Here is an 832,500-nt window from a genome sequence, read left to right as displayed (position 1 = left end):
ATCTGGAATTTGTCGAGATTTATAATGCTCTGAAACTGCTAAAAATTATGTGTTTTGTACCCTCCGGTACTTACTCATAGGTACATACTCAGGGGGACAGGAGAAATGGAGATTGGTGCATGGGAGATTTAAAAAATGGTTGTATCTCCAGCGCATCCCCAGTGTTTTTGAACCAATGTGGGTGTGGTTGGGAAGCATGCCGCCCCCCTAAAATCCTGTAACCCTAGGTGGCCTTTCAACAAATCCGGGCCTGCAACAGGGACCTGCCTTTAGACCTATAGACACTGGAGATCCAAGAATGAGGGAATGTCCTTTTCAATAAGCTTGAACCTTTCCATAAAAGCATTTATTCATGTACTAATTCCACTATACACAATTGCTATGGAAAGTGGTGGATAAGGGTCATAAATGGAGAAAGAGGAGTTTAATAACTGCTGATTAGAAGCTAAGTAACAGCTGAATATACTCTCCATTATTGTTAATTGGATCCATGTGAATTGTATGTTGACGGTTTCCCCAGAGGTTTTTTGGTGCAGACTGACAATGTTGAGTTGCAGGATTTTTTTGAGATATTTGTAAAGTGTGTCTTGGGAACCGGCACATTTCCCGTTAACCTGGGTCCTTAGAGTGACCATTTTTTGTTTACCCCAAATACCAGGATCTCAAGATGTCTTAGCTCAAGCGACCAATAATTTTAAATGCTATTGTATCATATTTCATAAATAAGAGCTTAACATACAAATATTGTGTATTTTACCAAGAAATTTTTGTGCATGTAAATGGTTAGGGCTGGAAAGTTAGCTTGTCATTGGAGTTTCTCCTTTATACATAATCAACAGATATTTAAAATATATTATAATTACATTTTCTAAAACTCAAAAAGCTTGTAATTGAAGAATAATTCAGATGTGTCTCTGCACTTCTGAGGGAAACCTATTAAAAATGTTCTGAGAAACATAAAGGTGCTCTTTAAGAATACTTTAAATTACCAGTAACCTCCTGCCCTGATGCCAGAGGGAAGAAGATGAAAGCTGTGGCAGGTTTTTCTATCTTTTCTAAAACCTGACATAATTCCTCTTCATCTAATAAGTGAACAGAACACAGAATCTTTCTTAAAGATGTATCACAATATCAGATGAACACTAATAAAACTTCACTATTGAGAGAGCGAGAAAGCAAAAACAACTTTACGTGATATGTCCCTGTTAAGTGAATGATATTGGATATGATCTTATCATACATCTTACATAATGCTATTTTACTCAACTAACTTGAATAAGAAAATATATGAAAGAAATGTTTCAGCAACTGCACAGTGGACATCATTCTTAATACTGTACTTCTTTCAGCCACAATAAAAACTATCCAAAAAATGGAACTATAAAGGGCTTGCTGCAATAGTAGTAGTTATAAAATGATTGAAAGAGATCTATACCTCTAGTTACTAAATACTGTGGGAGGCGAAATTATTTGGCAAAATTATTTATGTGAGTAATATGCATTGTGAAACATAAAAATGTGACCATCTAGATGCAATAAAACACACAAAAATAGCACAATGTGTAAACTGCATAGTTGAATGCAAATCTGTATACTTTATGCTCACATTAGGAGTATTTCCCTAATGATGTTTTAGGTATCCATTTCAGTGCTTCTCACTTGATCTTCCAATCTTAAACAAAACGTATTTTACCTTTATCTTTCCAAATTAGTTTCCACTTATATTATTTAGTCGCCCATTGACGCCCATTTTTTGCAGTTTCCTGAATTTCGGCTTAGCAAAACGGCACAGATTCGCCAATCACTATTTGTGACCGTCTGTAATTATTCTGCATTGTAGTTAAAAAGAAAATTGCTGATTTGTGCTAAAATGTGTGCCCCAGGTAAGTAAGGGAGCATATATATATATATATATATATATATATATATATATATATATATATATATATATATATATATATATATATATATATATATATATATATAATCAAAATCTGGAATAAAGCATTCCTGGGCCAGCACTTCCCTTTGTAAAACAAGTGTCTTTTTATTATTTCATTTCACACATCACAGTGCTCCAACGTTTCGGTCCCTCTTGGGACCTTTCTCAAGGATAGTGTACAATGTGCAATAAAACTTTATATAGTGATCACAATACAAAATGGCGCCAAAGTGACCTCATAGGGTTTAACAATTCGTAACCAATAGTGTTCCATTTAATTTACATACAATCAATTAGTGCATGTGTTAAAAATTGCAGCAAAAATGTTTTTTAAAATGTTACTTAAATATGTGCAATATACCGTGTTATCAGTAGGTGTCCCAATCTGCTCAATAAACATACATAGTGTTCCATTTAATTTACATACAATCAATTAGTGCATGTGTTAAAAATTGCAGTAAAAATGTTTTTTAAAATTTTACTTAAATATGTGCAATATACCGTGTTATCAGTAGGTGTCCCAATCTGCTCAATAAAAAATCTTAAAAGCGGTGCATGTTTCATCCTATGAAATAAAAACATAACAAAATACTATGTTACAACAATTTGTCGACATACTGCTTGCCACATATGTTTCCATTTTATAGAAACCCATTATTTCGCAACATACGTATCTATTTAATAAACCACTTCAAACGGATGTTTTATCTAAAGGATAAATACTCTCAGTTCTATGATGTTTTAAGTTAGGAAGCAGTTGTACGCGGTTTGCCCATTTAACCCCTTTGGTGCATTACAATCTAATGTATGGATCCAGAAGGCCTCTCTACGTAATAGTTCATTTAGTTAGGAAGCAGTTGTACACGGTTTGCCCATTTGTATTCAGCCCAGTGCTTTGCCACTGGCTGTTGTGCGATATCCTGCTTCTTTTTGCCTTCCTTAGTTACATGTGGGTTAATATATTGTGGGAAGACGGTAAGGCAGCTAAAGGAGAGGATAGCCATGCATAGGGCAAGCATTCGAGCTGCCCTAGATCCAGATAGAAAGGTTGTAACTAAGGAAGGCAAAAAGAAGCAGGATATCGCACAACAGCCAGTGGCAAAGCACTGGGCTGAATACAAGCATGATGCATCAGCATTTAGGTGCATGCCTATTGATGTAGTTAGACCTAGGCCGAGAGGGGGGTGATATTGAAAATGAACTATTACGTAGAGAGGCCTTCTGGATCCATACATTAGATTGTATAGCACCAAAGGGGTTAAATGGGCAAACCGCGTACAACTACTTCCTAACTTAAAACATCATAGAACTGAGAGTATTTATCCTTTAGATAAAACATCCGTTTGAAGTGGTTTATTAAATAGATACGTATGTTGCGAAATAATGGGTTTCTATAAAATGGAAACATATGTGGCAAGCAGTATGTGGACAAATTGTTGTAACATAGTATTTTGTTATGTTTTTATTTCATAGGATGAAACATGCACCGCTTTTAAGATTTTTTATTGAGCAGATTGGGACACCTACTGATAACACGGTATATTGCACATATTTAAGTAAAATTTTAAAAAACATTTTTACTGCAATTTTTAACACATGCACTAATTGATTGTATGTAAATTAAATGGAACACTATGTATGTTTATTGAGCAGATTGGGACACCTACTGATAACACGGTATATTGCACATATTTAAGTAACATTTTAAAAAACATTTTTACTGCAATTTTTAACACATGCACTAATTGATGGTATGTAAATTAAATGGAACACTATTGGTTACGAATTGTTAAACCCTATGAGGTCACTTTGGTGCCATTTTGTATTGTGATCACTATATAAAGTTTTATTGCACATTGTACACTATTCTTGAGAAAGGTCCCAAGAGGGACCGAAACGTTGGAGCACTGTGATGTGTGAAATGAAATAATAAAAAGACACTTGTTTTACAAAGGGAAGTGCTGGCCCAGGAATGCTTTATTCCAGATTTTGATTATATGATTGAGAATTGGCCGTGCACCCCTGAGATTGCTTGATTGGAGTGCGGATACTGAAGATATATATACATATATACATATATATATATATATATATATATTAGTAAGGGCACAGTATTGTGTATATATTTCACCAATGTTAGACTGGTGGTGTGTGTTTTTGCATCATGCATGGCTGTAGTTGTGTATCGGCTTAAAGGAACAGTAACGCCAGAAATTAGAGTTTCTTAAATGAATGACAATATAATGTATTGTTGCCATAAACTGGTGTAACACCTATTTGGGCTGCATAGCACACAAATAGTTAAACTGTCCAGCTAGCAGTAGAAGCATGGGTTACACGCGACTTCACACAACAGGGTCAGGGCCTTCGCCATGTGGAAGTGTTCCCTCTATGGTGTAGTGCAACTACATCCCCCCAGGCTACTGTGCATACAACAAAAGATGGGCGCCAGGAGGTTCTTGCAGTAAAACAGAAAACGGTTTATTTAACTATGCACGAGGCAAGTGACCACAGGTTTAGTACTCACACAGGAGCTGAGGCAATAGCACATTTCTCACACAGAGCTGCAGGCATTAGGCATTTCTCACAGAGGAAAGGTCTCCATTAGGCATTTGCAGTATTCACACACATTCCCTCCTGGAAGTTGTCAGGAAAGCAGTTTCTACCCTACAGTCCCTCTTCACTGAGGTCCCTGACTGGAGGCAACACATAAAGCCTCTGGGAAGCTACTCCCTTACTGCAAATCCTTGTTGGAGCTTCAGCTGCTCTTTCTCTCTCACCTCTCTGCCTTTCTCTCCTAGAGAGACTATGACAAGTCTGCCCTAGTGTAACTATTCCTCATTCACGGGGTTACCTGGTCCCCGACTTCTTCTCCAAAGCACATGGGCCTTTCTGGGCCTAGCTCTGCCCAGGCACCCCTGAGCACACCCAGCTGGATCACCATCCACAGGCCAAAGAGGAAGTGGCCACTCCCTACACACACTATATAGCAGTGTAGCAGGGGAGTGTCATTCTCTCCTGGCACATCACTCTAAGAAAAAGGTGGGGGCCTTAAAGCTGCAGGGCAGATTACCCAGTAGGGGTCCCTACATACACCCGGGGGAAAAACCCATTTCGTCCCGACAATGGTTTAAACATCCCCAACATATATCAACTTACAGTACCATCACATCCACTTCTGGTATCCTCTCCTAAGGCATACCTGGTAACAATGGTCACTGTAAAGGAAACACAGCATGCACAATACTGTATCAAACATTTTCAATTGCATAATAAACAGTTGCAGTTGGTCAACTTTATTACACATCAGCAAAAATACTTCTCCCCCTCCCAAGGGTCCACACAGGCCAATCCTTGGGTGCAGAAACACTACTCAGCGAGTAGGTGAAGGCAGAAGAAATGGTGGTGGAGATCAATAGTCTTTTGTTAGAACCCACTTAGTCCACAGTCCTTCAAGCCACAAATAGCAGCTGTACTCTAGGCATCTCAAACTCTGAAGTGAGTCCGTAGAGAAGCTGTAGAAATCAGAAGAATCCATCCTCCAGGTCCTTCTCTCACATCAGGGGGTCACAAATGAACAGGGAGTGGTCCCAGCAGAGACATCCATATTCCTCCCATCCATTCCAACTGACATCCGCAGGCCTTCGTGAAATTCGGGGCGAACCTCCAAGCCCGAACCCACGGCCAAATACTTTGAAGGAAATCCATATGATTCGAACAAAACAATGCACAGCCTGGTTTTAGGGAATCGAGCCCCACGTTGGGCAGCCAAATGTAACACCTAATTGGGCTGCATAGCACACAAATAGTTAAACTGTCCAGCTAGCAGTAGAAGCATGGGTTACACGCGACTTCACACAACAGGGTCAGGGCCTTCGCCATGTGGAAGTGTTCCCTCTATGGTGTAGTGCAACTACATCCCCCCAGGCTACTGTGCATACAACAAAATATGGGCGCCAGGAGGTTCTTGCAGTAAAACAGAAAAATGGTTTATTTAACTATGCACGAGGCAAGTGACCACAGGTTTAGTACTCACACAGGAGCTGAGGCAATAGCACATTTCTCACACAGAGCTGCAGGCATTAGGCATTTCTCACAGAGGAAAGGTCTCCATTAGGCATTTACAGTATTCACACACATTCCCTCCTGGAAGTTGTCAGGAAAGCAGCTTCTACCCTACAGTCCCTCTTCACTGAGGTCCCTGACTGGAGGCAACACATAAAGCCTCTGGGAAGCTACTCCCTTACTGCAAATCCTTGTTGGAGCTTCAGCTGCTCTTTCTCTCTCACCTCTCTGCCTTTCTCTCCTAGAGAGACTATGACAAGTCTGCCCTAGTGTAACTATTCCTCATTCACGGGGTTACCTGGTCCCCGACTTCTTCTCCAAAGCACATGGGCCTTTCTGGGCCTAGCTGTGCCCAGGCTCCCCTGAGCACACCCAGCTGGATCACCATCCACAGGCCAAAGAGGAAGTGGCCACTCCCTACACACACTATATAGCAGTGTAGCAGGGGAGTGTCATTCTCTCCTGGCAGATCACTCTAAGAAAAAGGTGGGGTCCTTAAAGCTGCAGGGCAGATTACCCAGTAGGGGTTAGAGATGTCGCGAACTGTTCGCCGGCGAACTTGTTCGCGCGAACATCGGGTGTTCGCGCTCGCCGGAAGTTCGCGAACGTCGCGCGACGTTCGCCATTTTGGGTTCGCCATTGTTGGCGCTTTTTTTTGCCCTCTCACCCCAGACCAGCAGGTACATGGCAGCCAATCAGGAAGCTCTCCCCTGGACCACTCCCCTTCCCTATAAAAAACCGAAGCCCTGCAGCGTTTTTTCACTCTGCCTGTGTGTGCTGAAGAGATAGTGTAGGGAGAGAGCTGCTGCCTGTTAGTGATTTCAGGGACAGTTGAAAGTTTGCTGGCTAGTAATCGTTTTGATACTGCTCTGTTATTGGAGGGACAGAAGTCTGCAGGGGTTTGAGGGACATTTTAGCTTAGGTAGCTTTGCTGGCTAGTAATCTACCTTCTACTGCAGTGCTCTGTATGTAGCTGCAGTGGGCAGCTGTCCTGCTTCTGATCTCATCTGCTGACTGCTGCAATAACAGTAGTCCTTGTAAGGACTGCTTTTATTTATTTTTTGTTGTTTTACTACTACTACTACTACTACTATAAGAGCCCAGTGCTATTAGTCTAGCAGTGTTGGGGAGTGGGACTGGTGTGCTAATCTGCTGCTCCTAGTAGTTCAGCAGCACCAACTTTAATTTTTTTTTTTAATATTCATTTTTTTTTATTTTACTTTTTTTATTTTACTACCGCTGTAGTAGTGTATAAGTTGACCTTTTAGGCATTATTTGCCCTGTAGGCATTATTTGCACAGTGTTTTCTTCAACCCGCCATCTAGCTGTGTGACCTTGTTCACATTCTGTCTAAATATCCATAATATTACCGTCTCCAGAAAAAACACCGGAGTGACTTTTTTCAAGCAGCCATAATATATTTTACGTAATCCGTATCCACCGCTGTAGTAGTGTATACGTTGACCTTGTAGGCATTATTTGCACAGTGTTTTCTTCAACCCGCCATCTAGCTGTGTGACCTTGTTCACATTCTGTCTAAATATCCATAATATTACCGTCTCCAGAAAAAACACCGGAGTGACTTTTTTCAAGCAGCCATAATATATTTTATGTAATCCGTATCCACCGCTGTAGTAGTGTATACGTTGACCTTGTAGGCATTATTTGCACAGTGTTTTCTTCAACCCGCCATCTAGCTGTGTGACCTTGTTCACATTCTGTCTAAATATCCATAATATTACCGTCTCCAGAAAAAACACCGGAGTGACTTTTTTCAAGCAGCCATAATATATTTTACGTAATCCGTATCCACCGCTGTAGTAGTGTATACGTTGACCTTGTAGGCATTATTTGCACAGTGTTTTCTTCAACCCGCCATCTAGCTGTGTGACCTTGTTCACATTCTGTCTAAATATCCATAATATTACCGTCTCCAGAAAAAACACCGGAGTGACTTTTTTCAAGCAGCCATAATATATTTTACGTAATCCGTATCCACCGCTGTAGTAGTGTATACGTTGACCTTGTAGGCATTATTTGCACAGTGTTTTCTTCAACCCGCCATCTAGCTGTGTGACCTTGTTCACATTCTGTCTAAATATCCATAATATTACCGTCTCCAGAAAAAACACCGGAGTGACTTTTTTCAAGCAGCCATAATATATTTTACGTAATCCGTATCCACCGCTGTAGTAGTGTATACGTTGACCTTGTAGGCATTATTTGCACAGTGTTTTCTTCAACCCGCCATCTAGCTGTGTGACCTTGTTCACATTCTGTCTAAATATCCATAATATTACCGTCTCCAGAAAAAACACCGGAGTGACTTTTTTCAAGCAGCCATAATATATTTTACGTAATCCGTATCCACCGCTGTAGTAGTGTATACGTTGACCTTGTAGGCATTATTTGCACAGTGTTTTCTTCAACCCGCCATCTAGCTGTGTGACCTTGTTCACATTCTGTCTAAATATCCATAATATTACCGTCTCCAGAAAAAACACCGGAGTGACTTTTTTCAAGCAGCCATAATATATTTTACGTAATCCGTATCCACCGCTGTAGTAGTGTATACGTTGACCTTGTAGGCATTATTTGCACACTGTTTTCTTCAACCCGCCATCTAGCTGTGTGTATTATCGTTTCCAGAAAAACCAACTGAGTTTTTGTTGTTGTTGTTGTTTTTTAAAAAATAATGCCAGGCAAAGGCAGGCCGCCACGCAGAGGCCGTGCTAGGGGCCGTGCTGCTATGCAATCCTGTGGCCCTAGCAAATTGCCCAGTTTTAAAAAGCCAATGACCCTGAACTCCCAAAATGCTGAAGAGGTAGTTGACTGGCTTACACAGCACACCCCATCCTCTACCGTTTCTAACTTTACCACAACATCCTCCTCATCCTCCACTGCTATGGCCACCCCACGTAACACTTCCTCCACCACCGGTGCCCCTTCTTCACTGGGGTCAGAGGAGTTATTTTCCCATGAGTTTCTTGAACTGAGTAATGCGCAACCATTATTGCCAGAAGAAGATGAAGGAGATGAGGACCTTACACCAGATTTAATTCTGGCAGAGAACACGACAGAGATGGACATAATGAGTGATGAGGAGGAGGTCCCCGCTGCTGCTTCCTTCTGTGATGTGTCAGAAGAAATTGATGCATCTGAGGAGAATGATGATGAGGAGATTGATGTTTTGTGGGTGCCTAGTAGAAGAGAGCAAGAGGAGGGTAGTTCAGATGGAGAGACGGAGAGTCAGAGAGGCAGTAGGAGAATAAGACTTAGAAGAAGCAGGGAGGACAGCCCGCAGGGATCAGTAGGGCAACAACATGTATCGGCACCTGTGTTCAGCCGGCCAACGCACCCGCCATTGCCGCCAATGCCGCCAACTTCTACTGTTACCGCCAGATCGCACACTTCCAAAAAGTCAGCAGTGTGGGATTTTTTTAATGTGTGTGCCTCTGACAAAAGCATTGTAATTTGCAATGAGTGCAGTCAGAAACTGAGCCTTGGTAAGCCCAACAGCCACATAGGTACAACTTCTATGCGAAGGCACATGAGCGGCAAGCACAAAGCACTTTGGGAGCAACACCTCAAAGGCAACAGGCAAACTAAAAGCCACACTCCTTCTGGTCCAGCATCTTACTGCTCTACCTCTGCTCTCCTTGACCCGTCTGAACCACCCTCCACTCCGCCTTCCACCTTGACCACCTGTTCCCATTCCCAGTCATCTGCCACCAGCCAAGTTTCTGTGAAGGCCATGTTTGAGCGTAAGAAGCCAATGTCTGACTGTCACCCCCTTGCCCGGCGTCTGACAGCTGGCTTGTCTGCACTCTTAGCCCGCCAGCTTTTACCATACCAGCTGGTGGACTCTGAGGCCTTCCGCAAATTTGTAGCAATTGGGACACCGCAGTGGAAGGTACCCAGCCGCAATTTTTTTTCTAAAAAGGGAATACCACACCTGTACCAACATGTGCAGAGCCAAGTTACCGCATCTCTGTCACTTAGTGTTGGGCCAAAGGTCCATATGACTACTGACGCATGGTCCTCCAAGCATGGTCAGGGCAGGTATGTCACCTACACTGCCCACTGGGTGAACTTGGTAATGGCTGGGAAGCAGGGAATGGGTAGCTCAACAACAACAGTGGAGTTGGTGTCACCGCCACGGATTGCACGCGGTTCTGCCACCACCTCTACTCCTCCATCGCTCTCTACCTCGTCTTCTTCTTCTTCTTACTCTGCTGCTGGGTCCTCCTTCTCCTCCTCCACACCTGTGCACCCCCAGCTCCCCCTAGGCTATTCGACGTGCCAGGTACGCCGTTGTCACGCTGTCTTGGGGATGACGTGCCTGGAAAGCAAAAACCATACCGGATCTGTACTCCTGTCATCTCTGCAGTCACAGGCCGATCGGTGGCTGACCCCACACCAACTGCAGATCGGAAAAGTGGTGTGTGACAATGGAAGCAATCTGTTGGCAGCGTTGAGACTAGGCAATTTAACACATGTGCCCTGCATGGCACATGTGTTAAATTTAATAGTCCAACGTTTTGTCTCCAAGTACCCAGGATTCCAGGACGTTCTCACCCAGTCCAGAAAGGTGTCGGCCCATTTCAGACGTTCCTACACAGCCATGGCACGCCTTGCTGACATTCAGCAGCGCTACAACATGCCAGTCAGGCGTTTGATTTCTGACAGCCAGACTCGCTGGAATTCAACGCTCCTTATGTTGGAACGTCTGCTGCAACAACAAAGGGCCGTCAACGAGTACCTTTTTGAACTGGGTGGTAGGACTGGATCTGCACAGCTGGGGATTTTTTTCCCCCGTTACTGGGTGCTTATGCGCGATGCCTGCAGGCTCATGCGACCTTTTGAAGAGGTGACAAATATGGTCAGTCGCACCGAAGGCACCATCAGCGACCTAATACCCTTCGCTTTATTCCTGGAGCGTGCCGTGCGACGAGTGACAGATGAGGCTGTAGACCAGCGTGACGAGGAGCTGGAAGCGCACGATTTCTGGTCGGAATCACCAGAACGAACCCAGGCACCTGCTGCAACGCAGGGAGAGGTGCCAGAAGTGGAGTCAGAGGAGGAAGGTGGCTTTGTGGAGGAGGAGGAGGAGGACCAACAGGAGCAGGCTTCCCAGGGGGCTAGTGGTGACCTTTTGGGGACCCCTGGTCTTGTACGTGGCTGGGGGGAGGAGACCGTGGATGATGCAGTCCTTGATAATGAGGAAGCGGAGATGGATAGCTCTGCATCCAACCTTGTGAGAATGGGGTCTTTCATGCTGTCATGCCTGTTGAAGGACCCCCGTATCAAGAGGCTTAAGGAGAAGGACCTGTACTGGGTCGCAACGCTACTAGACCCTCGGTACAAGCATAAAGTGTCAGAAATGTTACCAACATACCACAAGTCCGAAAAGATGCAGCATTTACAAACCAGCCTGCAAAACATGTTGTACAATGCTTTTAAGGGTGATGTCACTTCAGGAACTCATCAACATTCCAGGGGCAGAGGTGCCAGTAATCCTGCCACGAGCACACCTGCAAGGACAAAGCCCTTTGGCCAGTCTGTAACGTCAGACATGCAAATGTTTTTCTGTCCAAGGCAGCGCCACAACCCTTCTGGATCCACCCTCAAAGAACGCCTCGACCGGCAGGTAGCGGACTACCTGGCATTAACTGCAGATATCGACACTCTGAGGAGCGATGAACCCCTGGACTACTGGGTGCGCAGGCTTGATCTGTGGCCAGAGCTGTCACAATTTGCCATGAACCTCTTGTCTTGCCCAGCCTCAAGTGTGCTCTCAGAAAGGACCTTCAGTGCAGCAGGAGGGATTGTAACTGAGAAGAGAACTCGCCTAGGTCACAAAAGTGTCGATTACCTGACCTTTATTAAAATGAATGAGGGGTGGATCTCGGAGGGTTACTGCACGCCGGAAGACTTGTTCTGACTTCTATGCAGCTGTCCTTCTCTTCAAGCCTCATGACTCCACACACAGCTGTCCTTTAGCGTCCTCCTCCTCCCTCCGCCACCGTTACAAACTAGGGTGCAAACCCTACTGGTTTAATTTTTTCTGGCCTCTGTGCTTCAGTGGCTGCAACCAAAAAAACTGGGCAAACAATGTCTACAAGGTCAACGTATGGCAAAAAATGACTATTTTCAGCATTTATATGGCATATTTTTTCTGGCAACTGTGCTTCAGTGGCTGCGTCCAAAAAAATGCATATTTTCTGCATTTATATGGCATAATTTTTCTGGCCTCTGTGCTTCAGTGGCTGCAACCAAAAAAATGCATATTTTCAGCATTTATATGGCATAATTTTTCTGGCCTCTGTGCTTCAGTGGCTGCAACCAAAAAAATTTATATTTTCAGCATTTATATGGCATAATTTTTCTGGCCTCTGTGCTTCAGTGGCTGCAACCAAAAAAATGCATATTTTCAGCATTTATATGGCATAATTTTTCTGGCCTCTGTGCTTCAGTGGCTGCAACCAAAAAAATGCATATTTTCAGCATTTATATGGCATAATTTTTCTGGCAACTGTGCTTCAGTGGCTGCGACCAAAAAAATGACTATTTTCAGCATTTATATGGCATATTTTTTCTGGCCTCTGTGCTTCAGTGGCTGCGGCCAAAAAAACTGGGCAAACAATGCCTACAAGGTCAACGACGTTGGTTTTTTTCCGACGTTCGCTACATCCCTAGTAGGGGTCCCTACACTGGTAAAACGGGTTTGTTTGGTTATATAAACAGGTTGTTGTGTAGCCGTGCAGGCAGCCTTTCAATCACAGGATACACAGTAGATAGCAGTTAAGTTCTGAAGAATCATATTGTATATTGCAGAGCTTATCTGTTATCTGCTGTGTATCCTATCTCCTTTTCAGCTTTGAATGGCTGCCCCATGGCTACACAGCAGCTTGTTTATATAAAATATAGCTGTGTTTTTGAAGCAAACACACCAGTTTTATCACTGCAACACAACAGAAAATGATGTAATAAATTGTATAAAGACTGGAGAGAGGAAGAGAGAAAACCCTCCCAGGAGACAAGAGTGCAGGGGTGTAACTATAGAGGAAGCAGACCCTGTGGCTATAGGCGGGGCCAGGAGTTATAGGGGCCCCATGAATCCCAAATTTATATACATTTTGAATAAATACTGGTAAAACAAGTCAACCTCTAGACATTTTTGGGGCCTCAAAAATAATTTGCTGTGGGGCCCAGTAATATCTAGTTACACCACTGCAAGAGTGTCTAGAGTGAGCCCCAGAGAGGATTCTGGGATTTGTGTACATCCATGCCAGTAAGGTCTGGAAACATGAGTTTGTGTGAACACCAGTGAGGGTGTTAAAATGCGACTGTTATGTGAAGCAAGTGTGCTGAATTTTTAGTGTTTAAAATAAAACCAGCTAAGCTGCATTTGAACTCTGAAAGGTGGTGTCAGTCTCCATTTCTATGCTGAAAACTGTGCTTCGCTACCTGAAGGTCACTATATATATATATACAAGGGGCAGATTTATCAAAGGTCAAGTTGAATTTTCCAATGAAAAAAATTCGAATTTCAAGCTATTTTTTGTCTACATCGACTAGGGAATAGTCCAAATTTGATTAGAATTTGAAAGGAATGAGAAAATTTGAATATCGAAATTTATCATGTACTGTCCCTTTAAAAATTTGACTTCAACTATTCGCCATCTAAAACCTGCCGAATTGCTGTTTTAGCCTATGGGGGACCTCCTTGAACCTATTTGGAGTGAATTGGTGGACTTTGAAAAATCAAAGTTTTTTTGGGGAAAAACTTCGAATCAAATGCAATATTCCTTTGATTCATATGATTCAAATTTGGCCGAATTCGATCTAAAACGTACCTATTTGACCCAAAAAAACTGTGACTTAATTTCCGTTGGTCTTTTTGAATTTGAATTTTGAAGTTTTTTCAATTCAAAATTCAACCCTTGATAAATATGCCCCTAAGAAGTGAAAGCACTCACAGTCCAGACAAGTTCAGACAAATTCAGACAAATTCAATCCTTCAATACTACATCACAGCAAGTTTGGACATCGATGCATTTCAATCCACTGGGGACCTTCGTCAGGATGTGCACACACATAATAAATTAATAATCAAACAACCTACAGTAAACACACCCACACTCAATCATCCCACCACAAGTGTCATGTACTGAAATTGGTAAGACTTCATTAATCTTAATGAATAAAGTGTGTGGTGCATAACAAATCAATTAATGCAAAACATTATTTCTTATATACAATGCAGTCCAGATAAATGTTTCTAAAAAAACTCCAATATTCAAAATACTTTAGTGATTGTTTGTTAAGTATATCAAACCCGATATACAGTATATTATGTGTCAATTCTTCTACAAAACTATCCACATTGAACAATATTACCAATTCATTAATTAACCAGCTAAAGTGACAATGTGCAAAAAATGTGTCGAATCACCCGTTTTTCATTGTATAACAATAACCATAGTATACGCATAGTGATATTCATAATTATTTAAACCATACATAAAAATCGTACTCATTTCTATACTGTGCAACTATAATACTCAAATTTAACCAACCCAAGGAGGTATATAAGGCTTTATCATGATTCACAATTTTAAATCATAGAACTTAATTCCTCCCTATGAGTTAAACTAATCAAAAAAACTGGTACTGTACATAATTTATTATTAAAAAATCATAAAAAATAATGGTCCAATTGAATACCCTTTCTAGAAACCCCCTAGATTTAGGACCAAATGCAGTTGCTCCAAGGTCCATTCTAGTCCAAAATACTACTCTCAGAGGTCAAGGGTAATATCAAAATACTAAATATGGAGAAACTTCACAATATGGTCTCCTCAATAGGACCAATAGCGTTGTACCCTTTAACGCGCACCAATTTAATGGGAAACTTATTCTAGAGTTATTTATAAGACCCTAACCTCTCCCATAACACTCCAACTGTGCGTATCCATTACAAATTAATTTCTCCATATTTATAATCACAAGGCAGGATTCATCTTATCCAATCAATTGAGGGACCATTTTTTCTTAACATCTCATAGCAAATTATCTATATGAAATACTCTGCCTGTCCAGTTCTCATTTGGGCTCATTCTACTTCAAGTGAATCATTATTATAATCCAGAAGGCCTGAATGTTTGTCAGAATAAATAAAATCAATCCTGACACAAATATACTATAGACAATTCACAAATAAGCATAACAATTCAGATCTAGGCGCAACCTAAAAATGCCATATTCAAATGAAACATGCAAGTGAATGCATCTCATGAAGTCCTCGTAGTGAAAGAGTGTCCAATTTACGGATCCAGTTGGCCTCGCATTGTAATAACAATCTGTCTCTATCCCCACCCCTTCTAGGCGGTGGGATTGAATAAATAGGCATACATCGTAAAGTAGGTAGATTGTGTTGTGTATTCATACAATGCCTTGCTAGGTGCTGTGTAGCCAGAGGGGCAGCTAAGATACATTTAGAAGAATCCCATTGTATACTACAGAGCTTATCTGCTGTTTATTATGTGCCTTTTCTGCTTTTTCAGCTTTGAATGGCTGCTACCACATCTACACAGCAGCTTGTTTATATAAACTATAGTATAGTTTCTGAAGCAAATATACCAATTTTACCACTGCAGAGAAAAAAGACATATTGTCATTCCTTTAAATCACTTTTCTTTTTTGATGTCTCTGTTCATTTAAATAAGAGACTGGAACATGAAAAGTAGAGGGCCTGAATAGAAAGATGAGTAATAAAAAGTGGCAATATCAATACATTTGTAACTTTACAGATATTTAGTTTTTCTAGAGAAGCTAGAAAGAGTTAGAAGAAAAAGGCAAATAATTCAAAAACTATGAAAGATAAATAATAAAGGCCAATGGAAAAGTTGTGTATAATTATCCATTCGATAACATACTAAAATATATTTTAAAGGTGACCCACCCCTTTCAGCTCATTATACAAAATTATTCCAAACTATATATTCCATGCAGGATGTTGCCACTTCAGAGAGAGATTTCACTAAAGTGAAGAACTGAACAGTAAACTGGTAATGCAATGATATGTACTTTGGTAAAAAATAACATTGCTGCTAGTTGTAAACTGAACACTTTTGTACAGTGGAATACCTTTTGGTTCTTCATATACACCCTGCAAAAAATGTTTGGGGACCCCACTTGTGGAAGCTGACCCTTTAACCCTAAGGTACTATGTTCTGGCTGAAAAATGGTGCCAAGCATGTAGTACCTACTGTCACAACTCACGCTAGTGGTCTAGTGGTGCGGCGGGGACGCCCGCCACGCCACTCCTCTTCCACTCTGGTAAACTAGGGTGTGCGGAGCGCAGTCTTCTTATTTTGGCTCGAAATTTAAATGTGTTTAAATTGTATTTCTCAGTGCCCGTTATAGGATCTTCTTCGTGAGTTTTCCTGGTGCTTCTGTGCTGTAAAGCTTCTGTTATCTGATACCTGCTGTGACCCCTGCCTGTTTTTGACGATTCTGACTTCTGACGGGCCAGATGGAAGCTGAAGGTCATGCTGCCGCTGCTCCTCCCCCACTACAGAAGTGCACCTCACCACTCTTCTTCAGCGCTTGGAGGTACAAGAGCAGAAGCAGGACTACCTGGTGCAAGGCTTGCACAACCTGTCACGCAGATTGGACGCTTCTGAACAGATGCCAAAGCCGGTGGTCAAATCTCCTGTTGCCGTGCCAGTGGGTTCTTCTGCTGAGATGGGTAATAATCATACATCCCATGAACACAAAATTTCTTTCCCCGAAAAATTTCGTGGGGATAGAATGAAATTCTTTGACTTTCATGAGGCATGCAAATTATAACTTAGTTTTTACCCTCACTCCATCGCTACTGGAGAGGAAAATGTGAGGTTTGTAATGACCCTGTTACAGGGTGATCCTCAAATTATCCTCCTCTGACCCTGTCCGTTTTTCCCTTGAAACCTTCTTTAGCACTATGGCGATGACCCGGATCATGCATCTACAGTCGATACTGCGATTCGTAAATTACACCAGGGAAAACGGGATACAGAGGTGTATTGAGTTCCGCCGGTGGGCTGTAGAAACTGGTAGGAATGACATGGCTCTTCGTAGCCAATTCCGGTTAGGACTCTCTGCTACTGTAAAAGACAGCCTAGTAAACTACCCTCTATCTATTAATCTGGATGATCTAATTGCAGGGGTCCCCAACCTTTTTTACCTGTGAGCCAAATTCAAATGTAAAAATAGTTGGGGAGCAACACAAGTATGAAAAAGTCCCTTTGGGGTCTCAAATAAGGGCTGTGATTTGCTATTTCGTAGCCCCTATGTGGACTGGCAAAAGGCTATACTTGAAGAAAGTAAAGCAGGCTGGCACACAAAGCTATTCAAACCGGGGTGCAACCCCTGGTACGTTTATTGCGTCACAACGTTTCGGGGGCCACGCCCCCGAAACGTTGTGACGCAATAAACGTACCAGGGGTTGCACCCCGGTTTGAATAGCTTTGTGTGCCAGCCTGCTTTACTTTCTTCAAGATATTTTGGGAGGGCCGTCTCCCTGAGGAGCTGTGCACCTAGCGTGACCGTACAGAAAGGGCCTGAGTGTGCACGTGAGTTTGTACAAAAGGCTATACTTGGCATTATACTTTTTTATGCAATTAAAACTTGGCACTTACTAGCGGCATTAAACAATTTTTCCCACGGTCTCAAGAGCTACACGAGCAGCAGTATAATAAATAAATCTTGAAAGAGGTTTTATTAGATCTTCTAGTTCCCCTGCTGGTGCTGGGTTCTTTTTCATGGGCAAGAAGGATGGAGGTCTTCGCACATGTATTGATTATAGGGGCCTTAATAAAATTATCAAAAACTGATATCCCCTTCTGCTGATTTCTGAGTTATTTGATCAGGTCAAGAATGCTACCATCTATTCCAAACTTGACCTTAGGGGTGCATATAACCTCATTCAAATCAGGGAAGGGGATGAGTGGAAAACGGCCTTTAATACCAGGGATGGCCACTATGAATATTTAGCTGTGCCATTTGGTCTTTGCAACGCCCCCGCAGTGTTCCAGGAATTTGTCAACGACATCTTCTGGGACCTGCTGGGGTTATTCGTAGTGGTATATCTTGACGATATTCTATTTTTTTCCTGTAACTTGGGTGACCATCAGAAACATGTCAGTGAGGTTTTGCTCAGGTTAAGGAAGAATAACTTATTTGTGAAGCTTGAGAAATGCACCTTTGAGGTTTCTTCTGTCCAATTTTTGGGGTTCAATATCTCCAGTAAGGGTCTAGAAATGGATCCTGGGAAGGTTAATGCCGTACTGGACTGGGCTCAGCCTCTTTCCTCACGTGCAACCCAAAGGTTCTCTATTGGGTTTTGCTAATTATTATCGTCAATTCATTAAAAACTTTTCTTTGGTGGCGTCTCCAATTACGGATCTAACCAAAAAAGGTGCGGATCCAAGTATGTGGCCTCCCGAGGCTATTCAAGCCTTTGAATTTCTTAAGAAAGAATTTGTGTCTGCTCCCATTCTCTGTCACCCTGATACTACTCTTCCTTTTATTGTAGAGGTTGATGCCTCAGAGGTTGGGGTAGGGGCAGTATTTTCTCAAAGGCATCTGATTACCAACAAGGTACATCCATGTGCATTCTTCTCTAGGAAATTTTCATCTCCCAAAGCCAATTATGACATTGGTAATAGAGAATTGTTGGCTATCAAATGGGCATTTGAGGAATGGTGACACTTGTTGGAGGGGGCTAAACATACTTTAACGGTCTTTACTAACCACAAAAACCTGTTATACATCGAATCTGCTAAACGGTTGAAACCTAGGCAGGCTAGACGAGCTTTATTTTTTACCCGGTTTTATTTCTCTCTCACATACAGGCCTGGTTCCAAAAACACTAAGGCAGATACACTCTCTAGGATTTTTGAATCTAATCTGTCTGAACCTATTGAGTGTGTTCCCATCATTCCGGGTGAGTTGATTGTGGCAGCTCTGGGATCAGATATTGCCACACTACTGTCTTCATTACAATCCTCTGCCCCTGTAGATACTTCTTCTGTGAGGTTATTTGTACCGGAGGACTTAAGGGAACAGGTTCTTGGTGAGACTCATAATTCTAAGATGGTGGGGCATCCTGGTATTTCTAAAACCTTGTATTTATTGTCTCATAATGTGTGGTGGCCTTCATTTAAACAAGATGTCAAACATTTTGTTAATTCTTGCCCTGTCTGTCAGAGGTCAAAGTCTTCTAGAAACCTGTCACAGGTATTTCTAAGGCCATTACCTATTCTAACAGACCTTGGTCCCATCTGTCTATGGATTTTGTTGTTGAACTCCCTCCATCTCAAGGGAAAACAGTGATTTGGGCGGTGGTGGATAGAGTCAGCAAAAAGAGTCATTGCATTTTCCTCCCACACCTCCCTGTAGCTGTCCGCCCAAGCCAATCTAACAGTTGAACTGCATTTCATTGTGACTTTTAATATAAGAGAAGTTTATAGCAACTTAGCGCTAGTTTGCAGTACAGAACAATATACATACCTTTTATACGCTCTGTTGTATGGCAAGCAGAAAAGTTATTCCTGCTGTTAAAGTTCATTTGTGTGTAGAGTAACAGCCAGCAGCTATAATATAGCCAGCTAAGCACAGGACATTACAGGGTTAATTTGAGTACTCCAGCCACCTGACAGTCTAGTCCAATCAGAACCCAGCCTCACTCTGAGATCTTCTAGAATCTAGCCAGACATGCCAGCAGCCATTTTAGAGACAGAATCTTCAGAGAGCATGCCAGAGTAGAGAAACTGCCCTTAAGATCCTATGAGGCGAAAATAGGAGAGCTATCTTTGTTTATGTGTACTGATTAATGCTGCTAATGACAATGTTAGTGATTATATGTTAGAAAATATACCGAATACTCCTTTTGTATGTTTGCCCCTAGTTCTACCGCATTCTACGCGTACTTACTGCACTTATATCGCACCAATATTGCTAAAACTCATCATCTTTGTTCCTGATTCCCTATCCTGATGATGTTACCAATAAAGAAAGTTATTTTCGTACCAGTAGTATGTTCTTAAAGTCTTTCAAGGATACGAGGACAGTTACAGTAGAACTATTACCCTCTGAGGAGGCGAGAAGACGCACCTCATCAGAGCTTGAGAAGAAGCCATATCAAGAGAGTGCACATATCGACAAGCGTGTTACCGCCCAGAGTGAAACAACCACGTGCTGTACTTTACCCAGAGACATCGCATACAAGCAGAGCAACAATCCTGACAGCTGCATCTCTGCAAGTAAAAACACAGACCGTCAGCATTCTGTAAGCAACTGCAAGCAAGCCAAAGTCCCTCACCTTGCATCTACTTCTGCAAAGACTGATCCTGAGTGATTCCTAACTTCTATAGAGAGACACTTATTTTGAATCAGCAAGCCAAGTCACTGTATCCTGCTCTTCACATTGAGGTCAGAGTTTCATGTTTATTCCTTATTGATGGTTATGTGCTGACTTTGGCACATTAAGAGACACTGAATAAAAGGTAATAAGAACTTTGAGAGAATCCAGAGATATTTGCATTATAAGGACTTTATGTGAATTTGAATAAAGTTATTTATTCCTTTGTATTTAACTGATATTTAACTCTTTCAGGTCAAAATGTCTGTTTATAGTGATTCAATGCCATTGTTAGAGGGTGAAGCGTTAAATAGTGAGAGATATTCCCTACAGCAGAAGGTATTAGAGTTGAGGGAAACCTTAAAGTCAGAGACAGATCCTGAAGAGATAGAAAGGATAAATTGTGACATAAAAAAGTACCTGTCTAAGATAGAGAATTTAGAAGCTGAGCTTAGGGAGTCTCAAGCAGTCTCAGAACAGATAAGCCAGTTGAGGCAGTCATCTTGTGAGAGAAGACCTACCCCAAAAATGCTAGAATATATGCAACAAGAGGCTGCACAAAGAGAAAGGAAATTCAAACAAATGTACATAAAATGGAAAACGTATACCAATGAGGCTCGCATGAAGCTAAAACAAAAGTGTGCAGAGGATGAATTATCCAACATGATGGATGCTGTAGAGAAGCATGAGTTAGATATGAAGACAATATATGATGAGCTAAGGTCATACACAGCACCCTCCCAGGACATTAAGAGGAAGATCGACACATGCACTGCAATAACAGCAGATTTATTAGGGCTTATGAGAATGCGATCAATTGAAACCGACTTTGATGTAGAGACAGAGAGGACAAGGCTACTAGACCTTTATAAAAGTCTGTATATGGATCTACAGTTTCAAGAGTAGCATCTTCTAGCAAACTTTCTAGCCACTCATCTGAGTGCACAAGTACCTCAGCCAAAAGAGTAGAAGCATCTGCACAAGTTGCCGCTAAAAGAGCTGAGATTGAGATGGAAGCTGTTATCGAAGCACAACGTCAACAATTAAAAAAGTTAAAAAACCAAAGAGACATTGAGGTCATGGAAGCTAAACTTAGAGTATATGCTGAAGAGGAAATAAAAGAAAATGGTGATAGATCCACAGCAGTACTTCCCGAGAGAACAGATCCCTGTCCTTCTATCCTCACTGAGGAAAACAAAGGGAAATCTAAGTCAGTGTGTAGTGAGAGAACAGGTCCCTGTCCTTCTATCCCCACTAGTCATCATAGTGACCAAGGAAATGTTACAGCTATTGCCCAAGCAATACATGAGACAATGGTTCTTACAAGACTTCCAACTCCTGAACCAACTGTATTCTCAGGAGACCCATTGAAGTTCATAGAATGGAGTACAAGCTTTGAAGCACTTATTGCACGTCGCTGCTCCAATCCAGCAGACAAGTTGTTCTACCTAGAGAAATATGTTAGTGGAGAAGCAAAGAGGGCTCTTGAAGGTAGCTTCTACAGGAAGGATGAAGAAGCCTACAAACAAGCATGAGAGAAGCTAAATGCACTGTATGGCCATCCCTTTGTAGTACAGCGAGCCTTTAGAGAAAGACTTAACAGTTGGCCAAAGATAAGCTCTAAAGAGTATGTTAGGCTTAGAGAGTATGGTGACTTCCTGCAAGCATGTAGCAACGCCATTCCTCACATAAAGGGTTTGCAAGTACTGAATGACTGTGAAGAAAACGAGAAAATGTTACTTAAGCTGCCTGATTGGGTGACCTCAAGATGGAATCGTCATGTAACTAAACAGTTAGACCAAGGCAAGGAGTATCCCAGTTTTGAAGAGTTCTCTTCATTTGTCAATTCAGAAGCACGTATAGCATGCAATCCAGTGTCATCCCTTCACATTCTGAAACCTTTGGAAGGAAAGCCAACGAGAAAGATAAAACGTGCAAAGGCAACTTCATTTGCAGTCGATACAATGACTAAAGACCATGATAACAATGAGAGTAAGCCTAAGGTCATTGATGTACCGAATAGAGAGAAATTACAGACAGTCACACACCTCTTCAATGCATGTTCTGTGGAGAGAATCACTACATCTACAAATGTCAACAAATGAAGGAAAGGTCTGTAGAGGAGAAGAAAAGATTCATACTGGATAACCAACTCTGTTTTGGTTGCCTAAGAAAGGGACACAGTGCCAAGGACTGTAAAAGAAGAGCCACCTGTGACATTTGTAAAGGACGTCACCCAACCCCATTACATGAAGATCACCCAAAAAGGGCTGTATGGTTAAAAGTGAGAGTAAGAATACGTCAATGATCATCCCAGTGTGTATCTCATCTCCAGGAACAGAAAGCAAGGAGGTACTTGCCTATGCATTACTAGACACACAAAGCAGTAACACATTTATCGATCAAGAAGTCTGTGAGAAATTGCAAGTGGCAATGGAGCCAGTGAAGCTTAAGCTCTCAACGATTATGGGAAAAGACTCATTGGAAGATAGTCAAAGAGTCACAGGACTAAAAGTCAAGGGACTTTGCTCAGATGTCACCATAGATCTACCTCCGGTCTATACAAGAGACTTCATACCCCTTGATCGTGAACACATACCTACCTGTGAAACAGCCCAAAAGTGGAAGCACCTATCAGTCATCTCTCATAAAATACCCCCTCTGAAGGAGTACCGTGTGGGGCTCCTGATAGGTATGACTGTTCTAAAGCACTGATGCCATGACAAATAATAACAGGAGGTGATGATGAACCATATGCCATCAAAACTGATTTAGGATGGAGCATTGTTGGAGGACCACAACAGGCTGCAAGCTCAAGACAAGTAACCGGGTTATGTCATCGCATATCTGTCAAGATGTCACTAACCCCAAGTCCTGCTACAGTGATCAAGATTCTTGAGTCCGACTTTGCAGACACCAGCTCAAAGGAAAAGAGCATATCTCAAGAAGATATAACATTCCTACACATCTTGGAAGGAGGCATTCAACTAAACCAACAAGGCCATCTAGAGATGCCCTTACCTTTCAAAAAACACCCTGAACTTCCATACAATAGGAATCTTGCCTTAGTACGACTAAGACATTTAGAGAGGAAGCTGGGAAGAGAGCCAAAGTTCAAAAACGACTATTTCAAGTTTATGGAAGGCATCATACAAGATGGAGATGCAGAAAGAGCTGACCATCAACCAGACCTGGGGAAGGTTTGGTACATTCCACATCAAGGTGTCTATCACTCGAAGAAACCAGACAAGATAAGAGTGGTGTTTGATTGCTCAGCAAGGATGATGGTGTTGCATTGAATGATTATCTGTTAACGGGACCAGACCTCACGCATATGCTGTCTGGATTTCTCGGTAGATTTCGGAAATACCCCATTGCTGTCATGTGTGACATTGAAAAGATGTTCCACAGGTTTCATGTGAAAGAGGAAGATAGAGATTTCCTGAGGATCCTATGGTGGGAGAATGGAAACACTAATACAGAGCCTGTGGAATATCGAATGAAAGTTCATCTGTTTGGAGCAGCATCATCCCCAGGTTGTGGCAATTACAGTATGAAACACCTTGCCGATCAAGAAATTATCCATCTGCAGCAAACTTCATTAAAAAAAACTTTTATGTTGACAATGGACTTGTAAGCCTGCAATCTGCTGACTCAGCAATCAAATTAGTGAAAGAAACTCAAGAGTTGTGCGCAAAGGGAAATCTGCGTCTTCACAAGTTCATCTCAAACAACAGAGAAGTGTTGGAATCCATTTGTGAATCTGAACGTGCATCAGCAATGGAAAATGTAGACCTCAACTACGATGATCTTCCAGTCCAGAATGCACTTGGCCTGAGATGGGATGTGGAAAATGATGAGTTCTTCTTTAAGGTCTCTATTGAAGAGAAACCAGCAACAAGACGCAATATTCTCTCCACGGTAGCTTTTGTGTATGATCCATTGGGATTCTTAGCCCCAGTGATCCTCAGAGGAAAGGGAATACTCCAAGAGCTGTGCAGACAGAAGCTAGGTTGGGATGACTCTATACCAGAAGAACTGAGGCCAAGGTGGGAGAGCTGGATTAAGGATTTACAAGATCTGCAAGGAGTCAGAATACTAAGGTGCTTTGCACCCTACGACTTTGGAAAGTATGAGAGAATCGAACTGCATCACTTCTCAGACGCTAGTAGTTACTGTTATGGCCAATGTTCCTACATCAGGGTGATAAGAGATGAAAAGGTACATTGCTCCCTTGTCATGGCCAAGACCAGAGTTGCACCTACAAAATGTTCTCACAATACCAAGACTGGAACTAGCAGCTGCTGTAGTTTCTGCTTCAGTGAGCAAGTTCCTGAGAGATGAATTAGAGTTCAAGGTAGATGAAGAGTACTTTTGGACAGATTCTCAGGTGGTTCTAGGCTACATAAATAATGAAGCTCGAAGATTTCATGTCTTTGTGGCGAACAGATTTCAAAGAATTAGAGAAATTACTGATCCAGACCAGTGGTACTACATTGAGTCAGAAAGGAATCCAGCTGATCATGCTTCAAGAGGTCTTAAAGTTTCAGAAATGAAGAACTCAAATTGGTTTACAGGCCCAAAGTTCCTATGGGAAAGGGAAATAGTACCCAACAAAGATTGCCTAGAGCTATCAGTGTGCGATCCTGAAGGTCATTCAAGCCTTAAACACAACAACCAAGTGCCAGGACGATATGCTCGAAAGACTATTACGATTCTCCAAGTGGACTACAGTAGTAAATGTACTTGCTCAAATTCAGCGTCTGGCTGAACCCTTGAACGTTGAAGAAAGAATGAAAGCTGAGGACACAGTTATAACACTCATTCATCAGAGATTTTACAAAGAAGAATTAAGAATGCTCAGTCAAGAACCTGGAAGGCTTCCCAACAACCACCCCTTGCATCAACTTAATCTTATCCTACAGGATGGTATAATAAGAGTGGGAGGAAGATTGGAAAATGCACCTTTACCTTTCAGAGTGAAGCATCCAGCGATTCTTCCCAAGGATTCTACCCTTCAAGCCTGATAATTGATCATCATCACACAAGGTCCTCACATCAAGGCAGAGGTCTAACCTTGAGCTACTTGAGAGATGGTGGTTACTGGATTGTGAATGGCAGTAAAACTGTAGCTAAACACATAAAACAGTGTGTACTGTGTCGGAAGACTCGAAGGCCGACAGAAGACCAAAGAATGGCAAATTTACCCATTGATCGTGTAGAACCATCACCTCCTCTTCTTCTGTGGCATGGATTGTTTTGGTCCATTCTACACCAAGCAAGATCGTAAGGAGTACAAAAGGAGTACTTTTCATGTGTCTAAGCTCCAGAGCAATCCACATAGAGATGTTGGAGAATATTTCAAATGATGTGTTCATCAATGACCTTCGATGCTTCATAGCCATAACAGGCACCGTAAGAGAAATCAGATCTGACCAAGGTTCTAACTTCGTTGGAGCTAAGAATGAGTTGAGAAAAGCTTTAGAAGAAGTAGATAAAGAAAGGATAGCCATGTTTCTGGCAGAGAGACAATGTGACTTTTGCATAAATGTTCCAGATGCAAGCCATACAGGAGGCGTTTGGGAGCGTCAGATAAGAACTGTAAGGAATGTTCTGAGCTCAGTACTGAAGCAGAGTGCTGGAAGAATAGATGATGCTTCTCTGAGAACTGTATTTTATGAAGCTATGTCCATTGTGAACAGTCGTCCACTGACAGTTGATAATATCAATGACCCAACAAGTTTAGACCCCCTGACTCCAAATCATTTGCTTCACCTAAAGTCCACTCCCATACAGCCACCACCCGGCAAGTTCCTTGAGGATGATTTGTATGCCAGAAAGAGATGGCGACGTGTGCAATATTTGACCAAACAGTTTTGGAACAGATGGAGGAAGGAGTACCTAGCTAATGTCACTCTCAGACAAAAATGGCATGTTCAAATAAACGACATAGTGATCGTCAAAGAAGAGGATATACCCAGAAATCGATGGAGAATCGCTAAAGTTCTTGAAGTCCAGAAAGACAATGATGGATTGGTGAGAAGAGTGAAATTACAGATGGGAGATTCCAAATTAAGTAAGAGAGGAGAACGTCTCACCACTCCACTCATTCTAGAACGTCCTATCCAAAAATTGGTTGTTCTTATCGAGAATAATAAAGAACATTCTCAAATGCATAACAAGAAGGAAGAAGTAAGATCCCCTTAATTTATGCAACCCAACTTAACAATGCATGCATAAATTAAAGGTAATTTGGTGGGAGTGTAGCTGCCCTCCCAAGCCAATCTAAAATTTGAACTGCATTTCATTGTGACTGTTAATATAAGAGAAGTTTATAGCAACTTAGCGCTAGTTTGCAGTACAGAACAATATATATACCTTTATATGCTCTGTTGTATGGCAAGCAGAAAAGTTATTCCTGCTGTTAAAGTTCATTTGTGTGTAGAGTAACAGCCAGCAGCTATAATATAGCCAGCTAAGCACAGGACATTACAGGGTTAATTTGAGTACTCCAGCCACCTGACAGTCTAGTCCAATCAGAACCCAGCCTCACTCTGAGATCTTCTAGAATCTAGCAAGACATGCCAGCAGCCATCTTTCTTAGAGACAGAATCTTCAGAGAGCATGCCAGAGTAGAGAAACTGCCCTTAAGATCCTATGAGGCGAAAATAGGAGAGCTATCTTTGTTTATGTGTACTGATCAATGCTGCTAATGACAATGTTAGTGATTATATGTTAGAAAATATACCGAATACTCCTTTTGTATGTTTGCCCCTAGTTCTACCACATTCTACGCGTACTTACTGCACTTATATCGCACCAATATTGCTAAAACTCATCATCTTTGTTCCTGATTCCCTATCCTGATGATGTTACCAATAAAGAGTTATTTTCGTACCAGTAGTATGTTCTTAAAGTCTTTCAAGGATCTGAGGATTATTTCTAATATTTTCAAATTACATGGTTTTCCAGTCAATATTGTTTCTGATAGAGAGGTACAGTTCATTTCTAAATTTTGGCAAACATTCTGCTCTTTGATTGGGATCAGGGATGGGTGAATTTGACCCGTTTCGCCAAAAATTCGCCGCCGGCGAAATGTCGCAAACGCGCATTAAAGTCTATGGGCGTCAAAAAAATTTTGTCGCGCGGCGAAACTGTTTTGACGCGCGTCTTTTTGTTTTGACGCACGCTGCAATACGAGTCTATGGGCGTCATTTTTTCGGCGAAACGAGGCGAAAAAATTCGCCCATCCCTAATTGGGATTGATTTGTCATTCTCTACTGCTTACCACCCTCAAACCAATGGTCAAACTGAAAGGGTTAATCAGTCCCTTGAACAATTCTTAAGGTGTTATGTGTCTGACAACCAGTCGTCATCGGCTGAACTATTAGTCTGGACAGAATTTGCTTACAATAATGCAACTCATGAGTCTAATGGCCAATCTCCACTTTTTATTGTTAATGGTTTACATCCCAATCCCATTTTCTTTTTCTGGTTTATTATCCTCTGTACCATCTGTCAATTCTTCTGTCAAACAATTTGCCAAGATCTGGTACGGGGTGCATAATTCTCTTTCTGCAGCTACAGCAGCTCAAAAAAAGGCAGCCGATAGGTCTCGCAGGGAAGCACCCAAATATCACATAGGGGATTTTGTATGGTTATCAACAAAAAATATCAAACTTAAGGTTCCTTCATTCAAGCTGGGACCCAGGTTTATTGGTCCATATCCCATCACTGAAATAATTAATCCTTCTTCTGTTCTTCTCATATTACCTGACAATTCTAAAATATCTAACTCATTTCATGTATCACTTTTGAAACCAGCCTCCCAGGTCCGTCCACAGTCCTTTCCTCCCCCAGTGTTGGTAGAGGGTCAGCCTGAATTTGTAGTTCGAGAACTCCTTGATTCTCGCCTTGTGCGGTGTAAGTTGCAATATCTTGTACAATGGAAGGGCTATGGCCCTGAGGAGAATTCTTGGGTTCCTGTTTGTGACATCAGGGCTGATAGTCTCAGGAAAAAATTCCATCCTAAATTCCCTGAGAAATCTGGGGGTCCGGTGGCACCTCCTCGAGGGGGGGGGGGTAATGTCAGTTATCTGATACCTGCTGTGACCCCTGCCTGTTTTTGACAATTCTGACTTCTGAAATCCTGACCCTGCCTGGTAACCAACCCTTCTATTCTATATTCTATATCCGTATTCCTCCTGATTGATCTCCTAGTTTGACCCCTGCCTGTCTGACTCCGCTGTACTCTGCCTATCCTGACGCGGCCTGATTTGACTACGCTTTCTGCCTACGCCTTGTACTGTGACCTTCTGCCCAAAAGACTTTCGCTTTATGTTTGCGCCCATTTGCTTGTCCAGAACCCTTATCTTGGCACCTCTCCTATGAAGACCTGGCGGCATCCGATTAGCCAAGGGCTCCTCCCGAGGTGAAAGGCGGCTGTTAAAGGCAGAAGCAAGAGCCGTGAACAGGATGCTTAGCATTGGCTCTGGATTTAGGGTGCCGATCGTGACACCTACATGCTCAGCAGTTAAGTACCTCCAAGCTACAGTATTGGCGTTTTCCACTGTGCAGCGTGTCCTTTGTGCCCCCTAGGCAATGAGCCAAGGGGCAGCAATGCGGTTCCTGTGACGCGATCGTTCCAGGACCAGACTTTGTACCTCCTCCAATGCACTGATGCTGCACCTCGTGGTGATGCTGCACTGCCCACACACTTCCTGAAGACTTCCTGCAGCTCTTTAATCTGGACCCTGCCTGGACAGCTAAGGACCCCACCAGTACTGCTAAGGACCCCCCAAGCACTGCTAGGGACTTCCCCTTTACCTAGAAATGGTAAGTGTCCTTTTTTCACATTACACACACACATACATGTATATTACTAGTTTTATTATAATTCGTTTTTTTGTTGCTGGCTTTTTTTGTTTTCCACACATGTACAGTATATACTCACATACACATATAAACATACAGGTATTTATACACTTTTTAGAGCTGTACACACATGCATACACAAACACACACAACTATTTTATCAGTTTTCCTCTTGTTATTCCACTAATAACTGTTGATTTCACAGTGTGACTATTGGATCAAGCATTCTGACTGCTAACCATGTTGTCAGAAATGTTATTTCATTGATTTGCCTAATTGTTCCTTACCTTTTTTTAGTGTCCTTTGCACTTTGATCATTTGAAGTACAAATACTTTTTAAGCAATTTTTGATTCGTCAGAATGTGTACTTTATAAATATGCAGTATATGGTTTTGGGGGGGGGGTCTTTGTGCTGTCTTGTCTGCCTGCTGTGTCTTTTTACCATATGTAAACTTTAAAAGGTATCAGTACAGAGATTAACTGGCCCGTGCATTGTCTAAACCTCAAATTCAGACTAATACCCTGCATTGTTCACACCTGTAATCCCCCTGCATTGTTCACACTTGTAACACCTCTATTGTTCACTCCGCTAAAACCCTGTACTGGTCACACCTGAGACCCAGACTGAAACTGCCACATTGTTCCCCTGTTCACACTATACAAAATGCTAATGTGACACCAGCACTGTGTCATTGTATGTAGTACATATTAGACTGAGAGCTTTCCCTGTCTCCTGCTCTGTTCAGTCTTCCATATGCTCCCTGTGTCACTGTGTGTGTCATACTTTGGTATTTGTTCTGGGGGTTTGTTAGCATTTGAAAATTATTGTTAGTGGCCCCTAAGGTGTTTAATCATATGCTGGGTACTGTATTTAACATAGGGGAGGAGGAGGCATATGGATTTAAGGGTATGTCTTAATATGACTTTTTTCACATATGAGTGACATCCTTGCCAGGGCAGGCACAAGGTAGTTTGGTACCCTAGGCAAGAGCTTCAATCACTGCCCCCCTGTCCAGCATTACCATTTACCTCCTTACCATGATGGTTTTTAAATAAAGAGAGCAAGAAAGTGTACAACACTTTTTCATTTATATTACTGCCCACTGTACCTGTACCAGCAAGCCCAGCAGCCATCCATCATACAGCCCTCCAGCAGCCATCATATTGCCCCAATCTTTACCTGTGTCAGCAGCAGCCACAAATAAATCTGATCACATCATATTGCCCCCAAGTATTTATGTACCTGAGCCAGCGCCCAGCAGCAACAGCAAACATATGGGCCCCAAATCTGTACCTGGCTGTGTCAGCAGGAAGCTTCACACTTTACAGTAATAGAAAGAATGTCTTGAGTTCAGTGCAACTGTGCAAGGCTGAGAGCAGCGAGAGCCACACCAAGCAACCCGCCAGCTCTCTGTCTCTCTCTGTCATCAAATCAGTGACATCATTGACGCATGTACGCACGTCGCACTGCACCACACAGAAGGAGCTATTACTTGCCGGCAAGAGGGAGAAGGGGAAGGAGATGGATTCCATCCAACTGGGTGACCATGATTACTGAAACAAGTTATTAAATAAATGCTTGAAAAAAAGTGCGGCCCCTCAATGATGGCACCCTAGACAGCCGCCTACTCTGCCTACCCCTAGTTCTGGCACTGATCCCTTCAGTGAGCACCAACCATTTGGTTTTTTGGTGTGCTATTAATGTGGACATGGTCTTGCGGTAACATGGGTGTGGTTTAAAGTGGGTGTGGTCCAACACAATATCCGCTTGCACTCACCGGCCCTCCTTTGTTAATCCTGCTAGGTGCCCAGTCCTTAAAGTGGGTGTGGTCTAAAAACAGGGAGTGGCTAACACTGGCTTCTGTTATCGGTCCTCCACCATGTGATTGGAAAAATCCCGGCCCTCGGTACCATAGAAGTTGGACAGCACTGGTCTAGAGGTTGAATTGTTTTACCAGCATTTATTCAAAATGTATATGAATTTGGGCATCATGGGACTCATACACCTTCTGGCCCCGCCTGTAGCCACAGGGTCTGCTTCCTCTATAGTTACACCCCTTCACTCTTGTCTCCTGGGAGGGTTTTCTCTCTTCCTCTCCCTATTCCTAAGAGCACTCTCCAGAATGTGTACTTTCCAAAAATATATGATTTGGGGTTTTTTGTGTGCTGTTAGGAGGGTCTTGTGGCACAAAATAAACAGTCAGGGAGCTTTGTTCACAGAAGGCGAATCGGCAGCCGAGAAAATTCATATGCACTATTTTTATTTGGGGTCCACACACACCAGCTGCTTTGGTATATCTATGCATATTGGGCATCAAACTGTTCCATAGACCCTTGGTGTGAATATTCATGGTGTTTTACAATTGTATGTAAGAAATTGGGTGAGATAAATGTAGCAAATTGTAATATTTTTAGGCAATTTTCAGTAATGTCATAAAAACCGCTACCTTTAGCATAGCTTTGCAGTTGAGTAGTTTGGAGTAGAAAGACATAATTAATCATTTTGGATTCATCAGAATGTGTACTTTCCAAAGATACATGGTTTTCAGAAGTCACATAATATTTTGTACCATTTATCACACATAAAACTGGCAGTATTTATGAATTAGTATAAATGTAAACCACCAAATAAGTATGCACAAGGTAGATTCTGAGGTCTTTACGTGCCATGTACTTCAGTAAACCTATTTACAGTACATTGGGCATCAAACTGTTCAGTGGACCCCATGATTCCATATGTGGGGTGATTTGTCTTGATACCTTATAGTATGTGGGAAATAAGATGCTGCAGGTTGGAAGTTTTGAAGTGATTTTTGGAAATGTCACCAAAATCACCAAATTTAGGAAAGATTTGCGGCTTGGTGCCTTGGAGTAGAAAGACATGCATACCCAATTTGGATTTGGGGGAATGTATAAAGTACTTTGCAAAAATATATGATTTTCTGGGGTGAAAATACATTTTTCTACCTCCCCCCCAAAAAAACGATGTAAATGTGTTGATTTTGCAGTAACTGAATGACAGACCATGGGGGGGGGTCTTCATTCTGGTGCCCCGATATGCCACGTCCTTAGGTAAACCTACACATATTGGACATAAAAGTGTTCAGAGGACCCCAGGCTTTCATATTTCTGGTTATTTGTCTTAATACCTAATAGTATGTGGGAAATAAGATGCTGCAGGGTGGACGTTTTGAGGTGTTTTTTTTGGAAATGTCACCAAAATCACCAAATTTAGGAAAGGTTTGAGGCTTGGTGCTTTGGAGTACAAAGACATGCATACTTAATTTGGATTATGGGGAATGTGTACTTTCTGAAAATATATGGTTTTTGGGGTGAACACAGTTTTTTCTACCAATGCCCACCAAAACTATGTAAATGTGTTGATTTTGCAGTACCTGAAATGACAGACCATATGGGAGTCTTCATTTTGGGGCCCCTATATGCCACATGCTTAGGTAAAACTATACATATTGGACATAAAACTGTTTAGAGGACCCTAGGAATTCATATTTGCAGTGATTTGTCTTGATACCTTGATAGGTTAACCTACTGTTAGTGGAATGTTTGGCCTTGAAATCAAAAGTGTTTTGTGGAGTGGTGCTTTGGAAATTTGGTAGTGTACTGCTTGGAGATTTTGATCTATACAAGTGAGAGACATTGAACTTTCAAAATCTGCTGTGTTCTCATACATAAAATAAATTATGTTCCTGATGTATGATTGTACTATGTGAAACATCATTTTTTTTTTATTTTATTAGACACTTAGAAGACAATAATTTTTACAGAAGTGAAATTACACCAAAATTCTAGGTTGTCCTGAAAAAATTATTGTTTTCCTGGGTAAACTAAACAACCCCCAATAAAGGCACTTAGGGGCAAATTCACTAACCTGTGGAGTTGTGCTAGCGCAGTCTTCGCCACACTTCGGCGCACTTCGCCAGGCGAAGTTTCATCAGGGCGCCGATAATTCACTAACGTTAATTTGTCAAGGAAAGCGAAGTTACGCTAGAGATGCCTGATTTGCATACGGCGCCAAGTTAAAGTACAATGGACGTATATGTAGCAACAAATACATTACACTACACAAGCCTGGGAAAGCTTCATAAGATAAAATAGAGTTGTTATATTGCCCTACACATGAGCCCACTGTATAGTTTAGGTGCCATATGTTAGGAAATGTAGGGGGGAAGGAGGGTACCCCCAAAAAAATCTTTTTCAGCCTATCATCCTTAAAAAAGGAAAAGACGCCAGCGTTTTTTGGGACTTAGAAAAAATTTCAGCTTTTTTTGAAGCAATCCCCCATCTACTCTATTGCACTTCGTCTGGTCTGAGGTGGCGAAGGCAAGTCTGGCGCAAGAGGTAACGTTCAGTAAAATGCGCAAGTTAGTGAATTAGCGTAGTTACGTCCCTTCGCCATATCGCAACTTCGCCTGGCGTAAGGATGAGATGTAGCGCTAGAGTAGGTCCACTTCGCTAGCGAATTTACGCCAGCACCTGTTAGTTAATTGTCGAAGTAACGAAATGATATCACGCTGGCTAGCGTTAGGTGATTCGCACTTTAGTGAATTTGCCCCTTAAAGTGAAAGAGTACAAAATGTTCAAAAATGGTCTGCAATAAGTACCAAATCAGACGAATCAGCTGGCAGCGACAGGGTTAACCTTTGAAAGCTTACCATGTAGTTTCCCTTTTGAGTCATATGAAGTGCCTTGAAGCAAACAATTAAATTACCAAACTTGGCCTAAAACAGTTTGTTGCAGTAAGTAGTTAAAATGTAGATCGCATTTGAAAGTGTAGAGGTCAAACTTTTTAGCATACAGATCAATTTTAACAAAATCATAGATTGCTGGTCTCTTCAAAAGAAGAATACATAATATACAGACTTGTACCTTGAATATGTTTTGTTCAGTTTTTGTTTTTGGAAAAATATGTGCTGCATTTTTATTTGACCAAGTTAAACACATCAGGTTTGCACTTTCATCTAGAACTTTTCGTAAGCCAATTTACTTATTAATACTTCTTTTTACATAATATACAATATTCATTTCCTCCATTTCTTATTTTAATAAATGCAGTTGCCAGTGAAAATATTTCAACATTTTATAAAGTATCAGTGACATAATTTGAAGGTGCCTAGTCCTTGGAAAAATATATGAGGGGGTTGTCCTTGCTGACAGCAACCTATATCCCCCCTGCACACTTGCGTAGTGATGTTTAAAACTGGAGGAAGGGAGCTACTATACAGCAGAACCCAGGGTCGGACTGGGGGGCCCGGGGCCCACCGGGACTTCTGTCCAGGGCCCCTTCCGACCCCCCCCGCCCCCTACTGTGACGCGCCGAGTGCGCGCCCACAAAGGCGCCACTTGGCGCACCACCGTGAAGGCGCTGCGCTGATCGGCGCTGCGGGAGGAAAACTTTTTTAAAGATATCTGGAGAGGTGTCTGGCCCGGCGGGGGCCCATTAAGGGTCGGGGCCCACCGGGTATTTTCCCGGTGTCCCGCCGGGCCAGTCCGACACTGGCAGAACCTATGCCCCTACCCCCATTACTGCAGGGTTCTGCTGTTAAGTATGTCCAAAATGACTAGCAAAAAATGAATATGAATATATACTTGCAGATCTACAAGGCTATTGAAAAACAAATCTACAGTATTTTACAGCAGTACCAGAGAGAGATCTGGATATTTGCTGTCATTTGTTGTGCCTAATTCCAGTGGATGTTGGGCACTTAATATATGTCTGTTCATCGAGCTTCAGCTACACAACATACCACCTTCTTCCTGTAACAATATACAGAATATTTTAATGCAGTTATTGAATTAATGTCACTGTGCTGACAATAGTGTCTTTCATATCTCTCTTCAGCTTTTAATAGTCACCGTAATGAAAGATTTATGTCTTGTTTGTATATTTTTATCAAACAATGCACACTTTTAAGAAGCAAACGGTGGTGGGGTGACTGATATCTTGCAGGAGAAAGGGATATATCCCTTAATCTGAAAATAAACCAGAATAGGAAGATCCTATAATCTGGTTATTTGGTGGATTTTCCTGTTCTGACCCAGCCTCTCCAACTAAATCTGAAAAATGTGGGTCTCTTACTTGCCCCTGTTGTAGTGTCTGGATTTTTGTGTGGCATCTGAGGTCCAGTCCAAATGCATGAAGTGACTGTTACAGGCAAAAGAACAAACCTTAACTAGAATCCAGTTGGATTTGCCTAATATAAAATTAAAATACACCATATATTTCAAAGGAGTAGGTAGTATGGTGCCCTGTTTAACTTCACTGGTAAAATCGCAAAACCTCAGAAAAATTATCAAAATAGAAAATTATCAAATGCATTAGAGTGATTGGGTGTTTTTTTCCCCCTCAAATCAATTGCATTGGAGTCAATGGGTATTTTCCCCCTACATTTTTTTCAGGCACAAAAAACCTTCATTCTTCTGCCAACAAAATAATATTAATAATAATGCTCTTGGCATTTTGTTCAGGCAATCATGCAAAATTTGCTCATCCCTAGTGTTAAATAATTGTAACAAAATCTCACCATGGTGGTCTAGTGGGGGGACGGCAGGGACGCCTGCCACCCCCTCGGCGGGGAACTACTCCACTGCAGGCGCTGGTCTCGTAGGGCGCGCACACCTCTTCCTGGGGTTAAGGTGCAGGCGCGCTGGCGTGATAACGTCAGCGCGCCTTGGCGCGAAGATTCAAAAGTATTTAAAGATACATTTTCTTTTTGCACGCTGCCCATGATAGGAGTTTGTTCCTGGTGCTTCTGAGCGTTTGCTATTCTGTTTTTTGAACCTGTTTTGATTCCTGTTGTGACCCCTTGCCTGGCTTTTGACTATTCTGACTTCTGGATCCTGACCCCTGCCTGAATACCGACTACTTCTTCTGATTCACCCTCTGATTGACTTCCTGGTTTGACCCATGCCTGCCTGACTACGTTTATTCTCTGCCTGACCCAGCCTGTTCTGACTACTCTTTTGCCTAAATGCAGGGCCGCCATCAATGGGGAACAGGGGGGACAAGCGTACCGGGCCCGGGCATGAAGGGGGGCCCGGCAGCGATGCATTTTTTGAAGATCCGGGCCCCCCTTACAAGCGCCCGAGCCATACGTCTTGCCTCTGCGTTGCTGAATGCGGAAGTGCCGAAGCCGATGAGTCGAAAAGACCCGAAGTCACGAAAAAAGCCGAAGTCCCGAAGCGCCAAAAAGACCCGAAGTCACGAAAACAGCCGAAATTGAAGTCCTGAAGCGGTGAAAAGACCCGAAGTCATGAAAGGAGGTGAAGTTGACGTACTGAAGCCATGAGTTCAATTCTACTGAACACCAGTTTGTGTGTTTTTTTTAATCCCCTGGCCACCAATGTATTATTTTAATATTCTATAGGCCCCTGCCACCTCTTTTTTTAAAACATTTTTTTTGGGGGCCCCAATTTTTTTTTTAACTTGTAAGGGGCCCCTTGCCACCAATGGTTTTTTTTTTTTACATTTTTTAAAAATTTTTTTGGGGCCCCAATTTTTTTAACTTGTAAGGGGTCCCCTGCCACCAGTTTTTTTTTTACATTTTTTTTTTGGGGCCCCAATTTTTTATAAGGGGGACCTGACCATCAATAGCTTTTTAAAACTTGTGTGTGGGGTTTTTTTTTTTTTAGCGCTGATGTCTGTGTGGTCTTTTAACTGCGAAGTGGAGTGGGCGGGATATGGGGTGGAGCTTGGTCGTCAGTGTCAATTTTGTTGTATGGGGCCCCGTGATTTCTAATGGCGGTACCTGCCTAAACGCCCTGTTATACGACCTTCTGCCCAAAGACTTTACTTTACAGTAGTGCCCCTCTGCCTATCTAGAACCCATAGCCTTGCACCTCTCGTTTAAGTCCTGGTGGCATCCAAGTAGCTGAGGGCTCCTCCCGAGGCCAAAGGCGGTCACACTATAGGTGAAGCACAAGCCGAGACCAGGGTGCTTGGCATTTGTTCTGGTGTTGGGTGCCGACCATTACATTATCTCGGGCCAAAGATGGACGAAGAAGGTCACGCTGCTGCTGCCAGCTGCTGCTGCCAGCTGCTCCTTCCACCACTGAAGCGCTACTCACCACACTGTTACAGCGCCTGGAAGAACATGAGCAGAGGCAAGACTACCTGATGCAAGGTTTTCACAATTTGACCCGTCAACTGGATGCTTCTGTTCAGTGCCCAGCTCCAGTAGTCACCCCTCCTGTGGCCGCTCCTGTGGGTTCTCCTGCTTTGATGAGTAATGTATCTAAAACCCATGAACCCAAAATTGTCTTCCCCGACAAATTCAATGGGGACAGGTCTAAATTCTTTGTATTCCAAGAGGCATGCAAATTATACCTCAGCTTTTTCCCCCACTCTTTCGCTACTGGCAAAGAAAAAGTGAGGTTCTCAGATTGCCCCTTTCAGATCCTTTCCGTTTTTCCCTTGATACACATTCTGTAAGGGCTGTACTTTATGATGACCCGAACGTGCATCTTCTGCCAACTTCGCAATTCGTAAATCGCACCAGGGGAAATGGGATGCGGAGGTGTATTGCACTGAAATTCCGCCGGTGGGCAGTGGAAACTGGGTGGAACAACATGGCGCTTCACAGTCTGTTCCGTATTGGGCTTTCTGATTCAGTCAAATACAACCTAGTTAACTACCCTCTATCTACTAATTTGGATGACCTCATGTCTCTTGCCATCCAAGAAGATAGAAGACAGAGGGAGAGAAGGGGTACTTCCTCTTATTTCGGGGGTTACCAACGTTAAATCTTTTTTTTTTTCGAATGTGGTTACCAATACCGAATCTCCTAATCCCTCTGTGCCTTTACCTCAGGAGGAACCCATGCAACTGGGCATATCGCATCTCCTGAGGAAAAGGCCCGCAGGCGATCTTCGGGTCTTTGTATATACTGTGGGGGAAAGGGTCATTTCTTAAAGTGGACCCGTCACCCAGACACAAAAATCTGTATAATAAAAGTCCTTTTCAAATTAAACATAAATTCCAATTTATTTTTTTATTAAAGCATTCATAGCTGTTGTAAGCTCATTTAAAAATCTCAGCTGTCAATCAAATATTGTCTGCCACTCCTCTATGCCAGTGGCATAGAGGCGGGGCAGACCATTACTTTCACTTTCCATTCAGCACTTCCTACATGTCACTGCTCTCCCCACATTCCCCCCAATCTCTTCACCATTTAATTGTGTAACCAGGACATGGGGATGGACATCAGGTCCCACATTCTGGTGCACAAACAAGATTCTGAGATGATACAAGACTTGTCTTAATAACAGTGTCCACAAAATGGCTGCTGCCTGCTTGCTATAATTTTGAAATCCCAGACTGAAGGAAGCAAGATTCAAATAATTTATATAGTGTAATTAAAGTTCATCTTGCTTGACTAATGTGATAAAATAGGATTTTGAATAATTTTTTTGGGTGACGGATCCCCTTTAAACCAATGTCCTATGAGGCTGGGAAACTCCCAAGCCTAAATGGAGAAGGGGAGCTTCATTTGGGTGCAGGAGTTTCCTCTCCCCTATCTACCTCCAAAGTGTTGTTACCGGTCAAACTTACCTGGCCTACAGGTTCAATTCTGGTGTCTGCTTTTGTAGACTCAGGGGCTGAGGGGAATTTTTTGGATGCTGCTTTCGCAGCCAAGCACAATATTTCCTTGGTTCCCTTATGTCCTATTAGCGGTGGACAAAAGACCCCTAGGGTCGGGTGTAGTGTCTAAGAAGACTGTCTCTTTGTCTATGTGTATTAACAACTCCCATTGTGAGGAAATACATTTTTACATCATTGAAGGTGCTTCCTCTCCTCTTATATTATGGTCGCCGTGGTTGCAAAAACACAACCCACATATTGATTGGGTAACCAGGGAGGTTCTTAGTTGGGGCCTAAAGTGCCAAGGGTCCTGTATCTCCTCCGTAGTGGCAACCACTATTCATGAGGGATTACCTGCAGCTTACTCTGATTTTGTTGATGTGTTTTCTAAGAAAGCTGCAGAGACTTTACCACCACACAGGCAGTATGACTGCCCAATTGATCTAATTCTTGGGTCTACTCCCCCGCGGGGTAGAACATACCCTCTTTCCTTGCCGGAAGCCCAGGCAATGAAAGAGTATATAAAGGATAACCTTGAAAAAGGGTTCATCAGGCCTTCTAGTTCCCCTGCGGGGGCGGGCTTCTTTTTTGTTGGGAAAAAAAATGGTGGTCTGCGCCCCTTGTATAGATTATAGGGGTCTCAATAAGATCATCATAAAAAGCGCTATCCCCTCCCTTTAATTTCTGAATTATTTGACCAGGTTAAGGGTGCTAAGATCTATTCCAAGCTTGAACTTAGGGGCGCTTATAACCTCATGCGTATTAGGGAGGGGGATGAGTGGAAGACTGCATTTAACACCAGGGACGGCCACTACAAATATCTTGGAATGCCCTTTGGTCTCTGTAACGCACCCGCAGTGTTCCAGGAATTTGTCAATGACATCTTTCGGGACCCGCTGGGGATATCCGTAGTGGTCTATCTTGACGATATTTTAATTTTCCCCTCTAACTTGGGTGAACATAGAAATCATGTTCATGAGGTCTTGTATAGACTCAGGGAGAACAATCTTTATGCAAAACTGGAGAAATGTATCTTTGAGGTTACTTCCGTTCAGTTTTTGGGGTTTAATATTTCCAGCAAGGGTCTTGAGATGGATCCAGGCAAAGTGAGAGCTGTACTGGATTGGACCCAACCCAAATCGTTGCATGCAACTTAAAGGTTCCTAGGGTTTGCAAACTATTATCGTCAGTTTATTAAAAAAAATTCCCTAATTGTGGCCCCTATTACTGATTTGACTAAGAAGGGTGCTGACCCCAGCATTTGGCCTCCCGAAGCTGTACAAGCTTTTGACTTCCTCAAAAAGGAATTCAGTTCTGCCCCCATTCTTCGACACCCAGACACTGCACTTCCTTTTATAGTAGAGGTAGATGCTTGTGAAGTTGGGGCAGGGGCAGTCCTTTCTCAAAGGCATCTGATAACCAACAAAGTGCATCCCTGTGCATTATTCTCTAAGAAATTTTCTCCTGCTGAGATTGACATAGTTAGAATTGTTGGTTATTAAATGGGCCTTTGAGGAATGGCGGCATCTGCTGGAGGGAGCAAAACATGTGATCACAGTCTATACTGATCATAAAAATCTTCTCTAGAAGCTTTGAGTCCGATTCCTCAGAGTTTAGCGAGTGCATCCCCATCATCCCCAGGGAAGTAATTGTAGCAGCACTAGACTCTGACCTTTCCTTCTTATTGTCCCCTGTTTAATCATCTGCTCCGGTAGATACTTCCTCTGGGAAGTTGTTCGCTGAGTTAAGGGAACAAGTGTTGAAGGAGGTTCACGATTCTAAGATGGCGGGGCATCCGGACATTACTAAGACGGTGTCTCTGTTATCCCGCTATGTTTGTTGGCCTTCTTTCAAACTGGATGCAAAGGCCTTTTGTTAACTCCTGTCCGACCTGCCAAAGGTCAAAATCATCTCATAACTCTTCCCAGGGTCTGTTAATTCCTTTACCTATTCCAGACAACCTTGGTCCCATCTTTCGATGGACTTCATTGTGGATTTGCCCCCTTCCCAAGGGAAGACTGTGATTTGGGTGGTGGTGGCTAGGTTCAGTAAGATGGGCCATTTTATTCCCCTTCCACATCTCCATTCTGCTAAAACCTTGGCTTATCTATTCATTACTCACATTTTTAAGTTACATGGTTTTCCTGTAAATATTGTTCCTGACAGGGGGGTTCAGTTTGTCTCGAAGTTTTGGCGTGCTTTCTGTTCTTTGGTAGGGATTGAGTTATCTTTTTCCAATGCTTATCACCCCCAAACCAACGGTCAAACTGAAAGGGTGAACCAATCTCTTGGGCAGTATCTCAGGTGTTATGTGTCTAATAATCAGTCCTCATGGTCTGAACTGTTACCCTGGGCACAATTTGCATACAATAATTCTACCCATTCTTCCTCTGGGGAGTCCCCTTTCTTTATAGTCAATGGGTTATATCCTAAAGCTTTTTCTTTTTCCGGTTCTGGTTCCCCTGTACCTACTGCTAACTCTTGTGTAGAACGATTGGCTAAGGTTTGGTCTCAGGTGCATGACTCTCTTGCTGCAGCTACATCTGCTCAAAAGAAAGCTGCTGATAAATCCCGTACGGAGCTTATGAAGACTGAGGGCACCAATCTTTCACTTGAGGAAAAATTCTACAGGTGTTTCTGGGGTCTCTGCATGTAGTTTGGCTAAGGGCTTGAAAAGGGATAAAAATAAGGAAATTGTTTTTATTATGTAAATAGTCAATCTATTATCAAACTATTCTGTTAGTGCTGCCCACAGGTAGAGCTAAGTCCACCTGTGAGCCTTTATAAGACAGGGCCTTGCTGACATCAAGAAGCAGAAGCAGACAGAAGTGGCCAGACCCTTGGGAAGATTGGTGCTGTGAAGGATAGCTAGTGGATAGTAGTGGCCAGTGAGTTCACTTATTGAATGCTAGAGAAGGCATCACATTTACTCTGAAGTGTCTCCTTCTACAAAGGCCTAGTATTGTTAAACATCTATGTAACACAGCCTACCAGTTACAAGGGGCCCTGTTACAGTCTACTTTGTTCACATCTGCCCATATCTGAATGGGGTTGAGGAGACTTTTATTGGGCTTTTCATTTCTGCTCATAACTCTAATTTTAAATTGTTTATCCTAGCTGTCTGTGTCTTGAGGCAACACATATGCTTTTGTTAAGACTTTTCTTGATTTAGTTGTAGGAAAGGTTCTTGCTTAGTAGAATATAACCTAGGATGCATGAATTCTGAGTAGATATCCTTCCACAGTACCCATGCCTCTATTTCAGTGGTTTTAGACCTATCTTGGTCAAGACAACATAACCCTCATAGTGGACTATGGAAATATCATAATGGGGTCCTGATTGTAAGTCTGTCTCCTTTAAATAAACCTACAGTATGATCCCCTATTGAATTGTTGCTATGGACCAAGCTATCTAAGGGTAGATGTATTGTAGAAAAATCAGATGGCACACACCGTAGCAATTGTGCTAAATCCTTATCATGATTTATTGAGATCTCCACACAATATTTTGGAGGTGCAACCTCCTCTCTCAAGTGCTCTCACATGTGAAAATCGGTCACAAGTATATAAAGATACAGAGGTGGTTAACTCGTCCCCTCTAAGTGACATCACAGCATGCATATACATGAATAACAATATAGACAATGTTAGACAGTATTAGAACAATATTAGAACAATACCTGTATAGTGACAAAAAGTGCTTAATAATTGTATCCAGATTATAATTAAAAAATTAAGATGAAACAGTCCACGTACATCTATGAATTAACAAGGCTTTTCTTGTAACTGTGAAATGAGTAAAAAATAAATATATATATATATATATATATATATATATATATATATATATATATATATATATATATATATTAATTACAAGCCACCATATATCCAAATGACATCAGAAAAAGGCATTACTGATGCAGAAAAAGAAGGAATATTTCAGATGTTCATTAAGTTCCATGGGGCCATGGTGTTTAATTTGTCAATCCACATAGTTTCTTTTTGAAGCAATATTTAATTGTAGTGCCCCCCTCTAGGGGGCACATACACCACCAGAAGGACCAACAACCTTAATTGATTACTATTATGGCCCTGTACCCGAAAATGCCTGCTCACTGGGATAACATATTTTTGCTTTTCCGTGTCACAATTGTTGATTGCCCAATCCTCTTGCTTAGTTTTGCCAACATACACAACCTTTCCACTGGGGCATGTAAATAACCCCTGTAGTGGTGCAAGTGGCAAAATCATGTAACTTAATAATAAATTAATTGGAGGGGGTGATTAAAGCTTTCACCTTTAATGATACTATTGCAACATCCACAGGATAAACAAGGGAATGTTCCCAATCTTGGATTACCAAAAAATGTTGGTTGGGTTGGGCTTTAATAAATCAGCTTTCATTAGTACATCACCCAAATTGGGAGACCTCTTAAATGAGTATTGTATGACCTTAAATAACCTGCCAAATTCATCATCCTTTTGTAAAATTTCCCAATGTTTGTGGATAATGGTCCTAATACGATTTGAGTTGGCATTGTAAGTGGTAATGAAAGGAACCCATTGTGTAATTTCTCTGTCTTATATTAAATAAAAATCTTTATAGAATCTTTATAGAACCAAAAGTATTTTTTTGTAAGGACAAACCTCAACAATTCGACCAAGAACAGTAAAATGTGTGTGTCATATCCATATTAAAACAGGGCTTCCTCTATATACATAATACCTTCCCTGTGTGGTAGACACATGTATATTGATTGTATATCTACTGTGCATAGGAAAGTACATGTATCAACATCATCCATTTTATCCAGTTTAAGCAAAAATCTGTGTTGTCCTTTAAGCAACATGGGTTAATGTCTGCAACCACCGGTTGTAGAAAATGGTCCACATAAGTGTTGTAATAAAGCATTTGTACAGACACAATCAGACACCCTTGGGGGTTATGCAAATTCTTATGTATTTTAGGAAGTAGGTACAATATTGGTGTCATTGGAAAGTCATTAGTGAGATAATCCTTAGCATCTATCAATAACACCCTCCATAAAAGAATCATAGACAAAGGCATCAATTTCATCCTTACTCTGACGTGGGGTCCTTACTTGTTTTCTCATAACGATCAGTGTTTGACAATTGTCTATAAGCTTCTTCCAAATACTTGTCTCTCTCCATGACAATAGTGGCACCACCAGCCTTTTTGATAATAATTTGTTGATTGTTTTCAATTCCATTAAATCTTTGAACTCCTCTTTAGGCAAATTATACAGCCTTTTATCTTTACACTGTCAATAAAAGCAGGAGACATCATGTAAAACCAATCTCTCAAAGACATTTAGTGATTCGATATAATGTCCGGATTGTAATAATACTGTAATTTCTCTTTTTCAATTTACCGGTAATTCCAGAAATACCTGTGTGAACTTTAAAGTACATTTTCAACCTTAAAGGGATACTGTCTTGGGAAAAATTTTTTTTTTCAAAAACAATCAGTTAATATTGCTGCTTCAGCAGAATTCTGCACTGAAATCCATTTCTCAAAAGAGCAAACAGATTTTTTTATGTTCAATTTTGAAATCTGACATGGGGCTAGACATATTGTCGATTTCCCAGCTGCCCCAAGTCATGTGACTTGTCTGATAAACTTCAATCACTCTTTACTGCTGTACTGCAAGTTGGAGTGATATCACCCCCTCCCCCCCAGCAGCCAAACAAAAGAACAATGGGAAGGTAACCAGATAACAGCTCCCTAACACAAGATAACAGCTGCCTGGTAGATCTAAGAACAACTCTCAATAGTAAAAACCTCACTGAGACACATTCAGTTGCATTGAGAAGGAAAAACAGCAGCCTGCCAGAAAGCATTTCTCTCCTAAAGTGCAGGCACAAGTCACATGACCAGAGGCAGCTGGGAAATTGACAAAATGTCTAGCCCCATGTCAGATTTCAAAATTGAATATAAAAAAATATGTTTGATCTTTTGAGAAATGGATTTCAGTGCAGAATTCTGCTGGAGTAGTACTATTAACGGATGCGTTTTGAAAAAAAAACATGTTTTCCGATGACAGGATCCCTTTAAAGACCATAGAAACCTGTTAAAGTCAATCTTGAAATGAAAGAGTTTACTCTTATTAAATGATACAAAACCCAAACCTTTATTTATCAAGCAAACTGCATGTCTGAAAGGGCAAAGGAAGAAATATTTACCACCAGGTTATTCCTTTCCTTAGACCAGGAGCGATCACATTCACTATTACTTATTTTTTCTGTGTACGTGTGCCACTCTTTCTCAACAGGGACTTGGCCAAGGGTAGTACCTACCCTCTTTAATAGCTTGAAACTGAAAGAATGAAGAAATATATACAACAAAATCTTGAGCGGGTATTTATTATAGACCATCAATCTCCAGCAGGTGCTTGGTTATTTTTAATTCACAAAAAAATGATGTAGTGACTCTGTCCCTATATCATTGCATCCCTCCAGATGAAAGATCTTAGATTTATGCCACCATCCCTGGGGCTTTAGTGACCCCCATTGAAGGTAGGGTAATATAACATCCTGATAAGATTAACCTTTCTAGACTTGTGATGTTGTTTTTTTTTTTAAATTTTCAGTTATTTCATAGCATTGTTTTAAATCATGGTCTTAAATTCTGTTATTTTTCTATATGATATAACACTGTTACAGTATGAAATCTGTCTATTATATGAAATGCCTGCTTGGAGCAAGGAATGTGGCATAATTCTTTAATAAACTATTTATATCTTAGTAGTTTATACTCCCAAAGCATCCTGGCGCTGTGTGGTGTCACTTCAAAAACTCTTCATTAATTCAATGACACAAATCACATAACATTTTTAGGTCTGAGAATATGGCATACTTTTCTCACAAAGTATATGATACAATTCACATGAACATATTAATAGTAAGGAAAATAAATAATGCTTTTTGCTTTTGTGAGCTGAGATGAATATTTAAAATGGTTATTATCATCTTTGTTATATTTACGTAATGGAAAGCAATAAAATAATATATATATATCATATGCAAACTAAGATTCACTATTGAGCAAAGACCGAGATTAATATAAAACATTGAAGTCAGTTATAGATTTAAAAAGGCTTAACAATAATTAAAATTGGTATTTATTACTGAATCTTTTTCATCCTTACCAAAGAAAAAAGAAATCCCATTTTGCAATAATAAATATTTTTTTTTTAAATTTTCTTTCTTTCTTTCTTTCTTTCTTTCTTTCTTTCTTTCTTTCTTTCTTTCTTTCTTTCTTTCTTTCTTTCTTTCTTTCTTTCTTTCTTTCTTTCTTTTTTCCAAATTATCATACAATAGGGAGAGGGATACAGAAAGCAAGAGGGAAGGGAAATGGGGGGGGAGTAGGGAAGTAAGGCACAAATCACAAGATATTTTGTATTATAATATATAATAATTAGTGACATGACATAATGTAACATAACAAGACATTACATAACGCAGGTTGTTTCCTGTTACATCACACCCTCATAGTAAATACAATTTATAGACATCTTAGCAGTTGTATTACTACTGCTAAGTGTTACCTATTTCCCTGTTATCAGCCAATCACTTGGGGGCAGATTTACTAAGCTCGACTGAATAATTGGAATAAAAAAATATTCGAATTTCCAATTAATTTTTTGGGTACTTCGACCATCGAATTGGACAAATTCGATCGAATCGAATGAATCGTTTGACTATTCGACCATTCGATAATAGAAGTACTGTCTCTTTAAAAAAAACTTCGACTTCATACTTCACCACTTTAAACCTACCGAAGGCCAATGTTAGCCTATGGGACCTTTCCCAGCACTTTTCTTAGCTTTTTTTGGTCGAATAAAATCCTTCGATCGATCACTTAAAATCATTCAAATCGTTTGAATCGATCAAAGCTTTTGCGCTAAAATCATTTGAATTCGATATTCAAATTCGAAGGATTTTACTTCGAGGGTCGAATTCGAGGGTTTATTAACTCTCGAAATTTGACCCTTGATAAATCTGCCCCATAGTGTCTCCTGTCAATGTAGGTGTACCTTTTATAAAGGATACCCATGGTTCCCAGATTTTTCAATATCTGTATTGTGTAGTATATGTGTAATCTCTTCTAACTCCTATTCTCCTCTACTAGGTTCCGCCATTCGCCAGGTAATGCCACCTGGTGATTAATTTATAACTCATTTTTCTAACTCTCACAGCTGTTGACTTTTTATTATGTAAATTTATGTAGAATTTATGTATTGATCCCAGGGTTTTCTCCCATAATAGTATTGGGATTGAACAATTAAGTTCTCTTTCTCATTCCCTGTATTCTACTTGTATTGGGGATATGTAATTGTACAGATATGTGAAGTGGGAAGGAGCACACCAAAAATGTCCGGGCAATGCCTTAATTCATATGCAGATTTATTGAGTGCACAAGCTTTCGGGGTCAGAACCCCTTCCTCAGGTGCAATATGTAATTGTAACAGATTTTACCATATTGTTGGGGATCTACTCCAATCTGCATCTTTAATCCTTTGCATATAACAATACAATTGGTTATAATTCCACACATCTCATGGATGGGCTCCCCAAATTTTATGTATTTCTGCTAGTGGAATTATTATTGACCAGGGGTTGAAGTATATAGGGAGATTTAGTGATAGAGCGTTTTTCCCTATTAGTGAACCACAGTTTAAACATTCACCTTATCAATGGGTGTGCCTTAGCCCCTCTGGGCTACCCAATCCTTTCTCTTCGTTTGAGAACCCCGTGCATTTATATATATATGTGCTAGATGCACTAACAGATAGTACATGTGAGCATCAGTTAGGGCTAGTCCCCCCTTTTCCTGGGGGAGGATTATCACCTTGCATTGTAATCTTGGAGGCTTGACTGCCCAAACAAATTTAGTTATCAGTGTTTTGAAATTCTGAAAAAAAAGCGGTGGGGGTGTTATTGGTATAGTCTGCATATGATATGCAAGTTTTAGCATCAGTACAATTTTTATTGCCTGAATTCTACCCATCCAGGTTAGATTAGTTTTCTCCACGTATCTATTATTTGTTGTATGGAGTTAAATAATTACTTTGATATGGTTTATTGAATTTAATTGTAATTTTTATACCTTAGATACTTAGGGGCATATTTATCAAGGGTCGAATTTCGAATTGAAAAAACTGAAATTAAGTTGAAGGTTTTTTTTGGTCAAATAGGTCAGTTCTCGATCAAATAGGTCCGTATTGGGCCGAATTTGAATCGTACGAATCAAAGGAATAGCGCATTCGATCGAATTTGATTTAACGTTTTTCCCAAAAAAACCTTAGATTTTTCAAAGTTCACAATTGACTCCAAGTAGGTTCTAGGAGGTCCCCCATAGGCTAAAACAGCAATTCGGTAGGTTTTAGATGGTGAATGGTTGAAGTCGAATTTTTAAAGAGACAGTACATTTCAATATTTAAATTTTTGCATTTTTTTTCAAATTCAAATCGAATTTGGACTATTCCCCAGTCAAAGTGCACAAAAATAGCTCTAAATTCTATTTTTTTACATTAGAAAATGTACCTTAAGCTTTGATAAACCTGCCCCTTAATGTTATACTTTGACCATCTAAAAGGGAAGCTCTGTTCTAATGAGTTTCTTATGGTTTCATTAATGTTTATATTAAGGATTTCTGATGTAGTGTAATTCAGTTTGAAATTTGACATTGCACCAAAAGTCTCAATCAACTGAAGGAGATTAGGTAAAGAGATTGTTGGATTCGTTATAAACATCAACATGTCATCTATGAAAGCAGCAATTTCATATTCCTTATTTTTCACTTTGAACTCGCATATGTTTAGGTCTAACCTTATATAAGTGCTTCCATCACCATGATAAAAAAAAAAAAGAAGAGGGACAGGGGATCTCCCTGTCTTGCTCCATTATATATGTTAACTGGAGAAGATAATGTACCGTTTACACTTACTTTTACATATTTTTACATATCTTAGCATAAATTTTTAAATCTATATTCAGAAGTGAGATCAGTCTATAGCTAGCACATAATTGTGGATCTTTTCCAGATTTTGGTATAATTGTTATATGCGCTTCTTTCACTTGTTTATAAAACCCTTGGGTGGTATTTATACTGTTAAAGTACATAGTAATGGGGCTGGTTCTTTCTTATATCCATCTGGCCCTGAACTTTTTCCTAGTGCTAATGAATCTATTGTGGTTTCAGTCTCATTTAGAGTAAAAGGGAGGTCTAAATCTATTTTGCCCACTTTTATTATAAATTGATTTATGGTTTCCTCACAAGGTTTATGCTCTCCAGGTATCTTAAGTTTGTATAGAGTCTGGTACAGGTATGGGATACGTTATCCGGAAACCCGTTATCCAGAAAGTTCCGAATTACGGAAAGGATGTCTCTCATAGACTCCATTATAATCAAATAATCCAAATTTTTAAAAATGATTTCCTTTTTCTATGTAATAATAAAACAGTAGCTTGTACTTGATACAAACTAAGATATAATTAATCCTTATTGGAAGCAACACCAGTCTATTGGGTTTATTTAATGTTTACATGATTTTCTTGTAGACTTAAGGTGTGAAGATCCAAATTAAAGAAAGACCCGTTATCTGGAAAGCCCCAGGTCCCGAGGATTCTGAATAATAGATCCCATACCTGTTATATTGTTGAAAGATAGATGATATGCTACGTGTATCACAATGCACCTGTTGATCTTTATATTTTATTGATGTGACATGTGTTGCCGGATTTAGCTTTTTTAAAGCTTGAGCAAAATGTTTATTACATTTGTCTTGCAATTCGTAAAAGTACGCAGGTCTAACAAAGCTTTTAAATTAAATTTTTTTATTTTCTAATATTTGTCAAGTATCTTCATCTAAATTACCTTTGTGTAATTGTTCTAATCTATGTATTTCTGTTAGAAAAGCATTAATCTCTTTCTCTTTCTTTAGGTTGCTACATGAAGATATTAGTTGACCCCTCAGTACACATTTTTTTGTTTCCCTTAATGTTATAGGTGAGATCTCAGGAGATGAATTCTCTATTATGATTAACTGTATCATTTCTTTTATCTTGTTCCTTGTATCCTTTCTATGTAATAAAAAATTGTTCATTCTCCATGCGTACTCTTTCTCAATCGTCTGGGGAATAGTACGAAAGGGTTATTGGGAAATGATCTGAGTGTAGCCTATCTTCTATTGATGCATAGTTTACAAGATGCAACCACTTGTAGCACACCCTTGAGTGTACTTTTGCTGTGTATTAAGGCTGTGAGTGACCAGGCTAAAACTGCTTGTAGTGTGCCCCAGACCCCCAGTGTACCCGTGCAACTCCCTGCACCTGGTGTGGATCAATGCAGCAGGATAATTAGCCAGGCAAGTTTCTTTGCAGTAACATAAAATTGTTTATTAAAGGAGAACTGTTGCAATGGTGTAGTTCACAGGTAGTTAGATGTTCATAGACATAATAGGATAGCTTCAAACAGCAATATTCCCTCCAGGGGGTACAAGGTGCTCCAGGTGAGCTAATATCCAATTAATCAAAGTAACAGCAATAATAGACTTAGGAGATAGTTACCACTCTCACTAGGCACTATCCCTCCGGATGAACACCAAGGCTTGGGTTTCTCAGCTTGTGGTCTTGTATCTTGGCACCGGACTTGGTCCTCACCTCAACCACTGTATTCAGCCTGGGGTCTTGGGTCTTGGCACCCTATCTGGTCCTCAACTCATCCATTGTAGTCCCTGCTCTAATGGTTTAAATACCACGGGGTCCTAACCCCACTATTTCTCCTTGTTGGAGCCACATCTGCTCACTAGCTACCCTGTGCTGACTTTCACTCCTAGAGCGACTGTTACCATATTCACTATCACTAACACACACTTAAAGGGGACCCGTCACCCACAAAAATTATTCAAAAATCCTATTTTATCAGATTAGTCAAGGAATATGAACTTTAACTACACTATATAAATTATTTAAATCTTGTTTCCTTCAGTCTGGGATTTCAAAATTATAGCAAGCAGGCAGCAGCCATTTTGTGGACACTGTTATTAAGAAAAGCCTTGCATCATCTCAGAATCTTGTTTGTGCACTAGAATGGGGGACCCGATGTCCATCCCCATACCCTGACCACACAAAGAGAACTGGGGGAATGTGTGGGGAGCAGTGACATCTAAGAAGTGTTGAATTGAATGCCACGGGCATAGAGGAGGGGCAGACAATATTTGATTGACAGCTGAAAATTTTAAATGAGCTTAAAACAGCTATGAATGCTTAAATAAAAAATAGAAATTGGATTTCATGTTTAATTTGAAAAGGACTTTTATTATACAGATTTTTGTGTCTGGGTGACAGGTCCACTTTAACTAACTTCACTGGCAGACCTGGACCTGTAGTACCTCTTGGTGAGGCAAAGTCCCAGGACAGACCCAGACCACATGGTGATAAACCCCTTTATATTATCACATAGTGCCACCTAGTGGATAAACTCAGTGAACTAATGTGGACCCAGTCAGGGACATAGCTGCCTGAGTTAACTAAAGGACCCTTAGGTGTCCAAATACTAAAGGGTAACTGCCTGAGTTATTTAACCCAAATCTCGGGGTCCCTACACACTTTTGGGACATCAGTATGTAATCTATATGTGAGTACATTTGGTGGGTTTTTGAAAAATGAGCGAAGTCCCTATCTTTAGGGTGTATTGTTCTCCAGCTGTCTACCAGATACTTTTTTAAGCCCCTAAAAGAAACATGGCTTGTACCAGGTTCAGCTTAGTTCAGCTTTAGACCAGCCCCTATTTCTGATTTTATCAGTTTCACTTTCATCTGTTATGGTACCTATGGATTGGAGAAAAGCTGATGTCATTCCAGTATTTAAAAAGGTATTACGATCTCAGCCTGCCAATTATAGGCCAGTAAGTTTGACATCGGTGGTGGGCAAATTATTTGAAGGCTTGTTAAGGGATCACATTCAAAATGTTGTCCTAGTGAGTGGCATTATGAGCAGCAATCAGCATGGCTTTAGGAAAGATAGGTCATATCAGACAAATTTGATTGCTTTTTATATAAGTTAAGTAAGATGCTGGACAGTGGGAGGGCAGTAGATGTGATCTATTTGGATTTTGCCAAAGCGTTTTATACCGTGCCCACAAACGACTGCTTTCTAAACAAAGGTCTGTTGGGCTTAATAAAGCCGTTTGCACGTGGATAGGAAACTCAAATTGGGGATGTTCACGCTGGAGAAGAGGTGCTTAAGGAGTGGTATGATAACTATGTATAAATATATAAGAGGATCATATAATAATCTCTCTGTTTTATTTACCAGTAGGTTTTTCCAGCTGACACAAGGTTACCCATTCCGATTAAAAGAAAAGTAGATTCTGCCTAAACATTCGGAAGGGTTTTTTTACAGTGAGAGCTGTGAAGATATGGAATTCTCTCCCTGAAACAGTTGTACTGGCTGATACATTAGATCGTTTTAAGAAGGGGTTGGATGGCTTTTTAGCAAGTGAAGGAATTAAGGGTTATGAAAGATAACTCATAGTACAAGTTGATCCAGGGGCTAGTGGAATTGCCATTTTGGAGTCAGGAAGGACTTTTTTCCCCCTCTGAGGCAAATTGGATAGGCTTCAGATGGGTTTTTTTGCCTTCCTCTGGATCAACTGGCAGGCAGGTAAAAAAAAGTTAAAAGGTTGAACTTGGTTGACGTGTCTTTTTTCAATCTAATTTACTATGTTACTATGTTACCATTGGAAGTATCTACGCACAGATTGAATGTTCAATTAAGGTCCCCTCCCAGGATAATCATCCCCTGTTAGAAGACATCCAATTCTCTTAAAAAGTTGCTTATAAAGCTTGACTGACCCTGGTTGGGTGTGTACATGTTTGCGATAGTCACTTTCCCTTTCAATAGGATATACCTTCCCTTTACATCAGTTTTAATTTCCTGCAGGAGAAACGGTAAATCTTTGTGTATCATTATAATTACACCTGTTGCTTTTTCAATGGATTGTTACTAAAATATACCTGTGAGTGCAATTTCAATACTATAACCCGGAGCATGAACTATTTTAAAATGTGTTTCCTGTATTAATATAATATTAGCAAGTTTCTTACAAATCTGAAATATTTGTCTTCTTTTTACCGGTTCATTTAAGCCATTCACATTGTAACTTATTACCTTAAATTGCATTGGAGCAATACCTGCTGTCAGTTTTACAAGTATAAAAACAAATAATTGCAATATTATTACCCTGTCCTGCACCTATAATTATATGAGTTTTCTGAATTTTACCATTTCAATTCAATCACTAAGGGGCAGATTTATCAATGGTCGGATGAATTTTCGAAGTTAAAAACTTCAAATTTGAGCAATTTTTTGTGTACTTCGACTAGGGAATAGTCCAACTTCGAATATCGAAATTTATCATATACTTTCTCTTTACCATTCGCCATCTATAACCTGCCGAAGTACGGTTTTAGGCTATGGGGGACCTCCCAGAACCTATATGGAGTCAATTGGTGGACTTTGAGTAATCAAAGTTTTTTGGGGAAAAAACTTTGAATCGAATTCGATCGAATGCGCTATTCCTTTGATCGTACGATTAGAATTCAGCCGAATACAGACCTCTTCGACTCAAAAAAACGTTGACTTCGGTAGGTCTTTTTGAAATCGAATTTCGAAGTTTTTTTGAATTCAAAACTCGACCCTTGATAAATATACCCCTTAAATTCTATGCCAACTCCTCCAAAAAATACTATTTGCTACGTTCATCCACCATAATTGCTACTTTTATTTTGTAAAGATTTTTCCAATGGTTTAATTCATCTATGCAAAAATTTAATTTCTGAAGCCTCTTGATAAAGAGTGGAGTGCCACTCGCGGTCACTGGGAACATATACTGTAGGTATGTCTTCCTGAGGCCTCCAGGACCAGGAAATGAACTGGCAGAGTGTGGTTGAGAGGGCCTCTTTGAATCCCCTTGACAAAGGCATTTGTGCCGAAATGTTGGGGCTATTCTCATTTGTGGCAAGTATATCCGCTCCTTGTTGCTTCTTTTTTCTGCTTTGTACAAACAATTGGGTGGTATGTATACTATTACTTTGTATATCATTGCTGTATAAACTTAACTTTTGTTAACACAATTATATTTTACCAAATTGTTTTAAACAGTAAAAGATTTTTTTTTATACCACCTGAGTCTATATTTGTAAAATTCATTTGAGAGTACATAACCTATTGTATGGTATATTGAGAGGGCCTCCTCTCCAGGTAACCTGTCCCCCTGTTGCTCTAGTGTCCAGTATACAGTGGCCTAAGCTTCTCCCAAACTCAGACAGCTCCACTAGGCTACTACTAACTTAGTCCTACATACTCTTAATCTCTAACTGGTGCACACTTATCCAATGGCTGTACCCCAGATATTCACTTCTAATGAGGCTCAGCCAGTCCTTGCTGGAAAACTCTATCTACATCTCACTCCTAGAGTGAGCAGGACCTCTCCATCTAATCCCAGGTTCCCAACTGGCCTGAATCAGAAATGCTGTTAGACCAAAAAGGAAATGTCTAACTTGAGCACTTCCTTATATAGGCTCCTGGAAACAAACCCCAAATTCAGGCCAACTATCATTGCTGTCCCATGGTGGTTGAATTAAAAATGAATTCAATCAATCAACCAATATGAATGAATAAATTAAATGCAATAACTGCAATGGCAGGTTAGGCACAATAAGTGTCTCCCACCCTTGAGCTTGTGGACAGCAAAACCCTCCATGTACTATAACTCTAATTGAAGCAATATGAGCAACATGGTGCTACTGTGAAGATACTGCAAATGTTTCCATATTGCATAAAAGTTTCAGATCGTGCCAGATTTCATGTCAGTGCATTTTACTGTAATGATGCATGCAATTGATTCTCCTTCCATTAGAAAATGAACACAAATAAAATATGCACATTGAATACTGTATGTGCACAAGTATTACTTGGACAATTGCTCCAGCTTGCTATTGGCACAGTTAAAAGAACATGGGAAAGGGAACAAAATCACCGGCACACAGGGATAATGCTAGGGGTTTTTGCCCCTTTAAAAATTGCATCCCGCAATAATTGCATCCCGCAATAAACCTTGCAAGGGCTTCCCCTGCTAGAATTATTCCTTTGTGCCAGTGATTTTGTTCTTTTTTTGTATGTTGGTGGTGAGGTGGCCAATACCTCTTTCAAGCATATATAACTAATCATATTTTCAATGTAATCAGAATAATTTTACAGCACATTTGGAAATCTTTAGTCATTAATGAATAAAAGGTAAGAAAATTAAAATGATGTCATTGTTAAATCATGCCCAGCTAAATGTATTCTTAAAGGGGTTGTTCACCATCCAAGCACTTTTTTTAGTTCAGTTGTTTTCAGATTGTTCACCAGAAATAAAGACTTTTTTCAATTACTTTCCAGTATTTATTTTTTTACTGTTTTTCTAAAATCTAAGTTTAAAGTTGAATGTTTCTGTCTCTGGCCGTTCAGTCTGTCAGCTCAGTTATTCAGGTGCAGATTCTAAACTGTTACAAGTTTGCAAAATTTAGTTGATACATTTCTCAGCAGCATCTCTGGAGTATTAGCAACTATTGTATCAGTTTTCTTTAGTTATAATATTGGTGGTTAGGCAGCCATCTCAGGTCATTTTGCCTGGTCACATGCTTTTAGAATGAGCCAGCAGTTGCAGCAGGATGGAACTGCTTTCACACAGGCTATTGTTGTTATCAGGGCCGGAACTAGGGGTAGGCAGAGTAGGCAAGTGCCTAGGGCGCAAAGTTGGGGGGGCGCCAGGCACGTACCTGCTCTGTCGCCTACCCCGTGTCCGGTCCCGTCTCTCCCAGACTGCCGAGTGTAACTTTCATGAAAATGCTCTTCTGCGCATGCACGAACACCATTTCGCACATGCGTGCACACCATTTCACGCAGTAATAGAACCAAGGGTTGGCCTGACAGGCTTTGTCTACAATTCATTCACTAAGGGACAGATTTATCAAGGGTCAAATTGAAAATTGTTGGGAATTGTTAAAATTCAATTCGAGTTTTTTTTTAAAAAAAATGTAATTTGATTTTTGAGATTTATCATACTCTGGCCCCTTAAATATGAATTTGACTATTGGACCACCTTAAACCTGCCGAATTGCTGTTTTAGTCAATGGGAGATGTCCTGGGATCAATTTGGAGTTGTTTGCAGTGTTACTGACATTGAAGTTTTTTCTGAGAAAAAACTCGAATCGAATTTTTAAAACTCAAATCGAATTTGAGGTTGAGTATTAGGGTTGATCCTATTCACCCGAGTTTTGCAAATTCTATTTTTTTGGATAAATTTAGAAGGTCGAGGTGAATTTTCAAATGAAAAATATTTATCATGTACTGCCTCTTTAAAAATTCAACTTCGACCATTCGCCATCTAAAATCTGCCGAATTGCTGTTTTAGCCTATGGGGGACCTCTTAGAACCTATTTGGAGTCAATTGGTGGACTTTGAAAAATCAACGTTTTTTTTGGGAAAAACTTCAAATCGAATTTGATCGAATGCGATATTCCTTTGTTTCGAATGATTCGAATTCGTCAGAAAAACTACTTAATATGGTACTTAAATGTGTTTATCTGGCTCATGTATTTAGAAAATGTTACTATCATATGAATAAGGGACCAATAAGGGATCAAAAACTATACAGTTAAACTTCAGTGATGTTTGGAATAAAATAAACTAGGCTTCACTAAATGTCAACTGTTTTTTTGTTCCTTCTCATCATAAAGAACAAAAATGTAATTAGTACATCTAGATTTGTTTTCTATCTCTCATTTATTTTCATTCCTTTTATCCATTTCCCAAAAGCTGATGATACCAAGAATGTTTGCCTGCCTGCATGTTCTTGCTTTTTTAGTTTTGCCAAGTCATCCTGGATGCTGTGAACAAATATGCTGCAGTAGATAAGATGTCAGGAGATTATTATTTTTATTCAGAACATCCCCATCATGCTTTTAACCAAGAGAATTGAAGAATGAGTTGCTAATATGAACTGCCAAGTCACTGGCTAACATATCAGTAGCCTTAGAACATTTCTATTTTTTAAATGGATAGATCTCACCACAGAAGCACTGGGATAAGAAATTTTTTTACTATGTTTGGTGAATATCCAGCTGGGGCTATGTATGTAGTTTGTGTTTTTGAAATGTGACTCCGAAATATTGCTGAAATGTATTTGTTTATACAGGAATTCCCATATTATTTTATCCACAAATTATACTGTACCTATGATGCTGGTTCATATGTTTTTACTTATAATATCATCATCATTCATGGTAAATTGTAGCACTTTCAACACAGTAGCTGCATTTTTAAAATTAAACCTTCTGAAATAAGTGTGTAAATATATGTTTTAAAGGAAAAAGAAAGGATTCATTGCTGGTGGGGTGTCGATTTGTTGGCACCCCCAAGTGCTTATCATTGCTTATCTCAGACTCTGGTCCAGTACTCCTCTAGTAAATACAATACAAGTCTGGGTTATTTTTCCCCTGAGCCATGCAGTAGTTATACATTTTGGCTTTTTGCATCTTAGTTTCATTTATACTCTACTGAGCATGCTCACAGCCCAACCACAAGGGATCACTGGGCTAGCCTCACTTGGAAGTCTGTAGTGCCTATTGAGAAACCTGAAATTAACACCAAAGTTGAGGTAGCTCCAAGGCTAATCTGTATCAATAGGTGCATTTGTAAAGGATTCATCAGAAGAGGCAGGATGGAAAAGTTCAGTGCTTGAATTGGAGTTACAAAAGTGGAGGGATGCTCTGTGTGGTGCGCGCAGCACAGCATGCTAAAACAAGCCACCTCCCACAACCATAAGCCACACCCATTGTTATAAATATCCTCACACATCCAATACTTTCTGGTTTCACCCACTTTAAAGAAAAGCCATTTTGCTACTTCCTTTTTGGTATTTCCTTCTAATGCACAGTTTAATGCCCAGCAAGCGTAGATTTATGTATGTGACCTGTAGGAACCCCAAAATGAAAATTGTGCATATGACCTTTCTTGGCTGCCAATTCAGATACTGCGAGCACTGCACCTTTTCTGTGTATTGTGTGTCATAACATAGCACAACCCCGTCATATTACCCACGATTATTTCATATATATCATTCTCTCACTATCCTTAATCTGCTGCTGTTTAATATTCATTTTCTCTCCCCTGTTTTCTTCTTCTCTCCTATTCTCTATAACCCTCCTTCCACCTTCTTTATCTGTTTAACACTTCTCTATCTTTTCTACTTCTCTCCAGAAATCTTTTCTCTCTTTTCATCCTCTATATATTTAACTATATCATATTTTACCTGTGCGTGGTATTTGCATATAGAACTGGACAGGAGCAAAAGACAGTTCCGGGATTTAAAACTCTTGCATCCAAACTGAGGGGATGCTATTTCACAGAAATAAAGAAGTGAAGGGATGTCCCAGAGCACGTGACTGGTTTATGGGCACACAAGAAGCACACAGGCAGGTAACAGTACATAGAGTACAAGGAAACTTTAATAACAAGCAATCCCTTTATGCATCTGGTAGGGAACAACTGCTTAACAGGAGCACAACTCAGTGTGTATTTGTGGAATAGTCCCTTCAGGCAGCACCTGGCCCCAGGCAAAAGTCTCACATATGATTCTCATCATATACAGTAAGATCACCTCCGTTCTCTTTCAGGCAGTCCAGCAAGAGGGAAAGTCAGTGTGAGTATTACAGCTGCACTTGTTTGTAACAGGGTTATAGCTCTGAGGAATCACAGTCCAAATTGAGGGGATGCCATAGCTTATCCCACTCTGTTGTGCAGCTACCAGGCCACACTGCAACAAGTCTTTTTTGTAACTTCCTCCCCAGCAGGTACTCCCACTTCCACCTGACTAGGGATGGGCGAATTTGACCCGTTTTGTTTTGCCAAAAATTTGCCGCCGGCGAAGTGTCACAGACGCCCATTAAAGTCTATAGGCGTCAAAAAAAAATTGTCTTTTTTTTGTCGTACAACGCCATACAAGTCTATTGGCGTCATTTCTGTTGCGAAACAAGGCAAAAAAAACGCCCATCCCTACTCCTGACCTCTCTGAGCAAACAGAATCAGGCCTGCAGCTTCCAGCATTATAAGAGCTCTTGTCACAGGCATCCCTGTGCATCCCTCCCCAATTCCAGCACTGGATACGTTAGTTCTTAGTTCAACTATTTGAGAGTGCAAGGATTGTTTTTAAATGCAAGTATCTTTAATGAATAGCATGAACATCTGCATCCCATTGTGTCTGTGGCACCTCTGCCCTTGTGGTCATACATGAGGCTTCATATATTCTGTGATTACATGGTAATAATTATAGATAAAAATAATTTGAAAGTTTCTTGTATCTGAAAATGCAATATTCAGAAAGCTCCAAATTATTGGATGGCTATTTACTACCTAACAAGTAGATTTTAAGCAAATAATTACACTTTTTTCAAAATAACTTCCCTTTCCTCTGTAATAATAAAACAGTACCTTGTATTTGATTGGAACTGATCTGCATTAATAAGTAGTAATTCAAATGACAAAAAATAAACCTTACTTGGATAGCCCCTTGTTCCAAGCATTCCAGAGACATAACTGAAGGAAAAAAACATTAACAAAGATGTGGCCAAAATTAACTTTTTCACTGACTTATAAAATAATTGTAGTTATTTATAGTGTTCTCTCCAAGTCACATTGAAACACATTCAATAATGGCAGAAAAATATGGTAATTACAATTCAACAAGGGGCACATTTATCAAAGCTCCAGTTAAAAACTTCGAATTTTGAGCTATTTTCTGTGTACTTCAACTAGGGAATAGCCCAAATTCAATTTGAATTTGAAAAAAACTTTGAAATTCAAATATCGAAATTTATCATATACTTTCTCTTTAAAACTTCAACTTCGACCATTCGCCATCTAAAACCTGCCAAAGTGCTGTTTTAGACTATGGGGGACCTCCTAGTACCTATTTGGAGTCAATTGGTGGACTTTAAGAAATCAAAGTTTTATTGGGGGAAAACTTTGAATCAAATTAGATCAAATGCGATATTCCTTCGATCTTACGATTAGAATTCGGCCGAATATGGACCTCTTCGACCCAAAAAAAACTTCGACTTCACTCCGGTTGGTCTTTTTGAAATGGAATTTAGAAGTTTTTTCAATTCGAAAATTGACCCTTGATAAATATGCCCCTAAGAGACTTAAAAATAAGCATACAATTCCCTTTTGTACCGAGGTTAATTTATGCTCCGACGTTAAAAAAAAAATTATCGCACTTTGCTATTTCATTCTGATTAACATCTCCAGCTTTGTCACTGTTTGTATGTTTGTAAAGGTCAAATACATTATAAAATCTGACTATGCTGCTGTATGGCATAACAGGAATTTTAAGATTGTGATTGAATGTTTATGGAGTTGGATCTCAAAATAGCAAACCAGCACAAATATGTAGTTATAAGTTATATTGTAAGTTATATTGTGATAATGTAATGTAAATGTGATTTTATCATGATAACATATGATAACTTGTCATTGCACTGTATGCACTAGTAACATCTCAGAGGCAGATTTATTACGGGTGAAATTGAAAATTCAAAATCAATTTCAAATTCAAATTTATGGTCAAAACTGACTAGGGAATTATCCAAACTTGATTAGAGTTTTTTAAATAAAAAATTGAATTTGATTTTCGAGATTTATCATACTCAAGCCTTTTATGAATTCAAATTCGACTATTTGCCACCTATAACCGAATTACTGTATAAGTCAAAGGTAGAGGTCCAGGGATCAATTTGGTGATGTTTGTAGCCTTCCTGACATTCGGAGAGAAAAACTTGAATCCAGTTTGGTCAAATTCGATTCAAATTTTATTTAAAGTCAGTAAAATTTGTCAGAGTTTTAAATATTTCATTTTAATAATAAATATTAGAATTTTGAGTACAATCAAATTCATGTGAGTTTAAAAAAACTCACATGAATTTGAAATTCGACCCTTGATAATTGTGCCTCCCCGTGTCAGCACTGAATTTTATCATTAAGAACAACTTTAGTCACCACTGTTTTTGTCCAAATCTTTAATTTAGTCATGCAAATAATTGGGAATTATTTCACAATATTGACTTTATCTTAACTGCATTTATATCCTGTATAAAAAAAACCTGTGACTGACAGAGGTCCATAGTTCAGTTTCTGAATGAGATTAAAATTAGGTGCAAAAATGAAAAAGTGATTTTTGTTTAAAAATTGCTGTTTTGAAGTTATGTTAATAAAAATAACAGCCTCAACTGTTATTAATATACTGTATAGTTGTGTAACGGTTGGCACCCTAAATCTAGAACCAATGCTAAGAACCCTGGTCTCCGCTCGTGCTTCTGCCTGTAGCAGCCACCTTTGGCCTCGGGAGCAGCCCTCAGCTACTCAGATGCTGACAGGTCTTAAAATGAGAGGTGCAAGGCAAGGGGTTCTAAACAGGCAGAGGGGCACAACTGTAAAGCAAAGTCTTTGGGCAGAAGGTCTTAGTACAAGGCGTTAGGCAATAGAGTAGTCAGATCAGGCCGGGTCGGGGCAGGCAGATAATAAACGTAGTCAGTCAGGCAAGGGTCAAACCAGGAAGTCAATCAGAGGGGTTAAGCAGAATCAAAGTCAGCAATCAGGCAAGGGTCGGGATTCAGAAGTAAGGATTGTCAAATAGCCAGGCAGGGGTCACAACAGGAATCAAACAGGTTCAAACAGAATAGCACAAAGCTCAAAATAGCAATGCAAAAATGAATGAAGTCCCTTTAAATACTCTTTGAATTTCGCGCCATTGCACGCCTTTGCACGCTGACGTCATCACACCAGTGCGTCCGCATACATAAAGGGGATGAGCCGCAGGCGCGCGCGCCCTAAGGTATAATTATGGCGCAAGAAGAAGAGCGGCGCGCCGGGTGTCCCCGCCGCACCACTAGACCACCGGGGTAAGCTGACTTTGTTACAAGTTGTTTCAGATATAAATTTAAAACATCCCTAGACAAACTGCAAAAAATGTGGTTGGTGGATACCCAACAGATCAATACAGAGTTTAACATATCCTGTAAACAAAACTAAAAATAAACTCATTAGTTGAAGATATTTCTTCAGCTAAGGTAATATTTGGTGTGAGAAAATATTGAGATGAATGTAATTGCCTTGTTAACCTAGTGTTGGCTTTTTATGTGCTTTAAAGGGGACCTGTCACCTTAAGAAATAATTCCAAATTCTATTTTATCATGTTAGTCAAGCAAAATATACTTTACTTATACTATATAAATTATTTAAATCTGGTTTCCTTCAGCCTAGTAATTCATAATTATAGCAATAGGCAGCTGCCATTTTAATACAAAATGTAATAGTAAATGAAGGGGATACGGGTTAGGGGATTTGGTTGAAATTTCTTTACATTATAGTGAGAAAAAGTTGAGTTTTAGTAAATACCCCCTTTGATTTTTAGAGAAAAGAAAATGATTTATGAAAAAATAGAAATCAGAATTTTAGTAAATCAGCCTCATAGTATCATTGTGGGATTTAAGACATAGAAAAACAACTAAAAAGATTATTCATCAGACACATTTATTTAAACTATTTGCCTTTGAACATATTTGTTTATAAGAAAGTCCATATTATTAAATTACTGGTGTTTTACAGTTGTAACAACTAACAAACATGTTAGTTTTAAAAATGTTTTTTGCACTTTGGGTTTAATGACTTTGTTAATTTAGAGTAAAGCTTTATATTCTTTTCCCTCAGTAATTTATTTCCTTTGGCACAGACCTCAATAATTTACATGATAGCAGGTGCTGATTCTATTTTGGAAGAAGATATTTAATTTTTAATTGGAGTTACTGACCTAGCAAAGGCAAGCTTGTTTGTTCTTTTTACAGTGAGGGAGCTGATAAGAGAAGGATGGCAAATGATGTTTTCTCTAGCAGGTACCTAATATTAAGAATGAAAATAGTAATATTTGCAGGCTCATTAAGAAAAATATACATATTATTTTCAATGATTGGTGTGGAATATTATAAATAACAAGCTGAATATGTTAATAAGTCAATGTTTGAATAATTTTGTTTTACATTGTACATTCTAGGTTGAAATTAAAGAGTAAGTGAGATAAATATTTAACTTTTATAATAATAATTTAATCAGTTTTTCATTTGTTAAATATAACCTAGTTATGAAACATTTACTAAATATTTGTAGTAGTATATAATGATGAAATTTATTTACAATAATTATTTTTCTAAAGTTAACCCTTTAAGTGCCAGTAGGATATCACATTTCAGTTACTCGAAATGCCAGCTGTTTTTGAAACATTTTCTGCTCTCACACTTTAGGGGCTTTTTCGGAGAGGAAACCTATTTACCTAGGAAAACTATACATTCTCATTTTTGATAGAAACTAAGCCTGAGTTGTCATGTATTTCCACCTCTGCAAAAAAGATTTATAGCGCTAAATACCAAAAAAAAACCCAGAAAAATTCCTATTTTTCATAGTATATGAATTTCTACCAGAAAAATATTTGATTTTACACATGAAAATCCAACTGATTTGGAAAGCCTTATGTCTCTCGATGTGCCAATGCCAGATATGTATAGTATTAGGGAGATTTAGGACTTCTGTACAGCAAAAACTCCCTTCAGTATTTTACATAATTTTGAAAGCACTAAGGCAGAAAACGTCATTCTTTAGATTCCAAGGCAGAAAAATCCTGAAACAGTAGGTTTACCCCAGAAAAAAATATATCTTTGAAAAGTACACATTCTACTTATTCCAAATGTGTAACTATGTCTCTCTACTCTTGTTTTATTTTGCTGCTCCGCATAGCCCAAGAAAAAGCAGCCTGAATATGATTGCCAGGGGTCCACTGAACAGTTTGATGCCCATTGTTTACCAAAGTATCTGCCATTTACAGACACCAATATGAAGTTAGGGAATCCAAATTGTTCGGGACTGAAAAATCCACACGTTTACTGCAGTTTTTTTGGGGTAAAAACATAGAAATATAGGTTTACCCCCCAAAACCATATATTTTTGGAAAGTACACATTCTACCAAATCTAAAATGGGTACAGGCCTTTCTGCTCCAAACTACTGAGCCACAAGGCTTTTCCAAAATTGTCATTATGTACCACAAAAAAAAGCACCCAAACTATGATTGCCAAGGGTTCTCCAAACAGTTTGGTGCCCATTGTGCATAGGTTTACCAAAGTATCTGGCATTTAGAGGCCCCAAAATGAAGTTAGCGCATACAAATAGTCCTGTGGGTAACTTTAGCTAATGAAAAATCAACACACAGGAGAAAGCTCTCTGTTTAGTGCTGAATTAAGCATAGAAATCCCTGTTTAAGACAGGATTTTTTGTTTTCACTTAGGGGCAAATTTATCAAGGGTCGAATTTCGAAGTAAAAAATACTTCGAAATTCGACCATCAAATTGAAATACTTTGAATTCGAATATCGAACTTCGATGTGTGAAGAATTAGAAAATGGTTGTAGAAGGTCCCCATAGGCTAACATAGCACTTCAGCAGGTTCAATTTGGTGAAGTATTGAAGTCGAAGTTTTTTAAAGAGACAGTACTTCGATTATCAAATGGTCGAATATTCTAATGATTTTTACTTTGAATCTAAGTCGAAGTAAATTCAAAGTCGTAGTATCCTATTTGATGGTCGAAGTATCCAAAAAATTACTTCGAATTTTGAATTTCCCTCGAATTCTCTTCGACCCTTGATAAATCTGCCCCTTGGTGTGTGAATATGTTGTCCACTTGGTGGGGGAAATTTGGGAAGTTTTGAGTTGATTTTCTGTAAAAAAAAGATTTTTCTTTTGACCCAGAAGGTTAGTGATTGCTAGCCCAGTTCCCTTCATTTCCTCTGGGCTACAAACTAACTGTTAGACTGCACCAGGGTGTCAGTTTCACTTGAATTTTTCACAAATTGTTTACCTTTTGTACAGATTGAGTGGGTATTTTGAGTCTGCACTATGAGTTTTGTGAGGAGAAAAAGCTAAAGAGAGAAGGATTTAAAAGTATAAAATCTTTTCCAGCAGCAGCAGCAGTGCAACTCCTAGGCACCTGCTTACATTAACCCTCACCATGCCAGAGCTTCTCAACTAAAAATTTTGTTTTTTGTTGATCAACAGTATTAAGCTTTCTTTTTGTGGGTTGTTTTGTAAAATAATGGTAGGGAATAAAAAGGAAAGTTATAAAAGTTATAAAAAAATACATCAGGGTTCTAAAGCAAAAGGAGCTGAAAAAGGAGCTGTAGCTCTGCAAGGAAACACCAGTCAGAGCCCATGTCAAAAAGTCCCACTGCCTCTACTTCTGCTGCTGCAGCCAATGTGACCCCTGCTAAAACATTTGCACAGGCAGTAGCTACTGGCAGCAACCAAAGCCAAATCACTGCTGGGTTAGAAAAACTTACAAGGAAGCATGGGGTCAGATGCCTAATGTAAAGCGCTCATGGCATAGAGGCTTATATAAAGGCTGCAGCTGAAGTGGTGGGCCCCTCTGCAGTAGTGGCAGCAAGAAAAATGTATGGGAAAGCCATAATCTTTGCATGTACACTAACTGCAGTTCATAATCTGGTGCAGAGGGGTATCACAGTTGGAGGGAGTTGTGTCCCTGTAGAACCCCTAGAAGGTTTGGGCAGAAGGGTGTTTTTATCTAATGTGCCCCCTTCCTGTAAGACCATTTATTGTACCCCCACCTGCAAGCCCTTGGGGAGTTAAAATCAAACATGTCTAAAATTCCCCTGGGATGTAAGGAGAGCAGACTGTGTCATGTCATTTCCTTTAAAAGGCAGGTGCAACTACTTTTACCTCGGGGTCAAGACACTATTGAGGGGTCTTTCAGGGTTCTGTTTGAAGGGGTTCTGTATAAAGAAATTTAGAGCACAGAGGGAGTGAGATGCTTCCTTTGCAAGAACCTGGGACACACTCGCCAGAGTTGCCCCAAAGGGCATATTAAGACCACAACCCCTGTTCCTGTCCCCAGTGCCTCAAATAAAACATCTTATCCTGCTGGGACTATTTCAGTAGGGTCCTCAAAGAGGATAAGGGGATATATCCTTCACTAAAGAACCTTAAGGTGGCTTTTACACAACCCACCTCTACAACATCCAAACCTCCTCCTTCTTCATGAAGTTATCTAAGGCTGTATTGTGTCTTTCAATTGAAGCAAAAGAAAAGGGGGGGAAATATTAATGCATACCCCAGGGCCACAGTTGTTCCTACCAAAAAAAAATGTGCTACTGTTATGGGCACCACTGAGGGTGTGGTGGTGCCCATGATTACAATACCTGTTGGGGTAGGGGCAGACAGTGGCCTTTCCTCTTCAGATGCCAAGAAAAAGAGGACATTAAAATCCAACTGGCTGGTATCTGAGGAATGGGCATCAGTGGTTAATGATGGAGCAACCCCATACAAGGGCAAAAAGGACAGCAAAACATCTGCTCCTCAAGTGCTGACATTGTCTGGCCCAACTGTTGGTTGCTGTCAACCGGTGTCAGACCATGCACTCTTGTCTCCAAACCAGGTGGGGAATAATAGGTTAATGGTCTGCATGTTCCTAATCATGGCAGTGTGGGTCTCCCACTGAGTCAGGGGTACATCATCTGCCTCCAAATAATTTGGAAGATAATTTGCAAGTGTAAAGGGACACCTAATGAGACTCCTGCAGAATGGGCAAGTTTCTTGAGAGCACCCTTGGTGTTAAATTAGAGAAGAAGCTGCACATGGCTCTGGAGAAGTGCCATGGTTTGCCTTTAGTTAATAAATTCTGTGAGACAACACATTAAGGTCATAAAAGAGGCCAAGAACTATGGAACAGTGGAATATCTCTGTATAATGAAGTTTCACAAAAATGTTTATCTCATCAGACCTTGATGATGGCTAAAGTACTTCATAAGCACACTTAATACAAATGACTGTCTGAACCCCTTCCAAATCTTTCAGGTACTCTCCTTTCTTCGTCAAGGTGGGTACTCTGTGAGTTTCCTCCAAGATACCCATATCACTCCAGAGCTTGAAGAAACCTGGCATCTGGAATGGAATTGCAGGGTCTTTTTTAGTCACCTCATTTGGACGTCATGTGGGGTAATGACCCTTTTCTCAGAATCATTCAAGCCAGAGGTACTGAGTGCCAACTCTGATATCCCTGGCCATCTATTACATATTTGGGTCCAAGAGTCAAGTAGAACATATAATCTAATAAATGTGTATGCCCCTACTACCGAACCAGAGAGGGCACGGTTCTTTGAAAGTTTGTCAGCCTATATGGAGACAATTGACTCTGATGAAACCTTGATTATAGGGGTGATTTTAATTACACCCTTGATGCTCAAGACCACAATATACCCAAGAAAAGGGACACGTCTGAAGCAGTTTTGCAAGAACTTAACAAGCCCAGTCAAGCACCATTAGATTGGCACCATTCTCAGACCACAATTGTGTATTGCTGAAAATGTCAGTCCCACCATCTCTGCCACAAGCTGCTTACTGGCTCTTTAACAATAGTTTATTAGAAGATGAGGGTTTCGCAAAGTCAGTCCGGGATAAATGGAGAGGCTGGAGGGCTTTTCAGGATGAATTTGCCACATTGAATCAGTGGTGGGATGTAGGCAAGGTTCACCTAAAGCTCTTGTGTCAAGAGTATACCAAAAGTGTGAGCAGTCAGCGCAATGCAGAGATTGAGGCACTGAATGGGGAGGTGCTTGATCTTGAGCAAAGGCTATTAGGCTCTAAATATCAAGATCTTCAGTGTGAATACCAAGAAAGGAAAGAAGTGCTGTGTAACATGGAACAGCGTCAGGCTCGTGGTGCCTTTGTACGAAGACGGATGCAGTTACTCTGTGATATGGATCGTGGTTCTCAATTGTTCTATGCTCTGGAGAAGAAAAAGGGGAACTGAAAACAAATCACATGCCATCTTGAGGAGGATGGCACCCCCCTTGAGGATCCAGAGGCTATCCAGGACAGAGGTCTCTGACTGCACCTCTGGCCTTTGCACAAGGAGTTCGGCAAGGATGCACCTTGTTGGGACAACGGTACACGCTGGCCATTGAGCCCTTCCTGTGTCTCGTAAGGAAAAGGCTAACTGGACTGGTGCTCAAAGAACCCGACATGAGGGTGGTTCTCTCAGCCTATGCTGATGATGTTATTCTTGTGGCTCAGGACCTTGTTGATCTTGAGTGGTCACAAGAGTGTCAAGAGGTCTACAGTACTCAATCAACTGCTCCAAGAGCTTAGGCCTTCTGGAGGGTTCTCTACAGGTAGACTTGCTGCCTCCTGCTTTTCATGATACCTCGTGGGAGAGTAACATCATTAAGTATTAGAGGTCTACCTATCAGCTGAGGAGCATCCTGTCTCACAGAATTTCATTGAACTTAAGGAGGATTTTCTAACCTGCCTGGGAAAGTGGAAGGGTTTTGCTAAAGGACTCTTTATGAGGTGGAGAGCTTTGGTGATCAATCAGCTGTTGGCCTCTCAGCTCTGGTACAGGCTGATATGTCTTAGCCCAACCCAAGAATTTATTGCTAAGATCCAGAGAAGGTTACTGGACTTACTCTGGATGGGAAAGCACCTATCGAGAGAGGGAGGACAGGGAGTATTGTGCATACGTTCTCGAGTGCACACCTTCCATCTCCAGCAAATACAGATATACTTGTATGCAGATCATTCTCCACAGTGGTATACCCTAGCATCAATCTTTTATCACCAGGTACGCAATATGGGGTATGACTGGCAATTGTTTGTCATTGAACCTGAGGGTTTCAAAGAAGCCTCTCAACCCTGCCAGCTTACTACCAAGACACTCTAAAGACCTGAAGCAAGGTATTTGTGCTAAGGCAAGGAGCCTTTCAAGGGGAATACATTCTAAATGAGCCCCTACTTTATAATCCATTTTTTAAGACTAGGATGTTGGAATCCATCAGCCACCTTTGCCAGGCTCAGTTAACTAGAGTTGGGGATCTTGAGAAAATCAGAGAGGGTGGACAGTTATGCAACGCATGGGATTTCTTACCACTAGGGTTCCACACCGTCTGCTCAAGGAAATCAAGGACACAATCTCTGCTGATTCTCGCACCTTCATTGATGGGATTTTACATGATGGAGAGCCATGCCCACCTTGAAACGCCTCACCTCCAGACACAATAACATAATAATAGCACCCAAAATCCATTAATCTCCTCAAGCACCTCCATCCCCCAGCTTGAGCCAGTTGGAGAATTTTACATTCACACGCTTTCATGATATAACAAGAAAGCTGTTGTACTCTGTAATGCTTCACACTGTAAACTTCATTGCCCTCATCTCCTGCTATGATACCATTTGGAGACGTGTGCTTAATGAGGGTGAAAAACCTCAGTGGTGAGCTCTTTATTCCAATATGGTGCCTAGACCCACCGGAGATTTGAGATGGAAAGTGCTCCATGGTGCATTGAGAGTATTTAGCTTGTTTTACAGACTCCCCAGCTGCTTGTCCATTCTGTGGTAAAGGAAAGTCTGTGTTAAATGCTTATTTTACATGTGCCAGACTGCAAACTCTATTGGCTCTTTTGAGGAAGCTTTACCTGCAGTTCTGGTTACACTTTTCCCCCTGTATATATGTATATATATTTTTGAACACCCAGTGTCCCGGGAGACAATCAAGAGAAAGACCTTCTCTCCAACTTGCTCCTGGCTTCAGCTAAATTAGCCATTCATAAATCTAGAAAGCAATGTTTGGAAGGTGGAAATCTTCTGCCAGCGGAGGTCTTTTTCCGGGTGCTGGTGTGTCTCTGCATCCGAATAGAGTATATCCAAGCAGTGTTTACTGGTCCGTTGAAAGAATTTACTGACCAGTGGGCAATAGATGGGGTACTTTGCTCAGTATCCCCAGACCTGGTTTCTGTTCAGACAATCCTCACACTCCATATTTAAGTGCTCTTTAATTTAAGTGACAGTTGTATTTTAATCAGTTAATTAGCTCCTTTGAGATGTGATTAACCTTGGTGAACAATCACTCACCTGCAATTTGAATAATATATCAGCTAATGAAAAATCAACACATTGACTGCATTTTTACCCCACAAAACCATATAATTTTGGAAAGCACACATTCTACTGAATTTAAAATGCCTTTCTGCTCAAAACTACTGAGTCACAAGTCTTTCCCAAAATTGTTGGTTTTGGTGAAGTATCTGAAAATTGCTTCAAAGCTTCAACTTTCCAGCATAATATCACCCATATATCATGTACCATGAAAAAAGCACCCAAACTATGATTGCCAGGGGTCCTCTAAACAGTTTGGTTTTACCCCACGTTTTGTAATGTGTCAGCAAAAGCCATCTTATATATGAATGCCAAGGGTGTATTGAACAGTTTGATGTCTGATATGAAAAGATTTACCAAACTAGGTGGCATACAGAGACCCCCAAATGAAAATAGTACATATGAATTGTCACGTACGACACTCTGACTGCTACAATACAAGCACCCAGTATGTGCATTATGCACCATAAGACCCACTAACAGTATGTAGACCCTAGAAAACCATATATTTTCCGAAAGTACACATTCTAACAAATCTAAAACGGGTAAATGTGTCTTTCTACTGCAAATTACCAAACTGCAAAGCTATGCTAAACATAACACTTTTCACTTTTTATAAACAATTCTAAAAATAGTCACAAAGCTTGCATTTTACCCCATTACATACCCCCAAATTTCGTAATGTACCAAAAGGCATACTAAATATGCCCAATATGCATAGATTTACCAAACTATTTTGCACACAGAGACCCCCAAATGAATATATAGCAGACAAAATTTCCATGGTCAAAATGAAGTCACAGAGAACAGAGCTAAATAGTATAAAATCACTAAAATTCAACAAAACCACAAAAGGCAATGTTTTTTTCACCTAGGGCACATTTACTAAGGGTCGAATTTTGAAGTTAAAAAACTTTGAAATTCGACCATCGAATTTGATAGTTCGATAGTCGAAGTATTTTTTCGATTGAAAACGGACGTTTTTGATCAAAGTAAAAATCATTCGATCAATCGATTAAATCGTTCGATTTGAACGATTCGAACGATTTTACAAAAAAATACTTTGTCTACTCAAAACTTAGCCAGACACTCATAAAGGTTATAGGAGGTCCTCCATAGGCTAAACAGCAATTCGGCAGGTTTAAGGTGGCGAAGTGTCAAAGTCAATGTTTTTTAAAGAGACAGTCGTTTTTTCAATTCAAAACAAATTTTGGCCTATTCAATGGTTGAAGTACCCAAAAATTACTTTGAAATTCGAAGTTTTTGAATTCAAAATTCACTTCGACCCGTAAATGCCCGCTAGTGTAATTAGCATTCAGAATCAAAGTTTGAATATTTTAGTATGGCCAAATTAGTTTCACGGACAGAAATAAGCGAACAACACATTTGCAAAGCTGAAAATGTAATAAAATGGCTAAACATGCAATAAAATGGCTAAAAATCCATCAAAATCACCAAAATTGCATTATTATCACCACAATAACATACAGTACAAAAGGTATTGCTCAGTGCAATTAGCGAATACGATATTCACAATGACAATAAAACTGAATAAGCTGAATTTTCCCTTCTATTATGTTTTCCCATTTTCTGTTGCTTCTATCCCAATTGGGTGAATTACATTTTTGTACAAAATCCTAAAGTTGGGTGTAATGCTATGTATCTGTTAAGTGGGTTCCCCATCTTTTCTGTGTTTTACCTATGGTGATGACTTTCCCCAAATTGTAAAAAGTTATTATTCTGGTAGGTCTGTTATTGAAAGTCCCCATTGAAAAAGGCTTTAGTTTCCAGACTAGTTGGAAATTGAAATTCTTTGTAAGAAGTTTTTCAGGCATAAAAACATTTAAATTGCTTGGATTCTGCCAAACCATATTATTTCAAGCCATTTCCATTCATTCACCATGTTGCAGAGATTTTCCATTTTATTTTTCATAAACAGCAAAGCCAGCTCAGTCTGCCTTTTCCTGTGCTGCTTCTCTTTTTCAAACTTTATTATTTATGATTTTCCGAACACTGGCATGCAATATAAGTGCTTGTTCTGAAAGTTCTGATTAAAACTCTCTGCTCAAGTAGCCTCAGCTTCCCTGCCAGTTGTTTTGTCCTATATGTGAACATCTACTGGCAAGCAGTTTTTAACATTTTGTACTCTTTGGCTTTAAGGGCTTTTCCTGGGGGGGGGGGGTATTTTAGTTTACCTAGGAAAACAATATATTGTTTTTTCAGGACAACCTGAGCTTTCAAAATATGCAAGAATTTTGGTGTAATTCTATTTCTGTAAAAAATATAGGCTTCTAAGTGTCTAATAAAATCAAAAAAAAAATCCTGTTTCACAAAGAACACTCGCATATATAAGAAACATAATTTATTTTATGTACAAGAACACAGCCGATTTGGAAAGATCTATGTCTCCTGAATGTGGCAATACCAAATAAATATAGTTTTATGGAGATTTCTCAGTTGTATAGATCAAAACCTACAAGCAGTACACTACCAAATCCCCAAAGCACTGCTTCACAAAATGGCATATTTCTCATGTCAAGGCTAAACATTCCACTAACAGAAGAAAACTACCCATTATTAGAAAGAACAGATTCTGGAGAATCAAAAATGGGTAAATATATCTATGTACTCCAAACTACCAAGTTGCAGTGGTTTCCTACATTTTTTATAGAAATTGGTGATTTTTTTGAAAAATTACCTCAAAGATTCCAATCTACAGCATCATATCTCCCACACATCATTAGGTACCAATGTAAACACCCTAAATATGATTGCCAGATGTCCACTGGAAAGTTTGATGCCCAATATGTATAGGTTTACCTAAGCATGTGGCACATAGGGGCCCCAAAATTTAGACACCCCATTTGACCCCATCAGTTCTGTTATTCCAGATACTGCAAAATCAATACATTTACATAGTTTGGGGGGGGCGCAAAGGTACAAAAAGGTGCGTTCACCCCAGAAAACCATATATTTTTGGAAAGTATACATTCCCCCAATCCAAATTGGGTATGCATGTCTTTCTACTCCAAAGCACCAAGCTGCAAACCTTTCCTAAATTTGGCAATTTTGATGACATTTCCAAAAATCACCTCAAAACATACACCCTGCAGCATCTTATTTCCCACATACTATTAGGTATCAAGATAAATCACCCCAAATATGAAAGCCTGGGTCCTCTAAACAGTTTGATGCCCAATATGTATAGGTGTATCCAAGCACGTGGCATATAGGGGCCCCAAAATGAAGTCCCCCATATGGTCTGTCATTTCAGGTATTGCAAAATCAACACATTTACATTGTTGGGGGGGCAAAGTTAGAAAAAGTATGTTTACCCCAGAAAACCATATATTTTTGTAAAGTACACATTCCGAAAAATCCAAATTGGGTTTGCAGGTCTTTCTACTCCAAAGCAGCAAGCCGCAAACCTTTCCTAAATTTGGCAATTTTGATGACATTTTCAAAAATCACCTCAAAACTTCCAACCTGCAGCATCGTATTTCCCACATACTTTCAGGTATCAAGAGAAATCACCCCACATATGAAGGCCTGCGATACTGTGAACAGTTTAATGCCCAATATGTATAGTTTTAACTCAGCATGTGACATATAGGGGCCCCAAAATCAAGATCCGCCATATGGTCTGTCATTTCAGGTACTGCAAAATCAACACATTTACATAGTTTTGGGGAGGCAAAGGTAGAAAAAAGTACGTTCATCCCAGAAAAGCATATATATTTAGAAAGTAAACATTCACCCGAATCCAAATTGGTTATACATGTCTTTCTACTCCAAAGTACCAAGCCACAAACCTTTCCTATATTTGACAATAACATTTCTGAAAATCGCCTAAAAATATTGCAATTGGCCGCATTTATCTCACCTAATTTCTTACATAAAATTGTAAAACACCATAAATATTGATGCCAAGGGTCAACTGAACAGTTTGATGCCCAATATGCATAGATATACCAAGGCAGCTGGCATGTGCGTACCCCAAATAAAAATAGTGCATGTGAATTTTTTCCACTGCCGATTTACCTTCTGTGAACATAGACCCTTGCCTTCATATTATGTGCCACAAGACCCTCCTAACAGTAAAGACCCCCCAAAACCATATATTTTTCTAAAGTACACAATCTGACGAATCCAACAAAGATAAAGACATCTTTCTACACCAAACTACCAAACTGCAAAGCCTTTCTAAACATAGAGGTTTTTACAACATTTCTGAAAATCGCCCAAAAATTTTGCAGTTTGCCGCATAATCTCACACAATGTTTTACATACAAAGAAAAATCACCCTAAATATGGACGTCAAAGGTTTACTGAATAGTTTGATTCCCAATATTCATAGAATTACCAAAATATGTGGTGTGTACAGATCCCAAATGAAAAACATTCATATGAATTTTCACGCTAGCCAACTCAACTGCTGAAAACAATACCCCCGACGTGCGTTATGTGTTGTAAGACCCCCAAACTGTAAAAAGACCCCCAAAATCCATATATTTTTGGAAAGAACATATTCTGACGGATTAAACTAAGTAAAATACATCTTTCTATACCAAAGCACCAAACAGTAAAACCATACTAAAGATACATAAGGAAAAACATTGCAGGGATAAAAAGCAACAAATTATATAAATCAAAGAAATAACAAATTAACTGATTTGACAGCTTAATTAGTGGCCAAAATTGATTATCCAATAGTCATGCTGCCAAAATAAACAGGTTTTAGGGGCAAAAAAAAGCACAAATTGGTAAAGTAAAAAAAAATCCTCTTTGTGAGTTTTTTTTTGTATACATGTCTGTACACTTCTAAAAGTGGTGTGCCAGTGTGTAAGTGTGTATATAAGTGTGAAATGAAATGCAAATAAGTTTACAAAAAAAATAAAAAAAAATGAATCTTTACTAAAATGAGTGTGTAAGAGTGTATAGATGCATATAAGTGTGTGTAGTATGTAAATGAGGGCCACTTACTGCAGGAGGCTGGCGTAGTCCTGGAGCAGCATGTAGGCATGAGTCTCGGCAAACAGGAAGTGTGTGTGTGTCACCAATGAAGGAGGAAGCAGAAGCAAGCCGGAGGAAACTGGTAAGTGCAGCACATGCTGCTTTTTGAGATTTCAAGATTTCAAGTTGGTCCTGTGACAATCCTGTCACCACTGCTAAGTCTCTGCAGAAGCGGCTAAAGCTGGAGGGGGGGGGGTCTTTGTACAGTTATGACACATAATGCGCTTGATGTGGGCTCCATTTGCAGCAGCTCAGTTGGAGTTGAGTATATTTGCCTAAAATGTCCTAAAAATGCTGCTTTTAGCATAGCTTGCAGTTTGGTAGTTTGGAGTAGAAAGGCATAATTACCCATTTTGGATTTGTCAGAATGTGCACTTTTTTAAAATATATTGTTTTTAGTGGGTCTTTGTACTGTTACTTTGTACCTGTTTGTTTATAAATTAGGGTAAATGTAAGCCATCAAATAAGTATGCACAAGGTAAATTTTGTGGTCTTTACATGTCATGTACTTCAATAAACCTATGTACATTGGGCATCAAACTGTTCAGCAGACCCCAGGCTTTCATACTTTTTTTTATCTAGTTACATAATGATATGCAGGAGATAAGATGCTGCAAATTGGAAGTTTTCAGGTGATTTTCAGAAATGTCACCAAAATTTAGGAAACATTGTGGGTTGGTTACTTTGGAGTGTACCAATTTTGGATTCAGTGGAATGTGTACTTTCCAAAAATACATGGTTTCCTGGGGTGAGTGTACTTTTTAGTAGCTTTACCCCTCATACAATTTTGTAAATGTGTTGATTTTGCAGTAGCTGACTGATGACATAAATTGTATTTCATTTGGGGTGTCTTCATAGGCCACGTAAAACCTATGCATATTGGGCATCAAACTGTTGAGTGGACCCCAGGCATTTACCTGTATATTTAGGGTATTTTATCTTGCTACAGAAGATATTATGTGGGTATAATGTGGGACATAAGATGCTGCAAATTGGAAGTTTTGAGGTGATTTTCGGAAATCTCATAAAAATTGTCAAATTCAGAAAAGCTGATTCTTTGTAGTAGAAACACATGAGTACCCATTTTGGATTAAAAAATTCACACATTTTCATAAAAAAATTATAGGTTTAGGAAAGAAATGCAAATTGCTAGTTTGGGGTAGAAAGATACTGTATATTTACCCATTTTGAATTTGTCACAATCTGCTCTTTCCAAAATATTTAGTTTTCTAGGGTAAACCTACTGTTAGTAGAATGTTTGGCCTTAAAATCAGAAGTTTGCAGTTTTGTGGGGCGGTGCTTTGGAAATGTAGTATTGTACTTCTTAGAGTTTTCTGCCCTTCCCTACTTGCTACCACTCCTGGGACTCAGGACGTGCCGGAGTAAAGGTGTCCTGCTCTCCCTTCTCTGGTCCCCTTAAAGTCCTGAGTCTCACTATCTTTCTTCCTCCTCCCTCCCACTAGTCCTCCTCTTGTTCCCTACTACTTCTGGCCATGGTTTGGTCAAATTAAACTTGCTTTGGGCAGCCTCCAAAAACACCTTCTTCTTGTGTGCTTTCTAAAATGCAAGTGAAGAAATGTGTGCCAGTACTCCTAAAATCGCCAGAAATATCAGAAAAAAATAGCAAGCATGGAATTTAACATGCATTTTAATTTCTTGATATGCTCTATTTTTTTGAGGAAATGTTACGAGATTCCCAAATTATTTATCTATTCAAATATTTTTGTATGATTCAACTCAAAAAATTCAGATTTACCAGAAACAAAATTTGAAAAATTTGTATGATCAACTCAAATGTATTGTGTTTATTAACAAATAAGGCATATATTGTGATTTTTGTAAATACACACAAAACAAGTTTATTTGTATTTTAAAATGAGAAAAAAATGAGTTTTAGTAAATAACCCCCTACATATTGTTTTAACAAATGCTTTAAACTGTTAATAATGTTAGGAGAAGACTAGCGACATATTCTTCCACCATTCTCTATTTATTTGCCATTTATATAATCCATAATACCCTTTGTCCCAATTCCTGACTATGAATTTGGTTTATGCAACAGATTTGTGATATCTCCAGAATACATAAAAACACATACACAAAAAAAAAAAATACTTGATCACTAAGGTAATTTATATCACTAGGACATAGAGAAAAAACAAAATTAAAATATGTATGGATATAGAACCGTTTAGAATTTAAAAATCAGGTTGCAAGTAAATGTTCAACCGCCATATACAGATATATTGTGCTTCAACATTTACATCATAGAAGAAATAACTATGCACAGATTTACTTTCATATTTAAATCATCGCTTTATTTAAGGGGTCCATTTAAATTTATTCTGTATGCTGCACAAATCACTGCCCACTCTTGTCAAATCATAATTGGATGCTTGACCTTATTAATCTACCTGTTCTCATATAGCTTTTGATCTTATACCAGTGGCACTAATGTCTGTTGCCTCTTATCAGTTGAATGATTTTCATAAAAAATTACAGCTTATTAGATGAATGAATAAATATGATGAAAGGTCATTAATCTCAGCAAGAATAATATTTGTTTAATTTATGTTCTGTTTTTTATTTAATGTATTGTTGAAGTATGTGCATGTTAGCACAAAGCTAGTATGTGCCAATTAATTTAATTTTTTTTAGATAAAGTACATATCCCCATATTTATGTTATAAGCTGTATACTGAATTGTGTTGAACTAGGCCTGTATGTTCAACCCATTCTAGGCCTACAAAATAAACAGCTGCCAAAGACTTATATTTAGGTTTATTTGGGCATCAGAAAATATTGATCCATCTACCTTTATTCCAGTATATCCAGTGTGATGTCATGTATCTGGATTACAAATTTATGGACTGTAAGACAGGGAATTCCTCTGACTCAGAATAATTCCTCCTTTTAAGGCATATTACATTGGTAGTAATAAATGTGCTACAGAGATCCAAACATTAGTGATATTGTATACACAACCAAGTTTAGTATAAATAAATTGACAATAAAGATTACATTTTATTAATGAGGTTTTCCAAAAGAATAAAAACCAGAGCAGTGCTGGGTAGCTTGTTTGCGGTTGTGTTAGTAATGATTGTGCAGATAAGCCTACTTTAAAAATATGCTTAACAAGATAATGTAATAATAATAATAATTATATTAATATGCTTAGCAAATGTCAAAACAATCTGATATCTGGGAAATATGTGAACTCTTTTAAGATTGAATTCAAAATTATGATAACAATTATTAATTATTATAAAATTATTAGACTTTTAAAATTTTAAAACTGCATAGTCAATTATCTTAAGACCTGCATGAAGGCAGTACATTTTTTTCTTCAAATTGCAAGTTTATTGTGTAACAACACAGATCAATACATACACATAGGCTTGTAATGTAAAACAATGTTGACAATTATATATACTTATGCTGCACAAAACAGAGCTAAAACATAATTTTGAATACAGGTTTAAATGAGAAAAAAAGAAAGAAAGATAGAACGAAAAACAAAATACGATTGTACATGGTATACAAATTATTTCCAATTTCTTTATGTTGTGTCATGACGGATACTTGTAGCCTTTTTAACGCATGAGCTAGGTGTGTATTGTAGGAAATTTATGTGGCTTGTATAGGGTGCCAAGCATCCCATATTTGGGCACATTTGGTTTTTGTTTCCAGTGATCCTGCAGCCAATCTCTCCATTCTCTCTCTGACATTCAGCTGTTGGATGATGTGATTTTTTTGAGTTTCAGAATGCTTCCATGTTTTGGCCACCACATTGAATATATGGAACAGTAATTTTTTGTTTAGGGTAGATTTGTAGAAGAGCTATTTGAGGTTGGCAAGGAAGTGTGCAATTTAATCGTTCTTGAAGTAGGTCAAATACTAGAAGGGTTGTACTATGGGGCAATGCCACCACATGTGTATAAGTGTTCCGACTTGTCCACATTGTCTCCAACATTATGAGGAATACTGTGGGTTTATGATTGCGATATGCTTTGGAGTGAGGTACTACCTATGCGTAATTTTAATGTGCGTTTCCACATGGTTTGTGCAACTGGTAGCTCCCTTGGGTGCTGATAGAATTTTTTGCCATTGTTGTGGAGAGAGCTGGCGTTGCATTTTTGCATATATGGGAATTTAAAATCTTCTGGTAGTTGGAGCTGTTGTCTGTAACAGTCTGAAATGATTCATTTGCAGTTCCATGCTTTGCCACATAGATGTTCCATTCCAGTGATATTTCTTTCATTGTCCACATTTGTAGGTTGGGATTTCAAAAGATAGACTATTTGAAGATATGTATAGTATTAAGAGTGTAGTAACTCAAATCTTGCAACTAAATCCTCCAATATTTTCAGAGTGTTTGCAAAGTATAGCTGTCCAATAGTGTTTATCCCTCTAGTCTCCCACTCCTGGAGATTAACATTCGGGATAAGGTAATTCAATGCTGTAATAGGAGTCAAGGGTGATGGAAAAGTTTTCATTTTGAGCTTTTTAGTCATAATGTCCCATACAGTATGTGCAGTGAAAGCTGTGTTGTTGGTAACAAGGTTGAGGTTAAGGGTCTATTTCGCTTAGGAAGCCAAAACAACTGGACTAAGTTCCTGTCTTTGGCATAACCTGTTTCTAGGTCTATCCAATTTCTCAAACCTGGGGGAGAGTGTATACGGACCACTGTTTCCAGTATTGTAGCATAGTAGTACATTTTTATATTGGGGATTCCCAGAGCTTCTTGCAAACTGGGAGCAACTAAAGGCTATTTGGGGGGGGGGTTGTTAGCCCATATGAATCTGTTATGATTCGTTGTATGGCTGGATTGTATTGTGGTGGTAGTGCTATGTGAAGTGTCCTATACAGATACAGTATTTTGGGTAGAATATTCATTTTTATTGAAACAATTCTGCCTAGCCAAGATACAGATTCTGATTTCCACCTAGTACATTCATATTCTATCATATAATATGACTGATAATTCAATTTATAAATATTGGCTGGGTTAATAGGGTAGTTTCAGGCCTAGGTAGGTTAGAGTCCCTCCAGTCAAAGTTATATGCATGTTTGTATCCTTGTAAAGTTAGATGTGGGATATTGAATGGGAGTTTTAGAGTGATTTATTTTAAACCATGAGACAGTTTGGCACTCTAGTATTTCCTTAAAAACATTAGGGAGTGATATTGAGACATTTCTGAGGTTTAGCAATATGTCACCCAAAAACAATACTATTTCATGCTGGTCAGTAGGGGAGGATATTCCCATTATGTCAGGGTTATTTCTTATTCTTCAGGCCAACGGTTCCACCATTAATGCAAATATAAGAGGGGACAAAGGACATCCCTTTTGAAATATGGAAGGCATTCGAAAGGGCCCCTGCTGCGGATACTTTAGCAGTGGGATTAGTGTACAAGGGATGTGCGGCCTTTAGAAATGTTGGACCTAGTTGGTAATATTTAAGTGTTTCCTCTATGTATTCCCAATTGACCCTATCGAACGCCTTTTCTGCATCGAGCGACAATAGCAGTGCTGGGGTCTTCTGTGTTTTCATTATATGTATAATATTATGGAATCTGCGTGAGCTATCAGATCCTTGTCTATATAGAATAAAACCCACTTGATTAGGGTTAATTAAAGATGGGAGAACCTGGTTGAGTCTCAGAGCTAGAAGTTTGGCATAAATCTTAAGGTCTGTATTTAACAGTGCTATTGGGCGGTAGCTCTGGCATTGGTCTTGGGGTTTCCCAGGTTTGGGGATTGTTACTATATGGGCCTGAAGATATTCTTGATTTACAGCCCGGTATCTATAATGTTCTGGAAGACTTTGAGCAAGTGTGGTGTGAGTAGATTTGAGAATACCTTATAGCAGATGTTAGGAAACCCATCAGGACCTGGGGATTTATTTACTTTAAGGTTTTTAATAACTTTTGCAATTTCCTCTCCTGATATTGGTGCGTTCAGAATTTCTATTAGTTGAGTAGGGACAGGAAGAGTTAGGCTGCTAAGATATGCTCTAATAGCATCAAGGGTTGGCTGCATTATCGTTCCATCAGTTTTTAAATTATACAGTTTAGAATAGTTGTTAGCGAATTCATCTGTTATTGTTTTGGGATCCATTAGTTTCCCTTGAGTGGATGCTAAATGGCTGATTCTAAACTGGGCCTGTCGTTTTTTTAATTGTGATGCAAGTAAATTATCTGATTTGTTACCTTTTGTGTAGAATATTTTTTTAAGCAGATATAGCCTGTACGCTGTTTTTGGAGATAGGATCTCGTTTAATTTATGTCTTAATTTAGCGACCTCTTGTAAAGGTGGGGATTTATTTTGCTGGTACGCTTGTTTTTCTAAATCTCTTAGTTTTGTTTCCAACTGTAGTTGAGTCTCTTCTCTAGTTTTTTTTTGCTAGAGGTATAAGTTCTCCACGTAGGACTGCCTTATGTGCTAACCAGACTGTTTGCGGATTGACTTTTCCGTTCGAATTTCGGTTAAAATATTGTGTGATAGTCTGTTCTATGTGGGGTTTGGACTCTTCTCTGAGTAACAAACTATTGTTTAATCACCACGGTAGTTTATCTCTGAGAGGTTTTATTTGGTATTTCCAGTCCTATGGGAACATGGTCAGACAATGTCTTTATGGGGCAAATTTACTTACCTTCGAAGTTGCACCAGCGTTGGCTTCGCTGCACTTCACCACACTTCGCCAGGGCGCCGCTAATTCACTAAAATCCAAAGTTGCGCTCAGGGTGGAGAAAGGTAGCGAAGTTGAGCTAGCGTTAATTCATCAAGCAAAGCAAAGTTACGCTAGCGATGCCTAATTTGCATATGGCGTCAAGTTAAAGTACAATGGACGAATATGTAGCAGCAAATACATTACACTGCACAAGCCTGGGAAAGCTTCATAAAATAAAATAGTGTTGTTATTTTGCCCTATACATGTGCCCACTGTATAGTTTAGGTGCCATATGTTAGGAAATGTAGGAGGGAAAGAGGGTACTGTCACCCTTAAAAAAGTAAAAGACGCCATCGTTTTTTTGGGATGCTGGAGTTTTATGTGGGTTTGGAATTGAGGAGAGAAGTAAGTGAAATTTTTGGCTGTAGGGTTTTTAGCCCTCCACACATCAATTAACCCTTGAGCATGCAATCAACTATTAAAGGTTTTAGCCTGACTTCTTTGTGTCTTTGAGATAATTCCCCCTTTACCCTTAAGGACATCTATATTCGGATCAGAAATCATGTTGAAGTCTCCCGCTATTACAAATTTCCCTGTCTTATTCTGGAGAAGGTATTTTGATTTTCATTTGGGGCATATATGTTAATCAGGGAATATGTAGTATTACCAAGTTCACATATTAACATCAGGTACCTGCTGCAGGGTCTGCGTGCATGCCCTTAAACTGAAATGGTATTTTAGATGATATGAGAATTGAGACACCTTTAGATTTATTTTTAGCATAGGCATGATAGTTGTGGGGAAATGTTTTACTATAAAATTTGGGAGGGGCTGTATTGCATAAATGTGTTTCTTGACAGAACAGAATATCAGTTCTTGATTTCTATGCATCATCAAAGAAATTGTTCAGTGTAAAAATAAAAACTGGGTAAATAGGCTGTGCAAAATAAAAAATGTTTCTAATATAGTTATTTAGCCAAAAATGTAATGTATAAAGGCTGGAGTGATTTGATGTATAACATGTCAGTCAGAACACTACTTCCTGCTTTTCAGCTCTCTTGGTTTACACTGACTGGTTACCCTGGCTACCAGGCAGTAACCAATCAGAGACTTGAGGGGGGCCACATGGATCATATCTGTTGCTTTTGAATCTGAGCTGAATGCTGAGGATCAATTGCAAACTCACTGAACAGAAATGTACCATGTGGCTCCCCTTCAAGTCGCTGACTAGCTCAGAGTTATAGAGCTGAAAAGCAGGAAGTTGGATTATAGCTGTTTTATTAGACATCCAGTCACTCCAGCCTTTATATATTACATTTTTGGCTAACTAACTATATTAGAAATATTTTTTATTTTGCACAGCCTATCTATTTACACAGTTTTTATTTTCACACTGAACTATTTCTTTAACGTTGGTTACGTTTATTAGGGGAGTTTAACTCCCTACAGTTTAATGAGTAAAAACGCACCATTTTTGCTTTTGGTATGCACTCCTACCCTTGATAAGATCAAAACATCCTAACAAAAAAAGCTGGTATATCCATGTACTTAAAAACTCAGAACTTAAAATATCTCTAACTAACTTTAAACATATAACATATATGTAACCCATATATTGTATGAAAAACCAAAGTAGAGTATCAGCTGGGAACCACTTAGCGACTCCTGAAAGGAAGCTGTGGAGCCGGTGGGGTATGAGTAAGATAACAATTCCTTGTTGTGCATATTAAGAAGAACGTGACACTTTCTGCCATTCCTGTTTCAGTTTCCTTGGAGTGTGTGGAGATGATTGTCTCTGTGTAGGTGTCCCAAAGTCAGTAGCTATGGTTAGGCCTCATCTAGCAAGATCTTTTTTAACTTCACTCACTGTGGAATAAGTAGTGGGTGTCCAGTTACGCTGGATTATTAATTTGACTGGATATCCCCAGCGATATGGAATGCTATTTTGCCTCAGTAGTTTAGTTATCTCAGCAAAGGCTTTACGTTATAGCAAGATTGCAGGGGACAAGTCCATATAAATTTCAGGTTGCTGGTATTGATTTGGTCAGCTTTCTTTTTAACGTGGCAGAGATAGTAATGTGTCTCTTGTCTGGTAAAACACAAACCTGGCAAGGTACATTGTCTGGAGCTGCCTTGGGTTTTGGTACCCTATGTATGTAGTCGATTTCCAAGGCGTGTAGGTCTGTCAATAAAATGTTGCTCCAAATCTCTAAGGAGTACAGACTCTGGGATGCCACTAAAACATAGGTTATTCCTACAGGATCTATCCTCCAAATCTATTACCTTTCTGAGAGGCGCTCCAATTCAGCCTGGGTCTTACATTGTTTGTCTGCTAACTCATTATGTGCTTCTGCAAACTCACCCATTTTGTCTTCCAAATGCGATGTACGATCGCCCTGATCTCTGATATACTTCTTGAGATCGTCAGTAGTTTAATATTGCTCCACAATGTGTGCTTCATTTCTTGGAGTATTTCTTTAATTTGGGCGGCTGTATCCGGAGTCTGTTCCGCAATCTTATCCGCCATGGCTGCTGGTGCTGTAATCTTTGAGGTGCGTTGCAAATCCAAGATGGCGCTGGTGTCAGCGTCCTCACATGCAGCTTTGGGCAAAGCAGGATTAAAGAAAGCAGTGACTGCTTTCTGGTTCTTTTTCTGCGTTTTCTTGGTCCCCCTCATTTAATCGATGCTGGACTGTAGTTTTGCCTAATTTGGGGGAAGTATTTACGCATTACTCCCTCATTCTGTTCTCCTTACAGATAGAGCACTTGCCTCAAGGGTCCATCTTAGTAAGAAGGCAAACTCCGCCCCCATGAAGGCAGTACATTTTGAGAGGCAAAAAATACAGGCCATTGTTTTAAAAAGTTACATTAAAATTTACTTTTCACTGACTTTAAATGGACTTCTTTGCTTTGGCATTTAAGATTCTACAAGGTCTTAAAACTTGTATTAAACATGTTGATTATTAGTTTGTGGCTTAAATTTGTTTTACCAGTCCAGTTTTATCCCTTGGTGCTAAATATGTTTGGTGAGGCTAAAGGCATTATATTAGGGCTCCCAGAAGGATACGTTGCTTTTAAATCTACTTCAGTGTGTGGTGGGTGTTTTTGATTGGTTGCATGAAACAGATATAAATAAAACGCTTGAGATATATCTATTTGTATATTATCCTTCTAAGCAAGAAAATATGTTTTAAGCAAAACATTTATTTTTTGGCATTGAAGTTAGTAAGTAATAAACATGCATTTAAGGCATTCACCGTCAACTGAAACTTTAATAGGCACAATGACCGCATACAGGTACAACAGGCCAAGTAAAAGAAACAGTCAAGGTTCTGCTGCTATTCTCTCCAGGCTACAAAAAGAGTGTATGTCTATTTTTTCCAAACCACTGTACTTCATCTTCCTGGATTCTTTGATTTTCAGCAAGGTGCAAAAACATTGGCAAATAGCAAAAAAACAATGGATCCCATTTTGAACCTGATAATTGTAGTGAATGTGTATAGAAAACGGATCCACACACACACACTGGTTAATGCAGTCGGGGAGTATCCCCTTTTATTCAGCCACCAAACATTCAATGTTTCGGGGGGGAACACCCACCCTTCATCAGGAGGGTAGGTCATTTTGTTTGGCATCTGTGTTAGGAAAGCATTTTGAGCGAGTAATAAGGTAATAGTCAAGTCAAGTGGATTTTATTGTCATTTCAGCCATATACAGTAAATAAAGTACATAGTAGAAACGAAATGACGTTCCTATACAACAACTCTAGTACACAGTCATGCTGGGCAAAGTGGGCATTTCAGTTCCTTATGAATATATTCAGTTCAGTCCTTGGGAGTTGAGATACCTGATGGCTTGTGGAAATAGACGGTTTCACATTCTGGAAGTCAGCGCTCGAATACTGCAGTATCTTTTACAGGATGGCAGGAGGGTAAAGAGATCATGTGCAGGGTGGAGGCTATCCCTGACAATGCTGGTAGCCATCTGGAGACAGCAGGTGTGGTAAATATCCATAATGGCAGGAAGCGAGACCCCCAATGATCTTTTCCGCTGTGCTCACCACCTGCTGCAGGATCTTGCAATCTGATACAGAGCAGTTTCCATACCAGGTAGTGATGCAGCTGCATCAAATGCTTTCAATAGACCCTCTGTAGAAGATAGTGAGAATGGGTGGTGGAAGGTGGGCTTTTTTCAGCTTTTGCAGAAAGTAGAGACGCTGCTGTGCTTTCTTCACTATAGAGCTGGTGTTAAGGGACCAGGAGAGGTTCTCTGCCAGATGTACCCCAAGGAATTTGGTGCTCTTGACAATTTCCATTAGAAATATATTGGAATACATTTTAAATTGCAATATTATGTGGGGATTTATTATGTTTCCCACAATTAAATTTTGTTTGCACAAAAAACTCTAATGTTTGTTATTTATTAAGCACAAAAAACTTGAATGTGAAACTTTGAAAACTTGTGAGTTCATGTAGCAGTCAATGGAAGTTGTCCTAGGCAAAATTCAAGCTTGTGAGCTTGTAAACTCATAAAGTCTAGTTTTTTGACCTTATAATCTCACATATTTGAGGTATATGAGTTTGTGCACGGTTATATACAGTTTTTTATATTTTGATTTTTTAATAAATAAACAAACATTCAAGTTTTTTTTTTTTAAATTGTGACTTTATTTAAGAAGAAAAATCCTCTAAAACTTCACAAATTTGACTTTTTATAAACAGGTCCATATGAGTATGTGCCAGCATGGTTTAAGGTGCAATAGATCTTGCCAGACAAATAAAATCAAGGATGGTGAGCCGAACCCTTACCCTTGGGGTTGCAGTACATATGATCTTAGGTTACTTTTAAAATTTAGGGATGTTGGCCAGGAACATATTTATGGTCACAATATATGAAATTTTGTATAAACCCAATTATTTTACAGTGCTGCAGAATAGGTTGGCACTCTAAATACCTGTATACTGTATATGTAAATAGTAATAATTTGTACTTGGATCGAAAAATATCTGAAATATAGATTAAGAGGAGTGGTGATAACATTTGCTATACCCTGTTCTATACTCTTAATAATCTGTTCACAAATGACCTTGACATTGGGATTGCAAATTATGTCCCCATTCTTTTTGTTGATATTAAAATTAATTAACCAAACTGTATACCAAATGTACTCTATAGGTTCCATACATGATGTTACCCTTTTGCCAGCATCAAACTAGTGTGTCTGGGGCCCACCAGGGCTGCAGCTTGAAGGTTCCCCATTTGTGATCGCATGGTTAAAAAATTAAAATGTATCAACAATATAATGTGCTGCTGCCCTGCCTTGTTAAGACATTTGTTTTTCCCTTATATAGTTTATATAAACAAGCTGCTATGTAGCCGCAGGGACAGCCATTCAAGCTGGAAAAGTGGAAAGGGAACAGGTTAAATAGCAGATTATAGATAAACTCTGTAGAATAAAATGGTGTTTTACAAGGTTTATATGCTATGTAATCTGTTTATTTTCTCCTTGTTTCTATCTAGCAACCTGTGGTCTGTTTATATGAACTACAGTAGTCTTTCTGAAATAAACACAGAACTTAAACCAATGCAAGGCAGCAGCACATTATATTATAATTATTTTAGACTTTACATTTTTGGTGTTACTGTTCCTTTAACATAACAATAATAATAAGATAACAGCATTGTGTAAATGGATATATGTGATAACATAAGGTATATGAAACATAGAATGTGATTGGCAATAGGTAGCCCCTATGTGGACTTGCTCCCCTCTGTTTGTCAGTACACATGTTGTTTATGCAATTAAACCTTGCCTTCAAACCAGGAATTCAAAAATAAGCACCTGCTTTGATGCCACAGGGAGACACAATCAAGGGGATGGAGAGCAACATGTTGCTCATGAGCCACTGTTTGGGCATCACTGATGCAGACAGTAATATTTTGAGACATCTGAAATAGTATCTAATTGCTAGGATCCAAATTGCTCTAGCAGCCAGGCAGTGACTAAATGAGAGACTGGAATATGATTAGAAGAGGGTCTGGATAGAAAGATAAATAATAAAAAGTTACAAAAACAAATTGTAGCTCACACACATCACAATTTTTTTTTACTGCTGGGTTCATCCCCATTTTAAAGTTTAAAGGTGTTAAAAGTTGAAAGTTGCTAAGAATAGGAGATTCTATAGTGTAATATTCATATAAATGGGATGAACAACAAGATTTTTTGAGACCAAGTTTAAGCATGTTGAAATGTTGCACTTTTTAATGCAATATAATCCTCTTCTATTTATCATTCTAAACAGGAAATGTCAATGGCAAAGTGTACATAGGCATCCTGAGTGCAAATGATATTTATTTTAATAAAAGCCTGCTATCTATGATGACCTTTTGTTTAAATTGTTAAACCAGGGTTGGATAAAAAAATATTTTCTCCATGTAAATACAGTGAACAAGTGTGTACATAAGAATAAAGCTGAAATATGCTGTGGACTGTTAAGAAAAAAAGTGGTGCATGAAAAGTATCATGCTTGGAAGTATTCAATATATTGTTTTTATCAACAGCAATAAAAAAACAATGCATGTTATTGTTTTTTTATGTATGATAATAATAAATAAACCTGCAAATATTGGGGCAGGTTCACTAAAGGGAAAGTGGCCAACACTAGCATAAATTCGCCAGAAATCCCATCCGCTATCCGACATCACCAATTCACTAACAGTAGTAGAGGACAATTTGCTAGCAAACGAGGCCGTCACTAGCGTTCATTCTTACCCTATCGCCAGGCGACTTTTCACTGTGGAAAATGGTCGTTACTCAGCAAATTCACTAAGATGCAAATTTTACTAAACGTTACTTCACCAGGCAAACTCAGACCAGGCAAACTGATAAAACGAAGCTACATCTTCCTCCATCTTATGTCAGTGACATCATATCCTGTATGCCGGAAATGCATTAACGTTGCAAAAAACACTGGCGACTTTTACTTTTTTAAAGTGGGATTGCCTTCAAAAGTCTGAACTATTAAAGATTTTTGTGTGAACATTTTTTCCCATACATTTGAGGGGCATGGCACATTTGTTTTAGGGTGTAGGGCATTAGAGGATCTCTTCAGTCTTTATTATGATTCCTTGGACATTTGTAATAAAAAGTGGCATCTTCAAGCATTTGCACCAACATCTTAATAAAGACATCTATATGACTTTAATGTACCAGCCCTATTCATATTGACCAAAGCATACTAGTACTTGCAAAGTTTCGCTAGGCATAAATGAACTCAAGTGAAACTTGCAATATAATTCTCGCACTGCCGAAGTAACGCTAGCTGAGCCTGGTGAAGTGATGCAAAGCGGTCGCCCTTCAACCTAGTGCATTTGCCCCATTGTTTTGTCCCCTAGGTGAAGGAGATAAGGAATGAGGTTCAATCAGAAATCATAGGGATGGGGCTGAAAATCAAATCTTTCAAAGAGCAAACTGAATCCAGCTAAAAGTATTTTTAGCAATAAAACTGGCTTGTTTTTCCTCATTTTTTTGAGGAAAAAATGTTGCCTCCATTGTTTCCATTGTTGGCCCTCAATTAAGTTGATAGGTATTTGAAGGCAGATTCAGCAATTAAAATAATGTTATGCATGATGTTCTGGATCTTAATGTACCTTTCCTGAGAATCTGTGCATCACATAAAAATGGAAAGAAGAGGGACAGCTCTCATACAAAGAAAATTAAATGTACTCTTTGAGCTTTAGGGGATTTAGCTTTAGTAATAGTTCCTATGAGTCAGAAATAGACTATCATTATTTCCTTTTAATTTGTAGAACAAAAATACATTTATATTTGGAAATTAAGTTTTCAAATGAATGAAATTGGTAAAGATGTTTTGCACCATTTCTCCAGGGGAGTTTTTGCTTAGGTGAGCAAATTTATCAAAGCGTGATCTTTCCAGCTACCTGGCGAATTGATAAGATGAAGCTACATCCTCAACATTATTATGTCAGTGTCATCATATCTGGTATGCCGAAAAAGTCATAAAAAAAAAGACAAGATACACGCTATCTTTTTTTCATATTTTAATGTGGGATTATGTTTACAAACTGTAACTGCTATATGTTATATACAGTACATGTACTTTGGAGCAGGCAGCAACAGAAAGCCTGTCTCCTATCAGTTACAAAGAGGGGTCAGTGTGAGGGAGAGAGAGACGTTTAAAAGCAGGCAGGCAACATACTAGAGGGGAGAAAGGTAGAGACAGAGCTGAAGTAAAGGAAACTCCCAGGCTGTCGAAGAGAAACTAGGGAGAGAAGCAGGAAGTTCCAGAGAGTAGAAACTGGTTTAAAAGGAAGGGAAACTGAATGAGAAGCTCCAGCCCCTTTGTGACATCATCTACCTCACATTCTGACGGGCAGCAGGAGCAGACCTCCCAACTGTCCCAGTTTTAGAGTGACAGTCCCTCTTTTGACAGCTCAATCTGCATTCCCTAATTTGTACTGGAAAGTCCTGTTTTTCTCTGCACTGAACAGCTAGAAAAAGAAATGAAGTTTCTAACTTAATTGGCTTTTGGCAGAGAGCCCAGAACAGCCACAACAGAAGATAAGATACTTTTGCAACAATTTATAGATAAGCAAATAAGTAATTGTAACAATATAAGATAACAGGTCTCTTGGGAAATGTTAGACTCACAGCTTAAAGGGCAATTCACCTTCATTAGCAAAACTGTAATAACTGGAAAAAAAAACACAGAAATATTTTCATACTTTCATAACCTGCCAAATTTCGTAAAATGAACATGGTAATTAGGGGGTGTGGTCACAAAAATGGGCATGGTCAAAAACTTTTCGCTCGCCAACTATTTTGTCCCTTTTTTTTATTTCCAAAATGTTGGGAGGTATGCAGGAGAAAGCAACAGTTGGGCTGCCAGGCATTCAGGTGCAGAACTGAAGCGTGGATTTATGAAAAAAAAAAACTAAGGAGAAAACAGCATGAGCTATAGGTAACTTCAAATAAAGAATAATTTTTTTTTAAAATAAGTTTTTTTGGTGTCAGCTTCTCTTTTAGTAAGAATACACAACTGGAATATATACACATATTAACATAATATAAAAAAATATATAGAGAGGCTTTGTAGGAAGAGGCTTCTCTTAGTAGTAATCATAAATGCAAGTTGTCGTGAAGCTACTGAATAGATAAGAACACTATGGGGCCCATTTACTAACATTGTGATTTTTTTACAGGAATCACAAAAAAATTGCGGTTTTCCTATATTTCTAAAAAAACTCTAAAAATTTGATATTTATTAAGTGAAAAAAACATGAAAGCCTTTAATGTCAAACTGCACAAGTAAAAGTTGTTGAGATTCTGTAGATGTCAATGGGTGCAGTGATCCTATTGGACCATTTTTAAACAAATCAGAATTTTAAAGGTTTTTTTTGCTCTGAATTGTCTGAAAATAGAGGTTTTTTAAGAAATGCATATTTTTTTAATCATTCAGTGCTTTTTTAATTTGTACTTTTAAAGTGGACCTGTCACCCAGATACAAAAATCTGTATAGTAAATCTGTAATAAAAGTCCTTTTCAAACTAAACATGAAATCCAATTTCTATTTTTTATTAAAGCATGCATAGCTTTTGTAAGTTAATTTAAAAATCAAATATTGTCTGCCACTCCTCTATGCCCTGCACATAGAGGCAGGGCAGACACTTACTTTCACTTTCCATTCAGCACTTCCTAAATGTCACTGCTCTCCACATACTCCCTCATTCTCTTTTTCATTAAATAGTGTAGCCAGTGCATGGGGATGGACATCGAGTCCCCCATTCTGGTGCACAAACAAGATTCTGAGATGATACAAGGCTTGCCTTAATAACAGTGTCCACAAAATGGCTGCTGCCTGCTTGCTATAATTTTGAAATCCCAGACTGAAGGAAGCAAGATTGAAATCATTTTTATAGTGTAATTAAAGTTCATGTTTCTTGACTAATGTGATAAAATAGGATTTTGAATATTTTTTTTGGGGTGACGGGTCCCCTTTAATAGATTCAATTACAATCATGGTTTTAGAGTTTGTGAGTTTAGCCGTGGTTTTAAAAGCCTCTAAAATCCAACCTTTAATAAATAAGTCTCCACATTCTACTGCTTGTATATAGATAGCTAAGGATGTATACAAAAAAAAATACATTTTAATACAGCATTAGTTAGGCAATACTGTTTAATCACTGTAGAGTGAACTGACAGGGTACACATTTTTAGAAACTTTTGCTTTTCAATATTGTTTTCTATGATTTGGTATTAATATTTGGTATTAATATAGAGATGCTGTTAAAAAGTTGTTCTGAACAATATTATTCAATATTATTGTGTGCCTTTAATAAATATGCTTTAAGCAAAAAGTGTTGTCTTGTCCAGAAAATTACCAGATTACTTACTTTACTAAGAATTTTAAGCATGGTATTTGGAAAATACTCTTTTTTTATATAAAAGTGCATTGAAAAAGAAACATTGTTATTGGATTAAAATCTGATGTTTCATATAAATTTCATGAGAAGTGATGGGCGGATCAGACTCGTTTTGCTTCACCGAAAATTTGCAAAACAGCAAAAAAAATTCACCAAATGTATTTATGTCAAAGGGTAACAATTTTTTTGTAATGAGCAATCATTTTTTCCACCCATTGTAGTCAGTTTTTTTTTCACTGTGAAACCTGAAAAAAAATTGCTTATCACTAACATATTTTGAATTCTCATTCAAGGGGACCTGTCACCTAGACATAAAATGCTGTATAATAAAATAAAACTCAAATTCTTTTTTTTTTTAAATTAAAACAGCCATACCTAAAAATACAAATAAAAATCTCAGCTGTCAATCATTTATTGCCTGCCTCAGCTCTATGGCTAGAGGCAGAGCAGGCAGTTACTTTCACTTTACATTCTGCACTTCCTGTCACAGCACTTTTCACCCCCCTCCTTCCTTGCCATCTAACACTGTAACCAGTGTGCGGGCATCAGGCAGGGCCTCTCCGGGCATGAGGCAAGATGAGAATCTTGCTGCAGGCGGCACGGAGCAGCCAGTTACCAAGGGCAGCAAAAAGCCGCCTTTGGTAACTTTAAGAGACAAATTTCCATTTTTTAAAACGGAAATTCGTCTCTTCTAGTGCAGCGAGCGCAATATCGCTCACTGCACTAGCGATGCGGCCCCTCCTCCACCCACTCCGACCCATTCCTCCACCTACTCCTCAGGCGGCAGCAGCCCCTGAAACGTGCCTGGCATCAGGTGCCTCATTCTGACTCATAACAAGATTTTTAGATAATGCAAAGCTTGCCTTAATAAAAGTGTTTAGAAAATGGCTGCTGCCTGCTTGATGTGATTGTGAATTCTTTTTTTTCAAGTTTATTTTGCTTGACTAAAATAATAAAATAAGATTTGAAGTTATTTAGGGTAACAGGTCCCCTATAAGAGATTAGTATCCTTACATTTTCCCAGCTTTGAAAAATTCTTCACCAACATCTAAGATGGAAGTTGATCTGGAAAGAATTGGGGAAGAAAATCTATTTTCTATAATATGCAAACACATGTTAAAGTGAAACACAATTTTATTAAGTGTCAGTTTTAAGAACTAATCTGTAAAGCTGGCCATACATGGTCAGATATGTTTTGCTAGTTTTGCCAGTTTTAGGAAATATTTATTTGCTATGCAGCACTGTTGACATTAAAGGGCACCACCCATACTACATTATATCTGCTGGTGGGGCGTACTGCAGCTCTATTGAACACATTGGATATATTATCTGAGGCATTTTTTCATGTATCAGTTACATATACACATATACATATACAATATATATATATACCAATATCTATATTAATCATAATAACCTTGTATATAATGAATGTCCAAAAAAGCATCCAAATCCCTCTTAAAGGAATTGTTCAGTGTAAGAATAAAAACTGGGTAAATAGACAGGCTGTGCAAAATAAAAAATGTTTCTAATATAGTTAGTTAGCCAAAAATGTAATGTATAAAGGCTGGAGTGATTTGATGTATAACATGTCAGTCAGAACACTACTTCCTGCTTTTCAGTTCTCTTGGTTTACACTGACTGGTTACCAGGCAGTAACCAATCTGAGACTTGAGGGGGGCCACATGGGTCTTATCTGTTGCTTTTGAATCTGAGCTGAATGCTGAGGATCAATTGCAAACTCACTGAACAGAAATGTACCATGTGGCCCCCCTTCAAGTCGCTGACTAGCTCAGAGTTATAGAGCTGAAAAGCATGAAGTTGGATTCTGGCTGTTTTATTAGACATCTGTTCACTCCAGCCTTTATATATTACATTTTTGGCTAACTAACTATATTAGAAACATTTTTTATTTTGCATAGCCTATCTATTTACCCAGTTTTTATTTTCACACTGAACTATTCCTTTAAAGGCATTAACAGAATCAGTATTCACATCATCTGGCAGTGCATTTCACAACCTCACTGCCTTTACTGGGAAGAACCACCTACAATGTTTTAAATGAGTTATTTTCCTTTAGTATAAACAGGTGGTCTTGGGTGCTACGATCCTTTTTATGGAAAAAAAGATCTCCAGCTCTCTGTCTATAATGCCCTCTGATCCCCTTGCAAGCAACTTTTTTCCAGACAACCGCAACTTCGGCAGTCAACCCTTAAACCAGTTTAGTTGCAGTTTAGTTACTCCAACCCACAAATTCATGGGACAACGTGAACATTATGAAGTAAGAAAAATTGCTACTTTCCCTCACAGTCAGTGGCCAGGAGCTTTTCTTCTTTGGATAGATGTATTTCAAATAACTATAATGTGAATTCTGAATAGCAATGTATAAACTTTGTAATCTTACTTCTATTTGACTGCTATTTTCTACGGAAAACTTTGATATATGTCAAGTAAGTAGACTGTGTTTATCACTTTGGGCAAATTTGTTAACATTATGTAACAATGTGCAAGAGGTACTGATAAGTACCACTCATCAGTACTGCTTGAAAAATATTATATTCTATAGAATGGAACTTTTACAAAAAAACAATTATTTTCTGCTGAACAAAATTGTTCCAGCAATAAAATAATTATCTGAATCCCTTTTCACATATACAATCCATTTGTACAATGTTACTACAAGTTACAAGTTGTAAAGTTAATGAATTAGCCCCTGATGCAGATCACATGCAGATCACATTCCTAGGAATCATTTTGTATTTTTCAGCACCATCTATAATACATGTAGTTCTGTGGTATTAATTATGGTATTAATTAATATGTAAGGACAAATGAAGATTTATGAATACACAATTTATTTTACATAATTTTCTGTAATTATTTGGCATATAATAAAACATGTTGAAAACTTTTAAAAAGTCACATAGAAACTGGTTATTTGAATACTTTTGAATACTTTTGTATCACTTCCACAGCACTAAATATTTTATTCTCTTCAATGGGAAATGCCACATTTAGAATAGTATATTACATTGTAACTCCCTCAACTACAAAAGGAAATAGATGAATTAAATACACAATGAAACAAAAAAAATCAAACCACTATAACAAACCCAAATACCAAACCACAATAATTGCATTACACTAAGCTAAACTCCAATCCTGCTGATAATAAACTATATTAAGCACCTATAAGGTTAATGTTGGTGTGGAAAAATAGAAAGAAATGTGTATTTCCACTGGACTTTATGGTTCACTGTGAAAAATCAATAGTAATGGTTTGATTTTGTTGGGAAATAAATATTGTAATAGGTGCATTAATTCCATTAGAGACTGCAGAAGCTTTTCTGGCAGAATCAAATTACTATTCCATCTTCTACTATGCTGCACTTAAAAGATGTTTGACCTTGTCAGAATGACTTTTCTTGCCTTGGGTATGAATGGATTAAATTGAACTGCATATTCTTTGTCTCCAATAAGAATTAAAAAGGGATTTTATCATGATGTGAGGGGTTACAGAATAATTCTTTAATAGATTGAAATGTTTCATACAATTGTTTCTTTCTGAAAAAGTAAATTATACATACACTGTTAAATTTAAACTTACATTATTTAAATATTGACGAAATGCAAAAGAAAAACATTATACGTTTGGAAGATTTCTTTAACAGCAAAATGTCAAGGATGGAAAAAAGGCCATATAAAAATGTAAAAGTTGCAGTACTCTATTGCTCTAGATATTTCTATTTACCTGCTGGTATAAAAAAATGTTAATGTAAACAATGTTAACACTCCTTGATCAATATCTTATCTGTAGCTCACAATCCAGCACCTGTACTTTTTGCCAAAAATATTTCTAAACCATTCCTGGACATACATTACCTACTATAGCTAACAAAAAAAATTATGATCTACTTGTGAAGAAAGAAAGCATTCTTGGAAGTTGAACCATCACTTTTATTATGCCAAAAGATACAGTATATCAAATCCCATGACTAATCAGTTCCTTGGTTTTTGCCAATAACCTTGATTAAAAAATATAATAAATATTCAGTGCAATTTACAATGAAATAATTTTTAAAAAAATGTAAATCTAATTAACCTATTGTCTCTAGTATCTGTTTTTATTAACTAGTTTAAAATCACAATCCATTTTCAGTGCAGAATTTATGAAGATATGAAATTAGGTCTGTCAGAATGAGCTTTTTTTATTTACTTATAATAGAGGTATGGGATCCATAATCCGGAATTATGAAAAGGCCATCTCCCATACCAGTGCCGGGCCACGCTGGGCAGGCGCCCTAGGCAGGCCCGGCAGTCGCAACGCCTGTGCGCATGTGCGAATATGCCCTCGAGTGCGCATGCGCAAATTCCTGCCCGTGCGCATGCGCAGAAGCTCGAAGAGAAAAGAAGGGAACCGGACTTGGGGTAGGAGACAGGTACGTGCCTGGCGCCCTCCCAGCTTTGCGCCCTAAGGCACGTGCCTACTCTGCCTACCCCTAGTTCTGGCCCTGTCCCACACACTCCGTTTTATCCAAATAACTGAATTTTTGAAAAATGATTTCCTTTTTCACTGTAATAAGAAAACTGTACTTTGCACTTGATCCAAATTAAGATACTTATTGGAAGCAAAACCAGCCTATTGAGTTTATCTAACGTTAAAGATAGTTTATTGAGGGTGTTATTTATTAAAATCTGAATTTTTCTGAATATTTAAATTAAAAAGCCTTACCAAACTAGAATCTAAAATTTGACCTTATTTATAATTAAAAAGCACAAATTAATCAGTTCGTTGAAAAGCCCGAAAATAAAAATCAGATTTTTTTCTGAAAAGACCAAATCTTATGGATTTTTGCCGAAAAGTCAGAAATAGTTGTTTTTTTGGGCTAATTCCAGCGCAGACCAAAGAAATTTCACATTTAGGCTAGGGACCACTCCCATTGACTTATATACTACCTCAACAGGTCTGAGATTCCAGATTTTTGGAGATGGACTTTTTCGCAGCCTATTGGTTTAATAAATCCTGTAAAATCCAAGTGTTTTTCCACAAAAAAATTTAATTTTATAGTAAAAAAAATATATATTTTTGAGTTTTTTGGCATTCCCACTTTGATAAATAACTCCTAACATGTCTATGCGATTAGCTAGTAGACTAAGGTATTAAGGTCCAAATTATGAAAAGATCCCTTATCCAGAAAACCACAGGCCCTGAGCATTCTGGATAATAGGTCCTATACCTGTATTATTTTTGCTTGAGATGTATAGTGTTTAATTGTCTTAGTACTTTTATATCAGTCACATGTAGATTATATTGTATATGGGTCATACATAATCATGCAAATTTTTCAGGACACACAATAAATTTCACTTTTGTGTTCCACAATGGTAACCCCATTCTTCTGCCACTTGCAGATGAATTGATTAACATGCGCTTAAGCAGGTTCAAAACACAAGCTCACTACCCAATCCTAAAACTGGCCTTAAAGAGTTTATGGGGCTGATTCACTAAGGGTCGAATATCGAGGGTTAATTAACCCTCGATATTCGACTAGGAACTAAAATCCTTCGACTTCGAATATCGAAGTCGACGGATTTAGCGCAGATAGTACGATCGAACGATTGAAGGATTATTCCTTCGATCGAACGATTAAATCCTTCGAATCGAACGATTCGAAGGATTTAAATCCAACAATCGAAGGAATATCCTTCGATCAAAAAAAGTTAGGCAAGCCTATGGGGACCTTCCCCATAGGCTAACATTGACTTCAGTAGCTTTTAGGTGGCGAACTAGGGGGTTGAAGTTTTTTTTAAAGAGACAGTACTTCGACTATCGAATGGTCCTTCGATTCGAAGTCGTAGTTGAAGGTCGAAGTAGCCCATTCGATGGTCGAAGTAGCCCAAAAAAAACCTTCAAAATTCGACGTTTTTTAACTTCGAATCCTTCACTCGAAATTAGTGAATCGGCCCCTATATGTAACTTATTATACATAACACAGGGTTTAAAGTAAGTGTAGGGAAATTAAATCTTAATTAACCTTTAGTCAGACCAAAGACAGTCCCCTTATGGAGAGTTCCCAGATGGGAAGCTGTTTCAATTTCATTTGTTAAGGCATTCTCCTGGCAGTTTAGTAAATGTCTGTAGATGTCATTGTTCTATTCTATTGAAAGGGAAGCACTTGCCTTTGGTCTCTTTTGGTTCCCCTCTTGTTGGAGAAAGTGTGGTGTGCTCTTCTATTACTTGACTGTTGTATTTTTACAGCAAGTATTCACTATAGCATGCCACACAATTAAAATGTTTTGTTACAAAAACATTTTAATTGTGTTTTTAATGGTTCACAATGGAAAAATTGGGGGAGGGGTCAGAGATATTGCACCCATAGTAAAATATTCCACAAAAAGGTGCATAAGTATATACGATTTTCCTTCGATACCCAAAAACTTAGAAAATTGCTCTTTCAGGTCCCTATAAGCTAACATAGCACTTCGGCAGGTTTAAGTTGGCGAAGTATTGAAGTCAACGTTTTTTTTAAAGAATGGTCGAATAGTCGAAAAGTCAAATGATTTTTACTTCGAAACGTTCTAATCGAAGTCGATGGACAAAGTACCAAAAAAATTACTTCGAAATTCAAACTTTTTTTACTTCGAAAATTCACTCGAGCTTAGTAAATCTGCCCCTAAGAGTTTAGCTTCCCCCTCCTCACTTACATTAGGGGGTCTATAGTAAACTCCTACAATTAATTTGCTGGGCTCTTTACAATCAATGACTTCAGCCCCCTCATTTTCTATTATCACCTCCTCCTTTATATACGCTTTTAAATTCAGTCTAACAAACATACATAACCCTCCTCCTTTTCTGTTGCCTCTGTCCCTCTGAAACAAAGTATAGCTGCTGAAATTAACTGCCCAGTCATCAGGGTCGGACTGGGCTGAGCCCCTGGCTCTTGTGGGCCAGGCCAGGTGGTCACGGCAAAAAACAACGTGCAGCTGGGGGGGGGGGTGAGGTGGGCTCTAAGACAGCAGCCCTTGTGGGCCCAAGGCCCTCCAGTCCGACCCTGCCAATCATGCAAATCATGCAGTCATGTTTTAGCCACACCAATCACAACATAGCAACACCAATCACATCATAATGAGGGGAATAAGGAGGGGAATGTACCAGAAGTTAGCGAGAAATTGAATATTTGAGTAAGCGCTGGCACACTGTTCTAGCAGAGGTGATGGCATGGGATCATGTAAACAATTTGTTGATGGAGGGGACAGGAGAAGTTTCGAGACTTCAGACAGAGTTATAAAATCAAAAGAGTTGAAAAGGGAAAGAGGAGATTTAGGAAGGGTGGGAAAATTGTTTCTGGATAGAAGGATGTGGATTGCAGGTCAGATTGCATCATGACTGCAGATGGGTAGGGGAATTGATAGCAGCAGACAGAACTAAGTTGAAGGTATTTACTAATGAATAGGGATCAGAAGAAGCACTTAAGAAGGAGAAGCTAGAACTGAGAGAATCAGATAGAACAGTTATATCAACATTGCAGGTGTTACGAACCAGAATTTTTGGCTAAGGGTAGCAGATGGGGGAGCGTGCGAAATAGAAAAAGAGATACAATGGAAATCTGAAAGAGGAAAATGAGATTGGAGAAAAGGAGATTGCAAATGCAGAAAAAAATGGTTACTTAGTAAAGAACAGATCTAGGAAGTGACAATCCTTATGGGTTGCTGTATTTGTGAGGCTAACTGCGTTAGACGACTACATTCATTAAAACTGACAAGTAGGTGCCACAGAAAGCATTGGGGGCAAATGAAAGCCTAAGAGAGATAATTATTGAGATTTATTTAGTCATAACATTTAGTTTAGGACGATTAAATGAAAGAGAGCAAAGATCTGCCTTTAGGGCAGGGATCAGCATATAAATTGTAGATGGCAACATCCCTCAGTGAAGGTGCTGTTGTTGCTACTTTTTACATATCAAAGTATCAGCACTGGAAAGGAATAAACAGCTGAAAAACATGTCATTTACTGCTCAACTTTTACTCTGTATGTGCCAAGTTGATTTTTAAGTATTTTAAAGTGTTAATTATATATTGGCAACACATTAAAGCTGTCCTTTACAGAGATTACACATCAATTCCTGCTCTAGTGATGCTTACAGCATAAGGTCCCTATCACAGTTACACAAACTATGGTTAATTTTATCAGATGTCAATAAACTTGTTAGTATATTTTTGAAATGTGGAAGGAAACCAGAGTACTTTGATTTTGGCTTCAACAACCTTCATCTAAATAGAATAAAAACAAACAATATGGTACACAATGAAAGGAGGTAGGGTAGGGTACACATGGGAGCGATGTAATTATCAAAAAGTTAATTACTTTCTGGTAATTTAACCTATTTCTTATGGATTCAATTAAGTTATATTTGATGAAAAACTGAAAAGCAGTTGTATAATTCCTACCCCTCTCCTTTAGTACATGTAAATCAAGCAATGTGAATAAACTGAAATTTATGAAACAGAGATTTAACAGTTTACATAGTATGACACATCCATTCTTTATTTCTTCCTTAAGAGCCTGTAAAATTTATGGTGTCTCAAAAAAATTGTATAGCTAGATAGAGGTGGTTGGCTTGTTACCAATAAAGCACAAATGAACAACTGTGGAATGGTCCAATACAAAATGTAATTATTAATACATTTATTCTATTCTAAATGAGAAGATGTACAATGTTTGTTCTGTAAGAACAATTAATTATTAGTAATAAAAATTCCATATATTTAGAAAATGTACAGAACACAGCGAACCTATATTCTACACTGGTTTGCTTTGCATGGTTGCCTATTTCATTGATTGATGCATTTCTCTTGAAAAAAATCTTAAAATCCTTTTCACACACCAATAGTCTATTTAAATTGGAACTCCAGATTGTTAATGATTTAGCACCAACTTCCATTTCCAACTGCATTGTAGATTATTATTACACCTATACTATTTATACATTTCTAGTGTATTCTGCTTCACTTGAAAATGAATGATATTCAAATCCATCAGTAAATAGGTTAAAGCTTCATACAGATAAGTGCTGAAACCTGTGCTTCCCTGTGTTCAGTTTTAAAGCACTCAGCCTCGGGGGAGCACAGGGCGAAACGTAGCTAACTCTTTCTGACAGACGAACGTAAGTGCCCAACGCAGGTGGAATGCAAGATGCTGATTTTTACCTGCATTCAGCGCTTACATGCTCTTGTGTCAGTATGGCCCCTTTAAATGAATAAGCTGCGTGCTTCCTGCTCTCGTCTTCAAATTAATGCTTTAAAGTTGAACGCAGGGGAGCGCAGGTTTAAATGCTCATCTGTATGATCCCTTAGTCTGTCACCTGGCAATAAGGTGCGAACCTACGCCAGCAACTGTCTCTTTCGCTAGTGAATTGTCCTCTGCACCTGTTAGTGAATTGGCAATGTCTCTGCAGATGGGTTTTCTGGCAAATTGTCGCTAGCGTCGGCCACTTCGCCATTAGTGATTCTGCCGCATAGACTCCAAGGGGCAGATTTACATACATGCAAAATTTTGCTTTGGAAATCTTCGCCATACTCCGTGCAACTACGTCAGACGTTATTTTGGGAATATGCGTATCCATGAAAATATGTAATTTCGTCTCAGCAAAAGAACGCTGGCATACTTTCGTGAGTGAATATTTGTTAGTGTAAAGATTGTGTGATTTTGGAAAATTGCTGGAAGTCGCCACTTTTAATTAAAAATATCCAAGGAAGCAAAATCAAGAGAATAAATAAATGGATTAATGATCGCTCCTTTGAGAAAAAAATTGTCATGTGAAATGGCGTGAAAGTTTGAAAGTATTGCAGTCTTTCACTAGAGAAGTGTCTTTCTCGACCTTAGTAAATTGCTGATGTCACAGTGAATTGTAATTTTTGACGAATTTTCGCAAAAAAAAAAAAAACACAGTTCGCTCTTTAATAAGTTTGTCCCCCAAGAAGGAAGGTATATCCCCCCAGTTATATCCCTCCTCTATGAGACAGTTTTGCTGGCTATAAAAACAAGTATCTGTTTAGGGGTAAGGTATGATTAACTTCACCTGTAAAACTGTGTGGTCTCAGCCGATGCCGGTTACCCACAGGAAGTGCAGCAGTGCCAACGTTGCTGCACTGGAGGGATAGCGCTTCTCCTATACAGGATAAAATCTGGTGTTTCACGGTGAGCAGTAGATGGCGTTTAGGCAGGTCTCGCTGGACCAGCTGTGTTGTTAGGGAGTCCTCCCTTTGCAATCCGTGTCGAGTCTCTTGGAGCGCCTCCACTCGTGGTTCAAAATCTTCATTGGTTGAAAGACACAGTATAAGTCTTAAAGGAGTCCATTAAACGTTGCTTCGATAACCATAAGTAGCACCACAGCGTTGAAACTTCGCAACAGTGCTGAAGTGGTACACATCTGGCCAGGTTGTAGTGTATTCATTGTCAGTTGACTGTAGGTGGCATTCTGCCCAGCATCGTGTGAACAGAAGCGTTGTTAAGGAGCCTACTCATAGCAACCAATCTCCTTCTAGTTAATAAAGACAAACACATGATGTCAGTTATCTGTCTGTTATTTGAAGGTTCTGCAACCAGGGTACCAACAACAAATTACTGCTATGGGCTAAATCTGAGAGGGGAGAGTAGAAATTTGGTAGAGGAATAGATGCAGGAGAGGGCAAAAGAGAAGGTAGGACAGGTAGGCAGGGGGAGCAGGGGAGCCTGGCTTACATTGGGACCCGTTGATCTGCCCATTGATCATGTCCCTTGGGAGGCACTTGGTGGATGTATGTGGTAGGACGAACAATATGTTGTATAAACACCAGTTTGTAATTATGTTGTATACATTTTTGGGCAGGGTCAACCACCTCATATTAATCCGGGTAGAGGGGTAAGAGACACTCTGTCACTCGACATAATGAGAAGAACACAGTAGCTCAATGGTTGTTCTATGATAAGACAGGCCACTGGTACACACTGTAGTAGTAGGCAAGGTCTGCCACCTAGAAGGAATCAAAACCAGGGGCTTGCGACACTCCCTTCCAAAGGTGTGTGTGCCGTGTTCTGGGAATCTGCCAGTGGGTAGGGGTACAAGGTGCGCTCCGATGTAGCGGGCTGTGTAAGGGACGCACGTGTCCAACACAGTACTTAATTTAAGGTTCATATTCAGGATACCAAAATGTTGGACCTCCTAATAGACTATCTGGGCCAGTTTTTAGAGGACCCTAGTAATGCCAGGGGGGAAGAATAAAGTGAGTAAGAAATAAACCACCAACTCAGAGCCCGGATTCTGTGCAGCGGTGCCATGTACCCAGAGTACTTGGTCCTAGTTGCAGTGGAGTGAAGTCATTTTTAAAAAAAAAAAATGGAGCATATGAGATGAGTTCATTAACTCCATGAGGGCTAAGGGTGTCAAGATGGTGGATCCATTTTAATTCGGATTGCAACAGTAAGCGTTCGTGGTCACCTCCTCAAGGGGGATTGGGAACACAGTCTATAATCATGCATCTCAAAGATGCCAGTGTGTATTTACATTCCACAAAATGTTGTGCCACTGGGGTATCTCCACTTCCTTTTCCAAGTGCTGCTCTGATGGTTGATCTGTGATTTGCCATCCTATCTCTGAAGTTGGTTATGGTTTTCCCAACGTATACAGGGGCACTTAATGATGTAAATAATGTATTTTGAAGTGCAGGTCAATCTGTGTCTGATTGCAATCTGCTTTCCTGAATGTGGGTGGGAAAATGTAGATCCTGTCAGCAATTGTCTACACGTGGTGCAGTCCGTGCATCTATAACACCCAGGCTTGGAGTTGGGTAGCCACGATGTGGTAGTGGGGAGCTGATAGCAGTTTGTTCGATCTGTATATACTAGCTGGTCCCTCGGGTTTTTGCCCCTCCTGTAGGCTATCCGCGGAGGTAGTTTGAAGGGAGGTTGAAGTGTTCTGTCCTTTTGTACTATGGACCAATGATTGTGAATTGCTTTAGTGAAAGATTTGGTGGAGGGAGAATAGGTGGTGGAAGGTGAGTCTGTCATCTTTTTCTTTTGTAGGGGTACTGTAAGATGAGCCCAATAGTTCAGCTTGTGTGTAGCGTGTGGCACTCTGGCCACTGTCAAGTAGTTCATGAAGGGATAGCCTTGAAGAAAAGCGATCAGTGAGGTCATTCAATTGGGTGTAGAGTTGTGTTGGATTCTTGTTATTTCGTACTGTGCGGATCATCTGGGAATACGGAATGCTTTTGAGGAGATGTTGTGGGTTGCAGGATGCATGATGTAGCAGAGTGTTTCTGTCGGTGGTTTTACGTTAAATGGTGGTTGTGCGTTGGTTGCCTTGTTTCAGCAAAAGGATGTCCAGGAATGGAATTTCCTCCGAGTCGATGTGTGCTGTGAATTTGATTGGAGTAGGAAGAGCATTTAAGTTGTCAACCATCATGGTGAACTGGTCCCTTGGACCCATCCACAAGACCAGTAGGTCGTCAATGAAGCACCAGATTTGTAGATGAATGTTCCATACTGTGCTAAGATATAGTGTTGTTCAAAATGTGCCATAAAGAGATTGGCAAAGGCAGGTGCAAGGTTAGAGCCCATACTAGTCCCACTCACTTGCAGGTAGTAACAGAGCTCAAACTTGAAATAGTTATGTTTAAGACAAAGTTCCAATAAGTCTATGAGGAATTCTGTTATGGGAAGGGGCGGGATCTGGATGTTGTAGTAGGGATGCCTGAATTTGTTCAATGCCTTCATCTGTGGGTATGTGACTTCCATGTTGGCAAGGAAGGTGTGTGTTGGTATTGGTTGGCAATCTTTCAGTTTAACGAGTAGGTCACTAGTGTCTTTCAGATAATTTGGGGTGGTTTGTACCAAAGGCTGTAAGAAGTAATCCACATATATCGCCAAGGGTTGCAGGATGTCACGTGCACTGACTATTGGGCGTCCTGGAGGATTAGAGATGTCTTGTGGATCTTGGGAAGGGTGTAGAGTATTGGAGTAACTGAATGGTTAGTGACAAGGAAGGCGTGTGTGGATTTGGAGATGATCCCTTCTGCTAAAGCTGAATGTAGTGTACAGTCAACCTTTCTTTTAAAATTGAATGTGGGGTCCGAGTCGAGTTTTGTATATACACTTGGATCACTAAGTTGTTTGAGTATCTCGGATCAATAGTCAGAATAATTAAGGATGACCTCCTTTGTCAGCTGGTCGAATAATTATGGGATCTAATTGCTTCCTTCTCTGTCTGTGATATATTGGACCACCCTGTGGGATCTCTTGGTTTCATGGACTCATCAGTGAGAAGACGTGTCAGTGCGGCAATGGATTTTGGGGTATTCTGAGGTTCAAAGTAACTCTTAGCTCGGAATGGAGTGTAGTCCTTGGTGGTTTGTATCCTAAAGTGATCTTTGAGTTTCATGCTTCTCTGGAATTTCTGGATGTCTATCATGAGATCTAATTGCTTGATGTTAGTAGTAGGGACACAAGATAGGCCTTTAGATAGTACGTGTAGTTCCGCTGGGCTGAGTTAATGGTTGCTAAGATTGAAGACTACTTCCTCCGCTGGTACTGAGTATTTGGAGGTCTTGTGTCAGGCTCCACCCCGCCTCTTGTGTGGACATTCCAATAGAATATGGAGAAGCCGCACACCACACACTCCCAAAGGTTCTTATCCTGGTGCCCAGTGATAGAGGAATCGGCAGCCTCACAACAAGGGTAAGAAGAATTTCACCGGCACATAGGAATTGTAGTAGCAGGGCAAGCCCTTGCAATTTTATTATGCAGTAGTGCAACGTTTCGGGGTCACGCCCCTTTGTCAAGCATCTTGTGTGGACATCCCTGGTTTTTGATCGGGTGGTAGCTCTTAAAAAAAGAGTACTGGAGTTCCCAGATGTGTTTATACTAGTGTTGGTGTTGAACGGGGAAGATAAACCTCTTGACTTGCCTCTGGTGTGTGTTTCAGAGTCAGAGGGGGAAGATGTGTAGGGTTATGAGTCAATCCCAGTGAAGCCAATCCGTTGTCTGTATGGTTTGTTATTCCATCCAACAGACTGGTAACCATCAGCGCTATTTTTATTCTTTGAACCAAATATGTATATTGATTATTTTCTCCTGCTTTCTACTATTTTTTGAACATTTACCTTCCACACACGATACTGTGACGTCACTTCTTTCTCTTTTCCGGCCACTGGGGGTTTAAAAGGTTGGTGCTTGTTTGTATTTGCAATTTGAGAAAGGCTTAATTAATTCGCCGAAACGTTAGATTTTCTTTTTTCCAATAAACACCTTTATATTTTTTAAGACCTGTGAGTGCAAGCTTTTTCCTTTTTCTATAAACTGTATATAAACTGTATATAAGTACCCACTACTGCACTCATGTGTAATCAGTCCAACTTGCCTGACCAGTAAATAGTTTGGTGTCGTTGTCAAAGAGATCCGCACTCACAGGAGTTACAATAACAATCCAAATTCTTTTAATTCGAGGGAAAGCATTTCTCAAAGTGCTTACAGGACACAACATGCATTTTTTAAATCATGAGTGATGAGAAAACATTTGTAGGTGTAACACGGTTAACACAGTTAACTTAAATATATAAATGTTCGCCAAATATCTCAGATCTGCAAGAGGTTAAATTCCTGACAGGAAGAATCACTTGGACTGTACCAAAATACTGACCAAAAGTGCAGAATATACCTTTGAATGTTTTACTGTTAATTATGTTCTAGTTAAGAAATAAATAGTTCTAACAGAGCAGCTAACTTCTGTGGGAAAGATCATAGCCACACTCTAAACAGAATCTTTACCAGACCATAATCCTTAATGGACTTTCCCTTACCCCCTGTCTATATCCTACCATTTGGTCTGGTCCCTCCTCAGTGCTTTAGTTCCACAGAAGAGGTAAGATGTCTGTTACTGCTCTAATCACCTCAAAAGTTTTATGGTTGATTTTAAGAGTTATTCTTTTGCTGAATCAACTTGTCTTACCTCCAGCTATAGCAGCATTATGCTTTTATCAGGTTAGTAGTGTGTAGCATATTCCCAAAGTGATTAATGGAGACAGGTAGAGCACATGGGATCTAAAATGTCTGCCATGAGAAAACCTGTATGCTGTAATCCTCACAGTTATAAACTGCTTATTGTACTATGCTGAGGTTGTTATGTACTAATGTGCTATGTATATTAGCTATGTTGCTTTTCCTTACATTTTCCTGTAATATGTCAGTGGGGGTGTATTGAATTAACTGCCTGTTGTAATGTAGGTGGGCTGGTGGCCTGTGATGTACCTGAAATTGGCAGCGTTCTCCTTACTGTTTTACAGGTATGTTTATACTTTATGTTAAACTTCCTCTGTTATGTAAAATCCACTATACGATCACTGGTCCCTCCTCAGTGCTTTAGTTCCACAGAAGAGGTGGGCTGGTGGCCTGTGATGTACCTGAAATTGGCAGCGTTCTCCTTACTGTTTTACAGAGTTCTCCTTACTGTTTTACAGGTCCCCAGCAGACAGTGCCAATCAATAAAGCATTGTAAAGTTATGATATCTCTGCCTGTGTTCGAGTCCTTATGCCTGTTGCAGTAACAACCCCTACACTGGTGGAGTGTGTGGAATAGAGGGCCACGTGGGTCGGTGTGACAGAAAGAGAGGGTTACATTTGGTGCCGTGACCCGGATTTCATCGATTTGCACCGGTGACCAGTGAGGATTTTCATATTCGCCAGTGGTAACTGCAGCCGATTTGCACCGGTGACCAGTGAGGATTTTCATATTCGCCAGTGGTAACTGCAGCTGATAAACAAATAAGTGGACTTTGTTCAAAGGTTTGAGAGACTATTTTACAAGGACTCTGTAAGTGGTATAGAAAGACAATATGTCTGAGCGTCGCACAACACCTCCAGGGCACTTACAATCAACCCCTGTACCACGGGGAAGAGGTATTCAATCACGTGACAAAATAAGTAATGTAAATTTAAGTTTTGGCATGTCAGCAATTCAGCCTGAAAGTTCACTGACCAGGTCTGGTTCACCTGCACTAACTAGTCATGGTGTAGCTGAACTGCAACATCAGCACGCTGCACAGGTAGGAGGAATAATACAAGATAGTGACCCTTATTGCAGAGGTGCAGCTAGCTACATGCAGGGTACATCTGAAAACCCTCAGTTTTTGTCCGATCTTATAAAAGAAGTTGGACAACAGATTAGCCACTCAATTATAGCAGGGTTAGCAGCCCAAAACACCAGACTTGGTGACACTGTGCCAGTGAGTGACAAGCAAACTGAGGAGTGGGCTAAATTAAATTGGATACTCAATGCAAAAGTAAAGGAACCCCCTGTATTTAGGGGAGATGAAAATGATAAATGTACTGTATATGAATGGGAGGAAATTATGCAGTCTTACCTTACTAAAAAGGGTTACCAACTTGCTGAGCATGGTAAAGAGATTATGGATAGACTTATGGGTCGTGCAAAAGAACTAGTGAAAATTGGGGTCAGAAATAACCCATCTATAGATATTAAACGTGACCCAAGAGCGATTTACAGTATCTTGAAGCAACATTTTGGGGAAGCCATATCCTCCGCAACCCCATTAGCAGACTTTTATTCCACACTCCCAAAGCTTGGTGAGAGTAGTCTAGACTACTGGATTCATTTAAATCAAGTCATTGATCTTGCCAATGAGTGTTTAAAAAGGCAAGGGAAATGTGTGGAAGACCCAGGTCACGAGGTGGCAATGATGTTTATTAGACACTGCCCAGAGCCAGATTTGCAGTGTGTATTCAGGTGTAAACCCGCTGAAAAGTGGACTGTGGGTGAGGTTCAAGAAATGATGGATAGTTATCATAGAGACAAGAGACTGAGGCCCGAATGTAAGCCAGTCAAAACCATAGCTAGCAAGAAGGGGGAGATCTTAAATGTATCAACTGATTCCCACTTTTCTGAACCTCCAGTAAAAGAGAACCTTCCATCTTATATTAAAGAGGAAGATAATACAAATGTTGAGAGATTAATTACATTGCTAGAGAAGGTAATCCCAGTTCAAGGGGCCTATCAGCACCCAGTGCTGCCTGTAACAGCTGGGTTAACCCATTCAAGGAGGCACAATACTTGTGATATATGCAAAGATGGCAAACACTCTACAAAAGCACACTGTATGATGAACAATTTATGTTTCCTGTGCTGGCAATCAGGTCATAAGAGGCAGGAATGTCCAAAAAGGAAACTGACACATCAGTTAAACTAGAAAGCCTGCATGTAGAGGGGTGTAGTGTGGGCACAAATTCACAAACCCCAATTTCCCATGATGTCCATGACCTAGAGAATTGCTATAGGGAACATGCTCAATCCATAACTGACAAGACATTGGTAGTATTTCAACGAACACAAAGGGTCGCACCATATGACAACTTGTTCTATACTACTGTTGTTGTTCAAGAAAAATGTGAACTAAATGCTATGATTGATAGTGGCTCAATGGCCTGTACAATCAGTGAACAAGTAGAGGAGAAATTAGTGCAGGCTAATTTACTAAAACAATGTTCTGGTTCACCAAGTGGTATTGTACTTGTAGGTTGTGGTGGCAACAGAGTAAACCCAAGAGCTCAGTACGAAATACTGTTAGAAATGTTTAACTGTAAAATGATTGTGCCAATACTAGTGGTGCCAGGGCAAACTGATGATATAATTATTGGTACAAATGTTATCAAACATATTATCCATCAGCTAAAAAAAGATGACAATTTTTGGAAAGTGCTAGCGGCTCCTGAAAAGCATAGCGATGAAGATTCAAATTCCTTTTTACACCTTTTAGCTAATGTAAGCCGATGGAAAGGTGACATGATCCCAGAGAAAGTAGGCACCGTAAAGCTTAATACTATTGTCTTACAACCCCATCAGGAACATTTAGTATGGGGTAAACTCCCAGAGAAGTGTAGCTTATCAGTTGGGAGCACAGTTATTATAGAGCCTACTACTTCCAAGTCTTGCCCACGTAATGTATTGGTAGGGCGCTCAGTTACATCATTATGGGGTGACAGATGGATTCCCATGAAGGTGATTAATACATCTGATAAGCAAATAACCATTCGGAGAAATGCAAAAATTGCTGATGTCCACCCTTGTATTGCTTTAGAAGACTTTGAACTGGACTGTCAGGAAAAAGCAAAGCTGTTACAATATCACACAGTACATGAAAATACTTGCACTGGTAATTCTATGAGAAGAGAATGTTCCATATCTGAGCAATATAAACCTCATGAAGATATGAGGATCGTACTGAAAAATCTTGGCTTGGAAGAGTTGAATATAGATTTATGTGAGGTCTCAGAGTTCTGGAAACAAAAACTGGGAGAACTAATTACTCATTATGAACAGATCTTTTCCAGGGGGAAGTTGGACTGTGGTGATGCCAAAGACTTTATACATCGTATAAGACTAACAGATGACCGACCTTTTCGCCTTCCATACCGAAGAGTCCCTCCTGCACATTTTCAAAAAATGCGAGAAGTCTTGAACGAAATGGAGGAGAAGGGAATTATTCGGAAATCCAATAGCGAGTGGGCCTCACCACTTGTCTTAGCATGGAAACCGTCTGGGGAACCCAGGATTTGTACAGATTTCAGGTGGCTGAATGCTCGTACAATAAAGGATGCATATCCCTTACCAAATCAAACAGATGCTCTAGCTTCTCTTAGTGGGAACTGCTGGTTTAGCACTATGGACTTAACATCAGGTTTTTATAACATTCCAATACACGAAGATGACAAGAAGTACACTGCTTGCATTACACCTGTTGGACTGTTTGAGTATAACAGAATGGCACAGGGATTATGCAATAGCCCTGCAACTTTTGCCCGTATGATGACATCAATCTTCGGTGACCAAAATTACCTAAGTTTGTTATGTTATTTGGATGACCTCTTGGTGTTTGGAAAGACTGAACAGGAAGCCATTGACAGAATCGAGATGGTCTTTAGTCGGCTTAGTGAACATAACCTGAAACTAGCTCCCAAGAAATGTAAACTATTAAGGCAATCTGTCAAGTTTTTGGGACATTTCATCACAAGGGAAGGAATAAAAGCTGACCCAGAGAAAATCTCAGCAATAACCAATGTTGCTGTGAGTGACCTGATGGAGATGGATAGGAGAACACCATCAGTAAAGAAAATACGGTCATTTTTAGGACTAGCAAATTATTATTCTCATTTCATTCCAGGACTTTCGAAAACAGCTAAGCCACTTTACCAGTTAACAGCTGAGCCAAAACAAAGCAGGCATATGTCAAAGAGAAATGGACAAAGAAAAACCATTATAAGGAAAATTTGCCCTGAAGACTGGACTATAGAGTGTCAGAAGGCTTTTGATGATTTGAAAGCAGATTTCCAAAACACGGTGATGCTAGCACACCCAGACTTTAGCAAGCCTTTTATCCTGTCAACAGATGCATCTATGGATGGACTTGGCGCAGTACTTAGTCAGATGTCGGAATGCGGGAAGAGGGCCCAGCCTATTTCATTTGCTAGCAAGGCTCTAACTAAGTCCCAGTCAAAGTACCCAGCACATCGCCTTGAATTCCTAGCTCTAAAGTGGACAGTGTGTGACAAGTTTAGCCACTGGTTAAAAGGACACCGCTTCACTGCATGGACTGACAACAACCCCCTCACATACATAATGAGCAAACCAAAGTTGGATGCTTGTGAGCAGAGGTGGGTTGCCAAACTTTCACCATATGATTTTGACTTGAAATATGTGCCAGGAACACAGAATATACCAGCTGATCTCCTAAGTCGTCAACCATTTGTAAAGACAAGAATCAACAACAGAATCGTAGCAGAACCCTACCAAGATCTGTTGGAAACTTGCCAAACTTTTGATAAGGATGCAGTTCAGGAATCATTTAGACTTTCAGTGAGTGTCCAAGGAGTGGAGCATACGCCACTTCATACAGTCCCTAATTCCTGTTTGATGACAAGTGAAGAAGTTAAAGCAGTAATGCAAAACCACTTGCAACCTGCATATGGTCAAATATGCCACACAGTACTGATACAACCAAAAGTGAATACTCTGATACAGCATGTATCAATTCCACTTCCAACGTTCTCCTTAAAGGATCTTCAAACTAAGCAGAGTGAAGATGATGACCTTTCCAGGGCCATATACTTTGTCCAAAGAGGGAGAAGACCATCCCGTAGGGAACGTTCTTATGAATCCCAACAGACTTTGAGATTGCTAAAGCACTGGGATAAGCTCAAGTTGGACAATGGAATTCTTTACAGAGTTTCAAGGAACAGGTCTGGAATTAAGAGATACCAGTTTGTGGTCCCTTCTTCTCTAAAAAAGGAAGTTCTGAAAGGAATCCATGATGATGCTGGACACCAAGGTCAAGACAGAACAAACTTTCTAGCGCGTGAAAGATTTTTCTGGATTCAGATGGAAGACGATATTAAAACATATGTAAGACAATGTAAGAGATGTGTTGTCAGTAAAACTCTAGAACCAGAAGGAAGAGCGCCTCTTGAATCCATTCTTACTACCCACCCAATGGAACTTGTATGTATTGATTTTTGGTCCGCTGAGGACAGAAATAATGAAAGTGTTGATGTTCTAGTTGTTACAGACCATTTTACAAAAATAGCTCATGCATTCCCATGTTTAAACCAGACAGCCAAGCAAGTAGCCCGTAAACTTTGGGATAATTTTTTCTGTATATATGGATTTCCTGAAAGATTACATTCAGATAGAGGATCAAATTTTGAAAGTGAACTGATCAATGAGCTTCTACAAATTGCTGGAGTAGAAAAATCTCACACAACACCCTATCATCCTATGGGAAATGGTCAAGCAGAACGTTTTAACCGTACTCTAGGAAATATGTTAAGGTCCTTAACTCCGAGAGCAAAAAGTAAATGGCCACAGATGATCCAAACACTGACCTTTGCATACAATTGCACTGTGCATGAAACCACAGGGTATCCACCATTTTTTGGTTTGGACGTACCCCACGGTTGCCTGTAGACATCTTGTTCAGAAGTGTATTAAAGGATGAGACAGTTACAAGCCATGATGAATTTGTTGCATCTATGGAGAAATGTTTGCAGGAAGCAATAAGTATAGCACAGAAACATTCAAGTCAAGAAAAAAAGAGACAGGCCAGGAAATACAACCAAAAAGTAAAAGGCTTTCAAATTCATACTGGTGATCATGTTCTACTTGTAAACAGAAAAGAACGAGGAAAACGTAAACTAGCTGACATTTGGGAGTCTACAGTGTATGAAGTTGTCAAGGCCAATCCAAAAATACACATTTTTCAGATACGTGATCCAAAAACTGGAAAGATCCAAGTAGTGCATCGCAACTTAATACTACCAGTTAATTTTCTGCCTCTAGAGATCCCTGAAGAAGATTCATCAGACAATTCTTCTACTGTGTCCAGTTTGGAAGCAGAAGATCATCATGACTCTTTTGTTGAGGATGGAGATGCTGAAAGTACCCTGAATTGGGTTTTGCAAAATAAAGAGAGTAGTAGCCCAATAAACAATACAGAGAGAGGAGATTCACTACAGTCATGTAATGATATAAATACAGCACAATCAGAAGGCATTGGAAATGAAGTTTTATTTGACCTACAAGTACCCAATGATTTGTCGGATTCACAGCTTAGTAACCAACAAGGTGACTTTGTTTTCCAGTCAGATAGGCAAAGTGATGTTACTCACGCTTCAAGTGACAAAGAATCTTCCCATTTACCCAGAGTTCCACAAAGTCCAGTAGAAGGTGTAACTCAAACAAGGTCTGGTAGGATTGTAAAGCCAGTGGACAGACTTATTTGCTCAATGAATGCCATAATATCTAGCTGCCAAACTGAAAGTCAGTTGCTAGAAGTACTTAAATTGCTAGGCAATGCCCTTAACAACTAAAGGATAGAACAAACTATCACTCTACTAGCGCTTTGATAGGAATATGTACCGTATATACTCGCGTATAAGCCGAGTTTTTCAGCACCCAAAATGTGCTGAAAAACTCTACCTCGGCTTATACGCGGGTCAGCTAAAAAAGGTTGCCGCTTACTCACTGATTGAAGTCTGCGATGACTCCTCCGTGCTGCCCATATTTCTCCCCGCTCGTGGCTTCCTTAGCACTCAGCCCCTCCCCTCTCAGCTCTCGTCACTCTGTGCGCACTGTGTGCGCATTACCGTATTGCGCGTAGGAGCGTACAAGAGTTTAGAAGAGGACGTGGATGAGGTGCGCGCTCACTCAGTGCCGGATTTGAAAATAGCGCGCCCCTAGGCCGGGTGCCTCCTGCGCCCCCTAACCCGGTTGTGTGCACACGCCACCGATGCATGCGCGTGCGTTACCGTTATGCATGCATGTGCGCGCCACTACTGTCAAGCAGACGCAAGCTGCCACCAATGCACATCCCTACCCCCAGCTCAAATTTTTTTTAACCTCTCACCTAATTCCTTCCAACTTTCTCCTCTCTCCAACTTTCTCAGCTCAAACCCATGGCTCCTCCCCAATTCTCCTCCTCTCACATTCCTCCCTATCATATGGCTGCACACATACAGGTGGGGCTTGGCAAAGTCTTGTTGGAATCGTAGTCCACAAGTTTCCTTACCCCAGAACCTGTCAAAGTTCTAAGCTGTAGAAAACTACAAGATCCAGCATTCCTCACTCTCCTCACACAAATTCACCGATCAGGCACTATACAGGAAACTACGCTTCAGGTTTCCTGTAGGAACCCGGAATTATAGAAGTGGCTGGGCGGCATGCCACGTCTTCTCCCTTTGTGATGTGCCCTGGGACGTGTAGCCTCGTAATAGGGGGAAAGGAGGCGGCAGTTTACTTCTCTGTGTAAGTTTGTGAGCTACCATTGTCATTTGAGAGGGAGGACTGATTGACAAGAGCTGAGAGGGGAGGGGCTGGAGCAGAATTATGTATACTTGTGTGTGCAGTAGACCATGTGTGTTAGAAAAATAATGTGAATATATAACACTAGGTATAATTGAAAGGTTAACAGTTCCAGTAATGGCCTTATTGCATGACATGTCCACCTTTTTCACCTTGACAGCAGCATGGAGGAGTCAGTGCATGCTTCAGCTTGCTTTAAATTGGCCATGTCCTAAAATAATTTCTCACCCCTAGGCTTATACACGAGTCAATAAATTTTTCCAGTTTTCTTAGGTAAATTAGGTACCTCGGCTTATACGCGGGTCGGCTTATACACGAGTATATACGGTAAGAGCTTATCTTACAAAAATAAGGCAAGACAAATGGTGTGTGTATGCATAGTTTAGTGGCATAAAAAAAACCCAGAAATTGATAAGGGGTTTAGTACCATATGTAAAGAGTATCTCCTCATTTAAGCTTTGTGTAAATGGCACTTTGTGTTACCTACTGTACGAGGGTAGTGCACACCCTCTAAGTAGTTTTTAAATGAACCTTTGCTAAAGGGCTGAGAAAAAGGCTCTATTACCTTATATTGTAAGCACAGATACCTATATAGCTTATTGTAATATAAGAACGCTATGTTATATTATTCCAATCTAATGAGTAGATGTGAATTTTGGTAAGTCTCACAACATACTATGTAAAGTTTTGATTCAGTTGGTGTAACAATATTTGGCGAAATTAAGGAGGGGTGAATGTAACACGGTTAACACAGTTAACTTAAATATATAAATGTTCGCCAAATATCTCAGATCTGCAAGAGGTTAAATTCCTGACAGGAAGAATCACTTGGACTGTACCAAAATACTGACCAAAAGTGCAGAATATACCTTTGAATGTTTTACTGTTAATTATGTTCTAGTTAAGAAATAAATAGTTCTAACAGAGCAGCTAACTTCTGTGGGAAAGATCATAGCCACACTCTAAACAGAATCTTTACCAGACCATAATCCTTAATGGACTTTCCCTTACCCCCTGTCTATATCCTACCATTTGGTCTGGTCCCTCCTCAGTGCTTTAGTTCCACAGAAGAGGTAAGATGTCTGTTACTGCTCTAATCACCTCAAAAGTTTTATGGTTGATTTTAAGAGTTATTCTTTTGCTGAATCAACTTGTCTTACCTCCAGCTATAGCAGCATTATGCTTTTATCAGGTTAGTAGTGTGTAGCATATTCCCAAAGTGATTAATGGAGACAGGCAGAGCACATGGGATCTAAAATGTCTGCCATGAGAAAACCTGTATGCTGTAATCCTCACAGTTATAAACTGCTTATTGTACTATGCTGAGGTTGTTATGTACTAATGTGCTATGTATATTAGCTATGTTGCTTTTCCTTACATTTTCCTGTAATATGTCAGTGGGGGTGTATTGAATTAACTGCCTGTTGTAATGTAGGTGGGCTGGTGGCCTGTGATGAACCTGAAATTGGCAGCGTTCTCCTTACTGTTTTACAGGTATGTTTATACTTTATGTTAAACTTCCTCTGTTATGTAAAATCCACTATACGATCACTGGTCCCTCCTCAGTGCTTTAGTTCCACAGAAGAGGTGGGCTGGTGGCCTGTGATGTACCTGAAATTGGCAGCGTTCTCCTTACTGTTTTACAGAGTTCTCCTTACTGTTTTACAGGTCCCCAGCAGACAGTGCCAATCAATAAAGCATTGTAAAGTTATGATATCTCTGCCTGTGTTCGAGTCCTTATGCCTGTTGCAGTAACAACCCCTACACTGGTGGAGTGTGTGGAATAGAGGGCCACGTGGGTCGGTGTGACAGAAAGAGAGGGTTACATAGGCCAGCCTAAAAAGTATGATTATCGATCATGTAGCTGCTCCACCTAGGGGGTGGGGATTGGGTGCAGATTTTGCTACAAGTTTAACTTACTGTAAGTGGATACACAGACTTGACACAATCAGTCCAAAAGGTTTTTATGAAATATTTTTTTACGCATCATTTTATTGAAAATATGATTTCTCATTTATTTTTCAGTATTTGGGTGTTTGATTGCACCGATGACCAGAATATGCACCTTATATTGAAGAATGGTTTCCTCTAAATTTGTCTTTGATGATTGATTTTATGCTCTCGTGTGTTTTAGGATGATTTTTGGACTCAACGATGCAGCTTGGACTGCAGCTTCTCAGCTTCATCAACGTTTGGCTATGGATGTGGATTTTTTTCTTAAATTTTTTTTTAGATTATTTGTTATATTTTGTTATAAATGAATTTAAATAATTAAATTATTACGTTAAAGCAAAATGAAAAACTGGGCATAGGTAGTGGCAGAATTATCAAGGGTCGAATTGAAAATTCAAATTTTTAAATTCGAATTTTGAGTTTATTTTAGTGTAATTCGACTAGGGAATAGTCCAAATTTAATTTGGATTTTAAAAAAAAATGTAATTTGAATTTTGAATTTTATCATGTACTGTACCTTTAAGAATTCAAATTCGACTATTTTCCAACGAAAACCTGGAGAATAGGTGTTTTAGCCTATGGGGGGCCTCCTACAATCAATTTGGAGTCGTTTGGTGGACTTTTGAAAAAAAAGTTTGCTGCACTTTTCTCATAAATTTTGATCGTTTTTTTTTGAATTTCAAGTTTATGGGATTTGATAGGAGTTTTTAGAAACTCCCAAAAAAATTGAAATTCGACCCTTGATAAATCTGCCACATAATATACATTACTTACAGGTCATATTGCTAATACATCCATTTAATCTTTGTAAATACGGCTGGAAGATAGTTGTGGGATCCGGCTGTATCCATAAACATTTCTTATTTGACTCCCAAGTTAAAGAATGGGAAAGGATCAGGAGGGTGGATGTTTGTGTGCCTCCACCCACCCTCCCCTAAAGAATACACTTCAAACATCAAGCAGCTCCGTATTTATAGACATTGGTAGCAGGTCTCTGTGCTTTGTTGGTCTTTCCTGGTCCTTTTCTTTTTAAATAACTATTTTTATTTGAAGCACAATGAGGAGCAAGCTGTTGAATAACAGTGCTATAGTAACATCAGGATGCATTAAAGAGAAAGGAAATGCATGCTACATCACTTTCCTGGCCCTTCAAACTTACTGCTACTGACAGTTCTTAGAATTTTTACACAGTAGTATTACATTTAGACTTTTTTTATAGCAGCGATAACAATATACAATTTCAACCTGAGTTATCTATCCTTCTCCCTTATCAGGATTTATATAATCATGAACTCTTAGTTGGAATTTAAACTGGCACAAACTTTCTTTTAGCATTGGAGTTAACTATCTATCTCTAGACTTTACTTAGCTATGGATCATAATTACATATGTACATCTCAAGATCATCTCACATCCTAATTTACTCTCTAAAAATTTTAGCTAAGAAGATAGGTTTTTAAAATTGTATTCTTTGAAATGAGAATTGAGATTGTGGATTCAGAACTTCCCATGTCTCTAACTAACCCAGCTTGAATTGATGCTTTGATTTTAGGATTATAACTTACTTTTAAAATTGTAAGCCCTGTTACATTAAATTATCTTCTTAAATGTTTTCTCATACATGGTAATACTGTTTCATGGCCCCGCTCAAAAATATGGCTGCTGGAAAACTCATATTCTAACTGGTTTGTACCCTACTAATCAACATGTTAAAACATGTTTATTTATTATTTAATAGAATAGTATAATTGGAACAAGAATACTGTATGTGAATAAAGATTGTCGAGTTATTAACAAACCTGATGGGTCACACATATAATTTACTGTATATGCTTTCTGTACATAACTTATTTGAACTTTGCTCAGTAGAAAATAAGAATGTTGGATTTCAAGGATAAAAAACATTTTGGTTAAATTTTGGTAAAGCATTTTATAGAGTGGGAAATAAACAACTGCTTTCTAAACTAAGGTCTGTTGGACATAGTATTGTTGTTGGTACATGGATGTGAAACTGGCTAAATGAGGGTGGTTGTCAATGGTACATTCCCTACTTGGAGTAAGTTCTTAGTGGGGGTCCCACAGGGCTTTGTATTGGTCCACTTTTCTTCATTGTGTTCATCAATGACAAACTGACAATCTGGGCAGCTAAGTGGCAGATGAGATTTAGGGGTAGATTTATCAACATGTGACTTTAGAACTCCTCACAATAAAATATACTCACTTTCTATTCATTCCTATGAGATTTATAAAAATGTATTTATCAAATAGTGAACTCCATTGATACGTTTCTACAAATCCAATATTAATGAATAGAACATGGTAGAATTTTTTTTTGGTGAGTTCCAGGGGCGAATTTATCAAACTGTGAGATTAGAACTCATGACAGAATAGCTCACTTTCTATTCATTCCTATGGGACTTTTAGAATCATTTATAAATGTTCACCATTTAATATATATGCTTTTTAAAATCCCATAGGAATGAATAGAAAGTGAGTTTTTCTGTCATGAGTTCTAATCTCACATAAATTTCCCCCCTAATCTCACATTTTGATAAATAAAGGGGCAGATTTATCAAAATTAGAACTCACCACAGAAAAACTCACTTTCTATTCATTCCTATGGGATTTTTAGAATCATATTTATCAATAAAGAAATGGCATCAGGGCGCCGATCCATCATGCAATGCTCGATTTCTCCTCCCTGGCTATCTCCTATAAGGAAGGCAGGGAGGAGAAATGGAGCAACACACAATGGATCGCCAAACGTTTTTTCTGAAGAGGAGAGCAAGCAGAGTTTTGGTAAGTCATTTCTTAATAAAGACTTAGGGATTTTAAAGTTTAATATGTGTTGGTGTCTTTTTCTCGTAGCATACTAACGATTTTTTTAAGAAAATTTTCTGTTACTGGTCCTTTAAGAAAAAAAACTTGGATGAATCGGTTCAAGAAAAAAAACAGATTAAATTGTGCAAAAACCTGAATATTCAAATTTTTCAGACTCTTACCGGAATCTCTAAATTTTTCAGGTTTTTGCCCCAAAACCCAGAATTTTTGGGCTAAACTCAACGCAAACCATGAAATCTTCAAATTGAGATTGGTGCCTCTCCCATTTACTTATACAGGACTTCAACAGGTCTGAGATGGTGGATTTTCTGATTCAGGCCTTTTGCCAAAAATTCCAGTTTTTGCCCCAAAAAGTCCAACCAGATACATTTGTGGTTTAGTAAATAACCACCTTAGTGTACATATTAAATGGTTCCACCTAATTTTTGAGCGTTGTATAATAAATAATTTCTTGCCAATGATATGCAGTATCTCTGTTTCAGAACATGTGCCTCTGTGATATGCAGTATCTTTTTCATAAAAGGTGTCTGTCAAAATCAATATGCTCAAGTAATTAAATTCCTAATACCTGTCCTTTGTGTGGCATTGAGGCAAAGAAAACCAATGCATACTGCATATGACAATTAAAAGGATGTATGCACCACTAGTATCATCACTTTTCCTTAAATATTTAGATGCTCTCTTTATCCCTCATATCACGTACCTCTACATCTTTAATGTAAGGTTACCAAATTATGTGAAAAATGTGGGAAAAGTCAGCTAGAAGGGTTGCACAGGTCATTGCATTTAATTTAAATTCAATCAGTTGGCAAACAGTGCGACTAAGCAACTTGTATTAATTAAAAGTGTCCCTGATTTTAAATTATCTTGTAACCTTATTATATCACCTTCCACAGGTATGCATATTTATACTTGGGTCCTGAAGCTAAATTCTAAATATATACTGTACATGGTACTCAATTTATTTTTTTAGCAGATTAGTGCATTTTTTAAATCTTGTCAGATAACTGAGTTTTGGATGCTTCTTTAGTGTTCTTCTGCATGAGTGGACCAGTGACAGAGGATACATAGAATCTGACTTTATAAGACAAGAGCTCATCTCTAAAAGAGCAATTTTAATCTCCATTATACTAATATCATAAATCATTGTATATGTATATGTATATATATATGTATATATATGTATATATATATGTATATATATGTATATATATATATATATATATATATATATATATATGTTTTGCAGAGATTCTTTTGGCCTGGTGTATATCAGCAGGTAAAGGATTACTGTGAGTCCTGTCCTGTTTGCCAAATTTCCACTCCAAGGCCACATTTTCGTAGTCCCTTAATCCCATTACCAATTATTGAAATACCCTTTGAGCGAATAGCCATGGATCTGGTGGGCCCTTTGTTAAAATCTGCCCGGGGTCACCAATATATCTTAGTGATCATGGACTATGCCACTCGCTATCCGGAAGCTATTCCTTTGCGCAACACTTCTGCTAAAACCATTTCCAAAGAATTGCTTCATGTGTTCAGTAGGGTTGGGATCCCTAAAGAAATCCTCACCGATCAGGGTACCCCTTTCATGTCCAGAGTAACTAAGGAACTCTGTAAATTGTTTAAAATTTCACAATTGCGAACCTCTGTCTACCACCCTCAGACAGATGGTCTTGTGGAACGTTTTAACAAGACCCTAAAAAGTATGTTGAAAAAGGTAGTGGACAAAGATGGGAAAGATTGGGATTGCCTTTTACCCTATCTTATGTTTGCTATTAGGGAAGTTCCCCAATCCTCTACAGGTTATTCTCCATTTGAGATACTCTATGGGAGACATCCTAGGGGGCTCTTAGACATAGCTAAGGAAACCTGGGAAGGGGAAGTGACACCCCACAGGAGTGTAATTGAACACATATCACAAATGCAAGACAGAATTGCTTCAATTATGCACATTGTAAGAGAAAAATTGGCCCAAGCCCAGGCTGCCCAACAAAGGATATACAACCGTAATGCTAAAATACGTGTCTTTTCACCTGGAGACAGAGTACTAGTTTTGGTCCCCACGGTGGAGAGTAAGTTCCTTGCAAAATGGCAGGGACCCTTTGAAATAATTGAGAGAGTTGGGGAGGTAAATTACAAGGTACACCAACCTGGCAAGAGGAAGCCAGAACAAATTTATCATGTTAATTTACTTAAACCCTGGAAAGACAGGGCATCATTAATTGCAGTACCAGCCTATGCTGTTTCTAAGGACACTCACGAGACCCATCTGGTCCCTGAGGTTACCATTGCAGAAACTTTGTCCACCTCCCAAAAACAGGAGGTAAAAGAATTCTTAATGAGGAATAGGGATACTTTCTCTGACCTCCCAGGAAAGACTCCCGTTGTTGAGCATGAGATTGTAACCGAGCCAGGAGTGCGTGTTAAACTCGAACCCTATAGGATTCCCGAAGCTAGACGAAAAGCTGTGGCTGATGAAGTGGCAAAAATGCTTGAGTAATTGAAGAGTCCAATAGTGACTGGTCTAGCCCGATTGTTCTTGTTCCTAAGCCAGATGGTAGCTGGCGGTTCTGTAATGATTTTCGCAAGCTTAATTCAGTATCCAAGTTTGACACTTACCCAATGCCTAGGGTAGACGAGCTCATAGACAGGCTGGGTACTGCTCGTTATCTGACAACATTAGATTTAACAAAAGGGTATTGGCAGATACCATTATCGGAACAGGCCAAGGAAAAAACTGCTTTTGTCACTCCAGGCGGTTCTTTCCAGTACAGAGTAATGCCCTTTGGCCTACAAAATGCCCCTGCCACGTTTCAAAGAGCCATGGATAGAATATTAAGACCTCACCAACAGTATGCGGCTGCATATTTAGATGATGTGGTGAGACACAGTACAGATTGGGAGTCTCACCTGCACAGAGTTCAGGCTGTGTTGGATTCCCTCCGTAAAGCAGGCCTTACTGCCAACCCCAAGAAATGTGCCATTGGTTTGGAGGAGGCCAAGTATTTAGGTTACACCATTGGCAGAGGTGTGGTAAAACCCCAGGTAAATAAAACAGCAGCCATTCAACAGTGGCCACGCCCTCTTAATAAGAAGCAGGTTCGAGCTTTTCTGGGTATCACTGGCTACTACAGGAGGTTTATTCCTCATTTTGCCACCTTGGCTGCTCCCTTAACAGACTTAACAAAGGGAAAAAACTCTGTCATGGTCAAGTGGTCCCCTGAGGCAGAAAAATCTTTTCAGGCCCTCAAAGATGCATTATGTGCACAACCAGTCTTGTATTCCCCAGATTTTTCAAATGACTTTGTGGTCCAGACAGATGCATCAGATGTGGGATTAGGGGCAGTATTATCCCAGCTTTATAATGGGGAAGAGCATCCAGTGGTGTACTTAAGCAGGAAGCTCAATGACTGTGAGAGGAAGTATGCCACAATTGAAAAGGAGTGTTTGGCCATAAAATGGGCCCTAGATGCCTTAAGGTATTACCTCTTAGGCAGAAAATTTGACCTTATTACTGACCATGCACCTCTAAAATGGATGGCCCAAAAGAAGGAGACCAATAGACGAGTGAATCGTTGGTTCCTCACGCTGCAGGACTACTGTTTCACAGTGAAACATAGGCCCGGGTCAGAAATGGGCAATGTTGATGCCCTGTCCCGGGTTCATTCCTGTTGGGCCTCAGTTGTTCCAACCATTGGATTGAAACAAGGAGGGGGGGTATGTGGTGAGGTCACTACTAGGATACCTGGGAAAGTCCAGGACGGAGCTTATTTATGCCCCAGGTTCCTAACAGAGTGGTTCCGGGACTGCTAGTCCCAGCCCGGGTGTTTTGAGTTGTCCTGAGGTAACTCAGGTGGTTAATTAAACAGGCAGCTCAAGCCAGAGTGGAGAGTTCCTGGCTGGGAAAAAGACACAGGAAAGCTGTCTGTGTGAGAGGGACTGAAATCACCAAAAGGTTTGGGATTGTATATCTTCCTGTATGTTCTTTGTTTTGGGGAGACAGGCGGTAGGCCTTCTCCTGGTTAGTTAGGAAAACTGACCTGTATTAGTTAGAAGCCCATTAAGTGGCAAGGATTTTATTTTTAATTGTTTGTTTTGTTTATTATTTTTCTGCAAGAGACAATAAACTGCCAGCAAGAGACTATACTCTCATGAGTTGTGCTTGTGCCGTGGGCTGTGTTACCCCAGGAAAACTGATCCCAGCTACCCAAACTCTTACAATATATATATATATATATATATATATATTATATATATATATATATATATATATATATATATATATATATATATATATATATATATATATATATATGTGTGTGTGTGTATATATGTACCGAATATATATATATATATATATATATATATATATATATATATATATATATATATATATATATTATACAAGAGCCATGAATATCCTGTAAATTATATCTTAGTGATGTCATCGGTTATAAGCGGAGCTCGGTGATGTAATTTCTGTCACATGACTCACTGAAACTTGTGTATTATAATAAATTAAATGCCCCCTGTTGCAAAATATGAGGGAATTAGAGGTCACCTCAGAGTTCCTATTAACTTATAATATCTTTACATTTTAAAGGAGGGGGTACTTTATTCACTATATAAATAATGCAATAAAAAATGGAGCACTAAAGGGATTTATGAATACAGTAAGTGAAGTTATTCATTGATGATTGTCAACATTTCTGTCTAAGCAAGAGGACCTTTCTCAAGATGTCCCAAACAAATCCACAATCCAAAAATACACTGTTGCAAGTGAAAAGTGTGCCAAAGACACACTCCCAATGATATGACATTTGCATGGTGTATAGGTAATAAGTTTTTGTAAACATCTCCACATACTGTATATGTTAAGCACTATAGTGTTCATAAGGAAATGGTTATCAAAGTAATCCAACATATATATGTACACACAAATACAAGAGGTCCTCTGCACTCAACCCATTATCAATATATTTAAGACAGAGACATTTTGTGCATACTGCTACTGAAAAATGCCTTACCCTTTAAACAAAACAGGGATTGTATGTCCATATATTGCAATATATTTAAGATGGCAAACTACGTCAAAGTCATCCCATATCTGGCCAGTCCTATGTTTAATTTTCATCTGATTCATTAAGAATTCTATTGCTTCATTATATATTTTACAAAGGGATTAAGTTTTACCTGGAACTAACAGCCTCATTGCACCCCTGCCTAACGTTTTTAAAAATTAGTGGTGAGCACAACTTTTCCTTGTTTGTTATAGTTAAACAGGAGCAGTCACCAGCTCCATGTTGTAGCTCCCACCCCTCCCAGCTATAGTCAGGTGATCCCACTGGTGTCTAATAAAAGGGCAGGCAAGTTTGGGAGTTTTACTTTGGAAGCAGCTAGTAAGTTGCAGGTAAAACTTGCCTAATATCTGTTTAATGAACGAAACGTTGGACATTGATGCAACAGAAATAAATGAGAATATTTTATACATGGGAGTGCTGGTTCTTTTGAATATCATGTATATATATATATGTATATATATATACTGTTTAACTATAAACCTCTGTGTATTGGAAAAGCTGTAATCTGACTTAGCCTACAAGCTAGGTAATATAGGTGATTATATATATAAGAAAAAATAGTGGAAAAATCGCAACTGTGCACATTGTGGTTACAATTACTCTAATAGTAGAAGCAAATTGCCCTCATAACAGAGTGGGAGCATTAAAATGCAGAGATCCTTACCCCGTGGAGGGATCTTAACAGTTGGATACTGTGTCCCATGTCGCCCTTGTAGTAGGCGCCGCACCAACAGAAAATGGCGGCATATCCCTCTCATGCGCATCAGCCTCCGCAGACCAAAATTACACAAAAGCGGTCATTGCTTCATAAGCATCTAGACCCCGCCTCCTTGCTACCAGCGGTAGGCTGCCCCATACACCTTCTCAATGGAGGTCAGTCAATTCGGCTAGCACTGTCACCTGGGACTTGTTAGGCAAGATCTCCACCCAACTTTATTTGCTAGTGTAATGTACAGTGCAGTAAGTCACCTACCCTGCCTACACCGCCCACATCTTAGGCCCCATGTAGGAACATGTGCCAACGCACCAGACATCCCATGGAAGGTACACTATAGTGGCTAGCTCTATATTCTGTTCTATATTCTATTCTGTTCGGTCAGCATGCTATTTAGGACACGGATTGATGTTTTAGCATATACCCTGCACCACCTAGACTGGTAACTTTCTGAATTGATCCCCTGCAACAGGCACTTTAAGACCCGGAAGATGGCTGCCGTGAACTCCAATCCCTGAATCTGCACATAGGGGTAAGTAAAAAGTTAGGGGCATTTGCCTGGGGTAGCAGCTCGGCTAGGGGTGAGGAGGGAGGGATGTCTATGTCAGGTAGGGGGTAGAGTTTTTTTAAATAAGGGGTTTGTTTCTCTTGTAAAGACAACCATGGCATTTAGGTCAATGGTACACTGGGCCTAAAGGTACTAAAGGGTTAAGTCAAAGTTTAGACACAGGCCAGGAAGCTTGTACACAGGCAATAAACATTGGCATCAGTGGACTTTAAGATTTTCATGAGTACTGTGCTCCCCAGTACTGTTATCAGAGATGAGTCAAGCTCTCACATCCTATCACAGGTAGGATGTTGTTAGTACCTCTGTGCTGATACTGGAACAGAGACATCAGTGTTAATACCAGAAAATCATGTAAACATGAAATCAACCCAATAGGCTGGTTTTGCTTCCAATAATTATTAATTATATCCCATAACCTTTCCTTTTTGCATTTTGTATTGTAGCAGATCTGTTCTGTTCGGAAGTTCAACAGCTATGCTGCAGGACAGTCTTCCATGTGGTTGTAGCACCCCCACACCCATCCCTTTAAATGGTGGAACAATGCCTTGGGAAATGTGTGTTGGTCTGGTCAGTTTCTCTCTCTTAAAAGCCACAAGCGGGGGAGGATTAATCTCATGAAACCAATGCTGGGGTCTAGGTTATCTCACCCCTTTAAAAGCTAATGGCGGGGGAGGACTAAGCCCTATGATGAAAACCAATGCCCAGGTTGGGAGACCTTTTATGTCAGGTAATGCTCTTATGCCAGGAGGCTTTAGTATTTGAAATTATGACCAGAGGTAAATAGTTAGGGACCGCCATATGGATTTTACCTTGACGTGGTATGGTGGCTTATAAATCTTATGATCATAATTTTGTAACTAAAAAACCCCTGTCTTTGTAAATACATGCATCTGCATAGATTACTGATATGACAGGGGACCAGGGAATGTGCATTGGTCAATTTTTCTTTTTCTCTATGTCTGTAGTTAATTTGGCCACATCAGTAGCACTTCCATTGTTTTTTAGTACATTTTTATTAAGCCATGGAGTGCTCCCACAACCTTTCCTTTTTGCATTTAATTATATCTTAGTTTGGATCAAGTACAAGCTACTATTTATTATAAGAGAGATTAAGGAAATCATTTTTAAAATGTAGATTAAATGGAGTCTATGGGAGACAGCCCTTCCGTAATTTGGAGCTTTCTGGATAATGAGTTTCCAGATAACAGACCTCATACCTCATTCCTAAAACCAATGGTACCATAACCATGGAACCGACCCTGAATCAGCAGATGCTTGGCTTTAGACTTAGGGGGTTATTTATCAAACGCTAAAAACATCTCACTATTTTGTTAAAACCACTCCGAACAAGTTCCCTTAGAATTTTTTTTACTGTATTTATCAATAAATTTTCATGTAAAAAATCTGGTAGAAAGAATAAAAATATTAAAAAAAAATCCAAATCGTACATTTTTTTCAGATTTGACTCCCAAAAAATATGGACACCTGGTGAAATTTTGCCCCTTCATAATCTTTCTACACTCTAGATATGTTTTATGAGGTTAGCTAGTCTTCAAATATCTCTCGAAATGCAATATCTCTGTAACGTTCTCGTTATTGGGAACCTTAAATGGTGATAGGTACACTCCCTGCAGATTCCGGTGTTCACCGATGCCCTTTAGGGGCCCCGGGCTTTCTGCTGCAGAAAACACAAGGAAAGTGCGGAACAACAATAAGTCCGTAAACAAGGTACAGGTAAGGATTTAGAGGAGACATTGTCGAGAATCAGAGTCAAAGTCAGACAGGAGTCGAAAACCAGGAATTCAGATCTGGATCAAACGCTTCGGCAGGAACAGATAAACTGGAACCAGCTTGGGACCATCAAAATGGAGGACAGGGCTTTTAAATGCAATTTGGTGCCACAGATTCAAATTTGGCGCCAATCTCTGATGTCATGAAGCTCGGCGTCATGACAGGAGCGTCATGATGCTCTGCTTCCTTTGCCAGAGTCAGTAGGACCCAAAGCAGGAAGTGTGCACCTGCGCACTCGAGGAGTGACGCACCGAGAGATAAGAGCTGGGAAGAATCTACTGGTGCATCTTACAGTACCCCCCCCCCCTTCAGGAGAAACCTCAGAGGACTCCTAAGACTTATCTGGAAATTTCATGTAAAAGGCCCTGACCAGCCGAGGAGCATGAGTATCTGCAGCTCTCACCCAAGATCTCTCCTCAGGTCCAATGAACCAAATATTGGACCTTGCCTCACACTTTTCTAGGATCTAAAATCTCTTGAACCTCAAACTCTTGATGATCATGGAGAAAAATAGGAGCAGGAGAAGGTTGATCAATGGAAAAATGATTCTTAACAAAAGGTTTGAGCAAAGAGACATGAAAGGAGTTGGAGATGTTCATGGTAGAAGGAAGATCCAGTCTGACGGATACAGGATTAATGATTTCTTTAATCTTGCAGGGTCCAATAAAACGAGGTTCAAATTTGGGAGATGGCAAATGGAGTTTAGTGTGTTTAGTAGACAACCAGACAAAATCTCCAAGTTGATAAGGAGGAATAGAGAGACATGATTGTCAGCAGCAGCTTTCTGAGATGAAGAGGCTTTGAGAAAAGACTGATGGGCTTTGGACCAAATAGACTTGAAATCACAAACAAGTGCATCTGCCGCAGGTATCTCTGTCTTAAAAACATCAGATGAAAGGGCCGATGGATTATAGCCAAAAACAGAGATAAACTGAGAGCATCCCAGAGAATCATGCTGTAGGTTATTATGAGCAAACTCCAATTGTCTTGATTTTGTCTTGATTTTGAGAAATAAAACATCTTAAAAACTGCTCTAGAACCTAATTAGTCCTCTCAGTCTGACCATTGCTTTGAGGGTGATAAGCTGAAGAAAAAATTTAGTGTAATACCCAAATATTTCGAAAAAGCTCGTCAGAATCTAAACTGCACCCCTCGATCAGACACAATGGACTGAGGAACACCGTGCAAGCAAAAGATCTCCTTGACAAAAACTTGAGCTAGGCCGGCAGCTGAAGGCAGTTTCTTTAAAGGAACAAAATGGGCCATCTTGGAGAATCTGTCTACTACTACTATAATAGTAGTCATATCAGAAGACCTAGGTAGATCTACAATAAAGTCCATAGCCATATCTAGCCAAGGGTAGGGATGGGTAAGGGTTGAAGAAGGCCACATGGCAAAGAGCGAGGGCTCTTTTGTTGAGCACAGACTGTGCAGGCTGAAACAAAGAGTTTAACATCTTTAGCGAGTGAAGGCCACCAACAATACCTTGAAAATAACTCAAGGGTCTTCTTGATGCCAGGATGACCAGAAACTTTAGAGGAATGAGCCCATTCCAGGACTTGAGCAACCCTTGGCTGAGGTACAAATATCTTCCCAATGGGACATTCAGGAGGACGCTCCAATTTGGACAAGTCATACGGAGAAGGAGCCACAACCAAATCAGAGGGAATAATAGGGGCGGGTGGGGCTGGATTGCCCTTTCTGAGAACCATACATCTGGACAAGTCATCAATTTTCGTATTCTTAGAACCAGAACCATATGAAATAAAAAAAATTAAATCTGGAGAAGAACACTGATTTATACTGAATGTGTGGTAGCATGCAATTGCTTTTCTGATTTACAATGATCAAACAGATATGAGCAAGCTGCATTTTCATAATTTTGTCAGTTAAAGTATATATATATTTTGCACTATTTCCTGAAATGGAAATGCTTATACAATACCAGAATCGGTGTGTGTGTGCATGTCTATAGATGCTACTGTTCTATACAACAATGTGGCAAAAGATTGGTCTATTCCCACAGGTTGGTTGCTCTGCTGCCCTACTTATGTTGAATTTTCAAAAACGACACTAGAAATACCAACACTACACATTTATTTGCAAAAGATAAATAAAACTAAAAACCAAGATCTCACAGGTAAAGAAGAAAACCCTTGCAGGAAGCACATAGGAGGTATCTGGCTCCAAAAGCAAGGATGAAACAGACCTGTGGTTTTACTTGCCTTCAGAGAAGAGATGAAAGAATGAAAGATCTGATTAACATGATTGCCAAAACAATGGCTACAAAACAGTTGAACACAGTCAATGTGCAAAAATCTTACACTGTGCTTTTACCAAACAATATTCACAAATAAGATGAATTAGAAAGAGAAACAGAAGACCTGAAAAACACAAGTCACCGAGGGAATAGTAGAATCAGAGGTATACCAGAATCCCTTAAGTTTTAACAGTTGTGACAAGCTGGCTGCCTGTACATGTAATTTTGGGGGGAACTTAGCTATGGTAGACAGGTAGGCAGGTAAGCAGAGGATCAGAAACATAAAGACATGGGCACAGCATCTTCATGCAAAAACACAGGTTTATTCAGGCAAACTTTACCCAACATAAAGTTACTCGAACACAGTTCATTAGCATTTTAACAGCATGCATTCAAGACTTTTCTCCACTCTCACGATATAGGGTGGCTTCTACACTCTGGAATATTAGGGGCTTCTCACTAAGCCATTCTGACTTTCCCCTCCTGGGACACCAATTCACTAGCTTCTGGCCTGGCTCACCTTCTGGCAGCACCTCAATCACTTTAGACTCAATCTCAATGACATGGTCACGTCTCCCTCTGCTCTTTGCAGTGGCAGGAAGCACCCCTGCCCCTCTTGGAGTCCTTAAAGGAATTGTTCAGTTTAAAAATAAAAACTGGGTAAATGGATAGGCTGTGCAAAATAAAAAATGTTTCTAATAAAGTTAGTTAGGCAATAATATAATATATAAAGGATGGAGTGACTGGATGTGTAACAGAACAGAACTCTACTTCCTGCTTTTCAGCTCTCTTGGTTTCCACTGTACAGTAACCAATCAGTGACTTGAGGGGCGGCACATGGGCCATAACTGTTGCTTTTAAATCTGAGCTGAATGCTGAGAATTATTTGCAAGCTCACTAAACATTTATGTCCCATGTGCACCCCTTCAAGTTGCTGACTAGCTCAGTGTAAGAGAGCTGAAAAGCAGGAAGTAGTGTTCTGGCTATGATATTAGACATCCAGTCAATCCAGCCTTTAAATGTTAAATTTTGGACTAACTATATTAGAAACATGTTTTATTTTGCACAACCTATTTATCCAGTTTTTATTTTTTACACTGAACTGTTCCTTTAACACAGACAGGAAACCTTTCCTGTTTTGTGCCCTGCTCAGAGATACCTTCCTAACACTTAACTATGAGTAAATACTAGTGATGAGTGAATCTTTCCTGTTTTGCTTCACCTTAAAATTTGCAAAATGGTGAAAAAATTCGAAGAAACAGCAATTAGCAAACCGATTTGAAGTCAATGGGCGGCAAACTAATTTTAACGCAGAACAATTTTTATTTGCGCAACAATTTTTACAAGTGCCCTTTCAAGACTTTTACAGTTGGACCAGTGTCTTTGCTGAAGACAGGAGCTGGGGTATAATTCTGTAAGGTGTAAAGATTGGAAAAAAGCTGGAAATGCCCTCTGATATTGTCCCCACTACCCTCCAAAATCCAAACAAATGCCTTCACCTCACTGCTAGTGGTGCGGTCGCTTCTGCGGTTGTGCAGACAGGTGCCGAAGGTTTCCTCTATAGTGGGAGCTGCAGGAGTAGGTGCTATTTCCCACCGGGACACTTTTTCCTCCCAGGCTTATGGCTGCATGAGCTCAGGGTTTGTTGGTGAGGCAATTGTGCTGCAAAAGGTGAACCTTAAGGTGGCTCAGGGCAGATACAGGCTCCGGGGTGCTGCTGATGCTGCTGGGACTGCTGCAGGGGGTGCTGGGTGGCAGAGATTCCGCAACAGAGCAGCAGAGGTTCGGCTGAGAAGCGAGAATTCCCTATCCAGCATCTGCTTCCTCCCCTTCAGTACTTTCCAGTGGATGCTCAGCTGCCCGTCACTCTCGTGGACAAGGGAAACTTCCCTCGCCCTCCAGATGCAGATCTTCTGTAAAAGTTCCTATTACTGTGCCAGGTTGATCCTCCTAGTAAGTCCTATAGTACTCTTGCACCGACACACTGACAGGAAGATGCACAAACACAACAAATATTTTTCAGAGGGTTCACAAAAAAATTCTGAGGTGACAAAATGCGAAAATTCACTGCAAATCCATGCCCATCACTATTATTACATTTCCACAGGACAGTGAGCTCCAATATGTGACCTGGACCACTGGAAAGAATTGCCTGTTCCTTCCAGACCACTATAGCTTCCAGGCCAGACAGCAAAAATAACATCTTCCTTGCAGCATTCATCTCCGATTGGGGAGAAATTAAAGGCAAAACTCACCTTTTTACACATTTCTTTGGTCATTCTACCACACGGTATATTCAAGAAAGAGCCTGAATCAAATTTATCTAGACAGATTTTACAGCATAAGATGTGCCACCAGATGAATGAACTACATGACTTTAGAAAAGGGCTTTCTAAATCAACTCAGAGTTACGTGACCTGTATAAAATACCTCGACCTGCATCCTTTTGCTTTCATATCGTCACGTAATCCTCTGAGACCAATATTTTTATAAATTTACAGTAGGGTTATATTATCCACTTTATTATGTTCAGACATACAATGAAAAGTTAATTAAGAAATGGTCAAAAGAAACGACTAAATTTGAATATTTGCACATCAATGGAATGATAATCTTCCTAGACAATAAAATCCGAATTTTTAATGGAAAATAAAATTGGGGCTGCTAAAAGACCATATATGAAAACACCCCATCTCCAAGCTGTTGGGGTCCTGTAGAAGTCAAGGGCAAAGATCCCATTTCAAATTTGAAGATATCATGGTCCGCGCTGGCCAAAAATCCAATTTTTTGCAAAAAAACTAATTTCTTGAGTTTTTTCTGAACCGATTTTATCACGTTTTTTTAATGAGAAATAAGGGCAAATCATGGATTCTAGTTTGGTCTGACTTATTAGTCATTATTAATTAAACCCAATGTGTATCAATTTCTTGATTGGATAGAAAAGCTTGTATTCAATCCACAGGGTCTAAGTTTGCATTTGATATCTCTGTGTATCTCGTGGACATTGGACAATTCATATACTTTAAATGCTGTGCATGCCCACATACATTGTATACTATCCCACTTATCAATTCAGGAAAAGCAACCCAAATGTATAAATATAGAATTTAATTTACAAATGGGATGTAGATGGCCAGTCAAAAAAGGGCCATAGTTAATGGCAAAAAAAAACCAGTACCAAGGGAAAGCTCAACAATAAAATAGAAAAAGTATCCCATAACAAAATCCTTCCATTAAAATGTATTTTATTCAAAATTCAATGTAAAAGAGTAATATACATACAGACCCTATGGTAGTCCGCCTTATGCATACCCTCTGGTTCTTAGTCATGGGCAGATGCTATTTTGTTGCCAAACAACTTCAGAACAAGGAATTACTCCATGTTGAGTCTACAAGTCCTGTGAAATAATGCAGTGTTGCCCTGCACTGGTAAAACTGTGTGTTTGCTTCAGAAACACTACTACTGTTAATATAAATAAGCTGCTGTGTAGCAATGAGGGCAGACAAACAAGGGATAAAAGGCTCAGGTTACACAGCAGATAACAGGTAAGCTCTGTAGAACATAATGGTGTTATCTATTATCCACTATTTAACCTGTGCCATATAGCCTTTTTTAACTTCCTCCATTTCTACACAGCATCTTATTTAGATGAACTAAAGTAGTGTATCTAAGCAAACAGATCGGTTTAACCAGTGCAGGGCAGGAGTACATGATATTCTCATTACTTTTGATTTTACTGTTCTTTTAAAGCACTAATGGGGTAATTCAGCGGGTAGCAGTGGCCAAACCTAAGCCTTATTACCCTACCTTGAATATCTATTAATGCAGAGAGCAAGTGTTAATATAATGCTTTATTTTTCCAACCCACGATCAAGCTCTTTTTCCAGTATCGGCATTACCTAGGGCTATGAACATGTACAAAAGTAGAAAAACCTAAGTTCCAGATGAATATTTATAAAAAAAACACTTCAGATTCCAAGAATCCATTTTATCCACCTTCCCCGATATTGCAGTCATTTACATCAAATGTCCCCTCTCTGTCCTTGCTGTACAACTTCCAGAAATACCCACAAAGCAATGGCTGTGATTTCTGCCTTTAAAATGAGACTGAAATATCAGTAACAGTCTCCTTTCTAATATTCTAATGGGTCTGTCCCATAAATACTTTCATGATGGCATTTAAAGGAACAGTAACACCAATTTTTTTTTAATACTTAATTCCCCTCAAAACAGCTATAAAAAGCTTAGATGCTTTAGGCCATCAGTGTGAATCTGACTTCTGGTTCAGCACATAGAGGAATTCAAGCTGCCTTTGCATTTTTCCTATGGGACACTTTGCATAACAAATTCAAGCTGGATATTTGAAAAAAGCCAAGGGGAAGTAAGCCTTACCTATCATTAAAGGAATTGTACAATGTAAAAATAAAAACTGGGTAAATAGGCTGTGCAAAATAAAAAATGTTTCTAATAGAGTTAGTTAGCCAAATATGTAATGTATAAAGGCTGGAGTGATCTGATGCATGACATGTCAGTCTGAACACTACTTCCTGCTTTTCAGCTCTCTTGGTTTACACTGACTGGTAACCCTGGCTACCAGGCAGTAACCAATCAGAGACTTGAGGGGGAGCCACATGGGTCATTTCTGTTGCTTTTGAAGCTGAGCTGAATGCTGAGGATCAATTACAAACTCACTGAACAGAAATGTACCATGTGGCCCCCCTTGAAGTCGCTGACTAGCTCATAGTTATAGAGCTGAAAAGCAGGAAGTTGGATTCTGGCTGTTTTATTAGACATCTGTTCACTCCAGCCTTTAAATATTTTATTTACACAGTTTTTATTTTCACACTGAACTGTTCCTTTAAAGCTATTTTGAGGGGAAGTGAGTATAAACAAATACTGGTCTAAGCATGTAAACAGAACATGCTGTTTTGCAAGTAGCATAGTATTTTAGTCTTATTTTTAGTCTTTTTTTATTTTCTCCTAATTATTGATAAACAACAAATACAGTTCAAATTTTCAAGTACAGTTAAGTACTTTACAATTAATTATTGTAGGAAGGTGATGAAAGAGATTTCAATTTATGAAATTCAACATTTGTTTATATGACAATTCTAGCTTAACTATACATAACTTAGCAAGTAAAGGTATGGGATAAAGAAAGCACCGAATTACGGAAAGGCTGTCTCTCATAGACTCCATTTTATCCAAATAATATAATTTTCTCTGTTATAATAAAACAGTAGCTTGTACTTGATCCAAACTAAGATATAATTAAACGTTATTGGAAGCTAAAAAAACCTATTTGGTTTATTTAATACATGATTTTCTAGTAGTCTTAAGTCATGAATATCTAAATTACAGAAAGATCCATTATCTGGAAAACCCCATGTCCAGAGCATGGATAACAGGTCCCACACCTGTACAAAAAAAACATGGACTGACTTTGTAGAAGTCCTTGTGCATACTGTATAGGTGAATACATATGCATATGTAATTTCTAATTAAAAAAGTAATTCCAAGTGGCAGCAAACATTTAACTCAATCCATGTTTGCTTTTAATGTCATGATATTGGTGGGGGCTTTAAACATTAATCCTATTTTCCCCTTGAATGTCAGCCAATATCTCAATAACTGTATTTTTAGTCTGGTGTATGACATACTGTGCAGGTGCTGATCCTTACAGCATTGTGTATATTAAGGTCAGAATAGTTCAAGGTATGCAATTTCGTATTCCTTTAAATCAATAGATTGAAAGTGTCGTGAATTATATGGGAGCAGTGAGCTTGATTTGTTGACCTAACATATTTTCTACAGAAAATATAAATGATCCAGTAGCTTTTAACACGTAACCTATTTCCATTGGTGGTGCATCAGAATTAGGAATGGCTATTACAGTTCCTGCTGTTTATTTGAATTGGCCTCTTGTAACCGTACATTCTACGTTCAACAAATGGGATAATTTATTTTACAGAATGCCATTAGTTTTTTTTAACACACTTCTTGATCAATAAGTCGGTTTCCTAGAGGGATGAAATTATTCATCAGGAAGGCTCCTTCTTGTCTAAAATATTAATAAAAAAATATGTATATGTTCAGTAGGGTGGCTCACCCCTTCAATTCACCACCCAGGTGCATGGTAAGATTTCTTACTACATTATCATGAGTGATAAGGATACAATATAGTGTTATACAAGGTAATGTGCAACATTTAGCAACAGTGTAAAATAGTGACTAATACTTAAAAGAATAAACATATAACATATAAATCGTTTCTATCCTAACTCTCTAGCTCAATATTCGGAGCCCCCTAAATCTATGCCTAGCTACTTGTCTAATAATTTATATGTATGACTCGTTTCTTAGCAAAATAAACCTTAAATTACAATATGAAAATATGAACAATCATGCAATTAGCCATCTTAGGGAAACATATACAAGGCTTGTATTTATCAGCCTGTATTATATAGTTCAATCTGTAGGTATAAAACAACTCAACTGTAAAGCACTGTTCAGGCCCCTAGGAGCCACACAGTCAAGTTCAGTCATGCAGGCAGAGTATGGCACACACAGGGAGCATAGGGAAGGTAGAGTATGGCACAGACAGGCGGAGTATGGCACACCCAAGTAGAATAGAGCAGGCATAGTATGGCAAACCCAGAGAGCATAGCGCTGGCAGATTATGGCACACATAGGAAGCAGAGTACAGGCAGAGTATGGCACACACAAGGAGCATAGGGCAGGCAGAGTATGGCACACCCAGGGAGCATAGGGAAGGTAGAACAGAGAAGGAGACAGGGAAACCTATGAAGACCACATTAAGATGTGCTTTGTATAAGGTGGGAACAGGTGAACAATGGGGCAAATTCACTAAGATGTGAAGTTGCGCCAGGCGCAACTTCGCCGCACTTCGCCGCACTTCGCCAGGCGTAGTTTCACCAGCGCTTCGCAAATTCACTAAAATCTGAAGTTGCGCACAGGGGTAGCGTAAGGTTGCGGAGTTGCGCTAGCGTTGTTTTGCTATATAAAGCGAAGTTGCGCTAGCGAAAGCTAATTTGCATACGGCGCGAAATTCAAATTTCAATGGAGGAACACGTATCTGCACTACAAATGGCTAGAAAACCTTCAAATCTGCAAATAAAAATTTTATTTTGCCCTACACATGTGCCCACTGTCTAGGTAAGTTGCCATGAGTCAGGAAATGTAGGGGGGAGGAAGGGGAGCCCCAAAAAATGTTCGATCTTTTTCAGCCTATCAGCCATCATGTAGAAAACACACCAGCGTTTTTTGGGACTTAGAAAAAATTTTGACTTTTTTTTAAACAATCCCTATCTACTCTATTGCGCTTCGCCAGGTCTGAGGTGGCGAAGGAAGTCTAGCGTAAAAGGTAGCGTTCACTACACTGCGCAAGTTAGTGAATTTGCGTAGTTTCGTCGCTAGCGAAGATTCGCCTGGCGTAAGGTTGCGAAGTAACACTAGCGAAACTACGTTCGTTAGTGAATTTGCGCAGTAGCGAAAATGCCAAACGCTAGCGAATTAACGCTAGCGTTTGGCGCTTCGCGCCTTAGTGAATTTGCCCCAATGAGTGCAGTTTCAGTCTGAGTCTCAGGTGTGAACAGTACAGGGTTTAAGGGGTGTGAACAATAGAGATTTTACAGGTGTGAACAATGCATTGAGGGGGATTGCATGTGTGAACAATGCAGGCGTTTATAGTCTGAATTTGAGGTGTAAACGATGCAGGGGCCAATTAATCTCTGTAGTGATACTTTCTGAATCTTACTTGGCAATGAGACACAGCAGGCAGAGTTTCATGTGGGGAGGGCCCACAAGGGAGGGGTTGCGCCAGTTGGACAGCCCTGTTCTAGTAGACTTAAGATGTAAAGATCCAAATTACGGAAAGATCCGTTACCATACCTGTATAATAATATAACATTTGATGCTACTGTTTTGTGTAGATGTTTCCACATAAAAATATTTTTTTCTTGAAAAAATGTTTGAAAATAATTTTTTTACATATATCTCTGTCTTGATGCTTTGGCATAAAATCTATATTTAGTGCACAAAGATTACCACGATAATTCATGCATTTGACTGAACCTGTGAAATGACTTTTTTCAATGTCTCCAATAACGATTACAAGCGTTTCATTCTTTAGTGCAGATAATGATAATTCTAAGTTGCTAAATACTTTATTTCACTTCTGACAAATAAAGTTCAGGTGTGACTTCATAAAGCTAAAGGACAGTCATTTCTTCATATACATGAATTATAATCACTAGTCATACTTTTGTAGTTTTGTGTCATGCTGTATCAGTTGAGTGAAAATATGTAACCCTGTTAAGCATTTGAAAATATATTTAGATGATGCAAATTAAGGTACCATATATACTCGAGAATAAGAAGAGTTTTTCAGCACCCAAAATGTGCTGAAAAAGTCTACCTCGGCTTATACTTGAGTCAGTATAAATATATACCTAGCTGGTCGACACGAATGGCTGCGCTTCTGACCTGAGTTCCGTGCCCCTGATTGCCGGGTTCTCCATGGCGCGTTGTGAGTGATGTCACTGGCTGCGAATTACGTGTGTCATCACCGACCAGCGCACGCTTGTTTTCCACTTGATTAGCCCCGCACGCACTCCCAGGTAAGCCCTGCACCCCACTTTCACACAACAGGCTTATATAACAGCCAACCTACTGCATGTCAACAGTTGCTGAAATAAAACTCCCAGCATCCTGTCCCTGACAATTTTCCCTATATCCCACGGTGCTTACCTTAGCTTTTTGGCACAAAACAATGCACGTTTTTACCATGTTTTTGAGCATTCACTTTCAGCTTTCAGCTAAAAACTGCTGCATTTCTCACCCATGGCTTATGCTCGAGTCAATATGTTTCCCAGTTTTCGTAGGTGAAATCAGGTACCTCGTCTTCTCGTCTTAAACTCGGGTCGGCTTATACTCGAGTATATATGGTACAATTTGCTTTTGAACAAAGACTAACATTTTAACAAAATGTATTTAAAGTGTTTCTGCCACATCCCTATTCCTGATAAGATTGTGTCAGTGATCAGAAGTGTAGAAAGGATACTGTATTGTTTTGTTTTGTTTTTTGTTTCTGCTTTATTGAACAAATACATAGATGGGGTACAGCAAATTTACAATATACATTGAAGTTATTTAGATATTTAGTACTATTCAAGGGACCAGATCTGTTTAATTACATCAAAATATTAAATATTATTAACCTCTATCATAGTTGCAACATTAAGCAAATTATTAGTATAACATAACATATACTGCTTTACTTTTATTATCTTTTATGGATGTAGTGTAATGCTTTTTTGTTTTAATGTTAGGTGCAGAGAAGATCTTTCTTATGGCAGGTAATAGTTTTTAAGCCATGTATTAGTACATGATAAGAGAATCTTTATTGAGTTATAAACTCATTTTATTGTGTTATACTTAGGGAATCTGACCAGTTTTGCTTAGCCAAAAGTTTGCAAAACAGCGAAAAATTCACCAAATGCCTTGAAGTCTATGGGCGACAATATTTTTGTTGACGAGCGACAATTCTTTGACAAGCAAAAAAAAAAATTTTCACCCATCGGTGTCTATGGACATCTTTTCCGTGGCGAACCCTGTTGAAAAATTTCACTCATCACCAGTTATATTGGATATATATTCTCTCCAAGGTAGCCAGGTGGCAATATACAGTAGGTCATATATTTATTATTTATGGAGGCTGTGAGTTTCTCAATTAAAAAAATGTCATTTACAGTATGGCTTGGAACCATCTTTCTTTCATTACTTTAGGTTATTTTATTCCTCCATGACAACTGAATTTTTGGCTGCTATGAGGAGTTGCAAGAACAGGTCTTTCTATGTAAAGTTTTAAGGTTCACATTTGTAGAAAATTTATATAGCCAATATTGGATCATGTATCAAAAACTTTGGTCCAGTAAGATTGGAGTAGGGGACAAGTTGGCGATTTATGTTCTAGTGTGCCCAGATTTCTGTCACATCTCTTGCATATATCATTATCCATCAAACTCGTCATTTTAAGAACTGTTGGTGTTCTGTATCATCTTCATCGGGTCGGCTTATACTCGAGTATATATGGTACAATTTGCTTTTGAACAAAGACTAACATTTTAACAAAATGTATTTAAAGTGTTTCTGCCACATCCCTATTCCTGATAAGATTGTGTCAGTGATCAGAAGTGTAGAAAGGATACTGTATTGTTTTGTTTTGTTTTTTGTTTCTGCTTTATTGAACAAATACATAGATGGGGTACAGCAAATTTACAATATACATTGAAGTTATTTAGATATTTAGTACTATTCAAGGGACCAGATCTGTTTAATTACATCAAAATATTAAATATTATTAACCTCTATCATAGTTGCAACATTAAGCAAATTATTAGTATAACATAACATATACTGCTTTACTTTTATTATCTTTTATGGATGTAGTGTAATGCTTTTTTGTTTTAATGTTAGGTGCAGAGAAGATCTTTCTTATGGCAGGTAATAGTTTTTAAGCCATGTATTAGTACATGATAAGAGAATCTTTATTGAGTTATAAACTCATTTTATTGTGTTATACTTAGGGAATCTGACCAGTTTTGCTTAGCCAAAAGTTTGCAAAACAGCGAAAAATTCACCAAATGCCTTGAAGTCTATGGGCGACAATATTTTTGTTGACGAGCGACAATTCTTTGACAAGCAAAAAAAAAAATTTTCACCCATCGGTGTCTATGGACATCTTTTCCGTGGCGAACCCTGTTGAAAAATTTCACTCATCACCAGTTATATTGGATATATATTCTCTCCAAGGTAGCCAGGTGGCAATATACAGTAGGTCATATATTTATTATTTATGGAGGCTGTGAGTTTCTCAATTAAAAAAATGTCATTTACAGTATGGCTTGGAACCATCTTTCTTTCATTACTTTAGGTTATTTTATTCCTCCATGACAACTGAATTTTTGGCTGCTATGAGGAGTTGCAAGAACAGGTCTTTCTATGTAAAGTTTTAAGGTTCACATTTGTAGAAAATTTATATAGCCAATATTGGATCATGTATCAAAAACTTTGGTCCAGTAAGATTGGAGTAGGGGACAAGTTGGCGATTTATGTTCTAGTGTGCCCAGATTTCTGTCACATCTCTTGCATATATCATTATCCATCAAACTCGTCATTTTAAGAACTGTTGGTGTTCTGTATCATCTTGATAATAATTTGTAGAAAGATTCTTGTAGTCTGTTACTAATAGAGCATTTTTACTGTTTTAAAGACTTTTTCCATTCCTCTTTGGATATTTTCGATTCCTTTTCACAAATTGTAGTAAAGGATGGATAAAGATGGTGTTTTCTATCAATAAGTATTTGATATATTAATGATAACAAATGTTCAGTGGGGTTGCTAATATGCATAATTGTTCAAGGTTGTTAAAAGTGCCTGACTTGAGTACCTTTTAGCTGTAGTGCATGTAAAAAAAATTTGCACCTGTTTTGCCAACAGGTGCAAGTATCTTTTGTATGTGCTCCTGCTGGATATTGCTAGTTTTTTGACGATTAGAAGTGTTTTAATAGAGAATTTCCAATTTTGAATGCCATGGCATATTCTTTATCTAATCTTCCTGCTGAGATTTCTACATTATTGTAAAGAGGTATAGAGCTAATGAAAGTTTATTATTTACCTTATGCCAAATTTCTAAACAATTATTAATTTAAGATGGGGCTTTAGTTTATTGGGGAACATTTTCTTTGTTTATTCAAGGCAAACTACAGTATTTAATGAATTTATTATTTAATAGATTTTTCAGAGTATGCCATTGGAATTGTGAACTTATTATACAATATTCAATTAGGGTAGATAAGACTTATTGCTGTCTGATACTATAGAGCACATTCGATATTCGACCCTCGAAGTAAAATCCTTCGACTTCGAATATCAAAGTTGAAGGATTTACCGCAAATACTTTGATTGATCAGAATACAAATCTTTTGATCGAATTATTAAATCCTCCGAATTGAACTATTCGAAGAATTTTAATCGATCGACCGATTTTTCTTCGATCACAAATAGCTTAGAAAACTTATGGGGAAGGTCCCCATGGGCTAACGTTGTAGCTTGGTAGGTTTAAAGTGGCGAAGTATGTAGTCAAAGTTAGTCAAAGTCAGGCGAAGAGTTCAAGGCAGGCGGCAGAAATCGTAGTCAAGGGTCAGCCAGAAGTCAAAACCAGTAATTCAAGCTATAAACAAATGCTTCGGCAGGAACAGCTTGGGCAAAGGGGGAAACAGGAAGCAGCTATTTAAAGGCAGAAGGACCAATGGGAGCAGGGAAGCAAGATAGGCAGCAATGGGAACCAATGGTGAGGGAGATTAAACAATCAGCGTCCCATTTGGACGCAGGCGTCAGTTTATTGATGCACATGCATTAACTGTGGAGGCAGTGAGTGAAGATTCGCTTAGCGCGCATGCGCAGAAGACAGATGTGCCGAGTGCATAATCACAGAGCGCCGGGAGAGCCCAAACCGCCAGTCCGCACGTCTAGAGAGAAGCAAGGACGGGCGACCGGTGAAGCAGGTTACAGTACTCCCCCTTTCAGGAGGAAACTCTGGGGCCTCCCAGGGACTATCTGGAAACTTCCTATGGAACTGCTTGAGTAACCGTGGGGCATGCATATCACTAGCATCTACCTAGGACCTCTCCTCAAGGCCAAAACCTTTCCAATGAACCAGATACTGAATCTTGCCTCTCGATCTCTTAGAGTTCAGAACCTCTTGCAAAACCTCTTCAAAATGTTTATGCTAGGAGGAAGTTTTAGCCTAATGCATACAGGATTAATGACTTCTTTAATCTTCAAAGGTCCAACAAAATGAGGTCCAAACTTGGAAGAAGGTAAGCGAAGCGTGAAGTGTTTAATGGAAAACCAAACAAAATCTCCAATTTGGTAAGGAGGATTAGCACGATGATGCATGTCGGCAGCACATTTCTGAGAAGATGAGGCTTTAAGAAGAGATTGGTGGACTTGAGGCCAAATGGTTTTAAAATCACAAACCAGTGCATCTGCTGCAGGTATCACTGTCTTGAAAACTTCAGTTGGAAGGGCAGAAGGGTTATAGCCAAACACAACAAAAAACGGAGAGCATCCCAGGGAATCATGTTGAAGGTTATTATGAGCAAACTAAGCCCAAGGAAGGAGTTCAACCCAATTGTCCTGCTTTTGAGAAATGAAACATCGCAGGAACTGTTCCAAAATCTGATCTGGTCCTCTCCGTCTGACCATTACTTTGAGGATTATAGGCAGAAGAAAAGTTCTATTTGATTCTGAAGCATCTCAAGAAAGCCTGCCAAAACCTGGATACATACTGGTCAGACACAATAGACTGAGGAACACCATGCAAACAAAAGATCTCTTTGATGAAAATTTGAGCTAAAGTGGCAGTGGATGGAAGTTTCTTTAGAGGAATAAAAGGAGCCATCTTGGAGAATTGTCTACTACTACTAAAATGAGTCATATCCAAAGATTTAGGCTAATCCACAATGAAGTCCATAGCAACATCTAGCCAGGGTTGAGTAGGTATGGGTAAAGGTTGGAGAAGACCACATGGTAAGAAACGGGGAGTCTTCTGTTGCGCACAGACAGTACAGGCCAAGACAAAAAGCTTGACATCTTTAGCAAAAGAAGGCCACCAACAAGACCTCAAAATTAACTCAAGGGTCTTCCTGATGCTGGGATGACCAGAAACCTTAGAAGAATGAGCCCATTTGAGAACTTGAGCAATCCTTGGCTGAGGTACAAATATCTTCCTCAAGGGACATTCAGGAGGATATTCCAAGTTGGACAAATCAGACAACGATAATGAAGTAGGCACGACTACTAAATTAGGGGAGATAATAGGAGTGGGTGGGATTGCATTACCCTCTCTCTGCACCATACATCTAGATAAAGCATCAGCTTTTGTATTCTAAGAATCAGGCGATAGGAAATTAAAAATAAATCTGGAAAAGAACAGAGCCCAACGAGCCTGATGAGGATTGAGCCTCCTAGCCGAGGAAATATATTCAAGATTCTTGTGATCCGTAAGGATGGTAATTGGCTCTCTAGCCCCCTGAAGTAGATGGAGCCACTCCTCCAGTGCAAATTTGATGGCCAAAAGTTCACGGCTACCCACATCATAATTTCTCTCAGCAGGAGACAGTTTATGAGAAAAATAAGCACAAGGATGAAGAGTTCATTGGAACTCTGCTCATTGAGACAGGACTGCACCAACTCCCACCTCAGAAGTGTCAACCTCCAAAATAAACGGCCGGCAAGGATCAGGATGAAGAAGAATTGGAGCTGAACTAAAAAGTTTCTTTAGAGACACAAATGCCTCCTGAGCTTGAGGGGTCCAGGAAACTTTACAAGGTTTCTTCATGAGAGCCGTAATAGGAGCCACTGTCTGGGAAATGTTTTTAATAAACTTGCTGTAGAAATTGTCAAAACCCAAAAAAAATTGAATAGCCTTCAGAGTCGTGGGAACGGGCCAATCCAAAACAGCAGAAACCTTGTCAGGATCCATCTCGAATTCAGAGGAAGAAATAACATTTCCCAGAAAGGAGATTGTGCACTTGTGAAACTAGCATTTCTCAAGCTTGGCATAAAGATGATTCTCCCTTAACTTGAGTAGAACTTGTTTCACTTGACGAAGATGAACCGACATTGAGGAAGAGTAGATTAAGATATCGTCCAAATAGACTATGGAACAAGACTGTAGAAACTCGCGAAGAACATCATTAATGAGATCCTGAAAAATAGTGGGAGCGTTGCAAAAGCCGAACGGCATGACCAAATATTCCTAATGGCCATCCCGAGTGTTGAAGGCTGTTTTCCATTCATCTCGCTGCTGAATGTGAATAAGGTTATGCACACCACGCAAATCTAATTTTGTGAAGACTTTGGCTCCTCTCAACCTGTCAAAAACTTCTGGAATCAATGGTAATGGGTAGCGATTCTTTATTGTTATCTTATTCAAGGCTCGATAATCGATGCCTGGTCTAAGAGAGCCATCCTTTTTCTGTACAAAAAAGAAACCAGCTCCGGCTGGAGACGTGGACTTCCCGATGAAACCTTTGGACAAATTCTCCTGAATGTATTCCTTCATGGCTTGTGTTTCGGGTATGGACAAAGGATATGTTCTACCTTACGGAGGAATGAAGCCAGGAATTAGATCAACAGGACAATAGTATGGACGATGAGGTGGTAAGACTTTAGCATTTCCCTTCTCAAACACATCCGCACATCCGACAAGGATGGCTCTTCTAACACTGCAGCAGCCTGCACCTTTTCTTCCAAACCCTGGTGAGCCTACCACACTTTTTTTTACTGCTTGGATCCGTATGTTTGAAAACTACATTATTGCTGCTGACCAAGTGGAGATTTCTGCTGCTAAAAAGCATGCTTTACTTATTCACTGCCTGGGAGCAGAGGGACAGTGTATATTGTATGCATTACCTGATGATACTTATGAAACTGCTTTTACTGCTATAAAGAACTTTTTCGTGCCAAGAGTAAATGTGGTTGCTGAAAGATATAAATTCTGCCAACATGGACAACGTAATGGCGAATCCACAGAACAATTTGTAGCAGCTTTGAGAGAGCTGGTTGTTACCTGTGAGTTGGGAAATCTAACAGATGAAATGCTAAGGAGCCAAATAAAAAAAAAAGCTCACCTAGCATTAGAGAGAGACTGCTCCTAGAGCAGGATTTAACCCTTGCAAAGGCTATTACAGTTGCTAGCCAAATTGAAACAGCAGTGGCAGAGGCTAAAACTCTCAGTCAGGGAACTGCTAGGAATGTACAGATTGTGAATTCAGCACTGTGGCCTAATAATGCACAGTCACAGGCAAAATACAGTGCTAAGGACAGGGATTCACCTACACTGCAAAACCGTGCAGCAAATACAAATAGAAAATACTGCTTTCGCTGTGGTTCAACACAACACACTGCAAATCATGTGACGTCCTGCAAAAACTAAATGGTGCCGCAAATGGACAAAAGTAGGACATTTTTCGAAGATCTGCCATAAAAAGGCGCTTGCGAGGGGACATGATTACACTTTACAAGTACATTAGAGGACATTATAGACAAATGGCAGGGGACCTTTTTACCCATAAAGTGGATCACCGTACCAGAGGCCACCCCTTTAGACTAGAAGAAAAGAACTTTCATTTGAAGCAACGTCAGGACAGTGAGGTTGTGGAATGCACTGCCGGGTGATGTTGTGATGGCTGATTCAGTTAATGCCTTTAAGAATGGCTTGGATGATTTTTTGGACAGACATAATATCAAAGGCTATTGTGATACTAAACTCTATAGTTAATATACTGTAGGTATGGGTATATAGAATTTTAATTAAAAGTAGGGAGGGGTGTGTGTATGGATGCTGGGTTTTCATTTGGAGGGGTTGAACTTGATGGACTTTGTCTTTTTTCAACCCAATTTAACTATGTAATTTAACTATGTAACTATAGTTCTGCTAAAAATATTCATGAAGTCACTACTACAAATGTCTCAGTATTAAGTGTGGATAAAGCTGATACATTTATTCCAGACAAGTTTATATGCACTGTCAGTGTCAATACTGCTTCTGCTGACAAGGGACACTCCATTAACCTGATGCTTGATACAGGTTCAGCTGTTTCTATACTACCAAAGGATATTTTCTTGAAATTCTTTGCAAAAGATCTGCTTGTTGGACCGGCCCTGAAAATGGTCAGTTACTTAAAGGATCCAATCCCTGTGCTTGGTTGCTTGCCAGTGACTGTACAATTTGAATCAAATACTGCAAAATGTGACTTTTACATTGTGAATAAGGGTATTGCTAAACTTGGAAGGGATCTCTTAGCTGCATTAAACCTACAATTAATTGATGGTCTCAGTACTACAGCACCAGTGCCTGCCACACAGCCAGTGTCTAAAATTTCACCACAAAGCAACACTTCACTGGGTTGTGCAAAGAACTTTGTACACAAAGTTAAGTTGAGACCAGATGTAAAACCAGTACACCAGAAATTGAGGTGATTGCCCTACTCTATAAGGGAGACTGTCTCACAGGAACTAAATAAATCAGATTCCTCTTAATGGGTTTCACCAATTGTTGTAACAATGAAGAAAACTGGAGGTATTCGATTGTGGTATTGTGTGTTGATCTCTGTGAACCTAATAATGCAGTTGTTATGGACAATAATCCCTTGCCACACAGAGGAAATATTTTCAGAACTCCGAGGAGCAAAATTCTTTTCTACTCTGGATCTTCAGAGTGCTTATCATCAAGTATTACTGCATGAGGAAATTAGAGACCTCACTGCATTTATCACCCATGATGGTTTGTTTCGGTTCAAGCATGTACCTTATGGACTGGCTTCAGCACCGAGTTGTTTTCAAAGACTGATGTCTTCTATACTCCATGGCATACCTGGTGTAGAATGCTACTTGGATGATATAATGGTCTACGCTCCAATTATGGATCTTCATGACAAGTACCTATAAAAGTTTCTGAAATGCATTGATTCTGCAGGGCTGAAACGGAACCTTTCCAAATGCCACTTCAGACAAACTCATCTGTCATTTCTGGGTCATATAATCTCACAAAATGGATTACTGCCTGACCCTGACCATGTCAATGCTGTTACACAAGCACCACCTCCATCTGATTTCCAGACCTTATAAGCTTTCTTAGGTCTTACTTCTTGGTATTCTAATTTATTCCCAACTATGCATCAGTTGTGGGGCCACTTAGAGCACTACTACGTGAAACTTTAAGTCTGGTGTGGTCAGAGTCTGCTCAACATAGCTTTGAAATAGTGAAACAGCTAATTGTGAACAGTCCAGTGCTAGCTTTATTCAATCCTGCACTACCCACTATGGGTATAACGATCTGTTTACCTTGGATCCCGGAGGAAGGTAGCTGATCCAGGAGAACTGATGGTAACAGGAACCTCTCTACGGCTCCGGTATTCACCGATGCCATTTTGGGGCCCCAGGCTTTCTGATGCGTAGGTGGTAGAGAAGCCAGGTGAGTTACCAGGAGCAAAGTAACAAGGGATCAGGCAAGGCGTAGTCAAGTGCAGGCAAAGGTTGTTTCCAGAAGACGGGTTTCAGAGAAGCGAAGTACCAAGGGGTCAGGCTGAGGAGTAGTTAAATGCAGACAGAGGTCAGGAAAACAGGCAGAGGGTCAAAACCAGGAAACTTGAACTACCAGGGCTTTAGCACAAACAGTAGCCAGCTTAGGCAATGTGAGGAGGAAGAGGAAGGTATTTAAGGGAACAGGAACCAATCAGGAGCAAGCTGAGGAAGACACACACATCAGGGACCAATAGGAAGCTAGGCGCCCAAATTAGAGTTCATTGCTCCTAAGTATGCGAGCGTCCATTCCTGCGCAGGCGTCCGATTTGATGTGCGAGGACGCCTCAACGCCGGCACCCAAGTTGACGCATGCCTGCGCTTATGCGCCAGCATTCAAAACCAGTGGCGGGTGTTACAGTATCCCCCCTTTCAGGAGACCCCTCCGGGGGCTCCCAGGGTTTGTCGGGAAACTTCCTGTGGAAGGACCTCAATAATCAGGGAGCATGTGTATCGGCAGCATTCACCCAAGATCTCTCCTCAGGACCAAAGCCTCTCCAGTGGACCAGGTACTGGACTCCCCTTCTAGACTTACGGAAATCGATGATGTCTTGCACCTCAAATTCTTGATGACCATTCAAGAGAACAGGAGGAGGAGGTGCTTCCATAGAAGAAAATGCGTTCTGGACGAAAGGCTTGAGCAAAGAAACATGGAACGAGCCTGAAATGTTCATGCTGGGAGGAAGGTCCAACCTCACTGACACCGGGTTAATGATTTCCTTGACCTTGAAAGGATTGAGGAAGCGGGGACCCAGCTTAGGGCAGGACTGCCTGATCTTGATATTTCTGGAAGAGAGCCAGATAGAGTCCCCTACCTTGAAACTGGGAGCAGGGCGACTATGCTTATCGGCAGCCACCTTTTGGCGCGAAGAAGCCTTAGTAAGGGCGGAACGAGCATCTGTCCAGATCTTCTGAAAGTCCCGAAACAGGGAGTCAGCCGCAGGAACAACCACCTTGACAGCAGTTCGAGGAAGAGCTGAAGGAGAGAGACCATAAACACAGAAAAAGGGAGAGTAGTTTAAGGAGCAATGCTTAAGGTTATTATTACTCAGCCCAAGGGAGTAGATCCAACCAATTGTCCTGATTTTGCGAGATGAAACATCGGAGAAACTGCTCCAAAGACTGATTCGTCCTCTCAGTCTGGCCATTACTCTGAGGATGGTAAGCCGTGGAAAAGTTTAAGTGAATGTCCAAAAGTTTACAAAAAGGCCTCCAGAATTTCGAAACAAACTGAATGCCACGATCAGAGACAATGGAGGAAGGAATGCCATGCAGACGAAAGATCTCCTTGACAAAAAGTTGAGCAAGAGTGGAGGCGGTAGGCAACTTCTTCAAGGGGACAAAATGTGCCATCTTCGAGAACCTATCCACGACAACACAGATGGTAGTCATCCCTGAAGACTTGGGTAGGTCCACCACAAAGTCCATAGCAATGTCAACCCAGGGAGGGAGTAGGTAGAGGTTGAAGAAGGCCACAAGGAAGAGATCTTGGAATCTTCTGTTGGGCACAGATATCACAGGAAGATACCAACAAAGAGATATCTTGTTTCAAGGAGGGCCACCAAAAATATCTGGACACCAGGTCAAAGGTCTAACCGACACCAGGATGCCCTGACAACTTTGTAGAATGGGCCCAGGACTTGAGGAACAGAGGAAGCATGCACAAAGGTTTTCCCAGGATGACACTCAGGAGGAATAACGGATACAGGAGCAACGATGCATTCAGGAGGGATAATAGGAATGGGAGGAAGAACCAAAACTTCATCAGTAGAAAATGATCTGGACAAAGCATCAGCCTTGGAGTTCTTTGAACCAGGACGATAGGAGATAATGAAGTTAAACCTGGAAAAGAAAAGGATAACCGCCAAAAGTTCCCTGTTGCCAACGTCGTAATTCCTCTCGGCAGAAGAAAATTTCCGGGAAAAGAAGGCACAAGGGTGTAGGGTACCCTGGAAATCAGGCCACTGAGAGAGAGAATGGCTCCAACACCAGACTCTGAAGCATCCACCTCCAAAACAAAAGGTCGAGAGACATCTGGATGAACTAAGACGGGAGCAGAACAAAAAACTTGCTTCAGATCGTCGAACGCTGTCTGAGCCACAGGAGACCTGACAAATCGTGTTCCCTTCCGGGTAAGAGCAGTAAGGGGGAGGACAATGCAAATTCTTGATGAATTTCCTGTAAAAATTGGTGAACCCCAAGAAGCATTGGACTTCTTTCATAATAGAGGGAGGAACCCAATTCAGGACTGCCGAAACCTTGGCCGGATCCATTTCAAAGCCGGAGGGAGAGATGACATAACCAAGGAAAGAAATTTTCGACTGATGGAACTCGCACTTGTCGATCTTGGTGAACAAATGATTCTCTCTGAGACGTTGAAGGACTTGCCTCACATGAGAAGCATGGAGAGATTTACAAGAAGAAAAAATCAAAATGTCATCCAGATAGACAACAACAGAAGAATAGAGAAGATCTCGAAAAATATCGTTCATAAAGTCCTGGAAGACAGCGGGCGCGTTGCAGAGGCCAAATGGCATAACTAGATATTCATAATGGCCATCACGTGTGTTAAACGCTGTCTTCCATTCGTCAGATTATAGAATCAGATTATAGGCTCCCCTCAGGTCCAGCTTTGAAAAAATGTTGGTGTCCTTGAGTTTATCGAACAGCTCAGGGATAAGGGGAAGAGGATACCTGTTCTTAACGGTAATCTTGTTAAGACCCCGGTAATCGATGCACGGCCGAAGACCCCCATCCTTCTTCTGGACGAAGAAAAATCCAGCACCAGCAGGCGAGTTTGACTTCCGAATAAACCCCCTAGCCAAATTTTCCTGGATGTACTCCTTCATGGCTTGGGTTTCAGGCACAGACAGAGGGTAGGTTCTTCCCCTAGGAGGGACAGTTCCAGGGATCAGGTCAATAGGACAGTCATAGAGCCGGTGGGGTGGAAGAACCTCGGCACTCTTCTTCTCGAAGACGTCAAATAAGTCTCTAGCGTGGAGCGTGGAGACGGAGCAAATGGAGACTGGAGAAGAGGATGAGGAGGATAAACAATTAGAGGAACAGCAGGAACTCCAGGAGGACAGCTTTCCAGAAGACCAATCAACCATAGGGTTATGTAGCTGGAGCCAGGGTAACCCTAAAATGATAGGGGTCGAAGGACAGGAGATGGCCAGAAACGAGATCTCTTCTTTATGGAGGTCACCAACTTGCAAATACAGAGGAGAAGTGGAGTGGGTGATAAGACCAGGAGAGACGGGATAACCATCAATCACATGAGCTGCCAGAGGCACTTGAAGAGGGACAAGAGGCAGGGAAGAAGCTCAGGCAAAAGAGAGATCAATGAAGTTCCCAGCAGCACCTCAGTCAATAAAGGCTTGACAAGGGATGGTCCTGGAGAGACGTTTAATACAGCAGGGAACCAACAGACAAGAGAAATTTCTTGATGGAGAAGAAGTGGCAGTGCCCAGGACGGTCTCCTCCCGCCAACCTAGGCTTTGGAGTTTCCCTACGGCCGAGTTTGAGGCTCAAAGGGTTTGAGGGTCAAAACCAGGAAACTCGAACAACCAGGGCTTTAGCACAAACAGTAGGAACTGAAGCCAGCTTGGGCAATGTGAGGAGGAAGAGGAAGGAATTTAAGGGAACAGGAACCAATCAGGAGCAAGCTGAGGAAGACAGACACATCAGGGACCAATAGGAATCCAGGCGCCCAAATTAGAGGTCATTGCTCCTAAGTATGCGAGCTTCCATTCCTGCGCAGGCGTCCGATTTGACGTGCGCGGGCACCTCAACGCCGGCGCCCAAGTTGACGCATGCCTGCGCTTATGCGCCGGCACTCAAAACCAGTGGCGGGTGTTACAATGGGTATGCTTCAGACTATGGTGTTGGTGCAGTTCTCATACAGATCCATTCTGATAATACAGAGAAAACTGTTTGCATCTAGAACACTTACAGAGACAGAGCGTAAGTATTCAACTGTTGAAAAAGAAGTTCTAGCGTGTGTTTGGGCAACAGAAAAATGGAGAACCTACCTATGGGGTAGAGAATTTACCTTATGCACTGATCATAGCCCTTTAACTACACTGCTTACAACAAAGAGACTAGGAAGAGCTGGAATGAGTATAGCTAGATGGTCAGCAAGGCTGCTGAATTTCAACTACAAAATGCAATACAAACCAGGTTTGAAAAATGTTACTGCTGATTTTACCTTCACCTGCAGCTTCTGATACACTGGATGAGGACATAGAAGTTATAGCATTGAGTGATTTACTATTATCTACAGTTCCAGCTGTTAATTTTAAGCAAGCTTGCCTGACATGTCCAATTCAAGTAAAACTATGGGACATCTTACAAAGCAAATGGGCACATGCTGAGAAGAAACTCAGTCCTGATCTTCAACCTTACTACAGGATTAGACACAAACTGTCCTTAGTAGATGGCTATGTTGTCCGCGGAGCTCATTGTTTACCGGTACCAGAAACCTTGTGAGTACTTGCTATTGATATTGTCGGTCCTTTTACAGATGCTCCTATAGACTGTAGATTTGCTATAACCTTGATGGACTATTACAGTAAATGGCCTGAAATTGCATTTATTTTTCATATAACATCAGCTACAGTAATAACATTTCTGTCTACAGTCTTCAGCAGAGAAGGTAATCCAAAGGAGTTAAAATCAGACAACGGACCATAGTTTGTCTCATATGAGTTTGAATCCTTTCTGAGAGAGAGGAATATTGTGCATAGGAATCTTACCCACAAGCAAATGGAGAAATTGAGCAATTCAACAGAAGTCTGAAAGAAGCATTACAGACAGCAAATCTTACTGGGAAATCTTGGAAAGTATTTACAACAGAGTTCCTACATAACTACAGAGCAACGCGCAATGCACCAACCCAATCATCTCCTGCTGAATTATTACATTACAGACAAATGTGCACTAAGTTACATGTTGCAGACATCAAACTTCCACAAAATACTGTAACATAAGAGATCTGTAGGTAACTGGGAGTGCAGAAATCTTGCCTACAAAATCATCTACTGCTGACATTGTGAAACGTCAACAAGCCAAATGCAAGGTTTAAACTGACAGAAAATGTGGTGTCAGAGAAGTACACTTTCAGCCTGGATCTTTAGTCAGAATTAAGAAACCAGGAATAGTGAAACAAGGACAATTTACTACACCACTTGAAGTAAGACGCCAGCGAGGACCATGCACATAACTGTCTGATGGACGCATATGGAATTCAAGTCATCTTGCTCCTGTTAGATATGACTTTGGAGAAGCTCCATTTGATGAAGGACATTTTCCTACTCCTGATGTCAACTGCAATAGGCCTGAGGAAAGTGAACCTATAAGGCATACTGAGAGAATCAGAAAACTACCTGCATGGACACAGGACTATGTGATGTGAATAATGTATATTATTGCTTTAAGATGCATTGTTGTTGTTTATTACATTTGCCCAAATGCTTTCCTACTATAGGGGGAATATGTGGTGTTTATACAAATGGCCTGTAGATGTCACTGTGCTCAAGACATACTGTGCATACTTCCTTTCACCTTAAAAGTGAAAGTTCTTGTTGTGAAATGGCTGCATGAATCTGCTAATAAAGCACTGTTATACTCTACTCATCCTCGTCTACCTAAAACATAACACTGATGAAGAAATACGATTAGAACAGCAAAATGGGCTCCAGGCTGGAAGGATTGTAAGGGTTGTAAAGGCAAAGCCAAGGAAATCCCAAAATAATGGGGATATCAGGACAATCCCAAAATAATGGGGATCTCAGGGCAATCAATGAGCAGGAAGGAGATCTCCTCTTCATGAAGACAGCCAACTCGATTTAAAACTGGAGCAGTAGCAGAAGAAAGAAGACCGGATGAAATAGGTCTGTCCACAGCCCGGGCAGAAAGAGGAGTCTTGAGAGGAATAGGGCTTAAACCACAGGACAAAGGAGTTATCAATAAAATTTCCTGCTGCTCTGGAATCCAGAAAAGCTTGACAGGAAAATTTACCAGACAGGGTGGAAAGGGAAGCAGGTAGAAACATAAGAGATCTGTAGGTAACTGGGAGTGCAGAAATCTTGCCATGGGGAGACTCACCCCTCACACCTAGGTTGGAGCGTTTCCCTGGTTCTGAGTTCTGGTAGGACAGGATTCCAGCAAGGCCGCAAAACATACAGAGACCAGCATTTCTCCTACAGGTTCTCTTCTCGGGAGTTGAATGTGTAGCTACAATCTGCATAGATTCATCGCGAACCAGTGGTGTGGGAGCCACAGGAGGAGGAAACTCAGACCTCACAAAGGTTGTAACCAAAGGTTTACGGGTATGAAACTTAAGCAAAGACTTCTCCCTCAGTGATACCCTTTTGGGGCCCCAGGCTTTCTGCTGGGGAAGCCAACAAGGAAGTGCGAACCAAGTCCGTAAGCGACTGGGAGTTAGAGAAGCTGAAGTCAAAGTCAGGCGAAGAGTTCAAGGCAGGCTGCAGAAATCATAGTCAATGGTCAGGCAGAAGTCAAAACCAGGAATTCAAGTTATAAATAAATGCTTCGGCAGGAACAGTAAAACTGGAACCAGCTTGGGCAAAGGGGGAAGCAGCTATTTAAAGGCAGAAGTACCAAGGGAGCAGGGAAGCAAGATAGGCAACCAATGGTGAGGGAGATTAAACAAACAACGTCTCATTTGGAAGCTGGCGTCCATTTATTGACACGCATGCATTAACTGTGGAGGTAGTGAGCGGAGATTCGTCTGGCGCACATGCGCAGAAGACAGACATGTAGAGCGCATAATCACAGAGCGCCTCAGTGCTGGGAGACCTTGAACCCGCCGGTCCACACGTCTAGAGGTAAGCAAGGACAGGCGACCGACGGGGCTGGTTACACTTTTAGTATGATGTAGAGAGTGATATTCTGAAACAATTTGCATTTGGTTTTCATTTTTTATAATTTGTAGTTTTTCAGCAACTCTCCAGTTTGCAATTTCAGCAATGCACTGATTTGAATAAGAAACTGGAATATGAATAGGAGTGGGCCTGAATAGAAAGAGGAGTAATAAAAATTAGGAATAACAAAACAATTTGTAGCCTTACAGAGCATTTGCAAAGAGTCAGAAGAAAAAGGCAAATAATTATAAAACTATAAAAAATAAATAATCAAAACCAATAGAAGAGTTGCTTAGAACCACCCGTTTAAGGGAAGATCCATTATCCCTAAGTCCCGAGCATTCTGGATAACAGGTCCAATACCCATATTCCATAACAATATGGGTGAAATGGGTTATTTATGAATGCAGGTAAAGGGGTTATTTATCAAAGTCTGAATTTATCTCAATATTTTCTGATTTTCTGCTACAAACTCCGATCAAATAAGCTTGGGTTTTTCTACGCTTATTTATTAAATTTTCCCAAATATTTGCTTTGCTTGAAAAATAGAGAAATTTTTATTACTTACCATAATTTCTATTTCCAAGTCACCTACCATGGCAGCACTCACCAACATGAGTATTCCCCGCCCCTCAGGTCACTGGACAGGAAAGGGTTAACTCCCAACCCTATAACATCCGCTCTACACCGCCCCCACCCTGTCTATGTTTTCTAGCTTCAGAAGGGAGGGAAGTTGGTGAGTGCTGCCATGGTAGGTGACTTGGAAATAGAAATTACGGTAAGTAATAAAAATTTCTCTATTTCCCAAGCCACCCATGGCAGCTCATCACTAACATGAGAATTTCCAAAGCCACAAGAAGGGAGGGACAACAACTGATGCTTAATATTTATTATGAATGCAATACAGCTTGTAAAACCTTTCTCCCAAATTTAGCCTCTTGGGAAAGAAAAACATTCAACTTATAATGTTTGATAAATGTATGCAAGGAGGACCATCTTGCAGCCTTGCAAATTACATCTGGCGGCGCTCTGGCCTCCGCTGCCCAGGAAGCAGCCAGTGCTCGAATTGAGTGAGCCTTCAAATCTCTAGGTACCTCTCTGCCTGTCTTGTGATAGGTGGACACTATACAACCAATGATCCATCGACTAATTGTCGCTTTAGACGGAGCACAAACTCTTCTAGAACCTCTTGGAATGACAGAGTCTTTCCGACCTCCTCCATGACTGTGCACGCGTCAGATAATGAGAGATTATTCGAACTAGGTCCAACGTATGCCACTGCCGCTCACGCTCTGTTTTTGGATTCGGACAGAAGGAAGGTAAGGTTATCTCCAAATTCATGTGAAATTGTGACACAACTCAAGACCACTTTGTCAGAAAACAAAACCATATCTGGTTCTTTTGCCAAGAGAGAATGAATTTCCCCCACCCTGCAAGCTGAAGTGATCGCCACCAGGAATAAAGCTTTTAAAGTAACATGCTAATCCAAGCTTCTTCTAAAGGTTCAAAAGGAGCTGTCGTCAAAACCTTCAGGACCAAAGGCAAATCCCAGGGAGGCATTCCTAATCGTCTCACTGGACACACTCTTTTCAGTGCATTGAATAAGCGAATGACTAATGGATCCTCAGCCCATGACCTTTCAGTTAATGCCGAAAGTGCCGAAACTTGTCCTCTCAAAGTACTGACACTAAGCTTCCTTTGGTACCCAGCATAGAGCAACTGCACCAATTCCGATGCACAAGGACATCTGGGATTAAATCCTTTATCTTCCGCAAACTTAACAAAACACGATCAGACACGATAATACTGATTTGATGTTGAGTGTTTCCTAGATTTCAATAGCAATTCTATCAGATCTTTCTTGAGGCCCATATCTGCGAACCTCGGATACCTTTTTAATAATCGAATCCAGACTTTCACCAAACAATGTGTCTCCTTCAAAGGGCAACCAACACAAATTGGTTTTAGAGGCAGTGTCTGCTGGCCAGGACTTTAGCCATAATGCCCTCCTTGAAGCTGCTTAAAGAGCCATTGACCTCGCCAACAACCGGACTTAATCGATGGAAGCTTCTGCCACGAATTCAGCAGCTATTTTCAGATCAGACATCATATCTCGCAGAACTGATCTCTTGACATTTGAAGAAATGGCATCTTCTAGATTATTTACCCAGATCTTCATTGCCCTAGAAGTCAAAGTCAGCGCAACTGCAGGCCTGCAAGATGCCCGGCAGAGACAAATGCTTTCTTTAGATCAAACTCCATCCGCTTCTCCATCAGATCTTTAAATGCACCAGCATCATCAACAGATAGGGTAGTTTTTCGAGCCAAGCGAACCACCGCTGCATCCACCTTAGGTGGATTATCCCACAGTTTTGCATTAGGCTCATCCATAGGGTATTTCTTTGAAATTTTCCCTGAATAAGCACTCTCTTTTCCCTCTTTTTCCACTCTGAGCTAATTAGCTCTTTAATTGAGCCATGAACCGGAAAAGTAGAAGAACGTTTCTTTACAGATGGAAACAACTTGTCTGCGAAGAACTCTTTGGTGTCTCCTCCGTTAGACTTAATGTCTTTCTTACTGCCTTCACTAGACCTTCTATTGTTGAGGAATCAAAGGCAGACTCATCCTCAGAGAGAATTTCTCCTTCCTCTGATATTCATCCTCTGAAATGTCCAAAAGGGACTCATACAGCACTTCCCGAGATCTCTTAGGCCTCCTGTCCAAGGAAGATGCTTCCTGTACCCCATGCGACACTGCTTGCTTTATTAGGGAACTAAAGCATCCAATTGGGGTGCTGAAGAAGTTTTGAGGCTCAGCCCTTAAGGGTTGTTCCGCTACTGACTGCTTTCTTGCTTGCTGACTTTCCACCTTCTGTGCTTCGGTAGAGGCAGAGAGGCTAAACAGGAAAGAAACAAGCACCATGAGCCTTCCTCTCTCATATAATAACTCCGTTATCATCTGCTTACTTTTGTCTGCACTCCTCTCCCAGAGCCAGACTGATCCATCTTGTCTGTAACCCATGAGACAGGCAATAGTAAGCACGCCTGTGTCCAAAAATGAAGAATTTATCTTTCCCCATGCTCACCGACACACTACACTCCACTTCCAAATTTCGGAGCGCAAAGTGACGCCTACATCCGGCTGGTGAAACGCAAGGCTGCCTGGCTCTGGGAGGGACCTCCAATGACACGCTTCCTGAGTCTCTAAGAAGCGGTTTTACTGTGGGCCTAATAGGTGGAAAATGACCCAGTCATCGGTCCTTCTCCACCGCGATCCCCTCCGGGGAGCATATGGGAGGCATCAGGGCAGAGAGAGCAGACAGAGACCCTGGAACTGGTAAGCCATCCTAGTGACCTGGACAGGAAAAAGACATGGTGGGGTCGGTGTAGAGTGGATGTTATAGGGTTGGGAGTTAACCCTTTCCTGTCCAGTGACCTGAGGGGCAAGGAATACTCATGTTGGTGATGAGCTGCCATTGGTGGCTTGGGAAAATCAGATTTTCATGATTTTTTCAGATATTTCCATCCGATTTTCACAATATTTTAAATTTTTCACCCGAAAGCTCTGAAAACCTCAGGGTATTGCACTAAACCTAGTGCATATCAAAAAATCATTGGGACTTCTACTATTGACTTATATGCAACCTTGACAGGTTTGAGATGCCAGATTTTCAGAATCTGACTTTTCCATCCTTGGGGTTTAATAAATTCCAAAAAAAATAAATTTTTATAAAAAAAAAAAATAATCAAATTTTTCGTGAATTTTGAATTCAGAGTTTAGTAAATAACCCCCTAAAAGTGCTGACATGGATGCTATTGTAGTACATATTGACACTATTATTTTAAAGGCTCTTGCATCTAAACACACTTCTTGCACTTCCATTTTCCAAGTACCATTGTATCCATTTTGCCTTTTCTGCTGAATTCCATCCAAGTATGCTCATTGACACAAGGAAACCCCAAACCTCCCACTGTCCTGAATGTAGTTATAATTCCAGCATTCCTACAGCAGGCTGTGTCAACAGGCATAACAAAAACAAACCCAAATAGTTCCATGTAAACATAAATTTAACACAGAGCACCAATTCTGAAGCAATTCCCATTGATTTGCTGCCATGAAATGCATGAGGATTTCCTCAGTTAACTTGCTACTGCCAAAAATGCAATTGCAAGTACCCCTGTGACACACTAGGCACTAATGTTAACTGCTACTATCATTGCACCCAAAGTAAATGAGATTTCATCATTTGATGTATTTTGATATTTCTAGATAATTATATTATTCTGTTTTGTTATTTGTGGAAACTGACTGTCAATCTAAGTACTTGTCAACATGTTGATTAATTGTTCTGTTAGCCTTTTAGATTTCAATGACAATGAAGCATAGCATGGCTTCATGTTTCAGCATATTTGGGCTGTCACAGTATAAACTAACAATAAAGAATATTTATACCTGACATTCTCTCTGAATGAAGTATAGAAGATAGAAACTTCTGAGCCAAGGAAGTAAAAAGGTTAATATATACAGAGAGGTAAAATAGGGCCAGACATGTCTCTTACCTTCTGATAAAAGTCAAGTCCATTCTGGTCTGTTGCTGTATGAATCAGATTTCTTTTAAAGTATCTCACTGTCAAGCATCAGATTCACATCCTTGCATACTGAGTTAGAAAATTAACTTGATTCATGTGGCACAAAGTATTAACATCACATTGGGTTTTATGAGTTAGAATATGAATATGTTTTAAAATGTTGCCTCTCAGAAAGGATAATCGTCTTTCTATCAGTTGCTTTCATTGCTTCTGATGCTTTAGTTAGAGTGCAATTTATGAAGTTTTTATGAAAAAAAAACCGCAATTTAGATTCCTACAAAATCATAATACATGTCAGATGGACTGTATGCAGTGTACATGTACTACATGATACAGATGAAGTTCACCTATAACATATTAGTATTCTGTAAATTAATTGCTTATTTTCTCATCATTAAAATGTCAAAAAAAACCCACAAAGTGGACAAAAGTTGAAAAATATGCATTATATTAAATTGTAACGAACACAGAACATCCTTCTTGGTTGTGGATCATTTATGCAGTAGCCTAAAATCACCTTCTGATGGCGCAGGGTGTGACTTGTTGCACATAAATTCAACAATATAGAGTTAGTTTTTTGTTTAAAAAAGGTTATTGTTTATACTTTTAACCATATTTACCCAATAATTCACATATTCTGACTCTTACACACACACACACACCACTGTAGAGTTAGTTTTTTGTTTAGAAAAAGGTTATTTTTGAATTTTTAACCACATTTAACCACATTTACCCACACTACCACAATTCTCATTCATGCCCTTGTCATATCTTATTTAGACTACTGTAACTCTGTGGACTCCCCCTGTCTAAACTGACCCCACACACCATTCCAACACGAATACTGCTACCAGACACCTTTCCTACTAACACTGGCTGCCTGTCATGTACTGAATTCAATTAAATAGTCTTGTTCTTGCTTACAAAGCACTCACCAGTGCTGCACCACTATATACATACAGTATAAATTAAGTACCCTCTGCTATTCCCCTTGTCTATATAAGCCAGAATCTTCCTGACAGCCATTGCTGGATCATTTGACCCATGTCTGTGTTCTCACCCCTCTGCCAGTGTTTCTGATTTGCCCTGTTCTTGCTTGTTCCACAGTCCTGTTAATACCTTGTCTCTGCTACCCATCCTTGATCTGAATTTCTGATTTCCGACCTCTTGCCTGTTCCTTGGACTTGTATTGCCTGCCGCCTGTCTAAGACCTCTTGCCTGTTCTTACAGACTTGCATCAGCCTGCAGCCTGCCCCCGACCTCTTTTTTGTTATACAGCCTTATATTTCAGATTATCCTCTTTTCTCATTTGTCTTCTGTCTCACCAGCACAATCTGTTCAAGTTACCTATTAAACATCATTCTGAGCACATTTCCCGTATTCTGGTTCTTCTAACACCAAACATGGTGTCACCATTTTACCATGCATTCCAGCTCCCACCAGCCACTCACCTGTGGCCCAGCATGACAGTAGCTCTTGTTGGAAAATAAGAAAATTAGAAGTAACCTTGGAGTTCCATTAACTGTAGAAATATATATATATATATATATATATATATATTATATATATATATATATATATATATATATATATAATTTTTTTTTTTTTTTTAATTACCCTTATCAAGAAGTACACCTCTAATGTAACCTTTAGTCTGCACATGATTGTAGATTTACCACTCTTGAGGATAGTGATGCTTCTTTGTACGTACTTGTTTGATGTGTATTATTCAATTAACAACATTGTACTTTCTTTAAGGGGACAAAATATGGTCTGGAGGGGGACAAAATATGGGCTGGAGAAAATATCTATACAATTTCAAATAACCCATTAATAGTTCTTGTTGAATACACTGGACAACCTCAAAAGACAGAAATTATTATGTACATACATATGCATGTAAAATTACAAGACATACATATGCATGTAAAATGTTATTTAATATACCAAAGAGAATTACACAATGAGGGGCACATTTACTTAGCCCGAGTGAAGGAATAGAATAAAAAAAACTTCGAATTTCGAAGTATTTTTTTGGCTACTTCGACTCGAACGATTCGAACTAAAAATCTAAAGTCGATAGTAGAAGTACTGTCTCTTTAAAAAAACTTCGACCACCTAAAACCTACCGAGCATCAATGTTAGCCTATGGGGAAGGTCCCCATAGGCTTTCTAGCCAATTTCTGATCGAAGGAAAATCGTTTGATCGATGGATTAAAATCCTTCGATTCGATTATTCCTTTGAACGAATAGCGCTAAATCCCATGGGTTGAGTGCAGAGGACCTCTTGTATTTGTCTATATGTATTTTGTGGTCACAGCCTCATTGCACCCCTGCCTAATGTTTTAAAAATTAGTGGTGAGCACTACTTTCCTTGTTTGTTGTACAGTATAATATATATATATATATATATATATATATATATATATATATATATATATATATATATATATATATATATATATATATATATATATATATATAAAACACATATATACACACATATACAGGATATATTCAGGATGTAGATATAAAGCAACAAAAAATACAGCACTCAACAGGCTCATCTAGAGTCACTTTGTTTAATTCTTTGATTTGTTTGTTTGCTTCTCTATGTGCCAGACAGATAGATATCTTGCACGTGTGCACTTTTACAAGTTCAGTGTATAAGAATTTACATAAAACCCTTACATTTGTTGTTGTTATTGGGGCTTCATGAGTAAATTTGTTATATTAAATATATACATATATACATATATACATATAATCACCTAATAATCACCTTAAGGTACTTTGATAGTCCCAGGAGGATGTGTGACAGGATGCATATGCGTCTATGCCACCGAGTGATGCATTCGCTGCCTATGTGTTAGGATGTGCGACAGGATGCAGAAGCGCTGATGCCTGCTCAATTATATCTGATATTGCATCTATGTCCGGATGGAGGAACCTGCCCTGCCAGAGTGGGAGGTTGTGGGCCTGCACCTACCCGGTAAGCCGGTCTGCTATGACTGCCTGCTAGTGCGTAACACTAAATTAGACTGTGGTATATTCTAACATGGCCTAATGTTGACTAAGATTTTTAATTGAACATGTGAAGTACCCCCAATTTCTCATTGGCAATTTTGGCTAGGTGAGATATTATAAACCAGACACATGTAACTTTATTCTCCATAGAGATTTATTAACTTTTACATGTGAACTCCCCCCCCCCTCACTCATCCATGATTATTTCCTTACTGGGATCAACTTACTTTGATGTGAAAAAAAACCTCATTTAACCGTGACTTTATCCTACAGTGGGACTTACTAACTTTGATGCGGAAAACCTTCCTCGAGTGGAATGATCGACGCGTCTGGGTCTACATGGGCGATCCTCCAATGAGGTGAGCTGAGGCGATCGCCTCAGGCGGCATCGCCAGCAAGGTTTCCAGGGTTGGCAAAAAGCCACTCCTGGTAATTTAAAAGCCGAATTTCCATTTTTTAGACTGGAAATTCGGCTTTACTAGGGCGAGAGAGCGCAATTGTGCTCTCCGCACTAGTGTTGCTGCCTCCCCCCGGAAATAGATTCTGCCTGGGGGGGGCGGCATTACTGGGGCTAGATAATATATCACCATTTATACAGAGGATGTGTATCGGACTGGGTGAGAGGTCATATAAAACACAGGATGAACATGACCTGACGGGGAGATTGATGAACAGTGACTCCAATAATAGATGGACTCTGAACTATGTGAGACATTGGGATTGTTCTTTCCGGTATACATACACACAATTTCTTCTGTTTTTCTTTTTATTCATTTTCTTTTAGGTTGTTGTTTTTTTATGATGGCCATAGTGGGTGATACTTTTGGTTTACTAGAAACACGCTAATGTTAAATTCAAGGTTGGTAACGAAACATTTAGTAATATTTTAATGCTTATTAAGTAACACTTTTACTGGGCATTTATATGGAATTTTTGATTAAGTTTTAACATGTGGTTCACTTGAGGCAAATTGTGTACATGCAGGGCCAGAACTATGGGTAGGCAGAGTAGGCACGTTCCTAGAGCACAAAGATGGGGGGGGATGCCAAGCATGTACCTGCTCTGTCGCCTACCCCATGTCTGGTCCTGTATCTCCCCAGGCACTGCCGGATGTTCAGTGTTTAAATGCGCTTCTGCACAGTTTCCATCTCTCCCCGGCCGCTGCTGAAATTTCTGTGCAGAAATGCGCTTCTGTGCATGCGATCGCAGTTTTGCGCATGCATGCTTATAGTGTCGTTTCGCGCATGCGCAATCGAGCACGTTATCAGCTGGCGCCTTGCCTGGCCAGGTTGCCTAGGGCGCCTGGCTGGGTTACATAGTTAGTTACATAGTTAAATTGGGTTGAAAAAAGACAAAGTCCATCAAGTTCAACCCCTCCAAATGAAAACCCAGCATCCATACATACACCCCTCCCTACTTTTAATTAAATTCTATATACCCATACCTATACTAACTATAGAGCTTAGTATCACAATAGCCTTTGATATTATGTCTGTCCAAAAAATCATCCAAGCCATTCTTAAAGGCCATCACAACATCACCCGGCAGTGCATTCCACAACCTCACTGTCCTGACTGTGAAGAACCCCCTACGTTGCTTCAAATGAAAGTTCTTTTCTTCTAGTCTAAAGGGGTGGCCTCTGGTACGGTGATCCACTTTATGGGTAAAAAGGTCCCCTGCCATTTGTCTATAATGTCCTCTAATGTACTTGTAAAGTGTAATCATGTCCCCTCGCAAGCGCCTTTTTTCCGGAGAAAACAACCCCAACCTTGACAGTCTACCCTCATAATTTAAGTCTTCCATCCCTCTAACCAATTTAGTTGCATGTCTCTGCACTCTCTCCAGCTCATTTATATTCCTCTTAAGGACTGGAGTCCAAAACTGCACTGCATACTCCAGATGAGGCCTCACCAGGGACCTATAAAGAGGCATAATTATGTTTTCATCCCTTGAGTTAATGCCCTTTTTTATGCAAGACAGAACTTTATTTGCTTTAGTAGCCACAGAATGACACTGCCCAGAATTAGACAACGTGTTATCTACAAAGACCCCTAGATCCTTCTCATTTAAGGAAACTCCCAACACACTGCCATTTAGTGTATAACTTGCATTTATATTATTTTTGCCAAAGTGCATAACAGGGGTTGGCCCGGCTCTGTGTACACGTGATTGCCGGGTTTAATTGGAGATGTACTAGAGGGATGTATTTATTTATCTTGTGACAAGTAGTCACATTATTGACACTGGGGTGCTTAATTAATTCATTTTACTACAGGCAGAACATGCCCAGGGTCTTAACTGTAAAACATAATCAGGGGATTTTAGGTAGTATAGAGGTTGAAGGGATGCAGCAATAGCAGGTGTCTGATTAACAAGGGTGTTTTTTTCTTAAAATGGCAATTGATTTTCAAATGGAGGACTAAACAAATGGAAGATTTATGAGCGATAAACAGTAATTCTCCAGTAATGAGTGCAAATAGGCTGAGGCTTCACGTGGGGGTAGCAGCTATTTTATATTGTATACATCTTAAAGGTCCCTTTCATATAAAATTAGGGTGACTGTGATCATTGAAATTTGTACGTATAGCTCAAGACTTTCGATACTGTAGCAATTTTGTAACATAGTGAACAGTGGCTGTAGATAAAATAACGAATGGTAACATTGTAACTTAGTGAAAATAATGCTACATTATATCTTGTTCTTATCAGTATTTTTGATGAAATGTTTAGATTAGGATGTTATTTATTGGTGTAAGATATATGTGTGATGAGGGCTGGACTCAATGTGTAATGCCTAGATGTGGAGTCGTCTTCTCTACTCAATCTGTTTTTCCCGCCAATAAGTGTTTTTGAGGCATTTTCTTTGTTTACTTGGCACCTTGAGAAAGGCCTCGGAGCAGGCTGAAATGTTGGTCCTCTTTTAATAAATAAACAATCCTAAGATTTTATAAGACCTGAAAGTGCGGATCTTATGTGATGGATTGTGTGTGTATATATATATATATATATATATATATATATATATATATATATATATATATATATATATATATATTTTGACTTTAATTAGTCAAAATGTAAACAAATGTATGAAATACAGGTTTAGACAATACTTACATTTAGGGCATTTACTTAGCTCGAGTGAAGGATTAGAATAAAAAATACTTTGAATTTCAAATTGCCTACTTCGACCTTCGACTCGAACGATTCAAACTAAAAATCATTCGACTATTAGACCATCCGATAGTCGAAGTACTGTCTCTTTAAAAAAAACTTTGACCACCTACTTCGCCACCTAAAACCTACCGAGCATCAATGTTAGCCTATGGGTCAGGTCCCCATAGGCTTTCTAGCCAATTTGGGATCGAAGGAAAATCGTTCGATTGGTGGATTAAAATCCTTCGATTGCAGGAAATGCGGTAAATCCTTCGACTTCGATATTCGAAGTTGAAGGATTTTACTTCGACGGTCGAATATCGAGGGTTAATTAACCCTTGATATTCGACCAATAGTAAATGTGCCCCTTAATGTAAACCAAAGTTAGTACCTGAATTATTTAGCTGTTGCAATACATTTTTTATACAGTGAAACAAACACTGTGACAGAATATTTGCTGAAAAATAGAAGTAAATTTAAAGACATTTAAAAGACAATATATTCAACTAATTAAGCATTCTGTACTTTTGTAACAACTTCACCATCTGGAGAGCTGATTGAATTGTTCTGATTGAAGACTTTCTTTAGGCAGCACTTGCACGAAAAGCAACACTTGCTACTCTAATATTACATCCAATAGAAAATTTGTGTGAAGGATTAATGTATTCATAGATAATAATATACAAATAGCCTACTGAAAAATGGCCTTGGTGATTCCTTTGTACATGTATAAAACTAAGCCATCATTTTTAAGAAACTCTAAATGCCTCCGGGATTATGATTGATATGGTAGGAGTTTATTTGACTTAACAATGCAGTTAGAGTATATATGTTATTGAAGGGATGGCAATTAATCAGTTATCCAGTAATTGAGTACGATGAGAATTTGATTAGCCAATCAATAATTTACTAGCTAGGCTGTCCATAAAACATTTCACTGTTGCCGCTTAAATGGATTTTGATACTGCTCATGTTAATTAAATTTCTCTTTCATGCAGTGTTCTGCAAAATCGTATTTCTCTCTTCTTGTTTCAAGTCTACTTAAAGTGAAAGCAATGCCTTTAAAGATAATTACATTTTATGGGGTTAAATGATCCTTAACCCATCTTTATCACAATTTTATAGGAAAAGTACTGAATACTTATCTGTTTTAAAATCTGTTTAAAATTCATCTTAAAGACTTACAAGACATTTCATAGCACCTTAAAGACTTACAAGACATTTCATGGCATCCTTAACTCTACCCTTAGTCATATAACTTGTAAATATTGTTCAGCCGTTCTAAATTTAAATCCATTAATTCTAGTTTTGAAAAATGGTTTCCTTTTATTCTCTGTAATAATAAAACAGTACCTTAAACTAAAATATAATTAATCCTTATTGGAGGCAAAACACTCCTATAGGGTCTATTTAAAGTTGAAATGATTTTTTAGTAGTGATATAATATGTTGTTCGAAATTACAAGATGACCCCTTTTCCAGAAAACTCAAAAAGCATTGTTGTATTAGCACTGGGGGTATATACCTATATGTATAAAAATCTTTCTAATATTTAATCCAAAAAACAATATCATAGAATAATAGCAGTATGACATCACTGAACTGATCACTGTTTTTGGTAGAAATTATATTTCTACATTGCAAATAATTTACTAGTAGGTGTAGCAATAGAAAACCAACAGACCCAACAGTCATACCATGCATGCTGCTGATTCTGTGTAATTGAATCATTTATTGAGGCTTTTTCAAAATAATAGTGTTCAAATCATAATAGCTTCATAGCTTAATAGCTAGTTCAAAATAATTGCGGTGTGGAGTTCAATTAGTGACGTCATTCTTTCTGTAAAAAAACAGGTGTCAATTATTGCCCTTATTTATGGAAGAAAGGCAGCAAATGTTATGCATGCTGGTTAGAATGCCTTTCTCTTTAAGAATCTGAGTAAATGGTTTGTTTCAGACATTGTTGAGAAGAACAGTGTACTTTGATTAAAAAGTGGATTGGAGAGGGGAAAACATATAAAGAAGTGTAGAAATTGATAGGCTTCAAAGCTAAAATGTTCAAATGCTTTAAATATGGCAAGCAAAACCTGAAAGATGTGGAAGACAATGGCAAACTAACCTTTGAATGGATAGAATAGCCAAATGACAAGGATCATGTCCAGGAAGCTCTAAAGTTACCTGTGAGTACTGTTGCTATCGGCAAGAAGCCTATAAAGTCCTATTGTTTTAAAAAACAGATGCGTTGAAGAATTTACAATTTGCCAAAGAACACATTGACTGGCCTAAAGAGAAATGGTGCAACATTTTGTGGACTGATGAAAGATTGTTCTTTTTGGATTTGCGGTACAGTTTCTCAGACGACCCCAAACAGTGAATTCAAGCCACTGTACACTGTGAAGGCATCATCATGTGGGTATGGTTCTCATACTATGGTGTTGGGTCTATTTATCACATTTCTCTATCAGGGGTCAATTTTAATACATCAAAATACTTGAAGTGGTCATGTTGCCTTATGCTGAAGAGGAAATGCCTTGAAATGGGTGTTTCAACAAGACAACAACCTCAAAGAAAAAACAAAACAGTAAACAAGCAACATCTTGACCAACAAGATAGACATTTTGGACTGGCCAGCCAATATAAAACTAGTGGGGTGCCATCAAAATGCTGTTACTGTGGCAAAACTAAGAAATGCAGAAGAATTTTGGAATGTAACAGGTGCCAGAAGTTGGTTGACTCAATGCAACACAGATGTGCAGCAGTTCTCAGAAATAGTGGTTATACAACTAAATATTGATTCAATGATACAAAGGAAAGCAAAATTGTGAAACATTTTTTAGTTTACAAAGTGAATGTTTGAGTTTGTAAAGAAGAAGGCACATACTGCTATTTTTTGGAAAAGCCTAATATTTCCTTTTCTTCACTTTCTGTAAATGAACTCAAGACAAACCCCTTCCTCCAACTTATTTTTATATATTTAAAAATCCTTTAATACATCTATTAAAGGGGAACTTCACTTAAAAATTGCATTAAGTATTTTATAGGCTATAACACTTGGTGGAAGATTTAGTGACTAACTTTGAGAGTCTTTAAAATAACTAGGCAAATAAATAATGATAAAAATATGGATTGCTTATTCAAGTCTTCCAATTAAACAATTTCCTCATTATAGTGAAAGTTAATCCAATTACATTTGACCATATTATAATTAAAATTGCATCTGCTACTACAAATTGTGGTCCAGATGCTTAAAATGTAGTAGGTTGATTTCTCCTCTGTGTTTTAAGGATTGCTGGTAGTGATCAGAACACTTTGGGGTCTGATTAACCAAAGTTGGTGTACATAGAACCCTAGATATAAATAGAAGCTCCTGGCTTTTTCAAAAAATTATAGAAATTATTTTTGCAGTGAAGCAATAAGTAACCTTTTTCCCCATCAAAACATACCCCCAAACAAGCCAATTAAACATACAGTACAGTATATAATCAGTGCTACTTAATTTAATCCTACTGACAGGCTTATCACCTGCTTTGGTGTTTACATATACTTGCCTACTTTAACCAAAACTTACCCATTTTCCATTAAGTTAATTTTCTGGGAAAACAATGAAAAGTAAAAGAACCAAGGTCATTCAAACCTTTCTTTACAAAGACATGAAAAAAATGACAGAAATTCAGCTCAGTATTATGGCCATAGCAGTTTTAAAAAAATAAGAAATTATCTAAATAGTTTTAACAAACAATAATGATACTTTATTCACATTACTGTTATTGTGTATTATACACAGTTACTATAAAGGAATATCTTTTAAAGAAATCATATACATATCTGTTCAAGATAAACCAAATAAATATATAACATATATAATGGGTCACAATCGCCCATCACTATAATTATCATTTATATTACGATACATGATAAGATCTTACTTAAAGCATGCTTATATAATAGGAAATGTACTATGACGATAATGAGTGATCACTCAATAGAATTTTTGCAATAAAAAAAACCACTTAAACATTTTTCTTTTCTTGACTTTAAGGGGGTTATTTTTCCAGCTCGGAATATCCGTACCTCAAATAATTCATAGTTTTCAGAGAAAAAAAAAACTACAAATTTTTTGAGATTTATTAAAGTCCAATGGTCTAAAAACTCAGAATCTGAAACACCGGTAACTAAAAGCTCTCGAGGTCCTGTATAAGTCAATGGGGAAGGTCCCAGTGTCTGTCTGTGCTGATGTCCGTACCGATATCCATGATTTCGGGGTTTCGGTGCAAAGAACTCAGAAAACTTAAATAAGGTCCATTCGGGAATTTGGAGTTGCTCAGAGTTGGATATTAGAAATACTGAGATAAATCTGGACCTTGATAAATAACTCCCTCAGTCTGTAAAATATTTTTCATTATCATAGAAATGAGTTCAGAATAACATTGCTAGTGACCTATGACGTGCTTGAAGGAACAAGCCAAGTCAGTGATACTATGTCTCAGAAAAGAAGAGTTTGTGTGTATAAATTAAAATGCATAAAATGTGGAATGCAATGGATTACATACAATTAGTTCAGTGAGACTGACATACTCTGAATCTCATTTGTTAAAAGCAAATCATTACTGCTTTTCATATTCAGAATCCTGTTTATGTTTTGAAGATATTTTGTACATAAGAAGAAAATCTGCTACATAGTATTTCTTTGTATCCTGTGCACACACTGTGTCATCAAATTACTATTTAATGTTGACTTATGGTTTTTTTTATTATAGAATTTAAAAGCTATAATATAGATGTATATAATTTGAAGCTAGACAAAAAACAATTGACCTTTAAGATGACAGTTAAAATTTAAAAAAGCCAGCATGAAATTACTTCAAAATCTTACAACATATACATTTCTCATAATTATATCATTGTCGAACTATGATTCTAAGACATTTTCCACTGTCAAATCAGAACTACTGTATGTGCAATATATTTATTGTATTATTTTATACCAAAAAAAAGATTAAACCTCATTGGTGAGAGGATAAAGGGTTATGCCCAAAACATGTACTGTGCCTACACTGCTAAATAAATGCATTGCAGTTTAAAATTACTGCCTGAAGCTGTTTTGATTCAACCACTATTCCATGGATTTTGCACTTGAGGTCTAACACAGACACCTATTGAATCCTACAGCTATAATTAGTGAAGAGTTTTGGAAACTGAATCATACCTGTTATAGAGGATGACTATAAGGTTGGAGCAAATTTCAAACTAGGCGTGTGGGGTATATAAAGGGAACATGGGGTGGAGAGGTGAATGGGGATATATTTAGAGACAACAGTACAGGCAAAACAGTTAATGGAAACAGGTTTATAGGCTTGTTACATTGCAATTTTATGTCATAGATTGTTGAGAATCCAACCAGAAATAGGTTTTTATTGAGAGCTTGAGGTTGTACTTTTAGTCACCCCCAAAGTGTGCAGTGCAAAAAGCAAAATGTAGGGTGAAGTCAGTGAATCATATCTTAAAAGGGAAAGGCTCCCAAAACATCTCCCAAAAACCTAAAGCCTGATAACTCTACAGGATTACAGGAGTCATTGTCCTTTCCCTCACTGAAACTATTTGGAGCCATCTTTCCTTGAATCCCAGGCCAGAAAGATATGAAGGGCAGGGGTCTTCAGATCCTCCTCATGGCCAAAGTGTGCTGTCTGGTCTTCTGGCCAGAGGATCACATTTTGGAATTTTGAAATCAAATAGCAAATTGTTATTATCCTTGTACATATCTGCTATATATTCTATGTAGCTTTTGGTTTGTATTTGTTATATTGCATGTTTGTTATTTCTATAGATGTTATAGTCAAAGGGGCAGATTTATCAAGGTTTGAATTTCGACCCTTGATAAATCTGCCCCTAAATGTCAAAAACTCAAAAAAAGCTTCGAGAAAAGTGCGAAAATGGAAACTGCTGTCTGTTTAAGTTAATGTGGACATAACTTCTTTTTGCTGTTAAAGGAGAGCTAAACCCTAAAAATGAATTTGGCTAAAAATGCCATATTTTTTATACTGAACTTATTGCATCAGCCTAACATTTCAGTTTCTCAATGATCCAGGACTTCAAACTTGTCACAGGGGGTCACTTCCTTTGATAGTGTCTGCTCAGTGGGCTCTGAGCAGCTGCTGAGAAGCTAAGTTTAGGGGTCATCGCAAATTATCCAGCAGAAAATGAGGTTGCCCTGTAATATAAGCTGATTCTACAGTGCTGATTATTAAATTCTGTCACTCAGTTGATATGGCTGTTCAATGAGCAGTAATGGAGTCAGGTCAAGCATCAAAATCATGTTTTATCACAGCTATGAGAGCAACAATGCTAGTCATAAGTATAACTTTGTTTTTGGTTCATATTTAGTTGATTTTTTCAAAATAAGTGATTTATTTTCAGCACTAAGATTTTAATTTCAGAGAGTTTGACAACAAGGATCTGTTCTAGCTTTCATTTATAGGCAAACTAATTTCTGATAAATTTTATGCAAGTGCATCTGCCTGGGAAGTGTTACAGAATACAATCATGTGTTCAACTGAAAAAATGTATTCATAGAAAAATGAATACGTTGCACAATGCACCCTTCATCATATTTTTGGGCTTTACATCTCTTATATATAATTACCCAATATCCTATTTGTAGTTGGGAGTTAAGTCCCCTCTGGAAAAGATAACCAGTTATACATCTATAGATTACTAAAGGGTGAAGTAGCTGTTGCTAGTGAAAATTCACCAGAAATACCATTCGCAGGGACATCAACAATTTACTAACAGGCGTAGAGGTTGATTCGCTAGCGAAGTTTAACGCCCTTTCATCAGGCACACTTTCACTCAGGTGAATGATCAGTACGCTGAAAATTCACTAAGGTGCACATTGTTTTTATTATGTTACCCTTGTGCAAGGGTTTCATTCGCTAGAACGGATAAAGTTAAGCTACATCCTCCTCAATCTTATGTCAGTGACATCATATCCTGCTTGCCGAAAAGTCATAACAGGGCTCAGGGCCCAGGCTGCCAAGAACGTACCATGTACGTTCTCCTGCAGCTGAGCCCTACTCTCTGCATCGGCGGCTTTTGCCGCCTCCGCAGAGAGTCAGAAGGGTTGACAGCCCCCTGGGCAACAAGGCTGGGGGGCTGTCGAGTCGGATCTGCTACACGATTGTCGCAGATCCGACTTCAAAGTCGCAAATGCGCTGGAAATAGCGCTGCTGCGTCATACTCACCTCTTCCTTCCTGCACAGCCACCCACACACTTCTGCAGACATGCTGTTCTGGCTGCCTCCATCTGTTCCAGCCATCCTCCTGCTACAAAAACAGCAAGTGCACGTTTTTTTACACACTTACCTGCACTTACACATACCTACAGTACATTTATACACTTACACAAACATTTTAGTAAAAATTTGTATTTTTTATTTTTTTATTTTAGCACACTTGGTCAATTTTGTACACTTATTTACACTTAATTACATGTATTTGCATACTCAGACAACTTTTATTACTGCACAAATATGTACAGTATACACAAAAACTGACAAACAGTTTTTTTTTTACTTATTCATTGTACCTTTTGTTTTGCCTAAAACGTGACTATTGGATAATCGATTTTGGCCACTAATTACTCTGTCAGATCAATGATTTTGTTATTTCATTGATTTACGCTATTTTTGTGGTGATATTGCAATTTTATCCCTGCATTATTGTTCCTTATGAATCTTTAGTATTGTTTTGCTGTTTGGTGCTTTGGTATAGAAAGATTTATTTTACTTAGTTTGATTCGCCAGAATACTGTATATGCTTTCCAAAAATATATAGTTTTCTGGGGGTCTTTTTACATTTTGTGGGTCTTACGGCACATAACGCACAGTTGGGGCTCTCTTTTCTGCAGCTTAGTTGGCTAGCGTGAAAATTCATATGCATGTTTTTCATTTGGGGTCCGTACACGCCACATACTTTGGTAAATCTTTGCATATTGGGCATCAAACTATTCAGTAGACCTCTGACGTCCATATTTAGGGTGATTTTTCTTTATACGTAAAACATTGTGTGTGATAAATGCGGCAAACTGCAACAATTTTAGGCGATTTTCAGAAATGTTGTAAAAACCTCTACATTTAGAAAAGCTTTGCAGTTTGGTAGTTTGGTGTAGAAAGACGTCTTTATCTTTGTTGGATTCGTCAGAATGTGTACTTTCCAAAAACATATGGTTTTGGGGGGGTCTTTGCTGTTAGGAGGGTCTTGAGGCACATAATATGAAGTCAAGGGTCTATGTTCACAGAAGGCGAATCGGCAGCGGAGAAAAATCATATGCACTATTTTCATTTGGGGTCCGCACATGCCAGCTGCCTTGGTTTATCAATGCATATTGGGCATCAAACTGTTCAGTAGACCCTTGGAATCAATATTTATGGTGTTTTACAATTGTATGCAAAAAATTGGGTGAGATAAATGCGGCCAATTGCAATATTTTTAGGCAATTTCAAAAATGTAAAAACTGTTGCTTTTATTGCCAAATTTAGGAAAGGCTTGCGACTTGGTACTTTGGAGTACAAAGACATGCATACCCAATTTGGATTTGCGGGAATGTGTACTTTCCGAAAATATATGGTTTTCTGGGGTGAATGTACATTTTTCTACCTTTGCTCCCCCCCAAAACTATGTATATGTGTTGATTTTGCAGTACCTGAAATGACAGACCATATGGGGGTCTTCCTTTTCGGGGCCCTATATGCCACGTGCTTGGGTACACCTATACATATTGGGCATCAAACTGTTCAGAGGACCCTAGGCTTTCATACTTGGTGTGATTTATCTTGATACCTAAAAGTATGTGGGAAATACGATGCTGCATGGTGGAAATTTTGAGGTGATTTTTGGAAATATCACCAAAATCACCAAATTTAGGAATGGTTTGCAGCTTGGTACTTTGGAGTAGAAAGATATGCATACCCAATTTGGATTCGTGAGAATGTGTACTTTCCGAAAATACATGTATATGGTTTTCTTGGGTGAACTTACTTTTTTCTACCTTTGCCCCCCCAAAAACAATGTAAATGTGTTGATTTTGCAGTAACTGAAATGACACACCATATGGGGGTCTTCCTTTTGGGGCCCCTATATGCCACGTGCTTGGGTACACCTATACATATTGGGCATCAAACTGTTCAGAGGACCCTAGGCTTTCATATTTGGGGAGATTTGTCTTGATACCTAAAAGTATGTGGGTAATACGATGCTGCAGGGTAGAAATTTTGAAGTCATTTTTGGAAATGTCACCAAAATTACCAAATTTAGGAATGGTTTGCAGCTTGGTACTTTGGAGTAGAAAGACATGCATACCCAATTTGGATTCAGGGGAATGTGTACTTTCCGAAAATATATGGTTTTCTGGGGTGAACGTACTTTTTTCTACCTTTGCCGCCCCCCAAAACTATATAAATGTGTTGATTTTGCAGTATCTGAAATGACAGAACAAATGGGGGTCTTCTTTTTGGGGCCGTATATGCCACGTGCTTCAGTACACCTATACATATTGGGCATCAAACTGTTCAGTGGACCCCAGGATTTCATATTTGGGGTGTTTTACATTGATACCTAATGATGTGTGGGAGATATGTTGCTGTAGAGTGGAAGCTTTGAGGTCAAATTCACCAATTTCTATAAAACATTATAACTTTAGGAAACAATTGCAACTTCATAGTTTGGAGTACAAAGATATTTTTACCCATTTTTGGTTCACCAGAATCTGTTCTTTCTACTAATGGGTAGTTTTCTAGGGTAGACCTACTGTTAGCGGAATGTTTGGCCTTGAAATCAGAAGTATGCCGTTTGGGGAGCGTTGCTTTGGAAATTTGGTTGTGTACTGCTTGTAGATTTTGAGCTATACAAGTGAGAAATCTCCATAAAACTATGTATATTTGGTATTGCCGCGTTCAGAAGACATAGACCTTTCTAAATCGGCTGTGTTCTCATACATAAAATAAATGATGTTTCTGATATATGTGATTGTTCTTCGTGAAACATGATTTTTTTCATTTTATTAGATACTTAGAAGCCTATATTTTTTTACAGAAGTAGAATTACACCAAAATTCTTGCATATTGTGAAAGTTCAGGTTCTCCTGAAAAAAACAATATATTGTTTTCCTGGGTAAACTAAAAGACCACCCCAGGAAAGGCCCTTAAAGTGAAAGAGTGCAAAATATCTAAAAACTGCTTGGCAGTAGATGTTCGCATCTAGGACAAAACGGCTGGCAAGGAAAGGGTTAAAAGTTGTAACTGTTAAATATTTTTGTTATCCATTTCAGGGGCATGCCACATGAGTTTTAGGGGTGGGCTCATGTCTGTGACATTAGAGGATCTCTTTTCTCTTTATTTTGCTTCCTTTGACATTTTTAATAACAAGCATTTGCACCACCTCTAATAAAAACATATATATGACTTATATGTACTTGCCCTATGCAAATTGACCTTAGCGTACTTACAAAGTTTCACTAAGCAGAAACAAACGTTATAAAATGTTATGCTAAAGAAACTTCACCAGCGTTTGGCAAAGGGAGAAAGGGGGAAGGAGTACCTGGTTGCTAGGTGACCGCAGAGTGAACACACCCTGGGCAATAGTTTGAGCTGCTAAATGGAGAGCTTTGCTATCCCAAATAACTACAAACTTTAATTATGCAGTAGTAGGTGGATCAGATGCACATCATTATTTATGAGCAAAGTATTTTACTTTAATTCATAAAGATCCAGACATATAACCATTTCAAGGTTTAGTTTCTCACTTGCCCTTACGGAGATTTATGTCTGAAAAAAAATACTAGTACATCTTTGCTTCACAAACACCTTTCCATGATAGTTTCTAGAAAGCTCCCACACTGCTGCTCTGTTTCTTTTCAATCTCAACTCTCAGATTGCTAGTTGATTACGATATGCTAATCTCCCCCCAGATAAGTTTATTCAGGGGAATGAGAGGCTGATACAATATATATCTCCCTTTCAAACGCTTCCCCAATTACATGCTCAATATATATATATATATATATATATATATATATATATATATATATATCTAGCCACAAGCCGGTGCACTCAAAATTCCTCGTAGGTCACTGCCCAGGTGCTGGTTAAAAATAATAGACAAAGCTGCAAAAGAACCGCACTCACAGGACTTGTTCAAAGTGTACAAAAATAGAAAATCTTTATTTCGACGTTTCGGCTCTAAACTCAAGCCGTCTTCAGGAAGTGAAAACATACAAACAAACCACCCCTTTTAAGTGCTTAATGAGGCGCCAAAACACCTGAGTGACGTCACACCCTGGTGTGTATATTCATATAACCAATCAGTGACGAGTCCTGCTGTCAGGACGTATATACATATACAAGTGCATACATCGAAGTGTGAACACGTAGCTACAAGGCTACTGTTTAATTTGATTTGATTTTGGAGCCTCCCCGCACCACTGTGACAACCAGAACCCGTGATCAAACTGTGTATAAGATAAAATACATAACTTAATAGCGGCTAGCCAAAAAAAGGTTTCGTTTCAGAGTCTTGTTGACTCCGGACTACATGCCCAACCAGAGTATATTAAAGGTTATTCACGGCCGAACGCTTACTTGTAGTGTCGCCCTTAGCAGCATCACTCGTATCCACACTGTGGGCAGTACCCTGTTCACTGGATCGCCTGCATGCCCATCAACGCACGGAGCTTCTGTAGGTAACTATTGGCAACCGATCGTCATCCGTATCGAGACAGGCCACTCCTTTCTTCACACCCCTGTACGAAACGCTCAATGAGCCGTCATACTCTCGCTCTGTCATTCCTTCACTTGTACAGAGCGGTCTTGCTGTCCACATTCTTTTGCCATTGGCTTACGTCCTTCAGAGGACGTAGTGCAGGACACTATGTGGCATCAAACACAACAGTCCCCTTTTGGACCCCTTCATTTGTGCGGAGAATTTAACTGATAAGTACCTGGGTGCGGCACCGGAGTAAGGCACAGTCTATTCAATCCCATATTCATAACCTACATCAGCGTTACTGGCATATACCGAACCCTGTTTCAGTGAGGGTACTGCTTAGTGGAACGTGTCATAGCCGCGGGCCTACCTGTCATCATAACCTATAATACTCGTTTGGTGGGTAGCAGTCCAGTGGATTTGAAAAAGAGTTAATAAAGAACATATTATACGTGGTTTCATAGGCCGCTGTTAAGTCATGTCAATGTCCAAAAAGCAAAAAAATAATAACTGAAATTAAAAAGTAAAATAAAAAAATGGTTCTGTTACAACCAAGGTCTCATAAATCGACCTCTCATGAAAAAGGTGCTCATATTTCAAAAAAGGAAGACATCAATAATATTCCGTCACAAATTGTTAACATCATAAAGAAACACTGTTGCTCGCTGATAAGGATGTATCCACTTTCCCTTCACAGGCCCTGGTGCAGAGAAATACCCAGTCAATTAGGAGAAAAACACATTTAACCTAGCACCCTCACAGGGATGCTGGTGTCCTTCAGGAAGATTATAGTCAGATAGCTAATAAAACGGTGACATAGGGAGTGTTTCATTGAGCCCATTCGGGGACAAGGTGCCTAGCTTGTATATCCACATTGTTTCCTTCTGTAGAAGTAACAACCCCCTATTGCCTCCTCTTCTGGGGATTGGAACGTGATCGATAATCATATGCCTGAACTGGGGTAATGTGTGTTTATGTTTCAGCCAATGTTTGGGCACAGGTTGATCCGCCTTTCCTGTGGATAGTGCCATTCTTATCGCACTCCTATGATTGTTCATCCGTTCTCGATAGGTAGTTGAGGCTTTTCCAACGTAATGCATTCCACAGGGGCACCAGGCCATGTAGATCACATGGTCCGATGTACAGGTAACCCTGTGCTCAATCTTAAATTTGTAGCCTGTTCTCGGATGTGTGAAATGAGAGCCTTGAAGCATCCCTCCACAGGTGAGACAATTGGCGCACTTAAAGCAGCCCTTTTTCAATGGTTGATTCAGCCAATTTGTAGTCTCCTTGGGGCCCTCCGTTAGATCTTTCTTTACCAACAAGTCACCAAGGCTACGGCCTCTTCTGTAAGCCGTCAAGGGTTGTCTTTTGCCAAAGAAAGGTAGGCTCGTGTCAGAATTCAGAATTTCCCATCTTTTGTTTAGTGCTTTCTTCACTTGGGGACTAGAGTCACTCCAATCCATGACAAAAACTAAATCTGGGGTGACGGCTGTTACCCCACTTGGGGATTGTAGTAAGTCATTTTGGGTCTTTTCTTGAGCTCGTAATAACTGTCTATCAATCAGGTCCCTGGAGTAACCTCTCGAGGCAAATTGTTGTGCCAAAGTGGAGAGTTGTGTTTCAGCGGTAGCCGGGTCAGAGTTATTCCTGATTACTCTTAGGAATTGGGAATAAAGAACCCCTCGGGACATATGTGGTGGGTGGTGTGAATGAGCCTGTATCATACTGTTACGGTCAGTCGGTTTTTTATAGAGTGTGGTACCTAGTCGATCCCCCTGTTTGAAAATGGTGATATCCAAGAAGTTCACTTGGTAATGGTCATAGTCCAGAGTCAATTTAATGGGAGAGTCTAGGTCATTCAAAGTGTTGTGGAATTCTACCAATTCCGCTTCAGTCCCTTTCCAAATCACAAGCAAATCGTCAATATAGCGTTTATAAAATAGCAGCCTATCCTGGCCCCTAGGTATCAACCACTGTACCTCAAACTGTTCCATAAAGAGGTTGGCAAATGATGGTGCCACGTTAGAACCCATGGCCGTGCCCGCAATTTGTAGGAAGAAGGACTCCTTGAAGGTGAAGTAGTTATGCGAAAGAATCAGATCTAATAGTGAAACCAGAAATTCTATGGGGGGTGTACCCCTATGGTTCTTAGTGAGGGCCATCCTACATGCATCTATTCCACTGTCATGTGGTATTACCGTGTACAGGCTGGATACGTCCATTGTCGCTAGTAAACAGTTGTCTGGAATAGTCAGACCTTTCAGGAGAGTCAGTAGATGGGATGTATCCCTGATGTACGAGTCCATTGTCTGTACTATAGGTTGTAGGTAAAAGTCAATGTATCTTGCAACTGGTTGGAAAAGGGACTCCATGGCGGATATGATGGGACGTCCTGGAGGGGCTGTCAGAGACTTGTGTATTTTCGGCAGAGTGTAGATAAAAGGTATTTTGGGATAGTCAGTTGTCAGAAATTGTGCAGTCGATTCATTAATCCACCCTGCCCCAAGTGCCATCTTAATTACAGAGTCCAAAGTGGTTTTATACCTCATGGTGGGATCACCCTTCAAGCATGTATAAGTATTGCTATCCGCTAGTTGTCCTCTGATCTCTTTTTCATAATAAGCCCTGTCCAATAGCACAATAGCCCCCCCTTTATCAGCCTGTCTGATGATCAATTCGCCATCAGCTTTCAAAGTTTTAAGCGCTTCCCTTTCAGTAGGGGAAAGGTTAGAATAACCCTTGTTCTTCGTCTGGTGTATAGTCAGTATGTCCTTGGTAAGTAAATTCGTAAATGTAGAAATAGAAGGGGCGGTATTAGGGGGATCAAACGTGCTCTTAGTTCTAAATGTCTCCCGCTGTGTCACGTCCTTGTCTCTAAAGAAATCACGTAGTTTCAAGTGTCTTTTGAAGCGGTGGATATCTTTATGCATCTCAAAAGTATCAGAATGATTAGTGGGGATGAATTTTAGTCCACGGTTTAATAATTTGCTTTCCCCCATAGTTAGTATGTGTTGGGATAGATTAACCACTATGTCTTGCTCCTCCCCCTCCGTGGGGGTTTGCCTGTGAGATTTCCTGCCCCCCCTCCTTGTGCGCCCACCCCTCCTCCTTCTGGGCCGGTGAGTGTCTGGGGGGTACTTCCTAAAAAAGGACGTGGTAGAGTAGAGGAGATACCAGGGTCTGAATCTGTCGAATCACCCGAACTGTCAATAGTATTTAAGGACTGTGGTTTTTGTCTACGAGTGACTCTCTTTTATTATACTCAGGGATGCCCAGCAACCACCTGTACACTCTTTTTTGTTTATAGTCCTCCTTAACCACCACCAATTTCTTTTCTTTGAAGGAAATTAGCTCTTGTCTATATTTATTTAAGTTGGACTCAATATTTCTGACCCAATCTATAGACTTATCCTGCGAAATCTGCTGCAAGTGGTTGGATTCAAAATCCACAATATCAGTTTGGGTCTGTTTGAGATCTTTGCCCACGAACTCAATCACCAAAAGTAATAGATCGGAAGAACATTTATTTAGAATTTTACACCACTTGCCACAGAATTCCGAATTAGCCCGCCCTAAAGTGGGGATATTTCTGATGCGGAAACCTCTAGGGATCAATTTCTGCCTGTGGTAACTGGATAAGTAAGTGCCATGTAATAATAAATCCACCTCACTTTTCTTTAAATTCAATAAATGATGGTATAAGTCCCGAGGGGTCCTACCAGGAGCAGCTGATGTCGGAAGATCCGCAAAGAGGATTCTGGCAGCGTCTTCTGTTGTAAAGGTATGCTCCCCCGTAGTGTCGACCTCAATTTGTGTTAGGACGTCATCCATTATAAGTTGAGATTCTTCATTGGTTGTAAAGGCGATTTGAAATGTACATTCCTTCTTTTCAAAAATAGCAAAAAGAACAAAATAAAGCAAGATGTTGTTTTTACTAGGAAAACAACCGACATAAAATGGTGGTGCAACCAGAGAGAGTCCTCCCCCCAGACAGGGGTAGAGACTCAGGTAATATCTAGCCACAAGCCGGTGCACTCAAAATTCCTCGTAGGTCACTGCCCAGGTGCTGGTTAAAAATAATAGACAAAGCTGCAAAAGAACCGCACTCACAGGACTTGTTCAAAGTGTACAAAAATAGAAAATCTTTATTTCGACGTTTCGGCTCTAAACTCAAGCCGTCTTCAGGAAGTGAAAACATACAAACAAACCACCCCTTTTAAGTGCTTAATGAGGCGCCAAAACACCTGAGTGACGTCACACCCTGGTGTGTATATTCATATAACCAATCAGTGACGAGTCCTGCTGTCAGGACGTATATACATATACAAGTGCATACATCGAAGTGTGAACACGTAGCTACAAGGCTACTGTTTAATTTGATTTGATTTTGGAGCGATACGGATGACGATCGGTTGCCAATAGTTACCTACAGAAGCTCCGTGCGTTGATGGGCATGCAGGCGATCCAGTGAACAGGGTACTGCCCACAGTGTGGATACGAGTGATGCTGCTAAGGGCGACACTACAAGTAAGCGTTCGGCCGTGAATAACCTTTAATATACTCTGGTTGGGCATGTAGTCCGGAGTCAACAAGACTCTGAAACGAAACCTTTTTTTGGCTAGCCGCTATTAAGTTATGTATTTTATCTTATACACAGTTTGATCACGGGTTCTGGTTGTCACAGTGGTGCGGGGAGGCTCCAAAATCAAATCAAATTAAACAGTAGCCTTGTAGCTACGTGTTCACACTTCGATGTATGCACTTGTATATGTATATACGTCCTGACAGCAGGACTCGTCACTGATTGGTTATATGAATATACACACCAGGGTGTGACGTCACTCAGGTGTTTTGGCGCCTCATTAAGCACTTAAAAGGGGTGGTTTGTTTGTATGTTTTCACTTCCTGAAGACGGCTTGAGTTTAGAGCCGAAACGTCGAAATAAAGATTTTCTATTTTTGTACACTTTGAACAAGTCCTGTGAGTGCGGTTCTTTTGCAGCTTTATATATATATATATATATATATATATATATTGTGGGGGGATCACTCTTTAGGTAGTAGCAGCAGCAACTCCTTTCACACACATAGTAAACAGTGCACAGGTTTCCAGCTGATCTCACGTGTGCATTTATTTAACACAGCAGCTTAAACACCAACATAACAGTTCATTCCCTTTGGGAAGGCAGTAAACTAGAAAAAATCCAGCTTTACTGATAAATGAAAATGTCCTTTTCCCAAAGGTCCCACAGTCTCCCACTTGGGCAATATAAGTTCGGCAAACAAAATGAACTGTTAACTCACAGTCCTTTGGAGATTCCTTGTGCTTTTCTCCTGGAAGCAGCCCGCTCCCCAAACACTTAAGGCAGTAGCTGGTAGCCAGGCCTTGCTACCAGATAACTTGTCTCTTTCTGGAAACTTGTGCCCAGCAATAAAAGTCCTTATGCTTTAAACACAGGTAACATGCTGTTACTATGCAAACTTTTAACACAGCCCTCTAGTAGTGTACCCTAGAGAGAGCATCAGCATTTCCCTGTTGACTCCCTGGTCTGTGTTTTACTACAAACTTGAAATTTTGTAGTGCCAGAAATCATCTGGTTACCCTGGCGTTTTTCTTTTTGCACGTTAAAGGAGCGTGATCAGTCACTAACCTGAACTGGTGCCCTAAGAGAAAGTACGTTAGGGCTTCTAGAGCCCACTTAATGGCCAGGCACTCCTTTTCCACAATGGCATAATTTCTTTCCCCTGATGTTAGCTTCCTGCTAAGGTAGGCCACTGGGTGTTCACCCCTGATCACCTAGGACAAAACAGCGCCTAGTCCCACATCTGAGGCATCATTTTGAACTATGAATTCACGGTTGAAATCAGGGGTAATTAAAACTGGGCACTTACAGAGAACAGTTTTTAGATTTTGGAATGCTGTCTCTGCTTCTGGGTTCCGTGTAAATATGGCAGATTTTCTAATTCTAGTTAACTCTGTTAGTGGGGCTGCGATAGTGGCAAAATTGGGCACAAATCTCCTGTAGTAGCCCACCATTCCTAAAAAATCTCTTACTTTTTTGACAGTGGCTGGGGCCAGTTTTGTATAGCCTCAATTTTGTGTATCTGGGGCTTAATTACCCCCCTTCCAATTACATATCCCAGGTAACGGGCCTCTTCTAACCCAAGGGCACATTTTTTTGGGTTGGCTGTTAAACCAGCAGCTCTGATTGAATCCAGAACAGCCTGGACTCTGGGTAAGTGACTTTGCCAATCTGTGCTGAAGATGACCACGTCATCAAGATAGGCTGAGGCATATTTCTGATGGGGCTTAAGAACATGGTCCATCAGCCTTTGAAATGTACCTGCGGCCCCATGTAAACCAAAAGGCAGTACTTTGTACTGGAATAACCCTTCAGGGGTAGAAAAAGCAGTTTTCTCTTTGGCCCGGTCAGTTAAGGGAACTTGCCAGTAACGCTTTGTAAGATCAAGGGTGGTTATATACCTTGTTGGGCCAAACCTCTCAATCAGCTAATCTACTCTGGGCATGGGGTAGGCGTCAAATTTAGAGACTTCATTTTATTTTCTGAAATCATTACAAAAACTGAGACTGCCATCTGGCTTAGGAATTAAGACAATGGGGTTAGACCACTCACTGCATGACTCTTCTATTACCTCAAGCTCTAACATCTTTTTAACTTCATCTGAGATTGCCTGCCTGCTAGCTTCAGGCACCCTATAGGGCTTCAAGTTTACTTTTACCCCAGGTTCTGTCATAATGTCATGGTTAATCACCATGGTTCGCCCTGGCAACTCTGAAAACACATCCTTATTTCTTTGTAAGTACTCTTTTTCCTCTTGTGTTTGACTTGGCGACAGGGTCTCAGATATTTTTACCTCTGGAACCAAACTACCTGCTGTTTCCCTAGGGAAGGTTACAGCCGCAAGGATCTCGCGGTCCTTCCAGGGCTTAATCAAATTTACATGGTAGGGTTTCCTTTTCCCAGGTTGATGAACCTTGTAATTTACTTCTCCTACCTTCTCTACAATCTCATAAGGACCTTGCCATTTTGCTAAGAATTTATTTTCTACTGTGGGAGCAAGAACCTGTACTCTAAACCCCGGATTAAAGGTTCTCACCCTAGCCGAGCGATTATACACCCTGGACTGGGCCTCCTGAGCCTGTTGCAAATGCTCCCGTACAATAGGCATAACCTTTTTGATTCTATCTTGCATTTGACTGATATGTTAGATTACACTGTTAAAGGGAGTGGCTTCCTGTTCCCAGGTCTCCTTAGTAATATCCAGGAGACCCCTTGGGTGTCTACCATACACCAGTTCAAAAGGAGAGAACCCAGTGGAAGCTTGGGGCACCTCCCGTATGGCAAACATGAGGTAAGGTAAAAAGCCATCCCAGTCCTTACCATCCGTAGCTACCACCCTCTTTAACATGCCTTTTAGCGTTTTGTTAAACCTCTCTACCAGCCCATCTGTTTTGGGGTGGTACACTGAGGTACGCAGTTGGGTGATTTTCAGTAACTTACACAATTCTTTTGTTACCTTTGACATAAAAGGTGTCCCCTGGTCAGTGAGGATCTCCTTTGGGATCCCCGTACGTGTAAACCTCAGAACCAACTCTTTGGCAATGCTTTTTGACGAGGCGTTCCTTAGTGGAATTGCCTGGGGCTACCGCGTGGCATAATCAAGTACAACAAGGATATATTGGTTTCCCCTAGCAGATCTGACTAGAGGGTCTACAAGATCCATGGCAATCCTGTCAAAAGGTACCTCAATTATAGGCAAGGCTACAAGGGGACTTTTGAAATGTGGCATTGGGGCAGTTAACTGACAAACGGAACAGGAATCACAAAATTGTTTTAACTCTCGGTGTACCCCAATCCAGTAAAACCTTTGTAACACCCGGTCTTTCGTTTTCTGATAGCCCAAATGTCCCCCTAACACATGGGCGTATGCCAGATCCAGCACTGTATGTCTATGGGCTTGGGGAACTATCAGTTGCTCTATCCTCTCACCCCGTACTTCATTTACTCTATACAGTAAATAATTTTCCATTGCAAAATGAGGAAATATTTTATCAGCACCTGGTTCCTGGGGCACCCCATTTACAACCTTTATTTGTTCCCGAGCTTTACTTAAGGTGGGGTCCCTTAGTTGGGCAGTGCCGAAATTATCCCGGGAAATTGGTAGATCAGGCAGATCAATTTCAGGCTCCGCATCCTCTCCTACCAAGACCTTTTTTATCCGAGACCACTCCTACAGCCTTACCTAGGGAAAAACACTCTAAAGGCTCAGGACATATGGGAAGATTAGACTCTAAAGATTCAGGACATATTGGGGAAATAGACATTGGAGGCACACTTCCCTCCTCGCACCCTTTTACTTTACCCCATAAATCCCAAAACACAGGAAAATCACGTCCCAAAATAACATCATGCATTAAATTTGTTACCACTCCCACTTCATGAATGCAAATTCCACCAGCCATTTCAAAGGAGAGGGAAGCTGTGGGATAGTTTTTAACATCCCCATGTATGCAAATAACTCCCATCTGGTATGACTGTAGCTTCTGCTTGTCTACCAGGCTGGCATGAACCAAAGTTACCAGACTTCCAGAGCCTAGAAGGCCAGAAACTTCCTTCCCGTCTACTTTGACGGTACACATTTGTGGCTCAACTTCTGCACCTGGTTGGGCAATACAAACAGGCATAGCAAACAAGGACAAATGTGGTTATGCAGTGCTACAATCCATGGGTTCCAGGGTAAGTGGGCAACTGGTTGCCATATGCCCTGGCTCATGACAGCGCCAACAAATTACTTGTCCTCTATCCCTAACTTGCAGGTCTGGTTTAGGGCTTTGCCCTCTCAATGGCTTGGTCATGGAATCATTTCCACCTTTTGGGGCCTCTTTCCACCCCTTAGTGGTTGGTAGGTCTTTACCTATACCCGGTGCCTTTTGACTCTTAGGGCCAGCACTTTTAGCTGTTGAACTTTGAAGAAAATCATCTGTGGTAAGAAACCACTCCACCAGGGCCACCATCTGGTTAGCATCAGTTGCATCAGCTTGGCCTGTAAAACGTTGCAGCCGAATGGGTAAAGCATGGAGAAAACGATCCAGGATCACTCTTTCCACTATTAGTGCAGGAGTTAATTCCTCTGGTTGTAGCCACTTTTGGACAAGATGTATTAGGTCATATATCTGAGACCTTACAGGATTGACCACATCAAATGTCCAGGCCTGTACCCGCTGGGCCCTCATAGCCAGGGTTACTTCCAACTGGGCCACTATTTCCACTTTTAACTTCTGGTACTGATGGGCATCCTCAGGATTCAAATCAAAATAAGCCTTTTGCGACTCTCCAGGAAAAAAGGGAGCAAGTACCCCCGCCCACTGGTCAAGTTTTTCCCGCTCTGCCAATCTTTCAAATATGGCGAGATAAGCCTCCACATCATCCTCTGATGTCATCTTTTGTAACGAGGTTTTCACTCTTTTATACACAGAGACAGGCTCTCTTGATCCACTTGACTTTTCCATAGTCTCGATCCGTTTTAGAAGCTGACTGTTGATAGCCTGCTGTTCCTTTAAAGCTGTTTGAGCGGACTCTGCAAGTATTTGATTAGTCCGCTGCTGAGCATTGGCATGCAGCAGATGATCATTGGTGTGCTGCTGCTGCTGAGCATTGGACTTTACAAGTTCTTTTAGAATCTCCTCCATATTGGCAATGTTCTGTGAAAGTCACACTATTGTGCTTGATATAACAATCAGTGTCGGACTGGGACACCAGGGGCCCACCCAAAAACCTTTGACTAGGGGCCCACCAATTAATCTTATTCCTCTCCTCACTCAACCTCTATTCTCCTAATCTCTTTTCTTTACATACTATAATCTATTATTCCATCTATTTAGCCTCATTGTTCTCATAGAAATAAGGAATGACAATGAAATAGGCCAAATATTTAGCAGCATAAGGGCCCACTGACACCTTGACCCACCGGGAGTTTTCCAGGTATCCCGGTGGGCCAGTCCGACACTGATAACAATCCTTTAATATGTCTCTTTAAGGAGCTGCCTGCATCCGAGCACCAATTGTGGGGGATCGCTCTTTAGGTAGTAGCAGCAGCAACTCCTTTCACACACATAGTAAACAGTACACAGGTTTCCAGCTGATCTCATGTGTTCATTTATTTAACACAGCAGCTTAAACACCAACATAACAGTTGTACTGATAAATGAAAATGTCCTTTTCCCAAAGGTCCCACAGTCTCCCACTTGGGCAATATAAGTCCAGCAAACAAAATGAACTGTTAACTCACAGTCCTTTGGAGATTCCTTGTGCTTTACTCCTGGAAGCAGCCCGCTCCCCAAACACTTAAGGCAGTAGCTAGTAGCCAGTCCTTGCTACTAGATAACTTGTCTCTTTCTGGAAACTTGTGCCCAGCAATAAAAGTCCTTATGCTTTAAACACAGGTAACATGCAGTTACTATGCAAACTTTTAACACAGCCCTAAAGTAGCTTTCCTTTCTCTCTGTCTCCAGGGCAGAGAGCAGCCTTAATTGAGCCCCCACCTTTTTACTCCAGTTGAGGCTAATCACCTCCTTGCTACTCAGAGCCTCATTTTCACATCCCTCTGCACTGCTTCATGGAGGATTCTGGGTGGCATATACTTTCCATCTATAATTTTCCCAACCATGCTACAATGATGGCGGCTCGAGTCTAAGAGCCGAAACGTTGAATAAACCCATTATTTTCTTCACAAAAGACCTATGAGTGCTCTATTGATTTTTAGATATGTTCCAGCACCTAGGCATTTCCATTGTTTTCTGAGTGCACCTGTCCAGTAGTTTGTGTGTGTATATATATATATATATATATATATAAATCAAATTGTGTGTGGTGTCCGCACTCCTTAGCTTGTGATCACGAGGTGCACGATCAATGTATCATATATAGAGGTTGGAAGGATCAGCACACTCCATTTTGCGATGAAAAAAGTGTTTCTTTATTAAACACACATAACTCCAACGTTTCGGTTCCGCCTTGATAAAGGTTCCCAGGCGGAACCGAAACGTTGGAGTTATGTGTGTTTAATAAAGAAACACTTTTTTCATCGCAAAATGGAGTGTGCTGATCCTTCCAACCTCTATATATATATATATATATATATATATAGATATATATATATATATATATATATATCTATATATATATATATATATATATATATATATATTCCACTGTAGAGCCAGCACTCTCGATCGAGACAACGAAGGTAAATTGCCTGGGTGCAGTATCGTAAAAGTTTAAATAACGACCATCGAGTAACATCCGCACTCACAGGTCTTGCAAAATGAAAAATGTTATTCTTAAAGAGAGGACTAACGTTTCAGCCCCTTCCGGGGCCTTTCTCAAAGTGGTAAGTACTTAATGATAATGCCATATATACACACACATGCTGGCGGGAAAGCAATTACTTAATTAACGATGACGTCTCTTCCCCCGCCCCAAAGGCAAATACTACCTAGACTTCATACATTAAAACATATAAAATGCGATCAAAGCACAAATACATATTGTATAGATAAATAAAATCCTAATCTGACCCTTACATTTACACTGATATATATATATATATATATATGTATATGGCCTCTAAATGCTTTTGCATTGGGTAATTTTAGATTGGCATGAAAAAATGAAAACGCACCAAGAGCTGATATTAATAGTCCAATTTCTAGTTGTGCCAGCATTACAAAAGGATTACACAAAGCATCTGGTGTTGGGCTTTATGTTTTTATATTCGTCATTAACCCTTCAAGTGCCAGCAGAATTGAAAATTTTGGTAACGCGAAATGCCAGACGTTTTTGAAACATTTTGTGCTCTCTCACTTTAAGGGCATTTTCTGAGGGGAAACCCATAGTTCACTATACATTGGGTTTTTTTTCGGGAGAAAAGGAGCATTCTAAATCTGAGTTTTCATGTATTTCCACCTCTGCAAAAAGATTTATAGTGCTAAATACCAAAAAAAAATTAAAATGGCCTATTTTTCACAATATATTAATTGATGCCAGAAAAATATTTGATTTTATCCATGAGAATCCAACTGATTTGGAAAGCCTTACTTTAGATTCCAACGCCAAAAAATCCTGAAACATTAGGTTTACCCCAGAAAACCATATATTTTTGAAAAGTACACTGTAAGGACTGACCACAGGTGTGTGGTTGACAGGTAGGAGCCTGTGTGCTGTATAATGAGGGTAATGCAGGAATGGAGCAGGATAATAGGCAGATGACATGTTATAAATGAAGAGGATTTATTATTGAAAATAAAGAACAAAGTAGCAGGTTAAAAATAAACAAAAAAGTACTTTTACCAAGACAGTGGTCAGAGGCAGGCAGCAAGTAATCAGAGTCCATTAAACAGGCCGAGTTCTGGACAGGGAGCATGCAAGGGAAATCCTGGTAGGCAGGCCGAGGTCAGGGGCAGGTTGCAGACAAAGGATAAACCAGGGAACAGGCCGAAGTCAGTACCAGGAGATCAATCGAAAACAGGCAGGGCTCAGGAACAAGGACAAGGACTCAGATCAGGAATCAGGCAAGGAACAAAACAGGAATCAGGCAGGGAACAAACAGGAACAGAGTAACGGGCTGGATCAGGTCTGTGGGATACAATGATCAAGCAACTGGGAGATGCAGAAAGCAGGCTTATAAAGGCCCCAGATTGCTTGATCAAGAACAGATGAATCAAACGAGTTGAGAGGAGGGCATTGTGTAGAAAGGAATCTAAAAGACCCATTATAGAAACTAGTCAGTGCAAGTGTTATATGCTTCCAGTGGCTCACTGAGGTAATGCAAGGTGAGTGAAAACACAGTGACTAGAGTTTTCTTACCAGCAGATCCTGACATACACATTCTGCTGATTTAAAAATGGGTAACTACAGTATGTCTCTCTACTCCTAAATACCCATCATCAAAGAATGTAGTGTTTTTTTATAAAAATCAAAATTCTGAAAAATCACTTCAAATGTTTTATTTTGCTGCTCCACATATCCCACACTGTATTAGGTACCAAGAAAAAGCACCCTGAATATGATTGCCAGGGGTCCACTAAACAGTTTGATGCCCATTGTACGTAGGTTTACCAAAGTATCTGCCATTTAGAGACCCCAAATTCTCCAGGACTTTATTTCAGCTATGAAAAATCAACACATTTACTGCATTTTTTTGTGGGTAAAAAACAGAAATATATGTTTACCCCCAAAAAACATATATTTTTGGAAAGTACACATTCTACCGAATCTAAAATGGGTACCCATGCCTTTCTGCTCCAAACTACTCCAGGCTTTCCAAAAATTATAGGTTTTGGGGAAATATCTGAAACTTGCCTCAAAGCTTCAACTTTCCAGCATTATATCGCCCATGTATCATTACTTACCAAGAAAAAGCACCTAAAATATGATTGCCAGGGGTCCTCCAAACAGTTTGATACTCATTGTGCATAGGTTTATCACAATATCTGGCATTTAAAGGCCCCAAAATGAAGTTCGCACATACAAATAGTCCTGTGGGTGACTTCTGCTAATGAAAACTCAACACAGTGACTGCATTTTTTGTGGGTAAAAACACAGAAATTATGTTTACCCCCAAAACCATATATTTTCAAAAAGTACACATTCTGACAAATATAAAACAGGTAATTATTTCTTTCTACTGCAAATTACCAAACTGCAAAGCTATGCCAAACATAACTGTTTTTATGAAATTTCAAAAAATTGTCACAAAGCTTGCATTTTACCCCATTATATACCCCATAATTCTTAGCCTACCAGCATAAAGCATCCTAAATATGAACGCTAGGGGTCTACTAAACAGGTTGATGCCCAATATGCATAGACTTACCAAACTATTTTGCACACAGAGACCCCCAAATGGATATATATATAACAGAAAAAAATGATATGGGCAAAATGAAGTAACAAAGAACAGAACAAAAAGGTATAAAAGCACTAAAATCCAACAAAACCACAAAAAACAATGATATTTTCTTTCGTTTAGTGTAATCAACACTCAGAATCAAAGTTTGAATATTTTAGCATGACCAAATAGGTTTTACGGACAGAAATAAGCGAACAATACCTTTGCAAAGCTGAAAATGTAATAAAATGGCTAAAAATGCACCAATCACCGGAATTCCAGTATAATCACCATAATAACATACAAAAGGTATTGCACAGTGCAATTAGCGAATACACTATTCGCAATGGCAATAAAACAGTTTTTTTCAGGCAAACAAATTGACGATGCGATAACAAAAAAAATAGACACAAAATAGTGTAAGTGTGTATGTTTGTGTACAACTGACCAATTGCATGTTGTGTGCATGTGCAAGCATATGTGAGTGCTGTGAATGTTTGTGACCCCCCAATCCCCCAAAAATGTATGTGTGTGTGTGTGTAAGTGTGTATTGCTAAAATAAGTGTGTGTTTGTGTGTGGGGGGGCACTAACCTGGAGTAGAAGGCTCCAGGATTGTCCATCAGGGCTGGAGGATGAGAAAGAACCATCTTGATCCATCGATCCGGTTAGTGGCGGAGCTGAGAAGCAGGAAGTGTGCGCAGCAGCAGAACACACCCATTGCATGTGTTCTTCTTCTGCCTTTAGGGCCCCTGAGCGATCACGCCTCAGGGGCAACTTGTTCCAGGCCATTGCTCATTGTCTAGGGGCTGGGGAACAAGAAGGAATGGACCTTTAATGCTGCAGAACGCAGTATCTACGTTCTGTGGCATTTCAAGTGACTTTTCCAGTCACAGAATGTAGAGTCTTGAAATGCAAAATATTGCCATTTCTTTTTTGTATTGAAAAAATATCTTAATTTATAATACAGTATACATATATAATGTTAAGGAAACTAACAGTACTCTTTTTTGATTAATAATGGCTGATCAAATATAGTTTGTTATTTGTGGAGAACATATGATTGATATGTGATATACTGAAGTAAACAGACAACAAAAACCTTATGTATATGTATAATGTATTGCATTAGAATTACCAGGCAGGCAAAGTAGAAAGGCAGCAACATCCAGATATTTTAAACTCACAATGGAGTTTTCAGGAGACAAGTAAATTGCAACAAAAGGAACAGTAACATTCAGTTCTTGTTTATGAGCAAGAACAGCCTGGTGGGACAGGTCTTGCTCTTTAGTGCAAAGGTTTAGTCCCCCTTAAAGTAGGTAGTCCATATAAGCATATAACACAGCCTTTCCATGCCACCCCTCAGCAAGCTCTCACACTGCCTTCCTGCTTCCTCTAGGCACCTGCATTCATTATAGTACAAGCTATAGTCTCATATACTGGGTCTCATAGAGCATTCTGGGAGATACTGTATGTAGTGTGGTGCTGCTGGGAGAGACAGTGCCTGGAAGAAGTGGTCTTGCTGCCAGCAAGAGTGTTGCAGAGGCTGGTGAGCCAAAATCCCTGGAGGGGTGAAGGGACTGGCAGAGGCTAGTGAGCCTGAGTCACAGGAGGGGAAGCCAGCAGGGCTGAGTGAGAAGCTCAAAAAACATTAATGTTTGAAATGGCTGAACTGAATGTTTTCTGTTGCTTTTTGTTGGGAATGCCAAGTGCCTAATAAACCTTTGTTGTGTCATAAGCTTTGGTGTCCCTGTCTCTAAGTTCCAAATTCTATGCTTGCCTGTGCATGTGCGGGTGAGTGGCATGTCACACTTACCTCTAGTGTTTTCCCAGTCACTATGCCACTATATATCCTTTTCCCGGGCAAGTCTCCCCTCCCCAAGTGGTGATGTCACCATGTTTATTCCCCAGTCTCATTTATTTATGTTTTATGAGATTTTCATCCAGGTCGCATATCTGTAGGGATGCAACAAATCCACTATTTTGGATTCGGACGAACCCCCGAATCCCTCAGCCAAATACCGAACCAAAACCGTATCCTAATCTGCATATGCAAATTAGGGGTGAGAAGGGAAAACATTTTACTTCTTTATTTTGTAACTAAAAGTCGTGCAATTTCACTCCCCGCCCCTAATTTGTATATGCAAATTAGGATTCGGTTTGCCTGGGCAGAAGGATTGTGCTGAATCCAAATCCTGCTTAAAAAGGCAGAATTCTAGCCGAATCTCAAACCGAATTTTGGATTCAGTGCATCCCTACAAATCCGATTGCCAAAAGCTGACCACCAAATAAATAAAAATGTTGTTCATTTAAATGAATTTTTCAGTTTAAAAATGAAACTGGGTAAATAGATAGACTGTGCAAAATAAAAGATATATTTTATATATAGCTAATTATAAAAAAAAATATCTATAAAGGCTGGAGTGAACATGTCTAACGCAATAGCCAGAACACCACTTCCTCCTTCTAATTCTAATTTATTTCCAGTCAGTAACCAATCAGTGACTTGAAGGGGGGGGGGCATATGATACATAACTGTTCAGTTAGTCTGCTTTTGAATCTGACCTGAATTCTATGGATCAAAAGCAAACTATCTAAACAGTTTTGTCACATGTGGGACATTGACTGACTTAGAGAGATGTCAAGGAGGACATTGTGTTCTGGCTATTATGTTAGACATCCATTCAAACCAGTCTTCATAGATTACATTTTCAGCAAACAAACTTTTTTGAAAACATTTTTTATTGTTACACTGAACTGTTCTTTTAAGGGGATGAATGCCATAGATTGATGACTTTAAAAAAAAAACTTTACAAAAAAAACTGTTTGCATACAGTATAAAGTTAAAAAAAATAAATGATAGGTGCGGAATATCAGAGGATTACTTACTTTAAAATGTACATTATCTGGTTTAGCAATATTTAAAAAAAAATTATTATTGTCAGTAACATCAACTCTATCACTGTTATTAGCTGGGCAATAAAATATAGTTTTGTGCATGAATTAACCTTCTCATTAGTGGAATCTTAGAGTATTGTTGTTCAGTTTATTGTAAATCCCAGCAATATATACTCTAAAACAGATTTTCTTTACCCAATTGTTAGGACCTACTGTACATTACAGTATTTAAAATAATTAGTAATTGCAAAACACCTAAAATTCCAGTAACATATTCAAATTTATTTTGCTCTGAGCTACAGTACTATATTTAACAGTAAGAAGATATTCACTGTTATCTTTTCTTCACAATCTTTAGTATTTATAAAGGGTGAACTTTACTCAACAAAATCCATCGAATTTCTTTAATGCATGAAAGTCTGGTGGAAATGATACTTAATCAGATGTGTGCAGTGATATGCTAATGTGTTCATTATGGTAATTTAACTTTGAAACTCTTGAAGTGAAGTGAGGCAGGTTTGTGATGGTTTATTGATGTGTCTTAGTATAATTTATACAATGTTGCACAGAAGTGGTCAATTCTTTTAATGAATTTAAATCACCACTGTTTTAAAAGAAATACCATTTTCAATGTTATATATTTATTTTTTCTGTTATATAATATTTCCATAAAGGATAAATATTCAATTCATCTATAATAAACAATAACCAGTCTGATAATTAAATGCTACTGTTCTATTTTGTGCCATAATACTAATGTCCACAGCCATGTAATATGCAGAATTTGATACTTTGACGATTTACCCATGCTGTAGTTATGTTATGCTTATGAAACCTCTATAAATACAGATGCAGCCACTTTGGTTTGTCTGTTTGACACAGAATAACTAAACACAGATATCCCATTTATATCATTTAACACAGAAAACTGTGACACAACATCCCATCTAATTAAAGCATTCACCATTGTGAACAATGGTGCTTTGGTATGCTAATGAAAAGGTTAAATGCATTAAATGAGTTAAGATAACTTTAGATAACACAGTTTCTTCAAGTAACTCTGAGTCATGACGCATTTAACTCACAAATCCAAGTGGCTTCATCTGTATAGGCTGGACAATCATGTGGTCTTTGTTAGGAAGTTATTTCTTGAGCTAAACCAGGCAACCAGGGATTCTGAAGCTTCTCCATGTTTGGTCCTTGCTAGGTAGATTGCTACTATACAACCCCTCCCTTGCTCCTTTGCTGTGTCTTGTTTATTTTTGCAGGAGTCCAGTTATTAAAATGTATTAAAATGTCCTTATATTTAGCAATTGCCAAATCTGACTTTGTCAAAATTTGATTTATATATATTTATATATTTATGAAAAAACTACATTGCACAAATTCAAGAGGAAAAAATATTTTCAAATACTATATAGCTTGAATGTTGGAAATATGCTTCCCAGTGACTTCTATAGAAGCCTGCCAAGTTTTACCCGTTGAATACAAATATTCTAGTTCTTTCTATTGATATATCTTGCAAAATACAAGTACAGAAAACTCGAATTTCAAAAAAAGTGATTGTTTCTCCACTAATTTTTCAACTGTAGGGGAAACATGGTCTTAATTTTAATAAAACTACCTTTAATAATTTAAGAATAATAATTTAAGCATGTAGGTGTTTTTCAGTATTGTCCTATTTTAATTTGTAATTTCTATGAAACTTTTACAGTGGTGAGTATATACAAGTCAAAAAATCATTATGTACTAGTTCTTCTGGAGGTATTGATAGCTGCACATTTGAGAGACATCATTTATACTTACTGTGAAATGTAAACCTTTCAGCTTTTGCTCTGTAGATAACCTCCTTCTAAATGATCACAATTTCTAAATGGACATGAGCCAACAGCTTAGCTGCTGGAGAGCTGGTTGTATTTCAATCTGTAACTATCATTTAATAGAAAATACGTTTTGTTTATTTATATTATATTAATGTCTGAAATAAAAGCCTTGAAGTTCTGAAGAATTTTTATATTATGAAACAAATTATGGGCAGATTTAAAAGGAATATAGTGTATTAAATTAAAATAACATACTGTATATAGCAAACATAGCTTATGGAAATCTTTTATTGATTACCATAAATATCCTGTACTACTACAATAATTGGGGGAATGGTGATGGTAACAGTTCAGGAAGTTCAATAATGCTGCATTAATATGGTAATGTCCAGGGCCAGAACTAGGGGTAGGCAGAGTAGACGCTAGCCTAGGGTACAATCATGATGAGGGGGCGCACTTTTAAGGGCTATTGTTTTCTTTTTTTTTAAACCCTGGTTGCTTGGCCTTTAATAGTTTTTCAATTTTATAATCCAACTATTCCAACCCCCTCTGTTATTTGTACTGCGGACACTCCCCACCTCCCTCTTGTCAGCTGCTGGTACAAGTACATATTGGTGGGCAATATGGTGGATTTTTGGCTCCTGCTGGCACAGATACATATTTGGGGGCAATATTTTGGATTTTCTGGCTACTACTGGCACAGGTACAGATTGGAGGCATTATGAGGGATTGGCTGCTGCTGGCACAGGTACTAATGGGGGTAAAAGGATAAGTGCTGGAACAGGTACACAGATGTTTGGGGCATTATGATGCATTTTTTGGCTTCTGTTGGCACTGGTACAAATTGGGGGCAATATGATGGATTCTTTTGGCTGCTGTTGGCATAATGTTTTGTTTTATGCTGGCACAGGTACAGATTGGGGTCTTGGCGGCAATCTGAGGGATTGACTGCCGTTGGCACAGGTACAAAGGGGGTAAAATGATAGGTGCTGGCACAGGTACATGGGGCAACATAAATGGCTGCTGACACAGGTACTGGAGGCAATATGAATGGTATGGTAAGGTGGGAATTGGTAATGTAGGACCGGGGGGAGGGGGTAATGTAGGCCCATGTAATGTCAGCCATGTATTAGAGTAATAGCCCTGGTAATGTCTGCCATGTTTTAGAGTAGTAATTTTCTTATTGCAGTCACTAACCTAGATATGCATTGCTCCATTTTATAATCACTTCAAAACTACAGCAAGCCGGAGAGCAAAAACATCTATCAGCCTTATTTCGCATAGCAGCCCCAGTGTGGACTTGATGGTGCTTATTTATTAACTTTGCCCAACACAGAACATGTTTGCCCTGCCCATGTTTATATTTATGAAGCAGGACTTGCATGGTGCATTTAAGGTGGAAACATAATTGCAACATTTTTAAATTATTCTCTGAAAGTTCTTTCACAGTTTTGAAAATTTATAATAACAAAATTAGCCTAAATGCTAGTCTTTTCTAATCTCAATCAAAGCTCAAAGGTGGCGGTAATTCTACACCAATAGACACAAAATACTTGGGCTTAAACAATCATCTGCAGATGTAATTTTAACCCTGGAAATGGTGTAATCGTCACTCTTCAGAACTTTCACTGCAATTACATTCAATGTATCAAAATGTGCACGCACAATTGAATGCATTTTAATAAACATAAGGCAATGATGTGAGTGCAAATGTAAATAAATACAGTTATGCTAAAAGTATAGGCGGAATAATGAATTGTGGATAAATATCATTCACTTATTAAAACAATATGCTGCAATATTTTCCTTCTGCCAATGCCAGTTTCAAGACTAAAAAGCAGAACACTTGGGTTGATGACTTCCTGTTGATCCAGAAGCCTGATATTGGTCTAAAATGCTAATATCACAAACATTGAATGTAAATTGCAAAAGTGTACAGAGTGGGGTTAAGGTTAATTTGATAACAATTAAACAACACTACATTAAATAAATGCTATTCCAACACAATGGATATAAATGGTCGCATATTTAAGCAAACTTTTGGTATTAGGTGCACCTAAAAATATTCCACTGTACTTTATTGTGCTCATCAAAGTGGTATAAGAAAATAAGACCAGTTTAATATCTGTGCACAGAAGAAAAGTGGTGACAATAGATGAGTTATATGCCATTTATTTGGTAATATAACAGGCTAATATATGAGTAATGAGATCTGAACTCTTTTAACTGTGAAATTGGAGGGATAAAACTACATTCAATTCATTGTCTTGCACGACTTCACAGACAGTTTCACAAACCGCACTAGTTTTACAATTCATTTTGTTAAACTTGATGAATGCTTCATGTAATCTCTGCTTTTTAGTGAATTGCAAATACCCAGATATCTGAAAATAGGCTATATTTCAAGATCAAATCAGAGCCTGAACCTGACTACTGTTTTCGACAATTCACAGTAAAATATTGGAAACAGGGCACATCTAAATATTACAGAACCTAAACAGGATTTCAGTAACTTTTTATCAAAATCAGAAATTAATAAAAACAAACAAAAATCTATTTCTATTTCATTAAAACTATCTTTTATATTACATTTGAAAAATGGAATAGGTGAAAGTGAAAAAATGTTTGTACTATTACTCTTAAAGCTCCAATATGCTGAATTAGTAAACTGATACTAGCAACTATTAGTGGGCAGATTTATCAAGGTCGAATTTCGAATTGTTTGAATTTTTTTTAATCTAATAAATTCAAATATACTCACAACTCGAATGGCAGGTAATTTAAGAAAAAAAATGGAATGTCTCATATTCAATCGAATAGTCCCTACCTGAAAATTTGAATCAAATTTGAATTGAATTCAAGTTGAGCTTTCTTTCCGAAAAAAAACTTGAATGTTATGAAGACAATTAACATATTCAAATGGCTCAACGGACCTCTGCCATTGACTTTTAAATGAACTCAGCAGTTATAGGTGGCAAATATTCTAATTAGAACTGTTTCCATGGTCGAGAAGTGATACATATCACAATTAAATTTACATTCAAAAGGGGGATTAAAATTCAAATGAGTGAATTTTGACACCAAAAAAACTATTCGAAAATTCTAATTCTAATTTACTATTCGACACTTTGACACCAAAAATCTCTTCGAAAAATGTTGGACAAAAGTCGGATGAAATTGAAGCGTTGATCCGACGCCACACGACTTCATCCGACATTTGTATATCTTACCTTATTTCAGTCGCATCTGACTTGATGCCTGTGGTTTTGCTCAGTGCGTTGGATTGCGCCGAAAACGCCCGTGTAGTCCTACCCTTAATGAGACAACAATTTGATGGTGGCTGACCAACTTTTTTTTTCTCATTGAAATGCATTGAATGGCCGATATAGATGCATGAACAAAACATACCATCAAACTTTATAATACAATAGGTTTAGTCCAACACTTCCACTTGTGTAGAGTGCTTTTCCAACTGTGCCACACCAGCAGACCAACATGTAATCACTCAAAATAGTATAGGATGGAGCACACAGTAAGCAGACTCTGCTGCAATACATTTTATTCGGATCACAATATGTTTTGGATCTATATGGATCCTTTTTCAAGTCAAAAAGGATCCATGTAGATCCGAAACATGTTGTGATCCGAATAAAATGTATTGCAGCAGAGTCTGTTTACTGTTTGCTCCATCCTATACTATTTTGAGTGATACCATCAAACTTTATCTGATCTGACTTTACAGTGTACCTATGGGGATCCGATTTTGTAGGATCCAGCAAAATCTTCTGCTGTTGCATGGCATGATCAGCTAAAACTCCATCAGATTTTAGCTTGTTGGATACGAGTGCAGCATGCAGCTTTAACATTCAATAGGTGCTTCATGTCGGATGGCAAATCTTCCATGTAGTTTACACATCAGATTTTTATATCATTCCCATTCTTTTTGGCCTGTGCAACTACCTTTTACTTGTAGGATGGGATCTGGCGATCCAACACCACCCTGCAAAGTCTCTGTCTGTTTTAAGAAACATGATGTAGACATCTCTGCAGCTTTCCAATCTGTAATGTCTATAGCTATCTTGTCTGGGTTCTAGGGCTTCAATGCCTTCTGGATCAGTCAGTAAGGAATAAGGAGAAAGCTGCCAATGGGGAACAGGCAGATTCTGGCAAAAGTTCATTAACATTTTATCTGAAGGATGAACTGAATCAGATTCCGGGTATGAGACACTGGTCGAGGCAGTCTGCAATTAGAATAGTTAGAGCCAGGCAAATAATTAGAAAAGAAAGTCCAAATATATAAGTTTGAGTCCCAGGAAGATTAGGTATCTCCAATGTCCAGCAAATCTTAGGCTCTCCTCTGCCTGATCAAAATAATTTTCTTTAAAACCGGATTGCTGTGTTTCTCCAGAAACAAAGTTTCATGAAGACGGGGAAAACAGAAAAGATTATATACTGTAGTATCTCAGTGTAAAAGTATCTCACCCTTTGTGAGTTAAGTGCCTTAATTATTTAACACATTGTGAAAAAACACTCCACACCTCTCAATTAACCTCTGGCATGCACGTGTTACACAGACCTCAATATACGTGTTGCCTATGTATAGTGTGGTTACATTTAACACATACTCCAATTGTCCAAAGTCCCCAAATGCAAAACTTCTTTAGACACTTGGGTAAATGGGTAAAAGGGGAAATAGCATCAAACCGCTGAATTCCTAATGTCTCCAGTGGTAGAGAATACTCACAAGACGTGAGTTGAAATAGGCATAAATAAATGTGAGCTCCTTTCCGTACTTGAACTCCTCCTTCGTTACTTGGGTGAAGAGAAAAACAGCGTGTGCAGAAATGCTTAAAAACGTTTTAATAAATAAATAATAAAACACACTCAGAAAAGAGTTCTTGAAAAATCGCATAAAAAGTTTCAGTGTAAGTCCCCAATGTCGCTATGGCTCAGAATGGCAGAATGACAGCAATATACAGGCAAAAGAGCACACCAGGTACATTAATAAACTAAAATCTACAACTGGACATAGGGAGGTACATTAATCAAGGGTCGAATTTTGAATTCATGTGAGTTTTTTTTAAAACTCCCATAATCTCAAATTCGACCAATCGAAATGTATTAATAAAAAAAAAATTTTCTCAGCTTGGATGAATTGAATCGAAAACTCGAATCAAATTTTATTCTATTCAAAAAAAAACTTGAATGTCAGGAAGGCTGCAAACATCACCAAAATGATCCCTTGACCTCTCTCATTGACTTCAACAGAAATTCAGCAGGTTTAGAGTTCTCAGAGTTCTTAAAGGCCAAGAGTATTATAAATCTCGAAATTCTAATTAAAACTCAAATCAAGTTTGGATAATTCACAATTCGAATTTGACAGATTAACAAAGCTGCACCCTGTGTCTTTTTATTTTGAATTTGGAATGTCTTGGAATGTTGACATTATGTGCATGACTCTCCCAGCTGCATCTTCTCACTGCTGGAAATTTTGCTCATTACACAAGGGGGCTGATTCACTAAATTCGAGTGAAGGATTCGAAGTAAAAAAACTTCGAATTTCGAAAGTTTTTTTGGGCTACTTCGACCATCGAATGGGCTACTTCGACCTTCGACTACGACTATGAATCGAAGGATTCGAACTAAAAATTGTTCGACTATTCGACCATTTGATAGTCAAAGTACTGTCTCTTTAAAAAAAACTTTGACCCCCTAGTTCGGCAGCTAAAAGCTACCGAAGTCAATGTTAGCCTATGGGGAAGGTCCCCATAGGCTTGCCTAACTTTTTTTGATCGAAGGATATTCCTTCGATCGTTGGATTTAAATCTTTCGAATCGTTCGATTTGAAGGATTTAATCGTTCGATCGAAGGAATAATCCTTCGATCATACGATCGTAGCAATTGCGCTAAATCCTTCGACTTCGATATTCGAAGTCAAAGGATTTCAATTCCTAGTCGAATATCGAGGGTTAATTAACCCTCGATATTCGACCCATAGTGAATCAGCCCCAAGGTGTCATTTTAGCATCCACAAAGTAGTTTGTAAGGTATTATAAAATAAAAGAGGTCCTCAGTACAGAAAGATTAGGGATAAACAGTAAAAATAAATTAAAAAATAGTTTTACAAAACACCAACTTTCATTGGTTTCTGGGGTCAGCGAACCTGAAAGCCTCTATAGTATTGTAAACTACAAGACTGTAAGGTAACCCATTCACAGAAGCATTTTCATAGCTGGTTATTTTTAATATTTAGCCATGCCTTTTTTTAAAACTACTGAAACTGACAGCTCGGTATACCAGATGGTCAACTGCTTTCTATCTCTCTAAAGATGTGCAGAAACAGATTGAGATCTGGGTATCTGGGCCCAAAACCTATTAATATTCTAGTGTAAAATCTGTATAATTATCTATATGTTTAAGCTTTTTGTAAGTGAGGACAGATAAGCACTATTGGGGCAAAGAGTGAATCTGCATTCACTGCGCATGGTATAGAACAGAGCAGCAAAGGCGACAAAAGAAAGGTAAATATAAATGGATAGTGGGAGGTATATGTAACAAATTATATTACATCTGTAATATAATGATTTGTAATTATTACTCTTTACTTTATTATTGTTTAGGTACTATGCTTTTTATTGTTTAGGTACTGTGCTTTTAAAGTTATATATTTTGTGTCTTCCAAATATTATTGCAATCAGTTCCTTTCACTCTATTGCCTCTAATGCCTGAAACAATGTAGCAGAAGCTGATTATGCAAAGTTTTTGTCACAAACGGCACCCTAAATCCATAGTTACATAGTTTGGTTGAAAAAAAAAGTCCAACCCCTCCAAATGAAAACCCAGCATCCATACACACACCCCTCCCTACTTTCTCACAAATTCTATATACCCATACCAATACTAACTATAGAGTTTAGTATCACAATAGCCTTTGATATTCTGTCTGTCCAAAAAATCATCCAAGCCATTCTTAAAGGCAGTAACTGAATCAGCCATTACAACATCACCTGGCAGTGCATTCCACAGAATCGTTCGATTCGAAGGATTTTAATCCATCGATCGAACGATTTTTCTTTGACCTAAAAATTGTTAGAAAGCCTATGGGGACCTCCCCCATAGGCTAACATGGCACCTCGGTAGGTTTTAGCTGGCGAAGTAGGGGGTCGAAGTTTTTTTTTAAGAGACAGTACTTCGACTATCGAATGGTGGAATAGTCGAACGATTTTTAGTTAGAATCGTTCGATTTGAAGTTGAAGTCATAGTCGAAGGTCGAAGTAGCCAATTCGATGGTCGAAGTAGCCAAAAAAATCATTTGAAATTCAAAGTTTTTTTTATTCTATTCCTTCCCTCGAGCTAAGTAAATGGGCCCCTAAGTGTATAACTTGCATTTATATTATTTTTGCCAAAGTGCATAACCTTGCATTTATCAACAGTGAACCTCATTTTCCAGTTTGCCCAGTTTTCAAAACTTAGACAAATAACTTTGCAAAGTGGCAGCATCCTGCATGGGACCTAGAGTTCTGCACAATTTAGTATCAGTATCCAGAACCAGTGCTAGGCTCCCTGGTCTCGGCTCTTGCTTCTGCCTTTAACAGCCGCCTTTCACCTCAGGAGGAGCCTGTCGTCTCACCACGGATACTGGATGGAAGAACACCACTAGGAAGGCAGGCCAGACAACACAGCGTGGAACAGGCAGGCCGGGCCAGCACAAGCAGAGGTAGAATAGTCAGACAGGCCGGAATCAGGATTAGAGAGCCTACAATAGTCAGACAGGCCGGAATCAGGATTGGAGATTGTAGAATAATCAGGGTCAGCTTGGAGAGGTCAGAATAAACAGGCAGGCAATGGTCAGATTGGAGAGTTCAGAATAGTCAGGCAAGGCAAGGGTCAATAACCAGAAGAACAATTGTATATACTTAGAAATAGCACCAGGAACTAGCTAAATAGAACCTATCAACGGGCAATGTTACATATACTGATATCCCTTTAAATAGTTTGAATCTCGCACCCTTGCACGATTATGTCATCACGCCAGCGCATAAAACCTGGAAGTGAGCGCCTTGCATGCCATAGGGAAACCAGCACAGGAGGAATAAAGCAGCTTGATGCGGGCGTCCCAGCCAATAGACCACCAGGTTGAGTCCTTACAGTTTTATTTTGGGTTTATATTCCCATTAAATTAAATATAATTGCAAATCTTCTGAAGTCAGATTGCAGGGGTTCAGGAATGGAATTGTGAGTGAGATGTCAAACCAGGTGGCTGTAAAGAAGCCTTTCTATTTAGATACAATGGGAAGTAGGGAAACTGTACAATAATTGGTAGGAGAGCTGTGATCAAGGGAAGATTTATTTTTTGTTAGCATCGCACTTATGTTCCTTATCACTTTTATTTGTCCTAAACCCTAATAATTTATAATACAATACCAGCATTAGTACATTTTAAACTAAAAGGGATTATTTAAAACTTGCAGAATATTTTGTTTATTATTATTTCCTTATCTAGTGAGAAAAAATTGTTCATCATATAGTTTGCACCATTGTGCAATGCATGTATTAAAACTTGCTTCCCTTAATGTGATATTAAAATTCACCATGTGAAACCTCTTTAATGAATAATGTTTTATTACATTTCATTATTAAAGTATTTCATTAAAAAATCATCATTTGTTTACCCAGTTTTATGTAATATTATCATATTAATGCATTGTAAAACGTTAATGGAGTTTTATATAGTTCTGTCATTTGTAAATTGCATTTTATATATTTAACAACTATTATAGCTAATGAAATATATTTCAACAACGTTTCAAAGAATGCAAATATTTTCCTGAATGATATCAGGGGGGCTAACATATAGGGGCCCATTTACTTAGTTCGAGTGAAGGAATAGAATAAAAAAAACTTTGAATTTCGAATGATTTTTTTGGCTACTTCGACCATCGAATTGGCTACTTCGACCTTCGACTACGACTTCGATAAACTATAAAAAACGATATATACTCAGAAACAAACTATAGATTTTAGTATCACAATAGCCTTGGATAGTATGCTTGTCCAAGAAATCATCCAAGCCACTCTTAAAGGCATTAACAGTATTGGCCATCACATCATCATCCGGCAGTCCATTCCACAACCTCACTGCCATTGTGAAGAACCACCTATGCTGCTTCAAATGAAAGTAATTTTCCTCTAGCTGATGGTTTGTCCTTTGGTGTGGTGATCTTCTTTATGGGTAAAAAGGTCGGTCCCCTGCTATTTGTCTATGATGTCCTCTAATATACTTGTAAAGTGTAGTCATGTCTTTCAAGCATCTTTTTTCCAGAGAAAACAACTCCAAACTTGTCAGTCTACCCTTGTAATTTAAGTCTTCCATTCCTTTAACCAGTTTAGTTGCACATGTTTGCACTCTCTCCAACTCATTTATATCCCTAAGGACTAGAGCCCAAAACTACCCCCTTTATAGGGACCTATAAAGGGGCAAAATTATATTTTCATCCCTTGAGTTTATGCCCTTTCTTATGCAAGATAATATTTTATTTGCTTTAGTGACCACAGAATGACACTGCCCAGAATTAGACAACTTGTTATCAACAAAAACCCATAAACGCTTCTCAGATAAAGACACTCCTTATACACTGCCATTTAGTGTATAACTTAGCATTTATATTATTTTTGCCAAAGTGCATAACCTTGTTTTTATCAACATTGAACCTCATTTTCCAGTTTGCTGCCCAGTTTTACAGTTTTGTGAAATCAGTGTGCAAACTGACAGCATCCTGCATGGAACCTATATGAAAGGTAACCTTCATTAAATAGTTCTGCATTTGTGTCAACAGATGAAAAATTCAAGTTCAAAATCTCTTTTCTTCTGTTCTCATCAACCAGCTGACCCCCCTTGTCTGATAGCTTTTTGCATGATTTATTGGCCTCATTGTACCTAATAAAACATTTCAGGTGTCCCAGCTAACTTGAAAGCCTTAAAGGCGCATATTTTCTTTCCCACTTTAACACCAACACTTCTATTGAACCTCAGCTGTTTTTTTTTTTTTGTTTTTTTTTGCAATAACGTTCCTTGTTTATAAGTGGAATAAACTGACATATACTGTATATTTATTAAACAGCATTTTAAATAAACATCCCATTTGTTCTGTGTTTAACCCTGTGAAAAGCATTTCCCACTTAATATGTTGCAGAGATGCCCTAATAGTGTTTTAGTTGCTCCCTTATACAGTTGTTTTTGCAACATAATCTTAAATCATACAATGTTATGATCACTATTCCCTAAATGCTCACCCACACAAATGGTAGAGATAAATTCAATATGATTAGTTATTACAAGATCCAAAAGAAACTGATTCCTATTTGGTTCGTGAACGAGCTGAAATAAAAAGTAGGCATTCAGCATATTTACAAACCTGCTATCTTTTTCTGTCTTCACAACCCATTACCCCAGTCAATGTCACCCATAATAATAACTTAACCTCTTTGCAAAGCTGCTTCTATTTGTATAAATAGCTGGGCTTCATTCACGTCACTTATACGTGGGGGTTTGTGACATACAACAATAATCGTTTTAATGGTAACCTTTTGCCCTGTTGAAATCTCTACTCATTGGGATTCTACCCCTCCCCAGTGCCATCAATATTTATTTCTTTAGTGCATGGCTTTAATTCAGGCTTTACATACAAACACACCTCCTCCACCCCTTTTAATCCCTCTGTCCCTACAAAAAGGGTGTAACCATTTAAATTCACAGCCCAGTCACGTTTCATCCTAACAAGTCTCAGTGATACCAATTATTAATTTTTAGAGCTTTTATCTCCTTTTACCGTGCATTTGCCAGCATACAGGGAAGGTTACTAAATTTCCTTTTGTAATTTATATTATATACTTATTTTCCTTGTAATAGAGGGGCCTCCTTAGCTGGCTAAACTGTATGCCCTCTCACTCCTCCCCTCATGACCCCTTACTTATCGCACTGGCCCATCTGCCCTAGCTCCCCCATAATTCTTCGGGTCCCCTGCCTAATTTAAAAACTCCTCCAACTTCTTATCAATTCTTTCCCCTAACACTGTTGACCCCCTTTCATTGAGGTGCAAGCCATCATGACTAAATTGGTTGTACCCCAAGTAAAAATCAGCCCAGTGCTCTAGGAACCCAAACCCTTCCTTCCTACACCAAGACTTGAGCCACACATTTAGCTCCCACTGTCTTCCTAAACTTGCACACGGCATGGGAAAATTTCAGAAAAAATTACAATGGAAAACTTCCCTTAATCTTAGAGCCTAGATTACTGAACTCACTCTTTTAGGTCTTCCAGCTACCATTAATTTTGTCATTAGTACCAATATGTACTAAGACAGCTGGGTCTTGCCCAGCCTCACCCAATAATTTGTCTACCCGATCAACCACATGCTGAACCCTGGCACCAGGAAGACAACACACTGATCCAGACTACAGATTACCCTATCCACTTTCCTAATAATTGAATCCCCCACAACCATATTCTGTTTAGGCCTGGCTCTACTCTCCTCCCTACCATTACTAGAGAAACTGGTCTCCCGGCTAGAACTGCCAATACAGAGTTCACACTCCCATCTTCTTCACACAATCTGGGAAATATGTTGGGATGTATAAAACCCGGAGAAGCTTGCCTTTTGTTTTTGCCCACACCAGATTTTCTATCTGTCACCCAGCTAACTGCCTCATAATCTTGCTGCTGTTCTGTTTCCCCAAAACTATCTGTTCCTGCTAGGTCTTACTCTGTGAGCAAGAAACTCCTCTCAAGATTGTCAATCGACTGCAGTGTTGCAATTCGCTGCTCTAGTGCTCAAACACGAGCCTCTAAAGTGGCAGTTTGCTCACAACTGCTGCAGATGTAAGTAGTTTGGAACTCTTGTTCCAAATCTGCATACATACAGCAAACTGTACACTTGGTCACACCTTCAACATTGCTAACACTCATTATCCCAGTTCACTGATTGAAATAGGAATAAAAAAATTTTTTGGGTTTAGAACAAACTTTTGAGCTAGCTTGAACCTCCTTTAGTTTGAAATTCCTGTGTTTGTAACTCCACTGACAGAGGCCCCACTTAAAGTGCAAACACTTAAGAGCAGCTAACCACTAGCGCAAGCTCCACTGACTGTAAGCACAATAGCACACCAAATTTTGCTTATTAGCACCCAAGACAGAAAAAAAAACCTACAAAAATGAAACCACAGTACTTTAATTTACAACCCTTACTATAAAATAACAGTTAATGCATACTTAAACTTTTGAGTTGATGTATTTGCTTTAGGTTTGGTGCACTTGACTAAAATGGACACTGAGTCTGCATTTCATTTACTTCCAGTGCATGCCCATTGTGTCCACTTGTTGGATGCTTCTTCCAGAGTTGTTGCTACATTGATGGTTGCATGCCTAATGGGTACTCCCACATGCTTATTTATATTGTTTAGTACCTTCCTGGAATGGGTGTTCAAGTTTGGACTCTTGATCATTCTCTTGACGACCTTTTTGTATGTGCCCAAAAGATAAAACTATGCTTGCTACATTATTTGATTGTACGGGGTGAATTCAAGGATGAAGGCAGGGAACAAGGAACATAAGTTCATAAGGATTTAAAGTTTTTTTTAATGGCTTCAGTATGATGTTGCAGGATGAAGTTATTTCCAGTACAGATTTTTAACCTTGACACAATTGTGGCAGTCTCAATAAATCTTTTCATGCAATTTTTGGAGCCAGTTGGTATGCAGGGGAATGGCCCAGTGAATGGCATAGTCTAACCTATAATTTTCTGTTCATTGAACCGTTTCTATACAAGATGGCTTCCACACTTCCACAGACTCTGGGCTGCCTCACCTTCTGCCTTTCCTCAATCACTATTTACTCTGTCACCTGGTCACATCTCCTTTTGCCCCTTGCAGTGGCAGGCAGCACCCCCACCCCTCAGGGATTTCCTAACACAGACAGGTAAACATCCTGTTCTGTGCCCGGCTCAGGGAGACCTTTCTAACACTCTCATTAGAATTGAATACCTTTCCACAGGACAGCCTTCCTGTGAAAAGTGAGGTCCAATATGCAAACTGGACCACTGGAATGGTTTATCTGGCTCACCTGTTCCTTCTAGAACACTATAGCTTTCAGGGCCAGACAGAAAAATCCTTTAAACAGAGAACTCCTTCTCTGTTTAGTTACATCTCCCACTATGGAGAAATTAAAGACAAAACACACCAATACAACAGTGTTCTGGCTATTATGTTAGACAACCAGTCACTCCAGCCTTTATACATTACATTTTTGGCTAACTAACTATATTAGAAACTTTTTTTTTTATTTTGCGCAGCCTATCTATTTACCCAGTTTGTTTTGTCACACTGAACTGTTCCTTTAAAGCTATTTAATGTATCAGTCTGTACGACTGATTCAGGGAGAGAATTCCGCATCTTCACAGCTCTCACGTTAAAAACCCCCTTCTGAATATTTAAACGGATACTCCTTTCTTCTTATCAGAATGGGTGACTAGTGATGGACAAATTCACTGTGAATTTCTGCATTTCGCCACCGGTGAATACATTTGCAAATTTCAAAGTTTTTTTCACACTGGCGTCAATTAAATGCATGCCATTGACTTTAATTCATGGCGGAATTGTCACCAGTGTTGGAATTGTCACCAGCGCCGGAATTGACGCTGGCACCAATTTTGACGGCCACAAATTGATGCCAGTGTCAAAATTCAAGTTTCGCAAATTTCTCACAGTTTCACAAATTTCTCACAGTTTCGCAAATTTCACAGAGCGCAAAGAGAAACGGGACAAATTAGCCCATCACTGTGGGTGACCTCACGTCAGCTGGAAAGCCCTACTGGTAATAAAGCATTAGAGAGATTATTATATCATCCCAGTATATATTTATACATAGTTATCATATAACTCCTTAAGTGCTTCTTCTATAGTGTGACCAACCCCAACTTGGTCATTCTTTCCTCATAGCTAAGATTTTCCATACCTTTTACCAGTGTGGTTGCCCTTCTCTGTACCCTCTCTACTAGAGCTGGGCAAATCTGACCCGTTTTGGCTTCACCAAAAATTAGTAAAACAGTGAATGTATTGAAATCTATGGGCAGCAAACATTGTCAAATGTTTTATGTTTCACCCATTGGAGTCTATAGGTGTCATTTCTGAGCACTGGTGACCAAAACTGTATGGCATACTGTAGATGGGCCTTACCGGTGCTCTGTACAGAGAAGAACAAACCTCTCCTCCCGCAAATCTATACCTCTTTTAATACAGATAGGAAAGCTTTTTGAAGGGGTATTAAGGAATGAGATAATATGAGTTTGTGCCAGCTTGGTTTTATGCATAAGAGATCTTGCCAGACTAATTTAATTTCCTTTTATGAGAAGGTGAGCAGGAACCTCGGGAAGGCAGTGGATGTTATCAACTTAGACTTGCTAAAGCATTTGATACAGTGTCACACAGAAAGTTACTGGTTAAATTAAGGAATGTTGGCCTAGAACATAGTATTTGTACCTGGATAGAGAACTGGCTAAAATATAGACTTTAAAATACAAGAGTGGTGTTGAATGGAACATTTTCTAATTTGACCAGTGGAGTACGGCAGGGCTCTGAACTTGGTCCTTTGCTTTTCAACTTGTATATTAATGACCTGGAGGTGAGCATTGGATGTACAGATTCTATTGTTGCTGATGATACTAAATTGTGCAGAACTATAGGTTCCATGCAGGATGCTGCCACTTTGCACAGTGATTTGACTAAATTGGTAAACGGCAGAAAACTGGAAAATTTGATTTAATGTTGATAAATGCAAGGCTATGAACTTTGGCAAAAACAATATAAATGCATGATATACACTAAAAGGCAGTGTGTTGTAAGTTTCCTTAACTAAGAAGGATCTAGGGGCTTTTGTGGAAACAAGTTGTCTAATTCTGGGCAGTGTCATTCTGTGGCCACTAAAGCAAATAAAGTACTGTCTTGCATAAAAAGTGCATAAACTCAAGGGATGAAAACATAATTTTTCCTCTTTATAGGTCCCTCACCTGAAGTATGTGGTGCTGTTTTAGGCTCTAGTCCTTACGACTGGAGAGAGTGCAGACACATGCAGCTAAACTGGTTAGAGGGATGGAAGACTTAAATTATGAGGGTAGACTGTCAAGTTTGGGGTTGTTTTCTCTGGAAAAAGACACGAGATTAGACATAGTTACACTTTACAAGTGTAACGCTATTTTGGTTACTGTCCCTTTAAATAATAGCTTCCTTGGCAATTCAGGGGCCCTGAGTCCCTTTTGCAAGTCGAAAAGTACTGGGAACTAGGAATCACAGCGCAGTGCCTCCACCTAGGGAGCACTGAGGAACTTACCTCAGAGGAATCCCCTAGGAAATAATAAACACACACTTTGCGGATAACAATATTTAACTTTATATAAACTGTAAAGTAGTAACTAATACACAAGTCACGCCTGTATGGGAATATAAGGGACACCACCTAAATCCTTATTAGGTTTTAACTATCTGTTCAACACAGTTCTTATAGTATCACAGTCCCACTTGTCTGGAAGGGTTAAAAGCACACAGTTCAAATTGCAATGTCCCTTTCCCCAGAGCTCTTATTCCCCTGGTAGCGCTACCTTTCCCAGAGTACCTTTTCCCTTGGAAAATAGCAGCTTCCCACGTAGCAGGCAAAATTACACAAGGCCTGTCTTCCTGTGGCAAATCCTCTCTTCAAGGGATTTACTCAGCGCTTTCTCTCAGAGGCAGATCACATTGGAATCACAAATAACTCTTCTCCAGAATCACTCTCACCAATGGCACTTTCCTCCTCTGAAGCTTTAGCAGCGTGGCAGGGTCAGACAGCCTCTTTCTGCACTCCTACACACCTCACAGATCCAGCAGGGCCTACACACACAGCTTCACAGTCGGGCACACCCTCTCCTCCCAGGATGCACTGCGGTCTCCAGCCAATCAGGTCGCTCTCCAGCCTGTTACTGGGCTGAATGATGTCACAGACAGAAAAGCAGGGGAAGGATTTCTCTTCTCCCCTACATTCTCCCCTTGGACAAATCGGCAACGTCCTCGCTTGCCGTATGCCCTGGCATGCCTGGACAGCAAAACAGTCAAAAATGTCTTTATCACTATTGTTACCTGGGACCCTAACATTGGCCTTACCTGGAGACCTGCGCTTACCCAGACCCAGAACTTTAGATCTATCGGGGGTATCAAAGGTTTCAGGGGCCACCTTCATGCCAATAGGGTTCTCCACAGTAGTCTTCTCTCGACTCAACACCCTATCCTCTTCAGGGGAGTCACTCTCACAGACAGAAGGCTCATAATAAGACTTCTGTATGTTGGGGATTTTTGTAAGTCTTACAACTTCGGGCCTGATGACCCATCACCTGGCACTTGTAACATCTCCCATGGAATCTTCTACGCCTACGGCGTACTTTACACAGTGCAGATTGGGTTTCACCTTCATCAGGAACTGGACAGTTTGGCTGGATGTGGCCAAGCTTGCCACACCGGTAACACTTAGGAACTTTCTTAGCCTCAGCTGGGGGTGGTCTGGCTCTCTCAGACAGTTGAGCTTTTAACTCCTCCAACTCTTTGCGAAGCTTCTTGTTTTCCTCCAACAGTTTAGCATCAGCAGTGGATTTCTCTGTATGCCCTGAAGTGGGACTTCGTCTGACCCTCACATAGGCATCCGCCTCTTCTCGCCGCACTCTCTCCATCAGAGCAATGTACCCAGGGGGTAGCTTATCCTGGTAGTGTGCTCTAATTGTCATGGCAACAGGGTCACTATTCAGGGTCCCTCTCTTCAATTGGCGAATTCTCAGAGGATCCATTTCACTGTCTGTAATTGCACCACGGCTCACTAGCAGTCTCAGGCCTTGTTCTAGCCGCACAAGATAAACAGACAAATCTTCCTTCTCTTTCTGAAAGGTAGAGTGGAAGCGATGAAGCATCTCTGTAGCACTCTCTACAGGGCCGAACGTCACCTCCAGAACTTCAATCAGATCACCTGAAGTAGCATCAGGGTGGCCAACCATATAGGATTTAACAACATCCACGGCAGGACTACGGAGACTCTCAAGGATTTTCCTTCTCATAGTCATCTCGGGGCCAGTCCAATCTCTCACGGACACAACAGTGGAGTCTCTCCAGCTCTCAAAGGACTCTTCACCAGTAGGTACAGGATCTGTCCCGGAAAACACTTTAAGTCTCTTAAAATTACCATTCCAGGCCAGCTGTGTCAGTTGGTCAGTCAGTTGTCCCAGCGCGCTCACAATCTCTGGGGTATCCAGCCGGCCACCAGAACTATGGCGACTCCCCTTGGAGACCACGCTCTCACAGGATGGACATCTCTTTATGTGACTCTTTTCAGCTGGCGAATCAAACAACGTCTTGTTCAGTTGCACACTCTCCGGTGCCTTCACTGCATACTGGGTAGTAAGGGCATCACCCTGGGAAGTTAACTCATCTGCGTCATCAGACATATCAGGCAGAACAATCTTCCAGGGCCCTTCACTTTCAGCATCAATATCAGGGGGAACACGGTCACGATCTATCTCTCTGGGGCTGTCTATAAGAACATTCAACAGGACCCCGGCAGAATCCCGCCGTGACGCAGCCACCCTTGGGCGGTAAAAAATCTGTTCCCCATCCAGAACTTGATAAATAAATTCTTCCTTCACTCTGGGCACCATGGGCCCAACAGCGGCAACCTTTCGGGGGTTAAGTCCCAATGCAGTACACCATTGGCGAACACTTTGTGGAGTTTCAAAGGCAGACATATTTTCATCAAACATCCCCAGCTTCCCAGTCGACATCTCAGCAGTGCCTCCAATGTAACGCTATTTTGGTTACTGTCCCTTTAAATAATAGCTTCCTTGGCAATTCAGGGGCCCCTGAGTCCCTTTTGCAAGTCGAAAAGTACTGGGAACTAGGAATCACAGCGCAGTGCCTCCACCTAGGGAGCACTGAGGAACTTACCTCAGAGGAATCCCCTAGGAAATAATAAACACACACTTTGCGGATAACAATATTTAACTTTATATAAACTGTAAAGTAGTAACTAATACACAAGTCACGCCTGTATGGGAATATAAGGGACACCACCTAAATCCTTATTAGGTTTTAACTATCTGTTCAACACAGTTCTTATAGTATCACAGTCCCACTTGTCTGGAAGGGTTAAGCACACAGTTCAAATTGCAATGTCCCTTTCCCCAGAGCTCTTATTCCCCTGGTAGCGCTACCTTTCCCAGAGTACCTTTTCCCTTGGAAAATAGCAGCTTCCCACGTAGCAGGCAAAATTACACAAGGCCTGTCTTCCTGTGGCAAATCCTCTCTTCAAGGGATTTACTCAGCGCTTTCTCTCAGAGGCAGATCACATTGGAATCACAAATAACTCTTCTCCAGAATCATTCTCACCAATGGCACTTTCCTCCTCTGAAGCTTTAGCAGCGTGGCAGGGTCAGACAGCCTCTTTCTGCACTCCTACACACCTCACAGATCCAGCAGGGCCTACACACACAGCTTCACAGTCGGGCACACCCTCTCCTCCCAGGATGCACTGCGGTCTCCAGCCAATCAGGTCGCTCTCCAGCCTGTTACTGGGCTGAATGATGTCACAGACAGAAAAGCAGGGGAAGGATTTCTCTTCTCCCCTACACAAGTATATAAGAGGACATTATAGACAAATAGCAGGGGACCTTTTTACCCATAAAGAGGATCACCGCACCATAAGCCACCCCTTCAGACTAGAAGAAAATAATTTTTATTTGAAGAAGCGTAGATGGTTCTTCACAGTGAGGAAAGTGAGGTTGTGGAATGCACTGCCAAATTATGTTGTGATGGCCTTTAAGAGTGGCTTGAATGATTTCTTGGACAAGCATAATATCCAAGGCTATCGTGATATTAAAATGTATAGTTAGTGTATGAGTATATATAGTTTATGTAAGTGGAGGGGTCAGTGTGTGTATGATGGATGATGTATGCATGAATGCTGGGTTTCATTTGGAGGGGTTGAACTTGATGGACTTTGGTCTTTTTTCAACCTGATATATAACTATGTAGCTCAGTACCTTGATTGTCTTTGATGCTGACTGGCATTACTTCTTACAGCCAAGTTTATTATCTGCAGGGACTCCAAGGTCCTTATCCATTATTGATTTGCCTAGCGCAGTCCCACCCTCTGTACCCAATCATGTAGCCAGTTTCCTATCCATCATCAAACAACTTCATTAAGCTCAACAGACCTTAGTTTAGAAAACAGTTGTTTGTGGGGCACAGTGTCAAATGCTTTGGCAAAATCCAAATAGATCACATATTCTGCTCCCCCACTGTCCAGCATCTTACTTACTGTACCTCATCATGAAAAGCAAATACATTTTTCTAATTTGACCTTTCCTTCCTAAAGCCATGGTGATTGCTGCTCATAATCACTAGAACAACATTTTAAATGCAATCCTTTAACAAGCATTCCATTAATTTGCCCAGCACATTAATTTTTATTAAAGCTTTATGAATCATATCCTGAGTCAACCACTGGCTAGACTGAGCTGAGCCAAAGGTGCAGCTACAGTATGAAGTGAGCCTGGGAACTCTGTCTCCTCTATTGTATCTGTTACAACCATACTGGTACCATTATTTAAAGGAGCAACACTCTCAACCTGCATCTTTTTACTATTAATATACGTGAAAAACATTTTGGGGTTAGTCTTAGCCTCTGCCACAATGCAGTCATCATTTCCTACCTTTGCCTTCTGGATTGCGGTTAAACATTTATTACAGTGTTTATATTTATTAAATGCAGCTTCTGTCCCCACACTTGTAGTTTTTTAATGCCTTTCTCCTCTTTCCTATGAACTTCTTTACTTCTGTAATACGCCACATAGGGTGCTTCTTGGTGCTTCTACATTTCCTTCTTAAGGGAATAAATTGAGAACAAAAATTATTTAAAATAATTTTTTCACATATTGTTAGGGAAATTATAACCACCTTTATAAATTCCCTTACATACATTTTCCATTTCAGACCATTTAAGACCAGAAGTTTACCTGTAGATAGAGAGTTAACTTTCTTCTTTGACTTGTTAAGAAAAGCGTATTTGATGACAATTGGGGAAATATAGATTCACCAAAGTACATTTCTCTCCATTGGGGCAAATTCACTTTAATTCGAATTTTCACCAGCAAACGATCTGCCACACTTGGAGCTAGTTCGCCAGGCACAAATTTTTTACCAGTACGGTAATTCACTAAAATGTGAAGTTGTGTCTCAGCAACTGAACGCTGGTAAAGTTTTGCCAGTGTTAATTTGTCATTGTGACCATTTTATAGTAAATTGTCGCTAGCATTCAATTCTGCCAAGCAAAACTTCGGTAGCACACTTACGCTTAGGTCAATTAGAATAGGGCTGGGTACATATAGGTTGTATGGACGTCTTTATAAGAGATGTTGGTGCAAATGCTTAAAGTGGCCACTTTTTAGTACAAATGTCCAAGGAAGCAAAATAAATACAAAAGAGATCCTCTAATGTCCTAGATATGATCCCACCCAAAAAACAAATGTGGCATGCTCCTCAAAGAGTTGGGAAAAAAATGTGAACACAAAAATATTTAATTGTTAGGACTTTTGAAAGCATTCCCGCTATAAAAAATGAAAAAACGCTAGCATTTTTTTACCACTTTTATGACTTTCCAGCGTACAGGATATGATGTCACTAACATAAGATTGAGGAGGGTATAGCTTCATCTTATCAGTTCACCCGGGCTAAGGTGGCAAAGGAAACACACCACTGTTTCAGAGCCGTGCTGAAAATTCACATTCACCATCTTTGAGTTCATGTGTCAAACACGGTCCTGATTTTGGGTCCCAGATGCCTACCGTGGACATACAGGCTGCATTACAGGTGGTGCAAGAACTTTTAAAAAATGGAGGTGGTGAATTCACAAAAAATGGAGGTGGTGAAGATCTGGGGGACAGAGTGCATCATTTACAGCAGCGCTCCGTCATACAGGTCGTAGCATTACAAGATTATCAGAAGCAATTCTTCAGCAGCAGATAGATTCAGAGAGGGGGGGATTTAAGAGTGAGAGGAGTACGAGAAATGGTAACATCTTACACAATTCATGAACAGAACAGAGTACTACTGTAAATCAGTTATTGCTGGATTCCTCAGAGGAGTATCTGCATTAAGAAAGGATCCATTGTGCTCTTGTCCTCTCATGGAAACATAATTCTCCCAGAGAATAAAGTAAATTGGCTTTGCAAGCAGCACACTCTATGACTAAGGGAAACTTACCTTACCAAATGTAACTGTATGCTGATATAGTGCCGGCAACTATCCAAAAATGGAAAATAATTAAATGGGTCAGTGACTGATAAAATTAAATGTGAATTACAGATGGGGTTTTCCATTCTCCCTACAGTTCTCTTGGGAAGGTCAGCAACATTCCATAAACACATCTGAAGCTGGATGGGCACTTTCAGCAGGGCCAGGTCTACTATTACTCACACAAATAATTCAATGTCCTCTCCATTACAGCCACACCCAGAATGGTCACAAATTTCAACTACTAAACAGTTGAAACGCCCTGCTCCACATTCCCCCTCCATGGACCAGAGACAACCATGACCAATGACTAACATCGGTTAGGAGTGACCAGTAAAACATTTACCCTACTTTATTATATGGATGATCTATATTAAGACAGCTCTTTTTTCAAACTATTTTTTAGATTAAGGGGCAAGGTTCCCTTTGAGTTGATTAATAACAATGCAGTAATGGTATTTTGTTGCACTATTGAGTACTTTCATTGTGTGACCCCCTATGGGATGGAAGACTGGGAACAAATTGTACGCAGAAATGGTTGTGAATTACTATTTGCTTGTGTATTTGTTTTTTTTTTCTCTTTCGTTTACCTTTCTTTTTGTTTTATATTGTTTTGTTTTTTCTTCTCAACTTGTTTTCTAATGAAATGATTTGATGTGTTTTTTTATATGAAATGGGGACTTGGGACCCTGATGTGTAGTCTAAGGGTATCCTTCTGCCCCACAGTTGCAACAGATTCCCTAAAAGATGAACTTTCACCAGACTTGTAATTGCTGTGTGCTGTCCCTGCTGTTGGTTGCTCCCTGCAGCTTGGTAGAGATGCTTTGCAGCCCTCTGGCATCCTGTTGGCAGTATACGTGTCTCCAATCTGTGCTGCATGTTAGCATTTTTAGTTCCTGGTCCAGGACAAACTGCTGTATTTCCACTGGACAGGTAGGTAGGAACTGGTCCAATATCATCAGGTCCTCTAATTCTGCAAAAGTGGAGACACTGCACCCCTGCAACAGCGATGTAGAGTCCTGAATTTCTTGTGGTGCATCTCTGGGGTAATGTTAAAGTGCTGGATTAAATCCTATGTAATTTAGTTTTAGTCCCCATGAGTAACAATCCAGCTCACTTGGGTTGGAAGCATCTGAATCAGCAGACTTGTGTGTGGAGCGGTCATCTAGGGTTTTTAGAGATGGCTTACTTTTCACTAACCAGCTGTGGTTGATTTGCTTTTCTCCCGCAGTTTAGGATGTTTGTCATGTTTCTCCATATCGCAGTAGAATCTTGGTAATTCCAGTGTTAAAGACAGATTATTCAAAGATAAAGGATGGAGCTCTGTTCTTCATGTCCCTTCAAATCCATGTTATAGCCATGCCCTGGTCCTGTTAATTTTGAAGGCTAGACTTCCAGTTAGTGGTTCATTCATGATAATGGTTTGTCTTCATCACACTTAATGTCACGGCCGGCACCCAACACCAGAACAAGTGCTCGAATCCTGGTTCTGAGCTAAGCTTCACCAGTGGTGTGACCACCTTTGAGCTTCGGGAGGAGCCCTCAGCCTAATCGGGTGCCACCTGGTCTTACGAGAGGTTCAAGCAAGTGTTCTGGCAGGCAATGGGGCACGGCTGGTAGCTAGAGTCTTTGGGACCGAGGATCACGGTAACAGACAAGGATAAGGCAGAAGGATCGTCAGACAGGCTGGGTCGTGGCAGGCAGAAAGCAAGGGTCGTCAGGCAGGCAAGGGTCAAAACCGGGTATCAAGCAGGAAGGGTACAAGCAGAAGAGTAGTCGGATATCAGGCACAGGTCAGGATACAGAATTCAGGATGGTCAAGGTACAGGCTGGGTCAAACACGGATAATCAGATTCAAACAGGCAAAATAGCACAAGGCTTCAGAACAGAGCACCAGAAACAAGTTCTATCACGGGCAGTTTGCTGGGAGTGGAAGTGGCCTATTTATACCCTGTTTGGACGCCAAGGTTTTCGCGCCAAAATCGACGCACACGCGTCAGGATCGACGCGCGCGCGTCCGCGTCAAAATAAAGGAAACGAGACGCGGGCGCGCGCGTCCTAAGGAGGCAAGATGGTGGAACCACGAGGCGGGCGTCCCGCGGCCGGCGTGGCGGGCGTCCCCGCGGCCGACTTACAGCACCCCCAATCCCAGGTAAAACAGATTTCCTTACATTACCCCCCTCTCTAGGGGGGGACACCGGACCCCCAGGCTTCCCAGGAAACTTTAAATGGAACTGCTTCCTAAGACGATCAGCCTTGATGTCATCAACTGAGACCCAGGAGTTCTCCTCAGGACCGAATCCTTTCCACCTAGTGAGGTACTGGAGTTTGTTACGTACCATTCGGGAATCAAGGAACTCCTGGATCTCAAATTCAGGCTGACCGTCAACTTGCACTGGAGGGGGAACAGAAGTAAGGCGAGTATTAGCGGCAGGTTTAAGTAAAGAAACATGAAAAGAATCAGAAATCTTGAAATTAACAGGCAATTTAAGGCGAACAGACGAAGGGTTGATAACAGTAGTGATGGGGTAAGGACCAATGAAACGGGGACCCAGCTTAAGGGAAGGAACCTTTAGCTTGATGTTTTTGGTAGAGAGCCACACCAAGTCTCCCACTTTATACTGGGGTGCTTCTCTACGTCTTTTATCAGCAGCCCTTTTCTGAGCAGAAGTAGCAGTAGACAAGGAATCATGTACCTGGGACCAAATCAAGGAAAATTGTTCGACAGAGGAATTAGCGGAAGGGACAGAAGAACCAGAATTAGAGAAGGAAAAGGCTTTTGGGTGTAACCCATTAACAACAAAAAATGGAGACTCCCCAGTGGAGGAGTGGGTAGCGTTATTGTAGGCAAATTCTGCCCAGGGTAACAGTTCTGCCCAGGAAGATTGATTTTCGGACACAAAACATCTTAAAAATTGCTCTAAAGACTGGTTCACTCTTTCGGTTTGCCCATTGGTTTGTGGGTGATAGGCGGTTGAAAAAGAAAGATCGATCCCCACTAACGAGCAAAATGCGCGCCAGAACTTAGAGATAAATTGAACACCTCTGTCTGAAACAATATTACTGGGAAACCCATGCAACTTAAATATATGTTGAATAAAAAGTTCGGACAAAGTTTTGGCAGATGGGAGGTGGGGAAGAGCAATAAAATGACCCATCTTACTGAATCTATCCACCACCACCCAAATTACTGTTTTCCCCTGGGACACAGGCAACTCCACAATAAAATCCATAGAAAGATGGGTCCATGGTCTTTCAGGAATAGGGAGGGGAATCAGTAACCCTTGGGACAAATTTCTAGAAGACTTGGAGCGTTGGCAGACAGGACAAGAATCCACAAAAGATTTAACATCTTGTTTACAGGTCGGCCACCAAGCACTTCGAGTAAGTAATGAAATAGTTTTACTTACACCAGGATGTCCTGCCATCTTGGAATCATGAACCTCTCTTAGAACCTGTTCTCTAAGATCTTCAGGAACAAAAAATCTCCCAACAGGAGTGTTAGAGGGAGCGTCTGTCTGAACAGGGGATAACAAAGAAGAGAGGTCAGATTCCAAAGTAGCCACAATGACTTCACCCGGAATAATTGTACTACAGTCATCAGTTTCAGAATATATTGAGTCAAAGCTTCTGGAAAGAGCATCTGCCTTGACGTTCTTTGTACCAGGCCTAAACGTCAAGGTAAAGTTAAACCTAGAAAAGAACAAAGCCCACCTTGCCTGTCTGGGATTTAGACGCTTTGCTGACTCAATATACAGTACAACAGATTTTTATGGTCAGTGTAGACCGTAACCTGGTGTTTAGCCCCTTCTAGTAGATGCCGCCATTCTTCAAAGGCCCACTTGACAGCTAATAGTTCTCTATTCCCTATGTCATAATTTGCCTCTGCAGGAAGAAATTTTCTAGAGAAAAATGCACAGGGATGTAACCTATTAGTAGTCGGGTGCCTTTGAGAGAGAATTGCCCCTGCTCCCACCTCAGAAGCATCTACCTCAACTATAAAAGGTAGTGTTGTATCGGGATGGCGGAGGATTGGGGCAGAACTAAACTCCCTTTTGAGGAACTCGAAAGCTTGGATAGCTTCCGGAGGCCACATACTGGGGTCAGCACCTTTTTTAGTAAGATTTGTGATAGGAGCCACAATAAGAGAAAAATTTTTAATGAATTGCCTATAATAGTTGGCAAAACCTAGGAACCTTTGGGTTGCACGTAAAGAATATGGTTGGGTCCACTCCAGGACAGCTCTTACTTTGTCTGGATCCATTTCGAGACCCTTGGAAGAAATATTAAATCCCAAGAACTGTACGGAAGCAACCTCAAAAATACATTTTTCCAATTTTGCATACAGGTTATTAGCTCTAAGCCTACGCAATACCTCACAAACATGAAGACGATGATCAGACAGATTGGCAGAGAAGATGAGGATGTCATCTAGGTAGACCACTACGTATATCCCCAGCAGGTCCCGAAAGATGTCATTGACAAACTCCTGAAACACTGCTGGGGCGTTACATAGACCAAACGGCATAACAAGGTACTCGTAGTGGCCATCCCTAGTATTAAAAGCCGTTTTCCACTCATCCCCCTCCCTAATCCGAATGAGGTTATAGGCACCCCTCAAGTCAAGCTTGGAGAAGATCTTAGCATCCTTGACCTGGTCAAATAGTTCGGAGATTAATGGTAAGGGGTAGCGATTTTTTACAGTGATTTTGTTAAGCCCCCTGTAATCAATACAGGGGCGTAAACCACCGTCTTTCTTACCCACAAAAAAGAACCCTGCCCCCGCAGGGGAACAGGAGGGCCTAATGAAGCCCCTGTCAAGATTTTCTTGTATATACTCTTTCATTGCCTGGGCTTCGGGCAATGAAAGAGGGTAGGTTCTACCACGTGGAGGAATTGACCCAGGAACTAAATCAATAGGACAGTCATACTGCCGATGCGGAGGTAAGGTCTCAGCTGCTTTTTTGGAGAAAACATCAGAAAAAACAGAATATGCTGTGGGTAACCCCTCAAAAGAAGTAGTGGCTACTACAGAGGGAAAACAAACCCCACTACATCCTGTACCCCATTGAGTCACCCCCTTAGAAACCCAGTCTATCAGAGGGTTATGCCTCTGGAGCCATGGTAAACCAAGAATAAGAGGAGAGGAAGCTCCCTCAATGAGGTATAGAGCTATCTCCTCACAGTGTAGATCATTTGCACACATGGAAAGATTTGTGGTCTTTTGGGAAACCACCCCTGATCCCAAGGGTCTTTTATCGACAGCCAGAATTCTCAAAGGAGGATTGAGGGCAACCAAAGGAATTTTATTTTTAGCAGCGAATGCTGCGTCCAAGAAATTACCCTCCGCCCCAGAATCAATGAAGGCTGACAATTTAACAGTGCCCGTAGGCCAGGTTAATTTAACAGATAATAGGACCTTGGAGGCAGATTGGGGAGAGGAAACGCCTGCACCCAAATGGAGCTCCCCTTCTCCATTTAGGCTAGAGCGTTTCCCGGCCTCTTGGAACATTGATTGAGGAAGTGACCCTTCTCCCCACAATACAAACACAACCCAAGAGACCGCCTCCGTGCCTTTTCCTCAGGAGAGAGGTGAAAGATGCCCAGCTGCATAGGCTCCTCCTGAGGTTGAGACACAGAGGGGTTTGACAACTTAGCACTAAAATTATGCTTATACAAAGAAGAAGTACCCTGTTCCTCCCGATTTTCCCTCTGTCTCCTATCTACCTGGATAACCAGAGACATAAGGTCATCCAGACTGGTAGATAGGGGGTAATTGACCAGGCTGTCTTTGACAGATTTGGCTAGACCGATGCGAAACTGGCTCCTTAGAGCTGCATCGTTCCAGCCAGTCTCCACCGCCCACCTACGAAACTCTGTGCAGTAAATTTCCACCTCCCGTTTACCCTGGCGTAGTTTGCGAATAGCGGAATCGGCCGAAGAGGCGCGATCCGGGTCATCGTAAAGAATGGCCATAGAGCGGAAGAAAATATCTAAAGAGAAACGGGCAGGGTCGGTGGCTGGCAATCTAAGTGCCCAGACTTGGGGGTCACCCACTAATAGGGTCATTACGAACCTGACCTTTTCCTCGTCAGAGGGAAATGAGTGGGGGAAAAAGCTGAGGTACAGCTTACAGGCTTCTTGAAAAACAAAAAACTGGGTTCTGTCCCCACCAAACTTGGCCGGAAATGCAATCTTGGGTTCCTGAGGTCTGAATACAGCACCCCTATCAGGCAGGGAACCCACTGAAGGAGTAGGAACAGAACTGGCTGGCTGCTGCGAGGGTTCCAGCTGGCGTGTTAGGTTATGAAACCCCTGGAGTAGATAGTTCTGCTTTTGCTCCTGCTCCTCCATGCGTTCCAGCAGCGTAGTTAGCAACAGCTCGGAAGAAGATGGAAGTGGAGCAGCGGCAGCAGCTTCGGTGTGATCGTCGTCCTCCAAGGCCCGTGATAATGTCACGGCCGGCACCCAACACCAGAACAAGTGCTCGAATCCTGGTTCTGAGCTAAGCTTCACCAGTGGTGTGACCACCTTTGAGCTTCGGGAGGAGCCCTCAGCCTAATCGGGTGCCACCTGGTCTTACGAGAGGTTCAAGCAAGTGTTCTGGCAGGCAATGGGGCACGGCTGGTAGCTAGAGTCTTTGGGACCGAGGATCACGGTAACAGACAAGGATAAGGCAGAAGGATCGTCAGACAGGCTGGGTCGTGGCAGGCAGAAAGCAAGGGTCGTCAGGCAGGCAAGGGTCAAAACCGGGTATCAAGCAGGAAGGGTACAAGCAGAAGAGTAGTCGGATATCAGGCACAGGTCAGGATACAGAATTCAGGATGGTCAAGGTACAGGCTGGGTCAAACACGGATAATCAGATTCAAACAGGCAAAATAGCACAAGGCTTCAGAACAGAGCACCAGAAACAAGTTCTATCACGGGCAGTTTGCTGGGAGTGGAAGTGGCCTATTTATACCCTGTTTGGACGCCAAGGTTTTCGCGCCAAAATCGACGCACACGCGTCAGGATCGACGCGCGCGCGTCCGCGTCAAAATAAAGGAAACGAGACGCGGGCGCGCGCGTCCTAAGGAGGCAAGATGGTGGAACCACGAGGCGGGCGTCCCCGCGGCCGGCGTGGCGGGCGTCCCCGCGGCCGACTTACAGCACCCCCAATCCCAGGTAAAACAGATTTCCTTACATTACCCCCCTCTCTAGGGGGGGACACCGGACCCCCAGGCTTCCCAGGAAACTTTAAATGGAACTGCTTCCTAAGACGATCAGCCTTGATGTCATCAACTGAGACCCAGGAGTTCTCCTCAGGACCGAATCCTTTCCACCTAGTGAGGTACTGGAGTTTGTTACGTACCATTCGGGAATCAAGGAACTCCTGGATCTCAAATTCAGGCTGACCGTCAACTTGCACTGGAGGGGGAACAGAAGTAAGGCGAGTATTAGCGGCAGGTTTAAGTAAAGAAACATGAAAAGAATCAGAAATCTTGAAATTAACAGGCAATTTAAGGCGAACAGACGAAGGGTTGATAACAGTAGTGATGGGGTAAGGACCAATGAAACGGGGACCCAGCTTAAGGGAAGGAACCTTTAGCTTGATGTTTTTGGTAGAGAGCCACACCAAGTCTCCCACTTTATACTGGGGTGCTTCTCTACGTCTTTTATCAGCAGCCCTTTTCTGAGCAGAAGTAGCAGTAGACAAGGAATCATGTACCTGGGACCAAATCAAGGAAAATTGTTCGACAGAGGAATTAGCGGAAGGGACAGAAGAACCAGAATTAGAGAAGGAAAAGGCTTTTGGGTGTAACCCATTAACAACAAAAAATGGAGACTCCCCAGTGGAGGAGTGGGTAGCGTTATTGTAGGCAAATTCTGCCCAGGGTAACAGTTCTGCCCAGGAAGATTGATTTTCGGACACAAAACATCTTAAAAATTGCTCTAAAGACTGGTTCACTCTTTCGGTTTGCCCATTGGTTTGTGGGTGATAGGCGGTTGAAAAAGAAAGATCGATCCCCACTAACGAGCAAAATGCGCGCCAGAACTTAGAGATAAATTGAACACCTCTGTCTGAAACAATATTACTGGGAAACCCATGCAACTTAAATATATGTTGAATAAAAAGTTCGGACAAAGTTTTGGCAGATGGGAGGTGGGGAAGAGCAATAAAATGACCCATCTTACTGAATCTATCCACCACCACCCAAATTACTGTTTTCCCCTGGGACACAGGCAACTCCACAATAAAATCCATAGAAAGATGGGTCCATGGTCTTTCAGGAATAGGGAGGGGAATCAGTAACCCTTGGGACAAATTTCTAGAAGACTTGGAGCGTTGGCAGACAGGACAAGAATCCACAAAAGATTTAACATCTTGTTTACAGGTCGGCCACCAAGCACTTCGAGTAAGTAATGAAATAGTTTTACTTACACCAGGATGTCCTGCCATCTTGGAATCATGAACCTCTCTTAGAACCTGTTCTCTAAGATCTTCAGGAACAAAAAATCTCCCAACAGGAGTGTTAGAGGGAGCGTCTGTCTGAACAGGGGATAACAAAGAAGAGAGGTCAGATTCCAAAGTAGCCACAATGACTTCACCCGGAATAATTGTACTACAGTCATCAGTTTCAGAATATATTGAGTCAAAGCTTCTGGAAAGAGCATCTGCCTTGACGTTCTTTGTACCAGGCCTAAACGTCAAGGTAAAGTTAAACCTAGAAAAGAACAAAGCCCACCTTGCCTGTCTGGGATTTAGACGCTTTGCTGACTCAATATACAACAGATTTTTATGGTCAGTGTAGACCGTAACCTGGTGTTTAGCCCCTTCTAGTAGATGCCGCCATTCTTCAAAGGCCCACTTGACAGCTAATAGTTCTCTATTCCCTATGTCATAATTTGCCTCTGCAGGAAGAAATTTTCTAGAGAAAAATGCACAGGGATGTAACCTATTAGTAGTCGGGTGCCTTTGAGAGAGAATTGCCCCTGCTCCCACCTCAGAAGCATCTACCTCAACTATAAAAGGTAGTGTTGTATCGGGATGGCGGAGGATTGGGGCAGAACTAAACTCCCTTTTGAGGAACTCGAAAGCTTGGATAGCTTCCGGAGGCCACATACTGGGGTCAGCACCTTTTTTAGTAAGATTTGTGATAGGAGCCACAATAAGAGAAAATTTTTTAATGAATTGCCTATAATAGTTGGCAAAACCTAGGAACCTTTGGGTTGCACGTAAAGAATATGATTGGGTCCACTCCAGGACAGCTCTTACTTTGTCTGGATCCATTTCGAGACCCTTGGAAGAAATATTAAATCCCAAGAACTGTACGGAAGCAACCTCAAAAATACATTTTTCCAATTTTGCATACAGGTTATTAGCTCTAAGCCTACGCAATACCTCACAAACATGAAGACGATGATCAGACAGATTGGCAGAGAAGATGAGGATGTCATCTAGGTAGACCACTACGTATATCCCCAGCAGGTCCCGAAAGATGTCATTGACAAACTCCTGAAACACTGCTGGGGCGTTACATAGACCAAACGGCATAACAAGGTACTCGTAGTGGCCATCCCTAGTATTAAAAGCCGTTTTCCACTCATCCCCCTCCCTAATCCGAATGAGGTTATAGGCACCCCTCAAGTCAAGCTTGGAGAAGATCTTAGCATCCTTGACCTGGTCAAATAGTTCGGAGATTAATGGTAAGGGGTAGCGATTTTTTACAGTGATTTTGTTAAGCCCCCTGTAATCAATACAGGGGCGTAAACCACCGTCTTTCTTACCCACAAAAAAGAACCCTGCCCCCGCAGGGGAACAGGAGGGCCTAATGAAGCCCCTGTCAAGATTTTCTTGTATATACTCTTTCATTGCCTGGGCTTCGGGCAATGAAAGAGGGTAGGTTCTACCACGTGGAGGAATTGACCCAGGAACTAAATCAATAGGACAGTCATACTGCCGATGCGGAGGTAAGGTCTCAGCTGCTTTTTTGGAGAAAACATCAGAAAAAACAGAATATGCTGTGGGTAACCCCTCAAAAGAAGTAGTGGCTACTACAGAGGGAAAACAAACCCCACTACATCCTGTACCCCATTGAGTCACCCCCTTAGAAACCCAGTCTATCAGAGGGTTATGCCTCTGGAGCCATGGTAAACCAAGAATAAGAGGAGAGGAAGCTCCCTCAATGAGGTATAGAGCTATCTCCTCACAGTGTAGATCATTTGCACACATGGAAAGATTTGTGGTCTTTTGGGAAACCACCCCTGATCCCAAGGGTCTTTTATCGACAGCCAGAATTCTCAAAGGAGGATTGAGGGCAACCAAAGGAATTTTATTTTTAGCAGCGAATGCTGCGTCCAAGAAATTACCCTCCGCCCCAGAATCAATGAAGGCTGACAATTTAACAGTGCCCGTAGGCCAGGTTAATTTAACAGATAATAGGACCTTGGAGGCAGATTGGGGAGAGGAAACGCCTGCACCCAAATGGAGCTCCCCTTCTCCATTTAGGCTAGAGCGTTTCCCGGCCTCTTGGAACATTGATTGAGGAAGTGACCCTTCTCCCCACAATACAAACACAACCCAAGAGACCGCCTCCGTGCCTTTTCCTCAGGAGAGAGGTGAAAGATGCCCAGCTGCATAGGCTCCTCCTGAGGTTGAGACACAGAGGGGTTTGACAACTTAGCACTAAAATTATGCTTATACAAAGAAGAAGTACCCTGTTCCTCCCGATTTTCCCTCTGTCTCCTATCTACCTGGATAACCAGAGACATAAGGTCATCCAGACTGGTAGATAGGGGGTAATTGACCAGGCTGTCTTTGACAGATTTGGCTAGACCGATGCGAAACTGGCTCCTTAGAGCTGCATCGTTCCAGCCAGTCTCCACCGCCCACCTACGAAACTCTGTGCAGTAAATTTCCACCTCCCGTTTACCCTGGCGTAGTTTGCGAATAGCGGAATCGGCCGAAGAGGCGCGATCCGGGTCATCGTAAAGAATGGCCATAGAGCGGAAGAAAATATCTAAAGAGAAACGGGCAGGGTCGGTGGCTGGCAATCTAAGTGCCCAGACTTGGGGGTCACCCACTAATAGGGTCATTACGAACCTGACCTTTTCCTCGTCAGAGGGAAATGAGTGGGGGAAAAAGCTGAGGTACAGCTTACAGGCTTCTTGAAAAACAAAAAACTGGGTTCTGTCCCCACCAAACTTGGCCGGAAATGCAATCTTGGGTTCCTGAGGTCTGAATACAGCACCCCTATCAGGCAGGGAACCCACTGAAGGAGTAGGAACAGAACTGGCTGGCTGCTGCGAGGGTTCCAGCTGGCGTGTTAGGTTATGAAACCCCTGGAGTAGATAGTTCTGCTTTTGCTCCTGCTCCTCCATGCGTTCCAGCAGCGTAGTTAGCAACAGCTCGGAAGAAGATGGAAGTGGAGCAGCGGCAGCAGCTTCGGTGTGATCGTCGTCCTCCAAGGCCCGTGATAATGTCACGGCCGGCACCCAACACCAGAACAAGTGCTCGAATCCTGGTTCTGAGCTAAGCTTCACCAGTGGTGTGACCACCTTTGAGCTTCGGGAGGAGCCCTCAGCCTAATCGGGTGCCACCTGGTCTTACGAGAGGTTCAAGCAAGTGTTCTGGCAGGCAATGGGGCACGGCTGGTAGCTAGAGTCTTTGGGACCGAGGATCACGGTAACAGACAAGGATAAGGCAGAAGGATCGTCAGACAGGCTGGGTCGTGGCAGGCAGAAAGCAAGGGTCGTCAGGCAGGCAAGGGTCAAAACCGGGTATCAAGCAGGAAGGGTACAAGCAGAAGAGTAGTCGGATATCAGGCACAGGTCAGGATACAGAATTCAGGATGGTCAAGGTACAGGCTGGGTCAAACACGGATAATCAGATTCAAACAGGCAAAATAGCACAAGGCTTCAGAACAGAGCACCAGAAACAAGTTCTATCACGGGCAGTTTGCTGGGAGTGGAAGTGGCCTATTTATACCCTGTTTGGACGCCAAGGTTTTCGCGCCAAAATCGACGCACACGCGTCAGGATCGACGCGCGCGCGTCCGCGTCAAAATAAAGGAAACGAGACGCGGGCGCGCGCGTCCTAAGGAGGCAAGATGGTGGAACCACGAGGCGGGCGTCCCCGCGGCCGGCGTGGCGGGCGTCCCCGCGGCCGACTTACAGCACCCCCAATCCCAGGTAAAACAGATTTCCTTACACTTATATAGTTTTTAGTAGTTTTTTTAAAGTGTTGAATTGCAGACAATTTTGGACATACTTGTTCTTAACTGGGGTGGTGACCAAGGTTGCAACATGTGGGCTGTTGCAAGTGTAATGGTAGATGGGAATCTGGATGTTTCCAGTCTTGGACTATGGGTATAGGGCAGAAGATTTTAGGTTTTATATTTTGACTGTTTTCGGTGGTTATGTTTTTCATTGATGCTACATTATTTTGCTGTAGGAGTGCCCATTAAGCTAACTTGTTATTGTACACTTCTAAGTTTACTGGGCCTCAAAGAAGAGCTGGCTGTTGTCAAGATGGAAGAAAGCTGGCTGTTGTCAAGGTTTTCAGAATGGAGTTATGGAGGTTGGGTGGAGTATACAGTGTAATACCTGGCATAATGTCATTGAGTTAGGGATTGGTTAAGCTACAGTCATTGTTCCCATATTATAGTTTTGCTTTTAGGAGTAAAAATTTGGGTGCTTGTTCCACTGTAATATGATCAAGTAGATGAAACAAGAGCTCTTGGAGATTTTTAGGTTCACCCAAAAGGGTGTTTCTGGTATGAAAGGGGTGGGTGGTCTGGTATGGATGTCTCAGGAACTGAGGAAGGAAATGCTTGTCAAAATTGTTTGGAGGTGTGATTATGAGGCATAGCTTTCTAGAAAAAGAAACAGGGGGGGGCGTGGCCGGATGTCGGGGTGAGCGGACGCATACTCGTGGCTCTCTGCACCGGGACCTGGTGTCGGGATCCAGAAGATCTGGCTCAAGTTGAGCCGACATCTCCCCAGGCCTGTGCTTCCACTCCGGCGTTTGTTGCGGTTTCGAGCGCGTGTCCTGATGCGCGCGTGTGTTTGGACGCGGGCGCCCATTTACGTGCGCGCGCACGTTCTGACGCAGGCGCGCGTTCTGACGCCAACATGCGTCCAGGGGTTAAAAGGTCACTCCGACCTAGGCCCAGTGCGAGGTGATCGTCTTACTGACACTAAGCGTTTGTTACTGATGTTATTCTGATTTCGACCACGGCTTGTTACTGACTACTCTTCTGATTGTCCCTGGATTCTGTATTTGCTCGTCTGACTTCGACCTTGGCTTCGCTGACTACTCTTCTGGATTTCCCTCAACTGGTACCTGCTTATTGATCCTTCCCTGTGTATGACCCGGCCTGTTCCTGACTTCGCTTCGTCTCCTGCAGATAAGTGCTAGCCCTTATTACGAACTGTTATTTTGTGGGCTCATCTAGCACTCCTGCTATTCCTTATCTGGGAACGTCCTGTCTCAACCCTCAGGGCGTAACTCAGTGGGAAGCGTGGGGGAGGCTCTTACCTTCGGACTCGCCTCGACTCCTGACAGTATCACCTCGCCATGGAGTCCGAAGAACCAGCTCTTTCCCCTTTAGAAATTGTTGCTCAGCAATTAGCTGGTCTTACTCGGGCTGTTCGTGATTTACAAGGGGGCTATCAACAACTACAGACCCAGATGCAAGACATGACTGTTGCTGCCGCTCCTTCTCCTGGCCCCCCAGTGTCGGTTGCTTACCCAGGAGTAGTTTCTTTGTCCACACATCCGACGCCCGAGCCCAAGATACCACTCCCTGAATGCTTTTCTGGAGATCGAGCTAAATTCAGGGCTTTTGAAAATGACTGTCGACTCATGTTTTCCTTGAAAAGTCAATCTTATGCTACTGAACAAATCAGGGTGGGAGTGATTATGTCCCTACTATCCGGAGAACCCAAGACTTGGGCCCATCGTCTGTTTGAAACCCAAAGCCCCCTATTGGCGAGTGTGGACATATTTTTTTCAGCTATGGCTCAAATATATGACGATCCTAAGAGGTCCGACACTGCTGAAACTATAATCCGGACTCTAAGTCAGGGCAAACGCCCAGTTGAAGATTATGTGACTGATTTCCGCACTTATGCCACCGACACCGAGTGGAACGACAAGGCCCTCAGACATCAATTCCGCTTGGGTTTGAGTCCTACTCTGAAGGATGAGTTAGCCAGAGTAGGAATACCTAATTCATTGGAGGCCTTGATCGACCTGTGTGTGCAGATTGATCGTCGTTTAAGGGAGAGACGCGCAGAGAGAGCTGCAACACCTTCTTTTGGAGCTTCCTGGGTACTTCCTAAAGCCCCTCTGTCTTCATATGTCTCTGCAACTTCGTCATCCATTTCCTCCCCTGCTTCTATAACAACTGTCCCTGAACCCATGCAGATTGGACTTATGAGAACAGCTATCTCTGCCCAGGAGAGGTCCCGCAGAAGGGAGAACAATTTATGCCTCTACTGCGGTCTGTCTGGCCATTTCTTGAGGAACTGTCCTACCCGACCAGGGGGTAAGCATATTCTTCCGACTTATTTTCCATCCTCATCCTCCTCCTCTCGAGAATTGCCTATGCTCATTGTCCCTATTTCTCTACAGTGGCCCCAAGGGTTCCTAGAGAGTAAAGTCGTCATAGACTCAGGAGCCTGTGGTTGTTTTGTCGATAAAGAATTTATTAAAGCTCATAATATTCCGACCCGACCCAAGACTCAACCATTTCTGGTGAGGACAGCAGATGGCTCCCAACTCTCCTCCGGACCAGTGTTGTTAGAGACCACACCACTGATTGTTATCACTGACTCTAATCATGTTGAGACTTTATCTTTTGATGTGGTGTCCTCTCCTCTTTTCCCGTTAATTTTTGGGTTTCCATGGTTGAAATTGCACAATCCTTCAATAAATTGGAGCACTGGGGTACTGCAATTTTCGTCTGTGGCTTGTGTTTCTCATTTCTTCATGCCCAAAACCACTTCTAAAGCATTTGCTTTGTGTTCATCTCAAGATCCTCGTTTACAGGCCATCCCTTCATTTCTTCAGGACTACATAGATGTTTTTGATCAAAAGGGAGCTGACACACTACCTCCTCATCGAATTTATGATTGTCCTATAGATTTGCTTCCAGGGGCTCCAATTCCTTTCGGACGTATCTACCCTCTGTCTGAGCCCGAACTTTCGGTCTTGAAAGATTATATCAACGAGAATGTGGAGAAAGGGTTTATTCGTCCTTCCACCTCACCTGCAGGGGTGGGTATTTTCTTCGTAGAGAAAAAGGATCATTCCCTTACGGCCCTGCATTGATTACAGACACTTGAACCAGATCACTGTAAAAAATCGTTACCCGTTACCCCTCATTCCTGAATTATTCCAAAACCTTCGTGGGGCCAAGATTTTTTCTAAATTAGACTTACGAGGGGAGTATAATTTGGTAAGGATTCGGCAAGGAGATGAGTGGAAGACGGCTTTTCGAACCCGTTTTGGACATTATGAGTACCTCGTTATGCCATTTGGTTTATGCAACGCTCCTGCGACTTTTCAGCATTTTGTTAATGATATTTTCCGAGATTTTTTGGATCAATTTTTGATTGTCTATCTAGACGATATTCTAATTTTTTCTTCTTCCAAACAGGACCATGAGATGCAACTAAGGAAGGTTTTTAACCATCTGCGAACTCATCGTTTATATGCCAAACTGGAGAAATGCGAATTTTGCAAGTCTTCAGTGGAGTTCCTGGGGTTTGTGATCTCTTCTGACGGAGTTTGCATGGACAAGAAGAAGTTGTCCGCTATTCTTGATTGGCCTGTTCCTTCTTCTCGGAAAGCAGTACAAAGTTTCGTCGGGTTTGCGAATTTTTATAGAAAATTTATTAAGGACTTTTCTAAGATTATTGCACCTATCACTGATTTAACCAGTTCCACTAAGCACTTTCAGTGGACTACACAAGCTCAAGAAGCATTTGATCAATTAAAACATCTGTTTACGTCTGCTGCTGTCTTAAAGCATCCTAGCCCTGTTCTGCCTTACATTCTAGAGGTTGATGCATCTGAAACTGCTATTGGTGCTATTTTATCCCAAAGGACCGGCGATAACAACGCTCTTCATCCTGTGGCTTTCTTTTCTAAGAAACTCTCCACCTCAGAGAAGAATTATGATGTTTCTGACCGAGAACTCTTGGCCATTAAAGCAGCATTTGAAGAATGGCGTCATTTGCTGGAAGGAGCATCACACCCGATCATTATTTTTTCAGACCATAAAAATCTGGAGTATTTACGAACCGCCAAACGTCTCAAACCAAGACAAGCCAGGTGGGCATTGTTTTTTTCTCGTTTTAATTTCCATATAACCTATAGGCCTGGCTCTAAGAACAAGAAAGCTGATGTTCTTTCACGGTTACACAGTCAGGAAGAGGAACCTTTTCCCCCGGATACGATTCTTCGTCCCCAGAATTTCTTTCTTCTTCAGAGTGAACTTTTTTCAAAGATCAAGGAGGCATCCTCTTCTTTATCTCCACACGGGGAGTTGCAAGCTTGTGATGGGTTATTTTTTTTGAAAGACAAAGTCTTCATTCCAGAAACACTTCGCTTAGAGACCCTAAAATTTCTTCATGATCACCCATTGGCGGGTCATATGGGATATGTTAAGACTTTAGATCTTGCTCAAAGGTTTTTCTTCTGGCCTCACATGGCTAAGGACTGCAAGGATTATGTATCTTCTTGTGAGACTTGTACTCGGTTTAAAGATTCACATGTTAAACCCCTGGGGCTGTTACGTCCTTTACCAGTGCCTACTCGATTGTGGGGTTCCATTTCCATGGATTTTATTGTAGAGCTTCCTCCTCGCAAGGATACAATACAATTTTTGTAATTGTGGATCGACTCTCCAAGATGGCACATTTTGTTCCCCTCTCCGGAGTACCTTCTGCACCTTCTAACGGCTGAGGTGTTTATTAAGGAAGTCGTCAGACTCCATGGAGTGCCAGACGAGATTGTGTCGGATCGGGGAGTACAGTTCACATCTAAATTCTGGAGGGCATTGTGCAAAGCTTTAAAGATCAAGATGGCTCTTTCCACGGCTTTTTCATCCACAATCCAATGGGCAGACAGAGAGGACTAACCAAACGTTGGAACAATATCTACGTTGTTTTTCATCTTTCCTCCAGGACAATTGGAGTGAGCTGTTACCATTGGCTGAGTTCTCCTACAATAATGCCCTTCATTCCTCCATCAAGCAAACTCCTTTTTCGCTAACTATGGTTTCCATCCGCACGTGCTTCCTAATCTTCCTAAAGGTATAGAGGTGCCCGCGGTTCAAGAAAGACTTTCTTTTCTTCTGGACAATACCCTAAGAATTCAGCAAACAATGGCCCAAGCACAGAGCAACTTCAAGGATTTTGCTGATCGTAAGAGAAGGAAGGGTTCTGAGTTTCGAGTTGGAGACCTGGTGGTGGTTGTCTACCCGGCACATCAAACTTCCGTGTCCGTCTAAGAAGCTGGGTCAACGATTTCTGGGCCCCTTTCCCATTATTCGTCGTGTGAATGAGGTAACTTTCAAACTTAAATTACCTGCTACTTACAGAATTCACCCTGTTTTTCATGTAGCCTTATTGAAACCTGTGGTGAAGAACACCTTTTCGGGAAGAGACCACAGTCCTCCAGCTCCAGTAACTATTGAAGGTGTTGAGGAATTCGAAGTGGAGGCCATCTTGGATTCTAGGTACCGGCGAGGTCGTCTTCAATATTTAATCCAATGGAAAGGTTTTCCTCCAGAAGAGAATTCATGGGAACCCGTGAGTAATTTACATGCTCCTCAACTTATTGAGTTGTTTCATAGATCTCATCCTAACAGACCGGCTCCCACATGCACCCGGAGGTTGCATTTTGAGGGGGGGCAATGTCGGGATCCAGAAGATCTGGCTCAAGCTGAGCCGACATCTCCCCAGGCCTGTGCTTCCACTCCGGCGTTTGTTGCGGTTTCGAGCGCGTGTCCTGATGCGCGCGTGTGTTTGGACGCGGGCGCCCATTTACGTGCGTGCGCGCGTTCCGACGCGGGCGCGCGCTCTGACGCGGGCGCGCGCTCTGACGCGGGCGCGCGCTCTGACGCGGGCGCGCATTCACGTGCGCGCGCGCGTTCTGACGCAGGCGCGCGTTCTGACGCCAACATGCGTCCAGGGGTTAAAAGGTCACTCCGACCTAGGCCCAGTGCGAGGTGATCGTCTTACTGTCACTAAGCGTTTGTTACTGATGTTATTCTGATTTCGACCACGGCTTGTTACTGACTACTCTTCTGATTGTCCCTGGATTCTGTATTTGCTCGTCTGACTTCGACCTTGGCTTCGCTGACTACTCTTCTGGATTTCCCTCAACTGGTACCTGCTTATTGATCCTTCCCTGTGTATGACCCGGCCTGTTCCTGACTTCGCTTCGTCTCCTGCAGATAAGTGCTAGCCCTTATTACGAACTGTTATTTTGTGGGCTCATCTAGCACTCCTGCTATTCCTTATCTGGGAACGTCCTGTCTCAACCCTCAGGGCGTAACTCAGTGGGAAGCGTGGGGGAGGCTCTTACCTTCGGACTCGCCTCGACTCCTGACACCTGGTGATTTAGCAGCTAAACAGAGAATACGGGCGACCATGGGTAAAACAAATAAAGCTTCTAATACCCCTGCAATCCAAAAGACCCCGGCTACAAAAAAGACGAAAGAAATAGCTGATTTCTTTGAAAAACCGCCCGAGGCGTCTTCCCAAGATCCCAATATGGCGGAGGATGGTGAAACCTCTTCCAACCAGGACTCGCCTTGCCGCCAGATTACAGCGGTGAGTAACATACCGGAGTTGATTGCCAACCTCCCGACTAAAGATGACCTCCTCCAATTACTGACGGATATCAAAAGAGCCCAGCACGACGAAACGGAGATCCTCAAAACGGAACTGACGGCCATCTCCACGCGGCTGCTTAATCTGGAATCGCGCCAAACAGCAGTCGACTCCAGTCTGAGCGGGCATGGCGCGGCCCTTTCTACACACGCCAGGCAAATTTACCTCCTGCGGAGAGGACTGGAAGATGCCGAAAACAGAAGCAGGCGGCATAACATCCGCATAAGAGGGCTGCCAGAGGATGTACAAACGGCAGAGGCCAAACAGCTACTTATTGAGCTTTTCAACGAGTTATTAGGCCGGGATAAAACTACCGATATCCCGATTGACCGCTTCCACAGAGTGGCGAGAGGAAGGCCGGGTAAGCCAAGAGACATCCTCAGCTGTTTACACAGCTATACCACCAAGGAACAGATTTTGTCTAAGGCAAGGGACATTAAGAACATGAAAATTGAGGAGGATAACATCGAGCTTTTTCAGGATTTGGCACCCTCCACTGTTAACCAAAGACGGTTATTAAAAGAGGTGACTGGCAGGCTCCGAGATAGAAATATCCCGTATAAATGGGGTTTTCCATTCTCCTTAATAGCCAGGCACAATGGGAAGAGCCAACTACTAAGAGAACCTGATGAAGGTGAGAACTTTTTACGCAGTCTGGGGCTACCTCCGGTAGATCTATCGGATTGGGCTCGTTACATCTATGGACCACAGCTACAAGACCAGCAAGAAGACCTGCCACGTGAGGGTTAATTTTCCCCTATGCTAAAGGCAGGATCTATGCCTTTGTCTGGAATCATCGTCTGCCACATGTATCAACGATAGCACGGGACAGCAGATAATTCTTTATTTTCCCCCCTTTTTTTCCCCCCTTTTTTTTCCCCCCTCCCTCAGAGTTGACAAACCATGGCCGGAACAGTTGATCATTCCTTTCCCTTCCCGTCATTTGGCCACTTCTACGATCCGGGCTTCTTGCTTCAAGTGGGAGTGGCACATCGCTACTGGGAGTGTTTAATATTTTCCATCTTATCTTGGGCACCCCGAAAGACGAAATTCTTTTGCCAGTACAGAATTTGGACTGTTCGGTTTCGCCATATGCTCTGGGGACTCCCTCACTGAACTTGCACGGCATTTCATACTTTGGATGACGTCGTAGATGGGTTCGCATTATTTGTTTCATGAGTCATGTTAATTTTTGTTTTTTCGAATGTCATTGTTGTGATAGCCAGAATATCTGCATGATGTTCCTAATTCCCTCCCCCCCCCCTTTTTTTTTTTTTTTTTGCCGCTACCAGGCCATGGTATAGTGAAGGATACTAATGTCATCAGGCACAAAGTTTGAAGCATTCTATACTGCTATTGTTATGCTTGTTACAATTACTTTATATCTTTCAATGTCCATTTGTTTCTGCTTTCTCGTTTAAGTTCCTGTTCCTGTGACACAAATTCGCAGTTCTGATATTTCAGCGTACTATATGGGGTCTTCTCCCTGCACTATTCAATCTATAACGTACATTGGCGGTTATGCATATTGTCAAGTTATATATAAACGAGAAAACAGACTGCTGTCAATATGGTCTTTTGGCCTTTGATTTGTATTATACGGGTAACCATCGCTCCCGCTTACAGGCGTTTCCAGGTCCCGGGGCGGGACTCACGTTACTGTTGCCTGTCTCCCGCCACCTCCCCTCATACTACTCACTTTAAATTCTGGGTTACCCCAGAGTGTATTTCACCGGGTGATAGCAGAGCCTTTTTTTCACCCTTTCCGGCTAGAGTTAGCCACAACACCCCCCTGTATTTTTGTCTTTGTTGCTTTCCTGGTTTCTTGCTCCCCCCCTCTAATTACGATTGAGACTAAGGGTAGTGGAATTCAGTCTTTGGGCATGAATAGTTCGGTGAACTCTATTAACGTTGTCTCAATAAATGCTAATGGCTTGAACTCTCCCCAAAAACTGATTCTCTTGTCAGCGGAATTAAGAAAACATAGAACCCATGTTGCATTCGTGCAAGAAACTCATTTTAAAAGGGGCCATGTCCCCAAATGGAATAACAGATATTATCCTGAGTTATATGCTAGTGCCCACCAGGACACAAAAACTAGAGGTGTAGCCATATTGTTCTCAAAAGGTCTGAACCTCGCAGTTGAGGATACCAAAGTGGACACTAAAGGTAGATTTGTCTTTGTTAAAGGTCGTATTGGCCAACGCTTATACACATTTGCAACGGTTTATCTTCCCAATACTGACCAGGATAGGGAATTCCTGCGCATTACTCAGATCTTACAACAATTTATGGAAGGGATCCTTGTCCTTGGAGGAGACTTTAATGTCCCCATGGACCCTCTCCTGGATTGTTCAACAGGGAAAACCAGTACTGCACGGGCTATATGTTTAAAAATCAAACAACAGCTACACGACTTATTGCTAGTTGATGTATGGCGAACTCAACATATACAGGAAAAGATTTCACGTATTATTCCGCTAGACATAACTCATACACTCGTATTGATTATTTGTTTGTTTCTCAGTATGCCTTAACAGAAATACAGCATAGTCGCATCCATCTTAGAACGTTTTCTGACCATGCGGCAGTCTCTGTTAACATTGTAATACCAACCTCTTCCAAACCATACTCCACTTGGAGATTTAATGTTTCCACGGGACCCAACTATAGTGAAAGAAATTGCTACGAACTTACAAAATTATTTTAAGATAAATGCCACATCAGACATCTCACCCACAATATGTTGGGAAGCACACAAATGTGTGATACGTGGCTCCATCATTGAGATTGGTTCTAGACTTAAAAAAGCGCGGAATCATCAGATCGAACAATTGTTATCTCGAATTAAACTTCTAGAAACACAGCACAAGCATTCATTGGCCCAACAAACTGCGCTAGAACTTGCTGAAGCTAGGGCGGAGTTGGGTGGCTTACTTAATGCATATACTAACAGAATACAAACGCTGATCAAACATACATATTACGAACACGGAAACAAATGCGGCAGGTTGCTTGCTAATGCCTTGAGACAAAAACTTGCCAAAAATTATATCCCCAAAATTAAAACAACCACTGGTAAGATAGAGTTTGTTAGTGAGAAAATAGCGAAAGAATTTGAAGCATTCTTTACTAAAGTTTATCAAATTGACCAGAATCCCCATAACACGGGTAGTGCTTACCATAACTTAGCCACCACTTTTTTGACTCAACAGAATTTACCCAAATTGTCTCAGGACATTAGCCAACAATTGGAGGCAAACATCACTCTGGAAGAGTTACAGGCAGCCATCTCCTCTTCCCCAACAGGCAAGAGCCCAGGGCCTGATGGGTTCCCAATGTCCTATTACAAAGAGTTCCAACATATCTTGTCCCCCCACTTATGCAACTCCTTTAATGCCTTATAAACGGATGCTACGTTCTCCCCCCAATCATTAGAGGCGCAAATAACTCTTTTACTGAAGCCTGGCAAAGATCCATCTGACCCAGGCCGTTACAGGCCGATTTCGCTGATAAACAATGACGTGAAATTACTAGCCAAAATTATAATGAAAAGAATGCAGCAGGTGTTGGAAAAATTGATAGATCCAGAACAAGTCGGTTTTGTGCCTAACAGGGAAGCCAGGGACAACACTAACAGATTAATAAACTTACTGTACCATGCGCAGACACGCTCTAAACAATTACTCCTGCTTTCCACAGACGCAGAAAAAGCGTTTGATCGCGTTAATTGGAAATTCATGTTTGATACCTTGAGACAATATGGCTTTGGACCCAACCTCCTTAACTGGATTGAGGCCCTTTATAACAATCCCACAGCTAAGGTGAAAGTCAATAATATCCTTTCCGAACCCATTGTCATCAAAAAAGGTACGCGTCAAGGCTGCCCCCTTTCCCCCACGCTATTTATCTTGACCCTTGAACCTCTACTGCATGCGATTAGAAATAACCAGGATATTAAGGGACTTCAGATTGGTACCAGACACCAGCTTACGCTGACGACCTGTTATTCGTCATAACAAACCCTATCATTACAATTCCGAATCTTAATAATGTCTTATCCAAATACGGGGCTGTGAGCAACTTTAAAATAAACCATAATAAATCCTATGCCCTTAACATCTCCGTACCTGGTAGGACGATACAAGGATTGTCCCTGAACTTCCCTTACAAATGGGCGTCTCATAGTATCACTTATCTAGGTCTTGCACTTACCAAAGATTACAACAACTGGGGTGACTTAAATTGCTCGAATCTATACAAGAAAATAGACTCAGACTTGAAACGTTGGAAACTTAACATGCTTTCATGGTTCGGCCGCATAAATGTCGTGAAAATGAATATTCTCCCCAGACTGTTGTATCTTTTTCAAGCTCTCCCACTCAAATATCCTAAAGGGTGGATTGATAAATTTCAAGCATCCATCACGAGATTTGTATGGTTGGATAAGCACCCCAGACTGGGCAGGCATATCCTCACTAGACCTAAAAGATTGGGAGGGACTGCATTGCCGGACCTACATAAGTACTATAAGGCAGCTATTTTGAATAGGATTTTAGATTGGTCTCATCATTTGGATAATAAGTTGTGGATCGAAATAGAGCAGCAGGCTACCTCAACGCACCTCTTACATCTCCCCTGGATTACTAAGATCAATAGACAAATTCTGACTAAGGGTCATCCACTTTTGGCTAATACCTTGGAGATATGGGACTCTCTTGATAAAAAATTTGGCATTACTACACATCCCTCTACTCTAACCCCGGTCACCAACAACTCGGCCTTTCCACCCGCTATGGATAAAGACCAATTTAAACATTGGCTAGTAGATGGTCATCTACAGATTATACACCTACTGGATAAGGGTAAACTGATCTCGAAAGAGAGAATTGAGGAGCTCCGGACTCTCACCCCGCTCCAACACTTACAATACGGCCAACTTAAGCATTTCTATAACACATTAGGTGGGGACAGAATATTTAGCAGAAAAATCTCGGATTTTGAGAAGTTATGTCACGTTAGTACACCACCTAAACATACCCTTTCGGCTATCTACAAAAATTTAATAGATGAATGTCAGCTAGAGGAGCAATTATTTATTAAGAAGTGGACTAGAGAACTGAATCTAACGTTGACAGGGGAAGAATCGGTAGACATGGTAAACACTTTAATGAGAAGCTCCAGATGTACCAGAATTAGGGAACTTAATTATAAAATCCTAACTAATTGGTATTATACACCTTCCAGGTTGCACAGAATGTTCCCGAATGCTACCTGTATATGTTGGAGATGTAAGGGTGGGGTTGGTACTATGTTACATGTCTTTTGGTCATGCTCACTGATAGTACAATATTAGAGACAAGTGCTCCAATTGTGTTCTCATTTTGCATGTGGCAGAGATTTGAATGATCCCTCATTTACCTTGTTATTTCACATGTCTCCTGAAGACAGGATGCATTTCACTAACTCAGCCCTTCCTCACTTGTTGAATGCGGCCAAACTTCTGATTCCCAGACACTGGAACACCCAGCAGGTACCGACAATCAGGGACTGGATTACTACAGTGAATGAAATTCAACAATTTGAGGAACGGTCCGCTCGCACGGAAAAGCAATTTAGGGAGTATTCTGCCCAGTGGATATCGTGGATTTTATTTAAAAGCGAACAGGAGTATAAACAACACCTATTGTGAAATGACCTGACCAGGATATCTAGTATGGTACACGATGCACAATATGCATAATATCACTACCCTTGGAGCTAACTTGATTGCCCTTTCCTCGCCCTTCCCCTCCCACCCCCTGTATTCCCCATTGTGTGACATGGTTGTTGTTGTATTGTTTACTTGAATGAGCGACACTTGCAAGTACGTAAATTGTTCATGATTGTACTTATCAATGCTGCAATATAATGTTGTATAACCTTGTGTTTAACAAATAAACATATATTTGAAAGAAAAAGAAACAGGTGTTTTTGCTTGGAACAAGGTACAGGTATGAGACTTGTTATCCAGAATTTTCAGGCCCTGGGGTTTTCCAGATAAGGTGTATTTCTGTAATTTGGTTCTGCATAGTTTAAGCCTACTAAAAAACATGAAATGATTAAATAAACGCAGTGGATTTTGCCTCCAAGAAGGATTAAATATATCATAGGTAAAATTGAGTACTGGTTATCCTGCACAAATTGTTACATACAAAGATAAATTACCCTAAATAAAAATGCCAGGGGTCTACTGAACAGTTTGATGACAGATATTTACAGTATATAGGGACCCACAATTTAAATGGTGTATATTAATTTTCTTTGCTGCCAATTAAGATCCCCTAACTGTATAAAGACCCCATACAACCACATCAAATAGACATTCTGACAAATCCAAAATGGATGCAAATGTATTTCTTCTTCAAACTGCAAAAAACTAGGAAAATCCAACAACAGCATTGACTTTGAATGTGGAAATTTAAACTGCTTCTAATGTTAGAGCTTTGAGGCCACACTCACTAAACTTAAATCACATAGTTATGGGGTGAACTCTAATGAAAATGTGATATTGGTTGGATGCCCAGAAGTAGGAGGAGCCAATAATAGCAATAACTTTGAATCACAGGATCAACCTAAATGAAAAGGTAAAATCGGTTGGATGCCCAAAAGTGGGAGGAATCAACAACAGCATTGACTGTGAATAGGGAAATTTAAATTGGTACCACTCTTACAGCTTTAAGGCCACACTAATCAAACTTGAATAACATAGTCATGGGGTGAACCCAAATGAAAAGGTGATATTGGTTTGATGCCCAAAAGTGGGAGGATCCAATAGCATTAACTTTGAATGGGCAAATTTAAATTGCTACTTAACTTTTAGAGCTTTGAGGCTACACACCAACCTGAATCCCAGCCATGACATCAACCTGAAATAAAAGGTGATATTGGTTGGACACCTAAAAGTGGGAGGAGCCAACAACAGCATTGTGTCATTGTTGGCATCCAGAACCGATGCCAATCACCCTGGTCTTCAATCGTGCTTCCGCCTGTAGCAGCCGCCTTTGGCCTCGGGAGGAGTCCTCAGCTACTCGGATGCCACCAGGTCTTAAAACGAGAGGTGCAATGCAAGGGGTTCTGAGCAAGCAGAGGGGCACAACCAGATAGCAAAGTCTTTTGGCGGAAGGTCGCTGCACAAGGCATGAGATGGAATCATAGTCAGAACAGGCCGGGTCTGGGTGGGCAGAGTACAAGCGTAGTCAGGCAGGCAAGGGTCAAACCGGGTGATCAATCAGAAGGGATTTAGCAGGAGCAGCGTCAGATAACAGGCAAGGGTCAGGTTTCAGAGAGTAGAATTGTCAAAAGCTAGGCAGGGGTCAAAACAGGAAATCAGAATCAGGTCAGGAATCAAGAACACAATAGCACAAGGCTCAGAAGCATCAGGTACGAGTCCTATAACGGGCAAGGAAGTACAGTACAAAGTGTGCTTTTAAACTTTAAAATTTCGCGCCATTGCGGTCTGACGTTAGCACGCCAGCGCGAATGTGCCCATAAAGAACACAGAGGCATGCCGCGAGCGCACAAGGATGCAGCTCGTGGCGGGCGTTCCCGCCGAGGGGGCGGCAGTCATCCCTGCCGTCCCCCCCACTATCTACCAGGGTGAGTCTTTTTTATTACACATTGACTGTGAATGGGTAAATTGAAATTGCTGCCAGTTTTACAGCTTTGAGGCCACACTCACCAATCTTGAATCACACAGTCATGGGTTTAACTTCAATGAAAAGGTAATATTTGTTGGATGCCCCAACATGAGTAGAGTTACCAAAAATCAGATTTCATCCGTTTACTTTCAATTGGAGAATTTAACCTGCTGCCATTCAGTAATAACTCCAGGGTCTCCAAGCTCTTCACAGTTGCTCACTAAGGGACTGCAGTTTTATGTTTTAAAAAGTGGGTGGAGCCACCAACAGCCAATCAGAGTTATCCCATTGATTGTAATGGGAAAATGTAAACTACTGCCATTCTTACATGTTTATTAGACTGTCCCCAAACTTTTCACAGTTGGTCACTGGGGGACTAAGGTTAAAGGTTACAAAAAGTGGGTGGAGCCAACAACAGGCAATCAAATTTCATTCAATGATTTCACATGTTATATTTAAACCAACTTGAAGTTTGTTCTCAAACTTCCCTAATTCCAAATGAAATTGCATATCCTATATATTGCATGACTAGGGTAAGAACAAGCAAAATAACGATAGTGAGAGCAGCAACTAATTTTTGGCCATATGCTATTTGAAATATTTCTGTGCTGTTGCAGAGTTTTAAAAAACAGCTCTACTTCAAGACATAGCCTTCTTTTTCTTGTTATGGTGTGCATTTTGTTACAGGGGCCTGATAGGGAGGGGCCACTGGTAAAAATGAGGAGAGACATAACACCACTCTAAACTTCTCTGGAACAACACCAACCTCTGCAATTTTAAATGGTAAGAAATATATTTCCTGAAGCCAGTAGGTTATCTCCCTTGTCTAGGTTTACTAGACAAAGTATTATTTATCTCACTTTGTGAACATAACAGTGATAATAAAATACATTAACAAAGGAACCCAGGCTAAATGTGAAGTTGTACCTGCATTTTGCAAACACAAAAGGGATCATTTTTGTTAGACAGGGTGCTAAGTAGGGATGGGCGAATTGGACCCATTTTGCTTTCCCAAAAACTCGCCACCAGTGAAATGTCGCCGACGCCCATTAAAGTCTATGGGCGTCAAAAAAAATTTGTCACGTGGCAAAATTTTTTTGACGCGTCTTTTTTTTTGTCACACAAGGCCAAAAAGATGAAAAAAATCAGGCCATCCCTAGAGCTAAGTGCAAAAACCAAACAATCTGCCATTTTTCCACTTTGTAACCTTTTTTTCATATGCATTATATTGTTACAGGACTCTGTGCTCCATTTCAAACTGCTGGGAAACAATAAATAAATCTGCTCTATTGTGTTTTTAGGACAACTAAGGCTTTCTGCATTTATATTCACTTTTGCATTCATATTAAGCTACAGTGTATATAGATCTAAATCAGTTAAAACATTTAACATCTTTTGTTAGTATAGAAAAGTATAAACATATTTGTTATGTTATGTTATGTACTGTAAGTTGTATTCAGGTATACAAACAAAGTTCATTCAGCGCTAAAATTGAGAAATCTTCAACTGGTGTAAAGAATCTTGATTGCAGCCGCCCTTCACTGGTCCACTCTGCTGGATTCTCCAATGCAAAACAAATCTCTGTAGGGAAGCAGACATACGATCAAATATATAACATAAATTGAGGAACAATTAGTAAAAATGTCTATTCTAGGAAGCTCATTGCTTATATATATTTTTTGGGCATAACATATGAGCAAGCCCCACGTCTATTCTTTTGACATTTGAATGTGCCTTTTAAACCAAAGTGGTGTTGTGGTGTCTTCTATATCCCCAAAATCCTAGATGGGGCTAACATGTGTTGATGGTCCATGCCCTCCTAAAGCACACCCTGGGTTTATCAATAGACAACTGGTTTAAAATGGGGCCTGCTGTAATCAAATGCCAATGTTTTAAGATTAAATTTTTGATATGTCCATCTGCTTCATTGTATCTGGTACAAAAAAATTACCTTTTATTTGATTCTTTAGACCCTTGTTTGGCCTTTAATAAAATGTTCCTGTCTGTTTTAGATGTCAACTCGCGTGCTGTTTGTATCCGTTCCTCTCTATAGCCCTTCTCCTTGAACCTGTTTTCCAATACTTGATATTCTTCTAAAAAATCTGACTCCCTGAAGCAGTTCCGCCTAGCCCTGAGGAACTGTCCATTTGGTATGTTCTTAACAAAGCCCTTGAAGTGCCCACTGCTAGCATGCAATAGGTCATTCCTATCAGTTGCTTTCCTGTATAGTTTACAGTACTTTCAACCTTTCTTTTCTGCATAAACAATATGACATCAAGATAATCTATTTTGTTCTTCCTCACCTCTACAGAAAATCTCAAATCTAAAATCATTCTGATTGATAAATCTAATAAAATCACTGGCACTCTTAACATCCCCTTTCCATATAAACAACAAATTGTCAATGAAGCAAGTATAAAACACAATATTCTCCTTATATTGAACATTTTTCCAAATGTTGATGTCTTCCCATACCCCCATATATATATTAGCGTATGAAGGCGCAAACTTATTACCCATTTTTGTTCCTTGCAACTGTAAATAAAATACATCAAATACATCAAAATGAGATCAATGCTTTATTTAATGCACCTTGGAAGATCAAAAATAACGTAACAGGAGCAGAAAAAAGGCCCTACATAATTTAATGAAAGATGATACCATCATTATTAATCCCTTGGACAAAGGGGGTGTGTGGTCATACAGCAGAGGGAGGATTATGTTAATGTAGCTATAATTTACTGATACATCCACCTATTGCAAATTAGACCATAACCCTACGGATAGGTTTATAAAGGAATTGACACTTCTGCTAAAAGAGGCAAAAGAGAAAAAGAAAAAGGAAGATGGGGTGTTCAATCCTTTGAACAAACTTAACCGGAGAATAACAATATATAATACACAAAAGCCATGAATATCTTGTAAATTATATCCTTATAAACGGTGAGTAGTGATGTCATCAGTTATAAACGGTGAGTAGTGATGTAATTTCTGTCACATGACTCACTAAAATTTGTGTATTATAATTAATAAAGTACCCCCAGTTGTAAAATATGAGGATATTATAAGTTACCTCGGAGTTCCATGACCTGTATAAAAACACTCGGCTTTCGGCCTCATGTTTTTATATGGTCATGAAACTCCTCGGAAACTTATAATATCCTTTTATTTTACAAGAGGGGGTACTTTATTCACTATATTATCATCTCCCCAAAATACACAAATGCCTTAATAACTCTCCCGGCAGACCCATAATTTCAGGCATTGGGTCTTTAACTAGTAATTTTTCAAAATTTGTAGATTTCCACTTACAAGATATAGTTCACAATCAAGAGTCCTATCTTCGTGACACAACCCATCTTCTAACTAAAATAATGGATATTAAATGGGAGGAAGATTATGTCTGGATAACATTTTAATGTTACATTGCTATATACCAGTATTCCACATGCTAAAGGGATGGAATCTGTTGGTGAAAAACTAAGAAAAGAAAGTTAACATTCAATACCCTTGCAGGTATTACATTGTAACACATACCTATTTTCAATTTGATATTGCAAGGAACAGCAACGCGCTAATTTATATATATATATATATATATATATATATATATATATATATATATATATATATATATATATATATATATAGGGGTATGGGAGGACATTCGGAAAAAAATATAAGGATAATATTGTGTTTTATACTCGCTTCATTGACAATGAGTTTATATGAAAAGGGGATGTTGAGAACGCCAGGGATTTTATTTGATTTATCAATCAGAATGATTTTAATTTGAGATTTTCTGCAGAGGTGTGGAAGGACAAAATAGATTATCTTGCTGTCACATTGTTTATCCAGAACGGAAAGGTTGAAAGTAAGCTATACAGGAAAACTACTGAAAGGAATGGCCTATTGCATGCTAGCAGTGGGCACTTCAAGGGCTGTGTTAAGAACATATCAAAGGAACAGTTCCTCAGGGCTAGGCAGAACTGCTCCAGGGAGTCGAATTTTATAGAAGAATGTCAAATATTGGAAACCAAGTTCAAGGAGAAAGGCTATAGGAAGGGATAGATACAAACAGCATGCAAGTCGGCAACCTGAAACAGACAGGAACATTTTATTTAAGGCCAAGCACAGGTCTGAAGAACCAAAAAAAAGGACGATTTTTTGTACCAGATACAATGAAGCAGGTGGACATATCAAAAATATTATCTTAAAACATTGTCATTTGATTACAGCAGACCTCATTTTAAACCAGTTGTCTATTGATAAACCCAGGGTGTGCTTTAGGAGGGCACAGACCATCAAAATATGTTAGCCCCATGTAGGATTTGGGGATATAGAAGACATGACACCTTCAAATGTCAAAAGAATAGATGTGGTGCTTGCTCATATGTTATGCCCAAAAAATATATAAAGTCAAATACAAGAGTCCTCTGCACTCAACCCATTATCAATATATTTAAGACATTTTGTGCATACTGCTACTAAAAAATGCCTTACCCTTTAAACAAAACAGGGATTGTTTGTCCATATATTGCAATATATTTAAGCTGGCCAACTACGTCAAAGTCATCCCATATCTGGCCAGTCCTACGCTCAATTTTCATCTGATTCATTAAGAATTCAATTGCTTAATTATACATTTTACAAAGAGACGTTCTTTGTTGTTTGTCACGTTTCGAACTTAAGGAAAGGATTTAACAAAAAGCAAGGGACGCAGATGGCATTCACTTTGAAGAAAATACCATTCATTTATACCAAGATTTAGCCGCATCCACCATTACTCAAAGGCGCCTCCTAAAGCCAATTACATCTTCTTTAAGGGAATGTGGCCTTTGCCCTCTTGGCGCACAATGGAGGCAAAATATTTGCTCTTCGCTATCCAGTAGATGCTGCCTTATTTTGTCAACAGCTGGACATTCCTCTTGCGGATGTTTCGGAATGGCGTAACTATATTTTAGCTCCTTCTGATGATGACCCATTGGCTATGGCTTCAGACGGTTTGTCTACTCCTTCTCAACTGAGGGAGCGCACCCCTTCCAGGCAATGGCGCAAAAGATTCAATACTCAATCTCCTGCACGGCTACCGAGCACTCCCACCACTAAACGGCAATCGTAAATGTTGATTCTACAATCATATTATGGGTTGTTGCTAGCTTATACTTTTGATTGTTAATGTTTTGTATTTAGCCAGACAAGTCATGCTTATTTCTGTTGTGGTTTTTGTATGTGGTTGCATGGAGCACATCCCGGGGCCCTTTGTCTGTTTTCTACTTTTATCTTTCTCTCCCCCTCCCCCCCCCCTTTTTTTTTTCTTCCTTCCCTTCTCTATCTTTCTACTGCTTTCTCCTCTCCTCCCCTCTGTTTCCTCCCTTCTCCTCCCTATACTCCCTCTTTATCTTTTGTATTCTCCCCTTTGCAGGCTTTCAGGATGTGCCCCTATAGAATTACAATTTTTCTACTGTGTCTCAGCACCCCACTCATAAGATGTTGTTCTAGCTTCAAGCGCAAATTGACTTTCTGGTTTGAATGTTATGGCTTATTTTTGCAAGGGGATTTATAACGACTTGCTGTCAGATTGCTGAAGTTATTAGACCCCATATGCCTACATTTCCCCATTTACTCTTAATTTTTAGCGGCAGGATCAATCTACTTTTATGCATGAGACTCTACTATAGTTATGATATATTTTGATTATAGTTAAACTCCTACACCTCTGACACCCCTCAAGGAGGTAACTCCATACACCACACGTACTGTCCGAAAAGGCAGACCCTAGGGTCTCCCTGTGGTTATTTTTTCTTTTTGTATTATAGTTTCCATTTGGAATTTTTTCTCCCTATTGGAGATAGTTATTTAATCCCTATCGAGGCTTATAGGTAATACTACAATGATTCCTAGCACTCCTACTTCCATCCCACTGAAACGCAAACAGACACTGAACCTCTATACGATTAATACTAATGGGCTTAATTCACCTTGGAAGAGGAAGGCATTGTTACAAGAGATGAAAGCTAAAAATGTTCACGTTGCATTGTTACAGGAAACACATTTTAAGGCGAATCATGTGCCAAAGTGGTATGACTCCCGTTTTTCTCAAATTTTTCACAGCACTCCACAGGCCACTAAAGTTAGAGGCACTGCGATTGTGTTGGCAACTAACTTAGAATTTCAAATTGTGGGTACTGAGTCGGATACATTAGGTAACTACACCTTTGTTAAAGGGACCATCCATTCTAACAAATATACCTTTGCCTCCATTTACCTGACGAATAAGGAGCAGAGCATTACTATGGAACGGATCTATACCAGGCTTTTGGGATTTGCAGAAGGCACTTTATTTATAGGTGGGGATTTAAATACCCCATTGGACCCTGGAATTGACTGCTCTTCAGGTAAATCCTCTCTACCATTCAAACAAATTAAAAAACTTAAGACTCAATTGCATTCTCTACGAGTGGTGGATGGATTGAGAGTAGTCAACCCAACGGTTAAGGACTACACACACTATTCTCACAGCCAAAATACTCATAGTCGGATTGACTATATTCTGCTTTCTCATGACTCTCTAGACAGTATTATTCATACAGACATAGGTCCGATTGCATGGTCTGACCATGCTTTTGTGTTTTTAAGTATTTCACTATCCACCTCCAATGCAAAGCAATTCTCATGGAAATTGAATGGTAGCCTTCTGCAGAATCCAGAGGTGTTAAAAAGTTTGACCACGAACACAAAAGAATATTTTCAACTAAATGTTAACACGGCCACTAATGCTATTCTGGAATGGGAGGCATATAAATGCTATATAAGGGTTATCCTGATTGATATAATTTGGCGCAAGACTTAAACGTGATAAAACTAAAAAGAAACTAGAATTAATACAGAAACTTTAGCGAATTGATACAGCCCATAAAGCCTCACAGACGCCTCAATTACTAACTGAACTGACGCAGGTTAGATTAGAACTTAAGACACTAATACAAGCAGAGACAGACCGTGCTGCTTTTGCTCTTCGCAAATTATATTATGATCATGGTAATAAGTGCAGCCGTTTGCTAGCTAGAGTTTTCAAAGCTAAAGAACACAAAAATCATATTTTCCATCTGAAAGACCCCAAAGGTTATTTACACAATTCACCCAAGGGAATTCATAACGTTTTGGTGGACTTTTATCGAGATTTATATAATATTCATGACACGCATCACGGCCCCTCCCCTCAATCCAACGCTGCCCCAGTTGATCCTTATGTAGACTATTTAGAGTCTTCTAACATGTTAAAAGGGGATCCTGACGGCTACAGTCTATAGAAAATGACATCACAGCTTTAGAATTGGAACAAGCTATCAAGGATACTTCTGCAGGAAAATGCCCAGGGCCTGATGGATTTTCGATGTCTTTTTACAAAATCTTAATGCCACATATAATCCTTCCGCTTACTAGAGCATATAATGCGATCAGCAAGGGACATTTCTGGTCTCCCACTTCACTACAGGCACATATTAGCCTTATACTTAAAAAAGGAAAGGACCCTGCTTCCCCCACCAGTTACAGGCCGATTTCTTTAATTAATAATGATGTCAAATTAATGTCCAAAATCATAGCAACACGTCTCAAACCTGGTTTAGCTCAACTGAAACACTTGGATCAAGCGGGGTTTCTCCCTCTCAGGGAAGCAAGAGATAATTTGAAAAAAATTGGTAATATTATTGCTTTGGCTAAGAAGCATCGAGTCCCCCTCTTTCTCCTGTCCACCGATGCCGAAAAGGCGTTTGACAGGGTAAGATGGGGTTATATGTTCCACTGTCTTCGGTATATAGGCATAGGCCCGAATGTTATGAAATGGATCATGTCCCTATACACTAAATTGTCTGCTAAAATCAAGATAAATAACTCTCTCTCAGAATCTGTCTCACTTCATAATGGTACCAGGCAGGGGTGCCCATTATTGCCACTTCTGTTCATATTATCTTTGTAGCCTCTATTGTGTAAAATAAGAACTAATCCTAATATCCATGGTATTTCAGATGGCAAGGTACAACACAAAATATGTGCATACGCTGATGATTTGCTATTCACGCTTACACAACCTATTGTTACGCTGCCCAATTTGTTACTTGAAATAAAACATTTTAGCAGATTAAGCGATTTTAAAATAAATTATGATAAGTCAAGCGCACTTAACATCAGCTTATCTCATACTACTTTCATGGCATTTAGGGATCAGTTTCCCTTTAAATGGGCAAAAGATAAACTTGTATATTTGGGTATACACTTGACTCCGAATTTTACAGATTGGGCTCGGATTAATTACCTTTTTTTGTTACAGACTATCAAGAGTGACTTGAGTGATTGGTCCGGTAAGGCTTTGTCATGGTTTGGCAGAGATAATACAGTAAAAATGAATATTCTGCCACGATTGTTATATGTGTTTCAGGCCCTTCCGATGAAACCTCCGCTCGATTTCTTCAAACTTTTGAACTCCTTGATCCGGAACTTTGTGTGGAATAACAAAAGCCCTCGGATAAAACTCGAAATTCTTACGCGCCCTAAAACTAAAGGGGGTACTGGTTTACCGGATTTCAGCAAGTATCATCAAGAAAGTGTTTTGCTAAGGATTTTGGATTGGACTTACCATGGCTACTCTAAAGCTTGGGTCTCTATAGAACAAACCTTTTCAGCACAGCCTCTGCAACTTCATCCTTGGCTTTCTCCGAAGCATCGAAACACTGATTCACAACATCACCTTTCTACTTATGCCCTCAATGTTTGGGATATGCTCAAGACACGGAATGGTCTTATGTCGACAAAATCCCTGCTGACCCCTCTTACGCATAATGCTGACTTTCCTCCTGGTATGTCTAAGGGCTATCTGTCTCTTTGGCAACAAGGCACAATAACACAAATTTTCCATCCAAAGGAATTCTACCCCATTGGGTGTAACTCAAAGAGTTATTACATTTACCTGCGACAGAACTCTTTCGCTACCAATAGTTGGCGAGTTTTATTCGCCCTAAGCTCCCGCTGACCTTGGGCACTTCTATTTTGACAACATTTGAATCCCTGTGTTGTCAAGCAGCTCCGGCCAGACGTAACATCTCATCCATCTACCGGATACTCTTAAAAGGTACTGATGAGCGACTGCCTCCACAACCACATCTTGCTAAATGGGGCCACGACCTTAATCATCCATTTTCTGAGCAGGTACAAGAAGAGATGATCCTTAAATCCTGTACTGGTCCTAGGAGTTGCCGCATCTTGGAAAGCAATTATAAGATCCTGACGAGATGGTACAATACCCCTACTAAATTGAACAAAATCTTCCCAGGGGTCTCGGACATTTGCTGGCGTTGTGGACTTGGTCGGGGCACATTGCTCCATATTTTATGGGACTGTACAGAAATTCAGAAATACTGGACGCTGATTCTGTCTATTTGCAAGGATCAGCTTAATCTGGAGATCGAGATGATGGCGGCAGCGGTATTGCTGCACCACAATAACATTTCAACATCCCTCTACAATAAATCTTTGGTTCAATATGCATTGAATGCTGCAAAAATGCTGATTCCACGCAAATGGAAATCTCCTTTGGTGCCTACTATCTCTGAATGGTGGGCGGAAATGGATGAGATTCGAAAGTTTGAAGAGATCCATGCAGTAACCCAAACAGCTATTCGGAAACACTGGGTTGCCGTGGACTCACTATATGGAAGGGGCTAGACCCGGTTGCCTAGTTGGCTGCTCTCTGCAAGACCATGACAGGGCCACCTCTTAGTTCAATCCTTGTCTGCTATTTTCTGCATTTGTTTGCCTCATTTGGTACTTAGTTTGCCTAAACTGTATTTATAATGTCACACTGTTCACTTTCTACTATGATTCATTGCTTTTTCAGAGTGTATTGATAAGCTTGGATTGTTTCCCCCCCTTTATCCCCTTTTCTTACCCCCCTTTATATGTTCTTTGATCAGATTGCACTATACTAAGATTGTATATTACTGGCAGCGTACCGAAGACAGATCTGTTTGATTTATGAAAGGATACATTGCTTAGCCTACATTTATGATTTTTTATTCATGTGCAAGTAATAATAATTTTAGTAGCAACAAACGTAATGTGTTTTTAAAATGTTAACCTACTGGCTATGTCTTGGTTGACTATGTGCAATTGCTGTAATATCTTTTTTGCTTGTCAAAAAATAAAGATTTTTTTTAAAAAAAATTGAGCATAGGACTGGCCAGATATGGGATGACTTTGACGTAGTTGGCTAGCTTAAATATATTGCAATATATGGACAAACAATCCCTGTTTTGTTTAAAGGGTAAGGCATTTTTTAGTAGCAGTATGCACAAAATGTCGCTGTCTTAAATATATTGATAATGGGTTGAGTGCAGACGACTCTTGTATTTGACTATATGTATTTTGTGGTCACAGCCTCATTGCACCCCCGCCTAATGGTTTTAAAAAATAGCGGTGAGCACAACTTTCCCTTGTTTGTTACAAAAAATATATAAGCAATGAGCTTCCTAGAATAGACATTTTTACTAATTGTTCCTCTATTTATGTTGTATATTTGATTTTATGTCCTTGCAAAAAAATGTATGTGGGTAGAACCAAAAGAAATGTAGGAAGGAGACTCTGTGAGCACATCCACATAGCTAAAATGAACCAAAGTGTTTCCAGACATTATAAAGAGAGCCACAATAGTGATCCTAAGGGTACAATGTTTTTAGTTCTTGAACAAATACCTGCCAGTTTTAAAGGGGGAGACAGATTAATAAGGCTGAGACAAAGATAGTCTTTTTGGATTTTTGAGCTGAATAGTTTACAGCCTCGTGGCTTAAACAAAGACATAGACTTGGCAGCTTTTTAACTTTTTTCAATTTTAACTTTCTTCAACATTTGTGTTTTTGGGACTTGGGTGTGCCCCTCGTTTGGGGCATGGTTGGTTGGCATGGGGGCTCCTAGCCTTATTGTAAAATGGTTTCAATATAGGTAGGTCCGTAGTTTACGGTTTAGTTGCTAACATTAGGGAGAGCAGTTCCCTTGCAATATTCAGGGCCGGCCTTAGGCCAATTGGACCTATTGGGCCCAATCGGGCCCCGCACCCACGGGGGCCCCGCACAGCAGCTCAGATAAGGAGCTTTCCACTGGGCTTTTCCATTGTGCCGGATAGTTCTTTTTATGTCCGGAACTTGCGCCGACTCAGCATTTTCCCCTGCAGTTCGGGTCCTTTTACTGGCTGTTCGGCTCTTTCCTTCATGTTCTTGCGAGATGAGACTGGTGTCCTGTTACTTGCCGAAGTTTCCCCTGCTACAGCCCAGGCTGGTTGAGACAGGAGGAGTGGACGAGGCGGGCTGTATGATAACCTCTGTCCTGTGCTGCGTTCTACTCTGCCTGCATCTCAGGTCCTGCCCCTGCAGTTTGTTGAGGACCAGGGGGTCTTGCTTTCCTAACTCAAGGGTCTTTTCTGTTATAGCTGAGGTAGGTTGTGCTGCAGTCCTCTGCTAGGCTTCATGGCATAGTTTATTCTTGTAAGGAATCTTTACAGATACTGCTTATTGCTCTACACTACACAGTGGAGGAAACTGCATTTTGTATCTACTACAATGCACCTTCTGACAAAATTTTTAGCTTTCTAGACATCCAGCAGAGAAAAGAGAAAAAGAAATTTCATAGCAAAGAGACAAGGGCTGAGTAATTTCAAAGTCAGAAACAGTTAACTCTTAAGATCACTAGAGAGGAGGCTCTTGATACAGGGGTTAAAAGTGCCTGTGCATGGAATCACATTTGATAGGGAAGATATTCATGGACTTTTGGAGATTGTGTTTTAATTACCTATACATACTATTCTAATTGTCTTATTAAAAGTATTCTGCCTCAGTGGTGCACATTACTATCTGCAGCCCACTTCAAGCAGCATTTCTGGAACATTAACACCAAAAAAGCAGCAGTCCTGCCATGCTTTATGGCAGCTGAGATTCTAGCTATCTATGTGCTGTTATCTATGCAGGGCATGGTACGCTTTGCACATCTGTTCACAAATTTGTATCGAATATTCCTCTGTATAATTATGTCCAAGTAACTGATTAAATAAAACTAATATTCAAGGGTAGTTGCCAGCTATAACCCTCACCCAAGCTTCTCCTCACAATTTTAATTACTTTGTTGTTTTCCAGCCAAGAAAATGACAAAATATAACAATTTTATAAAACAAATAGTTTCAAAGAGGGAAATCAAAATTAAAAACATCTATTACATATTGCCATGGGAGTTTCTGAGAGGTCAGCTATTTAGTAGTTTGCACCAACTGTTGCTGAATGTTTATCCCTATAGGTATTCCCCTATACTAAGCACAATTCAGCAGGAACAGCCGCCTAAGTTTGCTCATAGTCTGTGCAGAGAGATCCCATAAAACTATGGCAGCATAGGTATTCCCCTGTACTAAGCACAATTCAGCAGGAACAGTCCCTAAGTTTGCTCAAAGTCTGTACAGAGACATCCCATACAACTATGGCAGTATAGGTATTCCCCTGTACTAAGCACAATTCAGCAGGAACATAGTTACATAGTTAGTTACATAGTTAAATTGGGTTGAAAAAAGACAAAGTCCATCAAGTTCAACCCCTCCAAATGAAAACCCAGCATCCATACACACACCCCTCCCTACTTTTAATTAAAATTCTATATACCCATACCTATATTAACTATAGAGTTTAGTATCACAATAGCCTTTAATATTATGTCTGTCCAAAAAATCATCCAAGCCATTCTTAAAGTGGAACAGTCCACTACGTTTGCTTATAGTCTGTACAGAGAGATCCCATAAAACTATGGCAGAATAGGAATTCCCCTGTACTAAGCACAATTCAGCAGGAACAGTCCCCCTAAGTTTGTTTATAACCTTTACAAAGAGATTCCATAAATTAATACCAGCATTTCTCTGTACCATAGAGCAGGAAGGTATGAGGGTAGTTCTTTAAAGATGCATCATGTGTTTACTATGAAAATGTATATGCTGAGTATGCAGTTGCGCCATGAAAATAAAACTGAGTAACATGCATTAATTTTTTTATACATAATCCATGGTGCTGCACACACATTTTACACTAGTAACTAAAATTTGCCCCAACCCCAACTGGCAGCAGTCACTTGAACAGAGGGAAAAGCAGACACTATTTGCTATCTCAGCCCTAGAACCCTGTGGCAGACTGCAAAATTACATCAAAGGGGCCCTGCCAAAATGGTTCCAATTGGGCCCCACAGTTGGTAAGACCGGCCCTGGCAATATTTACATATTTGCTTATGATTAGCCATATAATTGAATATGCAAATGCTGCCACAAATAGTTTACCATAAGTAAATTAAGCCTGAATTTTTCTATTTTTCTTGGAGTGAGGGTGGGGTTAGTAATTTTCCTTCTGAAGAAGCGTGGTGTTCCACGTGAAATGCGTTAAGGATCAGGAGCAGTTTTAATTGTACCACGTTCTCAATTTCATTCATCTGTTCATTCATCTTAAATAAATACATCTGCACTACCATATATTTCTTCTTTTTATGAACAATGTGTGAATACTCAAGGACACCTTGGAGTCAGCACCAATTTGCTTGATATGTACATACTTTGAAAATCTGGTAAGTATGCAATTTCACCATAGGTGGGCTGATTTACCATCCCTGGTGTAACTTACTTGAAGAGTCTACAGCACATGGCACTTTTTAAACAAGTTTCACGTAATTACCACAGCAAGTGTGTTGCACTTGGCACTTTAATATACAAATTTAAGGGTACTGCACTATAGTATCCATTTTTGTGCTTCCCTAAAGAGATTTGTTTAGTATTCAAGTATGCCACTTCTAAATATGCATAGTTATATGGAGATGCCAGACCTGTATAGATCAGAAGGCCACACCACCACAAATTTTTAAAGCATCTTATGGAAAATAAAGTTTGATTTTTACCTGTAAGTCTTGTTTCTATCAGATCCCTTAAGGTAGTACACACAGAGAACAATAGCTTCCCTTTCCCCACAGAACAGGGAGTACAAAAGACACTCTCCTCCCCCAGTACCTTTGTGTAATAATAAAGAGATCATAAACATTGCATTGCCCAACAGAAAAAAAAATATTGGGAGGGGATATTGTGTGCTGTCTTAAAGGACCTGAAGGAAACAATATTTACAGGTAAAATTCCGACTTTCCTTCTAGTTCCAGGCAGCACACACATAGAAATCTTAAGTCAACTGTAGGGAGGGAAAATGAGAAGCTTGCACCCCAAACGGCCCACTTACAGAAAAGACTACTAAGAGATTTCAACTTAGCAAGCATTACAAGTCTGTGCTGACAAAGCCTCCAACTTTTCAGTGCAGGAAGTTGAAAAAACCTACTTGAGTGGACAGTAGTACCTTCTGGAGGAGGATATCCTTCTTTAAATAAAAACTTCTGAAATTATTGTCTTGAGGAAACAGGGAGAATAAATCTTAGCATTGTGTCTTATTGTGATCAAGCTGATAACTGGGCGGCCCCAGCAGGCTACTACCTTGTCAAAGACTGCTTGATTCAGAGATCATTCTCCAGGAAGAATCTGACTATGGCTCAAGAAATCCCCAGAAACAGCTTCCTTTGTTCTGGAATCAGATTTTATTTTTGAAAATTTGCAGTCCAGTTCCTTCACTGGAGAATATGGCTGGTTGAGCATTGATCAACCAGTGTTCAATATATGGGACTTCAACACCACCAATATTTTTGTGAAAACTTTTGATGATGAAGAAAGCTTGAGGAGAAGGGCAGTGAACTGGATGATGGATCGCTGAGCCATTCTCTACTACTAATCTATGTTTTGAATTTCTTTAAAAGCTGAAACCCTGGCTTCCATTCTTAAATTTTTCACTGACGCATCAAAGAGATCATCTGTGCGTTGTACCAGGAGCATGTTTATTATGCTGTGTAAAATGAAATTCTCAGAAAAAAACTGTTTAAAAACTGTTTAAAATAAATGTCAATGGTGTATGTAATTTTACGCCATGCGTAAGCCAGATTTAATGTCATTATTTTACATTGCTTCTAGTGGAAGTCTCATCAGAAAAAACCCCTAAAAATTCCATTTTTTTTGTTAAGCATGGCTGTTTGGTGTATTATGCCACTGTTTTTTTACATAACATAATAAATATACCCCTCAGAATACCCAGGGACATTTTCAAATCATCTCTTGAGACCCATCCATAGCCTGCTGTAAATGAACCTCATAGAATGGACCACACAAGCTGTAGCAACACTTGGATGGAAAGCAGTTGCTGAGGCTTCAAAAGACCTCTTAAGGGTTGAATCAACCTTATAATTCATAGGATCCTTAAAGCTTGTGACGTCTTCTACTTGGATTGTTGATTGCCGTGTTTAACTGATATCAAAAAGCATTACCAACCAGTATTCATTGATATTTCTGTATATTGATTCATCACTGTCTACAACATTTAGGAAAAATTGTCCTTTCAATTAGTGGGAATCACAGCAGAGACAGATACACTACACCGAGCACAGTAGGGACATGCGAAAAAATGTAGTGCAGTCAGTGTTAATAATGGTCTCTAATCTTCCATTATTCAGTTTTAGGTTATTGCCTGGGGAACCTAATGACCTTTTTGAATTAAATATTTCACATTTAGTATCCTCTTCCGTCGTTTAATTCTGTTATATTGGCCCAACTATTAATACTTTCAGGTTAATATTGTTTAACTTTTCTATATTATATATACATTGCATGTAATACTAGGGAGGCTGGTATTTTTTACTGTTACTCTTAGATTTAACTCTTGGACTTTACTGTTATTCTTAAGTAACAGCATATGGTTATTGCTGATCACATGGTACACACCCCGCTGGTCTGCCGTGTCTCTTTACCTCTAGATAAGCAGATCGGTGGGGAAGGGAGCTCCAGCGTGCAACCCTTTGTTCGTGTTGTGCGTCACAATATTGTGCCAAACGTGATGATTTCATCAGTGCATGTGTGTTTTTATTTACATACAATTAATTGTTGTGTATTTATTTGTTTCTATTCAGGAGTCTCTCCTCTTTGGGAACAAGATGACCCATTGGTTCATTACTCAACCACCTTCCTCTCTGCTTTTTGTGAAATCTTTGATGCTCCTGGTTGGAAGGAGAGTGCCTTTGTCCAACTATTAAGAATTTGACAGGGCTCTCTCTAAGCAGCACAATATAGTATTGATTTTTTACTGTGGCAGCTGAACTTTCTTGGAATAATGAAGCCCTGGTAGTTCCTTTTTGGAAAGGTCTCCATGAGTCCCTCAAGTATGAACTAGCTGTTGGGGCTCTCCCTTCGCTCTTTGAATATCTGGTCTCCCTGGTAATCGGAATTGACACCAGACTGAGGGAAAGACTGTCACAGAAACCCCAGGTCTGCAGAATGGTCCCTGATCCCATGTTTCCTGCAGCAACTCCTGTATCACCCTCATCCCTGCCCCCTTTGGGGAAGGAACCTATGCAACGCTTTCCCCAGAGGAGAGATCTTGTAGGAGAACTGAAGGTTTGTGTCTGTACTGCGGGTTGAGAGGCCACTTTGTAAGGACCTGTCCAAATAAACCTTATCTACAGCTGTAGGAAAACTCCAGTGCCTAAGAAAGAAGAGGGAATCTCTCCTGGGCAATGTCTTCTCTCTTCAAATTAAAATTTCTATTACATACCAGTCCAAGTGTCTTTCCTGTCAAGCCTTTGTAGATACCGGAGCAGCTGGAAACTTCATTGATCAGACTTTTGCCAAACTTTCCAGTCTGCCCTTGTCTCTGCTGAAAGTACCTCTTGTGGCACAGGCTATTGATGGCAGGGCTATTTCCACAGTTCTTATTACTCCACTCCAAAGTTTGCAAGTTGGCAGTCTACATTCTGAAGAAATCTAATTTTTGGCAATTTCATGTCCCTCTCACTGGTCATCTTAGGTCTACCCTGGCTTCAACCTCACAATCCAGTCATTGATTGGGCCTCTGGAGAACTTGCTGCGTGGATTTCTTTTTTGCATGGTTCCAGTTTCTTCTATGACAACAGTCTTTGAGTCTCTGCCAGCGTGTTACAAAGATTTTGTTGATGTATTTGAAAAGAAAAGAGCTAAAGTCCTACCTCCCGATTGTCCTATAGAGTTGTTGCCAGGCTTCGTCCCTGGAAGAACTTATCATTTGTCTTAGCTAGAGACTCAAGCAATGAATGACTATATTCAAGAAAACCTAGCTAGAGGGTTTATCCGAAAGTCAAACTCTCTGGCTGAAGCTGGGCTCTTTTTTACATTGAAGAAGGATGGTAGTTTAAGGCCCTGCATTGATTATCTGGGTCTAAACAGGATCACCTTTAATAACCAATATACTCTTCCTTTGATTCCTGAGCTTTTTGATGTACTGATGTGCCACATTGTTTACCAGGCTAGATGTAAGCGGGGCATATAACCTTATCTGGATTAGACAAGGAGACAAGTGGAAAACAACTTTTAAAACTCGTGATGGCCATTATGAGTAATTAGTGATGCCTCTGTAATGCTCCAGCAGTGTTTCAGGACTTTATCAATAACACCTTCTGTGACCTTCTTCACTCCTTTGTTGTTGTTTATCTTGATGATAATTACATTTTTCCCTCTCCCTTTTCATGTTTTCCATGTCAAACAGCATTTTAGAAAAAACAATCTTTGAATCTAAAATTCAAAAATCAGAAATTTCTTTCCTGGGGTACATTATCTCAGATGCAGGTTTTGAGATGGATCCAGCTAAAGTTTCAGCTGTCCTGGATTGGTCACCTCCTTTAAATTTAAAGGCTATTCATAGTTTTTCTGGGCTTTGCTAATTTCTATCAAAGATTCATCAAAAACCTTTCTCAAATTGATTTTGGTCTACCAAAGCCCACAAAGCTTTGAAAAACGACATCAAGTCTTTAGCTCTGTCTCCATCCTGATTAATCCAGATACCAATCTCCCTTTTATTTTAGAAGTCAATGCTTCTGATCCTGGAGTTGGAGCTGTTCTATCCCATGGCCCTCTACATCCTTGTGCTTTCTTCTCTAGAAAATTATTTTCTGCTGAAAAGAACTATGACATTGGAGAGCTTTTAGCAGTCAAATTTGCTTTGGAGGAGTGGTGCTACCTTTTGGAAGGCTCTTCTAAGCCAATTACCATTTTTACAGATCACAAGAATCTGCCAAGAGACTTTAGGGGTATGTTTACTAAAATTGGAGATACACATCTCCACAGATTTCTGGAGATTTTGACCATAGCAACCAATCAGATATTTGCTTTTGTTTTCTAACATAAAACAAAAGCAAAGTAGGCAACTGTTTAAATGTAACTGATGATTGCGTGCAAAGTCTTCATTTGGAAGATCTTTTGTCTACATGATGTCCCTTCTTCCATTGTGCCTAACTGCTGTGTCTCTACGCTTTAGCAAGATTTTTGTACGATTTTAGTAATCTAGTTAAATTTTTCCTCTATTATCATCCCCAAAGCAATGGCCAGACGGAAAGAACTAACTAATCTCTGGAGCAATTTTTACGTAGTTTCATTTGTCAAAGTCAAGTGGCTGGAACTTCTTCCTTGGGCTGAATATGCTCACAACAATCTTAAACATGACTCTCTCAACTGCTCTCCTTCTGCCCTCATTAAAGTGGATGTTCCTGCTGCTGAGTCTGTGGTGCAAAATTTCATCCTGTCTCTGTAAAATTGGATCTTCCTTCCAATATGAACATTTGAGAATCTTTTCATATTTCTCTGCTTGAGCCTGTCATCAAGACTGCCTTTTCTTCTGACCCTATGCCTCCTCTTCCAGTTCTCTTAAATGACTATCAAGAATTTGAGGTACATCACTGATTCTCATAAATTTAGGGTTAAGATACAATATCTCCTTTGTTGGAAAGGTTTTGGTCCTGATGAGAGGTCCTGGGTTGATGCCAAGGGCACTCATGCTCTGCATTTGCTTAATTTGTTCCATAGGAATTTTCCAGACAAGCCCTGGAAGCCCCTGGATAGTTCTTCTGAAGGGGGGGTACTGTAACCCACCCCGCTGGTTGATCGCCTCTCCTTACCTCTAGGCATGGTGAATGGCGGGTGCATCGCATCCCTTCGTTCATGCAGGGATGTTGCATCATGTGTTGCAATGTTGCAATGAGTGTGATGTCATCACAGTGTGTCCAGTGTGTTTTTGTTTACATACAATGAATTATTGTGTTTCTATTTGGTTCCCCTCCTTGTCAATCATGGCTAACCTATTACTGATTGGTTCCTTGTCCTTTAAATAGCTCTAACCCACTCCTACTTGCCAAAACTGCCCTATGTGTTATCAGTTATTGCCTAAGCCTGTATTCTATTTGCTATATGGTTTTTGACTTCTGCCTGTTTTATGACTGATACTTGCTGTCAGGCCCGGATTTGTGAAAAGGCCACCAAGGTCTGGGCCTAGGGCGGCAGACTTTTAGGGGACGGCATGCTGCCCAACCACTTCCACATTGGTTCAGAAGTTCTGGGGCTGCTAAGGCGATACAAAATTTTTTTGAATTTCCGGTGCGCCAATCCTTATTGCTCCTGACCTGATGATGAATATTTTTGCATGTGAAGGCAAGGAGAGAAGGGTGACGTACGTAAGGGGGCCTAAGGGCACCCGCTATGTAAATCCAGCCCTGCTTGCTGCCTGTGCTCACTTGTCATCTGGCCTTAACTATGATTTGCCTCCTCCTTGCCTGTACTGTGTTTATCCCTGAAAGTGTTCAGGTTCCCTGCCGACCCTGCCACAGAAAATTCCAGGCCCCCAAAAGGGTGTCGGTGAAGACCTGGGTTGTCACAGAAGAGTAAGCCATATCAGCGCCCCCCTGCAGTTCCTCTTTACATGTTGTTACATTGCATATACAAAGTCCAGTAATGCAGATACAAAATGTATATACATTTCAATTAATAATATAAATAATACTAGCATTTACCCTTATTTATAAATTATTTATACATTTCCTCATTACAGCAGTTAAACATTGTCAGGTCTAAAAAAACACATGAAAATGTTTATTTTTTGCATAATTGTGAATAGTTTAGCAGAATAACCATTTTAACACACAATAGTAATATTGCTGTAACTAACCTAAAGGAGTTATGCTTTTGCCTGGTCTTAGCCATGTTTATCATTAAGATTCTAGCTATCCTTAAAGGGATTCTGTCACTTTTATGATTTCTAAATTACGATGTTTACATTGCAAATAATTCATTCTACAATTTTTATTCCTGAATCAACAAGTGTATATGTTTAGCTGTAATATTGTTGACTAGGCAGCCATTTTAGGTCAATTTGCCTTGATCCTGTGCTTTCAGAAAGAGCCAGCACTTCAAAAAGGAACTGCTTTCAGATAAGTGCTATCTCATATCTTTTAGGGAGCTCTTATTTTCTGTCATATAGCTGTTATTTGGTTTCCTTCCCATGGTTCTGTTGATAGGCTGCTTTGGGGGTTATATCACTCCAACTTGTAGTGCAGCAGTAAATAGTGACTGAAGTTTATCACATGACTGAGGGCCACATGACTGAGGGCACATTGGAAACTAACATGTCTATCTGTTTGCTCTTTTGAAAAACAGATTTCAGTGCAGAATTCTGCTGGTGCAGAGACATTAACTGATGTGTTTTCCTATGACAAAAACCCTGTAATTGCTAGGCTATATGAGCAAATTATTCTGTTAGATTTTCACATTAGAGATATAGAGCTGCCTAAAAGGGGTAAATAAGGATAAAAAAGAAAGAACAAATATGTGCTAAGCTAGGCACACCATTTTCATGTGAAAGCATTAGCGCTTTTACAGTATTTTATCTGAATACCACAAGGAACAGCACAATTTCAGATGTTATATTGCTGCATTTTTAAGTGTCAAAATACATGGTTGGTAAAAATTGGAGGCCAAAAATTGTGTTTTTTTCAAAGGCTATTGAAAGCCCCTTATTAAATGCGATATAATAATGGAATGGAAAAATAAATATGAATCCTTACTTCACCCAGTGTGCTGACCTCAGGGCCTGATTTGTCTATCTTTCATATCTTTCATATCTTTTCATATCTTTCAGCATTACACACAAACATATGGTTTAATTCATAACCCCAGTACAGTTGTAAAAAAGAATTTGTTTTCTTTCTACTACACTGAGGAGAGTGATGTGCATTTTTCATAATGTCTGTACCATCTAAATCGTAATCGTATTTAATGAGGAGATCAATAAAAATCACGTCTCTATCTGTGTTTAAGCATCCAAAAATGGTACTTTGATACAGTAAAATTACTTACTCATTCCTTTTCACTCACAACATATGTGATCCCAACTGACAATCTGAAAGGTCAAGGATTTGGTAAAAGATTGAAGACTACAATTTGGCTTGCAGTTTGTAGCAATCTGTACATGTATTTTGCTGGTGAAGAAAATAATCTTGTCCATCTGCATATTGAAAGTTCCTGGCATCCAAACCTCTACAAATAACTTGAAAGTGCTAAATCTGAATATTTAAATATTTTTGACATATTCTTGTTGTTACTGATTTGAATACAAAATTTGCAGTGTGGCCATCACACTGCCGACTTTTCTGAATTTTGACCTATGAACCTACAGGGCATAACCCTTGGAAAATCAGAGCAAACAAGTTAATAAAATTACATGTTGAATATTATAATCCCCCATGGGAACTAGCCCTACATCCCATTTATTTTTGCCAAACAAAAGTTTTTCTCTGCTATTTAAAGTTAATGTTTTACATTATTAAGAAATAATAAGGTAATTTTAAGGTAATTTTTAGATTACTGTATATGTTATAAGTTTAATTTAATTGGTAATTTTAGCATAAAATATGTGTTCCCACTTTAACGCAATTACACTACAAAGTTGACAAGGCAATTTCCCAGATACTGCATTTATTGAACAATGTCTTCACACTTTGATTTTGATCAGGTAGCTAGGCAAACTTGCAGACATCTGCCAATGACCCCTTATACGTAAACGACACAGAGAATGATTCTCCAAATTGATTTTACCATTAATGCAACTAAAGGCCCAATTTACCATCTTTTTCCCTATGACCCCCCGCCCCCTCCTTACACACTATAGCTTTGTCAGGAAGAAATTGTTTTAGAATGTGGCATGCGGGGAAAACGTAGCTGCCTCAGCACTAAAACGAAATATTCCATGAACATTCATTACCCCAGTCAACCTGACTGAATGCTCAGGAGTTTGAACTGCTGAGGTTCTGAGTTCAATCACGCACTGGCCGCACTAATTTTGCATGTTCTCTTGTGTGTCGTGGGTTTCTTTCGCACTTTATAAAGCAAGTTTGTGTATGTTATAGAGACAGTAGCTTCTATTCTTCACAGGTGCAGGGACTGGTGTTAATGGCAACCATTGTAAAACATTGTGTTAAACATATCTAAATAAAAGATAATTAAATCATAAATAAACACAAATATAGGAAATTAATATCCTGATGCTTTTGCCATTTTTATCACTGAAAATATAGTGTAGTCAGCAGTGGAAATGCAGGCACGCAAGTAACACACACACATACACTAACATTATTACAGTAAAACAGAACACAGATTGTAATTATAATTGTTTCATTGGGATAGTTGTGGTATTACTTTCATTGTCAGCAAAATTATATAACAAAATACAATTATGATTTCCAAATGATAATGCATTTGGCCCTTTTATCAGAAAGATCACATACTCCAGTATCTTTAAACCACTTTACATCTGGAGGTACATTTGAAGCATTTGATGTCAATGTGTTCAAATATCCCATAACAATGAAAGGAGCTCAAAAACCATAAGCAATATATTTAAATCCCTCAATGCACAATGCACAATCCCTCAATGCACAATGAGTGAATGCTATATCCCTCCTCAAACCATTTCTTGCCCTTAAAAAAATATTTTGTTTAGAAAACACTATGATATGAGGGCGATAGACTATTTGGTTTCTTCTATGTAGATGCTCATAAATTAATGCATATAAATAATTATGTTTACTTTATATCCCCAATTTCTCTTTTGCTAGACATCAGACAGAAAAGTCAATTTCCAAAATCAGACATGAAAGGCTGAGTCCCTTTGCACTTCATTTCTTAAGACGAACTCTGGCTCCTGATCAGTTTTTGATTTGGGGCTCATGGGCAGGAACGCTGTATTTTCACTTGCACTGTCCTCAGTTTCTGTAATTGCCATTTCTAAGTCCTCAGACCTTCTTCTTGCATCAGTTAGAATTTGTATCTGTTCTTGTACAATTTCAAGCAAAATTCTCACTTCTTGTTGTTCTGGTATCAGACAGTTGTTAGGTGGAACATTCACCTTGACTAGTTCATTGGAAAAATAGTTTTTACACCTTTTGATGCCTACTGTTTCAGAAAGATTCTGTGTTTGTATGCAGGCATCATCTAGACCCATTGAGGGTATAATAGGAATGGAGTTGGCCATAGATGTTGAATAACCAATTGTGTCCTTTCGCTCCATGTCATTAAAATAAGCTTGCGTTTCTCTTGTACATGGTTGCATATTTATTGAGTTATGCTGTGGATGAATTAAATCACTGGATGAACACCTAAAAAGATAAATGGAGAACAGATTATTTGATAAAATTCTGATTATTACACAGCAAAATGATGTTTTTGTATAACATATTGGATGTGGAAAAACTAAGGAACTAAGTTGATATTTTTAGCAGAAAATCTTGTGTGACAAAAATACCAGAATATTTAATAAGATTATTTAATTTTTTTAAATATTTTAACAAATATGGAATGATTTTACTGTGTTTATTATCGTAGGTTTACTAGGTTTTCTGTGGTAGTTGAGAACTGGCATAAACGTCTAACACACAATCAATATGCTGATTAGTAACTGTGTGACATAATATATGTGTGGCAAATATATTTACAACTGCATGCAAGTACATGTGTATATTCCAAAACAATTTGCAATCCTTTTTATTTAGCAAAATGTAGATAGTAGCATACATTACCTAATTTAAAGATACCCCATCCCATAGGGAGGGAAAAACTATGCCCCTTTGTACTCATTCATTGTGCACCTGAGTCAGCACTGCCTGTCTCTCCTGTCTTTTTCTCAGTAATATAGTGCTGATGAATGCAGACAGCACTATATCATTTCAAAAAGCAAATATCCTTGCTCTTAATTCTGGAGTGTAAGAACTTGCTCTCACAGGCACTCATGCTGAGGACCAGTGAAAAGCACAAGACATAAAGGCTTGTGCCTGTTTTTTTTAACTTCCTCTGTAGCCAGCAGTTAATTTGCAGTTATAATTTTGCCTTTGAGCCTTAACAGATTTGTTGCTATGGTGATGACTGATATTACCATATTTGAGCTAGTCCTTCGCTCAAGGATGAAGCTGGAAAAGGAGATTGAATTTAATGGAGAAAAACATTCTTTGAACTACATATATGCTGCAATCTTTAACAAGTCATAAATTATTCATTTTTATACATAAGCAGATTTTTTTAAGTTTTCACCTAGGCATGAGTCAGAAGGGCAAAGTTAATAGGGGTGCTAAGAAAAGGAAATATTAAAAAAAAAAAAAACCTATAATAACATATAGTTAGTTGTACAGCTTTTGCAAAAACACTTGAAAAGATTTATAATTAAGTGCAAACTTTGCTTGCTTATTCTCTGTTTTCCATGTCCTGGTACCCCAGTAAAGCTAGTTACAGATCAAAAGCAAGTACAACCATGCTACACAGAAATCCAATGTAAAATGTAAGATTTTGCAACTGCTCTCTGTGTAATGTAATAAGCCTAGAATAAGAATAGTTCAGAAAGTTACCCATCTAAATGCATTAAGCAAAGAGAAAGAGAGAGATAACTTGTATAAACATATTTTAATGCAATTAATACCAGCTAGAATCTGATTATGTGTACTGTAAACATGCAGGTCCTGTAGTGTAGAAAATGTTTCCACCCTTGTAATTATGATATTACAGTACAAGCCTGAACACTGTCCGTCCCTGCATAAGGATGCACCTCCAAAAATAAAAGAAGCAATTAGGAGATCAAAAAGTAAAAATCATTTCTCCTGCCATTGCTTTGTCTGCATTTCCTGTTCAAACAGGAAATCATTAAAATGGCAAAATGAAAACTGTAGAAATGAACAGCAACATTCCACCTTCTCAAAAATATTTTTAAATCATTAAAAAAAGGTAATTGAATAAAACAATACTTTATCACAGGACTTTATGTTTTCATAGATGCAGTTGAAACGTGCTATACACTGAAATGCAAAAATACCACAAATTAGAGTTGTCTTAAAAAATATAAAAATATGTAAGGTAATAAATTTTCTACATTTTAGAACAATAGGAAGACCTCTATTACCTGTAATTTACCCTTGTAATTTTGATATTACAGTACAAGCCTGAACACTGCCTGTGCCTGCATAAGGATGCACTTCCTCCAGAAATAAAAGATACAATTGGGAGATCAAAAAGTAAAAATCATTTCTCCTGCCATTTCATTCATTAAAATGACAAAATGAAAACTGTAGAAATGAACAGCAACATTCCACCTTCTCAAAAATATTTTGAAATCATTAAAAAAGGTAATTGAATAAAACAATAGTTTATAACAGGACTTTATGTTTTCATAGAAGCAGTTGAAACATACCATACACGCAAAAATACCACACATTAGGGTTGTCTTCTAAAAATATGTAAGGTAATACATTTTATAAATTTTAAAACAATAGCAAGACCTCTATTACCTGTTTATAGGAACTAAAATTTTCTGTAAGGAAAATTATGCAATATACTGTAGACATGGTAATAGGGGTGCCCAAAATCCATTTGGACTGGATAAAGGCAGAAACTGGCATATAGTTAAACCCCCTATATTCAGAGAGCACTTGTACCATATAGTACCTGTGTAGATAAATGGACCTTTCCATCCATAATCAGATTTCTACCCCTATCTATTTCCTCTTTCAAAAGTCCCATTCTTCTTGCTTTGATTCTGTCTAATCAAAACTTGCTCCCTTGCTCTTATCGCCTCTTTTTCATTAATTACGGCGCTACTGTCCTTACACCAGTTTTCATTAGTATATGTAATGCTTGATAAGCTTCTGAAATGTTAGCATTTTAGTTAAAAAATATTTGAATCATGTCTATCATTTAAAATACTGCTTCTGACCCATCCTATCACTCTAACTATTACACTGCCTCATTTCTAACAAAGGTTTCTAATTAGCTCTGTTGGATCCTATGCATTCTGGCTTTTGACATGTATGCTCTACCAAGACTAATATAAAGCTGTACATTATCTCTTTTTTCTTAAACCCAGCTTTTCTATACTAGCCTGTTCATTTACAATTGATACTAGTGACCATTTCCTTTTATTTGACATAGTTGCTCCCTTGATACCAGTATCCATAGATTTCTTCCTACCTTTGTTAGTGATCCTTCTCTATCTCTTATAAAAAAAACACTCTCTCATTATCAACTCCTATTAGGGTAGGTGTCCTTAAATAGTACTGTTATAATCCTTCTTCTCATGCATAAAGGAGTATCATCAACTCTAAAAACCCTCTATTATGACTCAATGTTAAGCAATAATGACATCTTGTCATGCATGATTTCTTAGTTTTTTACCTATATGTGGACTAAGCAACTTTAAATGCAAAACATAAAGCTGTTTTGGCCTAAGTAGGGTCACAACTATTTATTTCCCACCAATAATACATGTTTGTTTCTGCCTTTTATATAAGACACTAACATTTGGCATATGATTTGGACTTTGTTTGTCATATGTTTTGTTGATTTCACTTTGTTTCAGAATGCAGATATCCAACATACTGTGGATCCAGAAAATTACAGAACAGTCCAAATCTTCTTATAGTTTTAGCAGATGATTTGGAATCATACTGAAGGACATAACACAATATACGGGCTCCATAGCTTAGACAAATTCACTGATGATTCTCTAAAATCTCAAACATAAAACTGAGAAATATGAGAACATATTTGGAATTGTGCAATATCACCAACCCAGACTGATACATAAAAGGGAGGTGCATTTGTAACTCAAAAAGGCATACCTAAGCTGGACATACATACAGTGATTCACTCGTTTGACAAGGTTGCCAGATGAGTGGATTTCTCCCCAATTTGCCCACCTTGAGGGCAATATTGGGCTGATTCAGTCATTGGACCTAAATCCCAGTGATTGGATCATAATATGGAGAATATGCACGGTCTGATAGAGGACAAACCAATGTGGTCCTTGATCCGACAGGATTTTTAAACCTGCCTGATCGACATCTGGATGACTTTTGGCCAGATAGCAATCGGGGAAGTCTGTCTGAGAGTGCCATATACTGCTCAATAAGCTGCCTACTTAATCTGTCCGAAGCTCTTTTCCCTCTGTTATTTGAACTGCTACACAAAGACCATTTGGAACAGATAACAGAAGAAGACATGTATTAAATTATTTTATAAATGTATTCATTTAAAATACCAGATACAAAATTAACAGCTCATGTTATACTTGTCTAAAAGGTAGAAAATAATTCAATAGCAAAAGTGTTTGGTGGCAGCAACCCCTAAGGTTAGGCTTGATAAAGGGCAGACGCCTGAAATATTTTTGGCACAAAGAAACACTTTACAACACTTACAGGAGTGCTGCACCGGGAATTTTCTGCATCAGCATATTCTGTGCAACATAAAGACCTACTATTGCAACAACACAATGTCTGTGAGTATAATCCATTGGCGGCTCTGTCACTTCCTCATCCCAGTCAGATGTCAACAGTTAATAAAGCACCATGTTGCAAGTTGTAAGCCTGGATGGCTTAAGCAGTTAGATGAGTCTTAGATTTTTTTTTTTGCATGTTTAACATGGACCTGTGAATTGCTGTTTTTTGCTTTTTGTGAGCCAAATGTGAGTCTGAAAACAACAGCTTTGCATTTATTTGGAGTGAGTTGGTACCATGAACATGTGCTGTTACATTTATTTTGATGTGATAAGTTCAACTCCCAGCATGGTCGCAATTGCTAAAGAATTATGGGAGGAACACTATAATAAATGCATGGCAATTTGCACCCAAAATTGTTTTTTGAATACTGCAAGTGCAGTAGTAAATAAACCTTTATGTAAATATGTTGATGACAGTGTTTTGTTTTCACAGCATGGGTTTGGCAAATCTATTCCTTTTTGACAAAATAGGAAAACAATGAATGTTATTGCATTTTACATACCCTAATTTTTAATATATGTTATACAAATGTTCAAAAAGAAACAATGAGGAGGATACAGGACAGGTGCAGGAGAAGGGGGTGAGGTTCAAAAATATATCTTAAAATATTATAGATATTTCTATCTATTCAAATGAGGCAGAGGGTGTAAGGATCGCCCATTAGCGTTCTTTTCCCCTTCGGTGCCGCATTTTGACGCATGCATGTCAAAATGTGTGTGGCGTCATGACGGACGCGTGGCAAAATGTGCTGTGGCAGCGCGCAATGTCAGCATGTGACGCGTAACTTCAGAATGCTCATTTCGGCGTGAAAATCCCCTTTTAATAGACATCAAAGACTTCCTGGCCTTGCCCATATTATAGGTTCAACTTAGTGTGTTCCTGGGTGCGTTATTACGGATTCTGACCTTGATTCCTGATCTTTACCTCAGCCTGTTATATTGGCTAAGAACCTTGCTGCCTTAACTGACCTCTGCATGGATTTGACTTCTCTAACTTCTTAACCTCTTGGATATCGTGAACTGTGTTTTGTGCCTGCTGCTTCCTCCTTGGTCTGCAAAATCCTAAGCGAAGCCTTGGAGCCCTGATAGTATAATCGGGCCATGGACCCTTCTGAGGAAGCCCAACCAGACTTTGGCAGAGCATTTCACAGGTTGGCATCCCACATGTAGGCCATGTAGGCACAGCAAACTCATTTTGGCCAAGCACTGAAAGCCATTCTTGCTAAAGTCTCAGTTGCCCTGCCGGCAACTCCTGTGTCAGTTCCAGCGGTTCCACCACCATCTGCTCCATCTCATGGCCAGGAACCATGAATTCCAGCTCCTCCTCACTACAATGGAGACCCCCCAGTCCTGTTGAGTATTCGTGAATCCATGCCTCATCCAATTCGAACTACAACCTGCACAGTATGTTTCTGAGCAAGCCAAGGTAGGGTATGTTATTACCAGTCTGGAGGGGAAGGCTTTAGAATGAACATCTCCCCTATGGGAAAATAACTCTCCATTAATTCATGATGCCAAAGCCTTTCTTCAATCTTTCCGGACAGTTTTTGATGCCCCTGGCAGGGTTGCTTCTGCTTCTTCACAGCTGCTACAGATTTGTCAAGAGAGTTGGTCTGCCAGCAAATATGCCATTGATTTCTGTACTCTAGCTTCTGAAATGAATTGGAATAATGAGGCTTACCATGCAGTATCCTACCAAGGACTATCTACTCAATTGAAAAATGACTTGGTTTCTCGTGATCTACCTGAACAACTAGAAGATCTCATTGGTTTGGTCATTAAAGTAGATACTCATCTTTGAGAGCAGAGCATCAGTCTCTTAGCATTTCTGTTTCTTCTTCTCCGACCTCTTCGGAGGAAACCATGAAAATAGGTGGAGCTTGATTTTCCGAACAGGAGAAACTGTGAAGGCGTGCTGCCGGGGTATGCCTGTACTGTGGGGGCAAAGCCCATTTTGCCTACAATTGTCTGCAAAACAGGGAAACTTCCACATCTAGGTAAGTTTGGGGAAATTCACCTGGACGGAATAGATTCCTATCCCAATCAATCCTCTCACAGATTTCTGCTTTCTGTGCAGCTTCAAGTCTTTCCAAGAACCATCCATGTTCAAGCCTTCCTTGATTCCGGTGTGGCTGGGAACTTCCTGGATCAGTCATTTGTTGTACGCCATGCCATACACCTGCAACCATTGTCTGTCCCTCTTCAGGTCTTTGATGACAGACCTCTGTCTACTGCCTTCATCTCAAAATGCTCCATGGAGTTACCCTTTATAGTTGGTGTTCTTCATAACGAAAGACTTTCTTTCCACATTATTGACTGTCCATCCACACCTGTGGTTTGGGGGCTACCCTAGCATCACCTCTATAATCCGGTCATTTATTGGTCTAAAGCACAGATTTCACATTGGAATTCCTTTTGTTGGCAGAATTGTCTCCCTCCAAACTCCCTGCAAAAGATGACAGTGGCTTCAGTAGACCTTCAATCTTCCTTCTGTCTATCAAGATTTCACTTGATCGTGTTCTGTAAAAAATCTGCGGAAACCCTTCCACGCCATTGGTTTTATGACAACCCCATTGACCCATTCCCTGGCACCATGCCTTCTCGTGGTAACACATATCCTTTTCTTCCCCCTTCTTCACACAAGAACCTAGAGTATATCCAAGGCCTTAAACAATTAAATCCTAGACAGGCTCGTTGGGCTCTCTTCTTTTCACATTTAATTTCATCATAAGATGTCATAGACTTTGTTTGCTCCTGCTTTGTTTGTGCTGCATCCAAATAAGTCATTCTTCACCTAAAGGACTGCTCCTGCCGCTACCCATACTTTCTCGATCCTGGACCCATCTAGCCATGGACTTTATTGTTGATCTACCCGCCTCCCCAGGCTATACTGTCATTTGGGTAGTAATAGACAGATTTAGTAAAATGGCTCATTTTACTCCTCTACGTAAATTACCCACTGCAATGGAACATATTTTTACCTCCATGGCTTCCCTGCTGAAATTGTTTCTGATAGAGGCCCTCAATTCATTTCCAAATTTTGGAGAATTCTATGTAGATCCCTCAATATTTCTATCTAATTTTCTTCATTTTATAATCCTCAATCTAATGGAGCCACAGAACGAGTCAATCAAGAGCTGGAACAATTTTCAAAATCTTCTCCCTTGGGCCGAATTATCTTACAATAATACACTACATCATCTAGCATTTCCCCAACATCTACTTCTCACTAATGTACCTGCAGCCAATGATCAAGTTTCCCATATGTCTGCAATCTGGCATGCTACAAACTCCAACTTGCAGAAAAGTTCTCTATCTCAGAAATGTTATGCTTATAAGAAAAGGATTTCTCCTCCTCAATACTCTATTGGGGATAGGGTCTGGCTCTCTACCAAGAAAATTCACCTTAAGGTCCCATCTCCTAAATTGGGTCCTAAATTTCCCTATAATTGAGATCATCAATCCAGTGGCTGTTCGGCTTCAGTCATCCTTGGAGATGCGGATTCCGAATGTTTTTCATGTGTCCCTTATAAAAAACCTGCAGTGCCTGGACATTCCTTTTCTTCTCTGCTCCTGTAATTGTGGATGGTCATCAGGAGTATGAGGTGGAAATGATCTTGGTCTCTCGTATTTCCGGAGGCTACCTACAGTAGTGACATGTGACATCAGCGCAATAATTTTGGAGTGAAAATCCCCTTTAAATAGACGCCAAAGACTTCCTGACCTTGCCCGATTATAGGTTCAACTTAGTGTGTTCCTGGGTGCGTTATTACTGATTCTGACCTTGATTCCTGATCTTGACCTCGGCCTGTTATATTGACTAAGAACCTTCGCTAACTTCTTAACCCCTTGGATACCGCAAACTGTGTTTTGTGCCTGCTGCTTCCTCCTTGGTCCACAAATCCTAAGCGGAGCCTTTGGGCCCTGACAGAGAGTTACTAGTGACATAGAGGTGAGTGTTTGGGGGGGGGGTTAGCTCAGCAGAATGAAAAGGGAAAGGTTAAAAAGAAGACTGTGAATAGTGTGAGGCCATGGATAGATGGAGCAGCAGAGCAAGCAAAGCAAGGAACTGTATGGTTTAATATGCTTTGTGGCAAATGCACTGGTAGAATGGCTGTAGGAAAAACCCACATTCAACCTGTACCTATAACTATGAATGTAGTTACACAGCTATACACAGGTTCATTATAGTTTCTATAATTTACATACAGAGTTTGTAACACATTCTTGTACACATTAACACTACAGTTAATTTTGCACATAGACATAGATACACACAAAGACACACACTGTCATTCACACAGACACACTCACACACACACACACAGACACACTGGCATTCACACAAATTCACACTCATCTGCCCTGGGAAATAAGCTGATTCATGATTCTTTCATTTCCCACACAGTTGAGGAGCAGGAAGCTTCTCACAGAGGGAAGGGGTGGAGATAAACTGGACTGCTGCTTCTGAGCAGTAGAATAGGGATAGTTTTATTTGAAAGGGTGATGACCATAAGATGTAGGTCTTTTATAAGCTTATTGCATGTTCTTAATGGTAATGTTAAGAATTGTGCTTATATAAAAAAAGAAGAAAACAACATATATACATATGGCAAGTGAGTATCCTTTATTTTGTACAAGTATAAGTACAGGGAGGAGCAAGGGCCCCCCTCTTGAATGTATCCGTGGATGCCCATGGCTACCTTGGGTCTATAAAAAGGAGCAGTTCTTAGCACTACCTATTCTTGAAAAAATATTATGTATGCCTCATTGACTGTCTTTGCAGATGTGCCATTAGAAAAAGGGGTTTGTATGAAAGATGTTTTAGTTGGCACTCTCCAAAGGCTCAAATGGAGCATCACAGATTTTCTCTAACACAATATTCAAATCCCATTGTTAACCGGGCTCCAAGATTGTGGATCTTAACTTGAAAGATGCACTGATAAATCTCTTAATAAGAGGCTCATCAGGAAGCCTGATCCCCAAGGAGGCTGAAATTGCAGATAAATGGACTTTTAGTGTCTTAATGGATTACACCCTTCTGTGACAACAGAGTCTTGGTGCAAGAGGGGATCCAAATACTCCCCTTGACTTCTGCATTAGGAGAGAAAAACAGCACCTTCTCAACCAGAATGGTATGATCACAATTACCGAGGCCTGGTCTAGACAGATCTTGTTTAGAACTCTCCCTATCCAAATAATGGGAGGAAAAACATAAACAAGTCTGAACTCCCACTTGACAGACGGAGAATCCAGGATCCAAGTATGATATTTTGTGTAGAGGGAGCAGAACCTGGAAAGCTTGGAATTCTCTTGTGTTGCCATCAGGTCCATGATTGACATCCCCCATCTCCTGACAATTTTCTGAAATATCCTCTGGTTCAGATACTTTTCTCCTGGGCCCAGTGCAACCCTGGTCTGCCATCTTGTTGCCTTGACCCCTAATTATTAGAATCTCCATCAGATCTATGATATTTTGCTCTGCCCACAGAAGAATATTTATAGCTCCTTTCAGACTTTGGATTTTGGACCACCTTGTCTGGTCAGGTAAGTCACAACCACTCTGATGCCTCTGAAAGGACTTTAGTGCAAGAGAAACTGCCTTTAACTCTGAAATTGAATGAGAGGGAATTCTTTATGGAATCCCAAGATCCCTGTGCAAAGAGGCTTTCCATATGAGCCCCCAAACACTGAGAGAAGCATCTGTTGTAACAATAATCTGGTTCCTCTATATTTTTTCCCTGAGCGAGTCTTTCTATTTGAAACCACAAATCTAGGGGGTTTTTTACCTCTAGAGACACAAAGCTTTTCTACCCAGGGACTTTGTCTCTGTCCCTTCTGGAAAGCAGTTCCTGCTGCAGATGTCTGATATGTAATCTGGCCCACTGGATTGATTCTATGGAGGCTGACATGAGATCTACAATTTTCTGCCCGGGGACTCTGTCTCTGTCCCATCTGGAAAGCACTTCCTGCTGTAGATGTCTTATATGCCTCTACAGCATATATATGTGCACTTATCCACTGAGGAAGGGAGCGTGAGGATCCTGAAACGTTTGGTTATATTCCGCACATTAAAGCCTTGGAGGTACTTTAAGTACACCACCCGCATTGGCATCGCAACTTCATTATTTTTGTTCTACTATTGAATGCATCCTGTTGAGTCACGTGATCAGGAGACATGCAGAGCCTGCAGCACACAAGTTATACAAGTATCGTGAATGTATTGGCACTATTTATTTACTACGTAGATGACTTATATGCAATCTGGCCCTTTGGATCGATTTGATTTGATGGAGGCTGACACAAGATCTAAAACTTTCATCCTCTGATGAGGAGATATCAGCTCAGAAGATTTCAGTGCTGAAAGTTGAGAATGAAGATCAAAAACTTTCTCCGGAGTTAGAAATTCTGATTTTCATCTTGACCATATCCATAATAGTCCCCAAAAATTGTTTCTGTCTGAATGGAGCGAGGGAAGATTTTTCACTATCCAACTATAGTTTAACTATAGTTCCCCAAAATTCTTTGAATATGCTTTAACAGAAGAGATACTGAAGGGATTATATTGATTCCTTCCTCCTGAGAGAAGGTGCAACAGCTACAACCACCTTGGTGAAAACTCTTGGTGCAGAGGTTATCCCAAAAGGTAGTGCCCTGAACTGGTAATAGTAAAGCTCCTTCCGCATAAACACTGCTCTCCTCAGAAATTTACTGTGATGAGGAAAGATAGGCAGGTGTAAGTAGGTATATTTTAAATCTACTGTATTATTGCCAGATAATCTCCTTCTTGCACAATCTGAATAATTGACTTTATTGATTCCATCCAGAATTGCTTTTTCTTTATAGATCGATTTACCATTCTTAGATCAATTATCATACAAAACGCTTTGTTTGACTTTGGTACCAAGCAAAACTATGGAATAAATTCCCTGGCCTCTTTTGAACTCTGGAACCAAGGAGAAGGCTAATGGAAGAATTCTATCCTGTACCCCCCTCTCTTACCAACGGAAGAACTCAGGGATCTGGAACTAATCTTTCCCACTGAGGGTAGAACAGAAAAAGTCTTCCCTTCCTGACCAGATATGGACCACCTGAGACAAAGAATCCCTAATTTCCAAAAAGGAATGCTGAAGGAATTCTATAAACCAGGTTATTGCAATATCAGCAGACTGAGGAAGTTGACCAGCCTTAGCCAGGCAAGCTTCACAGTGACCCCTCTCATAATTAGGGGGCATCACACTGTCTGATGACCAGGTGTCTGCTTTTTCCCCTGTCTAGGCTCCAGACTGGACATCTGCAGAAAAATAAGGGGAATGTTAATAACATCCATTTTAAGTTGGGACACAGTATGTGCTAAGGTCCAGAAATTCCTTAATTGCTTCCCCAGTCAGCACAACCCATATCATTGCATGACCACTGTTTTACCATTTGCTTGTGGGCACATGCAAGAGGAAATGCCAGCCTTTTAAATCTGCTGGGTCAGCCAAGCTCAACCTCAATAGCGGTTAGCGATTTGCTAAAGCTTTGTGCATAACCAGGTGGCGCCCCACTTGGTCCTGGCCAGCACAATCCTCCCAGCTGATTATTCTACAAGTGGTCACAGCTGTCTACTGAGGGAAAAGAGCTAGTCCTCCTATCAGCAAGGACCACCAACCTAAGCTGGCTCCCTGCCCATCCCAAGCTCACTACGGAGCCCAGTGAAAAAAAGAAAAAAGGATACCACTGTCTCAAAATAGTTTTTTTTTAATTGAAAAAACAAGGGCAGGTGTATTTGTTGCTATAATTTTACAATATTTTACAATGGTTCAGATTTCTGTTAAAACTAATATGAGCTATTCTCCTTGACTGTTATTTTGGAAATTTCTATATTCACAATAATGATATTTACTGAACACTTTTACTATAGTGATAATGTAAAATGCTTGTTAATTCTATATGCTAAATAGGGGCCACTGATCAAGGAGCAGGTCTGTCCCTGAATGTAGAAGTATAGAAGTTAATAGAAAAGAAGAGAAAGGCATTCAAAAACTACAAGTCTGGGAGACAGAAGCTGCTTTTAATGAATGTAAATACTATAACCTCAAAGGTAAAGATAGGAAATGCAGAGGTTAAGACTAACCCCAAAAAATGTATTAACAGTAAAAAGATGCAGGTTTAAATAATGGTATCAGTATGGTTGTAACAGATACAGAAAAAGCAAATATGCTAAATCAATTTTTTTTTTTTTAGTGTACACAATAGAGGAGTCAAAGTTCCCAGGTCCACCTTATAGCTGCACTGTTGGCTCAGCTCAATATAGTCAGTGGCTAGTCAGGATATGGTCCATAAGGCTTTACTAAAAATTAATGTGAACAAAGCACCAGGGCAAGTTGGCATACACCCCAGGTTCTAAGGGATTAAAAAGGGATTAAGATCTCAGCCTGACAATTATTGGCCAGTAGGTTTGATATCTGTGGTGGGCAAATAATTTGAAGGTTTGTTAAGAGATCACATTCAAAATGAATACATTACTTTGACCCACAGTATTTCGACTAGTGAATAGTATTATGAGCAGCAATCAGTATGCTTTATGAAGGATAGGTCATGTCAGACAAATTTGAGTACACTTTTATTTAACTTGTTCATTAATGACTTAGGGTAAGGTATTGCAAGCAATTTATTAGCGTTTGCAGATAACACAACATTATGCAGCCCAATTTGTTCATCCAGGATTCAACAGGATCTTGACAAACTGGCAATCAGGGTGTACCGTTCTCATTTTCAGGAACCTTGCGCAGTGGGTAAATTCAAATGCACAGGGGATCCCAGTGGATTCCAGTGTTCACTGACACACCCTTTTGGTGCCCCGGGCCTTCTGCTACGGAAACCAACAAGGAAAAGTGCAAACTGTGTACCGGCTGTTTAGAGGAGACGTGGTCGAGAATCAGGCAAGAGGTTCAAGGCAGCTGGCAGGAATCGAAGTCAAAGGTCAGGCAAGAGTCAAAAACCAGGATATCAAAGTCAGAAAATACGCTTAGGCAGAATCAGTAAAGCATTTACAAAATGGTGGACTGGGCTTTTAAGGATGAATTGGCGCCAAAGATTCAAATTTGGCACCCATTAGTGATGTCATGACGTGAGTGTCAAGATGCTGTGCATCAAACGCCAGTGTCAGAAAGACCCGAACCTGGAAGTGCTCGCTGTGCACTCGAGCAGGCAGAGAGGCAAGCTGAGAGGTAAGAGAAGAGGCAGATCTTCCAGCGCGTCTTACAGTACCCCTCCTTCAAGAGTACCATAACTTGTGAGGAAATTTTCTGTGAAAGGCTTTGACCAAACGAGGAGCATGGGTATCAGAGGCTTTTACCCAAGACCTCTCCTCAAGCCCAAACCCCTTCCAGTGCACCAAATACTGAATATTGCCCCTAAATCTTTGAGAGTCCAGAATCTCTTGGACCACAAACTCTTGATAAGAGAAAAATGGTAGCAGGAAGAGGTTGATCACAGAAAAAAATGTTTTTCACCAGAGGTTTGATCAAAGACACATGGAAAGAGTTCGAAATATTCATGTTAGGAGGAAGATCCAACTTGAAAGATACACTGTTAATGATCTCTTTAATCTTGAAAGGGCCAATATAACGAGGTCCTTACGATAAAAATTGGTAAACCCCAAAAATCTCTGTATGGCTTTCAAGCCAGTAGGAACTGGCCAGTTCATAACAGCAGACACCTTGACTGGGTCCATCTCAAAGCCTGAAGGAGAAATAATATATTCCAAAAAGGAAATACTGGTCTTGTGGAATTCACACTTCTCACATTTGGCATAGAGACAATTCTCTCTTAATCTGACCAAAACTTGTTTTACTTGGGCAACATGATCCGAAAATGAAGAAGAGTAAACCAGAATATCATCCAGATATACAATGACACAAGACTGCAAAAAATCGTGAAAAACAGCGGAGGCATTGCATAGGCCAAAGGGCATGACAAAATATTCATAGTGGCTTTCTGGGTATTGAAAGCTGTTTTTCATTCACCCCCCTGGCATTCAAGTTTGGTAAAGACTTTGGCTCCCCTTAAACTATGAAAAAGTTCCAGAATAAGGGGAAGGGGTACCGGTTCTTAACCGTTATCTTATTCAACACACGATAGTCAATACAAGGTCTAAGACTGCCATCTTTTTTCTGCACAAAAAAGAAACCGGCTTCAGTGGGTGAAGTAGACTTCCTGATGAAGCCTTCATGGCTAGTGTTTCAGGGACAGGTAGAGGGTATGTTCTTCCCCTAGGAGGAATAGCACCAGGTAACAAATCAACAGGACAATCGTAAACCCCGATGTGGAGGTAGAATTTCAGCCATCCATGAAGTCTTTATACACATCTGGAAGAAGACTAACGTTTGAGGACAATGAAGAAGCAGAGACTGGAATAATGGAGGTAAAAATACAATTTGAGTGGCAGAACGAGCTCCAATCGGTGAGTTCTCCAGTAGACCAATCAAAAGAGGGATTATGTAACCGGAGCCAGGGGAATCCCAAAATTATGGGAGTTTCAGGACACTGAATGACCAGAAAGGAAATCTCCTCTTCGTGAAGACTGGCGATTTGAATGAGAACTGGGGTGGTATCTGAAGTAAGGACTCCTGGAGAGATTGGTCAGCCATCCACAGCATGAGCAGAAAGTGGGACCTCGAGAGGCTCTGACCTTAATCCACAGGATTTTGCAAAAGATTTGTTGATACAATTTCCTGCAGCTCCAGAATCAACAAAGACTTGGCAGGAAAACATTCCAGTCAGGGTTGAGAGGGAAGCAGGGAGAAACAACCAAGACTTATAAACATTTGGGAGTGCACAAATCTTGCCTAGGGAAGACTCTCCCCTTACACCTAGGCTCAAGTGTTTCCCTGATGCTGAGGTCTAGATGGACAAGACCTAATGAGATGCCCACTGAGTCCAAAGTACATACAAAGTCCTTCCGCTCTCCTACGTGTTCTTTCTTCAGCAGTCAATCGTGTAGCGCCAATTTGCATCGGTTCATCAAGAACCAGTGTTGTGGGAACCACAGGTGGAGAAAACTCAGATCGAACAAAAGTAGAAACAGCGGGTTTGTGAGTATGGAACTTGAGTAAAGACTTCTATTTCATTCGGGAATCTATCTTGACAATGAAGACTATGAATTCATCAAAAGAGGTAGGTAGATCCTGAGTAACGAGCTCATCCTTTAGATCCTCATGAAGCCCCCTCCAGAAAGCTGCAATAAGCACCTCATTGTTCCAAGACACTTCTGCAGCCAGAGTCTGGAAATTTATGGCATATTCAGAGGCCATATTGGATCCTTGGTTGATCTTCATAAGTTTCCAACCCGGGAACATCAAACATTTGACGAAATGTGGAAAGGAAGGCAGCAGAGTCATGAACCAGGGGATCATCTCTATCCAGTAACAGAGAAGCCCAAGCAAGGGCCTTTCCCTGTACAAGAGCGATGATATAAGACACTTTAGACCTCTCCGTCATAAACTGGTAGGATGCCAAATCAAACTGGATCTTGCATTGAGTCAGGAATCCTCGACAAGCATCTGGATCACCCCCAAAACAAACTGGAGCAGGAATCTTAGGAACCTTTACAGGTGCAGGCGGTGAAGAGTGAGCAGTGGTCCCAGAAATTTGAAGTGTATCCAAATGTGAGGTAATGTGCTGCAAAGCTTGAGCAAGATGCACCTGTTGAGTCCCTTGGCTGTCCAGACGGTTCATAATTACGTCGAAGTAACCCTCCATAGCAGAGGAAGCACCAGTCTGGGAAGGTTCGATGGTCCAAGCTAACTAACATTTTCCTTATCAGGAACCTTGCACAGTGATGGGTACACTCAAATTCATAGGGGACCCCTGTTGATTCCAGTGTTCACCAATGCCCTTTTGTTGCCCTGGGCTTTCTGCTGTGAAAACCAACAAGGAAAAGTGCGTAACAAAGTCTGTAAATTAGGTACTGGCAAGGATTTAGAGGAGACGTGTTCGAGAATCAGGCAAGAGAATCAGGCCTCTATTCAAAAAAGGATCCCGTTCTCAGCCTCAAAACTATAGGCCAGTTAGTCTGACGTCAGTGGTAGGAAAGCTTTTCGAAGGGTTAATAAAGGATAAGATACTGGACTTCATAGCAAATCATAATACTATGAGTTTGTGCCTGCATGGTTTTATGCGTAATAGATCTTGCCAGACTAACTTAATTTCTTTTTATGAGAAGGTAAGTAGAGACCTCGATTCTGTGATGGCAGTGGATGTGATTTACTTAGACTTTGCTAAAGCATTTGATACAGTGCCACACAAAAGGTTACTGGTTAAATTAAGGAATGCTGGCCTGGAACATAGTATATGTACCTGGATAGAGAACTGGCTAAAAGATAGACTACAAAGAGTGGTGGTAAATGGAACATTTTCTAATTGGACCAGTGTTGTTAGTGGAGTACCGCAGGGCTCTGTACTAGGTCCCTTGCTTTTCAACTTGTTTATTAATGACCTGGAGGTGGGCATTGAAAGTAATGTTTCTATTTTTGCAGATGATACTAAATTGTGCAGAACTATAGGTTCCATGCAGGATGTTGCCACTTTGCAGAGTGATTTGTCTAAATTGGAAAACTGGGCAGCAAACTGGAAAATGAGGTTCAATGTTGATAAATGCAAGGTTATGCACTTTGGCAAAAATAATATAAATGCAAGTTATACACTAAATGGCAGTGTGTTGGGAGTTTCCTTAAATTTGAAGGATCTAGGGGTCTTTGTAGATAGCACGTTGTCTAATTCTGGGCAGTGTCATTCTGTGGCTACTAAAGCAAATAAAGTTCTGTCTTGCTTAAAAAAGGGCATTAACTCAAGGGATGAAAACATAATTATGCCTCTTTATAGGTCCCTGGTAAGACCTCATCTGGAGTATGCAGTGCAGTTTTGGACTCCAGTCCTTAAGAGGGATATAAATGAGCTGGAGAGAGTGCAGAGACTACTAAATTGGTAAGAGGGACGGAAGACTTAAATTATGAGAGTAGACTGTCAAGGTTGGGGTTGTTTTCTCTGGAAAAAGGTGCTTGCGAGGGGACATGATTACACTTTACATGTACATTAGAGGACATTATAGACAAATAGCAGGGGACCTTTTTACCCATAAAGTGGATCACCGTACCAGAGGCCACCCCTTTAGACTAGAAGAAAAGAACTTTCATTTGAAGCAACGTAGGGGGTTCTTCACAGTCAGGACAGTGAGGTTGTGGAATGCACTGCCGGGTGATGTTGTGATGACTGATTCAGTTAATGCCTTTAAGAATGGCTTGGATGATTTTTTGGACAGACATAATATCAAAGGCTATTGTGATACTAAGCTCTATAGTTAGTATAGGTATGGGTATATAGAATTTAATTAAAAGTAGGGAGGGGTGTGTGTATGGATGCTGGGTTTTCATTTGGAGGGGTTGAACTTGATGGACGTTGTCTTTTTTCAACCCAATTCAACTATGTAACTATGTAACTATGTAAGAGGTTCAAGGCAGGTGGCAGGAATCTAAGTCAAAGGTCAGGCAGGAGTCAAAAACCAGAAAATATGATTAGGCAGGATCAGTAACGTCATGATGCTTGGCGGATGAGAGTCAATAATGATAAATGTAAAGTCATGCACCTGGGATGTAAAAATATTCAAGCCACATTTACACTTAAAGGAATAGTTCAGTGTGAAAATAAAAACTGGGTGAATAGATAGGCTGTGCAAAATATAGTTAGTTAGCCAAAATTTTAATATTTAAAGGCTGGAGTGAACAGATGTCTAATAAAACAGCCAGACTCCAACTTCCTGCTTTTCAGCTCTATAACTCTGAGTTAGTCAGCGACTTGAAGGGGGGCCACATGGTACATTTCTGTTCAGTGAGTTTGTAATTGATCCTCAGCATTCAGCTCAGATTCAAAAGCAACAGATATGACCCATGTGGCCCCCCTCAAGTCTCTGATTGGTTACTGCCTGGTAACCAGGGTAACCAGTCAGTGTAAACCAAGAGAGCTGAAAAGTGTTCTGATTGACATGTTATACATCAAATCACTCCAGCCTTTATACATTACATTTTTGGCTAACTAACTATATTAGAACCATTTTTTATTTTGCACAGCCTATCTATTTAGCCAGTTTTTTGTTTTTACACTGAACAATTCCTTTAATGGGACTGAAGTATGCAAATCTATAGTGGAAAAGGACCTTTGAGTCCTTGTAGCAAGCAATGCCAGTCAGCAGCACCAAGGGCAAATAAGGTATTGAGCTGTATTAATGGGGCATAGATTTGTGGGAAGAGGGGTTATTATTCCACTGTACAGTGTGCTGTGCTGGTAAGGCCAGATCTAGAATATGCTGTACAGTTTTGGTCTCCAGTACTCAAATAGGACATTACTGAATTAGAAAGGGTGCAGAGACAAATCAGAGCTAACCGGCAGGTTGAGGGGCTTAGGTTGGGACCGGTGACAGAGAAATTGTCTCTCTATGCGGATGACATGTTAATTTACCTGGCAAACCCTAATCAAGCTCTTACAGCCCTCCTGCAAACAGTAGCCACTTTTGGCGACTTTTCCGGACTTAGGGTCAACGAATGTAAATCGGTTATTTTCCCCATTGATCCGCTTCCAGGGAATTGCCCCACGAGAATTGGGAACTTGCAAGTAGTTGATACTTTCAAATATCTGGGAATAGAGATCCACCGGGACCTGCAGCAATATACTGCTCTCAACTTAGACCCTATAGTGAAGGCACTTTCTGCCAAACTAGCTACGTGGCAAGAGCTTCCACTCTCACTGCCCGGTAGGGTGAATATTTTCAAGATGGTTAGCTTACCGAAATTTCTTTATGCCTTTCAGAACTCGCCTATAACTCCACGAGCAGGCTGGTTCAAACGGGTAGATGGTCTGCTCAGAAATTTCCTATGGGCGGGGGGGCATCCACGTATAGCATTCAAGACACTTTGTGCCCCCATAACAGGAGGTGGTTTAGCCCTACCGGACCTCAAATTGTACTTTCTGGCTAGTCAACTGGTCTTTGCACATTGGTGGCTGAATCCAAAACTGGATAACCAAGCTGTGGTTTTAGAGGCAGCGGCAGTAGGCTCCTTTGAAGGTCTGGCTCGGTCACTATACAGGGGGCCGTCCCTGTACTATACCGATACTTTGCCTATGCTAACTGTGGCTCGGGCGTACCAAAAAGCACTGCAGATGGTAAAGACTGACCCTTTATCCTGGTCCATTTGGACCCCCTTATGGGGCAATAGTAATTTACCCCAATTTCAACTTGTCCCAGAGGTTAGTTGTTGGGCCAAATATGGTATCAGGGTTCTGGGGGATATTGTGACAGGGGGGACATTCCTGAATTGGATGAGGAAATGTGGAGGGATGCACTGAAACAAGTGCCTGACATAGCAATTTCAATGAGGGATAGATTTATCCAAATAAAGTTTCTAAATAGAGTGTACTATACCCCATATAGACTGGCTAAGATGTTCCCCAATGCCCTGGATGTTTGCCCCAAATGCGGTAACGCAACAGGAACGTATCTCCATGTCTTCTGGGAATGCCCAGAGATCCAGCAGTTCTGGGGTGCTGTAACGCTATACCTGGCGACAGCTCTGGATCTCCCGGGCATATGTTCTCCTCTTACGTGTCTACTGGGTATTGTAACAGAAGGTACTATGAGTAAATACCAAAGACTGTGCTATTTACAATCACTGTATTATGCCAAAAAGGCGATCTTGCTGCAGTGGAAGTCGATGTCTGCTCCCACCCTTACCTTCTGGAAACAGTTAATCGATGACTCTCTCTCAAAGCTAAAGTTGATTTACATTACGAGGGGATGTTCTAAAAAGTTTGATGAGATTTGGGGAACTTGGGTTTCAGCCCAAGCTTAACAATGTGATTTATATGTAACTGTATTGTATTACAAGTGTAATTGTTTTGACCTGAACGATGTACTTTGTGACATTATCCGCTCTCAACGACCCTTGAGACTCCGCTTCTTCTTTTTCTTCTCTTCTCTCTCCCTTTCTCTCTCCTCTCTTTCCCTTTTTTCTTGTTAAAATTACGAATAAATAAAATCTTTCAAAAAAAGAAAGGGTGCAGAGAAGGGCAGCTAAGCTGGTAAAAGGTATGTCAAATCTTAGCTATGAGGAAAGACTGGCCAAGTTGGGGTTGTTCATGCTGGAGAAGAGGTGGTAAGAGGGGTAATATGATTACTATGTATTAATATATAAGGGGATCATATTAAAATCTGTATAATGCTTTATTTACCAGTTGGTCTTTTCAACTGACACAAGGTTACCGATTCTGATTAGAAGAATGGTTCTAGGTAAATATTCTCACCCTGAAGCAGTCGTACAAGCTACACTACATAGATACATTAGATAGCTTTAAAAAGGGGTTAGAAGACTTTTTAGCAAAGGAGGGAATACAGGGTTTTAAAATATAGAACATAGTACAAGTTGATCCAGGGACTAGTCTGATTGCCATCTTGTCAGAAAGGAATTTTTCTTTGCTCTCTGAGGCATATTGATATGACTAAAAACATAATATGTGACTATGTAATATTTTAAGTAGGCTTAAATCAAGTAGATTTAAGATATCACTTCAAATTTTATATTTTTTTTGCAAAAAATACAACTCATGACAATGATAATGAACCATTTAAGCACTGAACTGTACAGCAAAGTGAAATATAGTCAAGCACACTGCCATTCCATTGAAGGACTCTGAAAATGAGGATAACTCTAGAAGAAGAAAAAAGAAATATAAAAATTATCTTATTATTTATTATTCCAGACAAAAGTCAATAAGGAATTATAGAGAACATCTCCTCTAGCCGTCTATGTTTAAAATATTTCTTTGATTTTAATGTTTCATCCTTTAGGGACATAAAAAGTTACAGCTCACAAGAAAGATTAAAGGAGATAAGTTTCTACATTTTTTTAATCTTGAGATTGATATTGCATTTTCATGCTCTAGTGAATTTCATCACCTACCCTTGGCAAGACATTGTATCCTGATCTATCAGGCCAGGCTCTTCAAGTTGCTGATATGCTGGTCCTGTAATTCCATTGAGGCGCCCACGGGGCAGAGGGGGAGTTCTCCGAAATGCGTTTCTGTGTAGCATCCTACTCCTCTGACTAGGGCTGCAACATGATGAAAGGTTTCTTCAAAACAAAGAGGAACAAGGTAGATGATATTATTTGTCATTAGCTATGTTACATTGAACCATCTTATTGTAAACTGTTAAAAAAAATTTAATTTTTTTTATAATCCCTGCATATATTTTACAACAATGTCAGCATGTTATGTATAACCGTTTCCTACCTATCAATGTGTTTATCAAAGAATGGGGAAATACTCTGCATATTGTAGGCACTGGTGTAATGCAAGTGTTCCTAGAAAGTGACAGACAGTTAAGGGCTCTGAGGACATTACATTTGTGCCTATCCATAATGCAGTGCAAATTATGCCTTGCACTGGATTGAATAACTAGTGCTCAATGCTTAGTGGTACAAGATAACTTTCTATACACTACCTTGAGTGAATGAGCACAATAAGGGGACCTTTTATGGGCCTACATGTAGACTTCCATGTGCTGTCCAGATGCACACCTCTTTTTACGACATGATTTTGCAAGTGTTTGAAAGTGTGGTAAAAAGACAGATGCGAGTCTAGGATAACTCCTAGGTAGCGTGCCTGTGTGGTGGAATGAAAGGTAGTGTTGTTTGCTGTGAGTGATATCTGAGGGACAGGGGAAGATCTTGGAGGAAAATTATAATAATAGATGTAAAAAAGAGTTTAATTCCTGGTGTCAGTATCTCTTTAAGGAATTAACTCACTTTTAGTGGGAAATAGCAAATTACGGAAATACACAATTTTTTTGTATATTTCAAATAGTGATGGGCGAATCTGACCCCAAAAATGTCACCTCTTGCATTGAAGTCTATAAGCAACACATTTTTTTGATGAGCGACAATGTTTTTTTACCTACTGGAGTGTATGGCCACCTTTTTCACGGTGAAACCTGCCAAAATATTTCCCTCATCACTACTTCCAAATAATTTAGTAGTAGCCAATGTGTGTAGTTTGGTTATTTATTCATTTATTAAAATGAATGTGTCTGGTGGAGTGGGGAAGAGCCACTCAATTATTTGTGGTTAATTTGTTAAATATAATTATTTAAATAAATGCAACATGTTATAATAAACAGTTTAAAAGCATTCTGTAAAGTGCTGTTTTTTTGAGGCATTTGGATCCTTGGTAACTAATGTTGCATCTGTGGTCATGCTGATCTATGAATGCTCTGTGATTCAGTGATGATTCAAAGGATTTACAATTAGCTTTGAAGATTAACATGATCAATTTGTGGATCACAACTAATCCATTCATGATAATGAGGGATAGCTCTTTCATTATTGAAGGCGTATTTAAGGATAAGTTACTTGACTTTATTGCTAATCATAATATTATGAGTTTGTGGCAGCATGGTTTTTGGCAAATTAGATCATGCCAGACAAATTTAATTGCCTTTTATGAGGAGGTGAGTAGGAACCTCAACTCTTCAATGACAGTGGATGTGATCTACTTGGACTTTGCTAAAACTTTTGCTACAGTACCACACAGAAATTTACTGGTTAAATTAAGGAATACTGGCCTGAAACATAGTAGTTGTACTTGTATAGAGAACTGGCTGAAGGATAGATTACAAAGAATAGTGGTAAATTGAAGATTTTCTAATTGGACTAGTGTTGTTTATGGAGTACTGCAGGGGTCTGTACTTGGTCCATGCAGGATATTGCCACTTTGCAGAGTGATTTGACTAGATTGGAAAACTGGGCCCCACACTGTTTTTTTTTGTTGCTAAATGCAAGGTAATACACTTTGGCAGAAATAATATAAATGTGAGTTATACACTAAATGGTGGTGTGTTGGGGGTTTCCTTAATTGAGGTGGTTCTTCACAGTGAGTTCAGTGAGGTATGCGATGATTGATTCTGTTAATGCCTTTAAGAGAGGCTTGGATGATTTCTTGGACAAGCAGACTATCCAAAGATATAGTGATACTAAAATCTACAATTAGAATTTACCAATTTAGATATTGGTATATACGGTATATTTCAAGTGTGTATGGAGGGGTTGGAGTGAGTGTGTATGTATGTGTGCTGAGTTTCATTTGAGCTTAATGGACTTTGGACTTTTTTTCAACCTACTTTAACTTTGTAATTAACTATGTAACTATGTAAATCAATTATCAATTTTGTATCATTTTGTGTTCGCTTTATTGTGTGTGCCCCCCCAAAATGTATGTTTGATTTGCCATTAAAACCACACTCTACTAAGGCTAGCATTAATTCCAGAGTGCAATTGAGGTGCAGTTCATCAGAGCAGACTGAAATACTAATTTCCAAAGAAAAGCACTAAATTAAATGGTTGCAGAAATGTACCTTTTTTTTAAACACTGTTAATCATTTGAAGATATAGTTATTTAGAGGTGCAAAACAATGTTTACTGAATCAAGTATATACTGTACTTGACATGCATTCTGCCTATTACATATGTAAGTGTATTTGTTATTAAATTTGTGCTAAAAAAGTATTTAATTAAAAATTAAAAAGTAATTAATCCTGAGAATGAAACTCTATCATTCCATACTTTTCCATTTCCATACAAAACTATGTATATTATAAATATGTGCATATTAATATAATATATGGTCTAAAGCTTAACCACTAGATGTTAATGCACAGTCAGGAAGTTGACGTTCAGATACCAGCTACAGTCCCTTTTATTACACTAATTATTAAAACACATTAGTGTAGTACACAGTGCATTTTCAGTTATGGAAATAAAGCAATACTGAGTTTCCCTCTGCTTTAGTATGATAGTGAGTGGTTGGCTCACCTATTAATATTACAAGATATTTTGGTACTTGGTCTGCCAAGTCAAGACATTGGTCCTTTAGTCCTATCGCCTTGCAAACTGTGTTGAGAACTTTTAAACATATGAATTTAGAATAGATGTGAGGGTATACAGAACTAGTGGAGAAAAAACAAATAAGACATTAACATTTCCTCAAAATTCCATGTAGAATCTATACTCCAACCCCATATATACAACTTTAATTTTTAAATTGAAAAAAATAACTTTTAAAGTGAGAAGCTAAGTCCATAATATGCTGATTTACTGCTTACCTATGATGCTTTATGGACACATTTCCTCTGTCTAATGGTGGGGAATCTGAGAAAGGGCTAGTTTCTGTAAAGCTTGACTCTATAACCTTTTCTCTTACTGGCTCAGGATCCCTTTGTGATTTTGAATACTGTTGATAAATCAGATTAGCATTGTTAAATCACATTTCTTTTGCACATTACACACTCAAAATTCTCTAAATTGTAATATTCTCAATATGCTGCAATACATTTGCAACCATATACTCTCTTTTATACGGAATTGTTGTACTGAACATTGTAATGTCCCTCCCATATCTTTGAGATAGAAACATGTCAGAGTTGACTTTTAGCCCAGTTAAAAGGCTGCAGTTTAATGTTATTTTTTACTATTTCTTGCCAATAGTCCTATTGGCCAGTATGGACAACCACCAATCTACATCTCACAGTGTTCACAGAGAGACAGCAAACGAAGCAGAGAGAAAATCTTCATCACTGACTCCAGAAATGCTAAGTTGTCATATGCAGAACAGTGGTGAAAGATCAGTCTTGAAAGCAAGTTTAAGGAGAGCCGAGTCTACAATTAAACATCATGCAATATGTAAAATTTGATCAGCTGAGAAATTTGACTTTTACTCACATTATGCATTTGAACTCTGTTGTCTCCAAGGGATTTTGCTTTTGCTAACAAACTAGAAGAGTGGAGGCAATAATTGTTTCCATTCTGTGACTCTTTTAATTGTTCTTGAATCTTTTTTGTTTGTCTTCTAAAATAAAGCAGGAATAATTTTACAAATAAGAATATTTGCATAGATATTTAGAAAATGCAGTTAGTAATACAGACACACTCTGAGTACATCCCCATAGCAGGAGAAACATGTACAATAAGTATAGCAGAACATAGTTCACAATTGTGGTGATGCTGATAATTTAAAGATGACAATGATGTTTAAGGTAGGGGTACTGTATGTAGAAGGGTACAGATGTTAAAAGGGTGAAAAACTGGAAAACGTCTGGGGGAATGTCTATGAAGATTCTCAGTCATTTCATGATATTAAGTAAAATTAAGTCAAAGGCAACTGGACATTTTCTTGAAAAGGTTTCACCACTCGGTAGGAATTCCACTCTGTGGGGCATTCCCCAACATTTAAATACTTAAGGGTAGTACAGTCACATACATCCAATCACAATGGTTTCATTGAACTTCGGTAAGGTGTTGGTTAAAAATCCCTACTACTCAGTTGAACTGAAGTGGTGAAACATTTCAAGAAAACTCCAGTTGCCTTTGACTTAATTCTACTAAATACTGTAAGGTGAATGGAAAATATGAGTAAAAAGAATAAAAGAATGATAAAGGGGGACAGAGAGAATGGGAGGTCAGGGCTTAAAGCACGAGGGAGGACTATAATGGACTAAAATGAAATAAATGCAGCTGTTCTGGGACAATTTATGGCCAGGTGCTGGGAGTTGCAATGGAAGAATGCAACTGTTGTGGAACAGTTTATGGGCAGGCATAGGGAGTTGCAAGGGGAAATGCAGCTGTTCTGGAACAATTTATGATCAGGTGCATAAAAAGGTTTTATTTGTTTATGGTGAAAAATCTGAAAACAACTGTACTGAAAAAAAATGTTTGAAAGGCAAACAACTCCTTTGATACTCTTCCTCCTCCCACTCTGCAGCTTTCTTAATAAAGTACTTCTTCTCCACACTCTACCAAATACCTAAAAATTAAATAAAGTGCAAAAAAGCAGGGGAACTATTCTAAGAGTAATTTTCTTTTCTTCAATTTTGCCCAATCACCACATATTACTGTATGTGCAATCACAGGGTTATAATAAAATGTTACATATAAAACTTTTATCTGTCCGTATACTTCAATCCCAGCTTCGTTCCCCTTGACAGCTTATGTGTGATCACCTATAAGTAACGTTAAGATATTGCATTTTACACCGTAAAAGCTGCTAAATCAATATCCACATTCAATACATTTAGTATCATATTATTCAAGGTATATATCCAGTAAGTTTCACATTTCCTTAATTTATTAACCCTATCCCCACCTCTGCTATTCCCTTCCAGTACTTGTATACCCATGATCCTTAGTACATCTGGGTTCCCTTCATGAAAATCCTTAAAATGTTTAGATAATGTGTGGGTTTCTAATCCCTTTATTACATTCTTCAATGTTCAGAAATTTAGTTTTTAGTTTCCTGGTTGCCCCTCGCAAATTGATGCCGGCTTCAAAATTTGTGTTTCGCTAAATGGTACAAATTCGCCCATCACAATCCTATAGCCTCAAACCTTTGCTTTGTTACATTAGATTGAAACTCCATTTTTTTCTTTTCTCCCACATGTCCACATGTTGTACATGATTTTTTCCCCACATTTATTCATTCCATTACTTTTCATATTAATCCATATGGATTAATATGAAAATATGAAATCTTGTTTCAATTGTCCTTGCTTTTCTATATACTATTTCTGGTTTGCTTCCTAATATTTCCCCTATTACTGGGTCTGCTCTCACTACGTACCAATGTAGAAATGTGGAACTAATATATTGTTTATTATAATGCATAGTAAACCTCAGATTCCAGTTATTTTGATTTATTTCACTTAAAAATCCATGTATTTGTTCTGGGGGCCCTGCCATATGAATATCAAATCTTTTAAAAATTTTATATCCTCCTTAAACCATTTGGTCTTGTACAGGACTAGTTCCTCCCAGTGACCCATGAATAAATTTGCAAAAGCATGCACGAACGGTGATCCCATCACGGCCCCTATCTTTTGAGTATAAAACTGTGTCCACAGCATAAAATGATTGTAATTTCTATAGTCCATGTGATGAATTTAATCTGAGTAACTGGTAATATTCCATAGTTTCCAAGAAATACCTCACGGATTGTACTCTGTTGTCCTGTGAAATATTGTTATACAGGGCCAACACATCACGTGTTACCAAGTTATTTGCCGTTATATTTTCTCAATGCATTGTATATGAATGGTATTTTTTAGATATGATGGGAGCATACCCACCAAGTGTTGTAAGAAACTGTTGACATATTTTGACAGTGTACTCATTAGTGAATTTATACCAGACACTATAGATCATCTCAGTAGATTTAGTGCACATTTATGGTTTTTCTGTATATAATATATGATTGGGATCTTTTGGGTTCTTTTTACTTATAATTTCTAAATCTCTGGCTTTTCTCTGGGTCCCCTCTCAATTTTTCATAAACCTCTTGATCACCCACTAGTCTCTCTGCCTCTTCTGTACTTTGATATAGCCATTATACATACTACAGCCCCTTTGTCCACTTGTCTAACCATTATTTCTTTCCTATCTTGTAAGCTTTTTAAAGACTTCTTTTCTTCTATTGTTAAATGATTGCCACCCATGCTATCTTCTACTTTTGACAATTCCCCTTGAATCAATTCCTGGAACACCTTTCTGTATTCACCCTGAGCATGTGTGGGATAAAATTGAGATGGAGCTTTCATATTACTGTGTATAGGCTCTAATGCTATACCTTCCTCTCCTTTACTCTCCATCGCCAATTGTTCTAATCTCCGCATTGCATATTTATCCTCCATTGTGACACTTTTAAATAATTGTACTTCTCCACATTTCTTTTTTAACATAAAATACCTCTTCAATGACAGGGACCTAATATATTTATGTGCATCAATACAATACAATTTATTGATGTTGCTAGTTGGGGATTAGTACTCAACGATTTATCTAAATCACTGCTCCTGATGTACCTCCTTACTGCTTCCCCCTTCCTCCATAATTGTCCCTCATTGTATTAATGGTCTCTCTCTTTATATTCTCCCATCTATACCCTGAGACCATTTTTACTTCCAATTGTCTGTCCCTCCATGTTATCTCCTGTTTTGTCTCAAAATCTAATTTGTCGCTAGACAACTTTCTTTTTTCAATTTATTTTGTCTCTTTTTCCAATCTCTCCAACCTTTTGTACATATCCTATTCTATATTTTCTTTATCAGCTGTTAAAGTTACTTTATTTAACTTGTTCTCAACCATCTGTAATTCTTCCTTCCCCCTTTCCAATTTATATTCACAATACTTAATTGGGACCTCTATCAAAAATGTTCTCCTACTCCATCTTAAACTCCACATCATCAAAATCAAATGCACATTGTTTTATCACTATTAAACCCCGAGGCACCATGTTTTTTCTAACTCTCTAATGATACCAAATCATACCAGTCTTTAATTTCCATTCTTAAAAGTCTCTCCAAATTTTGTAACTATAAAACTGCACTTTCATTTCCAATTTCTAGCTTTTCTGAACATACGAGGAATGGATTAGGAACCCACACATTATCTAAACATTGTAAGGTTTTTCATGAAGGGAACCTCAATGTACTGAGGATCATGAGTATAGAAGTAATGGAATGGAATAGCAGAGGTGGGGATAGAGTTATTAAATTAAGGAAATGTGAAACTTAATGGATGTATGCATTGAATACTATGATACCAAATGTATCGATTTAGGATATCGGGAATCTATAATTAGTTTGTGTTAAGGTAATTAATAAAGTCATCCCTCCTATGTGTGAATAAAGCCAAACCTTGATGTTAATTGTGCCGGATTCCTGGTATTCTTGATCTGCGCTTTGGTAGCGGTCTGTGGCTTTGAAGTAGTAGCCGGCGAGGAGTGACCGGCATATTGCGAGAGCATCGATCGAGCAGGACGGCGCTTTGTTCCGGATGAGCTCCGCCATTAATGCCTCGTGAGTAGAACTTTTAATTAATAAAGTAATGGATGGAGGATGGAGGTATGCTATGTTAATGGAGGGACTAAAATGGAAGTGATGTAACTGAAAGCAAGGCCTTGCGTAAGTCCTTGAGAAAGCGGGCCTTTACCTGTGAAATGTGACAGTTGGAAAGTCTGTTTATCCCAAACCGGAACTGTCCAGAGGAGAATATAAATTTTGTGCATCAAGTCTGGATTCTTAGAGTAAGCGAGATTGTGATAGAGAGGAATATGGAATATACTGGAGCAGTGATCACACAACCTGTTGGATGGGAATGGAGCTGAGATTGAAGTACACGGACAGATGAGTTTTTAATGCAACATTATATTATGATCCTGAGAGAACATATGATATATGGGGATTGGGCAAAACTGAAGAAAAGAAAATACTACTCTTAGAATAGTTCCCCTGCTTTTTGCACTTTAATTTTTAGGTTTATTTATAACAGACCATAAGAAATAAAATGCAATGAAAAGATTTTTTTAGCAATTGAAGTTGCTACATGTAAAGTAATTTGCTTACTTTGTCTTGCAGTAGAATGCTGCAAAAATTACACCAACTACAACTATTCCAAAGACGATGCAGGTAATTGATAGTATCTGTTGTTGAAACACCTCCTCACTCTCTGAAAGTAAGCACACATTGATTTAAAAGAGTTGAATTAAAAAGCAAATAGGCACATTACAAGCTTTTTACTTCCTGTCATTTTATAAAAAAAGATTAAAGAAAGACATTCATTTAAATAAATATAATGTTGACAACTGCTGAACGACCCCCAACATTTTAAATACTTGCTTTGTTTGCATTTTAAAACATATTTGATTTTTTTCTTTCATTTCTGTTCAAAAATGTTACACAAACGAACAATTAATGTGTCTCATTTTACAATGTGATAAAATAAAAGCGTTTGTGTGCGCAATCAACTGCTGCATGTCATGCAGAAAGGTTACATATTGAACATAGGAAATGACAGACACAAGAATTCCAATCATCCAGAACAATGTTAGATTCATATAAGAACTGCATGGTTCACTTGTTTTTTCTGTCTTTTGAAATAAATCAGGATTTTCTGTCAAAAATTTATATTGGTATATAAATTAAGAAGCTATTGGTGGTAGTGGAAGTATATTCAGTTTTAGTGGTAGTGTTAGATATGGGTACCTGGAGAAAAGGAGCAATTCTGACAGGGGCAACTAATGTATTCAATGCTTTCAGTGTCTCTATAATCAAAATAATAAGCAAAAAATAACAATACAAAGAGTTAGATTTAAGAAGATTTGCCTGTGTTTGGGCAAACATTAGCAGAAAAAAATAAGTTCCTGCACCCACTTGTTTTATTTGAAATTGTTTGCCTGAAGCTTCATGCAAAGCATAAAAATCCTTTATGCAACAAAACCATTCATCCATTATATATTACTAATGTCATACCTCTGCCCTGTCAATGGCCAAGCAAAAATCTTACAGTACTCTCATAATAATAACACACTGAATTCATAATGCCTGTTTTCTATATTCAAAAAAACTAGCATATTATAATGTGTCTCTCCATATATTAATCACATCACACTACAGATCTAAATTATAAAGTGGACCTATAAAAAACAACCTATATCAATAGGAACTTTGATCTATGTTTGTATTTATTGGTCCACTTTATAATTTATATCTGCAGTGTGATGTGATTAATATATGGAGAGACACTATATAATTAGGGATGGGCGAATTTTTTTGCTGAAAAAATTACGCCCATAGACTTGTATGGCGTCGTGCGTCAAAAACTTATGTTTTGACCATAAAATGCTATGTATATGATAGGTAAGTATGGTTGTATATGCATTGTTAGTTTTCGATAAATTTAAATGGGTTACTATAGCAACCAGAGATTTGCAGAAGTTGTTGGTTTCTCTGCTCCTGTGACTGCTTGCCGCTTGCTTTGTCAGGCAGATATGGGAATCACTGATGTCACTTTTAGCTCTCACTAATACTGACTCGCCTATTTGAGAACTACTACATTCGGTGGTGTGAAAAAGCTTCTTGAATAATGGGGTTTGCACCCAAAACATTGCAGAATGTTTATCAGATGTTGATCAGATGTTTATCAGATGAGTACGTGTCTGAAAATATGGTCTCATATTTTTCTGGAATCTCATGATTTTATGGACAGTGTATTTTACTGATAATATATAAATATTTGGACAGAGACAACTTTTTTATAATTTTGGTTCTGTACATTACATTAATGAATTTTAAATTAAACAACTTCGATGCAGACTTCAGCTTCAATTCAGTTGGCTGAACAAAAAGATTGCCTTTTTTAACACAATCACTTAATTTCAAGGGCTCAAAAGCCATTGGACAATTGACTCAAAGGCTATTTCATGGGCAGGTCTGGGCAAATCCTTCATTACGTCATTATCAAAGTGGATGATTTTGCTGTGAACAGACAACATGCGGTCAATGGAGCTCTCCATGCAGATGAAACAAGCCATCCTTAAGATGCAAAAACAGAATAAACCCATCTGAGAAATTGCTACAATATTAGGAGTGGCAAAATGAACTCAGCAACCCTTTCACAACAGCCAAACAAGTGAACAACAGTCTCCAGGAGCAGGGCCGGAACTAGGGGTAGGCAGAGTAGGCACGTGCCTAGGGTGCAAAGCTGGGGGGGCGCCAGGCACGTACCTGCTCTGTCGCCACCCTATTGTCTGGCCCTGTCTCTCCCCGACTGCCGTGGATATTTTTTCTTAATTGCGCTTTTGCGCATGCGCGTACGTAGTTTTGCGCATGCGCAACATAGTGCAACTTCGCGCATGCGCCCCATAGCGCAGTTTCGCACATGCGCGTCATAGCGCAGTTTCACGCATGCGCGCTATAGCGCCGTAACACACATGTGCAGCACGCACTCAGCCAGCGCCATGGCCAGCCAGGTTGCCTAGGGCTCCTGGCTGGGTTGGCCCGGCTCTGTCCAGGAGTTAGGCATATCAATATCCAAGTCTACCATAAAGAGAATACTTCATGAAAGTAAATACAGCGGGTGCACTGCAAGGTACAAGCCACTCATAAGCCTCAAGAATAGAAAGGCTAGATTTGACTTTGCTAAAAAAAACATCTAAAAAAGCCAGCACAGTTCTGTAAAAACATTTTTTGGACAGATGAAACCAAGATCAACCTCTAACAGAATGATGGCAAGAAAAAAGTATGGAGAATGTGTGGAACAGCTCATGATCCAAAGCATACCACATCATCTGTAAAACATGGCGGAGGCAGTGTGATGGCTTGGGCGTGCATGGCTGCCAGTGGCAATGGGACACTAGTGTTTATCGATGATGTTATACAGGACAGAAGCAGCCAAATGAATTCTGAGGTGTTTAAAAACATACAATCTGCTCAAATCCAGCTAAATGCAGTCAAATTGATTGGGAGGCATTTAATAATGACCCAAAACATAGAGCCAAAGCAACCCAGGAGTTTATTAAAGCAAAGAAGTGGAATATTCTTGAATGGCCAAGTCAGTCATCTGATCTGAAACCAATTGAGCATGAATTTCACTTGTTGACGACTAAACTTCAGACAGAAAGGGCCACAAACAAACAGCAACTGAAAACTGCTGCAGTAAAGGCCTGGCAGAGCATTAAAAAGGAGGAAACCGAGACTTCCGGGGGGCGGACCCAAAGATGGCCGCATTTTAGCTGAGCTCCTGACCGGGATTTACAATCTGGTGTAATCGCAGTGTTACATTCACCCCAAGCTGCTAAATTACAACACCGGGACATCAGGATAAAGAGGGGTAACGATTATTACCAGCATCGGGCTCCCCCCCCACCAGCAACCCTGGAAGGTGGCCCACACGTTTCCGTACGGGCCTAGATCGCACCACCGTCAGCTCCAGGTCATTGATACCCACCCTACCTCATCAGCCAGTTCAGGCATATTGGGGTGCGAGCTGGTCATCCAACCGTAGGAGCAAACCCGTCCAGATATTTAAGACGCTGTACGCAAGGGCGTCGGAGCTACCACACGGTGCTTCTGCGATAAAATTAAGGCCGCACACTGACTGCCACGATCCGTTCCCCCCTTTTGGTACTGCGCCACCCATCAGCCCGGACTGAATGGCTCATTTAGAAGCATAAGACCGGTGAATCGGGTCATACCTGTGGGAAGACCAAGGCCACGCAACCGATTACGGGAGGAAGGTGGATGCAGCTACATGTGCTGCGGGCGACACATTAGTTGCCTCACTCCCTCGCTTAGTGCCACCTCTCTCCGCCTCATACGGCGTTCATACCCGTGGACCCGGACCAGGCTGCACGCCACAGCAACGCAGGGCTGGTGAGTGGATACCCTCACTTTGAGAGTCCTAGGCCCCAAAACTGGTCACGGGATGGCGGTGAATTCAAAGGCGCACTTCTAGCCCGAGCTGATCACTCTGTGGCCAAACTATATTTAGTGACTGGGGGTGACACCATCTTCGCTTTGTGGACTTTGGGCTTAAGTCATATGACCTGCACTTCTGCTCTCCGCTTATAAAGCGCCACAAACATAGAAGGCCTGTATATTCCAGGTAACTACTCCTGGATGTGTAAGGAATATCACATCAGCAAAAAAGGCCTTGATACCACCATATCTACTGGCTAGCGATATTGGATAATCGCACAACACACTCGTGGATAGGGATGTAGCGAACTGCCGATTTGGTGTTCGCGAACGCCGTTCGCGAACACCGGCAAAAAATGCGAACGTTCGCGAACAGTTCGCGAACTTCAAACACCCGCTAAAATCATTCGATTCGAACGTTCGAAGGATTTTTCATTCGAATCGAACGTTCAAAGGATTTTAATCGTTCGATCGAAGGATTTTCATTAGAATCGAACGTTCGAAGGATTTTAATCGTTCGAACGAATGGAAATCGTTCGAACGAATGGAAATCGTTCGAACGAATGGAAATCGTTCGAACGAATGGAAATCGTTCGATTTTAGCGGTCGAATGGTCGAACGATTTGTATTCGAATCGAACGCGAACTCAAAATGCGAACGTTCCCAAACGTTCGCGAACATTAGGCGGACGCGAACGGTCGAAGTTCGCGCGAACAAGTTCGCCGGCGAACAGTTCGCTACATCCCTACTCGTGGACTTTGTAAGTGGCATTTACCTATCTTAAAGGCCTTGAAGAGGTTTTTAACCTACCCTAATACTTTCTGGCCAAGAACACTACCACCTTAGGGCTCTACCCCACTCATGCCTTAATGTGACCGGACACATTAAAACTTCTCTACTGCCCCCAACATAGAGTCAACATATATCGCACCTTCCGAGTACTGATAGTACTGAAGAGGGACGAGCACATATTACAACAGGGATTACTCTGTTAACTCCTGAATTCACCATGGATAAATATGTGGGCCGCTCTACGTCGAAACCACTGAAACAACTGAAACAAAAACCAAAAGACAAAAAAAAAAAAAAAAAAAGGAGGAAACCCAGAATCTGGTAATGTCCATGAGTTCAAGACTTCAGGCTGTCATTGCCAGCAACGGGTTTTCAACCAAGTATTAGAAACAAATATTTTATTTTCAGTTTTTTAATTTGTCCAATATCTTTTAAGCCCCTGAAATGAAGTGATTGTGTTAAAAAAAGGCTTTAGTTCCTCACATTTTTATGCAATCTTTTTGTTCAACTCACTGAATTAAAGCTGAAAGTCTGCAGTTCAACTACATCTGAGTTGTTTCATTTAAAATTCATTGTGGTAATCTACAGAACCAAAATTAGAAAAAAGTTGTCTCTGTCCAAAGATTTATGGGCGCCACAGTGTTTCAACAACAGATACTATACAGTATATATATATATATATATATATATATATATATATATATATATATATATATATATATATATATATATATATATATATATATATATATATATATATGCCAAACGAACAGGAACGCACAACCATAAATGATCCAACGGCAGGGAGCCAGTATGTAAATCAGTAAATCCTCCCTTCAATGACGGCACTCCAGAGTCAGTCAAGCTTAAGTCAATAGATACAAATCATATAGGTTTATTTAAGTGGACCAAAGTTTCGATTCCACACAGGAATCTTCGTCAGCAACGAACGCTGATGAAGATTCCTGTGTGGAATCGAAACGTTGATCCATATGTATAGTCCATATGTATAGTGATGGGCGAATTTATTCGCCCATCACTATACATATATATATTTGTGTGTGTGTAGGGGCTTTGTTCGTCTGACTACATGGCTTAATTTTCCTGCAACAGAAAATTTGAGTCACCTACTCTCTGGCTTTTTTCTGTATTCAAGATTCATTAGTAATTGTCTTTTTGAATATGCACTATGAACCTTTTACTTCTTGCCTAATATTTAAGATGATATATTGCTGCAGATAATCATTTGTTACATTGAAAATATATACACTGTATGTCCTCCATTGCATTTGAGGTGATAGAGAGGACACTCATACAGTTATTTCAAATAATTCAGTATACTTTTAAAAAGCATAGCATAAGTATTGATTTATATGATAGAGTTCTTTATGTAACCTTGTCTAATCCATTGTAGGTTGCTACAGTGATACAAATACAAACCATGCCTTATTTATCAAAATCCGGAGTATCAGAGTATTTAAATAGAAAGTCAATCCACGTTTGGATATTTATTATTAAAAAAGCATGATTTAATCAGATGAGGGACGAACTGGATAAAATTTATCAAAAATTTAATTTGTATTATTGTTTCTATTTTGTTCCTGAATCACAGAAATTTGTTCAGCTTTTTTCCCAAAAATTCAAAATTTTTCAGATTTTTGCCCAAAATAGTCAGATTTTCGGGCTAAGTCCAGTGCAGACCACAGAAACTTCCAAATAGGATAAGGACCTCTCCCATTGACATATACAACCTTGGTAGATCTGAGATTCAGACTTTTTCCTCTTGGGGGTATAAAAAAATCTTGAAAAAAATGTAGGTTTTTTTTCCACTAAAAATTCAGATTTTATAATAAAAAAATAGAATTTTTCTAGTTTTTGGCATTTGGACTTTAATAAATAACCCCCTAAGTGTTTTCCCATTTCAAAATCAGATTCTACCTATTCCCACTCTAATCATTAGAATTTTCATATTTAGTGATATTGTTGTATTGCATATAAACTGAATAAGTACTAAACCTTTACTCAGTGCAGGCAACTTATAGTTAAAGTCTTTGCTAAATAAGAACAAAAGACAATCAGTAATTAGGGATGTAGCGAACTGCCGATTTGGTGTTCGCGAACGCCGTTCGCGAACACCGGCAAAAAATGCGAACATTCGCGAACAGTTTGCGAACTTCGAACACCCGCTAAAATCGTTCGAATCGAACGATCGAAGTATTTTAATCGTTCGATCGAACGATTTTCATTCGAATCGAACGATCGAAGCATTCGATCGAATGCTTTTCATTCATTCGAATGCTTACAATCGTTCGAACGAATGGAAATCGTTCGATTTTTAGCAGTCGAAGGAATTCGAATGGTCGAATGGTCGAACGATTTGTATTCGAATCGAACGCGAACTCAAAATGCGAACGTCGCGTGACTTTCGCGAACATTCGGCGGACGCGAACGGTCGAAGTTCGCGCGAACAAGTTCGCCGGCGAACAGTTCGCTACATCCCTATCAGTAATCCATGAATTGGCAACCCTGTGAATTTTTTTAACCTTGATTTGAATATCAAGCTGAACAGATTTCAAGCTAATTGCCAAGAGGGGATGTTTTCTTGTGAAATTAGTAAAAACATACTGTGAAACTCCTGTGAAAATGAGGCCCTGAGAGGTAGAATAACTAAAATTGTCTGGACTCTATCCAAGTCTCCTAATTTAACCACAGAGGATTCTAATGTCATTGAGCCTGAGACAATTACAGTATATTAACTTATTACATAGATTTCATAGTTTAGAAATTACTGAGGAAAAATAAGGCATTGTAAAAAAAAATGATAATTTTAGAAATACTGTATATAAAAACACTTTATGTAAAAGGACAAATACAAAGGACAATTGAGGTAGTGAAAAACATGGATAAGGGAACGTACATGAGGGAAATTTACTAATCCCTGGGCAGAAGTGTAAGAGCACTAAGGGGCGCAATGGCATTCAGGAAGCACTTCTGCCCTGGAGGGAATGACTGAGCTGTCCACCTTACACCAGATAAAAAAATCCAGCACGAGGTCTCAGCTTAGAGTCAGAGGGCAGAAGTCAGTTTTGCAGCCGCATCTGAATGATGTGCTAGTTAGGAGACAAATAGAGGGCATGAGGGGTGTTGACCAAATATATATTTATGTAAATATGCATATTCTCTTTCAAATGAAAGAAAGAGCTCAATCAAAATATATATTTATTTACAAAAGTTATTGACACATACAGTATCTACAGAAATATACATACAAAACAAGTAACACTACATAAAAATGTATAACATAAATTTACAAAGAAAATTACAAATATAAAATTATATATATATATATATATATATATATATATATATATATATATATATATATATAATTACAAATATAGATATGTTGGATCTAAATCTATATCCTTCCATTGGGTCTGGCATCTGTGTCCTCACTGCAGGATCTCTCTATGACTAACTTCCTCTATTCTGCTAGCCTAAAGATTGACCATAGGTACATGTGTCAGGTTCTGATCGGTCAGTGAACATTAGGGGTCGAATATCGAGGGTTAATTAATCCTCGATATTCGACCGTCGAAGCAAAATCCTTCTACTTCGAATGTCGAAGTCGAAGGATTTACCGCATTTCCTTCATTCGTACAATCGAAGGAAAAATCATTCGACCGAACGATTAAATCCTTCAAATCGAATGATTCGAAGGATTTTAATCCATCGATCGAATGATTTTCCTTCGATCAAAAAAAGCTAGGAAAGCCTATGGGGACCTTCCCCATAGGCTAACATTGATGCTCGGTAGGTTTTAGGTGTCGAAGCTGGTGGTCAAAGTTTTTTTTAAAGAGACAGTACTTCGACTATCAAATGGTCGAATAGTCAAATGATTTTTAGTTCGAATCATTCGATTCAAAGTCATAGTCGAAGGTCGAATTAGCCAATTCGATGGTCGAAGTAGCCAAAAAAATACTTCAAAATTCGAAGTATTTTTTATTCTATTCCTTCACTCGAGTTAAGTAAATGTGCCCCCAAGTTAATCATACGGAGTTGGTAGAGGATTCCGGAGGCAAGAATTAGGACAATGGAATGTGAGAAATGGAGGTTGAGGGAAAAGAACTGGCTTTACAACTACACTTGGGGGGGGCACTTAGCAACTGTGTTTAAAGCTTGCATTCATTGTATCCTGATACCATCTAAGAAGGGGGACAAATCTGCAACCTCTCCTCATCCCTCATGAACAGTGCTGGGCGAATCTGACCAGTTTCACTATTCGCCAAAAATTTGCAATACAGTGCAAATTCAACAACATGCATCATTTTTGAGGCGAAACACATCAAAAAATTCCACTCATCACTACATCATGAATATAGTGTTCACGAATGCATGTATTTTAGGTATACATATATCAGCAGGTCTCTGTGCATTGAAAGTGAGTCTAGAGATTAGCAATAATTCTGCAAGGCAAGAGGGCAGTGTGCAAACTGCCTAGAAGTTTTTGAACGGCCCTTATGGAGTGGGTGAAAAAACACAATAGCTTTCAATGTACTTGAATCAAATCAATGTAATACTTTTTTTTTTGCAAGCTTGAAAAAAAACAATATGCATTATAGTACTATGCCATTGATAGTATACCTCAAAGCATCAAAAACTTCTTTGATGAATCTAAAGACCAGCAGAGGAATAGAGGAAGATGGCTTATTTAGCTCAGGTAACAACCAAAAACCTTTGATATACATACCACCTGCTAATGTGCCCACCCTAAAAGATATAGCTGCATACAGTATGTCTAAAAAAATTTAAAGCTTGAAAATAAGAACCTGGCTACAAGTAGTTGATTTAAAAAATCCCAAAGCTTCACAACATGAATAAACAACTGTCATGCCAAACCTGTTTGTTTCCAAAGGATAACAAAACCTTTTGTTAGAGGTACCAGTGAATAGATGGTGCATTGTACTCATGCAAAACTCATTTAGGCCAAGCCAATACTCCTAGAAGATGATTACAGTATATTGCCCTATTAAGTAATTTTTTATAGAAAAGTGATGGTAAACAAGAAGTTGCTCAGAGGGTCATGTATGGGTCATTCTGTAATACGTTGAACTGTAAAAATAGACGAAGAACTTCTCTAGGAATTGAAATGCTTCTGAATGATAACAATAAGTACCATGTTATATCGTGCCTTGCAGAAGTATTTATCACCTTGAACAGTTCTTATTTTAGGGGAATGATATCTTACACTGAATTTGTGTTCTTTATTTTCATTACACACCACTAAAACTCAGATTTAGGTTTTTAACATGACATTTTTTTATATAGAAATTAAGTCAATTAAACCAAAAAACAGTGTACATCAGACACTCACAGATCCCATGACCAGGCTTCATAAAGGAAAAGTTAACTTAATTTGAACACATGTAGGCACAATTAGCATTACACGTTCCATGCACTACTTCTCAACCTGCTCCCAAACTAATTTCCAAGGAAAATACATATTTTTCTTTATAATGCTTTTAATAGAAAGTTGGTCACTATATGTACAGTTACAGAGCTTGACACAGAAACCCACAGTCCAAGATTTTTTATTTCTATTTTTTTAAAGGTCTATTCTAGGTGTATGTAAAGCTCTTTTTAAGGAAAACAATACCTCCAAACAATGTAAGGGTAAATAAAAATATATTACATAAAACAGCTCATATGTAAAACCCTGCTTCAGGGAAATAAGTAATTTTTTTTATAATAAATATACTTTGTAGTAGTATGTGCCATTGGGTAATCCTAAAAAGAAATGTGCCATTTAAGATCCACTGGGATCCTACAATTCACGGTGCACACAAACAAACCATACATGTTAAGTCACGAGTCAATTAATGGACAAAGTTCTGTCGTACTTCCATACTTCTTCTTGTTACAGTCAGGCTCGTCCATACAAGAGTTTTAACCTGTGCCCCCTGTGTTCATTTGTATACACTCAGCTGCAGGGGAATGCAGGAAGGAACCCAGATAACTAATTTAGAGTATCCCATATTGACCATCAGGGGGGGACAGGGGGGACTGTTGTCCCGGGCCCGGATGTTTTGGGGAGTTAAGGGGGGCTCGGCCGTGCAGCACTTACTTGCACTTACTTGCACAGCCGGGCCCCTGCATCCGAGCTCTGATGACTTCTTCTTGTGTTCTGATTCGCTAGTGAAATGTAAGTCCCGGTAAAGCCACATGCGGATTGGTTGGGAGAAGTTTGAACCTCCCCTCTACTTTATCCAATCACCATGCGGCTTTACCGGGACTTACATTTCACTGGCGAATCAGAGCACAAGAAACTGAAGATACCGGCATTTGAACTCCCTGGCTACGGTACGTGCAGTTTTTTTTTTCTTTTAACTTGTGGGGGCCCTGACCAATTGTTTTTTTTTAAATGTGTGGGGGCCCTGGCTAATAGTTTTTTTTTAAATGTGTGGGGGCCCTTTGCTAGTTTTTTTTTTTTTAAGATGTGTGGGGGCCCTGGCTAATTGTTTTTTTTTTTAAATGTGTGGGGGCCCTGGCTAATTGTTTTTTTTTTAATGTGTGGGGGCCATGGCTAATTGTTTTTTTTTTTTTAATGTGTGGGGGCCCTGGCTAATTGTTTTTTTTTTTTAAATGTGTGGGGGCCCTTTGCAATTTTTTTTTTTTAAGATGTGTGGGGGCCCTGGTTAATTGTTTTTTTTAATGTGTGGGGCCATGGCTAATTTTTTTTTTTTAAATGTGTGGGGACCCTGGCTCATTGTTTTTTTTTAATGTGTGGGGGCCCTGGCTAATTGTTTTTTTTTAAATGTGTGGGGGCCCTGGCTAATTGGTTTTTTATAATGTGTGGGGGCCATGGCTAATTGTTTTTTTTTTTTTAAATGTGTGGGGGCCCTGGCTCATTGTTTTTTTTTAAATGTGTGGGGGCCCTGGCTAATTGTTTTTTTTTAAATGTGTGGGGGCCCTGGCTAATTGGTTTTTTATAATGTGTGGGGGCCATGGCTAATTGTTTTTTTTTTAAATGTGTGGGGGCCCTGGCTCATTGGTTTTTTTTAAATGTGTGGGGGGCCCTGGCTAATTGGTTTTTTATAATGTGTGGGGGCCATGGCTAATTGTTTTTTTTTTTTTAATGTGTGGGGGCCCTGGCTCATTGTTTTTTTTTTTAAATGTGTGGGGGCCCTGGCTAATTGTTTTTTTTTAAATGTGTGGGGCCCTGGCCACGAATGTTTTTTTTCTTTAACCACCACCTGACCACCAAAACTTGTAGGAGGGGTCTGGGCACCAAAGTTATTTTTTTAACTTGTAGGGGGGCACTTCATGTTTTAATGCCTGTGTCTTGTGTGGCCTTCATTCTGAGGGAGGGGTGGCGAGGGGGACCCAGAAAAATTTTGTTTTGCGGGGCCCCGTGATTTCTGATGGCAGCCCTGTTGACACAGGTACATGTAAGCGCCGAATGCAAGTGGAACACTACATGTTGCATTGACTGTGGTTCTTCCTACGCTCCCCTGCAGCTGAGTGCATTAAGAAACAGAATGCAGGGGAGTGCAAGTTTAAGCAGATGTCTGGGTGAGCTCTTAAAGCTCTATTATTTCTGGTCAGGTGATCTCTATGGAAACAAACAGACAATCTAAAAATGGGGGCTCAAGGTAAATTATGTAAAATGGCAATATTTAATTTATTATATATTCCAGTTTGGTAAGATTCTTTAATATGCCACTTATCACAAGCAAAATCTGTATGCAAAATATTAAACTTGTGTACTGTATCATCGCAAATGAAGAGCAAATCATGTACAGTATGTATCCATCATAGTACCGTAGTAAAAATTTAAATTTTATATATAATATATATATATATATATATATATATATATATATATATATATATATATATATATATACACACAAATACAAGAAGTCCTCAAACTCAACCCATAAGAATATATTAAAGACACTGAGGCATTCTGTGCATACAGTTAATAAAAAAATGCCTTACCCTTTATATAAAACAGGCATTGTTTGTCCATAATTTGTGAAGCAGAGATAGGTGCGCTTGGCCGGATTAACTAGTAATTGCCTGGAAAAAAAGAAGAGGGGGACTCGATGGTGTATTATCCTTTGTTTTATGGGGTAGTGTGTGTTATAAAACTACTCACGGGGGATCTGTAGATTTGAATCGCAAAAAAGGGCTGCTCTTGACTTCAGTAAAGCTGATCGTCTTGGTAGCCTGTCAGAAGAGAAATTTGCATAGCGCAGAAAAGCCGGTTTGCAGGTGCAGGGGAACGATTTGGGTTCGCTTACCGGACACTGATGTCGTTACAGCACTCTTAGATTGAACCGGTAGTTTTCTTTTAATGCCTTCCTTCTAGGTCTTATCGATCTGTTCGGCGGTGGGAAATTGACTAATTCAAACGCCGGTTGCCTGCTCGCAGCTGCAGTGTTCCACCGGAGTCAGTATGTTCAGCGTGACACCTGTTTGGAAGAAAAAACTCACATAGTGCAGAGGAGCCGGCTTCACAGTGCGGGAAGGAGGTGAGTATATGCTTACCCAACTCTGATGTTACTTAGCACTTAGAACCCGTAAGGGTAGCGGTCCTATTAGACTTTTGGGATTCCTGCCAATCTTCTCGACGGTCTGCTGGGATAGTTTAATCGTACAGGTCACTGGTGGCTGCTGCCAGGCATTGGTTTCCCCTTTTAGTGCTCTGTTAAATTCAAATTTTTGTAAATAAAAGTGTATATTTCATAAACACCGATGCTGTGTTTAATTAGTGCCTGAAAAAATCTTTAGCGCCTACAAACGCTAAAACCCGAAGAGTTACACACTGGGAAGAAACCAATGCCTGGCAGCAGCCACCAGTGACCTGTACGATTAAACTATCCCAGCAGACCGTCGAGAAGATTGGCAGGAATCCCAAAAGTCTAATAGGACCGCTACCCTTACGGGTTCTAAGTGCTAAGTAACATCAGAGTTGGGTAAGCATATACTCACCTCCTTCCCGCACTGTGAAGCCGGCTCCTCTGCGCTATGTGAGTTTTTTCTTCCAAACAGGTGTCACGCTGAACATACTGACTCCGGTGGAACACTGCAGCTGCGAGCAGGCAACCGGCGTTTGAATTAGTCAATTTCCCACCGCCGAACAGATCGATAAGACCTAGAAGGAAGGCATTAAAAGAAAAATACCGGTTCAATCAAAGAGTGCTGTAACGACATCAGTGTCCGGTAAGCGAACCCAAATCGTTCCCCTGCACCTGCAAACCGACTTTTCTGCGCTATGCAAATTTCTCTTCTGACAGGCTACCAAGACGATCAGCTTTACTGAAGTCAAGAGCAGCCCTTTTTTGCGATTCAAATCTACAGATCCCCCGTGAGTAGTTTTATAACACACACTACCCCATAAAACAAAGGATAATACACCATCGAGTCCCCCTCTTCTTTTTTTCCAGGCAATTACTAGTTAATCCGGCCAAGCGCACCTATCTCTGCTTCACAAATTATTCGCTTGTGGATACGTGGATCCACTTCTTCCTGGTGCAGCTTAGATACCCAGCAAGCGCGGATCTCCAACCCCCTCTCTATATTGTTTGTCCATATATTGCAATAAACTTAAATTGGCCAACTATGTCAAAGTCATTGCATGTCTGGCCAATTTTCATCTGATTCATTAAGAATTCTATTGCTACATTAAACATTCTTAATGAATCAGATGAAAATTGAGCTTAAATATATTGCAATATATGGACAAACAATCCCTGTTTTGTTTAAAGAGTAAGGCATTTTTTAGTAGCTGTATGCACAAAATGTCTCAGTGTCTTAAATATATTAATAATGGGTTGAGTGCAGAGGGCACTGAGAAAAAGGCAACAGGAAACAGTTCAGTAATCTCAATGAAAAACAATATGAGTTTCCCCCCTCTGGACCATCCAGGGAAGCTTTCAACCACTGGACCTTCAGAGCTTTCAGGATTCTTACTCAGCCCTGCGGAGAGCTCTAAGCTGTGTTAACACAGCCCTTTTTCTTTTCCTAAGTAGCTCCTCTTGTTATTTTTTGGTAGCTCAGCTGCCACATAATTATTTAACTGAGAGGAAATATTAATCCTACTTGTGCTGTGTATCCCTCTGAAACCCATATCATGCAAGTAAAATGCACTCTTTTCAGGGCACTTTCCTGCAAGACAGTGGTGTTTCCCAAACACCCTGTCACATATCCTCCCCCCTTATTTCAACCCAGGGGTGGAACACATTGATACCGCAAAATAAATAATTGTTCTCTTAAAGAGATTTCTACCTCCAGTCTTTCCATTCTTTCTTTGGTTGAAGGGCAAGGTTAGTTATACAACCCTTTAGACATGATTTCAACCTTTCTTTAGCATGTGAAACACATACATGTCAATCAGAGTGTAAAGATGCATGCTCTCTTGCAAACATAAACCTCTCCCAGGCATCGTCACTTTCATCACAGGCAGTTACACATTTCATCACTAAACCTGAACCTGCATATGGAGGCTTATTTTTCTTTTAAATACCCCCAATCAAGGAAGGTACCGATTGAGGCAAGCTTGATAGGTGTGTTTAACAGAGAATATCTAAACATATTTAACCCATTTATTGCATTTAACACAGAAAACTGTGTCACAGCATCCCATCTAATTAAAGCATTCACCATTGTTAACAATGGCGCTTTGGTATGCGAATGAAAAGGTTACATACATTAAATGAGTTAAGATGACTTTAGATAATACAGTTTCTTCAGTTAATCCCGAGTCATGACACATTTAACACACAAATCCAAGTGGCTTCATCTGTATTACTGTCTTGGAAGAACCCTTTAAGGCAAACTTATTACCTCTACTATAGGGATCTGACACATGTATTGCTAAGTTAGTGGTCAACCACAACTGCGGAAGACACTTTAGCTGGACTTGCATGAACCCTGTCAGACACACATGCTTTGGCATCTTTGTCACCATCATGCACACTCTGCATTTTACAGTTACCCACTGTAGGTGTCCTTCTTGGTCACAATTTTCACACAGTGTGTCACACACACTGACACACAATCAGTTACATGCTCAGTGTTAGCAAGCAACCCACAACCCACATTTGGCAGCATTGGTATCCACACTTGACTCACTCTTTGTCAGACTTTCCGTCTGCAACATTCCATCCACAGCCAGTAGAACAGGAGTGGTGACATAGGATCTGGGGTATCCAGAACCTCACAACCTGTAGCCTTAAGTGGAGGTTCTACATCAACTTCACTTTCATCCCCAGTCTCTTCAAATTGCTTACCATCATTGGCCACCATGTTAACTTTTTCCACAACACACTCAGTTTGGTTGCCACACAACTCACACTCACTGAACTTAGCACAACCCTCTGTCTCTAGGGGTTCACTCATCTGTGGTCTGGGAATCCCCACCTGTAACACTTTGCTCACACAACTTACTACTTTCAAAGTACAGGTCAAATACCCTGAGCTTGGCACTTGCAGCAGTTGACCTTTCAAATGGGCAATTGTCAACTGTATGACCGGAGAGAAAACAGTATGTGCAGTCTATGAACACCATCTTGCACACAGTCTCAGACTTGCGCACAGTCTCATACACATTATGCATGGGGCAGGGCTTAGGGTTCACTTCACATTTAAGATACCCCCTAGCTGAATTACCAACACATTTTCACTCATATCACTTTGTCGCAGACACCCTTTCTCTGCTTTCACATATTCCCCACTATGAATTACCTCATTCACCTTCTCTAGGGGAACATTCACATTGGGGGTCACCCCCTACACTCCTTACTATGGGTGTTACCTCACATCCCACAGAATTCCCATCTGGACATTGGTCAGCAAAATTACACATGACATTTTGCATATCACTGACATTATTCACCACCTGGTTTGATTGCCCCACATGCAATGGTTTGTTGTGTCCCTACAACTCCTAGAATAAGGGAATATCTGTTCCCAGAACAATTTTCACGTCCCCCCTCACGGGCAACCACAAGTGAGTGAGCAACTGTCCCTTTCAAAAGTTAAACATACAGTCTGTTTAGAGTTCTATTGCATCTTAGGAACCTCCTGCCATGGTAGAACAAACAGTAAAAGTTCATGCAACACCACGATATAATGTCCAATGTGACCCACATTGAAATCCCATTAACTTTTAGCTCCAAAGACTTTTCAAAAGTCCCAGTGCATTGCACCCGTAACACTTTTGGTCCCAGGACCTTGCCTTTATTATCACAGTCCCTGTCTTTTACCCTACCAGCATTCTGTTCCTTTTTGACCAATCCTTTCAGAACAATCTTACCATTTTTGCAGGGCATCAACTCACTAGAACCGCTGGGGATAAACTCTGGCCAACCATGACAGACTGGACTGAACTGCATCCAGCATAGGGGCAAATTTACTAAAGGGCAAAGTGACTAACGTGGTCGTTGACATTACTTCACTAGCGAAAGAGACTCTAGTGGTACTTCGCTCCCTAATGCCTGGCGAAATTGTGCTCTGGCGAATGGACGTAACTACACAAATTCACTAAGATGCAGATTTTACTGAACGTTGCCTCTTGCACCAGACTTGCCTTCTCCACCTCAGACTAGGCGAAGTGCATTAGAGTAGATAGGAGTTCCTAAAAAAATTGTTGAACATTTTTCTAAGTCCCAAAAAATGCTAGCGTCTTTTCTTTATTCAGGGTGATACGCTTTTTTTTTGGGGGGGTAACCGGCTTCCCCCCTACATTTCCTAACACATGGCGCATAAACTATACACTCAGCTCATGTGTAGGGCAATATAACAACTTTATTTTATTTTATTAAGGTTTCCCGGGCTTGTGTAGTGTAATGTATTTGCTGCAACATATATGTCCATTGAACTTTAACTTCCCGCAGTATGCAAATTAGGCAACACTAACACAACTACGCTTGGCACAGTAACGCTAGCGCAACTTCGCCAGCATTTGGCTGGACACAATTTTGGATTATAGTGAATTAGCGATGTCCTGGCAAATCTATGCCTGAGGAAGTGTTGCTCTGTGAGCGAAGCCGCAGCTGGTGATTTTTTGGAGGTTATTGAATTTGCCCCATAGCCCTTCTCCTAGCCATGCTTGTGTCAACTGCTGGGGCTCCAAATTTGGGATAACTACTTTTTGGAATTATCAAATACGGACTTGCACACAGAAAAAAGAACATACAGGTGGTATTTTTAAATAGATTGCATTAGCACAATAGTACAGCAATAGTATAACATTACAGTACATAAGCAGATCAACTAGGCAATTTATATCATGAAAATCAATTCAATAAGCTTAACATTGTAGTATCACAAGTCAGTCTCTTATCTCTATTTGGACATCAAAAAATTTAACCTTTTATCTGTCATGTTCAATAGTGAATTTTATCAAGGGGATTCTGGAATTCAAGTAGTCTCTGAAGGAATATAAATATTCTCATTGGGTATTTTTACAGATATCATATGCATATGAGTATAAGTATGTAAGGAATCAATGTAATGGACTTTGCACAACAAATTGATGGGCAGACATGGATTTTTCAAAAATATGTGGCTTGGGACATTATTCTCTTTATATATAGATAAATAAGAAATGTATTGTACAAAATGATGGTGTTTTTAAATTATTGTAATTGAAATGATGGGTTATAGATCTTTTAGTGTAATATATAAAACTTAAGCATTGTCACTTTATGTATGTTCACTTTAGCACTTTATTGGTGATTAGTGATTTATAGTTATTGTTTTATACACTTGCACTTTAATAATGGTGATTTAAAGCTGATGTGGTAAAGACAGATTGATGAATTAATACACTAGTACTTTATTATAAAATCAGTAAGTTAAAACTGATGTTTTTTTCATAGACTAATGTTATATCTTTATAGAAATATGTTTGATATACAAAGACATATTATCGGCACAGTCATCACACTTTTGAAATAGTCTATTTGATTTTTTTTTTACACTGTCACTTTAAATGGTTGGCGTTGAACTACCATAAAGATTTAAGAAGTACAATATGTGATATTTTGTAGATATATAATGGTCACATTAATATGGCTAGATTCAACCTCTGTGACTGTTTTATTGATACCCATAAGGCCAGTGGCATAACTAGATGTTACTGGGCCCCACAGCAAATTAATTTTAGGGCCCCCAACATATACAGAGGTTGTTCTGTTTTATCAATATTTTTTTAAATTGTATATGAACTAGAGCATCATGGGGCCCCTATACCTCCTGGGCCCCCTGCAGCCGCAGGGTCTGCTTCCTCTATAGTTACGCCCCTGCATAAGGCAATGGTTTTTTATGATGTGGATTCAATATGTTGCTAGGAGATGGCTTGAATGCTTGTGTTTCAATAGGCTGCTGTGTCATTCCGCTGGACACACTATTCACAGAAGTGACGACAGCGGATGTGACTTCACAAGTCAGACAGCGCGCAAAACTGAGATATGCAGAGCACAAATCTTTAAGGTATTTAAAGCGAACATTTAACTAAACACACCAGAATTCCCCTTGAGAATGGCTCATTGCTGAAACATTGGGGTAATTATCATTCTTTGGTCTATGTATCCACTTCCTTTAGCCTGTGATTGCATCAAGGTTGTATGTATCTATACTACAATATTAATATTTTCATGATATAAATTGCCTACTTGATTGAATTGCCTGCTTATATACTGTAATGTCGAACTCTTGCTGATAAAATCTTTTTAAAAATACCACCATGTATGTTCTTTTTTTCTGTGTGCAAGCCCATATTTGAATATTGCATGTTGTTTTAGGCCTTATATGGAGTTCAGCAACCTCAATTTAAAACATTCATGGTTTTCCCCCTCTGGACTCTCACCATCCAGGGAAGCTCTCATCTGCTGGAACTTCAGAGCATTTTGGCTTCTTACTCAGCCCTGCTGGTTTCCCCTCCAGGGAATCAGGATCACTAGCCTGTGCCTATCTCTTTTCCCCTCCAGGGGAGAAGCAACCAATAGATAAGTAGTATTTAATGTTTGGCCAATAAAAAACAAACATCTGATTGGTTGCTATGGGTTACTTGATGTGGGCTATGGGCTTTTACCCAGTTTATCTTTTATAAAAGCGCGGGGTTCAGCAGAATAAATGCATAAACAATTACCATATTGATAAGTGATAAGCCCAGCCTGTATTATCCTGAACAAAGGTGGGGTGGGAGGATATACGATGATTGGTTATGTTAAATTTGCTACAGGTCACACCAACACAACAGTCATGGTTAGTGATGGGCGAATTTATTTGGCAGACGTGAATTCATTGTGAATTTCCACGTTTCGTCATTGGCGAATAAATTTGCAAAACTGCAGAGAAAATTTGCCAGTCACAATTTAATAGATGCCCATTGACTTTAATTCAACTGTACAAAATATGTGTGCTTCAAATTGTCACCGGCATCAATTTTTGACACCCGCAAATTGACGCCGGTGTTAAAGTCGCATTTTTTGAATCTTCCACCATTTTACGAACTTCGCAAGTTTTTCCTCAAATTGAAACGGGACAAATTCCACCAACACTAGTCATGGTAAGAGAATATAGAAAGCCTCTAACACCAAACACTAAATATTTATGCTGTAAGAAGAGAATATTCAGGGGATTCTACAAACTGAAGCCAATAGAACAATTTCTGGGAAGATTTCTTCAGTTTAGTGTTGAGCAAATTTATTTACCAGGCATGAATTTGAGGCGAAATTCCACTTCACCATCTGCATTTTTTTTTGTGAAACTGTGTCTAAAGTCCGCCACAAAAAATGTTGCCACAAGAAAAACACCCATTGACTTTAATGCATTTGGAGGGAGAAAAAATTATTGTGCTGGTAAAAAATATTTTGGCGCCTCTTGACTTTAATGCATTTTACTATTTTTTTTTGCCATTTCACGATTTTATTAACAGTTTAGCTAATTTTCGTGCAAAGCAAACCGGTACAGATTTGCTTATCACTACTCCGAGTCCTGTTGCTTTGGTTTGCTCAAATGTATTTTACATTGTTCAAGCTGGTATGTCTTGTGCATTTTAAGTGACCAATCTATAGCTTTAACCAAATACTTTCAGTGTTTTCGATGTGATGTGCCTACCGATTTATACTTAAGGGATTACAAGTTTAATGATTCTACAAAATGTATCCAAGGGGACAATATTTCCCAAAATGTAATACTTGTATTATGTTTTATATAAGTAATTGCTTCCATATATTTAGGAGCAGATTTATCAAAGGTCGAGGAGAATTTTCAAATTTAAAAAATTTGAATTTCAAGCTATTTTTTGTGTACTTCTAAATTTTCCATTGCCTTATTAATTTCTGCCAAACCTAAAGAATCTCAAAAAGCAAGGCGTACCAAAAGCTACAAAGTAGCTACAAGTTGCAAACATTTCTTTCATATTGGCAAAGCAATTAAAATGGCTTTAGAGTGAATACTCAAAAAGTAATTGAAAGTGCATATTTATCAAAGATCGATGTGAATTTTCAATTTCATATCGATTTAAATATCGAAATTTATCATGTACTATATCTTTAAAAAGTCGACGTTGAGCATTCGCCATCTAAAACCTGCAAAATTGCTGTTTTAGCCTATGGGGGACATCCTGGAACCTATTCGGAGTCAATTGTTTTTTTTGGGGAAAAACTTCAATTCAAATTCGTTCGAATCCGCTACTACTTCATAGTTACATAGTTAAATCAGGTTGAAAAAAAGACAAAGTCCATCAAGTTCAACCCCTCCAAATGAAAACCCAGCATCCATACACACACCCCTACATACTTTCACATAAATTATATATACCCATATCTATACTAACTATAGAATTTAGTATTACAATAGCCTTTGATATTATGTCTATCCAAGAAATCATCCAAGCCACTCCTAAAGGCATTAATAGAATCAGCCATCACAACATCAACCTGGAGTGCATTCTACAACCTTACTGTAAAGAACCACATACGTTGCTTCAAATGTAATGAAGATTCATACGATTCAAATTCGGCTGCATACTGACCTATTTGTTTGAAAACTGACCTATTCGGCCAAAAAAAAACCTTCGACTTAATTTCGGTTGGTCTTTTTGAATTCGAATTTCATAGTTTTTCAAATTCGAAATTCGACCCTTGATAAATATGCCCCTAAATATCCTCAACTGAGGAAAGCCACTCTACTATCGTGGGAGCCTCTGGTGACTTCCATTTTTTTGGTATAAGGCATTTAGCCGCATGCAACATGTGTAAAGTAAGGGGATTAGAAATCACTCCGTAATTGAATAATTCAGTAAGATATGTGTTTGATTATTAATGTTCAAACAATTAACGGAATTAGTAATTCCGTTAATTGTAGTGATTACCGATGACTTTTTTTTTTTTTTTTTTTTTTTAAAACAGGACATGTAAGCCACATATGGGAGTGTGAACCTTCCTTGTCATTACACCTCCAGCATAATCTAGACATGGTTGTGCTCATTTTAATTAACCTAACAGGGTATAGTGTCATTTAGTAATTTGTTTATATGCAGCTTCTCTAGCCCCTGATGCCCTGGAAGATTAAAAATGTTAGTAAAAATGTTATTCCATGTAGTTGCTGAGATCTTTACATTTAGTTCTGATTCCCATTTGTTACAAAAAAATTTCTCTTGAATAGAAAATTGGTATACAAGTAATTTTTAAATCTTAGAAAGAGATATGTAGAAATATAATTGTATGTACCCCCATAAATCCCTAGGGTGCTGACCCCACCATTTTTGAATATCCGTAAGAGAAATAATTTTTTATCAATTATAAAATCACTAATTCTTGTTTGAGTATTGTCCCAAAATTTCCATCTATCAAATGAACCTAATTCCATACTTGCAATAAATTCCGGATTATACATCAGAGGTTGTAATATAGAAGGTGGTGGGGATAGATGAAATTTGGTTTTAGATTCATGCCAATTTTTTTTTTGTTGTTTTAGTTAGAGGGTGGTAAGGACCAGTCCCTATTATAGAATTATTCTCTATCTACAACATATATTTTTTATAGGGTAGGTAACTAATGCTTGTTCGAGATTAATACAGTCTTTCTTTTCTTTTACAAAATACCATTCAAGAATTCTAGATAGGTGAACTGAGAAGTAATAAAGGTATGTATCTGGTAAACCCAGTCCCCCTCTATCTTTAGGTAGAATTAGAAGGTTGTGTTTTAATCTACGGGTTTTCCTTTTCCAAATAAATCTGGAAAATAATGATTTTACAAAACTTTTTGGAACAAATAAAGCAACTTTGGGACTATCAACATTTTAACTGATTGGATTCTTCCAACTTCCCCCCAAAAAATCTACGATATTTTTTCAGTCTATCACCCTTTAAATAGGAATAAACACCAGCGTTTTTCAACTATTTTTTGAGGAATTCCTATCTTCTCTATTGCACTTCGTCTGGTCTGAGGTGGCGGAGGCAAGTCTGGCGATAGAGGTAACATACAGTAATATCAAAAACTTGAATTTACGTAGTAACACTACCGAAAATACGCCTGGCATTAGAGGGTGAAGTTGCGCCTGATTCTATCTCCTTGACGAAATGACGCCAGCGAAATTACGCCCTTTAGTAAATTTGCCCCATAGTGTTTTTGTTTAAATGTCATAAATACCTTCTGGGTTTTCTGATTCAGTAAGATTTTCAGATTAATTCTCTTACTTTCAAGGGCAAGTAAAGTAGATTTAGCTGTTTCCTTATGGGATTGTTCTAGGACCGCTATTTCATTTATTAATGAAGACATATGCTTTTCTTTCTCTTTTTTCCAATGACTACTTAATGAGATTAAGAAACCTCTAGCAACACACTTAACGGTCTCCCAAATAGTTGCAGGGGACATGCCTGGGCTTGAATTAATTTCTATAATTTGTCCAATAAATTCTCTAATCTGTTTTCTCTTAGGTTCATCATGCAGAATCATCTCATTCAGGCACCATTGAACTGCAGATCTAAGAGTATGAGGAATAAGGAATTTGATAATCAAAATTGTATGTTTTTGAATAGTGTGAATAATCGCTTTTATCAGGATTCAGGGCCTTCCATACATCCATGAATTGCATATCTGATAAAAGTCTTTTGATTTCTTTTAGGCCTCAATATAAAATATTGCATTTATTGGAGATGGAGTCGTTCAGCGGGTTAAGTGTAATATTAAAATTGCCTCCCAGAATTAAAAGACCCTCACTCTTTTTTTCAAGAAATGTCAAGAATTTTTTAAAATATGAAATTTGCCCTATATTAGGGACATAAACATTAGCAATCGTAATTAAATTCTCTGCTAATTTCTAGTTATGGGCCAGGCATGAATTTGCAGCAAATTTGCCCGTTTCACCACTGATGAATAAATCCACAAATTTGCAGTGAAAATTCGCCGGCGTCTGAAAAATATTGACATCAGCATCCATTTAGTATACAGGCTTTGTTGATGCCTGCCATGTGGGAGTAAGTACCTGGTCCATGAGGAGAGGTATTTGGGTACTAGCGCTACCTGGGACCAATTGTGCTCATTTGGGATAAGGGACTGAGACATTGTATCTGCCAATGGAGTACTGCAGGACTTTGCCTGGTAGGGAAGTGCCAGGACTGGACTGTTACAGGATTCCCAGGGTAGTGGATCATGCTATTTGAATGCATAATTGTACTATGACAGTTTTACTTACCCTTTCATTATTATAAAGTTGATATTTTTATAAAGCAAAGTGTCTGTTGAATGGCCACCCGCATGTGTATTCCTGGATCCCATTAGGTGGAGGCACTGCCAGAGAAGAATTTCCCACTAACCCTTTCACCTTGCAAAGGGGACTCTACACTCGTGTTTGGTAAGAATGTACAACCTTGGCACCAGGGGGGCCGCCAAGAGGGTGTTACACTTACAAGGGGGACCTCCCATAGCTTGGGTCTCACAATAGCGGCTCAGGTGAATATCACCTATATTTAAGACTAGCGTGTGAGAGGTGGAAACATTTGGGTGGTGCATGGCCTAGCACAGATAAACCCATTACAATGCCCAGCCCTAGCATTAATAACATTTATATACATCTAAATGGTTGAAGGGAGAATTACCCTTTACTATCGGTATACATATAACATGTCCATCCATATTATATACCCATAGTGTTAAATAAAGGCTGATATCAATATTCCCATTTTTTTTTCTTTTATCAAATTTAAAGTTATGAAGAATCAAGGAAGAGAAAAAGAACACCTCGAGAAAAGATATTGTGATTAACAAACCATTTTTTTCAATTATTCAAATATCTATATGTCCAATAAACAAAAAACACTTATACAATACATATCAGTAAATGCTGAATCTTTTGTAGTACAAGCGTGTAAAGCCATCTGGGCCTGGGGCTTTATGTGCTTTAGGGCAAATGCCAGCTCCGCTAAAGTGATCAAGGATTCTAAGTAGTCTATGTTCTCAGCAGTTGCAGTTTAGGAATAGTTTGCAAATAAGTCTCCAGTGAGATATTCCCGGTAGGTTCTTGAGGATGGTCAGACATGTGGTTGATATTATAGAGAGAGATTTGTAGAAATGCAGCCGATTTTATCTATATCCTATGTAGCCTCTCCAGAGGGGTCTTTGATATTCATAATGTGCTTCTGCCTCTGTTTAGACTTTAGAGCTGAGGACAATAATTGTCTGCATTCATTCCCTTGTTCCAGATAAAGTTGCTTTTGGTAAAATATTGATTTTTTTTAATATAGCTGTGTAGTAAAGTCTTTTTTTCCTTTCTAATGGCAGTAATTTGATTGAGTTGGGCCTTTATTCTTTGATTGGTGACTTTTATGTTGTTTTTTAGTGTGTGAGATTCATAAGCATCTTATTGTATGTAATGCTTATCTGGGCTATCCACACAGATAGTCACTGTCCAGCTAGTGAGAAGAGCATGTTTACATTTGGACTCACATTTCAGGATCAGGGCCTTCGATAAGTGGAAGCATTCCCTCTAAGGTGTATTGCAACTACAACACACAGGCTACTGTGCATACAAAATGTACACAATGATTGGGCGCCAGGAGGTTCTTATGATGCAAACAAGAAACTGTTTATTAGTCCAAAGACAATATCCCCAGGTTTACTTACGTATACAAATGAAGTGTTAGCTTATGACACACAGTCACATCAGGTAATAGGTATTTCAGTTGAGGAAGGACTCCATTAGGCATTTGCAGTGATTCAGTATGCCATTCCCATCCAGTGCACTGTTTAGGAAGCTGTAAGCTAGCCTAACATCCTCTTCACTCGGGTCCCTGCACTTGAGGCATTCACAAAGCCTCTGGGAAGCTACTCCATGCTGCAAATCCTTGTTGGAGCTTCAACTGCTTTTTCTCTTTACACTATCTACCTTTCACTCCTAGAGAGACTATTACAAGTTTACCCTGTTCTCACTAACCCTCATTCACGGGGTTTGCTTGTCCCCGACTTAGGCATTAGAGGACCCAGTCCCTCTAGGCACATGGCTTTTCTGGGCCTTGCCGTACCCAGGCTCCCCTGGGCACACCCAGTCGGATCAGCATCCAGCAGCCAAAGAAGAAGAGGCCACTCCTTTCCAACACTATATTGCAGTGTGGCAGGAAGTGGTCATTACACCTCTTGACCAATAACACTAATGTTAAACTCAAATGGATACATAGGCTTTTGCCTAGTAACTAAGAAAAAGGGTAGGGCCTTAAAGCCATAGGGACATATAATACCTATGGGTCCCTACATGTATTTCTGTTGTTTTTAATGTTTTTTGTGTGTCCCCATTTTAATCAGTTCTCCCCTTGCCATGCATTTATGAGCTTCCTACACTGCTTTGAGTTGGGGGTTTCATTATACTTAAATAATTTGTCAGTGTTTCAAAAATGCGTTTGACAATAGACATATCTTCAAACAATGATTCATTCAATCTCCACTGCCAAGATTTGCAATTGAGAAGAAGACTATAAAAATTACTATTTACTAATTCTCCCAGGCTAATACAAAGAGGCCTACTCTAGTGTCACCTCTGCAACAGGCACAACTCAAAACCAGCCTGAATGCACCCAGGTCCTCTGACCCCACGGATGGTGCTTCACAGGATCTCCCTGCCCCAAAGCTTTAGAAAGCGCCACAGCGCTTGGGTAGCATGTGACCACCTGGTGATTAATATGCCCACTCACCTACACCCCAAATCCTATTTGTCTAGGCCCACTGAGCTCCTATTAACCTGTAGGTCTCAGAGGTACCAGACAGCCTATGGTCCAACTACAAATTAACAATGTAAGCAAAGTTACTATGCAAACCCCAAAAAGGATAAAAATGTAGGTACTTTTCATCAGCCAAGCCAGTTGAGTTATTAATTGGAATTTAATAGAAGAAGTTCACAGCACACAATATTTACAAATAGCAATATTTATAATACACATACAGTACAGTAAAGGAAATGTGAAAAATGTTCAAAAAAACTACCACTTACGTCCTTATTGTAAGAAACTGTAAATGGCCTCCGAGGAAGTAGAGGTTTAGCTTAATCCTGGTTTTGGAGATCCAGGGAGTCCTTGCACAACTTGTTGACTGGGTTGCTTCCTCTGCATAGACTAAAGCTGGCCATAGATGTTGAGATTTTTAAAAGATCCTGATCGTGAGACCACGATCTTCTCGGAACGATTGTACGATCGTACTAATTTACCATCAACTAAAAAGACCAATTTGCCAGGAAAACAAAGGGGAGCTGCCTGCTTGGCCCTGCAAACATAGATAGATTGCACTGGGACAGACAAAGATTTTTTGACCTGGCCGATCAATTTCCTGACAGATGTCGGCCGAAAAATCGTAAGATGTACGATCGTTCGAATCCCACTAATAATCCATGATAATTTCGAAGGATTGGTCGGGCTTCCCTAAAATCGGTTGTTCGGCAAGAGAAATCTTTGCGTCTATGGGGACCTTAACTTGGGCGAGGCTGCGCAAGGGTTTTCCCAAAAGCAGGGGCACATTCCTAAGGATGATTGACACATCCCTGAGCCACTCAGATGGGGCTATACTAGGCTATCAGGACCATTTGGCCCATCAGCCAATCACCTTCACTGCCTGAATTTGAGCCAAAACCCACACAGTCCTCAGAGAACAAAGGAAAAAAGGCTCCCTGGTGGATATACATAAACACCCTATGGGGGGAAAGGGGGGGAGTGGGACACGGGGAGAGACAGGGGTCTGCTTGCAGCAAAGGACCATAAAACAGCAGGAGGTAATAAACCTGCACAGAGCCTGCAGTGTCTAACCCCCCTTAAAACACACACAAAAGAAATATAAATTGTCACAATGTGTATTTTCCAAAAACATAATTTTCTGAAATCATCAGACTGTGACTTCAGAAAACTAAGAGGATATAATGCAGGCAGTGTAATGTGTTTGCAGTAGCTGGCATGTTGAAAAATTTAAATGTATGTAGGGACTCATATGGTTAAATGTGCCCCTATTGGCCAGGAGATGCTGCGACCATGTACTGTCACACTCTGGTATAGTGAGTGAGACGGGGTGGATCTTCCTCTTTGGCTGCTGGATGCTGATCCAACTGGGTGTACCCAGGGGAGCCTGGGTACAGCAAGGCCCAGAAAAGCCATGTGCCTAGAGGGACCGGGTCCTCTAGCGTCTAAGTAGGGGAAGCAGGGACCTCGTGAATGAGGCTAGTGAGTAGCAGGGATATATCTGTAATAGACTATCTAGGAGAGTGAGATGGAGAGTACAGATGGTAAGAGCAGCTTGGCTCCAACTAGGAGGGAAAGCAAGGAGATAGCTCTCCTCTCAGGCAAGACTGGCCTGTAGATAGGGACACAGCCTAATAGGGATTAGGTCTAGTGAGTTTCCTTATCCCCTGTGTGAGAATCCAGATCAAGGTGCTGAGATCATGAGGGTGCATCCAGGTGGACGCTATTGCCTCAAGAAGTTCCACTGTGCTGACTCTGCATTAAATTCAACATCTACCTTGGAAGCTCTGTGTGAGCAGGTGTGCCTGTATATACTGCCAATGCCTCTATAATGATGTAAGTAAATCTGTGGATCCTTTGTCTCGGACAAATAAAAGTTATTCTGTTATACTGCAAGAACCCCCTGGTGCCCATTATTCATATTGTTGTTGCACAGTAACCTGAGAATTGTAGTTGCACTACACCATTTCTGAAATCTTCCATTCAGCAAATGGCCCTAGCCTAGGGTGTTTGGGTCACATGTAACCCATGCTCTAAGCACTAGCTGGACATTAACCCCTTTTTAGTCTGCTTAGCCAAGTTAGCATTACCTGTACTTTTTCCATTTTGGTTTTAATCATGCCACATACTTTAGTAATAGGCATAAAAATATTCAGAAACCCCTGACATTGATTAGAAAATTTGGTATTATACTAAAATTAGACTTCGACCATTCGCCATCTAAAATCTGGCAAATTGCTGTTTTAGCCTATGGGGGACCTCCTAGAATCTAGCTGTCAATAGAGTAGGTATGATTCAGCCTCCAATTTCTTCACTTTATTGCTGTAAGATTCAGTAGGTGTCTGTGTTACACCCCATGTGCATAATTCAAGGAAAAATATAGAATCAATACAGCTCCAGGCAGTAATTTTCAGTTGCATAGTGTGCCTGCACTGCTGAATAAAACACATTGCAGTTGAAAATTACTGCCTGGAGCTGTATTGATTCTATATTTTTCCTAGAATCTAGCTGTGTCAATTGGTGGACTTTGAAAAATCTAATTTTTTGGGGGGAAAAACTTCAAATTAAATTCAATCGAATGCGCTATTCCTTCAATTTGTTCGATTCAAATTTGGCCGAATACGGACCGATTCGATTGGAAACTGACCTATTCGACCAAAAAAAACCTTCGACTTAATTTCAGTTGTTTTTTTTTAATTCAAATTTCGGCCCTTGTTAAATATGCACCTAAATGTTAATTGAAAGGTGAACCACCCCTTTAAACATTTCAAACTATAACAGTAAAGGTGGGAACAAGAACCTAAAATATACCAAGTTTATGAAAAAAGGCAAGCATTGGGTATAGGAAAAAAGAGTAGTTCTATTATTATTAAATGAGTATTTTTTTTAGTTATAGAACCCTGGCAGCCCAAAAAAGTGTGATTAGAACTCACCACAGAAAAACTCACTCACTTTCTGTTCATTCCTATGGAATTTTTAAAAGTTTTTCTGTTGTGAGTTCTAATCTCACATTTTGATAAATCTGCCCATTTGTCTTCGAGCACTTGCATTACACTTGAACTGGAAACTGGCACTTATATGGCAGTGTCACCCACTGTAACCTACAGCACTTAGGGGCATATTTATCAAGGGTCGTATTTCAAATTGAAAAAACGTCGAAATTCAAATTCAAAAAGACCAACCAAATTTTTTGGTCGAATAGGTCTGTTTTCGATCAAATAGGCCCATATTCAGCCAAATTCAAATCGTTTGAATCGAAGTAATAGCACTTCAACTCAATTCAAAACTTTGATTTTTCAAATCCACCAATTGACTCAAAATAGGTTCGAGAAGGTCCCCCATAGGCTAAAACAACAATTCAGATGGCTAATGGTCGAAGTTGAATTTTTATAGAGACACTACATGATAAATTTTGATATTTGGACTATTCCCTAGTTGAAGTACACAAAAAATAGCTTGAAATTCAATTTTTTTTTCATTTGAAAATTCACCAAGGGGGCGATTCACTAACTTTGAGTGAAGGATTCGAAGTTAAAAAACTTCGAATTTCGAAGGTTTTTTTTGGGCTACTTCGACCATCGAATGGGCTACTTCGACCTTTGACTACGACTTCGAATCGAAGGATTCGAACTAGAAATCGTTCGACTATTCGACCATTCGATAGTCAAAGTACTGTCTCTTTAAAAAAAACTTCGACCCCCTAGTTCGGCATCTAAAAGCTACCGAAGTCAATGTTAGCCTATGGGGAAGGTCCCCATAGGCTTGGCTAACTTTTTTTGATCGAAGGATATTCCTTCGATCGTTGGATTTAAATCCTTCGAATCGTTCGATTCGTTGGATTTAATCGTTCGATCGAAGGAATAATCGTTCGATCGAAGGAATAATCCTTCGATCGTTCGATCGTACTATCTGCGCTAAATCCTTCGACTTCGATATTCGAAGTCGAAGGATTTTAGTTCCTAGTCGAATATCGAGGGTTAATTAACCCTCAATATTCGACCCTTAGTGAATCGACCCCCAAGTGTATGGGGCAGATTTATTTTTAAAATTTTAATTTTTTAAATTTGAATTTCAAGTTTATTTTAGTGTAAATCGACTAGGGAATAGTCCAAATTCGATTTGAGTTTAAAAAAAATTCAAAATTCAAATTTTGAAATATATCATGTACGGTCCCTTTAAGAATTCAAATTCAACTATTCAACATATAAAACTTGCCGAATTTGTGTTTTAGCCTATGGGGGACCTCCTACAATCAATTTGGAGATATTTGGTGGAATTTTTTGGGGGGGGGGTGAAAAACCTTGATTCGAATTTGCAGCTCAATCCTTTTTTATTTTCTTTTTAATACATTTCGATTGGTCATTTTTTTCAAATTTTGAGTTAATGGGAGTTGATGGGAGTTCTTAGAAACGCCCATAAACTCGAAATTCAACCTTTGATAAATCTGCCCCTATGTGTATTGTATTTTTGTACTTATTTGCATTTATTATTACATGACCTCATTTGTTCTACTAATTTATTGATCTGCTGTACAGTGCTTAGCCCTCACATAGTGCTATACAGACAAAAATATACATACATACATAATTGACTTATTTGAACTATTTTTTTTTATAAATATTCCCCATAGTGTCTATACAGTTAACTAATTAAAGAGAAAATACAGAAAATCAGATACCAATACAGAAACTAATTTAAAAAAAGCAGTTATAAGAAACTTGTAAGGTTTTAGCAGTAGTATTGTGGTTTTTAGCTACTGTATATACAGTATAACTCCTTAGCAACAGATATAGGGAGAGCTATTAATAAATATGAGAAGGTTCTTCAAACTGACAAGACATGGTAGTAATTTAAAGCAGATACTTACTAATAATTATGAAGAACTGAAAAGATAATACAATATTTTTATAATGTAATACACATTTTTTGCTTTTTCACAAATGTTTACATGTTTTTGCATATTATTTATCAAAGCAAAATAGTACAGATTCTCCAATCACTAATCATGAGACTGCATAAAAGGATATGCTGTATCTACATTTTTTAAATTGTTATCCTGATCCTCATTATTCTTGAGTTTATTGCAAATATTAACGGGTATATACTGTATGCTATATATTGACATTTTTTCATTTAAAATTGATTTACATGGGCAAAGGTCTAATTATTTTTAAATATATGTATAGGTTTTTCAAGATATGTCATGGTCAATATATGCAAGCACTTTGGATTGAGAGGGGACAAGAAGAGAAAGTGTCAAGCCATTCAGTTCTAATTTACTTCTGCAGTTTCTACAAATTGCAATAAAAAAATTGTCACACAAAAACAATTCAAGTAAGTTATATGAGCATTTTGGTATGTTCCAGGTGTCAAATCGAAAAACTTATACTATTCAGATTTTTTCACGATTTTACAAATGTTCAAGAAAATGTATTGATAAATAGGGGCAGAAGTCCATGTGGATTTGGTCGGAGTGGTTTTCAGAAAAAAGTGAGAAGATTTTGATAAATAAACCCTTAAAGAAACTGAAAGATGAACTGCCCTTTAAACACTTTGCAGATGATCAGAGAAAAGCGTAAACAAAAGTATAAAAAATTCTACAGAAAAAACATTGCTTTCATGGAAAGAGGCAGAAAAGGAAGGCAAATAATTTAAAAGCAATGACAAATACAAAACTGAAATATAATTTAAAAGTTGCTAAGGATAGAAGATTCTATAACATACTAAGGGGGCCCATTTACTAAGGGTTGAAGTGAATTCGAAGTAAATTTTCGAATTCAAAAACTTCGAATTTTGAAGTAATTTTTGGGTACTTCGACCATCGAATAGGCCAAATTCGACTTTGATTCGAATTGGAAAAACTTCCAGTACTGGAAGTACTGTCTCTTTAAAAAGCTTCAACTTCAACACTTCGCCACCTTAAACCTGCCGAATTGCTATGTTAGCCTATGGGGACCTCCTAGAACCTATAGCCAACATTAGGCTAAGTTTTTAGAAGTCAAAGTTTTTTTTTTTTAAATCGTTCGATCAATTAAAACGTTTGATCAAATCAATTGATCTATCAAACGATTTTACTTCAATCGAATATGGCCATATTCAATAAAAAAAAACTTTGTAAATGTGCCCCTAAAAGTTACAGAAACAGAATGATGAACTACCCATTTAAACACTTTTCTCCAATCAGGAAAGAGTTAACTAACATATAAAAATACTACAGAAAAACATGTTTTTCATGTTCTGTGTTTTCCATGTGTGCAAAATCATGTTTGCTCTTCAATAAACGTATATATTATAGATAAATGATTTTCTTACACTGTAAAATGTACTTCTTTGAATTCATGTTATGATTCCATTGATTCAAGACTCTGGGATTGTAATCTGCAGTTGATTATAACTTCTTACTTAATTTAGTTAATGTATGTGTACTTTCATTATGGTTTGCACAACATTCCATGACACTGAACTAGTTTATTCAAAGAACAGAAAACACTGCTTGATATTTCAATCACATTTTATGCCTGTTACCAAATATATTTTGCCAGTAAAGCCATTTGTGAGATATGCACTTCAGTAGGAGAATTATGTAGTATGTATTTTTTTCATCTTATCGCTAACAGATTCATAAGCAAAAGTTTGGCATCAAGAACTGATTTACAGTCAGCTACCAGCAACATATTTATGATATACTCTTCCTTTGCTTATCTTCTCAATGTTTTATTTATGTAGATGCTACTGTATTTTTTCTCATGGGGAGATATGGTTTTGGCTATTTAAAATTAGATTTTCTATCTGAATTTAATAACATTTGCCCAGGGCTCAGGTTAAATAGATGAATGCTACTCCACCATAAAATCAAAGCAAGAGTTTTCTGCCTTCAAATAAATGATTCACAGTTCATTTTGAATGAGGATATATTTTTTTGAATGTTGGTACTAGATTTCAATAGTTGCCTAGAGTATTTAATTTTTGTCAAAAATAGTCTTACCTGTGTCATTGAACTAACTCTGAGCTACCCCTTTAATTTATATTCTGAATGTAAAGGCCATGTGTGCACAAAAAAAGTGTGTATGCCAGAATTGTGGTTACCTAGTTCATCTATGGGACTAAAGGAACCACCATTACTTTTTTTATCTGAGATGGTGGGCTCATAGTTTATGAGGACCCTTTATCAAAGGTCGAATTTCAAATTCATGTGATTTTTTTTTAATTTTTAACATACTCACAACATAACTGGGAGGTTATTTAAGAAAAATTTTGAATGTCTAATATTCGATCAAATGGTTCCGTCCCGAAAATTCAAACCAATTCATATTCTATTCATACGAATAACATTTTTCTCCAAAAAATGTCAGAAAGGCAATTAACATCCACAAATGGCTCAATGGACCTCTGCCATTGACTTGTAGGTGAACTCAGCAGGTTTTAGGTGGCAAATATTCAAATCAGGACTGTTTCAATGGTCGAAGTGTGATAAATCTCACATTCGGATTTACATTCTAATAAATTTAATTAAATTAAATATGAATGTGAATTTTTTAATTCACATCTGGCCCTTATGTGTATCATAAGCATAAAAATGACACTTCCAGCCAGGTTCCTATATGTCCATTGCAATTTTTTAATCTTTAGTTTATAGTCCTTTCGTTTACTTTACTAAAGTTCACTTTAGTAATTCTTTTGGAGGTGATGTTAAGTGATAAGATATTGGAATAAATTTAGATTTATATTGCTAGAAGATGATGTCCGCATGCTTTTATGCACAGTAGATCCTACCAGGAGGTGCGGCCTTGAGCTCATACTACTGTACACAGAGAGCTCATCCTGTTTATTGCCAAGCCAAGATGTCCAGGTGGGAACCAGTGCCACTGGGGAGCGGGTCAGAGTTGCAGAGATGCCTGTTAACTTTAACATGCCAGATGAAATTATTATTGCTGCCAAGCTCTGTGTATTTTATCTTCTAGTGGCACCCCTGGGTTGAATCCCTCCGTGTTTATTAGGGGGGGGCACTGTGCTGCAAAATCCCAGTTTCTTAGTATATCCCAAATTTCTGCAAAGGATTTTCAAGCTTGTCCATCTGCCATAAATTCAAATGTGATCCTATTCTAAAGTGTGCCAAGAATGTTACAACTTGTTGAGTCTGACCAAGAGACCAGCTTTTCTGAATAATTATAGCTTAGTAGATACCATTAAATTTTGATTGCATGCTTCAAAACATGTGTAAATTGTATTCAGTTTTTACATCTATGATATATAATTTATAATGTATAGCTATCTATAGCTACAACTATAATATATAATGTATATGTTACTCTTTCTTGGCAGTAATACCCTTTTCCAATGCATATAGCAAATAGATTACACAATATAGAGCAGCTCAACTACCTTAGGAGCTAAATTGTAAAGAATTAGTCAAGATTATTGTAAAAAATAAACAACTCTGACACACCTTCATGGAACTTATTGCCGAATACCCTTACATAACACTAGTTTAATTAAAAAATAAACCTTATATAAACTCAATAGGATTGTGTTGCCTCCAATAATATCTTATTTGGGATTAAATACAAGGTACTGTTCTTTTGTTCTTTTTTTTTTTTTATTAATTTTGATTACAATTCGATGGATTGGATGGAGCCTATCGAAGATTGTCTTTCTAAAATTCTGAAATCTCATAATAACAGAAATAGCTTTATGAATAAAGGTCCTAATGTGGACTGAAATTAATACAGGTGTTAAGTGAAATAAAGAGTGTTTTGTATATAGAAAATTGAATTCAAGTGTGCTGGTCCTTAATATATATATATATATATATATATATATATATATATATATATATATATATATATATATATATATATATATATAGTGATCAGTTTGTGACTTAAACACACAATAAGTGGACAAATGGTGCCAAATTTGTGTCAGTTGCATACTAATAAATGTCCAGTGTCGGACTGGGATACCAGGGGCCCACCCAAAAACCTTAGGACAGGGGCCCACCATCAAACCTTAGACCAGGGGCCCACTCTCAGTACTAATATTCTTCATCTCCTCAATCAACCTCTATTCTCCTAGTTTGTTTTCTTTACATACTATAATCTATTATTCCATCTATTTAGCCTCTTTGTTCTCATATAATAGGGAATGGCCATGAAATAGGCCAAGTGTTTAGCAGCATGAGGGCCCACTGACACTTAGAGTTTTCCTGGTATCCCGGTGGGCCAGTCAGACACTGTAAATGTCCTAATAAAGTTCATTCTGTGCAAGCCTTTTAAACAAGACAAGATTATAAATTGCAAAGTGTACCTTCTATCATAATATATAAGTGAAAATATACTTTGATAAAAGACAAAGCATTCAGAGTTGCCATAAAATATTAATATGAGGTAGTGATTTTAGACAATATTGTTATATACAAATAAAATACATCACTCAAAAGTCAATAGTGTTGTATTCCCACATACAAACATTTGCATATGTAGGGGCCACTCGAGGGCCCATTCCTGTCCCTGTGAGCTGTATAATTTTTTTTTTTTTTCAAATTTGAAATAGTTTTTAAATAGAATGAACTCCAATAATGACAACAAAAATTCTACTAGGAGTCTCTTATCCAGTGGATTTCCTGTGATTAAACTCCATACTGCTGCCAGACTCATATTGTGTCCATCTTGTGTCATCTCTTGTGAGATGCTAAATTACTTGGTACCAGAACATCCAGCAGTACCTATTATCTATACACTGCCGAAAATTCATAAAAATCTGTTCAAACCTCATTGGTGCCCTATCATCTCCTCAAATGGCTCTTTTAATGAAAATATAGCACTATGTGTTGATTTTTTTTTGCAACTGTGTGTTAAGGGCATCAGTAGCTATTTGAAAGATTCAAATATTTTTTTATGGTAATAGAGAGTATATATTGGCAGTGGATACATGGATGTAAAAACATACTGTATATACCACACCAGATGGATGTGGCAGCAGTATGGAGTTTAATCACAGGGAATCCACTGTATAAGGGACCCCAGAACACTTTTTGCTGTCATTATTGGTGTTCATTCTGTATAATGTAAAATCTATTTCAAATTTGAAAAAACAAATGCATACAGCACATTTTGGCTTTTGTGTAGCACCTTCATATGCAAATGCTTTTATGAGGGAATACAAGACACAACACATTTACAGCAATCATCTATTTCATATTCCTTTTATAGGCACTACATAGATAATCTGTTCTTTATATGGACTGGCAGCAACAGTCATTGATTGATTTTTTAAATTAATCTAATTTGCAGCCCAGTAAGTTTAACATTGGACTACAACTCTCAGAAAATGAATTTACTAGATATAACAATACACAAGCTTCAGCAGCAGTTGCATACTTGTCTATATGTGAAGCCAAACAAACAGGAAACTACCAAAGAAGTGTGGAAGAGCCGAGGAAACTTAACTGGCAGAGAGACCTTAGGGAACGCTATGGAGGGAATTCCAGACTACCTCGTTATACATCTAAGCAGTATTACAACTCTTCAACTTTAGATTCCTCGGCATATACAAGCACTGAGGACGAGGAATCGATTCCCAGCAAAGCTGACCATTATTTTTTAGGCGCACGCCCAAAGGAAGGGCCTGGAGCAATAGGGAAGAAAAATCCACGCTACCCGATAGAGAGAGACGCCTATCCTCAGCGGTATCGAAACAACAGCAACAACCAGAGGAGGTAAATCAACTTGTGGTTAATTTATCCTCTGTTACACTTACTGAGACTGAACTTAAAGTCCTTAATAAAGGCCTAGGCTTTGTACCTAGTTATTCTATAGACCTTTTCGATTGGGAGGTGGACTTTTATAAGTTTATTCGCTCTGCTAAACTTAAAATGAATTTTTCAGGGGTAAAACCTAACACTGCTATGCCTGATTTGAAATTGCCGATTTTGAAAAAGAAAAGTACATTTATCCCTGATGTAACATGTGGGGCCCTCGAAATGTTTACACAGGTGGTCACTGAGGAGGTGAAAAAAGTGTGGGGTAACAATAGTGGGGTCCGCAATAATCTTAATTATGAAGAAAGGAAAGCATTAACCACCCTTAAAAACAATAAAGATATTGTAATAAAAAAGGCGGATAAGGGGGGAGCGGTGGTCATAATGGATATATCTGCATATAGAACAGAGGTTATGAGACAATTGGAGACCCCCGGGCACTATTCCCTAATTGAAAGCGATCCAACAATTAAACTTAAAACGTTAATTGATACAATGGTGTTTGATGCTTATACTGCAGGAACAATAGATAAGAGCACTAAGGAATATCTTATTACAGACTTTCCCAGAATACCAATGCTGTATATATTGCCAAAAATTCACAAAACACTAGAGAATCCACCTGGAAGACCCATAGTGTCCGGAATAGGGTCAGTACTTGAACCCCTCTCCAAACTCGTTGATCGACATCTACAAGGTTTAGTTTGTAATTTGCCTACATGCCTTAAAGATACGAATGAGTTATTGTTAAAATTGGATAAGGTTCATAATATATCCCCAGGTATTTGGCTCTGTAGTATCGACATACAGAGCCTTTTTACTTCAATACCCCAAGATGAGGGGATTAAATGTGTGGAGGATGCTCTCTTGGAAACTAATTTGTCTAACTCATATGTTTATTTCTTAATTGACTGCCTTGAAATTGTATTAAAAAAGAATTATTTCAAATTTGACGATCTTTTCTATTGGCAGAAACAAGGGACGTCGATGGGTTCAGCGGTCGCCCCATCCCTTGCAAATTTATTTGTATATGATTTGGAGAATAAATTATTTCTGAGAGAGCCATATTTGCAGTATATTAGATGCTACTATAGGTATGTGGATGACATACTGATCCTTTGGGATGGACCGTTAGAGGCATTTAATAATATGGTGGATACTGCAAATGAGGCCCACAATACAGTCAAATTTACCAGTGAGTCATCCAACCAAACTATTAGTTTTTTGGATGTACAAATTAAAATAGAAAATGGGGGCCTATGTACAAATTTGTATCGGAAACCAATGGACCGAAATAATCTCCTCCACAGTAAGAGTTTCCATAACCCACGAACACTGGATGCGATCCCTAAGGGACAATTTATGAGAGCCAAGAAGATAGCATCCAGTGAAGTGGGTTATAAACATGCAAGTAGCGATCTGACAGAAAGGTTTCTGCAAAGGGGATACCCCAAAGGTAAACTTAAAGCAGTGGTAGAAGAGGTGAAAGGGATGGACCGTGCTGCTTTATTACAGCCCAAACAAAAGCAGGGTGAGACGGATAGATTAACCTTCGTAAGTACATACGACAAAAGGAGTAAGAAGGTAGAAAAGATAGTGAAACAATATTGGCCACTTCTGCAAACTGATGCTATCTTCGGAAAAGTTTTTCGAATCCCCCGCGGTTCTCGTATAAAAAGGGTAAGTCAATAAGAGACACATTATGTGCCATTTCAAGAGTGGATAATAGCAATACTGTGTTTAAAGGTACACCAAAAGTAGGCACATACCCGTGCATGAATTGCAACTGTTGCAATTCCATTATAAAAGGACCTTGTATAAATCATCCCATTACAGGTGAGGTAATCAAACTAAAGTCATACGCCACATGTAAAACCAGCCACGTAATTTATGCTCTGAAATGTCCCTGCGGGAAAATGTACGTAGGGAAGACAATAAGGTCTGTCAGTACTAGGATAAAAGAGCATAAAGGCAATATACGCAATTTTAAAAATGATACCTATACTGACACTCCTGTAGCCAGACATTTTGATACTGTAAAACATAATGTATGTCAGCTAAAGTGGATAGTGTTAGAGACAGTAGCAAAACCCAGTAGAGGAGGTGATCATAACTTGATACTATTGCAGAGGGAGGCAAGATGGATAAAGCGCTTGGATAGTGCTTATCCGAAAGGGTTAAATGAGCAGTGCAATTTATCATGTTTTCTTTAATAGTAATGGCTTGTCGTCCTTTGTTCCCAGGAATTATAACTAGATTCCAAGTTGTAATGACATGGAACTCCTGCTGCATTTACATATGGGTGAGTCCATTCAATCAGGAGTCTTTATATATATATATCGTTTATTTTTGAATTGGTAACTATAATATTGCAACCTTGTTGCTAAGAAAGATAATATATACATAGAAGCCAGTGATAGGAAATAATTACAGAATGTCTTAGAATAGCAACATACGTTGCGAGATTAGAAGGTACTGTTAAATTGATATAATAGAAGTGCTAAATTGATACAACATAAAGATTTCAAGTGAATTGGATAGGCTAATGGCAATTTCCTTGTTTTACAGGTCTTTTACAGGTTAGGCGGATTGAGCAGTAACCTGGTTTTAACATTATGTTTCAGTGGGATTTCAACATGTATTATATGAAATAATGTGTGTCACTTTTAATAGCTAGATGAATTGGGTCACAATAAGTTTTTACAATATTTATTAGAGATCATATTTTGTAATTTTACACTTTGTGAGAGGCTTTTATAAATTTGTAAAATCTCTATTATGCACTTTAAGATGTATATCACTGATAGTTAATGAAAAAAGTTTTATCTATGATGAACTGTGTGTAGCCATATGGGAGTTATAATTGCACAATGCATTTTAAGATGTATATCACTAAATAGTTAATGAAAAAGTTTTATCCATGATGAACTGTGTGCAGCCATATGGGAGTTATAGTTGCACAATGCACTTTAAGATGTATATCACTAAATAGTTAATGAAAAAGTTTTATCCATGATGAACTGTGTGCAGCCATATGGGAGTTATAGTTGCACAATGCACTTTAAGATGTATAACACTAAATAGTTAATGGAAAACTTTTACCCATACTGCACTGCTGGTAGTCACATGAGATTATAAATGATTGTTTTTGGTTGTTCCTTTTTACACTTGATAAAGGGCGTGGGCCCGAAACATGTTGTGTAACTCATTATCCCAATAAAGAACTTTGCAGACAAGTTGCTGCCCTGGATTTGTTCCACAACTACTGAATGCATTGATCTATATGTGAAGCCAACAGACAGAAACACATTGTTACATTATAAAAGCCATCACCCGAAGCATTTCATTAATTCTCTGCCCAATTTGCAGATGTCGCGTGTCCTGCAAATTGATAGTGATCCACAAAAAAGGATAGAAGACCTTTAAAAAATGGGCAACAGGTTTCTAGAGAGGGGTTACCCAAAAACATTTACAGTATTGCATATACATCTAATATAAGTAATTATAAAACAACTGGACTTGCTGAGTAATTGAAGATGTTTCAACTGACTTGTGTGGGAAATTGTTGGCATATAGACTCTTCCACTAATCCAATCACAATGGCACATTATAACTCTTCAAAGAGGTGACATCTGAAATTTACAGAGGTGTTGATTCTGTGATAGGATTACCAATGTGTCATGCAACTCCTAGAAACAGGTGTTAATTGTGAGAGTTGCATGAATAGATGTGTGAAGTGTTCTGAAACCACTGGGGTACAGATGTGAGAACAGCATTGTATGTAACAGAAAGGTGGTGTTGAAAGCCGCCACCTCTGTTCAGGGATGGTTTCTCCACCTCGACTCTTTCATGCCTCATTCAAACCAGCGATCTTCTTTATCCAGGATTTGGACCTTGCTATCTTCAAAGACAGCTGAGTCTTGCCCTGTAGAGTTCGCCCTCCTATGCTGAGCCATTAATTTGGTGAGCAGTTGCTTTGTTTCCCCAATGTATAGATCTGTGCACTTCTCGCGACACTGGACTCCGTATACCACATTACTTTGTTTTTATTTTGGTGTTGGATCCTTTGGGTGTTCCAGTTTTTGTCTCAGTGTGTTGCTAGGTTTGAAAAACACAGGAACATGGTGTTTGTTGAAAATCCTCCTGAGTTTCTCTGATACATATGGGCTGACTATGTTTCGTCTACTATGTGTCTGTGGGTGGTTATTTCTATTGGTGTTCCTGTTGGGCTTGGTTGCTGCTGTTTTGACAAAGGCCCATTCTGGGAAGCCACACACTTTCAAAGCTCCTCTAAGATGTTTTTGCTCTTTGGACTCTGTTTCAGTTGCCACACATTCCGCCCTATAGTGCAGAGTTCTAATGACACCCAGTTTGTGTTTAAGCGGAGGGTGGGAATCAAACAACAGATATTGATCCGTATGAGTGGGTTTCCTGTATACTTCCATTTTCAAGTTACCCCCCCTCTTGGATGCATATCAAACAATTCCAAAAGGCAAGTTTGTTCTTGTGGACACCTTCCCTTGTGAACTTGATGTTATTATCCACTGAGTTAATGTGTTCTGTAAAGGCTGCCACTAGGGATGTCGCGGACTGTTTGCCCGCGAACTAGTTTGCGCGAACATCGGGTTGATACTGCTCTGTATTGTAGGGACAGAACTCTGCAGGGATTTGAGGGACATTTTAGGTTAGGTAGCTTTGCTGGCTAGTAATCTACCTTCTACTGCAGTGCTCTGTGTGTAGCTGCTGTGGGCACTGCTGCTGATCTCTCATCTGCTGACTGCTGTAATAACCCAATAGTCCTTGTAAGGACTGCTTTTATTTTCTTTTTTGTTTTTTTACTTTGCTAGTTGCTACTATAAGAGCCCAGTGCTATTAGTCTAGCTGTGTTGGGGTGGGGAGTGGGACTGGTGTGCTGCTCCTAGTAGTTCAGCACCAACCAGAGTAATTCTTTTTTTTAATATATATATATATTTTTTTTTATTTTACTTATCTCACTGTTCTTTAACGTGTCCAGTGCTGTTTGCTGTTCTTCATAGTAGTGCACCAATAGTAGTGCACTTGCAGGCATTATTTGCCCAGTGTGTTCTTCAAACAATGGCCAGCTAGCTGTGTGAGCTTGTTCACATTCTGTCTAAATATCAATAATAATACCGTCTCCAGAAACACCACCTGAGTGACGTTTTTCAAGCAGCAATAATATATTCCGTATCCACTGCTGTAGTGTATACGTTGACCTTGCAGGCATTGTTTCAATTTGTTTGCCCAGTGTGTTCTTCATTTTCAAACAACGGCCAACTAGCTGTGTGAGCTTGTTCACATTCTGTCTAAATATCAATAATAATACCGTCTCCAGAAACACCACCTGAGTGACGTTTTTCAAGCAGCAATAATATATTCGGTATCCACTGCTGTAGTGTATACGTTGACCTTGCAGGCATTGTTTCAATTTGTTTGCCCAGTGTGTTCTTCATTTTCAAACAACGGCCACCTAGCTGTGTGAGCTTGTTCACATTCTGTCTTAATATCAATAATAATACCGTCTCCAGAAAGACCACCTGAGTGACGTTTTTCAAGCAGCAATAATATATTCCGTATCCACTGCTATAGTGTATACGTTGACCTTGCAGGCATTGTTTCAATTTGTTTGCCCAGTGTGTTCTTCATTTTCAAACAACGGCCACCTAGCTGTGTGAGCTTGTTTACATTCTGTCTAAATATCAATAATAATACCGTCTCCAGAAACACCACCTGAGTGATGTTTTTCAAGCAGCAATAATATATTCCGTATCCACTGCTGTAGTGTATACGTTGACCTTGCAGGCATTGTTTCAATTTGTTTGCCCAGTGTGTTCTTCATTTTCAAACAACGGCCACCTAGCTGTGTGAGCTTGTTCACATTCTGTCTAAATATCAATAATAATACCGTCTCCAGAAACACCACCTGAGTGACGTTTTTCAAGCAGCAATAATATATTCCATATCCACTGCTGTAGTGTATACGTTGACCTTGCAGGCATTGTTTGCCCAGTGTGTTCTTCATTTTCAAACAACTGCCAGCTAGCTGTGTGAGCTTGTTCACATTCTGTCTAAATATCAATAATAATACCGTCTCCAGAAACACCACCTGAGTGACGTTTTTCAAGCAGCAATAATATATTCCGTATCCACTGCTGTAGTGTATACGTTGACCTTGCAGGCATTGTTTGCCCAGTGTGTTCTTCATTTTCAAACAACTGCCACCTAGCTGTGTGAGGTTGTTCACATTCTGTCTAAATATCAATAATAATACCGTCTCCAGAAACACCACCTGAGTTGTTGTTGTTGTTGTTTTAAAAAAAATGCCAGGCAAAGGCAGGCCGCCACGCAGAGGCACTAGGGGCCGTGCTGCTATGCTATCCTGTGGCCCTAGGAAATTGCCCAGTTTTACAAAGGCAATTACCCTGAACTCCCAAAATGCTGAAGAGGTAGTTGACTGGCTTACACAGCACACCCCATCCTCTACCGTTTCTAACTTTGCCACAACATCCTCATCCTCCTCTGCTATGGGCACCCCACGTAACACTTCCTCCACCACCGGTGCCCCTTCTTCACTGGAGTCAGAGGAGTTATTTACACATGAGATTTTGAACTGAGTGATGCGCAACCATTATTGGCAGAAGAAGATGAAGGAGATGAGGACGTTACACCAGATATAATTCTGGCAGACAACACAACAGAGATGGACATAATGAGTGATGAGGAGGTCCCCGCTGCTGCTTCCTTCTGTGAGCTGTTAGAAGAAATTGATGCATCTGAGGAGAATGATGATGAGGAGATTGATGTTTTGTGGGTGCCCAGTAGAAGAGAGCAAGAGGAGGATAGTTCAGATGGAGAGACGGAGAGTCAGAGAGGCAGGAGGAGAATAAGACTTAGAAGAAGCAGGGAGGACAGCTCGCAGGGAACAGTAGGGCAACAACATGTATCGCCACCTGTGGTCAGCCGGCCAACGCACCCGCCATTGCCGCCAACTTCTACTGTTACCGCCAGATTGCCAGCTTCAAATAGGTCAGCAGTGTGGGATTTTTTTAATGTGTGTGCCTCTGACAAAAGCGTTGTAATTTGCAATGAGTGCAGTCAGAAACTGAGTCTTGGGAAGCCCAACACCCACATAGGTACAACTTGAACGGCAAGCACAAAGCACTATGGGAGCAACACCTCAAAGGCAGCAGACAAACTAAAAGCCACCCTCCTTCTGGTCCAGCATCTTACTGCTCTACCTCTGCTGTCCTTGACCCGTCTGAACCACCTTCCACTCCGCCTTCCACCTTGACCACCAGTTCCCAGGCATCTGCCCCCAGCCAAGTTTCTGTGAGGGCCATGTTTGAGCGTAAGAAGCTAATGTCTGCGAGTCACCCCCTTGCCCGGCGTCTGACAGCTGGCTTGTCTGCACTCTTAGCCCGCCAGCTTTTACCATACCAGCTGGTGGACTCTGAGGCCTTCCGCAAATTTGTAGCAATTGGGACACCGCAGTGGAAGGTACCCAGCCGCAATTTTTTTTCAAAGAAGGGAATACCACACCTGTACCACCATGTGCAGAGCCAAGTCACCGCATCTCTGTCACTTAGTGTTGGGGCAAAGGTCCATATGACTACTGACGCATGGTCCTCCAAGCATGGTCAGGGCAGGTATGTCACCTACACTGCCCACTGGGTGAATTTGGTTATGGCTGGGAAGCAGGGAATGCGTGGCTCAACAACAACAGTGGAGTTGGTGTCACCACCACGGATTGCACGCGGTTCTGCCACCACCTCTACTCCTCCTTCGCTCTCTACCTTGTCTTCTTCCTCTGCTTCCTCCTCCTCTGCTGCTGGGTCCTCCTCCTCCACACCTGTGCACCCCCAGCTCCCCCCAGGCTATTCGACGTGCCAGGTACGCCGTTGTCATGCTGTCTTGGGGATGACGTGCCTGGAAAGCAGAAACCATACCGGATCTGTACTCCTGTCATCTCTGCAGTCACAGGCCGATCGGTGGCTGACCCCACACCAACTGAAGATCGGAAAAGTGGTGTGTGACAACGGAAGCAATCTGTTGGCAGCACTGAGACTGGGCAATTTAACACATGTGCCCTGCATGGCACATGTTCTGAATTTAATAGTCCAAAGTTTTATCTCGAAGTACCCAGGATTCCAGGACATTCTCAGGCAGTCCAGGAAGGTGTCGGCCCATTTCAGACGTTCCTACACAGCTATGGCACGCCTTGCTGACATTCAGCAGCGCTACAACATGCCAGTCAGGCGTTTAATTTGCGACAGCCAGACTCGCTGGAATTCAACGCTCCTCATGTTTGAACGTCTGCTGCAACAACAAAGAGCCGTCAATGAATACCTGTTTGAACTGGGTGGTAGGACTGGATCTGCAGAGCTGGGGATTTTTTTCCCCCGTTACTGGGTGCTTATGCGCGATGCCTGCAGGCTCATGCGCCCTTTTGAAGAGGTTACAAACATGGTCAGTCGCACCGAAGGCACCATCAGCGACCTAATACCCTTTGCTTTCTTCCTGGAGCGTGCCGTGTGACGAGTGACAGATGAGGCTGTAGACCAGCGTGACGAGGAGCAGGAAAGCGCACGATTTCTGGTCGGAATCACCAGAACGAGCCCAGGCACCTGCTGCAACGCAGGGAGAGGTGTCAGAAGTGGAGTCAGAGGAGGAAGGTGGCTTTGTGGAGGAGGAGGACCAACAGGAGCAGGCTTCCCAGGGGGCTTGTGGTGACCGTTTGGGGACCCCTGGTCTTGTACGTGGCTGGGGGGAGGAGACCGTGGATGATGTAGTCCTTGATAACGAGGAAGCGGAGATGGATACCTCTGCATCCAACCTTGTGAGAATGGGGTCTTTCATGCTGTCATGCCTGTTGAAGGACCCCCGTATCAAGAGGCTTAAGGAGAAGGACCTGTACTGGGTCGCAACGCTACTAGACCCTCGGTACAAGCATAAAGTGGCAGAAATGTTACCAACGTACCACAAGTCCGAAAGGATGCTGCATTTACAAACCAGCCTGCAAAACATGTTGTACAATGCTTTTAAGGGTGATGTCACTTCAGGAACTCATCAACATTCCAGGGGCAGAGGTGCCAGTAATCCTGCCACGAGCGCACCTGCAAGGACAATGCACTTTGGCCACTCTGTAACGTCAGACATGCAAATGTTTTTCAGTCCAAGGCAGCGCCAGAACCCTTCGGGATCCACCCTCAAAGAACGCCTCGACCGGCAGGTAGCGGACTACCTGGCATTAACTGCAGATATCGACACTCTGAGGAGCGATGAACCCCTGGACTACTGGGTGCGCAGGCTTGATCTGTGGCCAGAGCTGTCACAATTTGCCATGAACCTCTTGTCTTGCCCCGCCTCAAGTGTCCTCTCAGAAAGGACCTTCAGTGCAGCAGGAGGGATTGTAACTGAGAAGAGAACTCGCCTAGGTCACAAAAGTGTAGATTACCTGACCTTTATTAAAATGAATGAGGCATGGATCTCGTAGGGTTACTGCACGCCGGAAGACTTGTTCTGACTCCCCATGCAGCTGTCCTTCTCTGCACGCCGCATGACTCCACACACAGCTGTCCTTTAGCGTCCTCCTCCCTCCGCCACCGTTACAAACTAGGGTGCAAACCCTACTGGTTTGGTTTCATTTGAATCAAAACTTTTTGGACAGGTAAATCCTGAGTTTTTCTGGCCTCTGTGCTTCAGTGGCTGCGACAAAAAAAATGACTATTTTTAGCATTTATATGGCATATTTTTTCTGGCCTCTGTGCTTCAGTGGTTGCGACAAAAAAATGACTATTTTTAGCATTTATATGGCATATTTTTTCTGGCCTCTGTGCTTCAGTGGCTGCGACAAAAAAAAAGACTATTTTCAGCATTTATATGGCATATTTTTTCTGGCCTCTGTGCTTCAGTGGCTGCGACAAAAAAAAAAAGACTTTTCAGCATTTATATGGCATATTTTTTCTGGCCTCTGTGCTTCAGTGGCTGCGACAAAAAAAATGACTATTTTTAGCATTTATATGGCATATTTTTTCTGGCCTCTGTGCTTCAGTGGCTGCGACAAAAAAATGACTATTTTTAGCATTTATATGGCATATTTTTTCTGGCCTCTGTGCTTCAGTGGCTGCGACAAAAAAAATGACTATTTTTAGCATTTATATGGCATATTTTTTCTGGCCTCTGTGCTTCAGTGGCTGCGACAAAAAAAATGACTATTTTTAGCATTTATATGGCATATTTTTTCTGGCCTCTGTGCTTCAGTGGCTGCGACAAAAAAAAAAAAGACTTTTCAGCATTTATATGGCATATTTTTTCTGGCCTCTGTGCTTCAGTGGCTGCGACAAAAAAAATGACTATTTTTAGCATTTATATGGCATATTTTTTCTGGCCTCTGTGCTTCAGTGGCTGCGACAAAAAAAAAAGACTATTTTCAGCATTTATATGGCATATTTTTTCTGGCCTCTGTGCTTCAGTGGCTGCGAAAAAAAAATGACTATTTTTAGCATTTATATGGCATATTTTTTCTGGCCTCTGTGCTTCAGTGGCTGCGACAAAAAAAATGACTATTTTCAGCATTTATATGGCATATTTTTTCTGGCCTCTGTGCTTCAGTGGCTGCGACAAAAAAATGACTATTTTTAGCATTTATATGGCATATTTTTCTGGCCTCTGTGCTTCAGTGGCTGCAACAAAAAAAATAACTATTTTCAGCATTTATATGGTATATTTTTTCTGGCCTCTGTGCTTCAGTGGCTGCGACAAAAAAAATGACTATTTTTAGCATTTATATGGCATATTTTTTCTGGCCTCTGTGCTTCAGTGGCTGCGACAAAAAAAATGACTATTTTCAGCATTTATATGGCATATTTTTTCTGGCCTCTGTGCTTCAGTGGCTGCGACAAATTTTTTTTATATTTTTAGCATTCATATGGCATATTTTTTCTGGCCTCTGTGCTTCAGTGGCTGCGACAAAATTTTTTTATATTTTTAGCATTCATATGGCATATTTTTCTGGCCTCTGTGCTTCAGTGGCTGCGACAAAAAAAAAATCATATTTTCAGCATTTATATGGCATATTTTTTCTGGCCTCTGTGCTTCAGTGGCTGCGAAAAAAAAAATTATATTTTTAGCATTCATATGGCATATTTTTTCTGGCCTCTGTGCTTCAGTGGCTGCGACAAATTTTTTTTTTATATTTTTAGCATTCATATGGCATATTTTTTCTGGCCTCTGTGCTTCAGTGGCTGCGACAAAAAAAACATAATTTTTCAGGAAAGTACACATGCCTAATTTTTCAGGGTTCTGCAACGGTGGCAAAATCGCATCTTTTATGGTCACCGCAGGTGATCAATAAAGTAGACCAAAACTGGGCCCACACTGCAGAATCAGTGTTTTTTGGTTCACTTCACTGTACATTGAATTACCTCTGCCTGACCGTGCACGTGCGCACAAGCACGGTGACTGCTAAACACACCACTACAGAAATATTGCCACCAACAGGACGAACATCCTGGAAGTGACAAGCAACTAGTAATTAAAAACTATTATTTGCTCACTTGACGGTATCATTCATGAAAGCTCTTTGCGTTTTTTTGCGTTGCAGTAAGCGCCGCGTTTTGTCTTTGCGTGTGAACAGGCTGTAACCTTTACACGACTTGATTGGCATGTAGACGCCGGACGTTTTAAAGCAGTTTATTACACAAGTTTAGAAATGTAGTGTGATTTCTGCCCTTTACAGCACAAAACGCAGCGCTGTGTCAACAATGTATTTTTCAGAAACATTTTTTCCCTTGATCCCCCTCTGGCATGCCACTGTCCAGGTCGTTGCACCCTTTAAACAACTTTAAAATCATTTTTCTGGCCAGAAATGTCTTTTCTAGCTTTTAAAATTCGCCTTCCCATTGAAGTCTATGGGGTTCGCGACGTTCGCAAACCGTTCGCATTTTTGTCCGGAAGTTCGCGAACATTTTTTCCGATGTTCGCTACATCCCTAGCTGCCACTTCATTGGATCTGATTTTAACCCAAGTTTCACTCACATACATGAACCAGTATAAAGGCCATCCTTTCCACTTCCTCTGTGTACAAGTTAGCTACAATGGGAGAGACTGGAGAACCCATTACACAGCCATATTTCTGTCTATAAAAAAGGTCCTTCTATTTAAAGTATATGGTGTTAAGGCACAAATCTAGCAACAAACATACTTGGTTAGGACTGAGCTTCGTTCTGCTGTAGGTATACATGTGAACAATGAATATACATCTGTTTCTAGGAGTTGCATGACACATTGGTAATCCTTTCACAGTAACTACACAGAATCACCACCTCTGTAAATTTCAGATGTCATCTCTTTGAAGAGTTATGATGTGCCATTGTGATTGAATTAGTGGAAGAGACGAATTAGAGATGGAATTAGTGAAGAGTCGATGAACTGTCGAGAACTTCCCACACCAGTCAGTTGAACTCCAGTTAGTTGAACTGAAGAAGCTGCTCGGATGAGTAGTGAAATGCCTTCAATGATTCCTCAGCAAGTCCATTTGTTATAATTACTTATATAAGATATACCATGACCTGGATGAATGAAAATCTTTATAGTCATATTACAGATACAGTCAGTTGGGCCAAAGTTTTAAGCCGTGATGAAGCTAAGTTAAATACTTCAAAGAAAAACAAGCAACAAGCAAAGGTTCTGATAAAACAAATAGTTTTTATGTAAGCGATTATAATCCACAAAGTGATGAAGTCAAACAAATACTATTAAAAAACTGGAATATAATCAAGACAGACAAAAATATAGTTCATTTTATTCCTAAGGAACCCAAGTTTAGTTATAAACGGGTCTGAAGTTTAAAAGAGCAATGAAGTCCTTCAGTTCCTACACAAAAATATTCTGTAACCCCAGTCAAAATTTTTTCAAAGGCTCACCCAGGTGTATATAATGTAGATGCAAGGGGTGTGTGATGTGAGGCAGCCTTTTACATGGTGCACACTTCACACATCCATACACAGGTAGAAAATATGAAATAAAGTAAAAATTTACGTGCACATCAACTATGGTTGTTTATATTATTAGATATCTGTGTGGGTTATTATATTGTGGAAAAACAGTTTTACAGCTAAATCCAGAGAGAATAATGAAAGTCACAGAGGGTAAACAAGATATAGCCCAACAACCAGTAGCATTGTGCAGAGGCCCGCCATGATCCATCAAGTTTTAGATACATGCCTATTGATCAAATAGCAAATAAGCCATGGGGTGGAGACTTACAAAAATAACTATTGCAGCTGGAGGCTTACTGAATACATGAATTAGACTGTGTCAAATCCAAAGGTTTGAATAGTCATCTGAAGTTAGGTTTCCTGGAATAAACAAAGTGAAGTTTGCTTTTAAGCATCCTGCCAAAATATGTAATTATAATCACAAAGTTTATTTTTACAGTAGATTTATTATAATGGTAAGTTTTTGTATTTGTACGTTTTACAGAATGAATTGTCTTAGATGTGCCCAATATAAAACACCAATATTTTTTTGAAGGATTTTTTAGCCGATCCAATTGTTTAGACACTATAATAGAACCTTTTCTATTGGTTAAAAGGCTTTCAAAGAATTTGAATGAACTTTATTGGGACATTCTTTATTGTTCAACTGACATAAATTTTGCACCATTTGTTCACTTGTTAGAGTGTATTTAATTTGCACATTGATCACTGTTTAGTATCCTTGATAAAGGTCCTAATGAGGACCAAAAAGTTGTAAAAAATGGTATGTGAATACATTTTTTTACTCACATACTACCTGGTCCTACCTGCAAAATGGTACATATTTTTTGACTATGCACAAAACAAAAAGTAGTAATAGAGTGCAGACACTTTCTTCAATTATATAATTTAAATAGTTTCCATATTAGTGCAGTACTTTTTGGTTTAGATGTACTTTGTACCATAAACGGGGATAAATGATTCCACTTCCCAGCTGAGTGGGTAGTGCACCACTCTATGGGGCAAATTCACTAAGCTCCGAAAACTCACCAGCAACAGCTTCACTCACAGCGAAACACTTTGTCAGGCATAGATTTGCCAGGACAACACTAATTCACTAAAATCCGAAGTTGTGTCCAGGGCGCCGAACGCTGGCGAAGTTGCGCTAGCGTTACTGTGCCAATCTAATCGAAGTTGCACTATTGTTGCCTAATTTGCATATGGTGGGAAGTTAAAGTTCAATGGACATATATGTTGCAGCAAATACATTACGCTACACAAGCCCGGGAAACCTTAATAAAATAAAATAAAGTTGTTATATTGCCCTACACATGAGCCCAGTGTTTAGTTTATGTGCCATATGTTAGGAAATGTAGGGGGGAAGCCGGTTACCCCAAAAAAAATTACTATTTTTCAGCCTTTCACCCTGAAAAAGGAAAAGACCCTACTGTTTTTTTGGGACTTAGAAAAACTATTTTCTAGGAACTCCTATCTACTCTATTGCACTTTGCCTGGTCTGAGGTGTCAAAGGCAAGTCTGGCGCAAGTAAAAATATGCATCTTAGTGAACCTGCATCTTAGTGAATTTGCATGGTTACGTCCATTCGCCAGATCGCAAATTCGCCAGGCATTAGGGAGCGAAGTAACGCTAGAGTCAGGATTTGCATTACTTTTTTTATTGACTTGAATCAAGATATTTGCTTAGTGTAAGGGTACTTACATCGTATTGAGTTCAAATTCATAAAAATATTATTACTATTATTGTTATTATTATTATATTTTGGTAGCACATACAGTATCTATATAGTGAAATACACAAAACCAAACAGATGTCTAGCTTCAACACTTTAAGGGGCAGATTTTTCAAAGGTCAAGGTGAAGTTTCAAAGTGAAAAACTTCGAATTTTGAGCTATTTTTTGTGTACTTCAACTAGGGAATAGTCCAACTTCGATTCGAATTTAAAAAAACGTTGAAATTCGAAGGTCAAATTTTTTTGAAGTACTGTCTCTTTAAAACTTCGACTTTGACCATTCGCCACCTAAAAGCTTCCGAAGTGCTGTTTTAGCCTATTGGGCACCTCCTAGAACCTGTATGGAGGCAATTGGGGGAGCTTGGGAGATCGAAGGCCGAAGTTAAAAAACTTGAATCAAAGTACGATAGTACGATTCGAAGTACGATCGTACGATTCGAAGTACGATTGTTCTATTCGAAGTAAATATATTTGCCTCTAAAATATGCAAATCTTTGTACAAAGCAAAGTTTATTCTTATAGTCATTTTGTGATTTTGTATCACAATGCAGCTTTGGGATCATTTTTAAATTAAAATTGGTGTTAGTCACAGATGAGCTCTAATTTATAATCACATTTGGTGCAGAGCGCTTGAAGGAACTGTTTAGTGTAAAAATAAAAACTAGGTAAATAGATAGGTTGTGCTAAATAAAAAATGTTTATAATATATTTAGCCAAAAATGTAATCTATAAAGGCTGGAGTGACTGGATGTCTAACATAACAGAAGAGAAAACTACTTCCTGCTTCGCAGTGCTCTTGGTTTCCACTGGTATTTATTTTTACATTGAACTGTTCTTTTAAGATACATTGCTTGAATTCACTGTTCCCTATGTCACCTCAGAAGAAAGATTATTTCATGAAGATTCACAGATAGAACAAGAATATGATATACTGTATCTTGCTGATACAGTATACTCACCTTAAAGGGATAGAAGTCAGAATAACCTAAATAACTTTGCATGGAAAGATTACATGGAAACAAAGGGCTAGATGTTGCATTTCTGTAACTGCATAACTTAAGGTATCGGTTCATTTAAAAATATAAGTTAAACCTTTAAAAGGATACTATAAATAACCCACTCTGTGGTGCTCAGTAAGCAATATATCCATAGAGCAATAACAAATAGCTATTCATTAGCAATAAGCTTTGATCAATCTACGGTGATTTAATTCAGGTGATCAGCATGGCTATATATCAAATTAATAGGACAAAAACTTTAAAAGAATTTTAGCGTTCTATAAAGAATCAACATAAATTACCATAACATAAATTAATGTGTAGATTTATTCATTGTTTTAGATTTATTTACATTTGACTTTATTCACATTTTCTAAAATGTATAGTCACTTTGGTGCTGCATAGGTGTAATAAAAGTATTTGTTTCCTCGATTTTCCATTTTGCTTGATTTTTCATTTTGATTTGACGAAGCATCAATTTTCCAAATCTTAATTCTGACCACAGTAGTCACAGATCTAACAGATTGAGCAAAATGTATGTAGACATTTAGCTGAGAAAGTTCACCATGCCTCTCCACACATTTACACATACACATGCAAGACTTTCTGCTACTATATTAAAAAAAAATTGCATAACATTTTCATAAGTTACTAATCATATTCATTGAAATATATCCTTACTAATATAACCCAACAGCAACTCCTTCCATGGATAATGCAAAGTTGTTTGTTGTTGCTTACAACATTTTTTAGCCATGACGATCACATAGCTTCACATGGTTGATTAAAGATTGCCTGTAGATTGCCTGTAACCATGTCTTTAGAGGCATTTCACCCTCACTCTGTTTTTCTCTATTTAGTGGTCCCTCAAGAAACAGTGCCTCCTCCCAGCAGCTTGTCATTCTCACTCCATAAGTCTCTGTTTTTTATTGTTCCCTCTTCATAATTCTGTTTTTGTAACACTACTTATACTTGCTCATTATAAAATATAGTGAACCTCCTTCTATAAAATACAAAGGGGCAAATTTACTAAAGTGCAAAGTGGCCTTTGCTAGAGAAAATTCACCAAAAAGACAATTTGCATGAACATTGCCAATTTACTAACAGGCACAGAGGACACTTTGCAAGCTTAAAAGCTCAGTGCTAATGAAGTTTCAAACGTTCGTTACTCTGAAAATTCATCAAAGTGTGAATTTTTCACTATGTTACCATTTTTGCTATATCCTCCACAATCTTATTTCAGTGACATCATATCCTGTATGCCAAAAAGTCATAAAAAAAGTCAAAATGCTGGTGTTTTTTCATATTTTAAAGTGAAATTATGTTTAAAAGTTGTAACTGTTAAATATATTTGAAAAACTTTTTTTTAACCATTTGAGGGTCATGCTACATTTGTTTTAGGATGGACTCATGTCTAGGACAATAGAGGATCCCTTTTGTCTTTATTTTGCTTCCTTAGCAATTTCACCAAGACATCACTGATAAAGGCATAACTATATAACATATATGTACCTGCCCTATTCCAATTGACCTAAGCGCAGTGAAGTTTCACTAGGCAGAAAATAATGCTAATGAATGTTCACTATGAAATGCTTGCAATGACGAATTTTCGTCTGTAGAGACATAACTTTGCATTTTGATGAAGAAGCGTGTGCACTGCAAATTAACGTCTGACAAAGTTTCACAAAGTGTGGCGGAGCATTCCAAGGTGAAAATTCGCTCCACAGTGACTTTGAGGCCTATTTTAAAAGCTCTATAATAACTAGATGGTGTCGTTTCTGAAGAAACCACAAGATGTTGGCTTTGAAATGCAAGAGGTGTTGGGGCCAGTCGCCCCTGGTGCATAGAGAGTACACAAAGTTGGTAGAATCTGGTTTAAAACGGTGAAAATTGAAGCAGATCAAATTGTACCATTAAAATAAATCCAAAAACCTGATTGGCTGTTTTTGGCTCCACCCACTTTTAGAATTTGAATCCCAGTCCCCCTGTGACCGACTGTGCCAAGTTTGATGTCCCTGCCATTAACTGTGAAAGAATGGCAGTAACTTATATATTGACATTGATTAGCAATAGGTAACATTTGATTGGCTGTTTTAAGCTCCACCCAGTTTTCCGAGTTTTAACCCCAGTCACCCAGTCATGGTCTGTACCAAGTTTGGGGCCTCTGGCTTTAAAACTGTGAGAATGGCAGTATTTGAAACTTTTACATTGAAGTCAATAGGTAAAATCTGATTGGCTGTTATTGGCTCCGCCCACTTTTCCTAAATTTTGACCACAGTCACCCAGTGAGTAATTGTGCTGAGTTTGGGACACTTGGCATGGACGCCATAATAATAGCAGCAATTTGGCGTTTTTCATTAAGGTCAATGGCTGAAGTCCGATTGGCTGTTGTTGCCCCGCCCCCTTTTTTTCCTAATTCTGAACCAGAGTCACCAAGTGACTAACACTTTAAGGTTTCGGAATCATAACATTTAACATGAAAAAATGGCAGCAATTTTATGTTTTTCTATTGAAAATCAATGAATGACATTTGATTGGTTGTTGGTGGCTCCACCCACTTTTCCTAACTTTGAAGTGCAAACACCCAGTGACCACATTTGTGATATTCGAGGTCCATGACATCAATAACGTGCAAATGGCAGCAATTTTAATTTTTCCCATTTAAATCATCAAAGAAATCTGATTGGTTGTTTTTAGCTCCACCCACTTTTCCAGATTTTGATCCCGGTCCTCCAGTGACCAACTGTGCCAAGTTTGAGGACCCCCCCATTAACAATCTAAGAGCGGCGACAGTTTTAACTTTTCCCATTTAAACAAATGGCTAATATTTGATTGGCTGTGGTAGTCTCCGCCCACTTTTCAAAATTTTAACCCCAGTGACCCATGGTGCCAAGTTTTGGGTCTCTGGCTTTAACACTGTGGGAATGACAGTGTTTGACATTTTCTCATTGAAATCAATAGGGAAAATCTGATTGGCTGTTTGTTGCTCCGCCCACTTTTTGGAGCCCCCAAAATGTGACAGAACTTTTCAGGTTCACCCCATGACTAAGTGACCCAAGTTTGGTGAGTGTAACTTTAATGCTGTACGAGTGGCAAAAGTTTCAAATTTTCCAATGAAATTCTATGGGAAAAAATGGGGTCTTTGGGGGGCGCCACAGGGCCACGGAGGGTGGGATTGCTTAACAGAGCACAAGCAACCTATTCGGGTATGAGCCGAACAAGTGTGCAAAGTTTCATAATTGTACTCCTAAAACTCTGGGAGGAGTAGCGTTTAGAAAATTGCTCAAATTTCATTGGCTGTTGGTAGCTCCGCCCACTTTGGAGTGCCCCCCAAAATACATATTTTTATTCGGGGTGGCACCAACAATATGCGGTCCGAGTTTGGGGAGTGTAGCTTCAAAACTGTACGAGCGGCAGCGATTTGAAAATTTTCCCTGTCAAAGTCAATACGAAAAACAGCGTCTTCAGTGGTCCGCCGCACGGGCGCAGTGGGTGGGATCGCTTAATAAAGCACAAGCAACATACTTTGCTATAAGGCGAATAGGTGTGGAAAGTTTGGCGCTTGTACCCCTAAAACTGTAGGAGGAGTAGCGTTTAGAAAATGGGGGGCGCTAATAATAATAATAATAACTAGATGGTGTCGTTTCTGAAGAAACCACAAGATGTTGGCTTTGAAACGCAAGAGGTGTTGGGGCCAGTCGCCCCTGGTGCATAGAGAGTACACAAAGTTGGTAGAATCTGGTTTAAAACGGTGAAAATTGAAGCAGATCAAATTGTACCATTAAAATCAATCCAAAAACCTGATTGGCTGTTTTTGGCTCCACCCACTTTTAAAATTTGAACCCCAGTCCCCCTGTGACCGACTGTGCCAAGTTTGATGTCCCTGCCATTAACTGTGAAAGAATGGCAGTAACTTATATATTGACATTGATTAGCAATAGGTAACATTTGATTGGCTGTTTTAAGTTCCACCCAGTTTTCCGAATTTTAACCCCAGTCACCCAGTCATGGTCTGTACCAAGTTTGGGGCCTCTGGCTTTAAAACTGTGAGAATGGCAGTATTTGAAACTTTTACATTGAAGTCAATAGGTAAAATCTGATTGGCTGTTATTGGCTCCGCCCACTTTTCCTAAATTTTGACCACAGTCACCCAGTGAGTAATTGTGCTGAGTTTGGGACACTTGGCATGGACGCCATAATAATAGCAGCAATTTGGCGTTTTTCATTAAGGTCAATGGCTGAAGTCCGATTGGCTGTTGTTGCCCCGCCCCCTTTTTTTCCTAATTCTGAACCAGAGTCACCAAGTGACTAACACTTTAAGGTTTCGGAATCATGAAATTTAACCTGTAAAAATGGCAGCAGTTTTATGTTTTTCTCTTGAAAATCAATGAATGACATTTGATTGGTTGTTGGTGGCTCCACCCACTTTTCCTAACTTTGAAGTGCAAACACCCAGTGAGCACATTTGTGATATTCGAGGTCCATGACATCAATAACGTGCAAATGGCAGCAATTTTAATTTTTCCCATTGAAATCATCAAAGAAATCTGATAGGTTGTTTTTGGCTCCACCCACTTTTCCAGATTTTGATCCCGGTCCTCCAGGGACCAACTGTGCCAAGTTTGAGGACCCTCCCATGAACAATCTAAGAGCGGCGACAGTTTTAACTTTTCCCATTGAAACAAATGGCTAATATTTGATTGGCTGTGGTAGACTCCGCCCACTTTTCCAAATTTTAACCCCAGTGACCCATGGTGCCAAGTTTTGGGTCTCTGGCTTTAACACTGTGGGAATGACAGTGTTTGACATTTTCTCATTGAAGTCAATAGGGAAAATCTGATTGGCTGTTTGTTGCTCCGCCCACTTTTTGGAGTCCCCAAAATGTGAGAGAACTTTTCAGGTTGACCCCATGACTAAGTGACCCAAGTTTGGTGAGTGTAACTTTAATGCTGTACGAGTGGCAAAAGTTTCAAATTTCCCAATGAAAGTCTATGGGAAAAAATGGGGTCTTTGGGGGGCCGCCACAGGGCCACGGAGGGTGGGATTGCTTAACAGAGCACAAGCAACCTATTCGGGTATGAGCCGAACAAGTGTGCAAAGTTTCATAATTGTACTCCTAAAACTCTGGGAGGAGTAGCGTTTAGAAAATTGCTCAAATTTCATTGGCTGTTGGTAGCTCCGCCCACTTTGGGGTGCCCCCCTCAAATACATATTTTTATTCGGGGTGGCACCAACAATATGCGGTCCGAGTTTGGGGAGTGTCGCTTCAAAACTGTACGAGCTGCATCGATTTGAAAATTTTCCCTGTCAAAGTCAATACGAAAAACGGCGTCTTCGGCGCAGTGGGTGGGATCGCTTACTAAAGCACAAGCAACGTACTTTGCTATAAGGCGAATAGGTGTGGAAAGTTTGGCGCTTGTACCCCTAAAACTGTAGGAGGAGTAGCGTTTAGAAAACGGGGGGCGCTAATAATAATAATAAGAAGAAGAACAAGAATAAGAACGAGCTGAACTAGTAGATCAAGATGTTGGCTTTTTCAAAGCCAACATAATAATAATAATAAGAAGAAGAAGAAGAAGAAGAAGAAGAAGAAGAAGAACGGGCTGAACTAGTAGATCAAGATGTTGGCTTTTTCAAAGCCAACATAATAAGAATAAGAACGAGCTGAACTAGTAGAACAGTATGTTGGCTTCTTCAAAGCCAACATAATAATAAGAAGAATAAGAACGAGCTGAACTAGTAGATCAAGATGTTGGCTTTTTCAAAGCCAACATAATAAGAAGAAGAATAAGAACGAGCTGAACTAGTAGATCAAGATGTTGGCTTTTTCAAAGCCAACATAATAATAGATATTAATACACCACACATTACCTTGTGGAAGCCTATATATTATATAGAGGAGCATCCAGCATTTAGATTCACAAGCTTACTTATTTCAGTGTGCACGCCAATTGATGTGTTCACCTTCACATCCTTGAAGCAATTTCCAAAATAGATAGCAGCACTCCCATATAGCATAAAAAGCCTTTATTTCAAAATATTCATCGGGCACATGTGCCCGATGAATATTTTGAAATAAAGGCTTTTTATGCTATATGGGAGTGCTGCTATCTATTTTGGAAGAAGCCTATATATTAACAGTCAAAGTTAAGTGAGTTTTTGAAACCACAATTAAACTCAATTTCTTTAAAACCATGAAAGTTATTAAAAGATTCTAATATAAAAATAGAACAATACAATTTTCCCCATCTTAAATGGCTGTTGCCCATGCCTACACAGCAGCTTGTCTATATAAACTATATTAGTCTTTATGAAGCAAACATGCCAGTTTTACCAGTGCAGATACACTGCATTATATTTTAATTGGTTTGATACACTTTGAGTTTTTGGTGTTACTGTTCCATTAACAGAAAAACTAAAATTTAGACTGGCTAAAAAAATAATGGTTACATGAAAAGGTCTTTGGTAAAAATAATTTGACAATTAAATCAGCAAATTTGCACAATTTTTGCACAGAAATGTCTTGCCAAATATTTTCCCCTGAATTGAATGGGTTGTGGCAGTTTTAAGTAGGTCTTCAGATGATGATATGTAAATAATACACACCATTATACTTGTTTTACTTTTTAATTGATGATTTCAGAGAGAGTACTGGACTGTGTATAAATGTGTAAGTAAAATTACATAGCTTTATAAATGCAACATGTTATTATACACCACTGCTGAAAATCATAAAAATACATCTGTATTTTTGGTAAATAGTTAAAATCAAAAAGCAATCAGATGTAAACTGACATATGTATGTATGTATAGGTATGTTACCTATTTCAAATCTTAATTAAATAAATGAATACATAGATCAGCCTGGACTTCTCTAGCCATTTCAGCAAAATTTAAAGTGTGAATCAAAACGGAGATTTATCAGGCTTGAGAGGACCTGAGATGTAGCTGTTTAACTGTTATAATAATCACAATAATATTAATAACCAGCTATTTTTTTAAAAAAAAAGATACACCAAATACAATAAGTAGTGACAGCAGGTACACATATCCTATTTGTTATTTTAGTGTTAAGATAGAAGTGCCAGTTTTCCTTCTTATGTGTTTACAGTATTTTCCTGAAACAGAAAGAACGGAATTCACCAGATCTTGCCACTTCCTATAAAAAATAGCTGAAACGCATCAAGAGATTGAAACTTGTTTGTTCTCCTCCTTGTCCAGCTGATTACTTCTGATAAAGAACTCAGAAGGAGTCCATATTGTTCCTACTGTATAGTGCATACCAATGCATTTGTGAGAATATTCTCTAAATATTTTTATGATTCTTCACAGCAGGTTGAGTGAGCCAATGTTTTCATGAAGTCGTATTATTTCATTATTGTCTTCTGGCACAACTTTAAAATCTCAGAATTCTACTACTGTCTTTACAGTCAAAAAATCAGTTTCTTTTTTCTACAAATGCCTTTAATGTAAAGATAAACTTGAAATTTTGCCATTAGATATGCTACAGATCCTGACTGAAATATAATGCAGCAAGGCAGGTTGCTAGGCAATATGTAGTGTTATGCAAAACCTGTGACCAAGTCAGATATATTGCTAAAAATAGCTTTTATCTTCTACCTTATAATAAACAATTACATTAATTCTTGCCTGCATGAGAATTCAAATAAGACAGTTTTGTTTTTGACATTTTACCAGCATATTAACACTAAACATTGTATATAGGGATTTCAACTTGTGAAATACAAAATATAATATTGATAAGTACCAAAGAGATAGAAGACAACATGAGAATGTTATATTTTAAAATAAGGAATTAAATATGACAACTGCCACTATTATAAAAAATGTGGATGCCAAATAGGTTTTATTTTTTTGTTCTTATCATTTTAAAGATATAAATTGTTTATAAGGGTGATTCCTTAACCTATTTTTTTACTATTGTAAAAAACATTGCTATGCTGCTTGTCAGTAGTGCATTGCAAAGTGCTGATGCTCATACAGAATCAACAAATAATAACAAATAAATTAAATCTGTTAGTAACTTGCAGCATAAGTGTGTTGGTTGCAGTTGCAAAAAATTGTGTCCTAAGCCCTACCTTGAGCCTTCAAACATACATTCATCTCCTCCATTATATGCCAGATGAAGCAAGTTTAACTGAATTTTAACAACAAATGAACAGGTCATATTTACTGGTTTGAAAGCAAACATTCTATTGGTTTCAATACTGCACATGGACAAACATAACATACAGGGGATCATGTTTTAACTCATGTTTTATTTATTCTTGATATACAAACATACTAAAATAAAAAAGAAATTTTTCTTTTATAATTCACCTGGGAGTACTTTTTCTTTTGTCATCACTGTCCCTTTAATTGCACAAAGTACATTAAAGTCAATGAGTGTTTTTGTACCAAATACATTGTAGAGTAAATGGTAGTATTTTTCACTGCCACTTTTTGGGTGTTGCAAATCTTGATAAACATTTTAAAACCGGTTTCTTCGAACATATGAATATCTTATATAGGAAAAAACATTGCTATCCCATGGGTTTGCCAGTCTCTCTCATTATGGCAAACCTTTACTTCGAAGTAGCGGAGAAAGCCTTAAACACTTTTAAGGGGAATTGTACTCACTAGTTTAGATATTTGAAGTACCTGACACCTAGGTTAAATTTAAGAAACATAAGGTCACAGGTTTCACTGAACACGTACACTCAGTAAACAAGGACATCATCAAATTCAGAATAGAATGTATGAAAGGCATCAAAGATGCATTTTTGGACTGTGAGCTATACATAAAAGGGGGGTTATCAGTATTTGCTGTTTGATTCACACTGCTTACTGTCACGTAAATATCAAAACTTTACACCACCAGGCTGAAACTAGTAATTGTATATGTCTTTGTGTACAAATAATAAAATTGCCTTTTTATCATTTATAGCAGCTGGTCAACTCCAGATTGTGGGTTAGATAAAGCACTTGCGATTTCTTTCTGTGTTTCATGTATAGATTGTAGTTCTGAGTTAAGGGTAAGTGCACTGTTGGTCTTACTACTCAGTCACACTGTTTGCTGGGTGACTTGATTTTAAATGCACTACATATTTAACATTCTAATAGATAGTGTAGGACTCACATACAATGAGGGGCCTTGACATGGCACATGAGCTTACATATTTTGGCCAAAGTGTGGTACTAATACCTCATTTTTTGTAATAATTACTTTTAAAGTCAAATTGTGCGCTGGCAATTTTTCTCTTTCTCTTTGTGTACAAATATTGGCTTTTCATCATTTATAGCAGCTGGCCAACTCCAGATTGTGTGTTAGACAGAATGCTGGCACAGTGGTGCTTTTAGCAGCTGGTCAACACTGCAACAATTTCTTTCTGTGTTTCATAGTCATATATGTTGTGTCGGCATTTCAAGAAACATTGCTTTCCTGTGATTTTCAAACAAAGCAGCACACGGAGACAGAAACTGTTAAATAGTTACGGGCGAATATGGGCGTCGCCAGACGTGATTCGGCGCTGAAAACAATGGAAGCCGGCGTCAAAAACAAGAAGCCAGTGCCGTTTCGCAAATTTTTCGCCGTTTCACGAGTGGTATCTTTCAGCGTTTCATTAAATTTAGAACACCCTTACTGACAATAATTTGTATAAACCTATGTAGCTGTGAAATTAATTTATGTAAGTAGCATGTCAATGGGGCTGCATGTAACAGCAGGTAATAATGGATCCATGTTTCTTTGTCTATGTAAAACTGCAGGCTGAGTACAGTGAATGGACCACTCATTGTGCCCTTGCACAAGGGTTTAAGATGGCAATTCCTTATCATTCCTTATCATTCCTTATAATTCAGGTGAGTGGTAAATATTTTTCAAAATTACCTAGCAAGTCCAGTAGCTTTAAACATATCTATATGATATAGAGGAAAAATATATTAATATAAGTGAGTAATGATTACAATTATTTTTGCCCATATTATATTTCTGAGAAAAAAATCAGGAAGAACATTGAAGAGCAATATTGTTTAATAATTATATACCATTCACTGTGTTTTTATATTTCATCACTATTTCTCTACCGTTATTCAATTAAATTGTCTTTTAATCAGCACACATACATACTGCATCTACAGAATCATAAAGAATGATTTTCATTACACAGCTTCTATATCTTTTAAGATAAAACAAATGAGAATATCCACATTCTATTATAATCTTTCTTTACAGAAGCAAAATAAACAAGATATCTTTATTCTTTTAACTAGCACAATCCTGTTTAGAATATTATATTTATCATCATATGGTTAGCAATGCTTCCTTGCTACTAAAATCCCAGATTTGATAAGAACCAGAGCACAATCAGACTATCAGTACATAAATATATGCTGCTGGAAAAAAATAGGCCACACCTACTTTCTTTATGGGAAACCACTTTCTTTATGCCACACCCACTTTCTTTATGCCACACCCTGCTTCACATTAAATATCATATGCAGGCAATAAATCTATTTAATATAAAAGACCAGAGTCATGCCCCCAGCTGCATTCCTCTGTGCTGCCCCCCCATCTGACTCAAATACAGAGGGCATGGTACAGAATAGATCACATTCAATGTTACTGCACTTGAGCCCATTTAATCCATCTCAGACACTCTGGGGCAAATTCACTAAGATTCGTAGTTGCGCCAGCATCCGCTTCGCTGCACTTCGCCAGGCGTATCTTGCCAGCGCTACGCAAATTCACTAAAATCCGAAGTTGCGCTCAGGGGAAGGGTAAGGTTGCGAAGTTGCACTAGCGTTAATTCGCCAAGCAAAGCGAAGTTACGCTAGCGATGCTTAATTTGCATACGGCGCCAAATTGATGTTACAATGGAGGTATATGTAGCATCACTACACAAGCCTGGGAAACCTTCAAAACAGCAAATAAAATTTTTATTTTGCCCTACACATGTGCCCACAGTATAGTTAAGGTGTCATGAGTTAGGAAATGTAGGGGGGAAGGAGGGTAGCCCCAAAAATGTTTTCGATCTTATTCAGCCTATCATCCATAAAAAATGAAAAAACGCCCAGCGTTTTTTGGGACTTAGAAAATTTTTTAACTTTTTTTGAAGCAATCCCAATCTACTCTATTGCACTTCGCCTGGTCTGAGGTGGCAAAGCAGGTCTGGTGTAAAAGGTAGCGTTCAGAAAAATGCGCGCGTCAGTGAATTTGCGTAGTTACGTCCATTGTGCAAATTCGCCTGTAACACTAGTGAATTTACGCCAGTGTCCGTCAGCAAATTAACGAAAATGTGCTACGCTACCGAATTAACGCTAGCGTTAGGCGCTTCGTCCTTTAGTGAATTTGCCCCTCTGTAATAAAGCACAGCAGCCAGGAATCTGCGTTCGCACTGGGGGATTGTAAAGTTTAAAGGTGTTGACTTAGTATGATGTGGAGAGTGCTATTCTGAGACAATTTGCCATTTTTATTATTTGTGGTTTGAGTTATTTAGCTTTTTATTCAACAGCTCTCCAGTTTGTCATTTCAGCAATCTGGTTGCTAGGGCCCAAATTACCCTAGCAACCATGTATTGATTTGAATTAGAGACAAATATGCATAGGAGAGGAGTGAATAGAAAGATGAGTAATAAAAAGTAACAATATATTTGTAGCCTTACACAGGATTTGTTTTTTAGATGGGATCAGTGACCCCCATTTGAAAACTGGAAAGTATATATAAAGTAGGATACATATTTAGAGTGTAAAAAAATAGATATATTTATTGTGCAGTCATATTAAAATGATAGATACAAATTAGCATTTTGTAGGCTGCTGAGAGTATATAGTTTTTGGTATTAGTCCTCATCATTAAGAATGTTTTTAGCTTGTTCCAGTTATAATAATAATGATCATAATACTACTGCAGACATAGGAGTGGGCTGTTTAACAGAAGTAGAATGCAGAGCAGTCACTAGTTCAAAGTCATATAAGAAAAGGGGTCACCACCACCACCACCACTCTGGCTGCTCCCACATGACCCACTTGATTGGACACCCCACCTTATCTCAGCAATACAGAAGCCTAGAGACACAACAAACATACAGAAAATAAGGGGGGACTTCTAGAAAATTCTAGTTTTTATGTATTTTTTTGTTTGCTTGCTTTTTTTGTTTTCATTTCACTTCTCATGTACAATGGCAAGGCAGGTCTGAGGGACTTAAAGGGGAAAGCGGAGGAATCCTGGTGGGAGGTGGAGGACAAAGCTGCACTGGCTGCCAAGCTGCTTTGGGATGTAATAGAGGGGTGAGGTACATGGGGGAAAAAGTAGCCCATTTATCCAGCGAGAAGGTTCATAGAGCAAGGGTTTAGGAGTAGGTAGAGCCTGAGCAAGGCACGAGGAGGCTGCATGGCACGGAGGCAGCATAAGGGATCTCCCCATTGGCAGTCTGTTCCCCAGGTAGTTTGGAGTAAAGACCAGTGAGCGGGGACTGTGACATTGCTGGCAAATGCAGGAAGTGGCAGGCAGCAAACCCCTTACCTCAATCGCTGCACAGGCGCATAACCTCTCCAAGCCAGAAACTTTAGCATGTGAGGCGAGCCAGACACAGAACTGCCTTTCAAATAAAGTGCACTTTGTGTTAGCCTATTATTGCGATCCACCAAAACCTTTGGCTCTGTTATGCAAGGCTGAACGGGATTGGCTTATTTTAAACACCACAACCATCGGCTCTTCTGCCTCTTAAAACAAGTATAATGGTGGCAGTTTTGATGTGAATCGGTCAAAAAGCATGTCACAATGCTGCAGTTCAGTGAAATTCTTAAATAAATAAAAATTGGGAGAAATTTTTTGTTTGGGGGGTGTAGTCCCTGTGGCCTACCTGGTTCCGACACCTATGGTTAGGCCCATAAATCCTTGGACACAGACAACTTTTTGTAAAAAAAATAGGGCTCAAAAGTAATAAGACAAATTAAAAAACTGAAAATAAATGTTCATTTCTAATACTTGGTTGTAAACCCTTTGCTGGCAATGGCAGCCTGAGGTCTTGAACTCATGGACATCACCTGATTATTGGTTTCCTCCTTTTTAATGCTCTGCCAGGTCTTTACTACAGCTGTTTGTTTGTGGGCCCTTCTGTCTGAAGTTTAGTCTTGAACAAGTGAAAATCAATATAAACTATAGGTTTTGCCACTCCTAATATTGTAGCAATTTCTCAGATGCGTTTTTTCTGTTTTTGCAGCTTAAGGATGTCTTGTTTCACCAGTATGGAGAGCTGCTTTGACCGCATGTTGTCTGTTTACAGCAGAATCTTCCACATACAAGCACCCCCCTTCAAATCAACTCCATGGCTTTTATCTGCTTTATTGATAATGACATAACAAAGGAATTGTCCACACCTGCCCATGAAATAGCATTTAAGTCAATGGTCCAATTACTTTTGAGCCCCTGAAATGAAGTGATTGTGTTAAAAAAAGGCTTTAGTTACTCACATTTTTATGCAATGTACAGACTCCAAGGAATGACAGCACTCCAAGGAATGATCGAAAGAACAAAGTTTACGATGCAAAAAATAATAAAGGTTTATTTGTTCCAATGTTTCAGTTCCTTCTTGGAACTTTCATCTGGGAATTATGGGCAGTACACAAATGAGTGCTTTATAGTGCACTAAATAACGCCAAAAGTGAGTATAAGCCGTGGTTCTACATTATGCCCGTGGGGTTCAAGTGTGTGTGTGTGTGTGTGTGCTCTGATCCCTGAATTTCGACCTCCAGAGGTAGACTAGCACTTACCGATCACCCATTGGTTACAACAGTTACCCCTGCTACCCTGTGTCCAAGGAGGGGTTAAAACGGTAATCAAACAGTAATGAATAAAGTGGATTAAAGTGGACTGTGGCTGGCTGTGCCTGCAAAGCAACGTGACTAGTATGTAGTTACAGTGGAGAGGTAATCAAAAGTAACACTGAGGTGAGACAAAAGTGGTACAAAATGTTGCTCAGAGAGTAAATTCTGTTAGGAATAATTATAGTGTGGTGTTATACATTATCGGAGGATCTTTTGATAATAAAGCATTGCTAATAAAAGTTAAACAAAACAGCCCAATGACAATGTCTCATTTAGGCCCCTGAGGAGCTACAGTACATAGTTTGAAGATCCACTTGGACTCTCTTTTGAGGAGCACAGTGTCTCTGTCACCCCCCTAAACTGGACACTGTATTTTTAAAAACAAGAAGATGTATTGGTAAATATGAATAAAATGTATTTTTCCAGGGGCAAAGTGCTCATTGACTCTAATGCTTTTTTCAGGAAATAAAGTCACCACAAAAACACCCACTGATTATAATGTGTGTGAAAAAAATTGGCAATAGATTTTAAGGAGTTACACACATTTTTGCTGTTGCACATATGTTCCTGTGGCTTTACAAATATTTGTTTGTTGGTAAAGCAAACTAGCTCATCACTAATATTATGATAGATGCTTCATTGGATTTATTTTTTACAAAACTTTACCAAAACCATATTTAAACTCTGCAATTTAAATCATTTAAATCTTTCTGATTAATGTTTTTATTAAGATAGTAGGAGTTATTCTGGCCCATAGAAATGCAGATAGCTGGAAAATGTATACTGGTCCAAAGTGCAACTTCTACGAATATCTAGTACCCTTGGGCAATTTTTTCTTGATATAAATATAACATGGGAAGTATAGCAACATCTCGCTGTGCAATGAAAATGGGGGGGCAGATTTGCTAAAGAGTGAAGTGGGTGTTGCTAGCGAAAACTTGCCAGAAATACCATCCTCAGGGATATCGCTGATTTACTAACAGGCAAAGAGGTAATTTTGCTAGAGAAAGAGATCATCGCTAGCACCATTTTGCGCCAGGTGAATTTTTGCTCATGCGAACAATCGTTACTCCGCAAATTCACTAAAGTGAGAATTTTATAGAACGTTACCTCTTTCGCCAGAGCTTCCTTCGCCATCTTAGACCTGGAGAACTGATACAATGAAGCTACATCCTCCTAAGACTTATGTCAGTGACATCATATCCAGTATGCCGAAGTTATTAAAATCAATTAAAGTAAACATTTTATATATAAAATATATAAAAAAAATTCCAACAATTCCTCTTTCACACAAATCTCATAGTTTGGCTAATCACACTGGTTCTAGCTCTAAGAAGCTTATCTTCAAGCTATAATATAATATATATAATTCACTAATTGAAAAACTATAGCTACAAAATAAGATGTGTTCACGCCCGCCAACAGGACAGATAATTCATTAAAGTGATACTGACACTAAAAAAATTTATTTTCATTAAAAATGACCTATATGTCAAAGACAATGTTATGATAGATAATAAAAAATGTTATTTTCTGATGTCAGTATCTCTTTAATTTAGAATCAGCACTGCCTCAGTAAAATCTTTTTGTATTATGGGGAAACCATATACATCAAGCAATCTCTTTGAGGTTTTTATATATAAAAAAAAAATAAGTGAAAAATAAGTGATTTCCAGCAAGTCCTTAGGAAACAGAAGTAATTATAGGCTGCAATTATTAAAAGAGGAAATTATTTTGGGTATTTGTTTAAAAATGTTCTCATCTGGTTGCATTGATACTCACCATAGGGCAAGTACATTTTAAGGAGTGCAAAATCACTGCATGACTTAAACAGATTTCTGTGGGCAGTCTGTAACTGGGCAGTTTAATATCTTGGAGTTTTGTTTTCTTTCCTGCAGTGTATACTATAATACATGTGTTATTACCTTTTTAAACCTTAACAAATGCAAAACATATTATATGTTATTATTCCCTGTTATAAGCAATGAATATACAATGAAGAAGCTATAGTGAATGTAAATTCATGGAGACCGTGGAGTTAATGATATGGGATTAACTGTAGAAAATATTTTTATTGCTAATCTTTGCACATTTATCTCTATAAGCAGCTGTAAGATGAGAAGCACTCATGTCCAAGTGATACTTTACCCGTGTAGTCAATTTTTTGAGAGGATGCATTACATGTCTAACATGTTTTTTTTCTAATATATTTTTCTTTGTGCTACATTAGCAATGTTAGTCATTTTTTGCTTGTAGTATGCTTCTGCTTTGTTGCAATCAAGTGTTTGTGAGGGCCATATCCCCAGTTATAGCCAGTCATTAAAAGGGCAGTATATATATTTGTTCAGTTAACAGGGCATGTGCTGAACATACCCATTTCCTGTTTTTTTGCTCTTTCTTTAGCTGACTGGGCAAAAAGAGAAACTGACGCTGCTCCATGTTTGGTCCTTGCAAGCTAGATAATTATAATTAATACCTCCACCTCACCATTTGTTATGACTGATGTGTCAGCAGTATCATGCAGTGGGATTATCTATACCTAGTAAGCTAATTATTTACCATGCAAGGGCCAACTATGGAGTAGCTTCAAGTTCTATGCTTGCCCTATTTAGCTCAACAAATAAAAATGATAAATATAGATTTTTCATAATTAAAACTATAGGACAAATATGTTTAGCACAGTCCCTATTGAACTGATACTAGCGGCAAATGACCTGTGATACGTTGTGCAATATGTGAGTGTTTATGAAAAATCTCAATTAAGTTGACCCCGATTACCTTAAGAGGCAGTGACAAATTGCAGGAAAAGCCACAAATCCCATTCATTTTTAAACAACTTGATAAATTGCAACTGCCACAAAATGGACAATGGACCTTCATTTTCATCCTGGTTAAATGCTGTAGGTACAGTTCTCATATAAACTAATCTCGTCAGGTGGCAGTGGTGATATTTTTTTTCTAAATTGCACAAAATTGTGCTACTACATTGCTGCAATTTTGTGAGATTTGCTGCAAAATCAGAACTGTGTTTGTTTAGAGACATTCTCTTAATGATTCTAATGCAAACGAAAGACAATTCTACATGGTTAATGCGTAAACAGCTCAGACATTGGGACCTAAGGATTTAATCTGTAGATGATTCAAATGCATGTATATTGTACAAGTGGGCAGAGTATGACTACCTTGCTATTGCTTTGTTCTATTGGACAGTAAGTCAGAATGATCATAACTGCAGGAAAAGAAGAGTTCCAAATCCTATTTACTTCCTCATCTACCAATGAGCAAAGATTGCACTAGCTGACATAATGCAATGGCAAATTACATTTTCAACCCCATTCGACCAACAAACCAAACATTATTCACGATATATTGAATTGTCTAGCTAGCATATACAGGTACATACCCAAAATTGTATGAACTTGGCTTTTATTATGCATTTCACTACATAAATTGTTTGGCCTTTTGTTCTCACTTTGATTTATTTGAGGTTGAGCAGAGTCTGTTGATTTTTTTTTTGACATATGATTTAAAGGTTACTATTATCTTCCTTTTTTCATACACAAAATCCAGTGTATGTGTTTTTGTCAGCTCTGCACACTGACAATAATAATAAAAACTCTTTGCAGCCAGCTTTAAATAATTGTTTAGTGTTGGGGGTGAGATGGTTACAAACCTTTTGTTTGTAATGTAACAGAACTATGTAGAAATAATTATACATTATATTGTATGTTGCTGAAATATGGATGAAAAGTTTTTATTCTCATAATCTAATGGATAAACGTATCTATTAAGATTGTATTTTGACCTGTAAGGTTGCAAATTCTGCAAAAGACAAGTGCACAAATCATCTTTTTTGTTAAATCTTTTTTTATGACATTGCAGATCATGTAAAAGATAAGTTACTTTAAGAATTATCTTACCCATAAATTCAATTCCTAAATGGTCTGCTGCATTAGGTAAGCATGTTAAAAAGGGAGAAACAAAGAAAAGAGGGAAACATTCATTAGATAGTTGTAAAAAATACATTTATTTTATTAGACACATATAAGTTACCACATAAACTGTAGAGAACACAATTCAATAAAAAAATATTTTTGCAGAGAGATGCCTCATGACGTCTAACAAGCCTTCCCCTTGAAAAAAAAAGCTGTATTAAAAACAAATCACACTAACACAGTAATCAAATAAAATACTGTCTGTCATGGATGTATATGGTTTCCTTTGTGCTTTTAGTGCTAAGCACTGCACCTTGTGCCTAATATGATAGTTATATGTGCAATATATGTTGCACGGTCTTCATATTTATACACATTTTTGTTCTTAGGTTTCCATTTACAGTAGATATTTATTTACACTTGTACATTTCCAAAAAAAGTTCCTAGAAAAAGAAAGAAATGCATCATGCAGAGAAGTAATAAACCGTTATAATAACCGCTATAATAACATTTGCAGGGTGCATTTATACTAATCAGCAACAATATGGGAAGTTTCAAGCCGAGCATTGCTGACAGAGACAAAGGTGATTTCTGCACTGCATTGTATTAACATTAATTTACTGCATAAGCAAAGTAAACACCTATTATGTTGCTTCAGGATTGGGGTTTCCAGCTCATCCAAGTAGTAGAAAGTGGAAAAATCATGATGTGTTGCTTCCTTTTCCTTATCTTCCGTAGATTTCTGGTTTTAATACTTTATTAGTGTGTTTATGAAAACTAGACATATATTACTTTTTTAATTTTTATAAACAGAAGTAATTTGTCAAAAACCAATTTTGTATAATATTAGTTTTTTTCTAATTTGAAAAAACTCACAATTTAAACTTTATATTTTTATTTGGTCAAGCTAAAAAAATTATAAAAACTCAAATTGAATAAATAGTTCCCAGCTCCCATTGACTTTTCTATATGACCTCACATGACCTCACATATTTTCATGTTTTATCATTTTATATATATATATATATATATATATATATATATATATATATATATATATATATATATATATATATATATATATATATATATATATATATATATATATATATATTTGCAAGAAGAACGACACTCACAGGATTTTCTTTGCAGTCAAAGTTGTGTTTTAAAACACAACTTTGACTGCAAAGAAAATCCTGTGTCGCTCTTCTTGCAAATATCTAGTATCTCTGTGCTGGCACCCAGGCTGCTACAAAGTCAATGGAGTGCACCTTTGGACTTGGTATATATATATATATATGTATATATATATATATATGTATATATATATATATATGTATATATATATATATGTATATGTATATATATATATATATATATATATATATATATATATATATATATATATATATATATATATATATATATATATATATATATATATATATATATACTGTATATATAACATTTGTCTTTTTAAACCATTATTGAAATTATTTTTTAGCTCAAAAAATAGAAATGTTGAAAAAAAATACAAATGTTGATAATCACCTTAGAGGCTTATTCATTAAAATTTGGATTTTAGGTTTTTGAAACCACAACTAAACTCACAAATTCTAAATTCATTATTGTCATTGAATTTATTAAAAATAAACTGGAGCATCCGGAAAAAAAACAAGTCTAAAACCTCAAGTTTTTATAACAAATCATTACTGACAACCTCTAAAATTCTGATTGGTTTAAAAATGGTCCAACAATGGTCCAATAGGATCAGAGAACCTCACATTGACTTCTGCAGCACTTCAACAACTTTGGCATTAAAGTTTGGCATTAAAGCCTTTGTGTTTTTTTTTCACTTAATAAATCTCATATTTCTGGAGATTTATATAGGAAAAGCACAATTTTTTTGTGGCTCATGGAATTCACAATTTGATTGTTAGTTAAGCAGTTTATTTATATACCCTATGTGACCCATTTACTAACAATCAAATTGTGAATTTTTCCATGAGCCACAAAAAAAATTGTGAAATTTGTGACAACACTTGGTTAAACAGTTATTTATATATACATTATGAGGCCCATTTTGTCACACTGGCTTCTAATCTATGCTTTTTAGATGACTAGATCATTTTATTTATGTATTCACTATGGGGCCCATTTACTGTGTTGTTGACACACTGGCTTCTAATCTATGCTTTTTAGATGACTAGATCATTTTATTTGTGAACAAGTAAAATAAAAAGTACTTCAGCTCACAAAGTTCTGTTTCATCATCAAATAAAAAAAATTAAATTGCATACAAATCAAAGCATTAGGAAACAAGGATGGTCATTTACTTTTTTCCACTCAAAAGTTTGTTTCCTTTACAAAAGATATGTGATCCTAATTTAAATTCTACACCAATTGCTTGGCAAATTAAATATGAAAAAGCCACATTAGAACAGGATAGATTTAATGGATGGTAAGAAGACAACATTCAGTCAAATACCATAATAATTGTTCAAATACTACTTTACTACTTAAGTATTCCATTTAAAATGATTGAATCTAGGGAAAAAATGAATGGGGAATTTTAAAGTAAATTATCATTAAGCAGTGACTTGACAAGGAATTCACTTTCTTTTTATTTATACATAAGCTTCATAAATGTTAAGCAGTCTAAGAAAAAGCTTATGGGCTGATTGATAGGGATGTAGCGAACCGCCGAGTATGTGTTCGCGAACGCCGTTCGCGAACACCAGCAAAAAATGCGAACAGTTCGCGAACAGTTCGCGAACTTCGAACATCCGAAAATCGTTCGATTCGAACGATCGAAGGATTTTTAATCGTTCGATCGAACGATTTTCGTTCGAATGGAACGAAAATCGTTCGATTTTAGCGACCGAATGGTCGAATGGTCGAACGATTTTGACGCGAACGCCTATTGGCGAACGTCGCGCGACGTTCGCGAACTTGCGGCGGACGCGAACAGCCGATGTTCGCGCGAACAAGTTCGCCGCAGAACAGTTCGCTACATCCCTACTGATTGATAAAAATTTTTCCCAATTGGTAAAAATACAAAAAACATCTTGTTAAAAATGCCCTTTTATGCTGGTCTGATTTGTTCCAGCTTTGAAAAAATGACAAATAATTGATTTATTTCCCCAATGAAATTGTTGGAGTATATTGATTTACATGGTCGTTACAGCTCATCATTACTGCTGAGCTCTCATAAAGTATTTGTACTGAATTGACACATATACCTGCTGTAATAAATGTGTTAATGCACTAAACATTTTTCCTGCTTATCAGGAAATTTTCCTGACCATCAAATAAGAATTTTACAACTGTGCTGAAACTCAAAGAAGCTTGTGTACAGTCTGTTTTTATAGGTTTATACTGTACATGCATACAAATGCACACCATGCCAGGACAGATAGATAAACAGATACACATATCTACAATATATACAAACTGAAAAAAATCTCTGTGTTGCTGTCACTCTGGCTTCTAATCTATGCTTTTACGGTATATGCAAAAGTAAATAAATAAATAAATTGGCTTGAAAAAAGGACCAAAGTCCATCAAGTTCAACAACTCCAAATGAAACCTAGCATCCATACTTACACACACTGACCCTGGCCCTTCTATACACTCACATAAAATATATATACCCATAGCTATACTAACTAAAGATTTTAGAATCACATAGCCTTGGATGTTATACTTGTCCAAGAAATGATCCAAGCCACTCTTAAAAGCATTGACAGAATCAGCCATCACAACAACATCCAGAAGGGCATTCCACAACCTCACTGTCCTCACTGTGAAGAACTAACGACGCTGCTTTGATACTGAAAAAAGTCCCCTTCTATTTGTCTATAATGTCCTCTAATGTACTTGTAAAGTGTAATCACGACCGCTCGCAAGCACCTTTTTTTCCCAACAACCCCAATTTTCTACCCTCATAATTTGTCTTCCATTCCACTAACCAGTTTAGTTGCACATCTCTGCACTCTTCAGCACTTTTATATCCCTCTTAAGGATTGGAGTCCAAAACTGCACTGCATACTCCAGATGAGGCCTCAGGGCCGCCATCAGAAATCCCAGGGCCCCATACAAAAAAATTTCCTGGGCCCCCTGGGCTGTGCCCACCACAAGCCCCACCTAAAGGTCCAACCTCCCTACCCCACAGGTCCACCCCCCACCACACACTAAAAAAAAAAAAAAATTGGTGGTTAATGTTAATAAAAAAAATATTGGTGGTCAGGGCCCCCCCCCCATTGAAAAAAATTGGTGGCTAGGACCCCACATGGGGAAAAAAATTGGTGGCCAGGCCCTCCAACACGTTATAAGAAAATTGGTGGCCAGGGCCCCCCTTAAACGTTCATGTTAAAAAACTTGCACCCCCAGAAGTTTAAACAAATGTGGTGCCCAGGGCCCCACCACACAAGAGGGTCCACAAAGGTTTTGGGGGGCCCTGCCATGTCACACTTACTTCATTAGTGTGGCCCACGTGCTGTCAGTGAGCTGCCAACTACAGAAGGGAGGAGGGGAGCACAGATCTTCTTCCAGTGACAGCATTTTCTTCCCTTATTGGTCACAGAATTTCAAGTCCTGGTAAAGCTGCATGGTGATTGGATGAGTTGGAGGAGAAGTTCAAACCTCAGCTATCCAATCCCTGAGCAGCTCAACCAGGACTTAAACTCATTGACCAATAAGGGGAAGTAATGGACAGAAGATACCTCCCCCTGTGCTCCCACCCTGCCTTCCCGAAATCAGCAGCTCTCAGAAAGCAGGGGGGGGGGGATAATCAAGAAAGTGCGGCGTGGCCAGGCCCCCTTACCCTCGGGGCCCCCTACAACTCTCACCCTGTCCCCCCCCTGATGGCTGCCTCTGAGGCCTTACCAGGGACCTATAAAGAGGCAAAATTATGTTTTCATCCCTTGAATTTATACCATTTTTTATGCAAGACAGAACTTTATTTGCTTTAGTGGCCACAGAATGACACTGCCCGGAATAAGAAAACTTGTTATCTACAAAAACCCCTACATCCTTCTCAGTTAAGGTAACTCCGAACACACTGCCATTTATATTATTTTTTCCAAATTTAATAACCTTACATTTATCAACATTAAACCTCATTAGTCGGTTATCTATCCATATACATACTATATTCCAGGCCAACTTTATCTGAATAAATAAACTTGTGTATGTTTAAATTTATTTTTGAGTTTACACAAATAAATCTGAATTATTTAGTAACTGTAAATATCTGACATATATCTGACACCATTTATTTTGGAGTTATTAAGAGTACCAAAATATAAAATTCTGAGATTTTGTTTTCTTAAATTTAAAGTACTGAAACTGTGGGGGCAGATTTACTAACATTGTAGTTCAACTCAGCTAAATCATTATAAAAAATGGAGAGGCATTTTTTGCACTGGATTGTTCTTTCTAAGAATTACAAGCCTGGCAATAAAAACCTGGCAAACTTTTTATTTCAAAAAATCCCACACATCCAGCTCTGTACAGTTAGGGGTCTATTTATCATGCTGTGTAAAAAGTGTAGAGAAATATCACAAGTGATGTTGCCCATAGCAACCAACCAGCAATTAGATTTCAACAAAACAAAAACAAAACAAACAACAAAACAAAACAAAAGCAAATATTTGATTGGTTGCTATGTGCAACATCACTGGTAATGTTTTGCTCCTTTATATATAACCATACATACACTATAACCTACATTTATTTATGGTAACTGATGCTGACTGAAAGCATGGATAGAAGCCAGGATACATTTGTTCCTCTGCTTTCTTGTCAATCAGGGTCAAGATGCCAAAAACAAAAACAGACATGGCCAAACATAGTGGCCATCAAACATGCTCTGCTTTTGATGTTACAGTACAGGAGAACCTGGTTGTCCTACAAAGTGATTTCTCTGCGGTTTGGGAGGGAGCAGGAAACACTCTTTATAAGGACCCAAACAGTTAAAATGGCAGCCAAAGAGTTAAGGTCTCTTTGACATCCTGCCTAATTTAGAGTTAAAAAAAATAAGGCTATAAATTTTTACAAAATTATGTTTAACAGTAAGAAAGATTATTATATATACTGTGCTTAGGTAACAATAAACATTGAATATCATATGTTCCGTTAGCTGTGCAGTTCCAATCCTTAAAGGAATTGTTCAGTGTAAAAAAAAAAACTGGTTAAATAGATACAAAATAAATAATGTTTCTAATATAGTAAGTTAGATAATCAGGCAACGGGTCAAATCCAATTGAAGAAAGCAAGAGAAAATAGCTTGAGCGGTGTCAGAAAACTGAGAACCAGCTTGGGCAAGGAAAACAAACAAAAGGAGCCTTTTAAATTCGAATTTGGCGCCAATCGTGACATCAGCGTGTCCACCGACGTCCTGGCACAGCGTCATTGCTCCTGTGCGCCGATGACGTCATCGCGCCTGCGCATCTTTGGCTATTTGCGGCTAGAGGCACCCGGGGACCAGCGCGTCTAAGGGTAAGAGTGCGCGATTGGTCTACCGGGGTGCCTTACAGTACCCCCTCTCAGGAGCACCCACTGGGGGCACCCAGGGCCTCTTATAAAAAATTTTATGAAACAGGTTTACCAACCGAGGAGCATGAGTGTCTTTGGCAGGAACCTAAGACCTTTCCTCTGGACTAAATCCCTTTCAATGAGGTATTGAATATTACCCCGAAATTTGTGAAAGTCTATCTCCTGGACCTCAAATTCTTGATACCCATCAACCAGGATAGGAGAAGGGGAAGGACAAATGGAAGAAAATGTGTTGTTGACCACAGGTTTGAGGAGAGAGACATGGAAGGAATTGGAGATATTCATGGTGGGAGGCAGCTCGAGCTTGACACAAACTTTGTTAATAACTTCCTTGATTTTGAAAGGACCAATGAATCAAGGACCCAGTTAGGAGAAGGTATACAAAGCTTAATATTTCTTGTAGAAAGCCAAACAGAGTCTCCGGGAACAAAAGGAGGAGCAGGTCTGCGACGCTTGTCGGCTGCCTTCTTTTGGAGAACTGAAGCCTTCACTAAGGCCTAGTGGGCAGTGCCCCAAATGGACTTGAAATCTTGCTCCTCAGTAGCAGGGACTTCTACTCTGACCAACAAAGAAGGAAGAGCCAAAGGATTCCGACCATAGACCAAAGAACGGAGAACATCCTACCGCCTCATGTCTTAGGTTGTTGTGGGCAAACTCGGGCCATGGAAGAAGCTCAACACAATTATCGTGGTTTTGAGGGATAAAACAGTGGAGAAACTGCTCCAGAATTTGATTGGTTCTCTCAGTTTGACCATTGCTCTGTGGATGGTAGGCTGAAGAAAAATTAAGACTAATGCCCAATAACTTACAAAATTACAAATTGCACTCCTCGATCTGAAACAATAGAAGAAGGAAAACCATGAAGTTGAAAAATCTCTTTAACAAAAAGTTTTGCCAGAAAAACTGCAGACGGGAGTCTTTTCAAGGAAATGAAATGAGCCATTTTGGAAAACCGATCAACCTATCAAATTAGTGGAGCAATCTGCAGACTTGGGCAAATCAACAATGAAATCCATTGAAATGTCAGTCCAGGGTGCACTTGGAACAGGTAATGGTTGTAAGAGACCAAAAGGAAGAGAATAGAATCTTCTGCTGGGCATAAATGGAGCAGGCCTCGACAAACAGAGAGATGTCCTTCTTGAGAAAGACGGCCACCAAAAATATCTAGCAATAAGGTCTAGGGATTCATTGACAACTGGATGAACTGCAATTTTGGAAGAATGCCCCCATGACAGAACTTGATGAATAGCCTCCCGAGGAACGAATGTCTTATCAGGAGGGCATGCTGGTAGTGATGGGCGAATTTGCGACTTTGCGAAACGGCGCCGGCATCTCGTTTTTGACAGGCTAATTTTTTCGGGCTAATTTTTGCGGGCGTTTCGCGAATTTATTCGCTGGAGGCGAATCGCACAAATTCACTGCGAATTCGCGCCGGGCGAATAAATTCGCCCATCACTACATGCTGGAACTTCTTTGGAAATAGGCTGTACCAAGGATACTGGAGCTACCACTAGTTCAGGAGGGATAATAGGGCAGGGAGGGATCATGGGAACCTCCCCAAAGAGACTGATCTGGATAAAGCATCAGCTTTGACATTCCTAGATCCGGGTCTATAGGAAATAATAAAGTTGAATCTGGGAAAAAAAAGTGTCCATCTAGCTTGAAGTGGAGTTAACCTTTTCGCAGTTCTTATGATCTGAAAGAATGGTGATTGGATCAGTGGCCCCTTCTAGTAGATGACACCATTCCTCCAAAGCCATCTTAATGGCTAGTAATTCTCGATTGCCGACGTCATAATTTCTTTCTGCAGGGGAGAATTTCAGAGAAAAGAAGGCACAGGGATGAAGTGGACCTTGTAAATCAATACGTTGTGATAAAATGGCACCCACACCAGAATCGGAGACATCTACTTCAAGAATAAATGGTCGAGAGGTCTCAGGGTGAACCAACACGGGAGCTGAAGCAAAATCCACCCTCAAAGACTCAAACGCCTTTTGAGCCTCTGGGGTCCAAGGTGAATTGGCATCCTTATGTGTGAGTGCGGAGATAGGAGCTATGATTTGAGAGAAACCTCTAATGAACCTTCGATAAAAGTTTGCAAAGCCCAGAAAGCATTGTATAGCTTTTAACCGGACAGGTGGCGGCCAATCTGTGACTGCAGAGACTTTGGCAAGATCTATCTCGAAGCCGGAAGAGGAAATGATATTCCCTAAGAAGGGCATCTTGGACTTATGAAATTCACACAATTCGTACTTGTGGATGTCTATTGACAGGTGGTACTTTCCCCCATCCCCATAATGGTAAGAGAACTCCAGATTTGTCACAGATTAACCTGCACATCAGACCATGTGATATGTTGCATTGTTTGTCCATGTGGTTTATATTACTTGGGAAAGTGTGTAACCCCTTTCCACATTTGGATGAACAACCATAGGTCTTCAATATGCCTGGCGCTGTCAGCAGGTAAAACTGAAATCCCACTGGCCAGACACTTTCTGACATATAAACACTTATTGCCATCTCTGAGAGCAGTATTAATTGATCATATCCCACCAGTATTGAGGTGAGGATAGAGCTAAACTTTTACTGCAAAGAGAGGCCAAATAGATGCTTTGGACACAATAGCCCCTAAAAGGTTAAACTAGATGTATTCTTTAGCCTGCTTTTTATGATTTTGGATATTGCTGGACTGTCATTTGTAGGATGTATCTTTTGTTGTAATCAGTTGGACTACAATGGATTTGGATTATGATGATTGCCGAGACTGTAGGATTATTGTGTTATTGAAGATACACTACTTGCTATAATTAACTGGATTATAATGGATGCCAGTGTAATAGATGGATGGGGTTCAAAGAGATGGACTCTACTTATATTTATATTGATTGTAGGACTCCATGTGGACTTTCTAGTGGAGGGTACTCCTGAACAGATTTATATGTGGATTGTTTTTAGAGTATGTTATTATTAAGTTTATATTTTTATTTTGTTTTGTGTTTTATCACATTATAATATATATTTTATCACTAATTATGGTTACGCCATAATTTATTCACTTTTGGAATAATACTTGGTATGGCTGTGCTGAGCGAGTGGGTATATAACACTTGGATGAAATATTTGGTAGTGTATGTGTATATGAGCTATCATATTTACTAAGGGAATCTTTGTTGTTTATGCTTTTTTTGATATACAGTTGCTTTTTGTATAAGTGAAGTTATTCCCTGGCCAGTGGGCATATGGAATCAGTTATTTAAATGTTCCTTAGCACTAATGGAATTTTGAATGATGTTATATTGCTTAAGTAATGTAAGGTGAGAGTTATAGTTCCCCTTTTGAATTAGACACAAATGTGGCATACAATGTATTCTCTTAGATTAACGAGTGATAACATATCTGCTGCTTCAGATATGTTCTATGTAAATCTGCGCCCTTGTTTTTCCCTGAGGAAAATCATAATGACGTGATTGAAACTTTGGAATTTCTTTGTTAGTTTATGAAAATCAGTGACTCTAAGGGGCCAATTCATTAACTTCGAGTGAAGGAATAGAAGAAAAAAAACTTCGAATTTCGAATGGGCTACTTCGACCTTCGACTACGACTTCGACTTCGAATCGAAGGATTCGAACTAAAAATCGTTGACTATTCGACCATTCGATAGTCGAAGCACTGTCTCTTTAAGAAAAAACTTCAACCCCCTAGTTCACCACCTAAAAGCTACCGAACCCAATGTTAGCCTATGGGGAAGGTCCCCATAGGCTTGCCTAACTTTTTTTGGTCGAAGAATAATCCTTCGATCGTTGGATTAAAATCCTTCGAATTCGAAGGATTTAATCGTTCAATCGAACGATTATTCCTTCGATCGTTCGATCGAAGTATTTGCGCAAAATCCTTCGACTTCGATATTCGAAGTCGAACGATTTTCATTCCCAGTCGAATATCGAGGTTTAATTAACCCTCGATATTCGACCCTTGATGAATTTGCCCCTAAGGGTCCTATTTATAAACCTATTTATAAACGTCACATTTTTCTGGTTGAATTTTTAAAAGAGGAATCTTAAAAAAAATTCAAAATTTTTTCAAGATTTATTAGGCTCTGAAGCTGCTAAAAATCCGAATCTGAAAACTCTCCAAAAAACATATTGAAATCATAGAAGTCAAAGGCAGATGGACCCTTTAAAAACTGGAACATTTACAGTACCTTTAGGATTCTTGATGATTTTGGCTATTTGCTGGTTTTCCATAAACAATCCAATACATTTGAGTTCTACAATTTGAATGTCACAAAAATTTGCACTATTCAAATTGTTGTGACTTTTTCTCACACCAATTTTATTGAGAATAATTATTGGTAAATTAAGGGGATTCAGGCTTGGGAGTTTGGTCAAGTTTTTGTTTAAGTGTGAGTGTGGTATTTGTTGCTTCTTTGTACACACTTTCTTTCTTTCTTTCTTTCTTTCTTTCTTTCTTTCTTTCTTTCTTTCTTTATAATAACACAATATTAATAATATAATAGTGATGAATGCAATGTTGCTCCATATTGTGCTAAGAATATACTTTTGCTGATTTTACCAGCTATTTATCTATTTAGCAAAGAGACATTCACAAATATTTATTAATTTCATCTATTTTTGTTTTCTTTTGTGCAGACTCTCATCAATATTAACAACAGGTGTAAAAACAGCTATTTATATTTGATGAATATCGGCCTCAAAGTCCCTCACGCTTGAAAGATCCTATTAATTTCCAATAAGATTGCCAAGGTTGTTGAGCAAATACTATTACAACTTTTTTGCTAGAGTCCTTTAATCTCACGTGTGGCTATATATTTTAATATTGGTAATATCTTAAAAGCAGATATTAAAATCAATTAAGAAATTAGGGTATTTTTTGAAAAAAACATATATGGTTCTAAGACTTAAAACACGAGACTTTTGTATTTAGAATGCAAAATCTGTGGGGGGTTTTTACATTTAAGCTCTGACATATGTAATTATAAATAGTGATGGGTGAATTTATTCGCCATGTTTGAATTTGTGGCAAATTCTCGCTCCAAAATGAGACGCCAGTAGTGTTTCGCAAATTTCTTGCCGTTTTACTAATTTCACGGGAAATTCGCAAATTTTTGAGCAAACCGAAATGGGACAAATTCACCCATCACTAATTACAGATGTTCTGAGTTCCTATACGATATTTTATAAAACAGACTGACTCATACAAGAACATTTGACTACTCATTTGTGATAATATTTTTTGTTTATATTGTTCCTAAAAGCCAAAAAGGTAGAACGGTAGAATTAGTACAAAAGCCAAGATGCAATAGTTATGCAAGTTTGACTGGGCACAGGGAACAAGAACAGATACACTTGGAAATCTAAACAAGGCTTTGCAACCTATATTTTATTTTATCTTCTGTTTTTATTAAAGCATTATCAATGATTATTTCCCTAAAAAAAACAAGACATTTGCTTATGCTATGTAAAATATTGATTAGTTCCCAAGTTCCACATCATATTTTTTTTTTTCTATGTATGAATCAGTATTCAACAAAGTACAAATACATATTTAGTCAAGTCTTGACTGATATGCTGTTAGCACTTTTTCAAGGTTAAAGAACTGTCATTCAATTTAATAAACTTATATTTAATTTTCCATGTCTAATTATTAAAATAAGTTAGGTTATTGGCTTAAGAATGATAAAAAATAACAAACAATAGATGTCACACTTTGATACGGACTTCCAACAACATCCAAGGGATTCTGCCACTTGTTTTTGCCCTATGCACATTCATATGCATCTAGGGGATCAAATGCTGGTTTCTCCAGTATGAAGCTATGATATTATTTAATTGGATAAGCACTTTTGCATGTAATGAATTGTTTATTTAAATCACAAGCTAAGTCTGGATTCTACTTGAACAAGCCGTAAAAAATCTGGAGACCCACGTGCATTCCCTCGTCTGAGATATCCGAGTCTGGACAAAAAGACAGTAATGCAGACCTTGAACTGAGGGTAACATATACTTGGGGCGGCTTACTTGCAGGCATTCATATTGCAGCCGGCGCACAGTGAGTCAATCAGCCATCGATTTACTGCTTCACAAGCTGTTGGCAAACCGATACGGCTGCAGAAGAAGTGAAGGCGGCTTACATTGTTACATACTTTCAGCATTCTTTTCTACACAGGATACTGTGTTTCTCAAAAGTAACAAGTGACTTTAATTACTTCCAGCACGCGGAATTCTTTCAGAGACTTTTTTTCAAACAATTTAGAGCGGGTGCCTTCAGTGATTTATTCCTCCGACATTTCTTTCCCACATCAATTTCTTTTTCCTCAAATAGGAATCCATGGACTGTCTAATGCAAGCTTGAAGCAATAACTCTTTCTCATTAATTAATCTCAATATACCAATTTATACGCAATTGTTTCATGAACTGTAATATTCTATATATTGTATTTTTAAAAAAAGGTTAAATGAATTAACATCAACTTTGTACACATGATCGAAAAAATTTTTTTTAATATTGATGAATTAAAGTTTATACTTTTTAAAAAATATATTGAGTCATAGGCATTTTAAATGGATGGCTAAAAAGACTGGAGTTCCTCATAATGACCATATGTTAGTATAAGTCACCGTGTGCAAAATGGAGACACTGCCTATATCTTCTTAATTAAATCACAAGCTAACAAGAGCTGGTGTTTAGTGAAATAATTATTTTTATATTTAACAATGTAATATATGCACTGGAACAATTGTGAAAAAAAGATTGAATAATTTCTACTTGCATTTGATTGTATTGGGGAGTAGAGATTCCGATGATAATGCTTAGAGCTGGTGCTGAGCAGCACTGAGGACAACCACCCAGTGGACCAGAATGACCTCCTCTACTGCTCAAAGTAGTCAAACAATTCTGAATAAATCAACAAACAATAGGTATCCACTTTCTTAAATGTGTCCAATTGTTATAGAAATTCATGAAAGAAAGTCTGGGGATACAGAAGAATTCCCCAGTTTTCTATATAACATATCTGCCTCTCATCTTTTTTGTGAAACATAATCACTTATTGGTTTCACCTGTGTTTCTTTTGTGCCCAATAACAGTTGCTCTCTGCTTGTATAGAATCCTTTACCGAGTCCTGGATTAATGTAGCCTGCATTTTCTGAGCTTGCTCATCAGCTGCCTGACCATGACCTTTGCTAATACTTGGATTTCAGCTCTGGTTTTGCTGTGGCAGTGACTAAAACAATAGGTACTGTAGCTGGCATTACTAAAAGCACAGGAAATAACTAAAAATTCATTCATTCTGCTCCAAAGACTTTACTATGGCCCAGCCCAACTCAAATATTTATGCCAGTAAAATACTACACATGAGTGAATGTCAGGTACCTTGACAAAAATATTTATTTGGTGGAATGGAGGAAGTGACCAGCCAGCAATAATAGTGTAAGTATGATTCTTACTCCACTGAACAGAGGTTTGATAATCAAGCTACCAGCTTTCCAGACCCAAAGAGCTTAAGAACCATAATCTTCCAAGATACATTCTAAACCTTGTACATAGTTAACCTAGTCAAAATATACTTTTCAAATGCTGAAAGGAAAAACTAAACTGAAAATACAATATTGCACCTTGCTAAACAGAACAGACCAATTCAGAAAGCCATAAGTCAGACCAGGGGTCCCCAACCTTTTTTAAACCATGAGACACGTTCAAATATAAAAAGTGTTGGAGCGCTACATAACCATGAATATGACCTTGGAAGTTGCCAAATGAGCACTGTTGTTGGTTATTTAGTAGCTCCATCTGGACTGTCAGCATGTATGAGGCTTTGTTTGGAATAAACATGTGTCATTATGCTTTTTAAAAACCTGCCTTCAAGCTAGAAATTTAAAAATTGATCATCTGCTTAGAAGCCACTGAGAGCAACAAGCAACAAGGTGGTGAAGAACAACATGTTGCTCACAAGCCACTGGTTGGGGAACACGAGTTAGAAACAGAGATCTAAAGAAATCTATAATTCAAAGAAATTGCTGATTGAGAGAGATCAGACATTCTGATATGGCAATAAAAAAATGTAAATGTAGTAAATAAAAAAAATGTTACTAATCATTCAAATAAATTAAACATGGAATCTATTTGCACTGGCCATCACAGTTTGCTTAATACAATGGAAATTGTATTAAATGTGCCTACCTTAATAAATAAATCACTGCTAATGAAATAAAAAAAATTGGTGCAGAGCATAGCATCAGTAGTCAATCAAAAGCCAGCCCTGCCCTTTCTGTCTGTCAAGTAAGTCATTTTTTTACAGACATGGCTCATTAATGTCTGCAGATGTCTGCAGACTTCGTGCTCTTGCTCTTTCCTCCACAGTGGTTTGCATTTAAAACCACTTTACCTATAGGTGCCTGCATTCAAATGTGCTTTTTGCACTTACTGTATGTAGAATTTGCTCAAAGCTGCTCAGTCCATCCTGCCTTCGATTCTGAATCAGGCACTGCTGCACCTTTGTGCAAAAAAATTAGCAAGAAAAATGTATAAGAAAAAAACATCAATAAAAAGACCCTTTCGTCCAAATGTAAAAAAAACCATTACATTTATGTTGTTGCAGTTACCTATGCTAACCAATACATTATTTATTTTAAACAGTTGACCAGTAAATGGTACTTGCTGATTGGTTGCTATGGGTTACTGCTCCTGAGAAAATTTAGCGCCTTTTATTACATAACCCCCATGGATTAAGTGTAAAAAAATGAAAAAAGGCCAGTTTATTATATTTTGTGCCAAAAAAAACCTCAGAGGAGAGCATTTTGTTGGAAAAAAATGCTCCAAATGCAGAATTCTTCCACGTTTCTACAATTTTGCAACAAAAATGGAAAATGTTGCAGCAAAATGGGACAGACTCACTCACCATTAAATATGAACTTTCCTAAACTATAACCCTGCCAAAGTCATCTGGTGATACTTATATTATAATCAACAAATAAATAAAACAACAATTCTATACCAGGGCATAAACAACTTTTCAACTTAATTCATCTCTCTGCCAAAATGGAATCAGCTCAACATGAATGGATGGACACCAGTCAGGATTTCCCCGACCCGCACCTGCCTGCCACCTGACCTCCCACCACCAGCGCCCGCCCGAGCCCGACTTCCGGGTTCCTTTTATAGACCGGTGCCGCGCTGTGATGACATCACAAACTGGGTGGGGCGAGCAGGCGCAGCATCTGTAAAAGAAGAACCCAGAAGTTGGAAGCTGGCATTTGATGGTGGCGGGGAGAGCATAGGAAAAGCTCAACCCACACCCGCCACCTGCTGAGAAGAGTGTGAGATCATCCCAAACCCACCCGTCCCACGGGTCCCACGGGTATCGGGCCAGCCTGCACATCACTAATGGACACAGAGCAAATACTACCTTCAATAAAGTCCCCAAACTTTTTAACAACTGTAGAAATGATTCTTACCCTATGAACATTTTCTCAAAGCAATAATATAATATCATATCACAACTTAATTTATGTATAAGATAAAATGTGGGTTATGTATGTTATGGGGCGTGAAAAATATGGTGTGCACATTGCTGTTTGCAAATGTGTGATATGTATGTATTGGTTCATTTCTGTTTGCAATGTAGGGTGTAATTTGATAAATCGGCCACCAGGTTGTGCAAGAAAGCTAATAGGAGTGTGGGTACAATATACTCCAACAAGGAGGGTAGTGGGAATAGTGCCCAACTGGATTTTCTACAGGATAGAGACCCAAGAGGAAGGGATTAGGCCAGAGGTAGGGTTTGATAGGCTTCAGGTCAGTGGTCTGCCAGTAGAAAAAAACCTGGTCAGAATAGTAAAGCTGGGGAACAGGGATTCCCGGTGACTGGAGACAAGTTTGAGTGCCGACCTAACCATGCCAAATAGCAATCCTCTGCATAAAGGGTTAAATTGGAACAAGCCTGTGTGAAGATTGTGCAAGTTCAATGTCCATTCCTGTGTAATGTTTGAAAGCATGTGACCCCGGTGAAATTGTCTGTGTAATAAAGTTCCTGGTTGTCTGCTCGCTTGGAGGTTGTGTGCTATGTGGGAGAAGTGTGTGTTCAACACAAGTTACAAGTGTAGGGTTTTTTTTATTGCAGGGCCTGTATAATTTAAATGTCTATTTTTTTTAAAAAAAGAGCTTAGTAACTATTTTTCTTGTTGATTTTTCAATATGGACTGCCTACTTATTTCTTAATATTAAATTTAAGGCTGTGAATATTTTTCAAAGGCATAATTTTGAATATAGGCAAGACTTCCTAACTGTACCCTATATACAAGAAAGAAATAATGTATCATCAGCGAGGGCAGTTATTGTCACCCATTTCCTTAAAGGACCAGTAACATCAAAAAATAAAATTGTTTTAAAGTGATAACAATATAATGCGGTGTTGCCCTGCACTGGTAAAACTAATGTGTTTGCTACTATTGTTTATATAAATATGCTGCTGTGTAGCCATGGGGCGAGCCATGCAAAGGAGAAAAGGCTCAAGTTACACAGCAGATAACAGATAAACTCTGTAGAACATAATGTTATCTGTTATCCACTATTTAACCTGTGCCATATAGCATTTTTTAAATTTCCACCATTGCTTCTCAGCAGCTTGTTTATATGAACTATAGTAGTGTTTCTGGTCAGTTTTACCAGTGCAGGGCAACACTACATGATATTTTCATTACTTTAAAAACTTTCATTTTTTGGTGTTACTGTTCCTTTAATTAAACGTAATAAAAAATAATAAACATGTATAATGTGTATCCACAATATAGCATGTACAACTAATTGAAATTAATAATATTTTTATTTTAATTGGTAATTTTTCTTTCTACACACTACAAACATTGTTAAAAAATTAAGAATTAAAGCAGTACAGTTTATTTACTGTATATATAGTGTAATCTGGCATTATAACCAAAAGCAATAATATGTACTTCGTATTTCTTGGATAATCAGAAAACATTAGTCTTACAGTACTTAATTTTACTGTATGTACCTTGTACATTTCTTGGAGTATAACCAGGAAGTATTGCATTTGTATATATTATATGGACTTTTCCTATTTAATAGAAACAAATAATGATAGTATGAAAAGTATTTTCATAGAATATAATGCTACATTTTATATGTAATAATGAATTATGCCTTAACAACAGAAAACATCACAGATTACTGCACATGTTTCTTTTCTATATATCAAATTACCTTTCTTTATTTCTAGTGATGGGCGAATTTATTCGCCAGGCGCGAATTCGCTGCGAATTTGCGCGATTTGCGTCCAGCGAATAAATTCACGAAACGCCCACGAAAATTCGCCGAAAACGGGTGTCAAAAACGGGCGCCGGCGTCGAAAAAACGGGCGCCGGCGTCAAAAACGAGACGCCGGCGCCGTTTCGCGAATATTTCGCCGTTTCGCGAATTTCGCGCGAAATTCACTAATTTTTCGGCGAAGCGAAGCGGCGCAAATTCGCCCATCACTATTTATTTCTTGAGATGATAAAGGTCACAGAGGTGATGAATCATCTATTAAAAGAAAATTATTCTTTTAAGAGTAAAAATATAATTTTTCCCAAATGCTTTATTTAGGTGGAAGCGTATAACATTCTCTGATTTATGACCATGTTTACTTGCTCAGAATAAATCCATACGAATTAAGAATAACCCATAGCCTTGAAAATAATATACAGTTTATGAAGCCACAGTAATGCTTATTCAAGTACTGTAGGTTACCAGATTTTACCATTATTATTCTGTTTGTCAGCTCTGTCAGCCTACAGAAATTATAAATAATATCTTTAGAAAAATTACTACACACATGTGCAGTTACAGCTGCATACATGAAAATTGATAATTGACAGGATAGTAACTGAGGTGAGCAAATTGGTCATCTTTTAAAATGCATATTGACTCATTATTAGACAAAAAAACTGTGCCCAAATTGCATCAAACCATGGAGCAAATAATTTGTAATCAATTCATCAACAATATTTAAGACAACTAGCTGCAAACTTAAAAAATTTTCTCTTGCAATATACAGTTTATTATTTGGAAATACATTTCTTCATTTATCTTCATTTGTTGGCTGATATTGTAATGCCTCTTAGATGCCTGTGTGAAGTTGAATTTTTAAACAAGGAGAAGGTGAAAAGCTGTGCCAAAATAAGTCAACAATGCACACATAGGGTTATATTTATCAAGGGTCAAATTTCGAATTGAAAAAACGTTGAAATTCTATTTCAAGAAGACCACTGAAACCAATTCAAAGTTTTTGAATAGATGTGTTTTTGATTGAATAGGTCCGTATTCAGGCGATTCAAAGGATTATCGCATTCGATCGAATTCGATTCAAAGTTTTTCCCAAACAAAAACTTTTCAAAGTCCACCAATTGACTCCAAATGGGTTCTAGGAGGTCCACCATAGGCTAAAACAGCAATTCGGCATGTTTATTTGAATTTTCACATTTTTTTCAAGTTCAAATGGAATTTGGACTATTCCCTAGTCGAAGTACACAAAAAATAGCTTGAAATTCAATTCAAATAGCTTGAAATTTCGTTTCGATACTTTGAAAAAATCTGTTTTTTTGGGAAAAACTTTGAATCATATTCAATAAAATGCGATATTCCTTTGATTCGTACGATTCAAATTTGGCTGAATCAAAAACGGACCTTTTCGACCAAAAAAAAACTTTGACTTAATTTCAGTTAGGTCTTTTTGAATATAAATTTCGAAGTTTTTTCAATTCGAAATTCGACCCTTGATAAATATGCCCCTAAATCACTGCTGTCCAACTTATATGGTACAGAGGGCTGGAATTTTTCTGATCTACATGGTGGAGGGTGGAGGGCCAATACTGGAAGCCTGTGTTAGCCACTCCCTATTTTTAGACCACATCCACTTTAAACCACACCCATGTTACCACAAGACCAAGCCCACATTAATAGCACACCAAAAAACCAGATGGTTGGTGCTCACTGCAGGGATCAGGGCTGGAACTAGGGGTAGGCAGAGTAGGCAGCTGTCTAGAATGCCATCATTGAGGGGCGCACTTTAAACGGGGTTTCTTTTTCATTTTTTTCAAGCGTTTATTTAATCATTTGTTTCAGTAATCATGGTCACTCAGTCTTGTGGATCAGATTTCTTTTTGGCTGATGTTGGCACAGGTAAAGATTGGGGCAATATGATGGCTGCTGGAGGGCTGTATGATGGATGGCTGCTGAGCTTGCTGGTACAGGTATGGGTGGGCAGTATAATGGATGGCTGCTGGCACAGGTATGGGGGGGCAGTATGATGGATGGCTGCTGGGCTTGCTGGTACAGGTGGCAGTAATATAAATGAAAGTGTTGTATATTTTTTAAAAACCATCATGGTAAGGAGGTAAAAGGTAATGCAGGACAGGGGGCGCTGATTGAAGCTCTTGCCTAGAGTGCCAAACTACCTTGGCTCAGCACTGGCAGGGATGTCACTCATATGTGAAAAAAGATAAGTCATATTAAGGCATACCCTTAAATCCATATGCCTCCTCCTCCCCTGTGTATAACACAGTACCCCAGCATATGATTAAACACCTTAGGGGCCCATAACAATAATTTTCAAATGTTATCAAACCCCCAGAACAAATACCAGGCTTGCGTTCCATAGGGATCATAGGTCAGGCAGAGTGCGGCAAACACAGGGATGCAAAGAGCAGGCAAAGTATGACACACACAGGGAGCATAGGGCAGACAGAGCAGGAGACAGGAAAATCAGGACCAGTCTAATGTACTACATACAGTGACACGGTGCTGGTCCCCCATTGGCATTTTGAATAAGGTGTGAACAGGTGAACAATTTGGGCAGTTTCAGTCTGGATCTCAGGTGTGAACAGTACTACAGGGTTTTAGGATATAAACAATAGAGGTGTCACAAGTGTGAACAATGCAGGATGATCACAGGTGTGAACAATATAGGGGATTAGTCTGAATTTGATTAAACAATGCAGGGGCCAGTTAATCTCTGTTGTGATACCTTTTAAATCTAACAAATGGTAAGCATACACGGCAGGCAGACTTTGATATGGAGGGCCACATAAGGGGGGGGGTCGCAGGCCGCATGGACAGCCCTGCTCTAAGTGATACTTTCATTGATTGATGGATTTACTTTCCAATAGTACAAGGGAACTTGCAATAGTACAAGGAAACAGATCTTCTCATGTACAACAGACTCAGAATTCATGTTTTCTCCTGCTTAATTTCTTTATGAAATGACTAGACACTAGAGAAAGGGAAGCTGGGGGCCCATGGATACGTTTGGTAGGAGGACCCCTGGGCCGACATTACACCATTGCTTTTATATATCCTGCAACAATTTAAAAGTCTATGGTCAGGTACATAATAAAAATCTTATCTATCTGTACTAGGTATAGTTATTTCCCCCCTGTAGGCATATCTTCAACAATGAATTCTGTTTTCCCTACAAGCATCTGTTTTCCATATGTGGTACATGTTTCCAGATGCTACATTTCACTTTTAATTACTGAGGGACAGGTGTAACATGTTATTTTCCTCAGCATTTTGTATATTTAATATTTACTTTTGGATTATTAGCCTTTGATTGAAAGTTCCCCTGATGCAAATGAATTCCAAATGACTCGTGCAAAAATGCCTTATTTCTCTTTATATCTAAATACATTAAATGGCCATATGCTATGCAATGTAATGTAATCCAATAACAAAGGGTGAAAGGGGCCTGCTGGGAAGAAGACATTGACTGATGAAATAAGTTATTATTGAAATGGACCAGGCCCAAAAAAATAAAAACCCTCAACCCAAATAGATTCCCAGATAATAGCAACTGACTATTGTTCTCCAGAGTTCCACTCACATACTGTAAAATTGTTGGCCAATTTAGTGAATATACAGCAGTGTCGGACTGGCCCACAGGGATACCAGGAAAACTCCCGGTGGGCCCAGGTGTCAGTGGGCCTCTTGCTTCTAACCATTTGGCCCATTTCATGGTCATTCTCTATTTCTTTATGGGAACAAAGAGGCTTAATATTGGAAGAATAGAGTAAAATATGTAGAGAAAAGAGACTAGGAGAATAAAGTGGTTGAGTGAGGAGAGGAGGTATAATAATTTAGAAAGTGGGCCCTCAGCCTAAGGTTTTCTGGTGGGCCCCTGGCAACCCAGTCCAACACTGATATACAGTAACAAGAAACAAAATGCTGCTAGCTTTCTAACCACAACAATTGGATAGAAGTATTAAAAAGGAAGTCAGTTACACATTACAAATTCTGTTTGTCCAACTGAAATGAATGACACACTTTAAGGCATTGCTCTTTTCCCTTGAAAACCAATATCTGGTTTTCTTAAGAGACTTAAGAGAATGTAATTCTGCTGCTTAAGAGAATGTAATTCTGCTGCTTATTTAAAGCAAGCAATATTTTACATTTAAGTTACATTTATATAAATACAATGTGATTGCACCATGGTTTGATCTGCTTAATTGGTTGTTAGGACATAAGTAGAAAGTAGGATCTGGTGAGATTGTCTGAATCTTGATAGAAATAAGGACTATCTATGATCCTAAATGCTGAATATTTGCCCAGTCCAGATCACTGGATATTCATACAAAAAATAATTAATTAATTAAAAAAAATAGCCTATACCATTAATCTGCCTTAATAATAGAGAGGCAAGGCAACAGTCTGCAATACACAAGGTCCCTGGTTCAAACCCAGCAGAGGGATGATTCCTTACACAATAAAATCTATAAGCAAGATAAAAATAAATACTATATGCCAGCATAACTTAGTCTGTAGAGAAATGCAAGATCAGGCCCTTAGTGCAGAGGGCCCTTATTTAAATGAGCTTTCCCATCTGCCAGTTCATAGGTCACCAAACCTGCTGGACACCCGTTTCTATGTTCTCTGTTCCAGTACTCTCTCTCCCGTGCTGTTGTTCCCAATTCTTGTTTTGTTTTCCTTTTTGGCTAAAATGTACCTGTTCTTGGACTTTTGCTTTACTTTGAATTGCTGAGCCAGTAAGTTGTTCTTTTACTTTATGTTGGCTAATAAACTATCTGTCTGCAAGCATCCTTGCCAGTCTACTCCCTCTTCGTTATACTTTAAATATTAATCCAGTGGCCCTTCTGGTCATTCCTATGTGGGGTTTTGGCCACTGGTCATGACATATTGTTAAAAAACCTCTAGTGGTGGTTATACATAACAGACAAAGATAATACAAATAGCAAAGAACCTAAATGAAGATACACAAATCACATCTAAATACAAGATCTTGCATCTAGACAAAATACTTTTATTAGAGGAAAGAACAGTTTTGCATTTGTTTTAGAGAAACCAAGGAAACTATGGAAACCTGACATTTCATAATTTTTCAATTCAACCTTTAGGAAAATCTGTTTCATTAGGTGAAGTACTGTAAATCTTTCTGTTTAAATAATTAAAGCTCACAAAAGTTCACATTATGTACACAGCACTGTGTGATTTGAATTGCCATTTGTTCCTTTAGTATTAGTCCATAGAAAAAGTTGTTTCTGGCCCTTGAAATTTTTTAGCTTAAGAGTCTTTTTGTCTGGCAAGGATTTAAATGGTCTGATTATTATTGAGCTGGTACAGTTGTTAACTGGATAGTATATGTCTATTAACATAAGGGAATCACTCTGACAGTTTTGAGCTCAAGATAAGTTCATTGTGAATTGCATCCAAAATTGCACTTTGCACACTGTGGCTACTCAAATCTGATTTGTCTTTACTAATGCTCTTAAAACTTTGCAACCTGCAACCATTACAATAAGGCTTCTTTAACATATAATGAGTGTCCAGTGAATCTGTAAGACTATATTGACTATATCAGTGGACAATTACTACAGCTTACTACAGCTCATTTTCACAAAATCAGAGGTATTCTTGCAGCTGTAAATATTATTGATTGGTTGGTAAAGTCCTTTTTACCTGTTATTATTGTTCTGTTTACTATACTGATGCTGTTTTTAAAATACTTAAATACTTAAAATGCTCAATGACTTTTTTTATAGATCAAACTTGGGATTCTGGAACAGAACACTTTCCTAACAGTTAGGACAGTTCTTTATAAATTAACACATTTATGATACAGAAGGTTGCTTTCAGCAGTTAAATGCCTTCTGCTTAGCATCCGCACTAATTTCAGTAATATCAGGCATCTGATTCCTAGCAGTGCATATGGAGTGAAAAGTTTCAGACAATTTTCTTCTCTGAAAAAAATCATTCCATTTTAAAAAAATAATATGTTAAATCCTGGATTGTAGATAATAGACATATGTATTAATGCAGCCACAGAGTGCACTTTTGGATGCAATTCACCATGAACTTACCTTGAGCTCAAAATTGTCAAAGTGGTTCCCTTATGTTAATAGACAGGCTGAACAGATGCAATTCCTCTTGACTTAAATGTGCGCACATGCACAGATCAAGTCTATGAACAATTATTTCTAATAAATGCCATCAATACACACAGCCATTGTATCCAATTGTGACTTATTTTTCTTTCCTAACATGTTACTGTTGGGTTGGTTAATAGTGATGGGCGAATTTATTCGCCAGGTGCAAATTTGCGCTAATAAATGTGCGAAATGGCCGTGAAAATTCACAGGCAAAAAAAAGACGCTGGCGTCAAAAACTGATGCCGTTGCCGTTTCACAAATTTTCAGCCGTTTCGCGAATTTTCGCAAATTCGCCCATCACTATTGGTGAAGCTTACCTTGCCAAAAACTGCCAATAGAAGCAGGGTAAATACCTGGTATTGAATCTCCTTGTAAAACTCAGGCAATGAAGGAGTATATTCGGATATTTTTTAGAGCTTGTTTATCCAGTCTTCCTCTTCTGTGGCTGGGTCAGACTTCTTATTAGTAGAGAAAAATAATCATTACTGTCTTCCATTTATACATTGGCAATAGTTTACTCTCTAACCAGTTTGTTTGTGATCCAAAACCCCCTATTATGGTGGATGGTAATCAACAATGTGAAACAGAATAAATCCTTAACTTAAGACTATCCAGAGGTTTTTTTTTTTTTTTTTTGCAATTTCTAATTAATTGGAAAGAATATGGTCTCAATAAATGTTCTTTGGTAAAGTCTATGTCCATCTTGCAGAACAATTGGCACAGTCCTTAAGTCAAGAAACTATACAACTTTAGAAATTAGAATACTAGAAAGCACCACACACAGAAGATTTATAGCTGAATTCAGCTTCAGGGGAAAACTGATCTTTAAATATATTAAAACTGAGTTGACATGAATGTGCAAAATAATGGCACGCATGGTCACAGTTCTTTCTAGCTTTATGTATTGGGAAAATGACACAAGAATAAGTCTTTGGGGATTGATTAGGAAAGTAATGAACAGCCTGCCTGAGACAGTGACAGTTAACCCAAGACAAAATTGCTGCACCTAGGCAAACCGTGTGCCGTTTATTACATATAGGGTATTGTTTATTTTATTCTTGACTTATAGACATACAAACAATATAAGAACCCATTGTACGTAGGTTTGTAATTTTGTTAGATAATAGATGTGTATTAGGTGTTAATGGGTAGAACAAAGCATTTAAAGGGAAGCATATTTTGAAGGTATTAGGTCCGGAATCCCAAACAAAGAACAACCCCCAAGGTCTAGGTCATGGCTCACTCTTCCACCTGTTACAGCCGCCTTTCATTCAGGAGGAGCCTTCCACTACTCGGATGCCTCCAGGTCTCAATAAAAGAGGACGAAGGAGAGAGTTCTGGGCAGACAACAGAACCATAAGTTTGCAGCAGGAATCAAGGACAAGGAATGTGGTCAAGGGACAGGCCAGGACGATACCAATCAGGAGAAGCAGTATAATTACAGGAGACAAGAGAGTAGTCGAGGTCACAGGTCGGGTCAAACACAACAATATCACAGTACAAAGCAGGATCCAAGAGAGTAGTCAGTACAAGGGCAAGGGTCAGGAACAGATCAGAAACACTAGAAATCACACTCAGGAACTATTAAAAATATACCTACATTGGGCAGTATGTTATTGACACGGGCCCTTTAAATATTTGAATTTCGCGCCAATGCGAGATGATGTCAGACACACTGCTATGTCAAATCCAGAAGTGACAAAACATGTGCACCATTACAGATCCATGCGCAGAGGAAGAAGACATGATCGGCATCCCCGCCGTACCACCAATAGACCACCACGTATTCTCACAGAAGGGTTAAATAGGTCAGTGCCAAGGATTTAAATGGTAAAATGGTTGGAATAGGCACATCATAACACTAGGTATTTAATAAATAACCTGAAAATGTAAATTAAGTGTATAAATTAGCATTGTATTAATTAGGGAAGCCACCAGCCTGGTTTTCAGGAGGGTTGTCCAAGTAAAAGAAGCCTGTCCGGATTTTCAAATTAGGGCTTTAAAATAAACGGTGCGGTGATCAGCCAATTGGCAATCAACACATCACCAGACCAGCCCCCGATGTCATTGGGACCTCCCAGTCACTAATACCATCCCCAGTCTGCCACTTGGCACAGGTGGTAACCCTGGTATTAATTAATGTTAAATGAATGTCAAATGCTGGATCCAGAGAATATTTAAAATCACCATTGGTTTCAAGACGGATTTTATTCCCACTTGAGGCATAATTGACATTGGTTTCAGGCTGGGATTTTTGCCTTCCTCTGGATCAAAACAGTGGATATATGATAATGTATTTTAAGTTTTATTTGTCACAGCAGCAGGAGGACCTTGAAAATGTTTTCAGTGAGGAACGACAGAGCATAGTAGTAATCTCTTATTAAATTCTGGCTTTAAAATATTGCCTTGGGGTAAGGCTGGCAAGGACCTATTTATTTGATAAAATTTGAATAAATGCTGTGATTATGGTCATTTTACCCCATTTCTGTCTGCTGGTGTTTCAGTAAGGTAAGTAACAATGAGGTTCAGTGGGATGGCTCAAGGTGAAGGGTCAAATTGAGAAGTCCCCATGTCATAAGATGACCCCTGTTTATATGCTATTATTTACTAAAATAATTGATTATTACATTGTTATATGCTAAGGTAAGTCCATCCCTGGAAACCTTCAGCAGTGGCTACTGGAGTAGCAGGGGTTGTGATTGCACCAGGGCCTGTACCCCCTCGAACTGAAGTCTCCAAACTGACTGAATTTACTGTGCAAGCCTTCACCTCCAGTAAGAAAATGTACTTCTGTAAGGGGGGTAGTTGCAAATCCTGCACCCAGGCCAAGCAAAAAATTCTTGCGGTACTACTTTCAGGCCTGCTTCCACTACACAATATGCTTATGTAAATTATATTATTTCTTTTGAAGCAAGCACACAAAATTGTAAGCATTGATTTAAGTTCTATAATGAGACTTACTATTGTTAATTTTTTATATGGCAATTCTTATATGTATTGGATTTTCCATCAAGGGATCTGTTAATCATTTGAATCACAACACTTTGGGGCCCATTTACTTAGTTTGAGTGAAGGAATAGAGGAAAAAAATTAGAATTTCGAATATGGCTACTTCGACCATCGAATGGGCTACTTCGACCTTTGACTACGACCTTCGACTTCGAATCCAACGATTCGAACTAAAAATCTTTCGACTATTCGACCATTCGATAGTCGAAGTACTGTCTCTTTAAAAAATTCTTCCACCCCCTAGTTCGCCACCTAAAACCTACCGAGGCCAATGTTAGCCTATGGGGAAGGTCCCCATAGGCTTTACAAGGTTTTTCTGATCGAAGGATAATCCTTCGATCGATGGATTAAAATCCTTCGAATCGTTCGAACGATTATTTCTTTGATCGTTTGATCGAACAAATTGCGCTAAATCCTTCGACTTCAATATTCGAAGTCGAAGGATTTCAATTCGGCAGTCGAATATCGAGGGTTAATTAACCCTCGATATTCGACCCTAGGTAAATGTGCCCCTTTAAGTCTACTACAAAATTGTTTAAACATTAAATAAACCCAAAACAACTGTTTTGCCTCAAATATTAATTGTATCTTAGCTGGGATCTAATACAAGGTACTTTTATTTATTACAGAGAAAAAGTAAATAATTTCTTAAAACGTAATTTTTTTGATTAAAATGAAGTCTATGGAAGATGGCCTTCTTGTCATTCACAGCTTTCTGGATTACAGGTTTCTGGTTAATGGAACCCATACCTGTACTGTGTACTTATTTAAGATGTATTATTGTGCTTGTCCATTTTGTGTGTACTTTTCAATACTTTTCCAATATAATGGAAAACACCTGTCACCAATACTACAGGCAGTTTTCAACCTACAGTAAAAATGCAACCAGGAATTTTAAAGCTAAAAACATCCTGTTCCAGCAGTTATAGGTGATTTTCATTATACTCAGCTAGAGACAGCATTGACATTGTATGACTTTCCTTCTCTCGTATAATGAGAATGATAATTAAATGTACATGATACTGTTTCATTTTTGATGTTGAACATGAATTCTCTGACTTGATTTTTTGCATTTTCTATATCATATCTAATAAAATATAGAGACTATCCAATACTTGATCAGTACATGTTAACCCTTCTTTAGAAATAAAACTTGACTAATTTAAGGGTTAAATAATAAAACAAACTGAAATAAATGGGGTACCAATATATACCTTATAATATACCTTGTTTCAACATGGGCAAAATAAATATAAGCAAATGAGGAACCGGCACACAGAGATGAATGCAAAAGGGGATAGAACCCTATGAGTTTATTGTGTCAAACAAGCACAACGTTTCGGGGGATGGCCCCTTCGTCAGGTGATGTGGCAAGCTAATACAAACAGCCCTTAACTAAAAAAAAAACATTTTGTTCTTGCAAAAAAAAATTTTGCTCAAAAAATCATTATTTGAAAGAATGTCCAATTAGATCAGTTAGTCCATTCACATTAAGAATCCAAAAATGGTAAATTTAAGCACCAACAATTATTAAGTGGAAAGAAAATTCACAAATAAAGATACAAGGCAGAAACAGGTTATACTTTCCCTAATAATGGAATTACCTTTCCCTTGGAGAAAAATCTGCTACCTATAACTTTGGCAACAATTCACTATGTTTGTTACAAATGTCTCAATGTTGCAGGAGATTGACAACTGACTATGTATCCTTTTACCTTTCAGATAAACTTCTGTGCATGATTTTTCTACAAGGGAAAGGTAAAGAAACGGCCAACTTTGACACAGCTTGTGAAAATGTTGCCAGTGGCAAAACCTGGAAATTTGCAGTGAATCTGAACTGCAACAAAATCCAATGGTGTTTTCTAGTTAGTTTCAGGCAATCACAATTATTTAATACAGTAATTTCTACCATAGCTATTTGGTTTTGTCGGAACCAGTATTGGAAGGTTGATTAGAAATATATTATTATGCAAATAAAATGTTTGCATGACTTTTCCCATTAATAGAAACTACATACACTTTGTATACATGGGTCTTAACAATTTGTTACAGCCATTGGAATGAATGGGAAGAGGGTTCATTTCAGGAAGGTAAAAAAAAGTTGAAAGTTTACATTTTCTTTCATTATGCAAAAACAGTTTTGGGTAAAGATGCCCTTTAATTGTAAAACGGGTACAGTATCAAAGACTTGTTAAAATGCTTTTTGAAACTTTGCAGATGTCTAAGACAACAGTCTTTTGCTTTTCTTGCAAATGCAAAACAGATATGTGGTTATAAAACATTACCATATTCAATAGAGATTATTGCTTTTATTATTTTAAATTGCACAAAAAGGGACATTGGGGTTATACACACTTTCAAATTATGGTACAGTAAATCAAAGCATAGCATTGATCTAATTTATATGTATATTTAAAGCTGGCATCAATTTCAATGTGATTCCTATAGCGTTGTTTTGGAGATAAAAGTTTTAATGGAATATTTTTGAGGTGCATGAACAAGCATTACAGTATAGCACTAAAACTTTATTTGGAATAACAAATGCCCCCAGAGTCACCATATCGATCTAAGTCAATTTAAAGGTACAAAGTTGCATATGTTTAAAAACAGAAGCAGATCATTTAGAAATGGGCATAGTGAACACATTAAATTAATATTAATAATGAGTTCTGAATTTGGCAACTAGAAAATGTATGATTAGTTTAGCAGTACCTGGAGGGCAAAGGTCAGATGTACTTTTAAAAGTTCAATATTTTAATAAAGGTGTAAACAATACCTATATAATACAGAAATTATGGTACAACTGTGGGCTTTCAGTGTATGATGGAGTGAGAATGAGAGAATTACAGGTTGGATGTAATAACCTTAGAATAAATTTAGAATCTCCCTCCCCCTGGTATGTTGAAAGTCAGTCTACTTGCCCTAAATTGGGCTGCTATGTATATTAAAAGTATTTATCAGTGAATAGTTGAGTCAAATTTCGAGGGGTTTGAAAAATTGTCAAAAATCATTATTAGCTAACAAAATGCTGACATCCATGCCATTGCTTAATACACACAACCACACAAATAAGTAATTCTGAATCATTTGACTGTCATCAAGCATTACCAGGTGACAGTAAATAATTAATCTCTATTTTTGTAAAATTCAACCAGAATATATGTATATGCACAAAGTATATCTGGTTTATTTCAATGCAGATGTTTTCCTAAGTGAACAACATGCATCCTGTGTTTATGACTTTTGGTTTGTTTTGGCTTGTTAACAGCCTTGACCTTGCCATTTGGCCATACACTTTATATTATTTACATTCTGGAAATGTGCACAAGTGATGGGCCTTATTATCAAATAAAGTTATCAGTATTTCATGGGAATGTCCATTATCTTTATGCAAAAAGTGGTGGAAAGTGAGAATTGGTAAAATTATTTGCATCAACCATAGAAACAGCATTTTATTACACAGTATACCAGATAAGTCCTGGTGCTAAGGCGAATGGCAACTTATCGGGGCACATTTACTTATCTCGAGTGAAGGATTAGAAGGAAAAATACTTTGAATTTCGAAGTATTTTTTTGGCTACTTCGACCTTCGACTATGACTTCAAATCGAACGATTCAAACTAAAAATCGTTCGACTATTCGACCATTCGATAGTCGAAGTACTGTCTCTTTTAAAAAAAACTTCGACCACCTACTTCGCCACCTAAAACCTACCGAGCACCAATGTTAGCCTATTGGGAAGGTCCCCATAGGCTTTCTTAGCTTTGTTTGATCAAAGGAAAATCGTTCAAACGATTTTTCCAACGATCGATCGAACAAATGAAATGCGGTAAATCCTTCGACTTCGATATTCGAAGTCGAAGGATTTTACTTCGATGGCCGTTAATTAACCCTTGACATTCGACCAATAGTAAATGGGCCTCACTGTCTCTACTGGAGTATTTATATCAGTGGAAAAAAAGCTATTTCCAACCAATATCTAATTTGTGTGTTTATTAACAGGCCAATCCCATGCAAAAGGAGGAGGTGCAGAAGGATCTGCTGTTGTGCAGCAAGCAAACCAGATCATACACATACAATTCTGGAGAGAGGGATGTTGTAAATCTGAATGTGCTGGTTATGTTGGGGGTCCAAAAACCTTTACTTATGGTTGCTACAAATTTTACTATGTAATTTTACTTACTAATGTGAAAAATGTAAAATCGGGGAGCTCCATATACCGAATGCAAAGTTGGAACAGTAGGTTCTGCCGTGTAATAAGAGCTAAATTCTGTTATATAGAGAAAAATTACGTTTTACCACATTTTATACTGCTAATTTTTTTAGAAATATTTTTTTTTTCATTTCAGTGAATTTAAGATTTAAGATGCACTGCCACTTAATGGCAATTAGATTTGTGTAACAAAGTGACAGTTTAGTCCTCCACATTTCCATCCATGCGTTTTGATCCACGGAGGATGATCATCAGGAAATATATATATATATATATATATATATATATCTATAGATATTAGCATTTTTAAAAGAACTTTAATGCTTTTATTAGAACCACATTGCACAAATAATCCAACATTTTGGTCATCATAATGACCTTGAAGGGGGTGTACATAATTCAATATATTCAATATATTAGAATAACAGAAACCCAGAGTGGAACCCACTAAGTCCAGCCTTTTGCCCATCTAATAGTTTGATCACTGCCAATAAATGGTAACTTTTAAGCTGGCTTTTACATACTGTAGGTCCAAGACTAAACTTTAGGACATACAGTACATCAAAAATTATTATAAGATAGATACAGACATCCTTGAATACACTGTCTATTAGAAAATCAATGTTGATGTTGTCCTTCATTACATGATGACCTACAGTAAACCTAACATTAAAATTAATATTCTGTGTGTTTATAAACAGTTTTCCGATCATTCAGATCACTATTTCATTCATTAGCATTACTAGATATGTAAGTATGTTTGCAAATGTAAGGAGTCTGACTGGTAAAATGGGAGAGCTGGAGGTGCTGGTGGGAAAATATGATGTGATTGGTGTGGCCGAAACATGGCTGAATGAGTCGCATGACTGGGCAGTTAATATCAGTGGCTATACTTTGTTTTGGAGGGATAGAGGCAATAGAAAAGGAGGAGGGGTGTGTCTGTTTGTTAGGCAGGATTTAAAAGCTTATATAAAGGAGGAGGTTATGTTAGAAAATGAGGGGGCAGAAGTCTTATGGGTAGAGTTCTTCATTAATTGTAAAGAGTCCAGCAAATTCATTGTAGGAGTATGCACTAGACCCCCTAATGTAAGTTGGGAGGACAAGGCTAAGCTCCTAATGCAAATAGAAAAGGCTGCTAGTTTGATAATGATAATGGGGGATTTTAATTACCCAGATATTGACTGAAGCAACAGTACTGCTAGATCAGTTATTGGGAACAAGTTTATAACTTTGCATGACATTTTGCATTGCTTGATTAAGGGTTTGCCCCAAAATGTTGCACTGCACTTTGCAATAAACACTATTGCTAGGAGGTGGCTGAACCTCCACCTGTGTCAGGCATCTCTAAATCGCCTTTTGGGCAGGTTGTGCGAAGTCCTACACCATTTGTACTATGTAATAATCACCAATGAATATCAGGAGTAGATGCAAAATATATTCACTTTGCTCATATTCCCTGCTATTAGAAAAGAGTCTCAGAAGCTCATGATTATTTAATCTAGTTTTAATCAAAGCAGTGAGGCATGATAGAGTCATCTTTTCATAGTGCCTACAGCTAAATCTGAGTTCATGTCAGGACCCAGGAGACAGCCTACTAATTATTACAGTTCAGATTTTCATCTTAAATCAAAGGCTATGAAATTATAAAAAGTGTTATATTTTAGAATACTTCCTTCCCACCAGAACTTTTGCTGTTCTTCTGCTGTCCGGGTGACACTTTCTTCTACTTTCATCTTTGGTTTAAAAGGATTAAATAGTGTTAACTACTCTACATTTGACTTCAATATAGACAGCATAGGGCACCTTTTAAGATTAAATCAGCAAGGTAGTCTTCAAATTTGTTACTTCTTCAGAGCTATTTAATAACAGACAGCATTGTTAAAAATTAGTTCCTGGGGGCCCTTATTAGCTAAATGGCCTTAAATTCTTCACAAATATAAAACATAAAGCCCCTGTGTGCAACATCTCAGAGACAGTTTTAGGCATTATTTCATGTTTCACAAATTAATTATTTGGAAACCGAATGCAACAGAACTTTTTAGATCATCTTCTATCTACTCTATGTTTGCAAAACATTCCACCATTTTATCGGGCTAATCAGATTTCAGCATTCGACCAAATGTAGTCAGTTGGTTTTCAAAGGAACTGAGCTTCAACCTGCCATCAATTTAACCCAGAAGGACAGGTCTCATTTATGAGCATTCCATAGCATCATAGGACCAGTAACGTAACTTGGTGGGGGCGGGCCCTGCAGACGGGCCTGCCCCCACCCTCGTCTGCGCGATTTTTCTCTGCGCCTGCAGCCGACTCCAGCCAGCTGCAGCGTGCACGATGTTCCGGGGGGGCCCTGCGGGGGTGCGGGCCCTGGCCCATTTGCACCTCCTGCTCCCCCGGTAGTTACGCCCCTGCATAGGACTATTCAGCAGCACATTGTGAGAACGGACAAAATATTAGCGCAGGGTGCTGATCTTTAATCTAAAATCCATTTACCCGAGGTTTGGCTGTCAGTGCTGGCAGTCCCACCTACCGATCTGACCAATGACATGGAAGCCTTTTTAAGAGTTAACTATATATTATTTACTCCCTGGCTAAACCAAGCTTTGAAAGCCCTCAGCTACTCAGGTGCAGCAAGTCTTCGCTCCATTGCACGTTTCCATCAGACGCTTGTGCGTCAATAAGTGAACCAAAATGGCGGCTAAAACGGACTGGCATGGCGGGCATCCCTGCCGCACCACTGGACCACCAGGGTGAGTAAATTTTATCACAGTTTGTTTGCTCTTTCTTTTACCGGTACTACTGGTTCTGACTTCATGTTGCTTTGAAATAGTGTTGAAGTAGCCAGTTCGCACTAGCCAAGACACCATTTCCCATTATGTTTGCAAATTTCTGTGGTTCACCTTCTTTACAGGTCTACTTATCAGAGAATATTGCTATCATTAACTCTAGTAAAAAAAAAAAAGAACAACATTTATAAAGCTGCTTCTTATTTAGAATGGGCACTTGATACCTATTATCTATTAAAGGTAAGAAACAGTAACACCAAAATCTAAAGGCTTTTTTAAAGTAATGAACATATAACCGACTGTTGTGCTGCTCTGGTAACACATTTGCTTCAAGGCAGCCATTCAAAGCTCAAAAATTAGAAAAGACACAGGATACACAGAAAATAACAGATACCCTCTGTAGTATATAATGGGCCTCTTCAGAATATATCTGTTATCTCAACTGTGTAGCCTGCACCTGGCTACACAGCAGTTTGTTTATATAAACTATTGTAGAGTACACACCAATTTTTCCAGTGTAAAGTAATAGTACCTTATATTGTCATTTCTTTAAAACACTTTTATTTTTAGGTGTTACTGTTCCTTTAGGGCAAGGTCATATGCTAAGATTCAGAAAAGATCGCCCTGTGACAAATCATCTCTTCTTCATGCAACTAATCTACCAGAAAAGCCTTCCCACTTGCTAGAATCGAAATTGCGATGGGATGGCACTAGAAGTGCTTAATTTTCCGAAGCCTCGTGAGGCAACTTCGGGCGACTTTGGAAAACGAAGCGTTGTGTGTGCCATCCCGCTGGTGATTTATATTCTACTAAAACTGTCATGTTAAATGATCATATTTAATAATCATTTTATATTATGGATGTAGATGTGCTTGGCATGAAGCAAGCCTGTTCACATTGAATGATGTTTTGTAAAATGACTTGCCATTCAAAGTTTTAATCCTAGTAACCTTGTATTATTTATTTCTTGTATTATACAGTGTATTTTAAGTTCACCTTGTTCATTTTAAATAACCCTTTTCACACTTTTTTGCAGATTAAGAGGAATTCCACTGTTTTCTAATCTCAAGAGATTATCGTTTCATCCTTAGAGATCAAGTGATAAATGACTATCCTGACAGTATATTTTATGATCCCCTTATAGTTTTTGCCTGGTGTCCTTCATATTTACCCTTAAATGCATTTTCACAGTGTAAATATTCTCAATGTATTCAATAGGTCTCTATAATTGAAATTTTAAATTCCAGAAAGAAAAAAAATAAAGAACAGCAGGAACTAAATGGACACTTTACAGTCAATGACAAAAAGACAAAATTTTTCAATGGGGATGTTCACCTTTAAAACACTTTCATGAGGAGGGGCGCATTCATGTACTGTAGCTGAACATGTAGCTAAAATGTTACCGGCTGTGAGTTATTCTAGTGGAGATATTGGTGGGACCACTAAAATGGGGCCCGTCAACAAAAAATAATCAGCTGTCACGTACGCTGCCGATGTTCCAGCGCTGGGCTACCAAAAATGTGCAGCCACCATCTTCGAGCATGCATGTGCTGAACACGAATAGAAACAGAAGTCGCAGCCACATTCTGAGGACGTCCAGGCAGCCCTCCGGTCAGTTCAAGAGATTTTTAAAACAGAGTGAGCGGTGGCAGAATTTGCACACTACATTAGAGATCTGCTGCTGCACTACAGGAGGACCAGAAACGGTAATAGATCTTACGGAGTTGATGAAGGGGGGTACTACGAGAGCTATTGCCGGACTCACTGAGGAATACCTGCACATAGAGAGAATACACCAAGCTCTGGGGCGACCACAGGTTCCTAATCTTCCCAGAGATATTTTATTAAAACAGCATAAACTTCTCCAAGATTATAGGCTATTAAATACATGGATCGAGGTGAATGGTAATAGGAGGGATTACACATTCTACTCCCACCCCCATAATAGTTACTCGAGAATTTACTATACCTTGGTAAAATCTTCAGATGCAGGGGTACTTCATTGTCTGACCATGATGTGGTAACGTCAGTTCTGGATTTGCAAGCTCCAGCTTTAACATGACCAACCTGGAAACTAAATGAGGGCCTTCTTGCGGACCTGGAATGTTTCACATTTATCACACAAGAATACATTTTTTTTTTTAGTGAAAACTCCAAATCAGAAATGTTACTAGCTTGGATATGGGTAGTATATAAGGCTTTTATTAGGGGATGTTTAATTAAATACGCTTCTAAGAGAAAAAAAGATAGATACAAACACTTCAAAGACTGGAAGCAAAGCTTGCAAGACTAGAACAGACCAACAGACAGCACCCTACAATAGGTAACAGGAAGTCAATTGAGGAAGCAAGGCAGAAACTATGGACAAGTCAAATAGAAGGAGCAGAGAAAACTATTCGGAGAACAAATTTCACATTTTATAAATTTGACAATAAAACCCAATAAATTGTTAGCTAGTTTGCAGAGAGCAGGCCAACGTAGATCTGCAATCAATAAGATTAGACTTGTTGATGGTCGAATTTTGGCCAATCCAGATAAAATAGCTGGGATGTTTGCAATCTATTATAAACAGTTATATTCAATAGGGGAGAAGAGGAAACCAGAAGTAATTGATGCTTTCTTAAGAAAGTATGCCCCAAACCCACTCTCACAGGAAATGATGAACATATTAGAATCAGATATTACTTACTTAGAAATAAAGGAAACTATTAAATCTTTAAAAATAGGTAACGCCCCTGGCCCAGATGGGTTTTCGTCATTATATTATAAGATATTCCAAGAACAAGTAAGCCCACATTTATACAACCTGTATCACCATATTGTGAAGGGGAATTGTGTTCCACTAGAGATGAATGAAGCAAGGATATCAGTCATACCAAAAGTAAACAAGGATACATTGGTTCCAAAACATTTTAGACCAATATCATTGCTTAATATTGATATTACAATTTTGGCCTCCCGATTAAATAATGTCCTGATTAATACTATTCATAAGGAACAAATTGGTTTTATCCTGGGTAGACAAGCACTGCATAATATAAGGAAGATCATTAATCTGGTAATTTAAATAATAGATCAAGAACACCCCTGTGCTTGTTGGCACTGGACATTGAAAAGGCCTTTGATTCATTGAGTACTTTGGAAATGCTTAATGTTGACCCTACTATTACTAACACACTTAAAGTATATTATAATTTTCCAAATGCCAAACTTAACCTGCCTGTTACTACTTATTTGGAAACTATTAGGATACAGCGAGGGACTAGAAAGGGTTGTCCGTTATATCCAGCACTTTTTGCTCTGGCAATGGAACCGCTGACAAAAGCCATTAGGGATAATGTATATGTTACAGGTGTAAAACTTGGAGGTAAAGAGTACAAATTGTCACTATTTGTGGATGATTTATTAGTACATCTAACTAATCTCTTGGTATCTTTGCCAAATTTGACAGAGATATTGAGGACATTTGCAAAAGTGTCAGGGCTTACTATTAATACAAAGAAATTAGAAATGCTGCCTTGCAATAGTCCAAAGCACACCGTGAAGCTAATAGAGGTTAATTTTGGGTTTAAAATGTCTGAATGCCTGCAATATTTGGGAGTGCAACTGACCAATTGTTTATCCTCACTTTATAGAATTAATTTTACTCCCATGATTAAAATCCTTAAGCAAACTTTACAGCAACGGGACAAACACCATATATCTTGGATTGGTAGGATCCATTGTAATAAGATAGTACTGATTCCAAAATTTTTATATCTGTTTTGAACTTTACCGATAAGAGTCCCATTAAAAGATCTACGGAATTTTCAGGTGTATATAAACAAGTTCATATGGCAGAATAAATACCCACGTATATCAAGACAAATTTTATATTTACACCAAAAAAAATGGTGGTCTTTCAGTCCCAAATGAAAGTCCCAGGATAGTCCAATGGGTTCCTGCACATGCTGGGCCTTTGGCCCCTCTATGGGTTCAGATCAAAAAATTTTTACTTTACCCATATTCAATTTATCAAGTATTATGGATGTCTAAGATACCGTTCAGGCACTTTATAGAGCCACCACCTTTAACCATAGATATGTTAAATCTTTGGCAAACACTTGCAAAAAAAGCACAATTTTATTTCTTTACCTTCAATTTTAAGTCTGTTAATGAATAATTATGATTTTCCCCCTGAAAGCTTTTAGTTGGTGGATAGATAAGGGAATTACCATTTTTGGGTATTTAACGTGGAAAGGGAGGCCACTTACATTAGCACAATGTTAATAGACAAGTAGCACTGTGTGAATATGGAATTTTCACTGTTTCAGCTTTTCATCTATCATCCCATCCATCATATTAGGTGACTTTAATATACCCGTTAACAACATTAACAACTCTTCTGTCTCTAAACTTCTTTCACTAACCTCCTCCCTAGGCTTATCTTTGTGCTCAGACTCCCCCTCTCACTCCAATGGTAATGCTCTGGATCTCATATTTACCAGACTCTGTCCAACCACCAATTTTACTAACTCACCATTTCCCCTCTCTAATCACAATATGCTCACATTTCAACTCTCACTAACTCCCTCCTCACCCCCTGCTATTCCCCAAACACATACTTACAGTGACTTGCAAGCTGTAGACGTGTCACGTCTCTCTTCTTCCTTTGACTCTCTTCACTCTAATATCTCAGCCATCTCATGTCCTAATGTGGCTACCTCCGTCTACTATAGTACTCTCACCACTGCCCTAAATGAGCTTGCTAATATAAAAACTAAACGTTCTAGACCCAAACCACTTCAACCTTGGCATACTGCTCATACAAAAGCACTCCAAAGACACTCTGGCTGGTGCAAATCCCATTCAGAATCAGACTTTTGGAGCTACAAATCTGCCCTGCGCTCCTATAACACCAGCCTCTTCCAAGCCAAACAAACATACTTTACTTCACTCATTAACTCCCTTTCTAAAAAACCAGCACAACTTTTCTCCACCTTTAACACTCTCCTTTCCACTTTTCCACCCCACCATGCACATCTGTCTCTGCTCAAGATATTGCTGAGCACTTCAAAAACAAAATTGACACTATCAGAAGGGACATTACACTACTCAACCCCCCTAGACTTCCACCACCCTCCCTCCACACTTCCCAGTCTCTCCTGTGCTCCTTCACCCCTGTCACTGATGAGGAAGTCTCAAAGCTTCTGGCCTCTTCTCACCTTACCACCTGCCTGCTTGATCCAATTCACTCAAAACTTCTCCGCAATACCAATCCTTGTCTAATCAAAGCCTTAACTCACCTATTTAATCTTTCGCTCTCAACTGGACTGTTTCCTTCTCAACTAAAACATGCTCTTGTCACCCCCATTCTGAAAAAACCCTCTCTTGATCCCTCCAATCTTGACAACCTCCGACCTATCTCTCTGCTACCTTTCATCTCTATACTACTTGAGCGTCTAGTCTACAACCGACTAACCTCATTCCTCTCTGACAATAACCTGCTGGACCCCCTATAATCTGGTTTTAAGCCACAACACTCCACGGAAACTGCCCTGACTCGACTAACTTCTGACCTTTTAACCGCTAAAGCCAACAATCATTTCTCACTACTAATACTGCTTGATCTCTCAGCTGCATTTGACACTGTAGATCACCCTCTCCTCCTACAGTCCCTCCATTTGCTTGGCCTTCGTGACACAGCCCTGTCCTGGTTCTCTTCTTACATCAGCAATCGTTCCTTCAGTGTCTCCTAAAATGGAGTATCATCTTCTCCCCTACCTCTTTCTGTTGGAGTTCCTCAAGGCTCTGTCCTGGGACCATTACCATTCTCCCTCTATACTCCCTCTGCAAATTAATCAACTCGTATGGTTTCCACTACCACCTCTATGCTGACGATACTCAGATCTATCTCTCATCTCCTGATCTCAACCCAGAACTCCTAACTCGCGTCTCCTCCTGCCTGTCCGCTATCTCTACCTGGATGTCGCAACACTACCTTAAATTAAACCTCTCTAAAACTGAAATGGTTCTCTTTCCTCCAACTAACACCAGTAACATCCCGGAAGTATCCATCATAGTTAACAATTCCACTATCACCCCCTCTGCCTTGGGGTTTTCCTAGATTCTGCCCTGTCATTCACTCCTCATATCCAGTCACTTATTAAATCATGTCACTTCCACCTAAGGAACATATCCAAAATGCTGCCAAAAATTCTTATTCACTCTCTCATCATATCGTGTCTAGACTACTGTAACTCTCTTTTAATTGGCCTTCCCCTCCAGAGACTGTCACCTCTCCAGTCCATAATGAACACTGCTGCGAGGCTCATATACCTCAGCAACCGCTCACAACTCAACAATAGTCCTACTGTAGCGTGATGGCGAATCAGGGTAATACCTGTGTAGCTGTGAGGGAAACCTCGATTAAATATCTGGTCTCAGCTAGATTGCATAAGATATATCCTGTTTGTGATCCTCTTTGTTATAGGGGCTGTAAAGAAAGGGGTACTATGGTCCATATATGGTAGGAATGCAAAACTGTTATTAATATATTGGGATTTTGAAACTAAACTTCTTTCTAGAATACTACATGTGAACTTTGAGAAGGATCCTATGGTTTTGTTACTAGGAAATAAACCAAAACACTTCTCCAACGCAGCATATAAACTTAGTCAATCTATTCTAATGGCAGCTAGGCTGATTATTGCCAGTAATTGAAAAAAAAAAAAAGAACTCTAACTTTAATGTCTTTGAAAGCTAAGATAATTTATATAGCTACTAATGAGAAGCTTAGCTATATGTTACAGAATGACATGAGCCCAGCCGCCAATTAGAGGAAAGAAAATTATTTTATTTTTTTTGGTGTGTTTGTTTATGTGTTGTTTTAAGTTAGATTATAGTTGATTTATGGGGTTAAACCATGAATATGTTCAGTATTATTATCTATTATGGATTTGCATTGGAGGTAACATTATTTAGGACACATTATTCATGCTGTTATTTTAATATACAGCATAATTAAGTGTATTTAAAAATGTCGGAAAATCAATAAAAATTGTATTGAAAAAAAAAACACTTTCATGAAATATACATTATTCATTTAAATATTTGCAATTTGTTTATATTAACAAAAATTACCTGCTTTTAATAGATTTACCTAGAACTGATAGCTCTGAACTGATCTTTATATCCCTTCTCTTTTTCAGGTAGCTAGGAGTCCGCCACCCGATAAGAAATCTGACCATGTTACACACACGATCGCTTCTGCACACTTCCTTTATGATCATTCTCGCTTTTATATATATATATATATATATATATAATCGGTCCAACAGGGTCGCACACATCAGTGGTTAAAACTTAGCATTTATTGAAAACGCTTAAAATAATTCCAGCATAGGTATAGGCATATGCACTTATCTGTACAGAGTGAGCATCAATCGGCAACGTTTAGGGGGCATCCAGTCCCCTTTCTCAAGCCTCTCCCCTCTGTGTGATCTTGAAAAGAATTTTAAACAGAATTGCGTCCATGTTGACGCGCTTTACAGCGTATGGGCGGAAATGACGCACAGTCCCCTTGGTTACACGCGGCATTCGGTCGCGCGCATTCAAGGGAAGTGGCGTCAAATTACGTACACCCAAAGAGAGTAGCGTCAAATTACGCGCTCATAGTAAAAGGGATATCAAGCAGCGCATTCGCAAAAAGAAGCAACATACTTCAAGCCCCTAAGAGCTCTCATAGCAACCATGGAAAATTTGCATATAGTTAAAATGTACCCAAATATGAAAAAACTTATGTTCTGCAGGTAGATATAAATAGTTAACATAAAGATTAACACATAACATCATGTATATCTGCATGTATATCAAACTTTGAATATTTGTGAATACTTTGCATATTAATGATTTTCACAGAAATAGATGTAAATCAAAATCTTGATTGAGTCCCTTTGGAGAGAGGGTCCTCAACCTATAGATCCATTGAACCTCAGTTCTTTTCAATATTAAATTGCGATCACCACCACGTTTTGGAGGAGGTATATGCTGAATCACTCTGTATCTGAGATCATCTGCAGTATGTCCAACTTCAACACAGTGTCTCGAAACAGGTAAAGACTTATTTTTAGTGTTAATGGTTGACCTATGCTGGGAGAACCTATCCCTGACCTTCTGGGTGGTTTCCCCAACATAGATCAAACCACATGGGCAGACAAGCATATACACAATAGGGATGTAGCGAACGGCGGAAAAAATGTTCGCGAACATATTCGCGAACTTGCGTCAAAAATGCGAACGGTTCGCGAACGTCGCAAACCCCATAGACTTCAATTGGAAGGCGAATTTTAAAAGCTAGAAAAGACATTTCTGGCCAGAAAAATGATTTTAAAGTTGTTTAAAGGGTGCAACGACCTGGACAGTGGCATGCCAGAGGGGGATCAAGGGCAAAAATGTATCTGAAAAATACATTGTTGACACAGCGCTGCGTTTTGTGCTGTAAAGGGCAGAAATCACACTACGTCACTCAGGTGATGTTTCTGGACACGGAATGTGAAAAAGCTCACACAGCGAGGTGGCACTTGGTTAAAGACTGGGCAAACAATGCCTGCAAGGGCAACGTATACAGTAGTGGATACGGATATTATATATTACAATATATTATTGCTGCTGTATCACTCAGGTGATGTTTACGGACACAGAATTATTATTGTTATTTAGACAGAATGTGAAAAAGCTCACACAGCTAGGTGGCACTTGCATACCTCCCAACTGTCCCTCTTTTGACCACTCAACCCCCTGTCCCTCTTTTGTACTGGAAAGTCCCTCTTTTCTCTGAACTGAACAGCTAACTTAATTAGCTTTTGGCAAAGAGCTCAGAACAGCTAACAGGTGCAAATAAGATACTTTGTAACAATTTTGACTCTGGTTGGTGCTGGTAGTGGTGAACTACTAGGAGGAGCAGCACACCAGTCCCACTCCCCAACACAGCTAGACTAATAGCACTGGGCTCTTATAGTAGCAAAGTAAAAAAACAAAAAAGAAAATAAAAGCAGTCCTTACAAGGACTATTGGCAGCAGCAGTCAGCAGATGAGAGATCAGCAGCAGGACAGCTGCCCACAGCAGCTACATACAGAGCACTGCAGTAGAAGGTAGATTACTAGCCAGCAAAGCTACCTAACCTAAAATGTCCCTCAAATCCCTGCAGAGTTCTGTCCCTACAATACAGAGCAGTTATCAAGTAGATTACTAGCCAGCAAAGTTACTATCAACTGTTCCTCAAATCACTAACCAGCTCTCTCCCTACACTAGCTCTTCCAAGCACACACAGGCAGAATGAAAAAACGCTGCAGGAAGGAGAGTGGTCCAGGGGGTGTAGGGGTGGTCCAGGAGGGAGAGCTTCCTGATTGGCTGCCATGTATCTGCTGGTCTGGGGTGAGAGGTCAAAAATAAGCGCCAGCTAAGGCGAACCCAAATTGGCGAACGTCGCGCGACGTTCGCGAACATTCGGCGGACGCGAACAGTCGATGTTCGCGCGAATTAGTTCGCAGGCGAACAGTCCGCGACATCCCTAATACACAACAAAGTTCGTATCACATGTATTAAACCCCTTGATTTTATAGGTTCGACTGTTATCTGAATCCCCGAACTCAGGACCCACTAATACATATTTACATTGTGTGCAGCCCTTACATTTAAACATACCCTCCCTTCTAGGGCCAAGGAATGTTTCTCTCCTGGGGGTAGAGCGAACATCTGCTTTTACCATCCTGTTACCTATAGTTGTATTCCGTCGATAGGACATTAGTGGCATTTGTTGAAATTCTCTAACAGAGGGATAGGCCTCCCTCAAAAGATGCCAGTGTTTATTCAGGATTCTGTTACAATTATTGCTACATTCATTATACTGTGAAACAAAAGTAACTCTTTTCTGGTTAATCTGATTATCCTCTCGCTGTCTCGTAGAGCCTAAGTTTCTAGACTGAACTTTACCTTTATTTCTCTCTATCACCTCCTTTGGATATCCTCTTTGTAGAAACTTTTTTTCCATATTTTCCAAATCTTTCTCGCGAGTATTTGGATCACTTGTTATCCTGTATATTCTAGAGAACTGACTAATGGGAATCGATTTCTTTACCCCCGGGGGATGATGGCTGTCATAGTCTAATAGCTGGTTCCGATCAGTCGGCTTTGTATAAATCTGAGTGTTAAATCCAATATCTGAGCGTGAGACTAAAACATCAAGGAATGCTATTTCTTGCAAATTTTCAGTCATAGTGAACTTTATATTTACATGGGCTCCATTAAGTACATCCAGGAAGGCGGACAGAGACTCCAGGTCACCCCGCCATAGAAGGAACATGTCATCGATGTACCTCCACCAAGCCACACAGTGGCTGGCGAAGAGCACATTCCGATAGACGTGTCCCTCCAAAAACCAGCTCATAAATGAGTTGGCATATGCCGGGGCGACCTTGGAGCCCATGGCCGTCCCCCGGGTCTGTAAATAATATTTGTCCCGAAATCTAAAGTAATTTCTGTTTAATATGAATCTCAGCAATTCAATAAAAAAGTCAATCTCACGCTCAGAATATTGAACACTCCCTTGTAATAGATATTTAACTGATTTCAAACCTTCATCGTGGGGGATGGATGTATATAAACTTGCCACGTCTAACGTGGCAAGTCTAACCTCTTCACCCGCACACTGTATACCAGAAAGCTTCTCAAGAAAATCACCCGTATCACGGATAAAAGATTTCGTCTGTTTAATTAAAGGAGTAAGTACTTTATCCAATACTTCCGCAGCTTTGCTGGTTAAGGACCCTATACCCGCCACAATCGGTCTACCGGGCGGGTTAATAGGGTCCTTATGAATTTTGGGTAGTACGTAGATTAGAGGAACAATAGGGAATTGTATCGTCATATATTTTCTGGAGGATTCAGTAATAGTTAAATTTTGTACACCATCCAGCAACAATTTATCAAATTCTCTTTTGAAACTTTCTGTCGGATCACCCTTCAGAACCATATACACTGTATCATCTGACAATTGGCGTAATATCTCGTTAACATACGTCTCTGTGTCCAACACAACGATGGCTCCCCCCTTATCGGAGGGCTTTATCGTTATGTTGGACATAGCCTGAAGCTCCATCAAGGTATCAATCTCAACCTTACTCATGTTAAATCTATGTCTGATATTTTTTGTCAAGGAATCACTTTCAATATCATTTTTCACTTTTTGAATATAGGTTTCAACAGCTGGATATGTGGTAGGTGGTACATAGTTGCTTTTAGATTTAAGCCCATATTTCTCAACAGCAAAACCTGGTAATGGGTCATGAGTCCTTTGTTCTTGTTGACACGAGAAATGCACCTTTAGTCTCAATGTGCGAAAGAACCTGTACAAGTCCACCTGTAATTGAAATGGATCCACTTGTGACGTGGGACAAAAGTTCAAACCATAAGATAACACCTTCTCCTGGATCGGTGTTAATTCAACAGACGAAAGATTAAATACTATTTGTTGCGGACATCCCGCCACGGTTGCTGTTTCCGCTCCCTCCGGGGTCTGGTATCTCTTTTGTTTTCGTTTACCTCGTCTGGTTCGTTTCCACCTGTGGATAAAAAAGGAGAACCCTCTTTTTGAGCCGGACGATCCACGAACTGTTGTGGTGCATATCTATATGAAGAACCGGATCTACTTCTCTCTCTTCCACGTATCATCTGTGACCAATTATACACCATGCCTCGTTCGTAGTCAGCGGTGTCTCTATCGAATTTCTGTTTTTTCCGAGTGATAACATCATTTCTGTACTGTTGCATTAAATCATCAAGTTTCTGTTGAAACTGCTGTAAATCATCCGATGACATCACAGTACTCATAGTATTATGCATAGTTGATAACTCAACTTCAATCTCTTTCAGCTCTCGTTCGATGAATTCTATATTCAACGCCATTATATCACGTGAGCATTTATTCAAAATGCCAGCAAACTTCATTTTGAATTCATCATTGCGAGCAAAGAGTGTAGGTTGTAGATTCACTCGTAAACCTCTTGGTATGCGTTGCACATGCAGATACTCAGTTAGTGTCAAGCCATGTAATTGCAGTTCAATTTGTTTCCTGTTACATGCTTCATATTTGCGTTTGCATCCTATAACCGAGGGTGCAGCAAGGAACTCTCTTGATCCACCAAAAATGCCCGATATCCTGGACAAATCATTTTCACTATATGAAAAAACGCCATACATGCTTTCAGCAGCCTCCATTTTGTGGATGTGCAGAACACGACTCTTCAAATACAATTTTCCAACTTATGTGTTGCACAATCCATCCGTAAATTGATTAATTATTCTTATATAATGGATCTATAGGTTGAGGACCCTCTCTCCAAAGGGACTCAATCGAGATTTTGATTTACATCTATTTCTGTGAAAATCATTAATATGCAATGTATTCACAAATATTCAAAGTTTGATATACATGCAGATATACATGATGTTATGTGTTAATCTTTATGTTAACTATTTATATCTACCTGCAGAACATAAGTTTTTTCATATTTGGGTACATTTTAACTATATGCAAATTTTCCATGGTTGCTATGAGAGCTCTTAGGGGCTTGAAGTATGTTGCTTCTTTTTGCGAATGCGCTACTTGATATCCCTTTTACTATGAGCGCGCAATTTGACGCTACTCTCTTTGGGTGTACGTAATTTGACGCCACTTCCCTTGAATGTGCGCGACCGAATGCCGCGTGTAACCAAGGGGACTGTGCGTCATTTCCGCCCATACGCTGTAAAGCGCGTCAACATGGACGCAATTCTGTTTAAAATTCTTTTCAAGATCACACAGAGGGGAGAGGCTTGAGAAAGGGGACTGGATGCCCCCGAAACGTTGCCGATTGATGCTCACTCTGTACAGATAAGTGCATATGCCTATACCTATGCTGGAATTATTTTAAGCGTTTTCAATAAATGCTAAGTTTTAACCACTGATGTGTGCGACCCTGTTGGACCGATTGTATGCTGTTTGGCGGAGTGACTCTTCCGCAGTTTGGGTCTGGGCACCATTGAAGAAAGTTATATAAGAATAATTAATCAATTTACGGATGGATTGTGCAACACATAAGTTGGAAAATTATATATATATATATATATATATATATATATATATACTCCAAGAAAGACCAGCAACACCAGGGTTTCTGTGTATCAAAGCAAAAGTGTATTCAAATAATGCATGAATAGCCGACGTGACGTTTCGGTCCACGCAGGGACCTTCCTCATGGCAACCATGCTCATAATCCAAATTCCCATAAATACCCAACAAAAGGAAGTGACATCAATAGCAATTAGTGACTGCTGTGTATCTTCAAAATTTTTTTTTAAGATCAATGATAAAAAGTAATATCTAAAAAAGACCGACAAATGCCAATAGTAAATTCAACATGTTACTTAGTGAAATATCATATGTACCAAATATTTTATATGAATGCATAAAATATTAAATATGTGCATGAACTATACGTTCAATAAAATTATGTCTGTGCTTTGAAGGTAACGAAGTGTCTGCAATACTCAGTATATAGTGGCTAAAGGTTATATGTTTAAAAACAATTACAAATGCCTCAAATTGTATATAAGCTCCCTTAGAATTAGATATTATTCGTACAATCAAAAAGAAGAAATCGTGGGAACTATTCCCATTCTAGTCAAACACTTTTAGGGGCTCTAGTCTAGATCCGAGGCAAAAAAAGAGACAGTCAGAATACGTACTAAATACATGGAACATCAGGCCACACTTCATAGGAAGGGAAATGATTCCTTACAAAATTGCCCAAAAAATGTTGACTATACGGGGGGCTCATTCACTCACAGGTAACAGCTCAACGATAATGAGCTATTTAGACCCTTTGGATGAACACAGTTCAGTTTATATGTCCAGAATGCTTCTCTCTGTAACAAAGCTTGATCAATGTTGCCTCCCCTTGGTAGATCTGCAATACAATCAATTGGCATGCATTTAAATGCAGAAGCAGGATGTTTGGCCATCAACCAATGCTGAGCCACAGGTTGTTTCGATATATCCTGTTTGGTGTCTTTCCTGGGTTTGGGGTCGAGTGCGGCCCTGATGGTTGCCCGGTGCATGCTGATACGCTCCCTCAGTTGTCTACGGGTTTTACCACAATATAATAAACCACACGGGCATTTAATTATATATATCACGTTCTGTGAAATGCAGGTCAATCTCTGCTTAATCTCATATGGTTTGCCCGTGTGTGGATGAAAGAACTTGTCTCCTGTGATCAGGGAGCTGCACATAACACAACCACCACATCTGTAAACACCCACTTTGCCTGTAACCATCAATGATTTATACTTGCTTACCGGGTCCGCCGGTGACAGAAGTTCTTTTATATTCCTATGCCTCCTGTGTCCAAAGCGAATCCGTTTACGGTTAATGCCGGTGAGTTCCGTGTCAGTTTGAACGATAGGCCATTGCTGTAATACAGATTGCTTAATTAAAGGGGTACATGCATCAAATGTGGTCATATAATAAATTATGTCCTCCGCATTTTTCTTTTCAACAGTACCCGTTGGGCCCCTCAAGATAAGCTCTCGATCCTGGGATTCTGCCCATTTTTTTGTTTTATCTATTAGATCACTGGGGTACCCTCTCTCCAGAAACTTCTGAGCCATAGTCTCCAATGCCTTAGTCCTTTCTAGCTCGTTACTCGTTATGCGAATGACACGAAGCATCTGCGATTTTGGCAACGAATTGAGCAAATGACGGGGATGTCCACTGCTATAATGCAGTAACGAATTCCTATCCGTAGGTTTTTGGAATATCTTAGTGTGTAATCGGTGTGATTCTATGTCCTTATACACCGTTACATCAAGATAGTCTATACTGCTACAATTTTTTTGTGCAGTAAACCTTATTGGAGATGCTGTCCCATTAAGATCTGATATAAAGAGCGATAGCTGATCCTCAGTGCCATACCACAAAAAGAATAGATCGTCTATGTAGCGCCTATAGTACCCACCATGCTTGCGAAACATTGGATGGCCATATATGTACGTTGTTTCATAATCATGCATAAACGTATTTGCATAAGTAGGCGCTACATTAGAACCCATAGCGGTCCCCGACAACTGTATGTAGAAATTGTTTTCAAACTTGAAGTAATTTTTATGCAGTATAAAATCAAGTAAATCTATCACAAATTCCGATGGGGGACCTGCATATGTTGGGCTTTCATACAGCAGTTTTCTCACTGCATCTATTCCTTTGTCGTGTGGTATGCACGTGTAGAGACTGTGGACGTCCATAGTTACAAAAAGGAAGTTCATGTTGGCTGTATCAATACTAGCAACCATTTTTAAAAAATCTGTTGTGTCACTTAAATAAGAACCCAGCTGCCTTACTAGGGGCTGTAGTAACATATCCACATACCCCGATATTTTTTCAGTCAAGGAACCCCTGGCCGATATAATTGGCCTCCCCGGGGGTTGGGTTAACGATTTATGGACCTTTGGTATAGTATAAATCACAGGTCTTACCGGATGCTCAACGTATAGTCCATTATATAAAGTCTCCGATATCCATCCGTGGGTACACGCTTCCTCCAGCAGAATCTTAAGCTGTGTCTGAAATTTGAGAGTAGGGTCATAGCTTAGTTTACAGTAACAACTTGCGTCTGATAACTGTCCCAATATTTCAGTTCTGTAATACTCGTAGTCAAGAACCACTACTGCCCCTCCCTTGTCAGCGGGCTTCACGATTATATTGGAATTCTCACGTAACCCTCTCAGGGCCGTACGTTCCTCTTTGGTACAATTCCCCCTATTGCGTGATTGTTGTAAGAAATCTGGTACTGCTGCGTCCAACATGCGTGAAAATGTACGTAAAGATGCATTATTAATAATCGGGTCAAAGACACTTTTGGCTCTAAATTGGGGTATAATCCTATCGTCCTCTGTTATGCTCCCCCTGGCTCCTTTAAAGTGCTCCTGCAGTCTCAATGTTCGCGAAAATCTATAATTGTCCACAATAATGTTAAAGTCCTGAGGCACTACAGAAGGAACATAGGATAACCCCTTAATCAGTACGCTTACCTCCGGTGGCGTTAGCTGATGTCCTGACAGATTTATAATCGCCTGCTCGGCAGCACTCTGCTCCCCTGGCGTGGAGGTCTGCCCCGACCTTTTGCTCTGCTTGTGTTTGCGGCCCCCTCTGCGTTGCTTATTGTGGCCCCTGCTTCTTGGGGCTGCTCTCCGCCTAAAAAAGGTTGCTGTGTGGGATTCAACTCCGCCACAGGTTCTTCCTCCGATTCCGCGCTGCTTGAAATATACCCCAGCGGCTTTCTCACACGCCGCGTCATCACTCTGCGCCTCTGTGCTCCGGATCTCCCTCCATGACGCCATCTGTATACGCCATCCTCTCTGTAATCCTGCTGCACACGAAGGTATTTCGAACGTTTAAAGGCAAGTATCTCACTCTTGTATTTAATCAGTTGTTCTTGCAGCTTGTTTAGCCAGTCACCGTCCTTGTCCATCCTCAGAGTGCTTAGATTGTCAGACTCAAATTGTATTATCTCACCACGCACTGTCTTCAGCTCCCGTCCCGTCTCCTCAATTACCAGCAATATCAGTTCCTGTGAACATCTATCAAGGGCTGCACACCACCGATTACAGAAATCCTGGTTACTACGCCCGATGGTAGGCATATTATTAATCCGAAAGCCACGTGGGATCCTCTTTTCTCTGTAATACTCTGCTATTGATGTCACTTCCTTTTGTTGGGTATTTATGGGAATTTGGATTATGAGCATGGTTGCCATGAGGAAGGTCCCTGCGTGGACCGAAACGTCACGTCGGCTATTCATGCATTATTTGAATACACTTTTGCTTTGATACACAGAAACCCTGGTGTTGCTGGTCTTTCTTGGAGTATTCGCATTTCTTACCTTGCACCCAGGTAACACGACGTCAGCAGGGTGCTGTCCTAGTGAGGATATATATATATATATATATATATATATATATATATATGCGTATCCTTCAACTGATTGCCTGGTATAATTCAGACAATCTGATCAAAGATATATGATTTAAGGAGACATGGAGGCAGATTCCCTAAAGGGCGAAGTGACTAATGCTAGCGAAAATTCGCCAGCGTGACTTCATTTGTCCTTTGTGACTTCTCTGTTCTGCAATGGGTGACTCAACGTGGATTGCTGTCAACAAAATATTTTATGGTATAGGGCTCAATGGTGTTTACAGCATAAGTTTCTCCACAATTTAGTTTTTTGTTCACCAGATCACTTGGCAAGCCTTTATGCTTACAATTTACTGTGTCACAGGCTGGGTTACCCAAAGAATGTAGGCATCTAAACAAGGGGAGTCAAAATCAAGGGTAAAAGTTATCCACATATGAATAAATAGAAAGAATGATAGTAGAAATTAGTGACATAACTTTTATACCCTGATCTGCTTACACAAAGTTTATAAAAGTTCATTCCACAGCAGGCATGCTTGCTTTTGATATATTGTCAGAATGTTAGGTGCCCTTTGAAGATCAGAAGGGACTCTATACAAATAATTTGAGATGGACTGTAAACTTCTGTAAATTGCTGAGATAGGTCAGATCAGATCAGTAAGAAGCTTAAATGTATGATGCCTCCTAGGACTTGTGTGATCATCACACCTTCCCTGAGGAAGTGGTCAAGGGAGACTGCAAAACGCGTTGGATATTGGAGCAGTTTGATTTATTCATTGATCACGGATATTGGAGCAGTTTGATTCAATCATCGATCACAGACTCAACAGGAGAAACCTTCCTGGACCCAGAACCAGTACTACGTGCTTTATGATCTGGCGATCCTTGTAATAGAAAATCGTTTGTTTTATGGTGATTTTTAACATTTTTTAAAGCAATATTATACTATATTTTGCTTTATATCTTCATTACTACTTGGTGGATGACTGGAGAAAATATACCCGAAAGGGGGAATCTTGAAAAATATCACACTGGTGGATCTTCTGCAATATAGCTCTCCAGGCACCATTTTTAAACACTCTGTGGCTCTAGGGGCTTAATTACTTATCTTAATTGAGACAATACTACTCTAAGGGGCCGATTCACTAAGGGTCGAATATCGAGGGTTAATTAACCCTCGATATTCGACTAGGAATTAAAATCCTTCGACTTCGAATATCGAAGTCGAAGGATTTAGCGCAGATAGTTCGATCGAACGATCGAAGGATAATTCCTTCGATCGAACGATCGAAGGATAATTCCTTCGATCGAACGATTAAATCCTTCGAATCGAACGAAGTTATGCTGTATCTCTCTTTATCTTTGTGTTTTTACCCAACCACCTTTCTCAGTTGTTTAGAATTTAAAATACCTGTAATTTCATGTAAACATAAGTCTAGTAAAAGTATTTGCACACAATCAGTACATGATATGTACTCTGTTTACAACAGTCCTCATTTTTAGCTAAAGTATATCAATGGATAAATCCAGTTCTGAATGTGTTTGTGTGCGTGTGTGTATGTGTATGTGTGTTTTGTACTGCCATTTTACCAAAATTAAAACCAATCTTCCCATGAGCCCCAGTATGCATGCAATTTGAACCAACCTCATTTTTAACTGATTTTCAGATCAATAATGAACATTTAGGGGCCGATTCACTAACTTCGAGTGAAGGATTCGAAGTAAAAAAACTTCGAATTTTTGTGCTCCTCGACTATGAATTGACGTAAATTCGCCTGAGTAGAATGATTCAAATACTGTAGATCGAGCGCCATTCGATAGTCGAAGTACTGGATCGAGCGCAAAAACGCTGCGACTATTCGCCCATTCGATAGTCGAAGTACTGTCTCTTTTAAAAATACTTTGACTGCCTACTTCGCCACCTAAAACCTACCGAATTGCTTTAAAAGCCTATGGGAAAGTCCCATAGGCTTGTTTTCCAAGCTTTTGATCGAATAAAAAGGCTGTCGATCAAATGAAAATCCTTCGAGCGAATATTCGATCGAGCACCTATTCGCCTGGCGAATATTCGCCAATTCGACTATTCGCCAGCGCGTAAATTCGCCCGAATTGCCTATTCGATTCTATTCGATTCTATTCCCCAGTCGAATTTCGAGGGATTTCACCCCTCGAAATTCGACCCTTGATGAATTTGCCCCTTAATGCTAACAACATTTTTACTTTTTAAAAAAATATATGAATGTGAAACGGCATTCTTATTAACATAATTCATTAGTAAAATGCAAGGTCGAGTTAGTCAACCTGGACGTATGTGGGTGTGTGTTTGGTGCAGAAGTCCTATGGACAAGTATGTTGGCATAAACATAGGTATGGTTGTTTTATTTCCCATTGTCTTAGGTATAAAAAGCAGATGATTTTAACATTTCTTAACTATTAAAAATCATGCATGCTCACTATTAAAAAATAATTCATTTCTAGATGGAATGGTACTTAGGGTTTAACCAATTTATTGTACATTATTTTAGTTTCAGTAATATACTTGTAATATAATGTTAACACACATATCACAAAGGTAAGTTACATAATAATGCATAATTACTTTTAGCAGAATAAGCAACAAATATCCACCTACTTGGATCAGAAAGTACTGAATCTGTTTTCGGCAAAAACTGGTCACAACGCACACCTTGATAGCCCTCTTTGCACCTGACAAAAAAGTAAAATAAAATGGTTAATATTTGAATGCTCAAAAGTTTACTTTACATGAAAGCAGCAAAATGTACATAAATGATGCATCAAACATTGATCTATGCAATGCAACATAGTCTCTACAAGCAGTGTTTGAGCCCATTAATTCTGAAACAGATAACTTTTATTTTATTAGACAAACTATGAGACACATAAAGAACACAGTATAACATTATAGAAGAGTTCATTAAAATGACTATAACAACACTTACAATATGCTAAGACTTACCTTACTTCCTTTTAGCACTCGCCTTCAGTTCCTCTTTCATACATACTGTATTGTGGAGATTTGTTTCACAGTTTCATTGGATGCTTTAAAGTGCTCTGTCATCTACACCTGTTATATTCTGAATACTGGTGGCTAATTAGCTCATTACCATGTCTGTCGTAGTCATGACTGTTCTGATACAAAGACTAAACCATTCTTTGCAAGTTATTTTACAAGCAAACCCTCCCTTTTTTAATTAGGTTCAGCTCATTTTGAATTTGAAAGCACATAACCATTATCCCTCTACCTGTACCTGCATCTAAGTAGGAGGTGAGTAACCAGGGCAGTATTGGAGGAACCTAGGGAGTGCAGAAATCTGAGTGCATGGGGGTCCTAAAATAGTGTAGACAGTGTCAGTGACTGTGTTATTCTCCATTTATATAAATGAAAAGTGGCTGACAGCAGGCACACCATTGTTATTCCTAAAATAAACCATAGATGTAACACTTGACATGTTCTGAACATAAGCTTGCTATAACATAAGGTATCCCTAACTCAGAACTAACTCCAAGGACCCAGTCACGGCTCACTCTTCTGCCTATAGCAGTCCCCTTTGGCTTCAGGAGGAGCCCTCTGTTACTCAGATGCCACCAGGACTTAATGTGAGAGCACCAAGTAGAGAGTTCTGAGCAGGTTAGGAAGCTAATTTTTACCGAAAGGACAGGGGAGCAGTTAGCGAGGCATGAAACAGGCAGGATCAATACTAGATATGCAATGAAGTGCCAAATCAGATAACAGCAGCAAGGTTGGGGTCACAGGCCAGGGTCAAAAATGAACAGTGTTAGAGCAGCACCAAATCAGGAATTGAAGAATATAAAAAACAGACTGGGGTCAGGGACAGGCAGGGATCAAAACCGGAAAACACAACTAGAAATCACACCCAGGAACTTAGGAAAGTTGGGTAATGGGAAAAAGGCATGTGCGCCTTTAAATATTCAAATTTCACACCAATCACGATGACGTCACGCAACACACACAAAGAATACTGAGTTTACCCATACGCTTCACAAACCCAGAAGCGGTGCTCAGTTGCAGCGATGAGAGGCAGCAGGCGCCGGGCCCACTAGACCACCAGGTACTCTTGCCTGGCAGGGGCTATCAGGACATTAATGACGCCAGCGGGACCTTACTGTAAAGAACCTCTATGTTAAAGCGTATATGTTAAAGTCTTTCAATATCAATAACATATTGATATACTCATTTTGCAAGGTATCTTATCTTGGGACAAGAAATAATTATCTTTTAAAGCTCTATAACGAGTGATGAAAGTATATAAATGTATGTTGTTTATGTTTTTTGTGTGTTTATTAATTCTGATGCAATAAATGATACAATGAAGAAGCTATAACTTCATGTCATTAGAGAGATGATTATCCGGTCCTGACATTTATGCAGTATATACATGACCCTGAATTGTATCTTTTGGAAATAATGTCAGTGAAAGATGGTGTCACGTAATGTGCTTAATTTTCCTAGTAATTCAAGCAATATAATTGACAATTATGGAACTCTATAACATATTTGTCCTCATCAAATAAAAGGGATTAAACACACTAATGACAGTTATTAAAATGAAAACATATCCATTACTGAGAAGAGTGAGTTGCTAGGAGACTATTTATCTTTCAGTGCTGTTTAATTCCAAGATGTTATGTACAAATACCAAACAAAATAATTTATCAAAACAAACTAAATGCAGGTATGCAGTAAATATTAATGCAAAGAACAATAAAAGTGATGACTGTAGTGATAAATCGTTACACTGCTAAACCAAAGACAGTATCTCAATAAAACAAATAAGCTAGGGTGAGTGGGATAACACAAATTAATGCATTTGCTGAGAATTATAATTGGAAAATGTCCACTTAACCATGCAGCACTGCTTTGATTGCCTTTTTTGTATATGTTTCAATGCTTTTTTTCTAACATGTACTTTATATAAAGGTGGGGAGACTGTGTGAGTTTGAAAAGCTATGTAATAGGCAATGAGTCTACAGCAAATAATCATGTTTTGGTTCACATTTGTTACTGCTGAAGGTATATTAAACAGGTGTTTTATTTAAGTTGCTGAGAGATGACAAATATTTTCATTAGCTCTTTCACATTGCCCAAATAAAATACTTATTTTAGAAAACTTAGAAAAAAACATAGGTACATATGCTCTGTACATTACAGTTCATTACAGCTTAACATGTCACATATTTGTGGTGATATACAAATGCACACAATAGTTATTACAATGCAAAGTTTATTTCTCAGTAGTGTTATAGTGCTGTCTTGGGCATTATTGCTTTGGTTAAAGCACTAAAAATACATCTTGTAGTCATTCTAATGCTTAGACAAAATCACCAATGAAAATAAACTCACCAAATAGAAATAGCGGTCCAGGTGCACCAGCCCCAAACCCTCAGCTTAGGAAGTGGAAACCATCACAAAAGGGACCTCCAGGCAACTGACCCACACATTTTGTGCCCTATAGGCACTTAGTCCAAGTACCTACAAGGCACTAAACCTAATTTTTACTTTGTATCTGTGGCTCTGTGGATTTTTCTAGAGTGCATTGATGGCCCCTTTGTGTTTGTGTAGCTGAGGTGAAAATTCTTGTCACCAATATTGCCCACACACTGATACCAAAGCAGATATCAGTTTTGGAATGGGGTTGTCTGCATTTACCAGACAAGCTATATTTAGTTTCCAATCCCACACATTTTGAAATCTGTTTTCTAAAATGTGTTAAACTTAATTTTGTAGAGTCAGGATTCTGAAGAATGGATGGTTGTACACCCTGTATTTTTTTTGGTGAAAATAATTGTTACAGTAAATAGAGAATCATAGGACAGTTGGTGAGTACATGGCCCTGTTATAGCATTTGCCTACCAGAACTCTATAGAAAATAACTTTTCTGCAAAGATGGCAGATTACATTCTTTTTATGCAGTTTGTTTCCTGCCCTGCACATCATCAGGCTTATACCACAGCACTGCACAGAAGCATTTATACATGAAACAAAGAAATTACTAAAGACTGTAATTTACATTTCTTGAATCTGGTCCTGCTGGTCCAGGGCATTATGTACATAGAAAATTTAGATTTGGGCTAGAGTTATCAGATATAATAATTTCATTTTCATGCAAGCTGTGAAAGAGATGAAGGGAAGAAAGCATGCAGCTCTTGTACTGCAGTGACTATCTATTTCTTGGCCTACCATTCTGTCCCTTGACCTGGCTCTTTTTTGATTAATGTCTCTTTTATGAAAAAAAAAAAAAAAACAGCAACTAGGCAACAACCATTTGATTTTGATATAAGATATCAGAGTAGCTTTCAGTAGGAGCAGTGTATGCAATGTCATTTTCTCTATTAGCCAGGTAGACTAACTATATTTATATTATTTTTAATATTCCTTTTCATTTTGTAGTGTAAAATATTCCATATATGTTGTGCAGTTAATTTAAAATAATATATCTAATATATTAAATCTTTTTTTAGTACCGAGGATTTATGTGTTCTAATTTCTCAAAAATATTTTCACCCTAGTTGTCTCTCCATAAAGAATCATCCTCCAGCTACTGTATAATGGATGGTTGTGCCACATATTTAGCTTTCAATAATTAATTAGCACATTCTTGGCATGAAAGCAGTCACACTGCGATAAAAGTAATCAGATGGGAATACAATTCTCTACAGCAAAGAGAAACCATACCAATTTACTGTTTTATCATAACTACATTGTTTTTATTTATTTTTGCTGATTATTCAGATTATGGAAATGTTATTCAGAACCTTTGCAACATTATGAAGCTCTGCTGAATAAAAATGTAACCTTGTCAAGTAGGATATATAGAGAATGATCTGCACAGTGGACATTATTATCATATGCTACCTCATTCAGAAATCAAATATTCATGGTTCTATAATTGCTTGTGAAAGATCAGAAAAAATGTATTCACCTAATTGATCTCACAAGACCTGCATTAAACAGAGAAATTAAATAGGATTTTTCATTTTCAATTTGCAATTCCCTTTGTTTTACCTGCATGCCTAAAAGTGCTATTACATTAATATGGTAATGCAGCTGATTTATGTGTGGCCCTAAAGAAATCAAACTGTGTTTTAAATGTACAACTGGCTTTCTGCAAATAAAACACTAAAATATACATGTATATAATACAGATATGTATGTTATACAAATAAAACCCCAGGTAAGGATAATGAGCAAACAACTTTAACATGTTAGAAGCCTTTCCAAATATTCTGAAGCCAGATGATGTACATCAGTACTGCAAGTAGCATTCCTGTACCTGGTTAAATGTTGAGACGCCCCATGGCTATTGTTGGATTTCAAACAACCCATATTCACCCATCACTATTATACAGTATTTTTTGTCTCAGTGAGACTTCCACATAGTCACAGAGATGATTCTACTTCTCTTGCCTGCACTTAAAGTAACTGTACCCAAACACAGAAAGCAGAATGCTGCTTACTGGAGCACTGCAACATTAGATAGTCTACTGGCAAAACAGCACATTCAAAGAAAAATATGAACTGATGTAAGTCAGCACCACCAAAGATTTTGTATAGTAATAGGTCTAAAATAAAGTGGAAATAAAACAACTATTGTTATAGTCATTTGAAAACCAAAAGGAACCATGTAAGTTTAAAACGTAAACAAACATTGTTGGCAAAATTTTGGGGTGCTGGTGTATTGCTATCAAGTATAAGGAGCAAATATATTTTTCTTTCAGCTTCTTGCTTTAGACAATCATGATTGAGCCATTACAAAATATATGATGTTTTCTATAAAACCATGCTAACCAGGTGTTGCCTTTAATGCTTTTATTAAAATTATTCCTTCAAACTAGGCAAAGTTTTATGCTTTTTGTAAGCTGCATATCTACTTGTTGCATAATAATAGCATAGCATAATAGAATGGTGGCTAGAGCGTCAGGATAATATCATACCTTGCTAGCGGTGCCTTGGAATGCACTTTGTATTTATGGTATAGCAGTCTTTCATAACTCTTTATGGTGGCAAAACACTACTTTACTTGCAGTCTTATTCTGTACAACTAGGTAGACAGTTCAAACAGATGGAAAAACAAACTACTTAAACAGGTACAGTAGTGTTACCACCCTGCTACTTGCTAGGGATGTAGCGAACGTCGGAAAAAAAGTTCGCGAACATATTCGCGAACTTGCGCAAAAACGCGAGCGGTTCGCGAACGGTTCGCGAACCCCATAGACTTCAATGGGAAGGCGAACTTTAACATCTAAAAAAAAAATTTCTGGCCAGAAAAATGATTTTAAAGTTGTTTAAAGGGTGCAACGACCTGGACAGTGGCATGCCAGAGGGGATCAAGGGCAAAAATGTATCTGAAAAATCTGCCTGTGTGTGCTTGGAAGAGATAGTGTAGGGGGAGAGCTGTTAGTGATTTCAGGGACAGATGATAGTAAGTTTGCTGGCTAGTAATCTGCTTGATACTGCTCTGTATTGGAGGGACAGAAGTCTGCAGGGATTTGAGGGATATTTTAGCTTAGGTAGCTTTGCTGGCTAGTAATCTACTGTTCTCTTTAAACAACTGCCATACGTTGACCTTGTAGGCATTGTTTGCCCAGTTTTTTTGGACGCAGCCACTGAAGCACAGTTGCCAGAAAAAATATGCCATATAAATGCTGAAAATAGTCATTTTTCGCCATACGTTGACCTTGTAGACATTGTTTGCCCAGTTTTTTTGGTTGCAGCCACTGAAGCACAGTTGCCAGAAAAAATATGCCATATAAATGCTGAAAATAGTCATTTTTCGCCATACGTTGACCTTGTAGACATTGTTTGCCCAGTTTTTTTGGTTGCAGCCACTGAAGCACAGTTGCCAGAAAAAATATGCCATATAAATGCTGAAAATAGTCATTTTTTGCCATACGTTGACCTTGTAGGCATTGTTTGCCCAGTTTTTTTGGTCGCAGCCACTGAAGCACAGTTGCCAGAAAAAATATGCCATATAAATGCTGAAAATAGTCATTTTTTGCCATATACGTTGAGTCAACGTATGGCAAAAAATGACTATTTTCAGCATTTATATGGCATATTTTTTCTGGCCTCTGTGCTTCAGTGGCTGCGGCCAAAAAAACTGGGCAAACAATGCCTACAAGGTCAACGTCGTTGACCTTGTAGGCATTGTTTGCCCAGTTTTTTTGGCCGCAGCCACTGAAGCACAGAGGCCAGAAAAAATATGCCATATAAATGCTGAAAATAGTCATTTTTTTGGTCGCAGCCACTGAAGCACAGTTGCCAGAAAAATTATGCCATATAAATGCTGAAAATATGCATTTTTTTGGTTGCAGCCACTGAAGCACAGAGGCCAGAAAAATTATGCCATATAAATGCTGAAAATATGCATTTTTTTGGTTGCAGCCACTGAAGCACAGAGGCCAGAAAAATTATGCCATATAAATGCTGAAAATATAAATTTTTTGGTTGCAGCCACTGAAGCACAGAGGCCAGAAAAATTATGCCATATAAATGCTGAAAATATGCATTTTTTTGGTTGCAGCCACTGAAGCACAGAGGCCAGAAAAATTATGCCATATAAATGCAGAAAATATGCATTTTTTTGGACGCAGCCACTGAAGCACAGTTGCCAGAAAAAATATGCCATATAAATGCTGAAAATAGTCATTTTTTGCCATACGTTGACCTTGTAGACATTGTTTGCCCAGTTTTTTTGGTTGCAGCCACTGAAGCACAGAGGCCAGAAAAAATTAAACCAGTAGGGTTTGCACCCTAGTTTGTAACGGTGGCGGAGGGAGGAGGAAGACGCTAAAGGACAGCTGTGTGTGGAGTCATGAGGCTTGAAGAGAAGGACAGCTGCATAGAAGTCAGAACAAGTCTTCCGGCGTGCAGTAACCCTCCGAGATCCACCCCTCATTCATTTTAATAAAGGTCAGGTAATCCACACTTTTGTGACCTAGGCGAGTTCTCTTCTCAGTTACAATCCCTCCTGCTGCACTGAAGGTCCTTTCTGAGAGCACACTTGAGGCTGGGCAAGACAAGAGGTTCATGGCAAATTGTGACAGCTCTGGCCACAGATCAAGCCTGCGCACCCAGTAGTCCAGGGGTTCATCGCTCCTCAGAGTGTCGATATCTGCAGTTAATGCCAGGTAGTCCGCTACCTGCCGGTCGAGGCGTTCTTTGAGGGTGGATCCAGAAGGGTTGTGGCGCTGCCTTGGACAGAAAAACATTTGCATGTCTGACGTTACAGACTGGCCAAAGGGCTTTGTCCTTGCAGGTGTGCTCGTGGCAGGATTACTGGCACCTCTGCCCCTGGAATGTTGATGAGTTCCTGAAGTGACATCACCCTTAAAAGCATTGTACAACATGTTTTGCAGGCTGGTTTGTAAATGCCGCATCTTTTCGGACTTGTGGTATGTTGGTAACATTTCTGACACTTTATGCTTGTACCGAGGGTCTAGTAGCGTTGCGACCCAGTACAGGTCCTTCTCCTTAAGCCTCTTGATACGGGGGTCCTTCAACAGGCATGACAGCATGAAAGACCCCATTCTCACAAGGTTGGATGCAGAGCTATCCATCTCCGCTTCCTCATTATCAAGGACTGCATCATCCACGGTCTCCTCCCCCCAGCCACGTACAAGACCAGGGGTCCCCAAAAGGTCACCACTAGCCCCCTGGGAAGCCTGCTCCTGTTGGTCCTCCTCCTCCTCCTCCACAAAGCCACCTTCCTCCTCTGACTCCACTTCTGGCACCTCTCCCTGCGTTGCAGCAGGTGCCTGGGTTCGTTCTGGTGATTCCGACCAGAAATCGTGCGCTTCCAGCTCCTCGTCACGCTGGTCTACAGCCTCATCTGTCACTCGTCGCACGGCACGCTCCAGGAAGAAAGCGAAGGGTATTAGGTCGCTGATGGTGCCTTCGGTGCGACTGACCATATTTGTCACCTCTTCAAAAGGTCGCATGAGCCTGCAGGCATCGCGCATAAGCACCCAGTAACGGGGGAAAAAAATCCCCCAGCTGTGCAGATCCAGTCCTACCACCCAGTTCAAAAAGGTACTCGTTGACGGCCCTTTGTTGTTGCAGCAGACGTTCCAACATAAGGAGCGTTGAATTCCAGCTAGTCTGGCTGTCAGAAATCAAACGCCTGACTGGCATGTTGTAGCGCTGCTGAATGTCAGCAAGGCGTGCCATGGCTGTGTAGGAACGTCTGAAATGGGCCGACACCTTTCTGGACTGGGTGAGAACGTCCTGGAATCCTGGGTACTTGGAGACAAAACGTTGGGACTATTAAATTTAACACATGTGCCATGCAGGGCACATGTGTTAAATTGCCTAGTCTCAACGCTGCCAACAGATTGCTTCCATTGTCACACACCACTTTTCCGATCTGCAGTTGGTGTGGGGTCAGCCACCGATCGGCCTGTGACTGCAGAGATGACAGGAGTACAGATCCGGTATGGTTTTTGCTTTCCAGGCACGTCATCCCCAAGACAGCGTGACAACGGCGTACCTGGCACGTCGAATAGCCTAGGGGGAGCTGGGGGTGCACAGGTGTGGAGGAGGAGAAGGAGGACCCAGCAGCAGAGTAAGAAGAAGAAGAAGACGAGGTAGAGAGCGATGGAGGAGTAGAGGTGGTGGCAGAACCGCGTGCAATCCGTGGCGGTGACACCAACTCCACTGTTGTTGTTGAGCTACCCATTCCCTGCTTCCCAGCCATTACCAAGTTCACCCAGTGGGCAGTGTAGGTGACATACCTGCCCTGACCATGCTTGGAGGACCATGCGTCAGTAGTCATATGGACCTTTGGCCCAACACTAAGTGACAGAGATGCGGTAACTTGGCTCTGCACATGTTGGTACAGGTGTGGTATTCCCTTTTTAGAAAAAAAATTGCGGCTGGGTACCTTCCACTGCGGTGTCCCAATTGCTACAAATTTGCGGAAGGCCTCAGAGTCCACCAGCTGGTATGGTAAAAGCTGGCGGGCTAAGAGTGCAGACAAGCCAGCTGTCAGACGCCGGGCAAGGGGGTGACAGTCAGACATTGGCTTCTTACGCTCAAACATGGCCTTCACAGAAACTTGGCTGGTGGCAGATGACTGGGAATGGGAACAGGTGGTCAAGGTGGAAGGCGGAGTGGAGGGTGGTTCAGACGGGTCAAGGAGAGCAGAGGTAGAGCAGTAAGATGCTGGACCAGAAGGAGTGTGGCTTTTAGTTTGCCTGTTGCCTTTGAGGTGTTGCTCCCAAAGTGCTTTGTGCTTGCCGCTCATGTGCCTTCGCATAGAAGTTGTACCTATGTGGCTGTTGGGCTTACCAAGGCTCAGTTTCTGACTGCACTCATTGCAAATTACAATGCTTTTGTCAGAGGCACACACATTAAAAAAATCCCACACTGCTGACTTTTTGGAAGTGTGCGATCTGGCGGTAACAGTAGAAGTTGGCGGCATTGGCGGCAATGGCGGGTGCGTTGGCCGGCTGAACACAGGTGCCGATACATGTTGTTGCCCTACTGATCCCTGCGGGCTGTCCTCCCTGCTTCTTCTAAGTCTTATTCTCCTACTGCCTCTCTGACTCTCCGTCTCTCCATCTGAACTACCCTCCTCTTGCTCTCTTCTACTAGGCACCCACAAAACATCAATCTCCTCATCATCATTCTCCTCAGATGCATCAATTTCTTCTGACACATCACAGAAGGAAGCAGCAGCGGGGACCTCCTCCTCATCACTCATTATGTCCATCTCTGTCGTGTTCTCTGCCAGAATTAAATCTGGTGTAAGGTCCTCATCTCCTTCATCTTCTTCTGGCAATAATGGTTGCGCATTACTCAGTTCAAGAAACTCATGGGAAAATAACTCCTCTGACCCCAGTGAAGAAGGGGCACCGGTGGTGGAGGAAGTGTTACGTGGGGTGGCCATAGCAGTGGAGGATGAGGAGGATGTTGTGGTAAAGTTAGAAACGGTAGAGGATGGGGTGTGCTGTGTAAGCCAGTCAACTACCTCTTCAGCATTTTGGGAGTTCAGGGTCATTGGCTTTTTAAAACTGGGCAATTTGCTAGGGCCACAGGATTGCATAGCAGCACGGCCCCTAGCACGGCCTCTGCGTGGCGGCCTGCCTTTGCCTGGCATTATTTTTTAAAAAACAACAACAACAACAAAAACTCAGTTGGTTTTTCTGGAAACGATAATACACACAGCTAGATGGCGGGTTGAAGAAAACAGTGTGCAAATAATGCCTACAAGGTCAACGTATACACTACTACAGCGGTGGATACGGATTACGTAAAATATATTATGGCTGCTTGAAAAAAGTCACTCCGGTGTTTTTTCTGGAGACGGTAATATTATGGATATTTAGACAGAATGTGAACAAGGTCACACAGCTAGATGGCGGGTTGAAGAAAACAGTGTGCAAATAATGCCTACAAGGTCAACGTATACACTACTACAGCGGTGGATACGGATTACGTAAAATATATTATGGCTGCTTGAAAAAAAGTCACTCCGGTGTTTTTTCTGGAGACGGTAATATTATGGATATTTAGACAGAATGTGAACAAGGTCACACAGCTAGATGGCGGGTTGAAGAAAACACTGTGCAAATAATGCCTACAAGGTCAACGTATACACTACTACAGCGGTGGATACGGATTACGTAAAATATATTATGGCTGCTTGAAAAAAGTCACTCCGGTGTTTTTTCTGGAGACGGTAATATTATGGATATTTAGACAGAATGTGAACAAGGTCACACAGCTAGATGGCGGGTTGAAGAAAACACTGTGCAAATAATGCCTACAAGGTCAACGTATACACTACTACAGCGGTGGATACGGATTACGTAAAATATATTATGGCTGCTTGAAAAAAGTCACTCCGGTGTTTTTTCTGGAGACGGTAATATTATGGATATTTAGACAGAATGTGAACAAGGTCACACAGCTAGATGGCGGGTTGAAAGAAAACACTGTGCAAATAATGCCTACAAGGTCAACGTATACACTACTACAGCGGTGGATACGGATTACGTAAAATATATTATGGCTGCTTGAAAAAAGTCACTCCGGTGTTTTTTCTGGAGACGGTAATATTATGGATATTTAGACAGAATGTGAACAAGGTCACACAGCTAGATGGCGGGTTGAAGAAAACACTGTGCAAATAATGCCTACAAGGTCAACGTATACACTACTACAGCGGTGGATACGGATTACGTAAAATATATTATGGCTGCTTGAAAAAAGTCACTCCGGTGTTTTTTCTGGAGACGGTAATATTATGGATATTTAGACAGAATGTGAACAAGGTCACACAGCTAGATGGCGGGTTGAAGAAAACACTGTGCAAATAATGCCTACAAGGTCAACGTATACACTACTACAGCGGTGGATACGGATTACGTAAAATATATTATGGCTGCTTGAAAAAAAGTCACTCCGGTGTTTTTTCTGGAGACGGTAATATTATGGATATTTAGACAGAATGTGAACAAGGTCACACAGCTAGATGGTGGGTTGAAGAAAACACTGTGCAAATAATGCCTACAAGGTCAACGTATACACTACTACAGCGGTGGATACGGATTACGTAAAATATATTATGGCTGCTTGAAAAAAGTCACTCCGGTGTTTTTTCTGGAGACGGTAATATTATGGATATTTAGACAGAATGTGAACAAGGTCACACAGCTAGATGGCGGGTTGAAGAAAACACTGTGCAAATAATGCCTACAAGGTCAACGTATACACTACTACAGCGGTGGATACGGATTACGTAAAATATATTATGGCTGCTTGAAAAAAGTCACTCCGGTGTTTTTTCTGGAGACGGTAATATTATGGATATTTAGACAGAATGTGAACAAGGTCACACAGCTAGATGGCGGGTTGAAGAAAACACTGTGCAAATAATGCCTACAGGGCAAATAATGCCTAAAAGGTCAACTTATACACTACTACAGCGGTAGTAAAATAAAAAAAAGTAAAATAAAAAAAAAATGAATATTAAAAAAAAAAAATTAAAGTTGGTGCTGCTGAACTACTAGGAGCAGCAGATTAGCACACCAGTCCCACTCCCCAACACTGCTAGACTAATAGCACTGGGCTCTTATAGTAGTAGTAGTAGTAGTAGTAAAACAACAAAAAATAAATAAAAGCAGTCCTTACAAGGACTACTGTTATTGCAGCAGTCAGCAGATGAGATCAGAAGCAGGACAGCTGCCCACTGCAGCTACATACAGAGCACTGCAGTAGAAGGTAGATTACTAGCCAGCAAAGCTACCTAAGCTAAAATGTCCCTCAAACCCCTGCAGACTTCTGTCCCTCCAATAACAGAGCAGTATCAAAACGATTACTAGCCAGCAAACTTTCAACTGTCCCTGAAATCACTAACAGGCAGCAGCTCTCTCCCTACACTATCTCTTCAGCACACACAGGCAGAGTGAAAAAACGCTGCAGGGCTTCGGTTTTTATAGGGAAGGGGAGTGGTCCAGGGGAGAGCTTCCTGATTGGCTGCCATGTACCTGCTGGTCTGGGGTGAGAGGGCAAAAAAAAGCGCCAACAATGGCGAACCCAAAATGGCGAACGTCGCCCGATGTTCGCGCGAACAAGTTCGCCGGCGAACAGTTCGCGACATCTCTACTACTTGCTACATATGAAATAAATATGTGAATTTCCTTCTATGGATCCAACAAATCTTGTCACTGTAGACCATGTTGTCATAAAGGACCTGCTTTTCTTCTGCTTCTTTGCTTGCTTTGTCTTAACCACTGTATTTCCGCAAGGCCAAAACTGCCTAACTTATCTTTAAGAAATATACTGACATCCGTTCTCTTTTTTAGGAGAATATGTGCAAGATCAGATTTAGCAAAATTCCAAAAACTCACGATTTCTCTCAGCATTTCTCACATTGGGTCAGATTTAATTCAGTGAGAAAAAGTTATCTCATGTCGTCTCACCTGAAAACCCATGAATGAGATTCAATTTGAGGAGAATTTTTGTTTCACTTAATTCAGTTTTCAAGTTATAAACCATGAGATATTTTAAGGGGCATATTCACTAAGCGCTGAAAATATATTAGCGACGCCCTCGCTGCACTTCGCCGAATGAAGTTTCGTCAGGGCGCTGCTAATTCACTAAAATCCGAAGTTGCGCTCAGGGAGGCGAAAGGTAGCAAAGTTGCGGAAGCATTTATTCGTCAAGCAAAGCGAAGTTACGCTAGCAATGCCTAATTTGCATACGGCGCCAAGTTAAAGTACAATGGACGTATATGTAGCAGCAAGTACATTACACAAGCCTGGAAAAGCTTTATAAAATAAAAAAGTGTTGTTCTTTTGCCCTATACATGTGCCCACTGTATAGTTTAGGTGCCATATGTTAGGAAATGTAGTGGGGAAGGAGGGTACCCCCCAAAAAAATGTACGATCTTTTTCAGCCTATTACCCTTAAAAAAGTAAAAGCTTTTTTTGAGACTTATGTAGGGGACATGAGGAATCCTTCCCCTGTTTGTCTGCCTGTGACATCATCCAGCCCAGTTGCATGCTGGATAGCGACCAGAGTGGCTGGGAACTACAGTGCATCCTTGGGAGAAAGGTGTGCTTCACTTTGGAGCCAAAAGCACGGGGTCTCCCAGAGAGAGAGCAGAGAGAGCCAGCGCGAGTAGCTGTAAGACTGTAAGGTACAGAGAAGAAGCTGCTGAATCTGCGGAGATTGAGCCCAGCCTGTCCCCTGCCAAGTTGCTGCAAACTCAGAAGGAGAAAGGTGCCACTAGTGAGATTGTTTCTGCTGCAGAGCTGTGTGTGATCCCCAGTGTGAATTCCTCTGAGAGCACCCCGGTGAGTGAGCCACCCAAGGGAGGATACTGGCACGGATACAAGCGTGGGGCCCCATACTGAAGACAGGTTTTTAACCATTTACCTGCTACCAGGAAGCTACTGCCAACTCCAAAAGGGAGAAGTACTTTTGGGAATAAGGAATAAAGGCTCTGGGGAAGGGACAATCATTTGAACTGTGTGGTTATTAACCCCTTCCGGAGGATTGGGACTGTGATATTTACCAAGGGCTGTGTAATGCAACAGTTAAGCACCTAATAGTGGTTTAGGTAGTGTCCGATGTTTCCCCAGTGTAGGAGTGAAGTCTATATCAGTTTGCCCTAGTGTTAAACTGTTTATATAAAGTTTATATTTGTTCACTTGCAAACTGTGTGTTTTATTATTCCTAGTGGAACCCCCTGAGGTGTTTTCCTCAGTGTTCACAAGGTGGAGGCACTGCGCTGTAATTCCCAGTTCCCAGTACTTTTCATATGCAAAAGGGACTCAGGGCCCCTGGATTCCAAGGGTAAGTTGCTATTTAAAGAGACAGTAACCAAATTAGTGTTATACTTTTTTTGAAGCAAGCCCTATCTACTCTATTGCACTCCACCTAGTCTGAGGTGGTGAAGGCAAGTCTGGCGCAAGAGGTAACGTTCAGTAAAATGCGCAAGTTAGTAAATTAACATAGTTACGTCCCTTCGCTATAACGCAACTTCGCCTGGTGTAAGGGTGCAAAGTAGCGCTAGAGCATGTCCACATCACTAGCGAATTTACGCCAGCACCCGTGAAGTAAATCGTGAAGTAATGAAATAACATCACGCTGGCGAATTTGTGCTAGCGTTAGCCGCTTCGGGCTTTAGTGTATTTGCCCCAAAGTCTTTCTGAATTGAGTTGCATCTCAGATTGAATTGAATTGAATTTTGTCCTTGATTTTTCAAATGATAAGCTTTTTTTTATACTAATGTGAATCTAGCTCTTTCTGTCTGTTTTTTCTTAACATGTATTGCCGTTCTTGGGTACAATGTTTTCATGAATCTGAAAAATATTCTTACATTGTTCCAGCTTTATTTTAATACTAAAGTAACTTGAGAATATTTACATTTTTAGCACATATTATATTATTATTGTTTGGTATTGTTATTTTATATTTACAAGAAATATTCTTTTTTTCTAAAAATCTTTATCTGCAGGAGGATAGAGTTTTTATGCCAAGATCTTACTGTTCTCAACATTTAAATCAGGCCCTGAGAGTGTGAATAAACAGTACCACAATATATCATAAACACACATAGGGGGTACGCAGAGATTTGCATATCTTGACAGCGCTATATAAATAAATGATGATGATGATTGTAAGTATGCTATATGCTTTTTAGAGGCATATTTATTAACTGGTGAAAGTTAGAATTCACACTTGATTAAAGCTTTTATTTGAAGCAGCATAGGTGGTTCTACACAATGAGGACAGTGAGGTTGTGGAATGCCCTGCCACAGTTAACTAATCATGGGGTTCAGGGCTAATGCAGAGTTCAACAGCATAAAGTCAGGAGCAGCCAGGGAAGCAATATAGCAAATAATCTAGTACAAGCAAGGGCACATATTTGGAAGATGTAAATATAATTAAAAATAATTGTGTAAATGAGTATTGTTTGGTACAATATTTATTTTGGCACGTCAGTCAGCATTACCAGCATTACTTTATTGAAGGCAAACATCCTCATTATACATTTTGGGGCACATTTGTCAATCTGTAAAACTATAATTTTCCAAAGTTCACCAGAGTGAAATTCTGCCACTCTCTATACATTTCTATATGATTTTTAAAAGAGTAATTATCAAATGATGTATGTGTGCTTACATAAATATAGTAAATACAGTCCCAAAAACCTCATAGAAATGAATAGAGAGTTGCAGAATTTCACACTGGTATGGCAAGGTGTATAGAACAGGGGACTTGCAAAGTTCACTAATGAATTGGTAGCTATTTGATGTGCAAATTGTGTGACAGGAGGTTTCGTTTATCTCTAGTTCACAGCACTTGAGTGACAGTGGAGGCGATGACTCATCAAAAGCTAGCTATCACAGATACTGTTGTTCTTTCTTTGAATTCGAGTAAGCTATGGCTTTTGTCCAGCAAACAGGTATTTGGCAGGTGCCTCACATGAATAAGACTAACAAAGAAATAGATGATAATTTAATTTGCTTACTCTGAGATATAAATGCATTAGGAGCAGCATGAACCAATTGTTTAAAGATCAGCAAGGTGGCTCAGTGGTTAACACTCCATGAGTTACTAGCACATGGCCTTTTCATGTTCTCACCAAATCTGTGTGGTTTTCTCCTGGCAATCCTGTTTCCTCTCATACTGGCAGGATAATTGACACTGGTGGGTATGATATGGATATTAAATTGTTCACTGTGCCAGGGGCCAGTGTGAAAGATGATGTATGTTGGTATTATATACCTGTAAATCAAGGATACTAATGATATATGGAAATGTTTTGCTTACTGGAAAAATCAATTTGTCAGGTTAAGTAACTTAATAGATGATATATAATGCTACAGGACTTCATTTGAGGAACAATCTCTAATAAATTATAATGGGTTTTAAATGTGAATTATGATAAAAATTCAGCCCCTAAGTATAAAAATGGCATTTCTCGGTTTAGTCTTTACGAAATGGCTAAATAGCTATTGAACGCACTGAATTGTCACTACAAAAAAACACTGTTTTGCTAGTTTTTAAAGAAAGAATACAATAAAATCTCACCCTAGTGTTTCATACATTTGGTAAATAAGTATCGGGTACTGTATAGCCTGGGCTTTCTTTTAAAATTGCTAGTATTATTTTTAAAAGTTAGACAACCTTGTTTAAACTAGTATAGTCCTGGTATTGCTAATATATCTGTTACTTCTTCTATTTCAATAAAATAAGTATAAATGCATAGACATGAATAGGTTGGTTCTCTTGTATGGTCAATGCCATCTTCAAGAAACTTGTGGTGACATTTATAGTCTGTGCTCCTAAACTGGAATATAACCTTTAACACCCATGTCAGATTGTATTAATATCACTGAAACAGAAGAATAAGGACAGAGATGATGTTAATGCCAGCTAAGACCTATTAACTGAAATGTACAGGAAATCTCATTTAATATACTGAAATAACAGAAATTCAAGTGTCAAGCGGGACTTTTGAAAGGATTAAAGTCACTCTAAAGTCAATCCAATAAAGAATCTCAACAGTTTTGATGATTGTGTATTTGCTTGTATTGAATCAGTTCTATTGAGATTCAGTTCTACATGAGACTGCCTTTGTGTCACGTTAGGCACCCTATATCCAGAACCCAAGCTAAGCTCCCTGGTCTCGGCTCTCACTTCTGACTTTAACTGCCGCCTTTCACCTCAGGAGGAGCCCTCGGCTAATTGGATTGAATGAGCAGAAGACAAAGTTCAATGGAATCACAAAACATGTGACATGTTGTTTTCAGATTTACCTATACTAGATATACCATGACCTGGATGAATGAAAATCTTCATAGTCACACACATGTCATAGCGTTCCAACATTTCGGTCCACTTTGAGACCTTTCTCAATGCATTATTCCAAAATTAAGGTGTATGATGGAAATTGATTGTATACCCCAAACAGAAACAAGGATTGAGTGTGTCCACTTAAGGAAAGTATATATATATATATATATATATATATATATATATATATATATATATATATATATATATATATATATATATATATATATATATATATATATATATATATATATATATATATATACACATATACAAGAGTCCTCTGCACTCAACCCATTATCAATATATTTAAGACAGAGACATTTTGTGCATACTGCTACTGAAAAATGCCTTACCCTTTAAACAAAACAGGGATTGTTTGTCCATATATTGCAATATATTTAAGCTGATGTATTTGTCTATATGTATTTTGTGGTCACAGCCTCATTGCACCCCCGCCTAATGGTTTTAAAAATTAGTGGTGAGCACAACTTTCCCTTGTTATATATATATATATATATATATATATATATATATATATTTATATATATATATATATATTTATGTGTAGGGTGGCACACCGCTTCAACTGTTGAGTACCCAGGTGCACGGCAAAATCATGTTTGTAGCATTCAAAAAGACCAGCAACACTGGGAGTTTTGGTGAAACAAATCAAACGTCTATATTTTTTTAAAGTGCATATACAGCCAACGTTACATTTCGGTCCCCTCTGGGACCTTTCTCAAGGCAACCACACCCATATATATATATTTAATATTTAATTTATTTTTTTATTTATTTATTAAGGGCATCTGAAAATTTATTAAATCCATCTGAAAAAACTGTGTAAAAAGCTGTGTATAATAAATTGTGAATTTATCAAGGCGTGTGAAATTTTACACCATGTATATGCCAGATTTGACACCATTATTTTACATTTTGCATTACTCTAAGAAAAAAATGTACACCATTTTTCACTTTTTTACACAGCATAATAAATGCCCTAAGAGTATATAGGCTTAACAATTGCTATATTCAGTTATATTAGAAGGTCGTTTATATAGAGAAACAAAGTTAACTTATGAAGCTGCCATGTATTTGATATTATACTACTCAATAGTATAAACATAAGCAAGTAATTAAGCAAAAACATTGTTTTTGACAATGGTCTTGTAAAATCATTAATGGGACCCAATATTTCTATCTGACTAGAGCTTTGACAACCATATTGCCAGCTCTGTTAAGAGTCTAGTAGCAGGAAATGCTATGTCTTTTTCTTTTGAAACATTCTGGTCTCTGTAGCTCTTGATTGTCATGGCAACTGGTTATTTCCAGTTTCTAAAACAAAATGTGTATGTATGTACAGTATGTACAGTATGTATATGTGTGTGTGTGTGTGTGTCTATAGAGGACATATAGGGGAGTTGTTAAACTCTGCAACTCCAAAATACAAAATCTGTCAAGGCTCATAATTCGAAAGCAATCACAGAAAACAGATCAAAAACAATATGTAAATAAAAGCAGAGATGTAACCAAGAGATATACCATCCCATTCAAATTGCAGTTCTCATAGCAACCCACTGTTCGTGGAACTGTACAATACGATATAAATTAATCACTTGTATTTTACTGATGATAAAAAAAAATAAAAACACAACTTTAGTATATGAAAAGAACCAGCAGGTAGTTAAAAATTAACTATACTATAAGTGGAAATCGTGTATCCCTTAATTGCATTTGAAAAATGTATTTTCTTTTGATAGTTCAAACAGTTATTCAAATTAGTTGTTTTAATGGAGATTCATGTATATACTGGTGGAATGCTATTTAGAAGCTACACCTATTGCTGTATCACTCTTTGGTACAGATAACAGAACCCTTTAATTAACCTGCCAAATCACAACTCATTTTAACTCATCTGAAAAAAAGCTGCCAGGTGAGGGAAAGCAAGGTTCTCCAGTCCCTATAATTATGTTTAAACACAGAGGGTGCAGCCCTATTGCTGATTCTCTGTTCTGATAATGCTACAGACTTTCTCTCACAGGTACTGTAGCTTCAGTCTAATATTGTTGCATTGTTTATGTTTGTGTGAGACTGGTTCTACTTCACTGTGGGTAAGAGTAGCTGAATCCAGTGTCAGACTGGCCCACCTGGATACCAGGAAAACTCCTGGTGGGCCCAGTTGTCAGTGGGCCTCTTGCTTCTCACCATTTAGCTTATTTCACAGTCATTCCCTATTTATGGAGAAAAATGCTTAATAATGGAAGACTATAGGAATTAGATATAAAATATTAGGAGAATAGGAGAGGAGGAATAATAGTTTGGAAAGTGTGTCCATGGTCTAAGGTTTTCTGGTTCAATAGAAGAGGACACTCGCACACCCGTTGTGTAAATATTAAGGCTAGCTCGGTGCACAGTGATTGGAGGATACGGCAAACTCCCAATGTACTGCATAGAAAAGAACCACACAGGCACACGAGACTTGTGTCTGCAAGGCAAGCCCTTGCAAAAGTTTTACTTTGGTGGTGCAACATTTCGGGGCTCTGCTGATGCTTGGCAAAGGGGCGGAGCCCCAAAACGTTGCACCACCGCAGTAAAACTTTTGCAAGGGCTTGCCCTGCAGACACAAGTCGTGTGCCAGTGTGGTTCTTTTCTAAGGTTTTCTGGACCATGGTCTAAGGCTTTCTGGTGGGCCCATGGTCAAAGGTTTTCTGGTGGGCCCCTGGCATCCCAGTCCAACACTCTCTGAATCTACATGTATGATTGTGTGTGTATAAGAGAGTTTAGGGTTTCTGTTTGCATGTGAATGTTGTTGTGTCTATGTGTAAGATAGACGGAGTGAGTCTGCTTGTGTGTGTCATTGTGAGTGTGCATTATTGTGCCAAGGCAACAGTAATGTGTGGCCCAGGCAGAAACCATCGAGACCCACATGGCAGATTATGGGCAGGTGCAGACTAAACACTATCCTCAGCCCACCCTGACTATGACCTCATTATGCCCAGCTTGCCTCACTATTTATTACCCAAAACAGAACAGTCACCCAACAATAATGCCTATAACTGTTTACATTATACTTAATTGGTATGTATATATATATATATATATATATATATATATATATATATATATATATATATATATATATATATACATAAAAATAAAAGAATCGCACTCACAGGACTTGATTGAAAAAGGCAAATTTATTGCTCAACGTTTCAGCCCAATACTTGGGCCGTCTTCAGGAGTTACAAACCAAACACACAAAGTGACTAATATCCCCTCACTTGGTGCCAAAGTGCCCAATTGTGATGTGCTATGTGGGCATATAGGGATCCGTGATGTCATATCAACATGTACATACTCCCACTTCAATCAATAATTGTGTAGGGAGAATTACTGGTTGCTCGTGTATTACCCTATATGTGTCAAGAAAATAGTGATTTAAAACCATGAAAGGGCCAATTACCTTTAGTTACTCAAGTCATACATCCCTTATCTGGATATTGGACATAACTCCTTACCCCCGGGCGGACATCTCGCCGTTGTCTTAACGCCATTGTACCCCTTCATTGCTGGATATCCATTATTCTCACGCTCAAGTAGCCGTCCATCTGGAGTGTGCGCAGACTCCACTGGTGTGAGTGGTCCCCATGGCAACTAGCAGTAGTACATTCTCAGGACTTAGCCATTCGGGATACATCACCCAATCAGTCAGCCCCCATATTCGCAAGCAATTACGACCGGAAAGGTAACCAATAGGCTGCGATCCGACCGCACCTACTTCTACTGGGGTAGTGTCTTAGAGAGCCTCTGTATCTCAGACAACTCATAGTGACGAATCCTTCGTCACTGGCCATATGTATAGGGGTGAAACCACATAGCTGACTTTAACCATGTCGTACCTCCAATTTGTATAGACTTCAGGCTACTGTTTCTACCGACCGTTTTTTGCTTTATTTGAATACAATTGAGTTTAAAATCCCAGCAAATGTGTCTATCAATACTTAGAAATTGTTTACTTATTATTTGTGCTTGAGTTGCATTGCATTTATAGTAATTGCATCTAAGCTACATTTTCTATTTAATTAAAAAAAAAGGACATTATACACCACTGAACTACTCTTCAGCAGTGTTGAAAAATTATCTAATTGAAGTTAAGTCCTTAATATATTTTTCGTAAGCTACTGTACACTATAATTCCACTGCTTGCCAGATCTTTCAAGTCTCCCAAAAGTTAGAAAAAAACAAATTGAAACTATATAATTCCTGAGAGCTTAAGAATGCAATCAGTTCACTATTTACTAATCATGAATTTATGTGTCATATTACATCAAATAGTGTACATTTATTTTTTTGTAGTGTGAAGTGCAATCCTATCAGATGCCCATCTAATCATTAAGGGCAACAACCATGTCTGAACTCTTTCAATCAATATGCTAATTCTTTCTATGCTGTGGATGAGACTAAATATATAATGTACTGAATACTAATCATGTTCATGGATGCACTACATAATGTGACCAACAAACACTGACAAACAAAAAGTGGATGACCAAATTAACATTCTAAGTGACCTTCAGCATGGTAGAAAAACTGAGACAGCTGACATTACTTAATTCACATGTTTTGCATTAAAAAAATATAGATAAAATAATTTTATTGTTTAGTAATCTCAGTAGATTAGGTACTTATTTTAGGTACATTTACATGGTTTTGGTATGTGTAACGATTGTTTAAAGATCAACTGTCACGGCCAGCACCCAATACCAAAACAAGTGCCAAGCACCCTGGTCTCGCCTCGGCTTCACCAGTAGTGTGACCACCGTTGGGCTTTGGGAGGAGCCCTCAGCTTACTTGGGTGCCACCAAAAAATTTGAATATCGTCAAGGTAGACCACTACGAATATTCCCAACAGGTCCCGAAAAATGTCATGTATAAACTCCTGACTTAACGAGGGGTGCAAGGCGAGATGTTCTGGCTGGCGAAGGGGCACGGCTGTTTAGCAGAGTCTTCACGGTACAAAGGTCAAGGCAAGCGGATGGTCAGATAGGCTGGGTCGAAGCAGGCGGCTAACAGAATCGTCAGGCAGGCAAGGGTCAAAACCGGGTATCAATCAGACAGATGGGATCAGGCAAAAGAGTTCAAAGTAGTCATTATACAGGCAGGGTCAAACACGGATTAACAAACAAGATCTAGGTTCAGGAACAGAAAGCACAAGGCTAAGAAGCACCAGGATAACAATCCTATCACGGGCAATGACAAAACAGTAACACACTCCTTTAATACTTTTAAATTTCGCTCCTTTGCACGCTGATGTCATCACGCCAGCGCGCATGCGCCTACAAAACACGGAAGTGCGCGCAGCGCGTACACTAAGGGGAAGGCAGCGCAAAAAAAGAGGAGTGGCACGGCGGGCGTCCCCACCGCACCACTGGACCACCAGGGTGAGTTACCCTCCTTACATCATTTCACTTCAGCTTTGTAGCATCATGCTATGAGGCTGCTTTTCATCAGAATAGACTAGACATCTTGTTAAAGTAGAAGGAAAAATAGATGGCACAAAATTCACATAAAGTATTGCAAACTCTTTTATAATCTGCTTAAAAAATGTAAATTTTCATTATGACAGTTAACCAAAAACAAGAACATGGATGGTTGTAATAGCCAAGTCGAAGCCCTGCTTTCAATCCAGTTGAGAGTTGGTGGCATTATTCAAAAACTAATGTGCATTATCCATTCAAACAGCATGGAGCTAATATGCCTTGAAGAATTAGCCTAAATTACTCCCAGAGAGTGTGAAAGTTTGTATTTATTTTCTTTATAAGCAATGTATACACAGAGCAGTCCTAATTGATGCACAACAAGCAAACATTTGCCTGAATTGTTGTTTTGTGAACTTGTTTTTATGCAATACACTTTTCCCATGAGAGGTCCAGCCCAGATAAATTTGCCAACCCAAACAGAACATTGATCATCAGCAATGCAATAATTACACATGCACAATAAGCCTTCTACATTTTCTACATTTAAATGCCATGCATTTATTTTAAAGTTTATTAATGAAAATCCATGCTAAACATAGGGGCAGTATATCCCCATATCTTAACATTAGTGCCGTGAATTTGGTTTTAACTGAACATGTTTTTTGATCTATCTTACTTCATTAAACAGGGCAGATCTGAAATTAAAATCACACTGTACTTTCTGGTTCGTAAGAGCACTACCAAGACATATTAGCAATCCACTGAAAATTAAAATGCAATCAACTAGCTCTTTCTCCAATTCAGACCAGACTTCAGGAGTAGAAAATGACATATTTTATTTCAGTATTCTTTTTTTAAAGGAGAAGGAAAGGCATCCTTCACTTGGGGGTGCCAAATGTTAGGCACCCCCAAGAGATTGTATTGACTGAAACCCCTGGCCGGTGCTACTATCAGCAAAAGACTGCACCAGCCCAGGGTTATACCAGTGAGCACCACAGAGCGATCCTCTTCAGTCTTCCTCTCTCCTTCGCATGGCTGCGCATGCGCAGTAGAACGAAAAGCCAAACTTTAACTTAAAAGTCGGCTATTTCGTTCAACTGTGCATGTATTTGCCCCAGGAAATTTGAAGAAAGAAGACGTGGAAGAGGAACGATCCGTGGTGCTCACCGGTATAACCCCAGGCCGGTGCAGTTTTCTGCTGATAGGAGCACTGGTCTGGGGTTTCAGGTAAGTCAATACAATCACTTGGGTGCCTAACATTTGGCACTCCCAAGTGCAGGATGCCTTTTCTTCTCCTTTAAGATTAAAAATACAATTTATTTCTTTATCCCAAAATACTCAAATATATTCATAATAAATAAATACAGACACTACATAAATGAATTGTTAATTATTACTCAGTGCTTTAAACATTGACATTTAAATGATCTACTCTACTTTAATTATAGATCTAACCCTATACAATGTATAATTACAGTTATTTAAAATTCATAGATACAGGTGAATGCTACCTGACTATTGTGCTCCATTATTCTGCTTAAGTACAAGTAACATGCTGCTTAGAATAACAATTACAAATTGGGATATTTATCACAATTATTTTTTTTTGTGATTTTTTTCAAATTCAAAAACTAAATTGATCAAAACCTGAATAAAACTAAACTCAAAAAACAGGAAACTAGTTATGTAGTTAAATCAGGTTCATGAAGTCCAAGTTCAGCCCCTCCAAATGAAACTCAATGCCCATACATTTTTGTATTTTAGTAGATTTTTGTATCCCAATAGCCCCCCCAAGCCCCTATTAAAATCATTAACAGAATCAGCCATCACAACATAATCTGGCAGTGCATTCCACAACTTCACTGCCCTCACTGTGAAGAACCACCTACACTGCTTCAAATGAAAGATTTTTTTTTTCCTGTAGTCTGAAGGAGTGGGCTCTAGTGTGGTGATCCTCTTTATAGGAAAACATGTCTCCTGCTATTCGTCTATAATGTCCTTTAATGTATTTGTAAAGTGTAATCTTATGTCCCCTCGCAAGCATCTTTTTTACAGAGAAAACAACCCCAACATTGACAGTCTACCATTATAATTTAAGTCTTCCATTCCTCCAACCAGTTAAGTTGTACGTTTCGGCTGTCTATACAGCTCATTTATATCCCTCTTTAGGACTCAAGCCCAAAACTGCACTGCATACTCCAGGCTTTTTTTTGTCAAATCACTGTGCAAAGTGGCAGCATCTTGCATGGAATTTAAAGTTCTGCACAATTTATCATCAGCAAAAATAGAAACAGTACTTTCAATGCCCACCTTAATAAGCTGAAAAGCATAGGGCCAAGTACAGACCCCTGCAATAATCCACTAACAACACTGGTCCAATTAGAATATAACATCCACTGCCTTCCCAGAATCAAGGTCCCTGCTCACCTTCTCATAAAAGGAAATTAAATTAGTCTGACAAGATCTATTAAGCATAAAACCATGCTGGCGCAAACTCATAATATTATTATTTGCAATGGTGTCAAGTAAAGTCGATAAAGCTTTCCTACCACTGAAGTCAAACTAACCGGCCTATAGTTTTGAGGCCGAGAACAGATGCCTTTTTGAATAGCAGTACCACATAAGCAATTCACCAGTGTCTCTGCACCATGGCAGACCTCAATGAATCCCAAAAATTAAGTAAAGATGTTTGGCAATCACAGAGATACATTCGTTTAAGTACCCTGGGATGAATACCATCTGGGCCTGGACCATCTTTACATGTTATAGTCTCTTTGGAATTTTCATATGTTTGAACCATGCATCATTAGTTGCATTATCAGAGTTGGGACAATTAAGAAGAAAATCTTCATTAGCTGGTTCCTCATTTGTGTAGACAGACAAAACAGTTCAGCATCTCTGCATGTTCTCTGTTCTCATCAACTAACTGACCTCCCTCTGATATAAAGGGGCACATTTACTAAGGGTCGAATATCGACGGTTAATAAACCCTCAAAATTTAAATTTAGCGCAAATCCTTCAATCGATCGATCGAAGTAAAAATCGTTTGATCGAACGATAAAAGCAATCGATCGAAGGATATTTCTTTGATAAAAAAAAGCTTAGAAAAGTTATGGGGAAGGTCCCCATAGGCTAACATTGTACCTCTGTAGGTTTAAACTACCGAAGTATGTAGTCAAAGTTTTTTTTAAAGAGACAGTACTTCGACTATCGAATGGTCGAATAGTCGAACGATTTTCAGTTCGAATCGTTCAAATCAAAGTCGAAGGTCGTAGTAGCCTATTCTATGGTCGAATTACCCAAAAAAATACTTTGAATTCAAAGTTTTTTTCATTCAAATCCTTCGATCGAGCTTAGTAAATGTGCCCCAAAGTGTCCCACCCCTACCTGCTTAATTTTTTTTACTATTTATGTATTTAAAAAATAATTTTTGATTCTTTTTACTCCTTGCTGCAATACTCTTTTCCATCTCAAATATAGCTGTTTTTTGCATGATTTATTGGTTTCATTGCACCTGATAAACGTTTCTACTGTCTCAGCTAACTTGAAAGCCTTAACCAACACTTCTATGGAACCACAATGGTTTTGTTTTGCGACGGCATTCCTTACTAACAAGGGGATATGCTGGCATGTATATTAATTAAGCAGCATTTTAAAGACATGTAACTACAAACCATTCCATTGTCGCAGCTACAATTCATTATACAGAGGACTTCTCATTGTCATTTGCTTTTTTTCCAGAAGAACAGGAAGTAGAATGTGACTTTTTTTTCAAATGTTACCCTTTTTAATACAAGAACTAACAAAAATGCACATATTTTATAATTAAAATAATCAGCAAAAAGTTCAAAATATGTTCAATACAAGCCCTATTCATTAAACTAATGTTGAAAGAAAAAATATAAAGCTATTACAAGTCATTATACAAAACAAGCAAGGACAAAACAGTTGAATCAAACTGGGTCTATCATATAACAGAGCACAGCAATAAAAGCCTACTTAAAAAGAAAATGTCATTTTTAAATGGAAATGCAGAATTTGAACTTTTCATACCACTAGATGCTGTATTATACATTTTCTGGAAATATAAAGTTTTTATTTATTGTTTTAGAGAACAAATTGTACTCAATATGTTTGCTACATAAAAAAGTTTATTCATGTGCTAGATTTGAATTCTTTTTTTCTCAAAATTTGGCAAATGTTGAAAAACAACGGCAATTAACAAAACTCAAAAAACACAGAACAGTCAAAGGGCACCATACATTTCTTTGAATCCCAAAATGACAGCCAGTAAGAGGTCATTAGAACTTTTAGTGTTTCCTGCTGTTGGCAGTAACTAGCAGATAGAATTTTGAACTTTTGTATATTGATCCAGACTGTATAAAGAATATTTTAGTTGGAAACGACTACAGTCAGCAACTTTTTTTTTTTAATCATAAGAAGCCTATGATATATTTAGTGAATGCTTAGGAAATGTAGGATAGCAAACAAGGAGGAAAGCAAAAGTGAATAGATTTTAAATCAAGATATACATGTATATTATGAAAAATACAATTATATTAGTGCTTACATTACTCATCAAAGTTTGTGTATTATAATAAATAATGTGCAGGATTATAATAGAAGCTGCCTTGTCATTCCATGACTTGTATAAAAGCATTCGGTCTTCAACCTCATATTTATATTGTTAAAGTTATGGACAGTTATATGGTCATTCTTCTGTGACTAATAATATCCTTATATTTTACAAAAGGGAATAGGCTTTTGCCTATATACAGTATTAAAAGTCATCATTTATCAATTTGCCCATGGGCAGTTATCCATAGCAACCAATCACTGATTAGCTGTTTAAAGCCAGCTCCAAGTAGAACAATGAATGCAACAATTTGATTGTTTGCCATGGGTTACTGCCCACGGGCAAATTTGCTCACTGTTGATATATGACCCCCAGTATGTGGTATGAGGTTATGCTGCAGGGCCGGACTGGGGGTAAAAAGCAGCCCGGGCAAAAAAATCAAAGCAGCCCACATGTAAACACACGATGGTCTTGTAGACATCAACTCATATATTGGGGTAAAACTGCAAAACAATATTTACATAAAGAACTGCCTTTCTGACTTAAGTGTAATTCATGTAAAATATGTTAAAGATTCTGCAGCCTTGTGCCTTTATATGGTCACAGAACCCCTTGGACTTCTAATATCCCTATACTACAGTAAAGCATCATTAACACTATAGTGTAATTTTCAATTAATGGAATTAAATGCAATGTCTCAAATGACCCCGCCTCACAAAACACAAAAATAACTGGGCAAAGTCCACCTATGTCCACTTACAGGTGCAGACCCACGTTTATCAGAGCACGAGTCACATGACTGGGGGCAGCTGGGAAAATGACAATATGTCTAGCCCTATGTAACATTTCAAAATTAAACATAAAAAAAATCTGTTTGCTCTTTTGATAAATGGGTTTAAGTGCAGAAGTCTGCTGGCATAGCACTATTAACTGTAACTGTGTGTTTTGGGAAAAAAGTTTTCCCTTTAAAAAAAAAAAAAATATATATATATATATATATATATATATATATATATATATATATATATATATTTTCATCCAGAAAGATGTGCGCACTCCACTTCTTAATAATCCATTTGTATATAGTAAAAAACAGTACACACAACAAAGTGCAGCACCCTAACTGGAATTTAAAGACTGAGAGTGCGTGGACTGTTTGGGTATATATATATATATATATATATATATATATATATATATATATATATATATATATATATATATATATATATATATATATATATATATATATATATATATATATATATATATATATATATATACATACCAGGAAAACTTCAGGTGGACCCAGGTATCAGTGGCCCCTCCTGCTTCTAAACATTTGGCCTATTTCCTGGTCATTCCCTATTTCTATGAGAACAAAGAGGCTAAATAGATGGAATAATAGGTTATAGTATTTAAAGAAAAGAGAATAGGAGAATAGAGGTTGAGTGAGGAGAAATAATACTGAGAGTGGCCCCTGGTGTAAAGGTTTTTGGGTGGGCCCCTGGTGTCCCAGTCCAACACTGTGTGTAACACTAGAAATGCAGGGTCAGTATGTAAAGTCTGCGTACTACAATTGTCATACATGAGTCTCCCTCTGGCAATGGCTTCTCCAGTTCCCTCTGGGCTGATGTGAGGCTCAGCCTGTCCCCAAGCAGATCATAACAGAGCCGGATGGGGATACTTCATTAGTTGCACATTGACACTATTATATAATGTCATTAAATTAAAGGTATACTTTCAGATCATTATCTTGCTTTGTGTTCAAATCTTTAGCAGTGCTGTGAAGTTGTATGCTTCATAACTGATACGCTGTATGCTTCATAAATGATACGCTTCATATTGTGATCCCTTTTTTCAGATTTATCCCATGAGGAAAACTTTACTTTATATACAACCCCACCCTGAATTGTATATGTGTAGAAGCTTAGTGTATTGGTGATTGATGCATCTGGCTCCTGGGCCACTTACTACTCCTTCTTTTTCTACCCAAGGGAACCCTTCCCCTGACTTCTCATTCTCTCTCCATTCCAAAACTAATTTTACATTTCCTATCTCTCCTCTTAAATCAACCAACTGTGAACTGAATAAAACAAAAAAAAATATACACTTTATCCTAACATAAAACAAAAGAACAAAGAATGATACCGGTGGCAGCAGGGAGGCAAAGTGGGCAGCAGGGAGGCAAAGTGGGCAGCGGGGCCCTTCAGGACTGGAGCCCTCACATTAGTTACTCCACTGCAAACTCCAGTCCATGCTGACCGTGCAGGGACACACACAGCAGCAGCAGCAGCAGCAGCAGCAGCAGCAGCAGCAGCACGGGAACTGAGAGGAGTGGGCGGGTGCAGCCACAGCAGGAGAGAGAATAGAGGTGCGGTCCTAGAGCCCGCCGGATGTGAAAGTAAGTTACTAATTAAGATTAGAGCTCAGGAGCGAGCGGCCCACTAAAAAAAATAGAGAGCGGCCCCACGGGCATTTGCCCGAACAGACAAATGGTCAGTCCGGGCCTGTTATGCTGTCAATATGATCTCCACTCTATGGCTTTAGAAGCTGTAGGGACTGCATTTTCTATTGTTATTGACATTGTAGAATGCCAGTGTCATGCAGTGGGCAGCATGGAGTTTATTGCAACAGAAACACATTTAATACTGTATAGTAATAAACCCGCTACTTACTATGCAAAGTTCATGTGTAGTATATTTTATGCTGGAGCACAGCATAGTCACAAAAGTTACCTTTCATAAATCATATGCCATATGGACGCTACATCTTTTGTTTTATTTTTACCATGGCTCCTTATGGCCATATGAATGAGGACCCAAACTGCAGTGGCCGTTCCAAATTAATGAAACAAATCTCTGAAACAGCATAAGCAAACTACCAGTAAGTTAATGCAGCCACAAAATTGTCCCCATGGAAACTTGAAGTCTCGTGCAAAGCCAGTTGTTATGTCACTTATAAACCACCTGCTGGCTATTGCTACTACCCACTAAATGAAGCTGTGACTGTGGGATAGAGAAAAATAAAAACATTTCAATTTAAAAAAAAAAAAACATTGGAGAAAAAGCCATACATCAAAAGTAAACTGTTTGGAGAGCAGGTGATGAGGTGGGAAAAGTTGCAGACATTGCTTGTCTGCCCAGATAAGAAACAACAGCGATTTGCTATGCTGACTGTTATAATGCTATTTAATGATAGGAGTCACAGTACATTTTAGTGGTGAGGGGTGCCAAAGCTCACAGTGCAATTTTATGCTAGGAGTCACAGTGCATTTACATGCAATGTGTAAAATTTAGCAAGCAAGGTGCCTTATCCCTTCTAAATTAATGTAACCATTTTCCCCTATGCCTAGTTACTATGGAAGGGATAGCACCCAGAAATAAACTGTAAAATACTGAAATATCTGTAGCAAATTAAATAGCAAATTACATAAAATATATTTATCCAGAAAATATCCGTTGCAGTATATAAAGGTTAAATAAACCTAGACTAACCATATAGCATCAAATATCCAAGCACATTTTTTTTGCTCAAGAAAGTTTTATTAGAAAGAAGTATAATAAGAGAAATTTACAGAAAACAGAACAAAAGAAAAAGGCATATTAGTATCAACCAGCATACATTTGACCATGCATCTTAAATAAAACCAAGTTATGATTACCATGACTGTGACTCAAAGGTACTGTTATTGATACTGCTGATGTTACTGTTGATGATGATGTGGCCGCCCTGTACACATCCTGGGCTTAGCAACCAGAGAAGTCCAGACATTGTGGGTACTTAATTGCATCCGAGGGAAAGGAAACTTAACAGTCCAAACTACTTGTCCAAAGTCGCCATATTTGTATTTGAGCAGCTGGCCTTTCCTATCAAGTGCTGCCCTCTCCAATGCTGCCACATTATCCATAGCAATTTGCCATTCTTTGAAGGACGGTGGAGAGCAATCCTTCCATTGGAGGGTAATTAGTCTTCGGGCCTGAAATAGCGCTTTAATGATAAAAATCAAGGTATATTTGTCCAATGATACATCCAGATCTAGGGTTAAGAGACAAGCTCTAACCCCACCCTCACTCCACCCGCAAAGGCAGTTGACAACCATGCACATATGTCTTGCCAATACTGCTATATGGCCGTACATTCCCACAGAGTATGCAACAGGGTGGCCACCACATTTTTACACCTAAGGCACATTGGTGATTGGACTGCCTTCATGACATGTAGCCTCTGCATAGTGTAATAATCCCGGTGAATGAAATACAGTTGCAGCAGTCTGTGTCTTTGGGACACAGAAACAAGCAAAGATGACCCAAGTATCCTCTCCCATTGGTCATCTGTAATTGCACCTATCTCCCCTTCCCAAACCGCCCTAGCAGGGAGCACTGGGTCTCTATACAAAGGTTTATGGAGCTGCTTGTAAATAGCAGAGATCTTACCCTTTTGGTTGCTGTTCAGGAGTGTATCTATTATGGGCGAGTCCCCCATGATGACTGGGTTCTAGTAGCCTGTTTTTTAAGGGCCATTCTTACCCTATGGTGCATGAACCACTGTGCTGTGGGCAAAAGCCTTGTTTCATGTAAAGTTCCCATAGGTACTACCTGACCATTTGCCCACACATCCCTCAGGGCGGTTAGTTTAAGCATGTCACAGATTTGTGGGGGATTAATTGTAAGCACGTGTGGAAATTCTGCATTACCCCATATAGGTGTCTGGGACAGGCAGTGTTTGTAACCAATTATCTTATGAGCTTGTTTTAACACTATTGTTTGCTGCATAACCAGAGCTGGAATGGCTTTGCGGGGTTTTTTGACTAACGGAGAATCTGGGAAGTCTGTAATTTTCCGCCATAGGTGATACAGTGGTGGAGACAGGTCTTGATGAACCATTGGGAAAATGTGGGATAGTTGCGCTGCTACATAGTATAAAAACATGTCCGGGAAGGCCATCCCACCTCCCTCTCTTGCTCTCATTAGAGTGGTCAAATGGAGCCTAGCTCTGGAAGTACCCCAAATAAATTTTCCAAATAAAGTGTTTAGCTTAGTAAACATTGTTTTGGGTATGCGGACGGGGGAGTGTCCTAATATGTACAGTAATTTGTGCAGTATAAACATTTTCACTAGGTGAATCTTACCTGCCAGGCCAATCGTCAAGGTTCCCCAGTTTTTACATTTGTCCTGCATCCATTGTATCAGTGGGTCAAGATTTAAAGCTATATACTATGTAATAGGAGAGAGATTTGAACCCCCAAATATGTCAACCTGTTAGTGACTTGAAGCGGGCGTTCTTGCAGAAATTCACCCTGCACCTCCTCATCTAAGAGAAACAGATTAGATTTGGCTGCATTGGTTTTCATATTTCAATTCAAAATTGGGAGTCCATATAGTTAATCAGCCAGGCCCAAGGGACTCGCCCCAGTTCAGAAAGGCATTCAACTACAAAAAAGTTTATATCAAAAACGATATAAGTCCCAAGGCCTCTTCAAGTAAAAAATATTAATTTATTGTTATTCATATTAAAACAGTAGCTAGTACATACTACCCCACATACCCCACCTTACGCGTTTCGCACCCTCCGGCGCTTAGTCATAGGTGTGACACCTATGACTAAGCGCCGGAGGGTGCGAAACGCGTAAGGTGGGGTATGTGGGGTAGTATGTACTAGCTACTGTTTTAATATGAATAACAATAAATTAATATTTTTTACTTGAAGAGGCCTTGGGACTTATATCGTTTTTGATATAAACTTTTTTGCATTGGTTTTCAGACCTGAAAGGGAACCAAAAACCTCTGTGAGCTCGGTTAGGGCTGTTAATGATGGGCCCCTGTCCCCCAGGTAAACCAGGGTGTCATCCACGTATAGTTGCAGTTTTTCACATTGGCCTGCTAGCTGGAAACCTTGTATATGTGGGCTTAAGCGTACAGCCTGGGTAAATGGCTCAATGGCCAAGGCAAACAAAAAGGGGGACAGTGGGCACCCCTGACGCGTGCCCCTTGTAAAAGAAAAGCTATCCGTATTCAAAGCATTTATGCGGAGAGTCACCCTGGGTTGCCTGTACAGCAATTGGACCATCCCAACAAACCTGGGACCAAAACCCATCTTATATAGAAACCGTGTCGAATGCCTTGGCTATATCCAAGGCTGCAATAGCTCTAGTTCCATTGTTCTCATGCGGGGCCTGCAAATTGAAGTACAGACGTCTAGTATTTAGAGCACTGGTTTTGGTTGGTATAAACCATATCTGGTCTGGGTTGACTAAATGGGTTATGATCTTACCCAACCTCCGTGCCAATACCTTTGCATATATTTTAACATCAGCAGTCAATAATGAAATGGGCCTAAAGGACTCACACATTTGGGGGTCTTTCCTGGTTTAGGTAGAAGTATGAAGTCGCTTCATACAGGGATTGAGGAAAGTGGCCAGCCCCCAGAGTTTCCTCGTATGGGCGCAGGAGCAGGGGAGTCAGGGTCCCAGGATGCCTCTTATAAATTTCAATGGGGATACCGTCACACCCAGAGGCTTTGCCTAGGGAGAAAGAGTCTATTGCCTCTTGTATTTCTATTGCAGTGATGTCCGCATCCATGAACTCCCTATAGTCCTGCGGCAGCACAAGTTCCAGCGGATTAAGAAATTGCTCAATTTCAGAGTCGGTTACCTGTGCTTTAGAGGCATAGAGATCACTATGAAAGTCGACTAATAGCCCTTTAAGTTTGTCAGGCTCAGCGTGCAAGACACCTGCTGGGTCTTTTAGAGCTGGGATGGAAGGTGGGGAATTGTGTGCTTTAGCTTAGTGGGCAAGTAGGCGACCTGGCTTTTCCCCATGTACAAATATGTTAATTTTGGAGAAGTTATGTTTACTCTATGCTTTAAGTTTAAGATGTTGTAGGTATTCCTCCTGAGTGTCCTTCAGTTTCTGCAAATTAGTTGCTGTAGGGCTAATGGCCACTAGCGAGTCAAGCTTAGATAATTGTTGCTCTAGCACCTGTTGTGAAGCTGACTGATTTTTTAGGCCATTATCTCAGCTGATATTGAGTTTCTTATATATGCTTTTAGAGAGTCCCAAAAAGGGAGAATACAGTCTGTGTTTAAGTTAGACTGCACAAAGTCATTAATGGAATTCTCTACTGTTTCCTTATTATTTAATAAGGAAAAATAGTTGAGCTTAATTCAGTACATGTGTTCCACTACACTGCAAGCTTGTAACACACATGTGTAATCAAAATCAAACCAAAGAATCGTGGTTAATGACTGGACACCAATAGTAGTAAGTGACCTTTCATTCGCCACAAAGCAAGCCAGTTCAGGAAGTGGTAACACTCGAAAAAGTAACAAAATATAATTTAAAACGTAACTTTTACTGTTATAATGTTAAAAAACACGCTCTCTGAAGTACACACCCACTAGCCAACCAATCCGTCGGCAGTGCTGGACAATCTCCATAAAATATAATTAAAAATAGATTAAGCGCAAGGTGGAACGGTGAGGTCTCCAAGAGACTTCACTGGTTGTTATAAAAATGTATTCTCACACTCCCATATACAGGGAGACCACAACCGCCCGCTCCCTCCCTTCCAAGCAGACTCCCCCGTGCCAAAAAACCTGCCTATCTACGTTGGGACTGTGTGGGAGCTAGGCACTCCACCGTCCACCTATGCCCGCTCTACGCGTTTCGCCGATGCACTCGGCTTCGTCAGGGGCATAAGTGATGAGCGCGTTTCTCTGCCAAGTTTAAATAGCCGGTTTGAAATATCTGGGTACTTGAAGTCTCGCGATAGTTCGGCCGTGACTTCCGGATTGGTCACGTGACGTCACGGTTGTCACGGCAACGATATACAAGATCAACTCGCAACTCTCATATGTTTGTACGGTGAAAGTTCTAATCGTCCACAGTTAGGAGCCATCATTTAGTGTTTATATAGGTTTGATACTGATATGTGTTATTAATTTAAATAAACCTTTGCTGCTTATCAAGCCATTTTTTAGTTTGTGGGGAGTTCCTTGGTCTTGTATTATCCGATACAAACATATGAGAGTTGCGAGTTGATCTTGTATATCGTTGCCGTGACAACCGTGACGTCACGTGACCAATCCGGAAGTCACGGCCGAACTATCGCGAGACTTCGAGTACCCGGATATTTCAAACCGGCTATTTAAACTTGGCAGAGAAACGCGCTCATCACTTATGCCCCTGACGAAGCCGAGTGCATCGGCGAAACGCGTAGAGCGGGCATAGGTGGAAGGTGGAGTGCCTAGCTCCCACGCAGTCCCAACGTAGATAGGCAGGTTTTTTGGCACGGGGGAGTCTGCTTGGAAGGGAGGGAGCGGGCGGTTGTGGTCTCCCTGTATATGGGAGTGTGAGAATACATTTTTATAACAACCAGTGAAGTCTCTTGGAGACCTCACCGTTCCACCTTGCGCTTAATCTATTTTTAATTATATTTTATGGAGATTGTCCAGCACTGCCTACGGATTGGTTGGCTAGTGGGTGTGTACTTCAGAGAGCGTGTTTTTTAACAGTATAACAGTAAAAGTTACGTTTTAAATTATATATTGTTACTTTTTCGAGTGTTACCACTTCCTGAACTGGCTTGCTTTGTGGCGAATGAAAGGTCACTTACTACTATTGGTGTCCAGTCATTAACCACGATTCTTTGGTTTGATCTTATTATTTAATTTATTGAGCCATATCGGGTTGATGGATGGCCATGGACGTAATAGTTTATATGGGAGCTTCAGTTGCAATTGCAGAGGGGCATGGTCTGATATCCCCCTGGGAAGATATGAGGATCTACTTATGTATGGCGTCATGACAGCGTTGATAAAAGCCAAATCAATTTGTGACAATGCTAGATGAGAGGTTGTAAAACATGAGAATTGGACAGTATTCGGGTTGGCTGCTCTCCAGGGGTCTATCAGAGCCAGGGTTGCCATCAGTCTAGCCAAGTGTGTCTTATTGGTGAAGGTTTTGGATGCTTACTCAGTCTGTCCAGGGATGGTGCTAGGACTTCATTAAAATCTCCAGCCACTACCACCAGAGCATGCGGAAATTTGGTCAGCTGATCAGAAAGAATATGTATTACTTCTGCCTCAAAGGGGAGTGGGATGTATATATTAACTAGCAGCAGTTCACATGCATATATAAAACAGTGCAAATATATATATCTACCTCTACTATCTGATTTAAGAGACCCAAATCTAAATGGAACAGAATTGCCTATCAAAATGGAAACTCCTGAGGAGTGGGTGGAGTAAGGGGCGTGGTAAGTCCAACCTACCCAGGGCTTTTTCAGTGCCCTCACCTTAGCCCCTATGAGATGGGTTTCCTGCAAGAAAGCAATAGATGTTTTGTGTACTTTCAGGAAATCCATTACCAGCCTGCACTTAATTGGGCAGTTTAGCCCCCTCACGTTCCAACTTGTTATAGACAATGGCATTTCATCCTAGGGAGTTTACTGTTGCATGTATAGTCACGTCCTGCCTTTCCTGTTCCCCTCATACTTCTCTGAGCATTAGATTGTATCTTGAGCATTAAACAACAATTAAACATATGAGCAAGTATGTCAGTATCAAACAAAAATTTCTGACAAAATACTCTCCCCTTCGTCCCCCCTCCCCTCCCCTTCCACCCCATCCCCAACTGGGGGTAGAACTCACCCCTTCAGTAAAGATAACTTGTAAGTGCGGTAGTGGCTCTGTAACCTGGTCCTTGTTTGGACCGTAGGCGGGTGCTCCTCTCTCCCGAGCTGTAGGTAACCAACTTGTGTGGCTTTAACAGGGTGCAGAGGCACCTATTAGGTATAACAGCCAGTTACTTGAAAAGTGAGTTATCTCTATAAGTGCCCCAAAAGTTAGGTGGTAAAGAGGGCTTGCATCAGTATTAACCACTGTAGTAGGACTCATTTACTTGCCTGAGATGGAACAATAAAGGTATTACAGCAGTGGAATGTTGTTCGCATCCAGCCACGCATTGGCTTCTATTGTGAGTGTGAAGAAATGCAATGCTCCATTAGCAATGACACGCAGGCGTGCAGGATACAGCATCGCATAGACAAGCTTGGTCTCTCTCATCCTTTTCTTTATTTCCCAAAATTTTTGCCTGCTGCTTCTAGACCTCGGCTGAGTAATCCGCATAAATGAAGATAGTTGCCAACTGATGCCGAATGGCTTCTTTTGATCTCGCCAGTGCGAGGATGGCATCTCTATCGCGGGAATTGAGTAGTCGGGCGATGAGGGGTCTCGGTGGGGCTTCCGGCGGTGATGGCCTAGTCGGGATTCTGTGGGCCCTCTCCACTGCGAATGCATTTGAGAGATTGTCACGGCCAAACACTTCCACCAGCCAAGCCTCAATAAATGCTTCAGGCTTGTCTCCCTCTGCCTTTTCCGCAAACCCCACAAACCTTAGATTGTTACGCCAGAGGCGGTTCTCGAGATCGTCGGCCTTTGCTGAGTTGTTACATGTGTGCCGTTGTAACTTGCGTATCTGCTCAGGTAAGGGGCTGCACACGTCCTCTAACTCACTCGCCCTCCGCTCCGCTTCAACAGTCCTGTCTCTTAACTTTTGCAGGTCTTGCTTTATTATGGAGAGATCAAGCTTAATCTCGTCAGCTTTAGCATTGATAAGAGCAGCAATTGCTTCATTAGACCCTGATCTGTTGCAGAATATCTTGCAGAGTTGTTTCGTTCTCTGCCTGCGAAGAGGGTGAGGAAGGAGCGCTGGGCTGGGAGTCGGCACCATCTTGCTTTTCTTCAAGGGCAAATTTCCCCAGCTTTGCCAAAGAGGCAAATTTCCCCAGCTGCTGCCAAAGAGGCCCTTTTTTGTGCTCTATTTTGCCCTATAAGTGCTCTCTGGGGAAGTGTTTGCCAAAGTGCTTCTTCTTGAGCCGTTTTGCCAAGTATATAGTAGCATGTAGCAGAATAACAGAGGCTCAGGGAGAGGATCTCAGCAGCACACGTCCACTCACATCTAGTCTCAGACCACGCCCCCTCTCCAAGCACATTTTAAAAAAAATATAGCAAACAGTAGAATTAAAATAATAAGGCTTCAATAAAGAAGAAGGCTTCAATACATATAGTCATAAGTCACTCCAGGTGTAAGGTTATGCAGCCACCAAGATCAGAATGATGCCAATTTTTCTTTTCACTTGTCTATAATGATTAGGTATGGTAAATAAACATCCTTATCTTGGAATCTCAACATCGGTGGACAGTAGGGTTGCCATCAGCCAATTATTTCACCGACCTGACCAGTAAAAATAATGCTTGGTGTCAATGTTATTAATTGGGCAAAATGATAACTATATACTGTAGGAAGACTGGTATTTTTTCAAGGAAATGTGGCAACCATAGTGGTGAGTTATAGCTAAAGTGCACTTTAATTTGTGTTGCTGTTTGTATTGGCATAAAATAATTACTCCTTAAACTATAATTCGAGTTAGCTTCTGCATACAAAGATATTAATGGTGCCATGGTTCCTAAAAAATATCTAAAAGGGCATGTTTTTTTAGACGGAAATATGAGAATCAAATAATTTGCCCTTTTGTTAAAATGTTTTTGTCTACAAGTTCCAATTAGTCAGAAGGAAAAAACAGTTCTAGAGAACAAATGATGAAAAACAACAGCTAAAATCTGAACTAAGTGCCATGACTGGTTTCAGAATTACTTGGGTCCCATCTCAGTAAAATGTCAACATCTGTTCACAAACATAAACAGGTTGTACTTTTAAATGACATTCCTATATCTAACTTTATTGTGTCTTATTAATAAACATTAGTTCCCAAATAAAAACGGATATAAAGAGATGCAGATGGAAATGTTACAATTCATCCAGAAAGAAGGAAATAAAATCATAATCACAATACAGGGATATTGGTGCAATAAAAATAGAATAGTGCCTACTTAGCTCAGATGCTTTCTAACAGCTTGCAACCACTGCTAAGGATATCACACATGTGGTTGTTTCCTATTGGGGAATTTAGGGGCCTATTTATTATGCTGTATAAAGAACAGCGACCAAGTACACATTACATCACATCGGACCAGTAGGTATCACAGTGTAAAAAATGGCTTACATATGAAGTTGAGAAAAAAGGTTTAGGATTTAAAATTAAGAAGTAAAAAGTAGCTTATAGTGGCAGATTTATCAAGGGTCGATTTTTGAATAAAAAAAACTTTGAAATTAGAATAAAAAAAGACCAACCAAAATGTATTAAAAAAAATTTAAGCTTTTTTTCCAGGTGAATAAGCCGTTTTTATTTGAATTTGAATCGTACGAATAAAAGTAACATCGTATTTGATTCAAAGTTTTTTCTAAAAAAAACCCTTAAATTTTTCAAAGTCCACCAATTGACTCCAAATAGGTTCTAGGTGGTCCCCCATAGGCTAAAACAGCAATTCGGCAGGTTTTGGATGGAGAATGGGCAAAGTAGAATTTTTAAAGAGACAATATATGGTCAATTTCGATATTCGCATTTTCAAATTTTTTTCAAATTCAAATCGAATTTGGACTATTTCCTAGTCAAAGTACACATAAAACAGCTCCAAATTCTATTTTTTTTTATTTCGAAGTTTCACTTTGACACTTGATAAATCTGGCCGATAATGTTTAGAAAAACAGTGACCTCTAGCAAAAATAACTGCATACATCATACTTACTAAGATTTTCCTTACCTGGCTGATGTTTGAATATAAGCTGCAAGGTTCCTTTATCGTCAATAGAGTGGGAAAAAACTGTCTTACATGAAGAATAAACAGGAAAGGATAATCACAGTAAGTATGTTATCATTTTCCTTTTACCCTTGGCATCTCCATGTCAGCTACGTATGGGATAAACCCAAGCTTAACCAACAGGTAGAGTAATATAAGATCCAGGTAAGTGTTTTTTAAAAATGAATCTCAGAAAACACAGACAGTTGAGACAACTCACAGAACATTGTAATAAGTACAGAGCAGACAGATACTGTTCCTCATTGTAACCCAGCTCATGCAAATATTTTAACCTAGTCAAGGAAACTTCTCAAAGATTCAGTCCCAGAATCTGAAATTAATCTATAGCATGGGAGATCTAACTTCCTTGACTCCCAAAAAATCCACAAAGAATAAGGCAAGCAAAAGTGATTCGCTGAATGAGATCTGTGGGACCCAAGTTCTAAACAATAAACAGAATAAGAGTCCCAATACAATTATCAGATATAAAGAAAGAAGAAATGCACCCAAAGCCAAATGCATTATGCTCCTTGAGTAACAATGATACGTGAAGAAGAAACATTCCCAAAACGAATACCCAAGAGTTCCACAAATGCATACAGCAATACAGTAGTCCTACCAGAAATACTCCCTTCAATAAAGCAAATTGGACAAAATATTCCCCAAAACAAGTATAGCATATAAAACAAGCCTTACATTTAGCCTTAGAACAGAGGACACCATTGGCGTAAAATAAAACACACTCCTTTATACATTTGCCAATTATTTTATACATCTTTGTACACCATTTTTTCACCATTAATCTGTTTACATAGCATGATAAACAGGCTCATATGTATAACATTAAGTATATCCATTGTGCTGAATTGCTGAAACAGTTAATAATAACCAGTGCAGTTAATACTGTGCACTAGAGTGATACTCCAAAGCAATGCACACCAACTTTTTCAAGATTTATCCAAAAGATGAAATGTTAATGTGTATTAAAGGAAAATGGTGTATTGCAGCTTTAGTTATTAAAAAATGCAGCCTGCAATCTCATATTACTAATCAATTGCAGAATATTCCCATTGTGAACATACAGGACTACCACAGAATAATACACCAAACAGTCATAAACTAAAGACATGATGGTCAGATGTAGTTATGGGCGAATTAATTTGCCAGGCGCAAATTCAATGTGCATTTCCAAATTTCACCACCGCGAAAATGTGCAATGGCGACGATTACTGGACGCCCATTTACTTTAACAGGTGCCAGCGTCAAAATATGCATTTCGAGAATTTTTTGCCCGTTTGCTATTTTTTTTTATTGCATCAATAAACATAATATTAGGGGTAGATTTATAAAAGGTTGAAGTTAAAATTCGAATTAAAAAAATTTGAATTTTGAGCTAATTTTTGTGTACTTCGACTAGGGATTAGTCCAAATTTGATTAGAATTTGTAAAAAAAATAGAAAATTCAAATATTGACATGTATAATGTACTTGTCCCTTCGACTTTGACCATTCTCCATCTAAAACCTGCCGAATTGCTGTTTGAGTCTATGGGGGACCTCCTAGAACCTATTTGGAGTCAATTGGGGACTTCAAAAAAAAAAAATCAAAGGTTTTTTTTGGAAAAACTTCTAATTGGATTTGATCTAATGCGATGTTACTTTGATTCGTACAATTCGAATTAGATCGAAAACAGACCTATTCACCCCAAAAAACTTAGATTTTTTTTTTGCTAAATTTCACTTGGTATTTTTTCATTAAAATTTCAAAGTTATGGGAGTTCAAAAAAAGCCCATTACTTTGAAATTCGACCCTTGATAAATCAGACCCTCAGGAGCACATTTAATAAGGGTCGAATTTTGAAGTTACCATTGAATTTGATACTTCGATAGTCTAAGTTTTTTTTCGATTGAAAACAGCCGTTTTCGATCAAAGTAAAAATCGTTTTTGAATTCGAAAATTCACTTCGAATTCACTTCAACCCTTAGTAAATGGGCCCCCTAATGTACTGAGTGGCTTAAACCCAAAAGGGCTTGGCTTCCTTTGATAAATCTGCCTCATAGTGTGTGTTGGAGAAGCGTGTTTGCCAGAATTTGAATTTGTGAGGTTTTTTTTAATGGAATTTTTTTTTTTTAAATATAAAAAACTTAATTTAATAAAAACATGAAAGAAAAACTTGCATGTAGCAAATTAGTATTCCACTCTTCATATTCAATGGACCTACCAATTAAAAAAAAAATTGTAAAATTGAATTTTAAAAAATTGCTTTTATTTTGTCTAGAACAAATACAGTGATATCAAGTCAAAATTCAAATTCATCTCAAAAACTGTAATTGAAATATACTGTAGCTTGAATTTTGCCCTCTTTAGGAGACTTATTTATTAAAGTTTGGATTTTGGTGGTTTTTTAAACCAAAACTAAACTCACACACTTTAAAGCCGCAATTGTCATAGAATTTATTAAAAGATCCGAATATAAAAAGTGCAAATGAAAAAAATTCGGAAAATCTCTAAAAGTTCAAATTGATTTAAAGCAGTCAAATCAGACCAGCGTAGCTCCCATTGACTTCTAAAGGACCTGGACAACTAGAAGTTTTCATGGTTTTACACGTAATAATAAAAAAAAATAAAAAGATTTGTGTGGAAAAAAAAATCACAATTTCATGGTTAGTAAATGGGTTCCTAGATGTCAAACTATTATATTTTAGTTTTTTGAGTTTAAAACCCAGTGGATGCGCAATTCAGCCTTGAGGGTATTCCATGTACAGTAAATGGAAATCTTAGGAAGAATCCTGGGCCTTTTCCCAGAAGTCCTTCTGCTTTGTAGAGGAAACCACACAACTCCATGCAAAAAAAATTAAAAACTGTCCATACTATAATATGTGATTACTCATTTGGTGGCACTCACAAGTAATGAAACAAATTGCTATATGTTTTACATTTTATAATAATAAATTTAATTTAATAAATTGTCTAAAAGCTTTCATTTATAATCATTATGATTCTTAGTTAGTGATGGGTGAATTTATTCGCCTGACGAGAATCTTCCGCCGGTGAATAAATTTGCGAAATTGCCATGACTGCTGGTGTCGAAAATTGTCGCTGGCATCAATTTAGATGCCTGTGAATTGACACTGGCTTCAAAATTCATGTTTCGCAAATTTATCGCCCATTTCGTGAATTTTGCAAATTTTGTTGCGAATAGAAACGAGACAAATTCGCCCATCACTATTACTTGTATTTCTTTCTAGGTGAGAAGTAGACTATGTTTTTGACTGCACAAAGTTGAAGAACACTTTCATTATCTAAAAAAAGTGAGGGAAGTGGGTTAATGTTTTGATAAATAAGTCAGATTATTAAATATTTTTGCTATTTTGATAAAAAGTTGTGAAACTTTTTAAAACATTCTAAAAATGTCTTCCCTCACCAAATATTTTAGTACTTTTTACCAGAATCAAAATAGTATTTTCCCACTTTTTCCTTTTTTTACCATAAAGTGTTTTCCTGCTTTGATCAATTAACATCAGTCAATGGAAGTAGAAAGTCATAAAGATAGTTCTTACTGTGTCTATAAATTTTGTTACGAGAAGTAGGTCAAATTAGTTTATTCTATAATAATAAGGAGATCATGACCGTATCTGATTCCTTGCTGATAATAATTTTATGCATAATATATACATATATATTTAGTAAGTATGTGCCATTTGTTCTACATACTATGTAAATGTGTTATGTATACGTATCTATCCTGCTGCTTTCTGTTTTTCACGACCAGGAGAATGAGTTTCATAACAAATTATTTTTGTTGTCTGCACTTAATAAAAATAGTTAGCACAAATTATTATACAGGGATTTGGTACCTTTAAACATTCCTTAAACAGTTTGTGAAAAAGGAAAACCTAGCATATTTTAACTAGAAATCTACTTCATACAATAAAAACTGATGAACGTCACTAGATGCAGAAGTGTTGTTAAATTACTAGTACTCACAATTAAATTAGCCTTTTTATGCAGTGTCAGTGTAAAACAAAAGCTAAGGTTTTTTTGTATTTATTTACCTCTGCCATGAAAATGTGAATATCTGCTTGTAGATTGCAACTAACATAAATGAATTTAACATTCCAATCGTTTTTCCCTAATCAAATTGTATCATAATAATAGGAATGTGGAACCCCAGCGAGTTCTTTAAAACAGACTAAAATGAAAGATTCAGACCTATAGAGCAATAGTACTCCTTGATTTAAAATTGAGCAGCTTGCATATTCTATAAGTCATATATTTTACATAAATTAAGGGATAATGAGTCATTGGTTTTACCCAATTTATAGTTGAGCTTATTATTATTAATTAATAAGCAATTGTGCTTATCTGCATAGCATTTGTTCTCATTGTTAGTGTGGGAGTCAGTAGCCCATAGTAAAACATGTACAATATGTCTGTAGACATGGTAGAACTTGTATGTATGAATATGTATGCACTGGTATGTTGCACAACTGAAGTTCTGGAAAATGCCAGGAAAAGCTTCTAGAGTCTAACATATTTTAAGAAATTTGGACAGTAATAGGAAACTTATTTGTGGCCTCCCAATGCCTCAAAAATACTAATTTGAAATAAGATCATGTAGTTCAATGTTCAAGTTAAAAAAAAAATCCATCCACTGTATATTACAACAGATAAAATATTGTCCAAGGTCTGAAGCATTTTGTGACTACACACTTCCTCAGAGACCTCAAAATCCATTACTATAAACAAGATTGATACCCAAACCCGTCCTTTCAATTTACCATAATAATAAGAAAATACACATTGTACATATTCATTAGAACATCCAAATTAAAAAAACTTAAATCAGCCTAATGTGTAAATACAATTCCTATAATATTAGTAAAATAGTTCCAAATAACAATTTGATACCATTGTATATACCTGTACGTAGTTATAAAAATAAGTTACATTGTATATGCCAGGCCCCATCTGGAATATCACGGGCCCCATCACGAATATGCTGTACAGTTTTGAGTACAGAGCTCAAACATGACATTATGGAATTAGAGAGGGTGCAGAGAAGGGCAACTAAGCTTGTAAAAAGTACAAGGTAAAAATCTTAGCTATGAGCAAAGACTGGCCAAGTTGGGTTGTTCACAGAAGAGGAGCATATAATATAATCTCTCTAATGCTTTATTTATCAGTAGGTCTTTCCAACTGACACAAGGCTACCCATTCAGATTAGAAGAAAGGAGGTTCTGTCTAAATATTCGGAATGTTTTTTTTTTTTACAGTGAGAGCTGTGAAGATGTGGAATTCTTTCCCTTAATCAGTCATACTGGCTGATACATTAGATAGCTTTAAGAAGGGGTTGGATGGCTTTTTAGCAAGTGAGGGAATACAGGATTATGGAAGATAGCTCATAGTACAAGTTGATATAGGAACTAGTGATGCGCAAATTTCACCTGTTTGGCTTCATCTAAGAATTCGCAAATTTACCGCAAAAATCGCGAAACAGCAAAAAATTTCCAGAAATCAGAAAGTTCACAAAAAAAATTCAAACTACTTGGAACTACTTGGAACCAGTCTGATTCCCATCTTGAGAGAATTTATTTCCCCTCGAATCAAATTGGAGAGGCTTCAAATGGGGTTTTTTGCCAATCCTCTGAATCAACTAGCAGTTAGACAAGTATATATAGACTTAAAAGATTGAACTTGATGGGCACGTCTTTTTTCAAACTAATTTACAATGTTACAAAATCAAGTTAATTAATTGTAGCAATCTTTCTATGCTTATATACACATTTAAAGTAACAACTTATGTCAAATTTGATTCATGGGGTTGTCTGGTGGATAATTTATAGATCCATCTAACCTCTGTATGCAATAATTTACATTGTAAATCACCTCCTCTCAGTCCTAAAGTTACTCTTTTTAAGCCCTGTGCTTTCAACATCCCTATATTACCATTATTGTACTCCCTAAACTATCTAGACATGGTGTAGCTTCACTTCCAAATTGTATCAAATTCAAATGCTCCCTCAGTCTTTACTTAAAACCTCTAATAGTACAACCTACATATTGCTTGCAGCAGCTCATGCAGGTAAGCAGATACACCACTGATTATGTGCTATAATTTATTTAACTTTTTATTTTGTATAACTTGTGTATACCTGTACCACAGAGCAAGTGACACAAGTGTTGGGAGTTTCCTTAAATGAGAAGGATCTAGGGGTCTTTGTAGATAACACGTTGTCTAATTCTGGGCAGTGTCATTCTGTGGCTACTAAAGCAAATAAAGTTCTGTCTTGCATAAAAAAGGGCATTAACTCAAGGGATGAAAACATAATTATGCCTCTTTATAGGTCCCTGGTAATGACTCATCTGGAGTATGCAGTTCAGTTTTGGACTCCAGTCCTTAAGAGGGATATAAATGAGCTGGAGAGAGTGCAGAGACGTGCAACTAAATTGGTTAGAGGGTCGGAAGACTTAAATTATGAGGGTAGACTGTCAAGGTTGGGGTTGTTTTCTCTGGAAAAAAGGCGCTTGCGAGGGGACATGATTACACTTTACAAGTACATTAGAGGACATTATAGACAAATGGCAGGGGACCTTTTTACCCATAAAGTGGATCACCGTACCAGAGGCCACCCCTTTAGACTAGAAGAAAAGAACTTTCATTTGAAGCAACGTAGGGGGTTCTTCACAGTCAGGACGGTGAGGTTGTGGAATGCACTGCCGGGTGATGTTGTGATGGCTGATTCAGTTAATGCCTTTAAGAATGGCTTGGATGATTTTTTGGACAGACATAATATCAAAGGCTATTCTGATACTAAGCTCTATAGTTAGTATAGGTTTGGGTATATAGAATTTAATTAAAAGTAGGGATGGGTGTATGTATGGATGCTGGGTTTTCATTTGGAGGGGTTGAACTTGATGGACTTTGTCTTTTTTCAACCCAATTTAACTATGTAACTATGTAACCAATCCACATTTATACATTCCTAAATATTGTAGCCACGTCACAGGGTTTGATTTCTTAATAAACAGACTAGGAGCCATAATAGAACCTAATGTAGGGGCCTTCCTTGCCACTAGGGATGTAGCGAACTGTTCGCCGGCGAACTAGTTCGCGCGAACTTCGACTGTTCGCGTCCGCCGCAAGTTCGCGAACGTCGCGCGACGTTCGCCAATAGGCGTTCGCGTCAAAATCATTCGACCATTCGACCATTCGATCGCTAAAATCGAACGATTTTCGTTCGATTCTAACGAAAATCGTTCGATCGAACGATTAAAATCCTTCGATCGTTCGAATCGAACGATTTTCGGATGTTCGAAGTTGGCGAACAGTTCGCGAACTGTTCGCATTTTTTGCCGGTGTTCGCGAACGGCGTTCGCGAACACATACTCGGCGGTTCGCTACATCCCTACTTGCCACAACTGGAAATCCAGTTAATCAAGTATCTCCTTAAAGTCCCTATCCACATCTAATACTAGATTATATTTATTGATTATACTCTGAATTTGTCAAACTGTGCACTATACCTCATACTGAATGTCAATGGCCTTTAGACAACTGAATACTCAGCCTTATTAGTTCTATCAACATTGATGTATCTATTAACACATCCATGTTATATACTTTCTCAATTTGCAGGCCTCCTAAACAAACTCCTCGTTTGAGCTACAATTCTTTGCAACTGCAGGAAATGTCCTCTTCGAATATGTTTATTGAAATGATGTGGAAAGTCTACTCTCAACAGAGAATTACCTGCACCTTATTATTACCTTTGTGTACACTGTCATCTTAATCCTTCTGTTTCTGACATAAATGAACAAATCCAAATACACTATTTCCTTAGCATTATAACAACTGGTAAAGCTAAAGTTTGAATTCTCATTATTCAGACTTTGGATGAACCTCTCAAATTGTTTCCCAGTACATGCCCACACAAACAAAAATTCATCAATGAACGACGGAACATGGGGGTCTCTTCCCTTCAACCCATATATAGGTTGGCATATGTGGATGCAAATTGAGAATACAGAATATTGTACATCTCATATCACCACATTCACTCCACATGAAGTAAAATCATGTAAAATTCTGTTATGTAATTATGTAAATAAAAAGAACACATGTTTATAAATAACACTGCTTTCTTATACCACTTTCACTTAGGAATTACTCCTCCAATTCAATTTTGAATTGGAACTGTTAACACCAATGTAATGAAGGAGATCAAGCATATAGTCCCAGTTTGAGCAGTCAAATGCCTTTTCAACGTCCAAGCTTAAAAGGAGTGCTGTGGTGTTCATCTTGTTAATGGTTTCAATCAAATCAATCGCCTGACGAGAATTGTCTCCCGCTTGTTTTCCATATACTAAGCCCACTTGGCCTGTATTGATGAGTTTAGGCATATAGTTGGCAAGTCTATTGGCCACTATTTTGGTGAACACCTTGAGGTCTGAGTTCAATAGAGCGATTGGTCTGTAGCTTCCGCACTGAGTTGGATCCTTACCATCTTTATGTATCATTGTAATATAGGAGGATAGCATGCTGTTAGGTAGAGCTCATTATTATTGATATTTCTTCAGCATCAATCAAATCAACTGGAGGAAAAACTTTAACCAAAGAAAAACTATAATTAATTTGAGTCTACTATGAGATTTACAAATTAATACTTCAGTAAAACATTGGGAGACTAAAGGCCTGATTCTCTTAAAGGCTCAAATAATATTATATCTTAATTTTGATTAAATCAATCCAAATTATTCATAACAAAGATTTGATTTATTCATTCAAAAAACCCTCAAATGTTATATTATGGTTTTAACAGAGGCTAAGATATAGCACTCTTAGATTCTTTAAGACTAAAATGCTTATACACTTGAAATGTATATATTCAAGTTTTTGAAACTCTAATTTGTGACTCTTAATGCAAACTCTTAATGCTGAAACATTTAAATATTCTCTTAGCATCACTAGAGACATTACCAAAAATGACAGCATAAATGTTATCCTGTTATTAGAAGTCTGCACAGGTATGGGATCTGTTATCCAGAATGGGGACCTTAGGTTTTCCATGTAAGTCTTTCTGTAATATCCATACATTAAGGGGCTAATTTATCAGAAATTGAGTATGTAGAAAAAAAAATGCGGATGTGAAGAAAAAGCAGAAAAAAATTGTGCAGCTTTTTTCCCCAAAGCTAGCTTATTATAGAAAAAAGCAGCAAAATATTCCCGCTCGTGTTTTTTTCTCAGAAAAAAAGTCACATACCAATGAGAATCGCATTGTCCCATTCATTTTCAGCGAGGCTGAAAATCTCAAATGTTTTGATGAACTGGGAAAATAATAAATACATATAGTTGTTACAGAACATTCCCATTGACTTCCATACAACCTCGCCAGTTTTTTTTTTGGTGACTTTTCACGTTTTGTTTCCATAATAAATTCTGATTATGCAAGGTTTGAAAATACTTGAGTGTTTTTCCCTGTCCGTGTTTTTTGTCTGAAATTTTTCAAAGTGAGAAAAAAAGCCAACTCGATTTTTGATAAAGTAGTCCTTTGTCTACTAAAAAATTAATTCCAATAGGACTCAACTTCAATAAGGATGTTATATCTTGAGCTGGGCTCAAAAATAATGTACTATTTTATAATTTAAAAAAAAAAGGAAGTAATTTTTAATAATGTGTGAACTAAATGTGATGCATACAAATACACAAATTTGCATAAGTCAAAATGTATTCCCTAATGACTATTTGCTTCCAGGTCCCTTGATGTAATACAATAATAGCTATTGAATAACAATTATGTTTTCATTCCCAAAATAGATTTTTCGTCACACTCCGCTGTTTGGGTCAATGAATTACTTCCAGAAAATTTAGCCAGCCTAGAAATCAGAAATAAATTAGACTTTATTCTTGTTTTTCTTGAATGTGTGAAAAAGGTGACCTTACAAGTAGTCAGTAAGTTATTAACTACATTTTATTAGTTTAAACAAGGCAATGCTCTCTGTAATTAAGATGTAATTAGTTACTTTTTAACTTAAAAGTTAATGTAAAATTCATATTCATTGAACATAGCAATCCTAGGATAAAGTGGGCTAGTTCAACCCTGGATGATGTATTTGCTAAAAAAAAGGAAGGGTAATAGCAACATTTTTTTGTAAAGATAAAGAAAAGTCAAAATGGAAAGAGAGCTATTAACTTGGTTCTAGGCTGCTAGCTCCTATCTCACAGCACCTACTTTAAATACAATATACTGACATACTGCTTGTGTTGTAGAAGGGGTTGCTAGATGCTGAAAATGTGTCCCTACCACTTCAACTGAACTGAAAAAGCTACTAGGATGTGTGAAAAATAAAAAAACTCAAAATCTCCAGTTGCCTTTAAAATAATTCTACTGGATACTGAATATTATGACCTGGTTAAATGAGTGTTAAAAGTGCTACTTTGAGACAGACCATCTGTAGTACCACATAAGTGATGAAATGGATTCTGGTTGGTATGGAATTGATTAGTAAGGTCTGGTCAGCAGCAATGACCACATGAGATGGGGGATGGTCTCTAGAAATTGAGACAAAGGAAATATGGCACTTTCCAAGGAATGTATAAACCCTCTCATAAGCTGCAATATTATATCAACTTCATTAGCACATATGTCTTACATGAGACTGAAGAGGGTCTTTTCTCCCTTGACAAGAAAACGGATATGACGTTAAGTGAATGGGGAGAGGAAAGAACTATAGTGCAAGGGAATTGGGAACATCTTTCTCTTTGGATCCTGACTTACTACAACACAGGACACTGTAACAATGCTAGTATTTGGTAACCATGCAGGTCAAGTTAGTATGCCTTAAGACTGTTTTAATAAGTTATGTCAGATGCATTATACAGTCATGTATTTATTGATGTTGTGTATTATGCCTTATTGAATAAAGTAGTGGTTGTAGAAAGCAAGAAGTGTGAACTCAGTATTTACACTTATTTTGGGTTAATATAAATGTTAATATTTAACAATGAGAATATTCATAGACATTGGCTCATATTTCTAAGCACAAAGAGTAGAGATATCACCTAGCTGAGATGAAATAGGAGCCATTAATTATGTCCCAGCCTGGGGAGTACCAAACCAATTTTCTTGCTGCAATCATGCTTTACAAATATGGAATAATGTCAAGACAACAAAGCACATCAATATAAGAACAAACACTTGCTAACAAAGCTTTAGAACATTTTCCGATATTGCTGCATATGTGATCCTCTTATCACCTTTCTTTTCTCACTGCCTTTTCTGGTGTCTCTTTTACAAAATTGTTTATTTCTATCCTCAATTTTTGAGCAAATCCAGTTGTATCTAAGAGCCTGGCTAAAAGCAAATGATTTTTTTATGTCCCATATTTGATATGCAGGCCAACCTATTGTTCTTTGGTATAGGGATGTTTGCATGGTTACATTTTTATGTAGAAGGTGGTATCCAGGAAGGTGATATATGAATAAGAATGGTTAGGGTAAGGTTGATAGTGAGGTGGAATTGGTTAAATATTTTGTAGAATGTTTTTTCTGATGTTTTTTATATGACAATTATGTCATCTATATGCTGTAAATAGGTCTAAGGCATGGTAGCCAGGAAATTAAACTCTAAGTGGGCCATGAAAAGATTGGCATTCTGAGGTGCCATATTGCTTCCAGTTGTGCTTCCCAAAGCAATTCACATCAGTTGGAGGTATATGGCATCTTCTAATGAGAAGTAGTTAAGTGTCAGTATAAATCTGATCAGTTGTAGATCAGTTGTAGAGTTGGCAATGTGGGAATATAATGTTTTTCAAGGAAGTATTGACAGTATTTTCTTTGTTTAAATGATTCTCAGTTTTCTCGTCTGGTGTTATATTTGTCCTGTCATGAAACTATTTTGAGAGTACTCTGATTACTAGAGTCAAAATTACCCTAGCAAACCTACACTGATTTGATGAGACTGGAAAATGAATAGGAGAATTCCTGAATAAAAGGATGAGTAATAAAAAGTAGCAATAACAATAATGTTGTAGCTTTATAGAGCATTTGTTTTTTAGATTGCCCCCCATTTCAAAAATGGACAGAAGAAGTCAAATAATTAAAAAAACATAAAAACTAAATAACTAAGACCAAATGAACAGTTGCTTAAAATTGGCCATTCTATAACATATCAAATATCAAACCTAAAGGTGACCCACCCCTTTAAATGACAAAACAGTCAGTGTTGGACTGCGTTTTATGTTTCCTTGATTGGTCCAAACTCATGCTTGCCTTAAGCTTTAGTCTAAAAGTGGTCATACATGGGCTGATTTAAGCTGCTGCCAGTTGGCCGCTTATTGGGGAGTGTAGGGGGCCCTTTGATGGGCTTTCTGATCGATATCTGGCTGAAAGTCATCCAGTTGTTGATCAGACAGGCTTAAAAATCCTGATATTTTAGTTTTGTATTTTAGTTGAGATCAAGTTGGGATGAGGTACAAGGCACCATTCTATTATTACAGAGAAAAGGGTGAATTATCTGATTAAAATGGATTCTATGGCTTGAAGTCAAATTAAAAAGTGGGGGTTGGGAATGAACTGTAGTGTGGTGGTCTTTCTGTCTTATCAAAATATAAATTTGTTTATCACTTCTATTTCCCAAACTGACTAAACTGGCATGCTGATTAAGCTGTGGCAACAACCACAAGTTCCACGCATCATCAGAAAGCCAAAAAGTTGGGAAAATTAGAAAAAAATAACCAAAAAAAGTTGTTTGGAACATAGGAAACCATTTTAGTTGGTAGATCGATGGACGCATTGCTAAGGGTCAGCAACCCCTGTAGTACTCCTGAAATATAGCATACCAGGTAGGGTCGCTCGCCCTTTCTGAAATATTGGCCTTTGTATATGTTAATCTTTTTTCCTTAATCTTTTTTTCTTATTAACAACATTGGGTGCAAGCATATTTTTTAGCTGCCAGGTAATACCAGCCCTAATATCAAGATATGATGTCCAAGGGTCAGTTCCAGACAGATTCAAAATCCTGGCCCCCAAAAATAAAACCACAGGCCCAATAATTACAAGGTTTTACCAAACTGCAGGGAGCTGTAGTGAAGTTTACTCTTGCATAGGTAATATTATATATACAAATCTAGCAGAAGAGTAATGAACTATATTGTGTTCTCCAAAATGAATACAACTTTCATAAGAGCTTAAAATTGCAACTTATCTACCATTATACCCCTTCCCTCACTCACTGAGCCACCAGAGCACTCCTACTGTATGAGTTTTTATTTTAATATATAAGACTGCAAGCTAAAATTATTACATACCTTGTAATCTGATTATTATATATGCATGATATGAGGAAACAGAGGCCATTTTGGTATTTCTCCTATGGTTTTTAACTTAACAATTATCATTATCAACAGTAATTCAAATTCCGTATCCAAATGAATAGGACATCACACTTCTGCACAGTGACTACCTGTACATTATGCTAGTCCCCAGTGCTAACACTTCATTAGCATAGAGGCCAAATGTCACACTGGGGAAAATCAAAGGCATTCTTGCAAGCACGTTCATAGTGGGTCCTGTTCTTGGCCTTAAAATGTGTATTTTGAGACTTAGATCTTTGGCAACATCTAGTGGTGATTTTTTCATTGGAGCTTTAGCTAACTTAATGAGTTATCTTGTAATATCACAGCTGGTGCTAACCAGACACCTTATGAGATAACTGATGCTTCATCTGTAACTTGATCTAACCACTAGTCCATTCATTTACGTGGTCATCTTACATATTTATTGATGTATCCATGTTATACACTTTTCTTATTTGGCTATTGAAGTTTTTGTTAATTTACTACAACTTTGGCTTGTAAGCAATGCAAGAAATACATGATGGCCACATGTTAAAAAAGCAAAAAGAAGTGCTGACAATGCTTCTTATGTAAGATGTTGGGCCAAGTACACCGTAGAAGTTCAGAGGAGTAGTGATGAGTGCCATTTTACCAATAGGTGAAAAAATTTGTTGCTTGACAAAAAAAATTGACATGCCGCATTGCGTGACAAAAAAAATTTACGCTCATAGACCTCAATGCCTTTTGGCAAATTTTCACTGTTTCGCAAATTTTTATCGAAGCAAAACGGGTCAGATTCACCCATCACTACAGATGAGTCAAAAGACAAATGTAGTGCACCCGTAGGTGTAGCTGTGTTAGATGGGTCCTGCTCTCGTCCACCTCTGGTGACACCCACAACCCCCAGTGATACACATAAACCAGCAGTGTAATAGCAAGCACTTTTATCAGATCCGAAGACCCAGTAATAAGGATAAATTGAACAATCTCTCTTTTAGTAATATGTTTCAACAAATAAGTCAAAGCATCTGAACACACAGTTATACCACTAATGCAATATCAAACGTTAGAAAATGACAATGAATAATAAACAGACTGATCTAGTCAACTCAGATAATGTTTAAGTCAAATTCCCTGAACACTGGCCAGTGTTAATAATAGCAGTAAGGCCGGCAGTTGGAGCTCATATATAAACCAGTATTTGTAATCCACAAGGCAAATAAACAGTAGTTGTGATCCACCAGGCTGTAGTGGAAGGCTTCACTCAGGAGAGCACACGCAGAAAATGATACAAGCTGAATTATTGGCGATATATGAATAATCCTCTCCAAATAGGCCTTTACCCTTCAGAATGGATTGCAGGCAGGCAGGCAGATATAAAAGTCCTGTCTCTAGTCCTAATTGTTACTGGGTTGTATAAAGCCCTGCAATGCCTGATTAAGTGAGAGTCAAAATCAACAGGTAGCACTCATTGAAAACTGCTTACAGTTTCTCCAGATATTGAGCAGACTAAGCAGTCACCATGTGGTGTGATCTGTAACACTCCTCTTCAGATAGCAGACAGTCACTGGTCTCTGTGAAGAGAGGATTCCATCTCACATGCAGCACAGCTCTGGGTATAACTCTATCTCCCCCAGATCTCCTCTGCCTTCCTGGAAGTTCTCCCTCTTCCTTTTCCTTCTTTCAGAAGTCAGTATTTCTCTCATTGGCTGCAACTCCTCAGTCTGAAAGCTGCTCTCCTATTGGTGGCAGGAATCTTTCTTCTTCCTGTGGGAGGGAAACTGGAAGCCCAGCAAGGTCTTCAGCAATTAACTGTTTCAGTGCTGAAGATTAATAGAACTACTAGTCCCAGCAATATGATTTTACACAGAATATACTTTGCACAATTTAAATAATAGCCATGTTAGCAGGATGGCTACACTCTCCCCCCACTGAAAATACTTGGGTCCTCCCAAGTCAAAAAGTAATTTAACATCAAATACAATTATAACATTAATGTACCATTAACTCAACCGCTGTTTTATAATATGGTATCTCAACTGTAGAAATCAGCTGAGGTGTAGTAACACCAACTGAGTAGAAAGTGGAGGGAACATGGGCGTAGATTCTATGATGAGCAGTGACCACAGGCTCTTGAGTATTATTCCCCAAAGTATCATATGTGAGTCTCTGTGGGGGTTTCACCAATCTCTGAGGCCTTGGTTCAAAGATATTGACAGGAGAACTTAGTTCTGGGGGTTGATCAATGTCTAAGCTTTCAGCTGTTCTGTTGCCTTCTTCTAAAATTTCTTCTTGAACATCCTCACTCTGTTTCTCCAACACTGTACAGCTGCCATCAGGATTACTGTCAAGACTTCCAGTGACATTGAGTCCTGCCTGAGGCATGGAAACATTTGTCAGTCTATTGCTAGAAACTGGTTGTTCAGTTTGACATGGGATGAATTCTGATGCATCTGCATTGAGATTACTGTTAATGGAATCTTGAATGTTGTCATCAAAAAGTCCATCCAATCCCCATTCATCCTCACTGTCTTCTTCCTCTTCTGGGGAAGTATCTGAGTGTTGAATAGCAGGAAGAGTATCTTGTCTCCCTCTTAATCTTCTAGATCGTCTCAAGTTAGGTTTGCGCTGAGGCATTGTAGGTTCAGAATTTATAAATCTCACTGACTCTGCCAAAGGCATTAAATTATTGCGGTGCCAGGTTTTTATAGGCCCTTCTTTACCTTCAGGGCGGACTTGATAGACTGGAATATTGGGTAGCTGAGAGCAAATAATGTAGATCTCAGAGCCCCATCGATTAGCTAGTTTGTGCTTACCAGGCAAGCCCAAATTTCTCAACAAAACTCTATCACCAGGCTGCAAATCATGACATTTCACCTTCTTGTCATAGTGAGCTTTGTTCCGCTGATGTCTCTGTCCACTTGCATGTTCAGCTAGATCATAAGCTTCTTTTAGGTTCTTCTTGAGTCTTTCTACATAACTGGCATGAGATTGTAAAGGAGTATCATCAGCTGTAACTCCAAAAGTCAAATCAACAGGAAGACGAGCTTCCCTTCCAAACATAAGGAAGTAGGGTGAAAATCCCGTAGCATCATTCTTAGTGCTATTATAAGCATGCACTACTGTAGCCACATGTCTACTCCATTGGCTCTTCTTCTCAGCAGACAATGTTCCTAACATATCTAGCAAAGTTCTATTGAAACGCTCTGGCTGAGGATCACCTTGAGGGTGATAAGGAGATGTACGACTCTTTTGAACTCCCAGAAGCGTAAGTAGTTCGTAAATGAGTTTGCTTTCAAAGTCACGCCCTTGATCAGAGTGTATTCTTTTTGGCAGGCCATAATGTACAAAGAACTTTTCAACCAGTAGCTTGGCCACTGTAACAGCTTTTTGGTCACGAGCTGGGAATGCCTGAGCATATCTGGTATAGTGATCCGTCACTACCAGCACATTGCTGATTCCACCTTCATCGGGTTCAATGCACAGAAAGTCTATACAGACAAGTTCCATAGGTCCACTACTCTCCATTTTACCTAATGGGGCAGCTCTAGTGGGCAGAGTCTTTCTCTGGATGCAGCGAAGACATGAACGACAATAATCCTCAACATCCTGTTTCATACATGGCCAGTAGAATCTGTCTCTTACAAGTCCCAGAGTTTTGTCATAGCCAAGATGGCCATGTTCATCATGTAATGACTGAAGTACCACTTCTTGATACTTTCGGGGAAGCAGCAATTGCCACTTTTCATTGTCAAGAACACTAGGGGACCTTCTATACACTAGTCCATTTCGTATCTGTAGTCTGTGCCATTCTTTTGCTAGGAGTCTTGCTAGTGGATGAGAATCTGTATGAAGTATCTCAACCCTTTTATTCTCCAAAGCAGCAACAACTAACTGTCCGAGGGGGTCTTCTCTCTGGTCTCTCCTGAGATTACTGTTGCTCAAAGCTGGTAAAGAGTAACATTGCAATGTAACAAGATTACAGTAGGCTTGGGGTATGCTTGGACCTGGCAAACCCAGCTTCTGGGCCCAACATTCAGTTTGCTAACAGTAAGCTACCATCTGGCACATAGCTCTCACTCCTGGTGCTGGAATTTCCACCCATTCATCCTCAGGGTGTGAGTCTGCATGTGGCCTTCTTGACAAACCATCAGCATCCCCATTCTGATTTCCTGGACGATATTTTAAACTGAAGTTGTAGTTGGATAAAGCAGCCATCCATCTATGTCCAGTAGCATCTAACTTTGCAGTGGTCTGGATATATGTTAAAGGGTTGTTATCAGTCTGAACTTCGAATCAGCTCCATAAAGGTAGTCATGTAGCTTGTCAACCACAGCCCACTTCAGAGCTAGGAATTCCAATTTGTGTGCAGGGTAGTTTCTCTTTGTTGGAGATAAACTTCGGCTGATAAAGGCTACAGGTCTAAGTTTCTTGTCATGCTCCTGGTAAAGGACATGTAAAGTATATGGCTTTCTTGAATCAGCATAAGCCAGTACTGGGGCATGTGTGAGACAATACTTAAGCTGTTCAAATGCCTCTTCACACTCAGGAGTCCAACGGTTCTCTATGAACTCTTTAGAATTCCTTGGTCCCTTTGGCTTCTTCAACAGAAAGTCTTCATCAGTTTCATCAACTATATCATTTTGCAGCAGTTGGTTGAGTGGTCTAGCTGCTTTTGAGAACCCTTCCACAAACCTCCTATAATAACCACAAAACCCAAGAAAAGACCGCAGTTCTGTGATGGTTCTGGGTCTGGGCCAAGATGTCACAGCTTCAATTTTGCTGGGATCAGTTGATATTCCCTCTGCAGATACCACATGTCCCACATAGGTCACTGAAGATTGGAAAAACTTACATTTATCCAGGGACAACTTCAGCCCTTCCATCTCAAGTCTGTCTAGTACTTTCATCAGCCTCTGTTCATGCTCCTCTAGTGTCTTCCCAAAGACAATAAGGTCATCGAGGTAGACTAGGACTTCCAGGAGGTGCATATCCCCAACTGTTTTTTCCATGATCCTCTGGAAAGTTGCAGGAGCACCTGAGAGACCCTGAGGCAAGCGATCAAATTCGAAAAACCCCAAAGGAGTAATGAATGCAGTTTTTTCCTTATCTTCAGGGTGCATAGGAATTTGGTAGTATCCACTCCTCAAGTCTAACACACTGAATCATTTGCTGCCCACCAGGCAATTAAGAGCATCTTCGATTCTAGGTGTGGTGTACTGGTCAGGAATGGTTCGCTGGTTCAGAGTGCGATAATCCACACACATGCGAATTGATCCATTCTTCTTTCTGACAACAACAATGGGAGAAGCATATGGGCTTCTTGACTCTTTAATTATTCCGGCCGCTTTGAGATCTTCCAGATGTTTTCTCAAGTCCTCCAAATCACCTGGAGCAACCCTTCTGGAATGTTCTCTGAATGGTCGGTCTTCTTTTAATCTTATACGGTGTTGTGCACTTCTTGCACACCCCACATCAAGCTCACTGGTGGAGAAACAATTCCTCCTCTTCATCAACATCTTTTTTACTCTGGCTACCCAATCAGGTGTCATCAGACCACCTCCTATATCAACATCTTCCAGCTTTAACTGTTTTGCGTTACCTTTATCACTTGTCAAAACAGAAGCAGGTAAGGGAGTGGCAGCGTATACATTACCCAAACGCACCTGTGAGCCAAGAACAATAGGGTTACTTCCTTTATTCATCAGTCCCACAGACACAGTATCAGAAGGATGTTTCAGTTTGTCAACAGGCCATATTTCTGGTACTAACTCAAGTCCAGGTGGCAGTTGTAATTGTGGATCCATTTCCATCATAAGATGAGATGTGGCTGCTTGCCCACACATCCTTAATTTGGCTTTGAAACACTTGACATGACCAGGGAGTATTTCATGCTCTTTCCCAGATAGTGTCCATACATGTCCTATTTCCTCTCTCTTGTTGTCCTTTTCCTCCTGAAGGGCACAAAATGCTGGTCTCAGAAGTGGATGTAGTGTTGGATGTTCTCGAGTTAGCTGAGGCTTCAGCATTCTCCTGACAAGGTCAGTGTTGGTCCCCACTAAAATAGAAGCTATACCTTTTTCTTTTGGTCTTGGACACACAACAGCGAGAGTTTCAAAAACTTCTGTTGACCCCACCACCGAGCTGGGAAATTCTAGCTTCAGTGAGACATAGCCATCATAGGGAAACTTAGTATCACTTAGTCCCCAGATCTGCAAGTCTTCTAGCTTCAAAAGAGGCAAATGCTTTAAATGTTTCTGGTAGAAGTCTCTAAACAGGATAGTGATTTGTGCACCAGTATCCAGTAGTGCCTTACTGTACACGTCTTCTATCTTTACTGTTACTATAGGAGAAAGTCCCACTAAGCCTTCAGGTAATTTCTCTTTTCTGTGCTGCTCGGCAGTGCGACAGTCAGCATGGTTTTGAGGAACAGTTGGCCACTTCCCGCCTTTTAAAGCTTCTATTTGGGGACAGGATTTTTTTGTAGTGATTCTTGGTGAGTTTTGATGCAGAGACTCTTGCCGCGCTGGTTTTCCACATTTGCCAACTGACTTAGATGAACTGGAAGGGGCCACAGTGGATATTTTCTCCTTTTCTCTGCTAGAAACATTTAGAAGATTAGGTCCAATAAGACTTCTGTTTCTGTTAGACTTCATGGAGTTCTTTTTAACTGGGCGCTCAGCTGACTCCTTCACTGAGGCCCTCTGAAGTTTTCTTGCATCGCACTTGCCAATAGCAGTTCATTTACTTTTCGCAAATTTTCAGCATTAGGACATTGTCGCTTTATATGCCCTGTTTCTCCACAGCGGAAACAAAATCCAGAAATAGCTATGGATCTGGGCTTTGCAGATTCTCCCTTAGGTCTCATTGTAGGTGCTTTTGCAGGGGTATCCTTCCCTTCCGCTAAAACTACCACAATCTTCTGCAACTCTGCAACGGATCTGGTAACTTGGGTTATTGCTTCTGTCAGTGTAGACACTTGTGCTTGGAGCTGTGACACCTCGGTAGTCACAACAATTAGGACCATGCCTCCTGTTTGGGTGGTATGTACTGTTGCAAGCTCCGGCTTACTTCTGCTTGCGGCTTGAGTTGAAGTCTGAGATTTGGCTTCCAGCAGTGCTTCCTCTTCCCTCACTTCTTTGACCAACTGTGAATAGGTGAGAGTTTCTCTTCTGTCTCTCATCCTCAGTTTCCACATGATGGGATCCAGAGCTTGAGCTCCTTGCAAAATCTGACCAATCCGCACCTGATCTGCTACTTTTGGGTCCACTCCCTTCTTTAGGATGATCTGGTGGAGTATTTTGTCTAAGCGATTAATATAATCAGATAGCTTTTCACCAACCTCTTGGTATGTATGCTCAAACTGGTACAGAAGGTCAGAAGCCTTCTCTGTTCTCCCAAACACATCATGCAGCACTTCTAAATAGTCTTTAGCTGTACAATCATACTTGCTCATCTTTAAGTTGCGTATGGTGTCAGCAGCTAATCCTTTTAAACTTTCAGCAATTCTTTGTTTTTTTTTGAGGTTCTGAAATGTCCCATTCTTCTATGGCCTGTGAAGCCTGATCCATCCTGGATTCAAAATCTTCCTCTCCCTGAGGGGTGGGTTGCTTGCCGGAAAAGAAACGTAATTTGCGGTACCCAAATCCAGTAAATGGCTGTGTAGGCTTCAGGCATTTTTCTACAAGACTCCCCAAAGCATTCAGAACTTCTGGTCCTATGGCATTACTGGGTAGTGAAAATTCAACCTCTGTTGTAGAAGGCGGTACTGTTTCCACAGGTATTCCTTCTACTAGTGAAGTAGTGCCCCTTTTAGGGAATATCACATGGACTACATTCTCTCCTGGACCTGACACACTCGGAGGTATTTGTTCATGCACCAAGGGATTTCTCCATTCTAATAAAGCTAGAGTCTTGTGTTCAGCAGTATCCATGATGCTGTCTAATATGAATCCACGGCCAACCACTAGTAAGGACTCAGCTACTTGACGTATTTGTATTTCAGTCCATTCAGTGTCTGGCAACATGAAAACTAAGCAGTGTTCTGGCTGAGCATTGTGCTGTTTACACCACTTTGCAGCGGTTTCTGGGTTCATTTTGCCTTCCATATCACTTTAACACTTGGTCTAGGGAAATAGGGGCAGAGTTCTGGGCGGAGCAAGGATCCCGGACGAGCCCCCAAATGTAGCGCACCCGTAGGTGTAGCTGTGTTAGATGGGTCCTGCTCTCGTCCACCTCTGGTGACACCCACAACCCCCAGTGATACACATAAACCAGCAGTGTAATAGCAAGCACTTTTATCAGTTCCGAAGACCCAGTAATAAGGATAAATTGAACAATCTCTCTTTTAGTAATATGTTTCAACAAATAAGTCAAAGCATCTGAACACACAGCTATACCACTAATGCAATATCAAACGTTAGAAAATGACAATGAATAATAAACAGACTGATCTAGTCAACTCAGATAATGTTTAAGTCAAATTCCCTGAACACTGGCCAGTGTTAATAATAGCAGTAAGGCCGGCAGTTGGAGCTCATATATAAACCAGTATTTGTAATCCACAAGGCAAATAAACAGTAGTTTTGATCCACCAGGCTGTAGTGGAAGGCTTCACTCAGGAGAGCACACGCAGAAAATAATACAAGCTGAATTATTGGCGATATATGAATAATCCTCTCCAAATAGGCCTTTACCCTTCAGAATGGATTGCAGGCAGGCAGGCAGATATAAAAGTCCTGTCTCTAGTCCTAATTGTTACTGGGTTGTATAAAGCCCTGCAATGCCTGATTAAGTGAGAGTAAAAATCAACAGGTAGCACTCACTGAAAACTGCTTACAGTTTCTCCAGATATTGAGCAGACTAAGCAGTCACCATGTGGTGTGATCTGTAACACTCCTCTTCAGATAGCAGACAGTCACTGGTCTCTGTGAAGAGAGGATTCCATCTCACATGCAGCACAGCTCTGGGTATAACTCTATCTCCCCCAGATCTCCTCTGCCTTCCTGGAAGTTCTCCCTCTTCCTTTTCCTTCTTTCAGAAGTCAGTCTTTCTCTCATTGGCTGCAACTCCTCAGTCTGAAAGCTGCTCTCCTATTGGTAGCAGGAATCTTTCTTCTTCCTGTGGGAGGGAAACTGCAAGCCCAGCAAGGTCTTCAGCAATTAACTGTTTCAGTGCTGAAGATTAATAGAACTACTAGTCCCAGCAATATGATTTTACACAGAATATACTTTGCACAATTTAAATAATAGCCATGTTAGCAGGATGGCTACACAAACATTGCCTCAAAGTCTCTACTGACCTTGCTGAGCATGTAGTGTACAGTATTAAAGAGAGATGTAAAAGACACTTATACTGAGAAACATTATTTATTTGTTCTTTATCTATTACTTGAACATGTTACATTTTAAACCTTTATCAAACTCAAACTCAACATTCATATATTTTTCTAAGATCCTAAATTTTTTGAGTTAAAAATCATGAATTGCAATAATGGATTACAAAACAGGCATTTTCATTTAATTTCCCATTAATGTAAAGCTTTATCGCCTGAAAGCTGATTGAGAAAAAACAATGGGAGCTGCTGGAGGCAAAATGTTAACTATTTATTCAGTTCGAGCTTTTCTTTTTTTTTTGAGCTTGTCAAACAATTAAAAATTATGCATTAAATGATAAAATATGAATTTGAGGTATTCATATTTTTTTCATGGTTTTATTTCCATTTTTAATTCAGATTTATTCATAAATATAGTAACAATGGCATGTTTGAGGTTTGTGGTTATTTGAAGTGGAAAAATGTAAAAAATTACACAGTAAACATTTTCATAAACAGGCCCCCATAATCATCTATTTTTTTGGTTTCTGAAAAATAATCATTTTAGGTTTTAGATGCCATGATTTTTATTTCTAACTATTTTGATTTAAAAATTGCCTTGAACAAGTTGAATAATTGGGATTATTTACAACCTTTATAAATCACAGCAAAATGTGAATATGAATTAATGAATAAATTCTAAGTCCCTTAGAGTGCTTTGTTAAAGTAGTTATGCATATATAATCCTATAATTAATCTTAAAATGTGTGACTATATGTAATTAGCCTAGTGTGAGGTTTTTTTAATTGGATGGAAAAAGTTTGGTAAAATTTCATGGTTTAAGCCAGACATAAAAAGCAGTATAACTATATTGATGTTGTCTTTGACTTTATAATACTTGTATTTTGGTATAATATAGTTTATTCCTAATACTGCATGAGTAATTGAAACTGGAATATACATGACAGTATAAAAGACTCTAGATCATAGATAAAGAAGGTTGTTGTTATGGTCATGAAATACTTCTATCAACATAAAATCCCATTCAGTTCACACTTGCTTGCTCTCACACATCTATGTTTCTTTCTATAATTTTTATTGAGAGAAGGACCAAAAGCTATCGTTCTTACTGACCTTAGCAGAAACCGATGTGATGTGATTAAAATATATCTCACATCGGCAAAGAGTTATTACAAAAGATTTTCAAACCCAGAAAAGGATTTTTTCTTATTGCAAAATGTTCTAAATTACAGTCTCCTCAGATATTAGGTTCCTGCAGTGCTCTTTCAAATTGTTTCATCAATCCTCTGGATAAAACAGATAAAAAAGTTATTTCTTTAAGAGTGTGTTAGCTTGTTAAAATGCATATGTGTTTGCCTTTCAAAGTACATAATAAATAGAAAGAAAAACTAAAAGGAAATATACAGTACCTGCCAGAGTGTTAGGAGGTGTAATATGCCTATGTTGTGATATGCTGATGGTCACATATTACTGTATATTCTTTACAAATCTGAATGGCTATTCATTCTCAGTCCCTGCTTCATATGACTAAATGTTATAGTTATCAATAATTGATCTTTACCAATAATTAACCTATGAATAAATAAGTATATACTGTATGCAGGTATGGGACCCGCTATCTTGAATGCTTTGGATCTGTGGTTTTTTAGATGAGGGGTCTTTCCATAATTTGGAACACCAAACTTTAAAAAATACTATACCCCCAAACCCTATAGATCTCTATAAAAATATACTACATACAACAGCAGTAGAAACCTGTTTTATGCAAATAAACCATAATAATATACTTTTTAGTAGGTTTTTTTTTAATTATTTTTAAGTATATGCCATTGGGTAATCCTAAATGGAAAATTGCTATTTTAAGAAAGGCCACCCCCTGGAATCCTAGGTTTCACGGAAAACAAAAACAAGCCATACATTTTAGGTCACGTGAGCCAATTAACATGAGCCAGTTAGCACAGTTCTGTCTTATGCTTCCACACTTCTTCCTGTTACAGTTAGAGCTTCAGTATTTCTGGTCAGGTGATCAGTATAATATGGGGCTCAATGGAAAAGATGTAAAATGACAATATTTATTTAAATATACAGCTATATAAAGCTCAAAATCCTTATAACAGTTTTTATTTCCATTCACGCAAATGCATTGGGAACACTGCACATTCTATTTCAAATTTAAACAAGAAGAAAAATGTTTCACATTTGTGTTATTCATTTACAGAAAGGGAAGAAAACTGAATATTAGGCTGTTCAAAAAAATCAGTGTCTGCGTTATTCTTTACAAACATTCGAAGGTTATTTATTAAAGTCCAATTCATTCCGATTTTTTGTGCAGAAAAAAACCTCACTTTTTGAGATTTATTAAGCTCCAATGGTGTGAAAAATCTCAATAAAAAAGTACTCCAACTTAGAAGTCTTGTTGATATCCTGATCTGCTCTGAGTTTTGTTCAAATAATCAGAAAGTGTTGTGGTTTCAGGCTGTCAAAACCTGAAAAAGCCATGCATCAAATCCAAAAACGTTTTTGGAGACAATTTTTATAGAGTTTTTTCCCCACCCAAAAATTTTTTGGAAAAAATGTATTGATAAATAGGTAGGAAATATCTGTGCAGATTTGCCCAGAGTAGTTTTCAGACAATAGTGAGAACTGTTTGGATTTTGATAAATAGCCCCCTACCTGTATAAACTGAAAAATGTTTCAAAATGTTGCTTTCCTTTGAATAACTAAACTAATATTTTACATAGATATTATTAAAGTGATGGGGGAGTCTATGCTGTCAGTTAAACAATGGCAGTAGGGTAATAGGGACGTGCTCTATTTTATTTTTTCGTGCACCATAATTAAATTTTACAACATTTATGTCCCAAAACCCATAATTGGTAAAAAATACTAAATTTTTATTCAATAACATCCGGTACTTAATCATAGGTGTTTGTGCCAGTAAATCATTAATCTGAAAATATAAAACCAAGGTAGTCCCACCCCATTCTTCTTAAAACCAATCAGTTAGATTCTCACTTTTATTTTAGATCATACTTTCCTGGGGTAAGAGTACTGCTCCCTATAACATGTAAAAACAATAACCATTTCTAAAAACTTTTTTCTTCTTATAATTTAGAGTTTAACCACTCATAGTGTTTCAAAAAAAATCATATTGTAGATATGCACTGAGTTCAATCATTACAATAAGTACAAAGTTATACAAAATAGTCAAAGTAGTCAAAAATAAATAAATAAAACTCCAATCAATTATAATTTTTGTAAAATCACTATTACTCCCATATAGTTCAATATTCCATATGGAACGACCCAACGAGAAATGCACTATAACCAGCATGCACAACCTTTGTTGCTTTCCTTTCATAAATAAGGGCAGTAATTGACACCTGTTTTTCACAGAAAGAATGACCTCACTACTTGAATTCCACACTGCTATTATTTTGAAAAAGCTACAGTATTATTTTGAACAAACCTTAATTAATGATTCAATTACACAGAATCAACAGCATGCATGGAGGTCTGTTGGATTTCCTATTAGGGATGAGTGAATTCTTTCACCGAGTTTCGCAATGGAAATAATGCCCTAGACTCCAATGGGAGAAAAAAAGTGTTAAAAAAAATGTGATGCCCACAGACTTTAATGCATTTCAGCTAATTTTTGCAGATGACGAATTTTTGGCAAAGCGAAACAGGTCAAATTTGCCCAGCCCTGTTACCTACTAGTAAATCATTTGCCATATAGAAATATAATTTCCACAAAAAACAGTGATTGATCAGACTGAAATAATTCTAAACATAACTGTATATTCTAGTTTGGTAAAATTCTTTACTATGCCAGTTAATATGACATAACCTATCTGTTGCTTAAGTACTGATTTTGGTGGTATCGTTTTTCTTCAAGTACATGTATACAAAAAAATATAACTGTTCTAGTTTGAGTAAGGATTAATTATATATTATTATATAGTTGGAATCAAGGACAAGATACAGTTTTATGTATAACATACTTAAAGTTATCTTTAAGTCCTTCAGAAAGCTCATTATTAATCTTATAAATTTTACTAGCTCTATTATTATGAAGCCACCATTTTAAAACACTAAGGGGCAGATGTATCAAGGGTCGAATTTCGACTGGGGGATAGGATCGAATAGGCAATTCGGGCGAATAGTCGAATGGGCGAATATTCGCCCGGCGAATAGTCGCACGATCGAATATTTGATCAAAGGATTTTCAATGCCTTTTTATTCGATCAAAAACTTAGAAAACAAGCCTATGGGACTTTCCCATAGGCTTTTAAAGCAATTCGGTAGGTTTTAGGTGGCGAATTAGGCAGTCGAAGTATTTTTAAAACAGACAGTACTTCGACTATCGCATGGGCCACTAGTCGCAGCGTTTTTGCGCTCGATCTATTCGAATCATTCTACTCAGGCGAATTTACGCCAATTCGATAGTCGAGGAGCACAAAAAACTACTCAAAATTCGAGTATTTTTCCCTCTATTCCTTCACTTAGTGAATGGGCCCCTTTAACACACCAGATGACTAACAAAATATACAATTTCAGTCTGTGCCAGGCTTTGCTACTCTTTTATTTGCCACATGTTTTTCTGTATTCCTGTTATTTATGTAACACTGTCACATTTGTGCAGTGTTTTACATCATTCACCATAGTCCCTGTCCCAGCTTACAATCACATTCACACACACTATGGTCATTATGAACAGAAACCAACTAACGTGCCTGTATGTTTTGGAGCGTGAAAGGAAACCAGTGCACCTGGAGGAAACCCACACAGAGACAGGGAAAACATACAAACTCCTTGCAGATTGTGCCTTGGCTGGAATTGACTTCAGGACAAGACAAAAGTGCTGCCCACTGAGCCATATACTTTAGAATATTATGATCCAAAGAATATTTTAAAATTAATTTTGAATTATCTATATAGATTACAACTTTTAAAATGGTTGTAGGAAGGCCTCATAATGAATATTCATGCTCAAATCTATGGTGAATGCCTTAATACTTTTGTAAGGGCTTACCCTGTTGGTCTAGTGGGGACTAGGGCCAGGCGGGGAACGCCCGCCCTGGGGACGCCAGCAGCCCTAGTCCTTCCAGTTCTGTGCCGAATTCACATGCTGGCTGCGTGACGTCATCACGCCGGCGGCCCGAAATTCAAATATTTAAAGGGGCCTCGGACCTAAACTCATTGCCTGTTATAGGATCATTTCTGGTGATTTCCTGGTGCTTCTGAGCCTGTATTCTGTCTGATTTTGATACCTGTTGTGACCCCTGCCTGTTTTGTGACGATTCTGACTTCCGAAATCCTGACCCTGCCTGGTACGACTTTGCTTATTCCGTATCCCTGATGGATCTCCTGGTTTGACACATGCCTGACTCTGTTTGTACTCTGCCTGCCCCGACCCGGCCTGATCTGACTTCGCTTCTGTCTACGCCTTGTACTGCGACCTTCTGCCCAAAAGACTTTGCATTTCCGTTGTACCCCTTTGCTCGTTCAGCATGAAATACAACTGAAATTTAATTATTATAATAAATACGTTAACTATACTAAAGGAAGTCAACTATACTGGTATTATTTAAGTTTCCCCCACACAATACCCAAATGCTGTATTTAGAGTACTTGCAGTCTATAAATAAATCTTGTTTCTAACATTTAGCATATTCCAAGGGTTCAGTGACATGGTCAGGCTTACATCATCAGTAAAGGAGAAGGAAAGCTACTCAAGCAGTTTATTGCCAATAGATTAGCCACAACAGTGCTAGCTAAAACACTATATTTATTCTGCAGAATGCTTTACCATACTTGAGTAAACAGCTCTTGAAGTGTTCTCTGTTTGTTTTGTTTAGGATAGCAACTGCCATATTGGCTTGGTGTGACATCACTTCCTGCTTGAGTCTCTCCCTGCTTGCTTATAGCTCTAGACTCAGCGTACAGCAGGGAAGGGAGGAGGTAGGGGGAGAGGAGCAAACTGAGCATGCTCAAGGCCGTGCCCTGGAGGTTTAAGCTGAAAACAGGAAGTCTAATACAGAAGTCCATGTATACACAATAGAAGGAAAGAAATGTGGTGTATCTTTTGATAAAGGACTCAGAGCAGCATTATTTTGAGGGTTTACTGGTGTATTTATATAGACCTTTCTGATAAAGCTTACTTAATTTTAGCCTTTCCTTCTCCTGTAACAGAGCTCTATTTACGTTTTATTATTCACTGAACAAGACCAGGGGTTCCCCCAGATAGAAACAAAACATAGCCTACTTCTGTAAGAATCTTATTATTTATTTATTTTCCCTTGTTTTTCTGTATAGTGAAGGTTAACCTTAAAACATGCTGACAGTTAACTTACGGGCATATTTATCAAGGGTCGAATTTCGAATTTGAAAAACTTCTAAATTCAAATTCAAAAAGACCAACCGAAATGAAGTCAAAGGTTTTTTTGGCCGAATAGATCCAAATCGTATGAATCAAAGTAATAGCGCATTTGATCAAATTTGAATCAAAGTTTTCCCCCCCAAAAAATTTTTAAAAGTCCACCAATTGACTCCAAATAGGTTCTAGGAGGTCCCCCATAGGCTAAAACAGCAATTTGGCAGGTGTTCGATGGCGAATGGACAAAGTCAAATTTTTAAAGAGACAGTACATGATAAATTTCGATATTCAAATCAATATTAGATTGAAAATTCACCTCAAAATTTGATAAATATGTCCCTTGGACTGTAAATACAAATACAGGTAAGTGCAACTATTAAACCATTCTTCCTTTCAATTACTTTTTGAGTATTCACTCTAAAGCCATTTGCATTGCTTTGCCAATATGAAAGAAATGTTTGCAACTTGTAGCTACTTTGTAGCTTTTGGCACTCTTTGCTTTTCGAGGTTCTTTATGTTTGGCAGAAATTAATAAGGCAATGGAAATCTAAAATCAGCCAAAGTTGTAGTAAGAATTGGTCAAACACAGATAATTGCTGCACATTTAGGGGGCCCATTTACTTAGTTCGAGTGAAGTAATAGAATAAAAAAAACTTTGATTTTCTAAATGGTTTTTTTTGGCTATTTCGACCATCGAATTGGCTACTTTGACCTATGACTACGACTTTGAATCAAACGATTCAAACTAAAAATCGTTCGACTATTCGATTATTCGATAGTCAAAGTACAGTCTCTTTAAAAAAAACTTCGACCCCCTACTTCGCCACCTAAAACCTACCGAAGTGCAATGTTAGGTCCCCATAGGCTTTCTAATGTTTTTTTGGTCGAAGAAAAATCATTTGATCGATGGATTAAAATTGATCAAACTATTTGAGGTAAATCCGACTTTCAAAGTTAATTAACCCTCAATATTCGACCAATAGTAAATTTGCCCCTTAGGGTTCTTTTACTAACACATTACATGTGCTGAGAAGGAGGTATTTTTTAAGTGTAACCAAATCCACAAATGCAACATACTTTTAATCATTAAACTCCACCCCCAATTAGTGATGAGGTGGCCACTGCTAGGAGGGAAACTTCTTCAAGTCTAATAACCAAAATGATACATATAAATTCCATAGTGAATACAATCCATAGTTCAAACTGAGATTCATGTTAATCCAAATCACCACTTATGTGTAATCCAATGTCCAAAAAGTCCCATAGAAATGTCTCTTTCATTAAGTCCAAAATGAAAAAAACACTTAATTCTGCTTCATGTACATCTTAAAGGGCACCTATCACAACCAAAATCAAACACATATTAACAATCTGACCACTGCAACATAAACACGTTTAATCAAACTACATATATAGTATTTTAAAAAAACTTTAGGTTTTAAAAAATCCCTTACTTTGTCAAACGGGAGGCCATACTGAGACTATAACAGAGACTATAATATGCAAATTTCAGAAGCATGCTCAGATTGTAACACTGCTTTGAGTATTCTACCCAGAATGCCTTGTTTTAGTAAACTCCTCCACTAGAAGTATCAGGAGATTTCCGTATCTTGTCCCCTGCTGGTGATGATATTATGCAAATGAAGGGCACACACTAACTTCCAGCAGGTGGCAGGATTACTGTACAGCAGCTAACACAGAGGTTTGGCTGATTAGAAAATAGCTTAGAAGGGTTGATAAGCAACAAGGAATTTCAACTGAGCATGTGCGAGATTTCAGAGCTGCAGTTGGCTGGGAAGATATAGGTAGGAGGAGCCAGTGAAATCCAAGATGCCTGCCTCAGCTAGAACTGCAGTGGAGATAGGGGAGATCTTGCAGAAGGTATAGTGAGCTGATGATTTACAAACAAATCTAACTGTTTTAAAAATCAGATTTCTTGAACTTTCACATAGTGTATTTACTTAGGAAATGATTTCAGATTTGATTAGTGCCCTTTAATGCAACACTTGGCTGCTAAACTTATATAATAAATATATATATATATATATATATATATATATATATATATATATATATATATATATATATATTATGTCGGTACAGTGAACGCACTCCTCCCGGGTTCAATTCTGTCGATGGTGGTGCGTTGGTCAAAGCTTAATGTTACAATCCAGTAAATGGACCCGCACTCGTACATATTAGTGAAATAAATGTGCTTTTATTCACAGGTTCATTTCCAACGTTTCGGTCCTCTCTGGGACCTTTTTCCTTAAGTAGTGTTTCTTTTTCATGGTAATATTCAATTTAAGGTATTGTTCAATATTCTAAAGCTATCTAGTTATCTAGTATAGGTAAATCTAAAAACAACTGGACTTGCTGAGTAATCATTGAAGTCATTTCACTACTCATCCGAGCAGCTTCTTCAGTTCAACTGACTGGTGTGGGAAGTTCTCGTCATATAAACTCTTCCACTAATCCAATCACAATGGAACATGGTAACTCTTCAAAGAGGTAACATCTGAAAATTCACAGAGGTGTGATTCTGTGTAGTTTCTGTTATAGGCTTATACAATGTGTCATGCAACTCCTAGAAACAGGTTTTACTTGTGAGAGTTGCATGAATGGATGTGTGAAGTGTTCTGAAACCGCCGGGGTACAGATTTTAGAACAGCATTGTATATAGCAGACAGGTGGTGTCGAAGGCCCCCGCCTCTGTTCAGGGATGGTTTCTCCACCTTGACATGAATCGCCTCTTTCTCACCTCGTTCAAACTTGCGGTCTTCTTTATCCAAGATTTGGACCTTGCTATCTTCAAAGGAGTGTCCCTTGTCTTTTAGGTGTAGAAAAACAGCCGAGTCTTGCCCTGTAGAGTTTGCCCTCCTTTGCTGAGCCATTTGCTTGGTGAGCAATCGTTTTGTCTCCCCAATGTATAGATCTGTGCACTGTTTGCTACACTGGACTCCATTTACCACATTGCTTTGTTTTTCTTTTGGTGTTGGATCCTTTGGGTGTACCAGCTTTTGTCTCAGTGTGTTGTTATGTTTGAAAAACACAGGGACGTGGTGTTTGCTGAAAATCCTCCTGCGTTTCTCTGACACTCCAGCTACATATGGGATGATTATGTTTTACATACTATGTTTCTCCAGGCGGTTATTTCTATTGGTGTTCGTGTTGGGCTTGGTTGCTGCTGTTTTGACAAAGGCCCAGTCTGGATAGCCCCACACTTTCAAAGCTCCTCTGAGATGTTTTTGCTCTTTGTCTTTGGACTCTGTATCAGTTGCCACACATTCCGCCCTGGGGTTCAGAGTTCTAATGACACCCAGTTTGTGTTCCAGTGGATGGTGTGAATCAAACAACAGATATTGATCCGTATGAGTGGGTTTCCTGTATACTTCCATTTTCAAGTTACCCCCCTCTTGGATGCACATCAAACATTCCAAAATGGCAAGGTTGTTCTCGTGGAAATCTTCCTTGTGAACTTGATGTTATTGTCCACTGAGTTAATGTGTTCTGTAAAGGCTTCCTACTTCATTTGATCTGATTTTAACCCAAGTGTTATCCACATACCTGAACCAGTGACACAGTGTAGTTCCCTGGAATGTAAGTAAGGTCCTCCTTTCCACTTCCTCCATGTAAATTTTAAGCTACAATGGGAGAGACTCTAGAACCCATTGCACAGCCATGTTTCTGTCTATAAAAAAGGTTCTTGAACTTGAAGTATGTGGTGTTAAGGCACAAATCTAGCAACAAACATACTTGGTAAGGGCTGAGCTTTGTTCTGCTGCTGTGGGTGTTATCTTGTTGCAGTCAATTTCATACAGTCTCAATTGCCTCTGTTGTAAGTATACATGTGAACAATGAAGTGACATCATATGATACCATTGTTTCTTCTGCCTCTAGTGTAATGCCGTGAATCTTGGTTAAGAAATCTTTGGCATTTTGGATATGATGCACTGTATTGCCTACCAACGGGGCTAAGATGTTAGCCAAGAATTTTGCAATGCTATATGTCACTGAATTTATGCTGCTGACAATGGGTCTTAGTGGGGCTCCTTCTTTGTGTATCTTGGGGAGTCCGTATAAGCATGGTGTGGCTTCTCTGGGGTACAGAGAAGCCACACCACTACTCATCACTACTCATCCGAGCAGCTTCTTCAGTTAAACTGACTGGTGACTGGATTATTGGAAGAGTTTATATCCCGAGAACTTCCCACACATTGTTGATTAAGATGGGTATTAAGGCGGAGGAGATTTGAGTGGCATAGGCCTAGATTGGCTAACAATGCGGCTTTGGAAAGCGAGGGGGAAAGTAGTGGTGAGTCATCACCGCAATCCCAGACAGCTTTTTTAGGTAGATGCCTACGGAGCAACCAAGGCACCCATCAAGGCGGCAGGAAACTCTCCAATAGGAACCCATGCACTAAAGCAGCAGCCATGAGCTAGCAGGAAGACCTAATTTTTAACTTGTCCTCGGACAGGCTAACCGAACCGGAGATGTCGATTCTATGACAAGGACTGGGATATGTGCCTATGATGAGTCCCCTACCCTTCACACATATAATTGATAATTATAAATTTTCCAGACTTTTATGCTTTAAAGAACGGTTTAGGCAGAAGCCCAGTGGTGGAAAATACTGATTTATTGGAGGAAACTGTGGGTATAAGTGGTGTACCACCTAAGTTTAAATTGAAAAGTATGTATGACCCTGGTATTGCTAATCTGTCTATAAAGACATTCCAGCCCATGCTAAAAAATAACATGACATTACTCTGCCAGAATAAACATACAGTGGCGTGGATATCTATCGGCAATTGAGACAGAGACCTTAAAGTCACTAAGGACAAATAAGGATATTATTGTCAAAACTGCAGATAAGGGGGGAGGTATTGTATACTTTATTACACATTTATAAGAATTAACTCTTTTCACCTTTATATGATGTTGAGAGTTATATGAAATTGACTTTTGATCCCACAGACAAATATAAAGGTAAACTTGATGGTCTTTTAAGTGTGGCTATGTGTAATCAGTGGATTTCAAGTGATATGTATGATTAATTTTTGCCCAAAAATCTGGTAAGGCCTGTAATATATACCCTGCCAAAGATCCACAAAAACCTGCTCCAGCCACCAGGGAGACCTACTGTATTATTTCATCGAATGGGTCTCTTAATGAAGGCATAGCAAAATCTGTTGATCATTTGCTGCACTAAGAAAAAAAGAGGCTCTCGCACACCTGTACTTATTAATTCCAAAGATGCTTGGTGCACAGTAATAGAGGTAATGGCAACCTCCTGAAAGTTGAAAGTAGGCACACTGGCACACAAGACTGTTGTTACAGGTAAAACCTTGCAAAACTTATTTTATTTGCGGAAGTGTAATGTTTCGGGGCACGCATGGATCCCGGTGCAAAGGTACATTTAAAGGTGAAACAATCAACGATAATTAGTTAACAATTATATACAGAATGATACAATGAGTCCCAAATGAAAAATAAATTAAAACTTTTTTTGGAAAAATTAAAAAATACAAAAAATACAAAAAAATACAAAGAAATTATAAAAGTCTTTAAACTTGTGATTTCCCAAGTGATACAGTCCATTATCCTTTGAACAAGTTACAATGTAACTAGATAATAAGTTGCCAAATTTGATACATAGTGAATTACCTAAAAAAAACACATATTAAACACTTAAATGGTCAAATGTTTTGCAATTACTCTTACCCTACGAATGAAGGGGATTGAAGGAGAATACCTGTCCCTGCTTCAGGATAATGTAAAAAGTTTTCTTATCTGCAAGAAAATGAAAAAGTGAATGAAAAAAAACTGTTCAATGATCATAAAAAACAAGACATGCTGAATTCTTCGTTAAGTCACTTTGGGGTTTAAGACTGTAATAGCTGAATACAATAGCATTCCCTCTGTAACAGTAATCTTTTTTAATCTTGACCTTGGTGTGCTACTACTTTTTCAAGAATCTGCCAGCGAATTTGTGCAACCCGGTGACCATTAGTAAAAAAATGTTTAGTGAGCCACGTTTCGTTTTTATATTTACCCAAGTCTCTTTTCAGCAGTTGCAGTGCTTGGAGTTACAGGGGCAGGATGGTAATTAAGAATTGTCGATAAATGCTTGTTTAGTCTTGTCTTTATTGGTCTAGAAGTTTGCCCTACATAGGCAAGGCCACAGGGGCACTTGATGCAATAAATGACATCAGAGCTGTCAGAGCAAAAAATCCTTTAATCTTATGTTTAGTGCCCTTTTGTGGGTGTATAACTATATTACCCGGTATGATCCAGCTACAATGGCCACAATTTCTACCGGAGAATGTACCTTTAGTGTTTACAGGATTCCAACCCTTAAATTTTTGTTTGTAAGGTTTTATTAATTGTCCAATATTTCTGCCCCATCTGTATGAAAATAGAGGAGGAGCTTGAAACAAATGGCCATATTTAGCTTCAGTTTTGAATATGTCCCAATGTTTGGTAATTGTATTCCTGATGTCTTTAGAGTTATTGTCAAATGAACTGATAAAAGGGATTTTTTGCAATTTATTTATAGTTGTAGTCTTTTTTTTTTCTAGTTCGTTCCTAGGGATTTTTCATACCTTCTCATTCTTTACTTGGAGGTTATCTGTATTATAGCCCTTTTCTGTAAATTTAGCTATCATTTTAGTAGCTTCTGATTCATACAAAGTGTCCATGGATATAATACGTCTAACCCGTAGTAGTTGACATTTTGGGAGACATTTAACCAATCCAGGGGGATGAAAGCAATTGGAAAATAGTAGGTTATATCTGTCGGTGGGTTTAGTATATATGCTAGTAACAAAGGCTGAACCTGTAAACAAAATATGGACATCCAAAAAATGCAATTCAGTAGGGCTAATCTCTAACGTGAATTTGATAGAGGCATGCGTGTTGTTAAGATACTTAAGAAAATTATTCAAAGCAGGGGCGTAACTACAGAGGAAGCAGACCCTGCGGCTGCAGGGGGGCCCAGGAGGTATAGGGGGCCCCATGAGGCCCTAATTAATGAGCAATTTCAATATATATTAGTAAAAAAGGGCAACATGTGGTTATGTTGGGGGCCATAAAATGAATTTGCTGTGGGGCCCAGTAACATCTAGTTACGCCACTGATTCAAAGTATCTAAACTGCCAGACCAAGGGGAAAAAGTATCATCCATGCACTGCATATATGCATGAATGAAGTGTGTGTACTCATTACTAGAGAAAATAAAAGTCTTTTAAAAAAAATCCTTAAAAATGTTGGCATAAGTGGGTGCCATGGCACAGCCTTGTAACTGTAAGTAAAAATCCTGGTTAAATTGGAAGTAGTCTTTCGTCTATACTGTATCCAACAAATCACAAATGAAATTTATCTTATAATTAGGCAAGTTGCCCTGGGACAAGTATGTGCAAATTAATTCTATACCTTCATCGTGGGTTATAGATGTAAAGAGATCCTTTACATCTTAGGAACATAGAAAGAAATCTCCTGCTGGTAATGTTACATTTTCTTGTCTTATTAAGAAATCAGTAGTATCAGTAAGACAAGGTTTTAAAGTAGGTAATATTTCATGTCAATATAAATTGCTAACGGTTGCCAAATGGAACCCACATTAGAAACTATTGGTTGGCTTTTATGGATCTCAGCAAGGAAGTATACATATGGAACTTTAGGATGCATATTAAACAAGAGATAGTATATATCATCAGTGATTATTCCCTCCATAATCGCAGCATTTTACATAATATTAATTTCATTTTTAAACTATAGGGTAGGGTCCCCTCCCAATAGTAGGGTAGGGTCCCCTCCCAATAGTAGGGTAGGGTCCCCTCCCAATAGTATGGTAGGGTCCCCTCCCAATAGTAGGGTAGGGTCCCCTCCCAATAATTTATATAATCTCTTATTCATAAAATGGGGTTCAGCTTCCAATCCGTAATCAGTGATATTAAACATTACTATGCCTCCTCCCTTATCGGCTTTAGTAATGGTTATATCAGAGTTAGCCTGTAGAGATTTCAAGGCATCTCTTTCCTCTCTTGAAATATTACCTAAATATTTTTTAGGCTTTTTTTGTGTTATTCTATTTATTTCAAGCATTACCACTGTTTCAAAGGCATCAATTGTCTGATAGGTACCTGGGGGAACAAAATTGCTTTTGTAGCCCAATTCATTCTTAAGTACTGATCAAGTCTGTCATTAGGGCTAATAGATGGTTTATCACAAAAATATGCCTTCAATTTTAAAGATCTAATAAATTTAAATAAGTCCACATGTATTGTAAATGGAGGAGCGGTATAAGTCGGCCTTTAAGGCCTTTACTAAGCGTCAACAGTTCTGCTTTACTGGGGTTGTAGTTGGAGAGATTGAAGACAGAATTTACCTGTGGTTCTGCTTCATTCTCTTCCATGTGCTCGGCGTGATAGCTGGCTGGTTTCCGATGACCCCTCCTGATTTTGCACTTTGTATGCGACAATCTTCCCTTAAAAAAAACCTGCAGATTGTTGTGATGAAGCTGGTGAGGTCTGAGTATGTTCCAAGGATTGTTCGGAAGCTCTGTCCGATGAGATCACAGATGATGTGCTACACAGTGCTACGCAATATGTTGGCGCTATATAAATACATGTTAATAATAATAATAATGTGCGGAATCTGTGGGTTGCGCGTCTGGAGTCTTTTCATGAATAGACTTCTCCTTTGCTGTAGTCGCATTTGAATTTGCGCAACTTTACATGTAGGATTTTCTGTTGCAGCTGCTCCATTCTCAACTCAATGTCCCGCTGTAATGTATTGTTGGATTCTGCGCTGCTCCTGTACTCCTCCTCCATAGGTGGTGAGGGTAATAAGACCCAATTGCAGTGGTTCAGTATGCCTTGCCATTTTTGCAGAAATTCCTGATTGTCCTTGAAAAGTGCTGGTTGTATCATAACACATAGCCCCGATGGGATCCTTTGTGCCTTGGCATATTCAGCTAGGGAGGACATATGCAATGCCCATGATACCTCAAGATTAAGTTTAAGATTTTCCAATTTGCGAAGCACTTCAGGGCTACATGGAGTGGCTGTTGTTGGGAGCCTCTGTGTAGTGTTGAGAATGTTCTTTCTTTTGACCTCAGAGAAGCTGAATGTGTCAGCCTGACGATCCGTGGTGGCAGCAATATCTGCGAAGGACATAACGATTACAATGGTGGGGTGCTGAGGGCGTCGTGCCAGACGTTTGGATCCTTCTGTATATAATTGTTAACTAATTAACGTTGATTGTTTCACCTTTGAATGTACCTTTGCACCGGGATCCACAATGCTTGACAAAGGGGTGTTCACCGAAACGCAAATAAAAACGTTTTGCAAGGTTTTACCTGCAACATCAGTCTTGTGTACCAGTGTGCCTACTTTCTACAGATATCAGGTGGTTGCCGTTACCTATCACTGTGCACCAAGCATCTTTGGAATTATTAAGTACAGGTGTGCGAGAGCCTCTTCTTTTCTTAGTACTAAGCATCTGGCATGACACCCCCAGCACCCTGCCATTGTAATTGTTATGTCCTTTGCAGATATTGCTGCCACCACGGATCGTCGGGCTGACACATTCAGCTTCTCTGAGGCCGAAAGAAAGGAATCAGGAATTTCTGCAAAAATGGCAAGGCATCCTGAACCACTGCAGTTTGGATCTTATTACCCTCACCATCCAGCAGTTACAGATGGGATCAAAGGAGTTAAAGCATGGAGAAGGAGTACAGGAGCAGCACAGAATCCAACGCTACGTTACTGCGGGACATCGAGGTGAGAATGGAACAGCTGCAACAGGAAATCCTAGATGTAAAGTTGCACAAATTCAAACACAACACTGTCGACTACAGCAAAGGAGAAGTCTACACATGGAAAGACTCCACACATCATCAGTGATATCATCAGACAGAGCCTCCGAACAATCCTTGGAACATTCGCAGATCTCACCAGCTTCATCACAACAATCTGCAGTTTCTTTTTTAAGGGAAGATCATCGTACACAAAGCATAAAATCAGGAGGGGTCATCAGAAACCAGCCAGCTATCACGCAGAGCGCACGGAAGAGAATGAAGCAGAACCGCAGGTAAATACGGTATTCAAATACAAATTGGAAGCCGAATGCCATTTGATGATTAAGAGATTATATAAATTAATGGGAGGGGACCCTACCCTAAAGTTTATAAATAAAATTAATATTTTGTTAAATGCTGCAGTTATGGTTGGAATAATCACTGATGATATATACCATCTCTTTTTATATGCATCCTAAAAGCCTAAATAACTCCTCTTGCTGACCAATTGTTTCTAATGTGGGTTCCATTTGGCAACCATTAGCAATTAATATTGACATGTTTTTGCAAGAAATATTACCTACTTTAAAACCTTGTCTTACTGATACTACTGATACTACCGATTTCTTAATAAGACTTGAAAATGTAACATTACCAGCAGGAGATTTCTTTCTATGTTCCTTAGATGTAAAGGATCTCTTTACATCTATAACCCCCATACTTGTCCCAGGGCAACTTGCCTAATTATAAGATAATTTTCATTTGTGATTTGTTGGATAATGTATTGAAGAAAAACTACTTCCAATTTAACCAGGATTTTTACTTAGTTACAAGGCTGTGCAATGGGTGCGAACATGGCACCCTCTTATGCCAACATTCTTATGGATTTTTTTGAAAATACTTTTATATATATTCACTTCATTCATGCATATATGCGGTACATGGATGATACTTTTTTTCTTTGGTCTGGCAGTTCAGATACTTTGAATAATTTCCTCAAGTATCTTAACAACACACATGCCTCTATAAAATTCACGTTAGAGGTTAGCCCTACTGAATTGCATTTTTTTGGATGTCAATATTTTGTTTACAGATTCAGCCTTTGTTACTAGCATCTGTACTAAACCCACTGACAGAAATAACCTACAACTTTCCAATAGCTTTCATCCACCTGGATTGGTTAAAGGTCTCCCAAAAAGTCAACTACTACGGGTTAGACGTATTACATTCACGGACTCTTTGTATGAATCAGAAGCTACTAAAATGATAGCTAAATTTACAGAAAAGGGCTGTAATACAGATAACTTTCAAGTTAAAAATGAGGAATTACAAAAAATCCCTAGGAACGAACTGTTGTCCAAAACAGGCTTCAACTATAAATAAATTGCAAAGAATCCCTTTTATCAGTTCATTTGAAGATAACTCTAAAGCCATCAGAAATACAATTACCAAACATTGGGACATATTAAAAACTGGCGCTAAATATTTGTTTCAAGCTCCTCCTCTATTTTCATACAGTTGGGGCAGAAATCTTGGTCAATTAATAAAACGTTACAAACAAATATTTAAGGGTTGGAATCCTGTAAACACTAAAGGTACATTCCCCTGTAGAAATTGTGGCCATTGTAATGGGATCATACAGGGTAATATAGACTAAATGAGCATAAATCAACAATTCATAATTACCACCCTGCCCTTGTAACTCCAAGCACTGATACTATGCTGAAAACAAACTCGGATAAATATAAAAAAAAAATTTAGCTCACTAAACATTTTTTTTAACTAATGGTCATAGGGTTGCACAAATTCACTGGTAGATTCTTGAAACAGTAGTAGTACACCAAGGTCAAGATAAAAAAAGATTACTGTTACAGAATGAATGGTATTGTATTTGTCTATTACAGTTTAAATACCCTAAGGGACTTAATGAAGAATTCAGCATGTCTTGTTTTTTATGATTATTGAACAGTTTTTTTCATTCACTTTTTCATTTTCTTGAAGATAAGAAAACTTATATTTACATTATCCAGAAGCAGGGACAGGTATTCTCCTTAAATCCTTTTCATCCGTAGGGTAATTGCACTAACAAAATGTAACCATTTAAGTGTTTAATATTTTTTTTATATACTTCACTATGTATCAAATTTGGCAAATTATTATCTTGTTACAAATCACGAGTTTTAAGACTTTTATAATTTTTTTGTATTTTTTGTATCTTTTTCACTATTTTGAAATTTTTTAATTGGGACTCATAGGATCATTCTGCATATAATTGTTAACTAATTTTCATTGATTTGATCATTGTTTTACCTTTAAATGTACCTTTGCACCGGGATCCACAATGCTTGATCATTTGCAGCAGCCATGTGTACAACAGGCATATAGTTACTTGAGAGATAAATGTGATTTTTTAAGGATGTTGCAAATCATTGATGTGCCTAATTGTGCAAATATCATGTGGGTTACAATGCATGTGCAGAGCCTTTATACCTGCATTCCTCATGAAGCAGGTATAGAGGCTATAAATTTGGGACCAATACTTCTTGCAGTGCACTGGGACCACAATGGGATTTAATGTATCCCCCACCTATGCAAATGCATTTATGAATTTATATGAGAATGAAAATATCTTGAAGTATCTATTGTTTAGAAGGTAAGGAGCATTCTACAGAAGTTACATTGATGATGTCTTTTTTATTTGGTTAGGAAGTGTTGGTTAGTTGGAAATATTTGTAAATGAGTTAAATATGCTACATAGTCCAATCAAGTTCACTATGAAGCATAGTAATAACCATATTGAATTTCTGAATATCATGGTGTATAAAGAGAATGATAAGTTAAAAACATTCATATATGTAAAACCAACTGACAGAAATACCATTATGCATTATCACAGCAATCATCCTAAACACCTTTTAGACTCCTTACCCAAGTCGCAAATGCTCAGGGTTGGACATATAAATAGTGACCCAATAAAAAGAATATTGGAACTTGAACAGATGTGGGAAAAGTTTCAGAACAGAGGCTACCCTAGAGCATTGCTGCAGGCAACTATGAATTTGGGCACTTGGACTGGACAAAAATATATTCATAAGGCAACACAATATTGATAAAAAATAAATCACTATTATGTCTGCCATACAGTGATAAGGTACCCAAAAGCATGCCTAAACACTGGCCTATTGTTAAAAATTATGAAGCCCAACTTTACATATAGAAGGAAGAAAAACCTCAAACACCTCCATAGTCTGTCCGATCTGGTGGACAAATATAAAAAAGTGGTGAGACAACATTTTCTTACTATACCACCAGGAGTGTTCAAATGTACAGGTTGTGCAAAATGTTCTTGCATTATTCTAGGTTCACACTTCTTTCATCCGTGCACAGGCAAAAATATAGTATCAAATACAGGATGCATTGTATTCCATCACATGTAATATATATAAAGTGCTCGTGTGGGCTAATTTATTGTGGCAAGACAGTCAGACAATTGAAGGAGATATGAAGATCCAAATTACAGAAAGATCCAATATTCAGAATACCACAGGTCCCAAGCATTCTGAATAACAGGTCCCATACTTGTCAGTATAACATGTACATGTATGAACATAATGCATTCTCACATGTAGTGTTTGCCCACAGCAAAAACACGACCAACTGGGCTACTTGTCATGCTGTCCACCTCTAACCAGAGCAAATGGGGGTAAGTGGGTACAGGCATCCAGAAAACCATCCTCTTGGGAACTTTCTCTACCTTGACATACTTGGCCATAAAACTGGGGCATGGGCCCCACCCCTGGCTAGCATTACTCCACAGCTGTGACAGAAATAAATTAAACTCATACTGAACTCAACACCCCTCCCCCCCACACACATAATTTAACTTGAAAAACCAGAGAAGGTGGGTAGGATGTTTTGTTCTCCCCATATCAAACTACACCCTCCTCTTTTTCTGTCAATTCCTTTCTTGCTGTCTTACACTTAACCCTGCATTGCCCCCAACTCTTCCTGTCGACCCTTCCTTACACAGTTAGGGCCCTTCCTTTTTAATAAATCTTACCCCCAGGACAAGTTACTAATGGAGAATTTGGGTTGTCTGTAAGCACAATAATATTATTGTTAAGACCTGTAATATTTGTAGCTCTAATCTATACTTTGACTGAATTATCAATTAGGTATAAAATCTTCTTTGTAATCCCTTTCAAGTGATTTCAATTTGATGATAGATTCTAACTATATCATCTGCATTTAGTTTAAGTTTATATTTAAGTTCTGCTCTGCTGTACTAATGGGCCAAGTATTCAAAAAAGGGATCAAAATCAGATTTAAATGAGGCAAAGGTATCCAACAAAAGGATCCTCAAAAAACTCCTCTTGCCAGCAAGTTCTCCCATTAAAGTCCTTAAGAAAATTCAGCAATAATGTGGTAAAAAAAAAAAAATGTGGTGAAAAAGGTCCAAAAACACATGACTTTTTAAACAAATGAATACTGCAAGACATTTACTTTATCAATGACACTATCTTTTGGGTATACAAACCTTGAATAATTGCTGTATACCAGGGATCCCCAACCTTTTGAACCCATGAGCAACATTCAGAAGTAAAAGGAGTTGGGGAGCAACATTAACATTAAAAATATTATTGGGGTGCCAAATAAGTGCTGTGATTGGCCATTTTGCAGCCCCTATGTGGATTGTCAACCTACATTGAGGCTCTTTTTGGCATTACACCTGGATTTTATGCAACCAGAACTTGCTTCCAAGTCAGGAATTTAAAAATAAGCACCTGCTCTGAGGCCACCGAGAGCAACATCCAAGGGGGTGGAGAGCAACATGTTGCTCACGAGCTACTGGTTGGGGATCACTGCTGTATACCATAAATTTGTCAGCTATAAAGAAGATTTTTAGCAGTGCTTTGCATGTCTGATGTATTCATTTATTAATTAAATAATATGATAGCAATCAGTGTGCCTGGACAGAGTCTCTACTGAGAACAATGTAGCATGAATATCATGTAGTAGCTTAGGTCTGGAAGCATTGACTAAAAATAAATGGATCAGCCCTAGCGTTTCATGGATTCATGCCAGCTCTAGTTAACTGAATAAAACAGCAGTCAGTGACAAATATTCTGCAAAAACTTTTTTTCCTTTTTGAAAAATTCTAGTTATGAAAATGTTATACATAGTTACATAGCTACATAGTTAACTTGGGTTGAAAAAGGTCCATCAAGTTCCACCCCTCCAAATGAAACCCAGCATCCATACATACACAGACTCACAATGACCCCTCTACACACTCGCATAAACTATATATACCCATATCTATACTAACTATAGATTTTAGTATAACAAGAGTCTTGGATATTATGCTTGTACAAGAAACCATCCAAGCCACTCTTAAAAGTATTAATAGAGTCAGCCATCACAACAGCATCTGGCAGGACAATCCACAACCTCACAGCCCTCACTGTGAAGAACCACCTACACTGCTAGTCTGAAGGGATGGCCTGTGGTGCGGTGATCCTCTTTATGGGTAAAAAGGTCCCCTGCTATTTGTTTATAATGTCCTTGTAAAGTGTAAGTATGCCTCTCGCAAGCATCTTTTTTCCAGAGAAAACAGCCCCAACATTGACAGTCTAACATCATAATTTAAGTTTTCTGTCCCTCTTATCAGTTTAGCTGCACATCTCTGCACTTTCTCCACTCTCTCATACTTATGTATTGGCTTCATCATTTACTGACTCACATTTGCTTCACTTACTCACTTTTTAGTGTTTATTGATTTTTATTCAATTTTAGTCATCAATTTCACTCTTGATATTTAATATATTTGCTCTGTAGTATTTAACTTTTTCTTGATGTGTCAGCGAGCAACAATTCTTTTTATACAAATACGGTAGTTCAGTTTTTTATGTGATTATGTAATGTATTTATTATTTTTTTTTTATTGTACTTTTCCTTTGATGTTAATAATGTAAACACACCTTTCCAGCTCTTTGGATTGGATAATTTACAAATGATGTAACTCACTTAACCTATCACTGCCTGGTTTACATGCTTGTATTAAACTATACACTGATTGGTTATCACTATGTATGATGTCATGTATGAAAATTTTAAATGGTCAATATCTCCCCTTTCTGTGGTAGGGGGAGACTGTTAGCCTATGAGTGTCCACCTTTGGCATGAAATTCTTCAGGCTTGATTATGTCCCAATAAAGATCTTTTACTTTTTACATTGTTTGGGCTCCTTTTCTACTGACAGTTAGGGGGTTATTTATCAAAGTCTGATTTTATCTCAACATTTTCTGCTGCAAACTCCGATCAAATTGGCTCATTTATTATTAGATTTTTCAGAAAATTTGCTTTGCAGGAAAAAATCAGATTTTAACGTTTTTTTCAAATTTTTCACCCAAAAACTCTCATTTGTTATGCTTTTTTCCCAAAAACTCAGAAAACTGGGGTATTGCACAAAACCCAGTGCACATCAAAAAATCATTGGGACTTCTCCCATTGACTCATAAGCAACCTTGACAGGTCTGAGATGCTGGATTTTCTGATTCAGACTTTTCCATCCTCGGGGTTAAATAAATAAAATAAATACATTTTTGAAAGTCAGATTTTTGCATTCAGAGTTTGGGGACCCCATGTCCTGAATAGGGGCAACAGGGTCTTGACGGGGCTTAGGAGTGCAGCTATCCCCGCCCCTCCCCTTTTTTTCTGTTACAGGTGTGCTGATTGGCTGGTGAGTCCCGGGCAAAGGAGCAGAGGAAGGAACAGCGGTAATACTTACCATTCAGTGCCGGGACGTGGAGGAAGAAGGACACAGCATCCCACCCTCCCTCCCTGTAATATGTGTGTTAGTCGCAGTTGCGGAGGGTATCTGTGCAAGGACCCCCAGGGGAAGTTAAAAGGGGGTTTTTCATAGTCAGTGGAAGTAGCCTAGTAGGCCTGGGTCCTCATAGTAGGTTATGCAGCCCGGTTTATGGTTAGGAGAATGGAACAGGAACCTATCTTGGCAGTTTGGGTACAGACACCCCACCCCGATTCCCTCCTCCCTGGATGGGGGAATAATATGTTAAAGGTTTAAAAGTTTGTTATACAAACGGTTGTTAAAAGGTTAAAAATGTTATACATGAATATTACTTTATTATTGTGTTTAAATAAACAACTGCGGCCATCTCTTTCCAAACCAGTGGTGTGTATGTATTATTAGGAGAATTGTGGTGTGGGGGAAGGTAGAGGGATAGGTGCGGAATCGACGCTGCACCCGTCAAGTAAATAACCCGAATAGTCTATCTAGTTTGTGTTTTTGCTTGTCATACCTAATTAAATTGCCCTTGGATTGGGGGTCCATTTAGGATCAGACTACTGTGAATGATTTTGACTTAATGGAATAGAGGTACACACCATAGCCATATAGTTTATTTATTACATAATCTTGCCAAAATTGCTGCCTGTTAAATTGCTGTGAGAAAAGTATAAAAATGTGCAATTATAGTCAATATCAATATTATCCATTTGAAAAATATCCTGTACACCATGGGGCACATTTACTAAGCTTGAGTGAAGGATTCGAAGTAAAAAAAAACTCTGAATTTCGAAGTATTTTTTTGGGTACTTTGACCATCAAATAGGCTACTATGACCTTCGACTACGACTTCGATTCAAACGATTCGAACTAAAAATCATTAGACTATTCGACTGTTCGAGAGTCGAAGTACTGTGTCTTTAAAAAAAACTTCGACTACATACTTGGGCAGTTTAAACCTACTGAGTTACAATGTTAGCCTATGGGGACCTTCCCCGTCACTTTTCTAAGGTTTTTTTGATCGAAGAAAAATCATGCGATGAATCGATTAAAATCCTTCGAAACGTTCGAATCGTTTCATTCGAAGGATTTTTATTTCAATCAATCGATCATAGTATTTGCGGTAAATCCTTTGAATTCGATATTCGAATTCAAAGGATTTTGCTTCGAGGGTTGAATTTGAGGGTTTATTAACCCTCGATATTCGACCCTTAGTAAATGTGCCCCCATGTCTTTATTGCCTGTATTTAATAAAATACTTTTCTAGCCAAGAAATCTAAGCTGCAATATATATGGAGTCTTGGGAAAAAAATATACATATGTGGGGGGCAGATTTTTCAAGGTGAATTTTCAAATTTAAAAATTTTGAATTTTGAGCTATTTTTTTTGTGTACTTTGACTAGGGAATAGTCCAAATTCTTGATTTTGAATATCAAAATTTATCATGTACTGTCTCTTTAAAAATTCAACGTTGACCATTCACCATCTAAAACCTGCCGAATTGCTATTTTAGCCTATGGGGGACCTCCTAGAACCTATTTGGAGTCAATTGGTGGAAAGGTTTTTTGATTCAAATTACTTTGATTTGTACGATTCTAATTCGATCGAAAATGGACCTATTCGGCCAAAAAAGACTAATTTCGTTTGATCTTTTTGAATTCGAATTTTGAAGATTTTCAAAATCGAAATTTGAGCCATGATAAATATGCCCCATATAGTATATGGGTGGATAATTTCTAAACAAAAGTGGGACCCTTGAAGCAGCATTGGTATCAGCTGTAAGCAATTGGGATTTAAATGACAATGTAAGAAAACTGTAAGAGGAATGTTTTCATTGTGTAAGTATAAGAATACAATTTAACTATGAACTAATAACATAATGCCACCTTCTCTCTTCACATGTGGCAGCCAAGTTTCCATCAACATCCCCTTCAATCTCCCAATCTAGATTGTCTTATTTATGTTGTGTCCAGCTGTGGTCTCCCCACAGTCAGTTGCTTGTAAACCACTTTTGGTACTTGCATCAAACTGCAATCCTTACACTAAGCACTGCTCAGTCCTTCCTGCTTCCACTCTGAATCAAGTGCTGTGTACATAGTTAAATGGTAGTTAATAGAAGAGGGATGATTGGCATAGATTAAAAGTCTCAAGAAATTGCACACTACATTAGCATTAATAAAGTAGGTCCTTTTGAGGTTCCTGTATTGCTTCTGTCAAGATCAATTTGTTCCAGATGAACATAAGTACAGTCATTGGTTCCAAGGCTATTGGGAAATCATGCAATGGCATCAGAATAACTTGAGTCAGAATCCAGCTGAATGTTAGCAGGTGAAAAATATCCTATATGACAGCCCTGTATATCTGGAACATCCTCTCATCCAAAAAAATTTTGTCTGGGAAAGACTTGGGACCCCCCAAACTAGGCTGATCCTCAAGGGAGGACTGTCTGATATTGAGCAATGTGCTGACCTGCCTGGTCCTGCCAGTGACTGATACTTGAATGTATGAGGCAAACAGCCTGAAAGTCTGATCTCTGGACCTATTTAGCCATCATTTGTATTTGTTCTCCCTAAACCTATCTGTATCTGAGTGTGATTCTGAATTTGTATTTGCCTATACATGAATATGTGAACAACTGTGAATATCTAGCAGATTATTTGTGCTTATTTGCATATAGTATGCCATAAAAAAACAAGAAACTATCTGTTATACATGGCACAAGTATTGGATCTAATGTATGCGAATCTTGGAACCTGACAGGAGAAGAAGTTTTTCAGTCTTTGTGCCATGCATACAAAAATCAATAAGAGGCAGTGCATTTGTTTTGTTGTCACAATAGATTTATGACATAATTCAGAAGACATTTTCCTTTTATAAAGTAAAAGATAACCAAGCAGCACTGAGGAATTATTAATTTAAAATATACTGTGTCGAGTCACATTGCCATTTTCTGATCATTCTGGATAATGGTTTACTGGGTAATAGATCCAAAGCTAAATATAGAAAAATATCAAACATGCCATAATTTGCTGAATTCACAGGAATCCTTAAACATATATACCTGTACAAAAGTATATTTCCTAATTACCAATTCCCCACATTGGCAGCTAATTTGTTTTAAAACTGTAATCAGCTTTAAAGAAAAATATTAGGAAATCAGTTTATAGCTTTAAAAGTCAGCTCCAAACATGACTCATTTACAATGTTTTACATTGTATAACATTTTCACTTCAATAATAGAAACAGCAGGATTAAGAAGCTAATTGATGTGTTACCTGTTCATTACCAACTGCTAGGCTTAAGGACAGAACACTACACAGATGAACTATAGCCATGAGTATTATACTAAACCAAGATAACTTCATGTAAATAATTTTAAGCTGATTATAACATTTCTGTATAAAAAATCTTTTTCAACAGCTTGAGAGGCAGAAGTTAATATATGCTGCAAACTAGCAGCATTCGCAAAGAAGAAGAATTAAAAACTTCCTTTTTACATGAACAGAAAAATGTGGAATAATTAATTTTATATTGTTGCATTTTTATAATAATATTTTTTATATATTTATTTTACAATTCATTTTTATAATAATGTAGCCCTATTCTACTACTGCAGGAAATCAGCAGGCTGTTTTCCACCTGTATTCGGTGCTTACATGGGTCCATGAAAGTACAGCCCAGTTTAAAATAACTGGCTGCATTTGTCCTGCACTCCCCTGCAGTGGAACATATTAAAACTGAACGCAGGGGAATGCAGGGAAAACAGCTCATCCATACGAGCCCTAAATAATGTCTAACATTCCCTGTGCTTTAATTATGCTTAACTACACAATTTAAATCTTATAATGTACATGTATCTGCTCTGGGTGTATGTTTGTTTGTTTTCTTCAATAAAATTTAAGTTACAAAAGAAAAAAAAAGGAGGATATAACCAGAAGTCAGTTTTACTTTGAAATACAATATTTACTGTTTTGTTGAGGGCTAAGCAGTGCAGCATTAATGTTACACTATGGGGTGCACGTGCACGGCGTCTCTGACAGATGCATAGCCTAGAGTAATAAGTGATTTGTGCATGACTGTATGGGTTGCAGACTAACTGAACTTACTTGTTTACAGACAGAACCATAGTAAACTATGCATTTGGTTATTTTAAACCTCTTAATTTCACTAATGATAACATTCACAGACAAACAGCAATTTTGGGAACCTTTTGAAATTTGGTGTAAAATCTGGGAAAACACTATGTAAAATCAGGGAAAATCACCCATGGAAATTAATTATGAAATGGGGGGACCATAAAAAACACTGTAAAGTGTGGGAAAACTTAAAATCAGATTATATAAAAATTGAGGTTTCATTGTATAGCGATCTCAGAGGGTGTAATGTAATGAAAGTTTGCAATAGTTCTAGTTACATATAGCAACCAGTAGATATCATTTACTAGCCACCTGTCTGAAAGCAAAGAGCTAATTAGTTGTTATGAGTTACCATGCCTGCTATAGTTTACTCCAGTTCTTATTACACTCTGCATAAGATTTAAAGATATATATTTCCAGAAGTAGAATAAGAATAATAAATAAGGATTGCTTTCTAGCATCCTTTATTTTTTTGCAAAATAAATACAAATTTAGATAAATATTAATTATAGATGCCCATTGATTTTAGTAACTATTAAAAGCAGTATTTATTATATAAGTTACACATGTTTATATGGTTTGGAATGAATATGAAAATTATCTCTGATGTTGAAGCAGTTATAAACAAATAATAAAATTGTTTTAATAACAAACACTTTTAATTAACTTAACTTAATATAACTACAATACCAAGAAGATGTTTTAATAGAACAAAATGAAAATACAACATTTTTACTAAAATTTATATTGAATCTGGAACATCTGTTAAGCAAAAACTGCTCCTAAGGTCAAAACACATGGACATCTTAAATAATTGAAGGCATTGAACCAAATATAATAAAATAATTTCTCTTAGAAGGAAAGCAGCCAGCTAAATTCATGGAGAAGTTAATGTTTTAGTATACAAAACTATTAACATTTAAACATACAGTAATAGTAGTATAGTATAAATGATCAATGCCTTGAATTTACATGCACTGTAGTTGATGCTGTTGATGGGAGAAGTCAGAAAACACATTTTTATAAAAATGTTGAATATGTAACATTATTATTAAATAATTTAAATGGGAAGCATGTAATTTAAATATCTTGTGGGAGACTAGTACCAATAAAAATCCTAATTACTTTAGATGTAACATATGTGCTTTTGTTTTTTTACACAATCTGACTTAATCTTTCAATTCAGTAGTACTGCAGGTGGATTAAACATTTTATTTTTGGCATGTAGTATTTATGTATTTAAATTAAAGTGCCAGATCTATGTTTACAATCGAACAACTACATTTTCTAATTAGAATCCAATTTTGATTGAAATTGCCATAAAACATTTTATTTTTTTAAACTTTGTTATTTAAACAAAGTTCATATATTTAAAAATGAAATTTAGAGCGCATAGCAGAAAATTGTATATTTCTGATATAGAAATAGGATGCTGAAGGGACACTTAAATAAATATAATATTTAAAAATGAAAAGTATAGCCCTTATTAAAAAAATTTAATTTTCCATATTTAAACAAAGTTCATATATTTAAAAATGAAATTTAGAGCCCATATCAGAAAAATCTATATTTCGGATATAGAAGTAGGATGCTGAAGGGACACTTACACATGAGATGTAGTACTTACTAACACATGAATATGTATTTAAATAACAGTACTAGACCTATGATGCTTAAAACTAAATAACTAGCATAGTATTCTGTTTAAATGTCCATGCATTGATATGTATCGTTACATTGTTTCTTAAATAAATATAATATTTAAAAATGAAAAGTATAGCCCTTTAAATTTTCCATATAAAATTAGGATGCTGAAGTGGTCATAACACATGCACAAATATACAAAAAAATTTATCCTGTTAAAAAAAAATCTAAATCTTTAAGTAGAATTCAGGTAAAACAAGATTCATAGAAAATGCAAATCATATTTAAATGGAATTTGAAAAAAAAGTTGAATGTCAGGAAGGCTATTAACATCTCCAAATGGCTCAATGGACCTCTGTCATTGCCAATTATTCATCCATCACTATTTACTATTTGACCCTTGATAAATCTGCCCCTTGGTGTGTGTAATTCTAAGAGCATGTAAAGGTATCCCTACTATTACAGCATTTTTAAGGTGAATTAAGTACATTTTTGGTTACTGACACTTTAAAGTATCCTGGTATTAGCCATTTTCTCTTATTCATTTATATATTTAAACATTTGTTTTCACTACCATGTTTTGAGGTATTTACTGATATTCACTGTATTTGGACCATGCAACATTTTAGCTTTAATTCTATTGGTAAATTTATATTTCATATTATTTCTTCTCTGTTGGCTGTATTCATGTCATCTGAAGTAATACATATGTATCTGTATTATTTTACATAATTGTTATTACATTTTTGTCTTTCCTTGCATTTGAGTTGAGTAAGTGTCATTTTATTTATGAATCTCTAAAAATGTTTGATTTTCTATATTTCTTAAAAGCTCAAATTTGAAATGTATTAAGTGTAAAATCCATAAAAACCTCTGATACAAAAATTTGCCAACTTTAACAAATAGTTCTCCACAATTCTAAGCAGGTAGAAGTATTTTTCATTACATTTCATAGTCACTACATAGTCACTACATAGTCACTGAAAACATAATTATGCCTCCCTATAGGTCCCTGGTAAGGCCTCATCTGGAGTATGCAGTGCAGTTTTGGACTCCAGTCCTTAAGAGGGATATAAATGAGCTGGAGAGAGTGCAGAGACGTGCAACTAAATTGGTTAGAGGGACGGAAGACTTAAATTATGAGGGTAGACTGTCAAGGTTGGGGTTGTTTTCTCTGGAAAAAAGGCGCTTGCGTGGGGACATGATTACACTTTACAAGTACATTAGAGGACATTATAGACAAATGGCAGGGGACCTTTTTACCCATAAAGTGGATCACCGTACCAGAGGCCACCCCTTTAGACTAGAAGAAAAGAACTTTCATTTGAAGCAACGTAGGGGGTTCTTCACAGTCAGGACAGTGAGGTTGTGGAATGCACTGTCGGGTGATGTTGTGATGGCTGATTCAGTTAATGCCTTTAAGAATGGCTTGGATGATTTTTTGGACAGACATACTAAGCTCTATAGTTAGTATAGGTATGGGTATATAGAATTTAATTAAAAGTAGGGAGGTGTGTATGTATGGATGCTGGGTTTTCATTTGGAGGGGTTGAACTTGATGGACTTTGTCTTTTTTCAACCCAATTTAACTATGTAACTATGTAACTATGTAACTAATATCAGAAGGCATATCATGAAATAAAAGAGAGGGTTTTACTAAGAACTAAAGAACTATTCACAGAAATATAAAACTGTTAAGTGACACAGACAAATAACTGTCATAAAGCTATTTTTTTGCCAATGTTTGATGGACTGCTTTCAACTAAAATAGAGAAAAATTACACATATTAAAAAATAAATACAACAGCAGTCCTTAGGCCACTGCAAATATGTTTTGTTAACTGATTTTTCAAAACTTAAAGCATAAAATAATATTGTTATGACAAGTCCTTTAAAATGTTCAAAGTACCTAAGAGCAATGCTGTCCAATTACACTACTGTGGTAATAATTAGTGAACTAGTGCTTATAGACAGAACTTTAAAACATATTATGCATAGAAAATGAGTTTTCTTGGACTTTTTTGGATTTAATTTTCTTTGTAGAATTGAGGGTTCTATAAATACTAAAAACAGTTTATTGTTTCTTTAACTGAAACAAATGGATATAATTGTTATTTAGGTGATAACCATATGGTTCTAATGAAAAAAAATCATAACTTTTGAAAAAAGGTTTTATCACTATGATTGAAAAAGAAACATAGGTTGTTTCTTTCAAGGCTGTGAAATAAAGAGTGATAAACCATGTCAAAACAACTTTTCAAAACTAAATTTGTTGAAAAGTATTAAACAAATTAATCTATTGAGTGGGTCTAATAACTTTTTATACATTCTTTTCTGTTTGGAAGTGAGCAAATAGAAAGATACAAAGAAAGAATGAATGACACATTTTATTGAGGCAAAAATGATGCATAAAAGTTTAAGAGAAACATTAACAGTTATGACTGTAATATTATATATATATGTGTGTGTGTGTGTGTGTGTGTGTGTGTGTGTGTGTGTGTGTGTGTGTGTGTGTGTGTGTGTGTGTGTGTGTGTGTGTGTGTGTGTGTGTGTGTGTGTGTGTGTGTGTGTGTGTGTGTGTGTGTGTGTGTGTGTGTGTGTGTGTGTGTGTGTGTGTGTGTGTGTGTGTGTGTATATATATATATATATATATATATATAGAGCTGAAAAAAGAACCGCACTCACAGGACTTGTTCCAAGTGTACAAAAATAGAATATCTTTATTTCGACGTTTCGGCTCTAAACTCAAGCCGTCTTCAGAAAGTGTCACTTCCTGAAGACGGCTTGAGTTTAGAGCCGAAACGTCGAAATAAAGATATTCGATTTTTGTACACTTGGAACAAGTCCTGTGAGTGCGGTTCTTTTTGCAGCTCTATATGATATTTCTAACCAGCACCTGGGCAGTAACCATTTGAGGATTTTTGAGTGCACCGGTATGTTGTTATATATATATATATATATATATATATATATATATATATATATATAAAATCTTTTTTGAAATCCTATAGTGTAAATCTTCGAAGTAATAAGTTATAAATATCCTGCTGAGCACTTTGGGAGAAAATCTTACATCCAATGCATATTTATTATGCAGTTGCATATAAACTCCCATTTCCAACACACTTTTCTGCCTGACATGATGTTATTCCAATATTTAAAAAGGGATTACGATCTCAGCCTGGCAATTATAGGCCAGTAATCTTGACATCTGTGGTGGGCAAATTATTTGAAGGCTTGTTAAGGGATCACATTCAAAATTTTGTCCTAATGAATGGCATTATGAGCAACAATCAGCATGGCTTTATGAAGGATAGGTCATGTCAGACGAATTTGATTGCATTTTATGATGTGGTAAGTAAGATTCTGGACAGTGGGGGGGCAGTAGATGTGATCTATTTGGATTTTGCCACAAACAACTGCTTTCTAAACTAAGGTCTGTTGGGCTTAATGAAGTTGTTTGCACATGGATAGGAAACTGGCTACAGGATCGGGTACAGAGGGTGGTTGTTAATGGGACATTCTCTACTTGGAGTAAGGTTCTTAGTGGGGTCCCCCAGGGCTCAGTATTGGGTCCACTTTTATTTAACTTGTTCATTAATGACTTAGGGGAGGGTGTTGTAAGTAATGTATCAGTGTTTGCAGATGACACAAAATTATCCAGCCCGATTAATTCCATCCAGGATGTGGCATCCTTGCAACATGATCTTGACAAACTGGCAATCTGGGCAGCTAAGTGGCAAATGAGATTCAATGTTGATAAAGGTAAAGTCATGCACCTGGGATGTAAAAATATCCAAGCCACTTATACCCTTAATGGGACTGCACTAGGCAAATCCATTATGTAAAAGGACCTTGGAGTCCTTGTAGATGATAAACTTGGCTGTAGCAAGCAATGCCAGTCAGCAGCATCAATGGCAAATAAGGTCTTGAGCTGTATTAAAAGGGGCATAGAGTCAAGGGAGGAGGGGGTCATTCTTCCACTGTATAGAGCACTGGTAAGGCCCCATCTAGAATATGCCATACAGTTTTGGTCTCCATCACTCAAACAGGACATTATTGTATTAGAGAGGGTACAGAGAAGGGCAACTAAGCTGGTAAAAGGTATGGAAAATCTTAGCTATGAGGAAAGACTGGCCAAATTGGGGATGTTCACGCTGGAGAAGAGGCGCTTAAGGGGTGATATGATGACTATGTATAAATATATAAGGGATCATATAATAATCTCTCTAATGCTTTATTTACCAGTAGTTCTTTCCAGCTGACATGAGGTCACCCATTCCGATTAGAAGAAAAGAGGTTCCACCTAAATATTCGGAAGGCGTTTTTTACAGTGAGAGCTGTGAAGATGTGGAATTCTCTCCCTGAATCAGTTGTACAGGCTGATACATTAGATAGCTTTAAGAAGGGGTTGGATAGCTTTTTAGCAAGTAAGGGAATACAGGGTTATGGGAAATAGCTCATAGTCCAAGTTGATCCAGGGACTAGTCCGATTGCCATTTTGGAGTCAGGAAGGAATTTTTCCCCCTCTAAGGCAAATTGGAGAGGCTTCAGATGGGGGTTTTTTTTGCCTTCCTCTGGATCAACTGGCAGATAGGTAGTTAATAAAAAAAAAAAAGGTTGAACTCGATGGACATGTGTCTTTTTTCAACCTTACTTACTATGTTACTATGTTACTATGACATCCTCACCCCTGTATTCATGGCTCAGGCAATCTCGCTAGTTAAAAAAAAACATTATTCATCCTTATTCTTTTTAACCTTTCAGTAAGCCTTCAATAAAGTTCACCATTATTATTTTCTTAAAACTCTGCACTCATTCTGTCAAAAGTAATTTTGGTTCTTTTCTCAAACCGCACATTCAGGCGGTTATTTATTAAAGTCTGATTTTTTTTCTGGTCTGACTTTTAAAGGAAAAAACACAATTTTTTTGTAGAAAATAAACTTTGAGGAAGGAAGTTTCAGGCATCAAATCCAACGACTTGGCGACTAATTCAAAACAATTTTTGCACGATTTTATTGAGTTTTTTTCCCCCACACAAGAAATTTTTAAATAATGTATTGATTAATGGAAGGAAGGCCATGCAAATTTTGAGTAGTTTTCAGAAAATAGTGAGAACTTTATGGATTTTGAGATATGACCCCCTCGAAGGGGATGAATAGTTATCAGATTGTTATGTTTACTTCTCTTTTCTCACAAAAAGACAGTTCTGCCAGTTCTACAGGATTTGAGCCTATAGCAATTAATTTTGTTTTTCAGTATAGATGGGTGATTTTCGCTGAAAAAATCTCGAATTTCCTTCAAAATTTGCGAAAAATTGTGAAATCTGAAAGTTTCTGGAAAAATCATGAAATTGAAACGTTTTCACGAAAAAATTGTGCAAATCGGATGTTTTCACGCAAAAAAAAGGATTCCACTCAAAAATCTTGAAATTTGAAGGATTTCACTCAAAAATCTTGATATTTGAAGGTTTTAGCAAAAAAGTAGTGAAAATCGGACGTTTCACAAAAAAATTGTGAAAATCTGACATTTTCATGAAAAAATCGTGAAAATCGGAAATTGACGCCGGCGAATTTTCACCGGCAAATTTTCACGGGAGATTCGAGAATTTATTTGCTGTCAGCAAAATGTGGAAATTCACTGTCAATTTGTGCCAGGTGAATTTATTCGGCCATCACTATTTTTCAGAATTGTGGAGCATATGGAATGTGGAAATGTGAGCTACTAAGGGATATGTATATGAATATCCAGGTGGTTATGGCACAATGTATGTTAACACAAAATAAATATACAATAAAATGACAAAAATGGGTTTAAGTATAGGATCGGCAAAAGGAATTGTGGCCTAGAAGTTAAGGCACTAAGCAGCTACTTTTGCAGTTTATAACACCATTACCACCTCTTAAGCACACATTGGGTTAAGATTTGAACAAATAGCTTTCTGATAAGGTTATGAAATTCTAATTGTAGAATTGTGCTATAATTGTAATTATAGCACAGTGGCCATTCTGTATATACCAAAAAGAAAGAACGGACATGAAACATATATGTCTTATATTATATAGTGAATAAAGTACCCCCTCTTGTAAAATATAAGGATATAGAAATATAGAAGGCCGAGTGTTTTTATACAGGTCATGGAACTCCGAGGTAACTTATAATATCCTCATATTTTGCAATTGTGGGTACTTTATTTATTATAATACACAAATTTCAGTGAGTCATGTGACAGAAATGACATCAGAACTTACCGTTTATAACTGATGACATCAGAACTAACCGTTTATAAGGATATAATTTACAAGATATTCATGGCTTTTGTGTATTATAAAAATATAACGTGAAAGATGGAATGAGCCACTTATAGGTGAAACATCTACAATGTAATATGCAGCAATCTTACAATCAAATGAAAACAAATGTTTGTTCAAAAAGGAATATATAGGAAACACATTACAACAAGCTATTAATTTGACGAGAGGATAAGGAAAACAAGCCATATGACAATGGATGTGTGCCATCAACTTCCATCTGTCTTGTAGCCAGCTTCCTATTTGGAAGAAACTTTCTTTACAACTGTCAATGTGTCAAGAGAAAACTAACATATCTTTTCTGGCTAGCTGATATTTTTTTCTACTTTAGTTAAAAGAATCATCCTTAAAAGTATGAAATCAATGTACTTAATTGGTACTGAAATTTCCCTTGGTTAAAAATGTATGTATTCATCAGTTCATACTTTTTCCTTCTGTGCTGTATTTGGCTTGATAATGAACGATAGACATCTTAAATATGACAAACACATAGCTGTTTATAGGTGCATCATTTTAAATAATAAATGCATAAAACATGCAATGTTAGTCAAGCAAAATAGCCATCCATTTTAATTTTTACATTAAACATAGCTTGATTCTAAACTATAAATTGCAGGGAAAATAAACGTGAGTGCAACAAAATGTGAATCTACAGTGCCTTATTTGTTATTTTACTTTCAGCAATAATGTGAGTTTCTGGATAATAACAAACCAAATGTTTTTTTTAATAGGATAGGGCTGAAAGGAACAGTTTTATTAATTATTAGCAATTCAATGATCAACTGCAGTAATACAGCCTCAAGCAATACCAATAATACATTGCAGTACTTAAAGAAGCATAACATTTTCCTCCATTTCTTGACTCTTTATCTGTTTTCACATTATTATAATGTGTCCTCTTAAAAGTCCAAAGCATCATGTTATTTTTTGAATTGTATATATAAAGTGCATACACTTTGCATCGTTAGATCTGTAAGTGAACCAAACACAGAACACAACTTCACTTACATACTGATATCTCTAAATCAAAACAGGAGTGAGACTGTTTGGTCACTGTTTATATATTATCTAGTATAGGTAAATCTAAAAACAACTGGACTTGCTGAGTAATCAATGAAGACATTTCACTACTCATGATTAGATTTACCTATACTAGATATACCATGACCTGGATGAATGAAAATCTTCATAGTCATGTTTATATATTATTTATGAATTTTTTTCATGCAAAGGAGAATTGTCAAATACACAAAGAGCTAGTGAATAAATGAATGAATATATAAACCTTTTTTGTTTTGACTCTTTTCATGACCTAATAAAATATTTTTTTATTTTTATTGATTTTTGTTTTGATCTTTTTGGAGAATCACACTAAAATTCTGTTTTTAAGCTACTGGAATGCACCCTCGGACTGGGGAGGACAGTGGGATCTTCCCATTGACTTTACTTAGTGCATGAACAATTGAATATAATGGAGGTGGTGCCATTAATACATTTTCTGCAAAGAGAAATGGATCAGATTTGCCCATCACTAATCTTAAATCATATGAGCCTACCCCACAATCATTCCTGTTACAATTAGAGCTGCATTTATTCTGGTCAGGTGATCTCTGAGGGAGCACAGAGAAAATCATAAAATGGTGGCTTAAGGTAAAATACTTAAAAGGGCAATATCTACTGATATTTGTATTCCAGTTTGGTAGCATTTTTTAATAGGTCATTTAATATGATATAAAAATTATCTGTTTAAAGTGATACTGACACGTTCCTATAAAAATTGGAATGTGTCGGTATCAGTGAAAAGAAGCTGCATGTGAAATATAATCAGCTAAAAGCTCCCCAAAGCTGCACCCAGCTCAGCAAACCTTAGTAACGACAACCCTCTGACACAATTTAATTCGACTTGCTCAATTGTTTCAGTCACGCTGGGCTGGGGGGGCGGGGCGATCCCTCCATAGGCTGGAGTCCTATTTTCATTTAAAATTAGCCTATCAAGGGATTGTGCCACCAACCAGCCCAGCGTGACTGAAACAACTCAACAAGATGATTTAATGGTGTTGGAGGGTTGCTGTTTCTAAGATTCGCCGGGCTGGGGCGGCTTTTTGGAGCTTTTAGCTGTTTATAGTTTGTGTGTAGCTTCTTTTCACTGATACCGACACGTTCCAAAATTTTTATGAGAACATGTCAGTATCACTTTAAATATTCATTTTGAAAGTATTATTTAACTGTTGACTTTCAACTATGATGTTGCAATATTATCATTAGATAACATTCAGTATACTGATGGCTGTCTCTTTGTGGCAGTCATCTAAAGTAAAATATTATTAAACTAAAACAAATCTCTTACTTGAAAGATTCGGATTGTTAAAGATAGAACCCCCCTCCCCCCAAATCATTGCAATTATTATCATATCAGAACATACTGTATGTTTATCAATGGAACAACATTCTCATTTCAGCAATATTTGACACACTAAATACATGTAGACAAAAACGTGTAAATTATATTTATTTTAAATACTGTATAAAATAACATATTGCCTAAGAGGAGTTGTTTATATCACACCAAGCAGATTTAGGGGGCTTTGACACCTTGTTTCATTTTACAACAATCCATTGTTGTAAATGTTCATGTCAATGTAAGTCATTTAAACAGCTGTAAGAGATGTAACCTTATGCCAGAATACAAAAGTAAAATCTCATCCTGTGACTTTACCACTGGAGTAATATAGAGGGTGCTGTGCTGCACCTGCAGCAGTTTCTATCCAGTGCCTGATCTGCTCTCTCTCTCTCTCACTCTCTTGCACAGCATGGTTGCACCCTGATGTTTGGTATGTTCCGTTATATACTCCTTGCTGAATAAACATGCAGAAAGTTGCTGTTAATGTGTCACCTGTTTCTGGAGCCTTAGTATCACATGCAGAACACTGAAAGGCTGAACAATGAACACTGTGGACACTGCTTCCATTTGGCATCAGATCTGCAAGTGAAGTGTTTCAGCAAAAGAACTTTGAATCCTTTGGGGAAATTGAAGGTGTCCATATTATTGCTGATGGCATGATTATTGCCAGCAACTCTAAAGAGCAGGCCCGGACTGATAATGTATCAGTTCGGGCAAATGCCCGAGGGGCCGCTCTACCCTGCATTCTAGTGGGCCGCCCGCTGCCTAATTAGATGCGGTGCTCGCTGCACTTGCCAGCTAATAATCACTCACACCAACGTACACAACGGTGGGACCAGCTACTAATTAACTTATCTTTCAGCCCCGCACCACGGACGGTAGGAGCTTTTACTTTCTCTTCCTCCCCCTCCCGTTTGCAGTCCTACCAGTGCCTGTGAACGTTTCGGAACTCCCTGTCATTGCTGATCTATTCATGCTCCTGACTCAGACTTCTGTTATCCTGTGAAAGAGATAGACGCAAGCAGGCACGCAGCAGAAGTCTGACCCCGTGACCTAGGAGGAAGTGATCAGCGGTGACAGAAGAATTTGAAGCCCCCCACTAACTGAAGCCGAGTTATAAATTATTGTAAGAGCCGGCTGTAAACTTTATGTTTATGATGAGGGGAGTTTATGATTTTGGAATTATACTTACAGAAAAGGAGAGGCTAACAAAGAGCAAACAGTAGTATATCGGATTCTTTTATTCTAAAATGAATTTAAAATTATACAGTACCCTTGAGGTGCATCAATCAGTGTTTCATGTTTAGTGTAATCGATTCAATACTAGCTTAGCGACCAATTAATTTATCGATAAAAACCATCAATTAATTTATGAATTCATTAATCAATTTGTAGTTCATTAATTAAAGTGCCTTTGCTTCAATATACAATCAATTAACTATGAATTCATTTTAGATCATCAAACAATTAAGGTGCCAGTGCTAATAAATATCAATTTTAAAAATGATTTTTTTAAAATAGCTTTTAACCATTTGCAAGCAAAATAATAGAAATAAAAGAGATTGAAAAGGAAAATAGGAGAGGCTGCCAAACAGAATGCAGTGTTTAGTTTAAAGACAGAGCAGGGAAATCATAAACGTAATCAATGTGGGGCAAACAGGTGAGAAGGGACGAAAAAAAGGGAGGTGAGTGGGAGGCAAATCAAGAATAATGACAAATGCAGAGATTAAACGAAGAATGGTATTTGACCTAGTGAGTATTTATATGTTTTCTTTCCTTAGTATTGCTGAACAGTAGCCTAACCTACCTAACTGCTAGTTGATCCAGAGGAAGGCAAAAAACCTTCCTTTTTGACTGTGAGGTGCTGACTTAGGAAAAACCATTTCAAGCTGGCAAACCACTGTTGCTGCCTTCTACTTGTCTTTTTAACTGCTGTATTGCTCTGTGGGCTTTTAGGGTTGGGGTGGAGATTAAGATCTTAGCAGAAGAAGCAACATGTAAAAGTGGGGAGATATAAAGCTTTTGGGCAAGGGTACACAAATAAACTTATGTATTATAAGGGACAATGAACCCCCTACTGTAAATATATATATATATATATATATATATATATATATATATATATATATATATATATATATATATATATATATATATATATTCAACCAACGTAGAGCCGGCACTCTCGAATAAAGTGTTCATTTGCCTGGGTGCACAATCAATAAATTATCTCGATATTTTATATATACATATATAAAATATATGTGTGTATGTGTAAAACACCAGCATTCATTTACGTGTGGGCTGCTTTAATTTTTTTGCCTGGGCTGCTTTTTACTCCCAGTCCGGCCCTGCTAAAGAGGAACATGATGCTGTTTGAATCAGGCTGCTGACTGGAATAAAGCAACTTAAAGCAAACAAATCAACTGAAAAGGATAAGTATTTATTAACTGCTATTTTATATTAAGGTTTATATTTAATTACTGTGGTTTTATTTTTGAAAGTTTTTTTTTCTGTCTTGGGTGCTAAACAGCAAAGTTTGGTGTGCTAGTGTGCTTACAGCAAGTTTGTCACAACCTGCTTTACTTTGCAGTTAGTTTTCCCTCCGTTTGAGGGGGTGGGGTTTGATTAGTTGCACCTGAACAGACTGTATAAATAGAACCCCTGGGACTCCAGTGGAGCTTGCTCTAGTGTTTAGCTGCTCTGTAAGTGGAGGATCTGTAAGTGGAGGATCTGTAAGTGGAGTTATAAACACCGGAGTTTAAAACTAAAGGAGGTTCAAACTAGGTCAAATGTTTGTTCTAAACCCTAATTTTTATTTATTTATTTTTTCCTGTTTTGATCTGTAACTGGGATAATGAGTGCTAGCAGGATTGAAGGTCTGACTCAGTGCACAGTCTGCCATATGTATGCAGATTTGGAACAAGAGATCCAAAATGCTTACCTCTGTGGTGGTTGTGAGCAAATTGCCACTTTGGAGGCTCAAATTAGAGCACTAGAGCAACAAATTGCAACACTGCGGTTGATTGACAATCTTGAAAGGAGTCTTTTGCTCACTGAGCAGGACCTAGCGAGGTCAGATAGTTTGGGGGGGAACAGAACAGCAGCAGGATGTTGAGGCAGCTAGCTGGGTGACAGTTAGAAAATCTAAGGTGGGCAAAAGGAAAATGGAGGCTGATCCGGAGATTATACATCGCAACTAATTTGCCAGATTGTGTGAAGATGATGGGAGTATAAACTCTGGATTGGCAATTCTAGATGGGGCTGATCTCTCTAACAGCCGGGATACCAGTTTCTCTAGTAGTGGTGGGGAGGAGAGTAGAGTCAGGCCTAAACAGATTGTGGTTGTAGGGGACTCAATTATTAGGAAAGTGGATAGGGTAATTTGTCACCCGGACCGCTACAACCGAACAGTTTGCTGTCTACCTGGTGCCAGGGTTCGGCATGTGGTTGATCGGATAGACAAATTATTGGGTGGGTCTTGGCATGACCCAGCTGTCTTAGTGCATATCGGTACTAATGACAAAATAAATGGTAGATGGAAGACCTTAAAGAGTGATTTCAGGGATCTAGGCTCTAAGATCAAGGACAGGTCTTCCAATGTCATCTTTTCTGAAATTTTGCCCGTGCCACGTGCAAGTTTAGGAAAACAGTGGAAGTTTAGGGAGCTAAATGCGTGGCTCAAGTCTTGGTGTAGGAAGGAAGGGTTTGGGTTCCTAGAGCACTGGGCTGATTTTTTGTTGGGGTGCAACCTATACAGTCGTGACGGTTTGCACCTCAATGGAAAGGGGTCCGCGGTGCTAGGGGAAAGAATGGCTAAGAGGTTGGAGGAGTGTTTAAACTAGGCAAGGGGGGGGGTGAGATAAAGAATTATGGGGAAGCTAGGGTAGACGGGGCAGTGGGGTTAGTAAGGGGTCATGGGGGAGGAGTGAGGGGGGCATATAGTTTACCAGTTAAGGAGGTCCCTCTGTTACAAGGAAAACAGAATAATACTAACTTAACGTATAATTCTCCACTAGGTAATGCAAATTTCAAAAGTAAAAGTAGTAACCTCCGCTGTATGCTGGCAAATGCACGGAGTTTGCCAGGTAAAATGGGAGACCTAGAATTAATTGCATGCTCTAAAAATCATGATATAATTGGTATCACTGAGACCTGGTGGGATGAAACATGTGACTAGAATGTGAATTTAAATGGTTACACCCTTTTTAGGAGGGACAGAGGGATTAAAAAGGGTGGAAGAGTGTGTTTGTATGTAAAGTCTGAATTAAAGCCATGCGCTAAAGAAATAACAATAGCTGGCACTGGTGAGGGTGTAGAATCACTCTGGGTAGAGATTTTGACTGGGCAAAAGGTAACAAAAAGAATTATCATTGGTGTATGCTATAAACCACCTCGTATAAGTGTCGAGTATGAAGCCCAGCTACTCTTGCAGATACAAGCGGCTTCACAGCTGGGTCAAGTTATTGCTATGGGTGACTTCAATTATCCAGACATTGACTGGGGTAATGGGGTTGCTAAGACAGAAAAAGCTAGTAGGTTTGTAAATATGCTGAATGACAACTTTTTATTCCAGCTCGTTCAAGAACCTACTTTTGGACCTTGTAATAGCTAACAATAGTGAACTCATCTCTAACATTTGTGTCGATGAGCATTTAGGGAATAGTGATCATAACATGGTCTCCTTTGAGATTCTGTTGCAGAAGCAATTGTATAAGGGAGTAACTAAAACACAAAATTTCCGACGTGCAAACTTTGACAGTATAAGGGCATCTCTGCAACATCTTAAGTGGGAAATGCTTTTCACAGGGTTAAACACAGAACAAAAATGGGAAGTCTTTAAAATACTGCTTAATAAATATACTTGTCAGTATATTCCACTTGTAAGCAAGGAACGTTGTTGCAAAGCAAAACCTTTTTGGTTCAATAGAAGCGTTGGTGTTGAGGTGGGTAAGAAAAGACGTGCTTTTAAGACTCTCTGCTAAAAGCCAATTAAGCGAGAAACTTTGTTTCTTTTTCTGGCTGTTCAGTGCATAGAAAAGAGGGAGTTTCCAGTACAAATGAGGGACTGCGGGTTGAGCTGTCAAAAGAGGGGACTGTCCCTCCGAAAAAGGGACAGTTGCGAGGTATGCAGAAGATTCTGCTGAGCCCCAACATATCACAGTCACAAATGGCCATATAGTAAGGGCACCTAGCCGCTATAAAGACTTTGTTTAAGATTAATGTTTGCAATTATCCTATTGTTCTACTTTTCTTTCAAAAAAGGGAGATGTAGTGTATTTGTCTGTGACTTTGCCACTGGAGTAATATAGAGGGTGCTGTGCTGCAGTTTCTCTCCAGTGCCTGATCTGCTCTCTCTCTCTCTCTCTCTCTCTCTCTCTCTCTCTCTCTCTCTCTCTCTCTCTCTCTCTCTCTCTCTCTCTCTCTCTCTCTCTCTCTCTCTCTCTCTCTCTCTCTTTCTCACATGCCAAGCAGATTTAGGGTGCTTTGACGCTTTGTTGCATTTTACAACAACCCATTGTACACAGTTAACTGTGGTGTTAGTCATTTAAACAGCTGTAAGAGATGTAACCTTTTGGTAGAATATAAAAGCAAAATCTCATCCCTGTGTGTCTGCCTATTCTATATTCCTCTGAGCAAGCAATTAAAATTATTGTAATTAATTCTTGATATTTCAAAATGCCATTCCAGTACATTTCCTGAAACTGCAGTCATAAAGATGTCGCTACCAAGCAGATGACATGTATTACATTTATAATAGCACTGAGGATTAAATATGTACATTCCCCAGAAAAAAATATATTTAACAACTCTGTTCAGTTTGTCATGTTTTGATCAACAAATAAAAGCAAATATGATATTTAGGCTAAAATACACTCCCACTTCAACTTTCAGTTAAAGGACCAGTAACAGCAATTTTTTTTAAGACACCAACACAAATTAAACTTTAAAGTTGCAAAGTCTTTATAAAGAAATAACTCCGCTTGCATCCTTTTCAGAAAAGGCAATTGGCCATTTCTCCTCTCTGCCTTCCTTATAGGAGGTAGCCAGGGAGAAGAAATTGAGCACCGCACAATGAATCATCACCCTGTCACCGTTTCTGAAGAGGAGTGCAAGCAGAGTTTTAGTTATTTCTTAATAAAAACTTAGCAATTTTAAAGTTTAATATGTGTTGGAATATTTATTTATTTTTTTTTGAAAATTTTTGCTGTTACTGATCCTTTAAATCATTTGTAGATCATGGTGTGTATCATCATTTTGTGTCTATCATCATCATTTGTAGCAGTTGTTAGAAATATGACATTCTGCAGCCAACACATAGGGTACTGAGAAATATGCTTCTGTCATAAGAAAGATGAATAATAATCATGTACTGAATGCGTAACCTTGGTGGATCTCTGGGTGAAGGTAGGTGAGCAGTTTATAGATGGTAAATCCATCGTAGTTGGTGAGAGTAGTGATGGTCAAATTTATTTGCTAATTTCCGTGTTTCGTTGCTGGTGAATAAATTTGCGAAATTGCAGTGACAATTAATAGGCGCCCATTGACTTTAATGCACGTCAGAATTGTTGCCAGCATCAGAATTGTCGCCGGTGTCAAAATAATTTTGACGCTGTCATCAAAATCCGTGTTCCGTGAATTTTTCGCCTTTCGGGAGAAATTCGCCCATCCCTGGCTGAGAGTACTGCTTAGTCGCTTAGAACAGTACATGACAGAGATTAATGATAAAGAGGATTAGAACTGAATGGTATCTAAGGCTAGTTCCCACTGTCTTTTGCACCAATCATGTGTTGTGAGAGTCTTTTTATTGGGCTTGATTGGATTGCTTTCTGCCTGAGAAAGAAAGTGTTAGTAAGTGCATTCCCGGAATTCTTAGATGTTTGAAAATTAGCTTGTCTGAGTATACATTTGTTGAGTGCTTTGGTGCTGCATTTTATTCAGAAATCTGTGTATGATCCAAACTGGCTTCTGTTCCTCATTTGGTTAAATTATTTCTCACTCTTGGTTATCATATTACGTTGTGTATGACCTGGACTGTTAGGCTGTTTAACTAATACACACCCTGTGTACTAAAGTTCCCAGAGTGCTTAGTTACTCATACACTGAGCTTTCCTCCTGCACTGGCTCTTCGACTTGCAGAGCTCTACAACTCTGGCTAGCTAAATACATAGTTAATTTATTTGCCAGGTGCAAATTTCGCGGTGAATTTCTGTGTTTCGCCGCTGGTGAATAAATTGCCACAAAAATTTTGACGCCAGCGACAATTAATAGACGCCCATCGACTTTAATGAGTGTCAGAATTGTCGCCGACGTCAGATTTGTTGCCGGCATCAAAATTCGTGTTTCGCCACTTTTTCTGGAGGAATTCGCCCATCACTGGTAATCTCCGTTCTTTGTCTCAGCAAACAGGGTCCTTCTGATTTACAAATTTAACAAAAACTGTTTTTTCTCGAGCTAAACAGGGAAACTTAAGCTACTCTATGTTTGATCCCTGCAAAGTACATTATTACTTTGCCAGTGAACATGTACAGTTGAAAAAGACACATGGAAGACTCTCTCATAAACAAAACATTTACATTTATTCAATCACGATCTTGTTTCTCTACTCTTCTACCGACCTAACTCTCTCTTGCAAGGTTGCTATCTGTCTATCATATTGCCCAAAAGGCCATCTCCATCCTGTTGTAATGCAGGGTATCCCAAACTCTTTACATGAGAGGCTTGAGAAAGGGCAAGAGTAAGCCCGAAACGTTGCCTGGTTGTTTGACCAAATAAATTCAATTTTAAAATTTTAAATTTTTGCAACAAAGAGGTGCTGCTGCTGTAGTTTTTCTTTATGTCTATGCAAACCCCTCCTGGCAAGGGTTTTTGGACTGCATTGCACTCAACTTACAAGGTTAAATAAAGTGGTTGAAGCACACAATATTGTCTTTTTAGGTCTTAATGTGAGAGGCCCAAGGAGAGAGTTCTGAGCAAGCAAGGGAACCAAGCATGAGGTAATGGGATAAAAAACAAGGAGTATAGGTGAATGCCAGGCCTGGTCAGTAACAATTAGACAATGCAGTATACACAGAGGAATTGTCAGGGTCACAGGCCAGGTCAAACACACCGATAATATCGCAGTACAGAACAAGATCCAAGAAAGTAGTCAAACAAGGCAATGGTCAGGTCAGGCATCAAACCGGATGAAGTCAAGGACAAGCAGGGTCAAAACCAGATCAGGAACACACAAGAACGCACCCAGGAACTATGAAATAGACCTTATGTTGAGCAGTGCCCAAGACCCCTTTAAATATTTAAGCTGCATTCCAAGTTGTGATGATGTCATGCTTGTCACACCAAATAAAGCCGAAGCTAGTCGAGTAGTGCAAACCCAGAAGTAGCAGACGAACACGGAATGCAAGTCAAGAGGATGGAGCAGAAGGGAGCAGACGTGGCACGCATCCCCATCGCACCCTAGGCTTGTCAGGCAGTCTAGCATGAAGCTGCCACTTGAGATGGTCCGCATGAACATTAGAGGCTGGAACCCAATACCTATGCTCAGGACCTTAGCCCTTCTAATGGACCAAGTACTGCAGCATACCCCTATAAAGATGTGAACCTCCAACCTTTGCACCACATACTCAGGCTGACCTTCAACAGAAACTAGAGGAGGAGGAGAAGACTGTTGTACAGCTTTAGCCAGCTTTAACAAAGAAACATGAAATTAGACATTTTGAGTTCAGGAGGCAGATCTAATCTGACGGTGCTAGGATTGACGATTTCATATACATGAAAATGACTCATGAATTTAGGCCCTAACTTGGAGGAAGGAACTTTCAAAGGGATGTTCCTAGAGGATAGCCAGACCCTATCACCTTACACTTTCCGGAATCTATCAGAGGCTCTTTTTTGAGCAGCAACCACAGAAGATAAAGAATTTTGAACTCCATACTGCCAAATCCTAGAAAGGTGATCAACCATGGAGTTTACAGCAGGAACATCACAGAACTGATCAGAAAATAAAAAGGCTCTATGATTAAAGCCAAAAACAGTAAAAAATGGAGATTCTATAGTAAAAGAGTGAGTGGCATTATTAAATGAAAACTCTGCCCATGGAAGGAAATCTGAGATACTGTTACAAAGATTGATTTGTTCTTTCTGTCTGGCCTGGTCTGAGGATGATATGCAGACGAGAAAGATATAGTAAATCAGTCCCCATGACAGAACTAAAACCCTGCCAAAACTGAAGCCAGACACAAACTGAAACCCAGAAACAATGTTCAATTAAATATATTAGATAAAAAGAGTTCAGCAAGAGACTTGGCAGAGGTGAGGGTGGGAAGGGGAATAAAATGAGACATTTTGCTAAACTGATCCACAACCATCCAAATTATAATATTCCCTCTAGAGGGAGTTAATTCGACAATAAAATATATGGATATATGGGTCGACAGTTTTCCAGGAATAGGAAGTGACCGTAGCAGCCCCTGAGGTGAAGACCTGGATGGTTTAGACAGTGATCCCCAACCAGTAGCTCGTGAGCAACATGTTGCTCTCCAACCCCTTGGATGTTGCTCCCAATGGCCTCAAAGCAGGAGCTTATTTTTCAATTCCAGGCTTGGAGCAAGTTTTGAATGTATAAAAACCAGGTGCACTGCCAAACAAAGCCTCAATGTAGGTTGACAATCCTCATAGGGGCTACCAAATGGCCAATCACAGCCCTTATTTGGCACCCAAGAACATTTTTCATGCTTGTGTTGCTCCCCAACTCCTTTTACATCTGAATGTTTCTCACGGGTTCAAAAGGTTGGGGATCCCTGGTTTAGAGCATTGGTCAACTGGGCACGACTCAATATATTTAGCAACATTCTGTCTCAAAGTTGGCCACCACAATGAGAGAGACAGAATGGGGCAGCTTTTACTGCAGCCTGGATGACTGGCTACCTTTGACTCGTGAGTTTCCAACAAAACTGCCTCACAGATTTTCTGGAACAAAAAGTTTACCAGGAGGCACATTAGGTGGTGAATTAGTTGAGGCTTTTGACAAGGAAGAAGATCTTGACATATTAACATATTTTTCCCCTGGCCTGTATTTTATAACAAAATTGAAACGGCTAAAGAACAATGCCCACCTGGCCTGTATAGGGTTAAGGCATTTAGTGGATCCAATGTATAACAAATTTTTATGATCTTTGAAGACTGTGATCACATGTTTAGCACCCTCTAGATTAGGATTTCTCCGCAAAGGCCCATTTAGTGACTAATAATTCCCTGTTACCAATGTCATAGTTCATTTCGGCAGTGGAAAACTTTAGAGAAGAAAGCAAAAGGATGGATCTTATTTTTAACAGGGTGTCCTTGGGACAAAAATGCTCCTGGGCCAATCTCAGAAGCAACTACCTCAAACAAGAAAGCTAGTGTAGGGTTTGGATGCTGGTGTACTGAGGCTGAATAAATGATTCCTTTAACAGTTCAAAGGCTCTCAATGCCTCTTCAGGCCACATACTGGGATCAGCCCCCTTCTTAGTAAGGGCAGTGATGGAGCCACTAATATGGAGAAATCTTTAATAAATTATCTATAGTAATTGGTGACCCCTAAAAACCTTTATGCTACCCTGACACTAACGATAGACCCTAATTAATTAGTTCCTTTTTTCTGAATTTCAGTAAGGTGTTCTCCATACCTTAGGATCCAGGCTATCCCTTTTTGGAACTAAGATCCATATTTTTTCTTTAACTTACTTCTTACCTGGTGATGTTGAACAACACTCTTTTTTCATTGTTGGTGTTGCAAGAAATAATCTCTACTATCAGATTGTACTGTCACTATGTAGACACATAAGTGCCATATGTGTGCACTTTTGTCCCCTACAGATTATGTAGGATTATAAATTCTCTATCAGATTTTCCTCACTACTAATGATGAGCAAAATTTATGACTAGGCATGATTTTGCAGAGAAAATTCCACGTTTTGCCATCAGCAAATGCAACACTTATTTACTCCAATGTACTGTATTTTGTGCTAAAATGTTGCAGCAAAAAACTTCCCATTTACTGAATTTTGTAGATTTTCTAGCAGCTTTGTGAATTTTTCAGAGAAGCAAAATAGGATAGATTCACTCAGAAATGCCCACTACAGTTCTATGAGGAAAATACACTGAAGAATTTTCAGAGGAATGACACCTAGAACAAATTTGCAACATTTCTCAAAATAGCATTTTTTTTATTAGATATGCCCACATTGGTACAGAGTACATTTAAGTGAGGAGAAAATTCACTGTTTAGTAATTATGGACATGTTTCTTTATTTGCCTTGTATTCACTAGTGTATTGTAATCAGTGTTCTTAAAATAATCCTCCTCTATACATGCATACAGTATGTTGATATTTCATGTTGCTGTTTATTATTTTTCTTTACATTACTACAGTCCATTTTCAACCTTTAAGCTTTCAACCTTTTAAGACATTATTTGTATTGAAATTCGCATGGATTTTTTTTACATGGTTGTTGTCTGATACCCCATTCTTTAACATTGTCAGAGGCAACAGCAAGGAATATCTATCTATCTATCTATCTATCTATCATTTCAATATTCTATTTTGGAGGAGATGTAGAGGCCAAAAAGTGCCATGTATTAAACACAGACCTTTACTGAATTCCAATTACGCTGAAGCCTATTTTTCATGGATTAAACACACAACTTTTGAGTAGGACTACTTCCACAGCCAGTGACATCCAGATTTAAAATGGCTACAACCTATGAAAACAAATGAATCTGTGGATGCTGGAACTAAGCAAGAACAGTTAAACAAAGAATGCCTAGTCACATAACAACACCATGATCATCTCCCTTTACCACAACTGCTGTTGAATGGAGAGCTCCTAGAGACGGTACTGGTCTTGATGGTCTGCAGTTCCTTTACTGCCAAATGATTTTGACACCAACCTTGGTAAGGGTTCACAATAACCTTCTCGTTAATTCAAAAAGACTTTGGAAACATCATAGAGTGGACATGCTTGAACATATAGTTGGGAGCCTGGAGGACTGTGCAGGAGCTGCAGCTGTTTAAGTAATTCCTAAAAGCAGTGGCATAATGTATGAACAACTTAGATAACAGACAACACTATGGTAACATCAGGCTGGCAAAGTTGGCTGAGAGGGCCAAGTGTCTGCCGATACTTTCTTTGTAACAGTTGTTTGAGTCAGAAGTAATTTCCCCTTGGTTTGTTGTGTGGGGAAACCTGCCACTCAGCCCAATGACCTGGTACAACTCCAAAGTTTTATTTATAAGCTTCTGAATTACAGGGATCAAGATAATGCACTGTAAGCAGCCATCTGCAATACTGGTTTGAGAATATCTATCTTCCAAGCTTACCATTATGCGATGAATAACCTTGTGTGCTGGAGTATACAATGCAAAAATGACATGCTGTATGTGGTGGATGGCTAAAACAAAACACTTGCAACCTATGCTTTACAGCAAGACCCCTGTCACTTGTTTTGTCTGGCAAGTTTTTTATTTTTTTATCATCTGAACCTTCTTTCACAGCTGCACCTTCTCTGCTGTGGTCTTCTTTCAAAATTAGTTCTTTATTATTACCTATATAATGAGAGCTAAATGAAGGTTCAGTGGCTCCATTTTTAGCAGTTTTTATGTTCTGCTTGTATATATTCGGATTTCCTTCAGGTATTCCAGTTTCCTATTACACTCCAAAGCATACAGGAAGGTTCATGGCTCCTAATTGTCTCCTGTGAATGAATGTAATAGTGACCTTATAGTGAAAGTGTTGTGAAATATGTTGGTGCTATATTAAAAAGAATAAAATTAAGAAAATTTCAAATATTGTAGATAGTAAAAGATGCTAGCATGTACCAAAGCTCTGTCAGCAAGACAAAATATTTTATTATATATTATTTGTTGTAGTAGTAGTATTTTTACAAAGAAAATGATATGCATATTATCAAATACATCACTTTTGATGAAGCTGTAATGTCAGGACATTTTAAAACATATCATCACATTTTAAGGGATGATATATTATGAAAAGGGGGATTTGAGCTGTAATTTACATTTTCAAACAGAGAGGTACTGGCTATTCTAGCTATGAGAAATATGCATAAATCACAAAAGTAATCTCAAGTTCAGCTTCCTGCGCAAACTCATCACCAAGTCCCAACAATTACACTCCACATATGTGATAATAGGGGGTGATTTTAATTTGACATACTCTCAGGGGACTGATAGATCGGAACCCTCGCCAAACCAGATGGCCCATACCCTCTCTACTTCTTTTAGGCAGATTATGCGCCAATCTCAGTTCTTTGATGCTTGGCGAACTAAACACCCTCGTGATAAACAGTTTACATTCTATTCGCCCACTTATAAAACGCATTCGCGCATTGACTACTTTTTTATATCCTACTCTTGCCTACACTTACCTTATGATTCAGACATTATGCCAATCACTTGGTCAGATCATGCTCCGATCACATTGACCATAGAACTGTTTAAATCCCCTCCCCGAGAGCCTCATTGGCGCCTCAATGAATCGCTCCTGCATGACAAAGACGTGTTTGCTAAGATTGAGGGTAATCTGAAGGAATATTTTGCTATAAATCAGGGCTCTGTGGCCTCCTTAACCACGCTATGGGAAGCCCATAAAGCCACTTTGCGGGGCCAGCTGATAGCACTGACAGCACACAAAAACAGGACAGCTAACGTTACCTATCTTACACTCCATAGGCAACTTAGAGACTTGGAAACACAATACAACCTGAATCAGAGTGACTTTTTACTGGCCCGAATTAGACACATACGTACAGAGCTAGCCGCCTTACGGCAAAAACAGGCTGAGAAGGCCATACTTTGGACGCGGCAGCGTTTCTATGAAAAGGCTGATAGACAGCATACTTTGCTTGCCAAAAAGTTGAGGGACCAACAGGTCCATTCTCGAATAACCTCTCTGATGTCCCCTGCAGGCCATTTAACCTATGACCCTTACCAGATCGGTTCCCTGTTTTACGATTATTATCACAAACTTTACAATTTATCCCCGACCTTGACTGACACCAGGCTACATTCTGAGTCTATTATTGGCTTTTTAGAGAATTTAGAGCTCCCAGGTCTTACAGAAGACGACTTAGGAATTCTAAATAAAGATATTACGATAGAGGAATTGTCCTTCGCCCTTAAGACTATGCCGAGTGGCAAAACTCCGGGTCCAGATGGGTTGCCGTATAAATATTATCAATTATACCAACATATTCTTCTACCTTACCTGTTAAAGCTGTTTAATCTATACTTGCACGGCGAACCCATCCCTCCCTCTGTGCTATCCTCCTACTTGACACTGCTGCCCAAGGAGGGTAAAGACCCTACACTATGCTCCAACTACAGACCGATAGCCCTCCTGAACTCGGACTTGAAACTGTTCACTAAAATTCTTGCAAACCGTTTGGCCCCAATACTACCTAGGCTTATAAATAGGGATCAGGTGGGTTTCATTTTGGGGCGCCAAGCGGGTGACAACACTAGACGTACAGTAGACCTAATTGAAATACTTCAGAGACGTAAAGCTCCCTCGTTAGTTCTTAGCCTAGACGCCGAAAAGGCGTTCGATAGATTAGACTGGACTTACCTTTTTAAACTCTTGGAACACTTGAATTTCTCAGGCCCCTACCTGCATGCTCTTCGCAATCTCTATAGCACCCCATCCACCCATCTAAAACTTTCGGGTCAATCTGGTAAAGCGATCCCAATAAGGAATGGCACTAGGCAGGGGTGTCCTTTATCTCCCCTTCTCTATGCTCTTAGCATCGAACCTCTAGCGGCAGCCATTAGGTCACAGGACGCGAATGCGTCAAACATGACGCGAATGCGTCAAACTTGACGCTGCGTATTGACGCTTGCGTCAAAAAACGTGCAGCGTCAGCACGCAATTGGCGCATGGCGCATGACGTCGTGATTCACGTTTTGGCGCCAAACTCTGCCTATTTTAGGACGTCTGATGCTCCACTCTGCGCCCGATTATAGGTCTTACTCCTGTTAAGTTCCTGGGTGTTATCTGCATTGATTGATTCCTGTTTACGACTCCTTGCCTGTTTCTTGACCACGTCTGTCTTGCCGCCTGAACTGACTCCAGCCTGTTTCTTGACCACGTCTGATTGCCGCCTGCACCGACCTTGCTTGAACTGACAACTCTTTTGCTCAACCCCTTGTACCTCGAACCTTGGCTTCCACCACTTCCTCCTTGGTCCACACTGCAACTGCGCCTTCGGGCCTGACAATAAGTACATGGAGAAATGGGATCGAGACCTCCCACACCCAGTCCAGCCTAAAGATTGGCCATTGATATGGAACAATGCTAAACGTATGGTCACTTGTGTGCGACAGAAAGAACACATTTATAAAATTTTGACCTATTGGTACTATACCCCTGACAGGCTGCACAAATTATTTCCGCAACATTCGCCCCTATGCTGGAGGAACTGTGGGCTTCAGGGTACTATGCTTCATATCTTTTGGGATTGCCCAGTGATACAGCCGCTGTGGACTGAAATCTCTCAGCTCTTGAGCCGTATTTTCCATAGCCCATTTCCGATGGATCCTATTGTCTTATTACTGGGTAAACCTATATCACGACTTCGCAATTGTGGTCAAGCTTTGGTGAACCAAATACTGACCGCAACCCGTCTGGCCATTTCTTCACACTGGAAAGACCCTATGCCACCTACTTTGTCTGAGATAGTTTCCAGAATTAATGCTAACAGAACCTTTGAAGCTGGTATTGCCATGTTGTCTAACACTATGGAGCGGTTTATTAATATCTGGGACATATGGGATTTGAGAGAGTTAGTCGTCAATGGGTAGCAAGGAATCCACCCCCCATTTGCCACTTAGTCATGAGAGGCCTGGTGGATCGTTCTTTGATTTGATTTTCTTTAGAGTAGATCTTTTCCTATTCTGATACAATCTGCCCCAGGTTTCGGACATCAGCTTTGTTCGCTACTTGTCTTACATCTGCCTGCTCTGCCAATTGCCGTGCTGTATTAAGTTTCTCCCCTGGTGCTTTTTCATATATTTGTTTTCTTGTACCTGTATCTATTTCCATTATTTCTGCTGAACCACAGAAATGTTAAGCTGTACTGTTTATTATGATTTTGTAAAACCAATAAAAATCTAAGTTACAAAAAAAAAGTAATCTCAAGTTAAATGGATTTTGTCATGATTTTAATGGTGCAGTTTTTATTACTAAAGTAAACTGTGTGCATTAGTATTTTATTCTGCCATTAAAATTGTATTCCTGAACCAATGTGTGTTTTTTGAGTTATAATATTGGTGTGTGGGAAATCATCTCAGGTCACTGCCTGATCCTGAGCTTTTAGAAGAGCCAGCACTTCACAATGGATCTGCCTTCAGATCAACTTTTGTTTCTCTTTCTCAATGTAACTGGAATAGTTGTGGCCAGGCTTGGATGTTTTACTTTTTGGTGCTATTCTCATATTCATATTTTCATATAGTTAACCACGATCTCACAACAATGGTCACAACTACCAGCAAGTCACAAATCTCAGTGGCCACAGGTCACAGGCCACAGGTCAGGTCAGTCAAACCCAGCTATTCCTATGTGATCTGTAGCCCTTACTCCAATGGCATGGGGACACTTTGTCGCCTTTGAGAAAGTATGATCCTCAAAGCACCCAAAAATACTAAATGTACCCTATGTGGATCATGTAAAACTGACTTCTTCCTTAATTGTGTGAATATACTCCCTTTTGCATTCACATAGGGTGCAATTCAAAAGTTTTTTTGGCTGCTTTATCATCCATGGGGAGCAAGATTTTTCACTGGCAAAAATGTGCCCCATCTGCCAATGCCTTAAAGGAACTGTTCAGTATAAAAATGAATCTGGGTAAATGTATAGACTGTGCAAAATACAAAATGTTTTGAATATAGCTAGTTAGACAAAAATGTAATCTATAACATAATAGCCAGAACCCTACTTCCTCTTTTGCAGCAATCTAACCTATCAGTCAGTTACTGATCAGTGACTTAAAGGGACCATATGATACATAATTGTTCAGTTTGCCTTTAAATCTGACCTGTGCACTAAAAATCAAAAGAAAACATATTGACCCTTATGTCCCTTACTTCAAGATATTAAAGTGTTGCAAAGGAGAAAGTTGTATTCTGATTATTATGTTAGACACCCATTTACTCCTTTACCCTTTATAAATTACATTTTTCACTAACTATATTGAAAACATTTTCTATTTTGCACAGCCTGTCTACTACACTGAACTTTTCCTTTAAAGCAGGTGTCCGAAACTTTTTTTTTCCTTTCAATTGTAAAAAGAGTTGGGGAGCAACGTGAGCATAAAAACAGTTTCCAGGTGGTACAAATAAGGCTTGAACTGGCAGCCTATCTGTTTTCTATGCAAACAAAACTTGCCTTTAAACCAATAATAAAAAAAATAAGCACCTGCTTTCAGGCCACTGGGAGCAACATCCAAGGGGTTGGAGAGCAACATGTTGCAGTGCCAGAGTTCCCCTGCGTGAATAGGAGCAGTAGCGCTTAATTCTGAAAAGAAGGGCTTAATTCTGAAAAGAAGGCAGGAAGGACTGGGCAGAAACTATAGGGAAGTGCAAGGAGCAAATTTTGATGCAAGTACCATTAATGTGGTTTTAGACCCAACTGCTCTTGTGAATTTAAATGAGCCCCGCTGTTTCTAGATTATCTTGATGTGCTTCCATAATTTTTTGTGCTGAACTATTTTAATTACCCATTGTAATCCATAGGAACTAACCAGAAGATTGCATTTGCTGATCAACTTTCTGAAAGAAAGTATTTAATTGGATGCCCAGCTACTAGATTTATTGCATTACATCAAAAAGTACTGGTGCCATAAGTGCTTTGCTTGCACTATAAGTACAAGGAAAATACTTGGGTTCCCAAGAACCTGATAATGGTATTGAAATTGTGCTCCCAGAATAATAGGACTTTTATGTACAGTGCAACAGTCGGTTTAACCCTTTTTCTGAAAAGAACATACATTCTATTTTGTCAGTGCTATGAGCCTGCTGGCAAAAAAAGAATCTTTGTTTCTGGGTCAGGTTTGAGTCAATGGAAAAGTGGGTTGCTAGGCAACATCCTTCCAGTTAAAAAATTCCAAAAATAGGGATATATTTTGCTGGGTTTTGCAAGGAAACAGTATTTTGGTTAATGTATCCCCTACCTGGAAAATTTTCCGTAAATGACTATGTGATAGAGAAATATGAGTGACTAACTGAAATGTAGAGTCATTAATTATGCGACACCTGAAATTGAATTGCTTTTAAATTGACTAGTGTTAAATGAATCATTTGACCAGTGATTTATAATTACCAACTGCCCATTTCCAAAAGAAATGCTGCTGCTCGTTTTAGTTCAGTTTTCATCTACAAAAAAATGCCTATGGCATCTTGACATGCCTTTTATTATTTCTCTTTAATGTATAGGGATGTTCAGCAATGCACAATGGCTTATATAAAACATATGCATGTCATTCCTCACTCTGGGACTGCAGATATCAGCGTGGTGTAGCATAGTGTATCATAATTATTGCTCTAAAAAAAGTTAATTTATTTATTGTTCACATTAACTTTTCGGCTGTTTCCCCAGCCTTTCTCAAAGTTACAAAATACCATAAAACCAACCCTTAAATACATTGTTTGGCAGGAATCTTAATCATACGCCCTCCCATGATGTTACTCTCACCATATACAAATCCTATTAAATGACGTATACAATTGGGCAAACAGTTTTGTAAAATAGAGGTTATGTGTAAAACTAAATTCAGATGATTTGCATATTCTTTACTCTATTACAATATACATTACTCTCTTGTATCCACGAGCCTCTAATAAGGGAGTATTAGAGGGGGGAGGAGATGGTTCAGTGGCAGCAGTTAACATCGGAATGAGTCCGGAGGCAGGAGCTCCATTAGGATAAATCGGAGTTAAGGGTACTGTTGGTGAATAAATCAAATAAAGTTATATGGAAGGTATGTGCAGCAGATATGAGTGACGACCGCGTCTGGACAATATTTAACTAATCACTTGAGGTAGGGTGGCACAAGGGGGTTTAGATAATAACACTTTGGAGCATATGACAGCGCGGTAGAGGTACCCAATAAAAATTTACACAACTGTTTGCCCAACCGTATACAACATTTAAGTAGGCTTTTAATATGGTTGGAGTTACATCACAGACGGGAGCATGATTAAGATTCCCGCCAAACACTGTGTATTTAAGGATGGGTTTTATGGTATTTTGTAACTTTGAGAAAGGCTGGGGTAACAGCCGAAACATTAGTGTGAACAATCGTAGTCCTAAGAGTGCAACTTTTTTTTAGGAGATTTACACTCAAGAGACTAATTATTTCAAAGGAGGAGATGCAACCCCTATCAGGTTAGACAAAACAAGACTTAATGGTGTTCATCAAAACAAACAGAAAGGCTCATATTTACTCAAATTGATGAAGATATTAACTGTTTTTGAACCCTTATCCCTATAGGGCAGTGATCCCCAACCAGTAGCTCGCGAGCAACATGTTGCTCACCAACCCCTTGGATGTTGCTCCCAGTGACCTCAAAGCAGGTGCTTATTTTTGAATTCCAGGCTTGGAGGCAAGATTTGGTTGCATAAAAAACAGGTGTACTGTCAAACAGAGCCCCCTGTAGGCTGCCAGTCCACATAGGGGCCAACAAATAGCCAATTACAGCCCTTATTTGGCACCCCAGGAAGTTTTTGCATGCCTGTGTTGCTCCCCAATTCTTTTTATTTTTGAATGTGGCTCACGGGTAAAAAAGGTTGGGGACCCCTGCTATAGGGCATTGCATTTGAAGGGTAGTATTAGTATTATACTGAGACCCCCAGTTGATGTTGAATGGCATGCCACACATGATACAAACATGTTGTGCTCTTTATCAGAGTGCTTCTTATCATCACATCCCCAGGGATAATCCTGAAATGTTCCCTTGTTTGGGCTTGAAAAACTAATATACAAGCTGACCTGCAAATGTTTACAACACAAGGTATAAAAAAATTATATAAATATGAGGATGTGCTGTACTAATGCAGCTGGTTATTTAAAAAGTTAGAACTATGCTAACAAATCTGGAAAGGAAAGGTATTGCATTTTGCAAAATGACTAGGCATTAAATTTGCCAATGCTATAGTGCTGTTGCATATCCAAGTTATTTTCATAAGCATTTTGTGTAAACAGCATTCAAAATGATGTTTATTTCACTTATTTTACAAACTTTCACAATTTCTCTTCGAGAAATTGCTGTAACATCAGGGAATACTTGTGATGAATAAAAAGAGCAGTAGCATTCTTGCAAAAATATGAACAGTTTATTGAGGGGAGAGAGAAGTGATATGATGCATAAGCTCATAAATAGAGAGACTACCCTGAGGAACCAAAAGTCAACAGAATCAACTGATCTTAAGCCTCTGCAGTACTGGAGCAAATGCTATATTTTAGAAAGCTCTACTACCCAATATGCAATATACAAATGCAGTGGAGTCTAGTGACTCTTATCTACTTAATGCAAATTAAATATGCCTTCAGTTTAGAGCTAGAAGAGATGGGAGATTGCTTTATAAATATACACATTCATAAGGGCTAAAATCACTTAAAATTACTGTTATTTTTTTAAAACACAAGTATAACAAAGATGAAGAACAATAAACAAGTTTAGCCACCAAAGTTTAGCCACCAAAATTCCTTGAAATGCATAAACTGTAAATAAATAGCTGCTCATGCAGTGGAAACTGGGGCGCACAACTTTACCGTAACTGTTCTATATGTAGTTACATAGTCCATCAAGTTCAACCCCTCCAAATGAAAAACCAGCATCCATACACACACCCCTCCCTACTTTTAATTAAATTCTATATACCCATACCTCTACTAACTATAGAGCTTAGTATCACAATAGCCTTTGATATTATGTCTGTCCAAAAAATCATCCAAACCATTCTTAAAGGCATTAACTGAATCAGCTATCACAACATCACCCGGCAGTGCATTCCACAACTTCACTGTCCTGACTGTGAAGAACCCCTACGTTGCTTCAAATGAAAGTTCTTTTCTTCTAGTCTAAAGATTTGCCTCTGGTACGGTGATCCGCTTTATGGGTACAAAGGTCCCCTGCTATTTGTCTATGTCCTCTAATGTACTTGTAAAGTGTAATCATGTCCCCTAGCAAGCACCTTTTTTCCAGAGAAAACAACCCCAACCTTGACAGTCTACCCTCATAATTTAAGTCTTCCATCTCTCTAACCAATTTAGTTGCACGTCTCTGCACTCTCTCCAGCTCATTTCTAAGACTTCCTCATATTCTTAAGTTGGTGTTGCTTTACTGGTTACCTAAAACTTTCATAGAGGGTCTGAACCCTTAATTCATTTAGTGTAATTTCTGTGTAATAAAATGGTCTAAACAGCCATGCAATTTTACTATTTCACATTGTAGGGCACTAATGTCAAGAAAAGTATTGGAATGGGTGCCCTAAGGTAAGAATTGGGAAATATTTTTACTAGGATTGCATATGCAAATTAGGAGTGGAAAGGGGGAACAATTTTACTTCCTTGTTTTGTGACAAAAGGTCATGCAATTTCCCTCCCCACCCCTGATTTGCATATGCAAATTAGGATTCGGATTCCATTCGGCCAGACAGAAGGATTCGGCCGAATCCGAATCCTGCTGAAAAAGGCCAAATCCTGGCCGAATCCCGAACCGAATCCTGGATTCGGTGCATCCCTAATTTTTACTTGAAAACATACAGGTAATTCCTTGTCTTGTCAGTTCCTACAAGCAATATTTACTAATGGCCATCCAAATTCAGCAGAAAAAGGCAATCTTTCAATCTTTTTATCTTTTCATTTGGGAAGGGGGCTGGTTATAGCAGTGGGATTCTTGTTCCTCCCGGAAGCAAACAATGATTAAGGGCTCTTAGACATGTCCACCTCAGAAAATATAAGCAGGTTAGTATCTCTGGGAAGGATGGTTTTTATATGTGACCTGTAACAAATGTTGTACCTTTTACTGTATAAACCCGTCAAAACTAAAGAAGTAAAACACCAAAAATGAACAAAAAATGCTAATAATTTAAATGAAAGATTTTTTAGTAATGTTGGTAAACAAAAGTTCCTCTTTTCTTAAAAGGTGAACATGAAATCCAATATGTAAAAGTTACTTTTTATTCATGGTTTACAGCTTTGGAGGTACATCAATCAATAACAAAGGTATCACATATATCAGCTTGATGGCCCAGAGCTGTAGTTTATTAATATTGGAGAACATGTACTGGTGGTGACGTCTGAAGATGTGAGATTAATATTACAGATTTTGATTAATAGGAAATGTAATATCTGGAAGATACAAGTATATATCCAGTTGTCCTTTACCACTACCGTCACAATTATTGTGGATCTTATCTTAATAAATCATATCATACTCTGCGAGCTTCCAGAATTTCTTGGTAAAAAATATTTAGTTAACCGTGTGCAAAGGGACTGTGGAGCAGGCGTCTGAGTACAGCCCCCTACAGATATATCACATTTTGATAAATCTGCCCCTTGATGTAAACAAGGCATCATGGTTTGATGTAATAAACCTTCAAGTGTAATTCAGATGTTAGCCAGTCCACTTTTTTATTTTTTCAAACTCAGTTTCATCTGGTATGGTACCTATGCACTAATTGAAACATTATGTCATTTTAATATTTACAAGAGGATTATGATCTAAAATTGTTAATTTATAGGCCCATAAATTTGACATCTGTTGTGGAAATGATTTGATATTTTGTTTAGAGATTATATTCTGAATTATGTTGTCAGGAATTTACCGGTAGTGCTGGGTCCAGTCGGTGTGTCCAGTGCGTTCAAGCAACAGCGAGGTGCATGTCATTGACGTCACTACAAGGGCTGGTTCCAGGGATCCGGGTGGTGCAGCGTGATGATGCAGGCGACACCATTTAGTTCAGCGCAGAGGGCTTCCCAGTACTCGGACATTGTGTATCCTGGCTACACTTTGAGTAAGTGACTCTCTAATTCTTTTGAACTTGGTTTTTGACACTGCTTCTGTCTCTTGATTATTCTGCTGTGTTAATCCCTGGAACCCTGCTTGGATTCGACTCACTGTTGCCAACCCTGACCATTCTATTGCATTAACCCCTGATACTTCGCATGGACTTGATTCTCTGTTGCCGACCCAGCCTGCTATTTGACTACTCTGTTACACTAACCCCGGGCACCTTCATATAGACTTTGATTTACTGTTGCTGACCTTGCTTGCCTGACTGACCACACTCCAAATTAACTCCTTGGTATCCAGCTTTGTGTTCTCCTATTTGTCTACTGGGACACCTGCCTGATCTGTGTTTTGGGGTTTACGTGGCCTATTTTCATTACCTGAGCAGACCATCATTCCTCCCGGTTTCCACGCCAGGACCTGTTACGGCTGACTCCAAAGTGCTTACTGAGAACCTCTCTTCTGTGACTACAGATCGCCGCTTCCTGCTGCTTCCACCGCTTATCCCGTATTTCTCTGTACTCCCTGCAGTCATGTTACCCGGCACCTAAAGCTACTCTACAGGTCGATGCATCCTGCTAGATTTACAGGCTCTTATGCCTCACCTTCACTAGTCTCCCTCCATGCCTAATTGGGGGTTGTACTTGTGATGGGGCTGTAAGGGTTGTCTTCCTCAACGGGTCGGTAAGCCTGACATATGTTTTCTGAATATATGTCTTAGATAGTATATGTGCTATAAACATATTTTGCTTACATGAGTTAAAAAGCCTATGGATTCTCATTGACAAAAAATATTTTAGCAAGATAAATCCTTTTGGAAAGTATAGAAATTCACTAAACCCTGACTGAAAGCCAACTCTTACAAAGAAATCTTGGTATTAATGGCAATAAGATATCTGCAGTCACTGTCAAATGGAGATAGATGAACTGATGAACTCCATATGGAATCATGCCAGAGAGCTGATGAAAATGTGAATTAGGAAGGACCTGAAAACTATATAGAGAAAGGATAACGCTTTCAACAGTGTAGAGTGCTAAATAGACCTTAGGAAGCAAATATGACATCCTTGACATTTGGCTGATTATAAGGCCAACAGCCATAGATAATGATTAACCTTCAACATTATAAGGGTCAAGCTGTCAGTACAGCTCCTTTGATGTTGTAGTAAAACTTGTCTTCTGCTTGCTTTCTCCTGTATCATTAACTGGCCTATTTTCACCTCTCAGCTTTTCTGTCTCAGCTTGCCATTTGCCTTCGGTAACAACATATGTTAAAAATAATTTAAAAAAAATTTAATTGTGTTTGACACCTGTTTCAAAGTGTCAAAGAGATCATAACTAATACGATTTTGAGTTTTTCAGTGCAGGGCCTTTATTTTTTTCTGTTTTACTTTATACTAATGCTGTCCAACTGGAAACCAGTGTACCAGATGTGACTCTCTGAGTCTGTTGATGTTGCACATAGACCGATGTGTATTACATATAATTTTGATAAAAAAAAATTGTCCCATGGATAATTTTCCCAATTTGACAGTGTGGCTTTATACCACGTTCTAGTCTAATGTGCAGCATGGCAAGATATTTTGTTGATTTAATATAATGTAATACAAAAAATAATATTAATTTTAAAATATATACTCGGATAAGTGTATAATACTTTTAGCCATCCTAAAAGCAGCAATAAAAGCAAGAAAGAAAAGGGCAAGGATGTCAGGTATCAGCTGATCCATACATTTCCACAAGAGGAAATCTTTTTTGGACTCAGTGTTTTCGATCCCCCACAGGGATCTTCATTAGAAGACATACAGCAAACAACCAGAAAGCTGCATCCTGCTTTATGTTCTATATATCCTTTATGCTGGCACCCGGGCAATAACCTAGTCAAAGATGTGCACCTTGGATTTGGGAATATATAGTATATATATAAAATATGATGAAAAAGATATATAGATAGATAGATAGATAGATAGATAGATACATATAGATAGATATATATAGATAGATAAACTTTATCTCTTTTTCACTATATTTTAAGACCTGTGAGTGCCTTACTTTACATGATATACTGTATGTATATATATAGATTCCCAAATCCAGCAGCATTACATGTAGCATTTTCTTTATTAATACTGAATTCTAATTTGACTATACAGTTCTAATTCAACTATTCTCCACCTAAAACCTGCCAAGTTCATGTAGAAGTCAATGACAGAGGTCCCTTGAACTATTTAAAGATGTTAATAGTAGTGATGAGCCAACATTATGTAGTGATGAGCCAAAATTATGCCCCATAAACTCCAATGGGAGAAAAAAAAATTTGCACGTCAAAAAAAAAAATATGATATGTAGTAAAAGGTTTTTTTTTAAAGAAAAACTCTATTCAAATTGGAATCTAAATTTGATTCAAGCTTTCAAGTAGGGACTCTATGATCGAATTTTAGACTTAAAAATAATATACTATTCGGATTGTGAATAAAATCTAATTTATTAGAGTTCGACCTATGATAAAAAAACCCCTAAATCTGGGTTAGAAGCAAGAAAGATGGTTCTAGAATGAAATGACTTGAGATATGCTTGAAATAACGCAACATATTCCAAGCAGATAAGATAATAATCTAGCATTATAACTAGTGAGAAATGTATAGATATGTATAGTAAATTTGAGAGACTTCAGATCTAGACTGCAAACTAATGCTAGGATTGAATTTTTGTTAATTCAAAAAGGTCATTCAATAAATACACAAAACAGTCATGTATAGTGCTTCTAAATGATATTGCAAATACTATGTTTTATGGTGTCTTATTATTGTCGTTCTTTAATAAAATAAAACATTTAGAGCTTCTTTGTAAAGTACTTAATATCTCTATAACTATTTGAAACAGATCAAATATCACAATATCACAATATCACAAAATCATTTAGTTTAACTCAATGTTTTAAATACTATTGTGTTACTTGGCAATGATCAATTTAACTGTATCTGCACAGGGATATGTAAAAATCAGAGCTCTGATTAACGGTTATAAGGCAAAGAGGTATACACTTACCTGTTTCTACTACTTTATATGTTTCTATTTGGAAACAGTTGATTAAACAACAAATTAAATAAATGTCCAGCATTGGCAGGACAAATGGTTTATGGGATAGAAAAAATTAACACATTAGAATACAAGACTTGAGATCAACAGGCATGCATAAATTCTGCTGCACTGCAGAAGACTTTAGTGCATGTTCTATTACGTATTTGCTGAGCACTAGCTATTTGATCTCTGAGATCAATTGTTATTTTTAGCAACTGTATTCCATAAATTAATGGCAATATTGCATGCATTTGCAGAATAGAAATTAGTCAAGTTTACTGTAGCAGTGGTGGGGAGAAAAAGTACCTGAATAAGGGTATAAAAGGAATGTGACTAGGACTGAAGTGGAACTGAAGTGGACTGAAGTGGACTGAAGTGGAACTGGACCCTATAACATGACAATGACCCAAAACATACCAGTAAATCCACCAAGGACGGGCTGAAAACTAAGAAATGGAGGCTCCTGGAGTGGCGGTGTCAAAGCCCAGATCTAAATCCCTTTGAGATGCTGTGGGGTGACTTGAAATGGGCTGTACCTGCAAGAAACCCCTCAAACATATCACAGCTTTAAACTTTGAGGAGTGGAGCAAACTTTCCTCAGACCTATGTCAAGAGACTGGTAGATAACTACAAGAAGCATCTCACTGCAGTATATATACTGTATACACACATACACATTTTTGCGATGTTAAAGGGAAGAACAAATCTTAATTTACTTGAATGAGTAGTATTCAGCTAGACAAGTTCTCAGATTGGTTTACTCTCTCTCTAACAAAATGTTAATTTCACAAGCTGGCATTTAAGCTAAGCATTGCAGTGAAAATATCAGCAATTCTTATTGGCATTCCCTGTTGGTTCACTGATTTCAAACCATATTATTGCTGCTGTACTTGGGCCTAACTATATTGTAATATGATTCAAAATTGCATGGATATATGGATCAAAGCAGCAATGTGTAAGATCATTGTAAATATAAGAATTTGTAATTTACATGGCTTTCATGGCTAGAAGATTAGATTCATTGCAGACCCCATTTTACACTTTGTTTTTTTACCATGTGTCAATTCTAGACACTGCAAGATAAAATTATATAGAACAATCTGTCAACTTCTGCATTCTATATAAAAAAGTCCTACTCTAGCAATATACATTTTTCATGATATTATTTATTTTTACAAACTTATCAGGTTCCTTATAGAGATACGAGAAATATTCTGATTTAGGATGTCTGCATGAGAGGATTAAAATGTAAACTGTACCAGCTCCCTTAGGCAGTGGACATTGTGATGCTTCAACTTCATCACACCATGCTGGTATATTGGCACCATGATACCCAGTGTTTTGGTGCCCTGTAATGACATAATTGCAGCAACAATGCCACATTTTATCACTCAAATCCTATCATACTGGATTTTTAACCTTATTGCCTAACCTGTGCCTAAACCATTGATTCCTCTTTAAGCTAAACCTCTGGTACCTTGGTATTGTTCTGCTGCTCCGCAGCACTATTTTCTCTTCAGTCCATACTTTCTGATATGGAAAGCAAGCATCCTCAAAAACATGCAACAACGAATCATACAACATCAGTATAACAGTACCCATAGATGATTACTAGGAGACTGAAACATGCACAGAAATGTTCAGATACATAGAGGACACTTTTACTTTTGCTACAAAAGAGTAGGTGTACACTAAACTGATGAAGTTAATTCCTAGTTACATAATATAGGGCCATCTCCAGTGACCAAATGAAGGGCCACACTAAAAGAAAGAAACAACTGACTGAGTGAGCAAAGCCAAGTGCTAAACTGTAATAAAGCTAATAAGATATTATCTGAGTTAATTGACTATTCTTTGCTTCCTTGTCTACAGTATATCAAAATGTAGTTTTGAACCCATTTCCAAAGTACAGTAAATTTTTATACAGAAGTTATTCTTGGGCCAGACAATTGCATATTCTCCCTTTCTGCTCACCTTCTTTTCTTCAGGGCAGATTTTGGAGCAAAATGCAAAATGTTGTGTTTCGGTGCCGAAATCTGCTACGTCTGTCTGCACCCAAGCAGAGATTATGGTTCCGGGTGCAAGCAGAGCAGGAGTGGAGGAGAAGCAGGGGGCAGATTCTTGGCCTGTGGAGCAAAACCATCTGTCCCTAGTCTTAATTTAGCAATCACAGATTGTTTTGATCCAGGGACTAGTTTGATTGTCATCTTGGAGTCAGGAAAGAATTTTTCCCCCTCGATGAAAATTGGAAAGGCTGTTAAAGGGTTTATTTTGTCTTCCTCTGGATCAACTAGCAGTTAGGCAACTTATATATAGACTTAAAAGGTTGAACTTGATGGATGTATGTCTTTTTTCAACTTAATTTACTATGTTACTATGTTTCAGCTATACTAGCAATAGCTGTAGCTATTGTATTGTAGCTAAACTGTGGGGTTTAAATATTTTGGGCCAAACTAGTTGACAACCTGCACTCATGCATTTCATGTACAGTATTTACTAATTTATTAAATGTACACTGGATTTTGTGGCATATACTGTACAATGTCAAGGTGATATAACAGATTTTCCTTTCTGCTGTGGAACACAACATTTCCCTGTGTGGTGTGGTCATCCCATCTACCCACCATAAATACAAACATTCACAAGAATATATAGGTAAGTATGTATTCGAACATCTATGTATCTCTTTTTTGAGGGGAAAGTGCACATTCTTTTTGATCATTGCCTTACTTTCAGACTACGACTTTGCTGTCACTAACCTCCAGTGTTCAATGTGCTCAAGTCCCTGCCAATGATTTCAATATTGAGGGGGCTATTTACTAAAACTTAGATTTTTTAAATTTTTAATAGAAACCAACTTAAACAGACTCCCATCCAAGAATAAAGAAATCAGGTAGAAAAAGTCACGTCGAGGAAAAAACATTAAAAAAAATCTTCAATTCGAATTGTGCAACTTTTTCAAAATGTCTCGAAACAAACTCAAATTATTCCAGTTTGTTGCCAAAAAACTCAAATTATTCGAACGTACAACAATATGAAACTCCCAAACTTCATTAAAGTTAAAAACATTTTCAGATGACTATAGGGACAGCTACCATTGACCTTTACATGAAATCAAGAGGTTTTAGCTGGATTCAGACTTTAAGCAGCTTCAGGGCATAATACATTTAAAAACATTTGAATTTCTTTTCCTTTAAAATGTAATTGTTTTGAATAAAAAACTTGATTATAAAAAATTGGGTTTTAATAAGTCACCCCCTGAGTGTATAGAATTCACATTCAAGTGCTACTGATCAAAACCTGGGTTTATTATCACATTATTTAAACATTATACTAGTCTATAAAGTGTTTTTAAAAATGATCAAAAAAGTCAAACTCAAAAATGCACAACAGCAGTTAGTAGAGCTGACCACAAAGAAGGAGTGGAGGCTCACAATGAGTTGCATGGGAATTAAATAATTTATTTAGGAGATTTTCACAACACCTAGACTGAGGCACCACAGAGGACTCAAAAAAAGTTTTACCACAGTAGAAGAGTGATAGCTCACGAACATAAATGATAAGTTAAAAGAGTAAGAGTATGAGTGGCTATTGCTACAAATAGTATAATTTTCTCTAGATCAAGACCTGAGCCTTGGTAGTTACATTTAATATTTACCTAAAAGCCAATTTATATCAAATTGATTTTAACCTGATCTGCTAATTGAACCCATATATAATGAAAAGAAAACTAAATAATTCTGTATCAGGATCTGACTAATAGAACTAAAGTAGGCTAGGTACAGTGCTGTAATTTTAACACATTTATTAAAGTGTACTATATATGCAGAATAAGTCAACAGCATGTTCCATATGAAACTGTTCTCATAAATATGTTAAGTCAGATAGTCTGGCACATGATGAAATTATGGTATAACTTTGACATTGCATGAAAGATGGAGTATATGTACCTTAACAGTAAATCTGAAGTCATCAAAAAATATGTATAGCAATGAGCTGTGGGAATAACCACATGATATCTGTAATGTGCACATTTAAGTGAAGACAGGTACAAATGACTCAGGGAAAATGCTAAATATGCAATGTATCAAGTCATTAAAATGAAGAAAGATAGTTTAAAAACACTGCAAAATATGAAACACGTACATTGCAGAACAATGTGATAATGCCACAGAGAGCATTATTAAAATACATCAAAAAATAATTACACTTGATCAATAAAGTATACAGAAAGAGAGACTAAATTAATGACACAAGCTAAAACAAGAACATAAGAACAAAGGGCAGGATTAAGGAGAAGAACTTGGAGACAGAAGCAGGGTGATTACATGAAAGAAAGGATGTATCAAGTGCACTAAATAAGAAAGCTACAAAAGTGTAAAGACATACTAAATAATTTACATTGGGCAATTAAAAGAGACACAATTAGTGAAACACAAGGACTTACTAAGTGTTCCAGATATTGTGCATCTTCTATCTAGTGGTTTGTATACTTTGGAATAGCAGAGACAATTAGAAACATGGTTTTAAGGTAAAACCAAATAGAGTAGTCACAGAAAAAATAATTGAATAAATATACATAATCCAATGATTAAAGCTGGCCATAGACATGCAGATTTTAGTCTTGCGTCCGATGGATGATTGGACGTCGCAATTTTCTGACCTGCCACTAAACAAATTAAATAAAGTAGTAATCGTCCGACAAATATCAGTGACAGTCACTCATTGATATCGTCAGATAGGCAATAGATGCAATGACATTTTTCATTAGTCAACAGAAACCTTTTAACCTGTCCAATCGACTAAATGACTGATTACAATGGTGCGAAAGATGTTGGGGTTCACAAGTCGTACGAAGGTTTGATTCATATGACTTTATTTTTGCGTCTAAAGCTTAAAAGACAAAGAAAAACAGCAAGCTGAAAAAGTATGGACAGGAAAGTGATTTTTAAATTTTAGATGAAAGAAATATGCATTCTAACTATATAATTGTGTAGAGAGAGCACAGTAAGGATAATCTAACACCTTCATGTTGTAACAAAGGATGAATGGAATAATCAAAGTACAGTAGCTTAGCGTAGCCAGTAAACATGCGTGAGGGGTAGAAAGCATAGGATGTTTGATCAATATGATGAAATAATATTGAAATTGTCCTACAACCATAGAGTGTGAACTTGTGGTCTGATGTAATGGATCTAACTTGTCTGGACAAGAGTGTCTGGAAACTAAGGTGCCACATCCTGTTCCTTAGTGATTACAGATCTCTTGTGCCTGGGGATGTTAGTGCAACCTGCAATGTTTGCATTTTGCAGGTGATCAGCACAGGGTCCCAGTGCATCTTATGCCCTTTGGTACACCCTAGCTTGCATCTCTGAATGATGTGCATGCTAGGAGTAGAACAGGAGGCATCATGAATAAAATGCTGCCAAACCCAGGAGAATTTGACAAATACAGGTCTCTGTGTCCATTCTGGAGTGCAAAGACCAGTTGGGCACTTAAACAGAGTAAATGAATAAAAGATTTACATGGCCAATTATATAATTCCTTTAAAATGTATTATTATCCATTAAAGGAATTGTTTGGTGTAAAGATAAAACCTGGATAAATAGATAGACTGTGCAAAATACAAAATGTATTGGAATGTATTGGCTGCAACATATACATCCATTGAACTTTAACTTCCTGCCGTATGCAAATTAGGCAACACTAGTGCAACTTCGATTTTGCTTGCCGAAGTAACGCTAGCGCTACTTCGCCAGCATTCAGCGCCCTGGACTGAATTAGTGCTGTCCTGGTGAATCTACGCCTGGCAAAGTGTTGCGATGTGAGCGAAGCCGTTGCTGGTGAATTTTCAGAGGTTAGTGAATTTGTCCCTAAGGATCAATTGCAAACTCACTGAACAGTTATGTTCTATGTAGTCCCCCATAAAGTTGCTGACTAACTCAGAGTTAGAGAGCTGAAAAGCAGGAAGTAATGTTCTGTTCTGTAATGTTAGATATTCACTCATTCCAGCCTTTATAGATTACATTTTTGGCTAACCAACTATATTTCAATATTTTTTAGTTTGCACATACTATCTGTTTACCCAGTTTATATTTTTACACTGAACTACACATTGTTACACTGAACCTTTCAGATTTACAGAATATGGAGTGCAGAGGGGGGCAATTTGTTCCATCTGTTTGCATTAGAATAGGAGGGTCATAGTTACAAATAAAAGCATCATTATACTGTATGTAGTTTAAGAAAATAGTCTTACATGAGACATTGGAATTGGACATTCTCTAGTCACCTGTTAAAGTAGTTCTGTTTGTTTGTATATATGTTTATCCTAGCAACAAAAATGTGCTGAAATAACACAGTAACTGTGCTGATGTACATATTTTTAGCATTGCCGTTCTTGTGCTAATATATACTGTTTGCAGAAGAGAAATATCATATCAGATTTTCCCCTAATAAAGCACCAGCTACATCCTTAAAGAGGATTGTTATTCTATATACCGTTTTTATAAGTACATGTTTGGGATCTATTATTTGGAATTCTTGGCGATTTGGGGATTTTCTGGATAATGGATCTGTAGGGCATCAGAGAAATTCTTCTCCTGTTTTCTGTCTGTGACATCATCCAGCCCAGTTAGAGGCTGAAGAGCCATCTGATTGGCTGGGTGCCCCAGTGTATCTTTGGGAGAGAGGGAGTGCCTGACTTTGGAGCCTTTTGTACAGGATCTCTGACAGAGTTTAACAGGGGTTGAATGGTGAAAGATCCAGCCAAAACCAAGTCTAGTGAAACTGTCCAAGCTGTGGAATCTGTAGAAGTACAGAGAGAGCCCATCCTGTTCCCTGCCAAGCTGCCAGAGACTCAGGAAGAGAAAGGTGCCACTGGTGAGATTTATTCTGCTGCAGAGTTGTATGTAATCTCCAGTGTGACTGCCTCTGAGAGCACCCCGGTGAGTGAGCCACCCAAGGAAGGATACTGGCAAGGAAGCGTGGGGCCCCAATTTGAAGACCTGCTACTTGGGAGTGGTTGCTAAGTTCCAAAGGGAGAGGTGCTTTTGGAAAAAGGTAGCGCTACCTTGGACATTCTAATAGAACTGTGTGGTTATTAACCCCTTCCAGAGGATTGGGACTTTGATAACAAAAAGTACTGTGTTGGAGAAACATTCAGGTTTTAATAGTTTTAAAATCTAGAATGTTTTGCTTATAGTGCAGGGGACCATCCAATAATCCAGAGCTTTTTAGATAATGGCTTCCAGATAAGGGAAAACATACCTGTATAAGAAAAATAGTAGTTTTATTTAAAGTAATTTAAAGGATACTGAAAACCTCCCGCAGGCCCCTCCAATGGACCCAGCCCACTTTGTTCTCTCACTGCCCTTCTTTCTCACTTGTGTACCTGTGAACCTGTTTTGAAAAATGAAATATTGTGCAGAGGGGCTGTCAGATACCATCTCATCACTTTCTTATGAGCTTGTGCAAATGAAGCCAGGTTGACATCAGCTGCACATATTCTGTCACAGCAATTGAACAGAAAAAAATCTCAAGTATGTTAGTTGGTGTTTATAGTGATGAGTGAATTTTTTCACCAGGTTTCACCGCAAATAAGACACCCATTGTTTCTCGTCAAAAAAAAAAAAAAAGTTTGGTCCATAGACTTTAATGCATTTGGTGAATTTTTCGCCATTTAGCAAATTTTTGGTGAAGTGAAATAGGTCAGATTCGTCTATCATTAGTGACTAACAACCCAACTGTGTAACTCTGCATTTATTAAATGAAAACTATAGCCCTAAAATGAATTCTTAAATAACAGTTTCCATCATATTATGTGGCATATTGAAAATCTTACCAAAGTGGAATATGTATGTCCTTTAACATATTTTCCCTTGAGCCCCCATTTTATGATATTCTTTTTGTTGCCTCAGAGATCACCTGACCAAAAATACTGCAGATCTAACTCTAACAGTAAGAAATCTGGGAGTAAAAGAACTGGCTGTTAATTGGCTCATTTGACCTAATATGTATGGTTTGGTTTGTTTGTATGCTCCCTGAATCGAGTGAACCTTGGGGGCAGACCTAATTCTTTAAATTTTCTATTTAAGATTACCCAATAGCACATAGTAAAAAAGTATATTATTATGAAAATGGTTTTACATACAAGATGTTTTATGCAATACATTTTTATAGAGACCTATGTTGTTCAGGGGTATAGTAGGTAAGGTACAAGATCACCTGACAGGAAGTAATGCAGGTTTGACTGTTAGTGAGGGGCGAATTTCTGAATTATTAATGTTCAAAGTCTTTATGTTGATTTTCCTTCAGAACAATCTCCCTCAGAATTGGAGACATCAAAGCATTGTTAATAAGATGAGGTTAATTAAAAGAAGAAAATGCATATAGAAGGAAGTGATTTAAAAAAATCCAATGACTGTACAGTAAATAGTATATGCTTTAAGGTAAAATGATCTACATGGTTAATGTACTGCTATATCAGAGTTATGACGCAAAGGGATTTTATTTTTAATTCTCCAATGCAGGTGTTATGAAAAAATAACTGTGGCAAGTATTTGTTACCCAAAACATTATTTAACTTATTCTTATTTTACACTTTAAATAAGTGCTTTATTTTCAGTGTGAAATTGGGAAGCATTGAACAAGTTGATCTTTTGCCAGTATTATCTGTGCATTGCAGCACAAAATAAATCCAAAAATGTTTTATTTTTTCTGTTTGCTGATGGTCATTCATATTTGTCATATGTGCTTGTATCACTAACTGATGCTACAAATGGTACCAATATAAAAAAACTGCATAATGCATTTGATTTCTTGCAATTTTGGAGTTCATTTAAGAAGAAATTTACACAATTTGCATGCAGTCTGCAGTTTTTTACCTACGATGCAGTACTACTTTGCAGATTCCTACAAAATAGTTTGCGGTTGTTTGTTTTGCCAAGACAGACACACTAGTAAACTGCACATATGTTGCATTTTCATTCTGGCATCAATTTGTGTGTGCCCATTGTATCATGTTCATATAGTGGTGACAGTAGCCCAAGAAATGGCATTAGCTATGGCATCAGGTGCAAGTCAGTGGCAGTATGGAGCAGAGCCCTGGAAGTATCTGCTCCATTGTGTTTGTATTTTGCACCTCATTCTGTAAATCAAACACAGCTGGTGCACACACATAGCAACATCAGTAGAAGCAAAAATGTGTGTTTTAAAAAATCCAGGTTTGCAATATAATCTGACCCAGTGCTTGTAAATTAGCCCTTTTAACTTCCTGTGTCCCCTGAAGTCATTTTATAAAGCTTGTACACCTACACAGTGTCAGATGTGTCTGCTCAAATAAATTGTTATGTTTGTATTGTAATAAGACTAAATTATTTCACCAAAACACTAATCTTATACAACTGGTCATTGTGAGGAATCAATAGTGAAATGTATGAATCAATGTGGGTTGCCTGCAATATATAGCCTATAGATGTCAGATTTCATCCATACATTCAGTGACTTGAATGAATTACTATCTCCTTAGATTTAGAAATTTATAAATAATTTACTCAGCCACAATTTAAATAAACATTTTACCAAGTAATTTGAATGCTACAATTGAAACTGGTTAAAGGTAACATATAATTTGAAACATATCATTATGTTAATGATCTAGGGGTGAGTTAGAGTTAAATTATTTATTTTGTAACAGAGAAAAAATAGGAAGTTTGTTTCCTCCATTTACTGATCACTTGCACTTCAATCCATTTTTCCCCTGCTCTTTTGTCAGATCTTACTGTTTTGCTTCCTGTCAGTGTATTTAATATGCTTAGAATATTGCCCTGAAAACAGGGTTATTCTAAAAACTGACATGAGACTATGCTTTTAAAGTTGTTTAATGGAGGCTGTGTCTGGAGCTATAACAATTAAATGTTTATTATTTCCTTTAAAATATTTCAATGCTTTTTAGATGATGTTTCGGACATCTTCCGCACAAAATATACATTGCTCCACAATTACTGTGTATTTTTTCACAGACTTTCTATTGATATGATTATACAGATATGGGAATGATCCAAAATGCTCATTAAATAAAACCACATAGAAAAAGAAAACCATGTATAAACTTTTAATTATTTGATTAAAAGGGAGTCTATAGGAGATGATATAACCATAATTCTGAGCTTTCTGGATAACGGGTATCTGCATAAGAGATCCCATATCTGTATTGATTTTTTTCAGCACCATGCTTATGCAATGTACCAAAAAAAAATACAGCTATTATTATGTACGGTAGATATGTGTAGATATGTGTGAAGTGTAATCACAAACTGCTCTGTTTTTTGCCCACAATGTACCTGAAGATGTGACTCCAGAATGCACCTGTTTCTGTATGCTATGATGCTTGCACCTGTGGGTGCATCATGCAGAAGATGTGGAATGTGGCCATTGGTGCAGAGACCAAAATTACCTTGTAGCAAAAAAGACAAAAAGAAAGTTCATATGTAGTGAAAAAAAATACTTTACAGATATGACATCTGTTACTCAGAATACTTGGGGCCTGGGGTTTTCCAGATAAGAGATTTGGGTCAGTGCATTTCTCTTCTATTGTCCTGGGCCTTGGTCCTTGGTCCCCAGGGCCAGTGGCATAAGCTTCCTTCTCCTTCAGATAGCTGTCACTGATGTGACTGATGTAATTTATATACTTCCTCTTCCCAGCTAGCCCCCTCCATTGATATCAGAGAGGGTTAGAAGTGGGTATATAAGTAAGGACTGTGCCAGGTCTAGCTATGGGTTGGGAGTGGGTAGGCTAGGGTTTGGTGTGGTTCGACTGCAAGCAAATACAATTTGATCCACTTGCCATAGGAATACAGCAACGACTGAATTAGTCAGGCTTGTATTGGTGAGGGGGTGGGCAGTCACATAGACATCCCCCACCTAGCCTTTACCTGCTCCCTAACTTGTGAATCAATCAGTTGTCATTCTGGTATTCCTCAATCCAAAAATAATGAGTTAAGATATTGACATAGTAGACCTGAGAGACCTTAGTAAATTGCATAGCCTTGTTTCAATAAACATACAACGTATGCTACCAAATCATAATCAACACATTTTTCTAGACTATTTCAGACCATGTAAAATGTGACACTGTATTCATACCAGTTTAGATACACTGATGTAATGGACAGTATTAATATGCTGAACTAGAGAATAGTTTTAGTTTTGCATGGCTATGAAAAGGTGAGTACTGTATTAACCTATTTAAGTCAGTACAAATTCACTTATTTTATTTTGCAGAGAAATAAGAAATATTGCCAGCCATCACTTTGCAAGATAAATGAATGAACAAAGCCTGAATTCTGATAATACAAAATAATTCTTTTTTGCCTAGTAAATCAATTTTGCTGCAGCAGCAGTTTTGAAATAAAATCAATAACTGTGAACTGAACGAAAAAATCATGAATAACTTGACGCTGAGATGGACTGTAAAACTAAGCCACAAGATGAATGAGCACAAATGGATTTATACTATTATTTATATCTCTTACACACTCTAGATACGCAATTAAAAACTTTCATCATTTTATTCTGTCAATAAAGTCAGTTATGTAAAAAAAAATTGCAATGAGATCCAATAACAATGTAGGCAGTGCTTTGTTTAGAATTAACCATTTTGATTCGCATGATTCCATAAGTAAAATTCTATGGTCTGAAATCTGAAATAATACTCATTAAAAAAAGTTGACTAAGTCATCAATATAAAACAAGGCAACATGTTGCAATAGAGTAATTAATATTATTCTTTTGTTATAACATATATTATACAGTTTTGCTAATTTTAAACTGTTTTGAGAAGTATAGCAAATACATCATGTGCAATAGGACATTGTTTATCACATCAGCAGCTTACACCTAAAAATGTGGACCTTACAGGTTTTCAGCCAGTAGTCACTTGTGCTATAAGATCTAACACAAAAATACAACAAAGACTTTATTGGTAAAATGTATTGTGTGTCCAGACATCATAATATGGGGAAACATACATTCTACATCTATACAGGCATCATTAAACAGCAAGAAGGGCATTAAAGACAAATGCAGTAATATGAAGTTGCCATGAATAAAAAATGAACATGAAAAAAATCAATCACTAATGTGCAAGCTCCATTACAATGCAAAAAATGGTAGTTAAACTTGATGAAGTAATATGAAGCTCATATAGATAAATTTACACATAAAATCAATTGACACAATAAACTATTCATTATTTGAAAGTCTGATAAATGACCCCAACATACAAACATAATTTTCAAATGTTAATATGCAAGCCTCATTAGATAGCAAACATTAGATTTAAAATTGACAATGATATAATAATATTATTTGAAACTCTTTTCATATCAGTAATGCAGTATCGTCATGATAGATACACTGGATGCATATAAAATGGTCCCCACACACTTGAAAAAGGGCACAACCCAAAACATGTAGTTTGTAACGACTTCTTTGAATAAATTTACACTGAAGTTTAAAATTACTGCCTTTATGCTGTTTGATGATTTTGTTAAATGATTTACTATTTGGTGGTCCACAGACACCGTTATCAAACGTTTCAAGAAGAATAAGTCTTACCTGGGAGCAATTGTTTAAATTTGGTCCCCAATGTTTGTTAGTATAGAGAGGACAAGAAGTATGAACGATGAATTCCAATGAATTGCAAGATTGACCAATATATTAGAGAGGATGTTTGGTTTCCATGTATAAAACAGCCATCTTGGCTAGATTTACTTCAACCATACTTTTTAATACCTTTGTTTAGAATGTTTTCAGACAAGAATGAATGCATAGTCATGTTTTCAAGTGAATATTAGTTCAACCTCCATGTTATGCTGAGTTTTAGGTGAGTAAATGCTAGAGAAAAGCAATATCTGAGGCAACCTATTTGCCACATCTTAAACAATGAGTTGCTGGAGGAGATGTAAGTTATTTGTTTTCACATAGGGTTAATGCAGAGGGCAAATTTAGCAAATTTTAGCAAATATTCTTGCGAAACCACAGAAAAATGTTGCCGAGAACATTTTCACTACAAAAAACACCCACTGACTTCAATACAGTGTATTTTGTGTGATAATAGCTGCAACAAAATAAATAAATAAATAAAGAATGCCCATTAAGTCCACTGTATTTTGACTTTCACTGATTATAAAAAAGTCAATACAAAAAACACAATAGATTTCAATACATTTGCAATTATTTGCTGTTTTATACATTTTCCTGCTGTTTCATGATTTTTTCCCATATTTACACCAATTCGTCCGGATTTTCTCAAATATGGCTGTTTGTCCTCTGTATTGTTATTATTATTGAAATTAAGAGGCATAAGGGGGAATGTAATGTTAACAACCACAAATTGCTTTTGTGAACGTCCGCAGTGAATGAAATTAAATTTCACAAGGGCAAACCATTTTTTGTAACAAAATATTTAACGAAACTCCAGAGCAATGCAATAAATGCCTAACAAAGAATATCACGTTGTGACAGGCAAATTTTTATTTGCAACGTTTTGGTCTTTGTGAATTTTATTAGATTTCCCCATAAAATACTAACCAGATACATATTTTGCTATGTTCTATCTATAAAAAACAATACCTAATACTTTCACAAATCATTTATAGCATTAGGTTGTGCATATAGCTGTCTCAGAGTGTAACATTAATGCTGCAATGAGTAAACCTTGTCATTAACAGAGTAAATATTGTATTTCAAAGTAAAATTAACTTCTTTGAGTACTTGAAAAGTAAGTTGGCATAACATATTTCTCTTAGCTTACATTTGCCCAGATTTTACAAATTTTTTCTGAGAGGGTACATACTGTAAGAGGTAAACTCATCTGGGGATAATTAGCATGTACAGTAGAAGCAAGTAGAATTGTGTGGTATGATACGTTTGAGAAAGGTCCAGTGGCAGAACTATAGGGGAAGTTTTACCATGCCATGGGGCAGTCTACACAGTTGCTGGTTCTGACTGATAAGACCAATACAGTACATATTTGGTTGTCACCAAGCAACTTTCAATCAGAAAACGGATTTTGAACCTTTGCTTTTCAGATAGTTTATATACATTTTACTGGTCAGCCCTTTTAATTAGTATTAGAAACACATTTTCATTTAAAACAGGGCTGTGCAACAAAAGTACATCAGGTTAGTTGCAACCCCCAAGAGTTGATGTTCTCCTATCTGCCATGGGGTCTATGACATCATCATTTTATGATAAACCTATTCCTTAAAAAGGGTAATCTTCCCACCAGTGCTTAAACTTACTATTTTATTGTACAGTGATAGCTAACAGCTGTATTGATGTCAAGTCAGCATACATACTTAGGCATACAAGCCTAAACCTAAATCTGTCATTTGTGTCATTTGTTTGGATTGGGATCTATAATGAAATGTTCATTGGAACACAGTAGTAAAGTGGGGATTATTCTAAACAAAGTTACAGTAAAGGTAATTTTGGAAATGCACTCAGTTCTCAGCTCAGATAAAAATATCTTTTATATTTGATCACCACACATTTTTAAATGTTTTCTTTACTTTATTTTTAATATTCTACTGCATGAAAATTCATAACATTAAGGGGCCGATTCACTAACTTCGAGTGAAGGATTCGAAGTAAAAAAACTTCAAATTTCGAAGTGTTTTTTGGGCTACTTCGACCTTCGACTACGACTTTGAATCGAAGGATTCAAACTAAAAATCGTTCGACTATTCGATAGTCGAAGTACTGTCTCTTTAAGAAAAAACTTCGACCCCCTAGTTCGCCATCTAAAACCTACTGAACTCAATGTTAGCCTACGGGGAAGGTCCCCATAGGCTTGCCTAAGTTTTTTTGGTCGAAGGATAATCCTTCGATCGTTGGGTTAAAATCCTTCGAATCATTCGACCGAAGGATTTAATCGTTCGATCGAAGGATTTAATCGTTCGATCAAAGGATTTAATCGTTCGATCGAAGGATTTAATCGTTCGATTGAAGGATTATTCCTTCGATCGAACGATCAAACTATTTGCGCTAAAATCCCAGTCGAATATCGAGGGTTAATTAACCCTCGATATTTGACCCTAGGTGAATCGGCCCCTAAAACTTTTTTCTCATATTTTACCAGAGACAAATTTGACCTAACTGCCATCCATGAATTTGGCTGATTTACTAATATTTTGGATCCAAAAAAATGGCATAAAAAAACCTCAAATTATTCAAGTTTACCAACAAAAAAATGACAAATTTGAGTTTTAATGTGAATCCTACAATTTTATCAAACTTTATCGAGTTTGAGGGAAAAACAAACGTCAAACTCACAAAATTCAAATTTTTACAAATAAACTTGACTAGAAATTTTTTTTTAATAAATAACCCCCTTAATATTTATAAATCGTCTTTAAGCAAGAGGCAAGATTTTACACAGCTGAAACAGGAGTTGTAACTTGTACAGCTTTGCTGAACCCTTTGACTTGAATTTATTACCATATGTTACAACAGGTTTAATGACCCCACCAATATATAATGCATGATGCATTTCCCTGATTTTACACTATATTTAAAATTGGGTTTCTACTGTAGTAGAAGTGGTAATATCTTTCCAAAAGTAAAAAAAAAAAAACTTGGCACCCAGGGTAATTTCAATCAGCATCTAAAATTACCCTGGGCTTTAAAATTACATAACAACTGCAACCACCTTTTACCTTGCGTCAGTAACTATTCCCATCTATTGTTGTCATTTATACTACTGCAAGTACAACAAAAAGATAAAAAAAACTATTTTATAAGTAAAATAATGATTTGTTGACAACAATAATGTTATTACTATAACCAAAGTCAAAGTCTGTAATTAATATAACACAAGCCATTATCTTTTATTTCCTGGTACCACAGTGGGTGATTTCTACAAAGAAATTAAGGATTTCTAGGCACCCATAAACAAACGTTTAATTTCCCCTTGCTGGCGGTCACAACTATGAAGCGTTATGTATTTAATTGGATGGTAGTTCAGTGAGCACAGATTCATTAGTGAAACAATTGTATTGTATCATAGGGAATTTTAGCAAAATACAATTTTTAAAAAAAAGTTGCTGTAATCTCTGTTTACAATATGGTGCCTTTTCAGTGAAATATTTTATTGAAAAATTATTGGATATTTACTTGGACTGCTGGACTTCACAAAGCTTTGGTTAATTGTGCATTGCATAAACACATTTAACATCCCAGAAAAGCCATTTTTTATACACTTGAGTTGCATTTTATTGTAATTGGCTGATTTAAATTCCATATAAGAAAACAATTGATAAGTTATAAACCATTCTGTTCCATAGTTAAAATTTTAGTTTAAAATCATTAGGTTCTAAATTATTACTCTCGCTGGGCAACTTGTGGCTTATAAAATTATTTGAAATTGTTTAGAATATTGTGTGTGACTGAGCACAAAGACTCTATGGCTTTGCAGATTAAATCATTGTGTCTCTGCAAAAGGAACATCAAGGCCTGATTATTTTTCATGGCATGTAGGCTATGTTATTGATGGAAAGTAAACCCTATCTTTCTTACAGAGCAAACAAATCTTTCTGCAACCCCTTTACCCATCTACCGTTAAAACTACATAATAAAAAATCTATAAAAAGAAAAGAAATCTGTTGGAATTTGCCAAATTTTACATTTATTAAAGCCAAAAACAGGTATGGGATCCTGTATCCGGAAACCCGTTATCCAGAAAGTTCAGAATTATGGAAATACCGGCTGCCATAGACTCCATTATAATCAAATAATTCACATTTTTAAAAATGATTTCCTTTTTCTCTGTTATAATAAAATTGATCCAAACTATAATTAATGCTTATTGGAAGCAAAACCAGCCTATTGTTTTTTTTTTTAATGTTTACATGATGTTCTAGTAGTCTTAAGGAGTTAAGATCCAAATTACGGAAAGACCCATTATCCGGAAAGCCCCAGGTTCCGAGAATTTTCGATAACAGGTCGCATACCTGTACTTCTTTTCTATGTAGTATTTACTATAAAAACAAACTTCACATTATACTTTGCCTGTTTGCTGATTCATTTTTCTATTCATAGCACACATCATCCCTTTATTATTCAATGTAACTTATAACATAATGAAAGCAAGAATCAATCACTGAATACAAATACTGCATGGTACAAACTAATCCAATAGTTGTTATTCTATTATGCTTTTAAAATGCCAGTATCATTATTGATTTTTAACTTTTTATATATCAAATGTAATTTGTATTTTCTTCTTGCTGACAGTGGAAATGTTTCTTTTATTTGATTTTTAGTTTGACCTAGCTAGATGTTTTGATGCTGAAAAGTTTATTTGTTAAGGAGTAATAATTTCACAACCTGCAAGTTGGTACTATAAAATGATATTTTTAATTGTATCCTTATAAAGTTTGCCACAATATATAAATTACCTTGCTTGTATTAGCTCTTAATTTTATTGAACACTTTACCATTATTCTGGATTGTTGGTGATAAAAACCAAGAAAATCAGTATCAGGAATACTGAGAAGAACCAGTGAGAGTCCACATGCAGGAGTCATACAAATCACAACCAAATACTACTTAATGCTATATGACAGCCATAATGTGCCTATACTGCCAAAAAGAAATGCAAAGAAAAGAGTTTAACCAAAAGAAAAACACATATGTCAAACCTATTAAGCAAGTTTGAAAACTTCCATAAGATCATGGCCACATTGGCATATTAATGCAGTCCTATCCAAATGGGCCTGCATAGCCCACTGTTATGATAAATGGCTCACGGCTCAAATGAGTGGATCAGCCCAATTTGACCCTGTATTGGTGGACAAATGAAGTAGCAATGCACTTGTTTGGTGACTTCACCAAATGAGCAGATCTTTATGTGTGGGGCCATTATAAGAGATAGATAGTGAAACGATTTTTAAAAACCCTGAGCATTTATTTTTGGTATGGAAAAAATTCTCACCTTATGAACACCCCAGGAAGGCATACTGGATGCCCAACATGGGTGGCTAAAAGCAATGTTAAAAAAGGTGACACATGAATAATTTAAAAACTCAAATAAGAAAAATCCAAGCTTCCCAGTTTCACCACCTCCCCCACCCCCAAAACACCTTTGAGTATTCTACTCCTCTAAATACAATATTATAATTTTGATTGATTCAGTCCACAACAACACATTTCTCATAAATATTCTAGGCAATGTTGGCTTTGAAAAAAAAAAATGGAGAAAAATGGAGAGAATGATCAACCATAGAGGCACTGGTTATCTGTATACTGGATATACAAATGGTTCTGAAATCTGAAAAAGCAGCTATTGCTGTCATGGAAGCTGTATATTGACAATAAAAAAGACAAACTGCTATTTTTGCTTCTGTTGTGCACTTCTTGAACAAATACTGCACCACGGAGATAACACTCTGTGTAGTTTTGAGTGCATTTAACATGTTGTCTCTTTATCCTGGTGAGATCAATATCTCATTGATGCATTTTCTGCTGTTAAATTACATTCTTTCGGTGTTCAGTATTATAGCCTGAATTCCTGTCTTTCTAATTTTAGTATTGTAAAACATACAATTACATCTTATAAATGTAATACTGGTCATTGACCTTAGAAGAGACGCTACAGTAAATGTGCTTAAAAATAATAAATAATAAAAGCATTGATTGTATAATTGGGTCTGCATTTTTTTCCATTGTGCAATTTATAATTAAAGCATACAGGCACACACACACACAAATGTCTTATGTGAGAATTTATGCATTTAACAAGCTATTTTAAAAGCAACATAAATCTATATTCCATTCCTTCTGTCATACACATCTGTCTACATAATGACCTTTCATTGGCAGTAGCTTGTGATAATAGGGTCTATGCTACTAGTAGATATAAGAAGTGTGACTGGGGATCTAACAAAAATACATATTTATGTTCTTTCCACCAATAATGTGATTCATTCTTGATGTGAGGTAAAGAAGTGTCATCTCTAGCATACCTTCTGCCTGAAACATTAATTACTGACAATAACTACATTCTGAATGATACATGCAATTTTAAAACATTACAGTATGTTATCTAGAAGATGAATGCTACAGTACAACTGTATAACAAGCAGGACTGCATGTTCAATTAAAAATACAGTTTAGCAAGAAAAACATTAATTAAAGAATAAACATGATATTATATTGTAAATATATATGCCTGTGAATTTTACTTCATTATTGTAACCCTATGGAAAATTGTATCATCAAGGGAAATAAATATATTTGATTTGGAATGCACGATTTTTTTCAAAATTGTGGTTAAGGAAACAAAAATAAATCAAACTTTTTATTCAGACATTATAACTGACAATAACTAGTGATGAGCGAATTTATTTAGCAGTCATGGATTTGCAACAAAATTCAGAATTTTGACATGTACGAATTTTTCCACGAAACTGTGGTGAAAATTCACAGCAGAAAAATTTGCCAAGAAAAATGCCCATTGGCTTATGCATTAAAACAAAAAAGTTTCAATAAGAAAAAATGCCCATTGACTTTAATGCATTAGGACAAAAATGCCACCATAAGAAAAAAGACCATTGACTTTAATGCATTAGGACAAAAAAGTTGCCATAAGAAAAAACACTCATTGACTTTAATGCATTAGAACAAAAAAAGTCGCCATAAAAAAACGCCCATTGACTTTAATGCATTTGAAGCGAGAAAGACTGTTGCGTGGCCATTGACTTTGATGCGTTTTGTGAACTTTTTGCCATTTTGCTAATTTTTTGCAGTTTCACAAAACTTTCAATGAAGTGAAAAGGTATAGATTCGATCATCGTTAACAATAACTATAGGCCTGTAGTGCTGTAGACCACAATTTTAAATCAAGTACATTTTCTTTGCTACAATATCCAAAATGGTATAACATATGCTTCCTCATATAATGTTTGAATCAGGCTGCTGACTGGAATAAAGCAACTTAAAGCAAACAAATCAACTGAAAAGGATAAGTATTTATTAACTGCTATTTTATATTAAGGTTTATATTTAACTACTGTGGTTTTATTTTTTAAAGGTTTTTTTTTCTGTCTTGGGTGCTAAACAGCAAAGTTTTGTGCGCTAGTGTGCTTACAGCAAGTTTGTCACAACCTGCTTTACTTTGCAGTTTTCCCTCCATTTGAGGGGGTGGGGTTTGATTAGTTGCACCTGAACAGACTGTATAAATAAAACCCCTGGCACTCCAGTGAGTCTGTTTGAATCAGGCTGCTGACTGGAATAAAGCAACTTAAAGAAAACAAATCAACTGAAAAGGATAAGTATTTATTAACTGCTATTTTATATTAAGGTTTATATTTAACTACTGTGGTTTTATTTTTTAAAGGTTTTTTTTTTAAACAGCAAAGTTTGGTGTGCTAGTGTGCTTACAGCAAGTTTGTCACAACCTGCTTTACTTTGCAGTTTTCCCTCTGTTTGAGGTGGTGGGGTTTGATTAGTTGCACCTGAACAGACTGTATAAATAGAACCCCTGGGACTCCAGTGGAGCTTGCTCTAGTGTTAGCTTCTCTTAAGTGTTTGCTCTTTAAGTGGGGGATCTGTAAGTGGAGTTATAAACACCGGAGATAAGTGGGGGATCTGTAAGTGGAGTTATAAACACCGGAGATAAGTGGGGGATCTGTAAGTGGAGTTATAAACACCGGAGTTTAAAACTAAAGGAGGTTCAAACTAGGTCAAAAGTTTGTTCTAAACCCTCATTTTTATTTTATATATTTATTTTTATTTTTTCCTGTTTTAATCTGTAACTGGGATAATGAGTGCTAGCAAGATTGAAGGTCTGCACAGTCTGCCATATGTATGCAGATTTGGAACAAGAGATCAAAAATGCTTACCTCTGTGGTGGTTGTGAGCAAATTGCCACTTTGGAGGCTCAAGTTAGAGCACTAGAGCAACAAATTGCAACACTGCGGTCGATTGACAATCTTGAAAGGAGTCTTTTGCTCACTGAGCAGGACCTAGCGGGGTCAGATAGTTTGGGGGGAACAGAACAGCAGCAGGATGTTGAGGCAGCTAGGTGGATGACAGTTAGAAAATTTAAGGTGGGCAAAAGGAAAATGGAGGCTGATCCGGAGATTATACATCGCAACAAATTTGCCAGATTGTGTGAAGATGATGGGAGTATGAACTCTGGATTGGCAATTCTAGATGGGGCTGATCTCTCTAACAGCCGGGAGACCAGTTTCTCTAGTAGTGGTGGGGAGGAAAGTAGAGTCAGGCCTAAGCAGATTGTGGTTGTAGGGGACTCAATTATTAGGAAAGTGGATAGGGTAATTTGTCGTCCGGATTGCTACAACCGAACAGTTTGCTGTCTACCTGGTGCCAGGGTTTGGCATGTGGTTGGTCGGATAGACAAATTATTGGGTGGGGCTGGGCATGAACCAGCTGTCTTAGTGCATATCGGTACTAATGACAAAATAAATGGTAGATGGAAGACCTTAAAGAATGATTTCAGGGATCTAGGCTCTAAGATCAAGGAAAGGTCTTCCAATGTCATCTTTTCTGAAATTTTGCCTGTGTCACGTGCAAGTTTAGGAAAACAGAGGGAGTTTAGGGAGCTAAATGCGTGGCTCAAGGAAGGAAGGGTTTGGGTTCCTAGAGCACTGGGCTGATTTTTCGTTGGGGTACAACCTATACAGTAGTGATGGTTTGCACCTCAATGGAAGGGGGTCCGCGGTGCTAGGGGAAAGAATGGCTAAGAGGTTGGAGGAGTGTTTAAACTGGGCAAGGGGGGGGGGGTGGGTGAGATAAAGAATTATGGAGAAGCTAGGGTAGATGGGGCAGTGGGGTTAGTAAGGGGTCATGGGGGAGGAGTGAGGGGGGCATACAGTTTACCAGCTAAGGAGGTCCCTCTGTTACAAGGAAAACAGAATAATACTAACTTAACGTATAATTCTCCACTACGTAATGCAAATTTCAAAAGTAAAAGTAGTAACCTCCGCTGTATGCTGGCAAATGCACAGAGTTTGTCAGGTAAAATGGGAGACCTAGAATTAATTGCATGCTCTAAAAATTATGATATAATTGGTATCACTGAGACCTGGTGGGATGAAACATGTGACTGGATTGTGAATTTAAATGGTTACACCCTTTTTAGGAGGGACAGAGGGATTAAAAAGGGTGGTGCTTTTAAGGCTTTCAAGTTAGCTGGTACAGCCAAAACATTTATAAGGTACAAGGAGGCCAATAAATCATGCAAAGAAGCTATAAGGCAAGCTAAAATTGATATAGAAAAGGATATTGCAGCAAGCAGTAAAAAAAATCCAAAATTATTTTTTTAATATTTTAATAGTAAAATAATTAAGCAGGAAGGGGTGGGACCCTTACTATCAGAAGGGGGTCAGCTGGTTGATCAAAATAAAAGCGCAGATTCTGAACTCATATTTTTCATCTGTTTACACAAATGAGGAACCAGTAAGTGAAGGTTTCCTTCTTAACAGTCCCAATTCTAGTAATACAACTAATGATGCATGGTTCACACATGAAGAAATTCAAAAGAGACTAGAACATGTTAAGATTAACAAAGGTCCAGGGCCAGATGGTATTCATCCCAGGGTAATTAGCGAGCTTATCTCTGTGATCTTTACTTAATTTTTCAGGATTCATTGAGATCTGGCATAGTGCCGAGAGACTGGCCAATTGCTAATGTGGTGCCTCTATTCAAAAAAGGATCCCGTTCTCAGCCTCAAAACTATTGGCCAGTTAGTCTGACATCAGTGGTAGGAAAGCTTTTCGAAGGGTTAATAAAGGATAAGATACTGGACTTCATAGCAAATCATAATACTATGAGTTTGTGTCAGCATGGTTTTATGCGTAATAGATCTTGCCAGACTAACTTAATTTCTTTTTATGAGAATGTAAGTAGAGACCTAGATTCTGGGATGGCAGTGGATGTGATTTACTTAGACTTTGCTAAAGCATTTGATACAGTGCCACACAAAAAGTTTCTGGTTAAATTAAGGAATGTTGGCCTGGAACATAGTATTTCTACCTGGATAGAGAACTGGCTAAAAGATAGACTACAAAGAGTGTGGGAAAATGGAACATTTTCTAATTGGACCAGTGTTGTTAGTGGAGTACCGCAGGGCTCTGTACTAGGTCCCTTGCTTTTCAACTTGTTTATTAATGACCTGGAGGTGGGCATTGAAAGTATCTGTTTCTATTTTTGCAGATGATACTAAATTGTGCAGAACTATAGGTTCCATGCAGGATGCTGCCACTTTGCAGAGTGATTTGTCTAAACTGGAAAACTGGGCAGCAAACTGGAAAATGAGGTTCAATGTTGATAAATGCAAGGTTATGCACTTTGGCAAAAATAATATAAATGCAAGTTATACACTAAATGGCAGTGTGTTGGGAGTTTCCTTAAATGAGAAGGATCTAGGGGTCTTTGTAGATAACACGTTGTCTAATTCTGGGCAGTGTCATTTTGTGGCTACTAAAGCAAATAAAGTTCTGTCTTGCATAAAAAAGGGCATTAACTTAATTATGCCTCTTTATAGGTCCCTGGTAAGGCCTCATCTGGAGTATACAGTGCAGTTTTGGACTCCAGTCCTTAAGAGGTATATAAATGAGCTGGAGAGAGTGCAGAGATGTGCAACTAAATTGGTTAGAGGGATGGAAGACTTAAATTATGAGGGTAGACTGTCAAGGTTGGGGTTGTTTTCTTTACAAGTAAATTAGAGGACATTATAGACAAATAGCAGGGGACCTTTTTACCCATAAAGTGGATCATTGTACCAGAGGCCACCCCTTTAGACTAGAAGAAAAGAACTTTCATTTGAAGCAACGTAGGGGGTTCTTCACAGTCAGAACAGTGAGGTTGTGGAATGCACTGCCGGTTGATGTTGTGATGGCTGATTCAGTTAATGCCTTTAAGAATGGCTTGGATGATTTTTTGGACAGACATAATATCAAAGGCTATTGTGATACTAAGCTCTGTAGTTAGTATAGGTATGGGTATATAGAATTTAATTAAATGTAGGGAGGGGTGTGTGTATGGATGCTGGGTTTTCATTTGGAGGGGTTGAACTTGATGGACTTTGTCTTTTTTCAACCCAATTTAACTATGTAACTACTATATATGTAAGGGCAGATTTATCAAAGGATGAGGTGATTTTTCGAATTCAAAAAATTTGAATTTTGAGCTATTTGTGTACTTCGATTGTACTGTCTCTTTAAAAATTTGACTTCGACCATTCACCATCTAAAACCTGCTGAATTGCTATTTTAGCCTATGGGGGACCTCCTATAACCTATTCTGAGTCGATTGGTGGACTTTGAAAAATCAATTCAAATTCAGCCGAATACGGACCTATTTGATCGAAAACTGACCTATTCGGCCAAATAAAAGCTTCAACTTAATTTTGGTTGCTCTTTTTGACTTAGAATTTTGAAGTTGTCTAGACAAATAGTAGATTTCAGTGTAGGCTGACTTTCCTGATTATCCTTCACTGAGTCAGATGAATATATAACCCATATAGTGGACTGCATTACCTAATCTGTGAAGTGGGTGCCTCTATGATGACAGGATGACTAGGATACCATTGTGGCTTACAAACTCTTTTAGAAGTTTCTTTGCCATGGTGATGATGTCAGTCTTAGCTCAAGGATATGCCTCAATCCCTGCCACAGAACATATCAATGTAAAGAGAAAAATTAAAACCAAATTTTTTAGGGTCAAAACTGTAAAATGTGACTAAGGAGTTATTCAAATTCAATTTGAGTTTTTAAAAAAAATTAATTTGATTTTCAATATTTATCCTACTCCGGCCCTTTAAGAACTCTAATTCGACTATTCACCACTTAAAACCTGCCAATTGCTATTAAAGTCAATGGGAGAGGTCCAGGGATCAATTTGGAGTTGATATTCAAGTTTTTTTCAGAGAAAAAAACTCAAATTGAGTCTTTTAAATTTGAACCCAAACTAATTTAAATTCAATTTGAGTTTTCAGGTCCATTCTATTCATCCGATTTTAAAAAAAATTTGAATTCATTAAAACATTTTGATCGAATTTCGAATTTATGGGAGTTTAGGGGGGTTTTAAAAACTCACATGAATTTGAAATTCGACCTTTGATAAATGTTTATTTGCTTTTTAGCAACCACTCTGGCCTTTCTCACATAACCTTTCTAAAAGCTTCTGTAGCATAGAAGGGTAGGAGAACGGAACCATGAAACATAAAACAAAATGCTATTTTTAGGGTAGAGCTGTTTTACTATTACTTTTCTGCAAGTATAAGTTGTTTTCTCTGAGCTGACATGGAGCATTAAATTCTCACTTCTACAGCTCTGAATCAGTCTGTCATATTGCTGCAGAATTTTTATGGCTAAATAAAAATGCTAAGTAATAAACACACTCCAAATTCTAACACTAGAAAATATCACCTTTTTGTTAATGCTATGCATAGTTCCCCTACAGCTCAATAACAAAAGCACAATAATAATGTTCAGCGTTATCCCTGTTATGTTGTTTTATTTATGAAGTATCATCTCAGAGAAATACATAAATGCTCAATTGCTAAATCATTAGAGCAATCTATTTACCTTTATATTAAAAGAATATCTCATATACATTTTATGAATTAGAATAACATGATTCTATTCATATACACTTTTCAATGCCATAAAAATAAAAAAATTAAATAAAGGAATAAAGTTTATTATCATAATGTGTTTGTTAAAAATATATATAAACTGCTGTTAGCTGAATTTCAAGCACATTTTGAAAACAATTTAAAGTCTGATTTTAATGTTATTGATGTACTATAAAAAGATGCATGAAGTTAGCCTTGAAATATAATTTTATTTCCCGTATCAATATTGAATATAGGATGTCACAATGTACCATATTTTTTATCTTACTTACTGAGGTCATAATGTCCCTTAGTTAAAAAAAAATATTGTTTGTTTTTATTTACAATCCTAGTGTGGCTGTGGCTTAATTAAAGCATGTTATGTCCACATGTCTGCTGTTAAGGCATATATTTTGGGGTGCAACACAGTAACAAATTCAGTTTCAGGCAAGGGTCAGAGAAAAGGAAAATACATTGAAAAGTTTATTCTTTCTTCTCTGCTGGTTTCACCTCCAACCATAGTGATTGCTTGGGTGTCTGGCTAAATTTTTCATTGCATCTGTAGTTGTCAGTCAGCTAAAATACATTGTTAACCCTTTAAGTGCCACAGAACGTAGAATCTACGTTCTGTGGAAAAGTAACTTGAAATGCCACAGAACGTAGATTCTACGTTCTGCAGCACTTCCGGGTTCTGGAGCGGAGGAGCGGCTGTTAAGCGCCGCTCGCTCCGTTCCGCTTCGATCCCCTGCCCCTAGGCAACGAGCAGAGCAGGGGATCGAGTGGCCCCTGGGGCGCGATCGCCCAGGGGCCCAAAAGCAGCAGCAGGCACGTGTTACTTACGTGTCCTGCTGCTGCAGCCTGCACTGCGCCGTCGATCTCTGCCCCCACAGCACAGGAACAGGCAGATCGTCGCAGAGCTCTTCCTGGGACCCCTCCACATCGTGTGCAACACTCTTCAGCGACTTTTTCAGGTTAGTGCAACAATTACACACACCAACACACACTTATTACAGTAATACACACTTAGATTCACACTTACACACACTTACACATACATTTTTGGGGATTGGGGGGGTCACTTACACTCACTGCACTCACACACACGTGCACACGCACACACGCGCACATAACATGTAATTTACATGCACACGCATATACATGGCATTGTGGCTTTTTTTTTTTTATCACATCGTCACTTTCCTGAAAAAAATGTTTTATTGCCATTACGAATAGCGTATTCGCTAACCGTACTGTCCAATATCTTTTGTATGTTATTTCGGTGATTATATTGCAATTTTGGGTATTTTGGTGCATTTTTAGCCATTTTATTGAATTTTTAGCCATTTTATTGCATTTTCAGCTCTGCATATGTTGTGTTCACTTGTTTCTAGCCGTATAATCTGTTTGGCCCAGCTAAAATATTCAAACTGTGATTCTGACGGCTGAACTCTTTACTGCCTTATTTTGTTTTGCCTTGTAAATTTTATCTACTATATATCCATTTGGGGGTCTCTGTGCGCCACATAGTTTGGTATATCTATGCATATTGGGCATCAAAGTGTTCAGTAGACCCCTGGCATTCATATTTAGGATGTTTTATGCTGATAAGTTACGAAATGTGGGGCATATAATGGGGTAAAATTCAAGCTTTGTGACGATTTTCAGAAATTTGATAAAAACCGTTATGTTCAGCATTACTTTGCAGTTTGGCAGTTTGCAGTAGAAACACTTATTTACCCATATTGGATTCGTCTGAATGTGTACTTTCTGAAAATATTTGGTTTTCTGGGGTCTCTGTACTGTTAGGGGGGTCTAATGTCGCATAATACACACACCAGGTGCTTATATTGCAGCAGCCAGCGCGTCAGCTGTGAAAATGTATATACACTATTGTCATTTGGGGGTCTCTGTGCGCCACATAGTTTGGTATATCTATGCATATTGGGCATCAAAGTGTTCAGTAGACCCCTGGCGTTCATATTTAGGATGTTTTATGCTGATAAGTTATGAAATGTGGGGCATATAATGGGGTAAAATTCAAGCTTTGTGACGATTTTCAGAAATTTGATAAAAACTGTTACGTTCAGCATTGCTTTGCAGTTTGGCAGTTTGCAGTAGGAACACATATTTACCCATATTGGATTTGTCAGAATGTGTACTTTCTGAAAACATATGGTTTTCTGGGGTCTCTGTACTGTTAGGGGAGTCTAATGTTGCATATTACACACAACAGGTTCTTGTATTGCAGCAGCCAGCGCGCGTCAGCCGTGAAAATGTATATACACTATTGTCATTTGGGGGTCTCTGTGCGCCACATAGTTTGGTATATCTATGCATATTGGGCAACAACTTGTTTAGTAGATCCCGGGCGTTCATATTTAGGATGTTTTATGCTGATAAGTTACGAAATGTGGGGCATATAATGGGGTAAAATTCAAGCTTTGTGACGATTTTCAGAAATTTGATCAAAAACGTTATGTTCAGCATTGCTTTGCAGTTTGGCAGTTTGCAGTAGAAACACTTATTTACACATATTGGATTCGTCAGAATGTGTACTTTCTGAAAATATATGGTTTTCTGGGGTCTCTGTACTGTTAGGTGGTCTAATGTCGCATAATACACACACCGGGTGGTTATGTTGCAGCCGCCAGCGCGTCAGCCGTGAAAATGTCTATACATATTGTCATTTGGGGGTCTCTGTGCGCCACATAGTTTGGTATATCTATGCACATTGGGCATCAAACTATTTAGTAGACCCCTATGTTTATATTTAGGATGCTTTATGCTGGTAATGATACATGGACAATACGATGCTGGAAAGTTGAAGCTTTGAGGCAATTTTCAGACATTTCACCAAAACCGACAATTGTGGGAAAGCCTTGCGACTCAGTAGTTTGGAGCAGAAAGGCATGGGTAACCATTTTAGATTCTGTAGAATGTGCACTTTCCAAAAATGTATGGGTTTGGGGGGTAAACATATATTTCTGTGTTTTTACCCCACAAAAATGCAGTCAATGTGTTGATTTTTCATTAGCTGAAGTTACCCACAGGACAATTTGTATGTGCTAACTTCATTTTGGGGCCTCTAAATGCCATATACTTTGGTAAACCTATGCACAGTGGGCACCAAACTGTTTGGAGGACCCCTGGCAATCACAATTTGGGTGCTTTTTTGTGATACGTAATGATACATGGGCGATATGATGCTGGAAAGTTGAAGCATTGAGGCAATTTTCAGATATTTCACAAAAAACGTCAATTTTGGGAAAGCCTTGCGACTCAGTAGTTTGGAGCAATAAGGCATGGGTACCCATTTTAGATTCTGTAGAATGTGTACTTTCCAAAAATGTATGGGATTGGGGGGGTAAACATATATTTCTGTGTTTTTACCCCACAAAAATGCAGTCAATGTGTTGATCTTTCATTAGCTGAAGTTACCCACAGGACTATTTGTATGCGCTAACTTCATTTTGGGGCCTCTAAATGCCAGATACTTTGGTAAACCTATGAACAATGGCCACCAAACTGTTCGGAGGAACCCTGGCAATCATATTTAGGGTGCTTTTTCTTAGTGCATAACGATACATGGGTGATATGGTGCTGAGAAGTTGAAGCTTTGAGGCAATTTTCAGATATTTCACTAAAACTGACAATTGTGGGAAATCCTTGCGACTCAGTAGTTTGGAGCAGAAAGGCATGAGTACCCATTTTAGATTCGGTAGAATGTGTACTTTCCAAAAACATATGGGTTTTGGGGGGTAAACATATATTTCTGTGTTTTTACCCCACAAAAATGCAGTCAATGTGTTGATTTTTCATTAGCTGAAGTTACCCATGGGACTGTTTGTATGCGCTAACTTCATTTTGGGGCCTCTAAATGCCAGATACTTTGGTAAACTTATGAACAATGGCCACCAAAATGTTCAGAGGAACCCTGGCAATCATATTTAGGGTGCTTTTTCTTGGTGCGTAACGATACATGGGTGATATGGTGCTGAGAAGTTGAAGCTTTGAGGCAATTTTCAGACATTTCACCAAAACCGACAATTGTGGGAAAGCCTTGCGACTCAGTAGTTTGGAGCAGAAAGGCATGGGTACCCATTTTAGATTCGGTAGAATGTGTACTTTCCAAAAATATATGGGTTTTGGGGATAAACATATATTTCTGTGTTTTTACCCCACAAAAATGCAGTCAATGTGTTGATTTTTCATTAGCTGAAGATACCCACGGGACTGTTTGTATGCGCTAACTTCATTTTGGGGCCTCTAAATGCCAGATACTTTGGTAAACTTATGAACAATGACCACCAAAATGTTCAGAGGAACCCTGGCAATCATATTTAGGGTGCTTTTTCTTAGTACGTAATGATACATGGGTGATATGGTGCTGGGAAGTTGAAGGTTTGAGGCAATTTTGAGTTATTTCACCAAAACCGACAATTTTGGGAAAGCCTTGCGACTCAGTAGTTTGGAGCAGAAAGGCATGGGTACCCATTTTAGATTCAGTAGAATGTGTACTTTCCAAAAATATATGGGTTTGGGGGGTAAACATATATTTCTGTGTTTTTACCCCACAAAAATGCAGTCAATGTGTTGATTTCTCATTAGATGAAGTTACCCACAGGACTATTTGTATGCGCTAACTTCATTTTGAGGCCTCTAAATGCCAGATACTTTGGTAAACCTATGAACAATGGCCACCAAACTGTTTGGAGGAACCCTGGCAATCATATTTAGGGTGCTTTTTCTTGGTGCATAACGATACATGGGTGATATGGTGCTGAGAAGTTGAAGCTTTGAGGCAATTTTCAGATATTTCACCAAAACCGACAATTGTGGGAAAGCCTTGCGACTCAGTCGTTTGGAGCAGAAAGGCATGGGTACCCATTTTAGATTCGGTAGAATGTGTACTTTCCAAAAATATATGGGTTTTGGGGGGTAAACATATATTTCTGTGTTTTTACCCCACAAAAATGCAGTCAATGTGTTGATTTTTCATTAGCTGAAGTTACCCACGGGACTGTTTGTATGCGCTAACTTCATTTTGGGGCCTCTAAATGCCAGATACTTTGGTAAATTTATGAACAATGGCCACCAAAATGTTCAGAGGAACCCTGGCAATCATATTTAGGGTGCTTTTTCTTAGTACATAATGATACATGGGTGATATTGTGCTGGGAAGTTGAAGGTTTGAGGCAATTTTCACATATTTCACCAAAACCGACAATTTTGGGAAAGCCTTGCGACTCAGTAGTTTGGAGCAGAAAGGCATGGGTACCCATTTTAGATTCTGTAGAATGTGTACTTTCCAAAAATATATGGGTTTCTGTGTTTTTACCCCACAAAAAATGCAGTCAATGTGTTGATTTCTCAGTAGCTGAAGTAAAGTCCTGATCAATTTGGATGTGCTAACTTCATATTGGTGTCTCTAAATGCCAGATACTTTGGTAAACCTATGCATAATGGGTATCAAACTGTTCAGTGGACCCCTGGCAATCATATTTCAGGTGCTTTTTCTTGGTACCTAATATAGTTTGGGATATGCGGAGCAGCAAAATAAAACCTTTGAAATGATTTTTCAGAATTTTGAATTTTTTTTTGAAAAACCGCTATGTTCAGACAAGCTTTTATGTTTGGTAGTTGGGAGTAGAGAGACATAGTTACCCATTTTGTAATCGGCAGAATGTGTACTTTTCAGAAATGTATGGTTTTCTGGCGTAAACCTACGGTTTCAGGATTTTTTGCCTTGGAATCTAAAGCATGCCATTTTCTGCCTTAGTGCTTTCAAAATTTGGTAATATACTGCCGGGAGTTTTTGAGGTACAGAAGTCCTAAATCTCCCTAAAACTATACATATCTGGTATTGGCACGTTTGAGAGACATAAGGCTTTCCAAACCAGTTGGATTTTCATCCGTAAAATGAAATATTTTTCTGGTATAAATTGATATACGATGAAAAATGGTAATTTTTCTTTTTTTTTTGGTATTTAGCACTATAATTTTTTTTGCACAGGTGGAAATACATGAAAACTCAGGCAGATTTAGAAAGCTCAGTTTCTACCGAAAAAAACAATGTATAGTTTTCCTAGGTAAACTATAGGTTTCCCCTCAGAAAATGCCTCTAAAGTGAGAGAGCACAAAATGTTTCAAAAACGGCTGGCATTTTGCGTAACCAAAATGTGAAATTCTGCTGGCACTTAAAGGGTTAAAAATGTTCCATATGCCATTAGTTTTAGACTCTCTGAAATCTCTTGTTTTGTAAAGGCTATTTTATATATATACAAATACATACATATTTACATGTGTAAATAGTACATGTGACATGTGACTTCCCAGAATAAAGTCTCCAGATCCTAAATACACATTATACAGTGGAAACGTTATCCTCCAAATACATTATATACAGTGAGATGCAATATGTCCTGACAAAAAATTAAAGTGTTCTAATGGAGTGACAGTTTAATGTATTAGTGCCCTGCATTGGTAGAACTGGTGTATCTACTATAGTTTATATAAACAAGCTGCTGTGTAGCCATGAGGGCTACTTATGTATTATCTGCTGTGTATCCTGTGGTTTTTCTCCTTTTTGAAAAGGCTGCCCCCATGGCTGAACAGCGGCTTGTGTATATAAACTATTAGAGTTTCTGAAGCAAATACTTTAGTTTCACCAGTGCAGCACAACAGTACATTATATTTTCATTACTTTAAAACATTTTCATTTTTTGGTGTTACTGTTTCTTTAAGCATTATAAGTTCATACCTAACTGTGTATATGACTAGTAAAGGTGTTTAAAATGCATCTAAGATCAATCTTGATGATTTGTATGGCTAATTTTCTAAATGTGCCCAGTTTTAACACTATTTTGCTGTGAACATTACAAATCAGAAAGGAAACGAGATTTGCAGACAACTGCTTTTGTCCCGCACCTGATGTCACTGTTCAAGCTTTACAGTTTATCCCAATGAGCAAAGATCACTAAGAGAGCTTAGTCCCCAGGGATCTAAGAGAACTTAGTTCATTTTTAGATTGGCCTCTTGTTCTGATTTTCTCAGATTCTCTTTCATCTGGTATGTTACCTATGGTTTGGAGGAAAGCTGATATTTCAATATTTAAAAAAGGATTACGATCTCAGACAGGCAATTATAGGCCAGTAAGTTTGACATCTTTGGTAGGCAAATTATTTGTTGGCTTTTTAAGGAATCACATTCAAAATGTTATGTGAAATGCTAGTGAATGGCATTTTGAGCAGCAATTAGCAATACTTTAAGAAGGATAGGTCATGTCATACAAATTTGCTTTTTATGATTAGGTATGTAAGATGATGGACAGCGGGGGAGCAGTAGATACATAGTAACATAGTAAGTTAGAGGAATGCATTAAATCCCATTTGAATATGTACTGAGTTTGTACTATAAACTATCTTCCATAACCCTGTATTCCCACACTTGTTAAAAAGCCATCCAACTCCTTATTAAAGCTATTTAATATATCAGCCAGTACAACTGATTCAGGGAGAGAATTCCCACATCTTTTCCAAATCATGAATCTTTTTTAAACCTACCTTACTATGTTACTATGTGGGAGGCAATACCTGGATATCTCAATGAATGTTCTGTGTCTTAATCAAGAGAGTTTTCAGTGTCAGCATACATTTGGTGGACTATTTATCATACTGTGAAAAAGTATTAATGCCAGAAAAACAGTGTAAAAAGCTGGGTAAAATAAATGGTGACTTTATCACGGTCTTACACCAGTTCAGACCTGTCGTAGTCCATTAAAGTCAATGGGAAAAATTGCAGGCAAGTAAGTTCTGAAAATTGAAAACAAAGCATTCCAGCTTTCAAACAGTGGTTCCCATTTTTACACAGAGGTACAGTATGCTGAAAAGCAGTACACAGTTAACATAACACATAACTATATTGTTTTTTACACAGTGATACTGGTGATGTGTGGTGTATTTTGTCACTGTTTTTTATACAGCAGTATAAATAGGTCCCTTGCTGTGCTGTACTTATTTCCTCCTAGCTACATGGGTCAGAGTAGAATCTATAGTTTTTATAAACCTGAAAAATTGACATCTTCTTTTCCTCAACTACTATATAGCCAGCACAATAAAACCATAATGCTCTTTATTGGGATATTAAAGATTCAATGAAATAGGGTGATTCTAGACTAAAATAGAGATTTTGCTTTTGTGACATTTATGTTCTTATAATTCCAGGTTCTGGTGAACAAATCACTTTGTTTAGCAGAAGACAAGGAAGCATAGAAAACGGATCATTCTATTCCCTTAAGTGGTAGTATGAAGCACATGGTTATGAATGATCTTCGCTACACTGTACCTCTAAGGAATGACATGACATAATGATTTAGTTATTTGTTAGAAGGTTTACAAGCAGCATAATATCTTGATTTTTTTTTTAAAGATTTCCCCCTTCAATGGCTTATATCATTTTTCCACTATTCTAAAACAGGGCATTTTTGTAGAACGTACATGGAGTCAAAAATGTACCTTACTTTATCTTTTCAGAGGTTTATAGCCCAGATCACAGGTGTACAGGTATAAAACCTGTTATACAGAATGCTGAGGACCCAGGGTTTTCCAGACAAGGGATCTTTATGTAATTTGCATCTCTATAATTTGTCTACTAAAAAATTATTTAAACATTGAATAAATCTAATAGGATTGTTTGCTCCAATAAGGATTCTTTATATTTTAAAGTTTTTGCAACATGTATTTTGAATTATTTGATTAAAATTGAGTTTATGGGAAATAACCTTCCCATAATTTTGAATTATGGACAATGGGTTACCAAATAATAGATCCCATACCTGTATATGGTAAAGTGTTTGCATATATTACAGATAGTGATGGGCGAATTTATTCACCAGGTGTGAATTTGCGGCGAATTTGCGCGATTCGCCGCCAGCGAATAAATTTGCGAAACGCCCATGAAAATTCACCTGAAAAAATTAGCAAAAATGGGCATCGGCGTCAAAAATGAGACGCCGGCGCCTTTGCACAAATTCACCCATCACTAATTACAGACAGTGCTTGCCCTAAAAACAAAAAATTCATAATAATCCTAGTTTGAATAAGTACAAGAGGTAAAATCCAACAATTCATTTAAGACGATAAATTAGATTTTTGTGTGTCAACTGATACCAAAAATCCTAAAAATACAGTTTTGTTTTCAATATATTTCTTGTCTATAAAACTATCTGGAATTTAATTTTATTATTGAGTTTACAGTACATGATGTACTAAATTATTGTAAAATAGCATGGCTTTTAATGTACTGGTTAACTGATTGATAGATTGATTCACTGATTGATAGATTGATTGTAATTTATTCTGTCCGTTGTCAAGATTTGCTCCAATACAGCAATTCCATTGATTTATTAACATGCATGGTTGTAATTTCAAATTTGGAAGCAGATTAATGCTTACAGATACAAATCAGACACTAATTGTTGTTTCAAGGCATGATTCATGTTTTAACTTCACTGCTTCTGATACAGAAAGACACTCGAATATTAAACTATTTGGTAAACGAAGTTATCCACAGGAAAATAGCTAAAGAATTTGATATATAGCATGTGGAGCCTAGAAGGCTACATACTTCTACTACATACAGAAACAGTGCATAGTTAGCTTAATACCAAAAAATAAGAAAATAAACCATGCATTTTAATTGAAATATACAGCTATTTTATTATTACTTCTTCGTAGAAGAATGTATAAAAAGAACCAGTTTCAGTAAAACCCTCAGGAAGAACTAGATGGATAATGAACCTTAGAGATTCAATATCAAATGCAGTATAAACCATGTTCTTTTAGCTCTATATTGCTTAATATACAATTCATAGTTGTGCATATTAATGATCAACTATGGATTCAGGAAATGAAACCAAAATTGTTTTCTTGCTTAGTAAAACAAGGGAGCTTTAATGTTGAGGCATACTGGATAGCACTTGTGCAGAATAGAAACAGGTCCAAAATCAAATAATTATCCTGTAAATCTATGTTAAGTAAAAAATATGTCTTTATTATAAAATCGTTTAAAAAGCCAGACCACATGGTATTCTGCCTTACACATTTCATACCCTACTTAATCATAGGCATTAATGATACACACCAGATCATAGAGATTTATACCCAACATGGCCCCATCCTTATATTATTAAAACAAATTAAATATTGCCACATCATACTCAGTTGTCAGAGTAGGTTTATACAAATACATTGGCAGGGTTATATTCCTTGGTCTGCCTATATCCAGCATAGATAATAACTATAATTATACAAGATTCATAAAAAACATATATTTGTGAAACCTGTTAAGAATATTACACAAAGGTAAGTACCATAAAAAATATATATTAAACAGGGGTAAATGCTCCAATTAATCTATACTATATATTTATTATTCTAAATAGGGATTTTACTATAGTGTATTTGCAATTATAGACTCCTGAAAACTCGCTTTTCATTAAATAAAACACGTTACATCAAATTCATTGTTAAGACCAAGTGGAGTATGTAAAAAAAAAATCCAATGAACCTCCCTTTTCACTAAAAGGCCTATTAAGTTACATCAAATTCATTGTTAAGACCAAGTGGAGTATGTAAATAAAAAATCCAATGAACCTCCCTTTTCACTAAAAGGCCTATTAAGTCCCTTCCTCTCATACCTAGACTCACTCTTTCAATCCCTTGTACTGAGAAAAAAGTTATGTTACTCCCCCATCTATAACTCCCATTAACTTTCAATGGGTTGCTAGCTCCTATCATCTCAGTTCTTCCTTCTTCCCTAAATAAACTTGATGATAGTAAGTCCCTTGGTGTACAGTATGTGCTTGTCTAGGGACACTAGTTATTCCCGGTTGTAGCACTTTATAGAAATCATCATCTGCATAGTATTGGTAAATATCTCTTACTGATATCCAGGATTCCATGGTTTTGTTTACTATTATCTAGTTACAAAGGGGACCCTATTGCAGTTCTCTTTCCGTCTCCTATCTCCTGGTTGACACTTAGGGGCACATTTACTTAGCTCGAGTGAAGGAATAGAATAAAAAATACTTCGAATTTCGAAGTATTTTTTGGCTACTTCGACCATTGAATTGGCTACTTCGACCTTCGACTTTGAATCGAACAATAGTCGATAGTCGAAGTGCTGTCTCTTTAAAAAAAAACTTTGACCTCCTACTTCGCCACCTAAAACCTACCGAACCTCAATGTTAGCCTATGGGGTTGCCCAGAGTAAAGTGATATTGTGTGATTTGCATTTACAGTTACTAAATACAGTTTTACATAAAGTTTATATTTGTTTCATTGCAAATTGTGTGTGTTTTACTTTTCCTAGTAGAAATCCCTGGGGGTGTGATCCTCAGTGTTCCCTAGGTGGAGGCACTGCGCTGTAAATCACAGTTCCCAGTACTTTTCATATGCAAAAGGGACCCAGGGCCCTGGATTGCCAAGGGTTAATTGCTATTTGAAGAGACAGTAGCCAAATTAGGGAGATATATATATATATATATATATATATATATATATATATATATGCATTCTCAAATGAACCAGCAACACAGGGATATTTTTCAAAAGTAGAAAGTGTATTTAGTGAAGCATGTTCCAGCCAACGTAACGTTTCGGTCCCTACCGGGACCTTTCTCAAGGCAACCATACCCTAAACATCATGTGATATATATATAGCCAATGAACCATAGGCAATTAGAGAATGACATCACATTCAAAGCATTAATGTGATTGGTGCAAGGTATAAAAGTGACAACGTGCAATACTTTTATATAAAATTCATAAATAAAGTGACATTGTCTCAAAAAAATGACAATTACTAAAAAACACCAATCGAGTGAAAATGCTCATCATGATAAGAATACTTTGTGCAGTGTAATAAGTTACTTATTAAAAACAAGTTACAAAAATCATTGTAGAAAATTCCAAGTTAGCTACAACTGTATTCTATAATGCTGACCCAATCCGAGGGGCCCCCTGATACCTCTTCTATCACCTGTCTATTACATCTATTTAAATTTTTAATCATAACAAACATTACTAGGTGGCATGTTTTAATAACTATCATACCATGCATAACCCACATCATTATTAATCAAGATGCATATCAAATGGCAAGCCTAAATGTAAGAAGCATGGGGGGTACCCTCAAGCAACAGTACTATCCCAGACACCTGTATGTTTTATGTCCCAATCCATGTTCGCTTACTTCGGTAAAAAACAATTCAAATGTAGGGCATTGTTCAAGCCACGGGGGGATACACATTCCAGTTCAAATGTCCAGAACGCCTCCCTCTGTCATAATAATCTATCCACATCACCACCTCTTGGTAAATCCGGTACACTATCTATGGGCATACATTTGAACGATGAAGCCGGATGTTTGGCTTGTACCCAGTGCTGTGCCACTGGCTGCTTTGAAATGTCCTGCTTAGTTTCCTTCCTTGGTTTAGGATCCAGCGCAGCCTGAATGGTTGCACGGTGCATACTAATACGTTCCCTTAATTAAGGGAACGTATTAGTATCCATTCGGTTGCACGGTGCATACTAATACGTTCCCTTAATTTATGAATGTTATATAAAAGTATTGCACGTTGTCACTTTTATACCTTGCACCAATCACATTAATGCTTTGAATGTGATGTCATTCTCTAATTGCCTATGGTTCATTGGCTATATATATCACATGATGTTTAGGGTATGGTTGCCTTGAGAAAGGTCCCGGTAGGGACCGAAACGTTACTTTGGCTGGAACATGCTTCACCAAATTCACTTTCTACTTTTGAAAAATATCCCTGTGTTGCTGGTTCATTTGAGAATGCATATATATTTATATATATATATATATATATATATATATATATATATATATATATATATATATATATATATATATATATATATATATATATATATATATATATATATATATATATATATATATATATATATATATATATACCGCACTCCAAGGACTTTATATGTGATAAATCAAAGCTTTATTCTTCAATGTTTTGGCACCCTCACCGGGGCCGTCTTCAGGAAGAGAGAATACTACTTCCTCACTACAAAGTGATTCTTATTTAAAGGTGAATAAATGGCGCCAAAAGTATACTCTGACATCATCAGTGAGTGTCATACAATCTTTCTGCTTGTGCTCTATTATTAGCATAACCGTCTCTGTCAACTTAATCCCACGTGATTATACACCTGTACAGCCATCTATATACAATCATAAGGGTTTAGATATTGTGATCCATTCTCTGTGTTAACGTGCATACTTGGTGCTCATGTGAAATTACAAATAAAAGAAACATCCATTTCTTCCTTAGGCTCAATTCCTAACCCATGTCGGAACCAGATCTAACAACACTTACCCCCGATGGATTGAGTATGAGGATACCCCCCATATCGCCCTCTTAGCACAGCCGCATACCAGTTATAACCTCGCCAGAGTAACCACCTTCCCATTCGTCATTAGGCCTCTTACCGTCTACGTGCTGTTAACCTGCCCGTGCGCACTCATCGGAGAACCCGCCCCCGATGCCATGGGAGTGGGAAGCTTTCAGCTTTCAGCTCTGCTCTGATTCATTATGCCACTCTGAATGTCCCTTGTGAAGCTGGCGCAAACCGGTACTTGGTCCAATCTCACCGTTGGCCTTGGTGGTTACTCCTGACACTGCGCCCCATTCCGTTGGTGTCATGTTCTGGCAGTCACACTCTGATCTCATCACTTCAGGCCATTATGGGCTCTCTGGTAGCCCCGGCAGCACTGGTATGTTTCACTGTATGGGGCCCTTATGCCTTCAATCCCCCTCTCGATTCCATCAGGATGTGTATACCAATCTGGAGAGCGAGCCAAACAGTACTACAATAAAAATCAATTTTGTCCGTAACATTGTAGCTTAAATGCAGGATCATACGGATGTAATACTCCTGTATCTATTATTAAAGTTACATAGTCACATAGCCTCCTCTGAATAGCTGTAGTCATGGTATTATCCATTGCTTAAATAGTCTGATAGTTGCATAATGTCCAACCCATAGTTCTGTGGGTACTGCTGCCTCCCTTCCTTCCACCTCCCCCCAAAATCAGTAGAAGGGGGACATAGGGAGTGTCTCATTGAGCCCCTTCGGGCCAGTGTGTCCAGCTTAAAAATCCACCTTGACTCTCTGTATCAATAGTAAGTCTCTGTTGCCCCCTCTCTGAGGGGCCGGCACATGATCTATTATCATGTGGCGGAACTATGGAAGAGTGTGCTTAATCTTCAGCCAATGTTGTGCTACCGGTTGGTCTGCTTTCCCCGTTGATAAGGCAATTCTAATGGCGCTCCTATGATTATTCATTCCCTCTCTGTACGTTGTGGCTGCTTTCAGTACGTAGTAAAGTCCACATGGGCACCAGGCCATGTACACTACATGGTCTGTAGTGCAAGAGACTCTATGATTGATCATGAACCTTGCTCCCATCCTTGGGTGTGTGAAATAGGAGTTTTGTAACATTCCACTGAAAGTCAGACAGCCAGCACACTTGAAACATCCCTTCTTCAATGGTTTCTCGAGCCAAGTAGTTCCCTTCTTAGGGGGTTCAGTCACATCCTTTACCACCAATAAATCACTTGTGTTGTGTCCTCTCCTGTATGCTACCAATGGGCTTTCCTTGTCTGTAAAAGGTAGATTATGGTCTGCCTTGATAATCTCCCACCTGTCATTGAGAGCCTTTTTTATCTCCACGCTCCTGTCAGTCCAGCTCGTAGAAAAGATCAAGTATGGAGGGACTTTCTTACTGGTATTATTTGGGTTTAATAAGTATCCTTGGGTCATCATCTTGCTCTCTCCAGTTGTTCATTGACAAGTGACACCGAGTAGCCCCTTGCAATGAACTGTGAGGCCAAGGCAGAGAGTTGCAGTTCAGCAGTTCTTCTGTCTGAATTATTGCGGATTACTCTTAAAAACTGTGAATACAGGACCCCCCGGGACATGTGTGGAGGATGATGCGAATGTGCATGAATTAGACTATTCCTGTCTGTGGGTTTCTTATACAAGGTAGTCCCCAACCTCTCCCCCTCTTTGTAACTGGTAACGTCCAAATGATGTACCTGTTGTTTGTCATAGGTCAATGTTAGTCTAATAGGAGAGTTTAAATTATTCAGAGTCTTGTGGAACTCAATGAGAGCAGTCTCTGAGCCATTCCACACTAATAGCAGATCGCTTGTAGAAAAGGACCTTGTCAGCCCCCAAGGGTAATAGTAGGTTCTTTTCATATTGTTCCATAAATATATTGGCGAAGGACGGGGCAATTCATCCCCATTGTGGTCCCCGACACTTGTAAAAAGAAATTGTCATAAAATGTAAAATAATTGTGTGAAAGAATCTAGTCAAGAAGAGATATTAGAAACTAAGTAGGGGGTAAGCCTTTGTGTACCCTAGACAGAGCTTCCCTGCATGCAGCCACACCCAACTCATGGGGGATTACCGTGTACAAACTGAATACATCCATTGTGACTAGAATACTGTCTGTCTGAATCACCAGATCTTTCAATATTGTCAATAGATGTGTGGTATCTCTCACATACAAATCCATTTTTTGTACTATTGGCTGAAGAAAATGATCTACGTATATTACCACTGGCTGAAATAGGGAGCCTATTGCTGAAATTATAGGACGGCCAGGTGCAGTCAGTGACTTATGTATCTTAGGTAGTGTGTACATGAAAGGTATCCTGGGGAACCCCGTAGTTAAAAACTGGCTTGTGCTTTCCTCAACCCACCCTGCTGCTAGGGCCATTTTGACTTGTGAGTCTAAGAAAGTCTTGAACTCCCCAGGGGGGTCTCCCTTCAATCTCTTATAGGTGTTGTTATCTGAGAGTTGTGTGGCAATTTCTTCAATATAGTAAGATTTATCCAGGAGGACAATAGCACCTCCTTTGTCCACCTGTTTTATGACAATCTCTGTATCTGCCTTTAGTGATTTTATGGCCTCTCTCTCCAATGTTGTGAGATTGGAATAATTCTTACTCTTTTTGTTACGTATTTTAAACATGTGTCTGCTTAGAAGGTGTGTGAAGGTTGCTATGGAGGGGACGGTATTCTGTGTGCTCCTTGTTCTAAAGGTTACTGGTTGTATGGGGGCTTTGTCCTTATAATAATCTTTGAGTTTCAAATGTCTTTTAAATGTATGTATGTCCTTATTTGTCTCAAATGGCCCCTGATTCAACAGTTTGGTCTCCCAAACTGTTGAATCGGGCAGGTTAACAGCACGTAGACGGTAAGAGGCCTGATGACGAATGGGAAGGTGGTTACTCTGGCGAGGTTATAACTGGTATGCGGCTGTGCTAAGAGGGCTATATGGGCGATCGATATCCTCATAATCAATCCATCGGGGGTAAGTGTTGTTAGATCTGGTTCCGACATGGGTTGGTAATTGAGCTTAAGGAAGAAATGGATGTTTCTTTTATTTGTAATTTCACATGAGCACCAAGTATGCACATTAACACAGAGAATGGATCACAATATCTAAACCCTTATGATTGTATATAGATGGCTGTACATAGCACAGGTGTATAATCACGTTGGATTAAGTTGACAGAGACGGTTATGCTAATAATAGAGCACAACGTAGGGAAGGGCGAATTTTTTCGCCTTGTTTCGCTGCAAAAATGACACTCAGAGACTTGTATGGCATTGTGCATCAAAAAAAAAGACATGCGTCAATTTTTTTGACGCCCATAGACTTTAATGGGTGACAGCGACATTTCGCCGGTGGCAAATTTTTGGCGAAACGAAACTCACCCAAATTCGCCCATACCTAAGCACAAGCAGAAAGATTGTATGACACTCACTGATGACGTCAGAGTATACTTTTGGCACCATTTCTTCACCTATAAATAAGATTCACTGTTTTTGTAGTATTCACTTCCTGAAGATGGCCCCAGTGAGGGTGCCGAAACGTTGAAGAATAAAGCAGCATCTTTGATTTATCACATATAAAATCCTTGGAGTGCGGTTTCTTTGGCTATTATGTACTAGGATTTTGACCAGCACTCAGGCAGATGTCGGTTCGTATTGAGTGCACCAGTTGAATATCAATAAATATAAATATAAAATTATATATATTTTTTTATATCTAAGATGATCATTTTTCATTAAAAAGCATTCCCAGAATGGTAGTTATTATTTATTAATATATTGCACAGTTTTAACCAAAGCTTTTGCAGTTTATTTTTATTGTATACATAAAACATTTGGTTTTTATAATCCATTCTGGACTCTGTCTCAATTTATTCCTGGCCTGAAGAATGGGCTAGAAGTGATAAAAGTGACTAGTTGGGATCATTTAATGGATAGGTCCATGGTCATAGTAATTCTAATTTTTATTGGTTGTGTTTTTGTGTTAGTATTTTTCTAGATTTGCTAGAATGTGAACAACAGATTCACAGTTTTAGAGGCAAGGAAAATAATACTATTTTAAATGAGATATCTATGTCAGAGACAATCAGTAAACCCCCTGGTAAGTGGACTGCTGAAATTACATAATGGAGATACAATACCATAGTCTTGGCAAGGCTGTGGCAAATATCATAATTATTAATCACTTCCTGTCAGAATTTGTTTGTTTTAGCACAGAATAGTGTTTGATAATTCTGCATTGTATTTTTACATCTTTTGCCACTCTGTAAAACATGCTATTGTTAATTGATCTGGCCCTGAGTTTCATATTATTTTTCTCAGCAATAATACAACAGTACCTTTTACTTGATACAAACTTGGATATACTGAATCATATTGATGGCCAAACAATCCTATTGGTTTATTTAATGTTTAAAGGGTGGGTAACATTTAAATGAACTTTTAGTAAGTTATAGAATGGTCAATTCCAGTCTCTTACTCAAATCAATGTATGGTTACTAGGGGAATTTAGCTGTTAAAAAAAATCGAAATAACTAATTAAAACAAAAATAATAATAAATTAAAATGAACGGCAAATTGTTTCAAAGTATCACTTTCTACATCATATTAAAGGTTAATTTAAAGGTGAACAACCCCTTTAAGTGATTTAAATCAGACTTAACTATGAGTAGGTGGACTGTCATGGTTGGATTTGCTTTCCCTGAAGGGAAAAAAACCCATTAGAGGGCATTATAGACATATAGCACAGAGCTTTTTTTCCATTAAAAAATCACCTTACCAGAGGCCATCCTATTAGACTGGAGAAACATAACTTGTATTTGAAGCAGCATAGTGAATTCTTTACAGTGAGGACAGTGAGGTTGTGGAATGCACTACTGGATAATGGCAAATAACGGCAAATAGTATTAATGCTTTTACGAAAGGGTTGGATTTTCTGCAGAAACATGATAACCAAGACTATTGTTATACTAAAATCTACAATTCGTAAAGATACTGGTATATACCAATATATATGATCGGTATGAGTGAGTCTAAGGGGCAAATTCACTAACCAGTGAAAATTCGGCATCGCTGGCTTTGCGCACATCGCAACACTTCGCCAGACGTAAATTCATCTGGACAACGCTAATTCACGAAGATACGAAGTTGCACACAGGGTAACCAGCCGCAGGCGAAGTTGTGCTAGCGAAAATACACTCAGCAGTTTGAAGTTACGCTAGCGTTGGCTAATTTGCATACGGCGTGCAGTTAAAGTACAATGGCCGTATATGCTGCAGCAAAGACATTACACTACACAAGGCCAGAGAACCTTAATACAATTATATAGAGGTGTTATATTGCCCTACACATGTGCCCACAGTTTAGTTTAGGTGCCATATGTTATCAAATGTAGGGGTGAAGGAGGGTACCCAAAAAAAATGTTTTCAATCTTTTTTAGCCTATCACCCTGCAAAAAGGAAAAAATTCCAGTGTTTTTTGGGACATTTTCAACTTTTTTTGAGGAACTCCTATCTACTCTATTGCACTTCGCCTGGTCGGAGGCGGCAAAGGCAAGTCTGGCGATAGAGGTAACTGTCAGTAAAATCAAAACTTAGTGAATTTGCGTAGTAACACTCTTTCGCCAGAGAGAATGTTAGAGTTAGAGTGTGAAGTTACACCAGAGTGTACCTCCTTGGCGAAATTGTACCAGTACCAGTTAAATCGGCGAAGTGCCAAAATCAGTGTTAGCCACTTTGCCTTTTAGTTAATTTCCCTCTATATGTATATATGTGCACTAGGGTTTGATTGAAGGGGTTGCACTTGATGGACTTTGGCCTTTTGTCAACCCAGCATATCTATGTAACTATGCATCTTAAGGTATCCAAATATCCTTATCCAGAAAACCCCAGATCCTGAACATTCTGGATAATTGGTTTCATATTTATAATAGTTAAATGTTGGTATACTAAAGCATACTGTATATTGTACACTTTCTTTAAATGTAGACCTTTTTATGTAATTAGCCTTCATTTTATAGAGAATGCAAAAATGAATTCTTCCTAAGTTCTTCACTAACAAATACTGCAGAACTGTACATTAAAAAAACATCAATTTGCTTGTCAAGACCATAAATAGACAGTGTAAGTGATATTGCCTACCTGTCAAGATAAAAAAACAAATAAATTGCAATTGGTTTTACTGTTAAATTTGATGCATAATGGCATTTTATCAGTCTACTACACAGTAATTCAAACAATACAGTTAAATGTTTGGGCTGATGGAAACCCGTGAAACGATGCAATGAAGCATTGCTGCTGATAGACTTGTACAGCTAGCCAAAAGAGCATACCTTAACTCAATGCTGATGGTTTTATTTTACTCATCACTGCAACTTTAATGTTCTCTGTCAAAGATGCTTCACAGAATACAGAATAAGGAGCCCAGTGGTTCTGCAATTACCATTTGATCACAGTCATTGCTATAGGGAAGGTTATCAATGTAAGATGAGAAGTAGAACAATAGTTCCTCATGTGCAATAATAAGGCACCATATAGTTTAGCTGCAAACCAAGGCATTCCTAGAAATGCAGGTGTAATTCCCTGGTTACAGCATTTTATATGGTATTAATGTTTGTATAATTTATAAACCATTTTTCCAAGGGGATTGATTATACAGAAAAGGGCCATAAAAGCCAATCTGGTCAAGGACAACCATAAATAAATTATTATCCACATTAAAAATAGTTATGTAGGAAAGAAGATATTGATTTAATTTATTGTTAAAACATTTATACTAAGGTTTTTAGAAAATCTATGTTGCATTTCAAATATAAGAAAAAAGATACACAAATGTCTTAATGTTGGCTTGTAAATATTTCTATATAACCTGTTTTTAGAACCATAAATTATTTGTGTTAACTAGTGATGAACCAATTTATTCTGTTTCGCTTTGCAGAAAAATTACATGAAACAATTGGAAAATTCACCAAAAAAATTGTGATTTTAAGTCTATGGGTGACTTTTTGTAGCAAAATACATTTTTTGGTTGTATCTTTTTTCTGGACTACCAATAAAACATTTCCAACTTACTTTCAAGTCTTATAGACTGTGTTGAACAAATCTACCATGCTTCAAAACTAAATTGAATAGTATTCTAGATTATCAAAAACACATTGCAGAATTAGCCACATTTTTATACAAATTCTTGTTTATTATTGTTTATGCGGGTGACTTATCAAGGTTCAAATCTTTGTTATGATTAGAATTTTTTTAACAAAAACTCACAAATGTGAATTATATTTTTCAAAACTAGAATGTCTGGTATTATTAAGCAAAAAAATCTCGAAAACTTGAATGTAAAAAAATTGGCATCTAAAAGCTGGCAGGTTCATGTAGCAGCCAATGGAAGTTGTCCTAGGCAAAACTTCAAGGCATTTTTTTTATTTGAAATTTTCAAGTTTATAAACTCACAAATTTCGAGTTTTTTAAACGTATAAACTTGAGAAATTTAAGGTATTCAAGTATTTTTCATTTGGATTTTTTAATAAATAAGCAAACATTTTGTTTGTTTTTTTAAATTGTAAGTTTATTCAATGTAGTATAAACCTCACAAATTAGATTCTGTTGACCTATTATTGGAATCGAATCATTAGCCTGTCAATTTGCATATATCAAGTTGCCTGCATCAACAATACACTTTGTATGTGCTGTTATTATTGATCAGCAAAATGTAAGGAGATCTTACCCTGGTGGTATAGTGGGGGGATGGCAGTTCCTCTAGGTTGCGCCGTTCTAGGGTGCGCGCGCACCTCTTCCTGGAAATTGTGCGCATGCGCGCTGCCTCGACCCAGCCTGTCTTACGATCCGCTTGCCTTGACCTTTGTACCGTGACCTTCGGCCTAAAAGACTCTGCTAAACAGCCGTGCCCCTTCGCCAGCCAGAACATCTCGCCTTGCACCCCTCGTTAAGTCCAGGTGGCACCCAAGTAAGCTGAGGGCCCCTCCCGAAGCCCAACGTTGGTCACACTACTGGTGAAGCCGAGCCAAGACCAGGGTGCTTGGCATTTGTTCTGGTATCCGGTGCCGGCCGTGACACAAATAAATGCAACATTTCTATAAAATAAAGCATGCCAAAAGAAATTCAAATTTGACTATGCTCCACCTTAAACCTGCCGAATTGCTGTTTTAGTCTATGGAGGATGTCCTGGGATCAATTTGCAGTTGTTTGCAGTCTTCCTGAAAATCAAGTTTTTTTACAGAGAAAAAACACTCCCAGGATATCCCCAAAGGCTAAAACAGCAATTCAGCAGGTTTAAGGTATTAATGTATGATACATTTCGAAAATCAAATAATTTTTTTTTAAATTTAATTTATGCCCTAGTCAAATTTCTTTCACTGCCCGACGCGTTTCGTCTACTGACTTCCTCAGCCCTTGAGGAAGTCAGTAGACGAAACGCGTTGGGCAGTGACGTCATCCACGAGCGCACTGGGATACACGAGGCGGTCGAGACGCCGGCCAAAACATCTATACCGGCTGCCGAAGTGACTCCAACAGATGGCGAACTGGTGACTTTTGTTTTAATGCGAAAATTTTAACAGTAACATGTGAGTGTGATTTTAATGTTATTTTTGGGATTAAAAAAGTGACGATTTTACACTACTGTATGTCAGCGCATTGTTTTTAAGCCACAGAGGCTGGAGAGAATTGAGGGGATGACCGTCTAATTATCTTTCTAAACGCCCAAACTTCGTTTAAACGTTCGTGAGTATCCTCACATTAGATTCACCGTATTGTGTGAAGTTTAAGCACGGCAAATAGCATAGTCTGGAGAAGGCACCTTTTTAGAAATATTTTAATTTCACAAAGGGTGTACTATATCTATGAAAAAATACTACACTATATGAGAATCAATTTCTTGCCCCTTTGTCTGTCTACACCTCGTGCTGGATGAGCGCTGGTTTCCCTTCGTAGCTCTGAATTGGATTCTTGTACAAGTCTGAGGGAGAACAGACATCTTTGGAAACCGGCAGAGGGAGCGAACCACCAAGACCTTTGATATCCTTTACTGTGTTACTTCTTCAACTGCCTTCCTTCTCCCTCTTCTCCTCTCTTCTATTTTTCTCTTAGTCTCCCCTCTTCTATTTTTTTCTTCCCATTCCTCCTTTTCCTCATCATAGTTTGCTTATACAATGATTTTATTTTCTTTAACCTCCCAGCCCTACCAAATCATTGGTAGCCTATAAGGGTATACGTATTAGTATTGTTTCACCCCGATTCAAAGCCTAACCCATACAGTAACACAAAGAAGCCAGCTATAAATGTAACATTAGGGTCTGCCCTTATATATGATGCTATTTATAGACAACATATCATATTGTATAAAAGCGAACACATTATGGTGGATTGAATTTATTATTCTATTAAAAAATTCTAATATAGTATATAGAATTTTTGAATCATATAAAAAACTATTTTTCCATATCGTCTCACAAATAAATTGCTTACTTGTTTCTCTGACTATGACCTGTTTTTTTTACCATATTATTACATATTGTAGGGATAAAAATGCATTTTTAGTGCTTAGTGTAATATCCTGCCTGGAGTTAAACCAGGGACCTGGTGTTTCTGATTTACCATTGCTCTATGTGAGCAGACATCTCTGGCTGTGGTTCAATCCCATTGCTATACATGTAACTGCACATAGGACAGGGCTTTGTTCAGCTGTTATCTATCTGGCCCTTCTGGTCCCATGTCATCAGTATAAGCTACCCCTGCCCTGCACTGAATCAAGGCCCAATATAGGTTCTGTTTACTGGTTCTTGGGTGTGATTATTATTATTATTGATATCTGTGTTTTACCCTCTGCATGACTGACTCTATTTCGCTGCCTGTCCTGTCCCTGGCCTGTGACCTCAACTACACTTTTGTTCCGGATTTGGTACCATATTGTCTGAACCTTGTTATTGACCTGGCCCATCCTATGCTTCTTATCCTCCCATACCATGTGTGATTCCCTTGCTCGCCCATTACTCTCCCCCTGGTCCTCTCACACTAAGACCGGGTGGTGTCTGAGTAGCTGAGGGCTCCTCCTGAGGCCAAAGATGGCTGCTACAGGTGGAAGACAACCAGGACCTTGGGGTTTGTTCTGGGATACTAATTGTTACACTTCATTTGCCATGGTCATTTTGTTATAAATAAAATCTCTCAACATAAAGTTGATTTGAAAGTTGGTTAACAATTGAAATCATGCAGTCTTTTATTACAAATTGGAAGCAACGTTAACTTTGGCAAAATTATGTTCATGTTTTTCCGGTGTCTTAAGATGCTCACTCACAGTAAAGACGTGACACATTCAAGTATACAGAAACCAATAATATAACAACAAAATATTATTACTAGCATCTCAGTTAAAAAAATTGAATATATATTAGAAAAATAAACATTTGGTGTAAAAAAAATTAAAGTCAAGGTAGCTGTCTTAAATATAGAAAACTGAATAACGTTGCTACAATATTGTCGAGAGGATATTTATGTTCTTATAATACCCTCAAAGTGTCCTGTCCTATTAAATACTTATAGTTCCAGGGAACAATAGCTATAAATAAGTCACAGATAGTCTCTTGATGATACAATTACATTTTTGACCACTTAAGGGTCAGGTTTGTCTAGATTTTATTCAATTTCAGTTGTGTAACTGGAGTGTGGACAGCACCATCATTTTGGCAATTTATTCTGTTTCGGCATTTCTTGAGTGTAATGTAGTCAACTCTTAACAGTCTTGTCCTGTACATAGCACATTTTTACACAAAAACTAGGCTGAAACAGAAAAATTAACGGTCCATATCTGAAAGAAGTGATTAACAATAAAATACAATTTTATAGATGCTTCAGTAAAACAAGTACATGTGTATCAGTATAAAAAGTCATACATATAGATTACTATTGTACTATGTTTTTATTACAAAATAAAAGGTAACTTTAATGTTAAAGGTCATGTACTTACCGGCAGTGTTTATGCGATGCTGTCAAGGTTTCAATCACAAAGCATTCTCCATCATTCAAGCAATATGCAAGATCTTTATCTTTGCAGGGTTTAAAGTGCTCAGATAGTTCAGTGAAGTATGTGGTTGTACCTATAATAAAAAAATAATTAAAATTATTTTCTTGAATTCCTGAACATGTATTTGCAAGGTTTATGATGTATGTTTTTGTTCTGGTTTTCATTGTAATAAAAACTGCTGGATTTAACAGATTCCAGCAGTCAGATAACTATAATGCTAAACAGGAAGTTGTGTTATGTTATGCTCTCACTACGCATGTAAGATGATATCAAATCAAAACACAGTCTGAATCACATGCAGCTTAGAGGGGGTTCTTCTCAAGGATACAAAATATCAAGCATACATACATGGGATCAAATCAAATGAAAGAGGTAATTTGTTTCTATATTGAACAACCTCCGACATTGACAAATGTAAAATAGTGGAACTTAAGACAGACATGAAACCTCACGGATCACATTGAAAGCAAAATATTTGACATTGCAAGCTCACACAAAAAAACATCCTAGATCCTAACTGAGCTAAGATGCTCATAGCAAATTATCACATTTGGAAGACACTAGACACAATTACATTAAGATTAGGGGAGTTCTGCAGTCTGCACTGCCTTCAACACAGCCTCAATACCTGATGACTGATTCCCAAAAAGCCATAATGCATTCACTTGTTCCATATTAAGGAGTTGTGGGAAGCATTTTCTGCCTATGAGCTATGACTCTATATCAGAGATATACAAGGTCTTAATAAACTTTGCATATCTAGCAGCACATACGCTACAAAAACTAAGATCTGCAAATAATAACTGCACTATTAAGAAATCATAGCATTGATTGATTTTTTCCGCAAGATTAACAGTTATTTACAGCACCACACATCATAGCAGATTTGCAACACGACAACTACTGATTGGATTGAAGCTATTCAACCCAGAAAACCATCATGCTACTACTACAGTAAAGCTTAAATGCCTGAACAATGATTAGGAAACAGTACAGTAACAACCAGGGCCGGGCCAAGCTGACATGGTGCCCCCAACCCTCCCCCCGGTGTGGGAGAGTAGAGCAATGAAAGAGAAGGGCAGGTAGGGGGAGTAACAAAGAGAGGGTTGAGTGATAGAGGGGAGGGGAAGAGAAGAGGGAGTCTGGAGCAGCAGGGTAGCTAACCTGGACTAGGGGTAGGCAGAAGACCTTTGATCAGGTACCTGCCCAGCTCCCCCACATTGTTGTGCCCTAGGCAGGTGCATCTTCTGCCTTCCCATAGTTCTGGCCCTGGTAACAACACGGGCTAAGCTGCAAATAGGATATCATTTACTTTCTATCACTGTAGCTAGTGGGCTTGCAACAGGAAATTGCAAAAAGAATATGGTCCTACCCCATGCAACCCTCTCCCTAGTCACAGTAACGGAATGTTATACACCACTATGTTTACTAGGCAATTAATATTATTAAAGCAACGTTTTGAGTGTTTATGTTTATTTTTGATATTAACATTGCTGTTTTAAACTTTTTCTAACTATTTCAGTTATAAAAACATCATCTCCATTCTTTGCAAGACAGCCGCATTTAAGGAGGTACAAACTTGTGCATTACATAAATATGACATGTTAGTTATATTTTAAACTACAAGCACCTACAAATTGGAACATAAAATATCTTCCATTAATGTAAAACATATGTGATAGGCGAATCTGTGCTGTTTCACTTTGCCAAAAAAATTGTGAATTTACAAAGAAATTGGCGAAATGGGGAAAAATTTGTGAAACACATTGAAGTCAATGTGCATCAAAATAATTTTTACGCAAGCAGTCATGATATGACTGCAAAGTGCATTTACTAGATTGTAACAACACTGGAGATGTACAACAACTCCCATCTTAGAGATCTAGGAGATCTCTGCATTTGCATTAGGTTTCGCTGCCAAAAAAGCTACCCAAAGACACCAATGGGTGAAAAAAATTGCCTTGTGTCAAAAAAAAATTGTTGCCCATCGACTTCAATGCATTTAGCAAATGTTTTCCCATTTCAGCAAGACAAGTCAGATTCGGCCATCACTACTTAATAATTAACTAACTAGCCAGCATAATAATTAACTAACTAGCTAGTGTTGGCAGTACTCCAGAGAACCCTTAAAGGTATAATGATTTTGAGCAACATGACACCCAATACCAATCAATAACTTCATAATACCAACTGCAGCTATTAAAACAGTTGTTTAACTATTCTCCCCATTGGGAACTAGCTACCTATGGGCACATGATACAGTATATTTATTCAGTTGAGGGGCCTCTCCAAATGCTGTGCTGTGTTTGTTTCTTTTTGTAGGATAGGACATTTTAACCTGAAATAAAATTTACATTTTATGGCTTGTTGCACATAGTTAATTACTATGCTAAAATCTCTAAGATGGGAGTTGTAGTTCTTGTCCAGTGTTGTTAAAGAGTTGTGATTTGGACTGGTATTCCCTTATTGAACTGCAGCTCTTCTCTAAGATGGGAGTTGCGGTTCATTTTTAGATCACTTACTAAACTACTTCAAAACAAATGAGAAACCAAATTTGTTACGCTGCATCCACATCTTTATGCAGGGTAAGCAGCACAAAGGTAGAATGTATCAGTGTAGATTAGCAAAATAGAAAAAATAACTAACCCAAAAAAAGAATCACATATGAAGAAAAGTTGGACACCATTCAGGATCATGACTTGAATTGAACTTAACAAAAACATCTACACTGGGCTATCAAGCCTGAAGCATATCAGACCGTACCGAAGAATCATCCAGGAAATATCCTAGAAGCCCTAAAGGGGAAGCTGAAGATGATCAAACATGGAGGCTTATTTATTGAAGGTCAGTTTTTTTAAACCATGACTACATGTACAAATTCTAAAACTACGTCATGAGATTTATTTAAAAATTCAGATAAGAAAGTGTGAACAAAAAAAGGACTGTGTGATGCACAAAAAATTTGAATACCTCTAAAATTTTTATTTTTTCAGACAATTTCTAGTGAAAAAAAATTCAAAAACCTTTAAACCTTTAAAAGTCTAAATTGAGTTAAAGTGGTCCAATAGGATCATTGCAGCTTCCATTGACTTCTATAGCACCTTGACAGCTTTTACTTTTTTTTTTTTAGAAATATATATTGTTTATAAATGACCCTGAAACTCTCTAATTTCTTATTCCTAAAGCACACATTTTTAGGGAACAACGGAAAAGCAACTTTGCAAAACTAGTCAAATTAAAACAGGCTTACGCAACAATATATTGCATTAAATACTAAACCAACAGCTAACCCTATATCATTTTCAATATATATTTATAGAAAATGTGTTGTTTACAAAGTTTTGGGGGCCTCATGATCTTTCTGTGGGGTACAATAACTAATGATTCCACTAGTGAGTTCATGTAGGTCAGGCATATCCAAAGTCAGGCTCGGGGGCCAATTTCGGCCCATTTTCAAATTTACACTGGCACTCGTCATGGAACTAATAATAGTGCGGCCCTTATATTTGCGCCGCTCTTGCATACTTCTTTAGGGCTAAAGGTGTCAATAGACATACTGATGTGCCAGTACAGTAAACTATAGAATTATGCGAAAGCAGCGCATCACTACATGCCAGTACGTGTCTATTGCTAACACCTTCAGCACACAGGCAGCAGTATAGACCAAGCAGCAGATCATTTCACTAATGTGCCCAAATATTACTGCTACGGCTACGCAATTCCTTGTTTAAATGAGTTAAATGATGTCAATTGTTCAAAGAATGTCAGGCTGAATGGTCGGCCCCCACACATTTTCACCTCGCCAAATCTGGCCCTCGTTACAAAAAGTTTGGACACCCCTAATGTATGTGATAGCTCATTAACCCCCATATGTAATAAAAGGCACTACGTTTGCCCAGAAGCAGTAACCCATATAAGATGTTTGCTTTTAAACAGGTGACCAGTAAATGCTAATTATAAATTAGTGTAAGTAAAGTTAAGTTTGTTTCACTTTGAGTGACAAAAAAAAGATGAGTGACAAATTCACAAGTCCTTTTATCCTTCCCCTCTCCTTCCACATCAACCAAAGGAATCTGAGCCATTCCATTGTCTATATCAGGACATATGAATAACCATATGGTTTATTCCTTTCAATGTGGGATACAAGGCACCTAGCTGTACCTGTATTAGTTAGGTAGTAGTAATAATAGATGGTACTTATTCCTTAAACAGCAAAATATTGTAGTAGTAGATACCATTACCTGTCGACCAGGCATAATGTAAAAAGATCAGACATGTTTTTAAGAAATTGGCAACATGAGAGCCTAGTGGATAGGAGGCCCTCTATCAAAGTAGAGGTGTGCAGCAGCGAAAAAATGCATGTGATTTTGCCCTCCCAATTTTTATTGGTAGGTTGTGAAGATTGAACTAACTGTGTTTGGCCTATATACCTCTTGAATCTGGACGCCGGCGAAAAAACAACAGACTGTCTGTGAAGGCAGTACTATACCTGAAAGCCCATAAGAATTTTAAACGTTTTAAGGTCACTTTTTTCTATCCTCAAGCTGTTTTGAGTGCTGGTCCATTGATATTCACACTTTTTCAGACTGGTCTGTTCCTCATCCTCCCTTAGAACAGGGAGAGGTTTTGTCATTTAGTTTTTTTGTTTAGCTAGCTGTCACTTGTGCCCTTAGATGGTTGTGGGTACACCAATTATTAGTTAGCCAGCTAGAATAGTTTTGGGGGGTTAAGGTAGGTGGAATTCAGGGGCATAACTACAGAGGGGGCCCAGGAGGTATAAGGGCACCATGAGGCCCTAATTAATGAACAATTTCAATAAACATTGGTAAAACAGGACAACCTCTAGACATTTTGTTGGCCTGAAAAATAATTTGCTGTGGGACCCAGTAATATCTAGTTACACTGGTAGATTGTTTTGTCTCTGTAAGGTTTATCACAGCTCTGGTTGGGTCCTTGTCAGTCTGCCAAGGTCGTAGTTGAAAAAGAAGGTATGTGTTGGGGCACTGGCTCAACTCCTAAGGTGGGATTCATAGTTGGTTGGAATGGTGTCAACCTATACATGATATATATATATATATACTTTATATAGGTTGGGCCCCTACAAACATTCCTTCAGTCGAAGAAGGCTATGGAAACCATGAGGTTTGCCCCTAGAGGACGAAATGTGGCCATATACACACAGATAATACCATACAAAACTTATTTTCATACGATATTCAATGTATGGTGGGAAAAGAGCCGACCGATATTGTCAGAGCACTTGGATATTGGTTGGCTCGTCGATCGGGCTGGACAGAAAATTTTGATTGGTTATCTTTGAAGGCACCCCAACCTCAGACATTGTGCTGAATCGTCAGATACAGGTAGAACTCTATTGCTTCTACCTGTATAAATGATGCTTCAGCTCTACACGTGTGTATTGAAATGACCGATCTTTCTTGGAAAGATATTTCATCTATGGCCACCTTTAGCCTTGTACTTTGTGACAGAGCAGACTAACATTTACTTTTATTCAAACAGGATGCTGTATGAAAACAAAAGTTTAATTTTCATGCAGTACATTTAAGTCATGTTTTAAACATCTGATATTTGGGGGGAAATGTCCATAATTTAATTTACAGACTTTTACATATTGAGGCCATCCAATTAAAAAAAAACATTATGAAAAATGTGCTAACACTACAGTCATTTTTGCATCGGAAAATGGCATCAGAAAAAAAAGCCTCATTGCTAGTTAGGAATGTTCGCTAAATTCTCCATCCTACAAAGCTCTGCATTTCTAAATCAAAATAAAAGCTAAACACAACATTCTTCTATTCTGCAGAGCAAAGATTGAGTTTGCTTTATCTATTTAGCACTTTGCAGCTGTTTTTGTATTCTAGATATGAGTACAACACAGCTAATAATTATATAGAAGCAAGTAATGCCGATCTTTGATTGATCTTATACAGTAAATCTGGAAATAAACTGTTTGTTTCCAGGAAGACTCATCATTAAAACCAAGTGCTATTAATTATATGAAGTGTACACAGAATTAAGTAGTAGTAGTCGATGTACAGATCACAATAAATAGCTGGTTATGAATCTTTGTAATATAAACTTTGAGCATTACTTTGAGGGTTTACTGGTGTATTTATGTAGACCTTTCTGATAAAGCATACTTATTTTTAGCTTTTCCTTCACCTTTAACTGTTTTGGATTCTTCAGATTTATACTTTATTTTATACTTATTTTATTGGGACTTTTCAATTGCATATATATTGTCAGGGTGTTGATTTTGCAGCAGTTCAGCTGACAGTCATAAAAATTGTTATGTACAATTTAAATTTTAGTATCTCTACATGCTGCATACATTAATGATTCCATGTAGGCTGAGACTTTGCTTTAAAATCTATTCATGTGTTCTGCTGTGAATTTTTGTACTCTACAGGTCAGTAATCTCCATAAAATTATATATATTTAATAATTTATTTATATTGCTTAAAAAGCTGTTTTTTTCAAATGTTCAGGTATATAGATTCTTATATATTGTTTCAAATGTCAATTTACCAAAAATTAAGACAGATTAAAAAAAAATGTTTTTTCTATGTAAATTATTGTAATGGTCTTCCCATTACTGTTGTCACTAAATGCAAATCAAGTGCACAACTTATCTGGTACTGGGGAAACAAATTTTACAATGTAATATTGCAAAATATAGGGATAGATGTAGTAAATATCAAATTGGGTAATCTGAGGGTTTCCCAGCAGTTCAATGTGTTTACTATAAACCTTGGACTAATTTCATACTGGGCAGGAAAGTATTTATTGAATTGACCGACTTACCAAAAATGGTAGCAAAGCTAGCTAACTAGGGGCATAAAATACAGCTAGATTGAATTTCATGCCTACATTTTGTGGAGTAATTTTTTATTATTGCAAGTATTTATTGCTGATATTTTATTTTTACAGCTATATCTGACAGGAGTTATATAAATCTGGACAAATACAGATTACTTTATAGTGTAAATGCCTTTCATTCTCCACTATATATGCATATGTCTGTAAATCTCATGACACTAAGGGGGGTTATTTACCAAACTCCAAATGCAAAAATCCCAAAAAAATGTTTGATTTTTTTTAAATGAAATCTGACTTTTAAAAAATTAAGAATTGTACGCAATTTTATGGAATTTATTAAAACATCAAAAAATCTGGCATCTCAGACCGTCAAGGTTGCATATAAGTCAATGGGAGAAGTGCCAATGATTTTTTGATGTGTGCTGGGTTTCGTGCAATACTGTACCTCAACATTTTCGGAGTTTTCAGGCACAAAGCATAAGAAATCTGAGTTTTCAGGTGAAAAATCCTAAAAAATCATGAAAATCTGATTTTTTCCCACAAAGCAAATTTTCGGGAAAATTTAATAATAAATAAGCATAAAAAACCCGAGTAGATTTGATCGGAGTTTGTAGCAGAAAATGTTGAGATAAAATCAGACTTTGGTAGATAACCCCCTAAATCAGTGACGTGTCCTTGGATGTACATATATAGAGATGGGGCATGAAAATATAGCACAAAGGTTTGCTATTTGCATTAGGAACATTTATTTCCACATTACATGATGACCTAGCTACGGACATGAACATGAAAAGCATTATTACTAATTATGTAAGCCAGTATATACCATGAAGGCTTATATTTTGCTTTAAGAATTTCAATAATTGTCATAATGTGTAAGTTGTAACTATAGCACAGAGAATATTCATGTCAAAATAGAAGATGACAGCAGATCATATTCTAAATTACACCAAACTATAGGGTTGTGTGATTTTACACGTCAGTCATCATTCAATATCTAGATATATATATTGCATCTGATTACCCTTTCTTTTTTATGAATCCACATTAAAAAATCCATTTACAGTGTATGGAGATGCAGCTTAAAATTAGCATTTGTTGGTAGTGATCGACGAAACTGCGGATCAGGGCTCCATCGAGAGTGCTAGAGGAGATTAGATCCTAAGGGCATTTTTGCCTAATCAGGAAACCAGAGAAAGGGCCTAGGACGTTCTGTAGATAGATCCCACCTGGCTTCCATATAAGAGGTGTCCTCAGAAGAAACAGGATAAACTCAGTGTAGACTGTTATTCCCTTTTCAAGCATTACTAGAGGGAAGACTCTGCTATTAGTCACTATTATGAGTATACACTGGTGACTGTTTAATGACTATTTGTTGTATCATATCAATTCTCCTATAAGGATCTGTGTTAGTAAATCAGTTCAATTATTGTGGCAAAAACTACTGGTGCCCATTCATTATTAATACTACTGAACACAATGGGTTATACCCTGCTTTCACGCGATTGTGAGGGCTTACTCTCTGAGCATTAATGTCTCATCCGGAGCACATATTGTGGTAAAGCTACAAGTTGGAGCAACAGTGCCTCTCATTTTACTATAAGCTAAAGCACACGTATTTATAGTTTAAAAGTTACTGGAATGGGGGGCGTGGCTACATGGCGTGCTGAGCAGTCGCAGGGAACAGACTCTCCCGACCCTAGCCAGCTGAAACGCAGATTAAAGCGAGACCCACGGTCTGTAACCATGGGGAAACACCACAAAAAGTCGGAGCAACCATCCCAGAACCAGACACAGGGTGCTCAAAACACCATGTCTCCATATCTGGGTAAGAAAGTTGTGCGACGCGTGGAAGCCCGAGACTCCAAGATGGCGGGCGCAGAGGCCCGCAGCCCGAGCCCAGCAGGTTCTATGGCTTCCAGTTTTAGTACCGCATCTGCGCCATCTGATATCCGGGCCATGCTTGCTGCTTTGCCGACCAAAACGGATCTCCGGGCGATGGCGAAAACTTTGCAGGAATCTCACAAGGCAGACATTGCTGAGATGAAAGCGGAACTACGCAGTATCTGTAAGTCGCAGGGCAAACTCGACACGCGGTTGGGCAAAGTTGAAGTGGCGCACAACCAGCTTACCCACAGGGCTAACGATCACCACAGGTACATATACCTCCTCCGCAAACACATGGAAGACCTGGATAATCGGGGACGACGCAATAACCTTAGGATCCGGGGCATTCCTGACTCGGTCCCTCCAAATGAGCTGCGCAACACTGTGAGTGCCATTTTCAATACTATTTTGGGGAAAGATCCCGCCACCCCCCTGGAGCTGGATTGGGTCCACCGTACTCTTGGGACTCCAAGACTCAGAACCGAACGCCCTAAAGACGTTATTTGCTGCGTCCACAAGTTCACGATAAAGGAGGACATAGTTCGAGCTCTACGCAACACAGACAAATACCAATATCAGGACTATGAAATCTCCATTTTTCAAGACCTAGCTTGGCTGACTATACAGCAACGCCGCGCCCTTAGACCTTTCACCACCGTCCTAAGGGCCAAAAACATTGCCTATCGATGGGGCTTCCCCTTCTCCCTCACTATTACAAAGGACGGGAGACAGCATAGTCTCAGAGAACCAGACGGCATAGAGGAGTTTTGCCATCACCTCGACCTGCCCGTTCCTGATCTCAAGGACTGGAGGGACTTGGCGTATAATGGCGATTTGTTAGAAGCTTTGGATGTCGACCATTGGCAATGTAAGAGTAGAGCCCAGAGGCCTTCACGTCAGGCTACACCAGAGCCCACGAATTGACACCCACGCCAGGACAATAATCCTGGGAGGTATCTGGTTTACCCTGCATTTATTTTGACTTTTACAGTACGTGGCTTATTGAACCACTCTCCTCCCCTGCATTGGGAGTTTGTTGTTGGGTCATATTCCCTTTATTGGACATGATTCCCGTATTTCGTCCACGGACACTCTTGAAGGGTCTTTAACCTGCCGACCTTTGTCCTTCCTACGGATCGGCCACTATTGGACACCCACCTATTCGTCCCACCTGTAGGCCTCCACGGTCCACTTCCAGACCCCGGTCATTGGCCTTACTTACCTCTTCATGGTCTGCGAGACTCACTAGGTGCCTCTCGAAGTGATGACAAGATGGTGCCCAGAGGTCTTCGGGACACGCTGCTCCAGAGCCCGCAATTCATTCCCTGGACTGGGACAATAGCCTCCTGAGGACTCTGGATTTTGCTGCGCATTTTTCTACTTCTACAGTGGCTGGTTTTTTGTGTCACTCGCCTCACCACCGGCTTTGGGACTACTACAAGATTTCACTTCTTTCGCTTCCCATCATTCCTGCATTATGTCCCGGGTCATACCTAGAGGGTCCCAACACATGCAAGACTTTCCTCTCTCACACAGATCGGCTGATTTTGGGCACTTATCCCTTTTTTATTTACCTTCAGAGACCTCAGCTGCACAGATATCACACGGCAGCTCCTTTAGTTATAAGTGTCTTAAGTATTTCTGTTTGTTATTCTTTTTTTGCCATGATTGGAAGACTTTCCATGTTTTACTTCTAGGTTTTCAATGCTGGCCTTAACTACTTCAATATAGCCGTTAGCACTGTTTACTGTTTATAAGGCTTGACTTTTTGATCCACCTTTGTCCATGCATCTAGCATTATTACCCACCGACTGTACTTCGCATATTTCTACAATGTTATGTTGTACATGTCTCTACCCGGGTCTTTCCACTCCCACCTATATACTTCTATGACTTGCCTTCCTCGGGAGGTAGGCCCCGGTTCCTCAGGTGGTGATTCAGGGGGCAGCGGTTATGGTGGAGGGGTGCTGGAGGGGGCGGATGAACTATTCAGGTAAACAGGTAAAAAAAAAAAAATGTAAAAGTTATAAAAAAAAAAAAAAAAAAAGAAAAGAGGAAAAAACAAAATAAAAAATAGTACATTATTTTTACCTATAACCACTATCTCTCAACAGTAAGGTTGTCATAGTGCTTATCTGCCACTCCTTCCCCCCCCTCAGGCTTCCCTGCTATTCACATTCCAGCCCACTTCATGGCGCTGACACGCTATCCTCGTCTAGTACATAGTCCCCGCCTCTTACCCCTCTAACCCCATTTTAGTCCCATTGGGGTAGGTCTCCGATTGGATTATAGATGTTGGCTGGGGATCGGGGGGTCTACTAACCCACTCTAGTGCGCCAGACCCACGTTCCCTCACTTTAGGACCATAGGGTTTACTTTTGATACGATTTGGGTGTTAATCGTATTGACTGTTTGGTCATGCTCTCTTTGTGTATGTTGCACAATTGTTCTGTTATTATATGTCTTTTTCTACTGCTTTCCCTTCCTTTACCTTTCCCTTCTATTCCTGACACACTGACTGGGACTCTGATGCTTTTTCTTTTTATCACATTTAGCTCACCCTTGGGTCGGGGCCTCCTCCGCGACGCCGGCGTTCTCAGTAGGAATCATGGCTGACATACGCATCGGATCCATTAACGCCAAGGGGCTTAACTCCCCCATCAAAAGGTACAATCTTACAAGTGACATAAGGCGACTTCGGCTAGAAATTGTATTTGTCCAGGAGACTCATTTCAAAAAACAGCAACCCCTCTCCTCAGGTTCAAAGGTTTCTCCACTATCGCCCACAGCACCCCCCTTGACACTAAAACTAGGGGTGTGATGACCTTGGTGTCTGATTCCATAGGCTTCACCCCCATAGAGATTAAAACAGACACTCTAGGAAGGTTTGTTTTTCTTAAAGGCACCATAAATGGTCTCAAACACACATTGGCCGCGGTATACCTTCCCCCCACTGAACAACAACAAGCCTTGACTCAGACACTTCAGGCTCTGACACTATTTGAGGAAGGCATGCTTATTTTAGGTGGGGACCTTAACATGACATTGGAACCGGTACTAGATTCGTCTACTGGCAAATCTAGCATCCCTCATAGAAAAATTGAAACCTTCAGGAAACAGCTCAGGGATCATACTTTAGTGGACACCTGGCGTCTCATTAATCCCACTAAACGTGATTACTCCTTTTATTCCCACCCTCACGACACTTATAGCAGATTGGATTATATTTTCATTCGCCATGCAGATTTTAGCCTACTCAAAGGCGCCACGATAGAGGCTATTACTTGGTCCGACCATGCCCCAGTCACTTGTACTCTTACACGCCAGACCCCCTCCGGCAAATCCAGGGTTTGGAGACTGAACGATTCCCTCCTACGTAACATAGCTGATAAGGATGACATAATACAGAAATTACGCAACTATTTTAATGAAAATAAATCCGAACACACCAATCCTTGGACGGTTTGGCTAGCACACAAGTGTGTGATAAGAGGGGAACTTATCCAACTGGGGGCCAGGAAACGAAGGGAACGCAATGCCACTTTACAACAGCTGATAGCCAAAATCTACACCTACAACATTCTAAATTTGCGCACATATTAGAAGCCCTTACACAAGCAAGGAAAGAACTACGCGACACTTACTCTGCCTTCATGTCGCGAGCAATTGACATACAAAAGAAACTGTATTTTGAACATGGCAACAAGTGTGGCCGCTTACTGGCTGCCGCCCTCAAAAAGAAACAATTGAGAAACCATGTTACTAAGATCCGATCCCCAGACGGCAAATTGCTACAGACTACCAAGGAAATAGCTGAAGCATTCCACCAATATTACACTAAGTTATACCAGCTTCCACCTCAGGCTACTAGACACGGTAAATCGCTAGACGGGGAACTACTGGGGAAGGATTACATTCGCAGTTCTCAGATCCCGAGCCTCTCGGATGAGGTCAAAACTGTCCTAGACGCACCTCTCACTAAGGAGGAATTTCTGCTAGCCATTAAGTCGACTAAGGCGGGCAAAGCCCCCGGGCCCGATGGGTTCACTATAGCTTACTATAAGGAATTGAGCGACCATATCGTTCCTTATTTAGTGGAGGCTACAAATTCTATCTCAGCATCTGCGGCGATCCCTAAAGAGGCCCTCGAGGCTCACATTACGCTGATACACAAGAAAGGCAAAGACCCCACTGACCCGGGCAGCTTTAGGCCGATCTCCCTCCTGAATACAGACACTAAATTGTACGCTAAAGTCCTCGCCACCAGGCTCAATCAGGTACTGCCCTCCCTTATTCACCCTGAGCAAGTAGGCTTTGTCCCGCACAGAGAGGCTCGAGACAACACGAACAAACTATTCAGCATCCTTCATTATTGTAAGTCCAAATCCATCCCTGTCATGCTCCTATCCACAGACGCCGAAAAGGCATTCGACAGGGTGGACTGGTCTTTCCTAAGAAATACTCTACTAAGCATTAATCTAGGCCCCAGAATGCTATCCTGGATTTTAACTCTCTACACTTCTCCTACTGCGAAACTACGTGTTAACGGTGAATTCTCACAACCCATTCACATAACAAATGGCACCCGTCAGGGCTGTCCGCTCTCTCCCCTCCTGTTCATCCTATCCATTGAAGGCTTCCTTAATAAAATTAGACATAACCCGGACATCAGTGGCATTTCGGTTGGTCTGAAAGAACACAAAACAGCAGCTTACGCTGACGACTTACTCTTCTTCCTCAGGAATCCTAGAATTTCCCTCCCGAATCTATTAAGAGAGCTAGATGACTTCCATCTCGTAAGCAATTTTAAAATTAACTTAATGAAATCTGTAGCCTTGAACATTTCGATTCCACGAGACGAATTCTTAGCAGTAACACACTCATTTCCCATCACGGTTTCCAGCGCTTACCTTACCTATCTAGGCCTGAAGATATTTCCGAATGTACAACAGACTATTAGTAGAAATTACACTGATTTCCTACAATCCATTAAAGCAGATCTGGGACTCTGGTCTGGCAAAACGCTTTCTTGGCTAGGGCGGATTAACACTTTGAAAATGAACATTGTGCCTCGTTTCCTGTATCTCTCACAGACCATCCCTTATCCCCCTCCTAAAGGAACGTTTCAGTCCATGTACACGCTCGCAAGGCGTTACATTTGGGCAGATAAAACCCCCAGAATTGCAAGAGCCACACTGAGTGCAGTGAAATCTGATGGCGGTCTTGGCCTTCCAGATTGGAAGAGTTACCACCAGGCCGCGATACTTTGTAGATGCTTAGACTGGTCCTTTCACAGAAAATCCAAACTTTGGACGCACATCGAACAGGAATCCCTAGTGACTCCACTTTGGGCTGCCCCATGGCTACAGCCGACCGACAGATCCTTTAGGGACAGGACAGACTCTAAATTGAGATACACCTTAGATACTTGGGATGCCCTCTCCAAATCCGGTAAATGGACTAACTCTCCAACCCCTCTCCTCCCGGTCATAGGCAACCCGGCATTTGGCCCAGGTTTAGACCTTGGAAACTACAAAGGGTGGAATATTTTGCTTCATTCTGGTGCTAATTATTTTTATAACCAAAATGGGATGAAAGATATTGAGGAGATTATGGGTGACACAGTTCCTTCAGATCTCGACAGGTTTAAATTCCGACAAATCAGACACTTTATTCACACCTCGTTCCCACCTCACAAAGATAGACCGCCTCTCACGAGCATTGAACAGACATGGTCTCGGATAGATGCCCCTAGGAAAGCTGTTTCCTATTTTTACAAACAAATTTTGGATCTCAAACCAAGTCCCAGTTCCTCCCTCAGAGATAAATGGCAAAAAGATCTGAGCTCTACCATTACTGATAAACAGTGGGCCAAAATTACGAACCTCACGTACCAATCTTCCCAATGTGCCAAAATTCAGGAGCTTAACTATAAATTGCTCACCAAATGGTATAGATATCCCACGAAGCTGAACAAAATGTACCGAGTAGTTTCACCCAACTGTTGGCGATGCGGGAAACTCCCTGGTACCCTTCCCCACATATTTTGGGATTGCCCCTCACTATCAGCATATTGGGGCACTATATGCCAGATTATCAAATCGGTCACTGACATCAAGATTCCCAATGACCCATTAGCCATTCTCTTACTCAATTCTCCTCTCTCAATTCGGACGTATAAAAGGTCGTTAGTACCTGTCATGCTGGACATGGCGAAGTCGCTTATCCCGATTAAATGGAATCAGACTTCCAGTCCCACTGTGAGCGATTGTATTCAAAAGATGAAGGAGATTCGGAGATTTGAGGAGTTGAAAATAGATTCATCAACTGATTTTCAGAATTTTACAAAAAAGTGGTTTTACTGGATACAATTTCTGAGTTCGGATTTATATAAGCAACTGTGTCTCGTGTAGGATTGTTTCTAATCCGGGGTTCCTCTACTTTACTAAATTCTCCCTCTTCTCACATGATTGCTGGATTCGCTGCTATCGATTGGAGACCCCGACCCGAACAAGAATGGTGTTTTAAGGTCAGTTATCGCAATTCCGGACTAACCCATTGACGCTTGGGTTATCTATTTTCGGATTCTGATAGTTTTCCCATTCAGGTGCTTCAACCTTTACTTTCTACTTCTTTCATTCTACCTCTCTTCCCTCTCATGCTCTTTCTTACCCCACTTTTTCCTGACTCCTCCTCCCATTTTGCTTTGTTTTACTTCCTATTCCTTTCATCCTTCTCTTTTCCACTCCCCCTGTTTTTCTTTTTGTTTCTATAATACTCACTGAGCAGATGTTTAGCTGGCACTTCAACATGGTTCATATTGAGTCAGAGAAATTTTTCCTGCATTTGAGATCCTCACAGATTTGTGCCATACTCTGAGATTGCCAGCAAGAGGATTCTCATCATGGGCTTCCTAGGTTCCTCTCTGCTTTCCTTGGTTTAACATAATGTCTAGACCAACCATGTCATGCATATTGTTGTGTATGTCTCATGTGCCGTTTTCTGTATTTCTGCTGTGAGTCTATTTTTTCCAAAACCAATAAAAATATTATTTAAAAAAAAAAAAAAAAGTTACTGGAATGAAACAAGTCACTCAAATATACATAACCCTGGATTGCATGCCACTGGTCATACTACATTAAATGGGTCATTTACAATCCTAGGGTGCATTTAACAGCACTTGTACCCCACTGGGTTGTTGCTCCCTTCATGGAGCGCAAGATTTAAAATTATCAGAAGGTTAGGGGTGGGAATAGGGTGGTAGGGGGTAGTATGAAGTTCTCTGTGCTGATTTTTTCACTTTGAACATTGGCATTGTGATTGTGCCCTTATAATGTAATCATTTAAACTATAATCTGAGATGACCCATTTCTATATAGTTTGAGAAAGACGGGACCGTATTCGCGTATTCTATCATTTTAACTATAATATTTAGGTTATGTAATGTTTCTTTATTCCATTACCCTCTTACTGATATTCCATTTGTTTTGGTGTGCTTATCTGTCCTAATAAAAAAAAAAATCATTCACTTGTTGTTTCATCACTAAAGAGGAATATATTTGACAAATGATAAATGAAGGAATAAATACTTGCTTTGTGCACAAATTAGCCATTTTAATCATTTTGCAGACATGATGTGTTCTTTCAAAGTCTACAATGTGCTATCAAACCCTCACAGTTACCATCACTCATTTCTTTTATAATGGCACAGTGTGCTTTTGGGCACTTTGAACACAGCATTTTGAAGCAGCCAGAAAAAACAAAAATGTTTCAAATTGCCTTCTGTTGACTTAAATTGTGATCATCTAAAAGTGCATTGTAGTAGCCTGACTGCATAAAAATGTTTAAAAGGACAGAGATAGTATGTGCCACTGCCTTTTTTGAAAAAATAAATGCATTTAGAATAAATTCTGAATTTATGAAAGTCTAAATAAAGAGATGCGGTGAAAAATTAGTTGGTTAGACTAAAGTACTATATAATGGTAATCATTTTTCCGAGCTTGTAATTGGTATTTTATTTTGGAGAAATTTCTTTTTGCCATAATCCATCATGCCATCCCAAGGTCTTTCTTTTTTTCTTTTTTTAAACTGACATATTTTATTAATTTTCATTACACGTAAAATGCATTGTCCGCTTGTTGCGGCACCCTGTCATCAATGGTAACAAAGTAATGCAAAAATGATAAACTAAAAAGAAAAGAAAAAGAAAGAAAAAATGAAAAGTTAAAAGAAAGAAAAAATAAAGAGGATAGAGGGGAGAGAGAGAGAGTTCTGGAAGCCAGCACAGCTCGTAAAATAGTAGATTCTGCCTGGGTGCAAAAAGCCCAAAAAGGTAGAAATAGAATGAAGGATGAAGCTTGCACTCACAGGTCTTACAAAAAGTATTAAAGTGTTTATTGAATCAAAAAAACAACTGCTTTGTTTTTTCATCCAATAAACACTTTAATACTTTTTGTAAGACCTGTGAGTGCAAGCTTCATCCTTCGTTTTATATATATGGGGTACCCAATGGGGTGCAGGCATTCCGTTTGCGGCTGACACCGCTAGCGCTGGACACTGGCATACAACAGACGGGAAGGCATGGACACGGCAATCAATAGTACTGCCCACTCTCTACACCTTCCGTATCTGCAAAGAGAGGCGACATTGATCAAGGTATGCGCTTAATAGATGGCTCTCAGCTGGTGCACTGGTACAGCCCGACTTCCCTAGTCAGTGAACGCTGGGGGTCCACGATGTTTTTAAATTTATGATTAAAAATATTAGAGCTTTGATTCATATTTTATATTACGCCAAAAAACACAAAATTCCTAGCTCTATTCTTGGTATTGATGCTGAAAAAGCTTTTGATAATATTACCTGGGAACATCTATTTTTTTGCCTTAAAAAATTCGGTATCACGGGCCCCTTCTTCTAATACATCAAAAATCTTTACAAAAATCCCAGAACTCAAGTACTTTTGGGGGGAGCTAGGTCGTCACCTTTTGAAATATTTAAAGGGACGAGACAGGGCTGTCCTTTGTCACCCCTGTTATTTAATATTGCATTAGAAACTTTAATTCGTTTCCTTGAACAATCCAAGTTAATTAAAGGAATTACTATTAATAATAGACATCTTAAGGTATTAGCCTTTGCTGATGATTTATTATTAATATTAAAAAATCCTGAGTCTTCACTAAAGGTTGTTTTTGATTTATTTCAAGACTTTCAGTCTTTTTCTGGTTACAAAATTAACGCTGAGAAATCGGAAATAATGAATATATATGGTTCGTTTTCCAATTCACTACTTAAGAAATTCCAACTTAAAAACCCAAAGAATCAAATTAAATATTTAGGATTAATAATTCCTTCAGATCTCAATAATTTATATTCTTTGAATATTACCCCAGCCTGTCAAAAGGTTTTTTCCATGTGTGAAAAATGGGCCAATTCTCCCCTTAATATTAAGGGACGATCGCTCTTTTTTAAATCCTTAATATTTCCCAAGCTAATATATCCATTGGTTAATCTCCCTTTGCTTATAAAGCATTGCGATATCAAGAAACTTGACTCTGCCTTAACTAAATTTATTTGGAATGGTAAAAAGGCAAAAATTGCCCTCTATAAATTGAGAGCTCCAGTTAAACTTGGAGGATTAAACCTTCCTGATTTCAGAGGATTTAATCTATCAGCCCTCACCAGATATCTTATTGAGTGGATCTCTCGAGGCAACGAATTTATAAACCCCTACATTGAGATCTTTCAAGAACCCTTTTTTGATATACTATCTGTTTTGCATAGCAAATGGAGTAATGTCCCTTACGACTTTAAGAGGAATCCTATCTATCGTGACTCTATATATGTGTGGAAACATTTATTCTCTCATCATGGTTATAGCTATACAGTAACCCCTTACATGCCAGCCAAACTCTTACTTAAACCTTCAGATTATCAGAAATCTGATACTTTTATATTTTCAATTAAGAGAAAGTCACTGGTTTTGGTAAAAGATATATTTGATCCGCTTAAGAAAGCCTTAATGACTTGGTCAAAACTCAAAGAACAATACAAGCTTCAGGATTCTGACAGATACTATTATTTAGCATGTCAATGTGGTCTTTCTCTGCTACATAATAATAAAAACCTGGTTTTAGCTGAGCACAAGCTTGCAGACGATTTGGCAGAGTTTTTGGAATTCCCTGGTCTGGTCTCTATTAGCTCTCTTTCTAAACAATTTTGGAATGTTTTTAGTTCAGATTCTCACCCGTTATTGAAACATCCACTAAATGTTCTGAGTTTTTACATTGTCAAATAACTCCCTTAGACTTGGTAAAATCTATTAGGGATTACAATGAATTCATTTTAGCAGAAAATTGGAGGATACAACGTTTTAAGCTTATCCATCTAGGCTATGGAAAATTATTTTCAAAAACTTCCTCTAATGGCCCTATTTCATACTGTCCTAAATGTGACGAGACTAATGTGTCACTTTTTCATTATTTATGGTCTTGCCCAAAGATTGATATATATTGGAGGGAAATTTTTGGTTTTTTGAATTATCAATTGAAGATAAGGATTAAATTGTCTCCGTGCTTTGCTTTTTTGCATCTAGATAATGTAGTGTTTCCTTCAGTTCCCAACACTAATTTTATTTCCCCTGAAAATAAATTATTGACAGTTTTTTTTCTAGCAGCTTCCAAGAAAGCTTTATTTAATTCTTGGTTACTAAAAGAACCCCCTTCGTTAACAGACGTTATTTCTTTTATGAACCAGCTTAGTTGGCAAGAAGCCTTATTAACCAAAACCAAAGGAAATAATTCCATTGACTCTTTAAAACTGATATGGTCTCCCTTTTTTGAAGCTTGTTATTCTAATATAGATGATCAAATAGGACGGTTTCTCAATTTATAAGATGTGCTTTCAGACATTCCAGTCAATGAATGGACATTTTTCTTTATTTCTTTCAATATGTTTATATCCACTGGCTTAGTTAATTTTAGTTAGTTGTTGTCAGTCTCATTAAATGGTATTTAGTTTTTAATAATTTTATGCCATTGTATCGATTATAACTTGTCTTTCATCTGCATAAAATTTGCTGTCATACTGTTATTATTTGTTTATCATGAAAATCACATAAAATATTTTCAAAATAAAAAAGAGTAAAAAAAAAGGTCCTTCTCCCATTTCAGCATATATCCTAGTTTCAGGGATTGTTGGGGGGAGGGGGTTGATTTAGCAATTTGAATATAGTACTAAGAGTTCCTAGGTGGAGTGGGCATTGTCTGCAGATAGTTTCCAGAGTTTCCAGAGCTGTAGATTTTAAAATATTGTCTTTAGTCTGCTGTTGTTATCTGTTGTTGCGCATAGTGAGCCAATTGTGATACTCAAAATGTTTCTTGTACTGGAGAGTTCTAAAAATCCAACAGCTGTTGGGATGTTAGAGGTTTCCAAAATCTGGTCAATGTATGGAGCGTAGCGAGTTCTTCATTGTTACAACATGAAAATGCCCGTTTTGACTGACCTGGGGGAAAATCCTCATTGTTTACCAAGCGGTTTAGAGGTGATGGAGTGGAAATTAGATGGAACCGTTTATGTAACCTACTCCACATGTATATCGTGTACATAGTTATTGGGGATGGATCTGCCAGTTTATCATATGGTATCTTTGGTAGCCATATTTTCTGTTGACATAGGTATGGGTATATTAGATCATCCTCCATCTACCCATAATGGGGCTAAGAGCCCTGCGTCAGTCAGCGTCAGGGTCAGTTATGCCAGCCTCCCCCAATAATTATGATATAATTAGGCTATTTGATATTTGACTAGGTGGGGGACTTATAGGCCATCATTTGCTTTATGTAGGCTCATAGATGGGTTTGATATTCTCGGATGCTTGTGTTGCCATATAAAAACATTAATTTTGGATTGTAATGCATACAGGTCTTGTAGTGGTACCTTTATTGGGAAGTAGAGAATTTTAGGTAAAAGTACCATCTTTATGCAGTCCTACCAATGCATGAGATTGTTTGTCCCACTTTAGTAGGCCCTGTGTCAAATATTTAAGCATTGGGTGGAAATTGGCTTCATACAAAGAAGGTAAGTGGGTGGTTATTTTAACCCCCAAATACTGTAAATATGTGGTTTGTACCTTAAATCCAAAATTAAGCTTTAGTAGTTCAATAGTATGTTTTTGCATATTGCAGGGCAGCATTTCAGACTTGTTGGGTTGATTTTCAGACCAGAGGCTTTTGCAAATTCTGTTAATAAATTCATTGGGTTGGGAAGGGAGGTAAGAGGGAGACCTTGTATTCCCTGTCTTTAATTTTGAGGCTCCCTGGGATTAAATAATCCCAGGGAAAGTGAGCACCCTTGCCTTGTGCCTCTTTGAGTCTCGATCGGTTTCTGAATGTTGGTAGATGGGAGATTTAGTTGGGCCTTTGGGTTATGATAGTATGTTTTTAATGTATTGAGGAAATTTGAGCCTATCCCTATTGTATCCAGGAGTGTGAAAAGGTATTGCCAGTTTAGTGTCAAATGCCGTCTCAATATCAAGTGCTAATAAACAGAGGGGAGTTTTGGATTTATTTGCATGTGCTATATGATCGAGGATTTTTTGTATATTGTCATGTACTTGTCGAAATGGAACAGATCCTATCTGGTCTAACACTTTATTTAACACTTTATTTAGCCAAGCTGCTTGCTAATATTTTTATATCCAAATTCAAAAGAGATATTGGTCTATAGTTTTTTGGAGATAAAGAGTATTTTTTTGGTTTTGGTATCATGGTAACTCTGACTTGATTCATTTCTGGGGGTAGAGAGTCGCCAGTTGTAATGTGTTGAAAAAGTTTTTGCAGGAAGGGGACTAACAGATTTTGAAATTTCTTATAGTAAAGGGAGGAAACCCATCTGGGCCTGTGGCTTTGTTTAGTTTCAGGTTCTTAATTGTATTTTCTACTTCCTGGTGTGTAATATCCTCTTCCGACACTTTTTTCATCTCTAGTGTCAATGGTGTAGGTACATATTTCTTTATGTATAGGTTTGAAGCTTTGTTATCTAATTGATGTGTGGAAGTAAATCTGGTTTACTAATCTTATGAATGGAGTTCTGTTTAGTGTGGGCTTTTACTAAATTTACCAACATTCTATTGGGTTTGTTAGCTCTGCCGTATATATTTGACATGCTTTTATTTTCTGTTTGGTTTCCTCTATATGTTGTCTAGTTCGAAGTTTAGGGTGCGATCTATTGTTTTTTTCCAGGATGTCTAGTTTACTTTCAAGGAGTGTTAGGGGCACATTTACAAAGCTCGAGTGAAGGATTCGAATTAAAAAAACTTCGAATTTCGAAGTTTTTTTTGGGCTACTTCGACCATCGAATGGGCTACTTCGACCTTCGACTACTACTTCGACTTCGAACCGAACGATTCGAACTAAAAATCGTTCGACTATTCGACCATTCGATAATCGAAGTACTGTCTCTTTAAGAAAAACTTCGACCCCCTACTTCGGCAGCTAAAAGCTACCGAAGTCAATGTTAGCCTATGGGGAAGGTCCCCATAGGCTTGCCAGCGTTTTTTTGATCGAAGGATATTCCTTCGATCATTGTATTAAAATCCTTCGAATCGTTCGATTCGAAGGATTTAATCGTTCGATCGAACGAATAATCCTTCGATCGTTCGATCGTAGGATTAGCACTAAATCGTTCGACTTCGATATTCGAAGTCGAACGATTTTAGGTCCTAGTCGAATATCGAGGGTTAATTAACCCTCAATATTAGACCCTTAGTAAATCTGCCCCCAAGTGTCTGTAAACGATGTCACTTCCTTTTAGCTGCATACTGGTTCAGACAACAATAAACGCCTTGTGTGTGGCCCATAGCCAGGCTGGGGACATTTTGGGTGCTGAGTTTTCTACTAAGAATTATTTCAGTTCCCGTGTGATATAGTTAATGCAATCTGGATCAGCTAATAGGCTCTCATTTAATCTCCATGTGGGTTGTACAATAGGGGAGGTCTGTAGGTCCAGAATTTCAACATGAGGTCGTGATCTGACCAAGCACAAAAATAAATTTTGGAGTTTAATATCCTAGAGCTATCTTGGTTATTGGCTAGGATATAGTCTATCCTGGAGTAACTATGGTGAACATGTGATAGTGTGTATATTATTTTCAGTTGCTATTGGCTTTCCACCATGAATCAGTCAGGCCATGGACTTTGTGTTTTTTTATGCTTTGTTGTGGAAATATGTGTAGCTCTGTCTAGGGCATGATTAAAAGTCTCCTGCCCATATAGTCCTTGCTTTTGGGAGGTGTGCTAATTTACCTAATATTGTTTTGAAAAAAGAGAGTGGTGTGTTGTTCGGTGTGTAAGTGGAGATTATAGTATATTGTGTATCATAGAGTGTTTCTTGAAGTATAATATATTGTCCCTGACTGTCAAGTATAGTTTTTTTAATAATGAATGGGAACCTATTATGTAAAAATATATAAACCCCTTTGTGCTTGCTTGTCATGGAGGATAATAAAAAACCTGGTATAATTCTTATGGAAGAATTTTGGGTGGGAGGCCAAGGTAAAATATGTCCGAAGAGAGGCGGTTGTAAGTCTGAAATGCTGCCCCTCTTTTTGCTGGGGAGTTGAGACCATTTGCATTATGAGATATGATTTTAATTGACATTAATATGACCATAACGTATTTTAATTTTGCTATATCCACAGGTCATGGCATGGATCTCAAGTCCCCATCTTAACCATATTTGTATCCAAAACTGCCCTTGCATAACCATAAAATACATAATCCCCACCTCCAGGGTAAAACATGTAAACATAATAAAATAAGTAACAAACATAAACAGTAACTTAAAGTGGACCTGTCACCCAGACATAAAAAGCTATATAATAAAAGTCAATTTCAAAATAAACATGAAACCCAAATTCTTTTTTTTAACAAAGCATTCATAGCTATTGTAAAATGATTTGAATATCTCAACTGTCAATCAAATACTTTAGGCATAGAGGTGGGGCAGACAATTACTTTCACTTTCCATTCAGCATTTACTAGATTTCACTGCTCTCCCCACCTTCCCCCTCTCTCTTTACCATTTAATTGTGTAGCCAGTGCATGGGGATGGACATCAGCCCCCCCATTCTGGTGCACAAACAAGGTTTTTAGATGCTGCAAAACTTGCCTTAATACCAGTGTCCACAAAATGGCTGCAGCCTGCTTGCTATAATTATGGATTCCCAGAACTAAGGAAACAAGATTCAAATGATTTATATCATGTAATAAAAGTTCATTTTGCTTGACTAACGTGATAAAATAGGATTTGGAATATTTTTTTTGGTGACGGGTTCACTTAATGATATTGTAGTGATTTAACACTTTAGGTGAGCACTAGAGCTTTGCCGTTTACCTCCTAGTCCAACAAAAAATAATGTGCCCTCATTTTCCCTTTGTTCCCATTTTTATTTTTCTATATTGGTATATATATTATATCAAACATACTGTATTGTCTTGCTAAGTTCAGCCCTTTCCTCTGAATGCATTCTTTCACAAAACATAAACAAAACAACTATCCACAGTTTTTACACTATCCTTTCATAAAAGTATTTGCATTATTTTTTATATTATGCACATCTTGATATTAAAGGAGAGGTGTCAATGATTTAATACATCTGCCTTTATTCTTGTTTAATACTTCTGCCTTTATTCTTGTTTCATACTATGACCTCTATTAGGTGTAGTAGCTGCAGGACACAATACTTAGGGGCCGATTCATGAAGCTCGAGTGAAGGATTCGAATGAAAAAAATTCGAATTTCAAAGTATTTTTTTGGTACTTCGACCATCGAATTGGTTAAATTTGTTCGAATTCGAACGAAATCGAACGAATCGAACGAAAAATCGTTCGACTATTCGACCATTCGATAGTCGAAGTACTTCCCCTTTAAAAAAAACTTCGACCCTTTACTTCGGCAGGTAAAACCTACCGAAGTCAATGTTAGCCTATGGGGAAGGTCCCCATAGGCTTGCCTGTGATTTTTTGATCGAAGGATTTTCCTTCGATCGTTGGATTAAAATCCTTCGAATCGTTCGATTCGAAGGATTTAATCGTTCGATCGATCGCAGGATTAGCGCTAAATCCTTCGACTTCGATATTCGAAGTCGAAGGATTTCAATTCGAGGGTCGAATTTCGAAGTATTTTTAACTTCGAAATTCGACCCTTAATGAATCTGCCCCTTAATGTGTAGTAGTAATGTATAAGAAGGTAATCTATTTTACACATTTTATTTTATATCCAAATGATGCGGATAGTATTTGTGTTGTTCAAGTATATTGGGAATGAAGGAAAAGATTGGGAGTGAAGGTTATTTTGTATATCTCTCTCACTAACATCACAGACAAAGAAATATTAAGGACGTATTTCACTGGTTATTTTCATTATATTGTGCGCATTTGTCTTGAAATGAATGTTTTCAGTTGACTGTTTGTCATTGATTCCTATGTCTTGTTAACATTCTGTAATAACTGTATGTTCTTATTCAGTATTCACCTTATTTTCCCTGCAGGTTTTATTTTTCATTTATACATTAGGGTCTATTTACGATATTTGCTACTGCAGGTCTTGCTCTGGGGGCTAGGTAAATGAACAAGCATCAGATGGATCACTAGCTGACAGAAATGTCTCACTGACATTGGCTTATCTTTGGAGTATTCTGACAGTTCTGTGAATCTAGTCCATGAGGTAGCTTTTGCAAAAGAAAAGAAGAAAAATGCCTCTAATGGGACAACAGCACTATTGTTTTTCACCTGTTCTCTGCTTAAATTAATGATGCTGCCATAAACAGAACCACAGCTGAATGTATGATATATATGTGGTATACCATACATACAGTAAAAAGTCAATAATGATTCACTTTCCATTTTGTAAAACAAATTAAAACACATAGGAAATCCTGCAACTTCATATTGACACAAGGGCTCATAAAGTATTCCAAGCCAGTAAATATAAAAGTAAAAAAAAATTATATACCATTTAATCAGCATACACAGTCACTCACTTCTTTTTAAAAGAAGCTGTGACCAATCAACATACATGACATACAGTAACAACCACATTTATTTAAACATGTATCACCAAATAAAGTATGGTACAGATAGGGGTTTCATGATGTTATAACTAGTTTCAGGTTTCTTTCCCTGAAGCACCAAGTGAGATTCTAAAACAGATGAGCTGCCCAAGAGTGTGATTAACATGCTAAAAATGGATAGATAATTAATTATTAAAAGTTTGATTTTTTATGTTTTTTTATTTTCTAAAATACTGATTTATAGATATACAGTAGTTCCCACTCCCCATATCCTTTTGAAATTGTGTGTCAATTCTGCATCACCCATGTATTTCTTTAGTAGGCCCTTATTTTCATTAACATAATCTCTACTCATTTTACCAAACTTTTGTGTATATAGAATGTGTTATGTTTGTCTACACAACTTTACAATTACAGATCACCACTAGTGATAATCAACATTTTTTGCCAAAAAAATTAAGTCCATAGACTCCAATGGGTGAAAAAAAAAACAGTTGTGTGTCAAAAAAGACAATAGTTGCCCATAGACTTCAATGCATTTTGGTAAATTTTTGCAGTTTCACAAAATTTTTGTTGAAGCAAAATAGGTCAGATTTGCTCACTAATAACTATTTACTATAATAAAGTGTGGTTAGTGATCTTTCGAAAGAGCAACCACATGGTTCATCTTGGTAAAACACATTTGCAGTGTTCTGTATAGTGTAATACTCAGAATCTGAATTTTAAAAAAAGTTAAATTCATATCTATTTAATATGTATGTCTATTTTTATTTGTATAGCGCTCCTTGAGGGCAAAGCACTGTACAGCAGAACAATAAATCAGTAAACCAAACAGAGGGTCATTGTAATAGTTAATACAAATAAGTATAAAAATACAATACACATAAATATATACACATAAATATAAAGTTCTGTTACAATACAGATTAAGTGCTTAGTGTCACGGAGACAAAAGGATAGAGGTCCCAGCTCCATATAGATTATAGTCTAAAGGGAAGGGACAGCCCTTGTAGAATGGGCCTTTAAACCCTCCGGAGCTAGCTTGCCTTGAACTTCATAGGCTTTTAAAATGCATAAGGAAAGCCATCTGCTGATGGTTGAAATTGCAGCAGCCTCAGTCTGTCTGTTTTTTCCAAATGACAGCTCCAGGTAACGCTTCAGGCAACGAACCAGGTTTATTTTAACCAGCTCTTCTGAGTTTTCCATATCCCCCGAAAAGACAGGGAGAGAACTTCCTTCCTCAAATGAAAAGTAGAGACCACCTTTGGGAGAAAGGATTTTGCAGGTTTCAAGGTATCATGGAAAAAGGAGATATGTCCTTGAGCACAGGAAACGGCCTGCAATTCTCCTACTCTACATGCCGAGGAGATAGCAAATAAAAACAGTGTCTTGAGGAGCCAAACTGAGACAGAGTCCAGAGGCTCAAATGGTAACATGGATAAGGATCTCAGCACTAGTGGAAGACTCCACACAGGAGGCACTTTGTTGATTGGAGGCCGTACCTTAAGAACTGCCTTATGACTGTAAGGTCTGTAGACCAGGGTTTACCTGACAGAGCAGAAAGAGCTGAGGAATGCACCCTAAGGGTTCTGTATTGTAGACCCTCATCCAGGCCTGACTGCGGAAAACCTGAGTAAGGGTAGCCTCCTCCACAACAGCTTGTGGGAGCTCCAGCAATGAAATCTTTCCCATACTTTGTAGTAGGTGGAAGATTTTGAAGATTTTCTCGCTTTGAGCAAGGTGTCTATCACTCCTTGAGGAAGACCTAGAGTAGCCAATCTTTTGTGCTCAACCTCCAAGCCTGTAAGGACAGAGCTGTCAGATTCGGGTGTAATAGCAGACCCTGGCTCAACAGGTCCCTCATCCTGGGGAGAGGCCATGGAGGGGCTGTTGAAATTTAGAGAAGCAGGCGATACCAAGGCCTGTGTGGCCAGTTTGGTGCAATCAGGATCAGCTCGCCCCTTTCCTGGATACAATTTTGAAGAACTCTCAGGCAGAGCCAGGCCATGCGCGAAATTACGCTCCAGCGCGCATGCGCGAAATTACGCTCCAGCGCGCATGCGCAAAATTATGCTCCAGCATGCATGCGCGAAATGGTGTTCGCCCATGCGCAAAATGGTGTTTGCGCATGCACGAAATGGTGTTCGCACATGCACGAAATGGTGTTCGCGCATGAGCAGAGACGCATTTTCGTTAAAGTTACACTAGGCAGTCTGGGAGAAACGGGACCAGACACGGGGTAGGCGACAGAGCAGGTACGTGCCTGGTGCCCCCCCAGCTTCACGCCCTAGGCACGTGCCTACTCTGCCTACCCCTAGTTCCGGCCCTGCTCTCAGGATAAGCAGGAATGCATATTCCGGTTTGAACGACCATGTTTGAAGCAGAGCATCAATCCCCTCTGCTGTTGGGAAGTATTTCCTTGAGAAAAATACTGGAAGTTTGGAATTGAGATGGGAAGCTAGAAGGTCGATTTCCGGTAGACCCCCATCTTTCCACTGGACTCTGAAAAATCTCTTGGTTCAAAGCCCATTCATGGCATGAGATACTGTTTCGGCTTAGGAAGTCTGCTTCCTGATTGTCTACCCTCGGGAGATGGTCCGCTGTCAGAGAGGACAGATTGCTCTCTGCCCATTGGAGAATAGGCTGGACTTCCCGCAGGAGAGATCTGCTCCTTGTTCCCCCTTGTTTCTTGACATAGGCTACCGCACTGGTATTGTCTATGAGGAGCTTGACCAAGGATCCCTTCAGAGCCTCGGCAAAAGTGAACAGAGCCAATTTTACTGCTCTTATCTCCAGGATGTTAGAAAGAACGTTGGTCTCAGGAGAAGTCCACAATCCCTGTGCCCATTCCTGGTCCAATCGGGCTCCCCAGCCCCTGGCTGAGGCCTTGGTGGTCAGGATTTTCCAATGTGGATGGGACAAGGGAAAACCTCTTGCCAGATTCCTCTCCGACGTCCACCAGTGCAGGGAATAACTAAAGGACTGGGAATCCACTGATCCCAGTTTTTATCCACCCTGTTCCATTGGTCCAGGAAAAGGGATTGGGCTGTCCTCATGTGCCATCTTGTCCACTTTGTGACCGGGATGGATGGAGTCATGGATCCCAAGAGAGACATAAGATCCCAGGCTGGAACTCTGTCTTTTGACAGGAAACCTGAGGCTAGACTAGCCAGTGCAAATCTTCTGCGGAGGAAGGGAAACTAAGTTCTCCCGGGTGTTGAAACAGGCCCCCGGATATATCAATGACTGAGAATGTGCCAGTTGGCTCTTCTCCCAATTCACAATACATCCGTGGGAGTTTAGGAAAGTAATGACTCAATCTCGCTGTATTAGCAGAGTTTCCTCTTTCCTGTAAGACAACAAGATGTCGTCCAGGTAGTACCAAATTGAAATTCCTTCCAGTCTCAGTGATGCAATCAGGTTAACTAAGACCTTCGAGAAAACTCTCGGGGCAGTGGACAAGCCTAATGGCAGGCATCAGAACTGGAAGTGTTTTTCTGCAACAGCGAAGCAAAGAAAGCACTGATGAGAAGCTGCTACAGGTATGTGCAGTTAGGCATCCCTCAGGTCAATAGAAAGGAACTAATCGATTGGAAGGACTGCTGTGATGATGGAGAAAATGGATTCCATCTTGAATTTTTTCACTCTCAAATGTTTGTTGATTAGTTTTAGATCCAGGATGGGTCTCCATCCCCCTGAAGTCTTCTTTACCAGGAAAAGTACAGAATAGAACCCCTTTTTTTTGCTGTGCTGGTGGAACCGGAGACACCACCTGTTCTCCTATTAGCCATTGCAGGTAATGATCTAAAGCTTCTCTTCGCTCCCCTTTCCTTGGGAAAGTCGAAGAGACAAAGTGATCTCCTACAGGCACTTTGATGAACTCTAGACAATATCCTCTTGTAAGAATGTCCAACACCCATTGGTTTGAGATGGTATAGAGCCACTGCTCCTGAAAAACTGTCAGCCTGGCTACTACCTGCCCCGTGATGGGCGGATAGTCAGGATGACTTCTTACCAGGCTGGGAAGACTTGGACTTGTCATTTCTTGAGAAAGAAGCCTGTCCCTTACTCCAAGTAAAGGGCTTGTAACTTTCCCGTGAATACATAGCAGGCTGCTGCCCAGTTTTTAATCTCCCTGAGCCACGAAAAATGGAGGACTTGAAGTGCACGGGTTTCAGTTTCTTCTTTTATTGGGGTAAAAATTTACTTTTTCCACGAAGCCTTGGAAATCACATCATTCAATTTTGAACTGAATAGACGTCCTCCTTCAAAAGGCAAAGTGCATATACTCATTTTGGAAGAGACATCCGCGGCCCAGGGCCTAAGCCAGGGGGCTTGGTGAGACCCTACTCAAAAGGCCATGGAGTGGGCTGCCAATCTGGTGAGATCTATAGCCCCTTCTGATATAAATCCAGTGGCCAACTTAAGCTCTGCAAGTCTAGAAGAAATCTCTTTCTTATCCACCCCCTCTGCAAGGGCAAGGTCAATACCATCGATCCAGAAGGACATAGCCTTAGCAACTGAAATGAGAGCCACTGCTGGTTTGCAAGCTGCAAGCTGCCACTTGAAAGGCTTTTCTGAGATCTGAATCTACTTTTCAATCCATGGGGTCTCGCAGGACAGAGCTGTCGTCAATGGGTAAGGTAGTCTTCTTTGCTAAATGAATGACCGCTGGATCAACTGAGGGAGCAGAAATCCAGTCCTTAAAAGGATACAGCTTGTAGAATCTTGTATCCTGGGACAGAAAAAAAGACCTTCTTGGCCACTTTAAGCCATTCGGTTTTGATAAGCTAAGAAACCTCCTGGAAGAGAGGAAAATTCTGTTGATTCTTAGAGGGAGTTGGTAGAACTTTAAGGGTGATATCTTCCATAACCCTGTATTCCCTCACTTGCTAAAAATCCATCCAGCCACTTATTAAAGCTACTGTACCTTGTACATTGTAGAACAATTTGTAAATTGTAAAAAAAAAATAGTAGAATGCTGTTTTATTTTATGAAGCAATGACTTTTGAACACACTCTACAAGAAAGCCCATTCAAAAGACTCAAAACATAGTCAGTAAATATACAATAACTGTATACTCTTAAACATTCAATAAACCCCTTATTGCAAATCTCTTGAACATATCGTGTCATATTTGGCAAATGCTGGTACTCACTGCTTTAAACACCGAAATTACCATTTTTATACCTGTGTTCACTGGTTCTAATGAAACAAATTTTCTCTAAATTGCATTTATGTGTTTAATGCACTGTCCTGTCAATGAAATGAGAATTCCTTAGCCAATATAGTAATTTTGTTTATTAAAGTAATTTCCTCTGAGCTGGCATTGGGGAGGCCTATTCATCAAAATTTGAAAATTATCATTTTTTTTATTAAAAAAGACTCAAAAACTCACCAAACTTGAATGTGCACTTATTTATTAAAAAAACAAATATAAACTAAATTGCTTAAAACATGAAAATAAAAACTCACACAGTGTAATTGGATTCTTCTCTTTATTTTCAATGAGTCTGTCACATTAAAAACAATATAAATTGGGGGAAAAAAAGCTTGCTAGGACAACTCTAGTGGGCCTCTGCATGAACTCACCAGATTTTACATTTACTGTAAGTTTCAAGTTTTTTTGCACTTAATAATCTCAAAAATTGCATCTTCAGAAACTGTAATTCGACTGTGAGTTTTAGCACAAACAAAACCTTGAATCATGGTTAAAAACATTAATTCAGATGTTAAATTTAGAGGCTCTAAAAGGACTAATTGTCTAAATTTAAATTTGTGCAAATCTAAGTTTTTTTATACTGTACAGTATGTCAAATAATCGTACAATTTAGAAAAATGTCATGTCTTCCCTGGGGAGATGTTGAACTCAAGGAATTGATTACACAAATAATGGTGCTCACAATGAATATATAGACTGGTAATCATAGAAGCGGCAGGCAGAGACACAAAAGGTGGCAAACAAGCAAAGTTGAGTTACAGGTCAGGAGTCAGAACCGGGGAATCCAAAAGCGGGGCTAGGAGGGACAAAAGGGTAAAGAAACAAGGCAGGTACTGGAACAGGACTCAGAAATCAGGAACAAGGAACCAGAGGGGGTCACAAGAACTTGGAACTTTTATAGGATCAGAAATTACAGGACCCAGAGGCAAGATCACAGCAACAGCTTAATGACCAAGCCCTGGGCAAAGGTCAGGGGCAGTCTTATAAAGGGCCAGGATTGGATAATGAAATACAGATGGGAATAACGAGATGGGCGGAGAGATAAAGCAGAAGACAGGAGTATAACAGGAACAACAATAATAATGAACAGGAAAGCAAATTGAATCAAGCAGCTCCAGGCAGTATTTTTAAACTGCAATGTGTTTATTTAGCAGTGTAAGCACAAAATACTGCCTGGAGCTGCTTGATTCAATTTGCTTTCCTGATATCGTATCCCAAGGAGTGACACAGACACCTGAACCTGCAGCCGTAAGGAACTGAACATTGGGGTCTGAATCAGAAAAACTTCTTTATTAATAATAATGAACAAGCCAACACTAAGGACCTCCAGTGGCACAACAGGTAAATGAACAAGTTACGCAGTCCAAAGTTTGAAACCCAGCAAGTCCAATTTTTTTTTTATTATTTTTTCCTATTAAAGAATCTGAATTTTAAAAAGTGATCAATTAAAATCATAACAAACCCTCACATTTGTATTTTTTCATAAATTTTAATGGGTCTAAAAGTTAAAAAAAACATTTTATTCATGATTTTATTGAAAATTTGTGTTTTTTTTTTAACCATTTTTCAAATTCATGATGTTTAACCAAAAAAAACAAATATTGAGAAAAAAATATAACCATTGATAAATAACCTCCTTAGTGCTGTGTTATATTTAACTAAAGTTAAATGCTCCACACCCTAAACAAATATAATATTGCTTATCATAGATCAATTATGTATCTGACTCTGTAAAAGCTGGCTATTATTGTTAGAAGCACATTGATATGATGCATTTTCTTGAGTATTTTTTTACAAACAAGAGGACAGCTACAGTGTATGGAAGCAAGACAGATAAACAAATAATATATATAAAATGCACCTTAGATTAAATATGTTTTTGATAAGTAAAAATATTTTAGCTGTTTTAGCACATCTTTACTTTTGTTTTGAGCTATGCAAGACCTGCAAATCCTTTCTAAATGCATTAGTTAATGGGAATTTTTTCTTATGTTGTCTTTTTTGCCTCTGCAACACTTTTGTCTTGGCGACATTTTAGTTTGTAAAATTTTTCGTGCCAGATTTTTGCTGAAAAATGTGCTGATGGTGAATGCGGAGTTTCATTGCAAATCCATGCTTGCAGAAAAAAATTGCTCTTTACTATTTGTCATTAAGAATATGTAGGAGATGATATAGTGGTGAACAAAAATATTTGCAGTGTATATATTGTAAAAAAAAAAAAAGTTGCACAGCTTGGAAAAAGTAAAAAGCAATTCTGGGGAAATTGACTTTTCAACAGACTGCTATCTTAATAAATCTGCCAATAAAAAAAGATAAAGTCATAAAGATAGGTACATCTATACACAAAAGTTGATATAACACATTTTTGAGATGGTTGTATTATTGTTAAATCATACTATATATTAATGGCCAGGCATATATTAATGGCCAGGCACATTTTTTAATAGTAAATATTCTTAAATATTTTCCAACCACAAAAGTAATAATTTGAGAATTTGAGAAGACATATTATTATTATTATTATTATTATTATTATATAAAATAGATCTTTAAACAAATATGCTGGCTAGTGGATGATACATGAATGATACAAGGAATAATTAGTGGAGGATAGTGTTTTAACTGTGGTGAGTTCTAATATCACATTTTGATTACTCTGCCCCTATGACACACATTATAATCTGTTTTATATGGAGCCAATTAACCAGCCTGCAAGTTTTTGAAGTACCCAGAGGAAACCCATGCAAAGGAGATTATACAAATTCCTTGAAGAACCAAGGACCCAGTGCTGCAACACTGACATTTTGTTGATTTGATATTGACCATACTGTTCAAATTTTGGTTCTTCGTTACACTTTATAGAAATGAGTGCAAAAAAGGATGTTTCTCAGGTAGTTTTACATTTTATGTTGGAACTAATATTAGTTCTTATAAGTCTAATGTTAAAAAAGTTAGACATATTTCGGGGTTTTGTCGTTGTTATATTTAACAATTAATACTGTCCAGAATAATGAGGTAGTCTCTGTCAGCAAATGTGGGAACATAGTTTTAGAGATTTCTCACTTGTATAGATTAAAATCTCCAATCAGTACACTACCAAATTTCCAAAGTACCGCTCCACGAAACAACATACTTTTGATTTCCAGACCAAACATTCCACTAACATTCCACTAAGAGTAGGTGTACCCTAGAAAACTATGCATCATTAGAAAGAGCAGATTCTGGCAAATTAAAAATGGGTAAATATATAAATAAATGTACTCCAAACTACCAAGTTGCAATTTTTATACGTTATAATTTTTTATAGAATTTGGTGAATTTTAAAAAAAATGACCACAGAGCTTCCAATCTACTGCATCATATCTCCCACACAGCATTAGGTGCCAATATAAAACACCCTAAATATGAATGCCAGGAGTCCACTGAACAGAGCTATACAGATGGTAATTCATGATACTCAAAATAAACACATTTACATCATTTTGGGGGGGGGGCAAAGGTATAAAAAGTACGTTCACCCCAGAAAAACATATATTTTTGGAAAGAACACATTCTTCCAAATCTAAATTGTATACATGTACAGTGTGTATGCATTTCTTTTTACTCCAAAGCACCAAGCCACAAACTTTTCCCAAATTTGCCAATTTTGGTGACATTTCCAAAAATCACCTTAAAACTTCCAACCTGCAGCATATTATGTACCACATACTATTAGGTATCAAAATAAACGACCCTAAAGATAAAATCTTGGGGCTGCTGAACAGTTTGATGCCCAATGTAAATAGATTTATTTAAATACATGCCATGTAAATACCCCAAAATCTACCTTGTGCATACTTATTTGATGGTTTACATTTACACTATATTTATAAATATTGGCAGTTTTATGTGGGATAAAAGCTACAAAAAGTACTGGTGACCCATAAAAACATATATATTTGAAAAGAACACATTCTGGCAAATCCAAAATGGTTAATTGTGTATTTTTACTCCAAGCTATCCAACTGCAAAGCTGTGCTAAAGGCAGCGGCTTTCATGACATTTCTGAAAATTGCCTAAAAATAAGGCAATTGGCCCCATTGATCTCACTATATCCCTTACATACAAGAGGTCTACTGAACAGTTTGATGCCACATATGCATAGATATACCAAAGCAGCTGGCATGTGTGGACCCCAAATAAAAATAGTGCATTTGAAATTTCTCAGATGCTAATTTGCCTTCTGTGAACAAAGTCCCCTGACTGCATATTATGTGCCACAAGACCACATAACAGTACAAAGACCCCCCAAAACCATATATTTTGTTAAAGTACACATTCAGATGAATCCAAAATTATGTCTTTCTACTTCAAACTACCATACTGAAAAACTATGCTAGAGGCAGCAGTTTTTATGAAATTTCTGAAAATCGCCTAAAAATATTGCAATTGGCCACATTTATCTCACCCAGTTTCTTACATACCATGGTAAAACACCCTAAATATGAATTCCAAAATTCTAGTTTGATGCCCAATATGCATAGATATACCAAAAGCAGCTGGCATGTGCGGACTCCAAATGAAAATAGTACATATAAATTTTCTCTGCTGCCAATTCGGCTTCTGCAAACAAAGCACCCTGCCTGCATATTATGCATCATGAAAACATAAAGACACCAGAAAGCCATATATTTTTGGAAATTACACATTCTGATGAATCCAAAATGGGTACATATTTCTTTCTACACCACACTACCAAACTTCAAAGCTTTCCTAAAATTTGCCATTTTTATGACATTTCTGAAAATCACCTGGAAATTTTATGATTTACCTCATTTATTTTGCACAGTTTCTTCCCTAGATAAAACATTATAAATATGTATTACAGAGGTCTACTGAACAGTTGATGCCCAATATTCTTAGATTTATCAAAGTATACGGCATATAGGGACTCAAAAATGAAATTAGTGCATGTGAATTTTCTCAGCTGCCAATTCGGCTTCTGCAAACAAACCCCCTATTTGCATATTATGCATCGTAAGACCCTCTAAAAACAAAAAGACCCCAGAAAACCATATATTTTTGGAAAGTACACATTCTGATGAATCCAAAATGGGTACATATAAGACCCCAGAAAACCATATATTTTTGGAAAGTACACATTCTGATGAATCCAAAATGGGTACATATTTCTTTCTACACCAAACTACCAAACTTCAAAGCTTTCCTAAAATTTGCCGTTTTTTTATGACATTTCCGAAAATCACCTGGAAATTTTATGATTTACCTCATTTATTTTGCAAAGTTTCTTCCATACAAAGATAAAACATCCTAAATATGTATTACAGAGGTCTACTGAACAGTTGATGCCCAATATTCTTAGATTTATCAAAGTATATGACATATAGGGACTCAAAAATGAAAATTGTGCATATGAATTTTCTCAGCTGCCAATTCTGCTTCTGCAAACAAACCTCCTATTTGCGTATTATGCATCATAGGACCCTCTTAAAATAAAAAGACCCCAGAAAACCATATATTTTTGGAAAGTACACATTCTGATGAATCCAAAATGGGTACATATTTCTTTCTACACCAAACTACCAAACTTCAAAGCTTTCCTAAAATTTGCAGTTTTTATGACATTTCCGAAAATCACCTGGAAATTTTATGATTTCCCTCATTTACTTTGCACAGTTTCTTCCATACAAATTGTATCGTAAGACCCTCTAAAAACAAAAAGACCCCAGAAATAGGGATGTAGCGAACGTCGGAAAAAAAGTTCGCGAACATATTCGCGAACTTGCGTCAAAAATGCGAACGGTTCGCGAACGTCGCGAACCCCATAGACTTCAATGGGAAGGCGAATTTTAAAAGCTAGAAAAGACATTTCTGGCCAGAAAAATGATTTTAAAGTTGTTTAAAGGGTGCAACGACCTGGACAGTGCCATGCCAGAGGGGGATCAAGGGCAAAAATGTTTCTAAAAAATCCATTGTTGACACAGCGCTGCGTTTTGTGCTGTAAAGGGCAGAAATCACACTACATTTCTAAACCTGTGTAATAAAATGCTTTAAAACGTCCGGCGTCTACATGCCAATCAAGTCGTGTAAAAGTTACAGCCTGTTCACACGCAAAGACGAAACGCGGTGCTTACTGCAACGCAAAAAGACGCAAAGAGCTTTAATGAATGATACCGTCAAGTGAGCAAATAATAGTTTTTAATTACTAGTTGCTTGTCACCTCCAGGATGTTCGTCCTGTTGGTGGCAATATTTCTGTAGTGGTGTGTTTAGCAGTCACCGTGCTTGTGCGCACGTGCACGGTCAGGCAGAGGTAATTCAATGTACAGTGAAGCGAACCAAAAAACACTGATTCTGCAGTGTGGGCCCAGTTTTGGTCTACTTTATTGATCACCTGCGGTGACCATAAAAGATGCGATTTTGCCACTGTTGCAGAACCCTGAAAAATTAGGCATGTGTACTTTCCTGAAAAATTATGTTTTTTTTGTCGCAGCCACTGAACCAGAAGTCCAGAAACAATATGCCATATAAATGCTGAAAATATTAATTTTTTTTTGTGGCAGCCACTGCAGCACAGAGGCCAGAAAAAATATGCCATATAAATGCAAACAATATTAATTTTTTTTTTGTCGCAGCCACTGCAGCACAGAGGCCAGGAAAAATATGCCATATAAATGCTAACAATATACATTTTTTTGGTCGCAGCCACTGAAGCACAGAGGCCAGGAAAAATATGCCATATAAATGCTGAAAATATTCTGTTTTTTTGGTCGCAGCCACTGAAGCACAGAGGCCAGGAAAAATATGCCATATAAATGCTGAAAATATTCTGTTTTTTTTAGTCGCAGCCACTGAAGCACAGAGGCCAGAAAAAATATGCCATATAAATGCTGAAAATATTCATTTTTTTTGTCACAGCCACTGAAGCACAGAGGCCAGAAAAAATATGCCATATAAATGCTGAAAATATTCATTTATTTTTGTCGCAGCCACTGAAGCACAGAGGCCAGAAAAAATATGCCATATAAATGCTGAAAATATTCAATTTTTTTGGTCGCAGCCACTGAAGCACAGAGGCCAGGAAAAATATGCCATATAAATGCTGAAAATATTCTGTTTTTTTTAGTCGCAGCCACTGAAGCACAGAGGCCAGAAAAAATATGCCATATAAATGCTGAAAATATTCAATTTTTTTGGTCGCAGCCACTGAAGCACAGAGGCCAGGAAAAATATGCCATATAAATGCTGAAAATATTCTGTTTTTTTTAGTCGCAGCCACTGAAGCACAGAGGCCAGAAAAAATATGCCATATAAATGCTGAAAATATTCAATTTTTTTGGTCGCAGCCACTGAAGCACAGAGGCCAGGAAAAATATGCCATATAAATGCTGAAAATATTCTGTTTTTTTTGGTCGCAGCCACTGAAGCACAGAGGCCAGAAAAAATATGCCATATAAATGCTGAAAATATTCTGTTTTTTTTGGTCGCAGCCACTGAAGCACAGAGGCCAGAAAAACTCAGGATTTACCTGGATTCAAATTAAACCAGTAGGGTTTGCACCCTAGTTTGTAACGGTGGTGGAGGGAGGAGGACGCTAAAGGACAGCTGTATGTGGAGTCATGAGGCGTGCAGAGAAGGACAGCTGCATGGGGAGTCAGAATCAGAAACTCAGAACAAGTCTTCCGGCGTGCAGTAACCCTCCGAGATCCACCCCTCATTCATTTTAATAAAGGTCAGGTAATCCACACTTTTGTGACCTAGGCGAGTTCTCTTCTCAGTTACAATCCCTCCTGCTGCACTGAAGGTCCTTTCTGAGAGGACACTTGAGGCGGGGCAAGACAAGAGGTTCATGGCAAATTGTGACAGCTCTGGCCACAGATCAAGCCTGCGCACCCAGTAGTCCAGGGGTTCATCGCTCCTCAGAGTGTCGATATCTGCAGTTAATGCCAGGTAGTCCGCTACCTGCCGGTCGAGGCGTTCTTTGAGGGTGGATCCCGAAGGGTTCTGCCGCTGCCTTGGGCTGAAAAACATTTGCATGTCTGACGTTACAGAGTGGCCAAAGTGCTTTGTCCTTGCAGGTGCGCTCGTGGCAGGATTACTGGCACCTCTGCCCCTGGAATGTTGATGAGTTCCTGAAGTGACATCACCCTTAAAAGCATTGTACAACATGTTTTGCAGGCTGGTTTGTAAATGCAGCATCCTTTCAGACTTGTGGTATGTTGGTAACATTTCTGCCACTTTATGCTTGTACCGAGGGTCTAGTAGAGTCGCGACCCAGTACAGGTCCTTCTCCTTAAGCCTCTTGATACGGGGGTCCTTCAACAGGCATGACAGCATGAAAGACCCCATTCTCACAAGGTTGGATGCAGAGGTATCCATCTCAGCTTCCTCGTTATCAAGGACTGCATCATCCACGGTCTCCTCCCCCCAGCCACGTACAAGACCAGGGGTCCCCAAAAGGTCACCACCAGCCCCCTGGGAAGCCTGCTCCTGTTGGTCCTCCTCCTCCACAAAGCCACCTTCCTCCTCTGACTCCACTTCTGACACCTCTCCCTGCGTTGCAGCAGGTGCCTGGGTTCGTTCTGGTGATTCCGACCAGAAATCGTGCGCTTCCTGCTCCTCGTCACGCTGGTCTACAGCCTCATCTGTCACTCGTCGCACGGCACGCTCCAGGAAGAAAGCAAAGGGTATTAGGTCGCTGATGGTGCCTTCGGTGCGACTGACCATATTTGTAACCTCTTCAAAAGGGCGCATGAACCTGCAGGCATCGCGCATAAGCACCCAGTAACGGGGGAAAAAAATCCCCAGCTCTGCAGATCCAGTCCTACCACCCAGTTCAAACAGGTATTCGTTGACGGCTCTTTGTTGTTGCAGCAGACGTTCCAACATGAGGAGCGTTGAATTCCAGCGAGTCTGGCTGTCGCAAATCAAACGCCTGACTGGCATGTTGTACCGCTGCTGAATGTCAGCAAGGCGTGCCATGGCTGTATAGGAACGTCTGAAATGGGCCGACACCTTCCTGGACTGCCTGAGAACGTCCTGGAATCCTGGGTACTTTGAGACAAAACGTTGTACTATTAAATTCAGAACATGTGCCATGCAGGGCACATGTGTTAAATTGCCCAGTCTCAGTGCTGCCAACAGATTGCTTCCATTGTCACACACCACTTTTCCGATCTTCAGTTGGTGTGGGGTCAGCCACCGATCGGCCTGTGACTGCAGAGATGACAGGAGTACAGATCCGGTATGGTTTTTGCTTTCCAGGCACGTCATCCCCAAGACAGCATGACAACGGCGTACCTGGCACGTCGAATAGCCTAGGGGGAGCTGGGGGTGCACAGGTGTGGAGGAGGAGGAGGACCCAGCAGCAGAGGACGAAGAAGAGGAAGAAGACGAGGTAGAGAGCGAAGGAGGAGTAGAGGTGGTGGCAGAACCGCGTGCAATCCGTGGCGGTGACACCAACTCCACTGTCGTTGTTGAGCCACACATTTCCTGCTTCCCAGCCATGACCAAGTTCACCCAGTGGGCAGTGTAGGTGACATACCTGCCCTGACCATGCTTGGAGGACCATGCGTCAGTAGTCATATGGACCTTTGGCCCAACACTAAGTGACAGAGATGCGGTGACTTGGCTCTGCACATGGTGGTACAGGTGTGGTATTCCCTTTTTTGAAAAAAAATTGCGGCTGGGTACCTTCCACTGTGGTGTCCCAATTGCTACAAATTTGCGGAAGGCCTCAGAGTCCACCAGCTGGTATGGTAAAAGCTGGCGGGCTAAGAGTGCAGACAAGCCAGCTGTCAGACGCCGGGCAAGGGGGTGACTCGCAGACATTGGCTTCTTACGCTCAAACATGGCCCTCACAGAAATTTGGCTGGGGGCAGATGACTGGGAATGGGAACTGGTGGTCAAGGTGGAAGGCGGAGTGGAGGGTGGTTCAGACGGGTCAAGGACAGCAGAGGTAGAGCAGTAAGATGCTGGACCAGAAGGAGGGTGGCTTTTAGTTTGCCTGTTGCCTTTGAGGTGTTGCTCCCAAAGTGCTTTGTGCTTGCCGTTCATGTGCCTTCGCATAGAAGTTGTACCTATGTGGCTGTTGGGCTTCCCAAGACTCAGTTTCTGACTGCACTCATTGCAAATTACAACGCTTTTGTCAGAGGCACACACATTAAAAAAATCCCACACTGCTGACCTTTTTGAGGCTGGCAATCTGGGGGTAAAAGTAGAAGTCGGCGGCGTTGGCGGCAATGGCGGGTGCGTTGGCCGGCTGACCACAGGTGCCGATACATGTTGTTGCCCTACTGTTCCCTGCGAGCTGTCCTCCCTGCTTCTTCTAAGTCTTATTCTCCTCCTGCCTCTCTGACTCTCCGTCTCTCCATCTGAACTATCCTCCTCTTGCTCTCTTCTACTGGGCACCCACAAAACATCAATCTCCTCATCATCATTCTCCTCAGATGCATCAATTTCTTCTAACAGCTCACAGAAGGAAGCAGCAGCGGGGACCTCCTCGTCATCACTCATTATGTCCATCTCTGTTGTGTTCTCTGCCAGAATTAAATCTGGTGTAACGTCCTCATCTCCTTCATCTTCTTCTGCCAATAATGGTTGCGCATCACTCAGTTCAAGAAACTCATGTGAAAATAACTCCTCTGACTCCAGTGAAGAAGGGGCGCCGGTGGTGGAGGAAGTGTTACGTGGGGTGCCCATAGCAGTGGAGGATGAGGATGTTGTGGTAAAGTTAGAAACGGTAGAGGATGGGGTGTGCTGTGTAAGCCAGTCAACTACCTCTTCAGCATTTTGGGAGTTCAGGGTCATTGCCTTTTTAAAACTGGGCAATTTCCTAGGGCCACAGGATAGCATAGCAGCACGGCCCCTAGTGCCTCTGCGTGGCGGCCTGCCTTTGCCTGGCATTATTTTTAAAACAAAAACAACAACAACTCAGGTGGTGTTTCTGGAGACGGTATTATTATTGATATTTAGACAGAATGTGAACAAGCTCACAGAGCTAGATGGGAGTTGTTTGAAAATGAAGAAGAAGAAGAACACACTGGGCAAACAAGGCCTACAAGGTCAACGTATACACTACTACAGCAGTGGATACGGAATATATTATTGCTGCCTGAAAAACGTCACTCGGGTGGTGTTTCTAGAGACGGTATTATTATTGATATTTAGACAAAATGTGAGCAAGCTCACACAGCTAGATGGGAGTTGTTTGAAAATGAAGAAGAAGAAGAACACACTGGGCAAACAAGGCCTACAAGGTCAACGTATACACTACTACAGCAGTGGATACGGAATATATTATTGCTGCCTGAAAAACGTCACTCGGGTGGTGTTTCTAGAGACGGTATTATTATTGATATTTAGACAAAATGTGAACAAGCTCACACAGCTAGATGGGAGTTGTTTGAAAATGAAGAAGAAGAAGAACACACTGGGCAAACAAGGCCTACAAGGTCAACGTATACACTACTACAGCAGTGGATACGGAATATATTATTGCTGCCTGAAAAACGTCACTCGGGTGGTGTTTCTGGAGACGGTATTATTATTGATATTTAGACAGAATGTGAACAAGCTCACAGAGCTAGATGGCAGTGGTTTGAAAATGAAGAACACACTGGGCAAATAATGCCTACAAGGTCAACGTATACACTACAGCAGTGGTGGATACGGAATATATTATTGCTGCTTGAAAAACGTCACTCAGGTGGTGTTTCTGGAGACGGTATTATTATTGATATTTAGACAGAATGTGAAAAAGCTCACACAGCTAAGTGGCAGTGGTTTGAAAATGAAGAACACACTGGGCAAATAATGCCTACAAGGTCAACGTATACACTACAGCAGTGGTGGATACGGAATATATTATTGCTGCTTGAAAAACGTCACTCAGGTGGTGTTTCTGGAGACGGTATTATTATTGATATTTAGACAGAATGTGAACAAGCTCACACAGCTAAGTGGCAGTGGTTTGAAAATGAAGAACACACTGGGCAAATAATGCCTACAAGGTCAACGTATACACTACAGCAGTGGTGGATACGGAATATATTATTGCTGCTTGAAAAACGTCACTCGGGTGGTGTTTCTAGAGACGGTATTATTATTGATATTTAGACAAAATGTGAACAAGCTCACACAGCTAGATGGGAGTTGTTTGAAAATGAAGAAGAAGAAGAACACACTGGGCAAACAAGGCCTACAAGGTCAACGTATACACTACTACAGCAGTGGATACGGAATATATTATTGCTGCCTGAAAAACGTCACTCGGGTGGTGTTTCTGGAGACGGTATTATTATTGATATTTAGACAGAATGTGAACAAGCTCACAGAGCTAGATGGCAGTGGTTTGAAAATGAAGAACACACTGGGCAAATAATGCCTACAAGGTCAACGTATACACTACAGCAGTGGTGGATACGGAATATATTATTGCTGCTTGAAAAACGTCACTCAGGTGGTGTTTCTGGAGACGGTATTATTATTGATATTTAGACAGAATGTGAAAAAGCTCACACAGCTAAGTGGCAGTGGTTTGAAAATGAAGAACACACTGGGCAAATAATGCCTACAAGGTCAACGTATACACTACAGCAGTGGTGGATACGGAATATATTATTGCTGCTTGAAAAACGTCACTCAGGTGGTGTTTCTGGAGACGGTATTATTATTGATATTTAGACAGAATGTGAACAAGCTCACACAGCTAAGTGGCAGTGGTTTGAAAATGAAGAACACACTGGGCAAATAATGCCTACAAGGTCAACGTACAGTATACACTACAGCAGTGGTGGATACGGAATATATTATTGCTGCTTGAAAAACGTCACTCAGGTGGTGTTTCTGGAGACGGTATTATTATTGATATTTAGACAGAATGTGAACAAGCTCACACAGCTAAGTGGCAGTGGTTTGAAAATGAAGAACACACTGGGCAAATAATGCCTACAAGGTCAACGTATACACTACAGCAGTGGTGGATACGGAATATATTATTGCTGCTTGAAAAACGTCACTCAGGTGGTGTTTCTGGAGACGGTATTATTATTGATATTTAGACAGAATGTGAACAAGCTCACACAGCTAAGTGGCAGTGGTTTGAAAATGAAGAACACACTGGGCAAATAATGCCTACAAGGTCAACGTATACACTACAGCAGTGGTGGATACGGAATATATTATTGCTGCTTGAAAAACGTCACTCAGGTGGTGTTTCTGGAGACGGTATTATTATTGATATTTAGACAGAATGTGAACAAGCTCACACAGCTAGATGGCCACTGGGCAAATAATGCCTGCAAGTGCACTACTATTGGTGCACTACTATGAAGAACAGCAAACAGCACTGGACACCTTAAAGAACAGTAAGATAAGTAAAATAAAAAAAAAAATTATATGTATATTAAAAAAAAAAAATATTCTCGGGTTGGTGCTGCTGAACTACTAGGAGCAGCACAGTAGCACACCAGTCCCACTCCCCAACACTGCTAGACTAATAGCACTTGGCTGTTAAAGTAGCAAAGTAAAACAACAAAAAAGAAAATAAAAGCAGTCCTTACAAGGACTATTGGGTTATTACAGCAGTCAGCAGATGAGATCAGAAGAGATCAGTGCCCACAGCAGGCAGCTACATACAGAGCACTGCAGTAGAAGGTAGATTACTAGCCAGCAAAGCTACCCTAAAATGTCCCTCAAATCCCTGCAGACTTCTGTCCCTCCAATACAGAGCAGTATCAAGTAGATTACTAGCCAGCAAACTTACTATCAACTGTCCCTCAAATCAGTGAAATCACTAGCAGCTCTCTCCCTACACTAGCTCTTCCAAGCACACACAGGCAGAATGAAAAAACGCTGCAGGGCTTCAGTTTATATATGGAAGGGGAGTGGTCCAGGGGGTGTGGGGGTGGTCCAGGAGGGAGAGCTTCCTGATTGGCTGCCATGTATCTGCTGGTCTGGGGTGAGAGGTCAAAAAAAAGCGCCAGGTAAGGCGAACCCAAAATGGCGAACGTCGCGTGACGTTCGCGAACTTGCGGCGGACGCGAACAGCCGATGTTCGCGCGAACAAGTTCGCCGGCGAACAGTCCGCGACATCCCTACCTAGAAAACTATATCTTTTTGGAAAGTACACAGTCTGATGAATCCAAACTGGGCAAATGTATCTTTCTCCACATAAAAGAACTGCAAAGCTATGCTAAAAAATGTATAAGGCAAAAGCAATAACCAAAATGGAAAATAAGAAAAAGAAAAGAAATACATTGTGTAAAATAAAAGAATGTGAAATATGTGTGTGGAGCGTGCAATGTGTGTGTAGAATAGTGTAAATGTCAAACATGGGAGCAGGCAAGGCAGATAAATCAGCAGGTAGACATCCAAACATTCCAGGAGCAGCTCAGCAGGAAGGGGTCAGTGCACTCACATTCCACAGCTGCAGGCACCTGGTTATGTTGTGGGGTTGTCTGGCATGCAATCTGAAGGCTCAGAGGGGAGAAGCCTCTGCTCATTTCCTCAGGGATCCAGGTACTTGCCAGCTCAAGGACAGGGCCCGGTGCTGGGAGTCAGTCATTTTCTTCCCCAATGGCAAACATATTTATGACATAGCTTGCTGTTTGGGGGGGGGGTTGGGGCTGCGAACATATTATATATGTTCTCGGCATTTAGAGCCTTTGTCTGCCAGCATGTATAGAATACGTGTTTGGCAGGCAAAGCGTTAATGCCAAACATTGGCAAGTACAAGTTGTCGAAGGTGTTAAAGAAGTCAGTGGAAGATATGCAGATCCTATTAGACTGTTTTTAACCCAATCAGCATTTTAGAAGTTTTCTGGGGGTTTTTCACTACAAATTGTCCAAAAAGTTTAATTTTTAATGGTTTTTGGATTTTTTTTAGTACATCATTCAGGGCTTTTTTAATTTCAACTTTTTATATTCAGATATTTTAATAAATTCTAAATGGTTTTATAGTTTGTGAGTTTAGATGTGGTTTCAATAACCTCTAAAACCACTACAATTGAGCCTTTAATAAATAAAGCCTCCATGAGATTGGATAGCAGAATATTTTTTAAGGACTTGCATTTTTAGAATGTTTGCTACTGAATTACATTTTGGTGTAAAAATATGGACATTTTGGGCTTGGTTAACAAAAAAATCTGCTTAATAACTATGCTTATTAAATACATGTAACCATGATTTAATATTTTGCTTATTAACTCCCACAGAGATATGTGAATAGCCTCATAAAAACGTTATGGTAATGAGAGGGATTATTGTAAGTGGTTACCAGTCAATTAATACAATAACAAGGTTCATGAACTGTAGTGATTTAAATTTATATTCATAGGTTGAACTGTAAAACCCTCTGTACAGAGATGAGTATAAAATTGCTAAATAACATTCAGTTGTAATTATACAAGTCTGTCACAATGAATTATTTAGGATTACCCAGTGTAGACATATTCTAGTTTATTCTGCTTAAAACAACAAGCATTAAAGGGGTAGTTCACCTTTGAGATAACTTTTAGTGTGATGTAGAGAGTGATATTCTGACACAATTTGCCTTTGGTTTTCATTTTTTTTTTAGATACCCTAAGAGAGTGATTTATCAATTCAAATTTTTTGCCACAAAAACTCGAATTATATTTTCGAAAACTTGAATGTCTGGTATTTATTAAGCAAAAATAACCACAAATGTAGAAAATCGGCATCTAAAAGCTGTCAAGTTCATATTGAAGTCAGTGGGAGTTGTCCTTGGCAATATTCAAGCAAATGTTTGAATTCAAGTTTTCACATACTAATTCGTGTTTTCAAGTATGTAAACTTACAAAAAGTATTTGCTTAAAATTGACTCAAAAGAGATGACATTCTCATAATTCACAGCAAATAAGCAGTACATTTATATTTTATTGGAGAGACCTAATCTTGTGTTTCCATTTTGGATTGTATTTTCAAAAAAAGGATACAATTAAAAGAAATCAAAATAAAAAGGACCTTTTCTGACTGTGAAACAGCCATATCAAAGGTTTAAAAGCAAAATTAAAACCAAAATGTCATATGAAACATATTTGTCTTTTTATATTCTAGGAGCTAATTCAGCAAATCTGGCAGACAGTGAATGATGGAGTACAAGTATTTGAAATAGGCACCAACATAATAAATACACTCATAAGACTGTTGGGAGATTTTCTCTGTTCCAAAAGTGTGACAGAATACTGATAATGTTAATAGGATAGCCAGGGGTCAGTGAAAAAAATTGTCAATCATCAATCAATCAATGTCTGCTTATTCATAGACAGCATATGTATCAGTCAATACATATGCATAAAGAACCAGTTTATTAAGTGAAAATATTTTTTTTTACATTTAGGGGGGTATTTAAAACTCGAATGTTTCTCATTATTTAAAGAATAAACCAAATTGGACCTAATTCCCAACTACAATTTGGCTTAATGTAATAAAATATCAGAATGGAAATTGTACATGCGAGAAAAGTTGAGACAAAACTGTGTCAGTTTGAAATGTGTGACTAATTGTTGCCAGAAAACCAAAAATTTTCCTTATTTTCAAATGAGTCAAACAACCCAAAACCCTTGAAAATCATGAATACAAAAGCATCTTCCAATTGTAAAATTTACATCTGCCATTAACTTTTACATGACTTAAGTTTTGACTGGTGTATTTTCAGATTAAAATTTTTAGCAGCATTGAAGCATAATAAATCTGAGTTTTTTCCTCTAAAAATTAAGATTTTTTTCCACTTAAAAACTCAACCAGAAAAATTTGAGGCTTAATAAACAGTCCCCTTAAAGCCTATATCTGTGTATATTGACAATAAATATCCTATTTCATATGATAAAAGATTTAAATCTATATTTCTGTGAACATGTGCCTTATGGTTAAATCTCCTTGTGGATAAAACAGATTGTAAAAAAAGGTTAAAGCAGCAGTGCACTAATATGGAAGCAAATTCATTTTGATAAACTGTGCACAAGTTGTTGCACAGTTTTTTCTAGCTGCATTTGTGTTCAGCCGGGGCATTTCTGGTGTGTCGTTAATTGGAGTCTTAGGGGCAGATTTATTAAGGTTTAAATTGTAAATTTGAATTTGAACTTTCGAGTTGGATTTTTGGTCAAAACTCCCAAATTAGAGTTGGGAATAATTCTGTAATAATATTACCTGTGCGGTGGGGTCGCCCGCCACGCCATCATCGGGGACGCCCGCCGTGTGGTTCTGTGGCGCCGGATCCAGCGCCATCTTGATCTCTAGGGCGCGCGCGTGCGCCTGCGCGCCTCTTAAAGGTACAGGCACGCTGGCGCGATTACGCCAGCACGCATTGGCGCACGTTTTGGCGCGAAATTTGAATGTATTTAAGGCCCATTCATACTCCCAGCCAGTGCCCGTGATAGAACTTGTTTCTAGTGGTTCCTGAGCCTTGTGCGTTTGATCTGTTCTGAATCTAGTCTGTTTGATTACCCGTGTTTGACCCAGCCTGTTCCTGACTATTCTGCATTCTGTATCCCGACCCTGCCTGCCTACGACAACTCTTCCTGCTTAACCCCTTGATTGACAACCCGGTTTGACCCTAGCCTGCCTGACGATTCTTGATATCTGCCTGCCTCGACCTTGCCTGTCTGATGATTCTCTTGCCTGCTCCATTTGTACCGTGACCTTCGGCCCAAAAGACTCTGCTAACAGCCGTGCCCCTTCGCCAGCCAGAACATCTCGCCTTGCACCCCTCGTTAAGTCCAGGTGGCACCCAAGTAAGCTGAGGGCTCCTCCCGAAGCCCAACGGTGGTCACACTACTGGTGAAGCCGAGCCGAGACCAGGGTGCTTGGCATTTGTTCTGGTATCGGGTGCAGGCTGTGACAAATTCAAACTCGAATTCAAATTTGAGATTTATCATACCTTGGCCGAGGGAACAACTCAAATTCGACTATTCACCACCTAAAACCTGACGATTTCATGTAGAAATCAATGGCAGAGGCCTAGTAACCCATTTGAAGATGTTAATAGCCTTCCTGATATTCAAGTTTTTTTCTTTTGAGTTTTAGTGAATTTGATTCAAATTCGATTTGAGTTTTTGGGTCGGTAATATTAGTTTGAGTTTTAGATGTTACATTTTTTTTTCATAAATAAGATACTATTTGAGTTTCAAGGTCATTCAAGTTAGTTTGAGGTAAAAAAAAAACTTGAACATTTTACCTTTGATAAATCTGCCCCATAATGTCTTACTGACTTGGTGCAAATAAGTCGAAGCCAATCATGCTACATGCAAGTGGAACTCTGGAATTAGTAGAAGATCCCACATGCATTAATGTGTGTACTTTGTTGTAAAGGAACAGAGTCTGAAAGAGCACACTGGCAACTGATGCAAGTTGCAAAAAAATGTATGGATTTAAATACCTTTATGAATAGCATCAAACCATGCTTAAATAAGTCTGTTTGTTTGCACTGCTAATGAAATCATATATGACAATGTATGCCTACTTAACAATGGTACCCCATGATTAAATGGGACCTAAAGTGATAAATTAGTTGGAAGTGCCTGGTGATAAATGTATTAAATTGTTAGAGTTAGTACAGTATTATTGTCATGTACAAGAAAAGACAATCTTTTAACACTGTTTGTTTTTCTTTAATATTGGGCTTTTTGAGAGGGCCTGTCTAAAACATTCTGATTTTGGTATAGAAAATAATAGAAAATTATATTTATAGAATGTGCATTCTAATTCAGAGGTGGATGTAAATGCCACTAATATTCTATACAGAATTAAAAATAGAAAAACAATGCTGAGTTTGTATTGTATTTATTTACCTTTAATCTCGTATAGCATCATCTTGTAAATTATATCCTTACAAATTGTGCATTCTAATGCACTAGCATGGCTATGCCTAACAGCAGCCCCAATGGTAACTCTCTGAGACTGTACTGACCCAAAATCAATATAAAAAGGAGGAGTGGGTAGATAAAAGCAAATGGAAGAAAAACAGGTTCATCAGGATAGGGATGTAGACACTATTCTTTGTATGGGTAAAGTAGCTGACATATAGCCCCATCTACAACATTTAGATACTATGCGGTTGGCATTTGTAAAATGTAATGGAGACATTATTGCATAGTCATACAAGCAGCATCTTGCCAGTTTACACATGAGATCTCTGTGCGCATGCACCAGACCTATAGCTCAATATGAGGTATAAGAACTCTTTTATATCATATTATATGAACAGTAATTACTGTGCAGCATTCTGCCTTCAAGCTGTTGGTAGTTTCTGCTACATACATTTTTTTCTGGTTTGTATGCATTCTGGGATGTTACCATCTATCTTAGGAGACCAGGCACCACGATAATATAAATATAATAATATAAATTAAACTAAGGGACTTGCACAGCTAGAAACCAAACCAGTGTTATAATACTGTTACTTGTAGTTCAGTTCAAGTAAGTGATAGCTTGTTGGTCATATCTTACTTACTTTAATTCTATACAGCAATGTTCCCCCACCAGTAGCTTGTGAGTAACATGTTGCTCTCCAACCCCTTGGATGTTGCTCTCAGGTTCCTCAAAGCAGGTGCTTATTTTTCAATTTCAAGCTTGAAAGCTAATTTTAATTGCATAAAAACTAAGTATAATGCCAAGTAGAGCCTCTTTTAGGCTGCCAGTCCACACAGGGGCTACCGAATCATAGCCTTTATTTGGTACCCTAAGGGATTTTTCATGCTTGTGTTGCTCCCCAACTCTTTTTACATTTGAATGTGGCTCACAAGTAGCGATGGGCGAATTTATTCGCCAGGCGCGAATTCGCAGCGAATTTGCCGCCAGCGAATAAATTCGCGAAAAACCGAAATTCACCCGAAAAAATTTGGCGGCGTCAAAAACGGGTGCCGGAGTCAAAAAACGGGCGCCGGCGTCAAAAACGGCGCCTTTTCGCGAATTTTTCGCCATTTCGCTAATTTCGCTCGAAATTCGCCCATCACTACTCACAAGTTAAAAAGGTTGGGGACCCCTGCTATACAGAGACCCATGTATGGCATTGGGCACCTGTTAATCTTCCTGTGTAAAGCTGGCATCTTTATACAATCTGGTCATCTACAATCTGGTCATCTACCTTCTGGTCCAAATTTGGATGATTCATGTACAGTATATTTTGCTTATTTGAAAGTAATTTACTGTTTGCATTTTTGTTTTGTTCTCCTAGGTAAAAAAAAAAAAGTAAAAAAAAATATTTATTCATACGCAGTTGATAAAAATAATTTTAATGGACCTTGGAATAAATGAAGTGTAGCGCTATAGCAAATTAAGTAGCACCATCTCTACTAAGAGCTTACCCTAACATATATTTGTACTTCAGGTGAGACCTTTCTCTCAGGAGTGAAGCCCTTCCAATGATGAGGAGGCAGGGTGCAGTGGAACTGTAACAATGTGCTATGCACAATAATTGGGTTCTGTGGTTCTTTATGCTTAACCAGAGAACATACTTTATTCAACAACTTCATCCACATAGAAATTAATAAAAATCAACAGGAACATAGAGAAACAGATGATAGCATATATTCACAAGTAGTGATGGGCGAATTTGTCCCGAAAAATTAGCGAAATGCATTGAAGTCAATGGGTGTCAAAATTATTTTGATGCGTGTCAATTTTTATGCATGCGACAATTCTGACGTGCGGCAAAAAAATTCCGACACTGAGGGGCAGATTTATCAAGGGTCGAATTTCGAAGTAAAAAATACTTCGAAATTCGACCATCGAATTTAAATACTTCGAATTTGAATATAGAATTCAACTTTTTTCATCGAATTTGGGTATTCTGCGATCGTAGTAAAATCGTTAGACCGAACTATTATCGAACGATTCGAAGGATTTCAGCGATCAATCGAACGATTTTTTCTTCAACTTAAAAGACTTAGAAAACTGCTGTAGAAGGTCCCCAAAGGCTAAAATAGCACTTCGGCAGGTTTAATTTGGCGATGTATTCAATTCAAAGTTTTTTTTAAAGAGACAGTACTTTGATTATCGAATGGTCGAATATTTTACTTCAAAACGAATTCTAAGTAAATTCAAAGTCGTAGTATCCTATTCGATGGTCGAAATATCCAAAAAATTACTTTGAATGTCAAATTTTTTTACTTCAAAAATTCCCTTGAATTCAATTCGACCTTTGATAAATCTGCCCCTGAATGTTTGCGATTTTTCACTGCAAATTTGTGTCTGGTGAATTTATTCGCCCATCACTACTCAAAAGCACCAATGTTCAGCTCAGTCCCTGCAGGCAGGGGAACATACACAACAGCAATTGAAGGTACACCCAGCTTTCAGCCTTTTCCCTTAGTGGAACCCAGGGGAATCTTTATATCCCTAAGTCTGTACACATGGGGGCACATTTACAAAGCTCGAGTGAAGGATTCGAATTAAAAAAACTTCGAATTTCGAAGTGTTTTTTTGGCTACTTCGACCATCGAATGGGCTACTTCGACCTTCGACTACTACTTCGACTTCGAATCGAACGATTCGAACTAAAAATCGTTTGACTATTCGACCATTCGATAATCGAAGTACTGTCTCTTTAAGAAAAACTTCGACCCCCTACTTCGGCAGCTAAAAGCTACCGAAGTCAATGTTAGCCTATGGGGAAGGTCCCCATAGGCTTGCCAGCGTTTTTTTGATCGAAGGATATTCCTTCGATCGTTAGATTAAAATTTAATCGTTCGATCGAACGAATAATCCTTCGATCGTTCGATCGTAGGATTAGCGCTAAATCGTTCGACTTCGATATTCGAAGTCGAACGATTTTAGTTCCTAGTCGAATATCGAGGGTTAATTAACCCTCAATATTAGACCCTTAGTAAATCTGCCCCTTAGTCCCTACTTCTGGGCAATTAGTACCTCTTAATCCCTCTGACTCTCCTCGTCAGAGCCTTAGACTGCTCAACTAAATAACCTGTCTATTTCTCATAGAGTGACCTATTACAGAGTATAGTTTATCCTTTACTAGGCATAATGTACCTAGGTTCCACTACCCATTCCCTTCCTGCTCACTCAGGTAAGGACTAAAGCAAAGGACCTTGAGCACATGGTTACCCAGACCTTTATACTATAGCACAGTGAATCTACTGGACATTTTAGAACTCCATGGTACTAGTTTAAGGCAGAATAATGAAATAGGTCCCCCATTAGGACCCATTTAGGCATCTGTAAGATTGAGGATTTGCATGCCAATATTATTAAGGGTGTCTAATTTACTAGACCTCTACAGAAGTATGGAGTAGATTGTGAAATTACGCATGATGTTGTTTGCATATGTGTTTGCATGGACAGCTGGGTAGAAAAATTATGTACAGTGTTATTTTATATTTTAAATATAATACAAAGACAGAATTATTGCCACATGAGCATGTTAAGTGATCTCAAGTTTCCATAATGGAAGTGGCTACCATGGTAACACCATTTATAGACATACATTTGTTATAAAAATGCAAAACAATCTGGCAGACCAGTCGATAAAAATAACATGACAGATGCTCCCTTAGCTTATAAAGCAATGTAATTTGGAAGAATACAAAACTTCAGTACCATGCATGTGTCCTGCAATACTCCCACTAGCCTTCTCATATCTATCATATCATTGTTTACATGCAAACATTATAGGGGTTATTTATCAAAGTCCAAATTTATCTCAATATTTTCTGCTACAAACTCGATCAGGTTTTTTATGCTTATTTATTATTACATTTTCCAAAAAATTGCTTTGCGGGTAAAAATCCAATATTTTAGGATTTTTTTCATCCGCTTTTCACGAATTTCACTTTTGTTTTGAAATTTCCCCCCTATACCCTCGGGGGTATTGCATGAAACCAGTGCACATCAAAAAAATCACTGGGACTTCTCCCACTGACTTATATGCAACGTTGACGGATCTGAGATGCCGGATTTTCAGATTCAGACTTTTCCATCCTCAGGGTTTAATAAATTCTGAAAAATCTGTCATTGTTTAAAAGTCAGATTTTATAACAAAAAACACAATTTTTTCTTGATTATTGCATTCAGAGTTTAGTAAATAACCCCCTATATGTTGCAGCTACTTCATTTCTCTTCTTCTGATTTTATATTTTCACTGTTTCTTTTTTATTTATTTTTTGCTTGCTTTCCTCTGTAATAATTAAACTGTACCTTGTACTTGATCCCAGCTAAGATATAGTTAAGCCTTGTTGAAGGCCAATCATTCCAGTTCGGTTTATTTAATGTTAACATTACTTTTTAGTAGACTTAAGGGGCAGATCTTTTTTGGTGTCAAAATTCACACATTTGAATTTTAAGATGTGAGATTTATCACACCTGGACCATGGAAACCTTTTTTTTTCCGAGGGAAAACTTGATTTGAATTTGATTTGATTTGAAAGTCAGGACTAATTGATTGAATATTAGACATTCACAATTTTTTTTAAAAAACCTCCCATTTGTTCTGAGTATATTCAAATTTATTAGAGTAAATTTTTTTTACATAGATTCAATATTCGAGCTTTGATCTGCCCATTAAAGTATTGTGATCCAGAATTCGCTTAGATCCTTCGCTTAGATTATTGGCGAAAACCCCAGGTTCCAAACATGTTGGATAACAGGTCCTATATGAGATTGACATTTAATTAAGTCTTATCTATCTGGATTCACAAAAATTCCTAGTATTCACCAAAACAAACCACTAATTAGATTTTATATTATACATCATTATATCCAGTGATTAGCAAAACCCATTAAAAAGATTGGGCATTTTTTCATGGTGACTTTTTCCATTCTGCTGCAACTTTTTCATTGCTCAGTACATTGGAGTCTACGGGCCGTTTTCTGAGGCAAAACTTGGCAAACAAATTAAGCATGGGAGGAAACTGCTTTGTCTGCAGTGGTAGATTTGATACACAAACATTAAAGGACACTAAGAACACCCTAAAGTCAAGAGACAGCATATTTGTCATAATAGTTATGCAGCCAAGAACCCTTTACCTGATGCCATTGCCATCCACAACAGTCAATCTTTAATCTGCTATACCTTGGTATACACATTCAAACTTTGTTTCCACAATTGTTTTACAGATTGGTACATGTTTTGCTATTGAACTTTTCAAAGGGAAAATCTGACAATAGTTGCATCATATGCAAATATAACTAATACTAAGGGGCCATTTATGAAACCTCAAATTTTTCTTGTGTAGTTTTTAAAGGGGAAAACTCAAATTTTTAGTGGGAAAAATGCCTCAAATTTTTAGAGATTTATTATGCGCCGAAGCTGTTAAAATTCTGAATCTGAAATCACTCCAGTGAAAATCTGTCAAAATGTTTTTACCTTCAGGATTCTCGAAAGTTGCAGGGCTGGTTGCAGTTTTTGTTTGAGAAAAAGTCGAACTATAGTAAATAACCCCCTAGAACTCTATTTAATTATGATGAAATCTTGATTTTTCAGTAAGAAAAATATTTAATATGGAATTTCCATTTCAATTATTTTGCGCTATTAATGCTAAATCGTGTATATTATAGACAAATATGTAGCCATTTTTACCCATAAAGAAGATAATCGCATCAAAGGCCACACCTTCAGACTAGAAGAAAAGAACTTTCATTTGAAGCAGCATAGGTGGTTCTTCACAATGAGGACAGTGAGGTTGTGGAATGCACTGGGTGATGTTGTGTTGCCTGATTCTGTTAATGCTTTTAAGAGTGGCTTGGATGATTTCTTGGACAGACATAATATCCAAGCTTATTGTGAATGTGATACTAAACTCTATAGTTAGTATAGATATGGGTAGATAAAATGTATGTGACGTTATAGAGGGGTGTGTGTGTATTAATACTGGATTTCATTTGGAGGGGTTTAACTTGATGGACTTTGTATTTTTTCAACCAGATTTAACTATGTAACTATGTGTAATGCCCTGTCTTTTCTTATGTTTGATGCATTGCTTACAGCATTTTGCATGCTTTGTAAAACAGACTTTATTCAAACAATTTTTTACATTTGACTAATGAGCAAACATCACATATATTTTCTGTGGCAAAAGTAAAACTGAAAAATACTCATATACTGTCAAGCCCACAAACTTTAGAAATATAGGTAAATGGAGGGCACACTCATTTGAAAAAATAGACAAACAAGATATAGTTGGAGGTGCAAGAAACCTAAAGTCACCCCTACAGAGCAACCAAATGTTCACAGTGTCACATATCAGGTCTGCACACTCACATACTAAAAGTTGACACATTTTTCGTGATTTTTGCATTCAGAGTTTAGTAAATAACCCCCTAAAGGGTTATATACTAAACTACTCTGAATGCAAAAATCACAAAAAAAATTTGAATTTTTTGTTATAAAATCAGACTTTTAACAAATTTTATGGAATTTATTAAACCCTGAGGATGGAAAAGTCTGAATCTGTAGATCCGGCATCCTAGACCTGTCGAGGTTGCATATAATTCAATGGGAGTCCCAATGTTTTTTTGATGTGCTCTTTCATGCAATACCTGGACGTTTTCAGAGTTTTTCGGCTGCAGAAGCCAACAAGAAGTGCTTAACAAGTCCGTATGCAAGGTAATGGCAGTGGGAAAGAAGAAGACGTAGTCAAAGTCAGGTGAAGAGTTCAAGGCAGACAGTTGGAGTCGTAGTCAAGGATCGGGCAGAAGTCAAAACCAGGAATATCAAACACAATCAGATGCTTAGGCAGGAACAGATAACTGAAACCAGCTTGGGCATTTGCAAAATGGTGGACAGGCCTTTTAAACAATTTTTGGCTCCAAATCAGACGCAGCCTGATGATGTCATGACACCTGCGACTTGACGCAGGTGTCAATACATAGTACATAGTAAGTAAGGTTGAAAAAAAGAAACACGTCCATCAAGTTATATCTAGTATAGGTCAATCTAAAAACAACTGGACTTGCTGAGATTGACCTATACTAGATATACCATGACCTGGATGAATGAAAATCTTCATAGTCCATCAAGTTCAACCTTTTAGTTTTTTTTTTTATCTGCCTAACTGCTAGTTGATCCAGAGGAAGGCAAAAAACCCATCTGAAGCCTCTCCAATTTGCCTCAGATGGGGAAAAATTCCTTCCTGACTCCAAAATGACAATCGGACTAGCCCCTGGATCAACTTGTACTATGAGCTATCTCCCATAACCCTGTATTTCCTCAGCTATCTAATGTATCAGCCTGTACAACTGATTCAGGGAGTGAATTCCACATCTTCACAGCTCTCAATGTAAAAAAAACCCTTCCGAATATCGTGTCTGCTGGAAAGACCTACTGGTAAATAAAGAATTAGAGAGATTATTATATGATCCCCTTATATATTTATACATAGTTATCATATCACCCCTTAAGCGCCTCTTCTCCAGCGTGAACATCCCCAATTTGGCCAGTCTTTCCTCATAGCTAAGATTTTCCATACCTTTTACCAGCTTAGTTGCCCTTCTCTGTACCATCTCTAATACAATAATGTCCTGTTTGAGTGATGGAGACCAAAACTCTACGGCATATTCTAGATGGGGCCCTTACAAGTGCTCTATACAGTGGAAGAATGGCCCCCTCCTCCTGTGACTCTATGCCCCTTTTAATACAGCTCAAGACCTTATTTGCCCTTGATGCTGCTGACTGGCAACCAAGTTTATCATCTACAAGGACTCCAAGGTCCTTTTCCATAATGGATTTGCCTAGTGCAGTCCCATTAAGGGTATAAGTGGCTTGGATATTCTTACATCCCAGGTGCATGACGTTACATTTATCAACATTGAATCTCATTTGCCACTTAGCTGCCCAGATTGAAAGTTTGTCAAGATCGTGGATGGAATTAATTGGGCTGGATAGTTTTGTGTCATCTGCAAACACTGATATATTACTTACAATACCCTCCACTAAGTCATTAATGAACAAGTTAAATAAAAGTGGACCCAATACCGAGCCCTGAGGGACCCCACTGAGAACTTTACTCCAAGCAGAGAATGTACCATTAACAACCACCCTCTGTACCCTATCCTGTAGCCAGTTTCCTATCCATGTGCAAATGACTTCATTAAGCCCAACAGATCTTAGTTTAGAAAGCAGTCGTTTGTGGGGCACAGTATCAAACGCTTTGGCAAAATCCAAATAGATCACATCTACTGCCCCCCAATGCCCAGCATCTTACTTACCTCATCATAAAAAGCAATCAAATTTGTCTGACATGACCTATCCTTCATAAAGCCATGCTGATTGCTGCTCATAATGCCATTGACTAGGACAAAATTTGGAATGTGATCCCTTAACAAGCCTTCAAATAATTTGCCCACCACAGGTGTCAAACTTACTGGCCTATAATTGCCAGGCTGAGATCGTAATCGCTTTTTAAATATTGTAATAACATCAGCTTTTCTCCAATCCATAGGCACCATACCAGATGAAACTGAATCTGAGAAAATCAGAAATAGGGGCTGGTCTAAAACTGAACTTAGCTCTCTTAGAACCCGGGGGTGTATGCCATCAGGCCCTGGAGCCTTGTTTACATTAATTTTTATTAAAGCTTTATGAATCATATCCTGAGTCAGCCACTGACTAGATTGAGCTAAGCCATTAGTACAGCTATAAAGTGAGCCTCCTCTACTGTATACACTGATGAAAAGAACTGATTTAGCACATTTGCCTTTTCTGTATCTGTTACAACCATACTGGTACCGTTATTTAACGGAGCAACACTCTCAACCTGCATCTTTTTACTATTAATATATTTAAAAAACTTTTTAGGGTTAGTTTTCACCCCCACCATATGCTCAGCGTTAAACGGCAGCGTCACTTTGAAGACAAATGTGGAAGTGCGCGCATGTGACGCGCCAGGAGGTAAGGCGCTCAGGAAGTCTCCCGGCATGTCTTATAGTTTGGGCTTAAGTCTGTTGGTGGCAGTAGCACAGTCCTTTTCTGTGAATAGACACACTTGCACCTGATTCTGCATGATATAAGAAGTGTGATACACAAACAAAATGCTCAGTACAACACTTCAAGGGTCATGTTTTGACACAAATACTTGAATATGCACACAATCTTGGGTCAATTTAAGCTTGAGTGAACTTGCACTTTTAAATGATCCCTATGATATCAAACACCTCCAGATATGATTTAGGGCTGTAACAGCCCTCACATGATTGTACAATAAAATAGATATATTTTTAGTGTGCATATTGACATTAATGGCAATTAGGGATGGACTTGTATGGCGGCGTGGGCAAAAAAAAAAAAAAGATGCGCGACAAAAAAAGTTTTGCAGTGTGACAAAATTATTTTGACGCCCATAGACTTAAATGGGCGTCTGCGACATTTTGCCGGCTGCAAATTTTTGGTCGAAACGAAAAGGGTCAAATTCACCCATCCCTAATGGCGATGTGTTTTTTTGTCTCGCAATAGTTTTTTTAACATTAGGGGGCAGATTTAGCAAAAATCTAGTTAGACTATTCAATTTTTTTTGCTCCCAAACTCATACATTCGAGTTATATTTTTGAAAGCTCGAATGTCTGGTATTTATTATACAAAAAAAACTCAAAAATTTTAATTTTACCATCTAAAAACCGACAAGGTAATGTACTCAATGTGAGTTGTCCTAGGTAAAGCTCAAGTTTTTTGGTTGATTTGAGGGTTTTTATCAGAAAACTCAATCAATTCGAGTTTTTGGGACATAAACCCTATCAATTCAAGCAATTCGAGTTTTTTTGGGACATGAACTCGATCATTAGAGTTTTTGACATTCAGATTTTTTCATAAATACCCAAACATTTGAGATTTGTGTTTATCTGAGGCATAAAAACCCTCACACAACTCACAAATTTGGTTCTTGATAAATATGCCCCTTAATTCTAATGGGAGGCAGGGGTTAAAAACATTCTCATGATCTCTTTAATAGTAGAAGAATAGTTGAAAAATAGGAGGTCATAACAGAAGGCATTGTGCAATGTGCAAAAAAACTATGCACACTGCCTTCTGGTCTGATCAGCACTTTATTGGTGGGGCACATAGATATTCTCCATCCTGCCCCTACCCTTCCCTACTAAAACAATTTAAAGAGCGATGGAAGACATAGGCTTACAAACAGGGTCCTGCCCTCTTGGCAAATTTTCGGCAAAGAGAACCAGTCAGATTCACCCATCAATACTGTAAGTGGACAATTTTGCATCTTAGTGTAGAGTACTGAATTCCATCAACTCAAATATTGACTTTGAATTTATGTGGCTACTCAATGTGTATTTTTTTGACCAAGCAATCATCACAGAAAATGTTAAACACTACAAAAATTGATTATTGTTTTGACAATAAACACTACAAAAATTGATTATTGTTTTGACATCAATATGGATTTATGCTAGTTTAGTAAACACTGAATATATATAACTGCTTTATTATAAAGGAGAAAAGAAAAACATTAAAGAATGAAGACTTGTATAACAATAAAACACTATGAGAAATAACATCTCTATGCTTGAGTTTCAGCAAATTGAAATAATGCAATATTGCTTTTTACTTTAGATCTGCTATGTAGTTGATATAATACCATGTCAACTGTGAAATTGTCACTTAAGAGTCAGTGCCAATGGTGCACAGATTTCTTGAAAGTTGTCAATTTTCACCACTCATCTGTCACATTAGCAAGTGTTTACTGACTGGTAATGTTAAAGCTATTGAACCAGAAACTTTTCTACACAACAAGCATCTGTTATCTAAGTCAGTAAGGAAATATTTCAGTTTATAAGCTCCCCTGTTTAAAAAAGATAGAACTGTAGACAAAATACACACAGCATTACATTTATGAGATTGCAATGTAAGTTCTCTTAAGCCTATTAGAATTACTGCGTAAATGAAGTGTACATGAATAAATCAATTCAAACCAATTCTAATGTGCCTATTATTTTAAACTGATCTCTAGAGATATGAGAGAAATGTTTTTGTGAGCAAATGTACTCACAATTTATAATTTTGTAATGTCAGCTACCAAGTTGTATCCAGTGGAAGAATTTCTGCTGGCAATCACTGACCATGAGCATTGGAAGATACCAAACATATCAGGTCAATATACTGTTATCTTGAAAATAGACAGATAAACATGATACTTCTCAGTGATGAGTGCCAGGGAGCCTAACACAGCCAAACATGGCAGCCACCAACCCTTCTGCCCTAATTCCCTTTTATGTTGGGTGGTCCTATGAAGAGGGGATAATATTTAAAAAATCACTGTTAGTAAGGACTAAAAAATATATATATTTTTTTAAAGTTAGCGACTCTTTATAGCTTAATTAGGCATCAACACTTGTTATTGTTATTACTTAGATTATTGTAAACCTATAATATAACACTGCTTATGTATTTCCCAGTTGAACCTGATAATGTTGCACTTCGGTTGGATTAATAATTTGAAAATAACAGTATATTAACATGCTATGTTTGGTATAATTTATAACATAAAATTAATTTACTACACAATTCCCTGGGAAAATATAGTTATATAATTTATGAAATGTAAATAATAAAAATTATACTTTTTAGAAACAAAGTAAATTAAAGATGACAAAATAGGAAGTGAATGTCCTGAAACATTTACAAGGAAGTGGTCATCAAGATTGAATGCAATACACAGTATATAATCAGCATATAACCATGTTGTAACTATAGGTAAAATTGATGAACTAAAATCAGATTTTGCCCTGCTTAAGCATGACGTGCAGAAAATAAGAGACCACACTGCAAAGAGGCGAATCAGCACCATAGAGGACACAGTGGCATCTATACCCAACAATATCTCTGAAATGCCTCATAAAATTCAAGCCCTGGAGTCCAAGGCGGATCACATGGAAAACAGACTCCACAGGAGCAACATTAGGTTGGTGGGCCTACCAGAAAAAGCAGAGGGCAACTCTCCTGAGATTCTTGTAGAGAACTGGCTTAGGGAAAAGTTGGACAGGAACATCATAGTGGAGCGCACCCACAGAATCTCTGCTGGACCACCTCCACCAGGGGCCCCACAACACCCTCTTATAGTACGCCTGCTAAACTATAGGAATCGGGACAAAGTGTTGGCTGATGCTTGCAAAAAGCAAGAAATAATGCACGAGGATGCAAAAGTTTCTATTTATCATGATTTTTCAATAGATGTCCGCAAACAACTCCAGAGATTCACTTAGGTCAAAAAAAAGCTGCGCCTGCAAAACCTACCATATGTGATGATGTTTCCAGCTAAACTTGGGTCCAAGAAAAGGTTTGCTCACACTTCTTCATGAGACCAGAGGAGGCTATAGCATGGCTGGAAGCTAGAACCCCGGAAATCTCCATCTCGATAGCTGTAAGTTGGTGGAGACCTCGCATGGGAATCCACAACCGGCAAAGGCTGTTACTTTACAAGCACGGAACACGGACTGTTATCACGTAAAGTAAATTTTGGTTTCACTTTATTGACACATCTTGGTCTTGTTTGTTCTGAGATAGTTCCACGCACTCCTGGAACAAGTGTTTGTTTGGGAATAATGTTGGGGGAGGATACTGGGTGGGGGGACAAGGTTATGGGGAAATTTTGATGTTTATGTCTTTCTAGCTTTCCTTTCTTCACCAGGTTGGAGCCAGGTATGGACTGTTTATGTGATTTGTATAAGAACTTGCTGTGCAGTAGGGATGGGGGCTGCCCTGGGATGCAAGGCCTATCCCTATACTCTCAATGTCTCTAAATGTGACTCTCATACTAAGAAGTTGGCTCCCGGGCTGCTCCACCCACTTACAAATATACAAGAGATAATGTCAGTACAACAGCAGTTTACTTTACTGTTATGGAATGTAAGGGGTCTAAATGATAAAGTTAAAAGTTCGGTGGTGTTAGAACTGATACGGAAATCTAGAGCAGACCTCATCGTGTTACAAGAAACCCACCAAGTGGGACAGAGAGTTAGGGCCCTAAAAAAGTTTTGGATTACAAATGTTTGCGATTCAGAATACTCCACCTATTCTAGAGGAGTTGCCATTATGATCAGAAAACCCCTCAATTTCAAATTTTAATCTCAGATAGAGTAGGAAGATTCATAATACTTTAAGGACAAGTAGATGTTATCACATATATATTTGTTAATGTATACCTTCCGCCACATGCAGACATACAGATTCTCAATGAGATACTGGAAAAAGTAGCCATGATGGGTAACTTCCCCATGATATGGGCTGGGGATTTTAACATGGTCCCGGACCCTAGTATGGATAGACTTAGGTGTATCACAAGTGACTCCACCATCTTTGCGCAATGGATTCAGGCAGCTGGCTTCATAGACACCTGGAGTTGGAGAAACCCCCATCTTCAGCAGTTCTCTTGTTATACCATCTCCTCCCGGGTGCTATCCAGAATAGACCTCATCTTAGTCAGTGCGGACGTATTGCAGGTCCTAGAGAAAATCCATTTCTCCACCCGAGTGTGCTCAGATCATGCCCCAGTAATACTAATGCTAGCAGGCAAGGATACTGCCACCTCACGACAATGGAGACTGCCCCCTAAGTGTATCTCCAACTCTAAAGTCGCAGAGAAATACACCCCACTATTAGAGTCCTACTGGCAGGACAATACAGGGACTGCCTCTGAAGATATAGCCTTGGATGCATGTAAAGCCCACATAAGAGGCACATATATTTATTTCAAATCAGCTGCAGGGAGAGAAAACAAGGCTAACATTGCCTCTGCTAGGACAGATCTAGCTACCCTAAAGCAGAGTTTGATAACACACCCCTCTGACATAACCAAACAGGACCTTGCAGCAGCACAAAGGAACCTAAATCTGCTGCTAACTGAAAAAGCCTCCCAGAAGGAGGCTTTTTGAAGGAACAATTTGAATGTTTTCACTAAAATCGCGCAATTCAAACGTTTTCACAATAAAATCGAGCAATTCTAAAGTTTTCATGAAAAAATCGAGCAATTTGAATGTTTTCACTAAAATCATAGGTTTTCACTATAAAATCGAGCAATTCAAACATTTTTACGAAAAAATCTAGCAATTCGAACGGTTTCACGAAAAAAACGTGAAACGTGGAAATTTGCCGCAAATTCGTGCCAGGCAAATTTATTCGCCCATCACTAGGCATGATATCATAACCCTAAAGAAAGAGGCCTCGTTAATGGCCTACTCACAAACACTATACAACTTGAGAGAGGGACGAGACAGGGCTGTCCTCTCTGCCCATTGCTATTTGCCCTAGCCATAGAGCCCTTAGCAATACAGATTACAGAATCTCAGGAGGTGGAGGGGAGAAGAACTGTAGAAAAAATATCTCTATACGCAGATGATATGCTACTCTATTTAGCCAATCCTCACAGGGCCCTGGAGGCAGCACTGAGAGAAATAGAAACATTCGGGGAATTCTCCAGCCTCTGCATTAACCGGACCAAATTGGTTATGTTCCCAATAAACCTGCTACCTGTGGGTTCACCACCACAACAAATTAGCTGCCTAAAGCTGCTAAACTACGATAATGGGATCCCTCAAAGCCCTGGCCAAACTGCTATACAGGGGACCTACAGAATACTATACAATCACCCCCCCCCAATTGCTGCAGTGTCCAAGGTTTTTTAAAAAAGCACTTAAACATGTTCATAAGAAGAGGCCGGTGTGGTCCAGTTGGAGACCCCTGTGGGGAAATAGATCTTATCAGCACTTCGGTGCACTACCTGACATCTGGGCCAGCCTCAATGATATTGTGGAGAATGGGGACATCAAGTTGTTTCAAGGCCTTAGATGGCTACAATCTACCTTAACCTATGTTTTTTCGCTACCTTCAATTAAGACATGCCTTTAGAACTCAATTTCCCTATAGACCCATAGAACTAGTGGACTCCACGATGGAGAGATACCTGCGTAGGGAAGACCTTATGAAACTAACCTCTTGGTTCTATATCATATTATGTCAGGCTTGCCCAAACCTCTTGGCCAAAGTGAGAGAGAAATGGGTTAGGGATATCCCAGAACTAGAGGAGAAAATGTGGGTGGATGCACTCAAACAGGTTCCTGACATCACAATGTCGATCAGGGACAGATATATACAAACAAAATTCTTGAACAGAGTATAGCATACTCCATATAGACTTGCAAAGATATACCCAATGACTTTAGATCAGTGTGTGAAATGTGACCAAGAGGTTGGTTCATTTATGCATGTGTTTTGGAGTTGCCCACGTATCCAAAGATCACTACACTTCCAACATCCTAATTGTCCCGTGCATTAAGACTCCACTGGTGTGTCTTTTAGGAGTAGTGAATGACTTAGGACTTCGGTCCGGTATCAAACTCTGCTACCTCCAACTGCTATACTACGCAAAAAAGGCCATTCTACTACAGTGGAAATCCACTGCTCCTCCAACCCCTGCCTTTCGGCGTGCATTGGTACACAATGCTCTCCCTGGCCAGAAACTGACCTATATACAGTAGCTCGGGGCTGTCCAAAATTTTTTTAAACAATCTGGGGCATGTGGCTGGAAATGGAGGGTACCCACCCAGAAACTAATGTATAATAATGTTGACTTGGATAAAGATATGTCACTGTACAGCAAAGTATGACAAAGTTATGACAATGATAATACAATAAAGTTGTATTTTTATTATTTGGCTCCACTGGCAAAAGCAATGCTTGTATGTCTTCTTCTTTCTTTTCTTTCCTTACATGTTAAAAGCAAAATGCAAAAATAAAAACTTGAAAAAAAAATAAAGCAAAAACCTCAGTAGTGAACAAGGTTAGTGTCATTGTATGCAGTGGCTGCCAATCAGATCTATCTGCTATAAGCAAGCTTGTTTGACTAAAGCTTTCAATCAATTCAGAATGTTTTTGAAAGCATGCCTCAAAACTCCTATATCATCCTCCCAGCAAATTCCTAATCTCCATAAATTGCCAGAAATACATTACACCAGAACTTCATTGATCCTGCTTTCATTGATACTTGAAACTTGAGGCTTATTTTCAACATAGGAAAGTCGTAATATGCCGGTGTATGTAACATATAGGATGACACATGGCTGGGTTTCTATGTTATCTGATATATCTATAGTCTTCCAGGATTAATAATTAATGTGGCACAGCTATCTTATATGTATGACAAGTAATACATCTTTTCATTTTTAGAATAGCTGAGTCAGTTTCTATTCAGATATTGTTCCTGTAAATTGATCACTTATTACTACTTCTGGTAATAATGACATGTAGGTGAACAAGGTAATTTAAAGACACATATTTATCAATTAAAGATTTGGACAAAACATGTTTTCAGGGCTTCTCTTGCTAATTAAAATATTAGTACCACGGCTGAGGGCATTCTCCACAGTTATTCCTTCATAAAGCATGATACACAACTACCATATAGCCAGTGTGGGTCATTATTGCTCTTAACTTATATTATACAGTGTATATATATATATATATATATATATATATATATATATATATATATATATATATATATATATATATATATATATATATATATATATATATATATATATATATATATGAGTCATGTTAACTAAGAATGCTTTCACTGTATGTTTCAGATGCATTGCTATTTAATTTTGATATTAACAAATTAATTAAAATGCCTAGCCATATTATTTATTTATCATGTTTGTACCAGCTGTTCACATAAATTATACAAAATGTGCATATCTTCCCATTTACTTCAATGATTAGTTTTAATTTTTATTTTTACATAGGAAAATTCACAAATGTTTTTGCTTTGAATGGTGAAGGAGTGACACATATTAAAAAGGGCTGTGTTTAACGTGTCTAAAAATACAGGTTTAGGCACAAATAAAGCAATTTGTGAAATGATTCCATTATATTCTGCCTGGCTGTACTGGCTGTGTTTTACTCCATTTGCATTACCGTGCATCATTTTTGTCCCGTGCGAAACTGACCATGTGGCAAATTGTTGGTGCCTTTTTGCAAAGCTTTTCACCAGTGACAAAACTCCCAAATTTGTGGTGAAACCATAAATGTTGAAAAAAATTACCTCATCACTAGAGGTTTTATTAAATGCAGTGATATAAACACACCACTGAAAATTTGGGTTTAAATATTACACTTTGGGGGTTATTTATTAAGCTAAGCTTTTTTCACAGCATCCTTTTCAAAACAGAAAGCCCGAAAAAGTCACAGTAAAAAAAGATGCATTTTTTCTTGATTTATTATGCCGTGGATCTGTTCCTAGTGCAAATTAAAAAATACACCATCTAAACCTGTTGATATTATGTAAAAGTCACAGGCAGATGTCCCCAAAGACATTTGATAGTAAGACAAAACAGAGGCGCCAAAAGGATAAAAATAGCTAAAAGCACTTAAAAACCCAATGGGTAATTCAGAGGAGGTAGTAATGAACTTACCTCCTCCAAGCAGACACCAACGAAAGTGGTAATTTTCAATAATAGTTTATTCACAAAACTTATTCCTGAGTGGGGTCAGGATAATCTCCCCACCTGCCTATACAGTGGTTGTCTATCGGTAACCCTGGTTTGTGAGTATTAACTTGTTTACTCTACCATTACTCCTTGTAAAAACATATTACACTATTGGGGCTCTTGGTGTTCCTTTTTGTCTCCATTTTTTACCAAAGACATTTGAAGATGTTTTAACCTTCACTAAATGTTCGGAGATTTGCAGCTGTTTTTTTTTTTTGGTGGTTTTCAAACGAGAAAAATTCTGTTTTTTCATGCAACCATCTGGAGAAATTGTGTTTTTTTCCCAATCCAATTTTTTTGAGTTTTTTTATTAATAAATAAGGGCAAATCGTGTATTCTAGTTTGGGCAGACATTTTTTATTTAAAAAATCTGAAAAATGTGGTTTTTGATAAATATCCCTCTAAGGGATTGAGAGATTTTTTTTATTATATTCTGTTCTAGGTATATTGAATACATACAGGGTGTTTAAAACCCAGTTACCATTGGTATTTTGCCTTAAAGCATATTCCAAAATAGTATTTCCAGTAATTTAATAGGATTTTATATGGTTTCATTGACTCTTATTATTTATAAACATTCAAAAAAATGTACAGGTATCTGTGTGACCGAGAGAGTGATCTTTACAACCTAGAATAGAAATAGAAGTTGTGGCAGCATAATTTCTACTTTTCAGGGATATATGTTAATCTATGGAAATTGCAGAAATTTGTGGATGTTGCAGCCAGCATCTAAAATCTTAAACAAAGCTTAATGAGTTTGGGAACCAATGCACATGTTCTTTAATGAAATTAAATTGTCTTTTTAAAGGAGTTTTAAGTGAGGTTTAAAGTGTTTTATAGAAGCAGACTGGGAAGCATCTTACCCTGGACATTAGCTATTTTAGATTTGGAGATGTCTGCATTTAATAAGGTTATGCAGTTGGCAAAACCTTTTTAACATTGACTTCCTGTAAATAGTGTCTATTCTGTCTGAGCTTGTCTTGTTTATTTAACCAATAAACTGCCAACCCTTTTCCCCAAGATGCAATAAGTACCAAGTTATGTTTTTTAACAAAACAGACTTTCCAGAGGACCATAAAAGGGCAAATTTACTTATGGTCGAATATCGAGGGTTAATTAACCCTCGATATTCGACTGTCGAAGTTAAATCCTTCAACTTCAAATATTGAACTCAAAGGATTTGGTGCTATTCGTTCGATCAAAAAAAGCTAAAAGGTTGAATTTGATGGACATGTGTCTTTTTTCAACCTAACTTACTATGTAACTTACTATGGGGCCCATTTAATTAGCTCGAGTGAAGAAATAGAGGTAAAAAAAAACTTTGAATTTCGAATGTGGAAGGTCCCCATAGGCTTAGCAATTTTTTTTGGTTGAATAAAAATCGTTCGATCGATGGATTAAAATCTTCGAATCGTTCGATCGAACAAATAGCGCTAAATGCTTTGACTTCAATATTCGAAGTCGAAGGATTTAACTTCAACAGTCGAATATCGAGGGTTAATTAACCCTCGATATTCGACCTTAAGTAAATTTGCCCCTGAATCTCAGTTGCCCAGATTGCCAGTTTGTCAAGATCCTTATGCAAGGATGCCACATCCTGGATGGAATTCATTGGGCTTGATAGTTTTGTGTCATTTGCAAACACTGATTATTATCACTACATTACTTGTGATGGGCAAAATAAATTGCAGCGAATTTCTTTGTATCGCCGCCGACGTCAATTTCCGATTTTCACGATTTTTGGTGAAAATGTCAGCTTTTCAAAATTTTTTGTGAAAACCTTCAAATTTCACGATTTTTTAGTGAAAACGTTCGCATTTCCTGTTTTTTTCATGAAAACGTTCGATTTTCACAATTTTTTCGTGACCTTTCCGATTTCACAATTTTTCTTACATTTTTCGCCGTTTCACGAATTTTGCGGGAGAAATTCACCCATCACTAATTCCTTACAATACCCTTACAAGACCCAATACCTGCCCTGAGGGACCACACTAAGATCCTTACTCCAATGTACCATTAACAACCACCCTTTGTACCCGATCCTGTAGCCAGTTTGCTATCCATGTGCAAACGAGTTCAATAAGTCCAACAGACCTTAGTTTAGAAAGCAGCCGTTTGTGGGGTACAGTATCAAACGCTTTCACAAAATCCAAATAGATCACATCTACTGCCCCCCACTGTCCAGCATCTTACTTACCTCATCATAAAAAGCAATCAAATTTGTGTGACATGACCTATCCTTCATAAAGCCATGCTAATTGCTGCTCATAATGCCATTCACTAGGACAACATTTTTAATGTGATCCCTTAACAAGCCCACCACAGATGTCAAATTTACTGGCCTATAATTGCCAGGCTGAGATCGTAATCCCTTTTTAAATATTGGAATGACATCAGCTTTTATTCAATCCATAGGTACCATACCAGATTAAAGCGAATATGAGAAAATCAGAAAGAGGGGCCAGTCTAAAACTGAACTAAGCTCTATTAGAACCCTGGGGTGTATGTCATCTGGCCATGGTGCCCTGTTTACATTCATTTTTACTAAAGCTTCATAAATCATATCCTGATTAGGTTGAGCTGAGCCATCAGTGCAGCTATGAAGTGAGCCTTGAACTCAGAATCCTCTATTGTATACACTGAAGAAAACTGATTTAGCACATTTGCCATTTCTGTATCTGTTACAACCATACTGGTACCATTATCTAATGGAGCAACACTCTCAACCTGCATCTTTTTACCATTAATATACTTAAAAACTGTTTGGGGTTTGTCTTAAGTCTCAGCCGCAATGCACTCTTCATTTCCATTCTTTGTCTTCTGGATTGCTGTTTTACAACATTTATTATAGTGTTAATATTCATTAAATGCAGATTCTGTCCCAACAGACTTGTAGTTTTTAAATGCCTTTTTCTGCTTTCCTATTAACTTCTTTACTTCTATATTAAGCTACATAGGGTGATTCTTAGTGCTTCTACATTTAATCCTTAAGGGAATAACCTAGGAACAGTAACAGTTAAATATTCTGTTTTGTGTTTTTAGCTGAAAACATAATGCCCCAATCAATGCTCTGATGCAGCCCTCATGGCACTAAACTTAGCTCTTCTGAAATTCACGGTTGCCCCAGTGTATATTTGTTTTTTGCAGCAGACATTAAAGCAATGAGGGTGGTTCTTCACAGTGAGGACAGTGAGGTTGTGGAATGCACTGCCGGGTGATGTTGTGATGGCTGATTTTGTTAATCCCCTAAAGAATGGCTTGGATGATTTCTTGGACAGACATAATATAAAAGGCTATTGTGATACTAAACTCTACAGTTACTGTATTTTAGATATGAGTATATATAATTTATGTGACAGTATGGAGGGGTGTGTGTATGGATGCTGGGTTTTCATTTGGAGGGGTTGAACTTGATGGACTTTTTTCAACCAAATTTAACTATGTAACTATGTAACTAAATCATATAACATTGTGGTCACTATTACCTAGGGGTTCAATGACTTACACATTTGCTATAAGTTCTGGGTCATTAGAGATCACTATATGCAGAATAGCATACCCCTACAATTAATTCTCAAAATGACTCAAAATGTCTCAAATGTAAGATTTAAGATTTCTTTAGGATGCAAGGCACAAATATACACATTTCTGAAAAAATGCCCCCACAATCAATATTTGTAAAAGTGGATATTTCACTGACCTCAAAACACTGCAACATAATTCTAATTTTACTACACAACACAATAGCCATGTATAAAAAGCTGTACTGTGTCTCTTACATGATTTTCTGTACAAATAATTATGTCCAGACCAGATTGAAAGACTCTGTGTAAATTAATACCACATACAGTTTTGAAATCATTTAGCAAAAATCACTTTATCTAGGTAAACAAAAATCAAAATCACAGTTTTGCACATATTTAAGAAAATTCATGTATGGTTTTATCACTAGTGACTAAAGGTGGACTGAGTAACTGAGGTAATTTTCAAGGACTACATGCTTTTTTAAACCATTGGAGGATTGCAATTTTATAGTTCTTACATTTGTTTTTGCAATTTTGCACTTCCAACTAGCTGTGGCACCATCTAATGTGCCTCTATGTATAATGTAGAAATAATTATTTGCAGCCTAAACCAAAACACAATAGTGATTGTAATTTTCATAAACAATACTTCCTCCCCTGCTAACAAACCACACTGAGCTTATGCATTAAAGCATTACAAAATCACCAAAGCAGTAAGGTAACCCATAGGAACTACAATCTATACAGCACAACAATCCTTGTGAGGGATCTGCCAGGGACTTGCACAGGTAATGTTTGTTACTTTTTTTGTCCAGGCTACAAGTGTACCATTGCAGACACTCTCTGTAGCCTACTGTCAACTGAAGAATGATTTGCTTCTTTGAGAATTCATAATTCCTGATTTACAATTTAGTAATTTGCTTTCAAAGCTAAGCAGAGTATTTTTTGAAGTTCTATAAGTAAAAGTGGTATCTGCATTATTGAGTTTTCCTTTAAGTAATAAATACAGCATTCTTCTTAAACCGGCACTGGTCTTGTGTCTTTTAGTCTATATTTTTTCAATATTTGAATGAAAGTGAACAGTAAACATTGTCTTCCAGTTTGCTGATATTTCTGATTCTGTTTTAGAAAATGTTGAGCTTTTCTTTCAATACCATGTGTCCTCTGTATTTTTTTTAGTTCTGCTCTTTTTGCTTGTACTCAGAACATTCTTAAGTGGCATTAATACAATTTTTCTGGCCTCCAATTGGTTCTCTGGTAATAAAGAAGTGTTGAATTTGAGAGACACATTTATCAAAGGTCGAATTTCAAATCCATGTGAGTTTTTAAACCCCCCCCTTAAACTCCCACAAATTCTAAATTCAACCAATCAAAATTTATTAATAAAATAGAATTCAATTTCGAATTTGATTCAATTTAAAAAAACTTGAATCAAAATGTTCAATTTGACCCTTGATAAATCTGCCCCTAAATGTTTTCAGGTGCTATTTCTATGTATTATGTGGGAGCTCTGACTCTGTAGGGTTCATAAACATCATAATTTATGGCCAATAAGGATGCAGCATTGTACCCAGTTATATGCCATACACAGAGGACCCCACCCATGATGAAATCCATGAGAACACAGAATACAGAATTTTGTAATTAAAAGTGCAAGTTGCATTTAGATATGTAAAGTAGATAAGTAATCTTTTTCTATGGTTTAGATTTCCTTTAAGACGATCACTTTTTCCATAAAACCATAAATCCACAAGGTTAGATCTAATATAAAATATGCTTCAATCTAAAAGCACTTCTGCAGTCAGAGCAGTCAAGCACATTCTAAAATAACATTATTTATTTAATCCCCTTCTTTCATGAGCTGCAGACAGATTACACATATATCATATCTATCCACTAACTTTTATAACACTTATCTTCATACCCTTTGGTAAATGAAGGCAAAGTTGGCATGGGCAAATGTATAAATATGTGCAGTGTAATTGTATGTGCTTGCCTGGACTGTAATTAATTTGGGTCTCTTTAGCTTATACTTTACATAAATAAATATTTCATAATACAGAACTATCAACATTCTCTATATGTATTTATCTTCTTATATCCCTTACTTACATCTTGGCAGCTCTAAATTGTTTACAGTCTCAGGAAAATTAATAGTCTAATATAAGCTTTCATCTGCTTCTTCCAGAAATTGTTCTTTTGTGTGATGAAGATATGAAACAAAATTTTGCAAATGGCTGTTCATATTAATAGATCATTGCTGTTTCCAAACTAGCAGTTTTCTGCAAGAAAATAATTTTAATATTTGGAAATATTAAGATAAATACAAGCGACAAGAAATTTATATAAATTTATTTATATATTACCTGAGCTAGTTTTATATTTATATAAACTAGCTCAGGTAAAGAATATATTGTGTGTATGTACAGTATGATGGTTTGTACTGGTTTTAAACACAATTGCCTCCAGCCCTGCATACTGTAAATCACCTCAAGTATAAATAAAGTTCATATCTCTTAATTGAAAGGAGAATGAAAGCAGGTAGCCAAATAGCTATATATATATTTAAGTGGAACTATATTTGGGGCTCCTGCTGCTTTTAAGTTCTCAGCTGTAGTGATGGGCAAATCTGACCCATTTTACTTCTGCAAAAATTCACAAAACGGCAAAAACACCCAGTGCATTGAAGTCAATAGACAGTTTTCAATCGTCATTATTTCTATTTCTAATTTTTCTTTGGGCGTTTTTTCTATGCAAAATGCAGCAAAAAAATTCACTCATCCCTACTCAGCAGTTGTTTCAAGGGAACCCCCCCAAAACTTGATGAAGGGTGTTTCAAGGGTTTACCCCCAAATATCTGCTGAGAGCTGAATAAAAAGCAACAAAACGACTGCAAATTGTTGTGTATTTTAGTGCCATTTGGAGTATGATTTATTGAATAAGAACTCCCTTTCTTGTGATTAAACCTTACTTTACTTTTAATACTACCACCTAAAGCAGTAAATATGTCAAGGTTCATTTACAAGTGCACCCTCTTTGGTAAATTGTGTACAAATGTTTCAGTGTGGGGAATAGTCGCACTACTGCCAATCTGATGCATGTAGTCTCAATAAAGGAATTAGTATGTGATTCACTGGATGCAAGCAAGTTGCAAGTATTAATTATAGTATTCCCTTGCATTTGAATGTCCTGTATGCAGCTGGGTAATGGCTGAGACAATACATAGCTGTTTGAGTCCTTGAACATAGAGATAAGGGTATAAATTATGATCAGTGCTGCAATACCTGTAAGGACTTTATCGAGTGGAAAATACTATATAGTATACAAACACGGGTAATTATATATTCTACTTTTCTTTTATACCACAGACCTTACTTACAGAAGTTACTGACAGAATAGTTAAAGCAGAACTAAAGCTTAACCAAAGTAAAGTAGGATAAAAATGTTGTACATTATGTTTTGGGCTTCTGTAATAGCCCAAGGTACCAACAGCCCTTTAGCAGTGAAGATCTGTATCTCCAAAGATGCCCCTAGTAGATAACCAACTTTTCTCCTGATTTACTGCTCATGCTCTGTGCTGCTGTCAGTGGACCAACTCAAAATATTTATGTAAGACTGATTAGTAATTAATTCAGATAATTACTAAATGGCAGCACAAGAAAGTTTAAGTTCCTGGATCATTTCTGCTATTGAGAAGCTGAAACTAGGTGTAAGTTGGTGTAAGTTCAGTATATAAATTATGGCGTTTTTAGCCACATTCATTGTTAGGGTTTAGTTCTCTTTTAAGTGAAACCAATATCAGTCTTCCCTTATATACTGTAGATCAGAGGTCCCCAACCTTTTTTTTACCTGTGAGCCACAATTAAATGTAAAAATTGTTGGAGAGCAACATAATCATGCAAAAAAATCATAGGGGTGCAAAATATTCGATTTGATTGACTACATGTTGCTCACAAGCCACTGGTTGGGGATCACTGCTCTGGATCTTAAAGATACAGAGTACTCAGGTAATAATCAAAACAATATTTATCAATTTAGATAAAGTATAATTTTAGCGCCCTTTTATCCCTTCTCTCCACTTTTACCTACCTATTACTTAAAACAAGTAACATCAAAGTTGTGTAAAGCTCTTGTATATGGTTTAAAGTGCAAATATATTTGTTCTAAATTATGCAGTTTTTTCTTACTTTCTTGGGGACCAGAACATAATATATGACCCTAAGCTTAAACTATGCAATGTGATGTAGCCCGCTCGCACAATCCTGGCCTTCAGCAGTTCAGCGCCTGGTGCACAGTGTTGGAGGGTTCGGCACCCTCCTCAGCAGACTATCCAAGAAAACACTGGCATGCTTGACAAAGGGGTCTGACACCGAAACGTTGCACGTTTGCAGAATAAATACGCAAGGGTATAACCCTGTTGTTACTTGCCTTTGAGTGCCAGTGTTTTCTTGGATACCTAAGCTTAAACTACCCATTGTGTCTGTAATGTACATGATAAATATGTTCATAAAAATGGCAGGTATCAACCTTTCCATTAGTTCTCCTCTGCAAGGTTTTGATTTGTCAATATATTAACCTATCTGAAACTTAAAAGGCCACTCCACAAAAACATAACTTAAGCTTTTTTGAAAAGTAATCATTATTTCAAGCAACTTTGCAATACACATCAGTTAAAAAATATGCAGAATTTTTTGATTTTTTATGGTTTCTGACAGTTCCCTGAGCCTAGCCCCCTGCTCTCCTGCTGAGCTGGCTGACTACTTTGCTGAGCTGGCTGGCTACTGTTACTTTGTATCAACAGCCATCTGTCCTTAGCCTGCATCCTCCAAACCCCACAATTCCCTGCACATGTGATTTCAATATGGAAAATAACACAGTGCAATGCATTATGGGTTATGTAGTTCCTGCATGCTGTCTGTAAGCTATGGAGAAGTTGTTACAATTTGTAACATCGGTGTTTTAGTCCCCTCCTTCCCTGCCTGGATTTTAAATGATGCAGAAACAGAAGAACTGTTAAACAGCTGGATTTAAGCCTAATATCGAAGTCGAAATTTTTTTCATTGAATTTGGGTATCCGGCAGTCAAACGATTCGAAGGATTTCAGCGATCGATTGAACAATTTTACTTTGACTTCCAAAAACTTCGAAAAATGCTCTAGAAGGTCCCCATTGGCTACCATAGTACTTCAGCAGATTTAATTTGGTGAAGTATTGAAGTCAACGTTTTTTTTAAAGAGACAGTACTTTTATCAAATGGTCGAATATCCCCTTGATAAATCTGCCCCTAGGTGTATGCTTTTAATTGTTTCTGTGTTTATATACAGCAGATCAATATGGGTATTACTGAATGTTTTTATTATATAGGGGAAATATTTATGTTTTGCTATTCCCTATTTGGGTAGTGTGGGTGTGCTTTTTTTATGTATATTCTTTAACTTAATATTAATATCCTTGGTCTGGTTGTGTCTGGTATCTGATCAAATAGTGTATTTCTATTAAATCTTGCCTGTTTTTTACCCTTTCCCTCTTTCAGCCTTCTTCCAGCTTCCCATTCAGATTGTTCAAGAGAATCTAAATGTTTGTAGATTTCGCTCATTATTTTCAGGCTTCAAAATGAATCATTACAAAACTTTTAAATTGTAAGTATACATTAATTGAATCAAGACAGATGCATTTACTGGTTATTTTTGAGGTATAAACAGAACTGATGAAACAGCTACTGCCATATAAAGCACTGCGTATCTTGACAGCGCTATATAAATAAATGATGATGATATACTAGGAAACAAGAAAGGGATACAAATACCAACAAAAACAGATAAAATGCATCTTGTTGAATGTGCTGTTCTGACTCTCTCTTATTTTTTCTACATCCTGCCAAAAAAAACTGGCAGTTATAGAAAAAGCTATTTAAATCAAATGATATGTATTGAAAAGGCCTATAAATCATGAGTATTCAACTATCATTCTATTTTCTAAATACCACAAAAGAAAAATAGTATAGACACAACTGTTTTGTTTACGTAACGAATGGGTTAAGCAAAACATGAAATATGTATCCTAGATTCATAGCTGCAGCTGATGAAGTGTGCCTAAGGCCCCTAACTTAATTTATTTTATTTTTTACTGATATCACTTTTTTTTTTTTACTGATCACATTTTCACCGATTTTTGTTGGTGTCGTGGAAGAAGGTTGGTCATCCAGAGGTGGAGACCAGCTCTACACAAGGCACACAGGCCATCCGGTTACATCTCAAGCAGTGGGAACTCCATGAATGATAATGACGTGTCTACACAAACAGTCACAAAAGTTGTTTTAGAACAAGCGCTCACTGCTACATCAGAAGGAGACATCAACTCAGTGGGCACAAGCACCTTCAGGGAAACTATGGGGGGGGGGGCGCGAGTGCTTCAGAAACACTACTACGGTTCATATAAACAAGCTGCTGTGTACCAATGGTGGAAATTAAAAAAGGGTATATGGCACATATTAACCAGTGGATAATAGATAACACCATTATGTTCTACAGACCTTATCTGCTGTGTAAACTGAACATTTTATCTTTTGAATGGCTGCCCCCGTTGCTACACAGCAGCTTATTTACATACTGTAAACAATAGTAGTATTTCTGAAGCAAACACAGCAGTTTTCCCAGTGCAGAACAATACTGCATTATATTTATATTACTTTAAAAAACGTACATTTTTTGATGTTAATGTTCCTTTAAGGGAGTATCATGACCATAAACATAACCTAAAGGGATGGTTCACCTTTAAGATAACTTTTAGTTAACTAATTGTTAGCACCTTTTCAGTCGGTCATGATTTTTTTAATAGCTTTTGAATTATTCGTCTTCTTTTTCTGACTCTTTCCAGCTTTCAAATGGGGGGTAAATTACCTAATCAAAAAAACAAATGTTTCGTAAGACTACTCATTTATAGATATTGCTACTTTTTATGATTCATCTTTCTATTCAGGCCTCTCCTATTCATATCCCAGTCTCTTATTCAAATCAGTGCATTGTTGCTAGGGTAATTTGGACCCTAGCAACCAGATTTCTGAAATTGCAAACTGGAGAGCTGCTGAATAAAATCTAAATAACTTAAAAAAAACCCAAATGTAAAAAGATAGGGCCAGTTGTAAATAGTCCCAGAATATGACTCTTTACATCTTAGGAAAAGTTAATTCAAAGGTGAACAACCCCTTTAAAGGGGCACGTGGACAATAATGCACAAGCATACCTTAAACTGTGTAGTGACTTTGATCCTGGCACAAATAATACATTATGCTTAATGAAGCAACAAAAAATATACCAGGACAACCTCATGTAGGAGGGAATTTGAACAAAAAGGAGAATGAAGCCCTAAACAATTAAAAGCTAACCCCACTAATAATTAAGCCAGTGGACAAAGGGGGTGTTACTTGATTATGAATATTATAGATCTGATATATATTTACAATTATCTGATGTTTCCTGTTATTAGAAATACATTTTTGAAATTAATATAAACACTATAATAAATGTTGTAAAACTGCAATCCAGAAAGGCAAAGTAAAGAGATGAGGAGCACATTGCGGCAGAGGCTAACTCCAGAAAAGTTTTTTAAGTATATTCATAGTAAAAATATATGGGTTGCACCTTTAAATAATGGTACCAGCATGGTTGTAACAGATACAGAAAAGGCAAATGTGCTAAATCAGTTATTTTCTTCAGAGTATACAATAGAGGAGTTCCCAGGCTCAGTTCATAGCTGCACTGTTGGCCCAACTCAATCTAGTCAGTGGCTGACTCAGGATATGATTCATAAAGCTTTAATAAAAATGAATGTAAACAAGGCCCCCGGGCCTTATGGTATACACCCCTGGGTTCTAAGAGAGCTTAGTTCAGTTTTAGACCGGCCCCTATTTCTGATTTTCTCTGATTTGCTTTCATCTGGTATGGTAACTATGGATTGGAGGAAAGATGATGTCATTACAATATTTAAAATGGGATTACGATCTCAGTCTGGCAATTACAAAAAAAAGTTTTTCTCACTATGTTTTTTAAAAAACAAAATCTGAACTCCGAAACTCGATTGCCTTTAAGTTACCAATATTTTTTCTCAAAAAAAAAATCTTTGCAAAAAAAGTTTGTGACAAAATCATTCACCAATTCAAATTGTGCAATTTTTTTGAATTGATGCCCCGAAAACTGTTTTTTTCCCCCCTTTAAAACTCAGAAAAAATTGAGGCATCATAAATAGGCACCTCCGTTTATTCTGTGTCATGCCAATTGATATAAAGGTATAGGATCCATTATCCATTTATGGGAAGGCCATCTCCCATAGAGTCCATTTTAATCAAAGAATTCATTTTTTTCCCATTATTTCCTTTTTCTTTATAATAATAAAACATTGTCTTGTACTTGAACCCATCTGGAATTAATTCATCCTTATTGGAGTCAAAACAATGCTATTGAGTTAAATGAATGTTTAAATGATTTTTAGTGTACTTCAGATATGGAGATCCAAATTACAGAAAGACCCTTTATCTGGAAACCCACAGGTCCCAATCATTCTGGTTAATTGGTTTCATACCTGTATTAGGATCAATCAACAGTCTAAAATAAATGTACATCTAGGTGTGGATATCCATAAAAAATAAACATCATTACCGCACATAACCTAAGAAAATAGCAAATATATCTGTATGCCTCCACTTTTATTAATTATAATATGTATTTGCTGTTCACTTAATAAAACAGCATATGTGTATGCAACCGGTATAGAAGGTATCTAAAAAACTTTTGATTCATTTTTGTATCATCATACCATCCTGCCAGTTATCATACTGTATATAGCATAGTATATGAGCTACCGTTTATCATAATGTAATTACAGAAATGTGGTTTACTCTGTTTCAACCTTTTGGCCCTTAACTTTTCCCAGCTGCTGACAAATATATTTTCATTATAATGCCTCTCTTTTTCAATGATACAGAAAGTTACAAAGTGATATTTTGACCCAATCTCTTGGGGTTAGTTGATGACAGAATGCCATATGCTTTTAGTTCCTTTAGAAATAAAGAGACATATTGCAAACTCATGCTACTGTAGCACCAGTAAAGTATTTAAGAAATATGTAAGTATACAATAAAACGTTGCTGACATTTAGTTTAGTTGCATCTTCTATTTATTGTTATTAGTCATTTGTTGATATGTGCAAAATTGGACCAAAAAAGCATCAAGCTATGGTTGATATGTCATTATGCTATAATAAAATATCATACAGATATTTTTAGTTGTCAGAATCTGAGATGAACGTATATAATATCTTTCTAAAATCTTCATAATATTTAAAAATAAAACAATCCCCATACATTCTGAATAGTTCTAGGCTTTAAGAACAAAGTTATAATTTTAATTTAACAACTTCATTCATTTAATTAATTTTAGGGCTTAAAGGGATTCTTTCATGATTTTTATGATGTTGTTATTATTTCTAAATTACACTGCAAATAATTCACTCTACCATATAAAATTTCATTCCTGTACCAGCAAGTGTATTTTTTTTAAGTTCTAATATTGGTGTGTAGGCAGCCATCTGAGGTCATTTTGCCTAGTCATGTGCTTTCAGAAAGAGCCAGCACTTTAGGATGGAACTGCTTTCTGGCAGGCTGGTGTTTCTCCTAATGTAACTGAATGTGTTACAGTGGTGCTGTTCTTAGCTCTACCAGGGAGCTGCTATCTAGTTACCTTCCTTTTATTTTTTTATTTGGCTGCTGGGGGGTGATATCACTCCAACTTGCAGTACAGTAGTAAAGAATGACTGAAGTTTATCAGACCACAAGTCACATGACTGGGAGCAGCTGGAAAACTGACAATATGTCTAGCCCCATGTCAGATTTCAAAATTAAATATAAAAAAATCTGTTTGCTCTTTTGAGAAATGGATTTCAGTGCAGAATTCTGCTGGAGCAGCACTATTAACTGATGTATTTTGAAAAAGCATGTTTTCCCATGACAGTATCCCTTTAATAAAAGTTTTAATAAAATGTTTCTATGAATTTTTTGACCAATAGCATAAGAGGGGGCACAGGCAGGGCCCAAAAACATTACACTCTACTGCCAACCTGCCACAATTCTATCATACATGAAAGGGTTAGGGGTCACATAAATCATTTTTGATGATCATAAAAAGAGTGCTAGAGTGTTCAAGTTCCCGAAGCTGAGACTATGGATTTTCCTGTTTTGAAGAGCTTGAATATGTAATATCTTTATATAAATCAGCCATATTGAGTTGGTTCAATCTATAGGACCTTGATTTCTAGGTTTACTTCATTTTTACTATGGCAGGATCTTAACCTATAAACCCAACAAAATTGCATTTCTGTTCTTTTATAAATTAAGATGCATCGTTAGTCATGCATCATTTGTTATTAGCATACTATATAAAGCCAACAAAAATGCTTTTCTGATCTTTAATAAATTAAGATGCATTAGTCATGCATCATTTGGTATTAGCATACTGAACATACAGTACTGAAATGCGTCTATGAGGTATAGGGTGAGTGAAAATCATTCAACATCAATGTATGTTTTGGTATCATTATATAGTATAAGAAATAGTAAGCGTTGACAAGAGCTCTTACACATGGATGTTTGCTTCTGTGTTTTTCAGACACATGCAGAGAGCGTAAAAAAATGCATGTATTGCTTTTAAATGCATTTTTTGATGCAGCGAAGCATGTATACTGAACAACAATACTGAAATGTCAATGGAGTAAAACTCAGAATGCTCATAAGTATGTGAATATGTTTTTGCTTTGATAGCTGATTCTTTTAAAGCCTGAGTTTGGATGATTTCTTGGACAAGCATAATATAATAGGTTATTGTGATGATACAATTATCTACAAATAATCTAGATATTGGTACAGTATATATAGATTATGTGAGTAATGGGTGGGGGGGTCAGTGTGAATGTGTGTATGTATTGGCACTTGGTTTCATTTGGATGGATTCGACTTGATGGACTTTGGTAACTATTCCATAGAATTCCTATAGCAATATAATCCCATTAAATAGACAGTAGTGTGTGCGGTCTAAATACACAAGGTGTAAGTGTAGGTGAGGTCAGTCATATTGCTCTTTAAAATAAACTATCCATTATACATACTGTAACTAATAGTCTGTAGAAGGAGATGCCATAACACTGGGGACGGTAAAGGTACTTACTAAGTATTGTGTAAAACATACATCTGCAGCACTTCATTTGCTTTAACTGGTTTGCAAGCTCCTCATGGTAGGACCATTTTTTTTGGGGGGGGGAGAATCTTTCATATGTTACAATTAGTACAGTTAGGTGCAAATTTATCAATAGTCGAATTTGGAATTTGAAAAACTTCAAAATTCGAATTCAAAAAGAACAACCTAAATTAAAACAAAGGTTTTTTTGGCTGAATAGGTCCATTTTCAATCAAATTCAAATCATACAAATCGAAGTAATAGCGCATTCGAATCGTACTATTCAAAGTTTTTCCCCCAAAAAACTTGGGTTTTTCAATTGACTCCGAATTAGTTCTAGGAGGTCCCCCATAGGCTAAAATAGCAATTTGGCAGGTTTTAGATGGCGAATGGTCAAATTCGCATTTTTAAAGAGAAAGTACTTGATACATTTTGAAATTCAAATTTTCTATTTTTTTTTCAAATTCAAATCGGATTTGGACTATTCCCTAGTTGAAGTACACAAAAATGAGCTCGAAATTCTATTTTTTTTAAACTTTAATTTTCACTTCAAACCTTTGATAAATCTGCCCCATAATGTATATTAAGCTTTAGTATGAATAATTGTCAGTATTGAATGAAACATAAATGCTGCAAAATGTTTAGCCATAGATCAATAGCAGGGACATAAGTTTTTCCAGAAACTCACATCAATTCTTCATGTATGTTGGAGCATTACTCTGCATTTTCCTATTTAAATTAATGGCTAACATGGTACAACACTCTGCTACTAAACTCATTGTCAACTATTTTTTAAAAAAGCAATCACAGCAATTTCATGCAACACATGAGTAAATTGATATTGGCTCATGAGAAGCATTCTTAGAAAAACTTTACCAGTACACAAATTATCAGTTTCGGCAAAATAATTAAAACAGATAATTGTAATAAAGCATTATTAAACAATGCACGGAAATGTATTAGGCTTTATTTGTACAATAACATAATTTGCATCTTTTGTACTACTTTCCATCTTGATTAATACAAATAAAGTAACAATGGGAGCATTAAAGAGGTAAATGCAAGTGAAGAAGGGTGGGGTTATTATATTTTTAACTTTTTACCGCAATTTGTTCGATCGAACGTTCAATGATTAAATCCTTCAATACGTTTGATTCGAAGGATTTTAACCCATCGATCGAACATTTTTTCTTCGACCAAAAAAAGATTGCAAAGCCTATGGGGACCTTCCCCATAGGCTAACATTGACTTCGGTAGGTTTTAGGTGGTGAACTAGGGGGTCGAAGTATTTTTTAAAGAGACAGTACTTCGACTATCGAAGTCGTAGTCAAAGTAGCCAATTCGATGGTCGAAGTAGCCAAAAAAAACATTCAAAATTCGAAGTTTTTTTATTCTATTCCTTCACTCAAACTAAGTAAATGGGCCCCTTGGTGTGCAACCAAGTAAAAAATAAGTAAAAAAAATCAGATGTTTGGAGGAGGAGGACCAGTATTTTATTAAAAATATCTGAAACACCTTGTGTATCAAGCAAGCATGCAATCTGAAACAAGTCCTAATACTGATGCCATCTGCCAGTCTAATACCACTTGAGAATGCAGTGCTCAACAATGTAGTAAAGCCTCATTTTTACAGCCATCTTGGGGTCAAAATTCACAAACATAATGAAAGTGCTGCACAGTGGTTTTTAGCACTTAGCAATAGTTATTGAACAATACATATTATTTTCTATAATTGCCATTTGAAAATCAGACTCTTTTTATTCTTCATGTAGCTACTCAATAAAAGCCAACTTTTACTTAAAATATTAATTCCACCCAAATTCTGTTTCTATGCCAGAAATTAGGACTATTTTCAATAATTATTTTTATTGTTAGTATGTGGGGAGAAGTAGGCCATAAATATTGGAGCATCAAAAGTTGACTGTTTTGTACCTTTTATTTTAACTGTTGTGTATAACATGTGTCTCTGTTCATGATATACTGATACTTAATGCTGTTACATAATGCAACAACAAAATGGCATTAAAAATACAAAATGTATATTCTCACTGGAGGAAAAAAGCAAAAGATAAAATGCAAACTACAGTTGACTAAGAACTACAATAATGTACTGTACGGTAGAAGAAGCCTAGGGCAAAGTGACTGCATCAAAGTATAGTTTGTTTCACTATTTGAAATAACAGTGCTTCTATTACATAAATGTATGTATTTTTTATGCAAATTACTATTGTACTAAATAAAAAATATAAGGGAAAAAAGTTGATCAGTTGATTAGCACATACAGAACAAGTTGCATGGTCAAAATATGTTGGTACTGCTTGCTTATATTCATAGGGGGCTCATATAAATAATGGGGCACCAAGTTTATGATGGCTGTCCTGAAATGTCTATATTTTCTAAGGTTTTACAGATTCAACAGGACAAATCCACAACAGTACAATGCATATGTATATAAATGTATAGCCTCTTGTGGAATGTTGTTAAGACACAAAGATTTAAAATGGTGTCTGTGAATTTATTTTAAATGCAAATTATCTTCTTAGCTCTCTACACACATCAGATAGAAAGCTGAGTTTATTCCACATACAAAATACAAATCTTAGATGTAGGGGGTACATAATTATAGACTTGAAAATTAGTTCAAGTGTTCATTTTTGGCTTCTTGGATTTATTTTTCTGCATTCTTTAGTTTCTGCTGCTTCCTCTTGACAAAATGAAAGGCAAATTCCACTGTGAATCTGAATATTTTCTGTATTTTAAATAGCAATGCATAATAAAACATTTACATTATGCCAACATGATATATTTCTTAAGAATATCAAATATTTGAACGTTTTTAAAATGTACAATTAGTAAGTGATGTTTACTTTTTCTCAGTAGATAATATTATAAATAATATTTAAAGTGTAGACAAAAGGAAACATGTAAATAAAGATAAGGTCTTGAAATGAAAATTCATCATATATGGTTATGTGGCTTAGAAAAATATTCCTGCAGATGCCAACTGATACCAACAATTAAAAGGGTTCTTCTTGTGACAAAGATAAGTTCAACAATTGTATTTTATGATTTATTAACACATTTATGGAAATAAATACATTTTTTTTTTTTGTAACTTATATTTTTTTTTGAAAGTTATTGCAAAAAATAAAAATACAACATATACAGCAAAAAGAAAACAAATAATAAATTATAAAGAAGGAAAGGAAGTAAAAGAAAAGAAAAAAGATCGGTCACTGAGCAGAAAGAAAGAAAATAGGGAATTCCCACATGTCCTAAGAACAAAAGGGATACGTAGATTACATATTCAATATATTTTAGGCCAACACCACTGACCAGGTTCATAGTATATTCGTATGCATCAATTAACACATGGCTGTCATCCGGTCAAACAAAGACATAAAAAGAACTTCCATCGCGCTGACAGATATACTAAGCGGTACGCCTATATAGTCAAAGTTCCGGTCTGAGGCATAATTTGGGGTTGCAAAGCCCTACCATCAGTGCTGGAGACATTATGTGAAGTAAAGCCCCGTAGCTCCCAGATAGACCAAATATTTAAATGTTGGAGGGTGTTATTTTGCAGATAGGCTATATTTGCTTCAAAGACTCTGTTAGCATTTACCCTATTGATTATTTCCTGAGTGCTTGGACAAGTAAGAGTCTTCCATTTAGCCGCTACTGCTACCCGTGCCGCCGTCAGAATATGATTGGCCAACTTCTGGCCTGCAGTAGGTATACCAATAAATGGTCTGCCCATGAGAAAGGTAGAAATTTCCAAGGGGACTGGGGTTATCAGCACCTGATCCAATATTTTCTTGACCTCTCGCCACATTGGTCGAATAATTGGGCAATCCCAGAAAATGTGAGGAAGCGTGCCTAGTTCCCCACAATGTCTCCAGCAAAGTGGCGAATGGTCAGGAAATAATTTATGTAATCTATCAGGGGTATAATACCAAAACATCAATATCTTATAAATGAAATAAATACATTTTAATAGAGTCATTGCATTTGCATCTAAACTAGTTTATTGTGTATAATCATAGTCATATATATCTTTGAAAAAACTTTCACTTGAAATTTTGAAAGAGCTAATTGTGACAGACACCTTCTACCTTTCTACCATTAAAAGTCGGTATGGGTGTTACCTACTTAACGATATCTAAACAATTATTCAGACAGTTCAGTTTCAGGGAGATAGCAACAGGAAAAAAAATTAAGATAAACATTCAAAAACCATAGGGTTAATTAATTATAATGACTAAATTCATGCAGAATACAGAAAGCACTGTATTCATGGAGGGGGCACATTTCTTAATACTTAGAGCAAAGACCTGTGTCTGCAGGTGTTGATGATGGTAAAGTACAGGAAGAAGTTTTAGATCTCCATAGTGCTAAGAATTTAGTTTATATAAGTATATTTATAAGTAAAAATGTAAAAGCATAAACAGAATAAAGTAAACATGTAGTGCATAAGCTTGAATGATAAAAAATGTAGATAATGGTTTAACAGCAAATGTTTTTTCATCTAGAATGCTTGCAAAATATATAATCTGATATGAAACTTGAAAGAGTTTGTATTATAGGGAATGGTTTAAGCACTAACAAAATGTTGGTGGCATTAAATACAGATCAAAAGCAGCTTTGAAATACTAATAAAACAACATGACAAGTATAATAATGTATTTAGGTTTTTCACAGGAAAAACTTAAGAAAACATGCAGAGAAATAACACCAATGTGAATATATTTTTAGAACTTGAGCAGTGACTAACTAAAGTAAAAAATGCCTATGGTTCACACGAAAGAACAAATAAAAGCTGGTGAGTTTCTCTAGATTTCAATGGCAACTTTTCATTGAATTCAAGGTTTTTTCTTGTTTTCAATCAATTGAGTTAATTAATAAGTGCACATTCAGGTTTGGTGAGTTTTTTTTTGAGTTTGTTAGAAAATAAAAAAGTCGGGGACTTTTATTCCTGTGGTTAGCTCTAATTTTGAACTTTGATAAATCTACCTACTGTATATGCACTATACAGTGGACAGTATGTGACAACTACAAAATTCAAACGCTGATTTCAAATTTGTGAAACCTCGCCTGACATAGAATATATGAAAAAATAAAAGCAAATGATTAAAAATTCACCAATAACTTGACTAACTCTCTATGTTCTGACTATAGTGTCTGCTAATTCTGCAATATACATTATAATTATACATTGAAAATTCTATACTTTTTTTAAATAAATTATTTGTACTGTTTTGAGACTGTGTCCCTCTTTGTTCATTTCATAGTTACACTTACAAAAGAAGTTATTTTTGCAAGAATATTTTGTTAGCAGGAAATGCTATATTGCTTCCCCTGGGTGTATTTGTACTCATACTTTTTCTGCATGCATATCTTTTTTAGTTGAAAACACATTTTCCATTTCTAAAGTAACCGCAGACACTTTAAAATAAATTCTATTTGACCTTTAGCTGCTTTTGCTTCAAATAACATTTCCTTAGTCTTTTTTATTCATTATGGTAGATGCAGTGTAACAATATACATACAGCGTATTTTCCAGTTACATTCTATAAGCCTATGCTTGCACACAACATTGTATTCATAGGTTACACTACACCCAAAGTGCTGGATAATGTACATAAATATTTTTAATGCTTTGCATAGTTTGTAAAACAAGGACATAGTTATTGTTCTTAGTTTTAGCAATAATCATGAGACCTAGATTCCTTGGCAAATTCCTTTTTTCCTAGAATTACTGCTTAATATATTATTGTGATGCTTCGTCAAAATATATGTCTATTTTAATTTGCCTGTGTCTTGTTATTTTCTTATTATGATAATTCAGGTACATTTTATAAGGTCCATTCAGTTTAGTTAAGAAATATTGAAATTCCACAAGTTTAATGATGAGTTGAGCATGGATTAATAATGGACTGGAAAAGAACTGACTTGTTTTGCTTCACTCAGTCAAGTTGCCCCAAGTGAATATATATAAAGTTTGCAAAAACCATAAATGGCCACATTTTGGGATAAAGAAGCTGTAAAATACAGCTACAAAATCCTCACCATCTGGTACAACACCCCAGCTAAGCTATTTTTTCCCAGATAAAAGTAAGTTGGTAATTCTTCTTTAAAAGCTCATTGTCACAGTCGGCACCCTAAATTCAGAACCAATGCTAAGCACCCTGTTCTCGGCTCTTGCTTCCACCTTTAACAGCTGCCTTTCACCTCGGGAGGAGCCCCATCTGCCTTAGGGTTTTTGGAACCAGGCCTGTATGTGAGAGAGAAATTAAACTGGGTAAAGAATAAAGCCCATCTAGCCTGCCTAGATTTCAACCGTTTAGCAGACTCAATGTATAACAGGTTTTTGTGGTCAGTAAAGACCGTTATAGTATGTTTAGTCCCCTCCAACAAGTGTCGCCATTCCTCAAAGGCCCATTTGATAGCCAACAATTCTCTATTTCCAATGTCATAAGGAGGGCCTAATGAAACCTCTTTCAAGGTTTTCTTTGCTGTACTCTTTCATTGCTTGGGCTTCGGGCAAAGAAAGAGGATACGTTTTCCCTCTAGGGGGAGTAGACCCAGGAATGAGGTCAATTGGGCAGTCATAACGCCTATAGTTTCTGTGGCTTTTAGAGATAACACATCAGAAAAATCAGCATAAGCCATGGGTAAACCCTCTAGGGATGTGACTGCCACCAATTGAGGAACACTTATGCAAGAGCCCTTACATTTTTGACCCCATTGAAGAATTTCCCCAGTTACCCAATCAATATGTGGGTGTCAGGATCTGCTGGTAATCGAACTCTAGTCACTGTGTTTCCACTCGCTTGCATTACCTCAGCGAGCCACTGGAAGCATATACCACTTGCACTGACTAGTTTCTATAATGGGTCTTTTGCATTCCTTTCTACACAGTGCCCTCCTCCCAACTCGTTTGATTGATCTGTTCTTGATCAAGCAATCTGGGGCCTTTATAAGCCTGTTTCCTGCATCTCTCAGTTGCTTGATCATTGTATACAGCACATATGCTCCTACCTGCCAACCACACACCTGTGGTCAGTCCTTACAGTGGGTTATGTACCTGTAACCAAGGTAAACCTAAAATTAGAGGATAAGAAGAAGAACCCTCAATAACATAGAAGGATAACTCCTCAGAGTGCAAGTTGTTAGTGCACATGGACAAGACCGCATTCTTTTTGGTTACCAATCCTGACCCCAAAGGCTTTTTGGCAACGGCTAAGATTCTTATGGGAGGACTTAAAGGCGTTAGAGGAATATTAAACCTTACTGCGAAGGCAGCATCCAGAAAATTCCACGCCGCCCCAGAATCCACAAAAGCAGAAACCTTAACAGAGCCTGTAGGCCAGGTTAGATTAACAGGTACCATGATCCTAGAGGAAAATTGGGGAGAGGAAACTTCTCGACCCAAATAGAGCTCCCCTTCTCCATCTAGGCTTTGAAGTTTTCCGGCCTCTTAGGACACTGGTTAAGAAAATTATCCTTTTCCCCACAGTAAATACACAGACCCTGAGACTGCCTGTGAGCCTTTTCCTCAGGGGTTAGTTATGCCCAGTTGCATGGGTTCCTCCTGAGATAGAGGCACAGAGGGGTTAGATGGCTTAACATTAGCAAACCCAGTAGGAAAAGAAGTACCCTTCTCAACCCTTCTCTCCCTCTGTCTTCTATCTACTTGGATGGCAAGAGACATTAGATCATCCAAATTAGTAGATAGAGGGTAGTTAACTAAACTGTCCTTGATAGTATCAGAGAGCCCTATCCGGAATTGGCTACGAAGAGCCATGTCGTTCCAACCAGTTTCTACAGCCCACCGGCAATACACCTCTGCATCCTGTTTACCCTGGCGTAATTACGACTTGCGGTATCGGCAGATGATGCACGATCCGGGTCATCATAAAGTATCACCATAGTGTTAAAGAAGGTTTCAAGGGAAAAATGGGCAGGATAATCGCCCAAATTTGAGGGTCACCCTGTAATAGGGTCATTACAAACCTCACTTTTTCCTCCCCAGTAGTAAAGGATTGAGGGAAAAAACGTAGGTATAGTTTGCATGCCTCCTGAAAGATGAAAAAAAAATGGTTCTATCCCCACTTAATTTTTCAGGGAAAGAAATTTTTGGTTCATGGGGTTTATGAATATTACCTATCACGGCATGAGAACCCACTTGGACGGCAACAGGAGGTGAAACTACTGGACTTGGTGTCTGTTGCGTAATGTCCAGTCTGCGAGTCAGGTTATGAAAGCCTTGCATTAAATAATCTTGCTTTTGCTCTTGGTCTTCCATGCACTGTAGCAGAGTAGTGAGGAGTGCTTCAGTGGTAGAAGGAGCAGCGGCAGCGTGACCTCCGTCTTCCATTCTGGCCCGTTATAATATCACGGTCGGCACCCTAAATTCAGAACCAATGCTAAGCACCCTGTTCTCAGCTCTTGCTACCACTTTTAACAGCCGTCTTTCACCTCGGGAGGAGCCCTTGGCTAATCGGATGCCGCCAGGTCTTATTAAGAGAGGTGCCAAGCAAGTGGTTCTGAACAAGCAAAGGGGCACGATGGTTAAAAAAAGTCTTTTGGGCAGATGGTCACGGTACAAGGCGCAGACAGAAAGCGTAGTCAGATCAGGCCGGGTCGGGGCAGGCAGAGTACAAACTGAGTCAGGCAGGCATGGGTCAAACCAGGAGAACAATCAGGAGGAATATGGAATGGAGAAGTCAGTTACCAGGCAGGGTCAGGATTTCAGAAGTCAGAATCGTCACAAACAGGCAGGGGTCACAACAGATAATCAGGAATCAGAAGCTTAAACAGCACAGAGGCACCAGGAACTCTTTGGAAAGAACCCTATAACGGGCAATGTGAAATGTATACTATGGCTTTAAATACTCAAAAGTCTGCACCACTGCGTGCTGGTGTCAAAACGCCAGCACGCATGCACCACTTAATACGGAAGCGGTGCCGTGCACGCCCTAAGAAACAGCAGCAGAGGAACAACAGCGTGGCCGGTGTCCCCACTGAGGGGGCTGCAGGCGTCCCTGCAGACCCCCTCCCACTAGACCAACAGGGTGAGTTATTACACTCATCTTCTTTAAAACCTGAACACTTGTTGGAAGCACCTTGGCCTAAAACCAGGGACCCTGTGTTAACTGGCAGCTGCGTCTCTGGTTTGAGCCATAGGAGTCAGTATACTCCTGTCTCCTGAGTTCATGTGCCCTGAGTCTTAGGGGGTAAATTTACTAAATTCTAGTGACGGGCGAATTTATTAACCAGGCGCGAATTTATGGCGAATAAATTAGCGAATTTGCAGTGAAAATTAGCTGGTGAAAATTTGCCAGCATCACAATTTTAACGCCGGTGTCAACGTTTTTTCAACGCCCGTGACGGTTTCAGTGTCAACTTTGACATTGGTGCCCATTTTGACACTGGCGAATCTGACTTTTAAAAAATCACGAATTTTTTGGAATTTATTAGACCCCAAGGATGGAAAAGTCCTAATCTGAAAATCCGGCATCTCAGACCTGTCGAGGTTGCATATAAGTCAATGGGAGAAGTCCCACTGATTTTTTTGATGTGCGCTGGGTTTCAGGCAGTACCCAGAAGTTTTTTGGAGTTTTTGAGTGAAAATGACGGGAAAAATCGCGAAAAATCGGATGAAAAAGTACGAAAAATTCATGAAAATCTGATTTTTTTCCCACAAAACAAATTTTCGTGAAAATTTAATAATTAATAAGCGCTTAATTCAATTTGATTGGAGTTTGTAGCAGAAAATATTGAGATAAATTCGAACTTTGATAAATAACCCCCTTAATCTCCTGAGATCCTTTGAGTCATTCCTGCCATATAGTGATGGGAGCGAATCTTACCTGTTTTGCCAAAAATATGCGAAACAGCAAAACAGTCTCCAAATGCATTAAAGTCTTTGGGTCAGAATTTTTTTTGACATGTGTCAATTTTTTTCACCCATTGGAGTCTTTGGAATGGCAAAACCTGGTGAAAAATTTCACTCATCATTACTGCCATGTCCGTATTTTTAATTGCTTTGATTTCCTGGTTTTGATTATAGTTAATTGGACATTGCTTGTTTTTTACCTGCCTTGGTCCTGATTTTTGCCCTTATTTTGGTTGCCGCTTGCCCAGACTATCACCTGTTTTATGGATTTATTTCCTGCCATTCCTTGTACCACACAACATTTGTTGTATTCAGTTTTCAAGTCACTGGAATATTTGCTTGTGTTACATAGCACAAAAGCTTTTACCAGCTAATTCAGTGGGTAACCCTGACATCAGCCCATGGAATCAGGGAGCTCCAAGTGGGCTTCTAAATTTAATTACCAGAGGATAACAACCTTTGCAAATTGATCCCAATATGTTATGGATAAGATTAGGGATGTAGCGAACTGCCGATTTGGTGTTCGCGAACGCCGTTCGCGAACACCGGCAAAAAATGCGAACGTTCGCGAACAGTTCGCGAACTTCGAACACCGCTAAAATCATTCGATTCGAACGATCGAAGGATTTTAATCGTTCGATCGAAGGATTTTCATTCGAATCGAACGATCGAAGCCATTCGATCGAATGCTTTTCATTGAATCGAATGCTTACAATCGTTCGAACGAATGGAAATCGTTCGATTTTTAGCGGTCGAAGGAATTCGAATGGTCGAATGGTCGAACGATCGAACGCGAACTCAAAATGCGAACGTTCCCAAACGTTCGCGAACATTCGGCGGACGCGAACGGTCGAAGTTCGCGCGAACTAGTTCGCGGGCGAACAGTTCGCTACATCCCTAGATGAGATACTGTAGAACCTATTATACAAAAAAATATGGTCTCAACATTGTTATGGATCAACTTACCACTGACACTTCAAGGTAAGGTTAACTTGAATAAAATAATTTAACTCTTGCAATATTGATATAAGCTCCTTATCTCACCACTCTACCCCCTTTAAAAAGTTCAAATGATTATTGCCATGTTAATCTACTTTTTAAGATATCATCCCTGAGACTATCCTTCAATAATCCACAAAAGAGATCTAGAATTGCTAATATAAAGGCCATATTATCACTAGCAGTTAATAATTTATTATTTTTATGGCCTATACTTCTCATTTTACTACTTTTTCATTATTTCAATCACCATACCTAAAATCTACTAAAAACATTTCAAAATAAAAAATATTGATGTATTCATCTTTTCTTAAAAGTAAATGATTATATATACAGCATATATGTGTGTGTGTATGTATATATATATATATATATATATTGTAATTATTTGTTTTGCCTGTTTATGTATCAATCTTTAGAACCCGATTAATGATAAAGATAGTACATATGTTTAGTTTTCATAAATCCATTCTTGGCATGAAAGTTATTAAAAGATCCAAATATAAAAAGCACAAATGAAAAAATTTCTGAACAGTGCAATAAAAAAAGTCAGAATTGATTAAAAATAGTCCAATAGGATCAGTGCAACTCCCACTGACTTCTATAGGACTTCAACATTTTTTACTTGCCAAATTTTTGTATTAGAGTTTTTAGTGGTTTTTACACTTAATACTTTGCATCTTGAGCTTAAAAAACTCTAGATTTTTAGAGATTTGTGAAAAATAGTGATGGGCGAATCTGTGCTGTTTACGGCAAAATATTAACGAAATACATTGAAGTCAAGGGGCGTCAAAATAATTTTGACAAGCATCAATTTCGACGCCTGCAACATTTTTATAAACTTTATAGTTTTTATTCATGCGACTATTTGGTCCAAATGCATTAAAGTCAATGGGCGTCAGAATAATTTTGACATGCCACAATTTTTTACTCGCCCCATTTTTCGCTGGCGAATTGTCGCCGCAGTTTTGTGAATTAATTTGCTTGTTGTGGAAAGCACTGTGAATTCACTGTGAATTTGTGCAAATTATAATAATAATAATAATAGAAACATTATATAATGTAATGTTCATTGTCCCTTATGTAATATACTATAGTGTCCAGTATCTATATCTATACATTTATGAAAACTGTAGCCTTATCAAAAATGTTATGTTCTTTTCCTGCACAAAACCTATACAAGAGTGCGGTGTTTGGCAATTTTTTGTGCAGATATTGTTGGGAGAGGCGCCGACCCCTCCAGCCAGCACTAGGCAACTATTATCAGGAGAGACCCAGGGGAAATTAGGTAATCTTTTTTGCTGCTTGGTTTACTAATGCCCTGCCCTCTTTTATTTTTCCAGCTATCCCTTATGCCACATTGGATGAAAGTAATTTTTCAGACTTAACTAAACTGTGTATGCTCCTGTCCAGGGCAGTGCAAGGGATCCCTGGGATAATAGGTTTCTTAGAAATAAATGTTGACCAGGGTTCCAAGTTAGCATGCAACTGGGGGCACCTATCAAAGTAGCACCCCATGGAACTTGATTTCGGTTGTCTTTTAAAAATTGTGTAGCCCCTGCCATGAAAGAACTATGCTATGAACTTAATAACACATTTCTTGTGATGGGAACATGCAAATTCTTTTGTTCATGGTTATGCCACTTTAGGATCTACATTCTGTAAAACATATTTTTTAATATTTGACTGTATTGGCTAGATCAATAAATAATCTAGCCATTAAAATGTATATCCATGCATTCCCATAAGTGCACACAGAGGGCTTACACTTTACATATTTCTTAGAAATGCAATACATAATCATATATTTGACATTATTTACTGATCTTAAAAATTTAAAGCTTTAAGCCATCAAATGAAGAAGAGCCACTTCAATCAAATACAAAATGGTTGATTATAAATTATTCATATAATTCAGATGAATTAATGCACATGCCTTCTGAATTATATATAAAGATATATTCCCTCACACATCCAGGACAAATCATATTTTCATATTATTAAATGTACTATGCATTTTTTAACTATTTACTTAAATTAAGTTATAATGTTTTCTAAAAATGATACAGACTAAAAAAACTTTTTATATAATGCATTTAAAAGATTAATTTCCCCATGTTACTGACCCCTGAAAGAGGACAGCTACATTTTTAAACCCAGTAATGTACTCCATTATATATTATTTTGCCCTTATTTACTTTCAGCATAAGGATTCTGTAAGGAAACTCCGAAAGGCACAAGCAATCTAAAATACATTTTTAGACAAATGTACAATATCCCTTACAAATGTCCCTTTCTGCTTTATGTTTGCTACAAAACAAACAGGCACTGGACATTATGGGATTACAGGAAGAAAACCTCAAAAGCCACTCTGTTATAGACATAAATTTCAAATATAATTTAATTCAGTTTGTCAAATTTTTGCATAACTTTACATTTAGGGGCCGATTCATTAATTTCGAGTGAAGGATTCGAAGGTAAAAAGCCTTGAATTTCGAAGTTTTTTTGGGCTACTTCGACTATCGAATGGGCTACTTCGACCTTCGACTACAACTATCGAAGGATTCGAAGTAAAAACCGTTTGACTATTCGACCATTCGATAGTCGAAGTACTGTCTCTTTAAAAAAAATGCGACCCCCTAGTTCGGCAGCTAAAAGCTACCGAAGTCAATGTTAGCCTATGGGGAAGGTCCCCATAGGCTTTCCTAAGTTTTTTTGATCGAAGGATATTCCTTCGATCATTGGTTTTAAATCCTTTGAATCGTTAGATGCCCATTGACTTTATTGCATTTGGACAAAATAGGCACGTGTATAAAAATTGTCGTGGGCGTCAAAATTGATGTGAATCAAAATTATTTTGATGCCTATTGACTTCAATGCGTTTAGGGAATTTTTCTGCAAATCGAAACTGGACAAATTAGACCATCACTAATCAGAGGCAATCTCTGCATCCATATTCAAGCAACATGCTCACATCAGGGTTACTGACATTTTTTGGGGTTGCTATGTTTTTGTTCTGCCCTATAATTTTGCATTGTCTATACTGTAAAGATTCAGCTAATAAGCAATCTTTTCTATGGCTAGAATTAATTTAATTTAAAATAATAGGTTTTGGTACAGATCAGCTTAATGAGAGGCAGAATGGCTCATGCTTTGCTATTTATACTGTCATTTTTAATCTGTGTATTATAGGTAGAATAATAAAATAAACATGCTGCAGTGAAGAAAATGTCAGGGATTAAGGATATGGTTGTCTAGTGTCAGCTATTACCAAACACTGCACCTTGCTTTTTTATCCAGGGTGAGGTGTAGGGTGCAGCCAAAACCAGGGGCGTAACTACAGAGGAAGCAGACCCTGCGTCCGCAGGGGGGCCCAGGAGTTATAGGGGCCCCATGAGACCAAATTCATATACAATTTCAATACATATTGGCAAAACAAGTCAACTTCTAGACATTTTGGGGGCCTGAAAAATAATTTTCTGTGGGGCCCAGTAACATCTAGTTATGCCACTGGCCAAAAACCTGATGAAAGTGCTGTTTAAAAAAGCGCTGAAGCATTTTTATCCCTTGTTATTTTTGCATTTCTGTCTGGGGTCAATGTAAATGACCACCATTGTCTCTTGGGGCAGATTAATCAAAATGTGAGATTAGAGCTCGAAGCAGCAAAACTCACCCAGTTTCTATTTATTGCTATTGGATTTTTAAAAGTATTTATGAAATGGTGAACTTTTACCCACTGATATCTACACTTCTAAAAATCACATAGTAATTAATTGAAGATGGGTGAGTTTTTCTGTGGCAAGCTTTAATTCCACATTTTGATTAATATGCCCTTAGAGTTTAGTAGTGGCTTTTTAAAATCCAGCTATAAGAAAGCATTTCATTATATAGCAGACAGAATGTAAAAGCTGCTTGCTTTGAAAAACTCAGCTGATTCTTGCTAGAAACATTAATATTCTAAGCCAAGGACCTGAGTATTGTTTTGAAATATTTATCATCCTATGCCAGTAATGGGATTGATAGATCTATGCATGCAACAATGGAGATGGGACATCTGCACTAACTGCAATTTTAAGCAATTGTGTTTGTAGACATAATAATTGTATGTATTCATTTGTTCTCCACTTCACACAGTGCCCATGTGTTTTTATGCTAAATTGCAAATTAGTTTTTTTTCTACAAACCTAATGAGTCCATTTATTAAATCTCGCACAGTATGCATTTATAATGAATCAAATAAAAGCTATGCAATACTTGTTTATTAAACTATAATTTCATGACTATAATTCAATGTTATTTTTTATATAAAGAACAAATACTGAGTAGCATATTCACTGTTTTCTTTTTCAATAAATATTGAGCTTAGTAGTACTATAGAGTCTGCTGTAGTTCTTCAGCCTTACATATATATATGTAACATTTAACATATATTTCTGAACATTTGTTCAATAATCATCTATTCTCATGCAATTTTTCCTTCCCTGTTCTTGCCTACAAACAAAGAGATATGGTATGTACAGGTGTCACTATTGTTTTTCTGCATTTTCCCTATAACAATAATTCATAGATAGTGATGAGCAAACTTGACGGCCATTGACTCATCACTATTCATAGAATGCTCTCTCACAGTAAAGTTAAAAGAAAAATAAAGGTATTGGATATGTTATCCAGAAACCCATTATCTGGAAACCTCTGCATTACAGAAAGTGTCCCATGGACTCCATTTTATCCAAATGATCCAAATGTTTAGAACATTATCACCTTGTACATGCTCTAAACTAAGATATAATTCATCTTTAATGGAAGCTGAACAAATTTATTGGTTTATTTAATGTTTACATGATTTTATAGTAGCCTTAAGGTATGAAAATCCAAATTACAGAAAGATCTGTTATACAGAAAGCCCCAGGTTCCACACCTATACCCACTAGGCATATTTTTTGACATTCAGTTGGACAAGTGGATAAACAATATGGGGGTTATTTATCATGTTTGTATTTCTTTTCAAATTCTAATTTTTTTGCCCTAAAAATCATGATTTTGAATAATGGTTTTTCTATGGTATAAAAAAAAATAAACGTCAACATCTGAAAGCTTCCAAGGTCAAGTCAATAGGAGCTGTCTTAGGCAAAATGTAGATGATTCCGTTTTTCAAAATTAAAAAATTTAAATAAAATAAGTATTAGAGGTATTTGATTCGATTCACACTTTTAATCACTCACATTTTCTATATTTGGATTTTTTAATAAATATGGTAACATTTATGTTTTTTTTAAATTATGAATTTATTGGAAAGAGAAAAAAAGCTCTAAAATTACACAAATGCTCGAGGTCTTGGGAGTTTCACGCTCCATCCCTAAAGCTTAGTATCATCCTTTTTTTTTTTCCTTTCTTTTTCTCTTTTATTTGTTTGTTATTTGTTATGACTATGTTGTTAATTGATACATACAATCACTGATTTTGGGCAATGTACCACCTTTCAATATGTACGCTATGTAAAAATGACACTTGTCCTTTGTCAATAAAAAATTGTTGGAAACTAAAATTACACAAATGCTAATCTACGCTAAATGGGCCCCTTTATGAACTATAAATTTTTTACACAGATATACATAATTCCACAGATTAAAAGAAAACCATGATAGTATACCATTTCCTAACCACCCTTAGGCTAACGCATATCATCAGTATCGCAGCATCCTCTACTTGCACAATCCTCCCTAAACTAGTGTCTTCTTGTAACCCTCCCATTTACTGTCATTATCTTTTTCGCTATTTACATACTCAAGTTCTTATACACCATAGAACTTTTTCCAACACCTTTCTCTTACAGTTACTCTCAATACATGGAAATGCATTTTATATCCTTCTCCCCTTTTCTTTTTACTCTTTTTTCTGTAATTTCTGGCATCAGCGTACATCTTTCCAAAATCTTGGTCCTGCCTGGCCAGTAAAAATTATGTTTGGTACCAATGTTATTAATAGAAAAAAAACATCAAGAATATTTTTCCAGAAAAGGTGGCAACCCTGGTCCTGCTTCATAATTCTTATTCTTTTGCTCAGAATCACATTGTCCTCTATTGCTTCTAACCATAGTCAGATTCCATCTTTTCATTTTTCCTGTCTTCCAATTCCATTTAATCCTTCTCAACGTCTGCTCTTTAACCAACAAATCCACATTAATTCAAGATCTGTATTCCTCAGAATCAGTTCCTCGGAATCCTTGCACTAACTGAAACTTGGCTATCATAGAACTGTGCTGCTAATAAAGCATTTTCTCATGGTGGTGTTTCATTCTTTTACACCCCCCCTCTAGCATTCTAATTTAATGCTTGTAAGGTGCATGCCTTTTAGATCTTCTATGCTCTCTCTCCATTATATAAGTACCACCTACAGCCACATCCATTGCTACCTTGCTGTTGAACCTGGCATTCTCTCTCTCTCTCTCTCTCTCTCTCTCTCTGTACTCATAGTCCTGCAATGATCCTTGCTGATTTTAACTGCCATATTGATGATACTTAACAACCTTCACCTTCTCCTTTTCTCTATAACCTTCTAACTTTGAACTCCTGCAGTGGACAGAGCCATGGCCACTTTCTGAATCTAGTCATTACTACAACAAAATCTTTCTGATTTTAATGATGGCCCTTTTCTGGCCCTATCTGATAATCATTTTGCTACACCTTTTTTCACACTTTTCTACCCCCACCTAATTATTCCCTCAATTACCTCATTCAGTATACATATGCTATTGAACTTCCAGCCCTAGTTCATTCTATCAGGTCCATTCCAGGTCCAGAGCTAGACTACTACAGAACTATTATAAACAATATAACATCCAATCCATGATAACTTTTCTCTAAATGCATTTCTCTACTAAATCCCTCAGCAACAGAATCACTTGGTGGCAGAGGAGGTCTTTGTGGTGTTTATACAAAGGGCCTGTAGGTGTCACTGTGCACAATAGTTATACTGTGTACATAGTACTTTCTAGACTGTTTTAAAGTATTAGAGTTGAAGTGTAATGGCTGCATGAACCTGCTAATAAAGCACTGTTATACGCTACTCATCCTCGACTACCAAAACATAACAGTCTTTATGATGATCATTCAGGGAACACTCAGCACAGCAACTGAGAGAAAGATTTACTTGTGAAGTACACAGGGATAACACAGAGCACATTTAACATTGTGGAAAACCAAGGACAATATGGTGGAAGGAAGAGGATACAGAAACAGAGTGCAGTAATACAATAGCACCACCTTATTACCATTTTGGTATAACACACAAAGTTTAAGTATGAATTGTTTTGCATATATTTTAACATCACTGGCCTTCCTACACTCTCCTAAGCACTGAACTGTTCAAAAACAAAGTCCATCTACAAGAAGATTCCCAACTCTACTAACAGATTCCCACTTCTACTAACACAGTCTTTCTCCACATACCTAAGTTCCCTTCTCCAGTCACAACTTGTTATAACATTTAATTTATAAATTGCATTTATAAAATACACTTGTACAATTTTGAGGTTTCTTGTGTTTCAAGAAAAAGACATGGATAAAAACCTTGAAACCACGCCCAAAATACTATTTTAAAAACATTTTTGCATGAAAAAACTTGGGAGGTTAAAGATAACTGTTTTCTATATAATCCTATGGGAATTGTAACTGAAGCTGGTTTATTTTTTCCAGGTTTATTAAAACAGTAAGGGTAGGACTACATGGACGTTTTTGGCAACAAAACGCAGACGTCAAATCGCATGTGACAGAAATAAGGTAAGTGATGGAAATGTCAGATGAAGTCACAGCATTGATCCAACGCGACACGATTGTCGGATGCAGACGCAGCATGCAGCGTCTGCATCCGACAGTCGTGTCACACCGTGTCTCAGTGATTCCTGACTGACTACTTCACCTCTCTGAGAGCAACTGCTTGGTGGCACCACCCACTAGCAATTCCGTGTCCCATTTCAAACATTCTTTCTTGCTGCCCCATATATTTGGTGTGCCATTCCTGAATTCCTGCAGAAAGAATCTTCATCCTCAGTCTTTTCAACTTAAAACCATCTTGGAGCAATCACATAATATCTGACTCCAACCTTGCATTTATGATGCAGTCACAAGCATTGTAAACTGCATAAATTAATATTCTTCAATTTAAATTATCAACCCACTTAAAAATCTTCATAAGGAAAGGGACATCATCCTGTCTGTGTTTTTAACACTGTGAGCACTTAATCTTGAATGTAACTGTACTTTGTATTTATTTATTTTTTGTATTGATCCTTATTTGTCCTATTAATGTATTGTTGTGCTATACAACACTGTGTACACTTGTATTGCTATATGAATAAAAATATACATACATGCCTATTCAGGTTAAAGGAACAGTAACACCAAAAAAATAAAAGCATTTTAAAGTAATTAAAATATAATGTGTTTACTTTAGAAAGACTACTATAATTTACATAAATAAGCTGCTGTGTAGCCTTGGGGCAGCCATCTAGGCTGAAAAAGAAGAAAAGGCACAGGCTACTTAGCAGATGACAGATAAGTTCTGAAGAATCTAATTGCATACTACAGAGCTACTGTGCATCCTGTGCATGAATGGCTGCCCTCGTGGCTACACAGCATCTTGTTTTTCATAAAGTATAGTAGAGTTTCAGGGGTTAACACACCCGTTTTACCAGTGCAGGCAAACAATGCATTATATTTAATTTATGTTAAAGTACTTTAATTTTTTGCTGTTATTGTTCCTGTAAAGTCTTCATCTAGTAGAAACTATGAAATAATAATTCTCCTATCATTGGCTATATTTGTTTACAGGCCTGGCCAGACTTGTATACACAAATATATGAACAAGGTTTGTTCTGAACCCACATGAGCATGCTCATTCAGCCAATTCAAGAATAAAATATTAAATGATTCAATACCATCTGTTACTTCTGCCATAATCAGCAACAACTGACTCAAGACAAAAAAAATAACCAAAGTAAAACAAAAAAATGCATAGTTGATGTTTTAAACCAATCTAATTTAAATTTAATTTAATTGTAATTAATTATATAATTTTAATTTTTCGGATATCTTATAAAGTAAAAGATTATAAATATTTTACTTAATAGCATAGTAAAATGTCTTAGGCATATTAGAAATTGCTTAAAATGTTTTTGCTCTGCTACATTTTTTCTTGATTACCTGTGGAATGACCTTTTCAAAGCTGATAAATTGGGGTTACCAAATGACACCAGTATTATTTGTAAATTAAGGTGACTACTGAATGACCTTGGATTCCCATCTAGGTTTATGTGAACATAATATGACAACTTTTGCAACATTTGAAGCAAGGCTCCCTTGATAGGGCAGAAAAAAGTCTAATAATTTATTACATTTGTGTTTATTATAATTTTTTATCAATAGTAACTTTAGTGGCATTGTTGCTATAATGACTAATGAATAAATTAATGGTTTATTATTAAGAGTTTATTGGCTGAAATTCACTTACTTCTTGCTTAATTGCTGATGACAAACATGAGTACTGAATCGATAAATGGTAAAAGAGAATCAGTGTTGAGTAACTCAATATATTTGGGAAAAAATAGATGTTAATTATGGAGCAATGATGATGCATTAATGTACTTCAGTGCAGATGTTGGTAATGTGCATAGAGTATTATCAATATACTGCAAAGCATTGGCAGAATAGAGTGAGTGATAGGGATGTAGCGAACTGTTCGCCGGCGAACTAGTTCGCGCGAACTTCGACTGTTCGCGTCCGCCGCAAGTTCGCGAACGTCGCGCGACGTTCGCCAATAGGCGTTCGCGTCAAAATCGTTCGACCATTCGACCACTCGATCGCTAAAATCGAACGATTTTCGTTCGATTCGAACGATTGTAAGCATTCGATTCAATGAAAAGCATTCGATCGAATGGCTTTGATCGTTCGATTCGAATGAAAATCCTTCGATCGAACGATTAAAATCCTTCGATCGTTCGATTCGAACGATTTTCGGATGTTCGAAGTTCGCGAACAGTTCGCGAACTGTTCGCATTTTTTGCCGGTGTTCGCGAACGGCGTTCGCGAACACATACTCGGCGGTTCGCTACATCCCTAGTGAGTGAAGGGAATGAGACCTGAGCCTTGTCTGATAATGAGCCAAACAGGAAATATGTCCTATTGGGCCTTGTATTCAGTAATAATGCTGAATGTATCTCCATTAATCTTTAGTGTGGGTTAGCATTTATGGACTAGTGATTATAATGCAGTCTCCTTTTAAAAGACAGCTTTATAAACGAGTGGCCAAAGTTTTAAATGTGTAAATGTTAGCACGCTATGGGCATATCTGCAAAATATAAACTGGGACAGTCGAGACAGCTCAGTACTGTCTCCAAGGAGTTTGTAGGTTCTGCCTGGTTTATCTCCCATACTACAAAACATATGAATATGATAAGGACCTTAGATTGTATTCTCTGGAAGGACAAGAGCTAATGTGAATGGTGTGTAATCTCTGTAAAACCCTGCGAGTAATCAATTTTTTTTTTCATTTATGTAGAAAGCTTTAAACTTGATAACCATTTGTTGATTCTTAATTTAAATTAATAATGCACCTATAAAACATGTTTACTCAAGGGATATTGTCAACCTTTGGAAAAAGTACATACAAGCTGTAGGTACCTGAATATCAAAAACTGCTTGTTTTATGTGTTTACAAATTAGGAATGTACAAGAGGTTTCTTAAACATGCAATGGGGGCCATATTGAAATTTAATGCAGTGTCAGTAGTGAAGTAGGTGAAAAACTTGCAAATCTCCGAAAAAATTCGCTAAAATTCTGAAAATTTGAAAAACGCATTGAAGTCAATGGGCTTCAAAATAATTTTGCTTGGGTGACAATTTTGAAAATATTGAAAATTTTTATATGCATGACACGTTTGTCCAAATGCATTAAAGTCAATGGGCGTCAATTTTTATGTGCGTGATACTTTTGACGCACAGCTTTTTTTTTAAATTTTCAAAGCAGTTTTGCAAAAACATTCGTGAGTGGTGAAATGCAGAAATTTGCTGTGAATCCATGCCTGCTGGTTAAATTAACCCAACACTGTCAGTAAGGTAAGGTCTTTTGTAAAATTAGGCAAATAAGTAAATAAACATACATTTGCGTCTTTGGCAAGACTGTGCCTTAAGCAGTCAACAAGGTTTTGTAAAAATAACAGCACATGCCATAACTTGTGCCAATACCCACAGCAAAATCATTTGTTTTAATGTTAAATTTGACTTATGAAGAAAAACTTTTAAATCTGGATTTGTTTCTTATGGAGACTTCTTAACATTCTTTTTATAATCTTAGAGATCTTTTTATAATATATAGACAGAGACTTGTCTATATATCTTTCTTCTTTACAGCTGAACAAAGGAATTTCGCCTTCAGTAATGTAAAGGGTGTTTCATTCTAAGGGTACTAATGTTATTAAATACTCTAAAAAATCTAAGCATTGAACTTTAATTTGGAATAATATTCCAGAGATTACAACAGATTTCTTTTATTCAATTTCAGATACATTTTGTAACAATGACATATGCTTTTATACGGTATTCTATGGACCAGCATAGAGCCTGAGCAAAGGGTTTTGCTAATTCTTAAAGCTCTTTGACTATAACTGGGGCAAGTCTGTTGAACTAAAGATCTTTCCTCTACTTCTCCAATAAGCAAAGGTGGAAATCATTAACAATAATAGTAAAGTTCATTCCACTTCTACTCATTCCACCCCATTCCTTCATATGCATCATTCCATCCTGTATTTTACACTGCTCTCTGCACTGATCTTACACACAGGTTATACACATACAGTGTGCATCCATGTATTCTGGGATAGCCAAAAAGTGGAGAATTCCTATCATACTTACCGTAATTCTCTTTTCCTGGGCACTCTCCATATCAGCATTACAAATGGGGGATCCTCCCTATGCTACTCCTAGACCAGAATGTCCCTGCCTTCCTAAAACCTTAAAGGTACCCTTGGAGCACACATACCTCATCTAATATAAAGCAGCTGTACTAAGAGGGGTGGGAAATGCTGATATGGAGAGTGGCCAGGAAAAGAGAATTATGGTAAGTATGATAGGAATTCTCCACTTTCCTGGCCACTCCATATCAGCATTACAAATGGATGTATAAAGCCATTTACTGTGCAGAAAAAGCCAAGTGGGCTCCAGTAGCAAAAGCATGATTACTTGAGGATACCATATCCAGCTGATAGTGCTTAATGAAGGTTTTAAAGCAAAATAGGTGGTTCTCCACAGTCAGGACAGTGAGGTTGTGGAATGCACTGCCGGGTGATGTTGTAATGGCTGATTCATTTAATGCCTTTAAGAATGGCTTGGATGTTTTTTTGGACAGACATAATATCAAAGGCTATTGTGATACTAAACTCTATAGTTAGTATGGATATGGGTGTATATAATTTATGTGAAAGTGGAGGGTGTGTGGAGGGAATCCCTGAAGGACTGGGAAAGGTAGATCCACTGATCCTAGTTTTTCTCCACCCTGTTCCATCGGTCCAGGAAAAGGGTTTAGGCTGGCCTCATGTGCCATCTTGCCCACTTCGTGACCAGGATGGTTGCAGCCATGGATCCCAAGAGAGACAAAAGATCCCGGGCTGGAACTCTGTTCTCTGACAGGAAACCAGAGGCTAGGCTGGCCAGTTCAGAAATCTTCTGAGGAGAAAGGGAAACTAAGTCTCCCTGGTGTTGAAACAAGTCCCCAGATACAGTATATTAGAGACTGAGCCAGTTGGCTCTTCTCATAATTCACAATCCATCTGTGGGAGTTTAGGAAAGTAATAACTCGATCTTGGTGTATGAGCAGAGTTTCCTCTTTCCTGGCAGACACCCAGATGTCGTCCAGGTAGTGCCAAATTGAAATTACCTCCACTCTCAGTGATGCAAGGGTTACTAGGACCTTCAAGAAAACTCTTGGGGCAGTGGACAAGCCAAATGGCAGGCATCGGAACTGGAAGTGTTTTCCTGCAATAGCGAACTGAAGGAAGCACTGATGAGAAGCTGCTACAGGTATGTGCAGGTAGGCATCCCTCTGGTCGATTGAAAGGATCCAATCGCCTGGAAGGACTGCTGCGATGATGGAGAAAATTGATTCTATCTTGGCTGTAATCTGGTGAATTAAAGTATGCCAACATACTGTACATACATTTTTCAAGGAGTTTCATCTTTTTAAGCGATTGTGTGCAACGATTTAAGTGCTAGATGCAAAAGAATATAATAAAAGAACAAATATATATATTTCTGTATATCTATATATACTGTCCAAATGTATTTTAAGACCTTTTATTGTGTTCACCAGATTTGAAATTTACTGTGACAAAAGTAGTAAATTCTAAAGTGAACAGTAGAATTGTGCTGTGACATTTGAGCTTTACTGTATGTCCAACTCCCACCAGGCAATAGTCAACAAAACAGTTGGAAACTATTTACTTGACATTTGGCACACTGGGTGAACTCTCAAAAGTATGGTCACTATTTGAATCAGTGCTAGACAGAAATGATTGACATAAACAAAATAAACAAGAAATAACTCAATCTGAAACAAGTTTAGAAGTACACTGAATGGAATATCACCAGGGATGTGATATACCTTTCCCACAAAGGCTAAGCAATATAATAAGCACAATTTAATTCCTTCACAGAATTGCTTATGCAATATGGTAATACAATGTTTGTATTCAGATTAAAGACTTAAGAAGATTGGTTCATGTAGACTTAAGGAGATTAATCTTCTGAAGGAGTGAACAAAGAGTTACTTACAGTATGTGAAATTCAACCCATATTTGCATGAATCAGAATTCAGTATCCTAATCACTTTGTTCGTAATTACAAATGAGATTGGTGATTCTATCTAGGGACTGAGTCTGGGGGTCAACTTAATATAAATGTCTTGCTTTAATCACTGTGCTATAATGTGTTTACTGCCATTATATAATGCAAGAGAAACAACACAGACATAGTCAACGTGCTGGAGGCCTTTGTATACACTTTAACTAGTAAATGGACTAAGACCAACATACCCTAGAAGTCGGAGAATGAGAGCTATTATGGAAGAGGGCTACGTTTAAAAAAGTGTAAAACCAAGCTTAAAGTGGATCTGTCACCCAGATACAAAATCTGTATAATAAAAGTCCTTTTCAAATTAAACATGAAATCCAATTTCTATATTTTATTCAAGCATTCATAGCTGTTGTAAGCTCATTTAAAAATCTCAGCTGTCAATCATAATTTGTCTGCCCCTCCTCTATGCTGTAGGCATAGAGGCAGGGCAGTCAATTACTTTCACTTTCCATTTAGCACTTCAGAGATGTCAATGCTCTCCACACATTCCCCAGTTCTTTTCAACGTTTAATTGTATAGCCAGGGCATGGGGATGGACATTGGGTCTCCTGCCTGCTTGCTACAATTATGATTTCCCAGACTAAAGGAAACAAGATTCAAATAATTTTTATAGTCTAATTAAAGTTCATTTTACTTGAATAATGTGATAAAATAGGATTTTGAATTGTTTTGGGTGATGGGTCCCCTTTAAAAGCAGGCAATGAGCTGCTAATGCATTGTAGTTCAGTGTAATGTGCAGGACCTTGACCATTGACAGAGTTGGTAAAGCTTAAGTGCAAAAAGCCCTAGAGCATACAACCTTCCTTTAGCCCAGAGGGAAGTTGAGGGAGTAAAACAGTGACAAGCTGTATAGTACAAATTTAGGAAGAAATGTATCTTCTTTGTGACTAGTAAACATGGAAGTGGACATCCCAGTAATCATTGACCTCAATCCATTTGAAGGACTGCGCAATTATTTAAAAATTGAGGTTGAGGTGCACAGGGTCATCCAAGTCATTTCAGTAATCTAAAGCAAACCTACAAAGAAAATCTTGTAGACTTTTCTAGAGATTTGTATATGTGAATTTTTTGCTTGCTGTATGCAAAAGCTAACTTCCAATGGATGTAATTCAGAATAATAAAAAGCTTGCTTTTTGATTCAGTTGACAGCTCACTGGATTGACCTGAATCATTTAGATTTTTATGACTGGAACTGTTGCATTGCATTTTGCACATTTGCACATTTTTTTGATATGCAAGAGACACACTCATACTTCATTTTGTCTTTTTGTTCATTATCTTGCAAACATGTGCCATCATTAGCATGTAACAGGGTAGAGACAAAGTTTTTACTACCATCTTTTGTTTACATTTTGCTAACTATAAAGCCATTCCTAAAACTTAAACATGACGTGTAGGTTTCCAAACGTAAATATATATTGAATACACAAAAATGATTTACAGTACTTTTACTTTAAAGTACGAAAATCAAAGACACATTGTCAGTATGCCTGAGTGGCTGTCACTAAGATAAAGGAAGCTGTCAGCAAAAGCTTGAATCTTTTCATTGTAAATAAGAATTTGATATGGGAAAAAAATTCTGATCCAATAAAATGCTCTGCCTTCTCTAAAACATGCACTCAAAACATGTCCAATTTATGAGTAAGATGTAGAGAAACATATAAGACATTTCTCTCTACAACAGAAGTGACAGCAACCTTTCTGTGACCTGAGCACCAAGAATGCACTTAGCCAGACTTTTACAGAAGGATTATTTGCTAGAATTCTTCACAGGTTTAAGCAACTGGAGTCAGTATGAGGGATGAAGCTAAATTATAAGAGGACACTTGGAATTTGCACTTGATTATTATCATTTAGGCTAAGACTTGCAATCATGTTTTTTTTCTTGCTGATGAAACCTTGAAATTTGCTTTACAATTGCAAGACCTGACAGATTAATTTTAGACAGTCCTAGAAATAATTGATGGGGGTGTAAATTCCTTGATTTAGCTACAAGGAATGTCAAAATCAAAACTACTGCAATATTATACTTTAATTTAAATCCTTTGTACCATTTATTGTGTGAGCACCATATGAATCACATATGAATTTTTCAGTGGACAAATATCAGCTAGCACCAGTTAATCTTCATACAAAATTATAGTGAATGAATAAGTCTGTTACCTAAAATCATAATAGTATATATATATATATATATATATATATATATATATATATATCTATATATATATATATATATATATATATATATATATATATATATATATAATGAAACAAAAAAGACCGCACTCACAGGACTTATCATGAAAAAAAAGCCACAAGGGCTGTGCTTTTATTCCTCAACGTTTCGGCTATCCAACTCTAGCCATCCTCAGGAGGTGAAAACATAACACAAAGTGAGGTCTTTTTAAACATGTAACTTATGGCGCCAAAATGAGTGTGTATGACGTCATCAGAGTGCGTCCACATGTATATAAATAGTGAAGAAACCTAAAGCGTGTATTAAAGGGTTAATCAAGTGCCCCCTTAAGTTAATCAAGGGTCAATATCCCTGTGTAATCCACCAACATTACATCAAAGGTGCCCAGTGTCTTGTTGAGAGTATCGTGCAGTGACTGAAGTGAAACTTGCAGCTCCCTGTCTGTTTCATGTCATAAGTGACAGACAGGCATGCTTCCTACTTACCCCAGGAGAGCGATCGCAGCCCCATATCCTGATCGTGTCCCTTTGTATGCCAAATGGTAGCCGATCCTTACCGCCACACTAGCAGAGCACCCTTATTGCATCTGTCAACCTCCTACCTGTCATTTCACCAGCGCTCCGTGGCTAATCCGGATCCTTCCAATGCTGAGGGAGCTCGGGCTCCTCCTACCAACCCGCTGATAGGCTCAAAGCTCACACACCCTCCTGTTTCCTTCGTCCAAGGGTCTATTGCACAGAGTTAACCCCGTAGAGTGCCAGTACCCAACTAATCGTTGGCTTAAACACCAACAGGGAAACTCTAAAGTGTAATTCCAATTTGACAGCTTTAGTGCCCAGGTATGTAGCGCATAAGTCAGGGTATCACGTGAGTCATTCATGCCCGTGCTCAACCTTCAACAGCACAAGGGTGGATGAGGGTAGTTGTTAACTCGAAAATCTTTTGGGTAACTCACTAAGCGGCAGGATGTACTAGAATGGCAAATCATGAGGAAGGGGCGCTCACGTCCTCCAGGGGAAGAAAAATCCTGTGGAACTGTAGAAAGAAACAGATACAAACAAGTACCTTGCGTGACCCAGTCACCGTGTCCTGCCAAAATACAAAACACACATGAAAAAGTGACCAAATCGTTCAGAAACAACAATAGATAATGATTAGAGTAAAAAGTGGATAACCAGAACATGCCAGTCAACCACTATATTTTACGATACCATACTAATATGCAGGTAAGTGGCTGTAGTCCAAATGACTGAAGTTGATAATAAGACTAGTAAAAAGGAGACATCAGAAGTGTCTCGTTAAGACCCTTAGGTGTCAGGGTGTCCAGTTTAAATATCCACATCGACTCCTTCTGGACCAGTCGTAACTCCCTATCCCCTCCCCTTTGGAGGACGGGGACATAGTCTATGACCATATGTCTAAATTGAGGGAGGGTATGGCGATGTTGTAGCCAGTGTTTCCCTGTTGGTGTTTAAGCCAACGATTAGTTGGGTACTGGCACTCTACGGGGTTAACTCTGTGCAATAGACCCTTGGACGAAGGAAACAGGAGGGTGTGTGAGCTTTGAGCCTATCAGCGGTTTGGTAGGAGGAGCCCGAGCTCGCTCAGCATTAGAAGGATCCGGATTAGCCACGGAGCGCTGGTGAAATGACGGGTAGGAGGTTGACAGATGCGATAAGGGTGCTCTGCTAGTGTGGCGGTAAGGATCGGCTACCATTTGGCATACAAAGGGACACGATCAGGATATGGGGCTGCGATCGCTCTCCTGGGGTAAGTAGGAAGCATGCCTGTCTGTCACTTATGACACGAAACAGACAGGGAGCTGCAAGTTTCACTTCAGTCAATGCACGATACTTTCAACAAGACACTGGGCACCTTTGATGTAATGTTGGTGGATTACACAGGGATATTGACCCTTGATTAACTTAAGGGGGCACTTGATTAACCCTTTAATACACGCTTTAGGTTTCTTCACTATTTATATACATGTGGACGCACTCTGATGACGTCATACACACTAATTTTGGCGCCATAAGTTACATGTTTAAAAAGACCTCACTTTGTGTTATGTTTTCACCTCCTGAGGACGGCTAGAGTTGGATAGCCGAAACGTTGAGGAATAAAAGCACAGCCCTTGTGGCTTTTTTTTTCATGATAAGTCCTGTGAGTGCGGTCTTTTTTGTTTCATTGAATACACGTAAGTTCTACCAGCACCAAGGCTTTCAACTATTTATTGTGGAGTGCACCAGTTTGGACTCTTTTATATATATATATATATATATATATATATATATATATATATATATATTCCAAGGGATGCCAGCACTCACGAAAAAGCAAATTAACATGCCTGGGTGCACGATCAATAAATTAACTATACAAAACAAAAAAGGGGGATCAGCACTCACAGGTCTTAGGAAAATAAAAATAATTTATTAAAGAGCTATGGAGTCCATAGCTCTTTAATTAAAAAAAAAAAATTAAAAAAAAATAAAATATATATATATATATATATATATATATATATATATATATATATATATACACATACTATATAGGTCTGCTTAGTCATATGTTTGTATTGTGCAAGCTTGTATGTACACAACTGTGAAAGACATTTCATGTACCCTTGTTTAGAAACATACAGTAATTGTAGTGACTAAAACAAGATGAATATCCTTACACCCCAGTCATTTACTCTTTGTTAATGTATGTATAACTTTATTTGTAAAGCGCAGTTAAGGAGCCTCAGCGCTGTACAGTGCATAAAAGTACAATATATATATATATAAAAGTATACATGGGGGAGACAAATCACATAATAAATATATACAGAATCATAGGACAAAGAGCTTAAGTGCTATGTGGTAAGAGACATAGTGGGAAGGAGGTCCCTGCCCCATAGAGCTTACAGTCTAAGTGGATGGGAGGCTATTATACAGGTACAAACTGGAGATAAAAAGTGCACAATGTAAGGCACAGTCAGTAGGGACAGGACTAGGCTAATGTTCTAGTTGTCCAAAAGGTAGACTCTTAGTTTTTTCTTGAAGTGATTAAGAGAGGAGTCCTTATGGAGGAATTCAGGGATGGAATTTCAGAGGTAAGCAAGATAGAAGGGTTTGAGACGAGGGTGGCAGTGGATGTTGTGAAGAGAAGGTGGCTCTGAGAAGAGCGTAGAAGACGACGAGGAACATATAGTGAGACAAGAGAAGAAATGTAGTGAGGAGCAGGGGAGTGAAGGGCTTTGAATGTTAGTAGAAGGGTTTTATATGCTATCCTTTGCTTAACAGGCAGCCACGCTAAGGATTTTAGTTGGGGTTGAGCAAGTTCCCTTTTAGGAGAGAGCAGAAGGATCTGGTAGCAGAGTTTAAGATTGATTGGAAGGGAGAGAGATGGGAGTCAGGAAGACCAGTTAGGAGGAGATTGCAATGGTCTAAACGGGATAACATAAGGGCATGGATTCGTGTTTTGGCTGTTGTTTGTGAAAGAAACAGGCGTATCTTGGCTATATTGCAGAGGAAGAAACGACAGGTTTTGGCAGCATTATTAATATGATTAGAGTAGGAGAGGGACTGGTCAAAGATGACCCCTAAGCAGCGTGCTGAGTTAACCGGGTTAATAGTCATGCCATCAATAATAATGGTGAAAGGAAGGAAGGGCTTGGTTTGGGTGGAAAGACCATGAGCTCAGTCTTGGCCAAGTTGAGCTTGAGGTGGTGTTGGTTCATCTAGGAAGAGATAGCTACTAGGCAGTCTGCTATCTGGGTTTGAAAGTCAGAGGTCAGTGAGGGAGTGTCTAAGAATATCTGAATGTCATCAGCATAGAGGTGATATTTAAGGCCAAATGAATATATATGTTTTCCTAAAGAGAGAGTGTACAAGAAGAACAACAGAGGACCAAGTACAGAACTCTGAGGCACCCCCACATTAAGATAAACAGGAGGTGAGCATTTGTTTGCAAAAGTAACAGAGAAGGAGCGGTCAGAAAGGTTGGAAGAGAACCAGGATGCAGCTTGATCACGGATACCAATTGAATGGAGAACTTGCATTAGAACAGAATGGTTAACAGTATCAAAAGCAGTAGATAAGTCCAGGAGAATGAGAATAGAGTAATGCCCTTTGGCCTTAGAAGTCTGGAGATCATTTGCAACTCTGCATACAGCAGTCTCATTAAGAGACAGACAGGATGGAATTTAGACACACAGGATGGGTCCATTGTAGCCTTTTTCAGAATGTGCTTGACACAGGCCTGTTTGAATAACAAGGGGAAAGTAGCAGAAGTTAGCGAGGAATTGAATATATGAATAAGTACTGAGGACAGGAGCACACTGTTTTAATAGAGGTGATGGGATAGGATCAAGTGAGCAAGTTGTTGATGAAGAGGATAGGAGAAGTTTAGAGACTTCCGGCTCAGATATACGATCAAAAGAGTGGAAAATGGAAATAGAAGCTTTAGGGGGAATGCGAATATTAGTATCTGAGGAGTGGGAAAATTGTTTGTGGATAGAGTCAACTTTGCTTTCAAAGAAGTCAGCAAAGTCATGGGAGGTATGTTCAGGTGTTAGCAAATCATTTGTAGAGGGATGAAGTAGTGAGTTGAATATTGAAAACAAGCGTCGTGGGTGTATTTGTTGTTATTTATGAGTATAGTGTAGTGCTGTTGTTTAGCCTGGGATAGGACAGTACCAAGGCAGGCCATGCGAAATTTATAGTGGAGGAAGTCAGCTTTTGTATGGGATTTCCTCCACATGCGATCTTCCACTCGTGTACAGGAGCACAGAAATCGCGGATGGTCGTTCAACCGGGGACATGGATTGCGGGCACAATTGCATTGTGGCTGCAGAGGGGCATGAGCATTGATAACAGCAGACAGAACCAAGTTGTAGGTATTTACAAGGGAATCAGGATCAGAGGAAGTAGTGATGGAGGAGAAGCTAGAACTGAGAGAGTCAGATAGAGCAGTTATATCAACCGCACAGGTGTTGCAAACCAGAATTTTTGGTTGAGGTTTAGCAGAGGAGTGTGCTAGATAGAAAAAGAGATAAGATGGTGATCAGAGAGAGGAAAAATATCAATGTTAAATGTAAAGAGTTTTAGGTTTTTGGTGAAGACCAGATCTAGGCAGTGACCATCCTTATGGGTAGGTGTATTTGTCCACTGCTGGAGATCAAAGGAGGTGGTTAAATGGAGAAAATGTGATGGCCAGGACTGGGAGGGGTTATCAATGTGACAATTGAAGTCACCCAGAATAATTGCCGGGCTGTCAGAGCATAGGAAAAAAGAGAGCCATGATTCAAAGTCAGAGAGAAATGTGGCAGGAGATTTAGCAGAAGGAGGTCTGCATGCTCCAATACTTCAGTAGTGAAACATATAGCCCTGCCTAGAAACTTTTTGCCATATTAGTCAAATTTATTGTCTAATTGTATGGCAACTTAACTCTTCATTCGTTGATAAATATACTTCCAAACTACAAAGTATAGAAATTACTAAATATAAGTTATAATAAATTATCAACTAGAGATGCACTTATTCAAATTCACATAGGAATAGTATGTTCGTATGAAGAATTAAGGCTGCAGGCTGACTAATTTCATATAGGTCACTCATGCCTTTCCTGAGATTTGGTATTCTTACAGTTAGCAGTGTGAAATTCATTTTGTCATTTGTCAATTGTTCAATTTTTTATTGTAGAGATAAGCCAGGGAGAGGGAGAGAAAAGGACCAGAAGAGTTGAACACCAGAGGGTTGTTCCTGCCACATTGGTACTTTAGCCAATCAGTAGAACAATTAACATAAATAATTTATTGGACAGTAAAAACAGAACTTCATGTACTCTCTAGCAAGATAGGCAAAACTGACATTTAACAAAGAAAAAGGGATCACAGAGGGTGTTGGAGAATGCAAGGATATACGAATAGTAGGAACTTTGGGCTTTAATGTATTTTTTGTATACTTAATAAATTCTATGGTGGCATTGCAGAGTCTGTGTAGAGATTGGAATGGAAAATCAGGCTTCTTAACAAGAATCTTCAAATATATCTACAAATATGCATTGACAATGCTCTTTTATAAAAACAATTTAACATATAACCAAAAAAGTACAGCTCTTATATACAACATAACAAAAAAAATTATTTTGCTATTCCAATTCATCCAAAACATTACTGAACATATTAATCACAACAAAAGCATTGCATTTCAACTTATACAGTATGCACACTAGCTCCTGCCAGATGACTGAAAATCAGTGATAACTGAAGAATATTTCATGGCCAATAGGTTTACTTATTACCGGGGATTGTTGTGTTTTAATTAAAAAGTAATCAGCAAAGAATGTCATCATTCTAATGTAAGCTGGAATAGGCTGATTTGCTGGGTTTCACTCTACTGATGGGTTACCTAGTCTGCCATTTTATTAACTGTTTCCATGATAAAGTATAGTCTCCATAATTTTGAATAATTTGCAAGGTCTTATTATTTCTTTTTAAAACAATGGAACATGCAATTCTAACATAAACTGCAACTGCATTATTATTTTATCTTTGTGTAATTATAATTATGAAGAAAGATGTACAAATTACAGTGCTGCACTAATGCAAACTCTCTAGCCATTTTTGTCTACTTTTAGGAAAAAATTGTGAAATACTGTAGTTCTATGGTAAATTAAATGGTAATCTGAAATCCGATGTTGAATACAATACATCCATTCTGGGATTTTATACTGTATCTCGATACAAGTCAGGTTGAATTAGTATTATTTTAGTGAATACACTTGCACTATTATTAAATTAATCATTGTGACTGTTAACATAAAGACCATGTATATTAAGTCAGGAAGAACCAGAACATCCAATAAGAACTTTTGGGACTCCCATTGTCCACATTCAGCCAAATTGTGCAGGAGATTTGTGTATGCTCATGTACCTTGAACATCAAGCACATTATATCAGCCAGTATAAGATATTCCTACACCACAGTTCCACCATACACTGCAGATCCACCATCAAATAAAGTCCACATACAGTATAGAGGATGCTTATATAAAAAACACAGGAAAGACTGGTTATCCCTTTCAACTGGGTAGCCATCAATATAGACTTTAGCTGGCTCTAAAATCCAACTTATTAGTGAACTTACACACTTTCTAGTTATTTTAAATGACACTGTCAGGTCATCAGACCCCAGGCACTAGTATTATGCACCTAATGATGAAACCTGTTAGCACAGACAGGTCAGCAGACACCAGCACACCCTTAAATGGCATGTTACATCACAGAACAACTCAAGGTTGTGAAGGGTTGCTTCACCAGTGGAGGAAGACTGTGCATAGGTGTGTGAGTATTTAGTTTTAAAGGCATCCATATAGTTCCCAGTCTGGGGTAGTATTAGAGTATGGCTGAAATTATAAGCAAGCAAAAAATGTAAGTAAATTTATTAGTTGTCTATAACATAAATTCATAAAGGAAAGAAGGATGCATGTTGTGATAAAGCAGCAAATGTTTAAGCGACAAATAGATGTCCATTCCATACATGTAAAAAAATGTCCAAAGCAGTTCATAGAAAACAGGAAGCTGTTGATTTCATTAAGAATCATACAAATATTGCTACATACACAGTTGCCAGGATGACCATCTTGTAGGAAATGCAACGCTACTGGTTTCTCAGATTCTTCTGTTTCTTGTAGGCTTCTCTGATGGACCTACTGTGATTTGCCATCCTTTCCCTTAATGTTGTCACTGACTTACCAACATAGTATAGTCCTCATGGGCATGTGATGAGGTAGATAACAAAGGATGAGATGCATGAAACCCCATGACATATTTTGATCCTTTTACCTGTATTAGGATGTTGGAACAAGTCGGCTTGCTCCTATACATGAGATTGGGCATCTGAGGCACCCCTATCATGTAATGTTTTCCCTATCAAAGGGTTGTAGTGTAGAATTATCAAACATTGTTGCAGATTGCAGATTAAGATGAAACTGCGGTGGAGGTAATATACCATATACATATACCATATATAAATACCATATATATTAATACAGTATAAAGGTTAAAACAAGTTACACAAAGTATCTGCGACAAGTGACCGACAACTCACATGAAATCATATAATCATAAGTGCTAAGTAACTTTCTCCATGTAGCGGGCCAGTTATTTATCACCATTTTCAAACCCTAATTTGTGCCCCGAATCCCCTAAACCTTGAGGTAAGGGTCATAAACATAAACATATAAGGGAGGAGATATATGTGTATATATATATATAGAGCAAAGAAATCCACACTCATAGGTCTTTTGTGATGAAAAAGCCAGGACGGCTTGAGTCTAAGAGCCGAAATGTTGAATAGACCCATTTTTTTCATTACAAAAGACCTATGAGTGCGGATTTCTTTGCTTTATTGATATTGATATATGTTCCAGCACCTAGGCATTTCCATTGTTTTCTGAGTGCACCTATCCAGTACTTTGAAACCCAGTGCAGATCAGGATATCTTTAAAATGTCAACGGGACATCTGCCATCGATTTCTACATGAACTCGGCAGGTCTCAGTTGGAGTACTTTTTTTTATTCAGACTTTTAACACCAATGGGGTTTAATAAAGCTAGATAAATTTGAGGTTTTTTTCCCCCTTTAAAAGTCTGACCAGAAAAAAATCGGACATTAATAAATAACCCCCTTATGGTCACATCAGGTTATATCTGCAGTGTTTATCTACCAACACTGGGCACAAGTGCTATGATCTTTATGTAATACATACTTGTGCCTGTCACTGGAGCAAAAAAAGCAGTAAGTAGTAAATACAGTGCTATAGATTTACCTGGTGCTCCTTCATTTGCATTTCTTTCTTTCTTTGCGCACTATAAATTAGATGGGAACACCATACATTGAAGGGGTTAACCGTGTCTAGATTATATGCTGACCCCTCTGTATAGAACAAAAGAGGTTCTGCTCACAGGGAGGTGCAGCTGTAGGCAGCAAGCACAACTTTTAGGAGGATGGTGCATTCTGCGGGGGGGGGGGGGGTTATAAAACTTGGTGGCTGTTTGCATTTCTCTTAACCAGAACCCAACCGATTCCCTGGGTACATTTTTCTTTTTTGTTTCTTTTTCAGTTCATAATTGTAATATGTATAATTATTACATCCTACATTGTGATCTAGTCAAGGTTCAGGTAATCCAGAAAATGTAAAAAAAATTGAAAGCAAGTATAGTAGCTGGCTCTGTAATATGATGCTTATATTGAATCTGTTTTATTACTGTGATTAGATTATAGAATTATAAGACTAATACGGTGCTAGTTATTGTTCATTCTTTTGACAAAAATATTGCAGTAGAATATAGTTTTTGCATTTCTTCAGTTTACCTAAAATAGCTGTAGGAGCATTCACCAGATTGCAAGCACTGGATGTCTAGTGTAGGTAAATCTAAAAACAACTGGACTTGCTGAGTAATCATTGAAGACGTTTCACTACTCATCCAATCAGCTTTTTCAATTCAATTTACTGGTGTGGGAAATTCTCGGCATATAAACTCTTCTACTAATCCAATCACAATGTAACTCTACAAAGTGGTGACAACTGAAAAATCACAGAGGTGTTGATTCTGTGTAGTTACTGTGGTAAAATTATCATGCAAATCCTAGAAACAGGTGTTACTTGTGAGAGTTGCATGAATGGATGTGTGAAGTGTTCTGAAACTGCCGGGGTAGCATTGTATGTAGCAGACAGGTGATGTTGAAGCCCCCCACCTCTGTTCAGGGATGGTTTTTCCGCTTTGACATGAATCACCTCTAGGGATGTAGCGAACGTCGGAAAAAATGTTCGCGAACATGTTCGCGAACTTCCGGACAAAAATGCGAACGGTTCGCGAACGTCGCGAACCCCATAGACTTCAATGGGAAGGCGAATTTTAAAAGCTAGAAAAGACATTTCTGGCCAGAAAAATGATTTTAAAGTTGTTTAAAGGGTGCAACGACCTGGACAGTGGCATGCCAGAGGGGGATCAAGGGCAAAAATGTTTCTGAAAAATACATTGTTGACACAGCGCTGCGTTTTGTGCTGTAAAGGGCAGAAATCACACTACGTCACTCAGGTGATGTTTCTGGACACGGAATGTGAAAAAGCTCACACAGCTAGGTGGCACTTGGTTAAAGACTGGGCAAACAATGCCTGCAAGGGCAACGTATACAGTAGTGGATACGGAATATATTATTGCTGCTTGAAAAACGTCACTCAGGTGGTGTTTCTGGAGACGGTATTATTATTGATATTTAGAACAGTGAGATAAGTAAAATAAAAAAATATATATATATATTAAAAAAAAAAATTACTCTGGTTGGTGCTGAACTACTAGGAGCAGCACACCAGTCCCACTCCCCAACACAGCTAGACTAATAGCACTGGGCTCTTATAGTAGCAAAGTAAAAAAACAAAAAAGAAAATAAAAGCAGTCCTTACAAGGACTATTGGGTTATTACAGCAGTCAGCAGATGAGAGATCAGCAGCAGTGCCCACAGCAGCTACATACAGAGCACTGCAGTAGAAGGTAGATTACTAGCCAGCAAAGCTACCTAACCTAAAATGTCCCTCAAATCCCTGCAGACTTCTGTCCCTACAATACAGAGCAGTATCAAGTAGATTACTAGCCAGCAAAGTTACTATCAACTGTCCCTCAAATCACCAACAGCTCTCTCCCTACACTAGCTCTTCCAAGCACACACAGGCAGAATGAAAAAACGCTGCAGGGCTTCAGTTTATATATGGAAGGGGAGTGGTCCAGGGGGTGTGGGGGTGGTCCAGGAGGGAGAGCTTCCTGATTGGCCTCCATGTATCTGCTGGTCTGGGGTGAGAGGGCAAAAATAAGCGCCAGCTAAGGCGAACCCAAATTGGCGAACGTCGCGCGACGTTCGCGAACATTCGGCGGACGCGAACACCCGATGTTCGCGCGAACTAGTTCGCGGGCAAACAGTCCGCGACATCCCTAATCACCTCTTTCATGCCTCGTTCAAACCAACGGTCTTCTTTATCCAAGATTTGGACCTTGCTATCTTCAAAGGAGTGTTCCTTGTCTTTTAGGTGTAGAAAGACAGCTGAGTCTTGCCCTGTAGAGTTCGCCATCCTATGCTGAGCCATTCGCTTGGTAAGCAGTTGTTTTGTCTCCCCAATGTATAGATCTGTGCACTCCTCGCTACACTGGACTCCGTATACCACATTACTTTGTTTTTCTTTTGGTGTTGGATCCTTTGGGTTGGCTTGGTTGCTGCTGTTTTGACAAAGGGATAGTCTGGGTATCCACATGGTTTTAAAGCTCCTCTGACATGTTTTTGCTCTTTGTCACAGTTGCCACAACTTCCGCCTTTGGCATTCTGGATATGATGCACTGTATTGCCTACCAACGGGGCTAAAATGTTAGCCAAGAATATATACAGTATATATATATGCTATATGTCACTGAATTTATGCTGCTGACAATGGGTCTTAGGGGGGCTCCTTCTTTGTGTATCTTGGGGAGTCAATATAAGCATGGTGTGGCTTCTCTGGGGTAAAGATGGTGGTATAAAACTCGATCAATGGCTTTCTCCTTTTCAAGTTGTTGTAGGCAACCTATCATCTTTTTCTTGTAACCGCTGGTTGGGTCTTTCCTTAAGGGTTTATATGTATTGTGATCACTGAGTAGTGTGGTTATCTTGCAGTGGTAGTCAGTTGTGTTGAGCACAACTGTGCATTGCCCTTTATCTGCTGGCAGGATAGTGATGTTCTTACTCAGAGAGTGCTTTCCTCGCTTGTGTAGTAAGGTTAGAGGGAGGTGTTCTGGCACTTGACAAGGCAGCTGACACTTTTAGCGGGAGTTGTCCCGCTTCTTCCTTTTTCATGTGATTATTATTGATAGCAGATTCTGTGGCTGTGATGAGTTCAACTACTGGGATGTGTTGTGGTGTCACTACATAGTTTAACCCCTTGGCTAGCGCGTCCTTTTCCAGTTGAGTTAGTACCCTATCTGATAGGTTCCTAACCCACGTATCTTTGGTGTTCTTTGGTGTTCTTTGGTGTCTCATCTTTCTGCCTCCAGGTTAGTTCTTCAGTCCTTTTCCAAACGATGTTTCGTGACAGTAACGCGATGAATTTGCTTATTTGTTGCTCTTTACTCTTAATGTGTTGGGCAATCTGTGCATGTTCAACAAAAATAAACACCCTTTCCAGAGTTCCATCAGGCAGTTCTTTTGCCAGACTCAGTTTCAGATATTCAATTTTCTGCTTAAGGGCATCAATGGTAAAGTTGATCTGTCTGACCCGTTCATATAGTAGATGTTTTTTGGGCTTTTTGTAAAATCTTGTTGGCTCTGTGACTTTTTACGGTGGAACCCAGGTGTAGGCTACAAGGGGTGAGTCCCTGATGTCGGTATATGAGATCCAGGTCCAGTTGTTTTTATATTTACCTATACTAGATATACCATGACCTGGATGAATGAAAATCTTCATAGTCAGGCACTGGATGCAAACCAATTAATTTAACATACTTTGAATTACTTTGACACTGACTAAGTAGGATCAGAATGGCATCCAAATTCCCCAATCCTTTACGATAGAGAAACATAGAGTAGGCAGCCCTTTTCTATTAAATAAAATAGGTCTTATGCAAATTTTGTTGCTTTGCTTTTTTGCTTTCCATAAACAGTTACATTCACATACCTGCCTTTTTGATTATTCTTTGTGCCCCTGATGAAGACCTTTTTAGGTCGAAACGCATAGGGCGACATGCTGTTGCCATGTGGTGTAACTAGCATGTAATAAATTTTCTTTTTTTTGATTTAACAGAGTGTGCGATCCTTATTTTTTGTTTCATACATTAACGTATTATTATTATAGCAAAAAAAGGAAATCAATTTTTAAAATTTGGATTATTTGGATGAAATAGAGTCTATGGGAGACAGCCTTTCTGTAATTCAGAGCTTTCTGGATAATGGGTTTATGGATGATCGATCCAATACCCGTACTGCCAAGACATCCAATGACAGAAAAGGTTCATGTAGTTTAAGCCATGATTAAATAAGAGCTTTGTAAAGAACATCTTTATAGATCATGCTGTATGTCCCTATTAGTGCTTTCACCACTTAAATAATTCTGGATTGTGCTGTACATACCTACTAGTTTATCCAACAGTTACATAACCCACCTTGTTTAAAAATGAGACCTGTGAGGCCTGGGCAGATGTTTATTTTGAGGCTCGCTGGAGGTATGTGCCTTATATAACTTCATATCTGTTTAATGAATGCAGAGGATAAAGCAGTGTGCCAGATAAGAATGCTCTCAGATGCTTACAGGAATGGCACATAAGTCTTTCATTTCATTGAAATGTATGATATTCAAATCAATAGGTAAGTTATTTTGATCCCTTTTTCCTGTCATTAATCAGTAAAGAACTGTGAGTCGCAGCAGTTTGCATTGATTTGTAGACTAATATTTTAGCTTCTTTATCTAAATGTAGAACATTCTTCGCTTAAAGTATAAAATGTAAAGTATAAAAAGTGTGGGGGTTACTTTTACCATGTTTTTTTTGGGGGGAGCAATCTTGATGCAGTTTGGAATATAAGATTTATGGTTAGTGGGTGTTATAATGGGGGATATTTTAATAGTGTGCTTACACCGTGGTTGCCACTTTCTGATTAGAATGTACCATTTCTAAGGCCTTTATTTATAAGTTTAAATACCATTGGATCATCATTAGGCTTTCTATGAGCTTATGGGACTTTAAGCTGTTCTTGTGTCACACAAAATATATATTTCACAATGAATTGACTTGTTTTCTCAAATATACTGTCTACTTTAGAGTCAATGGGTACTTTTTTGATGCTGCACAATCACTTTATAGTGTCACATTTATGGAAAAGTTATTTAAATGATTTGTAAAGTTGGCCCCTTCAGCTGTTTTAGAAAGACTAACAACATGGCTTGAATCTGATAAATCAGATGCTCATTCAACACGAATGCCTTTCCAAACAGAAAATAATCTCAGTCTTTTTTTACAGTGTAATTTAGGTGCAGAAACCATAGGCAAGATGATGGCAAATGCTAAACATGTGTAGGGGAAAACAATTGACAGCAAATAAAGTGCTGGGTTTTATAACATAGAAATAAGAAATAATGTCATACAGATTTTAACAGTTTCTGTTTGTGCGCATTATACACAGTATGTGAAATGGGTAATAAGGTAACTATAAAACAACTTTGCTGTTGAACCCACTACTTTTTAGTATTAGTATCACTGCTTTTCGTAATTATCTATATTTTATTCTATTATACTCTATTATCTCAATTCTATACTTTATATTCTATGATTCTGTTGTATTATCTCTATTCTATACTCTACATTATATTCAAACAATCATAAGGCTTACTGTGAAAAAAATTTGGGTGCTGGGGGCTTTGTTGAATGCCAAATAAATAAAATAAATAATATTCATAATTTAGTAATAATATTGGTAAAAAGAATAGAACATTTTATGAGTAACAGATTAAAAAAATATTGACCCTCTTTGATTCACCCAGACCAAGCAGGCTTTGTGTCCAATAAAGAGTGCAATGACAACTCGGCCAAAATGATCTCTTTAATTCATTATGCTCAAAAGAGAGGCCAGCCTTCCCTAATACTTTCCACTGACACTGAGAAGGCGTTTGACAGAGTCTCCTGGGCATTTATGGAAAAAACACTTGCAGGTTTTGGTCTAAGAGAAAAAATAAGTGAGCGAATTATGGCCTTATATGACAAACCGTCTGCAAGAATTAAGTGTGTGGCTTTTGCTGATGACTTATTGCTTTATGTCACCAATCCGTTTATATCTCTACCTAACATTCCAAGTCTCATGAAAGTTTTTGGTGAAGTATCTAAATTTAAAGTCAATCTTTCTAAATCAGTAATATTAAAGGGATCCTGTCATCGGAAAACAAGTTTTTTTCAAAACGCATCAGTTAATAGTGCTACTCCAGCAGAATTCTGCACTGAAATACATTTCTCAAAAGAGCAAACAGATTTTTTAATATTCAATTTTGAAATCTGACATGGGGCTAGACATTTTGTCAATTTCCCAGCTCACTGTTATATGTAACATGGATTCATGCAGAACTAATATATATGTATAATTCTTATGCGCCTGAAAAAAGCACATTATCCAACATATGTTTACAGCCATCCATTTAAATTTAAATTATTCTATACTTTATCAACTTACAGTAAAAGGGGAGTTATACTCAAGGAAGAAGATTATTATTGATACTAATTACAAGTTCCAAAAGTCCCACATCTCTGCAAAAGACACATTCAAACATGCAGTTATGTTCTTCACATGAATGCTCTTAATATATTTCTGACATTCCAATGAGTTTGGAGACGAAAAAGATCAATACTGGATGTGCTTTAGCAATGGCATTAAAAACCATAGTTACAGTTAACGATACAATTGATAGATATGAGGCATTAAAAGTTACGAAATAGCAAAAAATGAGCTAATCAATCTTTGCTTTTTAATTCATGTAAATATCTTCTCTAATTCTTCTCCAATTCTAATTTTTGACTAAGCATGAAGATTTTGATTTTACAAAAAATCCAAAATGGCCTTTGAAAAAACAATGACTCTAGATTTTCTTTCAGTGTAATTTTAATTACACACATAGGGACCCATTTACTTAGTTCGAGTGCAGGAATAGAGGAAAAATAGTTCGAATTTCGAATGGTCGAATATGGCTACTTCGACCATCGAATGGGCTACTTCGACCTTCGACTAAGACCTTCGACTTCAAATCGAACGATTCAAACTAAAAATCGTTCCAATATTCGACCATTCGATAGTCGAAGTACTGTCTCTTTAAAAATTTCTTCGACCCCCTAGTTCGCCACCTAAAACCTACCGAGGCCAATGTTATAGCCTATGGGGAAGGTCCTCATAGGCTTCCTAACAATTTCCTGATCAAAGGAATATCCTTCGATCGATGGATTAAAATCCTTCGAATCAAACGATTATTCCTTTGATCGTTCGATCGTAGGAATATCGCAAAATCCTTTGACTTCGATATTCAAAGTCGAAGGATTTTACTTTGACGGTCGAATATCGAGGGTTAATTAACCCTCGATATTCGACCCTAGGTAAATGTGCCCCCTACTGTAGGGGGTAATGAAATTAAAGTCACAAAGAAAAAAACAATTCACACCAATAAGAATAAAAATCCACATCTCGCAATGTAACATTGTTCCTTAAACTATTACTGCATTTCGAATTTTAATTGCACATTGTGAATTTTAATTGTGCAATCTTAAGAAGAGCTTGAAGGTGTTGTAATCTTTTGGAGCAAACATAACAACTTTTTCAGTAAGAAGTTGTATTACATATAACTGCGCATTTATTGGCACAAACTATAAAATTCGCAAACTGACTGAGAGAGAAAATCCCAGCAAAGCAGCACCGGGGATCTGACACCATGAGATGCAAATGCAGGGCAACGAAACTGGCCACAAGTAGGAGCAGAATACTTCTTCTTGCCGCATGATGCACAGGGGGCTTTGCTCTGTAGGGGTGTCCAGCATTGTCTGCCTGCCTGGGCGCCAACTCCAGCCTTGGGTCATCAGGGACCCAGGAAAGATGGAGCAGCAGCATTTCCAAGACTGGGGCTTTGCTCGCACTCCGGCTCAGGCAGGACTTTGGGAAAGTTAATGTTGCTCTGGGAGGCTGCTCAGCTGACAGAGTTGTGGTGCCACTAGAGGCCGCCAATGGGCGCTGCGGGAGCGGCAGCTGCCTGGCATTCCAAAGCAGAGTGAAATGGAACGGCATTGTCAGTCTCATTCCACATTCAGTAGGAGACTTAACTTGCTATTCATCATCGTCTAACCCCCTGAGCTCTAATAGTCGAGGTGCAGAACCCGCGACCCCCAATTATTGCATGGCACAACTCCCGACATCTTCGGTATGCAGGGGTATATATCAGCCAGGACTGTGAGCATAGGACAGACACTGGACATTTAATAGTTTGACTTTTATTCAAGGAATAAAATCACCTTTGGACCTTTACGCACGAATCAAATATTATGCAAAATGAATGACAATCTTGCTGGCATGCAGCTTTCTTTGTGCTAAAAAACGCATGTGAATATTATGTCACGTTTTTTCTTAAATAAAATAACATTCAAGAAAAAAAAGAGATTTTTTTTTCCCCCTTCGTGTTTTTTTTATTGGCCATTAAGGCATTATTGTTTTAATTTTTTGCTTTGGATATATATATATATATATATATATATATATATATATATATATATATATATATATATATATATATATATATATATATATATATATATATATATATATACACTACTTAACAAAATCTCTGCATCCATAAATACATTTCATCCAAGGTTGATGCTTTCTTTCTCTGTTCTGAGAATGAAACTGTTAATTTGTTACATTTTTATAATGCCCTGATCTTGTGAGGTGCAGCACAAGGAAAGAACATTTTTTGAATTATTAATGTGCTTATCTGCTTTGCAGCAGAAACATTAGCACATTTCACACAGGATGCAGAAAATAAATGCTGAGCCTTGGCTCCATCTCTGGAAATAAATAATAATTAGATGTGTTTAGTGCACCTTTTCATGGATAGTGCTTTATAAACAAGTTAAAATAATTTTGCAAACAGTTATTATTTATTCATATTGTAGTCTCCTGTGAAAATTCAAGTTGGAAAAAAAATGTAATCTGTATGTTGCAAAAAAAAGACACAAATCCAAATGTGCATTGTTGATGATATATGTTTTATTTGATGTCTAAATCTAAATTTACTATTATAACATTTAAAATATGCATTAAAATGTAAATAAATAACATTGACTACAATACCAAATTATGAACGTAAATATGGTGTAAATGTATTATTAAACACATTTTACATTTTCTGGTTATTTTCAACTTTTTTAAAATAAAAGTTCTCTCCCAATTCCATCATTCCACGGATGAACGTAATGTGCAGGAGAGTCTTTAGTGACGTACAATTTACATTTTGAACCAGGAGGCTGCTACTATTCTTACAGGGGCCAGTTATTTAATCTTGTCTTTAAATTAAAGATTTGTTTATAGATTTTTTTCAGTACATGTCATGGGAATTACAACAATGCTTGGTTGTCTGTATTACTATTTTATAACCTGGAGAGAGAATACACTATGAGAGAACATCTCATATTAATTGTACATCAAAATAAAATGTAACGCTTGACTACTATAAAGTTATTTTAAATGTAAACATGTAAGTATATTATTAAAGCTGCAAATTTCAATAATTTGCGAACTTTAATATGGTGGACATATCGATAAAGTTGTGGATTTCCACATTGTTGTGGATTTCCACATTGTGAGACAATAAAGAGTGTATCGTAGAAGAAGAAGTCTGATTGGCAAAATGCTTTAGAGGTGACATAGTGCGAAAGCGGAACAAGGATATGCACAGTAGAGACTAAGTAACACTGAGGATACCACAGCAGATGCTGCAAGGAAACTCTTTGGTTTTGAAGTGGAAATGTGTAAGTGAAAGTTTCCGTGCATGTTATTTTTTATTGTCCACAAAGGAAATTGGGAGCAACTTTGGTGAATGCAACATATTCAGTTCATGCTAATTCTGAAGCTATTTTAAACTGTTGATGGGTTTAAAGCATTCAATGTGTCTGTAATCAACTACATTTGTAGCGCTACTTATATTTCCTGTCTTCAAAACACATTTGCTCACTATATTTGATGTATGAGTTTTTGATATAATCACCTGAGGTTTTTATTGGGAATTTGCTACACTGATAAGAGTGAATGTAACTACACCAGGGGTGTGTGTTTGTTTTGAATGCTACACTATTTTTGTCCTTTTCCTCATTCTCATTTTTAAAGGTGTGATTAGTGACAACTTTTGAAACTGTCTTTTTTGTTTTGTTGCACAAAGCGAAATGAGCCACGTGACAAATTTTATGCAATCTTGCGAACGTTTTCACTGCAATAAAACCAGGATGTTCACGGCAAATCTTTAAAGAAGAACTAAAGCTTAATTAAAGAAGTAGGCTAGAAATGTTGTACATTATGTTTTGGGCTTTTGTTTCAGCTAGTGATGGGCAAATTTGTGCCGTAACGGAACTCTATGGGTGTCAAAATAATTTTGAGGTGCGTCAATTTTGACGCGAGTGACAATTTATACACATGACTATTTGGTCCAAATGCATTAAAGTCAATAGGTGCCTGAATAATTTTGACGAGCGACAATTTTTTTGGACATGGCAGATTTTATGCCAGGGAATTGTCACAGCAGTTTCGCGAATTCATTTTCTTGCAGCAAAACACAGACATTTGCTGCAAATTCGTGTCTCCCAGTACTTTAACAGTAACAAGCTGTGCTTTCAGATGTGTCCCTGTAGCCCCCATCTTCTTTTCTTCTGATATACTGCACATGTTTTGTGTTACTGGCACTTGGGGGCACATTTACTAAGGGTCGAAGTGAATTTGAAAGGTATATTCAAATTGAAAAACCTTAAACCTGCCGAATTGCTATGTTAGACTATGGGGACCTCCTAGAATATATAGCCAACATTTGGCTAAGTTTTTAGAAGTCGAAGTGAAATCGTACGATTAAATCATTTTGTTCAAATCATTCGATTTCAATTTCGAAGTACGATCTTACTATGTTAAAAATCCTGTGAATTCGACTTCGAATGTCAAACTAGCCTATTCAATGGTCAATTTTCGAATGTTTTTTGCACTTCGAAATTCAACCCTTGATAAATCTGCCCCTTACTGCGCTTAGGCAAAGACTCAAAATATACAGTACACAGAATATAAATGTCACAATATAAGGCTGATGTAGTAATTATCTGTATTAATTACTAAATCAGCACAGTTAATGTCAGAATTTAATAATCAGCCCTTAAGCATCATCTTATATTATAGGCCACGACACCTACGCTTAGCTTCTCAACAACTACTCAGAGCCAGGGGCATAACTGCAGAGGAAGCAGACAATGCGGCTTCAGGGGGGCCCAGGAGGCCCTAATTTTATATACAATTTCAATAAATATTGGTAAAACAGCTCAACGTATAGACATTTTGGGGGCCTTAATTTGCTGTGGGGCCCAGTAATATCTAGTTATGCCACTGCACTGAGCATGTGAGTGTTGCAGATACTTTCCAAGATGGTGATCCCCTGTGACAAGTTTGAAATCCTAGATCATTTCTGCTATTGAGATGCCAAAACTTTAGGCTGGTGCAATAATTTTAATATAGCATTTTTAGCCATATTAATTTTAGGGCTTTAGCTCTACTAAGAATTGTAGGGGGCTATTTACTAAGCCCTGAATGCAAAAATCACAAAAAATTTGATTTTTTTTCTTTATAAAATCGGGCTTTTAAAAAATCACACCTTTTTTAGAATTTATTAAACCCTGAGTCTGGAAAACTCAGAATCTGAAATCCCGTCATATAATCCCGGTTGCATATAAATCAATGGGAGAAGTCCCAATGATTATATTGATTTGCGCTGGGTCTCGTGCCAAACTCCAAAGTTTTTGGAGGTTTCGGGCAAAAATCTGAGGTTTCGGGTGAAGACTCAGAAAAAATCGTGAAAAGTATTTACTGCAAATCAAATTTTCGGAAAAATGTAATAATAAATAAGAGTTAAAAACCCGAGCGACTTAGATCAGCGTTTGTAGCAGCCAATACTGAGATAGTTTCGGACCTTGATAAATAACCGCCGTAGTGTTTCCTGTGATTACCAATTCTTCTATTTCTTACTCACCATCATAATACTGAGTAAATCTACTATATACTCATTATATGTACTGTATATAAATATTTATAAGATGCCACAGACCGATGCTGAAATCTGTTTTACCAGATATACTCCATTCCTTTCATCTCATGTAAGTCTGATGTGTTCCTCTGCTGAACCTTTAGAAACAACAGCTATATTCAAAATCATGCTTTCAAAACTAGATGCATTAAAATCTTTTTCATGTTATGCATTCCCTGGAGTGATTTCCACTAATATTTACCCTACTTGACAGGGGACGATAAAAAAAATTCTTATCTCTATATTTTTTTATTTGTAAATAAAGGATAACCCATTATTTAAAATAATAGAATGGAAGGATGAATTTTAATATCATTTTTACATTATTGAAGATATTAAAGAAAAATAAATGAATAAGGTGCAACATAACCGATTTATCAAGGTTTTCACAGTTTACATTTTTTTTACTTGCTGAATATCTAGTATAGGTCAATCTAAAAACAACTGGACTTGCTGAGTAATCAATGAAGACATTTCACTACTCATCCGAGCAGCTTCTTCAGTTCAACTGACTGGTGTGGGAAGTTCTCGACATATAAACTCTTCCACTAATCCATTTACAATGGCACATTGTAACTCTTCAAAGAGGTGACATCTGAAGAAACTCACAGAGGTGTTGATTCTGTGTAGTTGTGATAGGATTATCCAATGTGTCATGCAACTCCTAGACAGGTGTTACTTGTGAGAGTTGCATGGATGGATGTGTGAAGTGTTCTGAATCCGCCGGGGTACAGATGTTAGAACAGCATTGTATGTAGCAGACAGGTGGTGTCGAAGGCCCCCAACTCTGTTCAGAGATGGTCTCTCCACCTTGTTCAAACCAGCGGTCTTCTTTATCCAAGATTTGGACCTTGCTGTCTTCAAAGGAGTGTCCCTTGTCTTTTAAGTGTAGAAAGACAGCTGAGTTTTGCCCTGTAGAGTTCTCCCTCCTGTGCTGAGCCATTCGCTTGGAGAGCAGTTGTTTTGTCTCCCCGATGTATATATCTGTGCAATCCTCGCTACACTGGACTCCGTATACCACATTGCTTTGTTTTTCTTTTGGTGTTTGATCCTTTGGGTGTACCAGTTTTTGTCTCAGTGTATTGCTAGGTTTGAAAAACAGAGGGACATGGTGTTTGTTGAAAATCCTCCTGAGTTTCTCTGACACTCCAGCTACATATGGGATGACTATGTTTCGCCTACTATGTGTCTCTGGGCAGTTATTTCTATTGGTGTTCCTGTTGGGCTTGGTTGCTGCTGTTTTGACAAAGGCCCAGTCTGGGTAGCCACACGCTTTCAAAGCTCCTCTGAGATGTTTTTGCTCTTTGTCTTTGGACTCTGTATCAGTTGCCACACATTCCGCCCGGTGGTGCAGGGTTCGAATGACACCCAGTTTGTGTTCCAGTGGATGGTGGGAATCAAACAACAGATATTGATCCGTATGAGTGGGTTTCCTGTATACTTCCGTCTTCAAGTTACCCCCCTCTTGGATACATATCAAACAGTCCAAAAAAGCAAGTTTGTTCTCATGGACATCTTCCCTTGTGAACTTGATGTTATTGTCCACTGAGTCAATGTGTTCTGTGAAGGCCGCCACTTCATTGGATCTGATTTTAACCCAAGTATCATCCACATACCTGAACCAGTGAGTCGGTGTAGTTCCCTGGAAAGTAAGTAAGGCCCTCCTTTCCACTTCCTCCATGTACAAGTTTGCTACAATGGGAGAGACTGGAGAACCCATTGCACAGCCATGTTTCTGTCTATAAAAAAGGTTCTTGTACTTGAAGTATGTGGTGTTAAGGCACAAATCTAGCAACAAACAAACTTGGTTGGGACTGAGCTTCGTTCTGCTGCTGAGGGTGTTATCATGTTGCAGTCGATTTCTCTCAATCGCCTCTGTAGTAGGTATACATGTGAACAAAGAAGTGACATCATATGATACCATTGTTTCTTCTGCCTCTAGTGTAACGCCGTGAATCTTGGTTACAAACTCTTTGGCATTCTGGATATGATGCACTGTATTGCCTACCAACGGGGCTAAGATGTTAGCCAAGAATTTTGCAATGCTGTATGTCACTGAATTTATGCTGCTGACAATGGGTCTTAGTGGGGATCCTTCCTTGTGTATCTTGGGGAGTCCGTATAAGCATGGTGTGGCTTCCCTGGGATACAGACGGTGGTATAAAATTCGATCAATGGCTTTCTCCTTTTCAAGTTGTTGTAGGCAACCGATCACCTTTTTCTTGTAACCACTGGTTGGGTCTTTCCCTAAGGGTTCATATGTATTGCTATCACTGAGCAGAGTGGTTATCTTGCAGTCATAGTCAGTTGTGTTGAGCACAACTGTGCATCTCCCTTTATCTGCTGGCAGGATAGTGATGTTAGGGTCCTTACTCAGAGAGCTGAGTGCTCTCCTCTCTTCTGTAGTAAGGTTAGAGGGAGGTGTTCTGGCACTTGACAAAGCAGCTGACACTTTTAGCCGGAGTTGTTCTGCTTCTTCATTTTTCAAGTTATTATTTTTGATAGCAGACTCTGTGGCTGTGATGAGTTCAACTACTGGTATGTGTTGTGGTGTCACTGCATAGTTTAACCCCTTGGCTAACACATCCTTTTCAGGCTGGGTTAGTACCCTATCTGATAGGTTCCTAACCCAAGTGTCTTTGGTGTTCTTTGGTGTCTCATCTTTCTGCCTCCAGGTTAGTTCTTCAGTCCTTTTCCAACTGCTGCTTCGTGACAGTAATGTGGTGAATTTGCTTATTTGTCGCTCCTTACTCTTAATGTGTTGGGCAATCACACCAGTCAGTTGAACTGAAGAAGCTGCTCGGATGAGTAGTGAAACGTCTTCATTTATTACTCAGCAAGTCCAGTTGTTTTTAGATTGACCTATACTAGATATACTATGACCTGGATGAATGAAAATCTTCATAGTTTTACTTGCTGAAATGACTCATTGCTACATGAGAAACTATTGTTCAACTCCTTTTGCCCTGGGTTGTGCAGTACAATACAGTCTGACAAATTAACTAACTTGATAAAAGTCTTATTTCATTAGTGTTTTCCTGACTGTGAGGAACATTTTCCTGATACTTATATACATATATGTTGAGATTGTTCAGTGAGCAGTTTTAAAGAACATGGATGACAAGGAACAAGGACAATTATCAAAATTAATTATATTATTAATGTTTACATTTTCTAAATACTAAAATGGAAAACTTTCTGCAGCACAGTAGCCATTCATTCGCAGGAAATACAAGTTTACTGATATCCAAGTTTAACTCCACATTATCTGCTCAAACAGACATCATGCAAAAAATACAAAAAGAGCATTTGTTAGTGGAGGCAGTTAATTCGTATATTGTATTAGTAGCTGATTAAGATTTATCTGTATAATTGCAGATTCAAATATATTTCATGGGTAGACTATTTTTTTCATATAAAATTTCTCTTTGATACTAAGGAGGTTTTTTATTAAAGTCCGAATGCCTAAAACTTTTTTTTAACATTTTTAACTATATAATTACAATTTTAAGTGAAAAAAACCCTAAAATTTTTCAAGATTTATCAAACCCGAGGATGGAAAACGACCAAATCCAAAAATCCGACATCTCAGGCCTGTTGAGGTTGTATATAAGTCAATGGGAGAGGTCCATATCATATTTGGAAGTTTCTGTGGTCTGCGCTAGAGTTTGGCCAAATATTTGATTAGTTTGGGCTTTTCAGACAAAAACCCCAAAAATCTGACTTTTCAGGAAAAGTACGAAAAAATTTAGTGATTTGGCAAAAAATATCAAAAAATTTTTTTTCATGTTTGTCCCTGATCCGAGATAGATTTTTTTTTTTAAATAATAACTAAGGTACAATTGTGGATTCTAGTTTGGTCAGGCTTTTTTCATTAAAAAAAGTCAGATACATTCAGACTTTAATAAATAAGGCCTCCCATACTTGAAATTGTAATTGAATTAACTGAAGATAAACTAGTGCCTACATATTAAAAAAGGCTGCTATTTCAATTAAAAATGAGAAATATAATTTTACTTGAATAATTCAGATACCTAATTCAAGAAATTCTTATGCATAAGAGAGAAATTCTTCACATGTTTAAAATGTACCACCTAGTATTGGCAGAAATGTACAATGAAACTTTAATTATAAGTTTTCCTGATTTTACTTTTTGTTACATTTATTAATAACTTTTAAAACATTGAAAATATGTAATGAATGTACATTGGAAAGTTGCTTTAATTATATTATCTTTTCTTATGCAACATTTTATTCTTGAGTTTACCCCTTTAATCAACCAGTTTAGCAAAATATATATATATATATATATATATATATATATATATATATATATATATATATATATATATATATATATATATATAGAAGCACAATGTCCAATTATTCAAGTTGTAGCTCCTTTAGGAATTAGGAACCTGGAAGTATTCAGTGAACAAGAACAGTTTCACCCGCCGATCAAACTAAAACAAAAGGTCTGAAATAATAAGACAACTTAAATTTGCCATTTACTGTAGATGTGATTTCCTGGGCAGGGTCAGCAGATGTGGGAATTCTAGATTCCCAGACTAATTTATAATTCAGCCACAGAGGAAGCTAGTTTCCTAATTTTTGGGCCTGTGCAATGGCTTATACCATTTAAATGTTTTTAATATTGTAATATTCTTTTTTATATATATATTTCAATGTAATTTTTTACACTCTATATTTTTCTAAATTGTTGCACTCAACTCTAGTTTTCATATTCGCTTCATACCCACACAAAGTGCGGTACAATGGTTTTGAAAAAAACAAACAAACATTTTTTTCTTCAAATGCCAATTAAGAAATGTTAAAGTGATAATATTACAGTTATTATTTCTAATTTACAGACTATATGCTTTACACATTACACACACCCAGTACATCCATCTGCCTTGTTTTTGACCTGGTTAACTGCTTCAAGTATTCTATTCAATCAAGTCAAATTGTATGTTCTATTATTATGTACAGTTTTGATTTTATTGTGCCCATTGCTTATAGCCTGCTATTTTTGAGTGTGCACAGTTAGGGGGATCATGACACATTGCTACTGTCAGTTTAAGCTGCTGTTATGGTTACAGTTCATTTGCTCTTAAGTCCCTCTGCTAAATAAGCAGGCTGCTTCTACTTTGTCTTTGACCGTGTCCCTGTGTATGTCCTTTATTTTCTGATTATATGTGTTTCTTCTAATATTCCATGGAGACAGTAAACTAATGAAGAAAACTAAAATTGTTTAAAGACATTGTGAAAAATTTGCTTTGTAAAGAGTAATCACTACAGTTTGTTCCCGTTTGCATTTCAGGAAAGCATAATGCTACTCCCTGAAACAGACAAATAAACAGCATTACAAAAAAAGAAAGAGCTTTCTTTTTCTCCTCCCCACTTCTGCTTGAAAATAAAATGAAGAGGTTAAAAAGCACAAGTTAAAAGAGCAAATAAAAATATAAAAAAGTAGAGAAAAGATGAAGAACTGTTATACAGATAAGGAAGTTCAAGAGAGGGTTTAGAGAACAGGAGAAAAAGAAGAAAATAGTTAAAATTTTGCAAGGAATGAGGTCCTCTGGTTGGTCCCTTTGTTCATACAGATCCTATATTACTGTGCTGATAGAGGAATTAAGAACTACTTCATTGTGATTGGCGAATCTGTGCTGACAACGGCGAAATGGCGAAAAATTTGCAAAATGCATTGAAAGTCAATGGACGGCAAAATAATTTTGATGCGTGCCAATTTTTATTTACGTGTCAATTTTTACCTGAGCAACAATTTTTATACGTGTGACTATTTGGTCCAAATGCATTAATACGTGCGACTATTTGGTCCAAATGCATTTCAAGTCAATGGGCGCCCAAATAATTTTGATGCTCGACGATTTTTATGAACGCGCCAATTTTGATGCGCGACATGGATGTGGTGGATTTTTCACTGCCGAATTGACACCGCAGTTTAGTGAATTAATTTGCCTGCAGCAAAATGCAAAAATTTGCAGTGCATTAGTGTCTGGCACATTTATTAGGCAATTATTACTACTCAATACTAACCTACAGTAAGTAAAGTTTACAAACTATCTGACTGTTCACTTGTGTTATTGTTTTCTATTTGCGCACTGTAATATTTTCTGCAATAGTTGATGACTACCTGTCTATTACTCTTTTAAGTAAGCTCTAGATTAGCAAGTTTTCATTTTTCACCCATAGAACTGTCCTGAAATACAGTTTGATTTCTCTGAATCTTGATAATCTGTTGATTTGCTAGAAAATATAATTTAATCTGCATTGGAGTGATGGCTAGTTTCTTATGGGGACTGATATTTAAATATTTTGTAGACAATACATAAAGAAATACATTAAAATATGAGTGTAAACAGTATATGTATTTGTCCTTGGATTCAAAAGATGCTTATTTAGATGTCAAATATTTAAATGACAAATATTTACAGTACCTATTCTTTGTTTTTTGCTAGTGCAGATCAGTGATGCAGAAAGGTTTTAACATAGGTAGTCAATTCTTCTTTATTCAACCCAGATTAGATATGGAACTATTCTTCAGTGGTATAAAAAAACAAATGGGGTATCACACGCACAAATAAAAATAGCCTTCAAAAGTATTAGTTCTAATACAGGTATATCATCTATATTATTATAGACATTATTTCAGACTTGTCCCAGTTAAACCGCAGGACAGAATATCAACCAAATTTTCGAACCAATTCTATTGCTTTTTGTAAGGAATCATATGGATCTGCTAGGAATATATCATCTGCATAGAGAGCTATCCGTTCCAGCACTCTAAGACCTGTAGTCTGACGGATAGCTATTGCTAAAGGCTCTATGGCCACAGCAAATTAAAAAGGAAGAATCCTTGTTAGTTCCCCCATGTCAGAGTTGCGAAAGGAAACCAGCGCTAATCCAGCATGAGGTATAGACAACAAGAGAATAATTCTCATATAGTGTAGTATTTTTGTATAAATGTAATACACCACTTTGTGAAATTAGAGTAATATAATAGTGCCCTTTATAAATTATACTGTTTGCCGTGCCACTTGTAAAAATTCACACAGTGAAGTGAATCTTATGTGAGGGTACTCACGAACGTTTAAACGAGGTTTTGGCGTTTAGAAAGATAGTATAACAGTCCTCCTCTCACTGCTCTCCAGATTCTGTAGCTTTAAAACAATGCGCTGACATAGTGTAAAATCATCACTTTTTTAATCTCAAAATAACATTAAAAACACACTCACAATGTGGATGTTAAAATATTCGCATAAAACAAAGTCACCACTTCGCCGTCTGTTGGAGTCACTAGGCAGCCAATGTAGATGGAATAGCCGGCGTCTCGGCCGCCTCGTGTGTCCCAGTGCGCTTGTGGATGACGTCACTGCCCGACGCGTTTCGTCTGCTGACTTCCTCAAGGGCTTCAAAACCTTTTGAAGCCCTTGCGAATATTTTAACATCCACATTGTGAGTGTGTTTTTAATGTTATTTTGAGATTAAAAAAGTGATGATTTTACACTATGTCAGCGCATTGTTTTAAAGCTACAGAATCTGGAGAGCAGTGAGAGGAGGACTGTTATACTATCTTTCTAAACGCCAAAACCTCGTTTAAACGTTCGTGAGTACCCTCACATAAGATTCACTTCACTGTGTGAATTTTTACAAGTGGCACGGCAAACAGTATAATTTATAAAGGGCACTATTATATTACTCTAATTTCACAAAGTGGTGTATTACATTTATACAAAAATACTACACTATATGAGAATTATTCTCTTGTTGTCTATACCTCATGCTGGATTAGCGCTGGTTTCCTTTCGCAACTCTGAATTGGATTCTATACAAGTCTGAGGGAGAACAGACCCCTTTGGGAACCGGCAGAGGGAGCGGACTACCAAATCCTTTGATATCCTTTTATTACTGTGTGTATATATTTAGTTCCCCCATGTAACTCAAAAGTTAAAAATATCCAAATTATTCGCTCAATGTTGGGCTTTAACAACATACAACAATTGTATCCAAGACAAAAATTAAGGACCACAACCAAATGCCTTTAAAATTTCCCAAAGATAAAGCCATTCATTGTATTCTTGAGTTTAAAGATACTACTATTCTAGACCCAGAATTATTGTGTCTTCTTTTTAAGTATGTATACAGATGAAGCCACTTGGATTTGTGAGTTAAATGCGTCATGACTCAGAGTTAATTGAAGAAACTGTGTTATCTAAAGTTATCTTAACTCATTTAATGCATTTAACCTTTTCATTAGCATACAAAAGCACCATTGTTCACAATGGTGAATGCTTTAATTAGATGGGATGTTGTGACACAGTTTTCTGTGTTAAATGAGATAAATGGGATATCTGTGTTTAGTTATTCTGTGTCAAACAGACAAACCAAAGTGGCTGCATCTGTATAACCTCCTAAGAATGAGTGTAATTGATTTATTTGGTCTGGATATATTACCGACATAATAACTTATAACCTAAGCGCTTTGCCAATGTGTTTTCCTCAGCCCTTTCCAAGTCTATTTATGGAGCTGTCTGGGCACCATGTTTGGAAGAAATTGAAAACCATGAAGCCATATTTTCAGTGGAAAATAAGTTTCTCTAATAAGGAACAGCATTGTATAAATTAATGCAGAGCCAAAAACGCCTAAACCACAATGTAATTTCACCTTCCTGTGCCTTAAGACTAGATAAAAAGTACATCATTTTTGTAAATTACCCATATCAGGAATAATATATGGTAGATGATTTAAGTCTGTATGAAAAAGGATATTTATTGGAGCTCATTATAGATGTTCTCTGGTCCCATCCTGTTCTAATAAATGAGAGCTCAGCTTGTTTTATCAGTCCTCTCCATAGAAACATTGAATTATGCTGATAGTCTGTTGCACCTTTGTCTTCACTCAGTAGGGATGTAGTGAACTGTTCGCCGGCGAACTTGTTCGCGCAAACTTCGACCGTTCGCGTCCGCCGAATGTTCGCGAACGTCGCGCGACGTTCGTATTTTGAGTTCGCGTTCGATTCGAATACAAATCGTTTCCATTCGTTCGAACGATTGTAAGCATTCGATCGAATGAAAAGCATTCGATCGAATGAAAATCCTTCGATCGTTCGAATCGAACGATTTTAGCGGGTGTTCGAAGTTCGCAAACTGTTCGCGAACGTTCGCATTTTTTGACGGTGTTCGCGAACGGCGTTCGCGAACACCAAATCGGCAGTTCGCTACATCCCTATCACTCAGGAAGGAATGAACTTTTAGGTCCATATAGCTGTTGATTGGATGCAAACTTTTGGTGTGAAGTACTGTACTAGAGAAACCTCCATGTTACAGACTGAGAAAGCCACCAGTTGCTTGGTACTAGCAAGGTTTTTGACAAGACAAGTAAGGAAATTGAAACAGTAATAAATTCCAACATGTTAAAATGTACCACAAACTTGTTTCAGTGAAAAAACAAACAAAAAAAAAATGCTTTCAGACAACACATAATTCTGATGAAAGTATCACATTCGATTTTGTATAAAGTAAATCTACATGTCACACTGCCATTATACCCGTGGGATCATGAGTAATAATTTTGAATTAAGTGTCTAAATAGAATGTCATTATATCCCAGTGAAACTCTAGGATGTCTGATAATGGCTGACCCCTGGTTATAATTTATCTGCACTTTGGGCTTCTGGGATCATTTAAATGCAGATTGGTATACAAAATACTACAATTGCTTTGGTGAATGTGGCCTGTCTTTAATCAAATAAAGACAGATTTGATAGCTGGGAAATGCAGCTGTTGCTGTTGCCATTGTGTAATTTAAAATCCGAGTGCATTAGCGCAGGCGATTCTGCATTCAAGCAGGCAGAAGGCAGACAGAAGGCAGTTCGGGGAGATTGTCGCCCCGCAGAAGAGGCGATTAGTCGCCAGACTAAATCTCCCAGAATCTGCCCGTCTGCTCCAACCCTATACTGACATTTTTATCTGACCCAAACATCTGGCAGGAGGAGTATGACAGGAGCATTGTCTCTTGATTATCAGATAAATATCTCTGTACATTGGGTAAAGCATGAAAAAATAATTCTAAGTTGAGACTGAGTTTCATATTCACTTTTTCACAGCATTTCTTTTATCTTAATAGACTTCTACTCCAGAATAAAGCAAATGTGAAATCAAATGTTAATCAAATGAATTAGAGTTTTTTTTTCTTTTAAAGCACCATAAATGGCGCAACCTCATTGTTACTAACCCTTGCTTTTCTAGCCAATGGATCATGTCAGAGGTCAACATTCATCATTCTAACTTGCATAAATAACATATGGGATAAAGATGGGGGCCAGCAAACCATTTTTTATATTTAAATTTTATATATATATCAGTGTTATTTACACCTTGTAATATTGATTCAATTTTTTTTTTGGGGGGGGGGGTTATTTTTGGACCAATACCTTTTAACCACTGTAAAAGTCAATTATTGAGAAACATAAAAACAAGCTGCTGGTGATATCTCACAAGCATATTGAAATTGAAGGAATTATGGGAGTCAGGTGATACTTTGAATATATTTGAATATACACATGCTTGGATAAGCTTTACACTTGCACAGATGGTCAGAATTTTCATTATCTGATTTCATATTGCTATGCAGCTATGCAGTGCATCACAGTAAAAGACAGCTACTGAATGTGTGTTGTCAGATATGTTATTTTCTCACATTTTAGATTATTTTAGATTTCTGACATGTACTGGTATCTGTTTATTGCAGGCAGAGGGAATGATGGATACATACAGGTACCTAGCTATATATGGCACCAGTTTATTAGCAGATGTATTAACTGACTAGAAAAAAATCTATTGTATTCATATGAAAGAGAGCTAGTAGTTATATAACACATTTGCATGCTCACAGAACCATACACTGAAATGCATTTTTGACAATCCCCCTCCCCTTCCTTTTCCGGTGATACTAGCCCTAGAATTATTTTTCTGTACTTTATAGAAGGAATTCCTGAAGTAGATATATAAGTAATCATCATTGACATTACTTATATTGCTTAAGGTACCTCTTTAAATTAGAAGGACCTGATATTTAGAAAGTTCTCGTAACAGCAAGACCATGTCCTACAGAATCCATTACATTTTTAAACTAATTTACTTTTTTTTTAATAATAAGACAGTTCCTTGTACTTGATGGTAACTAACAAAATCCAATTGGTGGTACAGGTGTCAAATCCATTATTAGGAAGTCCATTATCCAGAAAGCTCTGAATTATGGAAAGGTTGTCTCCAATAGACTTCATTTTATCCAAATAATCCACATTTTTAAAAATTATTTCCTTTTTCACTTTAATAATACATGTATTTCATGTTTACATGATTTTCTAGTAGATTTAAGGTATGAAGATCCAAATTATGAAAAGATTCAAAATCCAGAAAACCGCAAGCATTCTGGATAACAGGTCCCATACATGTACAACAATCATATTGGATTTAATTAATGTTTAGTAGTTACTAATATTTTTAGTAGATGTGAAGGCATGGCAAATAGGGATGGGCGAAAAAAGTTTGATTTGCAACACATTTTTCAAATTCAAAATCAAGCTCTGCTGGCAGAAACTTCAAAGGGGGCAGACAGGGTCACATGTGGGAATGTCGGCTTTAAATTCCCATATGAAACGTCATTACAGGATGACATGGGAGCAGCACCAAAGTGACAGGGCACCAGGGGGTAGTGGTGCTTCCTGCTCACCTTCTCCCATTCCTCGGGGAAGAGGTGCCAGCTCCCCACCCCCTATAGCAAGTGAAGGGGATTCTCAGAGACTCACAGTTGGATGCAGCCACTGTTTATTGCCTCTTCTGCAGCCCCTTCTGTCTCCTCCTCCTCCTCCTCACTGCCATCTTCTGTGCCCCCCAGTCTTCCCTCGGCCACAAGGCATCTCTCTCGTCCCCAGCCACCCCCAAGTGCAGACGCTCAATGCCTGCCTGGCAAAGCTTCTGGCAGTGCAGCTGCTGCCCCATCTGCTAGTTAAAGCTGCCCCCTTTCCGACAGCTGATGGCTTGTGCTGCCCCTAACTGGCGAATACCCAGCCTACATTATTTTGCCAGGAAGGCTGTCCCTGCCCTCCACCAGCTGGTGGTGGAGAATGTGTCCCTGTCACTGGACCATGCTGTCGGCGGCTGGGTGCACTGTACCATGGACCAGCAGGCATGGGCAGGGGAAGTACACCTCGTATATCACCCACTGGGTCACCCTCATGAGTGCTGGGGAGGGTGCAAGCAGCGGCGCTCCCCTCAGGCTAGAGGTGCCTCCCTGTGGGGTACAGGGCAAACCCCACACAGCCACTTCCTCCTCCTCCTCTATGGATGAGCCACCCCTGAAGCGTCCCCGCAGTTATTCTTCAGTGCAGCACAAGCATTGTCCGTCTGTGCTGCAACTCCTCTGCCTCATACTGCTCATACTGCACCTGAGCTCATGGCCGGTTCCCTCCCCGCCAGCTCCAAGCTGGTAATATTGTATGAAATAAAGGTCACAACCTGCTGGCAGCCCTCCACCTAGGCCCACTGACCCATTTGCCTTGCTTCGCTCATGTACTCAACTTTGTGGTACAGTGCTTCCTGAAGAGCTACCAAGGGTTTGGAGACTTGCTGGAGAAGGCACATAGGGTATGCGGCCACTTTCGCAGGTCTTTGGCATAGATGCAGCAGCATCATCTGCCACCCCACCGGCTGATCTGTGACCTGCCGACGTGCTGCAATTCGCTGCAATGGTGGAACACCTTGTAGAGCAGTGCTGGGTGGTCAGAAATTACCTGCTGGGGCACAGTGCCAGGGGTACTTGGGGGGCAAATTTGGAGTTTTCAGTGCAGAGCAGTAGCAGCAAATGAGACAGCTCTGTGAAGTACTTGCCCCCTTTGAGCAGGTCACATGCTTTGTTAGCAGGGACAATAAGTGTATTAGTGACATTATACCCCTGGATTTCCTCCTCAAGCACACGGTGGATGGCCTGCTAGAAGTGGGTAATGCCTGAGGAGGAGTGCAAGCCCCATAGGCAGGCAGAAGTGGCTAGGAGGCATTAAGCAGAGGGCGTTCTGCCTCATGAGGAGGATGAGTGAGAGGAGGACAGGGTGCCTGCACAGCATGGGGAGCAGGGCACATGCCACCCAACCATCCCAGCTATTGTCCGTGGCTGGCAGGGCACAGAGCATGTGGAGGAGGTAGATGACCTGCTGCATCGGGAGGGCAGTGTAGAAGAGGTTGGTCGGGGGTACCTCTTCTACATGTCTGCCCATATGCAGACTTGCTTCTGGAGTGGCCCCCGGATCTGTTTCATCAAAGACTGGGATGGGGTGCTCCCAAGAAGTGGCTGGGCGGCATCCAACCTGTTATACTTTGCCGCCCTAGGCCCGGGCCTTAGTGGCCTTGCCACAAATCTGGACCTGGGCACAAGAAGGGGCAGAGGAAGAGTCACAGAACCTGCAGTTTGTCCAGCACCTCTGCCTCCTTCTCCCTGTCTTGAGGGAGTTTTCAAGATGTCCTAAATTTGAGGGGAAACCTTCCTCCTCCTTGAGGGAAAACCTTCCTCCTCCTTGAGGGGAAACCTTCCTCCTCCTCCAGAAGCATTTACAATTTTTCTGCAATGTTGTGCTATGTTTTCTTTTTATAGTAAAAAATTTGTTCAAACCTCTATATTTGGAGTTTATTTTTCATTTTACTACTACTCAGATAATAGTATAAGGTAATATATATACTATATATGGAGTGGTAGTAGATACCATTACCAGTTGACCAGAGCTAATATAAAAAACCACAGATGTTTTAAAGAAACTGTCAATATGTGAGAACTTTTTTTTTTTTAAAAGATAGAAGTCTTTAGCAATGTAGAGCATGTGTGTAGCAGTATACTGCGTCAAAAGTCAGATTTGCTACAAAAAAATTTGACCGCGACAAAATCGCTATATATGTGACATATCAGTTTTGCAAAAGCTAATTTTTCAGTAATTTTGAAAATTGTTTGGTGAAGCAAATGCCACAGATTCGCCCATCACTAATGGCGATCTAAAATAGAGAAAATACCCAGGACCCAGGTATTTCAGATAATATATTCCATGTCTGTATTATGGTTAAGAAAGTCTAATTTCATAAAGTTGTTACTGGAATATTAATAAGAGATCAAGTATAAATCTGAGGAAAATCTGTCAGAAGGAATTTAGTTTTTTGATAGTTTTCAAATGGTCCACTATAAAGCTCACTGTTATGCTGACTTCACATACAAATAAGGTTATCATTTAAAAACAATAGGGTTGTAGTATACTGTAGTATACAGTATTTTCCATGATGCTAAACAAAAAAAGCCTTCACATTTTTACAGACACCAGCATCCCTAATCAATGTTCAGAACTAGATAATACTAGGTCTAAGACCCTTAGAGTAATCTAAGATATTTAGTTCCCAAGTGGAAGTGTTATATCAGAATAAATGCTAAAAATGAAAATTGTTCAGTGTAGGATGGATCCCATTGAGAATAAAGCCTTTGTCAGCATTTTATATGCTTGTTTCATACTTTTATAGAGATAAAAAAGCTGAAGGAGAACAGTTTTGTTAAAGAAGTAACATTTATATTCATGTGTTAGAATATTAATGAAAAAAACTTTTACTACCAGATGGAATAATAATATACAAGTACAGGACATGTTATTCAGAAACCAGTTATCCAGAAAACTCCTAATTATGGAAAGGCCATCTCCCATAGACTCTCCAAATAATTAAATTTAAAAAAAAAATACTTATTTTTTCTTTCTTAATAATAAAATAGTACCTTGTTATCCTTATTGGAAGCAAACACAGCCTATTGGGTTTATGAAATGTTTACAATATTTTCTAGTATGAATTATGGAAAGATCTGTTATCCAGAAAACCCTGGGTCCAAGCATCCTGGATTACAGGTCTCATACCTGTACTAAAGTACACAGAGGCATGCAGACAGTAGTAGTATTAAAAATACTGAAAGTGGCTGATATACAGGATACCATAAAACTCTTTCAGGTGGTAAATAAAGATAATATTCTGGTAATAGACCCACACTGTGATAGGTTGTTACAAGGTACAAATATACATAGCAGTTGGTAATAATAATCCATAAATATTGGTACTGAGCCTTAAAGCAAGGAATTAAAAATAATGTCCACCCTAATTTGAAAAAAAGATGTCCTTATATTTGTGGATTTAGTTTAATGTTGAAATGATCATGCAACATAGTAGACTGATTTGCCTTTAATTGTTTAATTGTAAATATGTGTACTAAATCTATTTTAAATACTGAATTAAACATTTTTTAACTACACTTGTCCTGTTATGGATGTGCTTTATGTTGTTTTAGGTGAAGTTTTTTCCTTTCCTCTCTCTCCTGGTCCCTATTAGGAATGAACAAATGTTTCACCTGCTACAGATACAGTAAAATTCATGATCTACTCTAGAATATTGACTTCCATTGTCTTCAATGCAAAATTCTGCAAAATGTCACAAATTTTCCATGGTTTTGCAATTTTTTGGCATAGGGAAAAGGGATAGTTTTGATCCTTATAATAACATTTTCTCCTGATGGTTGTGTACTGTATATAGCAAATGTAATCACTGGCTAGTTAAAATGTCAGATAAGCACATTTCTTTCCTACCTCACCGCGTGAGAGTAATTACCTTCTTAAATACAATCAGCATTGAAAGTATTGAAGTGCAAAATAATTGCAGCCACAATACATCAGTACAGGTTAGGCCCATCTACTGGGTACTATCAGACGGCAGACATGCTGGTTGACACATGGAAGGCACATGATAGACACACTAGCCCTTAATCATTTTTGTGGGGAAACTCTGCGAAAAAGTTCGCTGATCACTACGATCATAACTCATTTGTTAGTAGTGTGCTGTGCTAAGTGAATTTCTAAAGTATTTAATTTAATTCTTTTATTATCCCATATTTATATGTCACAGGTGCATTCAAGAAGGGATTGGTCAATGTCCATGCCACAATGGCCTTTATAATGTCAGTGCCCTATCATAGTCATACCACCAGTTCTATCAGAAACCAAGTAACCTGCCTGTATGTTTTTGGAATATAGGGGGAAAGCTAAGTACTTGAAGAAAACACAGGCAAACACAGGGTGGACAGACTTCTTCCAAGAAAAGCCCAAATCAGAATCAAATCTAGGCCCCAGAGCTGCAAGGCAGACTAGAGAAAGAATGTATGAGAAGACACAGAAAATAAAGGAATGGAAAAGGACAAAAACACAGAAAAAAGTGAGAATTGGGTTGAAAGAACAATGACAAATAGATGGAAATTTAAGATACAGTACTTGTTATATATGATTTTATAGTTTTGTGGACAAAATCACAAAACAAATCTCTGTAAATCCATACCTGTTTAATATTTTGTTCTTTGCTGATTAATAGTGCAAATATGTCTGTATTGTTTAGATTTATCCAGAAATAAAAGTACTACTAAAACATTATCATCTGTTTGGGTATCACTAACTTAACATCTAAAACATAACATAGTTTGTAATGTATAGTCCTGAGTAGCATTATATACAGATATATAGTATCTGTGAGTGCATTCGGGTGAGTATGATAATTATTACATTTTTTCTCATCCAGAAGAGTCTAGGCAGCTAGATGTGTCATTACATCTTGTTTTGATTTTTTTTTTTTTTGGTGATGCACTCAAGAAGAACCACCATTTTTTGTTAACCAATTAATTTCATATTTTTAATTTTTTTTTTTAAAAAAAAAAAAAGTTATTTTCCTTGCTTGGCTGCAAACTTAGTAGAAGAGTTGATTGAAATGAATACCATTTTATTGTGGCTGCAATTATTTTGCACTTCAATACTTTCAATGCTGATTGTATTTAGGAAGGTAATTACTCTCACGCTGTGAGGTAGGGAAGAAATGTGCTTATCTGACATCTTAACTAGCCAGTGATTACATTTTCTATATACACAATAATCAGGAGAAAATGTTACTTCTATTAAAGCATCAAATCCAAAAAGTAATTTTAGAGGTGGTCATGTATCTCATACTGCCAGAGGCAGCCATTGTAATTAGTATGAAGTTGTGTGCACTTAACAGCTTCTGGATTATTTATTGTATTCCTTTATAATATTTAACAACATCTACAAATTTAAAAATGATTAATCGTTTAGCCATTGTCCAGCAGTCATCTAGGCTCAGGTCGTACTAGTTGTCTTGCCAGTGTTGACCAAATTCCAAGAGACGTCATACATGTTAGAAACCCTTGAATGCATTTGGTGAAAATTTGATAATTCTTCCAAGAATGCATGGCTCAGGTTACAACCTGAGGTTTGCTCAGCAGCTTAAGCTAAGCTAGCAACTTAATGGCTGCATGATCTATCTATTATTCATAAGAACAATATATATCTGCCCAGTTCTTCCTTACTGTACAGAAAGTGTAGCATTTAATATGCTAAAATATGCTAAACTGTAATAACATTTAAACATCTCAGGCTAAGTACAATCTTATTATTATACATATATTTTTAAGATACCAAGGGATAATGTAATAACAGAAACTTAGAGGTTGAATTTCAGTTTAACAACACTTATAGGTTTCTGATGACAACTATGACAAGCTTTGAAACATATTAAATTACACAGAGAGAATGAAGTCAGTACATTAAATAGAGGGCCTGAAACAGATTACAACTTTCAATATGTAAACAATTCACAGAGCACAAATAGTAATTTCATCAGAACAAACCATTATTCTGGCTCATGCACACAGGTATTGTGTGTGTTTGGCTGTTCTGTTTGACCGCTGTCTGAAGAGATAATGTCCAGAAGACGAGTGAATTAAAGTGATCAAGTTCATTGCAAAAAAACATGTCCAAGGTGGAATCAGAAATGTTCCACTTTAAAGCAATTATGTTTTAAACAAAAACAGTGTTTCTGTCCATCTACTTCCCCTGCTGAAACCAGACATGCTTAATTATTTTGCAGTCCCATATCAAATATATAATACCAATATTATCAATGTAGCACTTAGAATAACTAGCATTATTTGTAATCCCTATCAGGCTGCTGGGGGCTATATAAACATTAATTAAAATAAGGATATAAGTGAATGTATTCACAGTGCTGAGGTCTGAGCACAGAGGGCTGAGGAGGGAGGACTAAGGGCTGAGGAGGGAGGACTAAGGGCTGAGGAGGGAGGGCTGAGGACTTTTGTAATGATGGCTGAGGATGGAGGGCTGAGGATGGAGGCAGTTTCTTCGGTTAAGTGAGTAGAATAAGAGATGAGTCTGCATACTTCTTCTTTATGAGAGCTCCTAAAATGCATTCAGTAATAGTGAAGTTTGTCAGTCCACCTTTGTTAATTGATAATTTGAAAACCTAAGCAATACGTAGATTGAATATTTAGCGAGGTATGTTTGCAAAAGAACTTTTTTAATGATGGAAGATGGAAGGAACATGTGTGTGATGGAAAACAAGTTTTACTGATTTTCACATCTCTGATACAATTTTACCAGCACTAAAATAAATGTAAACATTTAATTCACAAAATGATATTTAACTGGAAAACATTAATACTATAATGCCACATGTAAACATGCCTAACTTGTTGAATGTAGTGTAATTACAGACACTTAGCAGACACTGAATTATTCTGTAAGTTATTATAGAGCAGGGATGTGTCATTCTTAATTATGTGTTAGTGCAGTTTATCAAATTGTAGTCTATTTTACCATTGAGAATTTCTTGGGTGATATGAATTCTAGGCTAGCCTCAAATTCAGGGCATGAAATAATGTTTAAAGAAGTTTACAGCATTTGCAGTCGCAAATGTAAAATATTTAAATCATTTTGCTATTTGTACGCATAATATTTTTTACAACAAATTGAAATACATGCATATGAGTCTTTTCATGTGTATATGTGTGTGTAAGCGGAAGGTGTCAACACACCTTTTTATTTTACAAAGGTCTAATGCATTGTTAAAGAGAAAAATATATTTTCGTAAATAATTTTTCTGCTAATTTGCATGAACACAATCATAGCTCTCCTATGTCAGGGCTTGTTAATGAAAGCAAGAGATATAATTTACAAGCATTTCTTTTGTAGAATGTTCTACTGTGAGTTTCATGTCGGGATATAGTTATTCTTAATGGCTACTCATAGGTAAATCAAACATGTTATGGTATTTTGTTCAGCATCAACCAACAGCTAAGGTCTCTTTTAAATCCAGTGAAGTGCTAAATTTATGGTAGTCCCCTTTCTTATTATTCAAAATGGAAAAGAGGTCAATAACGACAAATATGCATTGCTACACAAACCTTAGTTCCAGCGCTTGAGAAGAAGGAAATATTGTATTTTACTTTGATTATAACACTGCTGGACCTACAAGAGATATCAAACTGCACACTAGAGGCTGTGAAAGCCATCCAAGAAGTGTATATATTTTTATTTATTTATTTCTAAAATAAGTTCCTTTTTTTCATTTCTAAAATAAGCTTCAGGGAAAAGCTAATGCTGATTTGCTCTGAGGAGTGAGTAATGGGTCTGTCTGACCTGTCACTCACACTTCTGCTAGCCAAAGGCCTGAATGGCATTTAGGGGGACCTGCTGACTCTAATTTAGTCTGAGGAGTAAGTGATGGGTATGGCTGATATGTCATTCTGTTTTTTTCCTAGACCAGGGCTATTAGTCACTCTAGACATGATTATAACCAAAGGATGTCTTTTCTCACTGAAATCCTTACAAGAAGACATAGCATTTTACATTGAAAAAAAAAAATACAATACTTCAAACACCCTTTTATAGATGAACTCATCTGTACATTTAAATATTTTGTAGATACTGAAGTGTACAGGAAGCTTTCAATTCATCTTTTTTATATGTTGTGATTTTATTTTTCACTTTTTTGGAGCTATCCATCACATTTACAGTTGTGTTCGTATTTGACCTAAACAACTTTTTAATATAATCTGGTTATACAGTATATTTATTCAAGATTAATGCTTATTTAATTTATTTATAATTAGTAGATCACTTTGCATTTGTATCTGTTATGAGATATATTTATTTTGGATAGTCTGGCCAGCAGAATATTGTATTCTTGTTATGTTCAAGGCCATAAAAATCCAACCAAAAAATCATGTAAAAATTCACTATTTTTTGCATTTGGATCACTTTGTCCTTTCCGAAGATGTAAAAAATAGGGGCACTAAAGGGACTATCTTGCACTTGTTCAGGGGTCATGAATAACCCTTACTGTGTTTTGCTCAGGTTTTAGTCTTACCAGCCAGATATTTTATTATTTTTATGTTCAAGGCCATAAAAATCCAACCAAAATATAAGGCCAAAATCAACCATTTTTTTCACTTGGACTTTATCATTGCAAAGATGTAAAAATAGGAGCACTAAAGGGGCTCTTTTGCACTTGTGCCCCAGGGGGTTATGAATTTCCCCTACTGTGTTTTGGCCAGGTTTCCACAAATTATTACCATTGCTATGTCTCCAGAAGCAACTAAATAATATACAAGCAGTAGAAAAAGTACATGTCAGATCTATTCCTACGGCACTCACTAGCTGGGAATATTAAAAGACAATGAGGGTATCAAATGAATTTTAGATATTTAATAATTCCATGTATTATAAATGGTTTAAAGAATGTTTACATTTTCTTTCACAATAAAAACATTCCATTCATAGATAAACATGTCCAACCCCTTCAAAAACAATCATCGCTGTGTGGAAAATACCCTGATCTGTGTAAAGAAACTACAGTGATTAAGTAGCAGAACTTTACATTCACTACTGGGTTTAAATTAAAATATAGCTGTCCAAGGTGCTCGCACATAAACTTTTTTTTTGTTTGAAATATTTTATTTGGTTTTCACAATAAACCATAAAAATCAGTATGATAACAAATAGTATGCAGAATAAGAAGATTAATACAATGACATATTATACAGAATGTATAACTTACAATGAAGTAATATGTAAAATAAAATAGAAACTAACAAGAACTAACTATCACTAAGTAAGCCAGTGGACGCATAGACATTCTTAAAAGAAAAAGAAGAAAGAAAAAGGCCATTGTCTTGGGAATGTCAGATAACCCCCCCCCCCCCACGAACATTTTACAATTGAAGAAACTGAGATATTTGACTTCTGGTATTGTATTCACAGAACTCAAAGTAAGGAGACCATATAAGTCTAAATGATTCTTTGGATGCACATATACTTTAAAATGTATAATAACCCCCAAACCCATATTATATGAAAAAATCTTTTGGGACTTCTAGAACAAAACTTATTTACCTCACCTATTGTTCTTTTAGGGTCAGGGCACACAGGGAGATTCATGGAGATTAAGCTGGCCATAGACGCAAAGATCCGATCGTACGAATCAACGTACGATCGGACTTTCCCATCTCCCGACCCTCCACTAACCATTCAGATCAAAGTCTTTACCATTCCGATCAAATAAGAACAGATCACCCAATGTTCTGCCCCTGACAGCAATCGTACGATACTTATGTCTGACAACACTAGTGACAGTCTCCCTCTGAAAATCGTACGATCGGCAATACACGCAGAGATATTATTGGCAGGCGACAGAAATTTTCTAACCTGTCCGATCGACCAAACGACCGATCTCCGACGGACGAAAAATGTCGGGACTCTCCACACACGGTTTGAAAATCGTACGAATCCACGATTCGTACGATCGGATCTTTGCGTCTATGGCCAGCTTTAGTCGCCGGCAAAATATCTCCTCTTCTTCAGGGTGACTTATCTCCCTGAACTGCCTCCCCTGCCTTCCCGTCGGCTAAAATGCAAATCGCCGGTGGGATGGCACTAGTGAGGCAACTTTGGGCGACTTTGGAAAACAAATCACACCGAGTGCTATCCCACCGGTGATTTGCATTTTAACCTGCGATAAGGCAGGGGAGGCAGTTCGGGAGATTAGTCGCCCTGAAGAAGAGGAGATTTGTCGGCGGTTGACTAATCTCCCTGAATCTGCCTGTGTGCCCTGACCCTTACTGACTCATGAACATAAAAGTATTCTTTTGTTTACAAAACACAGAAAGAAATTGCCAGCACTCTGTCTAACCCAGGCTGTGGTGTTGGCCAGTTGTTAGAAGCACCCTTGTGTATTTGTACACAAAAAGAATGAAAAGTTGCCATAGCATGGTTTGCTTTTAAAAATAAATATTACAAAAATCTTTTTGGCCAAAATATGTAAGCTCACATGCCATGTCAAGGCCCCTCATTGTATGTGAGTCCTACACTATCCATTAGTATTCTAAGTATGTAGTGCATTTAAAATCAAGTCCCCTAGCAAACAGTGTGACTGAGTAATAAGACCATGGGGCACTTACCCTTGACTCAGAAGCTCTGCTGAGAAAGCAGGTAGCTTTTAAGCAGTTAAAGAAACCTGTAAGTAATACCCTGTTTTAAAGGGGTTGTTCACCTTTAAATTAACTTTTAGTATGACATAGAAAGTGATATTCTGAGACAATTTGCAATTGGTTTTCATTTTTTATTATTTCTGTTTTTTGAGTTATTTAGCTTTTTATTCAGCAGCTCTCCAGTATGCAGTTCCAATAATCAGGTTGCTAGGGTCCAAATTCACCTAAAAAACATGCACTGGTTTGAATAAGAGACTGGAATATGAATAGGAGAGGCCTGAATGGAAAGACTATTAATAAAAAGTAGCAATAACAATACATTTGTAGCCTTACATTATTTGCTTTTTAGATGGGGTCAGCGACGCCCATTTGAAAGCTGTAAAGAGTCACAAGGAATAGGCAAATAACTACAAAATTATAAAAAATAAATAATGAAGACCAATTGAAAAGTTGATTAGAATTGGACATTTTATATCATACTAAAAGTTACCTTAAAGGTGAACCACCCTTTTAAAAGCTGAATGGCAGCTATATGCATATTTCACTACAATTTGTATACAAAACACAGAAAGAAATTGTCAGTGCTTGGTCTAACCCACGCGGTGAGCTTGCATATTTTGGACTAACACATGATTTTTAGTAATAATTATTTTAAAAGGAAATTCATGCTTTCGTTTGTTTGCATTATCATTGTCTACATTGGAAAGAAGGCAGAATAAAAGGAATAAGGATAAAGATTGTAACAAAAAGCGAATTTGTAAGTACAGTTTGATAATTATAAAACAGATTTGAGTTGAAAACATGTAATGCGTATGTCTGTATTACTCATGTCAAGACTTGAGAAATGTACAGTATTTCTCAAGTTATTACACATGTAGATAGCCTTATCACACATCAATATTAGCAGATGGATGCATTTAGAAGTGGCACATGTCATTGTTATAAGTGATTTAATTGTTAACAAATTACTGTTTATGGTAAAATGTTTTCTGTAACTATTGTCCTAATTAATTTGGGTTTTAAAGCACTGCCAACCATTCCTACCAACAATCTCACCCTTTAATTTCCTCCTTTATTCCTGGCTGTCAGCCAAGACTTGTATAGGAAAGGACCAGAAACATTCTGTCGGCATACAGCACAGATATAACAACAGAAAATGTAAAACCTGTGCTTACCCTTACTAAGCTGTCATTCAGACTTCAGACAAATCACAAATAGAAAATTTGATCTTCAAGGTAGGGCAAATTAGTTAATTCCACTGTCGAAAGTGGTCGCTAAACAGTTTCCAGGTTCGCAAAAGCTATATTAAATTTGCACAAAGGCAAATTTGTTCGCACAGAGGCATAACTTTTTGCATTGCGAATATTTTTTCCGTTTCCGACTTTTATTACATTCCCCCCTAAGACTGCAAAAAATATAAAATACATTTTTATGGTGAAACAGTTTGCCATTACAATTTCCCACATATCTGATAATTTCTTAAGTGAGAACTAAACCCCCCAATAATAAAAACACCTACCTACTACCCTACACATTACCTTCCCATGTGCCCCTAATTCATTACTCATGTATACAGTATGTACAGAGTAAGCGCAGCAGAGCTCATGGGCACCATCTTCCGGCTCTTCTATATTTTTTTGGGAAGTGAACATCATATTCACAAAGTTGAAACAGTCTTCTAGTTCATAGCAAGTGTGCATGAGCCAAAAGTGCCAGTGCCAAAGGGAAGGAAGAGGACCTGAAGAATACTGAAAAGCCGGAAGATGGTGGCCATGAGAACTGCTGCGCTTACTTTGCACCTATATGTGAGTAATGAATTAGGGGCACTTATAATCACCTATGCAAGGGGAAGAGGGGAGGGGGAACTACAGTATGTAGAGTAGTGGGTAGGGGTTTTTACTATTGAGAGGGTTTAGTTCTCCTTTAAAGCGATATTAATCATAAAATATATGTTTCACGCTTACATTTTTATCACCCATCCAAATTAACCTTGCTTGTATTATTCTTGTTCTGCACTTTTTTACTGAAATATACTACAATCTGTAAATTAACGACCAATTCAGGTACTAGCAATCAAATTCCATTAGGACATGTACCCAGACCCGGATTTGTGGAAAGGCCACCAAGGTCCAGGCTTAGCACGCGAGGATTTTAGGGGGTGGCATGCTGCCCAACCACACCCACATTGGTTCAGAAACACCAGGTATTGCGCAATTGTGTCGCACGTCAAAATAATTTTGACGCAAACGGACATTCAATTTTTTTGACGCACATTTTTTTTTGCTCTACAAGTCACCATATGCAGGGTGGAATTCCAGCATATCAGCAGGTCACAGATCAGCCAGTGGGGTGGCAGATGATGCCGGCGCTACATCTGAGCCAAAGACGAGCTGGGGGTGGGGAACCTGCGGAAGTGGCCACATACCGTACGTGTCTTCTCCAACAAGTCACCCAACCCTTGGTAAATCTTCAGGAAGGGCTGCACCACAAGGTTGCGGACATGTGCGAATCAAGGCACATGGGTCAGTCGGCCTAGGTGGATGGCAGTCAGCAGGTTGTGACCGTTGTTTGCAAACAACATTACCTGCTTGGAGCTGACAGGGAGTGAACCACCACTGCACCTGAGTCTGGAAGGCGGCCATGAGCTCAAGTGCAGTATGACTCCTCTCCCCCAGGCAGAGGAGTTGCAGCACAGTCTGACAGCGCTTGTGCTGCACTGAAACGTCACTGTGGTGACACTTCACTGGTGGCTCATCCATAGCGGAGTAGAAGGAAGTGGCTGTGTGGGGTTTGCCCTGTACCCCACAGGGAGGCACCTCTTGCCTGAGGGGAGCACCCCTGCTTGCACCCTCCCCAGCATTTATGAGGCTGACAGAGTGGGTGGTATATGATGTACCTCCCCAGAGGCTCTGGACCCTAGTGCAGTGCTGCCCTGTTGCCTGCCCCCCCCCCCCCAGCAGAGGTTGGTAGGGTTTTCTGCCTCTGTGGGGCTGGCTCTTCATCGACATCCTCATCAACAACACCCATTTCCCCCCTGAACTGCTGCTGTTATCCTCCTGAGATGGCTCCCAGGGTCTGTTCCTGTCATCATCCTCCCCCAGACCAGACCCTGCAGACACCAGTAGCCTGCTGCCCTGCCATTAGGGGACCCTGCCTAATATCCCCTACTGATGTGGGCTGTGCTATGACCTCCTCCTTCTCGTCAGACATGAATGTACCCCCCATTCCTGCCTGATGATCAAAAAGATTCAGGGTGTCTGGGCCCAAGTCCACCTCAGGTTCAAACATTAAGGGGGATAGGGTGTCCCCCAGCACTGAGCTGGCAGCTGACGCCACTTCCTGCCGCTCACTGGGGCCCGCTGCAGACAAAGTAGCTTGGGTCAGCCAGTCTACCACCGCCTCTGCCTGCTACGAGCGTATGGGTTGCTATGTGTGCCAGTTGCCCAACTGTGACCCAATGCCACATCTAATTGGCTGCTGTGGCTGATGCCCCATTTGTCGCATGTCCTTTATCTGACACACGTGCCTTCAACATCAAAAGTTTGGCGCACGTCGAGCCGCGCATCGATACTCGAGATTTCCCGCGAATTTAAGTAAGGTGAATTTTTTCATAAATTTTTCCTATTACAAAAAGAAAAATCCTTTTGTCTTTTTCAAATAATAAGTTGTTTGTATATATACAGTATATACTGTATTTTTAAATATACATTAGATGGGTAGGCTCGTACATAGGTTAGATTTGCCACTGATTTTTTTCTAGGTGCATTATGTTAAAATATACAGCTTAAAGATTTAAATAAAGTACAAACACAAGAAAGTGGGTCAATCAATACTAATGTACTTTCAGCAATAAAGTCTAATTCATCTCCTAATTACCTTTGCTTTGCCATAATAGTGCATGGTTTGCAAAAATCAGGCAAACAACACTACAACAATACAGTAAACAAACAGTAGGTACACCATATATGCAGTGAGTATAGAATATACTTATTTATGTGGTGCAGCATCAATAAAATGTGGTACTTCAAGCACTGTTTATTATATATTCTTTAACACAAAAGAACACAGCACAGCATTAGGTTTTTGTTTCACATCAAGGCCAATGCACCACCAATCATATATTTTAAAGGAAGCTAACTGGGGATTCTGGGCAAAGATGATGAGGGCAGCTATTTTAACATTTACTGGCATTATACAAAGTGCATACAGAGCATTTCCTTTACTTAGCATACAGCAAACATAAGTAATCTATTACGTATTTCTTTAAATGGCAATTTAATGTTTAGGATTACCCAATGGCAATTACTACTAAAAAAAGCATATTATTATGAAATTTGGTTTATTTAACGAAGCAGGGTTTTTCAAATATAGAGCTACATTGTTCAGGGTATAGTTTTACGGGGATTTACATAGCGGGTGCCCCTAGGCCCACTGGCGTTCGTCGCCCGTGCCCTTTATTCATGCAAATTTTCATAATTGGGACCGGAGCAATGTGGATTGGGCATGGGAAATTTACTACATTATTGTATCTTCTGCGCATCCCCAGTGTTTTTGAACCAATGTGGTTGTGGTTGGGGAGCATGCAGCCCCCTAAAATCCTGCCACCCTAGGCCCAGGCCTAGGTGTCCTTTCAACAAATCCGGGCCTGATAGTTTTCCTTTAACAAAACCTCCTAAAAGAAAGTATATTTCTGGATATTTATATAACTGAATCTAATATTTCCCTACAACAAATAGTAGTCCTGTAATACTTGCCTATTACTTTTTTGTAAAGCTGAAAGATCTTGACTATAACGATTAACTAAATTAATAATCCCATCAAAAACAGAGATAGGGTGAATTAGCACAGCTCAATAGATGTTTTGTGAGCCATTTAGATTTGTCACCAGGGCCGGAACTAGGGGTAGGCAGAGTAGGCACGTGCCTAGGGTGCAAAGCTGGAGGGGCGCTGGGCACGTACCCCATCTTTCTCCTACCTCTAGTACGGTCGCATCTCTCTGCTCTGAAGCCGGCTGTTCGGCTGAGAGGGAGTGCGCACACAAATTTGAAAAGATTAGCAACACCGAGATATCTTGTGAAATGCTTTAAAGTTTTTTATTTATATAATATTATTAGTGTATATAAAAATTTAAAACTGCTATTTTTTTTAATTTGTATTTTTTATTCAGTTTAGTAGCAAGAAAAGGTTTACATCCTAACCTATCTAATCAAGAGACTAGGTTAAGTAAAGTAATAAACAAGAAAAAGAGAAGTGGATAGAAAAGAAGAGGACAAAGATAGGGACAAAGATAGATTGTGTCTGCTTTATGATAAACAGCGATGAAATATGGGAATTGTACAGTTGCCAAATAACATGGGACAAGTGAAATTTGCACATGCACTGGGACTACCACCAAAGACTATACAGTACAGAAAGGGTAGGTGAGCAAAAATATATTATTATGCTTAATTGTAGTTATGGAATTAAAAAATGAAGATAGAAATGTCAAGTAGAAAATGTGTCAGGCTTGTTCGGGCTGGCTCCTGCACAAAATTGTTGGGTTCAGGTTTAGCTCTTCTCCACACCTAGCACTGCTAGGTGCTAATTTTATAGACTCCAGCCACCCCTGCCCCACCCCTTTTGTGATGTGACAAAAACATTTTTTAAAGCACTTGCATACTGAGTTAGGTAAAATTATTCAGAAATTTGTGTGTACGACCTTTGGAAGTTTGAGAATATGAAGTGGTTTTACGCTATGAAAGCCTAAAACTAAATTTATAGGGATACTGATTTGGTTCTACACACAGTATCCCTGATGTTTAATTCAAATGACCCTCTTTAGCAGTTGTATTAAGGTACAAGTTTTCATTTCATGAGTTGTAAACTGACATGATTTTTGCTGTTAAAAATAATAATGGCTTCAAATCCGAGCACTGAAAATACAGTAAACCCCAGGATGGCAGACCTTCTGTATGACAATCCCATTAAAACAATTCCTTTCAGTTACAGTTTTGTCGCATTTTCCTTAATGATCCCAAGTGATCTGAATCAGTTATTAGGCTTTCCAATGCAAGCAGATATAGAAAGGTGTGGGATTCTTAGGTGTCTTAAGGTATGGACAGCCAAATTAACGAAATATCCATTATCTGGAAAACCTAGGTCTCAAACATTACAGATTGTAGATCCTGTCACTTTATCTCTTTTAATTGCTTGTTTTAATTTGCCATCTTCCCTAGACTGTATATATGGAAGATGTCCTTTCCATATATAAATAATGGTAGAATATACTGTACAAAAATGGAGCATATTTGAAAGATCATCTTGCAATTCAAAAAAAGTTACACACACTACAGAGTTGTATATTGTTATGTGTATGTATTTTTTTTTAATTCAAACCTATGAAATCAATTGCAACAACATTTCTATTTGTCATGGCTCTTAAATATGTACAATTTCTGTACCCTTTTGTTAATCTTTCTAATGTGGTAGAATGACAATCACTAAAATGCTCTAAAAATGTTAATCTAGGCAAAGCCTTTGTATTAAATACATCCAAGACAAAATAGGCCATAGAATAAAGACAAAGAGGATAGAATAGAAAAAGCATAGATTTATGCTGGGTAAACCCCACAATACCCTTTCTTTTCTAGATGTAGCACAAGGAAAATATATCCCACATTCTCAACAGATAAATAAATATTGATCATTTTTGTAAATACTGAAATTAGCAATCAATAATATTATAATTTGTTCACACAAATATATTGCAGGTGTCTAAAATGCCTGGTACTAGAAGTATCCATAGTTGCTAAAGCATAATGGGAAATATGATAATCTTGACACATTTCTGCATTCATAAAGTCTCATATTGGGTTAATGTAATATTATAAATGGCATTTAAGATTTACACAGACCAATACATTTCTCCTAAGCAGTAGCATGCTGAAATACATGAGGATTAGTAATACACAACTTAGACAGATGATCACTAAAACATGTTGCAGCTAAAAGTCCTTATAACTTTGTTGGAGCATAATTATAAGATTTAGATTTTGTTCCCTTTATGGATGTACCTGTTTACAGATCAAAATCATAATTAAAAGCCAATAACAAAAAAATATATATATTTTTAACCTCAACACGATTGTGTCCATCCTGTCTGTTCTGATGAATTGTATGCAAGTACAGATATTGACGTTGGGCAACCTTGGAGCTTTCACCACCCAGAATGTTGTGGTACTTTCAGGTTTCCAACACTGGACTCCATCAATATTTGCACAGACTCTGAAAAGTTGCTGAAACCGAGGTGGAGAGCTTAAAACCTTGAACACATACCTTTGCGGTACCAGGTGCTGTACTGAAGGACCCACGCCTGTTACAGGGCCAAATTATCCAATCAGAGCAGATATCAGCAGCACACCGTAGATATGAACAAACGTGTATTTTATTGCATCAAATCATTTTAAACAGGGCAACGTTTCGGGCCGCCGGGCCCTTTATCAAGCCTCTGAAAAGTTGCTGCACCTGGCAGTAACTACCCATGCACCTGCAGTTATGTTGGAATTCTAGAAACATGTTGCATTGTGGGTAAAAAACATGGGAATTTGCATTGAAAATATTCCTTCTAGACTTGCTTGTATGCCTTAATTATGATAATGTCCCTTTATACTTAAAACCATTATTTTTTACTCATTAGAATTAGTTGTCTGCAAAATAGCACATTTCCTTTATTGGGTTAAGTCATCATACATTGTACCTGGTCATTCTTGTCATTACAGAGCAGTAAGTGGGATGCAGTACATGTAGAACAATTCTATGTTCCAGAAACTATTTTGATCATAGTTGTCATAAAAGGAAGAGCACACACCTTAAGAAGAATTAAATACATACAAAATCAGTTTCAGTAACATGTTGGGTAAAATTCTCTGGTAATCCAACAATGCCTCATAAGCTTCTTCCACATTAGATGACTTCCAAGTAAGCTTTTCAGAAAGCTTTAAAGCCATTCTAATAAATGAACAACAATTTGAAGTTAAAAGCCCAGAAGCAAAATTCTGACCTTATGTTGCTTGTGTATTGGATTGACAGTATTTCAGACAAAGAATCAGGCACTTTTAGAATACTGGCTAGTGATGGGCGAATTTGCGCCGTTTCGCTTCGTCGAAAAATTCGGGAATTTTGCGCGAAATTCACGAAACGGAAATAAATTCGCGAAATCGCGCCGATTTTGACGCCGGCACCCGTTTTTGGCGCCGGAGTTTATTCGCTGGCGGCGAATCGCGCAAATTCGCCGCAAATTCGCGCCTGGCAAATAAATTCACCCATCACTAAATACTGCCAATTCAAATGGATTTTCATTATTTCTTCACTAAGATCAAAAACTATAAAATAATCCAAAGTAATAAACTATTGCAGGTTAATAGAAATAGCATGTGTTCTGCATTATTCTCACTGATAAAACTGTACAAACAGTAAATAATAAAAGTGTTAAAACAATTAGAATTTTTTAGATTTCTTTAGTAAAAATGGCTGTTGGTAACACATGTAAAGGACTTTTGAATCACTGCTCAGATTAGTAGCATATGCAGCACTGTTAGCCAGGGTAAAATATTTTATGCACATTTTGAGAATATTTAGTCTATTTTAATATTAAAGATTTTGTGAAGCCCAACATTTCCTTGCATACTAATACCACATACACATCTTTAATTTTTAAAAGGTTTTTTAACTGCATATCTTGTATCATTTGTTCACCCCCCCCCCCCAAATCCTCTATCACTCCATGGACTCCCCCCCCCTTCATCTTGATTTTATTCTATACTTGCCTAAGCCTTATTCATGCTATAGATTATGCTGTACTCTCATTGTCATAATATTGTCCCTTCAGAAATTTTGGAAACTTCACATATGTTAAATTTTTCTATTAGAAGAAAGTCAGGGTACATTTATAATGCACAGATATATTACTGAGCGGTAACACGGTTTAAAATACCAGGCATCCATTATAAAATGATTAATTCCGGTGTGTATAAAAATGGTTAGATTTCTTAATGCCTGCTTGTTATTTTGAGTTGTGATTAATAATTCACTGAGTTGCACATAGCCCACATAGTTAAAGGGATTCTGTCATGATTTTTATGATGTATTTTTCATGTAACTGATGTGTCGCTGTGGGACCTGGATTTTACTATTGAGTGCTGCTCTAAGGTCTACCAGGCAGCTGTTATCTTATGTTAGGGAGCTGCTATCTGGTTACCTTCCTTTTGTTCTGTTGTTAGGCTGCGGGGGGAGGGGTTATATCACTCCAAGTTGCAGTACAGCAGTAAAGAGTGACTGAAGTTTATCAGAACACAATTTACATGACTGGGGGCAGCTGGGAAACTGACAATATGTCTAGCCCCATGTCAAATTTCAGAATTTTATGTAAATTTAATATAATGAGAAACTGAATTCATTGCAGAGTTCTGCTGGAAAAGCATTATTGACTGGTGTGTTTTGAAATGTTTTTCCCATGACAGTATCCCTTTAATATCTAATACCATAGTGACCAAAATGGCATTTAGCTTCTCATAGCAGACTCACTTTTTATAAAAAAAAGAAAATATGCATTTTATTTGATCAGTTTATTAAAATCCTTTCATGACTGTCAAGAAAATGTTTCAGATAAGCAGTAATATGTTCTTAAATGATATAGTTAAATAGTTAAATAGTTAAATAGTTAAAATCCTAAGACTAAAGAAATAAGGGCATATCCTTTAACAATATTTTTAAGAGGGCAGAATGGTGTCCAAACCCACTTCCCATTTACCTAAATGGTTCTTACTGGCATATGTTTTAGGTGCTTTCTGTTGAAATAGACTGAAAAAGAATACATCCCATGTGACATAACTCTAAGATCATTCAGAATTTTACAATGTAAAGATAACAAAAATATTTTCTGCATGAAAATGTGTATTTTCATACAACAGAGATCAGGGGCTCACAACTTTTTTATGTCTTACATGTTATTGCAATCAACATCTTGGTATCATAAAAGTCTTCTTTCTATTGATCAATGAAACATTTCTCAATAATAACTGTGACAGTCTGCAACCAAATACCTTTTTGTCACTGTTCATTTTGTTCATTATGTTTATATGGCACAGTATTCATTAATTTAAATTAGGAAGGATCATTTATGGCCACAAGTGCAGGGAGCACCACTCTCTATCAAAGTGATGGCCTACTGACACATGGCACTGGGGATATCCCGGGTTGGTACAGAAGGAATGCACTGAGCACTGACTACAGAGAATACAAACTGTCTCCACCATGAGAAATTGCTTAGAAAAATCACACATTAAAAGAAATACTTGCACAATAGGAAACATCCAAGCAATAGCTTAAACAGAAGGACTATAAATCCCCATCTGAAAAAGACTTGAACAGGTACCAGATGAGCCACAATGAGCCACTTGCCCATGAATAACACACAGAAGCTATTCTTTTATTTCAAAAACAACTATTTTACTATTTAAAGGCTACTTGAGTTTACTACTCCATGTACAGAATGTAATGAATGTAGTTCAAATAGTTTTAAGTCTGATGGTACCAAACATGAAAACTTGCATTGAAACCAATGATCATTATTCACACATGCAATTCACTACAATGGGCATACTGGTCTATTATAAGAGGCCTTTTTTGGCCTAGCTCTTTGTCTGTCTTTTGAAACATTATTGTTAAATTGCTATCTCATCTTTATAATACAGCAAAGTTTCTCAGTTTTCAATTTACATAGGTCATTAATTACTATGTATTGCTACAAAGTAAATAAGCTTTCCCTGTATAAAATGCTTTCCCTGCTAATATATATATATCTATCACAAAAAGCAAAACATAACTATGACAAAATATAGTTATGTAAGAAATACTACTTATACATTGTAAAGGAATTGTCCTTGGTTACTGGAAGTCGTGTTTATTTTTTTTTACTTTAATAAAATAGCTCAACAAATTTTCTATTTTCATGCTATGTCCAAGGCCAATTGTTAGCTAGCATTCTTTCTTTACAAACAGATACATGGAAAGGGAGATGAGAACCCCTAGTGGTTGAGAACATGGCTAATGCTTTCTATACTTACTGTTTATGCGTTAAATAATTTGTGTAAAAATGATATATGAAAATAATGTATTAATGGGATAAACAATGCTTAAAAAATTGGCTTCAATGTTGGAAAATATGTTGCAAAACAAGTTGATTAAGTGCTTTGGTCTATCTGTTTTCTTTCAGTTGTTTCTGATGGTTGTCTGACATTTAATCAAAATTTACACCTTAACAGGAAGTGTTTGATTTATTGTACACATCCTAAAATTAACTTGAATTAAAGACTGTCACGTGACAGCTCAGTTTTTGGAAATACATCTTTCTTATATATATTCAAGAGTGAAAAGTAGTAGTAGATATATTGAGTAAAATAAAGGGATTGCAACTGGCTAGAAAAGTCAGGAGCATAACAAAAAATAAAATACAAACAGAAATAATAAACAATTTCAGTAAGTAGATGTGAATATAAATTGATGAGTCTGACACCAAACAATGATTGCCCATGTTTCTATGTAGTAACTGAAAAAAACGAATTTACTTTTGTTTTTCTTTTCTTAACAAGGCCACAACTATACAACCAAGAGATGATGTCTTATCATGTATACTTCATATTTCAACCACAGTATATTACTATAAGATAAGACATTCTTTAATATATGTATATATATATATATATATATATATATATATATATATATATATATATATACTCAAATAATAAAATACATGTATTTTCATGTAAAATATCTCCATTTGCTAATATCTATTGGGATTCTTCACTGTTATCTTGACGTAAAAGATACCAATCTATTTAAATCTATATATCTATGTTCATGAGATACAGTGGTGTCTATGATAACTATTATTTTATCAGTATTCTGCACAACAGACAAGAAAGTAGGATACTCTGCAACAGAGGCTTCCATAATAGATCTTCTTATAATGTCCCATAAGGTACCAGTGTCCTTAAAAAGCTACCCATTGAAGCAATCAGGGTAAACAATGCTTCATATCTGAAGTCCTGAGTTGACAGGTAAACCAAAAGGCAACAAAATACAAAAAAATAAAATGAAATAGCAATTACAAAATCTAAAGCAGACTCATTCATAGTGCAGCTTAGACCATTTATTTTTACACTCATACACTCAGACATAACATTTGATGTGCCCATAGCCATTCAATGCTTTGTGTATCTGTTTTCAAATATAAAGGGTCAGAAATCTTTTAAAAGTCTGTATACATATGATATCAGCATGGCTGCTTTCATTTGCATTTTATTTTCACAATGCATATGGGTGCTGCCAGTAAATAATTATTTATTAATCAGTTTTTCTGTCTAGGTTACACTCCCTTAAGTGGATATTCTGAAGATGGATTTTTTTAAACAAAGGCAAACCCTTTCAGCAATGGAGAAATAACACACAAAACTGACAAACTGATTTATACTTGCTGTGTGTTTTATAATGGTGTTCCTAAATGAATAAGCACATGCATACATAACATAAAATGTGTGCATCTCTAGAAGTCTGCCTTCAACAAAGGCAGGCTTCGTACTAAATGACATTAGTTCATTGTTACTAAGGTTTCTTAATTATTTTAGTAATATAAATGTATATTTGTAAATGCACTGCTTTTTTTTTTTTTTTTTTTGCAAAACCATACATCTAATTAACCCTGTCAGTTGCAGTGTGGCCTGTAATTCAATTGAGTGTCAACCCCATTTAAAAACCTATTGTGATGCAATCCATTCCAAAGATATTCATCTGATAAATGTTACACTTTCTAATTGCAAACATCTATATACTTACATGATTATTATTCATATCTCTAAAACCGTTTTTTCTCTCAAACTGCCCTGCATACAAGTCCTTCCAAACATCCCTTCTTGGCTATGGAGCTATTGAGTTATTACCTTGTTTGCTATACTGATTTAGTAACAGATTTTTCCAATTACCCTCTTTTGTCAATTTAGTATCATTTTCTCTGCAGATGGGTTTATGTATCCTGGGGCTTATCAACAAATGGATTTAATGAAGCCAAAATACCCTGAAACAAATAAATTGTATTACTGAATTCCCTAGCAATATACTGTAATCACAGATTATCTTCCAAAAGACATAGGCAGGATTACCCTTTCATATAATGATGGTCCAAATCTTTCACTGCCACAGCAATCTAATCTAATGGCATATTAGGGATACCACTTCTTTCCCTTCAGTGAAACAGTTTTTCCTTTTCACTTGTCTATATCTGTATAGGCTGTATATATTTCTGGAACTTCCATGTATGCCCTTGTCCTAAATAACCTTCATAGGTTGCAGGGCTTTAAGATTAGATTAGAACAAGCTTCAGATGCAGCCACGTTGCCCTCATTTGAACAAAAAGATGATTTGTACTTAATAAAAAAACAATATGAAGATTTAATGAGTATATTATTATATTATGAAAATACTATATTGTATTCTTCTTATTTTGGATGTACCAGTAATACAAAAAATATTGAAAATAAGGAGGCTGATGCACAGCTTTTCAAATGAATCAAAAGCTAACATAGAAAAAAACCCTGAATATTGGATATAAACCAATCGAATTTGCACTTCAATAGGATTTGCTATTTTTTCTTATTGCAAAAGATTGTAAAATTCCCTGTACGGCAGTGTTCTGTTTTATTATTGCTGTAGGATTGAAGATGTTTCGTGGTTATTGCAAATACCTTTTTTTATCCTTCATGTTCTCTGAATGATCAAAAACCTAAAGTTAACCAGAAGCATTGAGCACATCTGCAGTGACAGTGCGGTCATTTTACAGTAGCAGAAAAAAGACAGCTAACCCATTAATTGCTGGAAGAGCCTGCAACATGCTGCTTAAGCATATGTTGCAGATGCCTGCCAGCAGTGAAAGGGTGAAGGTGATGTTCTTTACCCTGAAGGATAGATGCATTTCTCTGCCTTCATAATAAATTCCCTGCAAATTCCTCAACCCTTCCACACCCATATCAGCATAGGAGGGTGCCCATGACATTTTATGTCATGTTCTACTTACGGAATTTGGGGAGAGTGGTAGTTTCCGGGGTGGTGGTAGACTCCTGAAAATTAAATTGTGTCCTGGACTGTGTAGAATAATGGAGATGAATTTTGTATGAAGAGGTAGAATATTCCGCAGTGGGCCAGATGGGCATTGGCTGGGTGGTGGGGGTCCCTGGAAGTGGGCGTGAAACAAAAGTGGTCGTGCTAGGGGGGACAGTGGTAGAGATTACTGTAGGAGGGGCGACAGTATGGCGCAATGTTGTGGTTCTAGGGCTTGCCCGATTAAGTATTCTGTTTCCTGGGAGTCGAGTTGGTGCCCGAGTTGTTGTAGTCAATCGAGTACTAATTTGATTTGGGGTCCTTGTAGTAGTTGTTGCAGTTGTAGTCTCCATATTTTTTGGAAAAGAGCTGGGTTTCGAAAGGAAAATAGGGTCTTGCCCGATACCCTTTGAATCCATTAAATCGGTTGGGACATAATCCTTTACAGATCCCACTACAATCCACTTTAAAAGCATCAGACTTAGACCCAAACCAATGAATCCAATTAAAAGAGGCACTATACATAGCCATGTTTGCTGTCTGTTCCAGACAATGCAGTCACTACACTGTACCTCCCGAGGGTTAGGTACCCCATCCTCTTCCTCAGTGGTATTTCCACCTGCCACCTCCTCCGCAGCAGCTGGACGTACAGGTGGGGATGTGGAGGCAGCACCTTCACTCATCCTTTATTCTGTTCACCCCCCAAAATACATCAGTGTCGAGAAGCTGGATCATCAGCACTGAAGTCAGCTCCCACAAGAAGGAACAAGGGAAAAAAACAAACAGCATTCAGTGACACAAAAAATTAACCGATATCATATTCATTTGGATCAGAGATTCTAGTGCAGTGCAAATCACAGAAGCAGCTGCTGAATCAGCTAAAAGGCTCTAGCCATCCATCCTTTAACATTGTATTAATCCTCATATGTCTTCACTTTCCTGTATTTTTCTTCTGTTTACCATAAAATCCCATACCAGGCTGCTTTTTTTTTCTTCTTCTTCCCAAGCATCCGGGTGTCCCTCCTTGTCTACTCGATTAGCAACATTCCTGCACACAGTAGCTGTCTTCTATCTCTATTGCTTCTATCACAGAACAGATGCACCAGCGTTCCTTGGCTGCTTCTTTGAAAGGCGACGGAGCAGCAAAATGCACCTGTTATTCAGCAGTCCCTGCAACCAACCCTTGGCCAGCACTTTAAGAGAGAGACCAATCCGAAGCTAGAGCTATGGGGAGACTGAGCTCTGTAAGGCAGCAGCAGCAGCAGTAGCTGTGATATTGAAACCAGCAGAAGCATTTCCAATAGCATGAAATAAGCCAAGAGCAAAACAGTATATCTAACCTATATTGTGTGCATTTGCATTAAACACATGCATGCAAATACATTTGCTTCATTTGAAGGAAGCATTATGCAGCCCTTGCCAATCTGTGCTGCATTGATAGACTATGTCTTTAGGAAAGCAAAAGGCTATGTTGGATACAGAAATAAATCTGCACCTCCCCTTTATGCCTAATGGTAGTTCCTTAATGCGTACAAGATAAATAAATGATCCAGGAAAATCCCCCAGGAATTGTCTGGCAAATAGTTTTTCAGCAGATCTGAAGCCATCCTGTGTGTACTAATCCAGTAAGAGTCAAGCTTTGGTTCATTATAACAAGAATAATAGAAAGTCTTTCCAGGTGGAGTTAGAATGGTCAAAGCATGTACAACATTGGTTTTTCAGTGTCAACTGCCAAAATTAGATTTTCACCTATTAAAAAAATTAAAAGCATAACACTTTGTATAGTTGAATATTTTGTGCATTAGGAACATGCATCTATTTAAATGACAAATATATTGTCAAATGTTATGAGAAAAGTAGAAAAAAGCAAAAGAAAATATTTAGAAGCTGGCACAAAATAGCAAACAATATGTGACGCAATGTTTTTTTTTTTACATAGCGTCTCCTAAATATTATCCATTCAAATGAAAAATAATTGGATGCACAATAGAGCCACAGGCACAGAAGGGGTCATGGCCTTCCTGTGCTTTTTCATGATGTGTGGCATTTTTACATGCCCATCCCAGCTATATTAGGCATACTTAAAAAGCCTTTTGTACAGTTATGGGATCTATTATCTGCATGCTTGTTTTTTCCCTGTAATTTAGATCACATGCATTAAAAATACTAAAAAACATTTGAACATAAAATACAGTATTGTTCTTCCACACACTATTATGACTTTATGAAGCCTTAGTTGCCATCAAGTATAAGGAACTCTATATGTTGAACAGATTCACACTAAATTAAAAATTGTTTGTTAAGTAGGACTCTATTAGGCAAATTCACTAAAGGGCGTATTTTCGCCTGTGAAGGCTCTGCCATACCTCGCGCCACTTCGTCAGGCACAAATTCGCTACCACTACTCTAATTCACTAAAATGAGAAGTCATCTCTGTAGCCGAAAGCTGGCAAAGTCAGGCCCGGATTTGTGGCGAGGCCACATAGGCTCGGGCCTAGGGCGGCAAAATTTTTCGACTGGGGACTTAACGCTCCCTAGCGCTTCTGCCTCAGCGAGCGCCACAGCCGGCGCTAGGCCCCTGCGGACACAGGGCAGCGCGACCGGAAGCATGGGAAGTATGGATCGTGCGGCCTTGGGGCGCCGCTTTGTTAAATCCGGCCCTGGGCAAAGTTTCACTAGCTTTAATTCATCAGCACGAGCATTTCATAGCAAACTTTTCCTAGCGTTCATTCAAAACTTCATTAGTACACTTAAGCTTAAGCCAACTTGAATAGGGGAGGAGGTTCATATAGGTATATAGGTATTTATAAGTGATATAGGTGCAAATGCTTAAAGTGGCCACTTATTATTACAAATGTCCAAGGAAGAAAAATAACTAATGACTAAAGAGATCCTCTATTGTCCTAGACATGAGCCCACCCTAAAACAAATGGGGCGTTCCCCTGAAATAGCTGGAAAAAATGTTAACACAAAAAAATGTAATAGTTGGAACTTCTGAAGGCAACCCTGCTTTAAAAAAAAAACGCCAGCATTTTTTAGAACTTTTATGAATTTTTGGCAAACAGAATATGATGTCACTGACATAAGATTGAGAAGGATATACAGAGCTTTATCTTATCAGTTTGCCAGGTCTAAGGTGGAAATCTACACTTTAATGAATATGCCTAAACAAAAATTCACCTAGGGCACGGAACTACGCTAGCGAAGGTCTCTTTAGCCCTTTAGTAAATCTGCCCCTATGTAAAACAGCATTTCTGTACTTCTGAATAATGAGTTTCCATATAATAGATCCCATGACTGAAGAAAAGCAAAAATGCAAAAGATGATTCCTGAATCAGCAGTACTGTAGTCCTGTTGTGGTGCCTTATGTTAATTAATGCCTCATTTATTCTTTGGTTAATCATCATACAGTACAAGATATGCTTTTATAGAGTGTAAGGTGATGTTTGTAGAAAATTGCAAAGAAAACATTGTGCTCATCATATTATTCTAAGGAATCTGTGTTCAGATCATAAAAATAGCATAACAGGATGTACCCAGATTAATATTTCTACCCCATGTTCTAAATACTAGCACATGTAGTATGATTTGCTTACACTGTTGTATGAAAGACTCATATTACTGCAGATGGGTATGACCTACAGCCTCTATTTTCATTAATGGATTATGCAAATACAGTGAGGTTTATGGTAGGGCATTAACCATGCTGCTCAGCCACCATAGGGGCCCCTTGGGAGTTGTATACAAATATAAACAGTGTATTTTTGTTTAAGAATTTCTAAATATTTTCAGCATTGTTAAACAGAAAACCTATTATTCAACTGCTGTTGGGGGATGATTGGAGTTGAGGGCGTTGTCTCTAGTTTTTCTGCATTGTAAGACCCCCTATTGCCTACCTTGGCCCTGTATAGTTTGTTCATTATCTTGTAATTCTGATCAGTATGGTAAAACATAATTTACATGTTTTAATTTGTATATTAGTATTGATTAATGTATTATTATTAGTATTTAATGTATTAAATTATCATTATTATTTAGCAAACTCATAATGGCTTAGTGGGATATGATTCCACATTAATTGAATCAATCCCCAGTATATGTAATAAATAGTTACATGATAGTTTCACTTTTACCCTTGCTGTAATAGAGGGAAAATTTCACACAAAACATCCAATTATACCATGCTGTGGTGGTAGCTAGGGGGTTAAAGAGAGTCTAGAAGTGAAAGAAAATTGCTGCCACTATTTGCTGAAGAGCCATCACAATTTGATACAATTATATGAAGTTATCATACTCAATGTTTGCAAATCATGTTTAAATATCATATTTTTTACTTTACTTAAAATTGAGGTAATTAAAAAAAAAGATGAATCATTTCATGATTGATATGTCTCACTTAGCAAATTGTGTTTATCTTAATGAGCTGCTATTTAACTCTTTCACTACTGGTTTGCTCACCTGAAGGAGAACAAAATATGGGTCAAAACCATATTTTTTAACAATATAATTAAGTGAATTGCACTGGGCAGTTGCAAAATTAAGCAGCAAAGCCAGCAATGTTTTTTTATCAGTCTACCACAGTATAGAAGTAAACGATAGCAATACAGGAATGAGATCCATTTGACAGGATTGCTCTGTTGAGGAGCACTCCCCTTCAAATCCAAGATGGCGGCGCCCAGTGCCGCGCACTGACGTCATCGCACCATGCGATTGGATTGTGCATTTTCTTGCTAACAAATAGTCTTCTAAGTAACAAATAATACTTGCATTATATTTTAGAAAATATGCACAGCAACTCAGTCTGTTATTAACACACATGATTCAGTTTACCCTTGTTATTGTTCAGAGAATTGCAATTTCACCCTTTGATACATATGCCCCAAGCTATAGTTGGGATTTTAAAAACCAAACCACTAAATAAAGCTTGAATTTTATCCAATTTACAGCTGCGAGAACTGGTGCTGTTGCATGACAAGATTTTGTGGGTCAGATAAAATCTGAACCTCAAAACGTCTCATATAGTGTAGCCCCAATGCTTTTGTGCCCCCAAGGGTGAAAAATTACTCCTATGTTCAAGGAGCCTCATTTAGTTACATAATTCTGTTTTTTCTTATAACTATTAGTAAACATTCTGGCTGCTCTGATAAGTATAAATCAACATGGTATTGTAATAAAAAGTTAGGTTGAAAAAACCTTTTAACTTTTTTTAACCTGCTTAACTGCTAGTTTCACTTTGCCTTTCACTTTAGGGGAAGCCCTCCGCTAATCGGAAGCTGTCAGGTCTTAATAAGAGAGGAGCCTATCAAGAGTTCTGGACAATAAAGGGGCACGATTGTTTACCAAGGATTAGGCCACAACTCAGGAGACAGGCCAGGTCGGTACAGGCAAAGTTCAAGCAAGGTCAGACAGGCTAGGAATAGGATTGGAGAGTTCAGAATAATCAGGCAGGCAAGGGTCAGGATTGGAGAGCTTGGAATAGTCAGGCAGGCTAGGGTCAGGATTATAGAGTTTAGAATACTCAGGCAGAAAGGCAATACCAGTATAAACAGCAGGATTCACAAGGAATAAGCACCCAGGAACTAAAAAAGTTAGACGGGCAATCAGTTTCATTCAAAAGTCCCTTTAAATACCATTGAATTTTGCGCCTATGCTCTCTGGCACATAAACCTGGAAGCACACAGCCAAGCGCGCCATAGAGACATTGGCGCTGAATGGAGACGGCAGAACGCCGGGGGTCCCTGACGGCCACTAGACCGCCAGGGTAAGTCCTTACAGTTCTTTCACTTGCTAAAAAGCCGTCCAACCCCTTTATAAAAATCTAATGTATCAGCATGTAAAACTGATTCAGGGAGAGAATTCTCACAGCTCTCACTGTAAAAAACCCCTTCCGAATATTTAGGCGGAACCTCTTTTCTTCTAATCGGAATGGGTGACCTAGTGTCAGCTGGAAAGACCTACTGGTAAATAAAGCATTAGAGAGACTATTATATCATCCCCTTATATATTTATACATAGTTATCATATCACCCCCTAAGCACCTCCTCTCCGGCGTGAACATCCCCAATTTGGCCAGCTAAGATTTTCCATACCTTTTACCAGCTTAGTTGCCCTTCTCTGTACCCTCTTTAATTCAGTAATGTCCGGTTTGAGCACTGGAGACCAAAACTGTACGGCATATTGACAATAAAATAATAAGAACAGCCTATTCCATGACAGGTAAATGGCCGGTGTCCACGGACTAATAATAATAAATGAGATATTGATCTTAAGTCCCCTGTCCAGGATTAGGGATGTAGCGAACTGCCGATTTGGTGTTCGCGAACGCCGTTCGCGAACACCGGCAAAAAATGCGAACGTTCGCGAACAGTTCGCGAACTTCGAACACCCGCTAAAATCGTTCGATTCGAACGTTCGAAGGATTTTTCATTCGAATCGAACGTTCGAAGGATTTTAATCGTTCGATCGAAGGATTTTCATTCGAATCGAACGTTCGAAGGATTTTAATCGTTCGAACGAATGGAAATCGTTCGAACGAATGGAAATCGGTCGAACGAATGGAAATCGTTCGATTTTAGCGGTCGAATGGTCGAATGGTCGAACGATTTGTATTCGAATCGAACGCGAACTCAAAATGCGAACGTTCCCAAACGTTCGCGAACATTAGGCGGAAGCGAACGGTCGAAGTTCGCGCGAACAAGTTCGCCGGCGAACAGTTCGCTACATCCCTATCCAGGATACACAGAGGTCAGGCAGAGGGAGGCAGATGGTGGTCCCAGGTAGATGATGAACTCAGGTAATCCTGTAATGTCATGCACTACCGGGGGAGCAGGGGGTGCTTTGCGCCGCATATTCCCGGCCAGTTCCGGGTGTACGGAGGGGGCGGGGGGCCCGGCTGCGCGTCCTGTGCCAGGGCCCGCCCCCGCCCCCCTCTAGTTACGTTTCTGGCTACAAGTATAGAAAGTGTTGCTTCAGAAATACTGTCACCATCCTGTCTGAGATTAGCAGACATAGCTCATAAGGTTTGAGAATGCTGGGATCAGGAAACCATTGTATGGTGCAATAAATTGTGCAATGTGTATGCCAGTAAGTTTTCCAATGTATACGGGGGGTTTTGCATCTTGTATATTAGTGTAATTGCCTTCAGAAAAATATATAAAGCCTGGACCAAGAGGTGTGTCTTTGGTAAGCCCTTGTGTTTCACTTAGGTGCCATACTTTTGTGTTACTACGACAGCTTCCCCAAGCAAAACTTTTGTATTGTCTTGTTGGATTAATAAACAACCTCATCTATTCTGAATAGCCTTCTCTCTGAGTTTTGCTTTTACAACGAGGTCTAGGTAATAAAAATAACATCAATATTCTAGATGGGGCCTTACCCCCTCCTCCCTTGAATATATGCCCCTTTTAATACAACTCAAGACCTTATTTGCTCTTGATGCTGCTGACTGGCATTGCTTGCTACAGCCAAGTTTATTATCTATAAGGACTCCAAAGTTCTTTGCCATAATGGATTTGCCTAGTGCAGTCCCATTAAGGGTATAAGTGGCTTGGATATTTTTAAATCCCAGGTACATGACTTTACTTTTATCAAAATTGAATCTCATTTGCCACTTAGCTGCCCAGATTGCCAGTTTGTTAAGATCATGTTGCAAGGATGCTGCATCCTGGATGGAATTCATTGGGCTGGATAGTTTTGTGTCATCTGCAAACACTGATACATTACTTTCAATACCCTCCCCTAAGTCATTAATGAACAAATTAAATACAAGTGGACCCCTGAGGGACCCCATTAAGAACTTCACTCCAAGCAGAGAATGTACCATTAACAAACACCCTCTGTACCCTATCCTGTAGTAGTAGTAGTAGTAGTAGTTTCCTATCCAAGTGCAAACAACTTCATTAAGCCCAACAGACCTTAGTTTAGAAAGCAGTCGTTTGTGGGGCACGGTATCAAACGCTTTGGCAAAATCCAAACAGATCACATCTACTGCCCCCCCCCCCCACTGTCCAGCATCTTACTTACCTCATCATAAGAAGCAATTAAATTTGTTTGACATGACCTATCCTTCATGAAGCCATGCTGATTGCTATTCATAGTGCCACTAGGACAACATTTTGAATGTGATCCCTAGTAGCTTTGATTGGGTGAGAAGGAATGAGTTAAAGGAATTGTTCTGTATAAAAATAAAAACTGGGTAAATAAATAAGCTGTGCAAAATAATAATAAAAAAAAAAAATCAACATAGTTAGTAAGCCAAAAATTGAATCTATAAAGGCTGGAGTGACTGGATGTCTAACATACTGTAACAGCCAGAATACTACTTCCTGCTTTTCAGCTCTCTTGGTTTCCACTGATTGGTTACCAGGCAATAACCAATAAGTGACTTGATGGGAGGTCACATGGGTCATAACTGTTTGCTTTTGAATCTGACCTGCATACTAAGGTTAAATTGCAAACTCACTGAACAGTTATGTCCCATGTGGCCCCCTTCAAGTTGCTGACTAACTCAGAGTTAGAGAGCTGAAAAACAGGAAGTTCTGTTCTGTGAGACAGCCAGTCACTCTAGCCTTTATAGATTACATTTTTTGGCTAAATAACTATATTAGAAAAATGTTTCATTTTGCACAGCCTATCTATTTAGCCAGTTTTTAATTTTACACTGAACTGTTCCTTTAAGGCTGGAGAAAGCTGGGCTGGGGTGGAGTAAGAGAGGGATGTGATGTCAGAGGAAGAAGCAGCTCACTTCCTTATCTTCTGAGCAGGTAGAAACATGAGGCACAGATCTCTCTGTAATATATGGTTGCACTTTTATTGTTTTGGAAAATTGGGCAGGGGGTGGGTGAGGTGACATCGGCAGTCGGGCCAGGTGACGTTGCGGCAGTGATGTCAGGGGCAGAAAGGATGCTGATGCAGGCAGAGCAGATGATGTAGGGGGCGGGATTGATGACATGGTGTACAATGATTGGCTGATTATCACTTATAATCCTGTCCGGATTTTACTATTTTGGAAATCCAGACAAGCACTTTTCACCCAGGCAGTCCTTCCAAAAACCGGGCAGCCTGGGTGAAATCTGGACAGGTGGCAACCTTACTGTAATATAATGTTATTAACTTTACTATATACAAATTAACTACTCACTATACTGCTGGCTTTGGGGGTAGAACTATATAGGCAGCTGTTTGTTAGTCTCTTGATGTTTATTTGCTGTTTTACAGCAGTTAATCTCACTGAAGTCAGCATGTAAGTCAGCCCAGGCATGAAAGGCATCCTCTGTATTATATAGAAATCCAACCTGTGACATTGAGCTGCTGCTACTACAACCCATTAGAGTATACAGAGAGGGCAGTGGTGCTCATTTGACAGTAAAGTCTGACCTCTAATTTTACTGGGCTTTATTGAGTCACGGATGTCATCTATATATACATATTTAACCCATGGCCTTTTGGTATAGCTCACATTAGGTGCGTGACAACTAGAGGCATGTAGAATATTATTTTTATCTTTATTCTTGGGGGATAGAGGTAAAAACACTGTATGTTGATACTGCGTAATATTACATTATGGCTTGGCTTAGCTTACCCAGTTCTTTAAGTGGGCAAAACAAGTCAGTGGTGTCTTTTAAAGCGTTTTTTTTTTTAAATTTTTATTGATTTGAAAACATATTCCAATTCTTAGGCATGTTACATTACATCAATGCAATAAGTCACATGTATAGATAGATTACATGAACAGTCCATGCTCTACAACATATGCATAGGAAAAACCGGACCAGTCTTATCTATGATAATAGAATGTATTGACTTTCTCACCAAAAATAGACTGCACCGTCCGCTGTCATTGTTAGATTTAAATATGATTTCTGTATATAGAATTGGATTTATAAAGGGAGAAAAAAATAAATAAATAAAAGGGAGGGAGGGGGGGAATTCCAGGTTTAGCAAAACCATGTCGAGTCAAATCGAACACGAGAACTATAGATTCAGTCTGCCATAGAAACCAGCAAATTTTCAAATTTTCCCCATCAGAACACACAACCCGTACTGTGGGCATTGTACTCAATGGCTTTGTCAAAATAGTATACTAAACAAGTTTCCAGTCCTCGTATCCATGTCACATGTATAGCTCCTCTTATTGATTTCCCCTTTGTATAACCTCCATATACTGAAGCCACAATCGCGAGTTGCCCATGACTTCATGAATGACTTCAGAGTGATTATTTCAATGTCTTGTTCTGTAAAATTTGTGTTTAAGACTTTCCCCCATTTTATAAAATGAGATAGGTTTTGTATTGGGACAGATGTTTGTGGCAAAAAAGTCCTGTACAGCGCTGAAATAATACGAAGAGGAGACTGTGAACGTCGACACATGTTCTCAAAGTTTGTGTATAATTGCTCCTCAGATGTTCCTTTTAAGAAGTGTGTTATAAAACTCGTTAACTGTTGGTACTTAAAATATTCCGAAGGAGGAAGCTCCATTGTTTCTCTTATTTGGTCCCATTTAGGGAGTACCGCTGTAGGACATAGATGAAAAATCTGCTGGACTTCCTGCCAATTGGCAAGATATCCCTTTCGCAAACCAGGAGGAAAATCAGGATTGTGTAATAGAGGTGTGAGTAAAGAGTTCTTGGAAATCAATTTTACTTTATATTTGATGGAGTCCCAAGTTAGTAATGTATACGTTATGAGCGAATGTGCAACTGGTAAACTGTGGCGATGTGTAGGATGTAGCCAGGGGAGCAGCTTCAAAGGTTGTGGAGCATATGTCTGCTCAACTGTTATCCAATCTTTGCTCTGTTCAAAATAAGTCCAGTCAATGATACATTGTAGTACACAGGCCTGATGGCATAATTGGAAGTTTGGTAACCCAATTCCTCCTTCATTCTTGGCACGCTGTAAAGTAGATAGCTTGGTGCGAGGTTGTTTATTATTCCAAATAAATGTGAGCACCATGTTATTCAAAATCTTGAAAAAATCTGTTGGTGGTTTTAGGGGAACTTTGCAACTAAAAACCCCTGTCTTTGTTAACACATGCATTTGCATATCTACTGAATTACTTAGACAGGGGCCCAGGGAATGTGCACTGACCCATTTGGATATGCCAGTAGCACTTCCCTTATACTTCTATATATTTTTACTTAGCAATGCGGGTGCTCCCACAACCCCCCTTGTGTATTTGCTTTTACAGCCTGTAGCTTTGGCTAAGCTTCTTGTGGCTTGTAGCACCCCCCATACCCACCCCTATTAATTAATAGTGGCCCTATGCTTTTAACTGCACCATATTTATAAATTTTTGTCAAAAATGGGCGTTGGTTTGGGCAATCACTCTCTTTTAAAAGCTGCAATTCAGCAGCGGGGGAGGATTTAGCCCTCCAGAAACCAAGGTTCAGCAGACTTTTACTTTTTACTTTACTAATGCTATTATGCAGAGAGACACAGGATCCTCAATACTATGACTGGTAGGTAAACAAGTTAGGGACCGCCATATGGGGTTTACCTTGACGTGGTATGGTGGCTTTTCAACTTTATGATCATAACTTTGCAACTAAAAACCCCTGTCTTTGTTAACACATGCATTTGCATATCTACTGAATTACTTAGACAGGGGCCCAGGGAATGTGCACTGACCCATTTGGATATGCCAGTAGCACTTCCCTTATACTTCTATATATTTTTACTTAGCAATGCGGGTGCTCCCACAACCCCCCTTGTGTATTTGGTTTTAGGGGAAGAGTCTGAAATATATACAGCAACCTTGGGAGAACGTTCATTTTAAGAGTGTTCACTCTGCCAAACCATGACAACGGCTTTCCAGACCATGTATTAATATCCTTTTTAATCTCCTGGAGTATTGCTAGGTAATTTTTAAACCGTTTTTTATATTATTAACCAGTGGTTGCAAGAAATCATCACCAAATTTAGACAGTGGTTCCAACACTGAAACAATTCCTGACACAATCGGCCTGCCTGGAGGGTGTTTTAGTAGAGCACAGGGGTAAGTCGGTACTCAATAAAAAAGTCTTTCACACAGGGAAGATAAAAAGTGCAGTGTTGTGATCCATCAAGGATTGTAGCAGGGAGTAGCTTCCCTAGGCTGTAAGATTGCCTACAGTCAAGTGATTCACTGAAAACAGCGAAAATCACAGAAATGCATTGAGGTCTACAGGCAACATTTTTTTTTTTTGTGCGACAAATTGCCTGACAAATTTTTGACACAACATATTTTTTTAACCCATTAGAGCATAATTTTCACAGAGAAACTTGGTGAAAATGTTTGCTCATCACCACTCATGACATGGGGCTGTTGATGTCTCAAACTAAGTGGTTAAAAAAGATGCTTAGGAATGTGGGAAGGTGTTTTGGTGGGGAAAGTAATTTGAGTTATGTGAGCTCTTAAAGGGGCAGATTTATCAAAGGTCAAGGTGAATTTTCAAATTAAAAAAAATTGAATTTCAAGCTATTTTTTGTGTACTTCGATTAGGGAATAGTCCAAATTCATTTAGAATTTGAAAAAAATTAGAATATCGAAAGTTATCATGTACTGTCTCTTTAAAAATTCGACTTCGACCATTCGCCATCTAAAACCTGCCGAATTGCTGTTTCGGTTTATGGGGGATCTCCTAGAACCCATTTGGAGTCAATTAGTGGAATTTGAAAAATCTAAAGTTTTTTTTTGGGAAAAGCTTTGATTCGAATTCAATCGAATGCACTATTACTTTGATTCGTACAATTCAAATTTAGCCGAATACGGACCTATTCGGACAAAAAAAACTTTGACTTAATTTCAGTTGGTCTTTTTGAATTTGGATTTTGAAGTTTTTCAAGTTCGAAATTTGACCCTTGATAAATATGCCCCCTGTTGGGATTGGAAGCCCAGTATTGTGAAAACTGCACACACGCACACCTGGCCTCTCAATAAATCCATGTGCAGTGCTTGGGGTATAGGAGGACCTGACGAAGGGGTACGCCCCTGAAACATTGTAATTTTTTTGGCTTGACATTAAACATGGGTTAATCTGTTGTGTAGTTACGTGTGCTGGAGTTACTTTCTTTTAGAGATTGGACACCAAGAGGAGTTAACAATTAAGGAGTGTGTTACCCTGCCACCTTTTTCCAATATGGGCACTCTCCCTCACATCACTCACCCTCCCTGGTATGCTGTTTAGGCACTCTCTGGGGGTCATTTATCAATACTGGGCAAATTTGCCCATGGACAGTAACCCATGGCAGTGAGGTGACTGGGTCCCCTCCACTATTCCAGGATGTGCGGTGCCACTTGCCAGGCTGAGTGAAGGATGGCCTGGGGTGGGTGGACTGGCTGTCAAGCAGGTGGGTGGTCTTGGGCCAGAAACCAGTGGGGACAACTCTGGTACAACTAACACAGGGACTGACCTGGCTCTGGCACATGGATGCACTGCGCCATCAATGTAATTAGAGGTCCTAGGGCCCACCAATGACAGGGACCACTGGGATTTTACCCAGTGCTCCGGCAGGCCAGTCTGACCCTGCCTGACCTGGTCTGCAGTTAAGAAGGTACTTAAAAACCCCTAGTTTCCTTGAAAGAGGTCAAGCCAAATCAAGAGATAAGCATACCTCCCAAGTGTCCCGACTTTCTCTGCACTAAACAGCCGGAAAAAGATACAAAGTTTCTAACTTAATTGGCTTTTGACAGAGAGCCCAGAACAGCCACCAGGTGCAGCTAAGATATTTTTGTAACAATTTTGAGATAAGCAAATAAGTAATTAACAATTCAGTTAAGAGGTCCCTTGGGAAAAATTTGACTCACGGCTTAAAGGACAATCCACCTTCATTAACAAAACTGTAATTACTTAAAAAAAAAACAGAAATATGTTCAAACTTTCATAACCTGCCAAATTTTGTAACATGAACATGTTAATTAGGGGTGTGGCCAAAAAATGGGCGTGGTAAAAAATTTGCTGTGGTATTCGCACCAACTTTTTTGTCCCTCTTTTTATCAAAATTTATTAAAAAAATCTAATTCTTTAAAACTGGGTGAATAGGATTGATCTGCAAATTTAAATCAAATTTGAATTGATTTAAGTTTTTTCAACAAAAATTATAAAAAAAAATATTTTTTTCAAAAGTCCACCAAATGACTCCAAATTTATTGTAGGAGGTCCCCGGTAGGCTAAAACACCAATTTGGCAGGTTTTAGAAGGTGACTAGTTAAATTCAAATTCTTAAAGGAACAATACATAAGTTTCAAAATTCGAATTTCCCATTTTTGTTAAAATTAGAATCGAATTTAGACTATTCCCCAGTTGAATTATACTGAAATTAGCTCGAAATTCGAATTTAAAAATTTGAATTTTCAATTCGACCCTTGATAAATTTGCCCCTTAGTAAAATCATGTGACTTAGAGGCACATTTATCAAAGGTCGAATTTTGAATTCATGTGACTCCCCTAAACTCCCATAAATTCTAAATTTATCAAAAAAAATATAATTTTTACAACTCTGATGAATTAGATCGACCTGAAAACTCGAATCTAACTCTCTGAAAAAAGCTTGAATGTCAAGAAGGCTACAAACAACTCCAATTTGATCCCTGAGCCTCTCCCATTGACTTAAACAGCAATTTAGGCAGGTTTTAGGTGGTGAATAGTTAAATTCAAGATCTTAAAGGACTAGAGCAGGGATCCCCAACCTTTTGAACCCATGAGCAACACTCAGAAGTAAAAGGAGTTGGGGAGCAACACCAGCATGATAAATATTCCTGGGGCACCAAATAAGGGCTGTGATTGGACATTTAGTAGCCCCTATGTGGATTGTCAACCTACATTGAGGTTCTGTTTAGCAGTTCATCTGGTTTTTATACAACCAAAACTCGCCTCCAAGCCTGGAATTCAAAAATAAGCACCTGCTTTGAGGCCACTGAGAGCAACATACAAGGGGTTGGAGAGCAACATGTTGCTCATGGGCTACTGGTTGGGGATCACTGGACTAGAGTATGCTAAATCTCGAAAATCAAATTCAAATTTAAAATCTCGAATCGAATTTCAATAACTCCCTAGTCAAATTTGACAGTTTTGACCATTAAAAAAGTCGAAAATTTTAATTTCACATTTTCAATTCGACCCTTGATAAATCTGCCCCTAAATGTCTCTTTTATCAAATTTGAAACGTTTCCCTATAACTGGAATAGGGCATCGGATTTCCTTTTCAAGTCATATGGAGTGTCTGGGTTTATAATGTCTCTCTATCTCTCTCTAACTAAATCCAGGCTGAGCTAATTTGTTTTTTCTTCATTAGAAAGGCATGGAAAAAAGTCGGCAAAACTATTTCTTTTCTTGCATGAAAAGAATTGACCACCGTTGGCATCAAGATTACCTTATCCTTATCCAGATTTATAAATTCAATAAGGTCAAAAGGATGATCTGTCAGGGGCTGCAGATGTACTTATGAATACCAAAAGCTTAAAATAGGTCTTAAGGCTTCAGCTGTTTTAGTGCTTGAAAAAATCTACCAGTGATTGATTCATTATTTAACATTAGTCAATGCTGTCAAAGCAGATACTGTATGTGTACCTTCAAGGTGGGTGGACTTAGCCCTAAATCAGACATATGAAAATTATTTTTTAGATGCTATCAGCAAATTGATGGCCATGTCATAAAGACCTAACTTAGGTTTTTCTACTCAAGAGCCAGTCCATCAAAACCCACTTGCGTGAACCACTTCTTCTTTTGGTAAAGTGGTAATCTGACTGGTTTGCTGGAAGTCAGCACTATTATCACTGTTGTCTAGTCTTTCCTGATTTTTATTTTTAGAAATTTGGAGATTAATTGGATAAATGGGAATATATAGGCCAGTCTAAATGTCCGTTTCCTACTGAATGCATCCCTGAAGAAGGAACCAATTTCTTATTCCTGGATTTGGCCATGAAATCCATCACTAAGATTTAGAAAGCTTTTGGTCCAACTCCCATTCCTCTGGGTTCAGATACTCACGGCTCACTGCCATTACATTCTGACTCTCCCAACCTACCCCAAGAGGACAAGTGAGATCTCATCCTATGCACAAGAACAACCTTCAAAAGTAGCCTGCACAATTACAAAGAACAAAGACATGCAAGTTGGTTTGAGCATTACCCGCAAGTACTTCCAGTATAGACTACTGCTCAATTCTTAAAGGCATGCTGAATGCTGCAGAGTTTGCAGCAACTATTGCACTAAGCAAAAGATTTAAAATTTGCGATGCTACAATACATGCAGTTTACTATATACACCAGTGGCTTACTTCGTGGTCCCCAGGGTAACGTCCGGCTACCGGGACTTCCACTAGCCACGTATCAATGTAGACCAGCAACTATAGTGAGACAGAAAGGCTGAGAACCAAACTGGTGTAGAGGTGACTTATCCATTGAGGACAGGTTAAAAAAGAGATGAAGGTGGTGAGGGGGCTATTTTTAAAATGTATTCCTGTACTTTTGTCTTGCAAGGGGGATCGACCCATTGGTGCCCCTTTCATGAAGAAGAACAAGGAAGCTAGATTATTAATAAATCACATTTTTATAATAACCATGGGTATAAGTGCAACCTGCAATTACTGTGTAGACTAGGGCTGTCCAACTGGCGGCCCGCGACCCCCCCCCAGAGGAAAGTCTGCCTGCTGTGTCTGCTTACCATGTATAAGATTACCAAGTGTATGCCCTGTACTGAGATTAACTGGCCCCTGCATTGTTTACACCTCATATTCAGATTTAAGATCCTGCATACAGATGAAGTCACTTGGATTTGGGTGTTAAATGCGTCATGACTCGTGATTAACTGAAGAAACTGTGTTGTCTAAAGTCATCTTAACTCATTTAATGCATTTAACCTTTTCATTAGCATACCAAAGCACCATTGTTCAGCAAATTGTGGGAACAGAGAAGCAATAATTTTGGCAGGAGGAATAATTGGTTCTTGCCTTTCAGGAAGACAATCCACCAGAGGGAAGCTTCGAGATAGAGCATCAGCTTTCCACTTCTTGGAGCCAGGGCGATAAGTCAAAATGAAGTCGAAGCGAGAAAAGAAAAGAGCCCAACTTGCCTGTCGGGGATTCAACCTCTTGAGAGATTGTATGAATTCTAGATTTTTATGGTCAGTATAGATAGTGACCGGGATCGGAGATCCTTCAAGAAGATGACGCCACTCCTCGAGAGCAAGCTTTACTACCAAGAGTTCACGATTCCCAACGTCATAATTATGCGCTGCCGAGAGCTTCTTGGAGAAATAAGCACAAGGATGTAGTTTCCCGTCAGCTGGATGTCTTTGGGACAGGATAGCGCCAACTCCAACTTCAGAAGCATCCTCCTCAATGAAAAAGGGCAATTTGCAAACCCAATGAATCTTTGAATCGCCTTAGTACTCAACGGAAGAGGCCACTCCTGAATTGCAGACACTTTGGCAGGATCCATCTCAAAACCCTCTGGGGAGATGATGTAACCTAGAAAAGGGATCTTGGACACTTTGAAGACACTTTTCTCCAGCTTGGCAAAGAGAGAGTTCTTCCTCAGATGAGAGAGTACCTCCTTCACCTGGGAGCGATGACTTTCTAGGTCCTTCGAGAAGATTAGGATGTCACCTAGGTACACAACCACAGATTTCCACAAAAGATCCCGGAAGATGTCGTTCACAAATTCCTGGAAGACGGCGGGGGCATTGCAGAGGCCGAAGGGCATTACTAGGTATTCATAATGCCCATCCCCAGTGTTGAATGCAGTCTTCCATTCATCTCCTTCACGTATGCGGATGGGATTGTATGCCCCAAGTAGATCCAACTTAGAGAAAATCTGAGCCCCTTTCAGTTGATCAGACAGTTCAGTAATAAGAGGCAAGGGGTATCAGTTCTTAACCGTAATCTTATTAAGCCCCCATTAGTCAATGCAGGGATGCAGACCACCGTCCTTCTTCTCCATGAAGAAGAAGCCACCCCCTGCCAGAGAAGTAGAAGGATGAATAAATCCCCGCTGGAGATTTTCTTGAATGTAGTCTTTCATGGCAGAAGTCTCTGCAGGAGAGAGAGGATAAGTGTGAACTCTGGGAGGCATAGTTCCAGGGAGAAGATTGACTGGGCAGTCATAGTGACGATGAGGAGGGAGGAATTCTGCAGACTTTTTACAGAAGACATCAGCGAATGCCTTGTAGAAGGATAGTATCCATATATTTGGCAAAGAGAGCGTCCATGAAATTTCCGGCAGCCCCAGATGAAGGAAGAGCCGACAACAGTCTTAGTGGCCAGACGGATCTGTAAAGGCAGAAGAAACTTGTGAAAAGACCAGAAAAACGTCTTTGAAGTCTTTCTTGCTCGGAGAGACGGGACCTTCCAACTTGCATAGGCTCCCCCAAAGGAGTAATGGAAGACTGCTGGGAAGGTGCAGGCAACAAAGGTCTTTGAAAGAGTGCCGCCAGCATAGGTTGGAATCTCTTACTGCGCTCTTTGTCAACTTGATGCTCTCTAAGTCCACTTTAATGGTGAGAGCAATCAAATCCTACAGCAGTTCTGGAAGCTCCCTGGAGACAAGATCATCTTTTATTCGGGTTGACAGACCTTGGTAGAACACAACCTTGTATGCCTCATCATCCAGGAGGTCTCCGCCATTAAGGTTTTAAAGTCAATAGCGTACTCACTGGCACTGCGGTTTCCCTGCCAGAGTTGCAGGAGCCGAGAAGAAGCATTAGTGACTCGACCTTGAGCATCAAAGACAGTACAGAAAGCCTGGAGGAATGCTTTGACGTCAAAGGTAGAGAGATGTTGCCCACTTGAGTGGTTTGCCCTCCAGACGAGACATCACATACCCCACCTTGGCACGTTCACTGGGGTACTGCGAAGGTTGAAGCTAGAATTGGATCTGGCACTGCGTAGCGAAACCTCTGCAGGCTTGCGGATCCCCATTGTAACGAGGTTGAGGAGGAATGCGCGGCTCGCCAGCCGAAGAGACAGCAGCAGGAGAGACAGTAGCTGTGGGAGGACTGCCAGCAACAGGAGACACTGGAGGCATACGGGAGAGGAGTGTATCAAGTGCTTGCCAATGCGGCTGTTGAGTTTCATAATCTTCCATGCGGGACGCCAATCCGCGTATCGCTCATCCGACATTGGGTGTAGCTTCCTCAGTGGGGTCCATGGCCCAATTATAATGTTAGGGGGCCTAGCGGCTTCCAAAAGGAGTAGTCCGGACCAAGAAGGAAGCCCAGGGGCAGAAGTCCAATTCATGGTAGCCAAAGGGTTAATCAGGAGTCGTAGTCAGGTCACAGGTAAGAGTTCACAAGGCATGTAGCGAAGGGTCAAAATCCAGAACAGGCAGAGGTCAGCAAACAGGTATAGATAGCAAAATAACACCCAGGTACTTTAGCAATAAGAAACCTATAATTGGGCAAGGTTTCAGCGTCCAGGGCGCCCTTTTATATAGAATTTCGGCGCCGGCTGTGATGTCATCACGCTGCCGCCGCAGCATACCCACGTGGAACAAATGGGTGCTGCCCTCTTGGATTTTCTGCCACCAGGAGAAGACGCACCGATTTGACACTCTGTTCTGTCTTTCCTATGCTCCCTGGGTGTTTCATACTCTGCCCGCCCTATGCTCCTTGTTGTGTGCCATAATTTGCCTTTTCTACTCTGCCTGTGTGTGCCATACTCTGTCTGCACTATGCTCATTGGGTTTGTCATACTCTGACTGCCCCCTGCTCAATGGTGTACTATAATCTGCCTGTCCTATGCTCCTTGGGTGTGCCATGCTCTGCCTGTCCTATACTCCCTGTCTGTGCCGTACTCTGCCCACCTTATGCTCCCTAGGTGTGCCATAGTCTGCCTGTGTGTGCCCTGATCTGCCTGTGGAGCATGAGCCTGGTATTTGTTCTGGGGATTTGTTAGCATTTGAAAAGTGTTGATAGTTGGCCCCTAAGGTGTTTAATAGTGTTCTAGGGGTGGTGCTGTGTTATCCACAGGGGAGGGGGAGGCATATGGATTTAAGAGTATGTCTTAATATGACATTTTTCACATATGAGTGATAAGTGATATACCTGCAGCGAGCACCATGCATTTGGTTTTTTTGATGTGCTACCACAATTAATGTGGATATGGTCTTGTGTTAACATGGGTGTTGTTTAAAGTGGTGTGGTTTAAAAACAGGAAGTGGTCAATACTGGCATCCATTATTGGCCCTCCACCATGCAGCACAGAAAAATTCCAGCCCTCAGTACCACAGAAGTTGGACAGCACTGGTGACAATTATCACCTGCTTTTTCCATCTGCTTTTGGGGATGTCTGTGAAGGAAAATTATTCTATATTAATTATATTATTATATTAGTGCTCATCTGGAGACATATTTTTGTTTATGTATAAACTACATATTTATTTAGTTGATGAAAAAAGGGAAAGATCATATTGGTCATAGAATATACATAGGCATCAGCTAAAGTTTACTCTTGACTGGATTGACTAAACACTACCTAAAATGTTGAGGATATATACATATCTAAATAATTTCCACAGAAGAATAATATATTAATAGTGTGCTTGAGTCTGCTTGTAGTTTCATCCCTCTAGTAGCAATAATTAGCTGTAATTAAAATGACAGTTACACCTTGTTAGACAAAACAAATTTATGTTACCTGTAAGCGCCAAATAATTATAAAGAAAATGGATTTAGTTCCCATTTTTAATGTAGCTGGCTGATTATACACTATACAACATTTGAGTGATACACAGTAAATTAACAATATAATAAAAAAAGTCAGTGGAGCCTTTAAATAGTCTGGGTGTCAAAAAAATCATGAACATTTTTTAGAGTTGCCAAAAAAACTCTGTAGACCTTTTGTTGGAAAACACTGGTAATCTTAGGAAGATGCTTAAACAAGATTTTTGTTAGAGAATCACTGCAAAGATATTACCTTGTAAATAATAGAAATAATTAGGAAGGTTTGATATCACTTATCTAAAAAAAAACTGAAATCTCTAATTAGTGGTCACTGGTCAGTGATCTCCCATAGAGTTAATTTTAAACAAATAACAAAAAATACTATAAAACAGTACCCTCTCTAAACTGCCTCAATTCAGATTAGTGGTAATACAGTGCTATTAGGTTGATTTCATGTTTTATTAGACTTTTAGTAGTCCAAATTACGGAAAACCTCATTCAGAAAAACTCAGTTCCCAAGCATTCTGGATAAGAGATCCCAACCGGTGCTACCAAATTAAAATTTTAGAAGAAATGAATGAAAGCAAATGTTTTTGTCTATTCTATATTTTTTAATTGTACTTATTTGTGCAGTTCAAGAACAATATACTATTAGTGCTTGTGTGAAGTACTGAAAACTGTAGCAATTTAGTAATTATTTTAATAATAGCCTTTGAAACCACAGGACATGGAAAACAAGTAAAATAATTTGTGCTGCATTCTGAAAAGAAAACAAGCCATATAGGTTGCTTTATTTCAGCAATTATGCGTTCACATTTTTATTGTTGTCTGTTCGATTACTTAGGTACAAATAAACCAATACTTATTTATTTTCTGTTTACGCTCTCTAGTTCCTAAGTCCTTATCATCTCCACCTGAACAGCCAGAAACCTCTAATTTTCTTTATTAAAACAAGCATTTGTTATTTAAAATGATTTAGGTAAATGACTAGTTCATTTCACTACAAAGAAATGGATGCCCTCATTCAGTCTTCCAAAAGAAAAGTAAATAATGAATCAATAATTATTTACGATTCATTTCATTAACTACATGTAGAAATGCAATCTTTCAGATGATCTGCTCTGGAAAGGTACATGAATGTAAATATTTCTGAACCCACACTATGATGCTGTAAGTGTTTACCAAATTTTAGTAGTAGTGATGGGCGAATTTGCGCCGTTTCACTTCGCCGTAAAATTCGCGAATTTCGCACTAAATTTGCGAAACATTTTTTTGACGCCGGCAAATTTTTGTGGGCGAATTTTCAAGGGCGTTTCACAAATGTATTCGCTGGCTGCGAATCGCGCAAATTCGCCGCGAATTTGCGCCTGGTGAATAAATTCGCCCATCACTATTTAATAGCATAAAACCTGGGCTCTGCTCCATAACAACTTGTTTTTATTCTCATTTTCCTATCCCCTTGCACAAATCTTCTCATTTCTCCTTCTCTCTAACCTTATTCAGATTCCAACTCTTCCTTCTTCCTGTCTTCTGTTTTTCCGGTGTCCTTCTCAATATCCACAATTTAACTAACAAATCCACATTTATCCATGATATTTTTTGCTCTAAATCATTTAGTCTTCTTGCACGCCCTTCAGACCCTCTTTGTGTATGGGTAACTGTCATTTACAGCCCCCCATCAGCCTCATCCTCTGCTACCTTCCTTTCTGACTTCCACACCTGGCTCTTTCTTCCTCTGTAATGAGCGATTTTAACTTCCATAGCAATGATGCTTCACAACCCTGGCCCTCTCATCTAACCTCCTCGTTTGAGCTTCATAAGGATGGCCACTGGCCACTGGATCTAGTCTTTACTTAAAAACTCTCCTTCCCCAACTGCTTCTTCCCCTACTGTCTTAACTCGGAATACACATGACATTGACCTTTAGCTTTAGCTTTTTCATGTCCAGTCCTTCCTGCTTTAGGGAGATGTCTGATGCTGATACCCTGGTAAGTTAGTATAATCACATTCTATCCGCCACCATTGGCTCATTTACCATCTTATAGGCTAAGCGTACTCATGCTCAAAACCCACGCCCCTGGCTGAATTCACAAACCAGATTCTTACGCTCCTGTACAAGATTCTAAATTTCTACTGTCATGCCTCAACTCTGCCTTGCTGAAGGCCAAGCAAGAGTACCACATACCCTTATAAATAATCACAAATTCAACTCTCATGCCTATTTTCTATATTCAATACTCTTCTCTATCCCTCATCAACATTATAGGTCAACCTGACACACGCTCCTATGGACTGATTTCTTTAAAGCAAAGTAAAGCCCATCTGCAATCAGATTCCTACCTCTACTAATACAAACCAACTCCTCCTTCTTAAGCTCCCTTCTGCATGTATTAATTCCTTTCCTCTGGTAACAATGTCAGAAGTCTCCAAGATTCTCTTGCCCTCCCCACTCAGGCTGCATCTTGGCTCTCTTCTTACCTCTAACTGTTTGTTCACTGTCTCTACTGCTAATGAAACCTCATTTCCAGTCCCATTTAATGTAGGGGTGCTGCAAGGTGCTGTACTTGGCCTGTTGTTGTTCTCCCCGTACACTATAAGTCTTTGGGAGATCTCATCCACTCATTTGTCTTTTATTATCATCTGTATGATGATGATGATACCCAAATATTTGTACACACCCCTCCATTAACAGCTGAACCTGAGGCTCAAATCTCTAATTGCCTCCTAGCAATCTCCAACTGGAGGAAACAGCGGCACCTCAAACTCACTCTAATAAATAGTGATGGGCAAATAAATTTGCCTTTCGCAAATTATCCGAATTTTTTGTAGTTTTTCAAATTTCACATGAGAAATTCACCCAACACTACTAATAAAAACTGAACTAATTTTTTCACCTAAGCCTGGTCTTAACCCTCCATTTACTATCTCTACTGATGGCACGCTCATAAGTGATGGGCGAATAAATTTGCCTGGCGCGATTGCCGCATTTTGTCACCGTCGAATAAATTCATGAAAGTCCTCTGAAAATTCACTTGCAACAAAAAAATTTGGACGCGCTTCCGAAAAGTCGATTGCATCAAAATTGACGCACATCTACACTATTTGGATGCCCATTGACTTTAACACTGGTGTCAAAATTGACGTGAGCATCTTTTCAGACACGCGTCCAAAATTGACGTGGACGTCAGTTTTCGACTTTCATTTTGGGAATTTCGCTGGAAATTTGCAAATTTTACGGCGAAGCAAAACGGGAGAAATTCGCCCATCACTAATGCTAATTAATCCTATCAACTCAGCATGCTGTCTAGGGGTAATCTTTGACTCCTCCCTCTCTTTCTCTGATCATATTAACAGAACTGTCAAAACTTGTCACTTTTTCTCATGCAATATTGCCAAAATCTGTCTCTTTCTTTGACCTGCTATGGTGAAGACACTTATGCATGCTCTCATCCTATCCCAACTAGACTACTGTAACCTTCTATTAACTGACTTCCCTAACTCCCATCTCTCCCCTCTATCATGGCTTTCCATAAAAGAAAGAATAACATTGCAAATTCCACCTCATAACCTTCAAATCCCTTCACTCCTCTGCACCTAACTACATCTCATGCTGGTCAAATACTTCACTCCTCGCAAAGCTACCGATTGTTGCACCCCCCCACTACTACTGCTGTTTCCTGCATAAACCCTTCTGTCTTGCTGCTCCTTATACTGTATTTGGAATACCATTCCTGAATTTCTCTGGAGAAATGTCTTCAGAACTATACTCAAAGACTAACTCTTGTAGAACTTGTAAAATACCTGAACTGGGAACTGGCACTTATATGGCAGTGTCACCCACTGTAACCTACAGCATTAGTGATGGGCAAAATGGTGACAAATCTGTGAAATGCATTCAAGTCAATGGACGTCAAAATAATTTTGATGCTAGACAATTTTGACACACAGTCCTCCAGCAATTCATCTCATATACTGATAAGATTGTCACTTTGCAACACTGTGAGCACCAGGGTGCCTATACCAACTCAAACACAGGAGGACAGAATAGCAATTTATAAGGTACAGTTCCCATGAAAAAAATGGCTGCAATCTTTTCAAATATTTTTCAGTCTTTTAGAAGTTAATGACTGTTTACAATTTAAATATTTCTATGCATTTGGTACAAGCTTGTGATAACAGATACTTTACAGTAATGCATGTCTATTCATAACCATCAGTAACTAATAAGATAACCTTTACTTGAATAAGAATGAATGCTTTACTGTAAAGTGAGGCACTTTACTTGACTTCACCTTTAACAAAATAAATTATTCATGAAGTGACCTTGACACCCATCAGCCACACTGCCTCCCACAAAGGAGGCATGGCCAGCTCAGTACAAACTGATATTTTCACTGCAGCATTAAAACTCTTTAAAAAGCACCTCTCTCCCTTCCTTCCTTCTTGTTATTAATGTGAGCAGTAATGGAAATTGCTTTAGAGTAGAGACAGATTTACAGCAATGCAATTCATTAAGGGTTATTTTGCTGAATGGGTTTTGTGTAGAAGCCCAGCCTGTCTAAATATTCCTTCCAGTGACTTGTTTTTTTTTTATTTGTCCTTAAATAAATCAACTGATGCCTCCCATTGGTCCTTTAGTAAGCAACAGTAAATTTGTTGATATATTTGGATCACCCTAACCCTACATTTTCATTATTGTCCCCCTATTTTAAAATCATTTTATTGATATACAAAATTGGGGGGGGGGGTATTTTTTTTTATATTATTACATCCTGTGGCTATTGGGGCACATAAACATTCTAATGATGTGAAGCAACTGAGTAATAATAAATAGCAGTAAACATAAAAGCAACAGGCTAAATATGATGCTTACCACAGGTGGTAAGTCAAAGTCAGTTCCAGCATTACTTCAGTAATTAGAACAGCTAGTTTAAGGGCACATGTGGAATTTGCCTTAGCTGGTGAGTGTCAGGCATAGTCCAACTAGCAGAGCAGCTTGGACTCAAGCAAAGAGTTTTGAGGATCAGTGCCCTGATTGGCATTGTGTTAGTACAGTGCCATATTAACATAGTCAGGACTTTAAAAGATCATTATAAACTGCTGTTGGAGGGTCCCCTTGGTGTTTGCTAACAGTTGTAGGCCAGAAGGGTCCCTGTGAAGAGGGAATACCAAAACATTGAGCTGCACAGTGTAATGAGATACATTACAAGAGATACATGGCTCCAGGGCCTCATGGCATACACCCCCACGTTCTAAGAGAGCTTAGTTCAGTTTTATACCTGCCCCTATTTCTGATTTTCTCAGATTTGCTTTCATCTGGTATGGTACCTATGGATTGGAGAAAAGCTGATATTCCAATATTTAAAAAAAGGATTATGATCACAGCCTGGCAATTATAGGCCAGTAAGCTTGACATCTGTGATGGGCAAATTATTTGAAGGCTTGTTAAGGGATCATATTCAAAATTTTGTCCTAGTGAATGCCATTATGATCAGCATGGCTTTATGAAGGATAGGTCATGTCAGACAAATTTGATTTTTATGATGAGGTAAGTAAGATGTTGAACGGGGGGGGCAGTAGATGTAAACTATTTGTATTTTTACAAAGCGTTTGATACCATGCCCCACAAACGACTCCTTTCTAAACTAAGGTCTGTTGAAGTCGTTTGCACATGGATAGGAAACGGGTACAGAGAGTGGTTATTAATGGTACATTCTCTACTTGGTGTAAGGTTCTTAGTAGGGTCCCTCAGGGCTCAGTATTGGGTCCACTTTTATTTAACTTGTTTATTAATATTTAGTGGAGGGTATTGTATCAGTGTTTGTAGATGACACAAAACTATCCAGCCCAATAAATCCCATCCAGGATGTGGCATCCTTGTAACAGGATCTTGACAAACTGGCGATCAGTGCAGCTAAGTGGCAAATGAGATCCAATGTTGATAAATGTAAAGTCATGCACCTGGGATCTAAAAATATCCTAGCCACTTATACCCTTAAAGGGACTGCACTAGGCAAATCCATTATGGAAAAGGACCTTGGAGTCCTTGTAGATGATAAACTTGGCTGTAGCAAGCAATGGCAGTAAGCAGCATCAAGGGCAAATAAGGACTTGAGCTGTATTGAAAGGGGCATTGATTCTCAGCAGGAAGCGGCCATTCTTCCACTCTTGCACTGGTAAGGCTCCATCTAGAATATGCCGTACAGTTTTGGTTTCCAACACTCAAACAGGACATTATTGTACAGTATTAGAGAGGGTACAGAGAAGGGTAACTAAGCTTGTAAAAGGTATGGAAAATTTAGCTATCTACAGTAGAAAGAGTGGCCAAATTGGGGATGTTCATGCCAGAGAAGAGGCGCTTAAGGGGTGATATGATAACTATGTATAAATATATTAGGGGATCATATAATAATCTCTCTAATGCTTTATTTACCAGTAGGTCTTTCCAGCTGAGACAAGGTCACCCATTCCAATTAGAAGAAAAGAGGTTCCGCCTAAATATTCAATTGTTTTTTTACAGTGAGAGCTGTGAAGATGTAGAATTCTCTCCCTGAATCGTATTGGATGATACATTAGATAGCTTTAAGAAGGGGTTGGATGGCTTTTTTAGTGAGGGAATACAGGGTTATGGAAGATAGTTCATAGTACAAGTTGATCCAGGGACTAGTCTAGCCAGGAAGGAATTTTTTCCCCCTCTGAGGCAAATTGGAGAGGCTTCAGGTGGGGTTTTTTACCTTCCTCTGGATCAACTGGCAGTTAGGCAGGTCAAAAAAAAGTTAAAACTTGATGGACGTGTGTCTTTTTTCAACCTAACTTACTATGTTACTATGTATCATTACCATATTAACATCTGAGGCTGTGTTTGCAACAACAGTACAGTGGCTACATGTATGAGAACATGGGTTTGATTAAAAGAATCCTGATAATCTGCATTGAATGGGCAGACAGTTTTTCCACACTGGTCGCTTTAAACACCTACAAAAAAAGTCTATGATATAACAAGCTAGTAACGTAAAACTAATAAATTGAAACACTCTTATAGCACATGTAACCATCCTTTTTGTATTTATGCGTATGCCTTTAACCCTTCTCTGAACAAACCACACTTTTTTAGTAATGCCATACAATAATTAAATCATCAGTGTAGCACTTGTATAACTAATTTTCCCTAGTGCCTTCAGTGTAACCTCCAAAGTTGTGGGAATTGAAACAGGGTAGCACACCAAATATTGCGCCAACAAACCAGGCAACTTATTGTATCAACAAACCAGTTTTTCAGGACACTAGCCCTTACTCAAGTCTTGAAAATGGCATAGTGCCCGAAACGTTGCCTGATTTGTATGCCGTAGAGATCTGATAATTTGTGGACCTCCCCTAATTTGGCCATCCATGTGCTAGATACGTTTTTTTTTCATTATCTTGTTTGCTTGTATCTCTTCATACTATAGGTCTTTGGGGACCTGTCAAGCAAGGACCCAATCAAAGCAGCAAGAATGCAGTCCTCTCTTTAAGGGAATTTGGCTGGTTTTTTACCAGATATTGGCAGAGCTGCCCACAAGGGGCACCTATATATGGATTAATAAGCTGCAAACTAATTTTCACATACCAAAACAGAATACCTTCTCTGTACAAAGTAGATGGAGATAATATTTCTCATTATTTTGTGTTTCTACAGAGGCCTAGTTAAAAAAGTAACTTGTGGATAAAGCACTATGCATATTGTTCAGTATCTGCTGGATACAATTTTTTTTTAATTTAAAATACATTTAATGTGCAAATGTTGTTCTTAGTTGTATAACAGTTAACATAATATGTATTTAAATTGCCACGAGCAGTGTCCAGTCTTCTTACCTCAGTCTTCTTACCTTCAGCCTCTTACAAATCAAGATTTTCAGTGATTAATCAGAAAAGAGAAACACTTGAAATGTTGTGAATTCTATGAATACAGAGCTATAGTTACTGATCCTATTTCCTTTATTATGGAGCATGCACATACTACTGTAATGCTATTTTGGCTACATTAAGCAATAATAGGTTAATGTCCAGCTAATCAGTAGAGTAAGGGTTGCACTTGACTCTAACACACAAGGCTGGGCCTTTGCTATGTGGAAGGTATGAAGGAATGGTGCAGTTGAACTGCAGCTCTCTCAGGCTACTGTGCATGGAGTTCTTGCAGCAAACAAACAGACCAATGTTTATTGACAACACAAGGATCCACAGGGTTAATACTCACAATCCACAGAGGCAAGGTGGTACAATATGTTAAAATGCCAGGAAATTAAAGTAAAGGCAGCACACTGTGACATCATGTGGATCCAACTGTGGAAGTTTAAGCTTAACCCCTAGGGTGAAATGCCACGTCTTGGTCCTGACCCCACACAGCAAAGTAGATCAGGGAGAGGATTATGCCTGTATTCCTCTTCAAACTGCTGTACATTCAAACTCAGAGCATGGGGAAGAGCTACTGCCTACTACAATCCTTGTTGGAGCACAGGTTGCCCATTCTATTTAATCTATATCTCACTTTCCTGGAAAGTGCTATTAGATGGAATAACCTATCACTAGCTAAGCCTTGATTGTAGGTCCCTGCTCTCCGACTTTCACTAGAGGTACAGGTCCCTCTAGGGCAGCACAGCTTTACTGAGGCCATGTTGAACCCAGGCTCCCTGAAGCACATCCAGCTGAGTCAGCAAATGGAGGCCAAAAAGACAGATCCACCCCTAACTAAACATTATGTTAAAGTGTGTCGGGAAGCTATCATAGACCGTCAGACAAATAATACAGATATAAAAAATTATGTAACTAGAAGATTCTGACTTTTCACTATTGGATATCTTAAATACATTCCATCCTGTTTTCAAATGATACAACATTATGTTAATTTCTGTCAAACTTAAAATGTTTTATATTTTTGTATTTATTTTATGCAGTAGTCTGCAGAAATTATTGTAAATGCACTTATGAAACTGTGGGTATGAAGAAGTCATTTAAAATGCCTACATAACACAAAACATACAGAGAGTAGAAAACAGTCCCCTTGTGTACCAGGATTTTAAGTGTGTTACCTTTTCACATAACCTTTAGAACCGTAAAGACATTGGCATGAATACTATAACATAAGAAAAGATGAAATATTTTCACATCAGCCGTAATTAAGTATACAAGACATTGAATGTGCTCAGTCTGATTTTATAGCTGTTTCTTAAACCAGATGTTATACTATCATTACCATGGTAATAGGACATCCAGCAAAGAATTACTAATGGAAGATTAAAAAAAATCTATTCACTACAAAGTATATAAAACCAAAGCAGTTCAAAATTGTCCTTCAGTGTTTTTCAAACAGCAATGACAATGCTTGAATCTAACCTCTTTTTTTCTATTTCTTAAAGTTAAATGGAAAAATAGAATAGTGGAATCAACATAACTATACTGTTATTTTGAATGATTAATGTACAGTATATAGACCCAAAATTTTCCCTTTTTTTATCAATAAAATAACTCGAAAAAATTTGGTGTGGGAAAAGACTCAGACTTATGGAAAGGCAGTTTCCCATAGACTCCATTTTATTAATATAATCCAACTTTTTAAAAATGATTTGCTTTTTCTCTGTAATAATAAAACAGAACCTTGTACTTGATCCCAAATAAGATATAATTAATTCTTATCCTTATTGGAAGCAAAACCAGCCTTTTGGGTTTATTTAAAGTTTACATGATTTTCTAGCAGACTTAAGGTATGAAGATCTAAATTACAGAAAGATTCATTATCTGAATAACCCAGGTCCCAAGCATTCTGGATAACAGGTCTCATACCTGTACTGCCTAAAATAGTGATGGCAAAATCAAATTTTTAAAGCACTGTACCAGTGGAAAGAATGCTTTACATGTCATGACCAAAACACATGGTCAAAATATTTTCTGACAACTATATTTTGAGACATCTTACTAAATTAAAAACTTTAATTTAGTGAGATGAATTAATTAAATTTTGTTTTTATAAAAATCCCTGTATCAAAAAATAATCTGTATCTACTGCATGCCACTGGGGTGCAAAGACAACATTTGACAATTTAAAATCTAGGAAACTTCTGTGTAAGCTGATATCACATTCATAGAGTGATACATTGGTGCCTGCAAACAAATCAGAAACACTGCATTTTATGTATCAGAAAAGTCACTAAATAGTAAGTTAAACCACTATATATTTTTGGACACTACATTTTCTGAATAATTCAATATGGGTACTTTTTTTTCAACTCCCCACTACCTAACTGCAACTTTTTGTTCCTTTTTAAAAAGTTCTGAACATTGCTTCAAAGCTAAAACTTAGCATTTTTTTAAATCACATGTTCTTCGGCCAAAAACTAAATATCATAACTGCAAATGCCACAAGCATTTTAAATAATTTGCTACCCAAGCAGTATGTAACTGTGTTGCATGGAACTGAATGCAAATAATGCAGGCAATTTTCATGGATCACACTACAGCTTGTGGTGTTAAGTCTATATATAATTTGAAAATTTTATGTCTTATTCCATACCATATACTGTAACTGAAAAGTTTTGTAACACTTTTGAAAATCATCTCAATAGTGTATATTTCGGCATCTTATACTTATCTGCTACCCAGTAGTATCGCTAACCCAGTTTAGGAATGGAAAGAATTGCTGATTAGGTTCCCACCATTTAAGTGCACAGGAGGAAGTCAGAGGGGCAGTGCTCAGTGCAGCAATAAACTGGCCAAATAGTAAACACATGGTTGTCATGTACCTGCTGTATGTTAGCCTAGTGTGGATTCTCTGTGAAACTCTGCAATTCGTCTTGGCAAATATATTTTCACAAAACTTCTGCAAAATTTTCCACTGGCAAAATGCCCATTGACGCACAAAAATAGTTGCCGTGTAAAAAAGTCCATAGACTTCAATGTGATTTGTGCAAATAAAAATTGCTGCTAAAAAAAAGTCCATTAACTTTCACAAATCTTCTGATGAAGCACAATGGAACAGATTCTCTTAACTACTCATTGATATTGAGAAGCACAGTACTTAGTGACTAGCATGAATTCTTAAGATGGAGTTTGACCTGGACTATCTGCAATCATCATTAATCATATAATTTCATATGATTAATAATTGTTTTTAAAAGAGTTAATACATTCTCTACAATTATATAATAACTGGGTCTAATTACACCTTTTAAATTATTTATTCTAGTATATAAAGTTTTATTGTATTCCAATGACATAAAGTAACATAAAAGCAATGCAATTTAATTGCATGGAGTGATACTTCATAATATGTATTAATTAAACAAAATCCTATGTATTTCTAATGTAATCCTAAAGTTTAACACAAAAATGCAACACTCTTCTTATTAACATTTCTTCATCGTCCACTCTTTTTTTTTATCCATAGATATTTTATTTTTTTCTGGCCTGATCTGAAAAAAAAATCCCCTTGGAAGCAATGCAACAGATGTTTGGAATATCATCAGCTGGTTGTTTAATTATATTTTAAAGCATAACGCTAGGCTGGTTTTGAAAGCCAAGCACATAATAAAGGATGTAACATATCATATAATAGGTGCAAAATGTAAAATGTAATTTCCAACAAATGGAATCACTTTAAGAAGGTAAATTATATGTTTATTGTTAAAATGACACTATTATAATACTATGTATTATATATTCTTTATAGCAGGTGCTACATTTTAACTGGGTTGAATGGATACTATAGCATTGTTTAACTCTGTAAGTGCTATAGATTGTAACATCTACAACATCAACATAAAATACCATACTGCAAATGCTATAGAGTCTATATACAGCTTTAAGATATATGTTTACTAGTAACATGTGGCTTGGCAAGATCAGAGTCATTCACTCAAAGGGTTAATTAAAAAAAAAAATTGTATATGAATCAATAAGAGCACATTCACTACTTACGAAGTGAGCAAAGTGCAATTTCAAATGTATTAACCATTTTCTCCCGACAATGCAGCATTTTCTGGCATTTCTATGGGCGGATGATTCACTTGATACAATTGTGCTGCATCTATCACCAAAAAGGATGCAATTGCACATACTGTATGCTGCACAACAAATGGGCACAGTTTAGGTAAATATGGCTAGAGTCATATCTGGTGTTCGCTGTGCAAGTAACATCTGCGCCCGATCCTTTAGTGCTGTGCTGAGCCTATTGACTCATGGCACAAAGGAAACCCGGAATAGAAAGCAGGAAGGTCTGAGTGGTTTTGAGCACAACTATACAGAAGTACAAAGAAAGAATTTTGATGCAAGTACCTTTTACTAAAAAGGTTTATACTCAACTAACTGCGGGGAAAATTGCAAGTTGCCCAATGTGCTTGTAGAAATTAATGAACCCTATTGTCTAGTATTACATCATCTAATGGTTTATATTTACATAAAGAATGAATAGTAATAAAGCAAATGTCTTGTTAGGCATATAACAGGATAAAAGTGGAGGAATACCTGTTTTTCAATGTAAATAGCGCAGAATCTAAAATTGATCTGGATGATTAAAAACGACCCTAGACTAGTTTTAGAGAACAATTCCCAGGATTTGTTGCAAATTATAGTGACTTCTAATGGATTTTTTTATGTAGCTATAGAAAATGTGGATCCTATGCCAACCTCCTTTCAGTATGGTGGATAACACTGCAGTCTTATTTTGTTTGTGCTAAAAGTTAAACTGTAACTATGGCTTCCTTAGCAAAAATCTGAAAGCTGTATAATGGAATATGATTTATTATTATTATTATCATTATTGGTTCAAAGCTCCATATTTGCTGGAAGCAGCTAGACTGTTGGGTTTTCTGGGTTAAAATGCAGTATCGGTTTTTACCTCCCACTCAACTTTCAAGCATCAAAATTCAACTGTTGCTTCAAAGAATGAAGCTAAAGCATCCAGTTAACATATGCTTTTGTATTGTGTGTAGGGGAAATTTAGCAATTGCCCAACATTTCAAAATATACCAAAAATAAAGATATACAATGTACATCATAAATACAGATGTACAATAGTGTGCACAGAAGTCTTCCAAACTCGCATTATTCCTGGTTTATTTTTATAACCACACATGCTACTCCTTAGTCTAAAGCACCTTCCCTGATAAACTGATCTAGGTTTAAAACTCTCCTGGAGACATTATGAAAATAGTCAAATAGTAGACTCCAAAACTAGCATAGTCACCTTCCTCTTGTAGTATGGCTTAAAGAAATAAAAAAAACTATGTACAAGGTACGTATTTCGTTTATTGGTAGTGTTGCTGTATCTGATCATCAAGTTGTGCAACACTTACCCATATAATGTTAATTTCAGCATAGTTTCAGCATAGTTTGATTTACATTGCAATTTTTAATTTAGTTAATGTATAGTGTTGTGGAACTTCAAAAACCAGAGACCACTTGAGGTGAATAGAATTTTTTTGGCACGAGTTCCTTGGATTTTGAATTCACCAAGAGTCAGAACCCTGAACAAAGTAATCATAGAGTTTTTATAAACTTGGGAACATATGACATAAAAACTTATGGGCATAAAAGGATGTTAACATAGAGCATAGAGATATCTCTTCACAGCACAGAAAAACAAAGAACTACCCAAATAACCAATGAGATGTTTTCCCTTAAGGTCAAGGTAGTATTAGCAATGCTAACTTGAGAAAATAATCCATCCAAGTCAGGGGTGGGCTCCAAAAGGAATCTGCCTACACAATAGTGAAAATTGCTAAATAAATAAATATATTACTAGTAATTTAAAACAATATTATTTCATATTATTTTCTGCATTTTTTCTTTTTTGCTGTCACTTGTCTCAAATATCAGAAACTTTTATTCATAACACTGGTATTTTACATCTGTAAGTGGGGAGAGATGGGAGATTGGAAGAACAGTTAGTAGCAAGTTGCAGTAGTCCAAGGGCATGGATGGGTGGGTCATGCTGCTTGAGAAATAAAGGGTCAGATTTTGACAGTATTGCATAGGAAGAAGTGATGGGCGAATTTATTCGCCAGGCGCGAATTTGGGGTGAATTTGCGCGATTCGCCTGCAGAAAATAAATTCACGAAACGGGGGCGAAAATTTTCTCAAATTTTCCGTAGTTTCACGAATTTCGCAGGAAAATGGCACAAATTCACCCATCACTAATAGGAAGTAGGGATGCACCAAATCCAGGATTTGGTTCAGGATTTAGCCAGGATTTGGCCTTTGTCAGCAAGATTCGGATGAATCCTTCTGCCCCGCCAGACAGGGAGGGAAACCACGTGACTTTTGTCACAAAACAAGGAAAAAAGTTTTTCCCCTTCCCACACCTAATTTGCATATGCAATTTAGGATTCATATTCGGTCAAATCTTTCATGAAGAATTCGGGGGTTCGGCCAAATCCAAAATAGTGGATTTGGTGCATCCCTAATAGAAAGGAGTAACATGTTTTGACTGCAGTATTCATATACTGTAGTCAGTAGAAATAGTAAAGGGGGAGAAATACTAGATTTAGTTGGAAAGATGATCAGTTTTTGTTAAGTTCAGGTTATGGTTGCATAAGAATAAACACCCATTGACTTTAATGCATTTGGACAAATGGAATTGGTGATGAGGTTTTGTTAGCATAAAAGACAGGATGCAGCCTAATTATGGATACATACAAATGTAGATTTTACATAAGGAGGGAGTGATCATTTGTTTCAAATGTAGATGAAAAACCAACTGAATGGAAAAGTGGTGGAAGTGTCAGGCTAAACATGAGTAAGTGGCTGGTTGATAGGAGCTTATGTGCTGCATAACACAGATAAAGTGGGTATTTGACTTGATGATAGGCAGGAAACATGTTAATTTGAAAGCTGATTTTATTAATGAAGGAAGACAATACAGAAGGTTCAGTGAATCAGAAAATACACAAGTTCTTATTATCAGGCCAGTGGTCGAAGGCAGGTGGCACGCATACAAGCCTGTAATATAGGCGGAGGTTTAGGCTGGTGGCAAACAAGGAAAGTCCAACAAACAGGCTGAGGTCAAACCAGGAGGCCTACACAATGCAAGGCAGGGAACTGGACAAAGGCTAGGAACAAGACAGGGTCTCAGGAACACAGGAACAGGCAGGGAGGGACCAGGCAATGATTCAACAGAAAACTGGCATGATTAGGCTAGGGAGCTCAATGATCTTGCAACATGGATTGTAAGATGCAGGCTTATATAGGAGTCTAAATGTAGATTGCCTACACGTGATAAATAAGGGAGATGTAGGAGGTAGAATAGCAGGGAGACATAACTGATTTACCTCAGGAAGACAGACCAGCACTAACTCTGACCCCAGTGACTCAGGAGATTAGTGCAGGCAGTGCTCAACACCCAGTCCAAAGGTCAATTTCAGGTGATTCCTGAAAGGAAGACTCAGGGACAGATTTATCAAAAGTCGAAGTTGAAATTTGAATTTTCACATTTTTTATGGCCAAAACTGTCAAATTTGATTCAACAATATAGTGTTTGAGTAGAAAATAAGGCAAGAACATCAGTAGTGAGTAGAGATGACAAGAGAAGCCAGGAGACTGCCAAGTCATTTACGATGATGAAAGATTTAAGGCAGGAAGTAGAGGGAAGATGGATCTTGTGGATTTTTATTTTGAAGACATTTCCTAAACCTATGGTTTACACTTCCAAATATGACAATATAAAAACAACGATTTACTCTTACCTATAGTGATGGGCGAATAAATTCGCCAGACACAAATTTGTGGCAAATTTCCGCGTTTTTCCACAAGCGAATTCATTTGAGAAACTGTGAAAAACCAGTGAAAAATCTGTGGCGTGAAAAAAAAAATAACCGAAAATTGCCGCTTGCATAAGAATTAATGCACATCAAAGTTATTCATGCGCCCCTTGACTTTAATGCATTTGGACCAAATAGTCTTGCATATAAAAACTGACGCTCAATAACGCAAGAGTAATTATGTCCAGAGAAGGGTGATCATGAATTATATGCAGTAAAATGTAGAATCATTTTTTAAAAAAATTAAATTTTAAAATTGGTTTTATGAATGGCATACTGTTATATTTGACATTTTATTTGACATTTTAGGTATGCATTTATATATTTATGTATGTATTTATTCATTGATTGAAAATGAACCTGCAATTTAAAGGTGAATTTAAGAAATCACGTTTGCAGCCTTTTTGCCTGTTTATACTGTTTGAATGGACTTGCAAAATAAATGTGAAGTGTAACCATGGCAACACAGGCAATATAAGGAAATTAGCAGGGAGATGAAATCATCTGTCCTCAGCAAAACATGTTAGGTGTGACATAATTTCCGGTTGCAGCAGTGAGTGAATGTATAGGTGGAACACATGGGAGAGGAAGACGCAGGCAAAGGTTCACCTCCACAATCTGCATCATGATCCTGAAGAAAGTGATCATTTGATATGCGCTCAGAAGTGTGACTTATGTAAATACAAGTTATGACATTTTTAAAAAAAATCACACTATGGGTGCTGTCCCTGCTTTTTAATGTCTTAATAGAAAAATAAATACCCTGGAATTGATCCTGATATGCTGTTTTGAAATCAAGAATCTTGTAAATTGCTTATCCAACCAGAGAGTGGGGAAGCCACATGCTGAGTTTTATTGTTTGAAGAAAACATCATTGCACCTTGCTTTAATACATTCTACCTTTTGAAAAAAACTACAAGCAATATGTTTTGTTTTATTTAATTAAAATGTTATTCTGGAGATAGCACTTTGTAGAAACGACTATAGCATTTTAGAGTGCACAACTACATAGATTTTCTATGGTTCAAGACACACACAAAGATTTGTGTTGCGCTGGTCTATAATTTTATCTTGATACATTTACAGAGAGATAGAGAGATAAACACACAACCAGCAATCATTTTTTTTCTTTTTACCTAATGTAGGTCAGTAATGCTGGAAGAGAACATGAAGGCTTGATTTTCGACTGTAATTCATTACAAGTGTCCATAATCAACCCTTCAAGCATCACTGATGCCTTACCAATACCTTTTTTTTTCAGGAGAACTATTTTATGCACACCTGTGCAAACAGACCTGGATTGGCTATGAATTTTAGTCTGGCATATTTTGCAAAAACACTAGTACAGGGGTTTACTGGAAAAATGATACGTAATTTGGATATTCTAACCTTAACTCTACTAGGAAATTTTTTTTTTTTTTTTAAATTAGTTTTTTTATTGAAGTCTCGTCACAGATTTAAATATACATTAATACATTGATGTTGTCATTGTTACAAGTTGAACATTTATTAAACAAGAATAAAAGCATTTTGAGCAAAGCCTGTTTTGTTTGCGTGCTTTAGAAAATTATTTTAACATTAAATAGACCCACTAGGCTGGTTAAAAATAATTTTTGAAAAATACTGTTAAAAAAAACTAATTGTCATTTATTGTGCTTATTCTCAGACAACACTGCTATTATATCTTTAAAACTAAGGAAATTCGTATAGCTACAAAGGATGTTGAAAATGTTAGTTGAGCATATTAATGAGAACATTTGAAATTCAAAAGAGGACAAGGAAGGCCACAGAGATTAGCTTCCAATGCAAACAGATGCCAGGGGGCTGCTTATATAAACATCTGCACTGGAGAAAATGTAAGAGGTTGCTTGTTGAAAGCAGGGACAACAAGGTGTCAGCACTTTCTGGGGTACTGTTGAATACCATAGTCGACAAAGTAAGACCGCAGCAGTTTAATTCATTGCTAAACAACGATAAAGTGTTCTCCAGCATCCCATTAGATATTTTGGTTGGACATGCAAACCATTACAACAAGAATGTTCTCATACTACAGAGGCCTTGAGGGAGACTGCACTGAGTCATGTCAGCAAGTTCAAAGATTCTAACTGAGAAAATGAATTTGAAATGTGCTATACCACATAATGAAAAGCAGAATTGTCTTTAATTTGATGACTTTATTTATATTTAGAAGTAGATGAGGCACGTAACAGCCATGGTCATTAGAGCAATATAAGAATGGGGAATGCCACATAGTGGGCTGCAAAATATTGGCATGATTGAACAAAAATGCTTTGAATGGAAGTTCATTATTTTGCGTGTTTGACAGTTACACAATAGACTTATATGTCGAGCCAGGAGGAAACTAATATAAACACCAAAAAGGCCACTATATCGGTTAAATGAGAGAGTTTACATAGATAGCTGTCCAGCCACTATTTTATCTATATTCAGTGGTAAATAATAAATTATTTTTTATTGAGAGACTTAGAATAGTTTACAAGCAGGACTGGCAAACAGTAACAGCCCTACCACGTGATGCTGTGTGTGGGTAAGAGTAAGACTGTGTGAGAATATGACTCTGCTTCAGTTTGGGGAAAGGTTAAATCTACTTGTGCATTTGTTTAATTGTGTCTGTGTATGTGAGTGAGATTGAGTGTGAGTCTGCCTGTCTCTGTATTATTGTGCAGTAAGTGAGTAGGTTTTATTGTTTGTCAATGAATATATATGAATACCTACTTTATTCAGACAGACTAAAAATAGGGGGGTTCAGAAAGTAAAAGGTTTAGAGACCTATATGTATTTGCAATTTACTATCATAATCAGTTATATCTACTGCTAAAAACACGTAATAGGCAAACAATTTTAATTTATAATAATGATTTCCTTTTTCTCTGTTATTATATGACAGTACCTTGTATTTGGTCGTAACTTAGCTGCATAAATCAATGTTAGTAGCACAACAAGCCTACTGGGTTTATTTAGGGAGTTATTTATTAAAACTCAAAATGTTTTCATTATTTTAGTAAAACAGCCTTGACCATCTGCCATCCAAAATTTTGCCTTATTTATAAATAAAATAACTAAAAAATTCAGTGCAGGAGAAAACTTTCAAAATCGGTTTAAAACATTTGAAACTTATGAATTGACTCCGAAAAATCCCACTTATTATTGTACAAATCCAGCACAGATCATGATATTTTCCATTTGTAAAAGGGGTATCTCCCATTGACTTCTACATGACCTCAGCAGGTTTGAGATGGAGTATTTTCGGATGCAGACTTTATAATAAATCTAGAAAAAATGTGAGTTTTTTTCCCCTTTCAAAACCCTGACCAGAAAAAATGTGTGTTTTAGTAAAAAAACTCCTTAATGTTTCAGTTATTTTAGCAGACTTAGGAGGCACATTTATAAAGGCCAATATTTTCAGATCTGTCTTTTTGCTGCAAAAACCAAGAAAAAAGCCATGGGAAAAAAGCACTACTATTTCAAATTTATTATGCTACAAAACGGTGACAAAAGCTACTGTTTCAAATTTATTATGCTTCAAAATGGTGACAAATGCCAAAATACTCCAGCTAAAACCTTTCAACGTCATGTAGAAGTCAGTGGTCGATGTACCTTGTTTTATTCGTTTTTTTACTATTTACTATATTAATTAGAAGATATTTCCTATCTTCACAATCTTCTATGATTTTGGGCATTTTGGCACTGGTTTATTTGCGACTTTACGAAAATGTCAAGGTTTTCGAGCGAATATTCGAAAAAAGTTGCACGGTTTCAATTTGTTGCGCGATTTTTTTGTGCACATACTTTTTTATCAAGTAAATGAAGGCCAGTCATTGTTGGAAGTTGGTTGATTTTTTTTTAAAAATAAAAATGAGAAAAAAATATGTTTTAATAAATACCCCTCTTAAAGTATAGAGATCCAAATTACGAATGACCCCTGGAACCCTAGTCCCAAGAATTCCAAATAATAATTTGTTGCTTTTGTAACAGTTGCTTTTGTATACCTTATTTTAGATAGAAACATAGAATGTAATGTAAACTGTCAATTGATTTATGTGCATAAATATTCTCTAGCAGCATATCAGCACCTGCCAAATAACCTACACTTCTTCTACTGTTCAGGACTTAAATTGCAAAGTTGCTAAAAGAAAACTGCAGCTATATATCAGCATGATAGCTGAGAACATATAAAAGCATCTACTGTTCTAATGCAGCAATAATGTTTACTACAACAATGTGCCACTATAAAGGAAAGCACAACTGAAAATATGGAATACTCTGTAATTATGGTAAAGTTGCAACTACTGTAAATAATCAATAGAAGCCGAATTTGATGTTCAGAAGTAGTTTTTGAAACAGTCCAAATTCAACACTACCATGTTAATCATGAAAATACACTTTACTTGCTCTAAACAAATTAGCCAAACCTAGTTTCCTTGACAGCAAGCAGACAGGAGCCATATTATGATTAATTTTATTCAAACTTGGCATAATACATATTATGTACAGGTATATGTACCAAAACAATGACCTAATGCACATGCTTAGACAGAGGCTATGTGAGATAATGGATATTGAGGAGGGAGGGGGTATGAGCAGATAAAGGGAGAGTTTAGAATATAAAGTGATAGGGACATCTCCCATTGACTAAAAAAACAACCTTGGTAGGTCCGATATGCTGGATTTTCATATTCAGACTTTTTCCATCCTCAGGGTATAATAAATCTTTAAAAATTTGAGGGTTTTTTTCCACTAAAAATTTGGATTTTATAGTAAAAGGTTTAGATAAGGACTACTTTTTCTGACCTCAGGTGTGAAAAGATCATCTTGTTATTTAAATAGAAATAATTCAAACATGTCTGTGTAAGAAAATTACATTTAAAATAATATCGAACAAATATATTACATGGATAAGGTATTCATCCATTTGGTCTGACAGATTTATCATTTTCCCACTAGATAAAAGTTACCATTCACAATAATGGCATATAAATTGATCATTTTCCATGAGGATGAGCAGTTTTATCTAACAATATGGATGTTATTCATTATTGATTAAGAGATTGTATTCAAGAATAAATACGGGATAATGGCAAATTAAACTGAATCAGCATGATTTTAAAAAACTCTAATCGAATTTGAATAACTAACAGTTTTGACCATAAATAACTAGTAAATACTAATTTCAAATTTTCAATTTGACCCTTGATAAATCTAAAAATAGTGATTACAATGGAAGATCAGTTTAATGCTTGGTAGGAGAAATTGGAAAATGTTCAGTTCATAGATGAATGGAAATCTTTTTAAACAATGATTAGAATTTATTATTATTATTATTATTATTATTATTAATAATAATAATAATAATAATATTTTGTAGCTCTAATAAGATTTGTAAAACTGGGGACAAGTGCAGTGATACTAAAGAACTGACTGACTGTTGTTAGGATATGCAGAGTCATCAATTTCATATCCTGGATGTGTGCTATAACTTGTAAATAAATAAAAAATGTAAATTAAACAGAATCGTCCAAGTCGGCTGGGCACCCGATGTTGCTCTGGTCTGAGATGGGAAAGCCATCTGTAGTGGGAAAAAACTGAAATTTACCAAGAAAAACCAACCAACTGCTAATAAATCTGCATCATTAGTTATCTGCAAGTTTCTGATGATAAAGGAGTTCTAATTGATTTTGTTGTTTTTCTGGGTTTGGCTTGATGGAGGTACAGTACTAAACAGGATTTGCTAATATCTCACAAACTCAATTATTTGGAGGCAATAATGCACGACAATAAATCATACTTAATTGTCTTGAGTAACAATAACGTAAAACAAAATTCAAATTTTAAACAGATACTTGCTATTACATATTATATACACAGACATTGCAAAATTACAATAAAGTCAGCAAAAAGGTAATGGAAAAGAAATTAATTGCTAGTATACAGTATATATACTGGATATATATATATATATATATATATATATATATATATATATATATATATATATATATATATATATATATATATATACACATACACACAAGATATATAACAAGAACTGTTTATTTTTAACTGTTTATAGATATTATAACTGTTTAACGGTAAAACAGTTTTCTTTTTGCACATCCAAATTGACAACCACCACTCTCATAGCTAATCATTACAAGATATTGCTTGGCTAAAGCAACTTTTTAAAAGTTTTAGTTCAAAAGTAGTAATGATTTTTTGAGAGACTGCGAGCTGATGCAGTGACAGAGAGTTCCTTAAATAGAAGTATTGAAATTAACTTGACAAATGAGTAAGCTTTAAGCTAGAACTAAGCAGTTTTGGTACAGTAAATTAGAATCAATAGCCTAAAGCTTTATGGCAGTTCATGTTGTACCAAGCTCTCAGTTCCTCTTGTTATTACAATTATGTATTGTGTTTTAAGTTGTCCATGTCCCACAGATCTAAGTGCTTTTGTATATAAGGTTTTTGTGCGTAAGTATATTTTTATTGTGATTTCACAATGAATAAATGTCTAAAGGACTACCAAGTTCTGAGAGCTGCCTTTTTCATTTCCCTGCAATACATTTTCAGGTAGATTATTATTATTATTATTAAAATTTATTTTTAGAGCACCAACATATTGAGCAGTGCAGTAAAATAAATGTGCTTATACAAAGAAGAAGATTTATTATACACAGGCATATGTCCTAGTGAGGGTCAGTCTTTTGAAATTTTTAGTTTTAATGGGAGCTTTAAAAAGTAACATGATGTTAATTAGGCAGAAAAAAGTTTATCAATTTCAACCATAACATAGCAGTCTTCAAACCATTACATAATTACTATACTTATAAATGTACTACAATATCTTTGATGTTGTATAAATAGATATATTTAATAATCACAGAAAAATGAGAAGTGCACTAAAATAGTAAATGTTAAGGGTCCTTTATGCCTTGCGCTATAAAATTGAGGGCATATTGCATCCCACACTCTTTGCAGCTTAGATTGTTTCCTCTCCTGTTAGGTGACCTCTGTGGTTTCCAAAAAAAGGAGACCATTTCGAGGATGACCATTTTATATTATTTTTTTTTTTTGTACAAATCATCAAAATGTTAATTCACATACTTATCTTTATGAATTCATTAGATCTGTTTTTGAATCATGTTGTCACTGGTCAGTCGCGACCTCTCAATTTTATTATTGCCCCTATTTGATGCATACTCCAATAGAGGGCCACTGTGGAAGTGTCTGCTTTCAATATATTTAATTTTCTTGATATGTATATGGGCATCCTTTATTATGAAAGACATACTGTTTACACCAAAAAAAGCTCAAGTTTGGTGTTTAAGATCAAACTTTAAAGGACCAGTAAAATCAAAAAAAAATATTTTAAAATTCGTTAGTGCACAATGAAAAATAAACACCAAGACAAATGAAACTTTTAAAAAGCAAAGCCTTTATTAAGAAATAACTTACAGAAAATCCATTCTGTCCTCTTCAGAAACGGCGAAAAGGCGACCATCCACACTGCATCGATCGATTTCTCCTCCCTGGCTATTCACTGACAGGCATCCTCCTCCCGGCGTCCAGCAGCAGCTGTGTCTCAGGCTCTTCACTCCTTCCCCGTGGATAGGCTTCCCTCCTCACCTCGCTCTCTGTCTTCCCTCCTCCACTACTTTCAGAGAGAGACATTAGTTTTGAATAATCTTTGAATTGCCTCCATAACAATGTATCAATCATAAATATTGTGATTTTTTTTAATGAAAAAGTATATACAGTATTGTATACAAAAATGGACTCGAATTCAATGTTTTTCTGTTAATGAAGGTACACTTCTTATAATATAAGACAAAACATTAATCCTATATTTTACTTTGCATGGATGGGCTAACAGTATGTTTTACAAGAATTGCTTAAAAATAAAAGCAAAAATAAACAAACAAATCCTGTTTCTATGTAAATTTATGAGGCAAATCCATTTTTGCAGAATACCAATATGTCAAATCTCGAAGGCACTGTGCAAAGTTACACTGATGATTTAAGCATTTTTTTCTTAATAAGAAATATTTGTTACATCTGGTCATATCAAAACATTACCATAATTTGATTTAATCTTTACATTTTAGTTATACATATTTAATGTGTTTGCTCTTCCTTGCTATAGAAGTCTGCACAATAAACCTTTGGTTGTTGCAGCATCTGTTTACGCAACAAGTAACTTTCATTAAGATGAATCTTTAGACATTTTTTCAGTCTCCAGTTTCATTTTTCTTATTGACACATAGCCTTGAGCTGGAATATACTCCTGCAAAATAAATAGCTACTCTTGTTGCTTATGGGTTATACAATTGTGGGCACTCACTATAACAATCCACAGCATGAAATGAATAATACCTGAACTCTCATAACAATTAGGGACAGATTTTTCAAGGGTCGAAGTTATAATTTTAAGTAAAAATATCGAAAAGGCCAAAATTTGATTCAAATTTGAAGAAAATACGACAATTCGAATATCGAAATTTATCATGTACTGTCTCTTTAAAACTTTGGCTTTGACCATTCGCCATCTAACACCTGCTAAATTGCTGTTTTAGCCTATTGGGGACCTCCTAGAACTAGAACCATTTGGTGGACTTTAAAAAAAAAACAAAACTTTGAATTGAAGTAGATTGAATAGGATATTACTTTGATTCTCATGATTCGAATACAGCCTTTTCACCCACAGAAAAAGACTAACATTTTTTTAGTAAATTTCAGTTGGTCTTTTTTTCTTTGAATTTCGAAGTTATGAGTTTAAAAAAATCCAATTACTTCAAAATTTGAACATTGATAAATCTACTGCCTAGTGTTAATAACATTGTCATCCATTTCAGCAACTTTTTATCTTTATTTCTATTTTTAAAGTAACAGTAGGATGTGTTCTCAATCCCTCTTTACTTAGAATTGGCATGTTTTAGGGCAAAAATATTTGCCTGAGGTTGCAAAAACTGTTTTGTACAAGGTTCACAAACACACCTAGCAATACATTTCCTGTTTCACCTACTGTTAATTCTTTCCAGTGAAGTGGAACACTCATCAGGTTTTAACATTTACTAAACTGGTAAAGCTCTTCTTTATGTTTGCTGAAGATTAGCCACAGTCGTGTCACTTTTTCCACAGTGATGAGTGATATCAAAATTTACTACGAACAATTACTTTAATCATTGTCAATTAGCCATACTATACATCAGTGAAGCCTCAGGAGTAGCAAGTGTGGTTCATTAGTGATGGGCGAATTTGCGCCGTTTCTCTTCGCCGGAAAATTTGCGAATTTCGTGCGAAATTCGCAAAACGACGAAAAATTTGTGAAACGTCGCCGGTGTCTCGTTTTTGACGGCGGCGCCCTTTTTTGACGGCGGCGTCAGTTTTTTCGAAAAAATTCGCAGCGAATCGCGCAAATTTGCGCCTGGCGAATAAATTCGCCCATCACTATGGTTCATCATGAATAATCTCTCTCTCCTCCAGAAACTGTACTACCTGCAAAATGTAATATAGATTTTGTAACTAATCCTCATACTAATTGCTAACAATTATTCATAGCTAAAAGAAACACGAACCTAGAAGATTATATTTTGAAGTTTAGATATAACAATAATATGTGGATACAACCAGGAGTTTAATAGAAGGGATGGTAAATCTTTAGGTTTGTAACAAAAATACACAGCAGACCTGGTAGAAGTGGAGCAACAATAAGATCAATACAGTGGAACTGTATTACTCCAATATACAGTATTTCAAGCTCTTACTGCTGGTAGTGATAGTCAACCCTGCAAAGCCTCCTTGATGAAGAATGAAAACCTGATACATAGTGATGGGCGAATTTATTCGCCAGGCGCGAATTCGCGGCGAATTTGCGCGAAACGCTCGCGAAAATTCGCCGAAAAAACGGGCGCCGGCGTAAAAAAACGGGCGCCGGCGTCGAAAAAACGGGCGCCGGCGTCAAAAAAGAGACGCCGGCGCCGTTTCGCGAATTTTTTCGCCGTTTCGCGAATTTCGCAAATTCGCCCATCACTACTGATACATAGATAAGAAATGCTTCCAACTTATCAGGTTCCAAGGGATATAGTCCCTCAGGAATACATTTACAAACTTTTGTGGCAATAACAATATGAACAAGAACTATACAGTATAAGTAAATTCTCATCTAATAATAATACAAAATCTACAAAACTGGCCATATTGGGCCTAAAATAGCATGGGCTGTTCAACCGACTAACATTTATTAAAAACAACCAAGTCCTTTTTCAAGACCTCTTATTAACGTTACTACTTTACCTTACTAACAGTACCTAATGTCTGGTTCCAACAAACGAATTATCAGCGTATCCCCAATCCTTGCAATAGTAGGCACTCCTTCCAAAGGTCACACCGTATAGACCTCAATTAACATCAACAGAAGAATAGTGAAAGGAAGCCATAGACTGCAGAGCTCTGCTGCGTTAGTGCTTTATTGTACACACGACATGTTTGGAGTCACACAGACCCTTTCTCACACTTGAGAAAGGGTCTGTGTGACTCGAAACATGTTGTGTGTACAATAAAGCACTAACGCAGCAGAGCTCTGAAGTCTATGGCTTCCTTTCACTAGTCTTCTGCTAATGTCTGGTTCATTGTACAGTTTACATTTAGAGCTCCAGTCGATTCATTCTGTCTGAGTTCAATAAGAGCAGCTTCCTGTCTGAATAGTCACTCTTAAAAATGTCTTCAATTGGTCCCTTATAAACATGGGCAGCATCTGCCTTTTTTATGGATTCTAGGTTCAGACTTCTCTTGGTTCTTACCAGGTGTGCAGCAAGAATATATTTGTATGTAGCCAGAGTTTTTCTGCTAATCTAAGTTTTTGTTTTGTCTTTCTATTTCATGTTAGTATCACTCTTCTATAAATACTTGCTGCTTTTGTCTCACCTCTCTGTTATATTTTAATTCCCATTTCTTTCAATTTCTCTGTTGGCACCCTCAAGATTTATCAAAACACTTTAATTATGATAGTGATTTCAATGTAAGCTCACTCTACCCCAGCGTTGTATAGTAGAATGCACCTCAGTGCTGGAATAAGATGAATGGAATTCTGTCATTTTTCTATTGTAGAAACTTATAAATGATTTTGTTTAATACCAAAAAAAACCTTCAATTTTTCACAAATTTTGAGAGGACCAATGTTTCCATTCTCACCTAAAATTCGAATGAAAACAATAATTATCTCTAACAATGTATGCTTGAAGTCTGCATTTTTAGCATATTTCATCTGTAATGTTCTGCAAGAATAGGCATGAATTGTGCATGCTTTTCTACCCTGTAATTTACATTTCCTATAGTTCAATTTTTTTCTAAATTAACTGTCATGATTGATACAGCAATTTCTAATAACAATTTAATAAATCACCCGAATAACATATCCACTAGAGAATCTCTCACTTAGCTGGACTTTTTTTTATCACTTTCCTAAATGTTTATTGTATTTATTTATTTATTTGCACTATTCCAAACATTATTTGTTTTTCTTTTATATTATTTTGCTATATCTGTACAGATAACTGTACCTTCTAATTTTCCAACATCCCTTCCTTTTTAGAGGGCAACATTTTCTCCTAAGTATCTATATTATTAGGAGGTTATGGTCCAAAACTGCACTGCATATTCCAGATGGGGCTTAACCTTCACTTTACAAAAAGGAAGAATTACACTCTCCGCCCATGAATCTGTACCACTTTTAATACAGGACTATACAGTACCTTGCTGGCACTTCCTGCCGCTGCCAGACAGTGCTTGCTAGAGCTAAAAGTACATCATATACGTTAAATACAGAGGGGAGGTGCATGATCGGGTTGTAACACATACCGGAGTGCAGGATTTGGTGAGAGCTGTCCAAATTCTTGGGGCACGTGTTTTAAAAAGGGGGTGGTGGGGGACGCCCCAATATATACCCTTTTTGCCCTTTAAATATCTACATATGTTCTTTGCACATTATTATATATAAACTCTGCTGGAGACTTTTTATAAATTGACCTTGGAGACTTTTATGTTGGAGAACTATCACTCACACATTGAAATCTTGGTTGGCTAAATTCCAGATTGGAAAATAGGAGCTTCATATAGAGGGAAATCTATTTAGGGAAAAAGTGATTGTTTTTTAATTAGTAATCATATTCTGTTATAATTAGTTATGTGTATGAATTTGAATTGATTGAGTGGGGTCCTGCCAGGTTTTAAAGTGATTCAGATTTTCATGGAATAAAAAAAGGTGTCTTAATTACACCTTTAAATTATTTATTTACAATCTACACGTTTGTCCAGATCTTCCTACAAAGATGTCACATTCTGAATGAAATTAATTAGCCTGCATAGTTTTGTGTCATCTGCAAACACATTACTTACAATGCCTTCCACCATGTCATTAATGAACAAATTAAAGTGAGCCCAAAATTACTTTTACCAACAGACCTTGGCTTAAAAAACAGACATCTATACAGCATGTCGATGCTCTCAATAATTGTGTATTTATTTGGTGCAGTTTACCATCAATCCTATATCTGCCCTAACTCTCTACTTTCATGAAACGTTCCTTGAGGTCTGGCAGCAAATGGTGAGAAATGGCAAGATTAATAGGGATGTAGCGAACGGCGGAAAAAATGTTCGCGAACATATTCGCGAACTTGCGTCAAAAATGCAAACGGTTCGCGAACGTCGCGAACTCCATAGACTTCAATGGGAAGGCGAATTTTAAAAGCTAGAAAAGACATTTCTGGCCAGAAAAATGATTTTAAAGTTGTTTAAAGGGTGCAACGACCTGGACAGTGACATGCCAGAGGGGGATCAAGGGCAAAAATGTATCTGAAAAATACATTGTTGACACAGCGCTGCGTTTTGTGCTGTAAAGGGCAGAAATCACACTACATTTCTAAACTTGTGTAATAAACTGCTTTAAAACGTCCGGCGTCTACATGCCAATCAAGTCGTGTAAAGGTTACAGCCTGTTCACACGCAAAGACAAAACGCGGCGCTTACTGCAACGCAAAAAAACGCAAAGAGCTTTCATGAATGATACCGTCAAGTGAGCAAATAATAGTTTTTAATTACTAGTTGCTTGTCACCTCCAGGATGTTCGTCCTGTTGGTGGCAATATTTCTGTAGTGGTGTGTTTAGCAGTCACCATGCTTGTGCGCACATGCACGGTCAGGCAGAGGTAATTCAATGTACAGTGAAGTGAACCAAAAAACACTGATTCTGCAGTGTGGGCCCAGTTTTGGTCTACTTTATTGATCACCTGCGGTGACCATAAAAGATGCGATTTTGCCACTGTTGCAGAACCCTGAAAAATTAGGCATGTGTACTTTCCTGAAAAATTATGTTTTTTTTGTTGCAGCCACTGAAGCACAGAGGCCAGAAAATATATACCATATGAATGCTAAAAATATAAAAAAAAATTGTTGCAGCCACTGAAGCACAGAGGCCAGAAAAAATATGCCATATAAATGCTGAAAATATGAATTTTTTTTGTCGCAGCCACTGAAGCACAGAGGCCAGAAAAAAATATGCCATATGAATGCTAAAAATCTAAAAAAAAATTTGTCGCAGCCACTGAAGCACAGAGGCCAGAAAAAATATGCCATATGAATGCTAAAAATATAAAAACAAATTGTCGCAGCCACTGAAGCACAGAGGCCAGAAAAAATATGCCATATAAATGCTGAAAATATGAATTTTTTTTTGTCGCAGCCACTGAAGCACAGAGGCCAGAAAAAATATGCCATATGAATGCTAAAAATATAAAAAAAAATTGTCGCAGCCACTGAAGCACAGAGGCCAGAAAAAATATGCCATATGAATGCTAAAAATATAAAAAAAAATTTGTCGCAGCCACTGAAGCACAGAGGCCAGAAAAAATATGCCATATAAATGCTGAAAATATGAATTTTTTTTGTCGCAGCCACTGAAGCACAGAGGCCAGAAAAAATATGCCATATAAATGCTGAAAATATGAATTTTTTTGGTTGCAGCCACTGAAGCACAGAGGCCAGAAAAAATATGCCATATAAATGCTGAAAATATGAATTTTTTTTTGTCGCAGCCACTGAAGCACAGAGGCCAGAAAAAATATGCCATATAAATGCTGAAAATATGATTTTTTTTTTGTCGCAGCCACTGAAGCACAGAGGCCAGAAAAAATATGCCATATAAATGCTGAAAATATGAATTTTTTTGTCGCAGCCACTGAAGCACAGAGGCCAGAAAAAATATGCCATATAAATGCTGAAAATATGAATTTTTTTTTGTCGCAGCCACTGAAGCACAGAGGCCAGAAAAAATATGCCATATAAATGCTGAAAATATGATTTTTTTTGGTTGCAGCCACTAAAGCACAGAGGCCAGAAAAACTCAGGATTTACCTGTCCAAAAAGTTTTGATTAAAATGAAACCAGTAGGGTTTGCACCCTAGTTTGTAACGGTGGCGGAGGGAGGAGGACGCTAAAGGACAGCTGTGTGTGGAGTCATGCGGCGTGCAGAGAAGGACAGCTGCATGGGGAGTCAGAACAATACTTCCGGCATGCAGTAACCCTCCGAGATCCATGCCTCGTTCATTTTAATAAAGGTCAGGTAATCCACACTTTTGTGACCTAGGCGAGTTCTCTTCTCAGTTACAATCCCTCCTGCTGCACTGAAGGTCCTTTCTGAGAGGACACTTGAGGCGGGGCAAGACAAGAGGTTCATGGCAAATTGTGACAGCTCTGGCCACAGATCAAGCCTGCGCACCCAGTAGTCCAGGGGTTCATCGCTCCTCAGAGTGTCGATATCTGCAGTTAATGCCAGGTAGTCCGCTACCTGCCGGTCGAGGCGTTCTTTGAGGGTGGAACCAGAAGGGTTCTGGCGCTGCCTTGGACTGAAAAACCTTTGCATGTCTGACGTTACAGAATGGCCAAAGTGCATTGTCCTTGCAGGTGCGCTCGTGGCAGGATTACTGGCACCTCTGCCCCTGGAATGTTGATGAGTTCCTGAAGTGACATCACCCTTAAAAGCATTGTACAACATGTTTTGCAGGCTGGTTTGTAAATGCAGCATCCTTTCAGACTTGTGGTACGTTGGTAACATTTCTGCCACTTTATGCTTGTACCGAGGGTCTAGTAGCGTTGCGACCCAGTACAGGTCCTTCTCCTTAAGCCTCTTGATATGGGGGTCCTTCAACAGGCATGACAGCATGAAAGACCCCATTCTCACAAGGTTGGATGCAGAGGTATCCATCTCCGCTTCCTCGTTATCAAGGACTATATCATCCACGGTCTCCTCCCCCCCAGCCACGTACAAGACCAGGGGTCCCCAAAAGGTCACCACAAGCCCCCTGGGAAGCCTGCTCCTGTTGGTCCTCCTCCTCCACAAAGCCACCTTCCTCCTCTGACTCCACTTCTGACACCTCTCCCTGCGTTGCAGCAGGTGCCTGGGCTCGTTCTGGTGATTCCGACCAGAAATCGTGCGCTTCCTGCTCCTCGTCACGCTGGTCTATAGCCTCATCTGTCACTCGTCGCACGGCACGCTCCAGGAAGAAAGCAAAGGGTATTAGGTCGCTGATGGTGCCTTCGGTGCGACTGACCATGTTTGTAACCTCTTCAAAAGGGCGCATGAGCCTGCAAGCATCGCGCATAAGCACCCAGTAACGGGGGAAAAAAATCCCCAGCACTGCAGATCCAGTCCTACCACCCAGTTCAAACAGGTATTCATTGACGGCTCTTTGTTGTTGCAGCAGACGTTCAAACATGAGGAGCGTTGAATTCCAGCGAGTCTGGCTGTCGCAAATTAAATGCCTGACTGGCATGTTGTACCGCTGCTGAATGTCAGCAAGGCGTGCCATGGCTGTGTAGGAACGTCTGAAATGGGCCGACACCTTCCTGGACTGCCTGAGAATGTCCTGGAATCCTGGGTACTTCGAGACAAAACGTTGGACTATTAAATTCAGAACATGTGCCATGCAGGGCAGTTGGTGTGGGGTCAGCCACCGATCGGCCTGTGACTGCAGAGATGACAGGAGTACAGATCCGGTATGGTTTCTGCTTTCCAGGCACGTCATCCCCAAGACAGCATGACAACGGCGTACCTGGCACGTCGAATAGCCTAGGGGGAGCTGGGGGTGCACAGGTGTGGAGGAGGAGGACCCAGCAGCAGAGGAGGAGGAAGCAGAGGAAGAAGACGAGGTAGAGAGCGAAGGAGGAGTAGAGGTGGTGGCAGAACCGCGTGCAATCCGTGGCGGTGACACCAACTCCACTGTTGTTGTTGAGCCACGCATTCCCTGCTTCCCAGCCATAAGCAAGTTCACCCAGTGGGCAGTGTAGGTGACATACCTGCCCTGACCATGCTTGGAGGACCATGCGTCAGTAGTCATATGGACCTTTGCCCCAACACTAAGTGACAGAGATGCGGTGACTTGGCTCTGCACATGGTAGTACAGGTGTGGTATTCCCTTCTTGGAGAAAAAATTGCGGCTGGGTACCTTCCACTGCGGTGTCCCAATTGCTACAAATTTGCGGAAGGCCTCAGAGTCCACCAGCTGGTATGGTAAAAGCTGGCGGGCTAAGAGTGCAGACAAGCCAGCTGTCAGACGCCGGGCAAGGGGGTGACTCGCAGACATTAGCTTCTTACGCTCAAACATGGCCCTCACAGAAACTTGGCTGGGGGCAGATGACTGGGAACTGGTGGTCAAGGTGGAAGGCGGAGTGGAGGGTGGTTCAGACGGGTCAAGTACAGCAGAGGTAGAGCAGTAAGATGCTGGACCAGAAGGAGGGTGGCTTTTAGTTTGTCTGCTGCCTTTGAGGTGTTGCTCCCATAGTGCTTTGTGCTTGCCGTTCATGTGCCTTCGCATAGAAGTTGTACCTATGTGGGTGTTGGGCTTCCCAAGACTCAGTTTCTGACTGCACTCATTGCAAATTACAACGCTTTTGTCAGAGGCACACACATTAAAAAAATCCCACACTGCTGAGCTTTTTGAAGCTGGCAATCTGGCGGTAACAGTAGAAGTTGGCGGCAATGGCGGGTGCGTTGGCCGGCTGACCACAGGTGCCGATACATGTTGTTGCCCTACTGTTCCCTGCGAGCTGTCCTCCCTGCTTCTTCTAATTCTTATTCTCCTCCTGCCTCTCTGACTCTCCGTCTCTCCATCTGAACTATCCTCCTCTTGCTCTCTTCTACTGGGCACCCTCAAAACATCAATCTCCTCATCATCATTCTCCTCAGATGCATCAATTTCTTCTAACAGCTCACAGAAGGAAGCAGCAGCGGGGACCTCCTCATCACTCATTATGTCCATCTCTGTTGTGTTGTCTGCCAGAATTATATCTGGTGTAACGTCCTCATCTCCTTCATCTTCTTCTGCCAATAATGGTTGCGCATCACTCAGTTCAAGAAACTCATGTGTAAATAACTCCTCTGACTCCAGTGAAGAAGGGGCGCCGGTGGTGGAGGAAGTGTTACGTGGGGTGCCCATAGCAGAGGAGGATGAGGATGTTGTGGCAAAGTTAGAAACGGTAGAGGATGGGGTGTGCTGTGTAAGCCAGTCAACTACCTCTTCAGCATTTTGGGAGTTCAGGGTAATTGCCTTTGTAAAACTGGGCAATTTCCTAGGGCCACAGGATAGCATAGCAGCACGGCCCCTAGTGCCTCTGCATGGCGGCCTGCCTTTGCCTGGCATTTTTTTTAAAACAACAACAACAACTCAGGTGGTGTTTCTGGAGACGGTATTATTATTGATATTTAGACAGAATGTGAACAAGCTCACACAGCTAGGTGGCAGTTGTTTGAAGAACACACTGGGCAAACAATGCCTGCAAGGTCAACGTATACACTACAGCAGTGGATACGGAATATATTATTGCTGCTTGGAAAATGTCACTCAGGTGGTGTTTCTGGAGACGGTATTATTATTGATATTTAGACAGAATGTGAACAAGCTAGCTCACACAGCTAGGCGGCAGTTGTTTGAAGAACACACTGGGCAAACAATGCCTGCAAGGTCAACGTATACACTACAGCAGTGGATACGGAATATATTATTGCTGCTTGGAAAACGTCACTCAGGTGGTGTTTCTGGAGACGGTATTATTATTGATATTTAGACAGAATGTGAACAAGCTCACACAGCTAGGCGGCAGTTGTTTGAAGAACACACTGGGCAAACAATGCCTGCAAGGTCAACGTATACACTACAGCAGTGGATACGGAATATATTATTGCTGCTTGGAAAACGTCACTCAGGTGGTGTTTCTGGAGACGGTATTATTATTGATATTTAGACAGAATGTGAACAAGCTAGCTCACACAGCTAGGCGGCAGTTGTTTGAAGAACACACTGGGCAAACAATGCCTGCAAGGTCAACGTATACACTACAGCAGTGGATACGGAATATATTATTGCTGCTTGGAAAACGTCACTCAGGTGGTGTTTCTGGAGACGGTATTATTATTGATATTTAGACAGAATGTGAACAAGCTCACACAGCTAGGCGGCAGTTGTTTGAAGAACACACTGGGCAAACAATGCCTGCAAGGTCAACGTATACACTACAGCAGTGGATACGGAATATATTATTGCTGCTTGGAAAACGTCACTCAGGTGGTGTTTCTGGAGACGGTATTATTATTGATATTTAGACAGAATGTGAACAAGCTCACACAGCTAGGCGGCAGTTGTTTGAAGAACACACTGGGCAAACAATGCCTGCAAGGTCAACGTATACACTACAGCAGTGGATACGGAATATATTATTGCTGCTTGGAAAACGTCACTCAGGTGGTGTTTCTGGAGACGGTATTATTATTGATATTTAGACAGAATGTGAACAAGCTCACACAGCTAGGCGGCAGTTGTTTGAAGAACACACTGGGCAAACAATGCCTGCAAGGTCAACGTATACACTACAGCAGTGGATACGGAATATATTATTGCTGCTTGGAAAACGTCACTCAGGTGGTGTTTCTGGAGACGGTATTATTATTGATATTTAGACAGAATGTGAAAAAGCTCACACAGCTAGGCGGCAGTTGTTTGAAGAACACACTGGGCAAACAATGCCTGCAAGGTCAACGTATACACTACAGCAGTGGATACGGAATATATTATTGCTGCTTGGAAAACGTCACTCAGGTGGTGTTTCTGGAGACGGTATTATTATTGATATTTAGACAGAATGTGAACAAGCTCACACAGCTAGGCGGCAGTTGTTTGAAGAACACACTGGGCAAACAATGCCTGCAAGGTCAACGTATACACTACAGCAGTGGATACGGAATATATTATTGCTGCTTGGAAAACGTCACTCAGGTGGTGTTTCTGGAGACGGTATTATTATTGATATTTAGACAGAATGTGAAAAAGCTCACACAGCTAGGCGGCAGTTGTTTGAAGAACACACTGGGCAAACAATGCCTGCAAGGTCAACGTATACACTACAGCAGTGGATACGGAATATATTATTGCTGCTTGGAAAACGTCACTCAGGTGGTGTTTCTGGAGACGGTATTATTATTGATATTTAGACAGAATGTGAACAAGCTCACACAGCTAGGTGGCAGTTGTTTGAAGAACACACTGGGCAAACAATGCCTGCAAGTGCACTACTATTGGTGCACTACTATGAAGAACAGCAAACAGCACTGGACACGTTAAAGAACAGTAAGATAAGTAAAATAAAAAAATATATATGTATATTAAAAAAAAAAATTACTCTGGTTGGTGCTGAACTACTAGGAGCAGCACACCAGTCCCACTCCCCAACACAGCTAGACTAATAGCACTGGGCTCTTATAGTAGCAAAGTAAAAAAACAAAAAAGAAAATAAAAGCAGTCCTTACAAGGACTATTGGGTTACAGGCAGCAGTCAGCAGATGAGAGATCAGCAGCAGGACAGCTGCCCACAGCAGCTACATACAGAGCACTGTAGTAGAAGGTAGATTACTAGCCAGCAAAGCTACCTAACCTAAAATGTCCCTCAAATCCCTGCAGAGTTCTGTCCCTACAATACAGAGCAGTATCAAGTAGATTACTAGCCAGCAAAGTTACTATCAACTGTCCCTCAAATCACTCAACAGCTCTCTCCCTACACTAGGTCTTCCAAGCACACACAGGCAGAATGAAAAAACGCTGCAGGGCTTCAGTTTATATATGGAAGGGGAGTGGTCCAGGGGGTGTGGGGGTGGTCCAGGAGGGAGAGCTTCCTGATTGGCTGCCATGTATCTGCTGGTCTGGGGTGAGAGGTCAAAAATAAGTGCCAGCTAAGGCGAACCCAAATTGGCGAACGTCGCGCGACGTTCGCGAACATTCGGCGGACGCGAACAGTCGATGTTCGCGCGAATTAGTTCGCGGGCGAACAGTCCGCGACATCCCTAAAGATTAATTGTCAAGATGGCATTGAGATTATTGTCTTTAAAACCGTCTTGACCCTTTCTAGGGCAACATTTAATAAAAGAATTGAAAACTTTTACTCTGTCTCAGTCACTGGTTCATTTCAGAACTTTTTAATAATCCACTTAACATCTTGATCTTATTTAACATTTTCCAAGATCATTAGACCTAATAATACAGTATGTGCTTTGTTGGTATTCCTAGCTCTTTGATGACTTGATAAATCTTTCCCTTATAATACAGGCATAGAATCCTTTATCAGGAGACCCGATATCCAGAAAGCTCCGAATTACTGAATGGCTGTCTCCCATAGACTCCATTTTATCCAAATAATCCAAATTTTTAAAAATCATTTCATTTTTCTCTGTAATAATAAAACAGTAGCTTGTACTTGATCCAAACTAAGATATCATTAATGCTTATTGGAAGCAAAACCAGCCTATTGGGGTTATTTAATGTTTAAATGAATTTCTAGTATATTTAAGGCATGAAGACCCAAATTCTGGAAAGATCTGTTATTCAGAAAACCCCAGGTCCAGAGCATTCGGGATAACAGGTCCAATACCTGTACTATCATAAACTTGTTTAAAGTTCAACACTAGGGCCTATGGGTCATAGCACTCTTGGCAATCCCCCAGTTGCCCCTCCCACTCAACAATTTTGCTCCTCTTGGCCCTACTACCCAAAATTCCACTGCACCCTAGGCATGTGCCTCTTTTGCCTACCTCTAATTACAGCCCTGTTAAAGTCAGTGAAATGTTAAGGTACATTAATTATATATTAAACTACTCTCCTACAATTTTTTTACGAATACAAAAACACAAAAAATATAGATTAAATGTCTTGGTCCTTGTACCCCTTTACTTCAAATTTCTGCTTTTGAAAATTGTCATATTTAACAGATTTAATATATTATGAATATATTTCCCATTTCAAATTCTCTCATATCTATAAAACATTCTGTTAGATCTCATAATACAATGTTATTTGCACTGTGAAGTGTTTAATATTTCTTGATCTTGTCCTGGAAAATTATGATTTTCTTTGTTCATATTTAACCACAGGCTGGTTACAGGTAAAACATAACTGATTAAACATTTGAGGGCTCTTTTTCTGGGACCATCGGGCATGAGGCCTTATGCTCAGCACACTGGGAGCAGGTATGCCTGTCTAAAGACACATCACCTTATTTTACTCCATAAGTGCTTGCTTATAAACCTACAAAATTAAGAACAATAAAGAGGCACTGGGGAACACATACAGTATGTACCTATGTGTCACATCGTATGTGGCCCAACTTGCATTCACATGTGCACTAGTTTCTACCTGCAAATTGACTGTTTTGTGAATGTGATATGGACCTTTTATTGTAAGCATCACAGGGCCATGGCCCTGCTGTCTTAAACAATATATTATATATTTAAAAAGGGCAGTTATATAAAAAAAAAACTACCCTGTTTTTACTTTATTGAAAATTTTCTAAACCCTGTTAAATTTGCAAAATAGTGCAATTTTTCCATGCTAAATGGATTGGCATTTATGAGCATTTTTTCTTGTGCTTAAAAATAGTTTTTTTGGGGGGAAGGAGAAATAAAATGCATGGAAAAAATCTAGTGTGTATTCACTAAACTTTTTGCCATTTTGGATTATGCGAATTTCACAGCAAATTTAAATTGGGTGAAAAAATATGCTCATCCCTAATTCACATTTTTCTGTTATTTTAGTTGGTTCTGTCAATACTATCCTTATACTTTTGGCTATTTTTAGGGACCCAACTGCCACTAATATGACTGACTTATCTTGAATTGTTGCCAGAATAAATACATTTATCATATTCATTTATAAGGTACAAGGAGGCCAATTAATCATGCAAAGAAGCTGTAAGGCAAGCTACAAATGATATGAAAAAGGATATTGCAGCAAGCAGTAAAAAGAATCCAAAATTATTTTTTAAATATGTTAATAGTAAAAAAATGAAGCAGGAAGGGGTGGGACCTTTAGTTTCAGAGGGGGGCAGCTGGTTGATGAAAACAAAATAAAAGTGCAGATTTTGAATTCATATTTTTCGTCTGTCTACACAAATGAGGAACCAGTTATTGAAGGTTTCCTTCTTAATAGTCCCAATTCTAGCAATACAACTAATGATGCATGTTTCACACATGAGGAAATTCAAAAGTGACTAGAACATGTTAAGATAAACAAAGGTCTGGGGCCAGCTGGTATTCATTCCAGGGAGATTAGCTCTGTGATTGCCAAACCTCTTTACTTAATTTTTCAGGATTCATTGAGGTCTGGCAGAGAGACTGGCGAATTGCTAATGCGGTGCCTCTATTCAATAAAGGATCCTGTTCTCAGCCTCAAAATTATAGGAAAGTTAGTCTGACGTCAGTAGTAGGAAAGCTTTTTGAAGGGTTATTAAAGGATAAGATACTGAACTTTATAGCAAATCATAATACTATGAGTGTATGCCAACATGCCAGACTAACTTAATTTCTTTTTATGAGAAGGTAAGCAGGGACCTCGATTCTGGGATGGCAGTGGATGTGATTTACTTAAACTTTGCTAAGGCATTTGATACAGTGCCACAAAAAAGGTTACTGGTTAAATTAAGGAATGTTGCCCTGGAACATAGCATTTGTACCTGGATAGAAAACTGGCTAAAAGTTAGACTACACATAAGACCAATGTTGTTAGTGGAGAACCGCAGGGCTCTGTACTAAGTCCCTTGCTTTTCAACTTGTTTATTAATGACCTCTATTTTTGCAGATGATACTAAATTGTGCAGTACTATAGGTTCCATGCAGGATGCTGCCACTTTGCAGAGTGATTTGGAAAACTGGGCAGCAAACTAGAAAATGTGATTTAATGTTGATAAATGCAAGGTTATGCACTTTGGCAAAAATAGTATAAATGCAAAATATACACTAAATGGGAGTGTGTTGGGAGTTTCCTTAAATGAGAAGGATCTAGGGTTTTTTTGTAGATAACAAGTTGTCTAATTCTGGGCAGTGTTATTCTGTGGCTACTAAAGCAAATAAAGTTCTGTCTTGCATAAAAAAGGGCATTAACTCAAGGGATGAAAACATAATTATGCCTCTTTATAGGTCCCTGGTAAGGCCTCATCTGAAGTATGTAGAAAAAAGCCAGCAGCACACCGAATCTAGTTGTAGTTGTGTTCAAAGATGAAAATTTATTTAGCCCATATGCAAAAAGGCAAAGTTTCGAGCCTGCAAGGCCCTTTATCAAGCCCTGTGTTACACCATACAATGCTCTTTTAAAGTGAGGAAGGGGGTGTGACTACATTCCCTGCCCCCTCTCCAGTGACATCACCAACATTTTTATACACATAAGTTGTTTAAACACCAACCCTTATCCAGTCCTTAATCAGGTAGTGAAGAAAAAGTGGTCAGTCCAATAAAAGTGTCCAAAAACAAAAAAGCAAAAAAGCAAACTGGATAATTAAAAGTATCCAAAAATTAGAGTCCGTTTGTATCCAAAATCGTAAACATAATTGATTGAATAAAATTATCCAAGAAAAATAAAGTCCGTTTGTATCCAAAAATTGTAACACAATTTGAATAATATTTTGATACTTTAGTAACATCACTGTGATCTAACATACCTGAGACGCCAATGAGACTCACTCTGCATATCGCACTCAGCACTTTTCTGAGACACCTTATGATATGCAAGATGTGTTGTCAGCACTCAGGGTGTTCTATGTAGATCCTTAATAGCCTAAGACAAGAGAAAACAAGAGTGTTTGGTAAAAATTCAAAGACATCAAAACAGCCGAGAGTGAGTCTCATTGGCGTCTCAGGTATGTTAGATCACAGTGATGTTACTAAAGTATCAAAATATTATTCAAATTGTGTTACAATTTTTGGATACAAACGGACTTTATTTTTCTTGGATACTTTTATTCATTCAATTATGTTACGATTTTGGATACTTTTACTTATCCAGTTTGCTTTTTTGTTTTTGGACACTTTTATTGGACTGACCACTTTTTCTTCACTACCTGATTAAGGACTGGATAAGGGTTGGTGTTTAAACAACTTATGTGTATAAAAATGTTGGTGATGTCACTGGAGAGGGGGCAGGGCATGTAGTCACACCCCCTTCCTCACTTTAAAAGAGCATTGTATGGTGTAACACAGGGCTTGATAGTTACATAGTTAAATTTTCATCTTTGAACACAACTACAACTAGATTCAGTGTGCTGCTGGCTTTTTTCTGGATATTGATTTGACCCAGTGACAGGAGTCGGTCTCACAGTACAGCACCTGACACTACAAAAGTGTGATTTGGGGAGGTGAGCGCTCCACATAATTGAGCCTCATCTGAAGTATGAAGTGCAGTTTTGGACTCCAGTCCTTAAGAGCGATATAAATGAGCTGGAGAGAGTGCAGAGACGTGCAACTAAATTGGTAAGAGGTGTGGAAGACTTAAATTATGAGGGTAGACTGTCAAGGTTGGGGTTGTTTTCTCTAGAAAAAAGGCGCTTGCGAGGGGACATGATTACACTTTACAAATACTTTAGAGGACATTATAGACAAATAGCAGGGGACCTATTTACCCATAAAGAGGATCACCATAACAGTGGCCACCCCTTCAGACTAGAAGAAAAGAACTTTCATCTGAAGCAACGTAGGGGGTTCTTCACAGTCAGGACAGTGAGGTTGTGGAATACACTGCCGGGTGATGTTGTGATGGCTGATTCAGTTAATGCCTTTAAGAATGGCTTGGATGATTTTTTGGACAGAATATCAAAGGCTATTGTGATACTAAACTCTATAGTTAGTATAGGTATGGCTATATATAATTTGTGTGAAAGTAGGGAGGGGTGTGTGTATGGATGCTGGGTTTTCATTTGGAGGGGTTGGACTTGATGGACTCTGTCTTTTTTGAACCCGATTTAACTATGTAACTATGTAACTATATTAAAATATTTAATGGCCAGGAGCTCATTGATTTTTAGATCTTGATTCAACGGTCCACTATGAAATCATCAATTAAGACCGAGAGGCCTATTTACTAAACCTTGATTTTTTCTCACTATATTCATTTATATATTTTCCCTCAAAATTTAAAGGATCAGTAACATCACATTTTTTTATTAAAAAATTTGTTAGTGTAGACGAAAAAAGAACACAAAGACAATTGCTAAGACTTTATTAAGAAATAACTTACCAAAACTCCGCTTGCGCTCCTCTTCAGAAAATGCGGCACGGCGATGATCCATTATGCATTGCTCGATTTCTCCTCCCTGGCTATCTCCTATAAGGAAAGCATGGAGGAGAAATCGAGTGCCGCACAATGGATCGCCGGATCACCTTTTCTGAAGAGAACTGCAAGCAGAGTTTCTGTAAGTTATTTCTTAAAGGACAATGAAAGGTTAAAAATCATTCTGGCTGAAAACAAAGGTATTCTGTTTAAGCACCTACTGTGCAGAGCGTATCCCATGTCTCTGGCTTCAGTCAGATGTAATCACACGCTTGTATAATCCTAGGCAAAGAGTTGGGTGACGTAGCCAAAATCTTCTATTGTTCCCACCCCACTGCCTCTGGCACTGAAGAGTCGTATTACAGCTTTTTATGTTCTTCTGTGCAGCTTGTAATTTGATTCTCTCTCTTTACTCCTTGCCTGAAGCGATCCTATATTCATTTGCATGCGCATCATCCTGACATCAGTGAGCCCGCCCCAGCCAGTAGGAATCTCATTGTTATGACTGAACTCGACTCCTTCGTGTCCCTTACTGAGCTGCGAGCGGGATCCTAGTAAGCAGAGTACACAGGGGGGACTGTAGTCAGGAATTTAGTGATAAGAGTAAACAGAGGGACTGCATACAGGATCATAGTGAGTGTGTACTGGGTGTTTATTACACTCTCCTGGGGTAGGGGTAGGAAATTTTTGGCGCATGTGCATTAATGACCACTGGCAGAAGGCAAGAGCATGTCCTTTACTAAGATGGCGGCGGTGTTCTACTAATGGGCTTGCTAAATTACAACATTTATATTTTCCTAAGAAAACGTTATTGAGAGAAAAAAACATAGCGACCACAGAGTACAGTATAAGGACTACTGAAGGGGACAGAGTATACGTTTTGCCTTTCCTTCTCCTTTAATAAAGACTTAGCAATTTAAAAGTTTAATATCTTTTTTTTGTTTTTTTTTGTTCTACACTAACACATTTTTTAATAAAAAGAATTGATGTTGCTGGATGTCCTTTAAGTTTTTCCCTTTAAAAACTCGACCAGAAAAATTTGAGGTGTAATAAATAGGCTCCTGAGTGTGCCACAGGCTGGGATTTCAGAGAATGCTTGGGGGGCCTAAATAAGGGGATACTTCAATATATGTTAACCATATAAGTATTATCATGATCCAGCAGATGAATGATCACAAATGATGCTGACAATGAGATCTTAAATCCCTTTATTTTCTAAATAATTGCTGTTTTGTCAAACGTTATCATATAGCTGGTATATACTTGGGATGTACTGATGGAATTTTCGGCACCCTTTAAAGAGCAGAAGGGAACACATGTTTACACACATTTTGTAAGGACTGACCACAGGTGTGTGGTTGGCAGGTAGGAGCCTATGTGCTGTATAACGAGGGTAATGCAGGAATGGAGCATGGTAATAGGCAGATGACATGTTATAAATGAAGAGGATTTATTATTGAAAATAAAGAACAATGTAGCAGGTTAAAAATAAACAAAAAGTACTTTTACCAAGCCTGGGGTCAGAGGCAGGCGGAAAGTAATCAGAGTCCATTAAACAGGCCGAGTTCTGGACAGGGAGCAAGCAATAGAAATCTGGTAGGCAGGCCGAGGTCAGGGGCAGGTTCCAGACAAAGGTTAAACCAGGGAACAGGCTGACGTCAGTACCAGGAGATCAGTCGAAAACAGGCAGGGCTCAGGAACAAGGACAAAGACTTAGATCAGGAACCAGGAATTGACAAGGAATAAAACAGGAATCAGGCAGGGAACAAGCATATACATAATTAACATATGCATACACATAAAGGTTATTAATATTATATAACAAATTTCTTGTTGTTCAAGGGAGAAAGCCCAAACATAACAGAAACCAATAATAACAGGAAACTTCCCATTCTTTATTCAGTCCATCAAAAACATCAACAGGTTTTTTTTTTAAATGAGTTACAACTTTGTGGTATATTTACCAATATTACTTTAGCACATTATACAGTAGTCCACTGCTCATATAATATGTTCTGTATTCAGAAAATTTGTCATATAACTATACACTATACAAAGCAAATTTGTCTGTATAATTACTTTAGAATAAAAAAAAGATACTAGGGAAAAAACAGACTTAAACCTTTTTAAGAAACCTTGAGTAATGATCCTTGAGCTTAATCTAATGAACCACCTTCACCATTTAGGGTACTGGCAGACAAGATCTTACTCGCCAGCCTTAATGTAAGTCATCTGAAGTTTCCACCATCAACCAGCAAAGAAAGATTTATCAGAAAATTTAAAAGGTATCAAGCAGGGGCGTAACTATAGAGGAAGCAGACCCTGCGGCTGCAGGGGGCCCAGGAGGTATAGGGGCCCCAGGAGGCCCTAATTCATATACAGTTTAGATAAATATTGGTAAAACAAGTCAACCGCTAAACATTTTAAGGGCCTGAAAAATAATTTGCTGTGGGGCCCAGTAATATCTAGTTACACCACTGGTGTCAAGTTTGCTAGTTTGCTACAGGTCTAATTGAATATAGCAACCAATCCACAAGAAGCATTTACTGGTCACCTGTTGAAAAGAAGACATTTTAGTTTGCACCAGAGACAAAGTTATTTTTGAATAAAAGGTATGACACCTTTAAGTAGGCATTAAGAATGTGCCATGTTACAGCTTTAATTACATAGCCCCCATCATTACTTTAATAATTATACTATAAACAATTAATAATAAAGTATTTTATATAAATTAATATAATAAATATAAAGGCAAAACAGGTTGTGGTAATAGGGAATAAAAAGTTTGGAAAGGTAGATACAGTAATATGTTACGATATATGGTATTGCTATACCATAGCTAATTAAGGGACATGACTGGGCAGTAAACATGAGTCTATTCTTTCGTTCTAAGAGACAAGGAAAATGTAAAAAAATTATAGGAAGAAGTCGTGGAAATTAGTGATAAGGGTGACACCATATATTTTTAGGAGTCACCATTAAACCCGGGTATTATGAAAGAGGTTGTGGTCAAATGATGCCCTCCACTGGATGTTGGTGTTGATGTTAACACCCAATCCCAGCACTTTATTTCTCAATATTTAGGGTCCAAAAGACAGTTTAAAAATAAAATATAAAACAAAAACAAAAGATGAAGAGAATTAGACTTTGAAGAAAACAACAGCTTGAAGGACACATTCTGTGATCAGAATAAAGTATATAGTGTATAATGTGTATATGAAGTAAATACTTTCTTTAATACACTTTTGACATTATTATTCTTGTCCCTTTATATCCTATGTAAAGAGATTCCATTAAATGCAGAGATTATCGACGCTGGAAAAATATGACATTTCATTAACCAATAATGAAAATAGTTTTAGCCTCCTCTATCATATATAGTGATTATCCAGTACACTATGTCATTAAAAATCTTTAATATTTGTCTATAGTCATACATAATATAGCATTTCCTTTTATAGAGGAGACACCACTAACATTTTAGAAGAGAAATTGAAAAATTTAAGCACCTTCCCGTGACAAGCATTTTCTGTCATTTGAAGAAACCAAATGTGCACAAACGTCAGCTACAACATGTCAAAATGTATAGTATAGTCTCATTATCTTAAACTTTTCAGGTTGTGAAAGAAGCTTACATTTCATACAGTTTTTTTACAACCAGCTGTTCAATTTCAGTATTATTACATCAGTGCATTGGTTTTGTTGGGATACTTGGTTACCGTAGTACTAAAACATGTATTTTAAGATTTTTTTAGGATGGAAATACTCTTGGGAGATGGTCAGATTTCATATTACTAAATGATTGCATAGCTCAATACATCATTTGCCACAGGCAGTGCCATATCCAGTTCTATGATTGATATATTCCCTTGCTGAGAGGTGCCTAACTTTATCTCTGAATACAATTTTACTCAGATTTTCTATTAGGTTTTAATATAATTATGCATTTAAAGACATGCAGTAGACAGAGTGAAAATGTTTACTTCTGCATGAAAACAATTTTAATGTGTAAATTAATGTTCTCTTTACTTAGGAAAAAGTTATTTTCACCTTTCATGTTTATATGAAAAAAACCCTGGTAGTTATGTATATGCAATACATTTAGATATATTCTCAAGAGACACTGCTCCACAAGACAAACTAATATTAATTACCATTTATGTACATAGGTGCACTAACAATGAATCTTTCACATGATATGCTCATTACCATTTAAACACTGCTGCTTGGAGATACTGTTGCTGATTTAGCAGGGAAATATATCCATTCTTCACATGAGATAATTCAGTTTGTTTTATGTAAAGAAGGTGTGTTGGAATTATGTAAAAAGGTGCATAACCTCTACTATGCCTTCCACATATTAAAATAAAATTGTATACTGTAAATCTCTCTCTCTCTCTCTCTCTCTCTCTCTCTCTCTCTGACTCATACAAACCATTACCCAGCCACCCTTAGGCTTACTGTGTCATGGAACCCATTGTT

The 832,500-nt window shown here is 38.5% G+C and overlaps 2 protein-coding genes and 2 long non-coding RNA genes across 8 annotated transcripts in view; 3 read left to right on the top strand and 1 right to left on the bottom strand.

The window, feature by feature from the left end:
• The first annotated feature begins 115,665 nt into the window (after window positions 1-115,665).
• LOC121396318 lies at window positions 115,666-117,355 on the top strand. The gene is made up of 3 exons (XR_005962979.1): window positions 115,666-116,533; window positions 116,708-116,882; window positions 117,174-117,355. It is a non-coding gene; the product is annotated as an uncharacterized LOC121396318 (long non-coding RNA).
• A 149,502-nt stretch (window positions 117,356-266,857) lies between these two features.
• Window positions 266,858-767,298, bottom strand: LOC108703350 (pro-neuregulin-3, membrane-bound isoform-like). Of its 4 annotated transcripts, none has more exons than XM_041571154.1 (9): window positions 765,933-767,292; window positions 599,249-599,378; window positions 422,393-422,466; window positions 368,736-368,762; window positions 297,615-297,717; window positions 292,942-293,068; window positions 292,326-292,453; window positions 289,129-289,299; window positions 266,858-267,977 (listed from the first exon to the last, which is right to left on the bottom strand). In XM_041571154.1, the coding sequence occupies exons 1-9, from the start codon at window positions 766,636-766,638 to the stop codon at window positions 267,467-267,469; spliced, it is 1,977 nt and encodes a 658-aa protein (XP_041427088.1). In that variant the 5' UTR covers window positions 766,639-767,292; the 3' UTR covers window positions 266,858-267,466. The 4 variants fall into 4 exon arrangements, with proteins under 4 accessions (XP_041427088.1, XP_041427089.1, XP_041427090.1 ...); XM_041571155.1 differs by having other exon boundaries at window positions 368,736-368,759; XM_041571157.1 differs by lacking the exon at window positions 266,858-267,977 and adding an exon at window positions 288,723-288,876 and having other exon boundaries at window positions 765,933-767,298.
• On the top strand, window positions 334,897-337,957 carry LOC121396317. 2 transcript variants are annotated; one of them, XR_005962978.1, is made up of 3 exons: window positions 334,897-335,203; window positions 337,489-337,547; window positions 337,814-337,957. XR_005962978.1 is itself a non-coding variant. In XM_041571158.1 (2 exons), exon 1 carries the CDS (start codon window positions 335,360-335,362, stop codon window positions 336,935-336,937), a length of 1,578 nt encoding a protein of 525 aa, XP_041427092.1. In that variant the 5' UTR covers window positions 334,897-335,359; the 3' UTR covers window positions 336,938-337,547; window positions 337,814-337,957. The 2 variants fall into 2 exon arrangements, 1 of the variants encoding a protein (XP_041427092.1); XM_041571158.1 differs by having other exon boundaries at window positions 334,897-337,547.
• A 59,365-nt stretch (window positions 767,299-826,663) lies between the features above and the next one.
• Window positions 826,664-832,500, top strand: part of LOC121396315 — a 28,729-nt gene continuing 22,892 nt past the window's right edge. The window contains exon 1 of the long non-coding RNA XR_005962977.1: window positions 826,664-827,222. This is a non-coding gene — a long non-coding RNA (uncharacterized LOC121396315). The remainder of the gene's footprint in view (window positions 827,223-832,500) is intronic.

The sequence above is a fragment of the Xenopus laevis genome, chromosome 7S (assembly GCF_017654675.1).
Source record: "Xenopus laevis strain J_2021 chromosome 7S, Xenopus_laevis_v10.1, whole genome shotgun sequence".
NCBI lineage: Eukaryota > Metazoa > Chordata > Amphibia > Anura > Pipidae > Xenopus > Xenopus laevis.
The sequence above is the reverse complement of the archived record's forward strand: the minus strand, read 5'-3'. Positions and strand labels throughout refer to the sequence as shown.

Bases quoted from the DNA above. Each gene is read 5' to 3' on its own strand.
- LOC121396317 (XM_041571158.1), top strand. From the start codon at position 335,360: ATGAATTTTTCAGGGGTAAAACCTAACACTGCTATGCCTGATTTGAAA.
- LOC108703350 (XM_041571154.1), bottom strand. From the start codon at position 766,638: ATGAGTGAAGGTGCTGCCTCCACATCCCCACCTGTACGTCCAGCTGCT. The intron at 599,379-765,932 runs GTAAGTAGAACA...TTTTTATTATAG, and splicing joins TACCACTCTCCCCAAATTCC to GTACAACCACATACTTCACT. The intron at 297,718-368,735 runs GTAAGATAATTC...GCTTACTTTCAG, and splicing joins TTTAGGAATTGAATTTATGG to AGAGTGAGGAGGTGTTTCAA.